Source organism: Pseudorca crassidens, chromosome 3, assembly GCF_039906515.1.
Source record: "Pseudorca crassidens isolate mPseCra1 chromosome 3, mPseCra1.hap1, whole genome shotgun sequence".
NCBI classification, from domain to species: Eukaryota; Metazoa; Chordata; class Mammalia; order Artiodactyla; family Delphinidae; genus Pseudorca; species Pseudorca crassidens.
The window spans coordinates 87,542,489-88,695,921 of record NC_090298.1 but is presented as its reverse complement, the minus strand read 5'-3'; the positions used below and the strand labels follow the sequence as shown (position 1 = coordinate 88,695,921).

Genomic DNA, 1,153,433 nt, shown 5'->3' with positions numbered 1-1,153,433 from the left:
TGCTGATCCTTGGACCTGAGGATCTAGCAGCAGTCATAGTTGGTAGTTCACAGGGACACTTGCTATGCTTCCTCACAAGAGTGTGCCCCTTTGGTGACCAGGCCCTCTAGCCCTGCAGAGTTCAGAATTGAATGGGGGAGAAGCACAGGGCTCCCCAGTAGGTCTTGAGAGTGAAAATAAGTGGGGCCACTTCTGTGCCTACTTCTGGTTCCCAGATGTATGTATTCTTCCTATTGAGACCATTTAGAGGTCCTCTGATGCCAGCCCATGCTTGTAGCATGCTGTGCCTAAAGATGGTACTTCAGATGTGCCTTCAGAAGGTTGTTCCAGTATTCTGTGAGGCTGGCTGATTCTGGATGGGACAGTGGGTGATAGAAACTGTGTTCTTTGCTGAGAAGTGGTTCCCCTGATTGGATGCCATGTTATGTGGGATTCCATCCAATGGATCAAGCATTCTGTAAGCCTCAAGACAGGGATGCTGCCTGAGGATCTATGAAGAGGAAAGGCAAACTCATATCCAGAATAGGTATCTATCCCTCTGAGGGTGCACTACTGGCCCTTCTAAAGTAGAAGGGTCTCAATATTGTTCACCTGCCACCAAGTAGATGGCTGGTTTGCTTAAAGAGTAATGCCAGATTGAGGGATCAACACCGATTTGTTTCTGTTGCTCACAGGTTCAATATTCAGAGGCAGTGGCAGCTAGATCAGCCTTAGCAAACGGAAGTACACGTTGTAGATTCATGTGTAGCCTTCATCTCTTCTACTGGGTCATCGTTCCCGTTCTGCGGTGCCAGTAATGAAAGCTGGCTAATGCCAACTGCTTTTTTTTTTTTTTTTTTTACTTGCTTGTTCACTGTCTCTTCCATAGCAGATATTTTCTGCTGGGCATTACTGTGGAAAACAAAAATCCTCATACTTTGTACCCGCTACCATTTGCTATCTATTTGTGTCTACACCAGAACTTCTTGTCTCTGATTTTCCAGTGCTTTACCTTTTAGGCTCCTGGTTAATGACCTGGTTAGGTCATTGGTCACTGCTGAGGAATCTATATATATTCTTGCCTTGAGTCACTTTTTATTACACACACAGTTGATGATGAGACATATTACTTGCTCACTGGGAAGATTCTGCCTCTCCATTGTGTTACGGAGCCATCTCTGAATACGGCTATATACAATTGCCGTTCATTTTTAGTTTGTACCCACATATTGACCTGATCCATATGCAAACCAAGCTTAGGCTTTTTTCCCCTCCTACAGCTGGTCATAAAGGGCCCTATAGATAGTCATAGATGTGATCTGGGACAGGGGTTCTTGTACAACTGCAGTAAAGGGCTAGGCTACCTGTTCATGCAGCTTATTTGTGCCCTCTGGTCTTGCTTCTGCTTGTAGATGTTAAGTGGCACTGATCAACTTTGCCCCTTGGGATACCATGCTCTTTTAATTTTCTCCACCACTTCCTGGATCACATATCCTTGGTTGCCCCTCTATCCTTGCTGGTTGTTATGATAATTGTGGCCTTCTGGCTTTTAGTGGTTGAGTTCCACTGACTGGCCGCTATTACTTCACTTCCCATCATGAGTCCAGTTCTGTGATCTCCCTGGCCTGCAGACGAGGCCGCCCCTGAACTCTTGAATGTTGCTGGTGCCCCTCTCACCAGCACATTCCCAATGGCCTTGGTATCTTCGGGGGCCCTCTGTGGAATATATAATCCTGCAGTAGGTCTTCTGGTTTCAATAATATATCTACTTTAGCATCCCACTTTCTTTAGCCTTTTTATTCCCTCCTATATTATGTGCAGGGCAACTCAGGCATTTCTACTTTGTCTAGCATAGGACATCGTGTTTTCCAGGCTTCTAAGAGCCATCATAGCTGAAGGTTTGTCCCATCCCCTTGAGTCCTTGCCAGGGTGGTAAATCCTGTGTCCTGAGAAAGTGTCTCAAGTTACTGAATTTTTGTTTATCCAGTTTTATGTTGTGATTCCCTTGATCAAGTACCCCCCCGCCCAAATTCAATCCTAGAGACAATCCCCCAGCTCATATATAATACATGCTGATTAACTCTTGCAGCTCCTTCAACAGAAATCTCTTTCCTTCCTTCTTAGGTACAGTAAGTCCCCCAGATTATGTGGGGTTAATCCTAGTAATTAGCCCGCCGCCAGAAGTGCTGGTAGAATTAACTCCTGAGGGGGTTATCTATTGCTTTATGGGGAAAAGAGCTCAGCAGGATCTTCCTTCTTGGGGCTTCTAGTTCTTCCTCCAGAGAGGTGGGCCACTTCTTCAAGCTCTAATATTTCAGGGAGCTCTACAAAGAAGTACCCACCCAGATGTCCCCATTTCACGTTTCAGGGTCCCAGGTTTTCCCAATTCCAGTCCTTACCTTATCACACATACCTGCTTTGGCTGAGTACTTAAATATCACTAGAGTTCAGGAACCTCAACTACCAGATCCTGATTTTGCTCCTCAGCTATGATGCTTTCCCTCTGCAGGATATAAAGGCCTCATTGTAAACTACCAGGTAAGCGCTCACTTTGACCCTTTAACTGTTAGGAGCTCTTGGTTCCTAATTATGCCTCTGTGAGGCTTCAATACAACTTAGTAGTAACCAGCCAACAGCACTGCAGGCCGTGTTCTCCCCATGGTTTTCAGATGCCTGTACCATCTCATCAATGAGGGCATTCCCCTCCACTGAATGCTTCCCAGATCACCACCTTCCAGCATCAATCCAGACTTCTTTTCCAACCTCATCTCCTGCCATCTGTCTTCTCTCACAAGCACGTTAAGTTCCTCATCATACTCCAAGCATTTTTTTGCCGCATCAGGCCTACATTACATGCCTTTGCCGACAGTGTTGCCTCTGCCTACAATTTCTACTTTTCTGCACCTCTGTGACTCATTGTTCAAGTTCATCTCAAGCATCACCTGAGAAAGTCATAGAATAGACATGCATTTGTTTTATGGTCAAACAGACCTGGGTTGTAATTCCAGTTCCACCACTTACTGCTGTAAGAATCCAGCAGCTCCCTTGGTATGTAAACTCTTCTGTTGGGGCTCAGACTGCAGCGATTACGAGTCTCCTGGTGCACCACAGAGTGCAGTGCTAGGCTATGGTGAGGATGCAGTAAGGTGCCCATATGGGGTGCAAATGGAGCTGGACTGGGGTTTTTTGAATGCATCCAAGGACTTCTAAACATCAAACTACCTCTGCAGGCCATGGGAACCCTAAACCAGTGAGAAGAGTTGAGGTAGTGATTGCTGGAATGAGTGGTAAGACGTGGCGCGGTTGACTTAGCAGTTAAGATACTGGAGCCAAGGGGATCTAGACTCAAATCCTGACTCTGGTGCTCAGTTGTATGACTGTAGGCAATTTATTTAAGCTATCTGAGCCTCAGTTTCCTCCTGGGAAACCTGGAAACAGTAAATGTAGCTCAGAGCATGGTCATGTGGGTTGACTGAGGGAACGCATAGAAAGCATCCAGTACTCTGCTCAGCATCTTATAGGAACTGGCTGGATGTAAAAATGACATTGATTAGTCCCCACTGCTGTCCCAGGTGAGGATCTCTTTTTAGGACAGAGGACCCATCAGAGATGGTGAAAGGGATGTAAGCGGAATCCATGCACGATGAGCCCAGCTGGCCTCCTTTGTCTTTAAAGCTCTTTGCCCTTCCTTCTTTCTTGACTCTTCTCCTTTGTATTCGGTGCTCCATTTCTGCCCGGATTGCTGAGTGCAGTCCCTCCCAGCTTGTGCCCAGTGCTTTGAATCTCATTTACTCCCTCACCTCATCAACATTTACCTGTTCTGTCCCCCTTTGATTAGGGCCTTGCTGGGGAGCCACCTAATTAATCTGGGGAAGCAATTAAGGGCAGGGCATTAGTGGCTTGTAATGTTCCGTTCCTCTTAGGGCATCTACTGTAAATTTAATAGGGGTCTCCTTAACTCGATGCAAAGGAGTGACTAATGGGCTAATTTCAGGACTCTTGCAAGGTCAAAATCCAATTGGAGGACTGAACAGGAGAGTGAGTGCCAGGCACTGGCTGACAGCAGTGCTCTCCTGTTCCTTGAAGTCGGTTCACTTCGCTGAGGGAACAGAGCTGCTTCAAGGAGCACACCACGCTGAGCTATGCAGTGGAGAGGGCCCAGACAGGAGCATCTCTGAGCCACTGCTTTGGATTGGGGCCTTTCTTGCCAGGACTGGAGGAGAAGCCTCTTCTCAGGTCTTCCTGCTTCCTTGAATAAGTCTCTTTCTAATCTTTCTTCCAAACCACTGGTGGAGGACCTTTAGAAGATACCATTCTAAGGATGTCATCCTCTTGCTTAAAAATCTGTTATTGGGTCCCGGTGACCTTCAAAATATAGTCTGAACTCTTCAGCCGGACACAAAGCCCTCCTGCCTGGTCTCTGCTCCCTCCTCCAGGCTCAACTCCTGCCATCCCCATCACACATTCACATTCCAGACCAATCAAATGACTTGCTGTTCCCTAAAGTCCCCTGGACCCACATTTGCAGTTCCCAATGCCCAACTCACCTCACTCCTACACCGCCACCATCTCCTCTTTCTCCTCCTCCCATAGATTGCCCCATGGGCTCCTATTCATTTTTTCAAGACTCATCTGTTATTACATCCTGGTAAAGTCTTCGCTATCCCTCACCCTCACTCCACGTTGGCAGACTGAGCTATTTTCTCTTCTGTCCTACCAAGTGTACCTCTGTGATAATATTTCCACTTTTAAAAAGTTACTTGTTTTACACTCCAGAAAGTAGGTGTAGCGGAAACTTACCTCAACATAATAAAGGCCATATATGACAAACCCACAGCCAACATCGTTCTCAGTGGTGAAAAATTGAAACCATTTCTACTAAGATCAGGACCAAGACAAGGTTGCTCACTCTCACCACTATTATTCAACATAGTTTTGGAAGTTTTAGCCACAGCAATCAGAGATGAAAAAGAAATAAAAGGAATCCAAATCGGAAAAGAAGAAGTAAAGCTGTCACTGTTTGCAGATGACATGATACTATACATAGAGAATCCTAAAGATGCTACCAGAAAACTACTACAGCTAATCAATGAATTTGGTAAAGTTGCAGGATACAAAATTAATGCACAGAAATCTCTTGCATTCCTATACACTAATGATGAAAAATCTGAAAGAGAAATTAAGGAAACACTCCCATTTACCATTGCAACAAAAAGAATTAAATACCTAGGAATAAACCTACCTAAGGAGACAAAAGACTTGTATGCAGAAAACGATAAGACACTGATGAAAGAAATTACAGATAAGACAAACAGATGGAGAGATATACCATGTTCTTAGATTGGAAGATTCAACATTGTGAAAATGACTATACTACCCAAAGCAATCTACAGATTCAGTGCAATCCCTATCAAGCTACCAATGCATTTTTCACAGAACTAGAACAAAAGATTTCACAATTTGTATGGAAACACAAAAGACCCCGAATAGCCAAAGCAATCTTGACAAAGAAAAATGGAGCTGGAGGAGTCAGGCTCCCTGACTTCAGACTATACTACAAAGCTACAGTAATCAAGACAGTATGGTACTGGCACAAAAATAGAAATATAGATCAATGGAACAGGATAGAAAGCCCAGAGATAAACCCACACACCTATGGTCAACTAATCTATGACAAAGGAGGCAAGGACATACAATGGAGAAAAGACAGTCTCTTCAATAAGTGGTGCTGGGAAAACTGGACAGCTACATGTAAAAGAATGAAATTAGAACACTCCCTAACACCATACACAAAAATAAACTCAAAATAGATTAAAGACCTAAATGTAAGGCCAGAAACTATCAAACGCTTAGAGGAAAACATAGGCAGAATACTCTATGACATAAATCACAGCAAGATCCTTTTTGACCCACCTCCTAGAGAAATGGAAGTAAAAACAAAAATAAACAAATGGGACCTAACGAAACTTCAAAGCTTTTGCACAGCAAAGGAAACCATAAACAAGACCAAAAGACAACCCTCAGAATGGGAGAAAATATTTGCAAATGAAGCAACTGACAAAGGATTAATTTCTAAATTATACAAGCAGCTCATATAGCTCAATATCAAAAATACAAACAACCCAATCCAAAAATGGGCAGAAGACCTAAATAGACATTTCTCCAAAGAAGATATACAGATTGCCAACAAACACATGAAAGGACGCTCAACATCACTAATCATTAGAGAAATGCAAATCAAAACTACAATGAGGCATCACCTCACACCAGTCAGAATGGCCATCATCAAAAAATCTACAAACAATAAATGCTGGAGAGAGTGTGGAGAAAAGGGAACCCTCTTGCACTGTTGGTGGGAATGTAAACTGATAGAGCCACTATGGAGAACAGTATGGAGGTTCCTTAAAAAACTAAAAATAGCACTACCATATGACCCAGCAATCCCATTCCTGGGCATATACCCTGAGAAAACCATAATTCAAAAAGAGTCATGTACCACAGTGTTCATTGCAGCCCTATTTACAATAGCCAGGACATGGAAGAAACCTAAGTGTCCATGAACAGATGAATGGATAAAAAAGATGTGACACATATATACAATGGAATATTACTCAGCCATAAAACGAAATGAAATTGAGTTATTTGTAGTGAGGTAGATGGACCTAGAGTCTGTCATACAGAATGAAGTAAGTCAGAAAGAGAAAAACAGATACTGTGGCTAACACATATATATGAAATCTAAAAAAAATGGTTCTGAAAAACCTAGGGGCAGGATGGAAATAATGATACAGAAGTAGAGAATGGACTTGAGGACATGGGGAGGGGGAAGGGTAAGCTGGGACGAAGTGAGAAAGTGGCATGGACATATATACACTACCAAATGTAAAATAGATAGCTAGTGGGAAGCAGCTGCATAGCACAGGGAGATCAGCTCAGTGCTCTGTGATCACCTAGAGGGGTGGGATAGAGAGGGTGAGAGGGAGACACAAGAGGAAGGGGATGTGGGGATACATGTATATATATTGCTGATTCACCTTGTTATACAGCAGAAACTAACACAACAATGTAAAGCAATTATACTCCAATAAAGATGTTAAAAAGAAAGTTAATTGTTTTATATGTATCATCCCACAGTAAATGAAAGCTCTTTGGCTATTTGGAGCATGTCCTGTTTGTTGGAATCCTCAGCCTCAGGGATTCAAGGTGATCAATAAATGTGTTCTGATTGAGATGAGTATGGCTATGGATGAGAAGAATTTAATTTGTGTTCTGTATCTATCACACATTATTGGGCAATTTATTTAATCTCCCAGTGCCTCCGTTTCCTATTTTGGCAAATGGGAATAAAATACCTATCTATGAGGACAGAAATGAGATTTTATGTATGTGAGTGTCTTGCCCCATGCTGGGCACAGACAAGGCTGCCCCATTGGTCTGCTGCCCCCACCTTTGCCCACCTGGGGGTATATCTGAGTCGAGTTGCTTGATAGTACTTTTAAAGACACATCCCCAGAGTCACAGCACAAAATCAAGAAACTCTGGGAGAAATCCAGTGTTTGCTGAGCACCTTCTGTGTGCCTAGGCTTGTGCTGGACACTTTATACACTTTTCCTAAAGCTCTTTCTTCAGGTGTCTGACTTGCTATTGCATAGTACTTGGAGAGTAATAGTGGTTGTTCAATTAACATTTTAATTTAAGTGAATTGAATAGAACCTTATTTACATTGATTCAGAGTTTGAGGACCATTTTCTTCTGCTGTACCTTCTCAGTAACTAAGTTACAGATATTCCTCAGACAACTACTATTATGCTGACAGATTTATATGCTGTTACTGCTGATTGCTTGAAAGAGACTAGTCCTTCAGAATGGAATAAATGTATCTGGCTCTCAGTTTTTGCCAGCTTCATGAGTAAAGAATTTAAAGAAATAAACCTCTACTGTAAATTGACATTTTCTCCACCAATAACAAATAGAGAAAAAGAGAGAGAGAGAGAGAGAGAGGGAGAGAGAAAGGGAGATTCCTATATGTTTATTGATACATAGGGAGATAAATGTCTCCTCCTTTGATAGCTATTCAGAGCATACTACTAGCCTGGAATTTTGGAATAGCTTACTTGTTAAATGCTAGGAGGATCAAGTAATCGCAAGGGATTCAATTTGCAATAGAACGTCAATCTTTGAGACGTATTGTTTGAGCAAATAAACTGACAAGAAAATCTTTCAGGAACCAGAACCAGAAGACTTTCTAGATGTAAAAGGAAAAATCTTACAGTGAGCTTTTGGTTACAGAGCAGTTTAAAACAAAGGGAGGTGACAATAAAACATAATTTCCTTGGCTTTGCGCAAATTCAGTTCATCAGTACCTGGGTAAGATTCTTTCAGTTCTTCACTGTCAGATATGAATTATAATATATGCTTTTATTTATTGCTTACAGAATGTTGTCTCTTAAGAAATGTGTACCCAGAAGGGTACATATGTAATGGTATTTTGCTGATGTTTAATTTGTATGTGTTTATTTATGATGAAGCAATTATTTATAGAATACCTCATAAATGCCAGATAGTGCTTTAGGCACTGGGTATATAGCAGAGAGCAAAATATCTGCTATCACAGAGTTTACCTTCGGAAGGCTGGGGCTGGGGGTGGATGAAGAAAACATGGTTGTTAAATAAATTAATGAACAAGGAAAACACCAGAGAGTGAAAAGTGCTAAGCACAGGGAACATAAAAGTCCCTACAGGGGGAATGAGGTTGGCATGTTGAAGGAAAAAAAGGCAGGTCTACATGGGTGGAGAGAAGTGGTAAGTATATGGCAGGAAGTGAGATGAAACAGTAGAGTTGGAAAGTCTAGGTACTGAATTTGCATTTTATTCTTAGTGCAATGGGAAGCTGCTGGACGTATTTTAACATGAGTAGTGACAGACTCTGAAGAAAATTTAGAAATGTGGGTAGAGGACAGATTCCAGTGATTTGAGAGTGGAAGCAAGATTTCTAGTTAGAAGGAATAGTTCTTCATCAGTGAAAACACGGTGGCGGCACAGACTAGGGAGATACTTGTGAAGATGGAATGAGTGAAAAGATTCTACATATGATTCACATTTGGCTTCAGTTTATTAATTGCTCATGAAACTTTTCCAAATGAAATTTTAGGCAGGAGAACAAACTCCCATGAGAAATGAATCCAATTATGTCAAAGAAGTGGCAAAAGAACTAGAATATCTTGGTCTTTTTGACATTTAAATACTAAATGTAAGCCAAGCTCTGTGATTTATGCTTTATCTCATTTAATCCTCATTTCAACCCTATGAAGGAGGTATTATAATTATTTCTATTTTATGACATGAGGAAACTGAGGCTTAGAGATCCAAGGTCACACAGCTGAAAAAAGGTATAGTTAACAAACAATACAATTTAAAAAATGAGCAGAGGACTAAATAGGTATGTTTCCAAAGAAGATATGCGGATGGCCAATAGGCACACGAAAAGATGCTAAACATCTTTTCGTGTGCCTACTGTAATTATCAGGGAATTGTAAATCAAAACTACAATGAGATATCACCTCACACCTCTCAGAACGGCCATCATCAAAAAGAACACAAATAACAAGTGTTGGCGAGGATGTGGAGAAAAGGGAAACCTAGTGCACTGTTGGTGGGAATGTAAATTGGTGAAGCCACTATGGAAAACACTATGGAGGTTATCCCCAAAATTAAAAATAGAACTACCATACAATCCAGCAATTCCACCCCTGGGTATTTATAAAAAGAAAACAAAAACAAAAACACTAATTAGAAAATATATATGCACCCCAATGTTTATAACAGCATTGTTAACAATAGCCCAGATATGTCCATCAACAGATGAATGGTAAAGAAGATATGGTGTAGGGACTTCCCTGGTGGTGCAGTGGTTAAGAATCTGCCTGCCAATGCAAGGGACATGGGTTCGAGCCCTGGTCTGGAAAGATCTCACATGCTGCGGAGCAACTAAGCCCATGCACCACAACTACTGAGCCTGAGCTCTAGAGCCCACGAGACACAACTACTGAGCTCACATGCCATGGCTACTGAATCCTGCACACCTAGAGCCCATGCTATGCAACAAGAGAAGCCACGGCAACGAGAAGCCCGTGCATCACAATGAAGAGTAGCCCCTGCTTGCCACAACTAGAGAAAGCTTGCGTGTAACAACAAAGACCCAACACATCCAAAAATAAATACATTTATGAAGAAAAAAGAGGATATGGTGTACACACACACACAGAGGAATATTACTCTGCCATAAAAAAGAATGAAATCTTGCCATTTGTGATAACGTGAATGGACCTAGAGGGTATTATACTTAGTGAAATAAATCAGACAGAGAAAGACAAATGCTATAAGCTTTCACTTATATGTGGAATCTAAAACACAAAACAAATGAATAAATATAATAAAACAGAAACAAGTCACGGACACAGAGAACAAACTAGTGGTTACCAGTCAGGAGAGGGGTGGGAGGAGGGGTAAAATAAGTGAAGGGGATTACAAGGTACAAACTACCAGTTATAAAATAAATAAGTTACAAAGTTGTATAGCACAGGGAATATAGTCAGTATTTTATAATAAATTTGTGTGGTGTATAATCTATAAAAATATCAAATCACTCTTTGGCACACCCAAAACTAACTTAATATTGTAAGTCAACTACACTTCAATTAAGGAAAAAAAGTCCTATAAATGCTTTAAGAAAAACAGTCCTATAACCTAGGACTGTTTCTACCAAAACCAGTTTAAAATTTAGCTACCAACCTAAACTGCTTTTCAAGAATGAAATGTATGTGATTTTCTGTAAATATCTAGGACATTTTCTTCATAATTTTACTAAGGGCTCTAGATTCTACCACTGAATAAATATCAGGGTAAAGCACATGTAACTTGAATCTGTGGCCATGACTTTGGAACAAGATGTAACAGAGGATCAAGGAGTTGCCAGGTGGATTGTATGTTTCTCATAAGTTCTAACTTATGAGTTATGGTGGGTACAGGTACCTCAAGCACTTACAGGACAATCTTCATGAGTTGAGAGTTGCTGAATGACCCAAGTTTGTGTTCTAATTTTGAAATCCTGTTGATTCTACTTCAGTGCCTCTTAACATTGTAGCCCTTTTTCTATGGCCTCTTTCAATACCTTCCTCCAGGCCCTTACCTCCTGGTGCCTAATCAGATTAATATTGGTAGTGCTTTATAGTTTACAACACACCTTTTCGCATTATTACCTCAACTCTCATGGCATTGTGAGTCAGATATCATATTTTGTTGGTTTCTTGCTACATATACCTTTTTTCACATTTTAATATATTTGAAATTGTAATAGGTTTTACTCTCAATGTCAACTTACAATTGTTATTGGTATAGTAGTAGTGGTGTATTAACAGAAGATAGCAGTAGTGGTATATTTGTCATTGCCTATGCTAGCTCATTCTGACATATTTTTCCTGGTGAAATAAATGTAATTCACTGTTCTCAACTGCTAGCTCCTAATAGATTGTTCAAGGAAGGAATATGAGGTCTGGTTATTGCCTAAAAACCTTCTATTGAACAAACTGGGATATTTGCCAGCAACAAAATTTTCAGGGTGAATGGGGCTTTAAAAATTGCAGAAACAGTAGTGGAACATTCTTAAAAATATGGCATATCACCAATGCATCCATGGCACAGAGGATGGTGCTATATAGATAAAACATGCGTGCAGGCTACTTTGAAACAAACAGTGATCCAGGTGAGTTGCACTATGAATGTGAAGAAGCTTTAGGAATACCTTACCCCAGAGATTCTCAAACTTTCTCGGTTCATGACACTTCTAGGGTCTGAGTACTTTTTCATAGCACCCCCAGGCTACAAGAATTATCTAACGGTTTCATTTTTTTTAAATGCTTTGGTTCAACAACTTAATAGCCATTTGAAAAAATGACTTTTAATTTCACTCTTAAATAACTAGAATTACTTACTAATGGTATGCATGTGCTTTGGAGGCAGTACACAACTTTCCAAACCCTGGAATCAAATTGGACACTGCCATCCTCATTTCCCGTTCCACGTTATTTTTTTCAGTACTTGCTTTTTTATCGCAGCAACTGCCAATAACCCAGATTCACAAAATACGACGTCATCAAAAGGAGTGTAGCCTGATCTAATGTTGAAATTATAAATAACTTTGAGCTCATAGTTGGTACCGTGTCTAACAGATGTCAAGTATTACTGTGTTTCCTTTGAAAATAAAACCATCCCATGGTACCCCTGTTAGTTCACTCCTTGAGGAACCACTCCTTGTGGCTCCTTGAGGTGGCTTGGTGCATATTTTGGGAACCATAGCCTTAGTCAATCCTTTTGGCTCATGGTTTATTTTTATGAATGCATAAGAATAATACATAATAGAAAAGTAATGTCTAAATTAGTATATAAGAGCAATTCAATACGTATAAAATAAACATTCCAAAGCAATAAGAAATCATTTTTTCATAGTTCTATTGACAGAAATTTTTCTTTCTTTGGGATACATAAGTGATTCTTATAACTGGTGGCATCTTAGGTTCTATTTTATAGATCAAGCTAATAAGGCATAAGATTCTGAATTGATCTCCTAGCCTCTGGCCACTTATGCTGTGCTGTGTTGCTAGATTAGTTACCCTAACTCAGAATTTTCATTGACACTTCTCCCTGTCAAAATATTCAATAATTTGCCTTTGCCTATATGAGAAAATCTGCGTTTCTCAATGTGACAAGTAACGCTCTCTGCAGTGTGTTCTAATCTACCTACCTCTGTAGCCTTAGCTTTACCTTTCAGAACGAGGAGACTCCCAGCCTACATCTTCTATCAATTGGTAAAGCACTTCTCCACTCCAGGCCTCAGTCTCCCCATCTATAAAATAAGAAGTTGGATCACATCATTGGTTCCTAGATTTAAAAAAAAAAAATGTGGAGACTGACATAGGGTTCCCAGTGTTTTAGTCTGCGATTAAATTTGATATTCATACAGTTAGTCTATCTTAATAGGATTGTGTTGCAAATAAAGTGAATTACAACTTAACATGAATACAAAGAAAACACTGAATAAAGTTAACTATATAAAAAACTTAGCAACTGGAGTTCGGAGAGCTTCTGGGCTGGTGAACACATGGGGGTGCTGGGAGGGAGGCACACCTGGAGAGGGCATGGAAACTGTACCCCTTTCCCCATACCTTGGCCTGTGAGCCTCTTCCATCTGGCTGTTCTGAGTGGTATCCTTTTATTAAAAAACTTGGCAATCTAGTAAGCAGAAAAAACCAAAACCACTCAGTTTGTCTTTATTGTTTTTACTTAGCTTTGTGGACCGTATAGACTGTTGAGCACTGGTTCTTAGGCCAGTATTCAGGACCAATCAACTAGATTCTTTCTACTTAAATTGAAGCCTTAGACCAGGAACATCACATCACCTGGAAGTTTGTCAGAAATGCGGAATCTCAGGACTGGCAGAATCAGAGTCTACATTTTAACGTGATCCCCAGGTGATTCGTATGCACATTAAAGTGTGAGAAGCCTTAGACTCAATGCTATCCAGCAAGAACATTCTCTGTCATCTGTCATCCCCTTGTACAAACTTGACACAGCTGCCAAACCCTGGCTTGCAATCTGACTTGCATCTAACTATCTCATATTGTACTTCCGCGTTTCTTATTGCTTGGCCACCTCCACGCCTTCCTCCTACCTGTTCTTCAGTGGTTGGCTCAGGTTCCATCTTTGCTTCTCTGTCCTTTAGCTCTGTCAGATATTAGGCAAGTTGATTTTCCGATCTGTCACAATTTCCTCACCCGTAAAATGGGGATAATGATGTCTATTTCATTAGGTCGTTGAAAAGATGAAATGAGTTAATACATGTACACTTTGTACAACAGTGCTTGGCATAATTGGCCCTCAGGAAGGGGTAGCCGCTATTGTTGTTGTTCTTGTTCTCTTGGGAACAGTAATGCAGTGTACCATACAGACAAAAGTCCCCTGCCTTGTGGGGTAGACTTTCTAACCGGTGGTGCTAAATAAGTGCTTGTTGGGTACTGTAGTCACATCTTGACTTGCCAGGCAGTTACTGATAGGCCTGGTGGGTCCCAGAGATTGCCAGAAAGCTAACTATGAGATTTTTTTTTTTTTTTTTTTGCGGTACGCGGGCCTCTCACTGCTGTGGCCTCTCCCGTTGCGGAGCACAGGCTCCAGACGCGCAGACACAGCGGCCATGGCTCACGGGCCCAGCTGCTCTGCGGTGGATCTTCCCGGACCGGGGCACGAACCCGCGTCCCCCGCATTGGCAGGCAAACTCTCAACCACTGCGCCACCAGGGAAGCCCAAACTATGAGATTTTTGTATGCTTATGATATTGCGTTTTGCATTATGGCTGTTTATGTAGGCATTTCTTACTCATCAAATGCTGTGCCTCGCTTCTGTGTATAGTCCCTTGGCTCTTGACACTTGGTAGGTATGCTTAGTGGATGGAAGGCTTTCAGGAAGCCTCTCTTTCAGACCTCTCTTTGTCCTTCCCGTGTGAGGCTGCTGTGGTGAGGGTTGTCCAAGTAGCCAGCTTGGATGAAGGTGTTCCTGGTTCCAGTCAGATGCTGTTCTCTCTGCATTACACTGCTTATCTCAGCTGTTTAATGTGGACCTCTGTATTTCCAGCCTCGCTCTCTTTAAGTTGCCTTGTTGCAGATGTTGACGGCTTTAGGGTAAACTTCTAGCTAGAAGGAAACAGTGCCAACCCACAGGCTGGTGCTCAGTGCACAGGTTTTGTGTCCACTGTAGTACAACATACATCCATTCTCTCTGACTTCCTGTAGTGTCAGATGGCTATTGTAAAAAGATCTTGGAAACTTTTGATTTAAATATAAAAATTCTCTGTAAAGCAATTTCAGGGAAATGGAGAGCTGCCATATGGTTCCTTTTGGCTTTCTCTGCCCCCAGCTCTCATTGATACCCATTCTTGTTCAATTAAATCACCAGATTTCTTTTGGCAAATCTAAGATAAATACGCTTTGTCCTCTTTCTACCACCCCCCTTTGATAGTGTCAGGGCTGGTGCTTTTGTGAATCAATTTCCTGAAACCAGGTCAACGTGAGCAGAGAGGACTTGGAAACCAAGTTCCTCTGGTTCACCAGAACAGCTCAAAATCACTTCAAACTGGGGTCGTCATCCTCGCTGGAGTTTCATCACCGTTTTGCTGATTAGCTTCTCTTTCTATAACAAGCCCTATTAAAGCTGCACATCTCATTGAAAACACTCATGTTCTCTACACCCTCAAACCTACCATTTAAATCCAAGACGCTTAGGGAGATCATTAATTCAGACATTTGACTGAACAGAGCCCTTTATCCCTTTTTGTCCCCCCCCAAGTAGCAAGTTATGCTAAGTACAGGGTAGAAAAACTCAATAACTCATGGAAAAGGCATTCATTTTACTTTTAAATTTCAATCACCAGGGTGAAGGGTCAGGAAAGGCCACGACAGAAATTCTTGCAGAAGAAAATCTCCCTGTTGCCCCGCAGCCAGTCATCTTCCTGCTGCATAAATCATTGCATTCTGTGGAATGTCAGCTCCAGCTGTAATCAGAGTGCCAAAGAGAAGGGCTTTCTTCAGGGCTTCCGACTGTGACAGTTGTATTTATTTTGGGTCAGCCTGATAGATGAACGGCCCTTTCAAAATAGCACGATTCATTAAAGAGTGGTTCCTACATATGCTCTTGGGGCTGGCCTGGTCCCGCTGTGGGAATGAGGAATCAGTGTTGCTGCACGCGGCCGCACCTGCAGTATACACAGGCCTCCTGTTCCCCTCCAAGGCCACCTGTGCTGGCTGTCCACGTCCTCCTGCTTCACTCTTTTCGTGGGATACCACAACATTTAAAGAATAAAGAAGGTGTAGGCTCTTGACTCTAATCCGTAGCAAATGAAGAAAGCAGAAAATCTCGTAAAGCGAATTTTCTCAAGTAGATATTCCTGGGCTTCCTTAGCGCTTTCTATTCTTTTCTACCCTCTATACAGTGAGAGGATAGAGGCTGGCCTCAGACACACACTGGGCTCTGGCAACCCTGTCCTGCCTTTTGCACCTCTTCCAGATGGCACCATTTCCTTCTCATCCCCTGTATTCCTAGTTCACTTGCCGGTCTGTGCTTGTAACACTGTCCTGCTCCTTTCCCCTTTACTATTACATGCCAGCCTCTTTCCTACATATCTCTGGTGACAACACACCCTACACACACCACACACCCCTAGGTCCTCACCTTGGTGGAACTAATGCTAACGGTATCCTGGTTTATTTGTGAAGGAGGAGATAGCAGCTCAGAGGTTTGGAAGCTCGCCTCAGCCTCCTTTGCTGCTGCACACCCAGGACCATGAGAGTCTTTGCCATGACAACGGCCTCACTGTGCTCACAGTGAAGGTGAAGGAGGTCACCTCACTCTTCCATCTGTTCAGTTGCTGTGACCTGTGAAAGTGAAGACTGTCCATGGGAACCTCACACTGAGCTTGTCCATATGCTTCTAGGGAAGGTAGTATGGAACAGGGTCCATGAGGAATGGAGTAAAAAATTCAAGAACAGAAAGATGGAATTCTTATCCAGATTTGAACTCCTTCCTCGCAAATTATTTTCCACTAAGACACAAAATTGGGTAAGTTAAACACATCATTATTGCTTCTGCACGACATGTATTTAATCTTCATGGCAACCCTATGAAGTAGGTATGGTTACTAACTTTTTTTTTTCAGATGAGGAAATTGAGGATTCAAAAGGCTAATAATTGGGGCTTCCCTGGTGGCGCAGTGGTTGAGAGTCCGCCTGCCGCTGCAGGGGACGCGGGTTTGTGCCCCGGTCTGGGAAGATCCCACATGCCGTAGAGCGGCTGGGCCCGTAAGCCATGGCCGCTGAGCTTGTGCGTCCGGAGCCTGTGCTCCGCAACAGGAGAGGCCACAACAGTGAGAGGCCTGCGTACCGCAAAAAAAAAAAAAAAAAAAAAAAAGAAGACTAATAATTTGGCCACAGTAACTGTGATCCAGAGCAAAGTTCTTAGTTCCGTGATGGAATGGCTTCTTTCACAAGAACTGCTGGAATGAATGTGACAAAGGTAAGCGGGGGGAAGCTGATAAACCAGAGGAGCAATTTTGACAACGATAAGCTAGAGACTTGGGAATAGAAAGATTATACAGACCAGCTAACAACCTTGAAGGGTTAGAATATATATGAATAATGAAAAGTAAGACAGTGGAAGGAAGAAATGAAACCTTTCAATTATTAGGGAAGAGATCAAGAAAAGAATCAGCTGATCACACAAACAATCTGCCCTGTCCTCTTTCCTTACCTCTGTTACCTATCCATGGTGACCACCTGGGCAAAACCCCAGGTCCTTGACTGCTCTTCAGTACCTGTCAGGACCTCACACACAACCAATGGGTGTGAACATGGAAACCAGCTCGACTGGTCATTCTCTGCTCCCGGATTGCTCTTGTCCTATGCCCACCTTACTGCCTCCTGGGATTACCTTGATGTTTCCCATTGTTACCTTTATGGACCTGGCTCTGCTTCTGGATTTTACTCATTTTCTTTTTCAGCAATTATACTGGATCCTCTTATATCTCATCTGTCTTATTTTTTCCTTCATCTTCGTGCTAGATCATTCTGGAATACCTCTCATTATGCTGCTTCTCTGCATAAAAATGTTCGGTGACTCTCCATGGCTGAATCAAGTGCATATTCTTCAGTTTGGTTTCAGAGCCCCCAAGATATGGCCCCTGGTGGGGACACCTGCTGTTTTTCCTTCCCAGAAGTCAGTTCGTTTTTTGGTAGGTGTCTTTAAGATTCCTTATGGGGACCCACTCCCCATTCCCTCGTCCATGTGGATTGGCTGGCAGCGATCCCTCTTCTTGGCTCTAGGAGTGGACATATGACACAGTAATGGGTTCAGGGATAGGCAGAAATGACTTAAATCAGACCAGTGAATCTCTATTCTGAGTCTTTGGGCTAAACAGGTGAGAAAAAGAAGCTCATTTTCTGTTGAGACTGCTAGAATTGGTATGATAAAAGACTGAAGCTGCCAGGAGTTAACAGGTAAAACATGATAATGAAACCAACAGAGAGAAAAGAGGTGATATTTAGAGAGCAAGGTGGGAGTGCCTGGATCCACCTATGACTGAAGCCAGAGCACCCCTTGACTTTCCAGTTGTGGGCCAATTTCTGAGCTTAAAGAATCCTGAACCTAAAGAATTCTGACTAATACAGCTTTCATCTACCTTTTCAAGCATCTCCTCTTACCCCTCTACAATTACGCCAAACTATCTGCTCTTGTCTCAGAGCCTGATGACTGTATATTCATGCTTTGGCTTGTGTGGCTCTTTCAATGTGGAACACAATCTGTAGCCACCTCCACTTGCTCATTCTTTTAAGGTCTCTTTCAGATGTTACTTCCCATCTGGTATCTTCTCTGCCCTCCAGCCACATAGGTTCTTATCCCCATTTGAATCCCACTCCCCCCAGTGAATCTTCTTTGTCATTAAATATTCAGCATCTTTCACCAGTGGCGCAGAGCAGATGCTCAATAAACTAGTGCGACTTGGATCAAAGAGAAAAGGAAAATGGAGGGCTTTCCATGTAGAAATGAAGCTAACATTTGTTGCAGTGAACTGACTTTAAGTCCTGAGAAAAATAACAGGAAATAGCTTTTCTCCTTCCTACTTCATACCTGGCTTTTGTTTCTTCCAGAAGATAGGTAGGCAATTCCACTGCACTTCCTTTATCACACAAGCAACTGTAAACTGTAATTTTGCAGCATAAAAGCACTTTAAACCTGTGGGAAGCAGCAGTATTTCTGGTTATAGGAAGACACTTTACTTACTTTAACATTGGTTGCTTCCTTTTACATATAGACTTTGTTGTTGTTTTGTTGTTTGTTTTTTTCTCAAAGTCAATACTGTAGATTTATTTCACTAGCAATGTCAGTATTTCTGAGGCTATTGTATTGCTTTCTTCTTCAGAGTATTGCAAATTCTTTGAGCCTTGTGAGTTTTACCATGACACTATTTGAAAGGAATGTTCAGTTGTATTCAGTGTTTATATAGCACCTGACAGTTTATCCTCTGAGTGATTTACAGCTCCTCTATGGATGAGGAAAATAATGACACTGCAGTCTGGCAGAAGAGGGGCTCTTTCTATAGATGCTAACTGGAGAGGTTAAACAAGAAAAATCCTTGAGTCTCTTGTCTATGTGGTGTCAAAGACTCCTTTTTTACCCCACAAGTTAAAATAGTTACTTTGATGTCATATAAACACAACCTATAGAATCAGATGTTGAATTCAAAAGGAATCCTAGGACTTAAATCTAGACCTTTTTTCCCTTTATTTCCTCACTGCCATAGGCTACATATACTTGAAGAGCTTCTTTACAGTTAAGCAGAAAAAAAATCTGGGAGGTTGTGTTTGCCTTGGTAAGTAGCTTAGAAAAGGAACTTTATAAAGTCTATGCCTTTTTCCAACTTCCTGCACTGATATTTTTAGTGTATGGGACTTTTATTTTCATGAAAGGCTAAAAGCCAGAAAAGCATGCTGGTCAAGACCGTCCTTAAAAAGGATTCCCCAAAGCCCTATCTTTCTTCTACTGGTCCATTCATCTACTTATTATCTCTGCTTTTACTACTCCGGCTCTTTCCCACCAACTTCTCTGCACTTTCCTCTTTTATATAGCTTCTATTTATTGCCCTCTCATTACTCGTGATTATTCATGACTTTGTTGTCTCTCCTTGTGTATTTCACCTCCTTCCCAAAACGAATGGTTCATTCTAATGCCTTAAATTCAGAACTCTTGAGAGAGATCTTTTTAGGCAAAGCTCACCTGTTGGCCCCCTAAAGTGTTTCCAGCCAGTAGGTTTATTGATTGGCTGCCCTTGTTCATTCACCTGGGACCACATGCAACAGTGAGGCAACTTTTGGGAAGATCACGTCTTAAAAGGTCTGTGGGCATGGCAAACATTCCAAAGCTTGGTCCATCCAGGACAAGCCAGCTCATAATGTATTGCTGATGTATATGGCTATATACACCTAGAAGAGCATACAAATGATAAAGGAGAGGGAGGATTTCTACATCCTTAAGGTATCAGGGGACCTTATCAACACATTTCAGAGAACTATTTAAAGGTTACTCAAAGGAGATTTCTTTTCTGAAAGGGTAAAAGAAAGGAGGCATGTCACATATTACTATGGATTTATCCCTCTTTGGCTATCTTTACTGTCATTTCTATGGGACATGGGGGAGAAGAAATAAATACAGGTTTTCAGTCAACTTTCTGAACCAAAACCTGGCTTCTGCATTTTGATGGGCTTAGTTCACTTTAACATCATGTGCATCCTTGAAAGCAATATGTTTTCACAAAATAAACATTCTTACTGCTCTGGTATTATAGCAGCATCACAGTGAGCAGAAAACTTTAAAAGAGGTGAATTTTAGGAAAGGCAAAGTTCAACCACTCCAGCAGAGAACTGAGTCAATGGACTAATATTTGCCATCACTATCTGGAAGGGACTCATTCCCTGGAAACTTTGCTGTGACTGACCATCAGTGGATTTTTCCTGATATGCTTTGTGCCTGGTAAAGAAATGAAGAAAACTAATTTCTAGAGGGCTGAATCATATTTTCAGGATGGGCTGAAGTTGGTAAGAAAAATCTAGAAGCTCAGCTTAGGTGGGCCAGCAAGTAGCATTTGTTGTCTGGTTGACAGTCTTTTTTTTTTTTTTTAAGTCAGCAAGTGATAATGATGGCATCATAACAAAGTCATGGAACAAGACTCAGCAAAATCCTCAAAACAAAAAATCAGTAATGAACGTGAATGCTTCTTTTCTTCATCTTTTATTGACATTTTTCTTTTCCTCAATGGTGTGACAGGCTGTACCATATCATCTACACTTGCTCAGCTGGTCTTTGCTCTAAAAGATGGCACATTTATCAGGCAATTAGCAGAGGGTAAATTTTTAGCCTTTGGTGACAGGGCAGTAATTTGAGTGAAGATAAATAACCAGTTTGACATTGAAACCTATGATCTTGCTTCTAATCCTTGGACCTCAACAATTGATAAAATCAAACAGGCCACCAGAAGGACTGACTTACTTACCTGCTTAGATATTTACTTACTGACTAATTTCTGTTGTGTGTTCAGTATTACAGTGTGTTTTAGGAATAGGGGGTGGGGTGGGATCAGCAATCAAAAAGTAGAAACCCCATTTATTAACTGGGAATCTAACTGGGTAGAGAAAATACATGTGAAGCAAATTGTAAGGTAGAATGCCGGTGGTTCTCCATCTTAACTATACATTGTAATCACTTGGGGAGCTTTAAAAATTACTGGTGCTGAGTCCTACCTCCAGAGAACTGGATCATACAATGTACTTGATGGTCCAGTGAAGACTGTAAGTCCCAGTGTTTGGTTCTTGACACTGGGGGCACATCTAGAATCATCTGGAGGACTTTTAAAAGTCCTTATTCGCAGCTCAAAAACATCAGAATCTCTAGGGATGGGAGCTAGCCTCCAGTATCTCTTTAAGCTGTCTAGGGTTGACAACCGTATCCTTAGAGAAATTCATAGCAAAGGAAGGGAAATAATGTCTGGTACAGTCAAGAAGATCCCACAGACAAGAGCAAAGGACATTCTGACACAAAAGAAGGTGGCGTACTTTCATGTGAGGGAGAGCATGGGTAAAGGCGCAGAGCTTGAACTGAGGCTGGTGGAGGCTCAGTTGGAACACAAGCTGGACAACGGTAGGATGCTCTTGTTTGAAAAAACTGCAAACACATTTGGAGAGACAAGGTAAATTGAAATCAGGATTTAAAAGTCAGGCTGCGACACTTATTAGAATGGCAAAGATCCAAAACACTGGCAACACCAAACCTTGGCAAAGATGTGAAGCAATAGGAACTCTCATTCATTGCTAGTGGGAATACAAAAAGGAACAGCCACTTTGGAAGATAAATTGGCAGTTTCTTACAAAATGAAACGTATTCTTACTGTACAATCCAGCAATCGCACTCCTTGGGATTTACCCAAATGAGATGAAAACTGTGTCCACACAAAAACCTGCACATGAATGTTCATTGCAGCTTTATTCATAATTGCTGAAACCTGGAAGCAAATAAGAATCCCTTCAGTAGGTGTACAGATAAATAAACTTTGGCACATCCAGATAATGGGGTATTATTCGGTGCTAAAAAGAATGAAAAGCCATGGAGCATCTTAAATGTATATTACTAAGTGAAAAAAGCCAATCTGAAATGGCTGTGTAATGTATGATTCCAACTGTATGACATTCTGGAAAAGGCAAAACTATGGAGATAGGAAAAGGATCAGTGGTTGCCAGGGATTGGAGAGGAAAGAGGGATGAATAGGCAGAGCACAGAGGATTTAGGGGAGTGAAATCATTCTGTATGTACTACAGCGGTGGATACATTTCATTGTACATTTGTCAAAACCCAAAGAATATACAACACCTAGAGTGAACCCTAGTGTAAACTATGGACTTTGGGTGATAATGATGTATCAATGTAGGCACATCAATTTTAACAAATGTACCACTCTAAGTCAGGATGCTGATAATGGGCGGGGAGGGGGGCTATTTGTATGTGGGGGAAGGAGTATAGGGGAACTCTTTTACTTTCTGCTCAATTTTTCTGTGATCCTAAAACTACTCTAAAAAATAGCCTTTTATTTTTTTATTTTTTTAATGGAGAAAAAAAGCCAGTATGGGGAATTGAAAGTTTAGACTGGAGGCAGTAGGGTGTTTCTGTATTTCTTGAGCAGGGAATAGTGATGAGAGCAATGTTTTAAGAAGAACACCTTGGCCACAATGTATGGAGTGGATCAAACAGCAAGGGGCTGTGGCAACAATACAGATGCTAGATGAGGAGAGAGGGTTGAAGATTGGCGATGATCCGAGACTCAATGTGAAGGAAACCTTGGTGACTGACATCTCATCTTGAGTCCTATGACTCTCTTTTCACTATTTTGATAAATAAAAGCAGTGTTTGAAGCTATCTAAAAGGGAAAGGGAAAGTATGAAAAAAGAGTTGAAGTGTGCACTACGCTCTGAAAATCTGTTTTTCAGAGTGAGGCTAGAAGGCAGCATATGGGAAGCACTTGAGTACATTAAAAAAACACCATGTGAATTATTTTAAAAATCTAATTTGCAAAGGCCATTGGCATTGCTTGGGTGCATTTGTAAATCAGGCAGTCGCTTAAGTCATCTTGAGCAGCTAAAGCTATAATTTCCATGAAAAGGCTCAAAATATTAAAACATTAATTGAAAAAGAGCACTTTGAAAATCCTGTTTGCAGAGTTCATTCAGCTGGGCAGGATAGGGTCAGGCCAATTTTTCATCTGCAGTATAGGCTAAGCCTTTTTGCATGATTGCCCTGGAAAACAAATCCTTCATATGGTAAATGAATGACTCCTTGGTCTGTTTGCTTTATTAAAGGCTATTGCAGTCCTTTTTATTTATTATGCTCTCAGTTTCTACTAAACTCTCAAACTTGAATGTAAAATGTCCTGTGTTATTTAATCTACAAGCTATTGTTTACTCCCTCATCTTATGAAGCCAGGGCTGGCAGACTCAGCTTTTATTATAATAGCTATAAAGTGTCTGTGGCATCTGTGACGAGAATCAGCCTAGCAAGACAGGGTTCCGCTGTTCCCTGCTCTTCTCCTGTAGGCTGGCAATTTGGGGTAGTGGGTGCAGATGCTCCCTCAAGCACTCCCTCCCATCCCCCAATGTCTGCTGCCAAACCTTAGATCACCTTTACAGAACAGAGGGCGACTCAATGTCAGCAACTCACACATGCCAATCTTTCCTCTGAGGCAGCTGACAAAAACTCTGCTGGGAACAGAAGAGTGACTCTGGGCTCCCTCTCTGAAGGTCTTTGCTGATTTCAAGGTCAGGTAGGTAATGCACATGGTGTCTTATCTAGAGTAGACACTACAGAGTCTGGAAGGAAATAGAGAAGAAGGAAGAGGAAAATTGCCGTGCCTATTCTGCTGCAGGTACTTTACATTAGCACATTTTATTCTCCTTCCATCTTATGAGAGAAGACACATTATTTACCTCATTTTATAGGTTAAAAAAAGAGAAAGCATCAGGATATAAAATCACCCACAGGCAGGGATGCAGATTAGAAGTTATCAGCAAGTGGCAGAGCTGGGGGCTAACCCCAGGACTGCCCAACTTCACAGCCCGAGTACTTTTCACCCTTCTGATTTTTGCCCTGGTTCTTTTGCCAGGCCTTCTTGGACCCCCCAGTGCTCTGTGCCTCCTCTGTCTGCGTGACCCACTCCTGCATTACTTCTGAGGTCCTTGCCTGAATGGCACAGTCCAAGGTTTCACCCATGGAAAGCTACTTCTCTGTCCCTCCCAGACTGCAGGTCAGCTGGGAAGTTCTTATTCTTGTCACACACGCGATTTCTGTCAGAGGTAGGCTTAATTTAGCCCGTTAAGCACCTTCCCATTAGGCTTGTGGCTTAAGTGAAATGTCAAAATGTGATGTCTAATATTTTATGAGTAACACTGATGTGCTACTTCTTTGATCCCTTTTCATAGCCCGTGTTACGACCATCTGGACACCTCCTTCTCTTGGAGTTTTTGGGATGGCAGCCAAAGCAAGTACAGAATGCTGAACAGATCAATATAGTTAAGCACATTACCATAATCCACAGACATTAAAACATCAATACCTCATTCCCCTGACAAAGCTTATATCAAACAGAAGGCTCGATGGCACAGGAGACAGATTCATTAGGCTTTCGCCTCTGGGAATGTGTTTCCACACAGCTTAGGTCACTTGAAAGGAAGAGTTTCATGGTGTTAACTTTGCCAAACTTTATTTATTGGCATTTGGGCTCCAATCACAATCCCAACAGGATAGCAGCTTTTCCTTACAAAAGGGGCATTTTCCACATTTGTCGCATCAAACACATGGTGTCAACACAGGAATTCATTTGAGCTCTGTGTATCCTGTTCTATTAGGTATCCTGTTCTATTAAAAAACACCTGCAAACATTAGACTGCAAAGCTTCACATGTAACCCCTTCAGTATGTTTAGCCAAGACGTGAAGAATTTTAAAAATCAATATTACTCGGGCAGCTACTGTGTGCCTGGCACTATTCTAGGCACTGGAGATGCAGTCAGGGTGCTCCACAGACTAGGAGCTTCCCCTCACAGAGCTTACACTGTAGTTGGAGAGACAGACAAGCAAACATAGACATAAGGTAATTTCAGGTACCTGTAGATGCTATGAAGAAAGGAGATGTGGAAATGTAAAGTGGGACACATAAGGCAGAGCAGTGACAGAAGAATTGCCGAGAAGCTAGATCCATTATGTGCAGAGAGAAGTCATGCAAAAGTTAGGAAGTTAGGGGAGAAGTATCCTAAATAGAAAGAATAGCAAGGGCAATGTCCTGCGGTCAGAATGAGCTTAATTTATATGAGGAATAGAAGTAAGGCCACCGGGAGCCTTAAAATCAGAGAAATTGGCGGTTAGATCATGCAGAGCCTTCCTGGACACGCAAAAGACCTGGGGTGTCACTGGAGGTTTTAAAGTAGGGAGGTGACATTATTTTTATTTTTACCTTAATATTTATTATCATTATTATCTATGATTCATTTTTTAAATAAAAATTGCTCTTGCTATGGCAGTGATTCTTAACAGGGGGAGATTTTGCCCTCCCCTGCAGGGGACATTTATCAATGTTTGGAGCCATTTTTGGTTGTCACAACTGGAAAGTGCTACTGACATCTAGTGGGTAGAGGCCAGGGATGCTGTTGAATATCCTATAATGCCTGGGACAGCCCTCACAACAAATAAACAGGCAGCCTAAAAGGTCAGTACTGCTGTAGTTGAGAAACCCTGAGCTAATGGTATAGAGAATAGATTTTTCGGGAAGGGGGAAAGAGTGGAAGCAGAAGGCCGGGGCAGGAACCCAGGAGAAATGATGGTTACTTGGACTAAAATGGCAGCAACAAAGTTGGAGAGAGGTAGAGTGATTCAGGATATATTTTGCAAATAGAGCTGACAGGACCTGCTGATAAGTTGGCTGTGGGAAGTCAAGGAAGGGAGTCAAAGGTGACTTCTAGTCTGAGCAACTAAGTAGATGGTCAGGTCATTTACCTAGATGGGGAAGAATAGGCAAGAAATAGACTGAGAAGGGAAAGTTCAAGAGTTTTGTTCTAGGCATCTGTTAGACAGTGGAGATACCAAGTGAGCAGCTGAATAGAAGTCTGAATTAAAGGTCAGGGCTAGTTATGAAACCACGGATGGTCATTAGTCAAATCCATTTCACCTGACTTCGCTCATCAAAGTTGTCTTCAAAAGACTTGCCTCTCCCCCAAGCCGCACGTAGCCTAAACAATAAGAAGTTTGCAGTCAGCTGTGTCTAGTTCCAGCTGAGCTGGTTAAGACTGGTTACAACCACCAACTCTCCAACTGGGCATGCGCGAGTGTCCAGTTTGGTGACCTTCTGACGTCAGCGGGCCAAAAGCTCCACCCTCAGAGCCTGGCAAATGCCTCAGTTTTTTAAATGTGCAGAGACCTGTAGCTTAGTTACCCCCGCACAGGACAGAACGATTACCACACCTTTTTCCAATCACCTTTCCCCACGTTCCCCGTGCCTCGACCACCCTGCTTCGTATTCTTTATCCTATAATTACCCCAGCCCTTTGCTTTGGGAGAGGCAGATCTGAGATCTCTCCTGTCTCCTCGCTTGATTGACTTGCAAATACATCCTCTCTTTGCTGCAGATTTCGGCATGTCAGGGCTTTAGCAAATCGAACCTACTTTAGTAACAGTTATCATTATGTAGATAGTACTTAAGGTCTTGAGACTAGATAGATAACCTAAGAAGAAGGGGTGACTGGGAGGGGCAGAGGGGAGAGTGCTGATCTCCCCAATATTTAGGGGCCAAATTATAAGGTGGAAGATCCAGAGGAACGTGGTATCCTGCAAGACATGGTTGGGGGAGTGTGGGTGGGCAATAGGTTTGGAGAATGGAGGCGTCATCTATGTTGGATGTTTCTGAGAGGTCATATAAAATCAGAGCCCAAAAAAACCCCACAAAAAACAAACCAAAAAAACCCCCAAATTTGGCTGACTTAATTTGGCCAAGGGAGTGTTGGCACAGACTAGAGTAAGCTTCTGTGAAGTAGATGGGGTTGAATGCTGATTGGAGTGGGTTATAGACAGCATGGGGGTTTAGGAGATGTGATCAAAAATAGGAATTCTTTCAATAAATATTGCTGAAAAGAGAAGCAGAGAAATGGGATGGTGGAAATGGGATGGTGACAGAATTCCAACTGTAGAAAAAAACTTTTTTCTTACTAGAATCCCCCCTTCCCTTTTTTTGAAAGTCCCAAATTGTAACATTTACTTATGAAATTAACCAATAAGAATTTAAATGAATAATTTCATGGTTTCCTAGGTGTTGGTATATAACACATGTGTTTTATTAAAATTAGAACTCTATCTTGTGAATGAAGTTAAAATAGATTATTCTAGAACCACTGAAGAACCACTAAAACTTCAGAGAAGTGGTTTTTCTAAGAATATATTTGGAAAACCACTACACAGAATTAATTTTAACAACAAAACTTTATGTACCAGTCAAGGCAATAATTTTTTACTCTCCATAAGTCCTTTCTCCTGAGCCTGAAATTATAGCAAGATTTTAATCTTGGCTCTGTCACTTCTTAGCTCTTTGGGCAAGTTGCTTCATCTCTTGAAACATAAGATTTCTCATTTATAAATCAGTAGGGGTTAGTGTGAAGATTAAATGAAATAAAATATGCAAATTGCGTGTGTCCTGCATGGGGCCCATCTCCTTTCCTTCTGGCATCTTTACTCCAGGACTCTCTCAGGCTAGCGGTGCAGTGACTTTGTGCTGCCATATTATATGTGGCAGTGCTGGTCATCATGGGGAGCTCCATTTTTTTCCTCTCATCTCACCTTTGTTGTCTTTTCATCTTAGCTAGTACAAAGCCCAGAAGGCAACAGACTTTGCATCCACTTGCTGCCTACTACCCTTAAAGCATCTCAGTGACATGAGAAACAAAGCAAGATTTGTTTCTGAGACATTGTAGATAACCAAATATGGAAGCTGTGACTACTTCAAAGGAAGAATACCACCAAATTTTTGGTTTAGGGTTTTGCTACAGTCGGACCCATAAGCAATTACCTTTCCCCAATCCTCCAACCATAAATGGAAAATTCTTCTAAGAAGGAAAAAAAAAAAACCCAAAATAAATTAATTTTGAATTATTGTATATAATTATAAAATAATTTTGAATTATGTATACAAGTAGAAGTGAGAAAGTCTCTTCAAATCTAAAAAAACTGCCACTGACTTAACATTGAGAGTGTTGAAGAGACCTGTGAGAAGAGTATTGGCAAGCGGAAGTGGCAGAGGTAGACAATGTCCTTTGTTAAATACAGACCACATTTCAAGTCAGGTTTGAACCCTATGGATAGACTGAAGGGTGCATGTGACCTCAGTGCCAGTTATAGCTGTTATCAAGTTTCACACACTTGTCTCTTTCAGAACCCAATTCCCCACTACCACTCTGTATCTCTTAGGTTGGAGCCTGAACTTCCTAAAACAACATCTATGTGAATATTCTGAGATGCGCCTCATGAATGGGAGATAATACCCCTGGATTAGGGTAGAGAACTGTCTTTGAGATTCTGGCCTATGTCCTGCACCCTTCCTGGGGCAGCTTCCACTATGAATGAACCCTGTCTTCAAACATGGAGCTCACCTGGGCTTCTGAAAATATGAAAGGCTCTTACTATCACACCAGTCAGCGCCAATGAGGACTAACCTAGTCTGGTGGTGGTTTCTGCCATGCAGATGTCTTCTATGTAAATTGTCTTATTGGGAGCTTTCAAACTCATGGGGGTGAGGAGTGGTTACAGAAAGTCCACAAATGTCCACAATGTCCCACATTATCAGTATCTTCAGTATCAGATTTCTGGTACAGAAAAACTCCAAAAGCTCCAACAGAGACTGCATTCATTCTTCAGGAGATGATTCTCCATTTTTGTCATATTTCACTTTCCCTTAGTGTCATGTTATTTGCCTGGGCATAATTTTACTTTCTTTATATTTTTAAAGTTTCAGGTTGGGTGGATTAATTTTTAACCTTGAGGTAAAAGTCAATTCATAGCAATTTAGCAGTGTCTAGTTTAGTGATTCTCAGGATTTTCATACTTAAGACCCTTTAACAGGTTAAAAAGGTTTCCTGATCCCCACATTGTAGGAGCAGAACATTTAGTATCCACTGATTGAAAAATTACTGAATGACAACAGCAGAAGCATTTGAACACCTTGAAAAAAAAAACTGAACAATTTCACAAGTTTGAAAGACAGTCGTGCACTATACTTGAGTCACATCAATCCTTCACTTTTGGGTAGTCATTAGTATGAGGATGAAGGAGCTGATCCTTTAATTCAGTGGCTGCTCAGGAATTTGTGCCCACCCTTTCCCCACAGTTCTGCACCTCCCCACACAGACTTCCTTGAGATGAAACTGAGCAGGAACCCTGAGGGGCCTTCCCAGAGACAGACCCCCAAACTCCCATGTCCAGTACCTGCCTCTTGTGTGTAGAAAAGTTTTAGCCTCCTAGGCCCTCCTCAAGTTCCAAAGAGCAAATTTAATCAGAGAAGTGAGAAAATGCAGAAACAAAGGAAAACAGTCAAGTAAGACAAAATAATAGTTTAGTCATAAAACAAAGTCAAGGACATTTAGTGCCTCCTCAATGGCTACAGGTAATATTCCGAGCCATATCCTAGCTGTTTCGCAGACACTAAGACCCCCACTAGGTAGAAGAAGCTAACTGCATGATGACCATGAACACATAGCCCCCAGACCAGCTGGAGCCTGAGGATTGGTAATGCTGACCCCTGTGACCTCACCATCAACAAATCAGAGAACCGTGCATAAGCTGATCAAGCTGTGACCCTGTCCCTCACTTTGTCTTTAAAAACACTTCCCTAAAAGCCATCGGGGAGTTCAGGTCTTCTGAGCATGGGCTGCTTTTTCTACTTGCTTGGCCCCATGTTGGACACCTTGCAATAAATGCTGTCCTTGCCTCCACCAAAACTTAGGATCAGTAAATTGGCTTTGCTGCACGTCGGGCAAATGAACCCAAGTTTGGTTTGGTAACAGAAGAACTGATATCTTTCTTAAGCAGCTTCCCAACTCATAGCACTCACTTAGTTTGGGCCAGTACACATGATGAATCTTCTGGTTTGACTTGATTAGATCCTAAGATAAAACTATAGCATTTTGGAGCTAGGAGGCACAGTAGAGGTCATCTACTTTTACCACTTTAATTCCCAAATAAGCAACTTAAGGCCAAGGCATAGGACTGGCTCGGCCCAGGTCAGGAAGAGTAGGACAGAACCACGTACACATAGCATTTTGGCCCTGGCCCTGTCTGGGCCTTGTGTGCGGGACAGCCAGGCCTGCATCCTGAATACTGGCTACTCCCTATGGCCAGAAGATTCTCCAATGTGTCAGGCTGTGCCCTGCTTTTAGCTCTCTACTCATGTAACTTTTGCCCAGAACCTATCTCTCCCCACAATTACCTGGCAGAAATTTAGTTCATTTTCGAGACTCAACTAGAGAAAATCCTTTCCATGAAGCATCTTTAGACCCTCACAAGTCAAATAAAACACTGCCTCTTTTTCATTTCTACTGTAGAAAGAATAATAACAATGGCTAACATTTATTGAGCACCTACTATATGCCAGTCATGTTTACAAGTTATATTTCCGTTAATCCTCCTACAACCTATGCCATAAGAACTATTATTTGTTTACAGTTTGAAAAGGAGGAAGCTGAAGCTCAGAGAGATTAAGTAAGTTTTCAGAAGTGTCAGAAGTGAGACGTCTCCCCTGGCACTGCGAGTCAATTAACTGCTGTGCTAAGTTACTATATTGTACAGTGGTTGTAGCATAGCACTCATAACATGGAAGTGCACTTATGTTTGATGTACATCTGTCCTTCCCACTAGACCATGAGCCTCTTAAGGGAAGGGCTTTTTTCTCCCCATATCTAGCAGTTTCTGGCAGAGAGTAACTTCTCAATACATATTTGCTGAATGAATGCATGAATGAAAGAATCATTTGCTATAGGTGGTTCTTAAAATGCAAGTCCCAAACAGTCCATGAATAATGATCATTTATAAATGAGAGGGCTGGACTAGTGATTTATCTACCTGAATGATGATTTCCCCAAATAGATGTTACAGATTATTGGCAAAAATGTCAGATAATTAAAAGGCTTTCTATATTAGGTCAGTATGAGAACTTCCTATTTGTCTCTCTTTTTTTTTTCTTGCTGAGGAAGAAATTGAAAGCTAGAGAGAAAGCAGGGAACAGTGGAAGTAGTGTTAGAGTGGGGTCAGGAGTGCTGGACCCATAACCTGCTCTGCCTCACCGCTTTCTTTCAGACTCCAGCAGGTGAGAGAGCCCGCCATTTCTAAGCAGGGATGTGCTTCTAAATGCTCCCTGAGGCCTTTTCATTGCAAACATTCTGAGATTCTAATATTCGCCAGGTGGTGTGTGGGCTGATCCAAAATGCAAGTCAAATGAAAAAGCTCTGTCACTTTGGACTTCCCCAGAATATATATATTCTGTATCACAGATTTGAAACTGCTTTTTAAAAGACAGAAAATGAAGACTTAAAAAAAATGAAATTAAACCTATGCTTCTTTTCCACAGGCAAGGTCCTCAAAGATTTTGTGTTTGTGATGGTGAGAAGAACTAGAGAAACTCTCACCTGTAAGTGGTCTTCAGACAGAAAGAGCAGGAAAGACGCTGTGACCTTGAGCTAATCCCCCAGCCCATTTTGGTCTGCCTGTCAGATGGAAGGGTGGGGCTCATTGAAGGGTTTCTTCTAGGGCAAACGTTCCATGATATCACATACTCCTGGAATCAACTCATGAACTTTCTTCACACCACCAATATGGGTGGGTACTGGATCAAAAGCCCCAGTACTACATGTTACCACTTCTTCCACTGTGTTTCTATTACTGGTCTAGCTTTGGCCACATCTATCATCTCTCCATGACTGTGGTCAGTTCTAAGTCACTTGCTTCTTCTTCTTCTATTTTTTTTTTTTTACTTTGATCCCTGCCTACACTATTTTTGGATAACTGTAAATTATCTAAGGAAATGCCAATTCTCACTATGTCATCTTCTAGCCATTAATCTTGGGATTCACACTCATCTCTTACAAAGAGAAATACAGTATGTATGCGCTTAAAATGTGACTTCCTTTGGGAAGAATATCCTTAATATCATAAATAAATGGTTTATTTGGTTTGAAATTAATTTTTTTTTTATTTTTAATCTTTATGATTTTCTCCTGAAATCTATTTTGCTTTAAAATCACAATAAAAATTAAGTGTTTGAAATTAACTCTGAATGCTCATCATTCAATTAATAACAGAGACTGACATCATCAGTGATAAACTATGAAGCTCACAGTGTACAAACTTCTGATATTTTTGGACAAGTCACATCAGCTGCTCTTAATATTATGAGCTTCCTTTTATCCTCTACACTTTCCTTTTTTAAACTTGCTAGATATATTTACAGAACATCACATTTTCCCCACAAACTGTTTCAATTTGCATTTTTCTCAATGACTAATCTGACATACCAGATAGGAGATTCTTATTTTTTCCATCTTAGTAAATGCTAACCAAGTATTTTGTTCTGTTTTCGTGAATTCTGAGAAATCTAGCAATAATAGACAAGAAATAAATAGTCCAATGTCTGTATGTTCTTGTTCTCAAGATGGCCATGTTTTTGAGATTATCCTTTTTGCAAAATGGCAGTCCATGTTTCCCCTTCAGTAACTTTGCTGTAAATGGAAAGTCATACAAGAGTTGCCAGAATCAATGTTTTAGATTCTTGTGTCTCTCAGAGGATTCACGGTGGTAATGCTGTATACCATGTGTTTCTATTTGAAATTATCTGAGCTTCTTACTTGTAGTTATGCTGCAAAATGGTGTGATCCTGAGTCTACTCTTCTTCCAAAGCAATACATAATTTTATTGCCTTGTTTTTCAGAAGAATGCACTTTTTTATTTCTAGGACATTGAGAGATTGTTCCATTTCTCTGTATTTGTACCAAGAAGAAGGAAGCAATTATCCATTTCTACTTCTTCTCTGTTACATTATTTGCCAAGCGAATCCTCTTTGTGCTTCCAGTGGACATTTGTCTCCTGGTTATTTATAGTCACCTAATGATCACTCTTCAGGAACTCTTGTCTGTGTCCCACATGTTTGATTGCAACAAGGCAGTCGGCTGGCAAGAAATTTCAAAGAGAAACCCCTCAAAAACTGGCTTCACGATTTTCCACATTTATTGCTGGTTAGAAATAGGACTTGGGAAGTACAGCTTTACTTCATTTTATTGCACTTTGCAGATACTGTTTTTTTACACATTGGAGGTTTGTGGCAATCCTGCCTCAAGTAACTCTATTGGTGCCATTTTTCCAACAGTATTTGCTCACTGTATCACATTTTGGTAATTCTCACAGTACTTCAAACTTTTTTATTATTATTACAGTTGTTATGGTGATCTGTGATCTGTGATGTTACTACTGTAAAAAGACTACAGCTAATGAAAGGCTGGATGTTGGTTAGCATTTTTTAGCAATAAAGTATTTTTTAATTAAGGTATGTACATACTATAGTCTATCGTATAGTATAAACATAACTTTTAAATACCCACTTGGAAACCGAAAAATTCCTGTGCTCGGCTTATTGCAGTTATTTATCGTGGTGGTCTGGAACTGAACCCACGAAATCTCTTGGTATGCCTGTATTCATTCTGCACTTGTCACCAACAGCATATATCAGGGATTTATCATGAATGGAGGCATCCCCATGTGAAGGTTCCTAAATATAGTCTGTGTGTGTAATTGTACTTTTGCCATTGGTGTTTACATACCTTAAATAAATCTTGCATCTGGCTGACAGGATGATTCTTCTAGGAAACTGTCATGACTGTGGCTATAGAAACCACTAAGTTCAAAGAGGAGCCAGGAGTTGAGGCTGAGGGATAGCAAAGATTGAGAAGGAGAAAATATTTCAATTTTCAAAAGGAATGAGGCAGGTCAATGGCATGACTTACTGGTAGCTTTATTTCTGAAAGAGTCATAAGGTTTCTTGAGAAGTTAGGTGGAAGGACTCCAGACTGAGAATAGGGGTGAGACAGAGATCAAACAGAAATCTCTAGACAGAGAAATGAGTAAAATCCATTTCTAAAGCTAGAGAATTCAAGACTAACTTATCTATTCAGTAGCATTTATTGAGGATATATTGCATGTGAGTCAGCAATTATTATACTATTTGTCCACTTCACTACCAAACAGATCGTTCCTTTGCTGGCACTGCTGTCTTTAGTGGACAGACAGGTATTATTGTGTCTCCCTAGAACAGTACCCCCTCCCCTTCTTTTGGGAAGTGCTCCTCACTCATTTCAACCACATGACTCTGTAGAGAGATACAGATGATCCTCTTCTATCAGGAAAAGTGGGCACCTGCCCAGGTTGGCCCAATCTTGTATCTCTTCCCCAAGGCCACAGTGACTGTGGTAGAGCTTGTGACCTACGTGAAGCCAATGAGAGCACTTATAGCTTCTATCATTCCTCAAGATTTGCATACTTGGAGTTGGCTGGGCAGAACTCTCTTTCATATCTGGTCAGGAAGTTATCAGGATGTAAACCTAAATCTGGCCATCATTAGAGCCTGGAAGGACATAAGGACAGCTGGCCTGGAAGACCAAAACTGACTTATGGAAAGAAGCAGAGAAGAAACTTGCAGAGAGACACACACACACATAGCGATTGTCCTGTTTGGCTTTTGAATCCTATATCCAATCATCCCTGGAATCAGATCCCAGCTTTTCCATGGTGTGTTATGTGAGCTAATTCATTCCTTCTTCAGATAGTTGGAACTGTGTTTCTGCACCTTACAATTGAGATCTTGAGAATCCGTGGACATTTCTGCTTTAGGTAAGAATATGGGGGGCTTCCCTGGTGGCGCGGTGGTTGAGAATCTGCCTGCCAATGCAGGGGATACGGGTTCGAGCCCTAGTCTGGGAAGATCCCACATGCTGCGGAGCAACTGGGCCCGAGAGCCACAGCTACTGAGCCTGCGCCTCTGGAACCTGTGCTCCGCAACAAGAGAGGCCGCGACAGTGAGAGGCCCGCGCACCGCGATGAAGAGTGGCCCCCGCTCGCCGCAACTAGAGAAAACCCTCGCACAGAAATTAAGACCCAACACAGCCAGCATAAATAAATAAATAAATAAGTAAATTTAAAAAAAAAAAAAAAGAATATGGGGACTTCCCTGGTGGTCCAGTGGTTAAGACTTCGCCTTCCAATGCAGGGGGTGCAGGTTCGATCCCTGGTTGAGGAGCTAAGAGCCACATGCCTCGCGGCCAAAAATCCAAAACAAAAAACAGCAGCAATATTGTAACAAATTCAATAAAGAGTTTAAAAATGGTCCACATCAAAAAAAAGAATATGGAAAAGACTATCCAATTGTTGTCACGACCATCCTAAGAAGGGAGTTTTAAAAAAGGGTTAGAGAGATAATGTGTATGTTGGAGGCAGAGAAGGTGTAGGGCAGCAGTCCCCAACCTTTTGGTCACTAGGGACCGGTTTCGTGGAAGACAATTTTTCCACGGACCAGGGTGGGGGTGGTTCGAGTGGTAATGCGAGCGATGGGGAGCGGCAGATGAAGCTTCGCTCGCTTGCCTCCCCGCTCACCTCCTGCTGTGCGGCCCAGTTCTTAACAGGCCTCAGACTGGCACCAGTCCGCGGCCCAGGGGTTGGGGACCCCTGGTATAGAGAATTACATTCCCAAGGCTTGGCCCCAGGAGAAATCATCAAGCCCTCAGTAAAAAGGCAGGGAGAAAGCTACAAGCCAACACCAAGAAGAGCCTGCTGGTTCACCATTCAGACACCAGATTCGTCCAGAGCTAGCCTTAATGATGAATGTCTTATCATGCAACCATTGCTAAAGCACACACTCAGGTTTATTTTCTGAATCCTGATCTGATATCATGTAGTTAAGGAGTCACCCTACTCAAATATATAGCATTTAGCGTTTCTATCTTTTAGGATTAGGCAGAAGCCAGATACTCAAGGGAAGAATATTCAAATCTTGAATCTCTTGGAAGAGGCAGAAACAATACAATGGAATAAAGGTTAAAAAGCAACAGCAACAACACATTTTAGGCCTTGTTGTATTGATTTAAAGAAAGTAACTAAAGGTAAGTAAAACTTCAATGGAAGATAAGTAACTATAAGTAACTGAAACCCCAACTTGAGCTTGGAAGGGGGATTTATAGCTTATATCATTTATGTTTGGGGCTTCAGGTGAGCTTTCATCAGGGTTGCATGTCTTTCTCTGTAATTCTCTTGGCTTTTCCAGCACTGCTAGATTCAAGCTTCCAGAGAGGGCAGGGCCTCTCTTAGAAAACATGTACTTTCTTCCCTGTTTTTGTACAAGCCCTCTTAAGCCTAAGCTTGCCTTTTTATTTTAGGATCAAATTGAAGACCACAAGGCATTCTAACCTACTGAATTTTTCTTACCAGTTTTTCTAGTTCTATATCCTCATTAGGCACATGATCACCATCCTTATGTTTAACCAATTGTTTTGCTATCATATGACAATGATTGCCAATTTCCCAGCCTAGAATAAAGTACATTCACTACCTAATTTCCATTCAATAATTCTCACATTTTATAGTCTGTTACTTTCCACACCTTATTTCTGGGAATAAATTGTGTCTGTTAGGATGTATTTGACTGAAGGGAATAGAACATGCAGTGTGGTTTAAACATCAAAAGTGCTTTATCGGTTCGTGTGATAAACAGTTTGGTGGTAGGACAGCCTTCAAGCATGGTTTGATCAGGACTTTGGCTCCACTTCTCTGTAGTGCTGGCTCTGCCCTCCCACTGTGTTGGTTTGGTCCTCAACCTGGCTTCCTTCATGGAGTGAGATGGCTGCCAATGACTAACAAGGCTACATGTTTCTTGTTTACAAATAATGAATTTCTCTCTAAATTTCAGTTTTTCTGTCACATCAGTAGAGAGACAGCAGCTCTGGTTCATAACTAAGTTGTACTTAATAGCTTCCACATCTCCCTGTATTAACTCAACATGTACCCCTGACAAAATGTAATCCCCTCATGTAATAAGGAGAAAGGAAATCTCAGTCCAGCTATCAATTTTCACAAGCATTTTATTTCAGAGTACTTTATGTTAAGAAGGTTTTTCTCTTCCCAGACTCAGAGACCCATTTTTCTTTTCCTCTTGCCCTCAAATAGAATAATTTTCTTATTTCCAGATTGAAGTCTGAGAGCAAAGAGGATGCCTCATTGTTGGTAAAAATGGGAAAACCCTGGGAAAGGGGCTGTGCCAGGAAAGAAACACTATTATGCTACTTCTTCCTTCATAGCTCTCTTCCTGCTTGTAGAAGTGTCAAGAGAAAGAGGAACAAGTCCTCCTTCAAAGGAGAAACAGCTGTTGAGATGAGGTTACCACTCACCTTACACATACACCCTGGAATTTGGAGATCTGGTTGCACTTCTATGCGAGCTCTGCAGAGGGTCCCTGGACACCACTTTGTATCCAGCACAGTTGTATTTTAGACTCAGCCCTTGCTACTCTATTCCTTTTTGCTAAAGCATAGCCCAACACATGGTTTTCAAGTAGAATTCAAACCACTTCCTTAAGAATGAACTCGGTAATAGAGTAGTTCATATGTAAACCTGGGTTTACTTTATGTCCAACTACATGTTTAACTAGAAAGAAAGCAGGTTATGAGGAAGATGTGGTCAGAGTGGTACGTAGAAACCTGCCAAGGCAGGAATCCAACCCTCCTGCTCTGTGTCTGTGAAATGTGCAGAGGTGTACAGAAAAAGGCCTGTGGGAAGTCAGGGGAAAAGCCTCCCTCCTTCTTAAAAGAAGTTCTGGGAAATTCTCAAAGAGAAAGAGCAGAAGAAGGGAAATTTGGAAGAGACAACACAAATAATTCAGAAGTTGCAGCGAACTAACATTGGATTTGGTGGTTCAAGCTCATAATTCTTCCCCCAAATGCCATTCTTTGGGACCATCCATGGAACTATGTCTTAAAGCCCAGCCTTTCCCCATCACAATGCCCTTTTTGAATTTAGATGTCACAATCAAGCAGAGCACAATCTGATGCCAACTCAGCCGTGACAACAGATTAAAGACCACACATTTACAGCCTGAAGTAATTCATTGTAGGGAGGGAACTGCCGGATTGGAGACAGCTGGAGTTTAGTTAATGCCAGCCAGTCTAAATTGCTCAAGGCTCTGGTGCAAGGGCACCTGGGGTGTCTCAGAACAGCTCTCACTTCTCACCCAGGCAGCTATCCTGTTTCCCAAGCTGCTCAAATGCCCAGCAATTCGACCATGTGATAAATACAAATTAAACTTCTGGCTGTTTCAATCCTTCTTTATTATGAGCACTGGGGAGGAGCCAGTTTAAGGGAGTAAGCATTCAAGGGCAGAAATAGTTACTGTGTTATCACTGTGCACAAAAACAGGTGGATGCAAATTCCTCACTTTATTGCTTTGCTTCATTTCCTTCCATCCAGACCTCCCTCTTTCCATAACCTGTTTTGTATTCTGCTGGTAGATCTAGATCACCAAAGAAAGAAAGTTAAATTGTTTTTAGATAAAAATGTCATCTGCCTTGCTCAAAATGGGAAATTCAATCATACAAATGACTGTACAAATGACTGTGGAGGCTGGTTCTCCATTTCCAATGTGGTGTCACTTAGAACGAGATGTTCTTCAGCAGCTGTTGTGCATTATTATGGAGGCTGAAAGCCCATCCCACCAATCATGGCAGAGGATACCCAAAGCTGCAGCTCCTTCCCTCAAACAAATTACTTCAGGCTATAAAATCATAATTGTCAACAGCCACCAAGAGAACAGACTGCATTTGAGAAGTCCAGTGCACCAAGCTTCGAGTACAGGCCAGAGACAGAACACAGGATCAGCGACTTGCTGTGTGGTCTGGGAACAAACAAGCACTTCTCACAACTGTGACATCCCCTGTGAGGTTAAGGTATAAAAGGTCTGAGAGCCATAAGAGGGGAAGGGGCCACAAAGCTTGGTGACATGTCAGCTGGCTTCAACCAGATTTCTACCTCTTCATTCCAAAAGAATATTTCCCTGTTATTACTGCTCTTCTCTGCTGAATAGTGCTTTTAGGTATATTCAGAGTGTGTTTTTAAGATCCATCCCTTTTATTAGATCAGCTTAAAGACAACTTTTGTTTCTGTAATGCATATACTGTACATCCTCATGCTCGGACTGCAAAGGACTAATTATTAAAGACACCTGTCAGGGAATAAGTCAGTGAAAATGCACAACGAATTCATTCTAATGTGCTCAAATAACTGTTATCCCCACAAGAATGGGAGAATAAATTAAAGTACATTAGCTTCTTTATTTGGCGTCCACAAAGATAGTGAAGGGAAAGGAAACAAGTAGGTACTGAGTGCCTATTTAAGGCTAGGCCTCAGTATAAGGGATTTTCACATACCTTAGCTCATACAGTCCTAGAAAACCCTGTTACATACGAATTATTATTTCCATATTTACAGGTAAGGATATTGAGGCTGACAATATGTAAATTGCCCAGGTTTCTACACAGAGAGTGAGTGAACTAGAATTTGACCTGACTCTATGCTCTTTTCATTACATATTTCGTCTTGGGGTATGACTTAAAGAAAGCAGATTTCAGTAACCCTTTCCCACCTTGAGCCTGCTCAATTTTTAGAGTAAGAACTATATGGAAATATTATGCCTTTGGGGAGCAAATTACTCATACCTCAAGTAATGCAAGTTTCCATTCTGTATTTTCACTTCCACGGCCTTCTCTTCCCTTTTCCTATTTGCATGAGCATGGGAATTTGCAGCAGAGCAAAACAGCAGTCCTAGGAAAAATGTGGTCATATCCCTCTAAAAACTACTAAAGTGATAGTCCAGGAGAACCCATATAATTTCTCCCTCATCAAGACGTACCCTTCCAAAAAACAAATACAAACAAACAAACAAAACCAGACAGGAAGATACACACACACATCCCTCCGAAAAATTCTGCCTGTGTCTCCTAGCCTGGCTTGTGAGTTCCTTATGGATAGAAATCATTGGCTTTGGACCTCGTCGTGAACTCGGAACCTCTTATGGGAAGTGAATGGTGGTTTGGCTGGCTTGGCACTGCATAAATTGTTGGTGTGGATCTGAGAGTTTGTCCTGAGGGTTTAGAGAGCCAAAGGACAAAGCAAGCTAGCAGACGCTGCAGGAGACGGGCAGACAAAGGGTCAGAGGCAGGACTGAAGGTACAGAGCCAAGAGGTTAGTCTGGGGGAAGCAGAGATTTAGACAAGGGGAGGGCAGAAAAAAGAGGAAAGACAACTACTATGAACAGCCTTGAAGAATCTGTAAACCTTCCACTTCGGGACCGCTCAGTTTTTAAAGTATAGGACATGTGAGGTGGGTGTTATGTGGTAGAATGGACAAGAATCTAGGATGGAGATTCACAAAAATTATCCATGAAACAGACGTGGGTTTCATTGTTGTTATCATATTATTTTAGGTCCGCTCTCCCCAGTCCCAACAACTAATAACTCCATTCTTCCCCGCAAAGAAAGCATTTTGTCTTGTCCTTTCTGTGAGGATAACCCTACTGGACCTCTTCCTGATGCATGCATGAGGTTGTACTTCTATCTTGCATATTTTCTTACCTCCCATTTCCTGCCATGTTTTCTACTATCTATATTATTGCAAATGTGACCTGCAAGTTTTTACATTTCCTTCTTAATTCTACAGTCATTTATTTGCTTTTTTTCCATAAAATTCCCTAAAAAATATTTATAGTCTGTGGAAACAGTAATATTGCCTGTAAATTAAAATGGAGATGCTCAGCACATCAGCTTTCAGAAAACCTTCTAGCCATGGAGCCCAGTGGGAACCTGTCCTCATATACAAACTTTCCCCTTTAGTGTTACACAAAGAAGAATCTGGTACTTAAAGAATCCCCCTGGGGACTTTCCTGGTGGCACAGTGGTTAAGAATCTGCCTGCCAATGCAGGGGACACAGGTTCGAGCCCTGGTCCGGGAAGATCCCACATGCCACGGAGCAACTAAGCCTGTGCGCCACAGCTACTGAGCCTGTGTTCTCGAGCCCGCGAGCCACAACTACTGAAGCCCGCGCGCCTAGAGCCCATGCTCCACAACAAGAGAAGCCACTGCAGTAAGTCTGTGCACCACAAGGAAGAGTAGCCCCCACTTGCTGCAACTAGAGAAAGCCCCTGTGCATCAATGAAGACCCAAAGTAGCCAAAAATAAATAAATTTATTAAAAAAAAAAAAAGAATCCCCCTGGAAAATAAGTAAGCACATCTATAAATTTGCTTTGCAATACCTATGTAAGGGACATTGTGATTCAGCCTTGAATAATAAAACACTGAAGTACAAAACATTGTTGGGACTTCTGCTGTGCTTAAAATAAAATTGATGCAATTCTCAAGCTAAAATTCAGGAAGTAGGTAGTTATAATCTAAAAGTGGGCTTGGGTTGGGATGTTTCCCTGACTCTTCCCCTCAGTAGAGAAGAGTAGCACTTGGAGTTATCTTTTCTTGGCCAGTGTACTCACTCTCTTCCAAAAGAAAAAAAAAATTCTTTAAATAAAAGTACTCAGAAGGGAGTATCACGGAAGCAGAGGAACAGTCTGTCAATCCCTCTATTCTCTCTGTGCAGACTTTTTCAGAGAATGAGAGGGAGGTGTCTTGACCCTGGGGTCTGCAACCAGGCTGGTTCCAGCAAATCTCTGAAACGACACTAAGTTCCATTTGGGCAGAAAACCAGGGGGTGGCATTTTCTTTCCTCTATAACTCTGGAGCTTGCTTTGATTGAATATCTCAAATCAATACAAGGCATGTCAGACTCTAAGTTTTTTTAGGGTTAAAATGTGTCTGAGAATAGGTTGTTAGCATATTGAGCCAGAATTCAAAAAAAATATCTTCTTTTGAATTCAGAAAAACTCCCAAGGTCTCTTCACTACATCCTCACACAGTCAGTCCCCTTAGTGGGCTTGTGGTTGGGCCGGTTAAAAGCAAATCTGAAAGCTATTTCCACTAATGCATCTGCTCTAGGCTGAGAGACTAAGTATTTGCTGTGTTTCCAGATCTTTCTGGTCTCTTATGGTTTGGAAATCAGAATGCACAGCTGCAATGTGGCAGTCAAAGCACGGGAGCCGATCATTTACATTCTAACACACAGAGATTTCCTAGTCAAAGTTACTTATAAATCAAATAGATGTCATTTCATAAACACCCCCCAAACAACTGTACTCCATTACTGAAATGGGAAGCAATGGTGTTAATGGGTAGCTAAGGACTAAAATCAATTTAACTTACAGGCACTCAGCTGCTACAACAGTTGTGAACATGTCTGAATGTTAATAAACACTGATTGGTATTAATATCTTACAAGACTTTAAATGTGGCTGGCATGAAATTCTTATTCTAATGGATAGAGAAGCTTGTTGACAAAGATTTATTCTTTTTTCCTTTGTCTAAAGAAATTTTCCGTAGCTTTGACAGTATTATCATCGGTTTCACAAAGATATTATGGCATTTCTTGAGTTTTAGAGACTATGACATAATACTCTCATGAAAAGAGAGAAAGTTGAACACTCCTTTGTCACCCAGAGACAACACCAAAATGATACCAGGAGCTGCAAGTGGAATGTGAAAATTAGGAGAAAGACAGAGTGATTATATGCAGACCATGATAATATAGAACAGCTGGGAATGTGGGGCTGTCCCACAGAGAAGGTGATAGCAGCCATGACCTGCATAACAAAAGGTAATGTTAGGACATGGCTCCACTTTTGTTTCCTTTCAACGTGAGTGAAAAGGAACAAAATGAAAGGAAGTGAAATGTATTGACTGGAAATGCAAAGAGATCGGATTTTAGCAAGTTTCATGTAAACTCTGAACTCTAATTTCTTTCTATTTTTTTCATCATTATTTGCCTTGACTACTCTGTGACGCGAAATGACTAGACTCAAGAATGGAGAGTTAAAGTTAGGGATTAATATGGATCAATGTATTTTACTTGAATAATATCTATTATCTAGGATGGTTATATATTTTAACAGCTTTATTGAGGTATAACTGACAAATAAAACTTGTATACATTTAAGGTGTACGACTTGACATTTTGATATATGTATACACTGTTAAACGATCACCACAATCAAGCTAATAACATATCCATCACCTCACATAGTTACCATCTTTTCTTTTTTTCTGGTGAGAACACTTAAGCAAATTTCAAATATACAATACAGTATTGTTAACTATAGTCACCATGCTGTACACTAGATCTCCAGAACTTATTTATCACAAAGGTGACAATGCAGCGCAGTGGGGGAAAGGATTATCTTTTCAGCAATTAGTGCCGGGTAAATTGGATGTCCATATGAAAAAAAGAAGAATCTGTATCCCCCCAAGGATATACAAAAATAAATTCTAAGAGGGTTGCACGTTCTAATTGGTGAAAGGTTAACGTTTTAGAAGAAAAGATAGGAGACTATCTTCATGACTGTGGCACAGGCAAAAATATCTTTATGAACCTAGTGGCAGGGCAGGAATAAAGACTCGGACATAGAGAATGGACTTGAGGACACGGTGGGGGAGAAGGGGAAGCTGGGGCGACGTGAGAGTAGCATTGACATATATACACTACCGAATGTAAAATAGATAGCTAGTGGGGTGCAGCAGCACAGCACAGGGAGATCAGCTCGGTACTTCACGACGACCTAGAGGGGTGGGATAGGGAGGGTGGGAGGGAGGCTCAAACGGGAGGGGATATGGGGATATATGTACGCATATGGCTGATTCATTTTGTTGTACAACAGAAACTAACACAGCATTGTGAAGCAATTATACTCCAATAAAGATGTATTAAAAAAAGACACACAAGGCATTTAAGTATATTGAGAAAAAAATTGATAAACTGAACTATAAGATTAAGAACTGTGTATCAAAAGACACCATTACAGGAGCAAAACTACAGCCCATGGTATGAGGAGAGATATTTGTGATACAGATAACCAACCAAAGACTTGGAAACATGCTACGTAAAGAAAGTCATAAAGAAAAACACAGACAATATAAAAATAAACTTTTACTTGAACAGGGAATATCCAAATGGCCAATACACATATGAGAATATACTCAACTTCATTGGTCACCAAAAAAATGCCAAACTGAATTCAATGAAATAACCTTGTCAAAAAGTATAGTTTTCTAACAAACTTATGGTTACCAGAGGGTTAGGTGGGGAGGGATAAATTGGGAGATTGGGATTGACATACACACACTACTATATATAAAATTGATAACTAATAAGGACCTACTGTATGGCACAGGGAACTCTACTCAGTACTCTGTAATGGCCTATATGGAAAAGAATCTAAAAAAAGAGTGGATATATGTACATGTATAAGTGATTCACTTTGCTGTACACCTGAAACTAACACAACATTGTAAATCAACTATACTCCAATAAAAATTTTTTTTAAGTATAGTTTTTTTACCTTTTAGGATGTTTAGTTATTTGATGTTCTTTCTCCTATGTCTCCTTGTTAGTACATATGGTCAACTAGCCAAAGATAACAGGTAGGCCTTGTGTTAGTATCTACCTGTACTACATGGACAGGTAAGGAAAGTTGCATTTATCTCCTTCTTGGATCATGTGTATAACTATTCCTCCCACCCAGCCTTCTGACTCAAAGCACAGGGTCTACACAGTACATACATCTTTGCTTTATATGTGGGCTTATATGTAGGAATACACCGTGTCTTTATCTGGGTGCTGATTATACAGGTGTGCTCAATTTATAAAAATGCATCCAACAGCACACTCATAATTTGTTTACTTCTCTGTATAAATGTTGTAGCTGTTATACTTCAATAAAAAAGTTTTAAAACTCAAATAACACCTGAACCCAAATGTTAACAGGTCCTCACTCTTTGCTACACCCTACAGAAAAGTTGAAAGACTATTAATACAATTGGACGCACATATACTCTATACCTATATTCACCAGTTGTTAAAATTTTGCCACATTTGTTTTCTCTCTCTTCTCTCTCCCTCTCTCTATCCACATACACACACATTTTATCTACACCAGTTAAGAGTAAGTTGTAGACATTACTACACTTCACTTCTAAATTCTTCAGTGTGTATATTCTAAGAACAAGGACATGAACCATGAAAGTACTACATAACCACAATTCAATTATCATATTGAAAAAATTTTCTTATGTAAATTCTGTATTCAGATTTCCTCAATTTCCTCAATAATGTCATGTAGTTTATTTGTTTGTTTAAAGAGCCAGGCTCCTTACAATTAGTTTTCAAGTCTCTTCAGTGACCATTGCTCTCCTCTTCCCAGCCAGTCCCGGGAGGCAGGTTATCTACCCTCTCTACCCACAGCATCTCCTTGCAAGCACCCTCTGGGGTCTGAGAGAGGAGCCTGGAAGTGCTATGACATCCTTGTGTATGAGGTTCCCAGAGACATTCTGTTCTTATGCTTGCTCACCCTCTTCTTTTAGCAATTCATTAAAAGTGACCTGAAATCTTACTTGCTTGCATAGTGACCCTACCTTCCTCGGTGCCCTGCCTCAGGCAAACCAGGGCTCATGCACTCTCTCTTCCTGAAGGCATCCATTTTTAACTCAGATTTCATGATAGTTGGACACACTGAAAACTTAGCTCTTAAATGGGTTCAAGAAAAATGATTTTATAAAATATGCAGCATTTGCCTGTTCCTAGGGTAGGAATGACACTCCTTCCAACTTTCCAGATCCTAAGAAGAAGCCAGAAGGTCACTCTATTTTTAAAATTCAATGTATTATCTTTCACAGTTATTCTTTTTGATGTTCAAATTGTCCCAGATTCCAAATTTGGCCAGTCACAATGTCCTCAAGCTGGCTCTTGTGACTTTTTGATATGTTGTCATTTGTCCTTGAGCATTTTCCTTCTAGCATAAGATCTTCCAGCTTGCTTTGTGTTTTCCTTGCCTCAGGCCTGGAGTCAGGTTATTTCTCCATGGATATTTGGTTCCTTTTACTGGGGAGTAGCAATGAGAAACCTGAGCACTAAATGTGCACATTGCCACATGCATCATTATTTCTAAATAATGTCATTTCAGTGAAGTGACATTCATTGAAGTGAAGAAATAAGAGGGCTGTTTTTAATCGTGAGTTCGTATTGATATTACCTATTCCATTTCAACACCACCTCCATTCCTTACTGTATTTCAACTCCCTCAGTGAGAGTTTTGGTTCCAAACATTGATATATTTAATCATTTACTCTATTCTAAAATAAAAATAAAATTATTTTAGAAGCACTATACTTATACTACTACCAATAACAAACCAACTAAAATCCCAGATTCCTTTGCAGTTCTGAGTGCATATACTGTATACATATAATGTACTGTGTTCAGATGTTACTTGATGCATTTTTGTGCTCGTTACAAATTTGATATGAAAAATTTTAGGTCCATTTGTTTTTGTTTATGTTCAATTTTAGGTTTTTCCCCTCCTTGTTATAATTATACTGTTTTAAATATATAAAACATTGACTTGATTCAAAGGTAAAACTTATATTAAAAGATATATTCAGGGGCTTCCCTGGTGGTGCAGTGGTTGAGAGTCCGCCTGGCGATAGAGGGGACACGGGTTCGTGCCCCGGTCCGGGAGGATCCCACATGCTGCGGAGCGGCTGGGCCCATGAACCATGGCAGCTGAGCCTGCGCATCCGTCCGGAGCCTGTGCTCCGCAACGGGAGGGACCACAACAGTGAGACGCCCGCGTACCGCAAAAAAAAAAAAAAAAAAAAAAGATATATTTAGAAGGTCTCACTTCCTTCCCTATTCCTTCCATTCTGTTCTCATTCATCACTTGTGGGTAATCAGTTCAGTTCTATTAGTTTCTGATTTATGCCACACCCCTCACCCCCCTACCACACACACATTTTCCCTTCTTTACTTGAACTAAAGATCAGCAGGATATTGAAGATTTTCTAGCAGTTTTCTTGGTTTATAGTGCAAATTCATTTGCAAGAGAGGAAAAGTTCTAAAAAGGTTTTTTTTCATAAGGATGACAACTGACTTGAGAGATCAAAAGCTTATTGAAAATAAAATCTGTATGCAGAGAACTGCATTCTCTTGCATCATTTGTCAAATATAATTTTTTTTTTTTGGTCATGCCACGCGGCATGTGGTATCCTAGTTCCCCAACCAGGGATCGAACCCTCGCCCCCTGCACTGGAAGCACGAACTCCCAACCACTGGACCACCAGGGAAGTCCCATTTGTCAAATACAATTTTTGGTTGCATAAAAGTATAATAGGAAATATAATTGCTAGATAAGAACTGTAATAAAGATCAATTAATTTCTTACACTCTTGCTCCTATTTTTTCCTTCTTCTCTTTCTTCCTCCTTTTCTCCTTTCTTTTCTTCCTTTACTACATGGATACTGGACATCCTTCTATTCATGGGGGTACAAAGATGAACAGTACAGATGAAATCCCTGCCCTTAAAAAACTATTCTATTTGGAGAGACAGACAGTGAATGAATTATAATAAAGCAGTGTAGAAAGATAGGCTGCCATTTCCCCACTTTACTGTTGGGTGGTAACAGCAGTTTAGGTGATGGATACACATCAATAGTTGCATTGTGTTAATAATATCTCAGTATCCATAGAAGTCAGGAGAAGGTAATTAATGGTATGAAATTCTCTTCCTTCCCTTTGTTTAACTGACCAAATTTGCTTTGACATAATATAGTGGAGGTGGGAGCGTTGGGAATAAAGACTGTAAAACAGAAGCTCCTCTACAAACCAACTTTCACTTAGGAATCTGGAGAGATTAAGCAAAGCTGTGTGCTTGTGCAAGAGTGTCATTATCAGCCCCCTCTGTAGAAAATGGGGTCAGCAGTTGTGTAGTGATACAGTGTTGGTTGTTAGCCCATAGCAAGTTTGTCACATTTGTGCTTTGTTTCCAGATCTGTTACAAACCCTGTCAAATCCCGTAAGTGCAAAAACATAGTAGTATTGAATGTGTTTAGAAAAACAGGTACATGATTATGATGGAAACCAAATTGATCTTGTCTCTACACAAATATACTTTGTCCCTAGACATGTTGTCCTCATAGATAAATGGACTTAGGATCAAACTTGGAAATCTAACGTGTACATAAGTATAGGAGCTTCTGAAGTTAAAAACATGGGAATCAATCCCACGTCTTTTAGATTATACATCTTCCAGTAGCATTGGGTTCTAAAGTCATTTGTGTAAGTCAGAAATCCCCTGTAGTCAAAACAGTCTTTGAAAATTTCTAAAGTGGTTTGTGTATGTAACTTTAAATAGTAATTTTAAAGTTTGAGCACCATTGAGTTAGTCTTTGTAAAAAGTCGGGAGGTGGGGGACAAAAATAAGCTCTAAATGCTGATGTCTTAGCATTAAAATCATTCAGCCTTTAAGATAATCATTAAATCTCTGAATGTAATAGAGGAAGGAACGGGATTCTAAACTGCTTTTGCGTATCTTCAGATTGACTTCATGTTTCAAAGGCAATAAGCACAGTTATTTTCACACTTGTTAATTTGTGTGTTGTTTTGAGGAATAAATGAGGTATGTATGTGAAAGAACTTGGTCCAGGGCTTAGCACATGGTTGGTTCTCAATAAATAAATAGCAACTGATTTGAGCCTAAGATTTGCTTGATCAGATCCACATGAATATGACTTTAAAAAGTAATAGAGAAATACTCAGCTGCCTGCTGCCTGTCATTTCAAATATGCATTTCTTGGGACTCTGCTAAACTGTTGTCACAGTAACGCCTTTGGGAATTGGTCTCAGGACCCCTTAAGTGGGATCATGCTCACCCAGGGTATAGGTTCTCAAATCAGTATGAAAAATATATGCATTTGGACAACATGACTAAAGTATAGATGTCTTCTTATCTGTAGTTCAATGCACAATTCACCTTCTCCATTGTTCCTGAATATCTCTGTACCCTTTGCATTCTCCCGCCTCCCATTCATTAGAGCCCATGGAAACTTGCTGTTCAGTTTTCCAGCATTTTTCCTCAGTAAGAATATGCAGTCTCTAGGAGAAATTCCTTGGTAATTATTTTAATTCCCAGTAATGAGACAGAAAAAAATAATAACACCTTTTCTTAATTTTACTCACTTGAGTATTAATTAATTTGGAAAGCAGTGTGTGTTTTTCTCTGTACATGTTTGGGGCTAAATTAAAATTAACCCCTAAGGGGAAATACAGACTGCTTAGAGAAGTGCTCTTCTTTAAATATTTTTATCATCAATTTTTTTAAGGAAACTGCAAATATATTCTCCTTATTAAAAACACAGACAGTACAAAAGAATATAAAGTGAAGATCATAATCCTTACCACTCCCCCCAAATTCGAATCCACTCTCCAGAGAAAACCAAGTGCTCTTAACAGTTTTGTGTGTAACTTTCCATACTTTTATCCTTTTATTCATATATGTATAGACACACATAAAAATATCTAGTATTGCTTTCTTTACCTTTAACAATACTGAAGTTAAATAACAATGTATTATAGTTCAACTTGCTTTTTTTCTATTAATGATGTATCGTGGTAACCTTGCCCTATGATCCACCCCACTTCTTTAAACTTGCTCCATACAATATTTCATAGTAATGCATGCACCATATAACCTATTTGATGTATATCTGTTTCTAGTTTTCACTGCTACAAATAATGTATCAAACAACATTACTGTTCCATTACTCTGCACATTTGTATTTTTCTAGGATAGATATCTGAGAGTGGACTTTCTAGGTCATAGGTAAAATCAAAAGATTTTACTAGGTACTACAAAACTGTCCTCTATTAAAGGCTTGGTCATTGTGCACCAAGAATGCAAGAGAATACCTGCTTCCCTTACACCCTTGCCCTCGGTGGATATTCATTTTTATTTATTTATTCAGATAAGATAGAGGATAAATTACACCTATTTATTTTAATATGCTTTGCTCTCATATCTAAAGAAGTGAACCATTTTTAAATTACCTTTATTAGCTATTCATTTATTTTCTTCTGTGTACTATTTGTGCTTTGTATGCATTTTAATGTTTGAATATTTGCCTTTTTCCTAATGAGTTTTAGGAACTCATTATATAACCCTGATATTGTTTTGTGTTGTATGTTACACATCTTTTAACTTTAAGATGTCATTTTGTCTTTCAGAAGTTCTAAACTGTTATATAGTCAAATCTTTCATTTCTTTATGATTTTTGACTTTGGGGTATTGTTTAAGAAAGTCTTCTCAGACTTCCTTGGTGGTGCAGTGGTTAAGAATCAGCCTGCCAATGCAGGGGACATGGGTTCGAGCCCTGGTCCAGGAAGATCGCACATGCCGCAGAGCAACTAAGCCCACGTGCCACTACTGAGCCTGCACTCTAGAGCCCGCGAGCCACAACTACTGAGCCCACGTGCCACAACTACTGAAGCCCACGCGCCTAGAGCTCATGCTCTGCAACAAGAGAAGCCATGACAATGAGAAGCCTGTGTACCGCAGTTCAGTGTAGCCCCCGCTCGATGCAACTAGAGAAAGCCTGCGAGCAGCAAGCCTGCATGCAGCAATGAAGAACCAGCACAGCCAAAAATAAATAAATAATTTTTTTTTTTTAAAAAAGAAAGTCTTCTCCACTCCAGCGTTGTAAAAATATTCTCCTATATTTTCTTCTAACACTTTTGTAGGGTTTTATTTTATATAGACAATTCCTTAATCACAGGAATTTCTTTTGGTGTGCAGAGTAGTCATCTTCCCTTTGTCTTTTTCCAAATGGATAACTAATTGATCCAACTATTACTAAATATTCTTTCCTCATGCATTTGAAACATTTCCCTTATTTTATACTAAATACCCCTATATACTTGGATTTTTTTTGGAACTTTCAAATCTGTTCTATACATACATTTGTAAATGGCCCCTCAAATACTGCCCTGTTTTAATTGCTATAACATTATATAAATTTTTGATATCTGATGGAGTATGTACCACACTATTCTCAATTTTTAGGTTTCAAAATTCTTTGTATAGCTATTATATCATACTTGCTAATTTTGTTATTTCAATACCCTTGTTTATTTTTCATCTATTTTGTCAACTATTTATGAGAGGAGTAAGTTGACATCTCCTATTTAAATTGGTGTTTTTTTAAAAAATTATTTATTTTTATTTATTTATTTTTTATTATTTATTTTTGGCTGTGTTGGGTCTTCATTTCTGTGCGTGGGCTTTCTCTAGTTGCGGCGAGCGGGGGCCACTCTTCATCGCGGTGTGCGGGCCTCTCACCGCCACAGCCCCTCCTGTTGCGGAGCACAAGCTCCAGACGCGCAGGCTCAGTAGTTGTGGCTCACGGGCCCAGCTGCTCTGCGGCATGTGGGATCTTCCCAGACCAGGGCTCAAACCCGTGTCCCTTGCATTGGCAGGCAGATCCTCAACCACTGCGCCACCAGGGAAGCCCTAAATTGTTTTTTTGACTTTTCTTTGTAAACTTAATGATAAGTTTACATATCAGTGATTGTCAGCATATTTCAAATCTATTTTTTCAGACGCATAAAGTTTCCTGACTGTTATAATGACTTGGTGGATAATAACTTCTTGTTCAATTCAAATATCACTCTCTTTTTCTTTTAATACATTTTATCTTTCAAATCTATTGTTACACTTGTTTTCTTTCTTTTATAGCATTTGTCTGGAATATCTGTTTTCCTTTTATTTTTTAAATTTCTTGTCATTTCAAGTTTGTCTCTTGGTTAAGAGCATACAGTTGGTTTTTTCTTTTTTTTTTTCTGTAACCCTGGGTTATTTTACTTGGAAGCTCATTCACTTTTTTGTATTATACTTGGACTTTTCCCTTTCATCTTATGTTTCTATTGACCTTTTAATTATTCTTTTTTTCATATTTTTACCATTTATTGGCTTAATTGCATTTTAATTTTCTCTTTTAATATTTCTGCTAATAATCGGAAAGTCAGTCATACTGATTCTACTCTTCTAGAAGTTGTTTTTATATATTTAATGGACATATTTAAACAACTTATTATTATTATTCTGGGATAATTTTCCATGTGCCCAATTTTCTGTCCTCTTTCTCATTCTCTCTCCTTCCCTCTCTTTCTCCCTTACTCCATTTCTCTTCTTTTAATTTGTATTCTAGGATATTTTCTAAACTTGATCTTCTAGATCACTAATTTTGTTTTCAGCCTCATCCATTTTATTGTTAAATCCTTCTATTTATTTTTTTTAATTACAACAATCATGTTTTTAAGTTAAAATAAACTTTTTGTGTTTTTTTTAAATGCGGTATTTTCTTATTTAATGGATAAATATCCTCTCTATTCTGAGAATATCAATATATTTTTTAAAACGTTCTTTTCTGGTCTCTGAATTATCTTTGCTTTCTCAGAAGTCATTTGTTCTCTTCATCCATCTCAGACTTGTTCACGCATTTGGTATTCTTGGCTGTCAGGGTACTCTTATGACAGAAAAAAATAGGTCAAAATAATAGGTAGTGCATTAGCTTTCTATTGCAACTGTAATAAATTACAATAAATTTAGCAGCTGAAAACAACACAAATGTATTATCTAACAGCTCTTGTGCATCAGGAGTCAGTGTGGGTCAGCTAGGTCCTCTACTCAGGTTCTCACTAGGCTGAAATGAGGATGTGACTCATAGTTGGGGTCTCATCTCATCTCAGGGTCCTCTTCCCAGCTCACTCGTTTTTGGCAGAATTCAGTTCCTTGTTGAATAAGTGAAGTCCTCACTTCCTTGGTTACTTTCTTCAGGGCAACTGTCACCTCCTAGAGCCTTGCCAAATGCAGTTCACATGATTGTTTACTTCTTCAAGGACAGCAGGAAAACATCTCTGCTGCTTTGAATTTCCCTGACTTCTTTTGCAGGCTCACCTGATAATTCCAGGCCCACTCAGTGTAATCTCCCTTTTGATTAACTCAAAGTCAAATTATTAGTAACCTAATCATGGGAGTGAAATCCCATTGTATTCCTAGGTTCTGTCCACATTCAGGGGAAGGAGATTACACAGAATGTGTACACCAAGGGGCCGGAATCTTGGGTGCCATCTCAGAATTCTATCAGAAGAGGCATAATTTTTTTCTGTAAGTGTTGATCTGTTTCCCCTACAGGCTCGCTATTTCTCCTGTAGGACAGTGAACTGAAAATTAGCCAAGTGGAGTGGGGATGGAAGTGTGTTGACTCGCTGGTTTTACAAGTTATCCAAAATAAGGAAGCTTTATATGAGGAATGAGGGTTCTTAGGACATTTTATTCCAGGAAAATGACTTTTTTTCTATGGGATATCCAGGAACTATGAAGTCTGTTTTTCTCTTAATGTCCTACACTCAACCAGGAACTTTCTTAAGTGTTGCTGAGATGGATTGCGCTGGTGGTCTCACCGGCCCTGCTGTTCTTTGCTCATCTCTCTAATTAACTTTCCTAACAGCTGTCCCAAGACTCCCTCCTGATCTTGCTATTTAATCAGAGCTTGCAGTTTTTCTGGATCTGTTGTTACCTCTGTAGCTGCTGTTGGTTGTGGTGGTGGTATGTGTGTTTGAGGGTATCTTTTTCTCCATTTTTGTCCCATATGCTTTCTATCTTCCAGGAATTTCTCACAATCTTTTATCTGTTGACAGCATAATTTTAAAATTTGCTTTCTCATGCTGCTAAAGATTTATTCACCATAAAATATATTTTCTATATTTAAAAGGGATTTGAGGTAGGAAGGGAGGTAAATACATTTGCCCATTTCATCATTTTGCTCTAATTTCCAATTTTGATGTTTTTAACTTTACAAAATCAAGATTTTTTTGCAATTAGGGTTAACTGTCTACACGTAGATAATTTAATAAAGCTCTCAAGCTGTTATCCTTACCCTTTGCTCTTCTAATCTTTACTCTTCCCTCCTTAGTTCTCCAAGTATGAAGGACAGAGAAAAGGCAAATATGAAAATCAAATACTACTTTTCCTTCTGTGTTTATCCACTGTGAAAAAGTTGATTTTGGTTGAAATTTCTGGCTATAATGAAGGCTTTGCATTATTAGTGGATTCTCTCCCCACCTGAATACCCAGTGCATGGATAATCAAGGCACTTCATTGCCTTCAAATGATGAGAACATTTTCATGAAATAGGCTTATTTAATAAGCTATCAAAAGCAAAAAGAGGGCTTCCCTGGTGGCGCAGCGGTTGAGAGTACGCCTGACGATGCAGGGGACACGGGTTCGTGCCCCGGTCCGGGAAGATCCCACATGCCGCGGAGCGGCTGGGTCCGTGAGCCATGGCCGCTGAGCCTACGTGTCCGGAGCCTGTGCTCCACAACGGGAGAGGCCACAGCAGTGAGAGGCCCGCTTACCACAAAAAAAAAAAAAAAAAAAAAAAAAAGCAAAAAAAGAGTGGAATCAAGTTAGCAACTTCTCTTAGGGAGCTAATGTGGAAAACACAGAGAGAGCCAACCTCACAGAGAATGATGGAGTTTCCTAACTAGGTAATAAAGTGCAGAATGTCTTATCAAGAGATAACACAGCATGGTTTAGCCCATGATTTAAGGGAGAGATCATAAAGAATCAGATTTTGAAAGGGGCGTGTAAGTATTAGATCAAACAACATATATAACATATGTGTGTGTGTGTATATATACATATATATATATGTGTATATATATATATGTATATATATATAGAGAGAGAGAGACTAGTCCAACTCACAGGTGGTCAGATTTTTAACTCAGTTTATAGTTATAGTTTTTAACTCAGTATACAAGTATACTCAAGTATGATGAGTATACTTGTATGTTAAAAGCATATAAGAAACCAGAGCATAAATTCAGGCCCTGAGAGAGTAACAGTAACTGACATATAGGAAAAGGGAGAGCCGTTTCACATGACTTTCAGCAGAAAGTAGTATAAAGGGAATCAGAGGAAAAATGTTTTAGAGAAAGCCAGGGCTTGCAAAATGGGCCAGGTGAAAAGAATATTAATTCTAATATACAAGGCAAGCATTCAAGGGTGAAGGACTCGAGATTGTAATCCATCCTTTTCTATGCCAGATTGAGTGCCATCCATACCATGCCAAGCAAACCTTCTATTTAGGGCCATGAACTCAGTGGAAAATTGAGTAACATCTCTAAATTCTATTCACTTCCTTTTCCAGTTCATTAAAGGCATTGAACTAGACCAGACCCAATATGGACCCTTGCAACACCCCACTACACATCGCTTTAGACTTAATTATGCTGTCATTAATCATTTGCCAATTGTTTATAATCATCCAAGCATTTTTAATATAACTAGATTCTTATTCAAGCCTGTTTTAAATTAATTTTGTAAATAAGATTTGGAGGGCTCAGATACAATGATCCATTGGCACCTACATCCATCAATTAGGCAGCATTCTCCCTCTCTCCTCCTTGGGGGTTGTCCTGGTAGGATGTGCCCTCTATGCAGATCCGGCCTTCTGTTAGACATAGTTCTTCTGTGCTCTGGTTGCTTACAACTTTTCTCTTTCAATAGCTGCACCACAACTTTTTAATCTGTCGACATAACAACCAGATGATGCTGACCCAAATCATTTCTTATTTCTTAAAAATTGATTACACATCTATTTTGTTCCTTGTTCATTTTTCCACCCACCACGCTCCTGTCTGTTTTCAGCAATATGCCTTAGTTTTCCATTGGAAATAACTTGATGTATTTCTTTAACACTGTTTAAGTATTTTATGCTTGGATGTGTGTCACAAACATTGCCATTTTGGTTTTTTTTAATTTTTATTGGAGTATAGTTGATTTAAAATGTTGTGTTAGTTTCTGCTGTACAGCAAAGTGAATCAGTTATATATATATCCATGCTTTTTTAGATTCTTTCCCATATAGGTCATTACAGAGTATTGAGAAGAGTTCCCTGCGCTATTCAGTAGGCCCTTATTATCTATTTTATACATTGCCATTATGGATGTATTAAATGTTTTATAACTTTCTCAGACTGCTTTTTTTAAAAATAAATTTATTTATTTATGTTTGGCTGCGTTGGGTCTTCGTTGCTACTCGTGGGCTTTCTCTAGTTGCAGCGAGCAGGGGCTACTCTTTGTTGTAGAGGGGGTTACTCTTCATCGAGGTGCATGGGCTTCTCATTGCAGTGGCTTCTCTTGTTGTGGAGTACAGGCTCTAGGCATGGCACACGGGCTCAGTAGTTGTGGCACACAGGCTTAGTTGCTCCCCGGCATGTGGGAGCTTCCCGGACCAGGGCTCAAACCCGTGTCCCCTGCATTGGCAGGCGGATTCTTAATCACTGCACCACCAGGGAAGTCTCTCAGACTACATTTTGAAAAGAGCTATTTTTCTTAATTTTTTCTACAGACTTAAAAATATGGTTCCATACTCTCCTTTAAAAATAAGTTTTGTTACAGGTTCTATGTTTCTGGACTCAATCCTTTACCAGCTCTCTGTATCTTTCTTTATTTTTAACTAATAAAACCTAAGTTTTATATGTACATACTTTAGAATCAAATAGTTCTACAAGGTTTTTAATGAAAAAGAGAAGTCCTCCATTCCCACTCCAGCATCTACCTCTCCAAGAGATATCACATTTAACTCTTAGCTGAATTTTGGTATTTACCTCCAAGACTTGAAATAATGTGCTTGAATTTTTATCATTAATTTTTATTTTAGACATTATTGTCTTCCCATTATAAAAAATAGAGTTTGGCTCCTTTTCCTCCCCTGATCCTACCATTCATGTGTTCCCTTTCTTTTACCTTGTCCTCCCAATATGACTGTATCATAATTTTGTTAGGTTAATAAGTATCAGGGTTTATTTTATTATGATTACATAAATGCTGTCCATAGTTGAAATACATGGCAAACTCTGGTAACTTATTCTTTCTTGCACAATTTTTTCTTTTCTTTGGAATTAATGATTGTCTTGATTTTTAAATTTACTTATCACTAATTCATCCCCTGGCTTGCCATCAGTTGTCAAAGGCTCCTCTCAAGACTGTCAGGCTCATTAGCATTACCTCCATTTTAGCTTGCTAAAGAAGGACCTTACAGAAACTTCTGACATCATCAATCTGGAATGGTAGTTCTCCAGGTATGATGCACAGCTCTCATCCTGGGATCTCCTTTCACCATCATCCTGGCATTCCTTCTGTCTCCTATTCTATTGGCTCTCCTTGTCCCTCTATCCTATGTTTCCCTCTTTCTTGACTTAATTTCCAAGAGCCCTGAAAATACAGGAATGGAAGAGGATGCTTTGAGGGACTCGTATGTCTGAAGATGCTTTATGTTACTCTTACACATTGAGTGGCTGGAAACAGATACCTAGATTAGGACCGTTTTCTTTGTTTAAGGCATTACTCTATTGCCTTCAAGCTTCCAGTATTGCTAGTGAAAATTCTAAAATGTTCTGATTCCAACTTCATTAGTATTCTAGGTTCTTTAGTATTCCATATTGCTAGTGAAAATTCTAAAATGTTCTGATTCCAACATCATTAGTATTCTAGGTTCTTTAGTATTCCAGCTTCTAACGTATTAGAATGAACTTTTTGGCCAGCCCAATATTTGGCCGGTTTCTTTTTCATTCTTTCTCTTTGTGTCCTGTGTCCTGAAATTTCACAGTGATGTACTTCAATGTAGATCTCTTTTTATCCATAAGTATTGCACACTGCGTGCCCTTTCAACCTGGAAATTAAGTTGTTCTATTCTAGAATTCTTTCCTCACTTACTTTGTTGATTATTTCTTCCCTTCTATTTTTCTTTCTTTCCTCTTTCTGGAACTCCAGTTATTTGAATATTAAAACTTACTAAATTAATATTCTAATTTGATTTTCATTTTGATCTCTTATTTTTCATCTTTTTGTTCTTCTGCTCTACTTTCTGGGATATTTCCTTAATTTTATCTTTCAATTCTTCTATTAATCTATTCACTTTTGTTATATTTTCAGTTTCTAATAGGTTTTGTTTCTAATATTTTTTTCTAATAAGTTTAGTTTCAGGTTCTAATAGAACTTCAGTCCTGTCTAATTTCATATTTGCATTATCTTTTGTTACCTAAATGTGTTTTCCCCAACATTTTATTATGAAAAATTTCAAACATATATAAATGGTGAAAGAGTAGTAAGATAATAGCCATATATACACTACTCAAATAAATGTTAACATTTTACTGTAATTTGTTTTATCTTTTATAACTTTTTGTCAAGACATTTGAAAATCAATTGCAGATATCATGTCACTTCACCCCCAAATTCTTTGGTGGGTTTAGGGCGATAAGCTCATCCTTACTTGCCCAGGATTTTCCTGGTTTTTAAAGTGAATGTCTGTGTCTTGAGGACCCCCTCCAGTCCTGGGCAAACCAGGACCCTTGATCAGCCTAAGTGGGTGACTCTAGTAATGACATTCCCCTATGAAACCACTGTACCATTATCATACCTAAGAAAAATAATGGTAATTCCATCATTATATCATTTTAATTCTGCTCTACATTAAACTTATCCAACTATCTTTTATAATGTGTGTGTGTATTTAGGTCTCTACCCTCTCTGTTTCTTTTTTTCTCTGACATTGACTTTTTAAGAAATTAAACCAGTCATCTTATAGAAAAATGTCTCATATCATATTTTGGTTTTGCCTGATTCTTCTTGATGTCTTATTCCTCTTCTGAAATTATATCCTGCATATTAGCAAAAAGGTCTAAAGTTTAATTAGACTGAGGTTAAATATGTTTGGCAAGAACATTCTGTAGGTTATAACATGCTTCTCAGAGTGTATCACATCAGAAGGCAGAAAATGTGAAGGTTCCCCACTGTTAGTGATGTTAAGATTGAACTATTAGGTAAACTGATCATTACATGATCTCTCCACTAGGAATGAATGTTACTTCCTTTGCAATTAGCAAGTAATCCGTGGGATGATATTTTAGAACCCTTCAAATATTCTGCTCCTCACAATCTTTCATCTCATGATTTTAGCCTCCATTGATTATTTTTATTTGGAACATTTTTTCAAATGGTGTTGCAAAACGGTGTTTTTTTCTAATTCACTTATTCCTTCTACATCTATCAGCTGATGTTCTTCTGTAATAAAGACATTTCCCTGAGCTGGGAATAAACTATATTTTCTCCTAAAAAGGCTTAGTAAATGTTTACTTTTTTGTCTTTCATTGCAATTTTCAGAGTGAGGAATGGCACTGTTGTCCCTCCGAAGGTGGAAAATAGGGTCTCGCTCTCTCCCTCCTTCTCTCTATCCAATGTGGACTCCTGGATTTTGTTGTGGTTGTTGTTAATATAAAAGATTCAAAAGCTAGTTTACTAAGATTTTTTTTCAAGTTATATTGTATAAAAACGATTGATGGTTATCTTGATGGTTTTAAAATGAACAATGTATTTGATCACTTTCCTACTGCAGTTTAATAAAGTGTTTCCTGCTTATTTTTTAAAAACCCAAATACAACATCAGATATATTTCTATATATGTTGATATCTATCTCTCTACATGTAGCTCCTTTTCCCAAAATGGAATCTTAGTGGAGGTGTCTATCAATGTCTACCAATCCCAAACACCTTTGCATCTGTTTTTACCATGTGGCCTGTATCATTTCTCTGCTCTAAAGGTCAAAGCTGATTGGACCTGGCTAGTGGGCATCTGTCACAAATGCTGGTGATCCAACCGTGGTCTATGTGACCTGCCTTAAAAAGAATAACTGGGCCAGTAAGAAACCTTTACCAGGAATTCGGAATTGGGAAACTGAGAAACTGAAGCAGTTAGTAGTGACACTGAAGTAGAGGTAGGAAGAGAGAGGCCTTGGTGAACACATTAAGCAAGAGTCACATGAAAGTCAAAGCTGTGGGAGCAGAAACTATGAGAACAACAGAGGAAAGGAAATCAAGTGGGTTTCTGTGCCAGGGCAGTGTTCTCATCCTGTTCCCCATTCCAGGGAACGGCACCATCATGCATCCGGTAGCCCCAGCCTAGTGCAAGACATTGTTCTTGCTCACCTAGAGTAAATGGCTTACCTGCAACCCCTCCAGCCCCTCTCTAAGCCATTCTCCACAAAAAAGTGTAAATCCAATCCTTTCACAACTGCTCCCACCCCATCCTCCACCCCCTTACATTTTATCAGTGACTGCCCATCTTACATAAGAGGGAGACAGAAATCTTCACACGGCTTGCAATAAGGTACCATATAATCTCTCCGCTGCATCCACATGAGCCTTTTATTAGTGCTTTGTTCTTGTGTTCTTGGGACTTTGTACGTACTGCCCCTGTGCCTGGAACACTACTGCCTGTTTCGTAGACAACTCCTTCTCCCACCTTGCTGAAACATCACTTTTTAGGATACCCATTCTTTTCTTATAGCCTCTCATAGGTCTGTGAACTCCCCTTAATAGCATACATTATAGTTAAATTTTTTCATTTTTATTTTTGTGACTATTTGAATAACACCTCTCTCTCCATTATCCTAGAAACACTAAGGCCACCAAGTCTGGTTATCGTGCACCATTTAATTTCAGTATCTAACACAGTTCTCAACACATAAAAGGGGCTCAGAAAATATTTATTGGGTGAATGAATGAGAAGCAAAGAAACCAGAGAAGAACATGAACTAGTTTCTCTTTGTTTTTCCCCACACCACATTTAACTCATCAATCAGTTGCGTAGAATTGACCTTCACAATGTAAATTCACACCAGAATCTGAACACTTCTCATTACCACCACTGCTACTAGCCTAGTCTGAGCCACCATTAACTCTCACACGGACACTGTATTAGCCTCCTTCTTGGTCTCCCTTCTACTCTAGGCCCCTGCAGAGCAATCAGAGTGAACCCTTAAAACATCAACCCTACATGACACCCTTCAATGCCTTCCCATGACAATCAAAGTGAAGTCTAAACTTTTTATTATAGTCATGAGCGTCTACAATACCCTTGCTTACCAATTCTAATTCATCTCATCCACCTCCCTCTTCATACTACCCAGTTACGCTTGCCTTTTTGCTACTCTTTCTACACATGAAATCCATTCTGGCTCCAGTGACTCTGACAATTATATTCTCTTTGCCTGGAATATATTTCCTTGTATTACTTCCTCTGTTCTTTCAGATATTTGCTCAAAAGTCACTTCCACAGAGGCCTTATCTGACACCCTGATCCCCATACTTTATGTAACCCTATTGTTCATTTTCCTTATAGAAAATTTTACTTTCTCAAAGAAAACACAAGTGTAAGTCTGTGAGCTTGGAATAGGCAGTGGTTTCTTAAATATGACACCAAAGCACAAGCCATCAAAAAAAAAATAAAGATAAATTGGATTTCATAAAAATTTAAAACTTCTCTTTTTCAAAAGGTACTAACAAAAAATGAAATGACAATCCACAGTATGGGAGAAAATATTTGCAAATCATATATTTGAAAAGGATCTAGTATTAATAATACATAAAGAGCTATTACTACTCAATAATTTTTTAAAAACTTTTTTTTTTACTAAACGTTACTTTTTTTCAATTTATTTTTCTTTATTTTATTTTTGGCCACATTGGGTCTTTGTTGCTGTGCATAGGCTTTTCCCTAGTTGTGGTGAGTGGGGGCTACTCTTTGTTGCTGTGCATGGGATTCTCATTGCAGTGGCTTCTCATTGCAGAGCATGGGCTCTAGGCATGCGGGCTTCAGTAATTGTGGCATGTGGGCTCAGTAGTTGTGGCTCGCAGGCTCTAGAGCACAGGCTCAGTAGTTGTGGCACACGGGCTTAGTTGCTCTGCAGCATGTGGGATCTTTCTGGACCAGGGCTCGAACCCCTGTTCCCTGCATTGGCAGGCAGATTCTTAACCACTGTGCCACCAGGGAAGCCCCAAAAAACTTTTTTTAATGAGCAAAGAATTTGAATCCACATTTCTCCAATGAAGATATACAAATGGTGAACAAGAACATGAAAAAATGCTCAATATAATTAGTTACTAAGAAAAGGCAAACCAAAACCATAATGAGATACACTTAACACCTACTAGTATGGTTGCTATAGCCAAAAAAAAGAATAAAAGGAAAATAAGTGTGGGAGAGGATACAGAGAAATTAAAACATTCATACATTACTGGTGGGAATGTAAAATGGTGCAGCCATATTGGAAAATAGTTTAGCAGTTCCTCAGAATGTTAAACATAGAGTTACCATTTGACCCAGCAAATCCACTTTTATGAATATACCCAAGATAGTTGAAAACAGATGTTCATACAAAAGTTTGAAAAAACTAAATACAAATTATGAGCACATTAAAAATATCCTGATATAAAGGCATTATTAGCTTTCACAACTTCAGCTATAATTTTCTTTTCAATTTTTAAGTTTTTAAAATAGCTTTGAGGAGGAACCAAGATGGTGGAGTAGAAGGGCGTGCTCTCACTCCCTCTTGAGAGAACACCAGACTCACAACTAGCTGCTGGACAATCATCGACAGGAAGACACTGGAACTCACCAAAAAAGATACCCCACATCCAAAGACAAAGGAGAAGCCACAATGAGAAGGTAGGAGGAGCACAATCACAGTAAAAACAAATCCCATAACTGCTGGGTGGGTGACTCACAGACTGGAGAACACTTACACCACAGAAGTCCACCCACTGGAGAGAAGGTTCTGAGTCCCACATCAGGCTTCCCAACCTGGGGGTCTGGCAATGGGAGGAGGAATTCCTAGAGAATCAGACTGTGAAGGCTAGTGGGAATTGATTGCAGGACTTTGACAGGACTGGGGGAAAGAGAGACTCCATGCTTGGAGGGCACACACAAGGTAGTGTGTGCATCAGGACCCAGGGGAAGGAGCAGTGACCCCAGGGGAGACTGAACCAGACCTACCTGCTAGTGTTGGAGGGTCTCCTGCAGAGGCAGGGGGGATGGCTGTGGCTCACTGTGGGGACAAGGACACCTGCAGCAGAAGTTCTGGGAAGTACTCCTTGGCATGAGCCCTCCCAGAGTCTGTCATTAGCCCCACCAAAGAGCCCAGGTAGGCTCCAGCATTGGGTTGCCTCAGGCAAAACAACCAACAGGGAGGGAACCCAGCCTCACCCATCAACAATCAAGCGGATTAAAGTTTTACTGAGCTCTGCTCACCCGAGTAAAAGTCAGCTCTACCCATCACCAGTGGCTCCCATCAGGAAAATTACACAAGCCTCTTAGATAGCCTCATCCACCAGAGGGAAGACAGCAGAAGCAAGAAGAACTACAATTCTGCAGCCTGTTGAACAAAAACCACATTCACAGAAAGAGAGACAAGATGAAAAGGCAGAGGGCTATGTACCAGATGAAGGAACAAGATAAAACCCCAGAAAAACAACTAAATGGAGATAGGCAACCTTCCAGAAAAAGAATTCAGAATAATGATAATGAAGATGATCAAGGACCTCGGAAAAAGAATGGAGGCAAAGATCGAGAAGATGCAAGAAATGTTTAACAAAGACCAGGAAGAATTAAAGAACAAACAAACAGAGATGAACAATACAATAACTGAAATGAAAACTACACTAGAAGGAATCAATAGCAGAATAACTGAGGCAGAAGAATGGATAAGTGACCTGGAAGACAGAATGGTGGAATTCACTGCTACAGAACACAATAAAGAAAAAAGAATGAAAAGAAATGAAGACAGCCTAAGAGACCTCTGGGACAACATTAAATGCAACAACATTCGCATTATAGGGGTCCCAGAAGGAGAAGAGAGAGAGAAAGGACCAGACAAAATATTTGAAGACATTATAGTCGAAAACTTCCCTAACATGGGAAAGGAAATAGCCACCCAAGTCCAGGAAGCACAGCGAGTCTCAGGCAGGATAAACCCAAGGAGAAACACGCCGAGACACACAGTAATCAAATTGGCAAAAATTAAAGACAAAGAAAAATTATTGAAAGCAGCAAGGGAACAACAACAAATAACATACAAGGGAACTTCCATAAGGTTAACAGCTGATTTCACAGTAGAAACTCTACAAGCCAGAAGGGAGTGGCATGATATACTTAAAGTGATGAAAGGGAAGAACTTACAACCAAGATTACTCTACCCGGCAAGGATCTCATTCAGATTCGATGGAGAAATCAACAGCTTTACAGACACGCAAAAGCTAAGAGAATTCAGCACCACCAAACCAGCTCTACAACAAATACTAAAGGAACTTCTCTAAGTGGGAAACACAAGAGAAGAAAATGATCAACGAAAACAAACCCAAAACAATTAAGAAAATGGATAGGAACACACATATCGATAATTACTTTAAATGTGACTGGATTAAATGCTCCAACCAAAAGACCCAGGCTTACTGAATGGATACAAAACCAAAACCCATATATATGCTATCTACAAGAGACCTACTTCAGACCTAGGGACACATACAGACTGAAAGTCAAGGAATGGAAAAAGATATTCCATGCAAATGGAAATCAAAAGAAAGCTGGAGTAGCAATACTCATATCAGATAAAATAGACTTTAAAATAAAGAACGTTACAAGAGACAAGGAAGGACACTACATAATGATCAAGGGATCAATCCAAGAAGAAGATACAACAATTATAAATATATATGCACCCAACGTTGGAGCACCACAATACTTAAGGCAACTGCTAACAGCTATAAAAGAGGAAGTCAACAGTAACACAATAATAGTGGGGGACTTTAACACCTCACTTATACCAATGGACAGATCAACCAAAATGAAAATAAATAAGGAAACAGAAGCTTTAAATGACACAACAGACCAGATAGATTTAATTGATATTTATAGGACATTCCATCCAAAAACAGCAGATTACACTTTCTTCTGAAGTGCACACGGAACAGTCTTCAGGATAGATCATATCTTGCGTCACAAATCAAGCCTCTTTAATTTAAGAAAATTGAAATCGTATCAAGTATCTTTTCTGACCACAACGCTATGAGATTAGAAATGAATTACAGGGAAAAAAACGTAAAAAACACAGACACATGGAGGCTAGACAATATGTTACTAAACAACCAAGAGATCACTGAAGAAATCAAAGAGGAAATCAAAAAATATCTAGAGGCAAATGACAATGGAAACACGATGATCCAAAACCTATGGAATGCAGCAAAAGCAGTTCTAAGAGGGAAGTTTATAGCAATACAAGCCTACCTCAAGAAACAAGAAAAATCTCAAGTAAACAATCTAACCTTACAGCTAAAGGAACTAGAGAAAGAAGAACAAACAAAACCCAAAGTTAGTAGAAGGAAAGAAATCATAAAGATCAGACCAGAAATAAATGAAATAGAAACAAAGAAAACAATAGCAAAGATCAATAAAACTAAATCCTGGCTCTTTGAGAAGATAAACAAAATTGATAAACTTTTAACCAGACTCATCAAGAAAAAGAGAGATGACTCAAATCAATAAAATTAGAAATGAAAATGAAGTTACAACGGACACTGCAGAAATACAAAGCATCCTAAGAGACTATTACCAGCAACTCTATGCCAAAAAAACGAACAACCTGGAAGAAATGGACAAATTTTTAGAAAGGTATAACCTTCCAAGTCTGAATCAGGAAGAAATAGAAAATATGAACAGACCAATCACAAGTAATGAAATTGAAACTGTGATTAAAAATATTCCAACAAACAAAAGTCCAGGACCAGATGGCTCCACAGGTGAATTCTATCAAACATTTAAAGAAGAGCTAACACCCATCCTTCTCAAACTCTTCCAAAACATTGCAGAGGAAGGAACACACCCAAAGTCATTCTATGAGGTCACCATCACCCTGATACCAAAACCAGACAAAGATACTACAAAAAAAGAAAATTACAGGCCAATATCACTGATGAATATAGATGCAAAAATCCTCAACAAAATACTAGCAAACAGAATCCAACAACACGGTAATAGGATCAAGCTCCATGATCAAGTGGGATTTATCACAGGGATGTAAGGATTCTTCAATATACGCAAATCAATCAATGTGATACACCATATTAACAAACTGAAGAAGAAAAACCATATGATCATCTCAATAGATGCAGAAAAAGCTTTTGACAAAATTCAACACCCATTTATGATAAAAACTTGCCAGAAAGTGGGCATACAGGGAACCTACCTCAACATAATAAAGGCCATATATGACAAGCCCACAGCAAACATCATTCTCAATGGTGAAAAACTGAAAGCATTTCCTCTAAGATCAGGAACAAGACAAGGATGTCCACTCTCACCACTATTATTCAACATAGCTTTGGAAGTACTAGCCACGGAAATCAGAGAAGAGAAAGAAATAAAAAGAATCCAAATTGGAAAAGAAGAAGTAAAACTGTCACTGTTTGCAAATGACATGATACGAAACACAGAGAATCCTAAAGATGCCACCAGAAAAGTTCTAGAGCTAATCAATGAATTTGGTAAAGTTGCAGGATACAAAATTAATGCACAGAAATCTCTTGCATTCCTATACACTAATGATGAAAAATCTGAAAGGGAAATTATGGAAACACTCCCATTTACCATTGCAACAAAAAGAATAAAATATGTAGGAATAAACCTACCTAGGGAGACAAAATGCCTGTATGCAGAAAACTATAAGACACTGATGAAAGAAATTAAAGATGATACCAACAGATGGAGAGATATACCATGTTCTTGGATTGGAAGAATCAATATTGTGAAAATGACTATACTACCTAAAGCAAACTACAGATTCAATGCAATCCCTATCAAGTTACCAATGGCATTTTTTATGGAACTAGAACAAATCATCTTAAAATTTGTATGGAGACACAAAAGACCCCGAATAGCCAAAGCAGTCTTGAGGGAAAAAAACGGAACTGGTGGAATCAGGCTCCCTGATTTTAGACTATACTACAAAGCTACAGTAATCAAGACAATATGGTACTGGCACAAAAACAGAAACATAGATTAATGGAACAAGATACAAAGGCAAGAGATAAACCCATGCACCTATGGTCAACTAATCTAGGACAAAGGAAGCAAAGATATAAAATGGAGAAAAGACAGTCTCTTCAATAAGTGGTGCTTGGAAAACTGGAGAGCTACATGTAAAAGAATGAAATTAGAACACTCCCTAACACCATACACAAAAATAAACTCAAAATGGATTCAAGACCTAAATGTAAGACCAGACAGTATAAAACTCTTAGAGGAAAACATAGGAAGAACACTCTTTGGCATAAATCACAGCAAGATCTTTTTTGATCCACCTCCTAGAGTAATAGAAATAAGAATAAAAATAAACAAATGAGACCTAATGAAACTTAAAAGCTTTTGCACAGCAAAGGAAACCATAAATAAGATGAAAAGACAACCCTCAGAATGGGAGAAAATATTTGCCAATGAATCAACGGACAGAGGATTAATCTCCAAAATATATAAACAGCTCACGCAGCTCAATATTAAGAAAACAAACAACCCAATCCAAAAATGTGCAGAAGACCTAAATAGATATTTCTCCAAGGATGACATAGAGATGGCCAAAAAGCACATGAAAAGCTGCTCAACATCACTAATTATTAGAGGAATGCAAATTAAAACTACAATGAGGTATCACCTCACACCAGTTAGAATGGGCATCATCAGAAAATCTACAAACAACAAATGCTGGAGAGGGTGTGGAGAAAAGGGAACCCTCTTGCACTGTTGGTGGGAATGTAAATTGATACAGCCACTATGGAGAACAGTATGGAGGTTCCTTAAAAAACTGAAAATAGAATTACCATATGATCCAGCAATCCCACTACTGGGCATATACCCAGAGAAAACCATAATTCAAAAAGACACATGCACCCCCATATTCACTGCAGCACTGTTTACAATAGTCAGGTCATGGAAGCCACTTAAATGCCCATTGACAGACGAATGGATTAAGAAGATGTGGTATATATATACAATGGAATATTACTCAGCCATAAAGAGGAACGAAACTGAGTCATTTGTTGAGACATGGATGGACCTAGAGACTGTCATACAGAGTGAAGTAAGTCAGAAAGAGAAAAACAAATATCGTATATTAACGCATGAATGTGGAACCTAGTAAAATGGTACAGATGAACTGGTTTGCAGGGCAGAAGTTGAAACACAGATGTAGAGAACAAACGTATGGACACCAAGCTGGGAAAACCACGGTGGGGTGGGGATGGTGGAGTGCTGAATTGGAAGATTGGGATTGACATGTATACACTGATGTGTATAAAACTGATGACTAATAAGAAGCTGAAGTATAAACAAACAAAAAAAATTGATACTAAACTTTCTTTGGGTTATTTGTATGGAAATATGTTAATATAAATGTTTCAGACATTACATGAAATTTCTAAAAATCTTATATGTTCTCGTATAATAAGTCATAATTCTAGTTATTACTTTAAAATGTGTATCTCAGAAATAACTGAATTTCCTTGTTAATTGCATTATTATGAACTTTCATCAAATCTTTAACCATGGTCATTTTTAAGTCTTTTGTCATTTACAGACAGTTCTGGGTGTACTCTGATGCTTTTGCAAAACTATAAAAGGGTTCCTATAAAAGGGTTTCACCTTCAAGGAATTCATGGAAAAGACTCTGACAAGTACAGGTTTCTAGTAACTGACTATACTGCTGGACTGAATGAATAAGCATTTTCAGAACTCTAATGGAAAACTGATGAATTCAGAAAAGTGCTAACAAAAGATGAAGATGAAAAAAAATTAATTACATGGGACTGAGTGAACTGATGAGGATGATTATAATTTTTGTGACTTTCTGTTTGAATAAAAAAAAAATCCCACAAGGACTCAGAGGCAAAAAATATACAAATCAATTTTCACTGCAAAGTAAAGGAGCTGTTACAGTGGAGGATTACTGGACTGAATGTCAATATTATGAGTGTGTTTCGTGTTTGGTAATTGCAATCATTGTTGCTTTTGTTGTGGTGATCCATTTACAATGCTTGGTGTCAGTTTATCTCTTGTAAAAATAAAATACAGTGTGTGTGTGTGTGTGTGTGTGTGAAAAAAAATTTTAAAAAATAGCTTTGAATGAAAGACAATTATTAAGAATTTTCAGTGAAACAAAAAGCTAAGGTGAAAATGCAGAATAAAATAATTTAAAGTAGCCCTTGGTCATATTTTACTTCCTGTGTTGTCATTGTATATCTGAAGAGAATTGTCCCAGGGCTAGATGTCCTCCCAGATTCCACAACTGTTTTCATGATGCCCTACTGTACTGTGGTTTGTGTTTCTGGAAATCCATAAGAATCCCTTTGTAGCTAAAATAACCCTCAGTTAATTGGACTGACATGGTTGAGTTACTGAAATTAGTAGTCACACAAACCTGATGAGAACAAGTGTTTACCTTCTCTTTTGTAACTTTGTTTTCACTTAATCATACAGTATGAAAAATCTTTTCAATGTCAACATATATATGGATCATTTAAAATGACTACATAGTGTTCCATTTTGTGACTAAAACATAAAATTTTAACATTCTTCTACGATTAGACTTTTAAAGACATGATTATCCTCCCCAGTTGCCTGATTTTTGTTCCATTTTTAAAAATTGAATTCCCAAATAGGTTTTTGATTAGACAAACCCTGAAAATTTTCTTTGGAGAAAACGAAAACCTCAAAAGTGAAAGACCTATAATGAAAGGATTAAAACTAATATTCTAACATTTTATTTTTCTATAACATGCCTGAACATGAACCAGAATTCAGAATTCTATGAAAGACAATTGATGTCACAGTGAGTTCATGTCACACAGCCTGTGTCCTGACTGGTATAAAAGATAGAGCCAAACAATGCCTGGTCTCCCAGCTTTGGCAGAAGATGTGCTTCTAAAGGCTGGGTTTAAAACTTGGATACTACTTATCCATAACAAGGACCTTCTTTTGAAAGTCATATATTTGAGAAGTGCTTAACTAAAATGTTTTTTCCCTAAAATTAATTTTGTTTTTAACTTTTATTTTTCAGTTGACCTTAATCCAGTTACAGGAAACTAGACTCAGATAAGTGTGGACGGTAGTAGAATTGTTTATTCTTCTTTCTTAGCTCACTTACTTCAATTATTGCTAAGCCTGTAAGTATAATACATTCTAATGGCTCAGAGTGTTTGATTGACCAAGTTACTTATTCCAAATAAATTGGATTTTCAGGGGTTAATTTATTTAGGAGGAAAAATGACGGTGAAAGGCATGTGGTTTATAAGGACAGAATGATGAGCCTAAGGAAAGAACTGGGTGGATGTTCTCCAGTATCTCCTTAAATTCTAGATTTCTTTACTCCAGTTATCCTAGTGATAATTCGAAACTTTTTCCCCTAAAATTCTTCTCACTTACAAAATGGATTGGGACAGTCTCAGTTTGTAGGATCAAAATAATAATAATAATTATTATCTGAGTCATTCCCAAAGGATTGTTTTTACCCTGGTTTACAGTGGGGAATTAATTCTGTTTCACAGTGAGTGTATTTTGGGATTTCTAGGTGTGTGGAAGTAAAACTCTGCTCAAGGACGTACCAGTTTTCTAGTAGTTGCTACATATTACTTCATATATCAAGGAAGAGTAATTCTTTCTGATTTTCTTACTCCCTGATTTTGTACCTCAGTCTCTTTCATTTACAATCAACTTTTTTTTCCACTAATGAGCCAACTTTAGGAACCTAGGCTTCCCTGGAAAGGTTTTTCTAGTCTTTTTTTTTTTAAATACAGAAAGATTTTCAGTTGGAAATTCTTTCTTCCTCCATGTCGAGGAAGCATGTTGAGGTTGCTAATTGACTGCGGAGGGAAGTTACATTCGAATTCACCGTGTGCCTGCACTTCTCTCCTAGATGAATGTGAGTCTACTGATGTCATGACAAAGTTTATTGTCGACATCTTTGCCATCTGCATGGTTTGTACACTCATGCTGATTGCTTTTCTCAGCTTCAAATTTCACTCTTCACTTCAAATTGGCAATGCAAAACTATGAGTCACTGTGGTTTAACAGTTTGAATAACAGCCCCTCAAATAGGATCTCTGGGTGCTCTCTGGTTGAGCAGGGTCTTTTTTTGCCATAATGGACATGCAGGCTTTGCCCTGTGTAAGGTAAAGAAAGGAGGGGAGTTTGAAAAACAGAGAGGTTAGATTTAAAATCTTGGTTGTCTTCTCTTGATTGTAGCTGTAACCTCATAAGGAGAATGGTCTCAGCCTGGTGATCTGTGAGTCAGTGCAGCTTTGCTATTGTTTTGAATAATTTGACTGAGTTTAATACCAAATGTTCAGTTTAACACATTGACTGAGTCCCCAATCTGTCCTAGGCACTGTAGACTTAGGACACTGTGGGACACAGACAGGAGTCTCTGCCTTGTGTTCATTCAGCTGACTAGGTGAACTTTTGCCTGAGTTAGAGACCTCTTTAGCTATTCTTTCTTCTCATTCATGGTTGCCTTGGGGACACTAAAGTGGTCTATAGGACCAATGGGAAAGCTGAACTGCTTGGAGGTCAGAAGGCACAGATAAAAAGAATGTATAAGTCAGACTACAGATAATTAATTTGAATCTCTTTTCAAAATATTTTCCACTATTTCTGGAGCAGGGGAGCAATTAGTCAGGTTCTTACATCTGAAAGCTCTAGTGCTCCACATTTATGGTATATTTGGGGGTCCAGATTATTCCTGAAGTTGCACTACATCAATGTCACTTGCAGTTAAATGATTTTACACATAAGTAGACAGATCCTGTCATTTTGCATGCAGATAATTTCTGTGGGAAACATATGCCATATTAAAAATCAGCCTTCGATCTCAATAGATGCAGAGAAACCTTTTGACAAAATTCAACACCCATTTATGATAAAAACCCTGCAGAAAGTAGGCATAGAGGGAACTTTCCTCAACATAATAAAGGCCATATATGACAAGCCCACAGCAAACATCATTCTCAATGGTGAAAAACTGAAAGCATTTCCACTAAGATCAGGAACAAGACAAGGTTGCCCACTCTCACAAATCTTATTCAACATAGTTTTGGAAGTTTTAGCCACAGCAATCAGAGAAGAAAAGGAAATAAAAGGAATCCAAATCGGAAAAGAAGAAGTAAAGCTGTCACTGTTTGCAGATGACATGATCCTATACATAGAGAATCCTAAAGATGCTACCAGAAAACTACTAGAGCTAATCAATGAATTTGGTAAAGTGGCAGGATACAAAATTAATGCACAGAAATCTCTGGCATTCCTATATACTAATGATGAAAAATATGAAAGTGAAATCAAGAAAACACTCCCATTTACCACTGCAACAAAAAGAATAAAATATCTAGGAATAAACCTACCTAAGGAGACAAAAGACCTGTATGCAGAAAATTATAAGACACTGATGAAAGAAATTAAAGATGATACAAATAGATGGAGAGATATACCATGTTCTTGGATTGGAAGAATCAACATTGTGAAAATGACTCTACTACCCAAAGCAATCTATAGATTCAATGCAATCCCTATCAAACTACCACTGGCATTTTTCACAGAACTAGAACAAAAAATTTTGCAATTTGTATGGAAACACAAAAGACCCCGAATAGCCAAAGCAATCTTGAGAACGAAAAAAGGAACTGGAGGAATCAGGCTCCCTGACTTCAGACTATACTACAAAGCTACAGTTATCAAGACGGTATGGTACTGGCACAAAAACAGAAAGATAGATCAATGGAACAGGATAGAAAGCCCAGAGATAAACCCATGCACATATGGTCACCTTATCTTTGATAAAGGTGGCAGGAATGTACAGTGGAGAAAGGACAGCCTCTTCAATAAGTGGTGCTGGGAAAACTGGACAGCTACATGTAAAAGTATGAGATTAGATCACTCCCTAACACCATACACAAAAATAAGCTCAAAATGGATTAAAGACCTAAATATAAGGCCAGAAACTATCAAACTCTTAGAGGAAAACATAGGCAGAACACTCTATGACATAAATCACAGCAAGATCCTTTCTGACCCACCTCCTGGAGTAATGGAAATAAAAACAAAAATAAACAAATGGGACCTAATGAAACTTCAAAGTTTTTGCACAGCAAAGGAAACCGTAAACAAGACCAAAAGACAACCCTCAGAATGGGAGAAAATATTTGCAAATGAAGCAACCGACAAAGGATTAATCTCCAAAATTTACAAGCAGCTCATGCAGCTCAAAAACAAAAAAACAAACAACCCAATCCAAAAATGGGCAGAAGACCTAAATAGACATTTCTCCAAAGAAGATATACAGACTGCCAACAAACACATGAAAGAATGCTCAACATCATTAATCATTAGAGAAATGCAAATCAAAACTACAATGAGATATCATCTCACACCAGTCAGAATGGCCATCATCAAAAAATCTACAAACAATAAATGCTGTGGAGGGTGTGGAGAAAAGGGAACACTCTTGCACTGCTGGTGGAAATGTGAATTGGTTCAGCCACTATGGAGAACAGTATGGAGGTTCCTTAAAAAACTACAAATAGAACTACCATATGACCCAGCAATCCCACTACTGGGCATATACCCTGAGAAAACCGAAATTCAAAAAGAGTCATGTACCAAAATGTTCATTGCAGCTCTATTTACAATAGCCCGGAGACGGAAACAACCTAAGTGCCCATCATCGGATGAATGGATAAAGAAGATGTGGCACATATATACAATGGAATATTACTCAGCCATAAAAAGAAATGAAATTGAGCTATTTGTAATGAGGTGGATAGACCTAGAGTCTGTCATACACAGTGAAGTAAGTCAGAAAGAAAAAGACAAATACCATATGCTAACACATATATATGGAATTTAAGAAAAAAAAGATGTCATGAAGAACCTAGGGGTAAGGCAGGAATAAAGACGCAGACCTCCTAGAGAACGGACTTGAGGTTATGGGGAGGGGGAAGGGTGAGCTGTGACAGGGCGAGAGAGAGTCATGGACATATACACACTAACAAACGTAGTAAGGTAGATAGCTAGTGGGAAGCAGCCGCATGGCACAGGGATATTGGCTCGGTGCTTTGTGACAGCCTGGAGGGGTGGGATAGGGAGGGTGGGAGGGAGGGAGACGCAAGAGGGAAGAGATATGGGAACATATGTATATGTATAACTGATTCACGTTGTTATAAAGCAGAAACTAACACACCATTGTAAAGCAATTATACCCCAATAAAGATGTTAAAAAAAAAAAAAAAATCAGCCTTCGGCCTTCATAAGTCCTATATGCACGTTTTTTTTCTTTTTTCTGCTTTTTTGGGTTTTTTTTGTCCACGTTGCGCAGCATGTGGGATCTTTGTTCCCCAACCAGGGATTGAACCCATGCCCCCTGCAGTGGAAGTGCAGAGTCCTAACCACTGGACCTCCAGGGAATTCCCAACCTATGTGCACATTTTGGGTGGGCATGAGTCACTTCTCCAGAATTTGCAAATATCACAAAAGAAAAACATTTTCTTTAAAAATGCACATTTTGAATATACTTTGGCTGAAAACAGATTTGAAATATGTTCTTTACCCAATGGACAGTGGTGGGAAGGTTTCCAACATATACATTATTCTTTATTTCTTTTTTGTATACTGTACAAGTCAGAGCCTTGGTGAGCTTCTTTCAATTTTAGGTGATCCATCTAATTTTCACTTTGTCTTAGCGATTACCTGATCAGCCTAGCAACTCTTGCCCTACATCACACATCCTTTTCTTAATAGCCAATGTCAGAAATGCACCTATTCTTGTGTGCACCCAACAAGCCTCATGAAGTTTTATTTATTCAACTTCTTTTTAACCAGAAATTATAATTATCCTTCTTTTGCTAAAGTTATCTCAAGTTTCACTGGTGGGAGTCCCTTCAAGCTGGTTCCTGTGTTCTTTTAATACACCTCCATTAATCTTTGACTACTGATTTGTTTTTTGGCAAAACAGCTTGTTCTTTACCTGCCCTACACCTAGAATCGACCATTTTTCTAAGGAGTCCTGATTCTGTTAGTGGGAAATAATATAGAAACCAGAAACTTTCAGAAAATCATAATGGCTACATAATATCCCCAAGAGTCCACTTTGGAAAACGCACAGAAAAGCTGATAGAGAAACCCACATAATTTCTCCCAAGCATACCTAAATACATATAATGAGACATCTGGAAGGAATTGTTTATCAGAAAAATACACTGTTCCAGTTTTCCCTAGTGTCAGGGAAACTCTTCTTTTTCCCCTTCTCCTTTGTGGTAGTTTCAAAACACGTCTACAAATTCTTTGACACTCCTCTTTTCAAAAGATGAAATCTAATTCCTCTCTCCATGAATGTAGGCAGTACTCACTTCTAACAAAATGTGGGGGAAGTAATGCTCTGTGACTTCTGTCTGATCTCTCTCTCAGGACACTTGCCATTGGAACCCAGCCACTATGTTGTGTGGAAGCTCGAACCATATAGAGAGACCACATGTGGGTGTTTTGCCCTACAACCTCAGCTAGGTCCTCAGCCAACAGCCAGGATCAACAATGAGATTGGTGAATGAATAAGCCTTCAGAAGATTTCAGCCCCTGAACATTGTGGAGCAGGGATAAGTCATCCCCACTCACAGAAATCATAAGAGGTAATAAAGGATTATTGTTGTTTTACGGCAAGTCGCTTCAGTGAGCCTGAAATGGAAAAACACTTAACTTCCGCCTGAGAGATGTGCTCAGACTTTCAGAAACACTGTGTTGACCTCCTTTTCAGGAGTAAGGGCAAGAAAAAAATGGCACACCAGTTGGCTTATTTCTTAACAAATTATCATGCTGTTCAGTTGATTGTTCATAACTCTCTTGGTTCCAAGTTTCAAAAAATTCAACCAGAAGTAGCTTATCAAATAAGGACTTATTGCTTCATGTATCTGATGGGTCAAGTGTGGATCTGGCTTCAGAAATGGCTGAATTAAGGAAATGGAACAACGTCATCAGGATCTAGTGTGTCTCCAGTTTTCTGTGGCTCTGCAACTTTTCCATTTCTTCATTCTTATCTTCCAGATAGTGACAAGATGGCACCAATAATCTCACGCCAACAACCTTCCAGGTTTAAGTCTAACAGCAAAAAATTATGCCTTTACTTCAGCAGACCCAGCAAAAAGTCTTATTCTATTTCATTAACTCTGACTGGGTGTGTGTCCATCTCTGAACCAATAACTACAAATTAGGGAATGCAGTGCTCTGATTGGCTAGATGAGTCACCTGAACTTCCCTGAGGAAGTTTCATTTCATGAAATGAAAATGGATGAGATGATTCTGAGAGGAAAGCAGGATTTAGTAACCAAAGAAGGATAGATAGGTGGGTAAAAATAATTGTACAGCAAATTTCAGTTAAACGTAACATATAGATAAGCTAAAATTTTCTATTACACACTAACAAAACACCTTTTGGAATTTCTTCCCTTCTACCTCCTCAACCCAATGAACAAGTACAAAGAGTATATTGTTCATTGAGGTGGTTTAGCCATTTCATTTTTCCAAAGAATATTTCCCATCAATTTTTTAAAGTTATTTACAAAAAGTGCTATTTACTACTTCTACTCTTAAATACATTGAACACTTCTAAATATCTAGAAATACTAGATATAAAAACTTACTTGTCTGCTATGTACACAGACAGCACTGCTAAATAAAACTCCATGCACATAACAATGGTTATAATTTGAGGTATCTTTTAAATATGACCATTTTGGCCTTAAACAATTCCCTCCTCATCTCCTATTCTCCACCACCAATTCAGTAGACAAGTAAAGGCATGTGTAATGCTTGGAGGTGGCTGAACAAATTCATATCTGAAAGTCATTTACAGAAGACAAGTTTCCCCTGAATTTCAACACAAAGGGTACAAAATGTGCTAATATTACTAAATACTTTGTCATATACTGGCAACTTCTTTAACAACTAGAGATTAGGTGTTGCAAAATTAGGACTCATTTTCCAAATGTGATCATACTAGCCTTTACCTTTTGCAATTTTTTCCCTCCCACTTCCTCCAAACCAATGAACAAGTATAGATGATAGTATACTGCTCACAGAGGTGATTTAACAATTCTAGTCTCCAAAGACAATATTTCCTATGAATTTTAGTGAAAAGGTATTTACAAAGTGATATTTTACTACCTCTACATTTTACACACACCAGGCACTTCTAAATATCTAGACAGATTAAGTGTTTCAAATAAGGACTTAATTTCTCCATTATATACACAACAGTCTTGAATAAACTGCACACATGTAACAACAGTTCTAATCTGAAAGTATCTTCAAAATGTGAATATGCTGGCCTAAAATCCTTTCCTCCTCTCATTCCTCTATCAACCCAGCAGGATATAATGCTCAAATTTTCAGAAGATAATTTTTCCCAGGATTTTTTGTGCAAAATGTACAAAATTTACTGGTTATTAAGTCTAGTTTTGTCATACACTGCAACCTCTTTAACATCTACAAAGACTAGATGTTGTAAATTAGGACTCATTTGTCCATGATACACACAATATACATAGCAAAGTAAAATAAAACACAGGAACACAAGAGACAGTGGTTAATTCTTGCCTCGGTATAAACACTGTGGCATAGAGCTCTACTTCCTTCTCCTCTGCCCTCCCGTGTGTACTGCTTAAAGAGGTGCTTTGGCTATTCCTCCCAAAAAACATTTCATATGAATTTTAACAAAAATATATTTACAAAATGTGATGTGTTACTACTTCTACATTTAACATGTATCATGTGCTTCGTAACATCTAGAAAGATTAGATATTCAAAAAAGCGTTTAAAGTTGTCAACTATACATGCAGTAGGGAGAAACAAAATGCACATAAAAAACAATAGTTATCATATGAAAATGTCCTCTAAATCTGACCAGTCTGGCATAGAACACTTTTCTCTCCTTCTCATGGAAGCAACATGAGTATTCTCTCCCCTGTCTTACCACTCCTTGCTTAGCACGTAACCTGCTTGTGACAGATGTCATCAGTTATCAGATTGTTGCCTGCTTTTGTGCTTAGTTCCCCTTCCCAATTGTTGGCCTTTCTTTGGTGCTCTACCATTAACCTACTGGCCCTTCCACAAGGCTTCACTGCTTTGGCTCCAAGCTAAGTCCCAATTTTCGATATAACATCACAATGGAAATCTCTCTGGACTTTAAATTTCCCTAAGTCCAAGACAATATGCTTGTTTGGTTTGCTTTTTCACAAGTTGAAGCTAAATATCAGTATAAATATAGAATTGAGTTAGTCCTTGAAGGCCACCCTAATTGTATTTGACTTGAAGATTCTTATTATAAAACTCAACCAAGCAGAACTTTCACTCTCTGAAATTCTTAACCTTATAGGAGGATGAGAGGAAGACAAAAGTGTAAATTCAATGACACTTTTTATTTTAAAAGGAAGAAAATTGAAAAGCAATCTGAAAATTGGAAATTTCTTATCTTCGTCACACAATCTTTTCTAAGAATCTGCTGTATGTGGCTAAATTTTAATTTACAACATTATATACCTCAATTCATCAGTTTTTTAAAAGGAGTGGTTTCATATTAATATTCAGTTATTAATAATGAAGGAATTTCTATATTATAATTTTGTGAGTCAAAACAAGCAATGCCTTTTTTTTTCCCCTTGGAAGACTTTCTATGTTAGTTCCATAATCACATTTTAAAAATTTTATCCTCCTCATTTTTTTGGAGTGCTTTACTAAGTAGATCATAGGATGTTTTATCATACACACAGAAATAACTAGCCAAGGAGTCTTATTATATACAATCATGAGTAATATGATATTTTAAAAAATATCTACCTACTTCTGAACTGCAAATATGCTTTGCACAGTACAGTGATACAAATATGATTTTGGATCTATAGTGGAAAAAATCTTAAATTTACTTGCATTATTCTTTAGGAATTGCATAAAATGCAATAACAGAAATGTATTTAGAATTATTTACTTTTCTTTGTAGTTACATTTTTTTTAACAGCTTTATTGGAGTATAATTGCTTTACAATGTTGTGTTAGTTTCTGCTGTATAACAAAGTAAATCAGCTATATGTATACATATATCCCCATATCCCCTCCCTCTTACATATCCCTCCCACCCTCCTTAGTCTACCCCCCTAGGTGGTCACAAAGCGCCGAGCGGATCTCCCTGTGTTATAAGGCTGCTTCCCACTAGCTATCTATTTTACATTTGGTAGTGTATATATGTCAGTGCTACTCTCTCACTTCATCCCAGCTTATCTCCCCCCTCAGTGTCCTCAAGTCCATTCTCTATGTCTGTGTCTTTATTTTAAGATTCCATATATACGTGTTAGCATACAGTATTTGTTTTTCTCTTTCAGACTTACTTCACTCTGTATTACAGACTCTAGGTCCATCCACCTCACTACAAATAACACAATTTTGTTTTCTATGGCTGAGTAATATTCCATTGTATGTATGTGCCATATCTTCTTTATCCATTCATCTGTCAATGGACACTTAGGCTGCTTCCATGTCCTGGCTCTTGTAAATAGTGCTGCAATGAATATTGTGGTAAATGACTCTTTTTGAATTATGGTTTTCTCAGGGTATATGAGCAGGAGTGGGACTGCTGGGTCATATGGTAGTCTATTTTTAGTTTTTTAAGGAACCTCCATACTGTTCTCCATAGTGGATGTATCAATTTACCTTCCCATCAATGGTGCAAGAGGGTTCCCTTTCCTCCATACACTCTCCAGCCATTTATTGGTTGTAGATATTTTTACTGATAGCCATTCTGACCAGTGTGAGGTGATACCTCATTGTAGTTTTGATTTGCATTTCCCTAATGATTAGTGATGTTGAACATCCTTTCATGGGTTTGTTGGCAATCTGTACATCTTCTTTGAAGAAATGTCTATTTAGGTCTTCTGTCCATTTTTGGATTGGGTTGTTTGTTTCTTTGACATTGAGCTGCATGTATATTTTGGAGATTAATCCTTTGTCAGGTGCTTCGTTTGCAAATATTTTCTCCCATTCTGAGGGTTGTCTTTTGGTCTTGTTTACGGTTTCCTTTGTTGTGCAAAAGCGTTTAACTTTTATTAGGTCCCATTTGTTTATTTCTGTTTTTATTTCCATTTCTCAAGGAGGTGGGTCAAAAAGGATCTTGCTGTGATTCATGTTATAGAGTGTTCTGCCTATGTTTTCCTCTAAGAGTTTTATAGTATCTGGCCTTACATTTAAGTTTTTAATCCATTTTGAGTTTATTTTTGTGTATGGTGTTAGGGAGTGTTCTAATTTCATTATTTTACATGTAGTTGTCCAGTTTTCCCAGAACCATTTATTGAAGAGGCTGTCTTTTCTCCATTGTATATTCTTGCCTCCTTTATCAAAGATAAGGTGACCATATGTGCATGGGTTTATCTGGGCTTTCTATCTTGTTCCATTGATCTATATTTCTGTTTTTGTGCCAGTACCATACTGTCTTGATTACTGTAGCTTTGTAGTATAATCTGAAGTCAGGGAGCCTGATTCCTCTAGCTCCGTTTTTCTTTCTCAAGATTGCTTTTGCTATTCAGGGTCTTTTGTATTTCCATACAAATTGTGAAATTTTTTGTTCTAGTTCTGTGAAAAATGCATTGGTAGTTTGATAGGGATTGCATTGAATCTGTAGATTGCTTTGGTAGTATAGTCATTTTCACAATGTTGATTCTTCCAATCTAAGAACATGGTATATCTCTCCATCTGTTTGTATCATCTTTAATTGCTTTCATCAGTGTCTTACAGTTTTTTGCATACAGGTCTTTTGTCTCCTTAGGTAGGTTAATTCCTACATATTTTATTCTTTTTGTTGCAGTGGTAAATGGGAGTGTTTCCTTAATTTCTCTTTGAGATTTTTCATCATTAGTGTATAGGAATGCAAGAGATTTCTGTGCATTAATTTTGTATCATGCTACTTTCCAAATTCATTGATTAGCTCTAGTAGTTTTCTAGTAGCATTTTAGGATTCTTTAGGATTCTCTATGTACAATATCATGTCATCTGCAAACAATGACAGTTTTATTTCTTCTTTACCGATTTGGATGACTTTTCTTTCTTTTTCCTCTCTGATTTCTGTGGCTAAAGCTTCCAAAACTATGTTGAATAACAGTGGTGAAAGTGGGCAACCTTGTCTTGTTCCTGATCTTAGAGGAAATGGTTTCAGTTTTTCGCCATCGAGAATGATGTTGGCTGTGGGTTTGTTGTATATGACCTTTATTATGTTGAGGTAAGTTCCCTTTATGCCTACCTTCTGGAGGGTTTTTATCATAAATCAATGTTGAATTTTGTCTAAAGCTTTTTCTGCATCTATTGAGCTTATCATGGTTTTTATCTTTTAATTTGTTAATATGGTGTATCACATTGATTGATTTGTGTATATTGAAGAATCCTTTCATTCCTGGGATAGACCCCAGTTGATCACGGTGTATGATCCTTTTATGTGCTGTTGGATTCTGTTTGCTAGTATTTTGTTGAGGATTTTTGTGTCTATGTTCATCAGTGATACTGGCCTGTAGTTTTCTTTCTTTGTAACATCTTTGTCTGGTTTTGGTATCAGGGTGATGGTGGCTTTGTAGAATGAGTTTGGGAGTATTCCTCCCTCTGCTGTATTTTGGAAGAGTTTGAGAAGGATAGGTGTTAACTCTTCTCTAAATATTTGATAGAATTTGCCTGTGAAGCCATCTGGTCCTGGACTTTTGTTTGTTGGAAGATTTTTCATCACAGTTTCAATTTCAGTGCTTGTGACTGGTCTGTTTATATTTTCTATTCTTTCCTGGTTCAGTCTTGGAAGGCTGTACTTTTCTAAGAATTTGTCCATTTCTTCCAGGTTGTCCATCTTATTGGCATATAGTTGCTTGTAGTAATCTCTCATGATCCTTTATATTTCTGCAGTGTCAGTTGTTACTTCTCCTTTTTCACTTCTAATTCTGTTGGTTTGAGTCTTCTCTCTTTTTTTCTTGATGAGTCTGGCTAATTGTTTATCAATTTTTTTATCTTCTCAAAGAACCAGCTTTTAGTTTTATTGATCTTTGCTATTGTTTCTTTCATTTCTTTTCATTTATTTCTGATCCGATCTTTATGATTTCTTTCCTTCTTCTAACTTTGAGGTATTTTAGTTCTTTCTCTAATTGCTTTAGGTGTAAGGTTAGGTTGTTTTTTTGAGATGTTTCTTGTTTCTTGAGGTAGGGTTGTATTGCTATGAACTTCGCTCTTAGAACTGCTTTTGGTGCATCCCATAGGTTTTGGGTTGTCGTGTTTTCATTGCCATTTGTTTCTAGGTATTTTCTGATTTCCCCTTTGATTTCTTCAGTGATCTCTTGGCTATTAGGTAGTGTATTGTTTAGCCTCCATGTGTTTGTATTTTTTATAGTTTTTTTTCCTGTAATTGATATCTAGTCTCATAGTATTGTGGTTGGAAAAGTTACTTGATATGATTTCAATTTTCTTAAATTTACCAAGGCTTGATTTGTGACCCAAGATATGATCTATCTTGGAGAATGTTCCATAAGCACTTGAGAAGAAAGTGTATTCTGTTGTTTTGGGATGGAATGGCCTATAAATATCATTTAAGTCCATCTTGTTTAATGTGTCATTTGAAGCTTATGTTTCCTTATTTATTTTCATTTTCGATGATCTGTCCATTGGTGAAACCGGGGTGTTAAAGTCCCCTACTATGATTGTGTTACTGTTGATTTCCCATTTTATGGCTGTTAGCATTTGCCTTATGCATTGAGGTGCTCCTATGTTGGGTGCATAAATATTTACAATTGTTATATCTTCTTCTTGGATCGATCCCTTGATCATTATGTAGTGTCCTTCTTTGTGTCTTGTGACAGTCTTTATTTTAAAGTCTATTTTGTCTGATATGAGAATTGTTACTCCAGCTTTCTTTTGATTTCCATTTGCATGGAATATCTTTTTCCATCCCCTCACTTCCAGTCTGTGTGTGTCCCTAGGTCTGAAGCGGGTCTCTTGTAGACAGCATATATACGGGTCTTGTTTTTGTAACTATTCTGCCAGTCTATGTCTTTTGGTTGGAGCATTTAATCCATTTACATTTCAGGTAATTATCGATATGTATGTTCCTATTACCATTTTCTTAATTGTTTTGGGTTTGTTTTTGTAGGTCTTTTCCTTCTCTTGTGTTTCCTGCCTAGAGAAGTTCCTTTAGCATTTGTTGTAAAGCTGGTTTGTTGGTGCTCAATTCTCTTAGCTTTCACTTGTCTGTAAAGGTTTTAATTTCTCCATTGAATCTGAGTGAGATCCTTGTCAGGTAGAATAATCTTGGTTGTAGGTTTCTCCCTTTCATCACTTTAAATATATTCTGCCACTCCCTTCTGGCTTGCAGAGTTTCTGCTGAAAGATCAACTGTTAACCTTATGGGCATTCCCTTGTATGTTATTTGCTGCTTTTCCCTAGCTGTTTTTTTCTTTGTATTTAATTTTTGATAGTTTGATTATTATGTGTCTTGGCGTGTTTCTCCTTGGATTTATCCTGTATGGGGCTCTCTGTGCTTCCTGGACTTGACTATTTCCTTTCCCATGTTAGGTAAGTTTTTAACTATAATCTGTGCAAATATCTTCTCAGACCCTTTCTTTTTCTCTTCTTCCTCTGGGACCTCTATAATTCGAATGTTGCTGCATTTAATGTTGTCCCTGATGTCTCTGAGACTGTCCTCAATTCTTTTCATTGTTTTTTCTTTATTCTGCTCTGTGGTAGTTATTTTCACTATTTTATCTTCCAGGTCACTTATCCCTCTTCTGCCTCAGTTATTCTGCTATTGATTCTCTGTAGAGAATTTCTAATTTCATTTATTGTGTTGTTCATCATTGTTTGTTTGCTCTTTTGTTCTTCTAGGTCCTTGTTAAACATTTTTTGTATTTTCTCCATTCTATTTCCAAGATTTTGGTCATGTTTACTGTCATTACTCTGAATTCTTTTTCAGGTAGACTGCCTATTTCCTCTTCATTTGTTGGGTCTGCTGGGTTTTTGCCTTGTTCCTTCATCTGCTGCATATTTTTCTGTCTTCTCATTTTGTTTAACTTACTGTGTTTGGGGTCTCATTTTTGCAGGCTGTTGGTTTTTAGTTCCCATTGTTTTTGGTGTCTGCCCCTAGTGCATAAGGTTGGTTCAGTGACTTGTGTAGGCTTCCTGGTAGAGGGGACTGGTGCCTGTGTTCTGTGGATGGGGCTGGATCTTGTCTTTCTGGTGGGCAGGGCCGCATCCAGTGGTGTGTTTTTGGGTGTCTGTGAACTTAGTATGATTTTAGGCAGCCTCTCTGCTAATGGGTGTGGTTGTGTTCCTTTCTTGCTAGTTGTTTGGCATGGGGCATCCAGCACTGGCGTTTGTTGGCTGTAGGGTGGAGCTGGGTGTTAGCGTTGTGGTGAAGATCTCTGGGATAGCTCTCACCGATTGATATTATGTGGGGCTGGGAGGTCTCTGTTGGACCAATGTCCTGAACTCAGCTCTCCCACCTCAGAGGCTCAGGCCTGACACCAGGCTGGAGCACCAAGATGCTGTCAGCCATGCAGCTCAGAAGAAAAGGGAGAAAGGAAAGAAAGAAAGAAAGAAAGAAAGAAAGAAAGAAAGAAAGAAAGAAAGAAAGAAAGAAAGAAAGAAAGAAAGAAAGAAAGAAAGAAAGAAAGAAAGAAAGAGAGAGAGAGAGAGAGAGAGAGAGAGAGAGAGGGAGGGAGGGAGGGAGGGAGGGAGGGAGGGAAGGGAGGAAGGGAGGAAGGGAGGAAGGGAGGAAAGGAGGAAGGGAGGAAGGGAGGAAGGGAGGAAGGGAGGAAGGAAATAATAAATTGTAAAAATTATTTTAAAAATAATATTAATAAAAGGGAAGAGAGCAACCAATGAACAAATCCACCAATGATAACAAGCGCTAAACACTAAACTAAGATAAACATAAAAATCAGAAACAAATCAGTCGGAAAAAACAAACCCCAAGTCTACAGTTGCTCCCAAAATCCACCGCCTCAATTTGGGACGATTCGTTGTTTGTTTAGGTATTCCACAGATGCAGGGTACAGGGTACATCAAGTTGGTTGTGGGGATTTAATCCGCTGCTCCTGAGGCTGCTGGGAGAAATTTCCCTTTCTCTTCTTTGTTCGCTCAGCTCCTGGGGTTCAGCTTTGGTTTTGGCCCTGCCTCTGCATGTAGGTCACCTTCAGGCATCTGTTCCCACCCAGACAGGATAGGGTTAAAGCAGCAGCTGATTAGGGGGTCTTTGTTCATTCAGGCTCGGGGGAGGGAGGGGTACAGTAGTTATATTTGGAATGCGGGGTGAGCCCGTGACAGCAGAGGCCAACATGACATTGCAACAGCCTGAGTCTCACCATGTGTTCTCCCGGGGAAGTTGTCCCTGCATCACAGGACCCTGTCAGTGGCAGGCTGCACAGGCTCCTGGGGGTTGTGGATAGTGACCTGTGCTTGCACACAGGATTCTTGGTGGCTGCAGCAGCAGCATTAGCGTTTCATGCCTGTCTCTGGGGTCTGAGCTGCTAGCCGTGGCTTGGGCCAGTCTCTGAAGCTCATTTAGGCGTTGCTCTGCCTTCTGTGGGCAGATGGGGAAGGAATCCCCTCTCCTTGTCTCTTGCCTCTTAAGCAGGTCCAGACTTTTTCCCACACTCCCTCCTGGCTAGCTGTGGTGCACTAGCCCCCTTCAGGCTGTGTTCACGCAGCCAACCCCAGTCCTCTCCCTGGGATCTGATCTCCAAAGCTCGAGCCTCAGCTCCCAGCTCCCTCCCACCCCAGCAGGTGAGCAGACAAGCGTCTTGGGCTGGTGAGTGCTGGTCAGCACTGATCCTCTGTGTGGGAATCTCTCTGCTTTGCCCTCTGTACCCCTGTTGCTGTGCTCTACCCCATGGCTCCGAAGCTTCCCCCCACCCACCCCCCATCGCCACATGGGTGCTGAAGGGGCTTCCTAGTGTGTGGAAATTTTTCCTCCTTCACAGCTCCCTCCCAGAGGTTCAGGTCCTTTCCTTGCTCTTTTGTCTCTGTTTTTTCTTTTGCCCTACCCAGGTACGTGGGTATTTTCTTGCCCTTTGGGAAGTCTGAGGTCTTCTGCCAGCATTCAGTGGGTGTTCTGTAGGAGTTGTTCCACATTTAGATGTACTTTTGATGTATTTGTGGGGAGGAAGGTGATTTCCACGTCTTACTCCTCCGCAATCTTGAAGGTCTCCCCTGTAGTTATATTTTTTAAATACATATTTTCCCAATAAGTTTTGTGTGCAAATTTTAACCATCATTTAAATTATTAAATTTTTGCTGTCAGAGGACTGTTCCTTCATCTACTATTTTTTGGAACCAAAAGAACCCTGAGCTAGATAAACTGAGGCTTTGAGCTTTACACTTATACTATGTAAAATTCTATTTTAGCAAGGTTAACAAGAAGAAAGGCATTTTTATCACTGATCAATTACCTGTTATTTATACCTCATGAAAATAGAAAATGGGTTCAGCCCTAGAGAGGGTGACCTCTTTTATTTATCAGTTAGCAAAACCACACGATTCTAAACTGAATGTAATTGTACATATCTGACAAACACATGCACATTCAAGATCTATTGTTGTTGTTGTTGTTATTATTGCTAATGCATTCTGGGTCAGTCTTTTCTATTAATGTCTACTGATCACCCTCTTTTTGCTCTCCACATGTTGGTTCTCCATAAAGAGGGATGTGTAGTGTTGGTTCCCATACCATGGGGCTCACAAGGTCTGTAGCTGGGCCAAAGACGGCCATCTTGTGCAGGAAATCTAGCAACTCTTGAAGAATAGTGGGAAATAATGTTCAGTCTGAGTAGGCCTCTTGTTTCTATGCTTTCTAGAACTGATATTTTATTTGGTGGATCCAATGATTCCATAAATGTCACAAAGGTTAGACGGAGACCAGAAATATGTATCTTAATTGATCATCAAACATTTTTGGATATAAGTGTCAAAGAGGAATTTTATAACAAAGATAAGTGGCCTCTCCTGGCTGTCCTGGTGGGTCCGTTTCTTTTCTTGCTCCGTTTTGGTTAACATTGAAAGGAATTTAAAAGATAGTGCTAATTATCTCTCAGATTCATTCTCCTTTGTTCCTTTTACTTAAAAAATAAAAGCCCTAAGTTTTAGCTTGGCACATCACTGACCAGCTGGAAATTACATGTCTCAGCTTGCGTCGTAGTTACATGAGGCTGAATAGGATGCAGGTTATTGGGATGAGAGCATAGGAAATGTGGGAACTTCTGGTCATGTCCATAAAGAGAAGCCCCTTCCCTTGGGCTCCCTCTTTCCCCCTTCCCATCATCGGGGGAAATAGCAACAAGAGGAGCTGCCTTAGATGTAGAGACGGAAGCTGCATATTAAGCATGGTTGGGCCAACCCAGCAGCCTGGTCTTTGGATGAACACATGGAGCACAGGTTGCTTGCTTCTGAGTTGTTACATGAAAAGGAAAGAAGCTTCTAATTTAAGCTACATTATTTTGGGGTCTCTTTGTTACCTCAGCTTAGCCTGTGTCCTGACTAATGGAACAACGCAGAAAATCTTAATTGCTGTAAGATCCAGCACAGTCATTATCATTTTCATTGTCCTAATGATATAATATGATCACCTGATGTATTCACTAATAAACGTCTCATGTCAAGATTACCATATTTAAAAATCAACAATGACAACATACAACATAATAGGTACAATATAACACATTGTGAAGTTTACGATGACAATAGCAGACATACGTCCTGAGCAGTGTTTTCAAGCCAGAGTAGTGTGCATGTGCAGACTTCACATCTCCTCACCAGAGACTGGAGTATCAGACAGGAGGTGACATGCCTACAGATCCTTTGGAAAAGGCAAGAGTGTAATTGGGAAATGGGAACAGAGAGATGTGGTTAAGTATGGAACCACAAGTTGTAGCTCTCTTGGAAAGACATTTGCTGCTAAGTAACTGGTACTAAAATATATATTGAAACTAAAATTGACAGTTTCAGTGAAACTTTAGGGCAAATATACCACCCACGGAGGGCAAAAAGGCAGAGGAATAACATGCATCATCCAATTTGTTGTGCTGTTAGGTAAAATCCCTCACCTGTTCAGACTGACATGGAACAGGCCTGTTTTCTGTCACTCACCCCTTTTATCCTTGAGAGAGAAGGCTGGCTAAGCAGAGACTCAGGGCAGCTGCAGGCTGACAGAAATTCCTGGCAGTGAAGCTGTCTGTAGGTTTCTGTGTGCTATTAGAATTCTATTTCCAAAGGTTTTTAATGCAAAAATGGAATATATTAGAATACTTGTATTATTTACTAGTCCTGCTTAGCTACACATTAAAGAGTTTATTCTAGACTCAGGACAATGTCTCTGGGTATTAGAAGTTTCATAGATGTGTGTACTCCCTTGTACATTCCATAAAAGAGGCCAATGTGAACATTTCTCCTTGGAAGAGGAAACAGCCTCAAGCATCTGAGACCTTCCTTGAGAAATTTACCCTCTCCTGAGAAGTTCAAATCTCCTCTCCAAATATATGAATATGTATAGAGGATCTTGCCTTTCATGCCTGAGTACTTGGGGCATGCACTGCTGAAAACCCCTGAAAAATAGACTTAATTAATACAAGAATATGCCTGAAGGCACTCATATAGAGGCAAATCAAATCACTCTTTAACTTCATAAAGCTCAGCAAACTGAATGTTTCTTGCCCACAAATCTTGAAAATACAAGTTATTTATTTCAGGTGGTCACTTTATAATTCACATTAGTGAGATTATCATATTCCAGCAAGGTCACCGAAATTAGCGCTACTGTGACCCCTCTATTGTGTGTCCCACCAATCATTCAATGCCTTAAGTCACTCTTGAGGGCAAGGCACTGTGACAGGTCCTGCAAGGTGAATGCCTTCACCATTTTCACCATAAAACCAACTGTTACTATGTGTTAGATGTTGCATTGAATATAAAGAATAATGACAACTGGTCATTGCTTTTATGAAACCTAGAAGCTAGTTGAGGAGCAAACACAATTGTGACAGGCTTAACCGTTTTTCAGGTATTTCAAGGGCAATCATAATTAGCAGCTAAGTAGAATGAGTGGTATAAAAAAGTAGTCAAAACTCTTTAACAAGGTGCCCAGCCCTGGGTCAGGGGCTTTCCACTTATTGTCTTACCCAATCTTCTCCACAACCTCTGAGCGATTATCCTCATTTGGGGAAACCGAAGTTTATAAAGGTAAAATAATTTGATAAAAATTCATGTAAACTAGTAAGTGAGGAGTCAAGGACTAGAATCCAGACCTGTCTCCTCCAATGACTTGAGTTTTTAGGGGGAGAAGTGATCTTGAGCAAAGTCTTGAAGGAAGGAAGCTTCGGCCGAAGGAAGAGCAAGGGCCTCCTGAGTTGGGGTCTGAAGGAACCAAGGACTGGAAGGTGGAGCCTGAGGCTTGCCTGCCTGCCCAGGAAATGCCCTCAATCCTGGGGGTGATTACCTCTTCCTTTTGTTATAACATACGTAGAGCTAAGCAGTTGGTTGTCTCTTCTATACTCACTTTCTAATTGTGAGTTAGTTCAGGTTACAGAAAAACCTGCACACTATAATTCAAATAAAAAGTCCTCAGTTTCTTTGTAGAAGGGCATGCCCTATGTAGAAGGGCATCTGGATATTAGCATTTCCAATTGTGCCTTGGAGCCAGGAAGTAGATAAACCCATCAGAAAGTTGACTTTTCATTATGTTCTTGAGCAGATCATTGCAATGGAAACTTTAGCCCAATTAGGGCTTATGCCACAGACTTAAGGTTCCAATAAAGCCACTAAATTTGTAAAGAAGATTCTGTTTTAAACCTGCTGGAAATTTCAAGCTGGTATTTCCCAGGATTTCTAAGATACAGTTGTCTCCAAATTGGCCCTTTGTATTGTGCCCTAGGGCAGCACAGCAGTGTTGCAATTGTGTCTAATTAACCTCCTGCTAAACGCAAAATGTCAGAAAGGTGAATCATCAAACTAGAGCTAGAGGCTGGGTTGTTGTTATTTTCCACAGGGATAGAACTAGCTTTTTTAGTTTCTGAGGCAACTACTCTGAAAGTTGGCAGGGTATTAGCACTTTTGTATTAGGATATTTGCATGTCAAAGATGAGATCTGAATATGTCTTAACTTTGATGAGGTCACATTTTAGAACCAGTAGCTGAGAAAGACAGAGATAATTATAGCTGAATACTGATTTAGGGGGGAAGACTTTTTAACCAGGTTTGGTTCCATGTAAAATTCTGTTTTCTGCATAACTCGAGGTGACTAGCACAGCTGGATTTTTTTTTCTTTATTTAAAAAATCTGGTAGCCAGGTGGAGGAGAGCAAAAGACTTTGCATTATAATTCATTTGGGATAGGCTAAACTATGCTGCAGTAACAACTCCAAAATCATAGTGGCTTTAAATACCAAAGTTTTATTTTTCAATCATACTACATGTTCATTGGGTCAGCCAAGACCTAGCTGGGAGAAGGTTACATCTCTGTGCTACCACAATTGCCAACTATTTTTCTACTGCTGTGTATCAAACTATCATAAATTTAGCAGCTTAAAATAACACACACACTTATGTCATAGGGTCTGTGGGCCAGAAATCTAAGTACAGCTTAGCAGGGTCCTTGGATTTATGGTCTCTCACAGGGCTTCAATCAAGGCATTAGGGCTGGGAGTCTCATCTGAAGGCATGACTGGGGAAGGATTCACTTCCAAGCTCATATGGTTGTTGGCAAGAAATAGTACCTGGCAGGTTGTTGGGACGGGGGCCTCTGTTTCTTGCCATGTGGACCTCACCACAGGGCAAATGAAAACATGGCAGCTTACTTCAATAAAGCCAGCAGGGAAAAGAATGTGCTTGCAAGGTTGTACTTACAATCTCATGTGATATAATAAGGGAAAAGACATCCCATCACCTTTGCCATATTCTATTAGTTAGTATCAAGTCACCAGACCAGCCCACACTCGAAGGGACTGCACAAGGACATGAATTCCAAGGTGTGGAGGTCTTTTGGGATCAACTTAGGGTCTGTCCACCACTCACCAAGACAGAGAAAAGTAAACATGAGGGGCCAGGCACTGGCCCTTAAAGACACATCACTTCCACTTACATTTCATTGGCCATACCAAGTCATATGGCCATACCTGTCTTAGGAGAGGGGAGATGCAATTCTACATATGCCTGGGGAGAGGAGAAACAATATTTACCAACAACCCCAATGACAGCCATGTCTATGAAATAAAATTACTTTGGGCTCTGTAGAGGGATTCACCAGCTACAAACAGATCAATGCATAAAATAACAGGTTAAAAATTAACCAAATTAATTATACCATTATATCATTGTCTTAGCTTGGCTTCCCCTAGAAGCAAACCCTGAGATAAGAAATTGAGTAGAAGTAGTTTATTTTAGAAGTGATCATAGTGGATAAGGATGTGAAAGAGGAAGGAAAGAAAGCTAAAAATGAGCATGTGGTAACAGCTCCAACTGGGGCTCAAACCCTCTGGGAATACTCCAAAGAGTTATCCCACCTGTAGGATAAGTAAAGTAGGATATTCTCCCTTTAACCCCTGTCTGTCACTGGCTGAGGGCTGTTCCCAGAGGAACAGCTAGCCTGTTCTTGATTGGGTTGAGAGAAAGCATTCAGACAAAGAGTTTTGAGTGCTTGTGATAACTAAGTCTACCAGCATGGTGAGTGATAAACGTTTCTATGGGCCAGATCCAACAGCATCTGCTACAACCATTAGACTTGTGTTGTGTGTGAACTGAAAGTCAAGGAACTGGTTTCAGAATCAGGTTTTTATGCTAAGTGATTTAATAACTGTGTCATCGAAATTCTGTGCTTCTCTCCTGCCTTGAGCTCAACTCCTAAGTGTGTTTGGGAAAAAAAAGTAATAAGAAGCAAACTCTAAGCTTCTTAGTTGTATATAATCAATACAGCTTTTTAATTACGATTATTACTAATAGTAATACATAATAATAATGATGAGTCTGAAAGGCCATGTTTGCTTTTATAATATGGAGGATTGTAGAGGAAGTGGAAAGAGGAGGGGGGCAGTTTTTTTATCATTACCAACAGCTTTCCTAACCTCTTATCCACAGACGGTTGCTACTGAAGGGGTGTGGAAGTAGTAGGGTTGAAGGCATCAGAGGCTGGGGAACTCTGGAGGTAGTGGAGACACAGGAATAGGAAGATAACCTCATGGGCTATGGTAACTTCTGTCCCTGTGTATTAATTTGCTAGGGCTGTAATAATAAAGTGCCACAAATTAGGTGACTCAAACAACAGAAGTGTTTTTTCTCACAGTTCTGGAGGCTGGAAGTCTGAGAGCAAGGTGTCAGCAGGATTGGTTCCTCCTGAGGGTTGTGAGGAAGATTCTGTTCTGTGCCTCTGCCCTAGCTTTTTATGGTTTGCTGGCAATTTTTAACATTTCTTGGCTTGTAGAAGCATCACCCTAACCACTTCCTTCATCTTCATATGGCGCTATCCTTCGGTACATGTCTGTGTCCCAGTTTCCTTTTTTTATGAGAGCCAGTGATATTTGATTGAATGACCTCATCTTAACTAATTATATCTGCAACAACCAACCCTATTCCGAATAAGGTCACATTCTGAGGTCCTGGGGGTTAGGAATTCAACATATTAATTTGGGCAGGGGGACACTAATCAACCCATAATACCATGTAATTCAAAATGTTATTTCTTTATAGGTCCAAAATCCAGCCTTCCACCTAAATTCTGAAGACTCCATGAAGTCTCTCTCTTTCTTTGTAACCATATAGATGTCTGCCTTTACAGCCTAAAAACCTGCAATTGATTTTAGATGATCTTGCATTTTCCCCTGTTTCACGTGTGCAAATATCTCCAGAGCAAGTTCCTCAAAGCCTGGGATCACAGGAAACATAAGTCCAAGGCAGTATACATTTTACCTTCCCTTAATACGTGTTGACAGAACATCAGGTAATTTACACCCTCCTCCAGACTAAGTTCTAGAAGGGCAGTAGTTAACAGTCTTATAGAACTTTACAAATACACATTCCTGAGCCCCATACAGATCTAGAGAATCATATTTTGGGGTATAGAATCAAAAAGTCTGTATGTTCATAAGCTCCTTTTGTGATTTTGATGCAGCTATACTCACAGGACAGTACTCAGGAACCTCTAGGGTAGAATTCAGTTCCCAGGGAGTCTCTGACCACGGCTTGCCAAGTCCAATGTCAGTTTTATGTATTTCTAATTCTTCTGGGGCGAAATAGAACATTATTTCTTAAAGCTCCTAGGCATGATATTGACAGAGATCCATGATTAAATATGTTTGGGAAATTGAGTTAATCAGAGTGAAATAAATTTACTTACTGTAGGACTTTTCAAAAATTTAAAAGGATAATGTACATTGTGAACTGCAGTAGAGAAGGATAGTATGAAACGCTTCCTATCTTCTTCTTTTATTTCTTTTTTGGCTGTGACAAGCGGCTTGAGGGATCTTACTTCCCCAACCAGTGATTGAAGCACTGGGTCACCAAGGAACTCCCTCTTTCTATCTTCTTTTACTAAAGAAACTTTTGTTTTTCCTAGAGTACCTCCTGACACCATTCTTCTTAAGCACATTTTGGAAAATGAAATGAAATCTGGTGCTATTTTCAAGAGGCCTAACTTCCATCTCCAACATATTATTCACAGAAGACCTCTTTGACTTTTTTCATCTATAAAGTTGAGGCAATTTGCTCCAAAATATTTGTAGACCTTGTAAAACTAGTTTACTTATTTTTGACTCACATTTGTCATGTTATTTAATATGAAATCTACTTTACTCTGGTGCCTTTGTTTCTTTCTATCGCATTAGAGAGAAACTGAGTTTCCACCATTATAAGGTACTATGCTAGGCACTTTTGGGGAAACTCATGAGAATGAATAATGACACCTCCCCTCAAGAAATCTCTCAGTCATGTCGGAGAGACAGACATGTACATATATTTTTATTTCTCTCTTCCCTCTGTCCCCTCTCTCTTCATATCTCCTATATTTGTCTCTGGTATTCAGAAGAAATATGTGCAGCAAAAGATGCAATAAAGTACTATGTTATTTCTCTATTTATCTTCATTATCTCCAGAGAGAAAATATGCCAATGTGAAAATCAATGAAAGGTTAACTGTCCCTTTCTCCTAATAAAGGAAATGTTTTAAATGGTTTCTTAGGAAAATTTGGCCTTGGATTCCTTTGTAAGTTCCTTTAAATTAAAATTAGCACAGAGAACAGAATGACAAGCAAATACAATGCCATAGGCAAGTTTGGAGTGACCCCAAAACCAGTTTCTGATATGAGAGAACTTCTGCATGTTGAGTGGATGACATAAAGGGAAAGTGGCTGTGCCCCTGCACCCTGCTGCCTATCTCTTCTCCTTGTGAGATGCCGCCATGTGCCCTGGGGTCATGATTCCAGACGCTGGAGGTTTGGTTTGAGGTCTTGAGAGTAGCCTGCTGAGCAGTGGTTCGCAAGAGATCAGTACCTCCCTTGAGGGTATGGTGGTCAGATTTAGCAAATAAAAATATAGGATGCCTAGTAAAATGTGAATTTCAAAGAAATAATTTTTTTAGTGAATGTACATCCCAAATATTGTATAGGATATATTTATATTGAAAAATATTTTGTTTCTCTGAAGTTCAACTATAACAAAGCATCCTGGATTTAATCTGATAACCCTACTCTAGGGAGATTTTTTATAATTTGTGGAAGGAATTTTGTCACCACAGTGATGGAGGGAACAGGGATGCTAGATATTGTGCACCTGTTGACCAATCTTACACAATAGAAAATTGTCCTGTAGCCATATGACTTCTGAATAGCCCACTGGACACTCATGAAAACAAAGTAAATAGGGATAGTTTTAATGTATAATGAATTTAATATATAACAGAGTCTTTGAATCAGAATGCAACAACTATGTAAATTAAAGGATGATTTTACTTTGTTTTGTTCAGTATGTTACCAACAGTTGTTCATCACTCCAGAAAACCATATCACTTGTGGCAACAGTGCTGGTGGTATTTGAGTCACCAATATACCACACTTAAATTATTTGTAGCTGTCACCATCATAGTGATTCTATATGTGTGTGTGTGCATCACCAGATTCTTCATTATTCTTATAATATTGAGCCCAAATTCTTACCTATGAAAATACTGTATTATAAATTCCATTTATTTCTTTTACATTAAAATTAAGGCATAATATATTTTGTTCAAAATATTTGTGGAGATAGATCACATTACCTATGAATTTCATTTCAGAAGAGTAAGGGGAACTTGGGTCTGATAATTTCGATTTCCACTGCTGAGGGGCCTTGGACCTGTTTTGCCTACCATGCAACGTGGCTAGGCTCTGGTGGAAAAAAGAACTTTGAAGGAAGAAAGGTTCTAAAATTTTACAAGAAAAATCAAAATGGCATGACTACGCAAACATACTGCAATCACTTCACCTCTTCCTTTCATATCTCTCTAAATCCCTCTGAGAAACATATTGGAATTTCAATCTTGATTCTGCTTTGAACATTTTTTAAATGTTTTTTTCCCCCTACGTTTTTGGACACTAATTACATCACTGCATGTTGGATATACTTCTTTGCATTAATCCAAGTTTTGTTTTATGAATTCTGATAGATCTAAACGGAAAAGAGATTCAAACCCTGAGGCTGCTTAGGATTTATTAATACCAATACTTCCATCAGCATAATGATAATGTTGATTAGAACTTTTAAAAAATCTACTTCTGAGTGAATACTTTGTCTCACCATGTAGAGGACAGACCTAGATCCTGAAGATATCTAAACATAATGATTACAATTCATATTCTAGGCTATTAAGCAATTTGTCTGGCAATTAACTATATGATTCCTTGAACCACTGTTATCATAATAAATAGCATTTGGGTAAAATCAATGTTGGGGATGCTATGAGGCTGTCCTAGACAGAAGAAGGGAAAAAATAGATGCTAGTGACAAAGAGAAGCAACGAAGAGGAAGGACAGCAATGAACCAGGGTGTTCTGGTTATCAATTGCTGTGTAATAAACTCCCCCCCACACAAGTTAGCAGCTAAAAACAACAGCCAACTTAATTATATCTCATAATTTTCGGGTCAGGAATTAAGGTAGGGTTCAGCTGCACAATTTTTCTGCTCCATGGGGCATCCACTAGAGTCACTAAGGTATTCAGCTGGAGGACGGGCTGATCTGCAAGGTTCAAGATGATCTATTTCATGTGCTCAATGCCTTGACAAGGAGGGTTGGAAGCTTAGGCTTGGCTGGGCCCCTTGTCCTCTCCATATGATCTTTTCTGCAGGGTAACTGAACTGTTTACATGGTGGCTTAGGGCTGCGAGAATGTTTCCTGTGACGTAGAAGTGGAAGCAGCCCAGAAACTAGTGCAGCATCATTTCTGCTGTATTATACTGGTCACTATCACAGGTGGTGCATAGACTTAGAGGGAAGGAAAATAAACATCCCCCCTCAATGGAAAAGGATCAAAGAATTTTTGGCCACTTAATCCACCAAATTTGAAAGAAAAAAAGAGGTTGATGGACACACGTTACACCTCCCCAAGATGCAAACTACCATGTCCATGCAGGAAAGACATTGAGAAAAGAGACAGAGGGAAATGGCCCAGTGCAAAATGAACAGTAAGGTCAGCAGAGGTAGTGCTACTGTGGTCCTGGAGGAACCTGACAAAGAGTTAAATTTACAATATCATGAAAGGTTATAGCATCTGTAACATGACAATGTCATGCTAGCTAGTACAAAAAAGTACAACAGGTTAATATTGTGAAGTATTATACTACTCATATTTTATTCCTATAAGATTACTTCTCCAAAGGCGCTCTTCAGAGTGAGGGAAGAACACAGGAAAGACAAACGTTTATATGTTCCCATTTGGACTTCTTCATTAAGTTCATGAAGTCCATTTCACACAAGAGTGTGAGAGTCAGGTTGTTTAGAGCCAGTAAGGACTTGCAGTTTTAAATGAGCCTGAACTTATGGGGAATCAAAAATAGAGGTTATAGGGCTTCCCTGGTGGCGCAGTGGTTGAGAGTCCACCTGCCGATGCAGGGGACACGGGTTCGTGCCCTGGTCTGGGAAGATCCCACATGCCGCGGAGCGGCTGGGCCCGTGAGCCATGGCCACTGAGCCTGCGCGTCCGGAGCCTGTGCTCCGCAACGGGAGAGTCCACGACAGTGAGAGGCCCGCGTACCGCAAAAAAAAACAAAAGGAGGTTATAAAATGGACCAAAGAATAGCAAGGATAAAGATATGATTGTTTTCTCAAGAACTGTGACATGTTATACCACTTGCACAGTTACTTTTAATATGTGAATACTGCAGAGACAGGAGGCATGTGGGCCAGAGAATTCTTTATTGACACAACCAGATCAACAACCAGAATAACGTTGCAGCATGAGTCCCCCAAACCTAGTCCCACAGGCTTCTCGATGAGAGCCATGGAAGCTTTTAACTCGTGTTGGCAGGGGTGGGGTTGGGTGAAGAATAATGGATTTTCTGTTTATGTACAGGAGAGAAGCTGCCTCTACTCTCCTCCCAAAACAAGAGAAGGGGAAAAAAAACTTTTGTTGCTTTGAGATGAGGATGAAAAGGATGCTGGGATCTTACCCTAACCATCTGGATTGTAAATAAAGTCTCTCCAGGAGTCAGAGAGCCTAGAGTGTTCCACCTAGAGAGGTCTCTGGCTTCATATATTTTTACAGATATATTCCTAGGAGCTAATCTGGGTGCCTATCTCCAGATATTTGGCTTTGGGAGGGTTAAGAAAAGTTGTATTATCCTTTCGGATCAGAGCAATTAGCTACATCATTAGGGAACAAATGGCTACAGATCTAATCCTTATGATATGTGAAAATGTGTCCAGGGGAAATGGAAGCCAATATTCTCTATCTTTATATCATTTATATTTCTGTGTCTCAGGAAGCTCGGCTTTTTACGACAGCACTAAGGAATCCAGGGAAGTTTTATTTCCCCACCATGATGTAACAGTGGTTTCCTGACATGTAGGATGGCAATAAGAACACTTGCTAATCTGGGGGGTTCAGGTGGAGGTATATTTACAGGCAGCAAGACTAAGATAAATATGGTGCACAAGTCAATCAATTTTTACTGCTTTTAGCTTCATGTACAAGTAATCTGATCACAGAGGTGTAAGTAAATAGGATTTTCTTTTTTCCTCTCTAACAAGAAGTCTGAAGATAAGTAGCTCAAATCTGTACTCAATCATCAATGTCTCCTAGCTTATAACTGCTGCCTTAGTATGTGTCTTGCTGGTTACAAGATGCCCACTCTACATCCTGGCATCACATATGTATTTTAATCAACAAGGAAGAAGAAAGGCAAAGGCTAAAGGCACATGTCAGCTTTTTTTTTTCTAAGTCCTGGAAACAGTAACTTTTGAGAAGTTTACCCAGTAATTTTCAGTTATTATCTTATTGCCCATGCCTAGCAAAAAGAAGTCTGAAAAGGTAAATATTTGTACTAATAACTTTGATACCCTGAACAAAATTGGGTTTCTTTTAGCAAGGAGGACAGAAGGAAGAGCTATCAGAATCATAACCAGTAATGTCCCCCATCCCCTGATCCTCAGCCTAAGACTATGAAAATCCCAGGGGGTTTGGGAGTAGGCTGAAAGTGGAAGAGATTTCTGCTCCACTTCCTGTCTGGAACTGTGGGAGGAGACTCACTCTCAGTTTGCTAGCATTGTCACAGGATGGATGGGCACGAAGGGTAGAGTGTTGTGTTTAGGCAAAGAGGGGAGCTGGGGACTAAAAGAGGCCCCAGGTGGGGTGAAGAAGATGCAGAAGATATGGACCTGCTCACCAGAGGCTCTGGCAGAAACAACAAACATCAGCATCATATTTCCGTCCAAGCCCCCCAACCAAATGTGTCCAGGTACATCAGCAGCAGATGAAGCGCTACAGAGGCTGATCTCTAAAGAGCCAATGGAGGTCGACGAAGAGCTGAGGCCAGACTATAGACCACATACACTGCCCCAACATAAGTAATGATACATAAGCTCCCCCTGCACCCCAGTACCATTGGGGGGATGGAAAGATAGGCTATGAACTCTGAACCGTATGGCTCTAAACCCTGAACTGAACCTAATTAGCTGAGAGACTAATTTTTAAACTGAATGTGACTAAATTATCTTTAATCTGTAAGGTCACGATTATTTTTCCCACCATCTGAAGAAATGGTAAGTGGGGATAGGGTGGGGTCCTGAGTCATTTGAATTCAATCATAAAGATATAAAAAAGGTACATTTCTACACACTTGAGTAGTATATAAATTTAAAATCTATAATCATGGGTAAGTCTATGATTATGGTGCGAAAGGCATTAAACATTAGAAATAAGTGTCTGACCATTTTTGATATCTAAGTGAAGTGTGATGATGAAGCTAATTCCTCTATTTAGGCAAACATTGACTTAGCCTCCCATGAACAGATGCTGTGCTTCATTCAATGGCCAGATTTTAAGTGGTAAAGTGGAGGTGCAGACTGTCTCCGGGGGGCCCTGAGCATGAGAGAGGGGACCCCCACAAAGATAACTAAAGCAAGACAGCTCCTGTGCATTCAGGTTCTGAGTAAGGAGACTTACAGGGCATGCATTAGGCTGAGGAATTCTCAGCAATTTGTGGGGGAAACAGTGGACAATATTTCTGCCTCAGTACCTAGGTCACTCCTAGAGAAAGGAAGAAAGAGAATGTTTCTCAGGACTTAGCTGTCACTATAAGGAATTCTTAGGAGGAAGCAATAGAAGAGAGAGATGATAAGAAAATAATAATGATTACAAATACTTATAATAGCTATTATTGGCTATAAATTTCTACTCTGTGGGAAACATGAAAATAACAGTTATTTATCATCTTCAGTTCTCACAATGATTCCTGCAAGGTAGGTATTTTTATCCCCACTTTTGCATATGAGGAAACAGATTCAGGGAGATTAAAGGCACTTTTAACCAGTGGTGGCCAGTGAGTCCAATGCCAAAGCAGGGCTCTTTTCACTATACCAGTACATATACGGCTACTGCACAGAACCAGGGAAACAGTCTTTGGTCATTTATCCAAATCCCCTCACTCTGAAAGTGGGGAGAGGTTGTAAGAGACAAGGACTGGTGTTTTGCCCCTTGCCCCTAAATACCCCACCTCCCATTCTTCTCAAAAAGGCAGTGCCCAAAGGTCCCTGTGCTTACATCTGGGTTCCTAACCAACAAAATCTGGGTTCATAAGCGGGAGGAATAGCATCTTAAACAGACAGTTTTGTGGTAACAGCAAAAGCCTCTTGATTCCTAAAAGATGCAGTCAGTCTTCCCGGTATGAACACAGTGAACTTTCTGGAATTCATAACCAATTACATGTGCACTGGGATTTTTCCACTACATTCTTTGAGATACTCCCTCTCAACCTCATAATAAGTGATGTCACCCCTGGGGGGACCACCAGGGAGCACAGGGATTTCATGTGTCTTAAATCGGTGTCCAGATATAGTGTAACTAAGTCATATTACAGTATTTATAAATACTTAACTCATTATTTTCTTTGGATGACTGGAGTGTAGCACTAAAAAAAAATCCAAACTTCAATTTTTGGTTTATTTCCCAGAATAGAACTCATTACATCCAAAGCTTTATGAGTCCCTTCTGGAAGATAAGGACAGATCACATCTTACTCACCACAAGGAAAACAACCATTGAAGATACCCTGTGGCTTACATCTCTTATATCTAACTTCCTCCCTTTGTCCAAATTCCTAAGGTTTCCATGGGGTGAAAAGATAGGGGAGTTTGGATGGGAAGGAGAGAATTACAGTGCAGGACAAGAAAGTTTATGTCACTAGCTGACTCAATTTAAGAGTATCTGATTCTTGGGAATTGATATTCCAAATATTTTGAGCTTTTCATATAAAAAAATAGAAAGAATGTGGTATTTATTGACATGTTTCATGAACTAAATTTAAAACTTTGCTGTCAGAGACTCTTGAAGTAATTTATAACTCGGCCCACACTGAAGTGTCCAAAAATATGGATCTATAATGGGATAATGTCATCCCTTGTGCTGCCCACAGGACCCTCAAAAGCGATCTTGTAAGAAGGGAATAATCCCAAAATGGCAGGATCAAGCCTGGTCTTGCTTTCACAGCAGGACGAGTCACAATGTTTTAGGGGGTCAAACACACCTGAGCCTGATCTGGGCTGGATCTGGCAGATGAGTTCTGCTAGAAAGAATTTCTGGAGTAAACTGAAGCAAACTTAGCTTGGTGGGACAAGACCAAAGCCAAATGATGGGTACAGAGAACAGATTCCAGTCACCTAGAGAAGGGAATGAAAAGTGCTGGGTGGGGTTTAGGGCAGGATTCTAGTACCAGTAGGACAAAATAAGAAACCAAAGCAAAAGCCCAGTTATAAGCAGTGTACGCCACCAGGGTGAAGGGGAAAGTCTGCAGCCTTGTAAGGCCAAGACTGCCTGGAAGCCATTCTAGGTGCCCAAGACCATGCCACAGCTGGGAAAGAGACATTTAATAGGTTCATGAGGTTGGTTCATGGATGGATGAGCAAAGACATTGCTTCATTCCACAACTCCAAGGGGCATGTGTATGGTACCCCTTGGCACTGCCCAGCGGACAGGATTCAAAGGGAACACAATGTGAATGGTGTCCACTGGAGTCATCCCACGTGGTAGCCCTGAGCAGAAGATACCTAGTCCACACATTTAAGTACAATCCTTAGCCTGGTGCATATAGAGCAGAAGGTACTGACTGTATATTTCCATTTATTTGTGCACATTTGGACTGATTTAGAAATAATTCTAAAACCTCTTGCTCCATGTTGAGCATAGCACGTTGCTGAAAGTGAAGAGGCAGGGAAGCAGTTTTGTTGAAGCAAAATTTATTTGTTGGAGGTAAGGGTTGTGACTTTTGAATACTGATGTGTTTTGTTTCTCACTTTAAATTTTTTTTTTTTTTAGACCGAGGAAGAACAATTTATCTTTTTTATTATTAAAAAATTTTTTTTCTCTTTTTCAATAGATTTTATTTGTTTGTTTGTTTGTTTGTTTATTGGGTGTGCTGGGTCTTCCCTGTGGCATGCAGGCTTTCTCTAGTTGCGGGGAGCGAGGGCTACTCTTCGCTCCGGTGCATGGGCTTCTCATTGCGGTGGCTTCTCTTGCTGCGGAGCACAGGCTCTAGGCGCGCAGGCTTCAGTAGTTGTGGCTCACGGGCTTAGTTGCTCTGCGGCATGTGGAATCTTCCCGGACCAGGGCTCAAACCCATGTTCCCTGCATTGGCAGGCAGATCCTTAACCACTGAGCCACCAGGGAAGCCCTCACCTTTAAATTTACTTGTACAAGTTTCTCACATGAGCCTGGAAATATTTACACAAGGAAAATCAGCAACCAGCTAAGCAGTGAAGCCAAGCCGGCCTGAAAATTTGAACCCAGGGCATTTCCTTGACAGAGACCACAACATCTGGCTAATGGAGCATGTTTATTTCCTTCTATTGCTATGTCTTCAGAGTGTGCCTGTCTGTCACTCCTCACATCAATAAACTACATTTTTATTCTGGTGTCCAACTCACCTTCCACTCACCCTGGAATGATAAACTACAATCTGAAGAGTTGTAAAGGTTTGCCCAGAAAATAATTCTCACTCAGATTTTCTTCTGGCTTCTTGTCTGGCCCAGAATCTGAGGCTATAATTGATTAAGGTTGGTCATGACAGCACAAAGCTAGAGCTGTGATCACTCAACATCCCTTCATCTGAGAAAATAAATCAAGGGCAGCAGCACCATGTGGCAGGGAAGTAAGGTATCCCAGAGCTATTTCTGTGCAAGCTGGGAGAACAAGTCAGTGTCCCACAGAGCTTGAGTCTCTCAATTTCATTTTCATAATCAGGTTAGCTGCTTTTCAAAGATGCACTGTGACACTCACATAGGGGAAAGCTTGTGTTACTTGGCTCAGCTAAATACGCTGACGGTGAAAGGGTTAGGAAGGCACTTCCCCCTTTTTTTTCCTTAGTGAATTGAAAGGCACTTTGAAAATATATTTAGTGTCTTTGAACTTTTCTGTGCTCACTGCTGGTAGCATTTATAAAAGCCACATGGTGATAGAGAAGCCTCGTTCCCAAAAGCAAGCTGAGATGAGTGAAAATAATGATCTAAGTAAATATTCTGTCCTGGTTTGGATGACAAGGCAGGTTGAGATGACAGCGGATCTCAGTTATCAGAAACCTAGGACTCCCCTTTGAGGCCTTCCTCTCCCTCTGTACCCCTTTCAATCCTTTATGAAGCCCTATTGATGTTACCTCCTAAATATCTCTTGAATCCATCCATTGTTTCCATCTCCACCACGAATACCTAGACTTCAGCTTTCCCTTGGACACACACACACACCCCACTCCCAATCCATGGTCTCCTTTCTCTTATGCCTGTGCTATCATAGTCCGTTCCTCACACGGTAGCCAGAGAGGTCTTTTTATAACATCGATCAAGATATGTAACTCTCCTGAATCAAATCCCTTTATTGGCTTCCTTTCACACTCCAAATAAAATCTAAACTCCTTACCACGGCTTTCAAAGCCCTTGATTATCTGACATCTGCCTCTCTCCATTTTCATTTCCTACAACTCTCCCATCATTCATGTTGGTCCAAACACACTGACCTTTATTCTGCTCCTTCTACTTGGCACTTCTCTCTCTGTCTAGAACGTGCTTCCTTCTGATCTTGACTCCTTTGTAACACTCAGGTAATCTGATTTAAACGTCCACTCCATAAACAGTCCTTCCTGATCACCAATAGATTTTCACTCTCTGACAAATCTGTCACATTTTGTAGATTACTTAATCATTTATCCATTTGTTGTTAACCTCCAACAGACTATAGGCTCCAGAAGAACAAGTAGCTCACCCTTGTGCCTAATTTTAACCGGCACCTAGTAGGCATTCAATAAACATTTATTAAATGGAATGAAGTAAATGAATGAAGGAATGACATTCTGGTTTTAGCCCCTGACTCCAAGGTGCTGGAGTTATTGTCCTAATTATTAGGTTAACCTGCTGCCCAGTGTTACATTATCTGGCTTTCCTCTCAGACAATTTGATATTTCAGTTATTTCCTGAAAATAACTTGGAGATGCCCCTGATTTGTCCATCTACTGCTTTGATTCCTTGGATACCACTCATTCTTTCACGTTAAGCAAAAACAAGTAATTGTTGCAGAGGTCTCTGTATTTTGCAGCTGCTCTTTTGTAAGATGCACTTTTCCCAAATAAAACAATTTTAAAAACAAAACAAAATAAAAAACTGTCCAAGAGACAATTTGGTATTTTAGTCACCTTCTGACCTATTCTGCTTTGACTGAGTTTGGCTTAAGACCGTGGACTGAGCCTATGTGTAGGGGCCTGACAATGAGTACCTATGATCCTTACCCAGGTTTACTAGCTAACAATGGAAAAGGATGGTGCAACAAATGAAAGACTGTCACAAATTCATTGACCCTAATCCTCGGTATATGTCTGGGAGAACATGTCTACTCCCCATGGATCTGGGTGTGTTCTGTGACTGCTTTGGCTGACGGAATACATTGGAAGTAGCGTTACTGGCAAAGCCCATCAACAATTCCCAGGAAATAAAAATCGGACTTGGGTAATAAAGTCTAATTTATTTTCCTTTGTGCTTAGTCTAGTTTCACTTGCACATAGGGTACCACGTGCAGAGGCCTTGCACCCAGCACTTCAGACCAGAGTTCCTGGTGCAAAATGGCTAAGTTTAGCACTGTAGCTCAGCAGGCCATGTGCAAAAGCATTGTACATGACACTGCAATTCAAGATGCCCTAGGGCCCCCCTTCATACCAGACCCCTCCCTCAGAACCCAGTCCAGCAAGTACATGAAGCAGGAATCATTACCAGCAAGGGCCCAACAACCTGCCAGGAAAAGAACACCCTTTGAGACAAGTCACCCATGGAGAAGGAAGGTTCATCCAGATACACATACCACTTACCACCTGTGATCTGTATAACTGGGAAAGTCAAAGTAAGTGTTGAGGAAAGATCCAGAGAGGCTTCTGAACCTGATTAGGGGAAACTTTCAGACCCATGACCCCACCTGAGCTGATAGCGAGAGCCACCTCAATGTACTCCTAACAGGTGAAGAAAAGGCCACAATCTTTTCAAAAGCCCAAGAGGAAGCAGACAACAAAACAGAAACGATGCAAGTCATAATATTTTCAGATGGGGGAATCAAATGGTGCCGGATAATGAACCCAGCTGGGACCACTGAGACAACGGAGAATAGGGTGGAAGACAGAGACTGATCCATTATAAAAATATGATCCTAAAGGGAATCCAGGCAGCAGGAAAGAAACCTGTCAATTGGAATTGAAGGAAATCCATCGGAGCCAACAGAAAACCCTTCGGCATTCCTAGAGCACCTGAGGGAATGTCTCCAAATCTATACTAACAATGGCCCTGTGTAATCATCAGAAGAGAACACAATCCTGAGGTCATATTTCATTTCCCAAAGTGCCCCAATATTAGACATAAACTTCAGAAACTGGAAATAGAACCAGATAACCCTATCTTTGGCTGCGGTTGCCTACTAGGTGTTTAAAAACGGAGATATAGAGGAGGAAAAGTCAGAGGATACAAAGGCCTGGATGTAAACCCACCTTCTGGCTGTTGCCCTCCAATGTCAACTGGTAGGTACAGGAACCTTGACTAACTGCCCACGGAGCCTCTACTCCAATGAGTGACCTCCGCCCCCCACTGAGGGACAGCAGGCCAAGGAAACTAGGACCCGGTCAGCACACCATATGTAGACAAGAGGGAAACTGGAAGAGAGAATGCCCTCCTCACCCCCAAAGGGGGACAGAATTGGCAGTTCCCGGCCACTCCCCTTGAAGGCAGATGGTCCAAATCAATGAAGGATGATGGGCCCAGGGGGTCCTAAGCTGGCACTTCAAATGACCTCTGAGGAGCCCTGGGTGACACTGGAATAGGGAGAAAGTCTGTTGAATTCTTAGTCAACACCAGTACCACTTACTTGGTTCTGAACACAAGATCAGGCAAACTCAGTCATTATGGGGCTATCAGGGAAGGCCCAAGAATAGGCTTTCATAGAGCCACTAGAATGCAAATTGGATGAACAAACTCTTACCCATTCCTTCTGATATGTTCCCAAATGCCCTATAACCCTTCTAGGAAGGGATAGCTGACATAAATTGGAGGCTACTATCCACCTGATGGAAGACAAACTGGAGATTGCCGTCGCCTTAGACAAAGGGCACAAGATGATAATGTTAATGGCTGAGGACAAATCTCCCCAGCCAGAGCAAGTCAGCTTCTACAGAGTAAATCCTGAGCTCTGGGCCCAGGGACAGGTAGGATGAGCTGTAGGAGCTGGTCCCATAATAGTCCATTTAAAACCCAGACATACATGGCCCAACATTAAATAGTATCCTCTCTGTCAGGAGGTCTTTTGGGGCATTGCTCCTGTTATACAGGGCCTAATTGACCAGAGCCTATTAGATCGTGCCAGTCAGGATGTAATATCCCCATTCTCCCTGTAAAGAAACCCAGTGGGGAATACCAAATGGTGCTGGACCTCAGGGCAGTCAAGGAAACCTTCGAGGATATACATCCAGTGGTCCCCAATCCCTACACCCTGCTGGCCACTCTACTGTACACTAGTACCTGGCATTCTGTATTAGATGTAAGAGATGCCTTCTTCTGTATTCCATTAGCCTCAGAGTCACAGGAAATTTTTAGTCTTGAATGGGAGGACCCAAACATGCAACAAAAACAACAACACTGCGGGACAGTCCTTCCCCAAGGGTTCAAAAATTCCCCCACCATCTTTGGGGAAACTTTAGCTAAAGACCTAAAAGATCTACGTCTGGAGAAGGAACCTTCCTCCAGTATGTAGATGACATTCTGATGGCCAGTCCTACTAAGAGGCCTCTGACAAAAATACTGTAACCACCCTGAACCACCTAGCCGATAAAGGATATATGGTGTCCAAGAAAAAGGCTCAAATATCACAAACTAGGGTGACCTATGTAGCATTCATTTTCACAGAAGATCAGAGAAAGCCATCCCAGGAAAGGAAAGAAGTCACTTGCAGCATTGCCCGTCCTAAAACTAGAAGACAGCTGAGGGGTTTCCTGGGGGATGGCCTGTTGGCCGCATCTGGATCCCTAACTAGGGTCTAATAGCAAGGCCTCTATGTGAAAAGTTGAAAGGAAAGGATGATACTACTTTTGAATGGAACCCAGAATGCAAAGGGATCTTTCAAGAATTGAAAAAGCAATTATTTCAGGCCCTTGCCCAGGCGCTCTCAGATTTAGCTACATCTTTTGATATTGACATTCAGGAGAGAAGGCGAATCACCCTCAAGGCGTTAGCTCAAAAACTGGGACTCCTCACTCAGATGATGGCTTATTTTTCTGAAAAATCAGATCAAACCACTAATGGATGGCCTACTTTCCTACGGGCAGGAGCAGCTACTACCACCCAGCTAAAGGAGGCTGGAAAGTTAACGTTTGGTCAGCCAGTCACTGTACAGACTCCACCAGGTTCAGGCTTTAGTAAGTTCTAAGGGAACAGAATGGCTGTCCCCCAGAAGGTCGATTCAAGGTCAGGCTATGCTTTTAGACAACCCAGTGGCTACCACAGAAACCTGTCACATGCTAAATTCTGCCACCCTGCTACCCACAGAAACGGAGTCCCCGGAGCGTGATTGTATAGAAACCACAGTCACGAATGATTCCAGTCTCCCAGCCTAGGAAGTAAACCTCTCTCAAATGCTGAAGAGGAGTTGTTCACAGACAGGAGCAGTTTTATGAGAGAGGGAAAAAGGCTGGTGGGATATGCAGTGGCCTCCCAGACCCAAGTCATAGAGGTGGGAAGCCTACCCCCAGGGACTTCTGCCCAAAAGGCCAGGCTGATAGCCTGCACCCAAGCCTTAGAGCTCAGGACAGGGAAGATTTTAAATGTTTACACAGACTCCTGGTAGGTGTATGCCATCCTACGTGCACTCAGAGCTATTTGGAAGGAAAGAGTTATGCTTAATGAGGAGAATAAGCAGGTGAAACATGGCTTAACCATATTGAGACTCCTAGAAACAGTGCAGCTTCCAATAAAGGTGGCAGTGATTCATTGTAGGAGTCACCCAAAGTGGGATGCAGAGGTAATAAAGGAAAATAACAAAGAGGACACGACTGCCAAAAGGGTGGCCCTAGAACCACTAACTTGGCAACTACCTCTCATACCTCAAACGCCAGATCCATCCAATTACTCCCCAATCTACACAAAGGAAGAATTAGACAAAGCCTGAAAACGGGACTTCAGCAGAGATCTAGGAGGCCATGTGTGGCTAGTTAATGATCATGGGCAATACTTCTTTCCCCAGGCTACAGCTTGTCAAGCCATCAGGGAGGCTCATCAAGGAAATGACTATAGGAGGGAAGCCCTATATAATTGGCCAGTTGAGGTCATGGTAATTCCTGGCATGAAAAGTATAACCAGTTGAATAGTTGAGACGCACCCCATCTGCACAATAAACAACCCCAACATTAGACACCCCCACCTCGAGAGGTCCCCAGATAAGGCCCATTCAGACCAGACGAACATATCGTGGGGAAGATTGCCGGAATGATTTCACTGTCATGACAAGAGTACCGGGAAATTTCAGGTATCTCTTGGTGCAAGTAGACACAACTTCTGGACAGACAGAAGCATTTCCTGCTAGAACTGAAATGGCAGCTGAAGTGGCCAAAGCATTACTGAAAGAAATAATCTCCAAGTCTGGGCTTCCAGGATCCCTACAAAGTGAGAATGATTTAGCATTTGTGTCTCAAGCGATGAAGGGGATAATCAATACCCTAGACATAAAACGGATCTTGAACTCATCCTGGAGACCTCAATTGTCTGGGCAAGTAGATAGATTCAATTAGAACTTGACACAGGCCTGAGCCAAGCTATATCAGGAAACCCAAGAAAATCGAATTAAGTTGTTTTTGATTGTCCAGCTCTGCATGTGGTTAACCCCAAGGAATAAGTTAAAGTTAACTGCATTTGAACTCCTGTATGGTAGATCCATTCCCCAAGCCTGAGAAAAGAGACCCGTTAAACCCCTTGAAGTGGAACAACTCAAGTATGCCCTCAGGTAGGAGCAACCATGAAAGGTCTCACTGAATATGGTAACCAGGTGCTGTGTGCACCCACTGACCTGCCTCTCCACCCCGTCCGCCAGGAGACTGGGTGCACCTAAAAACCTGGAAAACTGTCAGCCTGCAAGACCCACTCACCCCTAAGTGGAAACGGACCCCACCTGGGGATCCTAACCACCCATGCTGCCCTGAATGTGCAGGGGATCATTCCATGGGGACATCACACTCAAGTGAAGAGGGCCCTGAGCCCCAAACTCCGGAAAGACAACCTGGGGCCATGCCCCCCCTTGACCATTTGTGTGAACCTCTGACCTGAAGCTTCTCTTCCGGAAAAACAACGAAAGCATGACCAGGGAGATTCAGGCCGTGGCAGTGAGCCTCACCATCAGGGCACACTTGTGCCTACAGGGGAAAGACCTAGATATCTTCATTTTTAGGAAAAATTTGACTTGTGACCATTATTCTCTTGCTAATATTTGGGCCATGTACCTTAAATTGTCTGGCATTCTTTGTCTCCGAAAGGTTAGACAAATGGTGGTTATGACGACACACAGACCCAGCAGGAAATAGTTTCAGAAGACTACCTCACCCCTCAGCACCCCTCAATAATGAGGGGCAGGACAAAAGGCGGAGGAGGGATTTGTTACCATTAACAATTCTTGGGAAATAAAAGCAGAATCTGGATAATAAAATAAAGTCTAACCTTTCTTTCCTTTGTGCTTGGTCCGGTTTCACTTGCTCACAGGGTGCTGCGTGTGAAGGCCTTGCACCTGTCGCTTCAGACCAGCGCCCCTCACGCCAACCGGCTGCTCCCGAAACCTCAGCTCCATGCGACATGCGCGCAAGCGCTGTGCACGACACTGCAATTCAAGATGGCGGCGGCTGGCCGAGCGCAGGGATACTGTGCCGGTGCTTTGGTCTAGAGCGCGGGAAGCAGCACACCTGCGCCCGACCTGTGACAACTCCGCCTCCTCCCTTCCCCAAGGACAATAAACCTATAAAGCAGCCGCACCTGGGGCCTTTTAGGGGCGAGCATGTACTCTAGCGCGGAGCTTAAACCTCTCTGTTATTTGATCAAAGAATAAAGCTTCGCTTTGCTTGTGGATGGAACTGGGTCTCGTTCACTTGGCAAGAAGGACACTGGGCAGGAGGACCCTTGTTGGGAACCGACCCTGGAGGGTTGGTAACAGTAACACTGTGCCAGTATCTGGGTCCAGGCTTCTTAAGAAACTGGTAGGTTTCACTTCCCGCCGTGGTGAACACACTCTCTTAGAGCCCTGAGCCACCATGTAGGAAGTTCAACTACCCTGTGGAAAGACCACGTGGAGAAGCTCTCAAACTAAAGGAGAGGGAAAGGTGACCACCTGAGCCCACACATCAGTCAGCACAAATAAGGCACCAGACATGTAAATGAACCCTTCTTGGACCCTCCAAATTTAAACAGCCACCAAATGAATACAATTGAGTGATCCCAATCAATGTCCCATGGGGTAGAATAATTGCCTAGCTGCGCCCTGCTAAAATTCCTAACCCGAAGATTTTTGAGCTTAATGAAATGGTTCTTGTTTTAAGGAATTAAGTTTTGGGTTGTTTGTGAAGTGACAATAGGTGAGAGGACAAGCAGGTAGATTGACTTTTATCCTTCCAAGAAAGCATGACTCTCTACTCCTTTAAAAAAGATGGTTGTAATCACTTAATGATATGACTGATATGCAAAGAAACTATAATCAATGCTTAAGAACGAGGGTGATGAATGGCGGCTTCACAAATTCAGAAGCAGATTCCTGGCTGTTTTCTAAGAGAGCCAATCTAAACCACAAAAATATCAAGAATATCTCCTCAGGACGACCTGTAAATAAAAAATACCATCATAGTATCTAATTTAATTCCAATCCAATTTTCTTCCAGGCCTGTCTAATGAGTCTACCCAGATAGCGTGTAATGTAGTAATTATAGGTGCACTTTATCAGATGCTGATTCAGGATCCAATCACAATTTCTAGGTTTGTTTGAGGATGTACAGCATTCTCAGAATCGAATCCCAAAGAAACTTCCAGCACCTTCTACCAACCCATCTGCCAAGCCCACTAACAGCAGATAAGAGAAAATGTTCAGCAATTTTTCTGATGTTGTCTGAACCTGATATGTACAAGAATATAGTTTCTGTCTGTTTTAATCACCGCTCTATCTCCAGTGCCTAGAACAGGGCCTGGGACATAGTAGACACGCAATAAATATTATTGATAAGATACATTATTGCATTAGAAAAAAATTTAAAAGACTGTTCTGGGAGAGGTATTCACTCTCTAAGTTTATCAGACCACCAGCATCTCTTCAGAGCCTGAGGAATGAACAGCTGCTATTCAGAAGATTATAACACCAATATATTTCACTTTAAAATTTTATAGTATTTAAGATATTACAAAAGGGGAATGAAGAATAACATAACTAATGCCGATGTACTACCACCAGCTTAAGTGACAATATATTGCCAACAATGTTCAGTTCACCTAGTGTGGCCCTCCCCAGGTGACTTCCCCACTCTCCCCTGCAATGTAACCATTGGACATAATTTGGTATTTATCAATCTCATATTTTTTTGGTAATTATATGGATATATATCTTTAAGCACCAGTAGTATTGTGTTGCATGTTTTTTTAAATTATCAATTGAAATATAGTTGATATACAATATTATGTTAGTTTCAGGTGTACTACATAGTGATTTGACTTTGCATATATTATTAAATGATCACCACAATAAGTGTACAAACCATCTGTCCCCATACAAATTTATTACAATAGTACTGATCATATTCCTTATGCTGTTATGTTACATCCCATGGTTTATTTATTTTGCATATTTTAAATTGTGTGTGTTATTGTACTGTGTGAATTCTTCTGCAATTTACCTTAGTCTACATTTAAGTGTACATCCTTCTAGAAGTTCTACACACATACTTGTGCACACACATATACAGACATACTATACATGCTACTTTGTAGCCTCATGTTTTTCTTTATGGTTTTTTTTTTTTCTTTTTTTTTTTGTGGTACGCGGGCCTCTCACTGTCGTGGCCTCTCCCGTTGAGGAGCACAGGCTGCAGACGCGCAGGCTCAGCGGCCATGGCTCACGGGCCCAGCCGCTCCGCGGCATGTGGGATCTTTCCGGACTGGGGCACGAACCCGTGTCCCCTGCATTGGCAGGCGGACTCTCAACCACTGTGCCACCAGGGAAGCCCCCTTCTTTATGTTTTTTCATCCTAAAATATTTCACGAATACAGAAAGTAATAGAACAAACACCTTTGGACATACCTCAAGAAGTAAAACATTGCAAATATACTAGAAGCCTACTTGTACACTTTTTCCACTGTGTTCACCTCCTTCACTCTCCTTCCTCTCCTCCTCCCACAACCAGAATTTGTTAATTATTTTATATCCCTCTCCAAATATCTAATATTAGTTTTTATTATTTTAAAACTTTATATAGCAGCCTATTCTAGAAAGAAAAAGAGAAATACTGGCTTTTTGAGGGTCCAGGCTTTCTGCAGGGGTGTCAGTTCCAACTCCCCACCTGACGAGGGCCCCATGCCTAGTCTGAGGACCCATTCACAGCCTAGTCTCCAGATTCCTCAGGACTTGAGATGCCCCAGGGCAGCCTGTAGGCATCACCACCGGGGATTTTCTCTCTCTTCCCTTTTGACACTTGAGGATTTCCATTGTTTTATAGTGAGCTTACCTATACATTTAAAATGATGTTTATTTTACCTTATGCAGCATTTCTGGGTGTTTGTAGCAGGAGAGTTTTTCAGAATATCTAATCTGAGAAATTTCTGGAGGTAAAAGTCTCAAAATATTTCCTAAATATTCTAAAAATAGTGTAGTCAACGCAAGCATACAATCATCTCCCATAAGAATCTCACAATTTAAATAGCTGACAGATATTTATGAAACACCTGCTGGATTTTTTTTAGAGGTGTGTCAATTTCATTTAAACAACTCACTTTGTTTCAGTGTTAATGCATTCATATGATGGTTTTTGTTTACATAAATACATTTTCTATAGTTATAAATAGAGAATAACAACACATGCCTAATAGGTTAAAAAAAAAAACCTAACAAACTTTTCCTTTACTAAGGTAAAAAGAGAGGGAAATCTTTCAGAGGCAATTAGTAGAGCGGTTAAAAAAAAAATGTAAAACAAAAAAAAAAAAAGGAGAAGAAGAAGAAGAAAGGGACAGTCTCCAAAGTGGTTAGACCAGGTTTAGTGAGAGAGACCATTTCTGAATTGAGTTGACTAACTCAAGTATGAGAAGGGGACCATTGTCTAATAAAATGGGGTTTGGTGGATGAGAGTACGAGCAAGTATAATTCTAGTTACGGCGAATGGAACTCTGTGTAAACCTGGAAAGTCTTCTTCTAGAACCACACACAGCACAAGTAGACTATTATTCCAAGTGAGATTCAAGCTTTGAGTTTATGATCGTTTTTATTGGTTGTATGAGGTAGTCTTTATTTTGCTTTGATACGCTTTCTACATTTGAAAATCCTTCCTGATTTAGTAAGCATCCTGTCCATCTTCCATTTGCCCCTCCTCCATTGTCTACCCTTCTCTGCCCTGCTCTGGCCCCTGAAGGCTGATGCACTCACAATGGTCTCTTTTGGACACTTGACTTTCAGTTGAGTGCAACCAATGAGCAGCCCTGGGATGGGACTGGATGGTAGAAAGAGAATAAGTCAGGTTATTTATTTCCCCAGCACCCTCCCTGACAGGTAGTCTTGGACTATCTGCATCCCTCTATCCAAGGCCACAGCTCCTGTCAGATAATATTTCCATACTGTTACCAACTTCTCATTATGGTAGTTCTCCCCTCTCTTGCCCCTTCTGGCATTGGGTGGTAACCTATAGGACCTCTTACTAGTAGCCCCATAGGACATTAACACTGCCCATATCTTTATTGAACTCTTCACAAATTATCCAACTTGATTATACCATAAAATTTTTGCTGGAACCCTGACTGATATAGATGGATAATTTTAGTATGAGATGAGACTGAAGAGATAGGTAGGGGAACAGTCATACTAATATGATCAGATGTACTTTTTAAAGAGATATCTCTTGGTGTAATTTAAAAAAATTTGTAAGAAAGCCAGAATGGGTGTGGGTAGATCAATTAGGACATTTTATCAACTGCCCAAGAGAGATTAATTGTGCTTGTCACAGATTAGATGAGGAGATAATGAAGATTACTCCCAGGTTTCCAGCTTGCATAACCAGATGATATAGTGGCTGTAACATGGAGAATGCTGGAAAGAACCAGGCTTTCCAAATCCAAGCAAGCGAGCACAGCAAGGAGTTCCTTTATTTTGATTCAGAATATATTTGGTATGAGAAGCATTTGCCGTATCCAGGACAAGGGCAGGTAGCCCGCTGGATGTATGGGTTTGGAGCTCAGAAGAGAGGATTTAAAGATGTAAATTTGTGAGACGTGGGCATAGATCAGTTGGCCTAAGGGCAGAGTAAAGAGTGAAGAGAGGAGAGGGCTGGGAATGAGATTTGAGGAATCCATCATTTAATGACTGGCTAGAGGCAAAGCATGCAAACGAACTGAGAAGGAACAGCCAGAGAGAAAAGTGGAAATCCAGTTATTAAAATAGGTCTGTGTGTAATAAAAATACGTGACAGTCAGACTGGTAAGAGTTTTTAACATCCAGACCCATCTCACCTGGTGATGACAGCCTAGGGTGGCAAAGACTCTTTAGGTTTCTTTCAAACCTTGGAAAGCTATAGAGACAGTGTAGCTAAAGCAGGATTTAAGAATAGTGGCTCAGACTCAGATAGCCCAGATTTGCATCCTAGCTTCACCATCTATCAATTATGACCTCAGGCAAGTCGCTTCACCTGTTTCATGGTAAAATGGGGATAAATTATTTTTTCACCTTAAGGTTTTGTGAAAATTAGATAAAATAAATGTATTCAAAGTCTATAGCACAGTTCATGACACAGAGTAAATGTTGGACATCATTCTCATTTTTCACAAAAAAACGTTAGGGAATAGGGACTTCCCTGGTTGTGCAGCGGTAAAGAATCCGCCTCACAATGCAGGCGACGCGGGTTTGATCCCTGGTCAGGGAACTAAGATCCCACATACTTCGGGGCAACTAAGCCCGTGTGCCACAGCTACTGAGATCACGCGCCTCGTCTAGAGAGTCTGCGTGCTGCAAACTGCAGAGCCCACGCACCCTGGAGCCTGTGCACCACAACTAGAAAAGAGAAAAACCCGCACACCACAACTAGAGAGAAGACAATGCACCTTAACAAAGATCCCACGTGCCCCAACTAAGACCCGACACAGCCAAAAATAAATTAAATAAATAAATAAATGATAAAAATAAATGGTTTAAAAAAATTAGGGAATAACGTTAGGAAAGCAAACAAAATACTAAATACAAGAAAAATGAATAAAATTTAATAATAGAAAGCCTGGATGCACATCAATGAATAGGTTAGAGAGACTGGGGAGTGAGAAAAAGCAGGGTCAGAGCACGAGTAGTAGGCTCGACCTACAGAGCCAAGAGTTTTCCCTCCAGCTTCAGCACCCCCTCTGGTGCTCTTACCAAAAAAAAGCAGTGAAACGGTCAAAAAGGAAAGAAGAAGAGTGGGAAAGTGAAGGAAGAGGCTGGGCCTTCCAGCAACTACATGATTAGGTTTCAAATGACCGAGAGAATACTGTACATTTTATTTTCCTGGATTATTTTCCTTCACCATAAGCAAACTCACAAAGGCACTTCTGCAATTCAGTGAAAAATATTATAGGTGGTTCACACTGAAGCTTCTGATTCCAGAAATTTTAAAGACCTAGAGAGTCATTTCATTTTGTGACGTGACTGCTTTGTGAGGGTGACCAACTAGTCATGGTTGCCTAGAACCTTCCTGGCTTTAGAATTGAAAAGCCATGTCCCAGAAAACCCCTTAGTCTCAGAAAAATTGGGATGGTTGGTCATCTTACTGATTTCTCCCTCTGATGCTGAAAAAGAAAGAGACTTCCCCCAACCGGTTTTATAACAGGGGACATAGTTTGCTGTTTGTATAGCTAAAGCAGTTGATCCCTATAAGATACAATTTGAAAGGTTATCAAAAACCTTATGCTTCCAAACCAAACTGCGTGTTATCCTCAGCCCTGTTTCTGCTGCCATTCCATTGATTGACCCTACCTGAGATTCTGAATTGGCTGACTCTTGAGCTGGGGCTACCTGAAGTTTCTTTGCCATGCCAAGGTAGCCTGGGGAGGTAAGAAAGCTCTTCTTGGGTGCTAACATTTTACCTCCATATAATTTATCAGACTAGTCAGTTCCCTGGCAGACTCTGGTGGAAATGGGTTAAAATCATAAATTTTGATGGAGTATGGAGCAGGTGAAGAAAGATTCAGATCATGAAAAAGATTCCACGTACATCTGTTTTAGATAGGGTAAAACTGTAGAAAATGAAACTGTGGGTAATCATTAGTCAAATCCATTTCACCCCCCTTCACAAATCAAGGTCATTTTAATTTTTGCTACAAAAGACTTGCGCATCCTCCAAGTTGCACGTAGCCTAAATATTAAGATGTTTGCCGGAGGGACTCCCTGGTGGCGCAATGGTTAAGAATCCACCTGCCAATGCAGGGGACATGGGTTCAAGCCCTGGTCCAGGAAGATCCCACATGCTGCGGAGCAACTAAGCCAGTGCGCCACAGCTACTGAGCTGCGTGTCTAGAACCCGTGCTCCACAGCAAGAGAAGCCACCACAATGAGAAGCCCACGCACCGCAAAGAAGAGTAGCCCCCGCTCACCGCAACTATAGAAAGCCCGCACCCAGCAACAAAGATCCAACACAGCCAAAAATAAATAAAAAAAATAAATGTTTATGTAAGAAAAAGGAAAAAAGATGTTTACCGGAGTTGTTTTCCAGGAACTTGGGGTCAGCTGTGTCTAGTTTGAGCTGAACTGGTTAGGACCACCGACCCTCCAAGTGGTCATGTGTGAGTGTCTGCTAGGTGGCTTGGCGACCTTTTTTTTTTTTTTTTTTTTGCAGTACGCGGGTCTCTCACTGCCGTGGCCTCTTCCGTTGCGGAGCACAGGCTCCGGACGCGCAAGCTCAGCGGCCATGGCTCACGGGCCTAGCCGCTCCACGGCATTTGGATCTTCCCAGACCGGGGCACGAACCCGTGTCCCCTGCATCGGCAAGCGGACTCCTAACTACTGCGCCACCAGGGAAGCCTTGGCAACCTTTTGATGTTAGAGGGCTGAAAGCTCCACGCTCAGATCCTGCTAAATGCCTCCATGTTTATACCTGCAGAGGCCCATAACTTAGTCACAGCTGCACAGGACAATGATTACCGAACCTTTTTCCAAACACCTTTCCCCATGTTCCCCATACTCCCCATGCCTCAGACCACCCTGCTGCTTTATTCTTTATCCCATAAATACTCCAAGCCCCTTGCCTTTGGGGAGGTGGTTCTGAGACTTGTTTTTATGTTTTCTTACTTGTCTGGCTTGTGAATAAACCCTCTTTGCTGCAAATCTCGGCATCTCAGTGCTTTGGCTTGCTACACATTGGGCAAAACGAACCTGGTTCAGTAACAAAACACCTAGACAAGAATTTCTAAAAATTTTTCCTTGGAATACCCAAGTTTCTCTGCATAAAAGTGCTCCATGGCAAATTGATTTTGGAAAATCCCACACACTGTTTCTCCTTTCTTTGGAGATTCCACAGGACAGTAGCATATTAAGAGCTCTGAGAGGTACAGCATCAAGGAATACTTTTAATTTCTGTTTCACTCATCATTTCCGCATTTTATTTTATTATTAAACCCTTCTGTGATAGCATCTTGCAGAAATAATGTGTCATAGAACATTTTGGGGGAAAGATGCTATAATTTTGGATGAAGAAAATAATTTTTTTCCTTAGCACATTTGAAGTAAACAGGTTCTAAAGGAATAAAATGATAACCCAACCAGATGGGAGGTTCCTTAAATTTTTTTTTCATATAGTTCACAATATGATGATGGATGGATATTTCCAATATCCATCCATTCATTCATTGCACAAATATTTATGAATGCTCAGTATTTATGATCACCATATGGCAGGCAGAGTTCCAGATGCTAGAGATATAAGCAAGAGCTAGACAAAGATCCTGCCCTCATGGAGGTGTCATTCTAATGGGAGACTATAACATTGAATCAGGGCTTTTAACACACCTTGAAACTTTTTTGTTTTAACATCTTTATTGGAGTGTAATTGCTTTACAATGTTCAGTTAGTTTCTGTTGTATAACAAAGTGAATCAGCTATACGTATACATATATTCCCATATCTCCTCCCTCTTGCCTCTCCCTCCCACCCTCCCTATCCCACCCCTCTAGGTGGTCACAAAGCACTGAGCTGATCTCCCTGTGCTATGCGGCTGCTTCCCACTAGCTCTCTATTTTACATTTGGTAGTGTATATATGTGAATGCTACTCTCTCACTTCATCCCAGCTTACCCTTCCCCCTCCCCGTGTCCTCAAGTCCATTCTCTTCATCTGCATCTTTATTCCTGTCCTACCCCTAGGTCCATGAGAACCATTTTTTCCTTTTTTTTTTTTTAGATTCCATATATATGTGTTAGCATATGGTATTTGCCTTTCTCTTTCTGACTTACTTCACTCTGTATGACAGACTCTAGGTCCATCCACTTCATCACAAGTAACTCAATTTCATTTCTTTTTATGGCTGAGTAATATTCCATGGTATATATGTGCCACATCATCCAGACTGTGAGGTGAGTTGAGGGTCCCTACTGGTGCTTGGACAGTCACCTTGCTAACTCTTGACCTCATGAACCTGACTCTGAATCCCTAGCTCTATAAGCCCCTCCTTCAACTCTTCTCTCAATGTCCTTGAACCTCAGCTTTCCCCTGTGGAATTGTCACTCTGGTTGTCAGCATGCTCAGGTATCTTTGTCAGAGTAACCAGCTCCAGGCTTGGCTACAGTTAGCAGCCCTGACATTCCAGTGGATGAGCCCCAGATCTTCAGGGGGCAGGGTGGTGGTGAGATGGTAGTGTTGAAGGAAGTATTCAGAAAGAATGGGTCCCACACAGCAGCAATTGCATATATACTGAATACACTGAATATTTGAAAGTCACATAAATTGATAAAACATTCCATTTTATTAAATGGCAAGGGGGAGAATCACTCTCAGATTCAAACATGACTATTAATAGACATATAAAGTACTTGTTCCAAAAAGCAAGGATTCAAAGTCATGTCTATCACAGTCCTTTACAGATGTTTCACATTTACTCCTTTTGAGGCAGAATATCTGAAGTTCTATTATTCAGTTATATAAAACTAAAGAAAGGCAAGGGAAATTAGAATATTAGTGTTCTAGTATGTATTTGAATTTGTAAGGTGAAATCATTACCAAAGTCTTCTGGCCAGTAGCCCAGATAATATGTCCATTGCAAAAGATGAGAGTAAAATCATTTTCAGTATCTCCTCTGAAGCTGAACTAAGTTAACAGGTAAAGCATTTGACATTTGATGACACCTGAAAAACTTAATGAATTTTACTCTTCAGTTTCCTATAAGCAAAAATTCCTGTTAAAAAGAAATAAAATTTCCCGAAATGACAACAGCCTCCTTCGTTTTAAATTACTAAAATATTAACAACAACTTGTTACTATTTTATAACTTTAGACAGTAATGTGCTGATAAATGTTTAACAACTGGCTCTTTGGGGGAAAAATCTTCTGGAGGATTTGTAGCATTTGCCAATTTCCATAGTGTAAATTTGCCTACCATGGCCAATTTCAAGCTATAAGTGTGACATGGATTCCAGAGTTGAGAAGAAATGCAGGTAATCAGACTTCATGAGCCAGTGAGGGTGGTCCATTGACCATCACTGACTCTAAGTTTACAAGTTCCCTATTAAGATTCTTTTTTTACAATTAAGGGAACTGCCACCAAAGATGCTTATGTTTCCAGAAATACATAAGAAATTTATACCACAAATCTTGTATTTTCAAAGTCTACCTGAAAGAAAAACAAAACGTCAAACTGTAACTCTTTATTAGAATTTCTAAGTCACAAAGATATATTTAACATTTTTCTTAAGAGGCAGATAGCATAGTGTGTTAAAGAGTCAGAGTCCTGATTTTGAGTTCATGCTTTACCCCTCTCTACCTTTGATTTGGGGCTAATTATTTTCTCTCTCTCTGTGCCATTGTTTCATTACCTGTGACTAAATAGGGTTAATTGTCACATGAGCTAATAGAGTTATTGTGAGGGTCAAATGAAAAAGTGCATAGAAGGTGCTTTGCCACAGTGCACAGCACATAGTGAGGATTTAATAAATATTAATGTTTTTGGTGTCATTGGCTATTTCTAATGAAATAAACACACAAATTGTTAACTTGGGGGTTGGCTCAGCTGCAAAGGATGAGGGGACCTTGGCACTCTAGTGAGCTGGGGACAGGCAGAGGCTTGGCTTGGTCTCCTAGCTCCACAACTTACTGACTTTACTTCTCTAAGGCTGAGTTTTCTTATATGTGAAACAAGCATGACAATAGCGCCTAACTCATGGTGTTGTTGTGAGGATTAATATCAATACATGATAAAGCACTTAGGATATCACCCTGGCATACAGTAAGAACTCAATGAACATTAGCTAAAATTATTAAGGCACAGGCTGTGTTGAATAGGAAGTGTGCTATAGTTGTAACTTGGCTAAAAGCATAAGCATCACCAAGTTATGGCAGAGGACTCCAAATATTCTTACTGCCTTCCATTGGTATGGACTCTGGAAATGGGGTGGAATAGCATATAAGGACAATTGTTTGAATTAACTCATGGGAAATAAGAAAAACAAGGAAATGAGTTACTGCCCGTGAAAGATAATTTGATACCTTTTCCAACAATAAATCCTAATTTGGTATGATATCATAGCTTAATATTTCTCTGGCTAATTCTCAATGTTGTATTAATAATTGCCTTCTAACTTGTCTGAAATTGTCTCTGGGAGTTATATGGCTCCTAGAAACTGCACTGTGCATTACATCTGGAGTAATTATAAAACACACTGATGCCTAGGAACTGGTTCAGTTGTTCTCAAGTAGGACTTGGACATCTGTATTTTTTTTCAAATGGCCCAGATTATTTCAGTGTCCAGCTAGGGCTGAGAACTTCTCTCCTAGAAAAAGAGTTTCACGATCAAATCAATGGTCATCAAAAACCTTTTACTCACAGCTGCTAGCTCTAAGTACTTCAACATGATGAATAATTACCGACTGTCCCTTTTTCTAACACACAACTGAAATCAGATTTTAATTTCTCTTTTCTCCACTAAGCAAAACAAGAAAGGAGAAAAAAAAGAAAAAACAAACTTCATTCAACCAATGTTTTTTATCTTCGTTCAGCCAACATTTATTGAGTTAATTTTTGTATATAATGTAAGGTAAGGGTCCAACTCCATTCTTTTGCATGTGGATATCCAGTTTTCCCAGCACCATTTGTTAAAAAGACTGTCCTTTCATTGAATCGTCTTGCCACCCTGTTCAAAAATCATTTGACTATATTTGCAAGGGTTTATTTCTGGGATCTATATTCTATTCCATTGCTCTATATGTCTGTCTTTATGCCAGTTCTTCAGGTGAAATTTTGATAAGTGAAAGGTAACTATAGTATCAGTAAAGGATCAGATGAAATATCAGAGCTACAGAAATCTGGGCCAATATTTTATTTTTAGCCTGGCAACATATAAGCCATATATACCCATTATAACTCAGTTCTAGCCATTACCAGTTTGGTTTGGTCTCTTTAGAAGGAGCAGAAGCAACAGAATAGCCCAGTATAGGCTCTGATATTCTCTTCTCATCATCCTTCTTCCTGTGTGCCTCTGTGGTCCTTGCTTGCTTTACCTGTCCTTCTCCCAATTCCAACAAAAAGGCTGAGAAAGAGGGGAGACTTCTATTTTCAGGATTTGAACTTATTTTGTGTATAAATTAACAAGCCTGGTTGTCAGTCATTTATATTTTAATGTAAGATACAGAATGCAAATACTCTGGGATACTTAGAGACCACTGAGATGTAGCGAGAAACTCTAATGTGACATCTACTTCCTTATAGAGTCAGGACTATAAAAATTCAGATACACATTCAGTGTTTTCGTCATTCCTATTGCCTCTTCATGGTGGAGACAAGAACAGGAGTTTTATAAGTGGAGCCAAGGATCCTCAGTGCTTTGGGCTGGGTTGTGAATGTTAACGATGTGGAAAAGGATACAAAAAAGGAAGGTAGAAATGAAAAGCATTGTCTGCTTTTGTATTTTGCTGAGTCCTAGCTCTTGATCAAATTTGGCTAAGAGAGATGAGTTGGGTATTTTGGAATACTGAACTAGCCTCAAAAAAGCTGACGTGTGTGCGATTCCTACTGAAGTTTGCAAGATGCTCTGAGCTCTTCAGAGCACGTATGCAAAACACATATTTGAATATCAACCATGAGAACAATGCTATTCTTATACTGGGGTTGAATGGAGGATTTCTGTCTCCCACTGTTTCACATTCTGCTTGTTACAAAAAGAGAGAGGTGAAGTTCTCACAGCAGGTGAAGCTCTTTCCTCATCCGTAGAAATTCTCATGGACATCGCAGCTTTTAGTTAATCTCTGTAGCCTTGATTTTCTGACCTTATCGTATTTACAGGGAAGTCTTATACAAAGGACATCACTAATTAAGTCAGACAGAGAAAGACAAATATCATATGATATTGCTTATATGTGAAATCTAAAAAAATGGTACAAATGAACTTATTTACAGAACAGAAATAGAGTTACAGACGTAGAAAACAAACTTACGGTTACCAGTTGGCGGGGGAGGATAAAATTGGGAGATTCAGATTGACATACACACACTACTATATATAAAATAGATAATTAATAAAGACCTACTGTATAGCACAGGGAACTCTCCTCAGTACTCTGTAATGGCCTATATGGGAAAAGAATCTAAAAAAGAGTGGGTATATGTATTCATTTTGTGATTACATTTTGCTGTACACCTGAAACTAACATAACATTGTAAATCAACTATACTCCAATAAAAATTAAAACAAAAACAAAGGGCATCACTCATAATGACAGTTTAAAATAATGCTATGCAAGAAAGGAGTCTCTGGTATGTTTGCTATGTAAATCAGGCAAAAATCCTCACAAAATTTACAAAATTAGTACATTATCTTCATTATTCTCCAGGATTCAACTACAGCCTAAGCTCAGAACTGGTCAGATTTAGGGTGGAAGACACTGTACATCTCCAGTTTACTTGGACTGCCTTACTTTGGAGTTTTTTGTTGCTCATCTGTGATTTTTATGGGCTACCAAGCTGATATAAATTTAGGTATTTCTAAAATCCGTATTGGGTGTGAAGATTTGTTATTAAAAATGAAGTTAAAACAGGAAGACAACACGTAATTGCACCACTTTGAGAATATGGCTGAATGTCATTTATTCAAAAAAGATTTCTTCTGTTATCATTCTTAATAGCTATCAAGTATAGTCTAAGGCCAAATTTTATAAATGCCTTTTAAAATGAAGATACTTTAGAAAGGTCTTTTTTTTTTTTTTTTTTTGCGGTATGCGGGCCTCTCACTGCCGTGGCCTCTCCCGTTGCGGAGCACAGACTCCGCATGCGCAGGCTCAGCGGCCATGGCTCACGGGCCCAGCCGCTCCGCGGCATGTGGGATCTTCGCGGACCGGGGCACGAACCCGCGTGCCCTGCATCGGCCCGCGAACTCTCAACCACTGCGCCACCAGGGAAGCCCCTAGAAAGGTCTTTTTGATGCTGCATGTTTAGCCTTGAAATCATTTGCTTGGATGTGGCTGCCACAGGCTCTCAATGCTGAACTTGGAGAGAAGTTAAAATGGGCAATCACTTAGAACATTTACAGAACTCAGAGGAAATAAACGTTTGAATGAATCATTGACCCAAACAAGAAAAGCTTCTATATTACTTTAAATGCATCAGAAACCCTAAAATAATTAGTAGCAAATATGAACACAGTGGAACAAGCCTAGATCTTTGCTCCAAGAGCAAAGTGGTGAATCATCCTTCTGGGGCCCGTCTAAAATTAACATTCTTCAAGACTCCCTTCATAGCATTTACTGTAGGTATATTTCACTTCATCAGAGAAGAGTATGCATAAACTGATGTTAAAATACACAATCTAGCTCGAAAAAAATTATTATTCCTTACAATTTCCTGTTTTTCTATAAAATGCCACTTTTTGATATCACTATCCAAACAACTCCACTAAAAAAATAATGAAATTTAAAATGCTAATTGGCTATTGTCTCTAATCTGTCCATAATAATATATCTGCTTGAAAGATCTGTTTTTACACTTCTTCTTGAAATTAGTAATATCTGTGAATACCAAAAAAAAATTGTATTTCCTGATCTGGATAGTGATTGCAGAAGTGTCTTCACTTAAAAAAAATCATGAATTTAAGTATGTTTTGTGTGTATGTTATACTTCAAGGTGTTTTTTTTTAAAAAAATAGGTACTATAAAAGCCTCTACAATAATACACTTGGAAAAAATATTATCAGTTCATATCACAGACCAATGGCTAATTTTCCTAATAATAAACCTCCTAAAAAAAAAAAAAAAAAGAAGGAAAAAATCCACAACCCAAGGAAAAAAGTCTGCAAAGTATATGAACTTACAGTTCACAGAAGAAAGAAATTCAAGTGGGTCATAAACATATAAGATAATGTTAAATCCCATTTATAATAAGAGAAATGCAAATAAAACTTTATTGAAACAGCACTTTTTGTTTGCCAGCTTGTTAAAGGTCAAAAAGGTTGATAACACTCTGTGGGAAGATCACGGAGATCAACAGACACACTTCTATACTATAGGGGAATGAAAATTGATATCACTTTTATGGAGGACAATTTGATGGTATCTATCACATTTACAAATGGATTTTTTTTGACACAGCAATTCCTCTACTATTTAACCTACAGATATGTTCAAGCATGTGCAAACTGACACATATACAAGGGTATTTATGACAGTATTGCTTACAAGAGCAGAAGATGAGAAACAATCTAAATGTCTATCTGTAGTAGACTGATTAAATAATTACAGTTGTACAATGACATATTCTTAACCCCAGAAAAGAACAAGAATGTTCTTTATGAGCTGCTATGGAAGGGTCTCGAAGATCTACTGCAGGTGAAAGATAAAAACGGTGCAGGACAGTGTGTGTAATATACCATCATTCACACAAGAGGGGGACTATATTTTAAGATTTGCTTGTATAGGCACAAAATATGCCTGGAAAGATATACCAGAAATTCATAGCATTGATTGCCCAGTGAGGGCAACTGGGTGACTTGGGAACAAAGGTTCAAGGAGGACTTTTCACCATATGGTTTTTTGCACCCTTTGAATATTAGAGTGAAGGTATTAATTGTTTCCAAAATAAAAGAAGACATTAAAAAATATGCCTATGAATTTCTGTATTTTCAGGTAATCCTTGCAGATTGGAATAGATCAAAATCACCTTGGGTGCAAAGGGTGATCTTATCCACCTTTAAGGTGTCAGCAGGAGAGACAGTCAATGTGTGGTGTACAGTTATGTGAGAGTTCCAGAGACTCTTGTTTTGTTTTGTTTTGTGCTGTGTGTTGATTTTTGGTGACTATTAGTGTTCCTAATGAGTTGCCTTTGTTACTAAAAAGGTAATTGCTAAAAGACTACTAAAAAGGTAAAAATTGTGCTAGAGAATTATACAGTCTCTTTCAATATTAGTTCTATTACTCTAAGAAATTCCAGTAATTACTTAAAGCATGTGGTTGTTCTAATTCAACTCTATATTTATTGAAATATCACTTACCTTTCTGAAGAATGCCCTTGATAGAATGCCCGAAATAGAAGCTATAGGACACGAGAAAATACAGTCTTGGCATTAAGACAACCAGCTTGTTGGGTTGGTGTCATGTCTTATTTTGTGTTCAGCAGGCATCTAACACTCTGAAAATAATCAAAACTGGTTTTGGCAGTTAATAATCAAATGGCAAGGCTGTACATCCAGTCTGATTGACTGTGCCAACACCAACCATTAAAATTAAAGTAGCTGAAAAAAATCAGACAACATGTAACAATGGCCTTAATTACCCCACGGTGGTAAGATATATCCCTAGGGAAATTATTTAAATCTTTCACAGCATTAGGGGAGACAGGTAGTTTTGTAGTGATCACATTTGGTTTTCTACACGGCACAGAAATCATACATTGAGGAGTGGTGAATATAGCATTCAAACCAATCTCTAGCCAACACAAAAGACCAGTCTTTTCCCTCCACAATACTTTTATGTAAGCTATTGCCCATATTTCATTTTGCCAGATGACTTATAGCACTTTTTCCTCCTCCAGTACGGGACTGAATCTAGTGTTGGATAATTGCATGTAATTGTCATGCCTCTTTAGCCTCTTTTAATCTGGAACATCTCCTTAGCCTTTTTTTTTTTTTTTTACAACATTGACATTTTTAAAGAATGCTGTCCCTCTACATAATTTTTTAAAATAGAAGTTTCTTCCTTTTGTGTTTGTCTGATGTTTTCTCTTACTTAGATTAAGGTTTTGCATTCTTGGGTGGAGTATTGCATAGGACGGAGATGCTGTGCTGTTCTTACAGTATATCATTTGGAAGCACACAATGTGCATCTGTCCCTTATGGACGATGTTAATTTTGATCACCTGGTTAAAGTGTTGCCCAGTTTCTGTACTCCTTAATTACTGGGTTGTTTTCCTCAGTTGCAACCAATAAGCAGTGTGTGGGGAGCTACTTTAAGACTATGCAAATATCCTATTCTTCACTTCTAGGTTTACCATGCATTGATTCTTGTATAATCCAGTCTTTACCATTGTGGTTGCAAATGATGATTCCCAAAATCGAGCACTCCCTCTACATTTACCAGAAAGGCCCAGTCATTCCACTTTAAGCAAGAGAAGTCACCTATCTATACATCACCAGTAAAAATTCATGAGTACATATTTTTTCAGTGATTTAAAACTCATTATTTTACTTATTTGGCAAGTGGAAATTCATTCAGCTGGCTTCTATGTCTTTGTGACACGTCCCTATCATGTTTTTTGAGTACTTCTTTACTCTCTAGATAACATGATGTTCCTGTATCATCTTGTACCTACCCTGCCCCAACCCTGGAATCAGTTATTTCTCTGAGAAACCTTAGTTGTTTTTAGTGAAAATGATATTAAAGATAAAAATCTGGATGCTAGGTACACTGATTGCTGCCACCGTGTCTTTGCTTCTTGGCCCTTTCAACAGACAGAGCTAGGAAATACATGTATGTATATCTACATATACATACACACAAACAAACATACACACAAATAAATATACACACACACATATATACACGTACATATACACATGCATTATAGTAGCCATGCCAGCCTCCAAGATGGCCCCCAATGATCCCTGCCTCTTGGCATTCACACCCTGATGTACATACAACATTGTATAAGGTTTGGTCTGAGTGACCAACCAGACATGGCAGAAGTGATGACATGTCTACTTTTGAGTTCAGGTCATTAAAGGTACTGTGGCTTCCGTTTTGGTTTCTCTGGCTTTCCATTTCTTCCTCTCCTTCCTTTCTCTGGGGGAAGTCAGCTGCCATGAGCAGTGTTTGGAGAGGCCAACAGGGTAAAGAACTGAAGCTTTCTGCCAACAACCATATCAGTGAGTTTAGAAATGGTCCCCCAGCCTCTACCAACCATTAAGATGACTGTAGCCTTAGTCAACAGCTTGATGGCAACATCATGAAAGACAACGAGTCAGACCACCCTGCCAAGTCATTCCCTGATTTCTAACCCACAGAAACTGTAAGATAACAAATGTTCGTTGTCTCAAGCTGCTAAATTTTAAGATAATTTGTTAAGCTGCAAGAGATAACTGATATATGCATATATACATTTTCACATTCATATCTCCAACTCCAATCCCTCCCTATATTCCACATGCGTATGTCCCTTCTTCCTACTGAAAACCCTTGTGCCCAACATCAACATATTAATTCATTTGCTTAATTCTATTATACATTCAAAGTTGTTTCAGAACTGTGAGAGTCCACCTCTCTCACATGCTCCCCCTTTATAGTCATAACCTTCTTTTTAAATGAAATATATATCATACATTAAATAATTCAATTTCTTGGCATATTCCTTGATTTTTAAATATGTATCCTTTTTATTATTCCTTCATAGATACCATATTACTTTTCTATTGTTGCATAAAAAATTACCACAAAATTAACAGCTTAAAATAAAACACCTTGGGCTTCCCTGGTGGCGCAGTGGTTAGGAGTTATCCTGCCAATGCAGGGGACTTGGGTTCGAGCCCTGGTCCGGGAAGATCCCACATGCCACGGGGCCACTAAGCCTGTGCACCACAACTACTGAGCCTGCGCTCTAGAGCCCATGAGCCACAACTACTGAGCCCACATGCCACAACTACTGAGCCCTCACACCTAGAGCCTGTGCTCCACAACAAGAGAAACCACCACAATGCAAAGCCCATGCACCACAACGAAGAGTAGCCTCCGCTCACTGCAGCTAGAGAAAGCCTGCGTGCAACAATGAAAACCCAACACAGCCAAAAAAAAAAAAAAAAAATTTTAATAAAAAATAAATTAAAAAAAAAAACACCTTTATTTTCTCAGTTTCTCTGGGTCAAGACTCTGGATATGAATTAGCTGGATCCTCTGTTAAGGGTCTCACCAAGTCTGAAATTAAGATGGCGACCGGTGATGGGGGCCTCTTCCCAAGTTCATTCAGGTTGTTGACAGAATTCAGTTTCTTGCAGTTGTGGGTCCGAGAACCTTAGCTTCTAGAGACACCACTCTCTATAGGCAGTTCACAACATGACTGATTTCTTCTTCTTTAAGATCCACAGGAAAGTATTTGTTGTTGCTTCTTGAGTCTTTCAGGGTTCACCTGATTAGGTCTAGCCCACCCAGGGTAATCTCCCTTTTGATTAAGTCACAGTCAAATTTTAGGGATCTTAATTGTGTCTATAATATCTCTTGCCATATAACATAACATAATCCTGAGAGTGACATCCATCATATTCACAGGTTCAGACCACACTCAAAACGTGGGATTATACAGGGGTTGTACACCAGGGGTAGTAAACTTAGGGCCATCTTGGAATTCTGCCACAGATATCACAGATGTTTTAGGAAAAAAACCCCAAAATATCCTACGTTTTTTGGGAGCACACTGAAGTGGCTACCGAAGATAGGCAGGTGACATAAACGAGCAACCTGAGCCAGGTTTGGTAAATGACACAGTCTTGCTCTGTTTAGCAGGAGGGGCAGCTACTCGCCCCCAAACAAATGTCACTCAAGGATGTGGACCACTATCGCCAGATCACCTGATTTTTTCAAGGGAAGTTAGAAATTTGCATTTGTATGTGTAATCTGTCATTTTAAAAAACGTTGCAAACTAGCTCAAATATTTTGAAAAATGTGTTGGCCAAACAATTGAAAATTGGGACTGTATTCAGACTACTGCCTATCAGTTTATGTAACTGACTTACTGTGATCCCATGACTGTATAAGTAAAATAATAGGTTAGGAGACCTGCCTGAGCATCATGAAAGTACTTGTGTCAGGGTTTGGATTAGAACTCTATTCTTGTTGTCTCTCGCACTCCCTTTACCCTAAGTATTCACTGAAATTTGTTCCACTGTTAAGTAGTCAAATAATCCACTTGAAATTTACAATGCTTTAAATAGGTTAATCATTTCTCGAGACATTTACTCTTCAAACTAAAAAATTTGAATCATTTTCCCTTCCCTTTATCTTGAAATAAGATACCACAGGAAAGATTTTTATTCACAGTCCCTCTACTAAGACAAGGTATAATTTTTCAAGCTTTAGTAACATTTTTATGTATTGCTTTTGAAAAAAACATTTGCCAAGAGATTAGTAATGTAATATCTGGATAAACATTTGCCTCCTAGTTGAAAAGCAAAGGTTCTTCTCAATTAACTTATATCACATTAGACATTTATGTCAAGCGGGTGCTTCATGGAGTTTGACATCAGGACAAATATTATTAATAATAAATCTATCTTTCAGGTGTATTGTAAAGTATAATTAGTTACTATCTGAAGAGTGTATGTAGTACACTCTTTACACTTGCTTTATAAATCCCAAGTATGAGTTCTCATTAATAACCTTAAATGAATTTGACATTAATCAAATGTGAGTTAATTTGACATGAATCAAAATTGCCCATGACCCGGGAGTAGTATAAATTGTATAATTATAAAACTCAATGAGTCTAACCAAATTCAAAGGAGTAAAAAGTGGAAATAGATATAGTTAAACACTAACCCAAAACAGTTTTAAAAATACAGGGAAGGGACTTCCCTTGTGGCACAGTGGTTAAAAATCCACTTGCCAATGCAGGGGACATGGGTTCGAGCCCTGGTCCGGGAAGATCCCACATGCCACGGCTAAACCCGTGGGCCACAACTACTGAACCCACGTGCTGCAACTACTGAAGCCTGCACGCCTAGAGTCTGTGTTCCGCAACAAGAGAAGCCACGGCATTGAGAAGCACCCACACAGCAACGAAGAGTAGGCCCTGCTCGCCACAGCTAGAGAAAACCCACGCATGTCAACGAAGACCCAATGCCGCCAAAAAAAAAAAAAAAATCCAAGGTAAGTTATTATATAGGAAAATAGTAAAATTGTAGAGCATAATAATAAGATTTAGCTATTTGACTATTGTTTTGAATTAAAGTGAGATTCTCTTCTTTTTAGAAATGATCTTTTGACTTCACGTGAAAACCTTAAAGGAATCAAATCAAGGAATAACTACCCTCCATAAATCCTTGCATTACTGGACAACTCATAAAAACATCCCAAGATTTATAGACCGGAATCTTTTACTACTGAAATGAAGAAGAGCTCCTTTTCAAAATTGACCAGTAGTTTGGAATTAAATTTATTGTTGTTAGAACACTTACGACTCAATAATTAGAAAATAAATAAACCAATTAAAAAATGGGCAAAGGATCTGAATAGATATTTCTCCAAAGAAGACCTACAAATGACTAATAAGCACATAAAAAGATGCTCAATATCATTAGTCATGAAGAAAATGTAAATTCAAGTTACAATGAGTTACCACTTCAACCCCACTAAGATGGCTAGAATCAAAAATGCACATAATAACAAGTGTTAGTGAAGATATGAAAAAAATCAGAATCTTAATAAATTGCTGGGAATGTAAAGTGGTGCAGCCACTTTGGAAAACAGTCTGACATCTTCTCCAAAAGTTGAAATAGAACACCAATTCACACATACTAGGATGTCTATAATTTTTTGATGATAATAAGAAGTGTTGGTGAGGATGCAGAGAAACTGGAACCTGCATATGTTGCAGATGTGAATATAAAATGGTGCAGCCACTGTGGAAAACAGTTTGGTGGTTCTTCAAAAAGTTAGACATAAAATTACCATATGACCCTGAGAAAACCATAATTCAAAAAGAGTCATGTACCAAAATGTTCATTGCAGCTCTATTTACAATAGCCAGGACACTGAAGTGACCTAAGTGTCCATCGACAGATGAATGGATAAAGAAGATGTGATACATATATACAATGGAATATTACTCAGCCATAAAAAGAAACGAAATTGAGTTATTTGTAGTGAGGTGGATGGACCTAGAGTCTGTCATACAGAGTGAAGTAAGTCAGAAAGAGAAAAACAAATACCGTGTGCTAACACATATATATAGAATCTAAAGAGAGGGATGGTTCTGATGAACCTGGGGCAGGACAGGAATAAAGATGCAGATGTAGAGAATGGACTTGAGGACACAGGGAGGGGGAAGGGTAAGCTGGGACGAAGTGAGAGAATAGCATTGACATATACACACTACCGAGGGTGAAATAGATAGCTAGTGGGAAGCAGCCGCACGGCACAGGGACATCAGCTCAGTGCTTTGTGACCACTTAGAGGGGTGGGATAGGGAGGGTGTGATGGAGATGCAAGAGGGAGGGGATATGGGGATATATGGTTATGTATAGCTGATTCACTTTGTTATAGACCAGAAACTAACACAACATTGTAAAGCAATTATACTCCAATAAAGATGTTTAAAAAAATAAATAAATAAAAAATCAGGGGATTCTTCTCTTAAACATGTAGTGCTCTGCCTGAGGAGAGTTAGTTATTAGGGTAGGTGCCTGCAGCCACTACCATTTTGACATTTGGAGCCACCCCTGTCTCCTGGCCAGCTCCCTCCCTGTCCCCACACCTCAGGTGTGCAGAACTACTGGTTAGCCATCCTGATTGTGCTAGAGGTTGGATGAGCAAAACAGTACAGACACTCCAGACCAGCTACCAGGAGCAACCAACATAGTCAAACAAGATCATAGACATATAAAGAAAAACATCAGCATGGAGGAGATAGAGAAAGACATCATACAGACAAAACAAAAATCCTCTTAAAAAAAAGAACCATCAGAAGTGTTCTTGGGCAAAATAGAATGGATCCAAGACAGTAAATAGCAAAAGGGGAATAGCTGTTCATGATATGTTTTTTTTTTTTTTTAAAAAAAAAAAGCAAATGTTTTCTCCCTGAAGAAGAAAAATGAGAAACTTTAGGGGAAAAAGAGTATAAAATTCATGCTCCGAATAAGCAAACTAAATTATGACTGGACTTGATGCAAAACATGAAAAGAGAATTCATGTAGGAATATTCGTGACAGGAATATTAGCCTTCTAGTGGCTCAGGGGTCATGACATTGGACCCAGCACGCTCCTTTCCTCTCCAACGGACCATACTTACATAATGATAGTAATGCAAATATTCTCATCCAGCAAAGCAGGAGTCAAGAAAAACTCTTTGAATAAACAAATACCTTAAAAGAGGAATAGCCAAGAGATAGAATTTAAATAAATAAATGCTTAAATATTCAAATGTAACCAATAGAAGACCTAAAATAATAACTACTAAAAATTAGAAGTGGGAAATGAGCTAAGGAACAGAAGTCATCAAAAGATGAGGAAAAGATCCATCTTTTGGGCTTCCCTGGTGGCGCAGTGGTTGAGAGTCTGCCTGCCGATGCAGAGCACACGGGTTCGTGCCCCGGTCCGGGAAGATCCCACATGCCACGGAGCGGCTGGGCCCGTGAGCCATGGCCGCTGAGCCTGTGCTTTGCAACGGGAGAGGCCACAACAGTGAGAGGACCGCATACCGCAAAAAAAAAAAAAAAAAATCCATCTTTCAAGGCAGGGAGTAAAAGACAGGAGCTTAACTGATCAAACCAAAAACAGCATTATGAGCATATTTAGTAGTATGGAGATAATCACCAGAAAAAGTTTTAAAAAAGATTTTAGTTGGCTGCATCTGTGGGGAAAAAAATGCCTAGGAGATTATACCCTTTTTCTTTATAACCTTTCATATCAATTTTTTTTTGGTATTCTTGTTTCTACGTAATATGTTGCTTTGATAAAAGTATTAAACCCCAATTTTTTTTTGAAAGTCAAAGAAGGAAATACTAGATTTGAACCATCATCTTCTCATTCATGTGAACATTAAGTGGTCAGTTAAACTGGGGGAAAATAATACAACCTGACACATTCATTAGGGCTTGTCCCTAACCTCCAAGTAGAACAAACATGACCTTAGGACTTGAAGAAAGGCTAAAAAACAAACCAAAAAATTATGTCAAGACAACTATGGGGGTTTGGAAGAAAATACAGCCTCTGCTTCAGAACAAGATGAGGTCGTTGCTGAGGCTGGGAAACCTGGGAGGGCAATGGCCATCATGGATGAGTGGGCGTCAGGAAACCACTAGGCAGGACTGCCCACTCAAGGGCACCAGAGGCCAGAAAAGGCAGGGGCCTCGCTTTGGATTAGATAATAGAAAGCAAAAGTGAGATCTGCTGTTCTAGACAATGTGGTCAGGAACCCTTCATCAGATAAGCTGACATTTGAACCTGATCAAAACGAGGGAGTGAGCCATGAAGGTACCTGAAGGAAGGAAAGTCCAGACAGGGAAACAGCAAGTGAAAAGGCACTGGGGTAGAACCTACACTCAGTGCAAGGCTTCTCGTTCAATGTCTTAAAGGTGTTTTTAACTCAATATGCTCCAAATTAGACTATCTTTTCCTTCAAACCCGTCCCCTTTCAGCACTCCCAACATGAGTAAATGGCACAAGCACACAGGCTTGGTACAAGCCAGGAAGCTTGGAGTCATCCTTGATAAGAGCCCCTTCCTGTCCATGACAGCTAATGCATCTAATGCCTCCTGAGGACGACCACCCTAGTTCACAGTGCTCTCATCGTTTGCAGGGACTCCCCCATGGCCTTCAGTATCCACTCTCATTATACTCTACACTGCAGCATGTAAAAATGCAAGTTAAAGCATGTCAATCTCTCCCTAAATTAGAGCCATCCAGTGATGTCCCAGTGCTCTTAGGATAAGTACAACAATAATTAGCTTGGCCAAAGATGTCCTGCAGGGTCTGGACCTGTCGGCCTCTCCAGGCTCGTGTTGCACACTCTCACCTTTGTCTTCTCTACTCCATTCACAATGGCTTTCTTTCAGGCCTGAGGACACTAGTCTTTCTCCTGCCCCAGGTTTCTGGCATCTGCTGACTGCTTTGTATGCCATCCCTGTAAGCAGGCTGTATTTTCTTGAAACTTTAGATCTCATTTCAAATGTCACTTCCTCAGGGAGAACTTTCTTGATTAGGTCAGGTCCTATTTTTATCACTTCTTGTGCTTTTCCTTCCACATCAATCTCCTAAGTTTTCTGATGGCAGGAACAGTGTGTATTTTACTTACATCCCCGGAACTTAACAATAGTGCCTGTCATATAATAGCACTTCAGTAAAGTAGACTTTTCCTCTCAAGCCCCTGGCTCTCTATCAGTTCCTGGCCTTCCCTCAGAGTATTTCACTTTCTCTTTCACTGAGAAGAGAAAATAAGCTATGCCAGACTTCTCCCTGACCAGTGAAAGGAAGGTCACCATTCCCTAGAGTGGGGGTGAAGAGGATAGGTGTATTTGCTGTACATCAGCCAAGTGGGATCTTGCACTGTCTCACCCAGGCTCCTTTTATTGCCCTCTGTACCACTGGTCTGCAGACCAGAGGTGGTAAACATGAGCCAGAGAGAAGAGTTCTTCCTGGGAGAGTAAACCCCAACCCTGATGCCTGACACTCCTGGTTCACGGATGGTGAAAGACTGCCACTGAGGCAAGACTTCCAGCACATGGGACAAAGCTCCTACTCCCAGTAGAATGGGGGGTAATAGGTATGAGAGGCCATTCAAAAGTCTTTTAAATAACTGTTACAATAATAGTTAATATTTATTAAGCATTAACCATGAGACAGTCACTGAGCTAAGCATTGTAAACACATTACCTTATTTAATCCTATCAATAACCTATGAGCTAGGAACTATTATTTTATCCATTTTACAAATGAGGAAACACACTTAGAGAAGTTCAGTAACTTACCTTCATCTCACAGCTAAATAACTGGCAGAACCAACTTTCCAATGCAAACCACTGTGCTATACTGCGTCTTTGGCAACATGGACTTTCTAAAGGTAAAAGTGGTGCAAACTACTACAATTTACCAAAGTCAGGACATTAACCGGGCAGTCAAGACATAGCGTTAGGCAATCTTTCTAGCAAACATAGACTAGTGTCACCTTTTTTTTTTTTTTTTAATCACAAACTCAGTATGTTTGCCTCAAATATATTCATGGTTGTGTTTATTCAAACATAATATACGTGAACATAATATACATGATTTTAGGTGTGCCGGATACTTCCACAAGAATAGTTATTCCAAGGCACAGTAGCATTACAGAGGACATGAGCTCTAGTATATTTCATTATTGAAGAGTTTGTCTTGTAGTCTTCAGGTCAATAAACCTTATAGTTGGGTCAATACTGGACTGTTCTGAACAACTTGGTATCAAGCACTTTGCCTGTGGCTATAGTGTGCTGGAACTCCCAACTGCAGGTTGGAGTTGCAGGTATGTGCAAATCTACTTAAAATTATACAATCACAGAGGTAAAAAGAACTTCCATATTTTTCAGATGTGAAAACCAAGATTTGGAGAGAGTAAGTGAATTCGCTTTTTTAAAAAACATTTTCAAAAAGAAATTTCCAGAAATTAAGAATCTGATGATTCTTAATTCATCAGAATAAAAATGTTTAGAGATGAGATGGGGAGAGAATTTAGTCCTTCCTTTTATAGCTTGGTTCAAATGAGATCCTTTAGGACAGGAAAACCTCTTTCTGTGTTCCTTGTCTGTATACCTTTTTTGTCTATGGCTCTAGGTATTATTTTATGTTGTACAAAAGCTCTAGGCTTTTAAAATCTGTCAAAAACAAACAAACAAACAAAAAAACATCGCCCTTGTTATATAAGGTATGCTGAGAATTGAACATAAGTAATGCTGGGCAGTTAGATGATCTAAGAATCAGATGATCACTATCGAATAGAAAAAATCAATTGCCTTACTTTCCTCCCCAGAAGGGGCACAGTAGGGGATAGATAAGTGCGGGCTGTAAATAGTTTATTACTTGGTAGTTCTTCCTAATGGTAGGCAGCACTGAAGCTGAGGAGGTAACAAGTAGTCTCTCAGCCAAAGGTCAATTTCTCTGGCCCAGCAGCCTTTTCACTTGGAAATACAATCTGGGTCTAATGTTGATTTGAAAGGAGAGGTTATTACACCATCCAGCTCCAGGCATCAAAGTTCTAAAGGTTTTTAAACTGTGCTTCTTTTAAGAAAGAACTCAAACCTGTGATATTTGTGCTTTATTGCTTGTGAAAAGAACTGATTGCCGTGGTTAGCATAACTGCTTTTATTGAGAAGTGGAAACCAAGTAGTGGAAAATAAATCCTGTAGCTCTATGTAGGATGTCTGAAATATAATTCATTGCTTCAGTTAGCTTCCAGAAATAAAAGGGATGAGGTTGGGCCTCTGGTTCTTTCGATTATGATTGTCCATGAAATCAGACGGGGGGCTCTGCGGGGTATGGAGAGGATCACTGGGAGTTTCTGGGCGGAGGGAGGGACCTCCAGACAGCAGAGTCTCTTGTGCAGTAGTGAAAGACTAGTTCTGAATCACTCTGCTCTCGGCAGAAAGGCTAGGAACCCCAAAGACAATTGGATTTACATTTACAGTTTTTAAAAAACCCTGCCCTTGAGGCTAAACCTAAGCAATTCTACCGGGACTGGGGGAGTGGAACCTGCATTTAAAGATGCAATTTTTATCTCCATTCAGGGAGAGCACTCTTCCACTTTTGGATTTACTGATAGTATTAGCTATGTTGGCCACAGCCAGTTCAATTTCAGTCTTTTGACACTGATTCAGGTTTGGCTCTTTTGGGGCCAATTATCTCCAATTTGAATAATGCTGATTATTACATATGATAAATTCTTCCTAATTACATCACCTGTTTAATCTCTAACACTATATATAATTACAACTTTTTTTTTCCCTGAGGTAACTTTGACTTATTATGTTTCATATGTATAACATAATTTGACTTCTGTATATGTTATAGCGTGTTCACCACCAAAAGTCTAGTTTCCATCTGTCACCATACAATTGACTCCCTTTACCCATTTAGCCTTCCTCCCGGTCCCCCCTTTCCCCTCTGGTAACAACCAGTCTGTTCTCTGTATCTATGTGTTTGTTTTTGTTTTGCTTTGTTTGTCTTATGTGCCACATACCAGTGAAATCATACGGTATTTGTCTTTCTCCATCTGACTGATTTTGCTTAGCATAATATCCTCAAGGTCCATCCCTGTGGTTGCAAATGGCAAGATTGTATTCACAAATTTTATAACACCTGCTTGAATATATCTCCCATATCTGTGAGTCTACGCGGCCACGCTTAAAACAGAACTAAACTAACTGCTTAGTTCATAATTCAGCTCATATTACTTGAAAAGGGGCAATGACTCAGCCACAATATATATGCATTTCCATGGTTTACATTTTGAAACCTGACTATGAGCAGGTTATTCATATATTATTATGTCTAATAATTCCTTTGGGAATTTTTCTTGATTATGTGAATACACTTCAGAAGTGAGTTATTCAAGCTAGCATGGATTTGTGTGCTGATCTTGTAGTAACTTCATAATATATTGGCCATAGTTCTTTCAGGTAGACAGCCCCTATTTGTCCCAACCTGCAGCAGTGTAGCTTTATCGAGGGGCCATCACAACTGTAACCTTCACTCATTAGAGGGACAGCATTACAGACCATTTTGAATCATGTGAAGCTGAAATCAGAGCTTCGGTTTCTATATTTCCATGAAGAAAATGTGTCTCTCAGTATTAAGCTGACTAAAATAATCGAAGGATTGGTTCTGCTTCAATAGAATGCATGAGAATAGATGTATTCAATTTGTAGATTAATTAAGCCATAGGCTAGGGAGAAAACGGCCACAAATATGACAACAGGTTTATACTGGTATCATAAATGGAGTAAAACACATCAGCAAGAAAAATAGTAAGACTCTAATAAATGAAATGCAAAGTGCACAAAGAGACAATACTCAAAAGAATAAATATAGCCAGTAAACAAACTTGGAGAAGTGTTCAGTCCCTACCAGTAATCCAATAAATGCAAATATTTTTTAAAAGATATTGTTTACATCCTTTAAATTGGCAAAAAATTAAACAAAATTCAAATACCCAATGAAGCTGAACTGGCAGAGTCTGTCACTCTGCTATAGTGTGCCATTTTACTGGCTCATTGCTTTAAAGGATATTTGGACAATATGCACTGAGAACACTAAAAGCATGCATACTTTTGGTTCCATCCTTCTTAAGAAAATAATCTAAAATGAAAAAAATAAAATCTCTTGTGCATAAAGATAGTCACTTCAAAATTATTTACATTAGCAAAAATTTGAAGCAACCTCAATAGTCAAGAATAGGAAGATGTTAAACAAATGGCATATTAGCCATAAATTAATGCAGTCATGAATATTTATTCATACATAAAAAACCTGTTTATAGGCTTTTGGCCAGTATGACAGTTTGATATTTCTCCTCCACCTCAAGTACATTAAAATTTCACTTAAATTTTTTAAATCTATAAGTAAGATCAATTTAAAACATTTTAAGCCTCAATGCCCAAGTTGAACAGTGGCTTAAATACAGCCAAAAAAGAAGTATCGAATTGGGAAACAGATCTAGGAAACACATTGAGAATTCCAAAGCAAGATAAAAAGATAGAAAATATGAAAGAGATATTGAGACATGGAGGATAGAAAGATCAGGTCCAATATATATCTATGAAGTTTCAGGAGTAAAGAATAGAGAGAATGGGAAGAGGCAATATTTAAATTAAAAATGGCTTAGATTCTCCAATTGTAAGGAGACATGAGGTCACAAATGAAAGGGGCACGCCAGGTCCTGAGGAGAGTAAAACCAGTTCACATCTAACCACATTATAGTGAAGCCGAGAATATGAAAATCACAGAGAAAATTCTAAAAGTTACCAGAGAGAAATTCTGATTACCTACAAAAGAACAATGATGGCCTTGGGTAACTCACCTCTGAGGTGTATCCACGTAATACAGAAAATTCCCAGTTGGTATTACTGGAAATGTTGAGTATCTCCAACCTATACCAGTAGTTGGATTTCTCAATGTTGCCTGTTTTATATATCTATGAAGGATATCTATTTCTATATAATTTTGTACTCTGATAACTTACTGAATTCTCTCAGTGTTTACATAGTTTTTTAGTTGATTCTCTTATGTTACCCATGTATATAATTATATCATCTAGAAATAACAATATTTTTACCTCCTCTTTACCAACGTGTATTCATTTTGTTTCTTGGTCTTGTCTAATTGTGTTGACCAGAACTTCTGGAACAATATGAAGTAGCCCTCACATTTTCATCTTGCTCATCACTTTATGAACCAGTTCCAGTACAATCTTAAATTACTTGAGAGTGGTGTCACTTGAGAGTGGAAATGGATTCATCTTTAACATAATAAAACATACCTATTGGTTCCTGTTTTATTTATACATTCTTTATGAAAAATGAATGTTGAGCATTATTAACACGTTTTCAGCATCTACGAAGATGATCATGTAATTTTTCCATTTGGATTTATTAATATGATAAATTATATTAATAGCTTTTTCTGATGTTGAATTATTCCTGAACTTCTAGATAAAATGTCACTTGGTCATGGTTTATTATCTTTTTAATATGCTGCTGAATTTTGTTTGTTAATGTTTTATTTAGATTTATTACATAGATATTCATAAGAAAGATTGATCTGTCATTTTCTTTTTTTTCTTTTTCTTTTCGCTGCCGTATTTGGGATCTGGGTATTGCTGTTTTCTCATTTTATGAAGAGTTTGGAGGCTTAATTTGTTTCATATGTTCTGTAACAATTTAGATAACACTGGAACTATCTGTCTTTTAGGAGCTAAATAGAATTCTCCTGTGAGAACATCTGGACCTGATGATGTTTTGGGCGTTGCTTTTTGACAACATTTCGTATTTCTTCTCTGGTAATGGCTGTTTGTATTTTCAAATGTCTTCTGAGATCAGTTTTTGTAATTTAATTTTTCTTATGCAATTACTCACATTACCAGGATAGATGTATATTATATATACAAGATCATATTATATCTCATATTACATATATATACATCCAATATATATAATCTCAAACTTACAGAAAAGTTGCAAATACTGTGCAAAGAAGTTTTTTTTCCCCCCAAACCCTCTGAGAGTGACTCATTGACCTGATGCACTATTATCTCCTAACATTAGGATAACTTTTCTACAAACAAGGAAAATCTCCTTTATAACCCAAATACAAGGAATTCAGGAAACTAATATTGATATATTACTACCATCAAATCATCAAACCCCATATAGGTTTTGTCAACTGTACCAACAATGTTCTTTATAGCAGCAGTCCCCAACTATTTGGCACCAGGGACCAATTTTGTGGAAGACAATTTTTCCATGGATGGGGGTGGGAGATGGTTCAGGTGGTAATGTGAGTGATGGGGAGCAATGGGGAGCAGCAGATGAAGCTTCACTCACTTGCCTACGACTCACCTCCTGCTGTGAGGCCTGGTTCCTAACAGGCCATGGACTGGTAGTGGTCTGCGGCCCAGGGTTTGGGGACCCCTGCTTTACAACAAAAATGTGTAGTTCAGAATCATGTGTTCCATGAGTTATCACATCCCTTTAGTCTCCTTCAGTGTGGAAGGAAATTTGTCTTTCAGTGACTTTCATGATCTTGGCACTTTAAAGCATTATAGACAACTTATTTGGTAGAACGTACCTTAATTTAGGTTTGTCTAATGTTTCCCTGTGATGAGATTCAGATTCAGCAAGTGTCTTTGGCAAAAACATCACAGAAGTAATGGGAAAATTCTTTTATTTCTGTGGTTAAATTTATTGCTGTCTTTTTTAATTGTCTCTGGATTTTGAGTCATAATTACAAAGCATTCTCCACACTAAGATTAAAGAGGCATTACCCATATTTCCTTTGGTACTTAAATTGTTAGAATTTTACAGTTAGATCTCTGATTAATATGAAATTTATTCTTGTGTATATTGTGAGATCTAATTTTACCTTTTCCCAAATGGCTACCCAAGTCCATCTTTGACTCAGTGATTTGAGATGCCACCCTTATCATACACTGAATTTCTTCATGAGCTTGGATATCTGTCTGGGCTTTCTATTCTGTTCTACTTGTCTGTCTGTCTAGTCATGCACCAGTACCACACTGCTTTGATTATAGTGTCTTTGTACTATGTTTTCATGCCTAATAAGAGTACTCCTCATATTTTTGTTTTGTTTTTTCCTGACAATACAGGCATGCTTGTTTTTCCATACAAAATTTAGGACCAACTTTCTAACTCTATATTAAAGCTTGTTGGTGTTTTTATTGGGTTTGCATAATATAAACAAATTCACTTAAAGAGAATGTAATGAGTGTTCTTGTTCAAGAATAGAGTATATATTTTGCATTTGTTCAAGTTCATGTTTGTGTCTTTCAGGAGTGTTTTAAGGTTTACCACATATAGGTTTTGGACATTTCTTAACTTTATTCTTAAATATTTGTTGCTGTCATAAATGGGGGTTTTATTTATCTTTGTGTAGAGGACTTTGTATTGAAACTAAACAAACTCTCATCACCCCTACAGTTCCTTATCCTTCTCCTTTTACCTAAACGAGTTTTTTACTCTATAAGTCATCCTTCTGCATGTATGTACATCTTTTTACATATTTTCTGAAATCTAAGATATTTTCAATCTTTCCACATTTCAAAATGTAGAAGCTAAAACTTTTCTCAAATTCAGTCCATCACAAGAATTCTTAAAAAAACACACTTCAGGAGACTCTCTTTCTTTCTTTCTTTTTCTTTCTTTCTTTCTTCCTTCCTTCCTCCCTCCTTCCCTCCCTCCCTTTCTGTCTTTTTTTTTCTTTCTTTCTTTCTTTCTTTCTTTCTTTCTTTCTTTCTTTCTTTCTTTCTTTCTTTCTTTCCTTCTTTCCTTCTTTCTTTCTTTATTTTTGGCTGCGTTGGGTCTTTGTTGCTGCACGAGCTTTCTCTAGTTGCAGCGAGTGGGGGCTACTCTTCGTTGCGGTGCATGGGCTTCTCATTGCAGTGGCTTCTCTTGTTGTGCAGCACGGGCTCTAGACGCCCAGGCTCAGTAGTTGTGGCTCGCGGGTTCTAGAGCGCAGGCTCAGTAGTTGTGGCACACGGGCTTAGTTGCTCCGTGGCATGTGGGATATTCCTGGACCAGAGCTTTTAACCACTGTGCTACTGGAGAAGTTCCCTCATTTATTTCTGAGGCAGGTTGACACAGTCTGTGATGACTAGAGGTTTAAATGTATTTAGGGTTGTTGTTTTCTGTCTGATAATCTAAATTAAGTGTTGATCATAAGATTAAAAGTTATCATCTCCTTAATACTAAAACCAGGATTTTTAATGTTAAAGTTCTATTGATACCTTTTGGTTAACTGAAAGACTAATTCACCCATTGTTTTTTAAATTATTGCAGCCATTCTCTTGACTTTCCCTATAGCAGTAGAATTTATGATATCACAGGAAGAATGGTCATTTTCTCTGCTTCAGTCACTCTTTTTAGGACTGGATGATGATAATATAAATAAGTCTACTTTAAAATACATAAAAGCGTCAAGAGTTTTAAAACAAGCTTTAGGAGGGACCCATAACTACTCCTCCCTCTAACCTGAAGAGATGCAGAATATGCAAGATGACCAAAGAAATTCTGGATTTAAAACCCCTGTGGTAACTATTGATCAGCAAAAATCGAACAGGAAAATCTATGGCTAAATTCATGTGATTATTATGGTGCACAATCTGCTATTAAATTGTTTCTGTTTATCACTACATAACCAATATTCTTGGTTGTGGGGAAACAGCTGAACCACCTTGCCAACTTTAGAGACTCAACTTGTGACTTCAGTCATGGTACAGCCAGCACCTCTACAATCAACAGCAGAAAACAAGAATGTTTTCTTATAATAAATATTAGCAAAGTGTATGTATATTTCCATTCTTCAGATGACTGTGTTGGTTTAATCTAATTTTAGTTCATAGATCCATTTGTCTCTGGTTCTGCATCAGAGGCAAAAATTACTTTATTTGATTAACTGAGGTCTGGGAAGAATTCTTCCATACGTCGTGATATTCAAGTCTAATGCATTCATTAGGAAGAAACAATTCCATAACCTAACATAAATCGTTTCAAATTGGAATAGTCAAAAAAAAAAAAGTTAATATCCATATAGAATTTCGTGTGTTACATAAGCATGTGCAATCATCTAAAATTAAAACTCATCACTTTGTATCAGAAGCAGTAATAAAAGCCAAAGTTCTGCCTCATTGTTCTCTAGCGAAGCATGAATAATTCATGATTCAGGTAAGCTTCCCTTCTCCCCTGAGTCTTCCACAAGATTTTACCAATTTCATTACTCAAAATGTGTCTCTTAGGGCTTCCCTGGTGGCGCAGTGGTTGAGAGTCCACCTGCCAATGCAGGCGGACACGGGTTCATGCCCCGGTCCGGGAGGATCCCACATGCTGCGGAGTGGCTGGGCCTGTGAGCCATGGCCGCTGAGCCTGTGCGCCCAGAGCCTGTGCTCCGCAACGGGAGAGGCCACAACAGTGAGAGGCCTGTGTACCACAAAAAAAATTAATAATAATAAAATAAAATAAAATGTGTCTCTTTAGAACATTTTAGCTACACTAGAATTGAACTAACACTAGATGTCATACCTTCTGATGTTACTTTTTGTAGATCTGTCCTTCAGCCCTCTTGCAAAGCAGAGTGTGACCAGGTCTTATGGGACAAAACAAGATCTCAGGGCCTAGCCTTGCTTCAGGGCTTCCCACTCTCCCTGAATGTGGCCTGGCTCCTCTTCATATTCTCCAATGTTCTACTTGAATTCAAATCTTTTCTCATTCAGAAGTATGTGGTCCCATCTATCCTTTCCAGAAAGCTACCTATAATGAAAAATTAAAATTATCCTCTTTTATAGCTGAAAACACCTCTTCTAATAGCAGTTTCTACTTCTCAATAAATGCCCCCGACAATAGTGTCACTAGTTTCATCCATCACATATATTAATTCATTTATTAACATTAAATATTTATTGAGCTTCTACAGTAGGTGATGTGCTACAGACAGAAAAAATCTCAAAGTCTGCCTTCAAGGAGGTGACAGATGTAGCAGGCTAAATGCTGAAACACCAGTGGTAAGAGGTGCTATTTCACATGGACTGGAGATGTGAAAACAACGACCAGGGGTAGAGCAATTAGCTCTGCACATAGACTGCAATTGAATCAGCAGGTATCTTGGGGGAAATTGAAGAGGTTTCTGCCTGATTAATTCTATTTTGTCTACAAAGCAGGATTTGAGATTCTTTCTTGAGAGTCATGGTGGTTAAAAGATATGAGGAGAGTAATAAATGCTTGAAATAGTCACCAAAATGATGGAGAAAGACAGCTGATTAGGAGAATTAGGATAAATTCCAGTTAGCATAAAAGATCAGCATACATTGGAGGCCATGAATCTGTAGAGGTTCCATATCAACCTGGTTGTGTGATTCTCCTCCATGGATGGTAGAGTGAAAACAAGGGACCAAGGTAAACAGTGTTTATGTGTCATAGATCTCTGCCAGAAGGAAGGAAGTGAAGCCAGGACAAGGCTGATAACCTGAGAGATGATGGAGGGATTAGGAGACAGGATACCAGGGAGTAAGGCAGTATGAGAACCAACATGGTATGATGTTTTACTCATGTAGTAACATGCAGGGGTCTAAGATTTCATCTGGATCTAACCTGGTTGAAGGATCAGCCATGGAGCAGGTGACTGAATGGGAGGACTTCAGGTGAGGAAGAATGCAACAGTTCAATGAATTCCTATAAAGCCTCTCTTGGTGTCAGGTACTGTATTAAGTCATGAATCAGACCTTATAAGAACTAAAAGAGTTCAGAGTAAAACTGGTAAATATCCCATTTAGTATGTGATAAATAATAATTGAGATGAAATACCCAATTATAGTAGGCATACAAAGGAGAAATTATAGTCAATAACTTGGCAAGTTCAGAGAAGACTTTTTTGAGAAGGTAGTGCTTGCCAGAGTTACTCAAGGCAGGGTAATATTAGGAAATAGACACATGACAGTGATGAAGAGGAGTTGACGGCATCCAGTCTCATGACTTCCAAGTGAGAGTTGCAAGCACCAAAAGAGTACAAGAGGAAAATATCTCCCCTCCAATATCTCTAGCTGTCCTAAATCCCACCTAAACCATTCAGCACATCATTGCCTCAACTACTGGCCTTAAGTACCACTTTCAACACTTCAATTTCCTCTTTAAATCCTTCCATTTCTTTCTAGTTCCTTCACCATTAAAATAAGAAACCTCAACTCTTACATCAGAGAGAAATGAATGTTGTGAAGGCCTTTTGTTTTCCTTTCCCCTCGCTCCCTGTCCAATAGTATTTCCCATCACTTACCTATCATGTACTTCTGCGATATGTCATCTGCTTCCCTTCTCTCCGATTCATAAACACTCATGCCCATTTCCACATATTTTCCTCATCTGTAATATTTCTCCCAAACTTCCCTTCCAAATTAAGTCATTTTTCACAGTCTGGCTGAAGATCTGTGGCTCCCATGATGCCTTTCCTTGACTATCTCTGAATTATTTTACTGCATATTTTGGTCTTTAGAACTGTGTTATCTCCTGGTCTTCTCTAATAGTTCACGTGTGATAGACTTACGTTTTCAAATAAGGTCCTTGAGGACAGAGACCTTGTTTTATACCCCTAGATTCCCACAGTGGTTTGTAGAGTATTGAACACAGAATAGGTGCTTGAGAGGCAAATTAATGTGGTAGAAGGTACCTGAGTTGGGAAAACTCATTTTTTTTAAATTCAAGTTTTACTCCTCTGGCTAAATTCTCTATATCTGTGAATTGAGGAACCTGGACCCATGATGACTCAGATCCCCTTCACCTGCTGCAGTCTGATTCTAGCAATACTAATTATTTTATCTATTTGACAAGAAGTTATGATAATGCACATCATATTGCTTTTTTTCTAAGATTCTATCACATAGCATGCACCATATTTAATAGGATAAAAACTGAATATTCAATGTAAACTTTAATTGTAAGAGTCAAGCTCAATGTATGATTTAATATAGATAATGAACAAATATTTATAAAATTTATTCGTTCATTCAGCAAATATTTACTGAGTACCTATTATGTGTTTCAGGCACAATTCTAGACTCTGTAAGACACAGTGGTAAATAAAATAGATAAGGTCTTTGCTCCCGTGGAACTTATATTCTAGTGGAAACAGACAGATAGTAGGTAAATATATAATATAATGTCACGTGTGCTACATCACTCATGTCAATAAGTGCTATGAAGAAAAATAGAGAATAGAAAAAGGATAGAGAGTCATGGGGGTGGTTACAGATGAGGCAGTCATCTTAATTTCAATTCCATACAGTAAAGATATGGGCATTCTTGTAGACATGACATAGACATGTATAGGTGTAAACATAGATACAGGTATAGATATACAGATAAATGTAAATGTTCTAGATACAGCACTATGTGCCACATAATGAGCTAAAGTGTGTCATACTCACTAGTTTATTTAATTTTCCCAACAATCCTTTGAGATGTACTACCCATTTTATGAATGAAAAAACTCATATTCAGAGAGTTTAAATAACACATCAAAGTCACTTCCCTAAAAGTGTCAGTGCTGGAAACCACATTCTATTTGTGTGCCATTTGCATAAGAAAACATGTTCCATTGAGGTTCTTGCACAAAAATACTCGAAATAAGAATAGAAAAATAAACCACCATGTATTCTGATTACCAGGAAAGGCAATGTTTTGTCATTTTAAATATGTTTTAAAAAGTCATAGGTCCTTTGTGTATTTAAGAATTGTAATAGAATATTATACCACCATAAAAGCCAATAAAATAGCTAAATATAGAGATCTCCAAGGTATATTGTTATATGAAAAGGCAAGGTGTAAATATGTAAATATATTATGCTGAAGTTTGTATATAAAAGTGGATGGACTTTTTATGTGTGTATATATGCATAGGATATCTCTAGCAGGATACAAAAATGTTAGTATCAGTGGTTGCCCTAAAGATGAGTAAGAAGGAGGCTTACTTTTCACTGTATGTAATTTTTATAACTCTTAAAACTCTATGTGCATGTATTGCTTATTGAAAAATTGGTTTGAAAAAATTTAATGGAATAATTAATGTCAAAAAGACACCCGAGCTCTTGAGTCACCCCCGTCCACCCCTGTTGTGGCGAGTGAGGTTGAGTAAGTCCTTGCCTGCTCAGCTCTCTAGTATCTGCGATTCTTATTCTTTAAGATGCCTGAGGAAGTACACCATGGAGAGGAGGAGGTGGAGACTTTTGCTTTCCAGGCAGAAATTGCCCAACTCATGTCTCTTATTATCAATACCTTCTATTCCAACAAGGAAATTTTCCTTCGGGAGTTGATCAGTAATGTTTCTGATGCCTTGGACAAGATTTGCTATGAGAGCCTGACAGACCCTTCCAAATTGGACAGTGGTAAAGAGCTGAAAATTGACATCATTCCTAACCCCCAGGAGCGCACCCTGACTCTGGTAGACACAGGCTTTGGCATGACCAAAGCTGATCTTGTAAATAATTTGGGAACCATTGTCACGTCTGGTACTAAAGCATTTATGGAGGCTCTTCAGGCTGGTGCGGACATTTCCATGATTGGGCAATTTGGTGTTGGCTTCTATTCTGCCTACCTAGTGGCAGAGAAGGTGGTTGTGATCACAAAGCAAAATGATGATGGACAGTATGCCTGGGAGTCTTCTGCTGGGGTTCCTTCACTGTACGTGCTGACCATGGTTAGCCCCTTGGGTGGGGTACCAAAGTGATTCTCCACCTTAAGGAAGACCAGACAGAGTACTTAGAAGAAAGGCAGGTCAAAGAAGTGGTGAAGAAGCACTCACAGTTCATAGGTTATCCCATCACACTCTATCTGGAGAAGGAAAGTGAGAAGGAAATCAGTGATGATGAGGCAGAGGAAGAGAAATGTGAGAAAGACAAGGAAGATAAAGATGATGAGGAGAAGCCTAAGATTGAAGATGTGGGCTCAGATGAGGAGGATGATAGTGGCAAGGATAAGAAAAAGAAGACAAAGAAGATCAAGGAGAAATATATTGATCAGGAAGAACTGGACAAGACCAAGCCCATTTGGACCAGAAACCCTGATGGCATCACCCAGGAAGAATATGGAGAGTTCTGTAAGAGCCTTACAAATGACTGGGAAGCTCACTTGGCAGTGAAGCACTTCTCTGTAGAAGGTCAGTTGGAATTCAGAGCATTGCTGTTCATCCCTCGTCGGGCTACTTTTGACCTCTTTGAGAACAAAAAGAAAAAGAACAACATCAAACTCTATGTCTGCCATGTGTTCATCATGGACAGCTGTGATGAGTTAATACCAGAATATCTCAACTTCATCCGTGGTGTGGTTGATTTTGAAGACCTTCCCCTGAACACCTCCCAAGAAATGCTCCAGCAGAGCAAAATCTTGAAGGTCATTCATAAAAACATTTTTAAGAAGTGCCTTGAGCTCTTCTCGGAGCTGGCAGAAGACAAGGAGAACTACAAGAAATTCCATGAGGCGTTCTCTAAAAATCTAAAGCTTGGAATCCATGAGGACTCCACTAACTGGCGACACCTTTCTGAGCTGCTGCGCTATCACATCTCCCAGTCTGGAGATGAGATGACTTCTCTCTCAGAATACGTGTCTCGCATGAAGGAGACCCAGAAGTCCATCTATTACATCACTGGTGAGAGCAAAGAGCAGGTTGCCAACTCTGCATTTGTAGAGTGAATGCGGAAGCAGGGCTTCGAGGTGGTGTACATGACAGAGCTGATCGATGAGTAATGTGTGCAGCAGCTCAAGGAATTTGATGGGAAGAGTCTGGTCTCGGTTACCAAGGAGGGCCTGGAGCTTCCTGAGGATGAGGAGGAGAAGAAGATGGAGGAGAACAAGGCCAAGTTTGAGAACCTCTGCAAATTCATGAAAGAGATCTTGGATAAGAAGGTGAAGAAGGTGACAATCTCCAATAGGCTTGTGTCTTCAACCTGCTGTATCGTGACGAGTACCTACGGCTGGACTGCCAACATGGAGAGCATCATGAAAGCCCAGGCACTTCAGGACAACTCGACCATGGGCTACATGATGGCCAAAAAGCACCTGGAGATCAATCCTGACCCCCCCATTGTGGAGACCCTGCGGCAGAAAGCAGAGGCAGACAAGAATGACAAGGCCGTCAAGGACCTGGTGGTGCTGCTGTTTGAAACTGCACTGCTCTCTTTCGGCTTCTCGCTTGAGGATCCCCAGACCCACTCCAACAGCATCTACCGCGTAATCAAGCTAGGCTTGGGCATTGATGAAGATGAAGTGACAGCAGAGGAGCCCAGTACTGCTGTTCCTGATGAGATCCGCCCCCACCTTGAGGGTGATGAGGATGCCTCTTGCATGGAAGAAGTAGATTAGGAATTTCTACCTGCAGACTTTGTTCCCTCTGTATAATGTCCCCATGGCTCCCCCAGCAGCAGCCCCAGTGGCCTTGGCCTACTTGGTTCCTTCTGCTGATGTCTAGTGATTTTCTTTCTGTCCTTCTGTCTAAAGCAGGATATAAGGGCCTCAAGCCCTATCCCTTTCCACATTGGACATGGGGTTTGAATGTTGTGTATTGTGTTTTTTTGTTTGTTTTGTTCTGAAATTAAAGTATGCAAAATAAAGATGATGCAGGTTTTTTATACAAAAAAAAAAAACAACACCGAAATTGGTGATAGAACAAGCTTTTGCAATTAGATCCTCTTCTTAACAAGGCATACACATTTTCCATGGGAGAGCTTTCACATGTGGCCCCACTGAAAATTAATATTATGAGAAGCTTGGCCTACTTTATGATTGTTGAATCGCAATCCTCTACAACCAAAGAATAAATGAACACTTGGACAAGTAGAGTAGGAAGTGATGACACTGGAGAGTAGGAAGTGAAAACATAAACAATCTAAACACTATAGTTAGAAACAGTAATTCTCCACCAGACATCCACAGAATAATAGGATCCTAAAAGTTTCTTTAACCAGAACAGAATAAAGATTTGGGTTATTTTTTAAAACTTTCCTCTTATATGACATTTTTCCTTCAAACTTTCAAGTCTCCACCAAAAACTTGTGAAGGAACACGTTATTCACAAGAAAGTGGTGGGAAGTAAGTGAGAAAATATCAGATATCTCTTTGTATAAAATTTCAAGAATGTCAAATGCCAGTGTTATCCTGTTATTTAATGTATTTTAAATATAAAATGCAGTTTATACTAATCATTTGCCCTTTTGAGTCATGAAATGTAAGTTTTTAGCTGTAATAGGTATGTAAGAAGTTTTATCTAATTCAAATTTATGTCTCTGCATTGAAATATGAGGTGAGTCCAGAACACAGCTTCACCATAAGCCACTGGGAATCAGACCTGTAATTAGCCATTCTTGGGTATCACCACTTGCCATTCAATATGACTACAGCTGAGAAAGCATTTATCTGGCAACAAAAAGCTTTTTATATGTTATATGTGTCAGCTTCGTGTAGTTAGTTAGATCTGTAATTAACTTTCCTTTATAAGAAGCTTTGGGGAAATGTGTGGGAGTATAGGTAATGAAATATGGCAGGTTGATGCCTTGTGTCATTTTGTAAACTAGCTATAGCACCAGGAAGAGAAAGGTCATGGGTCAACATAAACTGGAACACACCATTATAGAGATATTTAATTTCTGAGATTATTTAGAAATAAATGACTATGGTTTGACATACACTGACCCTGCATCTACAGAAATGTAAGCTCTTCACTTTGAAACTTCACTCACAGTGGTGAGGTTGCCACTGAGTTTTCTTCCTTCCTGACAGAGCAGGTGGCTCATTGAGGTCACTGCCTACAGCAAAAAAAATAGTGTACATGTTTAGAACAGAAATTTCATCAGCATAAACTAACTGGGCTGAAATGAGGCTCTTCTGACCTTATGTAATTAGCATCCAGTTGTAACCAAACAACCCAGATACCTTTGAATCTTTTGCTGGGTTCCATGAATTATTAAGTGGGGACTCTGTTGGGTTATCCAATTAATGACATAAATTTTACTTCCAGGAAGGATTTTGTTCATCTCTAATAAGTGTTTACCATTTTATGAGATTTTAAAAAACCACTTGGAATTTGGGTCAGGAAAACCCAAGGGATTTATGTGACTCATTGACAAGTGGTTAGAATAAGAGTAAAATAACCTTCCTCTGGAATGCACAAAAATAAATAGAGCAAATTTTCCAACAAAGTGGTTTCAGAACAGAGAAGAAACATATTGGAAAAGATTCCCTTTGATAAAACATAAAGATTGAGGTGGGAATAACAGAATTATAAAAAGATGTTCTTTTGTAGTTGGAAATATGAAGCCTTCATGATTAGAGAACTATATTAGTCATATATCTGGACCATATGTTTGAAACAAGAAATCCTCTATCTGAAAAAAAAAAATGCCTGAAACCACCTTTTGTGTACGGATGGACCTTATCTCTCAACTTCTGTGTATTCAACTAGATCTTGGAGGCCAAGTTTCCTTTAAATCCCTTCACAGGTGTATGTGACTGATCAAGGAATCACTTTTTCCTACCCACTTCGAGGTAGCATGACAACATCCAGACACCTTTAAACAAAGAAAGCTTGTGCCAGGAGAAACAAAGATATGAACAAAGAAAGGTCGACAAGTTTGCTCAAATCACCAGCCTTCCTGTGCTTCTCCATCATCCCTCACTGAATAATGTCATATCCTTTCTACCAGACATAAGACAAGATGATGGGAAGAATGTAAAAAGAGACAATAATATTCTTTTCTTCTCTGTACTGAATAAGGAATGTACAATTGCTCAAAGCAGGTAGTAACATACTTAGAGATAATAAACATGTATTCTCCCAAATAGAGAAAAATAAGTGGTAGTATTTGATCAGCTCCCCAATGCATGGGAATGACTATGCAGTTATAGACAATTAGAATGTGGAGTGATTCACATGGACCAGAGTTAGCGTCATGGAAACATTAGGCTGTGAGATGGCTTGGGAACATGAGAGGGTTGAGACATGTTGGAAAATGTAACTCAACTGTATAAATATTGCATAAGGGCAAGAGCAAGCAGGGTATATTTAGGAACCAATGGTAAGGCCAATGATTGTCTTGGATTGGCTAGAGAAGGAAGAGGGGGTCAGTTTAGAACAACTAATACAAAATATAGAATATGGATTTGTTCCTCTTGACACTGAACACCCTCACTGAAAGGTCACGAACAAGGTAGTGAGCAAGGGAAAATAAATTATGCATAAGTGCAGAGCTTAGCTGTATAAAAAGTCCCTGAAATTTAAAATTAGTTATAAAAGTACTTCATTTAACCAAAGGTCACATCCTCACCTGGACATGGTTGAGAAAACAAGAAGTAAGCAACAAGCAGCCTTTGAATATCCGGGGGGGAAAAATCGTAAACACTTTATGCTAAGATCATCCAATTCACCATGAGAAAATTGACTCTCAGAGGCTATTCACTGTTAATTTAGAGAAAATCTAACTCCTCTCTCCACTGCAGAATAGAAGCAAGAAATTGAAAGAGGTAGCTTCTAGACTCAAGCATTCTGACCGTTGTAACATTTGATAGCTGACCATCTGAAAATAAAGAAAGAGGCAGAAAAAGTATTAAAAGCAGCCATAAAGTGAGAGATGTGGTAATTATTTACTTGAAACTGAGATGAATTACCTCAGTAAAAAAGTCTTCACTAAATTATTTTAATGCTTTATTTTCATTCTCTAATAATTTCGTTTCTGTAATAGAAGCTCATATTGTGCAATACAAGCCAAAAAAGAATGGTTTAAAAATGTGCACAAAAAGCCAAACTTTCTCTGATTTTCTGACCAATTTCAGATGTTACATACTTTACTTAATTTCCCATTATAACATGTGGTTGTACTTACACTAGACATCTATTATATTTGCTTCAAGAGAGCTGAACGAAGCCTATTGTGCAACTACAATATCTTCCTTGTAATGCTGTAATCATATCTTTGCCAGGAAATAACAAATTTTTAAATAACAATGTTTAAAGGCATATGTGGTCTAAGAAAATGTCTTTTTTTACTAGGCAGAGTTCTTGCCAATTTGATTTCATATCATACAAACTGGTCTAAGTGAACATAGAAAAATGGAAATTTCTTCAAGGCTGAATACAATCCTGATACAGTAGTCATAGTTTGTTGCTTTTCTGTATTAAGCATTAACCTACAAGAAACTGAAAACATGGTAAGGTCTAGCCTAGGGTCTTGTGTTTGTACCTTGGGCTGTCAGACCATGTCCAGATGTGGCTGAAGAAAATGATGAGGATGGTGTCATGATGTGAGAATTCAGGGTTCCATTCTGGGGCCATATGTTGTGATGCCTAATATTAAAGTATTTTGAGTACTTTTTAAAAATAATTAATTAATTAATTAATTTCTGGCTGCTTTGGGTCTTTGCTGCTGTGCTCAGGCTTTCTCTAGTTGAGGTGAGCGGGGGCTACTTTTCATTGAGGTGTGCGGGCTTCTTTTTGCAGTGGCTTTTCTTGTTGCGGAGCACAGGCTCTAGAACGCAGGCTCAGTAGTTGTGGCACATGGGCTTAGTTACTCCATGGCATGTGGGATCTTCCCAGACCAGGGCTCGAACCCCTGTGCCCTGCATTGGCAGGCGGATTCTTAACCACCAGGGAAATCCTTGAGTACTTATTATACCCAAGCACTGTTCCAAGCTTATTACCTAAATTAACCCATTTAATTTTATTTTAAAAAGCCCTATTAGGCGGGACTATTATTGTTCCTATTTTAAATATGAGGCAGCTATGGCTGAGAGGTTAGTGACTTGACCATGATCTGGGGAGCAAAACCTAAATTCAAAAGCATGTCCATCACATGGGAACTCTTCTGTTTATTAATTACTATATTTTTCAACCAAATACTAAGATTTGTTTCAAGATTATAGAGTTGGCAAGATGATATAGCACCAGCACTTCCCAGATTATTGCTCTCTGCCTCTCCAGTTTTATGAAAAGTATAAAGGACAGCAAAGCAGAATTCCAAAACACAGCACCAGGAACATGCAACACACTTGCTGATCTTCAGGAACATGTCAACAGTTGATTTTGCGGCCTCCTCCATGTTAGCTGAAGTCCTCAAAATGACCGTTTACCTCTTTGGGAAGGCAAATACAGCCATAAAACTGCTCTTGAGATTCAGTCTGTGGTCATTCCCATTGTGTTATTCAGGATTCTTTTGGTTGCAAAGGGCAGAAACCAATTCAATTAACTTAAGCTAATGTAACTTAAGCTAGTGTAGTATTTAGGGTTCACTACTGGCTTCAGGTGAAGCTAGATCTAGGTACTCAAACAATGTAGTTTGTATATTTTCCACCTCCCAATTGGCTTACCCCCATGTTGCTTTCATTCTCAGGCTGATCTCAAGTGGTGGCAGAATAGCTATTAGAAGGTCTAGGCTTAGCGACCCCAGAAAACAACGACAGTTTCTCTTTCACAGTGGTTCTGGCAGAAAGTCCTAAACTGATATTTATGGCTGTGACTGGCCTGCTTGGGCCTCAGGTCTACCTCTGAACTAGTCTCTCTGGCCAGGGCATATTGCTCTCATATGTCATATACCAACCACTGACTCCAGAAGAAGGTTCAGCCCCAGCAGAATCACGGGCCTCGGCTACATCAATAGAAGAGTGTGGTTCCCCTAAAGGAGCATGGTTTTACCTCGATATAGGGAAATAGATGCTGAACAGTATAAACCACAGATGTCCAGTATATTCAGCCTGGCATGCCAGAAGAATAAGTTTCCATCTTATCATATCACTTTGAGGACATTTGGGGTTCTCCATCAAAATGACTTTCCTACAGTGAGCTAGCCTGTGGTGAGTCAAGGCAAGAGTGAGCGGAAGAACACCAACAAGGTTTCACTGAATCATACCGACGCAGATGTGTACACAGAGCAGCAGCAGAATACCCAGGCAGCTGTGGCAATCTGAGATGGTGTGACTATTTGAGCAAAGGCAACCTTTAGCACCGAGGGTAGAGGGGCATTGCTAGTAAAGCACTTTGCCACATTACAGTCAACAGGTTGAATTCACATGGATGATGCTTACTGTGAAAGTAACTGCAAGTCGTGCATGTATCAGACTTTGTAGCTTTGCATATACGCAGAAGACAATGTTGACAGCCGTAATATCTTCAAATGCCAAGAATTCTATTTGGAAATAAAATGTGAAAGAGCTTCTACATTTTCCTGCACACAAAGGTTATTCTGATTTAACTCACTTTGTCAGGCTGCATAGATTTCCATTCATTAGAAGTTGCAGTCACCCAATTCAGTCACTTATAAATACGTCGTATTAAAATACTTCATTTGTAAGTCAGTGCTTTTAAAGTTGGAATCCATTTTTCCATTGAAAATGTAATAAAAATGGGGACTGAGTTCCAAGGCTAGCCCATAAGTATTAATTAAGTAATTCGAATATGCTAGGTATAGTGCCTAGCACATTGTAAACACTTAATAGATATAGCAATAGATATAGATTATCATTGATTATAATATAATAATGTGAAAAAAATGATCAAATCAAAATGATTTTTTAAAATAATAAATAAGAATTAAGCTAATGAGCATTTAGAAAAATAACAGACAGGAAGACTCATTAAGTTACTATGAAAAAAACAAGCCCTACTTCTTTTAATTCCTAATTCCAATTCAAAGAAGAAGGTATTTAATATATTTTAGCTTAAAGATTATTTATTGTTACTACAAAAATTTAGGGAGTTATCTTAATATTTTTCAAAATAGAATATCTTTATATTATTATATTTTGAATTTGGGGATTCTATGTAGTTGCAAAACTGAATCAAATATTGTATTACTAGGAATAATGTTTAATGAATTGCTTTTTATTTACCAAGAATTTTTCAGAACTTCTTCCACCTGCTTGCATCTGGATGCAATTTCATTTATAAACTGAGGAGACAGTATATTTCTATTACTAAAAAAAAGAACTGTAATGGGGACAGCCATAATTGGATTTACATCTTAATTATTTACACTCTTCTTTTTGCAGCCTAAATATTCTATGCCTTAGAGTTGTTTTGCAGACAAAATATCACCCATGATTAGTAATGCAGATCCTCTTTTGACATAGGTGACAAGTTCTTTTTGGTAACTTGAATAACTTCTCAGTAAATTTAGCTTCATTTAAGAATTAATTCCACAAAAAGGGAACCCTCCTACTCTGTTGGTGGGAATGTAAGTTGGTGCAGCCACTAGGGAAACAGTTCATTTGTATCATATTTTCAATTCCACATACAACTGATACCATATGATATTTGTCTTTCTGTCTGACTTCACTCAGTAACAAAAAAACAAACGACCCAATCAAAAAATGGGCAGAAGACCTAAATAGACATTTCTCCATAGAGGGCATACAGATGGCCTATATATACATGAAAAGATGTTCAGCATCATTAATTATCAGAGAAATGCAAATCAAAACTGCAATGAGATACAACCTCACATCAGACAAAATGGCCATTATCAAAAAATCTACAAACAGTAAATTCTGGAGAGGGTGTGGAGAAAAGGGAAATCTTTTGCACTGTTGGTGGGAATGTAAATTGATACAGCCACTGTGGAGAACAGTATGGAGGTTCCTTAAAAGACTAAAAACAGAACTACAATATGACCGAGCAATCCCACTACTGGGCAGATACCCTGAGAAAATGACAATTCAAAAGGACACATGTACCCCAATGTTCACTGCAGCACTATTTACAATAGCTGGGACATGGAAACAACCTAAATGTCCAACGATAGATGAATGGATAAAGAAGATGTGGTACATATAAACAATGGAATATTACTCAGCCATAAAAAGGAACGAAATTGGATCATTTGTCGAGATGTGGATGGACCTAGAGCCTGTCATACAGAGTGAAGTAAGCCAGAAAGAGAAAAACAAATATTGTATATTAACCCATATATGTAGTCTAGAAAAATGGTACAGATGAACGTATTTGTAGGGCAGGAATAGAGACATAGACGTAGAGGATAGACATGTGGACACAGGGAGCGAAGGGGAGAGTGGGACGAATTGGGAGATGAGGTTTGACATATATACACTATCATGTATAAAATAGATAGCTAGTGGGAACCTGCTGTATAGCACAGGGAGCTCAGCTCGGTGCTCTGTGATGACCTAGATGAGTGGGATGGAGCAGGGTGGTGAGAGGGAGGTCCAAGAGGGAGGGGATATATGTATACATATAGCTGATTCACTTCATTGTACAGCAGAAACTACCACAACATTGTAAAGTAATTATACTCCAATAATTTAAAAAAAAATTAATTCCACAGAAAGGGAACCCTCCTACATTGTTGGTGAGAATGTAAGTTGGGGCAGCCACTATGGAAACAGTGTGGAGTTTCCTCAAAAAACTAAAAATAGAGCTGCCAACAATCCAGCAATCTCACTCCTGGACATATATCCAGACAAAACTATAATTCAAAAAGATACATGCACCCCTATGTTCATAGCAGCACTATTCACTATAGCTAAAACATGGAAACAATCTAAATGTCCATCAACAGATGAATGGATAAAGAAGATCCATATATACAATGGAATATTATTCAGCCATAAAAAAGAATGAAATAATGCCATTTGCAGCAACATGGATGCAACTAGAGATTATCATACTAAGTGAAGTAAGTCAGAAAGAGAAAGAAAAATACCATATGATATCACTTACATGTGGAATCTAAAATATGTCACAAATGAATTTATCTACAAAACAGAAACAGACTCACAGACATAGAGGACAGACTGGTGGTTGCCAAGAGGGAGGGGGTTGGTGTGGGGGATGGGGTAGAAGGTTGGGGTTAGCAGATGTAAGCTTTTATATATAGAATAGATAAACACAAGGTCTTACTGTATAATACAGAGAACTATAGACAATATGGTATGATGAAACCATAATGGAAAAGAATATTAAGAAGTATGTATATTGGGTTTGCCTGCCGATGCAGACACGGGTTCGTGCCCCGGTCCGGGAAGATCCCACATACCACGGAGCAGCTGGGCCCGTGAGCCATGGCCGCTGAGCCTGCGCGTCCAGAGCCTGTGCTCCGCAACGGGCGAGGCCACAACAGTGAGAGGCCCTCATACGGCAAAAAAAAAAAAAAAAAAAAAATAGAAGTATGTATATGTATAACTGAATCACCTTGCTGTACAGCAGAAAATAACACAACACTGTAAATCAACTATACTTCAATTAAAAATATATATTAAAAAGGAATTAATTTCACAGATCTATTATAGGAAAATCTGGTGCTAATTTTTTGTTTTTTAAAAATTATGTAAATACTAAAGACATCTAACTGCTATCATTTATCTGATCATTTTTGTTTTAGTGACAATTTGGGGGAGACTTTTTAAAATCAAATATCTATTTAAAAAATAGAGAATCATGTATGTCAAAAAAACCCAATGTGTTAGTGTCAATAAGACTGCCTCATTAGGGTTTATACTGCTACTTTCTAGGTATCTGGCACACTGCCACATATAAAAGAGATGGAATAAAGACACCAGATTGGCTGAATTTTGCTTTATTCTTTCATTCATTCAACAACTAGTTATTGAGCACCTAATATGAATCAGACTAGGTTCTAGGGAAACAGGAGTAAACAAGACAAAGTCCCAACCCTCCATAGAACTTATATTCTGCTTGAGGAGGACAGATAATCAATTATTAGGTGGTATTATTCTTCCACTGAAGGAAAATAAAGCAGGGGAAGGCTAAGGTGAGGGAGAGAGGGAGAGTGATCAGGGAAGTCCTATCTGAAGAAAGTGATACTTGAGAAGGAACTAGAAGGAGGAAGTGAGTCATGTAAAAATCAGACTACCAGGAAGGGCAAAGGCCCTGAGGTAGAACAAGCTCACAGTGTTCAGGGAACAGCAACACCATGGTGGCTAGAACAAAGTGAGCAGGCAAGAGGGAGAATGATAGACAATGAGGCCACAGAAGTGGGGAGGGCCAGACCCTGTAGAGCATGCAGGTCACAACAAGGAGTTTGATTTTACTTTAGTTGCAATGGGAAGCCACTGGATGGTTGGGGATAGGAGAGGGACATGATGTGAAGTTTGGAAAAGAGGCCCTAAGGAGACAAGAAGAAGGCCGTTTCAGTAGCCCAAGCAAGGGCTGACACTAATGCACTATTATAATATTGACTCTTTACTGCCTAATTCCTAGATGAAAAATAAAAATTGTTTCTGCATAAATGGTGTGTTGGGAACAGAAAAATCAGCTATTTAGCTGGAGCAGTACAAATGCAGCTAGAATAAAATACTGGTTTCTATAATGACTGTAGAGCAGGGGTCCCCAACCCCTGGGCCGCGGACTGGTAGTGGTCTGTGGCCCTGTTAGGAAGCGGGCCGCACAGCAGGAGGTGAGCAGACGGCAAGCCATCGAAACTTCATCTGCCATTCCCCATCTCTCGCATTACCGCCCGAACCATTCCTGCCCACCCACGCACGTCTGTGGAAAAATTGTCTTCCATGAAACCAGTCCCTGGTGCCAAAAAGGTTGGGGACCAGCTGCTGTAGAGAAACTATTTACCTGAACTGCCAGTTTACAGAGGTCTTTGTGGATGGGAAATTAGGGAGGAGTGTAAGAGGTCAGAAATTTTCGAAACACATCTACCAGCTTATCTCCATTCCCCTCCCCCTATTGACAGCCTGACTCCTGGGTGCTGTTATGAATTGAAAAGCAGGACTCTACCGCTGGCACTGAACACCTTCTTCCAAAGTAAAACGTTGCCATCTTGAGGTTTCCAGAGTAAAAAAATAATACAAAAAACAAAAAACCTATTTCAATTTGGGAAAAAAATATATAAGTATCATAATTAAATTATATATATGTATAAAATTAATTTTAAAGAAGCAGGAAGTTTTCCCCCCAGGGATCTTTTTTCACATAAGCTTCGCTTAATTTTGTTACATAGCAAATGCTCTCTGAGAGTGAACTTTCTTTAACCATGCAAACAGTAATAATGAATTTGAAGTTACTAAACACATCTGATTATATTTCTAATTGTTTTCTGTAGGATCTTCTCTCTCATTGTCATAATCAGTCGTTTTTTCTGGCTTCATGATGACCTGCTACGACACTTGGTAATACATGCAACTTTCCTGGCAGTTGTCATCTAAATAGTAGTATTGGAACTTAAAATTATGGAATAAACCCACTTCTATTTCTGGTTCCTGTGATAGTTAACTTTTTATGTCAAATTAGCTAGGCCATGGTACCTCAGTTGTTGGCCAAACACCAATCTAGATGTTGCAGTGAAGATATTTTTTAGGTATGATTAACAGTTAAATCATTAGACTTCGAGTAAAGCAGATTACCTTCCATCACGTGGGTGGGCCTCATCCAGTGAGTCGAAGGCCTTAAGAGAAAAGACTGAGATCCCCTAAGGAAGAAGGAATTCTGCTTCAGACTTGAGACTGCAACATCCACTCTTCTTTGGGTCTCCAGCCTGCCAGCCTGTCTTGCAGATCTTAGACTTGCCAGCCCCTGCAATTGCATAAGCCAATTCCTTAAAACAAATCTCTCCCTTTATATAAACACACACACACACACACACACACACACACACACACACACACATCCTATTGGTTCTGTTTCTCTAGAGAACACTGATTAATCCAGTTCCTAAATCTTCAGAGGAAAGTCCTATATGACTTTTTGCATGTTTAGAAGTATTACTTCCTTGCTTCTCCTCCATCCTTCCAAACATCACGTTGGCTGTTAAGAACACGAAGAAGAAAGTTTGAAGTTTCAATATGATGGGAGGTAAGGGAGGTAAATGTAAGAGAGGCAGAGATATTTACTACCAGGAAGGCAGGCACTACCCAATGCCAGGAAAAGCTGGGGGAGCTTGACAGAAAAGTCACAATTAAGCTGGATCTTGGAAGATTGGTAGCAGTTGGCTAACTAATGTAAGAAGGAGGAGATCTTCTAGACGGGTATGATGTTGGGTTCTAAAACATGGCAGCCCCCTGCCATTAATGAATTCATTAATTCTTTCAACAAATATTTATTGAGTGCATGTTGTATGCCAGATAAGGGTTTTGTCCTTAATTTCAACTCATATTATTACAGCTGGGGAAGGTCCATCATATTTCTCTTGCTGGGTGGCTGCCTCCCGTAGTTCTGCTCTCTTCAGGTACCATAACAGATGCTGGGGATAAAATGGGGAGCAAACCAAACAAACATATGAAAGATGTTTAGGATTAACTTTAGCAACTAATAACAGAAATCCCCAAATAACTATAGCCTAGACATGATAGAATTTTGTTTTTCTCTCATCTAAATGCCCACACCTATGACCTAGAGTTGGAATGCGAGCACAAGGCTTCTTTTATCTCGCTGCTCTGTCAACCACGTCATGCAGGTATCATTTGATGATCCAGAATGGCTGCTCCAGCTCCACTCTCTTGTCAACATTAAGCCAGTAGGAAGAAAAAAAGCAGGAGGAGAAGAGTGTTCATCAGGAAGTCATGTATATCACTTTTCATCAATATCCCATTTTCCAGAACTGAGTTACACAACTACAACTAGTCTTCATTAGTAGCAGCCATATGCCCAGCAAAAAAAAATTGAAGAAGGGAAGACAAATACTGAGAGGCCATGGGCTGTGCTTCAGAAAGGAGAGAATCGGGATGAGCATTACTCTGTAGACTACACCCTTAAGCTGAAAAACAAAGTTAATATGCAGAAGTTAATTGTTGGTTTAATGTCTTTTAAGATCTTTACTACATAATTACATTGTCTTAATGATAGTTTAGAAGAAAAGTGTACTTGAATTTTACCAAAAATCAGGAAACAAATTTATCTTTTTCTGTGTGAGTTAATTGACCAATAGTTCAAGCAATTGGTTTTTAAATGGTTAATCTATATCCAATAGCTATATCTTCATTCTTTCATGCTTTGAATGCTTTATATGATACATGTGAGAGGAAAACACAACCACTGAAAACAGAAGTCCATAACAAGATTTCTCATTAATAGCAAAAGTCTGAAATATTTTAAATTATGATATTAAACCATATCTATGTGGTGACCATGAAGGAGCACTGCTCAGACTCATACCTCAAAGGACCTGCTCTGAGGAGCGTCATTGACTGACACGTCTCTGGACCTTCAAAAGTTTCACATTGAGGCCACACACCCTCTGACTTCTCACAGCCAATGACTGAGCACAGCAGGGGTACTAGAGAAGGAACATGTGGATTTCCAAGCCTGGTCCTCAAGAGACTTTGCAGCTTCTGCTCTCTGTCTTCCCCTGTCAACACTATATGATGAAGCCCAAGCGTCCTCCTTGAGGATAAGAGACTGTGTAAAGAGAGTAGCTTAATCAACAGCTGACACTAACTGCCAGGCCTGTGAGGACATCTTAAACCATTGAGCTCTAGTCAAATGGCCAGATGACTTGCAACCACGTGAATAGCACTAGGCAAGAATAATGCTAATAATGCAGAAGAACCCCCTGCATCTAACTCACTTTCCTAAATGACTGAATCATGAGCAAGTCAAATGGTTGCTGTAAGAAGTTGCTAAATTTTGGAGCAGTATAGTAAGCAGCAATAGATAACTGATATACACCTAACATATAAGGTACAGAGTGGAGATTAAAAATATATATACATGGCAAATCCTAGCAAGATGAAAATTCAACATTACGTATTAATACCAAACAGAATGGATTTTAAGACAAAAGCCATTATTAGAGTTAAAGAGGGTCAATATAATTCTAAACTGCCTACACCTAATAAATGTTCTCAGAATAGATAAAGTAGAAAAAAAGAAAAAGATGGAGCTACAAGTAGAAATAAATTCACAATTAACACAACTGTATTAGTGATTAAAATAGGTAAAGCAGACCCAAAACATGTAAGTATAAGGGAGATTTGAATAACGGTTAAAAAGTGGGATTTAATCAACATTTATAAAAACTCATATTCTGTGGTAGGATGACTCCTAAGGTGGTCCCCAAATTCCCACCTCTGAGGTAAACATCTTATATAATCCTTCCCCTCAAGCAGGTGCAGGGCCCTTGAATATGATGGGATAGTCACTTCCTTGATTACATTATGTCATACATGACTCCATCTTGTCATATTGGAGAGAGATACCCTTCTGCTGGCTTTAAAAAATAACCTACCATGTGTGAAACCACATGGCTAGGAGCAGAGTGGGCTCAAGGAGCTAAGAGCAACCCCAGGCCAAGAGCCAGTAAGAAAATGAGGCCTGCTGTTGTCAGCTGAGAAATGCAGTTCTATAACTGCAAGGAACTAAATTCTACCAACAACCCACATGAGCTTGGAAGAAGCCCCTGAGTTGCAGATGAGAACACTGCTGGTGGATAGTTCGATTTCAGACTTGTGAAACCCTAAGCAGAGAACCCATGCCCGGACTTCTGACTTACAGAAACTGTGAGATGTTAAAAATGGATGTTGTAAAGAAAAAAAAAGGATGTTGTTTTAAGCCTCTAAATTTGTGTTAGTTTGTTACACAGGAATAGAACACCAATATAGACTCAAGCATTAGAGAAGCATACTCTTCTCAACCACAAATTGAATATTTATTAAATTGATCACAAACAAGGTCTTAGGGCATAAACTACATTCTTTGATCTCGGTACAATTAACACAATAATCTATTCATGAGTTTTGGGAAATCTAGAAGTTTTCAGTGCCTTAGTGTAGCCTAGAAGTGCTGAGAGTGTTGGCTATACATGAGCAGGTGCTGAGGTGAGGAAAAGGAGGCTGCCAGGAGAGGACACTCTGGAGCCAGGAACAAGTGACTGTGACCGTGGACTAACCAGTGGTGCCTGTACCTGAATAGTGCACAAATGGCCAGGGACTGGCTGTCCTGCCCCAGTCACTGGTCCAGAGGTAGCCAAGCAGCCACTGGACAGGAGGGCCAGCAATGCTCCAAGGATACTTCTCACACCCTTCCAGAGTCAAGAAAGACACCCTAACACTATCTGAAGAGAAGCAGCTCATAGAGAAGAGAAGTAAAAGAGTGAGCATTGAACCCAGAGAGAATGAACCTCCCCTTCGATGACGGCGACGAAGACAACTAAAATGGAAACAGACTGAGATACTATTGATTGGCTAGTTTTAAATATTTGGTTATTTTCCCTGCTACACAGCACAGGTGGCTGGTGAGGTATTTTTTTTTCCATACCTGAGAGAAGTGTGATTAAGAATTTTTTAACACATCACACACAATTTTCTTTAAAACTCATTTAAAAGAGCAATACTTAAATTTTAATATCACATTTCATGGCAGGTGTCTGCTTGTTAGACCTATCTCTACACAAGCATCTGAAACTCAAGTGCTTAACAAGGACCAAGAAGGTAACATAAATGAATGAAGTGGATTAAGTTTAAAAGAATAGGATATGTCAGAGTCTTTGGTAACCTGAGGGGCACATGTCCCAAATAAAAGCATCTCAAATTCCATAGAATGGGGACTTCCCTGGTGGCACAGTGGTTAAGAATCCGCCTGCTAATGCAGGGAACACAGGTTCAAGCCCTGGTCCAGGAATATCCCACATGCTGCGGAGCAACTAAGCCCATGCACCCCAACTACTGAGCCTGTGCTCTAGAGCCCGCGAGCCACAACTACTGAAGCCTGCGCACCTAGAGCCCGTGCTCTGCAACAGGAGAAGCCACCGCAATGAGAAACCTGCGCACCGCAACGAAGAGTAGCTCCTGACTGCCACAACTAGAGAAAGCCCGCACACAGCAATGAAGACCCAAAGCAGACAATAATTAATTAATTAATTTTAAAAAATCCTGTAGAATAGTTCTGTCCAGTGGGCCACCATTTTGCATTTTCCATAATATGCAATACACATATATATTTGTTTTCTGTATTACAGCTAGATCAAATTGTATCATAGTTAAATATTTTTATATCTGTTTCCCCGACAGAGAGATCCGCCAAATGCTGCATAAGTGTCCTATTCATCTTTATATCCCCAAGATATATCCCCTGGCATACAGTAAGCTTGTAATAAATAGTTGTGAATGAATAAATACTTGTGAAACTGGTGAATGAATGAATAAATGACTAAGGGCCCATAGCAGCAAATCATCCAGATCAATGCATTAACTGAATGATGGCAACATAATCAAATCACAGACATGAGCTTGAGGCCCCTCACAAGGGTCTGCTTGTCTGTGACATGAAGTGCAAACAGCTGACAGCTCTCTGCTTCATGACAGTCTGCAACCTGAGACTCTAGAAACTCAGTGTTTGGAAAAGACACTGATTTCTTTCATTTTTAATTAGGTGACCAGTGGTTAGGTTATTATTGCTAGAGACAGGCTGATTAAGAAGTCACTGACGAGTCATTTGTCCTCCTTGGAGGGCTGTCACGCGGGCACATTTACATAATGACAGCTTCCCGCTGGGAGCTCTGCTCTCAGCTTGTGTCACTTCTGGCAATAAATGCTGGTCTGTCACTGTTTGACACTTCAGTAACTTTTTCTGAGCAGGTATCTTTTAGAGGACATTTTTATTGAAAAATTTTAGAAATGGAATTTGCTTTGGCTTCAAGTTCTCTCTGTCTCTCTCTTTCTTTTTCCTAGAAAATAGGTTTCTTAAGGTGGTGGTGGTAGGACGGTAGAAGGAGGGGAGAAAATCTGCTTTGGAGAACTGGTTCCACCCTAGAAAGATTGCTTTGGAGAACTGGTTAAAAGAGAGTCACTGAAGAGGTGGTGGGGAAGTATAGGAGAGAGAGAGAGACAGAGACAGGGGGTGTGTGTGTGTGTGTGTGTCTGTGTGTGTGTGTGCCTGGGGTAGAAGCTGGAGAGTGAGGGGTGGCTGGGACGGCCTCTCCTAAATATTGTTGTATCTGAAAAAGCAGAAAAACATCTTTTCACCTGATAAGTTTTCAGACTAGAGCAATCCCAAGCCTCTAGTCTGCCTTGTTACTTTCCTTCTTTTAATTTTTCATTTTCAAAGACTTTCAAGGCTCATTTGTGTTTCTCCACTTTTATGTAAACAGCTGATTATATGCATTAAGTAAAACACTCAGTGAGATAAGACAAAGAGAGAAAGAGTGAGAGAGAGAAAATTCCGCCTCTGAGTACTTCAGATTAGTGAAGCCTTGGTTATTTTCTAAATGGAATACCATTAATCAAGTCTGTAATTTGAATCATAAACACACACACACACACACACACACACACACACACACACCAAAAAAACAAAAAAAGAAAAAAGAAAAACTAAACTTCAAATGCAACCTTCAAAATAGGTAAAAATATATATATAGCTCATTTGGATTAAGGATTCCAAATTAAAGAAAAGTCTAATTGTGTAAAATAAGGAAAACTGGCTTTTACAGTGTTGCCAGCCAGGAGTTCTTCTGGACTACTTAATGATGTTCTACCCATATGTCTGAAGTTTTCTGAAATAGGTGAAACATTTTTTTGCATTTTTTAGCATTATTAATTTGCTTGGCAAATCTACTTTTCCATAAACAGCGATGGTTATGCTCAGTACAGTGTCAAAATTGTGGAACTACATCAAGATTAAAAAAGTATATTCCAAGAACACAGGGAATTTAACATCAGAAAATCTACTAATGCAATTGATCATATTAACAGATTAAAAAGGAAAAACATAGCAACACCCACTATTTATTTTGCTCAAGAACTTGTAATTTGGACAGGACTTGGTAGAGATTATCCACCTCTGCTCCACACAGCTTTGGTTGGAGTGGCTTGATTGGGGTTTGTAATTCAACTTCTAAGATAGCTCACTTACAAGCAGGTTGGTACCAGCTATTGTCTAGAAGCTCAGCTGGGATGTTTAGGGGAGGCTCAGTTCCTTTCTGCAGGCTGCTTGGGCTTCTCTACAGCATGCAGCTGGGTTCCAAGAGCAAGTGTTCCAAAAGACTTGGGTGGAAGCTGTAAGGCTTCTTAGGATTTAGACTTGGGAGTTCCATAATATCATGTCTATTGCATTCTATTAGTTAAGCAAGTCTCTTAAGCCAGCCTAGATTCAAGGGGAGGGAACTACCTAGTCTGGTTTGGAGATGCTGGCGTTTTTCTGTTTTACTTTTTTAAAGATTTTTTTTGATGTGGACAATTTTTTAAGTCATTATTGAATTTGTTACAATATTGCTTCTATTTTATGTTTTGGTGTTTTGGCTGTGAGGCATGTGGAATCTTAGCTCCCCAACCAGGTATCAAACCCACACCCCCTGCATTGGAAGGCAAAGTCTTAACCACTGGACTGCCAGGGAAGTCCTGAGGTGCTGGCTTTTATAGGAGTTGTACAAGAATACTAGCTGTGTGCACCAGGAGATCACAGGATCTGTGGGAAAGTATAGCTCCTCCTCTCTCAAGGGTCAGACATTCTCACCAACACTTGCTATTTACTGTCTTTTTAAAAAATAAATTAGTACAGCCATTCTAGTCAGTGTGAAGTGGTATCTCATTTTGGTTTTGGTTAGCATTTCCCTAACGACCAATGATGTTGAGCATCTTTTCCTGTGGTTAGTGGCCATTTCTACATCTTCTTTGGAAGCCCTGTTTTTTGTGTTAGCTTTCCTCGTGTGCCTGGAAATCCTTGGCTTTTTGCCCTTAAGTGTAAAGAATTAAAAAACTAAATAGATGACTCCCTCTTGAGAGAGCACTGAAATCACAACTAACTGCTGAACAATCATAGACAGGAAGACACTGGAACTCACCAAAAAAATACCCCACATCCAAAGACAAAGGAGAAGCTGCAGTGAGATGGCAGGAGGGGTGCAATCACAATAAAATCAAATCCCATAACCTCTGGGTGGGTGACTCACAAACAGGAGAACAATTATACCACAGAAGTCCACCCACTGGACTGAAGGTTCTGAGCCCTACATCAGGCTTCCCAACCTGGGGGTCGGCAACGGGAGGAGGAATTCCCAGAGAATCAGACTTTGAAGGCTAGTGGGATTTGATTGCAGGACTTTGACAGGACTGGGGGAAAGAGAGACTCCATGCTTGGAGGGCAAACACAAAGTAGTGTATGCATCAGGACCCAGGGGGAAGGAGTAGTGACCCCCATAGGAGAGTGAACCAGACCAACCTGCTAGTGTTGGAGGGTCTCCTGCAGAGGCAGGGCATGGCTGTGGCTCACTGCAGGGACAAGGACACTGGCAGCAGAAGTTCTGGGAAGTACTCCTTGGCATGAGCCCTCTCGGAGTCCACCATTAGCCCCACCAAAGAGCCTGTAGTCTCCAGTGCTGGTCGCCTCAGACCAAACAACCCCCAGGGAGGGAACTCAGCCCCACCCATCAGCAGACAAGTGGATTAAAGTTTTACTGAGCCCACCAGAGCAACAGCCAGCTCTACCCACGCCCAGTCCCTCCCATCAGGAAGCTTGCACAAGTCTCTTAGATAGCCTCATCCACCACAAGGCAGACTGCAGAAGCAAGAACTGCAATCCTGCAGCCTGTGGAACGAAAACCACATTCACAGAAAGATAGATAAAATGAAAAGACAGAGGACTATGTATCAGATGAAGGAACAAGGTAAAACCCCAGATAAACAACTAAACGAAGTGGAGATAGGCAAACTTCTAGAAAAAGAATTCAGAATAATGATAGTGAAGATGATCCAGGACCTCGGAAAAAGAATGGAGGCAGAGATCAAGAAGATGCAAGAAATGTTTAACAGAGACCTAGAAGAATTAAAGAACAAACAGAGAGGAACAATAGAATAACTGAAATGAAAAATACACTAGAAGGAATCAATAGCAGAATAACTGAGGCAGAAGAACGGATAAGTGATGTGGAAGACAGAATGGTAGAATTCACTGCTGCAGAACAGAATAAAGATAAAAGAATGAAAAGAAATGAAGACAGCCTAAGAGACCTCTGGGACAACATTAAACGCACCAACATTTGCATTATAGGGGTCCCAGGATGAGACAAGAGAGAGAAAGACCCAAGAAAATATATGAAGGGATTATAGTCTAAAAGTTCCCTAACATAGGAAAGGAAATAGTCACCCAGGTCCAGGAAGCACAGAGAGTCCCAGGTAGGATAAACCCAAGGAGAAACATGCCGAGACACATAATAATCAAATTGACAAAAATTAAAGACAAAGAAAAATTATTAAAAGCAATGAAGGAAAACAACATGTAACATACAAGGGAACTCTCATAAGGTAAACAGCTGATTTTTCAGCAGAGACTCTAGAAGCCAGAAGCGAGTGGGATGATATACTCAAAGTAATGAAAGGGAAGAACATACAACCAAGATTACTCTACCAGCAAGGATCTCATTCAGATTTGACGGAGAAATCAAAAGCTTTACAGACAAGCAAAAGCTAAGAGAATTCTATCAAACATTTAGAGAAGAGCTAACACCCATTCTTCTCAAGCTCTTCCAAAAAATTGCAGAAGAAAGAACACTCCCAAACTCATTCAAAAGGCCACCATCAGGCTTCCCTGGTGGCTCAGTGGTTGAGAGTCTGCCTGCCAGTACAGGAGACATGGGTTCGTGCCCCGGTCCGGGAAGGTCCCACATGCCGTGGAACGGCTGGGCCCATGAGCCATGGCCACTGAGCCTGTGTGTCTGGAGCCTGTGCTCTGTAATGGGAGAGGCCTACGTACCACAAAAAAAAAAAAAAAAAAAAAAGGCCACCATCACTCTGATGCCAAAACCAGACAGATACTACAAAAAAAGAAAATTACAGACCAATATCACTGATGAACATAGATGCAAAATTCCTTAACAAAATACTAGCAAACAGAATCCAACAACATATTAAAAGAATCATACACCATGATCAAGTGGGATTTACCCCAGGGATGCAAGGATTCTTCAATGTATGCAAATCAATCAATGTGACACACCATATTAACAAATTGAAAAATAAAAACCATGTGATCATCTCAATAGATGCAGAAAAAGCTTTTGACACAATTCAACACAAATTTATGATAAAAACTCTCCAGAAAGTGGGCATACAGGGAACCTACCTCAACATAATAAAGGCCATATAAGACAAACCCACAGCAAATATCATTCTCAATGGTGAAAAACTGAAAGCGTTTCCTCTAAGATCAGGAAAAAGACAAGGATGTCCACTCTCGCCACTCTTATTCAAAATAGTTTTGGAAGTCCTAGCCAGAGCAATCAGAGAAGAAAAAGAAATAAAAAGAATCCAAATTGGAAAAGAAGTAAAACTGTCACTGTTTGCAGATGACTTGATACTATACATAGAAAGTCCTAAAGATGCCACCAGAAAACTGCTAGAGCTAATCAATGAATTTGGTAAAGTTGCAGGATACAAAATTAATGCACAGAAATATCTTGAATTCCTATACACTAACAATGAAAGATCAGAAAGAGAAATTAAAGAAACAATCCCATTCACCATTGCAACAAAAAGAATAAAATACCTAGGAATAAACCTACCTAAGGAGGTAAAAGACCTGTACTCAGAAAAGTATAAGACAGTGATGAAAGAAATCAAAGGTGACACAAACAGATGGAGAGATATACCATGTTCTTAGATTGGAAGAATCAATATTGTGAAAATAACTATACTACCCAAAACAATCTACAGACTGAATGCAATCCCTATCAAATTACCAATGGCATTTTTTACAGAACTAGAACAAAAAAATCTTAAAATTTGTATGGAGACACAAAAGACCCCGAATAGCCAAAGCAATCTTGAGGGGAAAAAATGGAGCTGGAGGTATCAGACTCCCTGGCTTCAGACTATAATACAAAGCTATGGTAATCAAGACAATATGATACTGGCACAAAAACAGAAATATAGATCAATGGAACAGGATAGAAAGCCCAGTGATAAACCCACGCACCTATGGTCAACTAATCTATGACAAAGGAGGCAAGGATATGCAATGGAGAAAAGACAGTCTCTTCAATAAATGGTGTTGAGAAAACTGGACAGCTACATGTAAAAGAATGATATTAGAACATTCCCTACCACCATACACAAAAATAAACTCAAAATTGATTAAAGACCTAGATGTAAGACCAGACACTATAAAACTCTTAGAGTAAAACATAGGAAGAACAATCTTCGATATAAATCAGAACATCTTTTTTGACTCACCACCTAGAGTAATGGAAATAAAAACAAAAATAAACAAATGAGACCTAATGAAACTTAAAAGCTTTTGCACAGCAAAGGAAACTATAAGCAAGATGAAAAGACAACACTCAGAATAAGAGAAAATATTTGCAAACGAATCAATGGACAAAGGATTAATCTCCAAAATATATAAACAAGTCATGCAGCTCAATATTAAAAAACAAACAACCCAAACAAAAAATGGGCAGAAAACCTAAATAGACATTTCTCCAAAGAAGACATACAGATGGCCAAGAGGCACAAGAAAAGCTGCTCAACATCTAATTATTAGAGAAATGCAAAACAAAACTACAATGAGGTATCATGTCGCACCAGTTAGAATGGGCATCATCAGAAAATCTACAAACAACAAATGCTGGAGAGGGTGTGGAGAAAAGGGAACCCTCTTGCACTGTTGGTGGGAATGTAAATTGATACAGCCACTATGGAGAACAGTATGGAAGTTCCCTAAAAAAACTAAAAATAGAATTACCATATGATCCAGCAACCTCACTAGTGGGCATATGCCCAGAGAAAACCATAATTCAAAAGACACATGCACCTCAATGTTCTTTGCAGCACTATTTACAATAGCCAGGTCATGGAAGCAACCTAAATGCCCATCAATAGGTGAATGAATAAAGAAGATGTGGTACATATATACAGTGGAATATTACTCAGCCATGAAAAAGAACGAAATTGGGTCATTTGTAGAGACGTGGATGGACCTAGAGACTGTCATGAAGAGTGAAGTAAGTCAGAAAGAGAAAAACAAATATCGTATATTAATGCATACATGTGGAATCTAGAAACATGGTATAGATGAACCAGTTTTTAAGGCAGAAGTAGAGACACAGATGTAGAGAAAAAATGTATGGACACCAAGTGGGGAAAGTGGGGGTGGTGTTTGGATGAATTGGGAGATTGGGATTGACATATATACACTAATATGTATAAAATGGATAACTAATAAGAACCTGCTGTATAAAAATTAAATTAAATTAAATTTTAAAAGCTAATTAGAAATGGGTGTGTGATTGAGGGCTATCAACTCTGAGCTTCTCTTTAAGTTTATCTGGATAAACTTCATTTGATGTTGATATATTTAGGTATTTCCTCTTGGCCTTGTTAGGTTTCTAAGAGTCTTCTGACACTGACTGGAGAGAAAGAGTCTGGCTGACTGTTCCAGATGCTCAATGAAGGATGAAGTTCTCTGCATTCAGCATTCAGTAAAGTGTATGGTCACTTATTCCCTCTGTTTCTGTCATTGTACCCATGTTTCCTCGGCTGTGCATGAATTCCCTTCCTTATCACCCCCTGTACAGAGATTCTGATTTACTCTCTCTGGAGATAAACCTCTGGCAGTTGCCCAGAGGTGTGGAAAGCAAGAGGTAATTTAAAAATATAATCATATATAAAACAATATTAACCCTGTACTACTTTTTATAGTTTGACCCCAACACACACACCCATACATGAACACACTTCACATCCATTTCCAAAGGCACCTGGAACTAACAGTTCCTGAGCCTTCTCCAGACTCTGGAGTAAATTGTGAATTGTGTTCATTCTCAGCTTTCTCAGCTCTTAGTTGAAGATCTGGTCTTCTAGTCAGTTTACCCTCCACGATCCACTTTCCACCTTACAAAATTGTGTTGCTGTTTTCTCCTCTCAACTTGTCACTATGTTGAGAGTTTCTGACATCTTAAATTATACCTTGTCTCTGGTCAAAAGGTAAAAACTCGCAGTTATAAGATAAATACGTACTGGGGGTGCAATGCAATGTACAGCATAGTGACTATGGTTAACAATACCGCAGTATTTGAAAGTTGCTAAGAGAGTAGATCTTAAAAGTTCTCATCACAAGAAAAACATTGTAACTATGTGAGGTAATTGATGTTAACTAAAGTTGTTGTGGTGATCATTTTGCAATATATACACATATCAAATCATTATGTTGCACAGCTTAAACTAATACAATGTTGTATGTCAACTATATCAATAACTTCGGGAGGGGGGAAAGAAACTTTGGCTGAAGTTTTAGCATGTTTTGGGAAAGGAATGAGATTATATGCATTATTTCATCCCAGTCAGCAACTTAACCTACATTCTTAGTAGTTTTGTTTTCTATATATATAAATATATATATATTTATGATGTATATATTCTTCTAGCTGCTGAACAGTGTTTAAGTTTGTTCCCCACTGGAAATGTTAGCCTCTGAAAGTGAGTAAAGAAGACTGACACAAAAATAATCTAGTCTCTAAGTGAAGGGGCTATAACTTTCTGTTATATAACCAAGCTGCTAAAACTACTATGAAATGACTAACTACTGTATATTCTTTGGTAGTTTAACTTCTACAAACTTTTAAGTTTACTGGTGTGTAAAATTTTATTGGATGGCATAGCAGTGGATCCTGGAACCAGACTTCATGTGTTTCGAAACAAGACCTTGGGTAGTTTACTGAATTCCTTTGAGACTTAGTTTGTTCAACTCTAAAAAAGAAATGATGTGTATTGACCTAATAGGTTTATTGAGAGGATGAAATGAGTTAAAACATATAAAGTGCTTTGAATAGTGCCTGGTATCTAGTAAGTACACAATAAATGTTAGGAATTAGAAGTGAAATGCAATTTAAGGTATTGACATTACGTTGTTTTAAGTGTGCAAATCCTTAAGATAATTTTGTATAGTACTTATGAATTAAATGGCCTTACCAATCTTAAAAAAGAGTGACTTTTGAAAAAGTTAACACTTCTGTTTCTTTAAAAGAAAAATTCAAAACATAATATAATAATTTTTAGTTTGTACCTACTTAAACTTCATCCGTTCTGCTAAAACTTAGGAGAAAATAATCCTTTAAATTTTGTTGTAATTGTACTTACATAAATTAAAAGTATGAAGCAGCCATTGTGTATGTCAACTTAATAAAGCCAGTATATAATTAAGAGCAAGCTAAGCTCCATGTGTTAGATAACTCCTTCATTCTTTAGGTGACACGCTGTTTAAAGAATTACCTCTTTCTTTTGGTAATTAAAGCCAAGCAAATTTTTTGTCTTTCTACTATTAAAACGAACTCCCTTTTAGGCCTTGTTGCTTAATTAGAGGATATGTCTTCCCTAGTGATAAAAATATTTTACCACTTGAAAACCAGCTTTGCATTATCTCTTTTCTAGCCGCTGGTTGAAATCTAGCATGAAGCAAGACTGGCATCTGGTGGTCATATGTGTTCATTACATACAGTTATGCCTTTGGAAATATTTCGTTTGGGTTTTAAGGCTCCTTTTTATTAAACAAAGAAACAAACAAAAATAAAATTAAAAACTTTTCAGTGAGTACTTTCATATTTTGTGAACTTCAAAAGTTGTTTTGAGGGACTTCCCTGGTGGCGCAGTGGTGAAGAATCAGCCTGCCAATGCAGGAGACACGGGTTCGAGCCCTGGTCTTGGAAGATCCCACATGCCGTGGAGCAACTAAGCCCGTGCGCCACAACGACTGAGGCTGCGTGCTGCAACTACCGAAGCTGTGCGCCTAGAGCCCGTGCTCCACAAGGAGAGAAACCACCACAGTGAGAAGCCTCCCACGCACCGCAACGAAGAGTAGCCCCCGCTCACCGCAACTAGAGAAAGCCCGCGGGCAGCAACGAAGACGCAACGCAGCCAAAAAAAAAGTTTTTTTGAGGTAAAATTTGTAGAAGATTACAAAAGTAATAAGGGATTTGTATGCAATGAAAATCAATTAGGGGACATTTTGAATTCCAAAAGTACACACAAAAAAATGGCAACTAGATTTATCTTGTTTCATGTTTTTAGGTTGCAAAAAGTATATTGATTCTTCTGAAAATATATGGGGACTTTGCAGAAGATTCCTCCTACAAATCAATTTAAAAGACATCAAAAGCAAAAAAAAAAAAAAAAAAAGATACTGCAACAAGAACAACAAAAATGTATAAAGACAATATTATCAACACTGAACTAAGGGGATATGTCTAATCTTGTCTATAAACTTCACAAGTCATCAATGAAGAATAATTCAATTTAGAGCAGGGTAAATATAAACGCTAGGAGTAAAGAGTAAAGGACAAGTTGGCAGGGCAAGACATTGTAAAAACCTTCTTTCATGTTGCCCAATTTGGAAGTACTAGAACTGATGACAGGAGCATGCTGGGAAAAAGACTTGGAATCTAGTCTTTGGGGCCCTTCAGCCCACATTCCAAAGCAGAAGCTAGAAGAAATACCAAGAAGGAGAAGTGTTTTCCTCGACCCATCATAAAGTGGGGAGGGGATGGGGATAATTCCTGGGACCACTAACTCAATCTTGAGTGATAGTGGCAAGGAAAAGCAGATAAGTGTGGAGATGTAGGTGCACACACACACACACACACACACACACACACACACGACAAAACATATGATGACTGTTCCCCAAAGTGGTTCATTCATCCTAAAGATAAGAGAAAAACACATTGAAAATAATATGTCCTCACAATTGGTTAGGAAATATCACTATCTCAATTCATCTAGTCTCAGGTGCAGGAGTTTTAACAGAATTATGAAGAATGGGAAAGCGGAGATAAATTTCTCTGAATATAGTTACCCATAGACATGGCTTCCTCCCTATCCAGCTCATGAAGCTACATAAATGAACAGAGGATAGAACATTTCATCTTCTAGCTCCAGTGAAGACTCAAATAGTGCCCAGAGAAATAGGAAAATAAGCCAATAAGAAGCCATAGATGTTATTGCTACACAAATAATAATTCTGAATAAACTATTCTGACTCAAAGTTGAGAATAAGAGAGACAATCTTTAATAATATCTATAAAAGAGAAAAAGAAACCAAACACCAGCATCAAAGAGAATACTCTGGACAAAGTTTACTCTTGCAAATAGAAAAAAATTTAGAAAACAACGTTTAATAATGTCAGAGAAAAGTTGACATAAGAGAATTGCATAAAAACAGAACAGAGTTCAGTATTTTAGGAGGAAGATAATATTGTTGGACCTCAAGTTCATTACAAGCAAAATTTACCCTACAGAGAAATGAAAAAGTGACATTGAGATATGTTTAAGATATCCACACAATGAAGAGGAAAAAAAGGATAAAGGTAATTTAGAAAAAAGATAATTAGATATAGAAGAAAGACAACAGAAAGCCAAAATATAAATAATTGGTACAAATAAAAGGGCAGGCCCTATGGAACACTAACAATTTTTAAAATTTTTCAATAAATGGAGGCTTACCTAAATCTACAGATTTAAAGGGATCATTGTATTACAGATAAAAATTAATTAACTGAAATAAACTGCTCCACAAAATCATGTATAAATATGATTAATGTCTCATTCGTTTTATTTAATTATTCAGTTTCCTAACTGCTTTATTAGCAGGAAGTCCAATTATCTCCCTGTTGCATCTCCATCCTCTTACAGATCTATACAAGAATCCTTGTGGCCATTACAATCTCCAAAATGTCAAAAGGAGGCTACTCCGGCCTCCACATCTGTGCAGGAATAGAACTGCACCACGATCAGTCCATTTCCATCATTAACTCCCACTGCAACCCAACAGGTTACTGAAAATCAGTTCATATAAATGAGGGAAATAGCAAATCATCATCAGGCAAATAGCATAGTAATAATGTGGCAGGCAAGAACACTCAATGGATGCCAGGAATGAGTGGGCCAAGTATAATGAGAAATAGGGTAGTCTCAAAGAATCTCCCTCCACGATATTTATTAATTGAAAAGGAAAAATGAAAACATCACATTGGAAAAATGCTGCCAACACCACTTTAACCAGGTGATCAAGGCTAATGTCATCCCCAGTAATGTGACATAATGACATCATTTACCTCCTGAAAGGATGCACTGATAAGAGCATCTTCACTTCTGTGTTTTTTTGCCAAAATGCATAACTTGCATCTAATCATGCATAATAAAATACTGGACAAACCCAAACTGAGGGACTTTCTAAAAAAATAACTGACCAGTAAGTGCTCTTCAAAAGCATCAAGATCCTAAAAGACAAAGTAAGACTGAGGAAATGTGACAGATAGAGGAGGTAAAGGAAGCATGAACTAAATGCAATGTGGGATCCCAAATAGGATACTGGACTAGAAAAAGGACACTATGAGAAAACTGAAAAGATTTGAGTAAGATCTGTAGTTTAGTCAATATCATTGTTTCAATGTTAATTTCCTGGTTTTGATAATTCTATTGTGATTTGCAATCTGTTGTTAACATTAGGGGAAGCTGGGTGGAGGGCCAATGGGAATTTTCTGTACAGTTTTTGCAACTTTTCTACAAGTCTAGAATTATTTCAAAATAGAAAGGTTTTTTTAAGTCCATATAATTCATTTAATCCTGACACAGATACCTGTCAGGGGCACATTGTCCTTTGAACGGGAGTGATCCTCAGTGCTGTCCCAGCCAAGTTTGTCCCACCCTTGGGTCCTTGGAGAGTAGCTTTTTGTGCTCAGCTCTTTCCATTTTTTATACACAGGCACATCTCTGGGTCTCTGTTGGGTCAGAAGTTCTGGAGTGGGACTGGTTTCTTGTTTTGGCCTCCACGTGATGTCAAAACTATGTCTGCCTTTCACCACAGAAAATAATCCACAGAGCAGAGTTTTTATTTTTAGTTCTTAAAATATGAAAGGTCAGATTATTACCTCTTCCCTAAGCTATTCTCCGACTACCTCATTCACCCCAGATGTAGCAGACATAATTGGTTCCATCCCACCTCCCCTGACCCCATGAGTTCATGTGTTCCTGCTATAGGCAGTTTCCAGTATGCTGAGGTTCTCACCTCCAGTGTCTCTTCACTTCTTTGCTTGAGGGAAGTGAAGAGGCACTGAGGGATCTTAGTCCTGGCCAGCAAGTATAACCTGCAGTGTTGGGAGGGGGCGGAATTGCTTTGTAATGACAAGACAGTGAACTTGCTTAGATAAATCCAGCGGGATTAGGGTCAATGATCATGAATTTTCAGTGAGGGTGATCTTCTCTGCTGTGTGACTTTCATCATCAATGTCCAGCTGAGCTGGTGCAGACATGAACAGCAGATAGTTGGGTTAATCCAGGGAAAGGTTTTGCCAGACATGGGACAAAAGATAAAAGAGCATAGGAATTTAGAGAATTGGCAAAGGCATTGTTGAAACAATAAACCTAATTTAAGCTGGAAAAAAGAGTAGTGTAAAAAAAATGGCTGGCAGACAGAAAAAAAGTGGAGAGACCAATGAATAAGTATATTTTTATGCATTTCCATCTTTATGCAGATTTCCTACATTTGCTGAATGAATGAATGACTCTTTTAAAAGAGTGAGCCTTTTATTTTATTCTTTATACTTTATACATGTTATATATTCTTGTATATGTTTAATGTTAATTATCAAATATTTTACATAAAAAGAAAATGCAGAGGTGAAAACACAGAATTTATTTCTGTTACAAATCTCTTTACTACGTAGATTACACAGTCAAACCTTCCCATTTACAATTGATGCAACCCATGCTTTGTTCCTCAAACAGAGAATTTCTTTTTCTTCTGAAAAAAAATAATCATTCTTAGTTGGTAACAGATTAGAAGGGCTACATCTTCAGGTGCCTGTTCCCAGGGACCTTCAGTCGAGGCAAGAATTTAATTGCAAGGTAGCATTGATAAAATGAACATGACATCCCTTTAGGAAAGCTTGCTGACCACACCACGTCACCATATTCTAAGGTCTTCTCCATACCATGTCAAATATGACCTGGCTCATGCTAACAAACTCTCTTGCTCTGGTCTGTCCAGCAAGGCCAGGTGGAGTTACATGACAGTTCAGGTGATGATCAAAATGGCTGCGACAACTTAGAACAACCCTAGGACCACAGGAGAAAACTTTACAGAAATTCCGCAAACACCCTGTGTGCAGATGACCTCACTGAAGCCAACACAGCACCTGTCAGGAGAGCCAGCAAAGACTGGGGCTGGGGCCTTCCTTGGTGGTCCAGTGGTTAAAAGTCCATCTTGCAATGCAGGGAACGCTGGTTCAATCCCTGGTCAGGGAACTAAGATCCGACATGCTGCGGGACAACTAAGCCCCGGGGCCACAACTAGAGAGAAACCCACGCAGAGCAATGAAAGATCCTGTGTGCTGCAACTAAGACCCAATGCAGGCAAAAAATAAATAAATATTTTTTTTAAAAAAAGCTTTAAAAGACTACAGTTTCAAATAACCTCCTCTTCAAATATTGGACGGAGATATTAAAAAACAAAAACAAAAGACCACGGCTGCTCCTGGACATGTGGATTTAGCGTCACTTTGAAGTCTGAAGAAGACCAGCGTCTTCTTCTGCCATCTAGTGATCATTAGTGGAAATGCAGACCCCCAAACTCCCTGAAAGACTGTAGCAGTCTGGTTCCGGGTTAGAGCTGGCCGAAAGGGAAATTAGGGGGAGATCTGGAAAACAGAAGTGAAGCTGCAGTCAGTGCTCTCTGAAGGTCACTGTGGTTAGAGACGGTGTGAGAGCCAGACACAGAGGTGCCGGCGGGTTCCGGCGCTCCCAGCTCTTCCCGACAGCAGTCTGTTCTGAGCAGCAGCAAAGCAACCCCACACCCACCACCAAATGCTCCTCTGTAACTCAGAGGCGGCAGCCAAGAGGAGGGAGCGGCCTTCCCTAGACGCTGACGCCAGCCCTTCAGGGTCCCACGCTAGTAGTGGATGTGCCTGGCTTCCTCCACGCTCACGCTCGGACTTGTCCACCTGTGCCCATAGTCCAGAACAACTGCTCTTTTCCCTGGCCCCCCAACTCCCTTTTCCAAACTTTACTGCCCCAGCCCTTCTCCCACTAGTGTACTGTCCAATTCCTATCATAGGGACTTCCCTGGCAGTCCAGTGGTTAATACTGCGTGCTTCAACTGCAGGGGGCACGGGTTTGATCCCCAGTGGGCGAACTAAGATCCCACATATCACAGGGTGCAGCCAAAAAAACCCACAAACGCACCAAGCTTCCAGTTGCTGTAATAAATCCTTATTCCATATACTTGTAGTGGCTCTGCTTCCCTGAATGAACTTCACTGAAACACTCCCTCCGCAGTAATCCATGACTGCAAAGTGGATGCTTCCCTGGATAATTCCGGGACGACCACAAATCTCAGGAGGTTGCATCTGACTGGTGGACTCTAATTCATGTTTGCATTCCTGCAAATAAGGTAAGCAGGAAATGTATGGTGTTTGTTTTGTTTTTAAGCACTAAAATGTGGAGATGATGTTTTCCAGTGTCCTATTTGAAACAGATGGCCTCCTTAAACTGGATAGTTTGATGAGAATTTAAGATGTGGGTAGGGGTTTAGGGAAAGCGGAGAGCAGTTGCAGTCCCTGCGCTTGAAGAATAAAGAGAGGGAGCAGATAATACAACCAGATAGGGGTGTGCAGGGGGCATCAGACAGGAGCTTTAAATATTTAGAAACCCTAAAATTTTGCAAAAGTAATTTCTTCAATACTCTTTTTCTTTCTCCAATATTTCTTTTTTTACCCTCTGAAGTAGTTTATCTTAATTATGGAAGGCACTGGGGAATTAATTATTTTAAAAATATTGCATGAGATCTTCCTTCTTTCCTTCCTTCCTTCCTTCCTTCCTTCCTTCATTCCTTCCCTCCCTCCCTCCCTTCTTTCCTTCCTTCCTTCCTTCCTTTCTCTCTCTCTCTCTTTCTCTCTCTCTCTCTTTCTTTCTCGTACCTAAAGTAATTCTGTGAAGTTTTTTTCTCTCGTCATGCCAAATCTGATTCCTCTTACCATTCCAGCAGGCTATCCCAAACATATTCAGATTGCTCTAACACATATTCTCAAATATCTCAGAAGATTTTTACATAAATGTACTCATTTTCTCCACTAAAATTCTCTTTGTGTCATCTGTATTTCTTTATTTTGCACTTGGCAATTTTTCTATTTAATAAATTTATTTATTTATTTTTGGCTGCATTGGGTCTTTGTTGGGGTGTGCAGGCTTCTAACTCTGGTGGCTTCACTTGCTGTGGAGCACGGGCTCTAGGCGCGCGGACTTCAGTAGTTGTGGCTCGCGGGCTCTAAAGCACAGGCTCTGTAGTTGCGGCGCACGGGCTCAGTTGCTCTGAGGCACGTGGGATCTTCCCGGACTAGGGCTTGAACTCCTTTACCCTGCATTGGCAGGCAGATTCTTAACCACTGTGCCACCAGGGAAGTCCTGCACTTGGCACTTTTAATTTTCTTTTGTTAAGAGTTTTCATGGAGCTTATTTTCCCCCACAGATATTCTTAATTCCTCACAGTCTTTGATTTTAAATAAGTTCTACCATTTTCTTCATTTTCATTTTAAAGGCCCTAAAGAGACTTTGTGAAGATTTTAGGGGTTCTGGACAATTTTTAAGGAGAATTTTTTAAAAAGTTATTCTTTCTTTGCCGACTTTAGATTCTTAAAGAACTTAGTGGATTTTTCTAAATGAGAAGCTTCCAAGTAATTTGATTTTTTTCTTTCTCCCTGTTTTCTTTCCTGACAACCTGACCATAGAGACAGAAGTTGAAAATTCCAGATGAGACTCTGGGGAATAGTTTAGGAGGCTAACCCTAAATCTACTTCTTTCTCTTCTACTTAATAGAGGTTACCCTCCAACCCCTGCTCTGGGCTAGGGAGGGGGTGTTTTTGTTTGTTTTTTTTTTGTTTTTTTTTTTTTGCGGTACACGGGCCTCTCACTGTTGTGTCCTCTCCCGTTGCAGAGCACAGGCTCCGGACGCGCAGGTTCAGCGGCCATGGCTCACGGGCCCAGCCACTCCGCGGCATGTGGGATCTTCCCGGACCGGGGCACGAACCTGTGTCCCCTGCATCGGCAGGCGGACTCTCAACCACTGCACCACCAGGGAAGCCCAGGGAGGGTTTTTGTTCTAATGAAGATTTTCCTCCTCCTAGTGCCCTAGTTTTAAAGCAAGGGTGAATTTCTTAAACATGAAAATTTTCTGGAGCTAATTTCTTCTCTTACACCTTTAAAAGTCTCTGACTTTTTGTAAGAAATCTGCTTCAGAAAATCTTAAAGGCACTGGGGAATTAATTATTGAGGAAGTTTTGCATGAAGCTGTGGTCTTCCTGTCTGCTTCAAATACCCCATTCTTTCTGAAAGCCTCAGGACATGAGACGGTGTTCTCTGATGAAGAATGACATCATGCAGTAAGTGTTGACTCAAGCTGGTACTGCCTCCCAGTTGTGAAATTGAGGTGTAGATGAAAGAATGTGGTTTTTAGAGTCAGAACACAAATTTCAAGTTTTGTGTCACTACCACCTAATAACTGCATATTTGTAATTGATTTGCTTGGCCTTTCTCAATCTCATTTCCTGTATCTGCTAAAGAGGGAATCATATCTACTCCCAAAGGTTTGTTGGGAGAGTTAAATTTGATAATATACATAAAAGTGCCAAACATGACTTGGCACATAGGGAGGCATTCAGAGGAGAGGCAACCAAGTCCTGATATCCAAGAAAGCTGGCCAGGGGGCTGGGCTGCTTATTGGTAGGAATAGAGAATATCAAACAAGCCCCACTCTTTGATTATCCTTGACTATGCCTTTAACAGTCTTGTTATACGCTTTCCCTAATATGGTGGTTTTCAATCCCGGCTACACATTAGGGTCACTTAGGTAACCTTAAAAAATATTGAAGGAGAGGGAGCAGTGAGGAATGAAATCAGAATCTTTGGAGGGGGCAGGCAAAGATACATGTTTTTCTGGTGGTTCTAATGTATAAGTCATGATTGAGAATCACTGACCTGAGTCATTTTATGCTAAGGAAAGATATTATCATAACTTGTGAAGTCTAGCCCCCCTAAAACCAAGTTTCCTGCCAAGTTTATGATTAACTTCTCAATCCAAGACTTTATTCCCTGTCTTGTCCTGCCCCTGTTCTCAGGATTGAGGAGTATCAAAGAAAAGGGAAACCGAGCAGAACCTGCAGGGCCTTCCCGGGTACAAAAGCCTCTCTGGTTCTCCTGTTTCTTGTTTGTAGGAAAACGGCTTTGGTCTTCTAGGCCTTCCCTGGGTTCCAAAGAGCAGGCACAAGCAGTTACTAATTCGGGAAGTGAGGGAATGCAGAAACAAAGGAAAAACGATTAAGAAACAATAGTTCAGCTATAAAACAGAGTCCTAATTCCTCCTCAAGGGATATACACACCATTCTGACACATATCTTTGAGTTGTTCTGTGGGAATTAAGAACACCTCCAGGGCTTCCCTGGTGGCGCAGTGGTTGAGAGTCCGCCTGCCGATGCAGGGGACACGGGTTCGTGCCCCAGTCCAGGAAGATCCCACATGCCGCGGAGCGGCTAGGCCCGTGAACCATGACCGCTGAGCCTGCGCATCCGGAGCCTGTGCTCCGCAACGGGAGAGGCCACAACAGTGAGAGGCCCGCGTACTGCAAAAAGAAAAAAAGAACACCTCCACCCAGGTGGAGGATGTTGACTACATGCTGACCACAAACATGTAGACCCCAGACTGGTTGGAACTAGAAGGTTGATGATTAAGATACCTGAAACACCACCCTGTTACCTCGCCACCAACCAATCACAAGCAAGTCACATACCCTGCAGCCCTCACCCCAAATGTTGCCTTTAAAAACCTTTCCCTGAAAGCCATTGGGGAACTCTAGTCTTTTGAGCATGAACTGACCTCACTCCTTGCTTGGCACCCTGCAAATAAATGCCACAATTTTTTTCACCACAACCTGGTGTCAGTAAAAGTAACACTTTTAAGAACAACTCTCCAACTATTAACAAAAAGACATGCCATAGATTGGGAGAAAATATTTGGAAAACACAGGTCTGATAAAGGACCACTATCCAAAATTTACAAAGAACTTTTTATTGAGCAAGGGTTTACTGCCTGACACACACAGAAGCCAGTACTATGTCACTGGCTTTTCAGAAAAGAAAAAGCTTTATTGCAAGGTCAACCTGAAAGGAGACTGGGGGCTCTCAAATCTATCTTCCCAATCCAGGATTCAGGGTGAAATTTAAGGGGTTTTGGGGAACAGATTGGTATGTGGAAACGCTGGCAAGGCAGGTTTCAACTGAAGGGATTTGGAACTTGGACATTTATGGTAAAATACGGTAAAGGGGTTTCAGCACTGGATATTCCTGGACAGTGGACCCTTCGCTTCTGAAAGGGTTCCAGTGTTCAGGTTCCAGTCATGTCCCAGGTCCTTTGGTTCTGTCACCGGGGAGGGGAGGTAGAGACTTTGAGGTCAAAATTTTCTCCTCTGCCTATGCTCAGCTGCATGACTTGTGGTTTTGTTCTGTCATCTCTGGAAAACAACTAAGTATCTTGTAATAAACAGAGTAGGTCCAGTTTAGGCTGGTCCTGTGGTTACAAACTCTTACAGTTCAATAATAAGGCAAACAACTCAATTTAAAAGTGGACAAAAGATATGAACAGATAATTTGTATTAATCATTTTATTTATTTATTAAAAAAATTTTGGAGTAGAGTTAATTTATAATGTTGTATTAGTTTCAGGTGTACAGCAAAGTGAATCAGTTATACATATACATATATTTGAGGTAGGAGATTGATGGACCTCTGGCTAAACAGCTGGAGTTTGTCCCCTGTGGACAGATACTCCAAGATGAAGGGGAGGAGGAGCTAAGCCCTGCCCAGATAAGAGACCACATGTTTCTCATTCTCAAGGTCAAGGAGACCTTCCTGACTACACATGCATAGAAAGGGTCCTTGAAGGTCAGAAAGGGAGGGGGTGCCACACCATAGTAGGTGATGTCAACCTACCCATAGACCTCTTCGCTAGAATCCATCTTGGCCAAGAAATGCACGTGCACACGTGGGAGGACCCTGAGATAAACCAAATATGAATTCAGAACCAGGCAAAGCAAGATGATTAGCCAAAGGAAACCCAGAAAAGATGCCCCCTATAAGTGATTCAAACTACCACGAGGGCATGACTCTCTCTCTGAGTCCGCCCGTGTGTCTATCCACATGTACTCTTTTTCCTCCTAATAAACACTTTACTTGTTTCACTACTTTCCGCCTTTATGGGAATTCATTTCTGCAAGGCTGTATGGGCCAGGGCCTTCTGGTGGTTAGGATTCAGTGCTCTCACTGCTGTGGCCTGACTTCAGTCTGGGAACCGAAATCCTGCTTCAAGCAGGATTGGGAACTGAATAGGAACCAGTTGGGAACTGAAATCCTGCTTCAAGGCCCTGCAAGCTGAGGCCACCAAAGATCATATTCACTCTTTTTAATGTACTAATTGTTAAAAAAAATTTTTTTTTGTATTTTATGATGTTTTGACATCTTACAAAGCTTGCTGGCTGGGGAGAGACTGCCTCTCCCAGGGATAGCCAATTCTAGAGATAGCAAAGACTGAGCTGGGAGCACATCTTTTACAGACAAACCAACCAGTCCCAAATCTATAACCCCAACCACCTCCTTGTCTTACTCTCACACACCAAACCAGTATTTTCCTGCTTTACATCATCCTAGGGCCAGGTAGCAGACAAGTAGAGACCATCCTATAGCCCAAATCCCACTAAAATTACTCAAACTAGCTAATCCTCAACTTCTTTTGCCCATGGAAACCCCAGTAAAGATGCTTCCTCTTCCCTTTCCTCTTACCAATCTCAAATGGAGGGGAGGGAGAAGGGGATAGATTTAGTGGGTAGAACTAGGGCTGCTCTTTGGGAAAATTGTGAAGTAGAGGTGTGTGTTTGGATTCCTCAACAACCTTTTTGTGTTGTCCCCAAATTTCCCAAGGCCTCACACCTCTCCCTGTCCTCTTGTTTTCCCTGCAGGAACCAAGTGCCCCTCTCAGTTCTCTAGGGCAACTGTCTTCAAACATTTTTGTTCACTTATCCCTTAAAATAAGTATGAAAATCTGTGTACCTTGCTGCTCATTTTTAAAGTCACTAAAATTTTTATCATACATTTAAATAAGCTAGTTTCTTGCTAATAGAGGATACAAAATATTAAATGTATTGTAAGATAAAATAGGATGATTGATTATAATTGGAATCAATATTTTAAGATAAAATTTGATGAAATAGGTCTCAACTACCTTGCTGAATAAGCATAGCCCACCTAAAGAAGTGATGTTGTATTTTTGTCTGTGGGTTTTATCCAATGTATGTCAACATTTTGGTAGCCTCACAAACCATTCCATTTGCATTTAAAGGAATAAGCATCATTATCTATGCTTCTTATCCTGTTGTGAATTTAGTGTCTCAACATGGGCCAAACACCCTATTTCTCAGGCCAAACTTCTTCTTTAACAGAAATGTATGTAAGATCCCGTGCCTCAATTAATCATTGCAAGAGGGTTCCTTGAAACAAAAGCTTTGATATTTGTTTGCCTCCTCAGAGGTATTTACATCCCAGAGGATGTGATGAGACTGTGATGAGATTTGGATTAAGGGTGGGAGACAGGTATGCCATTCTCATACCACTGGGGACTCAAATATTTAGACAGATCAATTTGAGGAAAAGACACATAAGGATGTTGACATCACTTTAAACGATTCGTGTAAGTGCACATTTTGGAAAGTTTTCAGGTATCACCATGGGTGTGCGTACCTATTGTTATCTTTTAAAACTTAACTCTATTTTAAACCTTATATTAATGGACTAAAAGGATTCATCCTGTTTAAAGAAACTTCAGGTATCATGGAGCTGGTAGTAGAAGTATTTTGGAAGGTGCTAGTACTTGCCCATTGCCCTGGAAATTACTCATTAATGGTTATCATCCTTTGCCTGCACATAAGATGCACTCTGGTTTTAAATTCTTGAGAAAAATCCACATTTAAATCTTTATTTCTGTATATACTTTCTATTTTATTTCTGAGCTATTAAAATGTAAGTTTCTTTTTCAGATTACTGACAAAAGCTATTTTTTCCTTCTCTATTTTACATATAATCTTATTTCTTTCTAATCATAAAGACTTGAGATTGTATTCACTTAAGATTTCAGTACATTTTCGTATATATCTTTGTCTTTTTTTTAATTTTTAATTTTTTTTATTTTTGGCTGTGTTGGGTCTTCATTGCTGTGCACTGCTTTCTCTAGTTGCGGTGAGTGGGGGTTACTCTTTGTTGCGGTGTGCGGGCTTCTCATTGCAGTGGCTTCTCTTGTTGCGGAGCATGGGCTCTAGGCACGCAGGTTTCAGTAGTTGTTTCACGCGGGCTCAGTAGATGTGGCTTGCGGGCTCTAGAGTGCAGGCTCAGTAGTTGTGGCGCATGGGCTCAGTAGTTATGGCTCGCGGTCTCTAGAGCGCAGGCTCAGTAGTTGTGGCACATGGGCTTAGTTGCTCCACGGCACGTGGGATCTTCCTGGACCAGGGCTCGAACTCGTGTCTCCTGCATTGGCAGGAGTATTCTTAACCACTGCACCACCAGGGAAGTCCTGTCTTCTTCTTCTTTTTTTTTTTTTTTTAAATTTTATTGGAGTATCGTTGATTTAAAATGTTGTGTGTTTGTCTTAAATATATAAATGAATGCATTACTTGAGAGATTTCAAATGGGATTAATTTTTTTCCTTCTGCCACAAGTTCTCATTTCCTCTTTCAGTAGCCTAGAAATAAAAACCCAACTTTGTAGTAGTTATGGTTTAGATAGAGGTTGGCAAACTATAACCAATGAGCCAAATCAGGCCCAACGCATGTTTTGTACGGCCCATGAGCTAAGAATGGTTTTGTAAAATTTTTACATTTTTAAATTGTTGAAAAAAATCAGAAGAAAAATAATACTGAGCTGGTCAAAAAGTTCATTCATTGTTTTTCCGTAAGATGGCTCTAATAGCACTTAGCTGTCTTTAACTTCATTCGAAACAATATTGTATTATGCCATATCAGCATGCATTTTAAAAAAAACTTACCAAAACTGGTGAATTTTTGTGTAGTCATTTTAACATTGAAGATGGAAGAAAACAGCAACGTTTTCGGCATATTATGCTTTATTATTTCAAGAAAGGTAAAAACGCAACTGAAACACAAAAAAGATTCGTGCAGTGTATGGAGAAGGTGCTGTGACTGATCGAACGTGTCAAAAGTGGTTTGCGAAGCTTCATGTTGGAGATTTCTCGCTGGATGATGCTCCGTGGTCGGGTAGACCAGTTGAAGTTGATAGCGATCAAATTGAGACATTAGCTGAGAACAATCAAAGTTATACCACGCAGGAGATAGCCAACATACTCAAAATATCCAAATCAAGCACTGAAAATCATTTGCACCAGCTTGGTTATGTTAATCGCTTTGATGTCTGGGTTCCACATAAGTAAAGCGAAAAAGACCTTCTTGACTGTATTTCTGCATGCGATTCTCTACTTAAATTAAACGTAATGAAAATGTTTCGTTTTTAAAACAAATTGTGACAGGCGATAAAAAATGGATACTGTACAATAATATGGGATGGAAGAGATCGTGGGGCAAGCGAAATGAACCACCACCAACCACGCCAAAGGCCGGTCTTCATCCAAAGAAGGTGGTGTTGTGTATATGGTGGGATTGGAAGGGAGTCCTCTATTATGAGCTCCGTCCGGAAAATCAAAAGATTAATTCCAACAAGTACTGCTCCCAATTATACCAACTGAAAACAGCACTCGATGAAAAGCATCCAAAATTAGTCAACAGAAAACGCATAATCTTTCATCAGGATACTGCAAGACCGCATGTTTCTTTGATGACCAGGCAAAAACTGTTACAGCTTGGCTGGAAAGTTCATCTGCCATATTCACCAGATGTTGCACCTTTGGATTTCCATTTATTTCGGTCTTTACAAAATTCTCTTAATGGAAAAAATTTCAATTCCTTGGAAGACTGTAAAAGGCACCTGGAAGAGTTCTTTGCTCAAAAAGATTAAAAGTTTGGGGAAGATGGGATTATGCAGCTGCCTGAAAAATGGCAGAAGGTAGTGGAACAAAACGGTGAATATGTTGTTCAATAAAGTTGTTGGTGAAAATTGAGTCTTTTATTTTCACTTGAAAACCGAAGGAACTTTTTGGCCAATCCAATATTTTATGAAAGAAAAATTACATGAAATTCAAATTTCAGTGTTCATTAATAAAGTTTTATTGGAACACAGTCATATTCTTTTGGCCACAGCTGCTTATGCACTACAATGGCAAGGTTGAGTAGTTGCAACAAAAACTGCATAGACTGAAATGTTGAAAATATTTACTATCTGGTCCTGTACAGATGTTTGTGGTCTCTGCAGCAGTTAATTATCATACAATTAAAAGTATGCTCCAGAGTCAAAATAAAGTAGTGTACAGACTGAGTTGACTTTTCACATTGTTTTTTAAACACCAGAAAGACACATTTTGAAATAGAATTCTGTCTAGCAGCTTTCCATGTCATTCAGAATGAGATCCAAAGTCGTTATCCTGGTCAACAAGGTCATTCTTGATATTGCCCCTCCCTACCTCTGTAACTTCTGCTACACTCTGCCTTCAGTCAATCTGATTCAGTTACACTGGCTCTTTGCTGTTGTGGGACTCCTACCTCAGGACCTTTGCACTTACTTGACCCACCCCCCACCCCCACATACACACCCACAGATATCAGCATAACCTACTTGCTCATTGCATTTTTCACTCTGTTCAAATGTTAACCTCACCAAGAAGCTTTCCTTAACCATCTTATCTAAAATAGCCCCCAGCCCCCAACACACATACTCCATTTGCAAAAAATGTAAATCCCCTGAGAGCAGGTACTTTAAGACAGTTTTATTCAACTCTGTATCTTAGAAGTATGTGGCGCAGAGTAGATGCTCAAGAGTATTTGTTGATGGAATGAATATATGATCCCCTGAAATGGATATTTGTGAGTTACTACATCAAAAAGAGATTCACATCTAAAATGCTGCAAGTTCCACTTGACAAAACACATGCAAGTACGCATAGACTATCCTGCTTCATTAATGTAAGGCTTTAGGGCAGAAAAAAAAAAAAAGTAAAACACCAGAGAACTCAAGTTATTGGCAGATAAAATTGAACCGCTGTGGGTCAGACTTCGTAAACTTACGCTAGATGTGGACACTCACTCAGAAGCTAGTCGCAGAGTCAGTGGTAAACCAAAGAGGAGGTGCCAGCAAGCTGGGCTGGAGCAGAACAGCAGTGATCATGAACCTGCAGGCTGGTGTGCTAGGGTCTCTCATAATTGTTCATTAGCCGTGTAAGTGGCCTGTGGTGTGGACTTTTTTACACGTAAGAATATTGACTCCCAGAGAAGTAATTTGCCTTAACTTTCACTTTATGCTAGTGAAACTGAGCTAGTGGATTCTATAAGTTTTAGGATTGCCAAATGGAAAACCAATATGTGGGTGGTGGTTTGCAATATGAAAGTATGCCTTATTCGAATTCTTTGAAGCAGAAAATGCTGACATAGTTTTTCCTAACAATTCGCTATGGGAAATAAGACAAGGAAATGGGTGGGAGTTGTCCAAAACTGAAAGTTGGCCTGGAGATAGAATGCAGATGGAGGAGATAAATAAGAAGTGTGAAGAGTTGATCTCTTAAGACTTAGTGGTAGAATCCACCTTTCTTAGCATCTTTATAAATGATCTGGAGGAGGCTCTATCAGAGAATTATTGGGTTTAAGTTGACTTTTCCGTTGTTTAGCAGGAAGGGTTTAGATAAGAGATAGCAGTCATTGACATGTTAATGAATCCTATCTCCACCTGATGGATTTGAACAGCTGACGGAAAGAGGTGTGTGTGTGTGTGTGTGTGTGTGTGTGTGTGTGTGTGTGTGTGTGTGTGTGTATGTGTGTTCGTGCGCGCCGCCTTGGGAGTCTTGGGGGAAGTACCCACTGACTGAAGTACTGACTGAAGATGGAATATAAATGGGAATTTTGGAAGACCAGGAGCCTGAGTCAGTTTGGGGTTTAAAGAGTAATATTTTTTCCAAAAAGTAACTGAAATCTCCCCTAAGAAATGCTGATGCCACCACCAACAGCCACCACAGAAACCCAAAACACCTTTCCCTACTCTTCTGTAAAAGAGTGGGGTTGATACAGTTGCAGTAGTGTGTATTTGTTCTGATTGTTACTAGTGAAAACGGGATTTTTGAAGGGCAGCTAAACTCACTGGAAAGGTATGGGTAGGAGATGGCTGAGAGATCATGAAAATACTAGGTTGAGAAGAAAGAGGAATATAGGGTGAGAAGAGTGATTTTTGTCTGGTCTTTTTTTTTGCCAGTTAGGACATTCTGAGGTTTCCATATCTACTGCTGGTTTCCCTGGGTGTAACTGAAGACTTCACGTAACCTGGATTCAAATTACCTTTCCAAAATCATCTCCCGTTCCAGCCTCAGACCACCACCAAGCAGCACTGAAGTGCAGCTAACTACCACATGTTAATTGTTGTCATTATCATATCATTCTTTAAAAACCCACTCAGCTGCCCTATTCTGTGAAGCCTTCCCAAAAGGCCTCTCCACCTCCTGCCCTGAGATTAGCCTATCCTTTTTTCTGGCCTTCCAAAGGACTTGTATTACTCCTGCCCTTAGCACTTCTTTTATTGTCTCATTTCATAGCTAATTGTTTATTCCTCCCTGCCCCCTGCATCATTAGTTCCTCAAGTGAGGGAATCTTGTTACATCCAACTTCAAAATTTGCTATGTATTTTCTCAAGATTTCTATCAGATGTATAAAGAAAGTACACAAATTTTCAATGTTTTTCTAAGATATAACTGATTTCTTACAGGGTCAGAGGAAAGGGAGTGTAAAATGATAAAAATGTGTTGTCCTACGCTTTGACATATACCTTTGGTACTTCCTCAAAATGTTCTTAGAAACTCAGCTTGGAGAAAGGAAAATGAGAACTTGAATTCTAGCTGTTTGGAGACAGTAAATCATAAAAGTAGGGATTAAAGAGATGATAAGATGAACACAAATTTTTATTGATTGTTTTCTCCCCAAAATGAGAATAATAAGAACCTTGTCCAAGATACCACCTGTCATCGCATCACTTCTTTCTTTTCTTGTATTTTCTAAATTAACAAAATCAGTTACATAATTTTCCTCACAGAGTTTTTCTCTAAGCCATTGTTAAAAAATTTTTACTGACGCTTGTTAAAGATAGTTAGGCAACTTTATTTAGTACCATTGTGTTAGGTATAGGGACCACTGCAGTGGGATTTTACAGTGGGAGAGAAAGAATGGGCTCAAATCTGAATACATCATGGGCAAGTGGGAAATTTATAGCCAAGGAGCAGGCTGAGGGGTCAGTGGATGGCAAATTACTAAGAGAAAACATCAGGGATCAGGAAGAATCTGGCAAAAAACTGACCTAACAGGATTCTCGCTGAAGACAGGTCAGAGTAAACAGACATCACCTGGGGGATGGTGGGGTGAGCGACCTGATCAGATATCCAGGGTGATCAGATATCCAGGGTGATCAGATATCTAGGGTGAAGGGCTCTGGTTAAAATGACTTAGCAGGGTTCTTGCTAAAATTAGATTTTTACAGGGAAGTTCATGGATGGACCTTGGAAAAGGTTCAGGAGCCTGACTAAAGTTTGGTCAGGCAAAGAATCTTTGTCATCATTATTTGCGGGAGAAAATATTTCAGTAACTTAAAATAGACATGTGGGGCTTCCCTGGTGGCGCAGTGGTTGAGAGTCTGCCTGCTGATGCAGGGGACACGGGTTCGTGCCCCGGTCCGGGAAGATCCCACGTGCCGCTGAGCGGCTAGGCCCGTGAGCCATGGCCGCTGAACCTGCGCGTCCGGAGCCTGTGCTCCACAACGGGAGAGGCCACAACAGTGAGAGGCCCGCGTACCGCAAAAAAAAAAAAAAAAAAATTGACATGTGTAGTAAGTTTCAATAAATTCCACAATGTTAAAAATTACATGAGATGGAAGAAATGTGAAAATAAAAATAATATTAAAGACTGTAACATTTGAGCTTTAACTATTTCAACTCTCCTTAATAAAAATAGGAAACATTACCAAATTTAAATGATCTAAATCACTGCATTGAAGTATCTACTTTTAGGTAAATAAAAGACTTCATAACAATTCTCCCACTTTTTGCAACATGGAAAACATATTACTCACAACATTTTGTCACCACAGGTTGACTTACATAAACAAAATGATTTTAAATGAGCAGAACGTAGTCATTTACCCAATGATTATTGTCCCCTTCAAAAAACAGACAGTTACAGATTTTTAAACATGCCACTTATACAAGACCCACCTGCATATCCAGGCTGTTGCTGACCACACCCCCACTTCACTTCCCTGACCACTGGAGCTCATAGGACCTTTGCTATGAGCTTGTCTATGAAGTCAGAAATTCTGCAGATCACAAACAGCCAGGGGGCTTCCCTGGTGGCGCAGTAGTTAAGAATCCTCCTGCCAATGCGGGGGACACGGGTTCAATCCCTGGTCCAGGAAGATCCCACATGCTGTGGAGCAACTAAACCTGTGCGCCACAACTACTGAGCCTGCACTCTAGAGCCCACGAGCCACAACTACTGAGCCCATGAACCACAACTACTGAAGCCCACACACCTAGGGCCTATGCTCTGCAACGAGAAGCCACAACAATGAGAAGCCTGTGCACCGCAACGAAGAGTAGTCCCTGCTCGCCACAACTAGAGAAAGCCCGCGCAGCAGCGAAGATGCAACACAGCCAAAAATAAATAAATAAAAATAATTTTTAAAAGTTCCCTTTAAAAAAAAAAATGAGAACAGCCAGGAGTTGGGCTGCCTAAGTGTTTGCCCCACATCAAAAACTTGTTCTCTGTATATTGTCTAAAGAATTTTTACTTTACTTTGATATCCATTAAAAATACCTTCAATTAGAGATCTCATTTAGGACAAGAAGCATCTTTACTCTTGTTACTGTTAGCATACCCACACCTTTGGGCAGATAAGGTGTAAAGGGCTGAGAGCTTCTTATTATAAATTATTGTAAATTAGTGCTTTTTCTCAAAGTTAATGGAGATGAAGTAGATGGAGCCAAAGGTGAATGGACTTGTGATGAGGGAGGGGAAAGATAGAGAAGGGAAAGGGCGGGTCTCACTAGGCTGCCTTTGTGAGGATGGGGGGAAGGGACATGCTGAGAGGTGGGAGAAAATTGTGTCAGGAAAAATTGTGGAAGCCTTTGAAAAGTGGGAAAAAAGATTACTGGGTGTTCTATGGAAGGTTAGGTGTTATCCAGCCCAAGCTCCCTGGTTATCCACAGGGATTGTCTCAGAGCTATCTTATCACTGTTAGCTGCAGGAAACAGAGAGTAATATGGTGGGATTCAGGACACACTGTCCTAAAATATGGCACTTTGGAATATTGAATATTTGAAGCTGCAGGAGTTTGAGAAATCAACAGAAGCAAGAAGGTATCTCTGACTTTCCCTTCCCTACCCCACCTCCCTGCCCTTCTCCCCCGAAGCAGTCATAAGACCCTCATGTGGGAGGTGCCCTTCCGATACCCAGAAGAAAGGGTCATCCTTATCTCCAAGATGAAAGAACACGAAGAAGAATCCAAGCAGGTCTTGTGAAATTTCTCCAGTTTACTACACTTACCTCATACCCTTTGTCTTACCGTCTTTCTCCATGACTGTCCACTCTTTATCAGACCTAGCATAAAAACAATCAGGTTTAACCATTCTTTTAGGTCTTCATTTCCTTATGAAGGCGCTCATGTCTGGTAAAACTTAAATAAACTCATATGCTTCTCTCCTGTTCATCTGTCTTTGTTGGTTTAATTTTCAGACCCATCCAAGGACTCTAAGAGTGTCAAGGAAAATTTTTTCGTCTCCCACAAATACAAATAATTCTTGTCCATAGAAACACAAATACATTTTTGTTAGTGGGGATGTAATTGATTATTGTCCTGGCAATATTGACCAGTTTGGCATCTGTAACTGAATTCATTTCAGCCTATCTGATTGCCTGTATCTTCTTCTGCTCTTTGACTTCTCCTCTGACCTCATTTTTAACCTTCCTGGTTCCCCCGTTAAATACCGCGTTTTTAAAACTTTGACATAGATTCATTTTACATTTGATTGACAGCTATGATTTTCCTTTTTTAAAAATTTAAATTTTAACAATTTAAAACACCATCCTCCAAGATGCCCAGTGGCTTCACCTGACAGAGCCAGGGAATATGCACCATGGAGAAGTACACCTCAGAGGGAGCCCCAGTACCTTAGCTGGGGCGAATACCAAGCAATACCAGGACTTTAATTTTGTTGACTTTTCCTCCCATTGGCACAAACTCATATAGATCACTGAGTTTTTCTGTTTCTTTGTTTAGTCTTGACCTATGGCTGAAGCTGTAGAACTGGAGTTATAAGTGTTCAATGTGTCTATATATATATATATGTGTGTTTATAATTCAGAAAGGCCTTTACCTCTTGGTTTGTAACTGTAAAAGGTTTCCCTATCTTTGGAGAATATTAATATACTAGTTAATAAAGTTTCTTAAACAACTCTGTTCTGACTGGTTTATAGACAGGTAAGAATTTACATAAATTTTGTATTTCTAGGCTTCCAGAAAATAAGGAAATCAAATATCTAATACTTTAAAAGTGTTGCACTTAAAAATAAATCTATCCTACAGAATGAGCTAAATCAAACATTTTAAGAATTCAAATTTACGTAATTTATGTGAATCTTGGATAAATGAGAATAGTTAAATAATTTTTGTTCAAAAAAAAAAGAGAACTCTGTCTTCTCTTTGATTTATCAGTGTCAAGTATAATATAAATGTATGTCATGGAGTAAAAACTTTTCCTCTACATTGTTAGGTTCAGGATTGGGGTGCCTTCAAATTAAATTGACAAAAGACAGATTAGCAAGAGAAAAGATAGATTTTATTTATTTATTTATTTTTGGCTGTGTTGGGTCTCGAGTGCAGGCTTTCTCTAGTTGCGGTGAGGGGGGGGAAGCTACTCTTCATCGCAGTGGCTTCTCTTGTTGCAGAGCATGGGCTCTAGGCACGTGGGCTTCAGTGGTTGTGGCACGCGGGCTCAGTAGTTGTGGCACACGGGCTTAGTTTCTCCACAGCATGTGGGATCTTCCCGGACCAGGGCTTGAACCCGTGTCCCCTGTACTGGCAACCGGATTTTTAGCCACTGCAACACCAGGGAAGCCCCAAGAAAAGAGATTTTTATGCATGTACCTATGTATATATAACTGAGAATTTCACAGAAAAATGTGACTCAAAGGGGCGATTAGAATTTGAGGCTTATATACCATCTTAAGGGACAGGAGCAAAAACAGAAGGGCATTTATGGGAAAACAAATGATTTCTTGGATAGATAAATGGGCCATAGAAAGGAGACAGAGTTTTGTCGCCATGTCTGTTTAGGTGGGGTGTAGAGTCTTCTCATTTCTGGTGATGGGTCAATCTTCCCTGGTTGCTCCCAGGGAGGGGAGTTATAACAACAAAATTCTTTTGAGTTCTTTGGAAGGCTCTGCCTTTAGGCAGATAAGGGATTTCAGGAACTCAAATGCCTTCTGTTCAAAATAACTTTTGTGCCACTGGACCCCTTCACAAACCTTTTATTTTACTTGGATTTGTTTTTCCTAAGCTATAGGTTTATTGATCAAATAAATTGACATTACTCTTACATAACGTTTAGGACTGTGGAAAATGTAAATTTTGTTCGATTAAATTGAGTCATTATTCTGACAAACTTTTTTTTGATAGTTGCTTTTATTTTATTTTATTTATTTTATTGAAGCATAGTAGATTTACAATATTGTGTTAGTTTTATGTGTACAGCATAGTGATTCAGTATTTTGTAGATTATATTCCATTATAGGTAATTACAAGATAGTGGGTATAATTCCTGTGCTATAGAGTATACCCTTGCTGCTTATCTATCTTGCATGCAATAGTGTGTATCTGTTAATCCCATACCCTTAATTTGTCCCTCCTCACTTTCTTCTCCCCTTGGTAACCCAAGTTTGTTTTCTATATCTGTGAATCTTTCTGTTTTGTATATGTATTCATTTGTATTATTTTTTATTTTATTTTTTTAACATCTTTACTGGAGTATAATTGCTTTACAATGGTGTGTTAGTTTCTGCTTTATAACAAAGTGAATCAGCTATACATATACATATATCCCCATATCTCCTCCCTCTTGTGTCTCCCTCCCTCCCACCCTCCCTATCCACCCCTCCAGGTGGTCACAAAGCACGGAGCTGATCTCCCTGTGCTATGCGGCTGCTTCCCACTAGTGTATTATTTTTTAGATTCCACAAATAAGTGACATCATATAATATTTGTCTTTCCCTGCCTGACATTTCACTAAGCATAATATTCTCTAGGTCCATCCATGTTGCGGCAAATGGTAGTTTTTTATTCTTTTTTTATGGTTGAGTACTATATATATATATATACACACACACCACATCTTAATATAATCATCTGTTGATAAGGCACTTAGGATTGCTTCCATGTCTTGGTATTCCAACAAACTTTTAATTTCAACAGCAGTTATGTTTTTTTATGTCAGCTTTAAGTATGTCAGCTTTAAGATAATTTTCAGGATCTGTGGTTAATTTAAAACCTTGGATTGTTATTAAATTAAATGAATTAATAGATAATCATTGAATATCAGGATAATTTCTGGGTAAATTAGAATACTGAACCACTGATCATGAAACAAAGTTTGAGATTTATCAACTTTTCATTTTATTTTATATGCTACAGAAAGGCTATATCTTTCAGTCATGTTAATGAATGTGCTCACTTTTGCCATCTTAAGAGCTGTGAAAGAGATGTGCATTGCTGTAGAAAGTTGTATAAAATGTGTTCACAGGCTAGTTTGCAAGTGCTTGTGTATGACATCCGATTCAATAATCCATCCCTGTTGGGAAGAAAACTTTTCCTTTATCCACTTAGGTTCAATTCATTGTGGGTTTGTGAATTAACTGACAAGCAGAAGAAAAGACACGGTTTATTTACACCCATGCTCACAGAAGTCACTAAGTAATGAGTAACTCACTGGCTAGCCAGAGGTAAAAGTTTATATACCAACTTAACAAAAAAGAGGCATGTTTAGGGCTTCACTGGAAAGTATGGAAGGTTCTATTGGACGTCATGATGCTAATGAGCAGCCGAATTTGCACTTCCTGGTGCTAAGGGTCAGTCTCCTTCCAAACAGGAAAATCTCTCACAAAAGGGTCAATGGCAGTTGTATTTTCAGGAGTATCTGCTTAAGTTTAGATAAGGTTTCTTTCTGTGGCAGCTGATTGTTCAGGTGTTTTAAGCTTAAAGAAATTTTAATTCCTTCACCCCCATGCCATCATTTTTCTCTGTGAAACAGCAGGTAATTACTTTGGTTGTTTTTCTTTTTTTTTTTTTTTTTGATTTTGATTTTTTTCCAAGCTATTTTATTGCTTTTAATTTTAAAATTATTTTTTATTGGAGTATAGTTGCTTTACAATGTTGTGTTAGTTTCTGCTGTACAATAAAGTGAATCAGTTATATATATATACATATATCCCCTCTTTTTTGGATTTCCTTCCCATTTAAGTCACCACAGAGCATTGAGTAGAGTTCCCTGTGCTATACAGTAAGTTCTCATTAGTTACCTATTTTATACACAGTAGTGTATATATGTTGATCCCAATTACCCAATTCATCCCACCCCCCCAATAACTTTGTTAAAAGTTATAATTATTAGGGGTAGTTGAGACCATAATAGGAGCAAGAATGACAGAGAAATAAAATTGTGCATTTTTTTTTTTCAAGAAAAAGAGTAGGGTTTTTTCCTTTAAAATAAAATAATTTTTTTATTCTCTGGGCTCCTTTACATTTAAAAATTATTGAGGACTCCAAAGAGCTTTTGTTTGTATGAGAAATATAAAAAATATTTATTTTTGGGCTTCCCTGGTGGCGCAGTGGTTGAGAGTCCGCCTGCCGATGCAGGGGACACAGGTTCGTGCCCCAGTCCGGGAAGATCCCACATGCCGTGGAGCGGCTGGGCCCGTGAGCCATGGCTGCTGAGCCTGTGCGTCCGGAGCCTGTGCTCCGCAACGGGAGAGGCCACAACAGTGAAAAGCCCGCGTACCACAAAACAAACAAACAGACAAACAAAAAAATTTATTTTTTGATCATTGGAAAGCAGCAATATCAAAGGAATCCATTGCATATTAAAATAATAACATATTTTTATGAACAATATATTTTCTAAAACCAAAAAAATATGGCAATAGCATTGTTTTATGTTTTTGGAAATCTCTTAAATGTCTGGCTTACCAGAAAAAAGCTGGATTCTCATATCTACTTCTGCATGTAATCTGTTGTAATATTACACATCCCATAGCTTCTGTACTGTACCCTTGTGAGAAAATGAGAATGAAAAAGGCAAATAGCATTTTAATATTACTATGAGAATAGTTTTTACTTCATGCATCCCCTGAAAGAGCTTTAGGGCTCTGTCCTTGCTATAGACTGAATGTTTGTGTCCCCCTGAAAATTCATATGTTGAACCTAATCCCCAATATGTTGGTATTATGAGGTGGAGCTTTTTGGAGGTACTTAGGTCAGGAGGGCAGAGCCTTCATGAATGAGACTAGCGTTCTTACAAAATAGACTCCAGAGAGCTCTCTTGCCAGCTTCCAATCATGAGAGGACACAATGAGACTCAGCCATCTATGAACCAAGAAGCGGGGCTCTCACCACACACTGATTCTGGCAGGACCTTGATCTTGGACTTCTTAGCCTGCAGATTTGTGAGAAATAAATGTTTATATTTTAAGCTGCCCAGTATATGGTATTTTGTTATAGCAGCCTGTAGACAGAAATAATCAATAAACCAGTCCACAACAGGAATAGAAAAGAGTTTTATTTGAGCCAAACTGAGGACTGTAGCCTGAGAGACAGATTCAAGGAGATTTTGCACTGTGTTCCTCTGGACTACAAAACAGGGGAGGCTTATAAAGACAAAACCCACAGAATTACATAAGTTGTTTGTCAAGGGTTAGGATTGGAGCTGACAGGAAGTTAGGGTGCTTGTTAAGCAAGCATCCAAAATGGTTGCCTAGTTACAAGGGGAGACGTTGAGACTGTAAGATTGCATCTGGCAGCTGCTAGCATATTGTTTTGAGAATGGCTGAGGCTGTCCTTGAGACTGATGCAGTTCAGAAAATTCAAGTTCTCAGTGATGCAGGAATCTGTCTGAAACCACACTCACAATGGCCACCTGGCTCCATTTTGAATGCCTGAACCACAATAACTCCATTTTGATTTTTAACTGCATTCTTTTCTTCAATGGTTAAAGCAGATATAGGCCATAAAACAGGCTGTTTGAGTTAGCATAAAGTTCAAGCCAAATCTCACATAAGCCAGAATGACTTCTCCATACCTGAATATGTGAAAATTTCTCCCATCAAGCCCAAATGGATTAATACAGTCTTTAAGAAAAGGGTCAGTTTATTCCAGAATATAAAATAGTGTAATGGGGAAAACTTGGAAAGTGAATTTTATTTTCTTTGGTTTTATAATACCTGAGCTTGTAAAGAGGCTATAAAATATGTTAAATTTTAGCAAAGATTATTGTGTTTTAATGGCTTACTTCCTTGGTTCACTGATTAATAACCTTCAATTGTAATATGAAAGCTCATTCTTTACCTTTTGGGTTTTCTGCCTACATAGCAGAGATTCTGTGGCTTATCAGAATAATCTTGTTTATTTAAGAAAAAAAAAGAACAAAGTCTTCTTACTTTTGAAAGAACTAATGTTCTTTACATTCATGTTACCTTATATATTTACTTTTAAAATCTTTTATTGTCATTTTGATTAAATAAGTAACCAAGTATTGTTGCTCAGTAACCCATGATCCTACCTTAATGAAGTGTCCACTTATCCTCTGCCAATTCTTTGGAAATTGCCTTCCCCAAATGAGAACCCTAAATTTAGAAAAACTAAAATAAAAATTTCAGGATGTCTTTTACACCTAAAAGTGTCTTTGGATTTGCAAAAGTTTCCTGGGAAAACCACAAAGATTTGGTTTCTCACCTTATAAAAAGAGAGCTGCTAAAAATAATTAGGTTTGTTTGAGATGTTCCTATTGTGAGACTTGGATGGGAAGAGTTGTCATATCAGGAGAGATGTTCACTCTTCTCTAGGTTTGTATAGACAAATATTGAGATAACTTTCAGAGTTTGTATTCTTTATTGAATGTCCCTAGAAGTTTGCCAGTGCCCTTGCTATCTATAATAGGATTTTACTCTCAGGAGAAATCAGACCAAAATTTGAAATAGTATGCATTGTATCCCAATAGAGAATTTTACTTTCTTTCATTCCGTTATTATTAGCCACAGTAATAAATGAACCACAGCCATTGAGTCTTTGTAATCTATCTCTATCTTCCTATCTACCTATCTATCTAATCTATCTATCTATCTATCTATCTATCTATCTATCTATCTATCTATCTATCTATCCATCTATCTATCCATCCATCTATCCATCTATTTATTTATCTATCTATCTATCTATCTATCTATCTATCTATCTATCTATCTATCATCTATCTATCTCTTGTAATCTGATGCTTGCCTGAGGACTTTGTTATAAGTTACAGCCCAGAGTCTGTGTCTTCAATAAATAAGGACAGTCTTAGAGACTAGTGGGAAAGGACCATAACAAGTACTTCAAAATACTGGCATTTCAAAAAACAGACTCTTGCCCAGGCTTCTGAGTTGATATCACTTAGATAACTTTCAGACCTTACCAACGAACTGAGTCAGAATTTCCAGAACTCTTTTTAGTCCAGAGAGCAGACTGCTGTCCAAAATCCAGCAAAGCAAAAATTAATTACAGAGGACCAAATGGAGTGAGGGGGGAAACATTACTATGGCTAGTTTTTTGGAATATTGTTCAGAAACCCCCTTGTTTGGAATATTGTTGATGCTGTGTTACTGTTTCATATTTTGGATATATGAAGAAGCCCTTTCTCTTTCTTCTTAAGCAATCTATAACCCACACAACTTATTAGACTGCTTTTGTGAGCTAAATTAAACATTTTTACATGGTATTTGATTCTTACTGGCTCTCCCAAATTCAGAAACTTTTACTAAGTCTTGTTGCTTTTCATGATAATGTAGTTATTTGCATACATTCAATAAGACTCTATCTGCCTTTATATCAGGATACAATTGGACAAATTACTTGGAATTTATGATTTGAGAATGATGCCCTTTTAATCAGGTATGACAGGTCATTTTTATGGAAAAAGAAGGTTGATTTTACATACAGGACCAATACCTGTTAAGCCCACCTAGGAAAATTGACGTTCAGGGTCCCATGCCTACAAATGATAAGAAAATGTCATTTTCTGGTAAGCAAGGAAACAGTCTATTTTGAGGACCTCTAAAAGAGTGGAAGTCATTACATTTATAGGTACTGCAGAAGAAATCTGGTGGAGAGAGGTTTGGGAACTTGATTTCTTAGCCTCAGGATAACAAATAATAGTAGCTTTTAAGATTCCAGTCCAAGATTCCTTATGAAATTTCCCAGTCAGAAGTTTATTTGTGGCCTCAATGCTTAGTGCTTAAGTTTGAATAGCAAACTCAAGGAAGCTTGTATGGTTGGTTAACACTCTTGCTCACAAATTTTCTATAAAAGCCCAGTAGTAAATATTTTTAGCTTTGCAACAGGGCCAGGATCAGGGTGCAGTAAAATGTAGCAAAGCCTTGCCAAGCCATACTGGAGCCCGAGGCAAAAGGGAAAAAGGAAAAACAGTATTACTGGTCCTGTCTTCATTTAAAAATTTTGACATTTTGCTCAATTTGGGGGGGGCATTCTTTTGATTTTAAAAAGTATGCATCAGAGCTTCCCTGGTGGCGCAGTGGTTGAGAGTCCGCCTGCCGATGCAGGGGACACGAGTTCGTGCCCTGGTCCCGGAAGATCCCACATGCCGTGGAGCGGCTGGGCCCGTGAGCCATGGCCGCTGAGCCTGTGCGTCCGGAGCCTGTGCTCCGCAACAGAAAAAAGTACTTTATCATCCCTTTCTATATCCAAAGAGAAGTATCTACTCCCTGAGTGGCGACAAAGAATAACATCTTATCACTTGGCTAAGGAGGCAACATAAAACAAGAAAAATCCCATAATCCAGGGATTAATGAAGCCAGCCGTATCAGAAAGAGGATCAGAGGAGAGGTGGGAGTTACTTCACATCACCACTCCAGCCACTCTTCCTCTGTCTCCCACCTGCCCCAGGAGGGATGACACCTTGAATGGTTCTTTCAATCCCCGTAGTTTGTGGATCCTGGTTATGACTGTTTTATCTCTGGAAGGAGAGATAAAACCCATACTATAAAGGGAACAGGTTAGGAAGGGGCAACCTGATACTTGTGATCAGATTTGGGAGTGGAGCAAACAAATTTGGAGTACAGACATTTGATTGATTATTATACTGATACCACAAATTGTCAACATTTAGAATTGTGGCTTGCCATTTCTGAGTCACTAAAAGTAAATATTATTATCTCTCCTTTCTTTGTTTATTGTGAGCACATATATAACTATTCTAAAATTATACAATAAGAAACAAAAATGTTATTAAACTTAAGAGGGAAAAACATTAAATTGGTTAGGGAGTCACCCATAACTTAATTCTTTCTAAAGGCCCTATTTTACCAGTTGAAAATAAGGAAATACCAGTTATAGGAGATAGCTGGGCACAGAATTGAGGGAATGTAAACATGGTAGAACATCTTTGTGTTGTATTAATTTCGTTTAAATAGAGGAAAAGATAAATATGTGAATCTTAAGCAAAAAAAAAAAAAAAAGTAAAATAAACCCCTACATTTGCCTCAATTACCACATTAACTTATATAAAAGTGGGAGAACAATGAATTCGTTGTATTAACTCTTGGTTAATTGTTTCTTTTCATGAGCTTAAATTAATCTTCGGAGAGTTATGGATAATTGATCATTTCACTTTCTCTTTCACCCATTAAATTGCATGAAGTCTTAGTTTCACAGGACTGCTTGATGAATACATTTTCTATTCCCACAATAACAAAGTACCACAAATGGAGTGATTTAAAACAACACCTTTTTATTATTTCATAGTTCTGTAGGTCAGAAATCCTGGCGTGGGCTCAGCCGGAGTCTCTGATCAGGTTCCCATGGGGCTGGAATCAAGGCATCAGTGGGGCTGTGCTCCCTTGTTGTTCGGGCTCTTCTTCCATACTTATGCATTTGTTGGCAGAATTCAGAATTCTGTAGGATGGAGGGCTGGTCTTCTCACTGGCTATCAGCCAGGTGCAGCCCTCTCCTCAACGTGAGAGTTTGCTTCTTTAAGGCCAAAGGTAAAGCAACCGCTGCTGCTTTGAATCTCCTTTATTCTGACTTCCAGACAGTCTTTAAAGATTTCACATGACTACATCAGGCCCACCCAGAATAATTTCCCTTTAAAGTGCAACTGATTAGTGACTTTAGGTGCTGGTGATTCAAGGGTAAACAAAGTAGGCCTTAATTCTGGTGATAGTCAACTAATACTAAAAGAAAATACCACAGCTGCAGACTCTGGTAACTGCTGTAAAGGAAATGAACAGGGTGGTATGACACCAGGGAAAAGCTTTTGTGACAGGAGGTGGTACCTGGGCTGAGACCTGGAAGATGAGCACGAATCAGTCATGGGAAGAACTGAGGGAAAACCAGTGACGTACCAGTTGTACTTTTATATTGTGCCTGAAACAAACTATTAAAGAGTACAGATCAGTTCCTTAAGGGAATTCTCTGAAAGCCTGCTAAGTTATCTTTATCTTTGAGTATTGCAGCAAAAATGCAATTCAATAATGGATTAAATTTATTGAACACTTGGGGTTTTGCATGATTTCCAGATGCATAAACAATGTCTTCTGCCCCCAGAGTGTCCTTCTAGGTCATCCACTGCACCTACCGCAATCAGTGGGACCAATGGCACATTAACTGATCTCTACTTACATCACTGGTGCCATAGGATGTTTTAGCCATTAATAACAACCATCATTAGCCAACTGTAAGCATGAAAAGTTTTTATATGTGGGTGTGTTTTTATAGGCAAATGTGAATTTCAAAGTGAGTACATATATTCTGTATCAGCAAAGAAGAAAGAAAAGGCTTTTATTTTAAACTGTTTTCAACATTTTAAATTTATGTGCTGGCTTTCAGTGTGAATCTGTTATAATACATATCTACTCCAGGTTTGAATTTTATTCAAATATGTAAATATTTTATATTGTAGAATCCATTATTTCACCACAATGTTATATACTGAAATAAGTCATATGAATATACATGTTGCTATTTTGGGGTTCTTCATTTCTTCCCTACCCATCATCCCCTCCTCTCTACCTAATTCATAAGTAAGTTACTAAATAAATCCTGAAAACTCCACATAAAAAATGTTTCTCAATCCCACCCCTACTTCATTATCTCCACCATGCTGGCCTTAATTCATGCTTTTAAGGCCCATCCATTGATCTTTCAAACAGTCTTAACTGGTCTTCCTGCTAAGAGCCTCTTCCTACTTTAGTCCATTTTCTATACAGTTGCCAGATTATCTTCCTAAAAACTGAGCGAAGTCCCTGTGCTCATGGAGTTTACACTCTTCCACTGGAGACTAAAAGTGAAAAATATAACAAAACAGACACGTGCTAATGAGATATAAAGAAAATAAAAGCACTGTAAGAGGAAAAGTAAAGGAAGGTGTAATTTTATTTCAGTTTAATTGAGATACAATTGACATACAGCACTATAAAATTTAAGGTGTACAGCATAAAGAGGGAGTAATTTTAGACAGGGTGGTGACATTTCATTATAACAAATGTTAATGCTCTCCAGCCAAAGACCAACAGGAGCACACCCATAGTTGAACCAAGTTGAGTTTACTGACTTGTTACAAAAAGGCACATAGCACATGTGAGGAATTGTGGAGAGTCTCAATAAAAAGGTGTAAAAGACTTAAAGGATTGGACTTGTGTTTGGTGATTTTGAGGAAGGTTTAAGGCTTTGCTCTGGATTGGATGCTGTCAGGAAGCAGAGGTTATTCTATGATTGGATATTTTAATAATTGTTATCTAGAAGGTAGGAAGAGTGGAGCAAGGCTTAGGTTGTAATTGGTCAAGAAACAGTAATCACATATATTAGGCAGAATGTTTGGTCATTTTTGTGGTTTGGAGTGTTCTTGTGTTGGTTGTGTTCAGACATGATTACAGAGGCATCTTATTTTTTTCTTGTCTGTTATGATCACAGAGTGGCCATGTTCGATGTTGATGTTTTGTGAGATTGTTTTTGTACAACAGAACACTCAAACCTAGTTGAGAATGCCAGTAACACCAAGGCCTAGCAAATAGTTCCAGGCCAGCTCCTGGTTGTTCAGGCTGCTTTCCTTTTTCTCATTAAAAAGGCCATCCAGTGCTATAATTATCTCTAAATTGCAATTTATTACTCTTACTCATAATTCTATCTCCTGAATATTTAGAATACTTATCAGTATTATCACTTAGGGTAATGAGTTCTAAAACTCATTATAGCTCTGGTGGCAACAGTAGTAGCTTAATCCTTATTAAAACATATGAAACCCTCTGCTACATGCTGTGGTACAGCAGCCACCTGCTTGTGGCTGAATGGCTCTGGAATTGGAAGAACCAGTGCTGTATATTTCAGAAACCACTTCAAAAGTCTCAGTCACTTGCCTCACCTCTGAAAACAAGAAGCTGTAGTTAGATTTTATGTGTAGTTCTGATAGGTCTGCATGGTGCCAGGCTGTTTGTGTAGTAATCACATGGGGAGCTTGTTAAAATCAGGTAAAAATTCTAGGCCTCCAACTCCAGGGTCTAATTCAGCCTAAATTTTTTGAGATTCCTTCATGTTGTTTCCCTCCCTCCCTTCCTTTTAATTGCTGAGTAGTGTTCTTTCGAACGAGCATACCAGTTTGGCCATTCTTCTACTGATGGACATCTAGGTTGTTTGTAGATTTTAATTATCATGAATAAAGCTGCTATGAACATTTTTGCACAAGTCTTTTTGTGTGTATAGCTTTTATTTTTCTTCGATAAATACCTACAAGTGGAATTGCTAGGTCATAATGTGTGTTTAATTTATATGAAGCTAATGGGTCCACAATTTTGACACAGAGAGAGTAATAAAAAGGCTTAGAACACACTCTCCTTTTGCTCAAAGTGTAGCCTGGAAGAGATGCAAAGGATTTGTTATAAGGCCTCAGGTAACCCTGTCACTCCTAACCTCCCTTCCTCACCAGTGAAGCTCTGGGGCCCTGAAAGAATCCTTTAAAGTCAGAGGGATGAAAGCTGTGTGGATAATACCTGCAGGTAAATGTAGTTTGGGCAGTGCCTTGATAGAAATGTATGTTAAACCCTTTGATGAATCTTTGCCTCTAGGTTTCTTGGAATTTCATCTCACTGTTCTTAAGCTGAGAAAGGGAGATCCCTGAATGCTGGCAGACCAAAAATAAAAGTGATTCCTGACAAAGAGGCCTCTATTAGCAAAGGTTTGATGGTACGTTGGGTGAAGGTGGGGTGAGGCTGGCCACTGTGGTGGGAAAGTCAGGCATGCTCAAACAAAGGTTTCTACGCTGACAGGCCTTGAATATTGCAATACTGCTTCCTCAGTCAGTTCTCTCAGTTACCCTTAGTAGCTTTTAAAAACATCGGCCACCTTCCACCCTTCAGTATGTAACCAGGCTCCACTTAAAGTAGAGACCATTTGAAAGGAACTCTTTCACTTTCTTGCCAAAAATGTCCACCTATCTGTATTCAACCTTGATCTATCTTTTCCTCCTTCCTTCCAGTCACAGTGAAGACGGTATCCCTCCCAAGGTAATCGTCACTCCATCTTCTCAGGGGCCTTGTTGTATTATCTCTTCTCATTTCCCTACTTCCTCCTTTATATTGGCTCATTCCCATCAGCATGTCCAATTCCTTGCAAAAGCCTCTCCCGATTTCTCCCTTGTGAAAACTAACCTTCTCTCAACACCAGGTACTGCTCCTAGTTATTGCCTTCTTTCTCTGGTCTCATTGTAGGCAAATCTTCTAAAGGGTTGTCTGCCAAGACTATTTCCTCTTTTTCATCTGGGTCTCCCAAGTCTGCCTAGAACCTTTTATCTTAGAGCAGGCACTGCATAATCATTTTTAAAGTACTGTACCTGATGGATGGATAGATGGGACTTGGAGGGTGCAGACGATAAAGTCATCCATAGCTTGCAGCCTGGGATGTTGGATGACTAACTGGGTTGAAAAAACTGTTTATCTTTCTGGTGTGTATAAATAATTTGATATATGCTTTCATTCTGAAATAAAGTTATGGAAAGTCAGTAGTCTGTCACAAGCAACAAGTATGCAAACAAGTGGAGAAACACTGCAGTGCCGCACTACCTGCTGTTAGTTCCTTACGTGAGAACTAGAGTCCTCACCAGCCCAGGGCCGCGCATCTGCCACTCCACCCGAGGGGCCGCCGGGGACCCAAGTCGGCCTTCAGGCGGAATCGAGTTTACCTATTCTTCGTGGCCCGGGTCTCCGAGTCGGGAGGTGGGGGTGAAAGAAAGAGTCGAGCGGCTCCCGGCCAATGGCAGTCCTTGAACTCATACCTAGAGACGTCAGCGCGGCAGTGCAAACGGATGCCACACAGCTGGCTCGGAAGCTTCTCCTCCCGCCCCACAAAAGGGGCGTGGGCTACGCGAAACCTTGGGCGACGGGAGGGAAGGGCGCGCGCAGCTCCCCGCGAGCCCCGCACCCTCGCCGGCCCGCTTACCAGAAGTCCCCACCCGTCCCGGGTGAGCAGCCGGGCGCCCGCGCCCCCGCCCCGAGCGCGCCGCTGCCGCGGCTCCGCCCCCTCCCCGAGCAGGTCGCGCGCTCCTGCGGCTCCGAGCTGTGTCGCGGGCGCGCGCGCCGCCAGCGGAGCCGCAGTTAAAATGGTCCGAGCCGGACCCCGCGTTCCCCCTGCAGCCGTACTGACTGACTGAGCCGGCAGGCTCGCTCCCTCCGTCGCGTCCCCAAAGCTCGCGCCCATCGTTCTCCTGGCTTCCCGGGGCAAAGCATGTAGCCCCCATCCGGCGCCAGACCGGCCCGCAGCTGACGCCCCCCCCCCCCCCACCGTCGCGTGTGTGCCCGTGTGTGCGTGTGTGTGCGTGTGTGTGCGCAAGGCGGGCGACCCCGCCGCCCGCCGCGGGCCCGAGGCCCAGCCAGAGAGGGGCCTGCCTCGCTGCCGGGAGCCCGGCTGTCCGGGCCTCCCTACTTCTCTATCCCGGTCCCCCTCCTCGGGGCCTTCTATATGGGCCACCTTCTCTCGAAGGAGCCGCGTAACCGCCCAAGCCAGAAGAGGCCTCGCTGTTGCAGCTGGTGCCGCCGCCGCCGCCCTCTCCTCAGGCTGCCCCGCCGGACCCCGGCCAAGGCGCCCCCCCAGCCGGCGGCGCCCCGGAGCCGGGACTGCTTCTTCCGCGGGCCCTGCATGCTCTGCTTCATCGTGCACAGCCCCGGCGCGCCCGCCCCCGCCGGCCCAGAGGAGGAGCCGCCACTCTCGCCGCCGCCGCGGGACGGGGCCTACGCCGCGGCCGCCTCCTCGCAGCACCTGGCGCGGCGCTACGCGGCCCTGGCCGCCGAGGACTGCGCCGCCGCCGCCCGCCGCTTCCTGCTATCCTCGGCCGCCGCCGCCGCCGCCGCCGCCGCTTCGGCCTCGTCGCCCGCCTCCTGCTGCAAAGAGCTGGGGCTGGCCGCGGCAGCCGCCTGGGAACAGCAGGGCCGGAGCCTCTTCTTGGCCAGCCTGGGGCCCGTGCGCTTCCTGGGGCCGCCTGCCGCCGTGCAGCTCTTCCGGGGGCCGCCGCCGCCGGCCGAGCCCCCCACGCCTCCCGAGATGGTGTGCAAGCGGAAGGGGGCCGGGGTCCCCGCCTGCACCCCCTGTAAGCAGCCCCGCTGTGGCGGGGGGGCCTGCGGCGGCGGCGGCGGCAGCGGAGGAGGAGGAGGACCTGCGGGGGGAGGCGCCTCGCCGCCGCGGCCCCCCGACGCCGGCTGCTGCCAGGGCCCAGAGCAGCCACCGCAGCCTCTCTGCTCCCAGCGCTCCTCTCCCACTTCGGAAGGTGCCCCCACAGAGGCCGGTGGGAACGCCGTCCGAGCGGGGGGCACCGCCCCCTCGCCCGCCCAGCAGCACCACGAATGCGGCGACGCGGACTGTCAGGAGACCCCCGAAAATCCGTGCGACTGTCATAGGGAGCCATCCCCCGAAACCCCAGACATCAATCAACTGCCGCCATCCATCCTGCTCAAGGTGGGTCCGGGCGAGTGGCGCGGGGATGCGCGCTGCCCCCCAACCCCGGCCCCCGACTCGGAGGTTTTCTCTCTCCTCCCTCTAAGCACGGAGGAGGGGGTTCCCTGACAGCCGGAGACGTCCGAAGGGGAGATTGGGAAGCCAATGGGGAGGATGCCTATGGCATATTATTGAAGTAGAAAAACTTGGAGTCTACTAAATGTCTTTTAATAGCTTGGGTCTGTTGCGCATAATTCAGGGTTCATCTATTATTAGATTCCCAGCCCAGTGGTTTAGAAACTATTCGTAAGTTTTGTGTGAAATATTGTTTTATCACTTGAGCAGTTTACACTGACTGGGTGAAGACTTCGTATATTAGTGTTTGAAAGTCTTCAAACAGTATTTTCAGGTTTGATAGCTGCTAGTTGATGTCAAAAACAGTTAATTTTATTGATCATTTACCATGATCAGGCACTGTGCCAGAGCTTTATATACATAATATCTCATTTAATCCTTCAGTTAACGTTGTGAGAGAAATATTGTTAACATCCTTACTTTATACAAGAAGACACTGATATTTCAGTGCCATGTGCCTACAGTAGTAAGTCAGGCAGAAGTGGTCTTTGCTCCTACGGAGCTTACAGTCTAGTGGGGCTTGAAGAGGTTGAATGACTTGCCCAAGGTCACACACAGACAGTAAGGGGCAGATCTGGGGAATTTAGGCCTGCCTGACTTGAAAACCCTTTTATTTATGCTGTGTTGTATTACCTTTGTACATTTTAACCCTTACATAAAAGCATACAGATTACCAGAAGGTAAGGACAAATGTATTTTTTGTTGGGGGATAGATGAGTGGGGGAAGAGGTAGGTGTCTTGTGGGAGCCTTGTCTCGCAACTACTAAGTAAAATTTGCAATTTTGTCAATGCTAGTGCTAGTCACGTAGTTATGTGATAGTTTGTAGTAAGCTATTATTAAAAAGTTATTTTTTCCCTCATTTTCTCTCTTCTCTCCCACCCACATCTGCAGCTTTCTGAAGCTTAATAAATATAAACCTGGTTACTCAGTGTGGATGATATTTAAGACTAGATAGAAAAACCTAGATAAGAATTCGGCTACTTTTATTGTTACTGAAGTAAGTGTCATCAATTATAATTGTTGACAGTATAATTATATACTGTCAACAATATACTTTGATTAGACTTTTTGCATATTTGTAATCCTGTGTGTTTGGGTCTGTTTTATTGTGATATTAATATTTTTGTAAATAATATAGCAAAGGAGTGGGAAAGCTTACCTTTTCCTTGTGTCCAAATGTAATTGTTTAATTTACAGAGGTGTATTTTTGGAGGAGTAATCGCCACCTCTGTATGTTCAGGGTGTGCATTTTAGGGCGGAGGAAACATTCTTGAACCTTTTAAATTAGTGGATGACATGGACAAATTAAATATCAGCGAATACTTGGTGTAGAGGTTTGATTGCTGTCTTGTTTGGTAAGTAAGACTGTTTAAAAACAAAACAAAAACCAGGTACTTCCCACTTTCTACCTAAACCATTATTATTTCATGAAATAGAGAATATTAATACAAAAACAAAAGAAAGAAAAAAAAGGTGGTAGGACATGATTTCATAATAAGGAGACTTATATAGAATAAGTTTATTTCATTTGCTACATTGTTCTTTTCCACATTTTTGCTAGGGACTGTTGAAAACCTGATCTAAGGGACATTTGGGGAAATTACTCATTGGACTTACCTATTGTGTTGGAGTATTTAGACATGTTATATAGATTTCCATTACTTGTATTAGAAACTTGGATAAAGATACTCTGTGTGGTTTTCATGGTCCTGGTGGTGTTCAGCACAGAGTGAGTCAGACTGTCTGGAATGAATTGAAATCGAAGTTTTTTAGTGTTTACCAACCGAAGTAGAACTTTTGGGGATAAGACTTTGGGGGGCAGAGGCTCTGGTGACACAGATAGTGTTCATTGCTCTATCTTCTCCCCTAAGTACAGTGCCTGGCATTTAATAGCACTCAGTAAATATTGATGAACAAGTGAATGACCAGGTTTTTAGGAAGTCTGGGCTGAGACTCTGGGTGAATATGCCATGCCAGTAAGGGAAGTCTCTAAGGAGTGTTTCTATCCTGAGTTGTTGTTTTGAGCCACAGTAGAGCCATTGGATGGTGAAGAGTTTCTGGCTCTGTTTAGGCGTGGAGAAGAGAAGACTTAGGGAGCTATGACAATTTTCTTTACAGTACCAGAGAGTTGTTGCATAGAGAGGCACAAATCCATTATCCCCATTAGAAAGTATGTCCTACTACCCTGATAATGGGCGATAACTTCTATAATTGTATTGCTGCGGCCTTTGTACCAGAAGTTACTACAGTTGTAGAAAAGGGGGATGTGGAGGGGAGAGAGTTTGGGAGAGAGACGTGAGGAAATGTGATTCAAAGATGTTTTTAGGGAAGTTGACTCAAACTACCATACTTGCTCAGTTTTTTCCAGGTATGGCAACAGCAAAAGAAAACTAAATTCTTTCTACTGTGGTTCATAGGCAGATTTTTTGGCCCAATATCAATAGGGCTTTTTCTTTTTCAATTTTACTTTTATGTAAGTAGTATTACTTGCTTTAAAATATTCAAATAATGCCCGTAAAGCAAAAGTTGGCCTTGGTTCACCCCCTACTCTCCTATCTAGTTTTCTCTCCAGAGGTCACTAACCACTGTTATCAGTTTAGATTTTTCTTCTAGACTTGTACTGTGGAGTACAGTAGCCGCTAGCCACATGTTGCTATTTAAATTTAAAGTAGTTAAAATGAAATAAAATTTAAAATTCAGTTTCTTAGTCACAGTAGCTGCATTTCAGGGATCAGTAGTCATGCGTGGCTGGCAGCTACTGTACTGGACTGTGCAGTTCCAGAATATTTTTTTCTTTGTAGAGAGCCCTGTGTAAAACTTCATAGCCTTTCGTAAATGGCATCAAAGTGTACATGTTCTGCAATTGTTTTCATTAACAGTATGATTTGGAGGGTTTTTTTTAATTAGTGAGTATATGGTTTCCTTCATTCTTTTTAACTGTTGTATAGTATCCCATAGTATTATGCCATACTATATTTATTTCAGTATGGTATAATTGGATGTTTTCAATTTATTACTATTGTAAACAATGCTAATAGATGTTTTCTATGCACATGTGGTCATTTTTCTAGGGTAGATTTCAAGAAGTGGAATTTCAGGGTTGAAGAATGTGATTTTCTGAAAATTTAAAAAGTCCTTTCTAACTGTAGGAGCTCTGTAAAGATGAAATGAATTTTTTCTTAAAATGGTGAACTTCATTGGAAATCATAGTTATGTAACTTCAGGAAGAGACCTTTGAGGTCATCTTGTCACTCCCTACTTCTTATGCATGAAGAAACAGGCCTGTAGAAGTGATATGGCTTACCCCAAGACATTTCAGATAGTGAATGGCAGACCCTGGGCTAGAACCCAGCTCAGTGTTTCCAGGTTTAGAGATCTTTTCAACATATGGTGTAAAAGGGCTTAAATAGTCTTCTCTCAGAAATTTATGAAAGAGATTCCTGAATTAGGGAGTGGGGGGAAGCTTACACCAGCCAACATCTAACCATTATGAGTCAGAGGCTAATTTTATAATTGGGTCTGTAAGGTTGAATTGTGTCTTTAAATATTAGAAATTTGAGAAGCAGGGACTGGCTTTTCAAAGGTCAACTGTGGGAATAGCATTTTCTAAAGTACTTAAGCCTGTTACATATGATCTTGGACTGGTAAATGGATTGTTTTGGATCACATAAGCTAGCTTCAGTCTTTGCTACCTGTTGCCTTTATTACTTTAAGCAACCTTACCTACTGATATCACAATTATATTTTTATATAGTGGATCCACTATAACAGTTTTACCAAATGATAGCAATGGAATATTTTTCTTTAAGTAGTAGCTATTTGAGTAACTGGGTATTTTGAATCTATATTTAAATTTTAGAGGCTTTGTATGGTATATATTTAGATATCTTGCTCTCTGTCAGCAGACTATTTCTTTCCAAAGGAAACCAGGTGAGAGACCCAAAATCTATCACCATCATTAGAAAACCACTTCACCATGAATGCATCTCTGATAATGTATCAGTAGTTGTTAAATTTGTATTTTTATAGCTTTATTATGAACAGGTTGCTTTAGTGATCGAGGAAGAGTTTTATAAGAAAAGTGTGCTTTGGAGGAAAGCTTATGTATCTGATCTATTTTTTTCAAATATGAAAACAAGGATAAAAGCAATGACAATGGGAGTTGAAGAAAAAAAGTGATGCGACTTTTTAAAGCTTTGAATGTAGATTACTAGTGGGTAAGAGGAGCTAAGTTACATGTAGCTTTTCATGAGTGCTTTGACTTAAGGCTCCAGTACCAGATAAATTCTGGGAAGTATGGCTCTGGAGTTCTAGGGATGGTTTAGCCAGTGCTAAAATGGAGTGTCCTTAGGAAGTCAGGTTCAAGATTGTTCTTTGCTGGAGAATGCCTAGTAATCTTGGATAATTCAATCAAATCAGGCTACCAAAAGGTGAGATTTTTTTTCTTCTCATTTTGAGAAGGCTATACATTTTGGTGCCTTGTAAAGAGTAGCTGTCAAGGGGAGTAACCTTAAGCTGTTCTTTACCAACGTAAGATACCAAGTTGTATAAATGATAGGGAATGTAAGGGAAGATATGTGAAGGCAAATATGGAAGCATTTAATATTAAAATAATAGTTTCTTAAAAAGTTACTTACCTTTGGTTAAATATCCTGTTTTATGCTTATCAAGAATCTTGAAGCAACAAACATATATTGTCCAGCACTGGGAAATATAGCCATTATTTTGTAATGACTTTAAATGGAGTATAACTGTAAAATATTGAATCACTATGTTGTCCACCTGAAACTAATATAATATTGTGAATCAACTATACTTCAATTAGAAATAAAGAATCTTGCCCAAGTCTTGGCCAATTTGGTGTTCAAGTGATGTGGTAAGGGCATCCATGTGGTGGAAGAAGCTAGCAACAGTGATGGGAGATTGGTTACATACATACATGCATGCATTCCCTCGCTCTGCCCTCTGAGAGGATCTTTGAGCAGCAATACGCAAGACAGTGAGTACACTTAGTGTCCAGATCTTAGCTTCTAAATATCATTCTCTGCTAAAAGGAATCAGTGTTCCTTGGAAAAATGACTGATTCTAGGACTGGGACAAGTAAAGCACAAGATGAGCTTGGAATATTTTGAGCCAGAATGCAAGGAAGTGCTCAGAGAATAATGGAGATATGTCAAAAGAACACATTATTTCATAGTGTCTCCTCCCAAAATACTTTAAAAAAAGTCTTGTTTTATTGAATTTTGTGACTGGCTTTCGAATAAAACTTATTCTTGTGTAAATACCTGACTTTGCTATAGACTAACACTCTATGTAGTAACAGTTGGGGGTTTTATTAGTTTGCTGTGCTTTAAATTTTAATGATTAAATTGTGAGAAATTATTTTACAGATTAGGAAATAGTTTTAGAATCTGTGACTTCCCTATGGTTGTACGGTTAGAAAAATACCAGAAAGGGAATTCCCTGGAGGTCCAGTGGTTAGGACACACCGCTTTCACTGCCGGGGCCCAGGTTCAATCCCGGGTCGGAGAACTAAGATCCCTGCAAGCCCCGTGTGGCCAAAAAAAAAAAAAAAAGTACCAGAAATATGTTTTGTGTCTCTGTTTTTCTAAATGGTGCTTTATTCAACAGATTGTTTAGTAAATTTTACTTTCAAGCTTTTGGCAAGCAATATAAGTAGAATATCTAAGAAAGAGGCAAGATATGGTGTATATAGGAAAAAAATTGAAAAGGCCAAAAAAGTTAAACTGACATAGAGAAGATAGTCAATATAAAATAGCTACACAGATTTACTTCTTATATTTCTATAACTTGCATACAGTCTGCATGCTCATAAGCCTTAACTCCTTTTTGTAGTAATATCTGATAGCACATAAGATCTCTTCATCAAGAAATGAAATGGCCAAATGTAGGTGTTGGCATGGTTGATTTTTAAGTACTGTAAAGGTCTGTGGGATATGTATGACCAAATGTTAAGCAGTGATACGTTCTCTGGAAGTTTTTTTGGTCTGAAGTATCTTCTGATACCTTATGTCAATGCCTCAGTCAAAAATAGAATCTTCAAGTTTTAGAAATATTTGGATATTGGCCTGGTAGTGATTAGTTCAGATTATATCAGTAATATGGCTTGTACATTTTCTGGTAATTAATAGCTTAGTTGCATTGTCCAGATCTGCCAGTAAAGATCAAGAATATTAAGCATGTTTTCAACCCAGGTCCTGACTAGAAGTCATTGTTGTTTCCCAATATCCATTCGCCTTATATTCTTTTTAGTAACAGTACCCATCGTGTTCTAGTTAGGCACATGATTACCTAACGAGAGACTTTCTTAGCCTCTCATATAGGGGTGGCTATGTGACTAAATATTGGATAATAGAATGTGAGTGGAAGCAATGTATATGACTTCCAGATCACACTATAAAAGGCAGCTGCTTGTCCTTTGCTTCCTCTTCCCTTTTCCAGGGCTAGACCACCTGTATTAAAAGAGTAACCCATTTTCAACCCTATAAATTAGGGCAGTGATGAAAGAGCAACAAGATATAAGATGATAGATCCCTCGATCTAATACAGCGTTAGAGTACCTACTTGGCTTGGACTTCTGTCACACTCAAGACATTGCTAACAGGCCTGTGTTAAAGTAAGCAATTTCCTGGCTTGGTGCAAGTGCCATTTCAGTTTTTTCATTGTCATTTTTTCCTCTTTCTTATTTAGCAAAAGTGTTCCAGGCCAGTCCTTTACAGACCTATGTTCTCTTTCTTCAAAGCAACCTTTGAAATGTTCTTTCTCTTGAATCTCAGATGATCCAAAGATAATTCAGAAATGCCTTTGACCATATAATCTTGAAACCAGTGAATCAATCTCATGTCTTAGTGTCTTCCACAGAAACCTAGGTACATGTGCACAGTTGTTTGTTAAATGAGTTAAGAAAATAGCATGGTGCATAGTAGTTTTTTTCTGAGGAGTTAGGATAGGGGCGAGATAGCATTTTAATGACAGAAAGAAAAGTGGGAATATTTAAACACGTGTTAGTTAATTATTTCTGTTTAACAAATTATGCAGTTTAAAACCACAAACATTTATTATCTCATATTTTCTGTGGGTTAGAATCCCTTTGTGGCTTAGCTGGGTCCTTCTGATCCAAGGTCTCTTATGAGGTTATATTCAGGTGTTTGTTGGGGCTACTCGACTGGGACTTGAGAATTTTCACCCAAGCTTACTTGCATGGTTTTTGGCAGGCCTCAGGTCCTTACTGGCCGTTGGCCAGATGCTTAAGTTCCTTGCCATGCCATTTGGGCTTCTCCATAGGGCTAATCACATAGAGCAACAGAGTCGAGAACACTCAAAATGGAAGCCACAGTTTTCTTAATCTAATCTCTTCTGCCATACTCTGTTCATTAGAAGTGAGTCAGTAAATCCAGCTTACCCTCAAGAGGAGAGAATTACACAGATGTAAGTACCAGCAGGTGGGGTCATTGAGGGCCATTTTGTAGGTTGCCTACCACAGCCATATGCAAAGATCTATTAAATATGCATTGGTATTTTAGCTGAGTATTTTGCCTTTTTACTTTTATCCATCTTTGCTGGTACTGGTTTTATCTTTACTCACTTATTAATTTCCTTTCACCTGAATAAATAAGACCCATCTAGATCTATCTAGATTAGTCAATTTTGTGTTAATGATAACAATCCTCTCACTTTTACAAAGGAGAAAACTAAGGTTCAAAGAAGGTACGATCGAAAGTCGGACATATTTTAAACAAGATGTTTCTTGGTTCCAGTGACTATGTTCCACAAATCTTCTCTTTGTTAAGGGACAAATTAGCCCTTTAAAGCCATGTAGTCCTTTAACCTTAAACAAATGATCTAGTCTCTCTAAATCTCTCTAAATTCTCTCATCTATAAAATGAGGGGAACAAGCATTAAAAATATCCACCAGAGAGGGACTTCCAGCTTTGGCTGCATGAAGAGTTTGGTGAATCCTCTCCACAAACACAAAACAAATATATATAAATTTTATATATTTTTATATATATATATATAAATTTTATATATATATATATGTAAAATAACTAGGAAGAATTGCCCCAAACTATTTGGGCTTTGGAAATCGACCAAAAGCACACAACAAAATGAGACGCATTTATTCTTAGGAAAATTACTAGAGCTTCAGGTAAGAATAGTGGAGGTCTACACCACACTTGAATGAGGCCCCTACTGTACCCTCGAACCCCAGTACGTTTGGCAAGAATCAGGAGTTTGGAAAACCAGCAGCTTAGGTGTCTTAAGAGGGTAACTTAGTTTGGGGCAATAAGTAACAACCTGTGTTTGTCAACTAAAAGTGATGAACTTGTTAGGAAAAAAATGGTGAAAACCTACATATTTGCAAGTCTCATGTTGTGGTGCCAGTTGGGATGAGTGGGGGATGAGCTAGGAGTTTAACAGGCAGACCTTGGAAAAGAGAGAACCATAAAGGGATAATAAGCTCTTAACATATCCTTGGCTTACTCTGAAACTATGCATATGTGCAGGGGAGACTTGAGAGTATCTAGCAGAAAGCAAGGGCTAAAGCAGACTTGAGTATAAGCCTTGAATATGCTTTTCCCATCCCACGCACAGATTGGAGAGCAGACTTGAGATGTTTGAGCATATCTTTGCCCAAATAACGAGCTGGAAACTAAGCAATTTAGACACAGGTTGACCTCCCTAGGAAGCCAGACTAAAAACAAATATGAATAAGAATTAAAACTTGAGCAGAGACATTCAAACTTCAGGGGACTCATATCCTACCATTTAAGGCCAGGGAGATTAAAGTTGAAAAACAATTCTGAAAAGTAAATCAAATTCCAGAGTTGCTACAATATGTTATCTAAAATGTCTGGTTTTGAATGAAAAATTGAGACATGTAAAGAGACAGAAAAAAATGGAACCTATACTGAGAGAAAAGAAAGCAGTTAATAGAAACTGAGTAGGCACAGATATTAGACTTAGCAGATAAAAACTTTAAACTGCTATTATAAACATGTTAAAAGAATGGAAGGAAACATGATTTAAATTATAGAAGAATATGATAACATTGACCCAACAAATGGGAAATCTCAGTATGAAGAAGTGGAAAGTATAAAAAAGTATTCTTTGATGCTGTTGCAAATAGAAGTGCTTTCTTATTTCATTTCTGATTTGTTCATTGCTAGTATACAGAAATATTTGCTTATTAGCTCTAAATTTTTGTATGTATTTTTTTTTTCTGTATATAAGATCATGATATCTGTGACTATGGAACATTTTAATTCTTCCTTTCTAACCTGGATGCCTTTTATTTCTTTTCCTTACATAATTGCCCAGGCCAGAATCTCCAATACGATGTTGCATAGGAGTGGAGATGGTAGAAATCTTTTTCTTGTTCCTCATCTCAGGGGAAAACATTCAGTCTTTCACTATTAGGTATAATGATAATTGTGGAACTTTTATAGATGCCATCTATCACATTAAGGAAGTTTCCTTTTATTCCTAGTTTTCTGAGTATTTTTTGTCAAGAAAGGGTATTGGAGTTTGTCAAATGCTTTTTCTGCATTAATTGAGTTGGTTGGGTTTTTTAAACCTTCATTTTATTAATATGGTTAAATGGATTAATATGTTAAATGGATTTATTTTTGCATGTTGAACCATCTTTGCATTCCTGGGATAGATCCCACTTGGCCATGGTGTATGATCCTTTTAATATGCTGCTGGATTCAGTTTGCTAATACAGTTGACCCTTGAACAACATGGATTTGAACTGTGCAGGTTTTCTTACATGCAGATTTCTTTTCAAGAGTAAATACTGTAGTACTACATGATGCTTGGTTGGTTGAATCCATGGGTGAGGAACCGCATATAGGGAGGGCCAACCAAAAGTGATACTTGGGTTTTTGACTGCATTGAGGGTCAGCACCCCAAACCTCTGCATTGTTCAAGGGTCAAATGTATTTTGTTAGGATTGTTTGCATTTAAATTCATAAGGAACGTTGGTCTATAGTTTTCTTGTGATGTTGGTCTATAGTTTTCTTGTGATGTTTTTGGCTTTGGTATGAGGGTAATGCTAACCTCATAGAATGAATTAGCAAGGGTTCCCTCATGCTCCAATTTTGGGAAGAATTTAAGAAGAATTTATATTTGTTCTTCTTTAAATATTATCACTATTGAGGCCATCTGGTCCTTGGTCTTTCTTTGTTATAAGTTTTTAGATTACTGATTTAATATTTCTACTTGTTATAGGTCTATTCAAATTTTCTATTTCTTCTGAGTCAGTTTTTTGTAGTTTTTATGTTTCTAGAAGTTTGTCTGTTTCCTTTAGGTTATCTAATTTGTTGGCATACAGTGTTCATAATATTCTCTTATAATTCTGTTTTTGTAAGGCTGGTAATAATGTCTCTATTTATTCATGATTTTAGTAATTTGAGTGTTTGCTTTTTTCCCCCTCTCTTGGTTGTGTTCTTAGCTTCTCCCATATCATACTTCCTCTTTAGGACAGTCCATAACAATGACTCTTTTAATAACGGCCACTTGTACTTAAGATGGTTTTCTGTTTTTAAAGTTGATTTTTCATGGCTGGAAAGGCGGCCACCCCCTTGCCTGTTGTGCCCCCTCGCCCTTCACACAACGCACTTTCATAGGGAACCTGGTGCTAAACCATTCGTAGATGACCTGCTTCTGGGTCAGGGTGTCTTACATAGCAGAGCAGCTCCCTCACTGCGATCTATTTAAAGTCAGCCCTCGACAGAAAGGATAAATTAAAAAAAAAAAAAGGGGTAATTTTTTCTAACTGATGAAGACCTTTTCATTGCCTTTAAAATTTTTAGCGCATATTATGTGGTTCCTTTTTTATTCACAGATATTTTCCAATTTATCCCTGGATGAGCGTTGCCTTTCTGCATCATTGGTTTGCAAGTACTGGCGTGACCTTTGTTTAGATTTCCAGTTTTGGAAGCAGCTGGATCTTAGTAGTCGTCAGCAGGTATGGATTCTAATTCTAAAGAAACACTCAGGTTGACCTATTCAAAAAATATCTTTTTCCTCCTCAGAAATCACTTCTTTCGCGCTGTTTTTCAAGATAGTTCAAATGACTGTAATCTATAATTCTGTGCTTTAGTAATTTTTTTTCAAATTCAAGTTGAAGCTAGGTTCCTATGATGAAGAATACATTTTTTAGTTTGGATTGGTAATTTTGGGTTGGTTCTTAATCCTCTTTGTCTTAGTCCTCTTCATCCTCCCCCCCCCCCCCCCAGTTTTTACTACCTTTAAAAAGAGTTATTAAACTTTTCATTTTTTGGAGGGGTCATTTTACGAATATTAGTTTAATAGTAGAAAATAAGGCAAACATTTATATAGTGCTGCTGATGTGCCACGTACATACTGTTCAGTGAGCTTTATATGTGTTCATTTGATCAACCATCTTATGAGTTGATACTATCATTATCCCTATTAATTTATTATTATTATACTTTTCATAACAGTATACTTATAATGTTATTTTGTGTGAAGAAATGGAATAAGATAACTCATTTTGTTTTAATTTTCATTTTGATGAATTTTCTAATCCTCCCCATTGCCCGACTGCCAATATGTTTATATGGTGGCATAAATTAGGAAAGAAGATAGTTAATAGTGCTTATTACAAATAATTTGTTGGACCTGTTAAATTCTTCCCTTAAACTTGGTTTTCAGTGCTTGGCATTGGAAACATAAAAAAGATATCCAATAAGGATAGGATTTTATTAGACTACTAAACCTGCTCTAAATCCTTCCATGATATTGTTAGTGATGTGCTGCTAAATGTTTAACTGCTGGCTTTCAAAAACAAATGAGCAAAGAAAAAGCCCTGATTTGTTATATTTTCCAGTTTTTGTTGTACAAATATTTTCACCATGACCCATTTCAAGCTACCAATGTGATGTCACTGAATGTAGTGATATGACTGACTTCGAAAGTGATATATACTATAGACTTTTGTGATTTGGTACAAGCCAACTCCAACACTGGTAGCATTTGTGTGTGTTTATAGGCACATGTACTTTAAACAAAATAAGCAAGTTCCTGAGCATTTGTGTATGAGTTTTCTTTTTGTTTTACTGCCTCATTGGTAAGAGGTTAAGACAGTTATAGAATTAGTCATTTACCTGTCCAGGTTCATGAAATTTGTGTCCAGGGGGAATGGTGAATATTTAGTTAGTTGTGGCTGGTACAGTGGAGAGAGGTAACGTGAAGTAATCCATTGGCTCTTTACTTCATTAGTCTTGGTTGTCTGAGCTATTTGTTACAAACTCAGACTAAGAAGAGCTTTTCCCCTCTCCTGGTAGTTAGATCTGGAGGTGAAAAAAGAAAAAAAAAAAAAAGAGAGGTATGCTGTTTCCAACAAGCGTAAACAAAGGTATTTTCAACCTTGGCTCTTAACTCCTTGTATCCCTCAACACTCCAATTCTTTCCTTTTTTCTTTCTTTTTTTTTTTTAAAAAAAATTTATTTATTTATTTATTTTTGGCTGCGTTGGGTCTTCGTTGCTGTGTGTGGGCTTTCTCTAGTTGTGGTGGCCGGGGGCTACTCTTCATTGCAGTGCATGGGCTTCTCGTTGTTGCAGGGGCTTCTCTTGTTGCGGAGCACGGGCTCTAGGTGCGCGGGCTTCAGTAGTGGCAGGCGGGCTCAGTAGTTGTGGCTCGTGGGCTCTAGAGTGCAGGCTCAGTAGTTGTGGTGCATGGGCTTAGTTGCTCTGTGGCATGTGGGATCTTCCCAGACGAGGGCTCAAACCTGTGTCCCCTGCATTGATGGGTGGATACTTAACCACTGCGCCACCAGGGAAGCCCTTCTTTTTCCTTTCTAAATTTCATCATGTGCATTTTCTCTCATCATTATTTTTGCACAAAAGATTTGAATAATGTTAACTCTGTTTTCTTTTTTTGGAAATATGATTGGGCAGGGAATGTGTAGAGGTTGGTTTTTAAAATTTGTTTAAAGAATTGAGATGGCCATATGAATTTTTCAGCAGATGAATTTTAAGGTTACTTACAGGTAGCTTTGAGTCTTCCGAGAAAAACTTTTTTTTTTTTTTTTTTTTGCGGTACACGGGCCTCTCACTGTTGTGGCCTCTCCCGTTGCGGAGCACAGGCTCCGGACGCGCAGGCTCAGCAGCCATGGCTCACGGACCCAGCCGCTCTGCGGCATGTGGGATCTTCCCGGACTGGGGCACAAACCCGTGTCCCCTGCATCGGCAGGCGGACTCGCAACCACTGCGCCACCAGGGAAGCCCGAGAAAAACTTTTTTTTAATGGACTTTTCTATGAAGTCTTCAGTGTGCTGAAACCCAAAATGATATATTGTCTAAGCTATGGATTTAGTTATATGTAATGTATTCTGATAAAAGTAGTAAAACAATTGAAATGTATATACTTTGGTAGGTATTATCTCATAATAAGTGTGAAAAGTCAAGAGTCATACATCATGATGGCTGATATATACTATTTGTTGGGTTAAAAACAGAACCAACTCCAAATCTCAATACAGTTTTGTTTGTGGGGAGTTTTTGGTGAGTTTGAAAGTTTAAAGTATGTTTTCCTAATAAGGATAGATTTTTAGGTGTTTAATGAAAACTAACACATACATTATCACTTGGTGTTTTCTGACACCAAATCTGTGTTTTTTTCCATTCTGACAACAAATTCTCTGACACCAAATGCGTGTCCAACAATTCAGTTCAATTATGACACTAACTCCTGGAGTTAGTGCAGACCTCACAGGTTAAGGGCTCAGTCCCATAAGACTGTCTCCACTTCATATGCCAGTCACAAGTCCTAGGAGCCACCTGTACTTTAGACTGACCAGCTGTAAATTTGGAAGTTCCCCCAGCCCTCTCCTTAGGTGTGATAATTTGCTAGAATGATCACAACTCAGGAAAATACTATGTTCACTGATTTATTATAGAGGATGTAAACCAGGACCAGCCAAATGGAAAATACGCATAGGGCAAGATATGGGGGGAGAGAGTTTGGAGCTTCTATATTGTTTACATTCACATTGACCTCCCAGCACTTTGATGTATTCACCAACCCAGAAGCCCTTCAAATCTCAGTGTTCAAGAGTTTTTATAATCCAGTCTCCAGCTCCCCTTCCCTCCCAGGAAATCGGAGGATGGGGCTGAAAGTTTCCACCCTCTAATCACATGGTGTTTGGTCTTTCTGGTGACCAGCCCCCATCCTGAAGCTATCTAGGGGCCCCAACTTAAGTCATTTCATTAGTATAAACTCAGGCATGGTAAAAGGGGCTTGTTAAAAATAACAAAAGACATTCCTATCACTCAGGAAATTCCTAGAACTTTAGGAGCTCTGTTCCAGGAACTGGAGACAAAGACCAAATATATTTTTTTATTATACCACAGTTCTTATTATGCTTTAATATTAAGTAAGAAGGGTTTCTTTTGATTGTGGTTTTCATGCTATAATCTAATTATTATTTATTGGGGAGAATTTAATAAAAGAATAGAATGTAAGTTTCTACTTTTAGCAGATTTTTAAATTTATTGCTTTTCTTCTCTCTCATAGGTCACTGATGAATTATTGGAAAAAATTGCATCAAGAAGTCAAAATATAATTGAAATCAACATTTCTGATTGTCGCAGTATGTCTGATACTGGCGTGTGTGTTCTAGCATTTAAGTGTCCTGGACTTCTTAGGTATACAGCCTACAGGTGTAAACAGCTTTCTGACACCTCTATTATTGCGGTAGCTTCTCACTGTCCTTTACTTCAGAAAGTTCATGTAGGCAACCAGGACAAACTTACTGATGAAGGACTCAAACAGGTAAATTTTAGCATCTATAAAATGGTTTTACTCGTATTAACTCAACATGTTTTCTTGCAGCAACACTTTGAAAGATTGCTATGTTGTAGCAACATACATAGCAACATACATATTGTAATGTTCAGAGACTAAAATAAGTCATCCTTTTTATGTATCTATGAATATTTGGGTTAGTGAACTAGAGTTCCATGGCTGTAATTGATAAATTAACTTTTTTGTGTTTTTTAATAAGTGCCTGAACTTCTTTGACCAGCCATTTTATTAATTTATTCCTTTGTTACTTAAATTTTATGCGAAATTTTGCTTTAGGTAACTACAGTATGCAGTTTGGGTCAGCATGAGGTTTTAAAAATTAACTTTTAATTCCTCTTTTATGTTACTAGATGACATGCTTACATGTTTTAAAATATCTTTTAAATGGAAGTCCAAGTTAAGGAGTATAAAATGAAGAAAAAGATGGTAATTACCTATATTAGGTACAATAATTGGATTAAATATAGTATCATGTGTATTTTCTGGTTGATTCACTTTCTTTGGAAATGGTATTTAAGGTTTCTTGTCTCAGAGTGGATATTGAATGGATTCTATGTGCCAGTCCCTGAATTTGTGAATATTTTGAATATTTAGTAATGTTCCCTCTATTGTACTAGGCACTTTTTGTAGTTTTTATTTAACCTTTGAAATAACTTTGTGGAAATAGTTGATTTAAACTCATTTTGTAAAGGGAGAGATTAAGGCTTAGAGAGATTAAGAAACTTGCCTAATGTGTGGTAGACAGTGGACCTGGGATTTGAAGCTTGGATTCTCCAAAGCCCTACCGCCGTACAGTCTTTCCGTTTTTTCCATGCCAATAGACTGTACTCTTCTAGACCTTGAATAAAGGAGCCTGTTCCATGAGGGCAGAGGCTATGCACATGTACCACTCTACCCACAGTGCCCTTGGCAAACATTTGTTGAAAGAAAGAATTAATAATTCCACTCAAGAACTTTGTCAGAACTATTTTTTAAATTTAGAATTGAGATGTAGTCCTAATAGTTCCCAGGAAAAGCAGAGTATCAGTAAAGTCCTAGACTTAAGTCTGATATGAGACGAAGTCAGAAATAATATGAAGATCCCTAAATTTATTGATTTATTTAAATATTTATTTATTTATTTGGCTGTGCTGGGTCTTAATTGCAGCACGTGGGATCTTCATTGCCACGTGTGAGATCTTTGTTGCGGCATGCAGGATCTTTTTAGTTGCAGCATGCAGGATCTTTTTAATTGCAGCATGTGGGATCTTTTAGTTGTGGCATGCAGGCTCTTAGTTGCCGCATGTGGGATCTAGTTCCCTGACCAGGGATCAAACCCGGGCCCCCTGCATTGGGAGCGCGGAGTCTTAACCACTGGACCGTGAGGGAAGTCCCTGAAGATCCCTAAATTTAAACACTGCATATGAATTAACTGAAAGCTCAGTATTAGAAGAAATTTGGAATGACTATCCTAAATAGTACTAGGTGTGTCAATCCAATTTATGTGTTAAGAATCCTGCAATTTATAAGGGAGCCTATTTTGTCTGCACAGGCTAATTGTGCAACAACAGTCTTACCTGTTGTAATATTTGTCCTGATCTATTTCTGCTATGTACAGGATTATTCACTAGCAAAGCATTTTATGAAGTTCTTAAGTCTGTTAAAACAAATTAATCTTTGAGGTAAATTATAAATTTTATAGACATGGCGTGATTTTTTTGTGACGGAAATTTCCCAGCAAGTTATACTTCACAATGAAACATTTTAAAAAGTCTATGTATTTATTAAGAAATGGATTAAATTTGCTATATATTTAAATCTGATATAACACAAATAGGTACCAGTTGACCAGAGTGCCAAGGGTGTTCCTTGTAAAAATAAGGTCATATTTATGGTTGAAATAGAGGGAAACTAAAAAGTTCTTTAAGGAACAAGACAATATGCCAGTTAAGTATTATGAATTTATCTAATATTTACAGCTTTGAGACTAATTATGTAAATCTTCCCTAGAATGTGAGGTATTTTGGAACCCATTAATTTATGATAGCTTAGATGTTTGCTTCAGATTTTTATGGTTTCTGAATTATGAATTAGTTATATATGAAGTAATAATCTGATAAAAGGTAGTAAAATAAATCGTTTTCATTCTAAGTAATTTTTAAAAGTAATTGCATATGAACTTCATTGCAGTACAATGAGTAATCCTTTCCTATGCTTAAGATGGTACTGTGGTAGGGTGTGTCCTCTTTTAGCCTCTTTCTTCTGTTGGGATAGTGTTACGGTATAGTAGAAAGAGAATGGCTTTCATATATACACAAAATAGAAGTAAAACTTTTATGAAGTAATATATAGCCTTATGAATAGTGCAATTGATATTTTCTATTCTGTACTATTATGTTAAATAAATGTTGATCTTGATCCACTCAGTAAATTAATTTCATGACCCAGTGATATTTGATAAGCCCTGATGTGGACTACATTATACTTTTAGTGAATTAACAACTTAAAAATGTATAATAAAGTTTCAAAAGGCCTAGTATGGAGCTTTCATAATTGATTAATTTTCCTGGTATTTTTTTCTCTTTTACTCTTAAACATAGCAGTTGATTGAATTGTTGCTTCTGTAGAGCAAGTTGAAAGGTTTGGAAAGCATGGACAGAGAACTAAAGGAATTCAAGAAAATGATGCATGAACAAAATGAGAATAGCAATAAAGAGCTAGAAAGTATAAAAAGGAATGAAATAGGAATTTTGGTGCTGAAAAGTATAATTACTGATATAAAAAATTTAGTAGAAGGATTTAGCATCAAATGTGAGCAGGCAGAAGAAAGACTTAGTGAACCTGAATAGGACAAATGAAATGATCATGTCTGAGGAGCAGAAAGAAGAAAGAATGAAGGAAAGTGAACAGAGTCTAAGGGACCTGTGGGATACCATAAAGTGAAGGGAGAGTGAAAGAGGCAGAAAGAGTATTTTAAGAAATGATATGGCCCAAACTGTTCAAATTTTGTGAAAGACATGAATCTATACATCCAAGAAACTCAGTGAATTCCAAGCAGGATGATTTCAAAGGGACCTACATTAAAACACATAATAGTCTAATTTTCAAAAGCTAGAGCCAAAGAGAATCTTGAAAGCAACAGAGAAGTGATTCATAGCATACAAGGGATCCTCAATAGGATTAACAACTGATTTCTCATCAGAAACCATGGAAGCCAGAAAGCAGTTGGCTAACATATTTAAAGTGTTGAAGAAACAATGTCAACCAAGAACTCTGTGTCTGGCAAAACTGTTCTCCAAGAGTAAATGTGACATTAAGATATTTCCAGGTAAACAAAAATTGAGGAAGTTCGTTTGTAGACTTGCCTTACAAGAAGTGGTAAAGAGAGTTCTTCAGGCTGAAATAAAAAGACACTAGATAGTAACTGAAAGCCATAGGAAGAAAAAAAGAATGCGAGTATAAGTAACCACATAGGTAAATGTAAAAGATAGATTTATTGTATTTTTGGTTTTTAACTATTTTTTTCTATATGATTTAAAAGGCACACGTATAGAACAGTATTTATAAATCTTTGTTAATGGGCACATAATGTATCATCTGTGGTAATAACCATATAAAGTAGGAGGGATAGAGATGTACAGGAATAGGGTGTATACTATTGAAACCAACATGGTAATATTCAAATAAGGTTATTATAAGTTTCAGATGTTAATTGTAATCTCCATGATAACCATTAAGAAAATAAATATATACATGAAAGTAATAAGAGAATCAAATGGTACACTGCATAAAATCTACCAAATACAAAAAGTGCAGTAATGGAGGAACTGAGGAACAACAATAAAAAAAGTATGAAACATACAGTAAATGAATAGCTAAATGGTGGAAATAAATCATTCTTTATCAGTACTTTAAATATAAATAGATTAAATTCTCTAAAAGGCAAAGATTGGCAGCATAAAAAAAAATCATGCATATAAAGTCTAAAAGAGACTCATTTCAGTTACAGACACAATGAGGTTGAAAGTAAAAGAATGGGAAAAGATATTCCACTCAAATACTAATAACCAAACAGAGCTAGAGTGGCTATACAGATGGTCCTCAGCTTATGATGGTTCAACTTAAAATTTTTCGACTTTATGATAGTGTGAAAGCCATATGCATTCAGTAGAAACTGTACTTTAGATTTTAAATTTTCATCTTTTCCCAGACTGGCAATATGTGGTATGACACTCTTTTACGATGCTGGACAGTAGCAGTGAGCTGCAGCTCCCAGTCAGCCACACAATCATGAGGGTAAACAACTGATACACTTAAAACCATTCTGTACCCATACAACTGTTCTCTTTTTCAATTTCAGTGAAATTACATAAATACTCAACACTTTATTGTAAAACAGGCTTCATGTTAGACGGTTTTGCTCAACTATAGGCTAATGTAAGTGTTCTGAGCCCATTTAAGGTATGCTAGGCTCAGCTATGATGTTCAGTGGGTTAAGTGTATTAATGCATTTTTGACTTACGATATTTTCAATTTACGATGGGTTTATCAGGATGTAAGCCCATTGTAAATTGAGGAAGATCTGTATTATAACCAGAAAAAAAATCAATTTTAAGTGAAAAAAGGTTGCAGGAAACAATGAAGGTCATTATGTATTGATAAAAGTTTCAATTAATCAGGAAGATATAGCAATTATAAACATATATGACTCAAACAACACAGCCCCTAAATATATGAAGCAAAAATGGAAAGACTTGAAGGGAGGAAAAGACAGTTTTACATTAGTAGTTGGAGACTTTAATAATCTACTTTCGGTAATGGAGAGAACAACCAGAAAAGATCAACAAGAAACTAGAGTACTTGAACAATGCTGTATGCCAGTTATACCTAACAGGCATATACAGTAGGCTACACTCAACAACAGAAGAGTACACATGGAATATTCTTAAGATTAGATGATATTTTGGACCACAAAACAACTTTTAATAAGTCTGGGAAGATTGAAACCATGCAGGTATCTTTTTTGACTATAATGACGTGAATCTAAGAATCAGTAACACGAAGAAATCTGGAAAATACACAAATATGTGGAAGTTAAACAGCATACTCTTGCACAACCAATCGAACATTGAAGAAATCACAAGGGAAATTAGAAAATACCTTGAAATGAATGAAAATGAAGACACAGTATAGCAAAAATTATGGCAACAAAAATAATATTTAGAGAGAAATTTATAGCTGTAAAAGTTTATGTTTACAAAGGAAGAAAAATCTGAAATTAGTAACTTAATTGTACTCCTGGAGGCACTTGGAAAAGAAGAGCAAACTAAACCCAAAGCTAACAGAAGGAAGGAAATAATGATCAGAGCAGAAATAAATGAACTAGAAAACAGGAAAATTATAGATAAAGTCAATGAAACCAAAACTGGTTTCTTTGAAAATACCAACAAAAATGACAAACCTTTAACTATATTGACTAAGAAAAATAGAAGATTCAACTTACTAAATCAGAAATTTAAGAGTAGATATTACCACTAACTTTATAGAAATAAAAAGGATTATACAAGAAAATTATGAACCACTATGTATACCACAAACTGGATCGCCTAGATGGAATGGGTAAATTCCTAGAAATGTAAAAACTACAAAAACTGACTCAGGATAAGTAGAAAATCTGAACAGATTTGTAACAAGTAAGGAGATGGAATCAGTAATAAAAATCCTCCCAACAAAGCAAAGTCAGGAATCAGATGGGTTCCCTGTTGAATTTGGTTTAACAGATAAAGAAGAATTAATACCAATCCTTCTCAAACTCTTTCAAAATACTTAAAAGAAGGCAACACTTGCTGATTCCTACAAGGCCAGCATTACCCTGATTCTGAAGCCAGACAAAGACACTACAAGAGAAGACAACTACAGACCAACATCCTTAATGACTATAGATGCAAAAATCCTCAAAAAACATAGCAAACAGAAGTCAACAATATATTGAAAGGGTTATATACTATGGCCAAGTATGATTTATCCCATGAATGCAAGGGTGACTCAATGTACAAAAATCAGTCAGTGTAATACGCCACATTACCAGAATGAAGGAAAAGACCTCACATAATCATCTTAATTAGCTCAGAAAATGCATTTGGTGAAATCCAACACCTTTTCATGATAAAAAAACACAATAAACTAGGAATTGAAGGGTCTTTCTCAACATAATAAAGGTCAGATGTGACTAAGCTACAACTAATATCACACGCAGTGGTGAATAGCTGAAAACATTTCCCCTAAGTTCAGGAACAAAACAAGGATGCCCAACTTTTGCCACTTCAGTTCAAAATTGTATTGGAAGTTCTAGCCAGAGCAATTAGGAAAGACAAAGAAATAAAAAGCTTCCTAATTGGAAAGGAAGACAAAAAACTATCTCTATTTGCAGATAATGTTTTTTATATGGTAAACCCTAAAGAATCCACAAAAAAACTGGCCTAATAAATGAATAATTCCATTTATCGTGGCATCCATAATAATAAAATATTTAGGAGTAAATTTAGTCAAGCAAATGCAAGACTTATACACTGAAAATGGCAAAACATTTTTGAAAGAAAGAGGACCTAAATAAATGTAAAGTCATCCTGAGCTTGTGAATTGGAAGACTTAATATTGTTAAGATAATACTACCCAAAGTGGGCTACAGATTTGATGCAGTCCCTATTAAAATTCCAGTGGTGGTTTTTGCAGAAATGGAAAATCCGTCCTAAAATTCATAAGGAATTTTAAGGGACGTAGAAGAGTCACAGCAATCTTGAATCCAAAGAACAAATTTGGAGGATTCATACTTCTTTATTTTAAAACTTACTACAAAGGTACAGTAAATAAAACCATGTAATATTAGCATAAGGATTGACATATAGACCAATGGAGTAGAATTGGGAGTCCACAAGTAAACCCTCATATCTGTGGTCAGTTGATTTTTTTTTTACCACAGTGGCAAGAACATTCACTGGGGGAAGGAACACTCTTCAAGAAATGGTGCTGGGAAAAGTAGATGTCCACATGCAAAAGAGTGAAACTGGACCCTAACCTTATACCATCGACAAAAATTAATTCTGAATGGATCAAAGAACTAAATTTAAGAGCTAAAACTGTAAAACTCTATGAAGAATGTATAGGTACAAATCTTCATGACCTTGGATTTAGTAATGGTTTCTTAAATATGACACCAAAAGAATAGGCAAGAAAAGTATAAAACAGATAAGGTGGACTTGATTAAAATTAAAAACTTTTTTTTTCAAATGACATTCTCAAGGGAGTGAACAGACAACCCATAAAATGAGAGAAAATGTGTAGAAATCATATATTTGATAAGAGTTTAATATCCAGAATATATAAAGAACTCTTACCATCCAACAATAACCCCCCCCGAACTCAATTGAAAAATTGGCAAAATATTTGAATAGATATTTATCCAAAGGAAAAATACAAATGGCCCTCAAGCACATGAGAAGATGCCCATCATCATTAGTCATTAGAGAATTGCAAATGAAAATCATGAGACATCACTTCACACCTACTCCAATGGATATTAATAAAAAAAAAAAAAGCAAAAACCAGAAAATAAGAAAGTGCAGTATGGAGGTTCCTTAAAAAACTACAAATAGAACTACCATATGACCCAGCAATCCCACTACTGGGCATATACCCTGAGAAAACCATAATTCAAAAAGAGTCATGTATCAAAATGTTTATTGCAGCTCTATTTACAATAGACCAGAGATGGAAACAACCTAAGTGTCCATCATCGGATGAATGGATAAAGAAGATGTGGCACATATATACAATGGAATATTACTCAGCCATAAAAAGAAATGACATTGAGCTATTTGTAATGAGGTGGATAGACCTAGAGTCTGTCGTACAGAGTGAAGTAAGTCAGAAAGAGAAAGACAAATACCGTATGGTAACACATATATATGGAATTTAAGGGAAAAAAAATGTCATGAAGAACCTAGGGGTAAGACAGGAATAAAGACACAGACCTACTAGAGAATGGACTTGAGGATATGGGGAGGGGGAAGGGTAAGCTGTGACAAAGCGAGAGAGAGGCATGGACATATATATATACACTACCAAAGGTAAGGTAGATAGCTAGTGGGAAGCAGCCGCATAGCACAGGGAGATCAGCTCAGTGGTTTGTGACCACCTAGAGGGGTGGGTAGGGAGGGTGGGAGGGAGGGAGGTGCAAGAGGGAAGAGATATGGGAACATATGTATATGTATAACTGATTCACTTCGTTATAAAGCAGAAACTAACACACCATTGTAAAGCAATTATACTCCAATAAAGATGTAAAAAAAAAAAAAAGAAAGTGCTTCTTCGGATGTGGAGAAATTTGAATCTTCATACATCGCTACTGGGAATATAAATGGTGCACATACTGTAGAAGACAGTTTGGTGGTTCCTCAAAAGATTAAACATAGAACTATCATTTGACCCAGGAATTCCACCTAGATGTTTACCCCAAATAATTGAAAACAGTGACTCAAATAGATACTTGTTCACTTATATTCATTGTATCATTATTCACAATAGCCAAGGGGTAGAAACAACCCAACTGTCCATTAAGAGATGAATGAATGAATGAAATGTATGTCATGCAATGAAATATTATTCAGCCTTATAATGGAGTGAAACACTGTACATGTTACCACATGAATGAACTTTGTAAACATATGCAAAGTTAAATAGGCCAGACACAAAGAACAAGTATTATAAGATTCTACTTATATAAATTACCTAGTATAGGCAAATTCACAGAAACAGAATGTAGGTAGAGGGCTTCAGGGGCTAGGGGAAGTAGGAAATGGGTACTTGTTACTTAATGGGTAGGGAGTTTCTATTTGGGGTGATGAAAAAGTTTTGGAAAGAGTGGTGTTCGTTGCACAACACTGTGAATATAATGTCACTGAATTATATGCCTAAATATGGTTAAATAGCAGTTTTCATGTTTGATATATTTTACCACAATAAAGGAAAAAAGAAACATTACTTGTTTTTAGATGCTGAATTTCTGTGAGATAAACTAAAATGTCAGTCTCATCTAATCTATCTTTACATGTTCTAGTGATATTCAGTCAACTAAGTAAAGAGCAAGTATGTAACCTTTATGAGTATCTACCATGGGTAGGGCACTGTTCATATATTCCAACTATATGTTGATACATTTAATTTCTCTTTTGATTCACAGCCACTCTGTGAGATAGGTATTATTTCATTTTTATAGATGAGGAAGCAGTTACAGAGAGACCATAAGTAATTTATCTGAGATAAAGTAATAAGTGATAGGGCTGGCATTCTTATCCAGGGATGTCTTGAGTTCATACTAAATCCACTTAGCCCATTTCCTCCCCTTTTCAGATTACGTGACACTCATTTTATCCCTATAATGATAAGTGATATTTATAATGAGACTGAGAAACTAGAGATCTTGAAAAGCCTCCTTTATCAAAATGTGTTACATTTAGGTAGTTTAAGAATGTTTTAAGCATTCTGTTTCTAAATTAGCATCACAATTTGCAAAGGGAAGTAAATAATATTTTGGGTGCTTTCTATATGACAGGCATTGTATTTTGTGCTTTCATATTTTGTTGTCCAATTTAATCTTCACAGCAGCGCTGAGGTATTTCAGGATGAAAAGTTGAATCTTTTGGAAGTTAAGTAACTTGTCCAAGTTCACATAGTTGGGAAGGTATGGAGCCAATATTCTCAGTAAATTTTGCTTGATCTCTGAATCATGTCATGTGGAATCATATCTAGGATTTTAAGCTGGAATTTTCAGTTCAATGACTAGAGAGAAAATTTTCCATCTGTAACTGGGAGTATTGAGCCTTCATGTAATTCAAGGAGGCTTCTTTCTGGAAATTTATCTTTATAGTATTGAATACTTCTAAAAAGTTCCCTTCACATGAATCCTAATAAATAGTGTTCTAATAGCTTCCTTCTTTACCCATTAATAATAATAGAGGTATAAAACATTTATTTAGTACTTTTATATGCTTTGCAGTGTGCCTTAATAAGCATTTCCATTTGTGTTATTTTTTTAAAAATCTTCTCCACAACCCAGTGAGGTATAGGTAGGCATTGTTATAATTCAGCATAAGCCTTCTGGGCCTGAGAATGGAAGTTGGTCAGTTAACTGAAAATGAGTTAAATGATAGAATCACAAAAATCAATATGTACTATAAACATTTTAATTAAAAAATACTATATAACTGTAGATTCATTAGTGAGTCTTCGCGGGGCTCTCACTGTTGTGGCCTCTCTCGTTGCGGAGCACAGGCTCCGGACGCACAAGCCCAGCGGCCATGGGTCACGGGCCCAGCCGCTCCGTGGCACGTGGGATCCTCCAGGACCGGGGCAGGAACCCATGTCCCCTGCATCGGCAGGCGGACTCTCAACCACTGTGCCACCAGGGAAGCCCTATTAGTGAGTCTTTTGATATAGGGTCAGGGCCTTTTTCTTGAGTTAGAGACAGCTAGTTAGAATTTGACTTTATTTTACTTAAACTATATCAGTGATGTGGCACCCATGATTTTCAGTTGTTTTTTTTTTTTAAATTGAAGTGGGACAGGTAGTCACTACTTATGAAGGAATATGGGTGCAGCTTGTTTTAGAATATGATTTTCCCAATATTTTATAACTTTATAGTTGTCACTGAAAACTAATTCATCAGCACTTTTTTATGGCTTTCATTGAACATAAAACATTCAACCTACTTTTTTTAGCAAGAGCTTTCTTTTTCCTTCTCATTTGTTGGTTTATTTAATATCTAATGTAATTATGTTATAATAATTATAATTAGAAAAAACAGATTTGGGAAGAAATATCACTTTCTTTTGACTGTTTTTTTTATCTCAGGTTTTATTGACATTTGCTGTTTCATTGTGTTGATTTTTTTTACTGTGGCAAAATCTACATAATATTTACCATTTTAACAGCTTTTGAGTGTGCAATTCCAGTGACTTTAAGTATGTTCACAATGTTGTGTAACCATCGTAGGCTCTCTTCTAATTTCTAATTAGCATACTTTCTGGGCCTATCTAGCTACCTCCTGTAAGTAGAATCATACAATGTTAACTCTTGTGTCTGGCTTATTTCACTTGCATAATGTTTTCAGTGTTTATCTATGTTGTAGCATATATCAGTTTCATTCCATTTTATGGCTGAATAATATTCTAGTGTATGTATAAACCATATTTTTTTCTACTCATCTGTTGATGGCTTCCCATGTTTTTAAAGTTAAGCTGCAAAAGTTTTAATCACAGTATTTTAAAATTTGAAACATTAATAATAAGTAACAAATGTTTCTATGTACTGGTGCTAAAATAGCATTTTTGCTGGTTTTCTAAAAGATAAAAAAATCTTTTTAGTGTGTAACAAATTAATCAAGTGATTATTCCATGTATGTTCTCAATTTTCATTTACTCTTGAGTTATAATTATACATCATGCTAGTACAACTAAAAAATAGTATTGGTACACATTTTGGGAGCTTATGTAGCATATTTTCATTGTATTAAATGGAATGTTCTTTAAATGAGGCAAAGTTAGACAATATAAATCTAGGAGAAAGATTCAAATTTGAGTCCTTAAAGAGGGCCAGATGAGTGGCAGTTTGAAAAATTTGCTTTGCTTTCTTTCATATCTCATTGTCTGTGCTACTTTACTACAAATGATGAAACTAATGAATCAAATTATGAAATTGTCATTTTTATGATTTCACAAACATGAATAGTTAGCGTAGCTGGGTGAAGTTACTAGAAGATATGGTTTGGGTTTTCTTCACTGTTTTCTTTTGCATGTGTATAATAGTGACAGTGGTGACATATTGAGAATGGAAAGTAGAAGGAACAATTTCCCTCTTCTGTTGAAGGTGGCATACCTCATGTTTTAAAAATATGTCCTTAATACTGGTTTTGAGCAGATTTCGTGTGACATTGGAAGACCTAATCTTATTTTTATCCCAGTGGGTCCCATGTTCTGGTTTCAGTTATCTAAATTCTTTGTCGAAGTATATTCTTCCTAAGGTGTTTGTTTTATTACAAAAATAACCCAGTAACAACATATAGCTTGCTAAAACAAATTCTCTTTTGTAAATTCTCAAGGGTGGTGTGCAAAATTTTAATTAAATTTTGAGATGCTGGGAAATTCACCTCCAAATATTTTATAGAAAAATTTGAAAAATACCTTTGGAGTTCTTGAGCAAAATTGTGAATAATCTTAAAGGATTATTACAAAGAAGAAAAGAATAAATCAAAGACAGTCCTTTTTATATTATATTCATTTACTCTAGTCCATTTTCAGTTCTAATTACTGTCATGTGCTAAAATGAACCATGGATTAATAGGTGGACTAGCTTCATTTAAGTGATAAAGTGGCTACTAACACCCTTTTCATTAAATGATTTCCTTCAGGGTTGACTGATGGGTGCCCTTGACATATTAATTAGAGTTAGAGGAAGGCTTCTATTACTGTCCATCTGACTTGCACCTTTCCTAGGGAACTAGATATTGGACTTGTATTGATAAAGATTCAGAACCTCTTAAATGACATACTGGGGTTCTATGTCTTAGGTAACTAAGACCATTTACTTGGTGAAGAGTGAGAGTTAGGATTGGACCTGGCATGAGTGTCAGGTGCAAATAGCAATGAAGGACAGGCTGGGTGTGAATGGATAGGTGTGGTTGGAGCTAAAATTTCACAAGGTTGATAACCTCTCTTACCTGGAAGGGCCCTCAGGGAGGAGTTTTCCAGTATCCAACCAAGGTGAGTGGTGGTATTCATCCTGTCAATATCAGCCAGATAGGTATTCTTATCTTATGATGAGTAGTTATTATTTCAGAATGTTCTTTGGTAAAGTAGAAAGTATTATGGAGGTAGTTTTGAGGTGTTTGTAGATCCTTTAGCTGTAGTGACTTTCTGCTGGGATAAGGTAAGAGTTAAGGACGGGGGGACTTCCCTGGCGTTCCAGTGGTTAAGACTTCACCCTCCAGTGCAGGGGGTGTGGGTTCAATCCCTGGTCGGGGAACTAAGATCCCACATGCCTCACGGCCAAAAAACCAAAACATAAAAAAACACAGAAGCAGTATTGTAAGAAACTCAATAAAGACTTTAAAAATGGTCCACATCAAAAAAAAAAAAAAAAAAAGTTAATGGCGGTAAACTTGATACAGGAAGAGATCACCTGGCTGGTGCACTAAGTGTTGAAGTCTCTTTATTGCTCCAGCATCTCAATAAATTGACAAATAAGACACTGGAATAGTGACAGAGGAAAAATATCAACTTTATTACACAGAAAGGCTAGATTGGGAATGTTGCTTAGTAATAGAGCTAAATAGGCTTGTTAACTCAAACGCTGGAGTTTGGCCAGGGGACCCCGTCGTCATCTACTAGGCTGGACCAGCAGTGTCCTGCAAATGTAGAAGTAGATGCTTGCTCCTTGTGTGCAGTTTGTTCTCAAGCGGAAAAAAGATAGAGATGAACTGAACATGTTCAGCTTATTAAATACAAACTAATCAGTGTAGAGACCAGAAGTTAGACCAGTTGAACTCCTTCCAGAAGAAGGAAGCAGTGGTAGATAAGAAGCATTTGCCGTCTATGTCTGTATGTATTTTCTTGATTTATCCATTTTAGACCATCCCAGGGGTCCCCAACCCCCGGGCCGCACAGCAGGAGGTGAGCAGCAGGTGAGTGAAGCTTTATCTGCCACTTACTATCACTCCCCATTGCTCGTATTACCACCTGAACCTCCCTCCCCTGCATCCGTGGGAAAATTGTCTTCCACGAAACCGGTCCCTGGTGCCAAAAAGGTTGCGGACCGCTGAGCTCTGCTATTTCCTTGCTATGGAAAGATGAGGATTTAGCTCACTATCCTTTTCTATCTCCTATGCCCTCATTGTGTCAAAATAATTCTGTTATAATTTTGATTAAATAAGTATTCAGTATTTACGTTTTATAATTACCTACCTTTCTTTTCCCTCTGGAATTTTGTTTTTATTGGAATGAATAAATGTCTTTTTGTCCTCATTTAGTTTACTTAGTTTTTATATCTTATTAGTGATGGAGTCCACAGCTTTCCCCCAGTTGCTTTAGTATACCTATATGTATTTACTTAGTCGAATTTATTTTCTTAAAGTAGACAGCAGTCTGGACTTACTGTATATAACTACTCTTGCATTAATGGTCATCTTAGTATCTTATCTTCACCATTATTCTTAATGTTTTCCTCACCTTGCTGTTCTATTAGATGTCCTATTACCTAGATGTCATGTGTTCTTTCTCTTGATGTATTCTCATGTTTTGTAGAGCACAGATTGTAAAAGCTTCCTGATAAAGAATATATGGGAGGTACATCTTTTGAGAACTTGCATGTCTGAAAATGTCTCTGTTCTACCCTCACACTTATTTCATAGTCTGAATCCTGAGTACAGTATTCTAGGTTTGAAATAAGTATTCTTAAATAATTAAGAAGTTTGTTGCCTTTTTTATCCTTAATCCTCTGTATGAAATCTGATTCTCACTAGAAGTCTAGAATATTTTTTTATACCTACGATTGTGAAATTTTATGATGATTTGCCTTGGTACAGGTCTGCTTTTGTCATTTGTATTGGACATATGAGTGAGTCCTTTTAGTCTGGAAGTCTATATCCTTTCATCTTGGAACATTTTATAGAATTATTTCTTTTAATTCCTGCATTTTCACTGTATAAACTTTCACATCCCCACATTTTCTGGAGTGTGCTTCTGCTGTCAGCTGTGCATGGCATACCCCAAAGACCCTATGGTTTACTCCCTGCAGTGAACTCCAGTCTTTTGCTATTGTGGGAGAGTGGGCAGGGGCAGGCTGTGCAGAAATGAGGAGGTGATCTGAGTGGTTAACTACTTCTTAAGTAGACTTTCAAGAATCCTGGTGGTTTTAAGACCAACCTCGCCCTCACTGCCAGACATATGTGAGCTTATTGGGAGTTTTGTAGTGATTATCATATTGCTTTTCTGCTTTCCCCACTATTGGCTTTGGATTCAGCTTTCTGGCGTCTAAGTAACGTGCCCATTGTATGTTCTAGAAATCTATGTGCCTCTATAATGCATTATAAGATCTGGTAGTAGATCTAATAAACATGATGAATATTGATGAACAAAAATGATATTTCACTATCTGCAATAACAGTAGTGTTATATGAAATTATCTTTGATTTCTGTTGTTTACAGAGTCACACATACTGCTAAACTACTGTGATTTTCTGTTTAATAAGTGAAAGAAAAGCTAAAGTTCATTTAGAGAATAGTAAGAAAATTAAAATGTACTCTTTTTTTTTTCTTATCCATTTTCCTGGAATCCCTCATTTCCACCTGTGGACCAATTTAGAACTCTTGAATTAAGTAGAACATGGTGGTATATGAGACCATAATCATAGTTTCCTTTATTTGTCCATTTTTCAAAGAGGCCTCTTTACAATGAATAACTCTGATCAGCCTTTTCATTCATTCAACAAATATTTACTAGGTATCAACTGACTGTAAGACACTGGGCACCAGGCCTATGTTAGTTAAACAAGCTTCTGTCTTCATGGAGTTTACATTTCTAGTGGAATATATAATTGGTTATAGTGTTACCTAGATTAAAATAAGATGGCTTGTATATATCACCACCCCTGGAAAAACTAACTGAAATTGCATATCTTTCTGATAATATCATTACTTTACTTGAAACAGGACTTGAAAGTTTTTATTACAAAAATAATATTTATTTTTAAAAAGATATAAGAAGACTGATAGAAAAAAAGAACAGTACCCATTATTGCACTGATCAGAAATAACCACTGTAAACACCTTGGTGTATATTTTATCTATTTTCTATATACATGTGTATAATTAAATATGTATATTATATTTAAATGTGCCTAATTTGTTTATAAAAATTGAATTTATTATAAAAACATGTACAGTTTTTATTTGTCAAGTGTTTACTTCAATTTAATGGCTATATAATACTAAATTTTACGAAAACACCATAATTTATAACTTTAGGTTTTCTGTATTTCACTATTAAAAAAAAATTCTTGTGCTAATTTCTTGTAGCTAAATCTTACCAAACACCTTTAGTTAATTATTCCAGTAGTCTTTATGAATAATTTTAAATATATGGAAAATTTGAAAGAATTTTACAGTGAGCACCCGTATACCCACTACATAGATTGTATAATTAACATTGTAGTATGTTGACTTTACTATGTTATCTATCCAATTATCCATCCCTCTTACATTTTTTGGTAAATATTTAGAAGCTGAGTCATATAATTTTCAGGCAGATTTTATAAAATTTTTTCATTTATGCTAACTAGCCCTCCAAGAAGATTTTTAGTACTAATTTACACTCTTACCAGTGGTGTATCAGCACACTTTGAACCCTTGCCAAACTGGATTTTATTGTCTTAATGTAATTTTTTAGACAATTTTTGATATATAGGTTTTTAGTAAAGTTTCTTATTTTATCTCTAAGATGACTTTCTTTATATGTAATACTTATAAAACATTTATTTATAGTTTGCTTTGATCATCTAATTTCTACTGTAGATTTTGAAAAGAAATTATATAATTTGTTCTTTGTTGTACTTAATGTTTTTTAAGGGGAACATTGTATCTGTTCAGTAGCTATTTAAGGTACACTTGAGATTTCAATCAGGAAATCACTAGTCCTTTTTTTTTTTTTTTAGTTTATGCAATAAGTGTGTAAATAAGTATTAACTAGAATACTGGCTATAGCATATTCAGTCTTTTTTCTCATTCACAGAATAAATGAGCCGATGGAGAAAAATGATACATTGGGGCAATCAGAACTAGAAGTAGAATCTCCTGAATTAAATATTCGTTCACTCACTGGACCTTTGTCTCACTTCTTGGACCTTGGTTTTATTCCTTGGACCTGTGTTCCACTCAGTCTAACACTATGACTGATAAAAAGACTCAAGAGAAATTAAGACATGAATTTGAAGTGTTACGGAATCTAGGCACCTAGGTGGGCACATAGTATGTGAGGCAATTGAAGCAAGGAGATAATTAGAAGGTGAAAAGGCTTACACAACACTATTTTAAATGATAGATTGCCTACATTCTATTTTAAGAGTAATTTATAAACAATTATTTAACTTTGGTATGGCTATTTAAAAAAATTATGTGGAAATCCCACTAGAAATATGTCACCTTTGTTATTTTTGGAGCATTCAGTCAAATCTCTTTGTTTACAGCTGGGCTCAAAATGCAGAGAACTCAAAGATATTCATTTCGGCCAGTGTTACAAGATCTCAGATGAAGGCATGATCGTCATAGCTAAGGGCTGTCTGAAATTACAAAGAATATACATGCAGGAAAACAAATTAGTAAGTACTTGTTACCATTCTTGTGTTTTTCATTTTGTTTCTAACTCTTGAATTCCTTATAACTTAGCTTATAAATTTTTTTCTGCTTATTTTTTTGGGACGATTTAGAGGCAGATTCTACTTAAAAGCAAGAATCTTCTCAAAACAATGATTTGTATAAATTGATTTTATAACTGTGTGGGTGCTTGTATGTGGTACTTACATGTTAAAAATTCTTCATTAGCATGTGCTAATGTGTTTTTTTCTAAACTCTGACAGTGGAAAAAATTAATTTGAAAAAATTAAATTTGGCTGCCAAATATAAGTATGTAGTTGTCGTTCCTTCTGAGTCCCCTAGGGATTGTAGTAATTTTAGATAGTTAGGAATTTTTAATATTCGGGAAGATGTATGCTTGTGAAATAGAGCCTTTCACTTAGTATGGTGTAAAATGGGACTCGGTAAATTGAGACAGATAATCTTGTTTTTAGTTGTAAAGACTACTAGTTTAGTTACATAGGTTTTATATTATATTTTAAGCACATGTGTAGGTAACTCATTTACACTTATTGTATATTATAAATATATTTAAAGCCATGTAATTTTCTCTTATTGAGATATACTTTATATATCATAAAATTCACCTTTTTAAAGTGTACAGTTCAGTGTTAGTATATTCACAAAGTTGTGCAGTCATCATCACTAATTCTAGAACAGTTTTATTATCCCAAAAAGAAACCCTGTGCCCATTAGCTGTCACTCTTCATTTCCCCTTCCTCTAGCCCATGGCAACTGGTAATCTACTTTCTGTGGACTTTTGTCTGTTCCAGACATTTCATATAAATAGAATCACACAGTATGTGGTCTTCTGGGTCTGCCTTCTTTTACATACCATATTTTTTCAAAGTTCATTCCTATTGTAGGATATATCAGAGCTTCATTCCTTTTTATGGCTGAATAATATTCCAAATCCATTTAATTTTGCTTTGATAGGTATATAGTACAGGTTAACAGAAAAAGTTGTCACTGGGGAGGCATTAGTAGAGTTCTCAATGTTGAAAAATACTGTACGTTAAAATGTAGGCAAGGTGGTCCCGAATATGTATATTTACAAAGAAGATTTGCTTTTTAACTGTATCTTCAAAATAATGAGATCTTTTTGTTGCCCCTTGGAGTTAGTTTACAAAATTTGATAAATACCTCTCACATATTAATGTAAGTTTTGAAAGGTCTCTGGAAGCCTCAGCACTTAAAGTGAGACAATGCTTTTTTTTTTTTAAAGATTACAGTTAGAAAAGTTGAAATACTATGAATTAAAAGTAAACACTTTTATTACCACATAGAATTATCTTTTTCTGTGAAATTACACAGTAAAAATACTTCCTATTCCTGTTCACATTTAATACAAATTTAATAATCACTCCTGAGGCATTATGTTCTTGTGGATAGAGTAAGGTCTTCTGGGTAAGAGAGAATGAATTTTTGAATCCCAGTGTCCATTTACTTGCATTGTGACCTTGGGAAAGTTACTTAAGATCTTTGAACCTCCTTTGCAAATGGGGTTATTAGTATTTGTATTTTTGCAGGTTGTGGTTTTGAGGAATAAATGATATAATGTCCTTAAATTGTCTAGTATAAACTCTGACTCATAGAAGACAATAAAAAACTAGTAGTCTTTATGAGAACTTGACCATATTTGTTGTCCATTGGGTTCAACTTTACACTCAAGATAAATTAAAAGGTGGTAATCCCAGCTTACAATTTTTATATTTCTCACATAATGGGAATATTTGTTGAGTGATTAATATTTGTTTTCTTGCTGAGCAAAACCAGAAAAACATTTTTCTTGACACATTAAAAATTTTGGTCAGTGGTTTTTCAAAAGAATTAAACCATATGTTTTGAAGGTTCTAGTTATGTTCAAATTTCTTTAATATTGTGGTCCATTAGAAAGGTGTTATATACTTAAATGCTAAGGGAATCAGTTTCCTATGTAGTGTTATTCAGTAAACATTTTGATTTCATTGCAAATTAGAAGTGATTTTGCTAAATCTTAAGTAAAGTTCAGTTCAATGAAATTCTTGCAGTTTAAGGTTTTTAGAAAGGGAAATTTAGAATAGTATGAGCTCTTTCTGTCGGACAGTTGAGCTGTTGATAACTGGTCTCCCATAGGAACTTTAGTTTGTATTTTTAGAATTTATGAAATAAGGAGAAATATTTGAATTACTTGCAAAGCTACAATTTTAAGTAGATTGGGTTTTTTCACTCTGAGATGTATTATTGTTAGTCCTTTAATGACAAATATTTTTAAAAGGGTGAGTAGAAATAATAGTCTGATTAAAGGCAAATAATATTTATATATGCATATATATAATTATACCGTATATTTAATTACAGACAGGAAATAATAAACATCATTAAATAGGACAAACAACTAATAGAAATATTCAGTACTCAGGAGAATATTGTGTCTGAAAGGATGCCAACAGAACTTTACCTGTGCAGATATTGATCATTAGCTAAATTATTTCACTAATTCTCTTATCAGTCTTCTCAAAAAGAATCTTCTCAAAATAGTATTAGAGTTTTATTTTGTAGCCTAAAAATAATCATAGCATAGTGCTTTTTTAAAGTATAAACTTTGCTGACTTTAAAATATCAAATTGGTTGTTTTTATATATGTTGACAGTATATGACTAAGTACACATTTTTTTCATATTATATCTTGGCCTTTAGATGGCAGCATTGTCTTTGTATATTTCAGTGACATAGCTTTTGTGTCCTTGATGTAACTATAAAGATAAAATGCTTGTACATGGTTTCTGCAGATATTTATGGTTTATTTTTAATTTTGTCCTTTAGATGGTTTTAGGGAAATTTTCTTTAAAAATATGAAATAATAGTTGCATCTAGAGTGTTACAAGGTGAACTTGCTATCTTACACAAAGTAGCAAGATACTTGAATATTCTTATTTGTGGCACTGTAAGTAAGGTACACTTTAGCATAGGGAAAGGATTCCTGTATTTATCACAAGGAGTTTTATTCAGGTGGAAAGAGGACAATGATCTGACATCTTAGTACTCAAATGATTTATGGTGAGGCAAATAATTGAGGACATACATGTAAAATCTTACCCCCAAAGAGTGAGTTTTTGTTTTAGTAATTTTTGAGTGAGACAACTGCCATGCACCTACATGGATGTATTTTTCATTTGCTATAAAACTGTTGTATAGACTATAAAAACAGATCTGAGGAATACAACTATAGTGAGTGTCTAGCATATTATATCCAACTGTCTGCCGTCTTTATTATTATTATTTTTTTTTTTGCGGTATGCGGGCCTCTCACTCTTGTGGCCTCTCTTGTTGTGGAGCACAGGCTCCGGACGCGCAGGCCCAGCGGCCATGGCTCACGGGCCCAGCTGCTCCGCGGCATGTGGGATCTTCCCGGACCGGGGCACGAACCCGTGTCCCCTGCATCGGCAGGCGGACTCTCACACACTGCGCCACCAGGGAAGCCCATGTCTGCTGTCTTTTAGCTATAGCATTTGTATCACTTCTGTGCAGTACTGGCTACAAAATTATTTTAAAGCCATATTTAGTTTGTGTGTAGTTATTGATGATCTAGAAACTTCATTAAGTATATTTTCTCTGCTTCCTTACTGTCCTTCCTCCAGATTCTGCTTCTCTACTTTTTGGACAGAAGCTCTTTGGTCTGCTTTTTTTAAAAACATTTTTATTGGAGTATAATTGCTTTACAATGTTGTGTTAGTTTCTGCTGTATAACAAAGTGAATCAGCTATATATATGTATACATATATCCCCATATCCCCTCCCTCTTGCATCTCCCTCCCACCCTCCCTATCCCACCCCTCTAGGTGGTCACAAAGCACCGAGCTGATCTCCCTGTGCTATGTGGCTGCTTCCCACTAGCTATCTATTTTACATTTGGTAGTGTATATATTGTCAGTGCTACTCTCTCACTTCATCCCAGCTTACCCTTCCCTCTCCCTGTGTCCTCAAGTCCATTCCCTACATCTTGGGCAGCTTTTTATTTGGCTGTAAAATGATGGGGTCAGATAGATTATCTACATTTGTTATCCAACCTGATGTTTTAAAGTACTAGGATTTTACGATTTTGAAAATGGCTTCTATGCTAAGTTCTAGGGTCAGCATATTTGATAGAGATCTCTATGTCTTATATTTATTTGGCTTATTTTATTTTATTTTTTTTGGCTTATTTTTTTAACACCTTCTACTCTGTAGAGTTGAGTTATGAAACTAGTATAGATTTCTGAGTTACCCAAGAAAGTAGTAATGTATTATGAATAGATTTTAGAAAGTTTTAGGGAAATGTTAAATGTTTTCTGGTTAAAATTTGATTTCCCAATGGTTAATTATGACCTTTTACTTTTTTCAACCTCCTGGTGAAGTATTTTACAGTTCTGTGCCATCTCCCATAGTCCTTTGGCTCTTGCTGTAACATTATTTGTAACATTGTTTGTTCATTGTTTTTAATTTTATTATCCTTTGGAGGCTTACATGTATCATGTAGGACCTAAATTTACCTCTCTCTGCTTCCTTCTGGGATGAATGAGGCAAATACTGAGTGTAAGTTGAATTGAACTCAATTCATATCTTACTGTTTCTTAATCATGTGATTCAGTTAGTTATCTTAATTTTTGTACTTGCATTTCCTTTTTTGTAGAAAAGATATAATACTACCTCAGACTTGTTCTTATGAGGATCAGACTAAATGAGATTGAGGTGAAGTACAAAATATATGGTCCCAAATGTAGGAAGTTCTTTAATAAATGTTTTTTTTTTCTTCCTCTCCCTATCAGAGTTTACTTTCTGGAGTCTACCAGTTTGAATTGGTCTGTGTCAGTACCTACTGTCACTTACTATGTTCTGATTTCATCTGTTAGTTACCCACAGTTTAATTATTATTTTGCTGCTTGCTGTGATTTTGAGGTTGTTGCAGCAGCTAAGTGAATAGACTGGTAGCCGTGTTATCATCAACTAGGGTAAATAAGTAAGGTAAGCATTTGCATCAGAGCTTAAATAACAGTAACTAATTCAGCATTATATTAAGGCTTGCATTTCCTGACTCTTTTACTTCTCAACTTAGAGTTAATACATTAAGGGATTTGGTCCCTGCTACCCCTCAACACCCCGACTACATTCTTGTTACCTTATTCCTCAGATACTCCTTGTGAAGTGAGTTTACTTTGTAATCCCAGACATAAATAATGTACATTTATGAAGAATTCCATTTTATAAGTACTCACTTCAGCCTCCAAAGTCTCCAGGGGTAGATATTCGCCTTCATTGCCCTTTCCTTTCTGAATGGATGAGGCATTTACTGACACCGAGAGTGGTAGTTTCCAATAAACAGTGATGCATGCATATGGCGTTCTAAAGAAGGTGACCTAAAGTTAATAAACTTCATCTTGTTATTGTATACTACCTTTCAGTATTTTGCTGTCATTTTTTGATATCTGAAAACACTTAATAATAATCTCATTGACTGTTTATAATGTACCAGGCACTGTGTAGTTTTACATAATTAATCCTCACAACCACCATATGAGGTAGCTTACTTTTTAAAATTTTTATTTATTTATTTTTATTTTTTGGCCATGTCGCGTGGCATGTGGGATCTTAGTTCCCAACCAGGGATTGAACCCGCACCCCCTGCATTGTAAGTGCAGAGTCTTAACTTCTGGACTGCCAGGGAAGTCCCCATGAGGTAGTTTACTTTTATTCCATTTTACAGATGAAGAAATTGAGGCCTAGAAAGGTTAAGGAACAACAGATAAATGTCAGAGTCAAGAGTCTAACCCAGATTGTTGGACTCTCAAAAGTTTGTCCTCGAGACCTTTGACTGCATGGATACGTCACAGGTGGAGCTAATCCATATATGCCTTTGAACCAAGCAATAATTTCCGAAAGGCATTATCCCCATTAAAACACTTAACTGTCAGGTGCTGTGAGACATCAGAGGAGGAAATTAGCTATTAGCATGAGCAGAAGATCCTTTTGCTAGGATGATAACTGATTTTAGGGGAAGCTGCTAGTACCAATGGAGATACACTGAAATCTTTTCTAGGAAAATTAGTAAAATTACCAAAGAGGAAAACTGTCTTCAGGATAGTGTTTAATGTTGGTTTTAATCCTGTATAAATGTGAACATAATGAACTTTTGTAGAATTGCACTCATTATGCAAAAGTTTTTACTTGGCAAAAACATAATATTGTGTTTTTTGTGATACTTGGATTCAGAAGCTAAATACCATTTCATTTTTGTTCGATAGATTTAATAGAAATTTTAATGGATTAATGAACTGGTAACTGTCTACTCTGTTCCTTAACACTGTTTCAGATGTTGTTTCAGTGGAGTTAACATTTGAATGCCTACTGTGTGCCAGGCACTATGAGAAGTGTTAAGGAATTTAAAAAGAGTTATATTGCCAAAGAAAGAATATCCTTTTCTAGTGGTAAACGCTATGGAAATGCCAATCGCAAAATAGTTACTTGTGTGAGAGATTAGGGAGGAATCAGGAAATCCTATAAATAGTAGGTGACATTTATAACTGGATCTTGAATGATATATAGTGATATGGCAATTGTGCTGCAAGCAAACATTTTTTTGAGGAAAGTGATATCATTAACAAAGACAAGGCATCAGGAAGATATGTGGAATGTTTAATAAGTGGTGGGTGTTAAAGTAAGATTAGGATTATATAAGGCTGGTGGGGGAAGTGTTCATAATTGGGTCTCTAAAGGAAGGTGGGGACCAGGTTGTTAAGTTTCTTGAGTGTCATGCTAAGAAATTTATATTTCTCTTGGTAATTGGGATTATACTTGGGATTTCAAATGTGAAAGGTGATCAGATTTTTCGGTCTTGTATTTTTGTTTTAATTTTAGGAAATTAAAAAAATGTGGAATACTGAAAAGAGTAATAACATATATATGCCCATCACCTAGACATTGACCGTTGTTAACATTTTGTTAAATTTGTTTCTTCTTCTTGAATTAATAAAGCAAATAATCTTTAATTCGCTTGTCTTGCATCCCATGTTATTCCACTATCTCTTTCTAGAGGCAACTACTGTGATGATCTAAAATGCTTAAAAAAACAACTGCTTTAACAGACATAATGGGTACCATGAACAACAATATAATATTGTTCAGTATGTGGTCCCAAATAGTTTATATCTGATATTATATGGTTAAAATCTGGTCTCACAAAGTATGTCAATCTACAGTTTGCATTTTTACTTTTAAGTTGTTTTTGATATCTAGCCATAATGAATATGTAATTCATTCTTTTAAACTTTTAGTATCCTGTATATGTATATATCTCCTGTTTATCCATTTTATATTGAGGGACACTTACATTGCTTCCGTTGTTTTGCTATTATAGCCAGTGTTGCAATAAAATCTTTGTGCAAGTCTCTGGGCTTATCTGTGAGAATTTCTCTAGGATCTATTCTAGAAATGTAATTAAAGGGAGCAAGGATGGGTACTTTTTGAAATTTTTGCTAGATAATGTCAAATTGCTCTCCATAAATAACTGTAATTATAGTTTACAGCTGTATCTTGCTGATGGATTGTCAACTCTTTTGGGGGTGAAGAGTATCTAGTTATCTTTTTATCCCATCCACCCGCATGTTGGCACATAATAGTCATTCAATAAATGTTGGTTTAGTGACAAATGGCTTACTGCTGAATTAAACATACTTTTAAAAACATTTTTTCCAGTATTTTGGGAACATGCTTTATAAAGAAGGTGGATTTAAGCATATAAATAAAAGCTCGAAAAATAGGTTAAAGATGCAGAGTCAGTGGTTTTCTGACTTTTCAAATAAGTAAGTTTCTTTGATCTAGTTACTATATTAATGATGCCATTCTTCATGTATCAAATTTATCTAGCCAGAGTCATTGATGTTCTCAAGGAGTATTTTCTGGGACAATAGTTTTTTTTAACAATATGGAGTTCTGATCAACTAGAGTATAATTTCTGTTCTTGTCTGAATTACATTGACTTGTACATTTGTACGATTAATAAAATTGGTTTTATTTTGTTCAGTGATATTTGAAAGATCCACTTGAAAAAAAAGTTAAAATGTTATTTGGCAGATTTTTCAGTCTAAAGAATAAATACATTTTTATTCGTTATATATTCTTTGTTAGAGCTTACTGTCTCTCTTTTTAATCTGTTTTTCTGTTTTTCTCCTATGGGTATCTTTTTTATCTATCAGCTATCTGGATAAGAACATGACTGAATTGTATTCCATCATTTGTGAAAGGCATAGAAAACCATAAAGAATGAGTATGTGTGTGTGTATGTATATTTTTCTTCCCCTGTGAACCAGTTTGGTAGAGGGCAAGCAGTGACTGATAATATCCAAATAATTTTTCTTTGGAATGCATTATTTTTTTTACCCAGCATATTTATTTAACATTATATTAATTTAGTAACACTAAAATTAGTTCACAAATTTTGGGAGCCCATCAACTGATGGTAGGCGTTGCTCAGATGCAAACAGGATTGCAGGAGGAAGCTAGCCTAGTATTAAAAACTCTGATACAGATATTCCAGTGTTGATAATGCAGAATTTATTATAACTAAAAATAGGTGACTCTAAATAGTATTTACATATTCTTAAAAAATTTTTTTCTGGATCAAATTTTAGATTACTAAAAATATACAATTTGTTTTGGGTTTAAAATTTATAGTTGGTAGGTTATTCCTAGTGTTGCAGTTCTTTTGCTGGTGTTATTTTCCACTGATATAGTCTGTAGTTTAGATCCTTTTTTTAAAATAAATTTATTTATTTTTATTTATTTATTATTTTGGGCTGTATTGGGTCTTCATTGCTGTGCGCGGGCTTTCTCTAGTTGTGGCGAGCAGGGGCTACTCTTTGTGGCGGTACATGGGCTTCTCACTCTGGTGGCTTCTCTTGTTGCAGAGCACGGGCTCTAGAGTGCACGGGCTTCAGTAGATGTGGTGCGTGGGCTCAGTAGTTGTGGCTCGTGGGCTCTAGAGTGCAGGCTCAGTAGTTGTGGCTCACGGGCTTAGTTGCTTTGCAGCATGTGGGATCTTCCCAAACCAGGGCTGGAACCCGTGTCCCACTCCATTGGCAGGCGGATTCTTAACCACTGCGCCACCAGGGAAGCCCCTAGATCCTTTTATGAAAATGTAATTTTTGTTTACTTCTTTTAGGAGTGCATATTAAAAAAATCACAAAGAGTTTTGGAGCAAATCAAATTATCTTTCAGATATAAACATGAAAGCGCTGTCTCAGTCTCTGTGCTCAAGTGTTGATAACAGTTGATAGTGGGTTGAGATAAACAGCCAAGTCATTAGACTTAGCAAATTGAAACTTTATGAGGTTAGATGGCAGTGGAATGCTGGGAGTACATTAAGCGTGTCATTTATGAGCACACATTCTTCAACTGCCTTTCTAGACCATCAGTCAACAAGTGAGATGTATTGCTTGGATCTAGGGAGAAGTTTTGGCTTATATTTTTCTTCATCTACCTATCACAGAGGTGTTAGAGTCTTAGGATATCCAAGACTTAATCCCATTTAATGTTTTAGTGATTAGGCTTAAGGGGAGAAGAATTTCTCTTTTTCTTTTTCTCTCTTTTTTTAAGATGTGCCTTTCTGAATATCTTTTACAAACTATAGTTGAATCTGGTTACCAGTTGGTAAGATGCTTCTTTTTCAAGCATTTTCTTGTCATTATTATTAGAAAGATACATTGTCATGAAAGTGCATCTAGGCATCCTGTGTGGTGACTACTGTTCCTATTCCTGCTACAGATTTTGCTTATTCATATTACCTATATAGTCTTTCTTCAAGTTCTTATTAAAGGTCTAAAGACAGAGTTGCTCAGATGAGAGTGTTAGGGTAAAATCTTTCCCTTGGACTGTACCTTCTGGTTTCTAGTAGCTGATAATTTGAGGCCAGATGAAATCTGTACTTTTTTGATATTATTTTTTTAACCCTCCTATTGCTTCTTATTTTGTGTAGCCACATAAAATTTAGGTTGTAGAAAAGAGCAATACAGTATTTTTCTTTAATGGGTCCTCTACTTCACTATTTTTGGTTTCTAAAATATGATAGAAATGAGTTATGGAGAGTTCTTGGGGGTAGAAAATTTGTAGTGTCTACTGCCAGGTTTTTATTGACTATTTTTGATTTAAGTATAAAATCTAGGTATTTATCATTCACTATAATACGATACATAAATGAATATATTGAGAATTTGTAATCCAAAGAAAAATAGTTATATATCAGAGTCCTTCTAATTGAGCTGTATCTGCATGATTATTCTTAGCTTTTATTTTCCTCTTATTGAATATATATCTTTGAGAAAATAAAGAGGAAGGTATATATTTATATTCTTTGTTGTTTAAATGCCTACATGAATGCCTACAGATTATAAAATTATCAATATTTTCATCATTTAATGATAGCTTTTTGTTTTAACTCCTCTGAGAACATGGTAGAATTAGGTCGAGCTGTGATTTATAGATTCTCTGAATGGGAATAAAGATATAATTCCATATCTATTTACTAGGTTAATGTTAACTTTAAATATTTGAAGATACTTACGAGTAGTTTGATATTTCATATATTTTAAGTTATTGCAGGACGCAATTTTATGCACATACACACATATATGTATGTACTCCTCTTCACTGATATATTAATAAGTTTTTTTCATCATGCATAAATGTAGTCAGTTCCATTGTATAATCTATTATACATTTTATAAACTACAATTGTTATCAGCTTATGAGTAAAGAATTTAACGGAAAACGGTGTGAAAGATGATGGTATATTGTATTCCACTGAATTCAGTCATGACCTAAGACATTTCTAAAGATCGACATTTTATTTTTTCACATCCACAACACAGATATACTCTTGCTAAAATACTGGGTTTTTTTTATCATTTCAAGAATCTGTAGTGGCTAACTACAAAGATTTCTCCAGTTATTTTTCTCTGTTCTCATTGCGTTCTTAACTTGTCCACTTAGTCTTCATTTTCTCTTGTCATCTTGCTTTCTTTCAGTATGTGTTCAAGCTGAGGTAAATATTATTTTTTGGTCAAATATTCTTTAAGAATTCTTCCACATTTATTACTTTCCAATATTCTATCAGCTTCCTTTATTTTTTCTTATTAATCCATTGATAATTTGTTGTGGGTTTCAAGGCTTCAGTTTAGTCATGTAAGCTCCTTGAAAATGGGGATGAGATTGTCTTTTTTGTAAACTTGTAGTTAGTAACTGAATATTTGTCAATGTTTTGACTAAATGGTTAAAAATCAATCTTTTTTACATAAAAATTATAAATTTTCTGAAAAGGACTGTTAATTAAGATGAACCATTCTATTCTCAAATCCTTTTGGTTTTGTCCTGGGAAAAATTATTTTTGTGCCAAAAAGAAAGCTATTAAAAATTAATATTTTTAATGAGGCACATGTCAGTAACTTTAAGTATGATTATTTATACTTTTGATATGTACATACAATACAGCTTTTAGTATACAAGTTTCAATTTTTATTAATGGCATTGGTGAAATATGTTTCATTCTATAGCAGTGTGAAGTGATTCTTCACTAGTGTTCTTACCAGAAGAATGGCAGTCATAGTTTGAGGAAGTAAAATCCCAAATAAGTATGTCCTCTTCAAGAATTAAGTAGTTTTTAAGAAATGATTTTTTTAAAGTGAATGTTAAGGGCTTCCCTGGTGGCTCAGTGGTTAAGAATCCGCCACCAGTGCAGCGGACATGGGTTCGAGCCCTGGTGCAGGAAGATCCCACATGCTGCGGAGCGACTAAGCCCGTGGGCCACAGCTACTGAGCCCGCACTGTAGAGCCCACGTGCCACAACTACTAAAGCCTACGCACCTAGAGCCCATGCTCCGCAACAGGAGAAGCCACAGCAATGAGAAGCTCCCACTTGCTGCAACTAGAAAAAAAGCCCACGCGCAGCAATGAAGACCCAACGCAGCCAAAACAAACAAAAAAAGAGTGAATGTTGAAGCTTGTGGCTTTAAAGTTCTTTTTATTGCAGATTACCTGTTAGATATTTTCATTTCTTGGTTTACATTCCATTGAGGATATTTGAATTGTTTCAGTGCTGCTACCAGTGCATTTTCCTTCTTTTGCTTTCAGAAAACCCTAACAAAAATCTCTTAAGCTTGCTAAGAATTGTGGTCCTTTTTCTTTTGTCATATTCCATCACTTGATTCTTAAAAAGGTGAAAGTTAACAAATTGCCTCTATGTTTGAGTTTGTTTAGAAGAGCTTGCTTTTATTGTTGCAGTTAGAAAGAGATAAATTAAATATATTTGATACATATCTTGATTGCTTGATACCCAGAAAATGCATCAAGCATATCTGGCAGTAAATGTAGTTAGAACGTTGACATTGCTTGCTTTGAGCGTGATATAACACGCAGAAATTACACTGACAATACTTTATATAAAATTCTTAGTTTTAAATATCATAAATTGGTTCCATTTATTTTATTATCTTTTTGTTCTTTAATATGTCCTAATGGTTTTGTAGAATCAAAAATTAGGAAAAGAATACCCCAAAGGGAGCATAACTAGATATCTTAGTAGAATAATGCAGTTTATTTCTTCATTTTCTTGGAGAATTAAGTGGCATTTGGAAAATTTAAGGAAAAAAATGGGCGAGTATTGGGTCAGCCTACTGAATTGTTTAACCTTGGATTAAGTTTTGTTTTTTCAATCTAGAAGTGCTTTTTCTAGTATACCTAGATGATTTTCTTCTGTACAGTCAGTCCAAGTGTGTATGTAGGCATCATCTGTTTTCATATATTAAAGTCTATTTAAAACAATCACATGTTTATAATATATATTATGATACTTTTAGATTACAGAGTCAAGACAGGCTTTTTTTTTTTTAAAGAGTATAATGGTGCTGATTACTGATCAGTCTTAGAATAGGAGGTATTTCACATATAGTCTTTTTCATAGGGGTTAATCATTATCAGTCTAGTGTATGGATTTCCCCAGTGTCACAGGTTAATTCTCAGATGTGAGAGCCTTTCTCCTTTCTCTCCATCAAGGCATATCTTTCTTTAGCTGTTGTAGAAACTAACTTCTCCAGTCATTAGAGTCAACTTGTGATCACCTTAATGCTTCCCTCTCACCTTTGAGATTCTGTATTTGTCGATGTCTAAAGTTAGTTATTTGTTTTTATGCATTATAGTATTAAAGGTACATTAAACTTGCATGGTTATATTATTGCTCATGTACTTCCTTCTTCTGACCCTCCTTTCTTAAAAAAAAAAAATAGTAACTTAGCCTTGAAAGTGATCTTAGAAGGCCTCTAAACCTGCTTCCTACAAATCCTTTTATTGCATGCCTGATAATGAGCTCTCCACCAGTGTGTTTGTGTGTGTGTGTGTGTGTGTGTGTGTGTGTGTGTAGAAGGTTATTTATTAATGAATATACAAGAACTCATGCAATATTCTAATGACAGTTGAAAAATTAATAGTAAAATGGTGTCAAAATGATATTTGGCCAAATTTTAAAAATTTTAACATTTTAAAGTGATTGTTACTAATGCCTTTTTTAAAAAAAGGCTTACATATACTCACCACATTTTTTAAAGAGGACTAGAGGAACTTATTTTCAGTACTGGTTAGTACCAAATTAGTGTGAGAATCTATAATTTAACAATTGAAATGATTGCCTCTTCTGAATATGTGCATTGTTTTAGGGGACCTTTCCATTTTAGATGGTGTATGGCACTAAGTAGTGGTCCTCGTAAAACTTTTGTCTTTCATTTACAATTAACATGCTCTTTGACAGCTGTCCTTTAATAATCTCACACCATGGGTTTGAAACTTTTTCCTTAAAGCTTTATAGTTGAATTACAATACATTGTGTCCTTTGTTTTCTCCTGGAAAAGGATTTAAACAACCTTTCTATTGCACTTGTTGAATATGTATTTCATAGTAACCACCATGAAGTTTGCAGCATTTAAGAAGATGAAGAAGCAGAGATAAAAGATACACATTCAAGAAGACTCGGTTTCACAGTTGGTGCATAATCCTTTCTGCTGTCATTGGTACCCTAACCCTGTACCTACCAGAACAAAAGAAACTGAATTAGAAATTGTGGGAGCTGGGGAGCATTCAGTTGGCAGCCCATCGCATGGCCCATAGGCGTTGTCAGGTCTCAGTTTGATGCCCTTTATTCTTTCTGACAGATGTGAGGTAGGGTCTATGAGGGGGAAGTCATTACTAGAGAGAGGGCAGTGTCAGATCAAAAGTAACCAGTGATCAAACAAGGTAAAGGGCTGTGGAAAATAGGCTCTCTTTCTGGCCTCAACACCTGCCTGATCACTGAAGGGAATAGTCCTTATGTGTCAGGGCAAGTTGATTTTCTTTGATGTACAGTGAATTAGAAGTCAGAATGGAAGCTTAACTGGAGTACAGATTTTTACATCCTAGTTCTTGAGCAGTTTGGGTGTTTAAATTTTTTACTTTAATTATCTAGAGGTTATAGAGTCATTCTCTGTTGAAAAAAATATAAAGACTTAACCATACTAACTTTGTTATCAATATATATTTAGAGATAGTACTAATGAACAAGCAAGTTTCAATACAGTATACTACAGGCTTGGAAGTCACCAAACTCTTTCTTTCAAGCATCTTAACTATAACTAATCAGAACATTTATATAATTACAATGGTGGGTAACAAAGTGGATAGTGCTACGCTTGACACATAGTAGGACCCTTCAATGGTAAAATTTTGGAAGTAACCTCACTAATTTCAAAAAATTTGAATTAACTCTTAACCCCTAAGTGGGAAAATTATTGTTATTATATTATTATTATAAATGATTATTGTATTATCTCTTAAGGTAACCCTTTCTAAGTCAGCTGAAAGAAAATTTGAGACAATCTCATTGGGGGTTTGTATGTGTGGTTCTTTTCTCTGCCCTTTCATCTTTAGAGGTATGTGACCAAAGTCTAGAACAAGGATGGTATTTTTATCTTTCATTAGCTTTCTGTGTGGATAAATTGACAATTGAGGCATATTTCTAAAAATTTTAATTATGATGTTTTCCTTTACATTAAGAACAAAGATTTGACTGCTACTAGATTTCAGTGTCTCAACTTTTGGTATTTTAAATACTGCCGAATTTCATTCAGGCTCCTGGTTAACAGTCATTTGCCCTCACATAAGAATTGATTTGAAAATACTGATTTTCCAGTAAGATGAATAAAGAATCTTAGTGGGGCAGCCTTTTAAAAGTGATTTTTAATCTCATAACTTGTTCATTTTTGCCAAAAGTCTCATATTTGTTTATTTTTGATAAGTAACATAAGACTTCCTTTATACGTTTAGATATATAAAAGAATATAAAACAATATATATTATGTTGTATTACCTTTACATTAAATTAATATTTGGCTTCTAGACTACTGTTAGCTATAAATACATTTTATGTTTGAGCAATTTCAGAATAATATATTTGAGCATACCTATAAATAGTGATATTTCTGATTTGGCTTTTAGATAAACTTATCATTACATAAAGCGTTCAGGGTCTCCTTTTTAAGTAGTTTGACTTAGGAATTCTAATGTTGGCATTGAGTCAGGTGGCCTAATTTTTTATTTGATTAATTTTATTTGGAATAAAATGTTTTGTAAATTAAGATTCTATATCTATTTTTGAAGCTTTTTAAAATTTAGGAAATCTTAATACAGATTCAATATACAATCTAAATACAGTTAGACTCTTTTTTTTGTTTCTGATCATTTTTGTTCACGTTTGCCCCGAACTGCCTTTGAAGGACAATTGAAACCAGTATGATAATATTCCTCTGATTTAAGGAGAATGATTTTGGTTTGGCTCTTGGTTGTCTGAGGGCATTCCTCCAGTCTGTCCTTCAGTCTGGATATTTGAAAAAAGGAGTTTGCTGATATTTTAATATTAATGTTAGGAAGAAACATTTGTGAAAGGTAAATTTTTAAAGTAAATGTCGATTTTTCAAAATGGACCTCACCAGCATAAAATTTTACTAGTCATAATCTTTGGTTCATGGCATACTATCCTATTTGGTCCATGCATGATCTTATTGTCTTATGAAAGTCAGTTTATCTAAAAATTATTTAACATTCACTCAAGAACCTCCTATCTAAACCAAGAATTAGAGTATTTCCAGTAACTTTCATCTACCTGTGTGTTCTTTACTTCTCTCATCTCTGACTCCCTTTCAGAGATAATTAGAAGTAACCACTATCCTAAATTTTATGTTTACCATTTTCCCCAGTTTGTTACCTATGTATATTTGCCTAAACAATAAATTGTTAATTTTTACTTGTTTTTAATCAAATAAATTTTTAAAGAGGTCATTGATGAACTGTAAATATAGTGCTTTAGCAGGTATTTTAACATTTTAGTTAAGAGTGGTATAATTTAGTGAGTTAATGTAAGGAAAGTATGTTTCTGATCTTAAACTTGATACTATTTAAATCTAACTTTTAAGATATTCTCTGTTGCATTTTCATGTTCTTTTTAGATCTTTCGATTACAGGTACAATAACTACACGTTGGTCCCTTGCATTTTGCACCTTCCATTTATAAATTGTATTCATAAATATGTGAAATGAGGTCTTTTCTTTCTTAGTTTTGGTTTGCTGCAGTTGTAGCAATTCCTGTGAATTGATTTACAGGTTAGAAAAGTTAACTCTTTTAGGTGGTAAGGGTAGCTGGTCAGGAATATCTGACTAATCACTTGTTTGGTATGGAGGTAAGTGAATTTTAACCTTACCAAGTGAACTTTTTGTTTTACTTATCAGCTTGGAGTATCACTAGTAATTTAATAAATCCAACCATTGTCATCTTTCATAAGGATAAGATGATCGTACTATATTTCTTTGATTTCTAGATGTACTATGATTTAACAACAACTTCTTTGGGGGGGAAACCACATTAAATATTTATGTTGATTTTAAGACTTCCTGTGATTTTAGAGCTACTAATTTGTAGAAAAATGAGAGTCCTTTTTTTTTTTTTTCCAGCTTAATCAAATCGGTCAGCAATTCAGTACTGGTCTGATACACAAGTTTTGGTGAAATCAAATCAAACAAAATATTTTCTTAACTGTTGGAGGATTTTTCTCCAGTTGCTATTTTCTAACATGTAGTATAAAAAAAATCTGCCTTTTTGTTTCTGCGAATCCTTTGGAAATGTGGTTGATTATACCTAGGAATAGTCAGTAATCAGAATGGTTAATGATATATAAATGTTGAGTGAGCTAACTAATAAAATATTATTGGAGATAAAATTAGCACATTTCAACTTTGACACAGATTTTTTCCTTTGAGCAAGTTATGATTGATCATATTTACAAGAATGTGGAATATAGAGTAAATTTTTGTACCAATCTCCATTTTTAGGAGATTTTCAGTCTAAATGGAGAGCTCATATGTGGGTGTATATGTATGTTCATGCACACATACATATGTAATATGTATTTGTATCCATATATACAAAGTAACATAAGGTGGTGAAGTGATTTCAGATTAATGTAATTTGAATTTAAAAGGGAGATTTTTCCCTCTTTATTGATGGATTATGCTTCTTTGCCTTATGAAGGAGTCTAAGAGGTCCATGTGGAATGTTGATTTGTCTTTGCTCTCAAAAATGTATCTTAGTGAGATTGCTTGAGTGACAAATACAGTTGGCATAAGGTGTTTAGGGTTGTAGTTTGAGAAGCTGCACATAGTTCATTCCATTGAGGTTTATTCAGTGTTTTGTAATGTGAGGCCTACCTGAAGAAGCAAAGCAGTAAATCCCTTGCATGCTTCTTAGAAATGTCAAATAGCTTTATAAAGATATAATGGTATACTTCCTTGGTTTTTCTCAGTGTAGATCGGTCATTTAGATAATTTGATGGAAATAAATTATTAAATACATTGATTTATGATATTTGGGAGAATAGAAGCTAAATTTAGAGGCAAAGGTTAGAGGGTGGAATGACATTTTATACCGTAGAAAATGATATTGAAAGCTTGGAAATTAATGGTGCTGTCGTTACAAGTCATATAATTTTGGAAAATATGTTTTCCTTGGCTCCTTCATGGTTATTAGCTACATGGATCAATTAATTATTTTCCATAAGTCCTATCTCCTACCATTCACTGATTCATTCATTAACCATTTATCGAGTACTAACCACATATGCAGCACTATGCTTCTAGAGCCAATTTATCTTGGGTCATGCCAGCCCACTTACTATAAAGTAACTCAATTAACATGAGCAGTTTCTTTCCATCTTGTATTTACTTATGTAAGAGCCCACTGGGGGGGACAATAACATCCCCCGGTCAAAGCCATTGCTTTAGAGACTGGACTCTTAGCCTTTCTTATATTGAACACTACATTTTAATAGTAAGAATTTGAAAATAATGACATCTAGATAATATTTTATTTGCTAATGATGATAACCTCTAAGTTAGTTACCTAATTAAGGTGAAATATTTTGAAGATTAAAATTAAAGGAGTTATTATGTAGTATAAAACATGCTGTATTCATTACAGTGACTTGTTCTGTTAGTTTTTTTATGAAGACACTTTGCTGTTAAAGATAGATTTGTTCCATTGAGCCATAGTAGTACTTGAGTAGTATATGGGTAGCAATAATTGATGAATTAAATCTAATGAATTGAGTTTTGGCATTATTCCATTGGGTTCTTTTTCTCATTATTTTTTTAAATTAACTTTTATTAGAGTATAGTTGCTTTACAGTGTTGTGTTAGTTTCTTGCTGTATAGCAAAGTGAATCAGTCATACGTATACATATATCCACTCTTTTTTAGATTTCCTTCCCATTTGGTCACCACAGAGCACTGAGTAGAGTTCCCTGTGCTATAAAATAGGTTCTCATTAGTTATCTGTTTTCTACATAATAGTGTATATATGTCAGTCCCAATCTCCCAATTCATCCCACCCCCCGCATTCCGTTGGTTTAATGTTTTAATTATTATTAGGATATTTATAAGGAGATTGTCATCTATATCACACAGAGTTCTGCCTCATGAGAGCCCTCAGTTATATATTTCCTCTGGGCTTGGTACTGGGGAAAGCTAGACTTCTTTTTTTTTGTTACGTTATGAATTTTATTTTATTTATTTTTTAAATTTTTATTGGGGTATAGTTGATTTACAGTGTTGTGTTAGTTTCAGGTGTACAGCAAAGGGGAAAGCTAGACTTCTGAGCAATTGCTTTCCTTTATTATTTTAACTACTGTGAATTTTTAAAAAAATTTATTTTATTTATTTATTTTTGGCTGTATTGGCTCTTCATTGTTGCGTACCAGCTTTCTCTAGTTGTGGTGAGCGGGGGCTACTCTTTGTTGCGATGGGCAGGCTTCTCATTGCAGTGGCGTCTCTTGTTGTGGAGCACGGGCTCTAGGCTCGTGGGCTTCAGTGGTTGCAGCACGTGGGCTCAGTTGTTGTGCCTCACGGGCTCTAGAGCGCAGGCTCAGTAGTTGTGGCACACGGGCTTAGTTGCTCTGCGGCATGTGGGGTCTTCCCGGACCAGGGATCGAACCCGTCTCCCCTGCATTGGTAGGCGGATTCTTAACCACTGTGCCACCAGGGAAGGCCTGTGAATTATTTTAAAAGATGTTGTGGTCTGTTTTCCCTCTTTTCTTTGGCATCTTAGAAATCAAGAAACATACTAGTAATTCATCTAAAAGCACTCAGAATTTCTCTCTTTACTGTAGAATAACTTTTCTTTTTAACCCTTATTTTCCCTTGCCTCATTTTCTACTTGCTTTTCTCCTGTAGGGTGAATTTTCATGAACTATCTCAATTCCTTTTTGGAAAGAGGAGGGGTATACCTGAATACAAACCGAAGTACTTATATAAGCTTATTTTAACTTTAAAACACCGTCTTCTTTGAACAGACAATTGTGATATAATGGAGGGTGCTTTGAGGCTTGAATTAGGAAGATACAGGTTTAGCTAGGGCTTCTGTATCTTAGTTGAGTGACTTCAGGCACTTGCCCATGAGGTGATTTTCTCTTTGAGGAATGAATAAAAATACTAGCTCAGGCAGTTTATGTAAAAGTGGTAGTCTCATCTTAAGTGAATAGTAAGATAATTTTCTTTAGTCATTTGTCTGTCACACTGTTAATAATATTGAAAGCTAACCATAGTTAAAAGAATATTTGGGAGGATTTTATAAAATACTAAGAAATATAAGAAAAGAGGCTTAAATAACCCTTGCTGTCATAAAAAATTCTTATGCATGTTTACAAAATTCTAATAGTATAGAAAAGTAGAAAGTGAAAAGTGAGAACTTCCTGTTAATCCCTGTGGTGATTATTTTCAGAAAACTTTTAATGCACATACAAATATGTATGCATATGTTTTTATTTTTTATTATTTCTGTAAACTTTTTTATTTAAAAATTTTAAATTGAAGTATAGTGGATTTACAATATTATATTAGTTTCAGGTGTATAACAGTGATTCAGTATTTTTTTTCTTGATGTACTGCATTTAAAGTTATTACAGAATAATGGCTATATTTCCCTGTGCTGTGCAATATGCTCTTGTTGCTCATTTATTCTATGCATAGTAGTTTGTATCTCAAAATCCCATACCTCTATCCAGCCCCCTCCACCCCCACCCTCTCCACACTGCTAACCACTAGTTTATTCATTATATTTGTGAATCGTTTCTGTTTTGTTTTATGCATGTTTTATTTTTTAGATTCCACATGTAAGTGATAACATAAAGTATTTGTCTTTCTCCATCTTATTTCACCAAGCATAGTACCCCCCTCTAGGACCATTCACGTTGTTGCAAATGGCAGAATTTCATTCTTTTTTATGGCTGAGTAATATTCCATTGTGTGTGTGCGCGCGTGCGTGTGTGTGTGTATACATATATATACCTACCACATCTTCTTTATCCATTCATCTGTTGATGGACATGTAGGTTGCTTCCATATCTTGGCTATTTAAAATAATGCTGCTGTGGGGCTTCCCTGGTGGCGCAGTGGTTGAGAGTCCGCCTGCTGATGCAGCGGATGCAGGTTTGTGCCCCGGTCCGGGAAGATCCCACATGCCATGGAGCGGCTAGGCCCGTGAGCCATGGCCGCTGACCCTGCACGTCCAGAGCCTGTGCTCCGCAATGGGAGAGGCCACAACAGTGAGAGGCCCGTGTACCGCAAAAAAAAAAAAATAATAATAATAATAATAATGCTGTGAACAGCATGTGTCTTCTCAGATTAGTGTTTCTGTTTTCTTTGGATATACACCTAGCAGGGGATTTGCTGGATCGTATGGTAGTTCTGTGTTTAGGTTTTTGAGGACATATGTTTTTATTTAAAAAACTGTACCACATATTCTGTTCTACAGATGTCATTATTGGTGAATACTTAGGCTCTTTCCTGTTTTTTTCCCCATTAGAAATGATAATAGCCATAAATTTCAATGGTTTTCTATCAAAAGAATATATTTTCATATGTACCCTTTTTATGATATCTTGTTGATAATTTTCACAAAACCAAGAAACATGTCTTCGCTACATACTGTCCTTCATCTCCATTCCAGGTGTTTTTGTTTTTCTTTTAAATAGTGACCAGGTGTGCCGCTGGATTTTTCTGAGAACATCAAATAGTTTTACGCTTAGAGGCAGAGATAAGAATAAACAAGATGCTTGAAAAAAATCTTTGATACTCTGTGCTCTGTCATATCATTAAGGGACGTACTTTTCTTCTGAGAAGTAACAGACGCTTTCCTGCGGGACAGGTCAGACAAAGGGACACACAGTGACAGACCTCTTGATGCTTATTCTCATCAAGAGGTTGAGGAAAGGTAGCTTTTGTATCAGACAGGTAGAGATTTCAATTCCAGAATTACCAATTACCAGTTCACAAGTTGTGGATTTCTTCTTAAGCACTTAATTTTTTTTTAAGGGATCTTTATTTTTATTTATTTATTTATTTATTTTTGGCTGCATTGGGTCTTTGTTGCTGCATGAGCTTTCTCTAGTTGTGGCAAGCGGAGGTTACCCTTCGTTGTGGTGCGCGAACTTCTCATTGTGGTGGCTTCTCTTGTTGCGGAGCACAGGCTCTAGGCACGCGGGCTTCAGTAGTTGCAGCATGTGGGCTTCAGTAGTTGTGGCTCGTGGGTTCTAGAGTGCAGGCTCAGTAGTTGTGGTGCACGGGCTTAGTTGCTCCATGGCATGTGGGATCTTCCCGGACCAGGGCTTGAACCCGTGTCCCCTGCATTGGCAGGCGGATTCTTAACCACTGCGCCACCACGGAAGCCCTAAGCACTTAAAATTTAAACTTCTTGAAGACTTGATTTCCTTATGTATAAATTGGAGATGATACTGTTTACTTTGGTCATTGAGAAAGTTATATGGATTGAGATGATATATGTAAATTGTCCAACAAGGCATCTTGGAAAATAGCAATTCATAAAATGTTAAGTTCCTCTCTTTTCTTTTAACTTCTCAACTGCCATTTCTCTTCTCTCTCTTTATGACTAAAGGAAACCTGGAAGGAAGTTATTGCTAGAGCTTTGCTGGTAGTGAACATTTTTGTTATTGAGCAACTTGCCAAGGGGGAGAAGTAACTGATGGTGCTTTATACATTTGAGAGGGTCCAGTGAGCCTTTCATCTTATGGGGAATTTCTGGAAGAGTCATTTTAACCTCTAGTATTTGTGTTTTTTCAAAACTCCACCTATACTTCTTACTGCTTTTATATTTTTTACTCTTAGTAACTTAGTCACAATGGTTATTCCAGTCAATTAATTTTTTTCATGAATTCCTGTCATTTTCGTTGCCATGAGTTCTCATCCTTAGTTAAATTTTCATACTGTTTAGTGGGGAATATTGAAATAATTAAGTGTGAGCTACATCATATCATCTATGATTCATTTGATTGCAAATAACACAACCTGACTCAACTTGCTTAAACAGTAAGAAGTTTATTGACTCGTAACTGCTCTGTGTAGAGGTAGGTCAGGTTTTAGGATTGATTTGATTCAGTGTCTTTTACAGTGTATTTATGGAACTTGTTCTTTCTGACTCTTTGCTTAGCTCATTGCTATCTCATTTTCAATCTAAGTCTGGTTCCACTTGTAGTTAAAGGTTGTTGATAACAGTTCCTAAGTACATGTTGTGCAGGTATCATAGTTAATTCCTGTGTATTGCTGAGTATGTTGTACTTAATTTGATACTTGGTACAAAATATAAACATACAATAATTTGTTTATCCATTTACCTGTTAATGGACATTTGTGTTGTTTCCAGTTTTTAACTATAGAGCTTCCATGAACATTCATGAACAAGTCTTTGAATGGACAAAGGTTTTCATTTCTCTTGAGTAAATGCCTAGGATTGGTATGGCTGGGTTATAAGGTTAGTGTTTCTTTAAATTTCACTTTGTGTGTAACTGCCAAAGGGTTTTACAAAGTGGTTGTGCTGCTTTATGTCCTTCTACAATGTTTGATAGCTCCATTGTGCTCCATCCTCACCAACAGTGGTAATGTCAGATTTTTAAATGTTAGCCAATCCGAGTGGATGTGTGGTGGTACCTTATCGTGGTTTTCATTCGCTTTTCCCTGATGTCTCATGGTGTTGAGCACCTTTTTTTTTTTTTTTTTTGCGGTACGCGGGCCTCGGCTCTGGACGCGCAGGCTCAGCGGCCATGGCTCACGGGCCCAGCCGCTCCGCGGCATGTGGGATCTTCCCGGACCGGGGTACGAACCCGTGTCCACTGCATCAGCAGGCGGACTCTCAACCACTGCGCCCCAGGGAAGCCCTTGAGCACCTTTTAATTGTGCATATGAGGTATTACTTTCTCTTTTGTGAAGTGTCTGTACATGTATTTTGCCTATTTTTAAGAATTTTGGTTTTCTTTGTATCAATTTGTAAGTTCTTTATATGTTTTAGATACAAGTTCTTGTGTCAAATAGATGCATTGTGATTACTTTCTCCTTGTCTATGTCTTTCCTTTTCCTTTCCTTTTATTTTCCTTTGAAGAACAGGTTTTAGTTTTGATGAAGTCAGATTTATCATTTTTCCTTAATGATAATTGCTTTTGTGTCTTGTGTAAAACCTTTGGATAGTGTCAGCTGTTTTTTCTTTATTATTGTTTGTGTATCATGCTCCTCTCCTAGAGTGTAAACTCCATAGGAGTAGGGAGCTCATCTGCCTTATTCACTGATGTATCCTCTGCCCTGAAGGATGCCAGGCACATAGTAATTGCTCAGAAGTAATTTTTGAATGAATGGATTTTGTTGGTCTCATAGACTTGAAAATTTTAGCCATTGATTGTCTTATTCTCTCCCATCCTTTGTATTCCACTTATCCTTACACTGTCTTGATTGACGCCTTGCTTCTCTAGTGCTACTGCTAATTCTTTATTTTTGTGTCTGAATTGCAGTATTTTCATATGCATGTCAGATGCCACCCCCTCCCCCTTAGGGTTTACCTGTAAACCAATTTCAAACAAATCAGTAAGATATTTACTCTGTTTCTCAAAAATACTACTTTTTTTGCTAAGAACTGATTAAAGTTTTATTGTAGATGGTAAGGTAGAACCTGTCATCTTAATATTTGTCTTTCCGTATGTTCTTATTTTCCATAGTTTTTACCTTTATTTTTCTCCTTCCTGTAATACTGTTTCTTTTCCTCCTGCCAAAATAAATTCCACTTATTCTTCAGGTCTTTTACTTATTCTTAAGATCATGTTTTTGCCTAACTCATCTTGCTGAGTATTTCATGATATCATATTCTGCCCTTCTGGATTGTTTCTTCCTTGTTAAGAATTCATGCATTCTGCTTCTTTGGTAAGGTTTTGGTTATAGAGGTGATGCTTCTTGGTTGATCACTCCTTTTTTTCTTGACTGAATTTGATGGCAATACTGCATAAGAAGGCAGTGCCTTCTATCAGCTTTCTCCTCTTTTAAAAATCATTTCATTTTTAATTGTAGTAAAATATACATAACATAAAATTTGCCACCTTTACCATTTAAAGTGTACAGATCAGTAGTATTAAATACATTCACGTTGTTGTGGACCCATTCTCTAGAACTCTTTTCATCTTGTAAAACTGAAAGTTTATACCAGTTAAGCAACAAAGCTAACCCCCTTCCCCCAAGCTCCTGGCAGCCACCATTCTGCTTTCTGTCTCTATGAATTTGATTCCTTTTGATACCTCACATAAGTGGAATCATATAATATTTGTCTTTTTTGTGACTTATACTTATTCCACTTAGCATAGTGCCTTCAGAGTTCATCCATGTTGTAGCATGTGTCAGAATTTCCTTCCTTTTTAAGGCTGAATAATGTTTTTCAGCCTTATGTATGTATATACCAGCCATTGTATGTATATACCTCAGTTTGTTTATCCATTCATTTATCAAAGGAAACTTGGGTTACTTCCCTGTTTTAGCTACTGTGAATAATGCTTCTATGAACATGGGTGTACAAGTATCTCTTTGAGACCCCTGCTTTCAGTTTTTGGGCGTATATAACCAGGAGTGAAATTGCTGGATCATATGGTCATTCCATTTTTAACTTTTTGAGGAACTGCCATAGTGTTTTCCATAGTGACTGTATCGTTTTAATTTTTACCATTAGTGCACACGGGTTCTAATTTCTCTGCATCTTCTCCAAACTTTTTTTTTTTTTTTTTGGTGATAGCCATCTCAATGGGTGTGAAATGTTATTTCATTGTGTTTTTTTTTGTTTGTTTGTTTGTTTTGCGGTACACAGGCCTCTCACTGTTGTGGCCTCTCCTGTTGCAGAGCACAGGCTCCAGACGTGCAGGCCCAGCGGCCATGGCTCACGGGCCCAGCCGCTCCGTGGCATGTGGGATCCTCCCGGACCGGGGCACGAACCCATGTCCCCTGCATTGGCAGGCGGACTCTCAACCACTGCGCCATCAGGGAAGCCCCCATTGTGGTTTTGATTTGTATTTCCCTAATGATTAGTGATGTTGAACGTCTTTTCATATGCTTTTTGGCCATTTGTGTATCTTTGGAGAAATGTCTGTTGAAGTCCTTTGCTCATTTTAAAATCGGGTTATTTTGTTGCTATTGTTGAGTTGTAGGAGTTCTTTATATGTTCTGGTTATTAACCTGTTACCAGATATATGATTCAAAAATATTTTCTCCCATTCAGTAGGTTACCTTTTCACTCTGTTGACTGTTCCTTTTGATGCACAGACTTTTAAATTTTGATGTAGTCCAATTTACCTATGTTTACTTTTATTGCCTGGTGTCATATTCAAGAAATCATGGCTAAGTCCAGTGTTGTGAAGCTTTCCCTCTATGGTTTTTTCTAAGAGATTTATAGTTTTAATTCTATATTTAGGTCTTTGATCTATTTTGAGTTAATTTTTGAATATGATGGAAGGGTCCAACTTCATTCTTTTTTGCCTGTAGATATCCAGTTTTCCCAGCACCATTTGTTGAGAAGACTGTCCTTTTCCCATTGAATGGTCTTGCTACACTGTTGAAAATCATTTGACTATATAAGTGAGGATTTATTTCTGTGTTCTCTATTCTATCCATTGGTCTATATGTCTGTCTTCATGCCACTACTATACTTTTGATTACTGTAGCTTTGTAATAATTTTTTGAGTCAGGGAAGTGTGAGACTTCCAACTTCGTTCTTTTTCAAAATTGGTTGTTGCTATTCAGGGTCCCTTGAAATTTCATATGCATTTTAAGATAGATTTTTCTATTTCTGCAAAAAATGCTGTTGGGATTTTAATTAAACCTGTATATCCCTTTGGGTAGTACTGACATCTTTTACTTTTAATCTTTTGAAATTTATTTACTTTACGTATTTATTTTTGGCTGTGTTGGGTCTTCGTTGCTGCGTGCGGGCTTTCTCTAGGTGCAGCGAGCAGGGGCTACTCTTCATTGTGATGCACAGGCTTCTCATTGTCGTGGCTTCTCTTGTTGCGGAGCATGGGCTCTAGGCATGCGGACTTCAGTAGTTGTGGTGCGTGGGCTCAGTAGTTGCGGCTCGCAGGCTCTAGAGCGCAGGCTCAGTAGTTGTGGTGCACAGGCTTAGTTGCTCCGTGGCATGTGGGATCTTCTCGGACCAGGGCTTGAACCCATGTCCCCTGCATTGGCAGATGGATTCTTAACCACTGCGCCACCAGTGAAGCCCCAGTATTGGCATCTTAATATTAAATATTTCAATCCATGAACATGGGGTGTCTTTCCATTTATTTGTGTCATCTTTAATTTTTCCAGCAATGTTTTGTAGTTCCCAGTATACGATTCTTAAAACTCCTTGGTTGAGTTTATTTCTAAATATTTTATTCCTTTTGGTGCTATTATAAATAGGGTTATTTTCTTAATTTTCTTTTCAGGTTGTTAATTATTAGTGTAGAGAAATACAACTGATTTTTTTGTGTTGATTTTGTATACTGCAGCTATACTCAATTCATTTATTCTAATATATTTTTTTTGGTGTAATATTAGGGTGTAGATCATATAATCTACAGAGATAATTTTGTTTCTTCCTTTCTAATTCGAATGCTTTTAATTTCTTTTTCTTGCTTAATTGCTCTGTCTGTGACTTCCAGTACTATATTAAATAGAAGTGACAAAAAATGGGCATCTTTACCTGGTTCCTGATCTTAGAAGAAAAGATTTTAGTCTTTCACTATTGAATATGATGTTAGCTGTGGTGAGCCCTTTCTATTTTTTGTTGAACAATATTGGTCACCTCTAATGTACACGGTATACTGCTTCTAGACATAAACTTACCATGTTTTATTGGCATTAAAGTTTTGAAGCTTTGTCTTTTATTCCAGAAGCCTTGCTTATAGTAAGCTCCCAAGTAATATTTTTAATTACTTTACAGGCATTGATATGGCACTTGTGATCTCATTATTCTGTTTGGGAACATCTATTAAATAATTGATGGCAATATTACAAATGATTTAAGAGGGCTAAGGTAGTAGTTTTTTCCACTAATATCTGGCAAGTCAGCCCTTTGATTTTAATTTTTGGAAAGGTTAGTGGATCAAAAATAAAATTCTTGGGCTTCCCTGGGGGCACAGTGGTTGAGAGTCCGCCTGCCGATGCAGGGGACACGGGTTTGTGCCCCGGTCCGGGAAGATCCCACATGCCGCGGAGCGGCTGGGCCCGTGAGCCATGGCCAGTGAGCCTGTGCGTCCGGAGCCTGTGCTCCGCAATGGGAGAGGCCACAACAGTGAGAGGCCCGCGTACCGCAAAAAAAAAAAAAAAAAATTCTTTTAAAAAATACATACCAAGAACTCTTGCTTCTATTCATTTCCATCTTCTCCCTTTCTCCCTATGTGTAACCAGTGTTTCTTATGAAAATATAAGAAAAAGAATAATATATTTTTATATTCTTTTCTTAAATAAAAAATAGATAGTACTTACACAAAGGATGGAATGCTATTTACACAGACGTTAAATTGGTATATATACTGTACTTTTATTTTTTTCACTTCGTAGATCTCTCATAATAGATCCATAAGATTGCTCTCATTGTTTTTTCTTTTTTTTTTCTTTCTTCTTCTTCTCTTCTGTAACTGTGATATAGCAGTTAATTGTTTGGAAGTAGCATAATTCATTCACTCATGGTATGTATCTAATTTGTGCCCACTCTTTTGCTATTACAAGAATTGTTAGGTCAGTTATACATCTATAATTTTGTACAAATTTAAGTGTACTTGTAGGAGAGATTATCAGAGTAAGATTGCTAGGTCAAAGGGTACAGGCACCTATGATGTTGGTAGATATTCCCAGATTCCCCTCCCTAGGGGCTGTATCATTTTGCAGTCATGTAAGCAGTGGATATGCATTGAGAGTGATTGTTTCTCACAGCCTTGCCAATAGTGTGTTGTCAGTCTATTAGATTTTTGCCATCTTGATAGGCAAGAAATGGTATCTGAGTTAGTTTAAATTTGTATTTATCCCATTGTGAGTCTGATTGGGCATCTTTTCATATGTTTAAAAAACCACTTGGATTTCTTTAACTGTGATTATTCATCCTTGGCTCATTTTGCTACCAAGTTGCTGATCTTTCTCTTCTTTGTTCCTGGAACACTTTTTATGTGTTAGTTATTAGTTCCTTGTATGTGATTAGAGTTATAAATATTTTTTTCCATTTTGTCATTTTGCTTTAGCCTTTGCCTGTAGCAGTTTTGCCATGCAGAAGTTTTATTTTTTAAAGATTTTTTAATCTACATTAATCATTTCTTTTGTTTCCTTTTGTTGGCCTCTGAATCTTGAGTTATAGTTAGAAAGGCAGAAGAAGTACTTTCTGAATGGACAGGACAATCATCAGCCACCTAAATCGTACAACTTAATGTGTGGGAGAGACACTGAAACGTTTTCAGGACAGTAATATGCAGATGTAATCTTGTATAATAGCATCAACGCCAGTCTGCTTTTGTATAAAACAGAGGCCACTTCATATGTGAAGAAAGTGTGGGAAGAGTGTGAGCATTCTTTCAAATCTGCATTAATAAAAGACATGCATTTAAATTTGGTCAGCATTTGGGAAGAAGCATCCTTCTTCGCTCTTCTGTCCTCAAAGAAGAAGCAGAGTAAATATTTTAAAGTTGTGAGTGTATCTCTAGCCATAGTCACTTCCATATCAATTTCTTTAAATTTAGTGCCTTATTGGTAATATATTCAGTAATTAAAGACTTTACATGTGAGTATTGCTATAGATTTGAACATACTACAATAAGTGCCATATGATAGGTAAGTAGTAGTAATAATATTAATAATAGTATTTTTGTAAGCAACAACTGTTAGGCAACATGAAAATTATGCTCATTAAATATGTCATTGAATACATACTATTAGGACACCCCTGCTAGGTGAACCAGTTGGTGATAATTTATTTAACTTTAGATCTTTGTCATAAAGCTTTCTTTGCATGTAGGCATTAAACTTCGGCTTTTTCTTTAAATAAATTTGTATGATTGTTCTGAAATTAAAATCAGCATTATCTGTAAGTTGTTACAAAGCTAACCTTTTTTAAAAAAAACTGTTTGCAAATAACCTACTCAAATATGATGATATGCTGAAAATCAAGTTTTTAAAGGGTTATGGAATTACTTTAGCTATTTATTTTTAGTGCAAAATGCAGGATTTTCATTCTAGGATAAGCTAGAAATTACATATTTAGTAATTGATCCTCTTACTAGTTGAGCAGAAATTGTGAGAAGCAGAAAACAGAGTTTAGCCTTCCCTCAGATTTAAGTATTTAAATGTAATTAAAAATTGTCAAAACATTTAAAGTTCCAGCTTCTAAAGATTCTGTTTAAAGCATTTTTGTGTTCAATAGACTTGTGAAAGTGATTAAATGATTATAGTCCAATTATTTTTTTAAGTCCTTTTTTTCTAGACAAGGGAGAAGAAAGCAAAAAAATTTTTGGATGCTTTCCAAGAACTCTACGTGTGTGCATGAGAAGTTCTAATCACTTGATTCAGGTCTGAGTTTTATTGGACAGGCTTGTCTGGTGGGTTAAAATCCCCTCATCCTCTCTCAGATGATAACTAGCTTGTTTTCCTCTCCTTAAAAATAGTAAGAATTTATTTTTTATAGCTATCTCCAACCTGGGGACATAAGCCACTTTGGCTTCATATGATGCTGGCTTAAAGAAAAGAATGAAATATGAAAAGACAAAAACAAAGAAGGGCGTAAAAGGTAAGGAAAGGAACAAAGCTCAAGGTAAAAGAACAGGAGAACATTGAGGATTAAAAAGATGAAATAAGTTCAAAGTAGTAAGGAGAGATAAGTATGCAATGCTAAATGTTCTAAAGGAGGATCTCATTGTCATCTTAGAAAATATTTTTAGAGGTAAGGGAAAAAAATTTTTTTAAAGAAAGAATAATTGTTTTTAAGTAGGAATATCAAAATTGAGTAATTTTTCATGGTGTATAAATAATATTCAAGGCCAACAGATCACTTTTGGACCTTAGGACACAATTTTAGATCGTAGTTGATAAACTTATTTTTCACTGCACACATCTCAGATACATATATTTGAGAAAAGATATTGCTGTTCACTTTTTGGTAGTGCCTAGCCTAGATTCTAGAGGTAATTATCCTAGTGTTTGCTACAGTATTAATAGAAGTGACATATTTAGAAGTAAATTGTTAAAAAGTGAAAGTTATCAAAAAATTTAAATTACATTGTTTTTCTGATAATTTTATCTAATTAAAATAATTACTTTTAGAGTATTGATTTTTGTCTATTTAAAGTATATTATTTTTAGGGGTGTTAATAGTTATTTTCAAAATTAGTTTGCATTTATTTAAAACTAAAATATTTTTAAATATTTAGGAAATATTAATTTAATGCTGATAGGAAAACATTAAAATCTTCACATTATTTCAGATGTCTTATGAAGTAAATTCTCTTGAAAAATATTAAGTACTTCAAGTTGTTTCATTTGTTAATACTTTTTGCATGGCAGTGCACAGCTAAGAGTCATTAAATATAACCTCCCCCTAATGGTAGTTGCTTGTCCTGACAAAAATAGGACTGCTTTAATCCAAGAAATATGATAGTTAGCTTTTGTTTTACTGTAGGTTTAATGCCACACTTAGAAATATCCAGAAAAATTTCTAAGAAAGTACATCTTAAATGTTTTAAAACATGTCTTAATGGGAATTTTTTTTTCTATGTTGCTAATTCTGCCCATTCTGCACTTAGAATGATCAGTTTCAAGAATTAGATTAGTTATATAAATTTAGCACTATTACATTGAAGAAAACTTTAAGTGGAATGTCTTATTTGAAATATTTCTTTTGTTGTCTGTATGTGTAGAGTAAAACTATTGGAAGGCAGCTCTGTTTGTCCCCACCTTGTGTCTTTCGGGGGAGTAGACAAAGCAGAATGTTCCAGCTGTGTCAGATCAGGCATAGTCAGTCATGGTTGGGTTTGGCCTTGATTTTGGGATTTGCTGTAATTTGTTTTTTAAATGAATATTTAATTTCCACTGTGATTTTTATAGCTATAAAGTTAAAAGAGCTTTTAAATTATTAATTACAGTTGTCCTATGGTAAATATAATGGACATTAGACAATTGTTTTCATAACCATCACTTGTTTGGTTTATAATTTTAAATGCCATGGTTGGGAATGTTAAATGTTTCACTATGAGAGCAGTCATATTGTATCTTTATCTTGTGTGCTAGTGATTCTTTGTACTAGAAGTCTCTCAAGCCTATAAAATTAGACTGCTGTTTTCTGTTTTCTATTTATGATTGCATACAGTGCCAGAAAAGCTTAATTAAACACAGTTTTGATGAGTAAGAATGAAAATAATATTTCATATTTGAAAAAATTATATATGAATAGTAAAAGATATCAGTCTTTAAAACTGGTTTCCACTTCTTGCCTAAAATTTCAGGGCCTTTTTGCAGGTTGGTTATTGAAGAACATTTTTTTTTAATCAATACTGGATTATTTAGGACCTATTTAGAAATTGAAATAGGAATAGTTGCAAATATATTAACATAACACATAACACAAATATATTAACACATAGGTGCAAGTATATTAACATTATAACAAGAGGTTTGTAAATACTTTTGGTTGATAATCTGTATATCCTACCTACTGTTTAGCAAAGCCGTAGGAAGGGTATAAACCTGCTGATAAGGCATTAAGTTACTGGCTGTGGTATTATTCTGTTTTTATGAATGATATGCTGGCTATAGCTCATTACTTTTTTTTTTTTTGAACTAGTAGAAACTTATTACTACTAGTAGAAAATTATTAAGAGTACAGGACATCTTTTTGTTGTGTGCATGGGTTGTTTTTTCCTCTGTATTAGGAAATCTAACATTCATTTGTTAGAAGGAAAAATGTTTACAGTCTTTATAGTTACCTTAGTCCATTGTTTTATGAACTACTTCATAGAAGTCGTTTTGGGCAAAACCGTGTATTGAACTTTATTGTTACTTAATGATCTATTAAAGTTTTTATCTTGGCAAATACAATAACAATAAAAACAAGCCTCATGTGATTTTATTTGTAGATAGATAAGATAGGATGCATACATTAAATGCTTTTGCTTTTAAATATCCATATTTGTAAGGTTCTTATTTTACACTAAATAATACTGTTGCACTCGATTGACAGTTGACATTTTATATAGGTCTTGGAATAGATATTTAATCATTTTGTTTTAAGATAGTATTTTTAATGTGACTGTAAGTAGAATGTGCCTACTGGTGTAATTTTTTTCATGAATCTGTCATATTAAGATGTATGGAAATGTTTTCTTATTGTACTTAAGGTGGCTAACCTTCAGTGTAACATATCTTAATTTTTATGCCAAAATACTTATGTTCTTTAGCAGATTACAGGAAAATTAGTGTCATTATTAAAAGTGCCCTTTGTATCAGAGTTTTTAAAAAGTTATGTCCAAGGTTTTGGGAGTATGATTTTAACAGATAAATGAATATACATAGGTTCAATTTTTGGAGAACTAATGTGTCAACTTTACCTACATTAACAAAAAACTTTATAATGGAATATTAAATTTAAAAAGTTTAACATTTACCAGTGTACCTGTTCCACTTAAAACTTGATGGGATTTGATACAAGCACAGCTCAGAACTAGATATTGAGGCCATTATATATAACTTGAAATTATTATCACAAAGATTTTAAATGTGATGGATAAATACACTAACAAGTAATTTTTTAAAAAGCTAAAGTGGAGGAAATTATATTGGCTCGACATTAAAACTGATATTTTATGTAATTAGCTGGGTTTATAATTACTGATAAGGTCTCTAATAGTTTAATAATTTGGTGTGATTTAAGGATTACTGATCTCTAAAATATTAACAGCATAATATCCAATATGTACAATTTTTTGGTCTGTTCTGTTACGCTTTTACCTAATTTGTTATTTGTTTATTATATTTAGAATATTATTATACTATTTAAAAATGACTACTTGATTGTCTAATAATGAATAGACATCATTGAACACAGGAAATAAGTGTTGTCTTCTGAATTTGAAGATGTTCCTCACTTTTTGTTTTGATATTTTAATATTAAAATCTTAACAGTTCATATTCAAAGACAGCTATCATTTATATGTATAAACTTTTGAATGCCTGCCAGCACAATGATGACTAGTGCTTGTGTTTTGAAAGATAGGATTTTATTAATCATCTATTAAGTGTCTTTTAGGCTTAATTTGTAATCTATGACATTTGTTGTAGGGAGTTATTTAATGAGAAATTAGAATTTAAAATTGATATTGCCATATAAAAATGGTTTACATTTCAACTATAGTTCTTTTGTTGTAACCTTTTAAAAATGTATTTGTCTAGCAAGTATTTATTAGTAAATCACCAGTGTTTTTCTCCTGTAAAGTTGTTAGAGGGTCAGGTAAGCAGGATGGAGTTTACTGAGTCTTAATATTTCTTAAGGATAGAGTTTCATCAGATTCATAATACATCATTTTTCATGAATCATAATGCATCATGTTTGAGATAGATCTGTGTGGACCTCACTCAAAGAGATTTCATTGCTGAAGACCCTTGTTAAATAGATATCCTGAGACGGCCTTATCAGCAAGGGTGTGTGTTTGCAGGGCAGCATTGCAATCAGACTCTAGTTATGTTTTGTGCCCATTTTGGGATGCTTAAAAATAATTACCGGGCTTCCCTGGTGGCGCAGTGGTTGAGAGTCCGCCTGCCTATGCAGGGGACACGGGTTCGTGCCCCGGTCCGGGAAGATCCCACATGCCGCGGAGCGGCTGGGCCCGTGAGCCATGGCCGCTGAGCCTGCGCGTCCGGAGCCTGTGCTCCGGAACGGGAGAGGCCACAACAGTGAGAGGCCCGCGTACCGCAAAAAAAAAAAAAAAAAAATTACCTATTAGATGTACTCTGTATATCACAGACAATTGTTTCCTAACATAATAAATCCAAAGTGTTATATAGATTTAGAACACGTTAATTTGTTTTTAAGTAGTCTATATATATATTAAAATATTTGGAAGATATTAGATTTATATCCTAATTGAATTACCAAAAGATACAGATTAGTGAGCATAATTTCAGTTGTGTTTGATGATTCTTTGAGTTTTTAATGAGACTGGTGCTGAATTAAATAAGCATATGCTTGATGCTTAGTTGCTTAAGTGATATTTTCTTTTTTTGACAAGGTTCATATTTTGGGGGGAAAATAAAAGGTCTTTTGGTTGTATTGTAATTGGAAGAAAAACAGTGAAAGAGAACTGTTACCAGATTTGGTTAAAATTATGCACATTTGGGGTAATTTGTAGTGTGTTATTTCAGTTTATTGATGTTAGAAAAATATTTTGAAATATAATGTATTTAACACAATTAATTTATAACCATGTTACTAAAATTATACATAAAATATTTTCACCTCGCCATTGAAAAACAAAATATTAAATTATAAATGAGAGAATCTTCATGATCTTACTAAGATATTTCTATTTTTAACAACAAATTTTAAAAAAGTAAAACTGATAATAAGTCACTCAAGCTGATTTTCTCCCTGTCTTCTTCTCTAGAGCTCATAGTTATAGATAGATTATGGAAAATATACTTGAGAATTCGTTTTGTGAATGTGTGTTTATTATTTTTTACTTCAGTAATAAAGTGACCTTATTGATATGTTATTTTCCTAAGTTTTGATTATTTCCCCCTTACCTACTATGAACTGCATTTTGCAGCCTTGTTAGCTGATCAGTTCCAAAAATAATTAATCTATCATTCTTGATTGATTTTTAGAAAGAGTTCTCATGGTAAACATAATGATATATTGCACGGCATTTGTTGAGTATCTTTTTGTTTATGAAACTATAAGTAAAAGTGGAAAAACTTTTTTAAAATATGAAAACAGGACAATAAATGATCTTAAATTTAATATTGCAATAAGTTATGAAATTTTCCTATTAAATTGATATTATGATACCTATTTTACCTGGCATGCAATGTTATTATGAGACTAAAAATATGATTATAGATTTTAAAGCATTTTATAAAGTATTAATGTTACACAAATATAGTAATATTATTTATTAGAACTGCAATGATTTTCTTGCCTGATTTCAACATAATGAAATGAAATAAACATATCTCATTGCTCTTATAAGTAGTAATTTCAGAATCTGAACGTTAATTTTTACTGGGTTTTTTTGTGTGTGTGCCTAACTTCCAGGTAGTATAGACAGACCATTTAACTTTTGAACAAACTTAATCTGAATTAAGTTTGTAATGTGGAAGAAGAAATAGTCTAAGAACAAAATTTAGCATTAAAGTAAATAATATCAGTATGGCATTTGGAGCGCAACATGCGGCAACCGTGTGAATAGGATATTAAATTATAAATTATTTCCCTTTTTGTGCTAATTTTTAGAATTTACCTATGGGAAAATCTTAGGAATTTGTTGTTGCATACTGAATTATTTTTCTTTTTTAAGTCTAGTCTTTGTAAACATAATCTTGATCAAACCATTTCGATATTGTCAGACAACTCAAAGTCTATGTTTATTTTTAAGGGTGTATTTGAAGTTCTAGATTTTTCTTTCTTTTACCACACAGTTCAGGAGAAAATGTATTCTGAAGAATGTGGAAAAATGTTAGCATTTAAGGCTGCTTGATTACTTTTTAACTGTTGGTTGTATTAACGACAGTGTTTTAAATCTGGTGTTTCTTGCCTTCATTTAGGTGTTTAAATTGTTTTACTTTGAAATAATTTCAAAGTAGAAGTGTTCCAAGAGTAGTACAGATATCTCATATACCCTTTACCCCGATTCACTAATTTTTTAATTGATGTATAGTTGATTTACAATATTGTGTTAGTTTCGGGTGTACAGCAAAGTGATTCAGTTATTTTTATATATATATATATATATGTATATAAAATATATGTTTTCTCAGATTATTTTCCTCTGTAGTTTTGTTATAAGATACTGAATATAATTCCCTGTGCTATACAGTGAATTCTTTTTTGGTCTGTATCTACTTTATGTGTATCTATTTTATGTATAGTAGTTTGTATCTGTTAATCAGATTCACTAATTTTTAACGTTTTGCCATCAATATATTTCTCACCACCCTCTGTTTTGATTGTGAAAGCATAAATTTTTCTTGATGATAACTGCTCATATTATTAAGAATTTTATTTTCAGATTTTTAATCAGATTTTCCTTCTCCTATGCTATGTAACTCTATTATTATATAATGTAAAATAAAGTGAACACTATAACATTGAATGTTCAGAAATGATTTTTATATATGTATTGGGACTAAGGCTGATAGGCATTAAATAACTACAATGTAGAGAGTTATAAATGGTGATATTTACCTCCATATTTTACAGAATATTCTGTCTTCGTTGTCATTGAGACTTGAGTGAACTGATAACCCTTACCTTAGTAATGAGTAGAGAAATAATATACATATAATAATATATAAATATAAATAATTGAGGACAGTCACCAAACCTGATACTGACCTATGTTTAATCTTTCCCTTGCTACTATCCAACTTTTACTGAAAGGTTAATGAGCAGAATAGTTTAGTATAGCTACTAAGGGTATATTTTGCAGTTGTTAGCTTGCTATAAATGAATGACGAATTAGGTCTCTCTGTTTTAATTTTTCCGTCAATAACACTGTGGTAGACTACTATGTGATAGAAGGTAGGGTTGAAATTAAGTGGCCTTAAGTCTCTTCTTTTTGAAGATACTCAGCCTATCATTTTCAAATTGTAATATCTAGTCCCAAAGGATATGTATCCAATCAGGTGCCCAAGGCTGGGAGTAAATGTAAGTGGTGTGTAGGACTTATTCCAGAGGAATTGTGTTCTCAGGTACTTTTCTGAATAGAAGGGCTTATATGTACATCAATATTGTTGGAAGGATTATTCATCAGATAGAAAGTTGGAATAGATGAATTCTTCTTTCTAACAACTTTATGCATCATCTTAACTGTCTATTCAAGAGATAAGAAGTGAAAAAGAACTAAAAGTGGAAGATGGAAGGAGAAATAAAAGCATCATGAGCATTGGACAGTCTGATCTTTATTAACTGAGATTTGGCTGTATATTAAATGTTTACTTTCATTTGAAAACATGACAGAAATTATCAATTGGAGTTTGTAATTAATTAAGTTTAAATTCATGTTTTATTTCATGTAAGTAACTTGGGTCTGACATAAAAGCAGGAATTCAGAGTCTCTGCCATTAATTTATTATGGTGAAATTAGAAAAGAATACGTTTTAACTACTGAAATGACTATGCATTAGCTTAGAAATGGTCATTATTGGAGCATTTTAATTAGAAGGTTCTGAAAAAATAATACATTTGTGAACATGTTATGTAGAATAATTTAGTTGGCCTGCAAATAATAATGGAGTAAAAATCATTCCTTTGTATTTCTGCAGAGTAGTAAAACGTTTCCATAGTTGTATTTTAAAAGATGTAAAAACATTTAGTATATGACCTGTACTTTTGAAGTAACAAATTCAGAATTAGAACAGCAGGCTTTTTTCCCCTCAAGTTTTAAGGGACTCTTCAATTGAAACTTAGTTTTATAAAAGTTAATTTCTTTGCTCACACTTTGGCATTTGGACAGTGTCATAACATGTGTGACTGCTTAAATAGAAGATATGTGTGAAATTACTCTCATCCTACTGTTGGATTGCCTTCCAGCAATGCATTGGACTGCTACAGTCAGGCAATCTGCTACTCAGGATATTTAAGTTTAGGAAAAGGAGATCCATTTCTTATATATATAAGAAGAAAAGAAATTGCTTTTCTACATGGAAATGTTGCTGTACTAGCTCTGGTTGCATCAGAAGAATAGGTAGTTCATGACATACAAATAGGCAGTGTTTGAAGAGTTGATTTTTTAAAGTTGTGCTTTTTTTTTAGGAGCTGAACTAGGAACACTCTTTCTTTCTAGGAGTGTTTTGTGTAATGGGTCCCTAATCTGGTCTACAGTAGTCTTTTACATGAACTATAATATTGATGGTATTATGGGATCCAGCCAGCCTTTATAAAAATGTTTCTGTGGAAAAATAATCTTTAGAGCACTAGTTTAGGTGGTTCAAAGGATACATTTCTGTGTTCTCATGGTGGCTCCAAAGTGTTGGCTGGGGCACAGGAGTGGGTGCTGGGGTCTGGAGAACAGGTTTTCTAGTTTGTAAGCTAAAGGGTCTGACTAGAACTCTTCCATTGGAAATACTAGATCACACTCAGCGTTTCCTGGCGTTGAGCCTTCATCTTTCTAGTATTAGCATTTCTTTATCTTTTCCTGTCATCAGAGCAAGTCTTCTTCTATCTTTTAAAAAGTTTTCTAAGAATTTATACAGATACCAAACAAATAGAGATTTGGGAAAGGAATAAAAATACTCTTAGGAAGGGTTCAGTCCAAGAAAAGAGACCAGTGGTGGATTTTGGGGTACCCAGAAACTGAAAGTCATTTTCTGTATATATTTGGAAGAATACCGAGACTTCCTTGGAGCATTCCTAAGGAAGAGCATGAAGAGAATTAGTGATAAAAAGTACCTGAGGAAAGGGTAGGTAAGTTAACTTTTCTGCAGTGGGGAACAGAAGGTAAAATGCAATGATTTCAATAGTGCTTATCTTACCCTCATTTTCTTTCCCCCTTCAGTCCCACATTTAAATTGTGTTGACTTGCTCTGGAGTTGTTCCTTGCTCAAAGCCAGCATGGCAGTGGCTGGAGTTATCTGAAGAAGTTTGCTGACAGTTTAGCTAGGAGAAGAGAGGAGGTTAAGTCTGAACCAGCAGTGGCAGATAGTGAAGGAAAATTATCTGCAGACTTTTCAGCCTTGGGCTATGTAGGACATGTGTAAGTAAGGGATGCTTGTAAGTCATATATGCTTTTTGTTTAAAACCAAAGAAACTTAAATTCCACAATATGACGCTTAAGTGATGGCTGTCTAATATGGCAATGAGAGAAGGGCCCTGCAATAAAATTGAACAAATTTCCTAACATACTTAATTTGTTAATTGTTGCGTAGATATCTCTATATTGGTTTTTTGAAATAGTTTAAAAATATCTCAAAGTTCTAATAGAAAGTAATTTTTTTATTTATGCAATTTACTACAGTACAAACTATATATATTGTAACCACAGTTAGGTTATTTATTGAAGCTACAGAGTTTAAGTGGTCAGTTTCTGACATAATTAAACATTTAGGGATATCAGATAGCCTAATGGGATCATTAAATGGAAATAAGTGGTTAAATTTTGGGCAGAAAATTTTAAAAAATGGTTTCTTAGAGTAAAACAACTTTCACATTTTGTAATAAGGAGACTCTTGGGTAGAAAAGGAATGGTTAGGCCATAATTTAAGGGTCAGGGTAGTGGATAGTGAGTGTGGTAAGTGCTTTTTTGTTAACTTCACCATCCTTTTGCAGCTATTGAAGAATGTAGTCCACTCAGAGATACTACCTGTTTTGTGAAATCTTCCAACTGTAAAACTGTGATCTTCTGTAGGAAATTCTATTCCAGAAAATCCTGGTGATGCTTAGGAAGAGCTTGAATTTTCCTCAAACAGAATTATTTAAAAGTAGCTCTTAATGCACAGATATTCACCTGCTTTAAAAAACTCTTAAATATTTAATTTAGAGACTGATACTTTGCATTTTAATAGAAATTTTCAATTTTAGAAAAACTTTTTAGTGATTTTTAGCCATCTATCATACTTATTCTAAATAGAATAGTTTTCATTTGAAGTATTGGTTGTAGAGTTTGTTGCCTGAAACATAAACAGATGAGAAGTGAAGAATCCTTATATTTCTTTATTTTGCTTTTTAAATTACAAAATCAATACATCCTCACTAAAGAAAGCTTGGAAAACACAAAGCACAAATGGCAGAAATCACAAATTACCCATAATCTACAACCCAAAGACAAATCAATCACTGTTTATACCGGTTTATACTGAGTGAATATTCTCAGTATTTTTCTATGTAAATGTAATTTGTATTTTCCAAAGAAGTTATACTTAATGTATAGCTTCACTAATTAATATATTTTGAACATTATCCCGTAACAAGAAATAATCTGATAGAACATTAGTTCTTCATGGCTGGCAAGTATGTTCATTTGGTATTTACATTATTTGTTTTTTGCTCTTTATACTTTTGCACATGCATCTTGGTAGGCATCTTTGATTATTTCTTTTGTTTTTAAAGGATGTAAAACATGAAAATGTCATGAAAATGACTTTCTTTTCTGATTATGATGGGAATACATGTTGATTGGAACTTAATACTTTTAAAGTGTATGTTTAAAAGTATTTTTTTAAGTATATGGTTTCAGGGACTTCCCTGGTGGTGCAGTGGTTAAGAATTTGCCTCTGAATGCAGGGGGCGTGGGTTTGAGCCCTGGTCAGGGGAACTAGATCCCACATGCATGCCGCAACTAAAAAAGTTTGCAGGCCGCAACTAAGACCCGGTACAACCAAAAATAAATAAATGAATGAATAAAGTATATGGTTTCAGAGTTCTTGCAACTACATAATCTACTATGAACAATTTGGTTAGCCACATTTCCGACTTGTTAATGCATATAGGCATCACATATATTTATTTTAATATAAAAAAGGCTCATATTAAGTGTTGTTTTGTGTTACCTTTTTCTAAATTATCTCAGACGTATTTTTCTATGTTAGTAAATACTATGCTTTATGTAACTATTACTTATTATTGCATATGTTTCTGACTTTTCATTTTCATTTCTGACATTTCAACCCTGAAATAATTAACTATTGCTAGATCAGTTTCTTTTTCTTTTTTCTTTTATTGGGGTATAGTTGTTGTACAATGTTGTGGTAGTTTCTACTTTACAGCGAAGTGGAGTTCCCTGTGCTATATCTATTTTATACATATTAGTGTATATATGTCAATCCCAATCTCCCAATTCATCCCACACCCCACGCCCGCTTTCCTCCCTTGGTGTCCATACGTTTGTTCTATACATCTGTGTCCCTACTTCTGCCTTGCAAGCCTGTTCATCTGTACCATTTTTCTAGATTCCACATATGCGTTAATATACTATATTTGTTTTTCTCTTTTTGACTTACATCACTCTGTATGACAGTCTCTAGGTCCATCCACATCTCTGCAAATGACCCAGTTTTGTTCCTTTTTATGGCTGAGTAATATTCCACTGTATGTATGTACCACATCTTCTTTATCCATTCTTCTTTTGATGGACATTTAGGTTGCTTCCATGACCTGGCTATTGTAAATAGTGCTGCAATGAACATTGGGGTGCATGTGTCTTTTTGAATTATGATTTTCTCTGGGTATATGCCTAGTAGTGGGATTGCTGGGTCATATGGTAATCTATTTTTAGTATTTTAAGGAACCTCCATACTATTCTCCATAGTGGCTGTATCAATTTATTCCTGTCAACAGTGCCAGAGGGTTCCCTTTTCTCTACACTCTCTGCAGCATTTATTGTTTGTAGATTTTCTGATGATGCCCATTCTAACCAGTGTGAGGTGATAGTTTATTGTAGTTTTGTTTTGCATTTCTCTAATAATTAGTGATGTTGAGCAGCTTTTCATGTGCCTCTTGGCCATCTGTATGTCTTCTTTGGAGAAATGTCTATTTAGGTCTTCCACCCATATTTTGATTGGGTTGTTTGTTTTTTGATATCGAGCTGCATGAGCTGTTTATATATTTTGGAGATTAATCCTTTGTCCATTGATTCATTTGCAAATATTTTCTCCCATTCTGAGGGTTGTCTTTTTGTTTTGTTTATAGTTTCTTTGCTGTGCAAAAGCTTTTATGTTTCATTAGGTGCCATTTGTTTATTTTTGTTTTTATTTCCATTACTCTAGGAGGTGGGTCAAAAAAGATCTTGCTGTGATTTATGTCAAAGAGTGTTCTTCCTATGTTTTCCTCTAAGAGGTTTATAGTGTCCAGTCTTACATTTAGGTCTCTAATCCATTTTGAGTTTATTTTTGTGTATGGTGTTAGGGAGCGTTCTAATTTCATTCTTTTACATGTAGCTGTCCAGTTTTCACAGCACCAGTTATTGAAGAGACTATCTTTTCTCCATTGTGTATCCTTGCCTCAGTTTCTTCTTTTTTCTTTTACTTCTGCAATTATTTCCTGGGAATATATTCTGAGAGTGAAATTTTGGAGTCTAGAGGGTATTTGCTTTTAAAATTTGCTACCTGTTGGCAGAATACACTTCAGGGTGAATGGCTGTATTAGTTTGTAATCTCACCCACAGTATATCTGAATGCTCATTTCCCTGTGTCTATTCTAAACCATTTGTTATCCATCTTTTAATTCCTGAAAATCAGTTAATGAACAGTTATGTTTTTTAAAAATTAATGTTACCTATTTATTTCCTTTTCAAGCAAAAGAGTTTTCTCATCCATTATGGGCAAAGGATGGAGGAAATGAGGACAAAAGTCACTTTTCTTCCAAATAACAGCAAGAGGTGTCACACTGCTCACTTAGATTCTTTTAGTAGTTAAGCAATTTTGTAGAATAATTGCTTATATATAATCTACAAGGGAGGTTCCCCCCAAATTAGATTAACATTTTTTCTCTAAAGCAAAACTTTTTTGGACTGCAGAATATACCAGCAGGAGTCAGGGTTGTGTGTAGTGTTAAGGAAGCCAAGTTGGTTTGAATTTCTTTTCCACTACTTACTAGCCATTGTAATCTTGGGCAAGCTACTTAACCTCTCTGAACCACAGTTTTTCTAAACCATAAAGTGATAATTAAATTTTCCTCATAGGATTGTTGCAATGAGATAATATATATAATATGCTTAGCACAGTGTCTATGCTTTCTAGGCACTCAGAAAATGAAAATCACCATTATTTGTTATTGTTGTTGTTGCTGTTCATGCTACTATTATTCTTACTAGTACTACTATCGCCCCCTTGTTAGTTTTTACTATTAATACAAAATGTTCTTTCTCATTCCTTAATTTTATTTGATAAAAATTAAAAAAAAGAAAAGCAAGATAGTTAGAAACAGCAGTAGTAGGAATTTTCTTAGGTAGATGGGGTAGAAATTAGACAAAGTCGTGTTTCTGTCAGTTTATAGGAACAAACAGAACTGAGAACATGAATTTTTAAGGCAGTATTCATTGATCAACTAATATTTAAGAAATCCTGTCTTATTATTATGTCTCCTAAAACATACACTATTTAAATGAAATAGTTATATGGTAAACCACATACACACATAGATAAAACTTAAAACAAGCTGGAGATGCTTAGAAAACTTATGATGGCCAGTCTTTTCTTTATTCCTCAATATTTTATAACAATATATCTCAATAGAAGCAACTTTTATTACAATGAATATACTCTCCTGGGCCAAGATTAAAGATAATTTGTTATACAGAATATTTTGTCCAGTAGAACTTATTGTCAGCATATCAGCCAAGTATCTTCATGTAAGGATCATCTATAAGCAAATGGAAATACATATGTTAAACAGAATCAGAGGTTGATATGGTATAGAGTAAAACAGGATTTTACTTATACTACCAAAGAGTTAACACCTTAGACTAGATAACTGAAGGTCACTCATTTCACTTTAAACCTTTTAAAAGGCAGTCTTTCTAAAATATGTTAAAGAGAATATATCAAGATAATTAGCCTTTTCTTGGTGGCTCAAGAAAGTCATCACTATAACAACTATCAATGACATTACTATGTTATGTACAGTGATACAGGCAGGGATAATTGAAAGGTATATGGGTATTTGATCTGATAGTCAGTGGTTCCAGACTTAGTACTTTTGGGGTATACCATCAAAAAGAGAAAGTATAAGAACTGAAAATTGACAGGTATTGAGGAAGGCATAGTCATTAAATGGTAAGCGGCAATTACTAGTGACAGTATTTTGGATTTTTTTATATACTCACAAGTGATAATTAGAGAAGAGAGTATGAAGGTTCAAGTTCTTTTTTTATAAAAGACCTTCAGATTGTACTTAACTTAAAATCCTATGACTCAGCAGTCTGTGGACACCATGATGGAAAAAATGGCAGCTTTATTCCCTATACTCAGAATGATGAAATACTTGACAGACCACACAGTGGAAGCCCCTTCACTTAAAAGAAGTAAGAGTCTGGTTAGATAACTTGTTCCAAAGTAAATAATAATAATATTTTAACATTTGAGTCCAACACTCTGTGAAGCATTAAATCTATTTTAACTCCTTTAATTCTCACATCATCCCTATGGGAGGTACTGTTATTATCTCCATTTTCCAGATGAGGAAACTTGAAGCACAGAGAGATGACAGCTAGTAAATTTCAGGGCCAAGGTTAGAATTTGGGCAGTATGACATCAAAAATACATGTTCCTAACCACTGCTCTGTACTACTTCTGTTATAGCAAATTTTTGAACCTAATGTTTTAGACCTAAACATAGTAAAAATTCCTCTTTGAGACCTGTATCCATTAGTAATATGTATCCAACACATAACCACCAGTGTAGATTTCTCATTTATTTCACAGCATTACACATTAAACCTTTAGCTGTACTTGAGGCACTGGGAAGTACATTTTCTCTGAATATTTAAATGCTCACAGAATAAAAATAACAATAAATATATATACATCCTTTTTTTCACGAAAATGTATAAAGATTTACCCTCAAAATAAAAAGATCCTCTAAAAATACACAAATTTATTCCTTCATGTACATAAACAATTATGGATAAGACTTAAAAATACAAATGTAATGGCTCTTGAATATAGGAGTCTACTCTGAGTACTACAACAGTACCTTAAATCAGTATTATTCTGTCAGTAAAGCCTCCAGTAGTGGGTTTTGATATAAATTTATTGGGCCCAATTTGGCAGTTTTTTTTAATAGGAATGGAAGCATTCAGATATATTAAATAGTAAAGGTCAATATTGTTTTAAGAAACTTTAGTTTTAGAAGTGGATAGATAAATGTATGGATGTTTCTGTGGAGTTTGGTCTAAATAGTTGGAAAAGGACCATTTAACAACTGCTTGAGTTCCGACTTCAGCTACTCCCTGTATGCTCAGACTGCTGAATAATTCTCTTAGTTATTCTCTTTTATAAACCTTTATTTTCAGTTCAAATTGAGCATGCCAAAACTCAGTAGAACTAAACTCATAATCTTACCTACCCCCTTCTCTCAACCTGTTTTTCTTCTGTTTTCATTCTTGGGTAGAAATCCTTAAATGTCTTTTCCTCTCATATAAGGTAGAGACCCCACTCTCCTTAAAATGGTTGACTTGGCCTGACTTCTGCTTAGCAAGCCTTGCTCCTACTATGTCCTTACAAACCCATTCTGCCTTATCTGAATCCATATGTGGTTTGCAGAACATGCCATTCATGCTCACTTCTTCCTGCTCAAAATTCTCTTTCCCCTCTTTTCCACCAGGCTCATCTTTTAAGACTTGTTGATTTATGACAGCTTTATGAGGTAGGTATTATTATCTCCCCATTTTTCAGAGGAGGAAATTGAAGCTTAGAAAGTTTACCTTTCCCAAGAACTGATCAAATTTTTCTCCTGGGAGTTAGAAGTTGTAAAAAATGAATCAGTTCCTAATAGAAAAGTTTTATTGCAGATGTACAGTAGAGAATCGATTTCAAATGGAAAAGTTTTATTTTTATTTTACTGTAAAGAAAGATCAGGAAGAAGTCTCACTCCCCACAGGGTACGGAAATGGTTTTTTATCAAGTATGTATAAGGGTTAGATATGAGGTAAGAAAAGAAATACTGAATGTGAGAGGTAGAAACAACACTTAGAGAGAGGGAGTTTAAGAGCTCTCTTGGTGCCTAGGTCTTTTCATTCTTGTGTTGATGATTGTTGAGATTTCCTTTCTCTGGAGTTCATTTGAATTGATTTTTTGTTCTTGGCAACCCAAAGGGTAAAATTAAAGCAACATGTATATTTGTGTATACTTGGTAGCTTTGTTTCAATAATTAGAGGAAATCTTCACTGAAAAGTGTTTGTATTCCATAGGTTTATTTATGAATTTGATTGGAATTTAGAAAATGACTTCTCATGAAAACAATTAAGTGATAATTATGTTCTTTGGTTATTTTATAAATGTTGAGTTAACCTATTAGATTTAACTACTGAAAGTTATAATGAAATAAAAATAAATAACACTATTGAAATATAGTTACTAAAACAGAATCAGTAGTTCAAATTAAGACTAAAATAGTTTTTCTTGAATGCTGGTACTTGAAGAAAAACAGATTTAATTAAATAATCATAAAAGTAGTAGATATAAATTTGCAGGGAAATTGTGGCTGCTTTGTATTTATTTAAAACAACTGTATTGAGAGTGTTTAGTGTTCATGATAGATTGTTTGTTTTGGGTTTGAAACTGTAAGAAAATTAAAAGGGCTGGAGATACATGTCTTGGGGCTGTGAAGGAGATAGAGGAAGGAGCATAGTATATGATCTCCCCTCCTAAAGGCAGTATTTCTAGGGACCAAATTTCCTCTGTTCAGTATTTCTTAATCTCTTTGGTTTATGGATTTCTTGTTTGCACTCTTAAGAATTATTCAGGACTCTCATGAACAACATTGTTCATCTTGTTGTATCTATTGCTATGTTTTGCATTTGAAATTAAAAATGAGAAAATTTAATATACAAGCATATATGCCATCACTCATTAAAGTGATGTCATCACAGGTTATATAGTTTGTGAAAAACTGCACTATATTCAGAGAATGAGTGTGGAATAAACAATTAATGCATTAGTATTATTATTAAAATAGTTTTGACATTGCAGATACCCTGAGCAGGTCCTGAGTGAGAATCCCTGGACCAAACTTTAAAAATTGCTCCTGTAGTTAAAATACTTCAGTTTTGAATTTCTTTACTTTAAATGAGAAAAGCCTTTAGTTGAAGTAACAAGTAAAGTTTTCAGAATACATATATCTTATGTTGAGCAGACTCATCTCTCTCAAATTCAGAGTTATTTTCCACAGTGAAATAAAGCAATTGGACTTGTCTTTGTTTGCATTTAGTCTTAAATTAGAAGACCAAGATATGGAAAAAAAGAATGGGTAGTGTTGATTGTGGGGTGTGTGTGTGTGTGTGTGTGTGTGTGTGTGTGTGTGTGTTTGTGTGTTTTGGGGAAGTGATCTAGTCAAATGGAATTGAGCTGGTACTAGAAGTGTGTTCTAGGTGGCTCATCTAATGGTGGTCATTTTGCTCTCTGTCTTTAGCCATATGTTATGGTTCAGTGTATGGCTGTTATTTGAGTCCTATACTGGGTAGTTTAGAGGCCACAGTTAGTAAAGGGACTATATTTTGAAGCACTGCATATGTATGAGAGAATCTCATGATTTTTCTAAGGCTTAGGGAAGAGTGTTTATGTTAAGATTTCAGCATTTTGTGTTGTTGCTACCACTAGCTGGATCTGCATCAGGGACTTGAATGTAATGGTAAAGCTATACAATTTCATATACAACTGTTTTCTTACCATGGTAGTATTTGTAGCTTTATGTATTAGGTTCTCTATTTTAAAAAGTGAATGCAAATCTCCATTTTTATTTTACCTTGGTAACATGTTAATTTAGTTGTGACATTTTGGGCCTAAAGAAATGATGTAGCTTGTTTTTTAATAAAATGAAAAATTATTTTGAACTGTGAATTATCACTGATTTCTCTTTCAACATCGGTTTTTTAAAAAATGAAATATATCTATATATGAATTCCATAGGTTACCTTATAGAAAAAACTATTAGTGTATATATAAAAGATATATGTCAGTTTCTGAAAAAAATAATTTATATTAAAATACCTCACAAAATACAAACATATTATTCCTTAAAGTATTATTTAAATATAGGAAAACATTTAAATTAAAACACTTAATGTATTTCTTAAATGGTTCAATTGGGTTTAAGGATTTGATGAGAAAAATTATTATCTTAATTACAGTTGTTTGGTTAGAAGAAAATTTTCAGACTTTGTAGAAATTATATTTTGTAAGTATCTTAGTTTTTCAAGGCTTTCTCAGCCTAAACAATGATAAGCTAATTTACTTTTTAAAAAGTGATTATTTCCTCAGGCTAAAGACTCATTTAGGGAGGCTTCTAAGACTTAATAAGGTCAAGAAGCAGTATGTGTTTCCAACTTTAATTTTGGGGTTTTGTTTGAAATGGCTATTCCATAAACCAAAAGTGAATCCTCCATCCACCTTTTTGAGAGCAATTACTCTTCAGTTACAATGTATTGATATATTCATGGAAGTATTTTTGACTGTTGATGACTTTATACTCATCTAGAGATAATCATTATAGTATCTTTGTCTCTATTTTAGTGTAAACTTTTGTTTTTCCTGGGATGTGCCAGTTTAGTTACCTTGACATCTGTATTTTCAGCTGAATTAGCCTTGACCAACTGCTTTATTGATTGGTCCAAATTTGTGGCATGTTTTTCAGAAAGACTTATGATGGGTTGGTGCAAAGAAATGTCATATTCCAATCACGACATGAGAAATGGTTGGATTGCCTGTCCTTCTAGGAGGTATTCTTAAAATTAGTTATCCTGTTATATCAATACTTGTATCTTCCATTAAGAATGAGAAGTATCTGGATTTTGTTACTAGCAGAGTTAAAAATATGATACTTACAGATCCATAGAAATTATCATTCTAGGAACTGATGTGCCAAAGATTTTTGGATTCCAACTTTTTATGGCTCTCCTAAATAGAAGAACCATACCATGTCTCTTAGTAAAATAATTATTAACCTACTCCATTTATACTGATAACTGATACACATTTTCCAGGAATAATGCAGTTTTATTATTTACAATTCATTTAAGAATAAGTGTTATTTTTCCAGTGTTTGTCTTTTTTCTTAGAGTTAGATCTATGGTAATTCAACTAAAGCCAAAAATACAAAACTTACAACAACTAATTTCTATTGCATTCACATAGTAGTTAACGTAGTGTTTACATTTCTGCCTCTTAGAATTGTAACTTAAAGTGCTGCATAAGAAAGATGTAAGAATTTTGCAGCATAGACAAGCTGTAGTAATTGTGTGCTAAAAGAAATTTAGTAAAATTGCTGGCTTAGAATTGTTTTGCAATTAAATAATGCCAACAGTTCTCCATGAAAAGATGACTTGTTTTATTCTTAAAATTTCCTTTATTAAGATGAATTTTTAAAAACTCTTAAACTCATCTTAGATTTTTATTATTTAATTCATCTGTAGAATTTTGTGCCCCCTCCATTTTCAGACAGGGTAATAGAAAACTGAGCAACAAAGTAAAGCCAAAGGTCACAGAATTAATAAGTGGTGGAAATAACAGAATTCAGAGATCCCTGAGTTTTATCTGTATCTTTTCTTAAAATTGGTAGACAAAAATGCAGTAAAAAGCTACAGTTAAAATGCTCTAGTGGTTACTCCATGAATCAATTTCATTTCATAGAAAAAACTTTAGTAGGTCCGTTACTTTTTATTATGTTCATGTATTTGTATACTACATTTTACTCTATAATCTAGTTATAGATTTTATTTTAAGCTATTAAACTATAAAGATTTAAACATATATACATATTCTTTAATATTCATTTTATTTTACTAACTATGAGTCATCAATTTTTGGAACTAGGGGAATTTTACCCTTATGTGTGTAAAATAATTGCATACAGACCTTCATTATAAAAATTCTAGGTAATAAAAAGGTAGCCAGAAATACACATCTTTATTTTTTTCCTTTCTCTTTGTTGCCTCTTTTTGTGTAAAAGAAACTGAGTTATTTTATACTAATGAATAATTTTTAGGTCTAGGAGCTGCCCTCTAGGTTTTCTCAGATTGCTGCCATAGCAAAATGAAATTAAAGAAAACTTCATAGAATGAATACATCTCTTTTGTATATAGAGCCCTGTTAAACATACTTTACAGAAAAAACCTCCATATGGAGATAATTAGGTAGTATAAAAGAAGCAGTTCTTTTATAGTTAGTAATTTTTAACAACTGCCCTATATAGTACAGTAGATATTTGGTCCACACATTTAATTAAAACCATTATCTTTCTTTTTGGAAGCATTTATTGTACAATTCCAAAATTGTTCCTGAAAACAAAATCATGAATCTATTTGTCTCTAAATTGGGGCACTGAACAAGTAGTAGTCTCTGTATTTGTATTTGTCTCTGTATAAAGTATCCTTCATTTTAGATCTGAATATGTTTTCTTCCCTGTTAAAATTTTTTCCATCAAGTAGAAGGAATGCTTTAGTATCAGTTGAGTGAAACTTTTGAAAATTAAGTCCCTAAAATTTTTTTGAGTCAGAGATATAAATATTAAATCATTTAATCTAATCATTAGCAGACCCAATGATTCGATTAAAATGTGTTTTAAAATGTGTTTTAAAAATTTCAAGTGAGACACTGATATGTGACCATCTATTTATGGCTTTAAAAATTATAGATTATACAAACTCAAAACTGTAATCAGAATTCTCTGTGAGAATGGACACATTCCTTTTGAGCTTTAAGAAATTCATCTTCTGAAACTGCAGGGTGCAGGGTGTAAATTTGAACATGTAGGTTCATTTACCCATCATTTCAGATGTTCTGGGAAGAAATATCTAATGATTTTTCCATGACATCTACCCTTTTTTTCAGATTCTCGACTGACATTTTATCGTGTTATTGTGTTCCACGCTATTTAGTTCCTCCTGGATCCTTCCGAATTTCACATGCACTGCTTCAATCAGCTCCTGCAGAGCGGATAACATACCTAGGGACCCAGGTCTTACTGGACAAGCAGCCAATCATGAAAAGGGGCAGACTGGCCTTTTTTTAAAAAAAAATTTTATATATTTTTTGCATTTCAAAGTATAGATATTCATTTTAGCTATTGAAAAGTAAAATCCAGTAAGTTTACTGTAGGGAATATTTATCTTAAAAAGGAAGGATTATGTAGAAATGAGCCTACCTGCTGGTTTTTCTTTCCTTTTTCAATAATCTTTACATTGTAACTTAAACATTTTTCTGTCCCTAAAAATTAGGCATGTCTTTGTTTTCTAATGCATATTTCTGTAATGTAAACCTGCTTGTATAGATATGAAAAAAAAAGTTTGAAACTTTTCTGTGTATGCACAAAATATACCTTAATGGTATCTTGGGCGAGGGGTAATAACCTCACGTTTACAAGGGAAGTAGAAGTAAGGGATTTGCTTAAGGAGCTTTAAACTACATAGCTGTGAATTGGGAATTTAGTCTGTGTGTCACAAAGGTACAACCAACTTTGCCATCAGTTTAAAAGAAAAACAAGATTTTGGTAGAATCTTGTCTAAGTGACTTTAACACTATTAGAGGATTTTAGAAACTTACAAATCAGACTGCTTTAGAAAAGCAACATAAATTTGGGGCTACTATTTCAGATGTGTACTCATGTTAAAACTAGGTTTCAATATTGGCAGTTAGGTAACAAAGGAAAATATGGTTTATTTGTATTTTAATGAAATATTGGTACTATATAAAACTGAAGGTTAATTTTTAGATCAATGAGCCAGAATTTCAATGTGGATATGGAAAAAAAGACTTTCATTTTATAAACAAGAATAAATATGTATGTTTTAAATGCCAAAGTATTCAGTTTTAAATTTTTTTGTTTCCTTTTGAAGACATGTAAGAACTAAATTAGACTTTTAATTTGTGGTTAATAACAGTGAATAAATAAACATGGGTCTAAAAATTAAAGAATGAATTGGGAATAAGACTTCTGATACTTTAAAATTCTGTATGAGGAAGATAGTATGTTATCAAGGAATGTACTGTATTTTCTTGCTCCAGAACATTGCTTTTAAAAATTTTTTTTAAATATTTTCTACGATTACAACATTGTTTCCCATATCTCAGACTGAATTTGAGTTGATTTCTTTTTAACATTATTGAGTTAGTAATCAGTGGCATTTAATTTTTGTAGAGTAAAACTTAAGGCTTTAGGTGCTTCCAGTAAAACTGTAAGCCCATTGAAATTGTTTTGTTTAGATTTTAGTTTAAATCCATGTCTATCCTGCTTTATTGCTCTCCCTTTGACTAATACGTAGCAACGTCTTTTTTCTATGCACAGAATTTATACAAAAAGTAATTTTTCTTAGTGTCTTCTGTCCTTTTTTTTTTGGACATTTAGAAACCAAATACTGTATGCCTTCTTATCTTCACATTAAGTAGTAAGACTATAACTTGAATAGACTAAAAGTTGTCTTGGGGCATTTTCTATCATATAATGCTATATTCTGCAAAATTTCTGTAGTACTTTGTGCTTCTTTCTCCCTAAGAAGAAACAAAATTTAGTTATGTGACAGATAAATTAAAATTGTATAAGTCCTACTTGGGTATTTGTGGTAATGAAAGAGTGAAACTGTTTGATCACAGTTCAGATAAGAAGTAACGATATTGCTTTTGGTGAGAGTAACTTGCATTTAGAATTCAACCAGACAATTGAGTCTTAAGCTGTTTTTACAAATAAAGAATATAGTGCTATATAGAAACCTGAATTTTCAAAAATCGGCTGATTCTAGTTTAGCCAAATATCTTAGTTTTTGTTAGCTTTAAAAACTGTCTTTCTAGCAAAGGATAGAGTGTTAAATACTTAGTAAGAATTCTAAAGCATGAGTTAAGCTGGTATAAAATGACTAAAAAAAAGTAAAAAAATAAAATGACTTTAGTCTTTTCTTAATTTATAATGAACACTGGGATAATTTTTAAAAGTTTATTTCTGTGTTGCATAACATTTTACAGTATTGAATGTTACTTTTTAAAAGAAATGTTTCAGCAGTATTTAAAAAAACTGTTTTAGCAAAGTCTTCTATGGATGAATGGGCAGTCAGTATCAGTTTTAAAATTCTTTTGCAAGGTAACAAATTTTCCTCTGCACAGTAAAACAGTTAAAATAATGTTTATACACTGGGTTTTCTGATGTTTGAGTTTTAAAATTTGCCACATAGTCTGCAAATGATTTCATTGTATTGGAAATGCTTTGGGGGATGTTTATTCTCTTTATAAATGGAGATTGAGCACCACCTGTTGGTCAAACTAATGTATTTTAATTTGTGAATTCAGCAAAAAAATTTTGTTTTAATTTAATGATTGCATTCTTTAACTGTTGAGGTCTTATATATTATATAATTCTGTCACAGTATAGATTTATGTCTGAAAACTATACTTCATGAAATTCACCAGAATGCCTTGTTTATTATAGATTATAAAATGATCCACCTTTACCACCTTTACTATTTGTTTTCTTCACTTTGCTCTTTGCTACTGAATTATAAGTTATCCTTTTTTAAGGAAGTGAATGGTCTTAACCCTGGGTTTATTTATGAAGTTATTAAAGGAGATGATTTTTTTATTTGCCTCATGTGGAAATTATCAAAATGAGGAAGTCAGTTCCTATGTTGTTAACTGTGTGTTAACTGAATGATGCTAGATTTAATTTTTAAGAAAATGAAATCCTTTTCTATTTGTTTTTCTTATTTAATAACAATTTGAAGTAAAAAACAATGAATTCTTGTATTAAAAGCAGCAATTACTATTTTTTGTTGCAGTTATGTATCTTTTATAATTTTAGACTATTGAATGTTTTGTTTCATTTGAAATGGATACTTATAACTCTAGTAGGCATTAATAAAACAAATGATTAATTTTAAAATGTTTATTTTAATATATATTAACACAAAATTAATAAAATAAACTATTACTCAGAGCAAAGCAGAAAATGTCTGAAGTGACATATGATATTCAGGTATTAAAAATACATTTTCATTAAGACTGGGTATAGAAGGCAACTGGGGTACTTCTGCTACTGCTGACATCAAAGTAAGTGCTACAGCTGTATCAAAGTCTTAACCATCATACATTAATAATGTACAGTAAATAAATCAGTGTTTGGGGGTTTTAGGGAGGTTGATCTTTTTATTTTAGGTCATACTTTCTAAGAAGAAATTGTTCCATGCTTAGTATTAGATGTATTCTTATCAAGAAAATAGTATAAATAGGGTCAAAAGAAACAAGTTTAAGAAACTTACATTTGTATTTTATATACAAATATGTTTCATAACAGAAAGCAGCTGATTTTTTTATTATGAAGATCAAGACTTGTAGTGTCAGCTGTATTGTTTGAAATCATGAATCATATCCCAGTTCCCCTTGACTCCTGTTGCTTTCTTCTGTATCCATTTAATGTTATCACTTGTTAGTCTTTCAAGCTAGAAATTTCAGACTCAATCCAGTCTCTCATCTTTCCCACTTTCCCATCAAATTCAGTTTCTAAACTTTGGAAATAACTCTTCATTCTTTCTTCTCTCTGTACTTTTTTTTCTGACTCTTCTAGTAGGTTTCTAACTAATGTTATTGTCTTCAATCTCTTTCTTGTTCCACCTATCTTCAATAACACTGAAAAGTATTTTTGCTTTTTTTTTATTATTATTACTAAAACACTTGGCTGGACAGAGTAAAAATCCTTCTTTCGCTCTCAATTGCTTACACAGTCAAATCTAAATCCCTTAGAACAGCATTCATTGGGACCTTAGAGTCTGTTTCTAATCTACCTTTCTAGAGTTTTTCCCTTAGCATTCCCACCCTTTGAAACCAAATGTCATCTCCTTTGTGAAGAGTTACTTTAAGAATTAGTTAGACTGATTTGAGCTCTACTAGCAATTGGATCATATTACTAGGTCTCTTATCACTAGAAGAAACATTGTTGGTTTATATATGTATAAATAGTTATGAACTCTTTGAAAACAGAGACTGTGTGTTTTGTTTGATTGTGTGAACTTTGAATTGCAAGTCCCAAGCATAGTCCTTGGCACAGAAGAGGCTGTAAACTTATAGTAAAGAGTATGGACTCTGGACAAGACTGCCTGGGTTCAAATCCCAGCTCTTCTGCTTTGTCTCCTGGAGCAATTTATTTAATTCCTGAGCCCCTAAATATGTTTATATATGTAATGTGCTCAAATCCCAGCTCTTCTGCTTTGTCTCCTGGAGCAATTTATTTAATTCCTGAGCCCCTAAATATGTTTATATATGTAATGCGCTTAGAATAGTGCCTGGTACATAGTAAATGCTTACTAAATATTAACAGTTTTTATTTTAAAAATAAAATAAGACAGTTAGATAATATTAAATTTCAAAATTTGAGAAAGTACACAAATTTGCAGCATAGTTCTTAAAGATCATTTTTTTGCAGTAAAATATCACATTTTAAAACTAATTTAAAATCTTTCCTTGAATATCTGAAAGCCATTTTGTTTAAGAGTTTAGTAACTGAGAATTCAATTATGTTAAGTTTTAGTAAGCTTATCCTTAAGACTTAAAAAAATATACACATGTATATAAATAACTTTAATATTTTATTAGAGTTGTTGCTATATTATGGTACAGTAAAATCACTTTAAATAACTATGAACCAAAATGTTTTTTGGAGATATAGAGAAATGTTGTTAAGAAAATAAAATAAGAAATTGGCACCTGATCCTTTTAGGTAGACTTTTAAATTAAAAAATGAAGACGTAGCATAGGCTTTTTTTTTTTTTTTAAATAGGCCGAGTATAGTAATCTCAGTAGAAGGGTTTGTTTTTTACTTTTTCCCATCCTTGTTGGTCTGATTAATTTTCTCATCACTTCCAACCAAGTTGAATGTAAAGATTTTCCTGATTTTCTTTCATTGGTTTTTGGAGAGAGGATAGGTGGTTACATAAGGAAATGTCAAGGAAATATTTTTATATACATATATAATGTTATAGTTAAATCTGATTTCTTCAGTTAGAGATTTTTTTTTTTTTTTTTTTTTTGCGGTACGTGGGCCTCTCACTGTTGTGGCCTCTCCCGTTGCGGAGCACAGGCTCGGGACGCGCAGGCCCAGCGGCCATGGCTCACGGGCCCAGCCGCTCCGTGGCATGTGGGATCTTCCCGGACCGGGGCACGAACCCGTGTCCCCTGCATCGGCAGGCGGACTCTCAACCACTGCACCACCAGGGAAGCCCCCAGTTAGAGATTTTTATTCACCATTTGGCACTGGTAAGATGAAGGTTAAAAGCATCCACTGGGATCTATGCTTCTGAATCTAGACAGTTCTCAAAAATTCATAAAAACATTCATAATGAATGAGAATCACTGAGTAGTATTAATATTAGATTGTAAACGCAAAGTGTTTTTAAGGAACTTTCAACTTCTTGGAATTATAAAACATGTATTTCAGACAATAGAGTACACAGAAATTTTATCTTTGGTTGAATCGTATATTTTGCAATTTAGTACAATTAAGAGTGTACATATTGCATAAGTTTTAAAAAGTATCATTGATATATATCATTTTTTCTGTGGTTGTGTGCTTATATTAGAAATAAGTATTAATTTGACAGTCTGTGTTTGCTTAATATTATGTGAGTCTGCTTTGAATTATTTTTCTTAATGATTGACATACATTACTCCTGAGTGAGTTCCTTGCTGTTGATAGTGTTCTTAAATAATTTGTGCAGTTTAAAATGAGTAATTTAACTGCAAATGGCTTTCTGTTTACTTTTTGTATGTTGTTTCATCATATGGTTATCAAATGTATGATGATTCAGTAAATATAATTTTGAGGGGATTTAATTAAACATTTGAGTATGAATATAGTCTAAATATACAATTTTAAAGTTATATTTTACTGTTTAGTAAATAGAAAATTATTCCTTCAAATTTGTGTGCTCAGAATCAAGTAGAGACATTAAACTTAGAGGAAACATAAATATTCCAGAATTATTTTCTGGGAACAAAATTATGCTTGTCTCCATATTTGAAAATAGCTTTTAATTATTGGATTTACAATTTTCATACTTTGTATTAGATTAGAAAATTTTCAATCCTTTTTTAAATGAATAAGCCACTTAAAACTAGTGTAAACTATTTCAATTTTATATATAACTCATATTAATAGGCAGTATATCATTTTATAAGGAAAATTCCTCATTGTGAGATGTAATGACTCCTACCAAGAAATATTTTAATTTCAAAGTATCAGTGATAACTATATTTTCAGATTAATAAGAAGTTAATAGAAATATACAGTGTTTATTCAAATGTTTTTTGGTGTCTAATGAATACTGACACTGTGCTTTAATTCTGGATATTTCCCAATTAAGTGTTATTTAGGAAGAGAAAGCTATTAATAGAGAATTGAAATGCAGTGTTATATGTGCTATATAATAAAGCATGATTCAAAGGAAACTTTAGAGCAGTGCTTAAGTCTTCTTCAGGGTTCAGAGAAGGTTTTTGTGAGATGATGATGCTTTGTTTTGTTTACAGAGAATTGAAGAATATTTCCAGGTAGTAATAGAAAATAAAGAAGGGATTTTAGGTTAAGGGAACATTATGTGCAGAGGTATGGAGGCATTTAGAGAGCAGGGCTAGGAAAAGGAGACTATGGACCTATGAGGCTGACTGGAAATGTAGGCTATAAAAGCTTTTTGGATGTTATGCTAAGAATTTTGGATTTTATCCTGTAAGCATTGGTGAGACATTAAAGAATTTTGAGTGGGAGAGTAACATGTACCTATTTACATTTTCAGAAGATTTTCTGGTGGAGGGATGAGGGTAGAAAGACCAAGTAAAGAAATTACTGCAATAGTAGAGGAAAGGGTAATGAGTGTCTGATGAAGGCAGTGGCAGTGAGTAGAAGGAGTATTGAGGTGGAGTCAGCCTTGACGATTAACTGGATGCTGTGGTTCACAACAACAGTTTTGTTTTGAGTACCCAAGACCAACTTCTAGGGGTACCTAGGACAACTTCTAGGTTTGTTGGAATACCCAAGTCAACTTCTAGGTTTCTAGGCTGAGGTGCTACTCACTGACATAGGGACTGTTGGAAAGGGGTCATAGTTTTGGGACTTGGGGTGGACTGCTCTAGTAAAAAGGTCATGTTTGAGACATCAGAGGACACTAGTTTAGGAAATGTTCAGGTAGGCGGTTGGATGTCTAAAGATTTGGAGCCCGAGAGACAGAGGTTTGGAAGTTAGCATACTGGTCCCGAACTCATTTCATCGATTTTATTCTTTAGTCTGCTAATGACTCTTTAAGAAAAGGGTAAAGTTATGAGAGTAAGGACATTTCAGAACTTGAATTAGAGAAATTTTGGAAAAATAAATGTCTGTGTATAGTCTGTTTCAGATTTTAAGGAAACTGGGATTCATTTCTGCTGCCAATTCTCTGCCACCAGCTGTCTCATGTAATCAATGAAGTTGTCTTGAGGGAAAGTAGAGCAGATGATGACCCAGCTGTTCTGGATACTTATAAATTTAGGGGAGGCCTAATTTTTTAGTGTATGTTCAACTCACTTGGGTTGGTTATCTGTAGTTTTCTGTTGCAAGCGTCAATGTTTCTCTCTGTTGGTGTGAGCAACAGAGAGTTGACTCTAATAAAATCACTAAAGTGAGCAAGAATAATTGTTTTGATATCACTACCACTCCTATCATTTATTTCAAGGTTGCAGAAATGGAACTAGTCCAGTGTTTAATAACCCACCATTTTATATGTGTTGTATGATATTATACATGAATATGGGTTTTGGATGTTACATTCTTTCCAGGACAGTTTACATCTGTGCTTCGCTTGTTTTAAATGAAATTGCATATATGTTATGAATCTTTTATTTGGACTTTTGAAGTTTTAATCTGTGTATCATGGAAATATTTTTGTTATATTTTAAATTATGATACATATAAACATACAGAAAAGCAAGATTAAACATATTAACAATCGTATTACCATATATAGTTGAGATTACTGAATATTCCATCAATTTACAGAAGGTAATTTAAATGCCATTTGCAATTTAAAAAAACCCCAATAATAAATACCAGGGACTAAATCCAACAAAAGATGTGCAAGACCTTTATGGAAAAACATACAACTTTATTGAAAGACCTAAAAGCTAAATAAATGGGGAGAGGTACTATGCTTTTGAACGGGAAAGCATAAGAATAGAAATTATCCCCCAAATAAATCCAGTAAGTTCAATAATACGATTCTGATCAAAATCTCAACTAGTATTTTTTACAGCATTAGACAGTCTGACTTTAAAATTGATATGGAAGTGTAAGGGGCAAGAAGAACCAAATAATTTTGAAGAACAATATGGGTGAACTCACCCTACCACATACCAAGATTTATACCTTGCCACATACAGCAATATTTAACTAGTATGGTAGTGATTCAGGTAAACAAACTAATGGAACAGACTGCCTTTTCACCCTTGTTTCCTAACTCCTCTTTGTATACAACTGCATACTGGCCAACCCGAACTGTACATGCCAACATTCATGCCTTGGGAATTTCAGTACTGTGCCTTTAGTATTGCTATTCTCTATATAATTCCCTTCATCCCTGTCTACTGTACTTCACTGAATCTATTATTTTATGTACCATTAAGAAAAAATGTTGCCAGTTAAACTGCCACATCATCATTGCTGGGTACATTCTGTTTCAGAGATATTAAAACAGGAAAATAATGTGTCTTAGGATCTTTGGAACATGGTGTTTAAAATGCCAGTGTCTCCACAAAAAATAATCCTTGCTTTCCCTTGTCTGAAAGTAAATTTTCTCACTAAGAATTTGTAATCATTTATTTATATATTTTTGTGAAAGTTTTACAGAGTAACAGATGTGCAGGGCTTTTCCCCTGAATTTTCCATTTCTGAAAGTATGTATCTTCTACAACAATTCTAGTAGGACCAAGGGTTTCCAAATACTGAGCACCTACTGTGTGTCATGTGGTAGTTGCTTTAAGAATGTTATCTTGATCCTTAGGTAACTCTGTAAGGCAATTTCTATTATTCAAATTTTTACATAGGACACTGGAGCTTGGAGTTTAAGATTGCAGAACCAGGATTGGAACCCCAGACTGCCTGACTTCACAGCCATGACATGGCATATCACACTGCATTTACCTACCTCTCAGCTTCCCTACCTTGATTACAGTAAGCTATTTGAGCGTAGAAACCATGTATTTTGCATCTTTATGTTCCGCGTACCTTCTTATACATTCCTTAAACCTAGTGAGTGGTCGGTACCTGCTGAACGAATAAAAGTAGAGGAGGAGGTTAGGGCACCCCATTCAAACCAATGATTCTTTAGATATTTGTTCATGTTTGTGTGTGGGGTCAGTGCAGGGCAGGCATAATTGAGGCCGAGCTATTCTTTTGACACCAACTAATAGTTCAAATAATAGATGCCATTTCCTACTTCAATAAATTCTGGAATATTTTGGGGAAAAATTTCAATTAAAAATTTACATATCCATTACCGAAAAATTGAAAAATGAAGACAAATAAAAGGAATAATAATAAGACACATATATCAAAACTATATTGTGTACCAACCACTTCACCTGCATTATCTCATTTAATTCACAAAATAACATTATCAGATAGATACTATTGTTATCTGTATTTTACACATGAAAAAATGGAGGTGAAGAGCTGGTAAGTCATTTGTCCATGGTGTCATTGCTAGTAAATAGTGTTCTTGTTTGTCTGGAACAATTTTGTACCCTTCCCACTCTGTTTTGGTTTTCTGTTTTTAAACTTGATACATAAATGTCAGTAGTGAACTAACAGTCTACAGTTTTCTATTTTTTTGCCCAATATTTTTTTAGAGATTTTGTCAGTGTTGATTCATGTAGTTCCACTTCATTCAATAATTAAACAATTTTCAGAAACCAGTAAGTGTACATAGTTTAAAAAGTCAAAGTATGTTAGGCTTAGAGGGAAAAATGGGTACCTCCCTCTTCATGCCTTAGTCCTCCTCCACAGAGACAACTGCTTTCAACTTTTTGTTTTTGTTTCCTCCTTTTTATTTACCTCTATATCGTCCTTCCCCAAATCCATACTACCATTTCCTGACTTTGCAATTTTAATACACAATGTCTTTCTACTGTGAAAGAAAATGATTTAGCATTTTCCCTCCTTTCCTCCTACCATAGTCTGTTTTCCTTTTTCTCTTTTCTCATCTTCCATTATATTTATATCACATTATTATGACTATGGGAACATTTACAACAGAGCTATATATTGTACTATGTTCACTTTTTTCCTTGTGTAAATTTTTTTGAGTTAATAACTTCCCTCATTTGCTTAGTTTTCTTTGTACCAGTTACTAATTCTTACCTTGAACTCTGACAGAACTATAAACTCTTTTCAGTATGACCAAACTAATAACATAATTGTGTGTGTGTGTGTGTGTGTGTTTCATTAGAGACATTGCTCCTGGAGCCCTAAACCCTTCTTCAATTTAGATTTCTTTTGTCTCTTTTCTGTGTTAGATCCCTGTTTCCTGGTTTCTATATTTTCCTTTCACTTGTTTTGTTTCCTCAATTTTTTTTTTTTTGCGGTACGCGGGCCTCTCACTGTTGTGGCCTCTCCCGTTGCGGAGCAACAGGCTCCGGATGCGTAGGCTCAGCGGCCATGGCTCACGGGCCCCGCCGCTCCGCAGCATGTGGGATCTTCCCGCACCAGGGAATGAACCCGTGTCTCCTGCATCGGCAGGCGGACTCTCAACCACTGCGCCACCAGGGAAGCCCTGTTTCCTCAATTTTTAAATTAATTAATTAATTTATGGCTGCGTTGGGTCTTTTGTTCCTGGTTTCTATATTTTCCTTTCACTTGTTTTACTTCCTCAATCTTTTTTTAAAATTTATTTATTTATGGCTGCGTTGGGTCTTTGTTGCTGTGTGCGGGCTTTCTCTAGTCATGGCGAATGGGGGCTACTCTTCGTTGCAGTGCGTGGGCTTTTCATTGCAGTGGTTTCTCTTGTTGTGGAGCACGGACTCTAGGAACACAGGCTCTAGGCGCATGGGCTTCAGTAGTTGCAGCACACAGGCTTCAGTAGTTGTGGCATGCGGGCTCTAGAACAGGCTTAGTAGTTGTGGTACACGGGCTTAGTTGGTCAGCAGCATGTGGGATCTTCCTGGACCAGGGCTCGAACCTGTGTCTCCTCCATTGGCAGGCGGATTCTTAACCACAGCGCCATCGAGGAAGTCCTACTTCTTCAATTTTAATTCCTCCAGTGGTTTCTTGAGAAAGAATGAATGGAGTTTACATTCCCCCCCCCCCCCCAGTTTAAAGAGATACTTGATATGGAGTTAATTCTCTAAATCCAACTTGATAATGTTTTTCAAGTTGCCCAATAGTAAATATAAATTGTTTCTTCTCATTCTGTAGTTAAATAGTTTGGGAGGAAAAATATCGTGAACTTCTAGCTTGTTGAAACTTTTCCCCTCCAGTTTAGTGCTGTCAGAAATTTCAGGTTATTTGAGTTTAATAAGTGATGAAACACATGGAGATTTAGAGAAGACATAGTCATTATAACTCATTATATAAAAGAGGTACTGTCAGTTGTAAAACAGTGTCATGGCTCTGTTTTCATTGATATAATGGCATTTATTTTAAGTAATTCTTGGCTTAAATGGAAATGTCGAAATTGTAGTATTTAGAGGTAATTATAAACTAATTTCCATATAAAGATGTTCAAGGTACAATCTAAATATAGATAAATAAAGCAATGTCTTTTCTAATTGCCTATGGAAAAATTTACCCAGAGTATGCATGTTGGCTTATCTTTTATGGTTTTTAAGTGGAAACTTTCTGTTTTTGACATTGCCGAGAAGCCTTTTCACATAAATAACCTCCCATAAATCATTTCAAAATGTCTCAGTAAGGACCTGAATAATTTTTTTCTTGAGTAGTCTGAAAATGACATCTCAGTCATTAACTACTTTAGGATAAAAGCATTTTGCTAACATTGAGCTTCACTCAAAATTCTTAACTTGTTTAGATTGGCATATGCTGTTTATAGTATTGTATTTGACTTGTTTGTTAGATGTCTTTTTTTTTTCCTTCGGTAAGAAATTTTACTGTTAGTTAGCTTGTCAGACATCATTATAAATAGGGGGATAAGAATCTTGGTGGTAGATTGCAGTGTTTTATACTGAGCATTATTGATCCATAAAGACTTACAATATATTATTCTAAGGTTGTCATTGCTAGAAAGGATTGAGGAAGGATTAAGAAACTACATTGACAGAAGTCATCATTTTAGTGACAGGCAATTTAGTTTGAGGTAACTGAAGCAAGGAAAAAAGCAATCAATCATCACAGCAAGGATTTTTCACAAATGTTTACCAGTCTATTATGAATGTTGTATAGATCATCAAGGTCATTTGATAGCATCTCTGAAAGTAGTGTTTTCATATTCTCACAAAGCAATTCAAATATTTAAAATAAAATACTATTTCCACTTTCTAAAATTCTGTGGTACAATCAAGTAATGAAATAGAAAGGATTAAAAAGTTGGGAAACATGGAAAAAATCCAGCTAATTCATTAAACATTTCATTTCATCCTTGGAAATAGACATGTTTTCTCTTCAAGTGATAGTTTACTCAAGTGTCTGGCTAAAGAATACATATAAAAGATAATTTTATATTGGATCACGTTTACTTTCTCGTTTTTTGTTTTCAAGTTTTAATACTATATTAAAAATTTACATTTAATATCTCTTCAAATTAATTTCTCTTGATTACCTTGAAGGGGAAATCTGCGTTGTGTAGTGTAAATTCCCTTTTATCTGGATTCCCCATCCACACTAGTTCTGGGATAGTAAATGGGAAGGAGTGCTGAGACCAGAGAAGAAAGTGAGGGTGTATGTTTCCCAGTGAGCATAGCCTAGGCTGCTTCTTGGAATCCTTGTTGACAAGGCCTTAGAGTTAGTTTTGGGTTGAAATTTAGGCTCTGTCCTTAATGTATGGGTGATCTAATCAAGAGGCATAAATCTTTCTTTGTCCTCATTTCCTTTTCTGCAGAATGGGAATAATAATACCTTGCCCACGTGGTGGTTGTGAGGATTAATACCACAGCCTTTATAGGAGCCTTATAGTTCTTGACACAAAATAGCGCTTCAAAGATGTTAGTTCATTCCTCTTCCCACCTCAACTGTCTGAGAGCAAAGATAGCAAAACAGTTGATCTCTTTAATGGCTATAGAGGTAGGTAGAAGGGAGGCATGGTTACTATCATACATTCTAATGAAAATAAGGGTAAGTCACAGTAGGCTTACCACAGGCCAGGGACACCTAGAAGGTGAAAATTGTGGCATATTTTTAAAAACTTGTTTTTTTGAATGATTTCATATAACTGTTTTGATTTAAATTACTCCCCGCACCGCTGCCTAAACAAAGCAAAAAAGCTAAGCTGACCTGTTTTTTTTTTTTTTTTTTTGATCAAATGGTCAGTCAGAACTCTCATTGTAGTTTATGGTGAAGGAAGTGTCCTTGTCATCTACTTGATGAGGTACACATTTGCATTTAGCATTCATGGTAAGTAATCCTAAAGGTCTGTCTGTCTGTCTGTCTCTATGTATATATGTGTGTGTATATACACATATGTATATAAAATTCTTAGCGGGTTGATAGTTATTTGTGGAAGCAGTGTTCATACTGATGAGGAACTCTGGTTTGGGGTTACACAGCCTGGACTTTAATTGTGAATCAGTCACTTCCCTTGTGCGGACTTGAGCAGTTATTTAACCTCTCTGTTCTTCAAGTTTCCTTATATCCTTACTTAGGATACTAATAGTACCTACATTTGTGGTTCTGTTTTTAATTAAATAAGATAATACAGGTATCTTGAGAAAGAAGAGCAAAGCTGGAGACATTATGCTTCCTGATTTCAAACTATATTACAAACTGCAGTAGTCAAATCAGTATGATATTGGCATAAAAACAGGCACAAATTCAATAGAACAGAATTCAGAGAGCCCAGAAATAAAGCCATGTATATATGGTCCATTAATTTATGACAGAGGAGCCAAGAATATAAAATGGGGAAAGGACAGTCACTTGAATAAATGGTATTGGGAAAACTGGACCCCTATCTTACACAATACACAAAAATTAAAATGGATTAAAGACTTGAATATAAGATCTCAAACCATAAAATTTCTAGAAGAAAGCATAGGCAATAAGCTCCTTGACATTGGTCTTGGCAATGATTTTTTGGATTTGACTTTAAAAACCAAGGCAACCAAAGCAAAAATAAACAAGTGGGAATGCATCAAACTGAAAAGCTTCACAGAGAAAACCATCAACAAAATGAAAACACAACCTATCGAATGGGAGAAAAATATTTGCAAATCATTTATCTGATAAGGGGTTAATATTCCAAAATATATAAAGATCTCATTCAACTCAATATCAAAAAAGTCTAATTAAAAAATGGGCAAAGGATATAAGACTTTTTTTTCTGAAGACATATAAGTGGTACAAATGGCCAGCAGCCTAAGTGTCCATGGATGGATGAATGGGTAAAGAAAATGTGGTCTGTATATAAATGCAATAGAATATTCAGCCACAAAAAAGAAGGAAATCTTGCCATTTGCAACAACACAGATGGCATTATGTTAAGTGAAATAAGTTAGGCAGAGAAAGACAAATACCATATGATCTCCCTTATATGTGGAATCTAAAAAAAAACCCGGCCAACTCATAGATACAGAGAACAGATTGGTGGTTACCTGTGGCATGAAGGTAGTCAAAAGGTAGAAACTTCCAGTTATAAAATAAGTAATGGGATGTAATGTACAGCATGATGACTATAGTTAATAATACTGTATTGTATATTTGAAAATTGTTAAGAAAATAGATCTTAAAAGTGATCATTATAGGAAAAAAAAATCTACCACTCTATTTACTGTGGTGATCATTTCACGATATATACAAATATCAAATTATTATGTCATATACCTGAAACTAATAATGTTACATGTCAATTATATCTCAAGTAAAAAAAGGTAGGGCTTCCCTGGTGGCGCAGTGGTTGAGAGTCCGCCTGCCGATGCAGGGGACACGGGTTTGTGCCCCGGTCCGGGAAGATCCCACATGCCGCGGAGTGGCTGGGCCTGTGAGCCATGGCCGCTGAGCCTGTGGGTCCGGAGCCTGTGCTCCGCAACGGGAGAGGCCACAACAGTGAGAGGCCCGCGTAACGCAAAAAAAAAAAAAAAAATATATATATATATATATATATATATATATATATATATATATATGCAAAGGTCCTAATACCCAGAAAGTGCTTCATGTTAATTAATTAATTATGATTACTTTTTCATACCGTACTCTGTATGGATTATTTTTATATACATGTACACACATGTATAAAAAGTAAGTATTCATACTGTGACTTTTTATAATTAGGTGACTAGTTAAATGTGTAATAGGTTTCTGACAAAGAGAATATTGGTTTTCTCCTCAGTGAAATCAGAGACCTGTTACTGGGAAAGTGTGGCATAATTCGTTACAAACATCATAGCTAACGTGTGGGTTGCTTTTTATATGCTGCATGTTATGCCAGCATATTAGCTCATTTAATCCTCACTATGACCCCATACTGTTACTAGCCACATTTTATAGGTGAAGAAACTAAGACACAGAGATTAATTTGCTCACGGTCACATAGGTAGTGAGAGAGGGAACCAGAAATCCCTGTTCTGGAGATCTTTGAAGAGTTCTTATGCTTCCTGTCTAGTTCGCTTACTAAGTACTTTGGAAGGATTCTTCCAACTGAGTGAAGGGATCTATATGAAATACTAAGATGTCATGGTTAGATACGTGGTGAAACCTTGCATTTATAACTGAGTATCTCTTAGCATGTTATTTTAGAGTTGTTGTTTTATAGTATGTAATTTATTGGTAGATATATCCCAACTCGTAAGCCATGTGCCAGCCCACAAATGTGTTCTCAAGAAGTTGGCTGTAAAAAGAGTTTTATTTGTGTTAGAGGCCCATTTTTCATCGTGTGTGGGTTGTTGCACCTTCCCATTTTCTTCTCCAGAGTTTGAATCTGTGTTTTAATGAATAAAGGGAACTCCTGGCTAGGTGTCGAGGGCTCACCAACTATCTCAACTGCCTTTGTTCTGTGTGTGTTTATGTGTGTGTGTGTGCACATGTATATTCCCCTGCATTCTACTAGGTTACTAGGTAGAAGAAGAACAAAAAAAGCCTAAGAGAGCCCATTTATTTCATGGACTAAATCTTGGGTTTGGAGTAAACTTTCTCCTTAATTTCAGCACTCCTTACCTCAGCAGTGATCCTTTCTAGCCCGAGTGTAGGGCCTGGAACTTCGAAGATGTTTAATAAAAGTGTGATGAATAAATATAAATGAATGGATGAGATGAATGTTCCCTTTCTTTAGCTTGTAGGTTTCTTTTCTCATCGCAAACAGATATTGGATGTAAAGTGAACGATGGAGAAGCATCTGCTACACGTGAATGTGACTTGCACATTTGTGGGATTAATAGAGAAGATAGACTTTTTAATAGACAGAAAGGGAAGAAAACTCCAAGTTTAGTAGTTTATTTCAGTGGTTCACTAGGGAAAGCGAGACTATCAGGTGTCATGATTTCTACCATGATTTGCTTAGGTATAGGTACTGATTTTCATTAACCATTTTCTCTCCTGTGTTATTCTTTTTTTACATTGTTTTATTCACCAAGTCATTTCTTTTCATCATTTCCACTGCTTGCTTGGATGTAATTATATGGAAGGGAGATGAGTACATGTGCCTGCCAGGGGGTGACGAGAGAGGAGGAGGGAGAGGGGAAAGAAGAGGGAGATAGAGAGGGATGTTTCCCAAGAATAAATAGACTTTGGGGGGTGAGTTTCAGCAATCTATTATTCTTTATTTTTATGTGATTTTCCCCGTACTGATAATATTAAAATGGGATATGGGAGACATAATTTAGTAAAATATTATGAACATATGTATAAAACTTAAGTTCATATAAAACATAAACTTAATACTGAGAGAGGAATTTTTAAATGGCATTTATTCTCAAGGTTAATGACTAATGAATTCTCTGTTTCTTTGGTCTTAATAGATGAATTTCTTTGGGAACATGTGGTTTTTTAAACAATTTAAAGCTCTACTTTTCATTTTATAGTTGTTAAATGTATGACATAGCTGCATTTGGAAATATGCTAGGGAAGCACCCTCTTCTCAACCTGCCACTGGAAAGGAGTGTAGAGAAGACCATCACTTCTTCATAGGATGTCTACAGACACTTAGAGTTTCTCAGTATTTAAGGTACCCTTTTTACTCTTAAGAGCTTTTACTGTTTTTTAGAATCTTACCATTTATATGGTAACATGCCTGGCATCCCTCCTTTTTACCTTCCCGTGGATATCTTCTAGATGCTTGGAGATTGTTTACTTCTCTAATGTTTTTTAATCTACATGCTTGAAAACTTAGTTTCAAAGTTGTCGAGGCAATCTTTTAGCTTTGGATATTTGCTGTTGCTGCTTTTTTTGCTTTTGCTGGGACCTGCCTAGTTTCTTTATTGAGGGGGCTATAGCCATACCACTTTACACTAATATTTGTAGTAACAGTAGGAGGAATTGCGTTTTAGAGCAGTACCAATTTTTTGTTTGGTATTTCTAGTAATAAAGTAATCTGGTGGGAAAAAACTCATCTAAAAGATTTCAGGAACATTATTCTTTGAATATCTGTTTTTGTGGCAGTATTGTCTTAGGTGCTGGAGATGCAAAGATGAATAATACATGATCCTCTTTTTGGTGGGAGATATTAGTCTGGGTGGTGGAAGAGGGGCAGGGAGAAAGAAGAGGAGATACAATACCCATAGTTTTATATTCTTGCCTCACTTCAGATTACTACAGTATAGAGAATCAAGATTCTTCTTTTGTGCACCAGCTTTATGATGATGTGGGGCTAGTGCTGATATGAAAAATACATACAAATGAAAGAATTTAGAGGGAGTGAATAGTCAGAGCACAGAGGATTTTTAGGGCAGTAAAATACTCTGTATGATACCGTAATGATGGAGACGTCATTATACATTGTCCAAACCCATAGAATGTACTACAATACTAAGAGTGAACCATAATGTAAAAATAGGACTTTGGGTGACTGTGATGTGTTATTGTAGGTTCATCAGTTGTAATAAATATACCATTGTGGTGGGGGATGCTGATAATGGGGAGGCTATGCATATCCCAGGAAATAATATGGGAAATATCTATACCTTCCCCCCAATTTTGCTCTGAACCTAAAATTGCTCTTAAAAAATGAAGTCTCAATTAAAAAAATAAAGGGATTCATACATTTTTCATTGGTATCCAGTATAATTAAGTTTGATGAAGTTAGCCCTTCTGTGTACATTCTTCCTGTTAAATTCTTCAGATTATTCCTGTCTTGAATTATCTCTAGATAATGGTCTCAGTACTCATATAAGTTAAAGATTGAAAGCTTTCATAACAGTGTAAGGAAAGAATACATTCTAAGATAATTCAATTTATACAAAGTCCTTACATTTTAAACCTATAGAAGGAGTTATAACATGCAATAATTTATATCAGCCTCTTGTTAGTAGTGTTTATATATCTTTAAAGAAGATGAATTTCTCCCCTCTATGTCATTTTCTTCAGGAGTTGAATTCTAACTTTTTAGTTTGATACTTAAAAGTAAATTCAGCATAGTTCTGATTGAACAGTTTATCAGGGAAGGAGTGAGGAATCAGGCTTTCTGCAACGACTGAAGTATTGTGTGAAGTGGCTGATGCAGCTCAGAAGAAAAACATGAGAATTTATATAATCTAAAGTTCTGGTCCTTTTCTGATAACGTTGAACCAGAGCCGTTTCATAGTTACAGATTTGCCTTTAAACCTTATACTTTGAGATAAAATGCTTTGAAAGTAAAAACGGGGAGAGTGCTAGATGAAGTTAGGTATAAAAGCCATGGCACATACATTCCTGTGTGCATAGACACCCCCCCCCCACTCCATTTAAATTGTTGCCTCTTAGGAATAAAATGAAAATAGAAATGTCATTTACTCATGATTTATTCATGAGCAGTTTATCCAGTTTCTTGATCATTCAGACCCTTTATTTCTCTTTATTCTTCCCCTCTCCCATGTTTCCCCCCATTAGCTTCCTACCAGTAAACTTCTGGTTTTTCTTTCTCATTATTGACTCTACCAGAGGGTGGAATATGCCTGGGACACACAGTAATTTTAACTAACCAGCTTTGTACCTTGTTAGCAGTTATCATACTAAGAACCAAAATTAGATGGGAATTACTTTGAGCATATAGTTGTTTATGCCATCCCTATTTATCATTATAATGGATTAATGAAAGTTGATTTTTTTAATAACATTTAGAAAATGTATTTGAAATGAAAAGGACATGATCATTGGTTTTTCAAACATCCTCGGGATAGGTCTCTACTCAAATGTCACTCTCTCAGATAGGGTTTCCCTAATCTAACCCTGTCTAATACAGCAGCCTGAAGTCTTTCTTTATCCTCTTATCCAGCTTTATCTTCATAGGACTTATTTATTCATCTACCTTCCATCCACCTATGTACCATGTTTATTGTGGCAGGTAGTTGTCTTTTTCACTCTAGCACAGTGCCTGCCCCAGAGTAGGCACAAAATATTTGTTGAATAAACCACTGGCAAAGGAAGCCATTTTCTCCATTTTATAGAAATGGAAGTTAATACTAAAATATAATAATTTTACCAAGGTTATGTTACTACTAGTAGGGGTAGGATTAAGTAACACCCTGAATCTTACAATTATGTACTGAACATTGCAATTTACATAATTAAGAATTTCTAACCACTTAAATTTGTTAATCTCTATATAAAGTAAAAGTGGAATATTTGGTGGTTATACATCATTTCATAGTGGAGTCTTTTGATTTTCAGTCTAGTAGTAAAAATTTGGTCTATTTTATTAATGTTCTGAAGTATGTCTTGGAAATACTGCCTTTGCTGTGTTTGGAGAATTCTGTGCATAGCCATTTCAGAAATGTTAGATTTTCTGTTATACATTATCTGAAAAGTCTATTGGAAAAAAGTCATCTCAGACATTTAGATTTGTGAGTGTAAATTTAGAAACTTTGGAATAACAGCAAGGGTACACATTTTAGAAAATACATTTCCAAACTTGAAACTTTTTTCAAGGTGGCATTTGTAAGTTTTGTTTAACAAACTTTTAGCTCATACCAACCCAGAAAAATAAGATTAAGTGAACACATTATGAAGACTTTTCTAGAAAAAATTTGAATATCTAGATACAAACACTTCTAGATGTTTGATAATTAGATTATATAACATAATGCCAAGTATAAAAGGTATTGATAATAGTATTAGTTTTCCATCATTCATGTTTTCATTATTTTTATTTAGGGAAACTGGTTTTCTAATGCCAACTAGATTTTTAATGATTCTCTAAAAAATTTCTAATAATATCTGTTATTGGAAAATCCTGAAAATATTATGCTAGTCTTTTAAAAATTTCACTAATATCTAAATGTTAAATACCTTTAATAGTAAAAAACTGATTTTTAAATTATTTTTTTGTGGTAACTTTATACAGTTGCAACTTATTATGCTATAGAATAAATATAAATTTCCCCATCATTAGTGTTATTAAAAATTATTTCCCAGTATTCAGACATTAAAGTGTTAATATAGTTCTGGTTAACGGTTGCACCTTACTTAAAGCTACAGTATAAGATTTCAAGCAAATTTTGGTTCATATTTTTACATCTTGAAAAGATTCTTGTATTTATCTATGCCTCAACTCTACCATACTCCCTCATATATCACTTTCTAAAGTTTATAAACTTGAAAGAATTGGAATTAGTTCACCTGTGTAAGAGAAAGCTAAAGGACAACTAAGTATCTCTATATATGAAGAGAACTATATTGCATTTCTGTAGAAGTTAAACTTAATTGCAGTTTTGAACCTTGATGTTCAAAGTATGATATGAGGACCAGCAGCATATAGCCATCACTTAAAAGTTTGTTAAGAAATGTAGGATCTCAGACTAACTGAATCAGAATCTGCATTTTAGCAAGATGTGATATGAATGCACATTAAAGTTTGAGATGCTCTGGTTTAGAATAAGCTGGTTAAACAAAAAGGAAAACAGAACCTGACTTTAAGATGATTAAATATTGTTTTTCAGAGATTATTAAGATATTTAATAATAACAAGTTCCATAAGTCCTGGTGGAAGTAAGCATGTTACCATATATGTGAGCCCTGACAACAATGGTTGATTGATTTATATCTTAATGATTAATACAGAGGTTGACAAAATACAGCTGCACATTGGGGCATCACAAGTGAGATCTTTTTAATATGTGTTGATTTTACTCATTAAATCAACAAATTGGGCCGAACATACTCTAGATATAATAAAAGGAAATAGTTGAGAAGAGTAAATAGTTTTGGCTATGATGGCTTTTGGTCTATATCATTTGAAAATAGGGTTAATTGGGTCAATTGTTTAGATTTAAGAATTGTATCAGTATCCTTATATGTCAAATTGAAATTCCTTTCCGGAAGATGAGTACAAATAGTTTTGTTTTGTTCTTTTCCCTGATTAGGTAGAATGACTGATAAATCAGTATTTCAAGAAATAAGGGAACAGCTGCCTTAGTTTAGTTATATCATAAAAGCAAATAAAAGGGCAATGAGATAATCAGTGGCCAAAGATGAAAACATAAAAGATCTTTTTTTTTAAACATTTTTGTTTTTTTTGATGTGGACCACTTTTTAAAGTCTTTGTTGAATTTGTTACAATATTGCTTCTGTTTTATGTTTTGGTTTTTTGGCCACGAGGCACGTGAGATCTTAGCTCCCCCACCAGAGATTGATCCCGCACTCCCTGCACTAGAAGGCAAAGTCTTAACCACTGGACCGCCAGGGAAGTCCCAGAAAAAATCTTTTAATGTAGACAAGAAGCCCCAGTGTCTACAATTTAAGAGTACCACAAACTTTCAAACATATGCTCTGCCTCAAAGATCAAAAGATAAGGAGAACCGATGACGGAACTAAAATTATATAAACTGGTAAAGAGAGAAGAGACAAAACTATTCAGTCAACTTCGGCTTCCCTGGTGGTGCAGTGGTTGAGAGTCCACCTGCCGATGCAGGGGACATGGGTTCGTGCCCCAGTCTGGGAAGATCCCACATGCCGTGGAGCGGCTGGGCCCGTGAGCCCTGGCTGCTGAGCCTGTGTGTCTGGAGCCTGTGCACCGCAATGGGAGAGGCCACAACAGTGAGAGGCCCGCGTACCGAAAAAAAAAAAAAATTGTAGACACTGAAGTGGGACAAGAATACCTGTTGTTTTTCTGGTTCAGTTGGGACAAAATTAGTTAATTGGCCAAAAAAAAAAAAAAGTGTTAATTGAAAAAAGTATAGAGATTCTTTAAAACAAACACATAGTCCACATTAAATACTAAAATTTTCTTTTCATATTGGGTAGTTTGTTCAGATGAAGATAATTTTCTCTTTCTTCCTAATTCTGGTTTTTGAAGAGCTGATTAAGTATCATGGACACTTTGGCAGTCTGGTGAAGACTATGGAAACTTTCTCAGGATAATGTTAAAACCCATAGATATATGAAAATATATAGATGTGTTTTTTAATGTATTAATAACATTGCCTACAACTCTCATAATTTTGAAATAATAATGAACATTAATGCTATTTCAAGATAACTAAAAATATTGTAATGCAGTTTGGAAACAACTGTCATTTCTATTGGTGACAGCTACTGTACTTTGTTGCCTATATTTGTAATTGAAGTAAGTGCTGTATAGAGGAAAGTGAAAGTAAAATATAATAGAGGTTAAGGAAAGTATATGAAAGTTACCAAATGTAAAAGTGTAATTTATTTTCACATCCAAAGTTATGTATCCATTAGAGTTTATGGACTCTATGATAAGAACCCTTTAATTTATCTGACAACCTTCCTGAACTCCCTTATTCTGAACTTAAAAAATTTGTGTTGTTTTTTTCTAGGTGGATATTTATATCATACAAAAATAATGATTTTTTTTCCCTTTTCTTTCCAATCTTTACAATTTTTCTTTTCCATTTTATTTTGACGAAGAGCTCAAGAACTGTATTTAAGAGTGATGGTGTGAGTAGCCTCCTTTCTTTTGTTCCTGATCTTAGAGAGAATAGAGATTCTATGTTGAATATAATGTTTCATGTAGCTTTTTGCTATACAGATATTCTTTGTTATCTAAGATTACTTGGAGCCTGAATTCAGATAGTTAGTTGGTGGAGCAAGATGATCTCAATTAGTTGGTTATATATGGTTCATCAATTTTGGATAGTGAGTGGTGAGAGCTAACGTAGGGAGGAAAATTGAAAACTGAAAATTTATTTGAATTAATTTTGTTACTAAGTTCTGCTAGCAGGTGTTCAGCTAAGTTCAAATGGAACAGTATCCCTCTGTAGCTTATACCAACTTAAGGAAGTTCTCTTCCATTTTTCATTTGTTAAGCATTTTAAAAAATTTTGTGAATAGGTAATAAACTTTATCATGTGCTTTTCCTGCATTAATTGAGCTAATCATATGATGATATTGAACCACCTTTGCATTGCAGCATTTCATTGCATTGCAAACACCTCATGGCATCATTATGTATTATTATTTTTGAATATAATGTTGGATTCAGTTAGCTGGTATTTTATTTGGAGGTTGTTTCTGCTTTTGGCTGTCCCTTTAATTCATAAATGAAATCCATATTCTTTTCTCATAGTGTCTGGTTTGGGAATCAAGATTCCATTAATTAGCCTCCTAAAATGAGCTGTGAAGTTTCACACTCTTCCCATGTATAATACATGTACAGCCTGTATTATAAAGCCATTAGTGTTTCCTAAAATTTTATTAAAACCCTTTTGTGGGCCTTGGGCTTTTTGAGAGGAGAGTTTTGACTACTATTCCAAATTATTTCATGCTCTTTGGTGTATTTAAGGTCTCTATTTCTTCTTTTGCCATTTCTGGCACGTTACATTTTTATAGGAATTTATCAATTTTATCTTCATTTTCAACTCAGCCTATACTTGTTATGACACTTTAAAAATCTCTTTAACATTTAATATTTCCCCTTTTCATTCTGTATTTTGCTTTTTTGTTCCATCCCCCCACCTCACCCATGTCTTTGTTGAAAAGTCTGTCAGTAATTGTTAATATTCTAAGTCTTCAGAAAAGCAACCTTTGTTTTAATCTCTCATACTGCTTTTTTGTTCGGTATTTTGTTGATTTATATTTTTTATTATTTCCTAGCTTCTTATTGATATTATTTCTTTGCTTCTTGTTTCTGTTTAGAGTTTTGGTTCTCAGTTGTTATAGGTATTCTTTGTTTTAGTTTGTGTTTAGTTTAGCTTACTTTGTAAGACATAAACAGATAAGACATTTGGGAAAAAAAGATATTTGATAATCCTTATATCCTGTATATTTGCATTATCTTCCTGATTTGGTTTCTTTTTTTTTTTTTTTTTTTTTTTTTAGTACCTTCTCTAAGAATGTTTTTAATTTGGGCCTTTCTGAGGCAAACCTTCTGTACTCTTGTATGCCTGAGTAATTTTTATTCTGCCCTTACCTTTGAGAAACAGTTTGGCTTGATGGGAAATTCTAGAGTCAAAATTACTTTTCTTCACTTTAAAATGTTACTGTGTTGTATTGTATCCAGTGTTGTTTCAAAGTTTATCTGCTTTCTCTATGGAAACTTCAGGAATTTTACCTTTTTTTTTTTTTAAATCTAAAATGTAACCAACTTAAGGTTAAAGATGTGTCATGGTATAGAGTTTTCCTTATTTGTCCTGTCAGCTCTTTCATTCTGAAATATTTCATCTTTCTTTAGTTCTGGAACATTTATTTTAATTATTCCTTCAAAGGTTTACTTTTTCTCTCTTTCTACTTTCCACTCCCCACCATTTTTCCCTGAGACTCCTATTATCTGGATGTTCACACATCTGCTTCCATCTGCTGGCTTCTCTTTCACGTTGTTACATCTTATCCTTTCCTGTTGCCTTTCAGGAAAGGTGTCCAGTGTGATTTTCTCAATCAATAATTCATCCTTTAGCTGTATCCATCCTGCTGTGTATTTCCTCTATTCGATTTTTATTACAGCTATTACGTTTTTGTACCAATATTTAAAATTATTTTTTAATGATTTCCTATTCATGCTTCACATGCTTATATATTTCCTTATTGCTTTTGTTATATCATGTTTATTTTAAATTATTGATACATCAGTTCTAATAATTCTGCTTCAGCAGATTTGTAAAACTATTCCAAAAGACAATAAAGGGAGTCCAAGTTTCTAATTGTGTAAGTGCAAGAATGTGTGATATCAATATTGATGGAATGACTGGAGCAAGTCTGTGCATCTCACCTGCCAGAATTTCAGGGCATTGGGCTGAGAGCCAAATCTGTCCTAGTACTGGCTGTGGTTTGGTGCCCCCTAGTGACCATCTCCTCCCCCGGCTTAAATTTCCATGGGCATGATTTAGTTAAGTGCAAGACAGCAGCAGCAGTCGTCTCTCTTTTTGTGGGCCTAATTGGAATAATCAGGAGAAATATGGGAGCATAGGAACCTACTTTCTCCCTCTCTGCTTATGGAAATGGTTGCCTGGCATGGCTTTGCCCTCTCCTTCATTTCCTATTTCCCATCCTTTCTTCATACCTACCAGAAAGGAAAGCTAATGAATGTTTAGATTTGTGTATTTATTTAATTGTGGGTGTTCTTCATAGTTGTCTAAGTGTCTAGATTTCTAGATCTTTTCTCGTTCCCAGGACATAGCCACTCTGCCTCTTAATGTGAATTGGGAAGCGCCGAGGGCCAGCCTCTGGTCATTGTTAATCTGGCATATTCAACTCCAGGCACCGCTGACTTCCTGTCGATCACTCATTGTCTCTTCTCTACCTAGGGGTTTCACTCTCACCTCATGAAAGCCTTTAAGCTGCCCCGTATTACCCTGCTGCCTTATTTCTATGATGTGGTGAGGTGTATGCTTTGCTTATCTCAGAGGAGAGGCAAGAGCAGCGCCGGAAAGTTTTCCAACAACCTGTTCCCTCCCAACCTAGGTGTAGCACACTGACTCCATCATACATAGTTTTTGTTTGTTTGTTTTTGTATGGTTTTATCTTTTTCTTTCTTTCTTTTTTAAGTTCCTTGCAACTGTTTCCCTCACTAAGCTGTAGTTTCTCCAGTATTGATTTTTGTGGAGGGAACCAGTAGTGTAGGGAGTTTACCCATCTTGACAGAAACAAGAAAATATACTACCTTACAGGTAACTACAAAGCAAGTTTCATCTTGGCTTAGGTTAAAAGACTAGTATTCTCAAATTAGTAAACTTAAAAGTGGTATTTTATTCCATTACCTTCTGGTATTTAAATTTTGATTTTATTAGATATTGAAATAATGGTCTTTTAGGGTACTGTCTGTATCCTTATATGATTCTTTTGCTTTAGGAATTCCTTTTTACCTTTTGCTTTGGGAATTCTTTTTTACCTTTGCTTCGTATTTTTTACATCTCGTATTATCACATCTTTGACACCGAGAAACTGAACATGCCTTTGGACTTCCTAGAAGCTCTCATACTTTTAGCAACAACATTTTTACACAGCCTTTTTACATTTATTAATCATATTCATTTCGAACCTGACACTGTGTGGAGGAAACTGTAAGGCTCAGAGAGGTCGAGTTTGTTGGACACAGTGACACAGCCAGTATATGGTAAGCCAAGGATGTAAACACAGGACCGGTTTCGTTCCAGGGCTTTGTCTGATATACTCCAGCTACATGGGGAATAATTTTTTTACATTAGAATCCTCTGAATTCTTTGAGAACTATTCTTAATTCTATTTTTTCATAGTAAAATGAGTTTCACAGTTTTTGCTGTTCAGAAACTTTTAAGTCAAGGATTTCTGCAACCCATATATTAAATATTGATAAACATTTTTGATAGATCATATTGTATTTTCTTTAAACCAACATACTTGCTTGTACCTGACTCCCTCGTAGATCAAATCTCTTCAATTCTCGATACTCACAGCTTGAAAAAGTGTTGTTTGTGCTTTCTTTTCTCCAATTCAAATTATTCTGTGAAAATAGCTGATAGCAGCCAAGGACTTGCTGTTGGGGGGAAAAACCTGTCACTTTTAAATCACAGAAACTTGTTATTTAAATGGAAATTATGTAATTGCTTTCATTATGATCTATAGACTGCCTTGGAAATACGTAGGCTCTGGATATAGCATATAATGGTTTTTTATTATGTTCAGTTTTTCTCTTGGTTACTGGGATCTAATCTATATCATTTTAAATTCTCAGTGCGTTACTACTTTAGGAATATATCCGGAGCAGACTCTTGTGTTGACTAGTTTTTTACCACCAACATTATAGGATCCTAGAGTATTTTAGCAGAAAACAGTTAAAGATCATCTAGCCTGATTTCCGTGATTAAATCTGAGCAAAAGGAAAGATTAAATGACTTGTCCAAAGCCATCTCGTCAGTAAGGGCCCAAGCCTCCCTAGATTCCATCTCTCATTCTTTATACTGTTCCACTTAATCTCCTGAATGAGTAGTAAACAGAAATTTTGTGTTTTTTACTTGAATCTGTTCCTCCTGTGGGAATCTCACATGATTTTTCTTTTCAACAACTAACTGCTTCTTTGCTACCTGTTTTTAACTCCAACATATGAAAGGGTAGAAAGAGGAAGAAGAGAGTTAATATTATCAAGTTCCTTCTAGATTCATGTTCTGTATTAGTCTACTTGGTTGGCCGTACAAAATACTGTAGACTGGGTGGCTTAAACAACAGAAACTTATTTTCTCATAGTTCTGGAGACTGGAAAGTCCAAGATGAAGGTCTGGCTGAGTTCATTTTCTGGTGAGAACTCTCTTCTTGCCACTCTTGCTGTGTCCTTACATGGCACATGGCAGGAAAAGAGAGAAAGAGAGAAAGAGAGGGAGAGACAGGTCTCTTTTTTTTTTTTTTTTTCTTGTAAGGCCACAATCCTATCCCATAAGGGCCCTTACCCGATGATTTCATTTAACCTTAATTACTTCCTAAAGACTCTTGTCTACAGATACAATCACATGGGGGTTAAGCCTTCAACATATGAATTTTGGTGGTACACAGTTCAGTCAGTAGCATGCTCTATATATCATAACCCTGTGAAGTAGCTAGCACTCCTAACAGCTGCTGACATGCTTGCCCCAGTGTCCTTAACGTGATCTGTCTTCAGGGTCAGGGTGTGACTGGTCTGAGGAGATGCAGATTGACGCAAACACAATGTCTTCTGCAACCTTTGGCAAAACGCACACAACCGTATAGGATTGTTCCCAATTCCCCAATCCAGGCACAAATAGGCCTATCTTTCAAAACATTTACTAAATCTGTGATCAATTTAATATCATTTCACCATTTACATTGCTGTTTGGATCTTCATGGAAGCACGATCAAGGTCATGATTGAGTGCACACATGTACATACTTTGGCATCAGAATACCTAGGTTTGAATCCTGGCTCTGCCACTAAGTCACTGTGAACTTGGACAGGGTGTTTGTCCCTCTGCCTCAGCTTCTCATCTGTAAAGTGGGCAAAATTACCTCACATCTGCTGGCAATGAAGATGAAAGGAGATAGTATCTGCCAAATAGTAAGTATTCAGTTAATAATAGTGATTATTATCATCTTCATGTGCTATTCTTCCTGACCATTGGGGCCCAAGTGACTCTAACGTACTCTCTTTATTCCCCCCTTTGTCATTTAGGGCCTTGGTAAGTTTCAATTAATTTTATAGCCTATCTTGATAGGGTAAATGCCTATGGGCATTTTTATTCAGGTTTTTAAAAATTGTTATCAAATTATTCCTGTGGGTAGAAAAATCAGAAATCAGCTTATGATATTCCACCAGTCCCTATTTTATAGATGATCAAACTGAGGCTCAAAGAAGTTAGTACTTGTTCAATTAGGGTGAGCCCAGAATCCTCTACAATGTCTGTCTGTCTTCATATCTTTTGCTGTTTCCATCGCACCACATTAAAACCAATCTAACACTTTTAAGTGATAATCTGATTAGCGTAAAATTTTGTAACATCCGAAATACCTGTAACCCATGTAAAGCCCAGGCAGTTTGTGACCCAGGCCTAACATAATCCTATTCCGTGAAGGAGCATAACTAAAACTCTGTTAAAAATAATTTAAATATTTGTGCTGTTCCTGAAAATGCCAAAGTGCCACAGCAGGTCATAATGAGCATCAAAACTTCTAAAAATATTCTCTGGCAAAGAATTTGGTGTTGAATTCACAATACACAGATAACTAAGCAAGGAACATACAGAACCACCACCACAACAAACCCCAAGGCATTTGTTAACCTCATAGAAGTAATAATATCACACTAGATGGCTCAGCTCTAGATACTGTTTATATAGTCACAATTATATAAACACTAATATGAATCTAACCAAAATTATAATATAACTAGGTAGGAAAGATTGTGTGTATGTTGGATCTGAGTGGAGGAAATAGAACTCAACCCTTGTTTCATGTTGAAAAGTCAACAGATAATGGCTAAAACTTGAAATCAAGAAATAGCAACATAAGCATGGTATTTAGAGATAAGGAAGTCAATTCCAAAATAATAATCTGAAAGAACTGAAAATGCTTATTACTTCTTAGAAGAGGGAAATGAGGGCAGGGGAGAGGAGTCTGCTACTTAAAAAAAAATAAACTTTCTGGGGCTTCCCTGGTGGCGCAGTGGTTGAGAATCCGCCTGCCGATGCGGGGGACACGGGTTCGTGCCCCGGTCCGGGAGGATCCCACATGCTGCGGAGCAGCTGAGCCTGTGTGTCCGGAGCCTGTGCTCCGCAGCAGGAGAGGCCACGGCAGTGAGAGGCCCGAGTACCGCAAAAAAAAAACCCCCAAACCTTCTGAAGTTATTTGCTAATTCAAGCCAGGTGCGTATATAATTTTAATAAAATGAAACCTAAAAATAAAGGAAAAAAACACACTTTAGCCCAGTGATAAATGTTTTGACTAACTTTTGTCAGCTAACAAAACTTAGCTGACGTTTTATTTGAATGTCAAGATAAGCATTGATTTTCTTTAGAAGACATCATAATTAATTTGCCTAATATTAATTTGATGTCTGCAATGTGCTAGGCATAGCAGGGGATGTAAATGTAAATTAGACAGTAATCCTTGCTTCCAAGGAAGTTGTGATCTAGTCAAGAGATGAGATATATGCAAATAACCTAAATGGAGGATGGTACAAAATACCTGCCAGGAGAGCAGACTTTCCTGAGCCTTCTTGACTCTGAGCTTTGCCTCAGGCCTTAGGTTAATAATACAGCTCATATTTCCAGTGATCGTGGTCTCATTTATGATTTACAGAGTTGGCTTTGTTCTAGATCTTAATCTGTTTCCAGTCTTGATGGTCTTGACCCTTTTCTCATGGCTTCTCAGCACTTTTTTGGGTGGACTTTACCTAGGAAGATACTCGCCCAGTGAGAGAAAGCCAGTAGGCAGGAACAGAATATCTTCATCAGTAGTTATATTTCTATTTTTAATTTTACTCTTATTATATAAGAACAGATGTTTTCTGAGTACCAATGGTAGGGCAGAGGTAAATGTTCTGAAGGTTATTTATAATATTTATATGAGATAGGAACCAGATGTTCTCTCAGATTTCCTTCCAGACTGATCTTTTTGAGTCAGAGACTCTCTTCTGACTGCAAGGGTTGGAATCCAGGAGAATGGTTTACAGGTGAAAAAACAAGCCTGGAGAGGTTTAGTGGCTTATCCAAGGGCAGAGAGCTGGCTGTTTTTAGAGTCGACAGAGAAGCCAGTATTCAAAGTTTTGGCTAAAACGTTTTCATGCTTATCATGTGCCTGGTTTTTTGCTAAGCGCTTTCTCACATCGTGAACACAACAGCTTTATGTTTTAGGTGCTATTTCCTGCCCCTCCCTGATAACCAGATTCAAAGTTTGAAATCTATTTTTAGTAACATCTTTAAATGTGAGTTTTCCTAAGTGATTTGTCTAGGGTTGCCGTGCTAGAAAGAGGCTTTAGAAAAAAAGTGATGTGTTGTTTATAAAAACCTTGGAAAGAAATTGCATTATTTCAGATTTTAAGAACTCCATTATCTGATTTTCAACCAATTCAAGACAATATAATGTGTGAAAGTAAAGTGTGGAAATAAATTGACATGTCTCGCATGTTAGAAATGACATCCTGGGAGGTGGAACCATAACATGTTATGAAGTTGGTCAGTCTTTCCATGGACGCAAACTCAGGATTCCTTGGGGTTGAGCCTCAATATGCACCCAGCACCGTTCTGTTATATTCCCAACAACCGGGGAAACCTATGGCTACTGAATTAAAAGTCAGTTATCGGGGCTTCCCTGGGTGGCGCAGTGGTTGAGAGTCCGCCTGCCGATGCAGGGGACATGGGTTCGTGCCCCGGTCTGGGAAGATCCTCCGTATGCCGCGCAGCGAAGATCCTCCACATGCCGCGCAGCGAAGATCCTCCACATGCCGCGCAGCGGCTAGGCCCGTGAGCCATGGCTGCTGAGCCTGTGCGTCTGGAGCCTGTACTCCGCAACGGGAGAGGCCACAACAGTGAGAGGCCCACATACCGCAGAAAAAAAAAAAAAAAGTCAGTTATTGGATTGCTTAAAAAAAACCCTGAAACCTGTTCTTTCTCTTTTTTGAATTTACCTTTGAATCTGCCTAAATGTAGGGATCAATGAAGATATATTGAAAATCATATCGTTTTCATTTTCTTTGTAGTATTTTATAAAATACTACAAAGAAAACATTATAGGAACAACCAAATGAAAAAGTTAAAATCCGTTTTACAGTGTATATGTATTAAAATATGCTGCATGTTAAGCCTTTAGGACCCTAGGACGTAACTTATTTTTATTTATAAAGTAATTATCTGTATGCCACAATTATCTTCTGTCTTAATGGTTTTCAGGATTTCGAAAGAAATATAGTTCAATATGTCAGAATAAACAGCAAATGTGTATTGAGATACATGCATATAAACTTTTCTTCAAGATTGATTAATCTCTTTGACAGAGTTCTACTCAACACTCTGCTCCATTGTGTTGTACAAGTCCTTTGTACATTCACTAAAGCCACAGTAAATTATTTCTAATGTCATAGATATGCATATAAAGCAACATAGTTAGTATGTAGGTTGCACAGTGTCCTATTACAATAAATCTGTGAACAAGTAACGTGTATAGCCCATTTGAGGAGGAGGACATTAGGATTAACATAAACATTGATACTAAGTAATTTTCATTTTTTAAAATTGAAGTATAATTGACTTACAATATTATGGTAGTTTCAGGTGTATAACATATAGTGATCAATATTTTTATATATTACAAGATGATCACCACGATTGTCTAGTTACCATCTTTCACCATACAAAGTTATTACAATGTTATTGATTATATTCCCTATGCTGTACATTATATCCTCATGACTTATTTATTTTATAAGTGGAAGTTTGTACGTCTTAATCCCCTTCACCTATTTCACCCATACCCCCTTACCCCACCTCCACTCTGGCAAAGACCAGTTTGTTCTCTGTATCTATGAGTCTGGTTTTATGTTTGATCATTTATTTTTTTAGATTCCACATATAAGTGAAACCATATGGCATTTGTCTTTCTATGTCTGACTTATTTCACTTAGCATAATACCCCCTAGGTCCATTCATGTTTTCTGAATGATTTCCTGAAGGGCATAATTCAGTACCTCTGACAGCCCTGTATAGGAGAAAGCAGAGGGTAGGCTTGTTTTTTGTCCCTTGTTCTTACCATTATAACTTAGCTTACATTTATGGGGTAAAAAACATATTTTTATGAAAGTTTTAAAATTTTAATTAATTTTAAAAATTAATTAATTTTTGGCTGCATTGGGTCTTTGTTGCTGTGCACGGGCTTTCTCTAGTTGTGGTGAGCAGGGGCTACTCTTCATTGTGGTGCGTGGGCTTCCCATCGCCGTGGCTTCTCTTGTTGCAGAGCACAGGCTCTAGGCGCGCGGGCTTCAGTAGTTGTGGCACATGGGCTCAGTAGTTGTGGTGTGCAGGCTCTAGAGCGCAGGCTCAGTAGTTGTGGTGCATGGGCTTAGTTGCTCCGCGGCATGTGGGATCTTCCCGGACCAGGGCTTGAACCCATGTCCCCTGCATTGGCAGACAGATTCTTAACCACTGTGCCACCAGGAAAGTCCCTTGTGGATTATGTTAAATTATTAAATATTATTTCTACAAGTTAACATATTGTCTTCCCTTGGAATACAATTAAGTAGGAATCTGTTACTCTTTAACATTGCAGAATTAATGGTGGAGAAATTAGACGCATTTATGATTTCCATTTTCTCTCAGTGTCCGATGCACCCCTTGGGAATAAGTGATGTCTTTAGGATGTCTTGATGATTATTTTAAATTCTTATTGGATCATTAAACTTAGTCACATCAGTGATTTAAATAGTGGAGAGTAGGAAAGCATGAGGGACAGAGTTTTCTCTCTAGGTGGGTACTGAATTAAGGAAGAAGCTATGTATAGTCAGAATTTTGGGAATTGGTAATTGATGTCTTGTTTCCTCTGAAATATCAGAGAATATATAATTTAGCCAATTCAATTGAGGGAGTATACTTGAATATGTTGCAAATTCTTAAAACTTTATTCCTCTTTCTTTCTTAGAAGCACAGTTGGCCACTTAAGAACTATTTTATCAGTAAGTTTCTTTATCATAATGCACCTTGAAAGTTCTTTACATTTGAAGTTCTAGATTCTATAAAATGTATGCATACCTCAATTAATTTTTTCCATGAATTCAAAACATGAATTTACCTAAGGATACCAATATTGTAGGAAAAGTTGATTTCATGTTTATTATTACTTTTATGTGGATACTTTTTTTTACAAATTTTAAATTATTTGCCTAAATATTTCTTAAATTATTGCTAGTCTAATTATCCTCAGTAGTTAATGCTGGATGTTAGAATCAGGGAGGATGACCTACTTTATTCATTTTATCTTGCAAAGAGCAAAGGAGAGGGGGAGGGAGGAAGGAGAGGGAGAGCGAGAGGAGAGGGAGGGGGAGGGAAGGGGAGAGAAGGGGAGGGGGAGAGGGAGGGGGAGAGAAGCCATTAAACGGTGAGATAGCACTTCTGCAATCCAAAGGACTTTGAGTGGAGAGGTGGCACCTTATGTTATGCTTTAACAAATACAAAAATATTCGTAAAGATTTAAAGTAATACATTTAGCAGGTATGAATTATTTGAAGGCAGTCTTCAAAGAACCATTCCACATGCTTAAATACAAGGATTACCATTATAGACAACCTGCTGAGGCACAGAAATGAAGATTAAAAAAACACTTTTTTTCTTAGAGTAAAATGTTCTTTCTGTAATTCATATGACTTGTCTTTAAAGGGAAATTTCATATACAGGTTGGGAAAGCTTTGCTTTTCTACATTAGTTTCGACAGTTGCTTTGAACATGCAGTAACAATTTTGAATGTTTTTTCTGAGAATGTTTTATTGACATGGTGATTTAAAAAAAATTTTTTTTTAATTTTTAAATTAATTAATTTATTTTTGGTGCGTTGGGTCTTTGTTGCTGCGCGCTGACTTTCTCTAGTTGCGTTGAGTGTGGCTACTCTTCATTGTGGTGCACGGGCTTCTCACTGTGGTGGCTTCTCTTGTTGCGGAGTACGGTCTCTAGGTGTGCGGGCTTCAGTAGTTGTGGCTCACGGGCTCTAGAGCACAGGCTCAGTAGTTGTGGCGCATGGGCTTAGTTGCTCTGCGGCATGTGGGATCTTCCTGGACCAGGGATCGAACCCATGTCCCCTGCATTGGCAAGCGGATTCTTAACCATTTCTCTACCAGGGAAGTCCTCGACATGGTGATTTGCTTTTACTTGCTGAGCTGATATATGATTGTTCTTTAGAATCTTTTAGATCATTGTTACAGAATCTAAGACCTTGAGAAAATCCAAAGACTCTACTCAGAGGCCTCAGATCATATTCATATTAGCTTATGCATTTTCTAAGAATACAGGTGTAATGGAGTCATCTGATGGTGGACCAGATTCGCTATGTGTAATGAGAAATGGAGAATTTTCCAATTAGAACGTAAAGAATAGCAGCAGTACCTGTTACCTAGCTTTGTGAATTAAATAGTGTTTGCCTCTCTGCTGTCAGGGAAGTTTGATATCTATTAAGTTCTCTTGAAGGCCTAGAGTTATTTCTGTGACTTTTACCCTCGTATCAAGGAAAGGCATAGTCAGATATATGTTTCATGTATCTTTCTATATGTAGTATAATATACTTAAATGGTATTTAAATTCTCAGGCGTATGTTCACTACCAACTTTCAGAAAACAAATGATTGCTGGAAATCACACCAAATATACTACTGTGCTTTTCCTAATTTTAGTAATTTCATTTGTTCCAGAAATTTTTGAAGCAATTCGAAAACAGTGTTTTTTCAGAATTCTGTTTTTCCAAAATTTGTTATCAACATAAGATTCTGATTTAACAAAAACTTGCTGATTTGATTTTGTACTTATGATGCTTTTTTTTTTTTTTTTTTTTTTCCCACTGTACGCGGGCCTCTCACTGTTGTGGCCTCTCCCATTGCGGAGCACAGGCTCCGGACGCGCAGGCTCAGTGGCCATGGCTCACGGGCTCAGCCGCTCCGCAGCCTGTGGGATCTTCCCGGACCGGGGCACGAATCCGCGTCCCCTGCATCGGCAGGTGGACTCTCAACCACTGCACCACCAGGGAAGCCCCTGATTTTGTACTTATGATGCTTTTTAACCCTGTCCAGCTCTATTCTCCAATCACATATGAGTATGTTTCCCATTGTTGTTTAATTGCTCTGAATACACTTAAGCCAGTTTTATATCTGGTAACAAGAAAATCTCCCAGTTATGAAATTATAAGAGTAGAAGAAATCTTAGGAATAAACTAGTTCGTAGGTACAGATTCAGAAACTTTGAAGATATGTCCAAGTTGCTTTCCGAAATGCTTATGCCAATTTATACTCTCACCAGTAATGGAAAGGCGTTCTCTTTTCTTTATTTCATCTCCAACACTTTTGCAAGAGGACTTAGCAGTTTTACTGCTAGGTACATATATACATAAATATGCATATCTTACAGAGGCTTTTGTACATGTTTTCAGAGACGTGGGAGAATGTCCATTGCAACGTTGTTTGTAATAATTTAAACATAAATTGATAATATAATTGATAAATAAATCACTGTATATTAAATAATTGGAAGTGGTTGAATTAATGGAGTAGATTTACATGTATCTATGTCTACATCTCAGCAACATAATGTTGAATGAAAAGATAAAAGCAAATTGTAAAAGGATGTATAAAATATACTTTTTATAGAAAGAATAAAACCTGGAAAATACTACTTATAGGATTGGTGGAATATTATTTAGCTTTTCAAAAGGTTTATATAATATGGAGAAATGTGTGTTGTGTATAACAGGGTAGAAGGTCGTCTGTGATTATAGCTACAGGAGAGCGACTACATAATGCGTTTACTGTTGTGTGTCCTTTTGTTTGTAACCTGCTTGTTCTATAGTTTTGCCAACTCCTTTTGGCTCATTGTCAAGGAATCTTGAGAATTTTGAAACCCAGGTATTAGATTGTATCAGGACAATACAGTGTGGCTATAAGGAAGGTTTCTTTTAAACTGTTGTTTGATTCATCTAATAAGGGATCAGGCATTTATTGAGTAGCTGTTATGTATCAAGCCCTAAAATAAAGGCATCAGACTTGATTTTCCTGTTCTAACTAAATAAGAAAATAATAATAGCTAAGAACAACCACCTCTGAATAAACATACGAGAAGATTTACATCCTCCTTATTAATAATTAAAGAATTCGAAGTGAGAACACCTTGAGATCATTTTTACCTTGCAGGTTGGTGAAAATAAGAGGTGTGACAATACCTGGTAGAGAAAGAGACATTCTCTCCAATGAAAATCAGTCAGTATAGTCTTTCTGGAAGACAGTGTAGCAAAATCTCTCAAAATTAAAAAGACACATGTTGGGCTTTCCTGGTGGCTCAGTGGTTGAGAGTCCACCTGCCGATGCAGGGGACACGGGTTCGTGCCCCGGTCCGGAAAGATCCTACATGCCACGGAGTGGCTGGGCCCGTGAGTCACGGCCGCTGAGCCTGCGCGTCCGGAGCCTGTGCTCCGCAACGGGAGAGGCCACAACAGTGAGAGGCCCGCATACTGAAAAATAAAATAAAATAAAATAAAAAGACACATGTTCTTTCACCCAGAAGTCACACTGTAAGGAATACTGCAGATAACTTTCACATGTTTTTCAAAATATGTGTACAAGCATATTCATTGAAGTACTGTTTGCAATAACAAAACAAAATAGACAACAAAACAATAGATAACTTAGATATTCATCAGTATAAGATTGGTTAAATAAGTTTGTATTTTCACATGATAGAATACTTTGCAGTTCTTATATAATTGAGATAAACCTATGCATGTTGATATGGAAGGATCTCCAAGATATTACAAGTGAAAAAAGAAAGCTGCAGAACAATGTCTCAAGTATGAAACTGTTGTATGAAATTGGAAAGAAAGATAAAGAGGTACATATACTGTACACAAGTATATACATTAAACAGGTTTTTTTGTAAGCAACCCTAAGAGACTTGAGTGATTACCTTTGAGAAATGAAAGTGAAAAGAAGATGGCTTTTACTTTTCATTTGATACCTTTCAGTGCCCTTTATATTTTCTAAACGAATACAGGTTTAACTAGTATCTTTGAAAAATGCTAATAGGGTTTATCTCTGATTTTGTCTTTTTACCCTTCACCCTTATTCCTACTTTCGTGATAAAATAACACCAGCTACAACAAGGAAACAAGCAAAAATCAGCAAGTGACCAAGTGATTATATAAAACACAAAAGCAATTATGTTTTTGGTAAGCATAGATGGTGACTGAAAAACACCCTTCAAAATATGTTGGTGTTAATAGTTATTTATTGTCTTGTTAGTTTAAAACATGATGTAAAGTTCAGGACAGTAATGGCTAAAGCCAATTGGTCATTAACTGTGATAGTCACTGACCTTAAAAAGGAGAGTTGGTCTTCTAAATGATTTTCTGAAGTTGTTAATAACTGTATTTGAAGATTAGCAGTTATATTGTGATGGTGACAAGCGTGCCAAAAGACATTGGCCCCATTCATATGAAAAATTGTGTTTTTAGTGTGTAATTTGCAATAGCATTCATCAAAATTATTCATTCTTTCCAAAAGGAAAAAATTGATTGGTAGCAGCCACAGTGCCAAGGTTAGCATTAATGGTGCTGAAACATCTAAATTTCCTGGCTTCTAAGCCTTTTAAAAACCTTTGAAGAGATTTATATGGTTTCTTGGATATGTAACAGTTCTTAAAAAATAATAAGGTCGGGCTTCCCTGGTGGCGCAGTGGTTGAGAGTCCGCCTGCCGATGCAGGAGACACAGGTTCGTGCCCCGGTCCGGGAAGATCCCACATGCCGCGGAGCGGCTGGACCCGTGAGCCATGGCCGCTGGGCCTGCGCGTCCGAAGCCTGTGCTCCACAATGGGAGAGGCCACGGCAGTGAGAGGCCTGCGTACTGCACAAAAAACCAACCAACCAACCAACCAAACAAAAAAAAAAAACAATAAAAAAATAAATAAATAATAAGGTCACTTTTTTCTTGCATACAAAAAATGTGTTTCCTAGATGTAGAAGAGAGTTGTCAGCTTTTTCTAACTATTTTTACAATCTCTTCATTCATTGGGGTTTACTTTTGGATAAAGGAAAAAGGAATTAGTTTCCCTGCCCTAATGTGGTAGCCTCCATTGGGACTTCCCCTGTACTCATGTTTTGTTAGTGTAGACAAATATGTCTAATTTTGGGCAGGTGACCTCTAATAGCATGTTTCAGAAAATACGGGTCAGATATGTTTTGTTGTTCTCAGCTCTGCACTGCTCCTCGGGGCATCTGGCTTGGGGTAGTGGATTATGAACCAAAGCCAGAGTAGAGGGCATTTCTAATGCTGGGGTGCAATGTGCTCCCTTTTCTTTCTGTTTCTGTGTAAGTTGCAGTCTTATGCAAGTTCATGTCCTTGCAAAGATACCAGACAAACAGCTTCACTATTTGAATAAGTTAAATATAGAATTCTCCCAGTTTGTAATAAAATATGCATGATACTATTTTTAATACTGATTTGATATGTTTCTGTAAGTTAACATGTTGGTACAGAATAAAGCAGTATATTTAGTAGTGTTGGGCCAGATCATAAGTAGGAATCAACCTTCGCTTTTAATCTTTTTTTTTTTTTTACCATGGTTAAAAGTCATGTTCAGAGGTCTTATATCAGTCAGATGCATTCCTGGCTTGTCTCATACCATCCCTAGCAGGGAAAGAGACTGAAATCCTCTTTTCTTAAAGCAGTAAAAGGGATAAAGCATGTCTAGACATTGTAGTGCAGGGTCAAGAAGGACTTAGGTCTCTAGGCCACATGAGCAAGACCAGTGTGTCCATTTGTTAGTTGAGAAAGAGAAAGGAATAGGAAGGAGGGAGGATTAGGATGGGTTCAACCTGGCTTTGAATTTTTCTCAGCCTATCCCTGCTTGAATGTTTCAGTATCAAATATAATTTAGAAAACTCAAGAGGAGAAGTAAAGTATATTGTATTAATCCAAATTGTTACTTTTTGTCTTCCTCTTCCTTACTTCTCAGTGTTCCAAGATTTCTGTATCGTTTCTTTTGCTTTTCAAGAACTACTTGTTATTTTTCAGGGTAGGTCTGCTGGCAAGAAATTCTGTAAGTTTTTCCTCATCTTTGAATGAATCTCTTGGTTTCCTATTCACTTCTGAAGGACATTTTTTCTGGATATAGAATTTCGGCTTGACAATTCTTTCAGCACTTGAAAAATATTGTCCCATTTCCATCTGGTGTCCTTGGTTTCTGATGAGAAATCTGCTGTAATATTGAATTGTTTTTCACATTCCAACTATAGAGAGATTTTGCTGCTTTCAAGATTTGTTTGTCTTTAGTTTTTAGTAGTTTGATTATGATATGTTCTGGCATGTGTTTCTTTATGTTTATTCTTTTGGGGTTCACTCATCTTTTTGAATTTGTAGGTTTATTTCTTTAACCAAATTTGGGGAAATTTCTGCCATTATTTCTTTGAGTACTGTTTTAGTTCAACATTCTTTCTCTTCTTTTTTCTGGAATACTGATGACATGAATATTACATTTTCTGCAGTCTGTTTTCTCTGTGTTTTTCAGAGGGAGTACTTTCTATTTTTCTATCTTCCGTTTTACTGGTTTTTTCCTCTCGTCTTCATTTTGCTTTTGAGACCATCCAGTGACTTTTTTCCTTTTGATTATTTTATTTACTTTTATTTATTTTATTTACTTTTCGGTTCTAAAACTTCCATTTGGTTCTTCTTTATTTCATCTGTTTCTTTACTGAGACTTTTTTAAAAATTTGCTTCAAGAATGTCTGTACTGTACTTGTTTACTGAAGCATTTTTTATGATGTCTGATTTCACACTTTTGTCAGATAATTCCAACATCTGCATCATCATGGTGTTGGCATCTCTTGATCTTTCCTTGGGAACCTGAGGACAACACAGTGGTGAATACCCTGGATTGTCTTTTTGCCTCACACGTCCCTCATTGGGTCATGGAGAAGCTAGCAACCTGGAAAAACCAGTGAACACAGGCCAAAACAAAAACAAAAACAAACCTCAGGAAAACCCTGCTGTCCTGCTGTTTCTAGCCAAAGGAAAAGTCTACATGTGTTTGTTTTATGTATGATGCCCAGGATTTGTTTTGTTTTGTTTTTGTTGTTGTACTTGGTGGGAAGAGTAGGATAATACATCTCATTCTGGAAACAGAAGAGAAGTGCTGGTGTGACTGTTAATCCCTGACGTGGCGAATATGAATCACGTCACTTCCTAGCTTCATACAGATAAATAATACAAACCCCCAGAAGCCATGAATACCCTGAAGATTTTTAGAAGGCAGTAAAAGTTAAATTCTATGAGTAAAAATTAAAACATGCTCAAAACTTTAAAAATTCAACTTTGAATATCAAAAATTTAGATATATTAATTTTTAAGACATATTAGTTAAAAATTTCAAACCTTACATTAGAAGAAATCTGATAACACATAAAACAAAGTTAACTATAATAGGTTATATTTTTATGAAAGTGACCTTATTTATGAGAAAGCTCTAATCTGATAGTCTTACCTCCATTTTTACCGAATATAAAACGGAGGTATAGAAGATTAAATAATGTGTCCAAGGTGGCCACAGTGCTGCCTAGGGCAGAACCAGAATTTGATAACCTGGATTTTTCATTCTTACCATATGTTTTGTACATTCACGTCTCTGGGCCCTTGTACTTATTGTTCTGAGTGGTCCGACCTCACCTCCATGCCTGAAATGATCTTTTAAAGGTCTCTCCTTTGTGACTTTCAAGATACCATTTGGTCCCCCCCATAAATGTGTAAAACTAATTGCTTTCTCTTCTGTGATCCAAAAGCAATTTTTGCATGGCTATTTTAGCATTTATCTCATGTTATTATGGGTATCTGTGTACATTACTCCTCACCACCACTGCACATACATACATACTACACAGGGCTTTTACATACTTGATGATAAACATTTGTAAATTGAATTAAAATGAAAATCTAACTCCCAGTTAGACACTACTTTGTCATGTGGCATTGCCTCCTCTAAATAGTTAATGAACTCTACAATGTTAGGTAAGGACAGATTGCCTAAGATTTCAAAAGACCAAGCCTTTTCAACTAACTAAACCAAAAATCTCATTGAACAAAGATGTTTTTCTTTTGATACTTTAGTGTTTCTTTCTTTATGAAATTCCAGAAACTTAGTTTTCACCCAGATTAACGTATAATCTTTTCTCTCTTTCACCAAATGAACCAATTTATTTGAATACAATTGTATTGAGTTTGTATTGTATGAATTCTTTACATGCATTATATTTTTTAATCCTCACACAACTCAATGGGGGTAGGTACTGCAGTAACTGAGATGAGAATATTGGGATTTGGAGAGTTAAGTATGTAGCTGGTGTGAGGTGAAATGAGTGACTCAAATCTAGTCCTTGTGACTTCAAGTCTTAACCACCTCAAGTTGTAGATTCCTGCCGGCCCATTTCTTTTTATATATGCTTATATACATAGCGTTTGCCAGATCCTGATGCACATATTTTGAAAACATGAGGAAGAGGGAGAGCTTTGTGGTAGGGGAGTAAGGGAAGGTGCAAGTTGTATGGCATCTGTTCCTCATTCAACCCCTGGTACTTGGTTTTAATTCCTATGGTTAGAGAGAGAGGGCCAGAAACTGAAGAAACTGTGTATGGAGAGACAGACAGACATTGTGAGATGGTGGCCCCATCGGGGCTCAGGTGGTGAAGTTTGGGGCAGAACTGGGGCAGAGACCACTGGTTCCACTTGTGTAGTGCTCTGGCACTCCCAGGACTAGGAACTTCGATGCCATGACACTGGAGTGATCATAAGAGGCAGGAAAAGCCTTGAGCTCTGTTGAGTGGCTCTGCTGTAAGGCACACGGAGGCAACAGGAACCAGAGCAAGTCAGCACCTGTGGGACAGCAGCTAAAGCTGAGCGCTTGGGCAGGAGCGAGTCGCTACTTTGGGCATCCCAGAAAAGACCATGGAGAAAACTTAGAGATGCTAATTTCCATCAGTCAGGCTAGTGGGGAATTCTAGCTCCCTAATTAGGTCGCTAAAAGCAAATGTGTCTCTATTTTATAATTCCATGCAAGTGAGGTCTGGGATATATTTAATTATTGTTTTCAGACAAAGTACAGGCGAGAAGCTGTGTAATACAAGCCCATTATCACCATGTTGCCGAAGCCGTTGGCTTTGAGAATTCCTGGAATATATCCCTCCACTAAGCATTGCATATTTGTGTACATTTCAAGTACCTTTTAATACTGTGTTCTAGATGTATGTCTTTTTCTGCAGTCCAGTTATATGTTGGAACAGTGATTCAGTGTTTTAAATTTTTGCTTTATATTTTGGGTCTAAACTAGTGAATTGGCTCTACATAGTATTATGTTTCTTAACAATTTTTTTTAAATGTGCATTTTTTTCAATATATAGGGGAAATATATAAACAGATTTTCAAAAATTTGTTTTTGGCTTACCCAAGCAAAGCGTATTTAGATGTATATTGTTTTATAATACATTTTCTTCTTATTGCATGGAAGAATAAAGGCCAGGGAGAAATATGGTACTAATTTTTTTTTTTTTTTTTTTTTTTGTGGTACGAGCCTCTCACTGTTGTGGCCTCTCCCGTTGCGGAGCACAGGCTCCGGACGCGCAGGCTCAGTGGCCATGGCTCATGGGCCCAGCCGCTCCGCGGCATGTGGGATCTTCCCGGACCGGGGCACGAACCCGTGTCCCCTGCATCAGCAGGCAGACTCTCAACCACTGTGCCACCAGGGAAGCCCATATGGTACTAATTTATATCTAATATTTTATAGGTTAAAATAATCTACATCCTATTTTTCTAAATTTTAAGAAAATTTACATTTTATTTCTTAAAATTTTCTAAACTTATTTTTTAAACATTTATTTATTTATTTAATTTATTTATTTTTGGCTGCTCTGGGTCTTAGTTGTGGCACGCGGGACCTTTGTTGCCGCCTGCGGGATCTTTAGTTGCTGCATGTGGGCTCTTAGTTGCGGAATGTGGGATCTAGTTCCCTGACCAGGGATCGAACCCGGGTCCCCTGCATTGTGAGCGTGGAGTCTTAACCACTGGACCACTAGGGAAGTCCCCAAGTTTTCTAAACTTATATGAGTATTATTTAGGTTAAAATAAGAGAATCAATTTTAAAAAGCCTTCTCCCATGGTTTTTTTTTTCCTTTTTTAGCATTTGTTTTCTGTGATAATGGAGTATTGATGTAGAACTTTGGAAAAGAAGAACATAAAGAAAATTAAAATCGCACATATAATCCCACTACCAAGAGGTAGTTAACATTTTATCTCCTCAGTTTTTTCACTCTGCTTATATACTTAATAGAATGATGTTTAAACTCCTAATAATTATATATCCTGCTGCTTTTTCGATTATATTATATTTTCCAATTTCATTAAATGTTTTAAGAAGATATGATCTTTCATGGCCACATAGCAGTCTATCAAAAATATATACCATCATTTAACCATTATCCTAATTTTAATACATTTGGGAGGCTTCTGTGTTTTTTCATTACTACAAATACTGCTACATTGAGCATCCTGGTCCACAAATCCGTCTCTTGTCTGCTGAGCCTGTTGCTAGGAAGTCCCCAGATGTGCTCTTTTTGGGTAAAAATGTGTAACACCTTTAAGACTTTTACACTGTACTTTAAATAAATGTACATAAAAATCATCTAGCACAATGCCTGGCAAATAGGCACTCAAATACTGACTTTTAACATAGAAATTCTGCAGTATACTTGTCATTTCATCCTCAGTGATTTGGTTTTTCTAGTACCTGCCTTTCCTAGATTTGACTGATTCATTCATGTATTCCATAAATGTTTAATGAGCACCTACTATCTGTCCAGCCCTGTTAAGGTATATGTTAACTTGGACTTGGGGAATGTTATGAAAATACTTAAAAACCTCCTTTGACCCCTTTTTCCTGGAGAGATGAATCTGGGTCTTGATGTTGTATAACATGCGCTCTGCCCTTTCTGAGCTTCTGATTTAAAAAAATGAAATGAAACGTACTTATACAATATAACTTTTTTTTTTAAATTCTGCCAAACTGACAAGGGAAATGCCTTTTTCTCACATTCTTGTTACTTGGCATGGCGTCCTCTGTGAAGGTTAAGTGTGTGGACCAAGTGGACTAGGTCAGGGTGGGTGATGGACTCGCCATCTTACTTCTAGTTATTGTGGGAACCTTATTAAAGGAGGTGGGATTTTATAAGCTGTTTGAAATGTAAGAACGAACATTTAGTGAGCTGTGAATGCATTTGTCTGACATGATGAAAAATGTATAACCTAATTTTAGGTTTTGTTTTTTAATAATAAGTTTTCTTGTTTAAAGAATGTGAAACATGAATATGTAAGAAATGTTCTATATTCATACATTAGGGTGTTCGTATGCTTTTTTTAAACAGGTGATTATTGGCTCTCACTTATGATTAAAACACGGATTGTTAGGACTTTATACCTTGGTTAGATTTTATTTATCCTGGGAAGTATTTTTCTCTTGTTAAAATATTTATCTGAAATATTTTCACAAACACAAGTGACTTTTTGAAGGTTGTGCTCTTGCTTGTATGTATTTTCTTTTTGCAAATTATGCATCAGCCTCCCAGGGAGGAGGTGGTTCTTTGTGGTTATAGAATATTATACTTATAATAAATCAAACTAATTATATATTGATGAGTTAAATTCCTTATAATCGCAGGTAAGAAACTTTGCTATTCTACTTATTATCTAAGACATTGGATATTTAGGAGCATTACAAAGCCCAATTTGGGTGTATATACTTTGTTGTGCTTTCCAAAGGCTTTAACAACAGTAGGAATGTACTGTCATCTCCAAGGGCTGTTAGAGTATTGTCACGTGAGAACATTAAAAGTAGAATCAATATACCCTTAGAAATATAAGGTTATTTGGATTACTTCCTTTTATTATCTATAATTTTAGATATATTACAAAGTACAGGTAAACTTGTTTCGTACAGTTAAACTTTTTACTTTTATTTTACTGAATGAAAGTCTCATTTAACTTAACATTTTTCCATCGATACATAACTTCAGCCTGGTGAACAAGTATAGAATAGACAATTTATGTATTGTCATTCCTATTTCTTTTTTTTTTGTCATTTCTATTTCTAATGGCCCAGTGGTAGGTAGGTGGGACATATCATAACAGAGACTATCATTAAATGCTGCTTTATATTCTATCAAGTATAATGATAGGAATAAAAGTTAATTTTGTACAATAATGTTTGAAGTGACAGCTCCATGGAACTGGGGAAAGGAAGTGTATACATTGAGTAGTGACTAATCTTTATTAAGCACTTTGTATGGTATGTGTCCAGCACATGGGAATTCTCTTGGAATGCTCACAAGAACCCCATTAGGTTTCTATCTCATTTTCACACTTTTTGGAAAACAGATAACTTCTTTAAGGTAGTAATCTAGTAAGATGTGGAGCTGGATTGCAACCCAGTCTGAGTTCAGTGATTTCATGCAGTCAGATAATCTTACATTTCTTTTTGAGATAAATAAAAAGTTTAATATCATTGATTTGAAATTAGTACAATAATTATATTTAAAATGCTTTCATTCCATATTATGACCAGCCAGTTAAGAAAGGTGTGACAGTGGGCATAAAAGATTCAGAGGAAACATGAGGAAAAGGAAAGGGAAGAACCAGAGAAAGGAGGTAAGGTGACAGATGGAAACACAGGAAAGGGGAGAGGACAGCAAATGTCCTGGAGAGGAAGAGATATTCAGGCAGAGGTTGGGGAAGGAAGCAGAGAATGCCCAATTATATAGAAAAGGAGAGAACCCAGATGGTTTGGAAGTCGAAGTTACCTTATAATTGTGGCTTTTCCCTTGCTTTGTGAATCTTAGCGCGCCTTTCGAAATACTAACTAGCTCTTCTGCTATTCAGAGTGCTTCCCCTGTTTTTTGTGTGTTAGCCTTCTGGGACTTAAGTTCATTTCACCCTTTGCGATGAAACCTCAATCAAAGTTAGATGATTCAGAATTCAAGTTGTGTTTACTACTTCTGTTTTTTCCTGTTTTCTTACATAACTCATGATACATCCACACAATCAGATTTTGGTAAGTGATCTGTCTGGTGGATTTAATGTAGCCTTCAGTCATATTCTTATGATTTTCTCCTTATACTCTTTGAAATGAATCCTCAAACTAACCATATCTCTTAATTTAAAAGTTTTATTTAGGAATGAAATAAAGCTTGACAGAATGGAAGAGGCCTTATTTTCAGAGAATTAAAACATATTTTCTGTGGTGTGACCAAAGAATTAATTGTATGTTTATGAAGCAACTACTTTATTATCAATTATGTTTAAGGTCTCAAATTTAGTGCTCATATAGATTCTTTGGTTGTATTTTAAGTATATTATTATGTTGTAATGAAAAGAGTACTGGGCTCCTATGTAACCCTGTACAGATTACTTTAACTTCTGTTTCTTCCATTTGTAAAATGGAAATTACACCTGCCTGTTTATCTAACTGGGTGAGTGGACAGATGTATATGTGTACAGAAAATGCTTTGTAAATATTATTGCTGAATACAACTATGGCTGTTAGGTTAGTAGATTTCTTTTTAGATTACTCCTTTCATTAATTAAAGGATGAGCAGATGCAGAATAGACTAATTGTTCTGTTTCATTTACATTACCCAAATATTATTTCAATAAAATAAAGCAGTATTCGTCAAAGAAACTTGGTCAGCATATTAAAGGAAAGTGGTTGAGTCATACCTAACTTACCATAGATCTTTTTAATAGGGACAAATATCTATGCCATTAGTTCTGGACCGATGTCTCTCCCTTTCACAATACTTTAATGCATAACTTATAAATCTCTTTTTATCAGCCAATCTGACTTTTCCAAACCCAGACTAACATTAAGCAAGACAGGATGAGCAAAACTCAGGCAAGGTCAAATAAGCAATCAAATGATCAGATTCTCATTGGACACTAATGGAATTTTAGACTTTTAGAAAATGATTAGTTATGAATCTCAATGCCCTTTGTTGACAAAAGGTCAGTTTTTATAAAATTGTGGTAAATTTTTAATGAGATTTTTAAATTACCGTGTTGGATTGTTACCTCTATGAAACTATACATAGTTCATTTTTCATATTAAGTCTCCCATGAACATTTTTGCTGGAATGATAAGGGTGTTATGGCTCTGAATTTTTAAAGAGCCTATTGTTAGAGATATACTGAAATATTTACTGATAAATGTGATGTTTTAGAAGTGGATGGGGCTATTAATGAAATAAGGTTGGCCATGAGTTAGTAACTACTGAAGCTAGGTGATTGGTAAATGGAGTTTTATGTATTGTTTTTTCTACTTTTTTATATTTTTGAAATTTTTCATAACAGGGTAAAAAATTTTACTGTTTTGTGCTTCTGATTTGCTTAATGGAATAGTTGTATCATGCTAATTAAAAGGCAAAGTTGTATTAGTAAATATGAGTTCTTAAATAATCCTTATTTTTCTCATGATATATAAAAGCAATACATATTCTAGCTTGCTACTGAAATGATATCAGGTGTATAATGATATCAGGCATACAATAGCTTAAAATGTTTGAGAAAAATCTTATTTGTAATAATTGAGTATAATTTTTAGTTATATTTTTGTCTTCTTTCTACATATATATAGAAAGTAATAATTCATTGACTACTGCAAATGATTATATTAAAGTAGTGATCACACCTGCAATAAATGTTTTTTCTTATATCTTTATTGGAATATAATTGCTTTACAATCTTGTGTTAGTTTCTGCTGTACAACAAAGTGAATCAGCTATATGTATACATATATCCCCATATCCCCTCCCTCTTGAGCCTCCCTCCCACCTACCCTCCTTACCCTGCCCCTCCAGATTGTCACAAAGCATCGAGCTGATCTCCCTGTGCTATACAGCAGCTTCCCATTAGCTATCCATTTTAAATTTGGTGGTGTATATATGTCAGTGCTACTCTCTCACTTCATTCCATCTTCCTCTCCCTCCTCCCCTAACCCCACCATATCCTCAAGTCTGTCCTCTACGTCTGCGTCTTTATTGCTGCTCTGCCACTAGGTTCATCAGTACCGTTTTTTTAGATTCCATATATGTGCGTTAGCATACGGTATTTGTTTTTCTCTTTCTGACTTACTTCACTCTGTGTGACAGACTCTAGTTCCATCCACCTCATTACAAATAACTTAATTTTGTTCCTTTTTATGGCTGAGTAATGTTCCATTGTACATATGTGCCACATATTCTTTATCACACTTGTAATAAATGTTTAACATTTACTCTTCTCACTAGATTGTAAGGGCAGTCTGTCTTAATCATTGTATGTAACACAGTACTTGGCACATAGTATTTGCTCAGTAAATATTGTTGTCTGACCATAGTTTAAAAGAAAACTATTTCTGTTTAAATAACATTATTTTAGATTTCTTTTTAAAATTTACTAACGATATGAAAATTTTATTACGTAAAGAGCATAGTGAAAAGGTCTTAATGAAATGATTTATAAAGTGAATCTGTACCAAGTGTTTTGTCTCCATATTTAGCTATTTCCTTTGATATGATCAGTACCAGTTTGTTTTGTGTTTTTGTTATACTGTTTCAAAGGAGGGGACTTTCTAGTGCATTAATTGTAAGTGTACACTACACCCTGTGAAAAATAATACAGAAAAACAAAGGAAGGTGAAAATGAAAAAGAATTTTTTCATAGAGTTTGAAGACTCCACTAAAGCAATGGAAAAATTTTGTGTTCCATTTTAAAGCTCCTACAAGTATAATGTATGGTTACTTGGTATCTAAGTAAAATTTCTTCATTTGGGACTTTTATCATCACGGTACTTCACATAGTACTTCTTTGTCTGTTGTTAGACGTGGATGCTTTCTGACTCTGGCACGTGCCTAGGCCTCATTGAGGTACCCCTCTGTGTGGTATGCTACTGTTCACGTGGGGGCAGGGACCTGCTGCAGCCACAGTCCACTGGCAGCCTCTCTGAAGCCAGAATATCCCTGTAGCTGGTCCTGGGTACACCTGCTGGGTTTTGAAGTACAACTTTCCCTTTATCACCCTTCCGTTAGAGTCTTCAATGAATGGCTCCATCAGTTATGTGCCTGCAGTATGCCGGAACTCAAGGAGACCTTACAGTTTTTTAATCCCTATATTACTCATGTTACCAATAAAATAGATTACCTCCCTCCCTCCCTCCCATATCAAGTCATAACCATTCTGCCAGGCTTTCAACCCTCCATAGTCTAGTCACCTCTTCAAACCTGGTTTCAGATCTAGTCAGAAGGTCCTGGGAAACTGAACTAAACTAGACTGGGATGCAGTACATAGGCTAAAATATTCCCAGGGATCTCACTAGTAGTTGTGGCAGCTATACTTTTTTTTTTGCAGTATGTGGTCCTCTCACTGTTGGGGCCTCTTCCGTTGCGGAGCACAGGCTCTGGACGCGCAGGCTCAGCGGCCATGGCTCACGGGCCCAGCCACTCCGCGGCATGTGGGATCTTCCCGGACCGGGGCACGAACCCGTGTCCCCTGCATCGGTAGGCGGACTCTCAACCACTGAGCCACCAGGGAAGCCCCGTGGCAGCTCTACTTGTTCATATCCCAACCTGTCTCCTCTCTGCTCTCTGTACCTCATCTTCATACTGCACTAGTACTTGACATGAGGCATCGTGCATATCGTAGGTACTCAAATGTTTGTTGAACTAAAGGGATTTAAGAGACTGAGCAACTCTGAGTGAAATAAGCCCTTTACTATAAATGTGCTTTCTTCAGTTTTGAAGGCATCGCTGAATCTAGCCATTGACTACTGGGGTCACTTCTCTTCTGCTTTCCTAAACCAATAGGGGATACTTAGACAACCAAACTCTACTCCAGCTGACTTCTGCCCAGAATCATACGACTCTTCTAGTCTGATGAATTTTGCTGAACTGGAACACATGGAAATGTTTTTGCCCTTCGGTTATAAAGCTCAGTTAGAACCCAGCCTAAGCAGATTGCTTTATGCTGGCTTTATTTTGCATTCAGAAGGTGAGGGCACCCCATAGGTCCACGGACCACTCTGGCTGAAAGACACAAATAAAAGTAATGAGGTTAGCATTCTTCCTGGAAAATTCTTTAGGAAGTAGACTCACTATGTCCTTGATCCCTGTTGCTCTTTGTCCTTAGAGGTGAAAAGAAGGCCTTGAATTGGTCCTAAAGTCCTAAGTGAGATTAGGTAGTCACCCTGCTAATTTCCTCCCATTTGTTTTCCAGTTCACTCCAGAATCAAAGTGCTGCTGTTTCTTTCTTTGAAAGCTGTATATCCCATTCTTAGCCATGGCTTCTTTGTGGCACTTGGAACCAATAAGATCAACAGATCAAATTTTCTTAGCATTAAAAAGGACTTGTTGGGCTTCCCTGGTGGCGCAGTTGTTGAGAGTCTGCCTGCTGATGCAGGGGACACGGGTTTGTGCCCCAGTCCGGGAAGATCCCACATGCCGCGGCGCGGCTGGGCCTGTGAGCCATGGCTGCTGAGCCTGCGCTCCGCAGCGGGAGAGGCCCGCGTACCACAAAAAAAAAAAAAAAAAAAAAAAAAAAGGACTTGTTTTTCAACATCGAAACAAGGCATTAACATGCATCAAGACAGGACTTCATTCATTCACTCCTTTTCATTTTGGAGCCCCTGTTGTGTGCCAGGCCCTGTGCCAAGCACTGGACTTAGTGCAGTGAATGGGAGATAGGTGGGGAGACCACCACTTAGTGAGCAAGGGTAGGGGGTGGTGGGGTGATGAAAACAGGTGGAAGAGTTAGGGAGGAGTCACATTATGCAGGGCCTGGTAGGTTATAGAGGAGTTGGGATTTTATTCTTGGAGTAATTGGTGCCATTGGAGCATTTTGAATGGCAGACTGACACGATCAGATTCGCACTTAAAAAGATCACTGTGGCTTGATGGGTGGAGAACAGATTTGCGGCCTCAAGAATGGCAGAAAGAGGTCCAGTGTGCAAGCTATTGAAAATGTCCAGGAGAAGGAGGACATGTCTTGGACCATGGTGGTCTGTGGTATCAGTACAGATGGCAAAGAGATAGCCCCATGTATACCCAGGGTCATCTTCAGTACTAATATTTGGAGGGTCTAGTTAGTTGTGAATGTTAGATTTAGTTATGGGACTTTCTGGATTGATTTCATAAGACTCTTTAAGAGAACTTATTAAAAGTATATATTTTCTGGGGCTTCCCTGGTGGTGCAGTGGTTTTAAGCCCGCCTGCCGATGCAGGGTACACGGGTTCATGCCCCGGTCCAGGAATATCCCACATGCCGTGGAGCGGCTAGGCCCGTGAGCCATGGCCGCTGAGCCTGCACGTCCGGAGCCTGTGCTCCACAACGGGAGAGGCCACAACAGTGAGAGGCTCGCGTACAGCAAAAAAAAAAAAAAAATATATATATATATATATATATATATATATATATATTTCTGGGTCCTGAATTAGTAGGTTTGGGGTGAAGTCTAGAGAAAACTTTTTTTTTCTGAGCAGGGTCACAAAATACTTTTATATTATTTAGGACACTCATGTAGGATTACACAGAACAATTCTTTGATGCCAGCAGTATAAAAATGTCCAAAGATTGCTCCACCTTTTTAGAGTTAGTACTACAAATTCCTTTCCTCCCCAGATATGCTAGCATCATTTCCAAAAGTTAATCTTTCAGTGCAGATTACAAAACCCTTTTCATTGACTCAGTCTTACTCTGATAAAGATAGATCTCTCCTCCCATGTTCCAAGAAAACTTTATCTTAAAATAAGAATAAATTGCATCTCTTTATTTAGAATCCTGAAATTTTTGTAAAAGCTTCTCCCAACCTTATTTTCTTATTCTTTAATTTTAATCCTTTTTAGGTGAAAGTGCTTTCCTGGATTATCAGGTTCTACTTACGTGGTTTTATAATTCACTACCGTTAATCCAGCTTCCTCAACACCTCTGAATTAGACTACCCCAGCCCTCTCCTATGCTTTCCTCTTTTGGGAGGGTTCTCAGGATATACAGGACTATCACGGCATTGGCAGCACACCTGGTCTACCTATAGGAGATGAAAAAAGTAATCAAGGGAAGCACTTCTCTTCAGGAAATTCTTTAAAAAGTAGACCTACTGTGCCTTGATCCTTTTCACTCTACTTCTCTGGGGCTACAAGGAGGGCCTTAAATTTGCTTTTGAGTGAAATTAGCACCATGAAATGAATCACAGCCTAGTGTGTATAAGTTAAAGGGCATGGGTTTCAAAACCTAAAAGACCAAAGTTTAAAGCCCCACTTTGCCACCTGCTAGTGATTTGATTTGGGGGGAAGTCAATCTCTAATAGGCTTATTTTAGTCACCTGTTAAATGGGGATAATGTTGCCTCTCGAGGCTATTATGAGCATCTCCTGTGATGCATAGAGAGGACTTAGCTTGGCACACAGTAAGGCCTTAGTAAATGTAGCCATTTTATTATCTACTCTCTCTTAAACTCTTTGGCTACTAGTACCCCAAACCTCAACAGAGTGAGCTGTGTCCAGAGACTGAATCCCTAGATTCAACAATTTAAAAAAAAAATTTGTAAACAATAACTGTCCAAGCAAAATTAGTGACCCTGTACTGCTCACCTTCTGTTCTTTCTCTTTCTTCTAGCCCAGAATAGTTTAGTCATGTATGAACACTTCTAACACAGTGGCTATTACATTTGCCCCGTTTTAGAATTTTCTAGGCCTATTGTTTCTACCTCCTGGAGAGGTTTCTCTCTTGTAGCCACATTTGATCTCCCAAGAAACCACCCTCAAAGGATTTCTGAGTGCAGCTTTCAAGAGCTTATGAGAACTAACATTTTCCTTTTCCCTCTGCCCCCTGTGTTTCTGGTTTTCATTTGCTTAGGGTTTAGCAACTAGAGAAGGCCCCCTTAAGGTTCACAAATGGAAGCTCTACAGGAATCTTTGTGTGTGTTTATATTATTGAGGCTTTTCACGGTTCTTGTGACTCTGAAGGCACAATAGACATTCCCTATCACCAGGGCTTTTCCACCTTGTAACACTAAATGCACTTGCATGCTTTCCATGCCGCTATAAAAGTATAGGCTGGCTTTTAGAATGCCAGCTTAAGGAGACGGTCTTCTCTACGTCTGTCATGTGAAGAGATGACACTATTGAATCTGAGGTTCATCGTCCTCTTTATCTCCATCACAGCTTTGACTAAAAGATCAAAATCTGCTTTGCAAGCTGATCTCATTCCCCCCTGATTTTCCGATACTACTTTCCAAATCCTGAGCCACATATCTCTTTGCATACGAATTCTTTTCTTCTGCCTGCTTTTCCCACAGTCTGTGAGTAAGTAAGATCCTTCAAAATCAAACCGTTACAGGTGTCTTTTCAACAAATAGCGCTGGGGCAATTCATATGCAAAAAAAAAAAAAAGAACCTTTCACCTTACTTCACACTATTCACAAAAATCAACTCCAAGAGCACCATAGACCTAAATGTTAGAGCTAAGACCACCATTAAGGAAATGAAAAGACAAGGCACAGAATGGAAGAAAATATTTGTGAAACAAGAATCTGATAAAGGACTTGTATTCAAGTTATATAAAGAACGCTTACAACTTAAGAAGAAAACAACCCGATTTTGAAAATGTGTAAAAAATTAAGCTTATACTTATCACATGACTCAGTAATTCCACTCCTAGATATTTACACAAGAGAAATGAAACATAATGTCCATACCAAGACTTGTATGTGAATGATCACAGAAACATTATTTATCAAAGCTCCAAACTGGAAACAATTAAAATGTTTATCAACTGGTAAACAGATAAACAAAATGTAGTATAGTCCTACAGGGCAATTCTACTCAGCAATAAAATGAGCCAACTATTTATACATGTAACACCAAGGATGAATCTCAGAAACATTACACTAGTGAAAGGAGCTAGATACAAAAGACTACTTATGATAGAACTCTATATGAAATTTCTAGAAAAGGCAGGTATGGATGTGTAAAGCATGGTTGTCTAGCGGTGGGAGCTGTGATTGAACATATGGGCATAAGGGATAAAGGGAATTTTGGGGGTGGTACGATGCAAGTGTTCTACAACTGGATCCTGGTGTTGGTTGCACAACTGTTTAAGGCCTTTTATTAAGTCTCCTAAAACACATCTAAGCCTACCAAGAGTGTTTCTGTACTCCAAGGACTTGCTCTGGTCTTGTTTGGCTTATAGGACTCTGTTGATGCTGGAGGCTCCTCCGAGCTCTCTTTTTCTGATTCCTTGAGCTGAAAGAGAAAGACCCACCAAGCACATGTTAATACCTTTTTTTCTTCTCTCTGAAAGCTCTAACACCTTGGACTTGAGCTTTCTTGTGTCCTTAATCCTTATCTGAATTCCTCTTCCCCCTTTTGAAGATGGACCTAGGAGAGGCCTGATGTTAGAGTGAGGTTAGGCAGGGTTATTTAACCAAATGGCCATAGTTATTTAACCTTTGTTCTCTCTGATCTTCCCCGCCCACCCCACTTTTTAATAGAAGTTTGTTTTCACTAAAGCTTCAGGCAGTTTTAGTGCCTTAAATATTCTTTGTTAACATAATGTTTCTAGAAAGCTGAGTGTCAGGAAGGCCCATTTTTAATTTATCAATGGCACCCTTACTCTTAATCTGCTGAAGCATACTTTACTTTTCAGGGCAGAATTAATCTTTTATCAGACGTACCATGGATGCTGTTGGTTTCATTATTTTAGGAAAATGTTCTTGGGTTGTTTCAGAATTAATGCTACCCACATACGTTTATTTTCCAATATCTATTCAGAATAGATAAGGAAGATACAAAGTAAGAGTCACCCATATTAAATTTAATGCAAAGGAGATGCAAGTCACTGCTGTTTGAAAAACTAACAGTGGTGTTTAACTTGTTGATTTCATCTTGACTGTGAGGAAAGTGAATCTGAAATTAAGCCTATGATAGAGAATATTTGGACCTTCTTTAATAAGCTACAACTTTGTGGAACAGTGAAGAAAATGTTAGCACAATTATAAGAAGATAATTTTATACATGGAAAGTTTTTGGAGGTTGAGGGAGACAAAAAAGGAATTTCAGTCTGCCCTTTGTTTAAAGCAGGGCCATGTAGAAATGCCAAAAGCTGTCAGTGTAACTTCTTTGCAGCTCTGGGGCCTCAAGTTTTCACATCCCTAAGAGTCTCTTAGGGGCTTGTTAAAAATACAGATCCTTGGGCCACACCCCTTTTGGCTCTGAGATTTTACTAAACTCCTCAGGGGATTCTAATATGTATTACATTAGGTAAGGTTCTTCAGAGAATTGGAATTAGTATGAGGTGTGTGTGTGTGTGTGTGTGTGTGTGTGTGTGTGTGTGTGTTTGTAAAAGAGATTATTGTAAGGAATTGGCTCATGTAACTATGGAGGCTGAGAAGTCCCCAAATCGGCAATCTGGAGACCAAGGAAAGCTGATGGTGTACTTCTAGTCTGAGTGTGAATGCATAGGAACCAGGAGAGCCGATGATATAAGTTCCAGTCCAAGTTTGAGTCTAAGCGTAGGAAACTGGTGTCTCAACTTGAAGACAAGGCAGAGAGAGAGAAAGAGAGAGAGAGCGAGCAAATTTTCCTTCACTCAACCTTTTTGTTCCATTCAGACCTTCAACGGTTTGGATGTGACTAAGGTTGAGTGGTCACCTTGGGGAGAGCAATCTGCTTTACACAGTCTACTGTTTTAAATGTTAATCTCATCCAGAAACACCCTCAGACATACCCAGAATAATGTTTAATCAAATATCTGGGTGCCTCGTGGTGTAGTCAGGGTGACACATAAAATTAACCATCACACCATCCAAATCTGAGGAATCTGAAGCAGTGAGGGGCAAAACCAGATTTCTTGGAAGAAACACTTGCAGGGAGAAACCTTATAAAGAGACCATTGTTGCACTTTAGGAAGCAATTGTACAATTTCAGTTATAAAAGATGTCCAGACTAGGCAAATTCATAGTGACAGAAAGTTGCCAGGGGCTGGAGGCTGGAGTTGGAATAGGGGAGTGACTGCTAACGGGCATGGTGTTTCTTCCTGGGGTAAGGAACATCTTCTGGAATTAGATATTGGTGATGGTTGTACAACTTGTGAATATGCTAAAAACCACTTGAACTGTTCCTTTTGAAGGGGTGAATTTTGTAGTTTGTGAAGTGTATGTCGATAAAATATGTACATATCTATTGAGAGAGATGCGAAGAAGTGGAGGTAGATAGTGTTGACATCTCTGAGACATTTTCTGTGAAGAAGTAAACAAACATGGGGTGATAGAAAGGGATGTGGGGTTGAGGGAGGATTTAAAAAAAAAAAACCACAGGACATATTGCAGCATGTCTGTATATGGATTCAAATGATCCATTGGAAAGGGAAATATTAATGATGCAAGGTAAGGCAGAGGGAATTTGCAGTAGCCAAATCCTTAAATTCACTCACTGTAATGCCACCTTGACTTTCTTCATGTCTCTTCCCTAGGTGACAGATCAATCGGTGAAAGCATTTGCTGAGCACTGTCCTGAACTTCAGTACGTTGGCTTCATGGGTTGTTCAGTTACTTCTAAAGGAGTCATTCATCTAACCAAGGTAGGAACCGTGGCTACGTCTCCTTAGTTTTTCCGAGTATCATTCATATCAGTGCCCTAGCAATGTTATACGTACTTGAATGAGGACTACTCAGACCATTATAGACGTGTAAGTAGTGTTTGGTAAAATTAAAATCACTTTAAGGCAACAATACAAAATCTATCCTTTCTGAAATGGTACATTCATTTAAACAAGAAACTTTTTTGCTTTTTCATTTGCTAATGACTATGAAATATATACATTAAAGAAACTGATATATATGACAAAACATATTGAGATGTTAATGTATTGTGTTAGAAGATATTTTGATGAAAGTGTTCACTGGTCACATATCATTAGATCTTCAGAGCATTTGGCTTTTAAGAAGTGAATATGGTCAGTGCATATGATTAAGCTGAGTATGTAACATGAAAAGAGAAGCAAATGTATGTCAAAAATTAACTTTATAGTTCAGAGAGTTTACTTGTATACCAAATATATGAAATCTCATATTTTAGCAATAATGAAAATACCAGTTCCTTTGTAATCTCTCCCTTTCAATGTGTCATCTCTGCTGTTTTTCAGAGTTCTAAAATAATTAGGAGCTAATCTTATATACATGCTTTAGAAAACTGGTTACTATAAAATTTACTTGTGTATTATCTGAAATTTGTCAGGTCTCTTCAAGCTTACAGCTTAGCAGGATATAATGTTTTTCTTTCTTCCTAGGAAAAGAGAAAATGTTTACGAGTTACCTAGAACAATGGCAATAAGGCCCAGTGGATAGGAGTCTGGGCTCTGTTGTCAGCTCCTGTTTGAATCTTGGCTCTGCCATTTATTACCTAAGTGAGCAAATTATTTTTCAGGGAATTAATTGAAGTAATATATGCAAGATGCTTGCCTCAGTATCGAAACCACAGTAAGTGCTAAGCAAACTTTAGCTACTATTATTAAAATAGGTGCTACAATATCTAAATTGCTGGAAAATCAGAGCAAACTTTGAAAAGAAAATCAAATCACTGTTCTAGTCTAGTGTATCTGAAACAGAGCCTGTGGTTGTTCTGTGTCTTAAATGACTGATCAGCTTTAATTATATTTTGAGGATCAGAACCTAAAGCCAGCAGAGAGGACAGGCACGTTATTCTCTCTTATTGCTCTATCAAAACATCTCAGTGTAACCAAGACCATATGTAACCATAATTTTTTATTCATTTTCTATAACCTTGGCCTGAACATTTTGGTAGATGAGTATTTTTCTTGTCACATCTAATGCTGTTTATGGTGTAGAGTAAAAATGCCTTTGGATGAACAGCTTGTTCACAACAAGGGTTATAATGACCGTATGTGGGCTTTTTACGATCACTTGAAATTGTACTCATTAAAGACAAAACAAGACTTATTAGATCAGTAAGTGCTTCCCTGAGCATTTTGAGATGGCCAAAAATTATTGTACACTGGTACTTAAAAGATCAGAATTATTTTCTTTGACAAAATAGTAGCGATAGCAAATGTCAGCTTTGGAAGGCTTAATTTGCTGAGAAGATTATTGTGAAGATTATATACCAGGATTGGTGTTTTGGCCTGTTAGCAGTCAGAACCTACTGGATTCATATCAAAGCTGGTCCACAGCGTTTTAGGAGCATCTTTCTTGCTCAGCACAGTATTTGTTTTGATGAGAAGACTGGTTTGTGGCATAATATTGCTTAGTTTCATGGATTCGGGTAAAGGCAAGATAGCATTTTAAACATGTATAACTTTTGCGAAGCTATTTTGGTTATCTTATCTCTTGAAAACCAAGGGTAGAACTCAAGTTTTAATAAAATAAAAGCTTTTTTGTTAAAATATTTGCATTCTGACAGTATTTTTCTACTAAGACATTATACAAAATGTAATTTACATTCACAAAATGTTTGTAAATATATAAATGTTCCTAGAAAGTTGTGTTACCCTTATTATAATCATGGTATATAGCTCTAAATAATTTATTATCAACATGGTATGTAATTCTTAAATAAATGATTAGGGAGATATGAGATGCAGAGTGTTGAGAGTTACTGGTATAAATACATTTAATTTTATATGATTTAGAAAATCTCTCCAAGTTACTTTACTAAGTCTCTGGCTCTAAGTTTGCTACTAGAAGCAGGTGCCACAAAATCCCTGTGCCTTAGTTTCCTCCTATGAAGAGATGTGCCTGTATTAGGTGATCTATCTCTAGAGTTTCTTACAGCCAGACAAATCTCTGAATTTGAGTCATTGGCCTGGACGGGACTGTGAGTGGCTGTCACTGAAACTAAGGAATGTCAAGTCTTTAGTAAGTTAGAAGGGAAAATTGGGGATTTGTGACATCTTAGATTGTTAAATCAAGGGCAAGAAGACAAAAGATTGGGAATAAATGGAAGAATATTGATATTCTATTACTGTGGTCTCGTGGACTTAATTTTACTTTGATGCTCTCAGTCTTGGCTGGACTCTATTTATTGATGACACACCCTTAGTCTTCAGATAGATTCTGCTAATATCAAGCAATATTGAAGTAAGCGGCCTTCCTTCTAAGCTGCTGTGACTATGTAAATGAGAGTCCAGAAGTAGCCAAGACTGAATGCCCACAGGTGGAGAAGATAAAGTCAGCTTTACCAGAGTGGGTTTGGAAGCAATGATAAGAACTTTTGAGGTCTCTAACAGTTGAGAATGTTAATGACTTGTATCCGGCAGAATTGAGCTTCCTCCAACACAGGTGTGTTCTTTTCACTGCCATGTACCTATTTATAAATGTAAAATATTTCTATCTTGTACTTTTGCTCTCCTTCCCACTTTTCAAAAACAAGTTCAGCAAATGCAAATGTATAGTTAACCCCTAGTGACTAGACTGTAGTGCCTAAATATCATTTGCCACATTAAGGACTAATAGGAACATGTCAAAGGACCCAAAAGCCAACATGAAGTGCCTCTCACTGGCCTAAGCTGGGATACGTTGAGCATCAAAAAGGAAAATGGCTGAAATGGATTAAAACAAATGTATAAAAGTCATGAGTTTACAATGATCTATAAAAAAAACAAAACAGAACTGGATTTCTTCTTCCAGTTAAGATGGAGTAGTGGGGACCAGATTTACTCTCTTCCCTGAAACAACCTAGAAAAACTGACAAAATATATGAAACAATGGTCTTCAAGACACTGGATATCAGACAACCAAGGACAGTGATCCCTGAGATCTAAGAAACAAACAAGAGAAGCCCTATGCTTGCCTTCGTCTAATATGTTGGAAGAGTTTCCAGCTTGTAGCACAGAGAGGGATAACCCAGGCAAAACTCAGCAGACTATCTGAGTTGAGACAGAACCGAAAGTCCAGGGAGACCAGAATAGCCAGAATTCAGAGGACAGAGTACCAGAGTGGAGAGAACTTGCATAGAAAACCCCAGAGATTGGAGTATGCTCTCCCTTCCTTGCTCATCCAGTCCTAAATAACCCATGAGTAAAGAAGAAATCAAAAGAGAAATTAGAGGGCTTCCCTGGTGGCGCAGTTGTTGAGAGTCTGCCTGCCGATTCAGGGGACGTGGGTTCGTGCCCCGGTCCGGGAAGATCCCACATGCCGCGGAGCGGCTGGGCCCGCGAGCCGTGGCCGCTGAGCCTGCGCGTCCGGAGCCTGTGCTCCGCAACTGGAGAGACCACAACAGTGAGAGGCCCGCGTACCGTAAAAAAAAAAAAAAAAAAAGAGAAATTAGAAAGTATTTTGAACTGAATGAGGATGAAAACACAACACATCAGATTTAGTGTGATGCTACTAAAGTATTTACTTTAAATACCACCAAACACCTGTATAAAAAAAAAGGTCTCTAATCAACGACCTTAGCTTCTGCCTTATGAAACTTGAAAAAAGAAAAGCAAATTAAACTCAAAGTAAGCAGAGGAAAGGAAATTATAAAGATCAAAGTGGATATCAATGAAATGGAAAACAAAAAAAAGAGAAAATTAATGAAATTAAAGGTTGGTTCTTTGATAAACTCGATAAATCTCTATTGAGACTACTTAAAAGAGAGAGAGAGAAATTGCCAGTACCATGACTCAGAGGAGTAACATAGCTACAGATTCTCCAGATATTAAAAGGATAACAAGCGAATATTATGGACATCTTTATGCCTCTAAATTCAACAAGTTAGATGAAATGGAAAATTTATTTGAAAGATGCAAACTTCCAAAGCTCACTGAAGAAGAAATAGATTACTTGAATACCTCTATATCTCTTAAAGAAATTACGTCTGTTGTTAAAAACCTTCCCTCCAATGGTACTCTGTGCCTAGATTGCTTCATTGGTGAATTCTACCAAATATCTGATATATTTTAAAAACTTTATCAGTAAGAGATACATACTTGAGTATTTACTAGTGAAATGACACAATGTTAGGGATTTGCATTAAAATATTACAAAGGGATAAAAAGAAAAAAAGTGGCTAGGCCACTAAAGGAGACAAAAATGGCAAAATATAGATAATTGAGCTGGGCTATAGGACATGGCGGTTCATTATATTATTCTCATTACTTATATTTGAAAATTTCCATAATAATAAAAAAGCTTTTAAGGGGTTAAAAATGTTGCTATTAATATAACATGATAAAATCATACTATTCAATAGCATGCTTTTTGAGAATGCATAATACCATGGAAAATGCTCAGGATAATAATTAATAATCATATACATTAATATATAATATTAATTTTAAATCAGTTGAACAGATAAGCCAATGGAATCTGAAATGTCAAAGTGACATTATTTTTATGTATAGTTGGAGTGCAAACCTCAGAAATGCTGTGGGTTCATGAGTTTAATGCCACAGATCCATTGTGAATTGACTTAGATCAGTTCAAATGATTTCTACCAGTAGTCAGGAAGATGCTATTTTATATGACTATTAAGGATGATGGTGAAGAATTTTTGACAAAATGTTCATTTTCATTATATGCTATATAAAAATTTATATTTGTCATAACTTAAGATTGTTGATAAATTTAAAAGTTGTGTTTATTAATTAATGATATAATTCTGATGATATCTTAATTAATGATATTAATTCTGGTGGTACCTTAGATCTTATTGTTGCTTCAGTTTTTCAGTTTATAAACATGAACTGAATTCTTAGGATGTGTCAGATATGGGTATGTTTGTTTTTGTTTTTAAATAGAGGTGTTTTTTTTTGAAGGTAACAGCTAAAAGAATGCCCAAAGTTCAGATATTTTCTTGGACCATATCATATTAAAGAACTTTTTTAAAAACACATATTTTAAAAGTGCTTATGGCTGAAAATGTGAAATATTTTCTAAAGAAAAACAAAATTGATTTTTTTCAGTCAATTTAACATAAGTAAGTGAAAGAATGTTCATTCATGCAGCTAACTCAATTTTCATCTTCGTTTTCATGTTTATTCAGAGACTAGAAATGAAAGATGAACTTTCTTTCTTTCAAATTTCCAAACAACAGATCAGTTTAGAATGTCTTATTCTAAAGGCAGAACATATTATTTTGCTACTTTAGGGTTGTTTTAGCTGTTAAGTTGTAGATTATCATTTCATTTGTTTCTGATTAATTATAGGTACTTGAGTGATATTTTAAGATGTGGCAAGTGTGTGTTCTTAAGTTCATTCAGCTCTGAAATATTCCCTAGTGAGTATGACCAGTGAGGACTCTGAAGAGGTATTTGTAGGATGACTGTGCGTTTGGTTCTTTTTAGCTTTCCGGGAGTTAAGAGTTGAGCCAAAAATCAAGTGTTGAGAATTTAGGCGCTGATTCTCTAGGCCTGGTGTGATCCATTAATAGATTTTTTCTTTGAAGTTCACAACGGAGACCAAACTGCTTACTGCTGTCATCAAAGCTAATAGGATGACTGCTATTGTATGACCTAGGGCAAATCACCTAATCTCTTAGCCTCAGTTTTCTCATCTGTAAAATGAGGATAATAATAACATCTACCTATCTCTCGGGTTTTAGAGGAAGAGTGCTTGGCACATACTAAAGCAGCATTTGAAAAATAATATATATAAATTAATTAATTAATTAGAAAAATATTCGTCATTATGTATAAAAGCTTCTTATAACTCTTTAGTCCTAATCCATTCATATTCTTTTATTAAAATAAAAATGAAAAATAATTTTCATGAAAATAAATCTTAGTTAAAAACTTTATGACCCTTCTTTCTACCTGAGTGCCAAGGCTGAATGTTAAGATTAAAAACTGTTTGTCTGCTCTTCATGGTTTTGTTTTGTTTTTTCCCCTTTAATACACTGAACAATTAAAATAATATTTTAAATAAAATCATTAAAAAAATTCCTACCATAGCAATATACTGAATCAGAGGAATACACTTTTGTACCTTATTTTTTCATTTTTTTATAGAAATATAGTGGATTTACATTGTTGCATTAATTTCTGCTGAACAGCAAAGTGATTCAGTTTTACATATATATACATTCTTTTTTGTAAATATTCGTTTCCATTATGGTTTATCACAATATTGAATATAGTTCTGTGTGCTATACAGTAGGACCTTGTTGTTGATCCATTCTATGTATAATTAGTTTGCATCTGCTAACCCCAAACTCCCAATCCTTCCCTTCCCCACCCCACCTCCCCCTTGGCAACCACAAGTCTCTTCTCTATGTCTGTGATTCTGTTTCTGTTTCATAGAAGTTCATTTGTGTCATATTTTAGATTCCATCTATAAGTGATATCATATGGTATTTATCCTTCTCTTTCTGACTTACTTAGTATGATAATCTCTAGGTCCATCCATGTTACTGCAAATGGCATTATTTCATTCTTTTTTATGGCTGAGTAATATTCCATTGTAGCTATATACCACGTCTTCTTTATCCATTCATCTGTTGTTGGACATTTAGGTTGTTTCCAAGTCTTGGCTATTGTGAATAGTGCTGCTATGAACATAGGGATGCATGTATCTTTTTGAATTACATTTTTGTCCAGATATATGCCCAAGAGTGGGATTGCTGGATCATATGGCACCTCTACTTGTAGTTTTTTAAGGAACCTCTATACTGTTCTCCATAGTGGTTGTACTAATTTACATTCCCACCAACAGTGTAGGAGGGTCACCTTTTCTCCACACCCTCTCCAACATTTGTTCTTTGTAGACTTCTTAACGATGGCCATTCTGACCAGTGTGAGGTATGTTGTACCTTATTGTTATTGCACAAATTAGTGACTTTGATTTTTATTTTTCTAAATTAGTATAGGCAGTGTCTACGTAAGCTGTGGCAATTTATCACATTTTTTTTCATTCTGTTAAGTCAGTAGTATCTATTCAGTGAGGCTACTCTTTTTATATTTTACAACTCTATTACTCCTACTCTAGTTGTAATGTATATTTGTGCTACATTTTCATTTCCGCAACTACAGCAGCAAGATGTATCAATGTGACACTAGTAAAATAAATGAATTCATCTTTCAAATGACTCAGTTTGTGAAAGTCCTAACAGAGTAAAATGAACAAATGAATTTCTTTGTTGCATCTATCCTTTGATAAAATGGTCACTTCAGGCTCTACTATAAATATATAAATACAAAATGAGGAAAGCTGGGTATCTTTTTTGAAAGGGCTTTTCCTGGATCTTGGCTTTATACTTTAAATATTATTTTACTTTGCTTATGTTATCCTCAGTTCACTCCTTGAATTTTTATCACACACTTGTTCGTAAATTATGGTTTTCGTTGCCAGTATTCTTGTAAAAAAGGATTTCAACTTTATTTATCTGGTCTCTAACACATGAGGTCAGTCTTTATCCAAGAAAGATATTAGGAGACACTGCTTTCAAGCTCTTTTTGGCTTTCAGACTCATTCACACTGTGTTGTAACAGAAATTTTATTTAAGGATCAGTGTGAATCTGCTTCATTCAATCTTGTGGTTTATACATAAATGCATAGTTATATCAGGCACGGATGGGGTCACATCTCTAAATTGACAGAATAGACTACCTGAATTAGAGAAACCAGATCTGGGGCTTAATGAGAATACGTTATAATGAAACTTAATGAGGAGATATACTACTGAGGGAAAGAAAGTAAGCAGATCTCATTTATTAATTAATTTTTTTATTGAAGTAAAGTTAATTTTCAATGTGTTAGTTTCAAGTGTACAGCAAAGTGATTCAGTTATCATTTATTAATTTAAAATAAACATTTACTGAGAATTACAGAGTTAGAGTCCAATTAATTTGAAAACATATTCAACTGATTAAAACATTGACAGTTATATTCACTTAATAGTTTTGAACATTTATAAAATATTTAACGGTGTTTTATTATCAACTAATTCAACTGTCTTATTTAAACACTATTTTCACTGCCCCTGGGCAGGTCCTGTTAGCCACAGGGAAATGCTTGCATATGTACATATTATATATTCATTTATACACAAACACAGTACATGCCCACACTGTGCCAATCATTAACCATAGAGAATCCAAATTATCAGATTTTTCTTTACAATTTTGTTTAACATTGTGCAGTGTTTATAACGATGGCCTAAGGGGCTCCTGAATACTGAGGGGAAGAAAACTTATGTTGCATCTTTATTGGAGTCACATTCTTTGAAAACAGGGAATTCATTTCCATGGTAACTCTCTATTAGTCAAAAGTTATCTGTGTAACAGCAGAGGTGAGTTCTAAAATTTTATCTTGGAACCTCAGTATTTAACCAGAATTTGGGTCTACATAATATTACTCATTATTTTCCATAATAATTTTTGGAATAGAGTTTGGTTGTGAGCTCCCTCTTCTCCTGGCACACTGGCCCAATAATAGAGTCCCATAGCGTCTACTGACTAAAGGCAGTTGAGCTCTTCGTATGTTTGCTCTCCAGCCCAGAGGTATCACAGGTATTTACACAAAAGCTGTTGATCACAGTGTACTTACAAAACCATCAGGAACATAGCTGCTTCCCCTACAGTAGACTTCCTTTCAATTGATTGTATCCCAGTGGGATGATTGGCCATCAACATTTTTTTCCAAGAAAAAAGGTGCCCACTGGAACTTTCTCTGTTATATTCATTAGTGGAAATGCTTGGTTATTATGTTTGATCAGAGGTACTTTTCAACATGCAATTGGCTATCAATTTTTGATCTTTAAAAATGAAGCAATACCCCTGTGCCTGAGAAAGCAGAAAGCAGCTCAGGATACTTTTACAGCTTTCATCTAGCTCAAAGGAGAAGAAGTTTATTAGCACCCTGGGTTTCTCAGACAAGGTGTGGGGAATGCTCTGGCAGTTCTTCCTTTTTCTAGGTTGTGATAATGAACTCTCATTAGATTGACTACTTCTTTTCATTTTGGAATCTGGCTCCCCCTTCCCCTTTCTTTCCTTTTGCTTTGTGCTGGTCCTAGGTCTGTTTGCCCTCACATCCTTTCTTCTCTCTAAGCATGCTCTTATATATCATAGGAGGCTTCCCCCTGCAGGCTGCATTTAGTGGGAGGCAGGAAGGCAAAGGGAGGGAGACAGTCTGGTATTTCTCAACCTCCCTGTCTGTCTCAGGTAACATTTCTGGCAACAGCTTCATCTCCATGGTTCCAGCCCTGGACAGACCTCCTGCAGCTCCAGCTTGTATTGGAAGACCAGGCCTGTGGCCATGAACACTGAGTCTTCTTTCTGTCTCCCTAGCCTTAGGGTGTTTGTGGCCTCCTGCTGCTGCTAAATCTGTGGCTTACATTAGTCTCTCCAGTTTGTCTTCTCACCTTCTACTTCATCAGAATAACCACTTTCCTTAATGAAATTCCCTTTGTGTAATTTAATAAATGCTTATGGTGGTTTCTGTTTTCCTGATTAGATCCTAATACGTATTCCTTTTTGCGTCATTCAGGGTTTCTTATGTGAGAGCACATCTAAGAGAATATAACTGATATTTATTTCCCCTTAGAAAGTCTTGTAACAATGGGGATCAAGCACAAAGCAGAGAATTGCACATACTATAACATTTAAATTAGACTTGACCATTCCTTAGACACTCTCTAGCCATACTTTGGTCTTGGATCTAGAAAAGCTATAACTAGAGAGGTAGAGGAAGCTAGCTATGTGGTAATTAGGAATAATGAAGCTACAAGGCTGTGGTGATTCCCAAGAGTAGGATAGAGGGCTAGGTGCTTAATTATAAAAGAATAGGGTTTTTTTTGTTTTAGTTTTTTTGGTGGTACGCGGGCCTCTCACTGCAGTGGCCTCTCCTGTTGCGGAGCACAGGCTCCGGACACGCAGGCTCAGCGGCGATGGCTCATGGGCCCAGCCGCTCCGCGGCATGTGGGATCTTCCCGGACCGGGGCACGAACCCGTGTCCCCTGCATCGGCAGGCGGACTCTCAACCACTGTGCCACCAGGGAAGCCCAAAGAATAGGTTTTATACATGACCCTAGAAAGAGTAAAATTTAAATGTTTCTCAGTGCTGTAATGTATAATGTCAATTCACAGAGGCAAATGTAAAGAAAAATATTTGACTAAATAATTGCCGTGAACTAGTTATTTGAGTTATCGATTATTAGTTACCAGTTAATTTAAGTTATATCTTGGATGGTTTTGACTGACAAGTAAAAAGTAACATGCTGGGCTTCCCTGGTGACGCAGTGGTTGAGAGTCTGCCTGCCGATGCAGGGGACACGGGTTCGTGCCTGATCCGGGAATATCCCACATGCTGCGGAGCGGCTGGGCCTGTGAGCCATGGCCGCTGAGCCTGTGCGTCGGGAGCCTGTGCTCCGCAACAAGTAACATACTATCATGTCAGTACATCTGTTTATTTTTTAATTTTCAAAAATCTTGGTCATGCTTTTTGTTGATGTGAGAAGTACATAATATTAAAGTAAATCATAAATTTTGATATTTAAAGTTAGCTATATACTAGATATTGTTATTTAAGTTTTCATTTCAATTAGTTGAAGCTTTTCAACTCATAGATGGAAGAAACTGGTTGAGAGAACAGAATTAGTTCTTTGTATCAGAAAGTAGTGCTTTAATATATAAATCAAGGTTATATAATTTTTACACTTCATTTTTGAAAAATTTGCATTTTTTAATAATAATGTAGTTTCATGTTCTATGTTACTTAAAATCAAGGAAAACTTTATAAAGACCTTCTTTCTGAGTGCTATTTCTTATTGGTATCTGATATACTGCCTATAGCATAGTCATTAACCTAGAATTTTAGATCATTTAATTCCAGCTCTTAACATTGAGTATGATTTGTCAATTCCAAATTTAAATACATTGTAAACCAAATGCTGTTGCTTCTTGGAACTGCTTTTGTAGGACAAAGGTAAAACTAAGTAAAACAAATGGGACTTGATTCAGTGTTTTGTAGAGTTCCTGATTTGGATTTTGAGTATGAATCCTTACATGCTCTTTAAAAAGTTTGAGTTTTCTAAGATTTTTCTCACCTGGAAAGTGTTCATTCTTTTATTATTATAGGTGATTGTTGCACTTACGTAGTATCAAGTATAATGCCAGAAATGAAGATTGTGGAAGAAATAGTATTTTTTCCAAACATGCATCCTGATTTTTTTCTTTCTCGCTAGTAAGGGTGATCTGATTGATTCATTTTTAGATTGTTAATATCAGACTTATTAATATTTAGATTAATAATATCAATGAATTGTTAATTCATTTTAGATTGTTAATAAAAATATTAGATTGTTAATACCAACTAGAAGGGGTATTTGAGGCTTTATTTGGGGACTTCAGGAGGGAGGGTAGGGGGGCAGAGTTACATATACATTTTGGAATGTTTCTTCTCATAAAAATGGCTTGGAGATTGAGAGAAGAGAAAGCTAATGGATGCCTAGGTTAGCTGTGTTCTTCCTGAATGACTCAGGGTGCTCCAGACCTATGGGGTAAGCCTCAGAGAGAAGCTGCAGGTACCTACTGAAGGGGCCTCATGCTGTTCCTCTGTGAACAGTACCTGGTCACAGATTAGCAAGACTAATGTCTGAAATTAAGTTTTGGGCCTCTTTCACTCTGAACTTTGACTTTAGTCTAAGGCTCAGAAATGAGAGTGTAAGCCCAAGAGATTTTCCATGTGAAGGTGAATATTCTAAACCAGAAAGAAAGAAATAAAAGGCACTTCATTTTAGAGAGTAGGTATATCATTTCTGTAACATTTTTTGAATGCTGGAAAATGACAGTATATGCCAGAGTATTTTTAATTAAAAATCATTAATGTCGTTTCTTTGTTTTTCAGTTTCATACATTTAGAAATAAAGAATGGAATAATTTGGCTGTTTGACTTTAATAGTATAATATCAAGAGGTCAATGTACAGGTCACTTGGCTTAGATATGATAAGCTTTTGTCTTGGGCTAATGGCATTTCAGTTATTTTACTACTTTTAAAAATAAGGTCGTAAAACTTTTATTTGGAATATATTTCCAAAACTTTTGACACATTGAAGTGTGATAAGTGGATTCAGGTGACTGAAATGGGTTCAAAATTCCATGAATTGTCTTTTTTAAAAAGACAGATCTGTGAACTTGGTATGAGGAAATGAAAGAGAAGTATACAACCAGTCCAATTAGACAAAGTAATCTTTCCTTGCATGCTTCACATTTGACTTAATTTATCCTTAATTTATTTAAGCTTTGATTTTTTTCTTATTTAAGTCAAACAGTATGAATGTTTTATTTTTTAACTGAGGAGAAATTCTTTTTCTTAGCTCCTGCTAGGTAAAAAAGTGACAGGGCTGCTTAGTGCTGCTAACTTTAAGTGCTGTTTGTAGTCTGTTATGAGCTCTAGAAATCTTCTATGGAGAAAAGAAAGGGATTTGGTAGAAAGAAATCCTAGAAAAAAGTCAATTGGAGACTGTGCTGCCTGCCAGAGTGGAAGAGGAGGAGCGGAGCATCCATTCTGATTTGTTGCACAAAGAAAACAGGAAGCCAGTTAACAAATATGCACATTTCTGCAGCAGAAGACAGTGATTAGAATTTTTGGTGGCTTCCCTGGTGGCGCAGTGGTTGAGAATCTGCCTGCTAATGCAGGGGACACGGGTTCGCGTCCTGGTCTGGGAGGATCCCACATGCCGCATAGCGGCTGGGCCCGTAAGCCACAACTACTGAGCCTGCGCGTCTGGAGCCTGTGCTCCGCAACAAGAGAGGCCGCGATAGTGAGAGGCCCACGCACCGCGATGAAGAGTGGCCCCCGCTCGCCACAACTAGAGAAAGCCCTCGCACAGAAACGAAGACCCAACACAGCAAAAATAAATTAATAAACTCCTACCCCCAACATCTAAAAAAAAAAAAAAAATTTTTTTTTGGTGAACTACTCAAAATTCCTGCCACTCACATCAAAACTGTGAAAACTTACAGAGACTGTTTAAATGTTCTTCATTTTAAGAACGAACATGAAAATAAAGAACTGATTATGCTTCTTGTTCTAAAATGATCTTTAATTACGTAGAGTGAGAATGTTGTTTTTTATTATTTAATGCTTATGTATTACTGAGGTTTATGTTCAAATATATCACTTTTAGAAACATGTAGCTCCAGAGCTGCAGATCCTGCGTTCGATATAGTTAAAAGAACGGAGACCTGGTTTACGGAAACCTAGGTACATGAAATTATTTTTAATGTTTTGTTCTTAATTTCAAATTTACTCATTTAGCAATCAGCATTTAATAATTTCGTATGATGCACCTAGTACTGTGTGAAGCACTGGTGACACAAAAGTGAATAAGACATGGTCACTGACCTGCATTAGCTTGCCTTAGACTCTAGTGGGAGAAACATACACTTAATTAGACTAAATTATAAAGCAGTGTTTAAGGCCGTGGTGGGAGAATGAGCAACATCAGTGGGTGTACAGAGGGCAGAGTCTCTTAATCTGACGGTGGGCATCCTGGGAGGTTTTACAGAGGATGTGTACTGGAGGTGTGAAGGCTGAATTATGCTTTGACAGGAAGTGAAGCCCGCCTTGTAACTGCTCCAGGTGGCTTGGGACAATATTGCTGCTAATGCTTTTTTTTTAGAATCATGCTAGTCCACTATGTATTGTTTTTTATTACTCTGGGTATGTATGCCCACAAAGTAGTTTAATCAATTAATTAATAATTTTTTTACTCACTATAAATTGAAAGGCCAGTATGATTGTACCTAGCTAACCTAATGAATTTAGCACATTTATATATAATTAATACTTTTATATATTAAATTTAGAAGTGTAAGTGCTACCTGTGTGCTGATGAGGCCCACATTTATTTGACTCTCCTTGGATATCTAACAGGCATCTCAGATATAGTATATTCAAAACCAAAGTCTCTCCCTACCTGTCCCCAAAGCATCTTAGTTAATTGCAGTAATACCTTCCAGTTGCTCAAACCAGAAACCTTGGAATTATCCCTGATTCTTATTTTTCTCTTGTGTTCCATAACTAATTTGTCAGAAAATTCTGTTGATTCTAATTTCAAATATATCCAGAATCTGATCACTTTATACTACCTCCAGCTGCTGTCACTGTGGCCCAGGTCACTGATGTTGCTTGACTAGATTAATTCATTACAGCTTCATCTGCTTCTACCATTGCTCCTAGTCTAGCTAGACTTACACAGAAGCTAGAATAATCATTTAAAAATGTAGCTTAGATCCTGTCACATACCTGCTTAAAACCCACCAAATTCCCAGATTCCTTAGAGCAGAAGCTAAAATCCTTACTTTGGCCTACAAGGCCTCACCCAGTCTTCCCTTCTTTGCTCCCCTCTTTGGCCATGTCTCTAATTAGTTTTCCTTCTATTCACTCTGCTCCAGAACCTCTGGCTCCTTACTAATCCTCCAAAACGCTAGACCAGTTCCCACCTCAGGGCCTTTGCACTTATTCTTGTCCCAGGCATCAGCATGGTTTTGTTTGCTGCCTCACCTCCTTCAAACTTGTGCCCATATATCTTTTCAATGAGATCATTCTTGACTGCTTATTTAAAATTACACTTCATCTTTCTTCCCCCTACTGGTTCCCATCTGCCGTGCCTCGCTTTATTTTTTTCCTCTATAGTACTTAACACCTTTTAACATACTATACAATTTGTTTACTTATTGTTTCTACTGCCCCCTTCCAACTAGAAATATAAGTACCCTATGGACAGGGATCTTTTTGTCTGTTTTGTTCACTGCTATGTTTTTAGCAGCTGGAATATTTTCTGGTACATAATGGATGCCCAATAAATAGTTACTGACTATATGAATAATAGTCTTCTATGTTCTTTTTTGAGTGATTGAAGAGGCTGAGCTTTTTAAATTATTTTTACACTTTCAGTAACTGGATTTAAATATCAGTTGCTCTGAACTAGGGAAGTGGTTCCTTGTCCAGGCTGAGATCAACTGGGTATCTTTTTCAGAAATAGGACTTGTTAGCCTTACCCCAAGCCAATTAAATCAGAACCTCTAAGGATGGGACCTGGTCATTAGTGTTTTTTAAAAGTTTCCCCATATGATCCTAATGTGCAGCCAAGGTTAGAGCCACGTGCCCAGGAACATTTAAATAAATATGAATGAATGAATGAAAGTGCACCACAACTACCCCACCAGAGATGCAGATTTGGACCAGCTCAAGCATTAGGATTGGATGTCAGATGTTGGCAATGAGAGCTTGGTCCTGAGCAGCACAGCGCGGGGAGGGCTGGTGGGGGAGGAGGAAGGGAAGGGGAAAGGGAAGGTGAGTAGATGGAGAAAACAAAGAGGGGACTCCCAAGTAGCGGTAGCTGGAAGGAAAGTTTGTTCCCCTGGTCCCTTGGCAGTTGTTGCCAATTGACGATTTCTGTCTAAAAGGCATAGTTCTGTTGTGGGCTGCCTAGTTAGTAATTTGTGTTAAGGCAGGTATATTATATTTTAAGACTCACTAATTTTTCCTCTCTCTGAAGTAATCAGGAAGTGAGCTCAGTTTTAAATAATGAATACAGGTCTCTGAGCACAGTGAGAATAACTTCTCAAAACTTGGAGAAAGAGATTTGAGCTATTTTAACTTAAGATGTCAGGGAATAGTAGGTATGGAGAGTGAACGGCCTTGATACGCAAGCTCTGGGATTCCTTTCTGCAGTTGAAATGTTTTTTTGTTTTCGTGAAGGTTTCAGAGAAGGTGGGAGATATGATCAGAGTTATTTAAGGAATATTTATCTGGCTGGTTAAGTGGCAAGAAGGAGCTAGAAGGGATAGATCTGAAGAGAAGCAGTGAGTAAAGTGTCCTAGAAAGCGAAACAGAGAATGAATAAAATGGTGAAAGATGTCAGATCCAGTAGGAGAATGGCAGAACCAGCCAGGCCTTGGATTTGGAAATAAAGCAAAGAGACAGCATCCCATTGTGATTAAGAAGGCAGTGGTTGGAAGGAACACATAAAGAAGGAGACAGAGAATTAACGTGGTAGCTATTGTGGATGTGATAAGCATTCCAGACTCTGGAAGTCCTATTTTCATGGTTAGAATTAGAAATTTTTATTGTCTCTGCCAGGCTCTCAGGCTATTTAAAAGCTTTCAGTTATACCCTGAGTGTCTCAGTTCTGTGAGGTGCTGGGAAGGATTTACCTGATGTCCTAAATGTGACTTATCTAGCTTTTATTACTCTCTCCATACTCGAGTACCAGCCTTAACCAAACTGAGGTTCAGCCTAGTTGATGAGCAGAAGGGATGCCCCTCGCTCTCTCCTTTGTCCAACCAGGTTCTTCTCTAAATGTAGATAACAGAACCTGTCGAGGTGTGGAAGCCTTCCTGTGCTCAGGGACAGAAATTCCCTCTCTGCCCCATTCCATTCCATTCCCAGCAGTCTTAGTTTCTTTACTATTATTTTTAGTCTTGCCATGCACAACCCCTACTATAGCCCCTCCCTTTCTCCTTGTATCTCCCTCCCTGTCCTTAATAGGTGGCTCTCCCCACTTTCTTATAAATGCCTTTCTCTGACCCCTCTGTCTCCCTGTGCTTTTGGTCTCTCCCATGATCCCCATCTTGGCAACCTGACAGGTGTTGGCAGGTGAGTGTGTGTTGCTGATCTACAGCCCCAGCAGCCTGTCTTAACCCTTGACTTTGCTCCCTAAAGATTACAACAGATTGCTTTGAAACTCAGTCACAATGAAGCCAACATCCACAGGGCTGGCAAGAAGTAATTTAGGTACTAGTTGACATTTGAACATATTTAACTATACAGAAGTTTTTATTCTTTTCAAAAATTATCTCCTCCAACTGGCTTCACGTAAATTATCCTCGTTAGTCTGAAACAGTGGAACATCCCTGCTGCCTTTGCCAAGGTACTGTGAGTCCTCTTATGTTGCTTCATCCCCTTTAGTCAACCTGCACAATTGAGGATTTTGTTTCATTTTTTACTTTTCCAGAGTCTTAACAAAATTTGGAAGCTATTTGAGGTCTTTTTATAATCCTCCCAGTCTGTGTTTCCTAGGTAACATTTTAGTGTCTCATTTTATTCTTAAGTACATCCACAGCCATACAATCATTGACTAATTTTAGCCTTTAACCTGAATTGGCTATAAGTAATATTTTTTCGCAATAAAAGCAGTATTAAACTGAAAGTTGATTACCTGCATTCTACATTCTGACTTGAATTTCTTTTAAAATACCTTATGAAGCTGTTTAAAAATTGGAATGAAGCATTTAAAAGATCCTGGTGGTATGGCTTTGCTTATTCAAATCCTCTGTGATTTGTGTAACCCAAGACTACCAGTGAATTTGTAAGGGAAAGTAAGTTTAATTAAAATGTCAGTTTCCTAAATGTAATTATTTGTTTATGAAGGATTATTTTAGGTAGCTTTTTATGAAACGCTGGAGGGCACTATTATGAAATTCCCATAGCAAGGGAGGGAATATGATGAATTTGACAGAGCTGTTTGTGGGGTTCTGAATAAAAATGCCACGCCCCTTAGAGGTGCTCCGTATGTCGTATATTGATGCCGATTACCAGGAATTAACCTCCTGGAACTGCCTTTGGATACTGTCATATTTCAAGTTGAACTGGCCAATGTGGTCATAGAGAAGGTGACACAAGCGTAGTCAGTGACTGTCAGCTCATGAAAAATGAGCCTTAATTGAATCCGAGGGCAAAACACTCTTCAAGATCTCAGTAGAAAGCTGGCATGTGAGAGCCAAAGTAAACCTGTTTCCTCATGTTTGAGTCTTCGCTCCATTGGAAGAGAAAGAATGCTCGGTTTATGGACAATAAATACAGGGCAGTATCAGCCACAAGTGGCCCAGTGTCATCATCTGACCCACCTTGAACTGATGAATGGGCATGGATGTAGGATTTCTGAAAGCTCAGGAGTCAATGAACTAGAATTAGAATTTTATCACATATAGATAGTTTCTGGAATTGTTACTTCTTGCTATTCCATTAGTTCTAGAAGATATCTTTGGGTTTTCCTAAGTCCGAAAAATAGTTTAGATTTGCCATCGACTCTCTGCCTATTATCAGCACTTTAATAAGTTATTCAAACCTCTTTGGTCCTCAGTTACCTTCCCTAATATGAGGGGACCGATCTGGCACAAATAAAGTTTTCTTTCCTACAGAACTTTATTGTATCCTCCCACTGGGTCCTGGTCGAGGAAGTAATTTTTTTTTTTTTATTGTGGTAAAATGTACATAACAAAAGTTTACCTTTTTAACCACTTTTAAGTGTACAGTTCAGTGGTGTTAAGTACATTCACAGTGTTGTGATGAGATATTTTACAGTGAAGGAAGCTAAGAGATAAAGTCATAATTCACATAGAAACTTTGTGCCAGAAGCTGTGCTAGACCCCAGAATATGCATGTGTAGGAGATATTTATGTGGCTGGATAGAATTTTTATGATTTTCATCTTTGTAGTGAGTATAGTACAGTATAATTGGGAAAATAGAGTAATGCTGTATGTGTATTATACGTGGCTATATTTAATAACAGTTCACATATGCATATGGTTACACATAGCAAAATGCATCCTCAACATTCATAGGTTTAATGGTCATGCTTCAAAATATTTTCGAGCAGCTCTGTGGGTCCATTTCGTGTATTTCTGATTTGGCTGTGGTACAGACATGGGGCTGCTGTCAGGACATGAGCTCAGCAAGCCGCCCAGTACCTGCAACTCACAGAAGCTACTTCATTCTTTACATGTTCCCAGAACAGTAGCTATGAAAATTTTGGGAGTGTTGGGATCAAAAATACCCTGTAAAAAAAGCTAACTATAAAAGTAATGTGGCTTTAGAAAATGGTGATTTTTTAATTGAGGTATAGTTGACAATATTATATTAGTTTATGGTGTACAAGAGTGATTCAAAATTTTTATAGATTATACTCCATTTATAGTCGTAAGAAATGGTGATTTTTATATAGAAAATAGAAATACGGGGTACATTACTGAGGGGAACATTAAGAGGGATATCAAATTTAACAGTGATTCTGATCCTTGACATGTATAAGTTCATCTTTGCTTAATCAAGAATAAGAAAACTTGACCAGTGAAACCATTTTAGCTACTAGTTTGGCTCCAATGCAAAATCTTGTGAAAAAGTTTAGTGAAAGTGAAAAGACAGTTACCTTGTGGTATTAAGATATGTATAGGAAATATGTGACTGTTCTCAGAATATGAATTGAAAGCCAGGAGCTATGCAAACATTTTCATAAAGGATTTCCATTAAAGTCATCTTTCCATGATTGAAGACTGGTTTGAGAAATTTAGTTCCCCAATGTGGAGCTAATAAGAGTGACCACATCAGCGTTGCTTGTCTTCCCGGGAAGTGTTTTCTTGGCTACTGAAGATACACCTAGAGAGAAGGCTGAATGGAGCAAGCATCTCCTTCTAAGCTTTTGTGAACATATGTAGCTAAAGAAGGGCAGTGAGCCTCAGAGTTTAAAGTGGCCAAGGATATTCCCCCTTGTCTTAGGAGAAACCTGACTTCTCTTCAAGTATACAGAGTCCCCTGTAGCCCTTCTGTATTGATTTTCTATTGCTGTACAACAAATTACCATAGACATAGCATCTTAAAACCACATGTATTTATCATCTTACTATATCCATGGGTCAAAAGTCCAGATGCTGCAACTTGGTTTTTCCAGGGTCTCACAAGGTCACAATCAAGGTGTCAGTTGGGGTTGCATCTCTTTCTAGAGTTTAGATCCTCTTACAAGCTCATGTAGTTGCTGGAGGAATTCAGTTCCTTGTAGTTATAGGACTGAGGTCCGCATTTTCTTTCTAGCCGTCAGTCAGGGACTGCTCTCGGTCTTGAGGGTCTTAGCCACGTGGTCTTCTCACAGGGCCTTTCACAGTCCCTCTCAAAACATGGTTGCTCACTTCTCCGAGGTCAGCAGGAGAATCTCTCTGACCTCTAGACCCTCTGTCAGAGCTCAACTGATTAGGCCAGGCCCATCCAGGATACTGTCTTTTGACTAATTCAGTGTTTAATTGGTCAGGGATCTTAATTATAGCTGCAAAATCCTTTTACTTTTCCTTGTAAGGTCCTGCCCACACTCAAGGTCAGGGATTATGTTAGGGCATGGGTCCTTGGAGTCATTTTAGAATTTTACCTACCATACCTGTTTATTTTCTCACTGTGTCTCTCAGGGTCAGAAAGTGGAGGCAGGATCCTCTTTGCTCTCCATGGCTGCTTCCAGACCATTGCTCTTCCAACATTTGTGAAAAATAACAACAACAAATATAACTAACAAAATATCGAGACTTTGAGACTTGGTCCATTTGGCATTACCATTGTCTCTCCTGTTTCATTGCAGTCTTCTCTGTACTCCTTGTGTCTCCTGCTCTTTCATAAAAGACACGGGTACCGGCCTCACAACCTTGTACTTTCCTCCAAGCCTAGCTGTTATTCTGGATGATTTCTGTTTCCATCACCACATGGAGATACGTCAGGAGTTGGGAGGGAAGAAAGCATAGCAAGGAGCACGTGCATCAGCCCTTTGATTCTCTAAATGACTTTAATGATGTCTGAAAGATTATTAGAAACTTATTTTGCTATCTGTTTTGTATTTTATATAGTCTTTTGGTTATTGTTCCTTTAGGTACTTCGAAACATTTTTGCGGTTTTGTTTAATACCAGCCTACCTTATCTGTGGTAGGTAGAGAGGTCAAGGATAGGAATCAGGTGCCATGTTTGGGGTATAAAGCTAGAGCCCAAGCAGCCCACCTATGGGCTCTGGGCATGGTGTTGGGTATAGCTCTCAGACAGTGGAGTGAGGAGACCCTTGAGGAAGGGGAAGCAGCGAGTCAGCCCAGGTTCTGACTGGTCAACTGTATGGAGCTGCTGAGACAGCCAGAGCAGTCTGTCATTTTGTTTGTTTTTGTTTCTTGTTTTGTTTGTTTAACAAAGGTGAGTCTGTTCCCTTTCGTTATGCTTTGGTTGCCAAGTACCAACAATGTTCTGATGTTGGTAAAGCCTCAGTCCATGGTAACTTGAGGAAGAACTTTGTCCAACCCATTTCTTCTTTCCTGGTCCTGCCTCCGTTCTCTCGTGTTGTCCTGAGTCCCACACTGGACGGCGACTTCTTGGAACATCTGACCTGAGAGGCTAATTGCAGAGAGGTTTTCCTGAATCTCGTGCTGAAGTCTCAGAATTCAGCCTTAGTGACAGAGGCTTGCTGTCTCAACTAGAAAACGTTCCCTACTGTTGTGGACCTTTTCGCATTTCACCCTCTTAGCCATCCCTGTTTCTCTCCGTAGCCCTGCAACATGCATCAGAGCAGTGGGCAGGGACTCTGCATGAAGCCTTTCTGTGAGCTGAGGTGGGGAGGAGGGTGTGCGTGCTACCTGGCAGACCCAGTTCTCCACAGCTGCTCTATCCAACACTGTAGCCACTGGCCACAGATATAAAAAGTAAATGCAAACTAAACAACATTAAATAAGATAAAAAAATTCAGGTCGGGCTTCCCTGGTGGCGCAGTGGTTGAGAGTCCGCCTGCCGATGCAGGGGACACGGGTTCGTGCCCTGGTGCGGGAAGATCCCACAGGCCGTGGAGCGGCTGGGCCCGTGAGCCATGGCCGCTGAGCCTGCGCGTCCGGGGCCTGTGCTCTGCAACGGGAGAGGCCACAACAGTGAGAGGCCGGCGTACCACAAAAAAAAAAAAAAAAAAAAATTCCGGTCCTTCCTTACACTAGTCGCGTCTCAAGTGCTCAGTAGCCACATGTGACTAGCGGTTACCATATTCGACAGCAGAATTAGAGAACACTTCCATCATTGCAGAAAGTTCTCTGGGATGGTGCTGCTTTAGAGTGTTTCTTTCCCTTTTGTCCTACAGCAGCGGCAATACCAGTGTCTTCTCTTCTCTTGGGGTCGAAGCTCGCCTCACTCACTGCTCTTACGCCTGCAAGTCAGCTTCATGCAGGAATTACCTCCTTCCGCTACAGCAGGACTTGAGGGTGGCCTAGAGAAGACTGCCATCTCCTGGAGGGCTCCCTGATGGTGCTGGAAAGGCCATGTACTAGTTTTCTATTGCTGTAACAAATTATCACACACTTAGCAGCTTAAAACAGCACAAATTTGTTATCTCATAGTTTATTAGAAGATCACCACAGGTTTCATCAGACTAAAATCATCCACCTTGTATTGTTTTCTGGAAGATCGAGAGGAGAATCTGTTTTCTTGCTCCGTCAGGTTTTTGAGGAAATTAAGTTCCCTAAGGTTGTAGGTCTGAAGTCCAGATTTCTTACTGGCTGTCAGCTCTAGAAGTTGCCCACATTCCTTGACTCCTGGCCCTCTTCCTCCAGACACAAAGCCAGTAAAGGCAGGTTGAATCCCTTTCACAATTCAAATGTCCCCTGCATCTTCCTCCCTCGCATCTCTCTGACTTTAGCTGGGAGAGGTTCTCTGCTTATAAGGACTCACGTGACTAGATTGGGCCTACCCTGGGTGGTCTCCTCAACTCAAAATCCGTAACTTTAATCACATCTGCAAAGTCTCTTTTGCCATTTGAGGTAGCATATTAGGGCATAGATATCCTTGGGAGGGGTGTTATTTGGTATACCACATGCTTCCAAATTAATTCTTTGCACGTTATTAAGCAAAAATAGCTTATTTGAGATACAGTTTATTTGAAGAGGATAATTAAGATCCTACCATCTTTGTGTAAATGATATTATTAATTTTCCTTGGAGACAACATCAGGGGAAGGCAGGAAACATCAAGAAAGGAGTAGAGAAAGTGAACAAATAGGGAAGGTGGTACATGGAGAAAATCTTTACTTCTTAAACAATGTTTTATATTGCTTTTCACATAGTGGAACATACAACCCATAATACTGCAATTTGGAGTACATTGATAAAATATCACCAAGATATCTCTGAATTAACCACTTACTCATATTTTATCTTTAAAAAAAAGAGAAAACCTATACAAAAGTGACATTATAATCACGAAGATAAATATCTGAAATGGAACAATGTTAAAGAAAATAAGCCTGTCAAATTGTGGGTAATTATGTGAGAGATTTAACAGCTTTCCCACCTATTAGACTGCTAACTTTTTTGATTTTTATGATGCCTCAATAAATCTATTTGATTTTCATGTTTGTTGCCATTCACTTGTTCATCATAGATTTCTGACCTCATTTCTAATTTAGTATTAAAATATTATGTAACCATTTAGTTTAATCAGATGATTCTAGACTGTTGTCTATTGTACAGTGATACTCTATAATAAACTATATTTATAGTTTTTGAGGATGAATGTAGTATTTATATTTCTCATCTTTCATTTTATTTATCTCATTAGCTAAGAAACCTTTCCAGCTTGGACCTACGTCATATCACTGAACTGGATAATGAAACCGTGATGGAAATTGTCAAGAGGTGCAAAAATCTAAGCTCTCTTAATCTCTGCCTGAACTGGATCATAAATGACAGGTAACCATTGTAACATCTTAAAAATACTTTTCCATAGGGAAACATGTGCTCTATGTACCAAGTACTGATTATCATTATAATAAGGCGTGTCTACTTTGATGAAAATGTGATAAAGCCATGACTTTTAAAATAGATATGTTTAAGTTTTGAAAACCATTTAGAAGTATACTTTTAACCCATCCATTGCTTATATTTGCAACAAGGTTTTTATGTGCTAAGACTCAAATGTTTGCCTGAACAGTTATAATAATAGAAGTCTATTGAATTTTCTCTTTGTCACCCACCCAAGACATATTGTTTATTTGTCACTTTAATATTTTTGCAACTTTTGTGTTAATTTTACTTCTCACTTATCAAGGAAAATGGTTCTGAGAAACTGTTTCAAACATTATGCATTCAGATCCTTTCTCAAGGATGACATTTTGTTTTCTGTATAAATAGAATTTGTTTTGAAAATGAAAGTCATGTGATGGACAGTTTAATATGTAGTGTAAAAATGTGTAAAATGGGTAGTTTTAAAAACAAACAAAGATAAACCAGTTTTTCTCTGAAATATTTAATGAAGGGAATAAAAAGATGCAAGAACCCTTGAAAATAGATTTCTTTATAATGAAAACAGCTGCAGAGTTAGCACTACTCTACTACTGCTGATTAGTTTAGGTGGATTCTTAAATATAAGCGTGAGATAAGATTCTTGCCCAGTAACTTTTCAAGAATAAATTTTTAAAAAAAGTTAGGCCACCAAAAATATTTTGCTTTCAAAATAGACAGCACTATTTCAGTTATAATTAGAACCTATTTAGATTTAAATATTTTTCACAAATTAGAGCAGAGGTTTATTAAGTTTGTGTGGGATAATGCTTTAAATTCAATACACTTCCCCCTTTCACTTTTAATTTCCTTTTATACTTTTAACAATAAAATCGTGTAGACTACATTTTCCCCAAGTATGGTAAATTCTAGTGACTTTTTTTTTTTTTTGCATTACGCGGGCCTCTCACTGCTGTGGCCTCTCCCGCTGCGGAGCACAGGCTCCCGGACGCGCAGGCTCAGCGGCCATGGCTCACGGGCCCAGCTGCTCCGCGGCATGTGGGATCCTCCCAGACTGGGGCACAAACCCGTGTCCCCTGCATCGGCAGGTGGACTCTCAACCACTGCGCCACCAGGGAAGCCCTCTAGTGACATTTTTATAAAATACCCTGCATTGCTCTTTAAATTATGTGATCGCTTTTGACTTAGCTCTTTCTTAGTAAAATTTTTCTTGAAAAATTTACTAATCCAGAATTGGCCCATGATCATCATTTATAAAAGGTGTTTATTGTTTTTGAGTAACAGTCACTATGTGAGGTGGATCAAAATCTAAAGAAAATTGATGAAAATTTTAAAAATTAAATTATTCTCTATAATCAACATTCGCCTACATAGCCAATTATGTGTTAACTTAAAAATAATCTTTTAAGTGTTTTTCATAATAACTAATAAAATAAAGTACATGAAAAACATCATCCTGTGGTTTAGGTGTTTAGCATTAGCTTAATATTGAGGTAAACTTCTTGGTAATGCTTCAGATTGAAAGGTGAAAACTATTTGTGCCACAATATGGTTATGAAAACGATTGCCTTTCATTCCACAACAGTATTCTATGTCCATGCATAGAAGACTCAGTACTTGGAGCCTACAGAGGTAAATTAGATGCAGTCCATATATGACTATAAGGGCTATCTGCTCGGTAAACATTTTGCTTAGGTTTGTATTATTTACACAAAGATATTCAGAGATTTCTCATCATTTAGCTCTTCAAATGCTTATTTAGCCACAACTGGGTATTTACAAATAAAAAAGTGGGCAGCCCTCACCTTCTCTTTCTTAGGTTCCATCTACTCAGATCTCTTGCTATTTCAGTCATTTTTTTCCTAATTATAATGGTTATTTGGTATTTGATCCTAAATACCTGTACTGTAGAGATTTATTTGCAAGGAATGAAAGTGTATTTTTATGTTTTTAATGGAAAAGTTTGGATTAATTGAGAAAACATGCATTTTAATGAGGCTGAGCGGTAGAGTTTTAAAGATCAGACTCTTTTAGGTTTTAATTACACTGCTTGCACTTATCCTGTGTACTGTAATAGGAGTTTCAAACATTAAAACCCACTTTGTAGTATCATCTAAATTACTCAGCTCATTGTTCTTGCCATACTCTATCACTAAGCTAAGTAATATTTGTAATTATATTGGTATAAATCTAGGACTTCCCATCAGACTTAATTATAATTTCAGCACTTAGCCGAGATGGGTTAGTAACCTTTCATATAGAGGACACTGGACTGCACTAATGCATTTAGCCTATCAATTAGCGTCTGTTTTACATTTGTTCATTATTATTATCCGCTAGTAAATCAGGAGGCATTTATTAACCCCCTACTAAATACTTGGTGCTGTGTCTCAGACTGTGGAGCACTGAGTCCCTGCTGCTCTCAGAAGGTTTTCTCTTTAGGTGACATAAGACTTAATGAGTGAGATAATAGTGAGCCTTGTAAGGATAGAGGGGAGGAAGGTAACCTGTATCACCCAGGTAATTGATAGGCACTTTACATGTGTTCTCATTTAATCCTTTCAACATCTTTTGTCAGCGGAAGGTCATACTATTCCTATTAAATTTAGCCCATTTGTTTGACTTTTCTTTGGCTTTTCCAGTTGTATGTATTTTACATCTTTGCTGCAGTAAAAACTGGATGGGGACAAACAAGAAAAAGCAAATGGCTGATGAGTCAATTTCCATTTCATAGCTAGGTTCACATACAACTGACATTTATATGTAACATTCTTAGTTTTTTTTTAGACTAATTTCGTCATTTTCTTTCATAATAAAGTTACAATAGAACCTTTAGATACTATTTTAAACTTAATACCTGTGAAAAGGATCTATGTTTAATGCTGCTAGCTTTAATAAAGGATTCCTCACATGAAGATACACTTTGATACTCTTCCCAGATCTTTAGATATAAGATTTATGCTGGATTTTAAAAGATTTTATCAATAAACTTTTTGAAGCTCAAAATTTTAAAATATTTAGCAATTGAAGGTCTTTACTGTTAAGCTCATGAAACCTTTTAGCATTCTGTGGTTCTTGAATTGATCTGTGTGACTAAGACATGCTGTTCTTTATCTTTGTTTTCTAAAAGGACTTTTTGTGTTTAGAGAGTTAAACAGCGTGATATTTTCTTGTATTCAGAAGGATGGTCTTAGTAGTCGTTTGACATTTACCATTGCTTTTGAATACAAATCAAATCCAAGTGGTTTATGAAAAGACGACGCTGACTATTTCTATCAATGATTTAAATTAAACATCTGGTTATTATGTCTCCTCTACTCTCTCTGACTGTAAGTTTATTGGAATGTTTACTTGTATTTGATGTAAATCCTTTGTTATTTCACATTCAATTTGGTCTTCATTGTTTTTGTATGTTTGGTATAGAGTCCAGAAGCAGCATGCTTTGAATGTAAAAAAAAGATATATGAAAAAGGAATGGTTCTGAGTATCTTTATAGTAATATGCCTATAATGGCTTTTCTTTTTGGCAAGAAGAATTAAGTGAAATCTAATTTATTTTAATAGATCTTTATGGAAGCTATTTTTAATATTTAAATTGGCTACCAAAGAGAGAATTAATCTACCTAATTTCAATTTTTAACGTTAGTCCCGAAAATAAAATTTGATCATATAATGTATATACCCATTATCTAATATATGATTCTTTCGTTGACAATTGACCATGCTTGCTCATGAATTAGGAAAACAGTAGAAGATAATACAAGAGAAGTGAAAGATTCTCTAGCATCCGTCAGCTAAAGTCACAAAACAGCAAAAGTCAGGCTGGTTGTTAAAGCCAGTTATGCTGCCAACTAGTTGAACTTGCCTAGCTAGAGATTTATTCTTTGAATTTGCAGTTTAAAACAAAATTGAATGTATAAGTTTGTTGAACATGGATAACTAAGGATACCTTCTTTAAGGAGTTAATTTGCTGTATGAATCATATATTTATGTAAAGGCAGCTGTTGCATCAGTGGACACTCTAAAATTTGAGGACTTTTAAACCTGAGACTGTTGCAACCAGTTTCTTTCAAGTATAAAATAACGTTTACAATATGTTACTCTTTCACTTTATATGTACTTGTGTTTAGAATAGTAACTATAAATATCTTCTCTTTAAGTAAAACTTTTGAATACCATCATTTTGAAATTGCAAACTGGTGGGCTCAGCTGAGTCCGGTCCACAAAGCTGTTTTGTTTGGCCTATACAATATTTTAAAAATTGAATTAGTTACCAACTTAAAAAAATTGGGGTAGTTCACATAAAAATTCTGAATTTTGGCCTTCTCTTGGGAAAGTTGCAAATCTAGCAACATTGGACCCACATTTTCTCATGTCAACAGTTTTTCCAGGGTGAGTAATGGGCTTTTCTCGTTGGCCATTCTCCAATATTTCTACTATTCCCACCCAGCATGACCTATTTTTTTGTATTATCTACTTGTTCCTTACCCAGTCTACGAATTGAATTCTCCCTTATTGAAATCCAGAATGTAGAGATTTTTAGGTAAAGATTTCTTATTTTAAATCAAGTAGTTCTTTTTAAATTGAGTCTGATAACATATGTTAACAGATAATATAGAGTTGATTAGTTCACCTAAATTAGTTCTTCATTATTTCAGGCCTCAGAACTTTGACCAACATGTTGAAGTTACAGAGGGAGACAGAATTCAGTTTAAAATAAATTAAAACCTTCGTTTTCATTGACTGCCTTCCAAAATGGAGAACTCACTCCCACTTAGTGTTCAAACGAGTGTTCTAAAACAGTTTCCTGAATAATAGAGTTGAACTAGTTTACTAAATTAACTCCAACTTCAAGCCTGTGATTTAAAATGAATTCATTTGCAATGCTTAGTATTTGATTCACAATTCCTTTGTTTGTAATATTAAGAAAAATCTTAAAACTATTCTTTCTCTTTTCTTTTTCTGCGCAGAGCCCTTTTTAGTCTTTTAGGTATACTGAGATTGAAGTTGTAGAGTGACAGATTACTCCACCACCCCTTTCAGGGAGACTGACAGCATCCTGGCTCATGTAACACTCAATGAGGCTTTCTATAAAGATTTTTCTAACTCCCTTGATCTTCTCTGGATGTTTATTCTGTTTCTTCTTTAAAATTTCCGTTGATTCAATAAAAAACGGTGACATTTAAAATAAAGTTCAAAGAGGATTTGAGCAGGTGTTGGTGATATAAAATATTTGCTGAGTGCCCATTGTGTTTTATTTCCAAGAATTGTTTTGTGAACATATGCTATATATTGTACTTATAAGTGTTCGAGGACTGGGTGGATAATCTACCATCTTCCTGTGAATGTCACGTCACAGTGGACTTAGAATTTTATTTCATTTCAATCCCCTAATATTACTTAATTCTCCTAGAGACTTAGGTTCAAAGATTGCCCAAGGGGGACAAACCTATCCATTAAATCCAGCAGGCATGGTTGAATTTGAGTTGGAGAATATTTTGTTTTCTATTAAAGTTAAGTGATCTGGAGGAGAGGAATACTTTTCACCTTGGAGTATTGAGTGTGAAGTTTGAACAATTTGCTCCTATAAAAGCATGAAAACTTGGAAATCAAGAGGTGGTAAAAATAATGCTGCCCATAGAAGCAGCTCCATGGTGGTATTTAGAGCAGCGCTCTCCTGCCAGTGCAGAATGCTGAGCAGTCTATCTGCATACTTTTGGTGCCTAATAATGTGGTAGGGCTGGTTAGGTGGAGTTTTAGTAAATCTGAATTTTAGTTATTTCCGTAATTTACTACATAGTTTTGAGTATGTTCTATATCCATATTTTTTAAAAAAGGATGAATATATTTTACTGAGTTCTAGGAGAGCTGCAGGGACAGAATGGAGCCTTTCTGAGCTAGTGACGCTTGTTTGAGGTTGGCTTATTATTGATACTCTCTTTTATAGTCACAGTTATTTGTAAGACCATCCCTAGAAGAATAGTATGATTTTGGGGTAACTACTATTCAGGCCCCCTAACCATCTTCAAAAATGATGCCTTAGGTGTCCTTCTATCCATTAGACCCTCTCTTTAAAACCATGATTGCTTTTTGTAGTGCCCCTGAGATTGGATGGTATAATATTTTCTCTCTTTTGTTTTTTAACCAAGGATAATAACAACAGCTAATAATAGCTACCATTTATTACAATCTGTGCCATACAGTGTGCTAAGTGTTTACACCCTGTGTTTCATTTAATCTTTACAACAGCCCTGAGGAAGAAATTAACCTCCTTTTTAAATGGAGGGATTAAGGTCCAGAAAGGTTAGACTGCTCTCAACTAGTAAGTGGTGGAGCCAAGACTGGAACCCATTTTTCTGTGTCTTCAAAGTCCAAGCTCTAACCACGAGGGGCTCCCTGTCTCCCAGTACCTTATTCTGACTCAGACCTAATGACCTAATGTCCTGATTTGCTCAGGACAGTCTCAGCCCATTCCTGTTGTTTTGGAATTCTGTCAGGGTTAGCACTTGCACTGCCATTGCTCCTTTCTGTGTTCCAGATGTCCTGCTTTGGATGATAAACTACGTGGTCATCCTACCTCAGGCTATGCTTGATCATTCTGAGCATCATTAGAGTGTTGCCTTCTCTTTTCCGTATGGGGTATCTGAGAGGTAAAAGTTTTAGATAAGACCTGTAGATTTAAAAAACATCTAATTTTGTAATAAAAAGCAATTTTTCCCCCAACAACTCCATTTATAAATACTCTTCATTTCTTACTAAGTTTCTTGAAGAAAAGTAGAAAGTATTGCTCATTTTTGTGTCTTATACCACATCTAGCTCATACTTGATATCAAAAAGAATTTCAAAATGAATTTTGAGTAGATATTTAAGCATGTGATGGTATACACTTACTTTTACAAATAGTTTATTATCTATAAATGCTCTCTGTCAGTTGTAACAAATTAATCGTTGCAGAGTGAAGGAGAATACTGGGTGGTATATACTTTGAGTAAGTTGTTAAAAAGGAGAGTTAAAAAGGAGGAAGTTAACTTCATTGAAGGTTTCAGTACCTTTGGTAAAAACTAACTGCCATAACTAATCTGTACAGTTTCCCTAGCATATGTGATTTTTCAGATAGCTAATGATATTTTTCTACAGAAGGAGAAGTTTTTCTGATAAAGCGATTTGTGCATTTATCCTCAGATGAAATTCAAATTAAAGGTACTTTTTCATTGCTTGGTTTGTAGTGCTGTTGGGTATCGGTTCTGATATTGGTTCTTTCAATAATTCTAATTGCCGAATATCATTTTAAAGGAAATATTAATTGATATGTAACATTAGAGCATTTAACCTAGTACAGTCACTTGAAAGGAAATCTATATGAGGTCGTCTTTATCTCATCTATGTCAGCCTGCTTTGATTTGTAACTCCAGTTCTGGAGATGGGATGGAAACTGGATTTGATGTGGAAGAGTTTGTCTTATTGATTCTCCACGTTCACATTTTTGTCGTATAGAAAAACGTGAATTTTTATGATAGTTCCAACGTATAATGGTAATTTTCAATTTCTGCTTTGTCTTTGGTTCCTAGTGAGCAATAATGCATAAGTAAACATTTCTGCAAATAATAATAATTAACAGAGCTTTTATAGAATCATATTATTGGTATTCCTGGATGTGCTATTCTAAATGCTGCCACTGATTTTGTGTTTTTAAGACAATATAAAGATGAGTAAATGTATATTTTAAGCACTTAGTTTGTGGGATTAAAAAATTATGTCTTATGTGTTATGAATCAGAATTCGTGATCAAATTATGGGAAAGAATGGGACACAATGTATCAATATATGATGATGAATGCAGTGCTGTATACGCATAAATTTGGAGGCTTCCTAACCTCAAAACCCATTTTAAAATTAGCAACAATGAACAAAATCTTCACTTATTGATGAAAATGAAAATAGTTTATTGACTGTTGGGACAAATTTATGACTTCCTGCCCTCCCCCCTCTTCCCCCCAGCTGTTTTCTTATTCTTAATCCCCAACCAGAAATGGTAATTAAAATAACTCACTGTTGTCAAAATTTTTAAATATATGATAAATGAAGCCCAGTAAATAGTAAAAATATGAGAAAGGTGATTAAATCTGACAATTTCCTTGTAAAAGGCTTGAGATGATAAATATCTCCTGTAATTAGTTATTAATTTAGTGCAAGAGATTTTGCTTCAGCCTAAAATATTTTATAAACAGTGGCATAAAGAAATATCTTAGAAGATAGGTACACACATGTTTAACCAGAGGAGAAATAGCTGGAACTTGATTGGTATTAATTAAAAATGGCAGAGCTGACATGTATGTGCCTGGGCTACTTTCCGTATGACGGTCCTTTCAGAAATTAAAAAAGAATACATGAAGACATGAAGAATTGACAGAGTACTTTCAGCTTGAACCTTTTTGTCTCATGAAGATGGAAAAGTTTTATGTTTATCATTCCTCAACTGATAAAATATTTAGTTTAAGGTAGTATAAAGTAACTCCTTGCTTATTGAAGTTGACAAAAGCAAACTTGTTTCATTAACAGTTATAGTTGCACTGCTAATAATTTCCCTTAAAGTGAATGTGAATTCCTTTATATTTAAAGAAAAGATGAAATAATAATTGTGGTTGTAATGAAGTGCTGTATCACGTTACTGTTGGCTGAATCCATAGCCCATCAGTCTACTGGTGGCATATATCATTGTGTGGCTGTGTCATGTTTTGTTTATGAATCTCTCTCTTTGCAAGGGCGAATCTGCGTCTTCATCTTTGGCCCTCTGCCCCAGCCTCAGCCCCTGGAACCTCACATAGAGCCCAGCTCAGAGAAGCGATTTAATACCTACGTGTTGAGGGAGTTATAAATGTTGCTTTTGTAGGATGGATAAGTCTGTTTTTAAATTTGGCTTGAACTCTGGCCAAAATCCAGGCAACTGGTTCACATGTCCTCCTTCTTCCAGATTTACTTATTTCTGAATAAAGTTGATACTTAATAAAGTGAGGACAATGTCGTTGTCTTGATTTAGATAGAGCTTGCTTTATGTATTGCATGCTTTTTATCTGAAAGCCATAGCTTCGTTTTTTGAACAATACCTAGGCTTTAATGTTGAATCGTTGGTTTCTGCTTTTTTAATAGAGTCTTTGGAATACTTTTAAATGAAGATCCAGAAACTTCATTTGCTTTTCATATGTAATGACACCTTGTATTAATTGAAAAGAGGCAGAGGAGACAGTTACAGCTTTTTTTTTTCTGTTTCTTGGTGAGAAAAGTATGGCTATATGAAAAAACTTGCATATTTTTTCTTCATTCTTCCTTGTAGCACTTTTAAGTGCTGCTCTTTAAATGTATGTTTAATATTTGGTTAATTGTAACTATGAATCTAAACATACTGATTTAAGTCCAGGTTCACATTAGAATAATTATCTGGTTAATTACTCTTGTGCAAAAATAGGCTAAAAAATCATCAGAACATCAACTTGTGAAAGCAGTGGCAGGAGTTTCAAAACCACCAAGCATACCTACTGCAAATCACATCAGCAAAGCAATTAATTTAGGCTAATTGCTTTTCTGTTTGTTCAAGATGCACTTTGGAACTGTCTTTTGAAATCGTGGCAATTAAGATTAGTAAGCAATATAATTAAAGAATGTTAGAATTGTCACTATTTTTCAAAAATGGTAATTATTCCATATGAACCTATATAGTAGATGTATCACCCATGTGGGACTTGGAAATAATTAAAGCAAAATAGGAGTATTTTAGCACACAAGTTTCCCTTTAAAAATAAATCGAGTAGATTACCTTTTCAGCAACTGTAGCACAGGGTTATCTTTAATCTCTAATTATCAAGAAGAATTATCTCGTTTCAATAATGCACACACTAAGGAGGTTTGTTCACACAGAGGGAGAAATAACCACCGAAGATGGCAGTGGCTAGTGGCATTTTCTCTAACAGATGTGTTTCGGGGTTCTTGTATGGCTTGTCCTAACATAATCAGGATTTTTAAATGTCTTAAAAAACAGATTAGGCATACCTCATGTTATTGAAGTTTTCCTTTATTGAGCATTATAATTTGGGCAGCACCAATTTGTCTAAAATTGAAAACGACTTGAGTTTCCAACTGTTTCTGCATGAAGCCATGTTGTAACAGAACCTCAGCAAAAAAAAAATGGGAACTTTAGGAATCAGTTCTTCATTGGAAATGTAGGAATGTCATTAGTGGGGGAATTAGTCATTCCCCAAACTGCTTCTCTGTTCACCATATTGTCAAACAGCAAGTAGCTATTTCTTTCATCTCTCTCCTTCCCTAAGGAGCCATTCTTATCACGCAGCGTGTTTAGTGGCCTGTCCTGCCCGATGAAATTATCCAAAGCAAATAGATTAGATTGTATTAAGGACTGTGGCTCTCCGAGTGAATCTTTGAGAGACACACCTGTTAAAGGAAGTCTTGATAGCAGTTACTTTGTGACTTTCCGGGTCTGTGACAAGAAATTTAGGAAGATATTCATTAAAATTAGATTTGATGCAATCAATTAAATTTCAAGTTTTGTTTTGGCATTCTACTTTTTGTTTGTTAGTAGATATAAAAATTATTTTCTTTATTTCTGCTTAAATCGGGTATGAATAGATCTCTAAGCCTAGCTAGTTAACTGTATCACAAAACTAGATTTTTCTCTAGTGATCACTTTCATGGAGAAGAACAAAAGTATGTTTAGTTTTTACAAGGATATATTTTTCTTTACTTCTTTTACAAAACTTCATAGTTTCTAGAAGTGCAGCATACTTGATCCAGATTTCCCGGTGATGCTGTTTGTTGTGGAATGTTTGATTAGAAGGCTTCATGTTGAAGGTAAAAATATCAAATCAGATGAAAATAAATATATTGATTAGAATAAATAGAAAAGTGTGGAGGACTCCTAGAATACAGAAAAATGAACAAAGAAACCTAAATGATGTTGGTCTTCTTTTGAATCTGTCATTGAAGTAGCAGAACAGTGTTACTCTAGTTTGGGGAAAACTCAAGCTAGTACTTCTTTTTGGCCTTTAAAACATGAATTCTGCAATTATTTATAGTTGAAAGACAGCACAGGTGCTATAAAATTTGTCACTAGTTCACAGACTTTAGAAGATTGCAAATTATGGCCACATATTTACCCTATCCCTGTATGCATGCCTTTGTGCATTGGTATATTGACTACCCTTACATCAAGAGGTGGCATCTGTTTCTCTATCCCCTTGAACTTGGGCTGGCTTTGTGACATGCTCTAACCAATAGGATGTAGTGGAAATTATGTTGTGGGACTTCCAAGGTTTGGCTTCAAGGGGCCTTGCAACTTGCTTTTCTGGAAGCTGCCCCACCTGAAGAGGCCCAGAGTAGTCTCTCTGAGAATGAGAGATCACATGGAGATAGAGGTCTAGCCAACAGCCAGGGTCAAACTGTCAGACGTGTGACAGAGGCCATCTTAAACCATCCAGCCTCAGTCAAACCTTTGGATTCCTGCAGTCCTGTGAATGAAACCCGCAGAACTGCTCAGCTGAGTCCAGGGAGTTGTAAGCAAGTAAGAGCAGTTTTTTTAAGCTGTGAAGTTTTGGTGTAGTTTGTTATTCAGACATTGACTTTGTAGCTGCTCTATGTTGAACGTTTTGTATTAAGTTAGGCAAGGTGCCAAGAGTGATTTATTCATTATCCTATTTAATTATCACATCAACTCTGTGACATAGGTATCATTATGCCCCATTTTATAGATGAGGTAAAAAAAGGCTCAGAGAGGTAAAAGATCTTGCTGGCGATCACAGCTAGGAAGTGCAGTCAGGATTGAATGCAGATCTGCCTGACCTTAGTCTCATCTATCAAACTAGCTCCAAAAGCTTATTTTAAGTTTAAAAATACATTTGGTTGCGATAAGCAGTTAAACCTACCAGTAGAGTCTATGAATACAAGTACTAGCTAAATTGCATTATAATAAAATACATCTCATTGATTAAAATAAATATTACAATAAAATAACATCCATTTGCAGTTTCTAGTGTGACTATTTAATCTTGGGTAATCACCTAAAAAATGCATGGGGAAAAGAGACAGTTCTTCTGAAAGGAATAGTGTGAATACAAAATTAAGAATACATAAATGTAAGGCCTTGATTTTATATGTATTTAAAACAGTTTTTGGCGTTTCATATTATTCAGAATAGATCTCTTTCTACCCTTTTGTCAAGTTAGGGAGAAATGGAAAAAGGGGAGATCGTCTTTTAGAAGAATTGTGGCTGAAGCTTAATCACTGTCATGTTTGCCTTCAACACTGTGTCTTTTAGTAATAAGTCTTGTAAGGACATAACTTCTATGGCCTATAGGCAGTAATGGTACTAATACCTATGACGAAAATACCACAAAAAATTCTACAAATAGAAGTGGTAGTCTTTTCATTTTTTGAAATGCTTTTTTAAAAAATTTTAACTATCACCTTAGAAACCATACATCAATAAACTAATTAAGACTAGTGGGTGATTCTGACATGTATATCATATCTCATCTTACCATTTACTATAGCACCACACTAATCAGACCTGCCTCAGGGTTTTATTGCCTGTTAAATGAAGCCTGGGAGCATTTCTTCCATGATTTATTATGGTATTTGGAGAACTAGTTTCATTTGGGAAATACAGTTTCATTTGTTTTCCTTTTAACTTGAATTTAAACTCAATTCCTATTTTTGGTTTTGATTAATCTTTTTTTCCATTAGCAAATTACCAGTGTATTTTAATATTTTGATATTTTGTTGTATTAAACACAGAGATGAATATTTTGTTTTGTGTGAGTATATATCTGGAGACTCCTGTGTTTGGGGAGAGGAGAGAGAGTAGGTTGCATTTTTTTTCTTTTAGTTTTAACTTACACGCAGATGGGTTGTAAATTTCTTAGAATGTGACATTGATAACAGCATAGGAATTAAAACTGTATCTGGGAATTTTGACTTTTCCATATTCCTGGGCTCCTAACCAGAAGTTCAGTAAATGTGTGTTGATTGATTAGATGGCAATATAAATAAACCTAGTAAACGTAAGCTTATGTTCAAGGTAAAAGAAAAAGAAAATGAACTGTTCACATTCGTCAAGAAATAGAGCAAATCAAAATAAGTCAGTCAAAAGAGTCAAGTTCATTTAATGAATATAGACATAGCCTTTAAAAATGCGTTATAAGTGTAATTGAAGAGTTAAAGAGGCACACACTGAATTCTCTGACAGGGGTGTGGTTTAAGTGTGAGGTGCTTGGATACAGTTTTAGTCTGACAACATGTTAACCTTGCTGGATTAAAAAAAAACTGAATGAAGGAGCTTCCCTGGTGGCGCAGTGGTTGAGAGTCCGCCTGCCGATGCAGGGGACACGGGTTCGTGCCCCGGTCTGGGAAGATCCCACATGCCGCGGAGCGGCTAGGCCCGTGAGCCACGGCCGCTGAGCCTGCGCGTCCGGAGCCTATGCTCCGCAACGGGAGAGGCCACAGTTTATTTGGAAAGGGGATGACAAAATATGTCAAGACAATGCCCTGGCTTTCTTCATTAAATTTAGTAATGATTTGGGGAAAAAAAAGAAGAGTTTTTCTGTAACATTTTTTTCTGCAGATTTATAGACGTTTGTGGGATAAATATCTTCAAAGAAATATATATTACTTATCACACAGTTAATATTTTGCATATTATGGTCTTATTGGAATTAGAAATGTTTAGTAATTTATATCTTTAAATAGATGTACATCTTTTTGTTTCCAAGATTTTTCTTTTATGAGTTTATTTCCAATACTGAGACATCATTATGTTATAGAGGAGCTTTGTTTTTGTTTTCTTTTTTGGTGATGGCTTTTGGCAGCCATCCATCTCCAAGTACAGTGTAACATGTAACAGTGAAGCTTGTTAAAGGGGGAGAAGTATGAACTATCACCAGGCAGGCCCTGACAGACATTCAGACATCCACACAGACACTGCTGCTACTTGATGGTGTCTCCCATTTTGAAAATGTAGCTATTTAAAAAGGGACAAGGTCGCAATAACTTTACACGCCTGTTGCTTGTTGTATGCACATATATTTTACTTGTGATTCTTTCCCCACTGACAGTATCTTTCTAATGTTTAATTTGAATGGTTACATTTATCTTTGCTAACTTGTCACTGTTAGTTGTATACTACGTTTCAATCCTCTAAATAGATTATATATGTGCACACTGTACTTGGTAAAGAATTTAGAATTTGTGGTGATCCACACTGATGGGCTTGGGAGTATGTATGGGGGAGAACATGGGATAGATAGTAATTCAAAGTAGCAGGAAATCCTAACATGCACCTCTCCATGTTTTTAGCACTGATAGGCATTGATTTCATTTCATTGTTGAGATAATGGTGTCCTGTAAGCATTTAGGTGGAACAAAATGCCTAGGGTTAAACGTGGACTATAGTTAATCTTCAGTGCAACTCATCCTCAGGCAGGTAATCAAAAATATACACTTGTTATTTTGAAAGTTCTGTTAAAGCTGTTATTTAAAAGTGCCAATCATATCCAGATGAAAATTCCAGAATATACCCCCAATATATTATAATCATCAGCATCGAGCTGCAATCATTTATTTTAAGAATCACATTTGCAAGCTAGGTCCATTTAAAATAAATATTCTGAGCTTCCCTGGAGGCGCAGTGGTTAAGAATCCACCTGCCAATGCAGGGGACACAGGTTCAAGCCCTGGTCCGGGAAGACCCCACATGTCACGGAGGAACTAAGCCCGTGTGCCACAACTGCTGAGCCCGTGTGCCACAACTACAGAGGTCCATGTGCCTAAAGCCTGTGCTCCGCAACAGGAGAAGCCACCGCAATGAGAAGCCCATGCACCACAACGAAGAGCAGCCCCCGCTTGCTACAACTAGAAGAAAGCCCGCAGGCAGCAAGGAAGACCCAACACAGCCAAAAATAAATAAAATAAATAAAACATTTAAAATAAAATAAAATATCCCAAATCTTAGTGTAAAAGTAATTTTGTAGTGAAATTACTTCTTTTTTTTTAAAGTAGATACACCCAACTGTGTTGTTTAAGTATTTGTATGAGTGAAACTTATTTCCAAAGACTTCAGAGTGGGAAAATCAACAACTTTTTTTTTTGTCCTAAGCTCCTATTTTTTTTTTTTTAACATCTTTATTGGAGCATAATTGCTTTACAATGGTATGTTAGTTTCTGCTTTATAACAAAGTGAATCACCTATATATATACATATATCTCTATATCTCCTCCCTCTTGCCTCTCCCTCCCACCCTCCCTATCCCACCCCTCTAGGTGGTCACAGAGCACCGAGCTGATCTCCCTGTGCTATGCAGCTGCTTCCCCCTGGCTATCTATAACCAACAACTTTTGACTTTATATTTTAAGGGCAACACAGAGGAAATTTTCGTTCAATTTCTGTTTAATTTGCTGTGACTGCTGTTGACATTCACAAATTATGTCATTAATTTTGACATGCAAATAAGAAAACCAGCGACTTTGGGATTCAGCTCTGAAGAGCTCTCTCACAGATGCTTAGACATGTCGCCTCTGTCTCCCCGCCAGGCATACCAGGACGATCGGTAAATGAGATGTTGTAGTTTTCCCACAGGCCTTTGTAAAAGGAGTCTTTTTTCCTCTTTCTGATCCATTACAGAGCAGTTGATTCTCAGGAACTTTTCCCCCTTTAATTTATGCCTTCTTTCCTTACTTAAAGCCGTGGTCTCTTTTACTTTTTTGTTGATGAAGTCATTGATGGCATTTCTCAGGTAATTTTTTCCCCTTTAACTTGGATCTTCTTCCATTCCTTCAATCTATAGAGTATTTTCTTTTATTGTTGTCAGTGTCACTGATGACATTTTCATCTGGTTCTTGACATATTCATTTTATAATACATGGCATTGTAAGGAGTTTTTTGGTCAGTGACATTTTGGCAAACACTTGCCAGTGGCTACCAGAGAAGGTCAGTTAGACATGGAGCAATGAAATAAATTACCCTGAAAGGCTTCTGTGCAATACTAATGAATAGGGCTCGCAGAGGACTATGGGAGTCTGGGGTTCTTTGTGTTGTTTTTTGTTGTTGTTGTTATTGTTGTTCCAGATTTTTATCATTGTCATTCACTATATAACCTTGGTAAACTTACTTAAGTTCTCTTTGATAAGATTGAGTTAATAAAGATTGAGTTACCTTAGTGAAATGTTTGGAGGCTTAATCATGTTTCAGAAGCACCTTGAGTATGAATCATTTGTTCATTATTAGAATGGTGGCTTGGGTGGTACCATCCATCATTGATGCTTTATCACCATTGTAGCCTCATGGTTCCCTGCAAATTGACAGTGAAGGTCTTATATCAAACATTTTAAAGACACTAGCAGATTCTTGATGGCTACTTATTGCTTATTGAGTGGTAATACTGAAGTGTTCACAATTATCTGAAGAAAATAAGGCAATTAGTGTGTACTCATTATTGTATATTTTCATAAATGTCTCTATTTTCAGATTAAATGGGTGAAGTGTTTTCAGATTCATAAATGGAGGTTTTTTTTTAAAAAAACCAGTGACCCCTACTTATGTTGCCATAAAGTAAAATACCTTAATATATAGCTACTTTACCTCTGTGAATGTTTTTCACTTGCAGTTTTTATCCAAATACTGTATATTTTAATGAGTTGCACTTTTCAAAATATACTTTAACATTATCTACACACACACATACTCACACACACATGATGGACTAATAAGGAGATTAAATGAAATTCAAAATATCTAAGGAAGCAGGGCTTTCAATTTCTAATTTCTGGTTCAGTTGAGGAAATATAATGACTGAAAATTAAGGAAATTAACTGTTTACTTTGAGTGTTTATATGTAATTCTGTGTTTGATATATTCCAAGAATCCTAAGATCTGATCTGGAAGTAGTTTCAAAGGACATGTAACTCAGCCTTCTACCTGTAAACTGCTGACTCTTCATCTATTGCATATATGCGGTTCTTTCTTTTTTTCTTTTCTTCCCATCTTCTTACCACTTTTCCTTGATCTCTCATCTGGGTCTATTTAGTTAACATATTAAATCACATTCCGACTATCTGACATTCAAAATGCTTCATAACTAAAAGATCAGCACTTTCTGAAAATATTTTAAAAATCAGGTTATTTATTCTCAGTTTTAAAAAAAGACTGCAACACATCCCCTGAACTTTAGAGCTTGGGCAGGTGTATCAGAGGTTTTAAAATACAGAGACATCTCCCTGGAGTGTGTGTTTTGCAGGAGTGGAGTGGGGAGGACACAGCGGACTGCCGGGGGGGGCAAACCGCTAGAGGGAAGACACTGCACATGCTGATTTCCCTTTGCTCTGTCTTGCTTTGTTTTTCCAGCCCTGTGGCTTGCAGGTTTATTAAAATGCTAATGATGTTTATTCTATTTTTATTGGCAGCTCTCCAGATTTGATTATTGATATATCTGAATAACAGTGAAATGCAACATCAAGGTCTCACTTGACTCTTTTCCCTAGATTTTTGTCAGTAGAAGTATAAATACCACAATGTCAGATGGATCATATTGTAGTTTTTTTATCTGTATAAAAGTGAAATGTTACAAGAGCACTGTCAACTGTTTGGAAATGAGCTTTTATTGGGATAGCGAGGGGTCTCCCGTGGGCTCCAGCCCTAGGTGAGTGTGCTATCCCACTCTCTGAGGAATAATCATATTTCTAATAACGAGTGCCTAAGTGTGTTTATGGGTTTTCATTGCTGTTCTCATTTTCTGGGTTTTGGTATTTCACATCTTGTACAAACTGTCTAACGTGTATACTAATAGACTGCAGAATACACCTGTGACTGGCAAGGGATTGAGGCATTACTATATTTCTACCTGCTCTTTCTGAAAATTTTAACCACAGCCCTTTGGGGTTGAAAAGACTTCTGAGAACACCTCATGTGACTTCTTCATCTTGCTGTTTTGAAACTGAGGCTCAAAGATCACCTGTGACGTGTCTAGGTTCACACAGCCTGCTAGTGGTGAAGGTGGCCCTTAGGCTGCTGGGTCCCACTTGGCTGAGCTTCTCCCTTACCTTCCATTATAGCCACTTATTTGCCATCAACACTTGTTTTCTTTCATGGCCTAGAATGGAACTGGGTATCTCTAGATTGTACACTCCTGTGTTTCTTTTATGCCCCTTTGGCAAAACAACAACACACACACAAGGAGGTTTTTAGTAAATATTTTTTTAAAAATGGAGACTATCTAAAATCTCACTTTCTAAACATTTCCATTATTGACATTTCGGTGAACATCTTTTTAGATACGCACATATGTGCCTGTCCTCCCCCCACCTCCGTTTGGAATTGCATTGTGTGTGCTATTTTGCAGTCTGTGTTTATGTCAACAATATACTACAGATTTATTTTTATTTTAATAAATATAGATACCTCTCACCATTTCTCATGGATTTACGGTAGGGTTTTAGCACATTGCACTTAACCAATCTCTTATTGATAGTCATTCTAATTATTTCCAATTTTTACTCTTATAAATGACTGTATGGTGAACATCCTTATACCTGTGTCTTTGTGTACTTTTAATTTTTGTCTCCTTAGGGTTAAATTCTTGAAATGGAATTCCTGCATATAAGGGTAAATATATGTAAACTTCTTATACATCTTGCTTAATTCCCTGTAGACGATTATATCAATATATGTCTAAATCCCTGGAGAAGAGTATCTGTTTCTCCATACCCATGCCAACCCTGGATGCAATCATCACCTATTTTGGAGCATTTAAAAATAACTTTAGGGCTTCCCTGGTGGCGCAGTGGTTGAGGGTCCGCCTGCCGATGTAGGGGACATGGGTTCGTGCCCCGGTCCGGGAAGATCCCACATGCCGTGGAGCGGTTGGGCCCGTGAGCCATGGCTGCTGAGCCTGCGTATCCGGAGCCTGTGCTCCGCAACGGGAGAGGCCACAACGGTGAGAGGCCCGCGTACCACAAAACAATAATAATAATAATAACTTTAATGTTTAAATTTAATGTTTTTTAATGTTTAATAAAATTATTTAGGCACTAAATAATTATTTTCCACTAAGAGACAGTATGCATAGTAGTTATGCCTGGAGCCAGACAGTCTGGATTTGAATCCTGGTTCTGCCACTTGCTACACATTTGTCACTGGGCAAGTTGCTTAGTCTCCCTCTGTCTTATTATCTGTAAAATGAAGATTCCAATAGTACTCACTTCATAATGTTTTTGTCTGATTTGAATGTGATTATACATGTAAAGCACTTAGGACAGTTTCTGGCACGTAGTTAATTACTCAATACATGCCAGCTATAATAATAATTATTATTACTATCAGTCAGGGAGCATTTGATTTCCATCTACAGTTTATAGTACACAATGCTGGAATATGGGGTTTGAAAAGAAATATAAGACACAAGTATCCCACTGATCAAAAAGACCCACCACATACCAGAGATAAGGCATAAGTAGTAAATGAAAGTTACATAATCAAGTTAAATAACACAAAATTACACTGTAAGAACAGACATGGATTAAAACATTATTAATTACCAAATGAATGGTATATTTATGAAACAGGCTTCCTATTATAGTATTTGGAAGAGCAATACTGCAGTTTGCTCTACTGTTTTGTATTCTTTTTTTCCCAACAGGACCGACTCCTCCTGTGATTTAGGGTGATTGTATATCTCAATTCGTGCAGCACAGTCCTGGTTTGTGTCTGGCCTAATATCATGGTTGGATGATAAATTATATGGTTACCCTTTTATCCCAGTGATACCTTTCTGTGAATGTCATTGTGATGATGATGTGATGTCAAATTCTTGCTTTGGCCTAGGAGCTATTTTGACTATTATCTTTGCTCATTTGTTCTACTTTGGATCAATTTTATAGTTTAATTTAGAGGACAATCTTATTTCCAGGTGCTCAGGGGAAAGCTCATTCTTAACTATCACTTACTGCTTGCAAATGTTAGAAGAGAAACTTGGTTTACTGGCAGAGAACAATAGTTTATTGCTGGATTATTGATGATCCAGCATGTTGCATCAGGGTATCAACTGAGACTTTATTTTTCTGAAACCAAAGGGAGAAATATTTCAGGGTGAATTATGGCAGTGGTGGACAATTTTAAATTTATAAATAAAGCAAATCCACTCTTCCTTAGAGGTCTAACATGTTATTTTGCACACAGGTGTGATTGTAATGATAAACATGTTTTGAGCAATGTGTAGTTCTCCACATCTTCAATACAGATTTTTAAAAATATTTTAATGTCCTGCATTGTTGACATCTTAGCCAGTGTCCTAATATTTGATTGTTAGTTGAACCTTCTTATCTGCTTTCCTTGCCATTGATGTCACAATAATACATTTAAAAGATTGAGAGTTTAGTTTCTGAATGATGAATAACTGCTAAGAAAGAACATAAAGGAACAGAGGTTCACTATGCTGGGCCCTGGCAAAAATGAAACATTTTTTAGCTCTTTCATTATAACTGTCTCTTAATTAGATATTATCAAATGTTAAAGGAAGATGCTTGTCACATTTGGATTTATTGTGTAGGAAATTCATGCTCTGAATCATAGTGGGCCTAGGTGACTTTTTTCTCATCTAGATGAGAACATTGTCATATTATAATATTAGTGTTTGATTCAATATAATTTGTATTCCTTTTTTTTTTTTTTTAGTCATTGATTATGTGCCAGGCAGTGTGCTTAGTACTGGCAATACATAGTTGAATAAGAAATGGTCTCTGCCTCCCAGAGCAGGGGAGGGTAGGGAGAGGCTAATAAGACTTGTGAATAGCCATAGGATTTAAAAAACCTACCTGCATATCATTATAGAATAACAGCTGAAACACTAACACTTAATATAGCATTGACTTTGCTAACCGCTATTCTAAGTGCTTTACATATAGTAAATTTCTAACAACCCTGTGAGGTAGATACTATTATTATTCCCATTTTTCAAATAAGGGAACCAAGGCACAAGAGATTAAGTGGCCCAGTGTCACATAAGTAAAATACAGTTTTCTATTCCAAGTGAACTCTTTAGAGAAGCAGTATTCACATGTCTCTTTTGTGTCTGATAAGCATTATGAGAAGTAATTGTCATGTGACCCAAGAATTTGTGAGAGAAAATTACTGCATATGATTTTGTTTATTTGTCATTCATTCACTTACCAGGTATTTATTAAATACTTACCATGACCGGACATTTGGGCTAGGACAGTAAGCAGAATCTTTGTGTTCCCTGCCTTCATGGAGTTGATAGTTAGCAATACTTGCCTCTGACAGGGGATTTCTGGATGATTGTATAATACTTTTGCCGCTTTTCATTTTCATCATTTCTACGCACTCTTTTTAACTTTGTTGAGCACGCTCTGAAACCCTGTTTGCTCTTTCTGTAATTGAGGGAGTCAATGGTCTCCAGTTTCCATGAGTAGATAGTTTTTAATTACTGTACATTGCACTTTGGTGTAACCTGGATTTTTACATATTGTACAATGACTCCCTTAAACTGATGTTTATATACCAAATCTCATTGCTCTCACTGATGAAAGATGGTCCCTGGCTCTTACTTAGATTTTCTAACTTATTTTCAGTGACTAACGAATTTAACTAAAATTCGTACTGCAATTATATTCCATTTTACATATTGGGGAATGAGTAAACTTTTCCTGTCCAAATGAGAAAATAATTCTGGGTCCTGAGTTGATTTATCAGTGCTCAGTGGTGTGACTGCCAACTACTGCAGCTGCTGGGAGAGTGTGACCTGTGTGGAGGCCTTGGCATGCTAATGGGTGATAAGAACTTGTGATAAGAACTCACTCACTGGTTGAGTTTGCACTGTTTTTTCTTTCAGCATGTCATGATTCTCTCCCCAGGGTCTTGCAGAGAGGCGATCACTTATGTGCAATCTGGGCTGCTGAAAAAGAAAGCTTCTCCCATCTCTCCTTCAGGGACCTAGTGTTTCCCACCTTGGAAGCTAAATGGCTTAAGGGCTGGCTGACCTTCACCTGAGACCCGGAAACAGGGTGGAAAAAAGGGCAGTTGCTCTTAGGTAAGGGAAACTGCTCCCTTCTCAGCCTCAGCCATGAGGCTGAGCCTTTTCCTTAAGGCCCCGTCAAGACTCTTACCTCCGTGCTAAATTATGCAGGCCCAAGGAAGACATGCCTGAAGGATCACAGTTAGGGATTTTATCCTGCCCTTCCTCCATCTGTCCCAAGTAACATCTTAATTCTTTTCTTTTTACTTTCAAACTTGTTTTTAGGACTGGTTTTTATCCTCAAGTGGGGGACTGTCTCTAAGTATATGAAAAGGGCTTTCATCTGGGATTTTTTTCTTTAGTTCAGATATTAAACATAGAACGTAATTTATGGAAAATGATTTTTCTTATTGGTGCGGTGGCCCATTTTCCCCCAGTAGAATGCCAACCCAATTTTACTCTGCATTCTCAAAGCTGGTGGCTGAGAGCTTTCTTCCTCTCCTCTTTATTTCAGAAGTAAGTAGTGGTTTGTCTAATTACTGTACTGTAGTTAGAATTATAGAGAAAAGGTCAGTCTAGTCCTTGCCAATTAAAGTAGGAAAAAGCTGCATTTATAACCACTAAGAGCCATTATGTCAATTTAATGCTGTTCATCAGTGTGTAACCTGTTTTCTAGGATATATAAATCTTATTTTGGTATTATAGTACACTCACCCTTTTAAAGGCCTTTGGTGCTGCGGAAAAGACATTATTGCGAGTGACATATTAATTGTGCATCCTTTCATTGTGTCTCATCATGGATTTTAGGATCTGGATTTTTGTAAAACCTGGTCATCACAATAAGTAGGAATAGACCCTCCGAGTCACTGGTTGATCCTTTTATTTTTAATTATTTGACAAAATAACATAACCTGTTGTGATTTAGGTTTTCTAACTTTTTTTCAGTGACAAACAGCCATATACTATATAACTAAAATTCTCATTGCTAGGATATTTCATTTTATATATAGGAAAAATCTATAAACTTTTACTATCCTAGTGAGAAAATAATCCTGGGATCTAAGTTGATTTTTCATAGCTATTTTCTTATGTTTGCTATTTTCATTTTTATATCTGTATAGTATTTAAGGATTTTTAACATCATTGACTTAGTACATTAAGAAAATATGATTGAAAATGAAATATTTGTGTTAATTTCACCCATTATGAAAGGTCTGAACACAATATATCTTTATATGCCGTGCAGGATGTATCACATATCACCAGGTTTTCGCAAACCTGAAATGTTGTCTTCTTAAGTAATCCTTTTGCTTAGGTAGTTTTTTGAATAAAATCGCATAGTGTTTTGAATCAAGAAAAAGGGGGGTGGGAAAGTTGAGTTTGTCTGGCTTAGACTTGTGAGGGTTATGAGAACATACCTACAACTTGATATTCCAGAGTAGATTTCTCTATTCAGAGTAATTGTCTGTAATATTAGCCAAGGACATTCTGATTCTTGTTCTCTGAGACTTTACAAATCTAAAATATGGGAATACTGATTGAAATACCACCATTTACTTGCTAGGGACCTATTATCTTGGTTTCTTTTTCCTTGTTCCAGTAAGGTTCAAGGTATACCTTCAGGCCTTTGAAGCTCCCCATAGCTATATTTGCCTCTTTCAGTATCTTCTACATGCAAGAGAAAATGTAAAACTTAGTAGACTTATCATGGCTTTCTTTTCTTGTTTTAGCTCTTAGAAGCTATTGTCTTGAACTCCAAGATCTGAGTATGTCATGGTTGATTACATTAACCTCCCCACCAAGCCTACTTTTCTCTAAGTCAAACTGGGACTGAGACATTCCACTTTTCTATGCAGTGACTTTTTTCCTGACTCTCTAGAAATCAAATTTTGGATTGAATTGATTTTATGATCTTAAATCCTTTGTCCGTATGTCACCTTGGAATAGTCCCTGGCTCTGTTCTTTCTCCTTCAATCTCTCCACTTACTAATGTGTGAATAATAATCCCAGCTAGTACGACCACCATGTGCGCGCGCGCGCGCGCACACACACACACACACACACACACACACACACCCCATTAGAAGTTGGTGGTTATTGCTTTATAGTTACAGTTTTATTTGTGGAAATTTGATATCTTTTTTTAAAATACAAATTTATTTATTTATTTTTAGCTGACGTTGGATCTTCATTGCATGCAGGCTTTCTCTAGTTGCAGCGAGCGGGGGCTACTCTTCGTAGCGGCGCATAGGCTTCTCATTGCGGTGGCTTCTCTTGTTGCAGAACACTGGGTCTGTGTGCACGGGCTCAGTAGTTGTGGCTCTTGGGCTCTAGAGCGCAGGCTCAGTAGTTGTGGCACACAGGCTTAGTTGCTCTGCGGCATGTGGGCTCTTCCCGGAGGAGGGCTCAAACCGATGTCCCCTACATTGGCAGGCAGATTCTTAATCACTGCGCCACCAGGGGAGTCCCTGATATCTTTAAATATTATAAAACATAGCACTTCCTATTTGCTTAAGCCTCTCATTCTTGGGATTTATAGTTTTCTTATTATAGGTCCTATGTATTTCATATTAAATTTAGTTTTATTCAGTAATTTTATTGTTGTAGTGAATGATATCAATTTAATGTTTTTAAACTGGTTATTATTGGTCAATGAGAGTATACTTTTTGTACATTTTAAATATACTTCTGTATGTAAATTTTGTAATTGACCATCTTTCTGAATTTATATAGTTTCTAATAGGTTTATAGTTGATTCTCTTGGCTCTTAAAGGTAGACAGTCACACCATTTGAAAATAATGATAAATTTACCCTCTTTTTCCTAAGATTTTGCCTTTTATTTCCTTTTATTTATTTATATATTTGATTGTATTCTCTAGAATGTCAAGAGGCAAGTTATAGTGCTTAAAGCTTAATTTAAAAAGTCTAGCTTCTTGCTTTTACTGTAAACTTTCTCCACCTCCCCCCCCCCCACTTTTTAACATCTTTACTGGAGTATAATTGCTTTACAATGGTGTATTAGTTTCTGCTGTATAACAACGTGAATCAGCTTTATGTATACATATATCCCCATATCCCATCCCTCTTGTGTCTCCCTCCCTCCCGCTCTCCCTATCCCACCCCTCTAGGTGGTCACAAAGCACTGAGCTGATCTCCCTGTACGATACAGCTGCTTCCCACTAGCTATCTCTTTTACATTTGGTAGTGTATATATGTCCATACCACTCTCTCACTTTGTCCCAGCTTACCCTTCCCCCTCCCCTTGTCCTCAAGTCCACTGTCTACGTCTGTGTCTTTATTCCTGTCCTGCCCCTAGGTTCTTCAGAACGAATTTTGTTTTGTTTTGTTTTTTTTAGAATCCATATATATGTGTTAGCATATGGTATTTGTTTTTCTCTTCCTGACGTACTTCACTCTGTATGACAGACTCTAGGTCCATCCACCTCACTACAAATAACTCAAATAACACTACAAATAACACTACAAATAACACTACAAATAACTTCGTTTCTTTTTATGGCTGAGTAATATTTCATTGTATATATGTGCCACATCTTCTTTATCCATTCATCTGTCGATGGACACTTAGGTTGCTTCCATGACCTGGCTATTGTAAATAGTGCTACAATGAGCATTGTTGTACATGACTCTTTTTGAATTATGGTTTTCTCAGGGTTTATGCCCAGTAGTGGGATTGCTGGGTCATATGGTAGTTCTATTTTTAGTTTTGAAAGGAAACTCTACTGTTCTCCATAGTGGCTGTATCAATTTACATTCCCACCAACAGTGCAAGAGGGTTCCCTTTTCTCCACACCCTCTCCAGCATTTATTGTTTGCAGATTTTTTGGTGATGGCCATTCTGACCGGTGTGAGGTGATACCTCATTGTCGTTTTGATTTGTATTTCTCTAATGATTAGTGATGTTGAGCATCCTTTTATGTGTTTGTTGGCAATCTGTATATCATCTTTGGAGAAATGTCTATTTAGGTCTTCTGCCCATTTTCAGATTTGGTTGTTTATTGTTTTGGTATTAGCTGCATGAGCTGCTTGTAAATTTTGGAGATTAATCCTTTGTCATTTGCTTTGTTTGCAAATATATTCTCCCATTCTGAGGGTTGTCTTTTCATCTTGTTTATGGTTTCCTTTGCTGTGCAAAAGTTTTTTTAAGTTTCATTAGGTCCCATTTGTTTATTTTTGTTTTTATTTCCATTTCTCTAGGAGGTGGGTCAAAAAGGATCTTGCTGTGATTTATGTCATAGAGTGTTCTGCCTATGTTTTTCTCTAAGAGTTTTATAGTGTCTGGCCTTACATTTAGGTCTTTAATTCATTTGGAATTTATTCTAAGTATGGTGTTAGGAAGTATTCTAATTTCATTCTTTTACATGTAGCTGTCCAGTTTTCCCAGCACCACTTATTGAAGAGGCTGTCTTTTCTCCATTTGTATATTCTTGTCTCCTTTATCAAAGATAAGGCGACCGTATGTGCATGGGTTTATCTCTGGGCTTTCTATCCTGTACCATTGACCTATATTTCTGTTTTTGTGCCAGTACCATACTGTCTTGATTACTGAAGCTTTGTAGTATAGTCTGAAGTCCAGGAGCCTGATTCCTCCAGCTCTGTTTTTCTTTCTCAAGATTGTTTTGGCTCTTTGGGGTCTTTTGTCTTTCCATACAAATTGTGAAATTTTTTGTTCTAGTTCTGTGAAAAATGCCATTGGTAGTTTGTTAGAGATTGCACTGTGTCTGTAGATTGCTTTGGGTAGTATAGTCATCTTCACAGTGTTGATTCTTCCAGTCCAAGAACACGGTATATCTCTCCATATGTTTGTATCGTCTTTAATTTCCTTCATCAGTGTCTTTTAGATTTCTGCATACAAGTCATTTGTCTCCTTAGGTGGGTTTATTCCTAGGTATCTTATTCTTTTTGTTGCAGTGGTAAATGGGAGTGTTTCCTTAATTTCTCTTTCAGATTTTTCATCCTTAGTGTATAGGAATGCAAGAGATTTCTGTGCATTAATTTTGTATCCTGCTACTTTACCAAATTCATTGATTAGTTCTAGTAGTTTTCTGGTAGCATTTTTAGGATTCTCTCTATATAGTATCATGTCATCTGCAAACAGTGACAGTTTTACTTCTTCTTTTCTGATTTGGATGCCTTTTATTTCTTTTTCTTCTCTGATTGCTGTGGCTAAAACTTCTAAAACTATGTTGAATAATAGTGGTGAGAGTGGACATCCTTGTCTTGTTCCTGATCTTAGAGGAAACAGTTTCAGTTTTTCACCATTGAGAACTATGTTGGCTGTGGGTTTGTCATATATGGCCTTTATTATGTTGAGGTAGGTTCCCTCTATGCCCACTTTCTGGAGAGTTTTTATCATAAGTGGGTGTTGAATTTTGTCAAAAGCTTTTTCTGCGTCTATTGAGATTATCATATGGTTTTTATCCTTCCATTTGTTAATATGGTGTATCACATTGATTGATTTGCATATATTGAAGAATCCTTGCATTCCTGGGATAAACCCCAGTTGATCATGGTGTATGATCCTTTTAATATGCTGTTGGATTCTGTTTGTTAGTATTTTGTTGAGGATTTTTGCATCTATATTCATCAGTGATATTGACCTGTAGTTTTCTTTTTTTGTGACATCTTTGTCTGGTTTTGGGATCAGGGTGATGGTAGCCTCGTAGAATGAGTTTTGGAGTATTCCTCCCTCTGCTATATTTTGGAAGACTTTGAGAAGGATAGGTGTTACCTCTTCTCTAAATGTTTGATAGAATTCACCTGTGAAGCCATCTGGTCCTGGGCTTTTGTTTGTTGGAAGATTTTTTTTTTGTTTTTTTTTCCACGGTACGTGGGCCTCTCACTGTTGTGGCCTTATCCGTTGCGGAGCACAGGCTCTGGACGTGCAGGCTTAGCGGCCATGGCTTACAGGAGCAGCCGCTCCGCAGCATGTGGGATCTTCCTGGACCGGGGCATGAACCCGTGTCCCCTGCATCGGCAGGCGGACTTTCAACCACTGTGCCACCAGGGAAGCCCTGTTGGAAGATTTTTAATCACAGTTTCAATTTCAGTGCTTCTGGTTGGTCTATTTATATTTTCTATTTCTTCCTGGTTCAGTCTCAGAAGGTTGTGCTTTTCTAAGAATTTGTCCATTTCTTCCAGTTTGTCCATCTTATTGGCATATAGTTGCTTGTACTAATGTCTCATGATCCTTTCTATTTCTGCAATGTCAGTTGTTACTTCTCCTTTTTCATTTCTAGTTCTGTTGATTTGAGACTTCTCCCTTTTTTTCTTGATGAGTCAGGCTAATCGTTTATCAATTTTGTTTATCTTCTCAAAGAACCAGCTTTTAGTTTTACTGATCTTTGCTATTGTTTCCTTCATTTCTTTTTCATTTATTTCTGATCTGATCTTTATGATTTCTTTCCTTCTGCTAACTTTGGGGGTTTTTTGTTCTTTTCTCTCTCATTGCTTTAGGTGTAAGCTTAGGTTGTTTATTTGCGATGTTTCTTGTTTCTTGAGGTAGAATTGTATTGCTATAAACTTCCCTCTTAGAAGTGCTTGTGCTGCATCCCATAGGTTTGGGGTTGTCGTGTTTTCATTGTCATTTGTTTCTAGGTATTTTTTTTATTTCCTCTTTGATTTCTTCAGTGATCTCTTGGTTATTGAGTAGCATATTGTTTAGCCTCCATGTGTTTGTATTTTTTTACAGTTTTTTTTTCCTGTAGTTGATATTTAGTCTCATAGCATTGTGGTAAGAAAGGATACTTGATATGATTTCAATTTTCTTAAATTTTTCAGGGCTTGATTTGTGGCCCAAGATATGATCTGTCCATGAGAATGTTCCATGAGCACTTGAGAAGAAAGTGTATTTTGTTGTTTTTGGATGGAATGTCTTATAAATATCAGTTAAGTCTGTCTTGTCTAATGTGTCATTTAAAGCTTGTGTTTATTCATTTTCATTTTGGTTAATAAGTCCATTGGTGAAAGTGGGGTGTTAAAGTCCCCTACTATGATTGTGTTAGTGTTGATTTCCCCTTTTATGGCTGTTAGCATTTGTCTTATGTATTGAGGTGCTCCTATGTTGGGTGCATAAATATTTACAATTGGTATATCTTCTTCTTAGGTTGATCCCTTGACCATTATGTAGTGTCCATTGTCTCCTGTAATAGTCTTTATTTTAAAGTCTATTTCGCCTGATATGAGAATTGCTACTCCAGCTTTCTTTTGATTTCCATTTGCATGGAATATCTTTTTGCATCCCATCACTTTCAGTCTGTATGTGTCCCTAGTTCTGAAGTGGGTCTCTTGTAGACAACATATATATGGATCTTGTTTTTATATCCATTCAGCCAGTCTGTGTCTTTTGGTTGGAGCATTTAATCCATTTACATTTAAGGTAGTTATCAATATGTATGTTCCTATTACCATTTTCTTAATTGTTTGGGGTTTGTTTTTGTAGGTCTTTTCCTTCTCTTGTGTTTCCTGCCTAGAGAAGTTCCTTTAGCATTTGTAGTAAAGCTGGTTTGTTGGTGCTGAATTCTCTTAGCTTTTGCTTGTCTGTAAAGGTTTTAATTTCTCCATTGAATCTGAATGAGATCCTTGCCAGGTAGAGTAATCTTGGTTGTAGGTTTTTCCCTTTCATCACTTTAAATATATCCTGCCATTCCCTTCTGGCTTGCAGAGTTTCTGCTGAAAGATCAGCTGTTAACCTTATGGGGATTCCCATGTATGTTATTTGTTGCATTTCCCTTGCTGCTTTTAACATTTTTTCTCTGTATTTAATTTTTGATAGTTTGATTAGTATGTGTCTTAGCATGTTTCTCCTTGGATTTATCCTGTATGGGACTCTGCACTTCCTGGACTTGATTGACTATTTACTTTCCCATGTTAGGGAAGTTTCCAACTATAATCCCTTCAAATATTTTCTCAGACTCTTTCTCGCTTCTTCCTCTGGGACCCCTATAATTTGAATGTTGGTGTGTTTAATGTTTTCCCAGAGGTCTCTGAGACTGTCCTCAGTTCTTTTCATTCTTTTTTCTTTATTCTGCTCTGCAGTAGTTATTTCCACTATTTTATCTTCCAGGTTACTTATCCCTTCTTCTGCCATAGTCATTCTGCTGTTGATTCCTTCTAGAGAATTTTTAATTTCATTTATTGTGTTTTCATCATTGTCTGTTTGCTCTTTATTTCTTCTAGGTCCTTGTTAAACGTTTCTTGTATTTTCTCCATTCTATTTTCATGATTTTGGATCATCTTTACTATCATTTCTCTGAATTCTTTTTCAGGTAGACTCCTATTTCCTCTTCATTTGTTTGGTCTGCTGTGTTTTTACCTTGCCCTTTCATCTGCTGCATATTTTTCTGTCTCCTCATTTTGTTTAACTTACTGTGTTTTGGGACTCCTTTTCTCAGGCTGCAGGTTTGTAGTTCCCATTGTTTTTGGTGTCTGCCCGCAGTGGGTGAGGTTGGTTCAGTGACTTGTGTAGGATCCCTGGTGTAGGAGACTGGTGCCTGTCTTCTGGTGGGTGGGGCTGGATCTTGTCTTTCCTTGGGTAGGGCAGTGTCCGGTGGTGTATTTTGGGGTGTCTGTGAACTTAGTATGATTTTAGGCAGCCTCTCTGCTAATGGGCAGGGTTGTGTTCCTGTCTTGCTAGTTGTTTGGCTTAGGGAGTCCAGCATTGGAGTTTGCTGGCCTTTGGGTGGAGCTGGGTCTTAGCGTTAAGGCGAAGATCTCTGGGATAGTTCTTGCTGATTGATATTACGTGGGGTCAGGACACCTCTGGTGGTCCAGTGTCCTGAACTTGGCTCTCTCACCTCAGAGGCTCAGGCCTGACACCAGGCCGGAGCACCAAGACCCTGTCAGCCACACTGCTGGATCCACATCAGAAGAGCAAGGAATAGAAAGGGCTTCCTCAGAACTTAAAAGCCTTACTGTCGGCCTCCTGGCTGGGTCTCTGCAACACGTAATCCATTACGTCGTAAGCTGATGGAGGTCCAAAGCATTGCCCTCCTCTGAATGGCTTCCTGGAGTGGCTTCCTGAGTTGCCGTAGTCCGCCCCACTACAGCAGCTGCCTCGAACCGGAAGTGGTGGTGCCAGCACCCCCGTTTGTTTTTTAAAGCAGATATATTAAATAAAACAAAATGGCGAAAAGTATTAGTGGAAAGTTACCTGTGTCTGGGTAATTAGAGTTGAAAGGTGACTTATAGAAGTAATTGGTGCATCAATTTTATTTAACACTGAACATTTAAAAAGCTAAACTGAGTTTTGCTTTTGATTCCTATCAAGTATAAATTTATTGGCTTTCAGAGGTATTTTTCTTTTATCTTTTCTTTTAATTACGTAGCCATATTAAAATTTGACTGTTCTCAAACAATGTCGTTATATAATTTATTTTGTATACAGTGTACTGAAACTAATAATGCATCTATGCCTTTTAGTTTAGTTTTGTTTTTTAAGAAAAATCCAAGTTGAATTCACTGGTTATTGAGTATTCATAGACCATTCCTAAAATTCCATAGAACACAGCAAACATGATCTTTCAAATAAAAAGTGTTGCATTGGGTTTTGTTTCATCTTTTCTCAAAAAAGCGAACCTTCCTATAAGAGATACTTTGGCATATTTCTATGACTAGATCTATATAAAACATACTTTATAGTAGTGATTTAGAATTTTAGACTCTTTGTTGATGCAATGTATTTTAATGGCTCTAAGTTGCACCACAAAATGAATTATTTGGAATGGAAAAATGTTCTGGAAAAAATATTTCCCCCCTACCTGTAACCCTAAAAAAAGAAATCCCCTTAATTATCTCACATTTTTATGTTGTCCTTAGCTTACTCTTTTTTTCCCAGTTTGTTCAGTGCCATTTATAGGGGTGCATGAAGTGAAAAATCAAATACTACATGATGCATATTTTCAGATGATGAATATTTGCATATCTAACAGCTAGATCTAACTCTTATCTTTTGATGTAAAATAAATTTATCAAAACTCTTGTTTTCTAATTTGAATAACATAGATCATTTCAAGAGTGCTTAAAAATAAAATTATATTAACTTAATAGGTTGTTAGTATAACCATTTGTATAACTAATTATACTGGTCCCCATATTTTAATTTTCTTTTCTTTCTTTTTTTTTTGGTGTCTGTTTGCCTGCGAAAGAGCTAACATGTGCATTAGAATCATTATTTTTCTTGGAACTTCAGATGAGAGAAGTGCTGCTAATATTTTTTGTTTTTTGATATGTAAAGCTAGAAGTATATTTTAAGAAAAACTCCATTTTAGATAGATACATACAATGATGTTTAAAACCTGTTTTATGAGCAGATGAAAACTTGCTGATATTAAGTGTTTTAATAACAACATATTTAAAATTTCTCTAAGTGAGGAAAAGCAAACAGTAGGGGTTGATTCAGAGCAAGATGCTAAGCTATCAGCTAGCTTTGATACTTTCTCTACTCCAGAAATTTTTAAATCCCCAAGTTGTGAAAAACACAACTATTCCTTTTTTTGTACTTTAGTATAGTACATCTAGTATATACAAGTAGGATTTTGTAACCAGAACGACATTAATGTACATTTCTCCGGAAATTATTTTTTGATATTAAGTACATAAATTTTGTTCCTAAGTTGAATAGATTTACATTTTATATTCCATAAAGAATTTTGTCCTGTTGATTAACTGTATGAACTCAAATATCTATGTGTATTTTGAGCACCTAATATATTCTGATACTATGTTAGGTGCTGGGCACAAAAAGGTAAATAAATAATGTGATTTCTTGTGTTAAGTTGCTCATTGGCATCAATAAGGGGAAAGACAGATTTACAGATGAATAACTGTAGCATGGTATGATGCTTATTATAATAGAAATCAAGAGAAGCAAAAGTAAATCCCTTATTAAGGTCAAGGCAAATATTCACCCTAAATTTTAGTAGTTTATGGCTGTATGCAGTTAATCAGAATTATATATAAGCTGCTTCTATAGAATTAAAATTAAATTTTAATCAGTATCCCTTTTTTTGGCAAAAGGTAGCCTCTTTATTTGTAATCCTCTAGCTTTCCAGGCAGTCTCTAGGAATTCTGTAATTTTCATGTACTATAAGTTGAATTTAAAAAACAATGCAGAGAAAGAAAGATAATAACTACAATTAAAATTAACTTGAGGGCTTCCCTGGTGGCGCAGTGATTGAGCGTCCGCCTGCCAATGCAGGGGACACGGGTTCGTGCCCCAGTCCGGGAAGATCCCACATGCCAGGAGTGGCTAGGCCCGTGAGCTGTGGCTGCTGAGGCTGCGTGTCCGGAGCCTGTGCTCCGCAACGGGAGAGGCCACACCAGTGAGAGGCCCGTGTACCGCAAAAAAAAAAAAAAATGACTTGAGAGTATAAAGTGTGTATTGTAAGATGGATTTGTTAAGGAAGCTTTATTTTTATTTTTTGTTCTAAATTAGAATTTATTTTAAGACAAATTTCTATCTGAGCTCTAATAGTATGCTAGATGTTTGCTTACAAATAATGAATTTATAGGCCAGGAGGTTAGGGAAATTAGGAAGGCACACTTGTAGGTTAATCAAAAATCAAGATTGGGGCTTCCCTGGTGGCGCAGTGGTTGAGAGTCCGCCTGCCGATGCAGGGGACACGAGTTCGTGCCCCGGTCCGGGAAGATCCCACATGCCGCGGAGCGGCTGGACCCGTGAGCCATGGCCGCTGAGCCTGCACTTCCGGAGCCTGTGCTCCGCAACGGGAGAGGCCACAACAGTGAGAGGCCCGCGTACCACAAAAAAAAAAAAAAAAAATCAAGATAAATTCTTACAGAACATTTCTGGGATCTGTTAGTCAGGATTTCCTTCATTGTTCAAACCCAGAGAAGCCAAGATACTTGGGGGTTAATTTTAGAGGCCAGGACTAAAATTTGTATTAGTCTATCTCTAATTGGAAACAACAAACAACTGTAAAAACCTGCTTTATGTATCTCATTTTTCTCAGTCTGAGAAACTTCACTTGAAGACACCTTTAAAATGTGTGTATGTATTTGAATATGTGTGTGTGTATGTTTAAGTTATTTCCCTACTTTGTTACAAAATGATTCAATTAGTTTACCATGAATATTAGTTTATTAGATTAATTTACTGGCAGCTACTTAGAAAAAAGTGGCGAATTTGGATTGTTTTTCTTATTAAGGCCGAAGGGAGGCCTGACTTCTTGTTTATCTCTGGCCTGTTGCTTAAATTTACAGAAATCCCTAGTTTCTTGACTCCAATCTTTGGCTTCTTGCTTTCAGAGCAGTCTGTGAGGTTTATGGTCCTGCCTGATTTCTCTGGTGTTGGTTGGTCTACTCAGGGGTAGTGATTGGGTAAATCGCCATATTTCCTCTTTTTACCCCCTTTTTTTCATTTCTTTATCATCATCCCTTGGCTTTTTTTTTTTTTTTTTTAGATGTTGGGGGTAGGAGTTTATTAATTAATTAATTCATTTTTGCTGTGTTGTGTCTTCATTTCTGTGCGAGGGCTTTCTCTAGTTGTGGCAAGCGGGGGCCCCTCTTCATCATAGAGCGTGGGCCTCTCACTATCGCGGCCTCTCTTGTTGCGGAGCACAGGCTCCAGACGCACAGGATCAGTAGTTGTGGCTTATGGGCCTAGTTGCTCTGCAGCATATGGGATCCTCCCAGACCAGGGCTGTGAACCCGTGTCCCCTGCGTTAGCAGGCAGATTCTCAACCACTGCGCCACCAGGGAAGCCCGTCCCTTGTCTTTTTTTTCATATCTCTTTTTTTCCCCTAGCTCTCTCATTTCATCTTTGAGATTATCTATAATCCTTTCTACACCATTTTCTTCTTTCATCTCTTGAATTTACCCATCTCTGTTTCTTATTATTCCTTTCTCTTGGCTATCTCCCATCCTTCCATTTTGAAGTTAATTTTGTGTTCACATCTTTGGTTTGGTGGAAGATGGAGTACAGCAGAGTAAATCACTGGTTATTGGTCTTACCCTGACATTTACCTGATGTACCAGTTAGATTTGACTGTGGGCCTCTGGGATAAGTGGGAGTTCCTTCACAGGTCGGAGAAGGAAACACTGCCTGCAAGAAGGAAATTTTACAAGTTTCCTGGGCCCTGGACACCTAGAGAGGACACATAGATATCAGTGTCAAAGGTGTTTGAGCATTCCGGATTTTATAAAACAGTTTTAAACACATTTTTACACAATAATTCATCATCGGTAGAGGATCCTGACAACAGTGGAACTGAGTGTTCTTGTGAACTTTACCCCTTATCAGAGGATGGTCCCGACTTTGAATAAAGCTTTGTGTTCATAAAGGCAAGATAGTCCTTGGTATTTTTTCAATGAAATTTCCTAACTCTTAGTGGCAGATGTCATGGTCCGTGGATCAAGTGGATGAACTGTGGGGTAACCACCTATTAGATCAGCAGAATAGGTGTTGGCTCCCACAATAAAGCAGTGCTTTATCTTAAATTTTTATTCCACTGATACTTACACCTCAAAAAGCATCTTCAGATTTTTTGAACCTACCTACTCTGCAGTGTGTGTAGGGCAAATAATAGTATATTGAGTGGAAAAATTGAAGTTCACAGAAATAACTTATCCAGTCAGTTGGTACCACAATTGTATTTGAATTCAGTTCAATGCCTTATGTCATAATGCTTCCTATTTGTTGAATCGTAATTTCAAAGTAGTGATATAGGAGTTTCTTATTTATATCAATATATGAAGATTCAACTTACATGCTACCTACCACTTTAGGATAGACAAATAAAATATAAGATGCGCAGTTCAATTTGAATTTCAGATCCTTTTAAAAAAAATGAAATTGAGTTACTTGTAGTGAGGTGGATGGACCTATAGACTGTCATACAGAGTGAAGTAAGTCAGAAAGAGAAAAACAAATACTGTATGGTAACACGTATATACGGAATAAAAAAAAAAATGGTTCTGAAGAACCTAGGGGCAAGACAGGAATAAAGACGCAGACATAGAGAATGGACTTGAGGACACGGGGAGGGGGAAGGGTAAGCTGGGATGAAGTGAGAGAGTAGCATGGACATATATACGCTACCAAGTGTAAAACAGATAGCTAGTGGGCAGCTGCCACATAGCACAGGGAGATCAGCTCAGTGCTTTGTGACCACCTAGAGGGGGTGGGATAGGGATGGTGGGAGGGAGACGCAAGAGGGAGGAGATATGGGGATATATGTATAGCTGATTCACTTTGTTATACAGCAGGAACTAACACACCATTGTAAAGCAATTATACTCCAATAAAGATGTTAAAAAAAATTGAATTTCAGAATAAAAACAACAAATGCTTTTTAGTATGAATATATCTCATGCAATGTTTGTATTTTTATTTGCTCAATATAGTACTCTATACAACTTCCAGGGGTCTTTTCCTAATTCTCTTTCCCCCAACAGAGGAAGCTCTGATCTCCCTGAATTCTAGGATTTTTGTTTTCTCTCTGTGGTACTTTGTATTTAATTTTACTTCTTTGTAAAACTGACTCTTCATTTCTACATGACTGAAAGCTCCTGGAGTAGAGGCATTTATTTTCAACATTTTGGTGCTTCACCCGTTGAAAAAATGAATCCTTAGATTTAGTGCCCTACTGAGCCACATTAGAGCTGCAGAGAAATATTAAAAAATGTGTCCCTATGTACATTTATCAAAATTCCTCTCATATTTTGTATCAAGTGGAAAAAGTTGATAAAAGCCCTATAAAAGAAGTATGACTGTATATAAAGTAATTGCCCTGTCTGTTGGACACTGTGCTCAACCCTTATAAACCTTCCTGATGGGGAACAGCCTCATGGACTGGGAGCTGATTGGAAATGACAGTTCCTGTTGCACAATTAATGCAGGGTCATAAAACAAACAACAATGACTGTCTTTGTTTAAAATTTTGATATTTTGTTCATCATGGATTTTTGCGGTAATTTTTATTTTTTAAAATATTGCGCCAAACTATTAATTACCTTGATGGCTGAGTATTTTTGGTACCTCTTTTAGTCTTGTGCTTCTGGTTCAGTCTTTTGGGGGAGAGCAAGGAGTTATTTTATTTTAGTATCTATTTATGTTTTGATATCTTAGTCACATATATATTCAGGTTCATAGATCACTGTGACTATAAAATCTTTGGAACTCATCAAGCCTAATCTCTTTTTTCATAGATGAAGAAACTGATCATAGTGGCCAAGTTGAGACTAGATTTCCTTGCTCACCGTGCTTTCTGCTGGCCATTTAGGCTTCCCTGTGGAAGAATGCATCATTTAAGTCAAACATTTTTTTTTCACCTTTGACATTAAAGTTCCTGAGCATAAAGAGTGTCATTGGAGCATATTGTATTCATTACTGGAGGCATTAATGCATATTGCTCATTGCTAGATCACTTACTTTAAAAGTCGGCCAGGTTTTTAAACAGAGGAAAAAAAGTGGAAACATAGGCGTCCTTATTTAAATTGCTTTTCCATTTTGCATAATAGAAAGATCAGTTTTGATTTTTATGGGTAACATTTGAGCCTAGGTCATAGTTACTTGCTCAAAAAGTTCCACTATTATAATTATCTGTCTTAGCAGAATTTCTTTTCAGTGTCTACAGATGGCTATGCTCTTCCCAGGATTGCCCTCTTGACTTCTGATTTGGGAATTAAGATTTTGATGGAAACCTTATCTCACCTTCCTATGTAGCTTGCTTCATTAGAGCTGATAAAGTAAGATCCACAGCAAATACAGAACGCTGGAGATATGACAGACAACCTGGTACAAATCTTTTAGGAGAAAAGCTAAGAGTTTGATTGACAGATTGTCCTGTAATTTTGTGAAGCAAAGAGAATTTTCTTTATTAACCAGTGAGACAGATGGGCTCAAGTTTGATGGGCTAAGTTTAGTTCTGCTTGGATTTTGATGACTTTTTTCTTTCTATAGAAAGTAAGGCGAGTAGATAGACTAGAGTTTGTCCAATATGAGCTATGAGGCAACTACTATGTCAAATACTGTATTGAGGCTTTTACTAGAAGGAGGTTTAGAAGATTTAGAAAGGGGTAAAAAAGGGACTCTTTACACTGATAACTTGAGCAAACATAACAGACTTAAAACCACAGACTTCACAAAAGAACTTTATGGTATTTTCCTTAAATAGGCATTCTGAGGACAGATTGGTTAATATAGCAACCATGAGGAATGAGGGCCCCCATGTGAAAACTAAGGTCGTGAGATTCACCAGTGGTGCTAAAATCATTGTGTGAAAGTTGTTGGGGGAAAGATAGTTTTGTAACCTCAAAGATTATTAATTGTGAAGGGCAAAAGGTACGTGTACAATGTTGAAATCCAACAGACATTACCTTAATCAGGTGATCAATCAGAACCACCAGTATTGGGGAAAATGGACATTATGTGCATTCAGATGTGATCCTGTGGGAATTACAGCACCTCCTGTAGTATTCTCTCCAAAAATGCTTAATCTGAAATTAATCACAAAACAGTAATCAGACAAATCGAGATTATAGGACATCCTGTTAAGACAATTTATATAGATTCTTTCTTTAAAAATGTCAGTGTGATGAAAGTCATGAGTAAAAGTTAAAGGCATATGACAATTAAATGCAAAGCATGATTCTTCATTGGATCCTGGATTGAAAAAAAAATCTATTAAGAACATGATTAGGACAGGTGGAGATAGTCTGTATAAGAAAAAAAATGATTGTTATCAAAGTTAAATTTCTTAGGTGTGATAATGACACCATAATTTAATAGGAGAATGTCCTAGTTCTTTGGATATATATGTTGAAGTATTTATAGATAAAATGTTATGTTGTTTGCAACTTGACTTTCAAATGATTCTGCAAAGAAAAAAATGTATATTGAGAGAGCAATACAACAAATGTGGTAAAATATTAACAATTGATAAATCTAGGTGAAAGGTTCATAGGTATACATTCTATTCTTTCTTCTTTTCAGCATGTTTGAAATTTTTCAAAATTAAAAGTTAAAAACAAATAAGCATCAGATCCCTCATCATATACAACATTGAAAGTTAGGGGGATAGGATCAGGGGGAGTCTCCCAAGAGTTTTCTGCCAGCGTTTTTTTTTTTCTCTCTTATGCATTGGATTTAGGTAGGAAGAGAAAAATAATCAAGGTAAAAAGAAGTACTTTTTTAAACACAAGCCATATAGTTCATAAGAAAACACTTAGAGAATGTGTGATATCTTGAAGTTAGGGCTGTTATTTTCTATTCATAATAAATTAATGGATAATTAACTTGGACTTAATATGAGAAAGAATGAATGTGACTTCTTGAAAGTACAAAGAGTGTGGGCTATGTTACTAAGGTTGGTATTTGGAATGCCAAGCTGCAGCCACTATCATGGACTGTCCAAAGAGTCCATGATTTCATTTACTACCCTTGTCCAAGTGTCAAGGGTAGTAAATGAAGCTAGGACTAGAGCCCGGATCTTTTATGCTTTACACATGCTTAACGCACTTCAAGGTGGAGAATAAGGAAACTTAAATGTAAAATCTACTTATACTTAAGTAATACAAATGGGTGAGAATCAGAGTAATGAGAAACTGAGTGCCAGTCAAAAACTATCTTTGAAGGAAAAAATTTGTAGCTAAGGGGCTTCCCTTGTGGCGCAGTGGTTGAGAGTCCGCCTGCCAATGCAGGGGACACGGGTTCCTGCCCTGGTCCGGGAGGATCCCACATGCCGCGTAGCGGCTGGGCCCGTGAGCCATGGCCGCTGAGCCTGCGCGTCCGGAGCCTGTGCTCCACAACGGGAGAGGCCACAGCAGTGAGAGGAATTGTAGCTAAGACATCTTTCAAATGTCAGTATCTCTTAATGTTTATACGTAATGATCATTAATGTTTAATCACTTATTTAGTTGTTGTGCTATTTTGGCTATTTAATAAAAGTTTCCTCCTCCTCCATAAAAGCCTGTGGTATGTACGTTGTTTTTTTTAAATTTTTATTAAAGTATAGTTGATTTACAATGTTGTGTTAGTTTCAGGGGTACAGTGTACATTGTTAAATGACTTACTCCAAGGCACAGATTGGTTCAGCATGGTGGTGACACAGTTGATTCTGAGCCTGGACCATCTAATTTATCAGGCCTTTATTTCAGTATGCCTCCTACACACCTTCCTCAGAGAATTTGTTAGAAGGTTTAAATGAGATCACTCATGTGAAAAGGTTAGAAAAATTAAAGTGTTTATTCCATGTACAATTTAGATATTCTTTAATTGAATGTTTACTTTGAAGGACGATGAATCAGATATAGATCCTACCCTCAAGGGAATTTACGGGTAGTTGAATCAGATATATGTCTATAAATCACTGTCATCCTACAAGCTTCACTGTGGTACGTGCCACAAAACAGTGGTGGGGAGGGAACAGGCTTGGAAGTCATGTATAGAACCCTATCATTTACTATGTACAATGTAACCTTGACAAATTGACCCGAGACTTGGTTTTATCATGAGCAAAGTGAGAAACCCCTGCTTTGCTTATGAGCCATGAGGAATGATATGATAATGTCTTAATGTCCAGTGACTGACACATTGTTAGTCCTTTACATATAATAATAGTAATGATATTGTTGTGGCCTATTTGTATGTAGTTCAGCATTCTGTGTTTTATCCAGAATCTGTAGCATCAGCTGCCACTTGGTGGTAGTCATCAAAATTACATACACTAGTATGGAGGATTAAATAACTTGACCTGTTTTGCCCTTTGAGACACCTCCCTGAGATATTAACCTGTCATCTTTGGATGTGGATATTCAGTTTTTCAGAGTCCTCCTCATCACACTTAGTCTGTCACATTTTATCATAGATGTATCACCTATGTATGTAATCGTATATGAATAACTTAGTTCTGCCTATTTTTATTTCTTTATATAGATGAAATCATACTGTATGAATTTCTCTGTGATTTGATTCTTTCACTCAAAATTATTTTTTGAGATCCATCCAACTTGTATGGAGTTGGAGTTTACTGTTGTTTAGGATTTGATTGAATGAAGATAACATAATTTATTTATCTATTTTATTTTGTAGTATATTTGGATTGTTTCCAGTTTGGGGCTATTACAAGCAATGCTGCTTATATGAATTAATATTCTTATACACGTCTTCTAAGCACATGTGCAAAAGTTTCACACCTAGGAATGTGACAGGTGAATTGTATGTAGGATTGTGTGTTTTCCACTTCACAATGGAATACCAAACTATTTTCCAAAGTGGTCAAATAAATTTACTGTCAAAACATAGGTGTGTCAGAGTCCCTTTGTTCCATATACTCACAAATGCTTGTGAGACCAGCTTCTTAATTATTCCTCACTCTAGTGAGGTTTAAAAAGAAATATCATTGTAGTTTTAATTTGCATTTTCTGGATTAGATAGCATGCTTTTCCATTTATTTAGGTCTTTTTATGTCTTACGATAAGATTTTTCCTCAAGAGCTAGTATATATCTTGTTTATCATTCCTAGATATGGTATTGCTATTGTAAATTTTTTTTAAGTTTCCTAACTCTTGCTGGTATATAGCAATACAATGGACTTCTAATGTTGATTTTTGTATCCAACAGCTTTGTTATCTGCTCTTATTAATTTATCTGTAGATTCTTTGGAGTTTTCTACGTAGACAGTTGCAACATTTGTAAATGATGACAGTTTTGTTTCTTATCTATTGCTGTGTAACTTTTTGCTTTAGGCTGTGTTACTATGTTCTTACAAGTTTAGAATTTCTATATTTTTCTATTGAGAATGTTTTATTATTCTGTCATGACCCTCGTTTTCTCTGTTAATACTTTTGATTTCAGGTATTTTTTGTCTGATATTAATGTAGGACCTTGACTTTCTTTTACTGTAAATAGTTTAATTGTTGCTGCAGAGTTTAATCATTTGGATTCGTGTGACTTCTAATATATTGGATTTTTTTTATCAAGTTATTATGGTTTTTATCTATTTCACTCTCCTAACCTTTCCCCCCATATTCACTCTTACCTTCTTTTGGATTCACTGATTCATTTGTTTTTTCTCTCTTTAGAAGTTATATGCTCTATGTTTGTTTTTTTAATGGTTACCCTCTCTATTTTAAGATGCATACTTAACAAAGTATAAAAGTTAATCAATATGTACTCTTTGGTCAAACTTACCTTTCCCTTCTCCCAACAGAAATTATTGTTTTATACAATTGATGTTTATTTAGATTTAACCCATGTATTAACCAGTATTTTTGCTTAACATTTTGTCTTACATTTCTCTTCTTCCATCTGGGATTATTTTCCTTCCTCCCCAATGGTATTCTTTAGAGTTTTCTTTAATGAGAGGCTCTTTCAGTTTTTGTTTTTTGAATATTTTGTCTTTGTTGTTTTGGAAGATAGTTTGGCTGAGTATGGAACTTTGATTTACAAGTTATTTTCTTTCAACTCAGTGAAAATATGATTTTACCATCTTCTGGCATCCTTTGTGGTTGTTAAGAAGTCATTATATATCTAATTACTATTCCTTTATGGATAGCAGTCTTTACTTTCTGACAGGTTTTGACATTTCTTTGTCTTTGGTATCATGTGGTTTCATGATGATTTATCAAGCTGTGGATTTCTTTTTATTATTATGCTTATAATTTATTAGACTCTAGATCTGAGGATTGGTTTTCATCAGTTCTCAAAACTCTTTACTATTGTGTCATTGAAAAATTTCCCTTTCCCATGTGTTGTGTGGAATTCTGGAATTCTGATTATGTAGAATGTCGTTTCCTTCTACGTATCTCCTGCTTAATATCACCTAACCTCTCCTTCATATTTTTCTTCTCTTTATCTGTCTGTCCTACATTCTGAGTAATTTCCTCAGATTTGTCTTGAACTTCTTGGTTTTGATATCGATTTTCTCTAAATTGTAAAGAATATAATTAAGACAAGTGAAATTTAATACTATATTCTATAAGAATTTGAAGCATCAAAGTGAATTAATTTGCTGTTGTCTCAATGGCTTACTCCAGTAGAATACTCACACAGTCCTATAGAAAAATGAAAAAATGACGTTTCTTACATAAATAATTATATGAATTGAGATTTATATTTTTTTGTATCTAAAAATATTTCCTAATTTCACAAAAATGTCTTATTTTACTTTTTTTTTTTTTTTTTTGGTACACGGGCCTCTCACTGTTGTGGCCTCTCCTGTTGCGGAGCAACAGGCTCCGGACGCGCAGGCTCAGCGGCCATGGCTCACGGCCTAGCTACTCCGCGGCATGTGGGATCTTCCCGGACCGGGGCACGAACCCGTGTCCCCCTGCATTGGCAGGTGGACTCTCAACCACTGCGCCACCAGGGAAGCCCCTTATTTTACTTTTTAATTTGAAAGCAAATCAAGTGATTTTATTTTCTAAGATGTGTATTAATAATTTTAGTTAGCATCAGGGCTAAATTTAAGGTTTTATGTGCATCTTTTACCTTTCATTTACCTGTTATTTGTGTCAAATTACTTTATTTATGAGTTTAAAAGAAATCTCTTACTTTTAAAAGTGCTCTTCCAACTAGAGGTGAACTTGGCTCTATGTCAAATAATTTCTGAGTAGTAGTCATTTAAATTAAAAATACTACAATTATTCTGTTTGATTCACTATCATTGCACCAATAAAACCACTTTAAAATTGAAAACATGTTGATTTGATTTTGAGTTGCTGAATAATTTAATATTTCCTTTTAAAATTCAATTAAATTTCAAGAAAGCACATAATGAACAAAACAGAAAGGTCCTTTAAAGGAAAATAAAAACTGGGATCATAGATTTTATTTTAAGGAAAGTTCTTTTAAAAAGGAGAAAAAACTTTAAAGTAACAGCAGTATAATTGCAAATTGGTAAAATTAGATAAAAGCATGTATACACTATGAAAAAAATAGAAATAAGCCTTTAAAAGATGTAAATATTTAGTTTGATAATGCCAAAAAAGGAATACTCGTAAAAAAAATAGCTCTATAAAACATAAATGAAAAATATAATTTGATAAATTATGAATGTTTGCATTTTATTTTTGGAAAGTAAGAATGTAAGTGTTTTTCATTTTTCTGTGAAGAGAGGTCATCAAAATTATATTTCTGCCAATTTTCGCTAAACACAGTACTTTCAATTGATAGAGGAGAGAGGGTGTAGAAGGTGAGAGGGGAGGATGTTCTTGCCTTAGCAGATATTTATTCTGCTCCCATTTCATGCTGGATCCTTCATCATACTTCATTTTCTTGTGGGGAAATTATAGTCTTGGGGGTGGGAGGAATGACTGACTCTCCAGTAGTTTTCTAGATCTTTGATTGATGGCATGAACCATATAACTTAAGTCTTTATAGCTTTTGAAGCTTAAAAATCATGTTATTGCAACTCAGAAGTCTGGATTTATAAAACTCAAAAGAAGCGTTTGATTATTGTTTTCCTGTGAATCCTTGTCTAAGGCAGTGAGGTAGATTGTCGTAGCCACTTGGACAGGAGGATGAGGCATGTACCAGGAACTGAGCTGGAAGAGGGAAACTCCTGTTACTAAGTCCTACTGCAGTGATAATGAAACAGAAAGTAACTTTAGAATTATCTTAAGAGAGCATGAATTAAAACAATCCTTATTTAAATGGGATTTGTAAATCCCTCTTTTTATGCCAAAGAGGTGACAATTTAATTCAGATTCCAAGATTCTGGTTGCTTTGGTGATAAGAGGCTTAATAGCTTATGCTTACTACTGCTGTCTTTGTGCATTTCTCTCTCAGTGTTGACAATGATTGTCTCCAAATTGTAAGAAGAAAATTTTAAGGCAACAGAGATGTAGTGCTATATTATCTTTCTCTGTCCTTTAAAAATGCCCTTTGAGAACTAACTGAGGCACCTAAAGTTCTGATTTTAAATAACTCTTTAAAACTGACCTCTCTGTTTTTTAGAGTAATTCCCTTTATCTGATTAAGTCGCTTTATTTATTTGCAGAACTGCATCTAAAAATATAACCTCTTTCATATCCCTGACTTCCCCACAGTAATAAACATTGTAAGACACTTCTTACCTTTTGTATTAGTAAATGAAAATAAGTAGGAGAATGAAGGAAACTGATGAGTTTAAAGGAGTTAGTATGTGTTTAATTAGGGAAATTTTTGAGTAGGCTGGTTTGGTGGGGAGAGAAAATGGAACTTGTCTTGACCTACCTGAAGTTGGATTATACAAACTTCAAAGTTCTGTCTGCCTCTAACTGTTCTGAGAGAGGGGGTCTGAGATGCTAGTGTCCTTAAAAAATAGAAGTCTGCTTGTTGCCGTGTGATCCCTACTCATTTGCTTTTATTAAGTTAATTGTTTTGTTCTTGATGTATTTATCCTACAAGTACATCTAAATGCACAATAACAGTATTAGAAAATGATCTGTCAAGTAAACTTCATGCATACTTTTAAGTCACAAATGTTTCTTAATTTATCGTTGGCAAGTGCCATAAATTAGAATTTATGGAAGTATAGGAAAAATTGGGTCCTATTTTACTATTAAAAAAAAACTTTCATAAAACTGATAATGAAGCAACTGTTTTCTCTATTTAATGCCATTAATTTCTTGGTTCTGGTGGGTTTGGAGTGAAAGTGCATGATTTTAAAACAATGGGTTTAAAATGTTATTGTGCTTCTCTATCACATTTGCATTTTTAAATATGAAAAGTATTCAAAATTATTGTCTGAGGATTTAACTAAATTACTTAAATATTAAACATGTTTATTTTCAATGTATATGGAGATTCAGAGTCATGAGTTCCATTTTACCAGTTTCTCCAGGTAAAACAGGCCAACTGAAAGATTTTGTCAGTTTCATTCCTATTATGATTTAATTTAGTTTGAGAATTTCAGCAGATTATATGTGCTTAAAAAGTTTCTGATAAGAAAAAGTATGCAAAATCTATTAGACATACTGTATGAGCAATGTTTATGAAATTGTTTAAAATATATTGGCAGTACAGAATTACTAGATACAGTTTTTTTGCCTACAGCCGTTGACTATCAAATTATTAGAAATGTTGGAATGCTTGGTATATCTTTGAAAGAGGAATCTGCAGACGTCCATATCTATGCTTGGCAAGTTACCAAATTCATGTATTATTGCATTTTAATATAATTTTATTCTTATGTCAGATTTTAAAATAGTTTTAGCTGTGGGAAATTGCTTTCTCCAGTTGACAAATGGTTAAATGAGGGCTTTTTTACGTTACAAGTAATTCTAGTAGATATATATTGGTCCATGAGAGTACATAAATTTAAGCCCAAATGATTTAACGTTTATTGTATCATTTGGGTTCATATAGGATTAGCTTATTAAACACCTTTTAAGAATCACTTTTCTTAATAGCACGTGCCTTAACTTTTGAGTGCATTACAGTATAATCAAGTGTATGAGATTACATTAATCTAGTGAAGTAGAGTTTCCTCCTTTGAGAAATGGTTCAAATTAAAAAAAAAACTTTAATTTTTGTTTCTTTTTAATTTGATCTGAGTGTGTTGGAAATACCAAAGAATTATAGACCCAGAGAGGTTTCCAGGGATATCACACATCTTTGGTTCTGCTCGCCTTAGAGACATGCGTTGCTAATCTATTTTTTGAAAGCCACAGATGAAGAGATGTCGTAACGTCTCTCTATAATTTTTCAGTCATGTTTTTTTCCATTGGCTCAAGTTTTTAAAAAATCAAGGTCTCTTTACCAGCTTCCTGAGACATAAATTAAAGAATTAAAGAATGTGAGTTGTACTTTTCCTATCAAAATGGAGTTTTCTCCCACATTCACATGGAGATAAATTGCAGAAGCACCCAAGGCAGGAGTATCCATCTAAGAAAGCAGACTTGCATGTTTTTTTCATGAAAAAATGTAAGGTCACAGGTATGAAGAGCAGCTCACTTCAGTTGAAAGGCCCAACAAAGGTTTATTGGATGCACCTTTGTTAGAACTATTTGAGTACATTTTGGGCTTCAAACTATACTCACATATTTCTATTCATAAATAAGGATGGAGATAGGAGAGAACAGGGTGTAGCCAGAAAGTTGAGTATTCCATGGTGAGTGAATGTTGTGAAAAGTCTGGGCATGAAGAGTTGCCTGGGGTGGCACTTCCGATTCTTTATAAAATACTGCAGCAATGAATAAATACATGAATAGCGTGTTCTTTTCATGTATATGTGAATGCTGTTCTTCTGGTAAAACACATTAGCAATCTATGTTCATTTTGTTTCATTGAAGAATGTATTTAATAGCCGAATAATTCTACATAATGGTACCTGTAATGCCATCATTTCTTCTTTAAGCATTGAAATTCATCATGTAAGGACTTTTTACGGTTTAAAAGAAATCTTGTCCAATTCCTCATCAACATTTTTTTCCTTACTGTTTTCCTCATTTCCAATTAGTTTTTAAACACAATGATTAGTATTACTTATGTAGGCTTCAGGGGAAAAAAATCAGTTAACACACTGATATATATTTATAAACAGACAGCATTTTTGGACAGAGGTGCTCTTGCAAATGCCAGAGTACTGTTGCTTTGAGCTGATTTAAGGAAATAATAAGGAGCATCTGGAAATTCAAGCCCGACTAATTTACCATTTACTGTATCATTTTGGTTCTGTACAGATTTAGCTCATTTAAACACCTTTTAAGAATCTCCTTTTGCTGGAAGTAGAGTGGGAAAAAAATTCCCCAAGCAGTCTTTGAAAAATTACTGTTTGCAAAAAAGATTATAGGGGAAGTAAAACATTGAATTCAAAATAATTATAATTAGAGTGTAGCTTCTTATAGTTTCTAAAGTGCCAGTACAAAAGTGATAAGAATAGAGGGAGAGAATATTTTAAGTGTAGACAAATTAATGCCAACTAAAGTATGTTATAACGTGTTTGTATTTTTGTATTTGTACATGCTTGGCTTGTCTTCTTATCCTGCTAGCGCTTGAAACATAGGCTTTTATGTGTCAGAGGTTTAAAGGTAAATATAACAGCTGCTACTCTGAAGGAGCTGACATTCTCATAGGAGAAACAAACTTTTAAACAAATAATTAAAGTGTGTGAGGTAAATGGAGAAGTTAAAAAAAAAAAGGCACACCAGAGAGTAGGTGAATCAACTCAGCCTGGGTTGAATGATGAGGCCAGAAATATTTCATGGAGGTGTGATGCCTAGACATTAAATGCTTTCATACAGTCATAGTGACTTGTAGGATGAGGGGGATTTTCCCATATAGACCCTGGAGGAATGTGGTACCCATGTGTGCAGACCGGGAGGCATAGAACGACAAATAGTCTGATACTGCTGGAATGTCTGATTTGTGGGTGAAGGAGTAGAAAGTGATTGTGGAGAAGTAAACAAGGTTCAAGTAGGTCATGTAGTGACTTGGATGTCATCTTGAGGTATTTGGAAATTCCTTCAGAGGTCTCTCATTGCTTTCAGATTAACTAGAGGAGTAACCTGTTCAGATCCATTTTTAGAAACAGAACTCATGTAGGTGTGTGGAAGGAGAAAAGTGATTGGAAAGAGAACAGACTAGTGTCCTTTTTCACTGAGAAAGTATTGACTGGTTCCTACAATGGCTTGAGCGTGATTTGAGGCTCGAGTTACAAAGCAAAGAAAACCTGGCCTGGCTCTGTTCACAGAATAACAGGCAAACAGACATTCGACAAATCAGAAGGTAGTGTGGCAAGGACTACGGTCATAGTGGTCATTTTGACAAAAGGAAAAGGAATGTGAGAAACTGCCAGGGCTGTGTGTGTGTCAGGGGTAGGAGTCGGGGGCAATCTGAGGACTGTTTACACTAAGAAGGGAGGAACACCGGATCTGTCACCTGGAAGCTGAGTGGAACTTTGTCGAGTAGTTGAGCCATTCTGCCAGGTAAATAAGCCTCTCTGGTTAGACAGAACTAGACCATAGGAGGGAACACCACATCTGGAGGAACAGGATAGTTCATTGTTACGAGAGCATAAAGGGTAGGAGATGAAACGAGAGAGGTAGACAGGGCCCATCCTGAAGAAAACCGACTAGAGAAGTAACATCGTCACATTTCCATGTTAGGACAGACAGGAGAAGTTCAAGATCAAGGTTCAGGAAAATTGATGAAGGGAGACAATTTGGGTGGTCCAGGTAAGAGAAGATGTTGCCTAGACTTAAGGCAGGAACAGGGAGAAAGTACTAGGGGAAATAAGTTTACAAATTAGGAGATGGAATTAATGAGTCTTGTCATCTGGTTTGATGTGGGGAGTGAAAAAAGGGATGGCTCAGGTTTCTTGTGGATGTAATTGGATGGTGCCATTCACTGAATAAGGTAAGTAATCTTGAATTTGTGGGATATCCTTAAGTTTATATATACTTCACCATTGAATCTAGAGGCGAGAACTTGGGAGAGAAATCTGAGCCAGGTTTTGAGAGATGTCAGTACTGCTGGCAGCTGTTAAAGCCTTGGGTGTGGATGCACTCTCCTAGGATTGCTGTAGTATAAGGATCCAGATGTAACCTCAACAAAACCATGGATAAAGGGTGGGCAGAGATAGAGGAATTTCCAGAGAAAATGAAAAAGAGGAATCAGAAAAATAGGCAAAGTTGTTGTTACTTGAAACCAAAGGAAGAGAAAATTTCTAGAAGGAGCTGTCAGATGCCTTAGAGATAGTTATGAAGTTGAGGACTGAGGGGAGGCCTGTGGAGATAGCATTTGCGAGGATCATGCTGCCTTTAGGGAAAGCTGTTTTAGCCAAGTAGTGGGGGAGAAAACCAAGTTTATAGTAGATTGAGGAGTTTTGTTTCCTTTTTTTAAAGTGCGTGAGACTTGAACTTGTTGGGAGGGTGAGGCAAAGGAGATGAGAGATGGAGAGAGGTATAGGTGAGAGGAGGGGGAAATTCATGGAGGGAGGTCCAAGAGGAATTCAGGGGACATGGTTAGGAATAAGGGAATGTCAGGAGGAATTAACCTTGAGACGGAGAGACATCCTCTAGCTCTGAGAATAGAGGGTGGATGCTGATTAAACATTCCTAGGGTTTGTGGAGTATAAGAAGTTGAATGAGTACATGCTCGATGGCCCCTAATTGTTCTTTGAAGCCAAACTAGTTCTGAGATAAAAGCCCGAGGCAATGAAGGAATTGGGTAGGGCCCTTGGGACGGGAGCTAAAATTTGGAAAGCTGCTGTGGGAAGTGGCAGAGGGAGCTGACAAGCAGAATATAGAATTGCTGAGTGGTTTTGAGAGCTTGGAAACCATAAATCTGTAGTGGCACCAGTCCACATGGTTGTTGTATTTCCTTCAGCAGAACTCAGCAGCCCGGTGATGAAAACTCTAAAAACGTTTATCGAAACTGAATCTGGAGGTGCTGTGAACCTAGGATAGTATAAGACAGGTATCAGATTCCATAAATTCAAATTTGTAGATGACAGTGTAGACTCAATAATCCTATGAATTCTAAAATTAGCAAGTGCTGTATCTCAGGTGCTAAATGGACATAATTTGTTTCTTATTCAGTGTTTTCTATTCAAGAATATCCTCAGTTACTTAAACACTATGCATTCACTCTACATCCCCTTCCCCTACCCACTTTCTTCACCACACACACACACACATACACACTCACTCTAAGTATGATGTGATCTTAATTCTTCTAGTGCCTATTTTATGCCTGGAAGCTTCCTTATTTCAGTCAGATCACTTACTCTAAGTATTGAAGATTTCTAAATTGGTCATTTAAGAATACAAGTTTTTTCTTTGATGAATGATGTCCCTTGAAGGGAAATAAACGCTCATTCCCAATGAATTAGTAAATCGGAGGCACTTCTTACCTCAGTCTAGCTCTTATGTGGCCCTCTCCATAAAACTTGCCCTAAGGTCTTTTTCCCCTTTTAGATAGACAACCTGATCTCCTCTGCCTGCCTGTTCTAGCAGCCTGTTTTCCATACCTTGTCCGTAAAGCAGCTATCACAGAATTTCATGGCATTTTCCGTACACTTTTGAGTTCTATGAATGCAGGGACTGAGTCTTTGTACTTTTCCAATGTCTCCCCGTTGCCCGGTACAAATTAGACAGTGAATAAGCAGTAAATAAATAATAAAGGCATGAATAAAATAATAAAGGCATGAATGACTCATTACTTCCTCAGTGTAAAGGCCATGAGTGAGAGAGAGGAAGAATAAAACTTTATTTGTGATTAGCTATAATTTCTCTTTGCCCCTACACCCCACTGCAGTTCCTCTGGTTTACCTTTGCCATACAGGAAGGGGTGTTTGGGGCTTCCCTGGTGGCGCAATGGTTGAGAGTCCGCCTGCCGATGCAGGGGACACGGGTTCGTGCCCCGGTCCGGGAAGATCCCACATGCCCTGGAGCGGCTGGGCCTGTGAGCCATGGCCGCTGAGCCTGTGCGTCCGGAGCCTGTGCTCCGCAATGGGAGAGGCCACAACAGTGAGAGGCCCGTGTACCACAAAAAAAAAAAAAAAAAAAAAGAAGGGGTGTTTTACTTTTCTGTTTGATATCAAGCCCAGTTATTCTAGGCAATGAAATAGGCAGAAAGCGTAAAATTGCATACAATCTAAAAGCCCACGCAAAATATTTTACCAAAATTACTGTGAGACAAAAAAATTGAGAGTTTTAAATTTTCCCTTTTATCCTCTACGCTTAAGTTCTATGGATAATGCATATTTAGAGTAAAGCCGATGAAAAATTAGCCAGACATATCAGAAGACAGAGAAAATGGGAAAGAAGTAAAGGTTTTCTATAAATGTCAGTAATCTTGACGTTTGTAGTCTGAACCATATTGTCTTTGCTTGACATGTTCTCACTTTTGCTCATAAGACCCTTTCCCCCAATTAGCTAGTCTTTTTTTTTTTTTTTAAATAACTTTGGACAAATTCCTTAACAATACATTATCTTGCTAATAGTCTTGTCCTTTTGATTTTTGATGTTTAAGTTATCTTTACATTATAAACACCCTAGTCCTGAGAACTTTTATGGGGAGTGACAAAAAATAGACACAAAGATTTTAGAAAAATAAGACGAAGTAACTTAAAATTTAAGTAATAAGCAGTTATAAATAGTTTTAATAGCTTTGGAGTTTTTATCTTAGAATTGTTGTGCTCAGATTATGAATATAGTCATAGATAGTGTATTTCCTAGCAGCTCATCCAGTTTTCCTGGACCGAAAGTTAACTGTAATACTCCTCTTTTCCCCATCATTTGAAGTTTCACATCGTTCAACAGTTACTGTATGAAATAAATGTAAAAGTGGTCACGTCAGACTATTTATTACGAGGAAGAGGGCACTAACAAGATACCTATCCAGAAATTTTGGTTATCAAACTGATTTCATGACTTTCACTAGAAATACATCATTCACAAGCATAGTGCGTCTCTGAAGCAGATCATTGTTGGGCAGTGATAAGCTCTGGAATAATTAAATGCTCTCCTCAGTGTACAGTTATCATCTAGAGCAGCTTTCTCAAAGGAGGCATGCCACTTTACTGTCATACGTGATTACCAGAAGGTGATCATGCCAGTTTTTTAAAACACAGAGGTTATGGGTGATGTTCCTGATTTTGTGAATGTGGGTGATAGGGAGATTAGGAGCCACATGTCCTGATGTGGAGGCAAAGTACAGGGAGGAGGCTTTTCTCAGTAACGCAAAAAAGAGAGCAGTGGCCAATCCTCGTACCCTCCTGTCACAAAAAGCAGCCTTAGGGAGGCAGCACGTGCTGTATATCATGTGGTGCAGATAACCAATTTCCATAGAGTTAGAATGAGATAAATTACACTTATAAGAAATGACACTGAGTGTCACTATCCTTCTTTAAAAATGACAGACATTTCAAGATTTTTCCATATTTCATGACTTAATGTGATTTTCATCATAGAGGAGATGTATTTAGTTCATAGAGAATTTCAGTTAACGACAACTTCTATAATACTGCAGGTTAATATGGAATTTCTGATGACTCTAGTTTTTAATCTTTATTATTTTTTGTTTAAAAGATGGGTGATGTTATCTGATCATCAAAGTGAGTTTCTTGGAATTTAAAGTAAATGTGACCTTTTCTTTATATATGTATACGTATATATAATTTTAAGTTATAGTTTTAAAATAATAAGTTAAAACCTGATTTCAAAATACCATAACAATCCTAGATTCATTAAATTTTATTTTTGTGCTATATTAAGAAAAAGTGGAATGATCAAAATAACTTTTTTCAGACTAATATAGAAACATGAGGGTTCCCTCTGAGTTTGGACCACATTTCTAATAACCATTCACAGAAACTTCTGGGATTACCAAGTCCTCTAAGTTTTCACTAGTTTGGGCTCTTTTCACAGTGCAAATTTAGTATCATTATAAACTTTTCTTCTGAGGGATCAGTTTTATGTATTAGTAGATAAATTTTTTGTTGTAAGCACAGTACTATTAAATACTACATTGTGTGTGTGTGTGTGTGTGTGTGTAGATTGGCTATAGCAGTTCTTGTACCTACTTCTTTGACCATAGTCCTTCATTCCATATTGCCTGCCTGGGCAAGAAAAGCTAGTTCTTATATCCACAGCCCACTTTAGGACAAGAAATACCATTGTTTAAACTTGATTACAGCATACCAAGAAACATGTTACTGAAACTTGCTATCACTGCAACTTAGTGGTTTTGGATCTGATATATGAATACTTTTTTCTTACATTTAGCAAGCTTAAAAGTCCATTTTCCTTTTTGTGAGAATGAATGAAACTTATTCAGAGGAAATGAATGATTCAAGAAACATCAACCAGTAGTAATTTGAATTAGTTCTGCAGTTAAGCTCATAAATAAATAAAAGAGGGTCTTTCCATTTCCAAATCTAAGAGATTTAACTTAGCTGCAATATTTTTCTTTTACTGAACACAGCACACATATATACATGTACACATTTAGAGATGAAAACAGAATGTTATCTTCAAAAGGAATCTTACTTTTTTCTCCCGTATTTGGAAATAGCAACTCTTGTTGCTCATCCATGATTGAAATACCCCTTATCTTTGCTATGCCTGCGAAGTACTAACTGTATTGGAGACACTGACAGCTGGATGGTGTGAGAGGAAGAGGTGAATATTTCAGAATTTTCTTTGCCTCCATCCTGCTGCTCCCTAAAATATTCATCTAAAATGTTTCTTTTTCTGAGAGATCAGAGATGTTCAACTTATTATAGAGATTAGAATGATTGATTAGAGAGGAAATAACTGTCTTATTTTTCTACCCCTGAACCCCAAATCAAAAATTAAGAAGAAAAGGAAATGCCAAATGCAAATGTTACCTTTAAAATAAAGACCTTTTTACTCCCTTCCTGTCTCTGGTTTTCTCAAAATTCCACATGTAGCCAAAGTTCCATGCTGTTTAGTCAAAAAGAAATTTTTAAGAGTGTAAAGAATTGTGAAGGAGGCCAAACAGTAGAAACATCTAGATTTGTTCACTTCACTGCTGATGAGTGCTTAAGGCGTTAGCAGGGGACTGAATCTCTTGCAAACATGGTTTGAATCTCAAGGATGCGTGAAGTTAGCCAAGTCCCTTTTCTCACCAAGATCCAGATCCTTGCGTAATTCTTACCCTTTTGAATGTCAGGGTAAAATTACCAGGAACAAAAATAGCACGTTGTGAGTAAGTATTCTCTTGCCTCCTACCTTTGCTTCTACTCCTCATTGAAACCATCCTCTTGAAACATGAAGGAGCTGTATCAAGGAGTGGTTTGTGGGGGGTCTTAGCTCCCCTTAGAACCACCACTAGCTTTCTCCCTCCAAATCTATGCTAAATGAACAGATAGCATGTAAACACTATGGGCCAATTATATAAACACACTGGTAAGATGATTTCCATAGACGACCTCCTCCCATCTAATTGACATCCCAAACCCCTTCTCTAATGAAATTCTGAAGCTGCCACCAAATATATGGTATATATTAGGTGGTTGCTAATCTTTTTAAGTCTGTAAGTTTTTGATTACAAAGAATTATTTTGGACCATAATAGATAGCAGCAATACTTTCTATCTAAACATATAATAACAAAAATGTATTTAGATAATGCTGTGATTATTAAAATATAAATTTATGGGGGCTTCCTTGGTGGCGCAGTGGTTGAGAATCTGCCTGCTAATGCAGGAGACACGGGTTCGAGCCCTGGTCTGGGAGGATCCCACATTCCGCGAAGCGGCTGGGCCCGTGAGCCACAACTACTGAGCCTGCGCGTCTGGAGCCTGTGTTCCGCAACAAGAGAGGCCGCGATAGTGAGAGACCCGCGCTCCGCGACGAAAAGTGGCCCCCGCTTGCCACAACTAAAGAAAGCCCTCGCACAGAAACGAAGACCCAACACAGCAAAAATAAATTAATTAATTAATAAACTCCTACCCCCAACATCTTCTTTAAAATATATATATATATATAAATTTATGAAACATGTTTCTAAATTCATAGCAGCTCTTTGTCAACAAGGAAGAGAAAGAAAAGGAAGTGCAGTGGAGGCTTAAGGCGTAGCAGAAGTAGAGGGTAAGGAATCATGATCTGAGAATTTCTACAGAAGAAGCTGCCAACCTATGGGTGACTTCAGGAGCCAGGAGGCTGTCGGAATTAGGATTGGAAATCAGTGGATACATCAGTACAGTACACATTTTACATATATGTATGATCTTAAAGTCTGCTCCTTCATGGAGAACTTCCAGTATTTACTTTTGTCACAATGTTAGTCTCCTTTGGTGCCTCTAAGGATAAAATTGTGCTTTTCTTTTCTTCACTGCCCTGTGCCAGGCACTCCTTGGAAAGAAAACTCTGCTATTATCTTAGAAAGAGTGGTTGTGGTTCAGTTGTGTGGTTTGAGGGAAAAATTAGTTGCGTTTTTATTTGTCATTTTCTGAAATTACATCTATCTGTTATTTTTAAATTTATGGGTAGACAACAAGTATGCCCCAGTTTAAGAAAACCTGATATATTAAATTATAAAATAAAAAATAAGACAAATTTAAGAGGGAGTTATTTTCACCATAAAATGATTTCTTAAAACAGACAGAAAAAGGATTCTCTCTTTGGCTCTCCTGATGTATTTTGTATATTTATTATCACATATTTATTCATATATTTGCTCCCAACTCTGATTTTGAGATGAAATACAAGGGTTTTTTGTCCTTCCATATAATTTCCCTTGGTGGTCTATTATGGTCATGTAACAAATACTAGAGTTGTTTGCCATTGGACTTAAGAATTGCTATTTATTGTTTTTTTGCCATTTTTGGAAAAAATGAAGTTAGATCTTTGGACTTTTCTAAATAATGGTTATATATCTTCAAAACAGCTAATAAGGGCAGCCAGTGTTCAGCCTTACTTTACTGGCAGTGCTTTGTAGTATTAGGACATTAGAAATGATTTTAAATTATATATTCTTCAAAGTATATTGAGGCATTGACAGGGCAGCCAGTATGTACTGAGTACCTACTATGTGTTGGACTTCTACTAAACCTTTTACAGATGCCAACTCATCTGACTCTCAATTTAACTGATGAGGAAAAGGGAACATAAAGATTTAAAAGCATTCAAGATCTTCTACTAGTAAGAATAGACAGAATTCAAGCTGAGATGTTTGACTCTAAAATTTAAGCATTTTTTCACTCTCTTCTTTCTTCTCTTCCTCTTCCTTTTCTTTCCCTCATTTTCATTTGCTGTGTACAGACCACACCCTTTTCCTTCCTTTCCCCTCACCCCTCCATTTCTTTCTTTCCTCTACATGCTGTCTGGAATCCTGACACTGGGGTTGGCACTGGGAATTCAGTGTTGCTATCAGGGAACTTAAAATTCGTTCTCCAGAATGGGCTGTTCCTTTGTGCACTGAATGAATGTGTGGAAGAATGAATGAATGGAGAAAATAAAATAGAAATTTTAGATTTCTCATAATTTCAAATAGCTTATTATTGCTATTAGTAAATAAGACTAACTTGGCATATAGAATTTAAAATGAACAATTAGGAAATATTAAAATATAGTGTAGTAAAATCTCAGTGGTCTCCACTTTCCCAAGATATAGTACTAGTTGGTCTCCCCTCAAAGAAAGAACCAGATTTTAAAATTTATTTATATCTATGAACCAGATTTAATATAAAAATTTTTAGACATGGACAGACAGAAAGAGGATACTTCAGAGAGGAGATAGTTTATGGGAGAAGTTTGAAGTTTAATAATTTCAGAATTTTTAATGTTTTTTCCGCCAACTCTTTTATTAATAGTGCCTTTTAAATTGTAATCATAGTGCTTGTACAGTTCACCACTGTTTGCCTCCGTATTCCTCTGGAATCTTCAGAGTGATCATAGTCATTACTAGCTTGCTGCCAAGTGTGCCTCTGAGTGGATATTTACCACAGTTTACTTAATCATTTACATTTCCGTCTTTGAAGGGAAAATTTATTAAAGTTATTTCTGATTTTTCCCACCACTACCAATACTGCAGGCAACATTTTTATGCATATAATATTCCTTTCTTTTGGTTCCATGTTTATGTGCTGAGTTTGAGGTAAACTAATCTAGGACATCCAAATGGAGATGTTCTATACATATTTGGAGTTACGGAGTATGTATGACGTCCAGCAGCGTAAACATAAATGTTTTTTGGTGATGTTTATACAGGCTGGCCTGGGAAATCATATTACTTTTTGTACTGTAAGAACATCATTGTTAAATAGTTAAAGTGTTTGTTAAAAGGAAGTAGTAATGAAGATAAAGATATTTTGTAGATCACTGTTTACTTGAATGAAAGGCTACTGAAATGTAAGCTTTTTAAACTTGCAAATCAAATCAGTTAGAAAATGAAGTCCCTCTAAAGCAATTCTTAAAGAGAAAATATTATTTATATAACTTTTGAATATTTGTTATAAACACAACATATTATATGAAGCAAGAAAAGTTTATTCGTTAGTGTATTAACTAATTAGGGTTTAGAACTGTTTTGTATTTAACGTTAATAACAGTACGCAGATTTCAGTCTCCTGTGGTCATTGTTCACCATATATAAGGGACAATTTTGAATTGTCAAAGCTGTGTGTAAACTGTTTACACTTTTGCATTTCTTAAAAGGGACTTCCTTCAGTCAAAGTTAACATAAAATAATTTTACTCTAAATAACTAAAGTGATTTCGTGAAAAGAATTCCTAAAATTCACCCTTGACATTTATTCCGATAATTTTAGATATTATAAGAGAAAATTAAAGGTTTAATGGAACCATAATTATGATAGCTATATAATAATTAGCATTCATAATTATAACAAATACTATAATATTATTTCTTTTTTACTAACCAGTCAGTGTTCTGAATTCCCTCTGTAGTAACGATTTATGTTTTGATGAAAATGTGGTCTCTTGCTGCTCTGAGAATATAAGGGAACTCACAGTGGTGATTAGCTTGTAAGGAGGATATCCCCTCCCCCCCACTTTTTTCCCCTAATGGAATGTTTTATTAGGATTTTCCTTCAGAGGTGTGTATTCTCATTATTAAAACCAATAATGCTTATGTAGTTTGTCTCTCCATAGAAGCATCTGCCTCACCACAATTTTAAATCATTTATAGTCATCCTATTAATGAAGACTCTGGGGGTCTCTTCATTTGTGATTTTGATACCTGAACTTTTGGGCTGCTTGCAGATCTTTCACAAATCAGTCTTAAAGCAAAATATTATTACCAGTCATGGACTTATTTATAATAGAATTCAGAACTTCCAATGGCGAATAGTCAAGGAAACACATTTATTATTTAAGATTCATTAGATACTCAAGGAAATCTTTTAATGTAACCAGGAAGTAATAATTTACTATTGTCAGAAGTACCTTGAACCAAGAAGTTTGTGTCAGAATAGACATAAAACAGGAGTAGATCTGAACCTTTAAAGTTGTTCCTATTCCTGTTTGAAATATGTTATTTATTTCAGTATCAGAGTCAAGAACTGCATAGAGATTTATGTGGATAGTATCTCTTGAGTTTTGCTGTTTTGCTAAAATTGGAAGGTTTAGAAAGACTTGAAAAACCTGGAGTAATGAAAAATATTACTTATTCTACCTTCATTTTTCAGAAACAAAATCTACATGAGAAATATATTGAAAATGAGGACTGTAACTTTAAAGTCAGTCTTTCAGGTTCGGTCACAGCAATATGGGGCTATTAATTCAATGTGTAAGAGCTGTCCTACTCTCAGCACACCTGGCTAACGTGGTTGTGGCCGTCTTTGAGCACATAAGTCTTATTACGTAGTTGGAACACAACTGATAGTCTATATGAAGTTTAAAAAAAATACAGTGCGGTATTGAAGCAGATTTTGTTTAGCACTGAAGTTGATAAATGTGCCTATAAGGGAGCAATAGAAAATAATTGGTTTAAGAAATTTTCAGCATGAAGAAAAGCAGTCTTTACAAGTGAACTTTTCGTAGGTTTTTACCTAGAAAAACCTAGAGTAAAATCTTGAACAGATAGTGGTTTTTCTTTACTTCATCCACATAAATTGAATCCACATGTAATAACAACCCTTGACATCCTATCCATGGGCCTAATAATGACATTGACACATACTAACTTCATTGTAGTTTTAAAGGCATCTCCCCAAATTATATGACTGTATCCAAATACTTATGAATATCTTTTTTCGTTTCACTCCCAACTACAGCTTTTTGATTACTAAGATATATGATTTTTCTGCTAATTTTAAGTTTTGTGATTCTTACGTTAGAATGGCAATTTCACGTGTATATGAGAGCAAGAATTTTTTCTTCCTTTCATTTCTTTCCTATTCTAAGTCTCAGTTTTGACTTCACAAAACCTTTTTAATGTTTCTTTTCTCACTTATAATAAAAATTATATATTAAAAGTCAATTATATTTATTATATGTTCATGGTTATATAATAATGTATGACAAAATCTGGAAGGGAACATGAAAAATAAAAAGTTTGTTTATAAATATCCTTCCTTTAAAACAACTTTTTCTCCTGTTAAAATGTTACTATTTAAATAAAAAAATTATGAAGAACAGAATTGTTTACATAGACTTATCAGAACGTTTATCAATTCTTACATGGCCTGGTCATTTTTATAGATTATTAAGCATATGTGATTAAAAGACATCATTTATTTAGATAAAAGACTATGCAACAGTGTCTTTTAAAACCTATCCAAAAAATGGTAATTTAATATTATTTTAAATTTAAGAGAACTTAGTGTGCCTGCCAATAATTATTTTCATTTATTTTGAAAAATCTTTGTTCTAATTACGTTTTAGAATAGATTTTAGCAATCTATCATGGTAATGAATTACTGCTTTAAGGAATGATATTAATATATTCTCAGGAGTTATGCAACTACTATGACATATTTTTATTCAGTAATTTTCATCTCAGTAGATACATATTTAAATAAGTAATGTTATTCAAAACTGTTCGTGAAGTCTTTTGACTCCTTTTCACTGTATAGAAAATATTAAGGTTAAAACTGCAAAGTGATTGAAGCTAAATGGGAGCCTACTTTGATTATAAAGGAAAATGATATTCAATTAGACAGTTTCATACCTGTGAGACTTTTCAACAGATAGTGGTAGGTTGTCTATTTTAAGAGCATAAATCAGACTGCAAATGGATTCCTTAGAAATATGTGTATGGAACTCTGCTTGAAGATGCATCCCCTTAATTTACAATACTGTCATCCTGTGACTGACAACCAGTGAATACATTGCATTGATTTCATAATAGCTGACAGCCTATACAACCACAGTACAAATTGGTAAAACCCTACTTTGTGAAAAGACAGTGCTAAAAGACCCTTTCTTTTGCTTTTCTCTTTCTTAACTCATGTGCCCCGTCAGGATGCAATATAGGTAGATTGATTGCTTACAGTTCAAAGAAAATACTTAAATTCAGATTTTCTGCTAACAATAATCAAGACTGGAGTACATTTTTAAGTCAATCTGTGTGATGCAATTCTCTGAGAATGCAATTCTCAGTAGCAGTTGGTATCACTTCTACTTAAAAAATCACATCAACCAGAAAATTTCATTTAAATAGCTAGATGGGGAAATGAATTTCTATAGTACCATGAACATAAATGTAATAATTGAACTTGGTTGTACTTGTTTTTATAGTACAAATATTTAAATATCCAGATGTTTCTGCTGAAATTATATATAATATTGAAGTTTATTTTCCTTACAGTTGGCATTATCTGCAGAAGTATACACTGGAAGCTGTACTCCCCAGTGTATCCCAGTTACTTTCTTTAGCTAGTGTTGCACGATCTATATCTCATTAAAATTTTAAAGTGCTTGAAAAAAACTGTGCTATGGATCTTCACATAATTTTTAACTGTGTTTTATAGACTCTTGTTGATTTTGGTATTTTAATCATCTATCATGACAAGCCATCAGAAGTGTTGTGTTAAGGGAAGCTTTCTTAGTTATTGTTTTTATCACAGAGTTTCAGTGTGCCACGGGGCAAGTTATAATAAGGTGATAAATTATTGTTGGTATATTAACTCTTTCACTTTTCATTTATTTCATGGCTTTCTTTCTAATTGTAATAGTATTTTTAGCACTGAAGCTGGCACAGGCTAGTTGACTAAAGAACCCTCAGTAACACAACTGACTGTTAATATTAGAGAACACTACACTGGAAATGAAAAGCATAAAACGTTGTCCCTCCCCCCCCCAATAATAGACAAAATCCAGGGAAAGCAAAAAATTATGACTGGATGATGATTAGATTTTTCTGGTTAATGGAGGGTTATGGAGAAATTCTTAATAATGAATAAGTAGAGAAAGCAGAAAAAATATTGTTTCATGAAAACTTGTAATTCTGATTTAAAAATCTCAATTAGGCTTATTATTCAAATCATTTTTCAATGTTTGGATGATTTTATACATAGCATATTTAAAAATCAGTTTTTAATCCATGCCTTTTTTATTTTTTTACGTGGGCCTCTCACTGTTGTGGCCTCTCCCGTTGCGGAGCACAGGCTCTGGACGCACAGGCTCAGCGGCCACGGCTCACGGGCCCAGCCGCTCCGCGGCATGTGGGATCTTCCCGGACCAGGTCACGAACCCGTGTCCCCTGCCTCGGCAGGCAGACTCTCAACCACTGCGCCACCAGGGAAGCCCTACACATAGTTTTTTGAAACAGAATTTTAAAAATCTATTAAACAAAATTTTGGGGGGGCTTTTTTGTTGTTGTTTTTGAAACAATGGCCTGCTGCAGAATTTTCTCCTTTCTAGTTTCTTATGTTTCTAAGCACCTCTTTCCTCATCATCTTCCTAAGGCTAAGTACCTCCCTTTCTCCAAGCATTCTGTGTCAATAACCTTTGAAACCCAAAGTCCTTTAGTTATGCTGACTCTGCATTTTACTTACATGAGTCGAACAAGCATTGATGGCAGTTTTGAAAAGGGAATCAAGATGAACAACCCTCTTGAGCTTGCACAGCTTTTCTATACTGTTTTTCTTCATTTTATGTTTTGGACAGGACAATGGCAGCTGTTTGGTATTAGTCCTCATAGTAGCTGAGCATCAGAATTTATCACCGTGGACTCACCGTAGCTTCAATTTGTGCTATAGTGAGGATGACAGACAATTCAAAAGCCACTTATACAAAGACATAAATGTCTGACTCTTCCAAATTTATAATTACTTTCTTAGCCAAAAATGACTTCTTAAATTTTATGTTTATATCTTTCTCCGTATTCCTATTGGCACAAGCCAAGTAACAACAATAAAGCATAATACAGAGACACAAAGACAGGACTAAAATTGTATTGATTTGAAGATTTTAGACACCCAAAGGCTTCTGGTGACTTTAAATGGAATCTGTGTGATGTTTGTAATATTGTCTTCAGTGACCACTGAGATTTTTTTTTTCCCTAAATGTGTCTCTCAGTGAGCTAAAGAATAGACTAAACCTGGTTATCTAAAATGTTGTGCCTTAATAGCTTTAAAGACAGTAAGCTTTTTCATCTGACCCTTCTTTTAGAAAATAGGCCCTCAGCTGACCCATGCTCTATATTTGCTCTGAGAATTAATGATATATTCACATATATATGAAATAAAACTATGACTATGGTAAAAATATAAACTGGCAGTTTCTCCCAGGGTCTTAGCTGTCTAGAATGTTAATAAAATCATTTTTAATTTGAAGTAAAAATAGTCTGACTTGAATTGGATGGAATTTTCAGGTTTGTTACTTTAGCAGACAAATTTTTTAAAAATGCTTAGTGGTTTAACAAAAGAAACTGAATCTTAAATGAAAAGAGAGAGAAGTGAGTGACCCTAATCTAGTTTTACCTACAAAACCTCCAAAATAGTTTTAAGAAAATATGCCCTTGGGCTGATATCTCATATGCCAGGTTCTAGCCTAGGGCCCAAGTTTTTTTTTTTTTCTGCCTGATTTTTAAACTGATCAAATTAGAGGCTAAATTATACTCTCTATTTTGGTTAAGCCATATGCTATTAGCCGGGTTCTCTAGGACTATCTCTGGTCTACAGCTGACCAGAAACTACTTCCTCTGCACCTCTCGTAACTGCACATGATCGCTGTAGAGAAAATTCTCAAAAGCCCCATTCCATCAGAGCAATCTAAAATTAAGGAGTTACCAAATAGGATTTTGACACTTGTGGGTTTTTAGAATTTTTGTTGACTATTTTGGGTTCTTTGGACTGTGAGCTTATACAGGTGTTGTGTTTCACTTGGTTACATTTCTCAGGAAAATGGAAGAACGTATATGGACTAAGGAAAGGTTTCTAGATCTTCCTGGGGTTTGGATAATATTTGAATGATAATACCATAAACTCATCCAGCTTAAAAAGGATCCCCTCTCTCCCATGCACAAACTGTAACATAGTTCTGGTAACACAATGAAAATTATGTGCAAATATCAGCCAGAATATCCTTTGACATAGCCAACCAAAGCCATCACCGTTGATCAAAACTGTCTGCCATTTTAGGGCTTCCCTGGTGGCGCAGTGGTTGAGAGTCTGCTTGCCGATGCAGGGGACACTTGTTCGTGCCCTGGTCCGGGAAGATCCCACATGGCGCGGAGCGGCTGGGCCCGTGAGCCATGGCCACTGAGCCTGCGCGTCTGGAGCCTGTGCTCCACAACGGGAGAGGCCACAACAGTGAGAGGCCCACGTACCGCAAAAAAAAAACCAAAAACACAAAACTGTCTGCCATTTTAAAAAAGGCTTCATAAAATTCCATTACCTACTCCCCTCCCAAAGACTCTAATAATTAGTTACTCAGAGACATAGATATAAATTCTGAGTATCTCATTTCAGGAAGTTCTTATTTCTGTCTAACTTAAATTCTAATAGATGTTTAAGTCTTTCTCATTTTGTTCAGTTTTGTTCCTGACCTACTTTTATTGATTTTTCTGGAACTTTCACAAAATTTTCAAGTTCTTTATTTTTATGTACATTAATCTTGTTATCTTTATAGTACAAGTAGGAAAGGTTTTAATATTTAATATTCTTTATGTTGCATTACATTTTTTCTTTGTGTCACTTAGATATGTATGTGATTTTAAATGCATTACTTTAAAAAAAATAAAATGTAGGATTTTATAGCTTCTTGTACATTGATAACAAGGAAAATATCATTGGCCAGTTTTCCAACCTACATCCCTTTTCCTTGGGTAATGAGTTAGATAATTTCAGGGATGGAGTTTTATACTTAGGATAATTGCCCTAGTCGCTTTCCTGTCTCGAAAAGGGGATATTTGATTGCAGTTAAATTGTGAAGTTCTAAAGCTACGTTAGCTAAATTTTTTACTATGTCAGCAAGCAGAATATTGTTTGCACTTCTTTGCTTTTTAAATGCTGCTCAGGGAGCTGTGTAAGTTATAATTGATGCACAGAAGAGGTTTCGAATTTTATATGCCTATAAATTGGCACTGCTACATAGACTAGAAAGATGAGATTGGAGAAGTTATTTTCCCGTGAGAATGATACAAATTACTGTCAAACTGTTTATGCTTGCTCTAAAAATATTTTCAATGTACAGGTATTTGCTTACTAGCTGGGTGGCACTCTTATTAGAGTTGAATCACATTTGGAGCCAGAGTGAAATGTTTTCAGTACCATTGCATATTGTTGTAATTCTAGGGTTTAAGTACCTGTAATTATGTTTGTTCTCTAAAACTCAGATAAATTTACTTAAGTTTTGGAGTTTAAAATTTTTAAACAAGTAAAGAGTTTATCTGGGCCATCCTTCTTATTTTACATGTGAAGAAACTGAGGCCTAGCGGAGTTAAGAAATATACCAATGCCAAAAACCCAGAAATTAGCATGAATGCGACCAAAATTAAGTTTTTCTGCATCACTTTGGCCCCTTTCTGATATATCTCATATCTAAGGAAATTGTTGTGATTAATATGTATTTATTTCAGGAATATAAATACCTTTCTCCTTATCAGCTTAACTTAACCTCTAGATGACCTGAAATGTGCAGTGTTGAAGATGAATTTTTGTAGGACTTACTTGGTGAAGTTAGCCAAAATTTTAAATCTGTAGACTAAAGTAAGCATAAGCAAATCCAATGTTTATCTTACTTTGTCAAGGCAGTTTAGTAATGTCAACATCAGGAGTGTGAAGAGATTCTTTACCACAAATAAGTTGACAGTCACTGACTCAAACTTAGTGCACGCTTTAATATAGTTTCCAAAGAATACTAGTTGGTAGGTGCTCTGTCGTTGGAACTCAAGAGAGGAACTCACAGCCCAAGGTACACAGGAATTTCAATTCATTTTGTGAGTGCCTTCTTTTAAGAATGATGCGATAATGTTTTGTATGTGAAGATACTGATTTTGACTGAGCATTTCAAAGGGTAGATTCTTGGTTTTGCTTCCCCTTTACCCAATAGCAGAATCTAGGAAGTCGTATGTTCTGCAGTGATTTATTTTTCCTTATTGGTATGTAGAAGAGACACAGGAATAGGGCGCATCAGCGAATAAAAGGTGACAATGAGACGACAGTTTGAGGTGTGCTGAAATAGGATGAAACTAGGGTTTGCTTTCACTCAGACTGCTGTTTTTTCTTCCATTCTAGAAAGTAAGCTCCAAGGAGAAGATTCAGCGCTATGTCTTTATGAAAAATTCAATAGTACAAAAACACCAGAATATAATTTGTTTACATTAAAGTTATCAATGGAAATGTAAACATAGTAGCTGAATATGTTTCAGTGCCCACAGTGATGTTTATTTTAAGATTTGTCTTTAGGAATTGGCCTACACACATGATTTGCTGATCTTTAGGTAGCCTCCTTCAATTACTTTGAGTGCTTGATGTTACTTTTTGGAGCTTTGCCTGTGCTGAGGGGGGGAAAAATGTGAGTTTGAGAGAAATTAACAGACTAATGCATTTCTCCCAGGAGAAAGCTGTAATAAAAATAGAGATATTTGAGTAATTCCTACAGAATTTTGACTTTCCTGTGGAAGGTTTTGCCAAAACTGTGTGGTGGCAATAAAAAAAAGAAAAAGGCAAAAAACTCAACCAAGCACATACACATAGCAAGCAGTGCCACAACAAAAATATCCGTTTCCTAAAAGATCCAGCATGAAGTAGGAACTCTTATATAGAGCAAAAGAATAAAGAGTAAAAATCAGACTAGAAGATGAGAAATCATAATGCTTGTATCCCGCAGCCCAGATTAAGGTCATGTGTTAGCAGTATTAGAAGCAGGCGCTCTAGTGAACTAAATGTTAGGCTAATGGATGTGATAGCCCACCAATAAGCAGGGGTAATTGTGGGAGCTTGCTGTTTTCTTGCACATGCTCTTCTCAGAGGCTGTAGGAATGAGCACGCCGTGGGAAGAAGCTGGAGCAGCGATGTCTGGGTAGCTCCTCATGGGCATTTTCTCTAAAGCCTTTTGCCGACAGATAATGCGCTAGACACTATCGAGAGTCACTTGCATCTGCCTCGCTGACTTTGAGTATATAGTACTCAGAGGTCTTGTTCTTATATGAATACAAGTTGGCATATAGCTTAAATCCCATAATGTTGATTTTCTAATTTTAGATATTTTTCCCTAGAGGTTATTTCTGTTTTTTTCCTCCTGTATGCGTGTACCTCCCATTTATGATAATAAAAATTAGGTGCACATTTTAAGGGAAATTCATGAGTAGATTTTTTTTAACATCTTTATTGGAGTACAATTGCTTTACAATGGTGTGTTAGTTTCTGCTTTATAACAAAGTGAATCAGCTATACATATACATATATCCCCATATCTCCTCCCTCTTGCATCTCCCTCCCACCCTCCCTATCCCACCCCTCTAGGTGGTCACAGAGCACTGAGCTGATCTCCCTGTGCTATGTGGCTGCTTCCCACTAGCTATCTATTTTACATTTGGTAGTGTATATATGTCCATGCCTCTCTCTCTCTCACTTCGTCCCAGCTTACCCTTCCCCCTCCCCGTGTCCTCAAGTCCATTCTCTATGTCTGCGTCTTTATTCCTGTCTTGCCCCTAGGTTCTTCAAAAGCATTTTTGTTTTTTTTAGATTCCATATATATGTGTTAGCATACGGTATTTGTTTTTCTCTTCCTGACTTACTTCACTCTGTATGACAGACTCTAGGTCCACCTACCTCACTACAAATAACTCAGTTTTGTTTCTTTTTATGGCTGAGTAATATTCCATTTTATATTGAAGATGTGCAACATCTTCTTTATCCCTTCATCAGTTGATGGACACTTAGGTTGCTTCCATGTCCTGGCTATTGCAGATAGAGCTGCAATGAACATTGTTGTACATGACTCTTTTTTTTTTTTTGTGGTACACGGGCCTGTCACTGTTGTGGCCTCTCCCGTTGCGGAGCACAGGCTCTGGACGCGCAGGCTCAGCGGCCATGGCTCACGGGCCTAGCCACTCCGCGGCATGTGGGATCTTCCCAGACTGGGGCATGAACCCGTGTCCCCTGCATCAGCAGGCAGACTCTCAACCACTGCACCACCAGGGAAGCCCTGTACATGACTCCTTTTGAATTATGATTTTCTCAGGGTAAATACCCAGTAGTGGGATTGCTGGGTCATATGGTAGTTCTATTTTTAGTTTTTTAAGGAACCTCCATACTGTTCTCCATAGTGGCTGTATCAATTTACATTCCCACCAACAGTGCAAGAGGGTTCCCTTTTCTCCACACCCTCTGCAGCATTTATTGTTTGTAGATTTTTTGATGATGGCCATTCTGACACCAGTGTGAGGTGATACCTCATTGTAGTTTTGATTTGCATTTCCATGAGTAGATTTATTAGAAGAAACTGCAAGTACTTATCTTTACATTTTCTAACAATGTACTTAATTTATGATGCTTTCACAAAAAATTAAAATCCATTTCTCTGTGAAATATAACATAGTGATTAAGACCACGACCTCAAGAGCCAGACTGTCTGAATTTGAATACTGGCTTTGTTACTTACTAGCTATGTGACTTCTTTTTTTTTTTTTTTTTTTGGCCATGCTGCACAGCATGTGGGATTTTAGTTCCCCCACCGGGGATTGAACCTGTGCCCCCTGCAGTGGAAGCACAGAGTCCTAACCACTGGACCACCAGGGAATTCCCTGAAGGCTTCTTCTTCTTCTTTTTTTTTTTTTTCTGCTAAATGACTAATTAGTAAATTATTTAACCTTTGTGTGCCTCAGTTTCCTCATGTTTGAAATGGAAATGATGGTATCTATCTCATAGGATTTTTATGAGGATCAAATATATATGTATTTGTGTGTGTATGTATATATATGTATGTATATATATTAGTTGGTATTTTATTTTAGAAGTTATACAAATCATATAAAATTATCTATCTATATTATAGATAGTACCTACCTGGTACATAATAAGCCCTTTATAAGAGTTTGCTATTGCTATTGTTGCTATTTTTATTCTGAGTGCCCAATATACTTTCAAAATTTGACTTGTAATTTAGAGAATAATATTTTATTACTCTTCAAAGATGTTTTAGTATTTATTAATTTGATTCCACCCTCTTCCAGTGCATGGAATTAGAGTATTAGTTACCAAATATAATGTAAAATGTTTAGGTTGGAATATAAAAATACAGAGTAATGAAGTGTCACTTTTCAATATCTTTAAAAATAAGGTGAAGAAAATGTTTAAATTGTAACCACGTTTTTCTGTCCATTAGATTTATGTAGTCTTTGTCTTTTTTATAATGAACAGCTGTATTAAAATATGCATAAGATCATCCTGTAAAACTTAGAAACATTTCTTTTCCAATCCTTTGTGTATGTGGGGGAGTGTAGATGTATGTCAATCTATCATCATTTTATATGTTTTATATATTTCATTGCCGAAAAACATTAAAATTCTCTTAATAGTGTAGCCTATTTATTTAGAAATTCTTTAATGGTGATGGATTAAATCTGAAATCCATCTATTCTTTTGAGCTTTTGACTAATATAAAGAAATAATAAATATGGTGAAAAGGATAGACTCATTCATTCTGTCAGTCAATCAACTGATCAGTCAATGTTTGAGTGCCTGCTATACTGCCAGGCACTGTTCTAGGCACTAAAGATACATCAGTGAAACTTTTGGATCAGACAATAAACTAGTAAGTTTTTTTACTCCATGATATAGGAACTTAATGGTTATAATTATTAATGACATACATATACACATTCAGTACACAGAGTTCTTCTTTTACCTGTTTCATGGTGGTTAAAATGACTTTTTTTTCTCTTCCATAAGATACCTTAGTTATTATAGCAGTGGTTAAATCTGAAACACCATCTAAGAGAAGGTAAGATTGAACACAAGGGAGTTGTTCATAGAACTTCCATCTTGATATATAAGCCACCTTTTTCATCAAATTTGGATAAGTTGTGGTTTGCTACCTGATTTAAACTAGTTTTATTTAGCCTGAGGACTGACCTCTTTGTTCCAAAAGGCAAAGGAGCTGGAAGAGGGAAATTTGCTGCCCTCCTCTTTTCCACAGGGAGTTTGTATTCCTCGTAGTGAAGTGAAGATGCAGCTCTCAAGTAAATTTCCCTTCACCTAGCACCTACTTTCTGGAATGGGATGAAGTGTAGATGAATGTTAACTGTAAAGGTAATGCTAATAGCACCAATGCAGCATATGTTAACACTAGAGCAGCTCAGTGTTGAATGCACAATATGAAGCAAGGCTAATGCCAGGGCCTGATCGAGCAGTGCCTAGAGCCAGTGGGCGGCTCATCACTAATTGTGGACCACTACCACTGTTTGTGGACCACCTTCTGAATTTCGTCAAGTTGTATACCATGGAAATCCAATCACAGGTTAATTTTTATTAAATCTTGTTCTCTGGAATTATTTGAAAACATAGAGAAATGATCAGGAGTTGTTATTGTTACAGTGTAGGGAGGCTAAGTAGATCTCAAACGAGTAGACCATGCTGACTTGTATTCTCATTACATAGAAACTTCTGCAAAGTGTGTAATTCATGTAAGAAGTTACTCTACAGCCAACTCCTCATTAGAATATTAGATGTATTCATTTAATTTTGTGAAAGAAATATGAATGCTACAATTTCTTTGATTAAAGGTCTACATTCCAGAACTTTCTTCATTGAGTCTTGGAGAGATGGGAAATACATTCTTTCTAAAGTTGAGCCTCCTGATTTTCTCATTGTTAACAATGGGCCCTATTATGATGCTTCCAACTGAGCAAGGCTAGGAAGAACTTCACAGCTGGCTGGGCACCTGACATGCCCAAGGCAGGTACTCGGACCTGCTCATATAGCCCTGGTTCCTCCTGGGGAGCATAGCAGTTTCCATTCCCTGAAGTGCCTAATTTATTCCAGGCTATGAATAGAATGAGCTTGTTGATTTGGGACTAGTGGCATTCCCCTTGCACAACCTCAGGACATGATTATCCACGCCATGGTCAGGTGGGAGCTGCCTATCTGACCCTGCGAGGTCCTCGCCCCGGGCACTTACCAAGAGTGATAAGAAGCTATTGGAATAACACATTCTCTAACATTTATTTGTATTTTTAATGAGGTACTGACATCCTCTCTTGCTTTTATCTGAGCCTGACTTTCTAGTAACTTGATTACAAAAAGTGCGCTGATTTAATGTATTGTTAGATGAAAGATATTAATACATGGATCAGGAAAATCATACTCTTGGAATATTGCCTTTTAGAAACCATGTGTTTTTATAGTTTGTATTGTATGCAGAGCACTGCACTAGGTTCTATCAACAACAACAGAAATAAAACAGAAAGCAGTGCTTCTGCTCCCAAGGCAAGGGAAAACATGGAGCCATGGAGAAGTTGAGAAACAAGTAGAAGGAAACATATTAATCAGTAAAACCTTACATACTGTGTTCTAACCAAATGCCTAAGTTATATTTAAACACAAAGAACAAATCACAGAAAGTGATTAGGTTTCTTGTAGATAGTAAATTGTACTGTAAGTCCTAGAGTGTTTAAATAAGGTCCAAATGAATGGAAGGCTACCTGTCATGAGTAGTTTTTGCCAGGTAGGGGAAAACTGGTATCTTCCTAGTGGGGCTGCATCTCTCCTAACAGGGTGACTTTTACTCTAGTGGTTGCTCAGTAAATATTTGTTGAATTGAATCAATTTTCAACTTAGAGGAAGAGAGACTGAGGTCTCTGATGCTGTCAGCCCAATCAGCCCAAGCGCTTCAGATCCTCACATCCTTCCGGCATATGGATTTGTGACCAAGAGAGGCCTATATTAAAATTAAGATATTTGAAACTTCAGTATATTTTATGCCTTAGTTGTGGAAGATAGAAGGGGGTATTGTTTACAGTTGGAAAAAAAATTGAGGGAATAAGCAAGGATGTGAGATAGGCATTTCTGCTGGAGTTTCTAAGAGGGTTAGAATAAGGCAAGGAAGGAAATGGTCAAATTACAAACTTAGGATTTTAAAAACTTATTTTTAAGAAGTATTATCTCAATTTACGTACAGTATTAGAGAGTTAAACATTTTTTAAAAGCCTGGGAAATAATGCATGCCACCTCAGTCTTAGTGGGCAAGGTAGCTATATAAAGCAAATAATTGCAGCAATTTGAAGTGAGTGCCTTTTGTATATATGAATAAAGTACAGTGAATCAGCACAGAAAGGGAAGTATGCAAAGAACAGGGGAGGCTCCCGAGAGGAGGTAACATTGCACTTGAATCTTAATGGATGAGTTAGGAGTTTTTTGGAAGAGGAGAATAGTAAAGGCATTTCAGATCGAGAAAACCACATGTGTAAAGATAGAGAGATTTGAAGGGTCATGGCCTATCCTAGGAAGTGCAAGAAGTTAGAAGTACCTAAAACACAGGGTTAATGTGGAAGCCATAGTGAGAGAGGGGTTTAGAGAGATAAACAGGAGCCAGAGCATAAGGGACCATGGATATCACACTAAGAATATAGGAAATTGTCATTATAGATGATAGGAAGGCATTGAATGGTTTATACTAAAAACAAAAAACCAGCGATGTACAGTGGATTAGAGGGAGATCAGAAGCAGGGCAACCTGATAGAAGACTACTGCAGTGGTCCAGGGAAAACAATTTTGACATCCTGAACATCAGTAGTGAAAAGCAGAATGCAAAGGAAAGGATAAACTTGAGTCATTCAGGATGTGTATAGGTCTTAGTGATATAAAGGCTGAGGGAGCTGAGAGACTCTAGAATTTACTTTAGTTTTTGGCTTGGGCATCTAGGTAGGCAGAACGCTGTTACCAAATTGTAGAAAATTGGAGTATAAACAGATTTTAGATGGAAAAGAATGAACTCAGTTTTAGACATGTTGATTTTGAAGTTATCGTGGTCACCCAAGCAGAGATAATCCTTAGGTACCTAGAAAGTTTGGTCTGAATCTGAATATGGAAATCAGGACTGGAGATAAAGATATTGGAGCCATCAGGATGTAGATCATAGTGAAAATCGTGTATATATGAATGGTGACTAGAGAAAAACAGAGTCTCAAGTGTAATACTCAGCGAAGCATGAAACAGTGGTTTTGAACTCTGAAAATACATGAACATCTCCTGAGACAGAACTATCCCATTTCATTAAGGCAGCCTACCTGCCAGCTGTTGGGTGATACTATCAAATAATGAAAACGGATCCTGCATAACTGATTTTTCATTCCTTCTGCTGCCAGCATTCTGACAAAGAAGAATCCTTGAGGGAGTTTTCCACAACGATTTAATGTGGGGTTTCCCAAACTGTGTTCTGTGGAGCACCTTCTGCAATTCTGCAGATGTTAATAAGCATTAAATAAACTCCTGTATTCAAAAAAACCCCCACAAAAATGGAACATTTCTTTATTGCAGGGCTTCTTAAAACCTTTAATAATGCACATACACTAGAAATTTCCAAGAGGGGTATGTAGCTAATAGCTCCTTCCCAGGCTTTTCTCTTTTTCAACTACAGACCCCTTTTCTTCCTGGAATACCTATTATCTCAAAGTATTGCAAAAAAAAACAAAAACAAACCTCTTGATTGGAGAAGTTAATGTCATCTCCATAGAGTCATTGGACTTTTAATCTTTGAGGGTCTTTTATATTTGAAAGAAATACTCACATTTCCTTGTGTTTTTAATTAATACTCAGTTTTTTAAAGTTTCCAATCTTAAAGCCGAGTTTTTATAAACCTTTAAGCTCAATTTACAAATCTCATTTTTAAAGTTAGTAATTTTAAAATCTCATTTGTAAAGTTAGTAATATTTAAACACTCACTTTCATTTGTTCCTTGATTAACTGTCAGTTAGCTCATAATTTTGGTAGCCTAAATTCTCCTAAACATTTCACACCATTTTCAAACTTGATTAATTAAACTCCTTTAGGCATTTCAAACGATAACACCCAATATACTTAATTTATCCAAGCACTTTAACCTTTAGCAAGATAACCTTACAGAAACCTTCGTGAGCACTTAAACACAACTTACAAACTGGAAACCTAATGTATGTATTAGTCAATGAGTTTTCAAATGATGTGTGTAAACTTAGTCCATCAAACTATCTTTTTTTTTTTTTTTTTTTGTGGTACGCGGGCCTCTCACTGTTGTGGCTTTTCCCATTGCGGAGCACAGGCTCCAGACACGCAGGCTCAGCGGCCATGGCTCACGGGCCCAGCTGCTCCGCGGCATGTGGGATCTTCCCGGACCGGGGCACGAACCTGTGTCCCTTGCATCGGCAGGCGGACTCTCAACCACTACGCTACCAGGGAAGCCCCAGACTATCTTTAAATAGTTTAAATTCAAATCTCAAGTTTACTATTAGTCAACTTCTTTTAAATATTTTAAATAAAAATCACAAGCCTAAAATGTCAGATTTCCTAATGTGTCAGATTCTCTTAAATGTTTCAAACACGCTAAATATCAAACAAAACATTCCTAACCCTAGCAAAAGTATACAAATTATTGTTTTGATCCACTTCATTATTTTTGTATGTATCCCTTCCCTCTTTGGGGTTGCAGGGTCACTTACCTGACAAAGTACAGAGAATCATCGTCCCAGTCTTGCTGAAGCTAAGGATTCAGGGTTGTTGGCCACACTGGGAATTGAAAACCGGTGTTCATTCTTGTAGGGATCTATCTCTGCTACTTTTTAGAATGATGGGATTTTTTTGTGCCCATGACTTTTTCTTGCAAAACGTATCATGCATTTTTCATCCCATTATTCTCTATCTTAACCTTTCTTACTATTTTTAGTTGTTCAATTTGGATTGATGATATTCTTTACTCCACTGTGAATTATTGTTAATCTCTCATCACCTGACCTGGTTCTGCACTCACTTCCTCTTTTGCTTCCCAGTCCTTCTCCTAGACCTCCCTTCTGGAGTCATTTCACTGATGTCAGGCTGAGGGCCTTCCTGTATTCTGTATTATATGCTTCCGTGACTTTAGGACTTCTCTCATTTCTTTCTATTATCTTTCTGGTTTACTACATTCTTTATAAGGAGATTTTGTTCACTGTCATCTTCATTTCAAAATTTCTTCACTGTGTATCTTTTTGTCATTTTTCAAGCCAGTAATTACTCGGTAAAATATCTAAGCCAATGGTTTTTTATCTTAAAAACAAACAAAAAATAGTTGTGGAAGGTGATCAACCTGTGTTTTGTTATTTAATTTTAGTGTGACTGTGAACAAGTTCATTTTAATCTCTTTGAGACTTGGCTGCTTCAGTTTTTAAACTTGATGAATATCTTCCCTGTCTGAAGGCAGGGGGCCAGATGAGATGCTGTCTTGGGGCCTTCTCTATCACTGATAGCTCTAATTACTCCTTTTCATCTCGCTCAGCTGCTCATTACGGACATGGTCTGTATAGATGGGCCATATTGTAGAACTCCTCAGAGAAATAACTTTTCAACTTTGAATTAGTTGCAAAAATTTTTAAATTGGGAGATTTTCTTTTCTTTTCTTTTTTTCTAAAAATTGGGAGATGTCTGCATTCCCACTTCTCCCCCAGCAGCTTGAGATGAATATTGACTACCGTCTCTGGATGGAACTGTGCTTTCCAGTTTGCCCCAGTTCCACCATATGTATGGCATTTACTTAGAAATGAGTCTAAAAATGAGGCCAGTTCTAGAAGTTAAGGACTAATGTTTATGTGTATGATAGTATGTGCATTTTAAACAAAAACAATTTTTTAGCTTACTATAAATTTATTTTTCAACATACACACACACTAAATTCTCACATTTTAAAAACTAACTTAGGCTTCATAGTCAATGAATAAAGCCCATGCTTCTTCAGTTTTTGTTTTGTTTCTTCCCTCTAAGAAGAACTTAACTGATTTTACCATGCGTAATTGGAAGGGACAAACATTTTTGTTTGGGTAACTTGAGCACTTATTGTTCTGTCAGGTTATTGTACCTAGACGTATATTTCCCAGTTATCCCTCAGTTTTTTCTAATATGTCTTGAATTTGCCCAATTGTCAGGTGATTGATGCATTCGTTTAAAAAATTGCTTGGAGATTACGCTCTTGTATACACTCAAAAGAGTGCATGGCTGTGCTTTTTGGGCTATATTTCTGTATAGGATTAGAGGCACTCTGTTAATATTCTGGGTAAGAAAAGAAATCTGCAACATGTTTGTCATTTACCTTGGTTTTCTGGACTTAGGACATGAAATTCTATCCAGCAGCTTGAGAGCAATATTTAAAAATCATGTAGCATCACAAGTCAGTGATAAATATGTTCACGCTAAGAATTTAAATGTGGTGAGTAGATGCAACAGTGTGATTAGCATTCAGTGGCGTATCTCTAATTCCCTTTTCAGGCATTGAAAAGCCAACCAAGCTTGAAACATTTTGCAATGTGCCAAGCATTTGTGTGCTTCATTTAGTATCAGGGTAAATTTTGCCCATTTGAATGTCTTTCTGATATACACAGTTTGAAAAACAAATGGCCACAGATAAGAATATAAAAGTCACTTAGTATCCTACACCATCACAAACAAAGAATGTGGGGCAACTGAACATACAACAACTTTATTTCTTATTATTAGCTATAAAATTGTTTTCTTGCCTAATTTGTTTCAGTCAGACATTTAGTGATGTGTACCTAGTTGTCTTTCAATAACAATAACACTCAATTAATATAAATGATGATTTATGCTTGATGTCATATTGAATTTATAGTAATTTGGAAGCCAGAGACGACAACTTTTGGGAATTGAATGAAATGTGTTCACTAAGATACTAACAAATCAAAAGTACTTTAGGAGTAAACAAATTGTCACTATGCACAATAAATCCGTAAATAAATAAGTTCTAGGAATTGGCGTATGTAAAAATCTGTACATGTCATATTCACAAAATGGTGTGTAAACTCCTGCAGGGTGTTTTCTGTTTATTACAGATAATGGCAACCAAGATTAGCTTTATGACTTTCATATACAGCCTGCTGTGTAATATAAATAGATATTGCCACAGTTCTATAACTGAAAAAGTTATATAAAGGATTGTTGTTCAAATGACTCATAAAATTAATAATTAAAATTTTCTTCTATTTGTAAAAGTTCCAAAAAATGAAAGAAATCAAAGTGTATATTTCTTTTTTTTTTTTTTTTTTTTTTTTTTGCGGTACGCGGGCCTCTTACTGTTGTGGCCTCTCCCGTTGCGGAGCACAGGCTCCGGACGCGCAGGCCCAGCGGCCATGGCTCACGGGCCCAGCCGCTCCACGGCATGTGGGATCCTCCCGGACCAGGGCACGAACCCGTGTCCCCTGCATCGGCAGGCAGACTCTCAACCACTGCGCCACCAGGGAAGCCCCAAAGTGTATATTTCTTAATTATTTATGCCTTAATTCTGTTTTACTCTTTCTTTTGAAAAACCAATTTTCTAAAGAATAGCTTTCACAGCACCATTCCTAGGATGGCTATTTCAGGTATGATGTTCAGGGATTATTATTCCAAGGCAGAAGCGCATGTTGTGTACAAATTCTGGGGACAGACTTTCCAGGTCTTCCTTTCCTCCAAGAAAGGAGGATTTTTAAAATAGGCATCCCTCTAACTGGATCATCTTAATGTGAGGAGTGTACTTTTTAAGGCGACATTTCTCAGAGACTCGTCAGTTTTTGATGCTGTCTTGGTGTCTGTCATGAGAGTCCTTCAGTAGTATTCCCGCCTCTGAGAAGACATCTCAGAAGTACTTTTTTCTTTCCACTTGCCAGTATTTCTCATTTACCTTATTGGATTGTTTCACATATATTACCCCCATTCATAATTCATCCTATCTTTAATATATTGGAAGCAAAATTTAAGAAAATAGAATTTCCCAACACATTTTATATTACCTGCAACGGTTATTGACTTTGTTCTGTGTTCACTTTAGTCATTTTAAAATTACCATGAATATTAGTAACAAATATTCTTTACTAAACTTCTAACTTTATTAGAAGTAAACTAGCCTATATGTAGGAGGATTAGGGCAATGCAGTAATATTTTTCTATCAGAGTGTATCAGCATAAATTCATATTTGATACTAATAAACACTAGGTTACAGCTACTCTAATGAAAGATAGTGTGTGGTTGCCCTCCCTCATCTTTCCTTATAGAGCTCCTCATTCATCTACAACCTTCTAGATTGCAGACATGCTCTCATATTGACCGTTATGTCCCCAGTACCTCATGCATATAGCTGACATATAGTAGACGAGTCAATAAATACTTGTAAATAAATGAGTGAATAAGTCTATCATTGGAGGTGCCTGGTGGAAATAACCCAGTAGTTTTTAAACTAGATATCCAGAACCAGAAGGGATGGAATATATGAAAGGGGGATTGTTTCATCCCTTATCCTGTTCTCTCCTCCTAGGGTACACGTATACACTCACTCCAGGAGCAGCATAGCATATGTCTATCCTGCTTATTGCACTTAAAGAGCTCAATGGCTAAAAAGTGTTTACAAATGATCTATTCATTAATTTAAAAAATAAAGAGACTGAGATCCAGCCCCATTAGCCACATGCCCTTGAGGTTTTCACGCAGAGGCGCAGAGCCCAGATGGGAGCTGGTGTCTCCTGATGTCTTGCCCACACTTTTTCTTACAACACTGACATGTCTGGAGGAGAGAAGTCTAGATAAGAGTGCAAGTATGAGGAAAAATAGGGTGAGGTATTGACAAAATCTAGATTGCATTCAACCAGATCGCTGTATGCTGTGTAATTTTAGAGGAGTAACTTTCTATCTGTAAATGGGGTAGAATGTTGAGAAGTATTAGAGAGATTAGGACTATGAATGGCAGATTAAGAAAAAGTTTGGAACCAATGAGGTGTGATATAATTACCTACTCCTGCTTTACCCCTATTTTAAAGTTTAAATATCAGAGGAAATCAGAGGAAGAAGTTCAAGATTTATGAAAATGTAATATTTGTTAAATGTAGACTATTTTGACCATCAAGCGTATCAGCATACCATTTCATCTCTAGAAATTTGATTTGGGTCTTTTTATGTCTTCCAGTTCTCTCTTGATCGTGCTCATGCTTTCCTTCTCCTTCTTTTTTTTTTTTTTTATGGCCTTTATTTTGCAACGGGAAGTGGAAGAGCAAGGGGTATGACAGCTCCAGCTCCTGGGGCGGCTCCACAGACTTGGTCACCGCTCTCCTCCTTTTTTTTTTAATGTTTTTGATTGCACTCACGGCAGGCATGTGGGATCTTAGTTCCCCGACCAGAGATCGAACCCGCGCCTCCTGCATTGGAAGGCGGAGTCTCAACCACTGGACCGCCGGGGAAGTCCCTCCTCCTCCTTCATTTTTTTTTTTTTTTTTTCCGGTACGTGGGCCTCTCACTGTTGTGGCCTCTCCCGTTGCGGAGCACAGGCTCCGGACGTGCAGGCTCAGCGGCCATGGCTCACGGGCCCAGCCGCTCCGCGGCATGTGGGATCTTCCCGGACCGGGGCACGAACCTGTGTCCCCTGCATCGGCAGGCGGACTCTCAACCACTGCGCCACCAGGGAAGCCCTGTGCCATTTCTTTATCTATTTTTATTGATTGATTTTTCTCCTTGTTGTGGGATATATTTTCCTCCTCCTTTTCCTGACTGTTCATTTTGATTGGATGCCAGACATTGTGAATATTAGGTTGTTGGGTGCTGATTGTTTTTATATTCCTTTAAATATGTCTGGACTTTGTTCTGGGATGCAGTTAAGTTACTTGGACACAGTTTGATCATCTAAGGCTTGCTTTTAAGCTTTGTTAGGTGGATCCGGAACAGCTTTTAGTTGAGGGCTAATTTGGCCACACTAGTGGGGCATTGTCCTTCTGAGGCCTTGAGTTGATGCCCTGTGGATTAGCAGGTCTTTGTATCCTGGCTCATGGAAATCAAGGTATTTCCAGGCCTTTGTGAGCTCCAGACGTTGTCCCACTTAGTCCTGAATGATTATTCTTTCTCTAGCCTCAGTAGTTTTCTTTTATGTAGAACCAGACCAGTATTCAGCCCAAGACTCTACTGGACTCCTGTGCGTATCTGCACAGCTCACTCACTTGCTCTTTCTGTGTAGCTCCCTCCTTTCTGGTTCTCTATGCAGCAGATTATAGCCACCTTGGTGTTCTAGAACTCTGAACTCTGTCTCTTGAACTAAGCAAGACTGTTGTGCTCTCTTTGGGGTCTCCTTTCCCATGCCGTGATCTGGAAGCGCTCTAAGCAGTGAGTGTTTGATGTGTAGGGCTCACTTGTTTGTTTCCTTGCTGTCAGAGATCACTGTCCTGCATTGCCTGTTGTCAGTGTCTGAATACCAGTTTTTTAATATGTTGTCTAGCTTAGTGATTTTCTGAGGTAGGAGGGAAAATCTGGTTCCTGTTCTCATCATGGCTGGAAGCAGAAGTTCCAGGATCCACCAAAATTTTGTTGTTTCATATTCAAAAATCTTTAACTCTTGATTTAATTAAGATTCTTGGTCATTTAATCAGAGCCTGAAGTCGGAATCTTTTGGTCAGTTCAGGGTATGCCATAGGGCCCTAGGTTTACGACACAGAGCTCTAATGTGAGCGATGTAGTGGGTTCTGTGTGGCCACTGCCTGGACTTCCGTAAGCTTCTCAAGGACTGGAACTAAGTAATCGATCCATTTGGCAAATATTCATTGAAACTTCATTATGCGATAGGATTTTGTTAGTCACTGGGAATATAGAAATGAATAAAGCATGATCCCATATTCTAGTGGGAAAAGCTGGAATGTACAATTTTATACACTGACTGAAAGATTATAAAAATGGGAAAGATCTTTCTGAGAGATCAGAAGGTCTTAGAACACTGTGTTTGCAGGATGTAGCATATCATTAGAGCTTGTGCACAATAGTGTTCAATAAATGCTTATGGATGAAGAATATTGCAACTAATTTATAGACATAGTCTGCTTAGAAGTATGTTAACATATTTTTTCTTAGGTATCTAGAAAAGATAGCTTAAATAAATACACAAGAAAAATATGATATATGTTTTAAGAAAAAGTTAATTTAGCTTGTACTCTCATGAATATTATTTTTGACAATTTCTAAGACTTTAAATGTAACATTGATAGCTAAGTTATGTAGATCTGCTTTGTTTCTAATTGTCATATCAGACAGTTGAAGAATACCAATTCAATCAAATCTTCATTTTTAACTACAGCTCCCCACTCCTTTTTTTTTTTGCTCGTTCCTGTTCATATTTTTAAAAGCAGCGTCTGCAGATAGTTATTTATATGTATGAATTCACTGGTTCATTCTAGTGGGAAATAGGTCATTCTGGAACAGTGAGAAATGTGATTACTGAATTTCAAGCAGTTTTTGATGTTCAGCTGGATCTGTAGAGAAAGAAAAGGGGTCAGGCCAACACTTGTTGAAGATTTCTTGTTGCCATTGGCCTGATGAAGGAGACTTGGTGCTGGTAATATGGACTCTTCAGTGTATTGGCAAGAGGAAGAAGGAGACTTAGAACCCAGGTTTAATAACTACTCATATTAGGATATTTTATTTGAACCACTAATTAGAAACAAGGAAGCACATAAAATGCCATCCTAATTAGGTGTGTGGGGCTTCTTCTTAAAAAAATTAAGGTACAGCAAATGATAGTGTGATGTTTTTCAGGCACAAATCTGCTATTTTTTTTTTTTTTTAAAGCATGCCAATGTACTACCAGGAAAGAAAGCATACTGCAGTAGGATTGACAAATGATGATTCTCATCAAAAATAACAAATTCTTAAGTATTAAAATAAAGAATACTTTGAAAAAATTTGACATTACTCAGCATTTGAAAATTGAAATCATTTAAAAGCCTTATTTTCCTCTAAATAGGAAACTGCTTTCAAGCAGTAAACTTTATTTACAAACTTGAGAAAGGGCCCGTTAATTAAAATCTAATTCCACAGTCAAGTGGCAAGTTTGTTTATGATACATGTATTAATTCGTTTCTTTGTCTTTTTTGAATGGTATAGCTATAATGCACTGTAATTATATCTATTAATATCCAGGTAAGAAATATGAGAAATTCTATATTTGGAAGTACATATTTTAGTCAGTTTCAAGTGTTATTATAAATAAATAGCTTGCATTACTGAAGAATTTGTTTCAAATTAAACCTGAAGAGAGGATCTTAAAAAGAGATTAATTCAGAATTATGCTTCAGGTTCTGCTCGGGTGTTCTTGAATCCAGTGGGTTTTCTCATACACAGTTTAAAGCAGATGAGTGAAGACGAAGGCTGGCAGAGCACTGAGAGCTGTGCCTAGCTCTGGTCCAAGAGCCAGAGCGAGCTAGGGTGCACCCGTCCTATCCAGGACTCGGGTGAGGAACAACAACCACACCTTAGTGTCGATAAACTGTAGTCACGTTATTGACCCTTAAGCTAGACGAGAATAAAGGCATTTGACTCTTGTTATATGATAGACTTCTAATGACAGACATTATAAAGAAAAGAAATTCTTTCTCTGATTTAACAGAGTGGATATATTCTACCTCCCACCTCTGCCCATTCCCCCCTCACCTTCTTTGGACTTGATGTATTTGATGTGTGAAAAGTTGGACTTGATGTTATTTGATGTGTGAAAAGTGATTCAAATAAAATGTAGTATTACTATCAAAAAAGATCACAAAACATCTTAATCATGTATTGCTCTTGTATTGCTATACATTGTTTATATTAAGCATATGCAATAAAATAATGAAAGCTCATAGGACCATGTTTGGGAATCCTGGGAGGGGAGCAGTGGCCAGTATTCCATTCTCTCCATCACTCGTTGTCTTTCCTTTTGCAAAGCCCAGGTATTTCCCTGCCTACTCTACCTTTTTACTTTCGCAGTAGGTCTTTGTCCAAGGGTGTGAATCTTTTGGCCTACTAGGGAACATGATCTAATGGGATGCTTTCCCCCAGTTTGTCTTGTTTTAGGTAAGAACACAAACCAGGATATCTAAGGGGTGTTCTACTTAGTGCTAAAAAAAAAGGAGAGGGTTAACAAAAAAATGTTTTACGATAGAAAAGCCAAAGGAAATTTTAAAAATGTTTAATAATAGTTACTCATTACTTTATTCAGATATATAGACCTAGCCTAACCTGATTATCCTTAAACACAGCAACTTCATTCATTCAGGAATCCATCTATCCATCCTTCAAACTTAACTTGGTACATTTGTTCATGAATTCATTCTTCAAACTTACTAGGTGCTCAGCCCTAAGGGTACGAAGGTGATTCCTGTATCCAAAGAGCTCATGATATTTCATAGTTTTCTAAGCACTTTCATTGAGGTTCACCTGATTATTTATTTATTCAACGAATACTTGCTGATCTCTATTCTTGGCACTGGAGTTACAGCAGTGAACAAAATAGACCCTGCCTTCGGGGAGTTACATTCCAGTAGGAGGGATGGATAATGAACAAGTGAAAATATTCTTCAGATAGTGGTAAGAAAAGTATAACAGCTTAAGTGGGTGTAGGGAGTAGGATATGTGCCTGGGGATTATAGTTTGCAGTTTTCTACAGCTTAGTGAGGGTCTGCCTCATGGAAGAGCTGGCACTGGAGCAGAGACTTGAGTGAAGTCAAGGAGTGAGCTGTGTAAATCACTGAGGAAATAGCAAGTACAAAGTCCTTGAAGCAGAACCACATTGGTGTGTTTGAGAAACAGAAAGGAGGGCAGTATGGCCAGAGCAAAAGTCAGTGAAGGAAGGAGGGATAGGAAAATAAGGTCAGAGTGCATGACAGCAGGCAGATTATGTGGAGCCTTGTAGGTCATGTGAAGGGGTCTGGATTTTTACATATGGTGAAAAGCTATTGGAAGGTTTTGAGTGAGAGAATGACATGATCTCATTTAAAAATGATCATGCTACCTGTTGAGTAGTGAATAGACAGTACCAGGGAAAGGATGGAAGCAGAGAAATCAGTTGAGCAGTATTATAACAGCTTAAGTAAGACATGATTGTGGTGTGGACCTGCATGATAGAAGTGGAGATTAGTATATAGTTTAAAGCTAGAGCTAAAAGCATTTGCTGCTGGATTATATGCAGGAACTAAAAAGAAGAGCAGAGAATGTCCTCCCTCGATGATCTATCTTGGTCCACATATAACCCCATGTTGCTGCACTAAACGGCAGCTAAGGAATGGGGTTCCAAGGTGTTGAGTACTTTTGCAAAGCTTGTTCTGTTTCAGAACCTGGACGAGGTCTGAAAAAAAAATGTTAAATTCTTTTTCTAGCCCTTTGTTTTTTCCATTTCTTTCTATTTAGGAAACTAAGACCATCCTATATGCAGGCAAGGGGGCAGTAATCTGGATATCAGCATTATGCATATAATGAACACATATTATTATTTTATCACCATAAGGACTACAAAAATTTTCATTGCATTTTTTTGGAAGAACATACTCAAGATTCTAGGTCATTTTCTTTAAGATTGAGTCCTCCTTTCCGTTCCAAGTGACCTTTCTTAAGTAGTACAGCAATGAATGCCTGACAGCCGTGTGTAATTTTAGAGGGAGAAAGAAATACTTAGAAAGGGCTCTTATAAATCAGGAACAGGATAGAAAATGGAGGCAATAGTAGATAGTAAAAAGGAACATTGGGAATTGAAATAACTCATTTATGGGCAGGATTATCTTTGGTGCGTATTATTATCTCTCAGGAGTGATGGTCCCAACACCCCTTCGTCTCTCTGATATGGACTCACAGGGTGTTTTCCGTGGAGCGGCAGGCTAGGGAACAGAGGCAGCAGTCCTGCTCCTTGTGCTGTGCTCTGAGCCTGGAAGCCCAGATGGGTTAAGGCTGACCGTAATGCAAGCTGCAAATAAAGGAAGGCACTCAGATGGTCCTTGTTTTCATTACTAAGGAATTAGCTAACACTTAGGCTGTGCTTAATGTTGTATTATGTACACAGCACTGATCAAAGTGCTTTACATATGTTAACTCATATAACCCTCACACAAGCTTGCAAGGAAGTTATGATTATTTTCCTATTTTAAGATGAGGAACCTGACCCCAGAGAGGTCAAGTGACTTACTTTGGGTTCATAGAACTATAGCTAATAAATTGCAGAGCCAAGATTAGAACTCGGGAAGTCTGGCTCCGCTGTTCCGCTCTTAACTCTGCACCATACATCTCATGAAGAGTAAGCACATGTGTTGAATCAAATGAAACAGGACAATGCTATTTACATTTCATAGTATAAATTTTCAAGTTTTAGAAAAACAAAGAAAAATAAAGGCTAAGAAAAAATTTTTTGCCTAGGATAGAATTAATTCAATTTCAATAAAAACAGAATCAAACTAAGAGTGGTTTTTGGCAAACATCCGTTAGAAGGATACATGATGTCAGAGAGAGATGATCAAGAAAGAAGACGTGGGATGGACTTACATGAGTCAACCCTAAGGAAACGGGTGCCCATCCTGACCTGTCAAAGTCCTTATGACTCCTGAGAGGTGTATTTACTTTATTTATGTATGTGTCATCTGTCCCTTTAAAAATACCTTTTGCCTTATCTCTCTACATATTCCATTCAAATGAAGGATTTCATAAACACAGTTTGAATTCCGTAATTCACCTTTTAATTTCTCATGTCTTTAAGACTTGTGGAGTCTTAAAAGAATGAAGTTTTAAAGGAGCCTAGTGAAATGACGTTTTGAAGCTGCAGAAGAAACTGAATTATAAAACAATGCCTAATTGTAGTTTTAAAACTTTCTTTATCTCACTTAATTAACAAAAGACACCAAATAATATACTTTTCAAAGTTGTGTTTAAAATTCAGAGGTTGTTAGGAAAGAAATTCTCTATAAGTTATTTTTGTAATTATTTTCTATTTTTAAATTTCTCTATTTCTCTCCATTTTTTCACCTCCTTTAAAAATAGCAGCTTTGTTGAGATATATGTCACATACCATGAAATTCACCATCTTCAGGTGGTATTGACTGTATTCATAGAATTGTACAACCATCACCACAATCTAATTATTGCATATTTTCATTAGCCCAGAAAGTAACCAATAGCAGTCACTTCCAATTACCCCCTTCCCCAGCCCCTGGCAACCATCAGTCTACTTTCTGTCTACAGATTTGCCTATGCTGGACATTGCATATCAGTGGGATAGTATATATGTGCCTTTTTGTGTCTTTCATTTAAAACAATATTTTCAGTTTTCTTCCATGTTGTAGCATTTATTTGTACTTCATTCCTTTTTATTGCCAAATAATATTCCATTGAATAGATATATACCACATTTTGTCTATCCATTTATTAGTTGATGGACATTTGAGTTGCTTCTACTTCTTGGCTAACATGAATAATGCTGTCATGAACATTTGTGTACAAGTTGTTATGTGGGCATATGTTTTCACTTCCCTTGGAGGTTACATATATATCCCTTTTCTTTCTCTCCATGTATCTATTTACCTGTTTGTCTATCTGGAAGTGGAATGGCTGGGTCATATGGTAACTTTAGGTATAATATTTTGAGGAACTCTAGACTCTTTTCCAAAGTGGCTGTACCATTTGATAGTCCCACCAGCAGTGTATGAGGCCTCCAGTTTCTCCACATTTTTGTCAACACCTGTTAATGTCTTTTAAGTTGTATTTTATTTTCATATTTACAAGAAGTAGAATCCTGTCCTGCTTTGTTATTCTGCAGTCTCAGTTTTCCCCTGGTGCATACTGTGGTGGCGTTGGTCGAAGTGGTGTAGTAGAAAGAGCCCTCAACTTAGAAGAATTGGCTTTCAGGCCCAGCTTCTTACTTACTGCTTGAGTGACCTTGAGTAAATCAATCACTCCACCTCTGTGAGCCTCAGTTTTCCACCATTTCAAATAGGATTAATCCCTCACTTTCTGGCAGTTGTCCAATAAAATAATATGTAAAATTAATTTGCAAATTGTAAAGCATCAGACTTCTTCCTGTTCCTTCTCTGTCACCGTCACTTTTATTATCTTTTTGTTGCATATTCGTAAGTAAATAAATAGGGAGAGATACTAAGTTTTTTGCTTTAATGACCTTTTTTCTAATAGAATATAAACTCTACAAAAGCTTTATGTTTCTTTCTTGTTTTTATAATTGTTAGTTAACTTTAGAATAGTTATATCAGCAAAAATGTTGAAAGCAGAGCTCTTCTGTCCTATTCCTTTTGGGAAGAATCTTACAAGTTGTCTAGGATAAGAAATGAAGCTACATAAACAGATTGTTAAGAGTTAAATGTAGCTCTCTTTCTTTTCTAGCATTTAAAATTTTTTCCCACATTTTTCCTATCTGTGTTTGTAACTTGGGTATGTACCCAGAGAAAGCTGTGTTTTATCCTTTACCTTTTTTATGGTTACAAGCAACTTTGAGAAACATATGCAAGTTCTAATGGCTTAATAACTACATTACGTCAAAGCCTTCACCAGTTTACAACAGCCAGGCTTTTCTACTACAGCTTTACCGGAATCATCTCCTGAAGCCAAATTACATCTTTTCTAAGTGCTAAAAACTTTTCTTCCACAGTGCTGTGTGCTTTCTCTGCCTGTTTTTCAAGGTTCACACCAGTTCTTTCTGCCTTTTCCAAGAAGCCTTCACCCATCTGAATCCATTTTATTTATTGTTAGTTCTTTGTTAATTCATACCTAAGCAATTTATACTTTTAAAAAAAAGCATATCCAAACTGTGTGAAGAAAAAGGTAAAATTCTTTCTATTCCCCAGAGTTCTCTGTATCTTTCTAGTCATTTTTAATATATTTTAATAGAAATAGGACCATCCTATACATGTTGTTTTGTGCCACTTGCTTTGTCCCAAAACTCTGAAAAATGTTTTACATTCAGTGAATGAATCTTTTACTCTTCGTATCTGTTTTTAACATTTTCATATGTGTTAGTCTTACTCAACTAAAGTAAGAAGCTTCTCGGGGGACAGAGGCTATATCTTAAGCTTTTGTTCTTCGTCATCAGGGATGCACAGAGGTATGTCCTGTAGGAGACAATAAGTATAGTTCGTTGAACTGTACATTTTTTGCCTATATCTTAGTGTGATCCTCTATAAATTCAGGAGAAGCCTTAGAGGATTGATTAATTTCTTTATTCTTATTGTAGGTAACCTTTCTAATGAAAATAATATTTAGAAATGTAATTATGTGTAAAATTAATATTTGGCTGAGGGAGAGAATAGAATTGATGAAGGAAATTTGAGAATGTCCAGCATAAGACATAGTGTCTGGCACAGTTTGCTCCGTGGAAGCAAGAAGAGGATGGCAACTTGAGGGGAATAAAGGAAAAATCAATAAAAAGCATCAGAGCAACTTGGTTGTGAACTGTAGAAAAAGGGTGAATTAAGGGAAACTTTTTGAGAAGTAAACTAAATAGAGTCAATACAAAACTGCAGAAGAGACCTATTATCCTTTTAACTATAAAATAAGAGACCTACTAGCTTCCAAAATATCTCTTCCATCAAAATGAAGGAGATGTAAGCATTGTGGTAAATGAAAGAGAAAATATCTTATTTTCCCTGAAACACTTGAAAAATTAAAAGTTTTACTACAAGAGTGTGAGATTTCCTGGTAAGATATATGACATGACATAAAAGCTCAAAATTAACCTTCTCACACATTTTCTTTACTTTTAGTGCTCACAAACCTCTGCTGACCAATGCTGTATTTTATTTTTTCTTAAATTAGATTACTAGTGTTTTATACTGCAAGTTTATGTTGAAACTATTAGATGATAGGATCCAAACTGATCAAATGATCATTTAAACAACAATGACAAAAACAACAAATGTACAGTTTTTGAAGCAGAGGCAACGCCCTGCCTTGTGCATTTTTCTAAGGAACGCTGTTTGAATTTGAAAGTTCTTCATGCCCCTTGAAAGCAAAATGGCTGCAGCTTAAAAATCGTAAGTTGCAGGAAGTTTTCTGAAGTTTCAGAAATTGAATTACTGAATACAGGTTACCTTCTGCATAACTGTATAAAGCTGATGAAATGGGTCTTTTTTGCTCTGATTGCTTTCTAAATTCTATCCAAGTGAATTCACAGCTGATGATTTTAAGCAGAGTAAGGACAGATTAACTGGCTCACATAAAATAAAACCTTTAAAGACAGAAAAAATAAGTAGTTCCACACTTCCACAAGGTGTTACGCATATTTGCAAAGTACCCAGTAATTCTGATGGCAAATATCCTTTCTTCCCCCCTGATTGGCTTCTTTGTGGTATTTATCACATATTTACCTTTTCCTACTAGCCAACATTCTTTTAGTCTCTCGACTCTGACTTTACAGTGTTTAGAATAGTAAATGTTATTAGCAGGAAAAAATCATGAGAAAACTGCTTTGTCATAAGAGTTCCAGTCTTATAAATGATATGATTTAAATACTTCTTCTGCCAGGAATTCTTTAGACAGTCAAGCATTACTGATACATGGGGGAAATTACAACACACTGTGCTGTGTTTGCAGAAGTTTCTTCCTATGTAGGCTTTTTGTCTTGTGTTTTTTGTTGTTGGTACCATAAGTACAGTGGTGAACATAGACAAGAGCAAAACCATAATGAGGGGGCTTCCCTGGTGGCGCAGTGGTTGAGAGTCCGCCTGCCGATGCAGGGGACGCGGGTTCGTGCTCCGGTCCGGGAAGATCCCACATGCCGCGGAGCAGCTGGGCCCGTGAGCCATGGCCGCTGAGCCTGCACTTCCGGAGCCTGTGCTCCGCAACGGGAGAGGCCACAACAGTGAGAGGCCCATGTACCAAAAAAAAAAAAAAAAAAAAAAAACCATAATGAGGGCCAGCAGTAAGACAGTAGCTTTGGACTCTAGTGTTTCTGATCAACAGGGTGGACTAAGCTGAAAGATGGTGATGGGAAAGATATCCCATCACCACACACACTCCAAATTCAAAGCAAATATGTAGGCATTATTTCCATTTTACAAATAAGGAATCTGTGACTAAGAGAGATTAAATAGTTTGCCAAGATCCCAGTTAGTGGTGAAATCAGGATTAGAACTCAGCTCTGTCTGATTCAACATTCCATGTCTTTAATCACCACACTCTTGATTTTTGTTCCTCAGTTCTAAAAACTTGGCTGGAAATAAAGCTACCAAATGGAAATTAAAACTTGTAATAAATTATTTTCCTAATTTGAGACCGATTTGGCACTAAAAATTTTAGTATTTAAAAATAGTATCGATACAATGCCACTTAGGAGTCTGTTTTGGGGGGGATCAGCTTCTCTGATGCCCCCTCTATCTCTCCATATTTCATTTTCATGAATCTCGCTCTTTGGAGACAGAAACCCTGTAGCTTGTAATGGCCACCCATTCTGGGGATTGAGGGAAGCAAGTTGTATTTAATCCTCATTCCTTGAGGATAAGCTGCCAAGACTGGTTGAACTCATCTCACTTGAGCCACAGCCGCCCACATTCCACATTGAATGAGCGCCCCAGCCCTGGAGTGTGCATGCCCTGGGAACTGGTGAACCCATTCACGTGGGTCTCTGTCACCATTTTCTCAAGGGTTTTTCGCCTCTGTGATGTCTATTTTGAAATTTTTGCAAAGTATATCCTTACCATTTCTCCCATTTCTCCCCTTTGTACATTCAATTCTATATTTTTAGTGGTTTTGAAAATTTTTTGTTAATTAAAATAAAAGCAATAGATGATGATTAAAAGTTGGTACTTGTTGTCCAGTTTCCCTGCCCATGTGCCATTTTAAAGCGTGGGAGAAGATTGCTTGGAAAATTACTATCACGAAGTACATTTTAAAATGAATAATTATAACCATTTTCTTCTTTTTGTGTCAGTTAATGTTAAAATACAGCAGAGAGGTAACTCAATTTAGTTCAAAAGCCATTTTTTAAATGAGAATTAGCTGGGAACAGTGTTACATTAATAGACACTGCCAGCGGCTGGATTCTGCATACAAAACACTTGTTCATGTTTTTCTTGAAGTCCTTTGATTGGGCCCAGCACTAAGTTTATACTGAATGGGCTCAGTCTGGTCCTTGGCAAGCATCAGGGAGTAATGAATAGTGGAACATCGAAAGCCTTATATGTCCTGGCACAAGCCCTGTGTCGGTATGATGAGCTAACCGTGGCATTGTTCAATGAGAAGGCCCTGTGTCCTTTTGGAAATAAAATCTTGGCCTGTGGACAGAGGTCTATGTACACTCATTGAATTTCTCTGTCTTCCTGCTATGCTATTCCATTCATAATTAAATTTTGAAAGCAAAGTTCTGAAGAGGTTCTTGAATGCCTCTCCTCCTAGCATGCCCAGAAACAAGTGGCTGATGTAAAAATGACATAGCCTTACCCCTTTATTTGGTAGCTCTCCGAAATTCACATCAAAGACCTGGAGAACAAATTCTTTAAGCTAGAGAGCAGTGTAGACATTCAGTGTTTTCTCTTCCCCCAAAATGTCTTCCTTCTGAAATCTGTGGTAATTTACCACAGATTTTTGCTATGGAATTCTGATGTTCTGATCTTTTATGTTTACAGCTCCATCTGTATTTGTAGTGAGATGTCTAAATTTGTCGTAGTACATCTAAATTCCAAGAATGAATTGATCTTCTTATGAATATTTTCACCTTGAAAGCAAAGAAAGGAGGAAAAATTAAGCTCTAGTGATTGATTAAAACTATGGCATTATAACTTGCCTTTCATTTCTAATTTTTATTCTTAATAACAGAATAAAAATTTGGTAATCAGAGCCTGCCAGAAGGTACCTGAAGAAGCCAGGAATAAAAACTTACTTTAGCTGTGTTGAAACTACTGTTGATATTATAAATTATCAAGAAGAGCCTCCTAAGTGTCCTTTTAAAGCATATTTTAGTTTTGTATAATACAACCAGGCTCCTAGGTGGATGGACCTAGAGTCTGTCATACAGAGTGAAGTAAGTCAGAAAGAGAAAAACAGATACAGTATGCTAACATATATATATGGAATCTATAAAAAAAAAAATGTTCTGAAGAACCTAGGGGCAGGACAAGAATAAAGACACAGACATAGAGAATGGACTTGAGGACACGGGGAGGGGGAAGGGTAAGCTGGGACGAAGTGAAAGAGTGGCATGGACATACATACACTACCAAATGTAAAATAGATAGCTAGTGGGAAGCAGCCGCATAGCACAGGGAGATCAGCTCAGTGCTCTGTGACCACCTAGAGGGGTGGGATAGGGAGGATGGGAGGGAGATGCAAGAGGGAAGAGATATGGGGATATATGTATATGTATAGTTGATTCACTTTGTTATAAAGCAGAAACTAACACACCATTGTAAAGCAATTATACTCCAATAAAGATGTTAAAAAAAAAACCAACAGGCTCCTAATAAAGTATAAACAGGTTAATAAAACCATGAAAAGAATTTGAAAAAGAATAGATACATGTATATGTATAACTGAATCACTTTGCTGTACACCTGAAACTAACACAACATTGTTAATCAACTGTACTCCAATATAAAATAAAAAGTTTAAAAAATTTTTTAAATAAAATAAAATAGAAGAATGACACCCAAAAAACCCCATGAAAAACCTGCATTATGTGAATATTTAAAATCTGATAATCTATTAGAAATATATTTTGACATACAAATTTAATAACATAAATTCTGGGATTATCTGAAAGCAATTCAAAGTGGGGAGGGGAATGGAGAGAAGTGTCAACACATACATGACAAAAGATTGGCCATGAGTTGATCATCGTTGACCTGTGGGGTGCATACATGAATGTTCATTATACCATTTCCTCTATTTTTTTTTACTTAATTGAGATTTTTCATAATAAAAAGTTAAAAGATAATTTCTGGTTGCTCAAAATGATGGCTTCATTGAATGAACTGTTTTCTTGCTAAAGAAAATCTAGAAATTGAAGATACCTTAAAAAACTTTACGAGGATTTATGATATGCAAACAATATTCTGACATGTAAATAATTAATTTTTCCTTTAGTGATTGCATTTAGGATGCTAGCGGTGGATATGGATATAAAAATCATGCTATGGGCTTCTCTGGTGGCTCAGTGGTTGGAAGTCCGCCTGCCGATGCTGGGGACACGAGTTCGTGCCCCGGTCTGGGAAGATCCTACATGCCGTGGAGCGGCTGGGCCCGTGAGCCATGGCCGTTGAGCCTGCGCGTCCGGAGCCTGTGCTCCGCAGCGGGAGAGGCCACAACAGTGAGAGGACCACGTACCGCAAAAAAAAAAAAAAAAAAAATCATGCTATAAATAGTGTATTAGCTAAAATGCTAGCATCTTTGAGATAATAAGGATTGTTAAATTAGTCTCTAATATAGATTATCCACAGATGAACACTCTTCTAAAACATTAATATATTGCAGTATAAGCAGTAAGCCCATACCAGGCGTAACCTACTCTCCATAAGGTAACTGAGAAAATGATTGCATTTTTGTGGTTATGACTTATCATACCATTGTAGACATGGAAAAATTTTGGATTACAGATTATCAGTTAAGAGAATGAAAGATGTACTATGTACCAAAAGTAACTGATAAGTATGCCAATGTCTATTCATATCACATAACAAACTATTTTATGCTTCATTTTTGTTTGGCTTAGTTTGACCACTTATCAACTACATTAGAGTTTAGTTTTTAAAACTAAACTCTAATGTAGAGTCTACTAGGAGTTTACGGAGTGTCTAGTAGATCCAGTGGTCAGTAAGATAGGCAGATTTCCTGTTCTCCTGAAGCTTTCGTTTTAGGGGTTGTGGGAAGATAAACAAGTAAAAAGCCTATCAGATAGTATAAAGTGGTATTTGGAGAATTAGAGTAACTTAATGTGATGGAGAGAGATGTTGGGTGGTCAAGAAGGGTACCTCTGAAGATATAATCTTTAACCTGGGATCAGAATGTCACAAAGAGCCCTTCACGCAAAGATGAGTTTCTTAGTTCTGTGTGTTAAAAACTAAAATCTTAAAGCTGTGACTCACTCTCCTAGGGGTAGGGTTTTTTCTAAATAATATATGTACTTTGATTTGGCTTGACCAATAGTGGACTGGCTAAGTATTCCATAGAGGAGCATTTAATCCATGCCACTCCCTCATCACTGACACACTGTAGGTTGGCTTTCTTTCTCCTGTACATTCTACAGGGCTCTTTAACATCCAGCAGGAAACCTGAGCAGGACGCTTGGGTTTGGCATGCTTCTGCCGGCCTTTCAGCCCTTGTTGTAGGGCCTGCCCTGTCTAACCCAGAACTTCACACTGCCTCCTAGTTGTTCAGACAGCTCCTTACTTCCTGATCTTTTTCATTCCATGCTGACTGGACATCCAGGCACAGTGTTGGTGCTGCATGAACCCCACCCCACCCCACCCCCACCGCCCAACTCCCCAAATAAGGGGAACCTATTGTTGTCTGTCTGCTTGATGTCAAACTCGTTCTTCCAAGTGGTTACTCCTGGATAATCTGATTTCCGAATCTGGGCCAATATGTGGACTATGTTCTCCTTCTCTTTCTCCTACTCCGCTCTACCTTGCTCTCTATCACATTCTTTCCCTTCAGGGTAGCATAAGCACAGTTTCTGATAGTCTTTTGAGACAGAAGTTTGTCCATAAACTTGGTGTTAATTTTGAGCTGCCACCAAAGACATTCTGGAGAAAATGGGCCTTGTAACACTAAGGTTGTCCTGTGTGAGTAACTGTCTAAATTAAAAGCTGTTCCTGCTCATGTCTGAAAAACACCATATTTTCCATTTGCACAGGAGCTGTGTTACTGATAATGAATTAATGGTTTCTTACTGAGCTGAAAAATCATTTTGCTAGTGCTTCCTATGTGGGCTCTCCATGCCTAAATAAATTGTTGTACATATGCAAAGGGTAACTAACATTTAGAAACAAAATCATAGAATATTTTGTGTTGCGGTAATCGATCATGTTTCCTGGAGTCTTTAACTTTATGAAATTGCTAACAAGCATAACCGTTTTAAAACACTGAGTCTATATCTAGGAAGATAACTAGATTGGTATGGTAATCATACTGTTTAAACAGACCCAGAGCATTTTCAGCTCTTCAGAATTTTAAACTTTTAAACAACAATTTCATCTATGTTTTTAAAAGTTATGTTTTGTCATAGACAGCATGTCCATGTTCAGCATTGATTTTACCTGTCTAGGAAATTGATTTATCGTTTTTTCTCATTTCTAAGAAGACAGTTCTCTTCATAAAATTCCTAGTTCTTTTCAAACAAATTGAATTTGTGCCATTTTGTTCTGGCATCTGACTTAAAGGTGAAAACTCTATGAGTGATGCAATTTATCATCACATCAGCCCTTACTGTGAATAAAGTGTAACTACATTTGCCATTTATTACCTCTGGCCTAATATTAACAGTGATAAATTGTACATAAAGGTTCCTAACATAACAAATGTTAAGATTTGTTGAACAGAAAAATGACCTCAGTTGTCAGGAAATTATCAAATCAGTTCGATGTTAGATTTCATCTCGTTAATTTGAATAGCTTCTCGATTTATTCTGTGTAGCATACAGGGTGAAAGCTGGAGGAGACTTCTGTTCTCCAATTTCTTTGTTAATAGCTTACTAAAATAATTTATTTAAATGTTATGTAGCTTGAGTTTTCCCACATAATGGGCATAAATACCATCCCCTCTCCTTCTTCCTAACAGTATGGTAAAAGTTAAATAAATACCACATATCAAGTGAGAAAGCATCTGAGGTTCCCACTGATTTCTGTTCCCAGTTCTTCCTTCATTTTCATGTTGTAGGTGAACAACTTTGCCATCTGATGGTATTTATAAAAGTTGCTCAGAGATCTTCAGAAGTCGGATTCTGAGCACGTGTAAAATACTTAATAGAAAGAAAAATACATGTCCTCCCGCCCCCCAAATGTAAACATATGACATGTTATGATTTTTAAATGAATGTCATAAATGACACATTTGCTTTCTAAGAGGGACTCCTTTTATGTAAATTGGAAAAGCTAAATATATCACTTACCGTATTTGCCCAGAGAAGCAAGTTTTTTTCCCTTGGTGTGATGATTGGTAGCATTGGTTCCCTACCAGTTTTGAAGTGTTCTGATAAAATGCATAAGAAATAGGCATGCCAAGATAAATATTAAGTTGATTTTTCATAGAAGGTCACTCACCGGTTTATTTGTTGGTACGCTAAGTTTCTATCAATTTTGATATGAGCCTTTCAAAATTTAGGCTTTTAAAATCATTTTTATTTTTGTTTCAGCTTCCATAAGGTTTCTAATCAGAGTAAATCATGTAATACTTAGTCCCCAGAAATGGTTTAGACAGTAACATTTTTAGAACAGAATATGAGAGCCCTTACAGATTTTGAAAGCAATATATTTTCAATTACAAAAAGACCTTTCTCCCATAAAACAGTAGGAGCACATTGACAGCTTTTGTTTGTGTTAGTTAACCACAGACACATTTTTATGCCTGAATGAGAAATTTCTAAATGTTTATTGTCCATGTGAATGAACAGAATGGAATTTAGAAATAGTTTTGGTATTCTTTAAAGATATAGGAGAGAAATAGAATGAGTGAGTAAGGAGAGGTTTCCTGGATTTTTTTCTCCAAATGGCACATACTGTTTACAGTGTTATATACTTGTCCTACTGGCATTTGTATTAAGGAAACTTGGTCATATAATAGTAGCCTCTCCCTTATAGAACTGCCGAGTTTACCAGGGTTTGAACAAGTTTCTGGATATAAGATATACAGAGATGTATAATTAATTTTATGCATTTTATCAGAAAGATGATTTTGTAACTTGTGCAGAAGAGCTTTTCCCTCGTGTTTTGCCCTTGCTTCTTGATTAACTAACTGGTCGCAGGGAGCATAATTTGCACAGAATAATGACTGAAGTAGCACATGCTGCTAAGTGCCACAGATTGCATTTATATCTGTGCTCTAGTAATCATTTTAAGTTTAAGAGGCCAAGGCTCTTTGTAAGCTTCAGAGAGCATACTATGTACAAGTACAAATTTTGATGTTTAAACCATAGACTTTTTGGTGCTATTTTGGAATCTTGAGTGATTGAGGAACTACAAAGGAGCACATCTCACATATGGACATCTCAAATTAAGGATTATAGTGCATGCAGGTGTGTTCTGGCTCTGGCAACCTGAATTTGTGGCTTTCTAAGTACTTAATGGCTTTGATTTTTAAAAATCATGCTTTGTTTCTTTCCACATTATCCTACATTTACTTGCATCTTGAAGTAGAGTTAGGCATTAGAATAAAACATAGACACCCTACTGAGTTAAAATTTTTAAATCTTATTCTATTGTCATTTCTCTTAGACAGATCTACCCATTTAACTCTCACTCAGGTCTGCATATAATCTTTGCAAATATAAATGCAGTGAAATTACTAAATCGAAAGACGTTAGAAACTGTCAGAGTAGGATTGTGAACCTGAATGGGTAGTAAAGAAAATTCTTCTGAGATGCTAAGATGCTCAGCACTGTATGCTTTAATGTTTTTTCATTAGTGACCCTTAGGGAATATCTAGCAGTGTAAATTACCTTTTTAGCTTTTGGATACATTTCAAGGTGGAGTTTCTTATTAAAAATTCAAAGGAAATCTTCTTTGGTAATCATTTTAATGCTCCACATCAGTGGATTCAACTTTGCTTTCTTAAAAAGTTTTGCTTTTCCTTAGTAAATTACTGACAAGATGCGGGGAGGGGAGGTGTTGCAGGACTGAGTTTTCTTATAAAACTCAAGGGGGCTGTAGTTCCACTGGGAGAAAACTCTCTGCCCTAAGCTAAGGCATTTTACCTTTTTAAAGTAGATTAAGATTTTTAGTGGGATTATTATCATAAGAGTGTATTATGGCATGTAAAATACAGAAAAGGGGATTTTTTTCAATAGGGAAATATTTACCAATTTTAATAAATTATAAAAACTGAATTTTAGTTACTCTCCATAGAAACATACTTGAAAGTATGTATGATGCATGGTATTTGGGGCAGGGAGGGAGAGAGAGGAGTGAAGGGGTGCGAAGAAGTCTGTGTATGTATAAGGTTAAAAATTTAACTGAATATTTTATTATTTATGTGAGTAAATGGTTTAGAAATGTTTTATTCTTCTCTCCATTGCTGATTCTCTAATTATCTCACAGATTCGTTATATATTTATTGAATTTGGTGATTAAAGAGAGCATACTGTAATTGGCCCTTCAATTCCTTGTCCTTGCTTTCTTCAAAACAAAACAAAATAACCAAATTCTCTGAAATATATAGTACATCTTAACAGTATGCACAAATCCAGTACTTACTGCTTATTTTCCTTCTCTTCCCTTTGGGAAACATTCATCCCTCTGGTATTTAACAGACCTATTTGTGTACTCATTTCAGGAAAGTCTTTAATGAGACCTATAAAAATTTCCCTGTAAATTTCTTATTTGTTTAAATATAGACACACAGCCCCAGCCTCACCCTCTAGTTTCTCAAGGCTGAGTGTTGGGTGTCATTTGGCTACTGTTATTGTGTTCACCTTTCCTTGGTATGTGACAGGTCATTAGAAAACGTCCAGATATGGACTGGTCCACATGTACACTGGAGGCTTTGTAGAGATACTCTGATCATTAATCTCAACAAAGATACTAGTTAATTTTTGTTGGCGCATTCAAATAAATTTTAGTATGTAAAGTAATATATGGAACTAAAAAATACTTGATGTCTGAAGTCACAATTTTTCTCAGCCTAGAAGATGCCAAAGATAACGCCAGAATATAAACAGAGGAGGGATGTTGTGTTTTCTGGACAGAGGAGTTTGACACATGAATTAACAAAAGAAAGCATGATTATTTTATACTGTTACTAAAACTAAATTTTTTATTTTGCTACTAGATATTATTCTAATCTGCAATGTAATATAAGGATTAGAGTTTATTAAATATTTACAAGAACTCTTACATGCACCTCAATTTAACTGAAATGTATTTTAAGCAAATGGAGATTTAAGGAGCTCACAGATTAAGTTAAAAATTCACTTTTATAAGCAGCAGTCCATTTCTTGGAGGGCTGCTATGGGCTGAACCCTGTTTTAGGGGAGTATGTAGGATATATATTTTGCGTGTAAGGAGTGGGAGAAAAGGCCTGATGCCTGACCTCAAGGAGCATACTTAACAGCCTGCCGATGGGTGAAGCAAGGTTCACATAAAACAGACAGCAAAGTAGCAAGTGGTAACAAGAATATGCAATAAAATGCCAAAGCAGGTGGTGTATTAAAGGAAAAATAAAGTCAAAATAGATCTCCTTTTCCAAACCAAATTGTACACAAGATGCCAACATAGAAAACAGAAAAATGTGACTTTTTAAAAACTATAATTTTGTCACACAAGTTCAAATGTATATAATATTTACTCAAGAAGTTAATTCAAAAAGCAAACGGGCTGGTCTATAGTAAGGACTCAGTAAATGTTCGTTACTTTTGTTATTTTTGCCATTAGTTTTAAATTACGTGTTTTGCATAGCAGTTGCAAAACAATACTGGCTTTAGCTTTAAATCTATTTCTGTATTTTGTTCAGGTTGCACATTTCAGAGAAAAATCTGGATTCACACAAATAAGTACTTGTACATGGAAAGCTTTGTTTGGTTTTAGTAGTTTGCTTTGTCACATTGTGATAGTCTTCATTTTAATCAAGATGGCAGAGAACAGATTCTTTTAAGCAGAGCCCCCCTCCCCAAATGGGGGGGAACCCCAAAACTTGGTGGCACAAGTTAATTCACTGGTTATTGTAGTATACCAGAAAAAAGGGGGTGACTGTATGTATGTGTTGTGTTAATGTGTAACAACCCACAAAGTAAAACAGAACCAGATATTTGAGAACCCCTTAAAACACCATGTAATACAAACTTAGGAAGGTGTGCAGTTTGTTTCTTATAAGACCCAGGTCATCAAACCACAGCCTGTAGTTCAGATCTGGTGCACCACCTGTTTTTGTAAAGCTCATGAGCTAAAACTGCTTTTTACATTTCAGTGGTTGAAAAGATAAATAAAAAGAAGAATTTATCTTGACACATGAAAAGTTTGGAGGCAGAACTAACAGGACTTGATGATGGATTTGGATGTGGGGAGACAGTGAAGGAGGGAGATGTAGCTAAGACTGTTTGGTTTGGGTTTTTTAGTACAGGATGGAGGGTAGTACCATTCTCTGAGATAGGCAACAGTGAGAGGCCCGCGTAAAGAAAAAAAGTATGAGAAGTGTCAGGGGAATGACAATGTTTTAGAGAAGACAACCAAAAGGGATGGATGAGTATCCACGGATTTTTAAATATGAACGTCTTTGATGACTAGAGAGGAAGACGTGTGATGAGGCAACGAGAATAGAATCCCTAAATCATTGTTTTATCAAAGCTATTTATACCTTTAATTGTATTAGTTTTAAAGAAAACCTGCATTCCCAGATGTGATTTTATTTATTTATTTATTTGCGGTACGCGGACCTCTCACTGTTGTGGCCTCTCCCGCTGCGGAGCACAGGCTCCGGATGCGCAGGCTCAGCAGCCATGGCTCACGGGCCCAGCCGCTCCGTGGCATGTGGGATCCTCCGGGACCGGGGCACGAACCCGTGTTCCCTGCATCGGCAGGCGGACTTTCAACCACTGCGCCACCAGGGAAGCCCAGCCCCCAGGTGTGATCTTTTTATTGCACAGTTGATCTCCAACTTTACAATGGCAGTTAATTTAAAAATGGGATTCACTTAAAAGAAATTTGCTTCACAGCAAATTTTGATCGAAAACATCTATTTCCTATCACCTAAATACTTGAAATCTTACCCAGATTATACAGCAAATCTCCTTTAATAAAAAATTGCAATAATGAGATAAAGTTAAAAAGCAAAACTGGTGACTCTTGGGAAATATCACATTGCTCACAGGCCTTGTCAATTTTCAGTAGGTTCCCAGCCAACTTAATTGTATTACTCCGATTTGTTAAATAACGCCTTACTCCTTTACCAAGGTTTCTATAATATGTGTGGCCAAAGGAAACTGTATTATTAAAGAAAGGTTGGAAAAGCAGAGGGGTGGGTGGGGTAGAAGAAAATCTGTTTTGCATTTTGTTTATAGGGATTTGGTGAGGATTTTCCTTATGTGGTTTCACACATATATTTTTCTTCGGTTTTCTTATGTTGTTGTGATGTGTTATAATGTGAAAGTTGACACTCTTGGGTTCTTTGGCCGTAGACACTCAGATGGAGGTTGGTTGGGGTCTAAGATGTTTATTAGGTATCAACTACTGTGAAAGGAAGTGTGGAGGGAGGATTGGGCAGAGGGAAAATTCAAACCGTGATGCTGGTGCCGCCAAGGTCTTGGCCAACCCTGTGGAGCTAGCATTGCCGGTCCAGGTGTGCTGCTTAGGGCTGAAATGGACAGGTCTTTGTGTACCGCCCACCCCTCAGCCACTGTTATAGGCTGCTGCTTGGATGAGCCGTCTCTTTGCAGCCGAGGCTGACCCTACAGCCCAGGTCAACAGCCGAGGCTGACCCTACAGTCCAGGTCAACAGCCGAGGCTGGTGCTCTCGCCACCCCATGTTTGGCAGCAAGTCCTTGTTTGAAGAGGAATCTGAGCAGCGCATCTCATCGCTAACACACTGTCTTGCAATTTTCCATGTAATTGAGTTGAATACCCTGTATACATTTATATTGGTTTGGATTCTTTGTGTTACAAGCAAGAACAACCACTCATTCAAACATTCAGGGACTTTATTGGCTCATGTAAACAGAGGCCCAGAGGGCGGGTGGGCTTCAGAGCGTTCTTCATCCAGCAGCTTCAGCTCCATTCTCTGGGATTCTCTTGACTTTGTCGTCTTCAGGGTATAGAAGGCTTCTCCCACTGGCTGACCTCTCTGATGGTAGAAAAGAAGCTGTGGCCTCGCATCTGCGTACCACCTGGGCCAAAGCAGGAAAGAGCATCTGGTGGGGCTATGCAGAGCTCAGGCGGTCCTGAGACGACCCCGCCTGGACTGTGGGAGCTTAAGTGTAGGGGCAGAGGTACTGAAGGCGCTGACTGGCTTAGCCGAGGCTCAGCGGTCCATTCCTGGAGCCAGGGATAGAGTCTATTTCTAGAAGCCCATGGATTCCCAGGAGAAGTCAGGGGTATTGAAAAGGGACGGGAAGCCACCAACAAACGATGACACATGGGGTTTTGATAACTATCCCTGACTGTGCTGTTGTCTGATAGCAGTAATTGGTTTTCCTAACTTGTGTGTGCTTAACTACAGACCAACTTATATACCAGAAACTTAGCTGCGGAAAACCCAATTCCCCTTGTTCTTTGAGCTGTTACTAGGAAGATAAATTAAACTTGTAAACACTAAAGCTTTCATACAGTTGGAACATCCAATGCAGGGAAGGAGGGTGGAGGGACTACACAGGACAATGGAATCAACATTTGTAACTGATATGTTGAGTTTCATCTTGTCTCTTTTGCTCTGGTTCACTTCTGCATGGAGATAATAATGGGTATTTGGGAGTGAAAGAATCAAGGAGCTCAGAAAATTCAAAAATGTAAACCCCAGTTAAATCACTGAAAGCTGACTTGTGGGTCAAGTTGAAACTCCAGAGAGAAAGAAAAGTGAATAAAACTGGCATATATGAATTGTAAGTGTTAAAATATTTATCCACTTAACAAGTTCCTAGTCCCATGTGGGACACCTATTGTATAGATAGGAAGTAGACGCTATAAAAATTTCATTTTCTCAGAGATTTTATTGGAGTTTTTATAAAACAACAGCATTTGATTTCTCTGCCTTTACTAAGTGGTTGAGATTGCAGACTGACACTTACTAATTATACCAGATTTCTAGTTTTAATTAGAGAATCTCTTCTGAGACTAAACCTTTCTACCATTAGGCTGTTTGAAACCTATGAGATAAAAAGGGAGAGTTCTTTCATAAATTTATTTACATGATTTTAATTAATGATTATAATCTCTATGGTCATTTTTGCAAAAGAGCATTTAATCCCTTAACCTGTTTTCCTGATTTGCATTTTGCAAAAACATGTCGGCCCTGCAGGCTTATTATGTGTTTTTTTTCCAGATGAAACTTATTTGGGGTGAGTTTTAGTTTGCTGCCGCTCCGAGCCCTGTTTCATACCTTAACACCTGTTTCTCATGCAGAGCAAACTGGTAGAAAAGTAAAGTTTGCTTCTTTCTGCCAAGACATAGCCCTTAGCAAGGTTACCCTTGAAAGCAGTTTTTCATGCAGAGACAGTATACAAGTAGCATTGCTGTTGGCAAGATTCTCTGACTAATGAAGGGTCGGAGAGATGGTGTATTCTTTTTCATTGCTCGCTGCCTGTATATGTAGCATTTCTTCTGAGAAAAGGCACTCTAGCGTTTCAAACAGAAGCTAAAAGTTTAACCTTCCAGGAGGAAGGTCAGTGTTAGTTTTTACTGATAACACAGAAGAAAGCCACTTTATAAGAATATGAAAGATAAATTATTTGCTAAGTAGAAACGATTAAACAGTGAGTTTCCCACCTTATGAAAATCAGTCTGAAACTATTTTCCATTTTCAAAGTTGTTTTTTTCCCTTTCCTAGCTGAGGTGTCAAACAGATCCTTCATATAGATGATGCTAAACACTGCTGCCCAAACTGTGGACAACTGGTCAGGGTTCAAGGCCCAGGTCCCTGTATATGGCTGCCTGCTCTGTTTTGGTGCAATTCCGCCATACATATTTTCGGTCGTGTTTAATTATATTTAATGAGTACATTTACATTTCCCATATACTTTAAGGTGTCTATAGTTGAATGGTTTCATAAACTCTGAGACTGATGCCTTGTTTCACGAGTGGGAAAATCCTAGAGAGTATACACAGATGTTTTGTGAGTATACACAGAGCTAGGGAAGGAATGGAAAATGTGTATCCCTATATGTGTGATCAAAATAGTTGCTATCGTAACTGTGTGTTTGTGTGTGTGTGTATGTGTGTGTGTGTGTGTGTGTGTGTGTGTATGAAGCCATAAGGATAGGGGTCTAGTGTTTCTCACTTTATTTTCCTTTTCCAAAAACAGTCATTAGGTAGATGTTTTCTACCATTTAAAGAGTTTTCATATTTTATACCTCCTTAAATATTGATTATTTGGAGGTTATATTTTTCATTGGTTTTCCTTATATTTTTCTGTCCTTTCAGTCATGGACAAAGACAAAATAAGGCATTAATTCCATAAAATTTCCATAATACTGATGTATAATTTTGCCTTCCTGAAAAAATGCAGGTAGCTGATTGACAGCGTTTCTTTAAATAATAAATTTTCTTATTGAGATACTACTGAAAGGCTTCACTTACCCCTAGGTATTGTAAGAATTCAACTTTCTTCACTTTAGTTTTACAATCTTTTCTTATTACTTTTGGCCAAAGATGATCGGACACAGCATAGTTCAATCTGTTCATCAAAAGTTGGGAAATAAATTCTATAAAAGGGACTGAAGACAAAACAATAATGCTCCTATTACAGTTTTTGTCTTCATTATTATTATCAGTTGATGTTTTCCAAAAAGGAACTCATGGATCACTCTGGGCTGTCATTGTGACTCATGTTCTAGCGCACATTGCAAATTATAAAGGAATATTTCCAGGAAGCAAGAAAACTTGAAATAAGTAGAAGAGATTGCTATTATGTGAAATGGATCACTCTGGGCTGTCATTGTGGCTCATGTTTTAGCTCACATTGCAAATTATAAAGGAAGATTTCCAGGAAGTAAGAAAACTTGAAGTAAGAAAAGATTGCTACTATGTGAAATTTTATCTACTCTGAACAGAGGCAGAGTGTCAGGTGGCTCCTGCACACCAATCTGTGGTTGGAAATTTTTAGAATGACAATGAGGACAGCTAACACATACGGAACATTTGATATGTGTCAGGCATTATCCTGGGCACTTATTGATAATACTGAGTAATTTAATTTTCATAACAATGCTATGAGATGCGTCACCATTTTAGAGATGAGAGACCAGACATTTATTGCTAGGAAGTGACCCAGCTGAGGTTTGAACCAGGCGATCTGAGCCTAAGTCCATGGTTGAACTACTGCTCTTTCTACATTACAGCTTTAGTGCTTTGTTACCAGAGGGGACTTTGAGAAACACTCTGTAACCCTTATTTTCCATATGTCTTTATATGTAAATATGTAACTGGCTGGGAGACACTGAGTACTTTTCCCAAGGTCAGAGAGTAGGGACAGAGATGGAATTACAGTTGAGCCTGTGTGCTTCCTGCTTCCCCAGTTTTCTCACCCACTGGGGCCTTATGCTGGTGACAAACATTGGAGATCTGTTTTACCAGGAAGCCTTTTGTCCTCAGTTTGTATGTAGAATTGAGAGTTGGACTTAAGCTTTTTCGTCTTAATGAATTTGCAGCCCAGAGGGTGCTGGAGTATAGCTAAGTAGGCAGAGTAGAAAGTTACTTGGAGAGAGAAAAAAGGGAAGGGAAACTGTGGGCTCAGATGGAGTGGGGCCTGGGGGAACAACTGGGACGTTATTTGCCAGGCGAAGCTTGAGTACTGTCTGAACCTATGATTATAAGGAGACCCTGTGTGTTACTGTCCCGTGCCTTTTATGTTAGAGGAGGAAAGGCCCTAACTGCTCAATGTGTGAGCATTTGGTATGTGACTCTGCTGATTCCTGATTTTGCCTTTATTAACAGAGTAGGTGATTTCTCCTTTAAAGAATGGGAAATGCAAATCTTTGTGAAAAAGATTGTTTCCCCATGCCAGTTTGATTGGAAACATCTCATTGAAGAGGAAAATTCTACTCTCACTATATACCGAAATAATCCATAGGCCAGATCGTTATCCTTTGTATTTCTAAGAGAAAATTAAGTTTTAGCTGCATTTAGGCTTTTGTGTTAGAACGCACTTCTTAATAAGTTAAATTTACCTGGTTTTAATTTTTCTCTAAGACATTTACTTTAAATCCTATTCATTTCCATCACTTATAACCCCAGCGTCACAGGGATGCACTGAATAAATCAAGTGCCTGCAGACAGTAGGTGGTGGTGTTCAATCCTGTACGGAAGTGCTGTGTGATACAGAAATAGTTCGCTTAATATCTGCCTCCCTGCCTTGTTTCTTAATTGGATCTGTGCTCTAGGGGGCATTAGGTTGAAGTGAACAACAGTGTAGAAACAACATTGCATTCCTGAAGCCAAGTCAATTAATCACACAATGCATTTCAAAGGAGTTACTTCTAAATAATTGTTGTGTAAATGACCCCCATTGCAACTGCTGGGTAGTAAACAAGAGACAAGCCTGCTTTATGCAACAAGAAATACAAGAAAAGTTTGCCACTTCTACAGCCCCTGTGAGATAATCCTTCAAACCTCATTGCTCGCACCCACAAAATAACCGTACAGATTTTATAACTAGGTTGGTTATGTTTTCCCAGTGAGCCTATAATTGCACATTTAACTTTTTCAAGCAGAGGTTAATAATGATGAAATTTTTGAGTTTGAGGATATTTTATTTTTCTCTAATGAATTTCTCTGGTCCTTCTGTAATGCTGAGGATTAAAGCACAGGTAAGGAATGTCTTGTCTTTAAAAACATTGAAACTCCACCCTGTGGCTTCCATCACATCAAATATATTATTTTTATTTTTAATCGGGAGTCAGCAATTATATCTTGAGACTTCCTATTTAAGGAACATGTCCAAAATTCTAAAAAGGTCCTTGTGGAGAGAGTTTCAGGATCACTTTGCCTCATCATTATACAAATTATTTTTCAGCAACATAGTCAAGGCCGTCAGTAAAGTTTACACCAGCTTCATTAGGAAGCACCCAGCTTTCTAGTAAGCAGGCTCAGGGCGTGCAATTCCTGCTGAACCAGGACTAACCACTTGACCTTTGCTGTTCACATTTCATCACCTTCTCAGACATCAAATGGGTTTGGCTTCAGATCTCTAAGGTAGTGTTCCTAAGAGGGCTTGTTTAGTGATTATTCTGGATCAACTGTAAACATAGCTCAAGATCCCCAGTCCAGTGCCAAGCCTGGTAAGGTGTCAAAACAGAGCTTCCTCAGCCCTGGTTCTGAGTTGTGCAGACAATGATTCTGAGAGAATGAAGCCAATGTATAGAGAGAAATGGAAAGAAACACAGAGAAAGTAGGACTTCACTGTCCTTGCTTCCAGTTATTCCTGAATGCATCTTCCTCTTCTGTGGAACCCAGTCTATTGGCATTTTATCCAGACCTAGTTCTAACTGCGTTTCTTTCCCATTAAACAAAAGAGACCTGCTAGGTTAGGTACATCTCCCCTAGGTTTCCATAGCACCCTCGCAAACGTCTGTGATAGCACTCACCAGGTTGCTCAGTTTTGTCTGTTTCTGTGAGGAGAGGCGTCATCTTCATTATTACTTAGCACAGAGCCTGGCAGTTAATGGGTAATAGGTAAATATTGGATAAAGAATGAATGAATGAGCAACCATATAGCTTTCAGTGTCCTACTTTTCTAACAAGAAAATGATTTAAATCTACTTGATTTTGCATGATCTGGTCATACAATGACTTATTATAAGACAAGTATAGAAGCTGTTATCGTGTCACCCTCCCCCCACCCCATTTTTACCCCCCATACTTCTTTCCTACCTAAAAACTCCTGGTGCCTGGTTTCATGAGATTGACCTAATCCTCAGTACGAATTTATGTTATTCCATTATATTTCATCATAGAAAATGCTTTATAAATATAGCACTGAATGCTTCCTTAATAAGGTCCTTAACATGTTGGATTTTCGAGCAACTAGCTTATGCTATAAAGCTTTGCTATATTTTCTCATCTTCATCTGCTGAGCCTTCCACGTAGAACAGGTTAGTTACTTTTTTATTTTTAAGTTTTGGTTGTCATTCATTTCCTCTCGTGTACTGTTTCTCATGGTAGGTTTTGACTTCAATTTAGATCCCTGTAGATAGTACCTTATAATTGATGGTAATTAAATTCATGAGTAACATTTTCTTTTATTTGTTTATATCTCAAGTCTTCATAGCTACTTCAGAAAGTAAGCAAGGTGTTCATAGATGTTTAAAATACTCTTCTCTTCCACCCTTATAACCACTCTAGCTCTGAAATTTCAAAATCAATGCAGTTCAGTCTTTATCCATTAAATAAAGGGAGTGGCTTCTCCCTAGATTTCACGTTCCAAATGTAGTAGTATAGACACAGAGTTTGTCATTTTTTACTTTGTCCTTTTTACTCTGCCATTTAGCCAGCTATTGCTATGAAGTAGCATTAAAATATAGCCTTATGGGCATTTCTAACTTTTGTAACTTGACATAGGACTAAAAGTGTTCTTCCTGAAGCAAAAACATGTGTAAATGAAAAGAAGCTTATCAGAAAATAAGCACATGTATTTCAGCAGTTTTATGAATGGGATCCCATGTACCTTTTTTAATCTTTTCCACTTCAGGTATGGTCCTTTTATTTGTTTAGCTCCATAACATTTTTCTGCTAAATGCAACATATTTCACGTCGAGAAGGTTGAGCGACACTTAGCCTGCCGCTAGACATCTGAAATGTCTAATGCAGAAGAGTTAACGAAGAATGAGTTGGTGGTTAAGATTAAGATATTGCTGAGGACTTCCTTGTCAACCTCTCTAGGAATATTTCTGCAGATCGTGACATTATAACAGTTCTTGACTTGGCTTTTGCTCATTCTTGAACTTGCGGTATTAACTCTCTCATTTATGTAACATATTGTGAAGGTTTGGGGGTGTTAGTAAGAATTCTTTTAGCATTCTTACTTAACTCTTTACATTTGGTCAAGTAAGCTTTCTTAAACTTTAGTTAGGTAAAATAAGGTGTGAGGGGATCTAGATGATGACTGGTCTTAGACATGTTATATCTCAGTTGAAGTCTATTTAGACAAGTGTTGCAGGCATAAAGATTAGGGATTGAGATCAGGACCAAGGATGCATTTGGGAGGCATTCGGGAAGAGTGATATACACATCACTTGGAATAAATGAGGTTACGCCATTCAAGGGAGCTGAGGAAACACATGCTAGGAAACTAAGAAGCAATCAGTACAATAGGAGAAGAGTGATCTGATGCTGCCAAAGAGAAGACGACTTCATGAATTGGGTATTTGGCAAAACCAGATATTGTGGAAGCTGTTTAGGGTAAGATCCTAAGCTGGATTTTTGGTTTAGGAAATCGTGTGACTTAGGTAGTTTTGCTGGACTTGTAATCTACTATTTGTGGGTTAGAAACTAGAGTATAATGTACCAATGAGTAAATGAAAGATGAGACAGAAGGGACAGCAAGTTTAACTGATTTGGTGTGTATTCATGAAGGGGAAGGAAAAATGTGATAATGACTTTGGGGTAAAACAGAATAAGGGAAGTTCCTTTTAGAATTCGAGAAAGGAGCATGGAGAAACACAGGAGAGAGAGAAAGGCTGACTGAGGTTGGGAGAGAGGAATAAGAAGAAAAAAATAGTCAGGTTTGGAATGAGGTAGGTAAGGATTCTGATTACTGATTCCAACGTGTGGAGATTTTTCCCACGCCAACAAACAAGCCCTGATGCCGGCTGGGTGTCCCGCAGTTCAACTCAGTCTGACACTGTTTACCCAGAGATAGCATCAAATTCCAAAGTGAAGGATTTGGTCCCACAAGACTGCCCTCCACTTCAGATGCCAGCTGAAGCATTTGGCTGAATGATTTGGCTACATATTGGGGGTTCTAATGCGCCCCTCATTGGGTTCAGTTAGTTTGCTAGATCAGCTCACAGAACTCAGAGAAACGTTTTACTTACTAGGTTACTGGTTTATTATAGTAAAAGGATATAACTCTGAAACAGCCAGGTGGAAGAGATGCACAGGGCAAGGTATGGGGAGAGGGTGAGGAGCTTCCATGCAGTCTCTAAACGGGCCACTTTCCCCAAATCTCCACGTGTTCACCAACCCAGAAGCTCTGCAAACACCATCCTTTTGGATTTTTATGGAGGCTTCATTAAGTTGGTACCATTGATTAAATCATTGATTAAACCTCCAGCCCCTCTCCCCTCCCAGAGGTGGTCAGGGGAAGAGGTCGGGACAGAAAGTTCCAATCCTCTAAGGACAAGGTTGGTTCTCCTGGCAATCAGCCCCTTCCTTAAATGGGATCCAAAAGTCACCTCATTATCATAACAAAAACACGTTTATATCTCTCAGCGCTTTGGAAAGTCTAAGGATTTTAGGAGCTCTGTGCCAGAAATGAGGGAGGAAGATGAAGTATTTGTTTCTTATTATACATCACAGTATCACAGGGGGACTGAAGAGATTAGGCTTGGGAAGGATGTGTTCAGAGCTACTTCCTCTGTGACGTCAGGGCAAGGTTAGAGGAGGACAGAATGATTCTCAGCACCCACCTCCACCCCAAAGTGCTGTGGATAAGGAAGGTGACTTAGAATCATGTTGGTATCAGTTTGGATCCAGATTGAGATTGGCACAAAGAGGAATCCATGCAGTTCAATTAAGTCATCCTCACAACTGGAGATGCCAACAATGAGATGAAGTTTTCTGTTTAATTTCAAGCCTACACCTGAGATATGTGACACAGATGGAGTTGTGTTTTTTTTTTTGGCGGTACACAGGCCTCTCACTGTTGTGGCCTCTCCCGCTGCGGAGCACAGGCTCCGGACGCGCAGGCTCAGTGGCCATGGCTCACGGGCCCAGCCGCTCCACGGCATGTGGGATCCTCCCGGACCGGGGCACGAACCCGTGTCCCCTGCATAGGCAGGCGGACTCTCAACCACTGAGCCACCAGGGAAGCCCACAGATGGAGTTTTGTTTTTCAAATGTTACTGAGTCCCGAAGCACATACTTCCTGTTAAAGATTTTGCTCATTGTCTTTTACCTGAGAACTTCATACAGATAGGTTGAGTATAATAGAATTATAAAAATCTTAGTACTTGTAGTCCTACTTTCGAAACAGGATATTAAAATGCATGTTTTGGCAGCCAAGCCAAAAGTTACACATTGGGAATTTCAGTGGGACGACTGAGTTTGTCCTAGCTGTGCCGTCTGTGGGTGGTAGTGCATTTTATCTCAGTAACAAAAAATGTTTTCACAAATCGATCTTTCGTGAAATTTTATCTCAAGGTGCTTTGCATTCTAATTAGCTCAGAGAGCTCTTTCCAATCAAGAAACTGCATTTGGCTGGTTTTAAAAGTGTTGTAGCAATGTCTTATCTGCTTCATCTGCAAAATTATTGAATTCCCTTTTTTTTTTGGTTAGGATTCACTGTTATTTACCCTGAAGAGTTTCCTTAAAATCCTCCTGCAAATTAAAATTGCATTTCCCAGTGGTAGTTACATGGTAGTGGGTATTCTGGATTTGGGCCTCTCTATTTTAGAAGGCCTTTATGCTCTGCTGCACTCTGGAACTATTCAGCCCTAAATTATCTTAATCTCACTAGTTCAGATAATAAGGACCAGGGTTAGTAAAAACTGTCCAGAGCAACCTATATATTTTTAATTAAGTGACATTAACTTGGATATCTTTATATCTATGTTTTCAGAAATGCTGAGATCCTTGCAATTGAAGTTTGGTTTACCCTAATGAGTCCTGTTTTGATTTATGCAATAGAAACAACAGTAGGAAAAGAAGATGCATCTTGTGAGATGGGTTGAAAGCCTTTGTAGTGATAAAGTACACCCTTGTTAAATAAACCCTGTTTGGTAACTTAAAAACAGTATGTTTTTCAGTTTTCATTTTATGGCAGTTTCTTTCTTTATGCTACCATGAAAAGCTCTTTGTATTTCCTAGCACGAAAGGTAAGATTTTTAGTAATAGGGAAGAACTGTTAAAAGTATCTTTAAAAGTTAATGTCTCTGAACCTAACAGTGGTTTTTAAAGACCACCACACTCTGTGAAGATGAATGCAATCCTGAAGGAAACTATCGTTAACCTGATCAGAGCCTTAAGATTAGATGTGTTATTGAACGTTTTGCAGAATTTGGCTTTATAGGGCCTAAATGCATATAAGGGAATGACATAGTGAACAGAGTAATTTATGATGAGATTTCCAACACTGATAGATTCATTTACAAATCTGTTATAAGGAGAAAAACGTCTACTTCACCTGCTGTTTTAATGCGTAATATTTTAATTTGAAATATATGCCATGTGTCCAAAGAAATATCTTAGGACGTCAGTAGAGGAAGAATCCAACAACTAATCTAGATGGGTAATTCTCCTTGTAAGAGTAGTCTGCAGATTAGTTTTGTTATTTGACCACTGGAGTGCTGTCTAGCCTCAAAATAATTATATCTAGCAGCCTAGAATATAAAGTGAAACAAAATCATTTATCAGCACTGTAGAACTTGGTTTCAGGCATCTGCTTGAGGAAGGTTTTGAAATTAGAAAGATATATGTATGGAGTCGTCAGCTCTCATTTCTTCTTCCTGCAGTGTGGGGGGCACGACACCCTTTGAAATCAAGAAAAGGAAGGCAGCTTTCTTGACTGACTGTAACCACTAGGGCTAGGTGAAGGGAGGGAGCAGGAAAAATAAAATAATCTTCCTTTTCTCAGTGGATCAGCAGGAAGTTTAGTTTACCTCTGTGATTTTCTGACTTGCCAGTTACAGAATCTAGCTTTTTAATGAGGATAACTTCCTTTGCAACTTTCTCCTATGAGTTCTTATTTTCTATTTATACCTACTGTTGGCATGATGCACATACACGAAAACACGGTAACAGATAACACAAAATTATCTTTTAAGAATGATTTTTCCCTTATTCTTGCTTTGCACATGGCCGTCACTCATATTCCTTATCTTCTTGACTTAAAAAAGGTATGTCCTTAATATTTCTACTTTCCAAATAAAATAAGTATTCTAGAGTAACCTTACTATGTCAAACTGTTAAGTCCTGTTCTCCTAAATCTTTAGTATCCATCTCTTAAAATACATACTCTACAAAATAATGTAGATATAGCATAATATAAGAAAGGAAAGCAAATGATGTAATAGTTGTAGTAAACATGATTCAGTTGTAAATTGTAGGGCATGTTCTCCATATAGTTTTTCTTATTTCTCTTAGCTTCTACCCCCGCAAAATAACAAAATGTCCTTTGAAAAGGATCAAAATATTTCTTGCTGTAGACCATGGTATGTGTGTGTGGCATGTGTGTAGTGTGTGTGTGTGTGTGTGTGTGTGTGTATGTATGTGTGTGTGTGTGTGTGTCTAAGTAATATCATACTCACACCTTCAGGCATTTGTTTTAACAAAAATCTTATGGTCTTATTTTCAGCGGAATCAGATGTTCTTTAAATGTTTTCTTACATCATTCCAAGGCCAAGAGTATTCTAATTGCCCTGTTAAGCTAGCACTGATGTATATAAGTTTAGTAGTTTTTTCTGGTGAAAACTGTGTCAGCGTTTCCATGTAAATGTTATTTTCCACGCATCCATTACTCAGCATAGGTTGTAAGCATTCATTTTGGGCTAACACTTGTCAAAAAAAGTCTGTTAGCAATTAGGAGTATTTATGTTTTATTGGTATAAAGAGAACTTTTTTTTTTTTTTTTTTGCTGGCTTTAACAAAAACATTGACTCAAGTATTTCATGGCGCTTTCATGATGGTTGACTTTTGATATTTTGGTAGAATAAGTATGTCAAAATATTTAACAGAAAAGTGAGTGTTATATGTGTATTGTAATTACTGCACATTTTTTAACGAGACATAAGATCACACAGGCAAAAACAACTTGATGATATTTTACATGCTGAATGAATCATAAAGAATTAAAAAAGTAATATCAAAGTGTCTGTTTTCTTCAAGTACCTTAGGCTATCTGAAAATATGAGTAAATGTGAAATGTCAACACGTGAAGTAAAATAAGTGAAGTAGTAGAGCGGCTGTTAACTGTCAATAAATGTCCAAGAATAATTACCAGAAAAGAAAACTGCAATTTGAGAAAATGTGCTGATAACTAATTGAAATCTCACCACATGATTTGTTAGATGATGAACTGTATTTCAGAGTAGTGTGCTAGCCCATAACTTAGAATTGGCCATATGTTGATTTTTTAACAAGAGATGACAGATATTTGTAAATGTAAATCAAATCTTTGTTACCTGTCCAAATGTTGGTTTACTTTCAATTCTTGTGTCAGGTATCTTAAGTGTAATAGGAAACTATGGTGGAGCAGGTCCAAGTTTGTGGAGCCTGCCACTATTATAACTTTCCCTCCGCCTCTAAAGAAATCAAACACAAAATTACAAATAAAAAATTGGTTCTAAATGTGCAATAGTTTAAATGACTGTTAAAATATCTTATGAAAACTTATGATCATGTGACTACAATGCTAGGAGTACTTCCAGGCCTTGGAAGGGGCTCATGCAATCTAGAGGCCCTCAAGATTGTAGATGACAGAAACTAACATTCTAGTCAATATAATTAATTCTGTTAAGTTTTTGTTTTCTCGTTGTGTATAATAGTAATTTTTCTCATTTTACCATTTACTTTAAGAGTTCTTTAGCATGTTTTAACTGAAAATTGAATATTAGAATCAATTAATTCATTCAGTATTCACTGAGAGATCAGTTATTGAACTCCTAATATTTATGAGGTTTGGTGCTTACTAATAGGAATACAGTGATATATATGTTGCTGGAGAGAAGATAAAATAAGGACACATATAACAATAAAATGATATGAGGTATATATTGTCTATTTTATGTGACTCAAATATTCCATATAGTTAGTACCAAAAAATCCATATTGTTATGATAATGATACAAACTTTTCTCTGTTGCATAAATTATTAATGATATCCATCACATTTCTTTTAGAATATTCATTCAACAAACATGAGATATTATCTAGGTAATATATTTTAAGACATCTATTTAAAACATGGTGTAGATTCAGAGTTATATGATACTGTGACCTTACTTTATTGTAGATATAAGATGAAAATTAATAATTCATTCTCAGAAGATAAACTGAATTATTTCATTTGTAAAATATATTTTTGCTTTAAACTATTATTTAGCTTTTATGTTTAAATGCTTGGTGCTCATTTTCAAGATCCAAATGCTTTATTTAATTTCAGATAAAATTATCTCATTTATTTTCATATACTAATCAGAAAACCTAAAGGCATATGTGTTGTATTTTGAATAATTGAGAATAAAACTGAGAAATTCTTAAATCCCACTTCAGGTAAATTATAAAATAAGTGATAGTTTTGTGAAAATATGTAAGTTTGTAAAAAAGATAATAAAATGGAGGAAAATTGTAATTACTTGCCTTCCAAAATGATAATGAAAAGAACACTTCAGTATTTTGACACTGTCCTTAAATTTTAGATGCAAATAATACACTTAAACCTATTTTATATTCTGATTTATTAAAGAAAATTAACATATAGGTAATTTAAAAGATTATATTATAGTTCTCTAGAATTATATAAGTTGTTTGAAGTCACTTTAGAATGGAAATTATAATTACGATTGATCCTTTTATTTTGTATTCTGATAAGGCAGTGAGGGTCATATACATGCATGAGGCCATGCCACGTATATATCCCAGACTTTTTAAGTTTAAAAATATTTAAAAGGTAATCTATATATTTAGGTTTTATGTTAAAAACAACTTTAATGGTTACTATACCTTGGATATTAAAAAATATTTTTTTCTTTAGCCCAACATATTGATTTAATTAATAACAGTATTAGCAGACTGTGAAGGATCTCTAAGATTTCATAACCCTCCTCATAATCAATGTCATGATATCGCTCTTGTTCTCAATAAAGACATTTTGGGTTTGGAGTCTGAAGTTTCATAACTTAGTATGAGCATTTTCTCTTCCTCCCTTCCCCTTTTTAGCATTTGGAAGAAGTTCTTACCAGTAAGGATGTCTGAAAATTCCTGCCAGAAACCTGATCTTCAATAGTCCCCAGTCCTCTTAAGAAACCTTTCTTCCCCAGGTTCCCTCAGTATTTCCTTTGACAGCCATTCCTTCCTCATATGAGACTGTATTGGTAATGTTAGAATTTCCGATTCAGACAGCCCTGGTAGTTTTATTTCACTTTTCTCACTTTAAAAAAAATGTATTTTCATCACCTCTTGCTTGAGAGGAGTTTTGCCCTGAAACTCCAAAGTTACTAGAAAAGGGAAACCTTTTGAACCCCAAGTCTAAAATCTTTTCTTTCATGTTCTCTCCATTTATTTTTCTTGCTTTCCCACCTATCAGGCATATATTTCATGTAATTCATGGCCTATTTTCTAGGGTTCAGTAATCAGTCGTACACCTTGAATTATTACCTTTGAGGATAAGAGGGTGACTAGAAGCAAAATTTATTGAATTTGAATTGTCTTTCCCTTCTGTAAAAATTCACAGTAAACCATTCTATGGTCACGACATGCAAGAAGTTAATTGCCATGTTGTGTTTTTAAATTCCAAGTTTTAACCATTACAAAATATGACCAAAAATTAGCAGTACTTTTCAAATTAAAAATGTGCATATTTTTTGACCTAGAATTCCATTTCAAGGTATTTATCTAACAGATAAACTCTCACATGAGTGAAATAATATTTAAGGATGTTTGTTGTTATTCATATGTCCAATGTGCATTTTAAAACTAGAAAGTTCTGTATATGGAAAGTAAAAAAAAAAAAAATGCCAGAATAGCATATGGTATTTATAGCAGACAAATTGCATATATACACAGATACATATGTATCTGTATATATATGTAAGATACATGTATATGTATACACACACATATGGAATATATTTATAAGTACATAGGTTATCTCTGGAAAGCTACTCAAGAAATTGCTAGTAGTGTAGCTGGCCTCCAGGGAAAGATACTGGGCATCTAGGAATAGAAGAAGGAAGTAGACTTCATTTTCACTATCTTACTGTTGTATCATTTAAATGTAATGCCCATCTAGAAGTAAATAGAATGTTTAAAATTAATATTATGGGCTTCCCTGGTGGCGCAGTGGTTGAGAGTCCGCCTGCCGATGCAGGGGACACGGGTTCGTGCCCCGGTCCGGGAAGATCCCACATGCCGCGGAGCGGCTTGGCCCGTGAGCCATGGCCGCTGAGCCTGCGCGTCCGGAGCCTGTGCTCCGCAACGGGAGAGGCCACAACAGTGAGAGGCCCGCGTACCGCAAAAAGAAAAACAAAAACAAAATAAAATTAATATTATGTTTAAAAAGTTAAAATTAAAAAGCAGCGGCCCAGTTGAGAACTTCTGACAGAATGAAGCTGTAGGAAGACTGCTCTGAACAGATTAAGCCTAGGAACGCTGAGATAAAATCCCCAAGCCCTTTAGGTTTAACTCTGTCCATGATGCAAACTCTGTACTGTCAGTTTCTGTGTGGGTGAGAATGCACTCATCTGACAAGGCCAGAGATCCAGCTTGCATTACAGTAATGTGCCATTCTAAATTAATAAATTAGCACTCTATAGGAATTTGATTTTCATGGGTTTATCCCAGAGAGGCTTCTCAGTTTTAATTAAAGCACAAAATCATTTCTGGAGTGCGAAGGTAGGGACCAGGTCCTGACTGCAGTGACCTAGATGAAGTGTTGCCCCCGAGAGGCCTGCCAGGCCTCCGCTGGGCACCCTCAGATGCCCCCTCTCCTCCATGACTGTAGCAGGGCTGGAGGCACATGTCGTTCACTGCCCATCCGCGGTCTCCCTTGTCTCAGATTTTCATTTCAGCTCTTCAGTTTTTACTTCATAGACTAGACTGAGCTCAAATCCCAAGAGAAGTTGGGAAAATGAGTGCTCGTTTATCTATATTACAAATTGTGAAATTATTTCTCAGAAAGAGAAAACACTTGATGGACTCGTAAGTGAATATTATCTCTATGCAGAATACCTCAGAACAGAATAAAAAGCACAGTAAGCGACTGACATAAATATAGGTGTGCCCACAATATATGTTAGTAAACAGGGCTATAATATTAGGGACCAGAAGCAATCTGTTTCATATTTAAAATATCAAGTAAAAATTATCTTCACAATTATGAATTTTTAAACAGTGTTATTGCTTCTCAATATATAAGACATGCAAACATACCACATCATTTTTATTGCAAAAACAGAAAAACATAATTAAAACTATAAAACGCTGTTCTTAGTGTCATTTTAATGTGTCTTTGTTATTGCCATTTATCTCTGAGAGATAATAAGAGAAAGAAATTGAGAAATAAGGCATCAGTAGATGATAAATTTTGTTCATAGCAAACTGTTTTAAAAAAATCACTGTTGTCTTTCATCCAAGAGAACAACGGAGAAAACAAGACACATCTATTGTAAATATCTGTTTTGATTTTACGTCATTTTAAAAGTAAAGGTTTGGTTTTTTCCCCAAATTTTCAATTTAGTATTCCTCTTTGTGTGATTTCCATCTTACCTAATTTTCTTAAACATAAGGAAGAATTTTATTCATTTCAATGAATGTGAGTATGAAGGAATTTCTGTCTCATACATTCTTACAGGTTCACACACAGATCCTTCACTGGTGAATCTGACAAATTGGGAATAGTAGTTCAAAGATTGGGCTTCTTATTTTCTTACATGTTAACAGCAGTAGGCTGAGGGGCCCAGAGGGTGGAAGAGCTGCTGAAGAGAGAAATTGACAGCTCACATCTTTAAAAACCAAGTTAAGCTGAGGTTACTGAATAGCTTTTACCTTATACGTAACCACACCTCAGGCTTTCCTGTAACTGAAATATGAGGCTAAATTCTTAGATAGTTGATTAGGAGAAATCTGGCCCCTCTCTAAGTTTAGATACCAGTGCACTATGACATCTACTTTTCTTGGAGTGCTCTCTAAGTAAGACCATCACCATCATTTGTGAAGCCATTGAGGAACAGTCTGTAGGACAAATGACCAAGTTCTGGGGAATGTCCGCTTTCCATTGATAAAGCAACTTTTTGAAAGGAAATATGAACTCTAAATAGAAAAGAAACACATGCTTTGGGTATAAAATGCTTCTTGACATATTAACTGAAAAGAGCATGGTATAACATTGTATCCCTAATATAACAGTGTATGAGATACAAGAAAGATAAACACACACGAACAAAAAAAGCTAGGTATTGGAAAACAATAAAGGAAATATAAAAGAAGTGACTACTGACTGCATTAGACTCATAGGATTCTTTTTTTCTCGCTTCACTTTCCTGAACTCCAAATTTTCTTTTATGAACCTGTACTGCTTACATAATAATGAGATGAAAGGAAAGCCCTGTCCTTTGGAAATTTGATAATTTTAAGTTGTTTATGTCTTTGCAATTACTTTGTTGTCCATTCTCTTAATATTCTGTAAATTTATGTATTACATGTCAAAAAGAAAAAGTGAAAAAGGAAATTAAACCATAGAAAGGAATAAATACTAGAAAAATATTTAATAAATGCTTTATTATCCTCAAAAATGTTGATATGAAAATTGTCTTAGTATTTTAAATCCTACATGGAGAATATTAATTTTCATTAAGCTAGGGAGTTTATTTAATGTTTCCTATAGCATAGAATCCAGCTTTCTCCCAATTACTGAATAGCTTGTAATTATTTGTGGCTCTCTTTAGTGATTCTCTCCTCATTCCTTTCTTTTTTATCCCAGATGGAATAGCCGACTTTGTTAGAAAAGTTTGCATTCTTTTTAATTGATAGCTGTACTATGATAAATGTGAATTTTATATAGATGGATTTCTAGCTTTATGTTGGATAGCCTCATATCCATGGCCACATAAGCATGATGTCTATAGGCTAATATGCTTACTTAATCTTTAATACATTATATTTTAATAATATAGGAATGCCAAGCTACAGAAAAGCAAATGAAAAGGTTATTTTTAATTCATGTACTACTGAATGTACCTTCTTTCTGCTTGTAGCTCATTATACATGCAGTGGAGCCCAATTTTTTAAAAGTGGAAAGCATACCAAATTAAACCACAAGTTTTGCAACTGATGTTCCTTTTGTAAAAGGAGTACTCTCCATCTTTTCAGTTTTATTTATTCTGACTGCTTGTTACTCATTTGTGCTTCTCTCTTCTCCGTTATAGTCAGAATTTCTAATCCCATTTCAAGCAGAAGGCTGCCACTTTTCATCAGAGAAGAGGCAATAAACATGCATCACACTTATATATTCTGGCTTTCATCTGGGGAGCTCAAAGTGTTTTGTGCATAAGTAGTGTTTCCCCTGGCTTTTTTTTTTCTAAGTAGGAAAACTGAAGCCTAGAGAGCTTAAATGACTGCAGGAAGCCCACACCTGCAACAATGAAAGTCGTGATTTTAATTAAATATATATCCGTGAAAATACTCAGGATTTCTTGACCTGGATATCAGTTTATATGCTGTGCTTGAAGAGTGACACAATTGTGGAGGGTAAAAATTGGTACTAGCACATTTTTGTCATGGTCCAGTCAGGGGAAATGGTGCCAAAACAAAAGTGAGCGCTAACAGAGGGAAACTTCATGAACATGACTATTCATTTCATGTCTTTAAATTCAAAATTATAAAAAGAACTCAGCTGGAAAGAAAGAGTGTTTTCAGGGTCAAACTTTTTAGAGTTTTGTGGCTGTGGTTGAGCAGGCCAGAGAAAGGGCAGCCTATGGCTGGGACGGGGCGGGGGGGGGGGGGGGGCGGTCTAGTCAGTGTAGCAGGTGAGGCTGGTTCTCAGGAACGAGCCCCTTCCTCATTTAATCTCTCTCTCTCTCTCCCTTTTTTTTTTTTTTTTTGCCAAAGACATAAGTGATCTCAGTGGAATTCAAATGTGGATTATTAGTCATAAAAGCATGAGTAAGAGATTAATAGAAAATAGGCAGTTTTTTTAAATATTAATTTTAAAAGACCATCTTGTTCTAAGGATGTCTGGATGTAGGTCTGTGATTCTCAACTTGCCTTGCACTGGTCTGTGGGGCAGGGGACTGGGGATGTAGAAAATCAAAGGAATGAGGACTCAGAAGGTCTTTTTCTCTCCTGCACTTTTGGTGGTGGTGTTCAGATTAGTTTAATGCATGCGTGGGGAGTGGAGATGACTGGGAAGTTTGACTTACATTGAGAAAGGAGGCATAAGGTGTGGAGGTGGTGGTGGAAGGAGAAAAATTAAAACCAAAGAAGACTGTGTCTTTGAGAGAGTGGTGGTAGAATTTAGAGGTTTAAATGTGGAGGTTAGAGGAAATGAGAGCTTTTATTAGAGTTGATTCAGTAACTATATTACTTAAGAATTTAATCTGGTTTGCGTTATAAATGGTAAAGAGATACAGTGAGATCACGTGGACGTTCCTCTGCTGTTCGACCAACCCATTATTTGATATCCTTAGCTCTCAGTCACCCATCGCTAACATGAGTGTAGGGGACACAGCACTTTTTGGATATACTTTTTTCACCTGGCAGAAAGTATCACACACAGGCGAGTTCAATAATCCCTTACTCAGTAGCACTTTATCTAGTCACTAGTCTCTCACTATCTAGTTACACTTCCAAAAATCCTTTTCAGAAATCTATCTTCCCAAAGTCCCGCTCATCACAGAAAGCAACTTAGAATTTCCTGCTGAATTCCAAGATATTTATATATTTATTTCCCCTAGAAAACCACTTTAAAATCCCTCCCTATATAGATATGGTAAAAAGTACTTATTTTTTTTCCTCAAATTATCCTTATAAAATTTAGAAATACTCTTGGGTGTTGTAAATGCCTGTCAATACAGTAGTTGGGGGGAAATTATGGGTATATTAGCCTAGAAACAAACATCTTAGGATGTCAGACACCTGTCTGATATTCCCACTGCAAACATTTCATGCTCAAAATTGCAACCTGTCTATGTTTGGGGTGGTTCCTTTGGAGAACAAAACAGCAAAGCAAGAAGGCAGAACACCTCCTTAGCCTTCTGCCTGTTGGCCCTGGGTCAGACCAGCAGAGAATGCCAAGACGTGGTGCATAGGAAGCCTCTGACTTGCTGTGCTGCTAAGACACCATGGCCTACCCTAGTGAGGAGAGGCCATCTCTCATTAGCAGTGCAGCCACTTCTCAAGGTCCTAGGATCTTGGAGCAGGATCTCAATTGCTTCTGGGCTCTTGCTTCTTCATATGTAAATGAAGGAATGATATGACCTTTAAGGCCCAGTCAGTTCTAATATCCAGAGATTACACCAATTAGCCTCATCTGCCCTGAGGCTATTTCTTACCTATACCTTTAGAATAATGTACTAGAGGTGTGGATCTTGGAGATAATGCCCTAAAGATTTCACTCTGTAGTAATTATCCTAAGAGAAAAGCACAGTGTGTTTCATACTCATAGATTATTTTCAGACTCAAGTCTGAAATATCAGAAGCTGTTCCCTAGAATATTAATAGGTCTTACCCTTAGGAAATACTTGATCAAGCCAAATGAAATAAGCCTTTGTCCTGCAGTACTGCTCAAAGATTTTTCTGTGCTTGGATGCATTGTGACCCAAGGATCTGAGGGTTCCACAATGCAGTGTTTTTCCAGTTGATTTGAGTGAAGTCTCCCTTTTTTGTGTGGAAAGTCTCTATGCTCTGAGAAACGATGTTTTTGGCTGTTTTCAGTCTATCCACAGACATATTCAACTAAATGATCCTCAGATATAGTTGAGTGTTCCTCTTCCTAAAATCTGCCCTTCTACTTTGCTTTGGCCTCCAGGAGCAGCTTCTGCAGGAGCGCCTGAAGGCATTGGGCTATGAGTTCAGGGATAGGCAGAACTGTAGGAATGTCAGAATACTAAGAATCTGCAGATCAGGCCCAAATTTACCTGGTATTTTGAGTTCATTCCCCTCTCCCCTTTCTCATGTAAGAAAGTGTCCGTGTAGACAAGTACTAGGCTTCTAGTACTAGGCTTATCTTAGCTTCTGAATTATTTCTAGCTTTAAGTTTTTCCTTGTAGGGAAAAAACATGAACTTTGTAATCATACTCATGCTGACCTCAGTTTAAATCTGCCCCTTACTAGATCTAACTCTCAGACTGAGCCATTGTTCTGCATTGTAAAATGGACATGGTAAAATGGAGTTGTATTTTACAGAATTAAATAAGTAAATATTTAGCAAATTACCAGCTAATGAATGTTCACTAATGTTAGCTACTTTAATTCTTTCATTGTCTAGCAGAGAGGTCCTAGATCTAGGAGCGAGTAACCTGGTCTCATTTCATTACTAATTTATTACTAACTATCCCAACATATACGTTGGCCCCAGGATTTAATTTCTCTATAACTCAGCCCTCATGAAATCAAATGAAGATAAAACTACCTTACATGGTGTTTTAAAGTATAAACTGAGATAATAGAGCTGTAGTTAATTTCAAAAGTACCAATTAATGTTACTTATTTTTAGTAGTGGTAAAATTATTATTGACTTTTAGTTTGACAAAGGAACCTTTTTGTTTCCAGTGCGGTATCTGTTGTAATGGGATTGCTGTAATGGGATCTGTTGTAAGAGCATACTATTTTGATAGAATCCCTTAGGACGGATTTAAGAAACAGTACTGAGCCTCTTGTTTTCCATCTTACGTAGGAAGGTTTATATAATTTAAACGTTTGTGTACAAGTTCTTTCATCTTCAACTGCACAACTGTAAAAGATTTAGAGTTTTTGAAGATTGTGCATTTAATTTTTAGCTGAATTGTATATAGATCAAATCCATGCATCAGAAAGTCTACAAAAAGAGAATTTATAGAGCTTGGGGAGATGGAGTTAAAAATTTATAAGTCTTTGGGACCCTTAAATGGGAAAGATGTGAAAAATCTGTTTTTGACTTAAAAACTACATTTTAGAACTGTGGGAAACTAATGCTGTAAATTCTTACTTGAGAAATCCTACTACTGATTTCTTCTGTCACATTTAAGATATGTCATTATTAAATCTTTGAATTTCATAACGCAAAGATATGATTGGCATTGAAATCTTGTTCAAGTTATTTTATTTTTATTTATGTATTTTTTTGTCCATGCTGCACAGCTTGAAGGCTCTTAGTTCCCCCGATCAGGGATCTAACTCGGGCACTTGGCAGCGAGAACGTGGAGCCCTAACCTGTGGACCACCAGGGAATTCCCATTGTTCAAGTTATTTTAAAGCATTTTCTTCTGAAATTAATTTCTTTAAAAAAAATTTTTTTTTGAATTTTATTTTATTTTTTTATACAGCGGGTTCTTATTAGTTATCTATTTTATACATATTAGTGTATATATGTCAGTCCCAATCTGAAATTAATTTCTGATGGGAGATTTTGATAGTTTAGTACAAAAAGCTTAGGCCTTTTTTTTAAAAAACTAGATTTTAAAATTTATTGTGAGACATGTATTATGTTTATCTTACATTATGTCAAACTCTTTTTGCCTAAGTTTTTCATTTGTGTATCTGACCTCTTTGAATAGGCTAATGGTTTTGAAGACATTTGCAAAATGCTTTTGGGTAGTAGATAGCTTACCTGTCTTTTCTGATAAATCTCCATTTCCTTACTGGATATTTAGGAGAGAGATCTAGATTACCAGGTATGTCTCTAAAGGCCTTGCTGCTTATTCTGTCTCTTGCAGCCATCTATTCATAATTCACTTTCCAAGTGCCAGTTGTTAGGTGGGCATTTTGTAATTTCCTGTAGGAGTTAAGTGTGTAGACAGAAAAAGTCTTAAAATTGTATTGTTGAGAAAAGATTTCAAAACATGTAAATCATTGGTAACACTGTGTTCCATCTAAGATGTGCTTAAATTGGTGACATTGCCCAAGATCATAGATCAGGTGTTTATTGTAGAGTGTATGAGGCTGTGAATTTCTGTAAGTTCCATTTCTGGGCACAGCACTGTATCAACACCATGGTATGAGAAATCCTTCCTACTTAGCACTCAATCATGAAAGTTGGTTAAACATGAGCCTCCTTTGTTGCAAGGAGGAACATTCTCAGGTTGAGACTTTCAATATAAAATACTAAGGAAAAAAATCTTTAAATATTTTACAAATATATATTTTCTGAGTTAGAAGTATTTAATCATAGCTAGCAATTAATATAATAATTGAGCATCTTTACATGTCAAGGAAAATATGTATCATCCTATTACATACCTGCATCTGGATACCATAATTTATTTAACCTATCCTATTTGTGTTTGCAGTAATAGGATTTCTGGGTCACAGGACATATTCATTGAAAGCTTTCTTAGTTTTTGTTCATCCTGGAATTCTAGGATCCAGTGTATCCCTAGGCATATGTGGTGGTCCATAAGTATATAAATGATGGAGTGAATAATACTAGACTACACTCCAGAATGGTTTTGCTAATTTGTGTTGTTGCTACATGTGTATCTGTTTCCCCTCAACAAGGTATGAAAGTTGACAACTAAGTCCACAGTTACCTTTTTATAAATAAACTGCTCTTAGAGTGAGAATAGAAGCTCCAAATGATCAGAGACTCATAGTGGTGACTGTTTCCAGTGGCTCTGAGAGGGCAGTCATATAGTCCGCTGGTTTTTGAAGAGGCATTAGTCTGACTCATAAGCGCTTATTTGTAATTCAAGATTTTATTAGACCTAAATATTTTTTAATATTTTGAAAGTTTGGCTTAGAGAAACTGTAATATAAAGTTTTCTATTTTGTTTCCCAAGGTGCTTCAATATTTTTACTATTTTTAAATAAACAATTAAACAATGTCATTTTTTAATTTATGATGAGGAATTCTGGCATGGGGCTTTAGGCACTAATTATATATTCATTTTATGCTGATTTGTTGCTTTTGTCTCAGTTTCCAACAGCTTTGAGATGGGGGCTATATTTAAATCAAATCTATGATAAAATATTTTTTATCGAGATCCTTTTTTTTTTTTTTCCCCAACTTCAGTTTATTAGAACACACAGGCCAGGATTTTGGTTAGCTTTCTGTGATTATACTGTTGTCCCCAAAGTGTATGAATCAAACTCAGAATTATGCTTGTGTTGATATTCAACTGTACTAATGAAGAATGATAATTTTTAAGAGAAAAGATATTTAAATTCTGGAACTTTATAATAGTGACTTTGAATATTTTACGTAGCTTGGCTTTCAGAAGAAAGCGTATTTTAAGCACTGCTTTTCCTTTCAGAGCAAAGTTCAAAGTCATCTTGTTGTTTTATTAACTAGCTAAAATGAACATTTTCTTGCATTTTAAGCTACTGCCAACTCTTTTGCCAAATGGGAATAATATAAATAAATTGTCACAGTTATAGTATTTATTAAGTCTAGTTGATATCAGTACATTTTATTGTATATTTTGTCTTTGGTCAAATACAAAACATGGCTTTTTGCAATTTGGAAAGGCCTCTAGCTTCTAGACTGTATTTATTGAGGCAATAGTTGGGCCATAGGATTTTCATTATTTGAACTTTAAAACATCATATCATTTTCTTAGTTTATAGCACTTTAATCTTATATTGTGAATTAATCAATCTAAATAGTTGAAATAATAATTTGAAAAGGATTTTAAAACATAAATAACCTTTGGACTCTGTTAACCAAAAAAGGGGTCCAAAACTTACTAAAGAACAAGGAAGCAAACTTGTAACTCAGTGAAAGCCCTCTTTTCTGCCCTGATGGAGATTAGTATTTGTTGATTTAAAGAGTGAAGGTAGGAGCATTGTAAAATAATATATTCAAGGAATTTGCATAATTTAAAATTATATAAATGCCCATTTATTCATGAGTATTCTGTTGAAGGACCAAGGCATTTTATTTGTATAAGAGCATGCTGATGGGAGTCACGTCATGTTTCTTCTGTAAACTACACCCCAATTGCATCATCGGTGATTTCCAGTTTTCAGTACATTAAAGTGGGGTGAGAAGGATACTTGTAAAGCAATATAAATAGAATCCTTTTAAATTTTAAAGACCTTTCCCTAAACATTGTATTTATTTTTCTTAAGTTTTTGCTTTTGCTTGCTTGCTTGGCTTAATTAATGACATTTACATACATCATGAAATGATCACTATGATAAATCTAGTAACCATCTGTCCCCATACAAAGTTATTAGATTATTATTGACCATATTCCTCATACTGTTTATTATATCCTCGTTGCTTTATTTATTTTATTACTGGAGATTTGTACCTCTTAATCCCCTTCACCTCTTTCTCCTCACCTCCCCTTCCCTCTGGCAACCACGTGTTTGTTTTCTGGATCTATATTTTTGTTTTGTGTAAGTGAGAACATATGGTATCTGTCTTTGCCTGATTTATTTCACTTAGCATAATACCCTCTATATCCATCCATGTTATCACAAATGACAAGATTTCTATTTTTTAATTTTTTTTTGCTGTACGCGGGCCTCTCACTGCTGTGGCCCCTCCCGTCGCGGAGCACAGGCTCCGGACGTGCAGGCTCAGCGGCCATGGCCCACGGGCCCAGCCGCTCCGCGGCATGTGGGACCCTCCCGGACCGGGGCACGAACCTGCGTCCCCTGCATTGGCAGGCGGACTCCCAACCACTGCACCACCAGGGAAGCCCAGATTTCTTTTTGTTTTTAATGGCTGAGTAATATTCCATTGTGTGTATATATACCACATCTTCTTTATCCATATGTCTATTGATGGACACTTAGGTTATTTCCATTTCTTGGCTATTGTAAATAATGCTGCAGTGAATAGTGGGTGATATCTTTTTGAATCTGTGTCCTTGTGTTCTTCAATTAAGTACCCAGAAGTGAAATTGCTGAATCATGTGGCAGTTTTATTTTTAATTTTTTGAGGAATCTCCATACTGCTTTCCATAGTGGCTGCACCAATTTACAATCCCATCAACAGTGCACAAGGGTTCCCTTTTCTCCACATCCTCTAACAACACTTATTTGTTGTTTTACTATCATTGTGACAGGTGTGAGATGGTATCTCACTGTGGTTTCGATTTGCATTGCCCTGATGATTAGTAATGTTAAACATCTTTTCATGTGTCTGTTGGCCATTTGTATGCCTTTTCTTGGGGGAAAAAAAAGTCTATCCAGGTCCTCTGCCCATTCTTTAATCAGGTTGTTTGTTATTTTTGATATTGAGTTGTGTGAGTTTTTTTGTATATTTTGGATATTAACCTGTTATTGGATATATCATTTGCAACTATTGTCTCTTATTCAGTAGGGGACCTTTTTGTTTTGTTTCTAGTTTCCTTCACTGTACAAAAGCTTTTTAGTTTTATGTAGTTCCATTTGTTTGTTTTTGCTTCAGTTTTCCTCTCCTGAGGAAACAGATCCAAAAAAATATTTCTAAGACGGATGTCAAAGAGCACACTGCCTATGTTTTCTTCTAGGAATTTTATGGTTTCACATCTTGCATTTAAGTCTTTTATACATTTTAAGTTTCTTTTTGTATATGGTGTGAGAAAGTAGTCCAGTTTTATTCTTTTGCATATAGCTGCCCAGTTTTCCCAACACCATTTATTGAGAAGGCTGTCTTTTCCGTGTTGTATATTCTTGCCTCCTTTGACATAGATTAACTTGCCATATAAGTGGGGGTTTATTTCTAGGCTCTCTATTCTGTCCCATTGATTTATGTGTCTTTTTGTGCCAATACCATGCTATTTTTGATTACTGTAGTTCTGTAGTATAATTTGAAATTAGGGAGCGTGACACTTCCAGCTTTGTTCTTTTCTCTCAAGATTGGTTTGGCTTTTTGGGGTCTTTTGTGTTTCCATACAAATTTTAGAATTATTTGTTCTCATTCTGTGAAAAATGCCATTGATATTTTGATAAGGATTGCATTGAATCTGTAGATTGCCTTGGGTAATATCATTTTAACAATGTTAATTTTTCCAATTCATAAACACATTAGTTTGGGTTGTCTTCAACTTCCTTTTATCAGTCTCTTATAGTTTTAGAGTAGAAGTCTTTTACCTCCTTAGATTCTTTCCTAGGTATATTATTCTTCTAGATGCTGTTGTAAATAGGACTGTTTTCTTTATTTCTCTTTCTGATAGTTTGTTATTTCTATACACTAATAAACTATCTGAACTCCTGTATATTAATTCTGTATTCTGTAACTTTACCAAATTCATTTATTAGTTCTAACAGTTTTTTTGGTGGCATCTTTAGGACTTTCTATATGTAGTATCATGTCATCTGCAAACAGTGACAGTTTACTTCTTCCTTTCCAATTTGAATTCCTTTTATTTCTTTTTCTTGTCTGGGGATTGCCATAGCTAGGATTGCTAATATTATGTTGAATAAAAGTGATGAGAGTGGTCATCCTTGTCTTGTTCCTGATCTTAGAGGAAATGCTTTCAGCTTTTCACTGTTGTGTATAATGTTGGCTGTGGATTTGTCACATATGGCTTTTATTATGTTGAGGAATATTCCCTCTATATCCACCTTGCTGAGAGTTTTTTTTAATCATAAATGGATATTGAATTTTTTCAAAAGCTTTTTCTTCATCTACTGAGATGATCATATGATTTTTATTTTTTAATTTGTTAATGTTGTGTATCGTATTGATGGATTTGTGGATACTGAACCATCCTTGCATACCTGACATAATTTCCGCTTGCTCATGGTGCATGATCCTTTTAGAGTATTGTAATTCAGTTTGCTAATATTTCGTTGAGGATTTTTGCATCTATATTCATCAGGGATATTGGCATGTGATTTTCTTTCTTTTTTTTTTCTTTTTTGTGCTCTCTTTGTCTGGTTTTGGTATTGGTGTGATGCTGGCCTTGTAAAATTAGTTCAAAAGCATTTCTTCCTCTTCAATTTTTTGGATTAGTTTGAAAAGGTTAGGCATTAACTCTTCTCTAAATGTTTGATACAATTCACGTATGAAGCTGTCTAGTCCTGGACTTTTATTTGTTGGGAGTTTTTTTATTACTAATTCAATTTCATTACTGGTAATCAGTCTGTTATCTTTTCTGTTTCTTCCTGGTTCATCTTGAGAGATTGTACATTTCCAGGAATTTATCAATTTCTTCTAGGTTGTCCATTTTATTGGTATATAACTGCTCATCATAATTTCTTATGATCCACTGTATTTCTGTGGTGTCAGTTTTAACTTCTCCTCTTTCATTTCTGATTTTATTTATTGGGCCTTACCTCTTTTTTTCTTGGTGAGCCTTGCTAAAGGCTTATCAATTTTGTTTATCTTTTTTAAAAAGCAGCTCTTAGTTTCATTGATCTTTTCTAATGTTTTTTAGTCCCTATTTCATTTATTTCCACTCTGATATTTATAATTTTCTTTCTACTAACATTGAGTTTTGTTTGTTCTTTTTCTAGTTCCTTTTGTTGTAAGGTTAGATTGTTTATTTGAGTTTTTTGTTTGTTTGTTTCTTAAGGTAGGCTTGTATTGCTATAAAATTTTCTTTTAAAACTGCTTTTGCTGCATCCCATAGATTTTGGATTTTTGTGTTTACATTTTCTTTTGTCTAAAGGTATTTTTAAAATTCCCTCTTTTATTTATTCAGTGACCCAGTGGTCGTTTAGTAGCATGTTATTTAGACTCCAGTTGTTTGTGGGTTTTGTAATTTTTTTCTTGTTGTTGATTTCTAGTCTCATACCATTATGGTTATAAAAGATGTTTGATTCTCCTAAACTTTTAAATCATTTCATACCTAATTAAAATCATTTTTAATGAGTTACTTTTATCAAATATATGTGAAGCATTTAGTGTAGTTTTATAAAAATAATTCTTTTTCACTTTCACATTTAATTTAGTTAAATTGCACAATTTAAAATTTTAAATTTAGTAGCATTTAGTTAAATTGCACAATCAGAATAACAAATATGATTGGCAAAGTAGATTTGAGGGCAAACACACAAGATAATGAATTTTTAAAATTTAATGTTTATTGTGGAAGGTTTTAAACACACATAAATATAGAAAGAATCATATAATGAATTCTTGTGTACCCATCACCTGAATTCAGCAATTACCAACATTTTGCCATTCTTATTTCATTGACTGATCCCCTCAACTCACTTTTTCCTGGAGTATTTTAAATTAAATTCTGGACAAATTACCATTTGGAAACACTTCAGTTATCTCTAACCGATGAAGATTTTTTAAATGCACACATACAATACTATTATTACTAACGAACTAACGAACATAATGATAATTCCTTGAAGCCTGTTTTCAGCTCATTTATTTGAATTAGGATCCAAACTAGGTTACATGTTGCATTTGGTCTCTTTTAATGAATACTACTACTCTTCTTTTGCCTGTCAGTCGTTTGTTGTGGAACATGAATTGTTTGTCCTGCAAAATTTCTTTCATGCTGGATTTAGCTGATTGTCTTCTTATGATGCCATTCAATATGTTTTGCTACCTGCCCACCCCCATATATTGTCTATAAATTGATAGATAAATTAGAGTCTTGATTAAATTTAGGTTCCTGGTTTGGGGGCAATATACTGCATAGGTAGTGCTGGAGTGCTGAATAGCTCTTATTATATTAAATCAGGAGGCACATATTAGCTAGAGATAATGGAAATTTTAAATTAAGTTATAATAGCTAAGATATGTATCATCTAATTTGTGCAAGGCACTGTTCTAAACACTTTATATATATCATTTCTTTTAATCCTTACAAAAGCCTTTTGAAGTAGATGTTCTTATTACACCCACTGTACGGATAAGGAAAGTGAGGCACAGGGAGGCTAAATAACTTGCTGAGGTTCCCAAGCCTGGATTTGGTCTGGTCTCTGGAACTGAGACTACTGAGTCTGTGCTCCAGAGCACCCATTCTGCCTCTTGAAGGCAGTGACATTTCTAAATTACACTAAAAATAGTTAGGTGTGTACCAGACCCCTCCAGTAAACGTACTGTCTTAATTCTATAAGCAAATGAATGTTAAAGGGTATATATTTTAAATAAAAAATACTTTTGAGCTATGTTGTTTACCACATCAACCTTCTTTGAAAATAATACCTTATAAAACCCGTATTTATTTTCTTACTGTGATATTTACTCTTACATTGACAAATTGTGATATTTTCCTTTTCCTGTAGTGGAACTTATAGAAAGTAAACTTACTTCCCTTAGGTAAATAGGTAAACATTTCTTTTGCAACATCAAGAAATATAAAGTGAGTTCCTTGAAATTCATGGCAGTTTGTAATTTTCAAAATCCATAGCATTTACGAAAGAAATTATTACAGTTTTTGTTGCTTCTTTTGCTTACATAACGATGAGTATTCTAGTGTCTTCTCAATCAGTTTGGCTTAACTATTGTAGGAGATATGTTTACTAAGGGAAATTCAACAAAATCCACTTTATGTTTCCTTTGCACATTCTTATCCTATTTATATTTTAAAGTCTGCCTATCTTCATGTACAGTTTTTTCCCCTTTAAGTCCCTCTATATTTTAATACATGCTCTTCATCCTTTTTATTAGACAGATTTTACCTAGATATTTCTCTTTATAACTGCAAGTAATTCATTCCTTGTGCCTAAAAATAATGTTCTGCTTTGTTGACATATGCTTATTAAAAGCGGTACATTTGCTATTTTTATTCAGAATTCCAAGTATATACAAGAGCATGACTTGTCTTATCAGTGTGTACCAATCCTTGACACATTCATTCAACAAACCTGTCTCGAGCATCTCATCAAGGATGAGTAAAACATAGGCCCCATGTCAGGTCAGACTCGAAGTCAGGTCAGGGTGATGACATATACTTCATACAGTGGTCACAACAGAGGGAGGAAAAACTAGGAGTCAAGAGCAACTGTCAGTCTGAGAAGAGTCCACTGCTGGAGTCTGACCAAACATAGAATGTAACTGAGTAAAGTGGGTCAAATGTAATCATTGGGGAATAGTGGGGACTGTAACAACTGAAGAATGCATGTCTGATCTAAGGACACTCATATTCACAGGTTTGTTTAAAACACTGACTCAGCCACACAGACTATGGCTAGGATGCCTATTTGTGATTCTGGTAAGGTCTTAAGTACATGAAAAATTTAGTGTTTTGAGAAACTATCTATGTAATAATTCTGTTTAGTGGGCAAAGTCAGATAGACTTATGTAGAATTTTGGGGCCAGAAGTCAATATCTAGGGTTTCAAGCTACAATGAAAGAAATAAATGGGGGACAAAATTTGAACAAAAGAAATGTGCCAAAATCATCTTGGTCCATAAAACAGGGGCACAGAGGTTCTCAGTGAAGGGTATCGCAGTAGGTTGGTACAAGTCTGGCATTCTGCTGGATTACCATTAAGCAGACCAAGCACATGCCTAGTGTATCACCCCCAGAAGGACAGCATCAACAATCTGAGAAAAAAAGATTAAAATTAGACTTTGGTCTTTCGTTCATGAATTTTGCAGTTTAGTGGAGTTTTAAATTATTATTATGAAATTAGAGATGGAAGAGGAACCATATTTTTTTCCAGGACTCATGGCCTCTACATGCCTTAATCTGGCCTGGGTAAGCCAATAAAATGGAAGATTCCAAGCATAGCGGAATTAGGTGTTTGGCTGAAGACCAGCCTCAGGGTGACTGGGCATGGATGTTGGAAGGTAGGCTCAGTAACAAATGTGGCTGTACCCAGTTTGTATGAATATACAACCTGCTGGCCATTAAAACTTTTTCAACCCCAAATAATTCTGAATATCTCTTTATAATTAATGTTTGACATTGGTTGTACTAGCTATTAAGAGAGATTTCCAAACTCATAGATTTGGGCTCTGTATTAATTTTTGCAATAAACATGCATTTATTCTCCCTTTGTAGGGGTTTACAGACATTGATTCTAATCAGTGTTTAAAGTTTACTTCGTAAAGAATTAGGTTGAATGTCTTAAAAGTTATATGGTGTAATTGAATAATATAAAAGTATAAAACAACTTTTAAAGGCTTTCATACAGTAACTGCAATTATTTCTCAGTGGTTTCTATTTTTAAATATTAATCTTTTGAAAAATAATATAATGGTTATATAATTCTTACTATATTTTTACATATTACATTTTGAAATCAAGGTATAATATCTTTTCCTCTCATTGAATATCAGACTTTGGTCATGTGAGGTTTATAGTAATATGCCCAATGCTATTAATATCTTCATTATTTTTATATTATATATCAAAAAGATATTTCAGATCTAATAGATATCCTCAAATATAGAAACCTATACTGTGCTTGGCGATGTTAATATGGCTGTTCACGAACTTTTGCACGTCTTGAACCTTAACTAAATCCTTTAAGAGATGTGTGACTCTTTCCTTGATCCTATTTGGGGGCTTTGTTTACAAAGAGTTCTTTAAGTACCTAATGTTTGGTTGCTTAACACAAATCATCTCGATCATAGGTGAATCATTTTATGTGAGACAAAAATAAAATTTACAATGGAGTGAAAAAAGATCAACTGTCAGGTTAAATTTTCTTTGATCTGTTTTGTTCTTTGTTTACTTACGATCGGAGAAAAACACTGACCTTGTCTCTTCAGCAGTACTAAGCATCTTTATGTTCATTTGCAACTTCCATGGTTTTCAGCATGTTTTGGTGACGTCTTTTATTTTATGTGCAGTATATGTAGCTATGAAAATCAGCAGACTGTGTGTTACTTAAAATTGGGCAATTCACTTAGATAATTAGTAACACTAAAAGAAAGGCAGTTCCATTATTTTTTTTGCCAGATTGAGGAAAACTCTGCTGAAAGGTCCATGGTATCCAGCTTTTACTATATGCTGACTAGTGCCAGAATCCTAACTCAGCTTAAGGCAACACATTTTAAAAAATGCTCTTGGTGATTGGATAAGCAGTCTACCTTTTAAGGCACAACATTATATAATGTCTTTCACCAAATATTCAGTTAGGGTAGGAACCTTAAATGAAAAGCTTGATGCTTATCAAGGAGATCATAGTTTTGGGGCTGATTTTATATTGGTTTTTAACTTTTAGTTCAACTCATGAGAGATAACGTGGAAGACAACATATAACGTTGAAGGCTAAGAACCGTCTGAGATCCCTTTCCTGAAGTTATCTGGTTATTGTTGGATAGTCAGGTGCTTGGAATAAAGATGATAGACGAGATAGAATTAGATATCCCTTGAAGATATCCCAAAGAACAAGCAGATGGAATGTTGCATCTGGGCCAGAAGGCTATTGCAAAGAGTCTGCAGCGAGCATTGTCTGTTTAATGAATAAATTATATCATGTATGTGTACTTTTATATCATGTGCATTAAAAAAATTCTGGAAATATACAAATAAATTTAAAAAATTGATCAGTTTCTAGCTATCTTTTATTATTGTGTATTTTCTTAAAAGATAAAAAGAGTAGGGGCTTCCCTGGTGGCGCAGTGTTTGAGAGTCCGCCTGCCGATGCAGGGGACACGGGGCATGCCCCGGTCCGGGAAGATCCCCCACATGCCGCGCAGCGGCTGGGCCCGTGAGCCATGGCCGCTGAGCCTGCGCGTCCGGAGCCTGTGCTCCACAACGGGAGAGGCCACGACAGTGAGAGGCCCGCGTACCGCAAAAAAAAAAAAAAAACTAAGCTATGGTAAAATAAAACAAAGTAACAAAACATATACAATGGTAGTTGCCTTTGTGGGTGGGTATGGGCATTGACTGGAAGGCGGGGCATGAGGGAACTTGGTGGGGTGCTAGGAATAGTCTAGATCTGATAGGGGTTCAAGGTAGACAGGTATATGCACTTGTCAAACCTGATTGCATTTGAGATTTGTGTATTTCACAGCAGGTAAAACTTTTTTTTTTTTAAGAGAACCATTATAAACATTGAACTTTAATGATGTGTATGATAAAGTATTTATGGGTGAAATGTACTGATGTCTGCACTTAACTTTAAAATGCATTAAAAAGTAAGAATGGATAGATAGATACCTGGGTGGATAGAGAAATAGATGGGATACATCTGAGATAAAGCAGATGTAGAAAAATGTTAATTATGGAATCTAGATGGTGAATAATGGCTTTGAGTGAACAATTCCTTTAAATTTCGGTATGCTTCAAATTTTCGATAATAAATTGTGCAAAAATGAGTGTTTATTCTAAAAAAGTTTAGAAGACATACCTTTTTGGAATTTATTCTAATTCAGGCTGAAGATTTGGTAGGATTCTTTAAGGTTTTCTTTTTTTCTCCCTTTCACAACTTAAAATTTTGTCTTATCTGATTATGTCATCTTAATTGCAATTAGTTTGTTACCTTTATTATTTTTTAAATAAGTTTATTCATTTTATTTATTTATTTTTGGCTGAGTTAGGTCTTCTCTGCTGCACGCGGGCTTTCTCTAGTTGCGGTGAGCGGGCTTCTCATTGCGGTGGCTTCTCTTGTTGCGGAGCACAGGCTCTAGGCACACGGGCTTGAGTAGTTGTGGCATGCAGGCTCAGTAGTTGTGGCTCACGGGCTCTAGAGCGCAGGCTCAGTAGTTGTGGTGCACAGGCTTAGTTGCTACGTGGCATGTGGGATCTTCCCTGACCAGGGACTGAACCCATATCCCCTGCATTGGCAGGCGGATTCTCAACCCCTGCGCCACCAGGGAAGCCCCAGTTTGTTACCTTTATAAGTCATATTTCTTGGTGCCACATGTGTAATCCAGTGATTTGTTTAATGCCATTTATTAGGCACTATATTCATTTCCTGTGGCTACTGTAACAAACTACTACAAATTTGGTTGCTTGAAAGCAAAAATATTTATTCTCTCACAGTTGTGGAGGTCAGACATCCAAAATCAGCTTCACTGGGCCAAAATCAAGGTGTCAGTCTCCCTCTGGAGAGAAGAATTCATTCCTTTTCTTTCTGGCTTCTGGTGGCTACCAACATTCCTTGGCTTATGGTCATATCACTCCAGTCTGCTTCTGGGGTAATATTACTCTCTCCTCTCTTGTCTATGTCAAATCTCCCTCTGCCTCTTTCTTGTAAGTATACCTGTGATTGTATTTAGGGCCCACACAGATAATCTAGAATAATCTCCCCATCTCAAATCTTTAATTTAATCACACCTGCAAAGACCCTTTTTCCATAAAAAAGTATAAAGTGTATATAAAGTAACACTTAAAGGTTGCATGGATTAGGACCTGATGTCTTTGGGGGCCATTATTCAGCCTACCACAGGCATTTTTTTATGTGCCAAGTTCTGTGCTAGGGCCTAAATAATAATAATTAAAATTTAATTGCTTCCTGTGTGCTAGGTGCTGTCCTATGTGCTTTACATTCATTTTTTTACTAAGGAAAAAAATCGATTTAACATGAACTTATTGGAGCTTACATTTCTTTCTTGCATATGTCAACTATTAAAGTCCCACATTGCTAGTTTTCTAAGAAATGTACTTGAAAATTCTATTCGATCCTAAATAACCCTGTCTTATTTGTGTGGAAGATGTTAAAATTGACAAGATTGTGAATTCCCTTTGGGAAGAGACTTGTCTTTTCCATCTTTGTATCCATTAGTTAGGGGCAGAGTAAGGGTTAGTAAATGTTTGTTGAATAACTAAAAGCACCTTTGCAAACATTGTGAAATGTAACATTTGCAAAATCCTTGGAGATAGGTATTGTAATTTCCAGAATTTTACAGAAAAGACTTAGAGAAGTTCAATTACATTCCGAACCCCAGGACTGTGTCTTACACATACACACATACAAAACTTTGACAATGTGAGCATTGGAAGCATATTTCTGCGGTCCATGACTGATTGATTTTGTACAAGAAACATTAAATTTCAGTAAAATTTTGATATAGCTAAATATCATCTCTGTTATTATTGCATTATATTATTAATCATGTGCAATATACTTTTAAATTTTCAGCTTTTTGAGAGGCCATTTTCATGTGAATTAAGTCCACAGTGGTATTAAGAAATGGGAGGAAATTTTCCAAATGATTCCAAATATTTTAACACTTTCTTGAAACTTCAGCCTTTCCCCAGAGATATGTCAAGCCTATCTAGTCTTTTTGTAACTTGTTTTGATCAGATTTTTTTAACTCACTGATATTATGAATCTTATAAATAATCATACTTCCCTCTTTACTTTGGTTCCTTGAAAGTTTATTCCAAAATGTTATTCCATTTGTAGAAGCTTTTTAGGATGAATCATATCAATCCCTTCAGGGTGAGTATATCCCTAACTTTATTATTTACTATCCATATTTTCTACCTTCTTTGCCCCTCTCAAACATTTCTTTTGTAGTTTTGTATGCATTTCTAGGGAAATAAGGCTGGATATAAGTAAACACATGAAATGAATTTAGGCTCCTTAGTAATTATGAAATATATGAATGTATTATTGTATATGTTACATATAAAATGTTATTTTATATAGATATTGTTATGTTCTGTATATATTGTTTTTCTTCTTTTTCCTCTTTACAGCCACTATTTCAACTGACGTGTCCCTGAGTATATATCATGGTCACTGACTTGCTTATACTATTACTCTTTATATTTTCTTTCACCTTTTTCAAAGTATGATGTGGCATTGGATTGCCATTAATTTTCCCAAAGCCCCAAATTTTGCCCAATGGCCAAAGAGTGTCCTGTGTCTGATGAGCATGCACTTACCTTTCAATAACGGATCACAAAAAGGAAATTGTTCTCTTAATTTTTTTATAAAATTCTATCATTACCAGGGCAGCACTCATGGTACCCCCCAGTAACCAACCATAGGAACACACAACTGACTCCAAGCACATTTACCTGATGTCCCTTTCAAACGCCTGGCATTGCTCTTGCCTCTTTATTCCACTAAAAACCTTAGAAAACAATCAATTGCCCCTCTCCTCACCTCAATCTTCTTCCTCAGAATATCAGAATGTATTTCTTTATTTACTTGGGTACATGAGAGAAGTGTTTTGTGTGTAGAGCAGAAATATTAATACTGTTACTCCATTTTGCTACATGGTTTGTTGATTATGCAGACAGAACAGTAACTATAATAATCAACAACTAATCAACAGCGGAGCATTTAGAAACATGCCTCTCACTGTTGCGGCCTCTCCCGTCGCGGAGCACAGGCTCCGAACACGCAGGCTCAGCGGCCATGGCTCGGCCATGGCTCACGGGCCCAGCCGCTTCGCAGCATGTGGGATCTTCCTGGACCGGGTCACGAACCCGCATCCCCTGCATCGGCAGGCGGACTCTCAACCACTGCGCCACCAGGGAAGCCCTGATTTACCTTTTAAAAAATAACATAAAACAGGACTGGGGTTGGGAGTGTTGCTTGTTCCTGCTGGCTGTCAGACATGATGTTGCCTGTAAGGTACCCGCTGTCTGAAACAAATTGTGAAATGTGCTGTCTTCTTTCTCCATGCTTACTTACTGTCTTGCTTTTGCAACTTTCTGCAAGGAGAAAATGGGTAATGCTTCCCCCCTATGGTTTCTATCAGTCTTAGCACTGGTTTCATTAGCTTTCCACCACTTTCTCCAAGAACAAAGAGATGTGTTTTCCCTTCATAGGGAATAGACTGAGGACTAATTCAAGCAAAGCAACCTGAATTTTAGTGATCATGGCATTTCAGGGGCTAGGCTGCTAAAATTCCTTTACTATGTGCATTTACAACAATTAGATATTTTTTGATTGAGATAATTTGTTGATTTACAACAATTAGTTATTTGTTGATTGGGAAGAGAAAAGTATTTGTTAAGAATTGTATTTATAAGTGTATTTATATACATGTGGATATCTATACTACATAGCACTTTGAATATAAATTAAATTGCTGATAATCAGTTCTTGTCATTGATGGATAAATTAAAGTGTTAAGAAAGAATCCTCTAGAAGTATATTTTACAGGCAAATGGACTTTATAGTGTCAAGTATCATTGAACTGGCCAGGTGAAGCTAAGTAAGGTTCAATAGCCTTTCTCTGGAATTTTAAAATCTCATTCTATTGCACTTACTTGAATATTATTTAAGAAGGAAATGGGGAGGCCTTTGTTTCTCTATCCTTCAGATAAATAAAAATTAACTGAAATCAGTTGTCATTCTTCCTTTGGGATTAAAAATGTAAACTGCATACTTTTCATAAGAGGATTCTTGGTTAATGTCCCTTATTGTAGTTTGTAGAAATATATGAATTGTTTCTTTCGTTTTTATTTTTAAAGAAGTGTAAACGTTATTTCTTTTTACTAAGTAAGTAAGTTATCTTTCCGTGTAAACATAATGTACCAAAACAACTAAAGGTGACCCGCTGCCTCTCTTACCTGTAAATGTTAAAGCAAAGATTATTTCACCCCTGACATGACATTAATATGTAATGATATGGAAGAAAATAGGAATAAGGTAATGGGAGTCCCGGAGCTTTGGAAGTAGGTTTTATGAATTCAGCAGTGATGACCCTTAAGCCTCAAAGCGTTCAGAGTTCAATCTAGCTAAGCATCAATAAGGTCAAGTTTATGTAGTGTCCTTGTCTTCTTCAGTGCCATGTGATCTTTCTCCTTTGGTCTTTCTGAATGAATATGTGGATAACTTTATTCCTACTGCCTATACTTTTCCCACTCCCTAACCTAGAACTCCTTCCTCATACTTTCTTTTTCAGAAACTAATAAGAAGCCTTCACCATTTTCTTCTCCCAATTACAGGATTAATTAGTTTTTTATAATTGTACTTAAAATCACCTGTAAAAATTCTTTTATTGGCTTTTGATTGGGCCAGAAATTTGCTAAGCTTAAAAATTAGTGACAGAGTGCAGGCTTCCTGAATATGAATGCTTGAAGCATGTGGGAAACATTTGGAACGGAGAATGTTGACCTGCTTTCTTTGTGTCCTACTACAGCTATCTAATTATAAGCTTTCAAAGATATCAAATTAGGTGCCCTCTTCATTGCATTTTACAAATATAGTTTTTTCATATTGCTAAAACCATTCTCAAACAAAATTTTGAGTGGTACATTGGGATGTTGGGAATCATTGTTAGCTAAAGTGAAACCATTCTTTTGACTTTTATAATTGTCTTTACTGCTGTGTTTTATAGTCTTCTGAGAATTTGGCTTATCCAAAAAGAGATTCTGTGCCTTCCCAAGTGAGAAGGAAACCTTTTGTCAGCATCTTGTCTGAGTTAACTCCTTGGCTACACAGGTCATGGGAGGTCTCCGTTGAACATCAGTCTTTGGCTCTATCACAAAACTGGTATTGAAGCACAGGCCAGCTCCCCCAGTACAGAGGTTAAAGAGGTAATTAGTCACTACAAAGCCGACTTGTGGCGTCTTCGGGTAAGGAAGTACTTAACTCTTTCCTGAATAATGCCTGAAATCTCATCTTCAGTATATTTTTATAGTCCACTAAAATAATTTTCTCTTGTCCATTTTAAATTAAAGGTGAGCTTAAAATATATGATGTCTGTTGAATTGAGACTTTCTCATCAATACTTAAAGCAGTAAGTGTAATGGGGGTGGAGATGGGCAGGGAGATTATCATCAATTGTATGTTTAATATTCCATCTAAATTTCATGTTAGCTGTTTGGAAGCCTAACAAGTCTCTGAAATATTTCTAGCTTTACCATTAAAGTTCTTATTTATTATTGTAGGATGGGGTAGGAGTTGGAACTTGCCAGAATTTTGCCTGCTTGTTTTTCAGAAAAGGAATGGCCTCTGATGGATCACAATTCACTGAACTGGACCATAGTTTTATATGTTTTTATATTCCTGGTTTTTTTTTTTTTTTCGGAGCCTGGGCTTTTGCTTCCAGACGGTAAATTTTTGTTACATGTAGGATAATAAAATCTTCTCTTCCACCCTCTATCTTAAAATATGCCAGAATGCCATAAAGATAGCACCAGTCTTAACTGTATCAACATTGTGCAATGCCTGGATTCCCCCAGAGATATTGGCTATAAATTGATGGAACCCCAAAAACCTTTAAGGATGGAAGAGATTTCTTAACTTTTCCTATTTCAAAATAACTACATTTTTTTTTTCCATTGAAGAATGACTAAACTGCTGAATTAGGAAGTCTTACCTTTAAATTTTCCCCTTCCCTTTCTTTCTAGCATTTCCTTCAGTCCTGAAACATGACTCTTTTCAGTTGATTTTCAGTAGATATAGAGACAGTGATATGCTTTTTCTGCTGCTGGGTATGAACATTAATATCAGCCATAGCAGCAAAAATAAATAGTAGTTGATCTATCAAGGTTATAAGTATTATGGGTATCATTTTATAATAATGTGGCTTTCTGATTAGATCTTTTAACTTTTCTAACACATAATTTGCACTTAATAAAACCTTGTTGAAATAAATAAATCAGAAATAGCTTAGAATCTTTTTTTCTGCTTCTTACATACTCGGAGGCACGCTTAGAAAAAGTTAGCTCAAGTAATTATATAATGGTTTAGTGTAGCTGCGGTAAAAGGATGGATCAACGGCTAAAATTAAAAACAAGACTTTTGGATAAATGTATCTGAAATATTAAAGCCAGAACAAAGTTTATCCAAATGTGTTAGTTTGGTTTCCTCTCCCCTGCCCCCTTGCTTTGGAAAAACATTTAACCATTTTGTTTCTTAGTAACTTAAGGAAAATGTGCATTTAAAAAAATACTGCAGGCTTTATTCTATTTGAAAAACATTTTTAAAGTTCTCTAAGAAACATTCAAATTACATTAAACATGTTTTTCTATATAAATAAAGGAACAAAATATTCCCGTAAGAGCTGGTTTGTGATGGTCACTCCTAAATATGTTAGAAAATATTATTTTGCTGTTGTATTACTCCTTTTTCAGTGCTGACTCCTACTTACTCTCCAGTTAGGAAACCTACCTAATGCTAGAGACTGTCAGGGAAAGGTGGTCCAGACAGAATCAGCAGATGACAACATCTGCTCCACCTCTTCCAAAGGTGTAACACCTCTGTTGGCAGAGATGTAAACCCATAGAATTTACGTTTCAATAACATCTCAGGCCACTTATTGTGGTACATCTTATTAAAAACAAACAAACCAACCACTCTTCTCATTGTGTAATCTTTCACTATCTCTGTGTGACAAAATGGGCATCAGTTTTCCACTGTTTAAGTAGCAGCTACCTAAATTAATCTTGGATTCACTAATCAGATTTTGGCTTTCCAGAGAATAACATTTGGTAAGTGAGAACTTAATGAATATCCCAAGAGAATTGTAACTGGTGGAGCTGGTGACATTTTGCATGTCACTCCTAGTCTTTGCCCCTGAGACATATTGTGTTTTGAGTGAACACTTTAGCATTTTAATTGCAAGTCATCCTTTTAAAAAAATCTCTTGCAGTGAACATCTCTTTTATGAGATTATCTTTAGATGTTTGCATGAAAAATTGACTTAAGCATACATTTGATACTGTGCTGTTAAAGGGATGGAATAGAAGAACGTTTACAAGAAAGTGTACCATGAAATACAAAGGGTGCTTAACGTATCAATATGATGCCATGTATCACTTTCTCGAAATAGGCTTTCATTTGTCATTATGTACGTTTCTTTAAGTTAAAGATAAAAATAACCACTGAATGCTATGTAATGTTAAGGTGTCGTGTTACTAAAAATAGTACCTATGAATGGAATGTTTATAAATGAAATTATATTCACATATAACGGGAAAGGTACTGTTAGTAAATTCTTGAATTGATTCATCTTGTAAATGTTTAACTGTAAATTTATCTTTTTTTAACATAGAAATCTGTTATATAGTGCACATTCTGAAAGCAGGGTATACCTATAAATCATGTCCATTCATTTGCTGCACTGGGATTAGACTATACGTCAGTAAAACTCGATTTGGGGCTTTAGAAAAATCAATCAAATATCAATATTCTTTGTGTAAGATGCCAAATTGTGTTTTGGTGACCTCTGCTATCATTTAAATGACCCGTATATGAGTTAGTCAGGATGAGCTTTTGTAGCACAGAATTGGACCAAGTTTGCTCCCTTGTTTCTCTCTTTAGATCTTGTAAATCCTTTTTATTCCTTTTCGTGTGTGTGTGTGTGTGTGTGTGTGTGTGTGTATGTGTGTGTGTGTGTGTGTTGCAGGCTCTTCTGCTTTTACCCACTTACAATCTATATAACACAGAGTGGCTTGTTGGTTTGTCTAGTGTCAGGAAACGATGAAAATTAAGTTCTATTTCTAAAACCCCCAAATAGATCACTTTTATGATGTGTTTGTATTTAAGGAGTTTTAACGTTTGATCTACGTGTTTATTCGACTTTAAATGTACTTAGCTCCCCGTTGCACTTATTTGCCAATTACTTCATAGCACTGTTCATACTTTTTGTTTTAAATCTGTAGGGTTGTTTTTGTCTTGTTGCATTTTTTCTTCTGCTTGAAGATATATCTATTATTCAAATATAAAAGTGACTTAGGAAAGGACATCCTAAAGTTTATTTAGAAATTCACCAAGCCACATACTAATGCATCTCTAATGGGGACATTTCTTTTCACACCTCTAAGGTGATTGAGCCTGTCCTTTAAAGTGAGATTTGCAAACCAGTGTCTGGCAGCTCCAATTAGCTTCATTTGGATTTGAAACACATCACAAACAGTAACAAGGTCTCCTAGGACACTCCTCTTTGCAAGCAATGTAGTCATATTTCCTCATTAGTTCTTTTCAATTGTCACTAATGCCATGTTCCAGCTTTTGAGTTGGAGACAAAAAACATAAAAATTTGGTATGTATGTAGAATGGCCATTGTTTTCTATAATTCAAGGCTCTTTTGAATTCCTTTGATAGTTTTGAAGCTTACACAGCTTAATTCATTAACCTTTACCCTTCACATAAATCAGGTTACCAGGAATCTATTGCTAGGGAGACAGATTTTTCCCTCCACTGAAACTAAGTAATGCCTTCTCTTTTTTTAAAAAAAACAAACCCTATATTGATCACAAAAGTACCTTTTTACTGTTTTTCATATTTCATCAAATGTTTTAGGTGCATTTTAGAACGTTATCAAAAGCAAGTGAGCATAAAACCACATTATTATAAAAAATAATTCTGGACGCTTTGGACACTTTGGAGCAGGTTTTCTGGCCCTTTTCACTGTTCTAACGGAGTTTATACATAATATGTACTCAACAGCTGTTACTCAGGAATTTACAGTGGTTGCAATTTTTTAATTCTCTTCAGAACCCTGCCAAAACATAAAAGCAAGAAAATAATCTGAGGGGAGGCAATTCAGAATGAACTAAAATATATTTAAATGAACCTAGGACATTTCATTTGGATAAATTTTTCATATAGGCCCTCATTTTTATAAAGAATGATGATGTGGGACTTCGAAGAAGATAGGGGTTGTTCTGTGGTTTCATGCAGGTGAAAATAGAATGTATGTCTTCTGATTCTTTATTCACTCTTGTTAAAACATGTCTCCTCTTGTTTCTCAGAACTCAGAAAGGTGGTTTAGTAGGCTTGTGTTTGATGTTCATGGGCTACTTTAACAATATTTGATATTCTTCTGCATTTTTCCACTATGCCATATTCCTATATTATGAATTTGTTCTTAATAATCTTACAGATTATTACTTTCCCTAAGGATATTGTTCTTTTCCCAAGTTTCGTAATTCCTTAGGTTGCATGCATGAAATAGAAAATCTTCGAATGCACTGACCCATAGAAAATGTTGGTCATATGGTATTCTGAGGTTTATCCTTAGGGATGGTGGGGACGGGTAGGGGGATAATGGGAAAATTTTGAATTCTGGATTCTGAGTTTAGGAATTCATGGCTTACCCCTAGGGACAAAACTATAATTAATCACTGAGATTAATGCATATTCTCGTATTTGATATCTGTGAATAGGAGAGGGGATGGAGAAGCAAAGGTTTTAAATGTGGTCTTTGGTTCTTTCACTCTCCTCACAGACCATGACTTTGCAAACATTCCTCCCATTTTTGGGTATCATTTTTAATACCCCTTAAAAATTTACATGAATACCTGTAGTCAAGGTGTAAATAATTACTAAGCCTTGTTTGTTGCCTGCATACAGTCTATGCAGTGAACTGGGAAATTCTCTGATGTTAATACACTAAAGGCCACAACTAAAGCCAAGACTCTTGAAACAGAGTAGATTTAGAGTAAATGTGGTCAACAGACTTGTGTTAGGGTACCTCCTGTAAATATATTCTAGAATGGACTCTAAAAGTTTTAGAAGGAAAGGACAGTCACCAGCGTGGTCTCTCATCATGACTTGCTATCACTACAAGCTGCCTGGGAAACTAGGTAGGCCTAGACGAATCACAGGACTTAAGACACTAGCCAGGGACCTGATGTGGGGTTCCATTTTCACCAATTTGCAGTAACAGGATAATATAAACCACTTCCATTTTCAACTCTCAAAAAAACAGCTATTTTACCTATTTATTTGAACCACTCAATTTTGTGTGTTAATATGATATTGAGTTTCAGTCCAGGTTCACAGAACTTGGGACTTCTCAAATATCACATCCATGAAATATGTGATATTTAAATTAAAAAAATAATTTTTGCCAAAAATCTTCCAGGGAATACTTTTTTTTCCTCCATGAATTCCTATTTGCGGAATAGTTTTACGTTGTGCATAACTTCTAGCACACTGGCTGTGATTACAGGGTAATTAAAAGTATTTGGAAAACCTTATGTGACTGAACTTTTTTCTTTTTGCGGTATGCGGGCCCTCCACCGCTGCGGCGCCTCCCGCTGCGGAGCACAGGCTCCGGACGCGCAGGCCCAGCGGCCACGGCCCACAGGTCCAGCCGCTCCGCGGCACGTGGGATCCTCCCGGACCGGGGCACGAACCCGTGTCTCTTGCATTGGTAGGCGGGCTCCCAACCACCGCGCCACCAGGGGAGCCCGTGACTGGACTTTTAAAAACAGAGCAAGTGCTTGCTTCGGCAGCACATACACTAAAATTGGAATGATACAGAGAAGATTAGCATGGTCCCTGCGCAAGGATGACACACAAATTCATGAAGCGTTCCTTATTTTTTAAATAATTAATTAATTAATTAAAAAAACATTTAAACAAAAGAACAAAAATCCTAGGTGATCCTTTGTAAAAGCAAAGTGCTTTTCTCTTATGTTTCTCTTTTTTTTCCTCCAAAAGATATGTACTGTACTGTTTTTTATTTCTTAATCACATGTTTTCTCTTGGCTATTGCCCCTTGAGTAAGCTAAATATATGTGTAATATCTATTCATAACTTTCTCTGTCATGTAGGGAGGAAACCTGATGCTCAAGGCCTTTCATCAGTTTTAGGACAGTTTTTATCCAGTGATTGATTATCTGATTTTATGTGAATACCGGTTTTTGTTGCCTATGAAATAGCATTTGATCTGGCTTGTACACTGAAATCAATTTGTGTTTGCTGTCTGTAGTCTGCTCTGTGTGTCTTTAATGTTCTCGTGTGCTTGTAGCATACCTATTAATATAGAATCAAGTGGCAGGAACACAAATAGAATATTGTATTTGCTTAGAGTTTTTCCATAATCAGATGTAAAATCAGGTGTTTTGAACTATTTGAAAAGACCATGAGAACAAAATAAATGATATGAACATTATTTCTGCACTAACTTATTTCATTTTGTGGTGGTCATACAAAATGTTGGATCTGCTAACTTTTTTGGTAGGTAATGGAGGAGGACAGAGAGCTATGCATATTCGATACAGTAGAAAGTAGACTTTTTATTAACTATTTATAATATAATCATCTAGGACCTTTATTTTATCCTTAGTATGTGAAAATTAGTTTTTAAAGTCATATGTAAAACATGGTGGTTGCCTGTAATGTTTTATTTTCCCTTTTTTTATGGCTTTATTCAAATATTACAGTAAAGCGAAATGACACGGAATTAGGTTTAAAAATTTCCCTTCATAATAACCTGTATCAATCATAATTACATTGTTACTGTTTTAAGTTTTCTGTTGTAACCATGGAAGAGCTTACCCATTTTTATCATATACCTTTTTTTTTTTAAATAGCCAAAAAAATGTCTATTCAGTTACTCTGAGGAACTTAGAAATGTTTATCATTCCATTAAAACAATATTCTATAAAAATATTTTTAAAAGAAAAATATGTCTTCTCTATAATTAATTTAACCTTCAGTAATAAATTATGTGAAGTAAAATTGTATAAAATTTCCTGACATTTTATGAAGATACTTACAAATAAGCCAGACAGCAAATAAAATATCTGGAAGACAGAGATGGATACTCAGTAATTTTTTGATGGATTACACACATAGGTATCAAATTACTTGATCCTTACTTTCTAGAAAAGGTTAATGACTCTTTTTGCTTTTACCCTTTTACTTAACAGTTATTTATAAAGATTAAAACAGGAGCTGCATTGAAGGATGCATCTGCCAATGTGTCGGTTTGACTGTACAGGTTTTTCTGATAATTCAGGGGACTGAGCCACACTGTTAATCATTGTTTTCAAAGTTCATTCAATTCTGTACTACATGTTCCACTACGGCCATTAGAGCAGAGTACACCATTCAAAAACCTTTTAACTGAAATGAAACCAGAAAAGACTTTAAATCTTACATATCTATATCTATATTATGAATATGGCCTGTATGTATGCAACAATTCATTTAAAATGTTAAGAGTAAAACATTTTAAAGTAAAAGATTTTAAAGTTCTTATGTGTACGATTTTTCTTTCATCTTTAATCAGTGTTACAGATTTTGAAAACATTTTTATTTTGAATAAAATTTCACAAAATGTGTACTTCAGTGTTATCAAAGTCCATCATTAATAATTAAACAATGAGCAATATTACCATTCTTTTATAATAACCATCTGTCTATATTCTACACTTTAATTACATTATTTTTTATGTAAATAACATATGTTCATTATATAGCACATGTTTACTAATCCTTTATTACCAAATGTAACACTACTCTTACAGGAATATCTCTCTTTCATCACTTTGGTTTTAAAAGATGTGCTAGTCATAAATGTATTTAATTAAAGTCATTTAGGTATTAGAGCACTTGAGTTTAAAGCAGGGAATATAATACCTTTTCCTGAAACACCTTGAAAGAGGTTTGTTGAAAGGAGAGAGCTGTGGCATTCATCAAACGCTGACCTCTTCCTGTTACCGTCCTGGCCAAACTCTTGCTAATTTAACTTGAAACGCATTAGTGTAACTCACCATTTTTTGTATGTGTTTTAGGTGTGTGGAGGTCATTGCAAAGGAAGGACAAAACCTGAAAGAGCTGTATTTGGTGTCCTGTAAAATCACAGATTATGGTATGTAATGAGCCATTGTCCTAATCATTTTCAAGAATAAAAAGGTACAAGATCTTTGAAAGCTTTTTTAAAAGAAATCAAAAGCTACTAACTCATAGAGACTATGAGTTTTATCTTTACTTGTAGTCTCTGATCACACCCCCCCCGAATCAAGAAATCATGAAAATGGAACCAGAGTAAAAATGAACATGTATATCAGTTTATCACCACATGTAATCATACACACATATGTGCACATGCACATACACACTCACATAGGATTAAAAAGTATGGCTAAAATTGCTGTATGATGAAAATAAATACTAGGATAATTACATATTTGATATAATAAATATAAAGTAAATATTACATTGAGTTGATTTGCTTAATGTCATGTAAAATGCATTCTTGTGCCATTCCAAATGCCAACCTTCTTAATGCCTTAAATTCTTTAAAACGCTGGAAACTTCCAATAGGAAGTTCAGATATACAGGAAGTAAAGGGTATACATTTGTTTGTAAGAGTTTAAATTATCTTAATTTTAAATATCCCTTTAAAGTGGAGAAAAGCAAGTTGTTTTTTAAAAATATGAAAAGTATGAAATCATCCTATTGGAGTAATAAAGAAAAGTAAGCTAGCCTTTCCTTTTTCATTCAGCTTTATATATTTTTTCCTATTAATTTGCATATGTAATCTAAATACAGCATTTTAACTAATTATTTGGCTTTATGGGAGACTAAAATGGCTTCCATTTTTCTTTTCTGATTTTTAAATTTGTTCCTTTAAACTGGAGAATATGCTTTCTGCCTTGAAGGGAACTAATAATACATTACGTTTTTTATTGTTAACTCCAACATATGCTAATAACCGACTCCAATCCTAAGATGTCATACTGACCATCTGCCCTGGGTGGGAGAGTTGTATTTTATCAGCTACTAAATTCATCCTTTGGAAAAATTCTGTGGAAGCTGTAACAAAAAATAACATAAAGGATTTGGCTTGAAAACCCTAATTTCTTTTCAAAGTTTACTTTTTGAGAATGGTAAATGTCTTACATGGATTTATCTATAATGTTTCTGGGTTGTTGTCTTTTTCCTAATTACACCATGAGAAAGGAGTGTTTTGATATATTTTCTTTTTACTTGTAGTTTGTTTTCTGGTTTGGCATATTAGATTGCCACTTAGATACAGTAACTCTAAAACCTCCAATATCTCCCTATTGTCTAGGCTTTAGAGTGTTCTCTCTGCCCAACACAGGGCATATCCTCCATACCTGTAGATTTGTTAATTAACTAGTACATTCATACGTTGCAAACTCTTTACTTGGCATTCAAGATCCTTTACCATTAGTCTCCTACCTGCCCCTCCAACCTTACTTTATATTTCTCCCTTTTACCTGTTTGCTGTCAATGTCAGATTGCTAATTGCCAGGAGAGCTATGGATTAAGTTCCTTAGAACTCTTCAAGGTCCTGCAGTGGAAAATGTTGCTAAAGTTACACTCTGTCCCAGTACCAGTTAAGTTAGCCAGTGCAAAGAAGTGTTCCAGAAGATACGGAAAAGAGAAAAAGCTTTGGACTTGGGACAGATCTGGGATCGAGTTCTGTTTTCATTCCTTGTTCTTTGGCCTTAGGGAAGTTCCTTTGCGTCTCTGAGACTGTTTCCTCATTTGTGAATTGACTTCATGCTCCTGTGTGTACCTGGTACCTAGTCTAATGATTAGCACAATGTATACTGCTGAGAAAAATTGCTTTCCTACAGGAGTGGGACAGAGAAAAGATTCACACAAAATTCTTCTACCTCCTTTCCTTTCCTTGGAAGGAAGGAAGGTTTATTGCTATTGTTTATTGCTGTTGTTTAGTGATATTCTCAGGTTCTGATATTTTGAGATCTCAGGACTTTTTTTCTCCTGATGAGGTGAAAACAGTTAGAACTTTGCCCATGTGGTTTGCATTTATTCCTATCTCTGAATTATTTAGGTCAGCGGTTCTCAACCCTCTCTGCACATTAGGATCACCTGGGGAGTTTCTAAAGCATTCAGATGCCTGAACCTTACACAAGACTAATTAAATCAGAATTTCTAGGAGGTGGTGCCCAGGCAATAAAACCTGTCTAAGTGTTGTCAATGTCAGCCAAAGTTGAGAACCACTGATCTAGTCTAGTTGAGAGGAAGTAGAAGTGAAAATTTTGAGGACTTCCTTACTCCACCCAGACATGAAATCTATCACGGTTTTTTTCATACCTCAGTCCCTCCAGCTTTCAAGCTCTCTGCCCCACCTAGTCTCTCTTCCTTCTTCTGTGAGGTTTTAGGTGTTCTAAGGATTTGTGATGAAAGTCTCTGTGCATCTGTTGGTTCTGTTTTTTCAAAATGTTTGGGCACAGTTGAGGATGAGGGGGAAAGGTCAATAGTTTATGAGATTTTACTATAATTGCTACTTGATTTTAAAATTAAAAGAAGTTACTAAACACTCAGCTCAGTGCATCTTTTTTCCTCTGGTACCATGCCAATAACACGTGAACAATTTTTGTCAAAAAGACAGCAAGAAAGATTCTTCATTGTAACCAGAGAAACGGTATGTTATTGGAGGTCATTGCTCTACTAGGGGAGGCTGTGATCCCTTGCCCTGTGTTAATTATAAATTTTAAGAAGGAAAAGCAGATGCTTTCTTCCTTCTTTAACTGGATAATTAAAGACATATTCTGTGGGACTTTTTGATTTTTGAGGCTACTTAGAAATTGTAAAATTTGATGTACACCTGATACCAGGGGAATTTCATCCTTCAAGAGACTACTCCCTAATTCTGCTTCCTATTGCTTTGCTCATATTCTAGCTAGTCTTCTCCTCACCTCCTTTTTCTTTGGTGCTGTGTTCGTACATGCATTCAGTACTGTATCCTGAGGTTTTTGAAGTGTTTTTGCAGGATGCATTGATTCAGAAACAGCAGCTCTCCTGGCTTATCATTTGTAATTTTTCTCAAGATTCTCACAGTTGTTGAGTGTAGTATTATAGTACTTAGCAACACCTGCCCAGGCTGTTAGGAAGCTATGTTCATTTTTTTAAAATTAATTTATTTATTTTTGGCTGCATTGGGTCTTTGTTGTGGTGCATGGGCTTCTCATTGCGGTGGCTTCTCTTGTTGTGGAGCACGGGCTCTAGGCGCACAGGCTTCAGTAGTTGTGGCACACAGGCTTAGTTGCTCCGCAGCATGTGGGATCTTCCCGGACCAGGGCTCAAACCCATGTCCCCTGCATTGGCAGGCGAGTTCTTAACCACTGCGCCACCAGGGAAGCCCAGTTATGTTCATTTTAATTGATATATGATACAGTTGTCATGAAGAAAACTATCATTCTAATAGTTTTCTTATTCCCCAGATTGAACATAGATCTTTATGGTAAAGGATAACAATTATAAACAAATCAATAATTCAGGCACAGCTAAATGGAAAATACAGTCTTGGGAAATTGCTCCCTAAAGAGAAATCTAATATTGTCACTCTTCTGTCACTAAACAAATAAATGTTATAGGTAGTATCGTGGGGAAAAAACTCAAACTGAGAGAAGTAGGTTAGAATTCGCCTCTTCTTTTTTTTTCCTGTACGCGGGCCTCTCACTGCTGTGGCCTCTCCCGCTGCGGAGCACAGGCTCCGGACGCGCAGGCTCAGCGGCCATGGCCCACGGGCCCAGCCGCCCCGCGGCACGCGGGATCCTCCCGGACCGGGGCACGAACCTACGTCTCCTGCATCGGCAGGCGGACTCTCAACCACTGCTCCACCAGGGAATCCCCGCCTCTTCTTTTCTTTGTGACCTTGAGCAAGTTACTTAACCTCTTAGTTTTGTCATCTGTTAAGCACATGATAATACACACCATAAAAGGTAGTGGAAATGAATATAAAACATCTGTGTTGTGCCTGGTGGCATAGTGGACACTCACTAAGTGGCAGTTTTTATAATTATAGAATCATCTCTTTTTCTGAAGAAGAATTAGCCCTCCTCCTCCAAGTGTGGCTTTCTGTTTATGGGAATCATTATTTAGAAGTTTGACCTGTATTAGTCTATACATGCCTAGTTGACTTCCACACCTAAGCTATCTAAACCAGATTCTTATTAGCGGGGAATAAAAAGAAATATGCAAAAAAAAAAAAAGAAATATGCAGCAAAAAGTATAAAATCTTTAATTTGTCTCCCTATCTTAGGTTTCTTCCCTATCTCTTCTCTATGTTACCTTCATTTTTGTTTGGATAATTTTCTCTTGGCTTCCCGTATGCTTTTGTTTTTTGTTCTTATAATAATTTATCAACTAATAATTTCCAGCCAACCTTTCTGCTCACCTTCAAACACTTTTCTGTTGAAAATTCTCCTCCTTCAGAACAGTGTATCCTTAGAATTAAAGGGAAAACAACTTGTATCATTCAAGCCTACAGAGGTCAGAGCCAGTCTTACTCCAGCTGCAAGGCATAGAACATGTGGTATAGTAAATGGGATGGATGAATAAAGCCCGTATCTCCATTAGCATCTCCGTAGTGAAGGTTACCAGTGTGACCCTGTGTCAGGGAGCAGTTGTAAAAAGGACCCAGGTTCCTTTCTGGGTTGTTATCACATTTCCTTTGACTTTATTTAGCACTCCTCAGGGCCCTTGAAATACACTCTAGAGGATATCTTTTTGCTTCCCATCTCAAGTTGTCAAATAACCTTTTAATTAAAGAGGACTGTAAACACTCAACTACTGACATCGATGTCTGGGGCCTACAAGTCTCTGACAACCCACAGGCTCATCTGGGCCGCTCCACATTCTCCCGTCACTCCTGCAGGCCCTGGGGCTGCTCTCTGAGGACAGTCTTTGACTGCCCCTTACTCTGCTTGCCAATGCGCTTCTGCCTGATCTGGGCCTTTTAAACCTAACCCCAAGGCTTGCCATAAAAGCTTTTGGATTGCTCTGGGCAAAAGGTCTTCCAAGACAAGGAGGTCATTTGTTCCAGTGGTTATCATGTGAGATGTCATTTCAGTTGGTCTGCCACACGACAGACGTGATGTATATTCATTCTGTTAACAAATATTGATTTAGTACCTACTATGTGCTGGGCTCTGTGCTAGAGGCAGGACATGTAGTTTCTGCATTCCTGGAGCTTTCACCCTGTTGGGATCCAGAGGACAGGGCTGGCCTGCTTATTAAAAAAAAAGAGAAAAAACGGGTAATGCATCTTCTTCCAGACAAGAAGAATGGCAGGGAGTGCCAGCAGCCATAAATCTTTGCTTTGGTCTAACCCATGCCTCACCCCAGCCTTGTTGGCCTTCTGACGCTATTGAAAGATTAATAAGTTGTACATTCGCTACCTCTTCTTGGAATACCAGACCTCTTTGGCTATTAGTTAATCCAAATTGGGATCTGGGATACATTTTCAAAATAAGCACACTGAAGAAACAAAAAGAGATCCCAAGAAGCATTCTGGGTTATACTAGTATCAGGAGTGTTTCTTTTTTTTTTTTTTTCTTGCCAAACCAACACTGATATATTATTCAAGAAAAAAATCTTATACCAAAAATAATTTTGCTCTTTCTTACACCATCTTATTTTTCATATTATTAGGTATGCATTACATACAGTGATGTTCCATTTAATATTTAATTCTTGGTTCTTTTCCTTTTATGTTTTGTTTCATTTTCAAATTGTATTTCAGACTGCTCCAAGGTTGCTGGGTAAGATTCAACTCCTTTTGTCAGCAGGAATAACTCTAATAGTTGTAAAGTGACAGAGAAGAACTTTAGAAAATACAGTTGCAAGTCAAAAAGAATGTCTTATTGTTTACTGTTGATTATTCACTTTCTCTCCATTCTGTCATTTAAATATAGATAGCTTTTATTGTTTCTAACAAAATAGTACTAAATTGCTAAATCTTCTACTGTTGCAAATTCACCTTGTTTTTATGCCCATCTTAAAAGTTATTTCTCTCCACTTCTAATTCTTTCATACCTGGAATTCCTCACTATTGTATTTATGTGTCTACTGTTATACTTAGCAAGTGTTATTTTCTCTTTTTTCTTTCTTTTCAGTAATTGTCATGATTTTTAACCAAAAAATTGGTATTTAATTATAACTGTTTTCTAAATGCTTTTTTTTTTTTTTTCCGCTCAACAGCAAAGAAATTGTTGACTTTCTTCCCTATTTCCTAGGTCATCCTAAGCCTGCAGCTATATAACCCTGAAATAAAAGACTGAACAATAACCATGCTTATCATAATAGACTTTTCATAATAGACTTTCATCTCAAATGTATTGAGAAGCACTTCCTTTTTTTTTTTTTTTTTGCGGTACACGGGCCTCTCACTGTTGTGGCCTCTCCCGTTGCAGAGCATAGGCTCTGGACGCGCAGGCTCAGCGGCCACGGCTCACGGGCCCAGCTGCTCCGCGGCATGTGGGATCTTCCCGGACCGGGGCACGAACCCGTGTCCTATGCATTGGCAGGTGGACTGTCAACCACTGAGCCACCAGGGAAGCCCGAGAAGCACTTCTTAAGACGTTTGGGTTTTTTTTAATAAATTTATTTATTTTATTTATTTATTTTTGGCTGCATTGGGTGTCCGTTGCTGCGCGTGGGCTTTCCTCTAGTTGCAGGAAGCGGGGACTACTCTTCATTGCGGTGTGCAGACTTCTCATTGCAGTGGCTTCTCATGTTGCGGAGCACGGGCTCTAGGCACGCGGGCTTCAGTAGTTGTGGCTCACGGGCTCTAGAGCACAGGCTCAGTAGTTGTGGTTCACAGGCTTGGTTGCTCCGTGGCATGTGAGATCTTCCCAGACCAGGGCTCGAACCCCTGTCCCCTGCATTGACAGACGGATTCTTAACCACTGCGCCACCAGGGAAGCCCTTAAGACATTTATTTTAGAAAAGTCTCCCATAACCAATTCAAAGGCCATCTCTAGCTTCCTATATAATAGGGTTCTTTTTTTTTGATTAAGGAATCTTCTAACTTACATGTAAAAGACGAATGGACCGGTTTCTGTGCTTGCCCCTGAACTTTCTTACACCTCCAAATACATGAATATTGTTGCTGCAAATTATTTAGTTTATTAATTTTTATAGCCAAATACTCAATTTCCATATACAACCGAATCACTAGCTAAAATATTAACTTTCCCACTTTCCTTCTCTCAACTGCTTTTAGCATTTCTAAAATAGAGTGTTTGATTTTAGTATTAATTAGCTGTTTTAGTGTTAATCTTATGAAGGAGTCCTGTTACAGATAAAAGAAATTTATCCCAAATCACATGAAAAGTAATTTTTTGGAGTTCCTATTTTTAACCCCCACTGCTTAGTACCCTTAAGTATGCAGACTAAGCATTTGTTTTCCTTGAAATATGCTGTAATATAAATAGTGTCATTATTGACCATTATCAGTATTGTATCAGCAATGAGTAGATCTAAAGGGGACTACAATAAACACCAAGATAACTGCAATAATACTAAATTTCTAGTATCCCACAAAATAAACAATCTTCTAATGTTTAAAACTTCTTAAAAATAGAAATTTTGAGTGGTAGTGAGTCCTCTATTACAAGAGTTATTCACACCGAGACAATCTCTCGAAAAGAATATGGAAAGATGGAAGCACTAGGTAAGGAATTGACGTACATAATGTTTAAATTTCTTTCTAATCCTGGGATTTATACTGGACCAGTTCCATTTTTGTTTCATTCAGCAAATGTTTACTGTATGTGTACTAGCTGGGTGCTGAGGAGAATACAGAGATGGGTGAGAAGTATATACGCTTACATAGAGAAAGAAGACATAAGCAGTGAAAATGTTTTCCAACATATTAAGCAACATGATGGTGTCAATTTTTTTTTTTAACAAATAGGCCCTACAAGATGTAGGGGCTCAGGAGGACAAGGTCATAAGAGGCTGAAATCTTTGGGGAAGGATTTTTGTTGGAGGAGGCATGGGAGGACAGATATGAGAAGCAAGGGCATTTGAGGTAGTACAGCCTTAGGAAAGACTCAGAGCAAGAGCAGGTGTCTGAATGGATGAGTTTGTATGCATTGGTTAATCTAAAGAAAGAGCAGAAATCATCCAAAGTGATTACGTGCACACACAGGCAAATTTTGAAGAAACCTTATGAAAATATTCTAGTTGAAAATTCAGGGTAAGTTCCAACTTTCATCTAGACTTTTCCTGTCTTATTCACCATTCCCATGGTAACAACTTCACTTAACATATATAAAAGGAAACACTACTTTGGGTTTTAACTACTAATCAAGTACCCAGTTCAATTGACAGAAGTCAAGTGTACATTTTCATAATAATATAATAGAATAGTTACCATTTATTGGATATTTTCTGTGGGGCATTATTCATTTAATCCCCTTAGATATGGACTGTTAGTATTCAAGCCTAGAGATGTGGAAACTGCGGCTAGGAAACCCTCAGGTTCACACTGTCTGTGAATAACCATATGGTATAGATTCAGTGTTAAATATCTCTTGGATAGCCACTCATAGGTCAGTGATATACTTAGTAGTATTTATTACTAGAAAGCTTTGTTGGATTTTCCCGGTTGTCAAAGCTTAAACAAAGGAAACTGAATCCCATGATAACCATGTTTGTCCATCTGTGTGTAAAAAAACAATGTCGCAAAGCAGCTACCCCATGAGATCTAATTATATAGTTATAGAACTTAATAGGTTTAATGTGCTTATTCACTATAACTTTGTTGTGCTGCCACCAAATATCAGTTATATTCTATGATTAAACATTCCCTAGCTGGAAGATAGAGACTCTCATTGATATTGTGTATTCATGTATTCAATAAATGTTTTCTTAATTATTTCAAAACTGTATATAATTCTTCATGAGTTAAAATTTTTTCCTATACTCTCCTTCTAAATTATTACCAAAAGCTTATGAAGGAAGCAGAAATATTACTTTTTTAATAGATGAGAAAATTGAGCCCAGACAGGTTTTAATTAATTAACAAAACTGGAACTATAATCTCCTCACTCCAAATCGTTTACTGGATTATGTGCAGATAACTTCTTAAATTTCTCTGCTTTTCATATAGAAATAATTTCTTCATTTAAATGATCCTTTAAAAGCAATTTTAGTTAATGCCAAATGACATGTTTCATAGCATTTTTTTAACATCTTTATTGGAGTATAATTGCTTTACAATGGTGTGTTAGTTTCTGCTTTATAACAAAGTGAATCAGCTATACATATATCCCATATCTCCTCCCTCTTGTATCTCCCTCCCATCTTCCCTATCCCACCCCGCTAGATGGTCACAAAGCACCGAGCTGATCTCCCTGTGCTATGCAGCTGCTTCCCACTACCTATCTATTTTACATATGGTAGTATGTATAAGTCCATGCCACTCTCTCACTTTGTCCCAGGTTACCCTTCCCCCTCCCCGTGTCCTCAAGTCTATTCTCTACATCTGCGTCTTTATTCCTGTCCTGCCCCTAGGTTCTTCAGAACCATGGTCTTGTTTATGGTTTCCTTTGCTGTGTAAAAGCTTTTAAGTTTCATTAGGTCCCATTTGTTTATTTTTGTTTTTATTTCCATTTCTCTAAGAGGTGGGTCAAAAAGGATCTTGCTGTGATTTATGGCAAAGAGTGTTCTGCCTATGTTTTCCTCTAAGAGTTTGATAGTTTTTGGCCTTACATTTAGGTCTTTAATCCATTTTGAGTTTATTTTTGTATGTGGTGTTAGGGAGTGATCTAGTTTCATTCTTTTTCATGTAGCTGTCCAATTTTCCCAGCATCACCTATTGAAGAGGCTGTCTTTTCTCCACTGTATATTCTTGCCTCCTTTATCAAAAATAAAGTGACCATATGTGTGTGGGTTTATCTCTGGGCTTTCTATCCTGTTCCATTGATCTATATTTCTGTTTTTGTGCCAGTACCATACTGTCTTGATTATTGTAGCTTTGTAGTATAGTCTGAAGTCCAGGAGCCTGATTCCTCTAGCTCCGTTTTTCTTCTCAATATTGCTTTGGCTATTCAGGGTCTTTTGTGTTTCCACATACAAATTGTGAAATTTTTTGTTCTAGTTCTGTGAAAAATGCCATTGGTAGTTTGATAGGGATTGTATTGAATCTGTAGATTGCTTTGGGTAGTATAGTCATTTTCACAATGTTGATTCTTCCAATCCAAGAACATGGTATATCTCTCCATCTGTTTGTATCATCTTTAATTTCTTTCATCAGTGTCTTATAGTTTTCTGCATACAGGTCTTTTGTCTCCTTAGGTAGGTTTATTCCTAGGTATTTTATTCCATTTTTTTAAAGTACAGATATTTCTAAAGATACACAGTTGTACCATTCTCAAAAACATAAGCAATTGTTCTCTTCTTTAAGTTCTTCCTTAAACCTGGGCTCAGAAGTTCCCGGGGCCTCAGAGTCATCACCTGCATCAGGTGCCCCTTACTTTTCTTCCCTTAGGAGAGCCTCTTCCGAGAATGTCCTCTGAGAAGTCAAAATTGAATCTCTCTTCAATGTGGCTTTGCTCTCTGCCTCCTTTATGCTGTTTAGCATCAGTGCTCCTCATTTTCTGAAATATCATGAGAAGTAGGAGCCGAAAGGGGGTAAAAACCCAAGGGCTGCATCTCTTCCTTCTAAAGCAGTAAATTATATCTACAAGTGCTCTCTTAGGGTCTCACCTTCTCTTTAAGATAATTTAAGATAATTATGCCCTCCCCAGCTGTGTGTTTGACTAAATCTCCTTCACTATTTACTGGTTAATTAGCCTACTTAAGACACTTGGCATCTGATTTATTTTGGGGGAAAAAAAAACAACGGAAAAGCAAAACAAAACAAACGTCCACCAAGTTTCCCATTAGAAAATGATAGTAATGCTCATAGCAAAATATAAATTAAACATTAAACTAGGGCTTCCCTGGTGGTGCAGTGGTTGAGAGTTCGCCTGCCGATGCAGGGGACATGGGTTCGTGCCCCAGTCTGGGAAGATCCCACATGCCGCGGAGCGGCTGGGCCCGTGAGCCATGGCCACTGAGCCTGCACGTCCGGAGCCTGTGCTCTGCAGCGGGAGAGGCCACGACAGTGAGAGGCCCGCGTAACGCAAAAAAACAAAACAAAACAAAACAAAAAAAACATTAAACTAATTGATTTTACTGTATGTCTTTCACAAATTAGTCTCACATTGTTATATCCATTAACACTGGTAGGATTAAACCTTACCAGAAGTTCTTTCTCTTTTTATTTATTAGCAGGATTTCCTTATTATTAAGAGCAACTTTCCTTTATTGACTTCTTGGTTTACTTGAGTTCAATTTATATAGGAAAGGAAGGAATGATACTTTCTCTTTATTTATCAGTTTCTAAAATGCTAATTTCATTTCCATAATTCTTCCAAGGTGACCAATGAGGTGTTGTTGTTGCTTTTGTTTAAGTATTATTATAAACTCAATAATCCATTGCAGTTATTTTTAAATTGATAACTCAAATTGTCCTATCTTTTGGTAGTACAAGCTTCTTCAAAATGGTTCCCCTGTCCATTTGACATAGACTGATTATGTCAAGATATGCCCGGCTCATCTTGTGCATTTCATGCTGGAGACATGGCATCAGCCGTTTTTCTAAAGAACTTTGGTTCTTGAATGAATTAGGCTTTTTAAAAAAATGTATCTTCGAAGTCTATGCTGCTCTCTGAATCTTACATCACAGTATTTTCTGTATTTTAAGCCTCCAGCTTAAAACCTATTTTAGATCTCATCACAAGTCCAACTTTTCCATTACAACTCAGTAACATCAGCCCCCTGGGTTTTAGAGAATCCTCATTTAGGGATTCTCAACACACTAGAAATTTCTAGTTCCTTACACAGGCATACCTCATTTTATTTTGCTTTGCCTTATTGCACTTTGTAAATACTGCGATATTTACAAATTGGAGGTTTGTGGCAACCCTATGTCGAACAAGTCTATTGGCACCATTTCTCCAACACATTTGCTCATTTTGTGTCTGTGTGTTGCATTTTGGTAATTCTCAGAATGTTTCAAACTTTCCCTTTATTACTTTATTTCTTATTGTGATCTGTGATCAGTAATCTTTGACGTTCTACTATGACTCACTGAAAGCTCAGATGATGGTTAGCATTTTTTAGCAATAAAGTATATTTTAATTAAGTTATCTACCTTGGTTTTTTTAAACATAATGCTATTGCACACATAATAGACTACATTATAGTATAAACATAACCTTTATACGCACTGGGAAACCAAAAAATTCGTGTGACTTGCTTTATTGCAATATTCACTTTATTGTGGTGGTGTGGAACCTACCCTGCAATAGCTCCGAGGTATGCCTGTATCCAACACTCTCTTAATTCTACCCACATTTTCTGCTTTTGGAGAAATTAGGAGTGGAACTTGGGAAGGAGAGGTACTTTTACATTTTAGCTACCCCATCAATTTTCTGGGGATTTCCTTCTAATTTTGTCTCAGATATTCTGCATTTGTTTTAAGTAAGTCCTAAAATATGACCTCTTGGACCCATTTGGAAATACGTAGAAAAGTGTTCAGACTGTATGGTGTTACATAATCTTATTCAGGGCTTTTAAACTTCCTTGTTCTACTGTGAAAAATACATTTTGCATTTAAAGTGCTTGTTGGATTTTCACTAAAGTTATTTCATCGCTTACTAGAGTGACTAGCAGTTTGTAAAACACTGCTCTATTTCATCTCCTTCAAAGTATAAATAAAAACTAGACCTCTCAGTCAGTGACCTGCTTAAGAGCAGGAAACTGGTGGATTTCCTTGATACAAAATGGACACTGTTCTTGAGGTAGAAGGTGCCAACCTTCCCAAGCTCATCAAATCCAGTGTGTTGATCTTATTATCTATGAAATAAGGAGTTAATATTCCTTTCCTCTCATATCTTTGGGAGTAAGAGAATCGAATAGATTCCCTTTATGATTTCACTTTAGGATAGATATTAAATGGAACTTTCACTTGAGGCAGAAAGTTAGTTTGGTTAATTTAATTTCCTAATTAAGTCAAACTTACTTTTAACTTGAATATGAAACTATTCATTTTAGCCCATATCCTAAAACATTGCCTTGGCTTTTTAAGACTCAGTCAATGAGAATTTGTCTGTCAAATGTTTTCCTTTTCTTGGGTTTATCTGCATGACATTAAATAAATAGTTTGAACTTTTCAACTTTTCAAACAGTTGTGTTGAGTTTGATGTGACTGATCCAGCCTATGTGCCTCTGTATGCAGTGCATGCCCAATGCCTGAAAGCAACTTGTCTTTCATTGAGAATGACTGAGTATGGGCAGAGAAAAGGAGATTTTAAAAATTAGAAATAAGAAGTAAACAAAAAAGTTCTCTCTGTCTTCAGGGAGTTATGGTACTCTTCTATTTTATATATATTAATATGTATGGCTTTTTTAAATGAACTACCTTCATACTGGTATAATGTAAATTTTGCTTGCCAAAAATATTTTATATGGTAAATAATTCTTAGAAGCGGAAAAAAAAAGTATGTAGAAAACTAGCTAAGTAATGTTTGATGAGTGATACTTGTAATATATTTTTAATCATCTCTATCACTTTCTTAGGTTAAATTTCCCATTTTCTTTCTTTCTATTATCTCTTTCCTCACATACGGCTCTAGGAGCTTCTCCAAGAAAGCAGTTTTGCTTTGAAGATATTTCACTTCCTCTCATAAAGGATTCTTCTGTTCTTTTAGATTTGAAATCACAATAATGCCCTCATAGGATCCAGCCCCTTCTTCTGCCCTCTGTTTGAGAATCTTTCTGAAGTCAGCCTTGGAAAGTCAGATTTGGAGATTTGAAGTCCAGAGGTGCTTCTCTGGGGTACTGAGGATGAGACAGTCATGCAGGAAGCAGCTCATGACCAAGACAAAACCATCTAGAATAACACTTTCTGAACATACTTGAGGAGAATATATTTGAAATTTTAAATCATTTATATCCTATAGTAACCAAAAACTTCTTTTAAATGAATGAGAATACAGTAATCTCCCTTATTCATGATTTCAGTTACCCACAGTCAACCTTGGTCCAAAAATATTAAGTGGAAAATTCCAGAAATAAAGTTTGTAAGTTTTAAATTTTGTGCCTTTCTGAGTAGCGTGATGAAATCTTGCACTGTCCCACTCCATCCCACCCAGGAGGTGAATTATCCCTTTGCCCAGTGTGTCCAGGTTGCTTACTGTACCCACCCATTAGTCATAGTAGCCCTTTCAGTCCTCAGATGATTATTGGAGTATAACAGTGCTTGTGTTCAAGGAACTCTTATTTTACTTAATAATGGCCCCAAAGTTGCAAGAGTAGTGATGATGGCAATTTGGATACTCTGTTACTGTGCCTAAAATAATAAATTAAACTTTATCATAGGCATGTATGTATAGGAAAAAACATAGTATATGTAAGGTTCGGTGCTATCCAAGGTTTCAGCATCCTCTGGGGGTCTTGGAACGAATCCCCCACAGATAAGGAGGGACTACTGTTATATCTATGTATTGATAATAGCACATACATATTACAATAGTATATATATGATATATATACATATATGTCAGAATAAATAAGATTCAAGCCAATTTTGAACAGCAGTAAGGAACTTAACATTTCAGCTCTACAAAATAAATGAAGAGTTTGAAATTCAATCTGTCCTATTTTATGTTGAGGCAAATGTACTTGGCTTTTCATGAGAATCATACCTTCTGCACTAGTTTACATAAGAAATTGGGTGAAATCCTCTAAAACATTCGTTTTCAACTTCGGGATTACAACACACCTTGCAATCAAGGTTTGCAAAGGATTTTCTTTCTAAAAAATTAGAAATTAGAGCAGATTCAGTGACTTCTTCTTTTCACTCACTTGGACTCTGGTAATTTCTTCTTGAGTGGCAGAAAGAGAGATAAGTTTAGCAGGCATGCTGAAATTTGCACATAATTTGTGGCTTCTTTGTTGTCAGAGCATTCGGTGTGGTACTTACCAGTATACCATTACTAATTATTTACATGCTTACAAAATATATTATTGTGAAGGCCAGTCCTTTACTCCACATAGGCATATTCTCCTAAAATTTACTTCCACAGTATTTTGGGCTTAGAGCAAATTCAGGGAATGTGCATGAGTATGTGCTACACATGTCAGTATTATCCATCACATTCATCAATCTGTGGAGGAAAACATGGATTCTAGAGCTGGGGGCACTGAGGACAAACAGGGCACCAAACACAGTACAAACCTGGAGAAAGATCCCCCACCCACCCACAAATTATGCAGAAAGGCAAATTATGTGGAAAAAGCCTTTCAATAATTATACCGCTTTTCTCACATAGCTCATACTTCATCTTTTCGTTAAACAGAATGTTGATTTGAAATCTAGTCTCTCAAATATATGAAAACATAGAATTTTTAACTTTTTATTCAAGAAAATGATTTTTATTTTTAATAGCCTATATAGCATATACCTTTAAATTAGTTATTTTAAGATACAGCATTTAAATTAGATGCCTACTGTAATTTCTTAAGGTTTCCTGATATATCGCAAGCCTCTTTAAAACAAGTTTTACATGCAGTGGGCTCTACAAATATTTACCTCGTCTTTTTCAACTTCAGGAAACCAGTTGAAAATTTTAGAATTAGACTTTGGAGCTGTGTAGTGTGTTTTCAGACTATTACAAGTCTATCCAAATCTACGACCTGCTAGGCAAGATCGAATCCCTTCCAGCTTGTGATTGTAATATATGATTTGTGCGGACTTGAGTCTGTCTCACAGATGCATTTAGTATTTTCTGAACCGAGTTTCTGTTCTGTGCCAAGCAGGTTTCTAACTGTGCGTGTTCAGTCCACTGATTGACTGACTGAGAGCTAAATTATGCTCGCTAACACATACTCAATTCCCAACTAACTACTACAGAAAAGATGGACTCCAGGCCCAAAATTGGACCCTCACTAACAAAGCCTGCTTTCTGCCGCTAGTAATACTCACACAGTGAATGAAAATTCAGTGACCTATATTCTTCCATTTAAACCCTTAAAAATTTAAATTAAAACTTTGTCAACAGTAATTCTACCATACTGAGGCAAAAAGAGCGTTCCCTGCAGTCTGGCAGCACTAAATGTAATTCATAACTATCAAAAATCCGTTTTCTCTGCATAACTTTTAAGAACGCTCCTGATGTCTTGAAAATTCCATGCAATTTTCTTTAAAAGTTGGTTTGGAACGCCACTGTGCATCTTGAAGCCCACATACAGTGAGTTAAATTATAGCAATAGCATATTTCTCAAGCACCATATAGTTGCAAATCCTTTATCGTGAAGTACATAGTAAAGGATTTTCTCCTTGAACAGTGAAGGAAGTTGAACTTTGGGGTTGTTTCAATTTAACACATGATGTGCTGCACACTTAAAGATGTGTTTTGCCTTTCCTCCTTTTTCTTCTTTATTCGTTCCTGCTCCCTGTAAAAAGAATTAAGTATGTAATGCTGATTATAAAACTGGATCCTTATTATCACTATTCTCAGAGCACCATTTCCCCAAACTGGCTTATGTAAGTACTTACTTTTCAGTGGGTTAATCTAAATGCAGAGTGGAAGGCTGTTTACTCTTCACCATGTCTACCACGTCTTTGTTAGCACTACCTGTCTTCTCTGACTCAGAAAGGGCATCACTATTCACCTAGTTACTCCAGCCAAAACTTAGGTGTCTCTGATGCCTCACTTTTCTTCATACCTCATCAACATGCATTAACAAGCCAGGTCAACTCTACCCTCAAAATGTATCTCGAATAGAGCCAGCTCCACTGATAACTGCACTGGCCACTTAATTGTATCCCCTATTTGTCTTCTCCTTACCTTACAATCTATCACAGAGCAGCTACGATGAACTTTCTAAAATATTCTTGGGTGAATGAATGAATTAAAATGTTATTAAAGTTAATTTGTTCATGACTTTAGCAGTATTGTTATCCTGGGTTACATGTAGGGCTAAAACCAAAAGCAATACTAAAAGTTAAACATTTAGGCGCCTTGCCTACCATGAGGTCGTATTAGGTTCAACTAAACACTTAGACATTTAGCTGTTGCACGGGGCACTTGGCACAGTCTACTCAGAAGGGCAAAGGATGGGGACCTCAGCTTGCCATAGGGCAGTGTCAGCTGGTCCTTTTCTGTGGGAGACCTCGCAGCAGCCCATTCCACAGCTCACCCAGCAGCCAGGAAACATCTTCTTTCACCAACCAGGTGAAGGCATAAGTACCAGGAGATGAGATCCACATTGCATGGGTGTGGGCACTACTCTGGCTTAGAAGCTTCAAACCCCTGAGAACTAATAATCTTTTAAAACAACCAATAGGCATAGCATCTAGCATCCCTAACAGTTACACGTCCAGTTACAAGAATGAGTGTACTCAGGGAATCTAAGCAGTGGTGTCCCCACCAGTTATTTATAGTTCCCTTAAACCAGACAGATGCTGTCTACCAATTAGGGGATCATTGATACTATAAGCAATGTTGTGTAGCAACATGGTTAATGTACCGTTTTTGGAGAACACATCTAGGAAGTTAAGCAAAGGTCAGATTCTCATTCAGAAAGGGGACGTTTTTGTTTGTTTGTAGTTTGTTTTTGTTTTTATTCTAGGACATAGGAGAGCTAACCCCAAGAAACTAATTTCTTTTCTGTTCCTTCAGCCAAAGAATTAGGTTGAAAGAGATACATTTTTAATTTACTCAAATATTTAAATTCAGATTACCTAAGTTCTACTTTTGTTATTATAATGAGCATTTAATATTATAATGAGCATTAACTTAAAAATTTGTAATGATGAAGTCATTTAATTAGAAATTAGTTCCATTTTGGAGACTTGGTTTTGACTTGTCATTCTTTCATTACAAACATAAAAACATCCACACATACCATCCTTATTTCTGCTTGGGGTTTTCTCTTCTCTAAATTAGATCGTAGCTAGTAAATAGTTACAGTTGTTGTATATAAAAATATTGCAAAACTAACAAAGTCTACTACCATATATGAAGAGAATTTTTCTTCCTTCTATTCTTAGGTTATTTAGGGCTATGAGGACATCATTCATATAAAATATCATATAAAACCTCAATCATTTGAGGTTTTATATTTGCAGATCAATTTAATGATTATGTGCATCAGCTAGTTCATAATTCCATGTGTCCATAGTAAATGGAAGTGAGCACAGGTGTTTTTGGTTACCCATCACCTATGACTACTTCGTGATTCAAGGGCTTATGTTCTGTTCCACCTAGCAGATGATGTTACTTCACTAGCCAAATGCTTTAAAATAATTTATTGTGCTCTTTCTCTTTTTCTTTACAACAAATTCATTTTTGCGAGATCTTTCTAAATGGATATTGTTTTTGTTCATGGAAAATTTCAAGGATGTAAGGTTGATTTAAATGCTTTTAACCAATCACTTACCATTAATGCACTGAATCATCATGGAGATGCTGAGAGCAATTTAAGGCTCTGCTATTTGATACCCTCTAGTTCGATTTTATTGTCTTGAGATTCTGGCTATCTCTCTTAATAGAAAGTTGAAGATAGAATTTTTATTCAGTGTATGGATTACATTAGTATAGGATGTTATGAAATTTACCTTTCCATCAAGCATATGTATTAAATTTTAGCAGGAATCACATATCCATTGTCATTTCTGAAATATTGTTACTGTGCTTCTGAGTGTGCCATCTAAGAAAGAGACTTGATTTTCCTTGCTAGACTCTCCGGAAAAAACAAGCAAACAAAAAGATGATTAACATATAGATGTAAGTAGAATTCTGCCTTTACAGTGCTGCTAGAAGGAGCCTGTCCTCATGTCCTCCCCACATACTTTCCATTACCAAGTGTAACCGCTTCTTTCTGTTTCCACCCTAGTCTGGTGAAGCCTCAGCAATAAGTGTATAATCTCCAAAATTTACAAGCAGCTCATGCAGTTCAATATCAAAAAGACAAACAACCCCATCCAAAAATGCGAGGAAGACCTAAGTAGACATTTCTTTCTCCAAAGAAGATAGACAGATTGCCAACAAACACATGAAAGGATGCTGAACATCACTAATTATTAGAGAAATGCAAATCAAAACCATAATGAGGTATCACCTCACACTGGTCAGAGTGGCCGTCATCAAAACATCTACAAACGATAAATGCTGGAGAGGGTGTGGAGAAAAGGGAACCCTCTTGCACTGTTGGTGGGAATGTGAATTGATACAGCCACTATGGAGAACAGTATGGAGGTTCCTTAAAAAACTAAAAATAAGACTACCATATGACCCAGCAATCCCACTACTGGGCATATACCCTGAGAAAACCATAATTCAAAAAGAGTCATGTACCAAAATGTTCACTGCAGCTCTATTTACAATAGCCAGGACATGGAAGCAACCTAAGTGTCCATCAACAGATGAATGGGTAAAGAAGATGTGGCACATATATGCAATGGAATATTACTCAGCCATAAAAAGAAATGAAATTGAGTTATTTGTAGTGAGGTGGATGGACCTAGAGTCTGTCATACAGAGTGAAGTAAGTCAGAAAGAGAAAAACTAATACCGTATGCTAACACATATATATGGAATGTAAGAAAAAACAATGATCATGAAAAACCTAGGGGCAAGATGGGAATAAAGACACAGACCTACTAGAAGGTGGACTTGAGGATATGGGGAGGAGGAAGGGTAAGCTGTGACAGAGAGAGTGGCATGGACATATATACCCTACCAAATGTAAAACAGATAGCTACTGGGAAGCAGCTGCATAGCACAGAGAGATCAGCTCGGTGCTTTGTGACCACCTAGAGGGGTGGGATAGGGAGGGTGGGAGGGAGACGCAAGAGGGAGGAGATATGGGATTATATGTATACATACAGCTGATTCACTTCGTTATAAAGCAGAAACTAACACACCATTGTAAAGCAATTATACCCCAATAAAGATGTTAAAAAAAAAAAGTGTATAAGAAGCTTCTGGTTAAACCATCCGTCTGCCTCATCTTCAAGGTTTCCAGAAGGATGTTGTTGTTATTGTTATTATTATTCCCATATACATACCCAGTAATAAGAAAGCAGCTTCCATTTATAGAGCATACCATACACTTATGGCAAATCTGGAAAGGAAGGAGCATTATCCCCATTTTATAGATAAGAAAACTGAGACCCAGGAAAATTCTGTAATTTACCCAAGCCTATGCAGCTAGAAGGCAAATCTAAGTTTATCTGAATCTAAATTTCATTCACATTCTATTATGTGACTACCCTGACCTTTTTAACTTTGGAGAACTTCGTGTTTTCCACCCACCTTGTTTTGCCTTTCATTATCTCCTTCCTACTTCTTAATTGACACCCCATTTTAACTTGTTACTTTGCTTTGACTGTGGTATATGAAGGTGTCTCTGATTCAGACTGTTGAGTAGTTTGTGCTCAAGCACCAAAGAGCATGAATATTCACTTATCCATTCATTTAATCAAGCAACAAGGGTTTATTGAGTATCTATTATATGTAAAGTAAAGTACTCTGCAAGACATTTTAGTGAGCGTGAAGATTGAGATAGACCTGCCTTCTTTTGCCTATGTCCTCCTTGAGAACAAGGCCTGAGAAATATAAGAATGAAGGGAAAAATTTTAAAAAGACCTAAGTAGTTGGAAGTAGTTGATTTCAGGAAGTAGGGTTTGGAAATGAGGACACGTACAGCATGAGACTGCTGGTTGTAGCATTTAACTTATTATTTTTTTTAACAGTAAACATGTATTATTCTGATAGAACTAAAACCAAAAGTAAACAAATTTCAAAAAGAAAAGCATTCCAAGCTGTGATGGGACAGTAGGCATGTAGGAAAGTACTACATGTTTCAGAAACGTGAGAGTCTTATGTGGCTAGTGCCTAAGGTGATAGAGGAAAAAAACATAATTCTCTCAACCAATAAATATTTATTGAACACCTAGTTCATGTCTGTCACTGTACTAGATACTGGGGACACAAAGGTAAAATAAATCGTAATTCAAAAAGACACATGCACCCCAATGTTCATTGCAGCACTATTTACAATAGCCAGAACATGGAAGCAACCTAAATGCCCATTGATGAATGGATAAAGAAGGTGTGGTACATAAATACAATGGAATATTACTCAGCCATAAAAAGGAATGAAATTGGGTCATTTGTAGAGATGTGGATGGACCTAGAGACTGTCATACAGAGTGAAGTAAGTCAGAAAGAGAAAAACATATATCGTATATTAACGCATGTATGTGGAATCTAGAAAAATGGTACAGATGAACCGGTTTGCAAGGCAGAAATAGAGACAGATGTAGAGAACAAACGTATGGACACCAAGGCGGGGAAAGCAGGGGAGGTGGTGGTGGGATGAATTGGGAGATTGGGATTGACATATATACACTAATATGTATAACATAGATAACTAATGAGAACCGGCTGTATAAAAAAATAAAATGAAATAAAAATTTAAAAATAATAATAAAAAATAAACCTACATTAACACATCAAAAAAAATACTGCATTGCATATTTACAAGTTGATAAGAGAGTAAGTCTTAAAAGTTCTCATCACACACACAAAATTGTAACTATGTGTGGAGATAGATGTTAAGTGAACTTATTGTGGTAACCATTTCACAGTATATACATATATCAAATCATTATGTTGTACACCTGGAACTAATATGTTATATGTTGATTATATCTCAATAATAATTTTTAAAAAGAATAAGAAAAAAAACGACAACACTAGATTCTTATCTTTATCCTACTCCCTATCAAACTGGTCTTGGCAGGAGCGCTAGACCTGTACAGTATAGTGCGGTGAGTGGGATATATGATGATAGCCATGTACCAGATTCCTGGAGGTCACCTGCGGGTAGCACTGAAGGCAGGGAGAGCTCACCAGCAGACAAGGAGGGAGACAGGGGCAGCAGAGCTATGAGCAAGCTTGGCATGATCGTGGAGGGCGAGGCATTCGCCTGCGGTGGAGAATTCTCAAAGATGAAAGTGGAAAGTTAATTTGGAGTGAGATGTTGGCAAGCTTTAACTCTAAAGATTTTAGACTTTATGCTATAAATGTTGGGAGTTATTGGAGGTGTTTGAGGAGGAAAGTGATAAAATCCAATTTATCTTCCAAAAGAGGACTCTAACAGCGGTGTGAGGATGAGTTGCACTGAGAAGAGATCAGTGGAGAGAGTGATAACAGGAAAGATATTGGAGTAGTTTAGGAAAGAAATGACAAATCTCAGTTTTCTCAAGGTTTTTGTTTGACTTTCTGACCTCAAAAATTTTACATATACATATATATATGTACTGAACTCCATATTCTAGTGACATCTGTGTCATTTAGAATTTATATTTATGTATTAGAATTTATATTTATAGTATATATTTACAATTAAGTTCTTTAAATCTTATCTTGGTAGATCATAATCCTAAAGAGCAAAAACATTTCAGGTAGCAATGTAACATGCTAAATACCTACTGTATAAAATCACATCAGCATCTGTGACTCAAGAAACAGTTTGCACATGGAATTCTTAATGAAGTTCAACCCCTTCTGTTTGAGTCAGAGAGAGTATTTCTCATGTATTGTCACTTGCCTGAGTATCAAATATCTTTGATTCTCATTCTAGGCCAGTACTGTCCAATACAAATGTAATGCAAGCCACAGATTTGAGCTACATATGTAATTTAAAGTTTTCTAATAGCATATTGAAAGAAGTGAAAAGGAGCTGGTGAAATTCCTTTCAATGATATACTTAATAAAATGTAATCAAAATATTATCATTCCATCATGCAATTAATTAAAAATATTACTACCGAGATATTTTACATTCTTTTTTCTTATATGAAGTCTTTGAAATCTGGTGTGTATTTTCCCTTTAAGCACATCTCAATTTGGACTCTCCATGTTGCAAGTGCCCAAGTGCACTAATCGCTGGAGTGGCTACTATATTGGAGAGTGCAGCTCTAGACTAACTATCTTTAATGTAAAACTCCATTTCTGAATTCATTCTAAATTAGTGTAATATGAGAAAAATGGATGTCAGTGTGACTTCTGTTTTTCTTTCTCTGTGGCAAAGATACAACCAGTCACTGAAAATGGATTTTATTTATTTTATTGACTTGGTGACTCAGGGTGTTAATTCATACATCTAATTAATAGGCCTTAAGTTTACCTCCTTCATCTTTCTGAGGCTTTTTCTTTCTTTTTATAACCTCATCCTTTGTTCTCAGCTGTAGTATCATTTATAAATAGAGCAGACTATCCATCTGACATCCTGGAAGACAGATAGGAACAAATCAGACAAATAAAAAGGAAACCATCTTCTTCATAACTCCTTGCCCTCTTGTAATGAAACCTGTATTAGTTGATATGATAGTCAATTCTTGAAATTGTTTTCAAGATGCCATCTCTTTAATATTCTTGGGTAATGAAAAGCAAGGAGCACTGTTTTCTCATTAGGCTGCCTAGAGGGGTCACGGGAAGCCCATGTGGGGTGGATCCCCTGTAGAGGACATCCGTCGGATTTCTGGGCTGTGCTTTATGATGAACCCTTGGAAATGATGTGGTGTCAGTAGAATACCAGAGTTCAGCATTTTAATATTACATATAAATTGGGAGGAGCGGAGAGACTAGCTCTGAGTATTTTGTTAGTAATTTAACATATGCTGGATCCCTTAGTCTTCACATTATAGACCTTCAATATCTGTATTATTATTGTTGTACTGATAAGGAAATATACTCAAAAGTTGCCTAAGGATATAAATTAATGGTAGAGAAAGGATTTAAACCCGCATCTCTCTGCCCCTAAATCTGGTACTCTTTCCACTGCAATGTGCTGCCTGCTTAGATATAATCTTTCATCCTTGAACTCTCTTGAGTGTGGTGCAGAGGAGCCAGGAGATGGTTTCTAGTCCCTGTCCTGCCACTAACAGTGTGTACGAACATGAGCAAATTCTTTATCTTCCTTCCAATATTTTTTATCTACATCTGTCTCAGGTAATGTGCTAGGAGTAGTGAACTTAGTAATGCAGTCCATTTTCTAGGAGAGGTTTCATGGTGAAATATGATTCTCTCTGTCTTCCCAAATCACTATCTGCTTGAAGGCAGAGGCTTTAATACTTTGGAGTCAAGCAGGCCCGAGTTCAGAACCCAATCTTGCTTCTTAATATCTGTGTGAAGACAAGCAAATTATTCAGTCTCCCTGAGTCCCAATTTCTTTGTCTGTGAATCGGACTGTCGTAGAGATGCAAAGAGAAAATGGAGTAGACAGGATTTGTCCTTTCTTTACTTTCCCCATCAGAAAAAATGAGAGTTTCATTCATAAAACACTGCTTACATAAGAGTTAAGCCGTGTCAAAGGAATTTAGAGAAGGAAAAAGATAATTGAGCACTGGAGTGTGATCAGGGGAGATTTTGGAGAGGATGAAGATTTTAGACTGGTGGAAGAAGGAAGGACGGATTTGAGCAGGAAAACTGGGCCGCAGAGTGAGCAGCGTTATATGAACAAAGGTGAAAACCAGGCACGGCAGATATGAGAACATTCGGAATTTGTAATGGTTTGTGAGCATTTCAACATGGTTCAAGTTGTTGAGTTTTTGGTGATAAGTTAACCGTAAAATTAAGTAGCTTCTTCTTCTACCTGAGTGTCTAACTGTAGCTAAAGGAATAAATCTGTTCTGGCGGGCTGTCTCTTCCAGACTCAACTACCCCACTGTACTTCATCAGTCGCAGATTTCAATTTTTTGACTCCTTTAATGCCTGCGTTTTTCCATGTCTGCGTTTTTTTCATTTTCCATGTTCCATGTCCAGAACTTTCACCGTCTTTTGTAATAGCAGTTTTAGGCCTTTTACTAGGTTTCACAGAACTAAGTTAAATACTCATTGATTTAATACTACTTATTTATTTAATATTCTTTATTTTTATTTGATAATATTATTAAATTAAACTTTAAGTGGGACCAGACTACTTGAATTTCTTACATCTCATTATTTTTCAAAAATAACTCTTTTAAAGATCTGAATAATTTATAAACCCCTCAGAAATTTGAGTTCATAAGGCTTTGGGTTACATTAATACATACCTATACAAACTCTTAAGGGACAGATGATTTTTTTTCCTAAAAAGTAAGGGAAGTTTTATAGTCTCTAAGATAAGGCCTACTGGAATTGATGAGGAATATATCCTTGTTTTTTGGTTCTTTTCATTCACCTGACATAGTTTAAATATCCTATACTAAAGAGTTTATTTAGCCATCTTTACTCTTAATGGAGGCTGTGTCACATTCAAAATTATTCCTAAAACCTCAAAGATGCATATATTTTAAATAAATCAGGTTAAAAAAACTTGGCCTTGTACACCATTGAAATTATTTAGAAGAACCGCTTCTGTATATTTTATATGTATATAAAAGTATTTATTAATACATAAAATTCAGAAATAGCAAATACTACAGGTGTTACAGTGTGAAAAATGGTCTAATACTATTTTAATTCATTTTCTGCTTTTTAAAAAACCTCTAAGTATAGTATGAAGTGAACATATAAGTTCAGTGAATCTTCACAAACGGAATACATCATATTACCAGCAGCTAGATCAAGAAACAAACATTTCCAGTACCTCACAATCCTCACCCCTCCCTTTACCCTTTCCAGTCATTACCCTACCCCAAGGGTAATCAGTATCATTCCTTCTGACAGTATAGATTAATTTTGCCTCCTTTTCTACTTAAAAAAACATTTTTCTTTAAACATATGTAACATTATAGAAATATCTAAGTAAGTTTTTTAGTATGCTTATTGTCTTTTATGTTTTTTTTAATATTCAATTTAAAATGCTATCTTCAGCCTGAAGATAAATGGTTCATAAATGAATTATCTGTGGCCTCAAAGGGAGGGAGGGAAGCTAATACACACACACACACACACACACACACACACACACACACACACGCACACACAGATTTTGCCCTACCACAAATTCTTCTGACTTAAACCAATGCAATATTAAGAAAACACACGATTTCATTGATTTTTTTGGTAACATTTGGAATTATTTGGCATCAAAATGGAAGCTTTTCTTTTTAAAAACAATTTTTGTGATACCATGTCACTGGCCTTTATTGGAAATAATTTTGAAACCTCCTTGAATAGTCAGAGAAACAATCCAGCTTTATGAATCAGTGTTTATTCTATTTATGAATCAGCATTATTCTGCCTCTTCCAAGCTTTCTTGGTTATTCGTCTTTACCTTTAAAATGTATTTTAAAATATGTAGAATTAATCATAATGATGATTTTAGTATAATTTTAACATAATTTGGAAAATCTCTACTAGCTAATTCTTACTCTTCAGTCTCTGCACCACAGCCCTGAATAGGACACTGAAGGGATCGTGCATTCTTGAGCTAAAGGATGTTAGTCTGAAGTGAGCTTCATCCGTTAGGATGGGCTCTATTCAAAAATTGGTTGGTTGTGGCATTATCGGGTATAAATTCTGGTTTACCAGCACATTTTATTTTAGTACTGCCATAACTTATCTATTTGGGATAGCACAATAATATGAAGGAGTATGATTTAGAGGAAGATTCCTGAAGAACAATAACACATACCCACTTTTTCAAGCTAAGCATTATATTAAAAGAAGATATTATATGTAAAAATGGGACACCCTCGGGAAAATATATATTAGAATATATATCAGATTAAATAAAGGAAAACATAAGAAATGTTCCTAATTATGCAGGCCTTGACTTTTAGATACATGAAAAACATCTGCCTAGAGTATTTATTGCTTAGTCAAATGAATGTAAAAGTAAAGGCTGCACTGACATTGAACTTTCCTGATATATCAAAAATGTCAGAAAAACTACATGTGTTTAATAACTTTGTTTAGAACATATTTGCAAATGGGGGTTTAGAAAATCCCTGCACCTCTAATTTCTTACCTGATGATTGTTTTGATAGAGCCACAGATTAGACATCAGACAAACGCATGGCTAAAGAATGATCACTCATCATCTCACCATGTGAGTCTAAAAGAATCTTTTTTTGTCCAGGCAAGCTAATAAAAGTATTAAGACATAAGAGAAAAAAATTCTAGGAATGAAAAAAGTGTAAGAGCTATGCCTTGAAAAAGAAAGCAAAATCCTAATTATTCAGGTGCTGGATAATCGCTTGATGAAACGCTGACACCCTCCCCCTCCAATGGTATGTCATGCTGTTTGACATTTGCTTTAAAACAATCCAGTCAGTGTGCCCATGAGGGTGGGGGAAGTCGGCAGAGATATATGTGAAACAATTTTGCCTATGGGTTAATTGTTGAAACTAGGTGATGAATACGTGGAAGGTCATTATACTATTTTTTTTACTTTTGTGTATGTTGAAAATTTTCCATGATAAAAAAGTTTTAAAAATTTGTCCCCCAAAGCACTCTTAGAACTGACCTGAAAAACTCTTCCTGTTTCAAAATCCGCTTAATAATGGCAAGATTTTTAACATTAAAAAATGATAAAAATTGGAAGAGTCATAGCTTTGTTTATACATCTTTCTCAAGGCCAACAGTTTTTGGATTCTAGTTCCAGTCTCCAGGAGACAAAGTATTCTTGTCTGATGTGCAATAATAGAAAATTTCACCGTGCTCTGAATTTAATACTATACTTTTCATGTTAGTGCAGGATATTTGTAATATGTTATATTTCCATAATAGAAAGTTAATTTCTTCCTAGTCTGACTAGATCTATTGATCATTAAACTGTATAAAGAGAGATGATTTGTACGTAGTTCCTCCTAGTTCTTGTTTGTCATAAGGAAAATCCCAGCGTTACATGGTTATATACCTGCCTACATGGTTATATACCTGCCCCAATTTAATATTTTTAAAAGTCGTGTGTGTGTGTGTATAATTTTATCTCAGTATTTTTAGATGTAAACAGGTGAAGTCATATTTCATCTCTCCTCTCCCTTCATTTGAAAGAAATTCTGATTTAGTTTTTATTTCATTAAATATTGTGATTAAATCTCCGTACCGGAAACAATGGAGTGATATGCTTAGATATGTTAAAGTGTGTCTTATATAAGGTGCCCCTGAAAATAAATTATGTTGATGCCTCATTTCCCAAGCTGATGACAGGATATTGTAAAATAACAGATAAACCATGCAGGATTGTTTTTCTTCCAGCATAAGCAGTAGTATCTAAATACCAAAAGCAGAAAGAGATAAAGTAGTAAGAGGAACTTAGATCTGAAAGAGCAGCCTTCAGGTTATTTCTGGGGAAGTGGATGAAGGTTACATAGCACGTTTGCCATCCTGGAGTTTAATTTTTTTTTTTAATTTTTTAATCTTATCTGTAATTTGGCTTCATCACTGGTTAGGATGTAACAAGTTATGTTTGTGTCTTCACTCAGTGCCGTAGCTTATGCAGAGTAAGAGCTCAGGTAACACCTTCTGGTAATGACAGTAGCATCTGGTCTTTGCTTTGAAGCACAGAAATCACGTCCAGTTTTGCAATAAAAGGCTCAGCAGGAAAGCATTGAACTAGGGCTCCTGGTACACAGCTCTCACTGCACCTTAGGAACACTTGGGTATGCTCTCTAACACACCAGCGCCAGGCCCCACCCCAGACCGATGAAACCAGGTCTCTATGGAAGTTGGGCACTGAGTGATGATTCTAAAGATCAGATCGAGATGAGTGCATGCAATCCTGGTACTGCCTTCAAATATTCTGGGTGTCCTTGTGGGAAGTGGGGCGTTGGGGAGTACAAATTAATACCCCTGTATCAGACTTACTAAAATCTGACTCTTGGCAGGAGTGGTGTAAGGGTGTAAGGATGGTAGGCAGAGCTCTGTAGCTTTTTGTTAATGTTATTTAGTGTTTTTCTGGTGAGTTTTATGATTAGTTAGATTTAGGTATCACTGCTCCAGAGAACATTATCCTCTTTCAAATAAAAAAAAAATGTGGATTTAGAAACATATACATCTTCTATGTGTATGATACTTGCTTTCCACAACACTTCTCAGGCCTCCAGGACTACAAACCATGAGACCTCGGCCTTGTTCCTTGAACTCAGCCTTTTATAGTCTCATCTCTACTTTCAGAAGCTGTGTAGTCATGTTAGACAGACCGAACAGAGGCTTTTAGAAAGCAAGCCCCCGCGTTTGAAGATAGGCACAAGGAGCTGAGAAGAAAGGCTGACGTTCTTTGTGTTTTTGGCTTCCAGTTATCTACAGTCATGTACATTTCAATTCATCTTCAGGAAGTCTTACTTTCATATGCCTATCAATATTATCGCTTTTTAAAATCTTTCGTTAATATAAGTCAACCTTGAAGTATAAAGTTGGGCTTCTTCAAATATAAAAAAGATTTTAGCCACTTAGCCTCAGATTTGATCCTGGCTTCATTCTGAAAATTGGTGTTTGATATAAGGATACAATTAGGTGGTTATTAAGATGGTACTTCACCTCAGGAATCCTGACGCAGACAGATCCTATCAGTCCCTAAGAAGATGCATGCCCAATACCAGCAGACAGGTTCCCTGGCAGGGACCTTGTCTTTCATGTCCGTCTGCATCCTCCCTTGCTTAGCTGCTTGTCAAGCAAGACTTAACATTATTCATATTTCTTATATTAAAAATTATTAATAATATTTATTGAGCACTTGTTATGTGTGAGGTCTATTTTAAGGGTTTCCACATTTATTAACTTAATTCTCACAACAGTCCTAACTAGGGAGTTATTATTGTTATTATTCTCATATTACAGATGAGAAAATGAAGACACAAATAAATAACTTGCCCAAATTTATGCAGGTTTTAAGTGACAGAGTTAGAATTCAGATTTACAAGGACTAACCCCAGAGTTTGCACCCTTATTCATTACTCACCTAATAATTAATTGTTAACTGAATAAATGATGATGACCACCTTTGGCCCCAAACCTAACACAGAACTCTAATTAAGAAAAAAAAAAAAAACATGGAGGACTCCTTTTTTCCTGGTTGTAGGACCACCTGGGTGTTCCTGCCACTAAACAGCAATCTTAGAATTAATAACCCCATTGAAACAAAAAGGCACATCTATCCGCACCCTCACCCGCCTGTCCTCCCTGGGGCAATAGCTCCAGTTCTGTCTGCGCATGCTGAAGGAAAAGGGATGGTAGGGAGACTGCTGAGCAGAGCCTCATGGGAGGATGCCGGAAGAAAGCAACCACCACAGCTGGTACAGAAAAGCTCTTATCTCTTGAAAGTTTCATCCCTAGAACATGTTGCTCAATTACCGTCCTGGAATCCAACTTCAGATCCACACTCCTCTTCCATAGAGAGATGAAGAGGGGTTAGGAAAGGAACAGAAAGGAACTTCAAAGCTTTGTCTTGGAGCCCAGCAGTCGTGGTCCTTTTTGAGTAAAGATCTACGAATGGTTTCAACAGGGAGAACCTGGTGGAGAAATTAACTTAATTCAAGGAATCACAGTATGTCATTATTTATCTAGAAATATTACAAACTCCAAATATAGGAAATACACTCTTAGTTATATGTTCAGATGACAACACCCGCATGGGCAAATAGACATGACATGAGGTTAAATAGCCATTTGGGATTATCCTCTTTATTCTCAGGTGTAATCAAGAGTTGACTTCTTTGTCCAAAGTTCTTTCTTTTTCAAATTTCATTGCTGTCTAAGAGAAAATTTATCTTGGGCTTAAATTCCAGGTGGGCAGTTACCTACATTACACTAAACAAAAGATCAGATCATCAGGCTGTTTTTCAATTTACGTTTAATTAATGGGTCTAAAAATTCAAATATAGTACCATATCTAGATGAGAAATTTTATTCTTTTAATCCATTTAAGCAAAATTTTTACATTTAAAAACTAAACCTCCAAATTTGGTCTATTATCAATAGTACTGGTTGTGTGTTTGATATTTCACTCATGTATAGGAAATGATCTTTAATTTAAATGCATTGCTCTATTTTTATAAAATAATTTCTTTGGTTCTCTATGAGAATACTACTCCTAAAACTAAACCACTTAGGAAAGGACTATTTGTAGCAGCCTATATATTCAACGTATATCAATTTTTCAGTGCTCTAAACGTGTTGATTTTTGCTTATGAAAGTGTCAGCACCCTATATGACATCTTCAGGAGAAAATGATTGAAACTCTTTTTTTAAATTTCAAAAGTGGAAGAAAAGTGTTTGACCAGTAAGTTCTCAGATTAATCTGTTTCTGCAGTAGAAAAAAGTGGTAATGAGTTGAAAGGTGATATCTTGCTAGACTCCTAGATATAGAATTACTTGGTTTCAGACTAATCATAGAATTCAGGATATTGTAGCTATATTACATACCGCATATATTATGAAGAGGACATTTGAATTTTTTGTCATTTGATCTTTATTTTTTTAATTATTTTTCTTTTAGAAAAAGAAGAAATATATTAAAATTGTCTCTGTGCACTAAAGTAAACCTGACGATATTTGTGTTTGTATTGGTGACTTAAAATTATCATTAGTTAACTTTTGTTTGTTTTCAAACATGTAGGTATAAAAAAATAAATCCAACAGTGTTCTCTTTTAGCCTATATTTATACAAAAAGATTTAATTAGTTTAGAAAATAATTCTCTCAGCTATCAGCATCAACTCAATTTCACCTACTCCATCCATGATGAATTAAACACTATCAAAGTGTTGTCTTTATCATTAAAATAGGTATAGATTTAGTCATTGCTTGGCCTGACCAGAGCTTTTCAATCATTCCTAAGGACACTCAAACCCATTTTTCAGTCTTCCCATAACCAGCTGTGGTGGCAGAGCATCTATTCAACATGTGCTAAATTATGCTACATTTCTTGGCTTTGCATATCTTTATAGTAGACATTCCTTAAAAACGATAACAAGATGCCCACCGAAGACGGGTTTTATTTTCTGGACACACAACATGCAAAGAGCATGAGCAGGCCTCAGGCTGAATCACTACTACTTTCTTATTAGGTATGTGTCTTGGGCTACTAAATATACGTGAGCCTTTTTTCTCACCTGAAAAAAATTGAAGAATTTACGAAGGAGGGCATAAAGAACTTATACAAACCACCTGGCTTATAGTAGATTTCATTCTGTAATTGATTGTTATTATTCTTTTAAAATGAAAATCTTATTTTTTTTTTCAGGATAGGTTTTAGCACCTGGAGAAAAAATTTTTACTTATCTGCCTGATCATTATGAATCTGATATTGTTTTCTTTTAAGAAAAGATGAGTGTTGGTTAAAAAATTAAGCAGTAGCAGTTATGAAAAGCTGGAAATCTGCACTATTTATGTGGTTTTGGCTTTTATATATCACTTAGAAAATACAGTTCTCTTAATGCCACTTTTTTTTTCAAATAATCAAGTATTGTACAGACAAAATATCTAAAGTGTATGAGCTATCACATATTTTAAATTTGACTCCTGTGTTTTTCCTTCTCTCTCTTCTCAAAGGAGCGGATCATATCCAGCCATCCTTTTATAAATGCTGTTGCTAAAAAATGTGTTAAAGTTTCAGTTATGTGACTTTTTTGGCCCGAGTTTATTAGTAATTTTCAACCTAAGATGTCAGTAAATTTGTATGGACTTTTGGAAAATTTAGTAGCTTTTATATTCGAAAAAATATTGCTCACCCATATAAACATAGCTTTCCCACAATTGATTTTACAGTAAGGTTAAAATGATATTATTTGTTAGATATTTCCACCTTCAAATGTGATTACTGGAATATATTGTTAAATTTTGAGCGACTGATAGTTTTCAAAATTTTTATTATAAATAGGGCTGCACATTCTTAAATGTGTCACTATTAACTAGAACGTTTAGTGTGTTAATGTATATGCTTTATTTTTTAATTAAAATAATTATCGAGTTGTCAACATAATTCCAATAAAATATAATTTAATAGACTATTCTAAGTGATTTAGATCTGTTTTAAACAGTTTACTTGATTTCAGTGTGTATTCCTGTTACATTCAAAAGGCTATCAATATATGATATTGAAGTTTGAATTCTTTTAATGTAAATAGGGATACTTCTTGTAACCTTATTCACATTACAAGTAAAATGATAAATATATCTAAATCAGTGTTATGCTTGTGTTCTGTTGTTCTAACATTTGAATAAGCTGCTTTTTTTGGGTGTTTAATCTTATAATTTTTCTTAGCCCTAAAAAAAGTTAAGTTGAGAGCATTGATGTCTTTTGTGATGAGAGAATTAAACATGCCAACAAACATCCTCTCTATTAAAATAATTATTTATTTCAGGTTTCCATGTATTATCTTAGTTGTGGTCGGTTTGACAAGGCAAGAAGTAGATTTAACAGTATAAAAAAATGTATATCTAGGGCTTCCCTGGTGGCACAGTGGTTGGGAGTCCGCCTGCTGATGCAGGGGACACGGGTTCGTGCCCCGGTCTGGGAAGATCCCACATGTGCAGAGTGGCTGGGCCTGTGAGCCATGGCCGCTGAGCCTGCACGTCTGGAGCCTGTGCTCCACAACGGGAGAGGCCACAACAGTGAGAGGCCCGCGTACCAAAAAAAAAAAAAAAAAAAAATGCCTAAAGTTGCTTTATATTACGTTTCTTAGCAGTATGGCAGAGTGAAAAAAAACAAGAGACCAGTTTAAGAAGGTCCACTTAGGGCAGTCTGAAAACACACATCATAGGCACAAAGAGAATAGATATCAAACTCTGACAGGCTTTCAACAGAAAAGCCAGAATGTTCTCTGAGGTAATCCTGGAATAGCTACACAGTCTGCACCACCTCCACTGAACTTTTTAGCTTTCTCTTGAGACACTTGGCAACATGCCATATCAGCCTGATGCCAGAGGTACAAGGACTAATCATCCTTAGACGTGGCATGCTCTGAAGGTGCATATAATTCTTTCAAAAACTGAAATAGGATCACAAGTCTGAGGCACCTATTTCCAATTAATTTGGTCACAGGAGTTTATCTGTCATCTTTGTTCTGTCACAGCAGTTTGTGGTAAACCTGCTTCACATGGATTATCCAATATTAAGAACAGTGGATTGCAGAATTTTCCCCCCAGTCAATTCCTATTTTGTCACTTTTGGTTTAAAGTAGATGAAACTAGCCATGGGTTTAAAAACGAACTTGACATTTTCAAACTTCCATGAAAAGGAATTGGTCAAACTTCTGGCACGATGACATAGTAGATTATCATATACACCGTACTAATTCATTCTGATTTTCTACAAAAGCTTAGTATAAAGTTTTTACTCTAGAAAAGTATATACAACTTCAGCAACAGAAATACTTCCTTCTTTTTGTCCAAAGATGAATATATGGGGATTCTATGCACAATATCCTTATCGTGTGCTAAAATGAATACTCATTTTCTGAATAATGTCTTTCAATATTTAAATATCTTTTATCCACCTTAAAAGCATATCAGATTATTTCCCCCTCTATGATCATATAATTCCAGTGCAAAACGGGTAAGAAGTTAGATGGTGTGATAACCATTTTTAATTTTTATTTAACTTTAACTGTTTTAGGCTGTTTTAGTGCAAGAAGTAAAACTTTGCCTGGGTATGAGCAAAGGGATAGGTCATTAGAAGAATGCAGTGTGCCTTATAGCAAATGGATACCAGAAACTCATGGGCACCTGGGAACTGAAATTGTGTGGCTGGCTTCCTCTACCCTGGAATTAGATCCAGAGTACCTCTGGGGACCTCACAGGATGAGGGAGTAGACCTTTGTTAATATTGTCATTCCAAAAATGTGTGCTCACTTGTTAATAGTCAATACACTATGTCTGAATTTTATAAAAATAAGAATTAAGCACAACTTATGTTACAAATTTAAAGAATTAAATAGCTTGAAAGTTCATAATAGGAGATGGAAATGTGACTGTGTCTCTGAAGATGTTTTAAATATCTAAGCCTGCCTTCATAATAGCTCTGGGTAGTTTATGTTATTGTCCCCAGGTGTCTTGTCCAAGTTGATGAACCAGCTCATAAGGGGAAAAGCTGAGAATCAAAATCCTCACCTGTGCAAGCCCCCAAGGCTGTGCTTGCTCATGAGGCCACACAGTCTGCCTGTGATGGAAATAACAAGATTTAAAATCACTCATGGAAAAAATAAAATAAATAATAAAAAATTAAAATAGGGGCTTCCCTGGTGGCGCAGTGGTTGAGAGTCTGCCTGCCGATGCACGGGACACAGGTTCGTGCCCTGGTCCGGGAAGATCCCACATGCCGCGGAGCGGCTGGGCCTGTGGGCCATGGCCGCTGAGCCTGCGCGTCCGGAGCCTGTGCTCTGCAACGGTAGAGGGTGCAGCAGTGAGAGGCCCGTGTACCGCAAAAAATAATAATAATAAATAAATAAATAAAAATAAAAATTACTTATGTCTGAGAGGCATGATTAGCCACTCCATTTCTTCTCTTTAGGTCCTCAAGTTTTTTTTGTTCATTTCAAAGCAGGTTAAACCAATCCAGAACACCCCTCCACCTTTTTTATCATTGTGTCTTCCCCTTTGTCCTATGCTCCCCTCTACTTTTGTTATTCCCTGCACCGCCCAATCCCTTCTATTTCAATTTCTGATAAGTGTTAATGCGGGTGGGATGTGATGCATGCCCACAAAATAACTTGGGGAACATGCAAGGCGTCAGCTTCCAGTCCTACCCAGGCTCTACCCACCTCGTCTGGCTTAGCTGTTCTGACGTTCTCACTGTTAGAAACGTTACTTTGGGGGTGGACCTTAGAGGCTGTAGTTTTATCCTCTGAATTTTCTGATAAGTTCATGTTTATTGTGTGGAGAGAGGTTCCTCATCAACCGTATACCCCTCTCCCTTTGCCATCTTAGTATTGGTTTTGTTTATGAAGGTCCTTCATTGTTACTCAAAAGGCAAAGAATGCTGACACTGTGCAGCTCAGATGCAGGGCGGACAGATTTCTTCCAGAGCAAACAGCAGGGCAGCAAGCAAGTCTGGGAAAGAAAATGGCATCAAAGAGAAGTCATCAAGTCCACCCCTGATGAAGGAGAATAGGATGCTTTTGAGTAAGAAAGTAGAGAAGCAGAGGCTGAGAGAAAGGGCAAGTAAGCTAGGAAAAGAAAGGGAACGACTTGATAAAAACGGACGTTGCTAATAATTAAACAGCCAACTTCCCAAACTTTTTTCTGAGAGAGGCCTCATAGGTGTGTTCCCCATGGCCCCCATAGTAGAGCATGAGGGAAGCCCTGTGGTCAGTGGCAGGAAACATGAAAACCACTCCTTTTGTTCCCTCCCTCAGAGGAGTCTTGATTATAATGGAAATCCTGCCAGACCCTTAATTAGGAAAGTACAACAGGGCATTAATATAATTCATCACCTGTTGGAAGGAGCACTTGTGGGCTATTTACTAGAAATCTATTAAATATGACACGAAGACAGATCGCACTCCATTTCTTAACATGACATTATAATCAGGATGTATGCTCAGTAAAATGGTTTATAGAACCCTTGTCTGTGAGTCCTATCAGTTAACCGAAATTCTGCATCAATGAGGTATAGCCAGTGTAGCACCCTGAGAAAATGGATGCGTTTTTCCTCTGGTCCTCAGCAAAGTTTCATTTTGAAATAAAAGTGTTGTTTCCATGGCCAAGTTCATTGCCATATATTTTACTCATCAATGCATTGAGTGAAAGGATTATAAGAGTACTCACTTCATAGTTGTGTAACTGAATATTGAAGGACTTGTTTTTATGTGAACCTGGTACATTTCCTTGACATCCTAATATAAAAATCTTTTGTATAGATAAGGTCAATTATTGATGGCCCAGTACTCTAATTCTGTAAAATATGCCCTGATGTTTCTTAAAGTACAAATATCCTTTTAAGCTTTTGTGTTTACAAATGAAAGAAAATCCATTTATGTATTATCTGCATATCAGTTAAAGATGAGAATCTCTGACTTTAAGTGGAGGGTATGTATTTTACCCTGTGCTCAGGGTTCATTCTAGTCTTTTTTTTTTTTTTCACCTAATATGTGACTCTTCTCATTAAGTTATCATTATAGTTAGGACTCCACTCTGTATTGCTCTAAAATTATGTTAGAAATGTTGCACAATGACCAAGGAGTCATGTTTAACATTTTCATAATCAGCCTTGGTTCAAGTCTCTGTATTTCTGTAATCAAGTTATATGCAAACATAGCTTTATCCATAGGGAGGCATTGTGTTCTTGGCTGCAATGAAGGAAAGTAGTGGAAGAGGTCAACCAACATGGTGGAGTAAAAACGTCATCTGGGCGTGGCTCGGGAATAACTATTTGTTTTTACTTACTATGTTTATTCTTTGGTTTTTCTCCCTTTCACATCCTGGCAAGAGTGTCAAGGAGAATGTTTTTCTCATATAATGTCCCCTGCCCTGGTGCCATATTGTATTATGCTTTAAAATAGAAGCTGCCACTGCCAGCCCAGATTTCTTTAAAGAAAACATACTTTCTTCTGGCAGGAGTAGAGCAAATGTTCATTAGACCAGTGGGACACTTAAAGCCCAAAGGAGTAGATAACAATGACGTAGTCCGGTCTCTCCTCGTCTCCCTGCCTTGACTCAGCAGCTTTCCACCTCTACTCTTTCTGTCTGCCTGTAGCAAAGGGTTACTCCCTTAGTGAAATCTCTATCGCTGTGGAGACAGAGAAGGCGTATCTGTGACCAGTACAGGGGTGCAGAAACAGTAAGGAAAAATAAAATGCTATGATAACGTCAGGATTCTGGCTAAGAAGGCCTTTGACTATGAAAGGGACGATCAGGTCCAAAGAATTCATTTTCACCCCCAGGTCTCCTTCTATTTCACTTTATCTCCTGCTTCTCTCCAGCATGAGCTCTTCCTCAAGCCAAGCCGGGCTTCTTCTCATTCTCAGCCTCAGTCCAGTCTCTGTGACCTTGCCCATGCCTCAGATGCCCTCCCTTTTCCCCTCACTATCGTGTATCATCTCCTCTTTGAAGTATCAGTTCCCTGATAACAGTCAAGCACTATTCACTTTTGTATCTCTTCCAGAATTTAATACAGGATATTTTACTAAGGAGACAGTAAATATGCATAGTTAAAAAATATTATTTTATTAGGTAAAATTTCTGTGTAGTTTTTAGGTCTGTAATATCTTTAGAAATAAGGTTAAGGATTTATGAGAGCATGAAGATGCATTTATATTTAAAACTGTTCTTGTTAAAGTTTATTTATTTTTAAATCTCTTTTCCTTTTCTGTGTACATCTTCAGTATAAGTAAACAGGTTATATTTCTTGAAATCTAAAGGCATGAAAATAATCCTTTCATTGTGTTCTTGTGTATCCCATGCATCTAAAATTAATGTTCTCTGAAGGACAGTTCAGGGTTCATGATGAATACTTATTAAAATGAACAATAAAAGTCCTTAGTTAGCTGTTAGCCCCAAAATAGAAATGGTCATTATCAATAATCAAGTCCCTGTAATAGATTCTTACTCTTTTAGAGGAGACCTCAATGTTTGCTGCCTCATTTTCAGAAGAGGCGTGTGAGAGAATCAGTGCCGGAAGTCACAGCTGTCAGACTCTGGAGTCTCAGCAAGGCATACTGGGTTGGAAAACCAGCTTTCCAAAGGGTCAAGGAAGCAGAAACTGATTTCTCACACACCATTACACAGTTTAACTAACATAACAAATGCCAAATAATTGCTGGCACTAATGGGTAGGTGGATGTTTACTTTGTATGGTTACCATGGATTCCCTTAGCATTGGTGGGCCTACTGTGATTGAAATGCTGCAAATTGAAGGAAATAGAAATGATATGATTAACTTGACTCAGTAATTTGAAAAGGGTTTATTTATCTGAAAGACAAAACTATATCATACTCAGCTTCCTTTGATTTAACATATTGTCTATGGAAGTTTTCAGTATTACATAATTTTGTTTAATCCAAGTATGTATGTGTGTGTGTATAACTTTATTATATGTCATGCACTGGCATAAGCACTTTACATGCATTATCCTATTAAATTTCATTAGGTATAATCATCCCCACTTTACAGATTAGAAAACTGAGGTGGAGAGAGGTTAAGTAACTTGTCAACGATTCCATACTAGTAAGTAGTAGACAAAGGATTTAAACCCCATCAGGCCCCAGAGCCTAGGCCTCAACCCTTATATGTGGTTCCTTATCCAGCACTACCTGGAAACTTGTCCGAAATGCAACTTCTCAGGCCCCACCACAGACCGACAGAACCAGAAACTCTGGGGATGGGGCTCGGCAATCTGTTTTCACAAGCCCTCCAGGTGACTCTGGTCATGCTGAAGTTTGAGAATCACAGCCTTCCACTCCTCTCCCCTCTCAAGCATAGGTTCCCAGCCTGTGTGTGCCCAGCTGCAGCTGCCTTCTGGCATCCACCCCGTCCCCTCCAGCCCCTCCTCTAATCACCCTGCTGTCTTTCACGAATCCAGCCATACAAGGAATATTACTTAAGTTTATTGAAAGAACAAACTATGTGCTAGCTTTTACTCTTGAACAAGCACTTTATGTAATCATTATCTGATGAAAGGTATGAACCTCCTGCCCAGAGAAATGCACGTGTATATGTCCATGTAGAACTCATTAATCATGTCTCCCTGGCGCCAATCCATGGGATGACCATGGAGTTCAGGTGAAGACTCTCAGGTAGCAGCTGTAAAGTATCATCAAGGTTATATACAAGGCCCCTATATGCCCCTCACAACACAATAATAAGCAGTTCATCTCTGTTCAGTAGTATTTTTCCTTTAAAAAAATCTGACCTCTGTGTTCAGTAGTATATTTTTCTTTAAAAAAAAATTATCTCTGGGCTTCCCTGGTGGCGCAGTGGTTGAGAGTCCGCCTGCCGATGCAGGGGACACGGGTTCGTGCCCCGGTCCGGGAAGATCCCACATGCCACGGAGCGGCTGGGCCTGTGAGCCATGGCCGCTGAGCCTGCACGTCCGGAGCCTGTGCTCCGCAGCGGGAGAGGCCATGGCAGTGAGAGGACCGCGTACCGCAAAAAAAAAAAACCATTTGGGATATGCACAGTTTAGTAACCCCCCGTTTTTACTAAATAGTATATTATCATTCTTTGTAAACCTGCTTAGAAAGAATTATCTTCAATGAATAATTTAGTATAGTACACGAATAAGATTTAGCATGTCTACACCCAACTATATATTCTTTGTCCTATAATAGTGGCAAGGGATAAGCCTTTTTTCATTTTAATTTGGTTCTTAAATAGCAAACATCCTTGAAATTTCCAACCCCTTTTTGCAGTCAATTCCCAGTGATAATGAGCTTGGAAAGTGGGAAGGGAATGGAGGTGAATGTGGATTTAAAATGTCTCTCATTCTCTTAGTGTATTCTAATACTTATAATTTCCCTCCAGCAAGACTAGAATTGTGTTTTATCTCTAGATGTTACAGCCTGAGACCACAATTTAAGCACTATTTATTTATATGGAAGTCTGTTCCATGATCTCTTTTACTGTCCTATCCTTTTCTTTTCCTCCAGTTGTTTGCCATAACATGAAATGTCTCAAGAAGTAAGAGAAAAAAATGTCATTCAAGCACTTTTTAAAAAATAAAATATGTTTCTTTTTCTACTCACATCTTATCTCCCATGATTGTCTGGAATGGGTGTCCCCAAATAGTCAAACTGAAAGCGCAAACTTTACAATCACAGGAGATCATGGGCAGACCCTACCTGCCCTCAGATCCCTGATACCAGTGTCACCGCCACCTAGTCTTTGAGTTTATACATTATGAGCCCTGAGAAGGAAAGTGTAGGTCTTTTTTTCTTCATTTTTGTCCAGTATCTAGTACTGCGTAAAATTAACAATTTACCCAATAACTCTTTGTTGACTGAATACTATGTATTAGCTTCAAATAAGCATGAACAATTCAAATATCTTTTTCCCCCATATTTCAGACATTCTTATATCAACTTCAATAATTGTTGGTTTAAGGGACATTCAGTGATGAGAAGAAAAATTGCAGATACAGAATTCTAGATTCTTCTGCTTGCTTAATACTTAAAAATGTTCTTTAAAGTGTTTCTCTTCCCATGTTGTTTTTGGTAGAATTGTTTCCTAAAGCAAACCACTCACTCCTTGATCTTGGCTCTCCTGGGCAGAATTTTGTGCATTCTGTAACATCTTTGGTGGTGGCAGTCCAGTTCTTCCAGTAACTTTGTTAACGTGCTGTGAACAATTGACAATTTGAGTATGTAGTGTATATGATATTAAATTGTGAATTAGTGGGACTTACGATGTAACAGCATATCAATATTTGAAGATATTGGTACTTGATATCCTGTCAAGGAAAATTTGCCTCCAAATTTTAAACTGGAAAGTCACTGGAATAACTGTTCAGAAAAGAATCACAATTACATGATTTTTTATATTTTTGGTACATTATGTTAAGAATTGTGTACAACTTGAAATGTCTGCGTACTGATCCTCAAAACAACCAATAAATCTCAATTATGAAAGAAAAAAAATGTTCTTTATACTTGTAACTAGTGAAGATAAGATAGACTTTTAAAATAAAGTCATGATTCTTCCAAGTGGCCGTATATCAGCCCTGAGAGAAGTCAGCTTGTATCATATATAACATCTGGAGAGTTATGATCTCTTGGAGAATGCTAGCAGAAATCTTCCAGTCTTCTCACAATTGTATTTAGCTTATTAATACCTTTTTATTTGTCTGTAAACATGATATTCATAGTCAAATATTTGAAAGATATAGAAATTGTAGGGGAAAAAAATCCCCATCACCGCCATTCAAATATACAAACATAACCATTCTAACCTTTTGTTGAATTTCCTGTTATCAAGTCCGCATTTGTTCAATGTATTATAAAACAAAGGGTTGGAGTAAACTAATATTTATGTTCATTTTGATATTATACAACCACTTTATTACATACCCACTATTGGTATAATTATCTTCATGTTAGAACATTAAACATTTCCCCCATAAAACTTTGTTACCTATGTTAGGTCAACTGTCTTTAAGTTTCTTTTTGGAAAAATCAGATTTAAGTAAGCTAGGAAAAACAAAACAATCTAGTAAGAGCAAGATTCCTCATTGAACCTTACAAATGGGATCTTTGGTGTTATTTTTAAGCTTGTTATTTCAAAAACTTCAATTATCATTGTAACAAAAATGAACTGTCAAATTTACATTTAGATTGATGCAGATTCCATGCATCCTTTTGATTTCTAGAATTCTTTGTGTATTACCTAGGAAAATAGTAAGTTCATCCAACCCATTTCAATTCATAAGTCAAATTCCAGTAATCCTAATGCCATTAGAATGAAAAATACTATAATAAAAAAGTACCCAAATCTCAGGCAATGACATGTTTTTTTCAAGTCCTCTTTAATGGAATAGATTGTTCCAAAACAAATTTTTAAATATATTAATTTTAAAAGGGTTCACTTACATCTTTAATCTTGAAAACTATATAAAATAAAAATACAAATATCAGATAGTATTTAGTAAGAATACATTATAAGTTGATGATATATTAGAATTGAATGTGTATTATGATATTTCTTTATGTGATCTGTTTACCTGACCTTGGATTTAATCCTGTTAATTGAACATATTTCAAGAACTGTAATGAAAAATAAGATTACCGTAGGGAAGTGAATTTCCACAAGTTTTTCGCAAGGCTTCTAAATTGGTAGATTTGCATCACCCAGCCTGTCTTGTCCTGGATATGCTAATGAGCATTCAAAGCCAATACATGAAAAAAAGGAAGAGGAGAAGTATTTGAGCACATTTATAGGCAATCCATAGCTCAATGACTAGACACTGAATATCTGAGAATTGATTTTATAAAATGGCATATTTTAAGAATGAGAACTTTCTCAAGTTCTTTTACTCCCAGAACAAAGACTGTTATCTTACTATATTTTTAGGATGATTGTCTAGGGCAGCCTTTTGATATAAATAAATGATGCATTAACATTATATGCAGACAGAGTGTATATGCCAGCAGAAAACTAAATGCGGGAGAATTGTGTGTTTATACAATACTATTCCAAGGTCAGTTCACTAACTCTTTGCTGAACATCACAGCTCAGATAATTTTTCCTTTTTTGATATATTTTCCTTTTTCTGTTAACAGCAGATATCCCTTTATGAAACATTCCATAAATCGGAGTCTAGTGAGATAATTTTTTGTAATTCTCCCTTGACCCATTTTTGTGCATGCAGTTTTGTAAACATCTAAAACAGTTGCACAAAACAACTTAGTAATCTAAAATAACTGAACCTGGAACTAAAAGAAATTAGGAAATAATCAAGAAAGAGATTTCATATAGCAATCAAATTTTCAGTCAATAAATATTTTTGATTAACTGACTGAACACTACTCTTTAAGGACATTATTGTTCATTGTCTTCAATCTTTTGAAGATTGTAGCAACAATGACAGAAATGTCTGGTGGAAATTGCTCTAGGATCAAATATTTTTTAGTAGAAATTAAATTCACTTATCTAGTTAAAAATTACCAATGAAGAAAGACTTTGCAACTATTGACGTAATTGCTTTACCCTTTTTTAACTATATAAATAGGATATCTAGTTTGAAGTTTAGAAGCTAACAATCATTTTAGCTGAATGCACTTAATTTTAGTTACTTTTCACTAGTTTTTGCTTCTGTCTGCAGTTTACTTAGTATTTTGTTGAATAATTCAGCAACTTGATCTCATGATAATACCACTGTCACAACTACCTAGACTGATCAAGTTTCTACCTTTAGTTTCTTATATTGACTTAAAATCTTTTTACATTTTAATAGTTAATTAATAGGTATTGATTTAGTTTTAAGTTGCACAGTGACAATAACCAGTATAATAAAAAGCATCATTACAAAATCTTGGTTATAATTTTATTGCTCTGTTTTGTGAATAGCAAATCTACCCAAAGTGGTATAATTTCCTTCTCTGATGAAATATTAACCCATACAGGCTAAAGGAAAGCAATGGATAAAGTCATTATCAATTCACTATCACCTTTAATTCCACCCCATAAATTACTACCCTTTATCAATAAATAAGATTTTGTCTAAGTAGATCCCAAGACAATCACAATTAGGTAAACATGTTTTTTTAAAAAAAAATTTTTTAGGAGATTACTCTCTAAAGTCCTTATTGTAAGCTGTAAGGGCCTGTTAATTGAAGATCTTAAGGATTCAGCCCTGGTGCTCATGATAGATTCCATTCTGCCTTTTCATTAATTCCTGGGCGACAGAATAAAAGGCATACTGATTGAGTTTGGAGATTACACTAAGCTAACAGGGGTTACGATGCTTGGAAAGCTAGAACTAGAATTTGAAATGATCTTAATAAATTATATAAATCACATTTCAAAAATATGGAACAAATTCAAGGTTATATCCTAAGAGAGAAAAGCAAACTATACTGTCAGCAGAGGGAGGAAGGTTGTCCAAGCACAGATAGGACAAGAAAAAGACTGAGCTCCAGGAGAGTCAGCAGAGCGGTGCTCACCCTAAAACAAGACTACAAGGGCCAGCCTTGCTCCGCAAAAGGCACATGCAGCTCCTTTGCGGCTAGAACTACAGAAAATTAAGACGAGGCCCACCTGGAACCAGCGCCACACCCCCGAAGCTCTAGTTCAGCGAGCTGGTGAGAGCAGAACAGAGGGTGTAGCGTGTGCTCAGGGCACCTCTGAGCAACTGTCCACAGAGAGAATGTGGGTGCCAGGCCCACCTCAGACACCATGCGTTCAGGGAGTGCGTGAGGACCAGCGGACACGGAGAGGCTGTAAGAGCTTGTTGGCTTTCAGCAAAGTGTGCTATAAAACTCCTATGATGCTGGCATTTAGGGAGGTAGGAAATAATCCTTTGTTATGTTTGGTGTTGTATAAGCTTTTATTAAATTATTTTGTCGACTTTGAATTTCTACATTTTAAAAGGAAGTGTGAAAATTGGAAAAGGTCTGTAGCAAAACAACAGAAATGCTTAATGGGATGTAAAATAGGTCATGTGGGGAAAGATTAAAAGGAGTTTGGTTGCTTAGCCAGGAAAATAGAAAGCTAAGAGATGACTTAATAACTGTCTTATCGTATACAGAGGTTTATCATAAGAATGCAGATCAGTTCTCTATCCCTACGGAAGAAGAAACAAAAGAAAATTAGTTTAAAGTAGCAAGGGATAGCTTACTTTTACATTGGAAGGGATTTCTTGATTATAAAATATCAATAAGCATTGTCTAAGGTTACCAAGAGACAGAATATATAATCTTTGAATATGTTTAAAATGAAATGAGCACCCACCTGGTTGGAAGACTTAACAGTTGACCTGCTTGATGGTAGAACTGAGCCAGACAACCTTTTTGAGAAATTTAACAGTTCTATCATGGTTATAAAATAAAATATCGTAGTCATCTTCCTTTCCTATTCATCTATAAAGATAAATGTACATTATTAATATGAAGGCTTTATGTGACAATTTCAAGAGATGACTTTGCTCACTGTTTCCCTATCTCTAAGTAAGTACACTTTTTTGTTTCCTTTTCTTTCATTTATTTAACAATGTCTGTTGAGTGCCTGCTCTGTGTAAAGCACTGCTCAAGGCTATGAGTGATACAAACAACTGAACACTCCTTTATTCTTTCTTCACAAGCATTTGCTAGTCATCTCCCCTGTGCTAAACACTATGTGACGCGCTCAGAGTCCAACTACAGGTGCGAAGATGGCTCGAAAGAGCCCACAGGCTAGTGAATGAGGATAATAAGTAAACGGAATTGCAGTGCGATGTGACTTGGCCTGTGTCAAAGGTATAAGCAGGCGGCTTGGAAACATGTGAGACATGGTGGGTGCATCTAGTACAGACTCTGGCAGTGTCTGGAGATTTCAAAGGGTTTACTGGAGGAGATGCCATCTGAGCTGAACTGCGGCGTGGTGAGAAGGGAGTCCATTGTGCTCCAAAATGCCAAGAGGATTATCACAGGAACTGATTGTTACCACCTGGCAAGATACATGAAAGCATTTGTTTCTTTTAGCAACTAAAATGTTATTGATTCTGTCCTCTGCCCTTTCTTTGATCTTTAATAAAACAATGAAACCTAATTTACAGTCAGTTCTGTTATAAGGTGACATACATGTTTCTAAATTCATCATGCTGCACAGAAAATTGTAGCTTAGAGGAAAAAGGGGTTAGGGACAAACACTCAAAAACTTCATCCGGGGGACACAAAATTTTTAAATGTTAGGAACTTAATGAAAATGGTAGCATGGTTTACACATATTGAAGAGTCAAGGAATACATACTAATACTACAGTACTATATAGATTCTACAAAAAATGTGGCAGTGTACCTTGAAGAAGACCTGGAGTTTACTTGTGGAAGTCAAGTCCGAGGGTGAAGTGGTGGAGGGAGGTGATCTGAAATAGGATAGAAGATTGTGATGGGAGATAGGCATGAATATGGCTCATAACTGAGTCATAACACAGGAAGTGAAATGAGAAGGTTGAGATGTGTGCTGGAGTGTGTTTTGTAAATTTCTCCACAATTCAGTTCAGCTGGGTACAGTTTTCTGTGCTCACCTAGTGTTTCTCAGCAAGATCTTGGAGTAAAAGCAAATGTGAAATTCGCATTATGCTCAAGTCCTTCCCTAATGTATCAATTCTGTTGGAACAAATGTGCAGTTTCCAAACAAGCCTTATTGCAGAACTGACTGTATTTGTTGCAAATTAAGGTCATAATTTTCTTACAGTATATCCTGAAATCTCTAACATAGTGTGTTTAGATTCTATTGGACATGTCAGAATTCCTCATAAATCCAGTCTCCTATTTAATGCTGATATAAGTGACTTCCATTTTTGCCAGAGCTACGTTTTCCTCTCAGCTTCTGTAACAGGGGAGCATCTGCAGGGAACTTGGCAAAACAGGTGAGGGCCATAAGATTGCAACCAGTGTTTGGCAGCCGGAGCCTCCATATTTGCAGCAATCCTTGGGGAGATGCAGTCGCAAGGACTGCAGGTCTTTTCTTCACTCTGACAAGGTAAATGGCCAGAAATGCAAAGGAAGCTGTCTGGAGAGTAGGGCTTTGGCCATGGATCAACCTCAGTGACCAGGAATCCCTGCTGCCTTTCAACCTCAGTGACCAGGAATCCCTGCTGCCTTTTAGTAGGAAGCCAGTAGGTCCTTAGAACTGGACTCTTTGTTTTGCTCTCTCCTTTTTGTCAACGGGCATAGATTCTGGCGTAGGGGGAGAGGAAAACCCCAGTGGTGGAAATTCGTGAAGGACAGAGGAGGTAGCAGCTGGGGAGGCAGGTCAGGCAGCGTCCCTCTCCGGGCTTCTGTCTCCTTGTGAAATATTTTCCACCACAAAAGATATAAAAACAATGTTTTGTTTTGCTCTCTATGCAATGTGGAGGTCTTTTTTTTTTTTTTTTTTTTTTTCCACTTAATTCAAGTGTTTGTGCAAGAAAGGCAGCTCAGAGTTACGTTATCTGAGGTCAGGGAGAAGAGACAGTTTTGCATTTGGGTTTGGATTAGGTAGCAGGGTCGTCAGAGGCACTTGATGGTGTTGTTGAAGTGGCTGGAGTCCTCCTGTTCACACAGCCCCGGGAGTCACAGGCCCAGAGAGAGGGAAAGTTTCCATCTATCCACACTTAATTGCCAGATCTGACAGGTCTGTGTAAAAATTGGGAGCTAAAGAGTTAAATTATACCAGATGATAAAATCCTTACACAGCCTCAAGCAAACATTCAGCTGACAAAAATGTTATTGTATGTTCTCTCTTGAAAGCTTTAAGATATGCTTGGGTTAATTAGATTTCCAAATATGCAAATATGCCCTAGTGAGGTTTTTCTGAAATGCACCATTTTAAAATTATGTAGCATGGCATTAGTGTTCAAAATACTGAATTGTATGACTTAGCCTGAATAGCTTACTAACATATCATATAAATTCATAATTGATCAAACTCATTTATTCCCCACTGTCCACATTATACTGTTCAAATTGGGTTAGAAAGTTTTATGGAAATTAGGTTCTCTAGCAGGCTTTGGGGGAAGATCAAGGAGTAGTTTAGATTACGGCACTAGTTCTTCAAAAAATGCCAATTCACTTGTCGATATCAGTGTTTCCAACTTGCTCAGAGTAGGGAACACAAGGCTTCTAGAGCCCTGAGACTGGATCACCTGGAGGAAATTAGAAGACAAACTTTGATCTCAAGGAGAAAGAATACTTTAGCAAGTGCATCCGCAATGATTTCATTTTGTTCACCTGCTTATGCCAGTGAATAATTCTAAGATTTCAACTTCTGAATAGTTTTTTTTTAATATTAGATTTCATTTATAATCAGATTTCTGGATAACTGAAATGTTTGAGCTGTGTTGGTTAAAAGAAAATCATTTTGGGGGAAACTGTTCTAAAGTGCATCATATCCTTCAATGCTTTATTAAACAGTATATACTGAAATTTACTAAAGATAAGCCAACAGTTTCTGGGTAACTCAGTTGTGCTGGGCCCACGTGGCCAAAGGAGGTGTAGAACGCTGTTTACTCATGGTTTTAATGACCTCAACCACAAGGTCGACAAACTTTTTCTATAAAGGGCCAGGTAGTAAATATTTTAAGTTTTGCAGCCCAGGTGGTCTCTGTTGCTGCTACTCAGCTGCCACTGTATTACAAAAGCAGTCATGGCTGATATGTAGTGAGTGAGCATAGCTGATTTCCAATAAAACTTTGTCATTGAATAGGCAGTGGTTGAATTTGACTTGCAGGCTGCGGTTTGACAACCTCTGACCTCAACTACCATCTTTCTCGAGTAACTTATTAGAAGTTCATGATTCTCGTTTCTTGCTGTTCTGATGTTCTTGTATTCCTTCCTTTAGCAATGTCTCACCCTTTTCTGTTTATTGCTTTTGATGTGGTTTGACCTACAGGGGAAAAGAACATAGCTTGTTAGATTTGTACTTAAAGTAAGAATCACTAGACTCCAAGCGAGGGGCAAAAGGCTTTCTAGTCAAGAGGCACAGAGTGCATTTACTATGGCTTTCCTTCTCGATACTTGCTCAGGGGCCATTTTTATTTATTTCTAGGTTCTTGAACAAATTGTTAATGTGGAAAATAAGTTTTGTGTTAAAAGAATTTTGTTGTAGTTCAGTGGGCTTTTGTAACTATACATCACATTTGCTTAAAAGTAAAAACATTTTTCAACTGCATTTTCGTGGGCATAATTTAGTGTGTCTCGTCCAGTATTTTCCATATTTATGAATTAGTTTATCAAGAGTAACAGATGTGGGCTTCCCTGGTGGCGCAGTGGTTGAGAGTCCGCCTGCCGATTCAGGGGACATGGGTTCATGCCCCGGTCCAGGAAGATCCCACATGCCGCAAAGCGGCTGGGCCCGTGAGCCATGGCCGCTGAGCCTGCACGTCCGGAGCCTGTGCTCCGCAACGTGAGAGGCCACGGTGGTGAGAGGCCCGCGTACCACACACAAAAAAAGAGTAACAGATGTGTCTACTCTAAAAGAAGAAACTAAATTGCCTTTCAGATGAAAAGAAATTGCCCTGCCCTCACCATGATCAGTGTTCTATAATATTTTGTGCCTACTCTAGTTTACTTTGTTCACATAACTAAACTTTGTTTTTGAGTTGTTGGAACTCTTCCATCTGCCCACATAGCTGAGTTGTTGAGAGCACTGAGTTTGGGTTCAAACTGTAATTCTGTCACTTACAGCTGTGTGATATTGGGCAAGTTACCTAACTTTTCTGAACCTTGGCTCTTTCATCTACAGAGTAGGTGTGACAAGGGTACCTACCTGAGAGCATAGTTGTTCTGTTTCTTTGATGTTGTTGCCCTTGTAATTCCTCCTCTTTTCCTCCTCCTTTCCTCAAGAGACATTCAGATCAACCATAGGTTCAAATCTTACCATACTATTTAAGTTATACTATCCCGTTAAGGCCCTTTTTTTTTTTTTTTCCAGTTCATCGTTGAAGCAGATGACTCCTGAGATTAAAATAACTTGCCAGACTTTAAAATGGTGGCCACACTGGGGCATGAAATACAGAAAGTGAGGATTTATAACATAAAAAGCCACATCCAAGTACAGAAAATGTTATTTTATCATTTTTGCTATTACATTACTAGATGTTTAAGGTATTATCTACATTGAATTTGGCATGCATGCACAGTAAAACATTGAAAATTTTGTATGAAACAGGTCCTAAAATAAAGTCTGCCAGCTCTAGGAGGAGCTAAGTTTAGCTGTCAACATTGGTCAACAAGTTCTCCATGTCTGCACATCCAAGATGTTCCAGAGACTTAATTCTATTATTCAATTTCCTAGTTGCTTTCACCACAGGAATTTAGGAAGATCTAGGTCCCTAAGCATCAACTGTCCAACAGTTACTGTTCTAATAATTTCTACAGAAACATCATTCTCAATCTCTTTGGTATACAGTTTTTTGTGTACCCCACAAAATGATCTAAACCCATAAGGACCCCAATAATGAAACGAGTAGTCTAGTTGATGGAAAGTGCCCCGTTGGGTAATTAGGCAAATCACAGTGGCACCCAGAGCAAATTGCTTACTCTTTCCAGGCAAGAGTTGTCCCATCTTTAAAATAAGGAGATGGGAATTTAGGTTTTACAATGATAGAATAAAAGCATTTTTGCACCCTTCTCTTGAAAATCACACCCACAACTAGAAAAAAAAGCACGAACATAAAGTTTGATTATGATTAAAGTAGGGAATCACCCACTGTAGTCCAAGAACACAGCCTGTGAAGTTGGAAGTCAGATGGGAGAATGATAAATGATTAGAGTAATGGAAAAGTTTTGGAAATAGTGTTGATGGTTGTGCAATACTGTGAGTATAATTGTTGCCACTGAATTATACCTTTAAAAATAGTTAAAATGGCACAATTTGAATATATTTTTTACCACAATAAATTTTTTTAAAGGAATGATAAGTGATTTAGTAGATTTTGGTCAAACAAAAATGCATGCAGGTTGAGAGTACCAAAGAACAGTTTACCAGTCTGCCTCCCCAAAAGATCTCAGAATTGGAGGTCATGTAATAATAGAGGGTGAGGGTAGTGAAAATAGGGATTGCTTGAAAATGTGTACAAGTTGCAACTACACCTCCTGGTCATTTCCACTGCCCCTGGTCAGATGACCTCACCCCTTCCATCCAGGTGGAAGATGATGCTCTGGGGAAGACAGAATCAGGGAGTCTCAGGACTTAGAGGCTACAGGGACTGAAGAGGGTGAGGGAACCACACCGAAAACACAGGTGAAAGTCTAGTGGTCCTACACCTGAGCCTCTAGCCTCTTCCCCTGAGGAGCTCCAAAATGCAGATAGTCAGGGCTTATCCCTGTGAGCCACGTCACTACAGTCGTAGCTGATTTTAAAATATGGAGCCAAAGAAGAGCCGAAGCAATGGCTAAAAGTGTTGAAAGTCATTACCCCTAGGAAGGAGGAGGGGAGGGAATGGGAAAGTACCCCTAAGTTTTTGACTGGCCTTTTATTATTATTTGATTTCTAAACTGTATGCATGCAATACTTTGGTTTTTTTAATGATTAGAATAAATTTAAAAGACATAAAATAAGGGATGATTTTTAACAGTCCATCTTGCCTTTTGTTTGCTTTAGTCATATTCAGTCATGTTGTCCTTTAGAGAAAATACTGTTTCTAGATTCTTGACTTTATTCCATAAGGGAAAAAAATTTTTTACCAAAATAGCTGTTTCTAGGTAGCGCTAATTGGCGTTATCATATTTTTTGTGTAGAGTATGTCTGTATTTAGATAGATGTTTTTCCTCCTAGTAATTATATGTATGTATACTAGACTATGTCTACTTCAAGATCAGTAAATTGGTCCGGATTCAGAATGTCTAATGATGTAACCTGGACTGGGCTAGCTTCCTTTATCTTTTTTTTTTTTTCTCTTCCATTTACTAAGTAATGGAATAGAGTATGTTTAAAAACATTTGAGGGAAAAGTGTCCTATCTAATATCCAGCCGCTTTGCATTTGCATAGAAAATGTGTGCTAATTTCAAAAGGTCTTATCTATACCTTAGAGAAGGAATGGGATTTTATATTTTGCAGCATCTTCTTTCCATATAGAGATATCTCATTGGCCTAGTCACTAACAGGCTTATGTTTTAATTCATTTTTATGAATCTAAACAATGATTTGATTTAACAGACATTGTTGTAATAGGTATTTTTCAGCAGACTGCTGCAGTTGATTTGTACAGTTCTTTGTTTGCTCCTGTGAAAAGACCATTTTCATCTTTTGTTTTTATTTTCAAAACATACAAGGGTCACTAAACCTCTTTAGAAATTGCTTCTGAATAGTCATTCTTTGTGTGGAAAAACTACAGTATATTCCTTAAGTGAAATTCAATCAACTACTTTTATGGTAACTGGGCTTAAAAGACATCAGTGAAAATACCCACACAAGCTCTTAAGATCCAGGCATTTGTTTCAGCTGACTTTAGTATGTACTTATCCATTGTGCATCAAATAATGAGCAAAATAGCTAGACTTCTAATAAGCAAGTACAATATAGACAAAAGAGAACACTGATTTAAGGTCCTAGTGTCAAATGCGGTAAAACACTCTGTTTATAGCGGGTCAGGCTTGGGTTTACAATTAGCACTAATTACTGAGAAAAAAATCAAAACCACAGCTTTAAGGAAGGACACTTTTCACTGCAAGATCAAAGCCATTCTCTGCAGAATAGGGAAGCCTCTACCGCTTAATTGCACTGAAGTGCTAATTGGATTGTAAGGAACTTTCATGAGTTCCTCCAATTAGCCAGCCATCCCTGACAAAATCCAAAAAGAAGAGATTATGAGTTCTTAGAGCTTTTGTCTATAAGGTTGCCATTTGTATACTTGAGTGAATGTAGCCTTGCCTCCTTTTTATGCAAATTGAGGTCTTTGGGGTCCCAGTTATTAGCTTCCTATAAATAGCCTTGAAGGTAAAGCTATCCATTCGATATCAAGTCTTAACTGTGTGCTAATGATAATGGGACAACATTTAATGGAAACCATGATTTTTATTAAGATTCTTCATTTAAAGCATGAGAATTGGGTGCAGCTTCTTGGCTCAGGATTGTTACCTCATGCAGTTAGGATCCAGTTAGCATATTTGTATTACATTTGATATTTGTATCACATTTAAGTACTCTTCACTTTGGGTAATTTTTTGGAAAGGAATAGATAATCAGTAATTTCATGGTGTTTATTCTCTAAGTAATCATTTTTATCCCCGAGAATTATTCATGGCTCTAATTGTGCTTTGCCCAGACACTGCATCCCCTGTGATTTTTATTGTCGTTGTTTGACCATATAAGGCAGCAACAAATCTTTCAGCTCACCACGTGAAAGCTCGTGTGACAAAGTGATCTCTTTGCGCAAAATTATCCATTTGGATAAAGAAAATGGGAACCTTTTCTTGATGCTGGGTCCTCCTTACATAAAGTGAAGTAAAAAAAAGAAAGGGCAGCTGTGGAGTGAATTCACCTGTCTATATTAGATTGGGTCCATGATAAATCTTAACAAGCTCTTACTGACATAAAACCTATTCCACTTTATTTACATTCCTGAAACTTTGTTTATTTGGACATTTGCCTAGGTGATAAAAGTGCTAGGTCTCCTTTGTACTGGCAAAGGAAGACAAACTTAAGCATTTATCCAGGATTTTAGATGTTCTGAATTATCTGATGATTAACCTCATTAACTGGAAAAGAATTTACTTCCCACACTTTACTTTCTGTTAGATAAACCCTAGAGTGAGTTTTCAAATAATAAAATTGTTGATTTGCATCTCCAAAATTTGAGTATGCTAAAGATAACAACAACAGAGTGTCAGAGAGTAGTAACATGATTTTCCATGCTCCCAGAGTCAAATGTTTCATGCTGTTTGTGTATTTTATAATAAATGGCGGTATTAAAATAATAATGGTACCTACTATGTGTGCAGTTGGTACTGTTAGACATTTTACATACTTTATCTCTTCTTACTATGAGACTCAAAGAAAAAGCAGTGCTATCCTCATTTTCCAGGTAAAAATACTGAACCTTAGAAAGGCTCAGTAGCACAGCTGTTAAGTAACCCAACTACTTACTAACTAGAGAAGCCACGATTAAAATCCAGTTTTTCCTGACTTCAAAGCCTTTGCTTTCAGCTTGTAGAAATTGTTGGCAAATTAGATCCCTCCCCTTATGTTTAGTCTTAGCATCTTGTACATTTCTTTTTTTTTTAACATCTTTATTGGGGTATAATTGCTTTACAAGGGTGTGTTAGTTTCTGCTTTATAACAAGTACATTTCTTATGTAGGTCTTATAATTTATATTTATGTGTTGCTCCTGTTAAATTTCTCATTCCCCATTTTAAAAGCAAGGGACTGTGTCTGTCTTGTTCATCAGTGCCTAGTGAGAGTGTCTGGCCCACAGTAGGCTCTCAATTAATGGGAGGATGCCCAGGACCAGAGCCACAGGCTTCTCACTCCCAGATCCTTCAAGTATTCAGGGAAAGTCCTGGGATTTACAATATATATGTAGTTTACTAAAAGATCAGGATTTGAGAATCCTACAAATACTTTATTCTTTGATAGTGTGTGATTACTCCTTCCAAATATTTTAAGTGTTTTTTTGTTTTCCTCCTCATCATGAATACATAATTTTCTGTTACAGATAAAGACTTCCCTAAAGGGGGGTGGGTTTTGTACCATGAATTTATTCAGATAGCTTTTTAAAATTAGATTATTGGGTGGTATGCATTGCTTGAAATAACTGTCTTCTCTATCAAATTTTATGCTTTTGCCAAATTCTGGCATATCTATGAGGAATCCTATATGAATCTTGAAATTACTTAAATTGTTAAAAGAAATTTATCAGCTGTGTAAATTTACTGATATCCACTTCTCTGTTCTAATTTATGAAAATAATTAGCTTATGGTTACACAAGATTCCTTAAAATAAAATGGAAAGTGGTTCATTTTAAAAAACTAACACTTGCTCTGTTATTTACAACCAACTGGCCCATAGGTATCTTCTAAAATTGCATTTAAGAATGTAAGAAAAATTTTAAAAAAATTAAAAGAAAAGAATGTAAGAAAAAATTTTAAAATCCCATCTGGCATGTAAAGTAGTAGCAGTAACTTCTATGTAATGGTCTTTCAATTTTTGCATGTAAATGTTATTTCTTATCCTAGTAGTATATATCTCTCATCTGTAAAATGGGAATAATACCAGTATCAAAGGGCATGTGTTGTAGGTTGTATCACAGGCCTGACAGAGTAGATGGTCAATAATTGGTAGCTATTTATATAGTGGAATGTTAGTCACAGTGAAAGCATGGGTTATTAAATAATGTCATGACTGGTGTTTTACCCTACGTGAAGAGTTTTGTACTATAAGTCCTAACTTGTATATACAAAGTTGGCCCTTGAACAACGCAGGGGTTAGGGGCACCGACTCTCTGTGCAGTTGAAAATCTATGTATGACTTTACAGTCGACTCTCTGTAACCATGATTCTCCATCCCCAGATTCAGCCAACCAGGGATCATGAAGTACTGTAGTACATATTTATTGAAAACATCTGCGTATAAGTGTGTGTGTGTGTGTGTGTGTGTGTGTGTGTGTGTGTGTATGTGTATATATGTTATATATAACTTTATATAGTTTTTAATTTTTTGGTAAAAATATGCATGACACAGAATTTACCATTTTAAGTGTACAATTCAGTGGCATTAAGTACATTCACAGTGTTGTGCAGCCATCATCACTGTTCATTTCCAGAACTTTCCAAATAGAAACTGTTATATGTTTCATTTTAAATTTTAAATTGTTTTCCATTTTTAAAGATTAGACAACAAAAAATATATAACAGATCTATAGTGAACATTTACTGTGTTCCCTTTTTTTAATTCCAAAGGCATTTCACTCTTCTGTGAATCACATTTACTATAATGAATTAATGAATAAAGGTATCATTATAAAAATCTTGATCTTTTGTTACCCAAACTCCAAGAACCCATCTCCTATCCTTTGTTCCCTCCCACCCATTGCCACATACCACCCATGATCACTCAAAATCAAGAAGTTCAGCTGAGAAAGCTGTGCACCTGAGATAGAGGTTCTCACATCCAAATGAAGGCATTCTCCAACTAGCTGTCTTTCAGGAAATAAATATTTATCAGGAAAAACATTTGACATTAGTTCTATTTTATCCACAGTGTAGTAGGTTTTGACTGATTTTGATTTACCCATGAGTTTAAATCATCTCTATTTGCCCAGGCCTTGCCCCACTCTTAGTGCCCACCCCCCACCGCCGTTCCCTTAGTTAACAGACATTGACCACACTTGGTGACCCCATGTCTGTGCCTCTTGCATGTATTGCTTTTTCTGCCCTAGTGTCCCTCCCCAACTTGAACCTCCACTTCTTTGCAGCCAGGCTGGTTGTTACTATCACTCTGTGGTCAGCTCAGACTCACCTTCTCAAGGAATCCTCTGGCACCCAGCCCACCTGCCTCTCCTCTGTACTCCGGTAACTTCCTGTGCAAAACCTCTGGTAACCTGCATCACACTCTGCTGAGAATTAAATGCTCACCAGCCTTCTTTCCCTCTGGATTGGGAATTCCCTAAGGTTTGGTAGTGTTACTTATAAATATTTATTACCCTATTTTCTAGCACAGTACTGGCACAGAGGAGGCAGTTAGTAAATAGTTACTAAATAAATGTTACAGAACTAGAGTTTTTCCAATTGTAGTCAACCTTTCAGACCCGAGTACAATGGATTGCTATATTTGTATTTTCAGTCTATCAGAATCCTTTGGGGGTTACTCTTAAGGTGAGAGTAGATGAATGAGCAACTGTGCATGTAAGGAGGACAAGTTGAGTCCCAGAACTGTGAGCTCTGGCCCACATGAAAAGCAAGGTATCCAAAGGAGTGAACATAAAAACAAATCAAGAACCAACAGGAACCACAAAGTTCCCCAAATTTGCCTTCTGCCCATATCATTCCTGTTCTTGGTTAATCTGAATATCAGTTCCCACAACAGAATAAGGCCCCAGGACTTGTGTGTCGCATGAGAAGGAAAGTACACAGATTAATTTTAGTCATTGAGAACAGATCTACTGAAATGTTCCCTGCAGTAAGTATGGATTTTACTGCAAAGTGCTGAATAAACCTCCCAGAGCTTTTCTTGCCTTTGTGAGACCATGTTAGTTCAAAAGACAAAAAAAAAAAAAAATGCATAAAAGAAACAGGGAACTCAGAGGCCATTTCTGGCCACAACTTTAGCAAACTGCTTTAAGCTCTGGTCTGTGTCAGTTGAGACCATGTTGGAAGGGACCTGAAACTGATATTTTCAGTAAAATTCAGACATAGTCCCCATGTTATAAGAACCACTATAACAAAACTTAGTACATTGCGCATGTGAACTTTTTTGCATAATAAAAGCCACCCCTACTAAAATATAACATATGATGGGGTGATTAGCATGCTTTTCACAGTGTGGTCATTGAAATGTACCAAGCAAATAAACTAGTGAATTTGATGAGTGGGTAGAAGGGAGTATGAAGTTGATTAGAACCAGGTGAAAGGCAGGTGAGGCATATCACAAAATGCATACAGAAATAAAATCTATCTCCATAACAAAGAGTTGCCTGTGTGCGTGTGAGTGTGTGTGATTATTTCTCAGCCCTACATATTAAATAATGATCGTGATTCAGAACGTTTTAATTTTCTGTGTAACTGAATAAAAGTAAGTTGAAAATACATGAGGTTCTTCTACATGATTCCTGAACACCTCTCTTTATATAAAGTGGTCTTTGTACTTTGCTAGACCCAGGGTTCTGTGAGAGAATTTCACCCATCAGCATCTAAACTAAACTTAGTGATCAGCCCTGAATGCAGTGGGCCCCCACCTAAGAGGAGAACAATTCCATGGCCCAAGCACTCGTCAGAAAGTCAGAAATATCACGGGGTATTGTGCATATAAGAGAAGGGCCTTTGATGTAAGCACCAAGGCTGTTACCATGGAGACCACATTCAAGTCACTTCCTGATGCTAAAGCACCTGATCTTCATGTCTCCACTAATTTCCACAGAACCTTGACCATACTTGACAGTTTTAACTCTAATGTGACAGAGTTTATTTTAAGAAAATATGTGATTGCCCCATCATTCATAAAACTGAGGATGCAAAATTTTGAAAGATGTGCAATAATCCCTGTAAAATTTGGAACTTGATTCAATTTTTCCTTCATTTTCTTCTTAGCATTATCCCAGGATTATTTTCTACGTAATTTTGAATGTTACTGTTTTAATTTAGGAGAAAGCACAGGCCCGTCTAATGTAGGGACAGTGGGCCACAGGGTGTTAGCTGGCCCAGCACTAGAAGAAGAGACTGTTGTTTAGAGGTGTGCCAGGAGCACCCATAGGAGTGTTCATTTTAGAGCCTTTGCCCCATTCCTCAAAGAAGTGAGGCCAGAGCTTGAGTGGTCCCAAAGCTTCCATTAGATTGTATCATCATAGGCTGTTGATGGTGGATGAGTCACAGCTAGAGCATGAGCAGTGGCCATTGAAGGGGGAGTGATTGAAGGATGGAAGAATTCTGGTAACTTTTCATTTGAGGATGAGGAAGGAGCCCTTAATGATATATTTTTTGAGATATACAAAATACAAACATGCTGCAGGTCACATTTCAAAATAAAGAACGTGGTTTCTTGTAAATTCTAATTTGTCGTGTTGTTTTTACTGAACTCTAGTTGTGTGACATCACTTTGAAATAAAATTAAGAAATGGATGATTTTTTTTTTAAGTGAGGCCGTAGGTCAGAGAAGCATGCTATAAATATCTCTGTATTAAATAGCCCAGTCATTTGCGTTTTGGTGCTTTTTAAGGACAAGTTAACTTGTAGCTGGCCCAACTATAGAGGGATAAATAATGTAGGCTTTTCTTTATTCACAAAAGGAGATAGAAAAGATATATTAGATGTTGACTCTTAAATTTTGAGTTGGCTGAAGTGCAGATCACTCTGAGGTCTGTATAGTATATCTTTTGTTCTGAGAGTAAATACTTTACATTAGTCAATAAGAGTATTAAAACTGAATAAGGGGAAAGAAGGGAAATATCTCTCTTCCCTATGAAGGGAAGAGAGATATTTAAAATTACCAAAAAATAAAGGAACAGTTCTATATCTCTATGTGCTGAGAACAACTGACCAAAAAAAAAAAAAAACAAACCAGAATCTGGGCTATCTTTTCTCCTTCTATTTTTACTCATGATTCACTTTTTTTTTTTAAAGCCATTTCCTCTCTGTGTACTATAGTTGACTCATAATCATAAGGGAGATAATTATGCTCTCCACCTGGATTACGTGGCCATTGTACCATTTCACCTTAGATCTTTTCCCTACCACATCAACAGTTAAGAGTTTATTGCGTGGACACAGAGCCTCATGCCCTGTCAGGATGCCTGATTCACAAACTGCTGTTTACAGATGCATTCTACATGTCAATGTCCATCACGGCCTAGAATCAACTAGGTCATCTTAAAACTGCTTAGTAAAAATGGGAATAGGGGTTCATTTTAAAATATGTTTTGTTTTTCCTCAATCCAACTTAGTCATCAGGAAGTTTCTACCACAATTAATTATAAACATTTGCAAACTGTATTCTCTGTAATTAAAATACAATCCAAAGTGCTGGTTTTCATTTTATGTGTACATAAGTGTGTGCTTGTGCTGTGTTTGGACATACAAAGCAGCTTAGGTGACACCTGAGTTGATGTGGGCAGAAAGTTATACAGTTATGTTAGGTGGAGAAAAGGAATATGCCCCAATTTGAGGAATCAAATGTAGTCAATGCGTTAAAATCTGTATGAAGCTCTGAAAGGTGACATGCAACATTTCCTTCACTAATATCAACTTTAAGTGTAGTACTTTTTAGTAATGTATTTCTAAATGTATATTTCAAGTAGGAAATAAAGAGTCTCTTCTTCCTGAGTGATTTTGGGTTTTTTTTTTTTTTTTGTAACTTGGCCTGAAGCCATTTTTTCTAACCAATGAAAAAATCCTGTTTCCTTTCTCTCCTTTCCAGTGTTAGAACTGTTTATTAGCATGTTACTTCCTGATCACACTAATTGACTGAGTCTAGTGGAGCAGTTGGTGGAACCAGATGTTGTTTACACCCAGTCTTTCTGGGTCTCTATCCCCGTTTTCCTCACCTGTATTAGTTATAAAGCCAGTGCCCTTTGTCCTCTTAGCTGTATACTTCTGGCACCAAGATTTTTAATCAGTGACACTGGAAGGTTGAGAAAGCACAAGGGAAAGAAACTAATAATCAAGAAATGACTATATTAAGCAAAGCAGTGAAACCATGTAAATTTAAAATGAAAGGAATCAACCTCACAGTCCTGAAGGTGACACATTATATCCTAATTTTAAATGTGAAATCGATGCAGATTCATTTGCTACCTTCCCAACACTATCGGTGCCTAGATTTGGGCACAAAAACTAAAAATTTACCTTTGATTTGGAACCATTTCTTTTCAGTGCTTCTCTTGACTTTCCCTAAACTGTTCAATTGGCAGTCTCTCTTCTGCCCACTCCTACAAAATTAGTTTTCTGAAGAGTTGGTATCAGAGTTTCATCATATCACCTTATCTTAGAGAGTCAGGAGAACATCACCCCAGAATAGCCGGTTTCTTTTCTTGGCTGCTGTCTTTAGGTACATTTTGTGGACCAGCTGCAGGACAAGTTAATTGCCCCTGTGGGGATTGAACTAATCATATGATCTTTGAGAGGCTCCTGTGTGCCAGACTTAATATAAATTTTCTTTCATCCCAAAGCACCTCTATGGGAGGTTAAAATCCTTATTTTCAAGATGAGGAACCCAAATCACAGAGGGTTGAAGTCACTTGCCCAAAGTTAGGTTGTAAAGGGAAGACAAGAGTTGGAGCCTCATTCTACCTGAAGTCTGACCACTACACCTTATGCCTGTGGAAAGAAAGCTAGAGATTACCAGCACCATACTGTACACAGCAAAGTGGCCAACCAAGTCTTTCTACAGCAGTAGTTTTGAAACCTCACTGTGCACGATAATCACACGGAGAACATAGTAAAATTGCAGATTCCTTACTATACCTGCAGAGGAATCTGAATATACCTCCAGGAATCTGAATTTTTAACAAGTACCCTAGGTAATTTTGAAGCAGATTTCCACTTTGAGGACTGCTTTTCTATAAGTATTAATAAAATTATTTGTAAATATCTATCCATCCATCCATCCATCCATCCATGCATCTATCATGTGTATGTGGATCTGGAAGAGTTTCCATAATAATTTTTACTTGAAGGAAAAAAAAACTGACTTCTCTTGCCACATGATGGTTAAGTTTTTTTTTTTCTTAAAAAGAATTTATTGATGTCTCTGTAACTGAATCAAGTGGATGTACAGCAGCAAAAAACACAGCGTTGAAAACCAGCTATATCCCATTATAAAAATAAATTACAAAAAAAGATGGTTAAGTTTTTGATAGTTTTAATGACAACCCCTTTAAATCTAAGCACTCCTTTTCTGTCCACTTTGTTCATCCCAAGAAAGCTAAAGGGTTGGTTTTGCTTTCTTCAGATTGATACAAGAGTTCATTGATTTTGAGTTAAGTCTTTTCAAGTATTGCTAAAGATATTTTCATTTTAATAGGGTCAGAATTTTATTTAAGATTGATGTCTCTTAGTGTTTTGAGAAAACTTTCTTTTGACACTTTAACCATAGAGATTGATTTTAATTAGTGGACATAACTTACTTTAAAAGACTTTTGGAAGGTGGGCTATTCTGAACCCAGATGTAAGTGTAGGCTACCTTGAGAATCTATGTCTCTGAAATAATAACGAATTGGGAAAAAGTAGGTGTAGCAGTACATCTTTTGTTATGAGAAATTTTTAATTAAAAAAATTAGTTTTCCATAAGCCGGTGCATTGTTCATGGAGAAAGGCTGTTGGTGACACTTACTAAAGTGCTGCAACATTTTGCTAATTTATAAAAGGTCTACTTCAGATTGATTGCGACCTTATCAATAGGATGATCTCATTCATCTCCTTCGGAGACTCCTGTCACAGGGAGCTGCAATAGCTCTGAGCTGCCTCTACTCTGACTGCAAAATCAACATTAAAGAGGGTTACCGAATCAGTTTGTGGTAAAGTAAAGCATCTTTGTGATCTTTCTAGTTATTAGTTTTTTAAAAGTAAAACATCTTTGTAATCTTTCTTAGTTATTTGTTTTTAAAAAAATCACAAACCCATGCTACTGATAGTATTCACTCTAATTTCTTTCTTTTTTTTTTTTTTTTCTTAAGACTAACAGCTATTTAGGTAAGGGGAGAATGATTTTGTGGTATGTATTGAATTTGCGGTTCTTCAGGGTCAATACTTCCTCCTGCTCAATGCATTATTGAGTTCATATGAATTATTCTATTTGTTGGAAGCAATTTTCAAATATCAGCAAATGTAATTAAAAAATGAAATTCCTTATAGTTTACTAGTTTTCAGCATTTACTTCTAAAAATTATTTTATTATTTGAAAGAAAAATTTTGTTTCCTTGAAGTTGGGTAAAATTTCGAGTTGATTTTCAAAATGCATTACATATTCCATACTTAACATATCTAAGGTATGTCAGTAAATTAATGAGATTAAATTTCCTGTGTGGAATTTGAAGTAAATTTCTGGCTTTAAAGTCGCTTTTTGTATCAGAGCAGTAATTGTGCAATCTATAGTTCCTTGAGCCTAATTTTATGGATAAGAAAAAGGAGAAAGTCAGTTTTCCTATAATTAACCTTATTCCATTTCTTTTCTGCTTTTTACATTTATTAATTTCGCCCTAACCATTTCAGCTTTTTAATATTAGTTTATCTAAATTTTCCTTCATTTGTAGTCTTCTGTGATCAAAATCATTTTTCTCTCTGCCTGCTATCTTTTCATTCATCTCTCCTTTTAAAATCTGTTTCCTCTCCTGTAGACTCATGAATATGCCATGGTATGTCAACTTTCTTTGACTAATTAGGAGGGGAAAAAGAATTCTTTACTTTTGAGATTGTCATTCTCCCTGTGTACCAGTGAAACAATTAAAATCAGCTGTCTTTGCCTATTAATGATTCCGCAAGTTAGACGTGGGAAGTTGAAATAGGATGTTTTCCTTGTGAGGACCCCTGCACTCTGTAACAGTGTGCCCTCCTTTGCACTACAGGCCAGTGGACTGCTGTTCGGTGCGTGGTTCAGCATACTTTCTCAACTGAGATCTTTCCTGATACAGCACTGTCCGCTTAAAGACGTTGCTATTTTACATTATTTTTGTGTTTCATATATGTGTCAGGAAAAACATTATTGAAATGGCCACATTTGGGTAATATCCATAATACTTGTTAGAGTTATTTTATATTCATTTTATTTTGTGCATATCTACTTATCTTTATTCTCACTTATAAATATTATATTAAATGAGATGCTCTTCTGAGTGGAATATTTAGTCAGCACTCAATTTTTTTCTTTTAATATTCAAAACTATCAGAAAATATTTGCAAGTATCGTATTCATGTTTTAGAGCTATGTCAGCCAATAACAAGTTACAGAGAAATATGATTCAACGCAATGAGAATTTATTGAGTACCTACTATATGCATAAACTTTTCTAGGTCTTATGAGAATTACAAAAAAATTTAAAGTTTGGTAATTTGTGACACAGTAAGATATAAGATATATGATTAAGTATGAAAAGAATTGGTAGACTCAGTCAATGCTCTATGAGTTCAGAGGAGAGAGAAATCAATATGAATTGATGACCTTGGAAGGGTTGATTGAAGAGATAGTATTTACACTTGTCCTTGAAAGATAGGTATATTTCAATATCATATCCATACCAAAGACCTGCTACTGATTATATTCAGAAGATAAAAGGAAGCACTCAAAGGAGATTTCAAGATTTCATGCTAGGATAACCTGGAGATTGAGATGACATTAGTGGGGGGAAAAAAAAATGTCATGGGAGTTGGCTTGAGAGAGAAGGTGAAGAATCTGGTTTTGGACATTTGAAGTGTGAGGTCCAGTAAGAAGGTAGAGGTGCAAGAGACCAAATGATGCGCCAAGGAAAGAAATGGATGCAGTGCTGTATAGTAGAGAGCAGGCAACTGGAATTGCAGAGACCTGTGTTCTAGTTAGTGCTCTCCCTGATGCCAACTAGATGGGTAAGTTTAGCCAAGAGACTTCATGGCTTCCAGCTTCCATTTTCTTGTACATAAAATAAGAGTCCTGAGATTCCTTGCATTTTAACGTTCCATAAAGCAACATTTCAGAGTTTGCTACACACAAGTAGTAACTGAGCCCATAAAAGTGCATCTAACCTTTTACGGTCGGAGGAATATTTAGTGAGAGTAAAGGAGGAAGACTGATCCTGGAGGAACAGTGAAGTTTCCAAGTGGATGAAGACAAAGTAGAAGGGGATGTGTTGTCATGGGGCAGATGATAGTGTTAAGGAGAGAAGAGAAGCAGCATGTGTGGTGACATCACAGAGTAAGGTGTGACAGTTCATGTCTCCTGACTTTCTGACCAGTCTGTGTCTGATGAGACAGATGTCATGCTCTAGCACTGGAGTGGTGGTTCTTAAGAGGCTGTAATCACTAATCACAAGATATACATATGGATTTCACCTTGCATTGAATATTTGTATATTTTTCATCAGGAAATTCAAATTAATTTATTGACTCTTCTAAGAAAAGCTGGACTTCTTTAGGCTGAATCATGTTCACATACACATTCATGTACACAATCTAGTTTAATCAGAATATGTGGATGTATGAAAGTGCCACTTATGCCATTTAAATAGTTCAAATAACCTTGCTTTCATGTCTGATTACTTACTTCAGTTCTGTATTTTGGAAACATGCCAATGTATTAAACAGAATCACTGAAAACATCATTTGATTATCAGAGCTATTTGATGGTATATTAACATAACGAACACATTTGTGAACCTAAAATTTGACACACATCAGAAAACCATAATTTGAAGAAGTCTTCGAAGGCCTAACAGTTTCTTACAAATTTAACCCTTCAATAAGAAACAATTATATTAAAATACTCATCATTGCTAACCAATTCTGTGACTGGAGACTCAAATAACTAATTAGTTATTTATCCCCAGAGATGATACCAAAATAGTTTCAGTCATGTTGGAGGCAGATGTGGAAAACTGCCAACATCTAAGATATCTACTTTAATTTTAAAACTATGAGCAGTGCAAATAAAAATCCAAATTGTATCCTGTCAAAAGAGAGAAAACCATAGAAAGGTGATTTTATAGAAGAATGCCAAGAGTAGATAAATGTAAAAATGTTTGAAAGAGAGGAGCCATCAATTATTTTATGTGTCTACACTTAGTTTGGCAGATATGTTCATACTTAAACCAATGACTAAAAGTTAAGAAGTTTGTTTTTTTTAAAAAATGTATGTGTATTCCTGTCCTTGAGGTTCTACAAGTGTTAAAATAGTCCAGATTTTAAGAAATTTTCTGAGCTAAAACGAGGCAGAAATATTAATTCTAATTTCTATTTACTCTCAGAATTTACTGTTTTGGGACAGACTTTGTCTTTGAACCCTTGTATGACCAATGATAAAAAGCCAATTAGATTTTTTTTAAAAAGCTGCTTTGGACAAGTAAAGGTCATTTGTATTCATCTCAAAGTGCTATGCAGAGAACTTTTGTCGCCCCCTTTGATCTGTGAAAATTGACCATCTTGGGCTTTTTCTCTATTTTCCCTTACCTCATACTTCCTAGGCAGCTTTCATCATTAAAATGTATTTGATGCAATAAACTGCCGGTTTCTTTAGCACAACTGTGCATTAAATGCTTTAATACACTATTTAATCCCCACAACTGTTTTTCCTTTTTGTAGAGAGATACTGAGATTTAGCTGAAATAAGCTGTCCAGAGTCACATAGGCTAGTCAACGCCAGAGCCAAGATTCTGAGCCTGTTTGCTTAACTCTCTTCTATATTGTCCTTTATTTCTTGGCTATCCATTCCAGGCACAGTGCTTGGTGCCAGGGATGTAAAGATGAAAAAGACCTTCTCTCTGATCTCTCTGATCTCATGACACTCAGTCTAGCAGGGTAGGGTCATTGCCTTTCCTTGTACAGTTCACCAAGGTCTGCCAGTGGCTACCAGAGTGGTTATTCTCCCCCGGTATCAAGTGGCATCAACGAAAGCCTCTGTTCTCCCAAAATCTTCAGGCAGTTTTCTGTCTTAACTGCGAGGTGACTGTTGCCTAAAGCAAGCTCTTGCTGTGACGCTACCAAGTAGTTTCCAGGACTTCTGGTATTCTCTCAACAGAAAAACAGGGAAGAAATGTTGCAGAAGAGTAAAGAAGGAGTATTACCCGTATGCACTGAAAATGTGTTTATGCCGTAGGATTGAGAATTCTTAGGCACGTCGAGCCCGGAGTCCGAACCGGGAATGAGACTCACTTTTTTCCAGCACCTTGTGACGTGCTGCCAGGCAGGTCCATTATGACAAAAGCAGCAGCAATTTTGTTCAGCTCACCACGTGATGACAGCCTTTCCAGTGTGTGCCTACCATTTATTAGGACATTAGTGGCCGGCCATCCTCCAGATGCCCAGCTGTGACTATCACACAAAGAAAACATTAGCTTTCTTGGATATTGCTATTATAATTCGGAAATTAGTTTTGCCTTCATGGCTGCATCACATTTGGAATCTCTCTTTGATGTTGTTATTAGTTTGGGCTCATGGTGCTCATGATGACTGTCACACATTAACCACATCCATCATGTTGATTCTTCATTTGTTCAATTATGACAAATGGATTTAGACACAAACGTGCAATTACCTGTTTTGAGGTTAATAGCAGATTTGGGGTTGTAATTCGTTCCCACATATTCAATTTAGGGAAATTATTTCTCACCCAGCTCTAAAACATGTTCTAAATGAGCAAATTGTATTTTTTTACTATCACTACAAAATTGTGCCAGATGAGACCATGTGGGTCATCTAAGCATAGTAATAGACCCAAAAGTTTTTACCAGACCAGATTATCTGTGCATTCTGTGGGGTGTTCTGCTCTTTGTCATTATCTTATTTATCCACCTGATTTTTTTTTTTTTTTTTTTTTTTTTTTTTGCCGTACGCGGGCCTCTCACTGTTGTGGCCTCTCCCGTTGTGGAGCACAGCCTCCGGATGCGTAGGCTCAGCGGCCATGGCTCACGGGCCCAACCGCTCTGTGGCATGTGGGATCCTCCCAGACCGGGGCACGAACCCGTGTCCTCTGCAGCGGCAGGCCGACTCTCAACCACTGCGCCACCAGGGAAGCCCTATCCACCTGATTTTTATATGGATCTCAAATTACTCCAGAACATTTTGCTTTATAAACTCCCTCCTTGTATGGAATATTGTATGGTTGTTATTCTATTTTTAGAATGTTAACAGTCTTAACTTCCTGCAGTTATCACTTTTTAATGTAATGGCAAGACGATATTTATAAAGGTTGGTATACCTTTTGGTTTTCCTCTTGGATCTTTTTGTTAAGTATGGCATATTTTAAATTATTGTATATCTAAAAGCATCTCAAAATTCTCTTTCTGAATGAGCAGAGGGATCTCTTATAGGGTCGTTTTTGATTATAGAGACTTTTTCTTGGAGGGTTTGCGTAGATTAATATTCCCCTTCTGCTACAACTCTGTCTCCTTACATATGCATTCCTATACATCTCCAGGAGATGGTACATATTCATCTATTTCCCGTAAACTTCCTTTCCTTACAAATCTTAGAAACGGGAAATCACAGGCCTATGGGATGCCAGTCAACAAGTGACTGCAGAAAGTTGTGAGAGATGGAAACATGGAAATTAGAGGTAGAGAAGATTCAGAAATCAACTAGTTTAGAAGCTGGCTAATATGAAGGCTGAGAGTTCAGATTCTGGAGTCATGCAGCCTGGATCTGACTCCTGTTCAGCTATTTTCTGTTGGACCATGGGCAAGTCACTTAACCTATCTCAGTTTCCTCATCAGAAAAATGGTGGTTTCTATTTTTAGAGTTGCTGTGAACACTAAATGAGTAATTCTGTAAAGCTCTTAGCACATCGCTGAATGCTTAGTAAAAGTCAGCTATTATTATCTAGTCCCTGCTCTTATCCAAAAAGGAAATTCTTTCCACATGGTTCTTAGAGGATGATAATTCAGTCTGTACTTAAAATCTTTCCTATGAAGAGCCATTTGTTACTCTCCCAAGTATTTTCCCCACTGTTTCTGAGTAGTTCTGATAGTGAGAATTGAAGTCTTCTTCTTTGTGTCTTCAGGACTTTGGGTCCAGCTCTGCTCATCAGGACATATATAATGTGTTTTCTGTAAAAAGTCTTTTCAAATATTTGAAATATCTTGACATCCTCTCTTCCAGGTTTTTTCTTCCCAAGGCTAATGACCCCAGTTCCCTTAACTATCTCATATATAAAACATTGCTAGCAGGACCCTTACCTTCCTACTTGTCCTAAGTTGGTCCTTAATTCACATGTTAATGTAACCATTAAAATATGATGCCTAGAATAAAACCAGATATTATCTGACCAGTGCAACATGTGACTTCTCTTGTTTTATTTGTTTGTTTTATTTTTTAATGAAAGTATAGTTGATTTACAATGTTGTGTTAGTTTCAGGTATACAGCAAAGTGATTCAGTTCTTTTTCAGATTCTTTTCCCTTATAGATTGTTACAAAATATTGAGTATAGTTCCCTGTGCTATAAAGTAGGTCTTATTGGTTATCTATTTTATATATAGTAGTGTGTATATGTTAATCCCAACCTCCTAATTTATCCCTCCACCCCCTCCTTTCCCCTTCGGTAACCATAAGTTTGTTACAGATATAAACAGTATCATTATCTAAGATTTCTGTAGTTTTTTCTGTGTGTGCATTGGGGTAGGGAGGTAGTGTGGAAACCACTGTGCTCTTTTCTCTTAGATTCTAAAATCCTAAATCACCTAAAATCTTTAAGGTCTTTTTACATTAACTGTGAAGTGCTCTAAGCCATTTTTGGTGTTGTTGATATTTTAGCCCAAATGTAAGACTTTATATTATATATTTTTTAACTCTTATAAAAAGTTAAGTTAAATGTAGTAATCCCCTTGTTGGCATAGCAATGAGAAAAGGGGATCTATTGGGAGAAGTATTAGAAAGGATTCGTTCGTTTTTTGAAGTGCCTAGCTTAGTGTGATACACAGAGTAGATACCCTGGGAGTCTTTATTGACTATAAAATATTCAGAGTTAACACTCCTTGAGTACTTGCTATGTATCAAGAACTATCATAAGCACTTTACAGGCAGGTTCTACTTCTTAGCTGCATTTTTATAGCATAAAATTTATAATGTAAAGAGAGATCCTATAACTTGCTGTAGCTCACATAGCTAGTTAATGATGGAAAGGTAGACAGGAACCAAATCCTGTATGCCCTGAAGTCCCAGGAAGGAGTGTAGATTTGATTCAAAAGCCATTGATATGACCCTGAAGTGTGTTCCCTGGGGAGTGGCATAGCCAGGTTTGTGGTTTTAAAAGGATTGCTCTGGCTGCTCTGCAGAGAGAAGATTGGAGAATGGCCAGAGTGCACAGAGGCCACCACGAGGCTATTGAAGAGTTTAGGCAAGCCGTGGCTAGGCAGGAGCAAGAGCAGAAGAGAAGTGGAAGGGAAGGTCTTTCTGGAGTTGAGTCCTCAGGATTTGGTGGTGGGCTGGATGTGTGGTCAAGGAAAGGGAGGACTCTGGGGTGACTCCCAGATTTCTAGCTTCAGCCACAACATGACAGTGATGATTAGCAATACAAACTAGTTATAGAGACCTAATTACTTACATGATTATGTGCTCATAATATATCTTAGTGGGTGACTACATTAGTGGATGATATATGTTAAAGTTAAAGGAATACTTTCTGGAGGTTTACTTCTCTATTACCTCCTATTACTTCTCTATTTTCCTCTATTGTTAAGGAAAATTTTATAAGACAATGTCCTTATGAGAAAATGGAGCCTTTTTTTTTTTTTTTTAACAATAGTACCTCGAGAGATTTTTCTCTCTAGAAGAAAATGTCTTTTTCCCGTGAGGAAAGTTGGCAGGCAGCAATTCCCGTTTGTTCCTTTATGTTTCCAAGCTTTTTAGTCTTCTCTGATATATTTCTATGAGATTAAATCATGGGTACATGTGTCTAAACACATCTGTTCAGAGTATGTTTGAAATGTTGAGGTGAAAGAAGGAATAGAGCTGGAAGAAGGTAGAAGAGAATAAAAGAAAGAGGAGGATCATAGAATTTCAGGTCTGTAAGGAACCTTACAGATAATATTTACTAAACTGCTCATTTTAGAGTTGAGGAAATTAAGGGCCAGAGAAGTTGTTCTTCATCCAGCCTGAAGCCTTAGATCCTCAGGCTAGGGTTCTCCTGACTACCATGATTTTTCTTGGAGTATCTTTTAGAACCCAGTTCTTTAAAAAAGAGCTGTAGAACAAGAACCAAATTCTAAGTTAAGGAAGAAGTAGCTTCCACTTGATTGCTGGAAACAATCATAGAAAAATATATCAGTGAGAACTCTACATTTTAGGGATCAACAGGTGAGAAGAGAGGAGAAAGGAGCTTAGAGTAGATACCCTAGTGAGAGCCAACAGCACAGAGTCAAGGTCAGTCAAACCTCAGACAGGATAATGAGAGTCAGTAAGCACCCAGGAGCCTAGGTGTCAGGTGTAAAGAGGTTGCTAAGTGGACTGGTAGGCATATTTCAGACCTGAAAAGAAAGCTGAGCATCTTACAGCCCAGGCAAAGCTCGCTACTTTCCGAAGGTTTACTTCTCTATTACCTCATAGTCCTAAGGAAAATTTCATAAGACAGTGTCCTTGTGAGAAAAGCTTAAGACCTGCAGGAGCTTGAGACCAGAGCTTAAGCAGAAAGCAATAGGCATGAGGCATTTCATCCTAGGAGCTAAAAACCAGAGTCTTAGTACATAAGAAGCTGAGCCATTGAAATTGGTGTCCATAAGCAATGTCAAGGTAATGGGCATTGAACCACCTGTCAGGCCCTGACCATAAGCCATCACTGTCTGATCAGTCCACGAAAAAGGTTATGTAGGCATGATAATAAGTGGGAACTGGAGTTCACTGAGAGAAGAGGATGAGAAAAATAATGTATGCATTGTAATAGAGGAGCTATAAAAAAATATATAGCGAAAAGTAACCCTCCCAATCCTGGTACTCTGCCCAGTACCCATTCCTGCTAACAGCTAACCACTGTTCTAATTTATCCTGTCCAGTTTTGATTTTTGATGTGTTTTTTTTTTGCATACGCAAGCTGAATAAATACAATGTTCTTGTTTCCCTTCATGTTTTACAAAGTGGTGCTGCATTATGCACGCTGTTCTGTACCTTACTGTTTTCATCTGATAAATATTATATCGTAATACAGGAGTCATTTAAATCCAAAGTGTATCCAGGTGCTTCTGCCCCTAATGAAAGTTTCAAGATACATATTTATAATTCAAAATTAAGTAAGATTGATGAAAGTAATAATGCGAGAATGTTGGACATTGCTTGAAAATGCCCCTATTTGATTATACCCCGTGTCTGCGGATGTAGCAGCTTGGGTACAGACCCAGCTGTTCCAAGCCTGTCACTTGCCAATCTGACAATACTGAGTAATTGAGTTATCCCTGCAATTTCCTTTCTTGTAAATGGGAGAGAGCTAGGCTGGCCAAACTTGAAGGTAAATTCTAATTCTAGAACTGATAACACTGTCTGAGTAGTTTAAAATCTCACCAGTTTGCTGTCGGGTACTGGAATATGGCTGTTGGATTTATTGTTGTGGAGGTGCATGTTATATCAACTTCCTTCAAAAAGAATTGTCTTCAAAGTGATTGACTTTTTAAATTGTGAAAGTTCTAGATATTCAGAAAAGCATAGAGAATAGTGTACAAACATCAGTATATCTTAGCTTAAAAAACCAGATGATTACAAAGTCCATAATTACGTTCCATCTTTCCCCTCCAAAAGTAACCACTCTCCTGATTTTGGTACTTATCAGTCCCACACACAACTATGTATTTTTGCTCTATTTGTATGTATCTCTGAACAATATAGATCTTTCCTTTGCAGGTTTTAAAATTTTATGTAGGTGGTATTTTACTATATATATTTTTTGCTTCTCACTTTTTTTTTGCTGTTGTTCAGCATTATGCTTTTGTGACTTATCCAAGTTGGTATATGTGTCCTAGTTAATTCGTTTTTGCCATTCTATAAACAATCCCAATTTAATTATTCATTCTCCAATTGAAGGACATTTAGGTGATTTTTCTATTACGAACCGTGCTGCAATGAATATCCTTGGATATATCTCTTTGTGTCTAAGAATAAACCTAGGAGTGCATCTCCAGCTTTACTAGATATTGCCAATTTGCTCTCCAGAATTAGCCAAGTTGTGCTAATTTACACTCCCACCATCAGGTATAAGATTTCTCATTGCTCAACATCCCTGCCAACATTTGGTGTTGCCAGACTTTTTAATGTTTGCCAATCTGATCGGTGTGAGATGATATCTCATTATGGCTTAATTTGTATTTACTTGATTTCTGATGAAGTAGAGAATTTTTAGGTATGTTTATTGGACCTTCAAGTTTCATCTTATCTTGGACTGCCTGTTCTTATCTTTTTGTTTGTTTGTTTGTTTAGGAGATTGCTTTTATCTTATGGATTTGTAGGCATTCTTAGACAATCTGGATGTGAAGCTGTTGTCAGCTATATGCTTTGCAAATATCTTCTCCAAAGCTATGGCTTGACTTTACTTTGTTTATGGTATCTTCATGAACAAGTCTCTCATTTTAATGAGGTTGCATTTATCATTTTTTGCTTTGTTTCGTTGTTTCTATTTTGCCTTTTAGAGGCCTTTTCTATCCAAAATTATAAAGATTGGGACTTCCCTGGTGGCGCAGTGGTTGAGAGTACGCCTGCCGATGCAGGGGACGTGGGTTCGTGCCCCAGTCCGGGAGGATCCCACATGCCGCGGAGCGGCTGGGCGCGTGAGCCATGGCCGTTGAGCTTGCGCGTCCCGAGCCTGTCTGTGCTCCACAACGGGAGAGGCCACAACAGTGACAGGCCCACGTACCGCAGGAAAAAAAAAAAAAATTATAAAGATTGTTTTCTCCTAAAAGTTTTAATTTGTTTTTTTATACTTAGATGTTATCCACCTGAATCCATTTTTTTTAAATGTGGTTAACCGAATTATTGAGTATTCCATTCTTTACACAGTGCCATTTAATTAAACAAAAAATACATTCTAAACCATGTAGCATTCCCATCAAAGTTAATAGCCTGGGGCTTCCCTGGTGGCGCAGTAGTTGGGAGTCCGCCTGCCGATGCATGAGACATGGGTTCGTGCCCCGGTCCAGGAAGATCCCACATGCCGCAGAGTGGCTAGGCCCGTGAGCCATGGCCGCTGAGCCTGCGTGTCCAGAGCCTGTGCTCCGCAATGGGAGAGGTCACAACAGTGAGAGGCCCACATACAGAAAAAAAAAAAAAAAAAAGTTAATAGCCTAACAGAAGTATCTATTCTCTCAAGATGGCTGCCATCGCTCAAAATATTTTGGAAATTTATCTTTTTAAAATTACATTCAAAGCCTGCTAAAAATTATTTAACAACTACCGTCATTGGTAAATTTTTCTTTAAGGGCAGATTTAAGTTTTGGAAAGGATTAGAACTCCTTTAGAATAAGCTTAGTGATGAAACTAAAGAGTGATTTTTCATTTAACTTGAAATGAGATGTACCTACAAACTGTTAAGACTCCTTTTCTGGTGTGAACATAAAATGACTCTGAAGGCAGACTTTTAGAGAAATTCTCAAACTATTTTGAAATAACAGTAATCTCAATATAAATAAGGGCATAAAATCTCCATTATGTTTATTTGAAAGTTTAATCCTGATATATTTAAGCCAATTCCTTATGACTTAGCAAGGCAACCAGATCTGCAGATAGATGAATGAATGAAATACTAAGTGATAAATGCAAAATTGAACAATGTGCTATGGAACTAAAGAAAGTACATAGGGAGGATCTGACCATTGAGAGGAGTCAAGGAAGTCTACATGGTAATTAAAGATGACATTTGAACTGAACTGGGAGGATGAATAGAAATCCTTCAGATGGAGAGCGTGATATGCAAAACACACAGCATAGGCACAGAAGAATAAAGTTGGTGTTAATATGCAAGGCACCTTCAAGAGCAGGAGTTTATTAATGTGGTCAGAAATACTACATTAGGCAACCTCATTTTGGTCCCTCACCACCAAATGTAGCCACAAAAGTCTTTTAAGCATGGAAGCAGTGTGATCAGATCTATATTTTGATCAAAATCATCCTGACAATGGTGCAGTTAGAGAACTTTTTCTGTAAAGGGCCAGATTGTAAATAATTAGGTTTTGTGGGCCATGCATTCTCTTTCACCATTGTGGCATGAAAGCAGCCATTGATAATACGTAAATGAATAGGTGTGGCCTGATTAAACTTTATATACAAACACAGGCAGCAGGCAGGATTTGGTCCTTGGCCATACTTTACTGACCACTGGAATAGAGGATAGATTGAGGAGAAGATGTATTGGAGACAAGATGAACTAGAATGATTGGACTGGATTGGGTGAAAAAAAAAAAAAACAACGACTTCCAAACCAGGACTGTGAAAGTAGGGATGGAGAGAAAGGGATGGCTAAGGAAATGTTGTGGAAGTATACTTGACACGGTTGTATTCTGGAATGGGGTGGAGGCTGGTAGTGAGGGAAGAATTGCTGTGGGACCTGCCTCTAGGAAGCCTTGAATGTCCCTGGAGACTGTTCCACCTCTTCTCTGAACTCTCCAAGAGGACAAAGTCTTGTTTTTTTTAGAGTCCACTTTGTATGACTCCTGGGATCATGATGGTGGGGAAGGGCCTACTGAGGGAACGTTAGGCCCTCTGAGAACAATCATGGGAGCTCAGTAGATTTGCTGGTGTTGCCTGTATCCAGACTTCAGCCTTGTGCCAGAAGGTAGAAGCTCCGTACAGGAGCATCTGTGTACAGAGGCCTTCCATGTGCAGTGACCACCATGGTGCCTTTGAGTTGGCAGCAGACATTTTCACGTGCAGCTGCCACCCGTAGCCATTTGAGAGCCAACAGTCAGAGCCTGAAGGGCCAAGAGCTAGTAAACAGAACTTCCTATCATGGTAGTCGCTGAAGGAGGCCCACAAATTCTTTCTCTCTTCTAACAGCTGAAATAGTTTAGCTATATTCTGCCACTTGAGTTCTGTTGCGGGAAGGGGGTGTGTATAAGATGCTGAATTAGGTTCCGCTTGAATTCCTTAGTCCTCTCGACATAGAAAGGTTCTCCTTATCTTTTGAAACGTGAGTGCTAACTTGAAGACAGTGAGGAGATTTTCTTTCTATATCTCTAACATGGGATCAGGATTACATCGTCCTCAGCCACCAAGTCTTGTGTTAATGGAACTGAAACTCTCTGGGGAAGTATCCCAAACCTATTGAATGTTCCCAAGCACTGAAGTTCGCATTAAGACTTTTACATTAGCTGAGGCGTCTATAAAAATACATGCTTGCAGCCAGGTCCCTAGTGGCTTCACATCCGAAGAAACTGGAGCATCCGTCATTTTACCCAAGAGCTGGAATAACTTTCACTACTGCAGATACTTCTGTTATGTAACTCAGCTGAGAGTGGTCTGCAATTGCCATGGCAGAGTTTAGCCCTGATTCTGTAGAATAGTGTAAAGATACATTTGATTTTTAACTATTGTCACCCACGATGCATTGAGAGAGAATTGCGGAATTTTAGGAAAAGAAGGTTTTTAAGATGAGTGGTTGATTTTCTTTTTACCCCTTTAAAGTCATTTCCCCACTGTTTCATCATCATGTGCTGTGACTTAACCTCTCAGCATTCTGGCTCACGTCTTGCCAGCAAGTCCTTACCTTTTAGCATGTAATCACAAGCAAAAAAATTATTTAAAAAAATTTTCACTTGGGCTTCCCTGGTGGCGCAGTGGTTGAGCGTCCGCCTCCCGATGCAGGGGACACGGGTTTGTGCCCCGGTCCGGGAAGATCCCACATGCCGCGGAGCGGGCCCGTGAGCCATGGCCGCTGAGCCTGCGCGTCCGGAGCCTGTGCTCCGCAACGGGAGAGGCCACAACAGTGAGAGGCCCGCGTACCGAAAAAAAAAAAAATTTTTTTTCACTTGATTTAGCAATAATTTTGCTTGAGACATTGTTTAGAATCATATCTTAGGTGAAATCTTCTGAACTGGTGGTTATGTTCTGCTGTTTGTGTGGCAAATGTTTAATAAAAGTACATTTTTAAAATTTTGTCAACGAGACACTAGAAGCCAAGAAGCTGTGGTCCTCAGCCTAGGCTGCATATTTGGATCACCTAGGCAGCTTTTAAAAATACTGATGCTCAGGCCTTCCCTCAGATTAATTGAATTTGATTCTCTGGGAGTGGGGTCGGGGCTCCAGTATTTCTTTAAAAGATCCCCTGATGATTCTAATGTGCAGCAAGGTTTGAGAACCCCTGCCTTTTAACATGCACATCCAACTGGGGGCCTCCACACTTTAAAACCCTTTGTCCACAGAAAACAGCTTAACTGCTTAGCGTTTAAGATCCTTCCCAGCATGGCTCCACTACTCATCCAGATAAGCTCATGCAAGTCTGCTGTACATACCCTCCAATGACTCCATTATTTTCCAGTTTTATTGAGATATAATTGATATACTACAGCTCTGTATAAGTATAAAGGGTACAGCATAATTATTGGACATATATACCTAAATGATTACCACAATAATACTCCATTTTCTCAGACAGGCAGTCCCACTATTTAGCTACACAACCCCTCCCCTCAACAAAACACGCGTTATTTGAGGGGTGGGGCGCACCTTACTACTCTGTCTTATTATACAGTGCCTAAATCATAGTGAGGACTCAGCATAGGAATGAATGAAATTTATTATAAAAATTCATTTTATGGGGAGCAGTAGCATGGCTTACAGAGATAGACTACCTGGGTTCAAATGACAGCTCTACCACTTACTATCTGTAACCTTGAGCAAGTTTCATAGTGTTTCTAAGCCTCGACTTCATTTTCTGTTAGGTGAGAATAATACTGTTTCCTACTCGTGAGAATTAAATGGGATACTATTTGTAAAGTGCCTAATATTGTACCTAATGTATAGGAAGCTTTAAATAAATGTTCACTGCAATTATTCTTATTACCTCTTAATTGTTTTCTATCTGGATATAAGTCTAAGTATTATCTGCGATAGGGATTAGAGCATGAAATAGGTGAAACGTGGTCAGTGAAGTTTGCATTAGTCCGGTCTAGGTTGATTGAAACCTCCTGCCCTTCTCTTCCAAGACCTTATCGGCTGGCTTTGGGAAAGGAGTACACAGAGCTCATGGACTCAGCTGGGAGAAGACTTTGAAAGACAAAGAGAGGATCCTTGGTTTTGAAAGGATATGCTCTAGCAAGAGAGTGAAATAATTCAGATTGTATATGAGCAGAATTATTCTATACAATTTTACATGATTGGAAATAGGCGATACTGGAAACAGGGTGATTCTCCCCAAAATCTGACATGAAATAATGAGACTATTGAGGGTAGAGACTGACTCTGAATTTCCTACTTTAAAGCAGCCTGAAATAAAAAACTTTATGGCTACAGTCATCCACCCAGAGGCATTCGTTGAAACCAGATCATCATAGCCCTTTCTGATCCGTGGAGGTTCCAGTAGTTAGAAAGCTAGAAGAAGAAAGAAGACGGAGAAAAAAGAGAGCAAGCAAACAGTCAGATTATTTATTTACTCTTTCTCATGCTGTATACCCTAGAAGCACCAGGATTGTTAGGGTTTCATGTGCAAAATTACCATTGTGATAACTGAGAATTACAGTGAATTCTACCTGAAAGTAATATAGCTGTAAACATCATTACTACGTTTTTACCTATATTTTAGTTGTAGGTAAAATGAAAAATGACGTGCAGTGTCCCATAGCACAGTACCTGGCACATCGTCTGAACTCAGTAACCATAAACTGTTATTGATATCACGGGGTTGATGATGATTATTCCATGACTCATTCATCAAAAGGAGAAAATCCTCCACTTCCAGAGCACACTTAGGAGCATTGGTTGGGATGATGCATTAAAATTCAGGCTAAATTCTGTTTGACCCAAATGTAAATAGTAATTCTATCTTGATATTCGAGCGTGAGAACTTCAGTATTATAGGAAAGAAATTTATAGATCCTAGAAATGCAATGTTATGCATAATAGGGATTATATTCAACTGATTTTAAAATATTTCTTTTAATATATAATTCCTATAAATATTTCAAAATCCATAGAAGAGATAACAACCAAAGGATAAAGAAGGGCCACTATTATTCAGTTATAAAAGTGAAGCGTATGGATATTTTCTAGAAGATATGTTTATGGTAATGTAACATATGGGTAACATATGGAGAAAATCAAGGTGAAGCCCTCTGGAGACTGGACTAATATATCACCACTAGGCAGATGTAAATTGCAGTGCCTTAGTCACCCACTGACTATCTCTCTTAGAATTAAAGGAGCTTTTTAGTAGCTGAGAGTGAAGTTATTTTTAAATGTAAAAATCATTTAGATACATATTTACATACAGCGTATTTATTTTTGTCTTTAAATGGTCTGACTACCATTTGTGAGGACTGATGTGGCTAACAGACAGATAAGTGACTAGTAACCCTTTTCACCCTGGATTCATAGAAACTAGTGACTTTGATGCCTAGAATCATGTTTTCCCACATAAGTTTTCTCAGTAGGAGCCGTCCCATTTCTTGATTACCGATAACCAGCTTCACCTCAGCTTCTCTGTTTTCCCAGGACTTTTTTTTTCTTTTTTAACAGCTTGGCTGTATCATTTTGAATCGTACTTCACCGAGTTCTTTAAAGAATTTCTAACACTCATCCGGCTTATGTTAATCCCATTTTGGGTCACCATAAAGCAGTTGTTTTCGTGTCTAATCGGCAGGCTTGCATAATCCACAAGAAGCCTGTTGTCAAGTGCACTTCTTCAACCTGGTAAATTCGCTGTGGTCTGGGATTGTGTTTTTTGTGCTCCTCTCTCATTGTTTACTATTAGCTAAAGTATTACAGGTGGTGCTGATGAAACTGCGCAGATACTCAGATGTGGTCAGTCAGGGTCTCTAGCCATGTACTGGAAGGTTGGACATTCGTCACTTTGATCTTGACCTTCTTGCTACAGTAAGTGTGCACCCTGTCTGCCCAACTCAGAGGTCATGCTGGCCTCCTTGATTTGATTTTCTACTCTGTCAGTCAGCACACCATTAGGCAGAGCGCTGCCAGTGACCCCTGTAATCTCAATATTGCCAGTGAGCGGTGTGTGGGGTTCTGCTGACGAGGCCAAGTATGTGATCTCATGCTGCAATTCAGTTCAGCATCTATTTATGGCACACCTGCCACTGGCTTAGAAATACACAAGTGCCACAGGATAGAAAGAAATGCGGGCACATTTTCTACCTTCAAGGGGCTTACGGTATTATTGCCTGCTGATAAAAGTCCATCTCACGATTAGGAGAGACAGATGAGAAGTGCTGTTGGAGGTCAGAGTAAGCTTTTCAGCATCTTGGCCACTGGATTTATTCTGCAGAAAGATCTGTAACCATGAGCTGTCTTTCCATGTGTGCATTTTGGAAGCTCCCAAGTCAGCCCACAGCAGCAGCCCTTGAACGACTCTCACAGGCTTTTAATGATATTCAGAGCTGTTAAGTGGAGTTTCCCAGAAGACAAAAATCACAGTCTAACGCTGGCTCCTGAGCCCTTTATTCTACTCTCAGAGAATCACTGCACACAACAGACTGAATAAGATGGGGTGATTTGCATCCCTGCTTCACCGATTGGTGACTGAGCATCTCAGCCTATTTACGTTCAGACGATTATTGGATGTTTCACATACATTGTATAATGTTTTTTTAATCACTAAGTTAATTCACACTCTTTTATGTTTATAAATGAGAACATGGCATTTTTGCTTATTTGTTACCCAAGTTTTGTCTTGCTTTTTTAAATTTAAGAAACATTGTCCTATGCTAACATTGGCTGTTTTGTTTTTTTCTCAGCTGTTTTTCTTATCCATGTTTATTTGAAATGATGAATTATTTAATCTAATTTTTGTTCCTCTTTGAGCTTCTGTATAGTGGTAAACTTCCGCTAGCCTGCTTAATATAATACAAAAATAAGTGTTAAATACAAGTTCATGGTGGGTAAAGGTGATCATCTTGTCTCTCTTGTAATTTATAACCTGGAGAGTTTACCGCTGTAAATATTTAGGAAAGTGGCCTTGCCACCCAGCCTCCTATTTACACATGGGATTTACTGGTCCAATGTTAGGTCAAAAGTCAATGCAAAACAGGAATGGAGGCTCTGATGTCTTGTCCCTTGGAAATGTTTTCAGAAAATTCCACAAGCAGATCACTGTACTGTGAAAATAATGGGCTGCTTAGCACATCTTCAGACTTCACCTACATAGGGGCCTTTGTGTAACACATCAGTCAGCCTTCTAATGTAAAGTCATCAATAGTTCCGAATACAAGAAAGTAGGACAAAAGAATACTTGTTAGATCTTCCAAGGTAGAAGGTGGCACAAGGGGAGGAGGAATAGTTAGCCAGAAGGCAAAAGAAAAGCAACAGACTTAAGAGGATTCAGAGCCTCTGGGAATAATTTTAGAAGAAATAGATGGTAAATTAAGTGACTTACAAACTTCTTTGACCCCATTCAACAATAAGTTGAATAATCTCGCAATGTAAAACAAATCTTAGGAAAGAATTTATACTTTGACTTTTTCAGTAGTAAGAATTTGAATAAATTTAAGAGTGTAAAATAGACAGTTATGTAAACATTGAAGCTACAGAATGCCTTAATGAGAAATTATAAAATACTGCATTTGAAAAATCAAGTTCATTTTCAAACTCATCCAGTAGTGCCATTAATGCAAACTAAAAGGAAAATATCAGTGCAACTTTAAAAACAGCTTTCATGCTTGTAGTAAAAACGTAAAGATATAAGACTTTTTTGGAGCAGATGGCATGCAGCAAAGTGGCTGGTATGAACTATAGTATTATTAATATATGGGTGTTAATATTACGACTGAGTGTTATAAGTTCAAAAGAGAATTCCCAATTAAGTTTCTGTGTGTTACTTGACTCTTAACTATGGTGCTATCTACAACCCCAAATTCTCCAGGATTTCTTGAGCTTGCAAACAGTTCTCCTAATTGCTTATCAGGTGGCATGTGGTGCCCTGCATCTCCCCCGCCCCCCATGGTTGCTACAATCTCAGGTTCCCCTCCATTGCTTCTTCCCCTGTTCAGTCTGATTTGCAGAATGAGGTCTTGTGAACGTATTGGACAAACTGGTGCTGGCATTTCAGTTCAGATGTGTTACCTAATGTTCTTCTTTGACTTAATAAATGGAAAATGGCCCTTTATGCCAACTTACACGTTTATATCTTGCAAAAGTGTCAAAGGAAAAGATGGTGTATGTTATTCTATTTGATATACCTTTTATTTTATCATTCCTTCTAAAGCACTAGAGTATAAACTGTTTTTAAGGCAAACCATGAGAGCACATTCACCTTCTTTCTCTTAAAGATCCCTAACAATCACTGTGGTAAGTGTTCTGTTACCACTGACAACACTTTTTGAAAAGATGTTGTACAATATTTTGAGATGAGGTGTGTATGTGTGTGTGTGTGTAGAGAGAGAGAGAGAGATGTGTGTGTCTATATGCCTCTTCTGAGAATCAAGAGCATTGTTTTGTTTGCTTTAGTTTGGTTTTTACACGAAAGCTGAGGCGAGTCAGTAATATTTATATACCTTTACTACGGTCTCCTGCCAATGTAAAAGGGACAGCAATTACTTTCAAATCAATTCTTAAGAGTCCTTGATTTTTGAAGGCTGCTGTTCATACATAGCAAACAAAGAGACTAATCTAGGCACGCGTTGCATCTTCTGTAAGGAAATAGACGTGTAAGTAATATATAAAATACCACTTTTTATTCAACAGCACCTTGTGTGAACAAAGTACCATAAAACAAAAGACATCTTGTTGATCTACTGACCATTCTTTTCTGTAGACAAATGACAATGATAACCTCCTCGGAATAAATTTCGAAGACCACCTGACTTGACGTCCACGCTTTCAGCACACATTTTATTTCCAGTCATGCCGGTACTATGTTTTAGGCCAACATCTGGCACCTAACTTTTTAACATGACTTCATGTACTTTACAAAGTACATTGAAGTATGTGATAAAATGTGTATAAGTAGTTCAAAATGCCTTTTCATACTTTTGTAGGAAATACAGTACATAGTAAGAGATTCCAGCTTTTAAGACTCCTAAAGTCAGGGGTCCGTCTGAAATGCAGTCATATCAATGGCTGCGATTCCCCTCTCCACCTACCCCCAATAAGGACACCAGAGGCTACATTTCAGATATGGTAACTAGAGCCAGTCTGCAGTTAAAGAGTGTGTAGTGAAAGAATGAGAAGAAAATGAAATTAAGAAAACAAAATAGGAAAGAAAGTTAGAAAACAGCCTTTAACATTGTATGTACCTAGTTTCAAAAAGACAACAAACATCTTTGGTAAAGTTAACCTGCTTCAAAAAGGTTTAAGGTTTAACCGAACTTTTCAATAACTTTAACGTAGGGATAGTAATTTAAAAGTATTTTTTGAATATCAAAATATCATGTCTGAGGGCTTCCCTGGTGGCGCAATGGTTGGGAGTCTGCCTGCCGATGCGGGGGACGTGGGTTCGTGCCCCGGTCCGGGGCGGGGTGGTCCCGCATGCCGCGGAGCAGCTGGGACCGTGAGCCATGGCCGCTGGGCCTTCGAGTCCGGAGCCCGTGCTCCGCGACGGGAGGGGCCACACGCGTGGGAGGCCCGCATACTGCAAAAAAAAAAAAAAAAAAAAAAAAGTCTGCTTATTCTGTCATATTGACTATTTTGAAATTAAGAAAAAGATTCATTTAGTTTATGTTAAAATGCTCATTTAATATTGGATGATAGTGAAAAAGTGATTTAACTAGACTTGTTCTCTTTGAAATCTGCAGTGCAACATGTGTAGTCAAATATGTCATTTGAAATAGCATTTTTGCTCAGACTTCACTTTTAGATTATTATTATTCTACCATGGAAATAATTCTTTTCCCAAAGCCTAGATTTGTCATGGAAAGTAAAAGAGGTAAAGCAAATCTAAGTCAATTACAGGGAGAAGAATTTCAGATACCACAAAGGAATACACAAGTTTTCAGGTCTCACAACATAGCACTTGTGATGTCAAAAGACAGGCCGTGCTTACACCCCTCAAGTCCATGTTACATGGAAGCACAGTCACAGTCCCTTGTGTTTGAGAGCAGTCCTTATCTCATCCTAAGAATCCAGACCTCTTCCTTTATGTAGTCCTGGTATAAAGCTATGTGGGATAAGAGTTCACATCCTTTCTTCCTCTCCTCCAGTTCCCATCTGTTTTTCTTAGAGTTTCTCAAATGAAAATAAATGTAATGGTCAAAGTCAGACCGTTAGGGAGAAATGTGTCATGAAATATATCACAGATTTTTAACTTTTAACACTACCCCACACTTTGCAAAAGGAGGAATAGCAAGTCAAGATAAAAACCCACAAGCAGAATCAAAGGCAAACTGGTAAAAAGTAAGAAAATAGAATTGGATACATGTCAGTGACTATACTGTAACCCTATCTGGGGGATGGGGTATTGTTTAAAGTCTATATACCTACCACAGATTCCTTATATATTTGAAATAATTAGGAAAAATAATTAGGAAAATAATTAGGAAAATAATTAGGAAAAAAAATTAGGAAAATAATTTGAAGGAATTTAGATTTTCTATTCTTTGAGTTCTAATTAACCTGATGTAAAGAACACTTGAGAAGCCTATTAAGTCACATTATCTTGGGTGTAGTTTAAGCGACTGTTTATTGTTGGTAAGTCGATAGTTGTGATGCATCCTCCCAGGCTGTGTATGGAGTGATCGGTGAGAGGGTGAGTTTTGTGCAAACTGATGAAACTGGATAAAATGGCAAATGTAGATATCTTCCAAGTCCCATCTCATTCTTTACCCATTGATCCTATTTCTGTGCCTCTGTCATGGTAAGCCAATAATAAAAGACAGCCATTTACAAGGCACCCATAACATAAATCATGGTGGGTCCCCAGAATAAGCCAGTAAGAAATTCAGTGCCATTTCGTCCCTAAAATAAAAAGAGACTCCTTTTTTTTAAATTTATTTATTTATTTTACTTATTTTTTTGGCTGTGTCGGGCCTTAGTTGCAGGAAATGGGATCTTCCGTGGCGGCATGCAGGCTCTAGTTGTGGCGTGTGGGTTTTCTCTTCTCTAGTTGTGGCACACAGGCTCCAGGGCGCTGGGCTCTGTAGCTTGCGGCACGTGGGCTCTAGTTGAGGCGTGCGAGCTCAGTAGTTGTGGCGCACAGGCTTAGTTGCCCCACAGCATGTGGGATCTTAGTTCCCTGACCAGGGATGGAACCCCCATCCCCTGCATTGGAAGGCAGATTCTTTACCACGGGACCATGAGGAAAGTCCCCAAGACTTCTTTAAAGTGACTTGGCTAGGGTCACCTTGCTGTTCCTTGAACTCTTATCTTCTAATTCTAAATCCTATCCTTCCTTTACTGCTGCCTTCTCCTGTCTTCTGATACCATTCAGTTTTTCCTCTTCAAACTTTTATCTCCATTTTCAGTTTTTATAATACCCATAACCTTACACTCAGCTCCTAGAATTCCTAGTTTATACCCACAGTCAACATTGAACTAGACATTCTGTATATTCCTGAGCATGCTTCTTGCTTTCGGTGGTGATAGGTTTCAGGCTTAGAAGTAACTTGGATTCTAAATGCTGTTTTAGAGATAGTTTATGAGTCCCTCCCCCTCCTTCTGGTATTCTTTCCAGTTTCTCTTTAAATTTATTTTAATAGATATCTCTTATTTTGAAATAAATCATGTTCAATTCAAATATTTTAAGATTGTCTTTGATCTTTAAAAATCTTTTACCATGTATTAGAGAAAAGAGACTTAGTTCAATGATTTGAGATATGACAATATTAATAAAACAAATCAAATTTGTTTTATTAAATACATTTGGTGCTGGGAGTTCAGTAGACAACAGTCACACTTTATTTCAAGCCATTTAATGGAACTGAATAAAATAGATCAAGTAGTAAAGAGTTCTTTTCTGTTCTTCACAGTAATTCCACCTGCTGCTAGCCACGTGGAAGTCATTAAAATATCCAATTTCATTGTATTCACAGAAAGTTTTAAACATAAACATATTCCTTAAATGTAGTCCTTTTTTAAAAAAAAAACTAGTATTAGCTAATTTTACTATTCAAAAGATACACCAATGAGAATATTCCATTAGATGTTTCATAAAGTCATAAAACTTTCTATTCTCATGAACATTCAGTAAAAATTTATTGATGACTACAAGATGCCAGATGATGTGCAAAGTGCTGATGGAGACATTAAAAAGTGCAAAATAAAAGTCCTTCTACTAAGGAGAAAGACTGGACTAGTGACTTTCAGCATGTGTGCCCCTTTCCATCAGTATCCAAATCACCTGCAGAATTTGTTAAAAATGCAGATTCCTGGACCCCACCTCAGACCTTTAGCACCATAATCTGAAGATAGGATCAGGAATCTGCACTTTTGAATAACTTATCCAGTGATTCTGAGGCTCAGTAATTTGAGAGGCACGTGTATATCAAGAAGCTGGACCTCAAAAGAAATAAGTATAACACTGAGTGATAATTATTCTAATAGAATTGGCATTGATAGATTCTTTATTTAAATTTATGTTTCTAGTGTATGTAAAATGCGAACATATGACCTATCATATGGAGTGAGACATGGATAAGTATTTATCTAAAATTCCATGCCATTGGTGCCTTTAAGTCTTAACAGAAATTAATTAAGCATACTGTTCTAGAGATTCTGTCTGTTTTGAAGTAGAAATGTCAGAATGAAGTCATGTTTGCACATGCAGTAAAATAGAAAGATACCTATTTAAGTTACTCAATTAAAAAGATAGCTCAAAAACGCTAAAGAGGTCTTGGCCTCTTAGATATTTCACAGCAAAAGCAATATCAAGTGACTCTACTTGAGGCCAGCGCTACTGCCTCGTAGTGCTGGGTTTTACTGTTCTGCTCAGTTCTACCAACTGCTCAGCTCAGCCAAAAGTGGTTGTTCACAAAGACTGTATATATAGCCCCAAGGAAAAATGTCCTTATTTACTTTTTACCCAGCACTACAAAATGATAAATAGAGCTAAACTGCAAAAGATGCTTGTACAGTCTTGAAAACAGTTGAAAATGTCAAGGTAGAAAACATTGACAAACCAGTATAAATAAAGGCCCCTGAAAAGTATATAGCTTTCCAGAATTTATTAATAAGGTACGCATTTTATAAATCAGTCACATTTCATAGATAAGCATGCAGTAACTTTGTACTATAGGACATAATTATATATAAATAGGTAATACCATGCATTGAAATATAAAAGAACGTTAGGATGCTGCTAGATTTCCTATTCACTTCCTTCTTTTGTGTTTATTCATTTAACAAATGCTTATTAAGTGACAGTGCCAGGCACTGTCCTAGGCCGTGGGGCTGCAGCCTAGAATGAGCACATGTAATCACTCCTACCACTTGGGGTTTGTATACCAGTTGGAGAGTAGTCCATGAAAACATGAACAAACCAAGTTATAAAACAATTCTTAAGGAAATTTACAAGATTCTATGACAGAAAAGTACAGAACAGAGCAGGGGTCCAACTCTACACAGAATTAGCAGAGAAGGCTACCCCTAGAAGGAAATATCTCGGCCCCAACCTGAAAGATGAGAAGGAGCCAGGCACAAGAAGAGTTGGATCAAGAAACTGAGCAAACGACAGACACAAAAGCCCTACAGAGGGAAAGTCTGATGAGTTGAAGGAAGATAGGTAGACTGTGTAGGCAATGAACTTAGCTTTTATTCCAAATGCAGTGGGAAGCCATTAAAGAGTATTAGGCAGAGAAATGTGATCAGAAATATGTTTTTAAATTTTACTTTGGCTGCTGTGTACAGAATGGATTAGGGGTGGGGGCACTGTGGTGGAAAGATGACTATTGCTGTGGTCCAAGGACAAATGATGGTGACCATGGAGATGGACAAAAGTGAACGGATTCGAGGTATAGTTTGGCGATAGAATAAACAGACTTTGCTGATGGATTGCGTTTTCTTCTGGAATTTACATGAAGTTATTAGAGCATTATTTTCAGGAAGAATATATGTAAATCCAGACTTTGTAGATGTAGAAATGTAAGCAAATAGGGGATAAAAATTTCACAGCTGCTAGCTCCCATCCTCTCTTCACCCTAGACTTTGTCTTCCTTAGTGTGGTTACCACAGAAATGTTTTGCCTTTGTATACACAGATGTGGGAGAAGATGGAACAAGTCACTTTCCTACAGCCTTTCTCTCTTTGATTTGTCCCACAAAGATCTGTAAGCATTGTGGGGTCCTATAATTATATTGGAAAATGTTTCTTGGAACCATTGTGTTTCACAGATATCTGATTACAACTCGTATTTTTGACTTTTATACCATGTTCAGATTGTCAATAAATCAACATTTTTTTATTTTAAAATTTTCTTTTTTATTGAAGTATAGTTGATTTACAATGTGTTAATTTCAGGTATATGGCAAAGTGACTCAGTTATATATATACATATATATACATATATATATTTCAGATTCTTTTCCCTTATAGATTTATTACAAGATACTGAGTATAGCTCCCTGTGCTATGCAGTAGGTCATCACTGGTTATCTTTTGTATATAGTAGTGTGTATATATTAATCCCAAACTCCTAATTTATACCCCTCCACACTTTCTTTTCCCCTTTAGTAACCATGTTTGTTTTCTATGTCTGTGAGTCTATTTCTGTTTTGTAAATAAATCAACATTTTAGATTGAGAGTAAAATCCAAGAAAACCTGCTGAAGCATTTAGAAACTAAAAATCAGGAAAAAATATTTAAAATATTTTTATTTTTACTAGCATACACTTATACACTTAAAAACCATATCATAGTTAAATATTGTTTTTATAATAATTTAATATGTTTTCCCACTAAGTAGTAGTAAAAGTAATTTTAGAGCATTTAGATTAATTTATCAGATCTAATAATGGCAAACAAATGTGGCTCATTTTAAGTAATGAGAGTAGAGAAGGAAAAGAAGCATCAGGAAAAATTGGAAACCACAGAATAATTAGATTTAGGCTTTCAAAATCACTTGGCTCCATATTCTCCACCCTACCCCAAAGGAAATAAAAGGACAAGCCATTTAAAAAATTAATTTTTCTCTGAAGACTTTCCCTATTGTATCTGTTTAGTCTGAACGGTTTCCAGTATTGACAGTGAGTTTCTTTTCACCACCAATATGGCAAGTTCCTTTGAGGTAGAGAGAGATTTTGCCTTTCATTGCCTTGTGTTATTCCCCCTCTACTGAACTATGTAAAGGAAGGTAAATGGTAAAATGGTGGTGCAGAGATGGAGAGCCTTAGATCATTCAGTCCTGTACAAGGAGATTGTTTTCTTTTTTCTAGCGTCGTGTATGTTTGAAAAAAAAAAAAAAATCTGCTTTAGCAAGAAATTCTCCTTCCAGAGAGGTAATTAGGAAATACATAACTTCTGTTTTAAGAGCATATTTTCTACAAATGGCTGCATACGCTTATAGTGATGATTGTATAATCATAGGCAGGCCCACAACTATATAACAGATGAAAGACCCTTACTGGGAAGATTAGGGATACATCATTTTGCTCTTATAGTAATAATATGTTAGGAATGAATCCTGCTAAAACCACTACCTCTTTATGTTCAGATTCTTGTCCTTCCCATAAAATAAAATTTTGAAGCTATTGATCAGTGAACTAAGTGTGCAAGCTACATGGCTTCCTTAAATCTGAGTATATAAGGTCATTTAGAAGTAGTAGTCGTTGTTGAGGTTCTGTATGTAAAATTAAAATGTAATATTTCTAAACGCAGTATAGCCTCTTCAAAAGGACTATCTAGGAATTATTTTAGGGAGGTCATCTTTGCTGACTTATAAAAAAATCAAAGCAGCTTTTTGTCTCTTAGAACAAATCCTAGAGCTGAACTCTCTTAAGTAAATAAAGGTTTAAGAGAATAAATGTTTCACAACTAAGGGTGTGATGGATTGCTACTGTATATGTATTTTCCTCCAAAGCTAGTCAAAGGCTTTTTTTCCCACTGCCTCTTTAATCTTCGTGAAAAGCTTTCCTTAGAGCCTGAGCGGCCCCATAGGAGCCCTATTTTCTCTTTATGTGTTTCTACATGCTGCTTCTCTTTACCAGATTTTGAGATATATCCACGTTTCCTTCACCAGTGCTCAAAGGGCAATCACATTTTCTCATATTAATTATTGTTTAGAATTTCCTTTGTTATGGTTGAGAGGGACTACCCAAGAACCTCTTTTCCCAGGGTAGCCTTAATATTTTTAAAGCCTCTGCAGATGAATGGTAAGAAATTAATCATTTTATAATATCATCTGCCATCCTTAAAATATTTGGATGTTTAATGTCTCCATGCCAAATGAGGTCAGTTATAAGAACAGGTGAATTGAAAAGAGTGATTGCTAACATGATATGAAAAGAGGTCATGTGCAATCTCTTTTATGCTTGCTCCTAAGCTTCTTGGAATACATGTAGAATACCAACCATCATGTGCCAAGAAAAGGAGTTTGTTATGTTGGGTGTCAATTTAGTACCATAATATTTTTTAAAACGGAGTGTTTTTTCCTCCCCCTAAAGTATACTTCTTTGAAATTATAGAATCTTTTCTTCAGAAGAAAATTACTGTGTTAGTGAAGAACATAACCTTGTAATAGATAATATGCTCTTTTATATCCAGCTTTATTTACTAGAGAATCATTATGTGTTTATAGTTAAAGTCTTATGAGAGCTGATTAACTGGAAAAATTCTTTGCTGTATGTTTCAGTTTTCACATTTGACTCATAATCTTTTATATAAAAGGAAGTGATTGTTCTTAGCTGTTGGGCAGATGGAATGCTCAAGAATCAAAGACTTTAAAGCTTTCTACAGAGTCTTAAGTACTCGCTTGCTCTTCTACAAAATCTTGGGTAACGTAACTCTGGAGTAGGAGTTACCATTGCATTTTTCCCTCACGTGGCTAATTACTGACAGCGTGCGACGCGACCCTGAACCGTTATTTAAATACTGCTATTATGTAATGTAGTTACAGTTATTATTAGAGGCTGTTTATTATTTACAACATTTCACTCTGTCATGGCTAATTCACCAAAATAGATGAACGTTTAACATTTTAAATATTTGAAGAGAAATTGGCTTAGCATTTGTTTTTCTATCTGGTGTTTTTTTAATTAAAAGTTGGTGGACTTTAGAGACATCATTTTAATAACCACTAAACACCCATTCTGTAGATGACAAAGTTTAGCATATTTTTTAACTTGCTTATTCACCTGTGTAATTTACAATTATTATTTTTAGATACATCATTTCTTGCTTTATTTTCTTTAAATGTTTCATCAGTAATTTTATTGTGCTTTGTTTTTAAACAAAATTCAAGTCACTAGTCCAACAAAAATAGATAGGCTTCCAGTTCTCCATTAACTTATTGGAGAAGGTGGGTATAGGTAGCTCAAAAATGTACATTAGTAACTGAGAAAAATTTTTTTTCTTAAAGTACTAAATGTTCCTAATTTATTTTGAAGTGGAAAAAAATTGCCACCACCACCTCATCCACCTGCCTCCCTCATGATAATAATAAAGGAGAGACATTTACTTCTCTACGTATCACGGACAGGCTAGTTATTCTGCTTCCTTTGACCTGAGAAATGACTGTTAGACAAGTAGAACATTTACCATAGATCACGACACACATTAATCACCAAATTAAACATTGGAATAGTCTCATCAAACGCAAGGCAGACACATGAATTTACTTATTCAGGAGATGCAAGGAGAAAGAGCAGGCAGGGATGCAGGTAGCCAGAAGGATTATGACTGGTATCGTCAGTAAATGAAGACGCAGTAATGCAGATTTTTTGTGTGTGACAACAAATATGTTAGCAACCCCTCAGATCCCTTAGTCTCTCTGCAAGCCCAGAGCAAATAAATATTAAGTGGACTCCCCACGCCTCCTCCTCATGTAGATCATCTGCTAGTGTAGTGCGGGATTAAGAGCTTGAACTCTGGAATCAGCTCTACCATTTACAGCAGAACCATTGGGAAGTTACTTACCTTTCTAAGTCACTATTACATCATCTGTAAAATTGGATTTATGCAATAGGTATTTAATGAGTGCCTGATACGTTTTAGGAACTCTTCTAGGAGCTGAGGCTTAAGAGTGAAGTTAGGATGGCATAATAACTAGCCAGTCTGTGCTAGGTAAAAAAAGTAAATGTGTCTCCTTTATTATTATTATTATCATTAAAAAGGTAATAATATGGAGGGAGGCAGGTAGAGGGGATTGTAGTGGTAGTATTTAATTCTGCTTCAAAATAACTTAGGAACATTTTAGTATGTCTTGTGAACAGTGAGTGGTGAAAAAAGGCTGTACCTTCCACAGTACCTACCTCACAAGGCTGTGGGGAGAGTCAATAGGGTATAGAATAGGGCACAGTGACTGACGTAGAGGACGTGCTCAGTCGATGTTACATGCTTTCCTCATCTTTATTAATGCCACATTTTGTGTACAAAGCACTGAGTAACGTGTTATAAGAAATCAGAAGAAGGTTTGGACTGGACCTATCCTTTACCATTAATAGTCTCTTTGCATATTTGAGATGTAGATTACTTTAGGTTTTAATTCCTGAGAGTAGACTCTGAGGCAAGGATTTGAATGCAAGTATTTAGGAGGCTATCTCAAGGAGCAGTTATAAGGGTCGGGGATGGAAAATGGGCAGAAAAAGAAAGCCAAGAGAGGGCACATTTATGAACACATTACTGCAGTGGGCAACTGGGGCTCAGTCCCACTTGAGGGGCTCAAGAAGTTGACAGAGAACATGTCTCCCCAAGGAGAAAAGAAAATGGGGTATTTATCAACCATTGACTTTATGTTGTTGGCCAAGGGCTGCTTCTGGGGAGATAATTCCGTGGCATTTCCAACCAGCACCGTGTGCTGCCCAGGCCTGCTCTGGGCCCAGAGAGCGCTCTCAGTGGAGTCACAGGCGCTTGCAATGGGAATCTGTTGGCCTTTTCAGAAACAGTAATTATAGAGGGATATGGGAGGGCACCAATAGCATTGGCTACATAGATCCTCACCCAAAAGCTACAACATGAGGCTGAATGTGGCAAAATATATAGAAACATAAGAGGAGTGTACAAATGCTGGATTTACATGTATATATTTTTAAATAAAGGTGAGAACATTAGTATGGAAACACAACACCTGAATAACATAAAGGAAACTTACTTGAGAATTTTTCCTTCTAAAAGCATTACAGGTAATTGTTCGGCTCTGAGGAACATTTTAGAGTGGTCACCACTTTTTGATCAGCTCTTTTATCAAATTAGAACTTAATTACATAACACCCATATGAAAAATCAATCTTTTTTCCCCCTTAGTTGCGGAAGCACTTGGACACTCCAAAGTCAATTGAATCTTTACATCAATTTTCCAGGAAAAGAAACAGTAAAATCTTTGTCCTTGAGGTTCCACTTGACAGGGTCAAAAGCAATTCGTTCATTGTGTTTCACTATAACACAAATCAGAAAATGCAAAGATTTCAGAATTGCTCTATTTCACTTATTATCTTCGTGAGCTTTCCTCTGCAGCTAAGCGAGGTGTTACTAGGCACAAGGAGTTTTGTTGAATCCTTAAACTGGTCTCAAGAATTTTGTGATGGATGGTTTACTCAATTTAAAACAGATCATCTGGTGATATTGCTTTGAGGTTAACATGAGGGTTCCTCAGATTCTTTTCAGGGCAGATCCTTTTGATTATTTGTTAAATCCAGAATTGCTAAACTGTAAAGTACATGGACTCCAGATACATTGGTGGTGAATGTGATAAAAAGAGAATTCTAGAAGGAGACTAGAGCAACCTCAAGGCCCAACCTTATCTGCTTGAAAGTTTTATAGAGGGTTAAGTCCTAGCCTGACTACTTATTTATCTTCTTTCAAGCCAGCTTATTCTGAATACTCTAACCCTTAATTAGTGATTATTAATTTGACATGAAGCGCTATGCAAATGCCCGGATGCCATCTGGAGTATTTTACCCAGTTACATGTAATAAATATTTTTCTAATAAGACTCCTTGTACCCGATTAGAAATGTATGTGGCTCTCTGCCCTGAAGCTAAGCTTTTAGTGGAACCTAAACCACATAAATGCAGACAAATGAAAAGATCTTTTATGTACTTCCTTCATATTTTTGACATTTTCTGGTGAAAGCTACATACAAACTGAAGTCTCAAAGGAACACTCTCTCAAAAGTCGAGTCTCACTGACTCAGATGTTACCTCCTCAGGTGGAACTTCTCTGGTTATCCCATCTGAAATAGCCCTTTGTCCCGGCCACTCAGTTCATCACCTCGCCCTGTTATATTTCTTCAGCACATTCATCACTATCTTGTGTTCTTTATTTATTCTTGTTCCTTTATGTGTATGTTTGTTTGACTTCTCCCACTGGAACGTTACCACCATGGAGGAAGAGAATTGATCTGTCTTATTCATTGTTACACCCCAATGTCAAGGACAGTGCTTCCCACAGAGTAGGCGCTCAATAAATTTTTGTTGAATGACTCAACGAAAGAATGGATATTAAGAATCCTGTGTCCTTGAAAATCAATGTAGCATATCAAGTGCCTTAGGGTTATAGGAAAAAACTTTAACTCTTTCCAGCTTAAAAAGAGGCATTTTCTTTCACTGCAGCAATAATATAAAGATCTGAAAAAGAGGCATCCTCTCAGGAATAGAATGCTGAGCTATTGACCATGGATTTTCTGACAAGGGAGCACTAGGTGCAGGGTTTTGGAGGATGGCCAGGAGCAGACACTCTTGGCCAGTGTGCCAGGCAGCTGTGGAAATATAATTGGGAAGTACCTGGAAGTTAAGATGACATGAATCAGCGAAGAAACAGGAGGAATCAAAGGCTCAATAAATCTCCACTTTCTCATGGCTCAAACAGTCGAGCCATTCCCTGGTTGCAGGTGCCTATTTACCAAGACCAGGACAAAGATGAAAATGCCATTATAGGCCACCAGGGGAAAGCACAAGCTGGGTGTATTTAAGGTAAACATACCATGGGAGTTCACAGCAGTCCAGTCTGTCCTGAAATGGTAGGTCATTTATTCTTTTAACAAATATTTATCAAACCATTTAGACTCCAGCCTCATTCCTTCCTGCTCCTCTCACCCCCAACACACTTGCGTACCCATTGCTACGGAGGCACTCTGCTTTTGACTTCATTATTCATTGACTTCTCTTGTAAAATTTGGTTTGGAAAAAGGGCTTTGCCACTATAACAAACCCACCAAGCCTTCTCTGCACACATTATTAACACTAGTAGGGAGTGCTTGGGCACTAGATAGAATACAGATGTTCTGAAACACAGGATAAATGCGCTATGTCCCACCAGAATATTCCTCTCTGTCACCCCCCACCCCGAGAAATTGGGAAGTCTCCAAGACTTGTCTTGATATTGCATCATTTGTGTGCAGGCCTATTTTTTCAAAGGTGGCAGATGACCTTGCACCTTCAGGTAACTGAGATTGAAAGTTAGGTTTCTGCCAAACTCACTCTGGTTTTTTATTTGACTGAATATGAAGAAGCTGGGCTTTTAGGATTGCTTCTGTTATATTTCCCAAGATGTGAGTTTGACAGGAAATTTTATTTTAAAACAATACTGTGATCCACGTACTTACTGACAGAAGACATTGGTTTAAAAAAAAAAGTGTCAGTCTTAAAGAAGTTGGGTGCAGCTAGACTGTAAAACAGATAAGTCAATTTACTGAAGATGCCTCATCCTCATTCATTGAGCTCTTAGGGAGAGTTTTATTAACCTACTGTGTTTTCAGGGTCTATACAGCTTTTGCCCAGTGGGCCATTACCCAGTGGGATTGCAGCGGTTGAGATCCTTGCATAAACTCAACATCTTCTTAACCAAAATGAAAACAGTATCATATTGCCTTTTGAATCTGTTTGAAGGGAGAAATATTTTTAGGAAAAAAAAAGATAATTGAAAAGCTCTGTATTCATCTTTCTGTGCCCTAGGACATTGATTTTTCAGATGCTGTAATATATTACATGGTGAGATAGTCCTGAGGACTTCCATACATATTAGTGACTCTAGTGCCCACAGCACACATTGCAAACCTTCCACATTCAGAGATTCAGCGTGCCCTGTGGTATTTCTGTCTGACCTCAATCCATTTTGGAAATAAAATGTTCCATACACTGAGGGAAAGCACATCTTATTGGCCTCTCTCTGACTTCTGCCATCCCTTGGTACCTTGTAAGGAAGCCAGCGCAGGCATCCTTGCTCAGAATCTGCCTGGTGATGCCCAGGTCTCTGCCACAAGGTTTAGGTTCCCAGCAGTACTGTCCTACCTGTGTGGTCACAGGAAATGTGAGCTTTGTATTCAGCAGGTGCTCCATAGATATTGAAATTGAATTGAATCAGGACTCAGTAAATCTGAGCCAAATCAGGTTTAAGTTATGTGCCTTTATCTTCCCTGGAAAGCAAGAGGTGGAGGGAGGGGGCTTCCCTGGTGGCGCAGTGGTTGAGAGTCCGCCTGCCGATGCAGGGGACACGGGTTCATGCCCCGGTCAGGGGAGATCACACATGCCGCGGAGCGGCTGGGCCCATGAGCCATGGCCGCTGAGCCTGCGCGTCTGGCGCCTGTGCTGCGCAACGGGAGAGGCCACAACAGTGAGAGGCCCGCGTACCGCAAAAATAAACAAATAAAAAAAAGTTGGGGGTAAATATTTAGGATTTTCAAAAGCTAGTACCAAATCTCCTCCTAACACTTTACACTAAAACCCTATCAAGGGATGCTCTGAGATGAAATCTGAGAAAGGTTTCAGCTTATCATTCATGATAGAAGCTCCTTGGCTTTATCAGTCCTCTTGTGACCATTAATAAACAGTACTGTCGTAAATGAATGTCTCCCTGAAAATGGACCCTGACATCAAATTAGCATGTGCGTGCATATAGACTTATACAATTTTAAAAATTGGTTTGTTTTTAAAGGAGAATGAATGGAAAATAAGTCTTTGCCAACTGTGTCTTTATTTATTCTTTTTATATATTTGGCATGTAAATACAAAAATGTTCTCTTTAGATTCCTACAGCATTAATTTTGAACGCTGTTGCAGGTAAATTTAGCACACATTTTCTTTTACAACTAGTGTGATGAAAAGAACTCAGGAAGGTTCAGCCTTCAGAATTCCTGAATAAACCTCATGGACTGTAAGGTTTTGCTAAGAGTGTGCGGAAAATTAACTTCTGACTAGGTTGGAAATAAAAATTCAATGACCACCTCCCTCATTCCCATTTAAATCTGAAACCTTCTATTCAAATCATTCTGCCTTGTTTTTACTCAGTTTATTATAGTCAAGCAGTATTAGTTTTTAAATATTTTATCCTTTGAATTTTCATGTGACTACATCCTGTGGCTTTGTAGTGTATATAATAGCATATATTTTTTCAACAAGGAATAAACAAGTGCTATGAAAATAGAAACGAATTGTAAGCTGTGATCCTGACATGAGCAACTTAGTTCCTAGTGGGATTGGGGAGCAATTTTCACGGCTTTGAAAGGAAAGCAAAAACTTGTAGTAGTGATAAATTATACCGTGGAGACCTCTTAAACACTTAGCCTTGGTGAACATTAAACCTGTCTCTTCAACAGGTTTATTGCAGGATTAGGTACTTCCTGGAGAAAGTGTCACTCTGCCTTTGGCATTGATGTAAATTTGGTTTCTGCTAGATTTATAAAAGGTGTTATACAGAGGTCATTCAATTTTCTCAAAAGTTACCTTCAGAATTTGGGGTGTGGATTTATTCATGTCCCAGATAGATATCACTTCATTGTCCCCTAAAGTTGACCATCCAAAAACATCTCAGATTCATATTGAGCTAGGTTGTCCCAATCCTCTGTAATAATTCATATTCACTTAAAAATTTTGTTAACCCTTTCTGGCCACCAGAGTTTTGCTGATTAAATGATAAAGTCAGTGCTGCAGAGACTTGTGGGCCATATACTAAGATTCACATCCACGGTTTAGACATAAATGCAGCAGCCCCAGTCACTTTGGTTCTCAATTTGCCAATTTGTCAAAAAAGAACTAATATGTCATTTTGAAATATCTAATGACTGAAAGAGTCACAAAACTAAATAACTTGGCTGTTTGAGCTTAAGTTTTAAGTATGCATTCTGCAACTGTGGCATAAAACTAGATCTTAAGAGTTTGCTTGGTTGAACTATTTTGCCATCATTCAATTCATTTATTCTTTAAGTATTTATTGAGCATTGTACCCCAGGCTTACTGGAGATAAAGCAGTGAAGGAAACAGGTAAAATTCTTGCCCTCAGGGGTTTACATTCTAGTGTAAGTAAATAAGTAGAATCAGCTGATAAGTGATAGAGAGACAAATAGAACGGGGCAGGGGAGATAAGGGAGGGTGGGAAGTAGTGCCATTTAACAAGGGGATCAAGGAATGCTCTCACTGAGAAGGGAACTCTGAAAGATCTGAGGGAGGTGAGAGTGTGAGCCATGAAGATTTGGGAGAGGGAGGATTGAGCATACCTGGGTGAGGGGAACTTCAGGTACAAAGACCATGAGATGGGAGGATGATTTGTTTGTTGGTAAAACAGTGAAGAGGGCAGTGTGCTGGAGTGGAGTGAGCAAAACCAAAAGCACAGGCAGATAAGACTGGGAGGTAAAGGGAGCCAGAACATTAAAGCCTTTAGGACATTACTGTGGGTGAGGTGAGACTCTATGATGGCTTGTGCAAGGAGGAGGGACTTGCACTGATTAGCTTTAAAAGGATCCCTTTGGCTGCTCGTGAGAATGGTTCTAGGAAGACAAAGGCAGATGGAGAGGAACAGATTAGAAGGCTGTTGCAATAATACGTAATTCAGGTGGGAGAGGAAGTTGGCTTGGACCCGAGTGGTAGCGAAGGAGGTGGGGAGAAGCACTTGGATTCTGGATGGATGGAAGGCAGAGCCAACAGGACTTGCTGATGGAGCAAATATAGATGTGAGAGCAAGAGAGGAGTCAGGCCTGCCAGCATTATAGTCCCGATTACTTGTTATGTAGTAGCCAAAACAAGAAATCCAATTTCCATTTAGTTAGGACCCTACGTATTTTTTCTCTTTCTGACTCAGTGAAAATCTGTGTCTCTGTATATAAAAAGAACAACATGATACAAGCAGTATTTGCTGCAAGGTAAACAAAGTTGTACTATGGTGTAACAAAATAGAGATGCTGCTTGAGAATTAAGTTACCAGATGCTCAGGTTCTGTACTACACCCCTGTCCCCCAAAGTACAGTCTATGAGTAATGGAAGCAGAGGGAGTGTCAAATTTGAAATATAGGAAGAACAAAAACAAGAGCTCATGCGTGAATTCCCTGGATGGGGAGACAAAATCCGGAGGAGGGCTGAACAAAGATTGGTTGCAATAGTTACTCAGCAAGGCTACGCATGGAAATCAACAAAGGAACATGGCACATCCTCATCTTTGAGGAGCTTAAAGTCTAATGAAAGTACCTTGCCTTCCATAACTCAGTGGAGCACTAGGATTTTATTTATATCATTTACAGAGATATATGTCAGTGATGTGACTATTTCAAATATAAATATAGATATATTAAATATAGATCTGTATAGATAGATATTTCAATGTACGTCTTTTATACGTCTTTTATGCATACACAGACCAGCAATATAGGTATGTGAGTGCAAACTTACGCATATTCTTGCTCCAAATTTTAGTCTTCAGAATTTGCTTGGCTGCTGTGATCAGTAAGAGCAATAGTAAAGTAAGAGGTCATGTAAGCTACACAAAGCTTTTTGTCCACAAAAATAAAAAGATCAGTTCGGAAAGTTAGTACCCAAGTTAATGAGAAGATATTGATCCAGATTCCTTGAGAAAACCTGGTGCATTGAGTAACAGGGTGCGGTAATCTCAGTGACTCTTGTAGATGTGCCAAGAGCTCCCTCCCAGCTCTAAAGGTGCCCCTGCCTGGGTTACAGCCATCCCAGAAGGTTGGAGAGCTGCTGTGTGCAGACTCTGAATGACTTCTGGCTTTGCCACCATGAGCCCCACCCCTCCACCACCCACACACACAAGGGAGATCTGCCTCCTCTTCTTCAGAGCAGGCCCCTCATTGGTCCAGCTCTTCTCCCATCAAGGAGCTGGGGCAGCAGCTGGCTTTCTTAAATGTCAGTAGGTCTGCCTCTACCCTCGCTGGAAGGCTTCCTCAGCAAGGAGTGAGGGGACATTAAGCTGGCAAACCAAAGTGAGGAGGAAGAAGACCTTAGCTGAGGGTTGTCATTAATGTTTCTACGATCCTGTGCTACATAGAAATAAACATTTAAACCATTATTCCTCAGTCTGTCCAATGGAGGTAAAGTCGATAATCTACTTGTTTCAGAAATTTTCTTGTGAAATTTTCTGTCTAACTCACATTAGTTCTTATTTTTTTCCTCCCCCCTCCCCCTCCTAGCTTCTAAGCTTCCTTTAACTCATTTGGAATAAGCTGAAATGAAACAAAATCGTATATTCTAAATCGAGTGCTTAAAACAGAACTGAGTTCATTGATTAAATATGAAAGGGAGCATCTTTTGCAAAAAGAAAGCCAAGCTTTTAAATCGTCACTGAACATTGGTCAGTCTTAAACCCTCTTGGCACTAGTTTCTTCATACGATTTTGCATATCAGGAGTTTACAGACTAAACAGTAGATGAGCTCCAAGTATACTATGTCATTTAATGTCAATGAGCTAACCCCGTTTATTCGGCTGTTTGCTTAGCAATGAAATAATCTGCATAAAAGTGCTCAGTATGCTACAATTAAGAAGCATGCTTGTGGAAGGCACACTCTTGGTTCATTTTTTAAAAAGACCATCTGTTTCTTAGTATGCTACTTGTGCAGGTTTTCCTTTCATCTTTCACCTTCTTTAAAAAAATGAAATCCACAGCTTTCTAAAGCTTTTGATATTATTTCGTTCTTAGGTTTTATAGAATGCTCATGCTCTGGATTTTCAGCTGTGGTTTTACCAGCGTCCTCACAAGATCATTTTAAATCCTCAGGAATCTTAGAAATTAGAAAAAAAAAAAAAAAATAGGGAAGCCTCCCCACAACACTGCATTTATTCCTTTCTAGGAAACTGAGAGTTTCTGTCAGCAACCAGGAATCATAGTTGTAATAGTAGTGGTGGTATTGGTGGTCCTAATCTACTAATATTTGCAAATTAACAGGGTTAAATATATTTAAGGTTTATATATTGAAGAAACTTTTACTCATGTCTTTGAAATGCCCTTAGGAAAGGATAGAAATGCCCTGACAGGCTGTGAAATAGGAGATCCTAAATAGGATTCTTAGACCCAAAGTTGCTATGTCTTAGTGACACACCTTGATCATGCTCAAAGACTAAATTTTTAGCACGTTGAGAAAACGGTTTCTCATTCTGAGGATTTTTAATTCAGAAAACAAACTTCTTTAACCACATACGTTTGAGGCATTTTCTCATTCAGTCTATTCTGAAGGTAAAAGATGTACATTATTTTGCTGGAAATGAACAGGATAAAGGGAAGAGGTAAAATGCTCTTTAGTTAAATGGCACATTTTATGCCCAGCTGCCAGGGGAAATAGGATAGCTTATTTAAGAAGTTTACTTTCTTATATAAGAAAGAAGAAAGATGTTTGTATAGCCTGTGGTCTGGAATAAAAATAGCAAATTTTAGACTTGACTTCATTTAAAATGATTAACCATAATGCCTATTTATTGTTGAGTTTCTTGGAGGAAAGAATAGTCTTGTCAGAAACCGTATATCCTCAAATCTCTTTATTTGATGTCATTTTTATCTTGTGAAACTACATTTAAAAAAGGTAAGCAGGAAGGGAAAAAAACAGAGCTGGAAGAATCAGACTATACTACAAAGCTATAGTGATCAAGACAATATGGTCCTGGCACAAAAACAGAAATATAGATCAATGGAACAGGATAGAAAGCCCAGAGATAAACCCACGCACCTATGGTCAACTAATCTATGACAAAGGAGGCAAGGATATACAATGGAGAAAAGATAGTCTCTTCAATAAGTGGTGCTGGGAAAACTGGACAGCTGCATGTAAAAGAATGAAATTAGAACACTCCCTAACACCATACACAAAAACAAACTCAAAATGGATTAGACGCCTAAACGTAAGACCAGACACTATAAAACTCTTAGAGGAAAACATAGGAAGAAACTCTTTGACATAAATCACAGCAAGATCTTTTTTGATCCACCTTCTAGAGTAATGGAAATAAAAACAAAAATAAACAAATGGGACCTAATGAAACTTAAAAGCTATTGCAGAGCAAAGGAAACTAGAGACAAGACGAAAAGACAACCCTCAGAATGGGAGAAAATATTTGCAAATGAATCAATGGACAAAGGATTAATCTCCAAAATATATAAACAGCTCATGCAGCTCAATATTAAAAAAACAAACAACCCAATCCAAAAGTGGCCAGAAGACCTAAATAGACATTTCTCTAAAGACATACGGATGGCCAAGAAGCACATGAAAAGCTGCTCAACATCACTAATTATTAGAAAAAGGCAAATCAAAACTACAATGAGGTATCACCTCACACCAATTAGAATGGGCATCATCAGAAAATCTACAAACAACAGTTGCTGGAGAGGGTGTGGAGAAAAGGGAACCCTCTTGCACTGTTGGTGGGAATGTAAATTGATACAGCCACTATGGAGAACACTATGGAGGTTCCTTACAAAACTAAAAATAGAGTTGCCATATGACTCAGCAATCCCACCACTAGGCATATACCCAGAGAAAACCATAATTCAAAAAGACACATGCACCCCAATGTTCATTGCAGCACTATTTACAATGGCCAGGTCATGGAAACAACCTAAATGCCCATCGACAGACAAATGGATAAAGAAGTTGTGGTACATATATACAACGGAATATTACTCAGCCATGAAAAGGAACGAAATTGGGTCATTTGTAGAGACCTGGATGGATCTAGAGACTGTCATACAGAGTGAAGTAAGTCAGAAAGAGAAAAACAAATATCATATATTAACGCATATATGTGGAATCTAGAAAAATGGTACAGATGAACCGGTTTGCAGGGCAGAAATAGAGACACCGATGTAGAGGACAAACATGTGGACACAAAGCGGGAAAGAGGCAGTGGGGGTGGTGGCAGTGGTGGGATGAATTGGGAGATTGGGATTGACATATACACACTAATATGTATAAAATAGATAACTAATAAGAACCTGCTGTATAAAAAATAAATAACATTTTAAAAAGAAGAATAAAAGAGATTTTCCAATATATTAAAAACAACAAAAAGAATAAAAGACATTTTCCAATATATTAACAACAACAACAAAAAAAGGTAAGCAGGAAGTGATGCAGCTTTAAGGAAAATTACGTCAGAAAAGAAATTGAAGTTAATGGGATAACTCTACACCCTGTGTGAACCCCTGTGTTCACCTAGGATGTGGATCAGGTGGAGTTCTCACAGCAACTTTAGCCGTGACTAAGAGCCTTCCCAATCTCTGTGGTACATTTTGTTTTAGACTTTAAAAGCATGACCTTAAACCATGTTTAGGTGGTCTTACATTTTATAAAACCTTGTGAAAACAAGGGATTGATTATTATAGTCCCAAACCACCTAGTCTTTATTGAATAAATATGGACATAATACCTGGGATCTGGATTTTGTGTTTACTGCACCAGCTACACCACCCAGTGGGGCATAGGTGAAATCTGCTCTACCCAGAAGATCTTTAAGCAACCAGTTTAGGCTTACTAGACTGCCCCACCACAAGAAGAAAAATCTATTGTCTGAGGAAGAAAGTATTAAATGAGGTCTTATATAGTCAGAGAAAATATCTGCAAAACGATGAGGTGAGAAGTCCAGAGGTACCTATGGGTGAGTGCAGATATCTGGCACCAAGCATCCTTTGTCTGCTGGCATATGTGTAAAGTTCTTTGAACCAATAGATGTCAGCCTGATTGAACACAGATGGGAGACAGCGAGAACTAGCAATAACGATGAAATGTTTGGGAAGTCAAGTTTGGATTAAGGTATTTTGTTCTAGCAGCTGAACAAGGCAGCAGACAAGGCTAAAGTAAACACAGCTCTCCTGTTTAGCTATTGATTTATTGTAAGCACCAAAATTACTTTTATTTTTACATGCAAAAAGGTACATCTGGTTTCTAAAATTATATGTCCCAAGACTAGATTACACAAGAACAATGTGGTTCACTGTAAATTTCTTAGAAGGTAAGGAAGAAAAAAAAATCTCATTACTTTCATAAGTTCTTGCAGAAAAGACTGTTGCATATTTTTTCCAGACTATTGGTGGAAATTTTTCTTCACATATAAAGAATAAACCATTCCCCGACCCCAGCCTCTATTCAGTCTGGGAAACCGCTCTTATGAAATAGCAGTTCTCTAAAATAAAAACACCAAAGACATTAACTAGTGTTCTTTTTTTTTTTTATTGTTGGCACTGAATACAAATCAGCATTAAATCTGAGACCATTTTTAGCGTCAGATTCCCAGATCTAAAATAAGGTATACAAATAAAAAAAAATTGGCAAAAATGTTTTACTTATGCTTCATGCAGCTTTTAATGGTTGAGACTCTTCCTTTAGAATTCAAACATACCCCTCCAGATTCCATATGGCATAAATTTTAGGAAGTTCCCAAAATAATGAAGGGACGCTTGGGTCTAAGCAAATAATATATTTTAAGATTTCAATTATAGTAAGAAACTAGTTTTTCTCTACACAAAAGATAGTTTATTAGCATCTCCATCAAAGACTAAAATGTAGTTCAGTGTTCTATCCATATTTATTTTTAAAACCATTAATCAAACGAATGGAATATGGTCAGTTAGGAATCTTTTGGTTGCAGTTAATAAAAACACCAACTCAACTGATTTAAACAAAAAAGGAGGGGTGAATTTGATTGGCTCATGGACCTGAAGAGGTAGTTCCATTTACCTGTGAGATTCGTGTTCTCAGGCTCCAGTTCTGTTTTCCTGCAGTTCTTTGCATTTTGTCTCCCTCAGTCTATTGGTGTTGTCCTTAGGCTGACTCTCCTTGTGGTAGCAAAAAGGGCTATAGTAGTTGTAGACCCAATAATTCACAAATATCATCCCAAGGAAAGAAAGAATCTGTGTCCCAGCATTCACAGCAAAGTCCTGGGGTTTACTCTAGTGGGACTGGCATGTATCAGATGTCCACTTATCGCTTTGGCCGGGTGTATGGAATTCATAGATGTGTTTAAGCTCTTCAAAGCCTAACTCCAGGGTTAAAGATGGATTCCATTTAACCCAAGTATAGCTAAGAATTTGGGGATTGGTTGATTCTTAAAGGAAATCTGAGTGTTTTTAGGACAAGGGCAGGAGGATGGCGAATAATTAGGAAACAGCCAGCAAATATCCTCTGCAACTGTGTACCTAAAAAGGGTACAGACTTAGATACCTAGGCTTAAATCAGTCAGGGAAAGTTTATCTTGCTCATTATCCCCCTTTACCTCTCAGCAGAGAGGTCATCCAATCCCATTATTTGGGTATTTTCCAGTAGAACTTTTGCAACCTTACTTCAACATGTTAATTTTTTTTTTTTTTTTTTTTTCTTTTTGCGGTACGCGGGCCCCTCACTGCTGTGGTCTCTCCCATTGCGGAGCACAGGCTCCAGATGCGCAGGCTCAGCGGCCACGGCTCACGGGCCCAGCCGCTCCGTGGCATGTGGGATCTTCCCGGACCGGGGCACGAACCCGTGTCCCCTGCATCGGCAGGCGGACTGTCAACCACTGCGCCACCAGGGAAGCCCCAACATGTTAATTCTTAATCCATTTTGAAAACAAATTCACTTTTCAAAGGAGGAGTGTAATCAGCAGATGTAACTGGAGTCTTCCCCCTTGACTCTAGTGCCTCATCTTTCCACCTTAAGTTGTATGCTCTGATTTGAAGCCCTGTTCTGGTTTCAGTGAACTGCTTATACGGTTTAGAGAAAAGCTAGATTTGATAAACATTTTACTAGTTTTACATTTAGATTTTCTACTAAATTTGTAATGATGTATTCCTGTAGAATGCTGAACTTGCGTATGGTGGACTCATGGTTGCACTGTATACTCATGTGATTGTGTGAAGTGTCTCTCATTAAAAAAACAAACCAACCTCATAGAATGAAACCTGAAGTCTTTCCCTGTGTTTTTCCTGTTCCTTACCTGTACTCATCCGAGTACATCCGTTTCAGTTGTGTGGCACATGCTCTTGTGCTGTTTTTAACAGCCGTGGAAGTTCCCTGGCTTGGCCCTCAGCTGGGTTTGAATTTCTACCCACCGCTGTCAGTATGTGCAGAATGAGCAGTGATACTGTTGCCCTTAGCAAATATCCTCCTCCCATGCTGAGTTTATGAAGCTAAGCCCTGAATGCTGTCCTTAGACAAAAAAGGGGAAGGGGTCTAAGGATTAGAATGTGGTCTTTCATCCCTCCTGACCTGCACCCCTAGTCTCCAGGATGCAGTGCAGTGAAGAGTTAATGGATCTGCTTCACTTAAGGATCAAAGATTCTCAGGGAAGCTCTAAACCATTTTTATCTAAGAAGTGTTCCAAGAGAATCAAGGGACGTTACAAGGTGATGTCATTATCATTGTGATCATCACCATCAGTATCACCACCAACTCTTTACAGGTCCTCTTTTCCTTTGCTCCCTTCCCAGAAGAAAATGTCACTTCTCTTAACCCAGTACGTGTGCTTCTCTCTTCCCATTTCCTCTGTCCTACTCCAAAACTTGACACCATTTCTCCACCTCCCCCTCTGCCTATTCAGAATATAACAAAGGCAGCAAAACAAACCTCTCTTCAATCTGTCACTTCCACACAAATCACACCTTCTCTTTTTTCTTCATGGCTAGCCTCTTGGTAGTCAGTATCAGAGTCCATACCAGCTTCCTGATACTCCTTCTACCTTCACCCTCCCACACAAACACACATCCTCCTAAAATCTCTCATAATTCAGTAAGTATTTCTTGTGAGCCTATTGTGTGAAGAGCTAATTACTGTTATGATACAAAATATGGCCTTGTCTTTAAACCACTTACAATCTTCTTTTTAAATTTATTTTTATTGAAGCATGGTTGATTTACAATGTTGTGTTAATTTCTCCTGTATAGCAAAGTGATTCAGTTATATATATATATAATATATATATATACATTCTTTTTTATATTCTTTTCCATTATGGTTTATCTCAGAATATTGAATATAGTTCCTTGCGCTATACAGTAGGACCTTGTTGTTTATCCATTCTATATATAATAGTTTGCATCTTCTAACACCAACCTCCCAATTCACCTCCCCACTCCCTCCCCCTTGGCAATCACAAGTCTGTTCTCTTTGTCTGTGAGTCTGTTTCTGTTTCGTAGATAGGTTCATTTGTGTCATATTTTAGATTCCACATATTAGTGATATCATATGATATTTGTCTTTCTCTTTTTGACTTACTTCACTTAGCATAATAATCTCTAAATCCATCCATGTTGCTGCATATGGCATTATTTCATTCTTTTTTATGGCTGAGTAGTATTCCATTGAATATATATACCACATCTTCTTTATCCATCCATCTGTCAATGGACATTTATGTTGTTTTCATGTCTTGGCTATTGCGAATAGTGCTGCTATGAACATAAGGGTGCATGTATCTTTTTGAATTATAGTTTTGTCTGGATATGTGCCCAGGAGTGGATTGATGGATCATATGGTAATTCTATTTTTAGTTTTTTGAGAAACCTTTATACTGTTTTCCATAGTGGCTGCACCAACTTATATTCCCACCAACAGTGTAGGAGGGTTCCCTTTTCTCCACACCCTCTCTAGCATTTGTTATTTATAGACTATTTAATGATGGCCATTCTGACTGGTGTGAGGTGATACCTCATTGTAGTTTTGATTTGCATTTCTCTAGTGATTAGTGATGTTGAGCATCTTTTCATGTGCCTGTTGGCCATGTGTATTTCTTCTTTGGAGAAATGTCTATTTAGATCTTCCACCCATTTTTTGTTTGGGTTGTTTGTTTTTTTGTTGTTGAGTTGTATGAGCTGTTTGTATATCTTGGAAATTAAGCCCTTGTTGGTTGCATCATTTGCAAATATTTTCTCCCATTCTGTAGATTGTCTTTTTGTTTTGTTTATAGTTTTCTTTGCTGTGCAAAAGCTTGTAAGTTTGATTAGATCCCATTTGTTTATTTTTATTTCTATTGCCTTGAGGGACTGTCCTAAGAAAACACTAGTACGATTTATGTCAGAGAATGTTTTGCCTATGTAAACCACTTACAGTCTTATGATAGCTATTTCCCACCCTGGTTAAGCCACTGAAACTCCCTCAGAAATGGTCCGCAGTGCCCACCTAGACATCAAACCTGAAGTCTTCCCCAAGTCCTTATATTACACCTCTTTACAACATTTGATTCGTTGGCTAAATATGGAAATAAGTGGCACACCTAAAATCTGAACCTAAGTCTTTTGGGCACCAAATTGTGAACTTTTTTTTAATATTATATTTTAGTTGTACTAATTATATATGAATACTTTGTCCTTTAAAAAAACATGTATAATGTTACAAATAAATCTGAAATTCCTTTTAGCTACTGCTCCCCTTCCCTAATGGAAAACACTGTGACAGGTGTACTTCCTGCAGACTATTTTTATACATATTCATATGTTTGTACCCTTACAATATTAACAATATCCTTTTGAGATTTGCCTATGTTGATGTATATATATCTAGCTCATTCTTTTAACCACTTTGTGAATTTCATGAAATGAACATGCCATGTCATATTCATCTATCCCCCTGTTGATCAACATGAAGCTCTTTTTCATTTTTCGCTATTACAAGTTCTTCGGTGGACCTCCTTGTGTGCAACAAAGCAATATATTTTGCTGGTTAAATCCCAGCTCTCGAGTTACTAGCTGTGGGACCTTGGATAAGTTACCTAAACAATCTGAACTTCATTCTCCTCATCATAGAGTTGTTATAAGCATTAGATGAGGTAATATATATCAGGTGCTGAGTTACAGGCTCAGAACATAGTAAGTGCTCTATAAAGTGAGATGTATGATACAGCATAAATGTCTGGATCCTGAGTTACTCTTGCTTTTAGTTTAATTGGTATTTCTGAATTGCCCTCCAAAGTGGCCACACAGATTTATAATTCCCTCAGCAGTGTAAGAGTGCTCATTTTCCTAATTCTTCCTAACACCTTGTATTAGCAAACCTTTTTATTTACTCTTCTGTCCAATAAGAAAATCCTTTCAGTGACATTTTAATTTGCATTTTCTCGATTAGTAGTGAAGATGAATATTTTTACGTATTTATTAGCCAGTTTGATTTCTTTTCTAAATTATTTGTAGCCATTGTTCGTTTTTCTATTTTTATAGACTTTTGTCAAATTTTTAAAAATATATTCTTGATACTAATTCTTTGTTACATGCTGCAAATATTTTCTCTCAATCTGCCACTTATTTACCCTAGCTTAAAATATCTTTGTCTTTAAGAGATTGAATTTTATGGGGCCACATTTATCAGTCTGTTCTTTGATGTGCTTTAGGCCTTGAGACTTGAGATATGAATCCCAGCTCTGCCACTTACTGACCCTGAGATCTTAGACAACTTACATAACCTCTCAATGCCTTCATTTCCTCAGCTATAAAATGAGGATAGTAATAATACCTGCCTCATAGGTTGTTGTGAGGTGGATGAGTTAATACATGCAAAGTGTCAGGCACAGAATGAGCACCATTTTCCACTATTTTTTTGTTTTCTAATATTAAGTAATCCCTCCTCAACTGAAAGTCAAAAAGATATTCTTCTATAGTATTGTAATTATTTTAATTTTATTTTCTTCAGTTCAGGTCTCTAATTGACCTGGAATTTTTTTTTTTTTACATGTAAGGTTGGGATCTACACATTTTTGTGTAATGATCATAAGTTGTCTCTGAGTCATTTATCGATGTCTTTCCCCCTCTGATCTGATATGGCACTTCTCTCATAGGCAGAAGTTCCATACATTTATGCGCCTGTTTCTGGAATCTCTTCTATCTGTTGTCTATTATGTCACCAATACTATATTGTTTTAGTTACTGTAACTTTATATTTTGACAGGAAATCTAGTAGATTTATTCCCCCTTAATTCTTTTTCAAAATTGCCTTTTCTCATTCTTACACAGTATTCTTTCATACTAATTATAAATCAATTTCTTAAATTTTATTTAAAAACAATATTGGTTTTTGGAGGGATTGCACTGAATGTATAGGTTTTTCTGAAGAGAGGATGTATTTCATAGCATTAAATTGTCCCATCTATAAATTAGGTACAACTCTCCATTTCTGTCTTCTTCTATGCCCTTTAATAAAGTTTTATGATTTTCTTCACAAAGCTATTTCATGTTTTGTTAGTTATATTCCTATGTAATGTTATTTGTGTGTGTGTTACTATTGTCAGTAGGATCTTTTTTCTCTTTTAAATTCTAACTGGAGTTCAGGTTTTTGAGAACGAGCCACCCATTCTTGCTTGGCCCTGCAATAACCTTCCTCTGCTCAACCTCAAAAAAAAAAAAAAAAAAAACTAACTGGTTGTTGTTACTATATTGAAATGCAGTTGGTTTTATGAATCTTGTAACTGTCCAACTTACTAAACTTTCTTAGTATTTTTAATAGTTTGTCAGTTTGAATCTCTTGCATTTTTTGGGTAAGTAATAGTATCTTTTGAAAATCCTGATCATTTTGTCTCCTTCCAGTTTTTAGGTTTCACATTTCTTCTTTTTATTTTATTGCCATTATCTAGGACCATAAATACCCTGGGTGCTAGGAATGTCAGAGAATCTCTGGCTTGTTCCTGGCTTTAATGGACACTTACATTATTGCACCTTCCAGTCTGATGTTTGCTGTGAGTTTTAGATGAACACTCTTTAGTGGGACTCTCTCTACTACACCATGCTGTTTCTCATTTTGCAGTTTTGCCTTAAAAATTTTGTCAGCCTTCTTCATCTGTAAAGCAGAAGTCCCAATATATTTACTTGTAATTTGTCACTGATTAAGTTTTGAAGAAGGAAAGAATTTTAATTTATTTCATTTCCTTCTTTGTTAGTTTTCAGAAAAGTCAGGCCCAATTCCATTATTTCTTTCCTTCCTTTAGTGGTTCTTTTCTTGACTTCTTTGACTAGTTTGTCCCCTGTTTCCCCCTGGCCAGACTTTTACCCACCCTGGAACATCTTTCCCCACAACCCCCATCCCATACTGTGAGCAAATGACATTGGAGATTCTGAACTGCATTTATTTGAGTGGTTTATGGTGAGGTTACTTTAGTTCAGCGTAGCTCTCCAAGAAGAATTTAGTGACCCTACTTTTCTAAAGAAGCAGATTCTTAGAATGCAACCAATATATATCCTATATATTAAGCCATTTAGCTTCAATTATAGTAAGGTAAATATAAACATATTTGTTAACCTTCCTCAAGATTGAATTTTATCCCTGAAATGTTTAAACCTCCTTGAAGCAGAAGATAGCTCAGGTCTGGTCCCAGTGCCTGAAGCGTGAGTTTTACTGAATTCCGAGCAAGATTCTTTAGGGAAAGTTAACCTTAGTGTTGGTTAACTGTAACAGCCTCCCCCATCTTTGGATGCAGCCCTCCCACTTATCTCTTTTGTTTTTGCATTTAAGATTTATATTGTGGGCTTCCCTGGTGGCGCAGTGGTTGAGAGTCCGCCTGCCGATGCAGGCGACACGGGTTCGTGCCCCGGTCCGGGAAGATCCCACAGGCCGTGGAGCGGCTGGGCCCGTGAGCCGTGGCAGCTGAGCCTGCGCGTCCGGAGCCTGTGCTCCGCAACGGGAGAGGCCACAACAGTGAGAGGCCCGCGTACCGCAAAAAAAAAAAAGATTTATATTGTATTTAAAGTCTCAGAATTCATTGGGCAAGGATTTGAAGGAGATTGCTGCCATTTGTACTATGTTTTCTTGAGAAAACCCTGAGGCAAAGAGGCCTCAATTAGTGGGGAAAGTAAGATTTGCTACTTAAGCTTATGGTGCAGGATAGGCTGGAGAAATGTTGTAGTTCAGGGGAAAATGTTTCAAAGACCTGCGGAACTAATAGCTATTCTTTGTATTTCCATCATTCCATTGTCGTTTAAGGATTTTGAAGACGATTTCATTCAACTACCTTCCTAAAGTTCCATGTGCTCATTAGGCAAGGCAGCTAATTATGGTTTGAAGCTCTGTTAGTCTAAAGAATATGTAAGTTATGTGTAGCCACTGAGCAATAAACATTGTTCACATACAGTAGGTATCATTATTTGAAACTAATTTGACAGACTTGAGACACTATGCACAAATTGTGGTTCTTTCCATGGAAACTTGGTGCAATTGTTCTTTCTAAGTACTCAGGATCCACTTAAAGGAGTTACTAATGCGTCTTCACAATGGTTTGACTGGAAACATTCCCTTCACTGTATTTTTACTCAATCTGCATTGATTCACAGTATAGAATTCTGTTTAATTTTGTTCATTTATTCCCCCGGAATCTCAGTATAAGTTGTTCTAAATATCTATTTATGTTCATTTAAGTATACAAGTGAGATCATCACAGGTTTGGTTAGTCATAATTAACATGGGGCAGAATCTATCACTGTGGCTACTTGTTGTGCTGCAGTCAGCAAAATTGTGTGTTGGCACAGTAGAAAGAGCCGTTTCAGCAGGAGATCACTATCCCAGATCCATAAGTATAAGGCTGTTGGGACCTTTCAATACAGTTCAACTTTCCAAACTAGCATTTCAGACCCTTGTAAGAAGAGCCCAATCTTCATTTACGACCTTAATACCCACTGTTTCTTTTCGTAGATTCATATGCTCACTGATGTGCTTGTTGAACCCCATCCTACCATGTACATTCCACCTCAGAGCCTTTGCTTCCACTACGCACTTTAGAATACCCTCTCATCACTTATCAGCCCATTTATGCTTCATGATCCAGCTCACAGCCCACTTCTATGGAGTCTTTTTTGATGATTCCAGGACACAGGGATTCTCCCTTTCTTTGAACTCATGGCTCTTTATAGGGAATTAATTGTTTACAGATTTTTGGTCACATTTTTCAGTTTTATATATATAGTTTTCTTGAATGGGCCCAAGGTTCCTTTAAATTTGAATATATGGACATTTTTAGCTTTAAAATCATGTATTTTTTATCTGTCTTCCACCTAACCTGTTCTTTCATTTTCCAGTGCCTAAGAACTATGCCTGGAACCTAGTAGGTACTTATAATCATTTGTTGGATAAATGAATGGATTTTTCTGTATACAGAAGACAGTATTTTGAATATTGGTGAAATTAGCAAATAAATCTACCATGACTAAATAACCAAAATACATGAGAATTAGTTCTTACCCTAATAAGTATAGGAGATACTAAGTAGAGTCCGGTTGGTTATTTGTCTGCTTGGTTGATTTTTTTTTGTTTTGCTTTGTTTTGGAGAGAAAATAGTTTGCAGCTATTCTGATTTGGCACTGTGCTGAGATTACCGTGTTTGGTACTGAGCTTATATGTGCGTATCGTGGCTATTGCATGTGAAACTGTTCAGTAGCAATGCCCAAAGGATGTCTATAAAGTAATGTGACCTTTAATCAACATACTAGAACTTTCCTATTTAGATCACTGTTATCTCCTTCAAATTCATCATCTTTTGAGACTATTCCTTATTCATTACACTGTAGTCATACTTCATAGATCTTTACAAGGTAAATGTGTGAAGTGTAAATGTGTGATATGGTCAAGGAGAGGTAGAGGACGACAGGGTAAGAAGGTGCAAATTAGCTATTAATATTTTCCTCTATCAAAGAATTACTATATATGTCATGGGAGTTTTATCTATTTTATGAAGGTATTAATTGTGATTCAAAAGTTGACTATATTTCCAAGTCTGACTGGGAAATGTCTGCTCTTGTAATCTAGTATCACATTACTTTCCATGCAGAATGGAAACTAGAGATATGCCTAATTAAAGGAAAATTAAGTTTAATGTAACAGTAGTATTATAAGCGACCCCAAAATTGCATAATGTTTATGACTGAGTAGTTTCTTTGTCTTGTTCAGACTGTTTAAATGAAAGTCCTTAGTTGCCTTTGAATCTCTTTGGTTACTTCAGTTTACTATTTATAACAATTCACATTTATTAGTCATGTTCCTAGATATGTTCTCCCCACCGGAATCCTGTTGCCTTCTTTTCTTTATGAGTTGTTTCTAATTATCCAGTGGTAGGAGGGGCAATGTTGGAGTCTGGTACAACCAACAGATCTGGGCTCCAGTCCTGTCCCTACCTCTTATTAGCTGTGGTCCTTAAGTCATACAACCTCATCTGAAATGTAGCCTCCTCATTTTTATGACACAGATAGCATTTATATCACAAGAAGGGGATGAGGATTAATTGAGTAAATGTATATAAAAGAACATAACACCATGTTATCAGATAATACATATTCATAAGCTGTCACTCCTTTTTTTTTTTTTTTAATTGTTACTTTTATTTATTTATTTCTGGCTGCGTTGGGTCTTCGTTGCTGCACGCGGGCTTTCTCTAGTTGCGGCAAGCAGGGGCTACTCTTCATTAAGGTGCGCGGGCTTCTCATTGCGGTGGCTTCTCTTGTTGCGGAGCACGGGCTCTAGGCGTGTGGGCTTCAGTAGTTGTGGCTCACGGGCTCTAGAGCGCAGGCTCAGTAGCCACGGCACGTGGGCTTAGTTGCTGCACGGCATGTGGGATCTTTCCGGATCAGGGCTCGAACCCGTGTCCCCTGCATTGGCAGATGGATTCTTAACCACTGCGCCACCAGGGAAGTCCCCTGTCACTCCTTTTGTTGTTGTTATGTTATTCATAGTCTCTTTGATGGCTGCTATATTGCTTTATCTCTTTTTTAAATTAATTTTTATTGGAGTATAGTTTTGCAATGTCATGTTAGTTTCTGCTGTACAGCAAAGCGAATCAGTTATACATATACATATATCCATTCTTTTTTAGATTCTTTTCCCATATAGGTCATTACAGAGTATGCTTTATCTTTTATTTTACCTTCATTTAAAGTAGTTTTTACCCATTATGCTTTAGTATATGAAGCCTTAAAGTACTAAATTCCGGATGTACATGCTAGATATAACATACCTTGAATGCCTGTGATGTTTAAGGAACATGCTTTCAAAAAATATGTATTAGTAGAAATTATTCTCACTATTTGACTAGCCTGTCATCTAGCTTCCAAGAAAAGGTCAAAATGTACATTTGGATCTAGGGAATTTAAGCAGATTTGCTGAACTCCCCAAGAAAAAATCTGCTCCAGGCATGCAGTCTACCTCTTTTCCTTTTCAGTTCATTTGGGCCTAATATTAGATTGGTTCCCAACATGGTCATGTCCTTATATTCCTGCTTAGTTGAACTGCAGTTCCATACATCATTCTCAAGAAATGTTGCCCAAAGACACAAAGGTAGACCCACAGATTAGCACTGGAGACCACAGCTGCCTAAGGCAGGTGAGGCCCCAAGAAAATATAAAACATATAGAATGTATTAAAAGTCAAGTCTCCACTCAAATAGTATGATTTGAAATTTTACTATGAGAATCATTCCAGATGGACAAAGGCCTGAAAATAATCTTTTAGTGTTGGTAAGTTGTAGCTTCAGCTATATATCCAAAGACAGGAGATGTATGTATATGTGTACATCTGTTGCATGTATGTACCTATGTGGTGTGTTGTGTGTATCTGATGTATGTATATATGTACATCACATATGCTGTGATTGTATGTTCAGATTTACCTGTAACTGGCTGTATTTAACTACAAATATCTGCAATTGTATGTATTTGATGTATTTCAAGGTCTCATTTTCACAGTAGATACTAAGTACTAAGTGTACATTATTCCACAAATAGTAAGCAAATATTAAGTTAGAAGTCTGAAGAGGTATTCCACATACCTTGTTTTAAGGGTATACTTGCTCATTAATCAAAAGTAGATTATGTTAGAAATCAGAGCAAAAGGAATTGATCACAATAGTATCAGATAAAATCTTGAGTTTGAGATAAACTGCTTTTAGATATATTTTGTAAATAGAGAATGTTTAAGAAGACACAGAAAGACAGTTTTATATTTATGAAAGAGATTTGTATTGTGTTAATGATTATTTAGTTAAAAGCTATTTTTGCACTATTAGTTGCTACACCTGAATTAACCTTTTTTATCTACTCTAAATTTTTTAAACTAGAGCAATAACTTTTAAATTACTATTTAAAGCGTTATTACCCTTTTATAATTAAGTCTTATGAAGAGCCACAATATATTTAGCAAAACAGAGTTGAACTGCCCTCTTTGAGCTGGAAGCAGGAAACCAGGAATCCAGCTTACTTGGATTTTCCTTCCCTCTTCCCTCTGCTTTCTCTTTCACTTTTCTCTTCCTTTTGCCCCATCCCTGGAATTGAGGAAGTACCTGGGGGTACTTCAGCAGAATTCAGGGTCCTTTAGCAATCTGCTGGGAAGTTACTCCTGGATTAAAAAGTCTAAATAGCAATTCAGGATAATCCCATACTGATAATACGCGAGCATGACCCCAGACTGATAATACGTAAGCACTGAGATAGTTGTTACTGTTTTATAGCTTTGATCCTTTAGTAACTTTATTTAGGGAAAATATACTTCTGTTTGGTTTTTGCTGTTTTATTTGATTATTGTCATGTATAAACTTTCCATTAAGAACTTAAGTTTATAGGCCTGACCTTGCTGTCAGTGGGGGCTACTTACCTATCAAAAAATTGAGATGTTTATTATATCCCGGCTTTGGGGTTCAAGCACTAAACTAGGCTTTGCAAGTAAATAAGGTTGTTTCTTCATCTTTTAAGTATGCTTGATATGACTGGAAACTAGAAAGCTTTCTTTCTGTGAAGGCTAGATTGAAGTGGGGCTAGACTGGAGGCAGGGAAACTAATTGAACTGGGTCACTGGTCAGCAAGAGATGTTGTGGATCCAAACACGTACAGAGGCAGTGGGGATGCAGAATCTGGGGGAGGTTGAAGAGCTGTTGAGGAGACAGAATCAATAGTGCAGTAAGTTCCTGATTGAATATGACGGCCAAGGAAGAGGAGGAGTAAAGGATGACTCTCCTGGCTCTGATCTGGGCAACCCATTGGTGCCATGACCTGATAAGGAATCAGAGGAGTAATAGGTTTGGAGTCAAGAATGGTGAATTTATTTTTGGACACGTGGCCTTTGAACACCTGTGGAATATCTAGGTGAGATCCCAGATGCAAAAATGCAATGTGGAGCTCTGGAGAGAGGACTAGGCTTGGAGTCATTAATGTTTTACAAGTTCATTCTTGTACAGTGAACTGTACTGATATCAAAGTCAAAATGTTATTCCTTTTTCTTTTTTGAAAACGACGTAAACACTTTTTTAATAAAATAAAATGACAGATTTTAGGCCAAACATTGATACAGCATTACTATAGATAGAATGTGCTTTTCTACAAATATAAAGATGTCCAACAAGGGAAAAGTACAAGTTGCATAACAGTAGCTTTATATGACCCTTTTTTTTTTAACATATTTATTGGAGTGTAATTGCTTTACAATGGTGTATTAGTTTCTGCTTTATAACAAAGTGAATCAGCTATACATATACATATATCCCCATATCTCCTCCCTCTTGCATCTCCCTCCCACCCTCCCTATCCCACCATCTAGGTGGTCACAAAGCACCAAGCTGATCGCCCTCAAAATGTTATTCTTATAAATGTGTGATTATGGGTGTATTAAAGAAAACTCCCTTGTAGTCCTTGGATCATATGACCAAGGCTTCCCTCCTGCCAGCTTGTGACATGGTGCCTTGATGGCCTCAAGAAAACCAGCTCAGGGGGGATGAAGAGGGTCAGAGAAAAATTGCTTCTGGAATTGTAATAGTAAAGCTCAGACCATGGTATGAAAGCAAATGTCCCGTCATTTTGCACTTTGTGGTATGATGGTTTCTATTTTCCTGGTTAACTTTGAGATTATTATTTTCTCCCCAAGCAAACTGTAAACGTCTTATAGTTAAGGGACTGTCTTCCTCCTTTTTCCCCTTGTCTGTCCTCACCTGTCATCACATGCCCCCATGACAGATCTTCAATTTAAGAATACAGGCTTTGGGACCAGGTCGACCTGGGTGTGAATCCTAGCTTTACTGTTAACTGGCTACATTCCACCTCTGTCTGCTCAGTGTTCTTTTCTGTAGCATAAGGGTTATGCTAATATTACTTATGGGTTGATTCATTTGCAATTGCAGATGTTCAGTCTACAGAGACAACAGTTTCAAGTGGTTCAATCCAATACTGTGCAGTGTTACAGTGAGGATGAGGTATTGTGTTTAGACTACCTTGGAAGTGCTCCATAAATAAATTTTTTAATAATGATTATATGATTGACTACTACCACTATAAATATTGCCTCAGTTAACTATTTTCAAAATGATATCAGGAAAGTTAAAATTGCTTACGTTGAAAATCTAAAGTAAAATAAATATAGGAGGAAATGTCTTACAATAAGATCTGTGAAATATGAAATATCAGTGTTTTCCAGAAGTATGTTTCCTAAATCTTTTTGTTTAAGCTTAAGATTACAAATCAAAGGGAGGCTCAAGAGGGAGGGGATATGGGGATATATGTATACATATAGCTGATTCACTTTGTTATACAGCAGAAACTAACACAACATTGTAAAGCAATTATACTCCAATAAAGATGTGAAAGAAAAAAAAATTACAAATCAAGTTACAGTTAAAAAGACAAAATCAAAATGACTTAATGGTTTTCATTTTTATTATATAGATATTGATGAAATACACAAGAAAAGTTCTTCAGTCTCATAAATTACTGAGATAAAACAACATTTCTGTTCTCTTCAATTTTTATTCAGGCAATGCTGTGAATGATGATTTTTATTATACAAACTGTAGTGAAATTTCAGTGATCTGGAGATCACTTATCAACCAAGTTCAACTAGAACACAAACCAAAAGCCTGCAAGTTATTAAAAAAAAAAAAAACCCTGTGCAATTAAAATAGATACCACAAAGTACATGCATAAAATCTCTTGTACTTTTGTTTTTAAATTTCCATAATAAGAACTTTTAAGAAATAAATAAAGGCAGATGAGAAGAAAGTATGAAAAGATATTTTTAGATGGTCTTCAAGACTGCATCATCTTCACATAGCTGCTTTACTTTATGGAAGAAAGAAAACAACCTCTGAGATACCCATGCTTTGCTTAGTTACTGAAGGATAATCCTTGTTTAGCTTTTTGAAATGTTATAGTGTTAATGACTCTGACTGTAACTCCTACCCTAAAAGGGGGATGCTGTGAGATGGTAATATCCTTGGCACCTGCTCTTCTTGCCTGTCCCTCTGGCACGCCTAGTTGCATTAGTACTGTACCAATAGTAAATATTTCATTAAAACCCACCCTGTGATGTCACGTTGGAATCAACAAAGTAAATTTAAATATTTTCAAAGAACCCTCTTGTCCTTTACTCCTGCCAAACCCATTCATTCCAACCTTATATATTGTTGTGACAAGTGAGATTATCTGATTTCTCAAGCTGTCCAACAACCTGGAGTTACTGAAAAATAGCTATGACAACAGGGAAATGAGAAATACATAGAGAGATGCAAAACCGCACAGCATCATGTGGGAACAGGTAGAGCAGAGATTCCAAACTAATGCTTTATGGTCCATATCCACCTCACAAACATGTTTAGTTTAGCTCCCAATCTGTTGATCTACACAGTATTTTTGTTTTTGTTTGTTGATTTTCTTCAGTTCCTAACACAAGTATCAGGTGATTCACATTTAAAAAAAATTATTTCAAGTCTCCCTTGAAGAACTGAAGATCGGGAAGCACTGAATCTACATTCCTAAAAAACATTAATTAGTTCTTGGGAATTTAGATTGACTGCAGTATATTGATTGCAGATGGAGGTATCTGGTTTTCTACTGCCCCTACTTTTAGGGAGGGCATTTCAATATTCACAGTCCCCACTCATCCCCATTGTCTCACCAATACTGACGCTTAGTGTTGGTTGCCATTTATCTACAGTCTGGCTAAAAAGAAACTGAAGAAAATATTTGTTACATCTGAGTGTCCATCAAAGTGAGGAATGGGAAGGCAGACTTAGTGGGCTGAGTGTTATTAAAAGACAGGGAGCAAGTGCATTTTTTTTATAGAGGAGAAAAATGTTTCAGTGTGTAATATGCAAACAAAGTGTGTCTGTGTCAAAGAAATATAAATAAAGCAGCTTTGCTCATGTACTTTATCTACACGACCCTTTAGGCATTTGGCTTAGTAAAGAATTCTTCTATAGCTTGGAGCACAGCTTCTCATTCCAATAAAGTTATAATAATCAAGGAAAAGTTTTGCTAGGTCCAGTAAATGCTATTTTAAAAGATAAAGAAGTAGATAAAACTTTCCAGAACTACTTCAATCTAGAATAGCCAAAATAAGAAACTTTCAGTGTGTAAGTTGAAGCATTTGAAGCTGCCAGTATTTAATAATTTCAACCCACAAAAATGGCAGCTTCACATTAATTAACCTACTATAAAGTAGTAAGTTTCTGCCACCTGCTTATTTCACTTATATGGAATTCCTTCTTTTCCCACGATATCAAAAAATGAGATAGTGATTTATCTGGGTTAATAAAATTCAAAATATATAGAAGAATAGTTACAGATATTATGTGAAGCTTATAAAAGCAATTAAAACATACAGTACCATGCTTCATTACAGTCTGAAATATAGCTTATGTTCATGGATGTGATAATGTATTCCGAGTGTAATGATTGAAAATATTTTGCAGTTGATGATCCCTGCATTATGAGAGGATAGTAGCTTCACAAATCGAATCCCCTGAGATGTAATGCTTTCTCTAGAGAGGCTTACTCTATTTAGCATCTAATAAATATGTTCTAGAAATTAACTACATTGCACTTTGTTTGTTTTCCTCTGTGGATGGAACTTTCACCTTTTATAGGCTTTACCTGAGAAAGAGATCATCACCTGAAATTCAGTAGATTTTATAAGAATCTTCAGTAAATGCAAAGGACTTAAATAGAAGCTTTTGGGGATGAAGTTTTATTTAAAATCTTTCATTTAGCATCTGAACCATTCTTGCAAGTGATGTATTTAGTGCACACAAATAATTTTTAAGCACATGGTGGTTACCCTATGCTACATACATATCCTAAAAAATTGAAATGTAATAATTAGTAGAGAACTACATTATCTGATATACTTTAGTTGGAAGAGTTTGGTTTTGTGTAAAGCATAAAATTTCAGAGAACTAAAATGTTTAAATTCTGCTTTTAATTTCAGAGCTATTATCACTGAGGATAAATTGCATTTCCTAAACTGATAATAGTTTGTTTATAACTGTGTATATAAATATTTATGATATTACTGATTTATTTAAGGAAACTGTCAGTCATAGTCTATTTTCTTGAAGACATCTCTCTCTGGACCTGAAAAATAGTTGACTGAATTTAATGACTATTTCATATATTGTGGATAGATGAAGGAATTTCATCAAGATTTGCTGCAATTAAATCGAGTTGAATTCTCTTACCAAAAAACACACTGAATCAAGTCATGTTAATACACTTACTTTAGCAAAAATAGTCTCTTTACTGAAAATATACTTTTGCATAAAATGCCAGGTGTTTACTTGTTTATTTTCAAATATCTTGAAATAAAAATATTTAGTGTATTAAGGTTTTGGTGAAATCAGAAGAAGTGTTTCAAATATGTTATGAGGGAAAGATTTAAATTGTAGAAACTATTCTTTGAGAATATAGGGAGAATTTTCAAGCATCTGAGATTCTATTTCAAATATTGTTTTACTCAATGGTAAACATATTACTCTGGCTGATAATGTATATCCCAATAGATTTTTTAAATAATCTATTCACCCACATAGATTAACCTAAATATAGAGAAGAGTAATATAAAATATAGAGAGATTAATAGTGCAGGAGCCAGGAATAACTAAGAAGATATTATTATTTAATTATTAGGTTTACTTATATTTTCCAGGATATAGCTGCTCACCTTTGACGCTAAGTTGGGCTACTTTTTACTCTGCCTTTAATTTTTGCTTTTAATAGACTGGATATGTAACATGTACACACGTAAAGAGACTGACCTTTCCTTTAACTATATTTCATTCAAGCCCAAAAAAGCAATTTTTAATGAATGACTAAAACTGGGAACAATTAGGAAAGACCATAGGTTTCCCATGTTCTTTCTCACCAATTGAAATGGCTGATGGACCACATGCATTTATCTTCTCTTCCTCCTAAAATCTTGCTAAAGTGACATTAATGGTATTAAAAGACAGAGAGAGAGTAGGAATGGATATAAGAGAGGATGAGAAAGATGTCAACACTTTTTTAGAAAACAGAAATCAGAAGGAAGAGTGCTAACTGTCTTAACAAAGCAGAGGAACTCATAACCTCAATGCTTTCTGAGAGGGCCTCCATGACAGGTGAGCTTGTTGCAAGTGAGCCTGTTGGCCTGCAGAACCCCTGCAAGGCTCAGTTCTCAGAAGCATCAGATATGCTAAAAGGCCCTCGTGATACGGTCAAAAATCCTTAAATGACCAGACATTTGAGAAAAGCTTTTGACGTAAAACAGAGAGATGAAAACAAACAGAAAAATGAGACTAAGAGGAAACAGAGGCAATGCAAATAGCATAAGAAAACATCAAAAACCATAAGTACTGTTCTCAGAGATAAGAAAAGCAATTACATCCTTGAAAAAGAACAGTCTGCTCTGAAAGAAGGAAGAGTATGAGTTTCCAGATTGAATGGGCCCACCAAATGCCCAGCAACATGTATGAAAATAGATCTACATGAAGGCACATCATCATGAAATTTTATATTGCCAAGGATGAAAAGGAAATTCTAGAAGTTACCCAAGAAAGAAGACCGGATTCATGCTATAGATCAGAAATGAATGGCTCCAAATCTCTTACAAGCCATATAGGCGATAATTATTTTGCAAACTATAAGTGTATCAAATCAACATATACCTTAAATTTATACAATGTTATATGTCAGTTATATCTCAATTAAGCTGAGAGGGGAAAAGGCAGTACGAGAAGCTAGAAGATGATGAAGACAATACCTTCAAAACTAAGGAGGAATGGTTTTCAACCTAGAATTCTATACACTGTTCAACTAGTAATTAATTGTGAAAATAAAAATTCTTTTAGACATTTAAGGGCTCAAATTTTATCTCCCGTTAGCACTTTAGAAGATGTGTTTCATCACAAAAGAGAATAAACTACAATAGGGGGAAGACATGGGATCCACAGGACAGCTGAAAAGGGAAATCTTAGGATGTCTGGGCCCCTATCTGTAGCAGTCTTCACCTCAGCAGGAGCAGGAGTTTGGAGGACTTCATAGTGGAGGGCATAGACACAGGAGGGTGTGGTTGGGTAATGGAACTAATAAGTTAATTTAAGTGTTTAAGCTTTTGGAAAAATATTGGTAGGGATTTGAACCATCTATAGGAACATTCAAAAAATAATGATGCAAATATAAACTCCAGATAAAAATTGAGGAATAAAGGTTGGTCGTAGTGTACTACTTGGCTCAGCAGTGAACATAAAAGAAAGGGACTTTCTTTTACTCATTTTTTATCCCCTTTATCATTTTGCATGCAGTAATCATACAACAAATATTAGTCAAATTAACCTACAGTTCAACAATTCTCTATGTAATTTGTTATTTCTCAACATTATTGACTCTCTTTAACTTCATAATTCTCAAACAAACAAAAAAATCCTGGGGGATACTTTTGATTAACATGAAATAGGTATCCCCTATTCAGACTGGCACATCCAGCAATTTTTGATTAGAGCCATGAGTCTCCAAGTCCCTGAAGAGGTGGGAATGTTCATGCAGAGTCCCAGTTTCACATTGCAAAAATGTTGGGGAAGAGGTCACTAAAGGAGAGACCATGTTGATGAGCCATCTCTCTCATCTACCAGCTTGCTTTGGAATGGGGAGGACTGCTAGAAGTGAAGTGGATGAATCATAAGGGAGAGAAGGAGAAAGTTCCAAAATTCAACACAAAAATGACCCCAATAGTTTAGTTATTAGTAATATGTAACATCTTGAATGTAGAAACCTGAGAGGATAAAGGAAATAATAGACTTGTGGTGAAGATACCAGACATAAAGATTCCCAAGTAGTTGCTGCAAATGGCTCTAGCTCATGACTCACCTCCCCATATTCCCCACATTCCCCACAGATAACCAATCCCAGTCAATCAAAGACAATTTTGAAAGGAACAGATCTATGCTTCTCATTTCATTTGAGCACATCGTTTGCAAGGTGAGGGGTGGGTTAGGGGGAAGTTAGGCAAATAGAACAAGAATGAAACACATGGATCTTGTGTCTAAAGAGTTTTGTAGAAAAGTCAAAAGCATCTGACAGGTTCCAGGAGATTAAATCACTACAGAATAATCAAGACATGTCCTGATAAAAGTATTGATCCTAAGAAATAAATCACATAACTTCTAGACATTAAAAGCAAGACACGTTTGAAGGGGGAGAAATCAGGTTGTACTTAGGTTTCTCCACAGCAAAACTGAAGTACTTGTCTATAAAGCTCTGAAAGTAAAAATAAGTATGACCCCCAAATTTAATACTTAGCCACGTTGTTCCTTAAACATAAGGGTAACAGTCTTTCTCAAACATTCAAGAACTTAGGGAATTATATAACGAATCTGTCTTTGAAAAAAAGCAAAACTACTTAAAGATGCTACCTAGCCACCCAAGAGATTAATCAAAAAACAAAAAACAAAAAAACTCAGGGATAAAAAAACAATCATGGAGAGACTCATGGTATTTCACCCATTTAATATAGAACCAGAGCAAAACAGCCATGAGAATTGTGGTTAGAAAAGCAGATGGAAACGTTGAAACCTGATAATATAAAAATAATAATATAGCTAACAAATATGAGAGGAGGAAGAAAAGCCTGCCAGTTTTCTCATCTCTCCTAGAAGAGAGTCAATAGATTCTGTCTGAGATTAAAGTGTAGAATTTTTTTTTTTTTTTTTTTTTTTTTTTTGCGGTACACGGGCCTCTCACTGTTGTGGCCTCTCCCGCTGCAGAGCACAGGCTCCGGACGCGCAGGCTCAGTGGCCATGGCTCACGGGCCCAGCCGCTCCGCAGCATGTGGGATCTTCCCGGACCGGGGCACGAACCCCTGCATCGGCAGGCGGACTCTCAACCACTGTGCCACCAGGGAAGCCCTAGAATTTTTAAAATAGCTCAGAATTCTTAAAAGTTTTCATGAAATTTTAAAATTAATATGTAAACTCTTTTAAGAGTTGCTATTTTTTATGGTGAAGAAATATTTAACTGAAGTTCTATGATTCTTTTAATTTCAATTCAGTTTATTTTCATTAAATTCAAGTAAAAATCAAATACTTTTTAAAAGCATGTATAATAATATATATCTCTGAAATTATTTTTATCTTTCTTTTGCTGTGTATATGCAGAAGATCCTAGAAGAATGTTTACCAAAGTTAGTGATGCTATTTCTGGATAGTGGGATTTGGGATAATTTTTAAGCTTTCTTGTACTTTCCTTTATTAATTTAACTTTTGTAATAAGTTGTGACATTTTTACTTAATAGAGTCATTGTTTAAAAAGCATGGAACTGAATAAAGTTATTTTCATTTGACAGCTAAAAAAGTGAGTACACTAATGAGAACTTACTGTATAGCACAGGGAACTCTACTCAGTGCTCTGTGGTGACCTAAATGGGAAGGAAATCCAAAAAAGAGGGGATATATGTATACATATAGCTGATTCACTTTGCTGTACAATAGAAACTAACACAATATTGTAAAGCAACTATACTCCAATAAAAAATAAAGTAAATTTTTAAAAAGTGAGTACAGATATTTCAGTAACATCTACCAACAAAACAAATGGTTACTAACTGAGCCATATTTATACATTCTGCTGTTGTGACTCTTTCAGCTGAACACTGTTGAGAATCCTTTTGGGGTTTTCACATTATTGTAGAAAATAACTGAGCCATCCCGTGCATAGTTTTCTGTATCAGTTAAGATTCTTTGGTTGCAAGTAACAGAAACCAACAGAGGCTACTTTAAGTGAAAACAAAACCAAGAACAAAAGCACAGAAATTATTGAAAAAAATGGGGTAATCCCCAGAATCAAAAATAAAACCTAAGTAAGGTAGGCCTTGGGAAGGATAAGTATGTGGGATCTCTAAGTAGCTGAGACTAATAAGAGTCTCTTTAGGGAACTCCCCAAGGATGCATGGACTCCAGCTGTTTTTCTTCTTAAGTCATTCCAGGCAGAATTCAGATATCTGCTGGTGAGTGTGCTTAGTCAAGTTTGGGGCACATGCCCACCTGCAGCCTGGGGAAGGGAGGGGACCTTTGATTAGAGCTCCCAAACTGCACCCATGGAAAGGAAAATTGAAGGTTTGTTACCAGAAAGTGGGAATGAATGGATGCCGGGCAGGTAAAAACTACCGATGCCCCCATCTCTGCCTCACTTTAAACTTGCAGTAAAGTAAGCTTCTCTCACTCAGTATGCCTCTAGAGGAATTAACTGATTTAGTTTCTTTATCAGATCTGTTCCTTCATTCCTTTCAAGGTAATTACAGGCTGCTTTTTCCCTGTCTCATGACACTGATTATTAGCTAAAGCTAATTCATCAGCTAGATATAGGTGAAACACCTTTAGCTGTCTTTCAGGAAAGGCTTAGTAAATTATTTGTCATTCTCCAGCCCAAGAAATGTTCTCCCTGTAAGTAAAAGTTTATTAGATACCGTGAGAGGTCTCTGGGTTCAGCCATTTTCTGTCCTAGCTATAATTAGAGAGCTAGACAAATTATATCAACTCCTAGGGAAAAAATCCACACACATACTCTTTTTAGTAAATCCAATTTACTCTATTTGCTTGGTATTAACAACTGTTAATGTTATGTCCAAATTCCCTTCCTTCCTCATGGAAAAAACTCTATCACTACAGCCAATACATACAAATGGATAGTTAATTACTCTGCACAGAGGGTTATGTGATTCATCACTGCAATGAGGAAGTGAATGTTGCCAATATTCAGCTTTTTCCAAACTACATAGTGTTATATGGTTTATGGCCCAATCAATGGTGGCTAAGCTCCAGAAAGAATTACTACCTAGATGTCAGGGACTCATTAAACTGATCAGTCTGTGGTCCTTTGTCAGTGATTTCCAAACCTGGCTGTGTATCAAAATCACTTGGTGACATTTAAAAAAAAAGGAGAATCAGGAAAAGATACAGCCTTCTGGTATCCACCCGCAAAGCCACTGAATCAGAACATTTTGGGTTGGGTCAGGGACAAAGTCAGGGTTTCTCAGGGCCTGAGGTTTGTACAGTTCGGGGTTTCTCTTTAAGAAAATGAATGCAAAATATCTTGCTTTAACCGATTTTACAAAAATATATGACGATGTGAATACATTTCTAGGACCAGGCCCTGGTAAAGGTCCATGTAAATGATGGACCCTGAAGCTTAACCTTCATTAGGTTAAGCTGTGGGCTAGGGCCTAGGAATAAATGTGTGTTTGCATGTCTGCATCTGTGTCTGTGTGCACATGTGAGCGTGTGAACCTGTGTGCATGGTTCAAGCTCCCAGGTAAGAGGATCCAGGGCTGGGACTCTCTCTTCTCCCTCAAAAGCAAAAAGAATAGGAAAGTTTAGTGTTCTCTACATTTTAATCTAGTTCTGCACTAAACTTTAAAATCTCAGATTGAGATACTTTGAATTTCGTATTTTTATTTACTTTGCCCTTCTTATGGCAGAAATGCCCATCAGCAAGAATTATTGCCAGTTTCTAAACTAGTCCATACGCTGCACAACAGCCCCTGAGTTACAGCTGCTCTGGTTATAGTCAGGGAGGAATAACTGAGCTCAACTTTCTGTGTTTCGTTTTAGTTTACAAATAGCTTTTTGCTTTTTTCCCATGATTTTAGATATCGAATTTCGGCACCAGTAAGTGTGTTTGTTTGCCTTAAGGAGCGCTGAGTTGGAGAGAAATGGTATTATAGGAAATGTCAAGTTCTTCACTTTGGTAAAATTAAATGATCTGTCCAGTAGCACCTTTTTAAAAACTGGTTTTTAATCCTTTATAAAAGTAAAACTTGCCTAGTGTTGAACATTTTAGAATGCATAAATATTTAAGGAAATATATGTTACCTATAATCTCCCCAAAGATACCTACAGTCATCACAGTGTTTGACATACTAGAGCTACTCAATAAATATTTTTAGAGTAAAAGAATAATATGAACTCTAGAGAAAACATAAAACCCCTTTCTGAGTTTTTTTCCCTAAGTGCCTGTAATTGTGATATCTAAGATACCCATATTTAAATGAACATACCTTGAGTACTAACATGTAAAGTCCCTCTGCTAGACAATGATGATATAAAGATGAATAAAGGTGGCCTTTGCTCCTCTCAGTGGAATTTATATCCAGTAGAAGAAGCCAACAAATCCCTACCAACACAAGCACACTTAGACACACAAGGACACCAAGAGCAGCTATGTAAAATCCCACGTTGGAAATTTCTTTCAAATCTAAGTGCCAAAAAGATTTCTTTTCTCTTGACATTCTTGACTGTTCTCTTTCTCTCATTCCACATCCACTCCATCAGCAAATATTGTTGGGCCCATATTTAAATTCTATTCATAATTCAACTCCTTTCCATCTCCATTATGCTGCCCTGGCCCAAACCACTATCACTTCTTGTCTGGATAATTGCAATGGCCTCCTTATTGGTTTCACTGCTTCTGTTCTTTCCTCCTTACACTCTGTCCTCAATCCAGAAGCTGGAGAAGTCCTTTGAAAATTTTTTAGCTCATAATGCTCTTCTGCCACAAATTCTCCAATGTATTCCCACTTCATTTAGAGTGAAAGCCAATGTCATTAAATTGGCCTGTAAGATGATTTTGTCCACCCCCTTTTCCATCAACTCCTTGATCTAAAATCTACTGCTTGCCATCTTGCTCCTTTGCTCACTCTAGAACAAGCTAGCAACCTTCCCACCTCATGGACTTGGCACTGGGTTTTCTCTGCACAGAATGCTTTTCCCTCAGATACCTGTATGGCTTGATCCCCTCCCCTTCAGATCTTTGTTCAAATGTTACTTTCTCTGTGAGGCCTTCTCCTTCCATCCTAATTACAATTAGAGCACTCCTACCTCTGGTCCCTGCTTTATTTTTCTTCAAAGCATTTTTACCATCCAAAATATTATATAGTATTATTTATTTGTATTCATAATACGAGCTCCACGAGGGCAGGGATTTGATCTCTTTATCCCCAGCTCCTAAAACATTTCCTGGTGCGTAGTAGGTGCTCAATTAGTATTTGTTGAAAGAAAGAAGAGATAATATATTCAGTCGGCTGACATCCCCACATGTTCTTTCTTCCTGTGGTTTCCTTCCTTTCAGTAGCAAGATACTTTTATAATGTTTACTGGGCAGCTCGACAACACACATGTTGTCACTAACCTTGGTATTTCTTAAGTGGTAGTCGCTGAAATCACATCCTACTTTTCTGCACACTGGGGCAGATAGATGTTTGTATCTGATGCCTGCTTGAAACTGATGCCCTGTCTTTATGGTGGTGTGGAAAATTCAGTTCAGAAAGGTGGCCAAGGCAGATAGATGACAGAGACACTAATGTACTTTTCCATATCTATGAACCAACATATTTAAGCCTGGAATTCACTTCTCATAAAGTGAGGAAATCTAATATAATGTCAGGATTTTGAAAAGGATGCATAATTCTTTGATAAGTAATGTATGTATTTATGCAGGCTGGAATAAAAAAGAATCATTGAACCAGGGACTTTAGGTTCTCAGCTAATGTTAGAGTGGTAAGGCTTTTTTTCTTCCTCATCTCAAATTCTAAAATTTAATAAGGAGATTGTCAGGGGAACCTAACATTCCACTCAAAGGGTTGGTTACCACCAAATACAGCACCACTGAAAACCAGAGTAGTGGATCAGATTCCTGTTAAATGAAGGTTATTTCTAAATGCACCCCTTGTTCATTACATTTTTGGATGTCACGTATTCAGAAGTAGTTTCTACTTACTCAATCAGATTTGTATCTTTCTGCATTAAAATAAAAATAATTAAGAAGGGATAAAGCAGGAAAAATACTTATCCTTGCTCCTAATGTACCAAAAGACCTTTATTTAAAAAATTCCTTCACTTGAACTTTTACTTTTCCACCAACTTGTTTATCTCATAGGAAGGAAAGCAGACACAGCCTATAAATAGTGCTTGCATTTCTGTTTCAGGATGTATAGGGCAGGAGAGCCTCTTCCCAGTAAGGTCAAGGGCCACAGGCAGCTTGCTCCCTTTGTAAGTCAGACAATACTCGCATGTTGCTATTCTGAACTCAGTAAGCAGAGTTATGTAAAATAAATGCCCTATGTGCAGCATCTTGAAAATTCTAGCACAATTCAGTGTCTCCACTCTGTTATCCACCATTTTTGGACAGTTTTCATACAGATTTCTTTTTCACTTGATTTTTAGAGATTTAGAGTTCCTAAGTAAAGCATACTCCACAGTCTTTGAAATTTCCAGAAGTAAATGAGCATTTGGAAAGTTATCTATAACCTTATTTGTTCCCTGAGGTTACTTTATTATTTTAAGAAACTTCAAGATTTTCATGTCTCCAGAGGATAGACTAAGTTTATTTTACTGGTAGTTTCCTTCAAATTACATGGAAAATTATCTGTTGTCTAGAAAGCTAGTTCTCTGCTGTAGTCTAATGATAGAAAAATTATGTGCTTTTCCTCTTCATCAATTTAATTTAATAGATATCTACTGAGTACTTGCAAGGATAGAGGCACTAAGCTAGGAATTTTTAAAAATGTATGACACCATGAAAAGATGCACAAAATCATTAGTGCTTAGGGAAATGAAAATTAAAACCCCCAATCAGGCACCGCTTCATACCTACTAGAGTGGCTGTAGTCAAAGAGACAGACATTCCCAAGTATTGGCAAGGATGTGGAGTCACTGGCCCTTTCATATGCTGCTGGTGGGAATGTAAGATTGTACAGCCAGTTTGGAAAACACTTCGGCAGTTTCTTAGGAAGTTAAGCATAAACTTAACCATATGACCCAGAAATCCCACTCTTAGGTATTTACCCAAATGAAGTGAGAACATATATTCACACAAAGACATGTGTGCTAATGTTCATAACAGCGTTATACCTAATAGCCAAAAAGTGGAAACAGCCCAAATGTCCATCTAGAGTAGAATGGAATACTTTTCAGCATTGAGAATGAACGAACCATCAGTACACATAGCAACGTAGATCAATCTCATTAACATGGTGGACAGCTAAAAAACCAGAAGCAAGGGTGTTCGGTGTTTGACTATTTGTATGAAGTTCAAAACCAAGAATACTAATCTGTGTGATGGGAAGTCAAGATAGTGGTTATCCTTTTGGGGGAATAGTAGTGACTGGAGTCGGGGATGAGGGTGCTTTAGGGGTGCTAGTCATGCTGTTTCTCAGTCCAGATACTGTTACACAGCTATGTTAACTTTGTCAAAATTCATCAAGTTGTACCTTGAGGATTTGTGTGATTTTCTACATGTATGTTATACTTCCAAAAAATATATTAAAACTATAAAAAGGGCTTCCCTGGTGGCGCAGTGGTTGAGAGTCCGCCTGCCGATGCAGGGGACGCGGGTTCGTGCCCCGGTCCGGGAAGGTCCCACATGCTGTGGAGCGGCTGGGCCCGTGAGCCATGGCCGCTGAGCCTGTGCGTCCGGAGCCTGTGCTCTGCAATGGGAGAGGCCACAACAGTGAGAGGCCTGTGTACCGGAAAAAAAAACTATAAAAAATGAGTGACACTTGATTTTCAGAGATTCAGGGGTCCTAGGAAAACACTCCATGTTCACTGCTTCACAGATTTTACAGTCTTGGGGAAGATGGGCGTGTTGATAAATAATTCTGATATGAAACGAACTCTGATAAGTGCAGCATTAGAAATATAAGTAAGTGCATGAAATAAAGAAAAATATTTACAAAAAAGGACAACTTGGAAAAATGTAGGGTGTAGTCACTGTTGGGTTTGCTACATAATAATGGGAGGAACAGAATAATGTTTAAAAGTGGAATTAAAGCTATAAATTAGAAATAAAGGGATTAAAAGCATTGGATTATGTACAAGAAGTCATAACTGTTTGAGAGGTAAAGTTGTTTTAAAATATCAGAACACATCAGTTATTTATATCCTGAAAAATGAGTTCTTTTGTTTTTAGTTGACTGACTTTGCTGGAGTTGTAGGTTACTCGGTTCCAGTGGTTCTCAGCCTTGACTTCACATTGGGATCACAGGAGCTTTTATAGTTTCTCCTGAATCAGAATCTCCAGGGGTGGGACTCGGGCATCTGTACTTTTTTTAGGCACCTGTGATTCTCCTGAACTGCCAGGGTTAGGAGCCACTGCTGTAGTCCCTGCGGGGTAGAGGGGACCTTTGCAGGGACCATGATGCAACAACAAGTGTCTCTGAAAGCGCCGTTCCTTTGTTTTGGGGGCTTCTGTGGCTTCCACAAAGAAGAGCACTTTTCATATTTATCTCTCTGTATCCGTGCCAAGAAATTTCTCTGCAAATGGCTTTTATCCAAGTATTACATGAAAGATGTTAATCCTACTGTTAAATTTTAACCCTGATTCTTTCATGCACTAGGGCATTTCTTCTGATTTTATTACAGGTACATAGATCTACAGCAGATGATAGAACTGGAAGGGACAAAATGGCACATGTGGGTCACTTGTTAGTGCACTCATATGACTAATCTTTCTCCTATGAGGAAAAAAATGTATTTTTAGTCCTAACATTTATATATCAGATCTTACAGTGTAAAAATAATACCTGCTTTCACTTAGAAAATTTTAGTCCTCTACTTAGTTCATTCACTTGGTATCTCTTATTAACTTATCCATGTTTTTTTCTCTTTGCTTTCAAACAATTTTAGAATTACAGAAAAGTTGCAAAAATAGTAGAGAGTTCATGTATACTTTTCATCCAGCTACCTCTAATGTTGAGGACATATAACCAACAGTACAGTTATCAAACTAGGAAATTAACTTAAAACAACAAGATTAACTAAGCTACAAATCTTACTTGAATTTCACCAGGTTTTTCCCTAATTTCCTTGTCTGGTCCAGGATTCAATCCAGCATCCCACATTGTATTTAGTTGTCATGTCTCCTCAGGCTCCTCTAATCTGTGACAGTTCCTCATTCTTTTCTTATACTCCATTATCTTGACTCTTTTGATGAGTACTGGTGAATTATTTATAAAATGTTTCTCACTTTGGGTTTGTGTGATGTTTTCTTATGAGTAGATTGAAATTATTCATTTTGGTGAGAATACTGCAGAAGTGATCAGGCGATACATTATATCTCTATATGTTATTACTGGTGATGTTAACCTTGATCATTTGGGTAAGGGGGTGTCTGCTGGGTCTCTCCACTATAAAGTTACAATTTTCGATAGTTGATAAATATCTTTGGCACTATGCCAATATTCTGTTTCACCTCAAACTTTCACTCACTGATTTTTGCACCCATTGGTCGATCTTGCCTGCAATAATTATTACTCTGGTCTTCGCCTGGTAACTTTTTTTTTTTTAATTTCCCTCATTCCTTATACATTTATTAATTGGAATTCTTCTGTAAGGTGCCCTTCCTTGGCTATTTTTTAATTTATATCAGTATGAATCTGTGAATGCTTATTCAGTTTTCTGAATTATAATCCAGTACTATCATTATTTATTTTGCTTCTCAAATTGTTCCAGCTGTGGCCATTGGCAGCTCTTTCTGATTGGAGCCTCTGTCTTTTGGATGTACCCTCACTCATTTCTAAGCACTTCTTTTTTATACGATCACAAGATATCCCAGAATCATCGTCTATTTTCCCGGCCCCAGTTCTGGAATCAACCATTTTTCTAAGAAGCCCTGATTTCTTTTATTCACTTTATTGGAGAATGATACTTAAAAACTAAGATCTGGGTGCTAGTAGATCATTGCTACTGGGGTATCCTTGCTCTGAGTTCCTCTCAGCAGAAAGAGCTAGGAAATGTATGTATGTATACTAAGCCATGCATGCATGCACATACATCATATTTATTATTTCTACATGTATTTATCTGTAATGTGTGTATAAAATACCATGAGTTCATTCTAATATCTCTGATTCCAGTTCAATACCACAAGATTCATTATAAGCCTCCCCCCTTTTCTTATTTGTAACTTCTTTCCCTAACAGTGAAAAGACTGGCTCTCATTATTTATAGTCCTAGATTATGCGTAAAGTAGTTACTGAATTGCTAATTCACACCCCTGTGAGAAATAGATTTCCTAACTAGAGTGCAGTATTTGCTGACAGTTCTTTTTGGTTTTCACTTTACAATATCCAATCAAAATCATGTTTTCCGAAGCCACTTAATTCTTAATTCCCATCCCCTTTGGTGTGGTTATATTATTTGCTGGGGCCATGTTGTTCATTTGTAACACAGTTAGGTTCATTTGTTACTGTTGGTATTCCACTTCGGGTTCCCCATCCTGGCTGGTTTTAATTTTTTATTTTGGGAAGTATGTGAAGCATTACTATGGCTCAGAGAGTCAAAGCTATAGCCAAAGAGAGAGTCTAAGAAGTGTTTGTCCCCCTCACTCTCCCAACCTCACCTCCACATTCCATGCCTTCTTTTCTCCCCTTTCCCACCAACCCCCTATAGTTAAACAGTCTCTGTAGTTTCTGGTGTGTCTTTCCCATATTCTTTTTTCACAAGTGAGCAGATTCATGTTTTTGTTTTTGTTTATTTTTTTAATTGCGTTGTCTTTTGGGTGGTGGTAGCACATCATGTAAACTCTTTTTTGCACTTTGGTTTTTTCACTGAATGATTTGGAAGTTCCTAGTGATCTTCCCCCATTAATTTTTTTTAAAGCTGCATAGTGTTCAACTGTGAGGATGTAGCATAGTTTATTTAACCACTCTCCTATGTATGGGCATTAGGGGCTGTTTCCATTATTTTGCAATTACAATCAACGCTTTAATGAATAAACTTGTATGTGTGTAATTTTGTATAATTAGAAGTATATTTTCAGGATAGATTCCTAGAAATGGAGTTTCTTCGTCAAAATTAACTACATATATGCTCATGTCTTTTAGTCACTCTGTATGCCTATGGAAACACCTTTTAGTGAGTTAATGTATATCCTTGATCATCATATGTTTCTGAATTACAGCTTTGAATTTGTGTAACTTTTTTAACTTTAACTTTATTAGTTACACTTAGCACATTAAAAAGTGCATTAAAATTGCATTGGGATAAGGAATTAGTCTTGCATAATTTATCCCTTTTCAAGGCTTAATAAATACCATTATAATGTGTCAACAGCCCCTAGTGAAGATAGTAATCATACCTTCCATTTACAGCCCTATCATCCTAGGTGCAGTCTGTAAGTTCGTGATCACCGATGGAGAGCAGGCAATTCAAGAACTCTAGCAGTGACATAATGACTAAGTATTTATATAATGGTCCCATTTGCCCAGAGCTTCTTATTTTTCAAAACTCTTTCAAGTCTTTTCATTTTAAGTCAACTGCACCACTGTAGAATGGCGTGGGGAAATATCGAATAAATCAATATTTTATTTGTGTAGTGCAAAGTCCCTTACATGTATTATCTCATTTGAACCTCAGACCAACCCTGTGAAGTAGACAGGACATATAGTCACCATCCCTATTGTGCAGGTGAGGAAGCTGAGACTCAGGAAAGTTAAATGTCATCCTGAGGTCAACATCTACTAAGTAGTGAGGCCGGAAATGAATTTGAGACTCTACCACAGCTAGCTCATGAAAAACAATAAAAAAATATATCCAAAGGTAGGATATATTCACAGAGAGGTAAATTACTCAGTATATATTTCGGGATTTAAAGATACTTTTGGACCCTGTTTTATAGTCACAGGGTAAATACTTGGCTACCTATGAGCAGTAGTGTTTAAATTTTGAATGGAGGTAAAGGGAAATATATTCTGAACATACACAGGCTCCTCTACCACCCTGGATGCTGCTGCTGTGAAAGAATGAGCCCTGGCTTTGGAGCCAAACTATCTCCATTTGCACCCTAGTTTTGCCACTAAATAGGCATGGGGCCTTGGTGAGGTATTTAACCTTAGTTTTCTTACCTCTACCATGGTTATTGTTTTTGCAGTGCTGTTGGAGGGATTAAAAGTAACTTCACCAGGAAGACTCATCCCTGGTGCCATCTAAATGTCATTCTTACAATGATCATTCCATTTCCTTCAAAGCACTTGTTACAATTTAGAATTATATATACTTTTGTGTCCACTTCACAGCTCTCCTTCTAGAATATGGGCTTCATGACATCAAGGACTCTGTTTATTTTTGCTACTCCGTTTATGTCTTATGCCAACCCCAGTGCTACTAATCATGGAGTGAATATTTCTGGAATAAATCTGCCACTTCCTTGTACTTGTTTTTATTTCAGCCGCAGTCAGCCGCACGGAATGACCTGCAGCTCCCCAGTCCTTTCACATCTCTCTGCCCTTACATATGCTATTTCCTTAGCCCGACATAGTAGCCCTCACGCCTTTGTTTTTCTGGAGAATCCTTACTCATCCCTCAAGACCTAGCTTAACTCTTCCATGAGGGCTCCCGTGATCTCTCTCCTCCCCTGAAGAGTGAGGGGCTCGCATGCCTCTTGGCGTGCCTCTATAATAGACCAAACCACATTATAGTCATTGGCGTGTTCAACTAATATATTTTTTTTTTTTTTTTTCTTGCGGTACGCGGGCCTCTCACTGCTGTGGCCTCTCCCGTTGCGCAGCACAGGCTCCGGACGCGCAGGCTCAGCGGCCATGGCTCACGGGCCCAGCCGCTCCGCGGCATGTGGGATCTTCCCGGACCGGGGCACGAACCCGTGTCCCCTGCATCGGCAGGCGGACTCTCAACCACTGCACCACCAGGGAAGCCCTCAACTAATATTTTTAAAAACTGATTCTGTACCAGGTGTATGCTAGATGCTGGAGATACAACAGTGAATAGGAAATCCGTCATTCTAATGGGAGAAGTGAGCTGCAAAAAAAGTACATAACTGAACAAATAAATAGTAACTTTTCCGATATCAGAAAATGACAGGGCAATCGGTTCTGAGAAGCTGACCTTTGACTCGAGATCTGAAAAGTGAGAAGCTAGGGATGGGAAGAGATGGGGGATGAGCATTGTGTTGTGACTGTTTACTTGGTTGTTCCTCATTTCCACCCAACCCTCCCTCCCCCTGCCATCCCCACTGAACTGACCTCTGAGCTCTGTGAACCTTTCTGTCCCTATGACCGAGCACAGGCCAGGTGTGTCACACCACAGTTCCATACGCTGGCAGTGCAGCATGTTGGAATTGCCAGGTGCCTGGGCCCATGATTCTGAACTAGTAGATCTGATGTGCAGCCAGGACTGAGAGCCGGCTCTCAGCTTACTGTCTACTCCCCACTTACTACCTTGTGATACTGGGAAAGGTGTTCCATCATTCTGTGTCTCAGTTTCCTGATCTTTAAAATGGAACTACCAATAAGATTTTGTAAGGTTGCTGTGAGGATTAAATGAGATAATGCGCCTAAAATTCTTAGCCCAATGCCTAGCACATGGATAGTCAATAAGTATTGGAGAGAAATGCTCTAGGGTGAGTGCTCATGAAGTGTTTGTTGAGTAAATGAATGAGTTAAGGAAAAATAAAATTTAATTCTTACTTCAGTAAATAGAACTATGGCAAAACAAAAGCTGAATACCTTGATTCATCTTCAGTTGTCTTATTTACTGTTTGTTTTAATTTGGACAAGAAAGAAAAAAAAGGAAAATACCAAACACTAGTGATTTTAGCATCTGGAATTAGTAGCTGTTAACTCTTCATTTGCTTATCAAGCAGCCTCTGGAAACTCCACAGATCACTTGATTTACAGTTTTCTGGATAGTGCAGGGCTTTCACATTCTAGTCTCAAACCTCAGTAAAAATACGCTATCCACTAATGTGGGGTCATCCTGCATCTTGTGCTCCATCTTTTGAAATCACAGTTTGAGCACTTTGTATTGAAAGGAATTTCTTTTTGCACCTTCTACTTCTTTTATCATACAAGATCCTCAGGATATCATGACCAATGGAATTTATGACAAAATCAGAGATAACAATAGTTTTCTTAGGTCAGGAACACCGATGGGATTAACCTGGGATATTGCTTATACTACACGAAAATATCACTCAGACCATTCAGCAAACCTTTGCAGATTTCCCCTGCCCCGCCCCACCTCCTTGGAAAACTAAATGCCAAAACAGCATGTGCACAGATGAGAACATCAACAAACTGATAACATGAGGAACTTCCAGGAATTTTTTTTTTCTTCCTTTATAGCATTTTCACTGGAAAACACTGGGATCATGATTATTGTTTTTATAAACTTTAAATATCTGGCTACTTCGGAGTGCTTTGATACTTGAATGCATGGGCATGAGTTTTCTAGTTTAAAAAAAATTACTTAGGTAATTAGCAAAGAGATTTTGCCAAGTGTTTTTTTTCTGCAAGCTATAAGTAAGTAAGTCAGAAAGAGAAAAACAAATATCATATATTAACGCATATATGTGGAATCCAGAAAAATGGTACAAATGAACCAGCTTGCAAGGCAGAAATAGAGACACAGATGTAGAGAACAAACGTATGGACACCAAGGGGGGAAAGCGGGGATGGAGGCGGGGTGGGGTGGTGGGATGAATTGGGAGACTGGGATTGACATATATACACTGACATGTATAAAATAGATAACTAATAAGAACCTGCTGTATAAAAAAAATTAAAGTGAAAAAAGAGTTAATGTTTATTTACATGAGTAATTCATTCTGCTCTTATCAATCTAATCATTTGGAAAATATCATCCGCTTTTAATGTCACAGAAATCAACTCATCCTATCTTAGGATGAGGAAATAATTAGCAAACAATTTATTATTCCTTTTTAACATTTTTGGCATTGTTTTCAGGGTTTTCATTTACAAACCAATGCACCGTAAACTTTTTCTGGCTGGAGGTATTGAAATCTGTTTTCCTGTGCTGCAAAGGTAGAAGTGTGCACGTCTATTTAATCAGAAGTCTGTAGCAAAGAGCCAGATTCACCGACTGGTTGCTCTGCCAGGAAGATGGGTTATGGAGCTTTGCAGTGATAAGTAGTACACATCATAGATGACGGGCTAAGCATCTGCACGTCAGTAGTGGTACAGTGCTAAACAGTCAAGAAGACTAGAGATACCGTCGTAATGTTCAGATGACAGGCTTCATTTCATATGTTAATAGAAGGAAGGCTTTTGATACGGTGAGGAAATTCCCCATAACAAATGCATTCCCTTTATTGTGCTCTAGCATAGCACCAATTAAATTCAGCTGTATGTGTAATGTACGTTTAATTCCTAGCGGTCCCAAGAAGGACTAACGTGAAAAATATTATATACTCTTACATTTTACAGATGATGAACAGATGGGAAAAAAATGCCAATTGGTAAAGAAATTCATATGCAGTATAACACACCTCAAAATGGTGTTTACATGTTTTTTCTTTTTTAAAATTATTAAAGTTATCTTGGGTAAAATTTAATTACTGCTTAGGGTTTTCTGTAACGTCATATGTGTAATTCATTTTAATTTATGCCTTCTGCAGATACGAGTGTTTGGAAGTACAGGTAACCTTATAATGAGTAAAACTGATAAAATGTTCCAATGAAAGGGAAATTATGGCATGATTATTCACTTTGTGAAAGGGTTTGTCATAGGGCAAGCTTTCCTAAAGCATTTTAAATTGAATTTCGTTTACAAAACATTCATTTACACACAACATTTCAGGAACAAATTTAGTGAGGAAATGAGAGAAATAGTCATAATGAGATAGAGAGATCCCTTACCCTGCTAACGTTTATGCTTGCTTTCTTCCCCTTTGTCCCTCCCTGCAGCACTGATAGCCATTGGGCGATACAGCATGACAATAGAGACTGTGGATGTTGGATGGTGTAAAGAAATTACAGACCAAGGAGCCACCCTGATTGCACAGAGCAGCAAGTCTCTAAGATATTTGGGGCTGATGAGATGCGATAAAGTAAGAGTTGTCTATCAAGTTTCTTTTCTACGTATCACTGTAGTTAATAGCTTGATATTATATTCTTCCTCTCTCCCTATATATATATGTTTGTATACACACACATGCATATACCATTACACTGTAAGTTGCCCGGTTTTCTAAACTTATCTGAGATTATTTTTGAATTTCTCTGTTTAAAAATGAATTTCGTGCTTATGCAGAAAGAAAAAACAATCATACACACGCTCAGCTTAGATTTTGGCTTCCTATCCATAAGTCTATGGACCACGATTAAAAACGTTCGCATGGCACACTGCAATGTGCACGGTCTAAGAGTAAAATTTTGTTCTGGGTTCCAAGTTTCCTACAACAGTAAGATGGAAAGCACAGCGCCAAATTGTTTTGTCACAATCTGAAGTGTGCCATTTCAGTGCTCAACATCTATGTATTCTGGCCATTTGGGGGCAAGAAAGGGCCAGTGAGGGAATGTTATGTGGGAATTTGCCTCTCTCCACGTTTCAGGCGCCACTTCTCTCACATGATGAGAAACGGTCCCAGAGGCCCCACGGACGGTCAGTGGAGCTGGCCAGAGACGTGAGCATGAGTTTGAGAAATTGTGCTGCATTTACTAAAGATGATCAAAACCTGAACTGATAACCAGGCATTAGAGAGGTGCCTTCCCCTTTGTCACTTTTATGTTTTCCCCTATAACAAGTCTAGGAAGTAATCGTTTGTACTGTGAAGGGGAGAAAATAGAGGCTCAGAAAGACCAGGCACTGGCCCAAGGCCACTCCTCCAAGACTTTACCCCAGATCTTCAAGTCTGTGTCCAGGGCCTGTGGCAAACCCTGGGGGCTATCTCCAGGCAAGGGGATGCTTCCTTGGAAAAGACCCACCTCAGATACTTGCTCCGAAAGTGCTGGCATCATGTAATGATTTACACATGTGCTACTTCTACAATTGGTGATTAGGGACAAATCTAGCAAATCCAGCAATGAGAGTGAAATGAGAGTGAAACTAAATATGTATGCCTCTCAAAGGACATGCATTTTCTAAATGTAGCAGATCTGGGGGCAAATAAGAAGAATGGCCCAAGATCTTTGTCATTTTTGTTAATTGACCTAGTTCTTTTCTCCATATGCTTTACAATCCCGACTTATACTAGGCCTTTGCCAGTTAGTTATGTTTAGAGAGATTTTATTATATATTCTAAGCCCAGCCTAGAAAGCTGACTGACTTTGTTACTAAGCAACAGCAGAGACCCAGGGGTTGCAAGTCTCCCTCCGATTTCACTACTAACTAACCTAACACTGCTACTAACCCTGTCACTTTAAAATGACTTCTTTTAAAACAGATAAAAAGGGTCCGCAGTAGGCAGAGTGTTCTAGAAACACTAAACAGTGACAGCAGAGCTTCTCAGCTTCACCAGAAGGAATTGCTACTTGAGAACTACCTAAGCAAGGATGCCAAAATGTATGCATTCAAAATGTATCTTTGTAGCCACAACCCTTCTCAGAAGTCACCATGTTTCTAGTCCATACTCTTTAGGTTTGTTGAGATCAGCTTCACCTTCAGAGATGAATTGTAGAAATTAGTGTTCCAGTTAGTGCAGAAGATTATTCCAGACATATTTGCTGACCAGCGTTTTGCCAATTTTCAGTTAGGTAATGGATCCTTTTCTACCTAAATGCAAATTAGTCCAAAATGGGATCAGAAGGAGGTTTTGATGAGCGATATTCCTGAGGGTTTTAGCCCTTTCCTCAGGTGGCCTCTGAATCCTTTCTCCAACCAGCCTGCTGCTCTGAGAGCCTGTTGGCTCTCGCACCCAGCCGTCCGACCACAGCCTGCAGCAGCATGGCCCAGGCCTGCCGTCTGGCATCCTCAGACTTAAGGCAGCTCAGGGCCAAACACGGGAAGTTCTGTGAGGACGGAAGAAGTTTCCAAACCACACACACAGCGCGTGTAAAACCTTGCACTTAAAAGCCTGCGGGTTGATTTAGTTGGTTGGAGATCTAGCGTGATTAGCTATTCTGTCTTTGACATTTGTATTACGCTGTCCGTCTCCAGATTTTAAAGTTATCAAGATTCAAAGGAAGATATGAGTAGCAAAGAAAAGAAGTTAGTAGCTGAGGACATGGACTCTGGAGCCAGAGTTCAGGTTCAGATCTGGGCTCTGCACTTAGTTGTGTCATCTTGGGCAGTTATTTAACCTCTCTGTTTCGTCATTTACTATAAGGATGATAATCATGGAAATGCTACGAGCATTTAAATGAGTGAACATATATCAAGCCCTTAGAGTAAAGCTTGTTATATATAAAATGCTCAGTGTTAATGATTATTCTTATCATCATCATTATATTAACCTGTGTTTTGATATTTGAATTTCCAAATGAGAAAAAAACTGTATTGCCTGCCATTTTGAAAGGAAATTTTAAAAAAGAAGAAAGAAATTAACTCAGATTAAAGAAGATGTTGCCCTTTTACTTTTTTGTCACTTAAATTTAAGATTATTATTTTCTACATAAATATATCAATAATCACATTTTCAACACACTTTACGAAGGAAAACTAATGCCTCTGTGGGACAGTGTATTTGGAATCAACTTACTGATCCAGGCATAATGCTGAAGAAAGATTTGCAGTGGGGGAAAAGGGTGAGTTGAAGATAAAACAATTCAAATAGGTAAGGAAACAAAAAGAAAGTATTAAGGAGAATAATGGAGGTGTGGCTCCCTGGTGGTCTAGTGGCTAGGATAAGAAAAATAATGGAGAAAGAATAGAAGAACAGAAACAGGAAACAGTGAAATTACTATTAGGATACAGAGACAAAGAGCCACTGTCTCAACGTGATCATCTGTGCCAACAAAGAATTAAAGAACAAAATTAATTTAGACCTATTACTCTTCTCCCTGTACCTTAACCTAATCTGCTAACCACTAAAAACTTGTTCATTTGAGTTCTCTTTCCCCTCTGCACACCAACTGGAGCTAAAGGAGGGGGCAAGAGACCTCACTGGTTTCCACAACTAGCCCCCTTGTCAGGCATGTTGCCAGTGGGATCCCTGCCTTGGAGAGAGATGGGGTTTGTGATATCTGTGTGTCCCAGGGTTCGTGTCCTGCAATTCTAGGGTTCTCAGAAATATTGAAGGCTAATTCTATTTTCTTTCATTTGGGGCCACTTATATTTGATTTGGAAGCTATACCAAACGTCTGCTTTTTTCCTCACTTGAGCTTCTGAAGAATTAAATAACAAAATGCATTGTATTTGTTGTAGGAAAAAAAGCGTTTTTCCTCTGTTTCTTTTTCTCCCGTTTTCATTAGGTAGACAAAGAACAGATAAGAAACATTAAATGTATTCTTTGCAGATGAAAGCAACATGTATATAGATTATCAGTCAGGGTCTAAGCTAAACAGCAGTACGTTTGGCTGCAACATTGGTGACTCCTAGGAAGGAGTCCTCCAGCCGTTAGACAAATGCAGTGTTCCCCACACACTTGTAAAATTAGGAAGCGCATTAAGAAGCCCCTGTTTGAGTAGCTTTTCCAATTGCTGGATGGATAAGCACGTTAGAGGCATTACTTTCGGTTTTGAAGCCGAGGCCACTTAATCTCCTAAACTTTAGCGCATTGTAAGAACCCAGAGAAGAAAACACTGTGTGAGACGGCTTTGATGAATTGGGGTGAACTTATATTCTTAAAGACTGTTCAAAGGCTTACTTGACCTTGGGAATTAGAGTTGACCCGAAATCACCTATCAACTTAACACACATTTATTTGGTGATTTAGTTAAAACTACTTGTATAACCAAGGGGACTGTCTAATAAGAGCAGTATGTTTTTTCTGCTTTCCACAATTACAGACAGGCAGTGGCTTTGGTCACAGAAATCATTTTCACAACTTCAGTGAATTCTAGATTCTATACAGATCTGTTTCTTCTACTAATATGATATTTTTCTCACTTCTTACATGGCAGTTTGGATGGAGAACAAACTAAAAAGGACAAAAAGAAAAAAAATTCCTGGGAAAGCTGTAGGGCAAATGGAAATGCAACGTTCAGTGTTAATGAAAAATGTTTGGGGTAACAAGGTTGATGAAAAGGGAGGAAGCCCAGTGGCATGGTATTGGCTGGGAAACCAGACCTCACCAGAGGCAGCCTGGCTGGTTTGGGAAACCTCAGTGATAAAATGTCGCGGTGGAAACCTCTGCAGCGAGTGTTAATACAGAAGTTTGGAGACAGAGGGCCTGAATTATGAGCAGCAAATAGCATCATAAATGTAACAATTCTCAAATGCCAAACCCTTGTGAAAAGCAGTTGGATGAAGAAATGCTGGAGCTTTTAAAAGCTCCCTTTCACTTTCTACTTTTTTTTTTTAACTTCATGCAGAACTAATTTTATACACTGTTCGTTTGATTTGAAAATGCCAGCGTCTGGGGTATCATCAAAGAGCGTTATTGAGGGAGCCACTCTTGGCAAAGCGTTTTGCTTAAAATGCTTATTAGTTCTTTCTGCGGAGCTGTCCATAGGAAGGAGAAAGGGTACCTCGATTTACCTAACTGCGTTCCTCTGCCTTTGCCCAGAGCAGGTAGCAGCCCTTCTGCTGAGAAGCTACCTCTCCTTGGCCTGTAGAGGCGCCAGGAGGGCCGTGGGGGACACATTACTTAAGGAATAGACATAAATAGAGTTTGAAAGGTCCACCCCAATGTCCTATGACCAAAGCCTCTTGGAATTTCTTTGATTTCTAGTTGACATAAATTAGAATTACACAGGCGTGAAGAGTCCACCCAGAAAAGATCAGAGAGGCTGCTGGGGGAGGAGAGCACCTCTGTGTGTTCCTATTGACTAGCCAGCTGCCTTCAGGCCAGGGGCCTCTGTGGAGGCTGACTATTATTGATCCACACCATGGAAATAATCAAATTAATTCACTTCTCATCAAACTGCCACTGCCAAGACCTTTCTCCTCGACCTGGCCTGATTCCTGAAGTACTTAGTGAAGGAATGAAACAGATGATTTTCTTTTCCTAAGAAAAGATTTCTTCAGGTCACAAGAAATCCTTGTTTTCGCACAGAGCTCCTCATTGAAATGGTAGAGAGATTGAATCAAATCAATGAGAAGTCAATACAGAAAGCAAGTAATAGCAACCAGTCAGCTCTTTAAAGCCAGGAATCTGCTTTGCAACCTTAAAATCTCAAGGGTCAAGTTTTATGTGCCCATTTTAATGTAAAAATATTCAGGAAGCATTGACCACTGCATTTTTCAGGAAGTAATTATGGTAAGAGAAAGCCTCAACAACATAAAGATTTCTGTGGGGAAAATGGAGTTTTTATCAGCTTGTTTAGGAATCATGAGCAGGAAAGCCCTATGGGGAAAATAATATAGGACTCTGTAACTAATATACAGAACTAACTGGAAAAATCAGTTTAAGGGAAAAATAATTTGTGGGGCACTGTGTCCAGGACTGTTTGGGTAGCACTTCAGCCATGAAACAAAGTGCGTACCTGCAGGGACTCCCCTCTCCCCACAGTGTATATCCACAGATGTCTCCAGATTGCCCATGGCCAAAATTGAATATTGCAAAGTATGCCTTATCAAAGAAAATAAAGTGAAAAAAACAAAACAAAACTTTCTCTCCTAATAAGTCAGGAGTGGTCTGACTGTATCAGATCGTGCACTCCTATAGATCGGGGGAGACATAACCGTTACCCAGACAGCCCGCAATGCCATGCGCGCCAAGAGAAAGGGGAGATGAAAAATGGGGAGAGAGTATGGCTGGGGCTCTGAAATCTGCACTTAAGTCCTTCACTTGAAGTATCAGCATCTTGTTCCTTTTGCTGATGAAACAGTTTCTTCCAGTGATTTCCGCACAGGAATACTTTAAAACACATTTTTACAACCCTCTCCTGATTATTGCTGGTAATTGAAACAGGGAAAAACACATCAGCTGAAACTCAGGTGATCTCTCAACCTCATTTTAGCCAAGTTCCCATCCCTTCTTCTTCCAGCCCTCCTCACCTAAACCTGTACGAAGTGGTAACTGAAAGGCCTTTCCTGTATTTCGGTAATAAAGCAAGAGATACTGGTGTGGAGTTTTATGACAGAGGTTAAATTGGCAAGCACTAGTGTCAAACCACTAGGTTTTCAAATTCTACATCCTTCACTTTACTATCTGTGGGACTTTGGACAACTTAGTCTCTAAAACCCTGTGTTACCATCTGAAAATGGGGGTAATATTTACCCCAGGGGGTTGTTATGAGATTATATGAGATATTGCAATAAAGCACTTAGCCTAATGTCATGTACTCTGTAAGCACTCAGTGTATGTCAACTATTATCATTATTATCATTATTATTTATTCATGTATACATGGCTGCTCTGGAATCCTATCTGATACTTAACCATGATATGAACTGCCTAGTTCATATATGCTAGCCATGAATATAAATTCACACGCTAAGATCTTCCAAAGAAAACTAGGGCCCTGAGACTTAGACAGCAATTCTTAAAAGAAAAAAAATACGATCCATTTTTTGTTTTTTAATAGTTAGGACCCATTAAATGACAGTCAAACTTATAGAGGAAGAAGAAACCTAGAGACCAGCAGGGCTCTGTGAACAGAGAGAGTAAGTAAGAGTAAGACTCGGCAAGTCTGACCGCCAGTCAGTTCCAGGCTGGTTTGTTTCTTCAAGAAAAACGGCATCTCCCTGGAACCTTTTAAGGGAGTGTGCAAGTACTTGCTTATGTTTTGCTCACTTCTGTTACGGGATGGATGTATAGTGAAATTGTTTTTGTTTTTTTAAAAAAGGAGGCAGGAGGGGCCTACTGCTCCCCAAATGCTGTGGGGTGAATAGGATGTTATGTTGGACTTTGCCTGAAGGCTCCCTGGAGCATCATTGCTTTGCAGTAAATAATCTCCTTGGAACTTTGATTTGACTTAAGTAATTATGAGAAAGAATTAGGTTGCAGGATCATATTATTTTTCTAATTTAGGAATAGAAAAGGTGACAGCAGTTTCTTAATGGAGCTCCGATTAGATCCCAGAACTCTGAAGCACCTGACTTCACAAAGTAGAAACAAGGACGTCCTGCTGAGGCTCAGGAGACTGGGGGACCGTGGCTCCGTGGAATGGAACCGGCCGGCCTGCCCCCGAGGCCCAGCCACTCAGCAGCAGGTTACCGGGGCCCCGCCATGCTGGGTCTAATGAAAACTTTGTTTGGCAAGTAGTTTTTCAAGAGAAAACCTAAGCTTCCTTCCCCAGCGTCCAATTTTTATTATATATTTTATCCATTTATTCAAGAAATATCTATTGGGCTTCCCTGGTGGCGCAGTGGTTGAGAGTCCGCCTGCCGATGCAGGGGACACGGGTTCGTGCCCCGGTCTGGGAGGATCCCACATGCCATGGAGCGGCTGGGCCCGTGAGCCATGGCCGCTGAGCCTGCGCGTCCGGAGCCTGTGCTCCGCAACGGGAGAGGCCACAACAGTGAGAGGCCCGTGTACCGCAAAAAAAAAAAAGAAAAAAAAGAAAAGAAATATCTATTGAGCTCCTTACTGTGTTCCAGTAACTGTAATAGGAGACAGGTCAGAAAAAACAGTGAACGAGATAGAGTTCCTACCCCATGGAGCCTGCAGCCTGCTAGGGAAGACAGACAAGTAAATGGGCAGTTACCGTGCTATCAGACTGTAAATTAATTTTCAAAAGCGGCACCCGCGATTCTGTTTCTTCTACAAGAAGAACTTCACTTTGGTCCCACCTGGCTTTCAGCTATGGTCCTCTCCAGTTTTATCTTTCTGGCACTCAGCCGTTCAGTTCCTGAAAAGGATTAACTATGCACAGTTGTCCTTACTTTTCACCACTCCATACACTCTCTTTTTGTTCTGCAAGGTCACCAGTAACTTCCGTGTCACCAAATCCAGTTTCCATTTTCTCTAACCACAACTTGCTCCATCTCTGAGCAGCTGCATCCACATGGTAACCACTCCCTCCTTAGTGAGGATGCTTTTCTGTTGTCTCCAGTGTCGCCACACTCCTGGCTTTTCTATCTCCACCTCCCATACTGCTTCTCTGTGCCTCTGTTCCCTCATCTGTAAAGTGGAAATAAAAACAGCAGCTATCTCCTAGGCTATTGAGAGGATTAAGTGAGTTAATATGTGTAAAAGTCCTTATATGAAGTAAACAGTGAATATTAGCTCTTACTTGTAGTGGTGGTAAATTCTTACATTCTCACCCCCATGACTCCCCTCCTCCTTGGAATATAAGATCCATGGGCTTCTAGTCTATGTTATATTGCCAGGCCCTACCACAGTGGCTGGTACGTAACAGATGCTAAACAAATATGTGTTGGATGATGGATAGATGGATTGGGGATTGTTCCTCATCTGCATTCTGTGTGGCTCCAAGGTTCTGAGGAGGTTCCTCAGAGCCTCCAGGAATGACAGAGTGGCTAAGAGGCCGTGGGGCCTGGTCCTTGCACCTAACATCAGCCAGAGCACCCCCCCTTTTATTGCTTTATCCAGTTATTTATTTGGTTTGTATACTTATTTATTACTTTGGTGTGCAGAAGTATTGTACAGCCAAAAGCAAGTTTGAAAACCATTAGATCCCACTGCCTCTGAATAATTTGATAGGTAACAAAAAGTATCTAGACAGAGGGAAATAAATAAGAAAGATGACACCTTGGATTTAATACCAGTTTCCTGTAGCTGGGGAATTCTGAGTGCAGCCTCAAGGGTTCAGGTCAGTCAAGGACAGAGTTCAGACATCTGCTGTGTGGGACGGGACTCAGCATCCTTCAGAGCCTAACCCTGAAATGCTCTGATTTATGTAGAGTCTCTCTTCTGAAAGCCAAAAATATCACTTATTTTCAGGTTTTTAAATTTTAATTTATGGATTTATCACTTTTATACAGAATACATTTTTGCTGCTAATAAACTTGTTTTAGGAAACATGTCAAATCCCTAAATTCTACCTGATGGAAACTCAATTTTAGAAAGATTTCTTTTTCGTCAGGTGTCCATGGGTAATTACCACTGTCCTAGGCTTTATGTAAGAAAATAAAAACTGAAATCAAGAAAGCCATTAGGCACAAAAGAAAACATAAGTTTTGGTTTTGAGAGTTTTCTCCCTCAATTGTGTTTTTCAGCTTAACTTTGCAAGTTTAATGTAGAAACACGCAGATGTGTTCCATAAATATATTACACTTACCGGTCACTTAGTGACAGTGTTAATTACCTTATTAGGACCCAGGTTTTCTCAAATAGTCTTTTACTGAATCACTTAGAGCGCCACCAAGACTCCCCGAGTGGCTTTCTCCATCCTGGTGTCCCACACATGTCAATTTTGGTTCTAACCTGCATTGCACATGCAAATCTATACCAAAAATGTACAGACTTGCACGATGGGTCAGTTCCATGGGTTTGTGGCCTCAGAACGTCCTATGGAATACTGTGTACCTGGAGCTTCCAATTGGCTTGAAACATCCTTCCAGGTGAAGGATCACTTGGTGAAACAGGGAATGAAAATGTCACTGATTTTTCTCTCTGACAGTCTAGTTTTTGGACTCCTGTCACACTAATCTCTAATCAGAGGCTTCAGGTTGGTGAGCCCCGGTTCTCACTTAGTACTGCAGGCGTTTCTGTGATCTCCATCCTCCCAGGTTCTTCGCGGCTTTCTCACCATGCTAATTCAAGTGAACAGAAGCAATGCCAGTGTTAACAGGAAACCCACATTTCATGAAAAAGAGACAGCGTGAATCCAGGCCTGTTGTGATAGTGCCAGAGCATGGCACTGCCAGTCATTGCAGATCCTGAAATGGAGTGACTGCATTTGACAAAGTTGACTGAATTTATGAGCCTGCCTCTGTCAGGTTCATTGCATTCTCAGTATCTGTCTCCTTCTACGCTTTGGGATTTTTAGATGAGTTTTTTGCCACCCAAAAGTAATATTTCTTACCTCTATATAAAAAAAAAAAAAAATCCTTAAAGGCCTCAGGCTCTTGGTATGAGGTTCATGCATGAGGCATAGTGCATTATGGGTGTCCTGTAATCAGCCGATGCCCATAATTTAGCAGGTGGCTTTTAGGCTCCAATAAGATAATCATTTTCTTCTTAAAAATTATATTAAATACTCAGTCATGTGTGCCCTCTCCTCCCACCTCTTGAGTGGTCCTTGAGGAAGCACTACGTCCTTGTGTGAACTGGGTTTAGGGGAATCTTTCCCTCCATTAGCTGTTGGGAAGGTCAGGTGGCCACCTCCTTTGGCTGTGCCCAACTGGAGATGGAAGACCAAGGTGGAAGGACAGGAAACCAGTCTGTTTTTGCTACACTCAAAGAATATACATTTTGTTTCAGACAGTGATGAATATCTGAAACAAGATGGACCAGCAAGCTGTAGGAGCAATAGCTTCTTTCCTCCAGAACCCCTGACTCAGTGTTTAATGTGGTGGTGGCATGGGAGGTGGGTGGGTACTTGTTACCTGTAAGTGATGGTAGTTCAGACCTTGATTTCAGATTCCCAAGTGCAGAAACCACCTGCGCCCTCTAGGAGCTCTTCCATCAGCCTGAGCTGCACATTGGAATCTCCTAGGAGCTTTAAAAAATACTAATGCCTGGGTCCCATTCCTCCAAGGTTGGGTTACATTTAGTCTGGGTTATGGCCTGGGCACTGGGATTTTTCAGAGATCCCCAGGTGATTCTAATGAGCAGTTGGGCTGAGAACCACTGTATTCTTGTTCGTATTCCTGGTTGCAGACACAGTTTAATTTTTTAAATTCGTTATTTGTATTTCAAAGTTAAATCCAAGCCACTTTGACTTCATAGGAAATCCACTGAGAAACGTTTTCCGAGGCTGAACACCTGTTTCCCCTTAGGGCCCCCAGACAGAGCATGTTCAGGTTAATTACTTTCATTTTATAATCACTGCTGTCCCACCACTATGAGTTATATACCTAAGACCACCTAAACTGTGTGTGTGGTGTTCTGAACATTCTTAGTTATACCCTAATTTCAATAACTGCAAAAGGTTTTCTGGGGTAAACTGTCCCTCGAATTCTTTGGCTACTTCTGCGGATGAAGTCCAAAGAGCTCTTAAATGATTCTCCTTTGGGGGCATTATTGACACAGCTTAATTCGTCCCACATCAGTAAACGTGGATTGATCATTTGTTACGTATGAGTCACTGTGGAGTGTGGAGAAAGGCTTTGGTTTGACTGAGAAAGGAAGCGGGAAGGAAAGGCACGTGAAGCTGCCTGCAGGGTGGAGAAAAGGAGCTGGGCGCTCCACTCATGCCGAGAATCATTCCACAGCCCTCACCAGCCTTTCGCTTCCCTGTGGGGTCCGCCTGCAGCCTCTTTCTGCCTGTTGAGCTGCTGGCTGCTGGGACGCTAGGCTTGCAGCTGAAGGGAAAGAGATGAGGTGAGAGATTGTAACAGTGGCGCCAGATTCCTGGTGTCCTGGACCTCCCTGCTCTGATCATAGGGAAACATTAGCCGGATGGGGTATGCCACCCAAACAGGGACATGAAACGTCCTGCTGCAAAGGGAGGGAAATAGAATCATCAAAAAAATCTACCCTGGCCTGCGGAGAGCCCAGTGCATGTGGTTGGCTGTGAGGGTCCTGGCAAAATCACTGTTATTGTCTGCTCTTTTATTCTCTTCTTAGTGACCTATTTACAATATTTTAAACTGCACTTAGATGACTCATCTCATTTACATGCAAATTTGAGGTATTACTAAATTCATGTCACCCTTATTTTATCCGTTTTAATACGTGCCCATCTTGGGGCCAGTGGGCACTTGGTGAAAGAGCAGCTGTCACCCGGTGAATGCCAGGTCCCACGGACAGCCAGCACGCTGTCCCGGGAGCCAAGAAGCTCAGAGGGAGGCCGACTCCGGAGGCATATTGCCCAGAAGTCAGCCTGTGGGGCTGTTAGCAGTGAGTGGCTGTTGCCCAGGAGTCTGTGAAGAGTGACAGACCAGCGTGAGGGCAAGAGCCCTGAATTAGGACGCAGGAGTTGACTGTGCTATTTGCGACACTTTCACAGACTTACTGTGGGCTCCTTACTTTTCCAGCCTGCAGAAAGGGGAGGGGAGGCCTTTTCTTTGCACCCACCCACCCCCATGCTCAGAGCAGTGCTATTGGAAACAAGAACTTACTTCAGTTATACCCTTGAGTTTGTTAGATGGGCTGGAGAAGCATTGCCTTACAAAGCTTACAAAGTGAAGGACAGATTATTTGTTTTATTCTAGCTCATGAGCGGGTTTCCTTTCTCCCCTGAATAATATGTGTATATTTAGTGCATGGGGTACACAAGCCGATACCTCCTCGTCCTTCAGAAGTCCCCTTAAGTATCGCTTTTTTTGGAAAGCCCTTTCCAGCCCTCCTCGCGGAGGTCAGGAGCTACTAAGTTTTGTCCACAGCAACCTGTACTTCCCCTAGAAAGCACTTCTCAGGCCTTGCTGCTGTTGTTGTAATTGTCCATCTTCCCACACCAAGAGGGCAGGGACCATATCTGTCATGCTGGCCATTCTACCTCTGGGACACAGAAAAACGTTTTGAAGGGTAGAAGATTGGAGGGAAAGCTACACCAGTTTATGGCATGGTGCCCTGCTAAAAGGCTCCGTCACGTTTCCATCACGTGTCAAAGTCTCCACAACCACAGTTCCACAGCAGAATGTTCCCCAGGCCAAGTGAGATCTATTGTAATTTACATTCCCATAGAGCAGCCACTTTGAAGAGCTTGTAAAGGACTTTGAATTGTATTTATATGTAAATCACTTTTTTTAATGTTAGCTGGAAAATGAATGTCAGTGAAAGAACGTGTCACTGAGTGGGTGCTCAGCTAGGCCCTAGTCTGACGCTTCGCGCATCGCATTGTGTGCAGGGCAGTGTGTCCCAGGGCAGAGAGCACCTGTGCTGCAGGGTCCCGGATTCAAATCCTGGCTGCCATTTACTAGCTGTGTGACCCTGTGTGAAATACTAATTCTGTATGAGCCACAGTTCATCTGTAATCAGTGGTATTAATGCTTAGGTGCTTGGAAAATAGTAGATGCTCACTGAATGTTTCTCCCTAGTCCTCTTCCTCCATCTTTGCTGGAATGGGGACATACTTTTATTTTGCCTATTGGTCATTAGGCTGAAAAATTAACAAATTGCTTTCAAGTATTTTGCCAAAATAAACCATGCTGAAGAATCCGTTTGATTTATCCCGTAGCACATGAGAGCCTAATCCTGATAAGTACAGTGTCTCTCGGTAGGGAGCATGAGGCAATTTTAGTGGGAGAATTTTTCCTTGTCTGGGACTATACTGTATATTGGAGTATTGTTTACATGTTCCCTGGGACAACAAATGCCAAATACCACTGTGACAAGGAAAACAACAACCAAAGACCAGCCCCTCGGGTAAACAGTGAAGACATGTAGAACTGCTGAAGCCCAAGAAATCAGAGGGTGGAAATAGCATTGTTTTGAGTCAGGAGATCTGCCCACAGTTCCCCCTGTCGCCAGACAACTGTGACGTCAGAAGGAACCTTAGATATCACAAAACTTCAGAATCTTCTGTGGGACCCTCCTGGGTCTGCTACCCTGAGCAGGGCACTGGATGCTGAAGGCTGAAGTATGAAATCTTCTGAACCATGTGGGTTTTCACAAAGTTTTGGAAACTGGCGCATATGCAGTGACCATCAGCATGTTTCTCAGTGTCACCTACCCAGTGTAGTGTGTCACTCATCTCCAGTAGGAAGGCTGCCATCAGTTAATCTGAAGTATAGCCTAGGCATTTCCTGAGCACTGCCCAACAGCCATATGGCCCAGCGACCACCAGCTCATGATGCTGAACCACCATCACGGGCTGCTTTGGTCTCCTGTGCAAAATTATTGGAAAGCCCAGGCAAGGTGTATCTGGAAGGAGGCACCCGGTGATATCAGATGGAAAGAAGAGAAAGGAGAGTAGCACAAACAATCACCTTGGTTGTGAACTTCAGAAGATTAAAGGAGTTTGGAGCTGCCCTAATGTCAAGACATTAGAGACTGCCACCACCATAGCTAAATGCCCTGGGAACAAGGTGAGCTTATCTCCATGATTTCTGGGTATTAGTATTATTTGGTGCCTTTTTGTTTCCTCAATACACACTCATGGAACAACTACTATATTAATTTAGCCAACAAATATTTATTGAGTACTTATTATGTGCCAGGCATTCGCTAGCTGCTAGGGGTTTGGTAGTGAACAGAAACAACAAAAACTCCTGTCTCATGAGCTTATATTCTAATGGGATGAGAATGTGCCAGAGAGAGTGTGTAGGACTGAAAACAAGAAGATGACTAAAATCCTCCTTGCTGTCAAGGAACTTACGGTCTAGGAAAAATGCAATACATTTATTGCTTGTGGTATTTTAAATAGTGTCCACTTTTTGCAGAGAAACTTTCTTCATTAAAAAAAATGATTTTAAGTGGTTCATTATATTCTTTTTATAAATTAATTAATTTATGTATTTTTGGCTGTGTTAGGTCTTTGTTGCTGCACGTGGGCTTTTCTCTGGCTGTAGCGAGCAGGGGCTACTCTTTGTTGTGGTGCACGAGCTTCTCACTGCGGTGGCTTCTCTAGTTGTGGAGCACGGACTCTAGGCGCACGGGCTTCATAGTTGTGGCACGTGGGCTCAGTAGTTGTGGCGCATGGGCTTAGTTGCTCCGCAGCATGTGGGATCTTCCCAGACCAAGGCTCAAACCCATGTCCCCTGCATCGGCAGGTAGATTCTTAACCACTGCGCCATCAGGGAAGTCCCTAGGTGGTTCATTATATTCTCAAGTGTGGTTTTAATATACTCAGATGTCAAATATTTCCCCCCGACATAAGAAGCATGTTCTATTTTATAAGAGTCAAAGAGGAAATAAGAATCACTTAACATAAATGGTTTCTGCAGCAAATTCCATTAGAAATTGTATTTTTTGAACAATAGGTATTATTGAGGAGATATATAATAGGTATTATTATAATTAATAATAGGTATTAATTAATAATAGGTTATTAATATTAGATATAATTAATAATAGGTATTATTATTCAGGCCTAGGCTTGCACTTTCTGGAATTTTCTGGGGAAAGTGTCAATAAGGAGGTGAAGAAACAGGGTGATGGTCTGGATAAATTGGTTAAACTGAATCTCAGAAACTCTGAAGGATCTCTCCTCACCCTTCTATAGTAGCAGCAGCAATAGGATGAAACTATAGTATGATTTACCTTAATTTGCATAGCAGTTTGCCTCACATTTTCAAAAAGTGCTAATAGATGTTAACTCAAAATAGATTAAAATACCAGACAAATTGCTATTACCTTAAAAAGAGTTATAATAATTTTGAAAATGTAAATTATGGCTATACAGTCTTTGGAGAGAACTATATTTCTTATATTAAAAATAAAACCTGTGGTACAAGCTTTTTTTCCCCTTTAATCACAGTAATTTCTTCAAATGACACTGCGGCATACTTCTTTAGGAAGATACGCTGCATTTTTCAAATCTTATGTGTAATATAAGAATTGCCATTGATAGTTTTCAGCAGCTGAAAAAGAAATTATAGAAAACCAGGGATCGTGGGGAAACTTCTTAAAATTCATCTTTATGTTCCTTTTTTTATATTACATACATTTTATGAGTTGGAACAGAGGATGGTTCTTTTCATTCTAGCAAGTGGAGTTGTGCATGACAAAATGCCTGCGGAAACGTGTATGTAGGCGTAACGATTTAAAATGATTTGGACCCTCCTGGTGTCTTACACCCAACTTTTTCTCTGAGGCACCAAAGCACTTATGGAGTCTATACAAAGAGGTGAGCATAATTTATACTTCTGAGGAGTAAATGAAAATAACTTCAGTATAAAATTTGTCACACCATATTGCCAGGAGACACTATAAGTAAAAGACAGAACCTTCCCTAGTGGGAGTACATGTATTTCCCCTGAATAGCTTCTACCCAACAAAGCTCTAAAATGGAAAATTTGCATTTTCCCTACTGCTTTGTTTTGCTAACACAGTTAGCAAAAAGATTGCTTAGAAGACACATTATATCCACGGAGGATTACCTGTAACATTTTTCATACAGCTATACCAAGCCAACTTACTGTCTGTCCTTGCCCATAAGCTATGAAAGCCAGAGATCTAACACACTCTATATTCTTAGCTATAGGTGGATCTTACTTTATGCAACAGAAATAGGTAAATTGAATTTTGGTAAGTCAAAGGAATATAAAACACATTAAGAGAGCTGACAAAATAACCCTACCATGAAAGTCTTTGCTAAAGTAAACAATTATCTCCTAATTTATATACTTCATAAATCCGTATCTCATGTATCAAGTTTGCTTAAGGTGAATTTTATATCTCCTCTTGAAAAACAGTTATCACTTAGTGATATTTTCTCTTTTTAAAAATTGGACCCTCGGGGCTTCCCTGGTGGCGCAGTGGTTGAGAGTCCACCTGCCGATGCAGGGGACATGGGTTCGTGCCCCGGTCGGGGAAGATCCCACGTGCTGCGGAGTGGCTGGGCCCGTGAGCCATGGCCGCTGAGCCTGCGTGTCCGGAACCTGTGCTCCACAACGGGAGAGGCTACAACAGTGAGAGGCCCGCATACTGCAGAAAAACAAACAAACAAAAAATTGGACCTCCAAAACAAAATGCCTGTCAACCCTCGGTATAAAACTTTGTACAGGCCTATGTGTAGATTAGAAAAGATGTACTGCAGAAGACAGGCCCCATCTTTATGGTGGGTTTAAATGTTTTCCCTTCTCCCTCCGTTTTTCGTTTATTTTTCAGTTAGTTGTTCCTTGAATGCTAAGTGATTTGGGCCGTGTTTACTTCCTTTCCAATTCGATGCAGATTTTCTGAAAGTCCTCTGACCAGATGACTTCAGCTGTCCCTTAGAAGGACCTGCATCCTTCTGGGTTTGTTCATGGCTACAGGGTGGAATGTAACCTAACCACAGCCTGGGGAATGTCAGGTAAAGAAAAGGGAGGATTTCCTGAAAGTGGATATTTAAAACCTGGACTGTATTACTGAGAAAAGTTCTGAATTCTCCAGAGAGCATTAAGATAGAATAGATTCTTCTTGTATCCGAAGTATTTTTAAAAAATTTTTATTGGAGTATAGTTGCTTTACAATGTTGTGTTAGTTTCTACTGTACAGCAAAGTGAATCAGCTATACGTATACATATATCCCCTCTTTTTGGGATTTCCTTCCCAGTTAGATCACCACAGAGCACTGAGTAGAGTTCCCTGAGCTATACAGTAGGTTCTCATTAGTCATCTATTTTATACATAGTATCAATAGTGTATAGTTACTTCTTGTCCTGCGATGATTTTATTTTGAGCATTACAACTTATGTTATCAAGGTTTATTTCTGAAATATCTCAGAAGTTGAACAATATTGAGCATCCCTATAGAGAACTGGTCACCCTACCATAGCATTAATTAATTCAATGAATGACCGTTTACTGAACGCCAGCTGTACTAATAAGAGCTACCATTTGGGGACCTTTTTATGTCAGTCGCAGTGTTAGGAATATTATTTTATCCTTGTAACAGTCCTGTGACATCAGTACTATTATCCAGTTTTTACAGTTGAGGAAACCAAATGGTAAATCAGGATTCCAACCTGTGCCTGGTTGACTCTCAAGTCAACTACAGTTGTCATGTTTCTTCTCTACTTTGTATACAGCTCTATAGCCTTAAAGATAAAAGGCAGTCTCTGGTCCCCAGACTTTGGTTCAGGTAGAAGAGAGTGGCAAGTAAAGAGATGATTGCAACACAATGTGAGAGTGCTTAAATAAGAGACAAGCCTTGCAGTTACCCGTCATGGGTCCACGGAGAAGGTGTACCGAGACCAACCTCGTGGGGAGTTACGCTTGCTTAGGGAAGGTTTCCTGAAGGAGGGAATTCCTGAGCTGAATACAAGTTCCTCTGGGAATTGTTGGTCTTCAGTATGTTGTGATTAGTATGTTAGTGTCTGGCTTTGCCTTGCTCTTGGGTTTCTATTTTTTATTTGTAGTTTGTTATTGTTTTCTCATTCATTCACTGAGAAGTAGGCCTGGCTCATGAATACAAAAATGATCATGGCTCTTGTAAGATCTTACATGGGAACAGGAGTAGACATTAAACAAAGCAATTATAAACTAACTTTGAAGGTACCATGAACGAAAAGTAGGCAATGTTGGAAGAGTGAATAACCTGGAAGCCTTACCTAATGTGGGGAGGGGAGCAGGGTGAGGGCTGTGATCAAAGTTCCCTGGGAAAATGACACTGAACTAAGAACTAAGAATGAGGTGGAGTAGGCATGAGAAGGGGACATTCAGGTGGAAGTGGATTTAACAGTATTCCAGATAAAGAGAACAGCATGTGCAAAGATCCTGAGGCCAGAAGGAACTCGGACAGCTTGATAACTTTAAATTAGGTCAGGTGACTGGTTAGTATCAAAAATATACTAGAGAGATAGGCATGGCTAGATGATGCATGACTTTCTAAGTGTACTGTTCTAAGCAACCTCAACTCAAGCAAGACTTAGGATAGAAATTCAAATTTAAAAAATCAAAAATTATATTGCTTAGAACTCCTTTTGAGATCATCAGTTGATATTCTCAACTCTAATTTGTATATCTGTTTTTCTTTTTTATTCAAAATTATTTTGTGTTTTTGTGAATGAAATGTTATACATTGTATCTACATCACAAAAAGAATTAACTGCATGGCTTGGTTGAATTTGGAATGAAAACTGATTTTAATACAAGAAAGTCTTGTATAGCAATGCTGACAAAGACTAAGTATCATCAGTGCAATGTGGAAATATCAACTCTAAATTTAACAAAAAGATTATATATAACATGGTTTACCAAATCACCCAGAAAACACCATGTTATTTCAGAAAAGCGCAGATGACTTAATGTCATGGTCGTCACACTCCCAAGCGTGCTTTCAAAGCAAACAGCAAGGGTTTGATGTTGTTTTAGGTTTTTCCTTGTGGTCCTGATCTTTTTCAATAGTGGACAGACATGGAGAGGGAGCACAGAAAGGTGTGTCACCAGCACCTTCTTTCAGACCAGCTTACCCAGTATAAATGAAATATTGATGTATTTGAAAATGCCCGAGTGTTCAATAAAGATTTTAAATAAAGCTACCTAAAAGTTGCGGTTCTTGGGTTAATCATTTATTTACCTAAAGGATGAAGGAAACCGTCTACTTTTGTGATATGAACTGCAATCAGCTTAAAAATAATTGACAAATTAATCCCTTCACAGCACAGCAATTGTAAAGGTGTTAGTTTTAATTAGGCCTGTCTGACTGCCTTGTCTAATCAAGAATCAAAGTGGTATCTTTGATGGTTAAGGTCTATTGGGGCCATCCCTGACCTGCCAGCCATGTATGTTTTAATTATTGATTCTTCACAATTCAGCCCTTTCCACAAAGGGACTTGAAGTTTGCAATACCTTAACGTTTAAAAGGAAGAAAAATAAACATTTTTCCCAACACTTCTATCCAGAATCCTGTGTATCCTCTCCACCAATCTACAGTTCTATCCTCAAAAAGCTGTCAGCTGGACGATGAAGTCCAGTGCACACTAGGATGCTAACTGCTGCCTCACCTCCCAAGCGCCCCATTTTCAATGGACATTGTTAAGATCTTGACAAGTCACGGTCATCTATGCGTCTAGAAAACACTAATTTCTTGATATCATGTCTTTTCAGAAAATCCCTTAGGGTGAATGTAGTACTTAGGAAATCAGGGAGGTCACACAAAAAGCGACACTGTCTTCTCACGAAGCATTGGTCACACTGCTGAAAAGGAAGGAGACGAGGGTTCCCGGTGCCATGGAAAGCGCACCCCAGTGAGCGTGGGCGGCTGTTGGTTTCAGTGGTCCCTGTGGGTGACCGTGGCTCTTCTTTGTGTTTGCAGGTCAGTGAAGTGACAGTGGAGCAGCTGGTGCAGCAGTACCCCCATATCACCTTCAGCACCGTCCTGCAGGACTGTAAGAGGACCCTGGAGAGAGCCTACCAGATGGGCTGGACCCCCAACATGTCTGCTGCCTCCTCCTGACAGCCCTGCCCACGCTTGGGTCCATGTGGATCAGCCAGCAGGGCGGAGAGGAATTGTAGAGTTGGGGTGGGTGATCTCTTGCAAAGGTTTTGACTGTCCCATGTCTCCATGTGTACCCGAGTGTGTTTATCTGTGTCTCGTTTGCATACTGCGTAGCATAAGCTCAATTGCTATTTTGTTCCCAGGTGAGCTGGTTTTTTCCTTAAATAACGATTTTGACAGGCACAGACCTTTAATTTTTAAGTTCAAAGGCTTATTTCTCTAAAAAAAAAATTTTTTTTTTTTTTTTTGCTGTAGAATCAAAAAAAAAAAAAAAAACGGATCCATTATTTTGAGCTTCTAATGACTGCCACTGGAGATGCCCCCAAACGAAGGCAACTGCCTTCTTTTTTGATGGGAAAGAATTGTGCAATTCTACTGATGATGACTGGAAAGGAGCCACGTTGCGCTGATTAGAAGCCTGGAAACTAGTACTTTTCAAGATTTCAAGCACGTACACACATATAGGTTCTCATACTCTCTCATACACACACACACCCCCACAGCACTTTCTTTCTAGATCATTTTCTGACACAGGGGCCTTTCTCCAGGCCACTGAGGGAGCATGGCATCCACTGTCACTCTGCCTAACTCACTGTCCCCACAGGTGGCCCAACCTGCTTGTCTGGTGGGCCACTTAGGGACTATAGGGGACAAAACCTTTTGTGAAGTTTTCATATGGAGGCAACAATCTGAACTCCCCTGACCAGCTCACAAAAGTTAATTATTCATTATTGTACAAAATTCTGTTGAGTACTAAGTATTTTGAGTTTCATGTTAACATTGTATTAGCTTTTATAATACAATGGATAGTAACTGGTCTGGATATGTTTTAATGATATTTGGAGCTACTCTTAGCATTATCCACATTAAAGCCACCAGTGTAATTACTAGTGTGCAGTTATTTAAAAAAAAAAAAACTCTACAGATCATTTAATTATTTTTGTTAATTTTGGTAATTATGAAAGTATATTTCTGAGATTTGGGGCTAGTCACGTTAATAGAAGGTTAATGAGTGAGATATGAGTAGACAATCTTTCTATTAAGTTTTTTTTCTTGCTTTGGGCTTTAGAACAGATTTTTTGGATATATGCATGTTATCATATTTTGAATAATTGTTATGCTATGGCAAAGATCTGTTGCTGGTTAATGTATGAGTTAAGAAGAAAAATTAGAAAATCTTTTCATTAAGCTTCTGTTTACACTTGTCAGAAATAAGCATTTCTTTGTTTAATTAAAGATTGCCAGTTTTCAGTTTAGACGGTATCTATTAGTAAATGAATATATGTTTTGATTTCACACATCTTTATGAGTAATTCATATTGGGGACTCAGGCTCAAATAACCTTTCCTATGTCTAGATTTATAATCAAGACAGCAGGGAGGCTTTTTAAGCTAAAGAGTGATTGTCTTTCACAGTAGAGTTAGATATACAAAACCCTGACTTGTGAGTTTGCTATTTATTCTCTCCCAATGTGGACATAACTGTTTTTTGGTCTTTAACAGATATGCTAAGATTTGAGATTCACTTTATATAAGTCCCAGTGTTGCTAAAATGATACTAGCTGTAAGAAATGAAAAATAGCTTTACATTCAAATGCCGTTCACTTATTTATAATAACTCTTTTTGTGTAAACAACTTTCCTTTGATTATGTCGACCTGTTTCTGATGTGGCATGTTTTTGCTTTTAATCCCAATCAGTCTGGAAAATCTAGTCACTAAGCACCGAGAGTATTTTTTCCATCACTAAATGGCTTACTAATTTAATTTCAAGGGAATAAAATTTATGTAAGAAAAAAAAGCTGTTTACTATTAACAAGCTGTAATTCTTCTTAAACGTTGAACTGTCTCCCCTTCATGTTCATTTCCCCACTACTGAAAACGATCTTAATTCACAATATTTTAACTGATTTTTAATCCAAAACTAATTTATAAGACAATATGTAAAGTAATAGTAGCTTGAGTGAATAAGCAAAAGTTTAATTTTTATATATGTCACACTATATTTTAAATAGTTAAAAAAGACAAAAGGAAGGAGAACCATCAATGATATAGGCGGTGCCGTTTCAGTCCAAAGTTGTGATAATCCTTGGAATGTCACAGTTTGGTTGTCAGATGGTTTCAGAAGTGTGTAATCAATTTTTTTTTTAATGTTGCGTTGTTTGAATCTCAAGTACAGCACTATAACATGCTTTAGCTTGGGGGTGGGGGTGGGTTGGGGACTTGCACTTATTCTTTAAGATGTTGACTAATCCAGAAAGCCTGATGCATTATAACCTGGAAAACTGCTTTGGTGTGTTTGTAGGAATCTGTAGAAACATCACATCCAGCCTCAAAGCATTAATCACAAAAACAACCAGAAAAAGCATCACCTTGAATGATGCTGTGATGGTTGTTGAATGTGCTCTCATTAGATGCTTTGAAATAAGGCTTAAAATGATTTTTCTGGGCAATATAGAGTTTCTTTTTTTGCTTAGAATGTCATAAATATATGTGAACATGTTTAATGCAGGGCTTTTTATCCTCTCCAAAATGTCAACAGTATTTTCAGAATAAAGACTATGAAATATATTGCTGTGGTGGAAAATTCTGGTCCTTTGTCTTTAACGTCTCTTTGAGTGGATAAAGGAAATTCATCCAGTTTCGAGTTTCTATATTTCTGTGAATCTTTTGACCTTGCAATGGGTTGCAATAAAAGAGAAAGAAAACACAGTGTCTTTTGTTTTATTTTAGAGACAATAAATGGCCTCCCTTATGCTGGTTGGGTGTGATGCATGCAGCGGTCCGTGTCCTTGGGTGTTTCACTGCAGACTTTATGTAGGTTCAGTGAACCCAGAATAATAAACAAGACTGAATTTAGGAGATTTGCATTTGGCCAGTGAGTACTGAGATAAGATTAAAACCTCAAGGGTTTAAACAGGTGGTCCGTTTAAAGTACCATTCCCTAAACCCTCATTCATTTACTTAGCCATTTATTCATTTTCTCAAAAGTAAATAAATAAACTTATTGAGTAAAAAACATGTGCCAGGCACTGGGCATTTAAAGATAAATAAAACTCATTCCCATCCTGCAATTGCTCATAGCATAGCAAGGAGACAGTCTTAAAAACTAGCCGTAGTAGCAGAGCACAGTCAATGTAATTATTAGAGGGAGCACAAATAGGAAAGGCAATACCCTTTTACAAAGAGTGAACGAAAATAAAGCAAAGCTAAAGAGGTAGATGGTAAGAAAAATTACTATTTTCAGCCTTGGCTATTCATGGATTGTTTTTTAAAAAGGTTCTTCTGAAAATAAGTGGCCACTGGCTACCATTCACATGGGTTATTCTGAATCTACAGTATTTGCATTGTTTGTATCGCTTGTAATTTTCTTTTTAAAAGGTTTCATTTCAGGAGTGCTCATTGCCCAACAAAGCAGACAAAAATCATCTGAAGCCTCAAAAGAAAAACAAATATCCTGCCAGCAAATATGAACTCACAGTCTAAATCACAGAGAATAGCAGGGGTAAGCCAACATTAGTTCAAGTCAACAGAGAAAACAAACAATAGGCCCACATCCTCAAAGGCTTCAATATTAAATGTTAAGATAGATAATTCGGAAAAAATGTTTTGATATATTCAAATATATTAAAAATTATTTATAACGTATAAGAAAAAAACTACCAAAAAATGAACAGAAATATTTTTAAAAGAGCGAAATAGAATTTTTAGAAATGAAAAATATAATTGACCATTAAAATGGAAAGGCATTAGTAGAAAAGATTCAGCTATAGGGATAATTCGTAAACAGAAAGGTAGATGTGAGTAAACTAAAAGGAAAATTGAAAAAAAAAAAAAAGCTTTTCTTCTTTTGCGTGGATAATTTCCATATGGATGACTGAGAGGTTAAGACACATGGGACACAGTATGAGACTTTCCAACATATCTAATCTTGCAGAAGAAAAAAATAGAATAAGGGAATGGCAGTGTTTAAAGCTATAATGGAGTTTCCATTTACTTAAGAAGAAAAAAAAGATTTTGGAGGAGAATATCAAAGGCTCAGTTTTGGATGAGTTAATTTTGAGATGCTCATTAGACTTCCAAATGAGTATATTGAGTATGCAGTTGGATATAGGAGTTCAGTTCTGAGGAGAGGTATACAGATGGCATTTCAAACCATAAGCCGGTCTGAAATCGTCATCTCTGGTCATCATCCATTACTTTAGATAGAAAATCAAGTCTAAGGACTGTGTCTTTGGTCACTCCAAAATTTGGAAGGCAGGGAGAGGAAGCAAACTCTTCAAAGGAAAGTGACATAGAATAACCTGAGAGGAAGGAGGACAACCAGGAGTGTGTTCTATCCTAGAATCAAGTGAAAACAAGCAAAATTAAATAAGCTATTATTTAGGGACACAGTGTATTAATAAAAATGGAAAAAGGAAAAGGTAACAACTGCACAGTTTCAGGGTGGTGGTTACCCTTGGGTGGGCAGGCGTGGGACCACATGGAGGGCTTCAACTGAATCTGCAGGTTCTACTTCATTAGTTGAAGTGTGGATTCACCTGTGTTTGCTTTATTAATATGCTTCATAATGTGTTCATATGTAACAAATTATTTTGTATCGAATGTTTTGTTAACATTTTAAAGAAAATTTTATACCTTGTTTAAACTGATTGATTATCCAAAATTGCTAAACCTAGATGCAAGATTCCCTACCTGTTTGGTAGTGGAGGTTAGCTCTGTGTGACGCAGAGTTTACACAATCCCATGTCTAAGCAGGTGGCAGAAGTGGGAGAACATTCTAGTCTCACCTTTCTTTTCTCCTGTGCTGGGAGCGTAGCGTTGCGTAACTCCTTGGTTTCTATCCGACCATCATTGGAATTTTAAGTGGAACAGCTGTCCATGTGGCAGGGAGACAGCTGTGGGAATTCTTCTGGCACACCTGTCATGTCATTACCACTACAGGAATCAAAGGACCACTACACTGTTTTGTAAAACAGTGGGGGGCCCTTTCATTATCACTTCATTTTTTTTTTTTAATATTTGAAAGTAGCTTTTTTTTTTTTAAATTGGGGTATAGTTGCTTTACAATGTTGTGTTAGCTTCTGCTGTACAAGGAAGTGAATCAACTATACATGTACATATAACCCCTCCCTCTTGAACCTCCCCCCCATCCCACCCATCTAGGTCACCACAGAGCACTGAGCTGAACTCCCTGCTCTATACAGCAGGTTCCCACTAGCTATCTGTTTCATACATGGTAGTGTATATATGTCAATCCCAATCTCCCAATTCATCCCCCCTTTCCCCCTCCCCCACAGTGTCAACATGTCCCTTCTCTACGTCTGTGTCTCTGTTCCTGCCCTCCAAATAGGTTCATCTGTACCATTTTCCTAGATTCTGCGTATATGCGTTAATAAACGATATTTGTTTTTCTCTTTCTGACTTATTTCACTGTTTGACAGTCTCTAGGTCCATCCTTGTCTCTACAAATAACCCAATTTTGTTCCTTTTTATAGCTGAGTAATATTCCATTGTATATATGTACCACATCTTCTTTATCCATTCATCTGTCGATGGACATTTAGGTTGCTTCCATGTCCTGGCTATTGTAAATAGTGCTGCAATAAACATTGGGGTGCATGTGTCTTTTTGAATTATGGTTTTCTCAGGGTATATGCCCAGTAGTGGGATTGCTGGGTCAGATGGCCAAGAGGCACATGAAAAAATACTCAGCAACACTAATTATTAGAGAAATACAGATCAAAACTACAATGAGGTATCACCTCACACTGGTCAGAATGGCCATCATCAAAAAATCTACAAACAATAAATGCTGGAGAGGGTGTGGAGAAAAGGGAACCCTCTTGCACTGTTGGTGGGAATGTAAATTGATACAGCCACTATGGAAAACAGTATGGAGGTTCCTTAAAAAACTAAAAATAGAACTATCACTTCATTTTTAATTATACAAATCTGGTATCAAAACCTTTTAGTAATACAGAAGCTTGTCTGATAATGTGATAATCTATAGTTGAAATGGAACAGTCAGTTAGGGTCAAGTCTATATATTTCATTATATGAATAAACCACAATTTATTTACCCATACTACCATTGGTGGATATTAGGTTGTTTCCTGTTTTGGCATTATGCTTATTAAAATTAATCCCAGTTTCTTGAGAGAGATAGTAGATACAAATATATCAATATTGCTTCCTCAGTCCCTGAAATGCAACCTTCTGTCTCCAAGAAATAAACTTCAGAAAACTAAAATCATCTCCTAAAGAGCATCTCCTTTCCTATGATTTTGCTTGGCTAATACGACTATGTATGGATGTCATCAGCCCAAGAAAAAAGAAACATTCAAAGGGCAAGTGTTTATTTCGGCTCTTTTATTCACCACATAAAGGATGGATGTTTCTTGTACTTTTTCCACAGCTTGGCATCATGTCGAGTGGCATGAGGATTCATGACTAGAGCAGGCCAATGGGCACTCACTGAGTTCCTTTCTCTAGCCTGAAGTCTTCAATGGTGTGACTATGTGTGTGTGCGTGTGTATGTGTGTACGCTCATGTGCTCACATACACCATACGATCATAAATGACGTCTACTGAATGCTATCTATTTAGTCTTCTTTTTCCTTGGAGGTTTTAGTGATTAACATAATCAAAAATGAAAAATCAGTGACTAAAGGAGGGCTTTTTAAAAGAATTGTTATTAAAATAATAGATGCTGCCTTGATGGGCCTGGTGGCTTCTGACATGGGTGATTTTTATAAATAATACCAAAATTAATGGAGAAAGCTCAGCAAGCTTGATTTTGTTAGCAAATAATTCTACTGTAATTTAAGCAGCATCTTGCATCTGACTCACTTTCTGGCTTAAGTGAAAAAAAAAGACATCTTTGATAATTGGATTTCAATGAAGCTTTTATTAGTGTTTCTTCGATTCCAAATCAAAAGATGGATTACTATTCAGGGTTCATGGATGAATATAGAGAGGCAAATACTGGGAAACACACTCATAGATAACTTAAATAATTGGGTTTAATGTAAAAATTAAGTTACTGGTATCCCTTGTTATTAGATAATTCCGATGACCGAATTTGCTCACATGTATACTAATGGATGTTTAGTCTACTTCCTTACTCTCTTCCTGTGGCTGCTGTTGAATGTTACTGTCCCCATTTCTTCCTAGCTATACTTCATTCTTTTTTTTTTTTTTTTTTTTTGGTACGCCGGCCTCTCACTGTTGTGGCCTCTCCCGTTGCGGAGCACAGGCTCCGGACGCGCAGGCTCAGCGGCCATGGCTCACGGGCCCAGTCGCTCCGCGGCATGTAGAATCTTCCCGGACCGGGGCACGAACCCGTGTCCCCTGCATCGGCAGGCGGACTCTCAACCACTGCGCCACCAGGGAAGCCCTACTTCATTCTTATAATTAACCAAAGAGTCTAAGAAAATTATTGATCAGGCTCTTCATGCCTCCAAGGATTAATGATAGATTTGAAAGTAATCCCCAAACATGGAACTGGGGAGAGGCAGGGAGAATTAAGTGAATTACGTAAAATACTCCATGTTTTAAAATATTTTGTTGTGAATATAACAGAGAAAAACACATACATGCACATACAGTTGTAACAAAATCGCAAAACAAGCACCACTTAAGACATAGAGCAACACTGGCACCCTAGAAGCGCCCCCCCAAATACCCCTCCCCAAGCCCAGGCATCTCCCACCTTCCAGATATAATCACTCTCCTGGCCTGTATAGAAATAATTTTCTTCCTTTTATTTTTCTTGTACCACCTATATGCCTCCTGAAAAATATAGTTTGGTTTTGCTTGGTTTTGAACTTTGCATGAAAGAATCATACTGTGTGTATTGTTTTGTAGCTTTCTTTTTTTACTTGATGAAATGTGTTTGTAGGATCCATCCATTTTATTGTGTGGAAATGCCATTCTACTATTGAAAAGCATTTTGTTTGTTTCCAGTCTGGGACAGTTAAAAATTCTGCTGCCGAAAGCATTCTCGTACAAGTGTCATAGTGCACACAAGCACACAGGATACATACTTAGGAGAGGAAGTGCTACTATTTTCATATCTTCAACTTTATTAGGTGATGCCACACCATTTTCCAAAGCTGTTGAACCAATTCACATCTCTACCAGCAGAGTATGGAAGTTCTTATTGAGCACCTATTTGCTTCCGATTGCCCTGTAGTGGTATCTTATCATAATTTAGTCTGCATTCTCCAGAATATTAAAAAACTAGGTACCATTTCATATGTTTATTGGCTACTTAGGAAATAATGGTTGTAAAGACCTTTAAACCAATGTTTGCCTTCCCATTTCAGATAAAAGAAAGAACATAGACAGGAAAGGCCTGAGAGGATTGCCACAATTTCACTGTGGATCATAGCTCGGGGGTAAAAAGGTATGTAAAGAGGGCAAGGAAAGTGAGAGACCCTTTAAGAGGTTTATTGATTAAAAAGACAGAGCTTTCTTTCCCTTCATCTTCCTGTGACTTTAGCCCTTTATCTTCCTATGACGTTATTACATCTTTTTGTATGGAAGGAGGCCATTATCTTGGATTTAAATGAGAAATTACAGGGATCTGTAGCTGTATGGTTATTAAGGTCATGTAATTGTATGGTTATTGTGATGATGTAATTAAATTAAATACCGTGTAAACCAGTGAGATAAGAATGGGAAAAAGAGAGTTCTCTCTCCTCTGCTATAAAAACAAAGTTGAATGCTTTGGAAATTCAGATGAAAAGATAGGCACAAGAGAAATCTTTCAGGTTAGTTATAGGGCACACAAGATGTAGAATGTGGAAAAATTATTAAAACCTGGAGGAATTTTGCATTTAGATTGCTTCAAAACTGAATTTAATTTCTTACTGCTTTTAAAAGAAATTGAAACTAGAAATCATAGATACGTTATGGAGATGGTTTATTCAAGAATGACAGTGTAGAACACAAATCAAAGAAAAAAGGCCTTGGCTCTACATCAAAAGATAAGCAAATGAATGCATATATATATATATGTACATATATATGTGTGTGTGTGTGTGTGTGTGTGTGTGTGTTTATATTAAAAGTAAAATATTGAAAAAATATATGTACATACATGTTTTTAAATGATTTTTAATAAGCTTTTAAAAGTAAGTGGCCAACTAGCTGTCCTTACCATGCTGATAAGAGGACTTTTACTGTACCTGCTTAGACCAAAACAGATGCCCAACTGATAGGCACTCGTGGTTTAAAAAGTCACATTTGTTTCAATTGAGGCATAACTTACCTACCATAAAATACACATGTATTAAGGCACAGTTTTATGCATTTTGACAAATATGTAGATTTTGTAACAAATACCTCAAACAAGCTATATAATATATATAAAACAAGCTATACAATGTATGTGTGTATACATATATAAACACGTGTGTGTGTATACCATCCCAGAAATTTCCCCTATCACCTCACCCCACCACAATCACTGTTCTGATTTCTATTGCATATTATTTTTGCCTGTTATTGAATATCTTATAAATGAAATCATAGAGCAGGTATTCTTTGTGTCTAATGTCTTTCCCTCACATGACTGTTTTTGAGATTTATCCTATTGTGTGTATCAATCATTGCTGAGTAGTATTCCATTGTATGAATATACCACCATTTATTTATCCTTTCTCCTCTTAATAGACATTTGGGATGTTACCAGTTTTTGACTAATATATTAAGGAGCTATAAACATTTTTGTAACTCTTTTTATGTGATATATTCCTAGGAGTGGAATAGCTCGCGTAAATACCTAGGAGTGGCATTGCTGAGTCATAGGATATTTGTATAAACATAGTCCTTATAAGAAAACTCTCAAACTGGTTTCTAAAGTGGCTATACCATTTTCCACTACTACCAGTACCAATGAATGAGAGTTTTAATTACTCTACATCCTCCCCAGCATTTGATGTTGTCAGTCTTTCAAATTTAGCCATTTTAGGGGCCCATCAGAGATTTAATTGGGCTTTTATTTCAGTGTTTGGATAAATTTGAGGATAATTGACATCTTAACAATATTGAGTCTTCTAGTCCATTAGCATGGTACATTTCTCTATTTATTACAGTCTTCTGTAATTACTCTCAGCAACTCAGAGTAGCTTTCAGAGTAGAGGTCTTGTATTGCTTTCATTAAATTTATTCCTATGTATATTATGCTTTGATGCTACTGTAAATGGAATTTAAATTTTTTCATTTTTGAATTGTTTGCTGCTAGTATATAGAAGTGCTACTTATTTTTATACATTGTCCTTGTATCCAGCAACCTTGCTAAATTCACTTATTAGTTCTTAGTAGTTGTCTTGCAGATTCTGAGGATTTTTTAATCCAAAAAAAATCTGCAATAATAAGGACAATGCTGATTTCTTTTCAATCTTTGTACCTTTTATTTCTTTTACTTGATTTATTGCACTGGCTTATGAACCCCAGTACAATATTACATACACATGATGAGAGCTGACCTCCTTGTTCATGGTCTTAGGGGAAAGCATTTAATCTGTCACCAGTAAGTATGATCTTAGTTGTAGAGTTTTGTAGAGGCCAATCATAAGATTGAAAAAATTCACTTCTATTTTTAGGTTGCTGAGAGTGTTTATTACAAAAGGATATTTAATTTTGTCAAGTGTTTTTCTTAATATCTATTCATATCTATTGCTTATTCTAATGTCACTTTTCTCCATTCTAAAGAACATTTTTTTTTTTAGTATTTATTGTAATTGACTGATATGATCATATAGATTCTTTTATTTTCTTCTGGTATACTCTAGCCTCTTAATGTCTCTCTATTTTCTGAAGGAGGATGTAAAAGTGGTATTATTTATTTCTTAAATAGTTAAAAGAATTCCCCAGTGAAATTTTTCTTGTATCAGGACAACACAGGGATATTTTTCATTACATCTGAGTTATAGAATATTGCCATAAAGTTGTTTATAACTCCCTGTAATCTTTTTAATGTTTGCAAGCTGTATAATGATACCCCTTTTCAATCCTGCTATTGGTGATTTATATTTTCTCTCTAACAAAGAGATCTGTGTTTCTCTCTAACCAAGCCTCCACAAGTTCGAGGTCATTAGCCAATAATCTAATTACCTAATGGAAAAAAAGTTAAAAATCAACAGAGGAAGATAACATAAGCCAGAATCTCTACAACACATGATCTACAATGTCCTGTGTACAATCAAAAACTAATAGATATGTGAAAGAAAAGGAAAATCTGACTCATACTCAAGAAAAAAATCAATCAGTTGAAATAGACCTGATATGACACAGTTATTGGAATTAGCAGACAAGGACTTGAAAGAAACTATTATAAATATGCCCAAATATTGAGAGAAAAAGTGATCATAATGAGTGAACAGATGGGGAAACTCCACAGAGAAATAGAAATTACATTTAAAAAATGGAAATTCTAGAACTGAACAGTACAGTATCTGAAACAAAGTTTATTGCATATGGGTTTAAGAGCAAATGGAGTTTGCAGAAGGGTCAGTGGATGTAAATATATAGCAGTAGAAATGATCTAATCTGAAAAATGGAGAGAAAAAAGTTGGGGGGGGGTGCAGAAAAACGTCTCACTGACAAGTAGTACAACTGGCCTAATGTATGTGCAATTTGAATCCCAGGCAAAGAGGAAGAAAATAATAGAGGTGAAAATTATTTTTAAAAATAATAGGCAAGTCCCTCTAACTTTGAAGGACTTAAACGCTCAACTCTCTCTTGCCTGTGTTGGCAGAGCTGAAATATCTTTTTAATCCTTTCAGCCTTCCAATTGTTGCTTTCACTGGTCTCTTCATAGCCTTCCCCACGTATGTGCAGAACAGGAGTCAGCCAGGGATTGGCATAGGGTTTATATGCAGATTCTGATGAGGCTCTTTCATTTCCAGGATTTTCCATTCAATTGCCCATCTCTTGGACCCTTCCCTGGCTCTTCAAGTCTATAAACAGAAGCTTTCTTCTCAGGTTCTAATCTTCCTGGTACCATGTGGACTGAGGAGTCCCCTCAAGGGAAAACCCATGTAAAAGTAGATCTCATGAAATGACTGTGCTTCTTTTCTTTCTTTCTTTCTTTCTTTTTTAACATCTTTATTGGAGTATAATTGCTTTACAGTGTTGTGTTAGTTTCTTTTGTACAACAAAGTGAATCAGCCATATGCATACATAGAACCCCATATCCCCTCCCTCTTGAGCCTCCCTCCCAACCTCCTTATTGCACCCCTCTAGGTGGTTGTAAAGCACTGAGCTGATCTCCCTGTGCTATGCAGCTGCTTCCCACTAGCTATCTATTTTACATGTGGTAGTGTATATATGTCACTACTACTCTCTCACTTCATGCCAGCTTACCCTTCCCGCCTCCCCATGTCCTCAAATCCATTTTCTACATCTGTGTCTTTATTTCTGTCCTGCCCTTAGGTTCATCAGAACCTTTCATTGTTGTTTTTGTTTTAGATTCCATATATATGGGTCAGCGTACGGTATTTGTTTTTCTCTTTCCGATTTACTTCACTCTGTATGACAGACTTTAGGTCCATCCACCTCACTACAAATAACTCAGTATCATTTCTTTTTATGGCTGAGAAATATTCCATTGTATATATGTGCCACATCTTCTTTAACCATTAATCTGTCGATGGACACTTAGGTTGCTTCCATGTCCTGGCTATCGTAAATAGCGCTGCAATGAACATTGGGGTACATGTCTCTTTTTGAATTATGGTTTTCTCAGGGTATATGCCTAGTAGTGGGATTGCTGGGTCATATGGTAACTCTATTTGTAGTTTTTTAAGGAACCTCCATACTGTTCTCCATAGTGGCTGTATCAATTTACATTCCCACCAACAGTGCAAGAGGGTTCCCTTTCCTCCACACCCTCTCCAGCATTTATTATTTGTAGATTTTTTTGATGATGGCCATTCTGACTGGTGTGAGATGATAACTCACTGTAGTTTTGATTTGCATTTCTCTAATGATTAATGATGTTGAGCCTCTTTTCATGTGTTTGTTGGCAATCTGTATATCTTCTTTGGAGAAATGTCTATTTAGGTCTTCTGCCCATTTTTGGATTGGATTGTTTGTTTTTTTGATATTGAGCTGCATGTGCTGCTTGTATATTTTGGAGATTAATCCTTTGTCCATTGATTCATTTGCAAATATTTTCTCCCTTTCTGGGGGTTGTCTTTTCATCTTGTTTATGGTTTCCTTTGCTGTGTAAAAGCTTTTAAGTTTCATTAGGTCCCATTTGTTTATTTTTGTTTTTATCTCCATTTCTCTAGGAGTTGGGTCAAAAACGATCTTGCTGTGAAGTATGTCATAAAGTGTTCTGCCTGTGTTTTCCTCTAAGAGTTTTATAGTGTCTGGCCTTACACTTAGGTCTTTAATCCATTTTGAGTTGATTTTTGTATACGATGATGGGGAGTGTTCTAATTTCATTCTTTTACATGTAGCTGTGCAGTTTTCCCAGCACCACTTATTGAAGAGGCTGTTTTCTCTCCACTGTATTGTCTTGCCTCCTTTATCAAAGATAAGGTGACCATATGTGCATGGGTTTATCTCTGGGCTTTCTATCTTGTTCCATTGATATTTGTTTTTGTGCCAGTACCATACTGTCTTGATTACTGTAGCTTTGTAGTATAGTCTGAAGTCTAGGAGCCTGATTCCTCCAACTCTGTTTTCCTTTCTCAAGATTGCTTTCACTATTCATGGTCTTTTGTATTTCCATACAAATTGTGCAATTTTTTGTTCTAGTTCTGTGAAAAAATGCCATTGGTAGTTTGATAGGGATTGCACTGAATCTGTGGATTGCTTTGGGTAGTATAGTCATTAATGTTGATTCTTCCAATCCAAGAACATGGTATATCTCTCCATCTCTTTGTAACATTTTTAATTTCTTTCATCAGTGTCTTATAGTTTTCTGCATACAGGTCTTTTGTCTCCTTAGGTAGGTTTATTACTAGGTATTTTATTCTTTTTCTTGCAGTGGTAAATGGGAGTGTTTCCTTAATTTCTCTTTCAGATTTTTCATCCTTAGTGTATAGGAATGCAAGAGATTTCTGTGCATTAATTTTGTATCCTGCTACTCTACCAAATTCTTTGATTAGCTCTAGAGTTTTCTGGTAGCATCTTTAGGATTCTCTATGTACAGTATCCTGTCATCTGCAAACAATGACAGTTTTACTTCTCCTTTTCCAATTTGCATTCCTTTTATTTCTTTTTCTTCTCTGATTGCTGTGGCTAAAACTTCCAAAACTATGTTGAATAATAGTGGTGAGAGTGGGCAACGTTGTCTTGTTCCTGATCTTAGAGGAAATGGTTTCAGTTTTTCACCATTGAGAATGATGTTGGCTGTGGGTTTGTCATATATGGCCTTTATTATGTTAGGTAGGTTCCCTCTATGCCTACTTTCTGGAGAATTTTTACCATAAATGGGTGTTGAATTTTGTCAAAAGCTTTTTCTGCATTTAGAGATTATCATATGGTTTTTATCCTTCAATTTGTTAATATGGTGTACCACATTGATTGATTTGTGTATATTGAAGAATCCTTGCATTCCTGGGATAAACCCCACTTGATCATGGTGTATGATCCTTTTAATGTGCTGTTAGATTCTGTTTGCTAGTATTTTGTTGAGGATTTTTGCATCTATGTTCATCAGAGATATTGGCCTGTAGTTTTCTTTTTTTGTGACATCTTTGTCTGGTTTTGGTATCAGGGTGATGGTGGCCTTGTAGAATGAGTTTGGAAGTGTTCCTCCCTCTGCTATATTTTGGAAGAGTTTGAGAAGGATAGGTGTTAGCTCTTCTCTAAATGTTTGATAGAATTCACCTGTGAAGCCATCTGGTCCTGGGCTTTTGTTTGTTGGAAGATTTTTAATCACAGTTTCAATTTCAGTGCTTGTGATTGGTTTGTTTATATTTTCTATTTCTTCCTGGTTCAGTCTCGGAAGGTTGTGCTTTTCTAAGGATTTGTCCATTTCTTCCAGGTTGTCCATTTTATTGGCATATAGTTGCTTGTAATAAATCTCTCATGATCGTTTGTATTTCTGCAGTGTCAGTTGTTACTTCTCATTTTTCATTTCTAATTCTGTTGATTTGAGTCTTCTCCCTCTTTTTCTTGATGAGTCTGGCTAATGGTTTATCAACTATGTTTCTCTTCTCAAAGAACCAGCTTTTAGTTTTATTGATCTTTGCTATTGTTTCCTTCATTTCTTTTTCACTTATTTCTGATCTGATCTTTATGATTTCTTTCCTTCTGCTAACTTTGGGGTTTGTTTTTTTTTTTTAGTTCTTCTTTCTCTAATTACTTTAGATGTAAGGTTAGGTTGTTTATTTGAGATGTTTCTTGTTTCTTGAGGTAGGATTGTATTGCTATAAACTTCCCTCCTAGAAGTGCTTTTTCTTCATCCCATAGGTTTTAGGTCATTGTGTTTTCATTGTCATTTGTCTCTAGGTAATTTTTGATTTCCTCTTTGATTTCTTTAGTGATCTCTTGGTTATTTAGTAGCATATTGTTTAGCCTCCATGTGTTTATATTTTTTACAGTTTTTTCCCTGTAATTGATACTAGTCTCACAGCATTGTGGTTGGAAAAGATACCTGATACGATTTCAATTTTCTTAAATATACCAAGGCTTGATTTGTGACCCAAGATATGGTCTATCCTGGAGAATGTTCCATGAGCACTTGAGAAGAAAGTGTATTCTGTTGTTTTTGGATGGAATGTCCTATAAATATCAATCAAGTCCTCTTGTTTAATGTGTCATTTAAAGCTTGTGTTTCCTTATCTATTTTCATTTTGGATGATCTGTCCATCGGTGAAAGTGGGGTGTTAAAGTCCCCTACTATTATTGTGTTACTGTTGATTTCCCCCTTTATGGCTATTAGCATTTGCCTTATGTATTGAGGTGCTCCTCTGTTTGGTGCATAAACATTTACAATTGTTATGTCTTCTTCTTGGGTTGATCCCTTGATCCTTATGTAGTGTCCTTCTTTGTCTCTTGTAATAGTCTTTATTTTAAAGTCTATTTTGTCTGATATGAGAATTGCTACTCCAGCTTTCTTTTGATTTCCATTTGCATGGAATATCTTTTTCTGCCCCCTCACTTTCAGTCTGAATGTGTCCCTAGGTCTGAAGTGTGTCTCTTGTAGACAGCATATATACAGGTCGTGTTTTTGTATCCATTCAGACAGTCAATATCTTTTGATTGGAGCATTTAATCCATTTACATTTAAGGTAATTATCGATATGTATGTTCCTATTACTATTTTCTTAATTGTTTTGGGTTTGTTTTTTTAGGTCTTTTTGTTCTCTTGTGTTGCCTGCCTAGAGAAGTTCCTTTAGCATTTTTTTTAAAACTGGTTTCATGGTGCTGAATTCTCTTAACTTTTGCTTATGTGTAAAGCTTTTGATTTCTCCATCAAATCTGAATGAGATCCTTGCTGGGTAGAGTAATCTTGGTTGTAGGTTTTTCCCTTTCATCACTTTAAATATGTCCTGCCACTCCCTTCTGGCTTGCAGAGTTTCTGCTGAAAGATCAGCTGTGAACCTTATGTGGATTCCCTTCTATGTTATTTGTTGCTTTTCCCTTGCTGCTTTTAATATTTTTTCTTTGTATTTAATTTTTGATAGTTTGTTTTTGTTTTTGTTTTTTTGCGGTACACGGGCCTCTCACTGTTGTGGCCTCTCCCTTTGCAGAGCAGAGGCTCTGGATGCGCAGGCTCAGCAGCCATGGCTCACAGGCCCAGCCGCTCCGCAGCATGTGGGATCTTCCCGGACTGGGGCATGAACCCATGTCCCCTGCATTGGCAGGCAGACTCTCAACCACTGCGCCACCAGGGAAGCCCGATAGTTTGATTAATATGTGTCTTGGTGTGTTTCTCCTTGGGTTTATCCTGTATAGGACTCTCTGTGCTTCCTGGACTTGATTGACTATTTCCTTTCCCGTGTTAGAGAAGCTTTCGACTATAATCTCTTCAAATATTTTCTCACACCCTTTCTTTTTCTCTTCTTCTTCTGGGACCCCATAATTGAAATGTTGTTGCATTTAATGTTGTCCCAGAGGTCTCTGAGACTGTCCTCAATTCTTTTTACTCTTTTTTCTTTATTCTGCTCCCTGGCAGCTATTTCCACCATTTTATCTTCTAGCTCATTTATCCATTCTTCTGCCCCAGTTATTCTGTCATTGACTCCTTCTAGAGTATTTTTAATTTCATTTATTGTGTTGTTCATCATTGTTTGTTTACTCTTTAATTCTCTAGATCCTTGTTAAATATTTCTTGTATTTTCTCCATTCTGTTTCCAAGATTTCGGATCATTTTTACTATCATTACTCTGAATTCTTTTTCAGGTAGGTTGCCTATTTCATCTTCATTTATTTCATCTCGTAGATTTTACCTTGATCCTTCATCTGTAACTTATTTTTTTGTTGTTTCTTTCTTTTTTTTTTTTGATGGGTCATGCTGTATTTCTGTCTTACTGGTCGTTTGGCCTGAGATGTCCATTACTGGAGTTTGCAGGCAGTTGGATAGAGCTGGGTCTTGGTACTGAGATGAGGACCCCTGGGAGGCATCACTCTGATTGATATTCCCTGGGGTCTGAGGTTCTCTGTTAGTCCTGTGGTTTGGACTCAGAGCTCCCACCACAGGAGCTTGGGCCTGACCTCTGTCCTGGGAACCAAGATCCCGCAAGCTTCGTGGTGCAGTAAAAAAAAAAAAAGGAAATGAAAGAAAAAAAGGAGCAATACAATATCAAAGAATAAAAAACAAAATAGAATTAGAAAGATAAAAATTATATTAGGAAAAATAAAACTATAATTGAAACAACTGCAACAAGGTAAAATAAAACCACAACAGAAAAAAGAAAAGGGGTGGGGGAGGGGGAAAGAAGCTAAAAGAAGAGAACAATAACAAAATATAAAGAATAAAATAAAATTAGAAAAATAAAAGATTTATTAGGAAAAATATAAAAGAATCAACAGTGAATCAACAAGGTAAAACAGAACCCCAATCTGAAAGAGGAAAAAAAAAAAGCCTAGGCTATGGGGGCAGAGTTTAGGTGGGGTGGAACTTAGGCAGGGGTGGGGTTTAGGGTGGGGCAGAACCTAGGCGTGTGGGATGGTGACAGTTTGAGAGGGGGGCGGGGCCTAGGCTCAGGACCCTCATAGCTGGAAAAGGCCCTGGGGGCGGGGCCTCAGCGGGACAACGTTCAAGCTTGGGGCGAGGCTGCTGCTTAAGACCGGTGCGGAAGGGGAGAGGCAGCACGTGAAAAGGAAGGCCTCTGGAGTGTGGATTTCTGGAGTTTGCAGGTAGGGCTCTGGGTGAGGGTGTAGGGGCGGGGCTTGGGCTCTGCACGACCGACCGGAGGGAGGTTCCAAGGGCAGAGGATTAGGCCCGGGAGCCCAACATGCTTCCGATGCCTAAGTAGACGACGGGGAAAGCACTGGCCACGTTCCCTTCCGTTCCTCTGCACCCCTCCGCCATTGTCTCCCCCCGGGTCTCCCCTGTCCCTGCTGGACCCCTAACTGTGGGTGGGTCCCGCTGGGTGTAGGAACTCCTACCTCCCCCAGCCACCCCTCAGGGGTGCCAGTCCTGGAGGTCCGGCCTTAACTTTTGCTCCCCCTTCCCTCCCTCCCACTCCCTCAGGACCCGCACTGCTGGAGGGGGCCTCGGTGGGCAGAGGATCAGGCTGGGGATCTCAAGAGGTTCCTGGGGTCCAAGTGGGCAGGGGAAACCTGGCCATGCTCCCTTTTGATCCTCTGCTCTCCCAGTGGTCCCCCAATTTCCCCCTAAGGGCATGGGATCCCTTCCCTTCCCCCAGCCACCCTTCGGGGTGCCGGTCCTGTTCCGCCTCCACTTCTCCTCCCCCTTCACTCCCCCCATGCCCCACATCCTACCCAGTACCTGGGGTTTACTCTTGTCCCCTTAGGTGTCCGTGGTCCCCCACCAGTGCCTGGTAGGTGCCCTAGTTGTGAGGAGACTCGAATTCTGCATCCTCCTAGTCCGCCATCTTGACTCTGCCCCCACCTTCCTTTCTTTAAATGGTTGAATTCCCTTTAGCTCCTACTTAGGGTTGTTCTCCAGTGATTTCAAGAGGTTTTTTGTGTCTGTTTTTTCCCTAGAGTTTAATCATTATCTGTGAGATGGTTAGTCCAATACAAGCTGCTATACCACTATCAGAATCATGACTCCTAATGTATTGATTGTAAAAAAGCCAAATTTAGACCAGAGGATGGCTTTCAGTGCTATGAATATACTTCGTACAGTTGCAGAGGCAGCTCATTGCCTTCCAATACCAATATTCTCTTTCTTCTTCAGGAACAGAACCCCAATTTGATGGAAAGTCACATTTCCCAGTCTCCCTTGTAGCAATATAAGTTCTGGTTAGTGAGATATAAGCAGAAGTTGTTGGGAGGAAATTTGTGGAAGTCACCTTAAAAGAGAAAGAGACAGCAGAAGGAAGCCCCTTTGTCCACTGTGTTTCTTCTCATCTTCCAGCATGTAGTGTGGACATAATAGTTGGAATTTCAGCATCTATCTTAGGTCATAAATTGGCAATAGAAAGATGGAGTAAAGAGTTACCGGGAGAGTGGGTCCCTAATTGCTGTGCAGTCACTACACCAGATCTGCCTACCACCAGGCTTCTTTTAAATGAGTGAAATATAAATTTTTATCTTGCTCTAGCCCGTTAATAGTAATTGATGCTAATCCTAACTGATGTAGGTACAAGAGGCTCTCATATAAGCAATGCACCAATTAGTGCAAGTATATCTGTCGCGTAGGACTTTTACAGGGAAGAAAGTAGGTGAGGTGGGAGGTCATTAGCCACAAACCAGGAGACCTGAATTCTAGTCCTGCCTCTTCCCACTATAGCTACATATTTTTGAGCAAGTCTCCCTACCAGGCCACAGTTTCCTCATCTCTGAAAATGTCTCATTAAACTAAATGGTCCCTAATTTTCCTCCCCCATGCCACTGGAACTCTCCATGATGTAGATCACATTTTTGCTATTTTAAACAGTTATGGAGATATTTTTTCTTTAATTTGATCATGAGTCTTTACTTCCAAACAAAACTCCCTTTATCCCTCCGTTTCCAAGAACATTTTGTGACCAGAGTCAGAGTCCATGTTCCTATTGATCTTAGTTTGTTAACCTTAGGTTTTGAATGGAAAGAATAAATTTTTGCAGGGTACCTCTATGCTCACAAATATTTCCCTAATTTTTTAAAAGGCTAGAAACAGTCAGTGGTACAAATCAAACAAATAAAACACATTTTCAATAGCATTGAGGCTCAGAACTGTGGCTGAGATGATGAAATGGTTTTATTTTCTAGATGACTATTTTTCAAACTAAAAATATGTTTTGCATCAGTGATGTGTTAAGGTCAAGTCAAGAAAAGAGACAATATGTCCCATGTCACGGAGACCAGGATAATGAGAGTGTTTTCTGGGAGCTGGCTCAGAGGCTGTTCATTTCACCGGCAAAAGGTTATGCCAGACAGATTGTTTCTCATTTGATGTCTTAAATTAAACTGCTGACACGGCCTGCCTCAAAGTAAGAAACATACGTGTTTGCCAAACAGATCCTAAAGAAAATCCCCGTTTGAGAGAGTTGGTTCCCTTAGTTGCAGCCTTTGAGGCTTTTCTGTTTTTAAGGTAGGCTTCGGAATTGAACCAAGTTTTCAACAGCAGTGCGGCTCCTAGCATGTTCATCAGGGAGGCCCAGTGGAAATGAGGCTGGGTGCTTGTCAAAGAGCTGTGGGATGAGAATACCTATTCCTTAAGTACCATTCAGAAATGTTACACATTCATGATGCACGCGAGATCAAAGGGGAACTACTGAGGATAGAAAATTCCCTATAAGAGATTCCTTTCAGCTATTCTCCTCCATTCGGGCCCCACCCTGCCCTCTTCTTTAGCCATCTCCACCTACCACCAAATCAGAGCTAAAGGAAAACCACATGTGATGGCGAGTGTTTCCCAGACCAGCCATATGAGCGTACAGGACCTATCCCAGGCTCTGAATCTGCATTCAAGCAAGATCCCTGGACGATTCAGAAGTCCTAATCCAGACATTTCAAATAGGATTAGGCAAGGGTGACGTGCCGGGTGCAGTTCTAGGTTTGGAGGATACAACAGTGAATATAACAGACAATCCTGCTTGCACTGAGCTGACATTGTAATAGGGGAGGGAAGCAAGATCAATAAATAAGTTGACAAGTAAGTATTCGTATTTCTGCCGTTGATGAGTATTCGGGAAGGGATGGGGGCGAGGGAGTACTGATGTGGAGTAAGGGTTCCTACTTATAAATGGTGATCACCTTCACTGAGAGGGTAATATTTGCACAGAGGTATAAAGGAAACAAGGGAGGAAACCAGTAGGTGAGTGTCCAGAGGACCTGAATCCTAGTCCTGGGTCTCCCCCTTTATGCCAAGTGCAACAATTTGCAAGATACTTAAACTTCCTGGTGCTTGGTCCCCTCATTTGCTGACTAAGAGTGAAAATACTTATTTTGATGAATTTGGGGGTGATTTCAAGGGTGAGAAGTGATGCACGCAGGCATGAATGCTATTAACCCTATCAGCTAAGGTCTAGGCTCCTTGACCCTTTGCCTCTACCTCACAGGGGGATGAAATTGGTGTGATTTAGAGTTCAAGTGGAAGTATAACGATTGAGCTTTGGGCGGTTATTCTAAGTCTTCCCTGAGCACCTGACACAAGCTGTGGTCTCAGTTCCCAGGATGGAGGTGCCCCCACGTGACCTGCCCTCACTGATTTCCTACCTGACCTGCTCCCTACACCTCCTCCTCCTCATGCTTTCATCTCCATGCCCAGACCTCTGCTATCTGCTGTCTTCTCTAAGTCACCTTTTCCCCAGACAATGGTCCTTCCACAGGGAGGGGCCACTCGCACATTCTTCTGGCAACAAGTGTTTCTCTCAACTCAGTAACTCTTGCCAAGTCTACATACCCTCCTCACTTGCCTTCATCTTGGGCTGTACAAGGTGTAGCAACTGTCTGCTTTGTGACCCTTGGAGCTACAATATAAGCCCTCTTCCGTGAACTTAAACTTGGGATGCTCAGTCTCTGTCCTGATTGCTGGGTTGGCAGATAAAGGGACAGTGGAGTTGACCCACCTGGAAAGTGCCCCACCAATGTGACATTTGACCAAAGAGAGCCCTATGCAGAGGCCACGCAGCAATTTACGTGGAGTCGATTCCTCACTAACAATCAGTTCTTTCCAGTTAATTTGAGAGAATGTCTGTATTTGGTGTTTCTGTAATTTTATTTTGTGTTTCAGTTGAGTAAGTGTTGCTGAATATCTGTAGAATGTGTGATAATTTTTTTGTAAAAAACTCAATAAAAGAAACACTAGCATAGGAAAATATTGTATGTTGTGTAAAACACTTGGCTGGGGAAATGTTTTAATGCATTATATCAAAATGCTACAGACACTCAGCAGCTATATTACAGGAGTGAGCTGTGTTTGGCACTAAAGGAGTCCCAACTCAGCATTGCCAGGTTGGGAGAAGGGCACTGGGGGAGGCCTGGATCATAAAAAGAATAGGGTGTCAGAAGTTTCTCTTTGACTGAAACAGCACTTATTCAGCACCTTCAGTGCAAAGCACTATTCTAGGCTCCTTGGAAAACATCAATGAAAAATGCATCCAACCTATCCTCCTGTAGCTTACAAGCTAGAGATGGTCTGGGTATAAACTTGAACTCATTTAGCTCATCTTTATGGGAGTTACTGTGAGCAAAGCACTATACAGGATGCAGGGAAGTAAAGATAAAACAGAGGTGGGCTCTGCCCTCGGTTCTAACAGGGGTGAGAAAATATGTTCAAAAGTTGTCATAAAAAATTTCAAATGTGGGACTTCCCTGGTGGCGCAATGGTTAAGAATCCGCCTGCTATTGCAGGGGACACGGGTTCGAGCCCTGGTCCAGGAGGATCCCACATGCCGTGGAGCACCTAAGCCCATGCACCACAACTACTGAGCCTGCACTCTAGAGTCGGTGAGCCACAACTACTGAGCCCGCGTGCTGCAACTACTGAAGCCCTTGCACCTAGAGCCTGCGCTGCACAAAAGAAGCCACAGCAATGAGAAGCCCGCACGCCGCAACAAAGAGTAGCCCCCACTTGCCGCAACTAGAGAAAGCCTGCACGCAGCAATGAAGACCCAACCATAAATAAATAAATAAATTTTAAAAAAATGTCGAACGTGATGAGTGGTAGATTTTGACATTAATGATTTTATATCATATTTTTAAACCCAGCATCTCAAAACACTTCACAGCCCTGTTTGATGGGCTTTTGTTATAGAATTTTGGTGACTTACAGAGCGACAAAGGTCATTCTTCCCCTCTGTTGTTTTTGCAGCATCGTTCTTCGAAATGCCCTCTCACTCCTTGCACCTCTCTTTTTATCTGACCTCATGAGCACCTCACATAGTAAATGCTCAATAAACATGTGTGCACTGAATGAACTGAACCCACTGTGTGCCCGCCGATTTTATCGGTATAAAATCCTCCTCCACTTAACGCATATGTGGTCTCCTGACCTTAATCATCACTTGAGCTTGCCTAAAATCCACAGTACGGAAAGGAGACTTTTAATATTGGCCCTCCCTCTACCTACGAAGATGTACAGCCCAATATTCAGATATCAGTTCAAAGTCTCAAGGATTCCCTTGCAGAGGCTGCAGACTTGCAGAATCCAGACCAAAGACATCAGACATGCTTTGTTTCTTTGAAAATATTTAGTTTTCAATGGTTGGGGCATTTAACACCAACGCCACTTTTAGTATTCTCTGCCAGCCCCTCCCTTCTATTACCTGACTGGAAACTTAACGCACTTGAGCTGTCAACGCCTGAGGGCCAGAAATCCCTACTCAACCCATCTTGATACAGGGTCTGAATTTTCAGGGGCATATAGAACATTGTAGCTCCAAGTCCATACAATTCCAACACCATGAAGTTTTAGTGCTGCAATAACTGCTATAACCAGCTCATTGGAGAAAAAAGCTGAACATCTTAGCCCACTTCCAAAGACCTGCTGATACCCTGACCTACACAAATGCAATGGTCATTGAGAAAATGTCAGGAGAGACACCGTGAGGGAAGCTTAGGATGCTGGAGCCTTAATACACTGCAACTGAGGCTTTGAAAAAAGTCATATGACTGAAAAGCACCAGTTTTTTTCACTTTGCATAGAAATCTAACATTGGAGTAAAAGAAATAGGAAGTATATAAATTTTTAATAAATACAAGCCATAAAATAAATTTAATAAATTATAAATGATAAAATTATTGAAAAATTAAATATTAAACATTCCCACATAAAAATGTAGAACATTTATTAATTAGGGAGCATTTTCAGAGTAATACTTGCACTTTAAATTGCTCTTAACTTTTTAAACATGCAATGTCGTAGACCTCTGGAAAGTGGTCTCACTACGTTTGCATGGCTGGTCATGCCAAAGGGACACACTTGGTCAGTTCCCTGCAGGATGGTCAGCGTGGGGTGAACACAGATGGTTGGATGGTTGGAGAGTGAGTGGGAAATGGGACCAGTGGTGGAATTCCTAGGACTTGGGTTTATGGAACAAGATAAGAGATTTCTCTGTCTCTATTTGGATAGCCCAGTACAAGGAAGAGCAGTCATCGTTTGATTGAATATTTCTGGCAGAAAGCTGGAAGAAAGGTCCATACAGACATGTCTGGCTCTTTTCTAGGACACTTTAAGAAAAGTCCTAGTCCAGATGCTTTTATTCTGGGTCTTGGACTGGAAAATATGGAGAAGAAAAGACAATGAAAGAGGATATCTGGAGAGAGACAAGCTTTCGTTTTTCTTCTCCTCAGATTGTTGTGGTGCTTTTTTCTTTTTACCTCCTAATTTACAAACAGTGATTCTTCGCGTCCTCCCCGCCATCTTTCCCCTTCTACCCTGATGGGAAAACAAAGGACTCACTTTGTAGAACCCACAAGCCAGGAATCACAGTATGGCTTAGGGCCCATGCCTACCATGGGCCCTGTGCAATGCCACAGCCATGTTTCAGGGGGGCTCTGAGTTGTCGGAGGAGAGTTAGGTGGTAGGCGTGGAGGTGCACTGTGCAGAGCCCCCATCACGGACGGACTTCCTGGTCAGCTACAGGGAGTGGGTGCAGTTAACAGCCAGCCTCCAGGTGTTCGCTCCTTCAACAGAAGCCACGTGGTCCGTCATATTCTTTCAGGGCAGCCTGCGCTAGATTCTACAGACAACACTCATTCCAGAGCGCCTCGCCAGCTTGGCCAGAGCTTTGTCAGGCCTGCATCACAGATCACCTTCTTCCCGGGACCAGTCCTGTTTCTTTCCCCTTTCCCTTTTAGGTGTATTCATCTGTAATAGCTATCCTGCTCCCCAGACTGTCTCAGTTTGAAGAAGCAGCCTTGCAACAGTTGGTGCTGAGGAGAGTCTCAGAAAGCAGAGGGTAAGACAGAGCTTTAAAGCTGAATCACTCACCGCCTGGCTGGCAATTAGGCCCCATTTTCCGGCACCAGGTGGTGGTCCTATCATTAAAACTGCCTTCAGTGGTGAATTGGGATGGTGTATCTGTAACAGAGAATGTACTAGTGAAAGCAGTATATGAGGCACCTGAAACTTACGAACATCTAGCCCTAAAGTGGGACTGGATGGCTGTTGCTAGGTGCTGTTGCTACTCCACAGAAGATCGTGAACACCTGAAAATGAGTAACAGGCAACTAATTGCAAGTCAGGGATGAAAGCCAGAGGGCCTCTTGGCTCACACACAGTGAAGCTCTCATCTTCTCTAGCTGGAGAGTGCAGCAAGCCAAGGACCAAACCCAGGACTTCAAGTCGGAGTGGACGAACCAACCAAGACAGGTATGTGAACCCGGGTTTCCGGGCTGGGAAACCTGGGACCTTGACACACGCAATAACAATATCTGGGTGGATGCCCTCAAAGAGTTGTGGCAAGTCCCAGTGGAAGAACAACAAAGGAGGCTCCTGGGGTTCTGGAACAAAGCCATGTTACCTTCAGTGGAGAATTATGCACCTTTTGAAATACAACTGCTGGCATGTTAACGGGGCCCTCCTGGAGACAGAGTGACTGACCATGGGTGGGATGGCGAACACAGCCCAGTTTGCCCAGGACTTCCCCAGACTTTCAGTTTTAACACTGAAAGTCTTTTATTATGGGAAATCCCTCAGTCCTGCATTAACAGATAGTCACCCTAAGCACAGGATACTAAGTTACCAGGCATTATCCATCAGGGTTTGGGTCCTGTCACACCCTTCACATCAGAAGGTTGGGTGAACCCAGCAGCAACCCATCATAAGATGGACATGATCCATCTGGGATCAAGCCCAAGGAGGACCTAGTGCACAAGCAAGCTGCATGAACAGGTAGCCCAGACCAGAGCATCCACCATTTTGGTACATTCCCCCGCCTCAGCTCTTGCTAATGAGTGCATAGGACATCTTGTACGACCAGCTTAAAATAGAGGGAAACGCCTGAGTTTAGTACACAGATGGATTGGCTCAGTGTGTGGGTTTGAGCCAAAAATGGACGGCAGCTTCAATATAGCCTCATCAGCAATGGACTTGAAAGAGAGCATCAAGGGAAAATCTTCCCAGTGGGAAGTTTCCCAACGTACCGGTTCACCAAATTGCAAAAAGAGAAATGACCCAAGATTAGAATATATATTGTGGGCTAGATATAGCAAATGTCCTGGCTAGATATAGCAAATGTCCTGGCTTTCTGGTTAGATGCCCGATAGAGAAAAGGTTGGGGATAAGCCAATCTGAGGCAGAAGCATGCAGATGAACATGGGGAGTGGCACCAAGTGTGAAGACATCATCCCACATGCTAAAGCCACCAGAGAGCGACCACTACAGAAGAAGCACTAAACAACCAAGTAGACGAAATGACCAGGCCAGCTGACGTTATCTAGCCTTCGTCATCAGCCACATCAGTGCTGGCATGATGGACACATGAATGTGGTGGCCATGGCAGCAGAGATGGAGTCTCCAGGCAGGACATACAGCATGGATTCCCACCTCCCAAGGCTGATTTAGCTACTCCTCTGCTAATTGTCCCACCTTCCAGCAACAGTGACTGACACTGAGTGCCCAATATGGCAACAGTCCTGAAGGAAATCAACTGGTCCCTTGGTGGTAAGCTCACTACCTTGAGCCTCTTCCATTCTGGAAAAGCCAGCAGTTGTTGTCATAAGAATAGACACAAGTTTGACTTGCCCACCATCAGGGCTCAGCCAGCACTGCTCTCTAAGGGCTTGTGCAGTATTTGATCCATTGGCATAGGATCCCATATAACATGGCATCCCATCAGGGGACCCACTTTACAGCAAAGATATGAGGACTGGGCACACTACCATGGGATCCACGGGTTGGTCGTATCACATTCCCCACTGCCCAGAAGGATATAACGCATGCATTGAACCAAAGGCCTTTATAGGGCGTTGTGTCCCCATAGCACTATGCTCTCAGTAGGAAGAATACATGGATCTGGGAACCAACAGGTGGAAGTAGGAGTGACCCCCCTACCCACTTTCAGTGACTCACTGGGGAACTTTGTGCTTTATGTCCCCCAGAGGGGACAGACTTTCTCTAGGGGACACAGCAAGAATCCCATTGAATTCGAACTGCCGTTGCTCCCAGGCATTTTAGGATCCTTGTATCCAGGGGCAAGTGGGCAAGATCATTGCAGGTGTAGCTGACCCTGATCATCGGGGGAGGTGGGCTTCTGTTACACTATGGGACCAGTGAGGAATATGTATGGAACCAAATGGGTGCCCCTTTTGACTTCCTTGCCCGATTGTAACTGTGGATGGACAGATTCAGCAACCCCATCAGAGAAGGATATGGTGAACTTTGGGGAGGATGGTCTGAGTCTGCTGAGGTGGTACCCAAGAGGGAACGGGGGAGGAGAAAATAAGCATCAACTGTGGGCCCTGAAAGCACTTGCCTTGCTCAGACGATCACACGGGGGGCTATAATTGTCCACCTGTTTCCGCTTTCTACAAGAGGCCCACAGGAATCCTGGAGGAGCTGCTCACTGAGCACACCTGGAGAAGTAGAGCCAAGAAGCCCAGAGGGCGGACTGTGGGGCACACTGAGCTGGGTCTGCCAGGTCCCTTCCGGAGAAGGACTTGCCGCCCAGTTGTGGGGAGCCCAGCAGACACAGCTCCCCCTGTCAGCTCGGTCATGGTCTGCCTCAGCTGTAGGGGAGCCCCACTCAGGGTCACACTCCTCCTGGAGCCCCTCTCATCTGGTGACTGAGCTAGCAGGAGCAGAATGGAGGCCTGGCCATTTCAGCCCAACACAGTGTACTGGGTTGGCTGAGGTTGGTCGATCCTGCATCATAGTTTTACTTCTTCCTCTGCCTAATCCTGCCTTTTGTTCACAGCCGTTATTCGCTAAAGAAAACCCAAACCATCTTGTACCCCAAAGTCTATCTAAATGTCTGCTTCTGGAGAACACATTCCATTTCAAGCTCTGTAGGGGCCTTTGGTCCAAGCATCAAGGAACAGAGATGAATTTTGCCTTCCAGTCCTTGGAATGGATACTTAGGAAGCCACCTGCCAGGGGACCTGGCAGACCCAGCTCTTATTACTGACCACCTCCTGGAAGGTGGTCAGTATACGAACAGCACCAGTGATCACTGGGGGGATTTGGTGGAGCCAGAGTTCCAGGGAATCTGTGTATGGCTTTGGTTAAAACCATGGGGGTCTTTCGCTGTGTTTTGTTTCGCATGGCTGGTGTGGCCTGAAAAAATAAGTGATATATCTGTTTGTCATGTAGATGGATCGATCTGGATAAAGAAACATCAGTGCCCACTGCTTGCTATAAAAGGACTTATTTGGCAATACCTGTGAGTCAATTTAAAAGGTCCTTCATGAGAGGGTTTCCTTCTAGATTTAGAGAATCATGTCTTCCATGGGTCACCACCTTGCTCACTGACCGTTCCTCAGTCACCATGATCAGATCAGACCAAAATAGATCCTGCAGTGGGTACTGTTAGGGGGTTTGCCTTCATCCCCTAATGGTTTTGAGGGAGGAATGAGGAACTTGAGACAATAAGAAAAGCTCTGGCTTTGTGACTGCAGGTAAGGGACTGTCCTGAAACAATCACTGGTCAGAGGTAGGGAAAGCAAGGCTGCAATGAGGCAAGTGGAGAATGAAAGAAAAGCTCTAACCCAACTCCGGGCATCGGTCTAGACCTCGCAGAGCAAAGTCCTTTCAGGACCTGATGGATCCTTGGTTATTACGGTTTGGAGCATATAGGACAGGTACAACCTGCTGACAGGAGTGACCAGATGTGGTAGGCAGACTGGTGTCCAGAAGAGAACATGGTGAGAAGCTGCAGGGAATCTGCAGCTCACAGTGGCAGGCCCTGTATTCAACTGGCCTGTTGATTTTCCTGTCCCACCTCCCCGCCCAATCACCCTGTTTCTTTTCCATGGCAGTAACTATGTGTTGTCCCCTGCAGTCACTACAGTGCTCAGCATGGAGCTAATATCAGGAAACATGTTTATAGACGGAGTAAATTTAAAAACTGCAAGTAGCAAAGAAACAGGCCCAGATGACCCTCGGCTTTCCAGTAATACCTTAAGAGTCACTGTGGACTCTGGGAGGTGGTCAGTAATAAGAACAGCACCAGTGATCACTGGGGGGATTTGGTGGAGCCAGAGTTCCAGGGAATCTGTGTATGGCTTTGGTTAAAACCATGGGGGTCTTTTGCTGTGTTTTGTTTCCCATGGTTGGTGTGGCCTGAAAAATAATTGATATATCTGTTTGTCATAGAGATGAACGAATGGATGGATGGATGGAAACAAAAAAAGATACAGAAAGAAGGAGAGAGGTGGATAACCTCTTTTGTAGTGTATTGGTTCGGATGCTTTTGGTTGCCAATAAGAGAGTATGAGACTGAAAGTGGCATAAAAATGAGATGTTTCTTATCTCACATAAGAGAAAGAAGTCTGGTGACTTCCAGGTTTATTCTGTGTTCAATGATGTTGTCAAGGGCCCGGCTCCTTTAGGTTTTTATGTGTTGGCATCCTCCTCTGAACTAAATTGATCCAGTGTCATATTCTCACAAAATTGTCTCCAGGGTAGGAAAAGTAGCTCTTCCTTATTGCATCTTATGTCTGTTTCTCAAGCGCAAGTAAAGCTGTATCAGTCATTATAGACTAGATTATACTGCAGTAGCAAATAACCTCCCAATCTTAGTGGCTTAAAAACAACAAAAGCACATTGCTTGCCCACGCTCCATGTCTTACACGGATTTGCTGGCTCAGTCTTGGACCCAGACTAATGGAAGTTCTCATCTTAAAAAGAACTTCAGAGTTTGTAGTGGCAAGAAAAAAGAAGGCTGCTGATAAATCTTTTGGCCCGAGGTGACTTCCTCTTATAGTTCTTGTAACTTCCCCTTCGATTTCATTGGCCAGAAACCTGCCACGGCCCTGCTTCACTTCAAGGGGGTAGGGAGGTACAATTTTCCACGTATTCAGAAGTAAAGGAGAACCAGATATTAGTGAACGTTACCTATGTTGTTCAGTTTTTCCCAGAAGTTCTAAGCCTCTTATATCTTTGTCCAGAACTGGGTCACATGATCATGACTACATTGAAACCCCATCGGGGGAATGGAATCAGTATCAACCCCCTGAAGCAAAGAAACATCTGTGCCAGCCAGTCAGGAAGGGGATCGATCTGGATAAGCAAACGGCAGTACCCACTGCTCGCTATAAAAGGACTTATTTGGCAGTACCTGTGAGTCAGTTTAAAAGGTCCTTCATGAGAGAGTTTCCTTCTAGATTTAGAGAATCATGTCTTCCATGGGTCACCACCTCGCTCACTGACCGTTCCTCAGTCACCATGATCAGATCAGACCAAAATAGATCCTGCAGTGGGTACTGTTAGGGGGTTTGCCTTCATCCCCTAACGGTTTTGAGGGAGGAATGAGGAACTTTTGACAATAAGAAAAGCTCTGGCTTGTTAGCTTCCCAGGAAAATTAATTCAAGCAGCAAACACCCAACCAAAAAGTCTCTGAAAGAAGCTAATTAGTCCTCTTACTAAGTTAATGAGGGACAGTTGAATTCAAAAGTTTCTTTTAGTTTCTTCCTTCTCCCTTTCTCTCTACCCATCCATCCCTCTTATAAAATAAAACATAAAGTGCCTTACCCTATTTTGCCATGGTTTTAGTCCTTAGATGTTTATGATTCTGTGGCAGCATGGGGACAGTTGAAGTGAATGGCTGAAAGGGGAGGGGGAGAATTGCAGCAGATGGTTGAAATTCCAGAAAAGCCAGCCATAGCATCCCCACTAAGATTTAAATTGTGCTATTTCCGGGTGGGTACAAACCTGGAAGCTGCTTTTTTTTTTTTTGCGGTACGTGGGCCTCTCACTGTTGTGGCCTCTCCCGTTGCAGAGCACAGGCTCTGGATGTGCAGGCTCAGCGGCCATGGCGGACTTCTCAACCACTGCGCCACCAGGGAAGCCCACCTGGAAGCTTCTTACCTGTAGCCTCCTTGAAAGAAAAAGCAGAGGGTTGGAAGAGGGACCTAAAATCTCGAGTACCAACTTGATCCCAGCCCCCAGCAGGCATGCAGCGTGCCTGTGTTTGTGTGTGTGTGTGTGTGTGTGTGTGTGACATATGGCAATTTGAAACAGTTAAACATATGAAGAATGTTTTTCATTTACAGATGGTAAAAAAAAAAGGCATTTATTTTTTCATATAACACATTCCCGGGGTTTGGAGCCAGTCGCCTCCAGGGAAGGTCACAAATCCACTCAGTGCCCCAACGTGACTCAGGTTTATGCTTGAAGGTCTGCTTCAGCTGAAAGATGAGTAAAACTGTGGTTAAGTCAGACATTCCCTGGTGGCTCTGGGGGCCTAGGGCAATGGATATTTCCACAAGGCTGTATGAAAAAGTCCAATTCGTAACATTTGCTTCAGTTGGATCCACCTGTTTGAGGCAGCCGAGGGAACAAGATTTATCCATCGGGCTAAATCCTCATGGCATTTAGCCGGCGCCTGGTACCACAGCTCTTCTGGGGCTGTGGAGAGGAGGATGGACGTGGCTTTCCTGTGGCAACTACGCTGTCCTTTTCTCCGGTGAATAAAGCATTATTGCTTTCCAAGGTTTTTCCTGCTGCTATGAGAGCAAATTGGGTATCTGGAGTGTCTGATCAGGGCACCAAAGCTCTGCACGATTTGCAAAGACAATTATTCCACTGAGGCTTTTGACAGTGGGAAAGGAAAGTTAATTAAATCTCATTGTAGAATTAAATAGCATAACTATATATTTTAGAACTAGTGCAATTATGCCTTATCTTGGAGCACTGTAAATTCTTTGTGATCGTGATGTATTAGCAGAAATTTTCATAGAATTCTAGAACTCAAGGGGCTTTAGAGATCACAGAGTGGGGCAACTTCCTTTTGTAAAGATGAGAAGAAACCCAGAGAGGTTATGTGACAGACTAAAGCCAACAGCAAGCCTCCTGATGCAAAACTGAGCACGGTTGCCATTTCATTTGATTTGCATTTTGCAGAGATGAAGCCTACATCAGGTCAAAATAGCAGATGGTCCAAAAAATAGCCTCTGAAAATCTCTTAGAAAGGCACCATGCTGGAAACAAACACATGTCTTTCACTGAGTCCAACACGGCCAGATTTTCCTTCAGAGTAGATTGTTGTTCTTAATTTATGTACCAAATGAAGTAGCAGGTTGGGGTTTAGAGACCCTGTTGTATAGGAAATGGGTCTTTTAAGGTCAAGAATCATAGTCTGTAAAGATGCTCCCACCACGAGAGCCCAGAACTGACTAACTCATAGATCGAGAGAGTCCTGACTCAGGGGAACCCTCAAGGGGAACACTTTGATCTCTGAAGTTTCTGTGAGCTCTTACCTCTCTGGTATTTTGCCCTGTGAATTCTAGTCTCCCTGGCCTCTCAGAATTCTGAACTCTGTCTCCTCAACTTAGCAAGTCTGTGAGCTCTTGGGGAGGCCCCTCCCTGGGCTGGAACCTGACTCTAGGCAGTAGGCTGTAGCAACCACAGCGTCCCCTTACTTGTTTCTCTCTTTTCAGGGTTCACTGTTGTGGTAGTCAGGGTTCTCCAGAAAAAATAGAACCAACAGAATATATATGAGATTTATTATAAGGAATTGCCTCATGCAGTTGTGGAGGCTGACAGGTCCCAAGATCTGTAGTCAGCAAGCTAGAGACCCAGGAGAGCTGACAGTGTAGTTTTAGTCCAAGACCAAATGCCTGAGAACCAGGATGGTGTGTAGTTCCGGTCTGACGGCTGGCAGACTCGAGATCCAGGAAGAGTCAGTGTCTCAGTTTGTGTCTGGAAACAGGAAAAAAACCAACGTGGTGGCTTGAAGGCAGTTAGTAAGGAGGAATTCCCTCTCACTCACAACAGGGTCAGCTTTTTGGTTCTTCTCAGGCCTTCAACTGATTGGATGAAGGAGGGCAATCTGCCTTACTCAGTCTATCACTTCAAATGTTAATCTCATCCAGAAACCTTCACACAGACACACCCGGAATAACGTTTGACCATATATCTGGGCACCCCATGATCCATGTGTCAAGCTGACACATAAAATTAACCATCAGAATTGTCCTGTGCTGCTTATTGTCCAATGTCTAAAAACTTTTGCTTCAAATGTTTCTTCTTGGGGCTTCCCTGGTGGCGCAGTGGTTGAGAGTCCGCCTGCCGATGCAGGGGACACGGGTTCGTGCCCCGGTCTGGGAAGATCCCACATGCCGCGGAGCGGCTGGGCCCGTGAGCCATGGCCGCTGAGCCTGCGTGTCCGGAGCCTGTGCTCCGCAACGGGAGAGGCCACAACAGTGAGAGGCCCGCGTACCGCAAAAAAAAAAAAAAAGTTTCTTCCTTTTTCTTGCTGTTGTTGTTTAAGATGAGAAAGTAAATTTGGTTTATCTTAGTCTATCATGGCTGAAAGCAGAAGTCTGGCAGATGCATTGTTAATCTGGGGGTACTGACGAATCATCGGGTTGGCCAAAAAGTAAGATATTACAGAAAACCCTGAATGAACTTTTTGGCCACCCCGATACCTACCTCCGAATTTGCTATTTTGCTCTCTGACCAGCAGTGAATGAGAGCTCCTCTTTTCCTGCCTCACCGGAAGAATGTGTTGTCCTACTTTTGGATTTTTGTCAGTCTCACAGGGAAAAATAGCATCTCTGTATATTTTTAATTTGCTTTTCTCTTGTAATGAGTGACACTGATAATCTTGATGTTTTGCATTTGTGTTTCTTTTTCTACAAACTGTTAGCTCATGTCATTTGTTCATTTTTCTATTTTGGGTTGTTAGCCTCTTTTTCTTTTCTAGGAGCTCCTTCTGTAGAGAAATGAGCACTTTGTCTATATATGAGTTCCAATTATTTTTTCTCTTTGACTTGATGCTACTTTTACATGGAGAAGGCTTTGTTTTTTTTTTTTAATGTAGCTGAATTTATCAATCTTTTTTTAATGGATTCTAAATTTTTAGTCATAGTTAAAAAGGCATTTTTTATACCAAGATTATAAAAGAATTCTCCCATGTTTCCTTCTAGTACTTTTATGGTTTCATTTTGCACATTTAAATCATTAATTTTGCTGTATAATGTAAAGTATGGATCCAATTTTATCCTTTAGCGTATGATACTTGGTTGTCCCAACACCCTGTATAAAAAGTTCATCTTTATCATATACTAAATTTTATATGTATTTTATTCTTCTATAATTTCTATTCTGTTCCAAAGGCCTGTCATTTTATGTGGCAGTGTCACACTTTTTAAATATTGAGGCTTTTTAGTATGTTCTAATATCTACTAGAGCTGATTTGTAGTACCCCCGCCCTCTAAAAACAGCTTGTTTAGGTACAGAAAAGAACTGTTAGTACTTTTGTTGAGGTCATGTCAAATTCATAACTTAGTTTAGGAAGAATTGGGATATTTATGATGAAGAGACTTTTTTTTTCTTTGCCACATCGCACGCCTTGCGGGATCTCAGTTCCCCGACCAGGGATCGAACCCACGTCCCCTACATTGGAAGGCGGATTCTTAAGACTTCTTGATCAAGAACACTTCGGGTCCATCATTTGTAAAATGTCCAAGGGGCTTCTGATGGTTTCTGACCACTGCCCTCCAGGCACTGCAGTGAGCTCCTATGACTGCATAGTCATAGGACTATGTTTTACTCAGAGGTTATGTAACCCAGAAAGCCAGAGCTGGAGAATGCCAGGCGTTCGCAGGATGTTCTAGTGGGAGTTCTGCTTACCTCGATGTTAATAATGGGGAACATACAAGACCTCTCAACTGGTAGATTATTCTAAATGACACTTTCACATGGGTCAGCAAAGCCATTTCAGTACTTTTGAATAAGACTGACTCTATGGAAATTTATGAAGTGATCAACTTTTGGCGACCACGCCTTTCCCATTTTTCATCATTTTCCCCAACGCAGAGTTTCCTCCCTTCCTCAAGGCACTACTCCAGCTATCAATAATAACTCCATGTTCCCCTTATTTTCCTCTTATCAAAACCTATCCTCGGGAAAGGATATGCTATCGGTCATTTACACCTTACTATGAAATTCTTTCTAACAGTGGAAGGAAAGATTGTATTTCTTTAGAAGAGTGCTGAGCAACTGAGAGCAATTGGAGGAGGCGGACGAAGAGCCTTCCAGGTGTCACTGAAATATTACCAGGTAGACCTGCACCTTCTAAGGCCCCACCTGCCTTAGAGGTGGCTTAAGAGGACCCTGCAGCCCCCAGGGGATGCTCTTGTCATCTTCCTTCCCACACTCTGAAGGAATCCGAGACAGCACAAGTGATTTCACTGTGACCGCGAATTCCAGGGAGGCTGCCCAGAGGAATACATTTCCCTTATCTGGCAGGCCTGGCAGTGGCATCCGGGACCAGAGCTCTCCCCGTTAGACAGAAATGGTGTGATTGGAAGCAAAAATATGAAGTGCATTACATGCAACTTCTCTTATAACACATGCAAAGTAATCAATCTCAACCTCTGGCAGCCACACCAGGGAGCCTTTCCCTTTTTTCTTTATTGACTTGCCCTTGGCCAGCCCTTCACGTATTTGTTTTTGTTGTTCCAAGGTTTTTGCTTAAAATTCAGCTAGTCCTGTTTCCTTCCTGGGATAGAGATGGCTCATCTGTCAGCTTCCTTCAGTGTTAGCGACTAACACCCATGCCCCATTGTAAAGTAAAGCCCGCTTTATTGTGGTTTAGTGACCAGAAGTCTTTTCGGCTTAGCTGTTCAATGTTCTCATGAGCACAGAGCCTGCTCTTTGGACTCGGGCTCTTTCTGGCTCCTGTTGGAGGGTCTGAGTCCACAGCTCCTCGGAGGCGCCGCCTCGCAGAGGCCCTGACATTGCTCAGGACCTGGCAAGAAAGGCTTGCTGCGCCTCGGGCTCCATCCTCCACCGCTACTGCTTTGGAATGGAAACTTTGTGCTCGCCTCAAACACTGCATTTGAACAGTTGAAAAACTCAGAGCTTCCCCCTCAGGTGTAAGGGGAGCTTCTGCAACAAATGTGAAAGGAATGTGAGCTGACTGAAGTTCCTGAATGTGAGGTGTGGGAGGTGGGAACTGCACTTCATTTTTAAACACCTTGGCAGAGCTGCTGTGCTTCAAGAACTAACTGCAGTGCACGGTGTTAAAGGCCTCAGTTCCCTCCGACGGGCCTTCTTTTCTCTCAGCTTCAAAACTTAAACAGAATTGTAAGCGAGACTCAGGAAGGGAGCGGAGGGGACGCTCTTCCGACCAAAGGAGACGTTCTTGCCCCAGCCATGTTCCAGCTGCCCCTTGTCCCGCCCCCTAGCCTCTCCTCGGCAGCCTATCTAGTTTCATCTCTGGACTTTTTATTAGGTTTCGATAAGGCTGTACATCACAAGTCAGGTATGCAAGAGTTATAAGAGTTTATTTTTCTTTAACTCTGGTTAATTTTATATTAAGTCCGGGCGCTGCTGAGGTGGAGGAAAGTTACCCTCCGTCATCTAAGGTTCTACCCTGCCTTTCTCTCTGGGGCTGCATCTGAAGGCACAGAGGGGCCGTGTGGAAGGAGGATGACAGGGGATACTTTTAGTCCTTGGAGCCTCTCCCACTCCGTTTTCTGCTTCTGTCAGCCTTCTTGCTTCTGTTCACCTGGACCCCTGAGGTCAATCTCTCTCTCTCTCTCTCTCTCTCTCTCTCTGCTTCTCGGTGCCATGCTTGATGTCAGAGTCATCATTTTGCTCTTTTCGTGCCATGTGCCAGGCTGAGACATGAAAATCTTTGCAAGACTGTTGTAGATCCTACCCTGGCTACCTAGATTCCCTGCACAGCCCTTGGGAAAGGGCACAGCTGCTCTCTGGTCTCAGCTTTTGGAAAGCGCCTAGGGTTTTCCTGCTTCCACAGGGTTCAGCCCAGGAGATAGGGACAAAAGATCCTTCTAACCAGGAGCCACCACCATCTGTTTTCTTATGGATTCTTTCCTATCTCTTTTCCATCTTCGCCAGCCCAGGGAATTTTTTCTAGTCTGAGGAGTTAAAGGTGGGGGGAAATACATTTCTACATTTTCCCACTCAGATCCTCAGCTCTCAAACTTCTTGTCACTTTCTCTCCTCAGGACACTCCGGGGCCCTGGCTATTGGATGACAAAAGCCATGAATGCAATTTTGGTTTCCACCCTGCTGTAGCCTCCTAACCTTGAACCATGACCCTAAAGTGGCCCAGCTGCTTGAAAGGGTTGATTAAAATTGATTGATTAAAATTTCAAAAATATTATTCGGCCACAAGGGTAAAAGAGCGTAATAAACACAAATCTCTCCTGAGGGGGTCCCTCTGATGCAGTTCCTAATGGCTGCTTGCTAAGGGTGAAGCATAGTGTATCAGGATGAAGACCTTGGGCAAAGTCTACGAATTTTGCCACTAGGTTTTCAAATATGGCAGCTGTTCAGCACACTAAAGTTTGTTTCTACTTTCTGAAGTTGTTGTGTTCTAAGGTCCCGGCTTAAGCAAAGGACTGCAGACACTTTCTAAAGCCATATTACCAGGAACTCTTTCTGACATGATCGGTCTTGTTCCCAGCCTGCCTTTGTTCTTCCTGGTATATCCTGAGGGCAAAATTCATATGCAAATGGAGTGTGTGGGCCTCAATAATATGCTGCTCTCTTTCTTTTCGAAACATCTCTTCTAGTATTTCACTTTAAATTTCTCCCATTTAGAAGCCAATATTTTCTTTAGTATGTGACTGAATCTCTTACAGACACCCTTTTTCATATGCTTAATTTTTCAGTGTATTGTCAGATAAGCTTCAAGTAAATAGAACTCATTTAGACTTTCCTTTTTATTTTCAAATCCCTTTTACATATTTTGGGGTCAGGAATCCCATTTTTTAAGAGGAACATTTCTTTTTGATTGTACCAATTAGAAATTAAAATAGCTATTAAAATTTTTTAATGGCCTATGTTAAATCATATAAAAAAGGAACTTATTTTGAAATTCCTAAAGGTAATGCAGGAAAAAAGTCACCACTCAGCTCAATATTCAGTGGTGTGAATATAAAGGGGTAAATCCACACATATGCGTGAACACCTATAAAGGTACAGATATACTCAAGAGTGTGATAATATAGAGACGAGAAGTGGGTGAATCATGGAGCAAAAGAAGAATGGTGCCTAGTAGGGAAGAAAAGAGAGTAAATCAGCATATAGTGGGTAACTGCTTTGTGCTTGGTACTTCTCAAGCCTGTGACGCAGACATCATCACCTCCATTTTGCATAGAAGGAAACCAAGGCTCAGAAGGGTTAGGAAGCTTGCCCAAAGTGACATGTCTACTTAGCAACAGAGCTTGGCTTTGAATCTAGGTCTGTGAGACTCCACAACATCCTCTTTCCACAGAATGCCATATTCGTGCTTGGATACTTACCTTTTGTTTTTTATACTTATAAAAATCCATACCAAAAGATCAGCTAGAAGGAGTACAATGGAAGGAGATAGCCAACTATATGTTCTTAAGCATAGTCTATCCATTTCACACATTTAAACGAGACTGGCTACAGCAAATCTTTTTGAAGGTATTGATTTGAACAGTGCAATCTTTCAAGATATGATGCAGGTCTTTAGCAAGAGCTACACTATTTTTGCAATCCATTGAGTGGTGACAGGAGTTCACTTCACACCATCACAAATTTCCCACGAGAGCTCACAAAAGCTTGCAGCTCAGTAACGTGGGAAAGTGCAATATTCAGCTCACAAAGTAAAAGTAATATGTCACCATTGCATGGTACAGAAATAAACTACGTGTGTATTCTAAGTGAAATGGAGTTAGGCGGAGGAGGTAAGAGCAAGTCTGCACACAGAAGGTGTATTGTGGACTCGAAAATAACAGGAGATACTGCATTTCTTACAACAGATTTGCTTCTGACACTCAGCGTAGCAATTTGTGGTCTAAACGCCTTTGTTTCCTTATCTTCAGCACAGGACTGAAATTCAGACATTTTAATTTTAGAATAAGTTTTTCCAAGTGTCACTCATTTGCTGACACTATGGGCCCCCATAATTAGAAAGGCTACTTATGTCTGATTTTCTTAAAGATCTATCTTTTGCATAAAATGCTTGATAAAATATGCAATCTTGGTCCAACTAATGCCTTGATAACTGACTTGACATTTTTTTAAACTCCTTCATTTAAGAAATAAATGAAAATTTGACCCATGTCCAAAACCAATCAGTCTTTACAAACCTTCCCTTTTGGGCTTCTCTGGTGGAGCAGTGGCTGAGAGTCCGCCTGCCGATGCAGGGGACACGGGTTCGTGCCCCGGTCCGGGAAGATCCCACATGCCGCGGAACGGCTGGGCCCGTGAGCCATGGCCGCTGGACCTGCGGGTCTGGAGCCTGTGCTCCGCAGCGAAAGAGGCCACAGCAGTGAGAGGCCCGCATACCGCAAAAACAAACAAACAAAACATTCCCTTTTATCTTAGCAGCAGCTCCTTTCTCTCTTTTCTAATTAATCAGTATGTCCATTTCCAAACCTAAAAACTGAAGGGGAAAATTTTTTTAAAGATTGTCATTATCTAGAAATGGAACCAAGAAATAACTCTTGCAATAGTAAGCCAAGTCAAATGTGGTTCACCAGCTACTCATCCACTGCCAGAAAAATGGCTTCAGGATAAGTTCATTCTTCCCCAAGGTATATTTACTCCTTGAAGTCACGAGGAAGAAATCAAATATACCAGGAGCACTGGAAAGTTCTAGGTGAACATTTTATTTCTTTTTTTTTTAACATCTTCATTGGAGTATAATCGCTTTACAATGGTGTGTTAGTTTCTGCTTTATAACAAAGTGAAACATTGTATTTCTATTTTTAAATGCAATTCAATGTTTTGGTGCAATAGCCTGTATTACGCCAGAGATCTCCCGAGACAGCCTCAGGTAGAAGGAGGAACATGGGCTCTTGCATCGGAAGACCCTCAGTCCTGGAACCACCACTTCCTAACCAGGTGATCCTTAACGAGTTCCTTGGCCTCACCAAGCCTGGTTTCCTAATTTGTAATAACTGAGATCAATAAGCCTCTGATCTCATGGGGTCAAACCAGGTAATATTTGAAAGTGGTTTCTAGACTCTGAAAGTTAGTACAGATTTTATTTTATTTTTTTTTGCTGTACGGGGTCCTCTCACTGTTGTGGCTTCTCCCATTGCAGAGCACAGGCTCCAGACGCGCAATCCCAGCGGCCATGGCTCACGGGCCCAGCCGCTCCGCGGCATGTGGGATCTTCCTGGACCGGGGCACAAACCCGTGTCCCCTGCATTGGCAGGCGGACTCTCAACCACTGCGCCACCAGGGAAGCCCGGTACAGACTTTTTTAAAAGTAGGAAAATTATATCTGAAATGGTCCACATTTACAGCAGTGCAGTTTCCTTTCATTGTACTTTTCTTTGGCATCAAAGGGAATTTCAGCCACATTAGGAGTTAAATAAGCATCCGTAGGCCCAGCCATGTGATCACCACCACCGCTGTGAATATTCTTTTTTCACAGAAAAAAAATGTGAATTGATTTCCAATCAAATAATGAGTCCCCCCCCCCTTTTTTTTTTTTAAACAAAGCCTACTTGTTAGTTTGGGATTCACCAATTTTATTCTGTTCCGTGCTGCCTGGAATACAGGGCCCTTCAATGAAGGAACTTTAAGGGACTCACTATTCTGTAAATTTTTTGAGAACAGGGGCCATTTTTGCGTCTCTAGTGCATAGCACAGTGCTTGGCACAGAGAAAATTCAGTCAGTGTTGATTGAACTCAACTGTTGAACTGAATGAAATTGAGATGACAGATGCATATGACAGCATAGTAAAGCCAGGGGCTAGGCCAGAAGCTGACAGGCGTTGAATAGAAACTCCTGATCAGGAGACAGTGGTGATCACCCATCAGAAGGCAGCAAGGCCAGTGGTGTAGGTGTGTTTGTTACTTGTGTGGGAAGGTGAAGTGCAGTTCTGCCCCCTCTGTGTAGTTGGGTACGCTATCTTATTTGTGTAAGTGTGTATATAGATAGATAATTCCAAATGAAAAGCATACAGGTCAGAATTGCTATGGCTAGCTACGCATGCAAGTCCATTGAAGTGACATTTGAGTAAAATCTGTTCTTTAAGAACAGTCAAGAACCTCTTCCTTTCTCTAGTTGTAAAAGGTTAACTATCTTGTCATTTCATTCTGACTTTCCAATTTGGCTCTCCAACCAACACGTAATTTTACTTATTTTATCATCTTACCATGGCTTATAAATATATATAAAAAAGGAACAAGTTATAGATGAAGAAAAAAATCTGTCTGTTTATAAATATATTAATGTGTTTTATTTCACTCAGATGCCTCCCTGGTCTGAATTAGGTTGTTATGGGGCCAAACACTGAGCTTAGCGTTGGTTTCATGGGGAAAAGCCAAGTAGTCAATTTTAATTACTTGTTGCCATATCCTTAAACAATGCACCGAGCATGGAAATGTTTAAAATATCTTTCCTTCTGTCTGATTTCACTTTAGTCAGTCCAAATTTGGCATCACTGCTTTCTGAAATATTTTTGATTGTAGAGCAGTTGGTGGTTTTAATAATTTAGTACAGAAGAGAGAATGAAGAGAAAGAAATTGGAATTTAAAGCACAATGGCAAAAAAGTTAATATAAAATGATGTTTGGTTTAAAAAAGAAAAAAGGTTCCCTTTGAGACGCTGTTGTGTAATTGAATGGATTAAGGGATCTGACAGGAACTTCAGGGGTGTCTCAGTGGAGGTCTCTGGGGTCAGCCCTCAGCTCTTGTGCCTCACGTTAAACAAGTTTGTCAATTTTCCATCAGATTGATTTTTCTCACAGGTCTAAAGGCCTTGTCTTATTTCGCCTTACTTCCACAGGGGTTCTTAGCATTGCAAACTTCCATTTACTTTTGTTTCAAATTGTGAAGAGTGATTTTTGTCTCTGAGAGATAATCAAAGGAGAAACCTCTGGATTTGGAATGCCTTGTTTAATATGGAGACCATGTTGGTTGGCTACCATTTTCCTTCATTATTTTTTTCTATTGGAATGAATCAATCTTTAAGGATAACCATGCTCATCTAGTTTATCTGGAATCATCTTTTGCATTTGATGTTTTCAAATTCCTACTTACAACAATGGTTTTGAGGGAGATCAGATAGGTTGGCCCTTTCAAGACAAGTAACAATGAGCAGATTCCAAATAGACCCCCTGAGAAATACAGAGACTTACTAATATCTTGGAGCTGATCTACCTGACCTAATGACATCTGTGAGAATTCAAGCACAGAGTAAAGAAGCTAGTTCCTGGCTCTTAACGTTGAGTTCCTTTGTGTTAAATATGGAATCCCTCAGGGTTTCCTTTTTTCTTCTTTTTTTTTTTTTTAAGTCATGTTCTGTTAGTTCCAAAAAAGAAAAATCACTTTTACTCCAATTTACAAAAAAAAAGTTCCTTAAAATGACTTTTAGTCTTATGACTTCCTTTGAATTTTTTGGAAAGCGTGTAAGAAAAACACCACATTTACATAAGCAGAATCAATTATGTCTTCCATTGCTGTCCTTACACGTGCTTGACTATTTCTTATTTAAATAGGAAACCACAAAAATATACACATCGTACCTTTCTGTTCTCTTAAACTTTCAAACATTGTCTTCCCATATATGATCATTTGCTCCTCCCGACTGTGGCTTAGTGCTGTGACTTAGGGAGAATGGGTACCACCATGCCCCATTTACAGATGGCATGAGCGTGTCCTTAGTTCAAATAAGTTTCAAAGAATCGTGAAACATTAATTGAAATTTTACTATGTGTTGGTTTCTGTGGCTAGCGGTGCAAATAATAATAACATGAACACTTATTACCATGAGGCACTGTGCTCGGCACATTTCCGTATCTCATTTACTATAAAACAGCCCAGTAGGTAGGTTCTATTATTATCCTCATTTTACAGATTAGGATATTGAGATTTAGGTTAAAAAATTTGTCCAAGGCTTGCCCCTAAGTAAAGAGGTCGGGTCAGGATTTTGAACCCAGTCAGTTTGGCTCCCAGTCCTTTGCTTTTAATGATCATGCTCTAGGAAGCATGTTTCCTAGGTATGAGAAACCCACGTTGTATTCAGAGAGAGAATGGTGTAGCGGGAGCAGAGTGCTATGGGACACAGAGGAGGGGGTGCCTTGCCTTGCCTGGCATAGAACAATTTACAGAGAGGAAGATTGGGGCCTGAGTCCTGGAGGATGGGTAGTAGTTCTCCAGGAGGGTAAGGTGTGAGATGGAGAGGGCATACCAGGCAGAGGGAACAGCCAGGACAGAATAGAGGAACATAAAAATATGTAATGCACTTGGGAATTGCAAGTAATTTGGTGTAGTTGGAGCAGAGACATTTAGAAGTTGGATCACTGATAGAAAACAGGTTGAAAAGCTGCAGGTAACTGCCAGATTACAAAGGACCTAGGATGTTCTGTGCCAGACTTTTAGAATTCTTCTTTTGGAGCAACAACAGTCCATAAAACATCTTTAGTGAGGTGAGTATAATTGGATTTGTGGTGGAAAAAAATAGAGTGTGAAGCAAGGATGCCATTTATCAGATCATTATAATACCCTAGAAAACACAGAACTGACTGTATTAGTTATCTATGCTGTGTAACAAATTAGCCCAAAACTTTGCAGCTGAAAACAATAAGCATTTATTATCTTACAGATCTTATAGGCCAGGAATCCAGTCAAGGCTTAGCTGAGCATCTCTGACTCAGGTTCTCTCACAAGGCTGCAATCAAGGTGTAACCAGGGCTGCAGGCATCTCAAATCTTGACTAAGGGAGGATCCATGCCTAAGCTCACTCACGTGGCTCTTGGAAGGTCTCAACAGTCCCACTGCCGAGCTCACTTGTGTGGCTGTGGCAGGCCACACGTCCTCATTGGTCGTTGGCCAAGGTACCAGGTCCTTGCCACACTGGCCTCTCCACAGGGCTGCTCACAACAGGGCAGCTCACTTTGCCCAGAGCAAGGACTCAGAGAGAGAGAGAGAGAGAGAGAGAGAGAGAGAGTGAACAAGGGAGAGACAGAGAGGGTGAGGGAGCAAGAGAGGGCAAGCAAATCAAATGCCAGAGTCTTTGGGGAACCTAACCTCACAAGTAGTATCCCAGAACTTTGGTTATATTCTATTTGTTAGAAGCGCGTCACCAACTTCAGCCTGCTCAGGGGAGGGGATCACACAAGGGCATGAATGCCAAGGGGCAGGATCAGTGGGAGCCATTTTAGGGGCTGCCTACCCCACCACCTTTTAGTTGGTGTTGGGCTGCTTATGGGGTCTTAAGATGCTGATGTCAGTTGGTTAGTTGAAAGTATAAATCTGAAGTTGAAAAGGAAAGTTGGATCAAACTATAATAGTGTGTGAAGCGATTTTTTACATAGCTCTGTGGCAGCTGTGTTTGAATATGGGGCACACCATGTTCTCATTTACTTAGTAAACATTCAGGCACCCTCTGTGTGTAAGACACCGTGCTAGGCCTTCAGGTAATACTTTGGTATGCTGCTCTTCCATTTCTTAACGGAGCTCACCTTCTTGTGGCCTTGTAGTACTTAAAGCCTTTATAATGGTATGAAGATGTAACGTTACAAGACCTCATAGCCTCCTGTAGTGTTGTCTAAAGGCGGCCAGGGAGTGATGACCTTGGCAACTGAAGGAGCTCACAAAACCAGCCCACATGAAGGGCCAGGCTAAGGAAAGGCAATACTCAGAAACAACTGAACTAAACCATGTACAAGCTGATCTAAACAAGCAGCCCGGAATGCAAAACTAACTAGGACAAGGAGCCTAAACCCACTGCTGCCTTCATTCCAGTGATCTCAGAATAAATTGTTTTGTAAGAACCATAATTTGACTGCGGCAGAGTTCATGGTCTGAAAATCCAAGTACATTACTGAATAGGGGTATTTTCTGCTTTGCTTGTCTCTACTCAAGATGGATTACATACTTTTGCAAAAATGAAGTGATAATTTAAGGCCATTTTCTAGATAATTCAAGCAGGTTAAATCTAATTATCATAGACACCATTACAGCGATAACAGCCTATACAACAGAGATCTAATGCCCAAATAATGAGTCACTTTTTGTGAACAGTATTCAACATTCAAAGTAATTAGGACAGTGTCTTAAAGTTTGTTGAAACTGGATTTTACTTATATCCAGATAATAAAGATGAGTCAGTGGCTTTCCTGAAACCTCCAGTTAATTGCTTCACTTACTCTCTTGGGGTATACATAAATAGCTGAATCCCTATGCAACTTAAGGAAGAGTCCTTGGTGTCTCAGAGAAGCTGGAAGTAACTCACACTTTGGTATAGAATCCAGTTCATTACTCAAGAAGCAAAGAAAGTATAGCAACCCCCAGATAATTAAATGCCCATCCTGTCAACACTCAATGTGATATATTAACACGTGAGAAACTACAGTGAATTACAACTTTATGGAGAGATGTGTGACTAAAGCTATACACAGCCGAGCTTTGGGGAAAAATATTGCTAGAGCCAGGGAAATAATATCACTGTTCTACCCAAATATGACTCAGGTCCTCTCATGAGGCTAATTTAAACTGTATCCTGTTAAGTTATTCTTTGCTTCTGCACTCAAGACTGCTGAGTTTGTGGCATGTAATGGAGCTGTGGCTCCAGTGGGGCAGAGGAAGCCCTGTCTGTGGAGTGCTCTCTTCCATCACCCCTGTTCTTTGGCTTCATGGAACCATCCAGATGTCTGTCCTTCCTTCTTTCTCCTAGTCTGCTCTCTTCTTTCTTCATGTACCTCTTTATCCAGCTTGACTTGTAACATGCCAATGGTCGATGTTACTGTTATGACCAATGCTCTGAATCACTTGTATTTCACACAAATCCATCAGGTAGTTGAAGCTGGTGTCCCACGTGTCTCTACATATTTACTAGTGTATTTGGAATATGTGAACTGAGAACCCAATCTGACTTGATATATGAATGTCATAATCATACCTTATATTTTTAAAGCATGTTTCACTTTTTCAAGCTTCCAAATATTTATATATTAAAATTTTTTTTTCATTGATACACAAAGCAAGTATTATTAAGTTTATATTTTAAATGAAGAGATGAACCCAGAAAGTTGAGTCACTTATCTAAATTCATACAGATTTGGTGACAGGACTGGGAAGATATATTCTTCACATCCTGCTGAGCTGCTCCATCACCTGTTTTCTTCCTTGCTCCTGATCCAGTCCTCACCATAAGTCTGTCAACGCTTCTACCTTGCTGTCTAGAATTGCCGTATTCCAGAAAAACAGGTCTGTAGTCTTTTATCAGAGTGCTCTCTTTAACTCATTCCCTTAACTGAAGCTTGTATCTTTCCCCCAAATTTTGCATCCCCTGAAGCTCTTTCACAGTGAGACTCTTAATCCTTTCCCATCCAGTAAACCTCGAGGCTGCCAAGAGCGTTCAGAGTCTGTCCTCTCTGCTTCTTGCTGTTATTCCTTGACTGTAACTCCCTGACCTTCTTTCCCTGCAATCAAGTTCCATTGTGAACTATACCATTCAGCTATATCACCCTGTCTCCTTTGCAGCTGCTTTCATCTACTAACCTATGGGTTTCTCCACTTTACCTTTCTTCAATTCGTTTTTATCTAGCTTAGACTCCTTGACACATCTTTTCAAAAATACATTTTTTCAAGTATGCTCAACTCTCTAATACCTCTGTGTTTTCCTTCATGATGCCTTTCCTGACCATCTGAGCCCATAGACACTCTTTGTTCCTGAACTTCCATATCAGTTACCATTACTACTGTTACGACTATCACCACTACAATTTCCAGGACCACTACTACTATTACAAAACTACTACTTGTATTACCATCACCATTTATTGGGTGGATACTCTGTGCCAGCCCTGGGCTAAGTGCCTAACATGCATTCTCTTTTCTAATCTTCACAACAACCTTGCAAAGTAGGTAATTTTATTATCCCTATATTACACATGGGATCTAGAATTTAGCGATACTTACTGTCCATAGCACTTGGTATGTACCTATACGGATTTTTAATACAATGGCTCACTCAGTAGCTCAATTAGTTGTCATCAATGAAGGTGACTTCAATATAATTTAACACATTTGTAGGAGGATCAATTATACACCAGGTTTATTCCAAACACTGGAGCTATGATGATAAACAAAACAAATAATTGCCCCTTGAAAGTTTATAGTGACATGGTGAAGACATGGTGATAACATGTGTATCATTATTAATGATAATTAGACATGCAGGTGCAATCAGGCAGGCTCATATTCTGGTGGCCAGACAGGAGTACAAATACAGGCCCACATACCGTATGTCTAAATATTTGAAGCTAATAAACTGTTAAACAAAATATGTTCTATTTTCCTTCCTTGAAGAACATATTTCATAGAGACAAATTTGAAAAATATGAGAAAAATTATAGCCTTTATATGACTTAAAGTTGGCAAAATGTCAAAAGTGACTGAATTAATTGTTATTGCACTTGTCTGAGTGTTACGTTGATGAGCTAGAGATATTTGAATGAATAATAAAGATGTACATAATTCATAAAAAATCATGTATTCATTCCATAAAATTTATTTTTTGACTTCATTTCAACACAATCACTAATTAAGACATTACAGTCAAGATTTTTCATATAATTTGTGTTCTATTGAAAGTAGTCTAAAGAATTAAAATATTAAGATACAATTTTATTAAGATACATACAATTTGAATTTATTTTTATAAAAATGTAAATGAAAGTAAAGCTTAAAAATGAAAGAAGTTAAAATTGACTTATATTTTCAAAAAAATGTTTTCTTTAGCAGAAAGGAGAATGGTAGTTGCCAGGGGCTGGGGAGGGGGAAAAGAGAGAGTATTGTTGTTCAATGGGTATAGAGATTCAGTTTTGCAGCATGAAAAATTTCTAGAGATTTGTCATACAACAAGACACATATAGCTAGCACTACTATACTGTACACTTTAAAGTGGTTAAGATGGTAAATTTTATGTTATGTATTTTATACAAAAAAATCTTTTTCTTTTAAAATATCCGAAGTCTATTAAAATTTTTAAAATTTTAAATATACATTATTTAAAGGCTAGATTTCCATTTAATGTTTAAAATATAAATCTTGTCATATATTTTTGTTAAAAAAACTATTTGCAGCCCCATTATTAAATGTCCATCTAGCCGTCAATGTAAAGAATCAGTATCATACTTTACTCATGTTACATAGAGACCCGTGTATATATTCAAATACCAGAGTGATACACATTAGCAGCCATGTGTAACTGTTCTGAATGCCACGTTAGTGTGTGAGTACCTTCGGAATCCCCAGTTGGAGAAAGAAGAGAAGCAAGTAAATGGATACTTGGCACTGCCAGGAAATGGTGTCTTGTTATGTTAAAATCCATTCATTCAAGCTTTGTGAAAGTAAGAATCTGACAAGTTAATTAATTTGTCATTTCTCTCACCTAAGTGCTTCTGCTGAGGAAATCCTCCCCCTCCCGTATTCTGAAGCAGAGTCCATCCCCTCCGGCTTGCACCCTAGCTGCAGACCTGCATGGCATTTGGATGTGGTTGCCATTTGTGTTGAGGATCTAGGACAAGAGAAGCGAATGTGAGTTTCCCCGGGGCTTAAAGGTGGTATTCAGGAGAACCGGTGTTTTGGATTACAGATACCCAGGGGTTAGCACTGAATTTAGGATCCTGAATGATGGTAGGACCTACAGAATTGCTAAGTAAATAAAATGTAGCATCCCCTGGCTTTCCCCACCTCTAGTGCTCCTTCCCGCAGCCCTGGGGCTTCCACCATCACTGTGGACCCTCTCTTGTTGGGGCTCCATGTTCTCCCCTTTACTTTCCCCTCAACAGAACTTCTTGTACTTCACTTGTGACTTGTTCTCTACCAAATGCTGTAAGAACCCACTTTTCCTGAGAGTAGGTGACTTAGGCAGGTTTCTTCCCAGAGTACACTCTTGAGTTTGATTGGTGCTTTCTGGATCCAGTGCCTTTTTCCCCTGAAGATCAACTTCAATATTCAGAATTTGGGTCACTGGATCCTGCAGTTGGGGGACATATTTTGGGAAAGATAGGTGGGATTTAAACATCTTCAAAACATTCCTTATTAAAATGTCACAATTGTGAATTCTTCCCCAATTCAAATATTTTTAATGATGTTAATTAATTCCATCCCCATTAGCCATTTTTCCATTATTGTTGGTCTTACTTTAGTCTAATTTTCAAGGGGCAGATTGATATTGCTTTTAACACCCCACAAGGAAGCTCCCCGTGTTTGGGGTTCCTTCCTGATTAACATTTGATCCTTTAGAGACATAAAGGAAGTCAGGAAAATGGCTGGGTCTTTAGTTCGCTCCCACATTCTGATTCATGAATTTGATAAATTGTATTTGGACAAGCCCAGATCATTATATATATCATGTTCTTTAAAGTCAGGCTTTGTAAGACACCCTACCTTATATGCTAGTGACCTTGCATGACAACAATAGCAACATTAGTGACTGTTGAAAATGCCATTTAAGGACGTCAAAAAAACTAAAAATCTTTATGGAAGGTAATAAAAGTTAATTTCGGTAGACACTTTTCAAAATTAAATAGTTGAGACACCTTACATTTTTCTCATAATTCTAAAAATAATTAGATCACGATGTGGATTAATTTCTTGTCACATTTAATTTCTTCGACAAAAGCTGTTGTTGAAAAAATCCGCAAATGAAACCATTCAGACAATACTACCCCCCCTTTTTCCCCTTGCATTTTTCTCTATGAAGATAAAGATTAGGCTTCCTAGAATTAGCGCTACAGACCAAGATGGGATTTATTAATCTGGTGGCTAGTTTTCTTAAAAGAAAAGATCATTAAACAACCAAGCTGCTGACTGAGAAAGAAATCCTCACATGGACTCCTTACAATATTTCAGGTAATAGATTTGACTGCTCAAAAACCTTATTTTCAAGAGCCCAAAATGGAAAAAAATTATACATATAGTACATTGGCAGCCATAATGGGCTCTTAACCTATAGTACCCTAGTTGTCATTTAGAAAAATCAGTGTTCTGATCCCAGCTCCACCATTCACTCCCTGGTGACACTAAGTGTCTTCATCACGCTGAGTCTTGGTTTCTTCATCTATAAATGTGAGATACTAATACCTACTCGTTGGCTACTGTGAGGATGAAATGAGACGATAAATGTAGAGCACTTAGCACAGGTCAGCGTTCAGTTTATTTAAGAAAACTACCCTGAGAAAGCCAGCTTGACTTTCAGGACAGGACAAAATATTGTCCACTTGGCATCAAATTAAGACTTAATGAAATGGCTTTGAAATAGAGAAGGACTAACATTTACAGGGGACCATCTAAATCCCAGGCTCAGGGAGGTTACGGGACACTTCAGATTCACGCATGTAGTGATAGTCTTAGTTAGGGTCATCTCCTGTATTTCCCAGGAACTATGTGACCCTTGAACTCAGAGCCACCTGGCCTCTTACCTGCTATGGAGATGCTCCCAAGAACAGGGCCTAGGTCAGAGGTGAGAGCCAGGGAGCCTGCATGGGGAGCTGGGGGGACCTGCTGCCAAGGGGCACCTGAGCTTGAACTCGGCAGTGCACGGCTGGGGAAGGCCGTCCAAGTGGGTGGGCAGCGTTTCTTGAAGATGACCAGCCTCATTCACTGACTAAAATACTCTCAACAGCTGAGATGGAGGTGAGCTAGTGGTAAAGCCAGAGACTGGGGTCCCTTGAGCCTAAAAGGAAGAAAGGATTTCCATACACCCCCCACTCCTTATCCACCACTTTCCCTGCCTCCCCTTCTCTGGGTCACTGTGCTTTCCTTTTCTGCCACCAGGCCCTCTCCATGGCCGCTCCCAGCCCATGCAAGCTGGTAAAGCATGACGTCTAGAGTCAGACACCAGAGTTCAGATCCCAGCTCTGCCACTCTTTAGCATTTGGCAGATTACTTAATCCTTTGATTCTCCATTTACTTGTCTGTAAGATGGGACCAGTTAACACTATTTATTTCACAAGTGGTTGTGAAAGATTAAACACAAACTTCTCAATAAACGCTAGCTCTTATAAAACTTCAAGAAATAGTTATTTTCTGAGTGTATAGTGTGTGCCAGTCAGGTGTAGAAATAGGAGATTCAGCGGGGAGGAAAGCTATTCTGCCGTCCTCCAGGAGAAAGGAACAGATATCAATAAAAAAATCATAGTCACAACAACAATGAAAAGAACAGGTACATGGTGCTATGAGAGTATATAAGGAAGGACCGGGGAGGGCTTCCCATAGAATGTGACAACTTGGTGTGTGTTAACCCAGGAGGGAGCCCTGGTCCAGCATTAGCTGGACCAGAACTTTTATCCACTTTGTGAAGGGTCCCTCAGTGGAGGTGTGCCTATGCATTTCCAGTGAATATGTGGGTATTTTGGGAAACGATATTGATGGGGCCATGGTTTAAGGATGACTCCTCGGTAGGAGATTTAAGCTATGAGAGATTTAAATATTCAGGTTAGCCTACCTGAATGAACCAGAAAGTGGAAGGATTCTTTAGGTGACAATCGAGATCTGTAGTTTCAGCATTAACCTGTGGTTACCACACACTTTGTCCAAAGACTTCATTCTCTCACATTTATAATTCCCTTCCTGTGGTGGCACACTCCGCCCCAGCCCATGTCAGCCAGTCCCCACCCTCAGTGGATCCATTCACTGTTTCCTAGACCTGCCAGAAATGCACCTCTTGCTGCCCAAACTCCTGCTGTCTCTGTAGCCTAGACGACACTATGTCCTCCCTGCATACTTCCCAAACTCTCCTTACGGAAAGCAAAGTTGGCCACTCCATCTTCTGCATCACTCCCTGGCCCTCGACTTGTCTGTCTGTCTCACCAGCCCAGGGGCCGATCAAGGCCAGGAGATATCTCCTTGCATTCTCTGTGTCCGGCACATAGTGACAATTAATTCCTGTAAAATGACTTGACTCTGACCATCCCTGTAACTCTGATGTCCTGTAAAGCCTTAATTTTTCATAAAAAATAACAGTATTTAGGAAGAAAATATCACTTCTATTATATTACCTCCTAATTACATAGTGGCTTCCAAATCTTTAATTCTTTTATATATCTTCCTTATCCTAAATCCTACCCTCATTTGAACCCTGAATACTTGGTACTTTGTAGAAGTTAATAAATGCATTTTATCTTATATTTATTTGCCCCAAACTATTCTCGACTAGGTACATATATAGATAGAGGTATAGCAGAGCCCCATAGATATTTAGAACGTTTAACTCACTTCGGAATGATTCCTGGGATTTGGGCTGGGGCAGCCATCTGGGCCCCGTTCTATGGGCTGTTGGGTGTCTCACAACCTTCCGTCCCCTCGTTTAGTGGGGTGACAGCTTGCTTCAGTGGTCAAATCCAGCCCCCATCTCCTTGAGCCCTTCTCCCACACCAGCCAATCTCTGAATGCTTATAGCGGACAGAGCTGAGGTGGTGGCCACGTGTCGGAGGTGGAGGGTGGAGAAGGGAAAGGGAGAGCTCCCAGCTGCGTGACTGTCAGGGGCTTCTGATGGGGGAAGCTGATGGAGTCAGGGGGTGAGAGGAGGACCAGCTGCTCAGCATCTATTTATAAGACTGTCATATGCGGAAGTGTGTCTGGCCGGCAGAAGCGAAGGGGGGTGGCGGGCTGAGCTGGCTCCTTATTTAGCTTTATGACACACACGCAGCCCAACTGTGAGAACCCACTCTGTGTGGAGACACCTGGTCAGATCTGCCTCCGCCAGACGCTGGGAAAGAACATTGACATTTCTCAATGGAATTGAAAAATGGCAGTGCAGTTGAGTTTTCAGCAAGAACAATGAACTTTTTCTACCTTCTTTTGCTCCCTTGCTCAATCTTTGGCGCCTCCCATCAAAGCAACTGGTGTGACCCCACCCCTGCGCCCAGGGGTCCAGGCCCTCTGACCTGATAGTCACGCGGCATTAGCCTGGAAAGAACAAAAGCGGAGTTGGACTCTTCTTTCAGCTGGGCAGGAGCAATCAAAGACTGTAGATTTTTACAAAACCAGCTAAGCAGCAGGAAGCAGTGTCGGTTGGTCTCTTGGAGTGGAGGGAGGTTAATAGTGTGGTCCGTTTGGGGACCAATGTTATTTAATGTGTTTATTATTGATTTGGAGGTGCGAGTGGATAGTAAATTAGTGAAGGCCGTGGAGGGCACTAAGTTATTTCACTTATTAAACACCACAGAGAGTTGTGGAGAATTCAGGAAGGATTTTCCATGAAGTTAAAGAAATTAGAAATGAAAACGTCTTGTTAGATGATGTACTCAGTCCCAGTGGGCCAGCATGGAATTGTTGCTGACAATAGAAAGTATTTCCTAGAGTTTAATTCAACCTCAATTTTCAAATGGGTTGAGTGTGTTCCCCTTCCCCTGGGAACACGGAAGTTTGGTCTCTTCCCTAATGCCTATCTCAAATTTCTCTTTTTAAATTCCGTCTATTATACCTCTCAGCTATACCAGGGGGATGAGGGTTCTTCGTTGGATTCTCAGTACTTCACTTCCTATACAGCACAATGAAGGCAGACCATTAACATTCCTCCTAGCCATTTCTGCTCCAAAGTATTTCTTTCATCTTTTCTTAAAGCATTTTGTCATTATTCACTTTTCCTAGTCACCAAATCCTGGTAGCTACCCCATCTCCTAATTTCCCTTTCAGGTCCCAAAATAGTCTGGTTCCAGGTCTGGCAGGTTGTCCTGATGGCCCCATCTCTAACTCCAGAGGGAAGAAAATTATGGAAATTTTATACAAACATATATTTATGCAAATAACTTTTTATATATCTATCCAATACAAGTGAGTATGTTGAAAACTCATTTCCAACTTGCCATCTAGGTTCTCAAGTTCCAAGTCTTTTTCTAGCTCTATTTGTGTTTTGGCTTACTATCCCCCAGCGAACTGGTTTATGGTTCTCAATTCCCAGAGCAGGGAGTTCTAGGCCCCAGTGAAGTCGCATGGAGCATTTCTCGTTGTTTAAAATATTCTAGAACATGCTGAGATGGAGCAGCTATCATAAGAGATGGCTCTTTAAATAAATGTAAAAATTTAAAAAAAATTGACACATCAGATTGCTTGACTACATCAAGAACATGGGTAAATATGACTTGAGGGTGGGGATGAAGTGTTAACATGTGTCCAGCCAAGACAATGGAGGAGACTCCAACTTTTTACCCAATTTTAAATCAATTTTTTTCTTCCCATCTATAGTATCTTCCTATTTGTACCCCTCCTGCCACTGTGTATACACACTTATTGACCTGCATGCTCCACAGTGTAGACAAGGAAGAGACAGTACTGGAGAAGCTGCATGGAAAAAAATCTTCCAGCTTTATTGTTATTTAGAGACGTTTTATAAAGCTTTCAGTCTAGCATAACAGCTTCTGCTTGGAGGTCTCCTTGCATTGCTTGCTCTTGTCTGAGAGGAAATCTGGTCTTTCCAGCCCAAGATAAATACTTGGGTCATCATAGAAGGTTAGACCCAGAGAAATCTTAAAGGTCATTTTAATTAATCCCTTCATTTCTAGATGCTGGAATGGAGAAGCACAGGTTTCAACTTTGCTTGAATGCATGAATCAACTCCAGCAACTCATCCTTGAGTAGAAGAATCAAAGAAAAATATTTGACAAATGTGAATTAAAAAGCTACTGCTTCTGGGGCTTCCCTGGTGGCACAGTGGTTGAGAGCCCGCCTGCCAATGCAGGGGACATGGGTTCGTGCCCCAGTCCAGGAGGACCCCGCATGCCACGGAGCGGCTAGGCCCGTGAGCCATGGGCTCTGAGCCTGCGCGTCCGGAGCCTGTGCTCCACAATGGGAGAGGCCACAGCAGTGAGAGGCCCGCGTACCGCAAACAAAGAAACAAACGAACAAAAAAACTACTGCTTCTTATATAGTTGCAACATGACTATGAGTGGAACCTGCAAACTTGTTTAAAGCGTGTAGCAAGAGCACTCAGCTCATTTATGTCTCTTATCAACACTCAGTTATTTTATCCCTGGAAATGTACCTTCTCTCTCTCTTTTTTTAAATTTTATTTTATATTGGAGTATAGTTGATTAACAACGTTGTGTTAGTTTTAGGTACACAGCAAAGTGATTCAGGTATACAAATATATGTATCCATTCTATTTCAAATTCTTTTCCCATTTAGGTTATTATAAAATATTGAGCAGAGCTCCCTGTGCTATACAGTAGGTCCTTGTTGGTTATCTCTTTTAAATATAAGTGTGTACATGTCAATCCCAAACTCCCAATCTATCCCTCTTCCTCACCCTTCCCCCCTGGTAAGCTCATTCTATAAGTCTGTGAGTCTGTTCCTGTTTTGTAAATAAGTTCAGTTTTATATATATATATATATATATATATATATATATATACATATACATATATATATTTTTTAGATTCTGCATGTAAGTGATATCATATGATATTTGTTGTTCTCTGTCTGACTTACTTTGCTTAGTATGATAATCTCTAGGTCCATCCATGCTGCTGCAAATGGCATTATTTCATTCTTTTTATGGCTGAGTAATATTCCATTGTATATATGTACCACATCATCTTTATCCATTCATCTGTCAGTGACCATTTAGGTTGCTTCCATGTCTTGGCTATTGTAAATAGTGCTGCAATGAACACTGGGGTGCATGTATCTTTTCGAATTATGGTTTTCTCCAGATATATGCCCAGGAGTGGGATTGCTGGGTCATATGTTAGTTCTATTTTTAGTGTTTTAAGGAACCTCCATACTGTTCTCCATTGTGACTGCACCAAATTACATTCCCACAAACAGTATAGGAGGGTTCCCTTTTCTCCACACCCTCTCCAGCATTTATTGCTTGTAGACTTTTTGATGATGGCCATTCTGACTGGTGTGAGGTGATATCTCATTGTAGTTTTGATTTGCACTTCTCTCGTAATTAGCGATGTTGAGCATCTTTTCATGTGCCTGATGGCCATGTGTGTGTCTTGTTTGGAGAAATGTCTATTTAGGTCTTCTTCCCATTGTTTGATTGGGTTGTTTGCTTTTTTTGATACTAAGCTGCATGAGCTGTTTGTAAGTTTTGGAGATTAATCCCTTGTCGGTCGCATTGTTTGCAAATATTTTCTCCCATTCTGTGGGTTGTCTTTTCATTTTGTTTCCTTCTCAGTCAGGGTGTGCAGGTTTGACCCAGCCAGCCAGCTCAGCCTAATCAACACTGGTAATTATGGGGTGACACTTCACAGTCAGATCATTCTAACATCAAAAATGAATAAAATTCAAAAGCCATTGTCAAGAGCAAATTTGGTGATGGGTTAATAATAGAAAATGGGTACCTTCTAGTCTTGAGTAACTTTTAGTCTAGACTATTTCCCAGTCTCCATCTCAATATCTATTTCTGTAGGAAATAGCTATACTGTAGGGTGCTATGACATGCCACTCCCATCCACCTTCAGGACTGAGGGCCTCATTCCTTCAGCTAGTGGGACTGCAGGCAGAGGTCATGGCTGATAACTGTCAGCTAACTTACACCAGGAACTAGCCTAGGGCTGGAGAGAGCTGCCCTGCCCCAAGTCACATCCCTACCAGGAGGGTAGCTAATGACTGGTCCATTTCACTCCCCAAAATTAGACCACTCCCCAATAAATTCCCTACACACTCCTTCTCAGAGTCTGCTTCCTGGGGAGCCTGACCCAAGATAGATATGTAGGACAGATACTATTATCCCCACTATAAAAATATAGGACTGGAAGTTCAGATCAGACACTCATCATATTTGTTGTTTAATTATGTCTCTCTCCCACTCCAGTCAACAACCTTCAGAATCACTGAAACACTTTATCAAAATTCATACGCCCAGGGTCATACCCAGCTCTGTTGACTCTGGACTGCAGTCTCAGTGAATATGTTTTGAAAAGCTTTCCAGGTGACTCTGACGGATGTCCTTCTTTGAGAACACCTGGGAAGAAAGGTTCAGTGTTTCTTACTCATTATTTTCCCCCAGCACCTAAGACAATGCCAGGCATATGGCAGCACTCAATAAATGTTAAGTTAATGAATGGATTCCCCGAAGTCATAGATTGGTTCATAACCAAGCCCTGGAACTCCTGACCCATTGCTTTCAATGCTGGAGGGTTCTTTCTGTTTTTTGTTTTTAAACCACACTTTCTTAGCAATATCTTAATCATCACTCCTTTGGCAATTGTTTGTTTAACTTAAAATTCCTCTCGGCAATGGCAACAAAAATAAAACCACAAAAAAAGCTGCATACTAATGGGCCCTCTTAATAATTTTACCGCCAGGTTATATCATACACTCTCCACTGCCATCCCCCGCTTCAGAGTCATCTGTGCTAGAAAGAAGATGGATACGTCTATTAGTCTCTGGTTGTAATGAACACATCCATTATAAAAGCAATAGTAACTGCAATGGGGATTATGTGCTTGGTGAAAACATCTCCAGTGCCTTGTAAACACCTCAGCCTTCTGGCAGCCCCCCTGTGGACCTATTTACTGCCTCTACTATGCAAGGTAGCTACTGTCTAATTATACACAACTGGTTTGGTTAATCTTGTATAATAATAATTAAAAACAATTCATATTTTTTTCTTTTACTCTCTTTATTAACTTTAAACTTTTAAAAAACCTCAGAGGTCCCTGTAGCATCAAAAGCTTATTAGAATATCAAGACTTGCAAGCCTTTTCAAGTGCATATTATTACATTTGTTTTTGTTAACATGACAAGGCCCAAGAGAAACTCAGCAGACTTTTGTAGATCAAAACAAAGGCATTGTGAAAGAAACTGGAGTGCCAGTGCAATGTCACCCATAGTCATAAGGAAAACAGCAGGCCCCAGGAGCCTCTCTCTGCAACAGGCCAGGTAGGCAGGGCACATCTGGGGAGAAAACAGGCAGCTGGGAGAGCGCCCTATGCTGACTGCCTGGAGCCCATGGCCCTTGGGGACTGTCCTCAGGGAGGCCTCCTGGGCTCCAGGGGCTTCTGGCTACCTTGGCTACCTGGCCCGTGGAGCCCTAGTGTCGGATCCAGCCTGTGGAAGGGAGGCCGCAGGCTGCTGGAATATCAAAGCGAACAGGTGAAGGAGGCAGCTGATGGGCTTGTGGGAAAATTAAAAAGTGAATCTTACACATCAACACATAAACGCATGTGCACCTTCTGGGAACGTGTAGGCAATGAACGGTCTACAGCCTCTCCCTGGGCCTGCTCTCCAGGCCACAGGATCCGGGCTCCGCTTCCCTGATCTTCTTCCCCTTTGGAAACTGCCCTTTGCCTTATTTCATCTCCTTCGAGGCTTGGGAGCTGGGGAGTTGGGGCTGAGTTGTGTACACAGGTAAGACTAGTTACTAGTTCCCGAAGCGGTCCCTTCTTATTCCCCAACCAAGAAAGAAATCCATATGTTCTGTGGAGTATCCGAGCATTAGACCGAGATGGTTGGTGTGGTGGGGAACTGAAAGATCCCCTGCTTTACCCAGACTCACTAATTAGCACTAAGTAATTTTAATTGGCCTCAAGAAGCAGAGGAGAGTGTAAATCCACATAGGCCACACACAGGCAATTGCTATTCTTACCCGAGCAGTAATGTTACCTATTTGAGCACCTTCCGGGGTCAGGCACTGCGCTGGGTGTTTTACAAATGGGTAACCTCCCACTCGAGGTAGGGAACCCATATGTTACTCAAATCCAAATACCCAGTACAGTGACTGCACTTAGTACATATTTATTGAATGGATTAACTCATTTATAATCTTTACGATAACTTCACAGGAGGAGTTCATGTTCCCGTTTAGCAGATGTAGAAAGTGAAGCTTGGCAATTTGCCCGAGTCCCTGCTTTAAATGCTTTCTTCCCTTGGCTTTCATGTCACTGTACTCTCTTGGTTTCCATCCTCCCCCTCCTTTACCCATTCCTCCTCTCCTCCCTGATCTCTTAATTTTGGAGTACCTTCTTTTCTAAATTTACTCCATTGGAAATCTCATTGAACCCCATGGCTTGAAATACAGCTCCCTCATTTCTATTTCCAGCCCAGACGTCTCTCCCACACTCCAGACTTGTATCTCCAACTGCTGTTCAGCATCTCTCTTCTCAGTTTGGAGGTCTTTTAGATATTTCAATATCTCAACGTGCTGAATATTAAAGTCCGGATTCTCCTTCACCAGATCTACTTTGCGTGATGCCCTCCCCAACCCAGTGATGGCAACTCCACCCTTCTTGTGGCTCAGGCCAAAAACAATGACACCATCCCTGGCTCCTCTTCTCTTGTACCCTGTCCATCCTCTATCTTCACCCAGCCTCTGTAGTCAGTCCTCCAATCTCTTGCCTGATTTATTGTGACACCTGCTGTTCTCCCTGCATCTAGGTTTGCCCCCCTAATACTGCAGCTGGATCATGCCAGTTCTTTGCTCAAAATCCTACAACACACACCATTTCACTCAGAGTAAGAAAAAATTCAAAATCTTTGAACAACCTGCAGTGCCCAACATGACGTACTACCCTCCCTTACCTGCTGGATCTCCTCTTTTTTAAATTCTCCCCTCATTCCTTCAACTCTACCCATCCTGTCTCCCACCTTTGTTCTAGCTGTTCCCTCTGCCTGAAGTATGCTTCCCCCAGAAATTCACAAGGCTAACTAACATAACTTAAATCCTTGTGCAGATCATACTTTCTCCATGAGGCCTCTAGGACACTGCAGCTTAGTCAATGAGATAAATACACAAATTGAAGTGTATAGGAATTTTTAATGGCAGCTTGTCATTATTGCAACATCCGTGCATGGGGTCTCTTGAACAGGGTGCAGGGCAGCCCGGGTACTGTTGCTCTTGGGGGTGAGTCACGTGTGGTGTGAGCTTGCTCCCTAGTCACGCACAGTAGATGCATGCGCTGGCCTGCAACAGATTAGAACTTAAAAGCTACTTCCCTGTCTGTTCTAGAGAGCACATGAGCATTGAGGAGACTGTTCAGTGTTAAGCTGAGACGTCAGGCTGGGAAAGAATTCTCTCCATTGTCTCCAGCTGACCTGACAATTTCAAGCACCTACAGGTTTGTTTCTCCTTTCTTCTCTCATCTTATCCAGGACTTTTATTCTGTTTTCCCCCTAGAAGGTTGTATGTGATCCACTCAGTTAACTTGGAGAGAGAAGGGGGAGAGGTAGAGCTGGAGAGACAAAGAACACAGCTGCCGAGCTTAACAGCTGCTGCTTCTGTCACTAAAACTGGGAATTAACTGAATTGGAGAGGTTGGATAGAATTAGCAAGCTGTTGGATGGATCCGCTGGGAACTGGCTCCCTTCGAGCCGTGGGGATGGGGATTTGGGGAGGAGGCCTGGGGTGGGAAGCTCCCTGAAGACCCCATGGGTGAGCACTCATCCTGGTTCAGCCGAAGCTGCAATCAACTCCCCCCCGAGCTCAGTGGGATCGGTTTCCCCAGCTTTGCCCCCTGTCAGAATCATCACCTACCTTCCCCCACAGCAGACATTTTCCTCCTTGCCTTTCTATCACCTGTGGTAAAGTAGTTATCTTGATCAGGGAAGCATGAAGAGCTCTGACATTTTAATTATCATGTCTCCTTGAACAACAAGAATAAGAGGAAAAACAAATCCCCTAAGAGTTACCTGCTGGAGAGCTTTGCCAGGTCTTGTTTTACCCTACCTCTTGTTGTGTAGTTAAGCAGGTTCTGGGCTGGGAGTTACAGAAAGGGAGCTGAGGAAAATGCAAGGCCATGTGTGGCCTGCAGAGCAGAGCTGAGATGGACCCCAGGAGGCTGGGTGTGCAGTGGTGTGAAGAGCATAGCGCCATCTTGGCTCCCTTCCTGAGCTCTTGTGTGGATTATAAGCAATTTGCGTGATTTCTCTTTGCCTCTGTTTCCTAGTCTGAAAATGGGCCTAATACCAGTATCACTAGATGGATGTGAGGATTAAATGATGCACAAAATATACACAAGGCGCTCATATATGTAAGAGCTAGATGCCTCATAAGTGCTCAAACAGTAGGCAGTGGTAGCAGGCACTTTTAGTGAGTTATGTTTATTTGGATTTCACCAATTTCTGGACACCTTTTACTCTCTTCCTCCCTCAGTGTGGTGGGCAGAATAAGGCTCTCCTTCTCCTCCCAAGAGGTCTACAGCCTAATCCCTGAAACCTGTGAATATTATGTTACACTGCAAAGGGAAATTAAGGTTGCAGCTGAAATTAAGATTGCTAATCAACGAGGGTCATCGAAAGTGGAAGAGGGAGGTAGAAGAGAAGGTCAGAGGGACACAGTGTGAGGACTCAACCCCCTCTGCTGGCTTTGAAAATGGAAGAGAGAGGTCATGGTGTAGCAAGGAACGCAGGCAGTCCCAAGAAGCTGGAAAAAGGCAGGAAAGGGATTCTTCCCTAGAGCTTCCAGAAGGCATGCAGTCCTGCCAATGCCTTGGTTTCAGCCCCATGAAACCCATTTCCAACTTCGGGCCTCCATAACCGTAAGATAATCACTCTGTGTTGTTTTCAGCCACTAGATTTGCGGTCATATGTTATAGCAGCAATAGGAAACTAAAACACATCTCACTCTGTCTGGTATTTATAGAGCTGCACGAAGGCCAGGTTCTTATTTGATAGTCACTGAGCGTTCAGCACATGCTCGCTGAGCTCCTGCTATGTATATAGCATTGTTCTAGGGTCTTAGGAAGAATGGAAGGAATGCAAGACTCTGTCTGCTAGGACTTACCATCTAATTAGAGAAAATAAACACGTACATATGAAATTTATGATACAAAGTGGATGAAGAACTATAGGAAAGAAGGGGGTGCTCACTATGGGGAAATGGGTTTGAAGGTCTGTCTAGGATCTGGATATCTCACAGACTTGACATTCATATGAAAGAATGATGCATGTTCATGATGTACATATGAAAGAATGCAGCTGGTTTGACTTTCTGCCTTTATGAATGGTAGAGATAGACAATGGGTAGAAGTGAGAATGTGTCCTAACTGTATTTCTTCTTAGCTGTCAACCCTAAGATACATCACTTTATCCTCTTCATCTATGAAACGTGAAATATACCCAGAGGGATTTTGTATGGATTGAGCATGACGTGACCTATGAAAGACTTTGTAAATTGTAAGCAATACATAAAAATAAGCTTTTTTCCTCTGATCTCTTTTGTAAAAGTTGGTAGCCTATATACCATCTTCAATAGTTAAGCATTAAAAACTAATGCAAGCAACTTTTGGCTGAATCCAGAGACTGTCAGATAAAGATTTAGGGGTGCTTTTGGAAAACGGTTAATTACAAATGAATAGCTCCTTTCCTATAGCCGGGCATCTCTGTAAACACCAGAAGAGGGCAGCTTCTGGAAGAGCACTTTTGGGAAGCAGGAACTATATTCAATATCCTGTAATAAACCACAGTGGAAAAGAATATGAAAAAGAATACACATATATATAAAAGTGAATATATATATAACTGAATTACTTTGCTGTACAACAGAAATTAACAAAACATCGTAAATCAACTCTACTTCAATAAAATAACATTTTTTAAAGAAGAAACCATTTGCTCGGGATCACAGGGTAAGAAATGCACAGCATATGGCAGGAAAAGGAAAGACATTCCTGATTCTGTCTAGTTATAAGAGACCAACTTCATGAATTCTGGGACTTCAGGATAGCATTCACTGTGCATAAAAGCTCTCTGGGGGTGCAAGGATGTATATGGTATAAGAGCAACAGGTTGCTTTTGACAAGAAAGTACACAGAAACCCCCAGGGACTTGACTCCAAGGCAGTGTCTAGTCTGACATTTGTTTCTAATTTTCTCTGGTCTGAGACCGGACAGCTCCACGGGCCAGCAGTCATCCTCGGACCTTCCGGGTGGTCCCAGCCCACCCCGCAAGGTCATCATGAGAAGCAAATGAGCTGAGGCTGCAGAAGAGCTTTGCAAACTGGAAAGCAGCACCTCTCAAAGTGTGATTCCAGGCCAGCAGCAGTAGCATCACCTGTTAGAGATGCACATCCTCAGTTTCCACCCCACACCACCGAGTCAGAAACTCTGGCGGTGGGATCAAGCACTCTGTGTTTCAACAAGCCCTCCAGGGGACGCTGATGCCTGATGGTGGTTTTAGAGCCACCACTGTCCACTTATAGCATTATTTCTTTTCCATTGGGTGTCCTGGAACCTCTGCCTTGGAATATAGGACTCTTACCTCTGGGCTCCCAGTTAGGAGAACTAGCAGTCCTGGTTTGTCTGGTATTGTCCCAGTTTTACCAGGAAAATCAGGTGCTTGGCCTCCCTAGAAATGACGTCTCCACGCTGTGTCTGTAGCACACCGCCCCCTCTCCTGCTGGCTGCGCCATCCACCCTCAGCACCACAACCCAAGGTCTGACCTTTACTGAGCCTGTTCTTGCCTACTGAATATCTTCCAGCCAGTGGAAGGCAAGAAATGGGCTTAGCATGAGGCAGAACTGATTCAGTGCCAGCTCCATCCATTTGTTTGTTCATTCGTTTCTTTCTTCTAAATTTATTTATTTAATTTTATTTTTGGCTGTGTTGGGTCTTTGTTGCTGCACAGGGGCTTTCTCTAGTTGGGGTGAGCGGGGGCTACTCTTCGCTGCAGTGCGCTGGCCTCTTATTGCGGTGGCTTCTCCTGTTGTAGAGCACGGGCTCTAGGCACACGGGCTTCAGTAGTTGCAACATGAGGGCTCAGTAGTTGTGGCCCACGGGCTCTAGAGCGCAGGCTCAGTAGTTGTGGCGCACGGGCTTAGTGGCTCTGCGGCATGTGGGATCTTCCCGGACCGGGGCACGAACCCGTGTCCCCTGCATTGGCAGGCGGATTCTCAACCACTGCGCCACCAGAGAAGTCCCCATTTGTTTCTTTTTTTCTGTACTCATACAACAAACACTGGGCAAGATGTTAAGGGTACAGAAATTGAGAGCTTGGCAATTTACTTAACCAGCTGTGTCTGAGCTTTCCCCTCTGAAATTACAACAAAAATCCTAGCAACCTCTTCACAGGGCTGTGAGGATAAGAGAAACCATAGATAAAAAGCATGTAGCTCAGGTCTGGCACACTCAACAAATGCTTGCTCCTTTTCACATTATGTCTCTCCTCTCCGGTTCCTCCTGCTTTGTCACCACAGTCCAGCACTGATTATGTCACTCTGCAACCCAAAGAGCTCTCATTTATTTATACGAGTGCCTACTCCTCCACCCTGCTTGCCGGTCTTCTCTGTGCCTCAGACACACCCTATAAACTCACTGATCCTTAAATGCTCCTCCAATTTCTGTCTCCTCCTTTTGGAACACATCCCTTGCCTCATTTTTCCTGTGAAAACCTCCACAAAGCACTTTCAATGTCAATTACTGCACGAAGCCCTTCTTGATCTCCTTAAGTGAACAATGAATATAGCCCTTATCCTATCCCATCTTCTATCTTTTCATGTTTTTGGAGAATATGTTATGCTTATTCCAGCATCCTTGCAGGACCTGGCGGAGAGTAGGGGCTATATACAAACCTTGGGGTGGCAAACACACTAAGCTGTCCTCTTCAGGTGACATGAAAAGCCCAATGGCAGAGAAGGGTACAGGGCCCTGTGAAAAGCGCAATGGCAGACACCAGGCTCGTCTTCAGAGGAGCAGGGAAGGCTCCTAGATGAGGGCGCCTAAGGCCGGGTAGAATTTTGCCAGGTGAAGGGTATTGGGTCACGTGTTCCATAAAGTCAGAGTCAACTCAAGTGCCTACAGCTGTGAGGAAGGTAACACAAGTGACTGCAACAGGCAAGGTGTGAGAAACGCTGCAGACAGAATGCGCACACTGTCTAAAAGTCTAAAGGGGGCAGGGCTCCAGCCCAGCATTTCCTGGTAGGAACGTGTGCTCTTTGTTGTCGGGTTGTCCACTTTTGTAAGAGGAGCCAGAACTTCTGCTTAGTTTCCCGCAACAGACGTCCTTTCCCAACCGCACCTCTGCCCCCATGGCTCCACTACCTGCTCCCTTGACACTGGTTATGGGGATTGGTGTGGTTCTCCACAGATTTCTCTAAAAGGATTTACTCCGATACCACAAGGAACTGGTGCATACAAGGGATTTCATTGCCAAGGGACTGTAAGCATCTCAGTTTTCCTTATTACTTGTGATAATGACATATTTATTTCTTGATTGTGGCAAACGATACGGTGGCTTTTGTGATCCTGGTATATGTACCGAGGAATAGGCATATTTAATTTAAATACCTAAATTTTAAGATGAAGATGAGGTTAGGCGAACTCTTTTCCAAGCAACACTGTGTTTTAAAAGGTGGTACTATTACTAAAGATAGAACTATTGCTAAGATTTAATTTCTCAAATTTTCACCTTTAATCTTGCTTTGTTTCAAAAGTGACATTTTGGGAGAATTAAAACTTACTTTAAAATGTACCTTGCATGCACAAACATACACTCACAAACTTGTGTATGAAGAGATGATGGGGTCTATTTGCCTGAGATTATTTTCTACTCTGTTATTTTGATTGGCTTGTCTTGCTATCCAAGGAAACAATCAGCACCTTATGTTTATTAAGTGATTAAAATGACTCCGTAATAGAACTAGTACAATTTTCACCTTGATGGCTATGAGTATTAATTAATGTAATTTTTGAAAAGTATGAAAATTTTTGTCAGAAAAATATTACAAAAGGATGTTTATCCCCATGAAAATTTTAGGCTATGTTGATTGAAATAGTCAGAAACCATGTAAGGCTTATACAAATAAAAGAGTTGCTTTAAATTCTGATCTGTTTATTGTTTTCCGCTAAATTGCTTCTCTACAGAGAATGCTACTGACAAAAAGGTGAAGATAGGCCAAGAAGCACTGTGGAAATTTATAAAAGTCCAGAGTGATCCTCTTAATAGAAGGTATCCTCTATGTGTTCAGGATTTCTAAAGTGAATGAATCCAGTGTTGTATAAATGGCTCCCATGCAGTCTTTAGCTTCATAAGAATTTCCTCATAGCAAATAGTTTCAGATTATTTTAGTGAAATTGTCACTCATGAATCGAATTTGAACTAGATAACTCCCAGGTAGAAAAAAAAGGCAGGTTATTTTGAAGGACAGGGAAAAAAACCACCAAACCAGCTGTAAGCCACAATTACTTCTCTCTAGTTTTGAAAGATTTTTCAGCTTTTTAAGAAAAGAGAATTAGCATAAAGTATTTCCTGGGCATCTCTTAAGGCTGAAAACTGAAGAAAATTGAAATAATGGCCCTCGTGTTTGGCTTCCTTCCTCCATAACTGAAAACTCTTCCATATGTTTGCTGTCTCATCCCTCCTCACCCTCCACTCCATCTCTTTTTGATTTCCGGAATGGCTGATCTTGTTTTCCTGTTTCTCCGTTTCGGAGCTATTATTGGAGAACAGCAGGCTGTCCACGGGAATCGCCTCTCTGCTGAAGCAGAGTCTTTCTCCTCGTTTGGCATGTTGTGTCCTTGTGTCAGTGATGAGAACACTAGAATCTCAGGGGCTCCAACCACTTACAAGGGTACAACGTGCATTTTGTCATTCACATCCTGAGGTCTAAATCCCTCTTCAGATTTCAAACGATTGAAAAAAAAAGAAGCAGTTCTTTGGCTGTGGGCAGCAACAAATGTGGCTCTGTGCAGGAGCCGGGAGAAAGCACCAGACCTCAGCAGGGCCACTAATTACCGTTAGCAATAATGCATTGACCGTATGCTTCTTCGGGCTTAGAAAAATGGACATGCCATTCAGGCAACAGCTCAGACTTAGTTGAGTACAGGGAGGTGACCGTGCCTGAGCACCTGGCTCAAATTAGAGCTTGTTAAGGGGCATCTGGGAACCACATTGAATGGACTTGCCTCATACCAGGAATGATTTAATGCTGAGACCCATTTGAACCAGAACGGTGAAATTCTGAAATTTCACCCAGAATCAAGACATGCATTAGAATTTAAAACCCTATCAAACTCACTATGTAAACTCCTTTGTGAGAGCAAAGACCATCCCTACAGCTTGACCTTCCCATTGCACTCTAGACTCAGGTGTAATTCATACATCTAAAAGCAAACTGTTTAAATGCTATACTCCAGCATTCTTCTGTACCTATCGCCTACTAACTTTTCTAGTTAGTTGATTTTCTTTGCTCCATTGTGTTCACCTCTGCTCTTAGATTTGGTGTTCTCTTTCCTCTGTTTAAAACTGGGTTCTCGGGCTTCCCTGGTGGCTCAGTGGTTGAGAGTCTGCCTGCCGATGTAGGGGACACGGGTTCGTGCCCCGGTCCGGGAAGATCCCACATGCCGCGGAGCGGCTGGGCCCGTGAGCCATGGCCGCTGAGCCTGCGCGTCCGGAGCCTGTGCTCTGCAACGGGAGAGGCCACAACAGGGAGAGGCCACAGCAGTGAGAGGCCCGCGTACCGCCAAAAAAAAAAAAAAAAAAAACTGGGTTCTCCTGGAATGATCTCGAGTCAGTCATTTCTACCTTAGTGAGAATTAGATTGTACGTGTGTGTGTGTGTGTGCACGCATCACTTTTCTCATGTATTTCTGCTTATGTGCAATAAGTTTAGCCCGCAAAGGTAAACTTTAATGATAAGAAGGTCTAACATTTGAACAAGACTGGAGCGAACTTAGATGAGTCATAAGCATTTTAGTTCTCTCCCCGCAGCCATTCTCAGTTAGGGGCCTGACATCTTCTTCTCTTGGTGCAATAGCCTTGAGTGGCCAGTCATTAGTGTGAAGGCTCTCCTGCTATTTCCAGCTAAACATTTAGAAGTTCTATTTCTTACATCCTCCATAGAAATCCTCTTCCCTGCAATGTACAAGTTAGGTAACTTATGCTCTTCAAAAGCACAGAATAAAACTTAAAGAGGCCTGAAGGTCAAGGAGCTAAGATTCACAAACTTCTTCACCTGCCTTTGTAACATGTGGGTTGCCATGGTGATGGGAGGATGGGACTTAGGAAAAGATGAGATGCTATAAAACTTTTGTGAATATGTCCTCCTCTGAGTCCAGCCTAGACCAAGAAATTGCTTGATTCTCATTATGTGATGAAGGGTAAACACACCTGGATTCTTTCTCTTATCACCTGTGCCTTCTCCATGCTTCCCTGAGACCTTAATAGGAGCAGCAGTACTAGAGGATGGTGTTTCTGCAGTTTGCATTTTGAGTCTTATTTTTAACTGTGGAATGAAAGACTATTGGAATTTCAGGCCTCATCAAGAGTGTGGATGATTTTGGTAAGGGTCATGGAAGACAACGTGTGCTTGAGGTTGTTTTGTAAAATGGGTAAGGTAGACCTTTTTGCTCCATCCTCAGGATCCATAACAAGAGGAGAGGGGAAAGAATGAGTCTTTCCTTGCATTTTCCTAATAAATTCAGAAATAAGGCCTTTTGAAATATTTCGCATTGACTAAGCACTCTCAGTTGAGGGCCACATACCTCTTATGTAAAGAAAGGTGGCGAGAGCCTCAAGTCACCATGTCTTTGAACACTTGTTTACAGACACTCTAGGTTTACAAGGGAAACTAAGCAGATGCACATGTTTCATGACTAGAGAAAATTGGTCCCACAGCCTCCATGGAGCCCCTGGCCCTGGAGAGCTGGGCAGGGGGGTTGCCCAAGGCCGGTGGCTCAAGTCTGTCACTTAGAACTTCTTACTAGTGTTGCCCCTCCAATTCTTACTAGTCAGAAGGCAAGAAAAGGCAGAAAATGGTAGATACAAAAGCAAGAGAGAGCAGTCTTCCCCCTAAAGACTAGAGCATGTGGCCTCTGCCACCCACTCCATGGGTCCTAGTACCTGAAGCCCTCCTTGGACCCACTGGGCTCTCTACAGGAGAGAAGCAGTCTTCCCACAAGCTGGAAGAGGCCTGGTTTCATTCATCACACCACTGTGTGAGAGGGGACAGAACCACTGAGGAAGAGAGACAAACATGCCCATAGAGAAAATCTAAAGAGGGTATTTGTTTAGACAGAAGAGGTTTAAACTTCTTCGTCTGCTTGAGTGTCCCACAGTCCGAGACTAATGGCCCAGTAGTTTCTGTGGTCTTGACCCATAGCCCTGTTCTTCCTCCTTCTCTTCCTCAGAACTCCCCCTGGACTAGGGCCATTTCATAAACCCCAATGCTTACATGGTCTAAGCAAGTAATGTCAACATATGAAAGAGGCCAAGTAGGGACTGCGGGGAATTGAAGGACACAATGGGAATAGTTACTCAATTCCAGGTGATGGTTGCCATAAGAAAATGTATTGCCAACTTCCTGATTTTTTTGTTGTTTTGTTTGTTTTTGTTTTTGTTTTTTTTGTGGTATGCGGGCCTCTTACTGTCGTGGCCTCTCCCGTTGCGGAGCACAGGCTCTGGACGCGCAGGCTCAGTGGCCATGGCTCACGGGCCCAGCCACTCCGCGGCATGTGGGATCTTCCTGGACCAGGGCACGAACCCGTGTCCCCTGCATTGGCAGGCAGACTCTCAACCACTGCGCTACCAGGGCAGCCCAACTTCCTGATTTTTTAAATGAAGCTAACTGGGAATTCAGATTTTTATGTGAATCTCTTGTTCTTAGAATGCTAGTTCAGTTTTTACAGAAACAAAAAGCTTTATACCAGATGTAGCCTGTGGATGCCAGTTACCCATCTTCACCCCGAGGCTTAGACATTAAAACAACATTTTCCAAGATTAATCATAACGAGTGTTATATGAAAAAGCATGTTTGGGAAATTCAAGATAGAGTGAGTCACTCACACATGGTGAAGGCCATGCAGTAGCTTATACTTTAGGACGCTCAAACATAAGAGGAGGACAGTCTCAAAAGAATATGTCTCGAATCCAATTGTTTCTTCCTACCTTCCTACCTTGGTCCAAGCCATCATCATCTCTTCCTTGCATCACTGCAGTAACCTCCTAAAGCATCTGCCTGTGTCTATAACTGCCCCTTATCTTAACACTGCAATCAGAGACATCATTTCAAAACATGTCAGATCATGTCCTTCCTCTGCTCAAAACACTGCAATGGCTCCCATTTCACTTGGACTAAAAGCCAAAGCCCTTACAATGGTCTACAAGGTCCTTGGTGCTCTGGCCCCATTCTTCTCTGACCTAATTTGCTACTATTCTCTCCTTTGCTCATTCTGCTCATGTACCTCCCAACGTTGGGCTTTTACACTGGCTGTTGCCACTACCTTAAATACTCTTCCCCCTAATATCCATATACCCCCTTTAATGAAGAAGCTTGCCCTGACTAGTCAATTTAAAATTGTCATTCACTTCCAGCCCTGGCATTCCCTATCCCTTTTACTCTGTTTTACTTTTTCTTTCCATCCATAGCACACGTCCCTTCCATCATAATATATAATTTACTTGTTATGAATATTGTTTATTGATTATCTTCTCCCACTGGAATGTAAGCTCAATGAGGGCAGAAATGTTTGTTCTATTCACTGATATATTTCTGGTACGTAGCCACAAAGTACAGTAGGAGCACTCACTGTATCTTTGTTGTGACTTAATGAATGAACAGAATTATGCATGGAAACCTATCTCTGCAGAAGCCCCAGTGTCCTAACAGGCTGTAATTCTGTAAAGGATAACCGGCGCAGCCCGAGTCCTGTTTTGTGGCTGGATTGAATCTGGAGATTCAGTGGCTTATAATGTGTCAGCGATCACTCAGAATGAGTGTTGAGAGAAAACCACAGGCTCCTTGAGTTTTGCTTTCGTGAAGGTGCTACGAGAGCACACAAGCCTGGAAGTTGTCTGTCTGAAACAGCATATAAGGGGCAGAGTCCCACACTTCCCCTGCCTCTCTGAATTCTGGTCTGAGATGACGTCTCCTTGGCAAAGACGTAGTCCCCACAGCCCTGACTAATGTTCCATTAAGACCTTGAGGCAGCAAAACCATTTCTCCCTGGAGCTCGGATTGAGCCCTGGCAGAGAGACAGACCATCCATCCCTGTGTGCTGGCAACTGGCCTCTTCTCAACATCTGTTCCTTTCATTTTTCCTGTTACCACACACACACCGATTAATTTTTAACTCCATTAACTCATGCTTCCTGCCACACCACCCACCATCCTCGCTCTCTTCTCAGTGATCTTCCTTCAGACCCACTCACAGGAGAGGGCGCGTTCTCGAGACATGATCCCAAGTGAACCTGACTGAGAGAGTTGATGTATCAGTGAAATCTTATTTCAACCTTAGCCCCACACACGTTTTAAATGAAAACTGCACACAGCACAAGACACTACATAGCTTACTGTCAGGACTTTTAATTTGAAAACACAAATTGCTTACCATGCAGGGAGGTCCTAATCCTGTCAAAAACTCCCTTTCCATCACCTACAGCTTAGTTCTACCTAGAGGAAGCCTGGGTTTGATGACTTCTCAGGGGAGAGCCTGAAAGCCAGCCAGAGGCTACAAAGCTCAGAAAGGAGTTTGCAAGGAGCTGACCTCTGAGAACTATGGACAGTCCTTAGTTACCTTGACAGATGAGGCTCGAGAGGACAGCTTTCAGCCTCTGGAGCTCCTGAGAATTAGGAAAGGAACCAGATTGAATCACTTTAGTGGCCTAATGGGAGAAAGGCTCAAGAGCTTCAAGGTTGGCCTGGGTTGTGTCTTCCAGCTGGGCTGGTCTCACATTCTCCCCAGTTTTGATCACATTTAATCCTTCCTCCAGGGCTTTGCTCACTTTATGCTTCCATCTTCCAACCCAGTTCCATCCATCTTAAAAGCCAGTCATATTCTCCCTCTTTCGTGGACCCTTCCTGACTACCCTAGTCCAATAAATCCAACACCTGGAGATTGCCTTCAACCTCTAATCCCCTTGACACACAGTTTAGCATTCCATTGCTTTGGGTTATTTCCTACGTATCGATTCTTTCTCCTCCCTTATCAAGTAATATTCTCCATAATTCAATGCTGTTGCCATAATACTAAAGTGAGGACCTCAGAGAGGCCCAGGCTAACCAGGATAGCGTGACATAAAGGAATTGTGGTGTGGTTCCCATGTGGAGAATAATGATATCCACGTTGGAGACATGTACCCCAAGGGTTTCACAAGATGATCCACTCAAGTAAAGGAAGACAGTATTAGAACTTCTATTTACATTTACTTTTCAGTTTCATCCTCTTAAGATTTTTATTGAGAGTATAATTTTTATCATACATGTATTATATTAGTACAGTAGTATAGGTGCATGTAATTTATAATTAATACACATAAATTGGAGGGGAGAGACCAAAGTTATTTTAGAAGTAGGTGTGCAGTCAAAAAACCTTTGAGAGTACTGGCATAGAAGTGCAAACAGAAAAATAACTACCTTGATCTGTCCACATATTTCTGAATACAATGAAAGAGATAATCTGACTTCAAAAGGAACCAGTCTGATGTAGCATCATAAAGTGTAACCCCAAACCATTGACATTTCTTGCTATGATAAGTGCTGTGACTTTTTTTTTTTAATCTTTATTGGAGTATAAAAGCTTCACAACACTGTGTTAGTTTCTTTTGTACAACAAAATGAATCAGCCATACGCATACATATAACCCCATATCCTCTCCCTCTTCAGCCTCCCTCCCACCCTCCCTATCCCACCTTTCTAGGTCATTGCAAAGCACTGAGCTGATCTCCATGTGCTATGCTGCTGCTTCCCACTAGCTAACTATTTTACATAGGGTAGTGTATATATGTCGATTCTACTCTCACTTTGCCCCAGCTTCCGCCTACCCAACCCCCCCACCCTGTGTGCTCAAGTCCATTCCCTATGTCTATGTCTTTATTCTTGCCCTGCCACTAGGTTCATCAGTACCTTTTTTTTTTTTTTTAGATTCCATATATATGTGTTGGAATACGGTATTTATTTTTCTCTTTCTGACTTACTTCACTCTGTATGAGAGACTCTAGGTCCATCCACCTCACTACAAATAACTCAATTGCATTTCTTTTTATGGCTGAGTAATATTCCATTCTATATATGTACCACATCTTCTTTATCCACTCATCTGTCGATGGACACTTAGGGTGCTTCCATGTCCTGGCTATTGTAAATAGTGCTGCAGTGAACATTGGGGTACATGTCTCTTTTTGAATTATAGTTTTCTGAGGGTATATGCCCAGTAGTGGGATTGCTGGGTCATATGGTAGTTCTATTTTTAGTTTTTTAAGGAACTTCCATACTATTTTCCATAGTGGTTTTATGAATTTACATTCCCACCAACAGTGCAGGAGGGTTCCCTTTTCTCTACACCCTTTCCAGCATTTATTGTCTCTAGTTTTTTTTTTTTTTTTTTTTTTTTTGCAGTACGCGGGCCTCTCACTGCTGTGGCCTCTCCCGCTGCGGAGCACAGGCTCCAGACACGCAGGCCCAGCGGCCATGGCCCACGGGCCCAGCCGCTCCGCAGCACGTGGGATCCTCCCGGACCGGGGCACGAACCCATGTCCCCTGCATCGGCAGGCGGACTCCCAACCACTGCACCACCAGGGAAGCCCCTGTCTCTAGATTTTTTGATGATGGCCATTCTGACCAGTGTGAGGTGATACCTCATTGTAGTTTTGATTTGCATTTCTCTAATAATTAGTGATGTTGAGCATCTTTTCATGTGCCTCTTGACCATCTGTATGTCTCCTTTGGTGAAATGTCTGTTTAGGTCTTCCACGCATTTTGTAATTGAATTGTTTGTTTTTTTGATATTGAACTCCATGAGCTATTTGCATATTTTGGAGATTAATCCTTTGTCCGTGGTTTCACTTGCAAATATTTTCTCCCATTCTGAGGGCTGTCTTTTTATCTTGTTTATGGTTTCCTTTGCTGTGTAAAAGCTTTTAAGTTTCATTAGGTCCCATTGTTTAGTTTTGTTTTTATTTCCATTACTCTAGGAGGTGGGTCAAAAAAGATCTTGCTGTGATTTATGTCAAAAAGTGTTCTGCCTATGTTTTCCTCTAAGAGTTTTATAGTGCCTGGCCTTACATTTAGGTCTTTAATCCATTTTGCATTTATTTTTGTGTATGGTGTTAGGGAGTGTTCTAATTTCTTTCTTTTACATGTACCTGTCCAGTTTTCCCAGCACCACTTATTGAAGAGACTGTCTTTTCTCCATTGTATATCCTTGCCTCCTTTGTCATAGATAAGTTGACCATAGGTGCGTGGGTTTACCTCTGGGCTTTCTATCCTGTACCATTGATCTATATTTCTATTTTTGTGCCAGTACCATACTGTCTTGATTACTGTAGCTTTGTAGTATAGTCTGAAGTCAGGGAGCCTGATTACTCCAGCTCCGCTTTTCTTTCTCAAGATTGCTTTGGCTATTCGGGGTCTTTTGTGTTTCCATACAAACTGTAAACTTTTTTGTTCTAATTCTGTGAAGACTGCCATTGGTAGTTTGATAGGGATTGCATTGATTCTGTCGATTGCTTTGGGTAGTATAGTCTTTTTCACAATATTGATTCTTCCAATCCCAGAGCATGGTATATTTTTCCATCTGTTTATGTCATCTTTGACTTCTTTCATCAGTGTTTTACAGTTTTCTGAGTACAAGTCTTTCACCTCCTTGGGTAGGTTTTTTCCTAGGTATTTTATTCTTTTTGTTATGATGGTAAATGAGATTGTTTCCTTAATTTCTCTTTCAGATTTTTTGTTGTTAGTGTAGAGGAATGCAGAGGTTTCTGTGCATTAATTTTGTATCCTGCAACCTTACCAAATTCATTGATTAGTTCTAGTAGTTTTCTCATGGCATCTTTAGGATTTTCTATGTATAGTATCATGCCATCTGCAAACAGTGACTGTTTTACTTCTTCTTTTCAGATTTGGGTTCCTTTATTGCTTTTTCTTCTCTGGTTGCTGTGGCTAGGAGTTCCAAAACTATGTTGAATAAGAGCAGCGAGAGTGGACATCCTTGTCTTGTTCCTGATCTTAGTGGAAATGCTTTCAGTTTTTCACCATTGAGAAGGATGCTGGCCGTGCGTTTGTCACATATGGCCTTCGTTATGTTGAGGTAAGTTCCCTCTATGCCTACTTTCTAGAGGGTTTTTATCATAAATGGGTGTTGGATTTTGTCAAAAGCTTTTTCTGCATCTATTGAGATGATCATATGGTTTTTATTCCTTAATTTGTTAATGTGGTGTATCACATTGATTGATTTGTGTATATTGAAGAATCCTTGCATCTTTGGGATAAATTCCACCTGATCATGGTGTATGATCCTATTAATATGTTGTTGGATTCTGTTTGCTAGTATTTTGTTGAGGATTTTTACATCTATGTTCATCCGTGATATTGGTCTATAATTTTCCTTTTTTGTGATATCTTTTTCTGGTTTTGGTATCAGGGTGATGGTGGCTTCATAGAATGAATTTGGGAGTGTTCCTCCCTCTGCAATTTTTTTGGAAGAGTTTCAGAAGGATTGGTGTTAGCTCTTCTCTAAATGTTTGATAGAATTCACCTGGTCCTGGGCTTTTGTTTGGTGGAAGATTTTTAATTACAGTTTCAATTTCATTTCCTGTGGTAGGTCTGTTTATATTTTCTAGTTCTTCTTGGTTCAGTCTTGAAAAATTGTACATTTCCAAGAATTTGTCCATTTCTTCCTGGTTGTCCATTTTATTGGCATAAATTGTTTGTAGTAGTCTCCTATAATCCTTTGTATTTCTGTGGTGTCAGTTGTGATTTCTACTTTTGCATTTCGAATTTTATTGATTTGTGTCCTCTCCATTCTTTTCTTGATGAATCTGGCTAAGGATTTATCAATTTTGTTTATCTTCTCAAGAACTAGCTTTTAGTTTTATTAATTTTTGCTATTGTTTTCTTTGTCTCTATTTCATTTATTTCTGCTCTGATCTTTATGATTTCTTTCCTTCTACTAACTTTGGGTTTTCTTTGTTCTTCTTTCTCTGGTTGCTTTAGGTGTAGGATTAGATTGTTTATTTGAGATTTTTCCTGTTTCTTGAGGTGAGATTGAATTGCTATAAACTTCCCTTTTAGAACTGCTTTTGCTGCGTTTCATAGATTTTGGGTCCTTGTGTTTTTGCTGTCATTTGTTTCTATGTATCTTTTTAATTTCTTCTTTGATTTCTTCAGTGATCTCTTGGTTATTTAGCAGTGCACTGTTTAGCTTCCATGTATTTGTTGTTTTTACATTTTTTTTCCTGTAATTGATATCTAGTCTCATAGCGTTGTGGTCGGAAAAGATACCTGATACGATTTCAATTTTCTTAAATTTATCAAGGCTTGATTTGTGACCCAAGATATGGTCTATCCTGGGGAATGTTCCATGAGCACTTGAGAAGAGAGTGTATTCTGTTGTTTTTGGATGGAATGTCCTATAAATATCAATCAAGTCCATCTTGTTTAATGTGTCATTTAAAGCTTGTGTTTCCTTATTTATTTTCATTTTTGGATGATCTGTCCATTGGTGAAAGTGAGGTATTAAAGTCCCTTACTATTATTGTGTTACTGTTGATTTCCCCTTTTATGGCTGTTAGCATTTGCCTTGTGTATTGAGGTGCTCCTATGTTGGGTGCAAAAATATTTACAATTGTTATGTCTCTTCTTGGATTGATCCCTTGATCCTTATGTAGTTTCCTTCTTTGTCTCTTGTAGTAGTCTTTATTTTAAAGTCTATTTTGTTTGATATGAGAATTGCTACTCCAGCTTTCTTTTGATTTCCATTTGCATGGAATATCTATTTCCATCCCCTCACTTTCAGTCTGTGTGTGTCCCTAGGTCTGAAGTGGGTCTCTTGTAGACAGCACATATATGGGTCTTCTTTTTGTATCCATTTAGCCAGTCTGTGTCATTTGGTTGGGGCATTTCTTTTTATTTAACATCTTTATTGGAGTATAATTGCTTTACAATGGTGTGTTAGTTTCTGCTTTATAACAAAGTGAATCAGTTATACATGTACATATGTTCCCATATCTCTTCCCTCTTGCATCTCCCTCCCTCCCACCCTCCCTATCCCACCCCTGTAGGTGGTCACAAACCACTGAGCTGATCTCCCTGTGCTATGCGGCTGCTTCCCACTAGCTATCTATTTTACGTTTGGTAGTGTATATATGTCCATGCCACTCTCTCACTTTGTCACAGCTTACCCTCCCTCTCCCCATATCCTCAAGTCCATTCTCTAGTAGGTCTATGTCTTTATTCCCATCTTACCCCTAGGTTCTTCATGACCTTTTTTTTTTTTTCCCTTAGAGTCCATATATATGTGTTAGTATATGGTATTTGTTTTTCTCTTTCTGACTTACTTCACTCTGTATGACAGACTCTAGGTCCATCCACCTCACTACAAGTATCTCAATTCCTTTTCTGTTTATGGCTGAGTAATATTCCATTGTATATATATATATGTGCCACATCTTCTTTATCCATTCATCCGATCATGGACACTTAGGTTGCTTCCATGTCCTGGCTATTGTAAATAGAGCTGCAATGAACATTTTGGTACATGACTTTTTTTGAATTATGTTTCTCTCAGGGTATATGCCCAGTAGTGTGATTGCTGGGTCATATGGTAGCTCTATTTGTAGTTTTTTAAGGAACCTCCATACTGTTCTCCATAGTGGCTGTATCAGTTTACATTGGTTGGGACATTTAATCCATTTACATTCAAGGTTATTATCAATATGTATGTTCCTATTACTATTTTCTTAATTTTTTTGGGTTTCTTTTTGTGAGTCTTTTTTTCCCTTGTGTTTCCTGCCTAGAGAAGTTTTTTTTACCCTTTGTATTAAAGCTGGTTCAGTGGTGCTGAATTCTGTTAGCTTTTGCTTGTCTGAAGAGCTTCTGATTTCTCCATCCAATCTGAATGAGATCCTTGATGGGTAGAGTAATTTTGGCTGTAGGTTTTTCTCTTTCATCACTTTTAGTATATCCTGACACTCCCTTCTTGCCTGCAGAGTTTCTGCTGAAAAATAAGCTGATAACCTTATGGGGATTCCCTTGTCTGTTATTTTTTGTTTTTCCCTTGCTGCCTTTTTTTTTGGCTGTGTTGGGTCTTTGTTACTGTGCGTGGGCTTTTCTCTGGTTGCAGTGAGTGGGGGCTACTCTTTGTTTCAGTGCACAGGCTTCTCATTGTGGTGGCTTCTCTTGTTGTAGAGCACAGGCTCTAGGTGCATGGGATTTAGTAGTTGTGGCACATGGGCTCAGTAGCTGGGGCTCGTGGGCTCTAGAGCACTGGCTCAGTAGTTGTGGCACATGGGCCTAGTTGCTCCATGGCATGTGGGATCTTCCCGGACCAGGGATTGAACCCCTGTCCCCCGCATTGGCAGGCCGATTCTTTACCACTGTGCCACCAGGGAAGCCCCTCCCTTGCTGCTTTTTTTTTTTTTTTGAGGTACGCGGGCCTCTCACTGTTGTGGCCTCTCCCATTGCGGAGCACAGCCTCCAGATGCGCAGGCTCAGCGGCCATGGCTCATGGGCCTAGCTGCTCCACGGCATGTGGGATCTTCCTGGACCGGGGCATGAACCCGTGTCCCCTGCATCGGCAGGTGGACTCTCAATCACTGCACGACAAGGGAAGCCCCCTTGCTGCTTTTAGTATTTTTTCTTTGAATTTAATTTTTGTTAGTTTGATTAATATGTGTCTTGGTGTGTTTCTCCTATGGTTTATCCCATTTGGGACTCTCTGTGCTTCCTAGACTTGGGTGACTATTCCCTTTCCCATATTCAGGAATTTTTCCAGTATAATGTCTTCAAATATCTTCTCAGATCCTTTCTTTTTCTCTTCTTCTTCTGGGACCTCTATAATTTGCTGTTGGTGTGTTTAGTGTTGTCCCAGAGGTCTCTGAGATTGTCTTCAATTCTTTTCATTCTTTTTTCTTTATTCTGCTCCTCAGCAGTTATTTCCACAATTTTGTCTTCCAGCTCAATTATTCATTCTTCCGCCTCAGTTATTCTGTTATTGATTCCTTCTATTGTATTTTTCATTTCAGTTATTGTGTTGTTCATCTCTGTTCATTCTTTAGTTCTTCTAGATCTTTGTTAAATGTCTCTCATATTTTTTCAATCCGTGCCTCCATTCTATTTCTGAGATTCTGGATCATCTTTACTGTCATTACTCTGAATGCTTTTTCAGGTAGGTTGCCTATTTCCCCTTCATTTATTTGGTCTTGTAGGTTTTTACCTTGCTCCTTCATCTGTGACATATTTTTTTGCTGTCTCTTTTTTTTTTTTTCTTTTTTTATGAGTGGGGTTGTGTTCCTGTCTTACTGGTTGTTTGGCCTGAGGCTTCCAACACTGGAGTTTGTAGGCTGTTGGGTAGAGCTGGGTCTTGGTGCTGAGATGAGGACCTCTGGGAGACCTCACTCCAATAAATATTCTGGGTTCTGAGGTTCTCTGTTAGTGCAGTGATTTGGACTCAGAGCTCCCACTGCAAGAGCTTTGGCCTGACCCCTGGCTCATGAACCAAGATCTCGCAAGCTGCTCAGGGCAGCAAAAAAAAAGGACAATAACAAAGTGAAAAATAAAATTAGACTAGGAAAGTAACAGCTATGTTAGAAAAAATATAAAACTAAAAACATAGATGAAACAACAACCGGAAGGTAAAGCAGAGCTACAGTAGTAAAAAAGAGGAGGAGGAAAAAAAAAAGGTGGAAAAGGCCCTGGCTGTGGAGGCTGGGGCCTAAGCAGGAGTGAGGTTTGGGTGGTGGGAGGGGCCTATACTTAGGACCCACAGGTCTGGAAAAGGCCCAAGAGGTGTGGGGGTGGGCTTAGGTTCAACAGAACAGAAGGGGCCCAGATGTGCCTCCCACCTCTGGTCTCAGAGGGCAGGGTACCCCACTTGGGAGCCCAACAGGCTTCCTGGGCTCAAGTGGGTGGGGTAAACACCCTCCACTCCTCTCTTGCTCCTCTGGTCCTGGAAGGCCCCTCCTGCCTGCCTCTCCTGAATCTCCCAGGCCTGCCTCCTACGCCCCCAGGACCAACCCAGCCTGGAGGGGACCTCTGAGGGTGTAGGACCTGGCCCAAGAGCTGGGCAGACTTCCCCAGCTGATTGGGCAGGAGAAACGCTGGGCCTGTTCCCCCAACCCCGATCTGAGCCCCTGAGGGTCTCTCCAGGTGTGGGAACCCCTCCCCCCTCTCAGCCACCCCTCAGGGGCGCCAGTCCTATCTGATCTCCACTTCTCCTCCCCCCTTAGTCCCCCCATGTCCTACTGGTTCACTTGGGGGTTCTTCCCATCTCCTTGGGCTCGTCGGGGTCCCCCACCAGCATCTGGCAGGTGCCCCAGTTGTGGGGAGCTGCGAACTCTGCCCAGGGCTATGACTTTTGAGGAATCTTCCCTTTTAAAAGTGCTTGGTTCTGAGATTTCAAAATATTGCAATTTATTGATGTTTATGAGTTGTGGGACCAGGAATAGTATTAATCTCTGAATAAGGGTAATCAATGAGTTGAAACTGGATAGATCCTCTCAAGTCTTTAATTGCTAAATGCTGCTTTCTGGCTATGGAGATGGGGGTAAAAGGAGAGAACCGAGTGATTGCCAGGAGACAAATGTTACTGATTACATTTTACAAATTTCATGTGATCTGATTATGCAGTAAAGGGTTAACTAGCAGGCCTGGGTTGTTCAAATCTTTCGTATCCCAAAGAAAGGACTGGCCCTTCTTTGGCTTCTGGGAGATAACCTCTAAATCCTCAGAATATCCTACTTGATAAGAGTGACTTTGCATAGCTAGGGCCTTGGGTCACCCCAGAGAGTTTATGTTAATGATGTGATTGATGGTGGCAGCCTTGGGCCACACTCCATCAGTTTGTCCTTGGGCTGGAGCCTGAGCCTGAGTGACTATGGTCAGCCATGTGGGTACTCCATGCCTACATTACCAACCTGCAACAGCAGCCCTGGACATCAAGGCTCAGATGAGCTTCCCTGGTTGGCAGTACTCTGTGCATATTGCTCCACGTCATTGCTGGGAGGATTAAGCATTGTCTGGAGATTCCAACTGAGAGAGGATAACTGGAAGCTTATGTCTGCACTGTACTCCTTTTCCTGATTTTAATGTGTATCTGTTCACTGTAATGAGCTATAACCATAAGTAAAACAGCTTTTCTGAGTTCTGAGTCCTTTTAATGAAGAATCGTAGGGTGGTCTTGGAGAACTCCAGCACAGTGATGAGCATATCCATGATGTGGATCATGATCTATCATCTGATTCATTGCATGGAGGAGGAACGTGAAGCTTGAAGAGGTGGAAGTGACTTGCGCAAGGTTGCACAGCCAGAAAATAACAGAGCCAAGGACCCAAATCCAGGACTGTTTGAAACTAAAACTTGTACTCAAATTTCCTGCAATCAAATATCAGCTCTGCCACTTACTAGCTGTGTGACTTTGTCCAAATTACTTAACATTTCTGTGCCTTCAGTTGCTTCCTCTATACAGCAGGGATGATGAAAATAGCCTCAAAGGGCAGTTACAGTGAGGATTTAATGGATGGTGCATGTACAGATATTTAGAAGAACGCCTGGCATATGGTAAACACTTAGCAGTTATTAGTTTATGTAATTATGATGATGAAAGTGGTACTTAAGACTATATTTATTCTAAACTGAAGAAATAGGCCACTAGCTACATAGATATGTGTCTATGTGTGTGTGCATGCACATGTATATACGTACATTATCAGCTATTCCCAAATCTCATCCCTGCTGCTTCTCCATTTTTTTCATGTGTTGTTGGTCCAGGTGGATCCTATCAAACTGAAGAGAAACCTTGGGTTCTGTGCTTTTTCTCTCTCCTCTTAGATGTAGCTTCCATTGCCAGTGACAGCCATCTTTGCCTTAGGCTGAAGTTGGTGCTGATTGCAGAGTGGAGAGACAGAAAGAATCTCATTTCTTGATGATGTTCTTGAGCTGCTGAATTCTTGCATGCTGCCCTACTTGTAGATTTCCTGCTAGAAGAGATCATGTGTTTCATTACCATTTAGTCACTTTGAGTTAGGAATTTTTTTGTTTGTTTGCAACTTATAACTCAAAGCATCTTAACAAATACAACCCAACCCGCTTTATTTTCAACTTTAGAAAGTCTAAAGACAAAGAGACCTTTGTTTCCTTCAGTTAACTAGAATTCTTCAGAGGCAGGAACGAGGAAACCAATTAAAACTTACTGGACCGCCAAAGGGTTACATTGGTTCACATAACAGAAAATTCATGACATAGAGTGAACATCATTGTGTGGTTTGATGGGGGCTCTGGCTCCACTTCTCTGTTTTCCCAGCTCTACCTCTGTGTGTCAGCTTCATCCTCAGGCTGGCCTTGTAAGATAACTAAGTGCTAGTTCTGTGTGTTGCCCTTCCAGAAGCTATTTTTCCACCTCCTTGGAACCTGCACACTAGGTGGAACCCTACTTTTGTTTTATGTGTAGAGATTCCCTGATTCAGGGAACATGGGTCCACGGTCTGCATTAGATGTCAGTGTTTAACCCAGTCATGGTTCTGAGGTGTCTGAGAATGATACTTATTCATCCCTGATGGGAGGAGGGCCGGAAGGCACGTGAGGAGAAATAATGCCAGGTGCCTTTTGCCACTTTACCCCCTGCCGCTGAATACGAATGCGTGAGGATGGAGCTGCTGCAGTGATGAGGCCAAGTGGATATTCCCTCAAAACCATTGAACTAATGCCAGCAACCTTGCATCTCTGATCCGCTTGTTCTTTAACTGTAACAGACTACTCCAATCAGGTATTTTGGATACTTTTAGCTGAAAGCATTCTTGACTAACCCAGCAACAGCCATGATTACATGCTTCCTTGTTCATATCCAAGGAGAGAGAACCTGCTACAAACTCCACCCACTTAATAAAAGTCCTAAAGTTCATTCTGATTGAACCATCCATGCACCACTATGGCCCAGAATGACCTACCCCTGATTGCCTTAGTCCAAAATGGAATCAATCTCTCCCAAGCCGAAAATCAGAGGTGTGATGGTTTGGAGAAAATAACCACAGTGTTCACCACACATCTCAAATCACAGAGGCAAATATTATAAGCCCTGTGGTGGATGGAGATGTACCGCTCAAATGTCTCTTCAAGAGGACTTTCTGTGATACATGTATTCAGGTGACAGCCTCCAGCAGTGGCACCTGTGGACCCACCTGGACGTTCCTGCTGAAGCAGGGGTGTTAGATTCAGGCCACTCCTGCTCACTGTGGGACTCCTCTACCGTCAGTCTTGCTCTTCGGCTCCGTGTGGGCCAGTGCTGAAACAGAACAGCTCTGCACTGTGAGGCTCCTCCTATAGGATCTTCTGTCCCTCTCTCCTGTCACAGTGGCCAGACCTGCATGTGGGTCTGATGACTCCTCTCCCCGAGCACACACCTCCTCCTGCTGCTTCTTCCTCTTCCTCTCCATAGGCATTTCCTCCAATAAATCTCTTGCACATCCAATTCTTTTATTGCATCTGTTCCTCCCAGGCCAAACTGACACAAGCGTCTACTGGACAGGTGAGTGCCGTACACATTTGAACCCATCATTGCCCCAAGAGTAAGTGCCTCTCTCCTGAGAGTGAGTGCATCCTGGGGGCCCTATTTGCCTCTCTGGTCCTAGCCTGGTGACAAAGTAAATATTTTAGGCTTTGCAAGCTGTACAGTCTGTGTCTTAACTACTCAACTCTGCCACAGAGCAAAAGCAGCCACAGACAATATATAAACAAGTGGGCATGACCATGTTCCAATAAGACTTTATTGACAAAAAACAGGCAGCATCCCAATTGCTGACTCCTGATACAGAGGATTGATTTGAGGTAAAGAGAAAGTAAAGAGTCAGCTAAAGCAGAGAAATAATGATGGGCTGACAATAGTAGAGAAAATGAAATGAAGGGGAAAGTTTTCACTTTCTTCGTATTATGAAGTTAATACATGTTAATATTTAAAAAGTAAAATTTGTAGAAAAATGCAAGGAAAAAAATAAGCCAGAAAACCATGGCCATTTTTTTCCTGTGTATTTCCTTTCATTAATTTTCTACTATTTTTCTGGTAATTTTCTATAACATCCAGTAATATTGCCAAATTCTCTATAGTTGTATGTTATTTTTATTCAATATTATTATGTCATTAGCATGTCCCAGTACCATTAAAAAATATTTTAAAGGGGCTTCCCTGGTGGCGCAGCGGCTGAGAGTCCGCCTGCCGATGCAGGGGACACGTGTTCGTGCCCCGGTCCGGGAGGATCCCACATGCCGCGGAGCGTCTGGGCCCGTGAGCCATGGCCGCTGAGCCTGCACGTCCGGAGCCTGTGCTCCGCAGCGGGAGAGGCCACAACAGTGAGAGGCCCGCGTACCGCAAAAACAAAAACACAAAAGAAAACCAAAAAATATATATATATATATTTTAAAGAATTATTTCTGATGGCTGTACAGTATTCTACTGTATATTCTGTAATTTATTTCTTTATTCTTTAATTGATTTAAGATTGATTTCAGTATCTTGATGGAAAGGGAATTGGGATATTAACTTGATACAACCTGTTTTCATTTTAAAAACATCTATTTATTTATTTATTTATTTATTTATTTATTTATTTATTTATTTCTGTATGCGGGCCTCTCACTGTTGGGCCCGCTCCCATTGCGGAGCACAGGCTCCAGACACGCAGGCTCAGCGGTCATGGCTCACGGGCCCAAACGCTCCGCGCCATGTGGGATCCTCCCGGACCGGCGCACGAACACGTGTCCCCTGTATCGGCAGGCGGACTCTCAACCACTGCGCCACCAGGGAAGCCCTAAAAACATATATTTTTGAATGATTTCATGGTTTCCAATATTTGAGAAAAGTTTGAGAATTCATGGCATTTTTAGAAAGTCACAGTACATACCAGCATTTCAAAAACCCTGAGAATTCTGTAGTAAAGAGGTGAAAACGCCTTCCCTTGTTTTAACCCAGAAGTTCCCAAATACACTGGCTCATTAAATCTTACCTCCCTTTATTTTGGCTGAAGAACTACAATAACCTGCAGGACTCTGATACTTCAAGAAACACACTTTGGAAAAACCTGCTACAGGGTTTTTCCAGAGCAAAATGAAACTAGAAGGAAAACGCTATCAGCAGAATGCAGTTCTATTAAAAGTACAAATGACCTGGTGGCTTTAATAGGTAAACCTTCCAGAATATAATCAATGAATGTGAATATAATACACTTATTTTGTTTTTATTATTTCTAAAGAAACTTTTTATTGAAATTAGGGAGGGAATTAAAACTATGTCAAATGGAGGTTATAGATAGCTACTGAACTGAGGCAAGAAGTGAATGTATTAATCCTGCTACAATCACAGTCTCAAAGTAAATGAAAGAGAACTCATCAGTTTAAGAGTTATAGGTTTCTTTAGTTAGAAAGGAATGATAAATGATGAGAATCGGTGGGATAATTTCAGCATGGAACATAACAGCTGAATATTATTTATATTTTATTATATATCAAGGATATTGCAGTGTTAAAATTTCATCTCAAAATATAAATCTAAAGACATATTAATCTGCACCTGTATTTCTGAAATAGTGAAATCCTCAGATGAAATTGGCACTCTGCTCATTTGTCAGTTCATTGATACTCTTGTCATTTTGTGGAAACAGAGAAAAGGAAAGAACATTTTCTATTTTCCAAGGAGTTCTGCTTCAGTTTTTTCATGAACTTACATTAGCAAGAACCAGTTGAATATTCTTTCGTCGGGTGTAGTGAGTTCAGCAGCCATCTGTGAAAGGAAATTACTATTTTATAGCCAATGACAAAAATTAAGTTTGCCTTCTAAACAGAGGGAGGCTGCAAAACACCTTCAGAGCCATTACAAGAGGGCAAGCTCCAGACTATATCCTATTTTTAAAACTTTTCAGACTGTCATATTAAAAGGGCGAGTAGGGTTTTATAAAGAGCCTGAGTTAAATGTCATAAGTTTTACAAATGGCACCAAAAAGCTCATATAACATCTTAATTTCTTAAACTAGTCACCTTTACCATAAAAAACTTAAAAGGAAACAAACAAAATTAGAGAATTACTTAGTCTTAACTCATATAGACGTTGTTCTTGCCCTGTATTATTAGACAGGAAATGATGAACGAGAAAACCATGTGCATATTTTACAAATAATATGCATTCATGTGTATACACATGCATGCAGGTACACATTTGGTTGATACTGCAGCAAAATGTTTATACAAAAGATTTTTCCTAGCAATGCTGTCTTATTATAGTGTCACAGTAGTAAACGCTCTGACATGATCTCAACTAAGTCTAGGATACTCAGTAATAGTTAAATCCACTGTCATATGCATTCCTTCTACTAAGCTTACTAACTCATCATCTAATCTCTTGCAACACTGAAATTCTGAGCCCATTTATATTTTACTAGTGGTAAGTAGGCCTAGACAGCAACATATTTGTATTTATGACTTCAGTTTACCAATCTTATTCAAGATTGTGTTTACCAAATATTTCTTTTCTACGCAAAGTGCATGTAGTTCTCATTCCTTCAACTGGACCAGACCAGCATTTGTAAAAGTCATCAGGGTTGTGGGAGGGACTTTTGAGTTTATTATAGAGAGAGGAATTACAGATTTTCTAAATATTATTTTAAGGAAAAAACCAAACATTTAGATAGAAGAATTTACCATGGTTTCTTTTGTTCTGTTTCTTCCATTGTTCCTCCTTTACTCACACACCAGCTGGTAATATTTGTGCATGGGGCATTGGGTCCCTGTCTCAAAAGCACATGTCATTAATCTCCTCCTCTTCCCCCCTCAGGATTGAGGTGTTCTTTCAATATCATATACTTGGCTTATCTGGGATTGGTCCTACAATCTCCTGGAGCAAAGTTTACTTTTAAATGAGCTATAAATTCATGACTTTTCGTAATGGAACAGATTCCAAATATATAAAATTAATGGGATATTGGGATTGGTTTTCTAAATTCAAATTACATTGATGTAGACTCCTGGTATGACCAGAGCAGTACAGGTCAGCATGATCTCCCCTTTGCTCTGTACGAAAGCAAAAGAAAATGAAGAAATTTCTGTAAACATCATTTTCAGTGAGAAGATAGGAGACACATATAATCAACAAATTCTAAAATACATATAAGAGGCATAAAACTTCTAGAAAAAACATAGAATATCTTTATGACACCAGGGCCAGGAAAGATTTCTTAGCACATAGATAGCACTTACTATAAAAGAAGCAAATAATGAATTTTACTTCTTCAGAGCTGAAACTTCTGCTCATTGAAAGATACTGTTAAACAAGTAAAGAGGCACTCCACACACAGGGAGAAAATATTTGCCTTATATATATATCTGGCAAAGTGCTTGTATTCAGAATATGTAAAAACATCTATAATTCAATAAAAGGGGGCATACCCAGAGTTAGCTAAATTACAGGGCCTAAGGGCACCGTTCTCCACAAGACCACCCTCACTTCTGAGAAGAGGGGTTCTCAAAACCACTTTCAGGTTCAATAATTCTCTGGAAGTACTCACAGAACTCACTGAAAGCTATTTATGTTCATGGTTACAGTTTATTAGAGAGAAAAAAATTTTTCAGAAAATCAGTCAAAGGAAGAGACTCCTAAGGCATAGTTGGGGTTGGTTCCAAATGTGAAGCTTCTGTTGTCCCCAGGACGCATTACCCTCCCAGCATTGATGTGTAACAGTACACATAGAGTATTGCCAACTTGGGAAGCTCATCTAAACTCTGAGGTCCATAGTTTTTATTGGGGCTTCACTACATTGACATGATTGATTGATTGCCCATCTGGTTGATCTCAGCCTCTAGGTCAACTGACTCCATGTGACCTAAAGTACCCACCCTCTATTCATATGATTGATCTTTTGGTGGCCAGCCTCTGCCCTTAATAAAGACACTCCTATCAGGTATGATATAGATTATCTTCCAGAAGCAAAGGCAAAGGCCAAACCTTCTCTTTGTGAAGACTAACTTTTTTACTACAAAGGGCAAAAGATCCTCTGCAAAGGAAGATATATGATTGATCAAAGTGTACACAAAATGTAGTACAACATTGATAGTTATCATGGAAATGCCAATTAACACCACAGATACTACTACAACCGTGAAAATGGATGAAATTAAAATGGCTTGATAAAATGAAGTATTGGTGAGAATGTGGGCCAACTAGAATTCTCATACATTTCCAGTACAGATATAAAATTGTACAACAACTTTGATTGATGTATAAAGTTAAAAATACATCTGCCTATGATGCAGCATTCCACTCCCAGGTATTTACCCAAGATTAATGAATACATTTGTCTATAAAAATACATGTACAAGAGATTTCATACCATCTTTAGGCATAACAGTCAAAATTAGGAACAACCTAAATGTCCACCAACAAGAGAATAAATAGACAACTTGTGGTATAGTCTTATAATGAAACACTATTTACCAGTAAAAAAGAATAATCTACTGTTTTACCCAACAACATGAATTAATCTCAAACAACTTATGCTGAGTGAAAGATGCCATATACAAGAGTACATAGTGTATGATTACATTTATATGAAATCATAGGACAAGCAAAATTAATCTATGGTGATAAAAATCAGAATAGCATTTGACATGCAAGAAAATGAAGGTGGGAAGGGGTAGTGATTGACAGGGAAGAAACTTTACTGTGTGATGAAATGTCCCATAACGTGATATGGGTGAGGGTTACAAGGTATGAACAGTGGTCAACTCATCATCTTGAACACTTTAGATTTTGCAATTCACTGTTTATAAATTATACCTCAATTTTAAATACATTTTCTAAAGGTGAGACTCAGAAACAGACAAGCTATATATACTTTGTTTCGAATGATGGGTGGCAGCTTTGTATAGCCTTCTGCTGGGCTGATTTTGATTCAGAGAAACAGAGGAAGCTATACAAGCAAATAGCTGGTCTGGAAAAATACAACTCATTCAGTGATAAGAAATAAGGAATAGGCCCAGCATCGATACAAAGATTCTGTTTTTTAAAATGGCAGAAAACAAAAGCAAAAGTTATCGATCATTATCTGTATCCTCTCCAGAGTTAATATGTTGAAGCCCTAATCCCCCAAGTGACTGTATTTGGAGATAGGTCTTTAAAGAGGTGATTAAGGTTAAATGAGATCATAAGGGAGGGGCCCTTACCCAATAGGACTGTTGTGCTTGTAAGAGGTAGAAGAGACACCAGGGGTGTATACACACAGAGGAGAGTCCATGTGAGAACACAGTGAGAGAAGTTCATCTGCAAGGCTTGAAGGGAAGTTTTAGGAGAAACCAAACCTGCCAAAACCTTGATCTTGGACTTCCAGCCTTCCATTTACAGTAGCACCAAAAAGAAAAACGTAGCAATAAATTAAACAAAAGAAGAGAAAGTTTTTTGAACACTGAAAGCTACAAAACATTGTTGAAAGAAATTAAAGACCTAAATAAGTGGAATGATGTCTCATGTCTATGAATCAGGAGACCTAATAGTGATAAAATGGCAATAATCACCCAATTCATCTACACATTCAATGCAATTCTTATCAAAATTTCAGATACTTTTATTGAAGGAATTGATAAACCAATCCTAAAATTCATACGGAAGTGCAAGTTACCCAGAATAGCCAATATAATTTTAAAAAGTAAGAATAAAGTTGGAGGACTCATACATCATAATTTCAAAACTTACTATAATGCCATAGTGATCAAGACAGTGTGATTCTGGCATAAGGATAGACATACAAACTCATGGAATACAAATGAGATTCCATAACAAACTCTTACATTTATGGTCAGATTATTTTTGACAAGGGTGTCATGAATGTTCAATGGGGAAAAGAATAATCCTCTGAACAAACAATGCTGAGACAACTGTATATTCCATATGCAAAAGAATAAGTTGGACTCCTTCCTTACACTATATACAAAAATTAACTGAAGATGGGTCATATATCTAAATATAAGAGCTAAAACTATAAAATGTGGAAGAAAACGTTGGAGTAAATATTCACGACCTTGGGTTAGGCAATGGTTTCTTAGATATGACCTAATGATACAAGCAAGGAAAGAAAAAATATAAATAAGTTAGATAATTTGGGCTTCATTAAAATTAAAACCTTTTGTGATTCAAAGGATGCTATCAATAAAGTGAAAAAATAACCACAATATGGGAAAAATATTTGTAAATCATATATGTGATAAAGGACTTGGATAGAATATATAAAAATTATTACAACTTAACAGTAGAAAGACAAATAACTCAATTTTTAAATGGGTAAAGGATTTGAATAGACATTTCTCCAAAGAAGATAAACAGATGGCACCTTTATGTATGTTCAACATCATCAATCATGAGACAAATGTATATCAAAATCACAAGGATATGTACAGAGAAATAGAAGTCCTAGAGGTGGAAGATTTTAATTTACCTCTCTGAGTGTAAGACAGATCAAGTAGGTCAGAACCTAAAAAAGAGATAGATCTAACAAACGTAAGTAGTATAGTTGATCTGATTGATAAGCAGTTTCACCATTAAGGGACCCTGGGGCCCTGTAATTTAAAGGACTCTGAATTTTGCAAACACATAAAACTGATTAAATAATACACAGGAGTCTCTTTCTCTCTGAATCTGATGCTCAGCATTGGCACAGAGTGACTAGAATTCCTAAACATCCATCTTTTCATTAACACCATTCAGGCCCCAGAGAAACACTTCACCACATCTCTTGCCCTATGTTTTTGAAACAAAAGGGAACTATGTCCAAGTGACCTGAAACTTTGGAGGTTGTGCTTCTCTCTACATCACAGATGGAGACTGCTTCCGAGAGTGGGGAGCGTTAAGCTGAGGATGCTTGGTTATGAGAAAAGACATATTAAGTAACTTGTCAAATTCTTACTCTCAGAGGGCATAAATGTTACAAATCCTGCCTAGTGAAGTATCATTTCCCAAGGTGCTAACGGTGGTATACTGGAGCTAGCTCATACCAGCTTCCAAGAGCCAGTAGTTAAAAAGGCAGGAATTTTGCAAGCCAGATTTTAAATCACTGGTAGCCTTAAATGAAATTGGTAAATACTACTAATCAGGACACTACTAGTACTAATTAGTAATTAATTAGTCCTAATCCCCTCTCTCCCTATGCTGGTTTAGCAGCATACTGGTATGAAATTTCCTTTTTTTTTCTTTTTTTTGTCTAGTCATGTCCTTTTTCATTGTTCTGGAGGTACCCACAATTTAGCATGGTATTTGCAGCAGTTTTGAAAGTGTGGTAGCTGAGGAAATTTTTGCAATATAAAATAATTAATGTTACTATTAAATTTGTATATATGTAGGTATCTTACACTGTAAATGAACACTGAACGTTAAAATTGTGTATATTTTTGTAAAAATAATACAACTTTTTAAAAGTACATTAAAAAGTCAACTTTACTTTTGAAAGTTTATGAAAAATTCATATAGTCCGTAATTGTAGTTTATATTTTGCCTTTTAATTTTAATATGTAATTTTAATATTGTAGAAGAAAAATAACATTCTTGAAAAATATATGAAAACTATTGGATTGGCCAAAAAGTTTGTTCGGTTTTTTCTGTAAGCTGGCTCTAGTAGTGCTTAGTTGTCTTTAACTTCTTTCGAAACAATTTTGTTAGATTGTATTGTGACAGCTGTCACATCAGCTTGCATTAAAAAAAACCATCAAAATTGGTGAATTTTTTGTAGCCATTTTAATATTAAGATGGAAGAAAAAAAGCAACGTTTTTGGTATATTATGCTCTATCATTTCAAGAAAGGTAAAAAAGGAAGCTGAAATGCAAAAAAAGATTTGTGCAGTGTATGAAGAAGGTGCTGTGACTGATCGAACTTGTCAAAAGTGGTTTTTGAAGTTTCATGCTGGAGATTTGTCACTGGACTATGCTCCGTGGTCAGGTAGACCAGTGGAAGTTGATAGTGATCCAATTGAGACATTAATTGAGAGCAATCATATACCACGTGGGAGACAGCCAACATACTCAAAATATCCAAATCAGGTGTTGAAAATCATTTGCACCAGCTTGGTTATGTTAATTGCTTTGATGTTTGGGTTCCGCATAAGTGAAGCTAAACCTTCTTGACCATGACCATATTTCCATGTGCAATTCTCTACAGAAACGTAATGAAAACGTTCTATTTTCAAAACAAATTATGACGGGTGATGAAAAGTGGATACTGTACAACAAGGTGGAATGGAAGAGACCATGGGGCAGGCAAAATGAACCACCACCAACCACACCAAAGGACGGTCTTCATCCAAAGAAGGTGATGTTGTGTATATGGTGGGATCAGAAGGGAGTCTTCTATTATGAGCTCCTTCTGGAAAGCCAAACGATAAATTCCAACAAGTACTGCTCCCAGTTAGACCAACTGAAAGCAGCACTCAACAAAAAGCGTCCAGAATTAGTCAACAGAAAATGCATAATCTTCCATCAGGATAACCCAAGACCGCATGTTTCTTTGATGACCAGACAAAAACTGTTACAGCTTGGCTGGGAAGTTCTGATTCACCTGCCATATTCACCAGACATTGCACCTTCAGATTTCCATTTGTTTCTGTCTTTACAAAATTCTCTTAATGGAAAAAATTTCAATTCCCTGGAAGACTGTAAAAGGCACCTGGAGCACTTCTTTGCTCAAAAAGATTAAAAGTTTTGGGAAGATGGAATTATGAAGTTGCCTGAAAAAAGGCAGAAGGTAGTGGAACAAAATGGTGAATATGTTGTTCAATAAAGTTCTTGGTGAAAATGAAAAATGTTTCTTATTTTTACTTAAAAACTGAAGGCACTTTTTGGCCAACCCAATAATAATTTTTATGTTTGATTTAAGTGGGATTTTTTTTGGTTTTTTGGCTTTTTTTGCAATGTCCAGCTACAAACCATTCTTGGCACCCACTGTTCTGAGCACTAAAGCATAGAAATAGCTGCTTCCTCTTTGCCCCAATGTCACAGGTACAGCAGGGCAGCCACACCCGTGGTGCCAGCAGGTCCAGCATCTGCAGGGCAGAGTCCCCTCCTTCCCACCCAGTGATTTAAGTGTTTGATAAAAAATGTATTTGAATTTCATATATTTGATTACTAGTACCTTTCACATTTAACACATGATGATTTTTGGCAGTAGAACAAAAATGTATGAAAAAAATCTTAATCATTACAATATAATTTTGTTCATGGTTGCCAGGTGTTGGAGGAGTGACAAACGGTGAGTTAGTACTTAGGGAGTGGGGTTTCTGTTTGGGGTCATGAAAATGTTTTGGAACTAGATTCCACAGCATGGTGAATACACTAAGTGCCATTGATTGTTCACTTTAAAATGGTAACTTTTATGTTATGTGAATTTCACCTAAATACAATTTTTTTAAATAAATAAAGCAATATAATTTTGTTGAAAGGAAGGCAAGAAAAAGAATTTTAGGGGATACATATATATATAATAACTTATGAATTATATATGTCTTATTTTATTATCCATCCAAACATCAGCAGTACATCACCAAAACATCCAGACATGTGTAAAAGTAACTGAATTCTGTCATTTTATATTTTGCTGACTTTCAGTCATATAAAAACTCTACTTTTTTTAACATATTACTCAATTTTGTTATTATGAACATATATTTACCAAAGTAGAAGAATAAACATATTTTATTGAGTGCTAGTTTTAATGTATAACTTTTAAAATTTTTAGACATAATGTGTAACTTTTAAATATTTAGATGTGATATCTTGGCCTATATTTGTGCTTCTGCCTCAGACTCCGCCTACTACAGTGTGTGATGTATCAAAAGTCAGTGAAAAGGACAAAATCTGGGCAGTTCTGGAAGCAGTTCATCCAATGATGCAGGGGAGAGTGTTAGATAACATGAGACACTTACCAAGCGCTATTTGGGGGTTAATGATGAAATTTTCAATTATGGATTAATTTTTTAATCTGATTTCATAGGTTTAATGTCAATGATTAATTTAGTGATATTTCAGTAGACAATTTACATAGAGAATGAAAGTTTAGAAGTTTATTACATCAGCAATATCGTTCCAAAGGACGTTGCCCATCTCTTAAAAAATGCATTATGATATATGGAATGTCTGAATATCAGTACTTAAAATGGATAATTGTTTATCCATCAGTAGAGGTTTACCTACTTACTGATCTATTAAGTGTATCCAATAAGATACGGTTGGAGAAAATACGAGAAAAACGAAAAAGAGAATTTTACTTGCAGGGCATGTGTGTACCTTACAATAATAGGCACAGCAGAACAAAGAACTAAATATTACACGGCTGCCATAGAAAAGCTAAATGATCACTTGCTAAATTTCAACTAGAGTTGTTGGTGCTATTTAGAACTGTACTTTGAAATGGCGTTGACCAAAATAACTTTTTTTTTCCTGTCATTACATCCAGTTTTGCCATCATGAAATAACCTTAAGCATATGACAAATATCCTCTGGTAGCTCCAACTACAGAATAATTGTTATTCTCAGTCCTTAAAAAAAAGTTAGAGACTGCATACATTTTGAAGGTCAGGGACGTGACCTCCATTTCTTTTGTAGCTAACTTTCAGCACTCATGACTCTAGCTGTACTGAGGGCTGATGTCACATTATGATTCTAGGAGGGTTTGATTGACAATAGTGCATGATAGCCCATCCAAAAAATTAATCTGTGTTGGAAACAGTGAGATGCCCTCAAGACACTCAGTCAGTTGGTTCTTTTTTACTTTTTCTTAGAGATAGTAAGGATTATAGCAATTCTCCTCAGTTCTTGAGAAAAGGTACCACACAGACATCAGAGCAGCATCTTATGTCTGTATTTTCAGCACGTCAGCCAACTGATGAGGGAGGTTTCGTCTTCTTCACAATCATACTGAAATGTCAGTTTTGCAAAAGATAGAATCATATCCGTGCCAAATGTCTGGGTGGTGGGACCACACTGGGCCATGGCAGCACTATCTGTGATGACGGAAGAGCTTAAAAGGTGATCACAGAGGCATTGTTGCTCCATCCAAAGCGTCTTCCTTTGTCAGCACTTCAGAAACTCCTTCGTAACCATGGAGTTTGCAATAATCTTTCATGTGAAACATTTCAAAATGTCACATTACAGTTGTTATTCTTCCAGTAAGGGTTGAGTTTTCATGGAGCAAAAAGAGCAAAGAGGATAAGTGCTTTTGAACATCAACCCTGAGAAGGCAGGGACCAGTCCTTCTTCATGATCTGATAGCTATTTTAGTTCTCAAAGAAGCATAGAAAGATCTAGGCTTAGGCATGAAATAACTTTGTAGTTCCTGTACCCTAAAAGATTGAAAGGGCCTTGAAGGTGAAATCTCACCTCAAACCCTCATGCCTACCGTTTATTTTCTCCATTCCCTTCAACCTGCAACTACGATCTACACTCTTTGACTTAACAATGACTTTTGTCATTAAACTGGGTTTTACATAAAACCAAAGTCCTAACTCAGTGATCCTACTTCTGCCCTCCTACCAACTTTGAGACTTTTGAGAATGGCAGGCTTGCCTTGTCTTGTCTCTTGCAAAACACAAAGGAAAATACCTTTGAGAAGAGAAATACATATATATTCATATATATATTAATATAGTAGACTATACATATATATATATATATATTAATGTAGCAAATAGACTGTCAAAAAGGGCAAATGACAAGAAAAATTTCTCCCCTGAACTATCAGAGAAATGACAGAGGACAGATCTCAAACACAATCCCTTTGGGTTGCAAGGCAAACCCTAAACTGTGCCCTGTCTTGAAGGAAAAGATCACAGCTCTTTTACTCAGCAAGAGATAAAAATACCACGTGTAGAAGAGCAAAGCCTGAGAGCTATCATTCCTCCTCTGACTTCTGCTTGCTGCAGTCTGCTGAAAGATGTCATGGCTGACCAACCCTCAAAAATAGACACTGTGATGGTGATATATTGTGGCCCTTGAAGAATTTAATTGTCAAATTGACATTTATCAAAAGCTTTAGTGCATTTGAAAGATAAATTGCGCAAGTTTGGTTCAGATCAAAGAGCCCCCGTCCTTCTCCATTCATAGCACAGGCTGGCTTCAGCAGGCAAGTCATGTGTGAAAAATGATCCCTCTCCACTCCCAGCTCCTCTAAGCACTGCACTGGTGACAGATAATCACAAATTTAAATGTTAGCCTCCTCTTCAGAAAGTTCTTAAAATAATGGAAAACCCATTGAGACCATTTGTATTTGAAAGGAATGCTAAATAATTTAGCATTGGGGAGAAGGATGTGCTGTGCTGGGCAGATAAATGTTGAAACCCCAGCCCAGACTCTCTTCAGCAGTTGCCACGCTAATTACAGATCAATTACTTCCCAGTTGTTTGCAACCTTATCAAAGAATGGTAAATTTACTGAGAGCAAAGTGTGATAAGATGACTTTTCATTATTACAGTAGATTTGTTGAAACAGCTCTGACACTGAGATTAATAAGAGCTCTCCCAGAGGTAATAGGATCCGTGCGCATATAGGGAGAATCTAAGAGCTGAAAACCGGAAGCTGGACGCTATCATAAAAACCCTTCCTCTCATTAATTGTTATCATGAGTGTGTTCGCAATGCAGAAGGCCAGGAAATGACCCATTCACTGAAACTTGCCTCGAACAATGAAGCTCTTCACTCCCAAAGAGGCATGCTGAAAAATCAAAGGAAAGTAAAAGCATTTGGGTTTGGAAGCAAGAGAAGAATTGGTATGTGTATGGGGTGTGTGTGCGTGTGTGCGTGTGCGTGTGTGTGCGTGCGCACTAGCTGAATTCCATTTTCATTAGGACAATCACAAAGAGATGGGCTGTCCTATGTCACTATAAAAGGAAGTGTCAAAGTTTTCAGGGTGGATGTTAGTGGAATCACTAAGGACCTGAGACCAGTAAGGATTTGGGCTGGCAGCTAGGGTCACACAGCAAAATTCCTCCTGGGACAGAGCGACTGGGAGGAGAAACGAAGGGTTCATAGCGGCCAGGGAATCGTTCAGATTGGAATAGGTAATGCATAATGTTCTTAACACAGGGCACAGTAGCTTTGGGGCCCTATTTTTGTTTTATTTTTTTAATTGAGAAACAACTCACTGAGGAACTCTTACATTGGTTAATTCTAGCACCACTGTGCCAGTCTCCCAGCCATTCAGAGGCCATCTCCACACCTCCTGATAAGTCTGAGTGGGCACTGGAACACCTGTGGAATTGTTTATTCCATTTTGCAAGCTACTGCTATTTTAAATATATGCTCCGGTCAGAGGAATATGTGGGAAATAAAGAGAAATGTCCTCCCTGACTTGGGAACTAAAGTAATGTTTCAAATCCCAGTGGAAATGGATGAAGAGAAAAGCTGAGAGGCAAGAGCCAGCTTTTGAGGAATGGACAGTCTTTTATAAGACATTTTAGTAAACTCTTTCATAACTTTTTTCTGACTTTTAAAGGAAATAAGAAACCATAGGGTAAAGGTCAGATCCCTTTGTGAATCGAAAACCAGTTAGGAAAGGACAGGACTTGCTGGATTTGTGAGGCAGCATTTAGTGGTAGGACATGCATCCTCATGTCCTTGTTGAGTGTTGCTGATGGGCTTATGAACTAAATGCGGTTTTCCATAAATGATGTTTAACTTAACATCTTGGGAATTCCATTCAATCAAGCTCTGTACTATTAACCTTTTTTTTGAACAGACTCAAATAAGTAAACTAATGCTCAAAGACAGAAAATAATTCTGCCCAGATTACTTTCAGAACCAAATTTGAAGCCTTGTTGCAGATGTCAATGCCGGTGATTCTGTTCCCCTGAGGATAAGCTGTGGCAAATTTGAAGACTTTTCAGATACAACCAAGCAAACTAGGAAAGAGGCCAGGGGAAAGCATGTAGTATTTAATTTGTACAAATGAAAGGAAAGATGATAATGACTAGGGAAAGCTAATATAAACTTTGTCTACTTCAAACTTAATTCTCAAAACATACAAACTTAATTCATACACATCCCTACGGAAGGATCTTAGGAGTAATTGTCGACCAATCAATACATTTCTTCTAGTAGCCTGAGCCACACACACGAAGAAAACAGGATGAAAAAGTAAGTCAATGTGGCATCAATAGTAATGCTTGTTTTTGTATGTTCACTTTGTGTCTTTTGGCCACTTCAGTGAAATAAAGCAAAAACGATACAAGAATAATAAAATATCCTCTTTAACATTTTTCTCCATCTTCTAAAAGAAGGTAGCAAGAAACCCAAAACAAATATTTGCATCCTTTTCTACTCAATAGGCTATTTGTAAGGTGATAATAGAAAGAGAAAGCTCGGAAAAGCCTTTGAAAACCACACAATGGAATTTCCAGCCTAAATTTCACTCCTCTCCTCTCAGTCCTCTCCCTTTCCCATCTCTCCTCTCACTTGCTGAATTTGATTTATTTCTCTCTTGATGGTTATTTGGACGTAGCAACATAGTGCTTTTCACGTTCCTGTTGCAAATTTGTTTTCCTCCATTTTAAATATCAGGCTGGGAAAACTCTAGTGTGTGTCTGTGTGAGTTGCTATTACATGAAGGAGAGACAAGAGGAAGGGAGCTGGTGTGGTGTATGAATTACACATGGTGAGGTTATTTAGCATGGACTGTCTTGAAGCAGATGTGTTTGATGTATTCGAACACGTGCATATTCAAAACTCACAAGAGGTGTTAGGAAAGTTGATCAGTTCTCTCCATACTTCCTGCCCAGAATGTCAGAACAAAGGATCACTTGATGAAATTGAAGGGCAGAGGTTTATGTGGGGAGGGGGTACAAAATGAAAGGAAATTCCACTTCACATTACATTCATTCAACTTTCTGAATCTGCTTCCATGGAAATCCCTTATTTAATACTGTAGCTGGATTTTAATAAGGTTAATTTTCTCACTGATGGTACCACATGTACAAGGTTTCACTGAGATTATGATAAAAATAAGAAAATCTCTTGCTTTGGGTTGTAACCCATCCTTGGAATAATTAACTTGATTCTGTGCAGTGTTGGCAGCGTTATTTGAGGGAAATGTTGGAGTTATTTCCCCTCCTCACAAGCAGTGCTTTTGGATCATTATTGCGCTGGATGAATATTTTCGCTTTAGAAAATCCTGCTAATGATAACCCTACGTCCACTTTGTTGAAGAGACTGCTTCATTTTGTGTTAGCTGTCATTTTCTTTTTCTTATTTTTTTTTTTGGCTGCGTTTGGGTCTTCATTGCTGCACCCAGGCTTTCTCTAGTTGCGGCGAGTGGGGGCTACTCTTCGTTGCGGCACGTGGGCTTCTCGTCGCGGTGGCTTCTCTTATTGTGGAGCACAGTCTCTAGGCACGCGGCCTTCAGTAGTTGCAGCACGCGGGCTCAGTAGTTGCGGCACGAGGGCCCTAGAGTGTGCGGGCTTCAGTAGTTGTGGCGCACGGGCTCAGGAGTTGTGGTACACGGGCTTGGTTGCTCCGCGGCATGTGGGATCTTCCTGGGCCAGGGATTGAACCCGTGTCCCCGGCATTGGCAGGCAGATTCTTAACCACCGTGCCACCAGGGAAGTCCCTAGCTATCATTTTCTAAAGCGTTGGGAGTGAGCCCCATTTTTAAATGTATACTTTTTTTCATTACACAAGTAATATATGCTCATTTTAGAAAATACAGAAAATTAAGGAAAGAAGAGAAAAACTGATATCACCCAGACAGTGCTACTGTTAACTTTTCAATGAATTTTCCTGTAATCCTGTATTTCCTGTACAAAGGATTTTGTTGCTCTCTAGTTGGCTGGTTTGTATAATATAAAATCATGCTTGTTTAGAATTTTACATCTTGCCTTTCTGACAACATTTTAACATAAGTATTTTCTATGTTATTGCATAGTCCTTATAATCATTGCAATGGTTGTATAACATTTCACTGAGATCATAGACTGTGGTTTACTAACCATTCCACTATTACTGAATATTTAGCTTGTTTTCTGTTTTTTGCTATTGTGTAGAATTGTTTCCTTGGAGTAAATTCCTGCAAGTGGTGTTACGGAGTCAAAGAACATGAATATTTTAAAAGACCTCACTAATTTGAAATGCAAATAACTAGGAGAAATAGATTGATAGGTTTGTTTGATTCCATGTTTCAATATTCAAATAATGAGACACTGCTTTCGGTAGGAGAATAGCAAAGACATCAGTTGTGAGCCATTTTGAGTGAACTGATGTCTGCCTCATCGTAAAGATAGGACCTGAGGTCTCTGCTGTGTACCAGTGCCCTTTATGGCTCCCATACCTTGTCAAGTGGCCATCATTTTTATGGGACATCAGTTCCCAAACTGGTTTGTTGACTCTTGTTAGCAACCTTTTGTCATTTTCACAAAGCACATTCTCAATTCCCCTGGTGCAAAACATCTACAATTGGTGCTCTGAAGATTCTTGATGGTATTTTTCTTTCACTACTTACATAAAATTGAATTTGCTTTCTTTTGCTTCTTAGGTGACAGAGTAAACTCACCCAGGCACACTCAAGGGCAAATATGCTAACACAAATAAAGGGAGTTGGGCTGGGTTTCAGAAAGAGTATTTTAGAATGGGAGAAAAGGTTTTAGACCATCTTAGAGGATTTTTTTTAAAGGATATTTAGACCATTTTCAGATCTCTTACCCACAACTTCCCTGGCCTAAGTGCTCCCTCACAGGAAGGAGAATTCCACCAGAGACAGGGCCATTTTGTGGCAGTGGGTACCATCCTAACCCTGCAGCCTCGGGTGTCCCCTTATATTATCATAGTAGCAGAACTAGGAGGTCAAAATGCCACTTTCTGTCTATGGCAAAAATGGGACTGTCCTCGTTCTATGCCTGCCCCAAGGCCCTGCTCATCTTTTGCCCTGGATATGCTGTGATGTTATGTCAGGGTCTGTACCAGCCAGCTGTGTCACACGAGCTTCCTTCTGAGAAACAGATGGGCAGGGGGAGGTCTGTTCCAGAGTTTAGAGAAGCTAGGGCTTGCAGGTAAAGTTAAAGCAATGGTCATCTTCAGTGAGGGGGCTTTTATGCAAGAAAAATAAGAGTGTCCTCTAAGGCAGCCAATAGGCAAGGATAGTTCAGCGCTGTTAAATTTTTTAATAAATTGCCAACCTTAAAAAATTGGGCAAATTCACATGCAAATTTAGGTTTCTTATTTCTCATTTAAAAAATGAAAAGGGTAACCCTAGGCTTCATTTCCATTAAGTACTAGTCTGAGTGGTAACTCCACCCTCACACCATGAGACATTCTTTCCTGTTTACCATGGTTCCCATCTTTCCCTATTCATTTCTCACACCTTCCCACTTCAGTCACTCAGTTTCCTCTCCTGGCCAAGTAGGCACCTGAATTTGCAACCTTCGAGTTGCAGGAGTGTGGCTGGGAAGAATTGTGGGGTGCAGTATCCTATATCAAGCATGACAATACCTTGCCTTTCTCAAGGATTCCACAGTCTTTTCGTTAGGGGCCAATGTCACTGGATAGTCTAACTCGGGGTCCTCAACCCCCAGGCTGCGGACTGGTACCGGATGCTCTATATTGATGAAATTCAATGTTCATATGAAATGATTAAATATATCTGTTTCTCCCTTTATGAAAAGAATCATACTTCCTTTCATAACTCCAGGTCTGATATTGGACCAGTCCATTTCACAGACACCACAACTGAGGAAATACCAGGACACAGGGACAAGAGGAGGGTGACAGTATATCTAGTACATATTAGCCTGTGATTCTTTTCAGCTAAATAGTAATTCTACCTCACTCTTTCCCTTCTGGGTTTCAGGGAAGAGAGATACATAAAAATGGCAAGAGGAGTTGAATGTACGTAATCCATTCATTGTTATGGAAGCTGAACTGTGGTCTCTTCTCTTTATTGCTTGTGCCATGTGACTAAGCCGTCCTAACAATATAGTGAGGAACTGAGATGCAGATTATGACAAGAATATTACCAACATGTGGACAGTCTTATATAGAACACTTTTAGGTTTTGTTTTATGAGAAAAGATAAGCATTGCACTAATAAATTAAAGTTTTTCACTTTGAACTCTTATTAATAGATAGTTAATATTATTTATTAATAGGAAAACCAGATAGGAGATTTAAAAAAAAACAGACTTAACAATATCCATTGAAATAATTCAGTTTGATATTAATGATAGGGGTCTCAATGGGGAGAGTGTTCCAGAACCTTCACTGATTTATTTATTTTACCAAGAAAAAGCACTGCATTGGATCAAAGTTAAGTTAATTACCAGAATGCATTTAGACATCCCTAAACAGAGGCTAAGGTCTTTATAAACATCTCTTGCGCTCTTGTCTGGAGATGAAACAGGAATATACCATTTAGAAGACCATGTAAATTATTCTCACCAAATCACCGAGCAAGTTTGAAATGACTTTACAGAAAAGTTTCTCCCTCAGGTGCCAAATGTGTCCTGGTGCCCACAGCGCTCTGAACGCCTGATCAGCCCTCTGGGTACTCTCCCTGGCTTCATCTCTTTCTCAACCCCTACTTCAAAAGCAGATGATAAAGGCCATACTGCCAGGCATATTTTCTAGCTGCAACTATTAGCATTTTCTTCTCATTCTTTTTTTGCAATTAAAAAAAAAAAAAAGTAGAGCTCTTTTCCAAGTCGTTGCATTCCTTGTGGCTGCAGATGGGGCCACCTGCAAATCATTCTGCTCTCTCTCTGTCTCCAGAGGGAAAAAAGGCAGGCATTGTGTTTTCTGCCCCCGACTCCACTTCTCATCCTTGTGTCTCTCAAAGGACACCCCAGAAACACAATTGTCACATTTTAAGCAAGTGAGTGGAAAGTGAGAATTAGCAATTTCCAACCTTTTTTTTTCCTAATCAAGGAGCATTCTGTTTTTGCCAGCTCCCCTCTGGTGGAAAAGGTGCTTGGGTCTGACAAGAGTCTCTCCGTTTGTGGCACCGAGGCCCAGGGTGACACGAAGACAGACAGAGACGGACCAGAGCTGCCGTGTTCCTTCGTTAATTCAATGACCATGAAAAGTAAACTTTCCTGACACAGTTTTGTGGTTCACTGCTTTTATTCCCCTGTCCTCTCTGAGCACAGAACAACTTTTGACTTTACCTCAGTAATTAGCCAGCCTCAGACAGCTGAAATTTAAGTCCCTCTGAGAGGTGGTAAAAACAACTTAAAGAGCTATGACTAAAACCATTAGTCTACACCACCTTTTTAGAAGCTTCTGAAAACCTCTTTTTCGTTCAAAATTCTTCATCTTTGAATTTGAAGAAATCAGAGCCTGGGAAGAGTAATAAATACTTAATTCTCAATAGATGGTCCCTAATTTGCCCAGGCCAACCTGTACATAATCCAGCCTGCAAAGAAAAATGAACCACCTGATCCATTTACTGTGCCTGTTAACAATCTAATTTCTAGAAACATCAGACGTCCAATACTTTATCTTAAGACCCTATTGCTCTCAGGCAAAATGCCAGTCTCCCTATTAAAAATCCTGAAAAAAGAAAGATTGGTGATTAAGACAAAAACCACACTCTGCATTAGGGACTAGCCTCTGACGTTCCACTTGCCCCCCAGGTGAAGGCAATCCATCAACCATGCCTTAAATGAGCCCGTATGACACTGGTGAATTTCAAAATCACCAGCAAAGCCAGCTTTGGAAAGAACTTCTGGAGTAATCCATCCCCGTGGATTTTGCCATTACTCCATTCTTCTTTCTCAAAAGCTCATCTCCTGGGTCTCTTTCCCTAAGTCAGCACTCAGCACCCCAGGGCTCTCTGTCAATCCTTCATCTGGTTCTGTCACCCTCTGTCCAGACCTATTGCTTCTCCCTCCCGATTGCTGCTGAGCTCTCAGCCTCCATGCCTTCTCTTGAGACAGATCCAGGTTTCCTGCTACTCTCTTGGTACAAACCACAAATCTAAGACACCGACCCTAATTCAAGTTCTAGGAGAGCATCTGAGAGAATCTGTTGATCTTCTCTGTCTTCAAGAGTCTCCTAGAGACAATACCCTGTCTTTACCTAAATCCTAGAAATGAGTGTAATAGTAGAGATTCCTTACCAGCCCGATCACAAGAAGAAGGTGGCTGCCAATTTCTCCCATGAAGTGGGCTGGCCCTGGTCATAAATATATGTGTGGGAAACTGAATTGAAGTTAGTAAACCTAGTATTTACTCTGTCCTAAAATTATTTACTGGGAGGTCTTGTTGATGCTTTTCTATCGTGCTTTATAAACACAATTCTCTAAACTTATTTATGCTTTTCCTTTTTCAGCTTCAAAGCTATTCGCAACTGCACTCTCACTCCACACAAGTGTATCATGATCAGTTGTGAGATGTCACAAGAAATTTGTTACCAGTAATAGCTTTTCTGAAGCCTGCAAAGCATTTGCTTTCTCTTTCTAAGAGAGTTTTCCAGGCCGTAGCAACCATCTCACAGTCTTGTTACAGCTAGAATAACACTGACAGCACCCTTGAGAGTGTGTTGCACATGTGCAAGTCATCTACCATGGATGATAAGGGAGAAAAAAGTTGACAAACTCCATGCTACAGCATTGGATCCGGTAACTGAATATAATAAGGGAGATTATTGGATCATTATTCCAATGGACTCCTATTCAATTAAACCGTATTCGTAGAAGAGCAAGGCAGATAGTTCACAGGAAGGAATAAGGCACCATGGTGACTCTGTGACCTAGAGAACACGCCAGATCAAAAAGCCTAGCAGCTCCTCTGCTCTGGCTGAATGCTGTCACGAGACAAAGCAAAGCCAGTGATGCCAGCATCCCCAGTTTTTCCAAAGAAACCAGAAATGCAGATTTTAATGTAAGCCCCTCCATTTGTAAATGTAAGAATGTATGTAAAACATGAAACCTAATTTATAACTTGCTAAACTCTATCTGTGCCAGATGATACACAATTCTTGATACACAATTCTTGATACACGAGCAGCCAGGCTGGTCTACAGGTCACAGTTTGCAATTTTTCTGGATTAAACAAGATATTAACCATCAAGACTCAGCTGGACTCTATTTAGCATCCAGAGATGAGTGAGACCCAGTCCCTGACTGCAAGGAACTGATAAGGAAGAGAAGTAAAGCACCAGCCCTGGATAAGAGTAGGCAAATGTCGTCACCTTCCTCAGGAGAAGCACAAAATACCATTCAGCCAGGAAGCAGAGGAACCCGAGTCAGAGAGAACTTGAGTCTTATCCCGGTGTTGGTCCGCATCTTAGTCAGCTTCTTGGCAGGGGCTGTGAAAGTCTGGCCCCTGAGCCCTCGTATAGCAGAGGAACGGCCTTCTATAGATCCACCTCCACTGGTATTCGAGAGCAAACACAGGACTTCTTAATCAGGGCCCCCAGTCGCCTATTAGGTGACTTGCAGACACAGCCCCACATGCACAAGAGTTATGAGTGGATGACATATTTACACAGGGTAGGGGAAAAAAAGGCCTCTTCCTCTAGGCAGTTGCAGCCCCATGACAGGATGTTCAGCTTGGCTAGCAGATTATGGGATGGATTTCATCCCCAGCCATGTCTCTGGCTGGGTATCCTTTAGCAGGACCCAAAATGCAGGGCATATTTACCAGGCAGCCCAGCTTCTCACCAACTTAGGTGTGCATCTCCAGATGTGCTTTTTTGGAACCTGGTAAAATGTAGACTGTGTTGAAAATGATTTTCCTGCAGCCTCTCTACCTACCGTGTGGATGGAAATCAGGAGCCCTTGGGATGTGGAGCTATTTAAAAATAAATGTGGCATATGTAACCATAGCAAGCGATTATATCAATTCTAAATGGACTTTGCCCTAAGAAAAATAAAAAGCCAAGCTTTGGGGTTTTATTTCATTTACCAGAACCCAAGTGAATTGAGTGTGATTGAAGTGTCTGTGTTTGGCTGGGCTCCTCTATGTAATGCTGGCTTGTTGGACTGGTTTGAGTGGACCCAGCTGTAAAACTAAGAAGCCCCTCTGGACACAATCTCTTCCCAGATGCCAAAAATACCTCCTCTTTGAGAAGCTGGAGGAATAATTCTGCTCCAACAATAGGACATTCTTTCTTCTTGAAGGTTTTATTTTTGCAGGGAATAGAAATGGAGCAGGAGGTTATTCTCTGCCACAAGGCAAAGCTCAAAGCAGGGACAAAGTCCTAACCTAGTTAGGAGACTGGGAATTTGATCCAGCATCCCGAAGAGAAAATTGTTCTATGTTTCTCTTTAGACACAGCAGCCTTGTCCTATCACGTGTGTGTGTGGGGTGGGCGCACACGCACTCACACATGCACATTTGTCCGTGTTGCCAGATGGGGACAAGAATCGCTAAGATTCTTGGAAACCAACTTTGTTTTTATTTCTGAAGGCATCTCACTCACCGAGTTTTTTCAAAAACCCCAGTGCTGAAATGTTTCACCAAGCTGTATTACAGCAACTTGGATTATGCTGCGGGCGGTATGTACATTCTCTTCCTACACATTGCTTTGTGGATTCTTGTGTAGCCATAACCTCTTTATGGAGAACTTACCCCCTCCTTTATTTTTCTCTCAGGGTGTACTCGGCACTTCTCCCATACAACCTTTAGAACGAATGTCTCCCAGTTTTATTTTAGCTCACCACTTAGTTTGAAACTCCTGCTTCTTGATTCAATTTGAACAACTGTGAGAGTTCGGACTGAAACAAAACAAAAAAGCGTTACCTCTCTGTCTGATGTTGACTTTCAAATTGGAGAGAGGACTCCTGGGGTTAAACAGAAGATGTGTGGTATCTTCTTGTAAGGAACATTTTTTTTTTCTTTCTTTTTAATAGAAAACTTCTGACTGAGACAAAGAGGCCAGGAGGGTCTGTTGAAAAATCAGAACATCTCATGTGGCTATTCCAATGGAAAATAAAAAGCAACAGAAATCTTGTACAGCACCTCAGTCCCTATGCAGGAACCAAAACTGACTGAGTTAGGAGCGGTAATTTACCTCACTGGGGATCTAAAGTAATTAAACGGTGTTGCAAACCCAAACTGTGAATGAATTTAAGTCATCACTAGGGATGTGCAGTCCATCCTTGGGAAGAAAGTGAAAAATATGCATTCTGATGGCAAACAAGAAAGCTTTCCATTTGATTCTGTATTTCTTTATAGCATCTGCTTCTTGCTGTCTGTCACATTTGAGCTCATCTTCCTTATTCTAGCAATAAGAAAGCAATGTTATAGCCTGTTGTGCCGAAGTTGTGAAGGAAACACGGACCTAGCTGAAGAAAGCAAGTCGTTATTTTGCTTAATTATTTCCAAAACGTCATCTCTTATACCATCCAGTCTTTTGTAACTACGAGGAGAAAATTGAATAACCACTCATTTCCCTAGAACAGCTTTAAAAAGTTTGCAGTCAATTTTTTCGGAGGGCCATGAAACATTCGATGATACGGGTAAGCCTGCAGGATGATAGGAGAGCCATTACATGTAATCAGGAAAAAAATATCATGGTGTATACAGGCAGATTGTTTCACATCGTTCAGTTAGTTTAGGTTAAGAAATGTTTTCTCTCAGGAAATGCCTTTAAACCAGGGCTACATTTTATTTAATGATGTGGAAAAATTCCACAAAATATCCTTATGAGAAATGTATTTAATTTTCTCTTTTTAAGCCAGTCAGCAAGTAAAGGGAGCTGCGTATTGCTCACATTACTAACACCGCCTGGCAGAGCACGTTGAAATATGCCTGGTCATGCACATCCGGAGGTAATGTTAGTTGGGAGCACTTGGTACGGTTGCTTAGCACTTTGTGGAAACTGATTGACTTCAGCTGCTGAAAATTTCTGTAGGGATGTGGACAGATGTTGAAACCCAGGGTAAACTCCCCTTGCCTCTTTCTGTCCTTAAGTAGAAAGGAATAAACAAACAGAAGTGCATCCTGGCATCACTAAGTAAGATCCTCACCTTCTCCTGGCTTTAATGACTATACTGAGGAAAGGGCATTTATGCCCTGATCTAAAAAGAGCAGTTATCAGCCTTGGCGTCATCAGGGTGTGCAGGGGCAGGGGGGCTGAAAAACCTCAGGAAATATGGCTGAGCCCCCAGTGTGTATCTTCCTTCGCTCTCATTCTGCCTACTATACTAACTCAGTTGCTCTTGTTCAGAGTTTAGTCACAAACAGGTCGCACTCTGTCCTTCCCTGGGTCATTCGGTTTCTCTCTCTGACCTTTGGCGGAGATGGGCTTGTTCCACGCCGCTTTATAAACACTGCAAGGCAGTCATGACGTTCTCAGAATATGTGGAATTCAGTTATGAAAACCACTGGGTTGACAGTGATAAAACAGTGTGCTAAATTATCTCTCCCCCCTACATTTACAATTTGCAAACTAATTTTTACTCCTGGTAAAAAGTAAACTGGAAAGATAGGCTGATTTTTGATAGAGGTAACTGATAGAAAATTCTTGTGCAAAATGAAATGTATCTGATTTAGTTAAGACTTCCTCTCTTATTTGACCTTCACTCTTGCTTCCAGCTCAAGGCTACTTGCTTGAACACTACAAAGAGAATGTGTGCTTTTTAGAAGTCAGATATGCAAAGGAAGAATTGTATCGGCAGGGCTGCTTAGGCATTTTAACTCTATTAAAGCGGTCACAGGATAGTGTTTTTTATAGGATCAACTTCTACAAATTTTAAATACGTACACTGAGACTGAAGTCCATACATGATCAGCAAATTACTAGAAAATCTATGTACTAACAAGGGTATGAGCATAATGAAATGATAGTCTTTGACCCTGGTAAAGACGTTAATCGTAATTATTTATTTTCCCGCCAAGGTTAATTGTTGGGAGTTTTCAATGTGCTAATTGCTATCAAGGAGAATGTCAGCTGTCAGTTAAAATGAAGTATTGTTGCTACATAGGAAGAGCTTCTGCCCTCCAGACTGTTGATTGACATTAGGCCATGGGTAAACTTCGGGGTATGGGACTGGTGCAGACGGTCCCTTGAAGCCAAGTGTCTGACTTAATCTAATGGGAGCAAAAAGGAACCAGTGTCCTGCAACACAGTATATCATCTCTTTGACCCAGAGACAGATGGTATCTCATGCATAATAGAGGTTATTCTACACAGAGCTTTCAGTTCCCTGGGAAATATACTAGTCTTCCTGACTAAGGACCAAGAGCTTCTCTTAAAGAAAAATCTTGCAAGAGAAATAAAGATCTCCCATAAATGATCAAATATTTGGTCCCCCTCACCAAGTGTCCTGTTTCATTAGTAGCTAACATCTGCTAATACTAAAATAAGCTGGCCATTGACCCCATAGTACAATAACCAATGGGTATGTGTGATACTACTGAGCAAGGGAAATAAATGTAATCTCTTTTGTAGGTAATCAACTGATGTCCTATTGCTTCTGATAGCTTTATATTACCTACTTGATAGAATAATATTTTTATACTTGTGGAGACAAATATAACTAATGATTGTAAAATATATACCTCCATGATTTTCCCACTATAATCTTTGACACAATATTCTATACTTGAGCTCTATATAGAGTGAAAACTTAATTCATATTTTTACTAATTCTCCTGGTTATTAGTTTCATACAGCGTCCCTCTTTTCCCCTTAGCACATAGGTTAAAATGGGGAGTTGCTCATATTACACTGAGGGCTTAAATAGCTCAACAAAGTCTCTAATAATTTTTCTGTATTCTAGAATAAAATAATGTTAGACTGTTCAGTTTCATACCATGTATTGGACCATCCATCTTGCACTCTCTATTTGGAGTCTTAATCCAGAGTGGACACCTTAACTCTTATTATGCTTGGCTATCCTAAATCTTTTTGAGTAGAGCTACCAGAATTAATTGCACTCTTTAAGATAAATATTTTAAGAAATGTCTTAATATTGGTATATTATAGTTCTTTGTTTCAACCATCTTTCCTGGTTATGGAAATGATACATATTCAAGAGACAAAATTTGGGGGAAAAAACAGAAAAATATAAATCACTTTTAGAAATTAATGTTGGATTATTTTTCTCCCCATTTTGTTTTCCTTCCCCAGAAAGAATTTAAATTGAATATTGATTTTATTTTTTACTTCAGAATATATCATGATTATAACAGCATAGTGATTCAATTAATCTTTGAAGAAAGTGTTTTAGAATTCAAGAGGTTCAGAGTTTTTAAATGTCTTGTATCTCTGGAGGACAAAACACCTTTCTAATTTCCAGAAATAATTCCTCTGCACTAATAGATGATGGGACCCAATTCTCAAACCTTTATTCAAGAAAAAAATCCCAGTGGAGCCTGATGTTTAGGTAAGTATGTAACATTGAGGCTGTATTTTACGTTCTGACCAATACCGTGGCCATTCACATGTGAGTCCTCCTGGGACCCCACAATGAATACCATCTGGCTTTGGAGAGTTGAAACACTTACATGTCTTAAGTGCTACGTAATGACTTCCTGGAAGAGACTTTAGTCTCCATCAAGATTTTGCTAAAAATGATTGCAGGAGAAATTTTTGTTTTACCTTAAACTTCTTTTGTTGAAACTGTATGTCTTAAATTCTCTATTCTTTGTTAAATTTATCTTTAGCAACAGATTTTTTTCATCCAGCTTGTAAACTATAATATGTAGTTTTCATAAAGGTTCTCAGCAATCTCTCTTTTGTACTGTGTATTTATCTACCCCATCCCATTGGAATTTAATGTATGTATTTAACACCTCAATGGCTATAGCCAGGTAGATTTTTATTTTTTAGATTATATTTTACTTTAAAGAATTTCTGTTTTCTTTCTGAAGAAGTCATTTCTCTGCTTCATCACAAAGGGATTGCTCTTTCTTGCCCTTATGCTTTACTTCTCAAAAGCAAAGTGACCCTCAGTGCCTTTAACTCAACATGCTTATACAGCCTCAAGGCGGATTCTAGGCTGCTGTCTGTGGGTTGGGCGGCGGGGTGTGTGTGTGTGTGTGTGTTGGGATTTTGGGTTTTGGCTTTGGTTTTTATCTGTTCTCTGTACTAAATTTGTCCACAGGACTGTTGCTGCTGCTACTTACTGGGGCAAGAATTGTAGATTTGTAGACTCTCACTCAGTATTGAAAGGCTTCTCTTAGGTTTATTTCACATAGTGGTTCTTAACCTCTTGTATCTTATTTCTGACCAATGTGACTAAATCGTAAACTCCTTGAAGGCAAGGGAATGTAGCTTATCACTACTAATATATGTATCCCCGATGCTAGCACAGTGCCCGATGTATGAATTACTTGGTAAATATTGAATGAAAGGATGAATGAATGTCCCTGCATCTTACCTGATTCAAAATGCTCACTTTTTCTCAAGACTGACTTTTATTAGTTTGTGAAAATGTAAATATTATCTATAAACAGTTTTAAAGATATTATAATTGTGGAAGTATTTGTGGGAGTGAGTTCTCATGCTTTTACTAAAGCAAAAACAACCTTTAGAAGTAGTCACGATGCTGTTGCGAGTGGAAATAGAGATGGTGGAGAATTAATCCTTTGTAGTTGTTCTGAAGTCCCGTGTCTGCCTATCGCTGAAACCATCAATCTGGTGCCATTGCCCTCCTACCACTGCTTCCTCTCTGATTTCCTGCCTACCTGAACATCTCTGCTCAGACGACAACTCGGAGGGTACACACCATCCCTCAAAGCCATTCTTCCATCAGTAGCTCTATCAGTAACAAGAATAACAGCAACGATAACCCTTGGCATGTGCCAGACACTGTGTAAGCATTTTAGAGCTATTAACTCTTTAATCTCCCAACAATACTCTTAGAAGATACTATTCTTAAAGCCATTGTGCTGATTAGAGAACTGAGGTACCAAGAGGGTAAATCAATCAGAAGGTTACTACAGGACCTTCAAACCTAAGCAGCTTTGCTCCAAACCCCATGCTCCTAACTCCTCAAGCTGTTCTACCTTCCAGAAAATTCCTTATTATATTTCTTGCTCTAAAATCTTTTCCCTGTAACATCTACCCATCCATACAAGTTTCGTCCCCTTTCACATGACAGACTTTTAAATATTCAGTGTCACATCCCCCTGGATTGTCTGGTTTTGAGGCTCCGCTGCATTGTTTTTTTTCTATTAGATCACACACTGTGTAAGGGCTCTTTGCTGCTCTGAATCCTACACCCTCCCCCCATTTTAATATCTTTATCATAAACTGAACCTAGTTTGGTAGAGGAATGGATTAGACTATAGGAGCCTCGTATTTTGGTGATAATGTCGCCCTTAGAATCTCCTGGGACTGCATCACTTTAGCTCTTCTTTGGCTAAGTTTGATTTGAATGCCTTCTAAAACTCTGAAGTCTCTCGCAAGTATATTCTAGTTTGGCCCTGTCTCTACCATTGTGTATAATTCTCCCTATTTAAACTTTCTTACCTGATGTAAACACCTCTCTGGATTACGATCAGTCATCTAACAAGCTCAGTTTCCCTCTCACCATGGCCTTTGTCATGGGCCCCACAGGTCACGCTATGTCCTCCTTGCTACAGATTAATTTGATCCTTTGATCCTCTGTTCCCTGCTCATCCCTTTTGTGTTCCTCTTGTGGGCAGAGGAACAGCCCAGCTCTTCTCCACCAATCTCAGGGAGGCTTGGGGTAGTAAATTGGCACTCACCTTGCAGACATATCAACTATGCTATTCCTACACCATGGTGGAACAGAGATATACGCAAGACCCCCGTAATCTCAAGGTTTGGGGGGAAGGAGGAGAGTTAAAAGCAGCTCATTCTCACAAAGTAATAGGCATCCTAAATTCAAATGCCATAAAACCCTACAATCTGGGAGGGGAGGGTGTGGAGGGACTACAATTCCTGATTAATTTGGGGATGTTGCATTAGATTGTGTTGTTGAAATGTCGCAGAACTGTAGAAGAGATAAATTTTAAATGAAAAAGCGTCACCAGTTTCTAGGAGAGGCTGTGGTGTCACTAGGGTCACCACCAGACCAGGAGCTATTGTGGGGAGTTGGATACATTATCATCGTTTATGCTTGCTTATTTTATCTTCCAGTGATAACTGGGCTGGCTTAGGAGGGGAAAATGATGAACTGATGTAAATCAGTTCCACAAGGCAGCCAAGACTGGGGAGAAAGGCACGGCAGTCATTTTCTTTTTTGTGTGTCAGCAGGGTGAGTGGACAGAGGAGGCCCTGGGACTCACACGAGCATGAGTCTGCTTTGTTGAAAAGAACCCAGCCTTGAAATTTTCCAAAATTTTTATAAGTTGAAGATTAAACAGGAAGGAGCTGTCTACCAAGAAAGTGAGAAAGATGTGAAGACTGTGTGACGTGAACAGTCCCTTATTGCCAATATAACTAGTCCCCTCTGACAGGGAAAGCCTGCCCTCAGAGGCTGATTCTGGGGGGTAGTGTGGCACCTCTTCTCTGCATTCTCAGTGGTTCTCAAAGTATGGTCCCTGGAGCAGCAGCATTGACATCACCTGGGATCTTATTAGAAATTCAAATTATCAGGCCCACCCATACCTACTGTATCAGAAACTCTGGGGGTGGAGCCCGGCAATCTGTTTTAACAAGCTGTCCAGGGGATGCTGGTGTGCACTACTGTTGAAAACTAGTAGTTTATATCAGGGAGAAGTACAGAAATCGTCCTTCCCTAACCCAACACTGTATTCCAACAGGCTGATATTTGGTGAAAAAACCAAACTGTAACCCCCAACCTAGGGTCAAAAAACAAACAAAAAAAACCCCCACAAAACATGGCCTGAAATTCCCTAAATACTCCTTGAAACTTCTGGCCTATCATTTTGTTCCTTTTGCCTTTCTTTTACCTCCCTTGTTCACATGGAAAACTCCTATTCACCCTTTAAAGTCTTGTCCCACTGGTATTTCCTTTGTGAAAACTTTTCTGCGTCCTCTTCTTCCCACTCCAAAAGCCCAAACAGAGTTATGTGTACTCTCCTCTCTATGAATTTTGCCCTTAGTCCTTTTGAGATCCACAAACATTGCTCTTCATTGTTCCTCCTTGGCCTTCCTTGCCCGCCTCCTTTTCCTCAGCCAAACCCTAAAGAGTGAGTAACCCCAGGGCTCTTTCATTTATGTTCTCCCCCCGGACCATCTCATCCATTGGCATGGCTTCAACTGCCATCATTTAGCTGATGATTTCAAAATCCATATCTCCAACCTAGACTTCTTCTCTGAGCTCCAGACCCTTATTACTAATGCCACCTGGACATCTTCATCTCAGAGAACCACAGAGAACCTCAAAGTCAGCATGTCTGATATGGAATGAAATACCTTTTCTGACCCACCACCTTCAACCCCTCATTTGCTTCATCTCCATTTCCTCCAGAGGTTGTCAGGCCATTCTTTCTGTGAACAATGCCAGAAACCCGGGTGCCCTTTTGGACTCCTTCCTGGCCCTCTCCCCCATTACCTAACTATCGCCTACTGTAATTCTATAGACCTTACCCTGTTAAATATCTCACATGTGCAACTGGAATAGTTTCCTAACTGGTCTCCTAGACTGCAGTTAGTTCCTCTCCCTCTGCCTACAATTCACCCTGTACACTTCAGGCAGAGAGGTCGTTCTGAAATGTAAATCTGATGATAGCACTGCCCTGCTTAAAACCTTCCTGGCTCTTCTATTCTATACTCCACAGGAGAGGACCAGACTCACTCATCTGGGTCTTGGTCAGACCCAGATCAACCCATCAACTACCCATTCAACCTTAACTTCTTTTTCTAACATTTTATTACAAAACCATTCAAAAATCCAGAAAAGTTGAGAGAATTTTACAGTGAACACCCACATACCCTCCACCTAGACTGTGCCATTAACATTTTACTATACCTATTTCATCACATATCAATCACATGATTTATCACATATCACGTAACAGTCCATCTATCCATCCCTCAATGCATCTATCGACCCATCTTATTTTTTGAGGCATTTCAAAGCCAGTTCAAATGTCAGTACACTTTCCCCCAAGCATTTCAGTATGCATATTATTAATTAGGGTTAAATATTTGTTTATGGTCTTGTTTTTATTTGAGGTAAAATTTATATGTAATGAAATGCACAAATCTTAAAGAAACATTCCATGAGTCTTGACACTTGTATAACCCAAACCCCTATATAGAACATCACCAACACTCCAGAAAGCTCCCACATGCTCCTTCCCAGCCAATTATTTGCCCCCCTCAGGCACTCACTGTTCTGACATTTTCTGCCGTAAATTACTTTTGCCTGTTCTAAAATTTCTTTTTCCCCCTCAGTATTGTTTTTGAGATTTGTTCATATCGTTGTCTGTAATCAGTATGGCTTTTCCCCGTTTTATCGCAGTATTCCATTGCATAAATAGAGCAGAATTTGTTTCTACATTATCCTGTTGATGGACTATCTTTAGTTTTTAGCTATAATGAATAAATCTGCTATGAACATTATTGTACAAGCCTTTGTAGACACATGTTTTAATTTATCCTGGATAAATACCTAGGAGTAGAGTTTCTGGGTCATAAAGTAGATTGTACTAACTTTAGATTGTACTCTTTTTCACTCCTACCAATAATATTTTCAAGTTTTAATCGCTCTACATCCTCATCAAATTTCGATGTTGTCAGTTTCTTTTTATTTTAGCCTTCCTCGTGGATACATACTGGTATTCATTGTAGTTTTAATTTACATTTCCCTGACGACTAATGTTGTTAAACATCTTCTTGTATACTTGTCCATTCATACATCTTCTTTTGGAAAGCATCTTCAAATCTTTTGCCCCCTTTATTTCTGAGTTATTTGACTTTATATTACTGAGTTGTAAAAGTTCTTTATTTTTTTTTAAATGATTGCTCTTATTTACTTATTTATTTAGTTTTGGTTGTGTTGGGTCTTCGTTGCTGTGCTCAGGCTTTCTTTAGTTGTGTCGAGTGGAGCCTACTCTTTGTTGCAGCGTGCGGGCTTCTCATTGCAGTGGCTTCTCTCGTTGCGGAGCACGGGCTCTAGGCACACAGGCTTCAGCAGTTGTGGCACGCGGACTCAGTCGTTGTGGCGCACGGGTTCTAGAGCGTAGGCTCAGTAGTTGTGGCACACGGGCTTAGTTGCTCCCCAGCATGAGGGATCTTCTCAGACCAGGGATCGAACCTATGTCCCCTGCCTTGGCAGGCAGATTCTGAACCACTGCGCCACCAGGGAAGTCCCTGAGTTGTAAAAGTTCTTTAGATCCTGGATACCAGTCTTCTGTCGGATATCTATTTTACAAATATTTTCTCCCAGTCTTCATTTTGCCTATTCATTTTCTTAGTAGTGTCTTTTGATGAAAGAAGCTTTTCATTTAATGAAGACTAATTTATCAAAACATTTTTTATGGTTAGTGTTTCTTTGTCCCATTACACACACAGAAAAAACCTTAGCCTACCCCCAAATCATGAAGACATTCTTTTAAGTTTTCTACTAAAATTTTATGGTGTTAGCTTTCACGTTTAGGTCTATTATCCATCTTGAATTAATGTATGTGTATATGTGAGGTAGAGGCCAACGTTCACTTTTTTTCAATATGGATATCCAATTTATTGATACTTATTTCCTTTTATTCATTGTACGACTTATTGACAAAAATTTCTTTTTCCTATTGGATTACTTTGGCACCTTTGCCAAAAATCAAATGACCACCCGAGTGGGAGTGTCTTGCTCTGTATTCTGTTCCATTGCTCTGTGAATCCACAATCACACTGCTTTGATTACTGTAGCTTCCCAGAATATTGAAATCAGGTAGTGTAAGTTCTCCAACTTTGTTATTCTTTTTCAAGATTGCTCCAAATATTTGAAGTCTTTTACATTTTCATATAAATATTAGAATTGGCTTGTCAATTTCAAGAACTGCTGCTCATTGCGCCTTAACTTTTGATGTGCCACGTTCTACCCCCACTGTACCTGCAGACTCAGGGACAGTGAAGAAACTGCTCTCGGGCATCCCTGGTGGCGCAGTGGTTGAGAGTCCGCCTGCCAGTTCAGGGGACACGGGTTTGTGCCCCAGTCCGGGAGGATCCCACATCCCACGGAGTGGCTGGGCCCGTGAACCATGGCCGCTGAGCCTGCGTGTCGGGAGCTTGTGTTCCGCAACGGGAGGGGCCACAGCAGTGAGAGGCCCGCATACCGCAAAAACAAACAAACAAACAAACTGCTGTCTTTCATAAACTCTTAGCTATATAGGGATTTAGCCAAAGGACAGATTTTTTAATAGCATATTTAAGGTTTGTTCTTAATTCTAGGTAAAAAAATTCCTCTTTCCATCTGACAGAAGTCATATGAACCCATTTCAATTTTACAGTGAATATTCTTCTACAAGGACAGATAGGAATGCACCTAAATGATTTACTATAATATAACTTTCCCCTAGAAGGAGAGGATTCTCTCAATTCATCATCAGACAATTGTTTCTTCTTGGGAGTCTCTTTTAACAAGCATTTATAGATAGACAATCTAGCTGATTTTCCTCTTCATTCTCTCCTTCCTCCTCTTCTTCATCATTATCAACACCATAGCTGACATTTATTGAGCCCTTAATCCTTGCCCCTGACTCTATGCTAAGAAATTTATTCATATCTCATTTAAACCTCACATTAGCCCTGTTTGGTCAGCTTTTACAGATGAGCAAACTAAAGCTCAGTGAGGTAAAGGACTTTTTCAAGGTCCAACAGAGAGTAAGTGGTGACACTGGGGCTCAAACTCAAGTGGTTCTTACTCTAAAGGCTGACACTTTAGGCATCTTCTATAAAAGGATGTCTTATTAAACCTGTGCAGTAGTATTTCCTTTGTTCATCTTGGGATCATTTAAAACTTTTATCATTATTGTTGCAGTTTCTGTAATAAAGTATCAGACATACCCTGAAATCATCTTCATATACTCCTCCAACTTCTGCAATTATGCAGTTCTTAAGACATCTGGAAAGCACAGTTGGTTCAGTTGGTTTTTGCATTACATGGGGTGTTTTTTTTTCCTCTTTTTTTTTTTTTTTTTTTTTGAGGTACATGGGCCTCTCACTGCTGTGGCCTCTCCCGTTGCGGAGCACAGGCTCTGGATGCACAGGCTCAGCGGCCATGGCTCACGGGCCCAGCCGCTCCGCGGCATGTGGGATCTTCCCGGACCGAGGCACGAACCCGTGTTCCCTGCATTGGCAGGCGGACTCTCAACCACTGTGCCACCAGGGAAGCCCTACATGGGGTTTTATAGCCAAAGTAATTTAACCTTCCCATTTTCTCTTCACAGTGGCGAACTACTTTCATAGTGTCTAAGGATCCCTTTATACATCATGCATGTCTCATTCCAGTCCTAAGCTATCTTTATGTATAACTCAAAGTAAAGATTGTCATGCCCCACTGATTTCTATCATCCAAACATGTTGCCGAATTCCAATTATGATGACTCTTTCTGACTCAGCCATATAAATTCAACTGTGCAGTTTGGATTTTTAAATTTCACTATTAGCATAGAGATAGTCATTAATATATTTTTGCATTAAGCTACATATAATGCTTTGTACTGAACTCTTTATTTTGCTAAGAATGGAGCATACGTCTCATTATCCTTGCTCCTGAGTATCCAAACTCTCCTTAAAAAAAGGGAATACATATGTATACACACACGCACACACACACTCTACTACAACTACATAGGTAACTTTAGCATTCTGTGCTTCTTAATTGACTCTCAAATGGGCAATTGAAAGCTTACCAGTTGTCTATATTGATACACAGTAACCTCTGCCCAGATCAGAATGGTGATCTCTTCCCTTGATAGAAACAGAGAAGAGTTAAAGGATTCACACCCTGGAATCCTTGAGAAAATGGCTTTTTGTGAAGGTAAGTGGCAGAGGAAGAAAGAAACAATGACCCAGAGGAAAATATGCTTTCTATAATAACCACTGGCTAAAAAGAGACCCTCTATCACAAGTTCATCAGATGATGAGAAATACATTATAGCTCAAATTGATCACGCATACTTTAGTGGGTATAAATACTGTTTTGAAGATATAAAATTAACTATAGGAATTTTCTTTCTGGTATCCATTCATCTTATTAAACAGACACCATATTTGTAAGCTTAATGGTTTTGGTAGAAAGCATAGCAAAAAAAAAAAAAAAAGGTTGGTACATTCTCTGTTTAATTTTATAAAGATCACATAATAATGGTGACAGGTGGAGCCATGTGGGGGTAAAGGCAAATTGGTCTTCTGTCCCAGACGTCAAAGACGTGCTGCAGACATCAGGGAAATGTCTCGTGGTTGGGAAAGGTAAAGAAACTCAGCAGGCTGGTCTTTGATACCTAGGGCTTTCATTTTTAATTAAAGAACATAACTCTGGTGAAAAGTCGTCATATCATCTGTTTTATATAGGGCTTGGATGATTGCTCTGTAAAGGAGATAATGATTGGGAATATGCCTAACGTAGTACCTAGAAGGTGCTACATATCTAATACAATTAAAAGAATAACATTTATTGATCATCATCTCAGAGAATACTCTCATCTCTGTGAAGGAGGCACAGCTATTATCCCCACTTTACAGATGAGAAAACTGATTCTTAGAGCAGTCGAATAACCTTCCCAGAGTCACAATGCTAGGGAGTGGGTGATCCATGAGAAGTAAACAGAATGTCATTTCAAAGACTGCATCTACCCTCAGGGCCATATTCTCAGAACCTTTCTTCCTTCCTTGGGTATAAATTAGATTCCTAACTTAGGTTTTCTGAAAGAGCTTTCTCATACACTGTGTGATAGAATCATTTCTTTCTCTACATGTATGACCTCATGGGAATAAAAACCCTATCTCCAGTATCTTTTCTTTCAACCAAGGTACCACCCTGACCCCAGTGTAGAAAGATGTCCTCCCTTTCTTTGACAACATGTTATCACACCCCACAATTTTATCAACTTTAGAGTCTGGAAACTTATCCCACTGTCTCTTTGTAATCTCTCATGCAATAGCCCAAAGCATTTGTCCTCCTCTGAGTAGGAACACGAAAAAGCTGCTCACTGTCTCTCATATAATAGTTTTTTTAGACACTCAGGGACTAATAACTAACATTTCCTGCCCCTATCTTTTCTTCTCTGAGTCAAATAATTCACCCCCCTCCTCCTCTTTGTCCTCTTCCTTCTTCTTCTTCATATATAAATTATTTCCACAAAGGGCCTGTTTCCACAATTGCTAATCATTTTAGTTCCTGTCCTCCAGACTCTTTCAGCATCTGGATGTTCAGTGGGTGTCATGAAGACATTGCCATACAGTACTGAGATTATGGCATCTGGGAAAAATTTTAAACATGTCCACAGGAATATTTTCTGTTGTTTTACAAATTACAGGCAAAACATTAAAGAAAATTATGGTTTTCCCAGTTCTCAGATGGTGTTTTGTCTAAACTAATGCAAGACAAGAAAGGTGGATTGGTTTTGTTTTTTGTTTTTTTTAATTTAATTTTTTTTTTTTTTCCGGTAGGCGGGCCTCTCACTGTTGTGGCCTCTCCTGTTGTGGAGCACAGGCTCTGGACGCGCAGGCTCAGCGGCCATGGCTCACGGGCCCAGTCGCTCCGCGGCACGTGGGATCTTCCCGGACCGGGGCACGAACCCATGTCCCCTGCATCGGCAGGCGGACTCTCAACCACTGCGCCACCAGGGAAGCCCTGGATTGGTTTTATATTGTTTTCCTTGTGTAAGAAAGATGTAGTCATTTTAGAAAGAAGTTATGCTCTCTAAATTTAGTGATTATCCATATTCGTATATTTGAATGTATAACATGAGGGATGCCAATTCCCTATAGAAATTTAGAGGAAAAGAAGTCACTCATCTAACAGAATCAGGCAAGTCTTCACAGAAGAGGTAGCATTTGTGATAGATTTTAAAGCATAAGTACTATGACAAAGAACTGGGAAGGAGGAGAAGTTCAAAGTGGAAAAACATAATCAAAAGCCTGAAGAAATAAAAAACGTTTTGTTTGGAGAAGAAGGAAATGGTTCCATTCTGTGTCATCCACTTTGGTTGGTGTGTCAAGAAACATTAGGCAATAAGGCTGGAGATGGATATTGGGGCCAGATTATTTAAGAGATTTAAGCAAAGCTGAATTTCCTTTACAAAAGTAATTCTGACAACGGAATATACAATGAGATTTTCAGTAGGGAGATCAGTTTTGAAGCTGATGAGATTACAACAATCGAGACTGATCTGGATTGAGGACTTATCATGTGCCCAGTGGAGAGTCAAGACTATAAAGTGTAATATGAAAAGTCTATGGTTCCAAGAAGAAGAAAAATAAGAAAAAGCTTTTGAATTTGATGGTTAGGAGATCATTGACTAACTCTGAATGGAAAGTTATCAGGAGAATGGAGAAAAGCGAGCTGAGATTGGTCAACAGGAGTGAAGTAAAGGAAAACAACATGATGGCAACTTGAGCATCTAGGGGTGTTTTCTTGTTGGTTGGTTTGTAGGATATGGGACTAAAACTTTTGTTGTTTTGGCCAATGTCAGGGGGCTAGTGGAGAGAGACACGTTAAGGAGGCAGAAGAAATGAAAGTCCCAAAGAGGATGAGAAAAGATGACAAAGATGGAGGCATGGTCTTGGCAAGCATAAGAGGTATGTTTTCTGAGATAATAACAGGGAGAAAGTAAAAGAATCAAATTATGGGAGATTTTGAGATCAAGAGGCGGGAAGTTGAGGGAGCTCATATTGTCTGACATTAGTTCTTTCGTTAAATGGATGAGGGGTCATCTATGAGTAGTGATGGGAAGAAATGGTGCCTGGATTTTAAGGGGTAAAGAAGAGTTAGTGTAAGCTCCATGGAGACGCAATAAAGAGCAGTTAAGAAATCAGTTACGAAGCAGCAGTGAGTGCCCAACTAGGAAAGGTGAACAGCTCATATACAGAATGAGCATCTGTAGGATATTTAATGCAATGACAGCAGGACATCTGATAAGTTCTTCATTTGCCTTGTTGATGATTTCATCTCTCAGATGTAAAGGAATTGATCAGGAAATTAGCAATTTGTTCTTAATTCTGATGAACAAGAAGGAAAAATGCTAGGAATAATGGGAACAGTGATTATTTCACTTAAAAGTAGGTAACATAGTTGGACAGATAGTCTAGATACTAGGCAAGTTAATGTCTGAAAAGTCCCATGAGCTCAGCAATGTATGAATACAAGAAGGCGTGAGTGGCACATAACCATGCTAAATATAAAGAGAAACATAAATCAATTTTAAAACTGACACAAAGACCTAACTAAGAATAAATTTTGGGAGACATGAATTAAGAGGAACATGAGTGAAAATTATTTAAGGAAATTGACAATATATTCCTTATATGTCAATGCTGGGATGTGACCAGTGTGAGCTTGGACTGCGTTACTAAAAGTACAACCACCCAATTGGACTGCGTTTTGGTTGCCATGTCCAAAAAGATGTCAAATATTAACTCTACTGTTGTCTTGGATTTTTGCAGTAGGCCCCAAAGGACATGCATAGTACAAGAGTGATCAAAGTCCTCCCATGTCCCAAAGGGGTGTGCTAGATCAATTTCATGGAACATGTTAACAGATCATAAGTCCAGTTTGGTCAGCAAGAGCTCATCACCCACTTCAACAGGAGGTAAAGAGAGGAGCATACTCTTCTCATTAGGCCAAGAGAGGGAGGCTTCAAGAGAACATCCTAAGAGCTTGGCACTTACTTCCTGAAGTTTGGGGCACAGAGACATTCACATCTACATGTCCCCATAAGTCTAAGATGGACAATCTAGGTGCAGGGACCCCTGAGGAGTACAGCAATGAGAAGATAATGTTGGGAGGGAAATGTGCCGCCTTTAGCTACAGGGAAAGGGTAGTTTCCCGGGGTTGGTTTGTGGGCTCAGCTCAGCAGGAGAACACAGGCCTGGAGGTGCAATGTGCCCAGGAACCCAGGGTGTGAACAAAGTTGTAAGTGACCAGCCAGAGGGGAGGAACCATTGTTTAGATCGATGTTTCTCAAACTTTAGCCTGCATTAGAATCACCCAGAGGGCTTGTTAAAACACAGATTCCTGGGCCATACTCCTAGGGTTTCTGATTCCTTAGGATGGAAGGGCTCCAAAATGTGTATTTCTAACAAACGCCCAGGTGATAATAAATTTTTCATTTGTGGACCACACTTTGAGAAGCAGTGGCTTAGATGTCACCAGCAGAGCATCTCTGAGGAACAGGCAAAAGTGCCACATAAGAGAATCAGCTTTGCATATGTCTTATGCCTAGAGGACATCAACAGACCTAACTGTACCAGCCAGTTTCCCCTAGTCTCCTCTACCCCAGCCCAGCCCTGGCGTTGTTGGGAACAGCAGCTGGTGAGAAGAAGAGGAAGAGCTATGAAACAGTAAAGCAGGCAACCACACTGCTCCCAACTCCAGGCTTCAAAGGCTGGGTCAGATCTGAGCAGGAGTAGGGGGGTAAGCCCTAAACTGGACATGTATTTGGAATTTTGACTAAACTGGGGTGGGTTAGACTGGGACAGAGTTATTAGATTTTTAGTGCCCAAACAAAGGGACTAATAATATTTCCCATAGTGGAAAATCTATGGGGTCTGTTTCAAATTTTGTACACAGATGGAAAAAGAACTGGTTTGAAAAGAATGGATACAAGAATAAAGTTGATTGAGCCCAGCTTGTTTAACCAGCCAATTACACATTTCTCAAGAATGGTATTTTTCAAATTCCTAGCAAGTCCAGAGAAGTACAGCCAGGACAACAGGGCCCTAGAAACCTCACCAGAGAAGCACCCATGCAAGAAAATAGGGAGCTTCAGCATGGAGAAGATTGAGAAGACATAATGACACACTTAAAGTACTAAAGGGCCACCTTGTCAAGGAAGGATTTGCCTTTTATGTTGTGGCAGGGACCACAGTTAGTTTAAGTTAGTGGAAGTTAAGGGAGGAGTCTGCTTAGGCTCCATATAAGGAAGATACAACAACTAAAGCCATGTTATTGACACCAAGGGATGGCCACTTGCCTGGAATGTTGAAGAGAGTTTTTCACACGGTGGAGGGGAGGTTTTGGATACTCCCTAAGCACATCAGCTCTACAGCAACATTTCATAGCCGGCATGGCGAAAGGTGGGTTCTCCAGACTGGGGCCATCAGGACTGGCCTGGCTCCCTGCCCCTGCTTTCCTCTGTGTATGTCAGCCGAGACCACCAGCCTGTACTGCAGCTCAGCCCTCCTTGGGCTCCAGGACTACTGCTGAGGCAACCTGAGGGCAATGCAGGGTTCTGGTGAGGGCAATTGCACACTCATGGTTTTTGGTTAGTTGAAATTTGGTAAATTGGCCTATGCAATCAGAACTTTCTACAATAAAGTTACAAACAACTCAGGATGACTGGAACCCACCTGGTACCCAAGACTCTTTCTTTCTCTTGACGGTGCCTTCTCTGCTGTCCTCAGTCATGCACCACAGCAAGAGCACTGTTGAAGCGACTGACCAGGGGCTCATGATGAGAAACCAGGGAAGTCAGAGACAGGGTGAGATACATGGAGTGTCAAAACACAGACAGGGGGCTTCCCTGGTGGCACAGTGGTTGAGAGTCCGCCTGCTGATGCAGGGGACACGGGTTCGTGCCCCAGTCTGGGAAGATCCCACATGCCGCGGAGCAGCTGGGCTCGTGAGCCATGGCTGCTGAGCCTGCGCGTCCGGAGCCTGTGCTCTGCAACGGGAGAGGCCACAACAGTGAGAGGCCCGCGTACCGCTAAAAAAAAAAAAAAAAAAAAAAACACAGACAGGGCCACTAGAAAGATGATGAGCGTTTACAACGATGGAGGTGGAAGGAGGAGAAGGGTAATATGATACTGTGCCTGACTGTAAAATGCGGAAGTTTGTTTGTTAGGCCTTGTTTGTTCGATCACGGACAAGAATGGTGATTAGTCATGCTAATCAAAATTTTGAGCAGACAGAAAGGTGTTGTGTCTCTAGCCCAAATGTTGACATAATCGTATAATAATCTGGGATCAATAAATTCTTAATCCTCAGCCTCAAATAGCTTCCAAATGTCCACAGGGGGGCAGAAAAGTATTAGTGGGGTCAGGTGACCACAAGAAAGTGATTGTGACAGCTGCAGGCCTTAGCATTTACTTTGTGAAACAATGGCTTTTAGACAATGTCTTTCCAATTTGTTTTCAACGTTGCAGCCGGAGTGCTCTTTCAAAACACAAATCTGATCATGTCACCAACCTGCTTAAAACCCTTGAATGGCATCCCACTGTTCTCAGAATAAAGACTAAACCCTTAACTAGGAGCCGCACAGCCAGGCCCCTGTGAGGGTTGAGCTTGGGGGCGGGATCGACCTTTGCGCATGCTCTTCTCTGGGTATCGGCTGCTTTCCCCGACCCCTTCCTTGGTTAGCTTTAACTCAACCTGGTTCTCAGCTCAGATAGCCCTTTCTCAGGGAAGCCTTTCCGAGTCCCTGCACCCCGCTTCCACCTTGAGTCCTTTGTTCTTTGCTTTGTAGAGGGCTCCATTCTTTTCTTTTAAAGCACTTATCTCAGTTTGTAATTACACATTCATCAGTGCCAGTATTGTTTACTGCTCTCCCCCTCTCCCCACTATCCTCTCAGCCCCAGGAATGAGAAAGGTCTTTTTTGTTCACCTTCTTGTCCTGGAGCCTAACATTGTGCCTAGCTCATGGGAGGCCCTCAATGCCTTTTTTGTTGAATGGGTGAAAGGACTGCTTAAACTGTGCTTTCCCTCTGAAATATTGAAATCTCTAAAGAGAGGAAAGTGTTAACCAGACATCAGAACAAAATTCTTAGTGATGTTTCCTCTGCCTCCATGCAGTGATTTATTTTAAAATGCAGAACCCTATGAGCTCTAATCTTCCGTCATATTATATAGAAATCAGTTCATCATAATAACCCTCTAACTCTACCTGGTATTCTCATTTATTCCCTATTTTCTCTGGAATGAATTTAAGTAGTCCTTCTTAGGATTCATCTTCTTTTGGGAACTGGTATATAGAACATCGTATTTTAGGTTAATTCAGTTGGGATTTTATTTAAAGGTACCCTAAGTTACAGACATTGACAGGTAAATGTTTATGAAAAGATAATATATATGCACTCTGTATGTGTGTATGTCTATCAATCCATCTAAAAATATGTGTTTTCATGACTTGAAATAGAAAAGATTGGATTTAGGCAAGGAAATCTTTACAGTGTCGAAGTTTCCACCTCCAGATTCTTACCCTCTCCAGCTAAATTCTGCAGGATTTGGTAGAATAAGCGGACAGTCGTGATTTCCTGATGACTGACTGAAGGACATGTACTTCCCCTCCTAATGAAATCTTTAAATAGTGAGTCATAATGCCAGAGGCACTGTTCTCCGAGACTCCATCTCTGCCTATTTCTAATTCCAAGTTCTGAAAAGAGAACAAGTCTAGATCCAGCCCTTTAGATCTCTGTGTGGGACTGAAGTATACATTTCCTTTGCAACTTCTTGCTCTCTTTCCTGTATCTTCTGCAGTGAACTGACAGCCACTGGGCAGGAGTGGTCAACTTTAGTGACTGTGATGACAACAGAGAATAAAGAACCCACTGTCACTTGCTGACCGTGCCATGGTGGTCAATGTCTCTTTCAGAAAGCCACAAAAATGGACATTTAATCATTTATTGAGTCATGGTAGAGCCTAAGCCAAATAATCTAGGCAAACAGCTTCCACTATAACTATTACAAATGGCAAACTCTTATAAAACCTGGTTATTTCCTTCAACAGTATCTGGCTGATACTTCTGGCCCTCAGAAAAGATATTTTCTTGAGGTATGTGGAAAGAGGAAACAACTCTTCCTTTTATTCTGCAATACCCTCTAGCTATTGTTCTATTTGTCACCATATTTTCACAGCCAGATTTCTTGACTGGGTCTATAAGCCCTGTCTCCTTTTCTTCACCACCTAGTTTTTCCTGAACTCCTTGTTTGTCTTCCCACGAAATGACTAAATCTTTTCTCACAAAGATGCTAGAAATCTACTCCAATAACTTTTTAATATTAGTTTCCCAACTTGATATTGAGTTGGCTATTCCCGTTCTTCCTGTTCTTTCTAAAACGTCTAGTTTCATTGACCCTGACTTGACCCTGAGGCTTCAGGGTCAGATCTCTGAAGAGATTCTCTTCCTTTTCATGAGACAGTTTTCTGGATTTTAGCTGCCTGTGCCAGACACCAGCAAACTCCAGGGCCCAGCTTTGTCTTGGTTTCCTTTTTACTTTTCTGTCAGAGTTCTCATTCATGTTCATATTTTCAACTATTTCCTTTTTCAAGTGAGTCCCAAATTTTCTTCCGTAGCCCTTAATTCATTTTCAGAATTTCAACCTCACAACTTGCTCATCTGGTTGAATATCTCATGTCACTGACTATCTTGCTAACACTTTCACATCTCCATGTCCCCTGTTTCCTCTTCCTATCCCTCCAAGTCAATATCTTCCACTCCCTGAGACTTGAAAGCTCACATTTGTCTTTGACTCCTTCTCATACAGTTTCTGTATCTAGTCAGTGATTAAAGTCTTCTCTATATGCCTCTAATGTCTGTCCTGCTTCCCATGGCCACTGCCATTACTAAGGTCCAGGATCTTTCACATCGTGTCTAGATTTTGACAATATACTTCTAACTGGTTTCCCAATAATGCCTTCCCCTCTCCAATCCATGCTGCCTCCTGCTCTCAGAAGAATCATTTTACCACTTAAAGCATCATTGTCTATAAGAAAAATTCCAAATATCCAGGTGTGGCAGGAAAACACCTTGAAATATTAGTTAATAGGAGCTCTCCCCATCTATTTTTCCCTACCCCATTCCACAAAGGCAGCCCAGCTTTTTGGCTGTCTTCTTCCTTGGAGGGAAATTTGTATTAACTGATACCTTGCAAGGCACATTCTTAAAACCTGAGTTCCCTGAAGACTTTGAAGGTAGCCACAGGAGAGAGAGAGAGTGATTACTTAAGATTGAGAAAAGGGCGTAAAGTTTGCTGAGATAGAGAACTGAGTGTGTCCTTTGTGGCAATGTCCCCCGCAAAAGGCACAACTTCACAAACATTGGCTTTAGGTTCTACCCAGGGGGTAAGACCATGTTCAAAGCCTTAGCAAAGATTTCTATATGTCACTGTGTCTCAAAACAGCAGAGCCACAAAACTTTAAGGGGCCATTATGGGCTCAGTAAATAAGAATGGTCATCATCTTCAGACTGGAATATGGTCAGCATCTTCAGATTGGAATAGACAGTTAGCAGTCTGATCCCTTTTTTTCTGGGATCCAGGCAAGCTCCCGATTCTGTGTGATCCTGGAATGGGGAACAGCAAAATAATGACTGAAATGACTGGGCGGCCCCCTCCAGTTTCTGGTTATTTGGTTAGAGGTCATCTGCAAGTTGTATGGAACATCTCATTGGCCATCCTCTGAGCAGTGCTCTGCTGGGATCTCCAGAAAGATACACACTCAGTTCCAGAAAACACACCTTTTTAACTTACCAAGAGCATTCCCCATTGGGTTTCTTCATCCAAAGCTCCTAAGGCACATCTCAGTTGGGACACTGTTCCAGTGATACCATAGGTGAGTGCATCACCATAGGTGAGCGCATCACCATAGGTGAGTGCATCCTAAGGCCAAAATGACCCTGTCATTTTCTTTACACTTCAGTCCAAAAAATAACTCCACCCACTTAGCACCTCTGCATGTAGCTTGGTAAATATTATCATCACACATTGATCCTGACTATTTAGCTCATGGGTGGGTGCTTTGAATAAGTCCTAGATGATATGCAACTTGAGGACTGGAATTGTGTCTTTTGCACCTTTCCTATCTCTAGCTCTCATTACACCTCTGTACTTAAGTGCTCAGCAGAAAACTTTTGAGCTGAAGTGAATGGAACTGAACCCTTGAATTGACAGTGACGCACCTCCATGGCTCTGTGTAGCTCTGATGCAGATGGACATCTCAGGGCCCTCTTAGTTCCAGAAGTCTGTACCTTCCACTTCTCCCTAGAAGCACAGAGAATGTTGATAGCCTCAAAGGGTTCAGAAAGCAGCAGGAGCAGAAGCCTTGCAGCCAACCACATATATATATATTTTTATCCTTAGTGGGCACTATTGATTGTTGGGCCTGACATGAAACGTAGGTTTTAAGGCAGTTCCCTGCTAGCTTTAGTTCATTTTCATTTGTACCAAATGAAAACTTTCCAAGAATGTCCATTTATAATCTAGAAAGGTTTATTAGGTATGTATGTGTTACTGTCCGAAAAATTAAATTCCAAAGAAAATCATTCGTTATGTAATATGGGAAAAGAATGACTCTAAAGACAAAAGTCAACTGTATTTGAACGAATTACCCATTTAGGTTGGGCTTTGTCTCCCTATTCTTCATTAAGGATTAATCAATTTCTTAGAAGGAAAACTTACTATGCAGTGACTCCATATCAGTATTTAATGTAATAGTGCCTAGAGCACCGGATTGACTTTCTTATTGTGAAAATGAGAAAGGAAATTCAGACTCTGTCCTATTTTCTAATGGTGGGACCCTCAGATAAATTACAATTTTGTTGCTCTTTATACCCTAGGAGTGATAATGATCAGGTTCTTTGTGTTCATTGATATGTTCTTGCTAGTTTCATTTTGTCAGACTTAACTGCAGTGTTTAATGTTATTGATCAGTCTGAAAAGTGCTAGGATGCCCCAACACTCCTATGGTTATGTGGTTGGCTCTACCTTGTCAAAACATGAGGCTTATTTGTCTTCTCTATTGGATTCCTAAGATATCCACTGTTTCCCTACATTCTCTGAAGGTGATCCCCTAATGTACTAATATTCATAGCATAGTAGCCAAATTCCCAACAGATTTTTGCTTTCATTCTTATATCTACTACATTCAGGAAAAGCTTAATATATTCCCGACAACTGACAATCCTCTTGTTATTTCTCTGCTGCCAGCGTATCTGTCTCTCAGTGTAAGTAAGATATGGTGATTCTGCTGTTGCCTAGATATTGACTCTGATAATATCAAGTTTGTCTAACACAAAAGACAGGACATTTGATAAATAAGAACAGGAAAGGTAGCAGACACTACCCAAAATGTATACAGGTATACAGTTCAGGCCAGGGCCTTATTGTATTGTTTGGGTGCTCAAGCAGCAGGAGTGGGGTCCTGCCTTTGTTGCTATTGGTTTTCCTTCTGGGATGCCTGACAGCATAGACATGAGAAAGCTGCTCTTATCAGGCAGTCAGACCTGAAGTGTCCTCATTTTGTCCTTGAGTCTGGTTATAAATGATTCTAGAAAAGCTCCATGAAATAAAAGTTCCCAAGATTATCCCCTGCAAGAGCATCCCCTTAAAGTGTTCCCTAAGAGCATCTTCTCTAGCACTCATTGCTGGACTCTCTCATTAGCAGATTTGCACAAGTGAGTAAGACTTCTCCATGGACTTGAATGTGGTTGGAACAAATAAAATTAAGTACATAGAAAAGTACTTTGGTGACAAACCAATCAGATCATCAAGTGCCTTTAGAGAATCCATTTCTGAAAAAGCAATTCAGCCCCGAATTGTAATAGATATATTAAAGCCAAATACAGTTCTCGTTCTTATAGCTTTCACCCCTGGCCTTTCCTGTTGCTTTAAGACCACTATATTTTGGACCATATATTACTGTTGCCATCCAAATAAATCAGGACCAAGAAATTATCTCTTCATTGCAGGACAGCTCACCACAAATACCTACATGATACCCTCACCCCTCATCTGTAGACCACTCTTTCCCAGATTTCTGTGGTGAGTGGGTTTGAAGTCAGCCGGCCAGCTGCAGAGTGGAGAACACTCATTAGTCATCCCTGTAGAAATAAACTTCTGATGATACATTGTTTATCCAAACAGAGCTTTACTTCCAACTGTGTAACAACTGGACATATATTTATATACATAGTTGAATATATGTATTCCATATATGTGTGTGTGTGTGTGTGTGTGTGTGTGTGTGTGTATATATATTTGTATAAAGTAACTGATTATACAAATGTAGACATAATGTGAATAATCCTTGAGTTGTGAGGCTCCTAAGAAAATACTTTGGAGCATACACTGAGGGCTGAGACATTTTTATTGGGTGTAGAAAATATCCATTCATTCTTCTTCCTTTGATATCATTGTTATCTTTGAGGTTTTCTCAGGTTATGTAATTTGGGTGAAGCAGACTCCAGCTCTAGCTTCAAGGGTGGGCATGTGACCCAGGCTGGCTGCTCAGATCCTTCCATCTCCTTGGGTTTGACTTAGAGATGGGCTCATGATCCTGTCTGAGACAATGAGACTCAATTCTAGGATGTCAGAGTAACTGTTGGGTTAAAACTCCCTGGTTGCGGGTAGTCATCTTGAAGCTAAGAGTAGAGAGACAATGTAAGAATGGAGCCAACACAGTGGATGGTAGAGCCAAGAGGTGGAAAGAGCCAGTGCTCTGATGGTATAGAATGTACAGTTAGGTACATTATGAATTATCTCTTTTGCTTATTCTAGTTGAAGTTGAAACTTTGTCACTTGAAGCCAAAATAGAACTGAATAATACATGGATTTACTAATTGGGTAGGTTAAGGAAATGCTGCACACACAGTGTGTTAGTATTTCAGCAAGGAATCTGACAGTGTTTCTCATGAAAACCTTGTGGATAATGTGCAGAAATGTGGAGTGAATGCAAGTACAGTCAGGTGACTTCATCAATAATTGAAGAGTCATGTCCAAGAATGCTAATTCCATGTCAAGCTGAAGGACATTTTATAGTGGTGTGCCTTAGGGTTCTTCCCTGGCCCTGTCCTTTCTGACATATTTATCAAAGATTTGGATGAGCACACTGATGGCCTTCCTGTCAAATTCCACAGATGACAAGATGCTTGGAGCAATAGGTAGTACGTTGGATAACAGAAATCAGTTTATAAAACTCTTCATATGTTAGAGCGTCAGAATGGAATTTTAAGAACAAATGTAAAATCTTTGAATTAAATCCAAAAACTAACTACACAAATAACTCGGTAACACTAGAAGCTTAGTTAAGTGTAATTTCAAAATGGATCCGAAATGTGATACAGCTGCCTACATAAATAGACAGATAAAGCTACATTTCATTGCATAAATACGACACAATGGTGATGGAGGCAGATGTCATATTGAACAAATTGTGGTCAGACTGATAGGGCAGGGGGATATAGAGCCAAAGGAACTAGAGTTTTCAAATATTTCTACCTGGATATCTAATTATCTGCCTCAATGTGCCAAGTCATATAAGCAGAAAGTATAAAAATTAATAATGAGAATGTTCACAGCCCTCTTTCTGCACCCACTTGCTATTTGGATACTCTATTTCCAAAAAGGAAGGGTTATGTCTTCTCCAGGAGAAAAAGTAAGCTACATAATAAAGCGGGAAAGGAGGACCTGTAGAGGAAGAGACAGAAAAGCCTGTGGGCTCGTATCAAGAAAGAGTTTGGGGGTGTTTAAAGACAAGGGGCTTCAGAGCAATTTTAAGGCATGAGAGAATAGAGAGAAAATAAAGGAAGGGGATTTATTTTGGATTATAGTAATCACTCAAGTATAAACCCAAAATGCATCTTTACTAGAATTACCCAGCTTTTGGTATAATGAGTCCCTGGCTTTATAAGTGTTATCTAAGACTTTTCATATATTTCCTTTTTTAGCCAGGTTCTGCCCCATTCCCCTTCCCCACCACAGGAAGATAACAGCCTTATGGAAAAACCTACCACGTTTCTAACCAAGAAGATATGACAGTGAGTTTCATAACCACAATATGACTAGGTCTGGAAGTAGACAAGGCTAATTCTTTGAATGCTATTGATCAACATAGTACTGGAGGTTTTGGCCAGTGCAATCAGACAATCAATTGAAATAAGAGTGATAAAATTTGGAAGGGAGAAGACAGAATTGCCATTGTCTGTAGATTATATAATTTATATAAAAATACAAGAGAACTAATAAACTATGAAAAGTAATAAATAAAGGAGTTCGAGGTTAGCAAGTTCGAGAAAGAAAATATCAAACAAAGATAAGTAGCATTCTTTTATACCAGCAATAACCAATTAGAAAATACGGTAGAAAATAAAACATCATTTACAATAACACAAAAGCTAAAAACTGTCTACAAACTGATCTAATAAAGATCTTTATAGAGAAGTTTTAAAATTATAATAAAAGAGGAACAAAGATTTGAATAAATGTAAAGTCACATCATGTGAATAGATTGTTATCTTTACAGTTCAAAGATATAGATTTCTGCAAATTGATCTATAAATTCAATGCAATTTCAATAAAAATTCCAGCAGAATATTTTGGGAGAACAGGATAAAGTGCTTCTAAGAGTAACATGGAACAATACAAGCCCATAAACAGCTAAGACAGTTTCGAAAAGGAAGAACAAATAAGGAGCCTGACCTAAAAGATATTAAGAAATATTATGGATATTAAGAAAAACTTTATCATTTGGGGAAAGAACAAATGATAAAGAAATAATAGAGTTATGAAACAGTCCCTGCAGGAGAACCTTTGGGACCTCAGGGCAGAAAAGGGTATCTTAAAATAGACCCTCAAAATCCCTAAAAAGAGTAAGGATGGAATTTGACTACATCAAAATAATTCATGGTTTCTATTGAACAAAGAACACTATACACAATATTAAAAACTAATTCATGGGCACTTCCCTGGTGGAGCAGTGGTTAAGAATCTGCCTGCCAATGCAGGGGACATGGGTTCAATCCCTGGTCCGGGAAGATTCCACATGCCACAGAACAACTAAGCCCTTGCACCACAACTACTGAGCCTGTGCTCTAGAGCCTGCGAGCCACAGCTACTGAGCCCACGTCCCACAACTATTGAAGTCTGCGCACCTAGAGCCCGTGCTCTGCAACAAGAGAAGCAACCGCATTGAGAAGCCCCAACTCACAACAAAGAGTAACCTCCACTTGCCACAACTAGAGAAAGCTGGCACACAGCAATGAAGACCCAATGCAGCCAAAAATAAAATTAATTAATTAATAATTAAAAAATAGTAACTCATGGACTGGAAGATCTTCACAACATCTATAAACAGGCAAACATTAACTTCCAGAATATATTAGGAATTCTCAAAAATTTTCAAGGAAAGACAGAAGCCCAACAGAAAAATGGGACTCCACTCCTGGTACAGTGATGTACAAGGGGACACACAAGGAGGAGCACTGCACCATTTTTTGGGCAGTGGGGGTTGGGGGGCATTGTGTATCCCTCTCTAAGGGAATAGGTACGTATTATAGAGTACTTGCCTAAGGTGAAATGATATGCAACAGTCAAAGAAAATGAGTTAGATCATATAGTAGGACGACCAATCTCACAATGGCATATACATACAATGGAATACTATTCATCCCTTAAAAAGGAGGAAATTCTGCAATATGTGACAACATGTACGACCCTTGAGAACATTTTGCTAAGTGAAATAAGCCAGTCATAGAAAGACAAAAGCTGCATGATTCCACTTATATGAGGTATCTAAAATAGTCAAATTCATAGAATCAAAGAGTAGAATGGTAGTTGCCAGGGACTGAAGGAAGAGGGAAGGAGGGAGTAATTAATCAACAGGCATAAAGTTTTAGTTAAGCAAGATGAATAAGCTCTGGAGATCTACTGTACAACACTGTACCTATAGTCAACAATAATGTATTATACACATAATTTGTTAAGAAGGTAGGTCTCATGTAAGTATTCTTACCACATGAAATATAAGCCTACTGCTAAGTGAAACAAATGAAATTTATAGCACAGTAATTGTGTAAATGTCAAAAATTTCATACATACTAAAAAATAGTTTTACAGATATACATATAAACAAATGTTCAGAAGGTAGATTGGAAGAATCCACATTGCAAACACAAGAATAGGGACTATGTAAGGATGGGAAATGGGATCAGGGATGGAGATGAAGGAGGAGAATAAATTAAAAGGAGGGGCCTCATATGGACCAGTTAAGTGTTATGAACTAAAGAGGAGAATTAACTCAATTCTGTATAGGCAAAGACCCCAAAAAAGGGGGAGATAGATAGAATCAGGAAAAGTGAAAGAATGACTACTTATGGAATACAACTTAGGATCTCCTTCTCCCTAAATCTTTTTTTTTTTTAATTAAATAATTTAATTTTATTTATTTTTGGCTGCGTTGGGTCTTCATTGCTGCGCACCAGCTTTCTCTAGTTGGGGTGAGCGCAGGCTACTCTTTGTTGTGGTGCACGGACTTCTCATTGCGTGGCTTCTCTTGTTGCAGAGCATAGGGCTCTAGGCACGCAGGCTCAGTAGCTGTGGCACACTAGGCTCAGTAGTTGTGGCGCACGGGCTTAGTTGCTCCACGGCATGTGGGATCTTCCCGGACCAGGGCTCGAACTCGTGACCCCTGCATTGGCAGGCATATTCCCAACACTGCGCCACCAGGGAAGCCCAATAGCTGCTTTTAAATGATCTGTAGAAGTATCCTTTTGTTCCTGAGGTCCTATAGTTCAAACTGTTTACATAGCAAAAGGAATCATCTTAATTTATAAATTATGCATTCTTTCCACCTTTCATAAGTCTATGTCTCTAGTTACCTCCTAAGGCATAATCATTTATATGATGCCATAGTATATAAAACATTTTCATGTGAACTATACCATTTTATCGTCACAAAAATATGTAAACGTGTTACTAAAGGTGAGTCAGGTACTATTATTATTGTTGTCATTGATGGATTCCCCTTTTATAGAGTGTGAATGCTCACATTTTGCTCAAATCACATCAGCTAAAAGGCCAGAGCCAGGGACTGAATCCAGATCACACGATGTGAAACCTCATCATCTTTCTACTGAATTAATTGTGCAGAGGTGAACGCTCCCAATACACTATTTTCCTTAATAACAGAAATATCTTTGGGAGGAAGGGATTATTACAAAATGAGGAAACTGTTTTTACCCCACATCAGGCAATAGTAATTGCAGGAGCCAGGACTCTAACTCGGCTTCTGTGCCTTAATCAACAGAAGCCCGTCACTGAAACATCAGACCAATGGAAGCAAATGTTTAAAAATTTAACTAACAGCTCTGAGCCCTACTGGGGGCCCAAAGAGCCTTAGAGGCTCTTGAAGTCTCTAAAATGGAGCTATGGTTTTCAGGGAAATGCCGCAGACAGTGGAGCCAGGTTCGCTACCAGGGTCACCTCCAGATCCATCTGTTAAAGGCCACCCAGCTCTCTGCTCTGAGCGCCAGAAATCAAGGATGATGTTTTCCCTGTATTGTGATTGACCATATTTAATGGACAAGCAGGAGTTTAGACAGAAAATGTGTGCTAGTTCCTCTGTACTTACCACATCCCTGCCTGGGTCAGTGAAAGCTCCTGAATAGGTCTTAACTTCTAAAACAGTCTTGAAAGGTCAGTAATCAAACTCAGGAACTGTGATTCTCAGCCCTATCTGGACATTAGAATTGCCTGAGGCACTTACAAAAACACTGATGCCTTTATCACGTAAACCAGTTAAATCAGAATCTCTAAGAGTAGAACCGAGGTATCAGAACTTTGTTTAAAAATCTCCCTAGAAGTTGATGAAAAGGTTCTGGAACTAGATAGTGGTGATGGCTGTACAACTTTGTGAATAAATAAGAATCACTGACTTGTACACTTTGAAGTGGGTAATTTTTATACTATGTCAATTATAGCTCAATTTAAAAAAAAAAGCTTTCTCAAGTTACTCTAATATACAGCCTGGGCTGAGAACAACTATGAGACTGAACAGTGTTTCCCAGTCTGGGCTGCACATTGGAATCTACTAGGAAGCTTTAAAAAATACTGAAGCCTGGTCACGACCACCATAGATTCTGATGTTATTGGTCTGGATAATAATCTGGGCATGAGGAGTCAAAAAAACTCCCCAGCTTATTGTCATGTGCAGCCACGGTTGAGACCACTGGTCTAGAACAAAGGCCCTCAACCTGTGCTCCCCAGATGAGCACCAGGGAGCTTGTTAGAAATGCAGGTTCTTCATCCCTAGACCTACTGAATCAGAAACTGGATGGGGGTCGAGCAAACTCTGTTTTAACAAGTCCTCCAGATGACGCAGGCTCCAGTCTGAGACCCATTGCTCTAGCACTCAAGGAAACTGCATTCCAATCCAGTCATTATCCTTAAATTTCCCTAATCCCTAAGTATTTGCGGAGGGCATGTTCCGGAGGCAGAAAACTTTTTCGTTCCTAGCACCATGCTGGACAAGAACAACTTAGGGTCCAACTGGAGAGTGATGCACATGGAACCAAATAATGAGGAGGAAACTATGTAGGATGCTGGGTTATAATGTTTCTCCTATATAAAAAGATGCTCATTTCAGTTCTCACACCAAACCTTTGAAATTAGAATTACAAAGTACTACCTAAGTGGTCTGTTATTTCTTTACTTCCTGCATTTTGAAACTCAAAACACATTTTGTAACCTCAAATCTTTCTTTAACTTTAGCCTTTGAGCCAGTGATTCTCTTTTTTCTTGACTTTGATCAATAAGCGATTCTTATTTACCCCTTCTGCAGCCATTTGAGAACGTTATTGGAATATCTTTGACATTTTAGAAAAGATGTGGTTTAGAATTTTGCTTTCTAAAAGTTTGTAATGAAAAACCTAGATTTAAATTTGTATTGAAGATCTTGAGATATAAATATTTTTTCTATATGCCAGCCCACAGTTGTGAAGTGGCTACTGCATCATTTTTCTTTTTTTTTGCGGTACGCGGGCCTCTCACTGTTGTGGTCTCTCCCATTGCGGAGCACAGGCTCCGGACGCGCAGGCTCCGGACGCGCAGGCTCAGCGGCCATGGCTCACAGGCCCAGCCGCTCCGCAGCATGTGGGATCTTCCCGGACTGGAGCACGAACCCATGTTCCCTGCATCGGCAGGTGGACTCTCAACCACTGCGCCACCAGGAAAGCCCCTGGCTACTGCGTCATTAATTATGAATTCTTAAGGAAGCAGGTTTCCCTAGATGTTCAGCATTTGTGGGGACATCTCCGAACAATAGGGATCTAAAATCAGTCAGTGAAGAAATGGCTAGGCTTCCTGGTGGCGCAGTGGTTGAGAGTCCGCCTGCCGATGCAGGGGACATGGGTTCGTGCCCCGGTCCGGGAAGATCCCACATGCCGCGAAGCGGCTGGGCCTGTGAGCCATGGCCGCTGAGCCTGCGCATCTGGAGCCTGTGCTCCGCAAGGGGAGAGGCCGCAACAGTGAGAGGCCCGCGTACTGCAATAAAAAAAAAAAATTAAAAAAAAATAAATGGCTGGATTATTTGTCCTCTGTTAGGGCACTTTGATAAAACAAGGTTGCTAATAATTATTTCCCTAACACTAATTACTCCCAAACTACCTCTACAAATAGAAGACTAGGAACCTAATGTTCAGCCTAGTTTGAGAGTGTTATAGTATCACATACGTACGCGCACACGCACACACCCTTCCAGGTTCATTAACACAGAGATGACACAGCAACATTTCTGGGGCCTTAGTTTTGACTATCCTTACACTTGAATATAGAGAGAAGCTGCAAAACCAAGATTTAGTTTCTTGAAATAGTAAATTAAATTTGGCTTCCAAGGCCTGTTGGCATCAGAACATAGTTTTTTTATGTACCTCTATCTACCTCTTATTCTCCCCCAACTAAGAGTACTTAAACTCATTTTGTCAGACATATGCCTCAGCCCTTGAGCCCTATCCCATTCCCAACAGGGCCTTGAGTGGTACCCCGTCACCATGGTGACATTCAGACATCTCTCAAGAGGCCTGAGGAGGTGAGTCAAAGCATGGAGCTCATTATCCCTACGGAGTCAGAAGAGAGAATAATGCATAGAAGAGTAGTCAGAAATCATGGAAGAAAACTAAAAGATAGTTATTTAGGACCATTTATAGGAATTCTTTGGAGGATAGGCAATTAAGTAAAATCAGAGAAAAATGAGGTTGAAAATAATTAGAAGTAAGGTCAGTAAATTTGGTATGAAGGAAATACTCTCTAGTAGAGAATGAAGTCTTGAAACATCAGATGGCCATTGTTATAAATATATTGGGAGTTACTTTTTAAAAAAACATACATTAAAAAATTTTCAGTGAGTCTGTAGAAACTTTCTGCTTTTGAGACCTTGAGAAGTCTTTTAAAATATTTTTTCCACTGGTTCTCGGGACTCCCCAAGTCTTGAGAATCAATTTCTACTCATTCTTCATGGAGTTCATTGTCCAAATATTATTGGTAACAGTTTTTTAAAATTATAATCACACATAGTGACTGATCCATTATCTTTCATTCATAACATATCAATAATCTCCCAAAGCAGATAATTATATCATTATATGCAACATGATCTCTGAATATAACAGGTGCAGTTAGAAGGGGGCACAGACAAGATGACAGAAAAAGATCTGCTCAGGGATGAACACTTTTTTTAAAAAAATTGCCTCGTTCTTCATAAACATTACCACCTGCAGATAATCACAAAATGTACCTGATAGCATATACTTTTCTCCATTTTTCTTCAAGTACATAAATTACTTCTTCGGTAATAAAAAAATCACATTGAAAATTTCTTTTTCAATATCTAACCAATCTAAACACAGTGTATTAGCATTAAAGTGAAATTACGTATATGTTCATATTTATGCTAGCCTAAGTAAAAGAGATTAATAAAATAATTACTAGCATATTTTTAAAGCCTCAGCATAAACACCAAAAAGCTATTTTTAAGAGATTTAATGAAATATTTTTCTCTATAAAAATATAAAATCATAGAGGATTGTATAAAAATATGAAATGGAAATCTTATATAAAATATGAAATGGAAAGTAGCATGAGAAGAAGAGAATTTCTCTATATTTCTGCCATGAAAAGAAGCATTGCCTCAAGGCTTAAAAAAATAAGAGACCTAAGTGGTGTCAGTGATTCTGAAAGCAATTGAATAAAATCATCTCTCTCTAGTTTTCACAGTTTAGTATGTAGGGAAATTCTAAATGTGAGTGTGAAAATTGGTGTAAGTTTTTCTGAACCTACCTTTTTTTAATTAATAAAGTTTACTTTTTAGAGCAGCTTTAGGTTCACAGCAAAATTGAGCACCAAGTAAAGAGAGTTTTAACATAGCCCTTGCCCCTACGTATGCACAATATCCCCTACTATCGACATACATCCTCCCCCATAGTGGAACATTTGTTACAATTGATGAAGCTACATTGACACATCATTATCACTCTTGTTCACTCTTGGTGTTGTACATTTTATGGGTTTGGACAAATGTATAATGACAAGTATTCATTATAGTATCATACAGAGTAGTTTCACTGCCCTAAAAATGCGTCTGAGCTTGCCCTATTCATTCCTCCCTCCTCCCTTACCCCTGTAACAACTGATCTTTTACCATCTGCATAGTTTTGCCTTTACCAGAATGTCAGTCATATAGTTGGAATCATACAGTATGTAGCCTTTTCAGATTGGCTTCCTTCACATAGTAATAGACTTTTAAGTTTCCTCCATATCTTTCATGATGTGATAGCTCATTTGTTTTTAGTGCTGAATAATATTTGATTGTCTGGATGTACCACAATTTATTTATCCATTCACCTACTGAAGGACATCATGATGCTTCCAGGTTTTGACAGTTCTGAATAAAGCTGCTACAAATATCCATGTGCAAATATCTGTGTGAATTTAAGCTTTGAATTCATTTGGTTAAATACTAAGGAGAATAGTTGCTGGATTGTAGGTAAAATATGTTCAGGTTTTTAAGAAACTACCAAATTGTCTTCCAAAGTACCTGTAACATTTTGCATTCCTAGCAGAAATGAATGAAAGTCCCTATTGCTCCACATCCTTGGTATTGTCAGTGTTCCAGATTTTGGCCATTCTGATAGGTGGGTAGTACTGTCTCATTGTTTTATTTTGAATTGTTCCTGATCTTAGTGGAAAAGTTTTGAGTTCCTCACCATTAAGTATGATGTTAGCTGTTAGGTTTTTTTGTAGATATTCTTTATCAAGTTGAGGAAGTTTCCCTTCTAGTCCTTGTTTGTCAAGAGTTTTATCATGAATAGGTGTTGGATTTTGTCAAATGTTTTTCCTGCATCTATTGATATGATCATGTGAGTTTTTTCTTCTTTAGCCTGTTAATTTGATGGATTGTATCAATTGATTTCGAAATGTTGAACCAACCTTGCATAGCTGGTATAAACCCCACTTGGTCATCGTGTATAATTCTTTTTATACATTGTTGGATTTGATTTGCTAGTGTTTTGTTGAGGATTTTTGCATCTATGTTCATGAAACATATTGATCTGTAGTTTTCTTGTAATGTCTTTGTCTGGTTTTGTTATCGGGTTAATGCTGGCCTCATAGAAGAGTTAGGAAATATTCTTTCTGCTTTTATCTTCTGGAAGAAATTGTAGAGAATTAGTATAAGTTCTTCCTTAATCTCTGGTACAGTTTTCCAGTAAATTCATCCAGTCCTGGTGATTTCTATTTTGGAAGGTTAATTATTGATTCAATTTCTTTAATAGTTATAGGCCTGTTCAGGTTGTCTATTTACCCTTGTGTGGGTTTTGGTAGATTGTGTCTTTCACAGAATGGGACCATTTCATCTAGGTTATCAAATTTGTGGGCATAGAGTTGTTCATGATGTTTCTTTATTATCTTTATTTTAATATAATTTATTTTATTTTAATATATCTTTATTTTAATGTCCATGGGATCCATAGTGATGTTCCCACTTTTATTTCTTTTTTTTTTTTGCGGTACTAGGGCCTCTCACTGTTGCAGCCTCTCCCGCCACGGAGCACAGGCTCCGGACGCGCAGGCTCAGCAGCCATGGCTCACGGGCCCAGCCGCTCCGCGGCATGTGGGATCTTCCCGGACCGGGGCACGAACCCGCGTCCCCTGCATCGGCAGGTGGACTCTCAACCACTGCGCCACCAGGGAAGCCCCACTTTCATTTCTGATATCAATTGTGTCTTCTCTCTCTCTCTCTCTCTTTTTTTTTTTTGGTTAGCATGGCTAGACGCTTATTGATTTTACTTATCTTTTTTGAAGAACTAGCTTTTGGTTTTTATTGATTTTCTCTATTGATTTCCTGTTTTCAATTTCATTGATTACTGCTCTAATTTTTATTATTAATTTTCATCTACTTATTTTGAATTATTTTGCTCTTTGTTTTCTAGTTCCCTAAGATTGAAGCTTAGTTTTTAGGTTTTAAATCTTTCTTATTTTCTGATACCTGCATTCAATGCTATAAATTTCCCTCTTAGCACTGCTTTCGCTGCATCCACAAATACTGATATGTTGTATTTTCATTTTCACTTAGTTCAAAATATTTTTTAATTTAATCTTGAGGCTTCTTCTTTGACTTATGTGTTATTTAGATGTATGTTGTTTAATTTCCAAATACTTTGGGATTTTTCCAGTTATCTCTCTGTTAATGGTTTCTAGTTTAATTCCACTGTGGTTAAAAGAAGACATTATATGATTTCTATTCTTTTAAATTTGTTAAGGTGTGTTTTATGATCCAGAATGTGGTTTATTTGGTAAGTGTTTCATGTGAGCTTGAGAAGAGTGTGTAGTCATCTGTTGTTGGGTGAATTAGTCTATAGATGTCAATTATAACCGTTGATCAATGATGCTGTTGAGTTCAACTATATGCTTACTGATTTACTATATGACTGTTGGATCTGTCTATTTCTGATGAAAGTGTGTTAAAATCTCCAAATGTTATAGTGGATTCATCTATTTCTCCTTTTAGATTTTTCCATTTTTTACCTCATGTATTTTAAAGCTTTGTTACCAGGTACATACACATTAGAATTCCTATGTCTTCTTTGGGGTATTATTATATAGTCTCCCTGTTTATTCCCAGTAACTTTCCTTGTTCAAAATTTGCTCCATCTGAAATTTAAAACATATTCCCACTTTCTTTTGATTAGTGTATTTCTTTCTCCATTCCTTTAGTTTTGATATGAATGGGCCATTATCTTTAAAGCAGGTTTTCTGAGACAATGTATAGATAAGTCATGTTTTTTGATCCATTTTGATAGTCTCTATGTTTTAGTTGGTGTATTTAGACCATTGATGTTCAAAGTTATTATTGATATGGTAGATTAATATATACTAATTTTGTTACTGTTTTCTATTTGTTGTCTTTTATCCTTGCTCCTATTTTTGTTTTCCACACTTTTTCTGCCTTTTGAGATTTTAATTGAGCACTTTACCTGATTCCATTTTCTCTCCTTTCTTAGCATATCAATCATACATTTTAAAAGCTTTTTTCAGTGGTTACCCTAGAATTCACAATATATATTTACAACTAATCCAAATACACTTTCAAATAACACTACACTTCTTCATGGGTAGTGTGAGTAACTTATAATGACAAAATATTCCTAACATCTCCCTCCTGTCCCTTGTTTCATTGCTGTCATTCATTTCACTTATGTATAAGCATACAGAATCATATATATACATAGATATAATTATGTATCACATATGGTTATATATAATTATGTATGATTTATATATATCTAAATACATTGTTGCTACTATTATTTTGAGTAAACTGTTATCTATTAGATCAATTAAGAATGAGAAAAATAAAAGTTTTTATTTTACTTTCACTTATTCTTTCTTCAAATGTTCTTTCTTTATGTAGATCCAAGTTTCTGATCTATATAATTTTTCTTCTCTCCAAAGAGCTTCTTTTAACATTTATTATAAGGTAGGTCTACTTGCAAAAAAAAAAAATTCTTTAATTTTTGTTTGTCTGAGAAAGTCTTTATTTCCCCTTCAGTTTGAAAGATAATTTAGCAGGGTACAGAATTTTAGGGAGGTGGATATTTTTTCTCTCAACACCTTAAATATTTTACTCCACTCTCTTCTTGCCTGCATGATTTTGGAGGAGAAGGTGGATGTAATTCTTAGCATTTTTTCCCCCTCTGACTTCTTTTGAGATTTTTTTCTTTATCTTTAATTTTCTGAAGTTTGAATATGATATGCCTAGGTGTAGGGTTTTTTGGTATTTATCCTTCTTAGTATTCTCTGAGTTTCTTGGATCTGTGGTTTGGTGTCTGGCATTAATATGGGGAAATTCTTAGTCATTGCTTCTTTTCCTTTTTCTCTTTCTTCTCCCTCTGATAATCCCATTATGCATATGTTATACCTTTTTTAGTTTTCCTAGAATCCTTGGATATTCTGTTTTAATTTTTCAGGTTTTTTTCTCTTTGATTTTTAGTTTTAGAAGTTTCTGTTGCTGTATACTCAAGCTCAGGGAGTCTTTCCTCAGCCATGTCCAGTCTACTAATGAGCCCATCAAAAGCATTCTTCTTTTCTGTTGCAGTATTTTTAACCTCTAGTATTTAAAAAATTCTTCCTTAGAATTTTTATCTCTTTGCTTACATTATCCATCTGTTCTTGCATGTTGTCTACTTTTTCCATTAAGTCCCTTAGCATATTAATCATAGTTTTTAAAAACTCCTGTTTGATAATTCCAACATTCTTACCATAGCTGACTCTGGTTCTGATGCTTGTTCAGTCTCTTCCAACTGATTTTTTTGTCTTTTAGTATGCCTTGTAATTTTTTGTTGAATGGTGTACATGATGTACTTGGAAAATGAACTACAGTAATTAAGACTTTAATAATGAAGTGGCAAGGCAAGTGTGGAGGAAAAGCATTTTACAGTTCTATGATTAGGTCTCAGCCTTTGGTGAGCCTGCGTCTCTGGACTGTGAACTTCACCAATGCACCTCTCTCTCTCTCTCTCTCTCTCTCTCCCTCCCTCTCTCTCTCCCTCCCTCTCTCCCTCCCTCCCTCCCTCCCTCCTTCTCCCTTTTCCCTCCTTTGGTGAATCTGGATGGCTACAGGAAGCTGGAGTTAGGTATCTCACTTCCCCCAGGTAGGCTATGCTCTGATAACATCCTAGCAGGTTAGGCTCTCGTAAAATAGTTTCTCCTCAGGCAGCCTCTATTAAGAAAAACAGAATGCTCTGGTGTATTTCAAAATGGTTTCCTTTCCTCTCACCCTGCCAGAAGCACAAGGAGAGATTTTTCTCTGATATTCAATATGAGGAAGTGGTAGGTACAACTAATGAAAGTATTGTACCCTCTGTGACTGGGTCCACCTGGAGTTTTTAACTCTCAGACTTGTCCACACTGAGCCTCTAGCAATTCATCAATTACCGTTTAGGTTTTCTTACCCCAGCACTGGTTCTGCTGAGTTTCCTGCTCTAGTAGGTTGGCATTCTCTGAACTTGCCTGTCTCTCTCTCCAATCTGGGGGGCAAGGGTTTGCTTATGACCTCACTCCTCTGACAGATCTAGGAAGAGTTGTTAACTTTTCAGTTTGTTCACTTTTATACTTGATGTTAGGATGAAATGACATCTTCTAAGCCCCTTACACCAATGAGAAACACAAAGTCCCTGAACCTATTTTTATGGGTAAACCTAGACTTGTCTCTAGACGATGTTTAAGTAAAGAAAGTCGTACTCATCTTTATCAAAGGTCAGTAAGAAAACTTTTTTCAGTCTCTGTAGGTCTAATACAAAACATGTACTTTCAAAACTGCCAAATTTTGCACATATTTTTTTCAGCCTGTTGAATGTAATGGTTGATAGCCCAAAGGCCTAATTCTTTCTTTCATTTGCATATATATATTGGCATTTAAGGACTTATCACTATGACAGGGGAGTCTTTAAAATTTATCTTTTTTCTTCCCATGTGATGTGCAGTTGAATACATTTCATTACCATGCAAATCATACAGCATCTCAGTGCATTTTTGCTACTATGTACATAATTTATGTAAAATTTTAATCATAGTTTAACATATACAGAAACAAAAGTGCACAGATCATAAGTGTACAAGCTGAATGAATTTTCACAGAGTAAATAGATCAGTTTAACTAGCTCCCAAGTCAAGAAACAAAACATTACTGGAAACCTGGAAGGCCTCCTATGTCCCACCCAGTCATTACCCTCTCCACCTTGCAATGGGTAAACTCTGGCTACCTCCATTTCTGTGGAGATGAGGAATAACTGCTCACCAAATCCTGTCAGTTATTCTTCCTAATGAATTCAAAAACGTGTCTACTTATCTTTATCCCCACAGCCATTATTATGCCATCCCCAAATCATTGCAACAGCTTTTTAACTAGTCATCCATCCTCCAGATTTGCACGCTGAAGCTGGTATAATCTTGAAAAACACTGTAAATTTGATTATTTACCCCACCCCCTTGCCTAAACCCTTCAGTAGTGCCCCATTGCCTTAAGGATAAAGTCCAAAGCTCCTACATATAAGACTCTTCCTGATCTGGTCCCATCTATCTTCACCTCTCCCTTCCCATTTATCATCTTCCCTCTATTCTAGGAAGTGGGAGGATGTCTTCCTCAGAGATATATAAGAGTTTTGGGGATGGGGTAGTATGTATTTTGAAAAGCTTGTAACTTTCAGATACATATTTCCTCATTTCTCTCTGAACCTCTGTGTAGAAATCACCACTCTAAGTCATAAGTTTCTTGAGGACAGAAACTGTGTCATTCATCAGGACATCATGCTTATCACATTACTTGGCACAGTCAGCAAAAGTATGAATGAATAAACATAAATAAATGAATAAATGACTGCTGACTGATTGGATGAATGTATCTGCTGTAGTTGAGAAAAACAGATTACCAAGTATACTAGAACTGTGTTTGAAGTCAGAGCAAGTCGGCACTGCATGAGAACCTGAGGAATTCTCCAATAAGTAAAATGAATTATTGTTAGTGCATGAATTTTTGTGATCAATAGTGGCTGCTAAGAGTTCTAATTTGCTTCCTTTCTGACAATTGTCTATATAAAGTTAAATGTGTGGATAAGTGGAAAACATGTTTTTAAAACACTTTTTTATTTTTAAACACTTAAACTCACAGGCTGTTGCAAAATTAATGCCTAGAGTTCCATGACCCCTTCACCCAGTTTCCTCCAATGGTGACAACTTATATAGCTGTAGTACAATATCAAAGGCAAGAAACGGACATTAGTATGTCCGTTCAGAGAGTACAGATTTTGTTCACTTTTTACCAGTTTTTACATGTACTTATTTATTTGTGAGTGTGTGTATTGTTCTTGCAATTTTTTCCTGTGTATAGATTTCTGTAACTCCTACCACAATCAAGATACGGAACTGTTCTAGCAACACAAAGGAACTCTCTTACGCTATCCCTTTATTAGTCACACCTACCTCCACCCATCCCTTGACAACCCGTAATCTCTTCTCCATCTCTATAGTTTGTCATTTCAAGGATGTTGCATAAATAGAACCATAAAGTATATAAATTTTGAGACTGACTTTTTTCACTCAGCATAGTACCCTTGAGATCCATCCAAATAATTGCATGTAATACTGTTTTTTAAACCAGAAAATGCAAAAGAAATATAAATTGAGTCCTAAAATTTGGATGAAACTTCTTTTATCTGAAATATATTGACTTGGATCTTTTAAAAGATATTGTGTTTATTTATCCTAGTTAGTGATTAAAATTATATTTTAAAATTCAAGTGAGATTTTTACACTGTTGGAGAAATATTAATGAAAGTTTCAGGTATCATTTAGAAAGAAACATAAACTCAGATTGTGTTATTTTGAAATTATGCTCTGCAACTTGATACATACTTACAATATAAAAATTCACAAGGTAAACTCAACTTGCCGTTGGTACAGACTACCAAGGGCCAATAAGTATTTTATTGACTGTTAGGTTTGGTGGAAATATAACTCTGGTGAGACTGATTTGGGAGCTTATTTGATTTGAAGAAAGTTTTCTTGATTTCCTTATTCCTGAGAATTTTTCTTGTCTGCCACAACCTCTTATTATTGTCACCTCTCTATGAAATGCTATTATGGTTCCCATATTCAAATTCATTTTCAGTTTTATTCATAGTTTTGAGCTACTGACAGCTATCAGTCTGTGACAGGTAGCATTTATGATAATATACTAACAAATTGTTTGAAAGAAAAGAAAAGTGAGTGATGTACGTCTTGGGTTTAGTAGGTTAAATTTGATTTTATTGTAATAAGACACTTTGAGACAGACTTAGTTTTGCTTCTGTGAGCCTCCTGGAATTATTATGCCATATTGAGCAAAAGCTTTTATCTATGTTTAGCAAAAAGACTTAGTCATTCTGCAAAAGAAAGATTTCTATCATCATTCAAAGAATTGACTTACAGATTTTGAGAGAGACTTTATCCTGCTAATACCCTACTTATGTTATACAAATATATGGAAAACTCCCCAAAATACATCTTATCCATAAGAACCATTTTCTTCTAGCCTTCTTTTCCTTCTTGATTTACTGATGCCATCTTCAAATATGTCCACACTTAAGGTATTGTGAGCTGTCAACCCCTCTGACCCTTGTTTTTCCACTTATCTTCCCATCACACGTGTTCCTTCGTGTAGACATGCATAATTTGCCAAACAAAAACACCGAAAGAGAAAAAGCATTTGAAAATTATTGGTCTTGGCTTAATTTATTAAAGATTTTATACTTTAATAAGAAAAATTGAAACTTGAGGAAAAAATCATGAATGGGCAAGTCATAAAAGAAAGAAATTAAAATGCCAGCAATCATATGAAGAAATGTTCAATAATATTAGAAACATAGACATTCAAGTTTAAAAAGCAGTGTTACTTTTTTTTCCCTTTTGATTGTTGAGGATTTTATAAAAATGAAAATTTCCAGATTTGGCTACAGCTCAGTGAAACAGGCACTTCTTGCAGTGTCTGGTGTAAATGTAAATTTAGGTAACATTTCTCAGGGCAATTTGGCAATAAGAATCAGATACCTTAAAAATGTACAAATATGTATATGTATAACTGATTCACGTTGTTGTAAAGCAGAAACTAACACACCGTTGTAAAGCAATTATACCCCAATAAAGATGTTAAAAAAAAGTACAAATATTTTATATCATTTATAATATTTTAAAATTGAAACAAGCTAAATGTCCAACAATAAGATAATGGTAAATAAACCATGTACCATCCATATTGTGAAATATTACTAGTTAAAAATGATTATATACATAGGAAGATGTCCACAATATATTATTAACTAAAAAAATGGTTCAAGCTTGTATTGATATATATATATATATATAGTATGATCTCGATTTTATCACCCCAAATATATATATATGGTGAAAGAGAAAAAAACTCTAAAAATTCTTAACTAATAGTGATTATCTGTGTGCAGAAGAAACATCACTGATTTTTCTATTTGTGTCTTAACTATATTATCCAGATTTTCTAGAATGTACATTATTTATTTAAGAAAATAGAAAAACAGGAACGACTTTGAAATGATAACATACAATATTCTAAAATGGATAAATACAGAGGGTTGAATAATTCTGTGATACACCAAAAGGAGTATGTTCAACTATTCCCACCTCTCTTATTGTTTTGTTGCTGTTGTTTTTATAACCACCAGGGACTATATTTGTTATTCTCTCCCTCTCATATAGACCTCATGTTTTGAAATGTTTCCTCTACCTACCAAACAAAATTAAGTAAAGGTTAACTAATGTGCTTTCTCAATTGTTTTCAAAAAATTATATTTGCCAATCATAGTTGAGGAAATAGTTGTGACCAAGCTGGGTTGATATAATTTCTCAAAAAATCAAAAATACACTGTTGCAGTCACTGAGCAGCCTTGTTACAGGAAAATCTGCCCAGGCCCTCCCAAGGTCAGGCTGAACTCATGGAAGGCAAGGACTACCATGTCCTGAGATGAGCATTTTTGCCTGGAGTGGCTAGGTTGTTTAAAAACCTGGTAACTTTTATGGACTATCTCCCAATTTTTTGTTCTGCTTTCTAGATAATTTCCTCAACTTTATTTTCTATGGAATTTTTACATTTTATCTTTTTTTTCCCCAAAAAAACTTATTTCTTTTTCTCTGTTCTTTGTTTTATGTTTTTAATTCCTGCTTTCTATTTCATGGATGTATATATATATATATATATATATATATATATATATATATATATATATATATACTCTTGACTTTCTGGAAAAAAGGATAGTCTGTTTTGTTTCATTTTGTTCTCTTTTAGAGGTTTCTTCAAATATGTCATGATCCTAGCTGAACTTGTTTTAGCCTTTTAAAATTTTTCATTGAGAATAGTGTATATTCAGTAATGTGCACTGATATTAAATGTACATGATGAATTTTTACACGTATGAATTCAAGTAACCAACAGATGGTCAAGATACAGAACATTTCAGCATTGCAGATAAGACCCCCAGAGAGGTGATCACTAACTTCTAATACCATAGATGGTATGGCCTGTACTTAAACTTCATATAAATTGAATTATGTAGTATATATGTTTTTACATCTGCCTTTCACTAAAATATTGCCTGGCAGATTTATCCATGTTGTTGTATGTAGTAGTAGTTCATTCTTTTTTAAAACTTAAAAAAAAAAAAGTAACTGTTTACTATTCTACCATATAAATATACTACACTTTCCTTATCTATTTTCCCACTGATGGATATTTTGATTATTTCCAGTTTGAGGCTATTATATATAAAGTTACTGTTAATATTCTTTTACATATGTTTTGGTATACATATAAACTCATTTCTCTTGAGTATATACCTAGGACTAGAGTTGCTGACTTGTACAATAGTTATTTATTTAGACTTAGTAGATACTGCCAAACAGTTCTCCCAAGTGGTTGCATCAATTTATACTCACATCAACTAGAGTATATGAGTTCAAATTGCTCTTAAGCCTCACCCAAATTTGATATAGTCACTCTTTTTAATTTTAGCCATTCTGGTGGTTTAAAAGTGATATCCCATTGTCATTTTAAATTATATACCCCTGATGACTAGTGATGTTGGGTATTTTTTTCCTATGCTCATTGGATATTTGGATATGCTGGGTTTTTTTTTAATTATTATTATTTTTTACATCTTTATTGGAGTATAATTGTTTTACAATGGTGTGTTAGTTTCTGCTTTATAACAAAGTGAATCAGTTATACATATACATATGTTCCCATATCTCTTCCCCCTTGTGTCTCCCTCTCTCCCACCCTCCCTATCCCACCCCTCTAAGGTGGTCACAAAGCACCGAGCTGCTCTCCCTGTGCTATGTGGCTGCTTCCCACTAGCTATTTTACGTTTGGTAGTGTATATATGTCCATGCCACTCTCTCACTTTGTCACAGCTTACCCTTCCCCCTCCCATATCCTCAAGTCCATTCTCTAGTATGTCTGTGTCTTTATTTCTGTCCTGCACCTAGGTTCTTCATGACATTTTGTTTTTTTCTTAGATTCCCTATATATGTGTTAGCATACGGGATTTGTCTTTCTCTTTCTGACTTCACTCTGTATGACAGACTCTAGGTCCACCTCTTTTACGATGTTTGTTTTCAAGTATTTCATTTAATTTTTACAAATAACTTGTCTTTTATTTATTTGAAGGAGTTCTTTGCATAATCTCATAAGTATTTTGTCATACATCTGTATTACAGATTTATAATTCCTGTTTGTGTCTTTATTTCACTTTCTTTTTTTTACGCGGGCCTCTTACTGTTGTGGCCTCTCCCAATGCGCAGCACAGGCTCCGGACGCGCAGGCTCAGCGGCCATGGCTCACGGGCCTAGCCGCTCCGCGGCATGTGGGATCTTCCCGGACCGGGGCACGAACCCGCATCTCCTGCATTGGCAGGCGGACTCTTAACCACTGTGCCACCAGGGAAGCCCTTATTTTCACTTTCTTAATGTTGTCTTTTGTGAATCAAGTTCCTTAATTTTAATGAAATCTATATCGGTTTACTCTTTTATGATTCGTGCCTTTTGTGCCCTTTAAGAAAGCTCTGCTAGGTCCTGGATATATTTTCCTATGATTTCTTCTAAAAGCTTAATTGTCTTGTATTTGGGTTTATGATGCATATTTAATTAATTTTGTGTATGCGGCGAGGTAGGAGTCAAGGTTCTTTTTTTTTAATATGGAAATTCAGACGAAATTTTCCTGTCTCCATTGGTCTTCTGCACACACTGTCTGGCATTCAGTGGAAAATGAGACACAAAGAAGCAAGGGTAAAGCAACCTTTTTGTGAAAGATAAAACAGTCGATATAAACAGACATTAAGAAAGATGTGGTAAAATCTGATAGCACTCTCCGTACACGAGTGGAGCTTGTAAACAGGCACCACTGTGTGGGGATTTGTTGGCTATCTGGCTTTTTTATGGGAACCCATAATGTCAGGTATTGTAAATATTTTTTCAAGGAGATCAGTTTCTGCCGTAAAGACTCCTCCAATCTTCTGATCCACTTGGATGTTCAAAATCTCCTTTCATTTGGTGTGGTAAAGGGGAGCTAGTGGTCTAAGTGTTTTCTCTATGTTCTTTCAACCATCATTCAACCCTACTGCTCACACTCCTTCTTCCACTTAGCTTTTGGGGGTGTTGAGTGGGGCAATTTGGCTTGCTTGTCGTTGATATTCCCCTCTCACAGATGTGGGAGTTCAATCCTCTGGGATTACATACCAGTTACTGTCACTTAAGAGCTTTCTTAGTAACCTACTCTGCCTAAGAAACATCACCTATTAAATGGAGATAAAAATGTTACTTACCAAAAAAAAAAAAAAAAAATGTTACTTACGTTATAGTGTTGTTGTGAGGGTTTACTGAATTAAATTATGTGAAACTTTTATGATGATGCTTAGCACATAATAAATGCTCAAAAATCATTAGATATTATTAACTTCCTCCATTCAAGTCATTGTTACCCCTCCATTTGCTTTCATCTTCACAAAACTGCATAGACATGTCTCCTTGGCTAGTGGCTTCTCTCACTTCCTTTTTGTTCTTTTAAATTTCTTTGTTGTAATTTTCACAAGATTTATGGAGGAATTTGGTGTAAAAACATGTTCAGTCCATGTATTTAACTAAAATTCACCCAACTGACAAATTCAAAAGTTTAAATTGCTACATAGGCTCTCTTTATAATTTTTCCACCATGACTGTATAATCATTGAGCTAGATGTTTCTAGCTCAAAGATTCCTAGTTCTAAGACTCCTTCCAGCTCAAAATTTTGTGAACTGATGACATAAAAACATCATGCCTACAAAAATGGTAAATTCCATTTCTTTAAATTAAGCTCAAATCATTTCTTTACATTTTTTCTCCTTTTCCCAGGGTACTCATTTTCATACTTGATTGGATATTAGTTGGTTGATTGACAGGTGTGAAAAATACTTAGGGCAGCTCTTTGGAAAGGACATGGAAAGCTATATAAAATCTTGATCAAATTTAAATACCCTTAAGCAACCTCCATTAACCTTGAACACTCCAAGCTGCTCCCCCAGGCTCTACAACTTACTCAAAGTTCAAACCAAATTTAGTGTAAGAATGAGTCTATCTACAAAGAAAGTATGAGTCACTTTTGTTTGAATGGATGCAAAAAAATGTTTCAATAAAATAATTTCTATAAATATATTTATGGCATTAGCACCATATTGTATATCTATATTATTTATACTGAATAAGCTATAGAAAACACTATATTAGATCATATTATTTTACTCATGTACAGTAGATATAATATTCACAAAGTGGAATAACATTTAGATTTATTGTTTGTTGCCTCTTTGTCAGTTTAAAGGCAGTAGGTTATTGATTTTTTTATATTGTTTTATCAATGAATGACCTAAAACTTAATGGTCCTTATTAATTTTTTCCCATAAATACATTGTGGTTGTGTAATATTTTCTAATTGTATATGTGAGTACATGTGTTATGTGTGTATGTGTGTGTGTGTGTGTGTGTGTGTGTGTGTGAGAGAGAGAGAGAGAGAGAGAGAGAGAGAGAGAGAAAGAGAGAGAGACATTAACCCATCCAAAAAGACCCAGACTCAGCTGGGTTTAATAATTTAAATGTAGGTTATACCCATTTAAAATTAAATTCAAATAGTTTTAAGGTGGATTTGGGAAATACAAAACAGAATAATAGAAATAAGGCAAAAAACAAAACAAACAAACAAAATATATATGGGGGGGCTTCCCTAGCAGTTAGCTATTTTAGACTGTGAAGTGATATCCCAAGAGAAGCCAACGAGGCTTCATCATTTGAATCATTTAAAATTGGACTGAACTAAGCTTGGGAGAATGTACCATTGGGAGTAATCATGCTTTGACAGAGAAAGACTGAGAGATCTTTTCCAATTCTAATTGCCATGATCCTGTGTAATTCAATTTGAAATGGCCTTGCTATTCTAATTCACAAAGATCCCATTTTTGCTAACTCTTTCTTTTTCATAATCCTGCTTCTGATATCACTACTCCTTTAAAAAGAAAAAGTAACCCTCAAGCTTGGTTCTCAAGTATTCATTGAATTACACTCCTTGTTACCTCCCCCCCCCACCCCCCACCAGGCAGACTGTTTTGCAGACACAGGCACTGCACTCAGGGCTGGGCAGACAGTGATTATTATCACCCCCTGCTTTCATCCATTAGAGCTGGGCGTTAGCAGGTAAGGGTGAGGGCTGACAAAGAGGTTTTCAAAACTGGTCAGCATAAATGCTTCCAGGAGGCCAATTCAGGATAATCTATTGAAATATGGATCAGAAATATTGCCAGCCGAGGCTGAATACCTCTATCTGTTGCATTTAAGCCAAAGCAATAGAATGGTTTCATGAGAGAAAAATAATAAAAGCCATAATTACATGTGGAGAATTGTCTGTTCTCATCATTTGGGGGTTAATTTTGTGAAATGGTTGCCATTCTGTCTGGATCCAGCATCTGTCTCAGTCATTTTATTTGTTTTGAGATGCTTCAGAGGTAAAATCCCCGGAGACTTGAGTCCAGGAGGCCTTCTGCTTTCCAGGAGCTAATTTGTAACAAGATCAAAGGGGTCTATGGTCCCAGGAGCCTGAGTTACACTTTGGAATTACAGGTATACCTCATTTTACACAGCTCTTCTATGTTTGAAACATATTGGAAAGTAAATTTTAGTGAATTTAATTTTATTAATCCACTAATCCTTTCAATTAGTAATGGCCCCTGATCATTTAATTGATCAAATTGAAGTGGAGCCATGAAATAAATCTCGTTATAAGCTAAGAATGCTTTTGTGATGTAACTAGCAGTGTTTTATGGCAGGTTTTCTTTCCGATGTATTTGTATTCAACATTTTGGGAAATGGAGAAGTAAAACAAACAAACAAAATCATTCTGAAAATTTGAAATAAAATTTCCAAACACTTACAAAACCGTAAATACAATGCCTTAAAATTCAAGTAGCCATACATAGATAATATTTAAATTATTAGAGTGATAAAAATTTTCCCACTGTGCTTTACTAACAGTCTTTTTTTTTGGAATATTTCAAACATACAGACAAATATAAAGAGTGATATAATAAAGATTCATTACCCACTTCTCAGAATTTTAAAATACTAACAGGTTTTCTTTATTGTTTAAAAAATAAACATAGGTACATGTACTTGAGAATGTTTAAACCCCTCCCTGGTGTTATTTCCCTTCCTCGCTCTCCAAAATAGCTTCCATCCTAAAGTAGGCATATACCCTGCCTATCTATTGTCTACATTTTTACTAAATGTATGTTTTACCAATTTTACCGTAATTGGTAAATAGTATTTGTGGGAGTTCTTAAAAAGTTCATAAACGATATTGTACTTCAGTCTCGGTTTTTTCACTCAGTATTTTGTTTTTAATTTCTACCTATGTGAATACATGTAGATCAAGGTTTAAATAAATTTAAATAGGTCGCCATAATTATTTACTTATTCTTCTAATGATTTAGTTTGCTTCCAATATTTCACTATATAGACTATGCAGCATGTCTCCTTTTGTATAAATGTTCAAGTTTCTTTAAAGTCTATGGCAACAACTGGGGTTTCTGGGTCTAGAATACATGCATCTTCTACCAGATTGCTTTCTGGTATGTTTCTTTCACCAACAATAAGGTAGTCAAATTAATCAATCTTTTCCTTATGATTTTCTACTTGCTGAGCATGGTTTAAGAATTTCTTCCCTCTCTGCATTATGAAAAGATATAATATGTCGTGTTCACATTTATGTCTTTAATTCATTTGGAATTTTCTTTTTTAGAGGATGATATGTAAGGTACGGTTCTAACTGTACTGTTTTCCATATGGAGAGTGAAGCTACTTATAAAGCCTGCTGGCTTTTAAGGTCACCTCTTCTTGCACTCAGGTCTTATGTAAGACCAGGTATTTCCATTCAGTGATAGGTCTGGTTTCTTTTCCATTCATTGATATGTTGACCTTCCCCTAACACCACATTATTTTAGCTGATATAGTAGTACACTATAGTAATTCATGATCTCTAATGAAGCAAATCTTTCCTTCATATTTCCTTCTTCAAATTTGTCTCGGTTATCCTAGGAATTTTATGCTCTTATATGAATTTTATAGTCAGTTTTTAGGAAATCTTTAATATGATAAAGTGGTAATTAAAATGTGTAATATAATCTTTTCTACTTATATCAAATCTAATTTATTGCTCATTAGTCAATATTAAAGATCTCCTGCCATGTCTTGACACTTAACTTCTTTGAAAAATTAGCTTATCATGTTCCCTTTCTTCTACAAATAATTCCTTTCTCTCAATTTTAGTAATTTTCATGTTATTCCCATTCTCCCAACTCATGGGCCTCTTAATATCCATTCCTGCACCAAGTTAACAGATTCAATCCTTCTTGTCCTGTTGTGACAGTACTTTGTAAATGTAACTCTTTTCTCTCCTGGTCCTTCTCTATTTCCCTCTCCAATCAATTCTGCAAAGAGCTTGTGGAGCAACTGTCTTCCTGTTTTCATCATGCCTCTTGTATACCTAAGAACTTAGACTCTTATTTGCCACAGGTCTTGTGTGACCCTCCAAGACCACACATCCAATTTCATCGGTGAACAACTCAAGTCCCAGAGAGGATTTGCCCTTCCCAGAGTCACACAGCTAGTCAGCAGAGGAATTAGTATTCGGAAGGTAAAACCTAGTTCAAAGTCCCGGTGTTCTGACTCCTGAACCAGTTTTCTTTCTACCTTTTGCTCTCCTCCCCCAAAATCTTCAGATATTATTCCCTAAATGATATTGACTGCGTTGATTTTACTTCATGTAAATCTCCCAAAGGAACTTCCCTTTCTTAATCTTACTTCAAAACGTGACTCGTTCTTTCCAACTTCTTTGGAAATACAAACTTTCACCTTGAAATCCAGTCTCCTTACTTCGTCTCACTATGTCTCACCTTCTTGGAAAACATGTCTCTTTTTCAGAATGTATAACTACTGCTACTACTACTACTGCTATTACTACTCTTAACAGTAATGATAAAACTATCACTTATTGCACTCTTACCATGAATCTAGCTCTCGAAAGACATGACCTCACCTTGCTTCACTCCACAGATGCAAGATTGGAAACCCAGAGAGGTGAAATAACCTGCCCAGGATTCCACAGTCTGGAGTAGAACCTGAGTCTCTAGGACTCCAGAGCCCATGAGTTTACTACTTTGTTCCATACCTCATAACTCGCTAAGTGTTTGGCAATTTTCAGCACTAGCTTTCTCTTAAATTCGGTTGTGCTTACTCATCTGCTTTGGGTGTGTTCTTAATGTTGTCATAAATGTAGTTTTCTATCCTTTCAACTAGACGAGTATCCTTTGAACACAGGATCATTTAAAACTTTCTTTAGATTGCCCTTTCCCCTCAGAGCATCTAGTGTGAAGCTTTGCTCTGAGCCTTGCCTTGATAGATGATGGTCTAATTAGCCTGGAGAGTCTCTGACAACCATCCAAGAAGCGTCTATGTTGAAAAATGTCCCATTGTGGCAGAGATTAAAACTGGAACCAACAGTTTTTATGACAGGGTGAATAGAATGCCACTGAGAAAACAAATTTAGTATATTTCAACACAACTTTTTTGCTGTTGCATAAAGTCCAACAAAAAGCTCTTTGATTCATCATAACTTACTGCTTCTGTAGCAAATAGTATATGTTGTTAATTAGAAACAAATTTGGCCTGTCATGTAAAATGCATTATAAACAGTTTTGAGTGAATTTTACTTCAAAAGTTATTTTGTGGGGAAAAACCATAAAAGCATGTGAAATCGCTGATATGAAGAAAATGCATAAATGTCATGCAATTCGAGGTTCACTGTTTACAGTGCTCAAATAGTGCATTCCAGGAGTTTAGATGAGAGTGGTCAGGGACCAGGCTCAGACAAGGAAGGAAGTCCTGTCCTCTCCCCACTTCATCCTGAACAATCATCTTTCATCAGTAAATAAGCAGGTAGCAGAACAATCATCAAAAGGCCTATTTAAAGAATTTTAACTCTCTTGGGTTTTTTATTATAAAATTTACAAAACAGATTTTTTAAAATTTAATAAACCTTATATTTTAGAGAAGCTTAAAGTTTACAGGAACAGTGAGCAGAAAGTACAGAGTTCCCTTCTACGCCCTCTCTGCCCACACATCTCCACTCCACCCCCCCCCCAGCTTCCCTTATTATCAACATCTTGCATTAATGTGATACGTATGATACACTGATGAGTCAATATTGATACATTATTGTTAACTAAACCATAGATTACATTACCGTTCATTCTTTGTACATTCCACGGGGTTTTGATAAATACATAGTAATATGTATCCACCATTACAGTATCATCCAAACAGATTTTAAGCTAACTAAGTATAAAAGGAGACTGGAAGATACCATTTTGAAACATCTAACTGTGGCTGAAACAAGTTAAATGAACTAAAACTCAACCCAAAACTTAATGAACTTATTCTTTATAGTTCCTACTGGTCAGAAAAGCAGTATAGTAGAAATTATTAGTCTTGTCTTTGAAAGCTGTAGTTATTTTGATAAACAGTGCTGTCAAAAACAGCAAATGCGAACACCACCTACTCTAGCCTATTCTCTTTCGTGTACTGTTCTCAAAGTTTGGTGTGAATACTTCATAGTTAAAGTATGTCTTCCCTTGAGGCTCACAAAGCCATTTAATTTCTGTTCTGGCATCTGGCCTGTTGTGTTTATGAGGTTCTATTGAGAAATGGAATTGATGATTTCTTCCATAACCACAAAGAAAAAATTGAGAGTTACTGATTTCCAACCACTATTATAACCTTTCATGTTTTTCTGGAAAAATGTTTTCTCTCCAAAATGGAAAAAAAAAAAAAAAAAAGAATTTCCTATTAAGTGTGTAACTGGTTGGTATCATCCTATTCTTCAAGATGTTGAAAATTCTCCTCAGACTTGGCCAGAGGAAGGCTGGAATTCCCCATATGTAGTTTGGAATCTACCAGATGTTGCTGCCTGGCCTGATAGATCTCTATTTGTTCCTGCTTGTCACGGCATTATTGTCAAGAAGAGTGGATTTCACATCTAGGGTTGACCCCGCCAGCCCCCCACAGCAACTTTCTTGTCAGTATACACTCACTGCTGTTGCCTCAAAGACCTCCTTCCCCAATCCCCACAGTCCCCTGAGGACTTACATGAAGTCAGGGGTGATGCTTTTTCCAATATCTTCCCCTTTGTGTGAAGTACCATTTTAAGACTTTCCTGGAAAATCAAAATCCAAGTGGTGAGGTACAACATTTCCTCTAGAGCAATGGTTCTTAATCGGGGGCAAATGTGGCCCCCAGCAGACATTTGGCAATGTCTGGAAATACTTTTTGGTTGTTACAAGCTGGGGAGGGTACTGTTGGCGTCTCGTAGATAGAGGTCAGAGGTGCTGCTAAACAGCCCACAGTGCACAGGACACCCCCCCAAATCAAAAGATTATCAGACTCAAAATGTCAGTTATATATACTGAAGTTGAGAAACCCCGCTCTAGCATTTTCGTCAGTTGACCATTTTTGTCATCCCATGTTGAAATACTTTGCATTTCAAAGTATTGCATGTGTTGAAGTATTAAAGCATTACATTCTGATTGTTTTAAAAAGATAATGTCCAGTAATAGAGGAAAATAATGTGTTTTCCTATCACCTTGCTCAAGAATAAAGCTACAGTATTTGCAAAGTAGATAACCTTAGTTGTCACTCAAAATGTAAACTGTCATAAGGGATAAGAGATTAACTGATTTCACTGCTAACTTTTATAGTGTTTTTATTTTCCCCTCTAATTACCTCCTCAATATCTTCGCTGACAAAGATGTTTTAAAATGGAAGACAATGAGATGCTTTTTGTTTATGAAAAATGAAGTGTTCAGGCACAAAACGCACAGTGGAAGGTTTAAAATCTCCTTTCGTTCAAAGATTTTCTTAAGTGGCTATTTGTCACTTAATAGGAATTTCTGTTGTTGCTGCTGTCATTTTTATGCATAAACACCAGCATCTGTAGATTTCCAGGATATCCTTTAGCATTTCACATCCCTTGATGTTGGGTTGCCTCAGGTGATTTTTCCATATTAAAATCATGTTTAAAATTATGTAGAAATTTGTCTGAGCATACACTAGAAAAGCCATTGCACACTGGTAACCAGAAAACCAGATGTTACTCACAGATGAGTTTTGTTTATCCAGGATGAAATTTAAATGTTTTAAAATTAGTCATCAATATTCTAAAAAATAGTAGACTGTTCATAAGAATCTAGATACCTTTTTTTTTTCTGGAAAATTGGAAAGATCTAGCATTTGGGGCCAGCATTCCTTCATGGCAACAGTTCACTGAGGAAGGACAGCAGCTAGATGCTTTATCCAGGGCAGGTGCCTGCCAGCTTGCTCTAGTTGCCACCCAGCCTGCTTCATTCAGTTACCTTGTCTTCCCCACCTTGTGGTCATTTGAATTTGCAACTGCTGCTCCTTATGGGACAATTAAGTTCTGTAACTGGAAATGTCAGTAGTTAGTTTATGATCCAAAAATTGGTTCATAAACTAATTTAACAACTCATATCAAAGTCAGATGCAGAGCTGAGGCAGCTTAGGACGGTGGTAGGGAATATGATGAACACAGAGAGCCTGACTGAATGGAAGGGGAGGGTCATGAAAAGAATCACGCTTTAATGTGAGAACAGATTCAGGGGATCCAGTCTGCTGTCTAGTATTAGCTCTGCAGAGAAATCTTCTGAATTCTGGTGAGAAGAGAGCAGGCCAGGTAGTAAACATGAAGAAAAATCAATGACATTCATGACAATGTCCGAGACTCTCTGCCATTGACATGGCCTGTATATCATCTTTGCCCCAAGTGATAGTTCCTAGTCCTGGCCTGTGTTCCTGGGGAATCACCAGAATTAGAAACGGAATCCAGGAAGAGCTCCATGAGGCGAGAGTCAGCCCAAGATAGGGGGTGGAGGGAATTACAATGCACTGCAATCAGGGTACAAGGCAAAGGTGGAGCAAAAAGCAAACCCAGTACCAAAGCATAAGAAGTATGAGATACAGGAATTAGGATACTAAGTTTAGAGCCTAAGCCAGATGCAGAAAGATGCAGATGCCAGTTTCTGGCCTGCGCATTCCTTTTTGGGAAGTCTGATTTGGGTGAATCCGGAAATCCCATGGTTTCCGTTTTCTATCTGTAGTAGTCTGAGGTCCACACTTTGGTGACAATATCTGATTCCCTCATCAGTTGCAGTGATTTCCTTTTGAATGTTGTGCTTGATAGACCATATTTCTACTTATCCAAGTTATCCATATCTCTAGTTTTCCTGGAGAAAAGCCAGGGGTGGTCTGGCTCCACAGAGCTTCAGGCTACTTCCCTCTCTCCTGGCTCTCAAACAGGACAAACAAGATAAAATCTTTAAGCTGCAGCCTCCTCCTGAGCTCTCCACATGTGGAGATGAAGAGGAAAACTCTCAGGGATGTCGGGTGGGGGGAGAGTGAGGGAATGGACTGTTTGGAGTGTTTAAGCCTTATCTGATGAAAGAGAAAGAAGAAAGGACTGGAAAGAAAGACATCTGAGGAAGGAAGAGAGTGAAAGAACATTAACATTGTTGCTGGAAGGAATCCCAGGTAAATACTACGCTAGGCTAGGTTTTCCCTGTTTGATATGTGTAGAGAGACCATAAAATTACCATCCAAACCTGAGCTCCTTTAAGAGAGAAAGAGGAGCTGTTAGTAATTTTTCCAAGATGCCAGCATGACCCGGGACCGGCCCAGCCAGCCAAGGCATCAGGTGTCAATAGTTAGGGATAGAGTAAGGAATCTCCCTTCAGATTCACACCTGGGCTATTGACTAAATTGTAGAGGCCTGGAGGCCTTCACTGTACCCTACAGGTATTATGATGTCGGAAGTGAAGACTCAGACTTGAACTTGGTCGGGATGAAGGGGAGAGTGCTTCTCTTCTCTTAACGAAGTGTCAGAATGACCCAGGGACTTGAAAAAATTACAGAGGCCCAGGAATTCAATTTTAATTATTCTGGATTGGGCCTAAACAAGATTTTGATGATTCTATCGTGCACCTCGCCTGGAACTCTATGGTTTCTCTCAGGTTTCTAGGCAACATACCCTGGTCTTCCCTTCCCCCAGGATTGCCCTGTGCTGAAGAGACAGTGGGATGGCCCTGCAACTAGGGAACCTGGGGCAGGAGGAGGTGGGAGAGGCAGTAAATTGACCTGTGTATTTAAACTGAGAATGTGTATTTCTTGTCAAGGACAATTGAATATCAAAAAACAAAACAAAACAAACAAAACAGCTGAATAAAACCACTAAACCAGGTCTGTTCTAGCTCTTGGCGTCACAAACATGAAGGTTGAAGGGTCGTGCTTGGAGCGGTACTTGTCACTTTCTCCAACCATACAGATGCGTTTATTCAGTCAGTTGCCGCATACCTAGTCTGTGTTTGGAGATACCAACATCGAATCTCCCTTCAGACCCCAGAGATTTTTTCATTCAGCCCGTATTTCTGGAGCATCTTCTGGGTGAGGGTGATAGAGACTGCCATAGTTGCCACTGTGCTGCACAGGGCTTGGGACAACCTTCACTTTCCAGACTGAGTTACTGAAGTAGCACCAGGAACCCAGAGAGAGCTAGACTGCTTTGAACTGTTAAAAGATAAACCGAGGCAGAATAAAAATTTTAAGTTTGAGCAAAAACTGATTTGCATCAGGCAGCACCAAACCAGAAGTGGTGGGAACACTGGACCACAGGAGCTCAGGAAAGACTTATATAGAGAAAGTGTGGAAGCAAAGAAAGGAAATTATTTGACCGGCTGTGGTTTAAAGCCAAGTAGGCTGTTTGTGATTGGCTGTCCTTAGCATTTTCATTCCTAACCTGGAGGCATTTACAAGCTTAGATTTAGGTTTGCCTACAGGCTGGCACAGCATTAGAGCCCCTTCAGTCTAACAGCCTCAGCCTCGTTGTTTAATTAATTTAACCCAGCTGCTCTCACCAGCGTCAATGGTTACAAAGCAGGTAGAAACACCAGTTGGATAGGCAAGAATTAATGAAAAGCATTTTAAATCCTCATTGCAGCCTCTCAGAAAATCACCAAAGGATTATATAACCCTCAGCAAGTCTTGGGATCTTCTCGCCTCTGCTCATTCTGCCTTCATTTCTCTTCTCTCTCAGAATCTCATCCCTTATCAATAGCTCAGTATTTCAGTTTCATCTCAAATCTCAATATCTTGCAGGCTCGCCATGGTAACTGTTCTCTGTTTCCTTTCTCTCTCTCTCTCTCTCTCTCTCTCTCTCTCTCTCCCCCCCTACTCCCCCAAACTCGGCTTCCCAACTCTGGCTCCTGTAAGCTTTTCCTTTTCTCTCCTCCTCCTTCAGGGATCGATCGGTTTCTGGGGCCAGGGCTTGGTTTCCTTTAAGATGTAAATCCTGCAGCTCAGCTCAGTTCTAATCAGCACGACAAAAGGCCAGGAGCTGCCAGAGCTGCGGGCTCCTTCCTCTTAGAGCTTGGTGGGGGGGAGGTGGTGGTGGAAGGGGGTGGACGAGAGCCGTGATTGCTCCAAAATGAAGGGTTTGCTCTGCATATTTGAATGCAAATGGTTTGCATACACGTATATACAAGCATGACTACATAGGCAGCCTGAAATATTGTAGGAGGATTCAGGAATGATTTTGCGTGAGAATGATATCTATGATATAGAACTATATGCCAGCTGAGTGCTTCTAAAGTGATTTTTGTTACTGAACAACTTTGCAGTATATTAGTCAATGAAATTTTTGCCAGAGGAACTAAAAATGACTTTCGATATCCCCTTGCTCTTAATTTTCACAAGAACAAAACAGAAATTATGCTAATAAGGGTCAGATGTGGAGAGGTATGTACAAACTCTGAAAGAAAATTAGAACATTGTATCTTTTATGTCCATGAGAACAATATAAAATACAAAACAAAAAAGTTTGCAAAATTTTTTCTTGTTTGTAATTCTCATTAGACTGAGTACTCCTGGATAGACGGGATTGTTTTGTTCATCATTGTAACTGTAGCAACTAGTATGGTGCCTAAAATATGAGAGGTGATCATGAAACAAATAAGTATTACAAGCTGGCATTTGCCAAGTAACTGGCATTGTGCTATAAGTACAGTATCTCAGTCTCCCAGATATTTTTGTCATTGGTGTTATGTGGAGAAATGACTGTGCCACTATGTGATCTTTTAAGGCTTATATCTTTTAGATCTTGAAGATTCTTTTTATGTTCCTTCCTTCCCCCTTCCCACCCTCCTTTCCAATCTTTCCTCCTTTCTTACTGTATTTAAATATTTAGATAAGTGCCGCCCAATAGAAACATAATTGTAGCCACAAATGTGAGCAACAAAATTTAAAATTTCCCCATAGCCATATATCTAAAAAAGTAAAAAGAAACAGAAAAAAATTCATTTAAATAATATATTTTATGTAACCTAGTACATACAAAATATTATCATTTCAACATGTGATCAATATCAAAAAAAATCGTAAAGAGATACTTCGCAGTCTTTTTTTTTTTTTTGCAGTCTTTTTTTAAAACATGAGTTTTCAAAATCTGGAGTATATTTTACATATTCAGTATATCTCAATTTAAAATTGTCACATTTCAAGTGCTCAAGAACCACGTGTGTAGCTGTCGTATGGACAACACAGTTATAGACAATCTGAGTTAGAGATCAAAATTGCTAGCCTGAATAATCCATCCTTTCTTTACTTACATCCAAAATGACTCATTTATTTATACACTGATATCTTGTAAGTATGCACAGCACTCAATACACATTGGTAGAATGAGTGAATGATAGTTGACATTATGATTTATTTTAGTCGGGTAAGATGTTAAAGAACTTGAGGGGGAGGACTTAACATTAATACTACCTACAGTATTGAACATGTGTTGAATCCCTGACATTAGACCAGATACTTGATAAACATTATCTCCTGTACTACTCACAGCATATTTTATGAGATTGATATGATTAGACTCACTTTTACAAAGCAATTGAAGCTTAGCAATGTTAAGTAAGTTGCTCAGGGTTAGAATCATAGTAAATTGCTGAACCAGATTTGAAGCTATGTTTGGTCTGATTCCAGACTGAACCCTTCACCACAGCTTACTGCCTTTGTAAGATAAAACCATCAGGATAAAGAAATAGCACAGAGCGGATGTATTCATTCTATCAAGTTAAAAAAAAAAAAGACCATTGCCTACTGGAGTTGCTGAATTTTTCTTTCTCATTTTAATAGAAAGAATAATTTAGTAGGAAGTAGCCACCACTATTATTCAACATAGTTTTGGAAGTTTTAGCCATGCAATCAGAGAAGAAAAAGAATTAAAAGGAATCCAAATCGGAAAAGGAGAAGTAAAACTGTCACTGTTTGCAGATGACATGATACTATACATAGAGAATCCTAAAAATGCTACCAGAAAGCTACTAGAACTAATCAATGAATTTGGTAAAGTAGCAGGATACAAAATTAATGCACAGAAATCTCTTACATTCCTATGCACTAATGATGTAAAATCTGAAAGAGAAATTAAGGAAACACTTCCGTTTACCATTGCAACAAACAGAATAAAATACCTAGGAATAAACCTACCTAAGGAGACAAAAGACCTGTATGCAGAAAACTATAAGACACTGATGAAAGAAATTAAAGATGATACAAACAGATGGAGAGATATACCATGTTCTTGGATTGGAAGAATCAACATTGTGAAAATGACTATACTACCCAAAGCAACCTACAGATTCAATGCAATCCCTGTCAAACTGCCAATGGCATTTTTCACAGAACTAGAACAAAAAATCTCACAACTTGTATGGAAACACAAAAGACCCTGAATAGCCAAAGCAATCTTGAGAAAGAAAAACAGAGCTGGAGGAATCATGCTCCTGGACTTCAGACTATACTACAAAGTTACAGTAATCAAGACAGTATGGTACTGGCACAAAAACAGAAATATAGATCAATGGAGCAGGATAGGAAGCCCAGAGGTAAACCCATACACATATGGTCACCTTATGTTTGATAAAGGAGGCAAGAATATACAATGGAGAAAAGATAGCCTCTTCAATTAGTGGTGCTGGGAAAACTGCACAGCTACATGTAAAAGAATGAAATTAGAACACTTCCTAACACCATACACAAAAATAAACTAAAAATGTATTAAAGACCTAAATGTAAGGCCAGACACTATAAAACTCTTAGAGGAAAACATAGGCAGAACACTTTTTGACATAAATCACAGCAAGATCTTTTTTGACCCACCTCCTAGAGTAATGGAAATAAAAACAAAACTAAACAATGGGACCTAATGAAACTTAAAAGCTTTTACACAGCAAAGGAAACAATAAACAAGACAAAAAGGCAACCCTCAGAATGGGAGAAAATATTTGCAAATGAAGCAACTGACAAAGGATTAATCTCCAAAATATACAAGCAGCTCATGCAGCACAATATCAAAAAAAAACCAACCCAATCCAAAGATGCACAGAAGACCTAAATAGACATTTCTCCAAAGAAGATATACAGATTGCCAACAAACACATGAAAGGATGCTCAACATCACTAATCATTAGAGAATTGCAAATCAAAATGACAGTGGGGTATCACCTCACACTGGTCAGAATGGCCATCACCAAAAAATCTACAAACAATAAATGCTGGAGAGGGTGTGGAGAAAAGAGAACCCTCTTACACTGTTGGTGAGAATGTAAATTAATACAGCCACTATGGAGAACAGTATGGAGGTTCCTTAAAAAACTAAAAATAGAACTACCATATGCCCCAGCAATCCCACTACTGGGCATATACCCTGAGAAAACCATAATTCAAAAAGAGACATGTACCACAATGTTCATTGCAGCACTATTTACAATAGCCAGGACATGGAAGCAACCTAAGTGTCCATCGACAGATAAATGGATAAAGAAGATGTGGCACATATATACAATGGAATATTACTCAGCCGTAAAAAGAAACTAAATTGAGTTATTTGTAGTGAGGTGGATGGACCTAGAGTCTGTCATACAGAGTGAAATAAGTCAGAAAGAGAAAAACAAATACCATATGCTAACACATATATATGGAATCTAAAAACAAAATGGTTCTGATGAACCTAGGGTCAGGACCAGAATAAAGACACAGATGTAGAGAATGGATTTGAGGAGATGGGGGCTGGGGGAGGAAGGGTAAGCTGGGATGAAGTGAGAGAGTAGCATTGACATATATACACTACCAAATGTAAAATAGATAGCTAGTGGAAAGCAACTGTATAGCACAGGAAGATCAGCGCAGTGCTTTGTGACCACCTAGAGGGGTGGGATAGGGAGGGTGGGAGGAGACGCAAGAGGGAGGGGATATGAGGATGTATGTATACATATAGCTGCTTCACTTTGTTATAGAGCAGAAACTAACACAATATTGTAAAGCAATTATACTCCAATAAAGATGTGAATTTAAAAAAAACGAAAAAGAAAAAAATAAAAAAGCATTCCCCAACAACAAAAAAGAGTAGCAAATATTCTTTCATTTTCACAAGTTTTATAATTTATTTCCAGAATGTTTATTGGAAAACATTCTAAATGTTTATTTAGAAAATTATTTTATGTTTCTTTAAAAAAAGAGAATGTAACTTATATTTTATGGCTTTAAACCATAGTGATTAAATAGTTTCACCAGGATAGTAAGTGAACCAAGAAGTCACCATTTTACATTCCTTTTCTGAACCTCCTCTAATTACCAAAAAATGTCCTCTTGAGATAGAGGTTAAAATTAGGATGCTAAATTAGGTAAGTCTCTTCCTTACCTATTCTGTAGGGTAGGTTGCCTGTTGAAAGCAGAAAATAATGCATTGCTGTGCATATGTAATTGTACAGACAATTGCCTCTATCATTTAAAAATATCATTTGCAAAAATGGCATCTATGATTAATTATGTACATTTATCATTGAGTCGACTGGGGTACATTATAAAATCCTTTCCCTAAGCTCATGCATCTTTCCTCTCTTCTTATTTCTTTCAATGTAAGTTGTTTAGTAATTCCACATTTTTATTACTCCTTAAGCCATAATTCATCTACACAGGAACCAGCAACTAATTTGCCCTCTGGCTGTAGAGGGGTTGCTTTTTGACTTGTCGTATCAAGGAACAAGGGTGATGACGTTTAAACTCTCCCCTCATATAATAATGCTTCAGAAACTGAAATCCTGGTATAGGGATCGTTTATTGATATGTAAGTATCTCCATTACCATTTCCTTAACCGCAAACTGAACGTCGTTGGGCTTCAATGTCAAATGGTACCAAGGAAAGAAAAAAATTAATAAAAAACATAAAATTGTATAGTAATTCTGAAATCCTGACATGTGCAACTTACCTAATGTGAATATAATGTAATTAATGATAGTAGCAACTAACCAAGAACAGACTTTGTCCTTAACATAAGTCCTCCTTCTGGTCTCCCAGCTTCTCTGCTCTGCCCTGGATTCTCAGAATATCCAGATTGAGCCTCTGAAACGTCAGTCTGACCCTCAGCTCTAAACCCTTTACTCTTCCCATCTCACTCAAAGTAAGAGTCACAGTGGAAGTAAAAGTCGCAGTCTTTACAAAGGCCTGTGATGCCTGGAAGATCTGGCCCCTATTACCTCCTAGGACTTTATCTCCTTCTGCTGGTCCCTTCATTCAACTCTCCCCAGCCAGGGTGGCATCCCCCAATACTCTGGACACTTTCCCCACTCAGACCCCTGTGCTTGCTATTCCTTCTGCCTGGATTGCTTTTCCTTGTATTCATGTGGCTGCTCCCTTACCTCCCTAACTTGGCATGTATCACTCTTCAGTGTACCATATGTTTTATCTGTTAGTCTTATTTGTTAATTTCTCTCTCCACTAGGAAGGAAACACCATAGGGCAGGGATTTTAATCTGTTTGGTTCACTGATGAATTCTCAGCTCTTAGAAAAGTACTGGACACAGAGTAGGTGCTCAATAAGTGTTTGTTGATTGAACAAATAATTGTGTACTGTATTTTAATTTGTTAGATCTGGTGGCTCTCTCCCCAGCATAGGCAAGATGGTTGCTGGCAGCCCCAAACCTATATCCACATAACTCAAAATCCCCAGAGAAGAGAGGCCCTCTCAATCCTGGCTTCATTCACAAATCTCAGTGAGGCCCTGACCAGCCTGATTTACCCTGTGGTGATAAGGGTGCGGTGGTATGGTAGTGTGCTATGTCATGGCAATGGATAGCATCACCGGATGAGAGAAGGAGAGATTCTCTGAAGAAAGGATTTTAGGCAGGCAGGCAGCATTATTACGCTTTAGGACCCAACACTTTTATGGTAAATTGCTTTCTTGTCTGTCACTTGATAGACTGTAATACTCTGTGAGGGCAGGACCAGCTCTGTCTTACTTACTACTATATCCTCAAGGCATAGCACATATTAGATGCTCAATAAATTTATGAATGAATGAAAAAATAAATGAATGGCAAGCTACTCGCAGGGGAGGGTGCGGGGGGTGGGGAGGGTGTGCAAATGTTTGGAGGCCTCACAACAAAGGAGGACATTAGATGAGTTAAATGTTTCAGGTATTATGCCGAGACTCTTGGGTGGAGATGTTTACAATTTGGATTTACCTGTCAAGCTGACCAGGCACCCTTTCCTGGGACTACTACTTCAGGAATTAGAACTGCATTTGCCTCAGTTCCTTTCATTTTCTTTGCTCCATAGTTGACTGGCTCCCTTTGAGGTTGCCACCTTCCTTCTTTAGAAATGGAGAGACCCTCCTTTAGGTCTGGCTCTAGGTTGCAAGTACTTCCTTAAGGCTGTTTTTGTACATCTCTGCTGGGATTCATTGTGCAGAACTTCTCTGGTTAAACTTTCTGAGGGAGAAAGTTTTGTATAGCCCTGAGATCTGGTTCCTCACAGAAAACACAAGGGAAAACACAGCGTAAAGTACTAGTACACTATTTTCCCTCCCTCACTGAATATATATTAATAGAGTGTCTACTGTGTGCTGTGTACAGTGCTAAGCTCTGGAGAGGTGATGGGGAGGAACTGAACTAGAAGGGGAAACGGAGGAAATGCCACACACTTATACAGTTTCAATCAGGGGACCAGTGTTGATAGTATGAAGGGAACTCAGTGCCATGTGGTTAGAGGAGTCCTACTCTATTCTATGGAGTCAGAAGAGACTTCCCCTAGAAAATGGCATCTGAGCTGAGACTTGAAGGATGAATGAGTCAAACAGGTGGGACTCTAAATGTTTCGGGCAGAGGGGGCACCTGGAGACAGGGAGATGCATGGCTTCTTTGAGGACATGAGAGGAAGTCATTGTGGCTGGAGTTAGTGAGTGTGGGGAGGGTCCTGTAAGGTGAGGTCAGAGAGGAAGGCAAGGATCAGCTCATGCAGGGGTTGGTAGCCATGTTAAGAATTTTATCTTTATTTTGACAGGTATGGGAAGCCATTAACTGGTAGAGCGTGACGGTTCCCTCTGGAACAGATCACTCCAGCTGCAGAATGCAGTAAATATCGGATGGAGGTAAGAGTGGGTGGCTGAGATTGGTTCGGAGGCAACTTGATATAGAAATGAGAAATCGAGAAATGAAGTGTGACATCCCTTGACGGAATACTGAGTCCACTGCTTTATCAAGTCTGTTAGCGAGAAGTTCTCATTTTGGGAACTGATGGGGGTCTTTATCCCGATCCACAAAGAAAATATAATTAGAGCTATGAATATGAATGTGATTGTTAAAGATCATGTCAGTAAAGAAAGAAAAGAGGGCTAAAGAAAAACACCTATATTTAAGGGCTGGGCATTCATACCACAAATATGTATTGTGTTCACTATGTGCCTGGCACCGGGCTGTGAGTCATAGTCAAGCAGGCAGAAGAAATTAGTTGGAGACAAAAGACGAGAACTCTGAAAATGTGGAGTAACGAACATCAACGAGTAAGAAAGTCTCGAGAAGAAAGTGTGGCCAGTGGTTCAGTTGCTGCAGAGGAAGAAAGTGAGATGAATGCTGACAACTTTGAGTCTGGATTAGACTCCACCCTACGTGGCACAGATTAGAAACTCAGGTTAATAAACAGACTTAGGGGGATTGCGTATAAGGAACTTGACCAAACTTTCTCCCATTTTAGAACTTTAAATTATAGGCAGAGAAGACTTGATATATGACATTTCACTTTATATCTCACTTCCTTGAAAACCCATCTATTCCACCTATGGAAAGAGGGCTGTACATCCCCAGTCCTGCCATGGCTGTCAGACAAGAGCAGAGATGTTGTAATTTGAGGCTGACAGCAAGATGACCCTTACAGGGTCACTACAGTTTCTGTCTTGTGCCAGATCCTCCTGCTGAAAGACGGAGGTGCCATGACGTTAAATCAATGTAGTGAGTGATGTGGAGATTTGAGATGAAGCTAAACATAGCTTCCTTTGATTTTAACTTTTCATTTTTTTCTGGCTGGACGCCACTTTAGAAGAAGAATCGCCTCTGGATAAATCATCTCTTCAGGCTTGCTATTCTAAGCAAATGACATTATGCTAAGAGGATCAGAAGGGCCTGAATGTTAATTGTGTTCATTTAGGGTTCCATGTAAAGTTTTTATTGAAGAAAAAAGACTCCCTATGAAATTTATGAAGTAGCAGAAACAAACACTCCTATTAGAAATATTCAGAAAACCATGTCACCAATTACAGATTTATTTACTTATTTATTTTAAAGTTTCAGTTTTTTTTTAAGATAAATAAATTTATTTATTTTTGGCTGCTTTGGGTCTTCATTGCTGCGTGTGGGCTTCCTCTAGTTGTGGCGAGCAGGGGCTACTCTTAGTTGTGGTGCATGGGTTTCTCATTGCCGTGGCTTCTCTTGTTGTGGAGCATGGGCTCTAGGCGCACAGGCTTCAGTAGTTAGTTGTGGCGTGCGGCTTCAGTAGTTGTGGCTCGCGGACTCTAGAGCACAGGCTCAGTAGTTGTGGTGCGTGGGCTTAGTTGCTCCGTGTCATGTGGGATCTCCCCAGACCAGGGCTCGAACCCGTGTCCCCTGCATTGGCAGGCGGATTCTTAACCCCTGTGCCACCAGGGAAGTTCCCCAATTACAGATTTAGCACCAAATAACTCAGTAATGGAAATCAAAGTTATGAAAGAATAACATTAATTTGAGGTGAATAATATCCAAAATTTTATTTCCGATAATTTAAGAAATGGATGAATCTGTTGTGTATTGCTATATAACAAACCACCCCAAAATTTAGTTGTTCAAAACAAGGACCATTTATTGAGGACAGGATTCTTTGGGTGGGCAGTTTAGGCTGGGCTCAGCTGTGAAGCTCTTCTAGTCTCAGCTGGAAATTTCTCATGTATCTGCTGGTCGCTGCCAGTCAGCTGGTTAACTCTGCATCTGGGGATTGCCTGGGACAATGGGGGTGACTGAGCTACGTGTCTCTCATCAACCAGAAGGCTAGCTTCGACTTGTCCATATGGCCATTGGGCAGGGTTCCTAGAGAAAGAGTGGAAACTTGAATGCCTCTTGAGGTGTGGCTCAGAATTGGCTCAACAGCCTTTCAGCCAAAGGATGTCCAAGGTCAGCTCAGATTCAAGGGGTGAAAAAATAGACTCTCTATTGATGCGAGGGGCTAACTGCAAAGTTAAACCGTACGGGAGAAAAAATTTTGGCCATTGTGCTATCTATCACAGATTCTGAATCATTTTTATCCTATTTGAGTCACATATTGGTAGATAAAATGTATAGTGTTTGAACAATACTTTTGGAAGGGGAAATGTCTTTATTTTTAGCTTTGTTGGCAGTTTCAAACTAGGACCTCCCTCACAGCAACCAGTTAGGATGAGATTTTATTAACAGAATATTTTTTACTTCATTCTTGTTTCTGTAACTATAAAGAAAATCCTCATGTTTTCAGTGGCTGTTAGTCTAGGTGTGTGTGATATAACCAATCACAGACAAAGCAGGACTTCTTAGTGGCAAGGAACACTACCTAGCTGCTGGCCTGGAAATCCTTTATAAAGAGTTCAGAATTGCCATTGGGAAAAGGGCATTTACTTGACAAATGGTGCTATTTCCATTTTTGTCTGCCCAATTTTAAATTTCCTCTTATTAAAATGGCAAATTCAGGCCCTGGAATAAATTGAACCAATGAAATACGTAACTGGAAGATACACACTTCACCACTTCACTCTGTAATATGTAGACATCTTATGGATGCAAGGACATTTCATGGAAAGGGAGTTTTTAAATTACTTTGTATGCATATAGAGAAAACAAAACTTTTTGATGTCTTGGCTCAAACTGAATAGGATCTCACTTAATAGCCCATGTAATACATTAAGATGATTTATTATTATGCTAATATTATATTGTAATATTTATTAAGCATTGGAAGTGCGCAGAATACTAGCTAGTCCACATAAAAGATCCTGATGAATTTCAAGGAAAAGGGCTAAGAAAAGCACTCTCCTAATGCATAGGAACGGAGGGTAATTCAGAATCTAGATGAACCAATAAACCCTATTTAATTTAGTATACATCATATGCCCCCAAAAAGGTAGACTAATGGAAAATGAGAGTGAGAATCTCTGATTAAAAGGTAATCATTTTAACGGCACATTTTCCTTCCAGACTTGAGTTTAGAAAGAGTCATTTCAGTAACATGTTTCTCATTTTAAGTTTTGGAGCGCTCGGCTGCTGCACTCTCAAAGAGAGCGCTCTGAGGATGGCCCCAAACTCATGAACCAAGAGGGGAAGGCATCTCACCATTACCACTTCACCCAGGAAGACCTGCACTTAGCTCTATATGGGGTCATTCCCAGCCGTCAGAACTCCGCCCACCTGCACCAGGCAATTTCGGGCCTCCTGGTCCCCATAGACAGCTCTGGGTCTGATTCTCTGCCTCAGACTCTGGATAACAACTCCCTTCAGCTACCAGAAGGTCTCTGCCTCGGACGGACGAAATTCAGTGAAGTGGCACATTTTGGTGTGTTCTTCAGTAGCCCTGTCACAAACAAAGGAGTCAGGTTCGGGCCCTTTCAGGGTAAAGTGGTCAACACCAGCTAAGTCAGGACGTACGGGGATAATTCCCTGATGTGGGACCTCTTTGAAGATGGTCATTTGAGCCACTTTATTGATGGAAAAGGAGGTGCAGGGAACTGGATGTCCTATGTCAACTGTGTTTGTTTCCCCACGGAGCAGAACTTAGTTGCCGTACAATGTCAAGGGCAGATCTTTTATGAAAGCTGCAGGGAGATCTCCCAGAACCCAGAGCTCCTTGCGTGGTATGGAGATTGCTATGAGAAGTTTTTGGACATTCCCGTGAGCCTGCAGGTCATAAAGCAGTGGAACCAAGCATCTGGGCCCTCGGAAGAGTCTGCAGAAGGGTACACGTGTGAAAGATGTGGAAAAGTATTTACCTACAAACATTACAGAGACAAGCATCTCAAGTACACCCCATGTGTGGACAAGGGTGACAGGAAATTTCCCTGTTCTTTATGCAACGATCCTTTGAGAAGTGAGAACGGCTCCGGATCCGGATCCTTCACATTCATGAGAAGCATCGGCCTCACAAGTGTTCTGTGTATGGGAAATGTTTCTCTCAATCTTCCAACCTAAACAAACACATGAGAGTCCACTCTGGAGACAGACTCTACCACTGTGTGTATTGTACCAAGACGTTCACTGCCTCTAGTATACTCCGCACACATATCAGGAAGCACTCTGGGGAGAAGCCCTTCAAATGCAAGTACCGTGCCAAATCTTTTGCGTCCCATGCTGCCCACGACAGCCATATCCGACGCTCACACAAGTAGCGTGGCACCGTTCCTGTTACATCTGTGGAAAAACCTTCCCAGATCAAGAAGCCTTCTACTCCCACATGAAGTTTCATGAAGACTGCTAGCCCTCAGAGAGTTTGAGGACAGTGCCTCTGTATTTCTGTCTTAATGTTTCTTGCTTATGGGTGTATCTTACAAACAAATGATAGCTAGATTGAGATGAGAAACAGAATAATGGAACTGACCAATTAGCAGAATTTACCAGATTTCTTGACTGTGGTTTTAACAGCTTTCACAGAAACATCTTTCACAATTTCTAACAAGAATGGAGTATTGCTGAATTCACCTAGAAATAATGAAAGCTGGCTGTTAATAGTGCTTAAAGGTCTGGAAACTCAACATCAACCCTGAAAGGGACTATATTTCTTTTCAGGGACTGGGAGTAGAGTCTTTGATTAATTGCGATTAAAAAAAAAGGAGGCTTTTTCTCTACCATTTGCCCCGGGCCCGCAATTGTAATATGTCTGTGGCCATCATCCCCTGTTATATTTCTTAACAGAATAAATTCTTTAAAAATCAAAAAAAAAAAAAAAAAGTTTTGGCCAATAATCCTCTGCATTATTATCTGATGTTCTAAAATCACAAGTTGCAGTGGTTTCTATAGAGACCAGCTTTATAACTATTATTCCAAACTACAAAATGAAATGCCTTTAAAAAATTATACCCTAACTGTAACTTTATGACATCACAATAAAATTTACAATGTTGGCATAAGGTATTTGGAAGTCTCAGACTAGAGTTATAAATCTGCAGTAAGAGGACAATTTTCCTAAAAAATAAATAATATACTTTAAAAACCATCTCTACCATGGCCAAGAAAAATGGGAAAAAATTTGAGACAATTATTTAGATGACTACAAAAAAAAAAAAAAAATCCATACTCCAAAATATCCCCTGAGACTTTTATGTAAAAAATATGCACATAATTTGAGGAAAGAGTTTCTTAGTTTGCCGTAATTCTATTTTGCTTAGCCAGTTTAGATCTGGGGAGAAAAAGTAAAGCCAATGCTAAAAAGGGGCTTAGAAACAGCATTTCCTATTTCATGAAATCATGCTCACTGACTAAGGGTTATCCTCTGCTCGTCTTTAAATAGAATTCTCACAGAAGTTGATGAAAATCTTGGGTGAATATTGATTGAAAAATAAGTTCTTGGGCTTCCCTGGTGGCGCAGTGGTTGAGAGTTCGCCTGCCGATGCAGGGGATACGGGTTCGTGCCCCGGTCTAGGAAGATCCCACATGCCGCGGAGCGGCTGGGCCCGTGAGCCATGGCCGTTGAGCCTGCGCGTCAGGAGCCTGTGCTCCGCAACGGGAGAGGCCACAACAACAACAACAAAAAAGTTCTTTCTCTGTCTGTATATATGCTCATAAATATGATACATGTGTATGTACATAATGGCATCAATTAAATTTTTAAATATGTTCTAGCCCCCTTGGGGGGTGTGTCTCTAAACAAGTAAAAAATGCAAAAGCACACAAATTTACATGCTTTTTGGATGATGGTAGTTGTAGCTGGTGGGAGAAAAGTATCCTAATTATTAGTTTATATATATTTGAGAAAAAAGTACAGGTTAACTTTATTTCTGAAAAGTCTACATATATTCTTTTTATTTAAATAAAGGTATGCTGCAGATATCTATGTTGCCATTGTAATAAAACATAAATACAAATTTTTATCTATTATTTATTTATTTATTTTGTAATGTGCATTCATGGTAATCTGTATTCCTTTAAGCAAGGAGTGTAATGTTATTTAATAATTCACAAAGACCATTTTAGGATAGTATACTTAGTTGATTGATTAGATTTTTAAAATGCAGATAGATTTTATTTGGTAATTTTTATTTAAAAATTTGAAGAGGGGAAATACAGAGCTGTAAGAGTACATACATGTTCAAATAGTAAAAGACAAGACAAACATATTTCATGGGAATAATATCACCTACCAATATCAGCTTTATGGTTGAATATTGGCCACATAGATCTATGGTATATATACTGAAGTCTAGCTAATGAAAAGTGATGTGGAAATTGAATCAACCAGTTCTTGTTTGCTTCTTTTGAAATTAGATGTAAGCACATACACATTTGTAATACACAGAAACATAACACATATTTACATGTGTGCCTAATTATTTGGTTTAGCTGTTTATCAAAATGACTGCTCAAAATTCTGTCTGTTTAAAAAGTTTGCTATGTAGGTCTTATTTAAACTATATTTTGAAATGAGCAAAACAACACATAGGCAATTCATAAGTAAGAAATTCTAAAAATGCCTCTTTAAGGATGTTTCAGCAACTTGTAAAACTGCTTCTACTTATGCACAGACTTCAAGAGAAGACATGCTGGGACGCAAACTCCAGGAAGTGCCAGAAAATTAAAGAGAGAATGAGGAAAAGTGGAAAATTCATGATGGAATTTGAAGGTCACAAGCTGAAGGTAAAGACATGGTACTCTATTTAGTAGAGGTTTTTTTTCCTCCCTCTTTTAGGCTGCACCCAGGAGAGGCAACTAGATCAGAAATAGAAAAGGAGCATTTCCTAAGGTCTGTAAGGAAAGAAAAGCTAGTGAAGAGTTATTCCTAAAGATTCTGAGAAAGCTCTTATAAAAGGGGGTAAAGAAGAGAGGAGCCTTCATTAAGTAACTTCAAATAGTCTGTGCACAGGATAGCTGGGTGACAGTTTGGTGATAGAACCTGGGTTCTTAGGCCTTTGGAATGAATTCTAAAGTTCTGGGAAGATAGATAGTGGAGTTAGCTTAAGTACCATTATGTTAGTCACCTGTTAGAAAGTTTTTTCATCTAATTATCATTTTTTAAATCTTTGATCCTGAGTTTATTTCCTTTATTATTTCTTCTGGATGTAACTGCTATATTAGACAAGAGTTGCTTAGTCTGTGGACTGTGGGGTTTGATACACCAGCTTGTTTCATTTATTTATCTGGACACTTGACTCAATAGATCTCCACTTCTATCTGGAGGCAGCTAATACAAAAAGGAAGTCCAGACTAGTCTAAAAAGGAAGACTAATCCATATTTAAAAGTAAGCTTTGCACTGCAACCACGTCTTGGAGATGGTATTGTGTTTTGTGCTATGTGGAAATTATTTTTATAGTATCACTTCATTTTAATAGAGAGGATCATGAAATTCAGTTCTTGGAAGTATTAACATTCCTGCCTTCATGGATAGCTGGGACATTTCTCCTAAGTACAGAACTTACTTTTTTTTTTTTTTCCCTGAAATATTGAACTCATTAAGGTAAAAAGAAATTACCTAGATCAGTGATTCTCTATTCTCTATGCTAATTAGAATTCCCTGGAGAGCTTTTAAAAATTACAGATCCAAAATCCCGGCCCCTAACCTAAAACAGGGAGTGGGGCCTTGGCACGTTCTTTTTTAAAAAGCTCCCAAGGTGATTCTAACTCATAGGCAAGGTTAGAACACCCACCTAGATAGTTCAAGGCCAAAAAATAATACATAAACAAATAACTAGAAAGATAAATCCCTATCTGTATTTTAATTTGAAGCATTGCTTCAGTGTCATTTTTTCAGTGTCATTTGTTTTAAAACCACCAGTGTACTCGGTTACCGGTAGCTTTAAATCCAAATATATTTAGAATATAGCCAAGCCCTTTTACAGTCCATTTCCAACCAACTTTTCAGGTCTCAGCTCCCTACAACCCTCTTTCAATGTTGTTGAACTCAAAGCATTTGAACACTCCCTGCACCTTTATTCCTCCATGATTTAGCTTCTTGCTGTTTTCTCTCTGACATACTGGAACCTCCTTCTGAACTTGGCAAAACGCTACTTATCCTTTAAATGGCCAACTTTAGAGTCATTGCCTCTGTGACACTGGGCTAATCATAATTATTTTCTATAATGCTGATTTGTGTAAATTCAAATCACTTCAATATTTTCCTGAGGAGACAAAACCACATTATCTAATGGTACGTATATTTAATAATACCTCTCTTCAAACTTTATCTAAGTGTGTATCTGTCATATTGCTGCTTAGTTACTCCAATATCAATAATTACTTAGGTATATAATCCCAGAAGGAGGCATTTGATTTAAGTTTATGAAGTATTTCTCCTAGACATTTGAATTATGTTCTGAACAGTTGCAAATTCCAATGCGTTTTATTCCAGCTCCCTGAATCATTTTAAGGAAAACCATCATGTATGATTTTCTTTTTCTGCTTAAAATGCGACTATCCAGACTTTAAAACAAATAGGAAATATTTAAAATATCAGAACATCCATATTCTTTTGATATATTGATTTTTCACATTTGCTTACAGTATGTGTTTTAAATAGGAAATCAGTGGATATGATTTCTTTTTCTTCACTCCTTTTGGCTTTGATGCCACAGGAAGCCAGCTTGCTAACTCCCTGATACCTGATATTTCCCTGACTAAAAAGTCTCTCCGATGAGAATCAGCATTTTCCCCAAGATAGGAGTCATGAATTCTCATCTTCCTAAAGATACATATGTCCCTTAAAAGGGTCCAGAACATTTCCTGCAAAACTGTCTGTCGTAGGAGCACCTATTAGAGCTACCATCAGAAAGACTGAGGGAAGAAATGCATCCTTCCTACAACAGAAAAAAAAAGTGCACCCTAAAATAGACCAAGAACTTGAACATCAGCAAAACTGGGGGGGGGGGGAATCAGATAACGCTTTAAGTGAAAATTTGATTTAAAAAATTAAAGCTTACTGCACATTGTTAGAGCTTGGAGTTGAGGCCCCTGGCCGATGAACTCACAAGTATAGGTAGTGTGCTACATGAGGGGCAAGTTTTTCGCTAACATCGCAAGGGTCTCTGGCCCAATGAGTGGAGTTTGATAGTAATACTTGCTACAAATGTAAAAAAAAAAAAAAAATTAAAGCTTATCCTTCAGTTCTCTAGCTTAAGTTTTCCGACTTCTCACTGTTGGAATTTTGTGAAATATACAGATGGTAGAGAAGAATTTGTATTAATATTCTGAATTTACATTTCTTAATTTAGGAAGGTGTTTGGTTTGTTAGGGTGGCCTGTAGTGCAATCTATAATTACACAGATTGCAATTTATATCTACTCACAAAACAGAAGAGTTACTTTTCTAGGACAATTTCAGGTCTCTGCAGATAGGAAAAATTTCTGTAATTGAGAAACTACTCAACTTCTAGGCAAGAGCCCGTGACATCCAGGTAATCCCATGCCGATATGGACTGTTCCTTTCCTCTCAAATCGGTATTGTTCATGACCCCAGATTCTCCATCAAACTCAATCCCGGCTGAACTACAGGTAATAGCCCCGCTGGGTGCGGACTGCAGGCCAACCACTGGAGGGCGTCTGGACGCTTCCAAACAGCTCCGAAGCGCCTGGAAATCTAGAGCTCGAGGACTGGAAAGCGCAGGAGGAAGAACGTGATCTTTGATTTTATTGGGCTAATAAGTAAAGGGAAGAACAGGCAGGTTTGGGAGCAAAAGTACGCTGTTTTCTTTCTTGGGATTAGCCCTTCTTGCTGACGCAGCAAATTCCCTAGAGAGTTAGAGAGACTAATACCACTCAGGCCCCAGCCCGCGGAACCCCACGAGGGCGAGTCTCGAGAGTGTGTAGCCCCGCAGCGCCGGGCGCCTGGCTAGCTTCCCGGGCGCTGGAGGACACCGGCGCACGTCCCGAGGCGCGAGGACCGCCTCGCTGTCAGGTGATCGCGCGACGGTGGCGGCCGAGGGCCCGAGGCACTGCAACCTGCTCTAGAAACCCGGGAACGCAAGGCCTTTTCCAATAATAAAGGAATTCCTTCCCTGACCTCCATTTCTTCCCCCACCGGGTTCGTTCAAAGCATTTATCCTTTGGGGAGTGGGCAGTGAACCAACCTCGGAGTTGAAATAGAAAAGGTGTACGGTATTTCGGGTGGGCTCCCCTGCCGCATTCATTTCCTCCCTGCCGAAGATTCGCACTGAATTGTAATCACTTTACCCTGTGATTTTCTCGATCTAAAAAAAAAATGTGTTTTCAAAGCATCACTTTAAAGAAAAGTCTTGCTTCCTGCTCATGAACCTTTAAATCCCTGGTAGGAAGAGGGGAGTTGAAAGGCACATGAGAGATGCTCAGGTTTTCAGATATCCCGGCGCCGGGCAATGCGCCTAGTGAAGAACAGGACAGAGATTTCCAAAAACACGTAGTCACTGTCGTTGCCTGCCAGCCGGCTGCTGGGACTGCGTGTCACTTGAGGGGCCCTGGAGACAGATTTCGGCTCTCCGGCTACAGGGTGGGAACCGGTTCCTTTGTAACTGAAAGACCCTACCCTCAGCTAAAAAGATGTCAAATCATTCCTCAGGCCAGACGGAATTCAGCATCCAAAGGGTTACACGCGGCTGCCGGGTTCGGGCGGAGGAGAGGGCGCCTCAGCACTCCCAGTAATTCAATTAGTCAGGTTTCTGGAAGGTGGGGCCCGGGAGGGGGGTTAGGAGGCGTGGGGAAGGGAGGAGATTAGGAAAACGCCTCTTTCTCGTGGAGCAGACCAATCCGGTTGGAGTAAAGAGGAAAAAAAAACCCGATCTGTAAGCAAACAGCAGGCCTTTCCCTGACTGGCTGCTCCAGCCACCCCCCACCCCTTTCCAAGTAAACTGCGAGGAAAAAAAAAAAAAAAAAAAAAGCAGCCCACATGACCCGGGCCGCGGCGGCAGCAGCAGCGCTGGCTAGGCTCGGGCTGGCGGCGCCTCCCCCTCTCGGTCCGGAGCTCACACCGGCGCTCGCGCCGCCCGCCGACCCCGCGCCCTGCGCTCCACGCCCACCCCACCCCCGCGCCGCCCACGTCCACGTTCACGCGCGCGGCCTCGCGCTCCGGTACGGCTGCGGCGGCGGCTGCTGCTGCTGCTGCTGGGTTGCCGCTGCTGTCGGCTTTACACGCAGGTCATTAACGAGGGGGCGTGCCCGAGGAAATTTTTCCCATAAAGCATTTTTTCTCTCTCTCTTTTTTTTCTCTTTTGCAAAACTGACTTTTACCCCTTTCCACTTCTCGCCAGTCGTTTCAATCCCTCCTGGGCTGCTCGTGCTGCTGCTGCACTCAAGTTTATTTTCCCGCCTGGTAAAGGTTTTGGGATTCTGTCGGTGGTTTTCACCTCTTGTTGCTGCTGTGCCCAAGGAGGGAAAGAGGAGCAGCTGCGGGAGGATCGGGAAGGTTTTCTGATGTAGTCATCGGGGAGGTGCCACACGCTCTCGTGCGCTCTTTCTTTTTTTTTTTTCTTTCTCCTTTCGCATTTCAAACTGATTGATGCCTCTCTACAAGTTGCCGGGCTTGGGGTCGGACCAGTCGGAGTCGCAGGGACACTTCTGAGAGCTCACCCAGGGCTCTTGGCACCGCGTCTGGGGGCTCATTCTTGCTCCCGGAAGGCGATCGGAGACTGACATCAGCCCATCCAGGAGTTGGAGGGATTCATTTGAAAGTGATTGTTTCCCCTCCCGCTCTCCAGCTGAACAGTTGGATTGGCATCGTCCTGCAGGTTTCGGCATCCCAGCTCCGCCTGGCTGGCTGGTTCAGACCTCTGCTCTCCATTCACTCTGGTGCACCGACTCCCGGCCAAGAAAAGCACGCGCGAGAAATCCCCGAGACTCAGGCAGCGGCCAGGGTGTCGCCTCCCGCCACCGTCGCAGTCCGACTCCGACAGGGGACCTGCCGAAAGACGCGAAAAGCCAAACTTTTCTTTGAGGTTTGAGAGGCAAGACCGCTCCTCGCCCGCTTAGCTGCCGCTTAACCAGTTCCAGGACGCCGGCGGGGCTGGGTTTCTAGCTCCAGATCTCCACCCTTCTCGGCGCACCGCCCCGAACCCGTAGCACCTACGAGACTCCTCCGAGATTTCCAGGGGTTACCGGGTTAAAGCACAGAGGAGGCGGGGGAAGGGGGTCCTCAGACTCCCAGGACCACAGGCGGGAAGCCCCCCCCATCCACACGGAGCACTCTTCCTGCAGTTTCCTACAGGCCGCCAAAGTAACTTGGAGCGAAGCGGGGCGCAGTGCGAGGGCCCTGGGCGGCGGCGGAGCCGTGCGCACCCCGCGGCGCCGACGCTGAGCCGGGCCCGGCGGGCCGGTGTATGTCTCCCCGCGGCCGTGGCGCGCAACTCCCGGTGACTGTGCAGCGTGCGCCGCCGCCTGCCCCAACCCGCGCTGCCGCCGCCCGGCCCGGCGCGCACCTCCTTCTCCCGGGGTGACCGGCCTGCCGCCGCCGCCCGAGACACAGCTTGGCACCCCTTCCCCCGCCCTCGCCGCCGCCACCACACACACACACGCACGCTTCTCTCCATCTTGTGATTCCTTTTTTTCTCCTGAGCCCTCCAGTGGGGGTGCGAGTTTGCCTTTATTCCCCCCACTTCTCCACCTTTATTTCTGTCTCTCCTCCCCCTCCTCAGCTTGGTGTGCGCCTCTTTCTTTTCTCGCCCCTCTTCATTTTTATTTATTCATATTTATTTGGCTCCCGCTCTCTCTCGCCCCTTCTTCCTCCCTCCCTCCCTCCCTCCGGATCCCTGATCTCTCCCCGGAGTGGCGCGTCGGCGGCTCCGCCGCTGGCCAGGCGTGATGTTGCACGTGGAGATGTTGACGCTGATGTTTCTTGTGCTCTGGACGTGTGTGTTCAGCCAGGACCCTGGCTCCAAGGCCGTCGCCGACCGCTACGCCGTCTACTGGAACAGCAGCAACCCCAGGTAAGGCAATGGGGGGCGGAGAGCCGGGGCTACCCGGGCCTCGGGGCCCTGCGGAAGGAGCGGCGGCGCCGGAGATCCGCGCGCATCGGCCGACAGCGGAGCGCACTCAGAGTCTGCGTCGCTCGGGCGCGGATGGCTTTCGAGGCGCCCGCGGGAAACGCTCACTTCGTGCCTCTCATTGTTGAGGTGCGGCAGGGAGCCTGAGCGCCCCTGGGCGTCCCCGGGTCTACCCAGACCCGATGCTTCTGCGAAGCCCGGGGAGACTCGGAAAAGGCGGGAGCCCGGGAGTGGAGACTTCGCTTCCCACCCGGGCAGGCTGGCCAGCATCCCGAGCCAGGCGCGGGGCTTGGGCACGGGGAGCCCCGGGTGCAAGCCGCCAGGAGCTCCCTCTTGGAGCGTGGCTGCGCAGGGACTGTGGAGGGAACCCGCTAAACATCCCCAAAGTGTTTTTTTGTTTGTTTGTTTTCTTTTTAAATTTTTTCCTTCCCTTTTCCCCGGTGCGCTCAGAAAGCGCACTGGCTGGGGGAAGTGTGGGGGGCTGGGAAGCGGAAGCTTTAGGTTTATATTTTCCTCCTTAACTACGAGGAAATCATCCGACCACTAAGTCAGTCTGGTCCCGGCTCTCTTGGCAGTAGAGAGGCTTCTCCCACCTCCTCCACCTCCCGGTGGGCTCAACGTGCCAGAAAGTTTGATCTAATGCCGGGTTACGTCATGCTTGCGGAGCTAGCTGCTGGAGTTGGCCGAACCGGGAGGTGGGAGCCCTTCGTCCGAAGCCTGGCAGTGTGCAGCCGGAGGAAAACGCGCGGTTACCTGGAAACGTTTTTCGGGCGCTTCCGAAGCCAGCCGAGTACGCGGGAACCTAGAGACGGGCGCCCGGGGCCGCCCTAGCGCTCCTGCTGGACCCTGGCTTGTTCACGGACCCTGGAAGAGGGGTAGGGGTGGGGTTGTCCAGAGTGCCGGGCGGACCCCTCCCGATCCAGAGCAGGTCCAAGCCCTACTTTCTCCCCGGCAGCAGTCGGCCCCGCTGGGCCCATATTGCTCTGCCTTTCTGGGACCGAGGCCAGCTTCCAGCTTCCAGCTTCCAGCTGTGGGCTGGTCTCGGTGCCCGCCTAGGAGAAGGGAAATAGCATCGATTATACCTAAAATCCCAGGTTTTTCCCTGGGCTGGCGTGGAAGTTGGGAGAAGAAACGCGGAGGCCAAGGGAAGAGTTTGGTTGCTGCGCACCCAGCGCGCTTGGGGAGAGGGGGCTGGTGGGCGCCTCTAGTTTTTCCTACCTCCCGGTGGCCCTCTCCGCCGGCCTCCCGCCTTCCTTTGTTATGCTGGCATAGGAGGGATTCCCCCGCTTGAAGTAATGTTCTCTCAGTTGAAGATGAGCAGATTTCCCTACGAGCCGTACACCGGTTGCCGAACGGGGATAGAGTCCCCCCCACCCCCACCCCGCTACCTCAGGAAAGATAGTCACACCCAGGTAGCCCAAGTCCTGATTGAATCGCTTGGGCCAAGTGGAGACATCCTTCAAAGTTTGGTTTAAAAAGTCTCCTGAAGGTGGGTGTGGGATGGGAAGCTATTTCTTCTTTGACATGCCACTTACCGCTATTAGGAAAAGAGAAAGAGAAGCCATCCTGCCAGAGGAGATGCCTTTTATTAAAGCTGACAAGACAAATAGAGCAAGCTTTCCAGTTGTGATGGCGTTAAAAGCAAGTCTCATTATGTTGGTTGGTTTTATTCCCCTTTGGGCTTTATTAGACAGCATATTCGAAACAGAGGAATTTATATTTTAAACTTTAGTGCCTTATCAAATAAAACAACAGTGAAATTGGTTAGTTGAATTTGGGACATTTTACTCTTGCTTGTCTTTTGTTTCCCACTCCAAACTTCACAGTGTAATCTTTTTCTCATGGTATTAATTTATTTGGGTACTTGGGTGTTCCAGTCATCCTGGGTTAAAACAGAAAGAATCAGCAACATCCCCACTCTTACCCCCTCCTTCTTAACCTGTCAAACTAGTCTGAGTTAGTTTGAGGACATTTTATCTTAGGTTATCTCTGTTTTATGCTTTTGATACTGTTGTTTGGTTTGAGATTAGCACACTGATTTTTGTCACAGGTCATGTTTTTTAATAGATCTGCCCTGCCTGCGGAAAACTCTTCTGCTCAGGATGCCATGGTGTGTTTGAACCTGCCCAAAGTTAACCTGTAGAATTTTAAAATACCGAGAGTATTCTCAAGTCAGTGTTTTAATTTGAAGTTTGTGGAAATACTTCTCTGATCATTATCAATTTGATAATGTTCAAAAGAAAGAATCATGCAACCCACCCCCCCAAAAAAAGATTCAGCTCTAACTTTAGTATTTTTAGGGATTTGTGTTTATCTTCATATGTTATCACAGTAAAACTTACTTTAAAAAATAATATAATTTTAAAACTAGATACTGGTAGGCAGATTTATCTTAGAAATGTGGAATAAGACGGTGCTTTTCTGATGAATGAAGAAAAGTCAGCTTGGATGTATTTAAAAGGAGCCAAATGCAAAATAAGTAATTTAGAAATAAGTTTATCACAAAAGATAGTGAAAAAATATTTTAGAAAATTTGCAGGGGTCTACTAAATTTTAAACTTTTAATGTTTTACATTTTCTTTTCATCTGTGCCATCATTTTGTAAAGTAAGCTAACCATGCTTTTTGGTTTGACATAAATCCTATCTTTTAAGATTTTGCTAAATTAATAATATTATCAGGAGACTTCAGTCTTGTGGAAAAAAGTAGAAAACTTTAATTGCAACTTAAAGAGACTTTAAAGATTTTTCTCTTAGAAGAAGAGTTCAGCGGACACGTTAAGCTGATAATAAATGGATATTGTGGCAAAATGAAGTAAATATATTTTAGCTTATACTAATGGACTTCATTTGAAATTATGTTTAGATAAAATTAAAATTAAGTATTACATCTTGATCACAGGATTTAAATTTCTTATTTTGTAACTTGTGTAGTCATAGGAGTTTATCAGCTGCATTGGGTTTCATTACTGACTGCTTTGATAACAGAAGCGTCCATAGATCTAAGTTCACAGAGGAAAAAAATATAAAATGTATTTGCTGTCAGATGGTTTTGCTGTTAGAATCTGTCTTCCCAAGCATTCACTTCTGGGAAATAGATGTTTAATTTTCAAATGCTGATAACTTTTTAATTGGCAGTATTTATTGGGCAGTGGACCACATTGATTTTATGTATTGACTTGCTACAGATCTCTGAAATAGCAACTGAGACCTAACAGTCTGAATAAAAATATATGATAACATTTTTGTAAATGCACATTTCATATTTTAAACGTTTGAAAAGCTGTATGAGTTTCACCTAAATCGTGAGAGTAATAGAAAGATCCTTTTAATGTTATGCTCAATTCCGAACCGGCCTGTTACTAAGTAAGTTTGAGTAATGAAGATCCAAGTCAAGGAGATTATAACTATGGATAGAATATTTGTGTCTAATTTCTTTAATAATGGAAAAAGCTTTTAAGTAACTTTAAAAAAGACTTTCAATAATAAAACTTCCTTTACATTCTCCCTTAGTAGCTACGTTTATAAAGGTAGAGGTGACTCAATATTAAGAGTATGCCGCTTAATTTGAAACATGCTATAAACAGTTTGGTGCTTCCAAAGATAATATTCTTTCAAATGCTGTGTATGTTGAAAAGTTCTTGGATTCATTTGACCACTTGCCAAAATGATGCTGGGATAATTAAACATGTCTCCTACTGGTTGGCATTAATAGATGGAATAGTAAAATAATACAGTGGCAAATACAACCAGCATACTTTAAGAGTACCGATTTTCTTCACTTAGTACTTTGCTTCTGTTAAGGTTTGAGAATCACCAATTTAAAATGTTATTCTCTTATGGGAAACGATATCCCTATAATTCATCTGGGATTTTCTAAATTTCAGCCTAACCATATGTTTTCTTTGGACTTGTAAATTAAACATTTCATGTTAGAGTAGCAGGTAATTGACACCATTTAGTTTTGCAAACATGTAATCTTGAGTTGTGAAAGTGATGTGAATTCTAGGTCAATACTCCCAAATCTTTCAGGCAGTATAGGTGATATGTATGTGACTAAGTAGAGAGTAGTAACATTTTTCCCTGATCATATAGCCCTTGCATATTTTTTCTCTTTCAAAATTCACTTGTTTCATTAAAAAAAATCTGAGCTTCCAGTGTTTTATATATATATATATACCAGTATACCAGTACTGTGCCTTTCCCACTGACAAATGAAATCAGTTTGGTCTAAATCTAGGAATTTGTTTTGAGGAAAGATGGAAAGTTGATCTTGGTTTTGAGTGAGTTGTATCACCAACCCTGATAACTTTATTTTTGAAATTTTAAGTGTTTTAAATAATACTTCATATGTTAGAAACAAAAGTTCTTCAAGTAAAAGACATTACTTAGAATCTTTTAACTTTATTAACTCTGAACCTTAGTGTAATGTATCATTTTATTAGATGTAATGGGATAATTTTGTTATTTTGATATTTATATCAGAATTTTATAAACATTTGCTTTAAAAATAAAAATAAACATCTGCTTTAAAAACAAAGTGATGAAAATTTATATCCACTGTAGGAAACCTGAAGTGTTTTTACCCTTATCCATTTGTAGGAGACCTGAAGTGAATTTTCCCCCTCTTACCCTTTGTTTAATCTAGAAATTTGTAGAAGAAAAGTGTGCTTCTTATTTTTGGCCAGTTTTCCATAGAAGTTTGAAAGCAAAATAAGCCATTGAGATGTTATGTTCCATTGATTTTATACATTATGTTATGTATTCGTAATAAGCTATCAGAAATAGTCAACTGTCTTTTTCTTAGGCGACTGGAACATCAGTGCTGCTTGAGGCACGCTTGGCTGTTCCGTGTGAGACCAAGGTCAATATACTCTTCATGATTAAAAGAATCAGAGAGAGCCTTCAGTAGTTCATTACTCCCTGTTCGTTGATTTTAGTGGTATTAACTAAGCCATTGGCTCACTGAACGAATATCTTGTTGCCATATGTGTTCTGACTGATGATCAATAGCTCTAGAGGCTTCCACCTTTGAAGACTGAGGATCAGATTTGGAGGGAGCACTTAGTTATTTGGGGGCAAATTAGCCTTGTGAATTTCTTGCCATTTAATCCTGTAAGATGCCTCTGAAGAGGCATTTCATTGCATTCTGTCCACTGGCCTGATTTCCTGTTGGATGGGACAGATAAAGATGAGCGCCTCCTTTTCTCCCCTGTTGCTATGAACCAAGCAAGCTACCAGCTTCATGCTGGGCCAAGAAAATTAATGAATACAATTAGTCCTTCAGGAGTCCTGGCCTTTGCAAACTTAGAAGTATATGCCAAAAGAATGTACCTTTGAGGAAGAGAAAACATTGAAATAGAAAATGAACAAAACATAAGAATATGTTAAGAACAGAATTTTATGTGAGGGTAACATTTGGTTTATTGTTTAGTTTTTTTTCTTTGTCCAATATATATCATTTGATTAATAGTTTTTGAAAAAAGATACCCCTCAGCCCTCTTCATTTTTTGTGTTGGTTTTGAATAACTTCCAGCAGTAATGAGGATTTAAAAAGCTATGATATTTTATTTTAGATAATGAACCACTCTATGTTAACTGATGCCATATAATCAATTTTCTTTTCAGAAACAGTATACAAACTGTTAAAACAGCAGCCCTGATTAGAATGTCTTTGTTGAAAAGGAAGCTTGTATGTCTCTAAGCACAGTGAGGAAGTTCTGGCCACTTACCCAGGATGCTCAGTCAGGACTAGTCTTCCAAACCGAGAAAAAATTGCCTCTCCTCATTTGTGACAGATGATGCCTTCATATTCAGGTATAAAACCTCAAAGAGGAGTGTAAGAAATGAGATATTAATATTCACTTTTAGTAATTTGTCTTATGATGGTGGTCTTAGACAGCTAAACATCAATAAATTATTGTCTCTTTTAAGGGCCTGATATATATTATTAGATTTATATTTTAGTCTGCTTCTCAACCTATACCCTGAGCTGTTTTGTGGAAAAGTTTCTTGTGATTAATTTGAACTTCCAGTGTTTCTGAATGGGATATTACTCACTACCAGGAGATCTTTTTTCTCTGGATTTTGCCTGTATTCATGTTTTCAAAATTGTCTGTTACAAACAAGGCAGCATAATGACATAGAAGAACTTAGTTTAAAAGTAAAAAGTAGTAATGCAGGTTTTTCTGTATCACAACTATTATGCCTAGTTTTGAGCATAAACAAAAATTTTTCCTTCTATTTTACTCTTCTTGATAATCTATACTCCTTATTGTACTCTGAAGGGTTTATTGTGAACTACTGAAGTCTCTACACTGTTTTCTAATCTGAAATCTGTGTAGATGGAAACTCTTTATTTTTAGGCTTTTGAATATAGTATTCAAACAGTGAGCCATAGATTTCAATAAAACCATTATTTTAAAACAGTGAAAACTTCTCCTTGAGTTAGCTGGTTGCTGGGAGACGGTAGTGTACTACAGTGATGGTTAGCTCAGCTTTCATTCAGGTAGAATTCTATCATTTTCAATAAGGAAAAATAAACCTTTGTCATCTTGAGAAACATTCTTCATGCAATTGACAGTTGACAGGCTGAAGAAAATGTTACTGTCAGGTCTTATTTTCCCCTTAAGTGAGAAATAAAAATAGTTTTGAGTGATTTTTTTAAAAAAAATCTATTAAAAACTTATTTCAAAATGGAGGAAAATGTTTTTAGTTTTTATGTGTATGTCACAGAGTTAATCTGCCATTTGCTTCAGGGAAGGTCATCAAAGTGCAGTTCCAGGAGAGGTTGTCTAACAGCTAAGTTCCTAGGGTATTACCTTTGAAAAGCCAAATACAGTTGATTTGTTTGTAAAAGGATATCTATCACTGGACATTTTATGATGGAGTTCTGTAAGAGATATAAGATATAAATATTATTCCTGTTACTGGTTATCAAGTGACCTGATTTTTGGGACTGATGATCATGATTCTGATACGAAGGACAATTGGGAATTTTGGTTTTGTGACATCTCTATGTATATGCATTGGGCAATCACCTTATTAGCACACAAAGATCAAAACTTTAAAAAAAATTGCTTTGCTATTAATAATTTTCAGTAACTGCACAGAGTAATCCGTAAATTTCCATGTGGAAGTGCATGAATATATACTTGGAGATTAGAAAAAAATATACCAAAGTTCTTGTTTCTTGATTTAGAAAAGCTAGTTTTTTGGCTTTCAGTTAAATCAGCGTTTCTTTTCTTTCCCCCTAGAAGCAGCCATCTTGTTTTAAGACCGATTTTACTTCTTTCATGAAAATGGTCCGGAAATGAATATGGACGATAGAAAAGGACTAAACCATTTTGGGATCATTTTGGCAGTGCTCTACATTTAAAGCTCTATCTTAAGTTATTCGTGAGCTCACTAGAATGCTATCTTCTTGTATTTAGTTGACAAAAAGGGTATTTTAACTTAGTAATTATATATTTTAAACCTAGGCATATTATATTTTCATGTTAAATATTGGGCTGTACCATGTTTACAAATGTAGTTTTCTCTTGAAGCTTATAATTTATTGTTAATTTCTCAGTGATATATTAGTAGCCCCTATTATCACCACCACCCCCAAACCCTGACATCGTTTTTCTTACTGTACTAAGCAGTCCTTTTTGTTTGTTGGTTGATTTTTTTTTTTTCCAAATTGCACAGCGTTAGCAGGAATCTTTCTCTAGTAAGTGGTAGTGATAAAAATATAGTTACCTCCAAAAATGAAGCATTTGGGGTGCTTTAAGAAGTGTTATATGAAGCCAGAGCCTTTTTGGTCCCTGGAATATAGGCTCTCACAATCTCATTACTAAACCATTCTTGTGGGTTCTTATAGAAAATTATTTTGGAAGTAAATTCATATTTGTTTTTAAAAATTATGAGAGTATACTAATTGAGACTGTTATATTTTCCACCATGTTTTGTATTTCTGGATACATTTGGAGGAACATGTGGTCTAGTAAACTTTACCAAAAATTTATACTACACTTCTTGCCACTGCATCTGCTTGACGATGTCTGGGAACATTATTCCCATGTACTGAAGTAAAAACAGAACGTCTTAAGACTAATTTCAAAGTAACCTGACTCAGTCAGTCTGATTAAACTGGGCACAAATTGAATACTACTTATGTCACAGATTGCTTCAGTTCATTAGAAGTAGGATTTTTGATGGTTGCAAGTACAATGTAAAGGAGATAAATAAAATACATGTTTTAAGATTGGATATACATCTCATGGACTTCTCATTAAAGTCCAAGTATGAGTTGACAGTTTTTGTACCAAAACGCTTTCCTCTGCTATCCATCATCTGTTTTTCTTTGACTGATGGAGAAGACTAAAATAACCAAGGGTTCAAAATGACCTTTTTGTTTTAAATGAACTAACAAATACTTTTGTTTTTTCTTCCCGTTTCTAAGGTGTCAGAATAGCCATTCTAGTTTTATTAGTGATTTATGTATGTGGAAACTATAATTCACAATTAGCTCTTGCCTCTTACTATGAAAATACATATTATAAAAGTAAATGAAAGTATTTTCTCCTATTAAAAATGCAGTTTTGTGGTTTGATGCAGTCGTGGCTTATTTTGGTTGGATAATTGTAGTGCTAATTGTTATCTAGATTTTGATGGTGGTGGGCATGATACTTGATGTTTTCTGGTACTTAGGTGCCGGGGGATATATGGCTTTGTCACATTTGCCTAACTTTAATAATATATAGGGGACTTAACCTTTTGGTTAAGTTATTTTTAATGGTATTTAATTGTATGGAGTCAAATGGGATTAGGGAGAAAAAGAAAAATAATTCTAAATATGGGGAAATTATCTCTTGTGTTTAACAATTAGGTTAAACAAAGTGGGAGCAAATGAGCCTAGTTCCCGTCTATTGTTTCAGGGCAAGAAAATACAGACAGATGTCGGAATGTGGAAGCTGTGACCTCTGACCCACACAGCATGGCCACTGCTGTGGCACACAAGTGTCCTGAGCCACCATCGTAGCAGCACTTTTTGAAGTGACTGACACTTGAGATGGAGAACCCGAAACTGATTCTGTAGCTATTTGTAGCTCTCCGAAATCTCATTCTTTTTAGCTTCAATTTTAAGTTCCTCACCTTACGTTTTATGAAAAACGTTTCTTTGTTTGGCTCAGACAGTGCTTTTGTGACTTCTAGAAGGGGTCTGTAACCCTGTAGTCGCTATCAATCTTTTCCTCCCAATAGATTTATTCATCGGGTTGGGATAATGGAGGAAACGTAGATGTATGGCTCTGCTGCACCAAGTATTTATCTGCTTTATTTAGCTAATATGTACTTTTTAAAAGACAAGTGAAAGCAGTGGTTTTGTTGAAGGTCCTTTCTTTTAGTCTCTGCTCTGCAATCTCGCCAATAACCCCAGGGTTCAGACAGACCATTAATGTTTTAGATACTGTGGCATTCAGTATTTTCTTCATATATTTGTTTACTATTACTGCTGCAATAAACTTTTATGCTTATTTCTGTAGTTTTCTGGCAGGGACTCCATTTATTAAAATTTAGTGACCCAGCACTAAGAAGGGTACAGTTCAAATGGTGGTGCTCCTGACAGGGTTTTGTGTCAAACAAGAGAAAATAATAGGGAAATGAAAGCTGCCAAAATGTGTCTCCCAATTACTAATTAATCAGGCGATAAAGGACCTCAGTGACAGATCTGGTGTCTGCCATGACAGCAACTTGGGAGATGCCTTATTTTAAATACTGTATAAAACAAATTGAAGTAAGCCTCAGGGACTATAGCACCCAGATATTTGATATCACAAGTGTTAATTTTTTAAGTCTGTATAAAGCAAGGCAAAACCCAAAATTGAAACTGAATCTTTGTATTCTTCACTGATAGTATCAAAACATAAAGCTATTCTTTATGTATTTTGCTTATTAATAAGCAATGCCTTTATTCTTATTAATATTTTAGTACAGATATAATAGTATTCTTGGTTTTAGTATTGATGTAGCATTGTATACCTACTTTATCCTCGATAGAGACTTGGGAAAAAATTAAAATTTTTTTCTATCATATGCCTGTCATCAATATTTTAAGTATTACTATAATTGAAGAACAAAATTCTCCCCACCCCTGGAAATATATGTTTTTGCTGTCCCAGAGGTTCCAGTCTTTTCTGGCAATGTTCCCACTATGGTTGCAGGACCCATAATTAAATGCCTGTTTATTATTATTAGTTTATTTTTTCCATAGCTGTTACCACCTAAAAAGAAAAGAGTCTTGTATGGAACTATAGCTGTCAGGGGCACAATGAAAACTAATTACACACTCTGCTATCACTATTGTCGACTATACTCTTGGGAAAACAACAACATGACAGTGTGTGTGTGTGTGTGTGTGTATGGTGGGGTGTGTATATGTATACAGGATATTCCATATGATTATATACGTATGGGGTCAGACACATCTGATGGCTTAACTTAAAACTCTGGGTTCCCTGAAGCAAAAAAAAAAAAAAAAAATGTATAAAGGACAATTGAATTCAGTTAATTAAATAGAAAAAAAGCAGTTCTTTATTGGGGAGAGTATTCCTGATTTAGTATCCGTCCTTTAAAATATGGCCTAAGAGAGTCAGCAATAATCATGACTCTGAATATCTCATTATTTTGAGTATCATTTTGGAATGGTCCTGTTACCGGTACATCTATGCTATTAATGTATTTGATTATTTACTACATAATTATCTCTTTCACAAATTATTTCTTTCCTTCGCTTTAGAGTTCTGAGTTAGTATATGGTTATTTGAGGACTGATTACTCAGTTTGTTTATTATGTATATTTCCCTGTCACTGTATTTCTCTTTTGTTGGCTTTGGCCATTTCACTGTTCAGTAGGTGGATTTGAGAAAGAAAAGAAAACTAAAAAAATGATGTTTCTGAAACTTATAGCAGCTTTCGTGTGAGATTTGGTAAGAAAAGACTTGGAGGCTATTGAATAACTTGAGGTTTGGAATCAGTTTTGGATTTTAAATCATCCATGCCATTCTTGTTCTCTGGTACCACATAGAATCAGGACTTGGCCCTATATAATGGTTTCCATTACTAATTCGATTTCTTGGGTGAATTCTCCTTACTGTATTTAAAACCAGAGCCAAATGGGCGAATTCAGAAATTATATGTTGATTTAAACTTAGTTTTCCAAAGTTTTCACATTAAAGCAACATTATAGATAAATATCTAACGGAAGTAATATATTCCTATATTGAATATCTAAAGGTTACAATTGATAAAATATTGAGTGATACCTGCAGACACTGAGAGGCACACAGTGGATTCGGAGATGCATAAGACAGCATCTGTACCCTTAAAGAACTTGCAGTTTTGTGTACGTTTAAGAACTGTATACACGTAATCACAGTGCAAAGTAGAAGATACTCTAAGAAGTGTTCACGTATGGATTTATTCAGCTAATATTTATCGAGTGTCCACTGTGGGCCAGGTATTGTTCTTAGTACTGGAGATATTGCAGGAAACAATATATAAACAACATCGCTGCCATCATGAAGCAGTCAATTTGCGATTTCTAGATCACTGCTTTTCACACTCTGATGTGCACACAAGTCCTCTGAGGATTTTGTTGAAATACAGATTTTAATTCAGTAGAGCTGGGGCGGGGTCTGACATTCTGCATTTCTAGCGAGCTCCCAGGTGGTATTGATGCTGCTGGCCCATGAACCACAGTTGGAGCAGCTGGGTTCTAGATAAATCAGTGGGGAGAGAGATTACTTCTGGTTTCTTATCAAGGGCTCTTGGTTGTACTTGCCCTGAACTTTCTGTATAGTTCTACAGTTTCTCAAGTGGCTTAGTATTTGCATGAGTGCAAGTTATTTGTCTTAAGACCAGGTAGTCTTCATTTCTTGCGACTTTACCCCAAATCTCAGACAAATAAAATAGATCTTTACATTGAGGTTTATGTGTCATTAAAATACAACACTATCAAAAGTAACAGGCCAGGGATTTTGATGTAAGTCTTGCTCTTTATAGACAGATCTACTGGAGTGAAAATATTGCCTTGGTCCAAAAAGTTTAAGGAGGATCCTGTCATAAATGTCTCAATATATTTGCAAACCCTCCCCAGAGATATTTTCTATGGCAATGCCAGAATTACACCTCAGAAACAGATTTTTAACACTTTCCAATTGAAATCCATATGGTCAAATGAACCTCAAATGTTCATCTTACATTCGGCACAGAAGATGACTAACAATTTTTCTGCTTCCACTGGCAGGGTTTCTTGTGGGTGACTTTAGGAGCCTACACTTCCTTGGAGACTTGGGAGGAAAACAGCTGTCTGCTCTAAAATTCCATGATTCTAGTGTCCTTAGTAATCTTTGTTTCTATAGAGTCTCGGTAATATAAAGTCTATAAATACGCTTCTGTTTTTTTCACAGCATATATATCATTTGCTTTTGCAAAACAATTGTGTGATGCTTGTATTCACAAGTAAAGGGTGGAACTAGTTAAATTCAGATTACTCTGCCTGCTTACTTGTTGTTCCTCACTCTTTGTGTATAAATACAATATTCCCACTCTTCTTAAGTGAACTTGAAAGTCTTTGAAAGCATAAGTAGACTTACTTAACCGATATACCTCTATGGAACAATTATTAAAAGGAAGATGAAACTGTTTGCCTGTAGACCAGCTATATTTGTATGAAAATAAACAAAAAGAAGGGAAGGATGGTTAGCACTCTTAATTCAAATATCCTTTTGTTTTTAATAACGATTTTACCAATACTTTTCTATAGTTAATTATCAAACAGAAGCAAATCTTTTCATTTTCAGATCCTTGGCAAAATGGATTTAATTAAAATATTGTGTAACTTTTATAAGAACTATGAATATTATTAAGAATAGTAAATCAAGACACGTCTGTTTTGCTTGTTCTTTGTAGGTTTATATTTATTCTCATGATGGTGTAAATAAGCATCTGAGACAGTGACTTTGAGGTGACACCCACTTAGAGTTTCTAGTTTTATGATTCTCATAGATAAAGAAATTCGAGAATCTTCTGTGACTATGTGTGAACTTCAGTGATTCCTAAAAATGAAGTGTGCTTAGAAGATTATTAAATTTAGAAATAGGATATCTTTATTGATTAAAATGAAGTCATTTGCATATCTCCAAGGAATGGCTTTGTTCAAAATGGAGTTAATATACCTAAGATTTGTGGTCATTGCCATGTTTAGATAAAGCAGAAGATACTCAATAGTTCTAATTATTGTTTTACCCCTCCATTTTTTAAAAGGGAAAATAAATACATTGAACACTTTTTATTTAACTCAAGGCTATTAACAGTGATTTGTCCTCAGATTAATAGGTTGTAACCAAGTTCTTGATACACTGATATTTCTACATTTAAGATTGTTTTGACTGCATAAAATAAAGGCATTGAATTTATGTACTTTTTTTTTTGTTTTGAGTTTTTATAATAGCAGCTGTTTTGGATAAAACTTCGAACGGGTTTGGGTGTCGTCTAGGCAAGGCTCAGAGAGTAAGATATTAAAAATCCTATGTCAGATTTGATTTTTAAATTGTCTTTGTTAACATTTTTTTGTTACATTTCAGATCTAGTTAAATTTCAGCTCTAATTGAGTCTAACTATGCCATTACATTTGTAATGATTAATTTTGAACCTCAGTTTCTTCACCCTAACAGATAAATGGGTATAATCAAAATGTCTCCTTCAGATCTGTGAAAATTTGAAGGAAAGTGTATCTATAGCAGGATTTTTAAAAAGGTTATAAAAATTAGAGTAGAGATTGAGGGGGTCACCTCACTTTGCACTGATGCATCTTACTGTATAATTCTGTATATTCTTGTAAGTTGCATAGAAATACAGTCTTACAGATAAAATTTTATTTTCAAAACATCATGGAAGAGTTGACTTTTTAAAAAAGATCAAGTTGTCTTATTTTGTAATATATGTTGTCCCTGATAGATATGATTTATGCATTTATATAGGATTTTCTTTTAAAGGAATTCACATTTCAGGCTTTATCTAGTGATTTCTACATGAGTAATAATGTGTGAAGAGTGACACTTGAGAGGCAAGTCAGCTAGGACCTTCTTCCAGAAAGGAAATTTGGATCTCCTCGTGAAGTTGTTGCCCTCTCAGGTTGTCTCCAATATATTGTTTCCTCTTTGACTTCTAAAACCCTAGTATTCTGCTTTGGACTTCACAGGTATAATGAGATTATCTCCATCTCAAAAGAGAAATTAATGAATACCGACACCCTTTTGGAGAATGCTTGTATATCCAATGAGGAGCTTGTTGAAACAAATCAATTCCTGTCTGGGGCTGTTCCTTACAGGCAGCCCAGCTGTCCCTGGGATCCTTGGATTCTTCTGAATCCTACTGCCAGAAAAACAGGGTTTAGCCTCTTGACGCCTCTGTGCTTAAAAAACTCCTGTTATCGACTGCTTTTAAACTTAGTACATATTAATTATGCACACATTGATGTTAGGAGCATAAATAGATCGTAACAGCGTCTAGCTAAGAAAAGAGACAGAATTTGTCAAGGAACACATATTTTAATGCACTGAAACCTAAGTTTCCTTTAACACATTACTGTCAAAGGGCCACTTTCCTGTAGAATTGTCTGGTGGTTACTCAAAGCAGGTTTTACTTCATATGTGTATAGCTAATCAGGAGAATAGCAAGTGTGCCTGTTACTTGTTTAAAAATTGCAATCGTGTACTTACGTAATTATTTTATAACATTTTACTCCTGAAGATATAAACCTCACTTAAGGCAAAAAAAATGTAATTCATAAAGGAAATTGTCAATGATCCTTATGTGCTGTACCCAGAAATTTAGTGACAACTGAGGGCAGCACTTGGCCAGTAGCAATAAAATATTGAAGTTAGTATTAGCAATACCAAAATTATTTGAAAGAGAACTGGTAACTCTCTATAACTGATTTCCCTTAAAAGTTCAGTGTTTTAATATTTGGAATTGCTATGCTCACCAGACTATCAGACTGACCTTTTTTACACTTGTATCATCTCATACAAAAGAAGGCTTCTTTTGTCCTGCTAAATTGGAAGTTAAGATTTGTCAAGGGAATGAGCTTGCTATGAGTTTATTTCAAGCTTTAAACTTTGTAATTTTATGTTACTTGGATTCAGTATGATGAATGGTTAATGGTTACAATCCCTCCTGTGTTCCAGGCTTCCTTTCTTGGCAAAAGGGTAGTCAAGAAGTTTAAATTTTGATGACATACTTATTGACACTCTGTATTATTAAAAAAATAATTCTTTATAACTCTTATATATCAGTTTAAAAATATTAGCCAGAGGCTTTATTTCAGCTAGGCTGACTTTGTATTTTCTTTCCGTGAGCGCATGTTGATTGATCAAATTAAGTGTATAGCAATCCAGTAATTCCTTAAGATGTGGCAGTAATTGGATTGAGTTGCATTTTAATTATTTAGCTTTTATTAATATGGTAAATATTTTAGTAAAGATTAGAGCTGAACATATTTCAGTGCAATTTAAACAAACATGATAGAACAAGCCTATCCTAATATACCTAACCTTTTACCTCATATATTTTGAGGAAGGGTGGTTTCAATTCTCTCCATTCTTTTTGTGAAATGCCAAATTATGTCAATGTATTTTGCTTGTTTAAGATATAGACAATGGTGGACTGCCCTTTAATACTAGGTCATCATAAACTAGAATTTTTAAGTTTAGACAGTTGCAAAACCTCTTTAATTTCTCTCGTATTAAAATTTTTGGATCATCTGACTGTCCTTATGGAAATATTGTAAAATGCGAATGGAATGTATAGTTAGGTCTTTAAGCAGGAACAATGAAGTCTCCTTATTGATTTGAATGGAATAATGAGCATTATAATTGGTTATGGCAGACAACTATGAATTTCTTTCCTCAGGTATCGAACTGAAATCTCTAGTAATTTTATATGGCCTTAATCATTTTAGTAAAACTTCCCAACTGTTATTTCGGGTTAGTTTTATGACAATTAACTCCTTAAAAAAATAAAATTAAACCAACTGGGCAAATATAAAAATTTTACAGTTGAATAGTTTTCACCTCCCTCCGCATCCCACCTCCCACCTGCCATCCCATAGAAAGCCACTGTCGCTGGGGGGAAGAGAGTGTTTGTGACTTGTTTTTTTCGGTTACTCTCTTCAGAGCCGCAGATCTACCTTCTCAATGTTGCCAAGCTAGCAGACACGCGTACTGGTATTTACCATAGCGCGCTCTCGATTCTGGGTGTTTGGTAATCACAACTTCTTTTTCGGGACACACTTGAATTGGTAGTATATATACGTGAGATCTGGTTTGGGAGTCAGCCAAGGAGTTTGGACTAACTTCCCCTAGGGCCCTCGCATTGCCCTTCTGGGCAGAGCAGGCAAACACTGGCAAGCTTTGAGTGGTTGATCGCATCAGGGCCCCTGTTCACAGGTATACAGGGGTCACACTAAGTGGATTTGCACTGTGGCCTAATACGGAGTTTTAAGACTGCAGTAATCAGTGTTGGAAGACGATTGGTTTTTCTTGTTGTAAATTGCTAATTAGTATCCAAAGTCTAACCTGTTTTGTTGCACTGCCTTGCTTTTTTTCTCTGAGAAAGTGGTTTGGACAGTAATCTATTTACTCTGTCTCTACAGCCCTCTTCCCTCTTGTTAAATAAAATCTAGAAACCTCTGGCGGCTCCCCACTGTTGAGTTCTGCTTGGAAGGAGCTTTAAAACAGTGGCTCTAAACTGAAGTAAATATTGACTGGGGCTGGGGCTGGCTGAGGCCTGCTCAAAGCCTCCTATTGTTCTTGCTTAGTCAGCACTCCAGAGGCAGCTCAAGTATGCATGTGTTAGGAGGAGAAGAAAGGCTGCGCAGGGAAATTAACAGGGCCCACAGCTGAACTCCTAAATGCACCATATAGAGGAAAGAGAAGCTGACTACAAAGCCAGCAGGAGCTTATGCTGGGTTACAGAGAATTTGGGAGACTGGAGTGCCAAAACACTCTCTGCCCTCTTTCAGAAGTTTAAGGTACATGGAGCTATTGGTCTTGGTGGGTCCGGCCCTTCATGCCAGATGCCCTGTTCTCAAGGGCACATGAAGTGTAGCATTCTGGTGGAGTTGAAAGAAAGATGAGGGGTGAACCTGGATTCCAGACTAATCCTTCTCCCTCCCTGATACCTGTTCTGATGCTTCTGTCAGCCTTTGCAACTTCAGCTGTCATGTCGGATTACACACTCTCTTGGGTCTCCTAAGTGCTTCAGCATCCCTGGGGTATCAGATGGGTGATGGAGAACCATATGTCATCTGAAATGCAACTTCTGAAGTTCTGAAGAGGAGATGTTCTTATTATATGAAAAATTGAAACTTTTTATTTTAAAAAGGAAAATTAAATCATTTAAATATGGAACAGATTCCCTTGTTTAAAGTGGAGTACTTTGAGTAAAAGCTGACTGTATTTTTACCATTCAGTTCAAGAACCCAAACAAACAGCTGGCTGACTTATGTTTTAGTAAAAATCATCCCAGGTACATTTACTAACTGGAAAAGTAAACATCCTTAAAATGAAATTCTCATGTGTCCTGACTGCAAAGTGATTTTTAATAAAGACACAGTAAAACCACCAATAGCATATTTGGATTGTTGTTCATTTTGACTAATATTGTAAACGTCCCTACATCTTAATGCCTGGTCTTCTGTGACATTTGATGTGAACCTGTCAGTGCTGAAGACCACATGCAGGCAAATACCAAGACAATTAGAAAATTCATTAATTGTCAAGGCAGTGATCAAAATGTTCTGCTTCACTCAGGCTAATAATGAACAACAAACAAAGAATGTCACAATAAAGCATGGAATGCTATGGACAGAGAGAGCAAGCACATCTGTTCAGAGTATCAGGAACTACTTGCTGGAAGAGGAATAGTGTAGACTAGGCCTTGAATGATGGATATGATTTTAATAGAGATGGAGACAAATAGCAGAAGAATATTCCAGGGATTCATAACAACAGGAGTAAAGACTTGCTGGCTGTAACTTTGTGGGTGGATTTGGGGGACGTACAGAAAGCAGTTAATTCCGAGTGAATGAGATCTGGTGGAAGATCGGAAGCTTGGGCTACAGTGGGTTAGCCATGTTGCAGGATCTCACTGTGAGGCTTCTGATATCAAGGGGGAGGGTCATGTATAACAATTATAATATACACATTCTCATGTATATTATAATTCTGCACTGTTGTGTGTCTTAGCTGCTGTTTAATTGCTTTGCAAATATAACTGAATACCGGAAAAATTTGAAGGTCTCAAATTAAGCTTGGTTTATAAGTGGTTAGGTGGTGGGATGGTAAAAATCAGGGCAGTTTTAATATTTCCAGATGGAACCTGAGAGTGCTGTATCACATCTAAATTATTTCTCTGATTTATGGATTGAGCAGTTGTTTTCAAACTTCTTTTTTAGCCAAGAAACATTGTTCGTAAAAATCGTTAGCAGAAAACTAATATATAAAACAGAAAAAAAGAAAACCAAAAACCATCAAACAAACGAACGTGAGGCTGCATTTAGGAGAGATTGGGGTCTGGGCCTCCACCCACCTCTGGCTCTTTGAGTCCCTTTTCAAAACCGCCAAGTAATGCCTTGGCGGTTACTCAGAGGAGTGCAGGATGATTCAGTTTTGCCTTTACAGGCACAAAAGTGCTCCTATGCCCTTCTAGAGACAGAGGTATTTCTGAATAGCTCCCATTTATTGAGCACTTACTGTGTACCAAGCACAGTGCTTTACAGACTTCACAATCATTATGTATTTAATCCTGACAGCACCTTTTATGAAGAAGGAAACGTAATGGTCCTCTTTTACAGATGAGAAAACTGAGCTTTATATACTTTGACCTTGGCCGGTAAGTGGCTCTTAACTGCTTAGCTGGGCTGTGTGGAGTGACACACTGGCTAACACAATTAGTGAAATGTTGAAAGGTGACCTTGAGACAGAATTTTTCAGGAGGCGCAGTGGAGAAGAACGATGGAGACCATATGCTAATATGAAAGGAGGGTTAAAAACGTATGCTTATATTCCCCCTTGTTGAGCATTTAATGGATTTGAGAGGTGGCAAGCCGCAACTGGTACACCTACAGCAGATAATTAGTACCACCCACTGGAGGTTAAGTGTTTCGTTGACTCCTTTGGAGCTAATTGTGAGGCTGTGTGTATACGTATACAGCGTGCATTGTATATGAAGACTAATCGGACTGGTAGGGAATTCACATGCCAGCTAGCCCTCTTCCTCTGCATTCGGGCAAGCTTGATTCTTGAGGCCTTGCCAAAGTACAGCGCAATTTTTTGAAGAATTTTAGGAGAAATTCTAGAATTCCTTGAATAAAAGCTTAAGTTTAACAATCATATCGTCAGGAAATTTTCCCCTATATTTAATTTAAACTCCTGCGCTTTCCAGCTTTCCAGCTTTGATTTACATAATAACAATATGAATTTACTTTAAAAATTTTAAATGCAGCTTTTGCCTACTCCACAGTAAATACATCCTGAGCAAGAAACACATGTTTCTTAAGCTATCGAGAACAGCATATGAATGCTTGAATTGACTCTATATTCTTTTGTGTCCCAAATCCCCGCACCCCCCCCATCTTCCTCCCCTTGCTGTTGCTTCCTTTCATCAGAGGAGTTTTTGCCCTGTAGCTTAACAGCCAGTAAATTATTCCTGATTAGTTTCAAAGACAAAAGTCTCCTGATAGGATGTGGATGGATCAGGTTCCCAGCTAATCTCCAGAGAGACAACATGGAGGGGAAGAAGGAGTTTTGGCACCTTATCCGTTATGGACATCTGCTTTGCCAGACTAAACCAGGTCTTTTAGTTGAAACGTGTGCCTGGAAACATGAGGTGGTTCATCGCCCATGCACAGTCCTTTGTACTTCTGCACTGGAAGTTGTTACCCTTTCTTCTTCTTTAGTGAATATAAAGAATATTGGCATATGGACAATACTGTAGTTGGTGTGCACTATCTGCATCTTTGTATGTGTTCTGTTCCCTAGATGATAAGACTCTTGAGGTCAGGATTGTGGTTTATATGCAGAAGCACTCTAAACAAGGCCTGGCCCATGATGGTTAAGAATCTGAGACAGGTCCTGGGTATAATTCTCAGCTCCTCCACTAACTAGGTGCTGTGGGCCTGGACAGGTTACTTAACCTTTCCCCGCTTCACCTACCTCATTTGTAAATGAGAATAATAAATGTATTTATCTGGTAGAGTTATTGTGGTGATTAAATGACATGTTACATTAGAACAGTTCCTGGCACAGAGTATGTGATTAGTAAATGTTAGTTAGCTAATAATAAATACTTTTGCATGAATTTCTTTATTTTCATTATCTTTTTATGTACAAAAAAATCTTACAATGGTACAGAGACATATTAAAGAGACAGCATTGACTAACTTTGGAGTCTGGGTGATCTGGGTTCAAATGCTGATTCTTTTCCTTAACTCTAAGTTTTGCTTGTGTAAAATAGAGAGGATGTATAATTTGTGATGATCCAGTGAGAAAGTAAATGCATGTAAAATATCTGCTGCATGATATCCTCTCAGTGAAATCTAGGTGTTATTATTAATTTAGAGAATCATTTGAGTATTAACCTAGGAGATGCATTGTCTGCCCATAGACTTTCTCTCTTCATTTTCCTGCCTGTTGCCAAATGTTGTGGTAACCTAACTGAACTCATGTGTTAATTGTGTGGAAATTCTCTTTTCTGATTTTTTCAGTTTGAAAGATAAAGTAATATCTTTTCAAAAAAAAAAAATACTAAGGCCTGGAGTCAGGTGATGTGGATGTCACTGTTTTTTTGTTTTTGTTTTTTTTCTACCAACTAGATGCTTGACCTTAAGCAAATCACTGAATGCTCCAGGACTCTGTTTTTCATCTTGACAACAAGGTGACTGAATTAGTTCATCTCTTATGCTAGAGCATCTGACTCAGAAGATTTGAGATGTGTCACTGCTTTGACACTACTTAACTGTTTGACCTTGGGCAAGTCACTTAACCTTGGTTAAGTTGAGTTTCCTCATCTGTGAAATGAGAGGATTGTTGTCCTCTGGGAGGTCATTGTCGACTTCATTTTTGTTTTATTAATGCAGAGGAACTAATACATATGTATCTACATGTCTAAACTTTTGAAGAAAACACACACATGATATTTTGTTTTTTACTTTCAAACTTAACTTAAGATTAAAAAAAATTTTTCTGTGTCACTTCTAAACATGAATTTAAGGATTTATCTGGAAAACTATCCTGAAGTTATGGTTAATCAGTAAGAAAAATAATGTACAATTTCAGAGCTTTGGGTATATGTTTTATACCCAAACTAGCCAATACACTCTCATCCAAGTTAATGAATCCAATCCTGAGATTTGACACAGGGAGACTTTGGCGGAATTGTATCTGATTAAACACCCATTTTAATTTGGTTCTAAAAATTAAGAAGAGTTTTTAAGAAGTGTTTCAAAAGAAGAAAAAGAAGGACCTAGAATTTAAAAAATATTCTTCAGTTCACATCTGTAAGATTTAAATCACAAGTTGATTTACTGAACTGTTTGGTTTTCATTTGTTTTCCATTGGGAGGAGTTATGAAGTAGAATAGGGAAGACTTTAGAAAATTGGGTAAACATATAAGTATTGGAACACAGAATACAGTTGTACAATGTAAATCTTTATCATAAGTTATATAAATATGACTCAGTCTTTTGTCCTGTTTTTTGCTGTATCTTGTCTAATTTTGCATACTTATTTTTACATTATTACTAAAAAAATTTAAATAATGTCATGGTAGGCTTTATAATATGAAATGAACATTTCAAACATTACTTTCGTAATCAGTGAAAACTGAAGTGGACAAGACACACTGGATCTTTAAAATAAGTTTCGAGGTGCCAGTTCACTATACAAGAAAGAATGATTCAGCCAGAAAATCAATTAAAATTTTAAGTGATTTATGCATTTGCATCACGATGATGGTAAATGTAGATATAAAGAGTAATGAGTAATTATTAGCTAACTTACCTGTTTCATGCCTTCCTTGTAGGAGAAACCTGTTTACAGAGGAGAAATCATCTCATTTATTTGGAGATGCTTGGCCCACTTCAGGGTCTATTTTCTTAGTAGTTTCTAGTCAGATTATTCCTAATCAGTTTCATGGCTAGATTGGACTGTCTTCACCCCATTTCCTGTGGCATTGTGGGTTTTCAGTGGACAAATCACAATCACAGAGCACGAAGATGTGTCCTCTTAGAGGTCAGGTCTTGTTCTCATCCAAATAGATTGATTTGTGAGCAGTAGCAATTACAGACAGCGGGTGTGTGTTTGCAGTGTGTTTCTGCGTTTAGTAATTTGTTGGACATGAATGTAACATTTTTCATTTCCTTGCTATCTAATAAAAGCTGTCTGACTAAATTTAAAGAATCCAAGTTTAACTTTTGTAGACTCTGTTTTTTTTCCCTTAGCTTATAATTTTGTAACCTTTCATTGTTGTTTTTCAGAATGAGTATTAAAGTAGGTTTATTTTGCTGATGTTTATTTCTAGTTAACAATATAGCTATGTTGATTTAAAAACCTACTTAAAATAAGAGCTCATTATAATAACAATGCTGATTATGAAACTGTGATTTTAAGCTATGTTTTATACAAATATTGAGTTACTATTAATCCATTATAGACACTTGTACCGTGATGAAATTGTGAGAGGCTGAAGAAAGTGTATGCATATATATAATAGCTGTATACTTAAACTGAAAAGTTTGAGTGTCTGGTTCTTAAGTTTCCAGAATTGCATAAGATAGAAATACATTGATAACAGTTAATATGCAAAACAAGTCATTTTATTTAAATACATATATAAACTGCATTTTATCTGCAAATGATTCCACCTACTATGTCATTTACTTTTTGTTTTATATTATCAGAGTGATATCATCAGAAAGATGCTGTTTTTGAAAAAAAGTCAATAATTTGTATTATGGGACCCATATTATGCATAACTATCATTTACGTGATATTTTAGTTAAACCTGCTTATTAGCTATCTATAGTGCACTGATAATAATATCCAGAAGTCCCAATTCCACAGTAAAATGACTGTATCTGGAGGAACTTGGAGAACTGATCTCGAATGTGTATCCTTTACACACAAAAAATCCTACATGATGAAGCTTTTTCAATAAGATTTTTTCACATGTCTTCGGAGTCAGGACTCTTCCGTCTTAAGAACTACGTTCAGTGACAGTACCCCGGTAGTAAGTAACAGTATCCCCGGCCCTACCTCCATGCTTCCATGAAAATATTTTTTCAGAAGCAGTAGTTTTAATGTTCTCATGGTTTTAACAGCTACGTCTTTCAATAATGACACACTCAACATGAGTACATGTAACTATTCCTGTCTCCATGTTTACAGGGAGACCAGGAACTCAAGTGGATCTGTGAAAGGAAGAATTAGCACCCACACGTTTAACTAGTGCCTTCCCCCCATTACCTTTCGTACCCCTTGGTAGCAACTGTCTCATCTCCCTGAAGACGTTAATTATATCAGATACACTGTAATCGCTTTGGTGTCAGGGTCACGCCTTGTTAATCTTTACTGTAGTTGGCATAGTGCTTGGCACACAGTAGGCACTTTGTAGGATTCTAAAAATATGAGAATGATAATGCCATTAAGCATATAGCATCTGCTTAGATTCCGCTCATCTTTCACTTCATTGAAAAGGAGCTACGCTTTAGTTAACACATTTTGTACTTGATAATTATAAGCACAGCTAACCTATGATTATTCTTCACAGTAGAAGTGCAAATAGATCCTTATTCATTGTTTTTCTCAGCCACATTGTTTGGTCTCAGCCTCTTAGGTATTTGAAGAGATGGATTGATGATGGCAAAGCAGGTGACAGGCTTCAGGCCACAGGGAATGTGTGCTCAAGTGAGTTTGGCTTTCTTCATGTAACTGAATCCTCCATATTTACCTGGAGAAAACAGTAATAGCTTAATGGCTGATTTGGTCATGCCTTAGGATGGGCCTTTAATGGTGTTTTTTTGTTTGTTTATTTTAGCGATCTTCAAATCAAGAATTGCATCTTTAAAAATGCCAAACACTTTAAATATTTGGGGGCTATCCTGTACAGACTTGATGACTTTAAGTCTATGCAGTGTCCACAAGATATGAGTAAAGTAAAAATAACATTTTCCCCCAAATCCTTTTGAAGTAAGATTCAGACAGAAACATTTATTTGCTCTGGTATTTTGGGACAAATTTAATGTTAGAACTAGACTAACTCTAAAACTTGATTCAATATATTGTGGGCAGATTGTTTAAGATGGCACTTAAAAACACTGTCACACGCATACAAAGATTTGATAGAAATCAATTTGGTAATGATGTTAACATATGAATAGTGAGTGCCCTTTGGGGGGCCGTTTAAATAAAGTATCGTGAATGGTGGTATAAATTTAATTTAGTCGTCTCTGGATAAAGTACAAATGAACAATTTAGTGTTTACGCAGGTTAAAGGTGGCTAAGAAAATGCTTCCACTCCTACAAAGCAGACTTGCTCATTTTAATCATTTTTTCTGGATGAATTTAACTCATACTGGAACAGTTGAAAACATTTGCAAGTCGTGACATTATATAACCTGACAGTTTTTTCATCTTTAAAAGTAAATGACAGTCTTCAATTTGTTGAAGAAGTTCATTTTTTTAACTCGAGCATTTACTGTGTTAGGTACTGACTAGGTAATTAACAAAAGTATTTTTGGATAACAAAATCAACAGTTATTCATAAATGAATAGCTGAATTTATCTGCTTGTTTTGCTTTACTGCAAAACGTACAACTTTGTGTTTACATGAGAAATTTCTTTAGATAACATTGCTTTTTCCCTTTCACGAACCTTCTTCTACAGGCCATGTTTTCTTCATTAATTTGTATAAATAATCTTTGAAATGAAGCAAAATGTTCTCATACTTTCTTTCTAAATGTTTCTTTTTCTCTCCTTTCATTTATAAGTAAGCACTGAACTTTTTGCGGAGGTTACTAGGAGCTAACAAGTAGCATACAATGTTTGTCAGACGAATGTGAGGCAAGGTGACTATTTCTGTCTAATGGAGGATGACAACGACGGATTTAAGAAGTCATCCCCTTATTGTCTCTAGCACAAAAACCTTCTGCCTGCATCTTTCAGCTTGTAACACCACTTCTAAAGGATCCATGGGCAAACTGCTGAATTTTTATTAATCAGCTTAACTTAATGAAATGAAAAGACCTTTTCAAAAGAATGAAGAAGGGAGAGACAGATACTGAGAGCTACTCTAATTCTTTTCCATGAAAAAACCATTTTCCTTCCAGATTTTTTAGGGAAGACATATTCAGTCCTGTGTCCAGGTAATTCATCTGGCTCATCTTTCTAATTTTCACACACTTAGGGACTTTCCCTAGCCATGTGCTGCCTTTATTATTATTTTTTAAAGAAAGTAGACAGCTATAAAGAAGAGTTAATGAGAGTTGAGGGGGGAAATGCCTTTGGGAAAGGAGGCAGGAAAGCTTAAGCTGATAAAACATGACTCCTTTTTGATGGGGGCTCTGTTTGGATAACTTGCCCTTGTCTAAATTCTTCTCTCTTCCCATCCTTCCTGCTCCCCCCACCCCTTTTCCTCTCCCTGTCTTGTCAAGCCTACTTCATAAACGGTAGCAGCTGGAGATCTTTTAGTGGCATTCAGGGATTACTTCCCTTTGGGGTTTTCATAAGCCTGGATGCTTGAAACATAGTAAAGACGCTTCTGGAGACAATCACCATTCAGGCTGGGGACCATGGAACCTTTCAGGGCCCAGATGGTTGGGTCCAGGTGGGACCCCAGGGTGCATGGAGCACAGCACATCACCGTAGCGAGGACTCTGGGCCCTGAAGGACAGACTGGGAAGCAGTCAATAGAGCGATGGTTTTCTGTGCAGTCAGTAGAGGGTGCTTTGCATGATTTCTCAACCCACTTGACTCGTGCGCCCTTAAATTACTGGACTTAAATCTCTGATCAGCCAGAGTTGCCACCACTCAAGTCCCATGGTTCAGGGCTTATCATCCTCCATGGTGGGAAGCTGCCCACAGTGGGGACACTAAGATGGCAAGATGCTGACCTCATTAGGTAGATCTCCTGAGGTGTGTCATTGGTGGTCGGGTGGTACAGAGTGCCTCAATGTTGGAAGAGAAATGTCTTGTTGCCACGTAATTGTCAAGGCCACCTAGTAGCTTTTTTTTTTTTTTGCGGTACGCGGGCCTCTCACTGTTGTGGCCTCTCCTGTTGCGGAGCACAGGTTCCGGACATGCAGGCCCAGCGGCCATGGCTCACGGGCCCAGCCGCTCCTCGGCATGTGGGATCTTCCTGGACCGGGGCACGAACCCGCGTCCCCTGCATCGGCAGGCGGACTCTCAACCACAGCGCCACCAGGGAAGCCCCCACCTAGTAGCTTTTTTATGTTACCTAGTAATTTATCCCAATATGTGGCTTTTAAAATTTAGTTCTTAGAGTGAATCAGGAAAGCTTTATAAAGATGGTGCCACGTGGGTTCTTCAAGTTCATCTAATTTTGTTGTCTAATTTTGTTTTTGTAGGTGGGAAAAATAGGAGGCAAAATGACATTTTCGATGTCACACAGAGCGTGAGTCTGTCTTCTCATCTATGATTTCTGAGATTTTTCTCCCCCTTTCTCTCTCCTATGGAATTCTGTGTTTAAAGTGATCTCTGAAAGAACTTCTAGAAAATCCCAGTGTGCCAAGGAAAACTATGGCCAACCCCTGTATCCTCTCTTTCCTCCTGTTTTGCACACGTCAACTTTTCTTTTCTCTCCCTTACATCTTGATGTCATGTCATTCTGGAAGGTAAAAGCACACAGTTTCTGAGGATGTTATGACCGCCCGATTATGCAGTGTTCTTTTTTTAAATTATAAATTTATTGATTTATTTTTGGCTGCATTGGGTTTTCATTGCTGCCAAAAGGCTTTCTCTAGTTGTGGTGAGTGGGGGCCACTCTTTGTTGTGGTGTGCAGACTTCTCATTGCGGTGGCTTCTCTTGTTGCGGAGCATGGGCTCTAGGCACGCGGGCTTCAGTAGTTATGGTGCGCGGGCTCAGTAGTTGTGGCTCGCAGGCTCTAGAGCGCAGGCTCAGTAGTTGTGACGCACGGACTTAGTTGCCCCATGGCATGTGGGATCTTCCTGGATCAGGGCTCAAACGCGTGTCCCCTGCATTGGGAGGCAGATTCCCAACCACTGCGCCACCAGGGAAGTCCTCTGCAATATTCTTTAGAAGTCACGTGGGTTCCAGAGAGAGAACTTCTGCTTTACAGGGTTGGGAATCAGTCTACTCTCAACATGTGTTGGCCTTTTAACACAAATGGGTAAATTTTTTCTTTAGGTAGATTTCTGGACACAGAAAGTAAGATTGATTATGATTTTACGAAAGCATCAAGTGATGGTGATAGAAGCTGCCTCTCCAAATGCCATCTGGTTACGCCAGGTCCTCTCTGTCTTGTCCCCACTTAACCTACTTCATGGCTTTTAGCTAGTGTCCTTCTCTGACACTTTCAACTGGGAGAAGCGAGAATGTGGGCACTTTTAGGCTAGTCCTTGGGGGTTGAGGCTGGCCTCAGTGTGGAGCTGGAATATTAGGAAACAGCTGTTCTTTGCCTGGGTGGACAGTCATTGATTTTTAAGTACTTGGGCCTCCCGATGGCATAAAAACCCATTTGTGCCTCTTTAGATTAAGGTTAATTTTTGTGGTAGTGAGTGCAGATGCAATGAACAGATGCTGCACACTTGCTTTGGCTTTCATACATACTCTATACTTTAAAATGAAATTTAATTAAAAATTAAACGCATCATTAGTTCATAAAAGGAAAATTTTTTAAAAATCCCTGATTAGAATGTATTGCATCAAATAAAACCATGGTCCCAGTAAACCTGGGGAGTTGATTTATTTAAAAAGTTCATAGATAAAAGTGAACTGTCCATTATTGATTTTTTTCTCCCCCCCATAGTTTATAGCCTACTATGCTCTTGTATAATGATTTCATGAAACCATTTTAATCATAATCAAACATTTATCGGGATTGGAAAATGATGTTTATTCATTTTCTCCAACATAATGAAAATCACAGCTTTCAAATTACGTGTGAGCTTTAGTTTATGTATACATACATTTTATTTATTTAGACCTGAATAGGAATGTATACCAGGCTGCTAAAATTCAAACTCAGAAATACAAGAGAAGTGATTGTGGTATGGCTTGCTTAGGTATGCCCTGCAGGACCCCCAGATCATTTTCTCCTGCGGAAGGAGAAACACCAAGGTTGTCTGGGAGGTTTGTGATTGACCTTGTGTGTGCCAGCATTCTCATTTGTCTTTCAAAGTATCTGTAGAGTGGTTACCTCTGTGGTTAGGAAATCATTTGTAGCTTAGAGTTGTAATGCTGCGAGACAATCCGCTCACCTGCAGATAATGTTTCATTAGCCTCTTTCAAATTGACAGGGCTGGCTGCTTCCACATATCCCTCTGGTGAAGCTGAATGATTGCTCTGTTTGTTTTCTACTTTCTTGTTACAGGTCACTTTCAGTAAGGAGTCTCCCCTCAGGCCTTATTAAAGTAACAACCAGATAAACTATGCCTACAAATCAGGAAGAGGGAAGATGGGACTTGATATCACTAACTCACCTGGTTTTATTATTATGGATTTGTTTTCATTAGAGAAGTAGCATCACATTAGAGAAACATTTTCCCACAGTTCTACAACTCATGTTGGGATATTTCCATTTGAGCTTTTCTCATATGCTTGGCTATTAATTAATTCATTGCATCTAGCCTTTTTCCCCTTAATATTATATAGTAAATATTTTCTAATATTGCTGGAAGCAGCCTGTATAATACTGAAATTATCCTTGTCAATGACTGGATAAACTTTCATCAAGACAATTAACCATTACTTATTTAACCAATACTTTTCCATCTTATTAGCTACCCTTTATTCCAGAGTTTGTTACCAATATGTTTGGGAAAAGCTGGATTAAAGAAATGACATTACATCTGAGCCTTTGAGTGCCTTTAACATACGAATAATCTCTGACAGGCCACGATGGAGCATAGGCCCACGATGGAGCATATATGTGGCATATCCAAAACTTTCTGACTATTTAGAAATGCTGAATTACTATTCTTTATTGTTAGACATATAACTTTTCGGGGGCTTCCGTGGTGGCGCAGTGGTTGAGAGTCCACCTGCCGATGCAGGGGACGCGGGTTCATGCCCCGGTCCGGGAGGATCCCACATGCCACGGAGCGGCTGGGCCCGTGAGCCATGGCCACCGAGCCTGCGCGTCCGGAGCCTGTGTTCCGCAACGGGAGAAGCCACAACAGTGAGAGGCCCGCGTACTGCAAAAAAAAAAAAAAAAAAAAAGACAGATAACTTTTCATAATATAGTTTTCCATAATATAAATGACACATAGATAACTTAATTTTTTTTTTTTTTTTGCTTAAAGCTTACCTTATATTTTGGATTTTTCTCCAGGGTAGAATAGTAGGATTATTGGGTCGAACAGTATTAACATTGTGTAATTGTTGGTAATATTGTCAGGTTGCTTTATAGTTTCATAATACTCTTACCAGACCTGGGTACTTTTTTTTTTTTAAGGATCTCATTTAGTGAACAAGAAAGAGCTGTTGTTTTAATACATATTTCTTTGATAATAAGTGAGATGAGATGCTCATTTATTTATTTGTTCACTGTTTATAAAGGCACTAATGATTGGTAAAGCTTGCTCTTATTAGCCTGTGCCTTTAGAATAAAAATACTACTACTGGCTACCATTATGCTGGATCTGGTGCTGTGCTGAATGCTTACTGCATTCATGGTCTGTTACCCAGCCTTAAAATAAGTATTTTAAGGCTTAATGTAAGTATTCACTTACATAGCTCTTACTAGGTACCCATCTCCTTTCAAGCAGTGTGCATATGTTTAAGTCATGTAATTTGTATAATGACCCTGTGAGGTAGCTTCTTTTATTGCCATCTCATCTTGCAGATGAGGAAACTAAGACATAGATTAAGTACAGTGATGTAGGTTACACTGTTAGTAAGTGGCAGAACCGGGATTACAAAACCAGGCAGTCTGTTTCAGAGACTGCTCTGAACTCTGTGCTGCCTCGGCTACCGCTATTATTATGCAAGTAAATGTTGTATTCTTAAACTTACGAAATGAATGCTGCTGTGTCACTGCGCTGTGAGTCTCCTGCCATTTTCAAAGTAGTAATACTCTAGAAAGAGTAAACTATATCCCATATTTTAAAATCCCAATTTATGCATGTTATTCTTCTGTATGTGAGGATATAGGATAGAGAAAAGTGGGAGAGTGTTAAATGTCCAAAGTAATATGTTGTGTTTTAAAAGAAATACCTTTATAACTGAAGGCTGAATTTTTACCACCTACAGTGCAGACTATATGCTTCTACAGTATTCAACAATTTAGCTCACGTGAGTATCTTTGATAAGATGTGTTGTATGGATTGGACAGTAGGTGCCCTTAAAGGCAGCTTTATAATTAAATGTGCACCCTGCCATATTTAATAAAGGTAACCAATAAGGACCTACCATACAGCACAGGGCAATCTGCTCAATACTCTGTAATAACATAAATGGGAAAAGAATTTGAAAAAGGATAGATACATCTATATGTGTAACTGAATCACTTTGCTGTACACCTGAAGCTAACACATTGTTAATCAACTATAGTCCAATGTAAAATAAAAATTAAAAAAAAATTTTAAGTGATTGAAATGCAAATATGACCTAAAAAAGTAAGCCATTAGCTTAATTATTTTTCTTTATAGAAGATTTTACATTTATATATGTGTATATATAGAATGGTATATATATAGCATTATATTTTTTTCCTATTTTGAGGATTTTTGTTAAAAAATAACTTGTTCTTTATCTTTTTAATTCAATAACTCACACTTGAAAAGCAAAAACAAAACAAAAAAAAGGGCTTTGCAGCTCTCTGTGAATATTTGGTCTTGAACCTTTCTAATAATATGTTTTCTCCCTCTGAAGCATTATTCATCTCCTGTTAGCATTCTCCCATGAATTGAGAGTTAGGTTTGTGATTTTCTTGACAGATGCTGGAAGCAGGATGGAGTCACAGGACTTCTCTTGTCATTCTAAATATTATAGATTGAAAAGACTTATTTTAACCAAAAATCTTTTTTTGGGGGTGGATTAAGAACTGGAGAAGATATGGCAATAGTTTTGTTTTCTTCCAGACTTTTGATTCCCCTTAAGATTCTATGAAGATTTTATTTTTCAGTTATGGTTTGAAAAAAAGAAAATGACCAATACTAAGCTTATTTACTGTTGTTGGCTTTATAGAAGAAATTTAAGCTTCCCACATTAAAATTTAGAGATAGAATCTTTGCTTAGTTCAGCATCTAGATATTTGTAGTGGTCATTACTGGCCTGAGTAAAATAAAATAAACAAAAAGCAGGCAAATTTTAGAAAGATTTATAGTAGGATGTTCTTATAAAACCAGAAAGTTTAAAATATGGTTGATTTAAACCAGAAATGCTTGCTTGGTTCTCAAATATTTATAAAATGCTAAATACTTTTCATGCTCTTTTCTGATGGTTTACAGATTATTGCCCAGTATCAGTATCATCACACCCACTCCTTTGTCAGAACCTTGTAACCTTCACAGCTGGTTATTTTGGGACTGTGTTTGCCCATGTTTCACTCTTTCCCTTTTAGACAGTCTTCATCGGGTTTAGCTTTTAAATTTTCTAATTGAAGTGTTGTTATGCAAGATACATGGATGATGCCATCCATATTTGAGAATATAATCTTATCTTCTTGAGAAAAAAATTGGATATGATATTCCAACTTATTTTAGCTCTAATAAATCATGTGGCTTGATATAGCAACTCTTCTGGAAACAAATATCTTAAAGTAAACAATAAATCCTTTATTTTATATTTTCCATTTCATTAATGGTTTGAGAGTGTCCTGAAGAAACTTACACGTCATTTGGCTAAATCTTGTCATGGCTTTCTGAGGTTTCTCACAGTTCTGGGTTATTAATCTATAAAGGGTGAGATAAAGCATTTCTTTGTATTGAATTTGAACATGATTTGTGCTTTGGGCTCCATGAAATGTTAAATTCTGTTTGCCATCTTTGTAGGCAAGCTGGGCAGGAAAACTTATGCATGTACGTGGGTGAGGAAGGGATTGAGGTCATGGCATCTTGGTTCAAGGATTTGTTTTCTTCTTTTTTTCTCATTTAACAGTAATGTTTAACTGGAATGTGTTTTGAGAGACGAGTCACAAATACATATACAAAACATACCTATACACATACACACGTATAATATGTTTTCATGGTAGTTTCATTACTAGCGTGTAGTCTGCTTTTGTCTGAAACTGTGATTTCAGAATCAGAGTCGTAGCATGCAGAGTATCTCTTGTGGTAGCTTAAATGACATATTTAAACAAAAAAGTTTTAGTCATAAAAAGAATAAGAAAGAGGGGAACGATATTTAAAGCACTGATACTTTCAATAATATTTTCAACCAATGTCCCTTAGGTTTAATTGTCTCCAGGAAGTTTCATTTGCTCACAATCTGGGCAGACTAGCACTGCCTTACGTTGGCTCATTCAGGAGACCATCCATTGTAAGGATGAGTGATTTTACTAACCTGGACTTCACTGTCGATGTGTCTGCAAGGATCTGAATTGATATATCTCCATTTCTTTCTTTTTTTTTTTTTTAAACATCTTTATTGGAGTATAATTGCTTTACAACGATGTGTTAATTTCTGCTTTATATAACAAAGTGAATCCGCTATACATATAAATATATCCCCATATCTTATATCTCCATTTTTTAATGAGGAGTTTGGTCTTAAATGTAGTGCACCCTCTCACTGTGAGACTGACTGTTACCTAAGGCTCAAAATCTATCCTAATTATCATTTCTCTTAAACACCCAGCATTAAGGAGTGCACAAAAATGCTTGCCTTAAAAGGATAGTTTCGTGGAGATTGCTTCTTGAGTATGTGTCAGCATAAAATGAAATCCCTGGGGTTAAGAAAAAAAGAAGCACTTACATGCTGAAAAGTGGTGAAAAGTCTACAAATTCAAATACTGCTGACTGAAAGGCAGTTGATGGGATGCATGTTGGTGCATTCACAGAGGCGGCTAGCTCTGTGCCCCGCAGAACTGGTGGGGATATTTCTTTTCCTGGTGGTGGGTTGGCATTAAAAAGCAGGAACCCAGTTTTGTGAGAAGTAGCTTGTTTTGCCTAGACAACAATATGCATCTATCTTTGGGCTAAAAATGATAAGCAGTTGGCTTAAAGCAAAAAATAAAATAAAATCTAAGCAGTCACACATTAAAATAAAAACTCTCCATCATGATTTATTGACTTTGGCCATATCAATTTGCTAAATCATATGGATGCGATTTAAGAAGAATGTTATTTTAAGAAGCTTTGCTCCCCCTTTAATTTGACATGACTAAACCTGAAGCCTTCTGGAAACCACAGTTCAAAATGGTTTTTCCCCCTAGAGTTTTCATCAATTTGCATTTAGAAATGTAATATTAGCTCTCATGTAGACTAAGGATTAATTTTGGAATATTTCTAGTTAATGGGAGCCTTATTCCAAAAATGAAGCCGAGTATCATTTGACATGAATTAACCGCTGTTCTCCTGAATTTCATATATTTTAAGGTCAGCTTTTGATTTATAAACATGCCTACTGGTATCTAGTTTTATTCTTTCCCTTTTTCACTCTTGCATAGAATGCTGGGATTAGTCTTCCTTTTTTGAGCGTTAGAAATGTTGCATTATACTTTAAGAGTTATCTCGATAAAGGAGACGAATAGGCTCGAGACAGTTATCTGAACTTTCAGTTTGGAAATTTTTTTTTTTTTTTTTTTTTTTTTTTTTAGTTTGGGTGTACAATGTTAAAGACTCAGTTTAAAATTTAGTTTGCCTGGGTGGACAAGAAACAACATCCTCCTGGCATTCAGATGCTATCAATGTTGCTGAGTTTTGAACTTCCCAGGGCATTGCAAGGAGGATACTTGTTTTTTCTGCAGTTTTTGGACGTAAAGTTTCTTCTCAGCTGTGAATTTTCAAATCACTATTTAAAACATAGAAAGTAAAGGATTTCTGAATTGCAGTTGAGAGATAGGGTAGTTTAAAAGAGAGTTAGACCAGCAGTCTCTACATCTGTTGATCCCCTGCCAGCTCCCAATTATACTTTATCATCAAATGAAGGTATAGACTCTTGTGAGAGACTCCACATTGGAATTTCCTTAAAGCTTAAGTAACTTTACATGGAAACAGTGTGTCTTTTCTCTTAAAACCTTTGTATATGTAGTTGTTTACCTTTTTTCTGGAAGGTATAAGATGTCAGCGCTCCCTGAAATAGTGTTCCCTGAACTTCCTGGGCTGCATCTAGGGCCAAAAATAAACATGTGTTAGGATCTGTGGACTTTGCGACTCTTATTCAGTTTTTGCAAGTGTGAATACTTCTGTGAGCAGTTCATTTCTTTTGCCTCTTTGCTCCTGGTGGACAGTGAACAGGAAGGTTCACTGGTGAGTGTGCGGTGGCCTTTCTCCAAACTAGTCGTTGTGGCACATTTGAATCTTCAACGTTTATCCCATTCCCCTGGCCTCCTATCAGTGGTAAAAAGAACATGGCACATAGGTGTTTAAATAATTTATCGTCATAATCGGCCTTTATGTTACACTGCCTTGCCAGGCCTCTGTTATTCTAGTGCATAATTGATGGTGCTCACAAGTGGAAAAGTTAGAAAAGCGGAAGTAATGTGCTGCAGCAGCGCAGGGTGTCCGCGGGGGCTCGGCTGCGGGGCGTGGCCGGCAGGGGCGCTGCCCAGCGTCCCAGGCGCCTCCCAAGTTCGGGGCTCATTTGGCATCTCGTCTGGGCAGGAAATGTTTCTCTTCTTATTTTTTCCCAGGCGAAAAGGGACAGGAAAGAGTCAGCACGTCAGATTTTTGCAGCCTAATTGCACGTCTGATCCTGGCTCTTGAGTAGTGCTAGCTGGTTTACATGTAATTCGTTTGAAAAACACATTTCTAACGTTTTTAGAGGAGGAGTTCACTTCGGAAAAGGACCCCGAGTTCGGCCTGATTGGTATGAAGATTAACAAATGACTCAGAAATAATGAAAGCAGGAAGAAGAGTGTAAAAAGAAGAGTGCACATGAAAAAATAAATTCAATTTAGACTACTGAAGGACTTTTCCCTTCTTGTTATACCTCTGTGTGCATTTATTGGAAGGCAAGAAACGGAAAATATTCTGCACTGTGCATAGAAGTGCACTTGCAAGGAGAATGAGTTTAGTGCAGATTCAGTGCATATAAAGAAACATAAAATACTGAACTTTTGAGGTAAATTCTAAAATGTAATCTTAAAAAAAATGTAATCTTGGCCAAATTATTTTGAAAGGACAATTTTTAAACTTAGTTTAAATAAATATTTTGAGACCCATGAATAGATTAGGAAAATATTTTCAAAGAATGTCATCAACAACCATATCGGAGATCTCTTATGGTGGATTAAAATGTTGTATAGACACAGTATTATTTTCATCCTAGGAGAGTGTTTATTTGAGACACATCCTCCCAATTTTCTGTTATAAGCTTGCTAACAAGAGGGGAAAGGATGGGAGAAGGAAATGTTCTCTGGCTAAAATTTGGTGAGATTTTATTTATATTTGAAGAGGAAGGTTGTGGAGCATCTGGTTAATTATAAATGCATAATTCATATATCTTGGCTAATTATGAAATCATAACTTATACAACTCAACAAGTGTTACAAAGATGGAGAGAAGAACAAAGGAGAGGGGGAAAGGATTCAGGAGAGGGGGATGAACAAGAAAGCAGAGAATAGTATGCTTAAAAAGAGGAGAAAAGTAGATAGTTGGCAGGATGGGGAATTGCAGGTGTAGTGAAGAGAGAGAGGAAAGCCAATATTTGCTAGTCTTGCTTACCTGCTGTATCTGTGTTTTTCCCTGCTGGAATTTTCCCCAAGTGGTAGAATTTGGGGTAGTCTTATAAGGTGCCAAGGCTTTTGTTGAAGGGCTCAGTTCACAAATACGTGAGATGTTAGAGGAGAGACAGAAAAAAATAACCTGGAGAATAGAGGAGTGGAGAGCCAGTGAGAAAAAGACAAGGAGAGAAGAATGGAGTCAGACAAGGAGAGTGGAAGAAAGATGGCAAAAAAGACAAGGGAGAGAGAAAGAAAAGGGAAGAGAGAAAGAAAAGGAGGTGGGAGAGGAGAATTAAGGAGAGAGAAAGGGAGAGAAGAGAATGAGTTAGAGAAGCAGCCGGGTACCTCCCATCACCCTGTTTGCTCTTCCTTCTCTTACTCAGGTGCTGAGTTGGTGGTGGCTGGAAGGCTGTGCCATGGGGCCAGCACCTCTCCAAGGCCTCCTGGAGAACTTAGCGCAGGGGCCCCCTTTCAAGTGGCTGCTTCCTTGCTTCCTATAGAAACTGGCCCCATCCCGTGATGGGTGATGGAAATCAGAGTGATACCGAAGAAATTTCAAATAAATGCAAAACCTTCAAATACATGTGTTACTTGATGAAATCTGACCCCACGTAAAGACTCAAAAAGCCTTTCTGATAACTTTTGTTTTCCTCTTTTATTTTTCCCTAGGGGAAAATTAATACTTTGTGTTAAATCTTTTTAAATTGATAATGGCTAAAATATTTTCTATGATATTTAAGATACCTCTAATAAATTAGAGATAATTTAAGAGGATGTAAATAAATATTTATCTTCCATTTTCATTAGAAAAATATACATCTCTGCATCTCCAAATTATACTTCATTTGCATTAAAAAGTAGGTATAAAATAAACATTTGATAGCAGTTTTTTCATATCCATCAGTATTCTATAGGAAGAACTGTTCTTGTGTTTTCACATAAACTAGTAATTTTTTTGATGTCTAGGAAAGCTGTGTTTGCTCTGTGACTATTTACAGTTATACCCCTTTAGTTTTAGGATGGGCAAAATTTATATATATACATATATATGTATATACATGTGTATGTCTGTATGTATATTCCATATATATGTGGAAAGTATAGAGCTTATATAAATTTTTAAATATAGGCTTATATTTTTCTCCCTGGCCTATTGTTTTAGATGCAGAATATTCAGAATTATTTGCTAATCATTTATTAATTGTTTAAGATAACTAAGTAGAATTTACTGAGTATTGCAATTTTTGATTGTAAACTGACACTTAAAATTTTACTTCTATTAAAATAATCGGTAACACATGCACATAGTAATTTTCAAATAGCACAAAAGCAGTTCAAAGGTACAGAATGAAAATGTCTCCTTTCTTACCCTTTTCCTTTTCACTAGAGGCAAATATGTGAGACTTTAAGAAAATCGTTTAAGATACCTAAAAACCACATTTTTGAGATAATATGCTAGCCCTTTTGCATTTATTTTCTGTATATGCAGAAAATAAAATAACTATGTGCAATGGCTTGTTCATCCTTCCTTCCTCTGTCTTTCTCACACAATTCGTTTTTCAATATTGTAATATTAATCAGGATTGATGTCGTTATCTTTCCCAGACCTCAAAAATACTACCTTCCTTTGTCCTAAATAAGGACTTGTCTTTTCAGAGACCTCAAAATACCAAGGGACAGCTTGAATGGGACTCACATCCATTTTATTTCAGCTTCATATTTCATCCTTGAGTTACATTGTAATTTTGTTTTCAGTTGCCATTACTCATTGTCAACATAATATTTAGTATTTATCAAGGGTTCTCTGGGTACCGTATGGTGTGGCATTTTCAATAATGTATAGAATAGCTGCTTTTCCAAACCATGAATAGGTTGTAGTCTTAAGTAGGAAACAAAAAGAAATACTTTCAATATTATATATACCTAGTGACAAATTTTCATAATGAATGGATTTGGGAAAGTGGAGGAGGAGGTACTCAATTTATGCAAAGTATTTATTTTAGTTACTTTGTGTTTTGAGTTTCAGTTTCTATACTAATAGATTTTTGAGACTGTGTCTAACATGAACCTTCTAAAGTGCTACATTGTGAATAACTTAATAAACCTGTTAGTTTATTTTAAAAATTAAAGTCCTCTTGGTGCTGGCAATACACAGCATTTGATTCATGCAAGACTTCTTAAGAGGCAGCATGACATACTGGCTTCTTTTAGATTTTAGAGCATAAGCTCTAGAACTAATTATCTGCACTTAGTAGCTATGTAGTCATAGGCAAATTCTTTAACTTCTTGGTTCATCATTTTTTCCTATCTGTAAAATAGGGATGATAACAGTACGTACTTCACAGTGCTGTTTTACGCATGACATTGAGTTAGGATACATGAAGTGCTTCGTTCCGTGTATGGCACATTGTAAGAAATTAATAAGCATTAAGTTTTATTATTTATAGGTTATAGGTTACTGTGGATCTAACCTAGTTAATCTTGATGCTTTATTTTAATTTATTCTCATTGAGTGATGACATATTTTGAAACTAAGTATTGTATGGGTCTGATAGTGAATATTAATGTATTTCATAATTGACAGTGAGCAGTGCTAATGAATAGGACTTATTCTCCTCTAGAAAAAAAAAAAAACATGTTTGCAGCTTGTGTAAACATCATTTTGGTAATTGAAATTCATCATAATATAAAATACATGATTCAATAAATGAAACATTACATGTAAACATATAGAAATGTATTTACAGCTGAGAATTGCTGCCTTATGACACAGAAACAATGGCTTAACGCTCTTAATGCTAATGTATTCTTATCTTAAGTAGCATGCTCAGTTGTTTTTGGTGTGTTGTAAATGACCAGGCACTATTTAATAAAGCCTTGGCTTGTATTCTGATGACGAAGAAGGCTGCTCTGGTACAGACATTTGCATGCGAAACACTCCTTTGTTGACAGCTCCTCAGGTGATAAAGTGGCTAATAACATTTATTGTTATATCTATGTGTAGAAAATGAATGTTTCATCCCCACTTGTTGGGAAGTAGAGAGACGAGAGCTCAAATCAATTCATCCAGGGACTCTAATATCCCTCTTTAGTAATATTTTTGTGTTAATTTCACCAAAATTAACAAATGGAAATAAATCACTTAAATATTATTATGACAAGAAGACTGAAAGGGGGTTGCACGTCATTTCTTTACTAGAAAAAAGCAACAGTTAATGAAGTAACAGGAATCATTATAGCGTATTTGATGATGCTGTGTAAAATCTAATATTAGCCATGAGGAAAGACGTCTCAGAACTGTTTACAAGTAAGGCAAGCTTGAGAGTGAGTACTGCAGCTTTGGTCTGGGGATGCAGGAGAAATGGTCTGGAGATGAGGCTGGGGGTTACAAATCCTTTCTATTCTTAATAAAGAACAGGGCTCAGGGCTGTGATTGTCAAGCAAATGTTGTTAAGAAATATTTTTCTCTTAAGTTAAAAAATCAAAACCAAATCCAAATCCCATTACACTGAAAGTAATGCTAAAACAGTCTGACTTTCATAAATGTGTTCTTTGAGGCTGCTTATAATGTATGTAACACCAGAGCGATGTTTTTCAGGGCTAAGCACATAATGTGGACTTTTGGTCCAGCAAAGCTGCTGTCCGCAGTATAGACGTCTCATTAGCAAATTTATAGAAAATATACTGTGTACTCTTCTGTTTTCTAGGATAAAGACTTGTGAATTTTAACTTGGTGGTTCTGCTTTTACTAAAGCCATTAACCATCATTTATACACAGTAACGCATTTTAATTGGACTAGGGCTTCTGTTTCATTCCAGGACCTATGTGCAGCCAGTGCTTATTACTTAAATAAAATTGCTAATCAATTCATAAGATCTTACTTCAATAATGAGTCATCATCCATCATGGTAGACCGAAAACAGGTTTGTGACGCTTGAATTTATCAGTTGTTTTCAGCTAGCAAAGAAATTGGCTTTCACTATGTCTGGCAACTATAGTATTGAGATATTCATTGAACGTATACTTAATCTTCTATACTGTAATTTAAGAAAACCAAGCTAACTATGTACAACTGAATTGCACATTTCATTAAAATTTGAAAATCATGGTAACAAGACAGGGATTTCTGAGTTATAATCAATAAGACTAATTTAATTTAGGGGTAGCTGAGGAGAAAGACGAAAATCAAGTACTGTAGTTTGAATTATGGAAAGTGTCACATTTAATTTCACAATTGGTTCTGCTGTGTTCGGGGATTTAGAATAATTTTATACCTTAACATTCAATCTTTATTTTACAGTGAATAAGCTAATTTTAGATGACTGTTCAACCTGTGTCTGCTTGCTATTATGGAATATTAGCTTTGGAATAATCTGGTAATTCTTACTTAACGCCAATTAATAAGGAATTAGAATTATAATTTTGGATGTAAACAGAGTGCTTCAAATTATCACGTGTTATGTAGTTTATATAAATTGGCATTAGTGACAGGAAAAGAATCAAGGCATGCAGCCTGATGATGATTTTTTTTCACTTGTCTTCGTTTTGCTTTGTACATATATGTTGGGAGAAATTGGCTAATTGTGAATTTAATGATCGTGCTAACTTATTGGTGGTTGCTAGATACAGAAATGTACATGAGCCAGTCTCAAAACACCTCACCTGTCAAGTTAGAGTGTATGTCAGCTAAGCCACCTGAAGTCAAAGGAGCCAACTAAATTCACTAGATTGAGTCAAACCACTGATTATTCAGGGGAAAAAAAAAGAGCTCCCTTGTTTATTAGCTCCAAGTAGAATTTTATATTTTTTTATAAGTTTATTTATTTATTTTTGCCTGCATTGGGTCTTCCTTGCTGCACACTGGCTTCCTCTAGTTGCATCGAGCGGGGGCTGCTCTTTGTCGCGATGCATGGGCTCTAGGTGCGCGGGCTTCAGTAGTTGTGCAGGCTTAGTTGCTCCCCAGCATGTGAGATCTTCCCGGACCAGGGATCGAACCATGTCCCCTGCATTGGCAGGCGGATTCTTAACCACTGCGCCGCCAGGGACGTCCTATTCTGAGTAGAATTTTAAAAATTAATTGCTGCAGTCTAACTTTAGAAGTTATTTTGGTGAGAGTTTTTCTTCTCTCAATTGATAAATCTCCCAGCCATATTGAGATGTTTGCGTTTTGGGTTGTGTTAGGGCCAATCTTGTGCATATTAGATAGAAGCACAGAAAGTTTATGGAAACGTTAACATTAACCTGATAAAAATCACTGAAATTACTTTTGAACCGTTTGTCTTGACTGTATTAAGTAGTTGGCAAGTGACTGTTTATGTGTAACATATAATCTTTGTGAAAGCCATATTTTTTCCCTTAAATAATGTTATTCATGAAAGGAAATTTTAAAGGTAAACAATGAATCCCTTGTATAAAGCAGCCACTGATTTTGCGGAGACTCTCATGTATGTTGTTCCGTATGCATAAGAATAAAGTTAATTAGCTAAGCTTACTTATGACTTTGGTAGGGTCATTTTCAAACGACTGCTCTTTGGGGGTGAAGTTAATCCCATGACTTAATTTTCATATGGGAAAAATATTTCTGCTGCAGAAATTCACCATCCAGTTGCTGAAGTTTACGGAGAGAGTCTTTACAGTCAACAAAGTTAGTAAAAGTGATATGTGGAATTTGACAAAGAAATAAAGATACCTGTGCTGGGACTTTGGGGCCACATGTCTAGAAGGAGGGGAAGAAAGCAGTCTTTAAAGCTAAGCTTAAACTAAATAAGTGACCTACTTTGTAGTAGTAAAAATTATGCTCTCAGCAAAATTATTGTATTATACTTAATGTACTGATAGTTAAAACTTTGGAATTTTATTACATCTGCAGTCATAGTATATTTCAGTCATAGAATGAAAATCATGAAAGTTGCATAATGTCCCTGGTTATCTGGTAGGGTGGTTTTAAGGAAAATATGTGGAGGGTGTTTCTTATGTAGGTGGGAATGCTAAACTTCGACCGTGACTTTTGTTGTTATAACTTAGTCTGTGGTCACTGTCAAGTTAGCATTCCCTTTTAATTATAGCAATAACTGTTGTGCTGATTTTGCCTACTTAGGATGAAGGCCTTGACAAAATTAGGGTAGCTGTTTGCGGTAGTGTAAAATCCAGTTACGCAGGATAATGGCCTGTTTTACAACCGATCCCGTAGATGTTTCTGGAGCAAAAGAAACACCATTTTAAAGATGTGATTCGGATAAAGTAGGGGACTCTCTCACTTGATAATGGAAAAAATTTCTACATTTTTGGTTTCCTTTTATTGATGTTCTTTGGAATTTGGAAAGGAGGTAAGTTGGAAACAATACCACCCTGTTCAAAGAAATGAATTTTTAACATCCTGTAAGACTTTACCGAAAACTTCTTCCCTGTCATTTTTGAGTAGCTGGAAAAAGAATTAGCACATCCTTAGGATCATAAAGGATTTCTCTGCCTTCGTAATTTATGGCATTGACAGAGTAGTGAAGTGCTTTTTTTGTAAGACTGCCACAACTGCCTCCCCCCACTTAACAAATGTTTTTGCAAGTAATAAGGCAAAATTACAAACGATAAATTATTGTAGTGGTGGCTGTTCACTAGCCTGCCCACCCATTCATGCTGTATAGTCCTTCATGGAAAGTTATGTTTAATGCCATGTAATGAGTCCTTAGAACTGGTGTGCTGTCAGACACTTTGATGGGCTGTTAAATTTACAAATGTTCTCGGGCTATAAATTATCATTAAACATTAGGAGAGAAAGAGATGAGTTTTTCTATGCATTTCACATGATTTATTTAAACTTCTAAACCGGGAAGCTGAAAAGAGGTGAGGATTTGGTGCTTCTGTTCACGTTTTGGAATTTAATCAGAACCTGGTACATTTCTGGATCTAGATCAGAGAGAAGTTTACATGGAAACAAATGTAAACCTGTGTTAAATAGATCTACATAATGGATAAAGGAAAGTGATTTTCCGTTAGGCCCATTGTTGAGCAAATCGTAGGACCCAAGAAGTAAGGTTAATTCCTGGTTATTCCCAGGAGATGGATCTTAAATATTACCAGTTATCCTTTTCCTCCTCCTTGCTGCCCACCATCTCACTGCTCATTAGCACGTTCGCTGGCACCCCTAGAAGAAATCAAAGCTAGTAAAACTCATTTGCAGAGAGGCATACCCTGTGGTGGTTAGGAGAACTCCCTTGGATTTAGTTAGTTCTGGGCTTGTATACTAACCTATGAGACTCTTAAGTCAATTACTCAAACTCAGTAAACCTCAGTTTTCCAGGAAGTAAAAATGAATTGATAATATTGACATCAGAGTGTTGTTATGGAGATTGAGTCAGAAAATGAGTGTGAAATGACTTACAAGGAGCCTACATAATGGCATAATGGAATATTCAAAAAGTGGTAGCCGTTATTATTGTTTTATATTAGTTATGCCATTTTAAAAAATTTACGTGTAGATGATTTACAATGTTAGTTTCAGGTGTACAACATAGTAACTCAATATTTTTATAGATTATACTCCATTTAAAGTTATAATAAAATAATGACTGTGCTGTACCGTATATACTTGTAGCTTATTTATTTTATACATAGTGGTTTGTATCTCTTAATCTACTTATGCCATTTTTGCAGAAGTCTTGATGGACTATGAGCTGCATAATATAGTGAGATGATAATGTTGTGTTTAAATCACAGTTTTTTTAACCCTTGCTTCACATATTTAGTCACCTGGGGAGTGACTAAATACGCCTACCCAAACACCATGTGTTGGTCTCAACCCAGATAATTAAATCAAGGTATTTGAGGGTGAGGCATGGATATTTTAAAAAAAACAAAAACAAACAAAATGAAATATAACTTTCTAGGTGATTCTGTGCAGCTAAGGGCTGCAGCCAAATTGCTAAGAACCCTTGCTGTTGCTTAGGATGTGGCATGTGTCCTCGTGGCTCACCGTGGCTGCTAAAGCTCCAGTCATCAGATTTACTTTCTAGGCACCAGGATAGAAAAAAGAATGAAGAGGAACATGTCCCCCTACTCTAAGAAGTCCCATACATATACTTCTGCTTTGTCACAGTTGTCATTACATAATCACCTATCTGCAAGGGGCCTGTAAAATGAAGTGGATTTTTTTTTTTTTTTCCCTTCCGGAAAGCCATGCATTCAGTTAAAAATTGGGAGATACAGGAATTCATTAGAAGTTCTGGAAACTGAATCTCAAATCAAGGGAAAGTCAAGTATATGAGGAGGGCATTATCTCCTATCTAAATGCCTCAGTCTCCAACACCAAACTCTCTTCACTCTAAAAACAGCTCATCTAAAACCAGATTTACATTAACTTGTTCTTCCTTCTGTATTCATATCAACTCAAATCTACCAAAATTGTACCTGTGACCTCCTCCTCTCCTTCCTCTTTCTTCCCCATTTAATAATGACGATAATAGATTTTAGTTTAATCCTCATTTAATTCTCATAGCAAACCAACGAATTAGGTATTATTCTTATTTTAACAGATGAGAAAACAGAATGGAAAGTAAGTCCATCATGGCCAGGCAGCTCAGAGGGGTGCAGCTAGGAGATTGTTTGGTCCTGCCAACTCCAAAACACATTCCCTAGACCTCTGTGCTCTTTGGCTTCCTACATATAATCACCTATTAAATTTGGTTGACTTGACCTTAACCAGGCCACATTTAGTTGGATTCTTTTGGTTGAGAAGATTAAAATAGGAAGTCTTGGCATTAATGTTTCTTTTTTCCTTGAATCAGGCGCCCATCCCTAGTGTGGTGAATGACCTCCTCTGGGTAGTGAGTGGCTCAACCCTGCTTCCTGGGACAAGGACCCTTGTCAGTGGCACCAGGGCTGGAAGTGGAAGCTGGTTGAGCACAGAACCGCATCTCCCAACTCTGGACCCTTCTGGTAGCTTCTTGACGTCTCTCTGTCCTTACTCCTGTCCCCCAATCCATTTTCTGCTAGATTTTTCTGCTAAAGTTATCTTTTGTCAGGTCTATCTGGCTAACTTATCTGGTTACATTTCAAGAACATGTATGTGATCACATGTTTTTGTTTTTGTTTTTGTTTTTTTGTTGTTGTTGCTCCTGTGTGTTTTATTGTGGTATCATTGGCATATAACATTATATTAGTTTCAGGTGTACAACATAATGATTTGATTTTCTATATATTGCAAAATGATCATGACAATAAGTCTAGTTAACATTTGTCACCACACATAGTTACAAAATTTTTTTCCTTGCGATGAGAACTTTTAAGATCTACTCTCTTAGCAACTTTCAAATATACAGTACAGTATTAACTATAGTCATCATGCTGTACATTACATCCCCTGGACTTATTTAATCTTATTACTGGAAGCTTATTCCTTTTGATCACTTTCACCCATTTTGCCTACCCCCCTCCCCTTGCCTCTGGCAACCACTGAGTATCATGAGCTCATTCTTTTTTCTTTTGATCCCACATATAAGTGAGATTATATGGTATTTGTCTTTCTCTGTCTGATTAATTTCACTTAGCATAATGCCCTCAAGGTCCACTCATGTAGTTGCAAATGGCAAGATTTCCTTCTTTTTTATGGCTGAATAATATCCCATTGTATATAGATAGATAGATACACAGACAGATAGATAGATAGGCATAGTACATATTCATTTAACCTTTTCTTTTTTCATTCTTTCATAGATGGACACTTAGGCTGTTTCCCTATCTTAGCTATTGTAAATAATGCTGCTGTGAGCATGGAGGACCACATCTTTCTTTTGCTTAAAAACCTTTGATTGCTCCACATTTCCCAGAGGATGACTCTTTGCCTCCTGGGCCCACCTTCTCATATTAATCTTTACCATTGCCCTCTCACGCACTGTTTTCTATTCTAGACATACCAAATTCCCTTCCCTTCCCTTAAAGTTCCATGCTTTCTTATGCCCTTTCACAGATTTGGTGATCCAAATCTGAAATATTCTTTTCTCTCTTCTCCACCTTATTGGTTCCTGTTCTTTCTTCAATTCCCAGGCCACATTAGTTATTCCTGCTTCTATGCATCTGAAGCTTTACACACAAAACTCTATTATTGTGCTAATTATTTTACGTTGTACTTATTTGCCTTTCTCCTTCCTTCCTCCCTCCCTTCTTTCCTTTCTTTCATTCTTTTTTTTGCCTGTATAAGTTAATAGTAGGCACTTTCCAAGTATTCCTACTTCCCCTAGACTCTGTTTCCTTCATTAAACATGATAGTGGGCACATAGTTCATGCTCAATAAATGTTTACTGAACAATACATATCCTAAAATGACTAATTCTTGGGAAATGATGAAATAAGAGCCTTTTGCAGCAATGTCTTAAATTACATTGTGTTACATTTGCCTAATATAGTGAAAAAATACATTTGACTTTGCCCCTTTGAAAAGGAAAACGATTGTGAAGCCATACTGAAAATACAGGACCCATATTAAGTCAGAATATGTATTTTTTTTAAGTATCTCTTTTTATTGACTTGGTACATCTAGTTTGGGAGACAGTATCTATAGATTTAGTCAATAAAGAAATGGTTTTTAACTTTAACATTCATAAATGTGTAAATGCATGATCAGTTTAAAGTAAGTAATTTAGAGTATTTGGTAATTTACGGTACAAATATTGACAGATGGCTGCTGAATTGGTGGTGAAAGTAAATGAAACGTGGCTATAGCACATTCAGGAGTTGCCCGAATGTGGGGATCTTGTTTTTGTTTTTTTAGAAAATGAGAGATGCCAAGTGTTAACAAAGATTGTGTCAGTATTCTTTATTGTTGCAGATTTGTGCAACATTATTTATAAGTGAAAATCAGATGAAGGTTGACAGCACTGGAGTTGTTAGATTACGTGGAGGGAATGTGTCTAAATAAGGCAGCCTGCGTCTCCTCTCTGAGAAGCTCACTGGGGTTTGCGATTGTCAGAGTGCAGTGCTCCTGCAGACATCTACAGCCATTTAGTGCCCTCGGGCTGATTTCTTTTGGAGATCTATTTACAAATGGGAAATTGGAGAAGTCAGAATTTTGTAGCCAGAGGTAGAAAAATGGGTCTTGGCTCTGTGTAGTGCCTTTTGGAGAACAGATTAAGCTGTTTCTTCTTTTATTTGTAGAATATGATTGCATCTGAGGCGTAGATGGTGATGATGAAAGACAGAGGAAAGTCCAGCTCATGAAGAAATCAGAAAGGAGCCTGATATAGATTAGAATTTGCTAACTTGTGTGTTAATTTGATTTTGTTTTTCTTAATTGGCCAAGGCAAAGGCCTGGCAAGGTAAGATGACATGCAGGGTCCAGTAGAGGCATGTCATGTAATACATTCAGAGAAGTCTTGGTTTCTTAACATTTTTGCTCGATGCTGTTGGCCCATTAACTCATTTGACACATATTTATAGAGGCACCCAATTGGTGCGAGGCTTGGTGGGAAAATGAAGAGAAATGAAGCTGGGCCCATCCCTTGAGGAGGGGGTAGGATGGTTTTCGTAAGCAGAAATACTGAAAGAAACCTTAATCCTTTTTATCTTAGTGGACGTTTTCCAAGTTTTATGTTTCATTAATTAGGCAGTCAGGCATTTTATAACATTTTTGTCAGAGACTCAAGTGATATGTCACACATTTTCCCTTGTTACGTGCATTTCTCCAAAATAGCAGACCAAAGTGGTTTTCTCCCTCCTCATTCTAATGTGGACTCTGAACCTTTGGTGTGCTGAAATTGTCAGGAAAACTGTGCCTATCCTGTCATCGCCAAACCTGACATTTCTGAAGATCATGCCAAATGTATTTTCTGACATATTTCAGTTGATTCAAGCTGAAAGAGACTTCTTATCTTTTGATTTGTCAGTCTGCTGGCCTGAGGAAGATGGCTGCAGTCCCTGGGAATCATGTGACATGCAGAAGCTGAATCACTGTTTTCAAGTGCTGTCAATTAGTGTTTCGAAACGGAGGGGAAAAAACAGTGCATGAGAATGTCACAAGTTCATATAATGAATTTTGTTTATAATGAATTTCACGCTCACACATTTCCTTACCAATAGCAAGTAACTGAAATACATCAAGATTTTATCATCGAATTAGCAGTGAAAGCTCTAAATTTTCCTTCTATGGCCTTACCTGTTCAAGAGAGGCAGAGGAGAATTGTTGGCAGGACTAAACATGAAATGTTTGGATTGCATACATATTATTCACATAAAGATATTGTGCCTAGAATGGGCTTGGTAATGGTAGGAGCCCAGCAAATCTGTTTGATGAGTGAGTGGAGGGTTGTAGATAGTGTGCTTGGGATATCCTTTTTTTTTGCTTCTTGAAATGCATGCATTTTAATCTAAATATTTCATATGTCCACTTGTTTTTAAGTGGATATCTTTCTGTATGGAAAAAAATTAAGCTGTACCGTGTTTTCACTTCTATTTGCATTTCACCATGGCCCCAGCGGAGCACTGCAGTGTTCATCCCGCCTTATATATCTTACCCTTCTACCGTAGAAGGTAGGAAAGAAGAATGGTACTTATTTTAGTAGTGGTTTTCAATTCTTCTTATTTACTTTTGAACAAATGCAAACTCTTTGGGACAAACTTGTCTTTTAGTATGAGGTTTTTTCTTTCTACTTACTTCTTTTGCCTCCTGTTATTGTAAGGTCTAAAGTTACAGACAACAGCTGGGCAAGTTGTGAGCATAGGGCGCTGGTGATGTTGCTGGAGGTTTAGCCTGCTTCTCAGATTAGGAGGTAAACTTCTAGAACAAAAACCTATTTTACTGATTTTAACATCTGTGCCCAGTTTCTGGTGCAGTGACCAGCATCTGGTTTGTATTAAATGAATCTGTTTCTCGAATGGAACCTGAACCTTAATATTTGAAGGAGTAAAGAACACTGCTCTAGTTCCATTTTCTCCTATACTTGGAGACTGTGTAGGTGTGTGCGTGTGAGAGAGAGATGGTCACCTTTCTTATGGATTGAAATGTATAGGTAAGGTAGGATAGAAAGTAGCCTTACCAGCTGAGTCTGGGTTGATTTTCCCTGGGTTAAAGCTGGAGAGATGCAAAAGCCTTTAGATTTGGCTCTTGAAAGTACATTAATGGTGGGTCATAGTTTCTTCCAGAAGACCACTGATGTGCCCACTGCCCTTGGATGTGAAGACAGGCAGAGGGGTGGAAATTGACCCCCTAATTAGCTCCCGCAAGAGAATGAAAATGTTACGTCTGGCTGTTCTCAGATGTAGTCAAAAGTACCCAAAGTCATCTAAATTAATATTTGGATTTTTTAAAAATCTAAATTGTGCTTGTTGAATAAAAAGGATTGGCTCCTAAAAGTTTCTTAGTGGCACTTTCTAAGACACCACAACTTGAAATGAATATAGTGGATCTTGATGTAAAGGAGGCTTTATTGGTGCAACTGACTGCTCAACATGTTTAGATGTTTCTTACTTGGCGCCGTACTTTCTATTAGCAACTGAAACACGGCTCTTCCCTTTCTTGCTTTTTTTTTCTTTTTTAACATATAGAAGCATGGGAGCTTTTTTACTTTTTATTTTTTTAAGAGAGTGTTTGTGGACATATATATCTCCTTCACTGAATTAGCTCTCAGTTACCCATATGTGGTTTATTCAGCCTTGGGAATTATCTGCAGAAATTTGTCAAATCCCAGGCTGCTCTCTGCTCTCATTTGTATGAGTTATGTTAGTGTCATGAGTGTGTGCTGCGGTAGAGCAGCCTAAACCAAGCAAAGCTGGGGAGGCAAATCAACCCATCCCCTCTGTATCATATTCTAAGGCAAAATAGTCATCATTTTTGTCAATCTTTTGCGCTTTGAAATCATTCTACCCATTATTAGCATTGTTGACTATGAATTATATACACTCTGATTAAAGATAAATATAAATATAAAACCACATAATATAAAATCTTATAATTCACCTTAATTCGCCAAACTTTCTTAGTGAAATTAAATCCTTTTGACTTGATCAAAGGTGCTACATGGGAAGATTTGATTGAACTTGGGTTATTGGTTTCAATATAATGCTTATTAAATCTAAATACAGTTTCTCTAATTACCTCTCAAACCCCTTACTTAAATAAAATACTAGATCCTGAAGTGATGTATAATTTGAAGAATAATTTATAAATGGATTTTTTTTGGGGGGGAAATTAACCATCTTTGGGCTTTAATCACGCACTCTCTTTTTCTTTGTAAATAAGATAAAGTGGGTCTAATTTCTGACCTATTCAGTGTAAAACATGGCTTTTGGCCTAACTGGGGAAAAGAAAAGATAGAAGAGACACCCCTCCTTGTGCTGATTATATCTCCAACTGACTGAGGTTTCTGATCATGGGATAGAACAGTTATTAGTCAGATTTTAAGAGAAGCCAGCTTTTAGAGTGCAAGATAATTTTTTTTTTTTTTTTTTTTGGTCTGCTCTCTAGAAACCAGAGAGGAAAGGATGCATAATGGGATGCTGTACTTGTGCATTTCAGCAAAGATCTAATCTTTTTGAATTCATTGCTTGTGAGTTATTATTTCTAATCACACGCTTGATTGACTCCAGCTAAATGACTGTCTGACTGCAAAGGCAGGGGTGTTAAATCCAAAACCATAAGTGCGCATTTTAACTGAAAATAGGGATCATCACAGAATGCCTTCTCAATCAGTAGTGCCTGACACCCTCCCCCCGCAACGTATTTTTAAATAGAAATCCTCTCGAATACTCATGTATGAACAGAGCATCACAGAGCATGATTGAGCTCCAAGAGAGAAGATTGAAACCCTGGAGGGGATATCAAAATGATAAAAACTGAGGCTCCATTGGTGCCACAATGAGTGTAGTTAATATGCCACTTTAGTCTGACAAGCCAGTCAGGTGCTCCTTAAAATTTGAGATTACCTTGTCATTTTAAAGATTTTTTTTTTTTAAAAAGTGGAAGTAAGAGAGGTTAGTGGTAATATTTTTTAGAAACAGAACTTGACCATTTTCCACAATGCTTTTTGGATGAAAATCTAGTAGATACCTGTTTTTTTTTTTTTTTTTTTTGGTTGTTTACGTAAGTATTTTCCAACATCAAAACATTGTGGCCCCTGAATAATTTGTTTTCATTCGAAATAGAACAAGATAAAGTGAAATCCCATGTAGAAAAAGAAAACAGCAATGAAATCTGAGCTTTCAGATTTCTCTCCACATAGGGCTTTTGTTTGTATCACTCATTTTAAAAAGTTAGAGTTGTTTGAACATTTAAATACACTGTTCGTAATGTTATAACTTCCTGATAAGGTTTGTTGATTACATTGCTGGGATTTTTGCCTTTCTTGATTTAATATCATACAAATATTCAACAGTTGTGTCTGGATTTTTGAGACAGAATATTTGCACAATTTGGAACCTAACAGGAAATCCATTTGAATGTATCTGCCTGGCTCTCCTGAAAGCTGAAATAGCCATTGGTCTTTACTGGAGAAAAGAGCCTTATCTAGAGTCAGCTGCAGGTGCTCAGAGATTGTATGTGTGTTGCCTTCAAAATCAGGCAGAGTTATAAATGGACTCATGATAAATCGTCTGAACACCTTTCTGCCTGGGAGAAGGCCAGTGAAACTTAAGTGTTTTCATGCATGACTAGCTTATTTATTTTTACTAGTATATTTCAGTGGCAATTTAAAAATAGTTACAGATTTTACATTAGATGATAATTTGTATATGATTTAAGATTCTTTAAAACACTACCTGATTTTATGAAACTGCTTGAAATTTAAATACTGTCAGCACCAAGTTAATATGTCAAATATTCAGTGTTTTATAGTTTAAAGATAAAACTTTATTTCATTTCAGCATCGCAAAGCTTCCTTCTGGAAGACCCATCCGGTAGTATCTCATGCCTAGGGGGGAAACTGAAGTTGCTATGAACCAGTTCCAGCAGGAAGCATTATCTGCGTAATTAGCACAGCGAAGATACTGTGGGGGACTTGGATTATGTGTGTAAACTATACAGGGTGTGAGAGTTGGGTGTTAATCTTTTTATGAAGGTCATTGAATGGTGAGTAGGAACAGGTGCTAGGATGACTATGAGTTCTCTAAGGATCAAAAGGTTAGATAAACTGCTTTTAGGATTTATGCAGGGTAGTGATTTTCATGTCAGTTTAATTACCCCTATGTTTTACAAGACTGTCAATCAGGATGCCTAAAAATCTTAAGGAATTGGAGGCCCTGAAAATTTTTGAGGTCTTTTCTGATTGGGTTTATTTGATAATCATTCTTTTCATGATGACCTTAGTTGAAATGAAGAGTTGTTAGAACTACAAGGCCTACTTTAGTGTCAGAAAAAGATTTAATCAGAAGTCTATCATCCAGTGAGAAAAATGCCTTTCATTCTCTTTTCATTTATTTGAAATTACTTAGTGATTCAGGAATCTCTTATTGGGGTCATTACTTTGATTTTTAACTTAGCAATGTAACTCTTGAAGTACTTTATGTAAATGATTTCCTTCAAGGTGCACTGTGTTTAAAAAGCTATCAATCAGTTGAAAATTGTTTTTAATTTATTTCACTCTAGAAGCACGATCTGTCAGGAAGAAATAGAGAACAGAAGTTCATACAGCAAGGGTCATGCTGTGCCATCCAGTCACCAATTTATAGCAGATTTTCAGTGTTTTCTTCCTTTTTAGGAAACTTGAAACATCTTGAAGATTACGTTTATTTTAACTTGGTGGTAGTAATTACACTGGTCACATTATAGTTAATAACTTGCATGTCATTTCTTCAACCCCAAAGGCATGAAAATAAAAAGAAACTTACATTATATGAAAAAATACCCTCAGCAATTTTTCCAGGCCTGTTACTTTTATAAAACACTTGAGATTTTATTTTATTAGTGTAAGACACTTAGAAATGAGTAACTAGCAAATAAACTTAGTGATATAATTTAAGTTTATATTGTTTAGTTAATAAAAGGAACAAAATCACAGCCTTTCCCAAGGTTTACCTTCATCTTTCTTTTTTTTTATTGCAAAAGAAAATGGTTAAAGTTATAGGGTTTCATGTCTTTTAGTAAATTATCTTTAGTTTTTTGGGTTACTTTAAGTGTTTCTAGATGATGAAGCAAAATTTTGTGGCTTTTGCCAAAGCAATGAGTCTTTCAGAAATTTTATTTGGAAACAGTTTGTTTTATTCCCTGTTTTGCTACTGAGTTTGTATGTCTAGAAGGTTATTTCCTTTAACTTTTATTCATCTAAGAGGATTCTGGGATCTTACTGCAGATTTTACAGTCTGGTAAACACAAAATGTATTCTCATAGTGGCTCTCTTCCGTTCTCAGCAGTTCATTAAGTAGGCTTCCCCTGTATTAATAAAGTGACTGACAGGAATATCACAACTGGGGCCTTTTTGTTGGAGAGCTGCTCACAGCTTTGTTCCAGATCTTCACTGTGCGTTCCAATGAGTGCTTCTCTTTGCATCTATATCCTGATTAAACAAAGAGCATGCTCTCCTTGATAACTTTTTAATGCTAATTCTGTGTGGACCTCAACAGTTACCAGTTAGGTTTAGGGTCCAATCAAGGTAAATATTTTGGATGAGCTTTTATTTTTTTAAATATTGTTTCAAATTCTATTTTGAAAAGAGAATTTTCACTTTCTGGGCTGATTTTTTGCTTGCTTGAGTTATTGATGATTGCATGTTCTAAAACATACAGGCTTTCCTGGTTGTAAGAGTCCAGAATTCATAGTTAAGATGGCCTTATTAGACATTCCTCAATGATTCATGTATTTTCCTGATTCTGTACAATTTCATTAAGTCATTATAATACAACTCATTATAAATGTCATGGAAGTTATAACTAATCAAGTTTCATGTTTATTAGTACAATTTACTTCCGAAGAAACATCAGAAATGAATAAGAGAAATACAGTTCTAGTCTAGGAACCTGAAATATTTTCATGTAGGTGTTTATATATAACATAAGCCATAGCAAAAAATAGCTTGAAGTTCTCTACTGGATGATGATATTTGATAAATGTAAATTTTATGTTAAAATTCTTGGTTAATTTCTGAGAAGACTAGATACATGTGAAGGATATCTGTTAATCATCCCTAACTCCCCACTTCCTATCCTATGCTAATGTCAGGTTAGTATGTTGTCAGAATTGTTGTGTCACTGGGTACAGAAGCAGTTACCCATTCGGTTTCTTTAAATGAAATCTAGCAGAGAAAATGATTTGAAATGACTGCTCCTTGCACATTCATTAGTTCCTTGGTTGTTACTGCAGTGCTTTTTGTTACTAATCAGGTCAAGGATGTGGGTTCAGGCTGCATTAAACTAACTAGTTTAATTCCTGGATTTCCAAGGCTAAAAATGCCTGTCTTGCTCACTCACCAGTATTCATCTTTGGAACTAATGAAAGATCGGTTTGACTACAGCAGCACAAACCCATATCCTCTCTGGAAAAAAAAAAAAAAAAAAAAAGCAAGCTTATGCTCTTTGTCTTTCATATTCATATATCTGCAATTAGAACCTAGAATTCTTAAAGAAAAAAAAAACTAAAAGAAATAACCTTCCAGACATATGTGCCTGTCAATGAAATAGAATAAAGAAAATCTAATATATTTGTGTACAAAATTTGAATGTTCATTGATGTAACCTCAGCCTCCTTTTTCTGCACCGAGGGCCAAGCTTAAGTCAAGACTTGAGCAGATCATTTTGTTGTCTTCTATGGAATTTTTACAGCCTTACATTTTTGTAGGTAATGTGTGATTTTATGTAGCAAAAAAGCATATGCTGACGACTCAGTATTTGGTTCATTGTGGGTTAAGATATCTACTAACATTTCATTTGTACTTGGATTGAATTTAAGACTATTTTAAACATTGTCTTTTGCGATATGATTTTTGTAGCTTTTCCTTAAACTATGGCGTTTCCAGCTCGCTTTTTATGTCATTATTTTTGTCTGTGCACTCTGGCCTCATATGTGTGGTGGAGTGATAAAGCTGTGTTGCTAGGCAGAGTTCTGCCAGGCAGTTCATGCTGGGCTTCATATCTGTCATTGCCCCACTTTCATGTTTCTATGAGGATGGAAATGAGTTGAGACAGAATATCATTGGGAATCGGCACATAGTTAAGTGCCCAGGTCTCCTGATTCTCCATTGAGTCATCATGAATGTCTCTGAACAGCGCCAGTGGTATTCTTGGCACGCGAGGCTCAGCGGGAATAACACTGAAATAGCAAAGATCGAAACCTTCGTTGCTAGAATATTCTCTGCTTGCTCTATGACCTTTTTGGTCTCCTGCCTTTGAATATGTGCCTATGCCTTGGTGCTGCTACAGGAAGATCAGGGCTGCCATAAAAAGTGCCAGGGGGAAGGCAGGAAAGATGTGAATAAAATGAGCAGTGGGTGACATGATAGTATTAATTTTTTTCAGTGTTCGTGGAATTTATATCAGAAACATGGGACTTTGACATCATGTGCATTGAAAAAGAATCAAAAGATAATTCTCATTTTTCAATAGCAAAATTTAAGAAAGGATTACAGAAAGAGACACTTTTGTGATGATTCAATGATAGCATGACAGTTCTATAAACGTTGGGGTTGGCCCTAAATAATTTGCCTTCATAAAGACAAAGTAGCGTGTTACATCTTAGTAGTTGACAAAAATAACTGATCATTTGCTTTTTCACATAAAGTGTTTGGCTGTATGTATCTGTAAATTAACAAGATCTTGCAACTGAATGTGTTTATTAGGCTTTTCAAAATGTCTGCCAGGCTTTGGAACCTCAGAAAGGGAGGCGGGTGCTGCATGAGGCTGGTCTGCTCAGCGTTTCTCTGTAAATGCTCCTCTCATGATATGCCTGAAAACCTTCAATATTATAATAATGCTAATAAAAATGGAAAACTCTGAATTCTTTATAGATGCATAAAGAAGTGTAATTTCTCTGTGACCTGAATAACTCTTCGAATCGCTGCTGTGGCCCTTTGAAAGAAGGCGGCTCTACTATACTGCTTTGTGTTCCTTTGAACATTTTGCTATCTGACTATTTTAAGGACAGAAATAATAGAAGAGAATTTAACTCAGGGTTATACTTTGAAGGACAGGTGGGATTCCCTCCCACCCGCCGCCCTGCAGTTTTTTCCCCCTTCCCGGTCTATTGAACAGTGCTATCTAGCCCGGCTTCTTAAATGAGAGGTGATCTTGTTGATGAATAAAATTAAATGATAATACAGTTTTTCACTTTTTCAGACTCTCCCACCTTTCAGTTTTGTCCCTCTGAGAATCGTAAATTGGATTTGTTATCGCGACCTTTCAAGAGGCACCGCTCAGTCATCCTATTTTAATCGTTGGCCGGCAGGTGCTGGAGTGGAAGACAGAGGGCGGTATATTTGGAGGCCTGTGGCCTTGGGAAGCAAAGCCACTCGGGGAAATAATCTAACAGTGATCCACTCTCTCTGCTGAACACGGTCGATGGAGTGGTCGGGGGACGCAAGGCGAGGCATCTGCAGTAATACAGCCTCTGAGTCCCAGACAGGCTGGGGTGACTTTGCTTCCCCCCGCTTTGCATGGATCGGCATCTGGGGGGCTTGCTGCGCTCTAAGCCCTCTTCTGCTTAGGAGTTATTTTTCTCATTTTGACGTAGATCTCCTACTCCTGCCACTAATGTTAATAACCAGGGGAGAAAGATCAAAGGAGGCCAGGGAAGAGGGGAGGAGGGGAGGGGGGCAGCCTGGGCTGGCTTGGCAGACAGTTAGTTTTAATGACCACTTTTATAGGTAATTTTAGTAATGACAGATTTCGGTTGTTGCTTAAATGAATGGAAATTATTGATAGTAAATTTTCATTGTTTTTGTTTCTTTGTGGGATACCGAAGGCTGGCATAAAAACCATACAAAGTCATATAAATGGTAACAACCAAGCCCATTGTATTAGAAATTTAGAAAGCCCACCCTTTTAATTACACTGTGTCATTTTAGTTGGTCTCCTTCCAATTTCCTTCTTACTTAATTTAACAGCCTCTTGATTATTTGAGATTTCTTTTATGAATTATTGTAGCTGCATATAGATGTGTATGGAATATGTAAAATCCGTGTTTCCCAAGAAGAAATATTACACCCAGGATTCACTGTGAAGAAGCCCAGGAAGTTTTGTGGTGCCCATTTATTGAGCATCTCGCAATTAGAGAGCACTGTTTAGGGTTAATTTAAAAAGCCTAAATTAAAGCCTTCCAAATTCTAGTTAAGTGATCTTTTGGCTGGGTATTTGGACATTGACAGAGACTGAAATCTTCACTGATCTTCCGGAATCAGCCAAGCCCGGCGCGGGCTGCCCGTGGCCATCGAGAGCGCCCTTGCGGACAAGGGGGGAGGCTGTGGCCGCGGGACGGGCTCCGCTGCCCTTTGTGGAAGGGGAGCCCGCCTGAGTGTGGCTGTGTCTCGCCCAGCAAAGGGGTAACGCCCAGCCATGAGGTTGGAGTTGCTTCCCTTCCCACTCCTCTGCCGAGAGCTGGGTCCTGCTTGCCACCGGCCAGGCTGGGCCTCGGAGCCTCCATCTCAGGCCCCAGGGAGCCCCTCTCTCCAGACCCCAGGACACCTCTGCTCGTGGCTGCCTGGCACAGTGTCATGCAGGGGACAAAGAGAACATCGTGCAGAGGACACGTTCAGCTGAAATAGCCAGGCGGAAAGACCTGCCTGCGTGCGCCGTAACGTTTGAAAGTATGTCTGCATGAGCGAGAGGGGAGCCAGGGGTTTGAACGGTGTATTTCTACTGTGAATGAGGCTTAACATTTTAAATTGTGTATGAGGCTGTGAGTCACAGCCTGGGAGTCTGGCTTTGTTTTGTCGCATCATTGACTAGATCGAGTCTCCTAGTAAGTACAGTTGCTCAAGCGGGGTACAGAGTGAATCCCAGAACCGGTTAGGAGGTGCCCAGGCATTTGGGGACCGAGATGAGAAGTATGTATCCTGAGTGGCAGACAAGACATCTAGACGCCGGCATCGGACATTTAGTTTCGGAAGCCCTTGCTTCAGTTCAAGTGACATGTTTCTATATTACACGTACAGCTCCTGCTTCAGAATTAACTGCAGCAGCAGTGATGTACACATTGCCAGCCCTCTTCAGGCGAGAACTGGGTCTGTGTTCCTTTTGGCTTTGCTGAATGCCATTTTCCTTGTATGGTGCTGAATTTTAAAAACGTAGGGAAATTTGTGAGCAGATGGATAGTAGCTGGCTTAGTCTTCCAGGGTCTGACAGCTTTTCTGCATTTTAGTGTGAAGGAGGCTTTGGGAGAGTATGATGGAGGGGTGGTAGGGAGATGGGAGACGTTGAGAGATGAATAGGTATGTCTGGTCCAGGTCTGTTCTTAGGTATCGGCCATACATGGTAAGAAAGGTGAGGCCCTTTTTGACATTGAAGATTTATTTATATTTTACTTTCTTCTCTCCCGTGTCCCCACCCTGACTCTTCTCCTCCCCTGCACAAACTTTTTGAGAAGTGAAGAAGAAAAAGAAGATGAACTTTTGAACTTTCAGCTGAAAAGATGCAAGTTCAGCTACCAAATATCATAGTCTCTGTCATGATGAGTATTGATTTTAAATGTCACAACAGGTTATTTTTTATTCTTTTGTAATATAGGTTAGTAAAACCTAAGATCCATGGGGGAAAAAAATCATGAGTTTTAAAAGTTTGTACATTAAATGACCAGAAAGTAAAATAGACACTATTGTGTTAAAACAGTTTTTTTAAGATATTGATTAACTGGGCTCAAACTTCACTGCAGATGTTTGGAGATGGAGAAGAAGTGAGTGCAGTGCCATCCCCAGAAGAGAGAGGGTTAGCCCGCTCACTGTGTTATGTAAGTGTGTGTGTCTATGCTTCCCTCCGTCCCGAGGGTCAGAGGAGATCACAAGCCTCCCCCATTTTTCATCTTAATGTGTTGAAATATGTTATTAGTCCTAGTAGTCTGGTTCAGAAATATTTCTATTTGCACTAGTGGATGATCTCTTTTAGGACGTAAACTTTATATTGGCTTTCACTGCTCTGGGAAATTTTTAACATTTTAAACATAGCTTTAAAACTCAAGGCTAGGGACTTCCCTGGTGGTCCAGTGGTTGAGAATCCGTCTTGCAATGCAGGGGACGCTGGTTCGATTCCTGGTTGGGGAACTAAGATCCCACATACTGCAGGGTAACTAAGCCTGCGTGCTGCAACAAAAAGATCCTGCACGCTGCAGCTAAGACCTGACGCAGCCAATCAATCAATCAATCAATATAAAAAAAAACAAAACTCAAGGCTAGTAACAGGATGACTATATTTATAGTTTTGTTTCAAGTTGATAATCTATTGCCAATATAGTTACAGTATATTAGATCTCATTACCTTGACGAAAGATTAGAAAAGCAAAGAAAACATCAATCTACTAAAGATATGAGAACACAGATTTATGAAAGAAGAGGTAAGAAGTACTTAAATAAGAAACTGGCACTGGAAAAAATTTGGGGACTTTTCCCAGCATCAGCAACCCCCAGGAGATACTCTTTCCTATTCATCGACCTGCAAAGTCTGTATTTAAAGGATACTAAAGTACGTTGTGCTTGGGGAGAGGGGAAGAGGTGGGAACTAATATTTATAAAGTGCTTACTCTTGCTCTGCTGGGTTATTATTTGGTAGCCCTATGAGCCAGGAATTATCATCTTGGTTTTATGGAAGGGGAAACTAAAGTTTTGAAAATATTATGTAACGTGCCAAAGTCCTACAGCCACTATGTAGTTCAGGTAAAAATTCTGCCATATCACATTACTAGCCGTGTGTGTATGTGTTGTACATGCATGTGTGTGTCTACAATTGGGAAAGAGTAGCAGGGGCTGAAGTATCAAAGCAATTAAAAATAAAACAGGGGGCTTCCCTGGTGGCGCAGTGGTTGAGAGTCCGCCTGCCGATGCAGGGAACACGGGTTCGTGCCCCGGTCTGGGAAGATCCCACATGCTGCGGAGTGGCTGGGCCCGTGAGCCATGGCCGCTGAGCCTGCACGTCCGGAGCCTGTGCTCCGCAACGGGAGAGGCCACAACAGTGAGAGGCCCGCGTACCGCAAAAAAAAATAAATAAATAAAACAGGAAGATGATAGATGGATGGATGAGAGGGCGGGAGGAAGGAATAAAAGTTTCCCTCTGTGAATCAAAGGGATTCATTTACTCATTTACCCAGTGGGAAGAGAAGCTATTTTAAGAGTTAAGACCAACACTGTTCCAGTCTGTTCTTTATTCTGCATTAACGCTTTAGGTGTAAGCAAGCCCTAGGAGCCAGGAAAAGTCAATTTCGATGGATGTTCATTATGACACAGAGCTTGGGAAAGTAAAAGGATTTTTTAAAAAAGTAAAATGTGACTTCATTGCATTAATTTGTTGCAACAGCTATTTTCTGAGCATGCAACAGTGTTAGATGTGCTGTACTTGAGTAGCTGGAGCATTGGGTAGAGGGCTTGCTTGTCGTGCTGCATTGATTTGGAGCATGTGGGCTGTGTTGTTTACTATTCGCAAGTGTAGTCTCCTGCTCTTGTCTCTGTTTTTCATCACCTTCTCACGTTGAAGTGACCTGAGTGATATTATATAGGAAACAGGAATTTTATTAAAATAGGAGTGATACTCCATCCCCTAGAAAACCATTTTATTCAGTGCCAAGAGAAATAGAAATACTTTCCTCCCCCCACTCCACTTCCTCTCAGTTCCCCATATTGGCTTAACAAGGAGGAAAGAAAGCCCGTTATTGAGGACAATATTGAAGGAAAGAGAGGTCAGGGCAGGCAAGGGAAAGGGAGGTTCTTGTAAGAACAATACCTTCTCTGTGTTATTTTAAATAGTATGTGACATTAATTCTCAGTTAAAGCTGAAAATCAAAGCCTCTTGAAATATGTATGGATCATCAGAACCACTTTTGCACCCAAGAAAGGAGAGAGGCGCTGGCAATGAGCCATATTGAAATCTTGGGTTGAGAGTTTGAAGGTGGAGTTGGGGGAGGGGAGGGCAGAGGTCACAACAGCAACAGGATGTACCATTTGCCGACTGGTAGGTCAGCCTTAAATCTGCAGTTAGCTAAGGTTTATTGTTCCTGTAGAGTTTCTCTTAGTTATCGTGACTGCTTTCTGTCAGCAGTGCAATTTTCTGCTGTATGGCTGTGTTTAGATAGAAGAGGGTTTTTAGAAATTATCAAATAAAGGTTTATAGTAGTTTACCTCATTCTCCTGGCAGGTAACTTTTGTGTCTCAGACATGCTGAGTTATGGTCTCCGGCCCCATGTACAGTCAAGAGAGCCTGTTCTCTCCATAGGGTCATATGCATGCTTTCCTTCCTAATACCCATAAGAGGCTTTAGGGGGGAAGGAGAAGAATATAAACACAGAAACCACATCCTAACAGCTGCCTCCAGTTAGCTCTGTTTTCCCCCCTAGCTTTTAAATCTTACAGCGGCACCTAATTTGTCCCACATGGCTTTCCTCCCAGTGGAGCTGCTGCTCTCTTTGAGGGAAAGCAAGAGTTCTGAAGAATTAACTAGTTCTGCTAGTTTAGATGACTGTCATTAGGTTGCTGGTTGGCAGGTGCCTGTGAATAGGAAGGAGATGATACCCATTTGTAGATTGGGAGAGATTTAGAACAAAGCCCGAATCCTTTTAGGGGCCAGTGGACCTATGAAAATACCTACCAGTTAAACACTCCGTGAAATTAGTTGACCAAATAAAGAAGCCTGTGAACCAGTGAGTGTACTGCTGTGATTTGAATAGATACGTGGTTTTGACCTAGGATGACCAGTCAGAATCATCTAGGGTGTTTAAAAAATTCACATGCATGCCCAATTTCTTTCCCCTGAGGTTCTTCCTCAATTTTCATAAGCCTGGGAGTGAGGAGTACAGACTTAAACAGATTTGTGTTCCAACATGTCTTCAGGGGAAGTGGATTGCAACTTGCACTAATTCTATTCATTTTTTAAATTTCTAGATTATTTTTTTCTTGTGTGTTTTATTCATGTCTCTATTCCCTCTTCCATGTTTTTGTTTTTTTGGTTTTTTGGTTGTTTTTAAATACAGTAAGACCGAGGACAGATGCTTCTAGGGCAGGAAGAATACTGAATTAAGTTATTTCCTTCATGGAAACTAGTGTTCTGTTTCTCCTTTCCAGCTCCCGTTTATTTCATATTGCTGCCGAGATAGTAAGACATGAAACCCACACAGCCAACGTCTTCCTCTTGCGACTTTTAAAAAGTGAAATTGGTCCATTTCAAAAAAAAAATTAAGATTAGTGTTAGTGACAGGGAACAGCTTTTCTCTCATTGATACTTAGCTTTCCAGTGATGTCTTATTCAAGATTTATTGGTTGTCTGAATTTTATTGCATATATGCAGAATACTGCTGGTTCATGTCCTCTAAGATGTGAGAAATTGAGTACTTCACCTTGAAAAAGGAGTACCTGAATTAGTCCTTATAAAATCACCTTGTCCTGATGATTCTGCTAAAGAACTGATAGTCTTTTTGTAACGTAAGGAATAAACCTATCATAGCTTGCTTTAAAAGGTCATTGTTTCTTGCAGAGTAGATTAGCTCACTTTGTTCTATGAACAGGAACCATGCTGCAACTCTGTAAAACTATACATATCAAGTAAATTTCTGCTATCATTTTGGCTTGCTCTTATAAAAGAAATTTCATTCCTACCAGTTTTCACTTGCTAACATAAGTCATAACTCCTCATGGGTAGAGTGGCAGGACGGCGAGGACGATGTCTGTGGTGTGCTTCCACTTTTAATGTTTCTCTGCTCTTAACAAATGCAGATTACCAAGCATGGAAAACATGTACAAAAACACTGATGACGAATTTGGTGATTGAATATTTTTGATGTTGTTGCGGCCAGTAATTAGTAGGTGAGTCACAGCAGTAACTGAATGACTAAGTTGCATTTTATGGAAGTAAATGACTGAAATGGCACCTTTCCCATGGTTCGTGTGTATCATTCAGAATGGGAGCGCTGTTCTCCTGAGGTATGGCCTGTTAATCTCTGTTGAGTATAAGTCCTCATGTAACAGAGACAGTGATTTATCCTGTCACTTAGAAAAGCCTGTAAATTTATGTGAAGGTAAGGGATAAAAAGTGCCGTGATATTTTCTTGAAGAACCATAATTAACTCTGTGTATTCTTTCCTTTCTAAGCTAAAAATGGAATGGGGCAGAGTCAGGTGGGCAGTTGCACTAAAAGGAAGAGTGCCTCTCTGAGACACCTTGAACTACAACCTTCCTCATAGTAACTAATTCATCCAGAGTGTTCAGGAAGGAGGAGTTCTGCCTAAATCTGCTTAATCCTTTAAACAATGAAACAGTTATAACCGCTCTCGTTGCAAATGGTTCTAAAATGTCACAGTCATTACCAGACGTGGTCCGGTAGAGAGTATGGTGAGTTTTCTCAATGAACCAGGACCCTCATTAAGAACGCCAGTTACTGAACTCTTTGGTAATACTGGAATGCACTCAGGAGCCTTTGAGGTCTGTAGGTTTAGCCTGACTTTTTATGATATTTCCCAGATGGCTGGTTCTCCTGTCTCTTGCCAATGTCTAGGGCTTTTTATCCCAAAGCCCACAGCCTCTGGTCACTGTGCTCCTCTAATTACTTTTTTTCTTTTTGCTCCCTTTTCATAGTTTCTATTCTCCTCTGCCGCTTTTAAACCACTGAGAACTTGCTCTGACTTCCAGAATCCCAAATTGGTTTTTCTTTCCTTTCTCCGTTTATAACCTAGGACCAGTTTGAGGATTTCTGGTTGAATCCAGGTAAGAATTACCTTGTAATTAAGTAAGGCTGTTAGTCCTGTCCCCAACCTGTGGGGTGTGTGATGGGGCCGAGGGGTCTAACCACCTTCCTGTTGCGTGAAGTACATGGACTTTGTAGTTGCTGTGTTCATTTCGCTTGAACGCGCCTTTGTTTTGTTCCCGGTGTTCTGGGTTTCCTGACTAAATTGTGACCCCAAAACAAGAAGCAATTCCACTTTCCCTTCCAAAGGCAGTTAACAGGCTTGATTTCTGTCGTTGCTCCATGGTCTCTCTGCCTTTTTTCCTCCTTGGAATGGTTATTTGTTAGGACTATACATCCACATACATTAACAGGCCTGATTAGAAGTAATGAAGCCCCAAACTGTGCCCCCTTAACTCCTCAACAGTATTTGGAATTACAAACATTTTATAAAAGGCTGGATTTTCGATAGTCAAGGGAAGTGTCTGTCGATTTTCCAAATTTAAACTCCTGTGTTAAATGGAGACTGCGAAAGGGCTACTCATACTGAACATGTCTCTGCTTTGAATTCCATTAATAATGCACACATTTCCTGAGTGATCATAAATTCCCATTCCTTCCTTGCTTCTTGTGAGCTCCCATCTCTTTCCCAAGATTAACCTAAGTGTTAAATTCAGCGTAATGCTCATTGTAAGTATTCAGTAAATTAAGAAAAAAATTTTTTAAAATGCATTAAGGTTAGAAAGGGAAAAATAATTAGTTCCTGGAAAGCTGTGAATTACTCTACCCTAAAACATAGGTTTTTGAGAAAACATCTAATGCGTTTAATGAGTCTTTTGGCATGCAGAGTTTATCGTTTCAATGAGTCATCAGCATGCGGTCACATTCTCAGGGCTCCAGGTTACCCCCACAAATTAATCTAGCTCTTTTTTTCCTTTTTGTCTCTGTAAAGGTATTAAAAGTCAAAGGAGAAAACGTGGGTTAAAGAACTTAGAGCACCTGGCACAGTGTCTAGTGACTAGTAAGTGCTCAGCTCATGCTCTCACCCTTAGGAAATGTTTTTAATGTCAGTTTCAGGGAATCCTTTCTGTTTAAATGGTGTGAACTCTTCTTTAAGAAAAGGATCATTGCCTTATCCTCTAAATCAACTGAGAAGTTTGTCCTGTTGTTCTGCAGTCTTCTTGAGATTGAATTATACAGATCTCCTAACCTCATTTACTTTTATACACTTGATTCATTCAGGTTGATTTTTCAGAATGGCATTTATTCCTACAGTCCTGAGAAGATGGTGTAGCCCAGTGCAGTGGTGAGCAGAGACTGGTATTGAGTTACCTGGTGCATCTCTAATAATGTTATACTTTGAGGTCTGCATTATTTTCCTTTGACATTTCCCCTCCGTTGGTCCTGCCAGTGGACCTAAGAGCTGAGAGAGAGGTGGGACTGCATTGTGAGTTCTTTGCTTGCCAACGGGGCCGAAAGATTATAGACGAAGTTTCCCTCCCTTGGAATACATCTACAAATGGTGCTTGTTTCTAATAATAATGTAGTGTGAATGTATTTCCCATGAAACAATCTAAACCTCTTTAGAAGTCACTTTTAGATTCAGCGTGAACCGCCCCTAGGGGTAATGAGTTCTCTACGTTTGCCACATGCTTCATAAAGACTGCTTGCTTCAGTTTCTCATACTTACCGGGTTTGAGGGTAATGAGAACTGGATCATCACTTTTCTCAGCTTTCACTCTTGTAGACAGGGGGATTCTAAACTTCATAGGTCCTTGGGGACTCTTCCTATCTTGATCACTGTAATTTCTCTCCTCTGGACTATTTTCAGCTCCTTGGGTGGTAGGGTCCAAATGTAAGATGGAATACCAAGGGTAAACGTACTTTTGATTTGTGCATTAAGAGGGGAACACTTTTAATAACTTAACTGATTACCTTCAGCTTATGGTTGGCCTTTGGGCTACAGCAGTGTCTTAGCTTGTAATCTTACGTGAGTCGTCATCAGCAGCCAGCAGTTCCTCTTCTTGGGTTCTAACTGACGTCCTGTAGCCCATTGATCATCCTCCAAATGTAACTTACGTTCATTTCCCTTAAATGCATGCCATTACAGTTGCCCACATTTCATCTCTGTGCCACTCTTCTGTCTGTTCACACAGCCCTGTGAAATCTACGGCAATTCATCTCTTGTCAACTTGGCCTTCAGTTCCCTTTTGTCGCCTTTAAACCTTGGTGCACATTCACTTCTTCTGGGAAGTAGCCTGTGCTGAACCCTGACAGACACTGATCACTCAGACTCATTGTCCAGATGACATCACGAGGAACGCCAGCATCCAGGCTCTTCTGTCGTTCTGGGTTTTGTCGTAATTATCATTTCTTGAGTCTTTCCACTTCATATTTCTTTTGACAAGTTTGGAATGTATTCAGGAGATTGGGGAGAGTCTTGAAGGGAAGCTGCTGCTTTGGACTCCAGCAGACACTCAGGTTTCTCCATGTGTGTTCCTAGGGGCAGCTGCCGTTGAGTTTCTGCGAGGCACAGCCTAGGAGATGCGTTTTGAAAATGAGAGCTCTCTCTGGAGTCTTTAGAGCGAACCGCCTATAGTAAGATTTTCCTGGAAACATACATTGGCAGTTACTCTTCTTTCCTCACCAAATCTCCAAAGTTTTGTCACATGCTCTATAGGTAGCTACTTTTCATTAAATATTTGATGATAAGTCCTTCTAGACTGCAGTGATATTTATAATTACTACATATTATCAAAAATTTTCTATCAGTTTCTGTTGTCAGTAAAACTTCTATTTGATTTTACATTTTAATAGTTAATGCATTCAGGAGGTTAAAAATCAACACAATATTAAAATATATATATATTAGGTATGCCTTCCATCCTTGTCTCCATCCCCCTGGTCCCCACTATCCCCTATAGAGAGAACCTCTTTTATTACAGTTTTGAGTGTTCCATTTCTGTACAAATACAAGCACATCCAAATATATGTTTTATAATCCCTACTTTCTTACTCAAAGCATACTATACTCAGAGCTTATTATATACTCTGTTCTGTACCTTTCTTTTTAAATTGGAGATTTAAATATGGAAATTCCATTTCAGTACAAAGAAAGCTTCCTCATTATTCTTTACAACTTCATACCATTTTATTGTGTGGATGTGTTCTAGTTTACTTAGGTGGTCCCTAGTGATGGACACTTGGGTTGTTTGCAGTATTTTTCCATGTAAATAATGCTGTAATATATAACCTTGTGCACACTTCATTTCCAATATGTGTCTACTGATCTTTATCCTGTTTCCTTGTCCATTTCCTGTAGACCTCATAAGCCACTGTAAAAATGAGTTAAGTGTGATGTTTTCATCTGCTTTAACATATCCACAATATTCCTGAGTAGGGAAACAATGTCGTGACGTTTAGGATGCCCCCAGTCCAGAATTCTGGTATTTCATTTGAGTCCCAATTCTTCGGGCATCTTTAACTCAGTGAATTGAGTTAAAACACAGTGACTATAATTCAGAAGTATTCCATATTCAGTTGAGTTAAAGAATTAAACTTTGTGGTATTTTGCCATGCAATAAAATATTAAAATTTTAATTAGATTATTGGCTACCTTAGAGAAAAAGAATGAAAAATGTTATATTGCAGTTTAAGAATTGAGAATTTAAGTGTAACTGGATGAGCAACAAATTAGTGTCATAGTACACTGGTCAGGCAGGGTTCATAATTCTGATTCTGAATTCTGACTTTCATAGACCTTTTATATGTTGATCTCTAGGTATTTATGGGCTCAGAAGTTGCTTTGTGGGTACATTTATAATACATAGCCTCCCAAAGGAAATACTGTAAAACTTTCAAGTGAATAATTCTGTTTTATTCTCCAGTTTTTTTTTTCTTGTATTTCCCATCATACAAAGAGTCTGTGGTCCATTATGAATCTTGCTATTTCCATATTTAAGCATAACTAATCTTCCCAGAATTTAATTTCTTCTGTCCATGGATAAATTCAGTTTATTGCTTGCCATCTGTCCTTTTGGAGTATTTACTATCCCACTCAGTTTGGTGTCAGAGCCAGTCACTATGGATAAGATGTTAAAAATAATGCAGAGCCCAGGGCAAGGCTCACATAAGGAAAATTGCTCAACTACTCTGAGCTAAGTAATTTACAGAGGAATCTCATCTGTGTCTCCCCTCTATGTCACTGAGAGATGGGTAGTGGTGAGGCACGTGAAGTACCCAGCATGGGGCTTGACCTGTGTGAGGCTCTCATTCAATAGTGGAAATGGTAGATGTTCTACATTATCTCCTACCTATATTGCTTTATGAGTTTCTCTTGTCTTTGAAGACTCTTAAGGTTATTGTAAATGGTTAAATAAATTGTTGGAATGGTCTTTAATGATTTTCTCATTCAGAAATAGGAAAATGACTCTAGAGGTTGTTAGAGGTCTATGTTAGTGTCCTGTAGTCATTTGTTCTCTCTAGTTTGTTGAATACTTCTCTATTTTTCTGGCAGTTCATTAGGAATTCTGTTGGGGGATGCACTTCTATCAGCACATTATCAGCAGCTGAAGAATTTTCAGTTTTCTGCTCACTCAGTACTTGTAAAAATTGAATACATATCGCTTCCCCTTTATCATGTTGAAAATCTCTGGTTCATGGTCTGTTGAAATTCATCTTGTTATATTTAAAATGTATCTCTTGGAAGCAGCAACAATGCACAAGGCTCCAGTACACTTAATTCCCAGTGTTTTTGTTTCAATTCCTTTTCTACACTTTTTACTTGGAGATATTTTGTTTTAATCTTCTCTTCCCCTTTTCTCTAGCCAAGTTTTCTGTTTGTGAAAAGTAATATTTTTCCAAGCTATATTCTGTGTGATACAATATGGCTGTGTTTCAAGATGTTCTTCAGCTCTTGCATCCAGCTACTAATTCAGTGTTCTGAAAAAACTAGATGATGTTTGTGGTGATGGGTCAGTGCCAGTGGAAGGAAATAATTTTGTGGAAGATGAATCCATTTCCAAGTAATGTTGGCTGAGTACAAGCTTACGTTGGAATTTGTTAGGTTGTCTGTTAGAAACCAAATTTGACCAAGACAAGGCTGTATATATATATGCTATTTACCTTTGTCTACTCATGTATACCTTGTGCTATGTGTGTGTATATATATTATATAGGATATAATTTCATTTTGATAGTTAATTTTAGGCTTTAAAGGATTAAAATAGTAGCACTCATTCCCCTTACTAAAATTTTTTGGTGGGTGTTTAAAAAATATTTTAAATCAAGTTTTATAATAATGAGCTATTTTCTAAAATAGTTTTTATGTGGCTGGCTGTTTAACTGCATTTAATCATTGCATCAGTCCTAAAAGAAGTATTATTAATCTTAATTTACAGGTGACAAAATAAGCTCAGAGAAGTGAAATAACTTACAGCCATTGAGTTAGTAAGTGACAAGAGCTAGATTTTGAGTCTTGGGGTCTTGATCTCACTGATACAATTTTTGATTGATTTGTCTTAGTGAAGTGCCAGTGAGATTTCACTTTAGGACTTCACTTTGTGCTGGTTTTCTCAGAATATAAAACCTCAGTGGTGGGCTTCCCTGGTGGCGCAGTGGTTGAGAGTCCGCCTGCCGATGCAGGGGACACGGGTTCGTGCCCTGGTCCGGGAAGATCCCACATGCCGCGGAGCGGCTGGGCCCGTGAGCCATGGCCGCTGAGCCTGCGCGTCCGGAGCCTGTGCTCCGCAACGGGAGAGGCCACAACAGTGAGAGGCCCACATACCGCAAAAACAACAACAACAACAACAACAACAAAAACCCTCAGTGGTGACAAAAATAAGAGTCCTCAGTATATTCTCTTGTCTACTTTGGATAGGGGAGGATGGAGGAGTGTGGTCATAAGCTGCTAATTCCATATATCCTATTGCCAGGAGATAGAGACATTTCAGTTTTACAAGTTGAATAACTTTTCAAACATTTTGAGTCCAAAGATAAATTTGGGCTATGTTCCAAATGATCAAAATTATTATTGGTAAATTAATAAAAAGGGAAAGACATCTGTTATCACTTTCTACTAAGAAAATTATGTTTTCTTCTAACAAAATAGTTTTAAGTAAAATTGTAGCTTTACTTCTTGAGTTTTATTTCTGTCTTGATTTGACAAGCAGAATTAGAAAGCAAGAAATATTTTATCTAGACAACTTAAGAAAAATATTTGGAGTCTTGCGATTATCACTTGCTAGCAATATAAGTCTTTTTGCTTATTGCCACCTGGAAATATAAGTGCCTTTCCCCCCCACTTTTACTTTTTAAGGTTCATGTATCAATTTCTCTCATAGGTAACATTTATGGAGTATATTATAACCCCATTCTAGAGATTAGGGAATTGAGGATTGAGATTATCTTGCATGTGATTCCTACACAGCTAGCCATGGCAAAGCTGGGCATGAAATCTCAGTCTGTCTGATCCGGAATCTTTTGCTTTTGATCCTGTTGCTGTAATGTCCACGCTGAGGGGAATGGTGTGACTTGTGGCATTGCAGGGGGTCTAGTCAGAAGTGAATCCTTCTCTAAATAAGTTTTACAGTTTTTGAGAAAGTGGAGTTCATAGTAAATTAATTTTATTTTCCCTGCTCAGTTTCCCCAGAAGGAGTTGCTGCTGCTTTTTCTGTAAAGGATATTTATTGAATAATGGATTTAAAAGGCTGCATGGCAATACACAACAACTGAGCTTCGTGTTAATGGTATCTTCAAGCTTTTTATGTTAGGGTGAGGTGATTTTAATTATTAGGGTTTGGTACAGACTTTGATCAGACATATCTATTTCATAATGAGGCCCCAGTTGTATAGTGAGTCCTGCCTTTATTACATTGAACAGACAAATTCCTTTGTAGAGTATGACCGACTTTTCTTCCTCTTAGGAAGACAGATTAATAATTTTTCACAATTAATGAGGTTCCATCTGTTCATACAGCCGTCCACTCTAAAGGTTAAACTTATTACCATATTCACAAACCAACCCAACTGTGTAATCGAAGTTAAAAAAAATTTTAAACCAAAGGTTCAATCTTGGTTTTTATATTGTACTTTTTTGGCTACTAAAGGGGGAACCAGTAACTCCACTTCCTTCTTCTTCCATGTTTTCTTTGATTCCGTTTCATTTCTTGTTGTCCTCCAGCCATCCACCACAAATCACACAAATTAAACTCTCTGATATGTGATACAGTAATAAAAGAAGGGGCGCACCCACCCAGCTGCCATTCTGGCCCGAAGTCTCCTTTGGTGTCCAGGTCATGAAAATGAGCCGTGCCATCTGTATGTGGGAATAATGATTCGTGTTCCATTCTTTTGTGTTCTGCTCATTTCAAGCGGGGTGCCTCAGCATCTGTAGCCGAGCACAGGGGCTCCCGCTCGCTGAGGCCTCCAACAGGGCATGTCTGTGGGACACCGTGTGAGGGGGAAGGATGAGAAAACGGTTGGAAGAAAGCAGGCCCTGACTTGGTAGCTAAAAATATGAATAAATGAAGTTCCATACCGCAAATAGAGTAAAATTTGATGATAGGGGATTACTGGAACATTTTATTAACTTGGGTTTTGCTTTTAAAAATTAACTTTTGAAAAAAGTTGAATCTCTGAGCTTATGTGTAAGGGTTTGGCTTGTGGATGGTGGTGATTACAGCAGCTGGCACAGTTATCCAAACCCCTTACTGTCACACCCTGCAATGACCGAGCTCATTTTTTCCTCTCCCCTCCTCCTTCTGCCCCCGCCCACCTTCCAGCTTCCCTTCCTTTTCTTGGCCCAGTGCCTCTCAGAATCACCACCAGATAGCCGTTCTTGTTACCCCTCATTATAAGCCTGGAGTAGCTTTGCTGACTCATCCAATCACATTATTTAGAAGCCAATTAAAAATAAGTGTCAGGACTTCCCTGGTGGCGCAATGGTTGAGAGTCCGCCTGCCGATGCAGGGGACGCGGGTTCGTGCCCCAGTCCGGGAAGATCACACATGCCGCAGAGCGGCTGGGCCCGTGAGCCATGGCCGCTGAGCCTGCGCGTCCAGAGCCTGTGATCCGCAGCGGGAGAGGCCACAACAGTGAGAGGTCCGCATACCGCAAAAAAAAAAAAAAAAAGTGTCAGTATACATAATCTTTACCAATCCACCTTACCTTCCAAATTGGTCTTTGATAAAGTCTTCACAGTCTTCAACACTATCACAAATGTTGCCATTTTCAGTACAGATGAAGCAGGTTGTATCAAGGAGGCAAATATATACAAGCTTACAGTATTATTTGAAACAAGATGCCCTTTTTCCATTCAAGTTTAATTGTTCAAAGGGCCAGTAATGACAAGCAATGAGAGGACAAGCACATACCTTGTTTTGTCTTATCCCTTTTACTAATCACATAATCAAACAACCTTTTTCTTCTTTTTTTTTTTTATAAGCAAGGATTCTCCAGTAGGCAGAATGTAATTCTAGTTTAGTAGGTTTATTTAAAAAAAAAAAAAAAACCTGGATTATAAATAACTGAAGGATTTTCAGGTGGGAAGAGAGTGATTGCTGGGTCAGGAGAGGAATTAGCTCTGAGCTGTCCTGGGAGACCTAGGGTAAGTTTGTAAGTATTTGGTGAGGAGGGGGTTCCTTTTACAGCACCATCCCTTCTTTTACTCTACCTTTTTCTTTTGAGTTAGCATTTCCTTTCTGGTTTTGTTTCTTTTTTCACTTTACATCTCCTAGACGTGTGGTTCTCAACACTGGATGCACGTTTAGAATCACCTTGTGGGGAGGGCAGAGAGTGCTTGGACCCCACCCTTGGAGAATCTGATTTGATTGGAGTCAGATGAGGTCTGAGTGGTGGTGGTGGTTTTAATAGCCCTCCAGGTGATTCTAATGTGCAGCCAGCACAGGAGAACCTGCGCGGTAAAGGTTTAAAAATCTCTGACTAAACTGGGCATGCCTTAGGGACTGCAGAGAAGGTTGGATTTTAAGTCAGAAGCAGAGCAGTTTCTCCACTGAAGTCTCAGCCTTCTCAACCCGTTAGAGTAATCAAGCAGATTGGCTGGAAATCTCTCTCCTTCCAAAGAGAACAGATTTGTTCTCCTGGTGCACAGCCATCGAATGGCTCAACACCGAAGTCCGGTTCTCTGCTGGGAAGAGGTGCTGCTGCCTCCTGGGACAGTCGGGCCTTGCTTGACAGTCGCGGATGGATGACTGACAGCGGGGAGTGCACATAAGGGCCGAGTACTTATATCTGATGAGTATTTTCCCCAATCCTGGGCTCACTCCGCCGCTCTCAGAGCTGTTTCAAAACAGGTGCTAATGTACATCCTTGGACAGCAAGGAATTACACAGAAACTGCTAATAAGGGGCCTGAACAGAGATGACATGCTGCAACTTCTTCCGGAGGTCAGTTTCTCACATCCCTTTTCGTATTTTTCACTGCTGCTTTTGTGAAATGTTAAATTTGACAGATTTTGCTTCATGGATGCTTTCTTGTGGCTGCTCAGAAAAATGAGTCAAAGAGGCTTGGTTTTTCCTGTCTCCACTATGGCTTGCAGGCTGAACTCATTCACAGAAAAAAAAAATGGCAGAGGGCTCCCTGGTTTGTCATTTTGGTGGAGAAATTAGAAAGCGTGGTGGTTTAGTCACAGCCAGAGATTTCACTTCCCCTCCCTAGCTGTGTACAGCTCTCCAGCACGTACTGCCCACCTATGCTGATTCATCCATGTTGAAAACGCCCTATCTCAGCTCTGGGGTCCTTCTAGAGGGGTCTCTGCAGCTTTTTGGTATGAGTGTTCTGTGTGGGGTCCCCTAACCTCCATGGAGTTTAAAGCTATCTAAAAGAAGTCATATCGTTGGTTTGCCTCATTTGCTCAACTCAAGATCCATTTTAAATAATTTTTAAAGCAGGTTTTTGGGTGTGGTCAGATTTTCAGATTTAAAAAAATGAGAGCATTCGTAGAATATTTAAAACCTGTCCGTGTTACACATAACCATGCAGTAATAGGCTTAGCTTTGCTCAAGAACTAGGACTGTGTTTACCTTCATTGATTGGCTTCTTGGTCAGATTTGTGTATTGAATGTGTACCGTGATTTAGTGGAGATTGAATGTTGGTAAAATTGAAGGTTCCGCTACACAAACTATTTTTTAAATGTTAGAAACCCACTTGAAAATACACTTTAATATGTCTGTAACATTAACAGCAGTAAAAGTGAGTGCTTTGAGAAATAGACAAACCCAGTATGTTTTCTAGTCTATTTACTCTGATGTTTTTAAAGTTGGATCCTTCATTGACTCATTCAATGGATCTTTACTAAGTATCTTCCAGGTGTTAAGCTCCTTGAGCTATACCAGGTGTCTCAAACTCCATTGCCAATAAAAGCCAAGAGGGTAACACAAATAAGTGAGGAAGATAGGGTATTGCAGATAGAAGTGAGAATGTGGTCATCTAGAGAGCGTAGGCCCCACCTCACAGGGCAGCTGCTGTTCAGCTCTGTGGCTGAGCGTGAAGAGTAATGTGAACAGTGTTGCCAGACGTTAACATATTTTCATGACAAACTAATAATCTAGATTTTGAGGTCAATTTGACACTGACTTTTTTTTATTTTTTTGCGGTACGCGGGCCTCTCACTGTTGTGGCCTCTCCCGCTGCGGAGCACAGGCTCCGGACGCGCAGGCTCAGCGGCCATGGCTCACGGGCCCAGCCACTCCGCGGCATGTGGGATCTTCCCGGACCGGGGTACGAGCCCATGTCCCCTGCATCGGCAGGCGGACTCTCAACCACTGCGCCACCGGGGAAGCTCGACACTGACTTTTAAGTCTTATTAAAAAAAAAAAAAAAAAAAATCTGTGCTAGCCAAGTAAAGCTTGTATGTAGGCTGAGAAGTTTTGTGACCTCTGATGTTTTGTCCCTCTGTTCCCTACTCCCTACCCAGCCCCAAATACATGGAAACTACTTGAACAGGGTAGCTTACTTTTAAATATATTCTCAGCACAGAGAACTGCATGTTAAGTAATTAAGAATCATTGAAACAACAGATGGTAATAAAATATGTACAATAATAGACTCATTTCATGCATATACTCCCCTCTTGACCCACACAACTGTTAAAATGTTTACCTCAAGAGCCAAACTGGTTACAGGCATCTGTGATTATTGGTGTGGAAAATGCTCATAAATATGGGCACATAAACTATCCATATGACTGTCTAAATGAGTTCTGGTCACATTAGTTCTCAATACAATTTCTGAAAGCAGTTGTGATTACAGTGAGCTTGGTCCAGCCTTATGGCCCTGGAACATGTGAGATTCTTGCCTTATGTGTGCATGGCATTTACTTTTAAGATAAAATCATGCCGGTGCCTAGAGATCCTAGATCACCGACATTTGACACAGAGCTATAATTCTACTCCCTCTGGATGGAACTCATTTGGAAGTATTTCAAGAATGTCGTTCTTCCTAGGGTTGTGATTTGGAGGGTAGAGGTTAGAATATAGGAAGGAACTACATTGTAAGAGAGGAGATGAGTTATGCCTGTTTCTTTAGCAATTTTATGACAGTCTTGACCGCCTTCCTTAGTCATTTACATTTATCCTTTTAACTCCTTTGGTAGAAGGCATTCTTGTTGTACAGGTGAGGAAACCAAGGTAAAGTAGCCTGGCTTGTCTATCCAAGATGACTGTCTCCAGTGACAGCCAAAGTTAACACTCATTAATGCGTTTCTGGGCCACCTCGTCTGAGGCTACCTCTTCTCCCATTGGAACAGACTGTCAAGCTGAGGTGTGTAACCTGGTGTGTGCAGAGGCACACGGGAGCCAGGGCGTGGAATATGAGTAGCTGTGTTCCCCAGTCCTATGTAAATACTGTGTCGGTATTTACGTAATTTATTTACGTAAGACAAGGTAATTTAGCTATCCATTGTCGAGAGAAGGCAAGGTAATATAGCAATCCATTGTCGAGAGAAGGCAGGAGCATGAGGGAATTCTTTTCCTTGCAGGGTTTATAGAGGGAGACATTTAGGAAGTTGGAACTGTAAGCAAAGAGAGAGCCAACCCAAGTCATTTAAGTTGACCTAGCAAGGGGTAAACCTCAAGCAAACAGATGCTTTAGTACCTAAGGTGATTGCTTCCACAGAAACCCCTCTTCTCTTTGGGGATCAACATCAGTAACCAAGGGAGAAAGTAAACAAAAAGTGTTAAAACATGATCTCTTCTGGACTTCAAGAACAAACAAACAAACAAACCCCCAAAACTATGGTGATTGAATAACAAAGATAGAGGCAAATTGCCTCCTTTTCATTTCAAGTGCCATTTGGGAGATATACCTCTTTGCGGAGGAAACCTCATATAGTTCGACTTCATTCCACAGTTTTAAAATATTTACTATGGAAAAGAGTATTCATTCTCTTTACTAGGGGGTGTGTGTGTGTCTGTCTATGTTTATAATTAGTTCTCGTTTTTTGGAGCCTGCTTAACTCAGTTGGATATTAGCAGAGCCCTTGATTATATCTTTTCCCTCCTCCTTGTTTTAGGTATTCCAGTCACTTTGCATTTTGCAATCTGAATAAAAGGGGATCTGGGAATTAAACTCAAAGGACTGATTCTGGTTCTTTAAACAGTTTGGGGCTTAGTGTATGAGAAAGCTAAATCTGTTACTTATATTTAGTTTTTGGCTTCTCTGTAGACTTAATTCATTCGTCCTGCTCCTCCTTGTCAAGCATAATTCAGTTGGCTTCACGTGCCTAAATCCATGACGATTTGCATAATTTCTCTTTGAGTTTGTTCTGTTTGCCCCAAATTTGCAGCTTCTTGAAGTGGCCCGTCTGTCGGCTGTCCCTAGACTAGGTTTCACTCCCACGATGCCACATACCTGGTGGGGGGGCTCAGGGAAAACTCAACAATGTTGGAATGTTGGAAATCTTTTTTTAGGGCAAGTTGAGGACCTTTGGTACCTTTCATAGGAGCCGGGCTGGTGTGCACGCTCTGCAGTTTGCACTGCAGCCAGAGCACCTGTTCCGTGAGAGAAATCAGCTAAATTACTAGACTTAATTGATGTTTGTGGAAAACATAGAACATTTGTTTTTCTCTCCTTGTGGTTAATGCTCAGCTTGATCATTTAAATGAGGCTTTTTCCTCTCTCTTTCCCATCCTTCTCTACATTCTATTGAGCCCATTTTATTTTTCCTCTTAGCCTTTGTCTCCTGGGCACTAACAGTTGCTAAATGTTTCTCACGGAGGATGATATATTTAGGAAACAATTTTCATTCAAGATTGTAATGCTACCTTGCCCCTTTCTACGGCACAAGCAATGAAATGCAGATACGATACAGTTACCTTCCCCAAGTTGAGTCAATTTAAAGTGTATGCACGTAATATATAGTTTTTAATAATCTCTTGGCTATAGAGCATAAACTGGTCTATGAACAAGGACGGCCTGATGAAACTGGCTTCCCTGTAAACATGGTTTGAGCGGAATCAGCCAATTTCAAGGCAGATTAGTGTCAGTGCAGAGAGAACGGGATAAATAGGCGACGAACATCAGTTGAAGACAAGAAAACGCAAGAGCAGATCCTCTTCCAGGACATGAGGATACAGTTGGGGGTGACCAGAATGGGCTCCCAGTTTTGTATTCTAACTGTGCGGCGACATGCCAAAAGGTCTAGTGGCTGCCGCTGTTGTTGTTTTGTAGGTTTTTAATAAAAATAAAATCTGGTTGTTTTAAAGACTAATTCCGACCACATAAGCAGCAAGTAGAATTTGAATAGTCTTCCCAGAAAGGGGTTTGGTTTGTCTAATTTCTTGCCAACCCATATTTTTAAAGGAGTTATTGCATGAGCCAAGGAAGGTCATTGCAAGGTTTTAGCTTCATCCTTGCATGTGGTGAGCCGTGTGGCCCTCCCAATTTGTCTGGCTTCCATCACTTTCTCTCGTTCATGTTGGTTTGCAGCCCATGCCTAGCATCATAGGGCCTGCGGTTGATAGTTTAGGGTCCACCTGTCTTCTCTTAGCATCTCCTGCTGCCTGGATTGTTTTCCTGCTTGTTAGAGAGTGGCAGCCCCAGAAGAGATGAACAGTCATCATCTTAAAGTTGTAGATGACAAAGACAGAAAAGTGATGACATTGTCTTAGTGGTATAGAGCATAATCGCTTACATACAGTTGCAACAACATACAGTTGCCAGTGTAAATGCCTGATTTTAGTACCTCTAAAAACCTTACATATTATTTCTGCCACTTTTCCTGCCCCTCCTTTTTCACCCCAGCATGCAAGTAGGTCAAGAAGTCTTCGGAGAGTCCTGAAATAACTTTCAGGTTTCTTTGGAGGCCAAGAGGCTTCCACTTTTACTACTTCCCTGATTTTCCATCAAAAGGAGGAGGAGGTGAGGACAGGCAGAGAAGTGCCTGGTTTGGTTAAACCTGTTATCAAGCATTTTTCTGTTTCATACATGTTAATCATTTAAGTGGCTCTTGACTGCTATTAGGATTTTATTTCGAAAACTAACCCAATGTCCCCTTATTTTCCCCTGCCCTCTACACTTTGCTAAGATACAGGTGAAAATAAATGTGATCTCAAAGAGAGTTGGTGTATCCATTTAGTCTACATTGACACACAGGTCTGGGGAGGTTCCGTAAGAAAGAATCTGGTTGATCCCTCTATGTCCACGTAAGATTACACCTAGACATATCTGAAAGACATTTGTTAACTCCAGAAATAGAGACTCTGCAGTATTCTTTGGTAATTCATTGATATGCTTAAAAAGCTAAAAACTTCTGAAGACCAAATTGTGTCTACTTTTTAACCTAAATTCTTCCCTTAAAATAACTAATTTTTGAGGGCGCGTTCTCTGTTTCCCTTCTGAACTGAGAGGCTTTGCTTTATAGATTGTTCCTTTAAGATCGGTGCGTTTCTATAAATATTAGGCCATGGGAGCAATGGCCTAATATTTCCCATTGACTTGTATCATAAAATTGAAAGCCACGTTTAAACCACTCCCCTGGGCTTCCCTGGTGGCACAGTGGTTGAGAGTCCGCCTGCCGATGCAGGGGACATGGGTTCGTGCTCCGGTCTGGGAAGATCCCACATGCCGCGGAGCGGCTGCGCCCGTGAGCCATGGCCGCTGAGCCTGCGTGTCCGGAGCCTGTGCTCCGCAGCGGGAGAGGCCACAGCAGTGAGAGGCCCTCGTACCGCAAAAACAAACAAACAAATAAACCACACCCTGCATTTACAATGTATACGTGAATGGATAATAATTATTTTGGGGAGGGGTAGTAAAAGTAGTCATCAAGTGAAAACACTCCAGGGATGCCTAAAATACAGTAGCACAAGGTCCATTCTCTTGAGTCTAGATGCATGGGTAGAGCAGTGGGTCCTACATCTTTACATTCTCTTCATGGCTCTAAGACCTTCCTCACTCTCATGCTTTTAGCTGTTCTTTCTAAGGATGGATTTATGAAGTCTGCTACTTTGGTTGTTGTATTTGTTTACCATCTTTTGTTTCGTTCTTTATAGGAAAGGCTAGTTTATTTTTCCTGATCTCTAGGTATGAAGTGCCTTTTAAAAACCATTACTGTGAGCAATTATTTTCGTAATTGTAGATCTTTATGTAGTGAGTTTTATTTAGGCAGGCTCGATTCTTAATTGAGCATGATTGAATAAAACAGAAATACCTGAATTTGAGCAATCCCATGAGTCAACCAGAGAATTCAGAAACAAAGTAAAATATTGTAAACATAATACTTTTCAGTCCAGTAGTATGAGAAGTCACATTTTAAAAATTGCACCCACTCCAGCATTAGTTTAATGGGGATTTTCATGTCAGTTTGATTTTTCTCTGTGAGTGACCTGCTTTACATAGTAGTCTTCATTTCAGCAGTTTTACTTATCATGCTATTCAAAGCATTAAACATACCAGTGAACTAAACTGTCCCCAAAGTGTAATTTCATTTTATACCATATAATATCTTCCACTGATTTATCACCGTCCAGATGTTCTTACGTAACTTCTAACAACAGCTCTGAAACATTTAGGGCTAATTTCTGCTTTGGCAGAAATTGTCTCAAAATATGTCTCAGCTTCCTTCTTTTCCATATTTGAGGACTGTTTTAATTTTAAAGGATTCACTATCTCAATAAAATCTTCCCCCCCCCCACCTTTTTTTGTAGTTACTTCACCTGTCTTCAATAGCAGATATAGTATCTCATCTGGTATCCCATTGTTTGATTCATCCCAAGTTCATTATGAAAATTCTGTTTCTTTATTTGCAATTTTCAGGTACAAAAGGATGCTCTTCACAAATTTTCCTATTTATACATATAGCCTCATATTATTTAGAATTTATCAGAACCCTAACTTGGTGACTGAATTACCGTTCTCTCTTTTGGAATCATTTATCCGTCCAGATCCCTCACCTGCTTTCCTCCTTGCCTTGAACTGGCTGTTGCTGCTATGAGAAATGACAAGAAACTGAGGTACCCCTTTTTGCCCTCTATGTGGTACAACAGGAATGAACCAGCAGCTTGGGTGCCAGTTAGACGGTCCTTGGCTTTCATATTTTACAGAAGTTAACTTAGAATTTCCATTCAGTACTTATTATAAACGAGAAGCAGGAAAAAATGGAACCCACTGCCTGTTGCCATGGATATTGCATGAAACTGTTCAAATCTTATCCTGTTTTCCTCCACATCCATTGGAGGATGACTTTTCCCCCTGACCAGGGAATACTCTCCATCCGATGGACCTTTTTCCCTGCAGTAGAATAACCAGGAGACGTACTACTATGATGACTACTTTTACCACCACTTCTACTCTTGCCTCAGGATAATTGAGTGCGTGCCTGTAATGTGTCAGACCCCTTCTTACATTCTTCATGTGGAGCCTCATAGGATTCTGGCAACAACTCAGTTGGGTCATTTATTTCACAAAGATTTACTGAGTACTTATTATATACTAGGAAATTCACACAAGATACCATAGCAAGAGGAACTATGAAAATTGATAGCAAGTTGCTCATCAGCAATAACTATTAGTAAATGCTGTCAATTGGGAAGGAAAACAAATCAGACATTAATTGTGCCCATTAAATTTCTTAATGGTTGAGTTTTATGCTAAGAGAGACTGACAATATTCATAAGGTGATAAAAGGCTCAAATAATATTTGAAATAAAAATGTTCAGTTATCACATTTAAAGGTTACTAATGCTGAAATAATAAATTTAGGAAATATATAAATCTCGGAAGAATCTGCAGCCAGCCACCTGGACTGTGCCTTGGCTGTGCTCCTCTCCCTAAAAGGACTGAATTCTGGGCAGCCTGTTTTGCCATAGGGACATCAAAAAAGGAGTTAAACTTCGGTGAGCCCAACTCCTAGTGTAATCTAGAGGCCATCGGTTTAGGTGAATCTGGTGACTATTGAATTCCAGTCACCTTGGAAGTTCGAGGTTACTTCAGAGGATAACTTAAGCAGTGTTATTAGCTCACTGCCCAATGTATTGGCGTCTTAACAGAGTTCTGTTTTGTAGACTTCCTAAGGGGGTTCTGATTGGTTCTGTGGGGAAAATCCTGATATCCCCAGAACAACCTAGATCTCTTTGTTATTCCCCTGGAGCTAATTGGGACCTCGGGGAGTGTTTGCACGTGGTCTTTCTCTAGGGATGTGCAGCTCCCCGTGGACATGAGGCTGCCTGGATCCACGATGTATTCTTTTCTGGAACTGTGACTAGGAGTAGGGCCCTCATCTCTGCTCTGAGGTGTAGGTTAAGTGTACAGGTCACCAGATAATCTACCTGTGTTTGACCTGCATCTATCATATCTGGTTTGCTGTGGGTGCCTTCCAGAGTTGGTGGTTAAAGGAATGAAGATACTCAATTTATCAAATGAGAGACATACTCCGTTCTAATTGGATAAGAGCTGTCTTCTTCCAAATAAAGTACTCATTGGAAATAACAGTTTTCATATCTATATTCTAAGATACAGACTTGTTTTCCATGGCAGTGCTGACATCCTGTTATCCAGATCCTTTTCCCCCCTTGTGTCCACTCTGCCTTTGCTCTCCAGCCGTAGCATGACCCATGCTGGCCTTCAGGGAGCGGGTACTTAAGGGGCAGATCCAATCCTACAGAGGGCCCTCTCTGTTCTTAGCAAGCAACAGGTATTTCCAGCAAAACTCTTATTCATTGGGAAGATGTCTGAAGAAGTAAGTTCACATTTCATGAGTGAGGAAATTATACCCCTCACATTCCCATTGTCTTGCCAATGCCTGGTACATAGTAATCCATAATTAATATTTTTATAGCCAAATTATTACTGTTCCAGTAAAAACTGATATTTTCATACTTTCCTTATTTAGGTACTTCAATCTGAACCAGAATTTTTGGCCAAACAAATTATTCCTACTTCATTTTTAGTTTTAAACATGGCCAAATTTATTTGGACCTTCTCTTAGGCTGCTGTATTTTGGGGAAGGGGGAGGGTCACTCTTAGGACAAAGACTGATAATTCATACTAAGCCAGCTTCTTACTTTTTCCTCGGGGAATATTTAGTTATGAGAACTTTGGATCTTTGCTTGCCTACATTTTATAGGATTAAAATTCTTTATCCTGGTTCTTTATTACTAGTTCATATATATAAATGTTATACATGTGACCTCGTTTTTGAACTTTAGAAGATGTCCTGTTGTTTCCCTATAGGAGGGAATTAAAGTTTTTGATCAGGGAAACTTAGGACTCCTGTTGTTAAAACCTTTCCAGCCATAAAGGAATCCTACTAACTAGATTATAGTTATTTACAGCTGTTTCCTTGAAAAGCTAATCTTCTGTTCATCTGTTGTTTGAGATGGAATGTGGAATTTATTGACATCGATCTGACCGGAGTAGAAGAGAAGAGGAACAGAAAAAGAGAATGAGCACATTTATTTTTTTACTTTTTTTTTGTACAAGATTGTCAGACTCTTTAGAAATTATGCTTAGTTTCATTCTCAGTCGTTCATTATTTTGAACGGGATGAAAATAAAAATAACATTTAAAAATTAGCTCAAAGGAATATCATGTGCACAATAATGATGTTCCCAAATATTCTTCTCAGGGGCCTGTAGCAGAATTCAGTGGAAAATTAACTTCTGATTACTTAGGTTGAGCAACACCAACACGTTTTTCGCTTAGCTTCGTAAACTAGCAAAAGATACGTAGTGTACAAGTCTTTAAGTCTTCAGAAGGCCCTATTCTGTCTCTGTACATTCATTAAGTCATTATTTGCGATACTGTTTATATATGCTCAAGTGAACAAAACATAATCCCAGTCCCAAATGAACTTAACAATCTTATGCAACTATGTCGAAGGATTTATAATACAGTAGTTTTAAAATGTTCAATCCACCAACATTTATTGAGTAACTGCTCTATGCCAGGCTGGGTGATAGGTGGATACTTTAGCATATCAAAAGCACTTAACACTACACTTAATTAAAAAGTGAAAACAGGCTTGTAAGTAATATTGACTCATTCTATTAGAGCTACTATTTTGTACAAGTCTTCAATCTGTCTTTTTCACACTCATCTTCCACTTATAAATGATTAATTTATACACCTGTACTTGGAATGAGACTTGGTTACTGGGGTTTGTCCAGGTACATGCAGAAGGTGGTTCTTTTTCTCCTTTTATTTGATGAGATAGGATCTGAGGTGCTTTCTCTCTCTGATTCTCTTTTGTTTGCATTGACCTCAGCTGATGTCGGTGATCTGAGGAGAACCCACCACAGGCAGCTAACTTCCCTTCCGAATATTGAGCAGAGATGTTTTGGCTGCTAACATGATACAGGAGTCTTGGTTCTCATGAGGCCCTGGGACAAGTTTGTCTCTTAAGACATAAAAGGATCTATTTTCCCTGCACTGGGGACCTCAACTCTGCTCTGTGTTCCCTTTTACACACGAAGGCAGGCAGCTGCACAAGTGGAACTTGAGTCTAAATCACAGGGTGTTAGAACATATGAAACTTGAATGTGGCAACTGTTATTGTCTGCAGTAGTGAACTGTCTGGGGAAATTCAATCTCAGCCTTGGGCTTGGCGGTAGAGGCTCCAGCAGCCCTGGGTCACCAGTGTAGATGACTTTGAAACTGATTTTAAACACTTTTCATTGGAACTGAAGTATAATTCTGGCCTGCAGCTTAATCAGATATTTGATGTGCTCTCGACTGGTGGAATTTTCTACTGTTTTTGGCTGTTACCATCCCTAAAGACACAGTGGGTCTCTGTTGCTCTTTGTTATTCCTTCTGTGTCTCAGAGGTAAAGGACCATGATAATGAATAATCTCTCAGGATCACATCACAGGGGGAATGAAACTTTAGCAAGTGGGGACCGAGGGAGACTAAATTGTTTCCAAAGCCTCTTTCAGGACTGTGGCGAAACAGTTTACCCTGTGTTAGTGTGTTCCAAGGTGAAAAATAGGATGTTGCTGGAAGCGATTAATGGAATTTTGGCAGAGGGGCGTACCGGGAGGAGGGAGCTGGCTCTGAGTTCCACAGTCGGGCGGGCGGCTAATTTTGTCCATAGCCTGCATTGCACAACTTTAACTAGATCTTGCTACAGTCACATTATGATATGTTTCGTACGCACAGGCTCACATGCACAACGTCTTAAAAATTTCTCATTCCAAGTCATTTTCCAGTTTCACCTCCAAGTACAAAATTTACAGTAAAAATTATTCTCAATGTACTGGCTCAGTGTTGAGATCAGGAAATTCCCTAAACTCATTTTTTTTTTTTTTTAGCATGCTGATTTTAAGATCAGAGATTCCTACTGTGTGAAAGGCAACAAATTGAGCAAAACAGCCAAGCTCTTGTGTGCAGTGTGTGTGCGTGCTTGCTTTTGGTGGTGGTGGTGGTTGTTTTTTCTCTCTGTGAAACAGTGTGGGAATTGTTTCTGTTTTTGCTTTGCCGTTATTCACCCCAATTTATCATCATTTCAGATAATCCTGAAGAGGAGAAGATCCCTGCAAGGGGAAAATAACGAGCAGGAGAAATGAGTTTACTAGGGTATAGACCCTGTTCTCATGCAAATGGCCCTGATTTTTAAATTCATATACAGAATTTGGTATATTATCAGAATTGTCTCTAAACGGCACTATCCTCACATTGCCCGTGAGGTCTTGTCAGAGATTTAACTTTTAAGTATCTTCAATTGCAATGGCAGCTGGTAACTGAAAAGAGCTCCTTAAATTGTAATTTGTATGTAGCTATATAGACTTGTCAAGTACCTTCAGAAGTGCGACTATGTGGTCCTCTAATGTACCTTTCTGAGGAGCTGAATTCTTGTTAAAGTCCTCATCAAAGGCATATAAAGTCAGCCTTGGAAGTCCAGGAAATGCTATGGGTGACTGCAAACTATTAAGAGATTTATGGATAAAGACTTGTATTATAAATATTCTGAGTTGTGGTTGATTAAACATCCTACCTCTTTGTTATATAGTGGAAATATCGTAAACAACCTCAGAGAGTCCGATTGACTAATAGTGAAATGGTCTAATGACACAGGTCAGAAGTGCGGCTCACTGCGTGAAGGTGGGGCACGTGAAAGTTCTGCTGGAAGTGAATCAAGGGGTTCACGAAAGCATTTTAACTGAACAATTAACTTATCCTGCATTCTCCTGAACTGAAATTACCAAGTCACATTGCTGATTTCTGTTAGTAAGAGGCAAGAAGAGGTCTATGGCACTATTAAATTTGTGGCTTTAAAATTTTTTTCTACTTTGCATAGAATGATTTTTTTGAAGGATAGTCTCTTTTTTTCTTTTAAAAACTGAACCATACAACTACAGAATTCTTGGAACTTCTTGTCTGTTGTACAGGTCTGAAGAGGAACGTGGTTGCATAAAAAAAGGATTTCAGCAGCAGACCTGCGTTGCAATTTGGGTTCAGCCATTAGCTGTTTAACCTTGGGCAATAGTAATGTTTATACTAATAGCCACTGTTTATTACATATTCTGTGCTGGGCTCTTTGCATATATATATATATGCAATTTTTTTTTTTTTTTTTTTTTTGTGTGGTATGCAGGCCTCTCACTGTTGTGGCCTCTCCTGTTGCGGAGCACAGGCTCCGGACACACAGGCGCAGCGGCCATGGCTCACGGGCCCAGCCACTCTGCGGCATGTGGGATCTTCCAGCACCGGGGCACGAACCCGTATCCCCTGCATCGGCAGGCGGACTCTCAACCACTGCGCCACCAGGGAAGCCCTCTTTGCATGTATTTTAACTAACTCTCTTAGCCCTGGAAAACTCTACCTTGCTTAGTATCACATAGTTTGTTAATGGAGAAGCCAGAATTACCACTGAGATGTGATTGTTGCCTAAATTCATGATCTCTCATCTGAATCAAGACTCCTTAAGTTCTGTGCGGTGCAATATCCACATGTGTAAGATGGGGACATGTTAATACTCCTAGTCTAGATGTTGGAAAGAACAGAGAGGTTATGTCGAGTTCATAGCATCTGGGAGGCCCGCAGAAATCCAGGAGGTTTTGATCAGAGCCACAGTATGATTTGCATAGCCCCCAGCACTTCTGTCCTCATGGGCCATTTCCTCCATAAGAAAAATATTGAAAATTCTATCTTAAGACTGTGCTGATATAAAAACAAATATAATTAAGGATGGATTTTATTCATGTTTTCTTTTATTATAAAAAATGTGAACACTGAATAGGCCCTAGGCACTGGGCCTACTGTGCCAGTTATATAAGTCGGCCTGTATCATCACAAGCTCACCATCACCTTCAGAGCACTGGTTTTTTCTTTCGTGAATCATGTCGCTGATATGTCCTGTCACTGAAATGTGAATCTGCTCAACAAGTGTATATGGGTGTGAGTTGTGCGTATTTGGGGAGAACAGAAATCTGTCGTCATTGATATTAGCTGGACAGATGTTCTCAACAATGGGAACTTATAAGGATGGCTCTTGACTGATTAGTCTGGCTTACATTGTTTATCATTTATTTTTTCTGGTATTTGGCATGTCTTACAACTTCTACAGCACTTGTCTTCATACTGAAAGCTATTTACAGAAAAGTCTGGAAGAGTTTCTCACTTTTTCTCTGCTGATTAGAACTGGCAGCTGGTTTTGGCCCCATGTGGCCCCTCCTGGTCTTCTCTGCATTGGAAGTTGGTTTCTAGGGCAGCTTCTCCTTGCCTTGTATCCACAAACACCGATCCTCAGATCCACAAACAACCACAAACAAACACTGATTGCAATCAGCATTTCTCAACTTTCAGAATGAAACTGATGGTTGGTTACTTCATACTTCGTGGATTTGGACCCAGGCCACGTGCCTAACCAGTTTGATTGACTCATAACTAGTTTAAGGTTGGGCTGGCTTAGATCATGAACTTCTCCAGGAAAGGCCCTCTTGCATCTTCTCAATGCCTAAGCATTTAATAAATTCTCATTGACTGAATGAAGGAATGAGTGGCTGGTAAAGAACCAGCCGGTTATGTCAAAAGTGCCAATTTGATTGTGTTTAGACTCAATCCATTAAAAACTCAGCTATTTTGGTGAGGCCCCTACTCCCTCTCCAAAGTTTAGAATTTGAGAGAGACCTTGTATAATCTTATCAGGATCCAGGCTATGTTCTTTGATCAGTTAAGGGAAAAAATACCAACTGTCAGGCATAACCCAAGATTTCGGGAAGGCTTCCACAGCGATGACTGAACCCCAGTGCTCCAAAAAGATTTTATCCCTCCTGTGGATGGCAGACAATATGCTTGCTGATGCAGCCGGTGATATAATTAAACTTTTGACCAGATGCATGACTTTAAGCAAAAAAGTGACTAAAGCTCTGTGTCTAACGTGATTGAAGGGTGGAATCTGGTGCTGAGGCTCTCCCACCTAATCTCTCCTTTCAGAGTTCACTAGAAGCAGCCCTTCTGGGGGTCCAGAGTTTACAATAAAACGCTTTTATACTGAAAATGTCAGCAAAATACTAAGACTAGCTCTTCCCAGTACACGAAGGGTAAGCCTGTCCATTCTCTCCTCTTGACATTCGGTCAAATTCTGTCTCAGATGAGTGGGTGTTGGATGTAATCCAGCTGGAGTGGGGCATCCTGAAATTTCTCCGTTCCGGGGTACCCTTTGGGTCTAACCCTTATTGCTAAACCTTCCCTGGGTTTTCTATATCTGAAAAAGGCACATAGCTCGTCTCCTTTGGCCTGTAGTAATGTCCGGTATTTAGATTTCATAGGAACTACGAAATGTTGTTCATAGACACAACAGCCCAGCTGAAAAACTGACTTCATCTGGGAATGGCAGATTTCCCGTTTTCCCAGGCTCCTTTCTCAAGCAAGGTTGGAGTTTTCGGTTCACAATCAACTTGTTTCAGAGTGACCAGGTGGCCAGAGTGCCTCTGAAAACTCCCTCAGGGCCTGAGAAAATCTGTATTGGCATTTATGTTAGTCATTTTGCAGGTGAAAGGTATTCTGATTTACATTTCACAATCTGATCTGCTGCCAGCCAAGGGTGAAAACACGGGTGCAATTGGCCACTGGGTCTTTTTGAACCAAGAGTGTAGTATATATACTTACTACTCAGGTGGAATTCTCTGACTGAAGCTTGCATAGGTGGGCAGGTTGAAACAGATTTCTCTATTTTGGACCTTTGGTTATTTGGAGATAACCTTGGAATGTTAACCTCCGGGGTGAGTGGAGTTTGTGTGTGCAAGGATTTGACTATCAGATTGTGGATTAGAGAAAGGGTTTCATCACACTTTAGTATTATACAGTCTAAGCAGTGCTCCTGAGATTCTAAAGGAAGGTGGTTTAGGCTGTTTAGAGTAAAATAACAGTAAAACAAGCTTCTCTGATTGTGTTCCCTCATCTCCATGAACTAAAGAATTTTGAGGCTAATAGCTTTATGAGAGCCTTTATAAACAACCATTGTGGTGTCTTCCTCTCATGTGAGTCAACTCCAACTTGCTAGGTAAACAGTATTGCTAAAGTCATATATTCCCCTTTATTTTCATGGGTAAACGTGTGATTGGGAGAATATCTGAATCGGTCTCATCTAAGACAACTGAAAAAAATGTCAGCTTAGTTCCTGAAGATGCATTTTTTAATGTAATTCTTTTGTATTTGGCATGATTCAAAATTGATCTTATGAATAAGGCTGCAGATTAACCTTTCTGTAACAGGCTGGAAAAATGATCACTTGGAAACATAGTCCCCCCCAACAGCATTCTTTGTAGCAATCAGAGATAATCTGCTTGTGTGCAGTCAAGTTATTAGCTCATTTCCTTAAGCCGTTTCCTAAACTTGTTATCTGATTGTCGGGATGGTCCCAGTTATTGGATTGGGGGATAGTTCCTTTGCTGGATGTAGCTTTTCTCAGTACAAAGGAATATGATACTGACCATGGAAATGGACATTCTGTTAGAACACTGTGGTAAGAATAGAAGACTAGGAAACATCCACTGAAAACGACCCGTGTTGTACCATACCAGTGCCTTTGGAGAACAGTTCTGGGCCGTCATCATTTTGGGCAGATATCCTTGGGTGAGTGTTTAGCACAGTGTTTATTACTGTTTGCTGGGTATTTCCTCCTTAAGGAAATGAGGCAGTTGGCAGAAAAGAAATTCAATAAATCCTGCCTTTCTTTTTTGTAATTGCCTTTGAGATTTCCATGAAAACTTTTATTTCTGGGGACTGCTAAATATATTTGCTGTGAGCAGACTCTGATGTTCTTCTTAACTAAATGATTTTGGAAACTGATAGAAATAGGTCATGCTAACTAGGTGGAATCTTAGACCCTGTGTCATCTTTCTGTTTGATCTCTTCCTTCCTAATATCTTGAACTTTTACTAAAACTTTTCATTCTTTGGTCTAGTTTTCCTAGTGAGCTGTGAAGTCCTTGAGGGTAGGGACCGTATGCTGCACAGCTTATTTTCATTGTGTATTATAGGTCCACTATAGAGTTGTTTTTTGTTTTGTTTTGTTTTGTTTTGTTTTACAATTGTCAGGATCTCAGAGATCATGACAAACTTGCTTTTAAAAAAATCCAGGCAAAATTGATCATACTTTCACCAATTTGTGAAAATATCAATAGAAATATTTAAAATTACATTAAAAAGCTCTAATATTTTATCAACTAATGGGCATATAAAGAAGTCTTCCTGTGTTTAAAAGATTCCTAGAAAAACATTTTTTCCTTTAAAAAATATAGTGTATGTCCAGGTGACCACTGAACAAGCCAGATATTTTGGGGAGGTATCTAGTTAGCTATCTGAATTTTAAGTGCAGCTGAATGTACTTAAAAATTTTACTATGGTCAGTCTGTTTAAAATATATTTTTCCTGATTATTCAAAGATCCCTTCCTATCCATTGGGGGAAGAATTTCTTGCAGATTAAGGGCTGTTTTTTTTACCTCTAGGATCTTTTTGATTAACCACTTGTTATATTTATACCTCCAGAGCAAGACTAAAGAAAAATTCCGCTTTTATTCTTCGTTACATTTGAAGAATTAATGTGAAAGAACATTGTGTGTTGTCAGGAAATGATTTTTCATGTTAGCATTAGCAAAGCAGAGCTAGTGCCCTCTGCTGTGGCTTTTTACCATATTAGACAGGGATGTCCTTCAGTGTCTTTGGTGATGATGGGCATAAATCAAATTGAGAACAGTGGTATGTAGTGAATTTAGCACAACTGCATTTTTTAATATGTAAGTAGGCTTAGGTTTTTATCTCCCTTATCTTAAGCCCCGTCAAGATCAAACTCAAGCAAGCCTTCACATCCACAATTGAACCTCACCAGCCTTTTTCTTTAAGTTAACATTAGTTCAAACTCTCCCCACTGTTTCTGTCAATAGAGCTTTTAAAGGCAGGCATTAGAGTTAAGTTTGCCTTAGTCTTTTTTTCCCCTTCCACAGCTTCAAGCCCAGGGGCTTCTTTTAATAGGCATTAGTTAAGGCCCAGAATTGAGTAGACATTTGTGAAGGAGACTTGAAGTTTGGAACAGAATTGGCCTTTATAGTTTTTCCATGGAGAGAAAAAAATCTTCTTATGAGAATAAAGGCTGCCTACTAATCTGCTACCATCTGGAGAATGGAGGAGCCAGGGGTTGTTGGCACCAGGTCACATCCCTTATGTAAACTGTCAAATTCTTTTCATATTAATGGCATATTGAGCTTAATCTAAAGGAGTTTGGTATCAGTCAGAGCTTATTTATTGATTTTTTTTTTTTTGCAAGGGAGGGGTCTTAGTATTGTTACAATATGAGAGAAAGACACTTAGTGTCCAAAAAAGAGGTTTTCATTCTTGGACTTTTCCTCATATACTTTTGTGTCGCTTACCATCGAGTGACGTTTGAAGCCATGAATAAAAATCTGCAGAGTTCTTCCGAGCAACTCTTTTCCACCTGATCTTATTGCAGAAAAGTTGACTGTGTCTTAAATTCAATAAGAAGGCCAGTCGATAGCTATCATGCTTATCCCCACACTTGAAATAAAGCAATAGTGAGCCTAAGATTCTGTTTTTCTTATAGATTATTTTTGCACATATGTGCATGTGAGTATAAATATAGGTGTGCTTTTTTGTGCTTTAGGATATAATAGAACAGCTAAAATCACCTCAAGTCTTAGGAGGTGCTATGCCTGCTATTGGAATGGCAAAGAATAAAAATCCCTTACTTTTTGATTATGAAACCTTTAGCCTCCTGTGGACACAGGGCCAAACAGATTGTGAGTTTCTTGACAACTCTATTCAAAGCAGAAGCTTATTCCCCAAACTGGTACCGATTGATTTTGCTCATTCTAAAATTGTTCTGCTCTCCTCTCTTATGAATAAAAATAGACCCACACACTCAATTTCAGACCTTTTGATAGGTAAAGGTTGAACTCCCCAGACCACAGCATGGAAGCCCAAATAATCATTGTTATTCCCAGGGATAGACGTCTGTAGTATAAGCTAAAAGAAATGGTGAATAAAAGCCACTGTTGTATTATATATTGTCCACGTAGAATATTTTGGCAAAAAGAAGTCTAACCTTCAGTAAATGTTCATTGAGAAAATAATTAAAAGAGTGATGGCAAACCCTCATTTTACCTGGACCGTCTTCTGGTTGCATAAGGAACATGAAGAAATGAAACCTAAAATTTTCAGCAAAGATGATTAAATAAAGAACAAGCACTGAGATTTCCAGCTTTTAGAAATTCCTTTTAAATTCTCGAATGAGAGCATTTGTCCTTTGGGCCTGTAATTCCACTGGCGCTTCTTACCCCCTGATTTCATATGTAAACCAGAAAATGAAAACCAGACCAAATGACCCAAAGGAGATGAAGCATGTTTGTTTTGCCCATTATATTTCTCTGCTCACGCCTAGATGCCTTGCCTTCTGTCTCCCCTGTGTTTGAAGTTGAGAGCTGGGAACAGACATGAGATTGAGGTCCCAGGGAGAAGCCAAGTTCAGCCTGAACTGGTGAACTCACCAGGAGTAAGGGCAGATAACGTGAGCTGAAGATAACACAAGTATGACATTTGTGCCAGTAGGGGAGAGACCCACCCGGCCTTCACAAACAGGTTTCTCTTTGCTTGTCAGAGCGGATGGAGCCTAGCTGAATGTCTTGGCAGTTTTCCTTAAGTAAGCGTTCCCAATTGATGATGGTGGGAATGTGCTTACACGCAAGCCCGTGTTACATAGGATTTTCTGGCAAAGGCATTGAACGCTATGATTCTGAAGGGAATCATTGTAAGGGACAGTGAACTGATATTACAAAACATCAGGATGATTTTGTAAGAGCCCAACAGTGAAAGAAATGAAAAAAAATAAAAAGATTAGATGAAAAGGATTGAAAACTTGGGAGGAACATGAAAATATCTGTGTGTATAGTAGCATCATGTACAAGATGCTACTATTCCCATTTTGCATCAATGGGAATGCAAAAACTGATTTTAGTCTTATGTTTTGTTGACACTAAGTTCTGCTCTAATGTTTGAATGTGTTTTAATCCAGTGCTGCAGTGTCCTATCCTTGGGATTTAAATGATTACCATTAAGAATGTCATAATAAACTCTTGCCTTTAAAAGGGTAGTCAGGATTTCCTCCAGTGATCAAGCACTGTTACATGTGAGTGACTTAAGAATCTTTTTATAGTGGGACCTCTTTTGTGTCCCTCCCTCTCCTCCCCAACTTTCTAAACTTCTCACAGGCAAAACAGCAATCAGGGTCGAATTCATTCTTTTCAGCCAGCTAGGAATTTATCTGACTGCAGAGAACCGTGACTGGACAAAGATTATGGCTTTGGGCGGTGGCTGTGCTAGGACGGGACCTTTGGCTCCCATTGTGTGCTTTACAAGGGACTTGCTCTGCCAGAGCTCTTTGCCCCTTCCGGGCCTTATCCAAAGAGATCTGCTGGCTGCCTGGAGCTGGACCAAGAGACGGAGTTCAGTGCCGCGGCCAGCAGGGGGTGCCCTTGCCAGATAAGAACAGGTTTCTCAGTGCCAGAGCAACTCAAATCACGCTCTCTGCCAGTCTGTCCTTTTTAGTCAATTTTGGCTCCAGATCTGACCCCAGAAGCTTTTTATTCTGCCCTCTCAGGTCCCGGCCCACACCTGTATGACTGTGCTGTCCACATTGCTGTTTTCAGTTTCTTTTCTGTTGTTAACAGTAGGCTCTGCTTTGCCATAGCTGCCGTTTGGTCACCTTTCACTTAGAAATTGGAGAGTGGTTTTCTTTCCTGTCCCTGTATCTCAGGTCAAGTTGCAGGGCACCATCACCTGCAGGGAACGGGACCGCGTGTGTTCATTGAGCATTTTGCTGTTTTACATGACCTAGCCGTAAAGCAGTGTCTATGGGAAAGGAAAAACCTGTTTCATAACGCAGTGCCCAGCTTTGTTTTCTCTCATCAGGGTGACAGCCCTTTGGTTCCTGCCAGTGGGTATGCGGCAGGAAGGTGGGGAAATTGGATCATGAAAATTCCATGGGCTGGTGATTGCTCATTCTTTAGCCTTGTAGCTGGGAGGATACCGTCTAGTTCCCAGGGTGGCTCAGTACAGTATTTAATTCAGAGAGCCCAACCCTATGTGATTAGCATTTTATTCTTTAAGGAAAAAAAAAAAAAAGGATAACTCTTGGCACTTTTTAAGCAGCTTCAGCATAGTCTGGTGGGAGGGGGTGATGTGAGGAAACGTTTTGTTTCTTGAAACTTGGATTCAGTGTACTTGTCGACTGGGCTGTGCTGGGTAATGCTTTCCCTAGACAGCAAGCCATCTGTGCAGGGAGAGTTCACGGGCACACCCGGGGCTTGTTCCCACAATGTGGTGCTTCATGACTGACAGCCTTTTCTTGAATGCCTGAGCCACTAGGTTCCTGTGCCCTCTGCCCCACGTTGGATTACAAGCTGCCCCGACGCTGGAGCGATTCCCACTCTGTCTGGGCAGACTGGAGAGCAGGAGCCCCAGAGCAGGTGCCGATGCTTCAGATGTCCTTTTGTGCAGGCTCTCCCCCGCACTTGCTCACAGCTCCCCAAACCCTGCCACCCCGTGCTCCCAATTCTTGGATCAGTTCTCAGGCAGCTGCAAATACTGATGTGCGGTCTCCTGCACTGGGGGCAGGGCGGCGGCGGGGAGGGGGGAGGCCTGTGCAACAGGTACCCACCGCTCCCTGGGAGGAATGTGAAATCACTGAGCTCACATCTTAGTTGCCTTTCAGAAGGCTGTGTTCAGTGAGACTAGTTGGGTTTATTTTTAGCAGAAGCTAGTTAGTTAAGGGCATCAGTTTTCTTTGTTTTCAAGGCCTTTGTAACTAACTCTGTGGCATTTCAGCTGTATAAGGACATAGAATCAAAGCTCTTTGCTTCCTCTTGGGTCTTACTTTGCTCACATAAATGGACCTGTTTAAGCAAGTCATGTGCAAAATAGAGTTCTGAAATTAAAAAGATTTTTGGAGAAACTGACATTTATTTTTGGTCCTCCCTTCCTACTATTAACAAAATTGTTTCATTCCTGCCCCCCCTAAAACCCCTTTGCATTTTAAAGTCATCTTTAGAAGCTGTCCTTCCCGGAGCCTCACTGTCCATGAATTATATTTGGACACCGACCAGGAACTTGCTATAATTGCTCACATGCAAGTAAAAGCTTTCTCTGTGTATTAATTAGTTGATACAGGGGATTAAGATGATTACATGAAAGGCATTGCTGCTTCCCTCTGAATAGTTAGACCAAGGTGGGTGCCAAGGCATCATTTGATCCCATTTGCTCAGCATGTTCCCTTGATAAAGGTACAGAATTCAAACAGTGAGGTTTCCTGAGGCAGCAGAATGTGGGGACCATTTGGATTCACTGTTTCTGTTGATGTGAAATGTGGGATATTAATCAAGGCTAATTACACTCACTGGGTTTGGAACAAAATGAAGGCCAGCTCAGGGCAAGGTTCTCTGTGTAATTACCGACTTTAAGGTACCAGGGTAATTACTAGAAATTAAAGGCCCTTCCTTTGTGGGTCTTGCCTCTCCAAATGTGGAAACAGCTTCTTTCACCATTAGGAGGTAGGCCCTCTGCTCAGAGTTTGGTGTTAAACAGATACAACCAGCTTTTAAGTAGGCCTTGGTTATGCTATGTCAATTTCTGGGGTTAGGGCAGAAGTCCAGGTGATTCTGTCCTAGTTTTTCTCCTGTCAAAGATCTTTTAATGTTTGAATTCAAGTAAAAATTAGTATATACTTGGCCTAGGGAGAGGAATTTAATAGTTCACTGTTCTTTTCTAGGAGACCGTTTCCTCTGGTACTGTATTTTTTTAATCTGTAGGGCTCTCTGTTAATAAATTTAATATAGCCCTTTTTACTTGAAAAACAGGGTATAATTGCTTCCCAGTGTACAAGTGTCTGAGAGCACAGCTGTCACTTTTTTGGAGGTGGCTAGCATCTTGAAGGCCTTTCCTGGCAGGCTTGAACATCTACCATTGTGAGACACTTGTGGGGAGGTGAGGGTTCACCTCCAGTACAGAAAGCCCCAGAGGCCAGATTCTTGTTTCCTGGGATCTCTAGCGGCTCTGGCACAGGCACGTGGCCTAAACTCACCAATCTAATGTCTCTGCCCACAACTTGGAGTCCAGAGGGAGTGACATAGAGAATCATGGGTCCTTTAGAGCCCCCTCCATTGGCAGTGGTCTCCAGTGTCTGCTGATTGGGGATCGAGTGGCAGGGGGGTCTTGAATCCAACAGGCCAGCGGAGAGTGACCAAGTGTGGCCAGGACTGTTAGCTCCGGTGGCTGCATCCTTAAGTTTGAGTCCATTTCGTTCTAATCTTCCAGGAGATTTTGTGACAATCTTGATCCTCTTTTAGGAAATACCATTTCTGCTGAAGTTCTCCAGGGTTGGCTTCTGTTCTGACTAGTATGAGCACCATTGTAAGTGTCTTTATGCCCATCTTGGAGTTAATACGCTAAGTATAGATTTAATTATATATAAACACGTGTGTGTGTATACACATATGTATTTAATTTTATATATGCATATATACACACACACAAATCATGCTGCTTATGTTTTGTGTATATCTGCATGTGTTTATTTATAAGCTCAGAGAAAAGATGTGGTTTCCAGGCTAAAAAGAATCAGGGTGGGAGAAACTAGTGATATTTATGAAAAGCTATACTTTGGGCTGTCCTGAAATTGTCCCTTCTAAGGTCTTTTAGAACCAGTTCCCATCATAGATCTGATGCTGAATCTGGAAACTGAGATGGATTTGTAAAAATATGGAGAGGGCTTGTAATAATTTTACAGAACTGAAGTTTTATTATTTTACATACAAGATATACTCTATATTATCAAGTTTTTGAAAACCTATTTTTTCAAGTAGTTGATTTCACTACAAAGCTCAAACAACTAACAAATTAAGTTTTCTTTTCTTTTTTTTTTTGCATTACAAGAGCCTCTCACTGTTGTGGCCTCTCCCGTTGTGGAGCAGAGGCTCCGGACGCGCAGGCTCAGCGGCCATGGCTCACGGGCCCAGCCGCTCCACGGCATGTGGGATCCTCCCAGACTGGGGCACGAACCCGTGTCCCCTGCATCGGCAGGCGGACTCTCAACCACTGCGCCACCGGGGAAGCCCCTGTTGAGTTTTCTTTATGTTGGCACTTCTGAGTCTTTCCGGCGCCACAATTATTGGTATGTCCTCCATGCAGGAGGACTTTGCTCAGAGGATCTTCGGCACGTTCTGGACCCGAGCCTGAAGATGAGCGATGGAAGCAGGAGTAATTGCATCCCTAAGTTGAGGCAGTTAAGGACCGCAGCTCTTGGGTGCTCTGTGGTTTCCTTCTTTGCTCAGTTTTTATCCTTTGCCTGTTCTATCACCACAGTGCTGCTTGTGGGCATTATTTAACCATTCCTTCCTTTCACCACCTGCGTCAGCGCGTCCCCTCGGCAGTACCTTGCAGGTTCCCCCAGTCCAGCTGTCTCTCAGCTCCCTTTCTCCCTTCTCCCCCTTCTCTGCCCCTCCCCCCATTTATAGCTGAGAGCCACAGGAATATATGTACACATGCAGAGGGGTATATGTATGTTGGTATAAAACTTGAATGTAGATATTGGAAACACACTCTTCATTCCAGGCCACAGGCTGCCTCGCCCAGGAGCTCACACTTCAGTGCTCAGTACCACACCCTTAATTTCCTAGTGCAGCCTAGAGATGCCACACAGACCTCAGCCTAGGTTTTCCCTTTCCATATTCGTCAGGAAACCTGGTTATTGGTATTTGAAGGTTAACGGTCCTGTTACCCTTGTGAGATCAGAGAGAACGCTGTTACAACTGTGCGGGAATGTCTGTCCTTTGTCCTTTCTCGGGAGCCTGTGTGTCTTGGTTTCAGGCATCCCGGCCCGGGGCAGGTGTGGGGAGAGTGCTTTGTCTCAAATTCCATTTACCTGGCATGGTATTCTCTCCCCTTTCCAGAGTAGACAGATGACTGGTCCAGGCACCAGGGCCTGAGTATATGCACACACATGTGCACACATACATTCCACTTCTAGCAGGAGGGTAAGCCCAAGGTCATGAGAGTAAATCAGCAAAAGTGGAAGCCAGGGTTGTTTTTTTATCTTTTTAACATTATTCCCTGCAGGCTGCCTCATATATTCTTGAAGAACTCATATACATTATTTTCTCCCCTGCATTTTGAAGATTTATTTCATCTTTGGCAATATAGAAAGGAAGTGGAATTTGGTCTGTGGGAACTTTTTTTGTACAGAATATCAGTGACATCATGGAATGACCAAAGTCCTGCTTTTTATTAAAGGACACATAGAAGACTGTGCTACACATATGACAACTTTTTCTTACTCTGTTGACTTCAAATAATTCATATGTAGCTTTACGTTCTTTTCAGCCGTTTGTAAAAGTTCAAGTAGCTGTTGAATAGAATTTTGTGGATTTTTTTTAAAGTAAAATACTAACTTACCGAATTCAAATGAGAACTTGAAAGGGGAAACTGTAGTAAGAAGGTTATTGAAGACAGTAAATTTTTGACCATTATCATTCTTTAAGGATTAGCAGAGATAATTATGGGACTCATAAAACATTGCATTTAGGGACATATTTGGAGGCATTCATTGTGTACTAAAAACGAGGAATTTGATCAATATTCTGTTCCTTAAAAGTATTCACACTTTTGTAAACATAACTGTTTTAAAAGACCCAAAGCTTAAAACACAAACGATATTGCAGGCAGTGTTTATCATCTTCTGCTTCCCCTTCGGTTGATAAAAGTTGACTGATGGGATTTGAAAGGAAGCCAGGAGTCTCTTTTTGTATGTGTGTGATGTCTGTAAAGCTGCAGTAATTTCAGGCGCTCCCTCTTGTAAAGATGTACATATGCGTGACAGGGAATGCAGCATTTAGGAATTTGCTTACGTGTTTTAAAATATCATTAACAAAAGCGTTGGAGATGATAGCTGCCTTTTGTTCTTTTAAGCTGGACTGTTCCGTTGTGCTGTATTCCAAGCTGCTTTCGGCAAGCTGGAAACCATCTCCACTGACACAGCCTTTCCCTTTACGTTTGAACTTTCCTGGCAGAAATGGCTTGTCGATAGAGTCCAAGCTAGTTCATTCCCTTTGTGTGTAGAGAATTAGACACATGAATACCACAAATTAATCAAATGTAAGTCCAGAATAGAAGGCTCTCACCCACTAACATGACTGTGAAAGCCACTGTGAATAAGAGGGAAAGGACCCATCAAATATACATGAAAAATAGTGAGTTCATGAAGGGCCAGGAATTGATGGGCTTGACTGGACCTGCATGCCACCACGCAGGGGGGCAGGAGCAGAGGGTGAGAGTGGAAGGACCACCAGCCCTTGAGGTGGCGTTTTCTTTTTTAAATGATCTTCTTCCATTGAGAGAAGGTTCTGGGAATATCAGTGAGACCCCTGCTGAGGCAGGGTCAGAGGTCAAAGTGCAGGGCCAGCTGTCAGCCTTCCTGAGGGACAATAGCAAAGCCCTTCTGTACATATGACAAAAGGATATTCCCGGTGTTTTTGGACACTGAATGAAACAGCAATTAAATGAAAATTATGTAGCCTCACGTAAAATTAACCTTTTCGCCTCCCTCTTCTTTCTTACAGTTGAAAGTTGATTGATTCTGCTCTTATATTTTTTGTCACCCACTTAGTTTGTGATTTACAGAACTTTAATCATTTAACCACTAAGTTTTAAGAAAAGTTTTGCCCCCTTTAACACTTAGAAAAGAATGTGATAGAGGGAAAAGTTCCCTTGTGGTTTTTTTTGTGTTGGATATACCTAGCATTATTCAGCGTCGATTAGTTGAAAAAAATACATGTTTCTAAATGGACATAAATTGTATATCAGATACAGCAAGTTTTCTTGTGAAAATGATAAAAACATAATATAGCAATATAGCAATGTGAATGGATTAAATTTATACACGCAGGCATTATCTTCCAGAGAAACATTAAAAATCAAAAGTTGAACTCCTATGAAAATATTAACAAGAATTGCCCAAGTATTTATTCTGAGTTGCTCCAAATCTGGATTTGATATAAATGTAATTTATGTAAACATAAACAGAGATGAAATATGAGAAGTCCTAATATTAATATAAAAACAAAATGGAAACTTGGCATTTAAGTCACATAACATAGCTATGCGTACTATTTTCCTGACTCTATCTTGATAAAATTGAAAGTTACCCATAAAAATACTACTTTGTGGTCTTGCAGTTCATATTTTTTGTTCCTGGTGTGGTTTCAATTTCATATTGTGTTTATTTTTCTTCATTCTCTTCGTCCTCACCCTGAAACCACAGAAGGTTTTCAGTGGAAGGGAGAGTATTGTATCACACTTCCTTGTTGGTGCCAATTAGTTCCAGTGTGGACTTTCTTTGTGGCTTTCTGTTGGAATGATAGCATATTATTTGTCTTCACGTTTGCCAGAACAGTTCCAGTTTTCCATCTTCTAGCACCAAATCCCTGAAAAGGTCACCTACAATTTAACTACTGGCCAAGCACACATGCTAAGGGGTGTGTGGTTTCTTGGAAAGATGACTAAGAGTGGAGAATTGGGGCTTTTCACGATCGGTCCTTACGGTCAACATTTATGGCAGCCCTCCAGCTGAAGATTTCATAGGTCAGAGAGTGATAGTAAATTAACTCTAGACATTTATTATTGTGTATCCTTAGCACATTAATAATCCTAAACCTGAAAAAGAACCCTCAGGAAAACCAGAAGGGGATAAGGATCAGGGCGAAAGGCCCTACCTGCTGGGATCATTGCTTATGGAACTGTTAGGAGACTTAATTGAACTGTTGTCTGATGAAGAGTATCAGATCAGAACACTCATCAAAGCAAATAAGAGTATCCTAAGTGAGCTTCCCTGGTGGCACAGTGGTTGAGAGTCCGCCTGCCGATGCAGGGGACATGCGTTCGTGCTCCGGTCCGGGAAGATCCCACGTGCTGCGGAACGGCTGGGCCCGTGAGCCATGGCCGCTGAGCCTGCGCGTCCAGAGTCTGTGCTCCACAACGGGAGAGGCCACAACAGTGAGAGGCCGCCAAAAAAAAAAAAAAAAAAAAAGAGTATCCTAACTGTGGTTTTAACCATCTTTTCTTCAGCAGTGTGACATTTGACAAACATTCACTGGGTCCCTACAGTATGAGTTAGATGCTTTTGGAACAACGGTGCAGTCGGTGTCCTAATAATGGGAAAAGGGCAAGTAGACCATCATTTGTTAATAGCAGGACTAATATCACAAATACCATCAAATATATAGCACATGCTGTTAGGCTTTAAAGGAAGGGGAAGAAGTCATGTGATGGGGGAGGTCAGGGAGGGTTTCTTAGCGGAGGTGGGTATAAAGTGTTAGGACTTTGAAATGCAGAATGGGGGGAGGGTGGTAAGGTTAAGAGCCAAGACAGAGAGAGACAAGAAGGTTTGCCTTTAACAGTAATTCGTCAGGCTACTTTGCCTGGAGCATCTTCCAGAAAATAATTTATACAGGCCACTTGGGTAAAGAGATCCAGCTCAAGTCTAGGAAGCAGCAGGTCCTGCAGAGTATCCCTCTCCAGCCCAGGACAGGCCTCCCAGCCCCTGCCCCAGCCCCTCTCCTACATGTAACCCTTTCGGAGCACAGTAGTTGAGAGGCCCTGGCTGGGGCATCGTGGATGTCAGCAGCAACTCATTGAGGAAGTCCTCCAGCAACAACCTGAGCAATTGTTTGCACCAGGAATGTAGTTGGAAGTTCTGATGACTTTTGAGCAGGACTGTGGTGTTTTGAGAATGGTGCTTTAGGAAGAGTCATCTTGTAGGGAGAGGTTAGACGTAAAAAGCCTAGCTAGGAGGCGGCCACAATAGTGTAAGAAAGAGGGTGTGGGTTTGGATACAAGTAGACTCTGGGCAAGGAGAAGAAAGTAGGTGTCCCAAGACTTGGAAGAGAAGGCATCTGGCCACAAGAGGGGCACAGAAGGAGCAGAGGGTGACATCCACCTTTTAAGGCTGGACAGGGGAGGCTGGTGTTTGGAAGAAGTCAGGCTTAACTTCAGATAGAGAGCTGGGGATGAGGTGTTAGTGTGGAACTGTTCAAAAATAGAAGATAAGAGTGATCTGTCTTAAAAAGATTTTATCATCAAAGGGGGTGAATTGTTCATTAAGCCCTGATTCTCTAAAGAAGTTGGAATCTGCTTTTTTCACAAAGAGTTGGGTTCGTCTTTAAGAAAACATTTGCATCCATCTCATGACATCATTGTATGGTTGTAGAGCCAGAGGGTGATTATTTTCATATCCCACTGACTTTCATGTTGGTTTGTGAATCCACTGAAAATGAGGCCTTTCCCCTCACATTTTACAACACAAACAGTCAGCCCAGTAATTTAATGCTAGTTCTTCCAATGTAAATATTACCTTATGAGTATAATTTCCCATTATTACCACAAGAAGTTATCTGAATGCTAAGAATAATTCAGCTTTATAAGGCCATATACCAGTGGCCAAACCAAAACATAAAAAATAAAGGGGAGCTCTTCTTTTTTTATTTCTTGTACTGGATTAAGAATTTCTTGTTGGAGGAGTCAGTCTTCCACACTGTGTACTCAACAAAGGTTGTTACTGTGGTCTGGTGAGTCTCCTACGGAGTTGGCAATGGTGGGTTTTTTGTTTTGTTTTGTTTTAACATATTCATGATCGTTTACTTCCTATAGAATCCATTCATTACTTTAAGTCTAATTCCAGTGTTTTATTAGCCATGGGACAGGGTAGAGTATACCAATTGCACTATATTCCAATTCTGATTTCAAGCCAAAATCTATTATGGAAATATGTGTCTGTGTGAGGGAGACAGAGAGAAACAGAAACAAAGAGATGGAGAGGGAGTGGGGAGGGGGGAGAGACGGGGAGAGAAGGACAAGTGTGAGAGACAGAAAGGGTGGGAGGAAAGAGTTAGAATGATAAATGAAAATCTAATAAAGGCAGGCTTCTTTTCCCTGGTAGTAATTTGGTAAATTATCCATAATTTATTAGAGCTTGTAAACGTTGTGGCAAAATTTTTTGCCCTGTCAGTAATGAATTACTACATCATTTATTGTGTCAAGAGATCAAAAAACAACATTGCTGAGCTCTAAGAGAACTCCTAGCTGAGTAGAGGTAGGTCTGAAGCTCCTGTGTGGTTAAGGAAATTCAGCAGTGAATCCACATGACTGTTTCCTGACATGAGGAAACCTTCTCTCACCAGTGGCCAGGCCACAGGCGCCCCGGTGGCAGGATGCACCGACCTGGGTGGGAAGGAGGCTGTGTGGTCCACGCTGCCTTGGGATCCATGTGTTGCGCTTTGCCACTTTTCTGGCCCTCAGGAGAGAGGACTGGCTGAGGTCTTGGAATATATATATCTTCACTTATTTCCAAGTATGTTTTGAAGCCATAGATGAAAAAGATACATCTTTTTAAAAAGTCAGTTGAAATAAAGATTATAAAAGAGGTCAGAAATTTAAGTGAGAATATTTTAGGGAGAATTTAGTAGAAGAATCCAGGATATCTATGTAAGCATTAAATTTGGCTTTTACTGTCCTTGTGGCTATGAGAAAACAGAGACCTGATTGTTTATATAGTTGTCATTTTCTCATGACCAAAAGGTGTTCGTCACGTGGTTCTTAATATGAATGGGACCAGGTAGGATAGCAGAGTTTACTTTGAGTTTTGTAAATTGTATTTTTTAAAATTTATTTTGTTTATTCTTTTATTGGGCTGTGTTGGGTTTTCGTTGCTGCGCGCGGGTTGTCTCTAGTCGCGGCGAGCAGGGGCTACTCTTTGTCATGGTGCTTCTCACTGCAGTGGCTTCTCTTGTTGCAGAACACGGGCTCTAGGCACACAGGCTTCAGTAGTTGTGGCACGCAGACTCAGCAGTTGTGGCTCACGGGCTCTAGAGCACAGGCTCAGTAGTTGTGGTTCACGGGCTCTAGAGTGTAGGCTCAGTAGTTGTGGTGCACGGGCTTAGTTGCTCCACGGCATGTGGGATCTTCCTGGGCCAAGGCTCGAACCCGTGTCCCCTGCATTGGCAGGTGGATTCTTAACCACTGCGCCACCGGGGAAGCCCTATAAATTGTATTTTATGGCTATTTCTTATTAATGACCCTCTAAAGACCAAATTCATGCCTTTGAATAGTAACACGGAGAAGGCATTTTAGCAGGAAAGGTAAGGCACGTTGCAGTTTTCTAGGGCAATGAGGTGGCCCCAGGTATGCTTAGTTTGGTTATCTGGCCTGAAAAGGCAGAGTCTTGGGAACCCCGAGGCGTGAAAAGGAATTATATCCCTTATACAGCATGTCTGCTATCTAATGCTTCACCTGTTCTTCATAGGAGTAGTTAATTCACAGTTAAATCCTCATCAGTGTTTAAAGCAGTTATTCCCTGGTGGTTGAAAAAAGAGCAGTCTTTAGAAACCTGATGTAGAGGTAGCACTTCCACACAGAAGTGGAAGGATCCCTAGAGCTTGACCTGCAGGGATCCCTTTAGTGCCTCACCTTTAGGATTCTGACCTCAGGGCGCCTCACCCCAGGCCTTGTCTAAGCAACAGCTGTTACAGTGGATGAGGTCTGTCCCTGCAGTGTTACATGGGGGTGTTTGGGACTGGGACAAAGAGAGGAGCCCAATCTAAGCCAACTCTTGTTTTGACAGAAGAGAATTCTGATATTAAAGAGCATTAAGCCAGACATCCATGTCACCCATCTAGGTCGTAGCATACGTGAAACTAGAATGTATAAAAAAAAAAAAAAATAGGGCTTCCCTGGTGGCACAGTGGTTGAGAGTCCGCCTGCCGATGCAGGGGACACGGGTTCGTGCCCCAGTCCGGGAAGATTCCACATGCCGCGGAGCGGCTGGGCCCGTGAGCCATGGCCACTGAGCCTGCGCGTCCGGAGCCTGTGCTCCGCAACGGGAGAGGCCACAACAGTGAGAGGCCCGTGTACCGCAAAAAAAAAAAAAAAAAAAAGCTTGATTTACATTTGTGCCCAAAAGGTGAGCCCCCTTCAAAACAGTAGGTGGGAGATGGCTCAAGTAGCTGAGTGGGAAGAAAGGCAGGTGGGAACTATTAAAGCGGTGGCTGTTGGATCAGGGTATCTTCACGTATCTTTTTACACAAAGAGCCAAATTCACCTGCTCTTTATGGTTGGGTTCCTGGATCCACTTCTAACGTGTGGAGGTGGGTGGTTTGCCAAACCAACAAACAATTCTCAGAGACTAGCTGGGCATCCTGCAGTTCAACTCAGTGCTGACACTACTCAGGGACAGCATCAGATTCCACAAGAAAAGGGCTCGGTTCCACAAGACTGGCACCGGGCCGCCCGATCTCCGGCCACATGTACTTCTGACTGCCTGGCTATAAATCAGAGGATTTTTTTTGACCCCCTCCTTGGGTTTGATTAGTGCGCTAGAGCAGGTCACAGAACTCGGAGAAACATTTGACTTACTCGATCACTGGTTTGTTATAAGAGGCTATAACTCAGGAACAGCCAGATGGGAGAGATGCATAGGGCAGGTATGGGGAAAGGGCCCGGAGCATCCATGCTTCTCTAAGCATGCCACTCTCCTCCAAATCTCCACGTGTCACCAACCCAGAAGATACCTGAACCCCATCCTTTGGGGTTTTATGGAGGCTTCATTATGTAGGCATAATTGTTTAAATCATCGGCTTCTGGTGATTGAACTCAGAATCTTCACCCCCTCTCCAGAAGTCAGGGGGTGGGACTGAGAGTTCCAGCCTTCTAGTCACAGGGTTGCCTACACTGGCAACTAGCCCCCATCCTTAGGGGCTTTCCAAAACTATCTCATTAACATAGCAAAGGACACCTTTTATCACTCTCAACACTGAGTAAATTCTAAGGGTTTGGAGAGGTGTAAGCCACGCACCATGGAGAAGACCAAATATATATAAGAAATACACTTTGGTCATATTTTGCTTATAAATGCAATATTGTACTGCACATTACCTAAACAGAAGAGGAAATTCCATCAGTTACCTAGTTACCTTGTTTAAGGAATCAGATCATCATTTCTTCTCCCTGCCCCTCTCCGCTTTACATTATTTGAAAAGCTTTAGTTGGCCCTTTGTCTTTAATAGCATAGCCAATGACTATATTTTAAGTAAAAATTGAAAATCTTCATATATTGGCTGATAAGCATTATGTAAAATTGGAAGTTAAAAGTAATTCATTCTTTAGCTTTTCAATGTAAAAGCAACCTTTTAGAAATAAACTTTCAGCACAAGATACTTGCATCTTCAGTACTAGAGCATTTGAGAAAATAGAGTATCTAGTTTTATACAACTACCCTAATACTCTTAGCATACCAACATGTTTGATATACGATCCGATATGAATATATTATCCTCACAGCAAGCCTGTTCCTTTAGTCAATTTCAGGACACATGTTAAGCAAAGCAATATATATGCACAATCCTTGTTTCAAAGTATATTCATGTTCTCAGATTTGGGGGGAAAAAAGCATTCAGAAAGAAGTATTTTTTTTTAAAGCAAATGAACTCCCTAAAGGATAATTGCTCTTCCAGAGGCATCAATATATATTTCAATATTTATCTTTGCAATGTGGTACAATTCTGTTTTCTTTCAGTAATTTCAGTCCTAGCACCAGGATGGCTACAGGAGGGCTCCTTCCAGAGGTGTCATGAATGACCTTTAAACAGCTCTATTTGAGACCATATTTTCCTTTAGAGAAAATATAAATATTCTTTGGGTTGTGCATATTACGTAATACTTCGTGTAGTGAAGCGAACTTAAACAGATGTAATCTTGTCTTTGTTTAATCTAAAGTTAGCATTCTGTCATGAAGTATATTGTGGGAGAGACAAATTATGAGGGGGTTCTTTAGAGAGTGTTCTATCCAAATGTCATGATTGCCAAGAAGAATTCATTCCATCATGTTATTCTGTCAGTAAATGCTCACTGATCATTATGGGGCTACCACTGTACTGCCTCCCAAGAGGGTTGCAAATAAATAAGACATCCTCAAGAAATGTATAGTATTTTTTCATTTTGGTGAAACAGGCATAGGGGAGAGAGTTAAATGATGGCTTAAGAAGAAGAGTCCCGGTGAATGATCAGGAAATAAAAATTCCCAGACAGCAGAAGTCACTGTGAAGAAGGGTTTTGCAGGAGATGGGACTGAGCATGGCTGCAAAGTGATGAGTGTTGGGAGAGGCCTTCGGGGAGGGGAAGAAAGTACTGCCTTGGGAAGCTGGGCTTCTGACCCCACCATGACCAATTCACTCTCCCAGTGATTTACTAAACCTCTTTCTGCGTCATTTCTTCAAACGGTAAGTTTATGTCTAACAATCTCTTCTTGCCATTCTGTCATCTTAGCACCCACCTGGTGGCTGTAGGATTCTCTTCATGTCTACGTCCGATTTTTTTGCTTGAACATTAAAGTAAAAAAACCTCGTAGAAACTAACTTTCTTTTGTTCCCTTTTGTTAGATTCAGCCTAGATTCTTCAGCTCCGTAAATATTTCCCATTTAGTTAGTCATGACATCAAGGGAAAGCTATACATTTAAACATATATCGCTTTCATGGTTGCATAATAACTGAGTCTAAATTGGCTAATTCTCCTTAATGAAAGGACGAGAAAATAAGCCAAGACATAACTAGGTCACAGCATTTGACCATTGTGACTTAACCTTCCCTTTTCCCTTATCTGCTAAAGCTTTGGACTTAATGTGGACAAAGAGAAATTTAAATCTCTTTCCACTCCTATCCTTTTTCTTAGAACAGCTTCAAATCTGAACCTCTAATAAAGAAAGGGATAATAAAATAGCAGGGAAAGTATAATGGGAATTATATTGACTCTCATAGAAGTTTTGGAAGAGAAATAGATTCTCTTCCCTCAACTCTGTAATAATATAATCATGGTATGATTTCTACTTTGCTAGACTCGGGACTATTTGGAAATCTTTAATGAATATAACCAGGTAGTAAGCATTTAACAATTACTGTTTCCTGAAAGCCAGGAAATTATTTGCTCAGTGGAAAATTCAAAGAAAAGGAAAAGGAAAAATGGCCTGCCTGTAAACAAACGGCTACGTTTGTTTTGTTTTGTTTTAAACATAATGCATCTGTCATGGTCTGATGGAGTCAAGGGTGGGAAATCAGACCTGAGTTTTAGCTTTGTTTTTGAATCTTGCCGTATAAACTTGAGTGAGTCATTTCATCTCTTTGGGGCTCAGATTTTTTTGTTGTTGCAAAATAGTAATAGCAAGCATTTATATTTACCACGTGCCAGGCACTATTCTAAACCTTTCATATTTGATCACTTAATCCTTTGAATAACACTATAGAGTAGGTACTATCATCGGATTGTAATTTAGTTCTTGCTTTACCTTGCCTCACATTTCAGTTAAATTATGTGAGCCCAAGTCTCTTGGATTGTAAATCTATGCTGTGAACCACTATGCTGGACTGTCTTGTTATTTACATCGCTTTTATAAGAGGCCAAATACTTCATTTACTCAAAAGTGGACATATTTCTAAACATATACAATAGTACCAAAACTTTGAATATAAAACCTACTTTGTCTTTAAAGGAACTCTGAGAAAGGTCATTTATTATTTTACTTATTTAGAAAGATATTTCATATCAGTCATACAAAGAGGCTTTTTTTTCTTTTTAATCCCCATTGTGTGGAGGAGAACCACGGCACACACAGAGAAGTCCTGGGGAAATGGAGGAGAATCCCACAACTAGCCGGGGCTGAATTATCTCCTGTATGTGTCTGTTGGCAAATGTCCTCATTTAGAAGTGAGGAAGCAGCACCCACTTTCACCACATTGCCCCTGGTACCACAGTGTCTGAATTCCTGTCAGCCTTCACCATCGGCTGCCTAATTCTTGAGGTAGCACTTGGTCCAGATTCATGCTAAGGTGCTTTCCACCTGGCCTCGATCCTTCCCTCTCTCACTCCTTCTCATCTGACAGACATTTACTGGGTACCTACCACATACAGGCACTGTGCTAGGGACCAGGGCCAAAGTGTGACTGGTAACAGACATGGCTGCTGCCCTGATGTAGCTTACAGTTCAGTGGGCAGGTAGGCATTAAAGAAATAATTATACAAAGGGACATAAAATTCCAGGTGTGCTGAGAGTAATAAAGGAGAGAGACGGTAGGCAGGTACAGGAGGGGGATTTGGGACAGGGGCCTTGGGGTTTGGGCTCAAGCAGTCATTTAATTTCTGCCTTAAGTGTTCCAACCTTGATATGAACAGTCTCCCACATAGTAGATAATTTAGGGAAGATGAAATGTGCTGAAGGGATCTGAGTAAGATCAAAATTTTGATCAAAAAACGTCTTCCTGTGGATTTTCATTAGTGGAATGTGAAGTGGAGTGATGAATTGGGTTCATGAGGGCATCGGTTCAGGTAACTTCTTGCTGCAGACCGACAGGATTTGAGAAATTTATTTAAGAAGACTGTTGTGGGCCAGGGAACTGAGTTCCAGGGTGAAGGATAGAAAATGTGAATTTTACTTCACACTCTGTCACCAGACAGCTTGTGTGGGTTTCTTTTTTGTTTTGGGGGGGTTTTTTTTTTGGTAAAATCTAACAGGACTCTTGTGACGATTAAGAAAGAAGGTATACAAATGACAGTTGACACCGTTCCCAGCACATAGCAAGTACGTTCCAAGTTCAGTTCTTCTTGTTGCTAGTTGGTGTGGGAAGAACCGAGGTGGTGGATAAGACACTGTGAGTAGTGTGGACACCTGATGCTAATCCGCGAAAAGCGCAGTTTATGGTATACGTGAGCCAAACGGGCTGTTGGGTTGACTTACCAAATAGGCAGTAAGTGGTGTAGGGGTTCAGGAGGGGAATATTCTAGAGGGGCTTAAAGGTGTATCCTTTAAGCCACGTAGACCAAGTTGTCCAATTTCCTGGAATGCCTGGTCCTCAGGGGAGGATAGACAGGTGAGCTGGATGGTGACACTCACAGAGGCCAGGGCATTTCACCCTGTGCCCCAAAGGGAGCTTTCCTCCTCTTCTCAGCGTCCTGGATGGAAGATGAGAAAGAAATTCTAGAATGCTCTTTTTTTCTATACCCTTGAAATGGAGCTTTGCACTAGCTGGTATGCTATAAAGAAGTTCCTTTCCATTATTTTTAGCTTGAGGTTTCATGAAGAGTCGTAGTAAAGTCAGGTGAGCAGCGTGTACTCCCATTATGGAGGAATGCGTATATTTTACGTCTAACTTGAAGCTATTAGCCATTCTTGCCATTCCTTTCTTCTGTCCCAGGTTAATTAAACTCATGTCGTGGTCAGCGTTTACTTCTTAGGGAAGAATCTTTAACATTCAGCTTAAGATACTACATGAGATGTAAAGAGGTGGGAATTCAAATCAGTGACTTCAAGTCTCAGTTGTGGAATAAAATAATGATGAATTTAAATATGTCAAAAATACAAGAAAATCTCTGTTCCCCTTCTATACACAAAATAAACATAAAAAAGGACACAAAAGCATGAAGAAAACCTTGAACAGGGGTAACTGCACCAACAGGAGTAGAAAGTTGCACGTTGACTGACCAAACAGATTAATGAGCGATGTATATCTGGCTATCTGGAGGTTCTGAAGGTGTACCGGAGCGAGATAATAAAATTGGCTGTCAGGTAGTCTGATTCAAGAATGCCAGTCATATGTGAACTGGTGTGTGGGCTAATAAGCCAAGAGTTTACCAAGACTCATTACGTTTAAGCTGCTTTACTCTCGACATCTGACTCTGCAGGGTATGTGAGACCAGGTGTCCTGTGCAGAGCAGGAGGTGGGGAACCCAGGCGAGGGCCCAGGTTGCAGAGGGTGACTGAGGCCCAGCTCCAGATTGAGCTGAATGTTTCTCAGTTGTTCAGAAATGAGCCAGCTGCTCATGCACAGCTGCTCGGCAGACAGCGTGGTGACCTCAGTACCTCCCAGCTGCCAGAAGCTGCCGTTGTAGAATCTGATAGCAAGTGTCCCTCCAAAGGTGCGGAGAGTGTAAGTGTTTAGATCTGGGCTCTGGCATATGGCAACACCTCGCCCACAAGACAGAGCCTTTCTGAGACTCAGTTTTCCTATCTGCAGAGTGTGCCTAACTCATAGGGTTGTTGGGATTAAAATTCATCTCACAGTATTTGGCACATAATAATCTGTAGGTATAATCAAAGGATTAAATAAATTGAGGACTCTTTGCTCATCATTGATATTTTACTTTGTCTGTCAATTAGTTTCTTCCCACCACCCTTTTTTCTGAAATGATTATAATTGTTTCCCTGTCTTTCACTTAATGTTTCTATGAAGATAAATAGAGAAAGCTCACAATTACTATTAGTATGTTTTTGTTTTGTTAGGATCTTACATGTATTATGCAAATAATTCATTGTTGCCATACCAGTGACAGAAAAATCACTGGCAATAATAATTCCTTTATTTTGGGTACAAGATTCAACTGGAACATCAAAATGGGAGGATTCTTAAAAAGGTGCTCAACGCTTTAATATTTTTCTAATACAAATGAGGTGCGTGTTTTTAATATACAGCTGTTTATATTCTAGAGTAATTAATTTCTCCCTTTTGTAATTTGTTAGCCTTGAAATATTTTATAGGAAAAAAAATTAAATGCTTCAGTAAATGAACTGTTACTGTCAGTACCATTTCAAAAACATTGCTGACACATTATAGGGTGATCACCCAGTTTTTTGGACATCAAGGCAAGGCAGCTTGCCTTTTCTTTGAAATAACTCTTTATTCTGTATACAGAATTTATCATAAAATATTCTACTTTTAAAGGAATTATTTCTGAACTCTTTAAGTATTCATTTCCTTTTATAAAGTATCATAAAAGACATTTTCACATCCCAGATAAAATAGTAATCAAAAAACAGCTGAAAAGATAGAAAATGATGTGTGGAAGAACCTACTAGGTATAGTTTTTTGTTTTTTTTTTAAACAAAAAAAAGCACTTAAATGCTTTTTCACCGATTCTATAAAGAATTAACCCCATAGAATGATTTAATGTATGTATCATTTGGGAAAAAAATGCTTTCAATAATCAATATTCTTCATTTAGCAGAAGGAAAATCATAAAGGGAATCACCTTCTCATCTCTATTATCTATTTAGTGAAATCTATAGAATTCCCATTGGATGTTGAAGATGACACATTAATGTCGATAGCAATGGCCACAAAGTATAGTATCCTGCCAGATAATTGCTCTGTCACTAGAAGGCAGTCTGTGTTAGGCCAACAAGAGATTCTGTACAAGGTCAAGTTCTCCTCTGAATGCTAAAACAACTGTACCTCAGGGAGGTGTGAAATGGAGATGGTTTCTCCCTTTTAGGGATATACAATCTAATGGATGGGGTTACCTTCCCTGGAGTTACTGTGGCCTTGACCTTTGGAGTAGATGACCCTCATCAGGTTTTGAAAGCAGGGGGCGGCGGGGCATTGGTGGAGTAGTGGCTGGACCATCCCTAGCTCCCATCTTTCCCCTCCTTCTGTCACAGACTCTTCTTCCCTAAGGTTATAGAGCAAGGCTGCTGGTGATGGCAGAGCAGGGATTTAGTGCTCACCCAATCCTTGGGGAACCCCACCTGCACACAGTTGAATAGGGTCCCTGGGGAAACCAAGCAAATACCTTAAGTTCTGGGGAATTTTGTTAAATTGGATCAGTGGCAATTCTTTTCCTTTCCTCAGCACTCTTTGTTGGTCTGTTTATGTTGCCTCATGGTCAGGTTTTCCCCTCTGGAAGGAAATTTATATGTAAAACCTAATTCCTTAGAGGAGAGGTATAATAATAAAATAACCTTGAAATATTTTATAGCACACAAAAAAATAGCCTCAGTAAATGAACTTTTATTGTCTGTACCACTTCAAAAATAGTGCTAACAAATTATAGGGTGATCAGCCTTGCTTATCCCTTCACAGTTTACAAAGTGTCCTCATACACATTGTCTCCTTTGTACCCTAAACTAATAGAGGTAAATTACTATTGTCCCCATGTTACAGCTTATAGAAATTGTTGCTCAAAGTGACAGAGCCAGGAACTGGAACCAGAAATCCTTTTCCATGACATGGGTTTGTCTTTTCCACGTCACCATCCGTTGACAGCTGTCTGCAATCTCTCTTGCACATGGACAACATTGAGACAGACCCTTTTCTAGATGTTTAAAAATCTTTATCCCCTTGGCTCTGTAAAATAGAGAGCTTCATGAAATGTATAGAGTTCTGTGATGAGGTGATGCCCATTTATGTAAATGGTTTTCAGAGTGCTATAATTTGAGTTTTTAACATTTTCAATAATGCCTTCCTCTAAGTAGACACTGATATTGTTTCATTAATGGAACACTTGAGAATGGTTCACATAGACCTTGGAGCCAGCAGTCATAGCCTTAATCATAGTCTATAACATCCCAGCTTTCTTCTCTCTCCTGAGTTACCTAACCCTTCTCTGCCTCAATTTCCTCATCTGTTAAATGTGGATGATAATAGTACCTTCCTCATGGGTTGCTTGAGGATTAAATGATTTAATACATGCCTAGAACAATGCCTGGCTCATAATCAGCCTTCAGTTAATATTGGCAGTTATTAATGTTGTCTTTCTTAGTATCATTATTGTTGTGGTCATTGTTTTCCCTCACTTCTGTTATTGTCATGACCATAAAGTCTAGTATGTGGCAGGCTCTTAGGCATTTTTTTCACTTTTCCCAGCAGAAGTTACCAGAGACCATGAGAACACCGGGCATGTCCTGCAGTGTTTTGGCCACAGTGAGTGGCCAGGATTGCATACCTCTGCCAAAGCCAGAGTTGTTTTTTTTTGTTTTTAAGTCTTTTTTTTTGTAGTATATATATTTGGCAATTTTGAAAAAAGTTTGGATAACACTTTTAAAAAAAGAAAGAGATTGCCATAAAGTACACTTTTAACTGAATGTATTGGTCATGGGAAAGAGTAGTGGGGATTCTTTCAGCTTTGTAAAATCTACCAGGCTTTTTTAAAAAACCTTACATGTTTTGCTTATAGTTCCTTCTCAGAGTTAAAAGAATTATCATGTCTTAGGGGAAATTTTAAAATAAATGTTCAGAGACATCAGTTCTTCTGACGGGACAGGAGTGAGATGGAATGAATCAATACTACAGAGAGGGGTAAAATGAGTGTCATCATTGCTCCTTTGATAATCTTGTTTGGTAAGTGTAGTGTCCGGTGGAGAGGAACACGGAGATTTGTAGGGAGCTGCTAGAGCAGGTCATAAGGAGTCTTTTTATGGATCCCTCAGTCTAGAGTCCGGGCACGTGGGTCTGCTCTAGCCTCTGCTGCCGCTTTAAGGGAGATACACATCGTGCTTCAGTTTTCTTGCTACTGCAGAAGGTTGTAGTGAGAATCAAATGGGTTACAGATCAAACTAATTTGAAAATTACAAAGCATTTGAGAGTCAGAAGAGTGTAACGGTTTCAAACAGGAGTTGGCCGACTACCCATTAGGGATTGTCTATAGCAGAGGCTGTGTGGCCCATAACGCCGGAAATATTTATTCTCTGGTCCTTCAAAAAAAAAAAACTGGTGGAGCCCTGGTTTAGACCATGGACTCTAATGCCACTGGCCTGGGTTTGAACCTAGCTCTTCCACCTACGGAGCCCTTGTGCTGGTGAATTAACCTCTCTGTAATCTCAATGTCTTCATCTGTAAAATGAAGATGATGGCAACACCAATGCCATGGGGTGGCCAAGACTGTGGAATGAGTTAATACATATAATTAGACACGTTAAAAAGCTCTTAGGGCACCAGCTGGCACTTATTAAGTGCCACATAAGATTTACGTGATTAAAGCACCCTGCTAGGGGACGCGGGTTCGTGCCCCGGTCCGGGAAGATCCCACATGCCGCGGAGCGGCTGGGCCCGTGAGCCATGGCCGCTGAGCCTGTGCGTCCGGAGCCTATGCTCCGCGATGGGAGAGGCCACAACGGTGAGAGGCCCGCGTACCGCAAGAAAAAACAAACAAACAAAAAAAAGCACCCTGCTAATTTAGGGTACCATTGGATTAAAGGACAATTTTTTTTACAAGATTCTGCTTGCATAACACTTGATATTTATATACTAAAGCTTTTTAAAATTGCTCAGTTGACAGTTATGGAAACTGTTTTCCATTGTATCTAGCAGGAATATTAACCTAGAATATAACAGTATTTTACCCAGAACACCGGAATACTGGCCTTATAATTAAGGTATGTCATGTACATTTTATCATTTAGCTCTCATACCAGTACTGCAAGGTATGCGTTTTTCTTCCCATTTGAGAAATGGAGGGAGAAATTGAAGCTCATAAAGATGAGCCAATTTGCCTAAAATGGTGATAAGCACATAGTCATTCTCCTCTACAACACTATCAAAGGAGAATAAACTTGTCTCCTCTGTTCAGGTCCCAGTACTGCCTCTCATACATGCATACATGAGGAAGATGATAGATAATATAAATGATAACAGAGTATTGTTGCTATTTAATTCAATCATATTAAAATAAATATTCTAAATTGAGTTGTTATAATATTTCTATGTTAAATTGGTATTTGACATCTCTGAGAATATGCTGACCTGATGTGTTGCTTATGTGTGAGGACCAGAGGTTGTATGTACCCATTAGAAATCAGAGTGCATCTAAAAGCATCCCTGCATTTAGTGGGACCATGTGAGGGCACTTGGGCCATGAGGAGAGCTATTTTATTTTACTTTATTTTATTATTATTATTATTTTGGCCATACCACACAGCATGCAGGATCTCAGTTCCCCCACCAGGGATCTAACCCGCACCCCTGCTGTGGAAGCGCGGAATCTTAACCACTGGACCACCAGGGAAGTCCCGAGGAGAGCTATTTTAGAGTATTCTTTGCTAATGTCTTTTGTGCTCTAAGAAGACCCTTTAACAAGCAGTCCCCTATTTGAATACAGTTTGCCATTCTAAGCATGTGTCTAAAGGCAGAAGTCTAAAAGCTGCAAGGTAGACATACCTTATAAGGAGTGACTTCCATTTCCAGAGGGTCAAAAGTGATAACCAAATGCCTTATTTACGTTTGAGACAGGCACTGTTTCTGCCTGGGTCGGGCAGCCCGCTGGGTGGTGAGAATCTTGAGAGTACAGGGAACCTAGAAAGGTAGGCTGCTTGTTCCTTGTGACAAGAGAGAAGGGCTCTGGATGGCCACACCTTAGCCTGTGGCAAAGCCTGAGCCACTGCAAGGACTCACACGGGTCATCCCTTCCCTCTTACCACCATGGGGAACCTGGGACCCATCATGTTTCAGATAGTGTCTGAAAAGACTGAATTTGGCACGAGGTACTAAAAGGTGTGGGTGCTCAATGTGGATGAGCCTGGAATATGATCATTCCAGGCCCATCTGTTCACAAAAACCTCAGTTTACTCTTAGGGACTAGATACTTATCTCTTACTTTCCATCTGCTTGAGGAGACTGGAAAGCTGCCACTTATTAGCTCTGCAAGTTTAGCAAATTATGAGCATCTATTTTCTCACTTGTAAAAGGAGGATAATTCTTACCCTGCCTGTGTTAAAGACCTTGTGAGGATCAAATGAAATGATGTCTGTTATATTTAAGTAGAAGGATTATGGCATATAATTATTTCCTGATTAATTACCAGGCAGATTGAGATTGGTGAGGTACTTACATTTGAAAGCCTCAGTACTTACGACCACTGTTAATTGTTAACCAAAAAGAAAATAAGCATTCTTGAAAATAAGCATTCTTGAAACTATCATGTGAAGCAATTATAGTTTGGATTTTAACTCGAAAATGTATCAGGACCACTATTTTAGGAAACAAGGCTCTTGGCAAACGTTGAATGAATTTTTTACTGTCCTTGAGTTTTATAGAAAAGAAACATCCAGACCGCAAGGTGTTACATGTGCGAGTGTATATGTTTTCCTGCTCAGTATGTGAATTCAGACATTGAAGGGCTTGGGAATCTTTATCTTGTCTGGAGAAAATTCTCTCAGACTTTTTGGCTAGATCTCCGCCAATTTGCACTTGCACTGTTGAACTTTGTGGAGTACTAGTCCTATCACGAAAATTCACTAAAGGCAGCTCACTTGTGAAAGACTGCTTCCTACAGATGAGGAAACTGACAGGTGGTCTCACATTTTGCACATCTGGTCCTAAAACAAAGGGCTGGTTCAACAGGTACGCAGCATCAGTCTCTGAACCTCTGCTGGACGTTTCTCCTGCTCACATCTCACATCAGCCGTGCGTCTCAGCAGTGGGTTATTTATGTGACGGTGTCTTGTAGCCCATTTGGTAACAGCAATCAAACCACGTATTTCCCAGATTTCAAGCTTTACCTGTTGATCATTTTTAAAACTTACATTCCCTACAAAAAAATGGTCTGAAGGTGTGTCTGCAACATTCCTTTGTGTTGTTGCCCTTATAAACATAATAAAATCATCTTAAATGTGAGGCAAAAATTGTAGGGAAAAACATTTTGATCATTAATGGTAGCGTTGCATATGTGATATCCGGTTTTCCCATGTAGTTCTAGTGTGGGAAAAGAGATTGTTTTAGACGTCCTTTGTTTCATAAAGTTTATGTTGGTTCTAAACTTCAAAGAATCCAAAGGAAAGAACACACGGCTAGTTTGCTGTGCACTACCCCAACTAAAATAATGACTCACATTCTGAGGTTTAACTTTGAATATGATTTCAGCTATGCTAGCCATATTTCCTTGGGGTGGGTTAGTTTGCCTCTTAATTTCTCATGATCCTCATCGTAAAATCAAAGTTTAGCCCACTTGATTTTTGTGGCTTTTGGCTTAGACAGCCATCACAGAATTTTATAGAGACCTTTTTAGGAACTTGGAGCCGACTACATAAAGAATTAGCATTGCATTTCAGAGAGGATGGTTATTTCAGGGTATGATTTTTGTCTGTTCAAAACATGGTGATTCCGTCTAAGCCAAAGCCCTTATTTGAAACTATTTTACCAAAGTTATATTACCATGAAATTTCTTGCGGGGGGAGGGGGGGGGAACACAATTACACAGTCGCCTCTTGTAATCATTCACAATTAGTGTATAGATCCAAAAGAAAAATACTGGGTTTTCTTAATGGCTAAAAATCACAGGAGACTTCATCTGAATGTATAATCCACTTAATGTCTTTTTTAATGTTCTGCAGCCAACTCAACCAAAAATGTCCTGCCAAGGGTAAACGCTAATTCTATATTTATTTGCACAGCATGCCTTGGTTTCATGAGGTAGGCTTATATTTCTTCGAACAACATCAGTATCTTGCCCTAACTTTTCAAACTGTTAAGTGAAAACCCTTGACCAAGAGAACTTTGTTGTCAGAGGGCTGGGAGGACCAATCACACCTGTGTCATGGTCCCAGAAGTTTCTGTTGTAGGGAGGAATCAGGGTTATTAAAGGAAAACAACAGGCCCATCTTGATCCTCCTCTAGAAAGTCAGATCCCTCAGGAAGACAGAGTGTGAATTTCCAGTCCTGGCGCCTCTGGGGAAATGCCTGGCTTCAGCGACCTTCCTCCAGGGGCCTGGAGGAAGCTGTGTCTTCTCTGCTTTTTCTACTACATTTCAACTTTCAGTCAGGCCAGTGTGGTACAGTATATCCATGATCTGTGTGTACAGTAGGAGAATGAAGCCACAGTAAGTAATACAAAAAGCCATTTCTTTTGTGGCTTGATTAAAACAGTCCACTTGTAGTTGCTTGGTTGTCAGCTTGAGCTCGTCTCTGTGACTTCTCTGCCGCTCACTTCCATCCATCATTGCAGAGAGCACAGAAGAAGGAGTATATATAGTGCCCTGTGCTTGCTTAGGCCTTAGCAAATATCAATTCATCATCAACTTGACTTTAAAAGAGACCATTCACTGGCCTGTTAGAACGTTACAATTTACCCAGTGTTCCCTGGTGTCAAAGGAGTCACATGACCGGATCAGAAAACAAAAAGAATCCCACAATATGTTCTTGGAGTTATTAGCAAAAATAACTGCTGGTTGACGGGAAAGGCATATGGCAGATTTAAGATGCATGGCCACAGTATTTGGTTAAAAAAAAAAAATTCTTTCCTACATCAGCAGTGTGTGTGCACACACGTGTGAGCATACGTGTGCGTGTTATGCACCAGAAAAATCTCCAACCCTGAAAAGCCATTGATGAGGTGTTTTCTGTCTTCACTAGCTTCCTACTTCATTGCTCTGCCATTAAGCCCTTGTAATACTGCAATGAATAAATGCAATCAAAGCAATTGGCTGCTTGAGATCTTTTTTAATGCACTGCTTCAGACATGGTACATATGCCGTGCAAATAAATACAAAATTAGTATTCCTGTTGGAAGGGTTTGGTGAGAATGAGTGATTTGTCTTGCTTTTGGAAGGTGCATACATTTCTGCTCATAGCTGTTTATCAGCAGCCTCCTTTCTGCTTATGGATTCAGAGATGGAGTTCATCATTTGTCAGCGCACAAGCAGATGTGCTGGAGACGACCAGATTGATCTGTGAGGATGGGCAGAGCAGCAGTACCGGTGCTAGAGGGCGGCCCCTACCAACTGTTATTATCTTTTGAGACAGTTGTCTACTAGCTCTTTTCTATACTGCAGAACAAGAAGGAAGGCTGTCTTTTTCTACTTTGTTCACTTCTGCGTTTGAAAATACAGCCACTTTGGGACAGCTGAATGGAGATGGAAAACAACCTCAATATCTCTGTGTAGAAAAATCTACTGAAAATCCATTTTTCCAGGGGTCCACTCTCTCCTTCCTGATCACAAATACATTATCTGATGTTGAGTTTCAATTAACAACAAAACACTAATGTTAGGATGGCTGAAGTGTTATTTGCTTTGCTTTCAAAAAGGCTACTGACAAAACTTTCTCTTAGTTCATAGAAGTCATTTCCACAAGAACAACATTAGGAGGCAAAAGATAGTATTTTACTTGGAGAAAACTAATGACTTTCCATAAGTTGGACTTGCTTTCAGGCTGTGCAAAAGGCCTGTTGAAGCTGAGTTGATTACAGAGCCATAAACAGGCCCTTCTTGGCAACAAAACTCCTTCGCGCTTGTGTACTATTGAAAATTACCGTCTGATGCCAGCAGGGTGAAGAGCTGAACGCAAGCTGCTGGGCAGCTGCATGTGGCTTTCCAACCGCAGGTTCTTGACCCTGGCCTAAAGTAATTAACCATCTAGGAGCCACAGAGTCCTCTAAGGGCATGTGAGTGGAAAAAGGCATCCTCATCCTTAATGAATGAATGGATGCAAGTGTGAAGCAGAGCTAGCTGCGCTGCTAGGGTCAGGACTGACTTGCTAAAACCCGGGTGGGGCTGAAATGTTTTTATTGCGCTTCTGTGGTCTCTCTTTTGCTTCTTCAGTCCCATCGTGAATATTTTCCTTTGGGTGATTTCCTTTTCATCAGATTTTAGAAAAACGATTTCATACTCAATATACCCAACATACAAGACCATCAGAAATACTGAATGTGTTTAAAATATGACCCATAGCCCTGGACTCACCTGGCTTACAGCCAATAATGCTGAACAAACACTAAGGCCTTTGGCCAAGCCCTGATACTGTGACAGGCAGGTAATGTTCGTGAAAGATGTGTCATTGATGAATTAAGGAAAGTAAAAGTTTCGATGTGTAACTTTTATTTCCTCACTTAGCTGAGACCTGGGCAGGGCTTTAGCAGGCAGACAAGAGTTATGTTTTCGCTTGTCATTCACCTTTTAGGAGTTGTTAGTTAATGCTTCTCCTCAGTGAGTTTTTACGAGTCACATGGCTTCAAAGATGGTATCAAGGGTGGAGAGGGGAAGAGGTGGACAAAAATAACTAAAATGATGTGCAGACCTGTTATGAGGTGAACTCCCAGAGAAGACGGTACAAGGTTTATCACACACCTGAGAAAGTTCTCGAGCTCTTTTCTCACCATATATTTACTGTTTAACAGTTAAAATGTGTCAGCTGTTATGCTAACCATTGGTATTAAGATGTGAATAAGACATTCTGTGCTCTCAGGGTACGTGGGAGAGTGGCAAGTAAATAAATAATTACAGTTCTCAGTGGCAAGTGCTCTAACTGAAGAATATTCCAAGAACATTGAGAGGGGAGTGGTTTATTCTGTGGGACCAGCCCCTGAACTGCTCTTATCCCTTCCTATTCTTTAAGTAGGCTCTGAAGAGAATGCTTAGAGCTTGGAAGGATTCTTTGTTGGCTTTTTCCAAGTGCCGCTTTTGTGTACTGGGAAGTGCTGCAGAGTTTTACATTCGTTCACAGAACACCATCTCTCTCCCAGAACCAGCTTGCTCCTGGTTTGAGGCCCCCAGAAAAATGCGTCCTCACTCCACCTGGTTCTCAGGTGCTCAGGGACACCATGGAAGTGAGGTGACAGCTGTCTGATGCCCTGTGCGGTGCCCCCCTAAGAGGTTTTTCAAAGCCACCTGTGGGGCTGAGCCCCAGCGTTTACTCGGGTGTCTTCCTCAGCCAATGCCACGTCTCCACGACGAGCTGTCATTGGAACTGTCTGATTGAACACCAGCAAGCGCGCTCTAGGAGAGAGATCCTTATTGCCCATTTTCTGTTTCCTAAATGATCTTAATTGCTTGGGTAAAGAGGCATCCATTCTAAATCTCCCTCCCACCAGGGGTGATTCTCACAGTAACAAGGTTTAGATTACCCCAAATGTCAGGACCCCCACAGATATAACGGGCTTCCCTCCAGGGCCCACCTGACGAGCTTCTTCTCTCTCAAATACCTGCACTGCCCAGAACTCACAGCCTCTTGGACTGTACACTGATTTCCTGCCCCCTTCTGGGGTTTGGGAGCCAGAGCTGACTCTCTGTAGGTTTTGGGTTTTGTTTTTGAGTTTCAGAATCTGTGGAATGAATGGAGTGCTTATTTGGGAAGCATTTTAAAAAACCTATTACATATTAAAATATGTAAGTGATAGTCGCACCAAGGATAGTATTTGGGGTATGAAAGTTGTAGTTTACATGATGGCTTCATGGCTTCTGCAAAGTTGGAAATCATAAGAAAAAAATTATGCTTTGGTGTATTCACCACTTTGTTACCCTCTATGCAATCCGTGTTCTTAATATTTTTAGTCTGTTGTGTTCCCAAATGAGATCCTAGGAAAATTTTGTACACTCTCGCTATAGAAAGTTTGTTTAATCAGAAGTAAATGGGAAACAAGTAAATTAAAGAGAACACTGAGAAGAAAACATTTGAATTACTTGCCTTTGTCGAGATATTCTTTGTGTGAATTTCTGGGTGAGGAGAATAACTTCCCCCTCATTTCCATCAAGCCATGAGCAAGTTAGGGGTAGAATAGCATTGTCATATTTGAGAAAGGAAATGATTGACAGTATCAATCAGTTGTCTCCTTAAAAAAATATATAAAAGAGCCTTTGGAGAAATTGCTTTGAAAATCTTTTTTTTTTTTTTTACCCTGGAGTCCTCAACTTCTGTTCCCTTCTACTTGGTTCCTGCAGACTGATAGGTGAGTTTGGCTCTCATCAGAGAGCAGGCTCTGGGAATGGGCCCCACATGTGTCAGATGTTGTGCAACTCTGCCCGGCAGCCCTGCCCAGGAAGGGCTCGGAGCAGACCTGTAGGTGCTTCCCCGCTGGCTTCTTCCACTTGGGAGCACAGGTTCCTGGTGCTGCCAGGCTGTATAGCAACAGTGTGAAGGATGTGAACGGACCTGGTAGTAGACCACTGCTTTTCTTTTCACTTGTGATCGTCCATCTCTGAGCCTTTGAGCCTCGAAATCAGGATAGGACGAACGATAGCTCCCTATTAGGTGGTGAGGCAAGCCTGTTGACTTCCTCTTACGTGGTTAAAAACAACTTCCAGCAACTGAACTAATATTTGTTACAGACGAGGGGAGGAGTACATTTCACTGCCCCAGACATTGGGAAAGCAGCTGATAGACATCTCTCTAAATACCAACCAGAGTTTCTGGATACTTGTTGTAAAATGCCTAGAGGCATGAGTCAGGCCAGCTTATAACCAGGTGTGTGCTTTTTCTCCCCCTTCTGGTATACACATTAGTCATGTGTGCCAACAGAGAAGGCATGACCCTTTGTATCTCCCCCACCCCACTTCTGTACCACAGCAACACACGTACCAACAGTAAAGTGCGGTGGGTGGTTTGTAAGCAACCTGCATGAAAGCTGCCGGCTCTACCTTCTGAACTTGAAAATGAAAGTTCATCCTTTTTATTTTCAAAGTTCAGACCCTAAATAACTCTATCCTCTCTCCACCATCTCTTACTAATTTGACACCAGCTGTGTTTGTCCTTTCCATAGGAAATTCTCACTGTGCCCACAGGACTAGAGAATATGGAGCTCTTATCAGAGTTTACTTTATGTCCTCTTCAGCAATTTCCTTTCTGTACAGTTTTGGGAGCACGGGGTGGGAGTTCTCATTTCTCATTCTTCAAGACTTAAGCTTTTAGTAAGCAGTCTTATGATATTAAACGTTTTAAATTGGACAGAATTTGAAAAGACGTGCTGTGTGTGACAATGTATTTTTTTTTTGTCCTTAAAGTGTGGCCCCTGGTGTGTGCTCAGCTCTTTGAGCGTATGGGAAATAGAACGGTTGGGTGTAATCAGATTTTAACAGTATTTTTTTTGAAAATTAATTTTTCATGAAGAATTTTCGGTGTTTTTTACAATATATCATTTTCTAGAAAACATGTGAGTTTGAAGGATGGTCACTCTATACTATAACAACAGAGATGTAAAAAAAAAAGTAAAACTAGCGTCTATGTGCCAAACACTTACAGTACAAAAATAATTTAAGTGTCTGAAGATACCAGCAGAACAGAGAGAATAATTAAAATGTTGGCTGGCCTGTTTCTGCAGGTCAGCCATGAAAACTCCCCAAGCGGAATTCAGTCAAGTTCTCCAAAGATAGCTCTTCATTTTTCCCTATCATCTTATCAAGTACAAAATCTGCAGTTAGCTTCTGGCAACTTAGAACATTATTTTTTTTTCCCTTCTTACAGTTTGTTGGGTTTGAGGCTGAGGTATGCCTGCCTTAATCTGGGCATGTGTGTGTAGACAAATGGTGAGACATTACCACCTGGCCTCTCTATATAATCTATAACCAATATAAGTTTCAGGTCAATATTACGTTGTGTTAGAGAATTGACCATATCTGCTCTAATCTAATTTTTTATTCCTTCATAAATAATTCATGGAGTAGCTTTGTGGTAATTTTTTGCTGTTTTTGGAGTTGTAGACTTTGATTGCTTTTTTTCTGATTATATTTATCATTTCTAACATATTTGTAAAATTCTAATGAAGTAAAATGAGAGTCCATAGATGATTGTTATTAGTGTTTCGGTGCATTAACTTTCGGTATTTTTTCTGTATACATATGAAAAGCATTGATTTGTTGTTTCTATGTCGTGATCATATTGTGACTATAATTCTGCAACTTAATTTTTCTCAGTTAATAGTATAATTATACCTATCATTAAAATCTTTATAAAGTTTTTTTCTTGATTAAAGCTTTTAAACAAAAATCTTTATCAATATTTTGATGATTTCCTTAGGGTAGATTCCCAGAATCAGACTTTCTTGGTCAAAATTTTTGAACATTTGAAGATTCTGAATGTATACTGATTGCCTAATTTCTTTTAATAAAGCTCTTACAAATTTATAGCCCTAAAGCATCTGAAAGTATTGGGTTATCTTTATTAGCTTTCATAATTTATAGCGAAAGTGACTAGCTTTCCACACCTTTGACTGCCTCACGGATGGGCATTTTCATGTGTATGCTACATTCACATTCTTTCTTGAATCTGCTCATATTCTTTGCAATCATGTTTTCATAAAGTTAGGGCAAAAAAGTTGAAGATAATCAGGTTTTTTCAGTGACATCCATTTCATTTTAATAAGACTTTTTTCCTTTTTTAAATATGTGAAAGAATAAATCGGATTTTTACAATAGTAGCTAACTGTTTCATAAACAGGTTTTGTCACGCATTCTCAACCTGGTTTTAGATTATCTGTTAGAATACTACTTTATGCTTCTTTTGTCTTGACTGTGTATCTTAGTTACAGGCATGATTGTGTGTATTCATAAAGCTTAAGGAGTGGCATGCCCTTTGTGTTTTTCTTATCTGCTTTTTGTCTCTTGTTCCCTTCCCCACTCACCCCCAAGGTGGAGCCTCACCTCCCTTGAGTCCATCTGTCAGATCATCTGTCTAAGGAGTTAACATTCCCTCACCCTCCCAGAATCACCCAGAACGAAAGGTCATGGAAAAAGAAAAGCTGATGAGCATTTCTGCGTGAAATGCAGAAATTGTTATCACCTTAACAATCCCTGTGTGTAGTCTGAGGCCAGAATCCATCGCCTGCGGTGTGATTTCAAAAGCCACATCCAAAAGCCTCTTTCAGTGACACCCCCCTACACCGCGCCCCCCCCCGCCCCGCCTTTTCCTTTTAAGCAGAATTTTCCTCCAATGGTATGCGGACTGGTTTGAATCCTTTTAAGAGCTTTCAAAGTCAGGTGATCCCGCCCCCCTCTCCCCCCCTGCAAAAGCTCACTCCCCTTCCAAGCACAGTCTCCACACCTCTGGTGGTCGTGGATTAAGAACATTACCTCAACCAGACTGAAGTTAGTGTTTTCTATTGCTCTCGCTGCCGTTCTCCTGTTCAGAGGAGCAGGGGAGCCCCTTTTGGATACAGAGCTGGAAGAAGCCCTTAGCATTCCACTCCCCTCACAAGTGGCGCAGCTCTTCTTAACACCGTAAATTCAGTTAGCACATGTGGCCTTAAAACAGTCCAGGCATGGAAGGCATGATCATCTCTCTGAGAAAATGATCAGGGCCACAGTACAAGAACCCAGTGTCTCCCAGGCAGCTCCCAAGGACATGTCGGTGAGGCATGGCTTTCCTGGGTGTGAATGGGATTTTAAAGTCTGTCTTGTCATTAGTGTACATTCTGTGTATGATGCCTTGAAAACTGTGAATGTTGTGATAGTGGCAACCATGTGTGCGGTGGTTAATTTTATAAGCCGGAAATGCAGAAACCATATCAAAGCAGGGCAGCCCTAACAATAGAGAAAAGCTGAGTGCCTCAAAGGATCTACTGCATGAAAAGGTGCATATTCTCCCCAGACCCTTGAAGCCGAGTCAGGACTTTATGGATGGAATACAAAATTATGAACATAATATAGAGTGACTATTTCATCTCTTCTTGAACCTTCTATTCCTGCTACAGTATTCTTGGTGAAATCTGTATCTCCAGTGCTTTACACAGAGTAGACCCTACACAGTCTGTCAGATGAGTTTACTGAATACATTTTACTCATCCCATCCCTGTCACCTTTGCTTGCGCTCTTAACTGGCCAGGACTGCCATCCCATCTTCCAGCTCTTCTACATCTCAGTCTTCCTCTACACCTTCATTACACTTAGCTGTGCAGACCACTCTTAGGTTTCTTAGTCATGTGATATTTAAGTAGAGCATCTAAATTTTTGTGTCTGTGCTCAATGAGATTGTAAACTCCTGGAGAGTAAAGACAGCGCTTGGTGCTTCTGAGGGGTAAGCACAGTACTTTGCACGTAGTAGAGGCTCAGTCAATACCTTGATGATTAATTTGTTAATTTTTTCCTTAAGAAAACGGATATGAATGGATACATGGGAGAGAAGAATCCAGGTGTTCCCTTATATTGAGTTAACTTGGCTATAGTGGTGAAGTATTCTTGGCCTCGAATTACATCCTAAATGAAAACTGGTGATGCATACTACGTGGATTTGTTTTTAGCCTGAACTTTTCAAATTGACTAGAGTGAGACACATCATCTGTAGAGCTTCTGCCTCCCCTCTTCCTGTTTACCTAGCTTTACGCATCCTTTTAAGACTCAGCCCAGGGTCCACCCTATAAAAAAGCCTTCCCCACTTTGCTAGTCTCAATCTGCTCCTTCTCTGCAACCCTGTAGGACAGCTGACTCTCCTCTGTCATTTACTTAGTATTTGCAAATACGGCAGTGTATTATATTCTAATCATTTGTATGTGTCTGGCTTCCTTCCATAAGCAGATCGCAGCCTCCTTTGAGGTCTTAGGACCAGAGTTGAATCTCTTTGCATACAGCACAGTAATACAGCATGATGTTTGTCCCTGGATTTAGAGGAAACCATTCAGAAACTTGCATGGCTCTGTTACCTAATAACTGTGTGAGCTAAATAAATCACTCTACCTCTCTGAACCTGTTTCGTCGTTGGTAAAATGATCATAATCTCTCACAGAACTATCATGAATGTTAAGTAAGATTACGGATGGGCAGGTGTTACAATTAAAATTGTAAACCAATGTACTGATGAAAAAATATTAGTAATTAAAAAAATTTTTTTAGATTCCACTGAGTATAAGTTCCTTGAGGGAACTCTGTGTTTTCTGTATCTCCAAACTGAGAATCCTACCTGGCTGACAGTGCTGAAAAACATTTTTCTCTGACTGATATATTAGTATGCTGATTGGAAGACTTTTGAGCATCTGTTTTACATATTTTTATGTATTTTTAATAAGAAATACTTTCTGACTTAAGAATTTTGTCATGCTGTCTATCATCATTTCAAGGTTGGTATGTTGACCATCCATTAAAAATAATAGATTATAAGCAGTGTTCTAAGTGTGCTTGCAATAAATTTTTAAAATATTGAATAATTTTTATTAACAATAGACTTGGCCACAAGCAATATAAAGATGCAGTTGAGTGGCTTATGGTAGGAAATGAAGAAAAGAATTTGATGAAGTTATAATTCTTTGTCAGTAATTTTCTACCCTAGTTACATATTGGAATCACCTGAGTTGCCTCCATAATTCAAATACTTGGACTCTGCCCCCATCAAATCAGGATCTCTTTTTTGTGTAGAGAGCCCGTCACTGCTATCGGTGAGTAGTGTGAAAGGAGCAGGTTATTTGACGATTGCCACATGCTATCATTTAGTGTCTTATTTAATCAGCTGCTTCTCTGGCAGTAGGAATGTTGCAAGGAAATAGAACAGGGAGAGTGGAACAACTATATGGTGTCATCTGAGTCTTACTAGCAGTTTGGTGAATACCTTCTCCACGTGAGGTACACTGTGCTAAGTGTGCAGACTTGCTCAAGCAGTGGTCCCTGCCATGGAAGAGGGCTTGGCTAGTGGGAAGAGGAATGTAGAAGATGCTGTGGAGTCAGAGGCGAAGACAGTGTGCAGTGTGCCTTGAAAGAGTAAGAAAAGACTTCAGAGGATGAAATAGGAACTTCCCGGACAGACAAGAAGTTTAGACTAGACACTGAGTGAGGACTTCTGGCTATTTGCAGAACAGGTGATATTAGCGTTTCCTCTAGACCTTGCACGCAGTGGCTGTTCCAGCAGTGTTAACTGTGAGCAATGATAATGATGATCTTCGTGACTGAAACTAATTGCTAAGTCTTTAGTCCAAAAGGACCTTGAGATATAACTGTCATTGAGTAAGAAAATAGACCAGACACTACTTTCTTTGCATATAACTTTTCAAAATCTGGAAATTTCTTCTTATTGCTGGTAAAAATTATTTGTGCTGCTATGAGAGAACTTTATATTATCTTGAATTTAGAATGCCTAGTCTCTGTTCTCTGTAAAATATTCTTGTGTAATGAAGATCGGTATTAAACTTTTCAAACTTTCTACTGGTTTTATTTTCCAGTCTTCATTCTTTTTTTTTTTTTGCGGTACGCGGGCCTCTCACTGCTGTGGCCTCTCCCGTTGCGGAGCACAGGCTCCGGACGCGCAGGCTCAGCAGCCATGGCTCACGGACCTAGCTGCTCCGCGGCATGTGGAATCTTCCCGGACCGGGGCACGAACCCGTGTCCCCTGCATCGGCAGGCGGACTCTCAACCACTGCACCACCAGGGAAGCCCCCAGTTTTCATTCTTGACTCTATTTGTTCTGTATTTTACCTTTAGAGTCATCATAGTCTTAGGAAGAGTGCAATCAGACCCATATATTATAAGACAATTATATTGAAGTTTTTCAATATTATTTGTCTGATACTACTGGTAAATTACTTTCTTTTTAAACTGTACACTATGTTGTTTGTTATGTGGGGGTCATTAGGCCTCCATCCTCTTTTCTCCTGTCTCTACCAATAATCATTGTTCACCTGTTACATGTGATATTTATTTTCCTTTCTAAGTCTGCAGTCCTCTACCCACCTACCCACCCACCCACCACTATTGAATGCCACTCTGCTATTTCCCTCCTCTCTTGGACAATACAAGTTCTTATCCTCTCTAATATATACCCCAGGTCTGAGAGAGCGCTAAAGGAAATAGGTCCTAATTTCTCCCCCCTTTTTCTCAGAAAAGCATACATGTAGGAGGGTATATCATATTTTTTCACAAAAAGTATAGAAAGTCATTTTTACAAAGAAAATGAAATGTTTTCCTTAGTGACAAACTTCCATTACGCTTTTATTTATTTATTTTTCGTGAAAGAAATTCGTGCTGTGAAGAATCAGGCTCCCTTGGAAGCTATACCACTCCCTTTCTATCAAGTTTGTTTTCCTTTAGAACATCATTTGGGTGATAAATTTCCTAGTATCCTGTTTAGCTGTCAGATTTTGATAAGGTTTCTGGGGAGCTCACATATACTCTTCATTTTCGCCCCGATTCAGTGCTCTTTTCCTTATCTGTGGTCCACCAGAAGCAACTTGGGGTTAAGGCTTGGCACTTCCTCCTGGTGTTTCAGCTTTGGTGCTGCAAACATATCACAAAGCAGACATAATATGTGGACAAACAGCTAGAGACACTAGTAGCATCTTGTCAGCTGAAAAGCAGAAGAGCCTCTGAAATGTGAAAGAAAGAACATTGTGCTGAGTACACTTAGGATAACCTGCTTGAGTTTATCAATGAAACCACAAGCAGTATTATGTATTAAAAAAATGAACTAGTTTACAGTCTTTATCATCTTTGCTCTTCAACACTAGATGTAAAAGTAAGTAGTAGCTCATGCAATTTGCTTGCTCTTACTCGTGTTTACATGAAAACACTCACCCACATATGCAAAAGGAAAGAGGCCTCCGGTAATGCTCCTTATATACGGGAGATAGCATCAGAGCTCTTTTAGTTTATATGTCCTCAAACTCTGGTGAAAGTCAAGATCTTGAAGTCTTTGCTGCTCCCAGTCTAATTGGTTTTATCTGCTGTTATCATAACAACCTTATCTCTGCAGACAGTTGCATGGATAATATTTGGAGATCAGAAAGCAATCCCAGACATACAGTGTCATCTAGCAATTAAATGTTATTTGATAGTTCTGTGTGTGGCTCAGGTGTTGGGGAGCTCCTGCCTCTGGTTGACAGTCTTTATAGCATCATAAAATGGTTCTCAGGGGAGATCCAGATATGGAAAGCTTTCTGAATCAAAATGGCTAGAAAAGCCAGGGTAAAGTGTGGTTCAGGCTCTCATGGCGGTTCCAGTCACTGACTGTTGCCTAATGACTACGCAGTTCAGGTCTGAGAGATGTTTAATTATTTCTGTTATTGCATTTTGGGGAAAGGATAAAGAAGCCATCTAGCTCCCTGACACGGATGCTGATGTATATTTTGGGGGAGTCCATTAAATGGATCCGCCGTTGCTTTCCACATGCCCAATTTAATCTCTCATATGAGAACTACATAAAACATACTCTTTATAGGCGAATTCTTGATGAATGTTTAACTGCATAGATCTAATTAGATGCAGAGCAAGCCTTTTCCCCAAATGATTAACTGGCAGATTAGGTAGACCTTCCTTTGTTTTGTTGGGATTTGGGCTTTCTTCCTGTAATATTCCTTTTTATCTTTTAAAATGAGTTTCTGAAACCAGAATTGGAGGCAAAGCAAGCACTTGACACAGCTAAGGTTTGAAGAGTATTATAGTTATTCTTCTGGGCTTTTCCAGGAGTGGATTACCTCTTTAACTTCCTATGGCCTGTTGGGGGTGGGAGATAGGGAGAAGCCCAATTCAGGCTTCTCTGTAGGTGAAGCACTAAAGTGTTCTGCTCATTATATGTTTTAATTGCTCAGCTGTGCCTGGAATGTATATTAACTCTCTAACACCTGAAAAAAGATTTCCCCCTTCTTATGGAGAGCAGTGAGGATGAGAGACAATAGGATGACAAATGAGATCGCTAAGTGGAGAGAGTGCCGTCCATTTGGGTAATGGACATCCCTGTCATCTCAGCTGTTAAAGAATTCAGCAGAGATGAGTCCCCAAAGGTCTGCAGAGTATAAGGCATCCAATACAGGAAACATTACCACCTCCCTTCCCCAACCCCAATAAATAAAAATGCGCATCTCAGGAGCTCACTCTTTAGCTGCAGTAAGCTGTCCTGCATGGAATTTATTGTACTCTGTTTTCAAAAATCTGTGCACGAAGCAGAAAGACAACCTGGAGCCTGGGGTGGGGGGTGGTCTTTGTTTTCTCAGACATTAATGGTGGTGTGAACACCTTAGGTGATCTCGTGTGCGGAGGAGGAAAGTCTCCTGATTTCAAATTAGGAAGTTGTTTAAATTGCTCTTTTAAAATGTCCTCCCTTCCACCTGGCAATTTCAAGGCCACATATTTGGCAACCAGGAAGCTTGACGAATCGCTTTTGTCAGCCAGCCATATGGCAGATGGGGTGGAGGTCACTGCGGTGCCCCGCCTTCCTCACTCCGATGAGTGCCGTTCGGTCCACACGTCCAGTCCTGACAGAGGACCGTTCATGGTTTTTCCTTTCTAAATACCTTCAATGTGGTCAGTCTCTCCTCCTCAGCAGCTCCAGGCTTCTTTCGGCCCCGGTTGAATCGTGGAGGCCAGATGGAGCCTGTTTCTTCACCTGTCTCGCCGCTACTCCTTTAACCCGGGGAGTTCCCCCACGGGATTGCTGTAGCCACAGCGGCCAGCCTCCTGCTGGAATGTGCATGCGAGGATTTCCGGACGCCTGTGAGGAGTGCCGTTTCACTGGGCAGTCAGGTGTGGGTCATTAATTTTCAGTGCTGTTGTTTAACTATTAATGAGGTCATGGCCCCAGGGCAAGACTGACTTCACCTATCAGATGTCTCCCATCTCCCAGTAGGCGTTCACCTTTAGTCAGAGCTCTCCTCTAATAATTGTCCCTGGTGTGTTCACTCACCGTTGCTTCATCTCTTAACCTCAGCTTCTTCTAGATAAGAAATAATTCCTCGTGCCCATCTCCCCAGCCATCCATCTTCAGCAGGGCCCATAAAACAGAGCTGTTCCCATTTTCCATTAACCTCTGTGTCCTGAAACTTAGAGCCATATATACTTTCTCTTCTTCCTCAGCAAGAGGCATCTCTTTGCCGTCTTTTTCAGGTCTTAAATTATGCAGAAAAGGCAGGCATCACCCCTGTTCACCTAGCCACCTACTTTACCTTTCATTTCTCTCCTATTTACCTTTGGAGTTGATCATTTGTAGAACTCAGTAAAGTAATTCACAACTGTCAGCATCTTTATTATATTGCAGCCAGCAGCAGAAATCGTAACCTGAAGGGATATCTACTAAATCAAGATTTCTGTAGCATAAGCAGTGTAAATGAATTCCTGCACATTACATTATTATTGTTATAATGTCTTTATTAAAAAGGAAAGGAGAAGATGCCTATTTAGAACAAGTACAGCACGTCCAAAGGCTGATAGATGCTTAGGGTTGGGAAAAAAGCACATTAAATATCCTAACCTCTGGCTCCGGCCCATTTGGAATCGCCGTGGTACCCTCAGCGGGTCAGCAGCTGGCCTCTGCTTGGCCGTGATCTCACCAGCAGTCAGGGGTGATCCCTACCATTTCATCCTCCTCCTGTTCTCTAGAGCAGCGCAGAGAAAGATCTATTCTGCATGACAACCTTTCAGGTATTGGAGGGGTCGGTATCGTGTTTCCTGAGACCATCTCTCTTCCAGCCTAAACATCTCCAGTTTTTTTCAGCCATTTCTCATCTGTCATGCTTTCTGCAGGCCCACCATCCTTTCTGCCCCCTACATTTGTCAGGAGAATTTCTCACGGGGACACCCCAAGCACTGCAATAGTCTGTTGTCTGACTGTATAATCTATAAATCGAAGGTTACATCTCTTGATGTGGACTCTAGGTTTTGATTAAAGGCTAAGATTGCTTAGGTTTTAGGGCATAGCCCTGTCTCACTGGTTCATGGTGAGCTTGCAATTAACCAAGATCCCTCAGATTAATTCACATGAACTTCAGTTAGAGACCCCCACCCCCACCCCTTTTGGCTCTTTGTAGTTGACTTTTCTGAAACTGAGTGTAGGGCTTTAAAAAAATATCTTTATTAAAGAGCATCTTGTCAAATTCTAAATCATTTACAGCTCTAATTCACTGGCAAATTTCACTTTAAAATTTCTCTTTATAAAGTGCTGCACCTATATTAGTAAAGTATACACATATGGCAAAAGGAAATAATAACAGACCTGGGTGCCTCTTTACAGAAGAGGCAACGCACAGCTCCTGGAAACCAGTCATCAGTGCCAGCTGCCTTTTATCAGTGTGTCCTATCTGCCAGGCCCAGTGTGGGACAGTATCACCATTATTACTCATCCTCACAACAAACCTACAAGGTGGATATTGTTTTCCCTTTTACAGATGTGGGAACCAGACTAGGATACGTTAAGTGACTTGCTTGAGGCTATCACGCTAGTAAGTGGCATAACCAGGATTTCAGCCCAGATTTCTCACTCTGTCTTTGCACTCTACCTTGCTGTCTGTGTTAAATTGTGTATGTTAATTTGGCTTTTAAGGTAAGTTCTCAAATGCCCCAATATTTTACATAGCCCATTTGAAACCACAGCAAGTCCATGGATTAGAGACCAAGCGTAAAATGTTCCCATAGTAGAGATAACTTACTCCATACATTATCTATGTTAGTCATTCAGCCTTTTACAAAGGTTTGGTTCTCTTACCTTGCAGACATGTGGTAGAATTGCACTTCCAACCCTCTTGAAGTTTAGTGTGACTATGTGACTAGCCATGGTCAACCAAGTGGGAGTGGAAGCGACCCATGTCACTTCTAGTCAGGAGCTTTAAGAAGCAGCATGTGCTTCGTCAGAGTAGCCGTACTACTTTCCACCTCTGCATGACCGTGAACATGCAGACTGTCTGTCAGCCAGGTCTCTGAGTGATTCCAGTGAGCTGAGCCCCCTTACCGACCTGCAGTGGGCATACGGTACGAGCAAGAAGTAAACCCTTATGGTTTCAGGCTATGACAATTTGGGAGTTGGTTGTTACTGCTTCATAATCTAACCTATCCTATTACAACTAGATTACCAAAGCTAGAACGTGATTGAGTTGCTTGTAATGAATCCTAACCCTGTTTAAGATTAAAAGGTAGAAAATTTACACTTACCTGGAAAAACTTCTTGATATGAAAACATATAAGGCAACCTCTATGTGTAAGCAATATCTAAAACCTCTATTTTTTATTTTCCATGTTACTAATGCACAGTGACATCAGCATTTGTATGTAAGACATTATCTTAGCCTGGGCTTTCTAGGAGGCAGAGCATGAATCAATAACTTATGTGCTAACACTTTGTTGGGGGAGGGGGATGGTTGACCATGCAATTCCAGGGAAACAAGAGTGAGTGGAAGAAATGAATTGAGGCAGGAAAGGTGGGCAAGCACTACAAGGTGATATTGTAGTATTGTATTGTATTGTAGTATTGTATTAATGATACATATATATATATGCATATACATATATACAATATTGTGATATTGTAGTATTGTATTAATGATATGTCATTAAGCCGGCCATAGCTTCAGCACAAAATAGAAGTGGTCGCTTGGGCATGTGGGAGTGGCACCAGAAAGACGGTATTTCAAAACCACTCTGCTTTGGACCAATCCATCAGAGAGAGGAAAGGCAAGCAATTCATCTACTGGCTCTTTGCCTTTTCCTGTCTCTCACTTTTCAAAATCCCATTCATTTCCAGTCCTGCTGCCTGTACCCTCCCAGGCAGCTAGCTTCTGGAGAAGCCAGAGCCTCGGAGGGTACCGTGTAGACAGTATGCGGCCATAGCTGGCTCTTCTTGCCAGGAGGTTTTCTTGGACTGTGGTGTAGTTAGTGGTGGCAGCCTGAATTTATCTGGCCTGATGCATAAATTGAGTCTAATACAGACATTAACAAACCTTGAGTCTAGGGCCCTTTGCCATTCAAAACTTCTGTTTCCTCGGCCTATGAACAGAGCACAGTGGGTTGAATGATTTGAAAAACCCCATTACCTCTGATACCCCAGTGTTTTAGACGAGTTTCTCAAATTGTACCAACCATTTGTCTACCAATATCAGAATAATTCATCAGCTGATCTAATTTAGTTGTTAAGAAAACAGAATAACTGGAACCTGAACGATCCTAAAAAAAAACAAACAAAACAACATAAAAACCCTAAATAGTGTTTCTTTCACATTGATTTATTTTTACACTGAGCCATAGTAAGAAATTTGTTTTGTGTTTGAGAAAACACACGTACACAAATACACACATAATGAAAACAAAAATCTTAAAGATTACTTCTCTTACCACATGTCAATAACTGTGATATGTTCTATTCAGTTCTATTCTATTAAAAAAAAAAAGCTACTACCATTCATGGGTCATGATCCAGTCTGAAAAGCCTAGAATATATCTCATCTGTCTGTCTGTCTATCATATTGTATATGATAAAGTAACCCTTTACACCTAAATCTTTGTATATGATAAAACTCAAATATTACATTTAGTTTGCAGTACTTTTGACCAGAATGGCATCGCTGAGACAAATACTACACATTTAATTTTCAAATGACTTTTATTGTTGTATTTAGGAAGAACCTTCCAGCTGTGAGAAGATGGAGAGAGAAAATTAATGAAGTATTAATACAACCGAGAATAGAAGTGAATAGAAGTTAGCTGGAGGGTTTCTTGTCCCTTTAGACTTGTATTACGTACATAAAACTGCCATAGTTTGAGTGGTCAAGCAAGTCTCATCATTTCATTTTTATTAAACTTGGAATTTTAGGTTTCTTTTTTAAACATCATGGAGTTTTAAGTGCACTTAGGAGATGCTCTGCGTAAATTAAATTGACGTTGATTGTGATGACAAAATTTAAAAAGTTTCCTAATAATGAATAAGATACTTAGTAGAAGCCATTGTTATTTTTCTCATAATAACTTACGTCCCAAAGAGTAAGGACCAGAGAGGTCCTGTTTCTGGCTTAGTTTCAATATGGAGCTCTGCGGGTGAAGGATGTTTTCCTGAGTCCTCCCAGTCAGTGGTCACAGCAGCCCTGTGAGGTGAGCACTGGTATTTCCGTTGTACAGATGACTATCATGCTGAGTAACTTTCTGTGGAGTCACCAGCCCTCTATCAATTTAGAGGTGTGATTTTGTGTTAATGGTGCCAACACTGTTCGCTCTAGTCCATTTATCCTCTAGGCTTTGCTTCCTGAAAATCATTTTATTTCTTGGTTTTTGAAGTAACATCTGTGGAGAACGTTCTGAACACCGTCTACCTCTGGGAGAGAAAGCGTGGTGGTGGTGTTCATGTTCTAAGGGGGTGGGGTGCAGGAATGGAACCTGGCTGCCTGATGTGATCACTGTTCGTTATTATCTGACCTTCCTCACATCCTTTCACATGTTCCACCTGTTCTCACATCTGTTACATGAGGTTATTCTGAAACTTTCCTACCTGCCACATAAGATGCACATGCCTGCACCCCAATCTAGAAGAATCTTAAATAGTCACTGTAAAGTAAAGTTTATTTGAATAACCAATTTGCAAACAAAACAAGAACATGGGACTTTTGGGTTTTCTGGTTCTTAGACAAAACTTAAGGCCATATTTTCAGGTCAGAAACTTAGAAAATTTTAAAAGCCCAAGTAACTGAATTTTTCCCAGCACAAAAATATTTTCTCCTGATTTACTCAGGAGAAAATAAAGTAGAAATCTGAATTTTCTAGTTAATATAGTTGGTTATTCTATATCAAAAATGTAACTACATGTGGTACCTACAGTCATTTTAGTAAAAGAACAGCGTAGCTAGAGTCCCTTTCTTTTCACTTTAAGCCATCTTTTCATAACTTGCAGCTTTTCTAATGGCTTGACAGTAATTTTATGGCACTCTCAGCTATTGTATCACTACAACTGAAGAAACTAGAATCTCACATTGTACTTACGGTTTATCCTCATACTCCTCTTTTTACCGTAACACCTTATTATTTAGGAATTTGCTTTCCTGATCTCCTTGGGATGACTTGCTACTCCATTGATGTAGCTGGTAGCAAAATATCATGCACTCTCACATTCAGAAGTAAATCCTGTTCTATTCTTCTCTCTACACTTTTCACTTGGGAAACTATTTAATCAGAGAATCTATTTATAATCCGTGACTGAATATAAAAGTACACATGAAGATGATTTCTAGAAAGGCGAACTCATATAGCTTTTGCTTGTGGAATATAGCAGCGTAACCATGGCAGAGGGTGTCCGTATTCAGGTCCAGCCATGTCTGGGCTGTTTGCTTTCTCCTGACAGAGCAAGCAGAAATCCCGTGTAAAGCCCAGTCCTGGTTTCAGGAAGAATGTTTGCATGTAAACCTTACGTTGGAATGAATTGGTGCAGAGAAAAGGCAACTCTGGCTGTAGACCTATGGAGCTAGAACCAGGATCAGTCTTCTCTTCTGAGTCTTTGAGTCTTATAGATGAAATCTACTATTACAAAAAGCGGTGTTCTTCTAAAATCTAGAATCTGGATTCTAGGATTGTTCTAGAATGATATAACTTGTTTGTCCTTTTAACTTTCTGGATAAGCTAATAAATTTCTGTTGTTTTCTATGATTCTATACTGATGGTTATAAGCAAAATAGTATCATGTCTTCTTTTGATTGACTTTTTTGGGCAGTGTTTGGTCCTTGTGCATGTCCATATAGACATCTTCTATAGAGCAATCTAAATTTGATTGCTAACTAAATAAAAGCTTTGAAAGAAAATTTAGAAATAAATTTTAGGAAAATGAGAGCACTTGCCATTGCTTCAAAGTTGTAGTATAGTTATCTTCACTTTTATGTAAGAAATGGAGACTCAGAGAGGTTAACTTTTCTGTTTGAGGTCCTGCAATGCTGGATATGAAAGAAAATCCCTTTAGGGTAACTGCAAAGCTCATGTTCTTTTCCCTTATGCTGTGCTGTTACTCTAAGATTAATAAAACATAGTTCAGAAGTACAATTTGTGCATCTCACACACACATATATGCCAAATCTGCATTAATAGTATGAATTTAATTAAAAACTGTGAGCTCACATGCTAATATTTTTAATAAATTATTTACAATTGAAATTCCTAGGGTGACTCTTAGGAATATGAAGAAACTATCCAAAAAATTATTAAAGACGTAAAGTGGCATCACTGCAAGCAAAGATGCATGGATACAGGTTAAACCCTGTATCCCTTCTGCACTTCGGGATTTTCTGCTGGTTCACCATAGGCCTGAAAGGATGCCAAGTACCCTCTCCTTGGGTTTAATTATGAGGTCCAACTATATCTAACGTATAAAAACCCAGTTGGGCTTTTAGTAAAGCAAATACTTTCAAAGTTTTCTATCTTCAGCATATTGTCAGTATCTTTAGGGCTGCATTTATTTTACTTAAGTTTATATTAATGAAGTCAATAGTAGTTGATGGATAGTGAATAGTAGATGATGTGTAAACAGTATGGAATGCCCTTTGTTTTTTCACCTACCTTAAGCAGTTGTTGCATTTTTAATGTTCTGAGACACTGGCCTGTTTAGAAGCACTTTCTGCTCTGCTGTGACTCATTAGACCCCTGCTCTGGGCCTTTTTTCTGTGATCAGGCAAGCAGTGTTTTACCATTATTAATATCCCTTCTTGCCTATTGAGTCATTGTTCCTACTGGGACAGCTGGTGCCAAGAATGGCCTTTATGTTACTTCCGCTGAATTTTGTGCTCACACAGCTGGTCTGCCAGGAACATAGGTGAGTACCTTCAAGTTGAAGAGTCACTCATGGTAACTTTTAAGTTTGAGTGTGCATGGTTCAGTGACTTGACCTACAGTAAAGGTTGGCTAGGCAGAAAGAGGTTAAATAGTATTATTTTGGTTGATGAACTGCATGAATTACAAAACAGAAGAACCCAACACATTGACTTTCAATATCCAAACTACTGGCGTTAAAAAAGAACCTTTTAATTGCTGTCTGTCCTGCACCACCTTAAAGATATTCAGAAACCAACCTGTTACTTTAAATTGTCACACGATTTAATTATTTTCTATTAGAAGAGTGAAAGGAATTGGAAGGAGATATATCTGCTCTTGTTAATTGCAAATGGTAATCCACAGTCCGCTTCTGCTACCCGTCTTTCTTCCCCACCAACCAAGTGTGAAAGCATCCATGCATCACTCATCTGCATACGGTGAAGGAAACTCTCATTTGTTATTACAAAGGGATTTATTTCAATAAAGAAATAAGGCAAAGGGATGTCAGATAGTGCACTTTTAAACCTTCTGAACATCATGGCAAGCTTGGAGACTTTGGGTACCGAAGATGATTTCTGTACTCTCTGTTAAAGATAGAGCCTCTTGGTCAGACTGATGTTGTGGCTGGAACGATAATTGTCTTTTTGGCGCTTCGTTGCTTCTTAGCAGGCAGGAAACACAAACTCATGGCTGATTCTTTTGCTCTCCACCTGCTGGCCCCCTTGTGGACCAGAGCTTTTTGAGCGATGTAGCCTTTTTGGGTATTGGCCCAAAGGGCCAGGCACATTTGTGAGCAGTATGCCTGCTGCAAAGCAGTGGGACTGCCTTAAGCACATCTTAGATTGTTTTGCATTTAAACAAAACGCAAGACAAACAAACTGAATGTCTTCCTTTCATTTCTAAAAATAAAAGGAAGCAAGCACACATTTCCAGTTTTCAGAGCTGATTGATAGCATTATCAGGAGTTGGGAAATGAACGTGCTAAGATTGCTGTTCTTCCGGAGGGCTCTGGCATATATAAAATGTTTCAAAAGAAAGGTAAGAACAAACCAAAAAGAGGGCAAAATTTTACAGACTGTGTAATGATTCGCCATTGTTGATTTTTTTTTTTTAAAACAGTAGTAATGGAGCTTAGTAACATTAACTTGGTAAATTAAGCCATTTTGTCTCTTGTCTTCATTCATCTTGTCGATTCTGTATCAGTGGAAATTAAATGGTCTTTAAATTGGGTGAGTCCTGTTTAGGTATTTTGGGAATACCCTTCTGTTTGTTAATAAGACAGGGTCCCTGCTTCATTTTGAGTGGGGGAAACAGACAACCCTCAAATAAATGAATCAACAAGAGAATTGGAGACGGTGGTGATGTGAATAAAAAATAAAGTAAATAAAAACGGCAGATGTGATAGAGAAGAGGAGGTGGAGGAAAGCTGCTAAAATGGCCTGGGTGGTCAGTGAGGATCATGGCTCTCAGGTGGTGATACTTGAACTGAGACCAGAGAAATGAGAGAGAGCTGCGGGACACAGGTTTTAGTGACTTCGGGGGGCAGAGTCCTGGGTGACCTGTGGATGTTTCAAAGGGGTCTTCACATCCCCTTGTATTCGATGGTGGACTAGAAAGTGTGTGCAAATGTATCTTGGAGATATATATATACCATTCTTTTTCAAACAAATGTGCATGCTTTTGGGATAAGTAAAATATAGATTCATATAAAAATGTTATTTCCCTTGAGTAGTTTTTGTCATTTAACATTTTTTAGAGTTCAGATAAAAGAAATACAGCTACATTCATGTTGGAGTTTTTGTTCTTGAAAAGATTGGGATCCATAGGTATATAATAATTATTGATAGTTGCATTTCTGCTGCATGAAGTCTTCTATCAGAAAAAGAGAGCAAAACTAATATATAGGTCTAATGATAAAATGGCATGCATTCATTTTTCACTTAGATTGAAATCATATTACGTTTATCTGATAATTAATATTTATGGACTAAATTTAAGAGGGCGGAAGCTTGGAAAACAGACAAAAAGGGTGTTTTATTCAATATGATTCATTTAAATATTGAATGACTATATGACCAGGATGTGAATAATTACTAACTACCCAGAACTATCACCGTAAAGATAATATATTAAAAGAAATAGCAAAAAAAATCTTGATCCGTAGTCATTACTATCAATTAACTCTGTTTTAAGCAGACAGGCATGGTACCTAGCAGACAGAAACATGATCTCACACATTCCTGAAAACTTGCTAATGATAGTTTGAAGGCTAGGTCTTCTTTTTTTGGCAAAGTTGTTTTTTTTTTTTTAAATTGGAGTATAGTTGCTTTGCAATATTGTGTTAGTTTATACTGTACAGCAAAGTGAATCAGCTATATGTATACATATATCCCCTATTTTTTGTATTTCCTTCTCATTTAGGTCACCACAGAGCACTGAGTAGAGTTCCCTGTGCTACACAGTAGGTTCTCATTAGTTATCTATTTTATACATAGTATTAATAGTGTATATATGTTAATCCCAATCTCCCAATTCATCCCACCCTCCACTTTCCCCCTTGGTACCCATACGTTTGTTCTCTACGTCTGTGTCTGTTTCGCCTTGTAAATAAGATTGTCTATACCATTTTTTTCAGGTTCCTCATATATGCGTTAATATACGATACTCGTTTTTCTCTTTCTGACTTACTTCACTCTGTATGACAGTCTCTAGGTCCATCCATGTCTCTACAAATGACCCAATTTCGTTCCTTTTTATGGCTGAGTAATATTCCATTGTATATATGTACTATATCTTCTTTATCCATTCCTCTGTTGATGGACATTTAGGTTGCTTCCATGTCCTGGCTATTGTAAATAGTGCTGCAATGAACATTGGGGTGCATGTGTCTTTTTGTTTTGATTTGTTTTTTAAAATTATTTATTTATTTTTGGCTGTGTTGGGTCTTCATTGCTGTGCACAGGCTTTCTCTAGTTGCGGCAAGCGGGGGCTACTCTTCATTGTGGTGCGTGGGCTTCTCGTTGCGGTGGCTTATCTTGTAGTGGATCACAGGTTCTAGATGCACAGGCTTCAGGAGTTGTGGCACGCAGCCTCAGTAGTTGTGGTGCACAGGCTTAGTTGTTCCACGGCGTGTGGGATCTTCCTGGACCAGGGCTCGAACCCATGTCCTCTGCATTGTCAGGCGGATTCCCAACCACTATACCACCAGGGAAGCCCCACGTGTGTCTTTTTGAATTATGGTTTTCTCTGGGTATATGCCCAGTATTGGGATTGCTGGGTCATATGGTAGTTCTATTTGTAGTTTTTTAAGGAACCTCCATACTGTTCTCCATAGTGGCTGTATCAATTTACATTCCCACCAACAATGCATGAGGCTAGGTCTTCTTGTACTGTACCTGTTCAGAGGAAAATTTTAAGATGGCAGAATTACTTGGTTCCATGTAACAAACACTGAGTTTTTTTGTTTTTTAATTAATTAATTTATTTTTGCTGTGTTGGGTCTTCGTTTCTGTGCGAGGGCTTTCTCTAGTTGTGGCAAGCGGGGGCCACTCTTCATCGCGGTGCGCGGGCCTCTCACTATCGCAGCCTCTCTTGTTGCGGAGCACAGCTCCAGATGCTCAGGCACAGTACTTGTGGCTCATGGGCCTAGTTGCTCCGTGGCATGTGGGATCCTCCCAGACCAGGGCTCGAACCCGTGTCCCCTGCATTAGCAGGCAGACTCTCAACCACTGCGCCACCAGGGAAGCCCCAACACTGAGTTTTTTAAAAAACTCAATAGGAGTTTTGATCTGCCTACCAGGTAAAAGACAGAATAGTTGATTTGAACACAGGTACCAGTGGATGCTCGGTATTTTGTACCTATCATCTTGAGAAGACCATCATCTTGAGTATACCAAAAGTGGCCATACGGCTGAAACCATAAAGCTTATCATGTATTTTTTATATGCTTTCTTATATATGTTCAAATTTAAAGGTTTTTTTTTTTTTTTTTTTTTTTTTTTGCGGTACGCGGGCCTCTCACTGTTGTGGCCTCTCCCGTTGCGGAGCACAGGCTCTGGACGCGCAGGCTCAGCGGCCATGGCTCATGGGCCCAGCCACTCCGCGGCGTGTGGGATCTTCCCAGACCGGGGCACGAATCCGTATCCCCTGCATCGGCAGGCGGACTCTCAACCACTGTGCCACCAGGGAAGTCCTAAAGTATTTTTTATATATGTTCAAGTTTAAAGTATTTTTATTTCATACCTGAGACAATTTTTGTGTTTAGATTTGTTTTTTGTTTTAGTAATCGTTTCCTTGAATTTATTAAGAGGGCTTTCTTGTATCAAGAACGAAGCCCTTGCCCCTTTCTCACTCTCCTTGATTTATTGCATTTATAAAGCTTTTAGTGATGAGCCAGACGTGGTATGCAAACAGACTCCACCAGCAAGTAGAGCAGGAGAAAGCCTGAGTACAGTACATGAGAACAGCTTTTGTTGTACCATAGTGACACGGTGATTTATGAAGTGTCAAACCCTCTTGCCTTTCAGAATTCTGGCCTTCACATCTGTCTTTCATGTTTATTTCAGTTGTCCTGGTGACACACTGTCCCCGTAAGCCCTGGAATGGTTCTGTGGACCTTGTGGCAAATGAACGGAGGGTCCTTTCCCCCTTTCTAGGAAGGGAAACAAAGCCGTGAATGAGAAATCAGGAGAGGATGGGGAAGTGAGTCAGTGTGCTCTGTCACTGCGGCACGCACTTCATCACGCCAGGGCAGGGCTCATAGTTCAAAGGGGAAAGGAAGCTTTCCTTCAAAGGCTGAGTTTCAGTTTTGACTGTTTCAGAATGAAAATGCTTTAACAACCCTCTCTTTTCTTAAAATAACTTTATCTTTCAAGTGAAAATATTCAAATATGTTGACTTAAGCCACGTTGCATTGTTTTTAACCTGAATTGTCTTTAGAACACCTGCTCTGTGGCTTAGTTATGCTGTTTGGTTGGACGTCTGATTTTATATTTTTTTTTCTGCAGTGTGTGTGTTTTAAGGGGAGCATGTCTTTCAGTATCCCAAAGAACACTCATTTTTTATTTTGGAAGACAAAACACTCTTTTAAAGATCTCCGTATATTTTTCCCTTAGAGCTTTGACACCATACATGTCTGTTTATTGTTTCAATATTATGTGATACTCTGAACAAGGCTTTCTACAGGATGAAGTGGATTAAGTGAGTAGAAGTTTTTCAGAAGGATTAAGCTAGGAAAAACGTGGTGTGACATTGTCAAGACAAGGTTACTTTTATTCCTTTGCCTCAAAGAATGGCTTGCATTTTCGGGTGAAAGAGTCATGAAAAGGTAAATTTCCAATTTGGTAAAATTCTACATTTTAGCATATATACTCCCATAATTTTAATTGATGTTCTATGAAGCAGAATCAGCAATTGGACCATGATTCTGCCCACTAGGCTTTAACTTTCAGAGTGAGGGTTTTTTGATGGTTAATAATTTGCGTGGGCAGCAGCTGATAGGTGGTCTCATTAATAAGTAGAAGTCTAGCACAGTGACAGGAAAACACAAGTTCTTTTTTTAAAAAAATACTTATTTATTTATTTATTTTTGGGTTGTGTCGGGTCTTAGTTGCAGCATGCAGGATCTTCCGTTGCAGTGCGTGGGCTTCTGTCTTAGTTGTGGCACGCGGGCTCCAGAACGCATGGGCTCTGTATTTACGGTGCATGGGCTTAGTTGTCCCGTGCGGGCTTAGCTGCCCCACAGCATGTGGTATCTTAAGTTCCCCAACCAGGGATCAAACCAGCGTCCCCTGCATTGCAAGATGGATTCTCAACCACAGGACCACCAGGGAAGTTCCCAAAACACAAGTTCTTATAGCAGCTGTCTTTGTGTACCCCAAAGAGTGAAATCTTTCTTGGCCGAAGTCATGTTCATTAAACTAATCTAATATATCATGTAAATAAATCTATTCTCTGTAACCCCGTATCCCAAACAGCATTATATCAAATCAAACAGGCTGGATATTCTTGTTAAATTTGGGTCACAGGGATCTTCAGGTATAAGAACCTTGGGAATAATTAACACGGTTCCTCTCAATGACTGGAAATATAGAAAATACTTTTCGTTGAGTTTCTAGGAATTCAGGTATGACGGGGAGATAGAGTTAAGTTAGCTTTGTGACTCAATGCTGTGTTTTTTTGCCTTTCAGACATGCCTAATGAAACTAACATCGCCATACGTTATAGAAACCAGTTTTGCTTTTCCAAAATGACTAGAGCTTCAACAGCTCAGAAGGATGCTTTTGGGATCTGTGGTTACTGAAGTGTACCTAATGGAAATGGCTACAGGGTGCCTTGCCTTTGGCAAAGGAAGATCCTTGCCCTGGGAATTTTTAGTTTTCTTTTTTTTTGGTGTGGTTTACCTCGGCTTCCCAATGGGTACTAATTGACTGGGGATGTCATTTGCAATCCTTGAACATCCTTCCACCCACTAGTCCCCCAGTCTTTGCCTGCTACATTGTTTTCCGTAGTAGCTACCCTTCTATTAAGCCTGGTCAGGACTCTCCTCTTGAGAGATGTGTGTACATTATCAACCCCTCCTACAATACCAAAATCCTGTCAATGATAGTGACCTCTGGGGGCCTCTAGCAAGCCTGGTAAACAAGGGACCGATGTCAGTGATAGCTTTTATTCACTTTTTTTTTTTTTTTTTTTTTTTTTGCAGTGGGGCTTTCTAATTATCCAGTTGTGTATGCAAACACTGAAGGAGTGTTTGGCGCATCAAGTGGGACTCTGCTTTTATTAGGAACCTCTTTTATTTTCTAAATAAAATATGTCAAACATATTCTTTCCTTTTAAGGCAGTTAACCTTTCATCTCTCCTGTAGCAGAAATTCCGGTCTCTGGGGCTTGCTGATTTTGTATTTGAAATACTCTAAAGCAGAAGGAAAATGCTGTTTACAGTGCCTTCATTAAAAAGCTCTTAATTGTGCTTTGTTGCTGTGTATATAGTTTGGATCCCCACTGGGTACACTTCATTGCATGAGAAAAATACAGTATTTTTAAAAGACACACCAATAAACCCAACCCATTTCTACTTTGACCCTGACAATTGAGTAGACGAAGTACATTTATAATGTTCTTACTTACTAGATTATGATGAAAATATGAGTTCAGTAGATCCTTAGGAATGTGTTTCTAAGTGACCTTTTGGGAAAAATCTTCGTATGTAGCCCACTTAATTTTTTTTCACACATTATCACGTACGTTTTAATAATATAATAGGACCACTCATAATATGACTTATAGAAAATGATTCAGACATAATGCAGTTTGATTCATGTGTCAGGCATGCTCCCCAACTTTTCTCATATCTTGGCATTCACAGAAAACTGTATTTGTAGTGCACACAGGGAGAGGCTAAAGGCATAACAATAATAGCAAACACTTAGGGAAGTGTTCAGTGTTTTTCAAATATTGAATTTAGTATTTACAGCAGCCCTATGAGGTAGGCACTATTTTCATTGCTGTTTGTGGATGAGGAAACTAAAGCACAGGGAGTGCCTTAGAGTGACTTGCCATGAACTCACAGAGCCAGTAGGTTGGACCCGAGCAGCTTGGCCTGGAGTTCATGCTTTTGCCTGTGCTGTGCTTGACACCCTGGTAACCCTCTCGTGGCTCGTCATGATTGTACAGGAGTGGGGAAAGGAAGAGAAGCCATCATTTGCATGATGAATCATTTGCTTCTAATCCCTCTCCCCCTTCCCCAACCATCATAACTTAAAGCTTTTATAGATATTGGACCTTTTTTTTCTTTCTCTCTTTTCTTAACTCAGCTTTATTGAGATATAATTTATATACCATAAAATTCAAGGGGTGTAAATGTGTAATTCAATGAATTTTAGTGTATTTACAGAGTCATACAATCTAGTCACCACAGTCTAATTCTATAACGTTTTCGTCATCCTAGTGAGAAGCCTTGTGCCTATTTACAGTTATTCCCCATTCCCACCACAGCCCTAGGCAACCTCTAATCTACTTTCTGTCTCTAGATACTTGCCCTTTTTGGACATTTCATATTATTGGATCCATACAACACGTGTTCTTTTGTGTCTGACTTCTTTCACTGAGTGTGATTTTGAGGTTCTGGACTTTCACGTAAAATTTTTAATTACTTGCAGACCTCTTTCAAACGTCTTCTAAACCTGCCTCCATGGAAGTGAAGGAGTGCTGGTTTTAATAACTCGGCGTTGTGATTTGTAGCTGTCACACCAGGTTTAGGCGGCCCGGCTGGAGCCCTGAAGAGTCTACCATTGAGGGGAAACGGCAGCAGCATCGTCATCATGAGCTTCCCAGATAATTAATTAAGGGCTTAGATGTGGGCTTCACGCTATTTCAAGCATCCTTTTATTTCTCAGCTGCATATGTACTAGGTGAACGAAAGCTGTCAATACTGTGAAAGAAATAAATTGAGGTGGTTATTATGTTAAAAGTTAAAACAGTTTGCTTAATTAACAGATTAGCAGACCAACAGATTTTGGGAGGGGCATTATGTGGGCACAGGCTGAATCATTCTCTTCCTAGAAGGCTTTCTAATTGACTTTTGAGAATTTTGCTTAGAAAACCAAAGCTACAGTGTTCAGGACAGTAGGTCATTTGAATTGTCAGGACTTATCCTGACACAACTTAAAGGATAATCAACAAATGGATGATGTTAACACACTGTATAGTGAAATCAGCTTCGTTCATTTTAAAACTACTTTGCCATGATTGTCAGTTGCCTGGGTTTGGGTTCTCCAGTATACAATGTATCTCATAGATAGATAGATACTTCTGGGGCATGAGCACGAGTGGGATGAGGTTGTGAGATTAAGAAGGGCCCAGAGTTGTATATTCTAATTCACTGATTTGATTTGTGGAATCCAGGCCTTGCATAGATAAAACAGAGCACTTTGAAAGCCGCTGCCCATGTCTCACTCTCACGTGGAAAATGAAATCACATTTTTGGTTGCATATCATTTGGGAAGATGCCCTCGTCAAGAAACAGTAAATTTCCATTCAAAAAGAACTGCTGGGACTTCTCTGGTGGCACAGTGGTTAAGAATCCACCTGCCAACGCAGGGCACACGGGTTCGATCCCTGGTCCGGGAAGATCTCACATGCCGCGGAGCAACTAAGCTCCGCGAGTGTCACAACTACTGAGCCTGCGCTCTAGAGCCTGCGAGCCCCAACTACTGAAGCCCACGTGCCTAGAGCCCATGCTCCGCAACAAGAGAAGCCACCTCAATGAGAAGCCCTCACGCTGCAATGAAGAGTAGTCCCTGCTCACCACAACTAGAGAAAGCCTGCGTGCAGCAACGAAGACCCAATGCAGCCAAAATTAAATAAATAAAATAATGTATTGGGAAAAAAAAAAAGAACTACTGACTGAACACCTGTTGTGAGCCAGGCATTGTTCTTAGTGGTGGGGCTATAGCAGGGAGCTAGTTTAAGTGCTGCGGTGCAGGGTGAGGTAAGGGAGTGAGGGGTATGGGAACTGTCAGGGTCAGGAGGGCTTCTCTGAGGAGGTGAAATGTGAGGAGAAGTGTGGGAGGATGTCAGCCAGGCTGGTTTCTGGGGGAAGACAGTTGCAGGCCGGAGCGTGTTCCTGGTGTGGCTGGAGGGAAGCAGCTGTAAGGGCAGAGAAGTAGGAGATTTTCAGAGGTGGAAGGAGGGGCCTGGCAGGACCATTGCAGAGACCTGGGCTTTTATTCTGAGCGAGGCAGGAATCCACTGGAGGGTTCTAAGCGTTTGTTTCTCCCCCTTCTGAAGAAGAATGGGTTTTGGGTTTGTTTTGCTTGACAATAAAAATGTTGGCAAGTTCCTATTTTTAGGGTTACCATTGGCCGCTGCATTGACAATTCCCTTCTCGTGGTAAAATAAATCTGCCCTTTTATGTCTGCTTCTCGGGTCTGTCTTCAGGTTGTAGAGAAGTTGGATTAAAAACAAGCATTTCACAAATGACTCCCATTCCAGGTGGGCTGATGTGATCTCTGCTTACCCAGACAAGGGGGGAAATCACTTTACGTGAAACAGTGACCTTTTCTTACTCTCCACATTCTTCTAGGAGCAGAAAAGCACACAAATACTTTCTTTCTGATTGTGTATTTGGAATTTTCTTTAAGATGGAGCTCTGTTGAATTCCCGAATGAATACTCCAATCTGTATTTAGTCTCAGATTCTGAGCAAAGAGGAAACCTCCCCCTAATGGGGGAGCCTTGTCTCAGCGCTGTTTTCTTTAGCTCTGGGAGATCAGGGGTGTGCAAAACTTGATGCCAGGAGAGAAGGGAAGGTTGATTAGGGTTTTATGAGGTGGCAAGACATATAGCTAAATTTGGGGACAGGGATGTCATTTAGCATGACAGACACAGCAAAAAACAGGAATGTGCTTTATTTTGTTGTTTTTGTTAAGGCAATGTGAGGTTTGTTATTTCTCCCCTCATGGTCCTGGCTGTTTTTGTGTTCAGCACAGATGTTCAGGAAACACATTCCAGCGCCAGCACCTGTGCGACACTGACCCAGGCCTGCCTTGAAACATCCTCTACTCTTACTGTATCTCACAGATCCGCTTACATGTGACACTTACTCCCTATCCCCCCTGCTCATCTACCCATAGCTATCCATCCAGCATTTCTGTCCCTCTATCTGAGTTTTTGGACTTAATGGAAAAACAATATGGAGCCCAGTGTCTCAGTGGTGAGTCTGTTTTTCACCAACAGGTTCCGCTGGCCTCTCTGTCTAGAAGCATCTTGTAAATCCATGAGTACAGTTTTGTAGGCTGGCAAGAAGCTGGCGCCCTACAGTATCGTTTATGTAGAATAAATAAATGAACAGTTGATTTCGGTGGGCTGTCAGTGTCCTCTTTTTAGAATACCATGTTTTCATCCAGGGCTGTTCAGGTTGTTCTCATTTTAAAACTCTTAACATCTGCCCAGCATAAGGCTTCGGACATCTGGCTTCCACTTGCTACGCAACAGAGACACTTTGACTAATTTCCCCATCTTTACAATGGGACAGTATCTGTTTCTGGAATACTCTGCAGGGGAGTGGGGTAGCAAATGATATGAAAGCATATTGAAAACAAACCCCACAGAATCAACATGCTCATCGTATCTTCTTATTCATCAGCTCCCAAGTAAGTGTTTCCTTGTAAATCTCAACAGGCATTCTACTTTCATCAAGCTTAACATTCTCTCTCTCCTCTTGGCTCAGAAGGGTGCTAAGGCTGCCTCTCTGGAAAAAGCCTCCTTTCTTTGCCCCAGTCGAGAATTTCTGACTACATTTGGGCTTACACACAGCAGCTGGACCTCACGGTGGAGGCACTTGTACTGCAGAGTCTGGGTCCCAAGGCAGGGGAGAGGGCGGGGGTGCCTTGGACCCGGACTCTGCAGTACAAGTGCCTCCTCCACCGTGTCTCAGGATGGGTGAGTGCCCCGCCAGCCTGGGCCCTGGCTCAGTTCTCCCTTTGGGTTCCAGTTCGGCTGCAGGATGCAATGCACACAAATACTCATTAGCAAGGGGGCAGAGCCCCTGAAGGCAGAACAGCCCAGAGGAGAGACCTGATCAGACTCACTTGGCAACTTCTTCACCAAGGAGCATAGACTTAAATTCAGTTGATATTTTTCTACAGCAATTTTAGGTCTTCAAAGAGCTTTACAATTTTTTTTTTTATTATTACTTTTTCTTGGTAAGCAACCCATGTGGAGGTAGTTCAGAATGAACAACCTGAGGCTGCAAGAGGTTAAGTCATTTACTCAGAAAATAGTGGTTGGAAAGGTTACCTTTGAATTCAAAACAGCGTTCTTGGTGCTTACTGCAAGATGGAACTGGCCCCCCCCAGAGTTAAGGTCCTGTATATACTTCTGTGTAAACACCACGGTGTTTGTGTTGCTCTGGCAGAACTTTATCTTGTTGCTCTATTTTAAGGGCAGTAATCACTGAAAATGCGCGCAATGTCGTTAGCTTCTTAAGCTGAGTGAGCTTTTCAGCTTTGTGCCTTCTGTGGCTCTGTAATAATGGCCTCCTAAGAGCCTCAAGCTTCTAGAGAAGACAGAAAACAGGCCAGAGCGTTGACTTCAGAGTATGTGAAGAAGAAACCATTTTTTTCCCCCTGTCAGCTCGCAAATCAGTTGCTTCTACCTAGACTGTTGGAGCAATTTACACCCTACTGAGGAGCCTACGTGGGGTTCTTTAACCACGGAGTGTGGATTGATTGACAGCCCCTGTCTTCAACTACAACAGAGATGGAGTGAGCGCTTATACAGACTCAGTGGGGTGGGACTTCCCTGTTGAATGCTGCTTTATGTCTTTTCAGACAAATGCCATTTACATCTGCCCACCATTTGAAATCTCCTTTGACTTTCTATTTATTACAAGAGAAAGTAAAACAAGTGTTGCAGAAGCCATAGATAGCATCATGGCATTTCCTTCGTTCTCCCAAAATGCACCTTTTGGGTGTTTTGTGCTCAAGATCTTAAGGAAAGTAGGTCTTTTCAAATGAAAATTTTGTAAAGTCTTACTATGATGTAAGCTGATGAAAATTGGGGGGAATGTATTGTGAGTGATGGGGCTATAATTGCTTCTTTGCCCTTTGAACAAACCACATCTGCACCATGACATGTTCATAAGCCACGTTATTAGTTTGGGTTTTTTGTTTTTTTTTTAAGAGAAAAGTATATGTGTATGCATTGATGGACAATACTGTATTTGTGAGTTTTTTTAATGGACAGTTTTGATTTAAATAGGCAGTTGTGGTTAGGGTGGATTTAGAACTGTGCTATCAGACTATTTAAGGTAATTTACAGATTTAAATTTAAAGGAATTTTGTCTTTTTTGTCTAAGGCTGGGATACAGCATTTTATGAATGGATAGGCATAGGAAATCACTACAGCAAAATACAATATACATCCAAAGCAAATGTATTTTGCAAGGTGGAAATACCATTTACTTTAAAAAAAAAAAAACTGTTCAAAACGTCCTTGATCTCAACATCATTTTTTCAAACTGTGTGGAGGATTAGGTCCTGGCGTGCAATTATGTTGAAATAATTATGCATTCATTGTCGTGATGACCATCTAGCCCACGTGGTTGAATTTACCATTTAGTTTGGTATCTGAGAATATTCTAAATCAAGAAAAGATTTCTGACACTGACAAATTCCTGACTGGTTGGTTCGTTGGCATCCTAGTCTTCATATGTAATTTTGGAGAACCTGATCACAACTTGTTTTTAACACCATGTTAAAACTTGCATTCCAGGAGGTTTATAAGAAAAGATCGGGCAATTCTACTGGTTTTCAGCACCTTTTCAAAATATCCATGTAGTTTTGAAATCATGATGTCTCAACAACTCATTTTTCTAAACCCTGACTCAATCTTTGCAGTTTATTTATTCATCCACTTATTCAAGAAAACTTATTAAGCACTTACTTGCCATTAACATACAATAATTTCTGACAGCTACCATTTAAAATGTTCACATCGTAGTATAGAGTGAAATGGTGGTCATGTAGCATATTGTTAATAACTAATGGCCTTACCATTACCATTAATTATTTGATCATTAGCCATTTATATTTTGAGCACTTATTATATGTCATTCAATACACAAATATTTACTGAGCATCTACTATGTGTCAAGAACTCTTCTGGGTTCTAGGGGTATAGCAATGAATATAACATGCAACAATTTCTGCCCTTGTGAAGATACATTCCACTGTTCCTCAAACATATTTTAAAATCATTCGAAAACCATTCTGACATATATGATTGTGTTGTTTTTTTTTTTTTGTGGTATGTGGGCCTCTCACTGTTGTGGCCTCTCCCGTTGCGGAGCACAGGCTCCGGACGCGCAGGCTCTGCGGCCATGGCTCACGGGCCCAGCCGCTCCGCGGCATGTGGGATCTTCCCAGACTGGGGCACGAACCCATGTCCCCTGCATCGGCAGGCGAACTCTCAACCACTGCACCACCAGGGAAGCCCTATGATTGTGTTTTTAATGAATGTAGAAAAGTTGACACTTATTCTTTTGTGTTGATTCTTTTAGATGAAAAGAAGTAGTAGTTGTATCAAAGAGTCTGAAAGGGCTATCTAAAGACGTCTAGTCTAATGTTTCAAAGGAATATAAGAAAATTTTAGGCAAAATTGCAATAATGGCTAAGATGTCAATGCAAGTCAACGTTATCATGTGACACAAATTGTGATCAACTCCAGAGCAAAGCCATTCTATAAGTAAATTTAGAAGGTAGTGCTTTGTCCAAATACAGTTTAAAAACTTGAAGCTTCTTCTAGATAATTTAGACTACAATACCTGAAATATCCATTTAATTTAGAAAGTATAAATATCAGAATAAGATGGCATACAGTAAACAAATACTGCAAAAAATAAATGTGTGAATGATTAAATGAAATGTTTTAAGTAGTGGATAGGCCTAACTCCTTAATGACACTCGAATGTGAGAAAACAAGTTAAATTATTGAAATTAAATATTGAAACACCTTTAAATGAAATTAACTTCTAAAACTTTTTTCAACATGAAAACTGGATTTATTCAGTGTTGTACATACTTGTATTACTAGCTTTTTGTATCCTATTTTCTGTTGCAAATAATGTTGGTTCTAGATTGATTTATTCACCTTTAGTTTCGAGGAGAAACTACTTAATTGTTATTGCTGTATCTCAGTGACCAGAGATGATTAGGAAATGGCAAAATTGATCTTGATATTTCAGCTCTTGCCAGTTTGATAACATAAAGCCATTCTGAAAGTTTGTCTACAGTTCTTGTATTTAAGGTTGGCATAATTTAGGTGAATCCCACATTTATATTTAAAAAGCATATTATGAAGTTGAAGAAACTATGCAGCATAAGACATGAATGGAAATAGTGTCTGTTTAAAGTGTTAAAAAAAATTCAGTAAATTTAAAGACCTAATTGGCTTTATTCAATGGTTTATAGATTGGGCGGCATCCCACCTAGGAAATAGAAAGGAGCTCCGAGGCGCTGTACGAAATGGAAGACTTTTATAGGGAGAAACTGGGGAGGGATGAGGAAAGAGTGGATTGTTTTAGGCAAGGTTCCCTACCTTCCCTTAGGGGACAAAAGGGGTCTATTAGGTAGATTACCTCACTAGTGCTGACTAGGAAATTCCAGACTGACTGGTTAAGGTTACATTCCTGGGGGAGGTTGAAACTGTGATTAGGTTAGGTATTAAGTCTTGGTTTGGTGGTGTGGGCTTAGCATAAGTAATTCGATTTGGGGCCTGTGTCTCTTTTTAAATAATACCTAACAACTCTGTGATGATACCTCGTGTGTGTGTGTGTGTGTGTGTGTGTGTGTGTGTGTAGTATTGTACTTAATTATCCAGAGAGCTGCTTCTGTAATCTGGTGACCTTGTGAATGAGGACCTAGGATGTTCCCATTGTAACTGTGGTCACTGAAGGTGGTTGCTTTTCTAACATAAGGACAGGCATGCTTTCGGTTCTAAGAAGTCATCCATGTGCACTTCACTTGGCTCATGGTTCCACAGAGAACGAACAGAAAGATAAACTGCACGTTTAGTTCAGTGGGAGGAGGGAGGTGATCTGATTTGCCCAAAGGCATTATATTGTGAAGTTCCAAAGATGATGGGAGAGATTCCTTTCCTGTGCGTAACTCCCCAGATTTTTTCCTGTGAGATAACATAATGCCTTGAAGACTAGTCTCTTTTTTCTCCTAAGATCCTTATCTCTATAATGGTTAGATTACATCTTGTATTCTTTCCTGGCCTTCATGGGCAGGCCAGAGCCCACAGCTGGCTAATCTTGCTGTTTCTCTAGAGCAACATTGTCCAGTGGAAATATAATGTGAACCGCATATGTGACTTTAAGTTTCAAGTACAAAAAAAGGAAGGTAAAATTATTTTTATGTTTAAACCAGTGTATCCAAAATATTATTTTACCACCTAATCAATATAAAATATTAATAAGGTGTTTTACATTTTTTTGTACTGTCTTCAAAATCTGGTGTGTATTTTATACTTACAACAGATCTCAGAGACTGTGAATGTCTAGGGAGTAGGGCTTGGCATCTTTCCTTATTTATATCTGAACCTTCCGCCATCCCCACATTATCTGCCTAGGTTCTTTCTTATATAGGCTGCTGAATGAATGTTCCATTTTCATTAGCCCTATTGTTTTAATCTTTTAAAGTTCATGTAGATATTATTAAAGAGTTAAAATTTGTTTTGTGTCAAAATGTACTAGAAATTATTTTTATAGTGTACTTAACGTTTATATCTGTAAAAGATGGCAGAGGCAAAGCAGAATTTGGAGACTAGATTTGTATTCCATAAAATACTAGCAACCTTCTGTGTGACCTGGGGCTGATTGCTTAACTTCTCTGGTCCTCTTAATTTAATCATCTGTAAAATGCTGGGGGATTAAATTTCTTCTAACGTCCTTTCCTATTCTCTGGTTGTATAATTTGTTGTTGAACAAATGTATTTTTTTTCTTTTGACAGTTTATATTATAGAAGAATAGTTGTTTTCCTTTGCTGACCTTTGCAAACAAATCTGTGAACATTTTTACGAATTTCTTCTTTATTCCATATTCTGTTCCTTTTCAAAAATTGAGATTCTTATCCCTAAAAGTAATGGTATCATTTTTGTATCCTTTGTACATAGGATAAAAAGGCAGCAATGAGTGTTAAATGAATTTTTACTTACATTAAAAGCTAATGCTTACTAACACAACATTGTAAATCAACTATACCCCAATAAAAATTTTTTAAAAAAGCCCAAAAAAAGAAAAGAAACTACTGGTTATAGTAACTTGCTTGGTGGAGAAAGTTGGGATATTTCAGCAAGTGATGAATGTAGCAGCTGCCTTTTTTCTTACTAAATAAATTCTGAGTAGATTTTTCATATTTTTCAACATTCACTTTTGTCTTTCCTGCACACAAACTGTTTTTCCTATCTTGCTCTTCTGGTCATGTTACTCTCAAGCTCAAAACTCTTCAGTGCCCCAAAGAATATACTTGAGGCTTCTCAGCTTGGCACTAAAGGGACTGGATACACATTCTGGCCGTCAGCTGCCTTCCTCACTTTTCCTCGCACTGAATCCCCCTTGAATATGCCATGTCTGTTTGCAGATGGGTCTGCCTGACCCACCTCCACATGCCTCAGGCAATCCCTTCTCTACACCATTGCCCCTGCTCCTCTGCCCCCCAGACTACCTCTCTTCTCCTCCAATTATCGGACTCATTCCCATTCTTTAAGGCTAGACGGAGTCAGTTTCAAGCCCCATCTTCACCCCAATCCATAATTTGGCAACCTGTGCTGCCGTAACCCTTATTCTTATTTATCATTGTCACATGCTGCCTTTAACAAGCACAGACATGTATACCGGTAGATTTGGGGCTGTTTCTCCTACTAAGCTGCCATGTTCTAAGGACAGGTTAATCTTTTAATTACTGCACCAATTGGATGCTGCATTGTAGGCCAGGCCCCAAACATAAAACGGTCAAATATTCAGGCAAGTAGTTACAATTATAGATCTGATAAGTGCAAATATTGGAATATGTACAAGGCACCTTGATAGACCAGAGGAGGGAGTGGACAGCTGTTCCTGAGGGAGATCTGGGGAGGGTTCAAGGGGCCAGCGAATCATTGCAGGCAGTGGGAACGGCGCTATTAAGCCCGAATGCCATAGAGCTGGGGGTGTTCCCCGTGCCTCCTTCGTGGTTCTCCTTTACAGCAGTATGGCCTAGTGATTGGGTGTGCAGACTGGGGTCAGAAGGCCTGGGTTCAAGTCTTGCCTCTGTCTCTTATTGGCTCTATCAATTTGGGAAAGTTATTTAGTCATTTTGTACTTCAGTTTTCTCAAATGGAATATGGGAATGATGATGTGGGAAAAGGTAGGGAAAGAGAGGAAGAGAGAAAGGAAGGGGGGTTACATGAGTTAAATAAAGGATTTAGAATAGAAAATGCTTAAAATTATTAGTTATTTCATATCTCTTACTATTGATTCTCAAGGTGCCATGCATATAGATGGTGTTCTATGAATATTTACTGAATGATTGAACGTTGCCACCAATGAGTTATGTATTCATACCTTATCTATTACAGAAGGCTGCATTTTCTAATGATATCTCTCAGTGATAGGCTACTTGAGGGGGTGGGAGGGAGTGGGTGTGTGTTGATGCTACGCACTGGGTTCATTTTGGCTCACTAGGGGAAATTTTCCAGTTCTAAGATCAATGACCTGAAACTTCTTGTCTGTTGTGATTTCTAGCTGCCTAGATTTCTCATACAGCATGCCATAGGCAGTGTTTGCAGATTTGTTGCACGGAGAGTCAGTACACAGTGTCCTTCATAGTTTCACATCTTATGTGCAGGATACAGTTTCTTCTCTAATGAAATTAATAACATGCCCTGAAGCTCTCCTGAGTCATTGTAAGTTAAATCATTTGATATTATTTAAAATTGCCTTTCATATAATGAGCAGTATTTTTTCTCATAGATATACAATGTCTACTGCTTCACAAATTATCAACTAGGAATATTTACTTAGTATGTAACAGGTCCCTCATGTTAAAATTCATAGCATTTTTGCCTTAGACTGAGATTATTGCCAAGTCCTTATTGGGCACTTTCTTTTTGCAGGACTTGGCCTTTTATTATTAATGTCAGAGTCGTTCTTCAGAACAAACTGAATTAAGAATACACAAAACACAAGCTACTTTTAAAATACATATAATAGCTTATTGAAGCAATAATGGAATAATAAATACGATATTATAGAGCCATAATTTTACTAATAATTATGTTAGGTTTTTCTGTTATAGCTATATTTTTGAAGCATTTAAAAATAAAATAGCAAGAATTATTCCTAGCAATTAAAATTCAGAGTCTACTAATATAGTAATGAAAATCATTATAATTGTATTTCCACAAATGTGTGCCAGACCTTTTAGGCTTGATGTCTAAATAGGCTTCATCAACACTTTTTCCTGGTCTCTCACCAAACACCTTGGGGGGATAGGTAGGGAGCCTGTTCTACTGATTTTACAGATGGGTAAACTGAATCACAGAGCAGTTAAAATGATTTGCCCAGGTTTATGTAGTAATCAGGTATCTGTATCTGTGCTCTTTTTATTAGATTATTCTGCTGCTCAAAATGTTGATTCCTATAAGCATACAAATTGTGTGTACTTCTGTAATTCATTTGTTTTACTTTATTTTATTCAAGTATGGTTGTTTTCTGTATTTCATCTTCTATTTCTATATAAGATAAGAGAAGGACAGGTAACTATAAAGTTACCTATAGAGAGGGTATGTATTTTAGCAAGGTAGGTCTAACGTCTAGTTCTTTTTAATAACATATAACTAAAAATGTGTCCTCCTTGGGACTTCCCTGGTGGTGCAGTGGTTAAGAATCCGCCTGCCAATGCAGGGGACACGGGTCCGAGCCCTGGTCTGGGAAGATCCCACATGCCGTGGAGCAGCTAAGCCTATGCGCCACAACTACTGAGCCTGTGCTCTAGAGCCCATGAGCCACAACTACTGAAGCCCATGCACCTAGAGCCCATGCTCCGCAACAAGAGAAGCCACCGCAATGAGAAAACCGTGCACTGCAGCGAAGAGTAGACCCTGCCCGCCGCAACTAGAGAAAGCCCATGCACAGCAACAAAGACCCAAAGCAGCCAAAAATAAATAAATAAATTTATTTAAAAAAAAAAAATGTCCTCCTTGAGAGTAGGAACACATTTTGTCAAATTCATTAATGGCATACATTTAACAAAAAACTTAGTTTCATTTCAAATTGGCCACCTTTTAAAACAATTATGTTAAAAGATACTTTAACTGTTATCAGCCTGTAATGCAAGCCTGAAGAATGAAGCTCTTATTTAGATAATTTAAAAAATACTCTTTGTACTTCCCTGGTGGCGCAGTGGTTGGGAAATCTGCCTGCCAGTGCAGGGGACACGGGTTCGAGCCCTGGTCTGGGAAGATCCCACATGCCGCAGAGCAGCTAAGCCCGTGCGCCACAACTACTGAGCCTGTGCTCTAGAGCCTGTGAATCACAACTGCTGAGCCAGCGTGCCACAACTCCTGAAGCCCGTGTGCCTAGAGGCCGTGCTCTGCAACAAGAGAAGCTACCGCAATGAGAAGCCCACGCACCGCTTTGTAACAAAGAGTAGCCCCCGCTCGCCGCAAATAGAAAGGCCGCGTTCAGCAACGAAGACCCAACGCAGTCAAAAAAACCCAAATAAATAAATAAATAAATTTATTTAAAAAAATAAACTGTCTCCTCAACGCAGTCCAAAAAACCCCAAATAAATAAATAAATAAAATTTAAAAAATACTCTCTCCCCAAATACCTTCATTCTGCCACAAGAAACACTTTTCTTTTGGGATTCCTTTCCTGTATGGCAGGGGGTTCGTTACAACAAAAATACCTAAAGAAACCAGAAAACTCTTCAGACGCTTCTCATATAACTGATGTTTGAAAATGTTAGCCTGACTGATACATGAAAATAAAATTTTCCATAGTGTGGTATTTTTATCATGAAGAAAGAGGAGAATTTTCTAATTATTCATTTAAAGGTAGTTTCATGCATGCTGTCCCTGAGATTTTAAGTTTTTTAAGTGGGTAAACAAGTTTCACTGGTGATAAATATTATTAATGATTATGAGGATAACTTAAGGTGACTGCTGATAGTTTGGGTTAAAAATGGCCTTACCTTTTAAGACCTTATCTCTTTGGAACTTCAGTGTCTTTACATATTTTGCCTCATTTACTTTTACAGCATCCTCATACAGTGATTTGCATGGGTGGCACAGTTCTTACTATGTAGGTAGTGAAACCCAGGCAGAGGTTAAATGATTTACTCTAATTTTATGCTGCCTTTTTTTTTCAGGCAATTTCTAAGGCTTTCTGTTGCCATTATTCTAAGCAATGCATGATTCAAAACAGTGAGGAATTCTGGGGATAGACTCAAGAACACCAGTGCTCAGAAAATCAAGATTATTCAGAGCCCTCAATTTAGCCCTTACCTCCTAAATGCAAGAATGGTGAAAACTGTTGACACTTTACAGTCATCCTAAAAGTAAGGCGTTGTAACTGGGCAAAACATAGTCAAAATACCAGGTAGTATTCTGTTCACTGCGCATCTGATCAAGGCAGATGTCTTCATTAGCTGGTGATGATTGTACCGATTCTGGAAGCTTTGATAGTGAGGGCACACCGTCCTGCATGGTAGATGGGATTATTGGAAATAGATGACCTGGTAGTAAATAGAGAAGTTCAGAGCAGAGACTTCATCCCATGCCGGCCCTCTCCCAACGTGCTGTGATGCGTTTTGAGCTCCTCTAGTTTAGTTTCCATTATCTATCACCCAAGTTCTCAATTCAATTTCAGACTCCGGCAAAAACCTATAATTCTATTTGTTTTGGGTAAATTTAGCAAGCTGCTCCTGATTACACCTTAGCCAGAGACCATCTGTTGACTGGCGTGCCTCTCAGAGGAGTGGTTTTTGTAGGAGATGAATGGGAAGAGGATTGGAACGCTGCTGCTGTTAGTAAGCAGATGCACCGTATCAGGGATAGTCCTGCCTTTCAATCTGCCAGCTCTCTATATTGATGGAGTGTCTTATGCCTGCAAGCCATTCCATCCTGAGGCAATGAGAAGTGCTCTCCTAGGGACCATTTATCAAGTGCTTCTACTGGCATTTGACGGAAAGGAATTTAGAAGTCATAGTTTGATACACTTAAAGCACGGCCACATTCTGCTCCACACGTCCCGAGTATGTATGTATGTGTGTATATATCAACCCCGTGTACATGCTTTTCAGCAGCTATAGTCATGTGCTGTCAAAAGCCCCACAGACAAAACAACAGGATACAGCTGTGCTCTGTAATGTACTGTGTAAACCTCCTCAGGACCAGGCTCACAATTCTTTAAAGCGCTGCCTACTCCACTAAAATTATTGCTAGCTCATTTGCATCAGATGGGGAAGATGTGCTAGATAAATTTAGAATGTTGAGGAACAGTTTTGATGCTGACAGCACTATGATGAGGGTTCTTTCTAAATGATGATGGTATCGTTAGCTCATGGCTAAGATGAGACTGGTCTAAACACGAGGCATGAGGGGAAATGGAGAAAATGAACATAAATTAGCTTCATCTCGTTTTCTGAAAGAATCAGAGGTGGGAGGTGAGGGAAGGAGGCACAGTGGATTGCCAGGGCGCTTGAAAACCGAAATTAGATCAGTGAAGTGAGAGGATTGGTTACCGCCCTGTGTTGGGGGAAAGGGAACAACGTCTTGGCACTAACAGCTGCAGGTTGGCGTAATTAACTGACTTGTGTAGGAAGTGCCCAGGGTCATCTTAGAAACCCATCACATAGGGGATTCCTCCTTGAATTCAGCTTCTAAGCGTTGGGATGGGGGGGAGTGTAGAATTGTATCAGCTGCAGGTCTTGTCTTTAAGGCAAGAAAGAGTTTAAATTTGATTAAAAAAAAAAAATCTCACAGGATCCTAGATCTGCTACTTTTTTTCCACCTAGTTGTCACCTATCATTTTGATGACGTGTTCTCTTTTTTTAATTTTAATGCCATGAATTAAAGTGGGGTGGTTTCCTCCACCCCTATCTTTCACATACAAACTCAGCATTCTTTAATTTTCGTTACGAAAATCATCACAGGTTCAGCGAAGTGAGGGTTAAGGTACCAGAGCAGAAATGTAGTGTATAGTATATATCTAAAATTTTAGTTAATAATGACTGTATTAAAATGTGATTACAGTTAAAAATTTTTTAAACAAATAGTGAGTGACTGCTAAAATAAAGTATGAACTATAATATTTTTTAAAGGATTAAAATCACCAATCTTGAATGAGCAAAAATAGTTTCTGGGAATTTCTTTGCTAATCAGGGCAATTTGATTCATTGCTACTGAACTGATGAATGTGAGGCTGATTTAATAAGCTGTAATATTTGCAGTTACATGTCATCTCTAATATAACAGGGTATAATGTATTTAAAACTCCTGCAGATCATCACCAAACCACATAACAATTTTTCTACAAATTGAATAAGAGGCTTAATTTACAGATAAAGGCTATAGTTTGCCGGTTATATAGTTGATAGTATGAAGACAGTAAGAAATATCCTGAATGAGCAAAGGACTATTTGAAAACGATACTTAAAAATCATATAGTTGATTCACTTTCTGTGAACGAGGCTTAACCCATACGAATAAATGGTTTTAACAAGGGTCTGTGGTCTTTAGGAAATGACACTTGAAGGATATGCCCAAGAAGCCTTGTAGAAATCATCCTCATGTTCGTTTATATCATGCATACAGTACTTCCTTACCTAGCCCGGTAAGTACCTTAAAACAGGAGGCATAAAACCAAGACCATACCAGATATGAATAAATGGTAAGAGTTCGAAACAAAAGCTATTTGAACGTAAATTCTCCCCGCTGGTTCACAGGTTTCTTCCTGTAGGCTCCAGGATGAATGGTCCTCGCTGAAACATTCCCAGGAAACACTTTTTAAAAAACATTTTTTTTCAGCTCTTGCTGAAAAGAAACAGAGTCAGGGTGATTTAAGGGCAAGACAAATATCCCTTAAAGACCTTTGTCATAATATAGCTCATGTTTGCACATATGTTCAGTCGCCTGCAGTGTCTCATGTTCTAGTCCTGGCAGAGCAGGCTAGTTTTTTGTTTTTTTTTTAATAAATTTATTTATTTAATTTATTTATTTTTGGCTGCATTGGGTCTTTGTTGCTGCGTGCGGGCTTTCTCTAGTTGTGGCGAGCGGGGCTACTCTTCGTCGCGGTGTGTGGGCTTCTCATTGCGGTGGCTTCTCTTGTTGTGGAGAGAGCCGACTAATTTTTAAGGGACTTGATTCAGTGACACAAATAGGGAAATAAATAAGACTAACAACTATGCCTTCAGGATAGACCCAGAAGAAGGTAAGAGGTAAGACAGCCACACCTTGTGAGGACAGTGCGAGGTGGACATAAGTCCAGGCTAATACAGAACCCTGTCTCTCCTCATCTAGAGAAAATTGAATTCAGTTCAGTAAAGAGTGAGGCAGTGTGGAAGAGACAAGTATGTGATAGGTCTCTGCTTTGTACCAAGTTTACAGGGGACTAGGCTTATGCTGGTAAAATCATTAGAGAATAAGAAGGACCTTGCAGTCAAGTGTTATGGTGAGAAGATTATGCAGAGCCACAAATGCATTCCTTAGGGGATATTTGTAATATATATATATATATACACACACACACACACACACATATATATATACATATACACACACACACCTTGTACAGAAGAGATGAAAGATCAGTCTTCATGCCTTTTGGATCATACTTACTAATGATAAATTTGCATTGGTTTTGACTTACTGTAGATGATAAGCAAAATCTCACAAAACAGATGATTACTGGGGATCAATTTATAGATGGAGGTGGTTATATTGTGGTGGTCTCCCTGGATGGGGGAATCTGCTTTGAGAGATGCTACCAAGGAGTGGCATTTGGGAGAATTAAAGAGTCAGAGAAAAGATACAACTGAAGCTTTAGTAAGAATATTGTCAATGCCAAGTCACAACTGCCTTGTGTTGTGGATTCCTTCCTGCAGGCTGCAGGATGGATCATCTGGGCTGAACTTGCCCAGTGCACTGCAGAACTGGGGCCGTGACCCGTGGGCGTTCTCCTGCTGGCCCCCCTCAGATATTCCAGTTGCTGTTGCCAGCTCTACAGTCTCCATGGGCCTATTTACCTTGGTAATTTGCACCTGATGCATTTATATTGGTTATTTTTTTTCTCCCTGGAATCCTGGGATCTCATTTATTCACCAGGGCAATAAAAGTGTTGGAGTGAAAATCCCTCCTTAAAGCAAGGAGGAGAAGAATTGTTTAGGGAAAACAGCAACCACGCTAACTGCCACTCTAATTAAGGCACCAAAAGAAGCCTTGTTCTCATTTGGAGGTGGCTCATATCCGCATCTCTGTGTACACACAGGCCAATGTTAGTCCATCTGTGGGCATCGCTGCTAACTTTATTGTTTTTTTAAATCCAGTGTCAATGTGTTTTCGTTTCAAAACAAAACAGTAACAGCCCTACGATTGAAACACAGGAATTCTTTGGCCACAGCTTGCAAAAACCATGCTTGGTTGTGTGTGTAGGGAAAATCACTTTGAATAACAAAAGCACAAATGAGAACTGATAGAATAATAAGCAATTAAGGTGGATTAACAACAGTTGCTGAATTCCAGCTGTTGGCTGCAGATGCAGTTTGGCTCCCTAATTCAAATTGGTTGAAACCCGCTGCTATTCGGAGCGCAGGAGGGAGGGAAGTGTGCCCAGGACAATGCCCACGTCAGGTGTAGCTTTCTTATTGTCCATTGTGGAGGATTTAGGTACAGTATCGAGGGCAGGTTTTACTTTCTCCGGATTTCTTTTATTCCTTAACTTTCTTTGCCTTCTGTTATTTTGACACCTTCCTGCATATTTTGTGGGTCCTTGTTGATTTAGAATGACTAACCAAAATCTGTGAGCTTGCTGTTTGGTTATGGCACGTTGAAAACCAAGAGGAGAGAAAAGTATGTGTTTGTTTCCAGTGGCAAAGAAGAGCTCACAGTAAGAGAAATTATACATTCCTTTGGCTGCTATAAATAATTATCTCGGTTGTTTCCTGGGCTAGCAGCTAGGCCACATTCAGAGCCTCCTTAAGGAGGACAGCCCCTTATAATTATACGCCCAACCACACACCCCAGGGAAACTGTGTGAACAGATAATTTACGGGGTAATCACCATAGGCAGTCAGTCCCCTGCAGCCTTACCACAGTGTGTTCCGTTGCCATCACACCTCCATCCTTGGAGAGCCCCGATCCCGTCGGTGATCAGGAATGGTCCCTCTCACAACAATGGCCAGGGGTCCCTCACAGAAGGGCCCCATGCTCTGTTTAAGGCTCTGCTGTCACCATCTCACAAGTCTTAGTCTTATCTTTGAACCAGCGTTTTGTAAGTGGAGCCTGTGCATCAGAGGAAGTGGTATATAAAATATGTGTTCGCCTGTTGGGGCACAGTTTGCAAATAGTGTTCACAACGTCCCATGAGCACAGACTGCGACGAGTGGGAGTTCAGGGACTCCAAGCGAGTACAAGGTCAGCATTCTATGGCAGCTGCCCATTTCCATAGAATGTTGGTAGAATATGCATGTATCAAGAAGTAAGATTTTAGGGCTTCCTTGGTGGCGCAGTGGTTGAGAGTCCGCCTGCCGATGCAGGGGACACGGGTTCGTGCCCCGGTCCGGGAGGATCCTACATGCCGCGGGGCGGCTGGGCCCGTGAGCCATGGCCACTGAGCCTGTGCGTCCGGAGCCTGTGCTCCGCAACGGGAGAGGCCACAACAGTGAGAGGCCCGCGTACTGCAAAAAAAAAAATAAAAAAAAAGGAAGTAAGATTTTAAAGTTGAGTTAGCCACATGAAGTGTTTCCACTGTCCTAGTAAGGACAAAATACATATGCATGTATGAACTACAATATGCAAGTTGTGTTGTTTGGTGATTCCACATACAAGTTAAAAGCCATTCCTTTTGCATTTAAAACTGTCATCGAACCATATAAAGATGAATGGTAAAATGCATGCTGATAATTAAATACTTTAGTTTTTCTTTGTTTAAAATAACATTAAATAGTAAATAAAAAACATCATGAGAAATTGAGAGAGACCATGGAAGAAAGGAAAAAGCTCTATATTTTAGTGCACTTAATAGCACATTTTTTCCTGCCTTTTGAACAAGGGGCCCTTCATTTCGTACCATGCCCTGCAAATTATAGAGTGGGCCCTACTCAGTGGTCTATAGTTTCAGATAAACTGAGTCTGATTGAAGAGGATTCTAAGATCAGATGCTCCCCAGGTAGCCTGTGAGACGCAGACACCAGATACACGCCTAGGCCGCCTTTAGGGCCTCACTGAGGCAAAGGTTCCCGTTTAACCAGATCCCACCACATTTCAGATTTTCTACCTGTTCAGAGAACTTTGGCAGACTTTATGTTCAGGCAACCTGTCTTTTCATGACTGTAATTTTCTCCAGTGATATGTGAGGGTCCTTTTACCTTCCAGACGTGGTTCGCAAAAGGAATTCTGTACCAGCGTTGTAACATTATAAAATACCTCCCCCCTGCCCAGCCTCTGCCTCTTACCCTCTCCTGCCTTTTCTGTTTTCAGCAGAATGTGCCTTGTTGCTGCAAATGAATTAGGAGGTATAGGTGTGTTGATTTATTTGCCCTCATGAACATAAACGGTTCTCTGATAGAAGTGTGCCTACCACCACAGACAGAAACGCTGTCCGGCTAACACTTTGCTCTTGATATGTGGAAGCCCATATACCACTCTCACCCGAGGCGACTTACTAACCAACTTCTGGGTCCAAACTGGTTTACTAAGTGGAAGCAGCCTCGGGGAGCTGGTCATAAAGCCACAGATCTCTCCTTGGAGCCAGTGGGGAGAGCTGGTGAGGAGGAAAGCAGGCAGTGAGCCATGCAGAGGGGCCCAGGGGACATCAATCGTTTCCCAGAGTTTAGCACAAAGCCAAGAATGACTTGCTCCTAGGAGCCAACCACGCCAAGTGTCTACTTGATACTATCCCCAAACCATTTTATTTCAGCAGGAGAGATTATGGCCCAGGGTGAGAAGGAGACGCCGAAAGCCCTACCCCCATCTGGTTTTTGTCATAGGTTTGCTGACCCAGATTTCTTTCCCAGCGTATTCCTCCCTAGGAATCGGTCAGGCACTTAAGGAAGTTGCAGTTATTCTTGAAGTATGTACACTTGATTGTTTAGCAAGCCCCAAACACACTGTATATCGGCTGTGGTCTTGAGCAGGAGTTGGCAGCATTTCCCCAGGAAAGCCATGTTTGTTTCTTCTGCCACAGATCTGTTTTCATGAGGGCAGAAGGAATGTGGGAGGAACCCCATGTGGGAGCTCGTTGTCATAAGGACTCTTCACATCCCCTCTTTGAGCCAAATGATCATTCTCTGTTGAGTTGCAAGCAGCCTAAAAATGGAGTAACTCCCTAAGACGTTACCTCAGAAACTTGATAGGAACCAGAGCCCCTCATCTTGTCTGTGGCAAAGAGCTGCGGAGGGGAATACTATTGTTTTGTTTTTAAAGTGAACATTGGGGCGATTGTGTGGAAGTTGGCGGAAGGAGAGATAAAAAACGTGGACAGGCAGTCAGAAGGGCGACTTCTTGGACTCATCTCAGGCCAGTACTGGACGTGGCCAAGGCTCTCCTCTTGCCTTTGACTACAGGGACCACCTGTGCCCTGACAGCCTGTCCTAGAATTCACTTCCGCCTACCCTGGCCCCGGCAACCAGTCAGCAACACCAGTCAGGAGCCATTTTATACCAAAGACTGTGGGTATTAGAAGAGCCTGGCTTCCAGGGATGTTTGGAAATGTTCTTCTTAATGTGTTTTCTTTTCTTTTGCTTTTTTGAGGGAGAGGAGGGCCAAGAAGTTCCAAACTACTTGAGTGTGTTGTCACCCCTCCTCATATTCCTCTCAGGTATCTGACACAAGACTTTGCACGTTCTAGAGATTATTTACTAAGAATGGATAATAGTAAGAGATCAGGAATTCATGGATGCGTGCCGAGTCAGTGAATCATAAAAATGATAAGTGTCTGTGCCTCCGTTTTCCTTGTCTGTGAGGTGAGGATGATAATCGTATGAGCTGAATAGTAAATGAGTTAATACCTGTAATGTGCTTAGGACTGTGCCTACGTTCAATAAGTACTCACTACTGATATTATGCGGAAGGCAGAGTATACCGGTTATGACCAAGGGAGTCACAAAAAAGAACTGATAGCTCATCATAAAGTACGTGCAGGTAGGTATTAAAGTTAATCTCTTGGTACATGAAGGTCCTTTAAAAGTACAAGTTAATATTCTCCTGCCACTTAGTAATTTGCAAATACAAATAAGAACAGTGTAAATGTACGACTGATTTTTCAGAGTCTTGTTATTTACCTGGTTTTTCTTCTTGGAAAAGGAATTTGGGCCTGGGAACCATTCTACTTAGGCAACTTGCTTTCGATGCCTGCGGGGCTGGCTGGTGGGAATGTGATGACTCTTGGTGGGACCCAGCTGAACAGAAACAAGGTGTGGGAAACAGTCTGCAAATTACCTTACACATTCAGCTTCTGAGTCCTTTAATTTTTCTTATCAGTAATTCACTTCAGATAACAACTCTGGAGATAAAACAGGCCTTAGGGGGCGGCTAAAGGGAGCAAGAACAAAGGTTTTATTGGTCTTTTATCTCCTGTTTACTAAAAAGTGTTTGGTTGTAAAAGGTAAAGACAAAACTATTGTGTCTGCTCCAGAAAATGAACAAATAAAAATAATTATTGCAGAGGGGTATTAGCAACAAATAGGATATACTTACTTTTCCCTAACTGGTGGCTTCAAATCTCGACTTCATTATTTTTTTAGCACTTTTTGGCTCTCCATTGAAAATCAAACACAAGAATAGGCCTTAAGGCTAATTTTCTTCTTGGGTGAGATTGAGGGACCTGACTTATCCGCAGCCTAATTTTCTTCTATGAGGACCATAAACAGGTGGCTTCTTTCTCTAATGGGATCCCAGTGTGTGAGAATGAATGAATGTGGGTCATATTGAAGAGAATCAGATGCTCACAATAAATAAAGAAAATAATACATATTTGCTTGAAATGCTAAATATTTGTCAATAATATGTTAGAAGAAAAAATTAGCATGCTTTGCTTTAAAAACATATTATCTACTTTAAAAAATCTCTTTTATAATACTGAAATAGGTAATGATCTTTCTGGCTGAATAGTAATCATAATAAAAGGATGACATATGATTCTTAATAGTGTCTGCCTAAGTGCAGTGTTTTAGGTATAGAGTCTTTGAAGCATTTTCATAAACTCGGTTGTGAATACTGGTTTGCTTTTTACTAAGTCTTTTTAAGTTTTGGTAACTTTATAAGAATGGATGATTTCCTTTAAACATAGATTAGGAAATTTGGGGTTTTTTTCTTTTTGCTTTTATTTACTCTTCTAAAAGTAAGTTGTTTTTTAATTTCGAGTGTGGAACACGTGTACGCGGTACAGAATTGAAAAGCTATGAAAGGGTTACACGGTGAAAAATGTCTCCTTTCCACTTCTGCTCTCAACTATCCAGTTCCCCCCCTCAAGTGGCAAACCTTTATTCATAGGTTTTGTGGGTACACAAAGAAAACCATAAAAATTGCAGACTTCCCTTATTACAGTCCCGAAGCGGGGGGAGGGGCACATAGTGGAAGCCTTTTGTATTGCCACAGAAAATGTTAGAATTAAGAGTGCACTGCTTGGAGCACATCTCATCTCGTAATTTTTAATATGCCCAGAGGAAGAGCCTTGTCGTCTAAACTACCTGGAAGCAGTTTGGCTGGGCCATGGAAAACCCAGCATGTGTCCTGTCCCCGATGGTGACAAAGCCAAGGGGCCCTGAACATTTTATAACTGAATTCTGATAACACTTGTGCTCCCTAATTCATAAATTATGTCAAAATGTGGCTTGAATGAGAATAAATGTAAAATGTGTTCTTAAGCCTTTAACCAGGCATGAAGCCCAGTTTGCTCTCTTGGAGGTGGGTTTTAAAGATGATTGAGTAGGGGCTTCCCTGGTGGCGCACTGGTTGAGAGTCCGCCTGCCCATGCAGGGGACACGAGTTCGTGCCCCGGTTCGGGAAGATCCCACATGCCTTGGAGCGGCTGGGCCCGTGAGCCATGGCCACTGAGCCTGCGCATCTGGAGCCTGTGCTCCGCAACGGGAGAGGCCACAACAGTGAGAGGCCCGTGTACCGCAAAAAAAAAAAAAAAAAAAAAAAAAAGATGATTGAGTAAAAGGGTTAATGACATCTCATCCTGTTTCCAAATGTATAATGAGTAGCATCTCTGAAAGGTACCATATCACTAAGGGAATGGTTAAGATAATGTCACGATCACGTCGGAGTTTGTGTGACTGGGGTTCATACTGAGTTTCTTGTGAACATTGCAGCCCCCCTGGCACCTCATTGCTGTAGGGTGAGGGAGCAAGAAATGCTCGACTTCCTCTGAAATTAATGACTTGCTGATTCTTTTTTGGCAAGTGTAAAGCAATTCATAGAGAAAGAATAATTGTTTAATTCAAAGTATGAGTGGGGTGGGTTAAAAATGAATGTACTGGGAAGGCATGGTCCTCGCCATGGGCGTGTGCTTTTTCCCCATTTGTAACAAATAAATGATTTGAAAAACTGCTTATGTTCAGTTGTAGGAATGAAATATTGATGTTAGACCTTGTCGGTTGTAGGTGTGAGTCAGATCAACCAACAAATATTCAGAAGCTTCAGGGTCCAATGAAATAAGTTCTAGGTACCTTCTTAGTTTACACTGGAGTAATGCTTTCTCAGGTATTCTTTTATTTATTTATTTTCAATGTTCTTTTAAAATTAACCCAAGGCAAATTTAAATCTGAACTTTGGTTTAGATTTTGTTTAGTTCAATACATGTGTTTGCTATAGATTAAATGACATATTGAATGTGTTAGTAACAATGAGAATGCTTAAGTTATTGATAACATGTATGCCTTGAATTCTGTTTCAGATACATTTTCTATTTTGGAATATTTCAAGACCGAGTTCCACAAGTTTGAGTATTAGATGATCTCTTAAGAGAGAGATTCTGTTTTCACTCTTAATATTTCTTTTAAGGGTATAATTTAACTAGATCATTGTGTGTGTGTGTGTGAGAGAGAGAGAGAGAGAGAGAGAGAGAGAGAGAGAGCTCAAGAAGATCTTTTGACTTGGAATTCATAAAATAATTAGATGCCTGTAGGACTACACGTTGACAGCTATAGCTTTCAAAACAATGTTTCAACAGGAAGAGGCCCTTGCAAACCCTGCCTGATAGTGAGTAACCAGAGAGATTTGGGAACCAAACATGATAGAAGAAACAGGCACATCATTCCTTTACCTCACTCGTCATCGTTGCCTTTGGGGAGTAACTGAGAAAGGGCAAAGTGAAACAGACAATAAATCCAAGTAGACTTTTGAGTAAACTTTGGAAAGAACATTGCCTTACACAATGTGAATAATTTATAAATATTAAATGAAAGAATGAACAAATGAATGAATCAGTGAATCAATCAAAATTTAACCACATCCCAAGATGGGGGATCAAATTTGCATATGACAATTAGTATTTGGAGCTGCTTGTAGCTACAGTATATTTTCTTTTGTTTGTCCCATTGCCACTCTAGAAACCACATCGTCAGCATAGAACTCATCTACCCCATGGGAAAAACAAATCTTCCTCCCAAGATTTGTATTTTAAATATACCACCATTTTTGTAGGACCCCAGGCTCAAAACATTCATTTACGTTAGAGACCCTGAAACCTGGCGATTGGACTATATTAGACTCTCTTGGATTTCTACTTCCATACTTCCATAGGCATCACGCCACCCAATCCCCACCAAGTCCATTTCGCATCTAATGCTGTATCCAATACAATAGCCGGCTGGCTTGTCTCTCCAGCCTCAAAGCATAGGGAGTAATTTTTCTAGAATTAAATTCAGCAGATATTTGTTGGCACCTGTTATACAAACACTGTGCTTGTCACTATAGGGGATACAAATATGACTAAGACACAGCTCCTGTTTTCAGGGAGCTTTTACAGTCGAAGGGCAAATAAGAGTGGTAGAAACATAGGTGTCATTCAAGGTACAAGGTGCTATGAGGCTGAACAAAATTTTCATCATCTCCCTGCTCAAGAAGTTATAATGACTCCCTGTCACCTTTTGGATAAAGTGAAAAATTTCCAGTCTTCATAATTTGATGCCATCCTAGCTGCTTCCATTTATGTTTTACTATAGTTCTCTGTGCAGTTTCTGTCCTCTGCCTAATACAGCCCTGAATACATCCATCCACATATTCCTTCCTTCCTTCCTTCCTTTGCTCATTCACTATTTCTGCAAATACCACAGCTTATCAGATACTGTGCTAGGGACTCTGGGGGAAACAAAAATGAATCAGTCCCTGCCTTGAGCAACTTACCGTCTAGTGGGAAGAGAAAGACAAGAAAACAGAGTTCTTAAGGAGCAGCGTGTTGTGTTAGAACAGGACACATGAAGTGCTGAGGGAGGACACGGGAGATCGAGGCCTCACAGAGGAAGGGAATCTTGCCAGCAGTTGATGGGGTGCTCACCAAGGAGAAGAGGGAGGGGAGAGCATCACAGACAGAAGCTGAGTGAAGCAACTCATGGATGCAGAGCAGAGTGTGGCTTGATCAGGATGCTGGTGGCAGGAATATAGCATGGACCCGAGGGGGCAAAGAGAACACTGGCAAAACCCGGGAGCCAGATGATCACGGGCCTTGACTCCTGTGCCAGGGAATTTGTTCTTTAGCTTCTGTGTGAGGAAAATCCACCTGGAGCTTCAAACAGATGGAAACAGATGTGGGTCTTAGAATGCTCTGGTGGCGGTGTGGACGGTTTGAGGGAGAGATGCTGGAAGCAGACAGGCCAGAGGGTTGGAATATTCCCAACCCAAGGGGGAAAGGCAATGAGGAGGTCCTAAAATCATTTTCAGAGTTGCATCCTCTTTTTTTTTTTTTTCTTTTTTGCGGTACGCGGGCCTCTCACTGTTGTGGCCTCTCCCGTTGCGGAGCACAGGCTCCGGACGCGCAGGCTCAGTGGCCATGGCTCACGGGCCCAGCCGCTCCGCGGCACGCAGGATCCTCCCGGACCGGGGCACGAACCCGTATCCCCTGCATCGGCAGGTGGACTCTCAACCACTGCGCCACCGGGGAAGCCCCAGAGTTGCATCCTCTTGATCTTCTCTGCCTTGGTATACATATACTTTTTATGACAGGATACGTTGTGCTGCAGTAACAAATAGCCCCAGGACCTCAGGGACATAACAAACTTTATTTCTTATTGCAGGTAACTATCCTCCAGTCAGTGACTCAGTATAGCCTCAGTGAGGCTGCTTCAGTGTTGTGGCTTTGTCATTTCAACACAAGCTTCCACATAAGAGAACACGAAGGGTCTTATTACTTCAGCCCACGAGCGACTCGCACGAGCGACTTCCTTCTGCTCACAACTCTAAGGTGGTGGGAGGGGGTAAGATACCCTCTGTGCTCCAAAGGAGGAGAAAGTAGATATGCCTGAACCCTAGAAACCCCTATCACTCCATAATCTACTGTCATTTTTTTCTTCTGTTTCCTCCGGATTTCTGTATATTGCCTGATCCACTCTTTACTGTTTAGTTACACATTTCCTTAGAATTATCATCGTGTTGCTTCTTGTGCCTTGTTCCTCTTACTGCCTGAAGCCGGTAAGCTCTCAGGGGTGGATTTGTGTTTTCTGCATCTTCTCACTTTTATAGTCCCTCACAGGTCCTGACACTGCAGGACAAGCCAGTAAGCTAAGTGGGCTCCTATGAAAACACTTTGGACTGAATTTGTCAGGTTTGGGTTTTTTTTTTTTTCTGTCCAGTCCTAGATGCTCTTTTACACACAGTCAGGAATCATCTGATTTGTTTTTCTTTTTGTTGGGGATTTCACGTCCATCAGATGATTGGAATTTGTAAAATGAATCAGTAGAGGTTGACTGTTTTACTGTAAAGCCTTTAATGCCACTTTGCCTGTGAGACGCTCATTCCCGGTCCTGGCCTAGCAAAACTTGCACATTTACCCTGAATGTGACATTGCCGTGGCACATTTTAAAGGTGAATCTGAATGTTTACGGGCATCTAAATATGCCATCCTCTTTTCAGCATCCAGTTGGTGAGGTTATAGAAAACAGATCAGTTGCCATCCCCTGTTGAAAATAAGCACACAAAGATCTTGATTTAAAAAAAAAAAAAGAAAGGATCATTGCAAAATGAATTCATACACTGTAGAAGGTGAGGTCGAGACCCACGGAGCACTTTATCTGAAACAGTGTTTGCTTACCCAGACTGCACATTTCATCCTTTCTTGGCCAATCTCTTTGACTTTTTCTTCCCTCCTAAGCCTGACTTTTAAAATAAGTGAGAATCAGTGAAGCAAACCCCAGTTCCGCTTAGTTCCCTGTAGAATAAAAAACAGAGTAAGTGAGTATCTGTAGCTTTTGAATATAATCCGTAGGAAGTAGGTACGGCTATAATTATTTCTGGCCCAACACAAAAAGCTAACAGATCAATTAACTCTTTCTTAAGGACCAATTCTACCACAAACACTGTCTGCCCTGAAAAAAAGAGAGATTCATTCAGTAGTAACAGGGCTAGCTGTTTATCTGTCATCCGGCAAACTTGAAACACTTACATTATACTACACACCTCAGGGAGTCACTTTGGAGCTTCCACTTCTGCCTGAGAATTCGCTACTCTGAAGTGTTTGTGGAGTCTTGCTTTCTTTTTTACATTGTATTTGAACGATTTTCATTCTTCATAGCTAAGAGGGAAATTTTTCTCTCCTCGTTTCTACCTCGGGACTGCTGCAATTGGAAACTGGGCTAAAACTGGGCCATATAGTGCAGATGGAGTTGAGATGCAGAAAAGGGATTTGAATAGAAGTTCAAGGGGAAAAAAACAGGATTAGGAATTCAAACCCTCCTCTTAGATGTGTATTTCCTGCCTTTCCTCTTTGTTTCCTTTTGCATATCATTCTATTTCTGTTGAAATTCCTTTTTTTTCTCTCTCTCTCTCCCCCATCTTCCATGTTCTTTATTTCTTGGTTCTCCTTGGCACATTATTTTTAAGATAGATTTCCTTCTCCATATACACCTCACTGCAGTTGCTTGCAAACTCCGCTGCCCCAGATTGTGATGCAAATGCAAAATAATCATAACTGTCAAAACAGTAACGACTCCTCAAATTCCTTATGCCCTGCCTAGCTGCCCTGGGCTTTCGATGTATGCTCTGTAATCCTCCACCATCCGTCTTATTTAATTAATGTGCCCGAGGTCTTAGAGCAGGAAAGTGGAAGAGCTGGGTTTCCTAGTAGTCAGTGCTGATGTTCTTAGAGTAAAATCTAACGTAGTTCGTATCACCGACTCGTGTATCTTAAACTCAGAAGATTCCTCAGGAGACCATCTGGTGCCACCCCAGCTTTCTGATTAGTCTCTCTGATTCCAGTGGTCTACATGCATAACGTCTGTTGCGTTGGATCCATTTACATCTTCTATATTAGCTCTGAATCAGAGCCTCGATGTGATTTGGAGGCTGTGCAGTGAGAAAGAAACTTCTCCCCTGTTACGGTTGCTGGAAGCTGGCAACTTCATATGCTGACTCTGTTAGTGGTAGAAGCAGCCGTTTGGAGATCCAGGCGTCCCCTCTCACTCTGGGCACCTACTTCATAATTCTCAGAAGACTTGAAACCATTAACCTTGGCAGGGGAGCAGAGAGAGCTCCTGAGCTCAGCTTGATAGAGATGCTAGAGGTGTTCAGCGGTTGCAGAGTCGCAGCTGTGTTACCTGCTTTGCACTAATTAGGAGTTACCATGAATCTGCTTGACAATTAAGGACAGAGTGAACTTTAAGGAAGATTGGTACCATGGGACGGTAAACAGTTCTCAAGCAGGCAAAAAGAAAATTTGCACCAAGTACCGTGTTTTACTGAGACTATAAAATGTCTTTAATAATGTGGATTCAAATGTATAAATAAGTCTGAAGGAGGTTTTCTGCCACTTGGAAGGAGTTTCTCTCAGGGAATAACATTGCTTCAAAGCCTTAGTAGTTATGTGTGTGCGACATCACCTACCAGATGAATAATTATTTCAACACTAGCCTTCACCAGTTCTTGGATTTCAGGTGCCTGGTTTTGGACTCATATATCATAGCTGTAACAGCCTAGCAATTAAATAGCGATCTAGAATAGGAAGGCACAAAAAGACGCCGTTTCTCTTAAAAGTCATACTTGATGAGCCGTATTTTACAGCTGAATCTTTCCCAGCTTGTTTTCGGTTCTTCCTTGCTTTTTTTCCTTCACTTCATTTGTGCACGCATGATCTATTTCCATTCACATGGCTCTAGGTCATGAGGGCCCTTAAATCATGTTCTTTTTGGTGGGCCATAATACTACCTGAGGGTAGATTTATCAGGGCTCTATTCTTTAAGGACCTGATGCTAAGTTTCAGGCAAGGCAAGATGGTCTTGTCATCATCAGAATCTAAGAAAGAGACAGCAGCCTAGATGTGACTTATAGCTAGGATGCAGGAAGATGTGCAAAGTGTCAGAGGAAACCTGCATGCCATGAGGTATAGTTGGAAACTGTAAATATAATTAAGCCGGGTGGATTCCATGCCAACAAAGAGGATTAGGGCCTGGTGGATCTGGTAGACCATTGAGACCTCTGCAGATAGATGTCAATTTATTTATACCCCTTCTCCCTGGGGGAAACAACAACATAGTTTGATGTCTAAATGAAGTAATCTGTAGAAAGAAAAGGGAGATTATATTTGTTAAACTGTATAAAAAAATCAGAAGATAACATGGCTTTGTTCACAGTATTGCATAAAGAAGATTAAAGACGAGGAACAAGCTGCTTAAACACTGTAAACTAATTAGTTCTACGAATTGTTTTCCCGCGGTTCATGAGATGTGAAACATTGGCACCAGTGCATGAAATACACTCTGCCTCAGTGCTCTTTTCAATTTATTTTTCTGTTAGTGTCATATGTATATTAAAAAAAAGAGCAGGGAAAAAGAAAGAGGTTACAGAAGGAGACCAAAGCCTGTCAGATGACTGAGGCTGACATTTTGTCATCTTAAGCCTGGCGCGGGAGGGTCCCCCTCTAATACCCTGTATAAATACCAGCTTCGTTTTCTGCCATCACAGGCTACATTGCACAAATGATGTCATGACAAGGCCCAGAGGAATTCCTGCCGCTGCTCAGAGCACTCTGGCAGCTCGCGGCGCAGCAAGGCCCGATCCAGCGGGTGCATCCTTGCTTCTCAGGAGCTGGGTCTTTCCTGAGAGCAGACGAGGGGGGACCCAGCATGAGGGCTGGGCCGGGGGCCTGCCGTCCTCAACTTTCTTTCTCAAATGAGAAATTTACTTTTTTGTTCCAAAATCAAATATTTTCTAGGTGAAGGACCAGCCAAGGCTAAGTTTTTATTCCCTAAACAACAGATAACTATATTTACTTAATTTAAAGTAGAATAGCAAGGTTTTTTTTTTAGGTAACACATTTTCTTTTTCAGAACTTTAACTCAGAGATATGTTACTAGGACAGTAGATGAACTCTGTTGTCACTCTGACTCTCCATCCTCTCTTTTCTGCTTCTCTTCCTGTGTATATTGTGCAAAAACAGGGAACATCCTTGCTTCCTACCATAGGCTTTCCCAGGTCTCCTAGTCAGAACAAATCCCTACTTTCTCTGTATTCTTAGAGAACTAGGTGTAAAACTGTGCATGAGAATACCATCCTCTTTCTTTTTATTTTACCATCAAACTTCTTAAAGGTGCACTTCCTCCCTGGCTCCTGGCCCAACCCTGGGAGGAGGCTGTCTCAGCAGCACCTGATGACCTCCTTGTTATCAGGTCCCCTTGACCTCAATTCTCATGGAGCCAGGCTTTCACTCCCACCAACTCCAGCGTTCACTGCTGTGGCCCAGCCTCCTTTCTGAAACTCTCCTGAATCCAGGAGAACCGTGGAGTTTCCTCACCGTCCAGTCCTTATTTCTGGCTTTTGCTTCTGCAGGAGACGCTCATTCCCTATTGCCTGTTGCACGTCTCTGATGTCTGTCTTGTTCGCTGTTGTATCCCCAAATTCTAGAACAGTGCCTGCCATGTGGTAGGAGCCCAATAAATATATGCTGAATGAATTCCATACATGATTCTCCCTAGGATGTCCCCCTGTCAGCTCCTCAAACCCAGGAAGTCAGTACCGTACCTATTTCTCTTGACTGCCAAACCTACTTCTCCTTATTTGTTCGCCATTTTGGGCTAGCTCTCCTCCTTCCCTGGTTCAGATTTCGGTCATTATCAAGTTCTCCTTTCTGCTCACTGCTGAGCAGTCCTCCATCCTGGGAGGTCGGCTTCCCCACCGTCTCTCAGTCCTTCCAGTCACCTTCATTCCCCTTACCAGGCCCTCGTGCAAGCCATCCGCTAGTCTTTCGCCGACAACTTATAAGAGGCTTGTAACTGCCTTCCCTGCGGTCCGTTCATCCCCCACTCTGCTGTCAGAATGACTTTCCCCAGTCACAGATCTCAATACATCGAAAAACATAAGATCACTTCTTGTCGTAATGAAGTCAAGACGATTCATGATTAATAACATCCAAAGCTCCTTTCAATCTGGCACTTGTTTATGTCTCACTTCACTCTCCACTATTTCTATGACCTCCCGCTCAAGCCCGGCCTCCCAGTGTCTCAGCAACTTGGTTCTGCTTAAATTGTGGCTTCTTCGGAGAAGGCCCCTGAGAAGCCCTCCTTTAAGGTTGTTTGCTTTTCATGCACTTACCAAAGGGAGCCAGATGTTCGCATAACTATTGAACACATCCCCCTTCCAAGAGAAAGCTTCTGAGGGCAGAGTCTGTGACATTGGTCTTGATATCCATCTGGTACCTAGGACGGTGCTTTATATGTAGCCTGGTGCGTTACATTAAAAAAAAAAAATTGAATTCTAGCCTTTATTATACTCTGCCATATGTTGTAGTTGTTATTGGATAGTTGGCGTTTCTTGGTCTCTGACACTAAACTCCTTAGGAGCAGAGAGCATCTCTGATATATCTTCGTGTCCTTTCATAGGGCAAGAAGTAGGTTCACAGAGAATGTGGTTGAATTTAAGTTTAAATTAAAAGAGTGAATGTTGACTGGATACAAATGCAGACAGTGCCGGCAATATGTTGATTTATGGAAAAATAGTCTTCACTTTGAGCGTTAGTATATATTTCATTAAGCAATCATATCAAAAGTAGTAATATGTTGGCTTTTACAATTTCAACTAGGGCCTGTGTGTATGAAGCATACCTGTAGGGCACTTTGGACATAGAAATATGTATTATTCTGAGTTTTCTAATGAGTTTTTAAAAAACTGATATAAGCAGGCACTGGTAGGTTTTAGATAGACATCACATTGTAAGAATTAAATCAGTACTATTCCAACTGAATTTAAGTATTTTACCTTTTTTTTTTTATAGAAGAGTATTTTCGGAGTGTAAGTATTGTACTTGGGAAACCCTATTTCCTTTACTTGTTTTTCAAAATATACTGGTAAGTTTTTTTTTGTTTTTTGTTTTTTTTTTTGCTTTCAGATAGTATAGCAAATTAAAATGAGGGCTCTGGAGTCAGGAGCTCTGCGACTCAGTTTTCTTATCTGTAAGATGGGGCTAATCATGATCCTACTTCATTAGGATGCTGAAGATTTGAGATGGTACCTTTAAACTCTTAGAGTACTTGGCACACACTCAATACATGGTTAGGTAATATTATTCTTTTATTTTAACTGGGATTTGTATAGGGAGGGGGTTGTGTGTTTGGTGGAGGAAACTGGGAAGAAAAGTCTCATGGACTTCCCTGGTGCTTTCTAATTCGTCAACAGCAGTGGCCATGAGTGACTCCCCAGAAGACTTGTGTCACCTGTAACCTTAAAACCCTGCGGCACCAGTAAATCACTTTTTTGTCCTGAAAGAGGATAGCTATAATTATGCTTTTTAAAAAAATATGTTTTCATTTATTGAGGTCAGTGCATTTGTGTCAAACAATTGAAACTTGACAAGAAAAATCAAGGGTAGCCTGGGCACTGCTCAATTATTACTCCAATCAGATTTTAATTAGCCCCAGATGTAGAAGGAAGTGCTATTTTTATTATACATTACCATGCACTTGCTTGCATATTTACCCTGGGGTTAGAGGTGTTTTATTAATTATTTTTGTTGGCAACCAAGACAATAGTTTTGACTTCTGAACTGAAAGTTGCCAACCTGTTTAAATACTAATAACCATCATAAAAAATAAGCAGTGCTATTTACTAAACAGGAATAAATCTCTAAAAGCTAGAGTAATTCATTGTTCACACGGGATCAGCCTTAACTTTTATTCACGTTATTCCGGATCCCATCATTAACAAATTATTTTTTTAATCTAAATTAAAATTACTTTTTAATTTTATCTTTTGGCTGCGTTGGGTCTTTGTTGCTGCACGCAGGCTTTCTCTAGTTACAGCGAGCGGGGGCTACTCTTCATTGCGGCGCGTGGGCTTCTCATTGCGGTTGCTTCTCTTGTTGTGGAGCACGGGCTCTAGGTGCACAGGCTTCAGTAGTCGCAGCATGTGGGCTCAGTAGTTGCAGCGTGTGGGCTCTAGAGCACAGGGGCTTCAGTAGTTGTGGCTCGCGGACTCTAGAGCACAGGCTCAGTAGCTGTGGCGCACGGGCTTAGCCACTCCGCGGCATGTGGGATCTTCCCGGACCAGGGATTGAACCCATGTCCCCTGCATTGGCAGGCAGATTCTTAACCACTGCGCAACCAGGGAAGACCTAAAATTACTTTTTTAATTCGAGACCTTTTTTTCCAGCTTTAGTGAGGTATAATTGACAAATAAAATTGTAAGATATTTAAAGTGTACAATGTGATGAGTTAATTTGAGGCCTTTAAATTGATACAAATTGTCAAAATGTATTTGCCTCTCTTTTAGTATAGTATACCTTCCTGATCGAAAGGTTAGCATTGATTAATTGTATGTTTTTGGAGCAGCCTGAGAGAAGTATAACAACTTCCATAAATAAAATGAAGGTTTCATTTTAGAAAATGTTCTAATGACATATGAGCAAATCTAATGCCAACAGTAAATGAGAGTATGAAAAGAATTCAATCCCTTCGCAAAAATAATTAAATTAATTAAAGCGATGTCTGTTCATTCCAGAAGTAAACTCAGGTGACCCTGTCTTATTTATCGAGACTGATGAGCTCCAGGTGGTATGTTTATTCCTTTGCCCCTGCCACTTTTCAGCATTTTTTACATGCTTTCTAGAAGTTTGCAACTTTCAAGCTATATATTTTTTCCTGTCTGACTTTTATGACTTCCCCCATAAAATGTATTGGTTGTCTGAGTCTCACAAATCCTAAACTACTTAATGGCTGTGGCTGCATCCATTATTCTGTTCTGTGTGTTTGTGTGTTTTTTCTTAGACATCTGTGTAGATGGCTTCTGAAATTTACAAAACCTTTGTAACTAATCCCATAGGTTGACCTGAGCAGGGGCAGTGTTTGTTGCTGCTAATTACACAGTGCAAACCTTTGGGAAATAGGCCCTTTGTTAATGATGCATTTGAGCAAGCAACTAAATATTCCTGGATAATGCTGAGAGTATTACTTGCCTAGGTCTCTCTGCTCGTGGATCCCCTGCCTGTCTCTTCTTTCTACATAGATGTCTGGCCACTGTGCCTGAGGTGCGTATTAATTGGTGAATGAGGAGGAGAAGGGAGACACTTTCTTTGGCAACAGGGTGTAAACATCTGTGTGATAAGGCACAGGTGGATTATTAGGTATGACATAATAAGTAGTATTTCTGTCATGGCGTTATATATCTATTAGGGGTGTTTTTTTTTTGAGGCTTTTTCCTTCCTAGGGCTTGAAAACCTGATCCTCCTATATTGCAGTGGTTATCCCTAAAAATGGCCAGAAATCCCACTGCTGCCAATCAGTTATGCTACCTCTAAATATCATCCTCTGATTGATAGCTTGTTAAAGTGAGTTTCAAAACTAAGGGGAACTCTCTTTAGGGCAGGTATATATTTGATTTAGGGGGTATTGATTTGCATAATTTAGCAAATAAAGCACTGTAAAAATGAAAGGTCTGGAGACATTTACTCTTACCTAACTTAAAAAAAAAAAAACATATATTGTGGCCTAGATTAGTCACATAAGAACCACCCTGTAAAAAGGAAACAGTACAGCTGGAAATTAGTCAAGAGAACCCAATAGAAAACCTTGAGAACCTTTCACCTGGTGGCTTGGTTATTACTATCAGGTCCACCCAAAAGAAAATAGCATCATATAGAGAAATAAAAAGGATTTGGAACGTGTATCACCAAAAGACATCTGAAAAACAAAGGAATGTAATTGCCAGAGATTCTTTTACAATTGCAAATACAATATAGAAAATTTTTTCTAGAATAGTAATACTTCACATAAAGAAAGTCCTTTTCCAACATGTCTTTTCTGCTTTTTCATAAGTAGCATATGCAATTTTAGGTATAGATTTGCGTCTGTAAACAGGCAAGAAAGGTAAGGGTTTCCCCACATGTTACTCTATTGATATCTTAGTTCAAAAGATTACAAATTATTTAACCTGTTTTAGGAGAAACAGAGAGCCCTAAGATAGGTACAGTGTACAGATAACTATTTTAGTTCTCTTACTATTCTGTTTAGTATCTACTTTACATACACTGACCTATCCATTAAATATCTCCTCAGATTCTTACCAAGAAAATCTTTCCCTCTCTTGATAAGCCTGTAACTTCCCCCTTTGAAACTGTGTGATACATTGTTTCCTTTTTTGTTTTGGGCACCAGATAGCTCAGCTAAGTTTTGTGTTTGCTTGCCACACAGCATCTCCTGTTCACTGCCTCATGCTCATTAGCAGCACTTGCACATAGCAGTACATGCTTACTAAATATATACTCAATCAGCAGGTGTATGACGAAGTTGTTTTTCATTAAAATCGACTTCCCATTCTCTTAATATTTGACTTTTTTTTTTTTTTTTTTGCGATACGCGGGCATCTCACTATTGTGGCCTCTCCCGTTGCGGAGCACAGGCTCTGGACGCGCAGGCTCAGCGGCCATGGCTCACGGGCCCAGCCGCTCCACGGCATGTGGGATCTTCCCGGACCAGGACACGAACCCGTGTCCCCTGCATCGGCAGGCGGACTCTCAACTACTGCGCCACCAGGGAAAGCCCCCTGTTGTTGTTGTTTTTAAGCTAAGATCTAAATGGTTTCATTAGGTCTGATTCTTATTTGTGAACCCCATCAAATTATTTCATGAAGGAGTCAGGATATTATAATAAACATGAAACGAATATGCTTTGTTGTATATGACAACAACATGGTTTGAATGTTACTCTGTGTGTGTGTGTATGAAAGTACACATTTTAAAGGCAGCTAAATGGACTAAGAATAAAGTATTTCTTTAAGGAGTTAAACTCAAAAAATCTTGACACATAAAATTCTAGGAATTGGAGTTGGTGGAAAGGTAATGAAGTATTCCTCCCCAAATTATACTCAGATATTCTCATTGCACTGGTCATTTTCATTTATTTTATAGTTAATTAAATCAGAGGGGAGAAACAGCGGGAATAGAAGGGTCTGTTTTGAGACTCCAAACAAGTCAGTTGATGGCTCTGTTTATCAGTAAAACAGAACCGGATCCCTGCTTCATGAGGGAGTCATGAAAATGTAAACTTGTAAAGGTTTACATATTTCCATTCTAAGTATTATGTACTCTGTTTTGCTCTCAAGGGTGTAGTTCCTTAAAAACTCTCAAGCCACCCTGGTATCTTCCATCTCATGTTTTATTGATTTTCAAACTATAGCATTTCAGACAGGTGCCATGCTGTGAAAAACATGAGCACAGTTTGAAATTCACTCCTGTAAAATATTTCGACATTAGACATTTGAAAAGGATCTGGGAAGTGTTGATATTAATTAACAGCATCCCATTGCTCCAGAAGCAATTCAGCCTGGGTATTTTGAGACACTGAAGTAATGTCATCTTAGGTAGAACAATCCACTTTCTCACTTCGGGGTGGTACAAATATGGGATGTTCTCATGAGGCATATGTACCAAGGTTGGGGATAGCCTAGAACAGTCTATCTTCTAATGTGTGAGCCCTGTGCAAGGTTACAGTGCTGTTGACAGAATCCTTGAGCACCCCTCAAAATTACACTGGCTTTTCAGGCTCTGCTCCCCTTTTAGCAATGCAGCAGGTTAAAATAACTTCTGGAGCACTTTGGCAATATTGTACTACTGAAGGCCTTAAAATCTCTTGACATTTTTCTCCCAGGAGCCTCACTGAATCCTTTGACGTAGACGGGAGTAGTATTTTGTTTTCTTGAGTTCCTTGGGAAGTTTGCACAAATCACCATCCTTCATGAAAACTCTTGTAGTTAGCTCTGCTGAATTTTCATAGGGCATCACTGAGCACCACAAACCATCTGCCATTTCACACTCAGCTACTTGAGGTCAGTGATACTGATAGCTGGGAAGGTGTGAAGTGTGTGAAATGATGAGCCATCTCACAAGAGTGGGGTGAGGTTGCGCCAGTACCTGTTTGGAAAGATAGTGTGTGTTCATTCACAAAGGCAAATTAATTATTAACATTTCATACTGTATAACTTACAGGGAGAAAAAAAAAAGATTGTTTATTCACTATGCCATTGTGACAACTTTGTTCAACAGGGGACGCGTTAACAAACGCCACTGGTAGTAACTCGAGGATATGTCCTTTAACAGCTCATTAGTAGTCATTTCCCAGTCAAGTAAACATCTTAGCCCGGAAGTTTATTTAATAAGGTGCAGTCATAGTGTAGAAGCAGGAAGTAACCTCAGATTGCAGGATCACTATCTTAACAGTGGGGCAGCATTCTTCTAATAGACAGTGGTTTGGGTGGAAATGTAATAGCTTTTGAATGGTTGGAGCCTGGACAGTTATGAGTTACCACAGTTTGTCCTTTCACTTAGAATGGCCTTGAATAGTCACACATGCCGTCTACGTTGTCTTTGATCTTCATGGCTTCTCTTTGCTCCCTCCCACTGGCAAGTCAGCCAGCATCATTCTGGAACAGTTGATGGTTTTCCCTCTGTCTTTAGAATGAGTGGCTCTTGGCTGAAACGTGGTGGCCTGGTATCAGTAATTTTCATTCCCAAACAGGTATAACAAGATCGAAATGGTATTCCCTACATGAGTCAGTATCTGACACCATCAGGCCTGGCATCTCCTAACAAAGTTGTTGACCTAGAGGTACGCTCTCCAGCATGTTAAAGCCATCCCAGGACGCTTTAGGTAGAGGATTGCAATTGAGCCATTCCTCATTGCCATCTCAGAGATGCATGGTTGCATGATAACACCTCCCAGTATTGTATTAGTTATGCTTGGAGGAAAACTCAGCAGGGGTTTCTGATCCTCTGGGAAATTTTTACATTCAAAATTGGAATTCAGACTGTCTGAAATCCTTGAAAACTCTATTCTGGCTGGGCTGTTTTGTGCTGATGAATATTTCTTAAAGTAGAAGACAATCTGTAAAATATTATTGATTACATGGCAGATTCAGAGAAGTGACAAAGGCAGAGGTTCTTTAACAGGAAGTGCAAACTTTCATGGCTACTGCAGCCAGACAGATACCTCAGTGAGAAAATCAGGCCTGATGTACAAACTTGGTAAGGACCCTACTGAAAGGGATGGCTGCTCTCCCATTCTAGCAGAATATTTCTGTGCAAGAATATGGACCCAATGATGCCAGATCTTCCAATTTTTCACTAGAAGGGCGAAGTCTGTACTTTATGTGAAATCTCTGGATTCCTAAAGATTGGTTCAGATTAGTCTGAAACACTGGATTGGCCAAAACTTACACATATGGAGCGGAAATTGTTTCCTAGGCTACCAGTTTACAGTCTGGCTTTTATGGGGATTTATTTCTAAATCATGATGGTGGTGCATGTGGATGTTAAAGTCAAATGAAAATATAATTATTAATAAATTAGAACACTGAATCGAAACATGTTCTGGGGCTGGAAGAATATGTCGTGGTATGGTATCCATCCCACATCAGATTACAAATGGCTAAGCTAATTGTATTTTCAGATTCATTGAGCTTTGAGAATTGGGTCTATCATAGCCACAGTTCTTGACTTGGGGCACAGTTCTATCAGCCTCTCCAGTGAGCTGTAGTTAACATTAACACGAGACATCATCCCCAGTAATAACCTAGAGAAATCAGCTTGTTCGTCATTGGTGAAAACATCTAGTTCTTCTCAGTGTATGTATGCAAAGCACAGTCAGTGAAATCCAGTGGAATCCTTGAGAAGCTGGCTGCTATCAGTTTGGGGAATTTAAGAATAATAAGAACAAAGAGTTGAATAAAATAAATACTTTAAAGACTCAAACTCTGCAAACTTCAGTAGAGCCAGACTGCTAAACACCAGGCCTGGAATGCAGCGTTTGGGAATGATATGTGGCTTCCTTCCTTGAGCCAAGAGTTGAGCTGTGTGGAGTGTAAGCTCCAGAGGCAAAGTTTCAAAGTGTCAGCTATACAAAGGCTACAACTTCAAACACAGCGTATCTCTGAGCTAGATCTCCATCCGAAACAACATCTTGGAAGAGGGCAGAGTTGTTTGCAGAAAAACAGTGGGCAGGGTCCCTGGAATGAGTTGGAGCAATCCCCGGGAGGCAGGTGATACATAGGTGAATGAAGAGTTCAAGCAGGTGCTGGGGGTAGACTCCATTTATAGTGGTGAGATTCCTGCCAAGAGCTAAGAATATCAAAGGTTTATTCAAATATCCTTTAGCCTTTTGATCAACTGGACATTTGCATCCCTTGGTCCTACCAGCTTTATTTCAGCGGAGAGTATGCTCGGATGACAGAGCAGCTCACATTACTGATTGCTATCTGTTTGTCATTCTAGCCCTCTTACCTCCCACATGAGTTGTACCTTTTTGGTGCAAATAAGCTGCCCGAGCTAGCCTGGCTTGATCTCTGTGCTGCAGATGTCTCTAATTAACTTGATTGAGACAGGTCCCTGGGATCCTGTTGCACAGTCTGACCAGTCCCCCTGCCCTGGGTGGCACTATCTTGTCACCTGATGTATGCTTCTTGCTAACGTCCTTTGAGCAACGTTTATTAAGGAGTAAAGTCTTCAAGTGCCCATGCTTTTAATATGAAAGCCGTGGAGTGATGGTTGCTAATGAGCAACAGAGGAAGGCAAAATGTATCTTGGGTTCTTCTTTAGGGTCTGAGAAAATGTTACAATTTTTATCATTACTAGTGTTACTAACATCATTATTTGTCATAGCTGAAAGAAACCTGGTCTCAACTCATTGCAAGCATAGACCCTTAAATGACCCTGTTGTGCAATAAGTGATAAAACAAGTGTTTGGAAGGACTGGTTTGACTAGTTCAGAGATCTGCAAGATGTCCAATTACTGTAGGTGAAACCAGCCTCAAGCACTGTAAAGATTGGAGTTGTTTTTATTCCCTCAACATCTACATTGTCGTTTTTTTCTGTAGTAATAAATTATTCAGTTACTTGTTATATTTTGTGTAAGTGGTTTTGTGCATGTGTGTATGTGTTTTCTCTGAAGAGCTATAGCTTTTTCTACAATTTCCAGAATTTGGTATATCAGTTCAGACTTAAGGCTATTTATTCTGACTTTCTGCAAGGATATCTTACAGCAGTTATTTCTAAAATATTCTGACACAGTCGTCACTTACTAAATGTTGAGAGAAATAATAGAGGAATCTTCAACTATGTATAACAACTACTCTACATGTAATATTAATGACTTTATTATTCCTTATAAATATAATGCCAAGCTGTGAAGGGAAATACTGAATTTTGGGGGGTTTTTTTTGTGGGTTTTTTTTTTTTGCTGTACGCGGGCCTCTCACTGTTGTGGCCTCTCCTGTTGCGGAGCACAGGCTCCGGACACACAGGCTCAGTGGCCATGGCTCATGGGCCCAGCCACTCCGCAGCATGTGGGATCTTCCCCGGACCGGGGCATGAACCCGTGTCCCCTGCATTGGCAGGCGGACTCTCAACCACTGCGCCACCAGGGAAGCCCCTGAATTTTTTGATTTTTAAATTCTGTTTTCCTTGGTTACCATTTACACCCAGACTGATAACCAAATACATTCCTTTAGGCATCTTTTGGTAGAAGGCATACTGTCATGAATCACTGTTACTTGGCAGCAAAGCTACTCAACGACACCGGGCTGTGCTCACGGAAAGTACAGCATTTACTGCAGGGCATCGAGCAATGAGAACAGGCAGCCAGGGCTTAAAAAAACCCAAACTCCCCAATGGCTTTCAGGCAAGAATTTTTAAAGGCAGCATGAGGGGTGAGGGTGGCAGGGTGCGTGCGCGATCAGCTCCTGAACATTTTCCTGATTGGTTGGTGGTGATGTTTTGGGAATCTTAATTCTCAAGCCTCTGGTTCTAACCAGTCTGAGGTCTGTGTGTTTGTGGTCAGCATGTAGTCACCATCCTCCACCTGGGTGGGGGTCTTAGTTCCTGCAGAACAGCTCAAAGATATACATTGGATTGTTATTTATATCCCTTCAGGAGGAACTAGGCGTCCTGTGGTTCTATTGTCCTAATCATTAACTGCTTGAGTCTGCTCTTTGGAATTCGGGGAAGGCCAAACAAGAAGCAGGGGGCACTGAGGGGCTTGCACCTGGGAGGGACCTGCAGGGTCCTGCTTGGTTTCAGTGCCCCCTTTTCTTTGATTTCCCTCAATCCTGAGAGGACTAGGGGCAGGGCAAGAAAGGGAATAAAGTTTTGGGTAGAGAAGTTAATCATAAACTCAGCAAAGGACCTTGGTTTTAGGGGGACTTGCTTTTATCGCCACAATTCATGGTCTGGCATCACTAAGCAACATGGCCCTGCCTTCTCCCTAATTTGCAAGTGGACTAACCTGTTAGCTGAAGTAGTTCATTATCAGTCAACCAAGCTGCATTATTCAGTTGGAGGATTGATATTTCTGTCCTCACCTGACTAGCATGAATTTGTAGGCCATGTACCCCAGAATGAAGGATAAAGAGAAGATGGTGACATGGTCCTTATCAATGCCAAAGAATATAAAATGCAATTGGGATCATGCCCCAATTTAGAAAAGATCATCTCTATAAATATACACTTCCTGTGTAATGATGTTCTCAGTCCTGTTGGATTTCAGAAAGGGAAGAGTTCTTTGTGGGCTATGAAGGTGGTGAAAGCTTTATAGAGGAGCTCATCCACTGAAAAAAGTCCGGGGGAGGAATTGAGGGAATTAGAGGCAAAGGGAGAATCAGCAGAGACCTAAGGTGGGAGCTCACAGGGCACATGAGAAGGCCAGGTTGACGGAGGAGTCTTGGGAATTGAGGTCAGAGAGGTTCCGTGGTGCCAAAGCATGGAGGACGTGATGAAGGACGGATTCGACTTGCTCTTACAGAATAGGGGGTCTTCTGGGTTCTTCACCTGGGACGGCCTGATGAATTGGGAAGAGAGAATGGAAAGGAATAAGGGAGACCAGCTAGGAGGTGGTGATGCTAATCCACGTGTGTGACAGTACGGCCTGTGTGAGCCTGTGGTGTTAGAATAGATCACGATAGCTCTGAGCAGGATCGCGGAGAAAGAAATCTTCAGAATATAACAGATGAGCTTGTGTGGAAGAAAAGAGACCCAAAAAAGAAGAGACAGCTTTCTTCTGATTTCATTTAATCATTCTTGTGGCCATGTCTATCAGAGAGCAGGGAATAGAGAAATGAAATTTCAACGTGTTCATTTTATTCATTATTAGTACTGTTAAGCTTTGAATGAAAGGGGAGAAGGATTTATGGATTACTGAAGGACTGCTAACATCGAGGGTTGTCATGGAATTTAGAAGCACATTTTAAACTTCCATCTATGCATCATTAGGAAAGAGCATTAACAATTGACTGATTCTATCAGCTTCTCTGTTTAGTTCTCCAATTTTAATCAAATAAGACCGAGACAGGCATTAATGGTTGGTCTGCTATTATACCACTCTCTCTGGTCAAGTCTCAATGCTGACATGCATATGGTAATCGGAGATTAGTCATTTCCTGGGATATGCTTCATCATCCTTAGAAGCCATACAATGATGATTGGGTGTCATTTGCTTCTGGTCCAGCTTGGAGGCTTAAAACGGCATCTCTGGCTATTCAGATAAGCCTTGTTCAGGACTGGATGGCAGCTCCAGGAACAGCAAGTTAGTGGTCCCAGGACCCCCACTGCAGCCATTTTTCAGGAGCAAAAGCAGACGACCATAGAGTGCCTGTGCTGGCACCGACGGGGTCATCCTTTCAAGGGAGGAGAGGCTCCTCCAGCTGTAGGTGTGCGTCTGAGTTTTAGAGCTCCTCCTAATGGATTTTAGACTGAGAATCTCATTCTCCTAGAACTATCACTTGAGAATCAGAGTAATTATTTCCTATTGTCCTTTGTGGAATACAGTTATAATTGCATTACTGTTAACGGTGTTCGCATTAACACTTAATTGTTAATGTCCTCCCAATTTGGAGGAAATCATCACCTCTTCACATTTCATTGCCAGAAAGAGTTGTTAAACTCAAAGAGGATCATCTAAAGCTTCCAAATGGAGAAAAGAGAAAAGATGCTAGAATTTAGGGCAGAATTTGTGGGATGACTGCTCTCACTGGTCTGTGTGTTTGTTTACCTTTAAGGTACTATATGTCTGTTTCATTTTGAGGTTAAGCCACAACGTACTGACGATCGCTGGAAAGTAACAGGGATTCCTGTGAGGCGTGGAAATGGCTCTGGGGTTTATAGCAGGAAAAGGGCAGAAACTTTCATTCATAGCTGACATCCTGTTTGAATGTTGAAAGGCACATTAACAAGAAAAGAAAGACGCCACTGTGGCAAGGTCAGCCAGACAGTGGTGGGCTCCAGGCCTTAACTTTCAGATGATTGTGAACTTCTTCCTTTACAATACACTGAACTGCCTGTTGTTCACAACCAAGCGGCTCCTTGGCTTAGCTCTGCAACAGGAAACTGAAATATTTTGAGACATCTTTATTCAGCCTTGCAAAAAAAAATAAAGTAAATAGAGAAAGTGAGAGGAAATACCGAAGTTTATCAGTCTTTGAATCTGTTAAGTGGAATATTGTTTGGGGCAGAGATCCTCAAATGTCCCAAATAATCTGGACCAAGACTTTCATTTGAACGTAGGATGGGCATCTCTATGACACTGGTTTGGAAAGAGCTTTCTTAGGGGCTGGAAAGAGGTATAACAGGCTCCATGGATGTTCGACCTGAGCATTCATTCACACAGGGCCTGACGCTTGATATAACGTTATGTTGCTGCCGTCTTGCAGTTCTTAGTAATGTTTGAACAAGGGGTCTCACATCTTCATTTTGCACTGGGCCCTGCAAGTGACATAGTCAGTCCTACTGAGCACTCATTGGTGACTGGGGCAGAATGTGGTTTAAAATTTCACCACGTGTGCTAGAAGTCAGATTCTCCTCAACCACCCATAAGTAATTAAATTCTGTACTCTTATCAACACACAAACTGGCTTGACAACATTGCAGGCTTGTTCCTTTTTTAAAAATGTCATTTAGTTAACCAGCTGTATTTCCTTGATACAGGATGCCAAATAACCTGTTTGACCTATTTTTTTTTTTACTTTTCAAGTAGGTGTTTCTATATCCAATGCAGGCTGTGGATTCATGTTGAAAGTAGTAATTAATGAGCTTAGTTTCATACACTTTGAATGTGTATTTCAACCAAAAGAGCTGTTAAAGCTGGTGGAATATCAAAAATGGTGAGGTTTGAACACCCACAAACCCTGGGGCACATTCCTTAATTTCTAAGGGTGTGGTTGTTTAGACCTGGAAGATTTCAAAAGCACCTTCTAAGGAAGGTCACCTGGCACTGAGTCAGTGCAGAATGGATGTTTAATGATTCCTGCTGGCAGAGCTTGGTTTCTTATCAAGTTTTGTACTGACAAGGGAGGAACTACTCCATTCATTTTATTTTGCTCTGTGACTCATTAGCTTTATTTCTCATAAACACCCTTCCCTTCCAACTACAATCTAAAAAGTTCTGTCATTAAAAGCAATTTTGTCTTTCCTGCCTAAGGGAGACTATTTTCAACAAAATATGTGCGTTTTGACAATGTGAGTCTTGCCCATTTTAAAGCTGTAAGTATAATTTCTTCTTTATTGGGTGATAAACTTTCTTTCTGACAAAACAAAGGACAGCCAAGATTTCTTCCCTTTGAAAAATATTGTGATTTCGCATTTCTTTGCACATTTTAAAGCACATTTTACATAACTCTGCTCTTAAAAAGGAAAGTTATATGGCTTTGTGTGTTATCAGTTCTACAAGGATGTCAGTCGTGTTGAGCATCAAATGAAGCATAAATAGGTCATGAAAAGAGAACAAAATGCTGTGTTGCATTTGAAAATTGAGATTTAAAGTCCTCATTCCTGTAACTATAATATGATTCTGAATTGACTGTAAAAAACCCGAAGGCCGGTTTTCACGTCAGCATGGATGCATACATACCTTTGTTACCTTTTCTGATTATTTGTGATCTGCTGTGCAAAGGAAAAGACCTTGGACATAGGTCACGGATTGCTTTCCTGGGAAAGTCAGAGTGGTCATATTTCCGTACCCTGCCTCTAGGTCTGTTGCCCTTAGTGCTCAGAGCTGGCTTTCCCTGCTGACTCTCACTCTTCGATTTTACTTCCAGGTCAGTAAAGTCAAAAGGTAAAGCTGCCTTATGGACAGGCTGTGAGACAGAGTTTCTCAAAGTTTGATCATCTATGTGCCACTTTCAAAGTTTTGCTGTGTGCATGTGTCACCTATGCCAGCATTAACATATTTTTTAAACTAGACCCTAATATTTTTTACCTAATATTTTTTTCCTGGAAACTTTATATCCTTCTCCTAAATATGCCTTTGCCATGAATAATTACTTGCCACAAGTAAGCAAACAAGGCTCTGTTCCTGAAACCTACTGTTAAAAGTAGAGATTAGCTGGTGTTAGGGAGGTATTAGACCTATTAACAACACACTGAGATTTGCTCCTTGACTATTTGAAAGAGGGTTCATAAAGGACTAATTTTCTCATCATGTGGTTCATTGTTTGTTAATGCTGTACCTGCATATCACCTGTGGGTCTCATAATACTGCTAGGGGTCTAGCTCACTCACTCTGAAATGCTGCCTTAAGTGATGAGATTTGAGAGATGCTAAACGGGCCCCTCATTTGTCACGTTGTCTCAGATTCCACCGTTATAATCATTCCTTTAGATTTATGTTTCGATTTTGTTCAGTAATTACCTATTTAAATGTAAATTACTCTGTAACCCCTTAGTAGTCTCCTAAAGATTGGTTTTCCTCGTTGAGACTAAGGTTCCTTCAAAGGGGGACACACGGGCTAGAGATTCTGGCTGTGGAAGAATAAAAGAAGTACTTCAGACAAACAGACACTCTGCAATTAACTTGGGTGGTAGTTTCTTCTTAGACATTTCTCTCAGCCTAGGAGAGTCTCTCTCTCGTTTCCCCAAGACTCTGGCTGTCACACCATCTGTAACAACTGGGCTCGGGTGCCAACACTTCTGTGTCCTCCTCTGATGGCCCACCCCAGATGTTGAAGGCTCTGCGCATCTTCCTTACGGAACTCACCCCGCTAATTTACATTATAGCTAGTGTGAGCTCGCCTTTCCTCCTCTAGTTGACACTGAGTGGTGTATCAACAGGAGGTCTGACTTCATTGATTGTGACAGAAAGTAGGAGAAGCGAGTGTCACAGCAAGTTCTCTAAGCTGATTTAGCAAGAACATTCCTCATGCAACACAGCTGGGGAGGGTAGCATTCCATTCACCCAGATTTGGCCTAGTGACATTAGCTGTGTTCTCTTGTGTGTGAATCATTAAAACAGGCAGACGCTGAGACTTGCCGAGCTGTGGGAGTAGGCAAGGGAATTTGGGACAGAGAAACCATTTCTATCGTTTCAGCTCTGGAGCCCAGCTCCACTTGAGCTGTCTTTCTCCAAGCCTAGCTGACTGGCTAGAATATGTGGACAGGTAGGATAAAGTATTATCTCTGCAAAGCATAGCAGTGACTCAGCATTTAATACCTGCACCTTTGACATAGACTATGGCTTAACACGATTTATGAGCTGTCCACTGTCTCTAAATCCACTGTGGAACTTTGGTATCATAGAAAAGCACTAGCAGTGACTGTTTCAGCAAAGGGATGCATCTCTGAATAACTTGGGCATCATCTTTGGAATCATGGCATCATGAAACATGCTTGAGGGTCAGAAATACCTGGGGTCAAATCCTAGTCCTGCAGTTAGAAGCCGGGTGCCTTGACGTGAGTGGGTCAGCCTCCTAGTGCCCCAGATGTTCTCATGTGAGCTGGAGATGATAACGGGACCATGGGTCTTACTTGCTGGGTGGGCTGGGGCAGGCAGGGTGGTGTAGACCGCACGGTACCAGTAGTCATGGAACCTGCTTCATTCCCCTTTCTCTTGGTTTTCAGTGCGGATCTCAGGCCCCTTCTTGCTTAAATGGTGTGTATCTTTGGGAATGCCCCACCCCACCCCCATTTTTTCCCACAATATATTTAAAATGAGGGAACATTTCTGCAAGCAGACTGAAATAGGCAGAAATGGGGAGAAGAGTATTATCATCGGCGTTCATTACATGTCTTATGCTGTTTTGATGGATCTGCTTGGGAATAAAACCTCTGGTAGTTGTTTAGCGACCTTTTTATTTGATTTTCAATTGTGCCGGACTCGAGTTCTCACACGCTAACTTCCATGCTTCATGAACACCGTGGTTTTGCTGTCACACTTGCTCACGCTTTATTACGCAAAGCCACGTGTGTATGTGGTGTCCTTGGAGTGAAGCAGTAGACCCTTAGTCTTCTGCCCTGTAAGAGCATACACGACTCCCTTTTAGGAGTCACCTGGCCATATTACTTCTTCTAGCGTCCTACATAACCTGGGCCAGAACAAGATCTAGGAAACGGAAAGAAACCACATTGGGTCACCATCTTAGGTAACGTTCAGCCATTATCTTTAGAGGCTTACATGTTGATGCTCACTCCCTCCAGGTACACAAGATAAGATGGCCTTGGGAGGGACTTGGAAAGAAGTGAAGGTGAAGTCTGGGATAAGCCATAATTTGGGTCACATTGGAAAATAAAGAACTTTTCTGTCGCTGTTGGTAACCATTGGCCTCAGGAAAAGCAGTGGTTCAGAAACTTCCCTTGAATTGTTTTTCTTTAAAAAAAAAAGCACCTCACACAGAATGGAAAGTTTGGGTCACAGGTGTAAACCCTTAGGCCCTGCTTCCCCAGTGAGCTCAGTGCTGGTCTCAAGGACAAAAAAGAGAGTAAAAAGAAGTTTTGCTTTAAAAATAGATTTACCTCTCCAGGCGGAGGGCTGGCTGTGAACAGAGTCTCTGTCGGGACCCAGAGTCAGGAGGGAGAGTTGGAATCAGTAGCCATGGACTTGAGGTGTTGATTTCCCCTCTCCTCTTTCCTGGCATGATGAGTTTTGCTCATGGGTTTGACTTGGCTTCCGAGTTCTTTCTGTGCGATAAGTGAAGGTTAGCTACTTGGGGACTGGTAGTTAATTTGAGCCTATGGGCAACTCCCTTCTTGCCTGGGATTCTGTTTGTACCATTTTGCTCAGTGGGTTTAACTAAACTGTCAGGACAGCAGAGGGCGGAGTTATTAGAGTTCATTGTAGAAAGCTCAGGGAGGAAATGAAACTGTTCACCATCCCCAGAGAAAAAAAGAGTTCTGGCAGGAAGGAAAAGTCTGTGCCCGGAATCCTCTGTGATGCTTTGCTTCTCTGGAAAACCGATGTGCAGAATTTCTCCCCTTGTCCCCCGAGGACATACAGACAGTAGATTTTGAAGCAGTGTCACCTCCGTGTTTTGCTCCCCACCTTTGCTAGAGCACAGCCTTGCTCTAGTCTATCCTGGGTAGGGGCGGCTCGGATATTGTCATCGTATCAGAAAGCATCCCAGGACCTGAGCTGTGACAGGGGTGATGAAGGATGTAGGGATGGGCTGAGACACCTAGCCCTGGAGGACGACAGAATGGACCAAACTTCCTCTTGGCTCTAGAAACGGCTGATGTGCTGTCCCTGAGGCTGAATTAAAGCCAGCCCAGTCTCCTTGGTTAGGTGTTAGGGCAGGGTGTGCCTAAGTTATTTCCCTACCTGCTATTTAAATCTCATAAAATTACTATTGTCGCCTTTCTGTACTCATTGCTTCTGGTTCAGAGATTGAGTATTACAACTTCCTAGAAGCTCTCCTAAGCTTTAAAATTGCTTTCTGAATGCTTTCACCCACTTCCCTCGCTGCTATCATACAGAGTAAACTTTGGTCTAATATGAGGTGGCTGATTCTGCCCGCGACATTCTCACAATCAAGGGCTTAGACGTGGTGCGGGAGGTGTGACTTTACGCCCTTGACGTCCACATTAGTGACTTCAGGTCATCCTTGCAGGGAAGCAATGTGCATAGATTTTATGGAGGGAATGGATATGGAAGCATATGAAAGAATATAGAAAAGCTCAATCTTAATAAATTTTACTTGATTATAAGAAAATTCTTATAGCTAGATTAATTCAAGCAATAGTTTTAATTTTGTTGTACACTGAATTTATCTTTTTATTGATTATCAGAATTCTTCTAAGCCCTCTAACAGATTTTAATTTTTAATTGTCTTCTAAAATGTTGAGGTCAGTTGTTTTTACTAAGTGTCACAGTTTCCCCCACTGAATCTCAGTGCTTTATAAATTATATACACACGCACACACAACCATGTACGTATGTCACAAATGTTTGTTGGGGAAATCTTGGAAGATAGTCCTGAAAACAGCTAGGTGTAGCAGCTTAACTTTTTCATTCCAATACTATTTTTCTGACAATAAAAGAAGTACATTATCATTGGAGAAAGTTAGAAATATATATATATTTTTTAAGTGCACGGATGAAAATACACTTTATTCATAATACTACCATTCAGAGTGTTGATTTTATATATAGGGTTTAAGATAGATATTTGTGTGTGTGAGTGTTTTAACATAATCAAGATTATTTTTATATTGTAATCTGGTTTTTCGTTTCGTAATACAATATTTATTTTACTAGAGAAATGACCAAACTGAACGATCTCAAAATCTTTGGCAAATGATTGTGGTTGTATTTTGGAGCACAATAAAAAGTGTGCCACCTTAGGATTAAAGAATGTAGAACTAGAGCCCCCTCCCCTATCTCATTGCAGCACCGTCTTCCTAGATAAGGACACTGAGCCCTGGAGAGTGTAGGACAGACTCAAGGTCACTGGAGTTGATGGCAGAATGAGGACTGGAACCCAGGCCTCCTGCCTCACAACCAGCTGGGTTTTCTCTCCAGTACAAATCTTTGTGTGGTGTGTTTCTTTCCTCACATGAATGAGCTTCAGGTTCATGGACCTTTTGAATCCTAGCACACAAAAAAAAAGGCATCAGCCATCCACACAAGAGATTTGGGAGTAAAGGGAAGGAGAGGGAACCCAACTTATTTGAGCCCAGGCTGTGAGGTTGCTTACTAACAGTAGTTACCAGGCAGTGCTTCAGTCTGGAGAGCGTGAGTGAGACTGGCCCTCACGACGGAGCACAGCTTTATACTTTGCCAGGCGTTTTGATCTCTCTTCTCAGTTTTTAATCATCACAAAGATTAGTGGGGTTGGTTTGCATTGAACTAATGGCTTAAATTCTGGGACTCAGGCATACACTAGCTGTGCTTGAACCTTTAGGTGTAGCTCATAGCCTGGACTTGGGGCCGTCTACTGAGGGCTTTGCGCATTGTGGGTGTTTATTGTGGAGCAACGTTTCCGTTTGAAATGGTGATATCAGTTTCTCAGCATAGCATTTGTCCCATTCTTTTGCTGGATTTCTCAACATGAAGAATTCAATCCGGAAATTGTTGATTTAAACAAAAGATGCTCCTCTCTGTTTCTCTTTTTTCCCATCTCTCCCTGCTCCCTTCTGATTTTTTCTTGCTGCAAACCTCCTCCCCACACCCTATGCTCCTGACCTGTTCTGAATTCTCTCGGCTCTTCACTCTCGGCTGTGAAGATGACAACGTTTCAAGATGCATGCGTTTTAGGACCACGAGTTTTGGGGTGTGAATGTGTGTGTCCTGGCATTTTCAGGATCTCTCCAGAGATCCCAGGGCCTAACACAGAAAGAACATTCTGGAGAGTTGCAGGAAATAATTGATCAAGAGGTTGGTCTGTGCAGGGCACATTGGAATTTAGTTAATATGTAGCCCGAAGCAGAAAGTGCCCAGCTGCTTTCACGGCCCTTCGAAAACGTGTACAAGTACTTGGTGAGAACTTCAGAACTCAGTTAAGTTGTCTTTGATTCCAAAGATATCCCCAGGGCCAGTGAATAAATTACAGATGGTTTTTAAAAAAAGTTTTTTTACTTAATGCCTATATTAAATAATTGATTTTTTATGAACCAACATGACTACATAGGTTAATCAAGTTATTGCTGGATTTGGTTAATTTTCCACACTTTTTTTTATAATGCCTTGTTTATAGAGGCAATAACAGGATCCTTTGTTATCCTTGTATAAAATTAAACACTTTTGACCTATAGAAGCAATGCTGCATCTATATAAGCTGTTTCAGGTCTGTTTAGTTGAGTGGTGGTTCACCTTTTCCCCTATACTCTCTCGTCTAGATTCCAACCTGTAGAAAGGGTCTTTTTCTCTGTATTTACTATCCAGCACATAGGGGTGTATTGACTTTAGGGGTGTATTGACTAGATTCACAAAGATGCTATTCGGGGCCTGAACTCAGTGACTTACTAAGTGGTACCTTTGTACCCTTAAAGAGTTCCATTTAATAGCTTTCTCTCTACTCTTAGCCAAGTTCAGTTTCTACATCTGTGTACTTTGTTCTTGCTTTATCTGAAAGTTGCATAGGACTTCATGTTGTAATTATGAGTATTTTAACCCATGCTTTTACTCACAACCTCTCTTTTCAGAAAATCTTAACTTTCCTTGTTCTATCCTTTACATTTTTTTTTTTTTTTTTAATTTCAAGGTCTCCCAGAACCTGGGAAGTAGAAGAAATCTTGGGTGTCATGTAGTCTGATTCCTACCTCTTTCATTTAAATGGGCAGGTGGTCAGAATTTGAAATTTCAGAAAACACAAAGAAATAACAGGGCACGTTTCAGAAAGAGTGGGCTGCTGGGCCCGAGGGGCTCCTGTTCCGACACCTACAGCCACCATATTTGCATGACGAATGTGGAATGAATGCAGAGTGCCCTTTCGTTTTTCTCACAGAATATCTTAGGCTATTTCTAAAGGAGGGGTTAATGAGAAGCTCATTTTTTTCTTGTTTTAATGACTTAGCTATATTCCTCTTAACAGTTGTAGACACCCATACGAACACACAGCTTTCCTTAGGAAATTTGAAATTGATTAGCATCTCTGATGAGCCTTCAAGGTTTATGGTAATGTTAGTATCATTTTCTCCTCCTCCTCCTCCTTTTATTGGTGAAGAGAGAGGAACTAGGTCAGCTCTATACCAGTTTCAGCTTTTTCCACATTTTAAATGACAAAATCTGAGTTTGCTCAAATTTGTTTCTTTTACCAAAAAAAGTAAAAAAACAAAACAAAACAAGAAACATACAAAACCCAGCTGATGCCTTCTCTTAAGAATGAGAACTTACGAGTCAGGTTTTCAATAAATCAGTTACACTGATACGCTTGCTGTGTGACAGACTGCAACTGAGCCTCATTATTCATACATGTCTGTGTGATGTTACTGAATCAATTTGTGCTGTATCCATTTTCCACTCATGGATAGTTCACGGTCCCTTATGAGCAGAAATAGTCAGCAAGCAATAATAGAAGACACAGAGCACAAATGGATGGGGCCCATAATCCTTTGCTCCATGGTGCTGGGTCCATTTTTTAAATTCATTTTTAGTGTCTTTTTTTAAATAAAAATCCTGGTCTCATCAATATGAATATGGCATCAGCAAAATAAAAAAGCAGATACTTTCCAAACCTTTACAAATCATTCTGCTTTTATTCTAATAAAGATTGTTCAATCGTTGTCAGATGAAACGGTCTCTGTCCCTTTTGATGAGCAGAGCTGGCCATTCCTGCATGTGGTTCCTTATTGGATGTAGGAGTTGTCTGTGTGGCACAATAGCCTTTCCTGATTCAAAAGATAGCATGGGGAGCTTCCCTGGTGGCACAGTGGTTGGGAGTCCGCCTGCCGGTGCAGGGGATACAAGCTCGTGCCCCGGTCCGGGAGGATCCCCTGTGCCGCGGAGCGGCTGGGCCCGTGAGCCACGGCCGCTGAGCCTGTGTGTCCGGAGCCTGTGCTCCGCAACGGGAGAGGCCACAACAGTGAGAGGCCTACGTACCGCAAAAAGCAAACAAACAAACAAAAAACAAACATAAAAAAAGATAGCATGAAACAAGAAAAGCCAAAATGTACTCCAAAATGTTTCCTTGGCAGTGGTGAACAGTTCCTAAGGACAAGGAACTGAGTGGCACAAAACAGAGTAGAAGAAAGGGTATGAAGTGGCCACGGCACCACCTGTAGCCACCTGTGTCGGGCGGGTTCTGGTGTCTGTTGGCAGCTGGAGAGTTGTGGCTACCAAAGCAGCAAACCCCGTGAAGCATCCTGCAGGGCCCATCGTCAGCTGATGTCCCCTCACTGAGATGCTGGTGTGGACCACTGAAGAAGTGGTGTAAACTCACCCATCACATTTGAAGCTCAGAACTTGCTTCTGCCTGTGCCATTGCTTGACAACTCAATTCTGACCAGTCCTCTCCTCCACTGGTATCTTCGTGATGTTCCTGAGGAAGAAGATATCAACCTTACAGGGTCTTCAATTCTTTTGTACACACAGAACTCCAGGAGACAATTTTCATAACATTGTCCTGGAACTCAGGAATTCATTCTGCTCTGAGCTCTGTCATTAATATACTTGGTGATCTTTCCAAATGAGTCCACCTCTCTGGGTGTCAGTTACTCAGCTGTAAAACATGGGCATAGGACGAAAGATCCCCAAGGTCCTCTAATCTCTAACCCTCCATTTGTTTGCAGTTCTGGACTTTTGTTGTTCCCTGGGGCATTTCATTTTTTTGTGTCCTGGACATTTAAAAAAAAAGTATTCCAGTTGATACTTGAGGTTCTAAAATAAAACACTGTTATTTTTTTTGTTATTTTTTTTTTTTTTGCGTTACGCGGGCCTCTCACTGCTGTGGCCCCTCCCGTTGCGGAGCACAGGCTCCGGACACGCAGGCTCAGCGGCCGTGGCTCACGGGCCTAGCCGCTCCGTGGCATGTGGGATCTTCCCTGACCGGGGCATGAACCCGCGTCCCCTGAATCGGCAGGCGGACTCTCAACCACTGCGCCACCAGGGAAGCCCAACACTGTTAATTTTAAAAGTAAATTTAAAGGAAAGAAAAAAGTGTTCCTTAGGTCAAAGAACAAAGGATTGTCTGATAAGCATTTACAAAAAAGTATATTTCGATGTCAAGATAATATGACAAGGTAAGATGTTACAGAAAAACCCGAATGAACTTTTTGACCAACCCAATAATTAAGACTTAAACCTAAAGAGCCTTTATAAAGAATCAAACTTAAAAACACAAAGATCTAAAATGCATTTATTAAGATATCAGTTATACACTGAAATTTCCAAAGAAAGATTAAAATTATCCTGTTCTTTTTCCCTGATGTTCAATGAGTGATGAAGTTTCTGAGTTTCTGTTGCACATAACAGAGAGATAATAAAAAAAATACTTCCTAAAAGGCTCACTCTTCCATACAGAGATTTGGTCCGTTTAACAAATGTTTTAAATGCAGTTGTGAGGTAGAGGGAGTTTGGAGCTTAGTTCCCCTTATGATTTCAGCAGATAATTCATGATGCTGACCTACACTGAGATTTTCCAGCACTCCGTTTCTGCATCACAGAATTGCTATAACAAAGTATTTATTTATAACCATGGTTTATTGTCTCACTACTTCCAAAATGGCTTAAGTAGTCCATGTTCCATGCATCCTGCTTTTCCCTCTGTGCCTTTTGTTTCTCTCATGCTGTCTACCCTGCCTAGATTGCCTCCGCTGCCTCGAGATAGCTCCTGTTCAAACTCTGACTCTAGGAAGCCTTTTATCTCCAAGGATATATTTGGAATCCCATCTTTACATCTCAGAATATAATTGCAAGTTTTATGTGTCTGTCCCCGAGTAGGCTGAATTCTGTGAGCAGGAATTGTATCTCATTCATCCTAGTACTCTTGTCCAACTTGATACCTATCACTTCGGTAGAGCTCAGTGAAGGCTTTTTAATGACTGATTGAAAGCATGTCACATGAGACCGTTCAAATAGTAATAATTATAATAATAGTTAAAATGGAAAGGGGTGAGGGAAAACAAATATATCAAAGGTAATATCTTACTCTCATTTAGCTCTCAGCTGCCTGGCAGCCAAGTCCAACAATAAATATGATGTGACCAAAATATAGTAGAAAGCAATGTGGTTCAGAGGAAGCAGCATAGGATTTGGAGGGACAGAGAAGGGGATTTGAATCTTGACTTCATTATTTACTAGTAACCTTGGGCAAGTTCTAGGATCTTTCTTCATCTCATTTACTTCATCTGCAAAATGGGAAGAACAACATCTACTTTATAGAGTTGTTTTAAAGAATTAATACATGTGAGGTGAATATAGATGCTGCTCAAGACTGAGGTCATTCAGAGGGTCTCTATGGGTTTTTTTTAATATTGTAGACTTTACTTTTTAGAACAGTTAACTGCTGTTTTTCCTTTTTTTAACTAGGTAACTTACTTAAATTACATGGTAAACATATAATTAATAGGGTCAGAGGCCAAGTAAAGTGCCTTTATCTCTAAAGACTATCTGGCCATTTTCTATCACCTCTATGTAGTGCAGTATTAAGTGGCAAGTGAACTTTCTTTGGGAGAAGATAACTTGAGACGTAACAGGTCAGTGATAAAAGTTAAAACAGGAAAAATCATGTAAGTTATGTTTCTTTCACTAGCATTTGGAATTTAGAATGTACACACTTTTTAAGTCTGTTAAGAAGAAAAAAAGAGTTTTCAAGCAGAGTTGCGTAGGTCACTGAGGCTGTTCACTGGTAAATCGACTGAAGGGCCTGTGAGTCTGTGGGTCCAGCTGACGCTGGGAGAAGGGGAAATCAGTGCAGAGCATTTGACCTGCCATGAGGGGACTCCCCAGCTGGAAAAGCACAGTGCGCGTGACGGGCAGCAGTGGACAAGGGCCGAGCCACTGAGCACAGAATCAAAGTGGACATTCGGGGTTATGCATATTCTTGGGAAGCTCTCTGCATATATAAACAGCGTCTGTCATTAAAGGAATTATTGGATTTTAAAAGCCCAAAGAAAGTTCTTGCAGGGCCATCTTGAACAAGGGGAAAGCTAGAACAGCCAGGGGGCTCAGTTGGACAGGAGATAAGTGATGAAAGAAGCAGAAGCAGTGATGGGTCAGCCCCTGTCCAAAGCAGTAGCCAGGCCAGATTGATTTGCTGGGAGAAGCATGGTTTGTTCAACTAACAGAGACAAATACCCCAGCCACTGGCACGGTTGCAGCGACACTTGGTTTCAGATCATCTGTTCCTAAAGTGGACTGTTTTTCAGCTCCCTAGAAGCTTAACAAGAGCTGAAAAGATTTTGTTTCTGTTTGCTGGGCTGCTACACATGCCACTTATTACACCTTTACCTAGATGTAAAGCACTGTAACCCACTGTTTTGCATGTTCAAGCAAGCCTGCTTAGATAGATGACAGTGCAGAACAGCTGGCTTCTTCAAGAGCTGATTTGCACTGCCATGACAGTACCTAAACAGTCATTACTTACTTTTTTCTTCCTTCAATGCTTAAGCAAGTTTCAGCATGTTAGAAACGAGATATGTGGGAAACAGCCGAGAGACCTGGGATAAAAATATATGTCACACCCTAGTTAGCTTAGGTGAAGTTAACTTTGGATTGATATATTATGGACATCTCCTTTTAGGAGCTGATCCACACACACCACCCCAGAGCTCTTAATTAGCCCTCTGTATGTGGAATATGGACCTGTAGCCACCCACTGGGTTCCTAATTCTTTTTGAATTAAGAGTTCTAAGTTAAAGGGACAGTCAATATCTCCAACTTGTACTGTGTCTATCAAAGCTAAAACTGTGTGAATCAAACAACAGTAGAGTATGGAGCATTTCCAGTCAGTGAATGGCTTTTCTCTGCAGGAAGTACTCAAAATCAGAAGTTTGCCTGCACCCAGTCAGGGCAACTGTGCATTAAAGTTGTTCTGAACATATGCTAACCGGACCAAAGTGTTAGTTTTACAGATCATTACGATGCTTGTGAAAAAGAATAATTAACACTGAGTAAAGTGGAGAGAATTATCCATTACCAGATATTGCAACAATGAGCTTTAACAGTAAAGAAACAGAGACATTTTTGGGTGTCTTATGTTATATGCCTGTGTGTTGTCCTAGGGAGATGGAATCAAGACAGGTTAAAGGTAGAGAGTGAGGACCTTTCCATCCTAATCCAATAGATACAGTATTTTAAATAATTTATTTGATAAAGTTTTTTTGGGTTTTTTTTGCGGTACGCGGGCCTCTCACTGTTGTGACCTCTCCCGTTGCGGAGCACAGGCTCCGGACGCGCAGGCTCAGCGGCCATGGCTCACGGGCCCAGCTGCTCCGCGGCATGTGGGATCTTCCTGGACTGGGGCACGAACCCGTGTCCCCTGCGTCGGCAGGTGGACTCTCAACCACTGCGCCACCAGGGAAGCCCTGATAAAGTATTTTAAATAATTTATTTGATAAATTATTTAAATAATTTATTTAAATAATTTTATTTGATATTTATTTAATAATTTATTTGATAAATTTATTTTATCTTCTCTGAGAAGAAAGCTGTTTAGTAATTCCTCATCCCACAAAGAATTTTAAAAATGTGCCAGCTTAAGCAGGTCAGAGGCTAAAGCGTGGAGGTGTTTAATGCGCATTTTTTTCTCTCCCTAATAGACTGTTGACATGGGTCTTTTGTGAATTCCGAAGCTAACTAAATATATTAATGATCTGAGTGAGGGGAGGAGCAGAGACTGCTTAAATTTCAGGATATAAGGCTTTGTTTAATTTCAGTCAATCATTTGTTGATGGCAAGTACACCAGATGAAATGCCTCCTCCGAATAAGCTCTGAGATCTTTGGGTCTGTGTATATAAATCATCTTGCCTGCCATGACACCGCATCCAACAAAGCCTGTTGACACTGACAGGGACCAGCTGTGTAAGGTCATGAAAAGACGTTAGGTTTTGACATTAGCTGACTGACAGTTACATTTGGAGGCACCATTCGAGGGTTTGAGATTTTTGTCGAGTCCGTCAGGTAGATGGAAATCACACTTAATGTTATCACATGTCTTTAGACACTTAACTGAAGATAAACTCACCTCTGTCCATGGAATTGAGCTCAAAATAACCTAGCTTTAGCTCCTCAGACCTAAATACTTCTCTCTCTCTCTCTCTCTCTCACACACACACACACACACACACACACACACACACACACACACACACACACACACACACACACACAGTCTCTGATTTTTGTAGCCACAGCAGGAAGAAAGTTTAAGAAGTAAAAGTTATATTTACAAAGTAGTTATGAAATGTTTTTTCCTGGAATGTTTTCTGCCTTATCCCTACCCATCTCTAAATACACTAAACATGATAAATTTATGAGCAAATATAAAACTGAACATAATACATTTTACATTCTCACACTTACAAAATGCCCTTAAATTTATCATGGCTACTGAAAATGTTAGTATTTGCATATTACAAAATTTCCCTAAATTTTCACTTTCAACAGCTTAATAACTTCTGGAAGTTTTCTGTTTCTAAATCTCAAGGTTTAAAAATCACTAACATAGGAATATTAGCTGAAGTAGATTACCACTCTAGGTAAAAGATTCTCTGCACAAAGCTAATGAAAGACTGAAGTCATTTTAATCTAAAATTGTAAGAAGCAGAAGATCACAAAGTAGGGTTTCAGATGATGAATTGAACTGATTTTAATGTAGCATTTTGAATGATTAAATATTCCTAATCTTTATTTAAAAAATTAAACTATTTTTTTTAATTTTCATCAATATTTAGGTAAAAATAAGTACAAACAGTTAAGGAAAGTTTCCTTTATCTTAAAACAATTTCTCATTGAGTTTAGCATAAACTAATTTAAAATAACTACTAAAAAGTGGGTTATAGAATTTTATGACTTCAATTTTCCATCTTTGAAATTTCAGTGACAAAATATGAGCACATTTCTACTTTTAGAAAGCCTGAGTATCAGCATTTGTTTTAGTTTGTATAAAAGCAACTGCAGAGTGACAGAAGGAAAATGTTCACACTAATCATGAAGGGAATTATTGGCTTTGTTCATATTGGAATCCCTTTAATGTTTGAAGAGTGGGTTAATGGTGATCTGCATTCATTCAGCTATGCATTCATCACTCACACACACACACACACACACACACACACACACACACACACACCCCCTCAGGTGGCATTTTTGCTTACAGGCTGCTGAGAGCTGATTATTCTTCTAATCAAAACTGTCACAATCAGGGGAGACAATTAGTCAGGTTAGGGCCCTGCTGATTTCACGTGTGGCCCTTAGCATCAGATGGCCTTGAGCACTCTTGAAACATATCAACAAGTATTTCAATAATACCTCCTCTGCTCCACCTGCTCCCATTAGGGTCTGCCTTTCATTTCTGGAATTGCTTGAGTTTGTGAATTCTTGTTTATTTAAATTGAGACTACAAACAAGGTATTGAAATTTTCAGAAGTGGAAACTTGGCAACCTCCATTGCTGGTGCCATTTTAAAATTACCCAGTCAATAGCTCTAAAAACCATGAAATCAATTACCTATAAATAGGTTTCTGTTTGTTTCTGTATTTATTCTGCACTTACGAAATTCGATTTATAGTTCAATTCCTATGTAAAATGCATACATATAGTGCATAAGACAGTCCCACATATAATAGGCCTAGCACATTTTCAGCCTTAGTTAAATCTGACATAAAACCCATTTGACAATAATACGTTTTCATATTTTTCAAATGAAATAAATTTTGTTCTGAATGTTAGATTTATTTATTATAGTAGTCTGGTCATTGCCTGATTTTCCAGATACTAAAAGTTTTCTAATCAAAAAAGCAATGCCTTTTATCAACTCTTTTAATACCTGATGTGTCTAAATAGGCGTCACATCTTTCTAGTTGAACATTCTGCCAGTTTTAGAACTCAGTCTCTAATGTAACTCTGTTCTAGGGTTTTGTAGTCAAATACATATTACTTACTTCACTATCTAGTTTAATGAGTATATTATCATTTAAAAGTAAAGTATCTTTAGAAGCAAGAAGATTAAATAGAGATTTACTTAAAACAGTGTGGGGCTTGTTATTCTATATAAGGATGCAACATTCATAAAAATTAAAAAAAAAAAAGAGAAAGGGAAAACCAGACAAGCATTCCTTTTTAGTTACTTGAAGGCTTAAGATGTTTTACTGAAATATTAATTTTATATTTTTGAGTTAGGTCTTTGTGTGTGCATGTTGATGTATTCATGAGTTTTCACATGTGTATGCGCCATAATTCTTATATTTAGCTAATGACTCTAACAGGGAAGATCAATTTGAAAATGATTCTTTAAGAGTTTAATACATAAGAAATAATAGTGTGTTTTATATAAAGAGATTTTTCTTTCATAGTTCTGATCATTTAATGAAAATAACCTTGAGTTTTTCCAAGCAAATGTCATAAGTATGACATTTCTTAAATGGGACCAGGCTTGGGTAATTTATGTAATTTCTCTATGCATTTATTTATTCACTCATTCAAGCTTTCATTTATTTATTCATTAAGTCATTCGTCATCATTCATTCTCTCTTTATGTATAAATAAATCTACATATATAAACATATATTGAGGATATTTATTCTCTACCTCCCTAAACAGTGAAGTAGTTAATACCTCCAAGTATGTTTTTAAGGTTTTTTCCTTTCTATTTCTCAAAATTTAGAAATATTTGTTGGGTCTGTTTCTTCATAGGAATCGTATTTTTATCCTAATTTCTGCAGTTTATAGCTTGAACAATCTTACTTTTCTTTTTGCTTTTACACACATGCATAGATAGCTAATACAAACCAATTGTAGCTGATTTATCCAGTTGCTCCATGAGCAATTAAACCAGGAGTATTATCTCAGCAGGAATAAGTGGGCAGATTACACATGTGAAGTAAATGGGTCTTTGAAGCTTGAGCACATAGGTATTACTGTACAAGAGGCTATGTTAAGATCCCTGTAGAGATCAATGGGGTGAATACCAGAGAAGAGAGAAGTGATGTCATAAACTTTTAACAGTCTAATAAACTATATTTAAGGTTTCCGATCTTGGTGAGATCTACAGCTTTTATGCAACAGAGGAGTGCTGCCCTCGACACACTGAGAAGAAAGCTCTCTGACTTCCCAAGGGAATAACCCCCAAGGGATCAAAAGGCAAGGCCGCGTAGCTCTCAGTTTCCTGCGCTTGTCTAAAGAAAATGAAAAGCCTCCAGAATCATTACCTTTGTTCTCTTAAGAAATGTAACGAATGATAAAGCATTGTGACTTTTTAAATCTTGCTTACGAGTTGCGACATATAAGCAAAACTCTCATATCCTCACGGGTTTGAGTGATCTCCGGTTGACTTCATGTACACTATATAATTTTAGAATTCTAAACACCCCCAGTGTCTCACAAAACAGAGTCCAGTTCATGTGAAATAATGAGTACTTTGTTGGAGGATTTAGTAGATGAACCACATAAAGCCAGTGCCCTGGTTTTCACCCTTCGTCCTCTAATTGCTCGGTGTTTCATGCGTTTATCAATTATAAGCAAAATTTAAGGGGCAAAAGTAGGCAAAAAAAAACATTTGAGTTACTGAGCAGTACTTTCAGGCAGTAGGCTCTTATGAATGTTATGTATGAATTATAGCTTTGAACACGCTTAAAGACATCAAGAGGAGAAAATACTTAGTCAGCAAAACTAGTTCAGAAGAGAAAATGGCAGAAGGCATTTCAACACTTCAAGGCCTGTGACTTAATTTAAAGCAAGCCACAATTAGGCTGATAGCACCAGTTTTCCAGGAAGTGAAGTTTTTGCTGTCAACCAGAGAAGCCAAGAACTTGGTCTCTGGAATCCTAAACGTAAACATCCAGAGTCACGGGGTGTTCAAAAAGCCATTCTGTTTCAATGAATCAAAATGACCCAAACACATTTTTGTTTGGCACATCCCATTCCCTCTCTCATAACCCCCCTCCTTCCTATTAATGCTAAAGTTGAGGCATATAAAATATTTCAAGGCTCTGTGTTATAGTTAACCCAAATTTATTGCCAAAAATAACAGATCGTTTGAAAGGACATGATTTGCCTCACCTTTGGGACCTGCAGGTCTATCTACCATGCATAACAACAAAACATTTATGTCAGCATATCCTTTGTCAGAGAGCCAAAAGGGAAAGTTAGAGAAATAAAAGAAATGACCTCCATCTGCTTAAGATATTGTTAACAGTTTTGGAGACAGACAAAAATCTTAAATTACCCCCACACTTAAGGTCCCTAATTACCTTTCAAAAGACTTTGGAAGAGAAGAAGTTTTATCTGTCCAGAGAGGGTAATACAGATGTGGGGTTTTTTTCCCATCGTTTTTAGTAGGAGGGAACAGGTGTAAAACAATTTTGATTAAGTACACATTATGTATTTATATCCCTGAAATTGGGATGTGGACGTTGGAACCAGGAGAGCTCCTCAAGGACTTTAGATGTTAAGAGACCCCATGAAACAGTTCAAAAGATACTTGGGGGGAAACTTCTAAATGATGACCTCACCGATTCTTCTCATCATTATGCTCGCCATTTCCTGTTGTGCTGCTTCAGCCCTCGGTAGGGTTGAGAGCAAGTGTGGGGGGAATATGATGGTGTGATAACCTGTAACTACAGCTTTTCATCAGTGGTGACATTCCTATCAGTTGTCACCACGTAAATGGTCCCTAGTTTTTGCCGCTTTCCATGGGAAAGGGTGGAATCCTCTTCATGATTTTAGCCATATTTTTGCCCTTCTAACCTTACGTACCAGACACTAGACACCTATTCATCGTGACCCCCTATGCCCCCAGGCACTGGACATGATACCAACTTGAGAGTTTGGTTATAGCTGCTCCTCACTCCACTGAAATGGATGTAATGAATGGAAATCCAGGAATGGAATTTGGCAAAATCTTAGTGTTCTATTGTGTCTTATTTAGTTTCTGAGATGATTCAGTCAGATGATTCTGCATTATCTCTATGCCAAACCTAAACAGCACTGTAGAACCTTTAGGACACCGAGTTTTTTGTTTATTTATTCAAAATGTGAGCTACAGAGAGATTAAATGACTTGCCCGATTCACACCATATTTAAGACAGAGACAGTACTTAAGCCTACGTCTTTTAATGCCACTATCAATGTTCTTTTGGCCACTGCAGATTAACTTTTAATACATGTGGTGATACTTAAGCACTGCAAAATATGATCAGATGTTAAGGATTACTTTTAATCTTCTTCTGATGTTTCTGCATCTATGAAATTTCTCTAGTCCATGTCCTTTTGTTTAATTCCACAAATGCCCTACTTCAAAATCTTCACGTCTAGACAATCCTAAGAAGCTGAGATGAAGAGTTTGTGCTGACTCATGTTGTAGCTTCTACAACACAAAGTATCTTGCACAAAGTAGGGCCTCTACAAATAATGGTTGAATGGATGAATAAGGGAATAGTTTATTGTCATATGTGAGACAATTTACCTATCGTGAGACAATAGGTAAATTAGTGAGGTGGAAACAAGAAGAAATAGTTATAAACCTTTCAAAAAAGCAGGTATGTTCTCTGTACAAAGTGGATTAAAGTACTCTTTGGGTTTAAAAATTGTATCTCAAAATGGCAAATTTTGTATTCTTTTGTCCTATGATTGACAGCTTTGGATCACTTCATACTTAAATAAGTTATTTTATTAGTCCCAAGACTAATAAGTTATTTTAGTCCCAAGACTAAAATTAAATTTGTTTACTTGGGCTTATAAACAGAAAGCATTTAGACTAATAAATACTGAAAAATATGTGATGATAGTAAGGAATCATCAGCTGAAGCCTGTAATGTCTGTGTATACTTGTTTGCCTGGTAGATTGCAGTAGACTCCTGTGATCATCCTGCCCCAGGCTTTCTCCCCACCCAGTCTGTCTTGTCCAGGGCTAATGATCACTTTAAAATACATACCCAATCATGTCCTGAGCCTTCTTAAAAATCTTCATCACCTTCATCAACTCCTTTTTCAAAATAAGGTTTTCACCTCTCTCTGTAGCCTCATTTGCCCTCTCAACAAACTCCTTGCTTTCAAGTCTCAGGGTTTGTACCTGTCACCCGTGTCTAGAAAGCCCACCCCTGCTCCTTCTCTTGGAATGATTCAGTCCATCTTCCAAGACCTGGCTCCTTTGTGAGGTCTTCCAGAACTCTTTCAAGGTCTCTTGCTGTTTCCTATTTTCCACAGTTTTTGGTACAAATTTCTCTTATGACATGTATCACATTTTATTGCAGTGATTTATTTACTGTCTCCCCTACTAGATTGTCGGTTTCTTTAGGGTAGGACTCTGTCTTGGTTCATTTTTGTTTGTCCATAAGAACAATGCCTGAGCCACTGGAGGCAATCAATATTCTCGTGTTGAATGAATGAATGAATGAACAAAGAGAGATAGGACATAAATATGTGAAAAGTCAATCAAATTAAGAAAGGATAGAAGGTCAGTCTAGTATCATATTGTTCAAGGGAAGTATAATTTTAAATTTTGAGTTAAAATCGGCCTTCTTGAAGAGAATGCCATTTCTTCTAATGAAATGTGATGACACTTAGTCTGTAGAGCGGACCTCAGCAGAATGGGGAAGTGTCAAGTGTTTCTCTAGTACCTTGCCCTACACCTCTGTCCAGTGCCCCTTTCCTGAGGCTTGTTCTCCCAACCCTGTAGACCACTTACTTTTTCTCATCAGAATTTACCTACTGTATCCCATAGTCTTTCAGGGGCCTTAACTCTGCTAGGTGACAGGTATTAATGAGTCAGAGAAATGAAAATATGTTAATGCATTGGCTGGCAAGTATAATTTCCCTCCCAGGCAAAATAACACTTTACACAGTTAAGAACTGAAATTCCCTCTTGGGAAGTTATTTTTGTTTAAAGATGGCTTTTGTGTCCCAGAAATCACACCACACGGGCAACTGCCCATGCTTCCTCCATGTATTTTTATATCCAACACACTTCCACAAGGCTGAGTTGCCTTGTGTATGCCCAGTTCCTCCACAGAGTCAGCACTTGTCCTCCCCTATTCTATAAACTTCTTTTCCTTATTTCATAAACAAAAATCTATTATAATTATACTCTGCCTATTCAAGAGATGTTGCAATGGCTATCAACATTTTTATTTCTAAAGATCTTTGAGATTCTCAAGGTATTTTTCAAAGTACTAAAATTCTTTGTCTTTAGCACTCAAAAAAATACCTTTTTAGTTATGTAAATAATGTAAATTGTACATGTTCCTCTTACCTGTACTATTTGTCAAGCACTATTTAAGCACTTTACAGTCAGTCCTGATTTACTCATTTAATTTATTCATTTGATCCTAACTGGTGATCTAGGAGTGCAGTGTTATTCTTATTCCAGTGTTACAGATGAGGAAACTGAGGCATGGAGAGGTAAAATAACTTGCCAAGGTTCCAGAGTCAGTAGTAGCAGAGGCCAGATTTGAAGCTTGGCAGATGGCTCTCTATCCCTTTCTCGTGACCTCTCTCCTGTGCTGCCTGCCACAAACGATCAGATAGCAGTCCCGTCTCAGTCATCAGGTGGATGTCTGCAAAGTCTGGGAAATGAAGATAAAGTTGAGATATCTTTAATCAACTCTGATTTCCTTGATAACCACCAGACATTAGCAAACTTTACAAACCATATGTGCTGAAAAAGCCAGGTGCCACGAGGAGGATTGGAAATGAAATTTTCTTTCCACTCTGATTTTCACTTTTTATTAGTGACGCCTCCCAAGTGGTTCAGCGGACGCCTATTAGTGTTTCTGGACATCTTGTACGATTTGCAGCCATCCTTAGAGAGGTCCGGGTGGTTGAACTCCACACTTGCCAGGTGTCCCTCTGCCCCTGTTGACATCCCTGCCTGAGCAATTGTAGAATGCTCAATAAGCTGAGGAGTCTCCCTGTTCACAGGCTCAACAACTTGTGATTTTTCTCCATCGTCAAATCCGTGCTGCCAGTAATCATCCCGCAGGAAGATGAGAACAGATTCTCGCCGGGCTTTTACATTTCCCCCATGCCTTTTTGGGCATAGGTAAATTAGTGAGGTGGAAACAAGAAGAAATAGTTATAAACCTTTCAAAAAAGCAGGTATGTTCTCTGTACAAAGTGGATTAAAGTACTCTTTGGGGTTTAAAAATTGTATCTCAAAATGGCAAATTTTGTATTCTTTTGTCCTATGATTGACAGCTTTGGATCACTTCATACTTAAATAAGTTATTTTATTAGTCCCAAGACTAATAAGTTATTTTAGTCCCAAGACTAAGATTAAATTTGTTTACTTGGGCTTATAAACAGAAAGCATTTAGACTAATAAATACTGAAAAATATGTGATGATATATACATTTTTTTTTTCTTCAGAATGAAGCACTAAACAAAAGCATTATTTGAGACTGGGGGCAAATAAATAGCAGACCATGTCTGAAAATTGTTCTCCTGGGGTCTAGCCCTTTTTCTAGTTTTCACAGCAAAGGTTATTTTACTTCCACATTTGACTGTCTTACAAAAATGGATTTGGAAATGAAGAGCCATTCCTGCCCTGCGTACAGCAGCTGTGCTTACTGGTTTTATAATCTGTTATCCCAAATTGCACTTCTATTTTAATTTCAGCATGCCTAAAGCACAGGAGTCTTTTCAAATGTTCAGACATGACTATTTAAAATTGAAGAGAGAAGTTCAACCATTAAGTCTTCTCATCTTCTCTAAGTTTTTCTTTCTGATGTGATGAAGTGAAATACTTTTTCATGTTGCCCATAATTTCTGTTTACACCATCATCTTGCTTATGCCAACTTTTAAATAGGCTGTAGATGCAAGAGCATATAAAAATCTGTAATATACATTTTGTCGGGCTTGGCATTATTGTGAGGTCAGCGAGGATTCTAATGGCGTGCAGGGGATGAAACGACAATACAATCAATAGATGCAAAAGGCAAATGAACTTGCATAAATTAGCGCTCTAAGAGGAACAGATAAATGCACCCTCCCTTTCATCTTTCAAGTGATACACATTATTGAAAGAGGTCTAACAGATACCATCCTGATTTTTTAAAAATCTTTTTTTCAGGGGTGCGAAAACTAGAAAATGCGAGTAAAGTGAGCATTGAGGTGACTGTTCTGAACCGTTGAAATCAGATCAGTGTTTCAAATACAGTACGTAGAACTCAGAATGTTGTGTCCACATGGATGACACTACCGAGTGTTGCTCATAGAAATATAAACACTCAGAAAGATCTCCAGAGGAAGGTTTGTTCCAAGACCAGAGTTTATCTTGGAGGAACGAGTCTCTGATCCTGACATTCAGGCCTTTTCAGTGAACTCTATGTTTACACCATGTCCACTCAGGAAATGGCAGGAAGGATTTGTCAGATGAAGAATGTCTGGGTGTCTAGGACCTGGGCAGTCACGGATCATCTGCCACTAGAGCATCATACAGTAATTTCATTATCTGTCACTGGCTCGACTCAAGGAGTTCTTAGGGAATGACAGCAACGTGCTCTGTTCCCCATTATACCAATTGTTTTCTGCTTTTGGGGGGGATATGGTAGCTCTGGCACGAATGTCAGAGGGTAGCAAGTGTCTGATGCTACAGCTTCTAGTCTTAATATAATTAGCGATGCCGAAGAATTTTCTCCACCACTTCTTCCTGTGCCCTGCACCTCTTTGTTTACTGCTTCTATCTATGGGAAAGGAACTGGGAGTATAAAAGGCTGCCAAGTAACCTTCAGGGCCTTTGCTAAAAGGCAGAAATCTCAGCCATGGACCTGCTGTCTCACTGGGGCAGCCTTCAGTCCCGCCCAGCAACCTGATCATTTGTGTTGCTGGTTGATTTAATATGGACCAATAGAAAATACCCTGGTGCTTTCATGATGGTACTCCTGTAAAGGAGCTCAATTATAGACGGTGAGAAACCTGCACCCCGGGGAAAATTTGGATATCCTCTTTCATGATATTAGGGAATCCTCTGGTTTGAAGTAGGCACTTTTTAAGACAAAGTATGTGTGAAATCCACATTGTTATCATTGTTATTATTATTTTTTACAGCACCTGGAGAACTTTTGCTCTTTGGGAAACCTTCTAGAAATTCTATCGTAGGGGAAATACCATTTGTGTCGTTGGAAGAGAAAGAATTAACTTGTCGGTGTTGTTTTGATCTCAATCCAGAAAGCCAAAAAGAGTTAAAAAAAAAAAAAAAAGTCTGCTGAGTATCAGCATTTCGTATCTTTTTCTTTGCATATTTAAAAAATAGGTCTCTCCTTAGCTCTCTTTCATCATTGTTGTTAACTGTAATCAGTACTTTATGGTTATATTATATAGCTTTGTTTCATTAGGGCAATGAAAATGGTATTGAACAATAGCAGTATAATGCAGGGAAACAGTTAGTAATTCAGTTGGAAATTGCTAATGCAGTAGACAGTCGATAATACAATCAGCTCGACTTTCCTAGGAAAACATGAGCTAAATTTCCTCTATTTTTCTCTCAAATCTTCTCATCGGGCGGGAGTGAGGGAAATGCTCTGAACAACACTGAAAAGCTGGTTGCCCCTGAATAGAGAATTTCTTTATGCATTGGATTTTGAATGACATCCACAGGTCCTGGGAAGAGCTATTTATTACTCCAATTCTCCCTGGAGGTTTTTTTTTTTTTTAAGAGACTAGATAATTAATAGTCCTGAAAGGAAACAGCTGGATGAGATGGTGCTCGAAGTTCCTTCCACTAGTGTGTGTCTCTCTAGTCTTGATGCAGAAGTAGGGTTCTTGTGAAATTATTATCAAATATCGGGTCCCAAGGGAAGACCAGAGGCTGTCTCTTTACGAGCCTATGTCATGCATGCTTTGTGCACTGAAGAATTTATAATTACTGCAGGTTAAGACTAGCAAACGTGAGTAGTGTCTAGGACTACAAAGGCAAGCAACTTGGTGTTTTTAAGGAGTGGTGACTTAGGATTTTATCGCTCTAGACTCTAGTAACTTGGTTGTGGTTGTTCTTGAGTCAAACCAGCTACAGAAAGTTGTATATGAGGGATGTGCGTAGATTCAATGGCATACATAAATACTTAGCTGCAACTGTAATGCTGAGAGTTCCATTTTTAATTCAGTGAGTGCTTGAGGATGCTGGGTTGCGTTTTACCATTAAGAGAAACAGGAGTGATAGGTCTAATTTTGAGTTGCCCTATAAATTTTCCTAGTCATTGGAACCAACACAGTTTCCTCACGTGATACGAATTTTTACATATCCTAACTGTCTAACAGAGAATAGCAGTATTTCGTGTTCCCATAGACTTCCGCACATCTCTGACGTCTTTAGAGATATTAATTATATCTTGAAGCCACCACCCTGATTTTAAAAATAAATAAAACTAAATTTAATACTCTGCCGGGAAGTGCTGCTGGGCATAATAAGTAAGTTGATTCCTTTGGCTTCATGCCAGAAACTCGTATTTAAACTAAAACAAAAGCCAAAAACACTTTCCAGAGTTCCTACTGTTCAGTTCATGTCCTCCAGTGGGTTAGAATGGCTTGTAACTTAGGATTCACAACCCTGTTGAGGTGCGTGTAAGCGTCAGACCATGTGCCAGGCCTGTGGCAAACACAGCTAGACCTCACTTGGCTGTCGGTAGGAGCAGAGCAGGAGAGGTGTCTCTGCAGCCGGACGCTGTCTCCTTTCCTCCAGCCCCGCATGCAGTGCCCGCCGTAGGGCGGCGCGCCACCCCCCCCCCCCCGGCCCCTGGTACCAATAGTGGCTATACTCTCTACCAGCCTTGTAGACTGTGCTTCTAGGCTGCCCACTTGGCCAGCGCATGACATATGTTACTTTCTCTAGTCACGTTCATAAAACCAAAGTCACCAGCACTTTCAGTGACCAAGACTCAGGCTCTTCAGTGAATGGCTGGATTCATGAAAACATCCTTGGGTAGATTTTGGCTGCTGTGAATCTTTTCTCAGCTACAGGGTGCCTGAGACAGAATCTGAGAGTGTACTAAAGGGAATATCCTGTTTGGTTACCCTTTTACTTCCCAGAGATAGGGTGAAAAGTATATTTTATATTTGTAATTTATTTAGGTATAGTTTGTATTTAGAATGGAAAAAAAAATCTACATTCCTTTTAGAATACCAAATGGCTTATGATTTTAATTAAATAATTGGCACACACAGAGTAGGTACCCAGATGTTGAATTAAAACATCAGTAGATGAAATTGCCCTATTTTGTAAATAAATTGATCAGTGCGATATAGTCCCATTTGTCTCTACACTGGATACAGATTGTGCTAAGTTCGAGGCTCATTTAATAGCTCCCATAGGTTTCGTTCATGCCTTTGTTGTTTTTTGACCCAGCTTATCAGCACTGAGTGGATAACTCAGTAGTAGCTCACATTCCCCCTCTCTTGAACAGCAGTGAAACGTTAATGTGCACGTGGACGGAACTTTGGGATCTGGGATTGTACTACTGAGTGCTGGAGAAAGCCAGTTGTGACGCTGGCCTCTCAAGGCTCACGGTGCTGAGTTGCCACCCAGCATGGCAGGCCTGTTATCACGCTCTTATTTCATCCTCTTTGTGTCTTGGCATTAACCATCCCTCTGAAATCTCACAATCTCTACAAGTGGCTCATTCAGAGCTTGTAGCAGGACCAAAAATTCTGAAAGTTCAAGAGGAGGGTCACGTGCGTTTGCTTTGAACTACAGTTCTTTTCCAGGGTAGACACTTGGAAAGTAGAGTTTGTTAAAATGGAAGGGGGAGGGGAAAAACAACTCTCCTTTCTGTCATTGAGATAGACAAGCATTTAAGTAGGTGGAGATATTATAGCACTTGAGAATCCCCTAAAGTGCTTAGATTTATTTCTGAGAAATAAATGGTGAATTGTTGACTTCTTTCTCCCCCTTATGTTTCCTTGGGATAGAGCGATTAGTTTCTAATTTTTTATGATTACATTATTCTTGCATATATGTTCCTGTGGTCCAGGCTATAAAAGTAAATAGAGGATCCAGCTGTATGAATGAATATCCTTTTAATGAGTGTTGGGAGGAAATGATAATACTAAGTAGTGCAAAACCATTTTTATGTGATGAACCAAAGTACCTTTGTTCCCAGCTCCCCGGTCTTGAGCCACAGGCCACCAGTAAATGTGTGCATAAAATGACAGTTTTATGTATTTCGGTGTTAACAAAGGTACCTCACGGTCTGTTTTGTCCCAAGAATGCACTTAATATGATTTTTGAAAGGCAGTGGCATATTCTGTTTTAATTTCCAGGGTCGAGGAAGGGTAAAATGGAGTATGTGACTTTTCTGTAACAGCCTTCATTCTATCTTTGGGCGAAAGCCTTGCTGAAACAGTGAGATAACAGTTGCTGGGTGAGAATACAGTCATTTTCGTGGTGCTGTGAGTTAATTTCAGGGGTGAAACTATCCTTACGTAGGAATATAATGTGCTTTCTCCCCTCAGACCAGCCGCTTGCTCAGAACAGCAGGTGGATATTGAGTGTCCCCCCCCGCTCCAGGGTATTGTGGGGTGCCCGCAGTAGCTTAACTCCGCTCTCTTGCCTCCTTTACTCCCTTCCTTCCTGGCCATTGTTCCCTTATTGTTGTTCGATAATTCTTTATGTCTCTGAAGTCCCTGGCAGTGATGTAATTCAATAGCACCCACCCCCAAATCTACCGTTAATTAACTTTTTTAAAAAATAAATTTATTTAATTAATTAATTTTTGGCTGTGTTGGAGCTTCGTTGCTGAGTGCGGGCTTTCTCTAGTTGTGGCGAGCGGGGGCCCCTCTTCCTTGCGGTGCGCGGGGCTACTCATTGCAGTGGCTTCTTCTGTGGAGCATGGGCTCTAGGTGCGTAAGCTTCAGTTGCTGTGGCTTGCGGGCTCTAGAGTGCAGGCACAGTAGTTGTGGCGCATGGGCTTAGTTGTGGGATCTTCCCGGACCAGGGTTCAAACCTGTGTCCCCTGCATTGGCAGGCAGATTCCTAATCACTGTGCCACCAGGGACGCCCCATTAATTAACTTTTAAACTGCCTGTATTAGTCCGCTTAGGCTGTAGTGACAAAATACCATAGACTTGTTGGCTTAAACAACAGAAATCTATTTTCTCACAATTCTGGAGGATACATGTCCCAGACCAAGGTCTAGCAGTGTCAGTTTCTGGTAAGAGCTCTCTTCCTGGCCTGCAGAGGCACATGAAGGGAGAGTGGAGAAGGGGAGAGGGGGCACTGGTGTCTCTTCTTGAAGAACACCAATCCTGTTGGGTTGGGACCCCACCCTTATGATCTCATTTAACCTTAATTTCCTCCATATCTGTCTTCAAACACAATCACATTGGGGCTTCAACATATGAATTGGGGGTGACAAATTCAGTCCATAATACAGCCCAAATAAAAGAAGAAAACAAACCCCTAAAATAGAGAACCATAACATGACGTGAACTTTGTAGCAGTTAGTAAACTTTTGACCTGACACTCTGAGCTTCCTCCACTGGCAATGGCCCACATGAACACACTCTGATGACAGTTGCAGGGGAGAGTTGAGAAGTCCCAGGAAAAAGCCAAAGGAAGACTCTCAAATACCTGTTTTCCTTCCCACCTTCCAACAGTAGAGGGATGGGAGGGGAGATTTCTAACCCCCGGAAATGTCCAAGGACAAGGGATTGGTTCTAGTCTTTTTCTACAAAGATTTGAGCTACTATTTGGTAGCTTTGAGGTGACGAGGAAGTTGTTTTCCTCTCGTGATCCCGGCCTGAGCAACAAAAGCCGGATATCCTGACAGGAGAGGCACAGTCTGTATCCCTACGACTCCCGTGAACTGGGGCAAACCCTGGGCATACCCCAGCCTGGTCTAGTCCTAACCTGAGCAGAAGGGAGCCTCAGAACCAGAAGATTCTCAGCACTGCCGGCTTGCGGTTGCTGGGACACAGCTCAGAGCAGAACAGTGGTTGGCAGAGGCTGAAAGGGAGCCTTGGGTGTTCCTGCCAATGTGATAGGCGCTTGCAGGATTTTGTGAAGCAGTCTGATGAACCCTCTCAAATAGAGGCACCTAATGCCATTCAGCTGTGTAATTGGGATGGAAATGGGCCAATGAGAGGCGGCAGTTTGGGCTTAACCTTTGGGGAGTCTTGTTCCAGGAGACTGTATGTGGGGGGAAGAAAGAAGCATTACAAATAATAAGCTTCTCCGCCTGATTTGTAATGAATTGGTAATAAATGGCCTAGCGCTCTCCGGAAGTCTGACGATTACCGAGCAGTTCCAGCTAAGTGCACGGGACCACATCTTATTTTGATCAGCTGTAGCATAGCAAAGACATGTAATTATCATAATCTAACAATTAGCCTGGCATCACTTTCCAGTGTTTAATTACCCCAGTAAATGGTAATTGAATAGAGGACTTAATGACAAGAGAGAAACTTTCATTCTGCGTTAGGTGCTTAAGTCGTCTACTTGGCTAGGCATGATTTTCTAGCATTGCTGGAACAATAGGCCTGATTATCATTTTCTTATCTGCCCTCAGCCATTATTTTGTTTCCTGATCTTGACCTTTGTTTGTCATATTATTTAGCTGTTCTCAAAATTTGATACTGGGACCCAGGACACAGAAGGAGATTATTGGGCACTTTACAAAGTTGTTTTCTGTTTTCAAACATTGTTTCTAATATCCATCAACTACAATTTACTTTCTGGGAGGTCTCTCAAGTCACCACTCCGTGCAGGCACTGTGCTGAGCATTGGGGATGCAGAGATGAGTAAATACCAGCACCACCTTCAAGGAGCTCTCAGTGTAAAGAATGGAGGTCTCCATAAAAATACTAGAATAATCATAGTTCCAGTGATCTGCTCTCAGTGCAGTCCCAGTTTTTTTCTACATCTATGCATTTACCTTGAATGAATTCAATATTTTCTATGGCTTTACCCACCACCTAATTTCTAATGACTCCAGATCAATTCTCTCTCACCTTAGCCTCATGCCTGGTTCCAGATTTGTATCCAACTGCTCACAAGGTCCTAACCATACCAAATAAAAATAACTACTTCTCCCGTGCCAATTTGCATAGAAACAGCAACAGTTTCTGCTTTGCATTCTAAAGTTTTATATAAAACACTATTACCATTATTGTGCCCTAGCATTGCAAGATATTTGCTTACCCTGGTCCTATGAAGATCAAACATAAAAGAAAGCCATAAAACATTTGTTTCCTTTCTTCCAGCTTGTTTTTTGTTTGTTTAACAATAAACTAATAGACAGTAGTTCCATGCCACGTAGATCTCGAACACCCACCCGCTTTTTGAAAAGTCGGGGCCAAATTTCAGACTTAGATGGTAATGATTCCAATAGGTTATCATCAAGCCATAATACAAATATTTAATTTACCGCTTGTACAGCAGTATGTAAGAACTATGAAATCATTATTTGATGTGGTTAATAGGAAGGACATTTACTATATCTCTTTGGTTATTTATTTATTTATTTATTTATTTTGCGATACGCGGGCCTCTGACTGTTGTGGCCTCTCCCGTTGCGGAGCACAGGCTCCGGACGTGCAGGCTCAACGGCCATGACTCACGGGCCCAGCCGCTCCGCGGCATGTGGGATCCTCCCGGGCCGGGGCACGAACCCGTGTCCCCTGAGTCAGCAGGCGGACTCTCAACCACTGCGCCACCAGGGAAGCCCTCTCTTTGGTTATTGTTCTTAATTTTGAAACTAGGAATAACCTGAAATTCTGCTGGGTAACTCCATCCTCGTAGGATACAAAAGGGCTACACGTATGTAAGCAGTTTGGCAGGTGGCTTATTTGTTTGACTGACTCCCCACCTCCTGCATCCTCAGAACAGAATCAGTTTGTTGAATCCTGTTCTCCTAGGACAGTGGCTGGATAACCAGGTCAGTGATTTCCCGCATCTGCTTTTGGATCTGTGTGTGTTTCAGCTGCTCTGTTCCATATGCTTGACATGATGTAAAACTCTGGATAACTTAGGGCATGAAGGGCAGCTTCGTCAGGAAGCTCCTGGCCAGCAGGAGTCAAGAAGGAGCCTGTTTTGCCTTGTGGAAGTGACCTCTGTGAGGCCATACACTGATTGCCAGACAATAATTCTTTATTTTATTTTAATCCCTTTTCGAAAACCATTTGCAGTGGTCTGCGATGTGTCGGGTGTGTGGAACTCTGCCTGCTTAATTCTTTGGCTGATTTAGCCTGTTGACGTTGACACATTCTTACCCCAAGCCCGAGGCCTCTTTGGGGGCTTAGAAGCAATTAGACTGTCACCCAAAGCTCCGGGTCCCTTCCTGAAGGAAAGTCTTGTTTAGGCTCTGCCAATTTAATGCTTTGTTTCCTTTGGAGCTCCTCAGTCAGGCTAATAAAACAAACTCCAAATGAGTTAAAACACTGGAGGAGAGAACATTTTGTGGACCCTGTATTTGAAACAGGTACTCCTCCTGGGAGATATCAATTTTAAAAAGTCATTCAGCCTGATGTGACTTGAACTAGAAAAGCAATAACGCAAGGTATTTGAGATTTCTATCCATCTATCTGAGATGAGTAATTAATGTTAATGGAGGAATTTTTAAACCACTTGCTTTTAAAGCACACACACACACACACACACACACACACACACACACAGAAAAAAAGGGACAGGTTAGTATACTAGACCACTAATAAATTCTAAATATCTGGCTAAGTAAATTACATCTTATTCTCATCACCAACAGTTATTAAATTGAAGACAAAGCTCTCATGCTGCAGAATTTGTGATTACTACAACATTTATTTCCTTTCTTCCAACTTGCGTGTATAAGAACTTTATTCTAATTTTCCTTAATGGATAAGCAGAGCACCAACTCCAGGTTCTAAATGTTTTCTCAGTATCACGTGCTTCATTGAATGAAAGTGTGTGTTGTAGCCTACAGCCTTTCAACTGCAAAAGAATGTGTAAGAAATATCTCTGAAATTCATCCTTGAGTAGGTTCTTTTTACACTTGTAAATCTTCACTTTTATGGGAATTTTAGTTGTTCTTGGTATGTTCTAGAGCCTGGAAGAGCTGGATTGGGCTGCCTGGAATGGTGGGTTTCGGTCATCATGTACTATACCTCATTCAGCCTTAACAACTGGCCTGGGAACAGTGAAACTGTCTATGACTCTGTCTCAGAACTGGAAACAAAGGTCAATGACCAATATATTTGAAAGGTTGGCATATTTCAGCCTGTGAGAGAGAGGGAACATTTAAAATCAGCAAAACAAGTCTTTCTTCATCCCCCACTGATGCTAATATGATTTATCTACCCCAAGTCTGATTTGCTGTTTGTATTTCTCGCTTTAACCTCTGCTGGAAAAAAAAAAAGAGCATCTTCAGATTTAGGATCCGAAAGCCATAAGGCTTGCATTCTGTGCTGAAAGGAATAACAGAAGGAGACAAGAAGAGACGTGTTATGCAACGCAACAGAGACTGCCATCCTGCCCATCACCTCCCAAAACGTATTTATAAAACAAATCCTGTGTCTGTTGCTGGGCCCATTAGGCCCTTCAGGACAAATGAGAAATTCTTCTGGTTAAAAAGACATCTTATTCTGAAATTAGCCTTTAAATCTATAATAGAATTGAAAGACTGTGCTGTCAAGACATAGTCACTTGAGATTTAGTTTAAAATTTGGGAGGAACCCTGAGCTGATAAATTTGCTTAATCTTTGACCATAAATCATATCCTTCTTTTACATTTCAATTTCAGAATGTAATATAATAAGTTGCCTTGTAATTAAAGACGTGACAGTTGTAGTTCTGTTCAAATAGGAATATTAAAACAATCACCTCCTTGACAGATTAAAATACATTTAAAATGTAATAATCAACTATCCAGTTCATGGGAAATAGCATTTTCATCATTGAGTCCTTTAAAACATTACATGAAAGGGGGATAAAAGTGCCTCACAGCTTCTTAACCTCTAATAAGCAGTGTCTCCTTTCAGTAACGCTGTTTCTCTATTTATGGAGTAAAGAAACTTCACTCAGGAGCTGCTTGATAAAATACCTCAGTACATATTTCCCTGGAAGCAGGCTCTCTGCTGTGCCAGCAACATATGCTGAAGGCCAATTTAGAACGTTTTAAATATGCACCGTACCCTTCCTTTTCCAGCTACTAAAATGAAACGCATTTTGGCTTTAGCAAATGAGGAATGGAATGAGAGGAGGAACACTGCAGAGAAAAGTGGCTAAAGACGAACTCAGAGAAGGATGATGATGATGGTGCTGCTTCTCTGCAGCCTGAACCCAGGGCACTGCCTGTGTGTCCTGTGAACTCGACCTCCCAGCTGTCAGTCTCCACACCAAGAGAGCATATGGTGATAGAGGAGGAAGTAAGGTCAATGACGTGAAAAACTATCCATTGAGAAAGAAAGCTAGGTGATGTCTCCTTGCCAAAGCAAAGAGGAACCGAGGTCAGAGTAGAGAACTTCCACTTGAGGTCAAGGACTGGAGTGTTCAAGTACTAGATGTCCCCAGTGGAGTGACCCAAGTTTGAAAATAAATTAGTTAGTTAGGAGCAGAGTCCTACAGATCAGGTTAACTATGGTCATGAAACAATGTTTTGGTCCCTGTCTCAGTAGAAACTTGGGGGCACATTGTTGATAACTAAATGCAAAGACAGTCTGTCAACTCTTTTTTTTAAAATAAATTTATTTATTTATTTTTGGCTGCCTTGGGTCTTCGTTGCTGCCCACGGGCTTTCTCTAGTTGCGGCGAGCGGGTGCTACCCTTTGTTGCGGTGCACAGGCTTCTCAGTGCAGTGGCTTCTCTTGTGGAGCACGGGCTCTAGGTGCACGGGCTTCAGTGGTTGCGGCACGTGGCCTCAGTAGTTGTGGCTCGCAGGCTTAGTAGTTGCGGCACACGGGCTCAGTAGTTGTGGCGCGTGGGCTCAGTAGTTGTGGCACGCAGGCTCAGTAGTTGTGGTGCACGGGCTTAGTTGCTCCGTGGCATGTGGGATCTTCCCCAACCAGGGCTCAAACCCGTGTCCCCTGCGTTGGCAGGTGGATTCTTAACCACTGTGCCACCAGGGAAGTCCCAGACAGCCTGTCAACTCTTACTTCACCTCTGTCATCTTGATTTCACTTGAATTCCAATACTTAATCCATGATTTACTTTCTCCAGACAGGTTATATAAAGAGAGAGATATTAATAGTAGTTTAAATTTATAATAAAAACTGTATTTAGCTGTGGAATGTCATCAGGTAAACACTGAAGACAAACTAAGACAAAAACACATGTCTGCATAGAGACTTTGTAGCTCAAATCTCACCTTTAGTTGTTTTTTTGCTATCAGTAGCCCCAAACTGTATTTTCTATCCAACCCTCCAGGCAGCCTCTGGGTCATCAAAACAATCATAAAGTGCATAATTCATTTTTAGTAGTTGAATTGATTGCAAGGAATTAGTTGCTGTACTGAATTTTATTCTTCTTAATTAATTAAAATGACCCTTTCACAATATATATGACATCCTCAACCAGCCTACTGCCACATTTTGATGATGTGGCATGCAACCATGCAACCCAGTGGAGGACAAGGGCCATCACTGTATGCATATGAGATGTTTCCTGGCACTTGGGACTTGCATTGTGAGAACACAGGCAGAGCGGTAATCATTTTACTCAAACACAGTCACTTCTCTAAGTGTGGCAACCATGCCTGCTTTTACATCGTAAACCACTGTGATAATTTAGTAGAGATTGTATTGTAATTATTGTTGGCGTGTTGGTATGCAGCCAGAAATTCCTACAGTTCATAATATGCAATGGTTTCAGAGAGGTAGAGAACCACAGATACAATAGATGGAATTAAAGATTAGGAGTAAAGAAGAGACATTTATAAGAAAATTTCCCAGAAATTTACAAATGTGTCAAAGCAGTGGCGGGCTACCCATGAAATTTGTAAATATTGGCATGTGGAATCATTCTTCCTAGAGGTGAATTTGCTCATTTAATACGAACTAAAACTCATGAAAGTTTCCTGATGGAAAAAAAAAAAAAGTTCCCTTCTTGTGAATGGCTACAGAGCCTAACAGCACTTTATCCTGTGAAAGGTTGGAATGATGTGCATGAGTCAGGAGCTAACCCTGTGATCTGAGGCTTATTCAGATGTTGATGCACCCTTCCGCTTTCAGTGCAGGAGCTTAGGATCAACCTAGTGAGGAAGAGAGAAGGGCCAGGACCCCTTGCAGCAGACTTTCCTAGAAGATCAGTGTAAACAGGATGAGGGGAATTACAGTCAGTCAAGCTTTGAGCCATTATGATTAGGAGGAAAGTATATATGCTTCAGAAGCCATCAGACTGGGGTTGAAATCCTACCTCTGCTGCTTATTTCCTGTGGAAAAAAATCGAACTAAGTGGATAACAACTTCTCTGAATGTCATTTTCTCATTGGTATAATGAAACTAATTATAACTACCCAATAAGGGTTTCATGTGACAACAGATGTAAAGCCATAAAGTAGCAGATCCTGGACATGGCGAATATTTGTTGCATCAGTGAATGTAGGAAAGAACTGAAACCCCATCAAGAATTAGGGGCTTCCCTGGTGGCGCAGTGGTTGAGAGTCCGCCTGCCGATGCAGGGGACACGGGTTCGTGCCCTGGTCCGGGAAGATCCCACATCCCGCGGAGCGGCTGGGCCCGTGGGCCATGGCTGCTGAGCCTGCGCGTACGGAGCCTGTGCTCCGCAACGGGACAGGCCACAGCAGTGAGAGGCCCCTGTACCGCAAAAAAAAAAAAAAAAAAAGAAAAGAATGAGAATCATCCCTCTGGCGAAATACAGAGTGGACCTAAGAACTTGACTTTAGCAATTAAATCTCATTTCTGAGGTCAGACTGCTTGGGTTTGAATTCTGCCTCCACCTTTTATTATTCCTGTCACACCGGGCACGTTGCTTGACTTCTTAATCTCAGTTTCCTCATCTCTGACTGGGTGTACTAATTGTGTCTATTCTGTGGCCTTGTGATGGAGATTAAATTGAGATAATGAATGTAACGTAATAACCACTCAATAATATTAGCCATACATATGTGCTTCTTCACAGTAAGGCCAGAAAAGAATGATTCAGTGTGACTCCATAGTCAAAGAGCATAATTTGGGATAGTCTTAAGTCTATCTAACTCTCAACCTTTCTTTGGATTGTACTTAGCTACATTATACAGATGTCTTTTATGAGTTCCAATTGGTCACTGTTTTTATGTTCACATTGTCCATTTTGTCTTGAAATTTACATTAGTAAAATAATTTATGCAAACTGAATATCTGAAACAGAAGTGTAAGTTGATTCTATGGTAAATCATAATCATTTCTTTGTCGTGTGCATAGAAGGGTGTAAGTGTTAATTGCTAGGACAATCTCATGTTTAAAATTGGCTCCACAGTGATTCACCTAACACCCCACACAAAGTAAATTGTCACCAGAAAAGGATAACTGCTCAACCCAATGTAAAATGGCTCTTCAGTCTCATGCTTTGCTTTATTAAAATTATAGCAGAATTAACAGGGGTAAACGTGTAGAAAAAGGGTAGCTAAACTTGAGGCATCAGAAAACTATGACAATTTGTAGAATAAAGCAATAACCGCATGGGTCCAGACAGTGGCAGTTTTCTTAATTTTCACTTTTAAGCAGTGTCCAGTGCCAGCAGAAGCTAAGATGAGTGACACTTAGGGAAAGGAAAAACGTCCCCCTTGAATGTCTTTAAAATCTATAATAATAATATAATAATATAAAGTGCATCTGGGCATTGCCTTCTGCGGCAGTTCTTGTCTGGCTCTCAGCCAGAACTGTCAGCCTACTCTGAGTGCTGATGATTCACATCCCAGCACCCTTTTATCTGAACGTTGCAGTGTCTTTTCTTTGTACTTTGGCAGTGATGTTACCTTGATGTGCAAAAACCTTTTAAAAGCAACACAGGCTTTCCTTGTATCTTGACAAATCGTTGTCTGCCAGTAATGAAGAAAAAGAAAACCTGGTTTCGTCATCACTGTAGATATAAAGAAATAAATACTTCTGAGGGTTTTCTTGTTTTTAAAAATGGTTATGTATTTTGAGATCCTCTAACCGAGAAGTGATCTGATCATCTTTCCTTATTTCTCTTGCATAAATCAACATGCTGCTTTTCCAAAGCACAGAGCAAGTGGAATTTCTGGGGATCATTTGATATTTGAGGATGGACAGAATTTAGGATTCTTATATGATTTCCTTTCTTCTGGGATTTTTAAAAAGGGAAACCTGGGGATTATTTTTATTTCTGTTGTATGCTCTTACTGCCATTGTTTAAAAAGTAATACTTTGTTACTTACCCATTTTAATATATCCTGTTAATAGTAACAGTGCTTTATATTCACGTGTGCTTTTCATACATTTCCTCACCTGAGGCTTGAAGCAGCTGTGTGAGGTCAGCAAGGAAGATTCTCATTATCATTCTACTTAACATGTGAGGAAACTGAGGCTCAGGATGGCTTACAACTCTCCTACTCAACCAGCAGCAGATCTAGTTCTACTCACTCAAAATAAGTAGCTCTTCCACTTTTACCACGGTGTATTTCAGAAGGGAATCTCGACTTTGTCAATGAATATTTAGGATCCAGAGCAAAGGTAGTATTCACAACAACCTGTCAGAGGTCCTTGTTATATGTGGGTGCTGCATTTGAAGGAGAACACTGGGAAACTAGAAGATGTGAAGAGGGTCAAAATAGTAGTATGATGAGGAGTCTGGAAACTATACCAGAAATAACCAAAGGAATCAGGATTTTCAAGTCTGGAGAAAGGAGGATACAGAGAGAGATACAGCTGACATCTCCGAATGTTTTATGTACTACCTGATGGAAGAGGAATTAGATTTGCTCTTTGTAATTTCAGGCAGCAGAAGTAGGATCACTGGATGGAAATTACACAGAAGTGGATTTATGCTCAATATAAGAAGAAACTTGCTAACATTTAGAGATGTCCAAAGATAGAATAGACTAGCTCACCGTCACTGGGAAGTGTTCTCCCTGAGACTGTCTGACTTGAAGATTTTATGACTTTATGGGCATTGTATTTCAGCAGTGACATAGTTTTGTGATGACCCTCCTAAGGGTTCGGAGAAGAATTTCCTCACCAGCTAAAAACAAAGGGGTTTGGTAGGCTTTTCCACTCTGATTTTAGAAAGTTGTGTACGTAACAATTCCTGTTTCACACACCACTGGGTCCTGGGAAAAACTGTTCAGTTGATGGGGAAAGGCACATTAGTTAAAACAAATAAGCAAAACTTTGTTAAGATAAGAATTGAAGCAGACACTGTGATGTGGGCAGTGGTGTGTTTGTGTGCACACATTTTAACTCTTTCAGGATGAAGTGGCCGTGGTTTTGCTGTTTTCATCTGACTTCTTAACTTTCTCTACTCCTCAGTCCAGCCCTAGAACACAACCTATGAAAGTGAAAGAAATGGGCAGAAAAGTCATTCGACCTAGATGGTTTCAATTTAATAGGGAAAGGGCGAGGGCATCAAAACAGAGATTGGCTAAAACGAGTTTGTGACAAAAGCAGATTTACTAAGGGAAACACCTAACTAGGATCCTCAGTCTTGGTTCCAGGTCTGGCTCAGTGGCTCATTGCTTCATCATTATGCCTTCGGGTTTTATTTTCCTCTAAAGTGGAAGTGTTGTTCTAGGAATTTTCTTTTCAACTTTTAAATTCTATGATTCTAATTCTCTCAATTTTATCACTCTAATTGTCCACAGTTGCATAGGAAATTAAGAATGGTCTCAGTTATAACAAAAACAATTCATCTATTCTTTAAATTTCTTACTCATTTATTCAAAAACATTTATTAAATGAAACACTATTTTAGAAATATGAAAACTCTGATTTTAACAATGGAAGGAAAACAGCAAATCGGTACCTTTAATACTTAAAATGAAAGTGAAGCGCTCCATTGGTAGGGTACTTTGAAACAACGGTAATAGGATTCCTCTGTAAAATGGCATGCAGTTATTTAGATTTGGAACAGCAACAATTCAAACCATGCCTCAAATCGTACGGCGCCAAATAAAAACTCACTATAATAAATCTTTAGCCTGAGCGTTATTAATGGGTTCAACCACTGATTCCAAGCAGGAAGCCCTTCCTCTATGAATAATCCTATCTTTTTCTTCTTCCGACAGATTTCAGAGGGGTGACTACCACATTGACGTCTGTATCAATGACTACCTGGATGTGTTCTGCCCTCACTATGAGGACTCAGTCCCAGAAGATAAGACTGAGCGTTATGTCCTCTACATGGTGAACTTTGATGGCTACAGTGCCTGCGACCATACTTCCAAAGGGTTCAAGAGATGGGAATGTAACCGGCCTCACTCTCCAAATGGACCACTGAAGTTCTCTGAAAAATTCCAGCTCTTCACACCCTTTTCCCTAGGATTTGAATTCAGACCAGGCCGGGAATATTTCTACATCTGTGAGTATACAGAGATTTATCATGTTGTAGGGCAGCTGCAAGAACCCAGACTGATTTTTTAGCCGTGCTTCAGAGAACTGCGGAGTGCTGGACTCTGCATTATAGATGTCTCCTTGTACATGCATACATCAGGATCCCTAGATACATTAGCTGGGAATTGAGAGCACAAATTAGATTAAACACACAGCGCCTCTCCCCCTATGAAATCGCGTGTCAGCCTGTTCAGTGAACCACTGCTGACTTGTATTTCTTTTAAATGAAAATTGCTACCAAAGCTCAGGAAAAGAAAAAGAGATTCCTGAAAAAAGAATTAAAGGAAATAATTAAATTTACATAGCTTGGAGTCATTGGATTTCTCATTCAGGTGTCAGCAATATCCTTTCAATCATCCACATTTTCAGTTGGAGAAAGCCAAAACTCCTGCAAATGTCAGCAAGCTGATGATAAATACTCTCTTTGCACCAAGGAGAAAAGACAATTATTAAGAGCAGCTGTGTCTTTAAACAGGCAAGAGTGTGAAGAAGTATCTTGGTTTTTTCTCCATCTTACACACCATCACTTCTTCAGGCATCATACTGGTCATGTATCCTAGGTAAATGCTTCTCAAACTTCACTGTGCACAGGTCACCTGGGGATCTTGTTATAATGCAGATTCTGATTCAGGGGGCCTGGGGTGGGGCCCGAGATGTGGTATTTGGAAAGCTCCCCGGTGATGCCACTGCTGCTGGTCTATGGACCACACTTGAGTTAGCAGGGTTATAGGAAATACCTAATTTAGGCAGCTTGCTGTGTATCTGGACTTGCCTTTAACTAGTATCAGATAGTTAAGCTATCTGGCCTTTCCTACGTGTTTTGACTGTCAGCTGAAGGAGTTAAATGTTAAAAGTACTTTGTTCAAAAGTACATTTACTAAAAAAAAAAAAAAAAAAAAAAAGTACATTTACTGACCAGCTTATCATGGCTCAGAAATTTGGGGGATGCAAAATGAAAAAACACTCCCTGTCCTCAAGGAGTGACTGTCTAGTGGGGAGCAGACATTTAAGTAGGCAGTGAAAGTGGAAATAGACAGTTGCTGAATGCCGCTGAGTGCAGGGAGCCGTGGGAACGTAGGGGAGGTTGGACCTCACCTGCTTGGAAGAATCAGGAAGCGCAGAGCCTCCCAGGGTGCTGGGCTGCTTGCTCGTCGCCTGCCAGGCAAACGAGATAAAGAGCGTTCCTGGTTTTCTGATTCATTTCTTCAATCCCAGTGTCCTCCCCTACCTCTCCTCACCCACATGTTTTAAGTCTACAAGGATTTCTAGCTCCTCTTCTTCTACAGAAAACAGAGTTTTCTAATAAGCCGGATTTCCCCATCACAAGGGCACTCTCACTTATATTGGAATTGAATTTAGAAAGGAAATTGAACAGCACCCGTTTTATTATTTCAGTACATATTTCAGTCGTTAGTCATGAAAAAACGTGTAAAAGTCTTGATAGTATCTCACGTTCGATCCATAAAATAAGAAAAGGAATATTGAGTCCCGTGGATGGGGGAAACACTAGCATACAGTGAATTCACATGTTCTCAGGCAGCAGGCTCTTGCCTTTTGCTGATTTTTACTTTGTCAAAGAATCTCATTCAGCAGAGGAGAAAAAGGAAAAAGGAAGACTTCAGCTGTGAGACAGAGACTCATTAATTGCCTAAGTCTAAAATATCATACTGATGTAAGAGGAAATTATTGCCAGTTTCAAAATTTTCACATGGTTTCTCAGATTAAAAAACAGCAACAAAAGCAAAACGCAAAAATGAATAGAGGGCACTAAGATGGGAAACACACTCACCAGCTAACTAGTTGATTGCATGATTATTAGAAATTATAGAATCCATTGAGGTTCATAAGCAAGATGTTATTATTCAAATACACCCATAGTGCTTATGACTGGTTTTTCCTCATTTGTGGTTAAATTCAATATTTCACTAAAAATCATTATGTGTCTTCTGTAACATTCATTTAACGGAGTCATTTAACTGTCAAGGGCTCCTGTCAAAGTAATTGTTCAAAATGCTTCAAAATACCAAGAGCTTTTTGCTGTTCAGCTGAGTTTAACCTGAATTACTTCTTTTAATGAAAAGTAAAATAGCACAAAATTAGCAGCAAAAAGATGTTCATTTACAAGAAGCGCAGTGGCCTGGTCATCAGTTAAATTGAATTTTCAATCATGTTTTAAAACCATAAGAGCATCCTTCCCTGTCTTTTTAGTAGGGAAAGGGTTTCCTCTCTTCCTTTCACTGCTGAGAGTGGACACCTTACAGACATTTCAGATACTGTGGTCATAATTAAACTAAAGGATTCTTAGGGGAGAATTGGCCCTCAGTTGAATTTTCCTCTTTCCTAATGTGCGTGGAATGAACAAGATGATTGGGAAATAGCTCTTTTCGCACTCATTACATTACATGGAGCCCTACTGCTGATCTCAGGAGCCAGCCTGACTGCCCACTTGTCAGTTTTATAAAATGTCCTTACTAGGCCAGGGGTATATTTCAGCTCCTCAAGGCCTTAAAATCTCTTGCAAGTTTTCCAAGAGAAAAATGAAAGCTATAGCCTTTTGACGGTCCTGCTTCAAGGTGCCGGAGGAAGGCTTAAGCTCAGGGGTGACTGCAGAGGACCGAAAGTCAGATACAAGCTTGAATTGGGGGGGAAGGGAAGAGGAATAGTTCATAACAGGAAGTCCACCTCATCACTTAGACTCAGGACACAAATCGGAGTGTTCTTATCAAGTTCTGCTTTATCTTCAACGAGCTTTATTTCCTTCTTAATTTCTCCAAGTTATACAAAATTAAGAAAATACAGTAGTTGGAAATATCTCATGAAGTTTCCTGTTTACATTAAAAATAAAATACCATTCACGATTCTATATCCTTTATTTGTCTCAAGAACGACTCTATGCCATGTCTTCCTTTCCTTGGGAACAGGCAGTGTACTAAGTTGTTGGAATCGCCGATTATCGGTCAGGCAGACTGAGCCCATCCTCTCAATCTGACAGATACTGTTTTTAATCTACAGGAGTTATTTTGGTAAGAGATTGGCATACTAAAATAACTAGAGAAGGTCGGTGGTTTTTCTACCAGTGATAGATTTGCAGAACTGCCCGTCAATAGATTATGGCAATAGTCATTTATATAGACTTCCTAAGGCAAAGAGTTATTTTAGAAACTTCAAAAATGCTCATTTTAGAAATGATTCTCATAAACATTAACCTAAAGAGGACATGTGTGAAAGAAGTTTTGTGTCGTTATTTTTAAATCAGAAGAGGCAAAGGGGAATAAAAAAGGGCGCCATAAGTTATGTTTGTAAGTTAGTACAACTGCTGATTTTGAATGTCCTCTTCTGTAAAGTAAGGAAAACTGAGCCCTGGGCCCTTCTCTTGACCTAACGAGGTATATGATTTTGGATAAATCATCTAATCTCTCTGGGTTTCTATTTCCACATCTGTAAAATAATGAGGTTGCAATAGATGATTTCAAACTTTCTTGGAGCTTTAATATATTTTATCATAGGGTCCGTACACTAGGGTAGAGTTAACATCTGTAAAATGGCCCAGCCCAAAGCCTTACTTAGTAGATGTTCAATAAATGCCAGTTAAAGGGATATTTTTAAGGAAAATGGAGAGTGGAGCAGCATATTAGAATTATTGAACTAGTTCTACGTTGGCCACCTGATCCACGCCACCATCCTCCATTGTCTTGACTAGCGCGCCAGGCTCCTATCTGTTTCCCCTCCTCACGTCACTGCTCTGTCAAAGCCCTCCAGAGATTTCTTGTCTCACCAAGACAAAATCCAGAGTCTCTAACCTGGCAAACAAGGTCCTCTGAGACAAGTCCTCTTCTCCTCCCCACCCTCGGTCTCTTGGACTTTTCCTCCTACCATCTCTGCCTATTGTCTCTATTCCGGCCACCCTGTCCTCCTTGTTCACCATACCTGCCCAGTGCCCCCTGACATCAAGGCCTTGGTTCTTTATCTTCTCTCTGCCTGAGGTTCTCATTGGCCCAGGTATTCACATCCCTTGCTCTCACTTGCTTTAGGTTGGGCCAAAAAAAAGTCTTTATCTGAGAGGCTCTTCTGACCTCCCTATATAAAGATAATATCCGTACCATTCTCTACACTCTTAACTCTGCTTTATTTTCGCTCAAGCAGTTAATCACATTATATATTTATCGTGGTTTGTTCATGGCTGTTTCTGCTCTATGCCCTCCATCATATTGTTTGGCATGTAGTAGATGATCAATAAATAAGGCTCACTAGTGTTTATGTGGCACTCACTCTGTTCCAGGCACTGTTCTAAATACCCTACTGTTCTCAAAACAGCACTGTGAGGTACTGTTCTTATTTCCCATTTCACAGGTGGAGAAACTGAGGCACAGAAAAGTTAGGTAACTTGAAAAAAGTTCACACAAACAAGAAGTATGTAGCTAGTCTGAGAAGAAATTAAGTGAGTAAACAACTAAAAGGAAGTGAAGAGAGAAGGTCCTAGGTCTTATATGCTTAAAAAGAAACAATATATTTTGTATTAAAAAAGATTAGAAATTATTAGCCCTACTGTTTAGAGAATATTACTTTATAAACTCTACTGGAACCCCAAATCAGGTAGTGCAAGATACATTTTAAACACATTTTTACATTTTCAGCTCTCCAAAGGATACTCTTCCATCTCAGCTGTATCTTCCCAGTTGGTTGACCTTTTTAATACAATAACTTCAGAAAAGTTGTACTTTCAAAGAAATTCTTCTTAAATCCACTGAATATTCAGCATCCAGACTAAATTATGATTGCACACTCGATTCAGGAAACGAGTGATTTTTAATGAGAGACCTACAATAAGGAAGATAGATGTCATTTTCTTAAAATGATACTAAAAAGGCAGAGAATTCTTCTAGCGTTTGCCACATCTAAGGTTTAGCAGATCTCCTTCAAAAGAAGATACTTGGAATAAAGATAGTTTACAGTCATAGTGCTCAGATGGAATCCAGGAGTTTCTCGGAGATTATTAGGGAATACTCTTCCTAAGCTTATTGGCAAGTAAACTTGAATACCCATGATGCTTTAGTTTTACTCCTTCATAATTGACATGGTGATGTAAGTATGGAGCTGGAAAATGTCCATTTCCTTGAAGTTAGAATCCTAAAAAATCTCATCAATGAAAACTTTCAAGGAGCTGAAGCTTTCTGCTCCAGTCTTTTTGGTATACGTATTTTTTTAAATTAGAAAATCATGAGGACAGTTTATGTTTCTGTGGGCATCATTCTTCAGTGCATACTTGAATGTATGTGGTTAACTGCTAATTCTCTGCTTTGTGTACTTTAATTAAAATTTATAGTCTTAAACTGTGAAGTAATTTTAATATCTACTACACAGTTTTTTAAAACTGACAAAATAAGAAACCTAATTCTGAAGAGATATCTTATTGAAATGATCAAGATCAGCTTCAGAAACCATTTGATTGTATAAGATGGTTACTGAGCATCCTTTAAGAAGTGTAAGAATATTCAGTAAATCCGGAGAATACTAATATAAAGAAAGTGCTTCACTTGCCAACGGGATATGTTCCAAAAGCTTATTTACAGGTGAGTTGTTTGGAACTTAGAGTGCAGTTTCTCACACAAGTGTTTCTAAAATCAGGCAAGCTCTCTATAATGTGGAAAATCTGCTTAACCATAATGTTGATTTAAAACTGTATATTTTGGGCTTCCCTGGTGGCGCAGTGGTTGAGAATCTGCCTGCTAATGCAGGGGACACGGGTTCAAGCCCTGGTCTGGGAAGATCCCACATGCTGCAGAGCAACTAGGCCCGTGAGCCACAACTACTGAGCCTGTGCATCCGGAGCCTGTGCTCCACAACGAGAGAGGCCGCGATAGTGAGAGGCTCGCGCACGGCGATGAAGAGTGGCCCCTGCTTGCCACAACTAGAGAAAGCCCTCGCACAGAAATGAAGACCCAACACAGCCAAAAATAAATAAGTAAATAAATAAAAAGCCAAGCATTTGAAGCCCTTTTAAAAAAAAAAACAGTATATTTTAAGTGAAAAAATTAGTAGAAAACAGCACATAGAAGAATTGTTCAGTATTTGTTGAATGAATAAATACTGTAATAGTAAACCAAATAGAAAAAGCAATTAAAATTTTTCTTAGATGATACTGTTTGAGACAAGCAGATATATTAGAAGCATTAGGTTTTGCTGCACCCACTGCAGCAGTTCCCTAGTTTCTTAGTAACATTTTTTGATCATATGCTGGGGATTATATCAAAGAAGAGTGGGATACATTGTATCAAAGGAGAGAGTGGATCATGGTTTAAAAAAAAAAAAAAAAAGGCACAGACTCTGGTGAAAGCACCTTTGGGTTCAAATCCCTCATCTATACTCTTAATAGCTATGTGATTTTGGGTAACTTAACCTCACCAAGCCTCATTTTCTTCATCTGTAAAATGGGTATATAATAATAGTTTATTATCACAATCTTTCTTATTTCCAAGGCTCAATTAAAGAAATATTTTTAAAGGACCAATTGACTACCAAAAAGATAACTTCAATAATCGACATCCCCCAAATTTTGCACCCTTTGAAGTTAAGGCAACTTGAATAGCCCTGATTGATATTTTAGTTTAGTAAAAGAGATCCTAATAAATGCCTCATAAAAATTCACGTTTTGGGCTTCCGTGGTGGCGCAGTGGTTGACAGTCCGCCTGCCGATGCAGGGGACACGGGTTCATGCTCCGGTCCGGGAAGATCCCACATGTCGCGGAGCGGCTGGGCCCCTGAGCCATGGCCGCTGAGCCTGCGCGTCCGGAGCCTGTGCTCCGCAACGGGAGAGGCCTGCGTACCGCAAAAAAAAAAAAAAAAAAAAATTCACGTTTTAAGCCCGTGCCCTATACTGTGAAGGAATATTATGCCAGTTTTACATATGCCTAAGGAAGTCTTCATCCCCCTTTAGATGTCTGGTTTTTCAGCAGCTTACTTTAGTAATCTACATTAAGAATTAGTTTGGTCTTGACAGTTCACATGAATCTGCCTTTTTTCTGAGTTGTTCTTATTGAAATAGAAGAGTGTCAAAACAGCAGATTTATCAAAGCAGGAGGTAATCTTTTTCATCTTTCATAGTCTTTTACTCTTGCAGGGGAGGTGACCTGTAAGTACAATATACTTTATTAAAATGAACAACTCAATATTTGCTTCAATGTGTGTGTGCATTTTGCTTTTATTATCGAAAAATGTTTTTGATTACTGGAGTCTTATTTTAGCATTAAAGGTTCTAGCGCATACTTCAGCTGAGATTCAAGGGGCTTATAACTGAAATTTCCAGGACTGTGGTCAAATACTAATTCACCTCCTGCATTTTTTTGGTATGTAGAGTCAGAGCATGGTACTGAGTGATGCATATTTATATTAACAGAGAAGGGAGCTGAAGGGCAGTGTTAGGAAATTGACAAATTTTAATATTTTCTAAAGTGGAAAAGAATGAATATGTCACAGACATCAAATAGTAATTGCTCAGATACAGAGTATATCTTAATTGCCAAAATTTAGGGTTTTTCTTAAGTTTTAAAAATTTTTAACAAACAATGAAACAGATTTTCTCTACTTAGACACTAGATGTTTGTCTGGGATTATATCAGATTTCTGTCTGAAAATAGTCATTCTATTCCCTTCATATACTTCCAGTGAACTTCCATATACTTTAGTGAACCTGCAAGAATGCACCTTTTTATTTAAAGAATGAGTTTAGAGAATTGTGTCTGTTTCAGGTTGTCCATTGCCATCTTTTAGGAAAGCTTGAATGGATTTCAAGGGCTCTTAAATGAAGGTTAAATAAAGACATAAAAGAGAATATTTAGAGACTTCAGGATATTTTTCTGTGTTAACTGTAGGTTTTTCTTATGAAAATGGTTGTTTATTGCCAGGTACCTTGTTAACCTTCTGAACGGGAAGGCCGGGCGTCAGCTCAGACACGGCTAGAGCACAGACGCTTCACCTGGTGTGTTTCACAGTCTGAGTGAAATCAAAGGTGGAGGAGGCATACTGCAAAAAAAAAAAAAAAAAAAAAAAGGTGGATGAGGCAATTAATAGGAACAAAGGATATTTTAAAACACTTTATTATTTTAAAAATTTTGAGCAGTATCATTTGATCAAGTAGGGAGAATTTTAAAAAGAAATGCATGCCCTATTAAATGACTAAAGGATGAGATACTGTTAAAAACAATCAGAGAAATGAATGCTGGGTTTGTGAAAAAGGAAACTGGGGCAAACATCACTGCTTAATAGATTTTGACTTTGGGACTGTTCTTAAAGTTTGCAAAGGGAGCCTTAAAACCTACTGAATAATTGGGGCTTACTGGCAATTCATGGTATCAGCCATAAGAAACAGAAGACTCAAGAATTCTTCCCTTTGCTCGAATTTTTCAAAGGCTGCGACAGACACTCAGATAAGAAGTTCAAAAACAAAATAATTTCTGTGTTCCTTTTAAGAGTTTAAAATGCTACATTACAAGATTGAGGGAACAGTAGAGTTCTGACCTCCTTAGGGGGAGGAAGGAAGTATGTCACCTTTTGCTTCCTTTTACCCCACTGAGACTAAATGCTGATGTGGAAACAAATGAAAGGACTGTTCTTTTTTAATCCCTAAATGTCAGAAGTGGCCGCATCCCTGAGAGAAAAAACGCACCTGATTAATTGTGTAATTTCACAGGGAAGCGGTAATTCTCAGCCTTATAAACAAGTAATGTACTAATTTAACTGCAAGCAGTTTAATGAGCTGCTGTATCATGTGTATGTGTAGTGTTACATAGAGCAGATGCCAGGAGAAATGGAAGTAACATGCCAGTGACACTTGGAATAACAGTGTTTATACTCCATTGACTTTGGGTTGTCAGCGTGGGATTCTGTTTCCCTTAGTAACTTATTAAGGCAACTGTACTCCAGTGTGATGATGTCTAAGTGTCATTTTTTGTAAATTAACACAAGCATGCACTCATGAAATGCAGTCAGTCTTCAGAAAAAAATAGTATTTCCTCATATAGATGACCAAAATATTATCCATGAAGCATGCACGCAGAGTGAAAGGTGACTCTGTCAACATTGTGCATGCTGGAAGAACAGTATTTTGGCCTTTTGTGAGAAGAAATACTGTTTCTACAGATTTTCCCACTCATCTATTCGTGCTCTATTTTAACAGAACGGTCGTGTAACTCTCAGTTTGAAAGTTGTCAGACAGCCTCACAGCAGGCTTATATTATCTACAGAGTTCTTTATGAGGAAATATAAATCACCACAAATGAGACTTTTCACAGCCAGAGATATGTAGAAATTTGTGTCAGTGCTTTGCTGGCTTGCTAAAAAATATCTCTAGGCTCCAAGCGCTCTCACAACTCATCCCCGCTCCCTACCCTTTTGGGAAGCAATTCTCAAAGCTTGAGATTTATGGTCCAGAGGGCTGATAGTGGCTATAAAGTTTTCTATTTTCTCTTTTCTTTAATATTAATGCAGAGAACGAGACGTTATCATTCATTATTTTAGTTCATGAGTATCCTGTGGGCTTGAAATATGGTTTCTGGGGATATGGCTTACCTCTGTTTAATGGGGGAAATATGTGGACTTTGGCAACAGGCTTCTTTTCCATCAAATATTTTTAGGCAGGTTGTAGAAAGTCCACGTTAGGAACAGAACTTTAATAGATGGGCTATATCCAGGTTTAGTTTTAAAATTTAAAGCTTTACAAAATATTAATTCATTCTGAGCCCCAAAAGTAAAATATCATGAATTGGAGAATAGCCAGCCAGTCTATTATTGTTAGAAATTGGAATTACAATATCTTTTTCATTTTACTATTTTCAGAGATGTGCAATATTTCCAACTAGTTGCATCTACATTCATGTTAGGTAAGTTTTAGTTTATAGTTAGCACTCCCATTTATAGCCAGATCTTTAAAAACAATGTCTCTGAGTCATTAAGAAAGAATATACATTGTTTTTAATTTGAACCTGCCCAAATTTTAGTAGCTCCAATATCTGGATTCTAATGTAAACTGTCTTTTTCAGACTTTTTTTTTTAAATAAATTTATTTATTTATTTATGGCTGCCTTGGGTCTTCGTTGCTGCGTGCAGGCTTTCTCTAGTTACGGCGAGCAGGGGCCACTCTTCGCTGTAGTATGCAGGTTTCTCATGGAGATGGCCTCTTCTGTTGCGGAGCACGGGCTCTAGGCATGCGGGCTTCAGTAGTTGTGGCTCACGGGCTTTAGAGCACAGGCTCAGCAGTTGTGGCCACGGGCTCAGTTGCTCCGCGGCATGTGGGATCCTCCCGGACCAGGGCTCAAACCCGTGTCCCCTGCATTGGCAGGCGGATTCCTAACCACTGCACCGCCAGGGAAGCCTTTTTTTTTTTTTTTTTGCCGTACGCGGGCTTCTCACTGTCGCGGCCTCTCCCGTTGCGCAGGCTCAGCGGCCATGGCTCATGGGCCCAGCCGCTCTGCAGCATGTGGGATCTTCCCGGACCGGGGCACAAACCCGTGTCCCCTGCATCGGCAGGTGGACTCTCAACCACTGCTCCACCAGGGAAGCCCCAGACTTATTTTTAACAAAAGTTTCTCAAAGTCAGTTTTCTCCCTAAGTACATTATCACAGGCTCTGACTAAAATCTGAATTGATGAAGTTTCCCTGTATGTTTTGCTTTAACCATTTCAATGGGTCCTCAACCTTGAATTCAGAACTTCTTGCTCTATTGTAGGCCTCATTTTTAAGGAATAAATCTAAACAAGGAGAGTAAAAATAGACGCCAAATATATGACAGGTGATTTTTGTTTTTTGTTTTTTTTACTTTTAATAGATTGCTTAAAGGTCTTGCTATATACACCAGGGGCAGGGGCAGTTCAGTTCGGTCAATTTTGAGACCACATAATGAATATTGTAATGATTTAAATAAAGGTCAGTTCAGAGATTTTGGGGGGTTTTTTCCCATAAAAAAAAGAAGATTGTGTCGAGAGGAAGACAGTAAAGATGTGAAGTGCTGATTTGACAGGCAAGGTGGAATTCAGGTCTCAGGGCTTAAGATACTGTCCTAACTTTAGTGACCCACCTGCATAGGGGAGTAAAAAAGCATCCTTTTGCTAAAGGCTTACTCATACATTGCCTGAAAACTACTCCCCTAACAATAATGCTCCCCGTGATCATCATAATGATGTGATTTAGCATTTATTGTAAGTTTACTATGTGCCAGGCACTGTATCAAACGCTCTACTTGTTTTAACTCATTGAATTCTCATCTGTGAGGTGGGTACTATTATTATCCCCATTGTGTAGATGAGGAAACTGAGGCTGAGAGCGGTTAAGTGACTTGCCTGAGATCATGTAGTTTGCAGTGGAGTCAGGATGTGAACCCATGCAGTTTGACTCCAAGTCTAAACTTGTTATTCACATATATCATAATAAATATTTTTTATAATAAATATTTTAAAAGAAGTTAAAAGGAGAGAGATTTGAAGCATCCTTGGCAAGTGATTAGGTAAGTCCTACCTACACCCTGGAACTCAAGGCAGACCCAGCTCTAAAAATGGCTAATGTGATGTATAGAGGGATGTTTCATGTCAACCTATACCTGAGACTCACATACTAGGATGTTTATGGATTTTTAAAGCAAAGTAGAGCACTACTGAATGGTTTGTGGGGTCAGAACATGATGACATAATAAAATGTGTCACTCACTCTCCCTGCTTCAGTTGGAATGAAGACATTTAATGATTAGCGAGACTATTGAAAGTCTATGTCTCTTTGGTACCCTGAGTCATTTTTCAGAGGTTTAAATTTGATGAACAGAATCAGTAGCACACTGTAGGCACTGGTGGATATTATGCAAAGCCTGGTGACTGTCTCAACGTCGCAGCTTGTTAACATGACAACGCTGGGGATTGCCTGTTGCCTTTGCACATCCTTAAGCAGCACAGCAGCTGCAATTACTGTTTCTATTATTATTAGTTGTACTTGCTGTTGCTGTCGTTGTTATTTAAAATCCACGAGTTTTTCACAGACTTGGTTATTACACATTTTTTTAAATTCAAGAAAAAGGAGTAGAGATTATACGAGAAGAAGAGCCACTTTGAGAACTTACAGCATTTGAAATCTTTAGAATGAGGTTCAGGAATCGTAGCAGCCGTGTGCAGCACCCAGATATTTTTTTTAACTTTTTATTTTGTATTGGAGTATAGTTGATTAACATTGTTGTGTTAGTTTCAGGTGTACAGCAAAGTGATTCAGTTATATACATGTATCTATTGTTTTTCAAATTCTTTTCCCAATTAGGTTGTTATAGAATATTGAGCAGCATTCCCTGTGCTATACAGTAGGTCATTGGTTATCCATTTTAAATATAGCAGTGAGTCTGGGATTGACAAGCACCCAGATTTCACACAGAAGGGGTCCTGGCTCTGATTCATGAGGGTGGTTGTCAGAGCTGGGGAGACTCCGGGCAGTCCTCCAGAGAACAGGCTTCGCACAGCGCATGGGGTTCCTTTCTAACCTGCCTCCCTCTCCGGATAAGGAAATCAGAACAGCAAGGACTGTGAGATCAATGACAAGACACGTCTGACTGGAATGGAAGGTATTCGGAAAATAAAACTGGATAGATTGAGCCAGACTGTTGAGGGCCATTACATCTGGTCTGAAGAATTAGGAACTTATCCAGCCGGCAATAGGGAGTAGTATGTTTCTGAAAGGGAAACTCATTTGGGCCTTATAACTACGTTGAAATAATTAGTTTAGGGCTAGATGCAGGCTGGCTATCTAATAAAAGCTAGCAGGTAGTGAACACTTATCCATCCCACCTATTTACATATGTTGTCTCATCCATACCTTATTTCAACTATGTGTTACACACTATTATTGTTCCCATTTTACAAGTGAGGGAGCCAAAGCACAGACTGGTCAAATAACTTGTCTAAAATCACACTGTCCATGTGTGGCGATGGCCAGAGTTGAGCATCCCAACTTCAGCGTTCATTCTCTTAGCTCTTTTCCCTGAACGGCAAGTAATGTTTGGAAGCTTATTCCATAAATACTACCGGTACTTATGAAAAAATTATTCTCATCTCAGAGATATAAATACCCTTTACTTGAATTTCCATTGTTTCTATATTGTCTTCAGCTTCGTTGCCATTGCTGCAGAGTTTTAGGGTGTTTTTTTTGCATAGGTTTTTATGATGTTTCTGTTAAGTGAAATTGCTAAATCAATAACATTTGCTGGATTATTAATCAAATAGCTGGATTTGTGGCCTTTTGATATGATGTGTTAGTTTATTAAAGTCCATTTTAGAAGATTAAAAGAAAAGTTATTTCCTAAAATATTTATATTAAAAATGCTATACAAATCCATTTGTTAAACTTTACTTGGGCTGTCAGTACTTGTATATCATTAAATTTGTAGAAAATCTACAGTGGCTATAGAAGGATATACTTCAGTATTATGTATTATTTTCTCATTAGTCAACCCTTCAGTTCTCACTGAGCTGTGTTTACCCATCAGGGCAATGTAGCAGACACCATAGGGCAACAATAGAAAGTACTCGATGTAATTTTTTTCCTCCGGGAGCTCATAGTCCAATATGAGAAAAATGTATCCATGAAAATGATAGCAAAAAAAGGAGTAAATCACAAGATAGACACTGTCCATAAAAAAAAAAAAGAAGAAGATTGCGTCGAGAGGATGACAGTAAAGATGTGAAGTGCTGATTTGACAGGCAAGGTGGAATTCAGGTCTCAGGGCTTAAGATACTGTCCTAACTTTAGTGACCCACCTGCATAGGGGGGGTAAAAATGCAGATTCTTGGAACCCTCTTCCAGAAAGTCTGACTCATTCAATTTTATTAGGTTGCAGTAGGGAATTTCATTTTTAACAAGCCCTCGAGAAATTTCCCCTGAAGGTGATTTCGTGCCACACTTTGGGAACATTGGCTTAAAGTGGGAGTAGATGGGTCTGAATTCAAGACATAGAATAAGTGGGTACTGGAGGATTTGAGTGAATGGAATAGCAGCATCAGTGTTGAGAAAAGGCAGAGTCTTTGTTATATGAATGTTTGTTTAAACCGGGGAACGCTGGTCAGAGAGAGACCATGCTAGTCCTAGTCTACGATAAAGACTAAGATAAACTAAGATTCTGGGAGTCAGCTCACTCACCAGGGTCATAACAGATTCTTCCTCTGCCTCACAAAGCAAACTGTCTCATTTGCTTCATCTGTAAATAAGATACAATTTCACCAGGCTGCTGCAAAGAAGAACTAGGTAACCCTTTGGAGGGTTTTGTATTTCTTATACAACTATAAAAATTTTTGTTATAAAATGAGTTCCTTTTACAAAGTGGTAGACTTTGTTAAATGAGGATAAGAATCAGAAAGCCACATAAAAATAGAGAGGAAACAGGCATGATATCAAGTGATAAGAAATATTCAGTTTGGACCAATAGTTTAGAAGGAAAATGTGTGCCTGGGGAGGAAGGAAAGAATAGTGAGTAGTTCCTGTAATATTCTATTTATATAACATGAGGTTTTTGGAAGGTACCTTAAAGAAGTGGGTACCTATTGTCTGTGACCTTTTGTGCTTGTCAGTTTATGTTTTCTTCTCCCTGATGTTTAGTTAGAGTCTGATGAAAAAGGACTATATCTAAATGGAGCCATGATTTGGTTTTGATTAAAGGTCAACAGTGATGTATATTTAATCACTATTTACTACTTATAGAGTTAGACAGCAATCATGTTTTTAACCATATAATATGTTCTGATTCTTAGAAAATAAGACCATTATTTAATAGGTTCCTTTTAAAAATACTATTAAGTGCAGAAAAATAGATGAAAATGAGGAGATCTGAGTCTTGAGTCCATCACTTATTAGGTGTGTTAATTTGGGCAGGAGGCTTCAAGCCATGCCTCAAGTTTTCCATATATAAATGAGTTAAAGTGCTAGTTTAATAAATGGTATTCTTAATATTGATATTTGAAGGGCAATTAGTTACTTTCCGAGTTTCTGTCAAAATTAATGGTAGCTACCATGACAAGTTTTTATGGGTACTTTAAATTATACATCTACATGTGTCAAAAATAGTTCCTCTCATCATCTAGTTTGAAATACACTGGTGGTCAGAAATAGCTGACTGTCATTTACTCACAAGGGCATTTTTCTCACACTCTTTGCAGGATCAAATATGACCAAAATGTATTAAATTAGTTCACTGTGGTTCATTTAGAATATTCTACAAGGGTAAAGATGCAGAAATATCAGCCTGTCACTTAGAGAACCATTCTTTGGATCACGTCCAAGTCTGCAGTGGTCAGTTGAATTCGTTCAAAATGTTTTCCAGGGCTAACTAGAAAATTGCTTCACCCTTAGCAGGTTTTATGCACCTGGTTTTTTCCCCCATAGAGTCTCATACCTGAGAAATATGGAGAAATGTTCTTTTCCTAAACTGAAAAACTCAGCTGTAGTTTAAATGAAATGGGATAAATTATCTTTTTCACAATTATCCATTAAAGGAAGAATTAGAATTAATATTAATCACAGATGTTTCATCAAGTTTTATTATCAACCAGACTGACTGCCGAAGTGCTTTCTGGAAGACATTTTCTCTCCCTCCCCCGCCTGCTACTGAGAACAAACTGTTATTATGGGTCCTTAGATAAAGATTAATGGTTTTGGCCATTTATTTGAGGAAATCTGTATTTTACTGTACATTCCACTTCAGTTCAAGGCGTCTCTGAAAGGCATGGCTTGTCATCTCCTTGATAAAATTATACAATGAAGACACAAGTTGGTGTCTTGCAACTTGATTCTTAATTCTTTCCACCATCAGAAACAGATTAATCAATAAGGAACCAAAGGATTATATCACCTGACCCATATTTTTTAAATTGTGGCAAGCCTTGTTTATAGATAAAATAAGCAAAGTGCCTATCTAATCTTAGAATATGAGCAGCTATATTTTTACCCATCACCCTTAAATTTCATTTTTTTTTTTTTAAATATAAATTTATTTATTTATTTATTGGCTGTGTTGGGCCTTCGTTTCTGTGCCAGGGCTTTCTCCAGTTGTGGCAAGCGGGGGCCACCCTTCATCGCGGAGCGCGGGCCTCTCACTGTCGCGGCCTCTCTTGTTGCGGAGCACAGGCTCCAGACGCGCAGGCTCAGTAGTTGTGGCTCACGGGCCCAGTTGCTCCGCAGCATGTGGGATCCTCCCAGACCAGGGCCCGAACCCGTGTCCCCTGCATCGGCAGGCAGACTCTCAACCACTGCGCCACCAGGGAAGCCCTTAAATTTCATTTTTATGTCCACTCTTTTTCTGGAAAAATTCATCTCCAACTGCGTGACCCTTATAATAATTATGAATATTTGATAATGTCCCTCATCCATTTGCAATGTACCCCATAGATGAGTACTATATTCATTAAGTGTTTCCACTTGGAAACAATTTTTATCAATTCTAGCTAACTTAAACAAAAAAAGAATTCTTACCCTACTAAAGAGATTATTTCAACTGAAGACCTCGGGATGGACAGAAACTGAGGCAATACTGGGGATCTAGAACATAGAAACAAGTAAATAATTAGAATTATCTCATCCAGACCCAACCATTGGATTTCCTCAACTCTAACATTCCCCCATTCCTTGGATCACTCTACTCAGGATTCAGATTCCTGGGAAAAGGAATTTGGCATATATGCCTTTCCTTTGGAAAGAATCAAGAGCACCTTGACTGACAACCCCACCAAGACTGCATGGAATAAGGAAAGAGGAGTTCTTCAACATTTTTGTTATTGTTGTTTGGTTTTTAACCTAAGGAAGATAGGCAGTGATGCTGAGTAGGTGGAAACCACCACTGGCCAAAACACAGGTGTATTTCATTGACGAATAGTAGTGTAGAACATGTGGAATTGTTCAAGAGGAAGAGAAAAATCTATGTAATAAACCCTTTAAGCGAAAGAGGGGCAGAGCATCAATTTAACATTTATACTTCTAGTTTGTTGTACAATAATATTTATCTTTGTCTGGTACTTTTGCAGGCTTTACTGTGTTCCAACAAGTTAAAAAACGTGGCTCGTATTTTCAGTTAGGATTTCTCTCACATTTAATTGCTTTTCTTTCTTTTAATGGAGATAATATGAGAAAGCAAAGACTCCAGACCAAAAAAGAAAAGGGGGGGGGAACACCCTATTTCTTGACTTCCAGCTTTGTTTCATTGACATCAACAGAATATAAGAAATGTAGTGGAATGGGCTAAGTCCCATTTCTGCCACTGCCCAACTCTAGTCAGATTTGGGTCATATAACTGTTTCTTCAAATGTAAAATAAGGGGGTTGGGCTAGATTTGAAGATCCCAAGGTGGTTCGAAGGAACAAGAAAATTATTCAGATATTATAATTTCTGACAATCAAGCTTAAGTTAAGTTTGGGAAATTCTGGGTTAAATAAAGTTAATTTTTTTCCCTGTAAGACTTCTTGGGGCCTTAAATGTGACACCATGGATTGTAACTCTCCAAAGAGAGTGATATAATATATACTATTTACCAAACTTACTAAATTGTGGAACTCTTTCTTCATTGGAGCATCTTGAGGGACCTGGCTTCCATGCGATAAGGTTAGATTATTTATAAAATCCCACTCTGCTTTAAAATATACTAAGTATATACTTCTCCTAGTCATGAAAAATGTGGAGTACATTTTAATAGCATTCATCATCCAGCCCTCTCTATGTAGTTCGCATAACCAGACTTGCTGTATAGTTCAATCCATGTCCTTGCATCTCATCCTTTTTGGAGATGGCAACAACTACAGGCTGGTTGTTTCATCCTTCAAAGATTCATGTGTTCTTAGTGAATTATGCCACTTAAATTCCTCTGGCTGTTCCCATGAGAGCTGTTTTAAGTTTTACAAATAACTTTCGTAACTTTTCTGGAGTCTTATTTTAAATGTAGATCCAAAACATGAAAACAACACTGTGATTAGATCTGATAAGTAGACCCGTGTGATGCACGTTCACTTTGTAGTCCACCATGGGGGCTGTCTTTCCTGAGATACATCTATGCCTGCAGTCTGCCATTCTTCTGTCCTGTGTTTTTTGGTTTTGTTTTTTTTTTTTGCGGTACGCGGGCCTCAAACTGTTGTGGCCTCTCCCATTGCAGAGCACAGGCTCCGGACGCGCAGGCTCAGCAGCCATGGCTCACAGGCACAGCCGCTCCGCGGCATGTGGGGATCTTCCTGGAACGGGGCACGAACCCGTGTCCCCTGCATCAGCAGGCGGACTCTCAACCACTGCACCACCAGGGAAGCCCTGTCCTGTGTTATTTTTACTGAACTTCATCCCACTTCTGTGGACCAGTTCACTGGTTGTCTGAGAGGACTAGTTACCTCACCCAAATAATTCTACTTGTAAGTCTATTCTCAAATCCATCTCACATCCTCTGATGAAAATACTAAGTAATACCTCAAGAATGACGTAGCAGCGGGCTACAGGAAGGGAGGCACTCACTAATATGCCTTCAGAGTTGGTCCTGAACAGTGATTATCCTATTTTTGCAAGGAATACTAGCCAGTTTTACACTCTCCTGTACAAGGTACTAGACTTTTCATCTATGAAAAGTCTTTTCATCTAATAGTCTTTATCTCATGCTGCCCACGTAGCCCCTCCAGGCCTTGTCCCTGCTGTACCCTCATGAGTCCTTCTGCTCCCCACGGACCCACATGGAAAGTGCCCCTGGAGCTTTGAATCATGAGGTTCTGCTCACTGGGCCGAAAGGGTCCCCAAATCCTTGATATCTTTGGAAGCTATTCTGGGATGTAGCTATATAGGGGCTTCTTCCTATGCTAGTGATACCAAAACAAAGGATGAGGCATAGTTCCTACCACAGGCATTCGGTCCTAGGGTGAGCATGGAATAGGTATTCGGTAATGCTTTTTAACTGCCTTGTGTCTGGTACTCCCTTCTGAGGAGGTGGGCCAGAAAGCCCTAATTGAACCTGCCCCCTTGGAGGCTTTTAATGTCTTTGTGCCCAAATTTGATTAGGTCCTTTGGTTCAGAGTCGATGGAGCCACGCCAGCCCATACAAAGCCTCCAGCCTCCATCTGTCTGTCAAATCCTTGCTTCTTCCTTCAGAACCCTGATGACAATTTGAAATTTTGTATCTTACTCTGTAAACTATAAGATCCTGAGGGCAGGGCCTGTGTATCTCTTCTTTCTTACTGTAAACATAGTGGCACGGGGAACAGAAGGAGGTACAGATAAAGAATAAAAACCTACCTCTATGAGAGTTCAGGGGATTCAGACACAGCCCACCAAGGCTTTGACAGTGAGGATTCCTGCTTTCTGGAATGTTTGATTGGTACAGATTCAAAGAATCTAAGACCCTGCAAAATATTTTTAAAATTCTGCTTTCTATTCTAGAGGAAGTTTTCAACTGAAATGGGGTAGAAAGAAATAATTAATGTTGATTTTATCCCCTTGAGGAAATCTGAACAGGTTTATATCATTTTAAACAAGCATGACATACGAAAATTAGGATTTTACCAAAGGTAAATTGCAGAGTGATCATTCCATTTACAGAAGTGGAATTCTTTTCAGTAGCCCTTGAGCATTTTTTAAATGATTTGATTTCTAAAACTCCAGTTTACATATATTTTTCAGGATCAAATTGGTTGCAAGGAGCAAAAGTAGTTGAAAATTGTGAAAAGATAGCTATAGGGAATGGAAAGAACATTTCTTTGAGAGTGGGCCAAAATTCTAGATGCCTGAGAATTGAGATAACATTTTATAAACCTCGTCCTCAGTAAGATGGTGGCAGTGGTGGGGGAAAGAGTTACGTGTGTGTTGTATTGCTGAGGGCGGGTTGTGGCAGTAGCTCTCACCTTGGCTGAAATTGTACATGTTAATACAGTTTTAACACTGTGCAGAGAATGAGGGCTGGTAGCTACTTATGAGAAATAGCAGTTCTTATAACTTCACTAGTTTTTCAAATTAGTATCAGAGACAGCTCCCACTTTTCACCACTGTGCTTTCTGGAAATAGAACCATAAAGCAGAGAGTTGTAAAGTGCCTCTCATTTTCCTCCAGGAGTAATATCTTAATTGAGACTGTGTCTCTGACCATATATTTGAGAAAAAATAAATCATAACTATGATCACCCCTGTGTCAGAGGCAAAGATGCAGTAGCCATACCTTCCACATTTATTTAAAATACTAAAATTATACTCTTTTCTATAAAGGGGACATAAATGTACTATATACATTGATTTTACACTCACGCTAAAGAATATGTTCAGCAGATAAAAAGTTCAATTAGACTATTTCATAAATTTTAGCAGAACTAGCTATACTATAAATTCATTACTTATTTACTTCCTGATACTTCGGTTCTTTGTATTGAAGAGGAGCTTTGGGGATGATTTCTTTGCTCTAGTTAGGTCCAAGGTAGTTCGAGTGAACCCTTTTTTTGCATTTGATAAATGTCCCTGGGCCATGTCAGCCTGTTCAATATCCTTTTCCAAAGTAAGATGGACTTTGGTGGGCTACTTGGCCTCCCTGAAACCCTGAAGCTCAGTTCCTTAAACTTGTAAAGTGAGGAGACTGAACTAGATGGTCCCTAAGGTTCATGACCTTGAGTTTTATGATAGAGTGATTTAAGCTTGCAGGCTGATGTAAGGATGCAGAAGTACCCATTGTTTAGCTCTTGATGATTATGGTGATGAGATTCGCCTCCAGGTCCGCGTCACCCCCTTATGCATTTTCAGGCTACTCAGGGCTGTTGCTGCTCAGCATTACTCCAAATAAAGGCCACCAACAGAAACCTGACCTCCTTCTTGCACTTGATACTTAGCTGATAGCTTGTCATCATCTGCCTTCACCCTTCACAGGAATGCCTTGAAAACAGCCATCAGGTTATTAGTAGCTTTTTCAAAGGTACTTTAAAATCATTTTTCTTTAAACAAATATGTTTTAGTGCATTTTAACTGAATGTGGGGGAAAAAGCCCACTGTATCTTGAAAAATAAGCCACTTATTCACATTTATAGCAGGCTTAAGGACCTGCTTACATTGCAGGAAACCCACATGCTTACTCAGTTATTGGCTTTTTTATTTTACCTTTCTACTCTGAACTTGTGATTTTGTGGGCATTTATAGTAGATCAGTGAGTAAACAAGCATTTTCTTGGGCTCACTTTGTCTTTCGCTCATTTATCCTTTCTTTCCTTCCTTCCTTCAACAAATACTTATTGAGTGCATACTGCTGGCCAGATATATTTTAGATTCTGTGAATACAGTAGAGAAAAAAATAGGCAAAAGCCCTGCTTTAATGGAGCCTACAATCTAATGAAGAGCCAGGGGGTGGGGAGGGGGATAAACAAGCAGATAAATAAATATGCAATACGTCATGCAGTTGGTAAATGCTAGGATGAAAAAAATAAAACAGAATAGGCAATACAGAGGTAGGGAAAAATCACTATTTTATATATATTTAATATATAATGTATTAAAAATATATCTATATAGGGTAATCTATCTTTACATATAAGGTGATCAATATAATTTTATATAATTATATATTTCTATAATTATATAGCGGTGATAAATAGAAAGTGAGTGATCAGGAAAGGCCTTTCTAATAGTTAACACTTGAGGAGGAACGTAAAAGAAGTGAGGCAGCAAACCACGTGTCTGTCTGGCAAAACGGCTTTCTGGGCAGAGGGAACAGAAAAACACTAAGGGCCTGAGGAGAGTTGCCTGTCTACGTCCGCACGGTTGGGACAGGATGAGCGGGGGTGGGGGGAGAGCTCTGTGAATGTGTGCAAGTGTGTGTGATGGATTAGAGGGCGGGGTCATGGTGGACCGTGGTAAGGATCCGGGATTTCACTCTTGAGTGAGATGGGAGCCGTTGGAGGGTTTTCAGCTGAGGAGTAACATGATCTGACTTAGGTTCTGTCAGGATCACTTGGGACTCTTATCCATTTGTCCAAAGTGGAGCAGGGTCCTTTGTTTCTCTGGCTGGATGGGATCCTTTGGATGTAGTCCATTAAGAGGAGGAATTCTTGGAAAATAGATGGTGCAGAAAAAACTGTTACATGTGTGTTGAGTAGGACATTCATGGATCAAATACCTATACTGCAAGAGAAAAAGAAGAAATAGATACAAAATCACCCTTGGTGCACTTTATTAATGAACCCATATCCTTATTGAATTTAAGGTAAAAGTTAGTGAATCTGCTGCATCTGTTATTTTACTGAGGCATCAGGAAAGGCGGTTGACTCTATATATATACGGGCAGGCGGCTTTGGGCTCAGCAGGCCTCTCCCCCAGACACAACCCTCTGAGTTGGGTTTTGGAGAAGAGGAATTTCTGCTTAACAGGTGAATTTCGGTTCTTGTGCCACAACGTTGTCAGCTAATCTACTTCTCCTCGGGGCCAAGGCTAAGGTACACAGGAGTGGGAGCAGGCAAAAATCCCAAGGGATGCCATGAGGTCAGAGACAGCGACGCCAGGCTGAGAAATCTCTCCTTTAAGGCTGTGTGTACTAAGGACGCTGCCAATTTTCTGTTTTCTTTTTGGAACATTGGGTGACTGTGTTTCGTTTCATATTTCCTCCTACAGTGGTGCATAGGGGTACTTAGGAGTACATCAGTTATAGTAATATAATATTAAAAGGCTTTTTCGTGACATGCATCTGATTAGGAAATAGGCATAGGGCATGTCTCTGCAGCAAAACTCTCGCTTGGTTTTCTTACTAAAACCCACTGCGAATGCTTAAGACTACATCGTCAAGTTCCACCAAGTTTTAATCTACCGCCAGACTTTTTGGAAGGACTTTTAAGAACTTATGAAACAAATATTTGAAGTGGGGCTGTCATGAAGAAAAGTATGATTTCTACTGTAAACTGAGGTTGTATAGTTTTGGCATCAGAAAGACCTGGATTTGAATGTCTGCTCTACCATACACTAGCTATGTATGGCATCAGCTAACTACTTATCCCTCTAAGCCTCAGTTTCCTCCTCTCTAAAATGAGGATAATGATATCTGCCTTGTAGAACTGTTCTGAGGATTAAATTTAAGAAACGTGGCACGGTGCCTGGTGCATAGAAATAGTAGATAAATGGGTAGCTATCCTGAAATGAAGTTCCCTCCCACCAAGTTCCATATCAGTTAAGCAATAATTTTATGTTTCCAATTTGTATTTGGTCAAGTTAAATAGAGAAAAAGAAACATTATGGGGAAATAATATTCTAGAGTAATTTGTACCAAAAGAATCCTAAAGTAAAAATATAGGTCTTGTTATTAATCCCTTAAAACAATAATTTGTAACCATTGTGTGACAGATTTATTGACTACAGCCTTCATTTAGAAATGCTAAACTAATGAGAACTTGGCCATTAGTTGTGATAATGGTCTATCATTTCGAGCTTGAACCATGTGTACTTATTTGGCCTCGTTTCAAAGTAATAAATGATTTCAAACTCATTTCATTTCTCGAAAATGCCCCTATGATTTAGGTCATGCTTTGGATTATATGACTAGTATTCCTGTAATCCGACATCCAGAATAACCTATATGATTCTGGGCTATTTTAAGATTGGGAAACTTAAAACATTTTTTCAGAAATTGCATAAAGAGGTTAGATAGGCTTCTCAAGCCTCTGATTTATCTTTTTACACCTCTGTTTGATTGTTATTCCATATTAAGTTTTATTTTCCTTTTAAAATAGCTCTTCACAAAGAGAATATACTGCTAAATACTACTGCAAGGGAATGTTTACAGATGCAAATGATTTCTATTTAAGGAGCTCCTGATTAAAACTTGAAAGAATGTGGCACTAGAAAGCATGTGAATATGGGATATTTATAATCTAGGATTACAGCATAAGGGGATATATGAATATGTGTGTTCAGTATGCTGCAAAAGACCTCACATTGAAACTTGTTACTCTAATTTTACTTTAATTTAGATAAATTAACCATTTTTTTAATTGGGAAACTGTAATGTGGAATCAACCTAGAAGGAACTAGTGTTCCACTTGCCGGTGACAGGCGAGCCGGACAGTTTCCACAATTTCATCTTTCTGATAAAGACAAGATATCTTTCTGATAACCTTTCTGATGAGTTCTTCATTGGGACATTGCAGTCTCCCATAGATGCTTTGAGGCTCGAAGTACATTTCAGTTCTTCACTTTTTTACTTCTCACAGCGCAGGCTGCTAATAAAGTTAGAGAAAAGCTGTGACCATTTTCAGACATCTTTTTTTCAATCTGTTCGTACCCCGATGATTTCTTGTTTGAAAGACTAACCTTCTGGGGTCATCCAAGAGGTCAGGCCAAGTTGTGCATCTCATGCTGGTGGAAAGCATGTCTTTGACTCCTGGGCGGAGTCAGCAGTCCTGCTCCTGCCCAGCGTTATGGGTTCCGGAGAAAGGCCTGGTTCGGGCCTGGCTGAACAGGAGAACTAATGAACATGTCATGCGCGTCTCAAGTTTTCCAGGCTCTGGCACAGCTGTGGCACTCTCCCCCCCTGCTGCGAGGCACAGCACGCTAGCCATTTGTTGGCAAGTTCATATTTCACACTGCAGGGAATTGAAATGATTGAACAGACAGAAGAGGAGTTTTATTTGCAGTAGCCTACGTATCCCCAGACTCTGATTTGGCATAAAACATCTGCTTCATGATCTGCTTCAAGGCCAGTTCCTTTCCTCCAACAAAGGTTACGACTTCGGGCAAGCTGTGCTTCCACTGGCAGAAGGAAATTCGCTGGAAGACTTGATTTAGTCAGAATCCAAGCATCCTGCCACAGAATTTCTTTTTTCAATTATCTCCGAAGAGGCAGTCAGACTGTAAATGTATCAGTATAATAAATGTAATGAAATAAGGCAGACACTCCTTTCCCTCTGTTGCCATCAAGGGGAGGTGCATCTACCCTTGGGCATCCACACCCTGAATCCTGTGAGACTTACCCAGCTATCTGTCAACATGCATATCTTGGCAACAGCACACTGTAGGGATGGCCCGTGGATGTGTTTCGGCCCATCAGCATGATAAACAAGCACAAACATTGGTTTTACCTGCAGTGTTTACATCTTTCCGATTATAAAAACAAATTGGCCTGACGCTGAAAGTAATTATTACTATTTTTCATGGGGAGGACTCATCGTATAGCCTTTGTTTTGTGATAGGTCCTAATTACTAATTATATTTACCCGCGTGATTTTGTTATGCATAAGTCATATTTTTTGTTCAAGGCAGCCCTCGCTAGCCTTACAGACATATATACAAAATTAAATCCTGGCATTTTATTATGCTAGAGCAATTAGATGCCATCCTCGTAATGAGAAACATGACATCTTCATCGCTCTCCTCTGTATTTTCATGTTGTTTTAAGGCAGGCATTCACCAGAATTGAATACTGTCTTCCAAGCGCGCACGCGCGCGCGCGCGCACACACACACACACACACACACACACACACGCACGCACGCACGCACGCGCGCCCCTAACTGAATATCTGCATATCTCCAAGGAGTCCTGTGGGTGAAACCATGTATTCATCTTTTTTAGTTCTTAGGCCACTTTGGTTTAAGAGTAAGAACTGTTGCTTTTATGAAGTGCCTTTTTCTATAAAGTCAAAACCTCACAGCAGTGCACAGAAAGCCGATGGTATAAAGGAGCTAAGTAGAGTCTTTAATAGAGAGAGCTGGGTTGTAAGTGTTTTTGTTCCTACGGAGCAGATAGATTTGGCTCCATCTGTTCCATATTCATAACAAAGGAGTACACTTACAGGAGGGCCAACTTCCCCAGAGCCGCTTGGTAATGATCTTTTCACCAGAATGAAAGCATCTGAACCCAGTGGCTTGGCCCTGAGAAAAGCAGCTAGCAGGATGGCCCTTCAGAACCCTGATTTCCTTGTGACTCAGGCTGACATTAATTTTCCCAATATATAGAATGTACAAAACATTGATGATTTCTCATCTCCCTGTAGCACTGTGCGGTTACGAAGTCCAGAATGTGTAAGTTTTACCTCCCCTTCCCGTAACCACAAAAGATTTATAATTAGATAGTATGGGGGGAAGTTTGCACTTGAAGCATCTAGAGGTATCACAGGGGAGAGGCTGTTCTTCAAACTTTTAGGTTGTTTCTCTTCAGACTTTTTAATCTTTTTAAAACTGGGGTTAATGAATCGAAATATGAGTTATACCAAATAAGGAAAAACCCCTATTGAGTTTTGTAATTAGCAAAACTTCAAAGCCAATTTCAACTGAGACCTCTTAGATTAAAAAGATAAGTTGACCCAAGAGTACATACTTTTTCTTCTACTAAGCAGAAGAGAAATAAAATGAATTTTTTGCCCCAAATGCCATGCTATATACAAAAAAAAAAAAAAAATCCTGTTAATATGACATACGGAATCAGTATCAAAATGTGATTCCTGGTATTAATATCATAGCTCGTGGATAGAATGCTTGTGTTTATATGCTAGCTTCACAGATTTCTTAAGAAATAGGAACATATTTTGAAGTATGGTTATCCTTTTCTCCATTCTGTGGACTTCTCAAATACTAGAAGCTTTAGAAAATACATCATTGATTTATTTACTATACTTCATATTAAAGTCATAATTGTAATGTATCAACCTTTATTATCTCATCTTGGTATCATCTGTGCCTTATCTGCTTGGTAAACGAGGCTTTCTGGCAAATCAGATAGTAAACAAATATCTCAAAAACTTTGCTGCAGCAATAAAGTGGGCAAAGTTTTCATCTAGCTATGAGATTTCTCTGCATTTTAGCAAGAGGAAATATAGAAGTAATATTCAGAGAGTGAAAAATATAGCCCATCAGTCAGTGAAGCTTTCAAGTTTCGACACCTTGGTCCCCTTGGGTTTTTTTTGTAATATACGGACCTGAATATTTCTGGCTTACTCAGGAGCTAGATGTTCCTTTTATAGGTCCTAGTATAATTGGCAGTTAGGGATTTGTTTGTTTCCTGGTTTATTGTCTCTATCCCAATTAAACTGTAAGCTCCAGAAGCAGGAACCGTTTTTTAATACACCACAGTGTTTCCAAAACTTGACACAGTGCTTGGTACAAAGCAGGCATACAAAACAAAATTTTTGAAGGAATAAATAAATGAAATAAAAACTGAATAAGCCAGAAATATTCAGGATAGTACTTTGTCTTAAGAAAGATTATTTAAAAAGTTAGTTTGGATTTAAATTTTGATATTTGATTTATTAAAGTAACAAATTTTAAAAAATAATTCTGTAAAACATCAAATTTTGCCTATTCAGATTAGTTTATACATCTTACTATTCTATATATAAGATGAGTAAATTTAAGTATTTGGCTCTATTTACAAATTTGGTTAATTAAACTCCTCTAACCATTAAAGATTTAATATATTTTCTTTCCTTTTTAAGTACTTAAGTTGACTATAAAACTTCCCAAGTACTTAAGTAATTCTTATCATTCATCATAATTTAAACTTAAAAACAAGATGAGGTTTTAGTTCTCTTAAATGGTTTAAAACTGCATATCAACCTAAAATTTCACTTAGTCACAAGTCTAAATAGTTGTTCCATTACATATTTTAAATTGGAGTTACATGTCTGACATGTTACTCTAAATGGCCAAAGTATTCCTACACCTTACAGCTTATTAAAGTTCCACATTCTCAGATGCTTTTTTAACACAAAATTTACTAGCTCTGTGGTCTTGATTCTTTTAAAAATGCCTCTACTTTGTTTTTAAACTCAACTGTGACTAAAGTATGGTTGTATCCCCTCAACACAATTTTGGGGTTACGTTCTCATTTAACATTTGAGGTACCTTAACTTGCCAAGGCTTCTTAATGACTAGAGGGTTTCAGCCAGATGGCTTCACTCTCACCTTCGATCATAATCACCCCAAACATCACTTTCCTGTCCTTACTGAAAGCAGCCCGTGGTCACCTGGATTCTAGCACCACTTGCCTTTATTCTCCTGTTTACTGCAACCCCTACTGAGGCTGGGTATTTGATGAGATTCTGCATGTCTTTGGCTTTAATGATGCCCACATTCCCTTCATTTACTTATCTCTTAGACCACATACGCAAAAACATGAAAATAATACCTGCTTGAATTTTGTATGTCTCTTTGGGTTTTGGCTATCAAGTCACAATTTCCAACATCATTCCGTAAGAAGGAGCCAGTAGAGAGGGCTGAGGAACCTTCCAGGAAAGGGGATTTAAAAAAAAAAAAAAAAATTCCTTAACCACTCTCTTCATTTTTCTTTTTTATTCTAATCCTGAGTTTGTTTATATTTGGTCAACAAATCACTTTGCAGCTGTACAGATTTTTGTTACCTGTAGACTAATCATATCTTTATCAAACACGTTATGAACCAAGCCGTGGAATCCCCAGAACTGAGAACCCAGCACAGCTCCTGCCCGCCGGAAACTCATAACTCTAGTAGCAGAGATGCAGTGTAGCAGCCAGCTCTGAGACAAAGCAGAATATGGGTTGTGTGCTACCAAGGGGACAGAAACAGACCAGTGTAAGAACCCAGAAGGGTTGTGTGTTGGAAAAATGGAGAAATATCTCACATGGCCAGAGCAAGCTGGGATTTTTAAGAGGCAAAGGGAGGGTCACATGAGAAAAGGGAGCCAGGGAGGTTCTGAGAGGAAAGATTGTTGGGACTAGCTGTTAATGTGGATTGAAGGAGAGAAAAGAATAGGAGAGAGAAAGAAGGAAATCAGGGTCGGGCAGATTATGAAAGACCCTGGCTGCTATCTGTGGCGTGATGCCCTGGAATGCACAGCCATTAACTTGACTGGAAATGCTCCTACCTACAGACAACCAGAGCAGACAAGAATACAGTCCCTTGGGCTTCCCTGGTGGTGCAGTGGTTGAGAGTCCGCCTGCCGATGCAGGGGACACAGGTTCGTGCCCTGGTCCGGGAAGATCCCACATGCCGCGGAGCGGCTGGGCCCGTGAGCCATGGCCGCTGAGCCTGTGCGTCCGGAGCCTGTGCTCCGCAACGGGAGAGGCCACAACATTGAGAGGCCCGCGTAACACACACACACACACACACAAAAAGAATACAGTCCCTATCCTTAGCTTTGATTTTATTCACTCCGTCAACATAAATTCTTCATCAAGGAAAGCATTTTTGGTGTGAGACAAAACGTACAGTCCTGGTGCCTAAATAACTCCATCCTTGGTAGAACTCAACTTTCCAAAGAGAGAACATTAATTTGTTCAGGCCTCTTAGGGTTCCTTTAGGGGCCTGCTGCCCAAACAAATGCTACTCCTGTCTAGATACGAATCATACCACCAGAGATGGCAGACAGTGGGGGGACCGTGACCTGTGACTAAGAACAACCAAAGAAACGACTGATTTGTGGAGAGAGATATTTACCCAGATGTGATGCAAAAGAATATTAAAGACAGGAGTAGGAACCATTTACAGCAGCACAATATCCAGAGATGGGTGTGGGCATGGGTGCAGTGTTTGCACCGCCTCTGGACTGGTTTTATTTAGGGCCATCGCTGTAGCACAGTTAGTCTGTGCGGTTGCAGAGGCCGTCTCAGTGCGCAGGCCGGTTGCTTCTCTACAGGATTTATATCCTCATCTTTGGCAGTGTCCCTCTAATATAATCGCATGCTCACACTCTTAACACGGGTTGAAAAAAAGAACTCACAGAATCTAAGCATGATTTTTCCAAAAGGAACAGGGTCTTTCACTGCCCTTTCCGATTTCTCCAAACTCTCACTCCAGCTTCAGTGCACACCCTCACATAAACCCCTTTGCCCTCCACGCCCAGCCTCCATACACACAAAACTATGGGAGAATCCAGTTTGTCTAATTTAGGCTAGAAATAAAAGGTCACACTTGTCCCCCTGGTTTCCCTTATGCCTCATAACTTTTTTTGTGTGTGGTACACAGGCCTCTCACTGTTGTGGCCTCTCCCGTTGCGGAGCACAGGCTCCGGACGCGCAGGCTCAGCGGCCATGGCTCACGGGCCCAGCCGCTCCGCAGCATGTGGGATCTTCCCGGACCAGGGCACAAACCTGTGTCTCCTGCATCGGCAGGCGGACTCTCAACCACTGCGCCACCAGGGAAGCCCATATATAACTTTTTGTCACAACTATCCAGAGCTGATCCTTTCCTCCCCCTCACCCCCCCCCCAAATTTGCACTTAGAACCAGAGGCTGCTTGCTTTAGGGAAATCGCTGTGCAGTGGGAGCGATACGGGCAGAGCTGATGGTATCAGTCTGTGGAGTAGTGAAATGATATTCTAGATCTAAAGGGATCTGTCACCTGAGTTTCCAAGTGCAATATAGAAGTTCACAGGCCCTCTAAAGTTGGTCATACTTCAACTTTTCTTCTAGAGGGGTAATCTCACAGGGAAACCAAAGCCCATGTGGGTTAACCAGCGGACTGCAAGGCACAAAACAAGTCAGAATGGGTGAACCAGGGAGAAAGTTCAGATCATCATTATACATGCACTCAAACCACTAACCCATGTCCTTTCCAGGGCCCTTCACCAAGGAAGATAAGGATGAAAGTGGTTATGAAAGGTTCAAAGAAATATTAACTTTTTTCTAGGAGTTTCTTTGGATTGTATTAACTTGATGTTTATTAGTAATTTTGTGTCTTGCTACATTAGTGCTGTATGATAATGACATTGTTTCTGTTAATACTGTACAAATGAGTAATGGGATTTGTGACTTTCATTGCTTATCAGTTAACTGTCACCCCAATAGCACATCACAGAGATGACCCAAGGGCCCTGTGTCAAAGTAATAATATAAATAGTTCCTCCTTGGGATTCTGCATTTGTCTAAGTTTTTGTTTTTGTTGTTATTAGCTTTATTATGTGGCTTCTAGCTGAAGAAGAGTTTTTATAAGTGAATCATTTTTCCTGTCTTCTTTTGCCAGATTATACCTATTTGGTAGAGCAGGTGAAATTCACCAAAATCACCACAAACAAGAGACACAACTATCTGACCTTAAAGGCCTGGTACAGTCATTTCAGTAGTACTGCCTCAGGCAAGCCCAGTTCTCAGAAAATAGTTACAACACTAGTGTATAATAGGAAACTTTTTTCTTCCCTAACTGTTCAAAGATGTTCAGTGAATTTTTGAAAAATAGTAAAATATCCAATTAGGAACTGAACTATGTATTTCCTCGTGTTTAAGGTTTTGTTAACAATTCAAATGATATCTAAGTGTTGTATTCTGTGCCTATGTGGGCTGGAATTTGCCAGTCATATCATGGAAGAAAATCAAGTCTAGGTTCAGAATCTGAGGTTTAAGCTGACTTAAATTTTTCTTGAAAAGAATTAGGAATGCTTCTTATAGAGGATATTTTAAAAGCATTCTCTGAAATCCAGGTTATTTTTTGGTCGTGCCTTAACAGATATCCAAACACATGGGACTAGCCTTCCTCAATAAGCAGTAGAAACAGGTTGGTTGTCACTGCTTTAAAAAGCAAGTAAAAGTTTGCCCACACTTCAAACAAATGGGTACAAAAACATGATAATGTCTTATTTGTTTATTCCTAGAAATCGCGAAAGAATTTGTCCTCGGCCATTTATTTGAGGTTGCTAAGAAAAAGTAATTGATCTACTGAGGCTTCGCTGCTGGAACTTAAATAACACTTAGGTTAGCCCGTTTGCAGGGAAACTTTGCCTAAGGGGGTAGAGGCGGGGGGCATGGGTGTGATGGGTGGGTACCTCCTATTTTTTCTTTTGTCTGAGGCTGCACAGCTGGAACTTATTTTACTTCTCTCACCCTGAACTCTGCTCTAATTTTTTGTCCCTGTTACAGTTCCCTGGTGTTGAAACCAAGATTTAGCTTGCAGCGTACACTCTACCCTTATTTTATTGTTGGAAATACCCCTCTTCCTTTTCTAGTTTTTTAAAAAGAAACATCCCCAGAGCCATATCAAAGTTTCTATTGTTTACATGATATTTTAAATTTCTCCAAGGCTTCCACCTTTACTTAGTAACCTCATTTCCAAGTTTTACCTCTGGGGCTTTGACCTTAACCTGCCAGTGATTCAAGTCTTGAGACACAGCAGGCTGTGGGAGATGAATTGTGTGGGCAGAGCAGTCGGGGGCTGAGGTTGCTCTTAGGGTGCAAGCTTGATAAACCCGGGGCCAAAAGCAGGTTATTAAAACGTGACTTTTAAATCTCAGAAGGTAGACTGGTGAGATGTATTGCATCATAACTGGTGATTTTGTTTTTAATATGAAAATTAGGTATTGTGCTGCTTTTAAGAAGGGCAGATAGCCAGCTGCAAGTTGTTGCTGGGGTCTTCTTTCAAGAGGCCTAACTTTTGTTTTAAGACTTTTCCTGAGGATCTGGTAACCATTTTCCAAGAAGTCCATATGGCTTTGGTTAATCTCTATCCTATTCCCACCACTTCTTCGGTTCCCTACCCTCCACCCACATACACAAAATGGATTTTATTGACTCATTAAATTCTACACGACATTTTCCGTAGTACCATTTGTTTAAATGGGCTTTACTTCTTCAGCATTTATTGTGAAAAGAATATTAATGCTTAATTCTGCCATCACCTGTCTAATTTACATATATTTATGTTGTATGTGAGACCGCGTGAAAACCTACAGAGGAAAAACTGGGCTGTGCTAACAGCTAATAGCCCATCTTTTCTTTTGACTTGCACAAATTAAGAAATATTGTCTGCGGCAAACACAATGGAAAACTGTGTTTTTAATACCGCCCCCCCCCCCACACACACACTCATTTCTTTGGAAAAGAAGCAGCTGATTATTTTTTAAAAATAAAATTTCCCAAAGTACTCAGGTTGACAAGGGACACAGAAAAGGAGAAGGATTTGGCTTTTGGAATTACGATTTGAGGATGAATAAGGTTAGGCAGAGGGGTGATAAAATGAACTAATGAGTACAGGATTGGGCCTGAAAATATGAGAATCTCACCCCTCTCCTTCTAAACTTTCGGTTCCTTATGAAGAACAACATTTGTTTCCTTGATGGCTTTTGAGTTGCTTAAAATCTCATGATGTTTATGTTTGATAGCCTGTGTAAAAGATAAATAGGCGTTTTTTGATACGAAGAGAAATTTTAACTTATTATTTGAAGTCCTTTTATTTCTGGTGTCTTCAAGTCCATCTTTATATTCTATTTCTCACAGTTGGGGAAAGGCATTCTCTCTTATGATTTAAGTTTACGTTTTGTATCAAAGCTCATTTAGGTTCCCCCAGCAATTTGGAGTTAATGTGAAGCATCATGCTAATTACGAGAAACGGCACAGGCTGGCTACATTAGCAAAAACTAAGTGGCATGGGGAGGAAAATGAGAAACAGTTTTTAAATGCCGGAGTGAAAACAAATAGAGATGTCTTGTAGTGTTTCCTCAACAGCAGTTTATAATTACCTCTCTTCAAGGCCTGTTTTAAGTGGACTTGTACCAGTAGCTTGAAAAGTAAACTCCTGAGGGGTGTGTTTGTTTAGACATGGCAGCAGAATCAGGGAGGAGCTGCTGTGTGGGAGCCTTCAGCACAGTGCGCTCCGGTGCCTCAGTCCTAAAGCCTCAAGTGGGCATGGGAAACCCTTGACTGCACAGCATCATGTCAGTTGGCTCTTGAGTAACAGATCACCCCCGAATTTGTGGCTAAGACGGCATTTATTATTTCACCATTTCTGTGGGTCATGAATCCAGGGGCAGCTTAGCTGCGTCCTCTGGGTCTGGGTCTCTCCCAAAGCGACAAGTCATTTGAAGGATTCCGTTTGTAGCTCACTCGCATGATGGTTAGCTGGATCCTGCTCCTTGCGGGTTGTTGCACTGAGGGGTCAGCTTCTTGCACGCACTTGTCTGGAAGGCTCCCTCTGCTCCTTGCCGTGTGGGCCTTTCCACTGAGAACCTCACAGTGTGGCCCCTTGCTTCAGAAGGTGAGCGAGAGTGCTAAGGAGAAAGGAGGGCACAGTCTTTTACAACATAATCACAGAAGTGACATCCCATCACTTTTGCTGTATTCCACTCACCGGAAGCAAGCAACCAGGGCCAGCCCACTCTCAAGGGGAGGGGCAGACACAGAGCATGCATACCAGGTGTGGGTTGTTGGAGCTAGGTCAGAAGTTGCCTGCCACAAGCAGCATGCCACATCCAGCCAACGGGCCCACAGTTAACTGTGATGTGAATGCTACAAATATTTGCAATGCTAAATACAGCCTTTGGAAGTACAGATTTGGAGGTATTGAATGTGGTCCCCTTTATGTATCAGATTGGCTGATAAGTGCTGAGCCATGCTCACCTGAGCCCCAGGAGAGCAAGCAAACAGGTTTTCAGGAATGGCTGAAGTTAGAGCTCCTGTCTGAAGTCATGCAACAGAGTGAAGATAAGCAGCCCTTTTTTAGCAGGATACTCTAAACACGGAGAACCAGAGGGCCCCTAGATTATATTTCATTTTGTGTTGTAAGGTTGTGATGGGTACTTTGCAGATCATTAGGGGGAAGGGACTCTGTGGATTGATTTATAAAGTTGCTATTAAGATCGCGGAATGGGAGGCTGTGCTTGTTTTAATGGTCCCCACACCCCTACTCCCAGCTTCCTGACTCCAAAGGTACATTTTCAGCAGTAAACTGAGTAAAGGGACATGAATTTGGATTATGTGACAAATGTTTAAGACATGAATTGAATTTCTCATTTTAATCTGACAAATTCTATTTTAAAATCCATATATCTTTTTTTTATGGAAATATGGTCGATTTACAATGTTGTGTTAGTTTCTGGTGTACAGCAAAGTGATTCAGTTATATATATATATTTCAGATTGTTTTCCATTATAGTTTATTACAAGATATTGAGTATAGCTCCCTGTGCTACACAGTAGGACCTTGTTGTTTGTCTATTTTATATACAGTAGTTTGTATATTGTAATCCCAAACTCCCTCCCCCCTTTTCCCTGGTAACCATAAGTTTGTTTTCTACGTCTGTGAGTCTGTTTCCGTTCTGTAAATAAGTTCATTTGTATATTTTAGATTCCACATGTAAGTGATATCATATGGTATTTATCTTTCTCTGCCTGCCTTACTTCACTTAGTGTGATCATCTCTAGGTCCATCCATGTCACTGCAAATGGCATTATTTCATTCTTTTTTATGGCTGAGTAATATTCCATTGTATAAATATATACACATCTTCTTTATCTTTCCATCTGTCTGTGGACGTTTAGGTTGCTTCCATGTCTTGGCATTGTAAATAGTGCTGCTGTGAACATTGGGGTGTATGTATCTTTTCGAATTAGTTTCCTCCGGATATATGCCCAGTAGTGGGACTGCTGGGTCATACAGTAGTTCTATTATAAGTTTTTTAAGGACCCTCCATACTGTTCTCCATAGTGGCTGTACCAATTTACATTCCCACCAACCGTGTAGGAGGCTTCCCTTTTCTCCACATCCTCTCCAGCACAGAAAATCCAAATATCATTATAGGAAGAGTTCAGGTCTAGGTTTTCTTCCCCTGTTGCAGGTGAAGACCTCTTTTTGGTTGCTACAGCTCCAATTTGGGAACTCAGGGATGAAATGTTATAATTCTTTTGTCCCAGTTGCTGTTGTTTGGCTTCTGGAGGACCTGTAAAGCCTGGATAAAATTCCCTCTGATAAACACTCCCGCGACACCCTCACCTGCCCAGATGAAGCTCATGCAAACCTCAGTTACCACATGGATGCCTCCTGGTCCCTAAACTGTGTTTCCTACCTATGTCCCCAGCTGGGATAAGCACAGCACAAGGACAGAAACAGTTTGTCTTACACATCTTCGCATCCATAGCACCTAACAGGGCAACTGTACATAGCAGTTTTAAAAGCGTTTGAGTGGATAGGTAAAGCTGCAGTCATATATAATAAATGGTAGTAATTATTTATTATCCGTTTCCAAACTTTCACTATTAATTTTCTAAGGAAAACAGCGTATTGTTTTAACTAAAAGTGTTACTTAGTATAAAGTGAAGTGTGTCTCTAGAATCATAGAGATCAATAATACCCACCTCCTGACAAAGGCCAGACACGTTTTAAGCTTTTACTCCCTCATGTCCATCTTCAATCTTGCTCATAATTGATCCCAAGAGGATTTTCTTTATAAATTTACTTGTGTGACTATTACATTTTTCAGTTCCTCTGTTTTGTGTTTTTAATGCTTCAAGCCTCCGCCTTGTTGTTTAGGTGTGACTAGTAAAGCACTTTCATATTACCTTATATATTCAAATATTACTAATAATAATCATTCTTCGTAAGTGATATAAAGGAACCCTCTATTTGTCAGGCAGGAGGTGTGGGTTTAAGAAACCTGGAACAGGACATGGAATAAAGCCACACTCCCAGTTTTTTAAACCTTGCATAAAAAATTGAGTTTTGCTCACATATGGAAAAGTTTTTATGCCTTCTGGTATTATATTTGTTTTTCAACGTGGCAAACAAGGAACCCAAGTTATACCGACTTAGGTTAAGATTTCATGAGCTCAGGTCAGAGGCTGTGGAGTCAAGGGACTTAATGTAATCTGCACTGTGTACTCACATTGTATGTTTATATTCTTTGTTTATCAGTCTTTCTAAGGATTAGAGTATAATAGTCAAACAGCATCATAAGGTATCAGTCACGTTATCATTGTCATACAGCTTTTCTGGTGATAGAGAGGAGATGAGGAAGGGAGAAGTTTGATGGGGAAGAGAGGTCTTTATAAATATAAGTACATTTAATATTTTTAGTGTACAGAATAATATAGCTCATCCAGTAACTAAGGCTAATTGTCCCTCTTTGCGAGCTGGTGAGAGAACTCTCTTGAATTTTTCCTGGACAGTTTATCATGTGTTGATGTTTAGTTATTCCAGCGTGCCCCACAATGATTTTTGTATCCTGGATTTATAGGATTTCTCCTATATAGAAATCTGAAAAATGTGTGCTAACTCTAAGAAGTTCCCCCACTAAAACAAACATTTGATCTTGCCTTGAGCCTGTTATATCTTACAGTATCATCAGTAAAATCAGCTACTGCAATGTGGTAAATCAAGTTCACAGGGCTTGCAGTAAGTTCATCTCAGCTCAGAAATCCATAGCACAGCAGCGTAAATATCCATGTGTCACTTTTTCACACCACCTCTCACAAACAAGATATAAACTATCTCAAGAACCCATGGTTTTTCTAACGACTTGGAGTCACCTATGTGTACTGTATTCGTGACGTGCACATTTGCAGTTGGGGTCCACAGGAAGGACATCATTTCCTGGATCGAACCACAGAGTGCAAATATTGTGCCCTAAATAACACACTAGTTACTGTAAATGTCAGTAGAGGGAGTTTTTCCGACTTTGATTTAATGAAAGCCTACAGCAAAGCCAGCTGTTAGCACTTCTTAACTGCTTGTCAGAGCGAACACGAAGGTGGGGAGGGCTGAAAACATCTTTTCTGTATCTACTTTGGTCTAAGAATTAAGAGCGTTTTCAACAGGTGTTGCATAGCGACACGGGGGTCCTTTCCAGCTTGATGTCTTTTAGGTGGTGACTTTATAAGTTCTCCTCCAGAATGTGGACCTGGAGTTACATGAGGAGACTGTTGGGAAATTAACCTAGAGTTTGCATCTTGAATCCTCTCACCTGCAAAATCAGCATTTTCGTTTTCTGGGCTCACCATGAGGGACAGTAAGAATAGAGGAGGGAGAAGGCACACTGAACACCGGTCCTCTCTTTGTCACTGACAGTATTACCAAACTAATTGTGAGCCATGTGTATTTTGACTGATATCATCTGCTCTTTCTGAACAAAGAAAACACTTGAAGCAAACACATAGGGAGGAAAGTATGCAGCACTCGTTTCTGTAATTTTTGTCATCTTTAGAATGCATGTGTAAACATATGTGATTGTTAAGGGTCTTACGGCCTTGGAAATCCCTTTGACATTATGCTGGGTGTACTGAGGGGAGATCATCTTTCAAACGCAGGGGAAGTTTACAGTCTTATTATCTTGAAGAGGAGAAGAAAGTTTCTTCCTCAAATGATTTATAACTTGAAACATGTTGTCATGTTTTGGTAAGCCCACTTTATTAATTCCATCCTTCTCTGTGGCAAATTTTTAAAAATAAATGTACCATTGCAACCCAGTACTTTCTCAATAGCATATTGTACTTGTAATAGCCTGATGGAAGTTGCTGGGTTTGGTTTAGTCATACAGAATGTGGAGCCAAGTTCTGAGTAAAACCTCTAATTGAATTACCTGCAAAGCACTGACAGACAGGCTTTCAGGACAGACAGAGCTTTGCTTTCCCCAGCAGAACTAGGTCATGTTTAAGTTGGCCTTGTAACTGTTAACTGGATTTTGCCAACGCTTACACCCTGGGCTCTGGTGGCTGCGGGGCCCCTTTCCTGCTCTCTATGAAAGCAGGAGGACTCATGCGGCATTATCTCCTTATTTTAGAGAAAACTGATTACAGATCAAGTTAAACGCAAGAGCCTTTGAAATAAGAATGCAAAGTATTCTTCTGTAGATTACCAACGTTCTTGCATGATTCTTTCTTTATTGTATTGCAAAGGAAAGACAGGTATAGGAAAGTAGCCCTTTCGATAGCAGTCAGTCAGTCTGAAAAGTATTTGTTTCATCTTCTGGGAAGAATTCATGAAAGAATTTACTGTGGCCCATTTGCATTTGCAAATGAATAATCTGGTGGTGTTCTCTCCTTTCTCTCTTGCTCTCTCTTTTTGTCTTTTCCACAGCCTCTGCAATCCCAGATAATGGAAGACGGTCCTGTCTAAAGCTCAAAGTCTTTGTGCGACCAACAAGTAAGTTGACTAAAATGAGCTTCCGAGGGTGGCTTCACTGCGCATGCTCTATTGTGTGGTCTGGTTCACAGCGGTAAAACTTTTTTTTTTTTTACTGTAAATCCTGTGTGGTATCTGTTTTGTATTATCAACATCCATGTTTCAGTTTTCATCAAATTTTTTCTCATTATTTTTCATGATGCCTTTATTTTAAGTACACAGCAGTTGCTAACTTGTTGTTTCTCAGACTGTTGTACGTGCACAGCAAATGGGAACAATATTGGCATTTGGATACATGCCACTGATTGTAAAACAGTCTCTCCATAAGTAAAAGGAAAAATTAGAAAGAAAAAAGAAAGAAGCGGGAGTTTAAGGGTGTCTTCACTAACATATTTGGCTGTTATCTCTATTTTTGTTATAGATAGCTGTATGAAAACTATAGGTGTTCATGATCGTGTTTTCGATGTTAACGACAAAGTAGAAAATTCATTAGAACCAGCAGGTTAGTATGCTTAGAGAATCTCTCTTAACAAATGCATCTCTCTCTGGTGCTTCAGTACTTTTTTTCCTTTCTTCCTCTCCGCATGTTTGCATGTTACAGTTGCTCTGCTTTTGCTCATTGCTAGCAACGCTAATATTACTTATATTCTACCTCATTCCTCCAGTATCTCTGTGTAATGCATGTTAGATAGATAAATTATGACTTTTCTTTTTTTTTGACATGGGTTTGATACAATGCAGTATCCTAGTATAGAAGCCCCATCAGAAAGCTAAAAGTCTCACTACTTTTTTACCATATCCTCTGAGCATGCTGGTGAATTACTGTGACTATTAATGGATCTGTTTTCATGTAAGACAGAAAAAAATTTCTACTCTATGTGCTTATAAAACTTTACTTTTATATTATATCCAAATCTATGGATAAAAGTAATAAGACTATTGCACAAAATAGCAACTAATTCAACCTGTTTAGTTTTCTCTAGAAATTCACATGCATCATTGAACTGATCTAAAGGACTTCATTTTACTTCAAATATTATTTGTGCTGTTGTCAATAGAAATAGGTCTGGAGAAGCATAACCATGTTGCCTCCTAACACCACAAACTCATGCACCTGCTGCTCCCACAAACGTATCCGCAGTAGTCTGTCGAGCCAAACGTGATCCTTGATTACTGAGGCAAAACAAGTATCGAGGATAAGTGAATCTTTTCTACTACTTCTATCTTCCATACCCCCAAACTTTCCCATCACTATGAAGAAAAATAAAACCCACCAACGGGATCGTTGAAGCCTCTGTACTGCAGCATACTGTGGATAATGTAAACTCTCCACTAGGTTATAAATTCAATCTGGCTCTTTAACGCAGCTAGACTGATTATGAGGTGGGGGGAGCCCTCTATCCTCTGTTCACTGAGGAGTGTGCCTCAAAGCCCTTGTAAGCCCCCTCTTATGTAAACAGAGACTTTTTTTTCACCTATTTGCAGTAGGACTTACCTTTCTGATGGCCCTGGAAATTAAAAGGTTGTGAGGTCCACTTTATCCTTTGAGTACTGTTACTGGGACACACAGTCAATGAGCCTTAGGGAGACTTACCTTGAGTAAATGTGGTGCCTCAGGGCATACAATAGCTTCCACGTTGTAACTGACAGGAAGGGTTAGGCTTTTTCCCCAAGCACTCCCGTTTTTCTAAGGCAGGCATCTTATCTAGAGCACAGAGGAGAGGTGTGTACAATAAGCTCTCAGAGGCCTTAGTGGCTCCCCAGGGATCCGTTAGCTGCTTTAGAAAGTTGCAAGGAATGAGTGCTGACATGGAGACATTTTAATTGTGTTCTGGAAATCTGGAAGCATTACTGTGGCTTTTCAAGGTTCCAGACTCCTCACAAGCTTGAGGACTTGGGCCACCACAGGATCTGTGAGTGAGATGAGATCTTTTAAGGACCCCAGAGTCTACAATCTTCCTTTTGTAACTTGCCCAGGCCATGCAGCTAGTTACACACAGATCCAGGTGTAATATTCATATTTCTCAACTCCCATTCCTACATTAGTATAAAAGGATTCTCTTACCATTGCTAGACATAGAGATGTCCACGGAGAGAACTTTTACTATCTTGGCTTTGTTCATAAGTCACGTGTAGGCTGACCGGCAGGGTTGGGCGTGTTATAAAAGTTACCCTGAATTAAGAGTTTCTGATGTACACCGTTGCAGAATGCAGGCAGCGCTTCCCAGTAATCTTTTTTCCAGGTAAATTCCATTGCCTATCGGGAAAGCAAGAGGCTGTTTAGAAACATAACAGATTGCATGTTTTTCACTGGTAATGAAGAGGCACACTGAGGACTGTTCTGACATTAGGAAAACTACCTTTGAATTCAACTAATGATAAAATGCAAGATGCTAACATGCATTCATATGTGAACATATTTCACTGTCTTTGGGGAAACAGACTCTTTGTCAGTGAGCATTTAAGTCCATGATGGCCCCCAAATCTATACACCTGTAACTGATAGAAGTTTGCAAAGCTTTGACAGAATGTGGTCAGACTGTGTGTGTGTGTGTGTGTGTGTGTGTGTGTTGGGGAGAGGCATGCAGGTGTGCTTGCAGGAAGAAGCTCCCTCAGTCAGTCATGACTATATTTAAGGGCATTCTGGTGATCACCTTCACTAAAGAAGTAAGACAAGGTTGAACTACGATCCCTGGCTGCACGAATGCAATAGTAGATTTGATACTTCCCTGTACTCCTTCGAAAAGTCATACTTGCAGCTCCGCACCACTGTGCTGGATGGTTGAGTGCAGACCCAGACTTTATGAAGCCAGCAAGGCTGAAAGGATTCCACTGCATGTTCTCAGCAATGTATACTAATTCACCTGTCTTTGGAATGTGTTTGTCTCTTTTGTTTGCTTGCACACTCTGCCTGCCAGTTTCCTGTCATCAGGGATACAGGATGATCTCAGGGCACACATATGCCACATAACGTGCTCCAAAATATTGCTCGTCTTCTCTCAGTTAACTACCGAAACCCTCATGTTGTGGAATCCTGTAGCCAGGAGGCAAGACTTGATTTGGCTTCTGAAGAGAAGTGTTTTCTGTTTCCAAGCCACATTCACTGTTACAAGTTTTAGAAGTTCTCTCGTGTTTAGGTGTAATTTCCATTGGGATAGATTTTGCTTATGAATTCCTCTTTAGAATTCTGAAATTGCTCCGACTTACCTAAATGACAAACAAACAAACAGCCTGTTTTTCATTTTGCTTCCTGAGGGCCACAGAATCTCCCAACACTGAGGCCCTGTTTAATCAAAGGATGCTCTGTAGAATCCTGAGGCAGGACCAATGTTACAGTGAGAAGAGAAGAACCCTGGTCCCCTAACGGGACTGATTTTCTCCTTTGAGGGCAAGAGGGTACTTACTGGTTGGTTGCCTAGAAAAAGGTTAATTCCAAAGATGGCCATGATTTGAGGATCAAAAGGCACATTGGCCTCATGGCTTCTCTTATATGATTGATAGACAAACGCTTTCGTCTCAAAGGTGTGCGAGGTTCATTCCCCCGTCTTGTGCCGTGTGGGCCTAGAGCATGGACAGCCCTCGCTGAGCACCCTGGTCAGACTGAGAAGGCGAGTCCCCTTCAAGCTCACAACTGAGTATCTACGTGTTACTTGGGTACCTCTTTTATCAGTACACTTCCAAACTTTACAAGGAAGAGGACTGGGTAATATGTTGGTGAAGATAAGACTGAGAAGAACCCAATAGCCGATGTAATTTCAGGTGTATAAATATAAGTGGTATTTCAAAATGAACTCTGGAATCCTCTGGGTTTATGGTTCTTTCACAATTAAGCCTGAAGTACTCCCTTATTCCGACTAACAACAGGTTGGTGCTCTTAAGACAGTGATTTGGATTTTCTTTTCAGGGCTGTTAAGGGCATTTATGTCTACCTCCTAACTACAGATTTAATACATTTGCAAGGCTAAGAAACGGCAGAGAAAAGAGTCCACAAGTATAAATGACTGCATCATGTGGGGCTTTACATTTTCCCCTGCATCCATTACACTTCCCATTCTTGCTCCCTAACCTTTTTCTTATTACCTAAGCTAATAGGTATTCCATGCAGGTTTGCTAAGGTCCAGGAGAGGAGAGCAAATTTGACACAGGGAGGCAGCAGCTTCTACACGTGGGGACAGGCTAAAATGATACGAGCACTCCAGAGCAGAAGCCTCAATGCTGAGAAGACATATTTCTAAGTTCATATAGGGAGTGAATGTAATGAACAGAAACAGCTCATGTGAGCATACCTGAAGTAGAGACCAGCCTGAGCCTGCAAGGTGGTCGCTTTAGGACAAATAACAGGGAGTGTGACTCTGCCTAGTAAAGAAAAAGCATCCCTATTGTGACATGCTGTGTGATGTGAAAACAGAAATGAATTTAATAGAATAGAGTTATTAATCCATTAAGGTGTTCGAGGTGGGTCATTCAGGGATGTCTAGCGATTATCCTTTGAGGTCTACAGAATTGGGAACAACCACTAGAGTCTCACTTGTACCCGTTCTCTCTGACTGACCATAGAGTGAATCCAGCCTGACAATCAATCGCTGAGCCTCCTACAGGAAGTTCTCCTGATGCTAAAATAAAATCTACCAAAGAATCCCACTGGTGGCCCCACGTGTAGTTCAGAGATCACTGAGTCTAAAAGCACGTGTTAAGCCAGGTGGAAGGAAGAAGACCGGCAACGCCAGAGCATAGCATGGCTCATAGGCAAGCCTCCAGTCTATCTTTGGGTACTAATTGCTGCAAAGTTCCTGTTTCGAAGTTAAGCCTGTTAATCATGCAGCTCGGGAAGGCTATCCGAGTCAGAGGCAGTCTCATAGAACACTTTATAGCTAAATAAAAGAAGCTTACCTCACTTAATCCACTTTATTTAGAGGAAAATTTGCATCCACACTGATAATTTATGTGCCCAGCTTCAGCCTGACAAAAATAAAAATAGTCAAGTTCAAGTAATTTAATCCTGGAGATACAGGGTTTGTAATAGAAATAGCACCACAATTGATTCCTAATTGTAGGCAAGCCAGTGGGCACCGGTTTAGTTAGGTTTAGTGAGCACTATGTGTAGTTTAGTTAAAATGCTGTTGTTTTGGCATTTAATTCTTCACATTTGAAAATTCATCTAGACGTCCAACAACCAGGCATTCAACACTAATCCTATGAAACCGCTAAAAAGAGGAAAAAGGGCAGCCCATTCTGGTTAACCACTAATGTGCCAACATTAACTGCATCCTGCCACCCCTACCCCCGTTACTTGCTCCTCCAGGGCGTATTGGGTTTAAACGGTACATTCAGATACCAAGTTTGTGCATGGTGGGTTTGACTGCTAGCAAACCTGAGTAGCTCACGTGCCAGAGGTTACAGTGTGCACATTTTTCACCTCAGTTTTTAAGGAAAGTATTAAAATTGCCAAGAAAGTCCAATTTTCTCTGCCTCTCCTTTGTTTGCTGTAAATAATGAGTGATTATGCAGACATGAAAGTCAATGGTGGCACAAGGTTCATTACCCTACTCTGCAGAGGGTGGCGCGGTCTGTTAACAGCAGGCTGCTGCAAGAGAGTTATTAAGGATGTGAAATCTCATTGGAATGTGTGCTTTCTATTTGAACAGATGATACCGTACACGAGTCAGCCGAGCCATCCCGCGGCGAGAACGCGGCACAAACACCAAGGATACCCAGCCGCCTTTTGGCAATCCTACTGTTCCTCCTGGCGATGCTTTTGACATTATAGCACAGTCTCCTCCCATCACCTGTCACAGAAAACATCAGGGTCTTGGAACACCAGAGATCCACCCAACTGCTCATCCTAAGAAGGGATTTGTTATTGGTTTTTTGGCAGATGTCAGATTTTTATTTTCTTTCCTTCAGCCTGAATTCTAAGCAACAACTTGGGGCCGGGGGAGCTAACATAGTTGCTGCCTCCCTCACCTCACCCCCACCCCTGCCCTTGCCTTCTCTCACCCCTTGCAAATTAGATGGACTCCAGATGAAAATGCCCAGTGGTTATAGTGACAACCGTGGTCGTCTGCTCCTGTGCATTCTCCTCCAAGAGCTCACCTCCTGTAGCGTACTGTCAGCGGTATGTGGACGAGGAAGGATAGTGGCAGATGCAGCCGGTGATGGCGAGGCCCAGGAGGGTTTTCCTCTCCCACGCAATACTTATGCCTTCTCGTTCAGGACTGTAAGATGATCGTGCAGGGCATCATGTCACCATGTCAAGTCCAGAGGGGAGGGATTAAGACTAGATATAATATTACACCATTTCCTCTAGGAGTATATAAATGAACAGGCTTCTGAAAGGTTGAGACACTGGTTTTCTGTTTTTTGTTTTTGTTTTTTTAAAAAGGTGACTGTCTTAAAGCATTCTTGACAGCAAAACTTGTGCTCCGTAAAAGAAGCCTTTTGTCTAGGAGGCGGGTCGAGTGCCGGAATGTTAGCACAGAGCAAGTGTGAAAACACGCTGCGTTGGGTGGGGGATATATATGTGTGAGTGCCTCTAATTTTTTTTGGTGACTGACTGGGCAGCGCACACCAGATTTTTTTTCCTTTGAATACAGATCACCATGGTGCTACAACTTTTTTTTTTTTTTTTTTTTTAAAGAAACTGAAAGAGGCATTTTTACAAATAAAGTGACCTTCCCCGAGGCTGACAAGCCAGGGTTGATGAGTGTATATGGAATAGCTTCGGATACTCCTCTGGGGGAACGATGTGTACCAAGGAAAGGGTGTCAGTGGCCAGAGGAGATGTAATTTGGCTTTGCTGGAGCGCCAGTGTGCTGTGGCCTTTCCCTGACTCCCACCCTCATACCCACACTTTGCTCCACACTCCACGACTACAGGGGCTCAGACACAAACCCCTGTCCCCGGAAGAGTCAATACTACTTGGGAGGGCTAAAGGGAAATTTGGAATAAAAATTCCAAAGTCTGGAACGAAAAAATTCAAGAGTTGATTTTATATTCTTTCCCTTTCTGACACAGCCTGAAGCGTAGGGGGAACATATGTTTATCTGTGGGAGATAAACAAGATGGAGTCCCAAAGACTTTAACAAACTATTTTTTTAAAAATCCACTAGAATAGAATATACATTATTTAGATATACTTTATGCTGAGAGTGAGTATATACGCTTGTCCTATTTAAACCTGTGAGAAAAAGTGGCATCCCTTGATACATTTAGAAATATGGGGGGGCTGCCTTGTTTCATTGTAGGGGTGGGCAAGAGGACAGTAAATCAGCACGGCCAACAGGGATGTTCCCGGTCCATTACCAGGAAATGCAAGCCTTGGGGGTTGCTACTGGTGAGGCTGTCACGAACTTTGAACTCCAAAGCCTAGACAGGGAAAAGTGTCAGACCGATGGAAAAGAAAAGAAATCAAGCAAGCCTTTTTTGGCTGTTGCAGGACATGTCAACAGAAACCATGCCTTTCAAAACAAAACAAAAAATAAATGCAATGATCGTGTAAGATGTGAAAAACTGGAAGCGTTCCAGCACAATAAGGACTTTTTTAAAACTGGGTGTTTTTTTTTAATGTACATGTTTAAAAAGAGGGGTCATATTATGGATAGACTTCATGAAGGGGAATTTGCTAAGAACTGTGAGTAGTTCTGAATTAGAGAGATATGTGAATGAAAGGCAGCTGTAAAGGCACTGCACGCTGGAGAGTTGTACACATGTTGAAATGTAATCTGGGCTTACCCGATCCGTTTGGAGTGGATGTTAATGCTGGGTCTATTCGCACTTGGAACCATGTGAGAGGTTGCCAGCCTCTCGGATTAAATCCCATTCCCCCAGACATCAGGAACTTCTCTGGAGTGGCAGAGTCTTATCACAGAAGGCAGCCACCATTTCACTGAAACAAAAGTTCACAGCATTGGATTATTTTTTGCATTAACTATTTATATACTCAGAACTCTCAGTAATACCCAGTAATACTTCTTTTTTATTAATAGTTAGTTACAGGCTTGTTGGTCCAGTGGGATTTGGGTAGGGGGAAAAAGATGCCTTCTAAAATGGATCAATAGAACCAAAATAATATTGCATGTTCTATGACCACAAGGAAATCAAATGATCCTGTAATGATTCCAGTTAGTCATAACTACATTATCAGTGCTAATTTCATTTTAGAAATGGTGACTTCTGTGGTTTTTCTAGCATTTGTCTCTAACAAATGATAAAATAATTAATGACTCATGGCCCTCTCTGCCATTGTCTTTCATTTTTCACAGTGAAATTAGACCCCTTCACCACTGTGCCACTACAAATTAAATGTAAAAAAAAAAAAAAAAAAAAAAGCAAGACTATCCACACCAGTAGACAATGTGCTTCTCTACCTAAAAGTGACGTAATTGTAGGTAACGCTTGCCACGGAGTTTTCAAGAAGACGATTGGTATCGTGCAGTTTTCATCTTGTCCAAAAAGTGCTGGTGGCCTTTTGTGATGGTGTTAACAACCCTCAGGGGGCTTAGGAGGATGTCGACGCAACTTTGTAGCAGCTTTTAATTTCAAAAACAATTCAAAAGTATGAAGGGCAGCCTTCTCAGCCCCAGTCAGTCAAACCCCAGCGACCTTTGCCCCTGGTTGCCAAGGGCTTTGCAACGTGAAGCAGGGAAATAAGGATCTGTCTGTTTAGTGGATACCGTGTATCCTTTAATAGACCAGGTAATAGTTTGTGTTAGTTTAGACTATTGTTTTGTACTGTACTTTCTTGGGTGGCAGAGGAAAGAAAAGTAAAACGTTAAAAAAAACTGCATTCTTTAAATTCTGTATTATTAGCAACCTCTGTTGTATATAGTGTTTGATAATAAAGTATTAATTTGATTCTTATGCCTTTTGTAAGTGAGAACAATAGTCTTTCAGGATACAAAACATGCATTGAGGCTTTGAAACATCCAATGTAGACGTGGCTAAGAAGAGTCACAAATGGCCGAGACACTGCTCCATACAGGACTCACGTGTGGTCACCGCCCTCCCAATCTTAAGACTCCACCATCTTGGGACCTGGAACAACATGACTTTTTTGATCAACATTTTGTCCTCAATGTTTTCAAGGTCTGATGTTGGAGCCCTGTGGTGTCCCCCCCACCCCCGCCCCCGGCATGTTGGTTTGAAAAGGTTTAGGGAATTTAGTAACGGTTCTGTACCTTGGTTTGGTCTTCCGTTTGTGGTGGTTTTCATTCTTCCCCAGGAAGAGTCTTGTCAGTATCATGTGCAGCCCAAGCATGGGAAAGGTTTCAAACCAGTTCATTTAGGAAGGTTAAATGGGGGTTCTTTCTCTCTGAGTCATTGTGAAAGGAAGAGTCACACAGTACCTGTGGACTTTCAGGGACTTTGTCTCTGGTGCCTTAGCAACGGCAGCAGCCATTTTTATTAGTTTCCCCAAAATTTAAAACAAAAAACAGTTTAAACCCCTTCCCTCCATTCACTGCTCTCAGAGCTGTGATCACTAGTTTTTCTTTTGGAAACCACCTCCACCAACAAACACTCCCGTTTGCCTACACTCCCCCCGCCACCTTTTATTTCTTATGTTTACTTTTTCTGTCTCTCGACTTCCTCCCACTTTTGGTTTTCCCTCAGAACCGTGAATGGGCAGGTCTGTCTCTGGTTTGGCATCACTGAGTTTTTCCCATGCATTTGCCCCAGAGCTGCTCGGATGTGAGACAAATCTCCCTACAATGGGCTTGCTCCCATTGTCTGTACAGTTTAATAGATGCTGGCATGTTGGAGGTTACCCATGAGTCCAAATCCGCTTTCCATGCTTACTCTTGACACCCCATTGAAGCCACTCATTGTGTGTGCGTCTGGGTGTGAAGTCCAGCTCCGTGTGGTCCTGTGCTTGTACTGCCCGCTTTGCAGTTCCTTTGCACTTACTCATCGAGTGCTGTTTTGAAATGCTGACATTATATAAACGTAAAAGAAAATGTAAAAAAAAAAAAAAAAAAAACACACACACAAACAAACCCATATGATCTGTATTTGTATATACACGTGTCCGTACAAGTATACCTAAATAAAAATTAAAGATTTTCATCATTTTAATTGGAGCCCTCCTTCTACTTCTTTGTTCCTTGAATGACGCCTTTATTTCAGGGGCTACTTGTACTCTGCTGATTTTTTCAAAATCTTTGTGGACAGAAAAGATAATACGACAAGCACAAGAGAAGGCCTGAGAAGGTCAAAGAATGTGCAGGGTTTGAAATGGTCAAGTATCTAGGCACATTCCAGTTATTCTGATGAGAAAATAGTGAGATTTCAGTCTTGTCTCAGTATTTGAGCCTTAAAATAGGCACTATGACAAGCCCTGCATCCTAAAACAAGTGTTAAATTCAAGAGCTAAACACATTATGTTCTTTTACTTTGCATGTATTTATCTATTTTTTTCACCTCATCAAGACAAAGATAAAAATAATCAATTTAAAGCAAATATACTTCCAAAAGAATGAATGACAGTAATGACAATAATCACCTCAGTACAATCCCAAGCCACAATTCTCACTACCAAGGAAAATTAATTTACTGCTGTGTGACCTTGGGCAAGTCACACAACATCTTTAGGACTCACTTTCCTTATCAGTTAATAACAAGGTTGTATAAGTGCTTTGATTTTTTAAATATTGCCCTTGCTGGACACTGGGAAGCCCATTCTGCATCGGAGTGATGTGAGTTTTTTGTCTTTGATGATGACATTGCTATAAGCACAATTTGAGAATTTCATCTGTAGATGGAAAAAGCATCAAATGTCTGACAAAATAGACACCTAATGCATTTCAAGACTTGGCTTTAATTATACCATGTTAACATTAAACTCATTGAAAGCTTTTTATTATACTTAATTATTTGACAGGGCACTAAACACTAATTACAACTTACTGTAACCTTTTCTGCTAATGAAGAATGACAGCTTTATAGAATGAGGAACAACTCATTAAAAAAAGATGTACTGCACTACCTATGTGATATTTTCAAACCAGAACAGCATTACGTGGTCATTTTCATCATCACCATCATCATCAAAAGCATTTAAGTGATCATGACATTGTGCTCAGCGCTATGCAGAATAAAGTTAATGTTTACAACCTGTACTTGTAAAGTTTACAACATAAGGCAGACATTACGTGTAAACATAACATGGTAACGATCTATAGAGAAAATATAAAATTCAAGCATTTTTATTATACATAAATAAGAAAGGAGATAGATGAGGAAAAAAAGATCAGGATTTTAAGATTAGAAAGCTTAGAGTTAAAGGAAATTATCTTGTCAAAATGGGGTTAAGAGCTTCTTACAAAATAGAAATCTTGGTGGGTTAAAAAGCACTGTGGGCTTAAAAAGGACAGTAAAGTGCCTGGAGTCAATTTTCATAGTAGCTACAAAGGTGACTCTGGAGATGAGAAAACCTGAGTATCATTGAAGCAAATTATGAGGAGACTGGTCCAGAGAAATCACCTTAGTGCCCTAAGAAAGTAGGGGAAGCGATGAAAAGATGACAACTTCAGATTCTGCTTTAGAGAATAATCATACACTTGTTCTGGAAGCTGAGACTGTATCTACATTGAATTGTGAGCTGTCCAGGATCTCAGCCAAAATGAAGCCTACATTTTCTTAGATTAGAGCAAAGGGATAAAAGTGCAAAACATTGAAAAGTGGGGACTAAGATCATCTGAAAGTGGCTGTGAGTCCCTGATTAAAGAGGCCAGTTCCTGATAGATAGTGCTGCACACGTAACAGGAAAGCAGACAGGACCGGAGATAGGACATAAGCAGTGCTGCAAGAACCACACTTCGGTAGCAAAGTATTTGGAATTCTTGAGTCACCTAAGTTGTTACACAAAAAGAATCAAAGGAGAAATTGTGGTAAGACACATATATGGATTTTAATCTCTTATCCCAGTGATAATGATTAGAATCTTACACCTCTTATTATAGGAATGTGTATAACCTAAGTGCCATAAAGGAAGTTCAAGATAATTCTGATGAGCTGCTCATTGACCATTCTAACAGTTTTTTAGGAACTATTGGCAAAACAGTTTCTTAGAGATTGTTTGCAAAGCTTAGTTCCATATTCTGCTGATAACATAAGCATACTTCAGGAAAGCTCTGGCAAAAATGCTGTGAAAAGCATGATGATTTTTGCACAGTCCCTCTGGAAAACAAGTGTTCTGAAAATGATTGAAAATAACTAATCAGGCCGATATTCTCCGTCAGTTTTTAGTTTGATACATTCCTCTATATTGGTCAAGTTGTTCGGTGGTTAAATACATATGTGCGCCTATTTTTAAAATGGAGTTGTAAGTGCTGATGGACCCTGTAAGCAGTAAATTTGCAATAATTCTGTGTCCTTTTTAAAATATGGATGATAAATGAATGTACAAGATTCTTTTAAAAAGGCAAGAAATTGCATTGCCCAAGGAATTGGTCAAGAGCATCACCGAGGGTTCATTTGCTTTGGGGAAGGGGTGATTAGCCAACCACTCTTAAAAAAAAAATAGCACCTAAGTAAAAACAGTGAGCTTGTTGTACAGATGCTGCTTCCAGGCAAGTTCCCTCCCTCCTTTCCCCTTTCCAAACAGAAAGCAGCTTCTAAGCCCTTCCTATACATGATGTCTGGAATGGCAGAAGAAAGAGGACCAAAGGCCTCAAGTACAGCACATCCCAACATAATGACCCTTTTGACAATTCCCGTCAGAGATCGTCATACTCTCTTCCCAAGAACTGCAGTACACTCTAAGATAAAAGCATGATTTCATTAGTTTTCATTAAAAAATCACCCCTGGTTCCATTCTAAGTGTCCCATGAGTGCCATCTTGCTCCCAGCAATGGCACTACTTAGTGTCCACCCTGAAGGAAGATCAAATAAAAAGAACTTTCAGTTCCTCTTCTTGCTGTCTGCTTTTTGACTCAGTTTAAGTCCTAAATATGGGGGTTTCTGTAACATTAATAAAAGAAACATTTTTAGTAACAACCCCTATCACAACACCCTGGGACGAGGATGCCAGCATCAGAACCACAGTGCGGACATGGGAGGACCTGACAATTTGGGGTAAAAGCACTACCCCTGATGCTGTCACTGAGAGTTAATTCAGAAGAATTCAATCTACTGGGTGGCTCTCTGAGTCAATAACGTGCTTTGAAATATCCTGGATTTTAGTCATGATTATTCAAGCAAGAACTTCATGTCACTTGGTAACACACGGATGCTTGTCGATCTTGACAAGAACACAAAGAGAGGGACCAAAAAAATCTCTAAGATTACAATGGTAAAGTAGAACAAAATATTTTTGCATGCTGTTTTGTTCACAAGTGCCAGGTGCTCCCTCAAACTGCATATATCATTTGAGATGCAAGTAGCCAAAGTCATTTTCTTTCCATCACAGCCATGAAACAAGTCAGTAAAATACAAGAACAT

At 38.5% G+C, this 1,153,433-nt stretch overlaps 2 protein-coding genes, 4 long non-coding RNA genes, 3 other non-coding genes and 2 pseudogenes across 10 annotated transcripts; 9 read left to right on the top strand and 2 right to left on the bottom strand.

Annotated features, from left to right (window-relative positions):
• Positions 1–148,380: 148,380 nt before the first annotated feature.
• Positions 148,381–150,930, top strand: LOC137221547 (heat shock protein HSP 90-beta pseudogene; annotated as a pseudogene).
• A 59,603-nt stretch (positions 150,931–210,533) lies between these two features.
• FBXL17 (F-box and leucine rich repeat protein 17) lies at positions 210,534–688,853 on the top strand. The gene is made up of 9 exons (XM_067731391.1): positions 210,534–211,662; positions 222,648–222,770; positions 226,344–226,601; positions 243,907–244,038; positions 353,324–353,431; positions 377,126–377,256; positions 526,198–526,274; positions 665,915–666,057; positions 685,964–688,853. Exons 1-9 carry the CDS (start codon positions 210,673–210,675, stop codon positions 686,102–686,104), a joined length of 2,103 nt encoding a protein of 700 aa, XP_067587492.1. The 5' UTR covers positions 210,534–210,672; the 3' UTR covers positions 686,105–688,853.
• Positions 523,893–523,999, top strand: LOC137222919 (U6 spliceosomal RNA). The gene has a single exon (XR_010942684.1). It is a non-coding gene; the product is annotated as a U6 spliceosomal RNA (small nuclear RNA).
• Positions 688,854–744,169: 55,316 nt separating the features above from the next.
• On the top strand, positions 744,170–761,708 carry LOC137220761 (uncharacterized). Its single transcript, XR_010941783.1, has 3 exons — positions 744,170–744,299; positions 746,714–746,822; positions 761,532–761,708. It is a non-coding gene; the product is annotated as an uncharacterized lncRNA (long non-coding RNA).
• A 17,842-nt stretch (positions 761,709–779,550) lies between these two features.
• On the bottom strand, positions 779,551–779,685 carry LOC137222875 (small nucleolar RNA SNORA43). The gene has a single exon (XR_010942651.1). It is a non-coding gene; the product is annotated as a small nucleolar RNA SNORA43 (small nucleolar RNA).
• A 13,248-nt stretch (positions 779,686–792,933) lies between these two features.
• Positions 792,934–866,568, top strand: LOC137221543 (uncharacterized). Its single transcript, XR_010942058.1, has 3 exons — positions 792,934–793,113; positions 857,523–857,610; positions 864,244–866,568. It is a non-coding gene; the product is annotated as an uncharacterized lncRNA (long non-coding RNA).
• LOC137221544 (uncharacterized) lies at positions 793,764–807,854 on the top strand. Its single transcript, XR_010942059.1, has 3 exons — positions 793,764–794,076; positions 796,861–796,947; positions 807,108–807,854. It is a non-coding gene; the product is annotated as an uncharacterized lncRNA (long non-coding RNA).
• LOC137220565 (PR domain zinc finger protein 14 pseudogene) lies at positions 857,998–861,983 on the top strand (annotated as a pseudogene).
• Positions 866,569–866,630: 62 nt separating the features above from the next.
• On the top strand, positions 866,631–866,780 carry LOC137222863 (small nucleolar RNA SNORA62/SNORA6 family). The gene has a single exon (XR_010942641.1). It is a non-coding gene; the product is annotated as a small nucleolar RNA SNORA62/SNORA6 family (small nucleolar RNA).
• A 540-nt stretch (positions 866,781–867,320) lies between these two features.
• Positions 867,321–868,395, bottom strand: LOC137221545 (uncharacterized). Its single transcript, XR_010942060.1, has 2 exons — positions 868,209–868,395; positions 867,321–867,897 (listed from the first exon to the last, which is right to left on the bottom strand). It is a non-coding gene; the product is annotated as an uncharacterized lncRNA (long non-coding RNA).
• Positions 868,396–868,664: 269 nt separating this feature from the next.
• Positions 868,665–1,150,067, top strand: EFNA5 (ephrin A5). Of its 2 annotated transcripts, XM_067731389.1 has the most exons (5): positions 868,665–870,600; positions 1,100,902–1,101,194; positions 1,139,952–1,140,017; positions 1,140,418–1,140,498; positions 1,145,642–1,150,067. In XM_067731389.1, exons 1-5 carry the CDS (start codon positions 870,476–870,478, stop codon positions 1,145,761–1,145,763), a joined length of 687 nt encoding a protein of 228 aa, XP_067587490.1. In that variant the 5' UTR covers positions 868,665–870,475; the 3' UTR covers positions 1,145,764–1,150,067. The 2 variants fall into 2 exon arrangements, with proteins under 2 accessions (XP_067587490.1, XP_067587491.1); XM_067731390.1 differs by lacking the exon at positions 1,140,418–1,140,498.
• The last annotated feature ends 3,366 nt before the right edge of the window (positions 1,150,068–1,153,433 follow it).

Excerpts from the sequence above, each read along its gene's own strand:
- EFNA5 (XM_067731389.1), top strand. The coding sequence starts at position 870,476 with ATGTTGCACGTGGAGATGTTGACGCTGATGTTTCTTGTGCTCTGGACG. Across the intron at positions 870,601-1,100,901 it reads TGGAACAGCAGCAACCCCAG|ATTTCAGAGGGGTGACTACC; the intron begins GTAAGGCAATGG and ends TTCTTCCGACAG. Across the intron at positions 1,140,018-1,140,417 it reads AGTCTTTGTGCGACCAACAA|ATAGCTGTATGAAAACTATA; the intron begins GTAAGTTGACTA and ends TTTTTGTTATAG.
- FBXL17 (XM_067731391.1), top strand. The coding sequence starts at position 210,673 with ATGGGCCACCTTCTCTCGAAGGAGCCGCGTAACCGCCCAAGCCAGAAG. Across the intron at positions 226,602-243,906 it reads CTGATGAAGGACTCAAACAG|CTGGGCTCAAAATGCAGAGA; the intron begins GTAAATTTTAGC and ends CTTTGTTTACAG. Across the intron at positions 244,039-353,323 it reads ACATGCAGGAAAACAAATTA|GTGACAGATCAATCGGTGAA; the intron begins GTAAGTACTTGT and ends TCTCTTCCCTAG.